At 44.3% G+C, this 1153433-nt stretch overlaps 1 protein-coding gene across 11 annotated transcripts; it reads left to right on the forward strand.

Moving 5' to 3' along the window:
- The first annotated feature begins 4391 nt into the window (after nucleotides 1–4391).
- Nucleotides 4392–956264, forward strand: AMPH (amphiphysin). Of its 11 annotated transcripts, none has more exons than XM_085607441.1 (24): nucleotides 4392–4515; nucleotides 293251–293331; nucleotides 507091–507145; nucleotides 569173–569267; nucleotides 623805–623900; nucleotides 638625–638732; nucleotides 652930–653015; nucleotides 664171–664246; nucleotides 679679–679761; nucleotides 696536–696674; nucleotides 722692–722820; nucleotides 749028–749141; nucleotides 796284–796307; nucleotides 801524–801547; nucleotides 801828–802292; nucleotides 812257–812289; nucleotides 817755–817787; nucleotides 821940–821999; nucleotides 843533–843649; nucleotides 901495–901554; nucleotides 930609–930872; nucleotides 931435–931644; nucleotides 935949–936050; nucleotides 955102–956264. In XM_085607441.1, exons 1-24 carry the CDS (start codon nucleotides 4447–4449, stop codon nucleotides 955207–955209), a joined length of 2631 nt encoding a protein of 876 aa, XP_085463567.1. In that variant the 5' UTR covers nucleotides 4392–4446; the 3' UTR covers nucleotides 955210–956264. The 11 variants fall into 11 exon arrangements, with proteins under 11 accessions (XP_085463567.1, XP_085463572.1, XP_085463569.1 ...); XM_085607446.1 differs by lacking the exon at nucleotides 801828–802292 and adding an exon at nucleotides 819108–819140; XM_085607443.1 differs by lacking the exon at nucleotides 901495–901554.
- Nucleotides 956265–1153433: the final 197169 nt, after the last annotated feature.

The raw sequence follows: 1153433 nt of genomic DNA on the forward strand, positions 1-1153433 counted from the left end.
TTCTATCGGCCGAAGCAGGGGTGTCCATCAAGGTATTTGATTAGGCTTCTCTGGCTTTAAGCTGGTGGGTCAGGTTGGAAAATGGATCTCTCTGTAGGGTCCCCCCAGACTTTTTGTCCTTCCTCTTCCTCTTTTTGCTGATTTTCTTTGTTGGCCATAAGACTATGAGCACTTTACAACTGCTGACCAGTGCTAAAGCACATGTACTTCTTCCCTAAACATGTGTGTAATTGCTGTATACATGATTGGCATATTTAATTTACCTATAGTTCCCTTGTAAAGTGGCAGACCATATACCCAGGGCCTGTAAGTTGAATGTTACCAGTGAGCTTGCCGCACTAATTGTGTCACCAAGAGAAGTAGCCTTTCAAACCTGTCTCTGTCCTGCCATTGCAGGGCCTGTGTGTGCAGTTTATTGCCACTTCGACTTGGCATTTAAAACTACTTGCCAAGCCTTAAACTCCCCTTTTTCTTCATAGATGCCAACCCCAAGGTAGGCCCTTGGTAGCCTTAAGGCAGGGTGCTTTATAAGTATACGTTAGGACATGTACATCTCTGTTTTGCATGTCCTGGTAGTGACAAACAGCTAAATTAATTTTTTCACTACCGTGAGGTCTACTCCACTCATAGGTTAGCATTAGGTATTCCCTTATACATGTTTAAGTGGTAATTCCTGATCAGAAAGGAGTAACTGTTTCATGTTTTATATCTTTGGAATGCACTTTCTCTGCACTTTCTGTTCAGTGTGCCTTGCAGGTTGTCCCCAATACATGTTTGAGTTGGTTGGCAGCTACACTTTGTGTATTCCGTCTAGACAGCCACAAACACAGGAAGGATAGGTGTTTTTGACTACCCATCTACATACATCTGCATTCTGATGGCCCTGCCTTGGCAGGAAGGAAGGGAGGGGCTAACACTTCACTGGATCGGTAGTGTCCTGTCCCCACACACAGGGCTGATTTACCTTCACAGATAGCCTGGCAGACAGGGCTGGATTCGAAAGATGGACCTGTGCACTTCAAGGAGCTGCTTTAAAGTCACTTCCACATCAAAGGCACTTTTGGGTAAAAGAACTGGGTCTCTGACCCCCTAACGACAGACAATACTGGACTTTGTCAGAATTTCTGCTGTGCTACTTAAAGGACTCAACTGGACTGCTGATCTGACTCTGCCTTCACTCCAAGTGTGCTTCAAGGGCTTGTTGGTTTGTCTCCTGTTGCTTGAGACTCTGGGATATCAAAGGCTCTACCCCAGCTCCTGTGCTTGGCCTACTGGAAGTGGCCCAGATACTTGCAACATGGACTTTGATGCATTTCCTATCTGCGTGTAGCAGAACTGGCGCATCGACCTGGTTATAGGAGTAAAATCGGTGCATTGCATCAGAACCAGCGCTTTGCCTCACAAAATCAATGCATTGGACAGTGTATCAATGCCACTGCAGCTTGGAGAGATCAACGTATCCCATCGACTGTGTGGGGAAACCCAAATCTTCACTCAACGCCTCTCGACTCCAACACCCATCTACGGAACCGGCGCATCACCATCAGCGCATAGAGAAAATCAATGCATCCTCGACTTGCGGTACCCACATCGTTGCATCTCATGATACATCTCACTGTTGCAACCAGAAAAAGTGCATTGTTCAGTGGGCCAGCATAGGTCCTATGGCTGGCTGGTGATCCATCATGGGGGAACCGAACTTTGACTTAGCCCCGGTCCAGGGTGACCTCAAGTAACCCCTAAAGCGCTATTTCTTTCTAACTGCTACACTGCATTTATTCTTTTGAAATTCAATATCTCAACTGCTATTCATTGAATTTTTGTCATTTTTACCTTGTTTTGTTCATAATATAATAATCTATTTTTCTAAACCTGGGTGGAGTCTTTTGTGGTATATTCATTGTGTTACTGTGTATATGTGTGTGTGTGTGTTGCACAAACACTTTACATGTTGCCCCTTTAGATAAGCCTGACTGCTGTGTGCCAAACTACCTGTGGGTGAGCACAGGCTATCTTTTAGTGTGAACTTAGCTTACCCTGACTTGAGTGGTGATTCCATCCTGGCCTGGGTGCATACCTCAGCCAACCAGGAATTCCATTTCTAACAGCAGTGTAGTCTACACACACAGGTTGCAGTGGCAGGCCTGAGACATGGTTGAAGTGCTACTTATGTGGGTCGCACAATCAGTGCTGCATGCCCACTGGAAGCATTTAATGTACGCACCCTGGACACATGTAGTGCAATTTACTTGGGATGTATAGGTAAATTAAATATGCCAAACAGGAGGATGTATCAGTCAAACTATGTTTAGAGGAGAGAGGACATGCACTTTTGCACTGGATAGCAGTGGTAAAGTGCTCAGAGCAGAGTCATAAAGCCAACAAAAGCAAAGCCAGAGAAGGAGGCAGAGGAAGGCAAAATGTGTGGGGTGATCCTTCGTAGAGGGCCATTTTCCAACATGAGGTAAGGCTTTATTACTAACCAAAGGAACCCGTTTTAGCAAACTTCGAATAACAAAAGATTGAGAAGTAAAATAAGGTTCTAAACTTATTCCTTTCCATTTGCATACAGCTCCTTGATGTTCATTCATAACTGGATGTGCTATATAACAACAATTTAACTAATGAACTACAGGTAACACAAGGATTTTTGCAACAGAAGCAGTAGACATCTGAGCTAAGTACATAAAATACAAATCAGTGACCTGTACCTTACAAGTTATGCTTTTAAGCAGGTACATCAGCCTTCTGTGCTATTTCATGATGAGTCACACATGTGATTAGACAGCACATAGTGCTATATAAATACAGTTACAATTACATAGCTATCTCCAGCAAGGGCCTTAACCGCCTGAGTTATCTTGCAGTTATTCTACCCTCGAAATTGCTGGGTACAAAAATATCTACTTAGAATGAAGCCTGTTTATGACCAATCGAGTAAGCCAGAGCAGATTTACTGTCACATTTGTAGTTGCTGCTAATTTCTTTGGGCCAGAGTTTTAAAAAAGTATATAAGTTGACTGTCTGGTTCGTCTCCTCACGCCTCCCCGTGACTCCACCCCCTTTATGCCTCCACACCTTGAGTCCCGGTTTATGAGATCAGGACAGGCCCGGTTCTAGCGGGTGGGTCGGGTGGGCCAGGCCCACCCAAACATGAGCCTGGCTCACCCAAACATAAGCTTTGGCCCTCGCAGTGAGGGCTTAAAGGCAGGCGCGCAACGCCATTGCGCTCAAAGGGCTTCATCCCCCCCCCCTCCGGTCGTGTGTCAGCCCGGCTGAGACAGCTTCCCGGGAGCACACACAGAGACAGGCAGTTTTCGAGATTATCACAGCCGCACCAGAGTACTTCACATGTCTTTAGAAGACCATTTACATGTTAACGAGGCTTTGTTTATTTTTTCACCCCTTCATCTCTACTAGGGGCATGGCGAAAGGCGACAGATCCTATCTTTGGCACTGGTAACCTTTGCCTACTGTCCTGCTGCGTGGACATTTTTTTTTCTATGCAGCGCAGGAGAAAAGAAGTTTGTTTAATCCTATTCACCTTTCCTAACTCCTGCAGCTGCATATCACATCAAAACACACAAGATGATGGACGGAATGTTGCACATTGGCAAAACATTCACCCCCAGTCACAGATCTGGGTTTAATCCATCATTATTTTGCCCGAGAAGTGTCACTTGCCTGATCTCCCACCTCAGAAACCTCCTCTTCCCATCAAAGGAACATTACATGGAAAAAACACTTTTTGAGAGTGATAATATTTAGAAAGAGATTTGGAAAAGAGTGCGTTTTACTGGGCCTTGTAAGACTAAAAAGAGATAAAGGAGGGCCCGGAAGCAGGCCTGCCTAGACATATATGCGACAAATCGAGCCCACAGTGGCCTACCCGAATGCACCCTTGGCCCACCCAAATAAAAATTCCTGGAGCCGGGCCTGGATCAGGAGTAACTATTTTTGCATGGTACTAGTCAGATTAGCTTCAATAGGTAGCAGTGTGCTCTGTTACTGTGCAAGGATTCACACTGGTACAGTTGGTTTCTGCGGATGCTGGTATGAATTAAACCAGGCGTTGGTTGTATTACTAGGAGACGACAGCAAGTGTCCGCCAAAGCAAAGGCTTTACAGCTGTAACCGTGTTCAGCACCATGGAGAGCACAGAGTGCTCGTGAACGCTGCGGGTCACGGAGGTGCTGAAGTGAGAGCGCAAGACTGAATACCAACGCAGACACTGCTCAGACCTACGCCAACACACACGGTGCATGGGTGAACCGATGTCTCCGCAGAAGACCATTTGTTCTTGCCTCTATGTACCTTTAAAGTGTTCGTGGCCCCGCCCACTGCTCCTGGTCGCTCCTCCCACCCTTTCCTCAGCTCTGCCTGCTGCCTCTCAGCCCCTGGGCTCTCTCCCTCACTAGGCTCCCTGGTCCAGCAACAGCAGCAGCCATGGCTGACATGAAATCAGGCGTCTTTGCCAAAAACGTGCAGAAGCGGCTGAGCAGGGCTCAGGAAAAGGTACAAGGGGGCCAAGAAGCGGGGGGCGGGTTGGTTGCTGCACCCGAGACGGCAGCATCGGAGAGGGGAAAGGGCACGATCTGGGGGATGCTGCCGCCTTCTTTGTCGTTTGCAATGTGGACATCGTGTGGGGGTTGGGGTCCGGGGGAGGAGTCTTCGCTGGCACTGGGCACGCGAGCCTTGGTGTGCAGGGACCCCATGAAGCAGGTGCCAGGGAAGCTTGGCTTGTTAAGCTGCCTTCCATGATATGTGCAGGAAGGATGATGTGTTAAAAATGCTGTCGTTGTGTTAGTATTCTAGTTCCGTGTTGTGCGATGCTACCGCGCCGGCTTACATGGTCACGAGTGCCCAGAGGGTGCCCCCTTCCCTAGGTGAATTGGGCCGGGGTGGCCCTCCCACCTCCTTCCTAGACAGCAGCCACTCTCGGGCAGGCAGAACAGTCCGTCTCACTGTAATCCCTTAAGACTGCCTGCTGCGGCCCCGAGTATGTCGCGGCGGCATCCACCGCGGCTTCACGCTGCTGTCAGTGCACCTCACCGTATTCACAGGCAGGACTGAGCGGGCAAGGACGGGCTGAGGGGGTCGATGCTGTTCTAAGACCGATCAATAATGCGGAGGAAGAGAAGGATCGTCTTTGACAGAGTGTCCTGGGATGGGTTTTCAGTGCACGCTTCGCACGAAGAAGCTGAGGCGAACGTGTCCTACCATGGGCTGTCCTTCTGCTGGAGGTCAGGGAGGCAGCTGGGCCAAAGACCCCCAAACACATGCACACTTCTGCCAAGGGACGCATAGAAACCGAAAAAAGGACTCTGCGCCTCTGGGGATACCCCGGGCTGTCAGGCCCGTCAGAGCATAGACAAAGGATGAATATTTATAGCGTGGGCACGTGGGCCGAGCTGCCTGCGCCCGTCAAAAAAGGCAACTCGCCGCTTTATATTTTCAAGTCCTGCTAAATGGACGTCATGTTAGTGCGCATTAATGGCATGCTGAGGAATTTACAGTAAATGGTTAGCGGCATTTTACTTTGTGATTTTTAATGGGAACATGCATTTTTATTGTCACGAGTTAAAGAATGTTTCTCTTGTGCTCCCGTTCATTGATCCCCGTGTTTCCGTGTAGCGTGTTCACCCTCACGGTGTGTGTGTGGACTGAGATGGGGAAAGGCACGGATGAGAAATGAGACACGAGCCCCGACATGAGCGTGAGTGAGGGTGAAAGACACAGCGAGTACTACAGAGTAACAGTGATTCGGAGACAGTTATAGCGCCCTCGAGGAGGTTGTAAAAGAAAGGGGTGAACAGCGTGGGAAATACAGTGAAAGAATTAGAAGAGAAAGAGAAGGTCTGTGTGACATAAGAGCAGACATGCCCATGTGTGAGAGGGAGGTAGTAAGAGAGACTGGAAAACAGATAGCTTGACTCAAATATATGCAGAGGAAGCGCTAGAGTTTAATGTATTGCAAGCGACAACCCATCAAAATAACTACGCGAGTACACACACGCACGCACAAATACACACCCAAACACAGAAACACGCACGTGCTGTCACGCAGACAAAACTGCATCATAGTACAGTCACAGACATCTCGACCAACACACCATCTCCCCACAGATTGTGACAGCTACAATGACACCTTCCTCGTACACGCCATACACATGCTTGCACACACACTTGCGCGCGCATGCACAAACACCCACATTCTGACATTTCTCACACACAGTAGTAAAATAACAACAATTTCGTCTGTCTCTGTTTCACACGAGTGGTTTTGTTTACGCGCAATTTTACAGAGCATAACCTGCTAGTCGGAAGCAAACACAATAGGTGGGCGTCACTGCACACTTGATAAAGACTCTGAGCCATGCATAGCCTCTGTCTAACATTACTATTTAGTTCTCGAAAGAGTAAGGACATGCGCGTTGAAAGGCAGTGCACACCTTGCACCGCAGAGCTCTGCACCTGTTGTTATTATGCGCTCATCCCTGCGCGTGCTGGAGTTTGCTACATCTGAGCGTCGCACGCCGCGAGCCCAGAGGAGTAAGCGGATTGTATTTCCTTTAATATCCTGTCTGCCTGGCTCTGAGTCACGGTGAACCCTCCCAGGGGTCCTAGCAGCTGAATGGAGCTGCCCCATGTGCGGTCACGCCCATCTCCGCACCACGTGAGCCACTCATCCCAAGAGGCCACATTCTGTCCTGTGCAGTCTTTTATTGTTTAATTCCCAGCAACATTTACCAACGTGTTCCAAGTTCTCCGCCACCTTGCACTAGTTAAAAGCATTCACTATTAAACAAGAGACATATTTTAACAATAAAAATATATGTCATCCTACATCTCCCCCGTGTAGGTGTTAACATTAAAACACGTTTATAGGTATTCTTTAAATACAGAAAAAAGCTTGTAAAATAAAGAAACAACTCAGTTGCAATGCATTTGTTACCAACAATAGAGGATCACTTGATGTTCAGAATAGTAGGATTCATAGTACTAAACAACCACTGGCAAAGTCAATAGGCCTGGCTTGCAAGTGACCCGTAACCAAAGCATTAAAAAAATTGCCTGCTGCAGTGAAGAAGAAAAAACAATCATTGTTTTCTGTGTGCAATGCATCAAGGAGATAAAGAATGTAATTCTGGTTGGTTGGGTGTACTTTTGAGATGTAACATAGTCCTTCAAGTGTTGCAATGCAAGGACTACTTAGGATGTAGAATGATTCTCCGCATGTGATGAGACAGAAATATTCCTCTGGTCAGAGCCACAGCCCACTGTAGGTATATTTTGAGGCACTAGTATAACAAGACTTTGCAGACAGCTATGCTGTTAAGCCTGACCTGAAAACCTTTTTCATCATTAACACTAGGGGGCATATGTATGAAACCCATTTCCCGTTCGCAAACGGCTTGCAAACGGGAAAAAGCCTATTGGGATGTATCATCCCAAAAGGCCCTCGCAAAATAGGGAATCGCAAATTTTGCAATTCCTTATTTTGCAAAAGCATTCAAGGAATCGCAAATTGCGATTTCTTAAATGCGATGTAAAAAGCACCCAAGTTGTGTGATTTCTCCTTAAGAAATTGCAAATTACCACCAACTTCAAGTTGGTGGTAATTTGCGATTTCTTTGAAGAACGTACTTTTTTGCATTTTTTAAAGTACCATGTGGTGCACATAAATGCCCAGGGCATGTATGTGTGGCACATGTGAACACATGCACATTCCAGGGGTGCAACAGGGTGTTCTTTTGACACCCTGGCACCCTTGAAATTGCATCCTCAATTTGCGATTCTCTAATTGAGAATCGCAAATTGAGAATGTCTTCCCATTCATTCCTATAGGAATGAATGGGGAGGTATTCTTTAATTGCGAATCGCAATTTGTGATTCGCAATTAAGGAATATGTAGGATTCGCAAAATTATTTGCAAATCCTACATACATAGCGTTTTGCGATTCTCAAATAGCGATTCACAAAAAATCGCTATTTGAGAATCGCAAAATAACATTTTGATACATATGGCCCTATGTCCACACTGCTGATCTTTTTTACTTCCTACAGACAGTGCGTGATACTGAAACATACTGTAACGCTCTATGGTCGGACCTCAAGATATTTTAGAACCCCACAATGTAGTCAGGGCTGCAGCATGGTTTTAGGAGCAGCATGAATGGGTTAAAACTAGGGGTGGGCATAACTTGAATAATTCCGTATACCATAATCCCTTGGAATTACCTAAAAATTCAACTAGATTATGTTTGGATTATGCGAGAAGAGTAATTCGTAATTAGTTCCCCCTTGTTTACAAAACTGAGAGGAGGATGCATTTTGTGCTAAGAAATAGCGCTAAATGCAACAGAACACAAATAGAAAAGCGCGAAGTCTCTTGCGCTTGCTAAATGTGCTCTTGGGTTTGGATTTTGCCGCAACTTGTCACCAGCATTTAGCACTATTTTCTTCCTGCAGAACTCACATCCGAAAATGGACTTGAGGATGCATTTTTCACTAAGAAGCAGCGCTAAATGCTGTAGAACATGAACAGCAAGAGCTAGAAGCCACTCACGCTCGCTTAATGTGCTCTCTCTGTAGGATTTTTTCCTCCCTAAATTACTCTTTTAATTGCGTTAGCAGGAGTAAATGCATAATTATCGGTAACCACATCAAAGAGTTGCGCAGAATCACAGAAATTACTTTGATTACTCCAGAGTAATTGAAATTCTGCCCAGTCCCAGTGAAAACCCTCTACTACAGGGATCATGAGGACCGTTCTAGCTTATTTTATCTTTGCAATGTGGGCATTAAACTAAAACACCCTGGTCGTCATTTTTCCCCCATACTGTGGGACCTATTGATGTAGAGTGCAAAGCATAGATGTACTGATCACATCCCAGCAAACCTCCCGTGAAGTAGGGGTAGTTTACGGAGTGGTAGACATTCCTGTGTTTGAATCTTGGATTGTACCCTAGACTTTATGCAGTGAGGCTGTCTGTGAACTCTGCTGACTATGTAGGATGTATGCAATGAAAACATTTATCAATGTTACATCCTAACATTATCAAGGGGAGGCCCTGGCAGGTGATTGCCAATCCATTAATCCGAAAAATCTCCAAGGAAGCTGAGTTCTGAGTTAAATATTTCACTCAGTTTATTTGCATAAAGAATTAATTGAAACTTTGTTAGCCAGGAAAGAACTCAGAGATTACATAAAAATCTATTACAGATTACATTCTGCTTTACATGATCATTTTTTTTATTCGCTCAGCTGCGCTTATCAGTTTCCCTTCAATTACATTTCGTAGCAGAATAACGCAGGCCTCCAAGCTCCCAGAACTTTTTGCCTTTCTCCTGTATTTTTACTGACCCGTTGTTGGTGGTTTTAGGACTCTGGGCACTTTATCACTGCTGTTCAGTGCTAAAGTGCATGTGCTCTCTATGGTAAACTTGGTAAGATTGGTCTACACCTGTTTGACATATTTAATGTACCTATCAGTCCCTTGTACAGTGGTATCTCATATACTCAGGGCCAGTAAATTAAGTGCTACTGGTGGGCTTGCAGCGCTGCTTGTGCCACCCCCCAAAGTAGCCTTTCAAACCTGTCTCAGGCCTCTGTCACTGCAGGGCCTGCGCGTGCAGTTTACTGCCGCTGTGACGTGGCACATAAAGTGCCACGTCTGTGACTGCCCTTTTACTAAATATCAGTCACCCCTAAGGTAGGCCCTAGCTAGCCCTGTGGGCGTGGTGCATTGTAGGTAAAAGGTAGGACATGTGCCTTAACTGTATGGCATGTCCTGGTAGTGACAAACAGCCATTTTGGTTTCTCACTGCTGTGAGGCTGCCTTCTCATAGGAATGCATTGGAGATTCCCTGATAAGTGTTTCAGTGGTAATTCCTGATATGAGAGGGGCAGCGTGGTCAAGTTTGGTATGTTTGGAATAGTGGTAATAAATGCTGCGTAACGGTGTGCGCAGATTTATTATCACTATTTTAGAAATGCCACTTTTAGAAGTGGGCATTTCTGTGTTTTTTGTGTCTTTGTGCCTGCCTGATATGTATTGCATATCTGGCTCTGGAGTGACAGGGGCTGGAGAGGTGCTGTGGCTCCAGAGGGGCTGGATTTACAATGCTGGCTCCGCCCCCCCTGTGGTGTGTCAGGGGTCAGAGCCTAACCTAACAATGAGGGAGTTTGAGCACTGTATAGAAATGTTGGAGTGCTCCCTAGAACTGGTTTGGACTGAGCGCAGAGCCCTAAGAACAAAGACAAATGTGGTATAAGTATTGGGGCTGTGACCCCATGTAAAGTGTGCTGCTTAGTGCTGACTTGGAACTGGTAGCCAGCAGGCTACTGGACTGCCAGGAGGGACTGCCGCTTGGGACCAGGCTATTACCTGCTGGGGAGGGGCTGGAGGGACTGCCCCTCTGCTTAGGGTCCCTGCGTGCTGGCCTGCTTGCTGTTTCTGTGCCCAGCTCTGCCCGTTGTGACTCTGAGGAAGCTCAGCGCAGGAGAAGCGCTCTTCTGCGAGTGAAAAAGCTACGAGCGCAGCCTGCTCCCTGTTCGGTCTTCAAATGGGAGACAGGCGGGGCGCTTCACAATTGTCTTATTTGCCCTAGGTGTTGTGGAGCAGTGCGTGGAGAGCGTTGTGCTCCCCGTGAGTTGAGAAAGCGCTTGAACAGCGCTGATCAGGGCCTGGCACAGTGCTGTGTCCCCCCCTCCGGTTGCGGAGCACAAACAGGGTGCTGTCTACCAGGCCCTGCACTGGCTCAAGGAGGTGCGTGCAGTGTGGCACAGTGTCCGTGTAGTGCGTGGTGAGCCATTCAGTTTTCAAAGTGCCGAGAGCTGCAGCTGAGGCCCTCAACAGGACTCTGCCTGTTGCCAGGGTAACAGGAAGCCCAACGGAGGCAGCGCCGAGTGAAGAAGAGGCGCAGTGACCTAAGAGTGCGTGACGGGCACTGTGTAAATTACCAGTCCCGAGCCCGAGAAGAGGGCTCCAACTTCTCTCCGACCAAGTGCCGTGGCCGGAAGTCAGGCAGTGAGTGAGCCTGACCGTGGGCAGGGCCCACGACTACAAACAGACATGCCAGGCAGAGGCCGCGTCTGGTTGTTGGCAGGGCACACTGCCGAGAGAAGACGAGACGGAGGAAGCCGAGTTGGGGCACCAGCCACGGGAGGGCTGTGCATCGTGGGAAGGAGACGACTGTCAGCTGGTTCAGGTACGAGCGAGCTGCCCCGGTGCCCCAAGGAGCACGAGTGTACCAGACCAAGTTAGGCAGACTGGTCTGACTGGGAGATACCATCTCCTTTGGCAGCGCCATATCCCTACGTGGGCTTGAGGAGAACGCTGCCCGTTACCCGTTCAGGCATTCTGGGCGGGGGTTAGACTGGGGTGAGACTTCAACGGAGACCCCCAGTGGGTGGACCTACCACTTCCAAATCCCGATGTGGGACAGGCAGGCATGGTTATTGCCTGCTGATGATGACCCATGGATATTTAAGTGTTTACTGTGGTGCACTATTGCTGATACCTGTGGCTAATATGGTCTATGCATGATGTGTTTATGCCAAGGGCAGTATATGCCAGTAGTTACTGGTTGGTCTCGCTCACTGTGAGCTCTGGGAGTGGCAGGATGCACGTGTGTTGTGCCCTGATGGAACTAGGCTGTTGATATGGTTTACTGTGGTGCACTGGTGCTAATGCCATGATGTATGCCTAATGTGCTTGGGCTAGGGGTACTATGATCAATGTTTACTGTGATTCTCATGTCCCAGATGTTATGCCTAACGTGTGGTGCTAAGAGCACCTTTACCAGCAGGTACTGGTTGTTTTTGTTTTCCCTACTTGTGTGTGCTAAGGGTTCTGACAGTGGCCCGATTGGCTCTGTCATGTATATAATCCCCTGTAAAGTAATACCTAGTGCCAGATGGCACAGTGTACATATGTGATTATGCTCTGATGTGTTTTATGGATAATGCAAAGGCTATTTTTATATAACCTTGTGTGGAGTTTCTTTTGTGGTGTGCCTAGTGTGTCGCTGCTGTGTGAGTGTGTTGCACAAACGCTTAACACATTGCCTCTGGGATAAGCCTGACTGCTCGTGCCAAGCTACAAAGGGGGTGAGCAGGGGTTATCTTCGGTGTGTATCTCCCTTGCCCTGACTAGAGTGGTGGTTTCTGCCTGGCTTAGGCGCTTGCCCTAGCCAACCAGAAATCCCATTTCTAACAAGTATGTTATACAAGGTTTATTTGTCTAGAGTATACACTCAAAAACCTCTTGGCACTTTAGGAACCACTCTTCTTAATATTAGCTAAAAGAAAGCACTTCAGTACCAAAACATAGAAAAAAAAGGATATAAAACTAGCAAAAAAGTTACTGCTAAAAAAGCCAGATGTTAAGCACTTTTCCTTATCTGAGATAGACAGGTTTCTTATCAGAGGTACTGGTGCAGGGAATTCCAAATGCTAGGAGCCGTGGCAGAGATTGCTTTCTTGCTAAATGTGGAAAGTCTGACTTTGTTCATTGACAATAAGAACTGATTCGCAGATTTCTGGCTTTAAGTAGTTTGATGTTATCTGAGTTTAGGAACTAAAATGGCAGAGGGGTTCTACCAAGTGACTATAAGAATCAGTATCATAGATATAATAAGCATTGACAAAGTCAATGTGTCTGGCACTGGTTGCCAGCCTTCTGGCGTTGACAATGCCTATTTTATTTGTTTTCATGTTTTTATGTAAATCTTTATTGAAAAGAAAAACATATTTGCTTTCTCAGAGCTGTGGGCAGTAAGTCTGGTACTGGCTGCTGGTTATTTTAGCTCTGTCAGTGCTTGTTCTGGGCAGTGAAAGGAATTACATAGTGAGAAAAGGTGCTCCTTGTGAAAGAGGAGGATGCTGTCACTTACAGTGAAGTTAGCGAATGGCTGAAGTGGGCTGGCCCTTTGCTGTGTGCTCTATGGTGTAATGAGCCATTGAAAAATGTGAATGACATAATGACAGCTCAACTATGTAATCTGATTTAGATATTTTGAAAACGGGGGTCATATGTTTACATCTTGAGCAGCCTACTAACAAGCAGGCTGCTGTGTTTTTTGCTAACTGGAGATGCTGAAGAGCATCTTCAAGTTTTATTAGTTTCTGTACTTTCTTTAAAAAAGACATTAAAATTTGAAGCTTACTCATTTCAAAGAGGGTGAAGAGAGAGCAAACCCGAGTTTTGGGCTGTTCTACGAGGCTCCACTTACTGGTGGGCTGTGTTTTTGTTTAGTGAGCAGACTGTGTTCAGACTGGCACAAGAGCTAGAGTTATCAGGGGGATGCAGATCCTCACAAAGTGTAAGTTCACTGCTACTGAAACCACAGATTTTCCACAAAAAGAGAATGAGCTACAGAGCCTTCTTGGGTATCACCCAGAATATATGGAACTCTCTGTCACCGGAAATCCGCCGACTTTCATGTACCTCTTCATTCAGAAAAGAAGTAAAAACAAGTCTAATGAACAAGTTTCTGCCCTAAGATACATTATGTTTTATTGTTTATTTACCTGCCTATTATTCCGATGCTCTGTATGACCACTACATTGCTCAATCCTGGAAAGCATTCAGGCTTAAATCAAAGGCAATGTATAAAGTACTTTAACAGTGCATAAATACGAAAATATACCATAAAATATTTTTGTATTCTATTAAACAGTGATAAAAGGTGTGCAGGCAGATGGTTGAAGAAAGGTCTGGGATTCAGATGAGTGTTGTTCCTAAAATATGCGTTGAGTAGGATGCTATCATAAGTTGAGATGGCTAAGAGGATTTTTTTTACTGAATTTCATTATCAAGAGCTCTTTCAAAATTAAATTGCAAAATAAATATTCTGGAATGGAGAAAAAAAATATAACTTTTGGTTAGATTTTTATGAGACAGGCATGAGAGCTCCAGTACACATTTCAATACAACATTTAATAAACACAGTCATTCAAACTAAATTGAAAATAGATTGATCATTCCCTGGTTCAATTAACTTCCATTATTAATGTTTGCTGGATCGGTAGTAATAAATCAAGGGGCATATGTACAAGGGGATTGCGCCACTGGAATGTCACTTTTTTGGACGTTCCGAGGGCGCAGTGTCCTGCACCATATTTACAAAGCAGCTTTCAGCTACTCTGCATGGCTTAGCTCCTCTTTGCAAATATGGTCCCTTAGTGCAAGGGTGTTTCCATGAGTCTGGCATAGATTTTGTACTGGAAGGGAATTCTTCCAGTACAAAATTGCATGCTTAGAATAACTTGAAACCTTTTCCTACTTTGTATGTGTGCTGTACAGTGCAGCACACATACAAAGTCAGAATGAAAGGAAAAATGTAAGCATTTCTCCTTCATAGTGCCTATTTGAAATGGGTGCTATTTTCTCACGCTAAACCCTGTCTACCTTTTTAAGTAAATAGGATTTAGCGTCAGAAGCTTTGGGTGGTTGCTTGGGAATGCCCATGCACCACTCATGGTACGCCCTCTTGGCGTTAATTAATGCACGCATAGTGATACTTTCGGGTGTTTTCTAGTGCTAAACAAATTTATAGCACTGGAAAGTAAACTAGTAAAAAAAGATTTAGCATCATTTTGCGTCACTTTTGTGATGCAAAGATGGCGTTAAATTTTAGTAAATAGACCCCTGAGTCTCTTTTGAAGGACTCATGTCTTGTGTACAGCAGTTAAGTGCAGAGTCAGGTGGAGTACAAAATACTAACTTAAGTCTGTCTTAAGTCTGTCTTAAGTTTGTCTTAAGTTTGTCTTAAGTCTGTCTTAAGTCTGTCTTAAGTCTGTCTTAAGTCAAACTTAAGTCAAATTTAAGTCAAACTTAAGACAAAATCCTAACTTCTGTGAATACCAAAAGTAGTAAGTTTAGGATTTTGTCTTAAGTTAGTTCTGTGAATCGGGCCCTCAGTGTCGATGTGGACATATTTTTCGAACATTTTCTGTGGTATTGCTGAGGATTTTGAGTCCTCATACTAACCTTTTATTGAAAATCCACTACCATTATATCTCCACACTTCGCTCCAGCAATGCAGCAGACAAGTCACCATGGATTGAGTGGCTTTTCTAACACCACGTCTTGTGACGTCAACTCTGGATTTTGGTAGAGACAAAGGTGTCTATGACAGTGGCATTACAGCGACATATGGTAGCATAAATAGCATGTTTATAAAGATGTTTATCTCAGGTTTTCGTTTACCACCATCCTCTTAATCACGAAATTAGTATTACTCTATCAGTTACTTTACACCCATCCAGACAATCCCTTTAAAGGGAATCAGGAGTGTTTTAAAACAGCCATGTTAGCAAATTAAAGATGATGGTCCTAGCTCTCCTAGACTCCAATTGGATTGTGGTGATACTATGTCATTGGCATAAGCTGTCAATTACATCAGGACTGCCCCAACTCCGCTCCAATTTAGGAAAGAGGTGACGCTAGATCACAATTAACTAACCGTCCACAACTCAGATTCCTTTCTTATTACTCACCGACTTTAAGCTTACCTTTGACCATGCACCGTGCTCCTCTGCCTTTTGCAAGACAATAGGGCATGTATCAACCTCAATTCTGCAGATTGTAATTGGTCTCAAAACAGCTTTAAAGCACAGCTATAAATATTGTTCACATTTTTATGTTCTTAAATGGATTGGGTTGGTCTCTCATTACCGGTGCTCCACTGTCTCAAGGGACTGAACCACTGTGTTTTAATATAGCCGTAGAATCTGCCGTAGTGGGCTCTACCGGCCATTGAAGGCACACTCCAGCGTTAATGACCCAATATGGAGGCGAGGGCCTTTAACAAGGGAGCGGGCCTTTAATGGCCAGAAGAGCCCGCTACGGAGGGCTCTAAGGCTATTAGAACATTCCGCCCCTAGAGGGCAGAATGTTCTGATTTGTGAAACAAAGGCCTCACAGAGCCTGAGGGGGTTGTAATACCCCCCGGGCTCAGTGAGGCCTTTGTTCACATCTATTGCTGAGAACACACATTGGATTGTTAATGTTCTGGGCTTCTACCAGCCATAAGAAGCCCGGACCACTCTATTGTCTTCAATGGAGCGCTCAACATTCCAATGTTCAAATGATCATTTTGTAGCAGGGCAATCTTTATGATTGTGATAGTCATTTAGAATACTCACCCTATTTTATAGAAGCCATGTAAATGTCTGTCTCCTTGTTTAGGTTTGGCTAAATGTAATCTGCAGATTTGTATTCCTGCCAGATGCTAATAATGGTAAAATGGACTGTGATGCGAGAAGTTAAACTGCTTCTTTTGGTAATGGTTGAGCTGACATCCTCATGCTTTTAGAATGTAGTTGTGCTTGTTCGGTGAATTCCAGAGCATTCACTCTTTCCTTGAATGCGTCACAGGCAGGAAAAAATCTAGTCTTCGCAAAATCATTTAATTTAGGCAGTACAATGTTAGTTTGCGACACGTGTCGGGAAGTGTTTTGTTGCACACTCCATTAGTATGGTTTAGTGCAGGGATTTATTTGTGTCTGGATTTAAATGTAAACACATGTATGTGAAGATTTTTATGGAGGTTGTTAAATAGAAATATGTAATATTAATGTTGTTTGAGAAACATTATTTGCTCAGAATGAAGGCCATCACAAATTAGAGAAAACTTTAAGGCAGCAAACTTAAACGTGTCAACTTGACGCAGAGAGAAAATGTACGTCTCTCTTCATTTTAGATCCACCTACCCAGGTGGATAGCTGCCAAGTGGTCCATGTCATGTGTGACAGCTTCAGACAATTCTATATTTTTAGGCAATAGAACTTGCATTTTGGGAATTGTTGACTTCGTCTTAAAAATTTACTGGCTCAAAAATACAAGATGCTGCCAAAAACACAATATTGGCTGACAATATTACAGATTCCATGGAGTACATTGATGTGCTCACCCTAATGTGACCTACTTCTACATTATCTCGTATCCTATGCTGCAAATCACCTCGTGCCTCCATAATACCTAAAGCCGCGTGCACCTGAAGTGCACAATTCTCAATGCTCACTTCACGCACAACACCTACTGCTTCCCTGAGCCATATCACCCAGTACTCCTCTGTTGTAATTCCCCATTTAGCCCTTGCTGCACCTCTACCTGTGCTCCACTAAAAGATATCACCCTCTATCCCCTGACGACGCTTGTTATGTATGACGTTTGGCCTGTGCACATTGATGCCTGTTTTATGGGTTCTATATGTTTGAAAGACTTTAAGAACAGTGATGCCTGTAAGTTTATCAGTTCTCTCCAGGCAGGTACCTACAATCTATGAGTGCATGAGAAGAAATATTTTGTTTGTTTCTTTGTGCGTGCACTATAAAAAGTCAAACTTATTGGTTTTGTCAGTGCTTATTAGCCAGTCTTTATGAGAGTAGTGCTTCTGCTCAGTCATCTGATCTGCCGATTCGGAATCCTTCCTGAACGCTGTTCAGTTCTGTAAGTCTCTTGATTAATAACTAGTTACAGATCAAGAGATGACTTCTCACAAAGCCGATAACCCTGTTTCCAGGAAGAAGAGTGCATGTTTTAACAAGAAGACATAGGCTTACCCTTGGCAGCTAGGGCTAATAGCATCGGGATTCACTCAGAGAACATGGACTCCCACTCAAGCCTTTCGTTTTGATGCCAAAGGCTCAGAGCTGGACCTAACTTGAAATTTCTAGCCTTTGCTGCCAGGATCATTTGGCCATTTAGAGTTTTTTCAGAACTGCAGGACCACCAAAATGAATGATTTTCGTTACTCACCCAAAAAATAATTGTTCCCATACACTACTTAGAGTCAGGAGAATGCTGCATTTTCAACAGAGCAGCCTCCGCTGACTCACTGAAATGATAGCCCATCATTCAGAGGGTTGTCAGTTCATAGTGACAGCAGGCCCTGCCTATTCAGTGTAGAACACCCATCACTAGATCTCCCTGCCTGGGACTGCCAGGCATAACTTTCTCGGGAATGAAAATCATTCAGTGTCTTCCACACTCAGGGAGAACACTCCCTATGTGTTGAGGTCAGTTACTTTTGTTTTTCAGAAATAAACTCCTACTTTGGTAGTTAATTCTTGAAAATTAAAAATCGTTGCCAAGCAAACACAGCACATGAGGCACTCCCTTGACAAAGCATTAGGCACCGCTCTTTCCGTCCAGGACAACGAAATTCCATTGCCAAGTGGCCAGCTGTTTCTGCTTGTCTTATATCTAACTGAGACTACAGGAGTTCTACTTCTTTAGAAACATTTGCTAAGCTTTGGTACTCGATGAAGAGGATCCAATGACACACTCTTCTCCCAGACAGACAGCAATAGGCTTCTACTCCTTGTCTGTCAAGTTGTGCTCCAAAGTCTCTCAGGTGGAAGCCTTTCTTAAGCAGTCACTGGCAAGTTACTAGTGAGCATATCTTAAGAACATTTCCCAGCTCCATTAATTCCACTTTTGTAACATTTTCTTTCCTATGAAGGCAAAAGAATCACAGAAAACATTATTATATGGTTTTCAAAAATGGCAGGAGTCTAGCTCAGATTTCTAAGCTTCTTCAGTCAACCTATGAGATGGCTCTTTAAATGGGTTTGCTCCTCCTCCCCATCAGCGGAAAGCCAACTCAGACAGGTTATGGGCCTGTCAGTTTTTTGGTATCAACATAAAAGGTTCCTGCTTTCTCTTTGTGTTGCTACCTGGGGTCAACATGTATCCCTCCTCACTTCACATACCTGAGATATGTGTAGTTGGATGTAATCTTCCAGTTGCCACTCAAGGTTTCTAGTATGATCCTGATTGGTATCATTCACACCTCCTGCATGGACCTGTATGGATGTATGTATATGGTATTTCTATAGAGCAAACCTAGGCAAAAGGCAGCAGAGAAATCTAATTATTACAAACACTGTAGCATCTGGCCAATGCAGTTTGGAGGCTGTCAAAAATAAAAAAAAGTCTTAGAGGCACACATACTAAAAATCGAAGTTTACCAATGAATATGTGTTTGTTTATCAGTGGCAAAATGTTGCTAAAATAGACTTTTTCGTTTTCCTGAAGTCAAGTTAATGATTAATAGGTCGAGCCTAGACAGCGCCTGCACTGTCGGGAAGACATGCTGTTTTCAGTATGTGGTCTTTAATTCTGCAACCGGATTGTGCTACTGTGTGCCATTCCCATGAGCTTGCTTTTCAATGGCTTATTATCTTTAATGGCCCCGCCTTCTTGTGTCTTGTTTCTCTCCTTAAGTATTGGCCTGTTACTGCTATCCATTAGCTTTACTGTATTTGCCGTTGTGTTGGTGCACTATTTTTTTGTTGCAGAGTGCCCTGTTTTCGGAAGCTTCAAAGTCAGCAACTCTCATGGTTTCCTGCTTGTCTCTTGACCATCACAGATAACAGTTCCGTCTATCTCCACGTAATCTCCCCGGTGTCCCCCACACCACCTCCCACCGTCGCTGCTTGTGTTTGGTTTACTGTTTTTACTTTACACAGCACTGTTTCCTGCTCGTCTGCCCCCAGACTTGGTTAGTTCCGGCACGCAACTTTGCTTTAGAAACTAATTAGAAAACTGCTGCGCATATGTATTAGGAAAAAATGGTGGGAAACACTCATGAAAAATACCCCGATATGGAGCAATTGCAGTGCACTTTTAAAAATAGACATGCAGGTACGTGCATATAACATATGCCTGTACAGTGGCGGCTGGTGAGATTTGAAAGTGGTGAGGGTGTAAAATAATAATTAATTGTACTGCACTGCAGCGAGAGAGCATAGCGAGCGAGCCCACACAACCTATGGAGGGTTCAGGGGGTTCTCCCCCCGGGAACATTTTGAAAAAAAAGAATGGGCAAATGATGCATTTTCAAGCAAATGTGAGAAAGCAAGAAGGTTCATAAAGAATTGTGAAAGTGTAGTTATGATAATAAAGAGACTTCATATGATAATGACGTAGGATCCTGTTTTTTCTGAGCTCAGTGCTGCCCTGCAGCAACCAGCTTAATAATCTATGTAATATTTCAGCCCACAGAGGCAAAATAAAATTAGCCTTTTAGAAATCCAAACTCTATACAGTGTGCAGACACACATTACAAACAGGTTTTGAGGGTCCTACAAAGCTAACAGTCCAAAGACATTTGTAGTGATGGGGCAGCGAGACTGGGGCTTGGTGCTTGACAGGTCTTACATACAAGCTGCGTGTTCCTGCTGGATAAGTACAATCAACCATTCGCTATAATTGTGCAGATTTTTCACTTATTTAAAAAATAAAATACAAGGCTCTGCTCCTTTCAGCACTCCTACCAAGGCAGGTCTTAAGGTGCACTAATATAGCTTATAGCCGACCTTGGTTCCCAGTGCCACCATCCCTGCTCCTTACCTTTGACAGGAGCAATAAACGTTCAATGTTTGACCTGTCGCACAGCACACACTCGAACCTAGTCATTAAATCTGTGGCGCTTCAGAGCCATTTCAGTCGGTCCCTGAGGAGAAGCCGCCATTTGCTGCAGATTCTGATCTGTTACTACACTGCACATACGCGCACAGGGCAACCCTGGAAAGAGTGAACATGAACAAAAATAAAACATACCTCTAAAGTTGGAGCCATGCTACTTGTGACTCCAGCTGCAGACTGTTGCTTACAGAACGCTTTCCCCATTATGGTGACACGAGCAGCAAGTGCAACCTGGTCATATGAGAGGATGCTATTAAGAAGGGACCGGCATATTTGAATTAACTTTGTAAGTCTCTGTACAGAACTGGGAATGCTATACAGAATTCCTTTGGGTGAAACTCAGTCAGCACAATAATTCCACGTACTACGGGAGATTCAATTATATTAACAGGAACTCCATGAGGAAAGTTCGGACGATAATTTCGTTCACTTGGAATTTCAAAGCGGAATTCCCTCATACTTGTACTCGGGGGCTTAGAGCCATGTTTGACTACAAAATGGCCTCTATTTCCACAAAATAAATCACAAAGGAATATTAACTGCACAAATAAAAAAGAGCTGGGCTGTAGATGAATAGGTATGAAAGGGGCAAGAAGGGGTGTACCAGTTGAAAACAATAGTAAAGGTACAGAATGTATGAAAACCAGATAGTATTGAAAATAGAAAGAAGCACAGAAAGTATGCAAATCAGAAAGGCAAAACATTTAAATTTTTGGTAAAAATAAAAAGAAGTAATCAAGATGTTCTCATGTATTATGAGTAGAGTTAGAAATCTAAAAACGGAGACCTCTCCTGCCACAGTATACTAAATATGTAGTAGTAGATATGGTGCTCTTACACAAAGCACATACGGCAGCGAAAGAAACGCTAAATAGTGGAACAGTAATATGACTACTAGTCCCATAAGGGTAAAATATATGGTGTGAAGGTGGCTCATTGCTGGAAATTACAGTTTTCTTTGCCTCAAATATAGTTGCCAGTGATTTCAACATACCCCTAAAACAGGCAGATAGATCTCAGGTCATCCATCACAAATGGTGTTAAAGTCACTCATGCTAAACTCCTCGAAAACCGAGGTCCTATACTTTCCTTCCTCATCACCATCCACATCTCTACCTGATTTAATCTACTTTCCCCTGAACTCTGAAATGTAACCTCTCTGCCAGAAACCTTGGGGTTCTCTTCAGCCTTATATAAAAACGGAATCCTACATAACCAGCACAGCAACCGCAGTGAGATACCAATCAAACATATGCAAGATCAACCCGCACATTCCTTTCAACACAGTAAAAACAATCCTTAATACACTACAACTGCCCCAGTGTATTGTATCTCTATAATGCCTCCAAACACCTGACAAGGGAAGATTGGTCCTCCTGGTTCGAATTTCCCCAAGTACATGTTTGAATACAGCACATAGCAAGCCCCTCTTTTGTCGCTCCATCCTAACCACACAGAACAACTAGCCCCCTTCTTGTCTAACTTCTATCAGGTAAGAGAGGAAACCCTGCACTGATCACTTCTATAATCCTTAACACTGCAGCCATGACCTTGTCCTCAGTTTGTATGCTTGTGCTGCACAGATTTACCTATGGTCCAGTAGCCAAAAATACTAATGCAAGGGCTTGGAAAAGGACCTTATTTCTGTCACCACATTGATTTCCACGCGATCATGTAAATCAATGAGTCTAAAACAGAACCGCAGATTTCAAACTCCAAATCCCTTCTCACTGCCCTGTTTGCTTGACTCATTTTAGGAATCCTCGTCATGCCAAGCTCCAAATCCACACGTGTAGTGTCCTCTCTTGACTCCGCCAGGACACGAGAAGGACAGAAGGCATCAATGGACAATGCATGCCATCCCTTCCACTCACGTGTCTGATGCCTGATCCCTTTCATTATAGAAGAAAAATAGAATAAACTCCCAAACCGTGGTGCCCCTGGTGGTGAAGGTAGAAAGTCAGTGCAGTGCTACACTTGCTTCTAAGTAACCACAATTTATAGTTCTGCATATTCCTAACGTAGCAATTTTCTGTGGACGGAAAGCGGGTGCTATTTAAGACATCTGAATAAATTTGTACATGCAAATACTTAAGTGTGCCATTTCCCCTTCTGTCAGCTGGAGCGTTGCAGTATCAGACTACAGGAGGTAGCCCATAAACCACAGCTGGACTGACGGACGGAAAAAAATGGAACTCAGTCATGCCTGTCGCTAACTTTGTGATGCCTTCTGCTTCACAGTCTGATGGCCAGGTGCTCAGTACGTACTTCACAAAACATAATAAAATAAATACCATAAAACGTAAAGTGCCCCTCTCCCGATTCTCGTTCTGCGACTTCCTCAGCCCTAAAGCTCAGAGGTTGCCTTCTTTAGTGTTGCAATGTAATTTACTCAAAACAGGTGAATAATTGTAAATGTTTCCGTAATTGTACCGCAATTTCACCAGTTTTTATGCAATCAATATTTCAACGAGAAGCAATGTGAATGTTCATGTTGGTAAAATATATTTTGTGCTTCATGTGGACGATGGGACTCAACATGAAGATGGGACTCTCGCGATTAGACCGCGGCTGGCATGGTCGTGGGAGGGAGGAGGGATGGGTGTTTGCGGGTGCCGGGCGGGTAGCAGCCTACATAGAGAAAAAGGGGGAGTGCGCATGACTGCATTTTTTGGCCCTGGGGCAGACCAAACAGTCAGTACCCACAACAGTGGGCAAGCCACTCCCTCCCTGCCCGCGAACAGGACCGCCCACCCTCCCGCCCCCAACCAGGCGCCAAGCACCAGGCACTGCTGCATTCTGGCAGTGCGAGAAGCAGAAACATAAAATGGTAGTTTACCATTTTATGTTTCTGCTTCTCGCACTGCGAGAAAGCAGTGAGGCGACACCCCCATGGAGGAGCCACCACTGTGGTGGTACACTCTTTGTGTTTGTTTTTAAATGGCTCTTGTATTTTATACATTTCTGATAAAGACTGCAAATGCTCTCGTTCCTTGTTTATGTCGGTGGTCTATCCCTGGGCAGGGAGAGGCGAGAGAGAGATTGAGAGCGAGCGTGTGAGAAAATGTAGGCCCCCCAACGAATCTTCCCTCACAATTGCTTCAACAGCATCACTGGACAAATAACTGGTCGATGTGACTACTATTTTAAATGTTTGAAGTTTAATCAAAGTGATATTCTGTTAGGAATTTGGGTTTGTAATTGTTTGCTAATTTTAAGATAATTTGGAATCTCAATGTTTTTGTGTTATGTCACCGACATTTGTCATAACGCTTCATTCATATGGATGGACCTGTGAAGCTTTCAGAACTGATAAAGGGTAACTAGATGAAGGCTTTTTGACAGTGGCCAGCATTCTTTTAAAATCACATCAATTTAGTATAATGTTTATTGTGTTTTAGTCTCTTATCCCTGACTATTTATTTAAAATTCAGCTTAGTTTTCCTTGTGTTTGAAAAGGAGAACTGTTTTGAATGTCACATGATTTTAAATATACATTTTATCTACACGTGCTGCCCTTCATGTTTTAGCACGGCGCTGCTTTTTTTAATGCACTACAGGGCAGGTCATGTAGAGCTTCCATAATGCTCTGCTTTGGGGGGGGGTGATTACCTCTACTTAATCCCCCCTGTGCCAGCCCCCTACACCACCACCTCCGACCATCACTGCTTGTATTGATCAGGTGCTCGGTTTTGGGGGATCGTACACTCGGGCACACAATTTCCCTAAACACAACATGTTCGGTGACAACATGCATCGTCCCGCAATTTGTCACTTCTGGAGGTAGTCTACAAGCCATAGATTACATCATTCCTACTTGTAAACAGTCACTATGATACAAGGATTGCTTCTGTGTACATACAGAGCATGTGGAGAGTTATTTATTGGTGCCCCACCACCGACCTCTTTCTCTGTAGATACCTTTACTACAACCCTCCAACGGTGCACTCCATCTCTCCATTGCCCCTCCCCCTCATGACCTCCTCCTCAGACTCCCTCACTACCACCCTCCACCAGTGCCCCATATCTGTCCGTATCTCCCACCCTCCCCCATGACCTCCTCTTCAGATTCACTCACTGCCACCCTCCAACAGTGCCCTTCATCTCTCAAAAGCCCCTCCTCCTCATGACCTCGTCCTCGGATTCCCTCACTACCACCCTCCAACAGCACCCCTCCTCTCTCCAAAGGCTCTCCTCCTCATGACCTCCTCCTTGGATTCCCTCATTGCCACTGTCCACCAGTGCCCCTCATCGCTCCGTAGCCTCTCCCCCTATTGACCTCCTCCTCGGATTCCCTCATTGCCACCCTCCATCAGTGCCCCTCATCCCTACGTAGCCCCTCCCCCAATGACCTCCTTCTCGGATTCCTTCACTGCCACCCTTCAACAGGGCCCATCATAGCTCCGAAGCCCCTCCCCCTCATGACCTCCTCCTCAGACACCCTCACTACCACCCTCCACCAGTGCCCCTCATCTCTCTGTATCTCGCAACCTCCCCATGACCTCCTCCTCAGATTCCCTAATTGTCACACTCCACCAGTGCCCTCATCGCTCCATAGCCTCTCCCCCAATGACCTAGTTCTCGGATTCCCTAATTGCCACCCTCCACCAGTGCCCCTCATTGCTCCATAGCCTCTCCAGCTATTGACCTCCTCCTCGGAATGACTAATTGCCACCCTCCACCAGTGCCCCTCATCGCTCCATAGCCTCTCCCCCTCATCACCTCCGCCTCAGATGGCCTCAATACTACCCTCCAACAGTGCACTTCATCTCTCTGTAGCCCCCATGACCTCCTCCTTGGATTCCCTCACGGCCACCCTCTAACAGTGCCCCTCATCGCTTCATAGCCTCTCCCCCTATTGACTTCCTCCTCGGATTCCCTAATTGCCATGCTCAACCAGTGCCCCTCATCGCTCCATAGCCTCTCCCCCTATTGACCTCCTCCTCGGATTCCCTAATTGCCACCCTCCACCGGTGCCCCTCATCACTCCATAGCCTCTCCCCCAATGACCTCCTTCTCGGATTCCCTAATTGCCACCCTCCACCAGTGCCCCTCATCGCTCCACAGCCTCTCCCCCAATGACCTCCTTCTCGGATTCCCTAATTGGCACCCTCCACCAGTGCCCCTCATTGCTCCAGAGCCTCTCCCTTAATTACCTCCTTCTCGGATTCCCTAATTACCACTCTCCATCAGTGCCCCTCATCGCTCCAAAGACCCTCCCCCATGACCTCCTTCTCGGATTCCCTAATTGCCACCCTCCACCAGTGCCCCTCATCCCTCCATAGCCTCTCCCCCTATTGACCTCCTCCTCGGATTCCCTATTTGCCACCCTCCACTAGTGCCCCTCATCACCCCATAGCCTCTCCCCCTTATCACCTCCTCCCCTGACTCCCTCACTACCACCCTCCAACTGTGCACTTCATCTCTCCGTAGCCCCTCCCATGATTTTCTCCTTGGATTCCCTCACTGTCATCCTCCAACAGTGCCCCTTATCGCTTCATAGTATCTCCCCCTATTGACCTCCTCCTCGGATTCCCTAATTGCCACCCTCCAACAGTGTCCTTCATCTCTCGATAGCCCCTCTCTCATATTCGATTTCATTTGTTGTATAGCGCTACTCATAGTGTCACAGTACTTTACATCATGCACACATCATGCAGAGACAATGAATCATACAAGTATGTAAATCAGTCTATAGGGAATGTCACATAAGCCAATGAGGATTACAGGGTGTAGGAATCACATGTCATCCATACTGGTGGGCAGTATGTTTTAAGAGGGTTTGGTCTGGAGATGCACAAACAAAGGATTTAAAGCATACCCCAGTGTTTGTGGGGTTGGCTTTACTGATTAAAATGCATATCTGCCAAAACAAACTCTTTATAGCAACATTAGAGTAATGAAAGACTGGGGTAATTCTAACTATATTGCTATACCAAAAAAAGAAGTTCTAATTATACCATTCAGGTTTGTATGCAGCTCTTTGATGTCAGTTCATAGGTCACTGTCCTATTTTAGGATTGTAACTTCTGTACTGCAAGTAACACACTGAGCTATCCACATAAAATACAGTTTATCTACATTTAAAAATTACGAACAGACAAAATATTGCTCTCCAGCAGGATCATCAATCACCAGAGTTATCTGGACATTTTAGTAGTTGTGTCTTGCATCCGTCATGATAACGATATAAATTATATATACACTGCATACACGAAGTATGTGTCTTGCTGGGCCCTCACAGACTTTTCAAATATTAACTAATATACTCTCATCCTCGAAGCATACACGAAGTATGTATCTAGCTGGGCCTCAGCAGATTTTTAAAAAAGGAACAATAGCCACACATTCTCTTACCTGCTCTGTTCAAACTCTGTGTCACAGCCTGATCTGATAAACAGCTGAAGGGGTCAAGAAAGATGAATCAGGATCAACAAACTCCTTTTCTGCAGTGCTGAAAAGAAGGATATATCCACACAGCATGACGGTATGCACAGATTATCCGGTGCCAAAGAGTATTTATCCCCTTCGCCATGCCCCTGTACCTGCACGAGTGGGCGGGGTCACAACCCACCTTTCTAAAAGGAGATGCGTGATTGGGGGTTCCTGTGAGAAAGAGCTCAGGCCCAATCACACAATTCCTAGAAAAATAAGAAACATAACGTTCAGAGGAACTTTTTAAATTGCAGTGGCCATTTTCTGTTGGCCTTCCTGATGTCACTGCAAGGGCCAAGGTTGATGTTTGGGTGGGCCAGGCTCATGTTTGGGTGAGCCTGGCCCACCCGGCTCACCCGCTAAAACCGGGCCTGTAGGCAGTATGTCTGTCTCCACATTGGCACATTTCTGAGGGCACTACACCTTGTTGCAGGGTGGAACCTCGACAGAAGCCCCCGCTTGGTTGAAGGAATAACTTCACTGCAAATTACCGTAATAAATGTTATAGGTGTGCAGGTATTCCAGTGGCCTATATTCTGGCATTACTTATTGTATAACCTAAGAAAGGAGCGTAGATGCGCTGTGACCTGCATATTTATGGTGACTCAAATGTTTATTTCATTATCTGTTGTATTAGCTGCCCAGAAGCTCTTGATATATGTCTTTTATGCATTGTGTAGTCAGGATAACAAGTACTATACAATATGCTTGCATAGTATGCACAGTAATAACAGGCTTTCTGCTAACCTCAGCAGCTTAAAAAGCTGTATTCCAAAATGCCTCCTGGGCTAATGGGGCCAAGCCTTTCCACATCAATTTTTTTTACACTGCCCACTTCTGCCCACACTAGCTCCCACATGGATGTTAAAAAAAATCACTGCACTGCAAACAAAAAAAAACAAAAGTAAAAAACATTGTCATTTACAACACCAATAGCTCTAACTTTCACAAATGCGAGACCGATTGCATTGCAAATGCTTGTTATACTTACAGCAAGCCTCGACAAAATAAATAGGCTGCTTTAGCCTGTGACAGTAAATAGCATTTTTGTATCTAGTTACTGCTGACACATCTCTCATTTCTACACATTATCCATCTAGACCTTGTCAACTGCAAGGCGACTACTTAAAACTTGGCTATCACACCTGTTATAATGTGTTTTGACATGAAACTGCTGCAGCGTGGCCAGCAGCCAATCAGTGACCACGGGCATCCCTGATGCTATGAATTTAGGGTCACTTAATGTGAGTATTGTAACTCAAAACTGCAGGCACATGTGACCTCCCCCATACCGCTGATGCAGTTTATATGCTACTTGATCCTGGCCTTACAGAAGATTCATATTTGCCACCCTCAGTTATCCTCTGACATGCCATATTTAGGGGCCATACAGTCGTAAGTTTTAATAGCCTCCTTATGCCCAGAGTCAAACTATACCTGGAAGTATAGGTAAATAAAAGTGAAAAACACAAAGGGAATACAACACATTCTCCTAAAAGTGTACTTTAGTATCTGGTGTCCTATCTCCTCTCCACATGCCTTAGAAATTATTTCAAAGGACCTTTCTAACAGTATTAGTTTCTCTACATAAAATGCCTTTCTTGAAGTTGCAAGTAGGACCCATTCGGGACTTCAGTGGAGTAATTTATTTTATATACTCGTAAGACAGAGCAACAACCATGCGAAGGACAAGAGAAGCTCTGCAGCTCTCCTCCCCTCACTGGAGGGAGGCGGATGATATTAAAGAACTGCGCCATCGAGTGAAATTGTCAACCAGAGAAGCAAGAGAATCCTGAGTCAGCGTTTCTAAACATTATTAAATATTTCCAATAAAGATGTTAAAGGAGCCGGGCAGCCACGTAAGAAGACGGGCGCTTTAATTGCGTATGACTGCAGGCAATATCCACCTATAAATACTTTCTTTGCGACTCACCTGTTCATATATTTATTATTTGGTATTTAAGAAGTGCTGCTTGCGTAGCCTATCCTGTGCTTTAGAAATACAACCATTAGCTCCCCTCCCCGTACAGAACGCCGAGGTTGGCACAGCCAATCACAGTACTTGGAGTCTTGGCACGAGCGCCTCTTATTTCCCACCTTTGCTCGCTCCGTGGTGCGGGCATGAAATACAGTTTGGCTCGTGGACGTAAATTGCGGGTCGGCAATGACCGTTAATGGCCCTGTCTGCTCGCAAAGACATGACATGAGAGATGTGCGGATCAGAATGTAATCAGTGTCTTACAGTCATCGTCAGGATGGATTGGACGTGATGTGTTAGTGTACTGCGTCAAAACGTTTCTAGGCACTGAAGCCGAAAGAGAGCAGTTAAGAAGTGAGCCAATGAGAGAATCGGTGTCAGCAGGATGACATACTGAGCAATAGCATTGACAAGCCAGAGAAAATTACAATTGTCCAGAAGTGTCTACTGCAGTTTCTTCATAGATCAGTCCCAGCTTGTTCAGACTAGCTCGCAGCCGACCCAGCCCCCTTACCAGTGTTCTGTGGATTTTCCCATCTGTCCATAAACTCTGACTTGATTTCCGGCTTGTATAAGCAGACACTGTGGACCGAACTGTGGTGTGTGTGTCTCAATTTGTCAGTAGGCTACCAAGCAGGATTGTGCCCGCTGAAGCCCTCAGCTGCTGATGCCCCCTAACTCAACAGTTGTCACGGAATGACCTAAGCCTGTCTCTTAAGCCCAGTCCTAACAAAACAAGGACTTAAAGCCAGATGTATTCAAGGCTTTTACCCATTCTGTGTCTATAGGAAAATGCTGTAGGACATATGACCCTAGTGTTTTCATAAAGAAAGTCAGCATCCTCTCTCCAATCATGCCTGACTTTAATGGAGAATGACACCGTTACTTGCACATGGATTTTAATGGCAAGTCTCCAGGGGTCCATTAAGATCCCAAATTAACATGGCAAAAAACTGCACCTTTCGAATGCTAACTCTTGCGCCAGAAGTCCTATCCCTCAAACACTGATAAGTCCATTACTCAAAAACATCCATTATTCAGTGCCAAGATGCCCCAAGGAGTGAACAAATGTTATGTTATAATTGTTTGATTTTGATGAAGTTTAGGATGCCTGACGAAATGTAATTTCTAAAGAAGTCTACCTACTAAGCCAAAAACTACTTGCATGAATGGGACTAGATGCCACCTACAGCAAGTCTCTTGTTCGTCAGGTGCATACTTCTTAGCGTATGGTAAACCCAAGCCTTAGATTCCTGTTAGTGTTATTTGTGAATAGTATTTGTATAGCCTACAGTTTGCCATCTGTATGGCAGTGCAGCCCCTTTTGGAAGTCTGGAGAGGACATTCCAAAAGTTTCTGATCATTTTATTGTAGCTTAAACTCAAGAAGCTGTTCCAAAATGTTTATTTATCTCAGAATGAACAACCCAGTACATTAACTAGCTAAATGGCCTATGAACATAAAAAAACAAAAAGTGACCCACAGAGCTGCTGAAAGCTGTCCACTGACAGAAAAAAATCCTTCACCTGCTTCCTGAGTCTGTCCAAAAAACAGTAATCCAGGTGCTGGTTATAGCCAGATTGGATTACTGTATCATTTTCTATTTGAGTGTCTCCCAATTGCTACTAAAGAGGCTTTAACTTGTGCAGAATGTGGCAGCCCGTACACTGCTTGGACTTCCAAAGCGAGCCTTGTTCAGCATCCCACTAAAGAAGTTACACTGGTTACCTGTGACACAGAAAAACACCTTTAAGGCTTTCTCTTTCTGCTACAAAGCACTTTTCTATCAAGCCCCTGACTATCTGCTGGATATGGCAACTTCCTACATTCCTAGTAGAACTTTGAGATTGGCCGAAACCAATCTGGCCGCCGTCCCGATAATCATGAAGGCTAGAGCGGGTGGCTGCGCCTTCAGTTACTTGGCTCCCAGGATTTGGAATTCACTACTGTTGCATCTTCGGCTAGCACCCACCAATTAATATTCAGAAAGCAACTGATAACTTTACTTTTTGAGTATAGAAAGGCGTTCCTGTTGTGCTCTACTTTCTGCACTCAGCTTCATAGCACTGGGACACCTCAGATGAGGTAACCATGTGTTTATAAATGGCATTATTATTATTAAAACTCCCTCCAACAGCCGCTTTTGCCTATGACACCGTCGACACGGGACAAACATTCTGGTGGAGACAGTGAGACTCGGATGGACTATTTTCCATAAACCCACCAGCATCTAAATTGAGCAGGTGGACTGCCTAGTAGGAGGACAGATTATCCGGCGGAAAAGTGATGGCGGGACCAAATCTGCCTAGATCTCAATCAGGCCCTAGGTCCGAAGGTAGACTTTTGACCGGGACATATTCGACCCAGCCTTTCAACGTGGCTGGCCTAAAACTTTGACTTTTTCCTGGTCCAGCATTATCAGATAGCTTTGAGTGGTGCTTTACGGTTTTTGGTGCTAAAATGTGCAATTTTTTATTTTAATCTTGAAAAAGTATATATCTGTTCCCTACATTGGATTTTTTCATTTTAGGGTTGTTTTGAAGATAAACATATGCTCTAATTTATTTTAATTGTGTTGGTGTTTTTTTGTGTTGTGACTTATTTACTGTTTTGGTGATATTAAGTGCTTTACACATGCCTGTCTCCCAAGTTAAGCCTGACTGGTAGTTTGCTAGGTTCCAAGGGTTGAGCAAGGATTAATTTACTAAGACTAGACTGGACCTATTAGTGATTGTGGCATAACTACTAGATGAGGATGAATGCCCCCACCTACTAATAACCCACTTTCTTTCATTAAGAAAATATACAGGATTTCTACACATTTTACTTACAGAAACAGATGTTCTCACTCAGTATATTCAATATATAAGGCACACAATCCACCCACTAACTTCATATATATTATGCAAGAAAATCCCTAAAATGCCAAATATTATAGCTGATATATACACCTTCGGTAAACCTGAATACTTATTCCTTTTGCAACATTTAATTTTCCATTAATATGGCACTGTTTAATCTGAATCTTGTGTTAGGTCACGTCACAATCAACTAACCTCAGATATTGAGACTTCTTTACAGTGTAACAGTAAGGTTAAAACCTATATGCCCTGATTATGAGTTGGGTGATTAATTCTGACCCATGTGTAAACATACATTTACATAGGGTTGGACATGTGAGTTGTTAGGTATTTAACACATTCAATATTTATCAGATGGGTTAAATAACTCAGCCATCATTACATTTCGGCAGGTCAAACCTTTCTAAATGTAACAGGGGAAACCATACTGTATTTATGTTATGGTGCAAATTTTGGTGCGTTAAACACCAGAATCTGCATGTTATTACCCAACAACTCATAATAGGGGGTATTAATTGTACTTAATAAATAACGTACCCACTGATATCGTTATTTATCATGTGTGATAAATCCCACCTATACTCGTAATCAGGGCCATAAAAGTTGACCAATAACTATCTGAATAGCATTAATCTAGCCAACATCACCATCAGTCAAGGAAGGGGGGAAAAGGTTAAAAAAGAGACAGAAAACAGTTGAGAGGTAAAGAGTGTGAGGGTAAAAGAAGAGGACAGGTGGAGTGGATTTGAGGTAAGCTGCAGGGAAAGGTATTGATTGAATAGGCCTGTCTTCCGCTTTTTGCTGGATCTGAGTGAATAAAATGTCATCAGAAAAAGACCTTAGAGAAAGTAGAACTTGGTTATGGTTTGCTCTTGTTTTAGGCCAATGTTATGAAAGAAGCAGAAACAAAGCCAGCAGTAATAATTACAAATGCCTATGCACACGTTGTGTTGTAATTTGCAACAACAGTACTGCACAGTCTCAACTGATGAACATTCGAATAACAATATACTATTCATGCAGCACGAAAAATTGAAATAACAGCCAAACACTCCAAAAGTATTGTGTTCTTGTGGTTTAATGAGGATCGATTGCCCAGCCAACATGTGTTTCGTCAGGGTATATACCCACGACTTCTTCAGGGCTCTATGGCAAACTGCAGTGAAAATATCGATCACTCCACCGGTTGTACTTCCGTTCCGGCTGGCAAGGGAAGTTATTCAAGATTCCCAAAGAAACTCCAACAAATTATTGTTATCGACTCGAACAAACCACACACTTTGCAAGATAAAGGTGATATCACGTGGTTCTAGAAAGAAGAAAGGGCCGAGTCTGGCTCTAACCAGGGTCTGTACCACCCACGGGAATTCGTAACACGAGCAACCGAGTACGCTGCTTCCTAACGTGACTCACGGCAAACACTGGAAGTTCGCTGCGCCATCACAAACCGCACAGAGCCAAACCCATTTTTCCTTGTGTCTACAGTTAAAGCAAGCAGTAATTTGTGTCTTGAGTGTATGCACATTTTACGTTTGAACGAAAAGATGCAGTGAAAAATGTACTCAAAACTAAACAGATTAGCACATTTTATGAGTGCAAATTATACCATATGTGTTTATAATATATCCATTACATAGGCAACAACAAAAGTGAACCACGCAAAGAATCTAGTATCTTGCACTTGTCAAAAAACATGGAAAATTAATATTTTGCAAGAACGAATGGAGCAACCAAACTGTATCCAGTCCATATTTTATAAATTATTTTGCACTATGGTGAAAATGTGAACATGAATTATGATCCACTGTTAAGCATACATAATCAATTTTTACTTAATTAATCATTAATTTTATATAAATCCTAGAGATTTTAATGAAGAAACCTTAGTCCAAGAACAACCTTTTTTAAAAAAAAGAAATGTTGCATCTTTTGCTACATAACCTAATAAAAAATGTGACAGACTCATTTTGCCTCATACTCAAACTTTTTGATTTGAAAATTGGAGAAAGGGGGTTTCTACCAAATACAGTAAAATTAAAGTTAGGTGGTTGCATGTTTGCTATGGTGCAACTAGTCTTTGCTCCACCCCACACTACACAGGAGAATATATACAGCGCCGTGACAACATTTCAGTAAGGCTTCACTATCTGATTAACTCTTCTCAAGATGTCGACCTCTTACAGAAAGAGTGGTCATTTTTAGGTCTAGCCTAGCATTGCAGCACATGTGCTGCTCGCTCGGCGAGAGATATTGTGGATGAGTAGATTTCAGAAGGGGACTTGAAGCCCCACCCATCCTTTTCTTTGGGTCGCGTCAGCGTTTATGCTAAACGCTGGCTGCCCATTAAAAAGGATGCTTTTTTGTTGCCACCCTTTCCCCTTTTCACCCGGCCCATCTGGACTGGATCGTCTGCTTCACAGCTGTCGTGAAGCAATTTCTTATCTCTAGTAAACAAGCCATAAAGCAATAAAGGATCCAGTCCGTATAGGCCGTCCGAAAAGGAGACAGGGCGGTAGGGTAATGATGACAGTTTCTTAACAGGCCACAAGGCGTACCTCCGTTCCCCTAGCTCTCCTCATTCATTAACTCAGACTTGCACTTAATCTCCTTATCCGCTCCTCTCTGCCCCCCACCCTAGCCCCCGCCTCTCATGTCTCATCTTAGCGCCCGCTCTCTCATCCTCTTTGAGATTTCTCCTTCCTCCTCCACGCACTCTCTCTGCCCTCTTTATTATGGATGGTGCCGGGCATCTTCGGTCACAGTGCGGGGAAACTGAGATGCCCCATAGGAAGCGCTCATCACTTATGAAAAGCTCTGGGAGACAACGTGGCGCTGGGCCTGCTGCCCTGTGCAGGTGTTGCCAGCCCCGCATGCCGTGCTGCGCCCACACATGTTCAGCCAGCTCGCCTTCCGTGCTCCGGGGCTCGCAGCACTGCCACAGCTCGCAGAATTCCAAAGCAAAAACGTAAACACACTTGTGAAATATGGCAGTTCCCGCCGAAAACTCAGCCGAAGGGGGAGCGACTAGGAAAGAGTAAGGATGCGGGTGGTGGCACCCTCGCACCTACAGCAGATCTAATGGGGCTCGAATGAATATGTGTTTAGCCAAGTACAGGGAGGTGGTGTATCTGAAGCATTTTAACAATCAGTATAAATTAAGATGACAATACTTCGTCCAGGCCATTTTTACAGCTTTTGTGACATGAAATAATCCAAATTGTCACAACTGTTACAGTGTGATGGTTTGACGGTAACAGTGGTACAGGCACTTGGAAGCACTGGTATGGTGTGCAATCTGTACGGCTTCTTGTGAAATACCCTTGGGCCTGCTAATTATGTTTTTGACGAATTAAGTGCCATGGGCAGGGCTAGACTAGTGCAGGCAGAGAACAACTTTTAAACAAGCATTTTCAATGCAATGCAATAGGTCTCACATTTATGCGAGTTTGAGCTGTTCCCATTGCAAATAACAATGCCTTTTATATTTGTTTTCGTTTTCAAAACATAAATAAAAGGCATTGTCATTTACAATGCCAATAGCTTTAACTCGTGTAACTGCGAGACGTATTGCATTGCAAATGCTTGTTTCACTCTGGTTGTCCTTTCTCTCTTGTTCTGCCCTATGCCTTTCAGGCAATGAAACTCCTGTCCACTTGGGTGATCCCTCTCTTATGAGAGTAATCATGCCTAGCAGGCCAGGCACCGAGATTCCTAAAGATGCTGAGACACAGCATAGAGTATTTTTTTAAAAATGAGCCCGCATGCTTAACCGACCGCATGAATGCACTTTTCAAGTGACTCAGCACATTGACTTACTCATGCATCAAGCTACGAAGTGTTTCAAAAGGTTGAGGGATAATTCATTGGATATCCAACGGGACTGATCGAGCATGCTTCAACATTCATTTCATATTTATTGGGTTTATATTTAGCTTTTTAGCTTTCGATGGTTAGTAACCGGATTTGGAAGACTCTGGATAGCTTCTTTCTCATTTTAGCTCCGTGTTATTTATATACAAATGTGATTTCCTCCGTGTAGCGGTGATTCTGCTCCAGTTCTCATAATGTGGGAAGAGCACTGTTTTGTACTTGCATTTCCAGGCTGTAGCCTACCGGTGTTCATACCAGAGTGGTACCTGCTTTTATCTTGCTTTCGCATGCCTATGATGACGTCCTAAGGTATGTAACATCATTGACATGCACATGTGTAATGTGCATCAGACAGCTCAAGTGAGAAGACCTTCTGTCATGGGTAGGAGTATTCCAAAATATTATTTAAATCTCGCATCGAGGATGACAACTAATTATCCTATGGATGAATGCTTGTCTCAGACAGGTATACAGCCATTACAGCTTCCTACCCCTATTAGGACTTTTATTGAATATGGCAACCAGGGTTTGTTATTGTTTATTGGGATAACGTCTATGGGCAGGGCCGGCTCTAGGGCGGTGTGACCAGTGCCACCGCACCAGACATTGACTTTGGGTGGGGGCGCTGTGTTTGTAGGTATATTATAGTTGTAAAACCACCTGCTGCTGTGTGCTAGCCTCCAGCAATTTTCGGGCAACAATAAAATGTCAAAATTACTCAGATGATTAATGTTCTTCCCGGAGAAAGATCAGAGTTTTGACTCATCATAAGTTAGCGCAGAGGGTTTATATGTCTGCTGCAAAGAACGTGTACTATGCAGATCACAAAGTGCATATAATGTAAATAGGTCAGTGGGTTACTGCTTTTGTCAGAGAGTTCCTTTTGTTACTTGCAGTGTCTAAGTTAAAATTCTAATTTAGAACAGTGAGCTATTAATGGTCATCAAAGTGCTGCATGTAAACATCAAGGTATAGATTAGAGAATTATGATTTTTTCCCCCAGTCTTTCATTATCCTAATGTTGCAAAAAGGGTTGATTTGGGTAGATCTCAATCTTTATTATTAAAGGGAATCCCCAGCCATGGTGTTACATTTTAAATTCTGAGTTTGTGCTTCTCCAGGCCAAGCACTCAAACTATACTGCCTACAAGTATGGATGACATGCCACTCCCACATCCTGTAGTCCTCCTTCTTATGTAACATTTCCTATACATTGATTTACACATATATGATTGATTGTCTTTGTGTAGTGTCTGTGTGATGTAAAGTGCTCTGACACCCTACACTGGTAGTAGTGGAGCTATAAAACGAATTAAATACATCTGAGAGAGAGTGGTTATGGAGACTTGAGAGGCACTGTTAAAGGGTGGTATTAAGGGAATCTATGGCAGAGGTGGTCATTGGAGGGTGTCAACAAACATTGTTGCACCGGGCGCCAGCAGCTCTAAAGCCAGCCCTGTCTATTTTTGACAACGTTGTGTAGATTGATTCTCATGTATCGTAATTCGTGTGTGAACTGCATGAGTGAAGGGGGCAGCCGCATAAAGATCGGGCCTTTGTGATAACATGCCATTGTCAGATCTCCATTTTCACTCTGTGTTTTTGAATCTAAGTTATCTGCAGACACCTTTCTCTTGCCACTGTCCATTGTCATCGGACATATCTGCTCGGACCGACTCAGCCGCGAGAGGAAGTGACGTGTCGTTAGCATAAGGAAAATACATAATAAAGATCTACGCGAGATTACTCTCGAGTAATGAAAATTATGCTCAGGCCTAGCAATGTTCAGCATCTGTAGGTGTCATTTAGATGTTTTTGAGTTACTCGAGAGCTGAAACCCTGGGATGTTACCCTGCTGCCTTTAAGCAGCCTTTAAAGCTGAACAGTGATTTTTTTTTATTCTTTTACTGACAGTCAAACCTTAGCCTCTGAAGACATAAGGGAGTTGTTGGCCATCCTGGGACACACCCAGGTTGTTGTTTTTGGTTGAGCCTGGGCAGTGCATGCACTGCTCTGCAAGGCATGCTGTATTCAGGTATGGAATTGAAGCTCCGCCCACTCTCTGCCCATACTTTTCATTGGCTTGTGTCATTGACCTTTGGAAACTGTGGCTTTTTATTGGTCAATAGGCTTAGTAGTCCCTCCTTGTACCGCCTTGTCTCATTTTGTAACCTCCCATGAGGACACCCTCTTTTACATGGATTGTTACTCTGTAGTCTTTAATTACAGCCTCTGAGCACTATTTGCTTAAATGTTTAAAGGGATGACAGAGTCTGGAGCCTGTCACTCTTCACACCTCACTTTTCTTTTAACCTTTTTGTGCATTATTTACTGTACCATCATGTATCGTTGTACTAAACTCATAATTGACATATGTTTTAGTAAATTTATTTCATGAAGTGTGAAAATAGGATAGCATTCCACTTTGAAACCACAATAACAAAAAATGGGCATGTTTTACGGTTATTATTGCACAAAATGTAAAAACAAGTATGTTAATTTGGTAAAGAATAATGAATCTGTAGTAAAATGTACATTGTTCCACTCGAAAAGAAGGTAGTGCAATAAAAGCTGCGATTGCGGAAGTAAACGAAAATGCTCCACCCTAAGGCCTCCTCTTTATAGGAAACATGGTATCACCTAGCACGAGTTTCTGAAACTAGCACCACAGGGCGACTTAGATCATGGCAGATGAAGGCTTACATCTTCTTAGACAAAGATTGTAATGGTCGCATGATTTAATGGCAGGTGGACGGGATGTTAGTGCTAAAATGAGCACCCTTTGTCATTTGCTCACCCTAGACTTAGCACACTGGCCCCCACCATTGAGCCATCACCAGATTTATAGGCTGATGGCCCTTGTTGGGAGGCTGTAGGGCATATTCTTGCAATGCCACCTCAGTGCCATCTGTTGCCACAGTGGCAGTGACGCCTATGAAAGTGGAATGTGTGAAGAGACCTGCAGAGTTCCATGGCCCTAGGAAGGGAAATGGCCTTTACAATGCGGGCAGAGCCATGCATGCCGTTTCCCTGCAAGCTCAACCACACATGCTTAAAACAATGCATAAGCCTTAACCATGCATATGTGTGGTTAAGGCAATGTGCAGTCTAGATGCTGGGATGCACGGGCCCACGAACAGGAAGGATAGGGAGAGGATGCAGTGAGGTAAGTGGGGCTGAGGCCAGGTTTTCAGGGGTAGTTTTTAAGGGTTGGGGTCGTTTTTAAGGGGTTGGGTAGTTTTTAGGGCTCAGGGTTAGTCAGAGTAGTTTTTAGAGCTGGGGGTGGGTTCGGAGTCGTTTATAGGACTCAGGAGGGTGGGGTAATGTTTAGGGCTCAGAGGGTCGGGTAGTGTTTAGGACTTGTGAGTTCAGGGCTATGGCGGAGGAGCATCGCCCCACTGCTTTCTCGCAGTGGGAGAAGCCAAAACATAAAATGGTAATAACTTTTAGTTATTACGATTGTATGTTTGCTTTGCGGGCTCTGCTCTACTCACAAAGCAGGGCAGGGGAGGAGTGGTTTGCCCACTCCTGAGTGCACAAAGACTGTTTGGTAGGCTCTCTCGGGCAGCTTGCATGGTGAAAATGCCCACCCCTCCAGCCCCTGGCTGAGCACCATGTCACGGTGCTCCAGACCAATCACGACACTGCATGCAGCGTTGTGATTAGCTATGGGGAGGGAGCCTGGCTGCTGCCTGTTCCTGTTGGAGACAAGAGAGCAGGAGCAGAGAAGACGCGGGACCCGGTGGAAAGGTAGGTTTAACATTTTTTTAATTATGACCCACCACGTAACCCCGCCTCCTCGCGTGACCCCCCATGCCCGCCTCCCCACCCGCGAGCCATTCTAACCGCTACTGGGTCGGGGTAGTGTTGAGGGGTAGCTTTTAGGGCTCAGTGGGGATTGTAGCACTGTGAAGGGCTGGGGGGGTTGGGGTAGTGTTTAGGGCTCGGGTCGGGGTAGTGTTTAGGGCTCGGGTCGGGGTAGTGTTTAAGGCTTGGGGGTGACGGGGTAGTTTTTAGGGCTCAGGGCGGAGGTTTGAGGTGTGATCTTTACCACATATTCCTCTGCTAGTCATACCTTTACCACGAAAATGCATGGTAAAGGCTTGCGTGTTAAAGAAATTCATTGTTCAGACGCATTTGCTGTTGGGGCTGCGTAGCGTATTAGAGGTACTTATGGTTTTTAGCCATGCGTGCCTCTGTCATACAACACCATAGGAAGATCGGTTGTAGGGTTGCGGTCCACAACAGCTCCAAAGAAGGCGGTCGTATGTGGTTCTTGGTTTGTCCTTTTTGGGTTTCTTGATGATACAGCAGGATCTGCTCAGCAGTTTTGCAAACAACAGTTTGATCACACCGCATGATTTTCTCGTGAAGGTAAAGTGAGGTTAATAAAAAATCCCCCTTCTGGCATTGACACCTTGGAGGCAGTACTAGACATAAGGCATTACTACAAAAACCTGGTGCTGGTGGCAGCTACCTTTTAGGGGTTAAATCAGAACCCACACGTTTAATCTGCCTGCGAATTGGTATTAACTTGAATTAAAGGAGACAATGTGAGATATTTCAGACTTTGATAACAGATGGTGCACACACGACTGTCATTGCCACCAAGAGGAAAAGATTTTTTTCCTAGCAGTAATTAAACATCTTAGCACTAACCTAGACATTCTGCATCAAACCAGTATGCAGAGAACAGGACAGATTTATCGATGATGGTTGCCACTTGCCTCCAGGGTGCGACACATTTGCATATCCTCTAAAGGCATTTCTCTCCCAGAAGGTCTTTGTTTCATCCTGGAGCGGAAGGGAAGTGACACAGTTAAATCTTCAATAATGACATGCCAAACTGAACCCCATTCATCAACTCACTCCACTGCCTTCTGTGTCATTGTGTGGAAAATGTGTCAAAGTCAGCTCCTCTTCAGTTGTGCACCCACTGAGGCCAGCTGCAGGCGCATTCCCTGGACTGTGCATCACCTGCTTCCTACTCCCTGTTATGTCTCGTACATACTAGTCACTTTCGGAAAATGCTTCATCTGGCCCTTATCAACCCATCTAATATAATCGTGATGGCAAAGCAAGCATACACGGTGTACACTAATATTCTCTGCTCAAGGAGCTGGGCTTCAGGCCGAAATGTTATTTATTTCCACCCACAGGGCACCGTGTAACTTCTTTAGTCGCCATCATACAGCTGGTTTCTGGAGGGGAATTAAGAAGGCATCCTTTTCAAATGTGATATTCCTGTCCAAAAAGGACCAAACAAATGGCTCAGCACGCTACTGACCACAATATTTTAGTGCAATAGCAACCACTGGTTTGCACTTCTGCCTCACGGTCGCATACGTCTGCGTCTGACAGCCTCAGTCGACTGCCATCTTTAATTTCCCCATGGGCCTGCTGTCACTTGTGATAAAATTATAATATTCTGGGAACCCCACATCATCCTGAGGCATTCGCCACTAAAACGCACCTCACATAGGGCAAAATAGGCACATTTGTAAAGAAATCTGGCTTATTTGACATTAGAATTGTCATTTATGTCGGTGTGGGGGCTGGGTGTAAGAAGGCAGGTCACAATGAACATGTGTGTGGGAGTCCATGCCCCTGGTAACTCTGCTCACAACTGTATGGGGATGTAACACTGAACACTTTGCCTGGCCTATGATGGTCTAGCATCAATAGTAGCCATCCACATCAGGGTGAACAAAATGAAGTGGTACGGCAAGTTATTACATTCAAATTGGCTTAGAAGACTAAAAAAGTATGACTGGGCAACAGTTTTCAAGTGGGGGAGGCATATTCTGCAAAGTATAAGCAAGCCCACCAGAAGGGCCTGTGTGTTCTGTCTTGAATCTTACCTTATATTTCACTGATGAACACTGGAGGCATTTTAAGGGAGATCGTGATGTTGGCAATCTGATTTGATCCAAGCATACTATTAAAGCCTGGTTTTGGTTTTAGTTGTCATTTTTGGGTCCTGCTTTTAAATAGACCACGTGGACATTACTAAAGTCATGATGTGCCAATACTAAATAAAAGGCAATTTAAAGAGCAAACTCACAGTGTTCAGCTCTAGAGGGGTCTCCTGGAGATATAGATGAATCAAGAAATTCTGAGGGATTTGTAAGCCTATGAGCTCTGCATGTCAGTAAGACTGCAGGACTGAGATGGCTTTTCTGTGCATGTAAAATGCACCACACCATGTATCAAGGCACAAAACAAAAACAAATATTTTTTGCTTTATGGACAACAGTTGCCTCCCAGAAATTTGGGCCAGGTAAAATATATAACTGAATGGCATACAGGAGTCGTTGGGACTGCTTACACCTTAAATACGTTATGTAATACGGTATGCATGTTATACTTTTGTGTTGACAGGTATTCGATTACTTAGCTATTCAACTGAGTCAACGCAAATACAAAATAATACCTATAAATTGAGGATGGTTATTACCACTAGTAGGTACTAATCAATGAGAGGCTCCATCACTCATGCCATGTTAATTAACATCATTGATGACATTACTGATGAAATCATACAATCGTGACACCATCCCATTGTAGACTTGACATAATTCAACATGCTACACCTGTGGACATGTTTCTATTCACCTTGCTGGAATTACTCTATTAAAAACTTCACATGATCCAACATTTTAGGTCAAGAGGTTGACAGGTATGCATTTGCCACTGTAAAGCCACCTTCTGTCAGGCCCTACGAACAATGCTCCATAGTTTGGTAAAATACACTGAATGTATTCCTGAGATGGGTATATTGGCATCCAACTTCAGAGCTGTGCTTACAACACCAGTTTGAGATAAACCATAACATCTCAGTAGTTATAAGTCTTCTTCTGGTGGGCTAGCTCCTATATTTGTCTTCGAGTTCCATCTTATATATAACCTTGTAAAAATCCTGCAGCACACTATTGGAAATTTACCAAAGTTGTAGACTCACCATAGTTCTACTGCATCACGTTTGCTCAAACACTGAATGTAGAGCACACTTGTGACAGTGCAGTGAAACTTTGAATTGACTCATGTAAGTCTTTTCTTTTTGTCCACAAGAATAACATTCTTCTCTGTGGAAATTTTTTTTTTCTCACACTCCCTTTCCAATCCTACACTAGAAGGCATGCTTTCTGTTCCCTGATGCAGGAGTAATTTTCTCTATGCTTCTACTGTAGGAAAACACTTTCGTTAAAATTTCCCTAAGGGCGTTTTTTTCTCCCTCCTCCAGATCTACTTATGTGAAAAAGTATACAGAAAAATAGGCAGTTTTGGAAAACAAAAGCTGCACCACCCTCCTATACACAAAGTGTGAGTAAATTTCTAGATTCAGTTTGCCCACCTCTCTGGTCCACTGACTTAGGACCATACACATGTAACACTTATAGATAACACACAGAGAGGAAACACTCCAAAATGCAAAGACTGTACACTAGACATTTAAGTCCAAGTTTTTCCAGTGATACATGATATGTTCTTTAATGTCGCAAGATGATCATATACAGCAGCAGCAAAACAGCCAACTACTATATGGCTCTCTTCACTTGCATAAATTGCTTAGCGAATTAAAAGTCATATTTGTGTCCACTCTGTGCATTTGATTAGGGTAGCTTTTTCAATTGATCATATGAACTGGCATGAACTGTTTTTCTAATTGTTTTTATTTCTCATGGCGTGTTCAGTAGACGAAGGAGAGTAGGGTTTGCTCTCTTAGCATAGGATGGTGAAACTGATTTATGAATGAGCACTGGAGGAAAGTGGGTGACCTGGAAGAGAACCAAAGGAAACCCCTACTCCTAAAATGGGGCCAGTTAACAGTTATGACTGAGTTCTCCATAACTGAGTCTTAACTGTTAACTGGTCCCATCTTACGAATAGGGTTTTCAACTAGTCTTGTGTTTGTAACCTGAAAAAGCATGCTGGGAATTGTATTCTTTTATGCATGAATGAAAAAATGTTGTACAATAACTCTGAGACAAACTACAGCCGGTAGGGGTTTGTCAGTCAACAGGACCATATAGTCCTGTTGACTGACAAACCCCTACCGGCTGTAGTTGATCCTCTGATATGAGGCTAGTTAACGGCTAAGTTCAAGGTGCAGTTGTAAAGGGATATACATGATTTACACAGCCAGCTACACTGTTTTTGTAGCAACCAGTGTTCATTGTTCTGCAAAACTGTACATTTCATTTAGTTGCCTGGGGGTGACCTCATATTGAATTGCTCTTCTTTAATGATAGATTTGGTTAAAAATGATTGCATTTTAATGGACGCAGATTCCTTGTAAGGAAGTCATTAGCTTCGGTGTCTAAAATCTTCCAATTCTTATCAAACAAAACATACAAATAATTATGATTATGACTAGATCATTACAAAGCAATGTAAAGAAGAGGCATGGGGTTGTTCATTTTAAATAGTTGTCAGTGTATAAAAAATGAGTTTGCCCTCAGAGAATTTGAACTTGGGATTTTAAAATTTCATCAGCAGATACTTGAGCCTTTAGGCTATCTTACCATGGTGTTCTTCTTTATTTCATCTTTCTTAGAGGACACGCCGCATTCAGAAAGTTTAATAATATGTTCATTATGATTATGCATATTAATAAAAGTATTAACTGGAAATAACTCATTTTAGGATACATTTTATTTGAGCAACGTATCCTAATATTCGAACGATATTCATCGGCGTTTGGATGCAATGTGCCAATAAATCCTTTCAAATTCATTGCATTAAAGGTTACAAAAACAACATAAATATTATGCTTTGTAAATATAATATTTGTGTTGACCTGATGTATTTATTTAGAAATGCTTCTGGAAACACAGAGCGTTTTGGAGGCCACCAAAAAATTTAAAGAAAAGTTGGTGGAAAATATTTCACAAATTCACTAAGTACCTACCCTACAAATATGTCCTCCAAGAACCATCCATGTATCTGAGATACTCCATTACTCTGAGGAGAGCTATTTACAAACGCAAGGGAAATGAAATATGAAATTATTACTGAAAAGATCATGATGAAAAAGAGAAACAGGAATCAGATTTGTCCAGGGATTCATCAGGGCAAACAATCGACAGATATATAACATAGTCAAGGTAATGCCCAAAAATTAATTCTTTTGGGAACTATTCTTAGGAAACCCATGCCCATCGCCATAGAAATAACAGTGTTGTGGCTCTGATGACTGAGATGGGACAGAAGGGTTAATGCTATGATTGCTTCAAATGCAATACTAATCTAGAGCGTATTTCCTTCAGTGACAAGGGTGCATATTCTAAAATGTCTGTGGCAATCTGACTAGCATGCAGTAGCGGTCCGTGGAGGGAATTCGGTGGGGCAGTGAGGCGGGCGGGGGAGGGGCAGGGTGGGGAAATGTAAACACCGGAATATGGATCAACGGAGGTAAGTACACATTTAAATAAATAAAACTAATTCCTTTGCGCGCGCTGCGAAATTCGTTTTATTTACGTAAATGTGTACTTACCTCCGTTCATCCATATTCCGGTGTTTACATTTCCCCGCCCCGCCTCACTGCCCCACCGAACTCCCTTCACGGACCGCTACTGCGTAGCATGTGTTATTGTTCTTCAAGTGTTGTACTTAACTGCCCATGCTTCTGAATCTCTGCATCATGTTGAAACATGTTGATGGTTTTATGTTATTTCCTGCGAAGTAAAACTGACCGTGCTGGTTTTTGCAACTAAACACTGTATGTGTGAAATCTCACTGCTGAGAGAAAAAAACACATGCCGATGTTATGTGAGCTGGTTTTGTCGAATATTTTGTTTGACTTTATGAGCATTTCACATTAGCCTTGTGGCTTTCTACTAGAAATGTTTGACGGAAAATCTAAATGATCTAAACTTGGGCAGGTGGGAAAATGTGGGCTGAGAAATATCCACTTTTTTTTATTTCCAATCCTGTTCGGAAGTCTGTCTTGCTGCATTATGAAAAATAAAGATACCATAGAAACAACAGATATTTGCTACTTTTTTTAAAACAGGGAGCAGTTTCGGTAGACTGTAGTGGTAAACATAAAACATTTCCTTTCTCTTTATTCTGCAAGGAACTAGAAACACGATTCTGATCCATATGTTGCCCACATTTGTAGAGAAACAAACCAATCAGAGCATGGGAAGGCTTCATTAGAATAGGTTTTCACATCATTTTGACCATATCTGTAAACATGCTGTCGATAGAGGAAATGCTCGTTTAATTAAACTAGATAGGGGAAGAACAGCTGATTTTTACGGATACCAGGGCCCCTGGGGTTACTCTTTTAATGCTGTGTGAGCCTCGTTACGAATATACATTTTTTTACCGCAGTGGCTGTGCTAAAGAAGTGCACAATGCTAATGAAGATGGCTGCAGTCTATAGAGGGCTTGTCAAAGTGCTTTTAAGCTGTATTATCCTCTATAAATGCTCCCCAGAGACCCTGGCTGCCAACCACTGACGAGCGGTCCTTGCAGGAAACACCCCCCTTCTTAGCGTGTTTTCCTGCATCTATTATGGGCACCACACTGCATTCGCGTGCATTATAGTGCAGCGTGGGCCAGCTTGAAGACGAATATGTTAATTAAACGAGAACTTAAAACACCAACCAGAGTTTTTTTTTATCTTAACATGACAATCTTTGTGTATATTGTATGTTAGGAAGAGTCGTGTTTGAAATGCGTCACTCTACGTGTGGTAAGAGATGTTCGCAGACTGCAGCCCTCAGGCACGCGGCAGGCGGGTACTCAACAGGGAAGGCATCAGCCATGGGGGTCTAAAGCATGGCATGGGTGTCCCAGCTGAGTGAAGCGCACAGCGACACCTCTTCGTGATGACAATGTATATGATCTGCATTGTAAGTGGGCTCAATGAAGGAACAGGGGAAACACCTCTGAGAGCGCTCTTACTTCTCTCATCAATCAACATGTAAGGCAAAGTAGACGCATTCCGGGAGGTTTCCTGTCCTCAAATGTTGCACTTGATTGACACATGGGGTGGAAATAACCATTGAAGTCTGTTTCTATTGGAGCGCCGCCCCCTGGGCACACCTCTCTTGTATGAGTGGCAGAAAGGCCACACCCACTTTTCAATTCAAGCAGATCTGAAGCGTGTACATTGCTTGATCTGTGTCATGTTGAGAGGGTGGGGAGGCGACTTGCAGGACCACCCCCACTTCACCCCCAACCCGGGCCTGTTTCTTCTGTTATTTTGAAGGCTGTAGTGCTGATTAAAAAGTCCAGAAGATGCGCGCCTTTTGGAAGGACATCAAATTTCACGATTTATCACACACTCTGCAATGCAGTTGCATGCCTAGGTGATATATGACTGAAATAGCAACAACATCTCTCCCTGCAACGCTACATCCGGCCTCACCGTTTGCCGTATTCCCATTGTGCAACACACTCCTGCATTGTGGCTTTGCGAGGGACTTTTCTGCCTTTTTTCTTTTTTAAAAAAGTGTCAAACATTACAGATTCAATACACTGCAAATTCCGAACTAAAGCAAGCTTATTTACAGCCGACTAATTGCATACACGACCCCTAACAAGTGGAATGGTGCATTAATGGTTAAATGTGTGCTTCTAAAGTCAGGATAAACTGTTTGTGATAACCGGGTTTTCTGGGCTGATCAATATTAGCTTCTTAAAAAGAAATGGTCCAAAGACATTTTAGAATCTGTTTTTAGATTGAAATCTAGTGAGTGAGGGAGCGAGTGAGTGAGAATTGATGTCAGTGAGGTAAATGGTTTCTTTGCATAGCACCTCTGCAACATGAATTATCTCTAGGTGGTGTGGTTCTCCATGTTGAGTAGAAAAACAATGCCAAATGTCACAGAAAAATACACCTAAAATAGGTGTAAGTAAATTGTGCCATTAAAGATACTGCTTTAAGATTTTCTAGAAGATTGAGAGGGATGGGGCTTCTTAAAGATGTATCCCAGTCAAACCTGTGACCAAAAACATGAAAAAACAGTGGTACTTCCCGGGTGACCATGTTTTAGGCAGTGGTAACCACAGACTGTCCATTAACAGATGGTACCATGGGCCCTAATGCAAGCAAAGAAAATGGCCCCATTGCGCCTAATGTCCAAATGAAAAGAGAGCCATAGTTTGTGAAGTCAGCTCCATGCGACTCTGTGGACCGGTGCTACTGCATCTGCTGCACTAATAATAGCTATGCGCGCGTTTACAGTTCTTCGAGTCCCTCATTCTACTCAATCCCTTTTGCCACACCTTTTTTACACTTTGCTTTCCCTCCTCTCACTATGCCTCCACAGTCCCTTATTCCCGCCCTCTCTCTCACTCATCCTTATGTCCTCCCTGCCTTTCTTCCTCCTCCTTTCTATCTCACCCTCAAAGCTTTTCTTCGTTTATCTTTTTTCGTTTGTCCTAACTGTTTTTGCACCCTAACTTTTTCTATGTTCAAATTTCCCCACTCCCTCTCTTTTCTTTAAATTTCCTTACTCCCTCTATCTTACCGTCTCATTACTTTCCTCATTTCTCTCCTTTGTGTTTTTTTCAGTTTTTCTCTATAGTCCCTTCTCTTTTTTCCAATCTCTCTGTCCTTTTTACTTTCTTTTTCCTTTTCTGTCCCATCTCATCTCATTCATTTTTTCTCTCTGCCCTCCCTAGTTATGACCTACCCTTCTCTCTATACACTCAGATCTAACCTCTTGCTCTTTCTCGTTCATATAGCTTTCCTCCCTCTCATTTCCCATCTCTTTCTTTCCATTATTTCTGTCATTGTATCTTTTCTCCTTTTTTCACCCATCCCTTCTCCTTCTTTTCATTATCTCAGCCCTCCTTTACTTCTCCTTTTATCTCCCAATCCGTCACTCTCTTCCAATCCTGTTTCCCTTTCTCCTTCGTCCTATTTCTGTCACTGTCTATGTTCTTCCTTAATGCTGCCTCTTTCGTATGGCATTGGCCCATTCTATCGCCCTCTTGATTGTTTCTTCCTTTTTTATCTTCTTTATATCTTCAATCTCTCTTGTCTATTACCATCTCAGCTGCCCTTGTTCTTTTAACCCCTCCTGACCTCGTTCGTTCCCCTTCTCTCCGTCATCTTTCCTTGGTGTTTTTCTTTTCTTTACCATCACTCCTTCCCTCCCCTTTTCCTCCTCCATCAGCTTCTTCACATTTTTTTCCTCCGTTTCTCTGTAAAATCGACTTTCTGTCTCTTTCATGCCATGCTCAGTGTATATAGACTCTGAATGTTTGTCTGCCTCTCCTATACTTTCTAGATTTTCAATTGGTTTCCTGAGTACATGTCTGTCTCACTCTCTGTCACAGTCTTTCACATGCCCACCTACAAATTGTAAATAGAGCCAATCACAATGAAAAAATCATTCTGAATAGGAGGGTCGGTCTCTTAAATAAACTAAAGCTGGTGCAGAGCAGGCTGGTGCCGTCTCTGGGCCCCAATGCCACTGCACTGACCGCCCTACTGACAGCAATGCCCCTGAGGCAGCCTGTTCAATACCTGTAAGACCCGGGGATGAGGGGGGCTTTTTATGGAATGGATAAGCCTCTCCTGAACTTCTCTTAGCAGGCATCTGAAGTTCAGGGTCATGCGTTTGCTCTTCTTTTGGCCGTGCACCACCAGCCCATGAAAGATGTTTCCTGGTTTGCCCAGTGCGGCCATGGGATTTCAGATTCATAGCAAGATGCACAGCAGGGTGTTGTGACTTGTAGAGTCCATAGATGTGATATTTGTGCAAAGCTTGACCCAGTGCGTTGCAGCGACTTAATTGTGAATTTAAACGTGTAAATGCCACTTTTGAATGGTTCTTCTGGTGGCTGAATGCCAGGCTCTGCATCAGTTTGCTGATGGCCAGGAAGCAATTTCTCACCACCTGAGGAAAAGGGGTGGGCTCTCCAGGCATGGGCACTTCAACACTTTTTACTTTATCTTTTTGTTAATTCTATCCTCAAATATTAAGGGGATTACTTCACATTGTGGTGTTTTATTTTTGCATCTTTGTTGACCACAATAATGACCTTTTTCTTAGCAGTGTGTGCAATGATTTTCATGAGTATTTATTTTATTCCAAGGGCCTAAAAAGTAGAAATGCCACTTTGGCCCCCACCTCATGCCCCTCCCCCTCCAGATCTCTTCTTTACTTACGCACCTCTATCTTACTTGTTGCTTGCTCTACATGATAGCATTAGGTCACGTGGTGCTGTTGGGTCGCAATGATATGATACCCGGTAAAACTTAGGATCTGCTTATATTATGCACATATTATGCATGTTATTTTTACTGTTCATCTTACTGGTTGGGCCTACAAATTCAGATCTGGACTCATACTGTCGCAAGAATGCGCCTTACCATTGTGGATATTGGTGTCTTGTCCATTATACTGCTGTGGTTGTGATGGTTGCAGTATCCTACCCACTGTAAAGCTGCACTGCTGGTTTTACTAACCAACAAAATCTTCAAACAAAAAAAAGAAATATCGCCCCGTAGATTATATAAGGGGAGCTCTCTTTAAAAAAAAAGAAAAGAATGTTACCTTTAGTTTGTCTTTAGAATATTAGGTTGCTACATGACTCATTTTAAGTTGTATAGTAAAAATAAAATTTGCATAATTTTATAGCAATGGTTTTTCAGGGATACACATTTGTATACAGCATTTTCCCTTAGTACAGTAGCATGCACCTTAACAGAAGTGCCAATCAAGTAACATTTTACTCAGGTTTTGAATGCGATGTGCCATCTATTGTATGGACATCTTTTGACTTTCCCAACGTGTACCTAATTCAATGTGCGTAGTCAATTGTACAGACTACAGACTCCTATAAACATGTATACCTTTTTAATCTCGAGATTCACTGTAAAATGTGTGCCTTAAATATACGTTCAGACAGTTCTGGATTTCAGCAGTGTCAGTTCTGGTCAGGGTATGAGCTTACATCATAAATTGAATTAAGGGAGCCTCCAAGTGGTGCAGGTAAATTATTACAAAAAGTCAGAAACGTTCCCTTTTCATTTAACCTTAGAAGCAGGTGTAGCTGCATTAATCCCAGTACCTTTAAAGACAACATATGAAGAAAGGAGTTGGTAATGGTAATGGCGCCTATCTTGATGCTGGAAAAGCAGCGAGGTCGGTTTTGGAGATAATCTCGCCTCGCGTTTCATCTGCTGGATTTACACTGACCTGTGAGTTTGCTTTCATATTTCTCGCTGCTCTTTTCTTTGGCCGTGGCAGGCTCTGTGCTGGTTTCCTTTGATTCTGTGAGGGATGAATCTTTGGATTCTTTGGCATGAATGAAGTTTGGCCTTGTTTCAGGTCATGGTGTTCTCTCTGGCTTCGAGTGTAATTTGTAACAGGGCAGTAACAGTAAGAGGTTGGTGTTTTTGGCCAAACCTGCCCATATTTCGGCAGGAGACACACGAGTCCTGGGATAACTCAGCAAAGATTTGACAATATGTGTTCTAAATTGATTTTTTTCTGGACGATCACTTCATTGTTTATGTCTTGAATCAATGTATAGACTGTAGTTTGCTTTGAATTCGACTAGTTGAAAATGTGGCTTTACACCCATGAACCAATGGTTGCACAGCATTGACGCTCTCTGCTCTGCTGACTTATTGGTCCATTCTGAATCTAGCTCAAAGAACACGAGTGTTCCAGTCTAGTCACTAACTGTTCACTGTGTCTGGTTTATCTATCCTGTTCTAGCTCTATTAGAAAACTCTTATATATATGTCTTGTTCTTTAAAGATAGTTTGGCTGTGAGTTGCCCAGTGCTTAATTTGAGCCAGTGATTTCCCGTGCTCAGCACCAGCACTTAATCATCAACACCAGTGCTTTTCATGAGCACTAGTTAAGCACACATTAATTTATGGTAGGTATGGGAGGATTAAGTAATGTGCACAGAATAACAGGATGTTTAGCTGACACAGAGACTTGAACCTGGTTTCCTTGCTCCGAAGTCGGAGCAGTGGCCATTACGCCACATCCTCTCCCCACTTTCATGGTTAGTAGTGGGTTCTGTTTTAGTCGGCGCTAACAGGAGAAATGGGCCGGTGCAAGCTGCCTCCTGAGGAGAGCCCTGGCACTTATATTGTTGCAAATTACCCACTGGATTTGCCAGAGGAGGGGAAAATGCTTCAGGATCTCTGGCCGTCTTGGCATCTGCCGTGTCTATCAACCTCCTTCTTGCCACAAGGGGTGAATCATGTGGCGACCCACTAGAATTTTACCTACCAGTGCTGAGGGAGGCACACCCCACACCCTCAGGCATGCTTGTGGCACTCCCCTCAGTGGTGAGTAACTCAAGGTTCACTTTCATATCTAGTGGAATTGGACAGCAGTGACAGATAGAGGTATTGAGGGCACACGCCTCCCAATCATGCTAAGAAGTGGTGAGCAAGCAGGACTCCCCACCACATCCCTCTGTACCTGGTTGGCTCCTTCTAGCCTTGGAATAATTCATACAAAATTGAAGAGCTGAACAGCCAGGAGCCGAATGTGTTACTACCTTCCAAAGACTATCTTCAACAGCCATTAAAAAAAGTTTAACTATTCTAATATGTGTTGTGAAAACATATACTTAAAGTTGATTCTGGGCAAATCACTTAATCTCCCTGTGCCAAAAGAGAAAAAAAATGCTTGTTTATTTGTGCAATGTAACTGTGCTCATGTAAAAAGCTCCAATACCTTCAAGTCGAGTTTGAGCTACATAAGAAAAAACTATCTGTATACTTCATATATTTGAGATTACAAGCCAACGTGTGAAAACTAAAAAAAAGAAATACGTGGGGCTGAATGCTACAGGTGTGATAGGTAGACGTGTGAAGCTTGATGGCTATATTCTTAAATGCCAGTGAGGTGAGTCATACTTTTCCTCATTCCAGAGCTGATAAAATGAGTTTACTTGAGTTGGCTAAATATAGCAACTACACCGAATGAGCCGTCTCGGTGTGTAGTGCTCCCTACACAGTCACTATTATGATCAGTAGATTTGTGCATTAATTAAACAGCCCTGAAAGTATGAAAGCTGAATGTATGCTCTGTTCCGTTGTTTTGCCATGTAAACGTGTTCCATCTTTTATAGAAAACAACAAAAGAAAGGGCACTGCAGAAATATCATGACATCCACAGAATCCAATACATGTGATCCTTGTGCGGGAAAGGATGTGCAACCTTTCAGGGAGAGAAAAATGCTTCAATTTAGAGGATATTTCCCGGGAAAGATGAACATTATACATCCATGGGCTATCGAATTGCCTACTGTTTTGTCTCGATGGTGTATCCACAGTGAGCACATCCAGGGTGCACTTTTTGTCGCATTTCCTATTCTAATTAAGTAAGAAAGGCCAGTATATATTCCAAGTGTAATCAAATTCCTCAGTCTTGCCAGTGACTACTGGTGCATTGCCGAAATATTTCCCGATCGTTCGGCACATGACTGCAAGTGGCTCGTGGTGGTGAAGACATCACCAGTAATTGAATAATATGTAAATTAATGCATCCCTTTTAAGTATAATCATAAAATTACTGATTACGATTAAGAAACTGCAAGTGAAACTACAATAAGAAGAAAGAACTTCGACTCAGCTTCCTAAAGCAATGGCTACATAACGTTGCAAAAAACGGATTCTGGGCCCTAGTCACAAAAAACACAGAGAAAAACATGTTGAGATTTACGCCGACCCCTGAGTGCACTTTTCTCGGGGTTTTTTCAACCCACTAACATTCTTAGAAGTTTTTTTGGAAAGCTACACCAGGCGCAGGTTTCACAGTGTACTTATGGGGATGTGCTGTCACTTCGTTAAAACGCTCTTATTTTCCCTGTGTAGAGTTCTCCATGGTAGAGAACTCCTTACAGGGGGAGTGGAGTCTTTTGCAAAAATGCATGTTTTTCCTCTGTGGAGAAAACCTTTTTCCTAGGAGAAAGCTCCTCCTTGCACCTCCAGCATATCTGGGGGGTGATATGTTCCCCTGCCCATCCTGATTGGTGAGCTATGGTAAACATATGACCATTTCCAGAGTAGAAAGGGGATGGAGAGGGGTAACAGAATATACATGTTTGTGGGCAACCCCAAAGTTCCTTGGCAAGCCATGCCTTGAAATGTCCACCTCCCACCCCTTGAGAGAGATATACACACTTGTAATCGAGAAATCCACACTTTAAAGGCATATATGCCTGCCAGCAATATCTACATGAATTTCTAGGAGGCTAAAGCAGGTAAATTTAGCAATAATCTTGATTTTACAACCGATTTTACCTTTGTGACTTGGGCCCACAGTATTCTAGTGTAGCTCAGAGATTTCAATATCTGAAACCACGTGACAACAGCTGGACAATCCCACCAAATCCACTAAAAACGGCATTCCAATGCCTTGTTGTGGAGGCCTGATTCACCAAGAGTTTCCTGAGACTCATTCTTGTAGTACACCATTAATCCTTGTTAGACGTGGCACCATTGACATGGGTCTCCCTTCCATTTTTTTGCCTTACCTCCTGTGTTTTACTGTGTGTTGGACTCCATTTTTGCTGGTCTAGATGCTTTGGGCACTTTGCCACTGCTGTTCAGTGCTAAAGTGCAAGTGCTCCCTTTGTAAATTATTGTGATGGATTAGTGATTCCAAGATTGGCTTATTTGATGTACTTGTCAGACCCTAGTACAGTACACTATGTGTGTCCAGGGCCTGTAAATCAAATGCTGCTGGTGGGCTAGCATCTGTTACATACAATAATGTCTCCAAGGGTGTTAGTAAGAGGTCAATTTGTAAGTGGCACAATTAATTGCTTGGAACAGAAGGAGAACAAAGAACCAGGGAGACAGGAAAAATTATTTAGACGACATCGAATGTAGTTTAGAAAATACATATATTTGTCATATCTAGTTTCAAATAATCAAACATATGTGAAGGTAGCACTGTGTTACATTAAATTGCATGTAACCTGTAGGATACTGTGCACAAGTGCTTGTGTAAAATTGTGACGGCGCAAGTGACACGTGAGGAAGTATGTATGTACAGCAAGGAGGCGCACAAAAAACAAGTGATGGTGGAATTTACATAGTAGGGATACCCAAACAATGAATGGTAATATATACAGAAATGGTGGGTATCTGTGGAGGAATTGCGCCGAGGTTTTTGCTGTAACAGTTGACGGCATTTCGGCCTCTAGGATTGTTTAGGACATCATCAGGACCAGGTTACTATGATGGTAAAGGCAATCTGTTGACAAAAAGATATATATATACATACATATATATATATATATATCTGTATGCGCCTATATACATACATTCAGTAGTGGACTAAGGAGGTGGGGTTGGGGATTAGGTTCTGGGCCCAAAAGAGAGAGAGAGACAGATTAAGACCGTGGTGAACAGCAAAGGAAGATTACCACGTGACTAGGCTCAAGAGAACGAGAAGTGTGAGAAAAGTGCAAAGTTGTGAGAGAGAACAGAGACTTACGCGATGTATCACAACTGAAGGTCCAGTTAAGGAAGAGGGGGGAGAGTCCTGGCAACGTCCAGGTGACCCCAGAGACAACTCCACCTGTGGGGAGAGAAGGTAGGTACACTGAACGGGATGGGGTCACGTGTAGAACTAACATGGCTGCTACTTACTGGAAGGGATGAAAGAGGGTCGCTGGATGGGTTCCAGGAGTGGTGGGAAAACGCTCTGAATAGTGCAGACCAGTAAGTGCTGGGTAGATTACCTGGTAGAGAATGGGACCAATGTGAATGAGTGCACTCAGGGACAGAGCGCTGTTGCAGAGTGAGTGGAAGAGGGTGAGCGCTCTCATAGAGGCAGGCGAGGAACAGGAGGGGGTGTTGCACCCAAGGGGCTTGCTGCAAGGAGGGGATATGAGATCAAGGGGTCGGCCCTTCTGACCGGGGCGCCACGAGGGACCATGTATGAAGAATGGTGTGGGTAGAGATAGACTGTGGAGGGGAGAAAAGGAACCAAAGGGACACAAGGTAGCGTCAACTTGCTATGGGCCACCGCGTGTACTGGTGGTGGCGAGGGGGGAAGAAGAGAAAAGAAAAGGGCAAAAGGGGTGGCTAGTATATGGACTCAGGCCGTGTGTGCCAAGCAGGGCTGAAGGGCAAGGGTGGAATGCAAGGTACCTCACTCTGCGAGGGCCGTGTGGGAGGGTAATTGTAATCGGGCAAGAAGGGAGGGGGGCGAAAACCGTGAGAATCAGGAGGCAGACAAACCATGTAGGTCAGAATGACTGAAGTAATGGAAATGGGACCAGAGGTGTGGGTGCAAGCTGGCACGCATTGGAAAAGAATTGTATCAATTTGGCGGGGCGCAAGGTCGCGGTGAGGGCGGGGGGTGCGCCAAGGCATCGGGTGGTGCGGGATCCGGTCCGGGGTAAAAAAACGTTGTTACACATACTTGGAAGGAAAAGGGAGTAGCTGCGATGCGCATCGGGAGCAGGCGTCAGTCAAGCTCTGCTGGCGTTCCCTTCGTGTATGGACTAAATAGTCTAATCACTTGGTGCGAGGGGGATGCACAGATGTGTCACGACTAGAGCGCATAAAAAAACGCAATTAACAGGGGAGACCAAGAAGAAAGACTAAACGCTAGAGAAGCGTTTGTAGTGAGTTGAGGTCAGATGCAAGTGCCAGAGAACATATAAAGAATAGAATCATGTAAAGGATAGAAACATGCTTTAAACAATATTCAATAACTTTGGAATCATGTCCAATCAGATTAAGATAAATTGAGGAATACATTAATTATTCGAGTGGTGTAACAACTGTAAACATTATGTCTGAGACAAGCATTGATAAAGTAAAATTGCAAATTAATGGCACATATTGTGGGAGAGAAATTCTCCGGGTGAGACGGTATATTTAGACACAATTATACAATTGTAAAACAAGTATTGGTACTGAAGGCACATTACATGAGAGAGAGGGTGTACTGAGGGTTGGAAATTATGTTGAGGAGGAACCTTACAACAGCAACAGTTTCATGTCCATTCGCATACCATAATTTGATGAATAATGGTTGGTACTGAAGGCACATTGGGTGAGAGAGAGGGTACTCAGGATGGGCAGTGGTGTTGAGGAGAGATTTTACACTAATAGTCTAGCAGGTACATTTAAAGCAGGCCCATAGACATATAGGTCAATATATCAAGGTAAAGACAATGATTCAGGTATGCATGGCGATAAATAGAGGCACATTATAGAGGAAAAGGTGCTGGTACAAGCTGGAGTTAGATAGTCAATAAGTACATTCAAGTGCTCAAGTGGTATGACTACATGGCAGTAACTCCTGTAGATAATGGTTGCATGGGCATGTTGACAATGTGTGTAGGATACATCAGGAATGCCACTTTGTTTCATGTAAGTGTGGTGTTCCATTCATCTAGGGTGTTCAGGCCGTGCTCAATGGTGTTGCAACGTGCTATCAAACGGCATTCACACCTATTCAAAAGTCTTTGAATGTCACCGCCCCTGGTAGGCAAGATGGCTTGGTCAATAACCATCCAGGTGAAATCCATTTCCTTATGGTTCTATTCTTGGAAGTGAGTGACAAGCTGCGCTGTCGTTACACCACATCTTATTCTGCTTCGGTGTTGGATGATTCTGTCCATGACCATTTGGGTGGTCTGTCCAACATAGATAAGATTGCAGGGGCAACGTATAGTGTATATAACGTTCTGTGATCTGCAGTTCGTGAAGTTCTTAACGGATGTTTCTGTCCATTGAATTCAAATTGTTTCGTGTTTAATGTCATGGAGCAAGCAATGCATCTTTGGCATTTATAGTGACCCAGTAAAGGGGGTAGGCCCCAGGTGCCCCTGATAGATTCTTCTCTCACATTAGTCTTTGGCCAAGTGATTGCATGTACCAGGTGGTCTGAAAGGTTTTTTCCTCTGTGGTAGAAGAACAATGGAGGTTCATTGAATATTTCAAGAGGGGCAAGTATGTTCCAGTTTCTTTTAATTACTTTAGACATTTTGTTGCTGGTGGGGAAGAAAGTAGAGACAAAGGGGATGCGGGTGTTCTTCTTCTTCTTCTTTGCTGTGAGACATGTCGCCCGATGATTATACCAAGGTCGTTTGCGGGCCCTGGTGACCAATTTCTTCGGGTACCCGCGGTCGATGCGTTTTTCAGTGAGGACTGCTGCTTTCCTGAAGAAATCTCTATGCCATTTGCAGTTGCAGCGGATCCGTAAACATTGTCCAAAAGGCAATCCATCGCGTAGTCATCGTGGATGGAAGCTTGCAGCACTGATTGTGCCACCCACAGACGCAGCTTGTAAAATGTGACTCAGGCCTGCCATTGCAGAGCCTGTGTGTAGTCTGGGACTGCCATGTTGACTTGGCAAGTGCACACACTTGCCAGTCCCTAAACCTTCCCTTTTCTACATATTAGTCACCCCTAAGGTAGGCCCAAGGTACTCCTGTGGGCAGGGTGCATTGTATGATAAAGGTGGGACATGCCCTGATGTGTGTGGCATGTCCTGATAGTGAAATACTGCCAATTTCGTTGTTCACTATTGCAAGGCTATTTGTTCCCATAGGACAGAATGGGGAGTTTGTTTATAACATCTTATAAACATAACTGGCCCAGGGAACAAGATCGAAAAATAACATTTTGTATGCCCGAACTCAGAATGTTAAAGTAAATCTTTTAGTGTAGGTGAGTTTTACATTCTGTGTTTGGAAATACCACTTTTAGAAAGTAGGTATTTTCTTGCCTAACCATCCATTGCGCCTCTGCTAGGTATGTGTATTGCATGTCTGGCTTTTGGATGACAGGGGCTGGAGAAGGGCAGTGGCTCCAGAAGTCTGATGAGTCAGGGCTGAGCTGAATAGACCTGGGCTGCATTTAGAGTAGGGGGAGGAGATTTCTTTTCACCTGCATGGGCCTGGTCTGCCCTCAACAACGCTGTCTCCACCTCCTGCCAGAAAGATGCACCAGTGAGGACAGAACTAGTTTTAGCTGGGTACAGACACTCTCTGCCTTCAGAGAACCCAGGGTTTTTGTGGATAAAAGGAGGGGCTCAGACCCCAGACTTTTAGATCACTTCTGTGAAATAAAAAGGAACATTTGAAGAGCAGGATAAGCTGAGGAGGAATACTGCCCCTGTGCTGTTTGCTTTCTGGGGTTGGCCTGCAGTGGCTGCTTGCTGCCAAGGAATGGAGAAAAAGGACTTTGCTGTTTGCTTTGTCACCTGCTTGAAGAAAAGATCTCCAAGAGCTTGAAACTGAGCTTGCCTCCTGTTCTGAAGCCTCAGGGACATAAAGACTTCATCCCTTCTGTCTCTCTGCATCTGGAACTGCTGTTTCACACCGACGTCGGTGAGTGATACCGTAACCTGCACTAAAGCCGTGGGCACCGCTCGTGAAGAGCATGATGCACTGCTCCGACTTGCACCATGGGCCCGACGCCTGCTGACGCCATGCCATATCGACTCCAAAGCCATCATCGAGGCCGTTGCCTTCACCGGAGCCGAGGACGCTGCTCATGACGTCCATGACACACCGTCCAGACTCGCACCGCAGCCCCGACCTCATCGACGCCGGTGCTTCATCAACGCAGAGCCGATACTCAACGTGGGTGTCTCCCAAATCCATTGACATCGCACTGTCGTAAGGAACCGCCGCCTCGCCGCCATCCGTGACATCACCTCCCCAACACAGGAAGGAACCAACATCTCACCTCCCCTGCGCTGCAGTAAGAAACACAGGCATTACCTCCCCTGGGGTCGTAAGGAACCGACGCCGCAGGTGCCAACGAAGCATCACCTCCCTGACGCCGTGCACCGTCTTTGCTTTCATCAGTTCCAAGGTACTGTTCTTTGTGGGTCTGCTTGACTTCAGGCCCGATGCCGCGCACCTAGCGGGTGGTGTTGTTCTTTGGGGTTTTCATCTGTCACGACGTCGTAATAACTCCAGGTGGAGTTATTTGTTGCTTGAACCTTTATTTGAGTGAATAACCTATTTTCCAGGATCTTTTGATACTGTATTGTGGATTTTTGTCGTTTGGTCTTGTTTTGATTTAGATAAAGATTACTTACTTTTCTAAACTGGTGTCGTGTCCATTTGAAGTGTTTTCACTTTATTACTGTATGTGTTCACAAATGCTTTACACACTGCCTCTGAGATAAGCCTGTCTGCTCGTGCTAAGCTACCAAGGGGCTGAGCAGGGGCTATTTTAGGAGTGTAGCCCCCTTACTCTGATTAGAAGCAAGGGTCCCTATTTGGACAAAGGTACCTACCTCTGCCAACTAGAGAGCCCTATTTCTAACAATTCTGTATTCAAGGAATAAACATCCAGAAATTCAGGAGTAAGCTACAAGTATTACTAGAGTAAGGCACACATAATAGCAAAACCTTTGTAAATCGAGCCTACTGTGCTGTGTGTCCCACATGGTGTATTTTGAAACGAGAGCCAGGGGTACATAGAGAAGCTTGCATGCTACAGTTCTTAGTTAGGAAACGCAATCACTTTCCCGACATAGCTCTGAAATATACGCAGGATGGAGGAATGTAATTTTCTTAACAGCTTTTAAAATAATGCAGTGCTGGTACAGACTTTAGCAATACACGCCAGGAAAATAATTTGAAAGAGGTGCTTGCTATGTGACACAATATGTCCTTCATTAGCCCATTAGGCCTGACAGGTGCCAAGCCACTCTTACTCTGCCAGGTGGGCCTGCACCTTAGAAAGGCTACCTCCATCCAGAGACAGACAGGAAGCCTGATGCAGGTTAACATGCCTCAGCTCTTTAATGGAATCCTAAATGTTGGTGAATGAAATGAAAAATATTTAGAGTTCCCAACGAAGCATACGAAATCCTTACAGGCACAATGGGGCGTGCCCAGTCCCATCAAAAGGAAAAAAACCACAAGTGGTTCTTTTGTCTTATTGTTTAACAACCGTCCGATGGGGCATACTGAACACGTGGGTGGTTAATCCACGAGCATGCACGAGTCCCGCAATCATAGCACCTCCACAGATATAAAAAAAAGTCTCAATGTGGGGGTACTTCTTTCCAAAATGTTTGTATTTCTGAACATAACATGTCTTTAGGGTCACATTCTCTACAGCACCGTGTAGACGTCTCCCAGAGGCGCCCAGATACTGAGGGCATACCAACTACATAACACATAATTGGAGAGAAATCTTTTATATTCAGAGAATCTGCCACTTACAAATTTCAAATGAGCTGGTGATGCCAGCATTGGGCCTCCCAACATCATCTCGTTCCTTCTGCCCACTGAAAAAGTCACTAGTGTCAAATGGAGTGACTGTTAGTTTGCTTCTTTTTGTTCGTTCAAGGAGTCTTATCTCTAGGACGTTTAATCATAAATGCCTTTCTTACAAATAGTTCTATCTTGGCGTGTAGCGCTACATGGCCTTTTAGTGTGTTGGTTTTAGTGCTCCCTTCCTTTTCCATGTATGTCCTTCTCAATGTAACTAAGGACTAATACAATTCTGAAATGGTCTTCCTAACTATGTAGCACTCTGGCAGAATACTCGTACGGACACTTTTTTTAAAAAATCATCTTTTTATTAAAAGTTATCTCTTTTTATACAGGCGCAGGCGGCACAATATGCATTTGTCCTGCATCATATCAATCATGTATCAACAGTAGTGAGAATATCAAGTAATTATGCCGTTATAAAGAGGACAAGATATGGCATGTAAATATGCATGTTACAGTTGCATCTTCGCCTAAACGTTATTATGGAGACTTTGTGAATATTTCTCATTGTCTCTATGTGTAGTGTCATTGCCAAGAGTCTGATGACGATGTCTATTTAAGTGAACTGTAACTAATAATGAAAAAAATAGAAATAAAACACAAAAGAACGCCATCTGTAGCATGCTGAAGCTGCATCGTAGGGTTTTTGTGGAATAGTATGAGGGTCAAGTGGAGAAAACGATGATAATAAAGTCTAGTGATATGTTAGTTGTTAGACCTGACATCCTTGGCGTGGGTTTTTCCCCTATCTTTTGCCTCTGCTACCTGGATTTTTGATGCTGTGCTGGATTTCGTTTTTGCTGGTTTAGATGCTTTGGACATTCTGCCACTGATAATCAGTGCCAGAGTGTAAGTGCTCCCTGTGTAAAATATTATATTGATTGGATATACCTGATTGGCATATTTGTATCACCCTGAAGTCCCTAGTAAAGTGCACTGTGTGTGCCAGGGCTGGTGATGACAGATGCTACTAGTGGGCCTGCAGCGCTGATTGCGCCACCCACATGAGTAGCCCGAAAATGGTGTCTCAGGCCTGCCGCCGCAGGCCTGCCTGCAGTCCCCGGACTGCCATGTCACCCTGGTCAGTGTCCCCACTGACTAGGCCTAACCCTTCCCTTTTTGTGCACATCAGTCATCCCTATGGAAGGCCCAAGGTACCCCCCTGGGCAGGGTGCAGTGTATGTAAAAGGTAGAGCATGTACTAGTGCAGGTAACATGTTCTGGTAGTGAACAACGGCCATTTTGTGTGTTCACTGCTGCAAGGTTATCTTGCTCCATAGGCTAACATGGGGGAGGCTGGTGCCAATGGCTATCCGCCTATCTTCTCATAGGAACAAGATAAGACATGAGTGTTTGATATCCCTGAGCTCAGCATTTAATAACACATCTTTTAGGAGAGGTTGTTTTTAAATCCTGAGTTGGAGAATAGTACTTTTTAGAGAGTAGCTGTTCTCTTGTCTGACCCTTCTGTGTGCCTGGGCATGCTTGTGGATTGACTGTCTGGCTTGAGAGTGACAGGGGCTGGGGATCCCCCAGGAGGTTGGCTGAGTCAGCCCTTTGCTGAATGGCGACATTTGCAAGTAGAGTGGAGGGAGGAGATAGCACCTGGGAGTGAATAGGGCTGTGCCTGCCTGCCCCACTGCTGGCTCCACCTCCTGCTGGGCGGCTGACGACTCTGCCCCTCACTCTGAAAAGAAAGCAGAAGCCAGGAAAACAAAGTGCTCCAGCAACACCCAGAACTGGATCAGACCGGGCTCAGGACCCACTTGCACAAAGACTTCAAAGACTTTTAGGGGTATAAGTACAAGACCCCTGACAACAGATTTTTAGATTCTACCATCAAGAGGAACCTCTGCTGAAAGACGGACCGCTGAAGAACTAAAGGAAGATTGCCTTGCTGTGTGCTCTAAGGGCTGACCTGTTCTGCTGTACAACTGAAGCTAAGGAGGAGAAGGGGTCTTGCTGTGTGCTGACTCTACCCACTTGACCAACCAAGACTTTGCTGTGTGCTGTGTCTTAAACCGAATCTCCAAGGGCCTGAGAAGAGCTGGCCTCCTGTTTCGCAACCCAGGGATAGAAAGGTTGCCCCGAACCCAAGACTCTGCTGTGTCCCCCCTGCGCTGCTGTGTGCTGCAGGGACCGTGGACTGTTCTACCAAGCTTCTCAACATCTGCCGGTGAAGTGGGCTGGCTGCTCTCTGCCTTGCTGGAGAGTACCGCGCTGATCCGGGCCTGACACCGGTTGCCGCATCAAGAAGACCGACGTGCTCATCGGCACGTGCCTTGCCGCGACCCGGAGACCTGAAGCAGACCGAGAGTCGTACTTCCCTGCTCTACGAAGCCGCGCTGTGAGTGGCTGACTCCGGTGACGTCGACATCGTCACTGAGGGCTCGTCGAGGGAGTTGTGGAAACCTTGCACCGAACAGCCAGAGGAGCGCTTTGTACAACGAGCGCAGTGACGCCGACGGAGCAACGTAGCTGCCTAAACAACAAGAGCCTACGAACTGATTCATTCTCAGTGAGTATTGAATCACGCAAGAGACTAGAGTCTATCGTCTTACGATCCCGACCAACCAAGAAAGCGAATATGGTGTAAACCTGTGATGCTTGATTTCAACTGCGGAAACTAGATAAAGATATATTATTTTTGATATAACTCACCTGTGTGGTCTAAGTTTGTGGTGTGCGGAGGGGGGATCATTGTGGTGTCTACGTGCAAATACCTTACACATTGCCTTGGGGATAAGCCTGTCTGCTCGAGCCAAGCTACCTAGAGGGTGAGCAGGGGTTATCTACCGTGTGTGTCCTTGTACCCTGACTAGAAGCAAGGGTCCCTATTTGGTCTAAGGTGTATACCTCTGCCAACTAGAGACCCCCAGATCTAACATTGGTGGTCAGCGGTGCGGATTAGAACCAGTATTTGCACTTGACCTACAGTGATTCTTCGTACATCACTAATCTAGTAAGCAGTTGCATTGCACGAAGTTTTTGCGAAGACTATTCTCGGAGGATCGACGAAGCATCATGTCTCTGAATGGAGTAGGTGAGGAGTCGGAATTGCAATTCGAAGTGAAAAAGTTGCTCGAATATAAGAAGGAGCAACTAAAGCAATTCTGCAAGCAGCTTGGATGCCCAGTGAAGGGCGGCGCCAACAAGACGGAGCTACAGAAAGCTCTAAGGGCCTGGTGGGAGGCCAAGAATGGCGCAACCGAGGAAACTACTGGAGGGGATGGCACACCGGAGCACGGATTTGGATCCGATGATCTGCCAGTGAATAGGCCAGCATCTAGGGCTGGCAGCACCCATTCCAGTAGGAGCCTTTCTCCAGAGGAGCTGGAGGAAAATCAGAGGATTAGGACCCATGAGATTGAACTTTTTAAGCTCAAAGCTCAAGCGGAAGAAAGGAAACTGCGCCTTGACAGTGAGAAAGAGGCGGAGGAGAGGAGAGGAGGAATGCTCTTGCTTTGGAAGATAGGAAACTCCAGTTGGCTCATGAGTTGAGCATGAGGGAGCTGGACATTAAAGCCAAACAAGTGGAGTCCAGCCCGAATGGTGGCAGCGCACAGCCAGTACAGGCGGGTAAAGTATACATACCGAAAGATTTGGTACAGAATTATCAGAGGGGTGAGGATATCTATGCATGGTTTAGATCCTATGAGTTTGCCTTGAAGATGAATGAAGTGCCTGAGAAGAGTTGGGGAGCAGGGTTGTGGAAGCATTTTGAGGCCTCTGGGAGGGATGTCTTAGCACCCTTAGAAGCAGCAGGGACCTTAACCTACCCCACGATGAAGGAGGCCTTATGCCTCAGGTATGGGCTTACACCAGAACAGTACCGCCAGAAGTTCAGGAACTTCAAGAAACTTGATTCAAGTACTTGGGTGGAGTGTGTGAGTATGTACACGCGTGCACTGGAAGGTTGGATAAAGGGCAGCAAAGTAACTGATTATGTGGGGTTGTGGACTTGATTAGTTGGGAGCACTTGAGTAGTCTATGTGTTCCAGAGCTGCGCCAGCATCTTTTAGACAGCAAGTTAACTGATCCCAGTGAGCTTGCTAAAGAGGCAGACCGCTGGACTAGCACCAGGGTCAACAAAGGGGTGGTAAGTATGCCAGCCAAGGGTGGACAGGGTCCCCCGCAGAAAGGTGGGGAGGACAAGGGTAACAGTAAGGAGTTCTCTAAAGGGCCCCAAAACAGTTCCCAGGAGAAGGAGTCCCAAGCCCCCAAGCCTAAGAGGTCTTGGCCCCCTAAGGGCAACAGACCACCGCCTACTTGCTATGCTTGTAGGGAAGTGGGCCACATAGCCCCTAACTGTCCCAAGAAACCCCCAGCACCAGCTGCTGCTCCCGTCCCAGGGTTAGCTAGTGTAGCTTTGGGAGGGGATTTGATTTCCAGTGGGGAGGAGGGATTAGCTATGATGACCCTTGTCTCTTTAGGAGACCAAGAGATGGTCCAGGATACCTTGATACCCGCTAACACTAAGAAATACGGGCAAAAGGTGACCATCAATGGGAGGGAGATAGAGGCTCTGAGAGACACCGGGGCTAGTGTGACATCTGTCAGGTGTCAGTGGGTGTCTGAAGAGCAAGTCATTCCCAATGTGCCCCGCCCAGTAGTGGCAGCTGACACTTCAGTGCGCCTCTGCAAGATGGCGCGTGTTCCCTTTACATGGGGGGGAGTCTCTGGTACCTTGGAAGTCTGTGTCAGTGATGCCTTGCCAGTAGATTGTCTGTTGGGTAACGACCTGGAGAGTTCTCCATGGAAGGACGTAGAGCACAGAACTCACTTGGAGATGTTAGGACTGCCAGCGTGGATCTGTGTATCCACACGTGCCATGACAGCCAGTAAGGGTGGATTAGTAGAACCGGAGCCTGGAAAAATGGCCCAGGAACCTGTCAGGAGAGGAAAGGGCAGAGGGCGCGGGAGACCGGCCCCCACTGTTCCCACGGTCCCGGAGGAAGCAGAACCTGAGGGGGATGCCCTGGAACCTACAGGGGAACAGGTGGCCGAACTGGGGGAATTGCCTGAGCTGACCCATTGGCAGCAAGAGGGTGGTCCCTCCAGGGAGGAATTCTGCCAGGCTCAGAAAGAGTGCCCTTCTCTCCTTGGTGTGCGGCAGCAGGCTGCAGACCAGGCAGCGGGCCTAGGGTCCAAGTACCATTTGATTTACTGGGAGGATGACTTACTTTATAGTGAGCCTAAGTTTGCTGAGCCCGGTGCAGCCCGTGTGCTGGTGGTACCCGAGCGCTTCAGGAACTTCTTACTGGGTCTGGCTCATGACGTGCCTCTCGCAGGACATCTGGGGCAAGACAAGACCTATCACAGGCTTGTCACCCACTTCTACTGGCCCCAGATGAAGAAGCACGTCGGTACCTTTTGTAAGTCTTGCCAAACCTGTCAAGTCAGTGGTAAGAGCGGAGGGAAGTGCGTGGCGCCACTCCAGCCGTTTCCTGTAGTGAGCACCCCTTTCGAGCGGGTGGGCATTGATATCGTAGGGCCCCTGGATCCCAAGACCGCCTTAGGCAACAGGTTTATCCTGGTCTTGGTGGATCACGCCACTCGGTACCCGGAAGCAGTCCCTCTCAGGACAATCACAGCACCCGTGGTGGGCCCTGCATTGATGGGGATCTTTTCCCGTGTGGGGTTCCCCCGAGAGGTGGTCTCCGACCGGGGTACCAACTTCATCTCTAGGTATATGAAGTCTCTGTGGGAGGAGTGTGGGGTAACTTATAAGTTCACCACTCCTTACCACCCTCAAGGAAATGGGTTGGTTGAAAGGTTCAACCGCACCCTGAAAGGTATGATTATGGGCCTAGCGGAGCCCATGAGACGGAAGTGGGACGTCTTGTTACCATGCCTGTTGTTTGCCTACAGGGAGGTGCCTCAGAAGTCCTTAGGGTTCAGCCCCTTTGAACTGCTGTATGGCCACCCTGTTAGAGGACCTCTCACACTGGTGAAGGAGGGGTGGGAAAAGTCCCGTGGGAAAAACCCCCAGGATGTGTTCAGCTATGTGCTGGCCATCCGCAACCAGACGCAGCGCTTCAGGAAGCTCGCTCAGGAGAACCTAGAAGCCAGCCAGGAGGAGATGAAAAGATGGTACAACCAGAATACCACGCTGGTTGAATTTCATCCAGGGCAGAAAGTGTGGGTAATGGCGCCGGTGGAGCCTTGTGCGCTCCATGACAAGTGGACCGGGCCATACGAGGTGGTAGAGCGCAAGAGTGAGGTGACCTACCTGATCAACATGAAGACTCCTAGGCAGCCCCTTAGAGTCTTGCATGTGAACCGCCTCAAACCCCACTTCGAGAGGTCAGAAGTGACGATGCTCATGGCTACCGATGACGGTGGGGAGGAGGATAGTGATCCTCTCCCTGACCTCCTGGCAACCAAGGAGCAAGACGGGTCAGTGGATGGTGTGGTCGTCTCGCCCACCCTGACCCCAGAACAGCAGAAGGACTGTCGCCAGGTGTTGGGTCAGTTTGCCTCCCTGTTCTCCCTGACCCCAGGTGTCACCAATTGGTGCGTCCATGATGTGGACACTGGAGATAGTCTACCTGTGAAACAGAAGTTTTACAGAGTAGCTGACAAGGTCAGGGCCAGCATCAAGGAAGAAGTTTCCAAGATGTTGGCGTTAGGGGTAATTGAGCCCTCTAGCAGTCCCTGGGCTAGACCAGTGGTCCTCGTTCCCAAGAAATATGCTACACCCGAGAGTCGTGCTTCCCTGCTCTACGAAGCCGCGCAGTGAGTGGCTGACTCCGGTGACGTCGACATCGTCACTGAGGGCTCGTCGAGGGAGTTGTGGAAACCTTGCACTGAACAGCCAGAGGAGCGCTTTGTACAACGAGCGCAGTGACGCCGACGGAGCAACGTAGCTGCCTAAACAACAAGAGCCTACGAACTGATTCATTCTCAGTGAGTATTGAATCACGCAAGAGACTAGAGACTATCGTCTTACGATCCCGACCAACCAAGAAAGCGAATATGGTGTAAACCTGTGATGCTTGATTTCAACTGCGGAAACTAGATAAAGATATATTATTTTTGATATAACTCACCTGGTGTGGTCTAAGTTTGTGGTGTGCGGAGGGGGGATCATTGTGGTGTCTACGTGCAAATACCTTACACATTGCCTTGGGGATAAGCCTGTCTGCTCGAGCCAAGCTACCTAGAGGGTGAGCAGGGGTTATCTACCGTGTGTGTCCTTGTACCCTGACTAGAAGCAAGGGTCCCTATTTGGTCTAAGGTGTATACCTCTGCCAACTAGAGACCCCCAGATCTAACATTAGTGATATGCGGGGGGTGCCACATTGTTCACTTGCTGTGTCTGACCAGCCGTGTTGGAATGGCGGCGGACCCTACTATCTTGTCGAAGAAGGGAGGGGGAGGGAGGGGGACAGCGTGTTGCGGTATGGCTGCAGCAGTGCCACTAGGGGGTTGCGAATCTTGTTCTGCGGCGTCTGGGTGTGTGAGCTTTTTGAGGAGTTCATCCCAGACCTCCGCAATCGGGTATTTGCGCAATCCCGCAGTCTCCTCCTTATGTAACGTGGTGCTCTCAGCTTGCGCCCCTATTGTGAAGGATCTCTCCCAGTTAGCTGGCGCTTGTGGGTCAGTGTGCTTCCAACGTTTCGTGATAAGGCGTTTTGCCGTTTTCAAGCCCAGATCTCTGAATCTTGATGTTACTCTATTCTTTTTTGTCCGTGAGTACAGCCCCAGGACACAGGTTTCCCAGTTGAATTGTAAGGGCTCCATAGTACAGTTTGTCAATGCGTCCACTACTGCGTGCCAGTAGGACCGTAGTGAGGCACAAGACCATAACATGTGTAGCAAATCAGCGCCGATTCGTTTACACCGGGGGCAAGCAGAGGTATCGATGTGGAAATAGTCATTGTTCTTATCAGGGGAGAGTATGCCTTATGTATTAAGTATGTCTTAATAATTTTGAATCGTGAGTTGCGCGGTATATGGGTGGAACCAGCTATAATTGTCGCCCATTCTTTATCGGTCCACAACCGTCCTCTGTCTACAACCCCCTTCTCGCGAAGTCTCGTCAATGGTTTCAATGTGTGTGTCAGGAGAGCTTCTGTCAGCCAGTGTACCACATGTGAGCCCTCCCCCATTACATGCAGGTATTGGACGAGTAAATGTGTTTGGGGCACAGTTGTGATGTCTCCCCAGGCCACTGTTAGGGTACGCACTATTGTCACGTGCAAAAGAAATTGACCGGCAGGTACTTGTACGGACACTTATGCTTTATCTGGGACAGCTATTGCCTCCTCAAGCATTCTGGTACTTGTAGTGTTCAATGTTCCCAGCCTATTACTGTTGAAGTGACCGAGCACAGTGCAAATCCATTATGAAATCATTTAGAAGCTTTCTGGTAATGCTTTCAGAATGGTACTGCTCATTACGGTATTGAAATCTTGTTGTGTGCATTTTGGTACTCAACAGAGAACAGTCTTCATATAATTCATATAATGTCAGGGTGCTAATGTGTTCTTTATTTGATACATCTTGGTTTAATATCAGCCAGGAAACCAAGGTGCACATTGAGTGGGTTCAGAAAACCCATTAGTGTGTGAGTACTGCAGAACCTAGCAGCCTGCTCATTAGCGTATTCACACTCTTGCTTCTGCATGGCTGCATCAGCGTTGGGCATGTATCCTGGGTCTGGCAACACTGTTTTTGTTTTTGCCTTCAGTCATCATAAACCATTTATAGCATTGGTGTTCACATGCATCCACTTCTTGATTTGAGTGCATTTCCAAACTTACAAAGACGTGTAAACCTGGAAATACGCCCAATTGCTATGTCTTCCCAAGTGAGGTGTAACACTGAGAAATATCTTCATTTCTCTGCGATAATTCATCTTTCCACATCTGCTGCATTGTGCAGCACACGTGGAGAGAAGAAAACGCCTTTTAGGGTTGTTTTTGATCGGGAAGGTGTCCCTTCCTGCACAAAGACAATCCTGTCCATAACACAGGCACCCTTGCACTATGGTGCAGGGGTGCCTGCGTTGATGCTAGACAGCACACCGTCTGCTCGTGCAAAAAGGTAGCAGAAACGCTCCATATCTTTGCAGAATGGAGCATTTCTGCTCTCTCCCTTGCATGCAATGCAGACCATCCGTTTTGCTTGCTGCCCTGCGTTGCGTGTAAGATTAGTAAATATGCCCCTTAGTGCGGTGAATAGTCATGCTAATTTTTGATTCTCAGAATAGGTGTAAATAAGGTTGTATTAGAACTGTAGTGTGTTACTAAAAATTGCCTAAGCTGTACCCAAATTACAAAGAGAAACTTGTTTGCATAGAATATGGTATGAATGGGTATCTCTGTGGCTCTCTGGCTTCCCCTACAGTGTCATGAAAGTGTGAACAGAGCAGGGTGCACTCTAGGAAGTGGCACCAGTGTGTGTGCTTGCAATTAATGAAGAGGGTAGTTGGGGACCAAACAGCCTAAGGGGTTGAGAAAGGAAATGGTTTAGCTGGTTGGCAGGTTGTTAAGTGTGGGTGGGATCAAACAGGCACAAGATGGTGATTTCGCCATGGCTGTACGGATAAGGCATGCACATTTGAAAACACTGTTGACAGCCCCGATGCCATCCAACAGAGTCACATCACCTTGCTACTGTTAGTTAGCAAGATCCCATTAGCTAATATTTTGATTTTTATATATTAAAGCTTGAACCACATTAATACCATTTCAATCTGGTGGCTCAGTGGACTAATGCATCCACTGCAGGGGCCTGTGTTCGACCTCATGGTCACAGGTTCAAATCCTGGCGGGTCCAATCAGCCTTTCATCCATCTTTGGTCGATAAAATGAGTACCATTGAGTTGGGTAACAATAAGCATCTGTTATTCAGCGCCAAGAGACCTATGGGTGAACGTGTGCTTTACAAATACACGTTCTATGTAGTGACTAAAAGGTCAGCAAATAGTTGTAATAAATACATTCACAGTAGACATGAAACTCTGTACAGGCCCAATAACACCGAAAATCGCACATGTAAATAAAAGAGTAAAATAATAGAACAAAAATAAATCGGAGGGAATTAGAACGCATATGGCATGTTTGAATCTGCGGGTAACTCCATCTGTTCAATATTTTTGGTGTTACATAGGAAAATAATGAACTAGTCTATATTTAGTTTTATTCTGTAGGCACTGTGAATTTGCAATCACAGAAGTGAAGGCACCTATAGCTGTTTATCAGAGTGAGACATCAGAATGGTAGAAAATGTCTCTAAATATCACAGGTTATGCCTTGGCTGGAAGGGAACCTCACACTACAAATGGAAGAAATAAGGAGGGGAAGATGACTTCTAAAACACACACTCAAAGCAGCCATAAATGGAACAATATTAGCAAAGGTTCTCACAACAGTCAGGTCAAACGGTAGGTCTCACAGCAGAGGCGCATGGGAGGCCCATATTCATCAGTGTGGAACACAAGTGTGTGTGGCTGCCACTCAGGGTGTGTGGTCTCAGCTGGCAAGAATACCCTGCTCTACCCACATCTTAGCAAAATTCACTATAACAGATTAAATAGTTTTGGTGCATAGACCCATGAATTTATTTGAGGTTTCTATTTTCCCTCAAAAAAGCAATGGAATGAATGAATAAATATTGTACATGATATAGGATCGTCTTTTAGAGCTTGCAAGCTACATACAAAGCTTAATCGATTTATTCAGATGAAAATCACAGTTACAATAAAGGACGTTCCTGTATTGAGGAACAGACAGAAGTTAAGTGGGTGAAGCTATTGGGAACAACGTTATCAAGGGCCTTGAATGGTATCAAAACAGTTTCCATACTTTCCTTTAAAGAATAACCCTTCCTGCACTGGTTAAAAGGAAAGAAGAGGGCCTCCTGCATGGTGAAGATCAGTTTAACTTTCATCTGTTTCTCATTTATTATTTATGCCTTCTATTCTATATGCAATTACTTTTAGGTTAAAATCTAGCAGCATAGTTCCAGGTATTCTGTTCTTTTTTGTTATGTGTCTGACCCCGCACCTCCACTCATTGACCTTGTCCCCATTGAGCTCAGGATTGCAGTTTCTATACTTTTTTTATACACTCCGACTGCTGTGTGCAATCATGTAAATACTTTGGGCCAACTTTACAAGAAAGTGGCTCAGCGCAGCACTGAAAGCCATTTGGCTGTGCCGCACTAAGTCACTATCATAACACAGGGATGCAACACATTTACAGTAATAAGTCACATCTCTGTACTCTCCCCTGCGCTGGCTTTTAATGGCTGCCATGTGCAAACGCAGGCATCCTTGCACCATGGTGCAAGGGTACCCGTGTTGCGGGGAGATTTTTTTTGTGCAGGAAGGGACACCTGTTTTCCTCTTTCTAAGTGTGCTGCCGAATGCAGCACACATAAAAAGAGGAAAAAATGAGGATAACTGAAAACCTTTCTCCTCGTTGCGCCTCCCTATGCCTGCCCTGCGGAGGATTGTGACATATTCCCAGGTTTACAACGTAGTTGTAAATTTGGGAATGTGGTAGAATCCATGGGTGTTGCGTGGAAACACCCACAGCAACACATAAGGAACACCCATTTCACACAAAGTGCTACGTGAAAAGTGGCTGTATTTACATGGACACGAAAAGCCACGCAGGGTGGCTTTAGGTGTCCTTGTAAATATGGGGCAGGAAACTGCGCTGCTGGTGAATCACAATAAGTAATACACCAGAGGCTCAAGGGGCTTGTAACTATGTCCCTTCATTCTTACAAGTTGCAGATAAGACCTGCCCCAACACACCCTGCAAGGAGCTCCAGGTGCTCTCAGGTCAGGCATACAGCTACAACACAAAAACTACTCTCCAGAAATACTCCAAGACTTGTGACACTCAAACATTCCACAGCAAGGTATCATAATCACAGATGTGCAGGACACTAGGACACAACAGTCACGCTTCCATACTGAAACACATTTTTATTGGTGCCTGTTTGTGAAAGAGCGTGGTGGGTGTTCCACGGATCTAAGGCAACTTAAACAGGACAGTGAGCATAGTTGAGGTCTAGGAAATTGATTAATTTCTTTGATTTGTCTCTTTTTTTAAAAAACGTTTATGGCTGAAAGACCTAGTTAAAAAAAAACATGTATTTTTCTACTTTTGAGACAGTCCAGAACAGGTGTTTTTTTTTTTTTTGCACCCGTCAAATTTTTCCGTGATTCATGCATGCCTAGATCGTCCATGCTAGGCTTTTTCTTTTGTATTTGTGGAATGTGTAGTCCTGTTAATCCCATTATAAGACAAGGACTATGAATTCCAGAATGCAACAACAAAAAATGCCGGACTCGTTGAGCCAGTCACACGTGCAACTTGGAAACGTGGGATCTTTGTACTTACTTTGCTCATGGTGTGCGCTGCATAAAAATCTGACATGCTTACCATTGGTGTTAATACATTTTTGATCAATTCAGAGATTTATTTATCTTTATTTGTTGTAAATGTGAGTTTATGGCAGGCTTTCCTATGGGAAAATCATAGGAAGTGTTAAACGCCACTGAAAGGTGACCAAAAGATGCTTCAAGGACGTCTCTGGCTTTCACCTGTTGAGACCTCCTGGGCATTCTGTTCTGGGATCTAAACAAAAACGCATAGGCCCAAATTAATGAAGCCTTTGCATTGCCATTGCATCATGCAAGGCGGCGCAAAGCAACACAAGGGCTTCAGTGACATTTACTGAGCCCAGCAAAGCCTCCTTGCATGTTTCTGTGTGGCTTAGAAAATCTGTAGTTACGCAAGGCAGCAGCCGTCGCTTCCTTGCATTACTCTGCCCTGGAATGGGATTTCATGGGTGGAGTGTGGGCATACACCAATTTATTTTGGCGCATTCCCGGATTTACTAAGACTAGTAAACTTGGGAATGCATCAAAATGCTACGCCTTCCCAGCTGAGGCATAACGAGGAGAAATATGGATATTTCTCATTGCTTTTTCCTCTTTCTACGTGTGCTGCAGAAAGAGATAAAAGTCTATGAGGATTTTTTTTGTGGTGCAAGGGTGCCTGCATCAGCGCCTGGCTGCACTGAGTGCACCAGCGCAAGGAGAGAGCAGGAATGCACCATATCTTAGTAGATATGGCGCATTCCCGCCCTCTTCCTGTCTCGCCACGCTGCACAGCAAGTTGCCTTGCTGCGTTGCTTTGAATGGCTTATTAGTAAATCTGCCCCATGAGCCCTATATTTCGTCTCCCACACCTGGCCTACCGGAGAGGGTTTTTACACCAGATCAATCGTCCACTCCTCCCCCAAGGAGGGTCATTTATATTTACAGCATACACAAGATTACTCAAAAGAGAAAACCTGCCCAAATGAAAAAAGGCAATAATCTGAGCTATAAAATAACGTAACTCTGACTACACTCAACATAAAACATGTTCGGGCCAGGTCACACATATGATGATCCACCTTTTTAACAAACTTCCCAATCTCACATAGGGCCCGATTCACAGAACTAATTTAAGACAAAATCCTAAACTTACTACTTTTGGTATTCACAGAAGTTAGGATTTTGTCCTAAGTTTGTCTTAAGACAAACTTTAGACAGACTTAAGACAGCCTTAAGACAGACTTAAGACAGACTTAAGACAAACTTAAGACAGACTTAAGACAGACTTAAGACAGACTTAAGTCAGACTTAAGTTAGGATTTTGTCTTAAGTCTGTCTTAAGTCTGTCTTAAGTTTTTCTTAAGCCTGTTTTAAGTCTGAGACAAAATCCTAACTTCTGTGAATACCAAAAGTAGTAAGTTTAGGATTTTGTGTTAATTTAGTTCTGTGAATCGGCCCCATAGTCTTTGGCAGTGGGCAAAATCTCACCAAATCGATACAGTATTACAACAATGTGGAGGGGAGACTCAATCCAAGGGAGCTGGTACACATATCTCAATTTACCTTAACCATTTACAAGAAATATACATTGGGGATGCTTGCCATTGGCTCTCCCATATGATTTTTAATATTAGAAACAGTGGGCCCGATTCACAGAACTAACTTAAGACAAAATCCTAAACTTACTACCATTTTGGTATTCACAGAAGGCACTTACTCATTTTGGTATTCACAGAAGGCACTTACTCATTTCGGTATTCACAGAAGTTAGGAGTCCTAACTTTAGGACTCCTAAATGCCTTCTGTGAATACCGAAAGTCTTAAAATTAGGATTTCTCTCAATTTAGTAGTAGTAAAGTTAGGACTCCTAACTTTAGGACTCCTCAATGCCTTCTGTGAATACCGAAAGCCTTAAAATTAGGATTTTTCTCAGTTTAGTAGTAGTAAAGTTAGGACTCCTAACTTCTGTGAATACCGAAGTGAGTAAGTGTCTTCTGTGAATACCAAAATGAGTAAGTGCCTTCTGTGAATACGAAAATGGTAGTAAGTTTAGGATTTTGTCTTAAGTTAGTACTGTGAATCGGGCCCACTGTTTATATTTCATAAATAGAAAAGCATTGCATATGAGTAAATAAAAGGAACTCAATTAAATTGTTCAGTTTACACATTTACTTGAAATAAAAAACAAATAAAATGCATCCACTCCTTGAAACAAATACCAGTTTGCTGACTTCTCAACTCTTTCATAAACTGTATAGTGTTTTTCTTATGTGACCTGAATATAAAATATTTTGGTTGAATCAATAAAAGCCCAATATGTTCTGTCAATAATGAAAAAAAAATAGTATAATTTAGCCCCAAGGTTTTGCAAACTCACTGCCACGACCACACGCTCTTTCTGACTGTGCAACCGTGCAGCCCTTCACCAGGCATTTATCATGTCACTTCCCTGCATCCATGTTGTTTCGCACATCGTCATGTGATGACGAGTTTCCAGAGCAGAAGCTCTGTTTCGCGAGGCAAATGTTGGTCTTTGCTGACCGTGTGTGCAGAGCTCTTTAGTGCTGTTGAATCCTTGCTGTCAAGTGAGGAGTGCAGCTTCAATCAATGTCCTGCCAGTATCAATGTCAAGGGGACCTTTGCATTTCCTACACTGCAGTGTTCATTTCAAAGGCAAACAATAATGCTGTAGGGATCAAATCAGATTCCGTAAATAGCTTAAGCCCTTGACATTGAATTTTCATCTTCTCGTGCTCTAATGTCAGTGTAATAGAACATTGAGCAGAGTTGCATTCCTAAGTGCGATGTGAATTAGTTTCCTGTCTTGTATACTTCGTCGGCTTAAGCTAAGCTGCAGAGGGTGGCCATCTGGGGATAGTTGTACTTAAATGCTTAATATTCATGCGTGTGTCATCCTCTTTTATGTTTATAGTGTTAATGTCTTACATGTAAGGATGCATTAGAACATTTTACAAAATTTAAGAAGATGACATGTCAAAGAAAGTGTATTAAACAAGCATTGGTAAAGCCAATAGGCCTGGCATTGGCTGTCATTGTTTTAGCTTTGCCAATTCTTGTTTTGTTCCTCACTGCTTTTAAACAAGCTTGGCAAAGCCAATAAGCCTGGCATTGTCTGTCATTGTTTTAGCTTTGCCAATTCTTGTTTTGTTCCTCACTGCTTTTGTAAACCTTCATTGTTGGGGTTAGCTGCTGGGCCTTTTCCAATATAAAAAATGCCTAATTTTATTCCCAAAAAGTGCACATTGCCATAGTAACCTCTAGCATTAAGGGAACTACTTTGCATGTGAATGTGCTCTTTGTGAAAGACCAGAATGGCATCACTTACAGTGAGGAAACCCAATGGCTGAAGTGGGCTGACCAATTGCCACATGTTGGATTCTGTAGAGTGCGGAAGGAAAATATGAATGATTTAAGAACAGTCCGATGAATTTGGAGAGAAGGCTGAAACCCCCTAAAAGTAAATACATACATGTATGTGTGTGTTCTCACCACTTCTGTAGACAGATGTAGCTCCGTAAGGGTTGCCATTTCCTTTGTTGGGGAGGAAGAGAGGAGGTTGATTATATGATATTGGAATTCATGTCAAGACTCTCTATGATTGACAGGAGGGCACACATTCAGCACTCAAGGGTATAAGTGAACTTACCTTTACGTATTTTTCAAAAGGTGCCTAGTAGCAATAAGATGATATGGCCAATAGGGAATTGGAAATCTCCTTTGCTTCCATACTATATAAGAGATGCTATTATTTTAACACCCTCTCCATTAATGCGCAGATCTCTGCCGTAGTAGGCCAATGCTCCACGCTGCTCTGCACTATCCAGAAATTCCTCCGTCTCCTGCCTTTGGAGGCGAGAAGAGTCGTGATCCATGCCCTGATCAATTCGCGTGTGGATTGAGCAAATGCGCCTAATTTGGAGCAGCAGAAGCTCAGGTGGATCATTTAAAAGTGGCCCAAAGTACTGCAGCCAGGATACTTCTTCGCCTGCTGCATCGATCTCAGACCACAGCTACTCTTAAAGCACTACATTGGCTGCCTGTTACAAAACAGATTTTGTTTAAAGCCTTAGTTTTGGTTCACAGGGCAGTGCATCTGTCCAGTCCCGACTATTTTAGTGTGAGATTTGGCGAGTTTATTCCCGCTAGAGGGATGTATTATGTTTCTGCCTCACTTCTGGTAATCCTGTGCTTCAGACGTGTCCGAAGGGGCTGGAAAGCCTTTTCCTTCCTTGCGGCCAATGTGTGGAATGAGCTCTCTCTCAAATAACGCCTGATCTCTTCTGAGCTCACTTTCTGTAAAAAACTGGGGTGCAATAAGACCTCTGTTTGGGGTTGCGTACCTGGGCTCTGCTTGTTAGCGCCGGAACACTCCTCAGAGTAGCCAATCGTTCTACAAGACCCTTTCATTCATTCATTATGTTGTAACCATTGTAAAACCTAATTAAGAAACCTTTAAATAAAGTGTGTATGTGTGTGTGTTGTAGATAGATAAATATCAACCGGACTCTAGCAGTGAACGTATCAAGCCTCATGAAGCTCTGCCCTGTTACAGACTCCAGTCCTGCCTACTGGTGGAGTTTGAGAATCAATAAAGTGGCAAGATAAAATCTTGGCAAGGCAGCACCTCTTTCACAGCAACGAAATATCACTAGAGGCAATAAAATTCATCTTTGCCCTGCTTGGAGATTTTGGAGCCAAAACTAATGGCTTTAGCACGAGCTTAACAATCATGCATCCAAATCTGAAGGGCCCACTACGTGTTCTGCCTTGGACCTTCCCCCAGGAAGACGTTGACCTCCATAATAGCAACTGAAGGGTCAATTTAAATGTTGGCAGAAAGGGAGGTCTGCTCGCCCAATTCATTTCGGACCATGGGTTTGGCTACAGCAGTGACTCGCTTGTCAGCACCATAGCCAAACGTCTCTGACAGCCCGACGGCCATGATGGCAGTCCCTTTCAATGCTTTAGAAATGACCATCAGCTTGGTGGTGATTTCTAAATTCGGATGTCATCTCCGTCAGGGTGGCAAAGTAATTAGTCTTTTGTGCTTGTGAAGAAACAGCCAACCACTGATAAAGAAACAAACCGGCCCCTAAGTCATAAGGGAAAAACTTTGAACATGGTGACTTGCTTTGTGACAAAAGATCTCCGCAGGACACCCTTCATTTTGTACTCCTATGTTCCTTTTACTCAACGCCTAGGCGCAGATTTTTGGTAGGAATTTTAAAGCAAGCTAAATTTAAACATGCCAAAGAGGCTCTAATTTTTTTGCAAAAAGCGGTTGACCCCTTGACATTATGCTGTATTATGAATTTTATTAAAGTTGCGGTGCGATTGAGGGTAACAAGAGAGTAAGCGGGATTGTTATCATCATAATGAATTATTTTTTTCTAGTTTCTCTTTTAACCTTGTATGTAATAGCAGTCAGGGTCTTGACAAAGATTTAATTGTATTTTAACTGTTTGTATATATGTGCTTTTATGGTGTTTTTTAATCATCGAATAAAGAATGACTGACTGACTGACTTGCTTTGTGTATTCAATCTCTGCTCCACCACAATCAACCTGAAATCTAGGTCACAAAATTAGACTTTACATTAGCACTTTGAGTTTTCCCGCCACTTCCCTTAAAACTATCAAAAATAATTTCTCCTCGTCTCCTTATCAAATAAAATTTTTTAGGTGGGTATTTCATTCTGTTATGTTCTTGACACTAACATTGTCGGTAATGCTTGAAATGTACATGCATTTCTCTATGATGCTGGATCTGCTTGTGCCATACCCATTAGGGATTGAGCAGAGTTTCACTGAGACATGTGTTGAGACCTACGCAGGATGTGTTTATTAAGTTTTTAATGATCCCTTGTTCCCAAATTACTTTGTGACAACACTTTTATCCAGTTGAATAGCACATCAATAACTGTATTTGTATACTTGTTGATATTAACTCATCATTGAGGGCTCATTGTAGGGTACTAAGACAAGTGCACTGCAAACGGATTATGTCATGAACATTTTTGTAGAATGTTTAAAGTTGCTTTTATAGCTTCATAGTACACTATTGGTTGGGAATAAATTTCCATACCATTCCAGCATTTCTATCACCAATAGGAGACTAAGTCATCCTCTGATGGTATGTTTAGCATGTGGTGTGAATTTGCCTACTGTGGGGTTATTCACTGGGTTCAATGCAGAGAATCATCTATGTTATTATACTGTGTTTCATCACCCAGCATTATGCCTACATCGCAGCGTGATGCACAGCTGTTTATTTCTACTGAAGGGACGCCATCCTTTCAATTGTATCCCAAAAGAAGTGCTAGCATGCCAGAGCACTACCCTTCAAAAGAGCGACCAAATTACAAGAGCACTGTACTTTTAATGCTGGATTCCAGGTCGATGTTTGCTGAAGGCTAGTCTTTGGAGGATCTTGTGATGGGCTGGTAGCCAATTGGCTCAGCCTGTTTGGCACAGTATCAAAAATCTGTTCACATCTTTACATCACGTATGGAACTGAGTAAGTTGGGTTGTAACTAAAATGTGTTCTCATACATTGGCTGTCTTGTGAACTATGACAAATTAATTCAAGTTCTCATTCCAGCTACCATTTAGTGGATCAGTGCTCATGACACATAAACACACCGTCACAGACTTGTCGCAATTGTTGTGTCCCTTGTTAGTTTCCCCCAAGGGGTGCAGGATTTAAGGAGCACAGTATTTGGGTTGCCCCTTTTTAAATCCCTTCAGATGAGGGGGCTTGACCATGGTGGTCCACGTCTACTGACCATCCGGGCCCTCAGATGCATTCTGCATATTACACATGTATGCACAGTGAAAGATAAAGGTCATTTCTCAGAATGCAATGTCACATTCTGAACTTCTCAACATTACAAAGTGCTCCAAGAGAAGGTCAAGAAATCAGTCTCACAAGTCTGATGTTGATTCATGGATGTCTTCTCATATAGGCTATTTTTATGCAAATTCACTTCCTGATAAAGTCGAAGAAGAAAAAATATTTGTCATTTCGAAGGAAGATGTTAGAATTTAGTTGTTCTACAGTAAGATGAGATAAACAAATATAATAATTGCCATAACGAGCTGAATACCGGTGAATTGTTCCAGTGAGGGTGAGACCTTAAAACATTAGAGTTATTATTTGCACGCAATAACATCATGAGTGCGCTTTGGTTCTACTATAATGTTACTGTGTCTCGTAGGTCAAACTAATTTCAAAATAGTATAAATCCCAAGGCACAATAAAATGATGGAAAAAGTAATTGGATATTAATATAAAATCACTGGGCATATATTTATCTTCTTAGTTATTTCGCAAGCTATTCATATTTTATATGTCCCCATAATAAACACCATTTACGTCTTATAGATAAACAAACACATGAGTCAGTCTTATCAGTCTTACGAAGGGTCAAGAAGCCAAGAGGCAATATCTAGCCTAAACCCTTACCTGTGTTTGCCTTACTCTCAGTTGACAATCCCATCTTATGTTTGTAGATGCCCATGCACAGGCCCTGCAAAAGGAAGAGCGCCAAGTATCTGCTCAGACTATCGAACTACAGGTTTTGATTGTTTGGTCAATTACTATACTGTAAGTCATTCATTCATTCATTTTCTTTATTGTGGTTCATTAAAAAAAATAAAAGTCAACAATACACAATTATAGATTAATAAAACACACTAAAAACAAATACAAATATGTACATCTAAAAACACTATAGAGTAAAAAAATAATTTTAAAACCAAGTTTCAGCCCTCTTGACAGAGATGTGAGGAATTTAAAATATCCCTAAGGTAATTTCTTACTGTAAGCTCTGGTCTAAGAAGCAGATATGAAATTATAGACAAGTGATTGACTGAAGGACCACACACTCATTTGATGTTCAGATTAGATAAGGGGAGAGTGAACCGGTCAGAAATCTTCCCCCTTCTCCCCACCTCACATTGCCACCCCATAGATAGCACCTCAAAGACATACGGAACAAGACAATAAGTGAAATGTCAAGAACTCAAAAGACACGCCCTTGATTCTAATTCTGTCAAGCTTTCCCATCTTCCCCTTTCAACTAGGCAGCTGGCATGATTAAATATATTGACATTCTGGATGCAACCCAGACTTAAAGTACTTAAGCACAAGGCCTCAAGGTACAGTATGTGATGCACATCCTTCAAATGCAAAATATTATAACACCCCATCATAAAATCTAGAAACTCTCATAAACCATAATAGCCTAGCAAAAACCACAGCTCTAAATTGCATAAATGTTTGGTAGCGTAGGTATGCATTTCAAGTCATTTGCACACCAGCATTGTCGAACACTTCTAAAAACTCCTTGACAACTCAATGCAACAAACGTGCTTCTCTCAACACCCTTTTCCCTCCTGATCCACACAGCCAATTCCTTGCCCTCTCTGCAAACCTGACATGCTAGCAGCATATCATCAGCCCCTCCTAATTTATTTAACCCTGGCAAGGTGAGGGCCCTGGTAGGACACAGTTCCCTGGTAGATTGCTAACTGAAATTAGGATTTCACATTTAAGTTTACTTGGGAGCTCTTTCTCCACAGATGAGTGAGCCAACGCTTAAAATTAGCAAATCAAAAAGGGTGAGACAAAGTACTGGGGATGTGCGAGTCTCATAAGATGTATGCCCTTGTGCAAATAAAAGAAACCTTCACAAGACAAAATTTAAGTCAAAACCATAAAGGTTGATTCAAATTTAAGAATCTTTACAGAAGGTAAAAACTAGCTAGCAAGTCAAATTCAAATCAACATAAATGATGCATCAAATAATTACATTTTAAGAGGATCAACATAAGATTTGTCTCCAAAGCAAGTAAACAGACAAAACCAAAGTATAGTTCAGCAAGAGGACTGATATGAAATCTATTGAAATACGTCAGGAAAAGACTAGGTTTATTAAAGACTGACATAGAGACAGCCTTTTAGAAAAGAAACACAATGCCGAAGTATAAATCAACAAGCAGAAGGACATAGTGACTGTTTAGTTTGAAAGGCAAGAAAAGTATGGCACATATCCCAAAAAGGGTACTTTTTGAAGGTAACAGGCAGTGAAAGTCACAAACTCGGCATGATAATATCTGTTATAATAGGGCTGGTAAGCTACAGGAACACAACAAGCTGCTAGAAGCCCTGTACATGAAGAGTCCAGCTGAACAGTTAGAACTGGACCTGCCCTGAACCCTGCTGGTGAATTCCCTTTGGGAAGTGCTGTTCCTCAGAACCTGGAGCCCTTGACTGTGTCAAAGTATACTCCTTCTAACGTTCTGAAAAACCTGAGGCTTAAAACATTTTGGGTCCAAAGACCTCCAGCGGACTTGGGCATACCTGCCTAATCAATCCAATTAAGGTGCATTGCTGCAGGCCAAAAATTTGGGTTTCTCATGCTCTGTGCTTTTTTGCAGTAGCAAATCTGTTTCAGCAGAACATCACATCACCTCATGGAGCCCTGTTCGGCTACAGCTTGCAGCCTTGTCCCGCTGGAGGAATCTAAGCTCTAAAAATGGAGCAAGTCTGAACATAGAAATCCCCTTGGGTCAAAGGCACCAAAAGTATCCGTCCATGAAGGGACTTTGCTTGGTAGTGAATTTTGAATTTCTCCCACTCAGAGCTTTCTCATCAAAATTCAGTGCCTTCACTGGGATCTCATCTGACAGCTATCTGGCATCGTAATGCCCTTCTTAGATACAACCTGTGGCCTCCGTTTCAGAGTCAGATGGTAAAACTTCTGACCAGGTTGAACCTGACCCCACGCTCCATCTGCGTTAGCCTTAAACCACACGTAGGTCCCAGGCAAGGGCAATCAGAGGACCGCGGTTGGCGCTTAAATCCCTTTGTAAATTTCTTTACAAATTTAAAAATTCATACCTGCAATTCCCTTTATAAGATTTTTGATGTTTTGGTGTCATTTTGTTCAGTTCATTATTCTCTATTCTTACAAATTGGGGTGACATTTTTAATGTGTTGTGCTTTGTACTTTTTAGCTGTTTTGGTACTTCTAAATGCTTTACACGTTTTATTAAGTTAGGCCTGTCTGCTCTGTTCTATAGCTACCACTGGTTAAGCTCAGGTTTAAAATATTGAAACCTTTGCTGGCCCAAATAAAAATAGCGACAAAATTACTTGTGGTGGACTATCATGCACCCAGACTAATAATCCACTTTCTCACATACAGTAACTAAGAACAAAACAAAAAAAAGTCAACAGATGTATACTGTTAACTATAGTCTAACCCATTGCACTTTACAGTGAAATAATACGCATCACAGCATTAGGGACACCCACAGTGTGGCATTCGGTCCAGCAAGCCAAAGCCGTAGGTACATGTTATAGGAGATCTATTTGTGTTTTAGTGTATTTTTCTTATTTTTTATGCAATTATTGGAGTTGTTGCACGGAGTCTGATATAGCTGTCCCTCCGAACCATAATGAAAGGGGGGAGAAGTCATATTAAACATCAGGATTAGGGCAAAATCTACTTTTTAAAATAACATGACTGCTAGGAAGACAACAGTACTAAAAGTTGCGGCTTCGTGGTGAATTATGTCCGTTCTAGTTTCCCATAATGGAACATTAGCTCATACCTAGCGCAGACGCTGACATTCCATTCTAACACCACAGGTATTCCCATTTAAGAATATCTTTAATGGATACAGAGAGAAGAAACACTTCCTACGGCCTGCCACACTCCATAACAGCAGATTACAGCACCCCGCACACTTTGTTCCCTCAAGGTCTGGGCTCCTAAAATAGTCAGTGAATCACCCCCAATTTACAGTTTCCGCTGGCAGCATGTTTATAAGATATCTGTGAATCTCAACACAGGCATCTTGAAATGATGTAACAAGGGGACGCATATTTTCTTCAACAGAGAGCTGCAGTGATGAATATGAGTTTGAATTGTGTGGGGGGAAGATGGTGTGTGCCTTGGTCACACCTTTGAAACAGCAGATGCTCAGATCTTTCACCGCAGACTGTAATGAGAACATGTCTTCTGTCTAAAAATGTCAACATATTGCATAGAAAATATAAAGAAGTATATCAGGCTCACATTTAAATATAGTGGTAGCTGAATGATGTCATGGCTTACAACTGAGGGTGAACCGTAGATCACTGTGTATTGCCATCATCTAAAAACTGGTGTTATTCGTGGGATCTACAGGAGCATCACTCCAAGGCCCTGATTACAAACTGGGTGGAATACCATGTGGAGATTCCCAGCAGTCGAATTAGTGTTACCGGTCAGTATCCTCACATGGAGTTTGGCCTATTACTCATTTGATCTCATGGAATGGCGAATAACTGGGCTGACATGGAATTACTGTGTGGGATTCTTCAAAGTAATCCCTGATTTTAGGGGACGAACACTCCCATTTACCAACAGCTGGCAAATGGGAGTAGTGCTGGGTTGGAGGGGTTGGCTGGAAGGGTAAGGGAGGGAATGAGAAGAATAGTTTTGAAATGGGTAATGCATGATGGCAGGCCTTCACCTTGCCAAAGAAAAAAAAGACAGGGGGGTTGAGCCTAAATCGCTATTGCAGCCAAAGCCTCATGCAATTTTACCAGCCAGAGTTTCAAGCGGTTTAATATTGGATCCAGTGTTCCCACACCGGGAAAGACCGGAACACCGGCCATTCATGATCAGGTTGAGGGGTATCTTACCTGGGGATAAAGAGCCACCTGACTCACAATCAGGCCATTTATAGTTACTAGTGCTAAAACAGACGCAAACATTACCTGCTCCCATGGGAACGCTAAAACCAAAATTGCAAAGATTATCCACAGAGATTTTTCAAGAACATTGAGAATTTGTTTTGATTACTCAATTGCCAATATAGCGGGGGAAATGGGAATCTAATAGGAAAGAGAGAAACTGCTAGAAGGAGTGTGACTGAGGGAGGAAAGCGACAAGTGATAGAAAGGAACACTAGAGAGAACAAGGAGAAGGGAAAATAGAGAAAAAAAGAGAGAGTGGAATGGAGAGAAGGAGACACAAAGAAACAGAATCTGAGGGAAAAACAAGTCGGGGGAAAGAGGATAAGAGAAAGAGTGAGCAAGACAGAGAGGAGGGACGTGATTATGTCAGAGAACGAGAGTGAAAAAAGCAAGAGAGAGAACGAGAGATAGAGAAGGAAAGGCGTACATGGAGAGAATGACACAAATAGACTACTAGAGAAAGAGGGAAAGAAAATTAAACTAGGAAGGGAAAGCGGAAAAGAGATTCAGCACCTTTAATTAAATTTAGAACTTACTTTTTGAATTTTGTATTTATTAATTACTTGTATAGAGTTGCACATAGCCTTGCAGTAGGTTTTACGAAAATGCATTATATCGAATGAAAAAGGATGTCAGACAGACTCTGTTTGAAGAAGGGGGCACACAGAAGATGTGAGAGATAAACCTTTCCTCACCCTCTAATGACAAACGTGCCTTGATTTTATCGTGAGGATGTTCATCATTCAGGTCAGGTGTGACAGCTGCATCAGTGCTGCGGTGACATGAGTCAAATGAGAGAGCCCTTCTGCAGGGAGGCGATGCAGCATGCTTTCAGAATTCTAAACACCTATTCTTGGAAATGTGAATAGGAAATGTTTCAATTATGTCTTGGGCACTTGCACATGAAGCTGGTGTTCTCAATCTGGTGTTCCGGTTTAGGGGTGACTTGGCCTGGCAGTTCAGGATCAGGGCCGGACTGGGAACAGAAACCGGCCCTGGCAAACTGCTCAGCTGCCCCCCACCCTCCCCCCCCCCCCAGGGCGAGGGGAAGTGCAGCTGAGCAGTTTCCGAGGGCCGGTTTCGGCCGATTTTGTTACAGGGGGCCTATATTGACGACCCCGGTACCAAAAACGGCCCCCCAGGGGCCCAAAATCGGGCCCCACCCTAGCAGCCTACCGGGGAAACGCCCGGTGCCCGCTATGGGCAGTCCGGCCCTGTTCAGGCTGGACTGTTCCGGTTAGAGCCGAGTCAAGACTCATTTGCATATGGCTGGGTCCACGCTGAGGTGGCATGGTGTGCAAAAGAACGAAAGGTCAGAATGATACCCCGAGCGATTGCCAGTGGCTGGACATAATTCAAGCATTCCTCCCAACACCTTTCGTCTGTTGTATATACTGCCCCAAGTGGGCACAATACAACAAAATATGTATTCTTGAGAAATGCATGTGTCTCGTTCTAAAATAGTGCTCAATACTGAGACTGAACCTAATTCTATCGTAACAGATGATGGAACAAAGCCACAGGAATATATATTTTCGACTCAGATCTTATACGTCTTGTAGCCAGCCAGATCAAGAACGCTTCATGCTTTTAGTGTTCAAATAATTTTATTCGAATTTATACACAAGAAAAGTACAAAAAGTAAATGCAAAGAGCGATACAGGCTTTATTATGCAATGTACATTACCACTTGGTCACCATCTTCTGTATGATCTGTGCAATATTTTATTGGCTTTGCAACTAGGGCCCTGATTTAGAGTTCGGCATACAGGTTACACCATCACAAATATGATGGACATTCTGTCCACTGTATTACAAGTGCTATTAAATATAATCAATCAATCAGGGATTTGTAAAGTTCAGCTACTCACCCATGTGGGGTCTCAAGGCACGAGGGGGAGAGGGGACGGCTCCGTTGAGGGCTGGGGTCATCCGAAGAGCCAGGTCTTGAGGTGCTTCCTGAACTGGAGCAGTGCATATAATGCACTTTTAATACGGCAGATTGGATATCCGAACTTCAAATCAGGCCAACGGTGGAACTGTACAATGTTTGTTGAATTCATCTTTTCGGTTTATTATCCCCCCATCCACAAGACTATACGGCTAGCAATGAGACATCAGCTGAATGCCCTTCACTTTTATCCATTGACCAGGCTGTCTACAAGAACTGACATCATGCAGAATTGACCATGATGAAATTGGAGGAAATAGTTTAAATAACATTATATGTAATCACATTAAATCCATTCAAAATATTACAGAAGCAGAAAAAATGAGTCAATGGAGTTGGAAATGGATGCATGGGGTTCTCAATTTCAAACTTGAAAATATTTTGCTCTCAGTTCCTTGCTGCTTCCTGTAGTCTTAGGGTGCAGGGGAGAAGAAGCATGCACCAGTGCAGGTGTATATGTGCTCCCAGAGTTCTAGAGGTGAAAGAGGTGGTCGCTTTGGAAGCTGGTTGACGCAAGGCTATTCTGGGAGCTATATGACCAGTGTGTGCACAACCGCAAGCTTTCTAAGGCCCCAAAATGGCTTTCATCCCACCACCCAGTGAAAGAGCAATAGGAGTTGTCAATGCAGAACATCTCCCCCGTTGAGTGAAATATCTGACATTTAAATGGAAGACTCTCCCTACCATTGTCAGATTACCGCCACAGTATTTCAATTTTTTTTGTGTTCACACAAATATGACCATGCATGACTTCCTGGACTCCATGCACAAAGGAACCTGTATATCTGAACCCCCAGGTGTTCTACCTGCATGGGGCTGATATAAAAAATACAAGCCTTCACAAAGGCTTCCTAGAGCGCGGCTGTGGAAGGCATATGGAGTACTTTAGGGAAAGTTGATCAATTCCTTATTACATATTCATGGAGCGGTTCAGCATGCATGTTTGTACCCAGTGCAGTGTACTGTATGCAAAAACGTATTTGCTTTACGGCAATTGGACTATGATATTTTTTCTACAGGGGTAAAATATTTCGAACTGTGGGAATACCCTTTTTCCTTCTGTCATGCACATTATGGGTGTGTTCTCTTCCTTATTCGGCCCTAAACGGATTCACTCCTGTCCTTGATTGGTGTAAATATCTCACTATTTCCAGGGTAGGAATGCCCATGAGCAGTGTGGTGAGTGTGATCGGTGGATACAGTCTTCTGTGGTCAGGATTCCAGATGTCCTCCTGGTCCTCCCACTCCTGCAGATATGCCTGAATTTAAGATGCAGCCGGTCAGCTAATGAAGTAAACCGAACAATACAACATTCTGTAGCTAACAATCCTTCTTGAACCAAACCTCAGGCAGTAGCCGGTTGCTGCTCGTCAGATAGTGAAATGTTGGTTAGAATGCATGTATGTGTTGTGGCTCAAGCAGGTTACCTTTACAAACTTAGAAGACATATATGTCTTTTAGACTTACTGTCACCATCATTGAATGTGTAATGCAACCTTCATAAAAATATGTTGTCCCTCGTTCCCATTGGGCCAGTACTGGGGTGTGCCAACAATATCTTTGTTTCCTTTCAACTGCAAACCATGGCAGAAGTGTGAACTCTGTGAAGTGGTGTGGGAATGTGTTGAATTTTTTATTGTATCATTATTTTGTGCTAGTGGTATGGTCAGCTGTACACTAATTGTGATTTTTCATGGTATCTGAAGAGTTGTTAGCTAATGGCCCTTTGCAGTGTTGTTTGGGGAAAACCTTTATAGTAAGGTATGTTTTATGGTTAACTGAGGTTATGTGCATGTTTGGTATTGTATAGCGTTGGATTGTGTGGTGTGGTGTACTGTTTACATGTGGTGTGACTTTAATTGGTATTCTGTTAGTGGAGCTCTATGTAGTATGATCCAAAGCATGGTCCGTGGCGGCTGGTATTTAGGGCATCATGGGTGGTGCCCCACCAATCATGTGAGAAGGAAGAAGAGGAGGTTGGCATTACATAAAACAGAGAAGCATGAACTACCGCGATGCAGCTGTAAAGTCAGGGTTGAAATATATCTTCTTTTGTGAGGGCGGTCGTAGAAGGGCATTGCATATGTGCTAGGTGACGATCTATACGCCAAAGTCATAAAAGCCAGACAGGTTGCTTCATACGGGAGGTGTGCCACAGAAGGTACTGATGTCACTGCTAGGTCAGTGGTGATCTCCCAGATTCGTAGCCAGTAGAATGTTAGGTTGACAGATCTCCGCCACCCTGACAGACGGACTACCGCCTGCAAGCTCTAAATGGGACCCAAATTAACTTTTTTCCCACAATACCCAGTTCTGATGCTTCTAATTTTACCTGGAGTCATTGTGAGGGCTGATAGCATTATGGTGACAGACAATGGAATAGACCCTACATGGTGTAAAGCTTGGCATTGGCACGGCATGGTGTTAGTACTACCTTGAAGTGCTGTCTTGTGCTAGATATATTTATTTGTCAAGTCATCCTGTTAGCGCTGACAACACATGAGTGTGGTTGTAAGACGTGGCAGTGTAACCCTACTAACCACATTATCAGAGGACTGTGACCTTGCACCATTGGTGACCTAGTGATGACATGTCTCAATTGGATGAGGCACGATGCAGTTTCCTTGACCTCTGATGCTATATTGGTGTCTTAGTGAAGATATGTAGTGATCTCCGATGTCACAGCTTATCAGTATTTTGGACCTTAGAAGGAAGAGCCCATGCTTGGGTTGATGCTTTCTGTGTGGTTATGAAGGGATCACATGTGCTGTGCTGCTCCTGTAACTGTGGGATCTCAATGCCATCATCTGATCTGCATTTAAGATACAGATGCGTGTATGTAGGATAAGTTGACATTGTCTTGTGAAGTATGTTTTCATCCTCATTCGCATGCTCATACCAAGACTTACACATGCAGTATTGAGGTCTGGGACCACACCATACACTCCTCCTAAGCAACTTTCTTTTATTTCTATAGAATCCACAACTCCTTTAACTAATTAAGGAAATAGGACAACGTAACTTCCTATTTTTTGTTGTACACATGCACAGAACAACTTCCACAGTGCTTTGACTTGTGGGTTTATTTATATATATGCAACATTTGGGTCGAAAGGAGAATCATTTAAGAAATTGGAAGGCTGCTTCTTCTCAGAAAGAGTGTTTGTTAAAGATGCCATTTTCTGAAGATATACATTTTGCAGATGAACTGGAGAATCGTATTCATACATTATTTTAAATTAAAAAAAACATTCATCCTGTCAGGTTTTAATCGTAGAGCTATAATAAAAATATGGAAAAATTTTAAAGCTAATTTTGCAAGAAATTTGAGACTTCTTCCAATTTTCTCACCTGTCAGTCGGGGAATGATTCCAAGTCCTCCAGGAATCACAGATGTCTGATCTCCTCTCCATTGGTGGGAGGGAGACTTTTTTGGTTTCTGCCATTGCGAGGGAAGGTGATCAAAACAACTGAGTCATACAGGTCGTTTTTCAAATTTCAGTGCTTTAATGTCTGTGATTTTTACTGAGAGGATATCAAGGATATGTGGCAATGCATTTTTAATTGGGATATCCTCTTAACGCTGACATCAAAGGGAAGTTTTAACTATAATCATCATTAAGTTGTGATGTCACCTTGCAGTTTAATTAAGGCTTTCGAGGGAGCTTTGATTTTGTGCTGCCAGTTCAGTGCCAAAAGACACCATTGCTCCCCTTTTTTCAAAATTGTATTGTGGGGGGACAGCACTCCACCTGCAATCAAGGCTCTCCCCTCTTCAATTTGGGATCTCTTGCTATGCTCGCTCGCACATTAAACTCAGAGCTCAATTTTCTGCCTCAACACTTTTATAATCCACCAGCTGCAACTAGGCATGGTGTTGTGTGGCATTGTAATCGTGTCATGTTGTATTCAGATGGTGTTTACTCTGATGTCTTATGGTTGTATGTGACATGAGTATGGTATGGCAAGGAATTACCTTCTGGTATCATGAAATGCTATTTCACAAGATGCTTGGTGAAACGTTTGGATGTAAAATGGCACAGTACTGTGCTGGTTGTCATATTGTATGGCTAGTGGATTGTATGGTTTTGGATGGTTTATTAGCAGTTGAGATTGTACGGAGTGGTCTGATGTGATCCATCATTTTAGTGGTGTGCTACATAAGGACTGTAGCACTGTCTTGAGAGTGAATGTTGTATAATGCATGGGAGACTGCAAGTGCTTAATTTGAGCTGGTGGCTTCCAATGCTCGGCACCAGCACTTAGTTGTCAGCACCTGCACTTGGGACAGCCTGCCAAAAGGTGGCGTTGGCTAGGTAATTTAGAGATGACCACAACAACAGTTAATAATTAATGCTATATTAATTAAAAATGACTTATTACCTGCTGCCCAAGCCATTCTTGTAGCCTTGGGGGCCTGAAACAGTCCGAATTCTCACACTTATAGGAGGGTGATGGTTAGTGTTTGTGTTGTTACTATCATTGGCAGCATAGCAGGGCAATGGGTGGTGGAAGCTGCACTGGCCGCCTGACGAGAGCGCTGACTCTTATTTTTTTTACAAATTAAGCACTGGAGACTTCAATCCCTCTATAAAGGCCTATCTCTAATTTCCATATTGCTGTCGAGTTGTGCCATCTGTGGTCACCTGTAATAAAGAACTGTCATAGCTGCTCAACTGTAATAAGTGATTACAGTTGACCTGGCTGTTCATTCTTCTGATTTTAACAAGAAAATGAGATCAGCAGAAAGGAGATCTTTTTGGCAACATGTTCTTTTTTACACACTATAGGACATTACAGGAAATATAGAATCACTTCATGTTTCTACCCAATCTGAGCCACTGATTGTTTTGACCTGCCTTATATTAAACTGATTTTAATACCTTTTTTTGCAAAATATACAAACTGTATTTTGATGTGTTAAATTTAGCAGTACAAATTTGGCTTATAATTTTTTCTCTGCCTGCAAATTGTCACATTTGTAGGAGTGCAATGGTTAGTTGTTGTGTGGTACTGTCATTCCCAGTGCTGGCAGGGGCAAGGGTGGTGCAAGCTGCAGTGGTCACCCTACGAGGACCCTGGTGCTTATTTTGTCTTATTTGTTTTACAAATCAAGTACTGAAATGAAGGTAATCTCAAAAGACTTCAGATTATAAATAGTAACCTATTATTATGCCAATCAGTTCTAGAAAATGGAAATGAAAATCCCCAGTTAAACATCTGACGGAAAGAGGGAAGTGATTAAATATCTGAAATAAAACTATTGGACTGACACATATTTTAATCTTTGCATCTACTTCATACATGACAATCGAAAAAATATAGGAAAAGCGAACAATATTTGATCATATAAATTCAGTCAGCGAATTGTGCCTCAGTTAAATTGAATAATATGAACACGTTACTTACAACACTTTGAAAAAGCTGAAGCGTCCTATGAGGTGCTGCCTAACAAAAAGTTATTATTATTTAAGAAGTGTTAGACCTGGCTTTTTCAGCAGATTCATGCCCAGAACTTTTGCTTTTTGGCCTCCTGTTTCTAACCTGTTTTTGTTGGTTTTATGACTCTGGGCACTTTGCCACTGCTGATCAGTACTAAAGTGTATATGCTCTCCCTGCACATTGTTTTTATGGATCAAGAAGGTATAATTATAGCTATTTGTTAGATAATAACAGAGGCGAGGTCTTACACATAGGAATAGACAGCTGCAAGCCAGCACAGGTGTCAGAGTTGATTGTCTTGCTCGTTTTGTTGGGGAAATGACTAATTAGTCATCTTCATTGCTGTTGACCTTTTCACTGTTGTAAATTGCCTTTCTTTTTCTGAAATGGGGATATTTTATACGTTTATGTAGTTGGTTCAATTTGGAATAATCATTTATATAATTAGATCACTACAGGCACATGTTTACCACTTGCTCAAGCTAGAAACCTACCTCAGTAGGATATTGCATCTCCGGTATCTAATGCCCGCTTGTGTTTCTTCATGTGATTTGACAGTGAGACAACAACAATGACCAATGAGAGAAGCCCTTTTATTGAAGTAATGTGAAAGAGAACCATGACTAATTTGAGTCCCAGTAAATTACAGATATGAAGATAGACATAATATGTAAGAAGCCCTGGAATCTACAAAATATAACAGTCGTGTGCTTGATTTTGGTAAATTAAGCTATATTCTTTAAAAGGACTTACTTTCACAAGAACCACTGTTGGACGATAAAGCTATCTGCTGCTTTTGGTAGTTTTGCATGCCACATAGAGCCCAACACATGCTTCCTCGGCTGCTAGATCTGGAAGCCTGGCAGTATCCCCTTCAACTCTTTAATAAGAATCTCAGGGGTTTTAGATGTACAATTGAAAGTTGTGAACAGATTTGAATGTTATCAAGTAACAGTTTTGAGATATCCATTGCATCCTAAATGAAGACAGAAGTGGGCAAGATAAACCTATTATTGACATACATTTTTATGTTAAGGTTGGATTGGTAACTCAAAACAAAAGTAAAAGCCATCCACGTCAGTTAGTAGGTGCACATGCATAGTGTACATGTCTACAAAATGTTGTGGGGGGCCTCAGCAAAGAATATTTTAATTGTTTACTCAAGCCACTCTGCACAGCTCCCTCATGCAGTGCGGCGTTGCTAAAAATCATTGGCAAAGCCAATAGGTCACAAGGTGAGACCTCTTGGCTTTACCAATGCTTGTTTAAGTTCTTGCTTGTGGAAAGTGTTGCTGTTGCTCTTGGTTTGTGATTGTTGCCTACTGCTTATTCTTTGCAGTGAATACTCACTACTATTCATTTTGCACGCCATTACCTTCATAGTATAACTGCACATGCCATGTTTGCGAATTCAGATGGAAAAATGAATACTTCTCTAAAGCTTATCCCAATCAGAAGTACATTCATCTCATAATATATTTTTTTTTAAACTCCCAATTTCTAGCAAATTCAGGAAGAGGCTTTATTCCACTGAGTTTTTGGGCTCTCCACAGAGATCACAAACCAATGAAGAAAGAGAAAAGTATTTTGTTTTGTCTACTAGCCATCAGTTCAGACCTTTTATTCTCCTTCCAAATCTTGCTCCAAACTCTAGATTTTAAATCAGCCTCTCCCGAAAATCCAGATGGTTCTACTAAACCCTTTCTGAGTTTTTCGTGTTTTTTATTGCCAGATCAGATCCTTTCAGGTTTGCTAAAGTATTTGTCTCCAAAGGGTTGCGACAACTGGGGAGTTGTTTTCTCAGACTAGAAACATGCTGACCATAAAAAATAAGAATAAAATATATATATATATATATATATATATATATATATATATATATATATATATATATATATATATATATATATATATATATATATATTTAGCAGATATTGTTCATTTTTTTGGCAAGGAACTGATTTTAGCATCATCATTCATAAAGGAGGTCGATCTTTGAGGTTTACACATTATTTCTCATATTATCATGTTATTCAGTTTAGATTCATAAAACCTACCTGACCAGTATCTGCAATATTAGGCTGTTGGTTGAATTGCATCTTTTGTATTGTTCAGGATGAAAACACTTGTCAACTCTCTACTTTGTTTAAATCGGGAACTGTAGGGCCCCTGGTACCAAATTAGGCAATTATCACTGCACTAAAAATGCAGATCCTTGCTTGCTCACTGGGCAAGTACTTCACTTATATAAACATTTCAAAAGATGTGTTAGTATTTCAGAGCTCTTACTCTGCCGAAGGTTGATCACGTTCAATAATACCTCATCCCCAAGAAACATCACAAGCAAAATGATGCTAGACCACTGTTTTGCTTGACCCTGTTTCAAACCACCTTCTCCACCTCTCACTCTCCACCAAGGCACTTCATCCCTCTAAGGTACCACTTATGTCCATCTGTTACGTCCTTTAATCTATGATCCCGATGTAGGGTGAGTATATTTATCAATGCAGGCGAGACCATTTAACAGATGAAAGTAAGAAGACATGTTGGCATGTTACCAGATGGCATGTTGGTTGCTATCTCAAAAGAGATTTGTGGGATTTTCTTTGTGGCTCACTTGAATTTCATGAATAAGTTGTTTTTAACACCTGTTAAATGAGGCATTGAAGCATGTAAGAGCTTTAAGTTGCATAAGTTCATCTGTCTCTCTGTGTTTTTTTCTGTATTTTTACTGTCACACACAGGGCTATGTATTTGGACTATAAAGTATATGCACATTTTTTTACATGATCAGAAATAAATACTATCAACTTCGTAATAAAATAAAAAACAAAAATGTTTACCAGAATTCTTCAGGTCTTTTCACTGTTACAAAATTTAAAAAATGGGTCTAGTTTTGTTTATTAGATCACAATTGCTTGGGTTTTAGGTGTCGTTTTTAGGTCTGGCTTGACAGTGCAGCTGTCCGGAAGGCGCATTGTTACCAATGTTCTAAAATTTACTAATAGTGGGCTTTGGCTCCACCCACTGGAGTAATACTCTCTCGCCTCATTATAGTGGTTATTTGGTTTATCATATTGCTTTGCTCAGGAATGGATAAGGAATTCTTTTACATCTGAAAAATGCACACAGTCATCACGCTGATTGTCATATTAGATTGTTTACCCACTCTACATGCATTCTATGCACAGATCATTCCTACTTTTTCCCGAGTATTAGCAAAGTCAAGATGGCAGCCATCCATGAGATAAACAATGTTTGTACCTGCAGTATGTGTGACCAGCATTTGTGAATGCCTCTTTTTACATGCGTTGGCTCGACAAAGCCAGATATATTGGCTTTGTCAATGTTTGTTCATATTGTGCCTTCCATTTCTTCAGTAAATAATGATGCAGTTCATTTAAGGAGTTTTAACTACCTTGAGAGAATGCAATAAAGGAAGCATTGTTCCAACAATTCTGTATTGCAAGGTCTTTTGTATTTTCTTGTGGTATTTTGCTAAGTATTACTTGTTTCTTAGTTGATAAGTCACCTTTCTTTCCCATAATTACAGAAGTTGCACTTTCACGTTATAGCCTATAATTTCCTGTAGTTATTCAAGCACTTTTCCTTTTTCGAAAGGTACTCTCCAGATTTTTACATAGACAGTATCAAATTCCTTCCATGGCCTCCCTCCTCAAACCTCCAAGAGGCCAAGGGACCCCATCTCCATATTTAAAAATACAGGGCAGAGAGCCTAGCGGTACATCCTCTCTGAGATGCATTATGGCCCTCACGACCCCATCCCCCGGGGGGGATTTTTTGGGGGGAGGATGGCGTTGCCCCCCCTCCCAGAGCTATAGACCGGTTCTGGGAGAACTCCAGACACCCTGGAGCTTGATCAAGCAGTGTCTTGGGGAGCCTATCCCCCGGGACACTACAGTTCCCTGCTTGGGAGAGTACAAGCATACCCTGCTCTCACTCTCCTGGAAGGGAACTCAACTTTGCTCCAACCCGGGCAGAAAGAGAGAATAGGCAGCTCCTGACTGGGCTGTAGCAAAGTAATGTTGTTTGCTCCCATCAGTTCCCAGTATGGTGCTGGCAAGGGAGGTGACGTGCGCCGTGTAGCCTTGGGGTTCCCCCAGTGTCTCCCAAACAAGGAAAAGATTGTGCATCCTCTGGGTGGGCCCTGGGACACCCACCAATAACCTAAGTGTCTGGCTACTGACAGGGGAGCTGGCAGAACCTGCGGGAGCCCTTGGGCTCCCCCATAGCCGGCAATAATGTAGAGACTGTGGGTGTACCAGTTGGGCACCAATTCCTAAAACAAAAGTGTGCCGGCTTTTTGAAATATACATTTGACTACCAATACCGGTAATATTTTGACAAAAACAATTAGTTTGTTTATATATGTTGATGTGCTGACCCCTTGGTAAAGCCAATAGGCCTACTTTTTATATTTTGTTGTTCTAACCCTTTTACAAAACCAGTAGCACTCTCTTACTTAGAATGATTCACTTTATATTGTTTCGTCACATAGTTAGCTGTACACACCTGCAGGAGTTTGGCGCAAGCCCTGCGTCCAACTCCACACTGCGCTCAAGCAAAGGCCATTTGCAGCAGAAGGTTGGATGCCAGCAGAGGGCTGTGCGCAGGACCTGGCTAACAAAGGCCATGCACTTTGGGACTTTGGGCACCCAACCTCACGCCGCTCACGGTAATGGATGTCTTACTTTATATTAAAAAACACATAGAAATTCACTGAAAAAACGAAGGTTAAAGTGACATTATAGTTAGATATTGTAATTATATCTCACTTTAAATGTAAAAAACCTTAGAAATTCACAAAAAAACAGTTAACAGGGCGGTATAGTTAGGTGAAAATGTCAGTAAAAACATACCATTTTAAATTAACAAAACTACTGACATTCACCTGTTAGGGTGATCTCAAATAACTGTAACTCGTGCCCTAAAGTAACTATAACTTGTGCCTTCACAGTGCACTACTAATTACATCACCCCTAATATATATGGGGATTTCAGTTTCCTTTGAGGCATGATAATTGGGGAGAAGTAAATGGGAAACTGTCACAAAAAATCATTGATTTGCTTATAACTGTAGCTTGTTCGTGTTACTTTAAACGTTACATACATATGCGGCATGTACTAGCAGCTAGCATGTCAATAATTTTTTATTTTACTTCTGATATGTTCTGTTTCCATCAGTTCCATTAAAGAGGCACAAATGTTAATTTGCTAATAACCTTGGCATATTTTATCATGTCTGCACAAAATTCATCACCAACATACATGTTAGGTTTTTTTGTTGGCATGTCATTTTAATCCCAGTTCATGAATACCAGGTTTTATGAAGATCAGACAAAGAAAGGTAAAGTGAAAAAGGGGTGGTGGGCTCAAAACATTGTATTTGCTGAACATTGATTGGGCTGCAACATGCAATCGAGGCTTTATAATTCACCACCACACCTACCACAAACCCACTACATATGAATGAAAAATGTACTTGTGAAGCATGCTTTCACTCAAGCAGGGCATCCTGGTGCTAACTCAAGCACCAATCCTCAATTACCATTCGTAAAATAAACTGGTCAAAAGTCACCAGAAATATAACTACACACCCAACAGTGGAACACATTTACCTTTCCACCTAAAAATGAAACACAGTTAATATGATGTTATGGTTATCTTTCATCATAAACCTTATTGTTTTTTTAAAAAACTTTAAATTCACTAAAACAACACAATTAAATTGCAGTTATTGTTATGAAATAAAACCCAAAACCTCTGAAGTTCCCCATTTATGGTTAGCTCCAAAAGGCACAGATCCAACATTTTACATGGTAATCAAACCTCACACCCCACATAAAATGCCTATTACCTAAAAATATGAAAACCAAGAACTAATGGCATCCTCTGAGGGACATCTTGATGAAGCAGACTTTACTGTGCTCTGGAAGTCGACGTTGAGTGCTCATGCCTGCATGAAACCACTGGCGGGAAAACGCGTGTTCCTCCCGGACAGTACCTGTTGACAAAGGAAGCTGAGTTGAGAAGTGAGGGGTCGGGTGCCCTACTTTTCTCTGTGAGCATCAGATATGCTCTGTTGCTTTAACTATTTGATGCCAGAAATGAGCTCTAGCAGATAAGGGGAAACCCTACAACAGATGCTTCGAGTGTGATTCCAATCAGTCTTTCCTCCTCACTCGCTCCAATGTTCATGGTGCTTATCGCGACACAATGCTCATAACCAGTAGTGCCCATCCACAATCATGAAGAAAACTTAAACTAAAAGTCTCCCCTCCCTCTTTCCCATTTTTCTCAGGTCGCTGAACTTCATTTACATGGAGAAGCAGGCAGCATCTCTGAGTGCAGCCACCACAAATCAAATTCTGATAATGCTGCCTGCTAGGACAAAGGAACTGAGAAAGGATGCTCCCTTGTGACTATAAGAGGAAACCAATGTAGGTCATCCTAACTCACGTTTCACTAATGGTGCCCCTAATGAGTTTTAGAACTCAAGAGTGGGTGATCCCTTGCGATTAGACCCACCTGACGTTCAACCAAAGAAGGGGTACCAGTAAGGCAAAGGACAAATAGTAGAGCAGGTGACTGTGGTTGTTATCATTACAGTCGAAAAAAAATGGCACCTGGGATGTAACCGCCTTCCTAAAGAAAGAATTGTTGAGGAAAAACTATAAAGGCGAGTACATAAAATAATATGTTTTCCCATCAATCCTGGTAAGAGCAGTGCCATGCTGTCTCTTTCTTCTATATGAAAAATAATTTTACATTTTGTGAAATCTCAATGCTTTTCATATGAACCTAAGACACTACATATAATTTAATATTTCAATTGTTATCACTTGTAGATCAGAAAATTCGGACTCATTCATGTCAGACGGTTCTTATGTGAGAGAGGGTAATTAGACACTCCTTGTGTCCCTTTTTTCTAACTTATATGAAATATTACTGTGGAAAAGTGAATAATTTCAAAAAAAGGAATAGTGCACTGTGAGGGCCTTGTCTGACCTTTGGCTCTGCTAGCCATAGCTGCCATAATACTAGTCTGGGGAAGCAATTCCTTTCTCACTTATTAACACACTGCCCAGTTAATTAATCAGTATTCGTTCCGGCATTGGATCCAGAACTCCCTTCCAGCCCTTACAGATCGCACTGCAATGCAGTCAGTGTGGAATTCCCACACGCACTTTGATCATACGACAGTCTATAAACTGAAATATCCGAAGACAGACACATGCACCCGGCTTGGGAACCAGGGCTGGTTAGTCAAACAATGGTGTTAGCACTGAAAATCCCTCACTGCCTGGTGTCTGTACACTCTACTGGCGATGTTAATTACAAACTGGTAAAGCCTCCGCATTTTGATGTTTCATTCTAGGGGACGAGTTTTCAAGGGTCACAAAAGCCCCACTTTTCACATGAACACAAAGGCCCTTGTTTGCTATTTATAAATGCGATGCTTCACAATACAAAGTGCCATCAACAATAGTGTGAAACAAGCTTCTGATGCTAGTATTTACTGTCGAAAGTTGATGCGGGTGTTGCTCCAAACCCTCTTTGCATCAAATAGAGCGATCCTTATGAAAAATGCAAAGTGAGATGTTCGGGGTTGAAATTGGCATATATTCATTGACAAACATTTTGACAGTGGCCTACTAAAGTCATGGAAAGAGCCTGAGCACGTAGCATGGAAAATAGTGTGAAGTGAAAGCAGCTGTGCACAATCCACACTATTTTGTGCACACCCTAAAATACCAGAAAACACCTAACAATCCCCAAGAAAGCTGCAAAGGAGGCAGTAATCACACACAGACTGCAATTGGCCACTGGAGAACACAGGGATAACATCTACAAATTGAGGGTGACAACTCGAGGAGGCAATCAAATAAAGAAGTAGGGCAATTAAGTTCTGCTCTATTAGCTGACCGCAAATATTTAAAGTTCTACAATCTTTGACAAGTATCCCTTAATGGTTTAGATGGTTGGAGAGTTTCACAAAGACCTGCTTGTCCATAATTACAGTCAAATCTGCAGAGATTTAAGCGTGTGCGTGCGTTTGCATCAAGAAACAATACCTTGTGAACAAGTAGAAGATGAAAGGGACTATACATGCCAGAAGACATGCGCGAGCTGAGCTGAAGTTCATCGATGCAGGCCAATTACTGTGCGATTAATAATGAAGTCCTGTTCACCCAGAGCCAATGTTCTAACCGAAGCATTGCATCTCTTTGAATGAATTAATTTAGAAGAATGCAATTTCACACAAAACATTTGCCCTGATCAAAATCCTTCTAAAGGGTGATGGATACAGTGGGTGATGGCTTACATCCACATTGTCAAGACACAAAAAGAGAGCCAGAGAAGATTTAAAGACCAGTAGGAGTTGACTACCCAATACTTATTATAACCACAAATAAAAACCTGGGTCTAATAGAGACAAGAGAAATAATGAGAGTTGGTGTACCTAAATGATATGAGGTGTTCCCTTTGAAGGACAACTTCCCTGACCCAGCAGAAGTGGCACGCTTCATCATTGGGAACCTCCTCACACTGTGATGCCTGGTCACGGTGTGGGCTACAATCACCTCACTAGAGGGAGGACCTCAGGGATGTTTTCAGAGGTATGACAAATACCTTTCTAATGGGCACGAAGTGGTGAGAGAAGCATGGCGGGAGTGAAGGTTGTGCAGTTTACAACTGGCTCCAAGGTACAGAACACGCTTTATTCATGTGTCACTGCGTCAGGATTAAAACAAAGCAGAAGGCCAGACGGGCATGATCATACCCGCTGGATTTGTTCAAAAAAGTAGGTTGACATGTTTCTGCTTTTGACCCTCCTCTGGGGTGTCATGCATAGCATTCCTCAGGACCTATATAATCAATGCTCCTACTTAAGTGCCCAAAGTGATAAATATAAAGATATCAAGATACAAAACCAGTGGTCCAAATATAACTGCAGAATAGGGATCCACTGGTAGTTTCCTGAAAGAGATAATATGCATAGTGTTAGCCATTTAAACCACATACAAAAGGTAGGAACAACAATTAGGTGTTTACTTGTGGTTATTACTCCTACATTGAACATCTGTGTATTTCAACGCAGTACTTACCATAGTTGTCCGTGTACAAATAGTTGTGGCTAAACCAAAGGTCTTTTGATCTTGAAGAAACTGCTAACCATTTAACAGCAATGAAACATGTCAACCATGTGTGCATATGTAGATCTAAGTAATCTGACTTTAATATATTCAAAAGCACACAAAATCAAAGAATTCAAAGAGTAATGACATCCGTGAGCTATTCAATTGAATAGCCTCCGTTGTATCATTGAGTGTGGCATTCATTGCAATTAGGGACAAATTGATGTTGTGGGCAGGTTCGTCTAATGCAGCTAATGGCTAGGAGTTTTCTGTGATTTTCTGCAAGCCATCATGTATGAATAGCAGGCCATCCTCAACATCTTTTGATGTGTGTGCTTGGTAGTCAAGGGTCATCTGAGTAAACTGAATGATCGCATCCTTTCTCGCTAAAACCATAGCTCCCTGTAGGTTTGGTTTTTGAATTTTTGCCTTATTTTAGAAGCCATTGATGTTGAAGCAGTTCTAAGGCTTCTTGGCACAGCACAGCAACATAATGTTGTCAGTTTCCTGTGTTTCTGGGTGTATCACAGTCTCAGGCAAGAGCATGATGGTTCCATCATCTGACCAGGGCACAGGGTATGTGTTGATGTGCCAGCATCTAGTTGTTAGATGGGATCTTCCCCTGATATGGCTGCACCTAGACATAAGGAAAACGTAAGACAGTGTAAAGAGATGTCACACAATGCACATCCATCTCTGCCCTTTTAGTGGTGTCGTATTTCTATGTGCATTCAGGTTACATGCATGGGCAAGATGAACTTCTGACTGGTAGGTGGCCATAATCTATTCAACACTGTCCGTTGCAAATTCATAAAATACATAATTGTGCACTGCGGGAGGAGAGGGTACTTCACCCATGCATCGGTAAAGTAACTGTTGCTCTTTGTATATGGATGTATAATTTTGATTTTAGAAAGGACCCTAATGATCTCCAACATATTCTAGAACTAATGCGCACACAGCAATGTTGCGGCTGTGCACCTGACACTGACTTGCAAATTTATTACAGTTGTGCAGTACATTAATGACAGTATGCCATAATTCACAGGCCTATGGGCCCATGTACAGGATGTATGGGATATGTCCTACAGCCTCTTTTACTGTGATACAATGGATACTTCTTATGTTTGGAACATGTGAGAGTATGCGGTTGCACATAAACATAAACTCAGGTTCATGCATGGTGTTGGGAAATGCTGTCGTTCTATGTTGCGTTGTGATACATTATACACCAGTGGTTCCCTTATTTGTCTTAGTTGTGTCCTGAGTTTGCAGCACACAGATCAGCTAATGTCAATAACAGAGATTGCGTGCTCCTCCATGGCAGCAAACTGATCTACACTGCCTGGCTCATCACTGGTTGGCAAGGTTTCTGTACGAATATGGATAGTTGCTTGACTGATGTGTCAGCCCTGGTCAAGCTGCAACCACAGTCCTTGTCAGGGTGAGCCTTAAATCTTGTTTTAAGCACAACAAGGTGCTACAAGTCCTCACAACTCCTTTTTCAGTTTTATAATGCATTGCACCATTGCAAAATACTATTTTTGTTTGTGTGACACGAAAAACTGTTGTATTGTAGTATCAATATAATTACTGAGGGTAACGCTACGGTATTTTTTACTCTTGACAGAACACCACACTGCTGATTTTCATTCAGAACTGCAGTGTTTGAAGCTTAGTGAATCTAGACCCAGGAGTGCCACGTACAAACTCTGGCTGTACTACCCATCCACAAATTTCTTTTACAGTTACTGAGAAATACAGAGCTGAGCTTTTTTACCTGCAGTATTGACAGTGGCGACTAGTGACATTTGAAAGTGGTAGGGCATAACTTTATCGTCGTACTGCACTGCGGTGAGCAAGCGCAGCGAGCCTGCCTGAATAACCTACGGGGGCTTGGGAGGGTCCTCCCCCCCCCGAGAAAATTTTGAAAAAAGAGTGGACAAACAGTGCATTTTCAAGCAAATTTGAGGATGCAGGAAGGTTAATAAAGCAATACGATTGAACTATTTATCATTTAAGAAATTGCCAATCAGCCCGAAAACGTGCACAAAGTGTTCAATAGGAAACCTCTACAGCAACAAACATGCATTGTTTCCATAAATGAAGACAGTATATCACATAGCTGAGAAGTGACATACCAGTTACAATAACTGCTTTACGTATAACATAACAAACAGAAGTAGTAATGTATTCATTCACACATATAGGTTATGATCCTTGCAGAAACTATGCCATCAATGTTGTGAAATGTTACTTTTATAGGACTAAGCTTTTTGGGGAAAAAAGTTTCAGGATTGATCAGATATTCTGAATCGATAATACTAGCCGATTAACTCTTTGTGACAACACTGGGAGTGTACCTTCAAAAGAAAGTTAATTTATTTCACCAAACTGAACTCTACACGCTATAGGTAAAATGACATGTACTGTACTGGACTTCTCATATCAATGGCCACTAACCGGGAATAGGTAAAGGACTAACTCTTCTAATAGCCACAGCTGAGCACCATCAACCAGCCAGTTGGCATATGACATCCAGAAACACCACTCATATTGCAAAACAGTAACACATTTACAACAGATTATAGGTTGAAATATTACCAATTCTGTGTTACTTTATAATTTCTTTAAATACTAAGCGTCAAGGCGCTATTGACAGTTGAGAACGCATACTCTGAAAATGTGGTTATTTAAGCTTGATCTGCATATATAGAACAGCTAAACGTCGCTTCAGAGGAATTTGTCTCAAAATACAACCTACGGGCTACTTACGACTCATTCACCTCAAATCAAGCAGCCCAAAAGACGAGATGCTTGTTTTGCTATGATGGTGCTTTTCAGCAAGTCAACATCGTTTCACAGTTAATACACGAGCAAGTTTTACAAGACCCTGCGGTATATGATAGTTCCACTTGTTTGTGGGTGAACTGAGTAAATATGAAGATTTGAAGCACAAGTTTACAAAACATTATTGAGATGTATGCCAAGTATTATTTTTACACCGTAATGAAGCAGACCTGAGAGACAAACTTCTCAGATACAAGCAGTCGCGGCTCGTGGGGGGGGGGGGAGGGGGGTGTCGCACGGGGGTGGGGTTTTTTAAATAACGTAATAAAATGATTTTATTAAAATCAATCCTACCTGAGCAGGTCCGCGCCGCCTCGGGTCCGTTCTGGAATCTGGCGCCTACACTGGAACAGCCCATCACTGCTGGCAAGACCCCTCTCAGCCAACCCTGGAGCTGGAGCAGCGCCAGGATTGGCTTAGAGCAGGCTTATGCTCCGCCCGCCTGCCCATTAGGAGACCTCGCTCTCCTAATGGGCATGTGCCAGCCTGTGGAAACACTAGTGCGCATGACTGGGCACGGTGCAAAAATTCACCCTCCGTCCCCACTCATGCGCTCTTGTGTGCTGCTGCCTGTTGCCCCAGACAATGCCTGTCAGTCAACATGACGCCAAACCGCCCACCCCGTTCGGACTCTGAAGGGGGTGGGCGGTTCGATGTCATACTGACTGACATGATTGTCAGTTCTCCCTCGGCGTCTCTGAACTTAAGTTTACTTAAGTTCAGAGACGCTGAGGGAGCTGCTGGTGCGGGCGGGGGGGGGGCAATGCCCCAACGCCCCCACTGGACGCACCGCCACTGAGTATTGACTGTTTTTAAAAGCCCCCTAGACCCTGAGAGGGGACGACAAGGGCCTCATGTGGATGGGAGGAGTCCTAAAATGCCCTCATTTTGATTGAATTTCTTCCAAGTCCCACTGAAAGAATAGACCTCATCGGGGCATTTTTACAAGTGAATGGCGAAGCGTGGTATTAAGCAAAAATTGCTAACGCCACGCTCTGCCTTTCTGAAAATGCAGGGATCTACTGTATTTACAATGGTACTGCACATTCTGTGTTTTTCCTAGCGCGGGTGCTAAACTCAACAACACAGGTAGTGTCTACTTGGAGGTAATGATTGTTTATGTGCCGGAAGCTGTCCCTTCCTGCACATAAACAATCACTAATGGTGATTTGTAACTCCTTTGTATGCTGCATTGTGCAGCACACATAGAAGTTATAAATCATAATTTTTTTAATGACTGTTTATGTGCAGGAAGGGACACCTTACTGAACACAATTATGAATGGTGATTTGCTGTTTCTATGTGTGCTGCACAATGCAGCACACATAGAAACAGCAAAAATGCAAACAAATTAAATATTTCTCTCTCGTTTTGCCATTTTAAGACCAGGTTTTACTTGGTCTTAATTTTGGCACTGCCCCAAAATTACACCACCCTTGTAAATAGGGGGCAGTGTCAAAATCAATGGGTTTTGTGGCGGAACACCCCCCACTACACCCATTGCCCGCCCCTTCCAGGCTAAGTGTAGAGTGAAAGAAGGTCTTATTTACATGGCGGCGTTGAGCCATGTTAAGTGGCTTAAGGCAGCCTTGTAAATAAGGAGAAGGGCATATCGCCACAGGAACATCTCAAAGAGTAACGTTCCTGTGGTGCTAAGCCCTTGTAAATATGCCCCATGGTATCCCTGCGCGGTTACTGGCCTCTGCTCCACTCTAGGGCATTCCATACCTGCATTTGGAAGCAAGGCAGCAACACCCACACAGAGTTGGTCTGTATGAAAAAGGGCTGGTTTTCCATAGAGAGAAATACTTTGCCTGTACAAAAATAAAAAAAAGTGCACAGTATGTAAAATAATGCATGGGTAGATACACTCTTCTGAACATAAAGTGGAATTTCTAAGGGTTTGTTAGGAGATCTCGTGTACACACTAGCGTAGGAAAAACACCGTTTACAATGCTGTCTCCACAACGCGGTACCATTACAACGCGGTTATTACAACGACCGCGTTGTTACCACGCATATTAGTACATCTCAAGTAGTTTTAACGCCTTGCTGTAGGGGGCGCACTGGTATTGGATTTAAAATCCAACACCTTCCTTGCTGTTACGCAAACTAGAGTAGGAATAGTAAATAATACTATTCTTAAGTCCAGCGCGCCCCCTACAGCTAGCCATTGTAATTATTTGCGATGTAATGGTATGCATTCTAACAACGCGGTTATTGTAACAACCATGTTGTAATGGCATGCGATGTAGTCACATGAATTGTAAACAGTCATATTCCTAGCATAGACCTCGCTGGGGTCCTACAGCAAGTTGCTCTGGGTAGGAGCTGCAAGTAAATAACACACAACCATGCAGGTTCTGATCTGTTCTGCCCGACCATGTCCTTTTATTTATGTGTTGGGTGTTACACCCAGTGCCCATCGTGCATGCTGCATTATCTCTATGTGCAATAAGCAGCATAATTCTGTAAGATGATTATGGCTATATACCACTCTCAACAAGGCAAGAGTGTGGTCATGCAATGCAGGCTAAAAAGATGCTACCCCAAGAAACAAAAAACTTGGCGGTCATTCATTAGAAATAATAAACGTACAAAAATAACTTGCGGCGGTGAAGAAACTGATTGGAAATGAACGACGACAACTGCCACTTGAGCCACAACAGTTTTTTCCAGTTAGCTATGCTCAAAACAAATTCCTTTTCAGAACTAAGGGGACAATTTGTATCTTGGGAGAAGAGGTACTTCATCACAATGGCGACAAGAGTATCTATACTACTAAAATAATGGCCCACCTGCCAAATTTAGATGCTTAGAGTACCATAGTTTTAATCACAGCGGAGACTACTCTGTCTCTGCCATGATTGCTCTGATGGCCCTACGAAGTAAGGGTCACTGGAGGCAAATCTATAATTCCCTCCACCAAATTTAGATGGGCAGAATTACTGGCCAGTTTTCACTGCTCATCACTACCAGGAAAACCCTGGCGGTAAGGGGCAGTGAAAACTGCTAAATGCTCCCCTCACAATGGGAGTTCTTTTCTTTTTAATTTTCATCAAGAAAATCCCATTTCCGGATTTTCTTTTGAAAATAGAAAAGAAAACAGTTTGGTGCAGGGCTGTGTGTTCTTGATTTAGCCCTTCACCAAACTGCAAAAGACGTTGACATGAACCACTGCGATGACGGTTCCTGCCAATGCTATCTAAATGACTACCAGCTTGTTGGTTGTTTATAAATTCAGCAGGCGGCTTCTTTGTCAGGGAGAAGGTGTAATTTACTCCATCACCCTGGCGGTGAAACGGACTGCCCGCTGAAATCTAAATAATTCCCAAAGTCCTAAAAATGCACATTTTAAACAAATAGAAAATGATTTGGAAGTTAATATGAGACTTTGAATGTGGTTCTTAGAAGAAAATAATACATTGGAACGGAGACTACAGACTTACCTTTACTAACCTCACAAATCCAGAAGAAGGCAGGCTATTTGTCCAGCCAGAATGAATCTACTAAATAGCAAAGAAATGATTTGCTGACTTTAACAAACTATTGCACCCATAGCTTTGCTTTGTAGTGTGAGATCCTGCAGAGTTCCTCGTTGTCACCTATTATCTTCAATGTCTAATAAGGCATCTGGCTAAACTGATTAGATCTCATGGCTATTTGCCATTTTGCTGATGACACATTGCTCATTTGGTGTTTGGCTCTATTACTAACTTACATGAGACTGTCCAGAATCCAGCACTAGATGAGCAGCAATCGTTTAGGTCTTTGTTTGTTTGTTTTTTCATTCTTCCTTTTCCTTCTTTCTCCCTTAATTGTTTCCTACTTTCTTTGCTTCAGTTTTGCATCTCCTTTCTTTCTTTCTTGCGTTTTTCTTGCCTTTCTTCTTTCTTTCTTGCCTTCTTTCTTTCTTGTCTTTTTTTTCCTGTTTCTTTCCTTCTCTCTTTTCATTATTTTTTCTTCTGTGCCTTCTTTTCTCTTTTCTTTTCTTTTTTCTTCATTCTTTCCTTCTTTTTTGTCTTTTACTTTCATTTTTTCTTGCTTTTTTCTTTCCTTTTTTCTTTTTTTTCCCTTTCTTTCTTTCCTTCTTTCTTGGTTTTTCCCTTCTTTTTTGCGTTCTTTCTTTCTTTATTGGCTACTGCCCTTTTTTCTTTCCTGCTTTCTTGACGCATTTCTCTCCTTCTTGATTTCTTTCTTTCTTCCTTGTTTTAAAAGTTGCTGTTGGTGGGAAGAAACAAACTTCACTAGCAGGGTAATGTCTGGCCTAGGTCTAGATGAGACTCCCCTGCCCACCCTCCTCCCCAATACTTACAGCTAAGTCCAAATCCATGGGTGTTTTGTTAGATGAGGTTCTTTCCCTCAACCTGCTGATTAACCCAGTCTCTTCTTCTTATTTTGATATCCTTGATGTCTTGAGGAAGATCCTTCCATTCGTAGTCAAAGTTCTTCATTCGAAGGTCACCTCTGCTTGTATGCTGAGCCTTTTGAACTCCTGCAGTGGGCTCTTACCAGGCCTCCATGAATCTGTTGTGCTAAAGCTGGAAAGTGTTCAAATGGCCATGGGTTTCAAAAAATGTAATCCTATTTTGAATGTATAAAAACGCCTACATTGGTTTTTGTGAGATCTATTTCAAAGACGTTTGCCTCATGCACAGGGTCTTTTTATGGTCTTGATCACTCCTGACTCAGGGAAATATTCTTCAGCCATATTACCATAAGACATTTACCAGACCTTTACTCCCAGGGTCACTCCTTCAGTTGTGAGTCCCGCAGCCTAATCTTTTTCATGCCAGAGGGAGATCCCTACGGTATTTAAGCCAGAAACTTTGGAATGATCTGCCCATTTAACTCCACAGTTTTAGAATTCATCTTTCTTTCAGGAAAGACCTCAAAATGTGTATTTGCAGATTGATTTTCAAGCAGACGTTTCTGCATGTTGTTTCTGTTTCATTAATAGTCTCTCCCAACACTGCCAAGATGCTATCAAGAGTTTATGTGCATTAAACAAGTAATGAATCCAATCAAATCCAATCACACAGGAGAGGGAAGAAATCAGCTCAATACAGCTCATTTATTTTCTTGCAAGGGCTGAAAGTAATAAGAATGTAGGTCAGGTGGAAAACTCCACCAAGAGAGAAAATATGCACCGGCGAAGTAATGACACAGGCCCGCCAAGAGAGCAATTCCCAGCAGTCACAAAGTGACATGATTTCTGAGGAACATTGCAAAATAAAAGAACAGGGCAGAACATTCATATTGAACGATACGGAAAGAGCAGAAAGGGACATACTTTGATGAGACTATTTTAAATCTCACAAAACCATGCAAGTAACAAATGGTGTAGGAAAGATGAGTCTTGAGCAGTAGAGATACATGAAAAATAGAGAAACCACCCTCAAATGCCTCATTGCCATGAAGCAAGGCAACTATTCGAGTTCTAGTGTTTAACACAATAAGCAATCATGGCCTGACAGGCTGTATGCTGGTAGTCAGCGCTTAATTTGAGTTGGCGGTTGCTGGCACTTGTTTTTCCACGTCAGTCATTAACCAAAGTGCAAGAAAGGGAAAAACAAAAAGCAGAAAGATGGGGAAGAGAAAAATAGTAAAACCGTGGCAAAGGGGGAAAGCAGGAGCCTGTTAGACTGAGATAAAGTGTCAGGGAGTGTTTGGTAGTGGATTACAGTGATATCAGGTGGTTTTAAGGTCATGAAGCCATAATATTTACTGCATCAACATTTAATTGCACGGGTCGCTGGCTTCTGACAAGAGCTTCAGGCACTGGCACTGATTCTGTTACAAATTGAGCCCTGCCTGGTAGAGCCTGAGTGGAAAGGAATCAGTGGTGAGGATTCAGTGGTCACCTTACTGGTAACCTATTCTTGAGGTCTCAAGAAGATATATACCACCCAACAGAACTGTATTTGTCCAGTCAAGTGTGATTATCATAGGACTACATGGTATGAGTAGTGGAATAAATGTCTGCTTCATGTTGTTGATGAAGGTCTGATGCTGTTGATTTTCTTGTTGGAGAAGTCATTAATGGTGTTGATGGTGCTTTCTTCAAATGGGATATGTGACGTTACAACGCATGCCATTACATGGCATGCCGTTGCAACGCCAAACTTTACCCCGACTTTCTGTCAGGGGTGCGCTGGAAGATGGAATAGATTATTTTTCTATTCCAACTCTAGTGTGTGCAACCGTAGGGAAGGTGTTGGAGTTAATTCCAATACTTTCTACCCACTGTTGCACACCTTTATCTTTGCAACGGCATGCGATGTAACTGCATGAGGTGTAACGGTTTCGTTGTAACGGCTGCTTCCCTTCAAATGTATTCATTGTTCACAGTTGGGTGATGGAGGCAGGGCTGAAGTGTCTCCATGGAGCTCTGGAGTCTTGCTACAATCAATGACTCACTCCTGCTCTTCTCCCTATTCATCTGCCTGTAGACAGCTTCCAGGGAAGGCTGCAAAGGCTTCAGCATCAAGCATCAAGGGTTCTTTACAAGGGCTCCCAAGCACTCTCAGCATGCGGTGTTGGGTGGAAGATTGCTGCCTTGTAGGTCTCCTTTTGGAGGATAAATCACCTCCTTTCCGCCACTTGCTGCTAGTGACTCCCAAGAATGGAGTTCCAAAATGTTGAGCAATAGTAGCCTTCCTCCTTCATGCATCATGGTGACATTGGAAAGCACACCTCAGGAGTAGGGGACCTGGTGTTCCAAGGGCTGGGCCATCCTATATTTCCACCAAGGATCGATGCAATGCTAACATTCATTACACTGTTTTGTGTTGTATTGCAACATTTATAAAACACCTACTATCCCAATGTGGAACGCTAAAGCGCTTGCGTACATTGGTTGCACACTACAAAATGTGGGGTATTTGGTTGGAAGTGTGTTGTCTTTGTTTTGATCATATGTGGTAATCGTTTCCATGTTGTGTGTGAGAACCACCAAGGTGCAATCACCATATTATGGGACACCGCGCATGGCAGTGTGATGGATGAGGAAGTAGGAGAGACAGGAGTATAGTTTATGGTTTTCAGTAAGCTGGCAGCTTTAAGCAGCTCTGCATGTCCGTTTTTGGTATTTCTTAAGTTCAAAGTCCACTTAGCTGGTTAAAGTACTGAATTGTCCATTCTTAGAAATTTTGTTTAAAATGCATGATCCTGAGCAGGCATAGTTTTAAGGAAGAAGAGATAGAGAGATATGCTGGAATAGGCTTTGTTAATAGCATCCCAAATCTGATTGTCAGTGGGAGATGCCAAGAAGTGGCTGCAGTATGTTGCTAGTCAGGACCTGCAGTGTTGGACTTAATTAGAGTCCTTCATTGACCAGGGGTATGTGGCAGATCTCTTCAGTTATTCTCTGCCTTTTTAGTTGGTGATGGGTCTCTTATTGCTATCAACTGGTTTACAACTAGGTGATGGATATTACCTTTGACATTCGAGCAGATAATGATCCGGCGAGGTGGAAGTGAAGAGATCTCCTTCATCACTATGGGGCAAGCTCCAGAGGTAGATCTTTAGATCCCCTGGAGGTCACCATGTCCTGCTCTGAAATGGCTTCATTATCTAAAAGGCTTCAATTCACATTACAGTATAACCTCAGTGGGCATGTTGGAAGTAAAAATAGCTTCCAACCAGTGGCGCAAGGAAATGTGAGCCCCCCCCACCACTCACCCCTGTAAGGTACATGGAGGGGCCCCACTCTGATCTTAATCAGGAGCTCTCAGGCCAGCTTATGCTACTAAGGGGGCCCCTGAGGCTTGGTCCCCCCCACCACGGGGCCTGTGGGGGCCTCTGTTACGCCACTGCTTTCCGCTAGTGACAGACACTATAAATTAAAGGCAATACACCTCAGTTCAACAGAGAAGGCTGAACACGTTATCACATACTTAACAGATGTTGACAAAATGGCTTGGAACTGCAGAGATGGGGGGAATTTGCTGGACCCTGGCCAGGAATTCCATGTTCTCGACATATTAGATGGTTGATGAGTCTGGTTAGAACTACTAGCAGTGCCATGGCAATTGGTAGCTTCTGCTTAGTGAGGAGGAAGACTATACATCCTGCAATTTCTGGCATGCTTGTGGGCCAATGAACTATTATGCAAACTGTCTATACTGCTTGACTGAACCTTTCAATCCTGAAACCTCAGCACTGAGTAGCATAAGGAAGCTTAAGAGTATATGCCTTGTAATTTTTCTTATGTAAAGGGCTCAGATAGTGCCCACACTGCTTAAGAAAAACAAATAAATAAAACTAAAAGAAAATACGCACATGAGCAACTTTACTTAATTATATATGTTTGATCCCGAATTGAAGCAGTTTGCACACATACGTTCAGTTTAAGGGTGCCAGTTTTTTACTAAAACATGGAAATGACTGATTCTAATTTATAGACTCATGACTGGTGGAGCTGACAATGCGCAAAGTGCATTCCAGCATTATGGTGGATTTTTTGCTCTCAAAAAGTAGTTGCATGGCTTGGTTGTAGAGGTTCCTATGTGGGTCGGCCTCTAAAAATTGGCAACCACCCACAAGAAGTAAGGTTATAGATGATCATTGACTCATAATAGGAAGATGTGGTGTTCAAGACAGAGAACGTGGAGGGGACCCTTGTATGTTTGATGGAGATTTTGGGGAAAGGGATTCCTCATGAGGGAAATTGCAAAATCTCTTGATATATACATAGGAAATTTGTTCTGCTCAATTAACTCTACATTTGAGATCATTCTCTGTTTTCACATTTTCTCTACAAATTGGATACATTCCCATTAAAACTCTACATCGGGGCCGCTGCTTTACTTGTTATAAGCATAGATGTAAGGTTTTTGGAGCAGGTAACAATTGTTTTTAATTGTCACCATTGAACAGTCCACCTCAGCTAGCTCAGAAAATATTTGGTTGCTTCATCCTCCGGAATGATATTTTTCAGCTTTTAGTTACAAGTAATATATGAATTATTTTCCCAGTCATATGAGAGGACCCGGGTGGAGCCCTCCGCCCTCGTGGAAGAGGGCTTTGGGTGTTCCCTGTGCTAGGGAGAGTACACAATTCCCTCCCTGTACTCGCTGTAGACATTTTTTGCCTTCAAGTGTGAATGAATGCAGGATAGAAATGGCCAGGAGGATGAGAAATGCCCCCCTCAGCTCTCGTTCCTAAATTCCCTCACAGAGAGAACCCTTCTCATAATCCCTAGAAGGATTTTTTTTTTATAAAGCTTCTTAAGGCTCACTCGTACTCATAATAAATGAAAAAATATGTGACAATATTCGGCACTTGTGGGATGAAAGACAACATTGACCTTACTGGATTTTGAAGAGATGTCTTGCAGATTTGTGAGCAGGCGGTAAACCCTAACCTAGCCTCTTCACGTCAGACAAATGGTGTATGTTTTGTTCATACACTGGCTGTTGTATGGAGTTTAACATGTAGTTATTATACAGTTAAAATAAAAGTATATTAGCAGAGGATGTCCAAAGAATTTATCATCAAGAAAATAGATTGTGTCGTGAGTATGACACAGTTTGTTGAACCAACTCGCATGATGTTTGGATAGCACGGGTACATCCGAACACGTGGGGCCAAAAAAGGCAGTTCTTTAGAAGATATATTACTTAGATTAATGAGGTAACCTCCAATCGATAAAACAAGTCTCCAGGATGGTGATAGGCCCTGTGGGCGATGGTCCATCAGCTACAGACACAGCTCTTGCAGCTCTTGTGTCACAGCTCATGGGGAAGAAAACTCGCTGCAGCCTCAGTGTGGAAGGCCAGCGTGGAGCCATGTCTGAAGAGTGGAACCATTAGACCCAACCAGGGCTCGAGTCGGGGTACCACGCGGGTGGACGGCGTCCCCCCACTTATTTTACCAGGTTTTTCCGGGTGGACGCCGTCCCCCCTGCCCAAAAGCTGGACAGAATTGTGTACCAAAGATATGCTAATATTTGTAATTGGAGACTTTAAGAGGCACCGGTGGTGTGTGCAGGCTGGAGTGATTGGGAGGCGGAGCGAGCAGGCGTTAGCGGTTAACGCTTGGAATGTGTGTCCTTCTGTATCTTGTGCACTTTTGAGCACTTCGTTGTGCAACTGGGGCACCCCCTCGGGGGAGTGGGGGGGGAGGGGGAGTTGCAAAGGACATCGAGGAACAGACCAGGGGTAGCAGTGCTGTGAAATGCCCCGTCATCTAAAGGCATATGAATACTCATGAGATTCCTGTTGTGACGTCACTTCCGGTGACAGCGTCCCCCCACTTCTTTTCATGAGATTCCTGTTGTGACGTCACTTCCGGTGACAGCGTCCCCCCACTTTTTTTTTTAGGACTTGTGCCCTGGACCCAACTAAGGTATACCACAAATGAAATACTAACTCATTTTCTGAAGGGGAGGGGAGACTTTGTAAATCCGTTTGCAAGAGATAGCTGTGTACTCTGACCATTTATCAACCATTAACTCTTCAGGAAGAGTGGAGGATGTAAGGGCCTTGGGAAATACAGTGATGAGCAAATGGTGACGTGTAAGGAAAAACTGGATGAGAGACATGAACAGGGAGGACAGTGAGAGGAAGATACAAAGTGAGAGAGTAGAAGGAAGAAGAAATGTGAAAGAGATGAAACAGAAAAGAGAGATGTGGGATAGATAACATGCAAAGGATAGATTCGCAGAGAGAGTGAATTGGAAAGATAGAGATCAAGAGAGAGAAAGATAGAAGAGAGAGCGACACAGAAAATGAAAGAAAGTGAGAGAGACGGTGAGCAAGGGAGAGAGAATAAGAGAGACTAAGAATAAGAGAGAGAGTGAGAGAGGGGGGAAGAGACGAGAGTGTAAGATAGAGAATGACAGAGAAAGAAAAGATGGATAGAGACAGGAGGGATAAGAAATGATGGACAGAGAGAGAGAGAGAGAAAAGGAGCAAATGAGGGTTGAGAGAGAGGCCGACAGTGTGTGTAGTGTGTGTGAGGAAGAGAAAGGGAGGGGGAAGCGCAGAAGGCTGGTAAGCAAAGGGGTGAGCTTTGCTCAGTATCTGCTGCCGAGGATTATAGACCAATATGTTTAGCTCAGTATCTCTTATTGCCAGACACAGAACTATTGCTCGAGCTCCACCAGGCCGCCCAGTTTGACCGCCTCATCCCGAGCACATGCCGCTCGTCTCCTGGTCCGCACTGCGAGGTGAATCCCGCGTGACCTTTCCTCTTCATATCTGTTTACAGAGGCAGCGGCACGCTGCGCCGAACAATCCCCTTCATCAGCAGTCCTCTGTTCTTGCTGACTTCATTAGAGCACCCAGCCGCAGCCCATGGGGAGCGGCGCCAGCAGCCCGGGTGCACCTTGCTCCCCCTGCAGTCAGTGGGGAGCTCCCCGACCCTGGCCGTCTGGGGTAATGTGCGGTACCCGCCCACACTTCCATCCTCCACGGTGCATCTCTGCCGACGCCCACGCGCCCTTCCAGAGGGATTAATAGTGCAGCCCGGGTCTCCTGTTCGTGTCTTTTAATCTTGCTAATGTTGTGTCGCCGGTGAAAGACAGTAAGCTCTCGGGATGTGCAGTTCGTTACACACCCCCCTCTGTGGAAGCTCTGGAAGGGCTTCTCATGCAATACTTGATTCAAGTTGTTCTTTACCAGACAAGCTAATCTAGCGCCTTGTTTGAGTTTTCTGTGTCGCAGAGATTTCTGCAGCAGCCCTGTCCTTCGACCCGCCGGGGTTCCATGGCTTCCACTAACGCAGCAGAGCTCTCACTACAGAAATCTCTTACCTTCTTAAGGGTGCGCAGCCTTTAGACACTATACAGCGCGAGAGCGGCTTACTCCGTCACAGGCACGCGCCTGCCTAACCTCAGAGGCGTTCGCAGTTTTATTAGTCACCAACAAACGTGTTGTAAAAAAGTTTTGTGCCATAGTTTTTTTTTTTTTAGTTTTCTTTTTCTGTAAAGTCTACCAGTGAAGGGTTTCATTCCAGTGGTGGACAGTGCCAAGTTGGGGGGTCAGAGGGGAGTCCATTCAAGGGTGGGCTAAGATTCTGCAAGGGATGAGCAGGCACTGGAGCAAAAAACACTGAGTTATTTTCCCATAAATCATAGAGGCAGCGAAAGTTTCATCAAATTGACATAAAACTTCCTTCATGACATCACAAGAAGTGACATCACACTGCTTTGACCCAGATAAAATAAAATTTATTGGATAAAACTAATGTGTACCTTCAAATTCTCTTGTGTCAGACTCACAATGTTGAGCTCAAGGGCTTCCTTTACGGCAACTCTTGGTGACTCGTTAGAGCTTCCGCTACCATCAGCCACTCTCTGCCATAGAATGGTTAGCCATCAATTCCCGAGTGAACCTGGGCACTATGGCGTGGGCAGCTTTGGCTTGTTGCCGGAAGGGTGGGTTATGTAATAGCAACCTCAGAGCTTACTTGCCAGAGATCCAGGGGATGATCCAATTCATTTCCGATGATCTCAGGAGGCAAGATCTTTCTAGTGAAACCAAAGGGGTTCCTATTTTCTACCCCCGTTTGCTCCTAAGTGACATCAATGATGAGTGTGTGGTAGTAAAAAACGAGCTTCAGAAGGGCACAGTGAGGAGTACGTCCATTGTTTCATACTGTGCCATAGGCATGCAAGGGAGGTTCATTGATGGTGCTACCATTGTTGGTGACATTTACTGCAATGTGACAGGACCTGCAGCTTTAGATTCTGTGTCAGGATTCCTGAACTGTAAGAGCTAGCAATCCCCTCTGTGCTGCTACTCAGTACACAGGAAAGTGGATCTTAAGGGGGAGGGTCCCATTTCGCTTCTTGGAATACCCAACAGACAAGCGTCATCTTCACATAAATGTCATTTTCTCTGGATGTGGCACTGCATAGTGTTTACTGTTGCAGAAACAATGAGCGAGGGCTTGTCAGAAAACTTGCCTACATCGCTTTTTTTTTGCAGAGTTTTATATAGTGCAAACTTGACCCGAATCCAATCAGGTATCAGAGCACTTTACATAGCACCAGTTACGCGACATGAGGACACACATTCATTTTTTGTTAGGTTATTTGCCCAGAATCACAGGAAGTTCAGCGTCATATCGAGACTCGAACCCAGTTCCCCAGTTCCGAGGTCGAGCGCCCAAGCCGTTAAGCCAACTCCTCTCCCCTCATCTATCAATATTTAAACTTCTCTGCTCTGATCCGTCCCCTCGGTTAATGAGGTGGCAATTTCCCTGAATCCTACAGCGTTAGTCTGTTTGCAGTTGTTGTGGCTGTTTCATCAGTAAATATTTTTATCACTATGCAACACCAGGATGGTATAGCGGTGTAGTACATGTTTTATAATTAATATTCAATGCTATTTGCAACATTTTATAAAAATTGTTGTTGATCTGTATGTTTTGAAGCTGCTGCCATGCTTGAATTGACACTTTTCACGTGAATGCACCAGAGAGCAATATGTTGAATTTCGCTTCTTTTAATTAGTCGAGTTACTAAAATACTATTGAAGATTCATCATGCACAGGGTGGATCTTTCCATATTCCACAAGTCAGCAAATTTGCATATTGGGCGAGTTTTGAAGCGTGCCACCCACTTCTTCCAATTAAGCATTGAAATCAGCACCTAACCCTTATCCGCATGTTGTCTTGTAGTACAATGTCATGTCAGTACACCGAATGCTAATGCTACTATTAATACATTCACCACACGTATGTCCCCTTTTGATGCGAACAAGTGAGGAAGGTGTTTAACAGACTACAGGCCCTCCCTCTATCCTGCACTCACAATGCATGTTTTTACATTGTTGTGCATCAGCTTGAAAAAGCCAGTTTACTAAGTGTTGCTGAATAAAATGTCAGGACTGGCTCAAGGGGTCACACCTGTCAAGGGACCAGCTGGGATGAGCTATTTGAAAACAATATTTTACTAAGTAAACTTGCGCATGAGTAAGTGCTCTGAAGTGCAACGGTTGCATTGGTGTTTACATTGTGCTTTTCATACCCTTTGCGAGGCCTAAATCACTTTTCTGAGTGGTCTTACTACATTACTTGTATAGTGCTTCAAATCACTAGTGAGGTTACGAAGCACTCGGATTTGATGCGGATTCGTGTTTTATAGGGTGTTGTTTGCAGTTTGACGTATATGGCACATGTTGGGTGGCTCGCATCAGTTTGAATGATATGGTGAAACTGTGGTGTGCTTAATGTCTCTGTGCACAGTCATGGGGAGGCAGCAGTGCCTTCACACCTAGTGATTGAGGGGCATATGAACAAGGGATTGCGCCACCGGAGCATCACTTTTTTTGACATTCCGATGGCGCAATGTCCTGCACCATATTTACAGAGCGGCGTTAAGCCACTTTGCATGGCTTACCGCTGCTTTGTAAAGATGATACCCATTCACGCAGGTATGTTGCTTTGGGCATTCAACCGCAACACCCATTGCTTTTTGAGGCTGCCCCAGATTAACAAGGATGTGTAAGGCTGTGGCAGCACCAAAAACTAACGCCAAGCAAAAGCAGGCATTAGATTGGGGCAACAAGGAAAAATACTTTTATTTCTCCTTATTTTTTATTTTTCAATGTGTGCTGCATTCTGCAGCACACATAGAAAGAGCCAAACACCATTAATGATTGTTTTTGTGCAGGAAGGTGTCCTGCACCTTCCTGAAAATAATGGCGATTTGCTACTTCTATGTGCACTGCTGAATGCAGCACACATAGCAGTAGCAAATCACCATCATTGATTGTTTATGTTCAGGAAGGGACACCTTCCTGCACATAAACAATCACTGCTGTGACACAGGCATCCTTTCACTATGGCGCAGAGGTGTCTCTGTTGGCACTAAGCAGCTATTTTTAGTGCCAGTGCAAGGGAAAACACAGGGGTGCGTCGTATTCTTGTAAATATACCTCATACCTGCGTTTCTGAAATGACGCTGCAAAATTTGCTGCAGCACTGCGCTGCGCTGCGCCGTTTTCTTGTACATATGCCCCAGCATTGCTTGCTCCTGTGATAGAGAGAAATCAAATGCAGGACAAAGGTTTTCTGGTCCCCTGGTCTCGGGAGCTTCAGTGGTGTATTCAATCCTTATCCCACTAAGGTTCGGCACTCGTAATAATCAGAGGCGAATATGAATATTGGACCCTACAAGCAGGGAATTGTCTCTCTGTTGTCCCTGTGCTTTGGAGGAACTGCCGACCCGACAGTAAGCACGATACAAATAGACCTATGTCATGACAATAGATATTTCTGCACAATGGTGACTTGCCAAGAGCTGTATTGTTATTTTAATGCACCAGGATGTGCCTATTGTACTGGATTTATGTATTTATAAAGTGCTACGAATAGCAGAGAGCATCTACTTTCAAGTTTCGGAACACAGAGAGAAACAGCTAATTCATTGATAAATAAATAAATAGGGCGTGATGATCATATAAAGTTGTTAAGGGAAAAGGGAAGCACAAGGGACTAGGATGAGAGAGAAAAAGGAATTTCATAGAAATGTAATATCTGGTGACTCTACGTGCCCGCTATTGCCTTCAAGGTAGGGACATTCTTTAGTGATGTTCTATATTAGGAATCCGGGAAAGTTTAAAATTCAGACTGACTTTTGTCACCAAAAATAGGACTTTAGCCTAAACACATGCTCCCAGATCAGATTTCAGCCGTCTCAAGAAATGAGACAATGTTTCATTCACATCAGCAGAAAGACTATATATTTTAACAGACAGGCTATTCACTCCATGCCATACTTTATATTGTGAAGGACTCCAGCTTTAGAGAGAAATTTCTCTCTCTCTCTCTCTCTCTCTCTCTCTCTCTCTCTCTCTCTCTCTCTTTTTAAACCTCTGTACCCAGAAAATGTTTGCAGTTGAAAGACCGTGACATGTAAGGACATGCTGAGCCTTTACATTATTTTCATAATGTATGGTTCTTAGTGTACAGTTTGTGATGGCACATGGCCTTTTTTATTAAATAAGAGTGAGGACTTGTTCAGCCAGAGGGAGTAAGGGATGATTCACAAAGTTTTTTTCCTAGAGACAAGTCTAGAGACAAGTCTGGCAGCTGGAAAAGTTGCAACTTACACATGTGTAAATTATATCTAATACACACAGCCTGAAATGGTGTAAATGCATGGGATATACACCTGAGTACCTAATCACTCATGAGTAGATCACAATATTAATGGCAAAGTGTCTTTTTTTTTTTTTTAAAATATTTTTATTAAAGTTTTTCAAACAACGCAATGAAGCCAACTACAGAGAAAACCAAAAGGATCCAATCCTCAGTGTACACATCAGGAGAAATCCGTTCTTCCCTCGCTTCCCCCCTAAACCCCCAACCCTCCACCCTCTCTACCCCCACCCCCCCCCTGTCAGTGTGCCCGCATCAACCCCTTCTTCTCTTCCGCTGGGAGGGACCGGGGTCCGAGAAGTCCGAGCCCAAGGTAACCCCGAGGGCATGGCCACTATTCTCAAGATACTGGAAACCCCCCCTCCCCGCCATCCATCCAGACCCCCTCCAGCCACCACGACTATTCAACAGTTACCCATACATTGTGCAAACGCCGAGACCTCCCCAAGCGTACCTAAGTGACTCCATTCAGTGCGGGCTCCCCAGTCGTCCCAGAGGGCCCCACCCCGGGCGCCACATGCCTATCCCCGTCCCCAGGATCCCTATCCTCCACACGTGACTCCTCCGAGGCTTTAAGCCCTTCCACCAGAGCCCCCCAAGCCCGTGCCGCCTCCAGCGCTTTGTCATTAGACGCGCGTCTGGCCATCTGCAAGCGCAGCGTCCCCTCGCTTCCCGCCCAGGACAGGAAGCTCGCCTTCCATCTCCTAAAACTCGGCCCAGATCTAGCTTTCCAATGCATAGTGAGCTCCCTTTTTGCCATTATCAATCCTAGATCGCAAAACTTGCTCGTAATCTTGGTTTTGGATGTGTGCGGAAACCACAACAACAGGCAAGTCCCCATCTCCACCTCTAGCTCTCGCTCCGTCACTTGGTTCAGGCACTCTACCACATCCGCCCAATAAGAGCTCAGTCCCACACAAGACCAAAACATATGGCCAAAATCAGCCCCCTCCTCTCCACACCGAGGGCACGGTGACTGGGACCCGCCAAAGTACTGAAGGAGCTTGACCGGGGTTAGGTAAGCCCTGTGTAAGGTGTAGAATTGGACCAGTTGGAATCTGGCATTGCGCGTGCCCTTCCATGCCCGCCGCACTATCTGCACCCACGTCGTCTCCGGAATGGGCCTGCCCAGATCCCCTTCCCATTGGCCCCTCAGGGCATCCATAGGTGGCACCGTCTCCGTGGATAGCCGCCTGTACAGACAGGTGATAGCCTTGAACGTACCCGCCGCCATGGTAAAATACTGACATGGCAAAGTGTCTGTTATAAAATAATAACAATAAAAGTAAAAGTTTTTAATTTGAAGTGACTCTAGTAGGCGTTCCCTTCCATGTTGTAGAGAATTGGCCATGAACATCCCACCACAAACAAGCGTACATCCACTTTGCCATATAAAACTGGAAGTCAGTGCAGCAGAAAGCGCGGGAAAGTGCTATAATTACCCTAGTTTTCAACAAACAATGGTGTGAACGATTCAGAGAAATATTGGCGAAAAATATTTCCAAATGGAGAGAAAAAAAACCAAATGTGATTATTTTTCAATTTACTGCGGTCCTGAGGTTGGGGAACCAGGTGGAAGGAAACTTTTTCACAAATACACAAATACCCTACAGTTGCACTCTGTTCTTCTTGCAGAGATCAGGATCACCTACGAGGGTAGGAAAGATTTGTGAGCAAGTCTTTAAGGTGTAAATTACATCTATGAAGCAGTGCAACTTACATCTGTCTAGACATATGTCGCCTCTCTGTGCCTAAGAGAATCAAGCTTTACATTCTCTGCACCAGGCTATGACGCTAAACATCTTTGTTCTCTATTCTGGAATTACAACATCCATCAGGATCACCTACGAGGGTAGGAAAGATTTGTGATTCAGTCTTTAAGGTGTAAACGACATCTATGAGGCAGTGCTACTTACATCTGTCTAGACATATGTCGTCTCTGTGTCTAAGAGAATCAAGCTTTACATTCTCTGCACCAGGTTATGACACTAAACATCTTTGTTCTCTATGCTGGAATTACAACATCCACTGGTAATCTGCGGTCCAACAATCCAATCTTGCTCACACTGGCCAGACCCAACCACAAGACCCCTATAGAGATGGCTATCCGTGCTGTCAAAGCCCAGCGCTAGAACACTTTGTGGCCAGATATAAGCAATCAACCAAATGTGTCAGCATCTGTAATAAAGCTGAAGACAAACCTGCTCTAAGAGTTGTTTACCCAACATCAACAAAACCATCATTTCAAAGAGTCGTTTACTTAACATAAACAAAATCATTAGGGCTGTTCCCGAATCCTAAAATGCACTGGGCCCGTCCGCAAAACTCTGCATGCGAAAAACACAAATAATCCTGATGACCAACATCTTCGCTCAATAACTGATCCAAGAAGGTCTGAGTTTACCCAACAAGTGCCCTGTTTAAAGAGGTAAGAATTGGGATCTGTAGCAAACCAGTGGGTTGAGCAAAAAAGGAAATTATTACAGAAAAGTCCCTTGGACTCCATGGACCCTATATACATTGTCTGCTCTTTGTGGGGGTGAATATGATGTAATTTGTGCTACATACTTTCAGTTCAGACATGAATTCTGCTGATTCGGCTGAGCCAGCACTTCCTGGGCCCTGATCTTCTCTAATCCAATCTAAATGTTAATCAAATACCATAGCAACTCGGCTGCGCTGCTCTGCCCATGTTTACATTCTGGATCAAGATCAGACATGACAGTTTTTCCCATGCAGCTGAGCTAGTGCTAGCTGTTTTTGGAGGAAGAAGCACCTTCATAAATCTTTTTATTCTATTTTTTACTAAGGCAGAGCAGGGAAGGTGCTTTGTCTGCTAGATGTTCCTGTCATCATGTGTCACTGTCATCACATTTATGACATAATGTTACAAGACTTTCCCTTTTCTGACCACAGTGTTCAAGCAGGATCTCCATGACATTTTTTCTTGCTTTCATGGTCCGATTTAGTATTCGTCATCCTTCAGACTATTTATGCTTCTGCATCTCTAATTGCATATTGGTGTTTATTTAGATATTAAACAAAGTGGTGTATGAAGGTGGTTTCATTTGAGCCTCTATTGTACTGGCATAGTTTTGCCCCATTTTTTTCTAATTTGGCACATGTTTTGCTTTTCCGGCTGGCCCTCCCAACAGCAGGATAGTTAATATCTGTAGCAGCGACTGCCGAACGGGGGTGGTGGGGTGGAGGTGAAGGGAGGGGGGGGGAGAAGATGGAGGGAATAAAAAGAAATAAAAGCACTTCCCTAAATACCGCCGGTCGCCACCTCTCCTCCATCCTCTTCTCCGCAGCAGGAAGCACACAGCCTCCTAGAATCCTTTAGCCAATCACAACGCTGCCTTACAGCAGAGCTGTGAGTGGTTTGAGTGCCATGGTTCGGTGCTCAGAGAGGGATAGGGAGGCTGTGCATGTTCTCCACCCAGGCTGGTAAATACAGCCTGTGGAGAACATGCAAAGTGTGCACGACTGTTTGGCCGGCCCGATACTACCGGCCAAACCATCATATGCACTTAAGGTGCAGCCACCACTGCTCCTCCCTCGATGTTAGGGAGCCTGGCCCAGCCTGCCCTAACCTAACCTGACTTCAACTGCAATCTCCATACAAAAAATAAAATGATAATAACAGAAGTTGTTATCATTTTATTTTTTGTATTGAGCTTACAGTTGAAGCAGTGGGGCAACGCTTCTCCGCCTTAGGTGAGGAGCCGCCGCTGGTAAACTCAGCAAAGGTGATAGGAGGAATGCTTGCTAAAGGTATGTCCTGACATAAATCCTGTCACTGACAGGCCTAACAAGGCCAAAACTGGCCCGGGGTTGCTTGTGTTTCCATCTTGAGGGGTTTCACCTGGCACAGGTCAGAATGGTCTGTTCCAATTAAGGTCAATAGTGATTTGCATAAGGCAGTCTTCTGTCTAGAGAGGGACAGTTTATGAACAATTATATGCTGGAATGCCACCCAGCACAATTGGCAGCAGTTTATTTTATTTGCAAGTATTTTGTCCATCACATTTTGTGTGTTTATGTAAGATAAGAGGTGGATAGCATCATGGGTGCTGGCAATGTCAACGTTTGGCATTGAAATTTGCGCTATAATTTGAGAGCTGTTCAGTACCGTTGTTTTATTTTAATAATTGCCATGGTGACCATTATGCAAATAGCGAGACAGAAGGACACAAGCATCTTACAAGGAAGTAAACTGTTCCATAATTGGATTGTATATAATGCATATTGTTTGTTGCAAACTGATTTTTTTGTCTCACAACAACTTCAGAAGGAAGTAGAATGTATTGGTTTAATCCCTGCCTAGGGTGAACTTTGACTAGCCATGATTAACTAGTTATAGCAATAACCTCTCTACTACTTGCAATACTTCTTGAGTGTAGCTTTAGAAGGGTTCATGACTTAAACAGCAGGTAGCTTTGTGAGTCTCTATTCAAAGGGGTATTTTGATCATCCCATAAGTGATTTGGGACAGTATATATTTGTGCAAAGCATCCTTAAATAGTTGTACAGTACAAAAAACAGTTTTCTGTTTTATTAGTAGTATTTTTAGTAACATAAGTCGCTAACCAGTGGGACTGCTTCACAAATATATTGTCGCACAAACTCAATTTACATGTGCATATGTCATGATTTATGGGTGAAAAGTTGCTTTTGTAATTCTCAAAACTTGTAAATCTGTTTACTAAAATAATATATCAGCATGATGTAATAGCACGCGGGGATAAATCGGCTTCCAAGGGTATTGAGAAACATTTCAAAGTCACATTGCCACCCTTGATATGGTTGGTGATGTACCCACTCAAGGGCAGAATTAAAGTGCTTTTTCAGTTTAGAATTAAGAATTGGGGGCAAATTAAATAAATAATTAATTTCCCCTCATGATCGTCCGTCAAAATCCCCCCTCACCCGGCCCCACCGCCCTTACCTGCATCGGCCGCCGCAGTTGGGGAGGCTGTAGGATAATTGGTTTCCAACGGTGAAAAAAGAAACATATATCACCTATAAATGCTCTTAAGAAGCATTTATAGTACCCCATGCACAATTAAACATATGCACTTAGTACTTTGCATGCCGCAGAAAACTGAAACAGTCATACCTTTTTTGGCAAACTCCTGGAAGTTTTGAGAATTCCAAAAGGGTGTAACTCTACATCAACATTTGTTGGAAAATTACCGCTCTAACTTTATCGGGTTTTTAAACATGCCTAGTGTTTGTGCTAAACCTGTGTACTTAATTGCCACCGTTATCTTTTAGTGTCCATCTAGCTGATTTCTCCTCTCCCATTACATGTCCGCCCTCTCATTGCCATTCAGCTGAGTTGATAGTATTAACAGATCATGATAAGAAACTGCGTGAATCGTCTTTATTTGCTCGGGATTCCGGGATTCTTACAGTTGTCTTTTTTGTGTCTTTTAATTCTGCTGGTGCTCTTGGTTTTCTTCTGTAAACGCGGTGCTCACTCTTTTTCATTTTCCCTGGGGCTGCTTTATATCTACCTGTCTATACTAATAGCTGTTGCTTTTCCTCTTTTCTGTCAAAGTGTCTCTGGTCTTTTATTAATCTTGATATTTCTTTAGCTGAAACGTCAGTGATTTTGTGATCCAGTATGTTTCAGGAATGTTTGCCTCCTAAGTAGACCTACATTATTCATCCATCAGTTGTAAGCATTTCAATGGTCCTACTTCAGGCTACTATCTCTTTGTCAAGTTGTTGCTTTTCTCTTTTTTATTATCACAGTTATTGACAAATATCATTGACAAAATAACAAGCTTTTATGAAACAAAGCACCAAAAGATAAAAAATAAAATATACAAGAAATAATAATACGACATTCTCCCTTCAGTAGCACATCTCAACTAAGCTGATAAGTTTGGATTTTTGCAGTGGTTCTTCTTTCATACATAGTGACAAATTAATATAGAGGCTCAGTTAGTACCCATCAAAGGGCAGTGAGTTCAAATCCCAGGCCCATTGACATTCACACCTTTTTTTCAAGTCGTTTCTCACCGTGAAACATCCACAACCAGTTTTGAATTGGTATTTTGGGCAGTCTGGATCCCTAGCACAGCCAGATGGATCAGCATGGCAGGGCCAGCTGCGGTCCCTGCAGGTAACAGCGGTGGGGCGGGGTAAGGGGGATTTCGAGGGACGACCACGAGGGAAAATTAAATAAATAATACATTTTCTCTCTGCATCGTCCCTCGAAATCCCCCTTTACACGGCCCCACTGCTGTTAACTGCAGGGGCCGTGGCTGGGCAGGGCTAGAGCCAGGGCCGGACTGGCCGTAGCGGGCACCGGGCAATCCCCCGGTGCGCCGCAGGGGTGGGGGCCGGTTTTGGGCCCCTGGGGGCCGTTTTTGTTACATGGCCGTTTTTGCAGCATAGCTGCAAAATCGGCCTTGTAACAAAATCGGCCGAAAACCGGCCTTGGCAAAGAGCTCGGCAGCACCCCCAACCCCCCCCCCCCCAGGGGGGCGGCCGAGCACTTTGCCAGGGCCGGTTTTGGTTCCCAGTCTGGCCCTGGCCAGAGCGTAATGGGTTAAAAAGCACCCCGAACAGTCATTTCAAGCTGGCCTATCTGGCAGAGCCAGGCTTCCAGACTGCCTGAAATTCCAGTCCATCACTGCCCACAACAATCCCAAGTATGCATTAAGTAGTGACATATTACATGTGAGAAAGAGCATTTACTACTACAGATTCTCATCTTGTGAATAACAGACTTGAACTTTGAAAAGATGCTATTAGCACCCCTAAATGTCTATGAGTTAGACCCCCAAAAGAGCACATCACATATTCTTTGCAAGCTTTTTAAAACATATGATCCTGTTTGGGTCTTCCTGTTTGGGCAGTGTGGGAGCTCAGCCAAGGCTCAGATCAAGACTGTGGCCTCCATCCCCTATAAACGAATAGGTGTCTCCCTATAGCAATAAATTCATTTTATTTGACTACTGCCACTGTGTAGGCTTTGGACAGATTTAGGATTCTCAATAAATCACTGTCCAACTGGCACATCAATAACTGTTAACCAGGCCGCTTTAGAAGGTGTGAATATATTGGAGTGGAGGGAGAGCCAATGCCAAGAGTTAAGAAGATAAAACTGGTTCCGGATTGTGCTGCTTGTAGCCTTTATAAGTGGCATTTATTATTAGAGACATTTCCATTACTGGTACCCATTCCTTCTCCTAAAGGATGCCTGTTTTCATACACACTAAGGGGTCCATTTACTAAGATTCAAAGCCATGTTTGCTACACAAAGGTGAAGCGAAGCAACGCTAAATCTTTTGTTACCTATTTACTTTGCAGCGTAAAACCTGTTTTACGCTGGAGAATCACTTGAAAGTAATGCAAAGCAGCGCATAGCGCTGCTTTGCATTACTTAGCTCTCAGGGGCTGTACCATGGGTTTTGCATGGGCATCCCCAGGTTTCTGACGCGAAACCCTATTTACTTAAAAAAGTAGACAAGGTTTAGCGTGAGAATATAGTGCCCATTTTAGATAGGCACTACTTTATTTTCCTACTTTGCATGTGTGCTGCACTGTGCAGCACACATACAAAGTGGGAACCTTTTTTAAGTTATTCTAAGCATAGTATTTGTTACTGGAAGGGTATCCTTCCAGTATAAAACCTATGGAAGACTCACGGAGACACCCCTGTACTATGTTGCAAAGGTGTGTGCGTGGCGCACGGATGCACATTTTAGCGCCGGCTTTAAGGAGAGGGGAGGAGAGTGGCATATTTTTCTCCAAATATGGCGCTCTCCTGCTCCCTCCTTCTCACGCTGCGCAACATTTGCGGCAGCTGCACTGCGCTGCGTGAGAAACGGGTAAGTCTGGCCCTAAGTCCGCTAAGTCAGTGTTGCTGTCTGAGGAAATTGATCTACATTCAAAATTCAGTGGACCAGGATTTGCATTTTATGCTCATATCTTTTTAGGCACCCAAGTAGCATGCAAATGTGTAACATGTTCAGTGATTTGGGACATGAAACATGTTACGCTTCCAGGCTATGATCCATTCTTCTTCTGTACAACTGCAGCCTGACTAGCTCCCCACACTCTGCATCAGTCGTCTCTTGCACTGAAGGCAAGCTTTGTCAAGGCTCCCACACAATAGGCAGCGTGTTAAAAACAGCTGGCTGATAATGCCGAGGCGGAAGTACAAATAAAGGCGCTGCTAGAAAATGAGACCTGCTATGTCTGTGAAAAGTGCCATGCTGGTGCTGACGCCCCATGACTCTTTCTGAAGGCAATAATTATCACGAAGTCAAGTGGTTTTACGCCTTAGTCGAAATTATTCCTTGAGCTTCCAGCTGATTTACTCATCTTTTTGCCCATGCCATTAAAAGTGAATTACACACGTCATTGCATCTACTAATCTAAATAGGCGTTTTTATTTCTTTAAGTTCCTTGGGCCTGTATTGAAGCTTGCTACATTGATTCAAATGTGTGGATTAACCTATAGACATCAGTAGACTCCTTCTACATCTGCTCTGCTGCATTTAGAGTTGGCCCTCAATTTCCAGGTGCAACAGTTATTGGCTCCTCAAGGAATCACCAGTGACGCAGTATTACGGCTTCGGTGTTCCCTGGTGCCACATGGCTTACCTGGGACAATGAGGAGGACTTTGACCCTAGTTAGAAGACCACGATGATGGGTTTGCATCCAGAAATAGGTTTGGAAACATGATTCCTGCATGCTGTTTCCATTGCATGCTGGGCTACGGGGGATCAACTTGTGATCTTCTGGGATTACCAAATCCAGTGATACTGATACCACCGGTATCCGCTGCACTATTACAGGCCCTTAAATTGCGGTCTCTCGTAATGAGGGCCTAACTTCTCTACTCTCCCAGGATACTCAGTGAAGGCTTGTTCTTGTACAAGCTGATATGCAGCAGAGCCACATCACTGCTGCCTCCACTTCTGTGTTTCAACAATGTAGCTAAATGGATGATGCTTACAGATGTAGATATACTGGGGTGCTCAGGAATAGTGAGGTAGTAAGCTGCTTGCAGTGCTTAGAGGAGATCTTCTTTGCTTCCATTTTCTCTTACTCCTTCTATTCTATTGATGATGTATTTCCACACCTCTCCAAAGGGACAGACCCTAAGCCTGTTGTCCTCATAGGGAAGGGCCAAAAAGGCTCCACATACCCAAAACGCCTTTTATTACTTTGCCTGGTCCCCAGAAGACCCCCTAACATGACTCAATGCTTGACATGGATCCTCCACCTCGCATGGATTGCCACCTTGTAATTGATAGATGTTTTATTTTTCTATACATTCTATACAATGAATAAAATGTATAGGAGGATGGGTGAGACTGTGGTTCTTACTGAAGAGCTACTTTACTGCTAAGATTCCAGGGGTTTTTCCTTGAGAGGGTGAACGCAGCTACAAAAAGAAAAAGACGGAATTACACCCTCTGATGCCAGTGGAAACTTTGGGGTCGATTAGGTTGGTGGGCGGATCGCCACAGCCCGTATGACTGTGGTGATCCGCCCGCCAATTCCCACCGCCAGCCTACCATTTCCCCCACCACATTACGATGGCAGGGGCACCCCGGCGGACGGAAAGACCGTCCGCCGGTTTTCCGCCGGTCGGACAGGCGACCGGGCGGAAAGGGGCTCCAATATGGTGGCGGTGTTTGCAAGACACCGCCATCCATATTAGGATGAATGTGGAGACGTGCCTTTCCATAGCGGCAACGTGGCATGCGGTTTCTGCCATAGGGGGCCAGTTGTGGGCCCCCAGGGTGTTTGGGCGGTGGGGGGTGCACTGGCATTTTGCACAAGGAGGCAGGCACCACGCGGTGCCTGTCACGTTGTGCATTCAAATGCACAACAAGCATTTTTTACCTTGTGGCGGGTGCTGCTTTCAGCACTGCCCGCCGCAATGTAAAAAATGCGGGATGCGCCTGCCAGGTTGACGGCCGCATCCTAATGCCACTGGCGGGACTGCCACACCTTCGGCAGTCGGTCCCTGGCTCCCTTGTGATAGCGGGCAGACCCATTACAGGTCTGCCAGTAATGGCGTAGGCCCATTACGATGCCGCCCACCATCGCAAGGAAGCCAAGGACCGACCGCCGAAGGTGCGGCAGTCCCGCCAGTGGCATTAGGATGCACCCGTCAACCTGGCAGGCGCATCCCACATTTTTTACATTGCGGCGGGCAGTGCTGCAAGCAGCACCCGCCGTAAGGTAAAAAATGCTTGTTGTGCATTTGAATGCACAACGTGACAGGCACCGCGCGGTGCCTGCCACCTTGTGCATGCAAATGATACCCCCCGAGTGCACCCCCCAGCCCCCGAACACCCTGGGGGCCCACATAATGCAGATTGCATAATGCATATTAGGATGAATGCGGAGATGTGCCTTTCCATGCCGCCATGGAAAGGCACATCTCCGCATTCATCCTAATATGGATGGTGATGTCTTGCAGACACCGCCACCATATTGGAGCCCCTTTCCACCCGGTCGCCTGTCCGACCGGCAGAAAACCGGCAGACGGTCTTTCCGTCCGCAGCGGTCCCATCCGCCATCGTAATGTGGCGGGGGGAAATGGTAGGCGGGTGTTTTGAATTGGCGGGCGAATCGCCACCACCATACGGGCAGTGGCGATCTGCCCGCCAACCTAATCGACCCCTATGTTTCTGTTCTCTGCCCTCCACTTCTATAAGCGACTTTAGACTGAAGATGAGTGACTGTGTGAAATTACTTCAGAAGGCCCTGAAAATAGGAAGTGTTTGGCACATTTCTGTTTTTTTCAGTGCACCGAAAATATGTAACAGATTCCTAGTTCCTCTTCTAGTTTTTATTTATATGCACAGATTTGCTCTTGGGACTGCTTCCGCCTCTCATACTATAACAAATAAAGCAGGCTTTAACCTACAGGCTCAACTGAACTGGTGATGAATCTGGGAACCCTTACCAACTATTTCTTAGAAGTATTGTTCTTTTCAATCGACCACAAAACACACAGTGACTGTCATTGTGGAAATGTGAATGTAGCCAGTGCACCGCTTAAAATACTCATTGCAAGACGTGGGCCCATTTGTATTAAATACGTGGCCGCAATATGAGGTTGCAATTTGTGTACCAACTTTTTGTTACTACTACATTTTTTTGCAACCCAAACTATACTCTAATAGGTTTGTAAAATAATGATTCATACGGGGTTTTAGATTGACCTGCCTAACAAAGATACATTAGGATGGTCATATAAAGGTACTCCTGATTAACAACAATGGACATCAATGGACAGCAGAACATCGTAACTGTCTTAAAGAAAAAGTTTTTTAGGTTTGAAAAGCTTTAGTGAGAGCTGGCAGTGGTCCCCCAGACCACTGCCTACTCTCCTTGAAGCTGCCACACCAATTCACAAAATGGAAGTAGTCACAAAGGAACCACTTCCCCTTGCGAGTGAGTTACCACCCCAACTTTGTAGTCAGTAAGTTATCAATCATTTGCAACGAGAATAGGGTACTGTTATTTCAAAACATAAAATATTAATATTGTTTCTAATAATTCATGTTAGTACATGTATGATGATTATTCCCTGAAAGTTTCAGAGCATTTGGTCTTAGTATAAGGTGTAGCACCTTTTTCTCTTTTCTCACTTGGTGCACAACTTCACATATGCAAAATATTGAGTTTTAGAATGAAACCTGTCAATATCACATGTAAATCTCAAAAACATGTTAGACTTCATTAAATTCTTCACGCGCATAATTCATTTTATAAGATTAGTTAGAGATCTTTTAACACCTAAATACATCACATTTACCATTTTTATTGATATATATTACACTTTTTCTGTATGCTTTAATGATGCAGTAACTAAGGGGCTAATTACGATGGCGGGCGAACATCAGTCTGCGGTGGAGGGACTTCCCGCCGGTAAGGCGGCGGTCCCGCTGGGTAAATTAGGATGTGCCCACCACTATCCCAGGCGCATCCAGGGCCCTGATCATTGCGGACGATGCTGCTGGCTGCAGCACCGTTCGCAATGCCAAAAAGACACATAGTGCATTTCCATGCACAACGTGGCAGGCACCACGTGGTGCCTGCCACCTTGTGCATGGAAATGCAGTGGGGTACCCTAGGGGGGTGTAGAGTAGTTCCTATATTCCTGATAGGCTCTGCGAATTGGAATAATATACACTATAGTTTTGACATAGGACTGAGGTCAGTATGTCTCTATCGAGTACATTAAACTTAATTACTTGTGTGTGCCAGCTAACTCAGAGGTGACTAGAAACTTCTCGAATAAACAAGAAGGAATTAGTTTCTGACAACCGCATAAACATGACAACTTTGTTTCCCTTAGAATCGGAACAATCTCAGAAACGTGGAAACAATAGATTACAGTTTCACTCAGTCAATCATGCATGCTTCGTTTCTACAGAGTTACACAGAAATGGATAGAAATGCGTTTCAATAAAAAGGGTTTATGGAACAGTCTTATTTCTCATGCAAGAGATATGAACAGCTACAATCGTAAGACAGAATGTGAAGTATAATACGTACAGCGTTAGCAGTAAGATAAAATAATACTGCAATAGCATGGTTTATAGCTATGACAGATATTCATAAAAATACTTACATAAATAACATAGGCTAAAATGTTAATACTCATCTGATGCTTTTAGCTAGTTCTACCCCAGTGTACCTAACCTAAGTGTAGTACGAGATAAAAAGTAGTTGCTGTTTGTCTATAGTCTAGTTTAGCTATAGTTGCCAAGATTTGCCAAAAGTCCCTATAGGTTCTAGTCCACTACATACATTAGAATGAGTGAGGTTGGAATCTCTTTCCGAGTCTTGATCTCTAGCACCCCGCAAGGGGAGTCAGAAATACTGGAGCTGGATTCTCTGCTAGGAGGATGACAGCGTCTGGTCAGTGCGTCAGGCGGGGACTTGACTTCCTTCCGAACTTGCTGTGGCGAGCCACATCGTGCAAGTAGGCAGCCGAACCGTGGTTTGCCATGGTAAGTGAAGGTATATTTATACCTTGAAGGTGTTTAGGAATGCCAGTATTGACGTAAAAGTCAGGCAGAAGAACGTCATGAATGAACCCCTAAGGAATAGATGTTCATGCATAATAAATGAGTTCTTGGAGAAATCAATATCCAAGACAGGGGAAGTCCTAAAGGCTTAAGAGTCTGGTTTTCCAAGAACCCGTTGTGACATAGATGAACGGATGTAGGTGGCCATGCCTGTATTTGGTTAGCATGGATAATGCCTAAATAAGGGTAGGATTTCTATGCCTAAATATGGGCAATGTGAATTGTATCTATATAAGGACATAAATCGGGAAACCTATATACGGTATCTAAATCGACACGCAACACCCACTCCACTTTCGTATGAACGACATTACTAAATCCTAAACATGCTAAACATATCTAAAATATAGCTACATATGGATGGCTAAGAACATGTCTAAAAATACATTGTAAAAATGCATAAAAACTGTTGCAATGCACAAAAATGCATTGGTGCTGTACATATTAAAGCAATGATTTTATTCTTAGCATATATTTACATTGAATGCTAAATGAATGAGCATATATATATATACACATTATGAAATGGCTCGTAAATACAGAAGAAAAAAAGCCGAAACCATTTCATGTCAAGTTACATACATCAATTGTTACTGACAAGGTGACATATTGTCTCTGAAAATGTATCAAAGAATTCTGTTCTCTATGAATAGTTCTACTATAAACAGATTACTGTTCCATAAAAAGAAAAATTCAAATTTGGAAAAAAAAATTAATCATAGAAAAAAGTTCCAAGTTAAGTCTTTGTTTTGAAAAATGAAGGCCAAATTCAGAGTCTTCCCGGTACACTGTGTGCTTAATCAAAAGTCAGTGTATGAGGATGGAGAAAACATGAAATCGTCTAATCCTGTAGACAAAAAGTCGTCTACCGTTGTAGGTGAAAGTTGGATTACCTCGTTTAGAAGACTAACCGCACATAGATGAGAAGCATCGCCGTCAGCATTGGTCGCATCAGCAATGTTCGTATCGGATGTTACCTGCGTGCCTGTTGTTTCCTCTCGTACCTCAGCAGTAGCAATTTGTGTCTGTGAGATCTCAATGAATGTTGTCATCAGGATTGGTAGCCGCTGGGGACAACACACGGCATGGGTCGTTACTGGTTCCAGCAGAGTATCAATATCCGTAGGCATGACTGATGGGAGTGTTAGACAGATGTTTGGCATGCATTCTTCACCGCAAAGCAGACAGCGTAGAACAGGTAAGATGCAATCTTGCCAGATTGGTCTGAATGACAGAAACCATGTGGTATTTAATTCTCGTAGACGAGGTAAACCCAACATTTGGACAATGCGCTCACGACACCTTATCTCCAATAGAGCTCTCTCTATGGTGGTTGGAGTGACGTCGCTGATTTGGCTTGCCATATCGGAGCAGTAGGAGCAAAAATAGGATCCCTCCAAAGAATAGTGGCAGTCCGCCAAACACAGAGTGCACGAAGTTGGGAACTATTCCAAGGACTGCTTGAAAAGGTGCTAACAGTCCTGAACACACGGTCTTAAATACATGTACAATACCGCTTGTATCAGACATGTTTAAGATACGTCCTAACATTTCTGAGAAATGTATAGGGCAGTTTGTATTCAAAAGGGCTTGTATCTTGGCAGAAGTCCTTGCGACGTGTAGATCATAGGTTTCTTTGGCCGAGGTCAGTGGCACAGTTTGTTGTCAAAGAATTGCTTTCATTCTGCTTAGAGTATCATTTCGTATAGAAGAGATGTTCAGTGAAGGCCGTAGAGGTGACTCCCTGACTGTCTCTATTTGTGGAAACAAGACTTGCGTACAGCAAGTGACCCTGGATGTAACCACTACTAGATATGGGGTACCTGACAACATGCCATAGCAGCTGTGATCGTTCAACATGAGGTAACTTCCATTTGAAAGTAGTCCAAAAATTGGATTAATCACTGCAGCTGGTGAGCCTTGCAGGTGACAGGATATGTTTGTAGTGGAACCATCGCAGGCCCCGTGTAGATTAATACCCTGACAAAGGAGAGAACCGCTTAGTGCATTTTCACAGTTTGTACTGCTGAGAAACACTTCACGCCCTCCACTCCAACATCTATGTGTGCAAGGCAAATCCCAAGATGTCTTGATGTATTCTTTACCCAACCTTTCATATTTGCCTGCTGGTATATGTTTTAGGCAATACTGAAAATGGAAAGTTGTAACAGGCAGAGTAATTTTACCATGTATGATCCACTCAGTAGTTGGTTTTTCTGCCACCGTGCATGGTAATTTCTCTAGTTTTTCAATGCTCAGCACCGTATAGTCTACTCCCCTTTGTGCCAGTTTGATCTGTTTATCAGTGAGATTGAATTCTGAAAACAGTGACGTAGTGTTGATTAAACGCAAGGCGCATAGCCTGAATGCAAGTTTTGGGGCGTCCAGCCTAACAGCATTATAGAACGTAATTGAGACTGACCATGTTTCAGCATGACCATGTCTTGTTCCATGATGTCTATGGCAGAAGACACAATGCTGTCCAATGAATATATCCTGGACGACAGAGTCGTTAACCCATTGTCTACTACAAAGAGAGATTTCTCTAAATTAATACGGTCAATTTCTCGTATTCGTTCTGCAGTCTCTGCTTTGGTAATCTTCCATATTTCATTATAAGCAGCATAGATACTGGCATATATGAAACATTTTTGATGCGGTTTTCTTGGTCTTAGCAAGAATTCCCTAAGGTCTGAGCCTTCTTTAATTAAAGATAAGTGTTGTTTTATATCCTGCAGTGTAGCTTTCTGTAGCCAATCAAGGCAGAGTTTCCCTACACTGTATGTTGTTACTACCCCTGGATGCTGTCTTTGAACATAGCGTGGGTCTGGCCTATTGATAGTGAAACCCTGTGTTTTGTTCAGGAATCGATCTTGACAGTTGTTTGTGTCTGTGGGCCAGAGCAACCATTGTTTCCATTCTAGATCTGATCTGTTGTGATGCACAATATTATGTACGTCGACCTCCCCCGTGTAGTGCTATTACTTGCAGGTATCGGTATGGTCGATGTGTTCATGACTTTGATCTTAGCTAACCCAAGGCATGACGTTTGTTGGACAGTGTCATTCAAAAACATAATTTGCTCAGGGATTATACAGGCTCTAAACAAAGCTTCTATCCCGTGCACTTGCCAATCTTTTGTACCCCAGACAGATTTTGTCTCAATCTTGTCTTTTCAAAAGTCGAAACCCTGTCTAGAAAGTTGGGCAATAAAGGCTGCAGAATAAATCTGTTTCGTATTGGTTAACATATTTTTCGTTCATGTCTTATTCATATTCTTAAAATAAAACGATTTTGGATTTGATAAGTTGAACCCTGAAAAATATGGAAATTTAATTGCTAAAGTTTTTGAGCTACCCTTTGGAAGTGTAGGACAATGTTCCCATTGGTTATACATAAATACATTTCTAGGTGATGCAGTTTTATGCAAGAAATGATGACCATAGTGGTTATAACAATACATTTGTTCATAGTCTGATGAGCCCTCTAAATATTCATGTTTTGTGAATACTGTGCAGACATTTCTAGATCAGACATCAAGTTATTAACAGTCTCAAAGTCCCAATAATCAGAAAAGGTACTAGAGGTAATAAAGTCACTTAATGAAATTTTAAATAAGTGTGGAATCTTCAAATGTTCCGACGGGCCAAAAATGTCATATTCAGTTCTGTCCCAAACTATACCATCTGGTATAGGAACGGCTGTGATGTTCACTGCTGACAAGTCTCTTGCTTCACGATGGGATGATTTGTGTGGCTGGAGAAGTAATTTCACTCTTTTACTTGCTGTGTCCATTTGAATATATCTTCCATTTATCAGTATACCCAGAGTTATTACCAGAGCTAACCAAAGTAGAAAGAAGAATATTCCCAAAACAATCCATAGTTCAATCCATGGTGAAACCAGATAAGTCTTTTTCAGGAGATGAAAAAAGTCTGTTGCTTGTTCTTTGAAAGTTCTTTGTGCTGGCGTAGTTTCAGGTTCGCTGGGATCCTCAGAAAACGTATCAAAGTTAATGAAATAGCCAGACCAGTTCTGTCAATGGCTTGAATTGCATCAGAATTCGTTGAAATTGCTGGAACCAGTTGATCACTTGTTACTTCATCGTAGACAGGTGTATCAGGACGAACTGTCATTTAGGTCTCAAGAGGGACAAGTTCCATAGCTTTGTTGCTTAGTCCTTCATTTCTCACTGTAGAATCTTCAAAGGTGTATTGGATTGTAGCTAGTGGAGTGCGTCTGCTACATTGTTGGAGTCCACTTGGCCTACTGCTTAATATCGGCCACATAGTGTGGTTTGATCAGGTCGATGGACACAAATCTTTTCTCCTTTTTACCAGCAAGGGGCGGCAGTAGTACTGTTCTTGATCCGTAGATTGGTTGTCTGTAAGAAGGCCCAAATGCCTTCTTGTCCGCGATCTTTTCTCTGACTAGATCACCAAGCTTTGGGATCCAGACAGGTCTTGCTGGGACTGTTGGTTTTTCCCCAGTGGTGGTTGGCTTCAGGAACACCTTGCTTTGTTTCGATCTTAGTTCATTTAAGTCCTGTAAAACAGCCAAACGATCTTGGATATCAAACTTTTTATTTTCCACCACTGTGCCTTAACATGTCAAGGTCCGGACTCAGCATTCTAGTTCCAAATAGGACTTCATATGGAGTGACACCCCCAGAGAACTTCTTGGCAAATTGTTTAATGAGGGTTGGACCCCATAAAGATGTTTGACCCACCCATCACCCGAACCTAATACCCTAGCTGTTATAGACTGCTTTATGTCCCGTTTTTTTCTTTCCACAACAGAATTTTCCTCAGGATGGAATGGAGAAGAATACCGAAATGCTACGCCCAAACAGGCCATGGCTTCTTTGTAAGCTCGAGAGCTAAACGCAGGACCCTGGTCAGAATGTAGTGTGCCAATTGCGTATGTGCCGATAAAGACTCGCAAATCTTTTATAACAGTTCGATCGTCAGCCGAGCACTGAGGCCACATCCAAAGGAACCTTGAACACGAATCCACTGCGACCATGATATATTTATAGTTACCATCCCTTTGTAAGGGACCGCAGTGGTCCAGGTAAACACATGCTAATGGTATATCTGAAATTAACAGGGGTGTCTGCGCGGGACGTTTCACAGTAGAGACTTTCATCTTCTGGCATATTTTGCAGTCAAAAACATAATTCCTGGTCTGTTTCCTAATGCCTGGCCACCAGTATCTCTGTTTTAATAACGATACTGTGGCGGAAACACCTGCATGGGCAGAGGCGATCCCTTCATGTGCTGCTAGGATTAGTCCTAATCTATGTTCCATGTTTGGTATTACCCTATCCCCCACTCCAGGGATTTGAGCAAACCGAACATTGTTCGCATCAATTATATATGAGTATTTGTGTGGAAACTTTTTAGGTAACGCTGCACCGCTGCCTTTGCTTGAAGCATTGACAGCCAGTATTATTTCACTGTCTATTTTTGTTTTTGAACGAGTGATTGCAGCTATGGAAGCCGTTTGCACAGCCCCTTTCGCGGCTATATCAGCCAATGAATTTCCTACAACGTGAACACCATCACGTTGAAGACTCAGCGTGTGCATCACGTGTGTGTTTTGTAGTCCGTTTCGCAACTGAACTACTTGTTCCCAAAGCGTTTTATGCTTGATTGTGCCACCTTTTGCATCTTTGAAACTATTTTGAAGCCAATTCTGTAAATATTCATTGTATGATTGAACACAATAAAAAGAATCGCACACTATGAGTGTGGGGAATTCGCGATCCGTATTTTCAAGTGCCATTTTAAATGCTTGTAGTTCAGCTCACTGAGCTGTACAATCTCCTAGAGATTGCGTTTTTGTGACCATTGGTCTAAATTTGCCATCGAGCATACGACCTTTAACGATCGAGCACGCTGCACTATAAGCTTGCTTACCCTCTGTAGCGGGTTGTGCAGATCCGTCAGTATAAATTATAAATTCGTACTGGTCAAGAGGGAGAATTTCAGTAGGCAGAGGAAATTCATGTTTGTATTGCAGGAATGCTTGTGTTTTTAAATAAGGATCAAAAACATATTCAACATCAGTTGCAGCAAGAGAATTAACCCATTGTATCCATCTTGGATGTAAAGCTTTTGCATTCGGAATACTCACTTTTGTAACTGCCTCTAAGGCTGGTACAGGGGTTACGACCATAATGCATTTTCCCTGTGCTAGGGCTCTTTCTTTTGCTACAGCGGTTTGAACTGCTGTCAGAATTTTTTCTGTCGATGTAAAACATTTAATTTCTGCTTGCGTATACAAATGTGATTTGTATGCAATTGGTACTTTTTCACCTTCAGTAAAACTTAAGTAGGTGAATCCGCATTGACCCGGAATGATTCGGATCACTAAGTTGCGTACGTTTACGCGTTTTTGTAAGTGTTTTGTTGCTAAAATGTCAGCTTGAAGTGAACGCAGGATATCTGTGTGTTCCTGTGTCCAATGTGTGATTTTAAAATCAGGTTTGATTAATTCGTAGAGAGGTTTAACCCTTTCTGCGTAGTTTAGAATGTATGTTCTTCCAAAATTTAGGAAACCTAGAATTGACTGTAAGTTTTTCATTGTTTTTGGAGGTTGGAGCAGCACACACTTTTCTAAAAAGTTGGCTGCCAGGCTTTTGCCGTCGCTTGATAGTTCATATCCTAGGAAAAGGACGTTGAGATGGACAATTCTTCATTTTTTGAAATTTAATTTATAACCCACAGAGGTGAAGCCCAGTATAATGGTATTCACCCTGTTCAAGTGCCTGTTCAGGTCATCGTCTGTCAGATAGATATCATCGACAAATGACAATGCCTCGTCATCATGAATTTGTAGTAGCTCTGTTACCCTTGCTGAGAATAACCCTGGACTATTCTTGAATCCCTGAGGGAGACGACAGAATTGACGCTGGGTCCCCATTATTGAGAAAGCTGTCAAATACCTACTTTCAGGTGCTATGTTTTGACAAAAGAAACCGTTAGAAATATCTAATGTGGTTTTATATTTTTTACGCACAATGTTATTCATTAATGCTGTACTATGTGCATTTTGCACTGCAAATGTTTTACAACGAGAGTTTAAGTGTCTGTAATTCAAAACTAGACGATATGTATTGTCTGGTTTGGAAACAGGAAACAAAGGATTGTTCATTGATGAGGTGCATGTTTCAATCACCCCTTGGTATTCAAGTTGATCTAAGATCTCCCTGACCTGTTTTTTTAGCTTCTTGCTTAATTGGATACTGCCTTTGTGCAGATGGTTGATTTTTTACCTGGATCTTATGGTGAGGGGAGTCCTCATCCCATCCTACATGATTTTTGTATAATGCTGGGGATTGGGCCACTGCCCATTTCCTGGCATAAGTATATTTTAAATGTACTGGAACATGGTTAGAGAAGGCTGGCATAATGATGTCTTCACCATGTGGGCACTCTCTGACAAATTCTGGTGGCCAGTCCCGTTCTGCTAGAAGTATATCATAACCCTTTGAAAGTCACTCCCAAAAGAGCGCTTTCACTTTTCTTGGTATGTCTCCCTCCATCCGAAGTGTTATTTCATATAACCTTTGTGGAGAACTAACCCTGGTGTCTGCAGTCTCAACTTGAATGTCTTCATTCAGGTCCACTGTCTCCAGAAGTCCCAACATTGTCTGAACCCATTCTCCGTTCTTGAGTTGTGTTCTCAAAATCCTCGGCATGTCTGATCTTCAGACCTGCTACTTTCTTCTTGGAGAATTGAGGTTTTGGTTTGTTTTTCTGAACGTGTTGATCGTTTTTGGCTTCACGCGTTCTTCTTTTTGATCTGACCGTCCTCTTCTTTAGGATGTCTGTGACGATATCTTAAAGGTACAAGAGGAACGTGTATCAGTATCTTGATACCTGTCAAGTTTTCTCAAATTATCCCTATTCCTGAGGTTATACCTCCTTTCAGAGGGCTCCTTTTGAGGAGACCTACTTCGGGATTGAGAATCTTTCTCTTTTGAATGTTGTTTGTTATTTTCCCACTTCTTTTTAGAAGAGGTAGGATTGTTTTTAGTAAAGGCCTTTTCAGGACTTTCAGACAGTTGTGGTTTAACTGGTTTCCCTCCCAAACTGTCTCGGCCTAATTCTTCATAGGATTTTTCAATTATTCTTGCTAGTTCTTGTGGTTGTTCTGTTACATCAAATTCCCTTAATTTCTGGCGGATTGCCACTGATGCTGCTTCTCCTTTAATATTAGAGAATATTATTGTTTTGACCTGGTCAAAATTTTTCAGTAACTTCATACCTAAATTCAGAGCAGGCTCTGCCCCGTATTCGTTTTGAATTTGTTTCAGGACATCAGGTATTACCGCCATGGACGGAACACCATGTGTTTTAGTGTAGATTGCAGCAAAGACTGTGCCCCAAGTGGTGCAGTCTTCCTGATGTGGTGTTATCCCCATTGGTAAACAGATTGTTAGAATTCTATGTTTCTCATACGGGCTTGTATTAGGAAATACCGCTTCAATTTGAGAAATTATTTTAGCTATCCAGAACGGAATTTGTTCATGTTTTGTGGGCATTTTACCCATGACTGCATATATAGTCTGTGGTGTGATTTTTAGCGCATTCCCCTGGTGAGAAGTTTGTGTTGGAATGGCTATTGTTGGTTGGACTGTGAAAGTCCGCATGACATATTGAACCAATTGTCTATATATTTTGATTAACTCCTTGAGTTGAGCAAGTAATTCTTAATTTGACATTTCTTCAATGTGAGGATGAGGTGTATAGCCGGTTAAAATCATCCATGTTGCTCCTGGTCTACCTAGTGGACCAAGCCTGGTAATGTGATTGTAATGTTTTTAGGACGTCTTTAAACCAGAGTTCATGCTCCTGGTATGTGAGCGGAATTTCAATATCCTCGAAAGGAATATATTCCTCAGGTGGTTCATCTTCTTTGTAGAAGGGAAACGTTTAAGTTACTGGATTTGATTCTGGGAATACTATCCATGAATAGAATACCTCTGTCCGGTAAGATTCATGTGCCTCTATCACAAACACTGCTCTACATCCTCTTGGTGTTAGGCCATGTTTTATAAGTTTTAGAGGGATGGCTCTCCTTAAATTTGGAGCGATGATTTTCGCATTTTTATCGGTTTTTTAATTAAAACCTGTACAATCAAAAGCTGCTGCGACATCGTCGGGTACAGCTCCACCGGTTCCGGTGTTATTATCCTCGTTTAGGGACATTTCTTTAATGAAAATTGCAGAGCAAGTTTCAAGGGAACAAAGATAAGGTGCAAAATATTTTGGAACACTGTATCCTTCAACGTTGAACAAACCAAACAGCTAATACATAGGATTTTTGTCCTACTCAGCTATGGCGGATATTATCCCTATCCACTCCAGACGTCTTATGGAGATTTATGAGTAGGGGCCCCTGAGAAAAGCACGACTGAATTACTTCAGTATCCAGCGTTAAATTAGTGCCTTACCAAACCGTTGGGCAGCATGTAGTGTAGTTCATGTATTCCTGATAGGCTCAGCGCATTGGAATAATATACACTATACTTTTGACATAGGACTGAGGTCAGTATGTCTCTATCGAGTACATTAAACTTAATTACTTGTGTGTGCCAGCTAACTCAGAGGTCACTAGAAACTTCTCGAATAAACAAGAAGGAATTAGTTTCTGACAACCGCATAAACATGACAACTTTGTTTCCCTTAGAATTGGAACAATCTCAGAATCATGGAAACAATAGATAACAGTTTAACTCAGTCAATCGTGCATGCTTTGTTTCTACAGAGTTACAAAGAAATGGATAGACGGGCGTTTCAATAAAAGGGTTTATTGAACAGTCTTATTTCTCATGCAAGATATATGAACTGCTACAATTGTAAAACAGAATGCGAAGTATAATACGTACAGCGTTAGCAGTATGATAAAATAATACTGCAATAGCATGGTTTATAGCTAATCCAGATATTCATAAAAATACTTACATAAATAACATAGGCTAAAATGTTAATACTCATCTGATGCTTCTAGCTAGTCCTACCCCAGTGTACCTAACCTAAGTGTACTACGAGGTAAGAAGTAGGTGCTGTTTGTCTATAGTCTAGTTTAGCTATAGTTGCCAAGATTTGCCAAAAGTCCCTCCAGGTTCTAGTCCGCTCCATACATTAGAATGAGTGAGGTTGGAATCTCTTTCCAAGTCTCGATCTCTAGCACCCCGCAAGGGGAGTCAGAAACACTGGAGCTGGATTCTCTGCGAGGAGGATGACAGCGTCTGGTCAGTGCGTCAGGCGGGGACTTGACTTCCTTCCGAACTTGCCGTGGCGTGCCGCATCGTGCAAGTAGGCAGCCGAACCGTGGTTTACCATGGTAAGTGAAGGTATATTTATACCTTGAAGGTGTTTAGGAATGCCAGTATTGACGTAAAAGTCAGGCAGAAGAACGCCATGAATGAACCCCTAAGGAATAGATGTTCATGCATACTAAATGAGTTCTTGGAGAAATCAATATCCAAGCAAGGGGAAGTCCTAAAGGCTTAAGAGTCTGGTTTTCGAAGAACTTGTTGTGATGTAGATGAACGGATGTAGGTGGCCATGCCTGTATTTGGTTAGCATGGATAATGCCTAAATAAGGGTAGGATTTCTATGCCTAAATATGGGCAATGCGAATTGTGCCTATATAAGGACATAAATCGGGAAACCTATATACGGTATCTAAATCGACACACAACAGGGGTACCATGGGCACCCCCTCAGTGCACATACACACTCCCCCCACACAGAGGGGGCCTACAACGGGCCCCAGAACCCAGCCTCCGCCAGCCTTTCCGAAAGGCTGGCTGACGCCAGCATTGTAATCTGGCAGGTGGTGCCTGCTAGGCACCACCACGATTTCACCCAGGCTGACCGCTCCGCCAGGCAATCGTGACGATTGCCGTGGAGGGCGGTCTTTGTGAACACTGCGGTCACAAAGCGATTCCTCCCACCATCCTAATGTGGCGGGGGGAAATGGGAGTCAGATGGCAGAGGAACCGCCACCGCCGTCTCAGTGGTGGCGGTCCCTCCGCCATCGTAATGAGCCCCTAAGTCTTTTCATTTATATGTCTCACATAATTTTTCGAAGTATAGTTAGCACAGATTGTGCATATTTGTCATTGTTCTCTCAGAAGTATCAAAATCAGTTTTATGTGTCAGCTAAAGGGATTCAGTAGCTTTTCTGCTTCATCAAGGGCCAAAGCCTACAGGTGAATAAATCCTGCACTCCATAGGTTCAAGGAGCCAGTGGACCTGTATGCATGGTACTTCCGTGTTAGAGTTTGTTGCAGTCATAATGTAGAACATTCTAGGAGTGAAACGCACAAAAGCCATGCTTAAGCAACAGTGAAGTGAGTGACAGATAAGTGTATCTAGCATCCGGGGCCATGTGTACTTAGTCTGTGCTCACCCGTTGAATCACCTGCATAGCCGGCTTGTTTTGAAGCCTGATGGCATTTGTTTACTTACTCCTTCGAGTGTTATACTTAACTTCACCATATGACCTGATTACAAGTGGCCATTGAATTACAATTCATGTGCAAACACCTGTGTCTGCATGGCTCCAAATTACAACAAGTGCAATATTTATTGCACCCAGTAATTACAAGGTGCGTTACAGACCATGAACGGTTTAAGAGTTGCTGGTATAAAGGTTCAGGGAATTAAAGAGTGCTGATGGCCTCTGTTGGTCATTAATGGGAATCACAGACAGGCAGACTCTGGATTTCTTGAACTGATAAATTGAGTTACAATAACACCTTTTATGGGTCTTAGAAATCGAAAAAACAGTAACATGAAGCACTACATAAAATACGTTATTTAAATTATAGATATGACACATTAAAACAATCGCTTCATTTGTATTGAAATATTGAGAAAGGTTTATGCAACCAGGGTTTTACAGTATGGAACAGTGTGAAGAGTTTCACTTGCCTAGGCAAAATAACATTTTGCTTTCTTGAGCGCTTCCCATACACCTAAAAAAATCAGTTTGGGTCTTTTTGAATGAATTAGGCTTTACTACCACGTAACCAAAGGTGGATGCCTTATCTCACTTTATAGAATTGCGGTTCCGTATTTACTACGTGCACACAAGCAGTGTTGCATCCAATAATTGTAATCACTTAGAATACCTACATTTCTTTAACCCCTTCAGTGCCACGCCCTTTCCCCCTACTGTGCCGGGCGTTGCATTAGCGGGCGGGGTTCATGACGAGATAGTCTCGTCATGGGCACAGCGCAACCGTGCTCCATGACGAGACCATCTCGTCATGGGCACAGAAGCGGTTAAAGCCTTCGCTTTTCAAACAACCAATCTAAGAGAGAAAACGTACAATTGCCTCAAAAGGAATCTGAAGGTGGGACCTCTCGATGTTTTCAAAACTTATAAATATGGTCATGAAAAACATTGAAGGATTACCGGTGGGCACTTCTTTGTTTCTGGTAGAAGTGGTGATGTAAAGCTCCGAGGGCTGATAAGAAGTGGATTAACGGGAATTTGATTTGCTTTGACATTTACAGCACAAATAAAATAATGAGATCAGATCACAAAACAAATTAAAACTCACTGAGGCCTGGCTTTCCAGTTGCAGAAGGCATGCTCTGGGGTGTCCTGTTGCCACAAAGCAAGGTAAGCCTGAAAAATGGCATCACAATTACGGTTCAAACTGCAGTTTGAAAAATGTAATTAATAAACCGCCTATCCTACTTTTTTAAGTGTGAAGCACCTCATCAAGAGAGGTCAGGGGTTACTGGCATTTTTGTTTTGTTTTTGCAGTTTTATATAGCACAGACTTGCCCCAAGGGCATTAAAGTTTCAAATTATTTCCTAAGAGAACCAGTTACGCATTTTTAGCACGAAAAAAGAACCACAGTATGTTGTGCTGAAGCCAGGATTCGAACCTGGGGCCAGATGTATGAAGACGTTTTTCAATCACAAACGGCCCGTTTTGCAGAAACGGGCCATCAGCGATAGCAAAAATGCCTATTGGAATGTACAAATCACAAACTGTGATACAGTAACATACTACCGAAATGCAATTTGGTTTTACGACTAAAGTCTGATTTGGTATTTGGAGGGGGTGTGATTGGGGTGGTCCTTCTAAATACAGATTGTACTGGTGTGTATTAATATTTTGATAACACATTTTGGTCACAAAACATTCATCTTTTGCTTACTACTAGAAGGTAGTGGGAAGGCATTAGCAAGCGAGAGTGAGCCCCAAGAACCACCTTACCCTTTGTGAATGTTGACAAAAACTTGTTTTAACAGTTGGCAGTGGCCCCATGTTACCGAAACATTTTTTTTTAAATGCAGCCAGTTTTCCTTTAAGGAAACGGGTTGCATTAAAAAAATGGCTTTATTTAAAAGCATTACAGCAAACACATGATGGACGGAATGCTGACAATGCAAACATTCTCCCACAGTCAAAAGATCTGGGTTAAATCCATAGTTCTTTTGCCCGCTACGCCACCCCAGTTTGGACCCAGCCATATGCAAATCAGTCTTGAACCTGTGCCCCATGGGAACAGTCCAGACCGAACTGCCAGGCCAGGTCCTCCTTGGACCAGAAACAAGCATCCTGGGACCGGTTTCAGGGTATGTCACCCTTCTTCAGCCAGGCTAGCTTGAATCCAGTGGCACAGTGTCAAGACTGATTTGCATTTGGCTGGGTCCAAACTGGGGTGGTGTAGTGGGCAAAAGAACGATGGAATTAACCCAGATCTTTTAACTGGGGGAGAATGTTTGCATTGTCAGCATTCCGTCCATCATTTGTTTGCTGTAACACTTTTCGCCCTAAGTGGGTGGGTATGCCCAGACGTGGGTCCCTTACTCACTGCGCTACTGGACTCAAGCTAGCCTGGCTGAAGAAAGGTGACATACCCTGAAACCTGTCCCAGGATGCTTGTTTCCAGTCCAGGGAGGACCTGGCCTAGCAATTCGGTTTGGACTGTTCCCATGGGGCACAGGGTCAAGACTGATCTGCATTTGGCTGGGTCCAAACTGGGGTGGCGTAGTGGGCAAAAGAACGATGGAATTAACCCAGATCTTTTGACTGGGGTAGAATGTTTGCATTGTCAGCATTCCGTCCATCATTTGTTTGCTGTAACACTTTTTGCCCTAAGTGGGATGGGTATGCCCAGATGTGGGTCCCTTGCTCACTGCGCCACTGGATTCAAGCTAGCCTGGCTGAAGAAGGGTGACATACCCTGAAACCTGTCCCAGGATGCTTGTTTCCAGTCCAGGGAGGACCTGGCCTGGCAGTTCGGTCTGGACTATTCCCATGGGGCACAGGGTCAAGACTGATTTGCATTTGGCTGGGTCCAAACTGGGGTAGCATAGTGGGCAAAAGAACGATGGATTTAACCCAGATCGTTTGACTGGGGGAGAATGTTTGCATTGTCAGCATTCCGTCCATCATTTGTTTGCTGTAACACTTTTCGCCCTAAGTGGGATGGGTATGCCCAGACGTAGGTCCCTTGCTCACTGCGCCACTGGATTCAAGCTAGCCTGGCTGAAGAAGGGTGACATACCCTGAAACCGGTCCCAGGATGTTTCTTTCCAGTCCAGGGAGGACTTGGCCTGGCAGTTCGGTCTGGACTGTTCCCATGGGGCACAGGGTCAAGACTGATTTGCATTTGACTGGGTCCAAACTGGGGTGGCGTAGTGGGCAAAAGAACGATGGATTTAACCCAGATCTTTTGAGTGGGGGAGAATATTTGCATTGTCAGCATTCCGTCCATCATTTGTTTGCTGTAACACTTTTTGCCCTAAGTGGAATGGGTAAGCCCAGACGTGGGTCCCTTGCTCACTGCGCCACTGGATTCAAGCTAGCCTGGCTGAAGAAGGGTGACATACCCTGAAACCGGTCCCAGGATGCTTCTTTCCAGTCCAGGGAGGACCTGGCCTGGCAGTTCGGTCTGGACTGTTCCCATGGGGCATAGGGTCAAGACTGATTTGCATTTGGCTGGGTCCAAACTGGGGTGGCGTAGTGGGCAGAAGAACAATGGATTTAACCCAGATCTTTTGACTGGGGGAGAATGTTTGCATTGTCAGCATTCCGTCCATCATTTGTTTGCTGTAACATTTATTTAAAAGCAATCACAGACATAGTGGTCTGCTGACCTCACTAGGCCACAATTTCTGTAATGGCTGTGATTCATCATGGAATGCAATTTACAATGTACTTCGCTAATATTCATAAGGTAGGTTGAAATGTGGCCCACTAGGAAAGAGTCTTTTTGTGAAATGACCTAGTACAAACTTCAATTCACAAGCCAGAACAATGATCTCAAAAATACTGGTTGCATATTGCAATCAGTATTTTATGACCACTGCTTTGTACATCTGGCCCCTAGATCCAGGTTCCAAAGACAGCAGCTCTAGCGGCTTGGCCACATGTCTGCCCCAGTAATAACATCATTGGTACAATATACAATAATGGGTATTTTAGCTTTTGCACTCTATGGCTTTCCCTCATGAACTTGAAATTTCATTGTAGTTTCCATTGGAAATAATAGGAGAGAATATCACTCGAAGGAGGGCTTATTTGTGCTTAGTTTCTTTGTTATAGAGCACACAGGATAGCGTATAGGTATCCTTGAGAGAGGTAAGACTTGCTTATGAGAAGGCAGGCTACTGATAGTTGTCATAGAGCTTTACAATTATTTGACATAGAGTCTGCTGTGTTACATTGATGACATCATAAAAAATAATTGGACCTCGTATCAAATAATACTATGGGGCTGCGTACCAAGCTGAAACCTTGATGAGAGTCAAAAAGGTTGATTTTCTCCGTTCGGTACAGAGCATAATGTTGGGAAATTATGGATTTCCAGCGGGAAGCATTTCCGGAAGCATGGCTCATTCACTTGGTTTTATGGACCAAGAGGAGATTAGTTTAGTCTAAGTGGAGTGGAGTTGGTTGGAACATTGTTCTGAAGGTATGTTGTTTTAGAACCTTTTCAAGCGAGGTAATGAAACTTAAAAAAAAATATGGCCTTGCAGTCGAAGTCAATACAGGCTTCTCACCTAGACGATAATGGACTAGTGCTTTCTAATTGATCCTTGATGCCCAATTTTGGACCTAGTCTGTCCTCTATTTCTTTAGGCAAGGTAATGCGAAATGGGACTGAATAGCTTTTTAATGGTACGCGAAGTGCCTTGCAGATGGATTCCACACTAAAAGCAGAAATAGGAGGATTTCTGTCTCTATTAAGTTCCCTGAGGAGCAAGAACTAAACCCACTTGGTGAATATTTATGAAGTAAAATGTGGGCATCACTGTATACTGACCATTTTCCTTACACCTACTAAATTGTTCGTACATTGAATGAAAGACTAGACTAGTTCCAATGCAGAGCTGGCCAGGAAAGCACTGTGCCAAGACTAGGTCACTAAATAGTTTTACCCCCTGTGCCGTCTAGTGTGTCTTCATCATGAGTACTAATTTAAAACAAAAAGGTCAAACAACTGACTCCCTGAGTTGGGCTCATGGACTGTTTTCCACTGCATTGCCCATCCCAAGAAGCTATGGCTTCATTGAAACTGACACAATTAAATGTACTCGAATCAGTATTTTGCAGAGCAGAAATAGGACTTGCCCATGTAGAACCCTTTTCGAATTAAGGCGCTGTTTGTCACCCACCCCTCTGCCTCTGTTTGTCATCAGCCCCTTCCCGACGTAGTTGGTGCCTTCACACCATGGTGTGTATACTGCACTTCATAGTCAATAAAAGAAGATTAATAGATGAAGTAGATGGATATTTGCTTACCTGCAATATAACCACATTTTAGCGGTCTTCAGTTTCTAAAAACATACACAGGTCTCTGTAAAACTCCCTAATAACTAAGCAACACAATGAATGAAAAGACATTGTTAAAGTTTGTTGCATCTACATAGTCCCTTCCAACGCTGAACCATCCTTTTATCTGAATGGCTGTGAAAGTAACTGCAATCAACATCTCTCGACAGTTTTATTTATATGCATGTCAGTTTGACATGTTAATGGCATTGACATAGTAAGATCAGGGCAACCTGCGTGGTAGCAGGTTATTATTAACTTTTGACAAGGTCGAACTATCCTCACAGCCAATGCTTACCCTGTCTTCACTGTCTGTCACCATGAATAACACACTTAAGACCAGATGGGCAAGTTCACAACTTCACAGCGCGTTGCAGAAACACATTTCAATAAACCAGCCAAACAATTTTGAAATAGCTAGTAACGTATTAATATAGAATAAAAATATAGGATGATTATTCTAGAGGAACTCTTCACAGTAACGCATCAGCTGCAATGTGTAAATACTCAAATCTGAAACTTTAGATGAAGTGGAGAAGTGCGTGCCATTGAGACTTAATTATTGAAACTGCAATCTATAAAAAGTATATATATATATAAATATTTATATATATATATATTAGTTACATTATATTTATAATAAATATATTATGTATAATAATATAATAATATAAGAGCTCTGATACCTTCGGGTCAAGTTCACGCTATATAAAACTCGATAAATAAATAAATATAAACACTAGTTTGAGTATGTTGTGAAGCACTGTTGATGATATGCAAGTATCATATCAAATAATAAACCAGAGGCCACCGAGTGCGTTAAAGTAGTGGTAACGCCCACTATTTCACAAACTCAAGTGTTCAAAGTAGTGGCACCAAGTCTGTAATTAAAGCAAAAATAGATACTACATTAATTGTCGGAAGTGCTTCCCAAAAAGCACAAGTGCCTAGGTAAAAATGTTTTTAAAAAACTGATGACAATCACTCACCTGCTAACCTTTCATTTATCCCCATGGGCTGCCTCCAGATAACATTTCACAATCATTGGCTCCTAGTTAACATAATAGCTTAATTAGTCTCAGCTGTCATATAGTAAAACACAATTGATAAAGTGCAATTCCTTGTAACCTTTCAATTGCATTTTGGGGAAGAAGTCTCCAATGGAAAAATGTGGAAAGTCTGCTGTATATAAATCAAAAATGCAATTGATTGTAAACTCCATTACTCATGTTATGTACTTCTTGAGTGTAAGTACATTTGCAACAAGTTGGGCTGGTAAAAAGCCATTCATAAATAATCCAGTCTGAACAATACATTCACTTTTTACTGCATGGTACAAGTGTATTTCTCAATACATATGATACATACTTATGTCTTCAAATATACAATTCCTTATTCTATACATATCAAGTCATAAGGTTTGATCTACTGATTAGGAAAATGAACAAAAGCTACCAAAAGCTTGTTTAAATCCTGGGATTGCCAATTAGATATGAGACAGTGTAGTCCTATTAAAATGATGATTTTTGTATAGTATTTTACTGAATAGAAAATATAGATATTATTTGCCAGGAGAAGATTATTGAAACACTATCTCTCCATAAACAGATAGATTGCATCTTCAAAAACTGACATAATCCCTCATGGATTTAAGGCCATTAGGTTTCAGTGTGGAAAGAGATATATTAAGATGTGATTCCATTTGTTTTAGTCTCTAATCCCTATTCCCACCACTAGGATGTCTTATTCAATGGTATAGTAAATTACGTCAAATTTCATTAAACTATAATCTGAGTTACAATATTGTTCGAAGTGGGCTGCATTGACGGTTTCTTCTCTCCTTTTCTGATAGCCCATCTATTCTCTATTACACTTTGTCACAGTTGTCGGATATTCTTGCCTACAGCCATCAGACCATTGTAATGTGTAAATAATAAACATGCTTCTATGGTTAATAAAGAACCAAGTGGAAAATGATTTTGCCATTTATTCCCCAGACATTATTGCATAACTTCAAAAATAATGCAGAGAACTTGAAATGTCCACACTTATAGAACCCTACTTTTGTCAACCAATCTACATTTTCAGAAAACTGAGATTAGGACGACTCCTAGTTAGCTTGCCTCAGAAATTGTCTGTTCTTAAAAATATCATATTGGGGTCTGGGGAAATACTGTTCCTCAGAGATAATTTTGCTTTTAACAAATACCAATGTCTCATAATGATTTTAGGCAGTGCCATACTTTGTTGTGATTATTGTGTTAGTAATCTGATTTCTGTGTTCAATCTTGAATCTGTAGATCTAAATATAGTGTTGTTGGGTGCAAATAAATCAAATCTATTTTTTGAATCTTCTTTCTGTCTGGCTTTGATAAGATTTTTTTGAGAATATTCACTATCCAGAAATATAATCTGTGTTCCATCAACTGCTTCCCTATACTGTAAATTAACAGTATAAATACCTCTTGGCTTTGATGAATTCACCTTTAAAAATTATCTCAATGGTACTGGGTACAAGACAATTCTTAGCTCTAATCATTAATTTTCATTTAGCGTTTGTTTTAAAATATGGCATCAACAGACTTTGATTTATCAAAGAGATTCTTAAATACAAAAAAATCAATGTTAACATGGGAATGTATGAGCAAATTGAATTCCCCATGGATTATGGTTTATAATATGATGTATTCCAGCAGTAGTGACGTAGTACCATTCAAAATATTTAAAACAGCATCAATGTGCACATCTGAACAAACTCATTGTGTTTTTGTTGTTTCCAGGACCATGCATGGATGAGTACAAAAATCCTATCACCATATTGGTGTATGAATGGGTATCAGCAGTGTTTATAGCTGAGCCCCTGCGTTGTAAATAACATTGACACCATCATTATGGTTGATAGATGTATACAAAGAGCATACATCAAAGGCTACCAAAAAACAATCATTCTCTTTGGGAAAACCCAACGAAAAAAGGCTAGACCTATTGCAAGAACAGTTTTTTTCTGACTTACCTATCACTCTGTCAGAAAGGTTAATAATATTCAGTCCAGAATCAATACTTTCCTTATTCGTCATGTCTTGTCATTTTGTTTCAAATATTGTTTGTTCGGCTCTTTGGAACTTGCCTAAGTTCTTCTGCTTTGATCTTTTCGTTCTTTGTTTTCTGTCCTGATCCTTTTGTTCCTTCCTGAATTGTTTCTTTTTGATTCAAGCCTGCCAGTCTTAATCGCATTTTCCTTGAAAATCAGGGGCTTTATTACAGCCTTGCATTTTTTTCATTGCCCGAGGAATCAATATTAGAGGAATTTTGAGTACTGATACTTGATGTGATTGTTCCACTAAACACTCATTCTCATAACGATAGCCATAGTTACTATGAAATGTGTAAAATGTACCAAATTTATAAAATTTTTATATGCTTTGTCTTAAACTTCCATCAATCCTTGGTTTTGTGGTAATTCACCACATGTTGCTTGTACATGTGTGATCTCAAATATTAACTTGTTCCATCACTATTCGCAAGTTTCACTGATGTTTTTAAAAGGCACATTGAGGATTTTTGCAGGCTAATTTCCCAGTCCTTAAATAATGCAGCGTTTACGTCATTATAATTGGAAAAGGTTAATAAACGTAATATCATATATAATTTTGAAGTTAGATTTGTGGCCATCATTTATTAATTTCCTTGCATTTTAAATGCTCCAAATGGGCTAATTTGTGTTTTATTTTGCTTGTTTCTCGATAGTAGTATTGGCTGTTGTGTTGCTGTTTCTCATTGGCAATTCATTTGAAACAGAGAAAGAGCTTTCATTTGCCTTGCTTCTATTAATATTGCTTCTGCAGTATTGCTCAAGTAATCCATGGTGGTAGAAGCGTCCAAGAGCACTATAATTAAAAAAGTAGCTATTGCTTAGATTGGATACCACAGTCAATTGCAAACAAACCTTATTGGTAGTAGTCAATGATATTGAAAAAAGATCAGCAGCAAAGGGGACTCTTGTTCTGGTTAAATCTCATAGCAACAACACGCTTCGATTTGCCTTTTCTATATCAGTATGTTCAGGACAAGGAGCAAACACAGTTTATTGAAGGCAGGGAGAAAATGCATGATGTACTAACAGTAGAATTATACATACACCCTACATTACTTTCATATCATTCTTAATTAGGTGGTTAGTGGCACCATTCATACCCACTTTGAATTTCAGACAGCATTTAAGACTTTACTTTTCTGAGATACAAAACTTGCTCAGGCCCAGAGGAAAATAGTAAATACCAACTGATAATTGGCAATATGCATGTCTGCATGAAAATTCCTGCTGCAATGCATGGCCCCCTCAAGGGCAGAGGAAGGTTTATTACATCACTTCAGAGGTCTGTCCCATCATAAAATATTTATAAAGCACAAAGTGAACCGCTAGCTCCTTAGCAGCTATTTTAAATGAAAGAATTGACAATATTTCAGAAAATTTACTTAAGATAAAAATGTGTTATTTATTTTATTTATATTTGGTTGTTAAAATAAAGGAACGAGAAAGTACATGTATACAAATGTAGGTAGGCTAACCATGGTACAGGTACAAACGGAAACAGTAAAGGTGAACATTCTTCAAGACGTGGAAAATTCTAGATAAAATTTTAGAGCACCTACTCACCATCAGAAAATCTCAATAATTTTGAGTGAAAGAGGATTTCTATCAAATGAGTGTACCGAAGAAAACCGAGGTCACCTCTGAACTCTACAATAGTCATGTGCAGCCTTTTGCTAGAATAGGCTAGAGATTCTGGGGGCTGGATTATTTGTCATTATTTTCTCAGAGACTTTACGTGTGCTAGTATCTAATCATTTTCGAGAGTGAGTTGTTGATTGCTTTTAGTGTTTGATTGAAAATACTGAATTTAAACTCACTTGATTTTGATAAGTTCCTTCATAAGCATCCATCGTGTGTGCACTTCTGTTACTTGTATTAGGCTAATATTGTTTTATTTATGACTAAAAAGGTTCTTTATCTCTCATAGGGCCATATGTAGGTAATTTCTATTTACCGATTCCTAAATACCGAATTTTACCGATTCGGTATTTAAGAATTGGTACATAGAATGTAGGCAAACAATCTGTAAATTTTACCGATTCGGTAATATTCGTTATTGCTGATTCGGTATTTACCGAATCGGTAATAAGGAATACCTTCCAATTAATTCCTATGGGCCTAGAGGCCCATAGGTATGAATGGGAAGCCATTCACTATTACCGATTCGGTAAATACCGAATCGGTAATAGGGGGAGCATATTCAAGGGTGGCAGGGCGTCACATTGACACCCTGTTGCACCCCTGAATCGTGAATGTGTGCACATGTGGCGCACATACATGTCTGCCACATGGCACTTTTAACAAAGCACAAAATTGCTTTTGGAAAGGTATTCGGTATTTACCACCAACTTGTAGTGGGTGGTAAATAACGAATCCTTAAGCCAAAAAAGCACTCACTTGAGTGCTCCCTACATAGGATTTAAGGATTCGGTATTTTACCGATTCCTTAAAATAACGAATCGGTAAATTACCGAATCCTTAGATCCAGCCTCCTTCATCGCAAAGGGCTAAATACCGGTCAGTAACGGGAAATTTACTGATTTTTGGCCGTTACCGACCGGTATTAGCCCACCTACATATGGCCCATAGTGATTATTAAAAGAATTATTACCACCCATGCCATTTTGGTAGAAACCCCGATCTAGCAACGTGTCAATGATCCTGATCAACGTCATCATAGAGAAGTTTTGGGGAATATACTTTGCTAAAGCGTGCTGACCTTTGCCATCTCCTAACTGAAAGCAGGACGCTCATTACCCTGATGTATGTGTTTTTAATGAACACCATAAATATAACGGGCATATCATCTAGGAAGTGGTGGTGAGAGGCGTTCGCCTCCTTGGCTTAACGCCTCTCATCGCCACTTCGGAAACGCAAGGCTGCACCATATGTGTGCTGCTTCATGCAGCACACATGTAAGTTACAATATGGCATTTAAAAAAAAGGTTTGTTTATGTACAGGAAGGGACACCTTCCTGTACATAAACAAACCTTGGCATTTTGCTTTTTCCATGTGTACTGCACAAGGCAGCACACATGGAAAAAGCAAAAACGAGGAGAAATAAAGCATTTCTCCTCGTTTCGCCACCTTAAGACCAGGATTTTCCTGGTCTTAAGTTCGTCACTGCCACCTATTATCGCCTCTCTTGATAATAGGTGGCAGCGTTGAAGTTTATGGGTGTTGCGGTGGAACGCCCACCGCAACACCCACTGCATGCCCCTTTCCCGCTAATTTTAGCGTGAAAGGGGCCCTATTAGCAAGGCAGATTATGTGGTTTAACGCTGCCCTGGTAATAGAGCGCTGACCCTATCGCAACCACAACGTCACAAAATGTGACGTTGTGGTGGCGATAGGGGATTGGTAATATGCCCCATCATGTTTTGTGGTATTGTGTGGCACAGCATTCACAAGCTGCATGGCCTCTGGGCAGCATTGTGGTATTGGTTGAATTGATGCATCCGTGGTGTTAGTTTACATCTATGTTTACCACAAAAGAGCTGCTCCTAGTGTGATAACCCAAACGAGTTACAAGAACGTCGTGAGTGTGGGCATCTCACAAAAAGTTACGGACTGGTCTCACACACCACCTGGTGTCATGCTTCATCATTGACCAGTCCTCGCCCTCCAAAACCTTTGTTTGATGGAGGGCGGGCATACACTTGACGACAAGGATGCACTTCTAAGTGATTAAGTGGGGGCCCGTGACTATGTGAGTGAAGTTAAAAATCATTATAGTAGTCAATAGCGTTTTTAATGTAGAATGAAAACTATATGGTATTAAAATTAAAGTGTGACGGTGAATGGGATGGTTATTGTTCCCAACCGTCTAGTGGACGGTCGACATGTTTCTGCCTAAGTGGCCCAAGTGGGTCCATGGCATTCATCAGGACCTAGAAGTAAAGAAAGGGGGCTCCGTTCTTACCAATTTTGGTAAGATATTACCACTGCGGGAGTGTGGCGGTGGTCACACTTCACCGTTTTAAGCTGCTTCCAATAGTGAAGCCTGAAATAAAGATTATGGGAGACATTAATGTAACTCGCTGGGTCATTTGTACCTGTAAGGAAAAAAGAAAGAAGAAACACAATGCATGCATTGATTGCTGAGCGTGACAAAGGTGTGTACGTGACTTCGTGGCACTCTAATTGTGTACACTTGTGTGAAAATATGGCGGGGGTGGCAGACGATGCTGCTACCAAGCTTACCCTAGTTAAATGGACAACTTGTCCCATGGGGGAAGGGGCGGGGGGATCCACAGTTGTGTCTCCTCTGTTAAAGAAAACATAAAAAAACATAAAAAAAGAGAGGCCACATTCTTGATGAGAGCGTTCGAGAAATTATTTTTTTTTTAACTAAGTCGTGTTCTTCTCAAATCTCATAGGATGAGTGAGCATTTATACATCTGTGCGCATATCCACACACTCCACCACGCACCACAGCCTTTCAGTTCAGACACACTCTTACTGTAACTTGTGATCAATGCGTCCCGAAACCTATACGTCCGCTCCCGGTCCTCCCGAATGTAGAAATGGCAGGGAGCGGGCGACGTATATAAGGGTTAGTCACGGGTGCTTAATTGATGTTAAATGAAGTAACACGCGTTAATTGTTAGCATTTGAGCATTTCCCGGTGTCCCGGGCTTCTGCCGCCTGGAGAAAAGATGTCGGTTGATAGGCGTGTGTGGTTCTCGAGGAAGCGAGCCTTATTCGTTGGGAGGAGGATGAGCGATATTAGCCAATGGGCGGTGCCGAGAGGCTCGAGCAGGCGATAGTGCGCTATGGAGTAGTAAAAGAAGGGGGGTTAAGTCATTGGATAGGCAGTGTGCGAGTTTGTTATAACCGCTCTGATTGGTAGAAAAACAGCGGGGGGTGTGTATTGGCCCGGATGACGAGTACGGATGAATAAACTCAGAATTGACTCGGGGCTATGTCGTAGGCATGGAAACACATGCATTGTTAGTACCCGTGCGGTGGTGGCATAATAGTTGGCCGTCGTTGTGATACGGCAGACGCGATAGCCCAGATGATGATCTCGAAGTGAAAGTTACTCTGTGCTGGAACGTGGCTTGTTGACATGGAGACAGAGGCTGTGGTGGTCTCATGCTGGAGCGTGTATGATGGAGGAGGCTCTGAACAATAAGGGGGGCGGTGCGAACACGTAGTAGAGAGCCATAAGATGAAGGCAGATCCCTTCTATCATATGGATGCTTGTGTGATCAGAAAACCGCAGAACTCCTCTGTGCAATGAGCATTCCCAAGCATCAATAGACCACTGCCAGACCAAGAGACACACTTGATAGCCAAAAAGCGCTGTAGTGAATTTAAAGCCCTTTGTGTGGCATATCAAAGGTCTATAATATAAGGTCATTCATCCTTCCTTAAGCTAAATTAAAGCTTGTATGTCCCACATGTCATTTATGCTCAATTCAGGTATACTATCTCATCATACATAGATTGAGGGAGAACAACAAGTGTGCAACGATGGATCATAACGTATTGGGTGTGGAAGGAGAGCTTGAAGAACTATAGTTTTGTGTATGGGCCCGGACCATGCATTTCACGTGAGTCTGGGCGAAACCATTTATATATCGTGGTCAAGGGATGGTATATTCTAAGGTCATTGTTCCTTTTATCGTATCAGCTGTAGCCAGGGGATGTCATCATTGAGACCCTTCTCATGGGAGCGGAGGCGGTAAACCCATCGTTGCTCTCTGAAATGAAGGTCTCTGGTGAGGTCGGACTTATCTTTTCTCGTGACCTCAAGTATAGTCCAACTGAGGTCTGTTTCTTTGTGGTTTTTCTCGGAGAAATGCAGAGTCAACTTAGTATTAGTTTTTTTGCACCTGATCGTGCTACGATGTTCATTGATGCGGGTTCTTATCTTTCTAGTTGTCATTCCCACATACTGGAGCGTGCAGGGGCATGTTAGAAGATACACAACATTCTCCGTGTTGCAGTTACTGAATGTTTTGAGTTTCCAGGGTTTTCCAGTACCTATGTCTACCTCTTTGGTGTTCTTGGTGAGGTTGCATGAGTTGCACATACCACAGGCAAAATGACCTACTACACGTGGTTGGTCCCAGAGCCTAGGTTGTTCAGTGTCCTCCATTGTAGTCATCTGGGCATGTACCAGCTCATCCCGTAGGTTTCTGTTACGTTTAAATGCAAAAAGGGGGGTTTCCCATTGTTTCCCTGCGCTGTTCAGTATATGCCATCTCTTTTTGATGATTTTCTGAATAGAATTCGATGCTGGTGTGAATGTTGTGACACATACTGGTCTATTTGTTTTTACTTGCTCAGCATCCTCCAACAATGCTTCTCTGGGGTTGTTACTTGCTCTTTTATTGGCCCTTTTCACCATCTTTCTTGGGTAGTGGCGTGCGATGAGTTTGTTCTCGAGGAGTTTCGCCTGTTCTTTGTAGGTTTCTTTTTCAGAACAATTTCTTCTTATTCGGAGGAACTGACCTACCGGAAGATTCTGTCTGAGGGCTTTCGGGTGGTAACTTTCATATAGAAGTAAGCTGTTCTTGTCAGTAGGTTTATTGTGGACCTTGGTTGTTATCCCTCTACTGGTGAGTGTAATGTCCAAGTCCAGAAAGACAGCATGGTCCTTGTTGATGGAATGTGTGAACTTGAGATGTCTGTCTTGTGAGTTTACCCAATGTACGAAAGCTGTTGCGTCCTCCTCTGTTCCACTCCACACAATTAGTACATCGTCTATGTACCGTTTCCAAATCTTGAGGTGACTCAGAAACGGGTTCACCGGATTGTTAATGAAGTCATCCTCAAATTGCTGGACGTACAAACAGGCCATACTGGGGGCAAAAGCGCTCCCCATCGAAGTACCTGTTATTTGATGGTAGATGGTCTGTTCATACTGAAAGAAGTTTTCTGTAAGGGCCAGTTCAGCACATTCCATGACGAAGTGTTGGGGGGTGATAAAATCCCATTGCCTTTGTAGAATGATGTTCTCTACGACTTCCAGTGTTCGTTGTTGGGGTATACTCGTGTACAGGGCTTCGATGTCCATAGTTATGAGCCAGTCGCTGACGGGATCTATCTCCAGATCTCTTAGGAGGCAGAGGACATCTTTAGTGTCCCTTAGATAGGATGGAGCCTCCTTTACAATTGGCCGCAGGAACCAATCACAGAATTGTGACAGAGGTTCTAACACAGACCCAATCCCTGATACGATGGGTCTCCCTGGGGGTGGCATCCGGTTCTTGTGGATTTTTGGGAGGATGTAGAATCTTGGCATCCTAGGTTCAATGTTGGTCAAAAAATCAGCTTCTTGTCTCGTAATCCAATCATTACTGAGTGCCTCTTCCACTATGTTCTTTATTTTAATCATGATTTGCTTAGTGGGATCTGTTTGGTGTATGGCATAGCTGTTGGTATCAGCTAGCAGTCGTAGACACTCATTCTGGTACATCGTGTGGTCCAAGAGGACTGTGGCGCCCCCTTTATCCGCTGGTTTTATAACGATGTTGTGGTTATTTTTAAGTGCTTGTAGGGCTGTACGTTCCCTCCCCGTAAGGTTATTGAACCCTTTGGTGTTTTGGAAGTCTATGTTCTCAATATCTCTGAGTACAGCCTGTTCGAATGCAAGTACCTCACACGAGATATTCTGAGTCGGGGGTTGGAAGGTTGATTTCTTGCGTAGCCCTGTTGATTTCTTGCTGTCTTCAATGGTTTCTGTTGTGTCACCAAAGAAGTCGCGAAGTTTGAGTTTACGAAAGAATTAGGCAAATTCCATATTTAGGCTAAAGGGGTCATTTCTGGGTGTTGCAACATTATTCATGCGGCCATTTGACAGCATGTTGGTGCCTCAGTCTGTTTGTGTGTTGCGGGTGGTTGCAATGAATGGTGTTCCCAGGAACAGGCATGTTGGGTCTTGCAACCATGCAACTGAGGGAACACACACCACAAGCAGAAGGGCGAATCTGCAAATGTGCCACACGTTAGCAGGCATTTTTATGCCAATTCTTTCTAGTATGAAGGTAGAAGACAGTGGGAAAAACATAACAGTATCTCAATGACTCTTAGCAAGTGATCTAATGGGTGTTGCGTGCCTCAACCGCAGTGAGGCCTGCGTACAAAATGCAGGTCGGGAGGGTTGGCATACAATAACCACCATAGACCCATGCTGGTGTTCCACTGCCTGCGGGTCACGACCCAAGGCTATTTATCAACTCTTGTTCCTAGGTCATGGTCGCGACCATTCCGACCTGATGGGAAGGGACCACTTAAAGACCACCCGTCTGAGGGTTTAACAGAGTGGGTTGAACCCACCAACACACAACATAACATTCCTCCTTTACCCACACACACAAGCTGGTGGCTTTTTCACATAAGGAATGACATCACCCATGATGTGATTCATGCATAGAGAACTTAGACTGACATGAGTCGTCGAACGAAGAGTTAAGCGAAACTTTCATAGAAAGGCATAGAGAGCACAGTCCATAGTCTGGCCATTGGCCAACGCAATTCTGAGCACCTTATTTAGAGTGTGCATGAAGCGCTCTGCCTCCCCATTCGCTTGTGGCCACCTGGGTGTAAGTTTTCTGTGAGAATTCCCCTCGATTGCAAATATTCAGTAAGCTCTTGACTCGAGAAAGGGGGCCATTGTCAGTATGCAATTCCTTAAGCAGGCCATGGGTGGCCATAATCTTCTCTAGACGAGGTATGGTTTGACTGGCGGTGGTGGATTCCATGACCTTCACCACGGGGTACTTTGAAAAATCATCGCTGACCACTAAACTGTGTCGACCATTAGGTAGACTACCAAAGCTTGTGCTGGCCCTTTGCCAGGGGAACGGCAGAATGTCTACCGTGATGATAGGTGTGGGTGAGTCAGCAGAACTGATAGTCTGGCACAGGGAGCATCGACGCACAGTCCGCTCCACAAAGGGAGGTCCACTCCTCGTTGTTGGAGGGTTGCAGAGATCACCAGGTGGGACCCCTCATGAGACAGCCTTCCGGGCACACCACCAGTTCTGTATGAACATTGTGCAATGAGGTTAACATCAACCTTGCATCGTCCGTGCGATATGTGGTCTTGTCCAGTAAGGTGTACCACAATCCGGACGGCACGGCTGATAAGCCCAGCTGGATACACTTGTCAGTCAAAGTAGCTTTGATGATCTCCTTAAGCGAGAAGGGGAGTGGGCGGGAGTGTTCAACAACAAATCAAACTCTTCCACATCTTCCGCATCATGCTCTTTGCTTTCCATTGCAGGCCTGGCATGCCGGGATAGGTAATCCATGGGGTTTTAAGCACCCAGGTGAAAAATGACTGTAAAATGATAGTCCTGCAATTGCAAAATCTATTTCTCAATCAGAGGTGGGGGTTTGAACGATGACCCCATGAACCCAGGGATGAGGAGTTTGTGGTCAGTGTGCACCACAAAAGGCTGGCCATATAGACACAGGTAAAAATGACCGCATTCCCCAATGCACAGCAATGGCTTCTTTCTCTATATGAGAATAGCGGTGCCCGGTCTCAGTCAATGCCGAGCTTGCATATGCCACTGGTGCCCACTCCCCGTTGCTCTGTTTCTGAGATAGCACTGCTCCGAGACCTGTGGGACTGGTATCAACAGATAGCTCAGAGTCTTTGGCTGGGTCAAAGTAGACCAAGGTTGTGTCAGCCGACAGTGCCCGTTTTGTGGACTGGAATGCTTCCTCCTGATCAGGCCCCCAAATCCAGGATGTGTTTGCTTTTGTGAGCTCTTGCAAGGGTGTGGTGAGGTCCGTGAGATTGCGGATGAATGGGCAACAGCACGTGACCATACAGAGGAAACCTCTCTCTCCGGTCACAGTGGTGAGAGCTGGGGCTGCCTGGATGTCCTTGACTTGACAGGATCAGGTAGTAACTCCTCCTGCGAGAAACAATACCCAAAGAACGATATCTCTTTTTGGAGAAAAGCACACTTTCCTCAGTGAAGGGTTAGACTATTTTCTTTGAGGCGTTGAAAAGTGGCTCTCAAACGATCGAGGTGTTCTTAAAGCATTGGGGTGTGAACCAGAATGTCATCACTGACTTTGAGGACTTTGTCTAGGCCAGCCAGTACACTTTGAATGGTGTCCTGAAAGACTTCCGCTGTACTAGAGATTCCAAAACTGAGACGTTTGTACCTTCTCAATCCTACATGGGTGGAGAATGCAGTGATAGCTCAAGATTCTTGGTCCAACATCAGCTGGTGATAGCCAGCTTTTAAGTCTATCTTTGAGAACCATTTTGATCCACTGATTTTGGACATGATATTGACATGGTGGGTTTCAAATGTCGCTTTTGTTTGATAGCCAGATTATGTAGCTCCATATACACGGATATTATGACTTCTCCTGGCTGTTTAGGTTTGTGAGCTAAGACAATTGGGGACACCCATGGAGTCAGGCTCTCAACCTTCCTGATAATAGCCGCCTGTTCTAGCTTGTTCTTCAGGCACCCTATGCCCTCAAACAATGACGTAAAATGAGTCACCAGATCCTCCACGCTTTCCTAGTGTATGTTGAAAGCGAAAACGACGACTTGAAGGCGCTCTGCCATCCCATCCCGGTGACATATACTTTGGCACGAGTAGAGCGAGATTCATGATCAATCTTGGTGTGAAGGGAAGAAGTGGATCTGTAGCGAACACATTCGTAGTGGTGGGTCTTAGAGTAGGTTTGTAGAGGAAGGATGTGCATCAGGGACTGGGCCATGATGTTAATGTATGCCTTAATATCGATCAGCGTATGTACTTGATGACCACCCAGGAGGACACTGCATCTCGGAATGTGCTTTTTGAGGGGCATCAATCAGGTTGCATGGCATGTATCATGTGGACAGCGCCTTCAATGTCATCATCGTCCATATTCCCTTCATCCTCTGGGACATCTTATGTGTGCAGGGCATTAAGCGGTTTGGGCCTCTGACATTTTGGGAGCGCCGACGAATGACAGACCTTGGCAAAATGTTTGTTGCATGCTGAGCATCGCTTTCCTTGTGTGGGGTTGGCTTCTTGGTTAGGGTAGGGACCTCTGCATTCATAACATGTCTTAGACGCCGCAGTCGTCTTGGTACGGGCCTTCCTTTTGTTAGGGTTTCTGATGGCCACTGCATTGACAGGATCCGTTTTTACCTAGTGCTGTAGTGCTCCCTCCATGTGAGCTGCTCGCACCTTGTACAATTCTTTTGATATACCCATGGTAAACACGTTCACCATGGGCATTCCTTTGACTTGAAGGATGTTTTCTCCCGAGTTTCGTTGAGGAACAACCCTGAATGAATTGAGCTCGGATTTCATCATTTTCATCTGGCAGTGTGCAAGTGCTATCTAGGTCCCTCAGGCGGACATAGACGCTATCAACGGATTCATTGGTAGCAGCCTGGCTCGACGTAGCAGAAAACGTTCACAATCAGGATTAGCCAGGGGTTTGTTATGGGCAGTTAATGCTCACTTGAGCATGTTGTATGTGTAAAGTGGTCCTGCCTCGGCAACCGATTTTCCCAGTTTATGTATAGCAGACCCACCCAGATGTAGAAGCATGGGGTGGCATCTTTCAGGTTCTAGGTCAATAACCACAAAATAGGTCTCCAGACTCTATACCCAGTCTTTCCACTTTGCAGCTAGTGCAGAAGGGAGACCATGAATCAGAAATGGCTGAACAGGTGGTCTGACTGTCATGGTGACAGTTCTAGACAGTAAAGATGGTGCTATAAATGTAGTACACCCCACTCACTCTTCTCCCCGCACCAACAGAGTCAGTCTGGATGTAGCCTACACCAGAGAGACCAAAATGCCGTGAAGCGTGCCCAGATCACCGGTGGTAGGACTCACCTATGTAAAGAGCAGCAGTGCAGGCCGGGCGTCAAACCAGCAAACATTTCACCCACCTTGGGCTGCAAGAGGTACTGGGGTTGCAGGAGAATCAGAGGGCTGCAGGGCAGGTGCAGGAAGCACGAGGGCCAGCAGATGAACACAAAAGCTGCAAGGCAGTTTCTCTTATGACCAATGGAGGGCTGGCACAGGCCGGGCAGAAGAGAGGAAGCAAAGAAACACACCTCCTTATCGGCTCACGGCATGCAGGAGAGCTGCAGGACTGCTCCGCCAGCAGGATGGGTTAGGATGAGCCACAGGAGTGAGTAGGCCAGCGACAGGCCACAAGCAAAGAGACTCCATCTGGAAAATGCCAGGAGGGCAGAGCGACACACCAGTGCTTGTTTGCACAGTCAGTAATCAGGCCGGAGAAGGAAAATAGACAGCCGGGTGATGCACCCCTCCGAGAGTTGCGACTGTGGAGCCGCACACGGGCAGCAGGACACAGCAAAGCAGGAAAGGCCAAAACCATGGGGCGCAGGAATGCAGGCAAAACCAAGGAACCACATAGGTGAGGTGGCGGGTTCAGACCGCCTCATTGCCAGTTGTTGCGTGCCTCAACCGCAACGTGGTCTGCGTATGAAATGCAGGTTGGAAGGGTTTGCATACAATAACCACCATAGGCCCGTACTGGTGTCCCACTGCCTGCGGGTCACGACCAGAGGATATTTATAAAGTCCGGTCCCTACTTCACAGTAGCGAGGGTTCCGACCTGACGGGAAGCGACCACACAAAGAACACCCCTCCGATGGTTTTAACAGGGTAGGGTGAACCCACCAACACACAACATTACATGGGGAGATTATGTAATGTAGTGCCTGACTGAGTTACCACCAGATGTCCCCAGACTGCACAGCACAGGCTCTTTTCATATTTTTATTGTAGATAACTTTTGTGTTACTTGCTACGCAGATATGCATTTCGTAGCACTTTTAATGTTAGAAGTTGAGGGAAATGAGGTGTAGAAACATAGAGGTAGCTGAAAAACACTTGCACTTTTGGCGGAGAGGGTGCTTTAATGCGGAGTTATCCTCGTTTCACAGCAGGCATTTCTGAGTATGAGTTCTAAGATCCATTTAGGGGCATAAAAACATTAGTGGGAACAAATGAAATCAGGAGATGCAGATATTTATGTGCATATATGAACCTTAGAGCAAAACAATTTTGTTAAGAGGACGTATTTTGTGCAGTATTCAGTTAAGGAGCTCCAGTGGCAACACAAGTTCCCCCAGAGAACGATGAGATCAGGCTATTGCCACAGCAGGGAACACCCTCAAAATCACAGCTTTGTGGGAGCTCAAAGCCACTTTCAACTGCCTTTCCATAAAAAACTAGTCCAAAAAAGGTTGTACGTTGTTAAATGAGGGTGCCGAATATGCTCGAAGATCCCCACTTTTCAGGCAGTTCAGGAGAGATAAAGAAAAACATTCTTTTGTGGTAGAGGCATAGATCCGCTCTGGAAACACATCAAGGGCCAGATGTACGACTGTTTTTTGCGGTCGCAGAGGGGTATCAGACCCCTTTGTGACCACAAAAAATGAGTTGGCCATGTACTATTCCTATTTTGCGACTCGCTAAAAAGGAATAGCAAGTCGCTATTAGGAAAGGGCGTTCCGAGGGCGTCCCTTCCTAGTAGCGAGTCCTCCAAGTATATATGACTCTTTTGCGACCGCAATTGCGGTCGCAAAACAGTCACAGTTTACCACCCTTCTCAGAAGGGTGGTAAAGCACTTACAAACGGGAAGGGGTCCCTTCCCCTTTGTGAATGCAGGAGAAAATATTTTTTAAGGGCAGGCAGTGGTCCCAGGGACCACTACCTGCCCTCAAAAAATGAAACAAAAACATTTCAATTTTTCTCTTTTAAATGCATCCCGTTTTCCTTAAAGGAAAACGGGCTGCATTTAAAAAAAACTGCTTTATTGAAAAGCAGTCACAGACATGGTGGTCTGCTGGCCCCTGTGGGGCTGGCCATTCCCAATGGGGTCGCAAATTGCGAGTGGCTCATGAATATTGATGAGCCTCACATTTTGAAACCCCATTGGGAATCGCTAAGTGGATTTAGCACTTCACAATTTGCGACTCGCAATTTGTCGCAAATTGCGAGGCGCTAAATCCAATGGTCGTACATCTGGCGCCAAGAGCAGTAGGGGAGGTATACAAGCAGAAATGCATGATTTAAGGAGATTTCAATGGTTAATCCTGGGATACCTCTGAAACGTTTATTTGTGAATCTGGTTCTTTTTCACTAGGTACCTGCCTCAAAATGTAATAGCAAATGCTGTAGGGTCATTTTTCTTTTTCTTTTTTAACTTTATTTTCTAATTTTCAGCATTTCACAATAATACATGCATGGCAGTTCACTGTCAGGTATAACATCGTTGAGGCAGGAGTATAGAATAATATTCTTGAGCATTGCAATATTAACATGTCTATAGTAGCTGGTGTGAAAGTATCAGTAATTCAATAAAATCTCGGTCCCGTAGGCCCCTCTCCGCCCCCTATCTCGGTCGTCCCCCAGCAACCTCAGGATCTCCATATTGCAGAAGCTACCAACATAAAAGGCCAGACATTCAAGAGGTTTCATTTATGGTGAGGAACATATGTGCAGGTATCTAATGTATAGAGAATGGAATCCACTACCCTATACCCTCTGGGACTATGCCCTGCTCAAGTTGAGAGGTGGAGGCTTGACGTAAAGCTTCCACATAGGAGTGATAGGGGCCCCATATATCTTTAGGGCGGGAAGAGCTAGGCATCATAATGGCGTAGCCCTCGCAGCTAATATTACAGTAGGCCAGACTGCGCAGCCAGCCCTTCAAGGTCGGTGCGGACTTGTGTCCCCAATGAATTGCAATTTCTCTTTTTGCTAGTAACAGACCTAGGGATGCAAAGCGTCTAACCCCTTTGGGGAAATTAACCGTGTAGCCCAGAAGAGCCACTTCCGGGGTTGGGACAAAGGGCAATTTAATCATGTTACCTAGGGCGTCGTGTTCCTTTTCCCAGTAGGCCTGTGGCTTAGGACATGTCCATGTGAGATGTGCCAAATCTTCATGAGTGGCAGCACATTTCTGGCAGTTATGTGGTCTAGACTGATCTAGTCTGTGTGCTTTGGCAGGAGTTAAGTAAATGCGGCGTAAGAATTTGAAATGAAGAAGTTTATGCCTGCTGTTGAGAGAGACTTTCTTCGTAACTGCCCAACACTTAGTCCATTGCTCATCTGTGATGGGGCGGCCTAAGTCAATTTCCCAGTCCTTACGGACCTTATCGTCTTCTACCGGCCTCATACTAGCACATGCTTTATACAGTTTAGTGATTAGATGAGCACCATTTGCGCTCACAAAAATCAACGTAATTGGAGTGAACAAATAGGGTTCAATGGGGAAATTAGGCAGTGTGTCGCGCAGAGCCGATGGAATGCAGCCCAGAACAAAGCTGTCCATGAAGGTGACATCTCGGAAACGGGCATCCTCTGCCATTGAGAAGATATGTCCCTCTGGATATAAATCTCCCAGTTTGGAAATGTAGAATTTGGCTAAGGGGCGTTGTACCAGTTTTTCACCGGTTATCGGGAGCCAGCATGCGTTGGGGACAGGTAAGGCAGAGGAATTCAACGTGGTGGTGCCGGTAATCCACCTCAACTTATCCCAGGCCCAGCTGGTAGTGGAGACTGTTTGTATGTCATTAGGGTCTCTGCGAACGCCCTTGGGCAGCATGGTGGACAACCGCTCCGGCAGAACAAAATCCCCCTCCGGGCAAAGAAATGGGATCCTGGCGTCTGGATGGAACCATGCATATGCGTCGCAGATTTGAGCCACCAGATAATACAATTGGAGATCCGGAACCCCAAACCCCCCTATGTCATATGGGAGGGTGAGCACCTGCCATCTAACGCGTGCTTGCTTGCCACCCCAGACCAATCGTATAAGGTGTGTGCGTAATGTCAGGAAGAAACCGTTCGGGAGGGGTATGGGGATATTTTTTTAAAAAATATAAAAATTTCGGGAGCACTACCATCTTCAAGATCGCCACTCTGCCAGCAAGTGACAATGGCAAACGCAGGCATCCCTCCACCTGAGCCTCGAGTGTGCTGATGGCCTGCCCATAGTTCGAACGGAGGATCTGGGCAGTGTCCAGGTGAATTTGGATGGCCAGATACTTGACCGAGTCAGTGCACCATTCAAGGGGGAATTCGCATGCCCATGGAACCCTACTAGGTGTTAAAGGAAAGATCACCGATTTGTGCCAGTTTATGCCTAGGCCAGAGAAGAAGCCAAATCGAAGAATTTCTTTAATGAGTAGTTCCAAATTTACCTGGGGTCTCTGACATAGAGGATAGTGTCATCCGCGTAGAGCGAGACTAGGAGGGGGCCAGTGTTGAATTGTAATCCTCTGTGTACATGGCGTTCCTGAAAATGAAGGATTAAGGGAACCATGGCCAATATGAACAATAGAGGGGACAGCCCTGACATGTGCCGCGGGAGAGAGCGAAGGGTCGGCACAGAGTGCCGTTCAGTCGAAGTCTCGCTGTGGGCCGGCTGTATAATAATGCGGTGGTGGCTATAAATCCCTTGGGCATGCCCATACGGTGCATCACAGAAATTAAAAAGGGCCATTCCAAGGAATCAAACGCCTTTTCCACGTCTATCAGAATTGCCCCAGCATGGATCTCAGGGTTAATCCTCTGGAGGACTGCAAAGAGTGTCCTAAGATTCAGTGATGTGGATCGGTGGGGGACGAAGCCTGATTGGGCAGGAGAGATTATAAACTCCATCAATTGAGATAGGCGATTGGCGATGAACTTGGCTAGGATTTTATAGTCTAAATTCAGGAGGGACAAAGGTCTGTAGGAGCCGCACAGGGATGGGACCTTACCAGGTTTGGGGAGAAGGATAATAACTCTCTCTCGAAGCATGGGGGGCAGTGTCTGTTTCTCGAGGGCCTCTGCATAAACCTCAATCAACTGTGGGGCGAGTAGGTCCTTGTATTCCTTATAGAAGTCTCCCGTAAAGCCGTCTAATCCGGGGGCTGAGGAGCATCGGAGGGTATCAATGGCTCCGAGTACATCGGCCTCAGAAATTGGTTCTGCTAAGGAGTCCTGCATGTGTTTTTCCGGGTAGACCAGCGCGATCTCGGAAAGATAGGCTTCTCGCGCCGAGGGGTCGTTCCCCAACTTAGTGGTGTATAGGGCCGAAAAGGAATCCAAGAATTCGTTACGAATCTCAGGGGTGGTGGTGAGTGTCTGATTAGTAGGGGAGCATATCTCGGTGATGTAGGCTTTGCTATATGGGGGCCTCAGCATCTGCGCTAGTACCCTGCCAGGTCGCTCTCCCTCTCCATACTGCCGGGCTGTCTGGTACTTGCCCAAGTATAATATCTCTTTGTCCGTGGTCTCCCTGAATTCAACAAGAAGGGCCAAGTGTTGTCCCACCAGTGTTGTCCCACCGTACCCGGGTCTAAGGGTAGCATTATCTAAGGCCGAGAGGTCACGCTCAATGCGCGAAAGCGTGTTGCGGAGATCTTTGAGTACTCCGGCATGTTTGGCAATACAAACCCCCCTGATGTACGTCTTGAAACCCTCCCATAGGACTGCCCAGGTGTCTACTGAGCCAGTGTTAATGGCAAAGTAATCTTCAATGGCTTCACGAATTTCTGTCTTAAAAAGGTCATCGTTGCGAGCGCGACTTGGGATACGCCATTGCCGTTCAAACCCCTCCGGCCGAGGTACTTGCAGGTGTAGCTGTACCGGAGAGTGATCAGAATACGTCCACGGGAGTGTCACAAGCGATCGGAACCAGTTTGAAATGCCTGGGGAAACCAGCCAGAAATCGATTCTGGTCCACGTGTTGTGTTGGCTGGAAGTCTATGAGGGTGGGATTGCCGATGCGCGATATATCTAGAAGCCACAACTGCTCACAGAGGTCTAAAAGAGCGCGGCGCGCCCGTGGTTTAGTGTCAGAAGAGGTGGCGGTGTTGTCCTATCTGGGGTTAAGGAGCACATTAAAATCCCCCCTATCAAGACATACTGGGCGCTAACCTCACAACCTGTGCATGTAATGCGTGAAAAAAGTCAGGGGAATCAGTGTTCTGGGCATACACACATTCAAGTCCAGTGCTGTGACCCATAAGGGACCCAGTGACGATGATGTACCTACCCTCGCTGTCTTCCATAACAGAGCAGAGGTTAAAAGGAACCCCTTTATGGATAATGATAGCCGTGCCCCTGGCATAATTGCTGTAATTGGCAAAGTACCTGTGCGCTCCCCAGCTAGCAGCAAAGCGGGCAGAGTCTGATTTGGGCAAGTCCGTTTCCTGCAAATAAGCAATGTCCACATTGTGTAGAAGAAGATAATGGACCACCTGCCTTTTCTTGCGATTGTCATTAAGACCCCTTACATTCCAGGACATCAAGGACAAGCCAGAGGGACCATCAACATTACACAGCTGAGCCATCAAAGGAACGTGTCAGGCCTGTCATATATAAGCAGCGACATAAAAGGAAAAACTGCAACAGTGAACATTTCTGCAAACAACCATAAACGTATAGGCAATAATAATCGTCCCTCCCCCTCCCCCCACCCAGCCTCACTGCAACCCAAGCGAGGCAGATCCAGAACAAAAAGTAGAATATGAAGTACAAATTGAGTTTATACTGAAATGATGAACCCCTAGAATGGTACCCCCGTGAGATTAATAACGAACCCAAGGTATACACCATGAGGGGTGGCACCGCCCGTCGGTCGACCAGCTATTTGGAGCATTGTAGAAGGATGAATTACATTATCCCCGAAAAGTTTTACAATAATACAGGAGGAACAGCGCAGCAGTGTTAACCAGTGCCGGAGCCAGAAAAGAGTTCCATACTTGCGTCCGAGACACTATGTGGGGGGGAGGGCCCCCCCTCCCATTGCAGTCCGATTGTTATTTTGTTTGTAGGCATGGCAAAATTCCTGCACCTCAGTAGGAGTGTCAAAAATACGAGCCTGGCCACCCACATCCACTCTCAGTCTGGCAGGGTACAGCATACCATATTTTAAACCCAGGTTCCTTAGGGAGGCTTTAACCCCATTATACTTACGATGGGCATCGCGCACCATGACTGTGAAATCCGGGTAAAAGGATAATTTAGAGCCCTGCAACATAATGTCTCCACGTTCCCTGGCGAGGCGCAGTGCCGAGTCTCGGTCTCAAAAGTTCATAAGATGTGCAATGATGGGCCTAGGTGGGAGACCAGGATAGGACCGTGGGCCCAGGGACCTGTGCGCCCTCTCAATTACAAAACCGGAGGTGAAGGACTCAATGTTTTAGGGTCATTCGACTGAAATAAAGGCTATTGATGATTAATAGCAATTGTTTTATATTTTATGATCATTACAAGTAGACACTGGCCCCTATTTTTTTTCTTATTTGGATGTCTCAACTTTCATCAGTAGCCATTTAGCATGTTTTCAGAGTTCTGTCTATGTACAGAAAGTGACTCACTGGCGGCGAAAGTAGCTTGTAAATATGCCCCAAAGAGAGGCAGGTTTTCATGTGTTCCAGTGCAGAATTAGTAGCCCTTTACAGAAAGCAGATTAGCAAAGAGGACATTGTGCGTATACATTGCATAATTAACATTAGTGTGCTTTGTTGTCTATATTGATGAGAGGTGTCATTAAAGTATTCTGGGGCTTATTTACAATAATGCTCAAATTTTGGTTTTCAGAATCTGATCACCCTAAACCAGAGGGAAGAGAACCCCACGGGGATAGTGCACTGCAATAGATTCAAGTGAAGGCTCTCTGCAGGAACCAGTGGAGGTGAGGTGATGAATTCTGGAGGGAGAGAGCATTGTGTTATTGAGAAGTAGCTCAGTCAAGAGCAAGGGAGAGGTTCTGCAGGAGTCCGGAGGGAGTAAGTGCTGCAGGGGCCCGGAGGGAGTAAGCACTGCAGGATCCTACAGCATAGCTCTCAACCCTTCCAGTGTCCAAGGCCAGTGAGACTGAGAGTGTTTGAAGGGTGACCCCCGTTGAAATCAGTGGAGGTAAAATATGTTTTTTGGGTCGAGGAAGATTTTCAGGGTAGGTGATTCAGTTCAGGCTAATGGGAGGCATTTTCCTTTTTTGGGGGATGAATATCAGCCCACGGAGGGAGAAACCCTGAAATTGAGAGTGAGCTGAGTGGTATGTCTTCAAAGGAGTGTGTGTTAAAAGAGTCCAGAGGGTTAGAGGAGTGGCAGAAAGGAGGAAGATAGAGGAGCAGGAGTAATTAGGGAGGGGCACATCAGAAATTCAGAAGGTAGGCAGTGAGACTGTGCGGGCTTAGCAGAGCAATGCAGGAGTCAGCAGTGAGACAGGGCTGCAGAAGATTGGAGTGAAGATGCACTCCTGTACTCCACATGCGCAATACAGTCTGCACTGTACAAAAAACTAGATTGGGTTTGCTCCTATTATATGCCTACCACGCTTGCAAAAATGTGATCCCCCCAGTGTAAGCCTAAGGGGGCCTGATGCAAAAATAATTTGCTCAAGGTGGCTTGGTGTTGTAAAGTTTGAATACGGCTACACTACTTTAAACGGAGATTGCACTACAGGGAAGTGGGAACAGTGTGCTACTGGAAGTTGTGACTGATGTGCTTAGTAGAAGCTATAATGAGGTAAACCTTTTAATGCACTCACTTGAAGCAGAGGATGATGTATTACAGGGGCAATGATGTGACTATCAAGATTCGAGAACTATTATTGACCAAATTTGTAAAATTTGCACACTTATATGTACACCATTAGATAGTTTCAGCATAATTGCTTGTGACAGGAAAGGGACTGCCTATCTATTAAAAGGGAAAATGATCGTTCTTTTATGTCAGTGACCAGATTGGAGTTTCTTGACTATGTCGACTGCAGAATTTTACTCCTTTTTAGGTCTTGCCTACTGATGCAGCGCATGCATGCGCTGCACGCTCCTGGCGAGATCCTATTGTCGTCGGTTTGGCTTGCAAAGCGAGGGTGGAAGCTCCACCCACGCTTCTTACTGGCACGCTTGCCAAATCCCAGCTTTCTATTGGGAGGGAAGCATGTTTGGTTCCCTCCCTGTCTTCCTTCGGCGTGCCTGCCCGGACAGGGCATGTGCACGCGCCTGGACTCCTCTTTGCCATACCTCCACGCGCCCGGACAGGAGATGTGCATGCGTTTGCTGTGTGAGCACAACGCTTCGGCACACTTTCACTTTTGCCTTACTCTCGGCGCTGAAGGCTGCTGGAGATGGATGCACCCGGTGATGTCAGAGTGGAGGTCGGGTGTTCTGGGCCGGCTGGTATGTTACGATACCATGTAAGCTTGTCCTTCTAGCTTCAACTTCACCCCGCAGACTCAGGCCAGGCGAGCTCTCAATGTAGAGTGGAGGGGTCCTCTCATAATCATCCTCTCACTTCACCCTCGCTCTGCAGACCCCAGCCAGGGGAGCTCGCAGTGTACAGCAGACGGTCCCCTCTCATTTTAGTGCTTCTCGCTTCAGCCTCGCCCTGCAGTCCCCAGGCAGATGGCCCCCGGTGTGGTGTGGTAGACCCCTCTCCAAGGCATCACTCTTAGGTTTAAATCCAGCAGTTTGTCTGTCCTCTTCCCCATCTAGAGACCACCATCCTCGTATCTCGGGGGCTACCCATGTTTATCACAAACTCAGCTGTGCTTCTTTATTCCAGGCCCGACATACAGCCTCGAGATTCCTCTATACGGCCCCTTCACTGTAATGCTCCATGGCTGTCCTCGACCAGTGGGGGGGTTCATGCATTTTCTTTGGCTATCCATAGGAGTGAGTGCTTGGAATCGCAGCGAGAGGCAGGCGTAAACCATCACCTAGCAACACCACTTCCAAGCGGTCCACACCCCGGATGAGACTCAGAGAGGCACAAATGTGCTCTACTGTGGCAAGCGCACATGAACTGTATCTGTAGGATCAGTAAAGACACTGTGGCCCTAGCAAAGTCAGCAGAATTTACAGCAAGGTATGCCTTCGGATGAGGCACTGACTAAAACATATGCAGTCGGGGCACTAGATGGTGTGTATGTAGGGCTGGGTGCCAGACTCACGCATAATGACTAGTTACGTAGCATAGAATAGGAATTGTTTTGATTCTTGCCTCTTGTTAATGTGCGATCAGAAGTAGCAAAGGTGTCTGTGATGCTCATTTACCAACATCAGGCCAAACAAAGGATTGAGTTAGCCCTGCATTAATTGAAAATCATGCATAGCGGGTTACAAACATATATCTTTGCAACAAGTGCGCAACACACTTCGCTATCTCACCATCACGAAACACCGAAGCAATGCCCCTTGAACCCGCAGGCTTTAAAAAGAAACAACTAATGGCACACTACTTCTCATGAAGTGCTGCTAGAAGCTAGAATTCACCAGTTCCAAACCTACGCACTACTGCCTCTCTGGCTTTCTTCATCTCGGACCTGAAAGCCTTTTTCCTCTCAGGATAGTTCAACTGAGACACTGTAATCAACTCTTGGTACAGACACCTATACTGCCTCAGTCCCCTTTACAGCTGTATGTACCTTTCTTATATTCTCCTACTGTACCATCACTTTAGAACTTAGTGCTATGTCTGTTTCCAACATAATTTATGTGGTTATTAAATGGATGCGCTGTAAAACGTTTACCCTTTACTTCTTTTACATTATGGGTGTGTGTCGGATAAAGGACCACAAGGGCAAAAAAGTAAACTTATAAAAAATGTATATAAAAAATAGCTTGTTACCCTTTCTTTATTATTCTCTGTGCTTTTTGTGTTATCATAAACAAAGCATTAATTTTCAATAAACCTTCACCTTAACTTCATATTTTACGCTCATTTTGCTTTTTTTTAAACCAATAGCATCTTTTTCACGAATTTCCTTGTAAACACGTGCTACAGCCCAAATTACTTTTACTGTGACAAATAAAAACCTTAGCGCACATAAATTTGACATACCTTGGTAAACACACAATATTTACTGTTCTCACTCACACATGCTATTAAATCTATGGAACTGAACAATTACTATGTCAACATATTTCTGCACTTTCGATTTCATTTATTATCACTATTACATCCTTGCATGAACACACCAATTTTTTAAAATAAAGAACATGTATTACTTGAGGGTCTGAGGTAGGCCTTTCACACACTGTACTCCAACCAACATTAAAGTGCTCTCGCATTTGTGAGACTTTGAGCTCTTTGCATTAAAAATAACAATGCCTTTTATATATATGTTGCTTTTAAAAACACTTAAATAAGAGGTATTGTCATTTACAATGCCGTTAGCTTAAACACTCGCAAATGCGAGACCTATTGCATTGAAAATCCGTGTTCTCTACTGGCAGCATGTCCCGCTTTTCCGTTAGGAAAATCTGGTCATTTTACTCCTAAGAAATGCTTTCTTGTAAAAGGTGCTGCCCCTTTAAGAACTGCTCTTACCAGTCTGGAGTGATGCAACTTATACCTTTCTTCTCATTCTGCCATTAATGAGCAAGCCCGTAAGATGGACCTCTCGCTGGTGTTTACAATTAGTGCAGTATATTATATCACCATCTGACATTTCCTCAGCAGTTGACCTTCTTATGGTCCAAGAATGAAAAACAAGACGTAACGATGTGTCAACCTAAGGGAAGGGAAATAAATTGACAACACTCTCTGAGAGGTATTTCATTAAAACGCGATATCCAGAGTCTGAATGTTCCCCCAGGAAGTAGAAGATATTGCTCATCTCTCTCCCATCACATGTACACATCCAATTAATGTAATATTTCTTTCCTGTTCTTACAATCGTCTTGGAAGGGAGAACTGTTAATTTCAGTACTCCTCTGGGCATACGTATATTCCATTGCAATGTTTGGTAAGCAACCTGAAGTTGTAGCTGAGCAGCAGGATCCATTAAGTATGAGGTGTAGGTCTCTCTGTGTTGACAAGCAATAGAAGAGGGACTCTAGAATATCCACTCAATAGTGAAACAGGCAGACATCTTGCATTGCTATTAAGCTTCATTCACCAAGGGAGCTTTCCTAAAATACCACCGCAGAGAATAATGTACCCACCAAGTCTGTATGGAATACATTAATATTGGTATTTCATTATGCCAAGAAATGCTTTACAACCTTAGCATGACAATGGTATGTAATCAATTTACTGTACCTCTTTTCCTTTCTGACTCTCTTCTTCATACGTGCTCTGTAATGTATCAATTTCCATATGCAGGTGCTACCTCAGTGCACTTGAGAGGTCGCAGTTCATTGTGTATGTGGAGGAGGGATGTGTGTGTGCGTACATGCCAGGGGAAAATTTCCAAAATGGTCGCATATTACATCGCTTTAACTAAGTTCCCAATTTACAAGGCTGTGTGCACTGCCGAAACATAATTTCTACTGACAGTCCGATGGCGCACACTACAGTGCCATATCTACAAAGCCACGTAAAGCCACCCTGTGTGGCTTTACATGGCTTTGTAGATTTGGACAGAGGCAACGTAGTGCAAGTCACTGTGTTGCCTTACCCTGCGATAGGGAGGCATGCCATGGGTGTTATGGTATGTGTTCTCACTTAACACCCATGGCATTTAACACATTCCCAGATTTACAAGACTTCGTAAACCTGGGAATGCGTCAAAAGCCTTCACCTACCCAGGGGAGGCATTAGGGAGGTGCAAAGAGGAGAAATACCTTTAATTCTCTTAGTTTTTCCTATTTCCATGTGTGCTGCAAAGGGAAAAAGCCTCTTGTGTCCCTTCCTGCACAAAAACAATCATCCCGGCAACGCAGGCATCCTTGAACCATGGTGCAAGGGTTCCTGCATTGTCGCATGGCAGACCATTGTGCGCAAGCGCAGGGGCAAAGGACAGGAATGCACCATATCTGATAGAAATAATCGGGAGAATGTATTTCCCCCTATTGGACTCTATTGAAGCAGAGGCGACTTCATATGGATTGCCAGAATGAAGCTATTTTGACTTTAAAAAATGTGAGTCTCCCGCCTAAATTGGGTCTATGCGCCTGCATGTGTCACATAGATTCTAAAGCACTGTATTAAAAGGTGTTACTATTACCCATCTTAATTGTGCTTTTTTGTCTGTGTTCAACAAAGAAATGCTGAGTGGATTCTCTGGGATTCACCCTTTGACCTTCAAGATGCACACTGATGTGCCCAATTCATGTTTGAAACCTGAACAGCCCATAATCGTTAAGCTAAATTTTGGAATCTGGGGAATTTACTCATACATGCCAACATTTAGGAAAAGGAGAGTGAGAGATAAAAAAAATAATAATCTGGAGAATATATTTCCTCCATTGACTTCTATTGAAGCAGAGGCAACTTCAGGTGGGAGACAGCCTATAGCCATTTTTTGCTTACAAGGGCTACATGCTTACAAGGGCTACTCGCAAACATTTTCACAGGAACCAAATGGTTTGGTCTGTGGAATGTCTGAGGGCTGCTGTGTGGGGGGGTAAGGTGGGCATAGGGGATATAAAGCATGTACATCTAGTGGCTTAATTGCAAAATGTGAAACCAGAAAACCCAGGATCAATCCCGTCTTCCCCACTTGACCAAATTGCATGATCATAGGCAATTGTTTTATTCAGTTTACCTCCTTTTTCTTTATTATCACATATAACAGAACCTTGAAATACATTGTTTCAGGATATGTGCCATACAAAACCTTCTCTAGTGTTTGATTTAATACAATGTGGTGTTGCCCATGTATTGGATCGTGTTTTATTAGTAGTGGTAGGTAGGCACCTAACACCAGAAACAAGGCCACCTACACAGTTCTGGGTCCTAAATAGGGTCTGTATAAACGTGTCTCTTGCTCAGGCCTTGGTAGCTGACACCGAGCATTAAGGCTTAACTTAGGAGACAGGCATTTAAAGCATTTAAAAACACCAATACAGCAAAAAGTAAGACACAAGGCACAATAGAAATCACAAAACAATTTATAAAAATAGGAAATATTTTTATCTTTAAAATGACACCAGGGGGCGTGGCCAAGATGGTGAGGTGAGCGGTCGCACTCTCTGCGAGCACCCGAGACCCTAGGCCCCTGGACCGCACTTTCTCGCAGAATCTCCCCCTGTTCTGCTGGGAATTCTCTGTGGAGGTGGTGGAGTGCCGGCGGATACATTTGGGAGCTCGGAGCTCCTGGGAGGCGCCGCCGGAGCCCAGCAGACGCGGGCGAGGGAAGGAGCGGTGCAGAAGCGGGGCCGAGAGCCGGGGCCTGCCGGCGTGGACCGGGGATTGTCACCGGAGTACGGACCTGGACCGAGCTGCACGGGTCGCGGCCACGCGGAGGCGAGACCTGGAGGAGGGTTGCCGAAGGAGCCGCGTGGAGTGGAGACGTCTAGAAGCGGCCGGAGGCAGCAACGGGTCCGGGAGCATACGCCGCTCCCCTGCACTTGGCCGGGGGCGCGGCCGATCAGAGAGGCGGTCTTGAGTCTGGGTGTGGGCCCGGCAGTTGCTGGTGTGAGGTGGGGAACCGGCAACCGGGAAGCACCCAGCAGAGGACTCAGCGCGCAGCAGGAGGAGGGACTCAGGACGGGCGGATCCTGTCCCGAGCGCAGCGGCCTTATTGGCGGGCAGGAGGAAGGGCAGCCGGCCTGTGAAGCAACGGTCCCGGAGGAGAGCCCGGCCCTCGAGGAGCCGAGGTGCGTCGGAAGCGTGGGAGGCGGAGAGCGAAGGCGACAGGGCCATCAGCCAGTGGCGCCGGTGAGGTGTAACGGCAGGGAGAGCGTTGAGGCCCCCCCCCGGGGTCACGCGTGCTGAAGACCAGGCCGTTGCGACTCGCGGCCTGAACCCGGAGAGTGAGCTTCTGGGAGGGGCAGCCCATCCGGTGGCAGAGAGATTGGGTGTTAGGCCCCCCCCGCAGACTTCCCCTCAACCGCCTGGCACCAAAGGGGGAGCAGTGGAGAGGACAAGGGCCCTGTAGCACACGAGAGAGTCTGGCCTGGTGCGGGTGGACGGAGCCGAGGCCTGTGTGCATGCCTGCGGCTGGGCCTGGGCCCGGATCAGCCTGCGGGGCCCTGGAGATTACGGTGGCGGAGCGGAGTCCGGACCGGGTGACCTGTGCTCCTTGGAGGGATATATTGCTCAACGCGTGGAGCCGCCGGGAGCCTGCGGAGGGAGCCACTGGGAGTGGTAGGAGCTGGACACCACCTACGTGGCCTGGGGGCAGCGGGAGAGGATCGGGGGCCTTGCGGTGCCCCAGGAGTGGCTGGAGCGTTCCCCCCCCCCCATTGGGAACGAGCTGCACTTGATCGCACTGCACGACAAGCGGAGGGGTGCCCGGTGAGGTGCAGGGAACCCCCCCCAGGGCCCGGTGCTGGAGGTTGGCACGCAGCAGCACGGCGGGCCGGACACCAGTGACGCCGGAGGCTCTGGCTGACTTACGTCCCCACAACAATGGCAGGCAACAGAGGGGGAAAGAAGGGGGAGCGCACTCTCCCCGAGCTGCTTGGCAGGCACCAACAGAGAGCGGACAGGGGACAGCCGTCGCCGTGCTCCACCGGGGGCTCGCGGGAGGCTGGAGGGGGGGAGCCTCCGGTCACCAGATCCTTCCTGGAGTCCCTCTTTAGCGCCCTCAGGGAAGACTTCCAAACGTTGAAACAAGAGGTCGCCGGTGAAGTGCGGGAGGTACGACAAGAGGTAGATGGCCTGGGAGAACGTGTGGCCACCGTGGAGAGTGCAGGCCAACGGAGGGACGAAGAAATCGAACAGCTGCAGCAGGAGGTGCTGCGCCTCAGGGACCAACAGCTAGATCTCCAGGCACATAACGAGGATCTCGAAAACAGATCCCGGCGGAATAACATTCGGGTCCGGGGAGTTCTGTCCACGGAAGAAGGATCCGACTTTGCCGGTTACCTACGGGGCCTGTTTCGGGAGGTCTTGGGGGAGTCGGCAGACTTCCCCATTCGGATCGACAGAGCACACAGAGTGGGGCCGCCGAGGCGGGCATCGGCGCCGCCGCCGGATATTCTGGCCTTTCTTCCGGACTTCCCGCTCAAAGAGCGCATCCTAACTGAAGCTCGGAGGTGACCTTTCGAGGACACCCGGTCGCTTTCTACCAGGACTTATCTGCCATTACACTTCAGAAACGCAAAGCATTCAAGATCGCTACTGACTTTCTGAGGGAGCATGAGACGCCCTATGCATGGGGTCACCCTTTCCGGCTTATCTTTCGGTGGAATGGCACTATGCACCAACTACGCTCACTGCAAGAGACATGCGGGGTCCTGGGCATCACCGCGACGGAGGACGACGTGACCACGCCGCGCCGGAGGCGCTCTACTAGGGATGGCTGGCGGCGGGTGTCGGGGCGCCGCTCCCCCGAACGCTCCATGAGGCCGGATTCGCCCACCATCAGGGCCAGCATGGACAGCGCAGTGCTCGGTGTGGCCAGGGACACTGCCTCCGGCGACGTAGCACTGACGTCGTGCGAACACTCGGGGGGAAATCATCACAGCCTACTTCATATTGCAGGTTTGGGGGCTCTGGAGGGGGGGCGTCGCGGGGAAGGGACAGTGGCTGGACGTCCACTTAAGTAACTTACCACGGACTGGTTCCCTTTGGGACTCGCCTGGGACTATGGTTTGCTGGGATCTAGGGTTGGGAAGGGGAGGGAAGAAGAGGGGGGGTCAGGGGTTGTTGGCCTATTGCCTGTGGGTTGGTTGGTTGGTAGTTCGGGTGTTTTGCACGGGCTGTTGGGTGGGGGACGGGAGGGAGGGTAGCCTGGGGGTTGGTCTGGAGTGTTGGGGGGGAACCGGGAGGGGAGGGGGGTTCGTCCAGTGCACCACAGGGGTTTCGGCCACCGCAGCGGCACTCATGAGACAGGCTCTGCGTATGCAGAGGCTCTGCGCTATTTCTACTGTCATCCCATACGCCGCCCACAACTCTTAAGATCATGACACTTAATGTCAGGGGCCTCAACAACCCGGTTAAACGGCGTGCTGTTCTGTCCCTATTAGAAAGTACCCAAGCGGACATTTGTCTCCTTCAGGAGACCCACCTATTGCCACGGGACTGCCTTAGACTACGCTCACATAAATTCCCGACACAATTCTTTTCTTCCAACAACACTAAGACGGCGGGGGTGGCGATCCTGGTAGCCAGGCATTTTCGAGGAGAGGTCCTCCACAAACACGCAGAACAGAAGGGCAGGCTGTTAGCCTACAGGTTTAGAGTTGGGGGTCTCCCCTTCATGGTAGGGTCCCTATATAGCCCTAATTACCAACAGGAGCGCTTCCTCCACTCCGCGCTGGCGGACGTCACTGCAACACAGGACAGGCACATTATCCTCGGAGGCGACTTTAATATGGTCTTTGATTCGGCCCTCGACAGATCCGCACATCGCTCTCCGCAAACTGGGGAATTCTCGACTGGATGCAAGGCGCAGCTTACGGAGTTGGACCTCCATGACCTTTGGCGTCGCATGCACCCTACTGATCGGGAATATTCTTATTACTCCCACGCACATAAAACTTATGCGAGGCTGGACCATTTCCTGGTCACAGCGCCGGTGTGTGCACTGGCCACCGCGACGGAGATGGGGGTGGTCTCCCTGTCTGATCACACCCCGGTTACCGCCACGCTCTGTATGCCACCGATCTCCTGACCGCCACGGGTCTGGCGTCTACGGGACACCTTACTGCACAGAAAGGCGGTTATCACGCGCGTAACGAATACGATTCGGGAATATTTGTCCCATAATGACGACCCAGTGGGCTGCCCTGAAGGCTGTACTTCGGGGGGAGTTTATCGCTATCTCTTCGGCTGACAATAAGGAACGGCAGCATTGTGGAAATTTAGCTTGCAAACTGAACATTATCTGCGCCATCTTGCCACTCCCCAGCGCCACGCACAGTGAGCACGCGGCAGCCATTTTTAGGCACCCCACTCTCTCCCCGCTCATTGTCAATCGCCAGCGCGTTCCCCTGTCTCTGCAAGCATCCCCCGCACACCGGCCACCCCCCGCTCTCTCATACATGGGCCATAAACCCTCTCATTCTGCGCGACCCTGCCATGGAACCACATCCCACGCCTGACCGACATCCCATACATGGTCATGCCTCTCTTTGATAACCCCCTTCCTCTGCGCCCCATTGTCCGAACCGATCCCAGGCCATCACCTAGCCCTGCGGATGCAGTTTATTGCCCCTACTGTAAGGGAAACACCCCACATCAAAGGGATTACAGTAGATCAAAGCCCCTACCCCCGGAGACCCGACCGGTCACACACACCCCTGGGAATTGGCGGAATACCCTGCTGCGCGATAGCCATCTCCTACTGCGGGTAAGGTGGGAACTTCTACTGTAGCTATGTGTGGGATCGGATCTGAGCCGGGGCTTCAGGGGATGTTCTCTCATGCATCAAGGGAATCTCAAGAATGTACTATGTGTAATAAAGCAATAAACCTGTGTATAAGAGACCAGGTCTCAGAGATGCAGTTAGAGCACCTCGTGACGATACCTTGTTCTCTGATCTGATGTGTTCTGCTCCGACGGAATAAAACTTTGTTTCCTGCCTTCCAGTCTCCGGCGCCTGCCTCTTTCATTGGTAAATTATCGAGTGGTATGAGAGGCGATTACCGCCGGGCAAATACTTGAAAGGTTATCGATTGAAACTGCCGCTACCATTTAACAATTGGCGTCCCAAACGTGGGGCCCATCAGCGAAACGTGGATCCAGTGGGAGAGGTCCCGACGACAGAGTGAACGACTGCAACGATCGGGAGAGCTCCTGCCCAATAGACCCTCGTCTGGCAGCCGATCATCCGAACTTCACTGGTTCCGAGCAGACCTCTCTCGAGTGATCTACGGTCCTGACTGGGAACCATCAGGAGTGCCGCGGCAAATACGGAGAGTAGAGGACGATCGGGCACTGGAGGCGGAAGACGAGAAACTGTCCACGCGGTCCGGGTAAGGTCGTGATACACGACAAATTGCGAAATAATTGATTGATTGTTTGAAGTTTTGGAAATACTAGTATTGCTCATTGATTGTTCTCTTTGAGATATTCGCTGTCTACAAACGGGGAGGAGTAGAAATACTCTCTCTCTCTCTCCCTTTGCAGATAGTGAAGGGTAGGTAACGCAGACTTTTGTCCCCGTTGTAACCCGTCGTGCCTATCTTTATCTCCCCATTGATTGATTGATTGATTGTCCGAACACTAGTTGTTCGATATTGGTTCTTTGGAGGTATTCTCTGCTTACAAATAACGAGGAATAGAGATATTCTGTCTAGTCTTTGCAAGCAGTGAAAAGATAGGTAGTGCTGACTTTTGTCCCCGTTGAAACCCGTCATGCCTATCTTCTCCCCACTGATTGGTAGTTGGTTCTGCCCGGACCGCTTATTAGAGGTGAACCATCCGGCTCCACTGGAGGGCACCCCTAATAAGGACATGTTCACTAAATATGGACTAGTCGCCGTAGCTTATAGCAAGCTGTGGCATAAATATACCAAGAAGGACCCCGAGAGTCAGTGGCCACTGATGGGATCCTTCGACGACCATAAGATAGAAGCGCTAGAAATAGCTCTGCGTAGCAATAAGACGACGCCTACTATGCTTGACAGTATCGGCATGTGGCGCAAAGAAGCAACGCAACGGAAAAAGAGGGAAGAAGTAAAAGCAGAAAAGGAATTACGAAAGGCAGCCCACCTTGCCGCTAGAAGGTTAGAAGAAGAAATAAAGGAGAGAAGGGAAACTAAACTAAGGCAGGAGCCCGAAACATCAGGCCAGTACGCTGTTGGGACCCCTTCTTTGCTCTACCCTGAGTTGTCCTCCAAGCAGCGAACGAATGACGAATTACTGTTAGGTCCCCCGATCATTTACATGCCCCCTCCATATGCACCCTCCCAGTCAGTAGTGCAACACCCACAACCCCCGAACACGAGCGAAAAGCAGTACAGGGGCCTCGGTCCTCACGGCCTCCGCGCCGGCTGAGCCTCTTGTACTGAACCCAACGTCGGCTATAACGCTAGATGACCATTAGATGGGAAAGAAAGATTCCACCAGAATGAATCGATTAACAAAGGATGAACGAGCAGGAATTGATAAGATAGTAGGGACACTGGTGGAGCGAAAAGAAAGTGAGGAGTATATAACAGACGTGTATAACTCGTATGCCGACAGCCGCAGACGACACTTTGTCGTACGGCTCTGTTATCACGCCCTGAATGCATATGAGGATAGATACCACGATAAAGGTCCCGAAGGCTTAGCGCCCTATATAGGAAGGTAGACATCGGAGAAGAAAGAGAGGGCGACGTGACGAACCTCTTCACTCGTACACTCGAGGTCTACCGACACCTTAAAGAACATAGACAGACCACCAAAGCAGAAACCCCCATAGCGACTAAGCCCCAGGAAGGAAGGGCTGATGCCATGATGCCCATCAAAGAAGCTGCCCCCTACTGGGTCCCCCCACGAGGTCAGGGAACACATGACGACATCAACCACCAAGATGCGAAGGGAAGGGTTGTATATAACTGGGTCTACCAGCCGTGGGACCGGCAAGATATTTTGACCTTTAGAAAAACTCTACCCGACTTGAGAAAGAACCCGACTGCCTTCTACACTGAATTGGGTACAGCCTTAGGCTCAACGATAATGACTTTAGCAGATATCGACTTGTTCTTTGGGCTATGTCTGCCGGCTGATGTGTGGAAACAAATCCGGAAAGTTGACCACGCTGAGCCGTTCGGATATACCTGGGTACAACTCGATACCATAGATAAACAGCGAGAACCAGGACAGAAACCCCCGAAAGCCATATTAGAGCTCCCAGACAAGATTGTACAAAAGCTGAAGACTCTAATCCCAGAAAGAAAGGTAGACTGGTCGATAGTGACGGCTTGCCGCCAGAAACCCCAGGAGGATGTGTCTGAATACTTCTCCCGATTCGAGACTGTGTTTTCCGATTACAGTGGCCAAGACATGACCACCGCAACCGGACATCACCTCTTTGTCCAGAATTATGTGAAGGGTCTGTCACAAGAAGTTTCCCAGAAACTACAGACCAGCGAGAGTAGTTGGGCAGCCTCCAAACCCGCAGCAATTCTCCAGATGGCCCAATACTACGAAAACCAGAAGAACGAGAACGATAGGGCGTCAGAGAAGAAGAAAAAGGAACTAAAGGAGAGGGTAATGATAGCACAGTTGCAAGGGGTGACCATAGGAAGGGAACCCCCGAAAGAGAATTACCAACCAACCGCCCCTAGAAAGCTACCCCCTAGAGACCATACACCTACACCCTACAATGGACGGAGAGACTTAGATGGGAACCAATGTGCGTTCTGTAGAGGGTTCGGACACTGGAAATCCCAGTGCCCGGTCCTTCTGGAACTTAACAAAAATAGGGATCCCAGAAACACAGCATATGACCCCAGAAATAGAGGACAGGGACGAGGGCACACGAACGACGCCATCAACGACAGGCCAGGCAGACCAAACACCTTTGATCGCCCCCGACAAAACCAGTGTCAGCAGTCCGACTACGAAAGCACTCATGACTTCGCATAGGACCGCCAGGGGCAAGGGAGGGATCCAGTCGAACTCCGTGTTGACCAGCAAGGTCCTTACGTCACCGCTAAGGTCCTGGGCACGAAATCTCCATTCCTGGTAGATACTGGGGCGACACGTAGCGCGTTATCTAAACGACTGATTCCTAGGGCACCCTTGTCTGGCTCACACGTAACCTCAATAGGCTTCGATGGAACGCCCTCCACTAACCCCTTATCAGCACCAATCTCCTTTGACTTAGACGATAACGTCACTGACACAACCTTTCTGCTCTCCTCCAACACCCCCGATGCTATTATGGGACTTGACTTACTAAAACATTTTCGAGCTACCATCAGATGCTCCCCAGACGGAGTTCGGGTCCTCTTGCACGATAACCCAGATCTGTCCAGACCCTGTCACACACGACGTATGCTCTCTATAACTGATGCTGACCTGTCCCTACTCGACACATTACCTTCACATCTATGGGCTAAAACCGACTCAGATGTAGGGCGCATGGTGATTGACCCAGTACACATAACCGTCCGACCGGACGCAGTGCTCCCAAAGCTTCCACAGTATCGGATATCGCCTGAAGGCGAGAAGGCGTTGGTGGAAATCATCGAGTCCCTAGTTGATGCAGGAGTGGTAGAAGAAGTAGTCAGTAATGTTTGCAACAGCCCTATCCTACCCATTGTTAAGAAGCAAGGCGAGGGAGATGAGAAAGCATACCGCTTTATTGTTGACTTACGAGAAGTTAACAAAATAGTCATACCTCAGTACCCCGTGGTCTCAGACATCACCACCATCCTCACCCTGATTCCGTCCACTGCCACTACCTTTACCGTTATTGATCTCAAGAACGCATTCTTTTCCATCCCCATCCACCCGGACAGCCGTTACCTCTTCGGCTTCACCCTAAAAGCCCGTTCATACAGATTCTGTAGGGCACCCCAAGGCTACACTGAGAGTCCCAGCATTTATAGCCAAGCCCTCAAGAGACAACTAGATGCAGTCCAACTACCCGATGGAGTAGTGTTAATACAGTACGTCGATGACATCCTTTTGGCGGCCGACACCACTCCACTTGCAGTCACAGCCACCATTCACCTTCTCCGCTTCCTCGCGGAGAATGGTCACAAGGTCTCCAGGAAGAAATTACAATTCTGCCAACCCCAAGTAACATATTTAGGCCACCTACTATCCAAAGATGGGAGAAAACTTACCCCTGACCGAATTCAGACCATCCTAGAAACCCCTGTTCCCAAAACTCAGAAGCAAGTACGGTCCCTAGTAGGCCTCACCTCCTTTTGTCGACAATGGTTGCCAAACTTCAGTCTTATCGTAAAACCCCTGCTTTCCCTGCTGGCTAAAGATGTCCCCTTCCCCCTCCCTTGGACACCCGAATGTCAATCCTCCTTCAAAGAATTACGAGACGCCCTCTGCTCAGCCCCAGTCCTAGGAACCCCAGACTACACTAAACCTTTTTCCCTCTACACCCACGAAAGGGAGGGGTGTGCGTTGTCTGTTCTAACCCAGTCCATAGGCCCTAAACAACGCCCTTGTGCCTACTTCTCTGCCACTCTTGACCCCGTAGCCAGAGCTTTGCCCGCCTGCCTTCGAGCAGTGGCCGCCGCCGCTGTCTCTATCCGGCAAAGCGAGGGGATTGTGCTCTCGAACTCCCTCACTGTATTGGTACCCCATGCGGTTGACACCCTCCTGAACCAAACCAAGACTCAACACCTGACTAGCGCACGATTGACCGGTTACGAACTGACCCTGCTTGCACCCCACATCACATTGAAACGATGCACCACTCTGAATCCAGCTACTCTACTACCTCTCCCTGACGCTGACCCCAATGCATCCCCTATACATGACTGCGTGACCCTCACCGACGAACAGACCAAGAGTAGGGTTGACCTCCGAGATACTGCCTTCCCGAATCCTGACGGAGAACTGTGGGTGGATGGCTCATGTATCAAGCTCCCCGATGGCACCACCTCAGCTGCCTATGCAGTCACCACGGCCCGAACAGTTGTTGAGACAGCCCGCATCACACAGCGATCCGCACAGGCGGCGGAACTAATAGCTCTCACACGAGCATGCATTCTGGCAGCAGGGACAACCGCAAACATTTACACAGACAGTCAGTATGCCTTCGGGGTAGTTCACCACTTTGGGCTCTTATGGAAAGAGAGGGGATTCCTGACCTCTCATGGCACACCCATCCTGCATGGAGATCTAGTCTCTGCCCTGACCGAAGCAGTCCTCCTACCCACACGGCTGGCCGTGATCAAATGCCAGGCACACAAGAAGGTGACAGACATTATAGGACAGGGAAATGCACTAGCTGACATTACTGCCCGAACCACAGCCGAGAATAGGTCCACGACCCGTATGTACGTGACCAGGTCACAAACTGAGAGATGGAAGGATGCTAGGGAAACGATTAGGGATATCCAACTAGCCAGCACACCTCACGAATTAGCTGAATGGGCCCGGGTGGGATTGAAGGACGATGACGGTTGCTGGCGAACTAAAGACTTGAACAAATGGTTGCTACCAGACTCATACTTGATCCCCATGCTGACCATGGCACACTCCCCCGCACACATAGGGTCTGCCCCCATGATCGAACTCGTCTCCAAAGTCTGGCACAACGACAAGATCCCAGACTCAGCCAAAGGTCTGGTCCAACAATGCCTAGTATGCCTCCAACACAACCCTGGGAAAGGAACTGCTCTACCCCGGGGAGGGTTTGGGGTCCCCAATCACCCTTTTGAAGTCCTACAAATGGACTATGTCCAGTTAGAAAGGTGCCAGGGTTTGAAGTACGTACTTGTTGTTGTATGTGCCTTCAGCAAGTGGGTGGAAGCCTATCCAACCCACGACAACACCGCTATGACTACTGCAAAAGTACTACTGAAGGAATTCTTCCCCCGATACGGCCTTTGTCGAATTTTGTGGAGCGACAACGGCCCCCACTTCGTAGCCGAAGTTATCCAACTCATCTTAAAAGGGTTGGGTGTAAAACAGAAATTCCATGCGGTCTTCCATCCCCAATCTGCAGGCCTGGTTGAGCGACACAATGCCACATTGAAGCTTAAGATAGCAAAAATAGTCGCCACCACAGGACTAAGATGGCCAGACGCTCTCCCACTAGCATTGCTATCAATGCGTTCCACCCCCACCAAACACCACTTAACCCCCTACGAGGTCGTCTTCGGGCGGCCCATGAACCTTTGGACTGCACCAAAACCAACATCCATCCACGACGTCCCGGACGTCCTCATGTCTGATTATCTGTACAATCTAACTAAAACGTTGTCTGTTATCCATCAGCAGGTGCTGCACGCCATTCCCGATGTTTCCAGGGGCCCCGGACACGACATCCAACCCGGTGACTTCGTCTTAGTGCGTAACTTCCAGCGCACCAAGAGTCTGGAGCCCCGGTGGACGGGCCCCCTGCAAGTCCTGATCACCACCCGAACAGCTCTTCGAGTGGAGGGGAAACGCAATTGGCTGCATGCACACCACTGCAGGAAGGTATCACCGACCCTGACAACCACGGACAACATCACCGCCCAAGAGGAACTTCTGGACAAAGACCGACCATCCCTGAGCCGCTGCCCGGATACAGAGACACTTGAATTGACTGAATATCCCGATCCCACTGTGCCATCCAAAGAAGGGTATAACTTGCGACGAAAGGAGAGAACTTCGGCTAAGCAGACCACAAACTAAGTTAAAATCTCAGAGCGGTTGCCTAGTCCCCTCAAAGGCCATCAGGAGAGAAACTAAACAAAGTCTGTGGTTCTGCCCGCTACCGAGTTCCTTGAAGGTGATGGAAGCGCCCGACACGAAGATGATGGAAGCAACCGGACGTCCGAAGACCTACTACAAAAACCCAAAGACTGACGGAATACACAGCTCGAAGATTATTATACTTTTCGTCACCCTTCTCTTTTGCCTTCTCCTCATGGTCACCTTCTGGATCATGGAGGAGAGCGCCCCTGCTCATAGGACATTGCTGACCACCGTCCAACCTACCACTATGAAAGAACACCATCTGATCTCACTTTCACCCCAACTCCGAGAAAGACGTAAGGAGTTCTGGAATAACTCTTTTGTGCAGTTGCTCCACCAACACGATCTTGCCGCCAACGCCACTAACTGCTGGATCTGTGGATTGCTACCACATGCCACTGGGCACTCAATCCCTTTCATCCCTTCACCTTTTTCTGTCCATGGTTCCTGCCTCGCCTGGCTGATCTTCCTGCAGGAGAGCTACAAGGACAATGCCACTTCCGGCAAAACTGTGTCACACTTCTACCATGGGTTCTGGCTGAACAAAACTGGAAAAACCTCTGCCCTCTTCTGCCCTCTGAAGTCAAACACTTCCTTCCACCTGGACATCCCTGCCAAAGAACGAGTTGAAATGCAAGTGTTCAACAACCCAGCCAGACCTACCTTCTCTTACCTCCGGAAACGAACGGCCGCCACCCTGACAGTGGCCCTAACCGTCGTCAACATCACTGGATTTGTGTGCCTCGAAGGCCTAGGGGCGCAGCTGGTGGGCCACAGCTCCTGCCTCATCACCCGAACATTGGACTCAGTCGATCCACCCTCCTTTGTTGCCTCCCCGAATATGTACTTCATCTGTGGTACTAAGGCCTACACCTGGCTCCCGAAAGGTTGGGGAGGCACCTGCTACATCGCTTTTGTCCTTCCCCCGACATTTGTGGCTCCAGCAAACCATCACCGACAGAAACGTGCCAAAGACATTGTACAAGCCGACTCCACCGGAGCACAGTTCCTGGATGCAGTAAAGGGACTTGTTCCACTCTGGGGTCCAATGGTAAACAGCCGTGCCATCCGCCACTTAACCCAGGCAGTCGAAACAGCAATGAACATTACAGCTGGCGCCCTCGCCAACAACACCGCTGAGCTTCAGGCCGTCTGCCTGGTGGCTCTTCAGAACCGCCTTGTTCTAGATGTGGTTCTGGCTGATCGTGGAGGAGCATGCCGCATCATTGGGTCCAGCTGTTGTACCTACGTACCGGATAACTCACCCTCAGTCTACAAAGCAATTGAACACCTCCACAGACTTTCCGCAGAGGTCCATCAGGAGCAAGAAGGGTGGTCACTTGGGAGCTGGTTTTGGGACACTATTAAAAATTGGGGATGGAGACTGTTTTCATTTATCCTAATACCGGTTGTGATACTATGTGGATGTTGCTTGGGGATTCAGTGTCTGCCACCTTTATGTTCGCTTTTTATGAACTGCATCTGCCCTAAGACTTTGAACTTTGAAACAGAGCGGATGAAAGCCCTTTATGAGGTGGAAGTCCGTAGTATTATGGGGATAAATCCGAACTAGACAAGCTGGCGAGATACGTTAAAAGGGAGGACTGTGGAAATTTAGCTTGCAAACTGAACATTATCTGCGCCATCTTGCCTCTCCCCAGCGCCACGCACAGCGAGCACGCGGCAGCCATTTTTAGGCACCCCACTCTCTCCCCGCTCATTGTCAATCGCCAGCGCGTTCCCCTGTCGCTGCAAGCATCCCCCGCGCACCGGCCACCCCCCGCTCTCTCATACATGGGCCATAAACCCTCTCATTCTGCGCGACCCTGCCATGGAACCACATCCCACGCCTGACCGACATCCCATACATGGTCATGCCTCTCTTTGATAACCCCCTTCCTCTGCGCCCCATTGTCCGAACCGATCCCAGGCCATCACCTAGCCCTGCGGATGCAGTTTATTGCCCCTACTGTAAGGGAAACACCCCACATCAAAGGGATTACAGTAGATCAAAGCCCCTACCCCCTGAGACCCGACCGGTCACACACACCCCCGGGAATTGGCGGAATACCCTGCTGCGCGATAGCCATCTCCTACTGCGGGTAAGGTGGGAACTTCTACTGTAGCTATGTGTGGGATCGGATCTGAGCCGGGGCTTCAGGGGATGTTCTCTCATGCATCAAGGGAATCTCAAGAATGTACTATGTGTAATAAAGCAATAAACCTGTGTATAAGAGACCAGGTCTCAGAGATGCAGTTAGAGCACCTCGTGACGATACCTTGCTGTCTGATCTGATGTGTTCTGCTCCGACGGAATAAAACTTTGTTTCCTGCCTTCCAGTCTCCGGCGCCTGCCTCTTTCATTGGTAAATTATCGAGTGGTATGAGAGGCGATTACCGCCGGGCAAATACTTGAAAGGTTATCGATTGAAACTGCCGCTACCATTTAACAGCATAAGCGGGAGGAGCTCACCCAGCGGGTCCGCGAACTTGAGCACATACACTGCAGGACGGGAGCTCCCCGAATCTGGCGGCAGCTCAAGGAGGCGAGGAAGCTCCTGACGGCCTTGGACATGGACCGCGCGGAGTACGTGGCTTTGCGCCTGCGCCATGCCTATTATACGGGGGGGACAGATGTGGCCAGCTGCTGGCGAACATGCTCAGGGTGGCGTGACAACAGCAGCTGGTGAGGACGATCTCCGACTCCACGGGATCGACGGTTACGGAGGATGCCGATATAGCCGAGACCTTCCGCAGGTTTTATGCCGACCTCTACTCTGGGGATCCCCCAGATGGACCTGCGACGGCGGCATACCTGGACTCGGTCTCTCTTCCCTCCTTGGCACCCTCGCAGGCGGAGGACCTTGACAGGGATATACGAGTCGAGGAAGTGATCTCCGCCATTGCCAACCTTAAGCATTGCAAACCCCCGGGGCCGGATGGCTACACGTCCCTCTTCTATAAAACGTTTTGTGCGACGCTGGCCCCGCTCCTCACACGCCTCTTCAACACGTTCTCTGTTCCTGGCGCTATTTCGCCGGACCTGTTGCGAGCCTCTCTCACAGTTATCCCCAAGCCAAAGAAGGATCGGACGCAATGCGTTTCTTACAGGCCGATATCTCTTTTAAATATAGACCTCAAGCTGTACACCGGGATCCCGGCGGCAGGCTTGGCCCCCCACCTACCGGGACTTATAGACCCGGATCAGGCGGGCTTTGTTCCGGGAAGGCAGATGGTGGACAACACCAAGAGGATTGCTCATCTCATAGAAAAGGCATCGCGGATTCCTGGGGAGAGAATGCTGCTCTCGGTGGACGCTGAAAAGGCGTTTGACCGCGTCCACTGGCCTTATCTGGAGCGGGTGCTGCTGAAGGTGGGAATAGGGGAGAAGTTTCGCTCTATGATTCTCAACTGCTACAAATTCCCGACGGTGGTAGTGCGGGTGAATGGCTATAGCTCCAGGAGTTTTGACATCGAGAGGGGCACGAGGCAGGGGTGCCCGTTGTCGCCTCTACTCTTCGCCCTGTATATGGAGCCCTTTGCCCAGAGGATACGTCACAATCCGGCGGTGAAGGGGGTGAGGTTTGGCGGCTTTACTCACGCCGTTAGCCTATATGCAGATGACGTCATACTATCGCTTGATGATCCGCTCTCTGCCCTTCCGGCCTGTATCGAGGAGTTGAACTCCTTTGCTGCGGTTGCGGGCTTCAAAATGAACATGGGGAAGTCGGTGGCCTTGGATATGCCTCTTACGCCAGCTACCAGGGCCTACTTACAAGGCCTTTTCCCGATACTCTGGTCGACGGATCTGGTGCCCTATTTAGGGATCCAGCTAGCCCCCACCCTGCCCGCGATGGTGACTGCTAATTATGCCGCCTTGGGCAGGAAGATTCGGGAGGAAATAGGCCGGTGGGACCGCAGCACCCTTTCGTGGCTGGGCAGAATAGCCGCCGTTAAAATGACGGTCTTGCCTCAGATTCTGTATCTGTTTAGGGCGCTGCCCCTGCAGCCGCCGGTTGGGTGGATTCAGAAGACGCAGTCTGACCTGGCGCGCTTCATATGGCAGGGCAAGAAGCCCAGGATGAAGAGGGCGCTCTCTATGCTGGCACCGGAGGCCAGGGGACTGGGGATTTCTGATCTCTGTAAGTACTTTCAAGCGGCGCAGCTGCGCTATCTGGTGGAGTGGAGCAGGTGGGAATCTGACAAGCAATAGCTCTTTCAGGATCAGGCGGTAGCGGGCAGGCCCCTGCAGGAGGTGCCTTTCCTGCGTAGGGCCCACCGCCCGCGAATCTATACGCCTCCTTCGTCACGAGGGTACCTCTGCAGGTATGGGATGCCACCAATGCCACGCACGGCCTGACGACATTCCCTTCACCTCTAACGCCCTTGGTTGATAACCCTGACTTTACCCCGGGACTGGAGGGGGGGCCTTCACTCACTGGCGTGCGGCGGGGTGTAGGGCCCTGTGCCATATGTACGACCCGGAAGGCGTCATCCCCTTCCCGCGCTTCCGACAGGTATACACGCTCCCGGAGACCGAGAGGTTGCGTTACATGCAGGTTCGCCATTGGGCGTTGCACCCACAGGTGCGAGAGACGGCCGATAGGAGACTCCTCCCTTATGAACGCTGGCTTCTATCTCGCACGTCCGACGCGAAGCTAATAACCGACCTTTATAAGTTTCTACAACCACCTTCCTCACACTTCTATAATCCAGGGAGGGAGCGCTGGGAGAGAGAACTGCGCAGGTCCCTGAGTCACAAAGAATGGGAGCAGGTGGCATATAGGGCCAGGCACTCGGCATATCATACGGGCCTCACTGAAACCTTCACTAAAGTATCGACATACTGGTACTATACCCCGGAGCGTGTACACGACATGTACCACAGAAAAGATAACGCCTGCTGGAGGGGATGCGGGCGGGTGGGCACGCTGACACACGTCTTGTGGGACTGTCCCCTCCTCGACTCCTACTGGAAAGAGGTAATAGACGATATTGATTCCCATTTTGACACTGAACTGCCACGCCTCCCAGTATATATATTATTAGGCCTCCCGAACAGGTTGATGTATCCCTTAAAATCTCGCTGGGGTAGGCAGATAGCTATTGCGCTGGGATCGGCGATGCAGAACATTCTCGCACACTGGCGCTCCACTACACTCCCCACGGTCACGGGCTGGCACCATAGATTGTGGCATGTGCTGGGAATGGAGAAACTGTCGCTCACAGTGGCAGGGGATGCGTAGCAGTTCACTGACCTCTGGCAGCCGTTTCAGTCCCTATTGGTTACGGAATTTAGGGAATTGACCTGCCCGAGATATCTTCGCCTCTTGCGGCTTACAACGCTAGAGGATTCGGCCTCCTGAATGGGCACGGGGCAGGGATCCTTCAGGGGGTGGCGGCGGGAGAGGGCAGGGATGGTCCGACCCATGCACTGGACGAGGGGAGGGCTGGGGAGGGGGGGTGTTTGAAGGTTGGGGTTCGGGGAGGGTGGGTTTGGGGGGGGGGGACTTTTTAGGATTTCGTAATATTGTTCATTTTTTGGAGTGTCATGGCTGACTGATGTCTGGTTGGAATGCTCTTTGAAGGGCCTCCTGCCCAGTATATGGCCTTTGCCACTATGCTCTGACACCTTTTATGGTTTGTAGTCTTTGGTTTTTATATGATACACCAATAAAATACTTTAAACCTAAAATGACACCAAAATGACCAAAATGAAGGGAACTGGGGATATGAATTTTTAAAGACCAAACACTGTCTAGTGCTTAGAAACCAATAGCGCCATTTCTGGACATCTGGTCACGCTTGCCTGGGACAAAGTCAAAGCTTGAGGCTGACCGCGATGGAGCCCTGCTAGGATTCACCAAGCGGTAGGCCTCTGTCAAAATGTTACCTTCGTACTTGGAAACGTTTCTGGATCTTTTTCTGTCGACGGCACTCGCTGCTCTCCACCAGTCTAGTTTCAGTGAGAGTTCGACGGCTTGACTTTCAGGAGCTCCCAGTCAAACTCTGGAAGTCAGACCCCTGGAGCTCTTCAGCAGGATGAACCTGGAATCCGGGGCCAGGTCGCGGTTGAAGGTGGCCAGCTTGGTTCTTGCGGTTTGGTCAATTACCTTATGGAGATTTTTCCAAAAAGTTTCACAAACTTTGCCAAACTTCTGGAGGTCCTTCCAGAAGTACTCCTTTTGGGTTCCAAGTGTCCAACATACAAATCCAAGAGTCTGGAATCTACTAAATGGTCCTTGGCAGGCCTGGATTTCACTTTCCACAATGCACTTGGTCAACCCCTCAAAACTCCACTGGACGCACTCCCGGAGGGGGACTCTGTCTGGAGAAGGGTCAGTTAAGCTCTGCTGACCTGTAGCCGCAGGGAGTTCACTCCTTACTCCTTCTTGAAGCAAGGGAAAGTCCTTAGATTTCAGATAGTGCAGCAGGTGCGGTCTTCACCAGGCAGGCCCTTGGGTGCAAATCATGATTCCAGCATGACAATCCTCCTTCTTCTTGTAGTTTCAGGCAGCCGAACTGAGAGGTTATGCACCTCTCACATATTTAATCTCAGCTTCTGGACATCAAGAGGGTGGCTTCCCTGAACAGTTAGGTGCAGGGGGCCACCCAGGTGCATGACCACTTCCTTCAAAGTGTGACATCTTCTTGTCCTCCAAAATCCATCATAGCTAAATTCTCAACAGAGCATTAAGAGCTAACTAACACAACTCTCTTAATGTTATAACGTCTTCTCTGTATACGTTAGGATATATTCAACAAGAGCAATCTGTTGAATTTATCAATACCATTCTGTTAAGTCTTTGAATTATATCTTTCATACCTTCCTAGCAATAGTTATGCATCCTAGGGGAGACCTGGTGGTTGCCTAATACGTAGAAATCATGTAGATCAATATGTCAGAGTGACCACAGCATCAAAGTTGACTTTGCCAGGGATTTCCTACACTGGGGAAAAATAAAATTGGCAGTTTTCCCTCACCAGGGTTTAGAAAACATATTTTATAAGGATCCTGCTTATAGTTACCTGAACCCCCACCCCTGGAACACCTAGGGGAGACCTTGGGGGTATCTGATATGTAACAACAATGTAGAGTATGACTTTTATACTGAACCTGCCATTAAAGTCGAGTTTGTAGTGAATTTACTTTTTAAAAACAGTGCTGCAAGTCAGGGCTGCTTTAAAATGACCTCAGGCTCTCAGCAGTGCACACATGCAAGTGCAAAAAAGGCTACTGGCCTCCAAACTGCCAGGGCCTATTTTGTACTAGGAGCTCATAGGGCAGGTATTGCCAATTATAAGTGTACCTCAATGCATGTGTGTGTGTTTAATATAGCACTGGCCCTGATTATCAGGGCTCAGGGCACAGTCAGAGTCAGCTACCATCAGTACCAGTCAGCACATAAAAAGTGGGGGTGAACAGGCCAAAAGGGTGACTTTCTAACAAGTAGCAACCCAGGCCATCCAGAGGGTGCGCATGACATCTGGCTTGCCTCATAGTCCACTATTGGTATTGTTGTCATGGTGGGGGGAACTATGAATATTTCTAAATTCCTGTGTGAAACTTATCACTTTTAAGAAAAAATACTTCTCAATGCAGTTATATATTCAGATGTACTAAGTTGAAACGCTTCTGCATGTTAACGAAATACACTTTTTGAATTTTCTAGACGCTTTATCATATTTTTACATGTTAGATGCAAGATGTCTTTAAAAATGAAGGGGCTCATATAGTTAAGTGCTGTAGGACACCTAAGTTACTTTGTTTCTTTAAATAAATGCTTGCCCTTTTACTTAGCATATTTCTCAGTGCCAGTTGATGAGTCACGTAAACAGCAGTCCAGTGCAGCTGTTGACCTGGGGGCTGCATTCAAAGGCCACAAGGGCCGCAAACAGCCCCCAGAAAGTACTTTGAGTATCACTGGACTATCACAATAGTAGCAGTGGAAAAAAATGCCTGCACAATCCTCAAATAATGTGGTCAGTAGTTAGTGTAGTCAAATTAGGACTGGTGCTACAACAGACTACACTATTGCTGTCACAAACTTTATGTATGGAAATTGCTATAGGCACTTCCAAGTAGCAAACTCCAAATTTGTATGCAGCATGCAATTATGTTGTATAAAGAATGTATCACATATAGTTTAACAATTGTAATATTCAACTACAGAACTTAAGAGATACAATAGACCACAGACAATTTTGTACAAAACCTAATATGTTAAAATACAGCAAGAGATGCAACACAATTATTCTAACAGCAAACATTTAGCATGTTGTCCTTTTTAAGCTGAGTACAATCAGTGCAATGATCTTCCCAAGTCTTTGGTACGTGCTCCATTTGATCACACCTCAGATTTTAGTATCATAAGAGACATAAGCACATGATTAATGTGACAGATACAGTACCTGGCTGTATCTTTCACATTTATTGCGTGCGGATGTCTCTCAAGATACTAAAATCTGTGGCGTGATAATGCAAAATACAATCTGCGGCTAGTAGAGAATGCACTTCTAATTTAAAATCAAACTTTCATTGGGAAGATGAAGAAAGTCTAAAGATTCTGATTAGAATGAGTCCAGTGATCAGGTTCCTAACACAGATGCCACTTTGTGTGAGAATAAAAGCCTTTAATACTGAGGTGAAATAGAAATATGGTTGGATTATCTTGATGCCCAGTTGGTCAAAGTTTACATGTACCTTTATCATATATTTCTCAATTGCATATAAATCAAAGTGGAATACAGGTCTCAAATGCTTTAGAAGCCTTAAGTAAATATGTTTAGAAGAGCAATGCATATTTGCAAATGTACACAAGATAACAAGAGATTGCAAATAACCGACTTTTGACAATCTGATAGGAGGATGGGGTTTGGTATTTGAAAAGAAGTTGTAAAATAGCAACAGCAAGCACAGACATCTGGACAATACTACATTAACTGTGAAGGTGTTTTCACAGATTTTTACACAAAACTATCCCATGTTCAAAATCGCTGGATGACCTCCTCAGAAAACAGCTTTTTTATTCCCTTTTTTTGTGTTTCTAACATGCTGTATTTGTTCACCCAAGTAGAATTTAGGTAAACAAGAACAGCACCTTGTGAGTGTAGATTTCCAATCTAAATTCACAGAACCAGCATTGGTGGAAATTTAAGTATTTTTTGTTGAAGCCTCAGCAAAGTGAGTTTTTAGTGTGCAAAGGCACTGACCCACTTTGAATTTAATTTGTATTGGGGTTTTCACCCTATAGAGACAAACCACTACACATGCTAAAGCAAATTTGTGTCACATTTACACATGCAGAACTCTCAACGTAGGGTAATTCTGCATGCACGAATTGTATGCATTACAGTACTCTAGTAAAACTATGACTAGTCTAGAGTACCTCCTTCTGCCAGATTTTAACCTCACTTGGTCTGAGAGCTCGTTTATTGGGTTCTTTGCGTGTGAAGATTTCAAGAGAGCTTTTTCTTGTATTAAGAATAAACGTACGCCCATCTCTTCATATTGTGTCTTTGTTTTTTTTGGCTTGGCAGCATCTTTTTCTAGAAATAGGTAATAGGTCAAAGGCCACAGCATATTTGCAGTCATGCAACTACACAAGTCTTCATTGGGTCTTTGTGGGCTGGTCAACAGTTATCTCCACAAAATGTATTCCTTTAAAAACACCCCACATAAGTCATTCCCTCCAAGTTGTTTTCTAAAATCCATTTTGGCTATCTCTCTACTAAAAACATGACTTGTGTGCTCAGTTGTTTTACAGATTAATTGAAAACGAAGCTTAAGATGTGAAATACTGTTAGACCTGGCCCTTTTGCAGGTTTATCCCCAAACCTTTTGCCTTTTGCCTACTCTTTTTCTCACCCTGTTTTTGTTGGCTATAGGATTCTGGGCATTGCTGATCAGTGATAAAGTGCATATGCTCTCTGTGCCAATTGCGAATATGATTTGTCATCCAAGATAGGCATATTTGATTTACTGGTAAGTCCCTAGTAAGGTGCACTGAGTGTGCCACGGCCTGTAATCCAAATGCTATTAGTAGGTTTGTTGCACTGGTTGTGCCACCCACATGAGTAGCCCTGTGAATGGGTCTCAGACTCCCCACTGTAGTGTCTGTGCATGCAGTTGTAAACTGCCATGTTAACCTTGTAAGTGCACCCACTTGTCAGGCCCTAACCAACCCTTTTCCTTCATGTAAGGTACCCCTAAGGTAGGCCCAAGGTACCCCCATGAGCAGAGTGTAGTGTATATGAAAGGTAGGATATACACTGGCTTTTGTGAGATGTCCTGATAGTGAAATACTGTGTATTTTGTTTTTCACTATTGAAAGGCTGTCTGTCCCATGGGCTATCATTGGAGCTGCACTGTACCAATTTTACATCTGTAACTTTCAATTGGGAGAAGATTGAAACATGGAATTTAGGCTCTCTGAACTCTGATTTTAATAACACACCTTTTGGAAAAGGTGTTTTTTAAATTGTGAGCTTGAAAATGCCACTTTTTTGGTGACTGTTAATGTTTGGCGTCCACACAAGTTACCCCTGAGGAAGGGCACTAGTTGCCCGAAATGCATTGGGTTTTCGAATTAACTTAACGTCACGCATCAAGGAGGGGTGAATCTTGGAAATAATAAAAATGGATTAAACATGAATAAAACAAGTAGAGTTAATTTGTTCAAATAACTCTTTGGTGGCAGTGCAATCTGTGTTGGGACCTGATGAGGTTTCATAATCATTTTACTTTTAGAAATTGGGCATTTTCTTGCTTTACTATTTTGTGTGCCTTTGACTGTTTGTGTATTCAGCATCCGGTTTCAGAGTGACAGGATCCGGGGATGTGTATTCACTCTAGACAGTCACAAGGAGGGTTGAGGTGTGTCCTGCCTTTCCTGGGTGACTCATCATCTGGGCTGAATAGGCCTGGTCTGCATTTAGAGTGGTGAAAGAAAGGAGTTTCACTAGCACCTGAATAGGCTGTGTCTCCTTAGCACAATGCTGTCTCCCCCTGTGGTCATTGACCAGGAAGGACAGGACTGGTTTGGACTGGGTTAAGAGACCCTTGCCACAAAGAGAACAATGACACAATGGGGTATAAATATTGGACCTTAAGACCCAAGATTTCAGATGAATTCAAGAAACAAGAGGACCCTGCCAAGAAGAAGAGTGGAAGGACTGTGTGAGGAGCACTGCCTTTTCTGTGGGTGGGTAGGCCTGCAGTTTCTGCTTCTATCTGTGTTGAAGGTAAAGGACTTACCCTTTTTACCCTGCTGTGGTATCCTGCTGGAAGAAATCTCCAAGGACTTGTGTGTGCTTGCCTCCTGATGGAAGTCTCAGGGAGATTCTTCAAGAAAAGTAAACCTGTTACATCTAAATGGCGGGCCGAAGAGCTATGTGAGGAGTGCTGTCCCTGCTGTGTGAGGGGTGGGTTGGCCTGCAGCTGCTGCTCCTGCAGGGGAAGGATTGGGCTGTTCTTCCCTTTTTCTAAAGGGAAAGCTCATGAGGAGCGCTTTTTGTTGCAAGTCCAGCGCATTGTAAGTGCTTTTATTCCTGCTGGATTCCACGTTGTAGTGCTGTGCTTGAGGCACGTGCAAGGGCTCTGGGTAAAGGAAACAAGCGTGTGTGGAGCGCTATCGCTGGCAGTTACCTTTCGCCAGCAGTCAGCACTGAGGGAGTGTGGCTTCATATCCCCCCAGTAGTCTTGATCTGAGCACTACTGATTTGGAAAGAAGGAGGGCAGATTTTGTGCTGGTGCAGCCCCCGTCAGCAGGGGACAGTGACTACAGGGCTGAGGAGAAGGGTGTTCGCCAGGAAAAGGCAGCGTGACCGGCCATCAGAAACCCCCCGCCTCCACTAGTTACCGGGATCTCCCTGTGACGTCACCACCAGGAAGTTTTCAGAAACACGGTGTCATCGGCAGCTGCCCTGCAAGCCAGCACCGCCAAAGGAGAAGCAGACAAGCTCCGCTGCCGTCCCGTTGTGAGCTGGGCCAGGAAAAGGTGGCCCGCCGGCAGCGTGGATAGATCGGTGCTAGTGAGCGCTGTCGCACACGGGCTCGGCTGCCTGGCTTTGTTCCAGCTGCACCGCAGTCTCATGGACAGCTGTGTGGTGCCATTCGATCAGAGGGGGCCAATCGAGGTCTCCCTATTGCTTTGGGTGACATACCTGAAGGGTTGTGTGTGGGAAGGCAGCATTTACCCCCCAGAGCCTTCTGCACATTTGCGGGGGTCCCGTTGTCAAAGCCTTGTTAAACAGATGTTGCTATCAGAATATTTTCATGATGAGTGCAACCTTAGTGCACTACATGTGACGTTATGACAAATGCCTACCTGGCAAATTGATATATGATCTATGTGTTGTTGTAACAATTGCCTAGTTGGTAAAGTGATGTATGTGAATGTGGTCTGATGTGTTTTATATGCAATATTTGGGATATTTTTATATAACTTTGGGTGGAGTCTCCTTTATAGTGTATTTTGTGTGTCACTTGTGTGTGCGTGTGTTGCGTAAATGCTTTACACATTGCCTCTGGGATAAGTCTGACTGCTCTGATAAGCTACCAAGGGGGTGAGCAGGGGTTATCTTGGGTGTGTAACTCCATAACCCTGACTGGTGGTGGGTTCTTCCTGGCTTAGGTGCACACCCTAGCCAACCAGAAACCCCATTTCTAAAATATACCAAACATCAATATCTTATAGTGAAGGTGAGTGGAAACCACCCTGGTATGCCTAGCCACACTCCTGACAAAAAGAGACATAGTATAAAGAAAAGTGGTTCATGCACTCCAAAGGTAATCCAAAGATTCAAATATTCCTTTTAGAACTAAATCATATTAATGCGTGCAGACACAGTATCGCTCACTGATCCAAGAGCGTGACGAAGAAATCTGGCGTTCCCCAAATGCACAGCTGGCAAAAATAGACCAAGCACATAACTCGATCCATAACTTCTGCTTAAACTCTCAACCTGGCAGAGACCAATGGACTGATGTGCCAAGATGTAGGAGCCGATATACAGAGCCAGCGGATGTCCCCATAAACATGTGAAGATCTAGGTGGCTGGTGGGATTATTCTAGGTTGACCGGGGCATGCAGGGACATGTGATGGGCTTGTCAATGTCCTTTATCCTGTGGTATTGTATGACCTTCCACTGTGGACTATGCTTGGTGATGTACACTGGTGGGTCTGTTATCATGCCATACAAAATTCAATCAAGTTTGTTGTAAAAAGAAATATATCTATTACCCTCTAGGTAATGAATCTATAGAGTGCATTGCCAAGATGTTTTATAGTGCTAGTTCGAATACAGCATACCTATATTTGATGATTTATTGTGATTTTTCATATAAGACTGAGAAAAACAAAAAAAGGTGCTGGGTGAAATGCCCAAATTAATCTCAGCCACTGATAATTACTTAGGGCCACCTCTTAATCTGTTGTTTTTTGCCCATCTTGCCACCTCAGGCAGGTACCAGTTATATGGAACATCAACCTTGATTCTGCTCCAAATGGAACTACAAGACCAGGTCCTATAAACCCCAGAACGCAAGCATCCTCACACTGGTTATTCTCTACTTGAGGCTTGACAATATTGGGTAGCTTGTTTTCAGTTGCACGGTGAGCACAGCCCACTTCTTTGTCCTGTATAATACAGCAGTGCTACACACCTAAACTAAGAGAAAATGCAGCACATCATTTACAAATAAAAGTACTTTTATAAATCAGTTTTAAAAAAAAATGCTAATTGGGCTTTTTTTAAGCAGATTTGGTTGCACTGTGTATCATAAAGCTGGAAAGCCAGACTGTTACAACGTTTCATATCCGAATCACTGTGGCATTATAATAAGAGCTGTCACAGACTAGCTCAATTTAAAACAATGCGATCCCTGATAATGAGATGCAGGCAAGCAGGAAAAGGAATTCAATTAGAGCGGATCCTGGGAAAAGTAAACATGTTGTCTGTAACCGTCCATTCTTATAGATTTAAAAGATGTACCAGCAGGGTCCAAGAATGGAAATCAGTATTACAAAATGGCAACAGCACTTTAGAAAACACAATGTCCACAGCAATGTGAATTGTAAATATTGATTTTTGCATAGTTCAAAATTCATGCCGTCATATTTTCTAACATTCTCAAAATAAAATTACAGCCATACCAAATAGTTCAAATCAGTTCTCTCATGAGTTAAACTTTTAGCATTGATCAGAATTGTAAATACCTAAAAGAACATACCCACCTGTTAGTAGAGAAGAGACAACTTCTGTTTATGGTTTAATGAGATCTTTCCAAGGTGTCCAAGAAGTGCACCATGGAGAACATTTTATTGAGACAGTTGCATAGTTGGAGGCCTCTGTAGATGACCCATAACACAGAAAAAAATCTTTCACACTATATGCACTCCCCAGTCAACTCAATGGTCAGAAAGCAAGAAAACAGGACTTATCCATAACTGAATATATAGCATTTCTATTTATGGCTTTTTAATTATTATTTTTATATTCTGGTTTTACGATTTATAGTATTTGTCTTGCTGTCACCTAGGTGAGCCCACTATATTTTTTTAAAAACGTTGCGTTTCATGATTAACTGTGTTTTTTAGCTGGGCTCATGTACTGTAGTTTTCTTTCTCATCTGTGACTTTTATGGGCTATGAACGAAATACATTTTAAACTGATGAATATATAGTAGACAACCATGGTTTGAACCACAAATGTAAAATGGGAGTAGTTCTATATTAGGTGAATCCGCTATTGTTTTAAAGAGCTTAATTGAAACCATGCTTTTTTGCTTGGTACATCTCAGTAGGTTGCACCAGCTGGTGATCTCATATAGACCACTCCACAAAGGAGAATTTCACAGCTTGGATAAAAGAGCATGGAATGACTTTGGAGAAAGTCGACCACTTGGACTGCAAATCCAGGATATGTCTGGGTTACTTAGCCTTAGGTGAAGGAAGGTTGACAGGTATTTGTTTGATAAACTCTTTGTTACTGCATCTCATCTGGATTAGATTAGTTGAAGTCTATTTCATTGCAAAACCTCAATGTAGAACTATGCTACAGTGTCTATTCCTGAACTTGTTTAATGTGTATTGCTGTTTACCTTGATACCTTCACACTTGTTCCTCTTCATGCAGTCAAAAAATCTGATTATAAATGTTTTTTTTCTGTGGATCCATGATAACCTGCTGATTTCACCATAATGATCTTTTTACCTTTTTAGCGAGTCCATAAATTTCACCATCACGGAGGTCAGACTGACTAATCTCTCTGACTCCCACCACCTCACATGACAATAAAGGAATGAGACGACCCAACTCTAGCTTCTGTCCTAGCTTCTCTCCACCTCCAGACCCTTTCCTGTGTCTAGTGTGGAATTGATCAGGATTCTTAATGGTGAGGGGCTTTCTTTTTGAGCTCCATTACTTTCCTGATTTTCACATATCCAACTGCCACGCCTAAAAAGAGCCAAAAAAGCCAATCTTTGCATGTCTTCATTTGTGACCCCTCATCTTTAACTTCATGTGAATAGTAGAATTACTTAATAATTAAGCTTCTCCCATTGCACCTTTTGCTTGTTCCCTCTTTTCACAATAAGGTTTTCAACATCACTCTACACGAGAGGTCTTCAAACTTTTTGATGCCGAGACCTCCCTGTCAAAACATTTTAGGCGTAAGAACCCCCTCCTGACAAAAATGTATAGAACTTATCATTACCAACTATCCAGCGGTGGCAGGCTCAGGTAAGCGTTGTGGGGCGGGGCAGGGCACAGCAGGGGGGAAGCCGACGGATTATGGAAAAGGTTTTATTTATTTATTTAATTATACCTAATCCATTGTCTGTCGACTTCCTGCCCAGCCCCGACTCACAGTGCTTACCTGAGCCGGCCACCGCTGCAACTATCGACACGAGTGTGTAGGCATCGTCAAAGGAGTGGCTAAAAGCAACGTGCCTTATTTCTGTGGCATTCGTGTAGGGCAGCGCTGAAAGCCTTCTTGCTGTGCTGCCTGATGCCAATGTGAAAGGGCAGGAATGCACCTTATTTATGAAATATGGTTCATTCATGTCCTTTCCCTCTGCGTTGGTGCACAAATTGCTGACTAGCGCCAACACATGCACGATGGTTTTTGTGCAGGAAGGGGCACCTTCCAGCACAAATTCAATCCTGAGAGGGGGTTTCCTCTTTCTATGTGTGCTGCATTCTGCAGCACACATGGAAAGAGGAAAAAACAAGGAGACATGAAAACATGTCTCCTTGTTACACCTGCTGTGTGGAGGCTGAAGGTTTTGGCGCTGCCCCAGGTTTACATGGTTTTCAAACGACTAGCCCTGTTTTGTCTTACTCCATATCTATGAGCCCATGCAAAGCCACACAGGGTGACTTTGCCTCGCCTCATAGAAATGATTGAGATGCTTGTGCCGCCGAAGCTTCGAAAAATGTGATGATCCGGTGGTCTAAGCCTCTAATATATCAGCCCCAAAATATGTTTTTAATTTTCTCGGTCTTTCACCATCAGGTAGCTACATATAAAATAAAGGGTAGTTTAAATGAGAAATAAATTTACAAAGTTGTTACTCTGTGGAAATCGCACTATATATAACATTATGGAAACTTTTTTATTCAAAGCACTGCAGAGGTCTGTGTGTAACCAGAGAGCCACTTAATTAAATTTGGTTGGTGCAGTGGAGAATAGTGACTTGTGTATTTGTACTGCTATGAGGTCACAGCCTCTGACAGAAAGCACTGTAAATGTGTCAGTCATTATTTTATACTTACATTACACACCTTATAAGAAACACTGCCACAAGCTGTGCAAATAGTTTTAGGATAAAATGGAGCTTCTGAAATGTAGATTTGAGTAATATCAGACCAAACGTGATGCATTTTCTTTTTGCATAACTGTCCCTCAACTCCTCCTGAGGGGTACTAGGCGTTGTGTAAATACAGTTATGATTAAGCACACACACTGCACACGCCAGTTGTTAACCACCATGCAAAAAAACACACATCTTTGCCATCACAATGCTTGGATTGATTCGAGCAATTAAAGCCAGAACCCCTGCCAAGCCTCCTTTACATTTGCAGATTAACTCCTAGCACACAGTTGCATTTCATTCAGGCAAGCAGGCACCCTGGAAAGAAGGCTTGTTTGAAGGATTGTTGTACCTGTCTGCTGGGCCTCTTCGTTATACAGCACATGAGACTCAATTTACTTCAGCTGAAGTATTTGAACTATCGCGGTTGTCTTTGTCCAAAAGAAAGAGCACATGTTTTGTATACCAGGCAGAAGTTAGGAGTGGAAATGCGCTACACACTTCCCAGGACTCCACGACCCCCCTGGCGGTTGCGCCCCAGAGATTTAAGATCTTGGCTCTACACCCTCAGAACTGTAGATGCATACATAAAATTGGAAACGCAAAAGTAGAGGTCACAAGGTTGAGTACTGAAGGGGACTACAATGACACCAGTTGAGAGCATATTACAATCCCATTTCTAGATTTAGTTTTTTCGCTGATGCTGTCAGTGGCATAGATTTCACCAATTCCAGCTTCCTAAGTTTGAATCAATCAATCAGGGGTTTGTAAGCGCGCTACTCACCCGTGAGGGTCTAAAGGCGCTGGGTGGGGGGGGTGGGGGAGGGGAGGGGTCAGCGGCTCCGGATCAGTCGAAGAGCCAGGCCTTGAGGTCCTTCCTGAAAGTGGGCAGGGTCGGAGAGCATCTGATGATCACAGGGAGCTTGTTCCAGGTCTTGGCTGCGATATAGGCGAAAGCACTCCTGCCGGTTTTGTGTCTGCGGATGCGGGGGACCTCTGCCAGGGTGAGTTCGGAGGAGCGGAGGTTCCTTTTGGGTACGTGGAAGGATACTCTGTCGTTGGGGTATTTGAGTCTGATGTTGTTGAGGGATTTGTAGGCATGGGTGAGGAGTTTGAAGGTGATCCTCTTCTCGACAGGGAGCCAGTGGAGGCCTCGTAGGTGCTGGGTTATATGCTTGTGATGTGGTGTCCCAAGGACGAGTCTGGCTGCAGTGTTCTGGATGGTTTGGAGTTTGTGTAGAATAGTTCTGTTTACTCCTGTGTAGAGGGTATTGCCGTAGTCCAGTCTGCTGGTTATGAGTGTGTGGGTGACAGTCTTTCTGCATTCGGGGGGAATCCATTTAAAGGTCTTACGGAGGATGCGAAGGCAGTTGAAACTGGTGGATGCGACAGCGTTGTTCTGGCGGTTCATGGAGAGGGAGGAGTCAAGGATGATTCCGAGGTTCCGAGCGTGGTCTGTCGGGGTTGGTGGGATCCTGAGGGCAGAGGGCCACCAGGTATTGTCCCCGGCGGAGCTGCCGAGTCCGAGGATGCGAACTTCGGTCTTCTCTGAGTTGAGCTTCAAACAGCTGTCCTTCATCCAGGCTGCCACGTTCTTCATTCCTTCCGGGAAGCAGAGTCTGGTGTCTTCGGGTTTCTTCGTGAGTGAGAGGATGAGCTGGGTGTCGTCGGCGTAGGATACGCTGCTGAGCCCATGCTGTCTGACAATGGCGGCGAGGGGGGGCATGTAGATGTTGAAGAACGTCGGGCTGAGTGATGATCCTTGGGGTACTCCACAGTTGATGTCAGTGGGTTCGGAGAGAAAGGGGGGGAGTCTGATCCTCTGGGTTCTGCCGGAGAGGAAGGATTGGATCCAGTCAAGGGCAGCTCCTTGGATCCCAGCGTCGTGGAGTCTGGCTGCGAGCATGCGATGTGAGACGGTGTCGAAGGCAACGGAGAGGTCTAGCAGGATGAGGGCCGTGGTGTGTCCCTGGTCTAGTTGCATGCGGATATCGTCAGTGGCGGCAAGGAGGGCGGTCTCGGTGCTGTGGTTGCTACGGAAACCTGACTGGGAGTTGTCTAGGATGGAGTTCTCTTCGATGAAGGCGGTCAGCTGGGCATTCACAATTCTCTTGGTGACTTTGGCTGCGAAGGGGAGGAGTGAGATGGGTCGGTAGTTTTTCAGGTCCGTTTATGCCTTTGCTCTTCCATCCATTTTTTCTGCAGGGTAAAATATACCTACTGCCAATTTGAAATGCTAACCATTTAGGAAGTCTCTTAAATGGTCCTATGTCAGGTGGGTAGGATATGTTAAGTCAGATGTGGCTTTTTTACCATTGCCTAAGATTTTAGTGCATTCAGACTTGCAGTCATACATTCAAAGTAGAAGTAAACGTAACATGTTATGGAGCAATGACAGCTGAGTAATACCCTATCTCACACTAAACATGACAAAACTTCTGTGTACCTGTCTGCTGTTCCACCAATATATGCACCCACCGGCACATCCACCCAGCAGACAGTCACTCCATCCATCCACCCATCCATCCATCCATCCCCCAGTACTATCTTAGCATCCTGCCTAATTATTTAGTTATTTATGCATTTTGGTGAAGTTTACTTGTGTCTTTACAGCTGCCTTAATGCACTTTATATGAAACAGAAAATAAACAAAAATAAAGGGGCATGCCAGAAAGCAAGGCTACATCATGGCTTTGTGTGTTCTTGGGTAAGATGGCTAAAAGGCATTAATAGTGACAAAGTCAATAGCTCTTGCATTGCTGCTGTTTATTGGCTTTGCCAATGCTTGTTTCAGTTGCAATAATTATTAAAAAAATGTATCCGAGCACAAGGAGTTAAACCACGCAGTAAGCTAGAATTCAAGAATTAGGTCTTGTGAGCAAATGTCCAAGTGCTTTCCTATTACAGATACATTCTAAAATGAAATCTGGAAGACAATAGGCAATGTTTTCTCAAGTCACTTTAGCTGTGATGTGGTAATTGCTCTGGGCACTATATTAATAAATTATTGAAATCTATCCGTCTATCTATCTATCTATCTATCTATCTATCTATCTATCTATCTATCTATCTATCTATCTATCTATCTATCTATCTATCTATCTATCTATCTATCTATCTATCTATCTATCTATCTATCTATCTATCTATCTATCTTTATCTATATCTATATCTATATTCACTGAAAAAACCATGGGTTTCACACACGTTATAGTTAGGAATTAGCATTTAAAAAACCTTGCAAATTCACTGAAAAAACCATGGGTTTCACACACGTTATAGTTAGGAATTAGCATTTAAAAAACCTTAGAAATTCAATGAAAAAACCAAAGGTTTCACACATGTTATAGTTAGCTGGACATTTCACTCGTAAAAAACCAATGAAATTCCCCCGTTATAGTTAGTTCAGCTAACTATAACTCGCGCGCCCGCAATGCACTGCTGATGACGTCACATATTACATCACTCATGACATGGTCAGTGACATCACTCATGACATCACTGATGACATCTCAAATGACATCACTGATGACATCATCCAGAGAATGTGTGTTTTTCTGAAAATTACATATGTTTTATATATGTATATCTCAAGGTCGATAGAAGAATAAATGGGTATATAAGTGTCTAAATGGATGAATTGTTTTTGAAAAATTGATTGTATAACTGACTGATTAAGTGTATCTTAGTGAATACATGGCTTAGTGAGTAATGTTTAAATATGTAAATATCTGTATCAGTCTCTCACTTTGTGTATAAGTGGCTGCATGGGTTGGTGAGTAGCTACATGAGTGTCTATATAGGTTATTAGTTGGTTTTTTGAGTATCAGTGTCTGATGTCTGTATGGTTCGGTGGGGGGTATTACGTAGTGCATAGGTGCATGAATGAATGACTCACTCTTTGTATGTGTTGAAGACAGCATGTGTGCAGGACTCTATGGGTGGATGAGTGTGTGCATGGGTGTGTTAGTGAGTGAATGACTGTCTCAATAGTGTCTCTATGAGTAACTACATATGTTTTAAACTAGTATATGTCACTATTGGTGTATATAAGCGAGTATATGTGAGAGTGAGAGATTGGAAGAGTTCCTGTATGAATAAGTATGTGTTTCTATAAGTGATTGTTTAAAAGACTAAGTATGTGTAAGTTTCTGTAGAAGTAAGTGTGGCGGTGTGTGTATAACTGTATATGCAAGTAAATGTATGTTTGATTCTTTATTAGCATGAGTGACTATGTGTGTGAGTACCTCTATGGATGAGTGGCATTGTGTAACAGGATGTATACGTGTATGAGTACATATGATGAGTGAGTACATGTATGAGTGACTGTATAGGACTGTTGGTGAATGAGTGGATGTGTATTTGGATCTTAGAATTACTGTATAGGTTGTTGTAACTGGTATTGGTATGTCCATTGTTTTTAAAATTTTAATTTCTATTTTTGAATGTGTGTATCAAAGGTTATATTAGGGGAAGAGGAGGTCTGCCACTCTATCACAAGGATGATGTCATCAGTGATGTCATCAGTGATGTCATTTGAGATGTCATCAGTGATGTCGTGAGTGATGTCACTGACCATGTCATGAGTGATGTAATATGTGACGTCATCAGCAGTGCATTGCGGGCGCGCGAGTTATAGTTAGCTGAACTAACTATAACGGGGGAATTTCATTGGTTTTTTACGAGTGAAATGTCCAGCTAACTATAACATGTGTGAAACCTTTGGTTTTTTCATTGAATTTCTAAGGTTTTTTAAATGCTAATTCCTAACTATAACGTGTGTGAAACCCATGGTTTTTTCAGTGAATTTGCAAGGTTTTTAAAATCCTAATTCCTAACTATAACGTGTGTGAAACCCATGGTTTTTTCAGTGAATTTGCAAGGTTTTTTAAATGCTAATTTTTTTTTTTTCTTCTATTTTTTTAAACATATTTTTATTTTAATTTTCTATCCTTTTATAAAGACTATGGTTAAATTTTTTAAATTCTTTAATATGTTTTTTTTAATATATTTTATAAAATAAACATGTAAAATTTATTTGCAGTACATTTTTTCCTTTTTTTTATTTTTTTTTTAGTACGCGTACCGTAAGCTTACGGTAAGCGTACGGTTTACGCAACGTCCGTAATTTATCTACGCTGTTTGCGTATATTTACGCAATTTGCGTAGCCGCGCGTACTCTGCGTGGGACGTGTACGCGTGTACGCTACACGCGCACGTTACGCGGAAGTGTCGGGGAGTGACTGTTAAGCGCATGCGCGCAAGCGCGTGTCTTTTTTACGCGCATGCGTACTTTTGCCGTAAGCGTACCGTAAGCGTACCGTAAGCGTACGGTAGGTCATGTGATCATGAAACACAACTTTTGATTGGTTGAAACTACTTTCAGTTCTAGAACTCTCCTACACCACACCCATTCCCCTCATTTCTGCTTGTGATCCCTTAGGAGAAGGAGCTGGGTTGTCTTTGTGATACGATGGCAGAACAGCAGAGCCCTTCTGAGAGTGAGGCTAGCACTAGCAGCACTACCTTGAGGCAGAGAGCGAGGAAACAAAAGACCTCTTATGTATGGGATTATTTTACTTTTCCTGAAGGCCAGCAAAAGGTAAATGCACCCTTAGTAACTTGTAAGCTGTGTAAGCGTGTACTTTCAAGAGGTAATCCTGACAGGAAGTATTCCTTTGGGAATCATACCATGATGAGGCACCTCAAGGATGTACACAGAAGGACACATGCTCGACTTACTGGAGGTAACCCTTCAGTAAGTCAACCAAGCACATCCACAGCAGCTCAGCCTGGACCATCATCTGCAGGGCCGAGTCCTTCTTCTGCAGGTCAGGTGAGCCCTTCATCTGTGGGGGGACCATCTCCTTTTTCTGGCCCTCTGGAAATTAACCCTCGGTTTGCGAGGGTTGAAGTACGGTGCGCCCATTGTCATGATCTAATTACTTATAGGGAGACCAGCGTTTCCCTGGTGAACAGTAAAATAGATCAGCACACTTGTCGTACCGTCTAATATTCCCAATCTTTCTTTCCTCTGTCCCTGCATGAACACAACGGCTCTTTTAAGAGCCAACCTTATCTTTCATCTTTTTTTTATATATGTTTTTAAAAACTTTTTTTTTTTTTTTTTTTACCGTACGCGTACGGTGCGCGTAATTTTTTTTTTTTTTTTAAAAACACTAAAAATCAATTATCACATTAGAAGGTCCTTGAGAGACTACAATTATTATTATTGACTTACCATACCCACTCAAAAAAATATTTATTCATTTGTTTTTTAAAAAAATTGCTTTAAAAATGGTTCTAGTTTTCGAAAATTTTCTATATCAATCTGAAAAAAAAGAAAAAAGTATTAATATTTTTAAAACATTTTATAATACAGTACACATATTTACATATTTATCAAAAAATATTTTTGCCTTATTTTTGCTGTTTTCAGAATATATTGCATTTCACTATAAATTGTGAAAGCAATTGCATTCATCATTTAACAGCGGGAAAAAAAAAATAACAATCTCAAAGATTGTATTAAAAAAGCCCAGAATCTCTTTTTACTTAAACTTAACATTATAGAAATGCATAATATTCTAAAAAAATGTCATCTAATATCAATACTTATTTCTTTAAAATACCGTCTGATATTTTTGTTTCAGAAGTATAATCACAATATTATATCTCAAATAACTCCACAATACATCTGGTTCCATTTTCTTTAGGCCAAATAGTAATTTTAAAATTCTTTTTTGATTAAATTTCCAATGGTAATCCAATAAAATTCTAAAGTTTTATTTGTACAGATCTCACCGATTCTCTGTAACATATTGGTTCCCGAAAGATTTATTAATAATTTAATAAGTCCACAATAGAATTGGTTACCTTTCCACATGGCCAAATAGTAATTTAAAAAATCTTTTTTGAAAAAATTTCCAATGGCACTCCAATAACATTCCAAAATTTAAATTGTGCAGATGTTACCGATTTTCTCTAAATTTTTGGTTTTCGAAAGTTTCATTAAAAATTAAAAAAGTCCACATTACAATTGGTTATCTTTCCATTAGGCCAAATGATAATTTAAAAAATCTTTATTTTTGAAAATTCCAATGGTAATCCAATAAAATGGTAAAATTGTTTTGTCCAGATCTTGCCAAGTCTCTCTAAAATTTAGGTTTCAGGAAGATTAGATAGGAATTTGCTAAATCAAAAGGCAAACGTTGCTTAAAAACCAATTGGGAATCATTACACAGTGTCCAGCCTTTTTCACATTTAAGATAAACTGTGTAATGTCCAGAAGTAACAGTAGGTCCTTCATGGAAAATTATTGCAACAGTTACAAAAGTTTTTCCTGAAATTGATAATTGCTGTCCTGTAAACTTCTTTATTAAAGTATCCAATTTTGAACCATCAGCTCTACATCGTTGCATCATTAAAATTACATACTGTCCGTATTCCTTTAAAATTAATGTTGAAAACATGTCAGATTGACACTCACCGCATTGCATGCTATGATTATCATCTTTAACTAATTTAGCAAAAGTGACTGTTTTACTCTCTGGCAATGTCAAAAAAATAAACCTTTCATTATCAACATTAGAGCCACATATATTATAACAGTTTTCACAACTATGTTCCCATTTATAAGAGAGACCAAATAAATTATCAATTGCAACTTCTTCTTCTTCCAGTACCTGAAGAAAAAACATCAAAAATTCGTGTGCATCTTGCTGTTCATTTTGAGAAAACTGTGTTCGTCCTGAACATACATCTAAAAGTTTTCTAATTTCAGTAGCACTTTCTATTTGAGTTTTATCATTACTCAGCTTTTGAAAAAGGAGACTCAGCTCAGAACAGAATCTTTTTCCCTGATTTACTATTATCTGCTCTTGCAAACTTTCCAGATAAAATGCAACATTCAGCACTACATTAGCGTAGCAGTTGACACCAGAGCTATTTTCAAAATGACATCCTACAACCTGTTCTTCTTTTTCCTTACTCTTTTTGCTTGCAATTACATCACTCCTCTTTTTTTTCCTCCTCTCTACATCTTCATTACAGATATTCTCATTTCTCCTTTTACGAGAAACTACACGTTTCTCCAACACAGGATACTGACCTAAATGAGGAGCATAGCTTCTTCTTAATCTATTATACTCCTTTACACAATTTGTATCAGCACTAACTTTTGAGTCATCAAAGTCTATCATGAATAAACCTGATAATGTTTTCACTCGTGACAAAGCAACATATGCCATACCTTCTTTGAACACAGTTGAACCAATGTTCACAAATGCACAATCTACAGTCAATCCTTGAGACTTGTGAATAGTTACAGCATATGCTAGCGAAAACGGAAACTGCTTCCTACGTACATATAAGTCTTTCACAAGCATGAAACGAACTGTACAACGACAAATGTCTTTAACTTCTTCTATCTGATCAAATTTTATTTTTAAACATTCAATTCCATCTTTTTTCTGATAATTAATAAAACCCACAACTCTTCCCATAGCTCCATTAACTAAACCTTTTTCAACATCCAAATTTCTCCTTAAAAATACTCTACAGTTCATGCAAACATATAGATTTTTTTCTAATCCAGCTGTTTTGGAAATGTTCTTCTCTAGTCAATCCAATTTATTTTTCAGTGTGCCTGTTACTGTGACAGTAATTCTTCCATCCTCAATTTTGTCCACTGCTTCCAATTTCCTGATCTCTTCCTTTTCCAATTTCAAAAGCTCCTCATTGAATATTGAGCATTCACGTAGAGTTGGCATTAAGCAGATGACACTTTTGTTTTCTGCAATGTTCTTGTATATCTTCTCTGCAACTATTTCTTCCTTTGGAAATAAATTATGTAGCAGCCGACTCTGTAATGCTTTTTTGCCAACTTCTGTGAGTAGTCCAATTCTGATATCTTTCAGAATACTTCCATATTCTTCATCGCTTGCTTGCCTCATATTAGTAGTAAGTTCCTTGTACTCAAAGAAGGACCAAATATTTGTATTTCCGATGCTTCCCAATGACTTCTTCGTGTCTTCATGTGTGACAGTATTAAACACTGGTTGTCCTTTAACTGGAGTAAGTTGCAAAAGATCTCCAAAAACTATGACGTGTTTTCCACCAAATAACATGTCATAGTCTGTCTTCAAAATGTGCTGCATTCTTAAATGCACAAAGGCAAGCATTAAGTTTGAAACCATGCTCACCTCATCAATAATGAGAACTTGCATCTTCTTCAATACTCTTGAAACTTCCAAGGATGCTTCTCCAGTTAGCTTGTTGTATTGTATTTTGTTCTCATGCTCCACTGGTAACATTAGCAAACGATGTAAAGTGATTCCTTTTATGTTATATGCTGCTAACCCAGTTGGAGCAGTAACCACACAAGACAAAGTAGAATCCGTTTTTTGCTGTAGGTAGCTTCTGATGACTTTAATTAGGAAACTTTTTCCAGTTCCAGCTTGTCCGCTTACATACATCCTGATTGGATAATATGATGTGCATGAGCACTCTTTTTTTTCATGTAGAAATCCGTGATCAATTTTTTTTCTGATCTCTTCATAAATTTGTTGCTGCTCTTCATTCAGTTGTCTTTCCAAATTTTGTAAGTCTATAAATTCTTCTTGAGCTTGATTCATAGCCGTTTCCACTTCATTCATGGCTATTGATGCTTCATTTTCAACGATTGGTTGTCCTAGGGGATCTTGACTGAGTGTTTCTGAACTTTGGCTGTCCTGAGAACTGTCTCTAGCTATTTCTGCTGCAATTGTAGTTTCCTGTTCAATTTCTTCATTTAACATTTGCAGATAACTTGAGAATGTACTGCATTGTATGCTGTCTTTGCAAGCATTAAAAGAATCTTCATAGCTTTGAAATTCTCCCAGTAGTTCATCCTCTGTACGCCATGGTTTAAACAACTGTAAAAGAGCCAAGTAGCAAAATTCCTTCTTGTCAGTAGTGTCGCAACTCAGCTTCCTGTGATTTATCAAACTTCCTTTTGTTTGCTTCACCAAACATCCTTCTTCACCAATGACTTTATATTTTCCATTGTTGATGTCTTCTGCGGCTTTCCGTGAATAAATGTAGTTCTGCAGCACTTCATAGAGACACATGTTCTCCAGATGTTGACTTCTCTTGGGATAATATGTGTCCAACATGTTTGATTTCAAAATATCTGTACTTTCTGGGTCATTCTCGGCCAAATATTCAATTTCTCCAACAGATTTTAGTACCCGATTTCTCATTGCTGCAAGGCCTAAACTTGCCCAAATTCTTCTTCTTGATTTCGAGTAGAGACTTGCAGAAGATAACCTATCTGAACATTCGTAGGATCCAATTTCTCGATGCGATAACATCTTCAAACTGAAACTGTACAGCTTCTTACTGACAGTCTTCTCGTGAGAAATCTCTTCCCACATTTCCTTCAATTCTGTTTTTTCTGATTTCGTAATGTAAGACGTTACATATCGAGCAACAGCAATGGAATTGTCAGCTACATACTGTATATCCATGTTAGCGTTCCACATGGATAAAATGACTGGGTTGTAGTCATTTATATTTTTTGATTCTTCTTTTCTTTTTAGGTTGTAGGTATTCTTAGGTGATTTTCTTGTGATAGTATGTCTCACAGCTGACATAAAACTGTTTACTCTTCCATTTGAAAGAACAGGTCTAGGAAATCCAAATCGACATTTAGTGTAGTATTTATCTTTGCTCTTGTATTTCCGTCGACAGTATTTTCCACACCGATGACTTTGGAAACGTAAAACTTGCTCCTTTAACTTTTTCTCTTCTGTGCTTTTTGGTATAGCACATGTTGCATATTCTTCAATGTAAGATAACACTGCTTCATCAGTATCTGTTCCAAACTTTGGGGCATCCTTGATCCACAACAGCATATGAATATGAGGAGCACCTCTTGCCTGGTACTCTTTTCTCCAAAAGAAATCTACTACTTCTCCAAGAGGTGGATTTTTTTTATTGCAGATGAAGGACATCATAGCCTCAAATCTATGATTGAAATATCTGCAAACATTAACCGGATCCAATGAGCACAGTTCTCCTGCTGTCTTGTATTCGATGTTTTTAATGTTTGAATTTGCCTCTCGTAGAAAATCCAGTAAATCATCCCAAGCATACTCAGCACAGCTTAGGGTAACGAACCATGTTGGTGTTCCTAAATTTCGTAACATGCATTTTAATTCACCATGGCGTCGGTACCAATATTCATTTGTCCCACGCTGACAAGCCATCAGATTGATCAGTTGTGTTTCCAAATGATCATCTCGGTGCTGCACTTTCTCCATAAAATCCTTAGCAGACACATTTTGTAAATGTACTCCACTTTTTAAAATGTGATTTACTGCATAAGACAGTGCAGACAAATCGCTTTCAAATAAAAGATGGAACAAATAAGGAATACTTTGTCGAAATCTGGGATCTTCAGCATATAGTCTTGTAGTCCGATACTCAGAAGCTGGAATCTGTTCCGGACGTTCATCGTATCGTCCTCCTTTTCCTTTAGGAAACAGCTGGGGAAAACATCGAGCTTCCAAGCTCTCCTCCCATACACTCACGGGAGTTCCTTTTGCTTTCTTCATCTGAAAGAGATCAATATTGTCTCCCATAACTTCTTTTGAATGAAGAGGATGTATGCTAAAATGTTCATAAATTTCTTCTTCCTTTGACTTGTCCACTTTTTCAATTTGTCCAGTTGGTGTTTCTGTGTCTTCTTGTAAATCTTCTTCTTCTTCTTCTTCTTCTATATAAATTGATTCATACCATTTGTTATTCCTTTTCAAATACAAATTTGCTCTTTGTACTTTCCGCACATCTACCAGCTCCTGCCAAATCTTCTTATTCTTTGTAGGTACACCATTAACCAGAATAATTAATGGTTCAGTTTCCAAAGTATCCGCATCAATAGTTTCCATATTTTTTTTCAAATCCAAGGGCAAATACACCACTCTACCTTTTAAACCTCTCAGTAAATCTGAAGGAGGTAATTTACCAGTTTTGGGCTCCATACGTACTATGGTCTGGAACGGATTAACACATTGAATGAGTATAGACTCATATGTATTTAATTCAGAAAGTTCAGCAGGAATAGCATCCAATTCTAAATTATTATGTACAGCTCTGGTCGGCATTCTATTTTCCTCTAACTTGTTGTAACAGTATTTACAAATACGCTGATCTTCACCCAAATCAAAACAATTTTCAAGAAATATATATGTGGCAAAATCCTTCCACTTATAATTATCTTCATTTTCACTCTTTCTGTAGAGATCAACATTCCTAGTTTGTTTTCTATAATGAGTTCTGCGGCAACAAATACAAGTAAAATTTGGTCTTTCATTAGAGATTATTGCAAATTTTGTTATGTGATCATTAAATGTGTTACTTACAGAGGGTTCTACATTCTCTTCCACTTCTTCCTCATTTACTGTGTCCTTCTCTGCACTGTTTTGTTCAGGACCAAAGTAACAAAACTGAATTTCATCAACAACCTTCTCTACATCTGATACCGTTCCTCGGAACAGAGCCCTATTCAATTCATTTAACTTTATTGCTGGACTTTTGGCAAAATACAACCGTCTCACAAACTTTCTCATTTCAGTATGATGAACAGCCAGCATCCTAAAATGATGGAAAACACTATTACACACTTTTCTAGATAGACAAGCCAGAGAATGACCCTGCAAACCAGTATTCTCTCTCACTCTGCATGGATCCAGACTTTGAAGCACCTTAATCTTCTGTTTTATACTTTTTTTACTATATTCTCTTAGAAACTCACGAAATTTGTCAATAGATTCCTGACGCACAGTGCAAATACTACTACAATTCCAAGTGTACACTGGGGCTTTAGGACGTCTCCCCATAGCCTCATCCGCCATCACTTGTACCTCATCTCTTGGAACCATTATCTCCTTCTCCATTATGCAACCATTTTTCACTTCGTAAGCACGACCTCTGGTGTCAACTGCATGCAGCAAACTATTACTTTGAAAATAGCTCTCTTCATTAAAAAACAGGTTCACTACTTGAACTATGCATCCACTTTCCTAAAAACACTTTACAAAAGTTTGTTCTGTTCACTACTCTTTTCCTTTTGCTATGTGATTTCAGTACATTAACCATTTTGTCTAATGTACGCATCCTATTCAAAATTAAAATGAATAGTTTCCTTTTTAATTCTAATGCCTTTGCTGCAATGGCTTCAATTTCTTTTTTTCTTTTATAAAACTTAGTCTTTTGCTTATATTTCTTCACATCCTTTATCAAATTGGACATAACTCTTCTCTGAAACATTTTTCTACGTATCTCTTTAAACGCTGTTTTTCTATTTATGTAAATCTTTTCAGTTGCAGAAGGTATATTTGCATTAACTAAATTCTCAATTTTTTCCTGTCCTTTTCTTTTCAAAACATTCTTTCCAGCACAGACATTTTGTACATTTTTCCTTCTTTTGAATATATTTTTTAGAAATTGTTTTTTCTGCTTACCAGAAGATTTTTTCTTTTTCCCAACATGAGCATCTTCTACTAACTTTGGTCCTCCAGTTGTCTTCAAATATAGGTTTTTTTTGTGGGTTTTTTTAACTCTGGATTTTGTAGGCATCTTAAATTTTGTTCACTGCTCTTCAGCAATACCTGAAAAAAACTAAAAAAAAAATCCTTTATTTTATTTAAATATATTACTACATTTCTTTTCACAATAGTCACAAAACGTAATTTCTTTGCCAATTTGAAAACACACTTATTACTCTTTTTTTTGGCAAGTGATAATCACTTTTACAGACTGACACATTATAAATCCACTTTTCAGATTTTTTTAAAAGCACATGTCCAAACTGCTTTTTCAGACCACCACCATGTGTATCCTGGGTGACTGCCTACACTCCAGCAAGGGCAAACAGCCTTAGTGATGCTGAATGTATTTGCATTACAGACTGAAACCTCAAACCCCACTCGCTTGTAAATACTGTGCATGATTCTACATGGAAAGCAGCTGGGTGTGTGCTAAGAGTCTGCTTCTGCACCAAAAAATCGCTCCCCCTTTTTCCTACTAATGCAACTGTGAAATCACCAGAGCAAAACGCAATAAATCTCTGCCTGTAATTCCTATTTGCACACAGAGTCATGTTTTCACATTAGTCACAAAACGAAATTTCTTTGCCAATTTGAAAGCACACTTACTGCTCTTTTTTTTTGGCAAGTGATAATCACTTTTACAGACTGACACATTATGAATCCACTTTTCAGATTTTTTAAAAAGCCCATGTCCAGACTGCTTTTTCAGACCACCACCATGTGTATCCTGGGTGACAGCCTACACTCCAGCAAGGGCAACCAGCCTTACTGATGCTGAATGTATTTGCATTACAGACTGAAACCTCAAACCCCACTCGCTTGTAAATACTGTGCATGATTATACATGGAAAGCAGCTGGGTGTGTGCTAAGAGTCTGCTTCTGCACCAAAAAATCGCTCCCCCTTTTTCCTACTAATGCAACTGTGAAATCACCAGAGCAAAACGCAATAAATCTCTGGCTGTAATTCCTATTTGCACACAGAGTCATGTTTTCACATTAGTCACAAAACGAAATTTCTTTGCCAATTTGAAAGCACACTTACTGCTCTTTTTTTTTGGCAAGTGATAATCACTTTTACAGACTGACACATTATGAATCCACTTTTCAGATTTTTTAAAAAGCCCATGTCCAGACTGCTTTTTCAGACCACCACCATGTGTATCCTGGGTGACTGCCTACACTCCAGCAAGGGCAACCAGCCTTAGTGATGCTGAATGTATTTGCATTACAGACTGAAACCTCAAACCCCACTCGCTTGTAAATACTGTGCATGATTATACATGGAAAGCAGCTGGGTGTGTGCTAAGAGTCTGCTTCTGCACCAAAAAATCGCTCCCCCTTTTTCCTACTAATGCAACTGTGAAATCACCAGAGCAAAACGCAATAAATCTCTGGCTGTAATTCCTATTTGCACACAGAGTCATGTTTTCACATTAGTCACAAAACGAAATTTCTTTGCCAATTTGAAAGCACACTTACTGCTCTTTTTTTTTGGCAAGTGATAATCACTTTTACAGACTGACACATTATGAATCCACTTTTCAGATTTTTTAAAAAGCCCATGTCCAGACTGCTTTTTCAGACCACCACCATGTGTAACCTGGGTGACTGCCTACACTCCAGCAAGGGCAACCAGCCTTAGTGATGCTGAATGTATTTGCATTACAGACTGAAACCTCAAACCCCACTCGCTTGTAAATACTGTGCATGATTATACATGGAAAGGAGCTGGGTGTGTGCTAAGAGTCTGCTTCTGCACCAAAAAATCGCTCCCCCTTTTTCCTACTAATGCAACTGTGAAATCACCAGAGCAAAACGCAATAAATCTCTGCCTGTAATTCCTATTTGCACACAGAGTCATGTTTTCACATTAGTCACAAAACGAAATTTCTTTGCCAATTTGAAAGCACACTTACTGCTCTTTTTTTTTGGCAAGTGATAATCACTTTTACAGACTGACACATTATGAATCCACTTTTCAGATTTTTTAAAAAGCCCATGTCCAGACTGCTTTTTCAGACCACCACCATGTGTATCCTGGGTGACTGCCTACACTCCAGCAAGGGCAACCAGCCTTACTGATGCTGAATGTATTTGCATTACAGACTGAAACCTCAAACCCCACTCGCTTGTAAATACTGTGCATGATTATACATGGAAAGCAGCTGGGTGTGTGCTAAGAGTCTGCTTCTGCACCAAAAAATCGCTCCCCCTTTTTCCTACTAATGCAACTGTGAAATCACCAGAGCAAAACGCAATAAATCTCTGGCTGTAATTCCTATTTGCACACAGAGTCATGTTTTCACATTAGTCACAAAACGAAATTTCTTTGCCAATTTGAAAGCACACTTACTGCTCTTTTTTTTTGGCAAGTGATAATCACTTTTACAGACTGACACATTATGAATCCACTTTTCAGATTTTTTAAAAAGCCCATGTCCAGACTGCTTTTTCAGACCACCACCATGTGTATCCTGGGTGACTGCCTACACTCCAGCAAGGGCAACCAGCCTTAGTGATGCTGAATGTATTTGCATTACAGACTGAAACCTCAAACCCCACTCGCTTGTAAATACTGTGCATGATTATACATGGAAAGCAGCTGGGTGTGTGCTAAGAGTCTGCTTCTGCACCAAAAAATCGCTCCCCCTTTTTCCTACTAATGCAACTGTGAAATCACCAGAGCAAAACGCAATAAATCTCTGCCTGTAATTCCTATTTGCACACAGAGTCATGTTTTCACATTAGTCACAAAACGAAATTTCTTTGCCAATTTGAAAGCACACTTACTGCTCTTTTTTTTTGGCAAGTGATAATCACTTTTACAGACTGACACATTATGAATCCACTTTTCAGATTTTTTAAAAAGCCCATGTCCAGACTGCTTTTTCAGACCACCACCATGTGTAACCTGGGTGACTGCCTACACTCCAGCAAGGGCAACCAGCCTTAGTGATGCTGAATGTATTTGCATTACAGACTGAAACCTCAAACCCCACTCGCTTGTAAATACTGTGCATGATTATACATGGAAAGCAGCTGGGTGTGTGCTAAGAGTCTGCTTCTGCACCAAAAAATCGCTCCCCCTTTTTCCTACTAATGCAACTGTGAAATCACCAGAGCAAAACGCAATAAATCTCTGCCTGTAATTCCTATTTGCACACAGAGTCATGTTTTCACATTAGTCACAAAACGAAATTTCTTTGCCAATTTGAAAGCAAACTTACTGCTCTTTTTTTTTGGCAAGTGATAATCACTTTTACAGACTGACACATTATGAATCCACTTTTAAGATTTTTTAAAAAGCCCATGTCCAGACTGCTTTTTCAGACCACCACCATGTGTATCCTGGGTGACTGCCTACACTCCAGCAAGGGCAACCAGCCTTAGTGATACTGAATGTATTTGCATTACAGACTGAAACCTCAAACCCCACTCGCTTGTAAATACTGTGCATGATTATACATGGAAAGCAGCTGGGTGTGTGCTAAGAGTCTGCTTCCGCCACCAAAAAATCGCTCCCCCTTTTTCATACTAATGCAACTGTGAAATCACCAGAGCAAAACGCAATAAATCTCTGCCTGTAATTCCTATTTGCACACAGTCATGTTTTCACATTAGTCACAAAACGAATTTTTTTTTGCCAATTTGAAAGCACACTTACTGCTCTTTTTTTTTGGCAAGTGATAATCACTTTTACAGACTGACACATTATGAATCCACTTTTCAGATTTTTTAAAAAGCCCATGTCCAGACTGCTTTTTCAGACCACCACCATGTGTAACCTGGGTGACTGCCTACACTCCAGCAAGGGCAACCAGCCTTAGTGATGCTGAATGTATTTGCATTACAGACTGAAACCTCAAACCCCACTCGCTTGTAAATACTGTGCATGATTATACATGGAAAGGAGCTGGGTGTGTGCTAAGAGTCTGCTTCTGCACCAAAAAATCGCTCCCCCTTTTTCCTACTAATGCAACTGTGAAATCACCAGAGCAAAACGCAATAAATCTCTGCCTGTAATTCCTATTTGCACACAGAGTCATGTTTTCACATTAGTCACAAAACGAAATTTCTTTGCCAATTTGAAAGCACACTTACTGCTCTTTTTTTTTGGCAAGTGATAATCACTTTTACAGACTGACACATTATGAATCCACTTTTCAGATTTTTTAAAAAGCCCATGTCCAGACTGCTTTTTCAGACCACCACCATGTGTATCCTGGGTGACTGCCTACACTCCAGCAAGGGCAACCAGCCTTAGTGATGCTGAATGTATTTGCATTACAGACTGAAACCTCAAACCCCACTCGCTTGTAAATACTGTGCATGATTATACATGGAAAGGAGCTGAGTGTGCGAAGAGTCTGCTTCTGCACCAAAAAATCGCTCCCCCTTTTTCCTACTAATGCAACTGTGAAATCACCAGAGCAAAACGCAATAAATCTCTGCCTGTAATTCCTATTTGCACACAGAGTCATGTTTTCACATTAGTCACAAAACGAAATTTCTTTGCCAATTTGAAAGCACACTTACTGCTCTTTTTTTTTGGCAAGTGATAATCACTTTTACAGACTGACACATTATGAATCCACTTTTCAAATTTTTAAAAAGCCCATGTCCAGACTGCTTTTTCAGACCACCACCATGTGTAACCTGGGTGACTGCCTACACTCCAGCAAGGGCAACCAGCCTTAGTGATGCTGAATGTATTTGCATTACAGACTGAAACCTCAAACCCCACTCGCTTGTAAATACTGTGCATGATTATACATGGAAAGGAGCAGGGTGTGTGCTAAGAGTCTGCTTCTGCACCAAAAAATCGCTCCCCCTTTTTCATACTAATGCAACTGTGAAATCACCAGAGCAAAACGCAATAAATTTCTGCCTGTAATTCCTATTTGCACAGTGTCATGTTTTCACATTAGTCACAAAACGAAATTTCTTTGCCAATTTGAAAGCACACTTACTGCTCTTTTTTTTTGGCAAGTGATAATCACTTTTACAGACTGACACATTATGAATCCACTTTTCAGATTTTTTAAAAAGCCCATGTCCAGACTGCTTTTTCAGACCACCACCATGTGTAACCTGGGTGACTGCCTACACTCCAGCAAGGGCAACCAGCCTTAGTGATGCTGAATGTATTTGCATTACAGACTGAAACCTCAAACCCCACTCGCTTGTAAATACTGTGCATGATTATACATGGAAAGGAGCTGGGTGTGTGCTAAGAGTCTGCTTCTGCACCAAAAAATCGCTCCCCCTTTTTCCTACTAATGCAACTGTGAAATCACCAGAGCAAAACGCAATAAATCTCTGCCTGTAATTCCTATTTGCACACAGAGTCATGTTTTCACATTAGTCACAAAACGAAATTTCTTTGCCAATTTGAAAGCACACTTACTGCTCTTTTTTTTTGGCAAGTGATAATCACTTTTACAGACTGACACATTATGAATCCACTTTTCAGATTTTTTAAAAAGCCCATGTCCAGACTGCTTTTTCAGACCACCACCATGTGTATCCTGGGTGACTGCCTACACTCCAGCAAGGGCAACCAGCCTTAGTGATGCTGAATGTATTTGCATTACAGACTGAAACCTCAAACCCCACTCGCTTGTAAATACTGTGCATGATTATACATGGAAAGGAGCTGGGTGTGTGCTAAGAGTCTGCTTCTGCACCAAAAAATCGCTCCCCCTTTTTCCTACTAATGCAACTGTGAAATCACCAGAGCAAAACGCAATAAATCTCTGCCTGTAATTCCTATTTGCACACAGAGTCATGTTTTCACATTAGTCACAAAACGAAATTTCTTTGCCAATTTGAAAGCACACTTACTGCTCTTTTTTTTTGGCAAGTGATAATCACTTTTACAGACTGACACATTATGAATCCACTTTTCAGATTTTTTAAAAAGCCCATGTCCAGACTGCTTTTTCAGACCACCACCATGTGTATCCTGGGTGACTGCCTACACTCCAGCAAGGGCAACCAGCCTTAGTGATGCAGAATGTATTTGCATTACAGACTGAAACCTCAAACCCCACTCGCTTGTAAATACTGTGCATGATTATACATGGAAAGGAGCTGGGTGTGTGCTAAGAGTCTGCTTCTGCACCAAAAAATCGCTCCCCCTTTTTCCTACTAATGCAAATATAAAATTACCAGAGTTGTACACAATAAATCTCTGCCTATATTTCCCAACATGTGTAACCTGGGTGACTGCCTACATTCCACCAAGGGCAACCAGCCTTAGTGATGCTGAATGTATTTGCATTACTGAGTCCAACCTCAAACCCTTAAACTATTCTTTTTTTATACCAATACACCTTAATTTATCGTGAAAACATAGTCCATATTATTTTACATGTTCCTCACATTTAAATTTCTCCCAAAACAGAAAATAATAAACACAACTTCAACAAAAAGAATTACATTTCTATTATTCATTTCTTAATTTACCATATACATCTCCTCTCAAACTGTAAACTCACCTTTAAAATTAGTTAGTTGTGAAAGAAATGTGGCACTCAAACAGCAGATTATCAGAGCCAGGATCTCTGTTCTGTACACCTCTCTCCTCTCAGCAGAACCAGATAATGGCAAAGTTTCCCTCTATTTTTCCACACATATACATGTAAGTTTCAAATCTCAGTGCTTCCCCCTTTTTTTCAAATGTAATCACACATTTCTATTGGTTGAAAACCAACCCTTTTCCAAAAGTACCCTTCCCCCAACTTGACTTCTGCCTAGTACCCTTCCCCCAACTTGACTTCTGCCTGCTACCATAGCAACAGCTCATGGAACACTGCTGTGTGGAGTTAGGTCAGAAGTTCACCAAACAATGTTTCAATTCCACAGAGCAAGAGTGCTTGACTTTTCAAACCTTACAGCAAATCCATAGTACTGTTCTTTGGTAACACATTTTTCTGTACCAATACAAAACATGCTTCTATAAATTTACACATACAGCCTAGTTTTTAGTGTAGAATGGTATGAAACAGCCAATCAGTTCTTTTTTTTTATAAAAAAATATGTATGCCTCCATTTCCAAACTGTCTTTCATTTCTTTTTACCATTCTACTGAATTACACCTCCTGAGTGCATCCAGATCTCCTTTGAAGATGTTCACAGTGTGGATTGTAGGACACAGCTATGTCTTCTGGAGTGAAAAGTTTGCAGAGAAAACAGGTATTGTGAGAGACCTTGCTTTGCCAAATGTAGACATTAAATGGATTGGTCAGAGAGGGTTAAAGTGGCACCAATTGATGCCATTGGTGAAATCCTTCATGCAAATCCAACACCCTGACCTCATAATAGTGCACTGTGGTGGCAATGACCTAGGCACTTTGACTGGGGTAGGTCTGGAAATGCTTATGAAGGACACCTTTGCACAACTGTTTTCACTTTTCCCTAAAACTGCCTTTGTGTTTTCCAACATATGCCAAAGGCAAAAATGGAACTGGTCCAATCATTTCTGTCCGCAGATTGACAAAGCAAGAAAGCACGTCAACAAATCTGTTTCTGCTTTCCTCCGTGACTATGGTATGGGTTCCATTTACCACAACAACTTGCGTTACGACATGCAAGACATTTATAGAGGAGATGGTGTGCACTTCAATGATGAAGGGAACAGAGTCTTCCTCTTGAACCTTAGACTCTGCATCGGTACTTACTTGTAGGTACCACTAAAAAATAACTTTATAAACACAACGGCTCTTTTTAGAGTCCCCTAATAACTAAATCTGAATTTCATTTCTTTTATTTATTTTTTTGTTACCGTACGCTTACTGTACGCGTACCCCGTGATTTTTTTTAAAATCAATAAATGTTTTCTTTGTACTTTTCTGTCCTTCTTTGACCCCCTCACAAATGTAAGGGGGTCTGTAACTCTCCTCCTTGCCCCCTTTTCTTGTTATCACTCTTTTTTTTCTGAGTGAAACACACGAAATGGCGGCCGCCGCTTCCTGGTTTCGGCCGATTCGAATGTTTACTAAGATCTAAGAGCCAATCAGAATCGCGATCGCGCACGCCACCGTACGCGTACGGTAAGCTTACGGTAAGCGTACCGTAAGCTGGCTCAGATATATATATTGATTTAAAGGCTATTTTCTCAGAATCTACTGAACAGATTTACACCAAACCTACAAAAGGCACTTCCTTGACCTGAGGACTACCTCTCTGCCAAATTTCTAGTAATTCTGTTCAGCCGTTCGGGCTGTAGCCCTGTCTAAAGGTCCTATGGAAAAATGCATGGGAAAAACGCGTTTTGGGACCCCCCTTTTATCTCAGCCCCCGCTTGACGAATCCCCCCGAGACTTTCAGGGTAGGAGCGGAGCGTAGCGCCCCACCTATTTTGAGAAATTCGCGAGGATTCGTCGACCGGCGCCAAAGTTATTCAAAATAGAATGTTGCGGATTTCCTATGGAAACAGGGTCCTAACTATAACTACCTACTGGCGACCGCCAGTAGGTAATCTATATCTATATCTATATCTATCTATCTATGGATGTCTGTCTGTCTGACTGTCTGTCTGTCTATCTATCCCTATCAGTCTATCTGCCGGTCTATTGATCTATCACTGTAAAAACTAATGTTAAAGTGAAGTTACAGTTTCAATAAAAACCTTCAGAAAATGTGCAGTTACGGTTGCGAATTAAAACCGAACAACCACTGAGATTCGTAAGTTATGTTTAGGGCACAATCCATAACTCTCAGAGTTGCCATGCACACCATAACTGCACACCAAATGCAATAGTCATGACCTCACCCTTACAGAAGGAGATGCAATTAAAATAGTGTAAATCATCCTACGGATGAGCAAACGTATCACATTACTTTCACCACTTTGGCAGCGATGACTATTAATGCAGTATCATAATTTGTTTGAATATGTATTGCTCCTTAATTACAGCAATACATTAGGGGGATAGGCCGTGTGGCACCAATGGTTTCCCCGTTGGTGCATCTTGCGGGTTCCATGAAGCATGTTGTCAAGATGTCATATGTAAATTTTAGGGAATGGGATGTGAAGTGTATCAAAGCATTAAAGACTAGGGGCCATATGTATCATTCCAAATTGCGATCGCAAATGCTGAAATTCACAGAATTTCGCCGTTTGCGATCGCAATTTGGCTCAGTGATATGTATCAAAGAAAAACTGCCTCGCAAAATAAGGAATTGCTAAATTTGCGATTCGTTATTTTGCGATTGCATTTAAGGAATCGCAAATTGCTATTCCTTAAATGCAATGTAAGAAGCACATAAAAAGTGCACTTTGGCCTTAAAGAATCGCAAATTACCACCAACTTCAAGTTGGTGGTAATTTGCGATTTCTCTGAAAAATGCACTTTTTTGCATTTTTCAAAGTGCCATGTTGTGCACATACATGCCCTTAGGGCATGTATGTGTGCTACATATGCACACATGCACATTTCAGGGGTGCAACAGGGTGTCCTTTTGATACCCTGGAACCCTTGAAATTGCATTCTCAATTTGCAATTATCTAATTGAGAATCGCAAATTGAGAATGTCTTTCCATTCATTCCTATGGGCCTCTCGGCCCATAGGAATGAATGGGGAGGTATTCCTTAATTGCGAATCGCAATTTGCAATTCGCAATTAAGGAATATGTAGGATTCGCAAAATTATTTGCAAATCCTACATACATAGCGTTTTGCGACTCTCAAATAGTGATTCGCAAAAAATCGCTATTTGAGAAACACAAAAAATTATTTTCATACATATGGCCCTTGGTGTAATAATGCACAAGACAGACTGCAGCAGTGCAGACTTCCCAACAATTACACAAAACAATGGCAGTAGTAGTAAATGTTGCAGTAAAAGCAGTAAAGGTTTCTTAACACAAGCAGAGGACATGAAGCTGCAGCCCAGGCTTCCTGTGCCTTGCCTTGCACAGAGAAGGCATTCATGGAACGCAGGTGGATGGACCTACACTGCAGCAGTGCATGCCTCTCTCGCACACAGAGGGTGTTACAAAAGCAGAAGCAGTAGAAGTCAGTTTCCTTACATATAGCACAGGTACACTATGACAGCAACAGAGTTAGGGCTCATAACACAAGTCCAGGCAGAGCACAGAAAGGAGTAGTGGCTGAAGTTTGCAATAAATGCTTCAGTCTCAAAGCGGTAAAAATGTAAAAGATGTGCAAACTGTCCTCATAAAGAACCAGTGCAGCATACCACATGGAAATAATGCAGATATGAACTGGAGCACAGTAAGGAGCAATGCACCATCCCCCAACTTAGGGTCAAACCCCCACTTTAATGGGGACAGGCAACAGAGGTTTGAGCCCTGTCCACTCACAAATTCAGGCAAACTCTAATATATCTTACCACTCATAAACAAGCACAGTACAGCATTCAAGAGAGACATCCCCTTTTTGCACCCTGCAGTGGTACTGATAGCAGTGCTGCTCCACGTGCCTTCTACCTTGGCCTGAGCACTCGACCAAGACTGGCCGTAGCCGGCACCAGGCGTTTTCCCGGTGGGCCGGAAGGGGGTGGGCTGGTTTTGGACTGGTGAGGGGCGTTTCTGCTACTGAGGGCCGGTTTTGCAGCAGTGCTGCAATATTGCCCTCTGTAACAAAAGCAGCAGCGGGGTTTCCCACCAGTACCCCACCCCTCCCCCCAACCTCCTCCGGGCCGGTGTGACTTAATTGCCAGTGCTGGTTTCCTTTCTCAGTCCGGCCCTGACTCGAGCCACCCAGACCTGTAAAAAAATGGATGCTGGTTAGAGAATGGTAAATTAAAATGCAATGCAACATGCATAGATAGTCAAAAGTATTGTCAAAGCCAACAGGCCAGGCTTTTGTTAGGGGAACTGTTTGGTAATTGTTGCTTGATATTGCGTATTGCCTCCAGCTGTCCTATAATAACAATCTCAAAATGAAGTAACATTTTGGGCAAATTTAATGTGGAAGCTGGGAGTATGCCAATTTTCTGAATAGACTACATTAGCAGAGTTAATCCACATCTTAAAAAAAAGTGTTATGAAAAGAAATGTAAAGATGAAGGGGCAGATTTACAAGTCCCTTGTGACAACTTTACGCCGCCGTTGCGTCACTTCTGTGACGCAGCGGCATCGTAAACAATGCGCCACGTTGCGACATATTTACAACATGACGCATCTAGGGTGATGCGTCACGTTGTAAAGCCCTGCACTAAATTATACTTGCGTCAGGTATAATGTATGCCGGGAGGACGTTCCGACGTGAGATAGCCTCGTAAAAGTGATGCAGTGAAATCAACAAGATTTCACTGAGTCACTTTTGCGACGCCACTGTGTCAAAACCTTGCACCTGCTTGAAGCAGGCATAAGAAGTGACGCAGTGTAGTGGGAATAGGCATTCCTGACCATTGCTGGATTTGCATCGTGCTTGAGACACGGCTCCAGCAATGCGCTGCCCTTACGCCAAAATATGCACCACGCATCTGTCAATACTTGCGCCACAGTGCGCCGTATTGTAAATGCGACGCATCCATGGTGGCGCATGGGTTTTTTTGTGTAACGCAAATTAACTGGCTCACATCTGCTAATATGCAGAAATGCACCAGTTCTTGTAAATCTGCTCCGAAGTTTGTATTTTAAGTTCTAAACGTAATAGGTATATACAGCAAACATTGCCCCGTGGATACTTTTGAGAAAGGGGCAGTATTTAAGAAGCCTCTATAAAAGCATTCCTCTTTGTGAACAGTAGAAGTGATATGTTATCATGACAGCAAGCTCATACAAATTATGGTGCAAGAATGAGACGTAAAAAGCACTGTGCCTTTATGACAAGTGAAGGCAACCAGACAGCAAGCACTTAATAAATGTAAAAGATATAAATCAAAAATTAAATTTTCATTCTGCCGGCAAAGTAAATACATCAGAGAACACACACTGGCTCTTAATCACAAGCTACATGTTGAATCTGCAGTGTAATAAAAGGAATACTTGATTCCCCATTCCAAAAGACTCATGGGAACAAATATGGGGCTATACAACTATTCTCAGAATGCCATGTCCTTTATCAACACCATGCTCTCAAAGGCAAACCATGAAAAACACTGACAGCCGCTGAATAAAGTGGACTGACCTAAAGCCCACTCTTCTTCTTACTGCGCTTTATTTGTTGAATATACAATATGAGCTCCTCCTGACAGCTAAAGTAGCCAGACTTAAATAGGCAAAGAAAGATTTTAGCGTCACTTGCAGCTTTACTGAGGCTCTATGTCCAGAGGGAATGATGAATCATAGACATCACAGTCTTGCAATTGTTTTGAAATGGGAAGCTTTTGTTAACACTTCACTTTCTGGCAGATTTTGTAAGTCGTCTTTCTAATGCTGTTAAAGCACTTTATTGCACTGTCAACCTCTCCAGCCACTGTTTGATGTCAATAAAATCGAAGTTGTGAACCTGTATGTCTGACACAGGAGTAAGGTGCACACCTATTGCAGAATGGCGCTTTTGTTATGGTGAAAGAAATCTCAAATAAATATTCCAACAAAGTCTTTGTTACTGTAACTCCATATTTTATTCTGTAATTCTTTCCTAAAGCTTGTTTGCAATATCTATCCATATCATAATACTTATTTTCACATTCTGAAAAAGTTTTGTTCAATATTTTGTAAAACCATATGCTATATATTCTCCATATAGCCAGCATCCAAATTCGAATCAAAACATAGGTTTATATAGATTGATACTGCAAACAAACTTTACAAAAGGATGAAAGATTAAAATATGGAGTATCAATAACAAAGAATATATGGTCCTGTTTATTAAAAAGTTCTTTTAGAATGAAAAAAGTGACATTTCTGCAATAGGTGTGCATGGTTTTGCAGCATGAACCCTTTTCTGGATTCACATGCAGTGCAGTATTCCTCCATCTAGTGAAATTTTTTTTTTAAAAAAAATGGATCACAATGCTTTGGGGTAACACGCTGGTAGGATGAGCAGAGTGCGGCCAATCGGATTTTTGGTTATATTCAGGCTCCCTTGAGCCGGTGGGGCTGACGAGCCCATGGCTACGCACCTGCGCGCCTTGAGTGGTACTTTACCTGAGAATTTTTTTTGGCAGCCTACGCAGCAACCCTACACACACACCTACTCCCTGCTGACGAGAGGCAACTACCTCGAAACACGTGTCCAGGGATGGCTAACGCGACACTCATTTTCATTTTAAACTTTTGGCATAGGCGTACCCGCCGACGCTACTTCATGGACCACAATGCTTTGGGGTAACACGCTGGTAGGACGAGCAGAGTGCGGCCAATCGGATTTTTTTTTCTTTTTTTTTTCCCCTCCATCTAGTGGTTAGGTCCAGAATAGTCTTTGTTTTTTTTTTTGTTTTTTTCTTGTTTTGATCATTGTCGACCACCATTTGGTATATATATCACACTAGAGGGTTCTCAAGGTGGAGTAAGACAAAGCATCAAACATCACTAACTCCGAATGAATGCAACTCACAAAAAGTGATGGAATGCTACTATACTAGAAGGGGAAGTCAGCGTGTGTGAAAAGGCGGGGGGAGAGGGGAAAGAAATCTTTTCTTTTAAAGACGAGAACCCTCACTCACCCGAGGGTGACATGCTTCATCATTGGGTCCCCTCTTGCACACTGCAACCGCAAGGTATACAGTGTGGGCTACAACTCTCAGAGAAGCAAGGAGAGGAGCGTGAGGTGTTTTATGAGGTTGCCAATTTAGGCAGGGGGAGTAAGGGGCAGAGTGTAAATCAAAAAAGTTGTGAATAGGTAAAACTAGCTACAGGGTAACAGAATTTACTTTACTAGTAGTTCCCATCAGCTAGGGTTAAAACGAGGTGATATAGGATTGAAATAATATCCTAGTTCTCAGTGGTCGACATGTTTCTGCCAGGTGACTACTCGTTCGCGGCATTCATCAGGACCTCTCAGTAATATCACTCTGCTACAAAAATAATGGAATAAAAACCATACTCAATAATGAGGTATTTGTAACAACAGAACCAGCTGCAGTCCGGTCCAGTGTTTCTAGGGGTAATGTTAATTTACCTCTACCTTTCGAGGAATGATGCCTCAGATCATTAATTACTTATGTTGATCTGTATCCTTGCGTGCATGACACCAACCATTTGGTGCCAGGTACGTCAGATGGTGCCCTGGAGGTCGTTGTATGTGTAGCCATCTTCAGATTCTTTTTTTCGCCGTTGGGTCTGGAAGCAAGACGGAACGCTCCAAAATATTTTCTGGAAAATTCTGAAAAACAAGAGAAGAGTGGAAAATCGGATTCCACCGACCATCGACATCGCACCGGAGATAAAAACAGAACTCCGACATCAACACCACAACTACAACAGAAGACTCCAAAGTCGACAACTGGCGAGGTAGGGCCATGGAAAACACCCCCTTCAAATTCTGCCCCTAGTGCCTCCACAAGTTTTCTCAACGCGATCCACACAACGTGTGCAACCTCTGTCTACCCAAGGACCATAAGGACAAAGATTGTGAGGCCTGCCCGGTGCTCCTACTAAAAACTCTCAGGACACGCCGAAAGCAGAGAGAGGCCCACGCTCTGAAGAAAACTTCCCAGAAGGACCTAGGTTTCTCCAGCAACGAAGAGGATCATGGAGTGCTGGCAGAATCGGATGTCAAAATTCTGGAAGGTGACTCCGAAAACCCCAACCCTACAAGAAGGCGAGCGATCCAGTGAAGAAGACGGATAAGGTAAGACACCATACACATCCGTCGGAACTGAAGAGCCACGAAAACAAGACGCACCCTAAGGCAGCTCCGGCACCGAAGAAAAAGGTGATCAATGGCCAGACGCGATCCTAAGAACCCCACGGAACCCTACCAAAGGGCAACGGCAATAGAAAATCATTCTTGGAGGAGCAACTCTTTTTTCTACCTCTAGGAAACGTTTTATGACAGGTCTTGTGAAGAAGCTCTTGCATGTTTTCCCTCTGGTATACGATACGATGGCTGTGAGGTGTACCTTTATGCTAGAGTAGTTAATGTGACTGTCTAGGAGATGGGTTAGATATGTGATGACTATTTCCTGTGTGTTGGGTTGATTTCGTTTGGTTGTTAGCTGTGCACCAAGTGGTGTATCGCTTCCATTTTGTGGCATAGCATTTCCTTGTTGTTTGTTTCCTTGCTTCCTTTAGAATTTCCACTGTTGGACGTTGAGAAGCTCCCTCTCTACCTGATTGGTTAAGAACATCCTCTAATTTAGTACATTGCTGAGTTTTTAGGCGAATGCTGTAGCAGAGGGAATTATAGGACGTGATAAATGTTTAAACAACTCCGGTTCATGACAATCTGGTTGTGCTGCAATGCAGTGCTGAAAGCCACGTATTACTTACATTTCCTTGCCTTTATAGTTCCAGAAAGAACAATTTTTTGGGTTTAAAACGTTTTTCCAAGATTTTCTTACTATAAGATTTTCAGAACATAAACCCTAGGTTATGAGCGTTGTCCCACATTTTCGTGAGAAACGTGACACCATCTGTGTTGCACAAATGGTGCACATGTAAGACACCTTTTCCTTCTACACTTATCGCACAAAATACGGACACTCAATTTTTTTTATTCCAAGGAAACTTTTATTATATTTCTGTTCATTTTCTCTCGACTACTACTGAACATTTTAATTTAAGGGAATGTCTGTGGACTTTCTATTGTGACGAGCTTTCAATTTCATAGCCTTTCATCTCTATTGAAGAATGAAACTGAAAGATAATATCCATTAACAAAGAAACCGACGCAGAGTGAAACACACTAATGTGAATCATATAAAATAATTTCAGCTCTTAATTTATAACTCTCATGTTTGTGGAAAGGTAATGGTCTTTTTATGCGAACCTCAATGAACTGTCATTATACGCGCTTAGTTAAGTAATCTGAAGGAGGCATATAATGACTGGGGGTGCCTACATTTGGGGGTTGTGAGTGTCAGTTTGGGAAATGATAGCTCGTGGGCTATGCATAAATATGTGTCCCAAAGTGCAGATTGCAAATGAATGACGTGTGAACCTGGCACTATGAACAGTTATTTTTTTTGTAGGGGCTGGGGCAGTGGGTGGCTCTCCCAACAAGGAGTTTGGATAAAATTGGGCACATTTAGCATTTTACAACTCACATTCCAATTAAATTGACTAAGCACGTTGGGATTTAAAAGGAAGTTTCAAAGAGAACTCGTGGAATATTCCAATAATCTCATGGTGTGCCAAGAAAGACTTATTTTAAGCAGATGTACGTGGGGTACGCCCTAGTGAAAGCCTGGACAAAATTCTGACAAAGACCCTCATTGCTCAATCTGTTTGCCACAAAAATAGCTAAAATGCCACAAGTTTTACAAGCAGTTTAAGTAGACTAGATATGCAATTTGACCGCGCCTCAGTTCATTGATAATCTATTAACAGCATCTTTCTTCACCTCTACAATCCCTGTTTTAATGCTACCGTTCTACCACTTCAAATAGATTTCCATTAATTTATCATGACTGAGAATCTAATTAGAGGGGGCTGTGAAGAAAAATGTAAAGTTATGCAGATCTCCTAATCTTAACCAACAGAGCTACCCCATTGTTTAGTCAAATTTCACAGGGTCAGGCCTCGAAGCTATCAAGTCAAGTAACTGAAAACTTAGAAGCGGAGGCATCAGATTTATTAGTCAGGTTACACCAGTCAAACAGGCTGTCACCTCACAAAACAAAATTGAAGAATTGTTCAAAAATGTGTTCTAATATAAATAGTGAAATGCCTTTATTTAAGTAGTGAATGAATATCCACAGTTTCAAGTCAACCCGACCCCACCTTCCCACGGTACCAAGGAAATAACAGTGTCCAGCCATTTTGTTAAGGAAATTAATGAGTTTTATCCCCCAAAAAGCTTATTTTCATTCATAACTACAATTCTTTGCACCACAGAGACCAGGCATGCATCATATGTTCGTAGAAGCCACCAAATACATGTGGCACTCAATCCTATTTCATGATGTCCATCAAATGCCAGATGTGGTTAGAATATGCCAGGGATAGCAAAACCTTATGAATAGGATGCTCACAATATGCTGACTGGACCAGCTTCTAGCATGGTCATCATAGTGCCTAAAATGCTCACAATATGACAAGAAGACACCATAATACCTAGAATGTGCATAATATGCTGAGGAAGGCCATCTCATCCCACAGCCACCATTGTGATCAGAATGCCCATAATATGCCAAGGAGTTACACCTTTCGCCTGGGTCTCCATTAATGCCTATACTACCCAGAATACCAATACACAATGGGCCATATTCTCATTGAAGTGGTGGAGAGAGGCAATATTTTCCCTTCGACCCTCCTGATATATCTGGCAAATTCTCGATATATCTAGTTATTTAGTGGAGAGAGGCATTAGCCTTCTTGGCTTAACCCCTCTCTCCGCCACTTTGGAAACGCGAGGCTGCACACTATTCTCAGGTATATGGTGCAGCCTCGCGTTTCCCTCTGCGATGGCGCTAAGTTTCACAACTTAGCGCCAGCGCAGGAACCTTTGCACCAGAGTGCAAGGGTGTCTGCAAGCAGGGAGGTTTGTTTATGTACAGGAAGGTGTCCCTACCTGCACATAAACAAACCTAAAATGCCAGTTTGTAACTTACATGTGTGCTACTTCGTGCAGCCCACATGTATGTTACGAAACAGCATTTTTTTAAAAGGATTGTTTATGTACAGGAAGGGACACCTTCTTGTACATAAACAAACCATGGCATGTTGCTTTTTCCATGTGTGCTGCACAAGGAAGCACACATGGAAAAAGCAAAAACGAGGAGAAATAAAGCATTTCTCCTCATTTCTCCACCTTAAGACCAGATTTTTCCTGGTCTTAAGTTTGGCGCTACCTCCTATTTACGCTGCCCTTGAGAATAGGAGGTAGCGTTGAAATCAATGGGTGTTGCGGTGGAACGCCCACCGCAACACCCACTAAACGTGGCTTAACGCTGCCTTGTGAATAGGGCTAAGCCCCTACCGCCACCACAACGTCACTGAAGGTGACGTTGTGGTGGCGATAGGGGCTTGAGAATAAGCCCCAATGAGTGTCAGATTCTAGAGCTGTTAATGTACCGCTGTGCCCATAATCATTTACACAAGCAAAGGCCTTCAGGAATACTCACACATGTACACGTAGAAACTCTCTCACACATATATTCATATGAGCACACGATATTACCCACTTTCCACACACACACGCACACACACTCACACACACCCCAACACAGTCAAGGATGTATACTCACATAAACCCACTCATCCCAATCAGACCTCCGACCCGTTACCAGAAAGTTGAGTATTATTTTGGGGGGGATATTCCTAAGCCTTGAATAGATGACAACACAGTTCTAAGAGAATCTCAGCTCAGCCCTTTGTTACACTGGTACAAGCAGCAAGCATCTGTGTTACGTTCATGCAGTACCAAACAAGAAAGTTAAGAACAAAGCACAATAAAAGTCCCAAACAAATAAAAAGAAACACAGGACAAGGTTAATGAGCATAAAGGCACATAAACGATTAGACATGGTTAAGGGGTATCAGTGATGTGGGTTTTTAAAGGTTTAAGAGAAAAAGCATCAATATATCACAAAGTACAAATTGAAAGTCATAATTTGCGGTTGACTAGGCTCAATCTATAATGCAGCTGAGGCCAGGTAGGTCAACTGGTCAAACCACTCAATGTTTTTACCTAAGGGTATAGAAGATTCTTCATTCTTCATAGTCTTTCAGCGGAACAAGGCAGGATTTAGAAGCTGCTCAGGTACATTAACGTTTCATACATTGGTGTTGCATTCCCGTGGAAGCCTCCAGTTTTGGCGTCAAAAGCAGAGAAGCTCAAAGTGAAACAGAGCAGGATTGTTTAGCCGCTGAGGTCTCTTCACTGCTGGGGTAGATTTGGCACTGAGGTCCAAGGTTTTACTTACACTTTGTTACTTTTTTGGATCTCAAAATCCTCAAGCAGATAAAGGTTAGAAGCTGTAGCCAGGGCTCCACAAGCCAGATACTTCAACTGAAAGGTTCTGCTGAAGCTTTTCTTTACTTTTTGGCAAAAACCTCCAAGTGGTATGTATCTGGATATCTTACCCATCAAGGGTGCACCCTCCCTGAAACAGCCTCAGCGACCTGTTCCAGTCCTCTGGAGGTGGAAAATGAAGATATTGCACAACATTCTTCATGCTTGAAAAGTTCCTCCTAGTCATCCTACAGCACTCACTTCGATAGGGTGACTTCTTGACACTAGATCGTTCTCTAGCCAGGGATCTCTCACCATTAGTCCAAACTGGCCATCCAGGCCTTCTTCAAATTAAGGAACCTTTCTACCTTTTTCTGCTCAACCACTTGAATCTTGTGGTGAAGTGCCAGTATCTAGGTGCTGGCAAGAGTCAGGAGTCCTTGGTCTTCTTTCCTTTAGCAGGCAAGCAAACACTTCATTGTCCCAGATGTTAGGTCCAGAAATATTCTGACACACTGATGGTAAGGTGCCAGTTTCATCCCGTGCACAAGCCAGTGATTGGGGAATTCCTTACTCCCAAGCCTGGCAACGTTCTAGCCAAAATCCAGGATAATTGTTTTCCCTTCTCAGTTTAATGAATACCTTCTCATACTTCTACATTCAATGTGGCCTTCACTATCATTTACCTGTAGGAGACCTATCTGCCTCTAAAGCTACTCCAATATGAAGATGTGGGCTATTGCCGTCTCCCAGTGCTAGAGCTGGGTATGTTTCTTGCTGGGAGGTCAGACCGAAAATCTAGAGTGACTCTGGGCATAAATGGTTTTGGTTCCTGAGATCCCTACTTGGGATGTTCACTTCAAAATTAGTAACTATTAAGATTGCCCTTTTACATTGCTATCTTCTCCTGACCACCTCCTAGATGGCTACCCTGAACTAAATGGTCATTCTTGAGCCCGCCTGTTCCCCAAAGCAGCACATTGTCCACTAGGGGACATTCACTAGCAGCCAGTCTGGCATGTGCGTTAAAGTATCTGGAGCAAAGTTAGTGGGCAAGACAGTTCAAAACCAGTTTGCTCTCAGGCAGAATAAAGTGCAGCTTTTAAAACAGTTGCTTTTCCATAAACATTTTGAAAACTCTACTGTTGCCGTTGAATTAGATTTTTAATAACAAGTGGAAAATAACTTTGAATGAAAGGCCTATGATTTTCCCAGGTGACCCTACAGAACAAAACCTTTATTCATAAGTAGGACTGCTCATGGAAAATGAGTAAACAGCCTCTATACCTTTTCACTCTGGGGCCAATTTTATATATTAGATACTCGGCCCTGTGGATTTTCAAAGCATAGTCAAGGGCGGCGTACCTAAAAGTTCGAAAATTGGCTTTCCTGCAATTTGGCAACTCACTTTGCATTTCCATTCGATACTGTGGGGCTTTTAAACTGCAGCCCAGCCAGAGCAGAATGGTGCTCTTTGAAGTGATACACTTTGGTGATTTATTTGTTTGTTGTAAATATGCACTGCAACTCACACACGACTTAACTTTCACAATGCGGATGCATTTTCTGCATCAATTTACCGTAGCCTTATTGGAAAGTTAATTAACTAGACCTGGGAGTAATTCTACTCACCCTGGTGAGTAATTTCTGTAATTCCACATTACTTTTTGATGCAGAATTACCAATAATTATGCGATCACGCCAGCTTGCATAATTAAAAGTAATTTCTGAGGGAAATAAGCACAGAAACAAATTATTCTTCTCGCTTAATTATGTGGCATCTCACATAATTTTGCGGTTATTCTGCATTATTACGCTACTGCAAATTATGCAAGTTACTCCCACCCCCAGGGTCCATAAAAGTTGGCAAATCATAGAGCATTATGCACATAAGGTGATTTCCTGAATTAGTCTTATAATTTTGTAGTTTGTTTGCACCTTAGACCATTGCAGTGGTGCAGAACTATGGACAATATCCATGGAAAATCACACCAATTGCATTGGGGGCATACAAGAGCTTCATTGGGAGGTGCTATACTATGGAACTATACTACCAGCAAATCTGGCGCAGCACCTGTGTTTCAGGCCACTGCACACGTAAATGAATACGTTTATGCAGTGTCGTTTGTTTGAGTAACACACAGGAAAATTTGTAAATCCAGGAGTGACACTTGCACATGCTTAGCTCATTTGCTGACTAATGTGAATCTGGAGGCAATCACATGCAAACAGAGTAGTTTTTTTCAAAGCAGTAGAGTCTGCACATATCCTAGCTACGTAAACCACATGTAGTTTTCCAACTCACTATTTTGTGGTGCTTTGCTACCACACTACGCCATTGCTTTTATTGAACATTCTAAGACTAGCATAACCCTCAGATGAGGCTTTCTGCCATGAAAATCAAAGGTTTTTAAACAGTGTAGGTACCTTTTGAAGGCAAACCCATCCTATTGCAGTGGCAAAGAGCATAATTCTCTTCTTCTCGTCAGAAAACCTCAGCTCTAGAATCCCTACAAATTACGTGGAGCTGTACTACTCTGTTGCCAACTTGATGTGTCTGATTGATTTTCTTTCCACATTGAACCAAATTAAAGAAAATGCACTGTGTGGCCATAATCACCTGGATCCATTAAATTGGAGTTATTATCCATTTTGGAACTGATTTGATACTTGGTGGCATATTGGACTAGTATGCTGGAGCTCTTTAGAGCGGTTGAAGGCACAACACCCAGTGGTTCCTTTTATCTAAGGGGAAAGAGAGCAAAAGGGTAATGGAAAATAGGCTCAACATAACATGACACTATGCCTTCACCAGTGGTATGTAGCTCCACCCCAGGAATTATTTGCAATAATTTGCCTGCAACGTGAATTAGTGCACAACTTTGAATGAGTAAGAAAGAGTGCAACCTATGTAATTCAGGCTACACCTGATTGAGTCTTGGACTCAACAGTACATTATGAATTTTAATGTATGCTACTTTCTGGAGTTCTGGTTTTGCATAGAACCCCAGTAAGTACGGTCGGACAACATGGATATCAGAATCCACCATTATGATCATGACACTCAACTCTGAAAGTAAAGCCATTTTATGACATGTGGCGACTGCTTTGCTACTTTCCAAGCCTACCTCACACTGATCTCTAACAAGACTGAGTTTTTGCATATCACCCGTGACTGCAAACAACAGCACACACAAGGCTGAATCAGCAAAATGTATCTTTATGGTGTCACTACCTCATTCATCAACCCCACAAAACTCTTGGACTTTTACATTAACCCCAAGCTCAACTTCTAGATTCACACTGCACACAAGAACATGATTATCTAGGGTCAATCCATGCTGCTCCTTATATTGAAGCACTTCATACTTTAAGCAGGCTGTAGAACTACGGTACAGGCCCTGGTTTTCTGACATCTCAAATGATTCCAGGTCTGCATCTCTGAGATCCACTTGCTCCACTGAAGAGCAACAAGCGCTCAGCAGCACACTTTAATAAAGGTCTTAGCAAGTATGACAGGATCACAGTTGCCATCGGCGATCTTTATTGGCTTACAATACCTGTCCACATCGCACTTTAGACTCTATTGTAATGGCAACAGAGTTCCCTCCCCACCAAACTGATGTCCTGTCTGCCTCATTTAGTCAGCGGAACTTGTTAATGTCAGCGATAGAGACTACTCCCTCTCCGCTGCTGAAATACTCCTCCAAAGGACTGATGACATAAGGGCTGGTCATTTGTCCGCCCACCCTCTTTAGAGTGGGCTGACCATTGCCCAGATTTTGCTTTCAAACACTACCATCCAAAACGTGGTGGTAAATGAAAGTATAAACATTTGAATGACCCGCACTCCATGACAGAATACACCCATACTAAAGGAGCCATTGTGTTTTTTTATTTACAAAAAGAAAATCCCACTTTGGGACTTTGTTTCTGAAAAAAAAACCACATATTGAAAGTGATACTGATCCACAACAGCGGTTCGTGCCTATGTAAGAGAGATCTGCAGGGGTACTGGACATCTCTAAATCTAAGATATGGTTACTCCGTCAGGATTCCAGAGTATTTTTCTCTATCCCATTGACATACTAAATACAGCACTCCATGATCTAAATCAGCCTCTCTGGCTCTTGGTGGAGCACACATGGCATGTTGTAGAAGCATGACCAGACTGGAAATCAGTAAATGCAGGAAGAAAAAGATTGGGTGCCATGCTGTGTACATCTTATAGGATATGAAGACTATCTCAGTCCAGATTCACCAGGCACCATCCCGCCCTCATTTCACAAAGAGCTGAAAGGCCATTTTTTCAATCATTACCTCGTCACAGTGTAGCAAACTGGCTGCCTCTATACCTGCTGCCTGCTCTCATATTTCTCTTTACACACCTACACACCTGCTTAAGCACTTGGATGCACTCAGGGGTGATTAGTGGGCTCTACAAATCCGCATAACATAACATAATAATATAACACTATCTACTTTAAAAGATAGGGGTGTACTATATAAGTCACATATGTTGATACATGTTATTGAGGGGAAAATTTGGATTTTGTTCCTGTGTGTAATATGCATAATACCACAAGAATTACAGACACAATGTGAATTCCACTTCAGTGGTTGTCAGTGTGAACATTTGTCACTGCTTGTGCCCTCGCTTACAAAAGGCGACCAGTATTTCGGCGCAGTATATTGCCCCTGCAGCGCCAGCAGGGAACATATAATTTCACAGTCCCCACAAAACATTAAACCGCGTCTCTCCTGAGCAAGCAATACACAAACACTGTTAGTTTAGAAAAAACGAAAATTGTGCATAAGACTCAAAACCCAATAATAGTCAGGATGTCTGCACGCTAGTGCCTGCACAATGAAAGCTTTGCACAGCCTTACTTATAACCTGCATAATTATATTTTGCAGAAGGATTCATGTATAAATGATAGAAACTGTAGTTTCGATAGTCCAGAAAAGCGGTTTCTGTTTCAGAGTTTGCCTTCCCTTTGGCGGTGCGAGCAGCAGCCCATTGTTGTGGTGGGTGAGGATCAATTAATGTAATTGACTTAGGAGGCAAGAAATATGATTATCGTTCTATTGATGCTGAGACTTGTTTTCTGCTGTCTGCTGCGGCCCAGCGTGATCGATGCTCCAATAACTTCCCCCAGTCTTTTTCCTCTGACTCACCTCGCACGTCCAGGGCGTCTAGGTTTATTTCCCCGTTCTTCTTCTGTGACATTAAAGAAAGACAAAACCGGTTCGCAATAAGCAAGATGTAACAGCAGCATTTAAGTGCAGAAGCCAGATAAGACATTAGCGACAACCAACACTGTAAATTATATTTAATTGCTCTGGAAAATTCTATGTTGCCTCTGTTGGGATTGGCTTGGCACACTTACATATGTGTTATAACCCCACAAACCAAGGAGATGGGAAATATGGAACTTTTTCTTGTATAATGGAAACAATCGAATCAATCTGTCTGGCAGGTCTGAATAGAAAGCAATAAAGGAGAACGCTCAGGGGCCTATTCACAGAATCTATTATTTTTGTATGTAAAGTTGTACTGCTCTGCCTGCTCCAAAGGGGAATTCACCAACCTTCAGCCAGAGATCCCCGCCTCTGCCTCTCCTATCTATGCTGTGCAGATATACCCACCCCCTCCCCCCCCCCACCCGGTGTCGGAGATCTCCGCCTACATAGGTTTGGGGTTTAGTAGTGGGACATGATAATACAAAACTAGCCCACACATAAGAGTAATACAAATGCCATGAACAAAGCACAGTTTTAAATCTGCTACAGTAGCACTACTGACAAATCATGTTGAAATGTAGCCTAGCCTTGGAGAAAGCCAAGTACCACACATGGCAAACCACCGATCCTGCACAAACTTCCATAGAAATCAATGGAGGCAGACAATAACACTAATATATAGGGACAATATAAAATAAAGGGAATACAATTTTAAATTAAACTTTATGTACATTATTGTTAAGTTTATTATTAGAATGTTTTTTTAAATAAATATAAATTTTTTCATATACAATTTAGTAAACTGCATTGTAAGCGTATATTTGTTTCAAATGTAAATGAAAAATAAAATAATGCATATCTTGCTTCCAAGATTGTAACACATTCAGCATAAATGATACTGTACGGATGGAGGAGGGAAATTAACATTTAATCTAATCTAATTTAAAAAGATAAAAATGAATTCTTCAGGTTCCTATTGCGTTCAGATGTGTATGTAGGTGAATTCAGCAAATTTCATAGAACGATTTCAAACAGTGAAAGGAAAGGGAAGGAAAGTCTGAATAAATCTGGATATTCTTTTTGTTTGTTGTTGTTTTTTTTGTTTCTAAGAGGGAGAGAGGAAGTGTCTGCCAGTGTCGGACGTCGGATCTTAGAGGCGTCAGAGGTGGTTGGAGATTAAATTCGTAGAATTTGGCAGGGGTCTTAGAGACTCTAATCCCCAGATATTTGAAATTGTCAGTTGCTACAACTAAGCGGAGCCCGCGGGGAAGTGTAGGCAACACCCCACTAAGGGTATACATAACGGACTTGGACCAATTTATAGAGTAACCAGCAAATTCTCCAAAAACCCAAAAGATGTTTAGGACCCTATGTAGGGAGGCCGTAGGTGATGCCAGGTAGAGCAGAATATTATCGGCATATAGGGAGATGCGGTGCTCCCAACCTGGGTTCTATTTAAGGCCTCTGACTACAGGGTCGTTATGAATTCACATCGCCAGTGGCTCAAGGGTCAGGGCAAATAGGAGCGGGGACAAAGGGCATCCCTGCCGGGTGCCCCTGCCAAGGACAGAGGTGGAGGATATCCTATTGTTCACTACTCCCCGGGCCAGGGGTTCCTGATAAAGAAGCCCGACCCACCCAATAAATTCCGGGCCCATTCCCAGCTTGCGAAGCACAGCGAACATGAAGGGCCATTCAATGGTATCAAACGCTGCCGCCGTGTCAAGCAACACCACTACAGCATCCTCACTGATGGTCGCGGCCCGGCCCAGTACTCCGTGGAGTCGGCGCAGTTTGAGAGCAGTGTTCCTTGCGGGCATGAACCCCGACTGGTCTGGATGGACCAGGTGGGTGATGACCTTGAGCAGTCGGGAGGCTAGGACCTTTGCCAAAATCTTTGCTTCGACATTTAACAGCGAGATCGGTCTGTAGGAGGAGCATTTGTGCCTTGGCTTGCCCTCTTTGTGGATAACAACGATATTAGCTAGTCGTTGATCTGCGGGTTAGCAGGCCCAGTTCCTTGTTTGCTAGGAACATGTTAGTAAGGGACGGAGCGACTTTACTCGCAGTGAGTTTAAAGAGCTTGATGTGTAGTCCATTGGGACCCGTAGCCTTCCCTCCCCGCAAATCCTGAATGGCTTTACTCACTTTGATGTCGGTAATATCTAAATCGAGCTCAAGGCGTTCCTCTTCCGTAAGTGACGGCAGCGAGATATCTCGCAGAAAGGAGGCTGCCTCCTCAGTAGAATGCAGAGTTTGTGTCGTGTAGAGGGCCTGATAGTACTGCCCAAACGCATCCACTAAGTCCTCTGGAGCAGTGAGACGCGTCCCAGAAAAATCTGGATATTCCTAAGTTTTTTTAAGCGTTGGTGGTGGCATTACTCTGAATCTAAACAGGCTTTGACAAATCCAATAGGTCTGCATTTGCTTTTGTGTTTGTCAGTGCTAGTTTTGTTTTATCATGGTTTTTGAAAAACTTTAAAGCTGAGCCTCAACAATTAAAAAAAAAAATGGATAAAACCAATAATATTTCTTTTGGTCTAGAATTGCATTGCCATAGTAGTCCCTGGCCTTAAACTTAAAGAGGACTACTTTTTTTGTGTGAGTTCGCTCCTTGCGAAAGGTAAAATATACTGTAACTCAGAGTGAAGTTAGCTAATGGTGGAAGTGGTGACCCACTGCTGCAAGGTGTGGCAGTAATGGGGACAAAATATGAAATACACACTAACAGACCAATGGAAGAAGAGGGTGGCTAAAACCCCCTAGAAGTAAGCACATTATACATCTCAAGTCAAGTCAAAATCCTTTATTCGATCTTACACATAAGATCATAAAAGTACTGACAGTCACAATTTTTAAAAACACATAGATAAAAGATATCTATCAGAAATCCTGATAGTTAAAAAAGTGCTATCATCCACTTTACCATAAAATCCATTTCATCCATGTATAAATAAACTAGATACAGTAAGATTATAATAGACAGTCCTAATTCATCTTATGGGCCAACCTGCTTTCTCTTTTTTCAAACATGCCCATAAGAATGATGCTAGCGAAAAACACACAAAAGAATTCTGCAAGGATTTGAGGAAATACAATATAACATATAATTTTAGTAAAATTAAAAGCCCTTGGCTAACTCCAGACCTAAAAATAATAAAGACTGTTGAGTAAATGGTGCTACAGATTGAGGACATTAATAATGTGAATGACTAAGTTGAAGGTGACAATGTATTTTACCATTAATGCTTTATAGAATATTCTATCAGGCGTTGGCTCCCTCTTAAATGAGAAGAGACTGCTGCTGTACAGTCCCAAATCATGCTTGTGAGAACTACCTATGAGCTGTCTTCTGAATTATCTATAGCACTATGATATTTTATGTTTGCCATAACACCCGCTTGCAGGTGATTGCATTTCAAGGCAGGTTTCCTCTGCTCTCGGAATTATACTGAAACCAGTAGATACTGTGTGCGGAAGTAGCACCGCTGGGCTGCGATGAAGAACTGACATGTCCAACTGTGAGTGGCGTGTGCAAATGCACCATGATGGAGTTGGCTCTTTTTTATAAGTCCCGCATGTCAAATATTGCACCATGCATACACATCCTATGGCCATGTGCCTAACAGTGGTCTGCCGTCCACACGAGGGCTTTGGACTTCTGCATGCCTGAGGCTTTTGTAACAGTGTGACTTTAGTTGGATTATTATATGACACCACAACTGAAGGCATGACTGGGAATCATTAGTATATCTAGTGCATCCTGTTCGCTCACTTACCACACTCTTTGATCACTCTGAGGTCACCAACTGGGTGTTTTGTAGCACTTGATAAAAATCAAAAATTAGGATATTATCCCAAGCACTGCCATTTTTTGTGTCCACCAAGGTGTGTGTCTTGCGTGGAATATAGGGAAACTCTGTGTCCATATTGGCCATTTTCCCTTCCTAGATGAAGCAGGGAAGCTTTAGCTCACCAACACCACCTTACCCAAAGTGCATCAGAAACTCAAAAGGGAGCAGTATCCTCTCTTCTAATTTATATGTTTATTAGGTACTGTGCTCACAGGTCATCCCACAAGTGCAAGCATCTAATAATCACATTATTTAATGTGTTCTTGACAATTTTCTAGGCACTTTACATCCTCTTCTGTTTGTATAAACACCTTCAACAATTAAAGTATAGCGTGAATAACCAATACAATGACACCTAAAAAGAATATCATGGAACTAGGTTGAGCTCCAATACTTCAGAACGCAATTTTGGGGGCTGGTGTCGGAGTTTTTCAAGTTTGAGAATTATATTATTTCCTTTTCCCTAAGTTTGTTCCCCACAGCAGGGCCCAGAGAGCTGAATATTATACTTGCAGCATTAGTGGGTGGAGACTTGCTTTTCAGAGTTATAAGCACAAGATCACAACGAGAATATCACAAAAAAGGCAAAGTACCTTGACAACAAACATATTGTCAAAGTGCATAGATGGCAAATTAAGAATAGTCAATCTATACAGACATGTTTATTTTGGGGTTGAATATTTTTTTAATCAAAGTGCAGCTAACAGTGGGCACTGACTAGAACGTTTTTTTTACCTTTCATGAATAAGGTGTTGATCAAATATTAACAATGGTAAGGACCAATGGATTATGCAATTCTGTGGCTGCAGCATTCACTGCATAGTTATGGACCTACTGAATTTGACATGTAGTTTCAAACTTAATTTACAGATTTCAAACAAAAAAACTTTTTCCTACCTCAAACATATAAAAGTAGCATTGCCAGACAAAATGCCCCATAAATTCACTTTTTGGCACATAGCTAAGAGAACATAGACTAATTGTTAGAAGTGGGGGTCTCTAGTTGGCAGAGGTATGCACCTTTGTCCAAGTAGGGAGCCTTGCTTCTAGTCAGGGTAAGGGGGCTACAGACTTAAGATAACCCCTGCTCACCCCCTTGGTAGCTTGGCATGAGCAGACAGGCTTATCACAAATGCAATGTGTATTTGTACACAAAACACCCAGAAATACAGTGATAATACACACCATTTTAGAAAAATAAGGTATTTTCATCTAAACCAACACAAGACCAAAATAACAAAAATCCAACATACATGTTGTTGGACTTGGCCCTTTTTGCATGGTCATGCCTTCCTCCTGTATTGTTTCTGACCTGTTGTTGGTGGTTTTATGACTGTGGGCACTTTACCACTGCTGATCAGTGCTAAGGTGCATGTGCTCTCTCTTGTAAAGTTGGTAAGATTGGTATACACCTGTTTGGCATATTTAATTTAACTGTAAGTCTCTGGTACAGTTGTATCCCATTTACCCAGGTCCTGTACATTAAATGCTACTGGTGGGCTTGCAGCGTTGCTTGCGCCACCCACCGAAGTAGCCTTTCAAACCTGTCTCAGGCCTCTCCCACTGCAGGGCCTGTGCACGCAGTTTACTGCTGCAATGACGTGGCATGGCAAGTGGCTGCCAAATCTAAACTCCCTTTTACTAAATACAGCACCCCTAAGTTAGGCCTTAGCTAGCCCTATGGGCAGGGTGAGGTGTATGTAAAAGGTAGGACATGTGCCTTAACTGTGTGGCATGTCCTGGTAGTGACGAACCGCCTATTTGGTTTCTCACTGCAGTGAGACTGCCCTCTCATATGTTTGCATTGGGGATTCCCTGATATGGGCTTCAGTGGTAATTACTGATCTGAGAGGGGTAGCACAACCATGTTTGATATGTTTGGAATAGTAGTGATAAATACTGCTTATTGGTGAAAGCAGATGTATTCTTATTATTTGAGAAATGCCACTTTTAGAAGTGTGCTTATGTGTCTTTGTGCCCTGCTTGGATGTGTATTGACTGTCTGGTTCCGACTGACAGGAGAGAGGAGATGTGCATTCACTCTAGACAGTCACAAGGGGGGTTGAGGTGTGTTCTGCCTTTCCTGGGTGACTCAGCGCTAGGCTGAATAGACCTTGGCTGAATTTAGAGTAGCAGGAGTTTACCTTGCGCCTGAACAGGCCTGGCCTGCACTTGGAGTGGTGGGAGGAGTTGCACCTGCACTTGAATAGGACTGTGCCTGCCTTCTACAATGCTGGCTCCACCTCCGTGTGGTGTGTCTGGGGCCTACACTGGAAGTGTGAATGGAGTTGTTGTGCACTTCAATATGGTGTTTGAAGTTACCCCCAGAACAAAGACATTAGCACTATAAGTACAGGGGCTGTGACCCCATGAAAAAAGATAAGACACTGCATGGGACTTGTAACTAGCCGCTGCTGGCTCCACAGACTGTACCTGGCCAGAAGGAACTGGCATGCTGCCAGGAGGAACCTCCATTGAACACCCTTGTCTGTTGTGCTGAGCTGTGGCCTGTTGGGGCTGCAAGAAGGACTGTCAGCTCTTTTGCGAGGACTCTGTGTGCTGGCCTGCTGCATCCACCCTGTCTGGGAGACCCCAGTGACCTCCCAGGGCTTGGTGGTCTGCTCTGTGGGTGGGAGAAATTATTGCAGTGCAAGCGCTTTACCAAACAGTGCATGGTGAGCACTCTATTTTCTCATGTGGAAAAAATGGAAGCAGCCCAGTTTTTCCTAAAAGAGCCCTGTGAGCGCTATATTGGGCAATACTCCTCTCCTCGATAACCGTGTGTGGCTGCAAGACGAGGAGGGCACGTACTGCAAGTTACACCGGGAGGGAGATCTCGAACATGGAAGGACTCTCCCCCTGCTGAGCATCCAATGCGTGTTCCCACTGGGGAGGCCGAGAAGCTGTGGAGTGCCGGAGTTGCCTCAGCATCTCCGAAAAAACGGCCCAGGTTTAGAATGGTGACCTAGCAACCTGCCAAAGGAGACGGTGGCCAGCCCAATACTCTGGAGCACTGGGCTCCACCAGAAGTCGTGGTATCTGTAGGGCCTCAGGAGAGGAGGATGCCTTACCGGAGTCTGGAGACGAGCGTTTGCTCCCGAGAACCGACCCAAGAAGTACAAAGGGCAGTGGTGCATCTGGGAGGAGTGGTGCCGGAAGCGGTAAGGGTTGTGCTGTTTGACTCTGCCGGGGGCTGATGCGGCCCGTGGGATCCCTGACTCCTGAGTACAGGGGAAGTTCCCCTACCACAGGCCGCTATGAGGGGGAGACGCAGCGAGGTCTCCTCACTGGCTGAGGTTGTGCCTGTGACCCCCTGACTCCATTTGGGGCCTATTTGGGACCCTCATGCTGGGGGTCAAGTGCATTGCTGCATTCTCTGTTGTAAGGAGGCACGTGGCCCAGAAGCCTACGGGAAGGACATAAGGTCACCAGGTACCCACATAGGAGCCCAAATGCAGCTCTTACTGCTGTTCTAAACTCATGGTCCAGCAATGCTGGTCTATTTTATATGCTATGCCCTGACATGAATATGTTTGGGATGTTACATTGGCAGGATTTCGCACCACGGGTAAAGTGATGTGATGGTGGTGTGTACATTGTCAGTAATGATATGTCTATGAGGTGTGCACTTTACAAGTATTCACTGTAGTGCACTGCTGGTGTGGTTATGACACTTGCCCGATTGACAAAGTGATTTGTGTAATCCCTGTGATGTCATGACAAGTGCCTAGTGGCATTGATTGTAATCTTATGTGTTCTTATGAATAATACAAAAGATATTTTTATATAACCTTGCGTGGAGTCTCTTTTGGGGTGTGCCTAGTGTGTCACTGTTGTGTGAGTGTGTTGCGCAAACACGTTACGCATTGCCTCTGGGATAACCCTGACTGTTCTGCAAAGCTGACAAGGTGGTGAGCAGGGGGTTATCTTCAGTGTGTAACTCCCTTGCCCTGACTAAAGTGGTGGGTTCTGTTTGCCTTAGGTGCCTATCCTAACCAACCAGAAACCCAATTTCTAACACATGTAATAAGAATATGACTTTTGAAAGGTTTCAAGAAACTTGGTCCATACGAACCTATGGATGCATGATTTTACACAAAGTACCTGTAAATGCATCATAATTCACAAGGCCAAACAGCCGCAGAGAAGGGAAGCATCAAGTAACAAAGGGATGCATCAGTTCCCAAGTTCTTGGGGAGGCAATGTAACAGTTCTGCTACACGCAGGAGAGGAGTTGAGTTGAATCCGGACTGTAGGGGGCAGTGATGCGTCCATTCCCAGATGGTTCTGGTCTGCGGATGATGGGTCTGGAAAACTTGCCACACAGGTGTGATGTGTGGAAATCCAGGATGCGTTGGTGATTGATGCGGCAGGGGCAAGCGGCGCTGCATCGGTTTCTTCAGTCGCGATCTCACTATGCGTCGGTTCAGCAGCGGCACAGCGGCAATGCATGGAGAATCTTCCAGCACAGCAGTGCTGTGTCTGAAAAACAGCCACAAGAAGGGCGATGCGTCGATTTTCATAGTTTCTTCAATTTCTTCCAGCTCCCAACAGCAGTAAGCACCTCCAGAGGCCCAAAACTGGAACAGGCACCTCCTGGCAGGTCAGAAACATCTCAGCAGTAGAGTTCAGGGGAGCTGGGGTGAAGTCTTTGTGTCGCTGAGATTTCATAACAGGAGGCCAGCACACCAAAGGCCTTGAAGATTCTTCTTTAAGTAGGTTTCTCAGCAAAGTTCTCGTCTTTGTCCTTTCCTGGCAGAAACAGCAACTGCAGGCCAACCCCACACAGCAAAGGGGCAGTACTTCCCCTCACAGCTCTCCAGCTCTTCTCCTTTGCAAAGGTACCTCTTTAGTCCAGAAGTGAGCTAAAGTTCTGGGTTTTAAGGTTCACTACTTATACCCCATGTTGTCTTTGTTCTTTGTGCAAGGGTCTCTGATCCCAGTTCAAATCAGTTCTGTCCTCACTGGTGCAGCATGACCACAGGGGGGGGGGAAGACAGCATTGTGCAAGGGAGACAGATCCTATTCAGGTGCAAGGAAAACTCCTCCCACTACTCTAAATGCTGCCAAGGTCTATTCAGCTCAGCTCTGAGTCATCCATGAAAGGCCAGGCACACCTCAACCTCCCCAGTGTCTGTTTACAGTGAATGCACATCCCCAGCCCCTATCACTCCAAAACCAGACAGTCAATCCACAAACAGGCAGAGGCACACAGATGGTTAAACAAGAAAATGCCTACTTGCTATAAGTCAATGAAACTAGGTTAGCGACTGCACTCCTTCCCTTGTCTTATTGTTTGAGTTTATGCTGAAACTGCCAATGTGCGTGCGTGCAAGCAGCGCGGTGAATCGCCCCATCACAGCATGTACAAGACTTTAAGAAGAGGTGCCGCTGTTAGCGGCCCCAGCTGCTGCACTGCTTTAAAGAGAACATATTTTCCATGTACGCCAAATTTTTCACTGTACACCGAGTAATCCATATTAAACCAGTAAACTTTTCTTCTTGATTATCAAAATCTCTGTGTTTTCGTAAAATCAATCCGGAGACAGATAGATAACATTGAATACTTTATTCTTGCATTTTCAAAAACGCTTTCTGTTGCCCATCCAAGCTTTAACATAAGCGTGTGCAATCAATCGTATTTCACTATGGAACTTTCAATATCACCCAATGCATTTCGAACCTATTCTGGTTCTTCGTCAGGGGTCACTGTAAGAAATTAGAAAGATGCACTTAGCCAACCACTCAGGAACGTAACCTACCCAACATATAAAGAAACAAGAGAAAAATAACACAGGGAAATTAATGCAGGAAAATTAACCCCTGACCCCACAGTCTCACATCCCTCGACCACCCTCACTATCATCCCACCAGCTGAACAGCGTGAAACACATTTACAAACAAAATTTGAAAACAGAACATACTCCCATCACTTGCATCTGATTCGTGCCTAACAGTTTGTGCTATCACTTAAACTGTCCCTTATCTATTCACTGCTAAAATGTAATCCATCAAAGAAATAAGCTCAACCCCTCTTCACCTTGTGTAAGCCAAAACCGGCATTACATTCTCCTCGTATTTCCGCTCGTGTTCCAAAAGATCTATCCCAGTATTCGCTCCCTCCCAGCTTTTAAACCACTCACACAGGTGTGCTAAATGAAACCATGTGACTGCCTAAATTAAAATAGAACAAACTCTCTGTAGAAACAACTGATACTACCAAACCCATAGTGCATTGCCCCTGCTGTATCTAACCCGAACCTCATCCACCCTCCTTAGTGCAAGAGCTGAATGAATAACTCTGTAAATAAAAATGAACCGAAAAATTCCACTGTGCTTAAAAGCGTGCTTATGAAATTTAGCTTTGCCTGAAAAATAAAAAGTAAAAACAAAAACAGTGTGATTAGTCCAACAAATGATTGCGTCCATTGCATGGTCAAATACATCATCCTTCCTGATCAGAGTGTTGTTCTTTCATTCCGTCCATGTGGGATCTTATAAATGTTCAACTGTCTCCAGAGTGATGCTCATCTTCATAAATAAACCTTTACTTCGTCCCGTGTAACTGATGGGGTGCAGACACTAGTTGGACGATATGTTGCGAAGCCAATGAAACTAGGTTAGCGACTGCACTCCTTCCCTTGTCTTATTGTTTGAGTTTATGCTGAAACTGCCAATGTGCGTGCGTGCAAGCAGCGCGGTGAATCGCCCCATCACAGCATGTACAAGACTTTAAGAAGAGGTGCCGCTGTTAGCGGCCCCAGCTGCTGCACTGCTTTAAAGAGAACATATTTTCCATGTACGCCAAATTTTTCACTGTACACCGAGTAATCCATATTAAACCAGTAAACTTTTCTTCTTGATTATCAAAATCTCTGTGTTTTCGTAAAATCAATCCGGAGACAGATAGATAACATTGAATACTTTATTCTTGCATTTTCAAAAACGCTTTCTGTTGCCCATCCAAGCTTTAACAAAGGGGGTGCAATCAATCGTATTTCACTATGGAACTTTCAATATCACCCAATGCATTTCGAACCTATTCTGGTTCTTCGTCAGGGGTCACTGTAAGAAATTAGAAAGATGCACTTAGCCAACCACTCAGGAACGTAACCTACCCAACATATAAAGAAACAAGAGAAAAATAACACAGGGAAATTAATGCAGGAAAATTAACCCCTGACCCCACAGTCTCACATCCCTCGACCACCCTCACTATCATCCCACCAGCTGAACAGCGTGAAACACATTTACAAACAAAATTTGAAAACAGAACATACTCCCATCACTTGCATCTGATTCGTGCCTAACAGTTTGTGCTATCACTTAAACTGTCCCTTATCTATTCACTGCTAAAATGTAATCCATCAAAGAAATAAGCTCAACCCCTCTTCACCTTGTGTAAGCCAAAAACGGCATTACGTTCTCCTCGTATTTCCGCTCGTGTTCCAAAAGATCTATCCCAGTATTCGCTCCCTCCCAGCTTTTAAACCACTCACACAGGTGTGCTAAATGAAACCATGTGACTGCCTAAATTAAAATAGAACAAACTCTCTGTAGAAACAACTGATACTACCAAACCCATAGTGCATTGCCCCTGCTGTATCTAACCCGAACCTCATCCACCCTCCTTAGTGCAAGAGCTGAATGAATAACTCTGTAAATAAAAATGAACCGGAAAATTCCACTGTGCTTAAAAGCGTGCTTATGAAATTTAGCTTTGCCTGAAAAATAAAAAGTAAAAACAAAAACAGTGTGATTAGTCCAACAAATGATTGCGTCCATTGCATGGTCAAATACGTCATCCTTCCTGATCAGAGTGTTGTTCTTTCATTCCGTCCATGTGGGATCTTATAAATGTTCAACTGTCTCCAGAGTGATGCTCATCTTCATAAATAAACCTTTACTTCGTCCCGTGTAACTGATGGGGTGCAGACACTAGTTGGACGATATGTTGCGAAGCCAATGAAACTAGGTTAGCGACTGCACTCCTTCCCTTGTCTTATTGTTTGAGTTTATGCTGAAACTGCCAATGTGCGTGCGTGCAAGCAGCGCAGTGAATCGCCCCATCACAGCATGTACAAGACTTTAAGAAGAGGTGCCGCTGTTAGCGGCCCCAGCTGCTGCACTGCTTTAAAGAGAACATATTTTCCATGTACGTCAAATTTTTCACTGTACACCGAGTAATCCATATTAAACCAGTAAACTTTTCTTCTTGATTATCAAAATCTCTGTGTTTTCGTAAAATCAATCCGGAGACAGATAGATAACATTGAATACTTTATTCTTGCATTTTCAAAAACGCTTTCTGTTGCCCATCCAAGCTTTAACATAAGCGTGTGCAATCAATCGTATTTCACTATGGAACTTTCAATATCACCCAATGCATTTCGAACCTATTCTGGTTCTTCGTCAGGGGTCACTGTAAGAAATTAGAAAGATGCACTTAGCCAACCACTCAGGAACGTAACCTACCCAACATATAAAGAAACAAGAGAAAAATAACACAGGGAAATTAATGCAGGAAAATTAACCCCTGACCCCACAGTCTCACATCCCTCGACCACCCTCACTATCATCCCACCAGCTGAACAGCGTGAAACACATTTACAAACAAAATTTGAAAACAGAACATACTCCCATCACTTGCATCTGATTCGTGCCTAACAGTTTGTGCTATCACTTAAACTGTCCCTTATCTATTCCCTGCTAAAATGTAATCCATCAAAGAAATAAGCTCAACCCCTCTTCACCTTGTGTAAGCCAAAACCGGCATTACGTTCTCCTCGTATTTCCGCTCGTGTTCCAAAAGATCTATCCCAGTATTCGCTCCCTCCCAGCTTTTAAACCACTCACACAGGTGTGCTAAATGAAACCATGTGACTGCCTAAATTAAAATAGAACAAACTCTCTGTAGAAACAACTGATACTACCAAACCCATAGTGCATTGCCCCTGCTGTATCTAACCCGAACCTCATCCACCCTCCTTAGTGCAAGAGCTGAATGAATAACTCTGTAAATAAAAATGAACCGAAAAATTCCACTGTGCTTAAAAGCGTGCTTATGAAATTTAGCTTTGCCTGAAAAATAAAAAGTAAAAACAAAAACAGTGTGATTAGTCCAACAAATGATTGCGTCCATTGCATGGTCAAATACGTCATCCTTCCTGATCAGAGTGTTGTTCTTTCATTCCGTCCATGTGGGATCTTATAAATGTTCAACTGTCTCCAGAGTGATGCTCATCTTCATAAATAAACCTTTACTTCTTCCCGTGTAACTGATGGGGTGCAGACACTAGTTGGACGATATGTTGCGAAGCCAATGAAACTAGGTTAGCGACTGCACTCCTTCCCTTGTCTTATTGTTTGAGTTTATGCTGAAACTGCCAATGTGCGTGCGTGCAAGCAGCGCGGTGAATCGCCCCATCACAGCATGTACAAGACTTTAAGAAGAGGTGCCGCTGTTAGCGGCCCCAGCTGCTGCACTGCTTTAAAGAGAACATATTTTCCATGTACGCCAAATTTTTCACTGTACACCGAGTAATCCATATTAAACCAGTAAACTTTTCTTCTTGATTATCAAAATCTCTGTGTTTTCGTAAAATCAATCCGGAGACAGATAGATAACATTGAATACTTTATTCTTGCATTTTCAAAAACGCTTTCTGTTGCCCATCCAAGCTTTAACATAAGCGTGTGCAATCAATCGTATTTCACTATGGAACTTTCAATATCACCCAATGCATTTCTTTAAAGCAGTGCAGCAGCTGGGGCCGCTAACAGCGGCACCTCTTCTTCAAGTACTTGCTATAAGTGCCATTTTCCAACACACAATTTAAAAACCATCTTCACTAAAATTCTGAGTTCAGAGAGCCTAAACTTTATTCTTCCATCTTGTCCCAATGGGAAGTTATACTTGTAAGATGTTGCAAAGTATTTATCATTCTATCCTATGGGACAGATAGCAATCAATAGTGAAAAACAAAATTTGCAGTATTTCACTATCAGGACATGTCGCACACACCAGTATATGCCCTACCTTTTACATACACTGCACCCTGCCCATGAGGGTACCTTGGGCCTACCTTAGGGGTGTCCTGCTTTTAAGATAACAGAAGGTTAGGGCCTGGCAAGTGGGTGCACTTGCCTGGTCGACATGGCAGTTTACAACTGCGTACACTGTGGCAGGTCTGAGATACCTTTTCAGGGCTACTCATGGAGTGGCACAATCGGTGCTGCAGGCCCACTAGTAGCATTTGATTTACAGGCACTGGTACACCCAGTGCACTTTACGAGGGACTTACCAGTAAGTCAAATATGCCAATCATGGTTAACTAATTATGTTCACAATTTACACAGAGAGCAGATGCACTTTAGCACTAATTAGCAGTGGTAAAGTGCCCAGAGTCCTAAAGCCAACAAAACCAGGTCATGAAAAAATAGGAGGAAGAAGCTAAAAGTTTGGGTATAACCCTGCAAAAAGGGCCAAGTCCAACACTAATAATTTGGTCATCTGTGCCACATAATCCGAGTCACTCCAACAATGGTAAATGACTGGAAATCTGTTTGGGGGCTGTGTTTATTGTACAATATGTGCACTCAAACATTTAATATTTACCTAAATATACAGACCTTCATGTTTAAATATTGGATATTAATGTCAAAATATTTTTGCACATCAATATTTTTTGTCAGTATTCTGAAATTCTCCTTAAGCAAATTCATAAATTCTTCTGAACATGCTGCGTGACTCTTGCTTCAATATATCTCCTCCGTTGTGCACTCTCTTAGGGTGAACTGTAAAAAGAAATTAACTATGGTTGCTGAACTGAGAGCTCAAACTACCTTTGACAAAATCAAAATCACTTAGAGGCAGAGGCAGTTCCTCCATAGGAGCGGAGGAGCGTCGACCCCTCACACTGCTGCAGCAAAAACTGGAAAAATAAATTGGTGATAAAAGGATTTAATTACTTTTTCTTTTTTCCAGCTTGCTTCCAAACGGAGAGGGCAAGGCAGGGCTTGTGCATCATTGCTGCTGATTGGCAGCAATGACGAGTGACCCCTTCAGTATGAATAGCACATGTTAGTTTGGCCGGCTACCTTGCTATGGCGAAACCGACATGTGCAATTAAACCTCTCTGACCCAGCTGTCTAAGCTGGGTTGGAGAGCAGGCACAAGCCTCCAGTGTCTTTTGGAGCACTGAGGCAGCCTACTCCAGTCAATCCAGAGGCTTCACTCATGACTGCATTCCTCGAGGCAACCAACACACTCGACCCGTCCCAGTCCGGATTTCGAGCCAACCACAGCACCGAGACCGCCCTCATCGCAGCCACCGACGACATCAGGACCCTGATGGACAACGGAGAAACAACTGCTCTCATCCTCCTAGACCTCTCGGCAGCCCTTGATACCGTATGCTATCGCACCCTAATAACCTGCCTCTTCAACACTGGGATCCAAGGAAAGGCCCTGGACTGGATCACCTCGTTCCTCTCCGACAGAACCCAGAGAGTCCGCCTCCCTCCCTTTCGCTCAACGGCCACCGAGATCATCTGCGGCATACCCCAAGGCTCCTCACTCAGCCCAACCCTCTTCAACATCTACATGAGCCCCCTCGCCACCATCACACGCAAACACAACATCAACATCATCTCCTACGCCGACGACACCCAGCTGATACTCTCCCTCACCAAAGACCCAGCCACCGCCAAAACCAACCTCCAGGAAGGAATGAAAGACGTCGCAGAATGTGTGAAGCTCAGTCGCCTGAAGCTGAACTCAGACAAGACGGAGGTCCTCATTCTCGGACAATCCCCATCCGTCTGGAAGGACTCCTGGTGGCCCACAGCGCTGGGCTCTGCGCCAACACCCTCGCACCACGCACGCAACCTGGGATTCATCCTGGACTCCTCCCTCACGATGACCAAGCAAGTCAACGCCGTCTCGTCCTCTTGCTTCAACACCCTGCGCATGCTCTGAAAAATCTTCCGGTGGATCCCCACCGAAACCAGAAAGACCGTCACCCAGGCCTTCGTCACCAGCCGACTGGACTACGGAAACGCCCTATACGCAGGAACTACAGCCAAACTTCAGAAACGAGTCCAGCGCATACAGAACGCCTCCGCACGACTCATCCTCGACATCCCTCGCCACAGCCACCTATCCGCCCACCTGAGAAACCTGCACTGGCTCCCCGTCAGCAAGAGGATCACGTTCAGACTCCTCACTCACACACACAAAGCACTCCACGACATGGGCCCCGAATACTTCAACAACCGCCTCTCGTTCTACACTCCCACCCGCCAGCTCCGCTCCGCCAGCCTCGCCCTCGCCACCGTCCCACGGATTCGCAGAACCACCGCCGGAGGAAGATCGTTCTCCTTCCTGGCAGTCAAAACAAGGAACTCCCTCCCCGCACACCTATGACTGACCCAGGACCATCTCACCTTCAGGAAACACCTCAAGACCTGGCTATTCGAGCAATAGCGGCACCCCCTCTCCCTTCAGCGCCTTGAGACCCTCACGGGTGAGTAGCGCGCTCTATAAATGTATTGATTGATTGATGTTGCTTCACAGCATCAGAGCAGAGTCGGGATTGGATAAGGTAGTTGGCTGTGTGATGTCACCACGCGCTCGGAGGAGTTTGGATTCAGGGACTGGAGAGCATTGATGACTTGCTGCAGGTTAAGGTAAGTAACTTTTATTTTTTATTTCATGGATATTTATTTTAAAGTAGCTCTTTAATGTATATGTGTGTGTTTTAATGTATGTAGCGATAGTGCCAAACTTTTTTTTGTGTCACCAACTGCCACTGCGTAGAGAAGAACCCTATTTGGTTTATTTGTTCTCTAAATTGTCTCTTGCATGATCCAGAGGCAGCCTCGGGCTGGTTGTGTCTGTAACACGGCACAACGGTCTGGGCATGAGTTATTTGAGACTGCCCTTTCTTTATATTGTTTTGTTTATTAAATTTATTGCTAAAGAAAGCCTTGTGGCCCATGGTTGGTGTTTCCTCCTTCAATCTTGTTTCAAAACGTCCCATTTGATAAACTCCCATCTATGAGTTCTATAATTTTTAAAGGTACACCTAAGTGAGTATTTTCAAATGACAATTATGGATTATATCCAGGGAACTGCCTTTCTTCAACCTTTCATAATTCACTGAGATACAAAGGGTACTTATTTAAGCAACGAGATGGCCAAAATCCCATAATAAGGCTCTACAAAACAGATAATAATTTTGGAGAGTCCATATTGTTTGTGAAATGGAACACAACTGTCCCTTAATTGGCCTGCAGAAAAATGATTTCCAAAAATCCATGACTAGTGATAGATAGAATGATTCACCATACTGGTCAACTGGGCCTGATGTAACAAGCCCCTTTGCAGTAGGAAACCCTGAAATTCACAAAGTCACAGAGTTTGCAATTGTGAAAGAGTTTGTTACTAGTAGGCAAAACCCCTTTATGAGTCGGAAAAATCTTTCCCACTTATAAAAATGGATTTGTGCAGGCCTGGACTGTGAACTCTGCCCTGGTCACATAGTTTGCAGAGTTTTCCGCACTCTGGGCTCCGTAGAGCACCCAGAGTCCAAAAAAACTCTGCCCTGCAAAGCGCAGTTTTTTCCTCGCTCAAACTCACCAATGTTAAGTTGGTGAGTGCAAGCGAGTAAAATCCAACGCTAGACCACTTCCCAGTGAGATTTCTCAACACGGACGGTCACGGATGATCATGACCGTTCACGTTGAAAAACCATTGGCTCGCATTGAGGAAGGTACCACTCGAGTAGTGCGCCAACTTGCACTGCACATGGTGTATTCACACAGGAAAAACATTCGGTGTTAAAAATCACCACAAAGGGCACAACCTAATGCACTCCGCTGCTTTGCGGAACTCCACGTAGCGTGGCTGAGTTTTTGGGTCACTTTGCGGAGTTTCGTGTAGCTGGACTCCGCGAACTCTGCCCAGGATTAGTTTTGTGACCCAGTGCAAATTGCAAATAGTAAGGGTTGTGAATAGGGATGTCCCCATCCTATTGAGACTCGCCAAGGTATGTACCAATTGACTGACATTGCATCAACAAATCCAATGATCAGATACCTGGCAGTGTCGTCTCCTCTGCTAAGGTGGAAGAGTGTTGTCCCACTGATTTAAGAGCAGTGCAGTGGAAAAATAAAATCATAATAACCTGATTATTATCATTTAATTTTTCACTATGGGCTGGGTTAGGGTGGGTCTGGGTTTACAGGGGAGGAGTGGTTTGCCCACTCCAAGTACGCATGAGCACTTGTCCGGCCCTCTTGGGCAAGCCAAGCAGTCCTGCACACTTTGCATCTTCCCCACCAGGTTTGCTCTACACACACTGGTGAGGAACATGCAGAGACTCACATTCCCTGTCTGAGCGCCGAACAGGGTGCTCAGACCAATCACAACGCTGCATTGCAGAATTGTGATTGTCTTAGGAGAGAGAGCCTGTGTGGTTCCTGCTTCCTTCTGCTATTGAAGCAGAGGAGAAGGCGGCTGAAGGGACCGAAGGGGAGAGACAGCCGGCCGGCAGCAAAAGGTAAGTGGGTGGTTTAAATTCTTTTGTCTCCCCGCTCCCTCCCTCCCACGCCTCACCACCTCATTTCCTGTCGACCGCCACTGATACCCGGAACTCAAGTTCGGGTTGTATCTGATTTACAGAGCCTAAGCGGTGCCCATGGGAGAGCTTCCACTTTGGGAAGTATGTCAGATTGCCTTGGGGAGAGCGGATAGTGGTTTGGGGGCCCCTAACTCCTCGTTCGGATGAGCTCCCAACTGGGAAACATTTTTTCATTTTTATTAAAGCAGCACCTGTCTCTAATGAACATGGACATATTTTAGATTTTGTTCCCTGTTTTCAGAATGTAAATGCAGGGATGGTGGTCTACTGGCCCTTGCAGACAACCATCCTTGCATTTGCTGTCTTTTACAGGCTGTAGAAAAACACAACTTATCTGAATAATATTCAATAGGCAGGTTGTTTTATTACCTTCCACTAAGGGGACGTATGAGATATGGCATAATAGTACAACAGTTACATCCTCATTAGCAAACCAGTGGTATCTGGTTTTCAAATGGAGATAGTAAAGCAGGTCCTGCGTTGATGAATAATAGGGGTCTGGTTGCAACATGAAAGGTTATTGAGAATGTGCCAGAAGCCAGCAAATTGTCAATGTACATCTTTAGTGGCTTAGCTGCTAAATTTACCAGCCATGTCAATCCCACCTTCATCGAGTCCTCTGGCTCTGCTATTGTGTATGCCAGGGTGTGATGATAACTCCACCAATGATTGTTGCAGATCATCTGCCTCACCCATGGTGGTACAGGTGTATCTATATCTCAACATTAAAGACTACCATGGAAATGGTGGTGTACTTTCACAAAAAAGTAAGTACAGTGTTTTTAACATGCTGGAACCCCTCCACCTGGAGTGTTTGAGGGTCATGATAAGTTGCCACTGACTTTGTACCCCTGCCCCTTTTGAAAGTATATATTCAGTGTCCACACCATGACGCCAAAATTCAAGATGAGGCAGCTTATGTTGCCTGACTTCATGATGGCCCCAGATGCCATGTCTTCACTTTCCCTGAATTAAACTTTTTTTTTTACCCCGAAACAGATGCTGCCTGTTACACCTAGCCAAAAGCAAGAAGCATGTTTAGGGCCCTGCATTAAGTTTTGGCACCAGCCTTCCACAAACTATCTCCTCACATGGGCAAGACAACCACTTTGATAGAGGGTCCACTATCACCCTGGAAAAAAATAAAAAATGCAGCACATTTTCCACTGCAAATTTTGTGGAGTGGCTAAATACACCACGCTGGCTACACTAAATCAGCCCCCAACTCATCCCTTTTTACTGTAAAATCCACAAATGTGTTGTTTGTGGTGAACAACAGTGCATCAGAATAGCAAGGGCATTACTAAATAGTTATATCAAGTGAAATACAAGCCTCCTGGGAGTCTTGGAATTGGATGTTGGACAAAAGATAAACATTTGCATACATTATTTTGGTACTTTTCAAATAGTGATGATTGAGAACATTGTTCACAGAGCAAAGTAGCCATCAGCCACATGCCTCTTGTTACTAGCCAGTCACAATGTTGTGCAAAATTCCTAAAAGAAATCCCCAGGACTGGGATCTCCAATGACGTCGGTGAATGCACAGATATTTCCAAACATGCAATTGACACAATATGCCAGATTTGCTCTCAATTGCCGCTCTAGTCGCCCCATTACTTATGTCATAAGTGTCTATCAAGAATCAGATTCTAAGCTGCAGAGGCAGCATGAAGTGTCCAAATCTTTATTTATTTCTGTAAAATGCTTTTGTAATGGCAGCGGTAAATAAGAGCAAGAACAGCAAGATCAATTTGTGGAAAGCTTATATCTATTGATTTCATGTCAGCGGGTTAGATAGGGCTTGTTTTAACACCTCCCTGAAAATAAATGCTGGAGTAAACGGGCTAACAGTTTTCATGAGGGAGAACGCAGTATGTTTCACACAAGCTGGGCACTCATTTGGCATTTTAGATGCCTGAAAATGTGCACTAAATAACTTTTAGATGTCTTTATTATATTCACTTCCCACATATTTCAGCCTGTGTCACCTTGAGCTACACCTGCAGGTAAGAGGAGCATCTGCACTCCTTCTCTTACTCTGGTCATCACCCAGGCCTGATTGTTTGTAAAATTAACATAGTTGAATACCTTTTACTTTGTGATTTCCGGCAATAAGCTCGCTGGCCCATTTGAACCCTGATCCCATTAGCTTTGCGCTCTCTTGTTGTACAAAGAATACCAGCTTTTGCTTTCTGAAGTCAGTGAAAGCCCCATCTTTTTCCTCTTTGTAGCCTGTTTTTTTCTATTTCTCTTCTACTCTGTGCGCCCTCTTTCCTCGCCACTCACCACCTGTACTGTATGTATGATCTTGCACTCCTCCCCTCGGCCCCCTAAGGTTTACTGGCTCTGCCCCCTTTCTTTGCTGTGCTTTCCCTTTTTGCAGCATCTGTTTTTAGGTCTCGCTGAGCCCCAGCGCTTGCGCTGGCTCGGAGAGACATTTTGTATTTGGGATTTTTAAAGTGCTGCCTGTGGCCTAAAGCTTGAGTGCACGCGAGCGTGCACGCGCGCAGCCGCCAATCACTACTGCGCGCGCACCACTCGCGTGCTTGCCACACAGCGCGTCCCGTCCTAGCGATCGCAATCACTTTCGCTTTGATCGCGATCGCTATTACTTTCGCTTTCACGGCCGCGCGGCCGTTACTTTCACGGCAGCGCGGCCAATGCTTGTTTTTTGTTGCAGAAAGCACCTGCTCCTTTGAAGTCCTGGGTGACTCTCCATGCAATTTTCTCAATGACTCTTTGAAATTGCAACCGCTTCCGTTTACATGCACATAGTTTGGCATCACTTCGACTATTTGTGCTTACGTCACCGAATGATATGCGTAACTGCAGGCGCCCATTCATTCATCTTTAAAACTTTTTTGGGGGGAATTATGTTCTCTGTAATGTCTTCGGTTCCAATTCACTAGGAATAAATAGTAGAAACCCCTGCTTAAGCCAGATATACAATTGCAGCGCTCAATTTATTTTTTGTGTACGTACCCTCGGGTTGGTTTGTTCTATTTATTACTTTATGATTTTTTCACAGGCAGGAGAAAAATAATAGTCACAAAATAAGTAACATTTTAAAAAAGGTCCTTGTTATTGAATGTATTAAAGTAAATGTTTCGGCGAATATAAGTTTAATTATAATTTTATATATTTTATAGTTGATGGTTAAGAGGGGCATATCAATGTTTTTGTGGGAATTAAACTGCCTAATAAACTATAATGTTGAAATTAGAATACGCAGAGGGGAACTAAATGGCATCATTACACCTGTCAATCATTTCCTACCGTGGTACTTCAGTCTGTTTAAGAGATCCGTGAAACCATGTTTTCTGTACAGAATTAACAGCAATGTTTTATTTCTGTTTACAAATGTTTACAGACTGCCGTCCTTTGTTCAAAGCGAAATCATTTTGTCAGCTGCCTGGGGCTTCTTATCTCTGTGTCCTGGCAGGCGCAGGCAGGTTTTCCAGCAAAAATATAAGGCCCCAATTGTGTGAGAGCAGTGACAGGGCAGCCAGCAGATCCGGTGTGATTGAATGCTGCAAACACACAGCGAGCGAGGACACATTTTTGCTGTATCACTAGACTGTGCTTTCCAGGTCTTTCTGTACTCACCTCAGCAGGTTAATGCGCATGCTACAGCGACTCAACGCTAGCCTTTAGGTCGTGGGTTATATTAAATGCGTGCATCCGTTATTAGCACTATGTTAAAAGGACAGTCATTGTTATATGTGGCCGCCTCCTGGCATTACTTCCGAACTCACATTAATGGCGGCTGTTTACTTCCACCTAGATTTTCATTCCCTGCTTAGAGGTATTTGTATATGTATACACATGCGCAAGCTATGCACTCCCCGAAACACAGTGGAGAGACCAGTATTATAATCGCATCTTCCTTTCAAAATCTCTGAAATTTGGTAATCGCCCGACTCCATCTGTGCATGATTCAGGTCGATTGAAACATACAGGCAGCCTGTAAAATGAAACCATGTGTCCCACAGCAAGCGTGACTACACAGAAAATAAAGCTGAGACAGACCAGTGTAATGCAACCTAGCACTGCGAGTGAATGTTTTGTAATGACATTTGCGCCACATCAAAATAACAAAAGAGACATTTGCACCAACTGACCACGACAAAAATAGCATTTTGAACTGGCTAGTCGTGATCATTTTACTGCAAATTTTGGCATCAAAGGCGTTGGCACCCATGAAGGAAATCAAATGGCCGCTGCTTTTGGATAAAAACAATACACTTAGGGCCTGATTACGAGTTTGTGCAGCAGCAGGTCAGCCCTACCACAGCACCGCCAAACCCATGTTCGGGCCGCTTGCCAGATTCCGAATATTTCTCGTGTCTGGCGGGCTTATTTTTTTAACGATCCCACGGCGGTGCCCTGAAAATGAGCACCGCTATGGGAATGTCAAAAAGAGTTCCTGTACCGCATGGACTGTAAAGTCCATGCTCTGCAGGAACTGTGGTGCATGCACACAGGGGGGCATATGTTGTGCTCCCCTGCATGCACCCCAGGGTGCAGAGGCACTTTTGTTTCCTCTCTGCCACGGTTTTAGTGGAGGAGGAACTGCCATGAAAACCGTGCGGAGATGAAACTCGTAATATGCTTGACAGAACCTCAGCAGCCCCGCCAATCATGTTGCGGCCTCCTGACTGCTGCAATACCACCAGGGAATGGCGAGTGCAGCGGGGCAAAGGCGGTCTGACCGCCCGAATTGTAATAGGGCGGTCGGAAGACCACCACTGCCACGCCCCCATGAGTTGGCGGTCCTTAGACCGCCAGACTCAGCAGTAAAATGTGCAAAAAGCAGCACATTGATTCACTGACACGTCAATGGGGTACAAATCACAGTGCAGGCTTAATTTGTGGCCAACACCTGTTCCTGAGCGTGACATCGAAGCCAGTCAGCTCCAAAAAGAGGCTGCTAATTGGTTGATAAACATGGCCATGCATTTGTACCATCACGACCATGCTGATCTGAAGACAGACATGCCTGTCTTTTCCTTTATCCACTGTCTGACCTGTGAGCTGTCGGTGTACAATGAGCGCAGGTTTCACCACATGCCCTCACCTCTGGGGAAGAGCTACCACTGTAGTCATTTTTAACACACTCTAAATATCAAACAAGTAAGATAAAAGGATAATGTTAGCATTTTGCTGCAAAAAACGCTACTCATTTGAACCGTTTGACACACTGAAGACTTCTATGTCATGCAGGTATCGGCGCTGCGCAGATGCTGTGAACACATATTGGCTGAATGGCTGATGGAGTGGGGTCCAGAAGGAGGCACAATGACCTTGTGCCAATGGCGTGAAATGTGGAACCCTAAGCATACAGGGCTCATGTGCTATAATCTGTTCCTTAAATTGAAAACATTCTGGAACCCCACTCTCCTCTTTTTCCCACAACACATATCATGGACCTAAGCAGAGACAATCCAAATCTGAGGTGAAGTGTGTGAAATTCTTCAGGAATGTTTTCTTATTTTTGTGGGAAAAGAAGGCAGAATCTGCACGAATCACTATGAAAAATAATATTAATGTTTTGTAGATCAGTGTCAAAAATAATGATTAAAGTAGGCCAATCTTTACTGCATACACCCTTCCACGGCTACCCATTGCTTATCTCAGCCTGCAACCCTGCTGAGCGCCTATTAAAATGAATGAATGTCTCAGTAAGTGCTGCAGTTTTGCTGGTCAATGTTAATAGCTGCCCCTCCCCCTGCTCTGTCTCTATTGCCCCAGCACTTCCTCCTTCCTCTCTACATGCACTCCCTCTATTTCTTAATACACACAGAGACAGATAGCTTCAAAATATGCAGACATGTTTCAAATTGTATTTGGAATGCGCGAGGAACTAAAAAAATAGCTTTTTCATAGAAAAATGCCTGCCATGGGTAAGACATAGACACAAGACCACAAGCCAATGCACAGATAGATGTCCAAAAAGATGTAAGTCTAGGTAACAAAGTGAAAACAAGCATTGGCATAGCCAATAGGTCTCGCTTTTGGGACTTTATATAAGTGTTTAGCCATGCAACAGTTGATGTTGTTGCACCAAGGATATTGTGCTGCATAACTAAATACTTATAAGGTCCCAAAAGCGAGACCTATTGGCTATGCCAATGCCTGTTCTGTTTATTTTCTACTCTGTTCCCCTTCTTTAGGTGTCATCCACCCCAGTGTGATCCCATACCCTTCCTTACCCCCTCACAATTTACTGGCTCTGCTTCTCTCTTTGCCTTGCATTTCCTCTTCGCGGCCTCTGTTTTTTCTGTTTACCTTCTGTGCCCTCACTTTCCTCTCCACTCAGCCCCTGTATAATACTGAACCCCCCCAAACCTCCATTATTTTTTTATCATCCCCTCTGCACCCCTCTTTACTCCCTACTCACTCCCTGCCAACCCTTACCATTTACTGGCTCTGCTCCCCTTTCTTTGCTCTTTTTGTTTCCCTCTTTGCAGCCTCTGTTCTTTCGGTTTATCTTCTGCTCTGCGCCCCCATTTTCCTCTCCAGAAGGGTGATCTAGATGACATGATCTGTTAAAGGTGGATGGCTTTTTCTTATATCTGGACATAGGATATTCTAGGAATATCTCGATTGGTCTCTGAAAACCTGCTGGTATTTGGAGAGATGTCAGAATGGGCTTTTGGGCTAATTTTGACGTTATCAAGGATAATATTGTACCTAGAAAATTATATATGTGTTACATACTCAGTACCATTTAGGGGCATACATGGTTTCTTCGGGTTCTTTTTGTGAAAAGCAAGAATACTAAATTTGCTCTCAATTAGCTTTTGGTGTGGCTAAAATTGATATTTTGGACTTTTGGACATACTCGTGTTTCACTGAGGTTGTGTGCTTTTATGTTTAAATAGATTTATTGGCATTTTCAAGAAACAAACAAGGTAAACATTGCATGGGTATAGTTTTCGGTAAGTGATATTACTTTGCAAGCTAGTTATACAGAATAAGTGAAAGTAATGTCATCATACATTTAAAGAAAAATATTCATCAGGCACTTATCTGCTTGCAGCAGCTATGCGTTAGAGCAACGTCCATATCCTGCTGTAGAAAGAGGCGATCAATAAACAAGAAAAGAAACCCCCTCTAACTTCCCTGAGCAGACTCTTGTTCTGAACAGCCCACAAATATGAGCACTTTTGAAATGCTCTGTTCAGATGCTATTGAGATTGAGTTGCTTTTGTGATAAAATACAATTGTTTCGAATTAGTCCTAAATTTAAAATGCTGGATGCCTAGGAAGACTCTGCTCAGTTTTCTAACTCAAAAAGGACATGAATTTATTTGCAGAGGACTTATCAGTGTTGTTGCATAATCCACTGATCTCACCGATTTGTGGAAATAGGCTGTTAATGGTGGCAAAAAGTGGATGGATGTAAAAATGTGTAAGGATGCGTAGTTTGTCGAGAATGCAAAATTATTTCCCTTTGTATATTAAGAGGTGTGCACATAATCTGCCATTGGGGTACTGCCTTTTAAGGGTACTCGAGGAAGACATTTTTTGCTGTGACAGCTCCAGGAGTGGGGGAAAGGGATATCCCTGATACCTGGGGCTATTCGGTGGTTTATGGATAATATTTAGGTTTTGGGTCTTCACATATTTATACATTTTTACTTCCTGACCGTGTTGGGTGTTTGTGTCATAGGATTGTGTCAATTTTCAAGTTGTTTAACTTCTGCACGCTCATTCTCATCACTCAGAACTCTGATGCCCTAAAACAGTTGGAAATATCACAGAAGGCATTGCGTGGCACACTGAAATGAAGGGAAATCCACTTCTCGTCAGCTTATGAGTGGAAGTGGAGGCTAAAGCAAGCAAAACAGGAGAACCTATAAATGTTGATATACTTTATTACCATACACCCATTAAATACCCCACATTTTAGTGTCACAAAAAATACCCAATAACATGTATCTATAAAACTTGAATAGGAAGGATTAACGTCACTGATACAGTCCACAAGGTGAACTGAAGGTTCTATTTACCCAATGAAATAATGCTGAAAAAATCTTTTAAGGTTTAATGTGCAGCTCATTTGCTACATTCAGCGTCCATCCATTGTCCTCTTGTGATCAAAGAGGGGGCTGCCAAGAAGATGGTTAAACGTGCTGACATGTAACCCCGGAGCAGAAGATTGACACCCAGATCATGCAGGGCAGCTCGGCAGGGACTATGGACAAACTGTTAGGCTGATGATTGCTCTGCCGGAGAGGCAGTCCAGGAGCCCAGCCATCTCAAGGGAACTGCACAGTGAATGACTTCTGCACCATGTAGGGGTAGTCAGGCAGGGGCTGTGAAGGGGCCATCAAGCAGGCTTAGTGCGAAAGAAGAAAGAGAATTGAGAGTAAAGGAGTAAATTGAAATGAAGAAACCTGTGGACTCAGATGGTCTAAACAATATGGTCTAAACAATATCATGGGTGAAGGTTTCTTTGTTATGGGGTTAGACAGGCGCCGGTGAACAGAAGCCTCCATTTTGTAATGCACCTTTTAAACTTTTCACAAGCTTTGCATGTACATGATAACATACTTAGAAAATAGCCTGCTTGAAGCACATTTCTTCAGAAGCATTTTATCATGACACCTATACACTCTGTCCAAAGCTAAGAAACACTGAGCATGTTGCTTTTGCTTTTGTTGTCCGGTTGGAGACAGCTCTGAATTGGTTCCTCAAAGGAGCACTTCTACGAATTATCCTGGAACACTTGCCTGTTGCACAGAAGTAACCCTGCAGACCCTAATCTCTATCCTACAAAGGACAGCAGCCTGTTCTTCACCACACTGGCTTTCTGAGACATCTTACGGAGGTATATGGAATTGGGGTGTCCTAAGTGATCTTGGAGAGGGTACTCTCAATCCGCTCCCGATAGTGTAGGTAGGATTAGGTAGGAATATAAAAGGGTATTTTCACATATATTCATATAATCACTGTAACATCATAATGGTTGACCTGTTTACCTTTTTCACTATTCTTGTATTGATGGTTACACCATTTTTGTGTGTCCCCTTTGGGCATGTCTAAGTAATAACGAAAGGGTAGGTCTGTTTCCACAATTTCCTTCCGTGAATTTGAATGGTCATGTTCGGAGGTTGCAGACACCATCTGGTACCCTGTAAGGTTAGGGGTCAAGATGGTGCACCGTGAGCTAGCTATTAGTTGGGCCAACATACTCTGATGATATGTGGGGACTCAGTTCCCATATTCTGACGTTTATGTTGTCCGGATGCATAGTGGTAATTTGTAGGAACCGTACAAACTCTTGCCCTAACAATGCAACAATGAAGTGACAGAAAAGTCAGAAAATGGGAGAGACATAGGAGTTGTCAGATACACCTTAAGAAGAATGAGAGGCGAGTATAGCATGGTCATTCTAGCAGAGGCAATAGAGACAATAGAATGGCTGCATTTGGAGGAAGACTGGAGCTAAAAGGTTGTGAGAGAGGGAAGCAGACTGTGACTAGCAAGATGTATGAAGGGGCATAGAGACAATAACATTGCCCAAGATGGTGAAGCTAGTGTGGGCATGGAAAAAGACACTTGAGTCATCCGCTGATAGAAACATTTTGCACTGGAAAAAAAAAACAGTAATCACAAATTAAATACCAAAAGTTAAATGGCAGAATTGTTTCACAAGACTGAATGTGTTAGTGTGTTAAGGAGAATGGAAGTTAACAATTGTGAGCCCTGTAGACATGACATGTTAAAAGAAAAAGAATGGTATTGAGAAGTGTGATGTTGCCAATTTGCAACAAAATGATTGAGGAAGAGGTTCAGTGTTTTGGCAAGGGAAAGTGAGGAAAAACACGAAATTGGGGCAAGAAAAATGTCATAGAATTCCAGAGGAGGTAAATGTGGAGAAGTTGCATTAGAATATAAAATCACATAAAACGAGGTTGCAAACCCCATGAAAAAGTCAAGGAAGGGTCTGGGTGTGAGAAGCACAGCATGGACAGTTTTCAGGTGTCAGGTATTGGAGAAGTTGCACCTTTGTTTGCTTCTAGAAGAATACTGCTATGCTGTATAAAGTGAGACAGGTTTCAGTAAGATATAAGCAGGTGACCAAAGTAACACTCTCAGTGAGCCATACTTTATTCTATCTTGGATGTTGACATTCAGGTTATCCTGAATAAAATAAGCAATGTCATGTTGTGAATCAGAAAAAACAGTCATATAACATCAATTTAAATGTGGTAAATAGTATTGGAAGATGGTTATGTGTAATGTAAATCTTTTCAAAAACTGGTTCAAACTCACACACTATGATTTTAGCTTATTTTATATGCATCAGGAATGTAAGAGTACAAGTATTTTGCTTCAGAACAGTAAATACACCACATCTGTTATAACCAAAGGGCTTAGACTGTTGGAAACAAAGCACCTCTGGTTGAGGATTTAGTAGTGCTATCAAGCCACTGTGTAGATGCGACTGGAGAAGAAGTAATACTGAGCCAAAACTGTGCACTCAATGTTTTGGGCTGATGTTTAAAAGACGTTGTTTTACTCCTAGTGTCTAGATATGCATCACTTACCAGAATCCAGAATTGTCATTCCATTGTCTTCCATACATTCAATTCAATTGTTCTTTATTCGATGGTTAAAAATCATCATAAAAGAGTACACATATATACAGTTAAGACAATATTAAATCAATATACAGAACATTGAATGATTCTATGTGCATACAAATAGTTCATTGTTCCCATACAGTCCTCGTGGGCTACTTCCTGGGTCTGACAATTTAGCAAGTCTACAGTCTACATAATTAATACCGGCCTCTAGAAACTCTGAGTCTAAGTGCAAATTTCAAGAAGCTAATCACCGCACATAATGTTAACGAGTCGCTAGCCCTTTGTAAAAAGGTCAATGCCTTCGTGGCTCGAATAAATCTTGCCTTTTTCAAGATATCTTTTAAAAATCTGCATCTAGGATGGTATAAAGGGGACATAAGAGTACAAAATGAAGGGTGTCCTGCGGAGACTTATTGTCGCAGCCGCAGGCACCCTTCTGCTCAATTGATTTACTAAAACCTGCTGGTTCAGCTAATAAATATGGTAAAAAATTGAGCCTAAAACGTGACATTAAAAACCTCTCTTGAGCATTAAAAAGAACACAAAGGTACGGTTCCATCCCAACGGTGGTTTCAAGCCTACTATATATGCTCACAGTGGGTTTACTTCCTTCTAGAGTACTCCTGGCCAATGCTCTTGATTCCAAAAAGATTCTCTTTAATTTAAACTTATCCTGGGCGTTGATCAGTGAAGGATTTAAATACAACTCTTGGTGACCCAAACTTTCTAGAGTAGTCTTTACATAATGGATCCATGGGATTTTCAAATGTTTGTCTCTGCCCAAACAGTCTTGTATGATCAGCCTGCTCAATGCAGCATCAGGGTTCGACCAAATTCTGATCCAGGATAGGATTGGTCGAAGATTGATCAAGTCCTCTAGGTAGGGTCTTCCAAGTTCTTTATGGACAATGAAGGCTGATGTGCAGTTGGGGACTTTCAATATTGAACAAAATATTTTATTTTCTTCAATTTGCAAGCCGTCCAAATTTGTAAATCCCCATACTTCTGAGCCGTACATAGTTTTTGGGCAACACATTGAGCCGTACAAATTCATAGTTTGTTCTGGGGCCCAACGGCCGACTTTTCTCCCGTAACCGGAAATTGCACCAAAGGATGCCACCAATTTCCCAGATCTTTCTTGTGCGAGGGGTGTAAATTTTAAAGACTCGTCAAAGAGCACCCCTAGATAAGAGAATGTTTTCACCCTTTCGAGAATATGGGAGCCAATTCTGTAGGTGAAACCAGTCCGTGGCTTATTGCCTGCTGTCATTACATATGATTTTTTTAAATTGACAGACAAGTCTATTGCCTCCATAAATTTGACGAACCCATCAATGAGAATCTGCAAGCTTTTCTGGGTCCGTGCCAGAAGCACCGCATCATCTGCGTACAATAACACTGGGATGTTGCGTAAGCCTACCCTTGGGCAATCTGCATTTAAATTAATAAGGGATTGTTCCAAGCTGTTAATATACAACGAGAACAAAAAAGGAGCTAAAATACATCCCTGCCTCACCCCACTTGTGCAGCTAAAAGATTCTGTCAGTCCCCCATCTTTGTTATAACGTACCCGTGCAGAGGTTTCTCTATGCAGTTCCCTCAATATGTGGATTATCCCAGGGTCGATTCCGAGTTGGGTCATCATTACCCATAACTTATTCCTGTTAACGTGGTCAAACGCAGCGGCCAGGTCCATGAACCCCAAATACATAGTTTCATTGCTGGTTTTGGTATATTTTGCTATCAGCATGTATAGGTTCAGGCATTGGTCGCTGGTAGACCTGCCGGTCCGAAAACCATACTGGGCGTCTGAAATGATATTTTTATCCTCAGCCCACTCGGTCAATCGGTTCAGAATCACTCTTCCCAGGATTTTAGCAGTAACGTCTATCAAAGAATTGGGGCGGTAACATTGGGGGTCATCTTTATTGCCCTTTTTAAAAATGGGTACTATGATGGCCGTTGACCAAGACCATGGTAAACCGACCATTATAGTTGCATTTAATACTCGAGTAATGATAGGCGCCCAAAGATCCACTTGACTCAGAAACAGGTCTGGGGGGATCCCATCTGGGCCCGGAGCTTTATTTTTGGTGAGTCCCTCAATGCCCATTCTAATCTCTTGCAGGGAAAATACAACCTGATTGCACACTAGATGCGTCTCCCTCTCTTTTGGAGAATCCACCTCCCCGTGATTATACAAACCCTCGAAGTGAGCAATCCACTGTTCTGGGAGAATGTTTGATGCGACCTCCGGGGCGTTATTATCTTGAAAACAAGGGGCGTTTATTAGTCTCCAAAATTCTGTGATGTCCCTATTTTCAGAAGCCTCCCTCAGGGCCGCCCATGCTTCCCCCTGCAGAGTAACTTTCCGTCTTTTTAACTCCTTCCTGTATATGGACCTGCATGTTTTAACTTCTGCTTGATCCCTTGGTGTGCAACTAAGGGCCATTTTTAAGTTTTTTAATGCGAGTGTACAACCCCTGTCAAACCATTTTGGTGCGTTAGAGTAAGTTTTCTTGGGGGCCTTGACCGACAATAACTCATCGACCAGACTCGTTATTTGTCCAAACACTTTTATAAGGCGAGCCTCTGTCACCAAGGGATCTAGGGACTCGTCAATAAGAGACTTGCCTCTATCCATCAGGGATTTGTAAAATCTGGCCCCATCTATTTTTGCCCATTTAAGTCTTCTGCCCTGGGCCGTTACACGTTCAGTAATACCATCCACTGGCTTAGTCTTTAGCTTACCCAGATGCAGGAGCTCCATAACCAAAGGGTTATGGTCGCTGAACGGGCACCACTCTATTTCTACTTTTATGATCTGATTTTTTAGGCCTCTTGAAACTATAATGTAGTCTATGTAAGACGAGCACCCTCTCCCTTTAAAAGTAGGAGGGAGTCTTCCATCCGGACCCAAGGGCGTCATATCCACTGTGTGCTCGAGGTCGTAGGAGTGAATCAACTTACCCCATTCAATACCCCTTAAGGAGTGGCTAAGGTGGGGGCCTTTTTCTACGGGGCATTTTGACCAGTTAATACTGATCGGGAACAACCCTGGGCATAAATGACAGTTCAGGTCCCCCATAACAAGTATCCGGGGTGCCACAACCCCATGGATGGGAGCAAGTTCAAGTTTCAGTCTAACATCCAGTTCCCTCATAGTGGTAAAATCATTTTCCGAAAGGGTGGCACTATACACATTGAACAAAACGAGACCCAGCCTTTTATTGCTAAATCTCAGGGCCTGAATGTTCCATGCAAACCAGTCCACCTTGGACCATTTACCTTCTATATTTAAATCAATATATGTAATCAAACCACCCTTAGCCCTACCTGAGGGGGTATTTTGAGCCGGCGTAAAAAAACATTTATAACCCGCCATATGAAGATGGATGTTATCCAGACTCAGAGCCCAGGTTTCTTGTAGGCAAATAATCTGGAAATGGGCCATATACTGTCGCCATTCCTTGTTATAGAATTTCCCTGCAATCCCTGCTATATTCCATGAAATAATTTTCAGGCCCTCTTTCTCCGCAATAACGGGCCCTACCGCTACCATTTCTTGAGTGGAATTAACCCAACCCCCTTTCTTTCTATAGGGTGGTTTATGCATATCACTGTCCTGGTATCTAAGTTCCATGGCTGTGGTGCATGTCCCTGAGGGTATATGTGCACAACCCCCCACCAGAGGGTCTGGGGCCCCTACAATGTTTGATAAAGTCCTACACCCACCGCCCCCTGGTGATGTCTGCCCAATTTGATTGATCAAGCCATGCCGGGGAGAGATTCCTTCTATCGGGTGTGCCTGATCGGGTGTATTCTGTTCTGTGTCAACCTGTTCTAGGCATGAATGGGAGTTGGGTAGTCAGTCAATCTTCTCTAGTGACCTTAATGGGGCAAACCTATTTGCCCAGCGTGGGTGCCTTCCTTCCCAGGAGCCTGTCATTTGACGCGGAAAATTTAAACCTCCATTTACACCAAAATTCCATCCCGTCACACCTCTCCCTACATTATATTGTCCCTCTTTTAATACCTGCTGACTTGCATAAAAGTAACTCAAAGGTAGTGGCCTTATGGCTGTCATGCGTCCAGATGGTCCATAGCTCAAAATGTGCTCGACCACCCTCCTGTCCCTGAAGTTGGCAATAATACAGTTTCCCTCAATATTTTTTGGCCCGCTCCCTATCCAATTCACTCGTCTAACCAGGAGGATTTCCCCATCCTGGTTATTGGATATTGGTCTTTTTTGATTAAGCCAAAAGGTGAGTTTGTTTTTTAACTCCTGATGGGATTCTTTCTGTGCCTCTTTTAATTCTGGAACCCCGGCAAAAACAACAACCAACGGGCACGCTTCCGGGGGGAGATTTATAGTGGGGAGCCTCTTGTCTATTGGGGTGGACCTATCTTCGTGGACAGCTGCGTCACTTGAGGGGCCAACAGGGGGTTGAGGCTGTATATCCGGCTTCTGTTTGCCTACTCTGTTATTGGGGCGCAATTCACTCACGCTACAAGTGTCTTTGCTAGGTACGTGTTCATGGGGAACAGGTGCATTATGAATTTGTGCAGATATTATTTGTGCATTCCTGTTATCCCGAAAATTATTCGGCATTTGCGTTACTGGGTTAGACTCTAAGGTACTAATGGGGTTACTTAAAGGACCTATTACACTGTCTTTTGTCCCTCTATTCTTTAATTCACTTAAGATTTTGTCCAGCCTGCTTGTCACCGGCTTCAGCTGGTTAATTACCAGTGTTTCTAGCTGGGCCTGTAGGTCTGACATAATCTTATTTATCCAAATTGGAGGGTCTACTTGAGAAGGCGTCTGTATGGCTCGGTCAACCCCAGTGAAGTTTCTTCTGGGTGAGTTGGTGTGCATAGTTACACAACTTATATTCTTGCGCTTTCTTTGAACGCATTTCTTCTTTTTATTTATAGTGACACGTTTGGTGGGGCCTCGTTCCTCCTTGTTACTAATGGGAATCAATTGGGCACATGATATGTCCTTCTCACTAATTCCTGAGGAGTTGGGGGGTGAGATTAACATAACTTCCTGCTTTTGGTCTTGTATTGTTAAGATGGGGTCAAAGTCAGGGGTTAAAGACAAGCGCCGCTCAGTGCGCTCAATTTCACTTGACACGACCCCTAACGCTCTTTTTAACATGCGATCAATGGCAGTGGGCTGCATGATAACGGGAAATACAGAGCTAGTGTCCTCTTTATGCGTCAGAAAGGCCTCAGCAATATTACGCTTCGCTCTCACCGAGCGTGTCAGTGTTTTACCTGCCATACTTCCCCCTTTTACAGATCACTGCTTATGCCACTATCTTGGTCTGTTTAGTTCACCCCCCCGCTATCACACTATCACTATACCACACAAGCTAAAACAAGATGATGGCGTACAGGGCCTCTGCACCTCTATTTACAAATTTCAGACAAATTGTCCCAGCAACGATTGCGAGTCCGCTGGTGCAGGCACAGGAGAGTGAATTAATGTCTGTCCTCTTTTACCCCAAGGTCACTCAAAGCGTTACTCACATGTAGGGCCCCAGAAGGACCTGATCAGGGGGATGGCCCGGCCCAGCCTCAATCGGCCTCGGACGGCCACAGACGGTCCCGCCCTTGTCCCGGGCTTCTCCCGGCACCGCCCGCGCGCGTCCCGCGACGCGGGGGGTGGAGCAGGTTTTGTAGCGCCTTCGGGCGCGAGATGCCGGAGTCCGCTTCCTGTGTCAAAGGAGCCTGGGTAATGTAGTCCACTGCTATTGCTCCCCCCGCGCTCCAATCGCCGATGTCTCCAATGCGCTAGCGGGGGGAAAGGCAACCCAGAACAGCAAGGCAGTGGCGAGGGCACAGCAACAGGTGGGTGTCACAGATGCGTACGTGCGTGCGGTTCGCCACCGTGCCGGAAACTTCAAACGGGCCCTACTCTGCCGGGGGTGGAGCAGGTTTTGTAGCGCCTTCGGGCGCGAGATGCCGGAGTCCGCTTCCTGTGTCAAAGGAGCCTGGGTAATGTAGTCCACTGCTATTGCTCCCCCGCGCTCCAATCGCCGATGTCTCCAATGCGCTAGCGGGGGGAAAGGCAACCCAGAACAGCAAGGCAGTGGCAGTGGCGAGGGCACAGCAACAGGTGGGTGTCACAGATGCGTGCGTGCGTGCGGTCCGCCACCGCGCCGGAAACTTCAAACGGGCCCCACTCTGCCGGGGTGGAGCAGGTTTTGTAGCGCCTTCGGGCGCGAGATGCCGGAGTCCGCTTCCTGTGTCAAAGGAGCCTGGGTAATGTAGTCCACTACTATTGCTCCCCCCGCGCTCCAATCGCCGATGTCTCCAATGCGCTAGCGGGGGGAAAGGCAACCTAGAACAGCAAGGCAGTGGCAGTGGCGAGGGCACAGCAACAGGTGGGTGTCACAGATGCGTGCGTGCGTGTGGTTCGCCACCGCGCCGGAAACTTCAAACGGGCCCCACTCTGCCGGGGGTGGAGCAGGTTTTGTAGCGCCTTCGGGCGCGAGATGCCGGAGTCCGCTTCCTGTGTCAAAGGAGCCTGGGTAATGTAGTCCACTGCTATTGCTCCCCCCGCGCTCCAATCGCCGATGTCTCCAATGCGCTAGCGGGGGGAAAGGCAACCCAGAACAGCAAGGCAGTGGCAGTGGCGAGGGCACAGCAACAGGTGGGTGTCACAGATGCGTGCGTGCGTGCGGTCCGCCACCGCGCCGGAAACTTCAAACGGGCCCCACTCTGCCGGGGTGGAGCAGGTTTTGTAGCGCCTTCGGGCGCGAGATGCCGGAGTCCGCTTCCTGTGTCAAAGGAGCCTGGGTAATGTAGTCCACTACTATTGCTCCCCCCGCGCTCCAATCGCCGATGTCTCCAATGCGCTAGCGGGGGGAAAGGCAACCTAGAACAGCAAGGCAGTGGCAGTGGCGAGGGCACAGCAACAGGTGGGTGTCACAGATGTGTGCGTGCGTGTGGTTCGCCACCGCGCCGGAAACTTCAAACGGGCCCCACTCTGCCGGGGGTGGAGCAGGTTTTGTAGCGCCTTCGGGCGCGAGATGCCGGAGTCCGCTTCCTGTGTCAAAGGAGCCTGGGTAATGTAGTCCACTGCTATTGCTCCCCCCGCGCTCCAATCGCCGATGTCTCCAATGCGCTAGCGGGGGGAAAGGCAACCCAGAACAGCAAGGCAGTGGCACTGGCGAGGGCACAGCAACAGGTGGGTGTCACAGATGCGTGCGTGCGTGCGTGCGGTTCGCCACCGCGCCGGAAACTTCAAATGTTAATTCAGATTTCTTTGATTCCTAGCAGTGTTCAGGGATAGTAAGTGCTATATAAATGCAATTACTAAACAATTTTTTTTCTGTTAAAATTTCTGTTTACAATATGTACTGATAAGGTGTAGAATACCAACTTTAAGTGACTGTTCTAATTTCTGTACCTACAAGGACATCCATACATAATATTCACCTCTCCGGTGGTAATTATGAGTTTAGTGTGATTGGAGACAGAATCATGAAGAGGGAGGATTTTTTTAATCAAGAAAAGCACCTTATTGGCTTGAATTGGAGGCAACAATTACATTTAAATGGCAATAATTATTGTTTATTATAAACGGGGTGGCTCCTCTGTGTTCTTTAGTAATTGTGTTAACGCACTCTGCAATACTTTCTTATTACTGAGTCTCAGGCTGTATTTACAATAACCTGTATTCATTAAGCGACAAGATACATTTCACATACCAACATGCTGTCAATAATCTTGACATTACTACAACTTTTGGCCCATGTTTAGAAAGGCTTTGCATCGCCCTTACACCATGCAAGTGCGACACAAAACATAAATGACATTTACTAAGCCATGCAAGGACAAGGCCACCTTGTGAGGCTCTGCATGGCTTGGTAAATCTAGAGGAACGCAAGGCAGCACAAATCACTGCCTTTTGTTACTCTGCGGCAGGGAGGCATTCCATGGATGGAGCGTAGGTGTGCCTACACATTCACCAATGCATTCTGACACATTTATCAACACTGGTAGACGTGGGAATGCATCAGAATTGTACGCCTTTCCACCAGAGATGCAACAAGGAGAAATGTTTATTTCTCCTCGTTGCTCCCTCTTTCCAAGTGTGCTGTATTCTGCAGCACACTTATAAAGGGGAAAATACCTCTGTGGATTGTTTGTGTGCAGGAAGGTGACCCTTCCTGTACAAAAACAATCCTGGGTACAATGCAGGCACACGTGCACCATGGTGTAGCTGTTCCTGCGTTGACGCTAGGCGTCAGTTTGTGCACCAGCGCAGGCAGAGAGCAGGAATGTGCCATTTAATGTTAAATACCGCACATTTCTGCCCTCTCTCTTTTACACAGTGCAGTGCAGCTAGGTGGCCTGCTGCGTTGCATTGTGTGGATATTTGTTAAATATGCCCCTTGGATGTAAATTTAAAGGTTCCTGTCCAGGCACATATTTTCCTTACTTACAAGTGGCTTTACTGCATTTATTGAGATGTTACTTCCACTTTTCTTTAAATCATAAAATCCTGTCAAAAGCACACATTTAGCATAATCTTTACTCTTCTAAATTTCAGATCTGATGGTTGTCTGTGGCAACTGTAGCAGATTTACTTTTTCTTCTTGGTTTCCTCTGCTTTTCGACATTTTATGACCATATGTTTGTTGATATTATCACATTATGCACTGTGACACTGCCATTTAGTCTAAGATGTAGTGGTATTTAAATGCCATATGCTCAATGAGGTGTGTATTTAATCCTCCTGTAGCTGGAGGAAGACTAAGCCCATTTTAAATAAAGGGTTCTGGGAAGGTTTCCAGTAAAATGAAAATGTTGATGTTGCAAAAAGAGGTTGGGATTGTATGAGAAAGTTGCCTGGATAATGCGTAGGGGATTTTCCACTCATTGTGTAGAGCACAGTATAACATTGCCATTTCACTACCACCTCTTCAAAACATTATTGAACCTACCAAGACATATTCTGATAAAAGAAGACTGCCTGAAATCTGGAAGAAAGAGGACCCAAGGACATCTGATTCCTGCCAGTGCCTAGGCACTGGAACTGCAGCCCAAAGCTCATCTGATTAGCCTCCTTGTGCTACTAATGGGATACAAAGGACTCTTGAGTCCAAGACTGGTGTCTAAAAGATGCACACTCAGTAGGTAAGATATCCAGATTTGTTCTACTCTGAGCTTTTTGCTGCAAATACAAGGTCTTCAGTGAGACCTCCTGTTGAAGTTATGTCGTCCCATAAGGCCGTGCCCCACTGCATTTCAGCCTTGCCCAGCAGAAGGATTTTGAGGACCAAAAGAATGACTAAGATCAAAGTTACAACCTTGGCCTGGGGTAATCTAACCCAGCAGTGTAGCAATCTTTGAGGCCATGTAACCCTGCTTTGTTCTGCTCGGATTGCTGGTGCCAGAAAGGCTTCAGCAGGAGCCTGGAAGTAACAATTGTCTAATTGAAAGGATCCTTGCAAGCTCTAGCTTAATGCCATGTTCCTCTGGAAAACTTACAGCTCCGGAAAATATTCCAAGTCAGAAGGTAAAAACTTTGACATGTGTATCCTGCTTTGCTTACATGGCCTCTGCTCCATTGAGTTTGGCCAGAATAATATCTAGGTCCCAGTTACCATCGAACTATGATTTCCATTTGGTTTGCATTCTCCTGGTGCCTTTTCCTAAACATTTTGCAATTCATTGTTGCAGTTTTCCTTATCTGTTTTCAATAATTTTAGTGTCTTTTTGGTCACTAAACTTTTGATAATATTTCTAAATTAGGTTATTAAATCTTCTCATGATGTTTTCTTGACTTTTAAATTGATTCAAACTCCCTAAACTTAACATCCGTTTCCCTGGGGAAACATCTAAAAAGATTTCAATAAAATTGCTTTGTCCTTTCCTTGGGAAATGTCTGCTGCTTGTGCTATTCATACTATGGGTTGAGAAAAAAACTTCTCTTAGAGCTGTGTTGTTATATAACTGGCTACCCCCTCCACAATTAATAATCCAATATTCAGCATCAACACTTTAAGCTACACTACATCAGTCCCTTGCTCTCTTTCTTAAAATCGGTTTTTTACTGCTGAAAAATTCAAATTTTTACTCAAGAGGTATCTTTTGTTCAGATGTATTTTTTAAAAACTGTTTGATTTTAGGAAATATTAGATGCATATCTCCAGGTTTTAATGTTCTTTTTAATGTGAAAAAGACAAAGCAATTATATTGAAATCTTTTTAGATGCCAGTTATGATAAGTATGCCAGGTTTCCAATAACAATGGCGACAAATTCCTGATTATTTACTGATTTCCTTGAAAGCTGTTATGAAGAAAAGGGCAAACATGTTTTGCCTGGGTGCATCTTGCCAAACAATACTGGTTTCTACTTTTAGTGCATTATGGGAGCACTGGCACAGCATGGATTTTCCTGCTGTGTTACATGTTGAATTTGACAGGGTGCTGAAAATAGATATTTTAAAAAGTAAATGCAATCAAGAGTAGATAGGTGCCCTGTTAAATATTAGTATTCTTGGCCATTTCAATACACAAACACGTTTAAAACTAAGCCTGAAGTAAATGATAAATGAGTGCATTAGAATGACCTAGAACCAAGTTCTGAGGCTTCTTTCTAACTACTACAACATCGATGGAACACAAGAACCCTGCTGTATGGGGCTTTTGTCTCAGTTCCTATTTCCTACGATAACCAGATCCTGAAGTGCCTGCTGCCAGAGAAGAATACTCCAACAAAAGGATCTTTGAAGCCAGAAAGCAATGACATGTCTCCCTATTGATAATCTTAAACTCGAACAACAAAACATCATTGTAGAGCGCTCTCACTCTGCATTTTAAAACAATTGATTGTTTCACTTCCACCCACTTTCTGAATCATTCTTGTACAATGTAGTACATTCTAAGTGTTTTTTCTTGCATAAACTGGTATAATTTGCTTACATTGTTAATGACTTTCCCCCGTTGTTGATGTCAAGTACTCCAAGCATATTTAGGTTTCTGGTTGTTTTTTACGTCTGATATACAGAAGTCTTTAGCTGTGTGTTATAGACCCTTTGTTTCAAATACATAACATATACTAGAGTAGGCTTTTGATCAGCCCCTTATGTATGATTTGATGGTCTCACATTGTTCTGATTGAATAAAACAAGTCCAAAATCACAAAAATCCAATCAGTTGCACCAGAGTTATGAATTTTTAAACAATCAACTGGAAAATAGCACCTAAAAGCACAAAAACGTCAATCAGAGCTATCTGGTTGTGCTGGACCGAGATTAAGTCAAAAGTTCAGGTCAATCGTGATGGAGCACAGGTTGGATATAGTCCTCGATTAGTTCAGCTGAAGGTTTACCATCTCAAGTTTAGTGTCAAGAGACCCATTTGCACTGGAGAGGGTCACGGGAAGCAAGGAGAGCATTACGGGCTGTGGTCGGCAAGGTTCGGAGAGCAAGCTGAGAGTCGCGGACAGGTGGTCTGGAGCTTCGCTTTGGCTGTCATCCGCAGGTGATTGATGCTTGCTGCATTAAGAGTTGGGATAGTGGTGGTTTGCGCTGATTTTTGGTGTGACCCGCACAATTCAGGTATAAAGTGGCCCATTCGTGATCACGAAGAGCCCAAAAGGTTGATTTGAAGAGCCCGTGAGCCACACCAAGGATCCAAGACCTGAGAGGCACAACTTGGGGGTGAGGAACTTGCTGCAGCTGGGTCCAGGAGTTGGTTAGGGGAGCCTTTAATGACCAGAGGCTCAGACCAGGAGGCTAGCAGACTAGCCCTTTGAGTCACTCTGGGGTCCTGAGTTGCAGGTCCAGTTGTTCTTCCATGGGAAAGAGGGCAGCAGGCATCAGGTCAGCACAGCAGAGTAGCAGTTCTATTTAGCGCAGCAGTCCTTGAAGCAGCACATAAGTCCTTCTTCCTGGCAGAGTATCCACAGGTCCAGAAGTGTACTGAAGAGTTGGTGTCATACATCCTTATTTTATACAAGTTGGGCCTTTGAAGTGGGTAGAAGCTTCTAGGGACATGCCATTGACGTGCACAGATGCTGTGCCTTCCTGGTCCTGGACCCAGGCTAACTACAGGGGGTATGCAGCCCTTTTTGTGAAGGCAGGACACAGCCTATTCAAGTGTTAGTAGGACTGTGCCCAGCTCATCCCACCCATCCTGCCAGTGATGACCGATCAAGTCACACCTAAGCTCCCATTGTGTGTGGCTGTCTAGGAGGAACACACAAAGTCCAATTGCCAACTACACCCAGTCATGCAAACCAGAGACAGGCTGCAGGCACCAAGTGGCTAGAGCAAATGCATGCCAACTTTCTAAAAGTGGCATTTTCAGAATTGCAATTTAAAATCTGATTTCACCATGTTAGGATTTAAAATTGTGATTCCAGAGACACCAAACATGAACTAAAATCTCTTCCCCTTTGGAAATTACACTTATAAAAATGTAATGAGGCAATTCCAATGTTATCCTATGGGAGAGATAGGGCTAGTGAAAAACAAATGAATACATTGCTCCCTGCCCTCTGAGCTGTCCGGGGCCTACTTTAGGGGTGACATATTTATTTAAAAGGAAGGCTTGGGCCTGGCAATAGGTTGGGTTTGCCAGGTTGAAACGGTGGTTTGACCAGCACACACAGGCTCTGCAATGGCAGGTCTGAAACATGTTTGAAAGGGCTACGTAAGTGGGTGCCACAATAAATGCTGCATGCCCACTAGTAGCATGTAATTTACAGGCACTGGACACATGTAGTGCCACTTTACTATGGACTTAAAAAATAAATTAAATATGAGAATTGAGTATAAGCAAATCTAGCATGTTTTAAGGAAAGAGCACAGGTACTTTAGCACTGGTTTGCAGTGGGAAAGTGCACAGAGTCCTAAGGCCAGCAAAAAACGAATTCAGCAAAAACAGGAGGAAGGTAAAAAGTCTGGGGATGACCCTGCAGAAAGGGCCATGTCCAACAATTCTATTCTAAAATGTCTGTTGGGCATTTGGAAAAGTGAACAAAATAAATGGCTGCCTGAAAATCACAATGCATGCACATACATGTGTCGTAGTGCATGAGTCCTAAAATATACACATGCATCTATACATATTGGTGAGCAACTCAAATTGGCTTTTCTTTCACAGACAATCCATTCCATGATGGGTGATTCATGCATATGCATCGTGAGGCAGTGGTGCTCATTTTGGCATTAACAGATTCCCTTGTAAACACCCATTGGCAATGTCAATACCTCCGTCTTTTACAGCTGAGATGTATTGGTTTTGCCAATGTTGTTGATTGCATGGTAAATTGCTCATCAGACATTGCTTCTCATTTTTGGTTTTCACAGCGGTGAACACCACAGGAGAGAATGTCTGTTATTCTTCTTGATGCAAGTGTGGTTGGCATGGAATTAATTTTGGGGTCGCCAAGGGTCGCAGATGCAACCCCTGGCTTGCTCCTTATGATCCCTGGCACTGCCTTTGCCACCCCAGGCCTCCGAGGTGGCAAAATCAGTGGCAGGAACACAAGAGCATCTTGTTTTTATGGACGTCGGGTGGAGAACAGCCACGGTCCGTGGAGGGAGTTACGTGGGGCGGAAAGGCGGGGCGGGGGAGGGGCAGGGTGGGGGGTACTAAACACTGGAATATGGATAATTGGAGGTAAGTAAACAATTAAATAAATAAAACGAATTTCGTAGAGGCGCTGCATCACAAAATGCGAGGCAGCGCGCGCTACGAAATTTGTTTTATTTATTTAATTGTTTACTTACCTCCAATTATCCATATTCCGGTTTTTAGTACCCCCCACCCTGCCCCTCCCCCGCCCTGCCTTTCCGCCCCACTGAACTCCGTCTACAGACCGCGGCTGGTGGAGAACTACTTTCTTGATTTCTGTAAAAATTTTATTACACTAATATTGATTATTTATTTTTATTCACTGTTAGTGTAATAAAGAATTGATTACAATTATTTGGAATCGTACCCTCCCGGACAGCTGAGGTAAGTAAAAAAAGCTTTTAAATGCATTGTGTGTGCATGCTTGCATGTGAGAACGTGTGTGATGTGTGAATGTGTGTGTAAGCATGCATGTTTGAGTGAAAGTAAAGGTTCAATGGCATGTGATGTCACTTTCACTACCCCTGGCATTTTGGTCAATTGACGTTTATGGTTGCTGGTCCATCTTGCTATCCACTCACATTCTCCAAGTAGGCAGGATCAGTGGCTGGACTTCTAAAGTGATTTCACCTAGCATTTCATCAATATTTTATGCTGATAAAGCTCCTATTTGCATATCTCCTTTGTTGAATGTGTCAGTAATGCTTGTTTGATTCTTGTTGCATGCCTACAGTCAAGCTATTGATTATTAACCAATCCATGTAGTGACAGTTGAAAAATATTGATTAAGGGACTCAAGGGACAGAAGTGTGGCAGATATGCTCGATATAGACACATAACGACACATTTAGCAAGTATAGTAGAAAATGAATGCGTGTTTTGACATTTAAATTAACCTGGAAGCGCAAGTTGAAAAGGTTGATGGCGTTTGTGTTTTTTAAAATAGCCCAAGTGTTTGCGATGTTGTGTAGCTATTTGCTTATGCTAGAAGATATCTTTGCATCAGCAAGCTGTGCTGGGTTTTGTGCAGGTTTATATGGAATATATCCCACTGGTCATATTGGGTCTTAGAGGCAGTGGCATAACACAAAATGATGGGGCACCCCTGCAGAATGTGATGAGCACCCCCACCGCCCCCAGTCTCCAATATCTCACAGATATCCATTGACCTTGGGCTTAATGGGGCCCCACTGAAGGAACAGGACCCACTGGGGCATTGGTGGCCCATCTGCACCCCAGGGGCTGCTGGGGTCTGCCCTAGGCCGCTGTTTAGAGGCCCTGACATTCATTAGAATGCCTTAAATACAGCTGCATGAACTCAACATCCTCTTAGCTAGGTGCTGTGATGTGTCATTTGCAGCCATAGTCTGCGCAGGCAACAGCGGTGGGGCCGCGTGGGGGGTATTTCGAGGGACGATGCAGAGGGAAAATGAATGATTTATTAAATTTTCTCTCTGCATCGTCCCTCGAAATTACCCCCTCCCCCCCCCCCCCCCACCCAGCCCCACCCAGCCCCATTGATGTTACTTGCACGGACCGCGGCTGGTCAGTTGGCCTTACCAAATTTGATGATCGTCAATTCATATTATTATTTACAAACAAGACATATTCAACAATCAAGGTACAGTCAGGTACAAGTTAGCTAGTTGGGCTTCGAAGACAGGCTTTTGTGCAAAAGCAACAGAGGGAAAACGAATGCATCTACTAGACAGAGGTAGATCTTCTCTAACTTGAGCGGTACCATGAACAATGTGCGAAAACACAAAAAAATGTTTGTGCGTCTCTGCACACGGACAGCCGCACTTTGCTAATTAATGTGCCTAATAATCTTTTGTGGCCATGCACTTTGTTGGGATTGGAGCCGATGCACATAGTACATTTTTTTTATCAGTCAGAGCACATTTTACAAGTTGTGCTTAGCTGAGAATATTGCAGAAACATGAATTGTAATAATCCAAATCGGTGCTTGTTCTTGTCACTTTGCTGTTAGGAACAACTACATAAAATGCAATATGCGGACGAAAAATGTAATAAACGCATTAGAGGAAATCATAACACTAATTGTATGCACAAACTGATAATTGGATGTATAAATCATAGCAGCACGACCGCATTTTTACAAAAGGTGTGTAAACCAATTTTTGCAACATTTCATATTGTTCATGATTAAGCTCTTGAAGTCTATTGGCCATGAGAAAAAACACTGCGATTCCATTAACTCTATTTTTATATGTGTACTGTTTGTATGGCAAAGTATGGTGTATTTGCATCAGACAAAAACGTGAATTAAATAGATTCGCAGTATTGTTGCAGTCTTTGTATAGTAAGAAATGAAGAAAATATATGTTCTTCTATTTTTAACTGTGAAAGATAATACTAATATTTGTTATCCTCTGTTTCATGTACAAGAAGTAAACGTTTGGGCTAATTTTCTTTAAAAAAAAGATATCTTCACGAAGTAAGATATCTTTATTTAAATCTCTATCACCCACGAAAATGTATGAGCAAACTCAGTGGGCCATGCATGGTTAGCAATAGTTCCACAATGCATTTTCTCTTGGGAAATAATGTGTTTGCTTCATTTCATTCGGGACAAAGTTGATTTTTTTTTTTAAGTATGAGGAAGCCAGTAGTATTAACTTAAAATTAAGGGCCCTATTCACAAAGTTACGTTTTGCTGTAAATACAAGTTTATGACCAAAAAACCCTAATTTAGCTTGCCAGGAATTCCCTTAGGGCTTCCTGGTGGGCATAAGTGCAGTTACTACTGTGGATGTCTCTGCCGTGAGTGTGGGGAAATCTGCAATCGTGAATTCCACGCAGAGGGATGGAAGGGGGCTTTCTGATGTAGGGTTTGCCTTGGCTGTTTGGTAATGCCCACGAACTTGACTCCTTTACACCCTGGAACTGGGCAGAGGTTTACTTCAGCCAGTAACGTCCCTTTCCTGAAGGGTAGGGGAAATGGGCCACCCTCACATTTCCTAGGGATGTAAAGGAAGAGCAGTCTCCAAAAAGAAAAATGTTTTCTCCATTAAGGAAGAAACTTTGGGGCATATTATCAAGAAACGGCGTTAAGATTACCGCCGCTTTAGCGGCAGAAAACTGCAGCTAAAGCGGCGATAATGGGCTTGATAATATGCCCTTGAGAATTCCCATAGAAGCCCATGTTCTGGTGTCAACATGGGCTTCTATGGGAATTCTCTGCGGCATATTATCAAGCCCATTATCGCCGCTTTAGCAGCAGTTTCCTGCCACTAAAGCAGCCATAATTTTAACGCCGTGTGTTGATAATATGCCCCTAAGTAAACATACCATGTGGCTTAATTCTGCCGTGTGGAAATCTATCCTATATAGAAATGTTCCCAGTGGGAACAGGAGTCAAATTAGGTGCTTTGTGATATGTCCAGTAGTATTTCCGAATACCGTGAATTGGGACTGCTTTCCAGGCATTCTAATAGGAATGTTGATGAATTTAGCTCATGAACGAAATGATCATTTTTTTGTTTCTTGATAAATTGGAGAAGACATCAATTCAAAGACTGAATTGCATGATGTGTATCCATAAACCTGCTCTGAAATCCAAGTTTCCTCTCTTGCTGAAATTGTGTGATACTAGGAAAGCCTTTTTTACTTCACTGTGCCTCATGCTCCTTAAGTGACCAATTTAAGAGTGCCGTGAAGTCATTGATTCCAGATCTGGGCAATACAAAAAAGTCACTCTTGTACGATTTAATGGGGTATCTTGCTGCTACACTTATACCAACAACATTGGTCATATATACAGTGCACATGACTGATGATAACTTTCCTGGCTGAATAATGTTAATAACATCAGGGCACAAATATATTCTGGAGTGCTTCTAAGTTTATGTTTGGAAGCGATTACTTTCAATGCATCTCTCAAGGAATTGATACAGTCTAATGCATTAAATTGAAACACAAGAAATATTTTAAAGAGTTTTTTTAATCATATTTCACCATGATATTTGCTGCCTGATTTATATGACAGATCTTGCATTGGCTCAGTTGTGTGCTTTGGCTTCTATGACCAAGCCAGATCATCAAATCTGCTCGGCTCTCTCCATGAATGTGCTGGCTATCCTGCAAAATCTCCAAATTAGGAAGCGATCTGGTTGTCCAAGTGATAAACAAATTCACATTTGTGCTGATTGAAGGACTACCTTTACAGGGTGTTCTGTTTTTCTTAGCCACCTAAAGCCGTCTGTCAGTGATCCAAAACAATCAATCTGTACTCCCACTAAAGTGTCTTTCTAATAACAGAAGATCCTTACATCTATAGTGTTCTACCTACAATACTACCCGTGCTGCAATTTTCATGCCTTAGCTCAGTATTGCCCAATCCAGGGCACTGAAATTCCTGTCACAGTTGTAATTTACATTCATCTGAAGCATTTTCCAGCCAATTTGGGATTTCATGAGTGCTCTACAAATTCAATGAAGTATATATTACACAAAGCGAGTTGTAGAGCTTCTAACTCACAATCCTACATTTTTCAAACTCTTGCCGTAATTTTTAAACTTTTGGTATTGTAACATAGGCACCAAAACTTTGTTTTCTCAGAATAGTTTTTTGCAAGACTAAGGTCTTGGTTATAAATGGGCTTTAATCCCGTTTGAGTGTAAGCAGGAGTTCACGCCCAAAGCAGGATTAACAGGATTAGGATTACATCTCAGCCACAAATTATGCTTCACAGCTAGTGTTAGCCCTTCTGATGTTCACCAGGATCCCTGTGTATCTGAAATACTCGTTAGCGCCTCAGGTTAATTTTGGAATGTTATCATCTACACCTTTATAGAAGTAAATTACTCATAGTAATGTGACCATTCTAAATGAGCAGACATGTGCTCTAATTTTATTACTTCACATTACTCGACATTTATTTCCACAAATATAGAGAATGCTTGGTGCACACAAGGATTCCAATATTCTTCCATACCAGTGTTCCCGTGGGATCATTCTCTGCCAAGAGGAAATATTGCTTCATGAGGTGGCATCTGAACTCTTCACATGCATAAAATGCTACTGTCTGTACGGCCTGAGGTGTGCCTTTATTTTTAGAAACGTACTACGCGCTGTGCAATCGAAATATATCACGCATGAGGGCATGTTATATTCAAGTCATAAATCATCATCCAAATTCAAAATATCTCTGTTTTGCATAGAAATACTAGTAGAAAATTGGTGTTAAATCATGTTGCATGGATTAAATTCTGTGTCACCTACAAGAATCTCTATCAACGCTATTATCCTTTTTTCATTTACAGGTACTTCAAAAGCTCGGAAAAGCAGATGAAACTAAAGACGAACAGTTTGAGGAATATGTAACTAATTTCAAAAGACAAGAGGTAAGAATTTGAAGCAGTGTATAGTTAGGGAAAGAGAAACAAAGTCAATATTCACGGATCCATGTTATGTTATCCGGTGTATAAACTAGGATAATGCTTGTAGAGATTACATTCTTTTGAGTACATCTTAATAATATAGCAATAGTCGACTGCGAGTACTTTACATTCAAAGACTTCAATATTGAATTAGGCAGTCAATGTTAAGGGTCTGATTTAGAGATTGCAAATGGGTTACTCTGTCCCAAACATGACCTGTCTTACTGCAAGCGCATTCTGCCTTATAGCACTTGTAACAAGGCGGACAGGGTATCCGTCACCTTTGTGATTCAGTACCATTGTCCAAAGTCTAAATCAGCCTTTAGTCTTTAAAACTTTAAATTTGACTTTACCCAAAATTGTATATGTTGTTTATCAGATCTAGACCCTTTAAAGTTGTTATAATGTGTTTAGTATTTAGCGGTTTTCTGGTAGCTTTCTCCAGTTTAAGTCAGCAGCAGTCATTCTATACACTTACCGAAACCTAGTTGGATGCAGTTACTAGTCTTTATTTACAATGAATGTTGCAAAGTAAGAGTGTTCTAGGTTTTTCCACAAGATGTGGAGTCTTCCCAGATTTTCAAGAAATGCCCATAAGATAAATTTACATATCAAAAACTCTATCTGGAAATTATTTACCTATTGGATTTCCTGAAAAAAAGGAACTCTGTGGTGATTAGTAATATCCTTCATACAGTGTCACACATAATATGGGACCTCTTGGCAGCAATACGTAAGCAGCCTCCAGGAATGAGCGACTCTGGCACTTCGAATGAAATAGATATATATTTTAGTTCACAGGTGAAGGGTAGAGGGGCCCAGTGTTTGCTCTTCTATATTTCAAATCAATACTGGCAAATAGGTGTTTGGGCACATGCGCCCAAATTCTGTCACACTTTGGGAAGGACTCCATGACTCTTGAGCATTGTATGATTACAAATAGCTTTACTAACTTACTACCATGCAACTGGGTGTGTCATTTTCTTATTGTAGTCATGTTTCATTGTCAGAATGTGCCTCTAATAGAACTAAATGCATTATCGAGAGAATATGGTTTCCCACATATTATAATGCATATTAGATATTATTATTTGTTCCACTTTAACCTATTCTACACAGTTAGGCACAGTAGTGATATCATCAGATTTCATTATTCTTGGTTTTGTTTTCCTTATACAGTATAAGCACGTAGGTTCAAGATTTGATTGGAAAAGGTGCGGGATATAATAAAACCTGGACACGAGTTGTGGTAACCGATGACAATACAATCTTAAGCGTGATAAGCATAACTGAGATCAAAGTTAAGGCAAAGGTGGAGGAATTAAATTAGCTATTTATCATCTACGTTTCGCTCACATGTATGAATTGCAGGCATTCAACTGCAGGAAATAGTTTCCCAATTTGTATTCATACGATAGATATACAAGATAAACGTACTGTTGAGTGTGCACTAATAATAAATATGTTAATCTGAGCTTTATCATATCATTGTTTTTAATGAAAGATTGTAATGTTTTTTTGAGCGGTGAAAGAGAAAAAAGAAATATTGTGGATGGGTCCCTGATAAACACTATAATGAGTATAAAACAGTTTAGTACACACCGAATTGAATAGAGTCAGAAATCCTCGAAGCCAAAGGATTTGTATTATATTGTTAAATTGTTATGTTGTTAAACATTATTGCCTGGAAATGCGGGTAATAATGGCTCTTAATGGCCCGCCCCTGCAAATATGGGCCCAAGAAACAAGTGAGGGCCGACAGTTAGGGGAGGGTAATTAAAAACCATGTTTGTTCTGCAGGTAAAGTCAATAAGCTTATTAGCACACTCTTCTGTCTTCCCAGTTTTGAACTCGACTCACCTTTTGTCCAAGACGCCGAATCTGGCTACATCACTAACTCTTTCACCAGATGCTGCTCTCATTTTCGACTTGTGCCTGCGCCTCTTCTTCTTTGTCAAAGTGGAAATGCAAACCTCATTGCAGAAGAACAGTAGAAATTACTACCTGGACAAGGAAAGGGAGGGCCCAACACAGAGAAAGTGAGAGCAGCTTCCGACTACAAGCATGTGCGAGAGTTTGAGCCATTGGCATTGTAATGACTATGACTTGTATTTATGTGTTTTGAAAACCTGCAAACGGCGCATAAATACACACTTCTTTCTTATAGTCCTTGCTTACGAGATGCAAGGCTGGCAGTAAAAGAGGCGCAGTTACTGCCAGCCTTGCTTCTCATAAGCAAGGACTATAAGACTATAAGTAACATCAGTATGAAAGCACTGGCCCGCATTCTGTTTTGTAGCCAGGTTTGTGCTGTTTAAATACAATTATTGCATGCCTTTGTCTAGTGTGTGGCTCTCGTTTGTATGAGGTACAAGTACTTTTCAAATATGGGGGCTATTTATTGTTTTAGGTATCTCTTTGACCATAGCCTACGTGGCCTGTATATGGTTGTGCTGTATCCTTGGCCTGCTGACATTGTATATAGTTGTGTTCTATTGTGTTTTGTGGTGAGTGATATTGGACAGCTTAGTATAGGCCAATGCATTCCTCTGTGATGAATTGCACTGGCTAGAGATCAGCTAACTCTGGTTATAGAACTCTGTGTCAGGGGCATGTAAGTCTGCACACACTGTACCTGTGAGAACAGCTCCAGTATCAGTGGCCCTCACCCTGTATATACCCAGTAGAAGGACACTCACAGCCCACCACGAGACACTGAAAGTGATGGACATGGCCAATTCTTTCACTGTCTTGTTAATAACCTGCACCCTATAACCTACTCAAAAAAGATATAAGGTTGAGATGGCCCTGCTCGGACTCAAACTAGCACTTGTGCGTGTCACTGCATACACATTACTGCAATAGGCGCATTAACCTGCTAAGCTACATCTCTTGTTAACGGACCCCATTAGAAGCACCAAAGGCCCAGGACCAGGTGATGAGAACTGCTAAGCTGCGCAGAGTGCACGCTTCAGAAGGAGGTGTGTTAATTAGTGTTCGTGCCCAGGGTTGCCCTTTCCGTGAGCCGAGTTCGACAGGCCTCAGTGACAGCACATAACCCACAGAGGCCCCGGTGCTAAGCGCCAAGCGCATCCCTACTCCCCCAGGAGGTGGCACCCTGGCCTGGCAGCCTCCCACGAGCAGCCCATACATCAGGCATATATCCCTGGTTGGAAGGTCCCACGGGTGGCTGGGGATCCCTTTCAAAGGAAGGGGTGTTGCAGTTCGGGGCATCGTGGAGGAATGAGCGCTCACCCCCACCCCAGACTCAGTCCATGAAAGGATGAGGGCAGCTGAGCTGAAAGGTGGAGTTCAGGGGGTCACTGGAAGCCAAGGACCCCCGGCAGAAGCCTCGCTGTGCAGTGGGGGTAGGGGGCAAACATAGGGAAGATGATGTGGGTGCAAAGGAAGGGGTAGTAGAGAGAGAGGGGAAGAGGAAAGACAACTGATAGTAGTGAGGCGATGCACCTGGGGGAAGGGAAACAGTGAAGAGGGTTCAGGTGGAAAGGTGGCAAAAGGGAGGTACCACAGTGGAGGGGAAGAAAAGGGGAGGCGAGGATGGAGAAAGAAAGGAACTGACGAGAGAAAGAGAGGTGGCTGATGGGGGGCACGCTAGTAGGGTAAGCACAGAGGAAATAAGACAAAGGTAGAAGAACAATGTAAAGAAAATGTGAAATGGCAGGGTAAGAAGTGAAGAGGAGACAAATAGGAAAACACAGAGCGAAAAGATAACTTGAGCGGAGCAGAGAGCAGGTAATATGACAGGAGAAAGAAGAGGCACTGCTTGTTGAAAAGAGAGAAAAAAGATTGTGTTGGCAAATAAGATGAGAAAGTGAAGGATGGAGAAAGACAAGCAGAGGAAGACTTGGTGAAATGTGAGGGAGAGGAGAGGAAGCATATGAAGAAATTGTAAGGAGTAGAGAGAATTCAGAGGGGTTGTAAGGGTATAGAAGAGGACACCAGACTGGATGAGTTGAGGGATGAAACAATAAAGAGAAGTGATAAAGAAGAGCGTAGAAAGAACGGCACAGCGAGAAAAGAACGGAAGAAGTTACGTGGGCAAGGTCAGTGTAGAGAAGAGAGAGAAAGTGGGGGCAGGGAATAATGTTTGTGGGTAAAAGCATCTGATGGTGAGCGATCTGTAGAGAATTGAGGGGGCGGGGTAGAAAAAGCCATCCCATGGTGAAGAACAGGGGCACAGCACTGGTGATACCCCATGAATATCCTCTGCCTTGCCAATAAAGTCCCCTTATACTGCGAGTTAGGATCTGAGCATCGCCTTGAAGGGGGTGAGTAAATCTGCTTAAGGACTCCATGGAGTGCTTGAAGGATTTGAGGGACTTTAGGGGGGCTAGACAATATATCCTCATAGAGGAGGGCAGAATAGTCTTTTTGAGGAGCCTGGGATGAGGAGGAGGAAGCTGTGAGGCAGAGACCAGTGGAAAGACAGGGAGAGCATCTTCTGGGTAAGAAATAAATGAGACAGAGAGAAAGTCCAGACTGTGGTAAAAGAGCATGCATTTAGAGGGGACAGTAACAGGAAAGGGAAAGGTGATGAAGATGATGGTCGGAGAAAGAGGTATTAAAAGGAAACAAGAGATAGTCCACGAGACAGCTAAAACAAGCAGAAAACCATTAAAAAAAAATAAAACACCGAAGACACAAGCAGGGTGCTCATGTGTGCCAACCATCCCAGCTGCTGATGTTACTTAGGGAATGCAGGCGGCCGCGCTGAGTGCAGGCAAGAACCAGCTATAAAAAAACAGACAGGAGGAAGGAGGAGAGGCCATCACAGCTGTACAGTGTGATGGTCAACAAAAACATTCTCTAAGTGAAATTGCCAGGTAAGGGAACTCAGCACACAAAGGAGGGACAGTTCCACAAATGCACCAATAATAAGCCAGCCTTTTTAGATGGCCCACATAAAAATCAATAGCAATTGAAAGGTGTGCTAAAAGCACATAGAGAGATACAACAGGTCTTCCAGAGGCTCGACCTAAAAACAGCTGCTGCAGCCTTCATAGGACTGTCAGTGCTGGTACCTTGGATTAAGGGTGAGCTGAGGTCCCATTTGGACAAAGCAGGCACAGGAGCAGGGAGCTGGCAGTCACATTATGATCCCTTTGCGGGCTTGCAATGGTAGCCATGCACACAACAAGGTGAGCATTCTAGTTCTGGCCAGTTCCAAACATTCTGCTCCAGGTGCAAAAATTGTTTATTGATACTGGCACTAAAGAGATAGAAACTGAGGTCAATGATGTAATCAATTACTGTATAGAGAGATGCTCAGTAGACGCTTTGTTTTCAGTAGTTAATGGTACAATGCGATTGGGCTTAGGGACTCATTTTGAGCAGTCTGATGAACTGGAAGTCGGATGTAAACACTCTTTGAGTTGTGCGGACTTTCATATTCAACTTTGTTTTCCCCCACTCAGTTTCCTCTAGGTTCTACCTGGAGGAACGATTGTAGGCAATACATGGCCGGAGATCACGTTTGCAGCTTTGAGGGAGTTTAAACGTGTGCTGTAAAAGGGATCCCACATGTTATCCCCCACTCTGAATTTTAGAACTCAGGATAGAAAGAGAAAACTGCCTGAGGAAATACAACCAGGTCCTGGTGCGGTATCGGTATAACCCTAGTCCGTTTACTTTTTATATTCCCATCTGTGTATCAGAATGAGCCTGTAGGATCTTGAAAAAGAGAAAGTGGTGGAAGTGTAGTATAGTTTGAGAGAGTTTAAGAGTCAAAACAGTAAAACATTCTCATTCCCTATGGAGCCTTCCTGCCACAGCCATAGAAAAAAATTAAAATCTTGGAAGCGATTTAGGGCAAGAGGTCTTTGTGTTTTAAAGATTTGGCACAATGTAATTTACAATTACACTTCGGAATGCCGCAGGTCACCTTAAAACCATTCCATTAGGCATGAAATTGATTTTACTCTAGGTGATAAAAAGGTCGTTTTTATCACCTAGAGTAAAATCATTTTCATGCCTCCCTGGTCTACAAACATAGCCATCCTTTCTCTGCACTATTTTTAGGGTAGATGCCAAAGGCTACTGGTATACTTTGGTTACATCATGGCTCCCGCTAGGTTCTCTGCAGATGTTCTATATTTTATAAATAACCACTTGATGGGTAGTTTTTGAGTAACAGTAAAACAGGGTGTCACTAAAAAGATTTCTTGTTAGGTCTGGCCCTTGCCAAGACTCTTTGATTTTAATAAAAACAAACACATGTGCATGCGACTTCAACAAGGGCTGCTGCCAGAGGTGTCTTGTGACTGCACGAGGAGTTCAGATTCACTATAATCTAACTCACCGCCTGGTAACCTTGCCTTCAGGGGTTGAAACGTATGCGGAAACCTAAGGAGGTTTTTGGGACTTCTATGAAAATCGGGCACACAGCGCCTTGCCCTGCATGACACCTGCCCACATGGACTTACCATCTTGTTTCTCCTCGCAACACCTGCCCAGTAATGATGAATCCTGGGTGATGTAGTGCCTACAGCGCTGCATCAGGTGGGCGTTCATGTGATTGGGGATGGTGTTTGTTCCCGCCTATGAGAGGATTGCAGGAGCAAATTAAGGCGGGGATGTGACTGTCATCTTGATTAGTAGTGGCGTCTGAGGAAGGCCTCGCGGCCGAAATGCATTATGCCTACGTACTGTTCAAATTAAAGCCTCCAACTGGTTCCCCCGTGTGGCCTCCTCCTTTCTGCTTGCTGGAGGGATTTTGTGCAACTGTTCGCGTCGGCCAGAGGCGCGTTTAAGAGGCCCCGTTTCGCAAGCTGGCTGGTTGCCATTTCTGGCTTCTGCATCTGCAGTCTTTTCCAGTCCAAGGTATTGGAACGGGCCAGCCCACCCTGGAGAGCGAGTTCAACAAGGACTGCTGCCAGCGGTGGCTTGTGACTGCACAAGGGGTTCAGATTCACTATAATCTAACTCACGGCCTGGTAAACTTGCCTTCAGGGGTTGAAAGGTATGCTGGGACCTAAGGAGGTTTTTGGGACTTCTATGAAAATCGGGCACACAGCGCCTTGCCCTGCATGACACCTGCCCACATGGACTTACCATCTTGTTTCTCCTCGCAACACCTGCCCAGTAATGATGTACCCTGGGTGACGTAGTGCCTACAGCGATGCATTAGATGGGCATTCACGTGATTGGGGATGGTGTTTGTTCCCGCCCATGAGAGGATTGCAGGAGCATTTTAAGGTGGGTATGTGACTGTGTTCTTGATTAGCAGTGGAGTCTGAGGAAGGCCTCACGGCCGAAATGCATTATGCCTACATGCTGTTCAAATTAAAGGCTCCAACCGGATCCCCCGTGTGGCCTCTTCATTTCTGCTTGCTAGAGGGATTTTGTGCAATTGTTCGCGTCGGTCAGAGGCGCGTTTAAGAGGCCCCGTTTCGCAATCTGGCTGGTCGCCATTTCTGGCTTCTGCATCTGCAGTCTCTTTCCGTCCAAGGTATTGGAACGGCGCCAGCCCACCCCGGAGAGCGAGTTCAACAAGGGCTGTTGCCAGCGATGGCTCGTGACTGCACGAGGAGTTCAGATTCACTATAATCTAACTCACGGCCTGGTAAACATATCTTCAGGGGTTGAAACGTAGGCGGGGACCTAAGGAGGTTTTTGGGACTTCTATGAAAATCGGGCACACAGCGCCATGCCCTGCATGACACCTCCCCACATGGACTTACCATCTTGTTTTTCCTCTCAACACCTGCCCAGTAATGATGTATCCTGGGTGATGTAGTGCCTACAGCGCTGCATCAGGTGGGTGTTCATGTGATTGGGGATGGTGTTTGTTCCCGCCTATGAGAGGATTGCAGGAGCATTTTAAGGCGGGGATGTGACTGTGTTCTTGATTAGCAAGGGCGTCTGAGGAAGGCCTCACAGCCGAAATGTATTATGCCTACATGCTGCTCAAATTAAAGCCTCCAACCGGATCCCCCGTGTGGCCTCTTCCTTTCTGCTTGCTAGAGGGATTTTGTGCAATTGTTCGCGTCGGTCAGAGGCGCGTTTAAGAGGCCCCGTTTCGCAAGCTGGCTGGTCGCCATTTCTGGCTTCTGCATCTGCAGTCTTTTTCCGTCCAAGGTATTGGAACGGCGCCAGCCCACCCCGGAGAGCGAGTTCAACAAGGGCTGTTGCCAGCGATGGCTCGTGACTGCACGAGGAGTTCAGATTCACTATAATCTAACTCACGGCCTGGTAAACTTGCCTTCAGGGGTTGAAACGTATACTGGGACCTAAGGAGGTTTTTGGGACTTCTATGAAAATCGGGCACACAGCGCCTTGCCCTGCATGACATCTGCCCACATGGACTTACCATCTTGTTTCTCCTCGCAACACCTGCCCAGTAATGATGTATCCTGGGTGATGTAGTGCCTACAGCGCTGCATCAGGTGGGCATTCACGTGATTGGGGATGGTGTTTGTTTCCGCCTTTGAGAGGATTGCAGGAATGTGACTGTGTTCTTGATTGGCAGTGGCGTCTGAGGAAGGCCTCACGGCCGAAATGCATTATTGCATTATGCCTACATGCTGTTCAAATTAAAGCCTACAACCGGATCCCCCATGTGCCCTCTTCCTTTCTGCTTGCCGGAGGGATTTTGTGCAATATATATATATATATATATATATATATATATATATATATATATATATATATATATATATATATATATATATATATATATATATATATATATATACATATTATCTACTGGCGGTCGCCAGTAGATAGTTATAGTTGGGACCTATTTTCCATGGGAAATACGCAACATTCTATTCCCAATAAGTCTGGCGCCGGTTGACGACTCCTCGCGAAATTTTCTAAACTTTTGGCCAGCTCCGCTCCGCTCCTACCCTGAAAGTTTCGTGGTGATTCGTCAAGCGGGGGCCGAGAAAAAAGGGGGGCCCCAAAACACGTTTTCCCCATGTAATTTCCCATAGGATCTGTTGTCGCAGCTACAGCCCGAACCGCTGAACGGAATGACACCAAATTTGGCAAAGAGGTAGTCCTCAGTTCAGACTCGTGCCTTTTGCATAAATGGTGTGAATCCGTTCAGTAGTTCCTGAGAAAATTAGAGTTTAAAGTACATAAATATCTATGGCTGGGGAGGATCCGCGGACCCTACCCGCACCGTGAGCGCACCCTCCCCAAACCGAGCGCGCACCCTCCCGATCGCGCGCTGAATGCGAATTGGCTGTCGAGTGTCTGTCTACATTCGAAACCAGGAACTGTTGACGGCCATTTTCTGCCTCGGTAGAAGCGAGGCTGAAGAAGCAAGGGGAATAAGTGTGTAAAACATATAAAGGGGGCAGAGTGGAAATACTCTGACCCTCTAGAGGTGCTTAGGGGGTCCTAGAAGGACCCCTGGGGCCCCATTTAAAAAAACAAACCTGCAAAATGCGCGCACAGTGCGCGCATCCTATCGCGTTGGGTGCACGGATTCTCTCCCGTTGGGTGTGCGGATCCACGGAATTTTTTTTTGAAAAAAGACAAGAAATCATTGGTTGTATGACATTGCTGTTTGGCGAAGCAGCTGACCACTGGACGCATGATTGGTGGCCGTCTAGGCTCGGCCCATGCCCTTCACACAAGAACGTGGTCCGAAACCTGGGCTTTTACATCGACAATAATCTGTCTAAGAGAGGGCACGTAAACCAGGTTATCGGCACTTGTTACGGTGTCATGCGGAGCCTTCGCAAAGTTTTTAAATGGCCTCCTCTCGAAGCCCGCAGACCTCTAATACAAGGTCTTATTATAAATAGAATGGACTATGGCAATTCGCTTTTGCATGCTATTAACTCTGATCTTCTGTCCAAACTTCAAGTCCTTCAGAACACGGCCGCCAGGTTAGTTTTGGACCGCCCGTACAGGACCTCGGCACTATTTTGCTTGAACACTCTTCACTGGCTCCCAGTGAGAAAACAAACTCTTTTCAAAATGTTATGCTTAACTCACAAGCAAATGTACGGATACAGTCCTAAATATTGGCTGCCGAAACTCCGTTGGTACCAGCCCTCTAGGGCTCTGCGCTCCAGTGATGCTGCCCTGCTCACCCCCCTCAGAATTCACACTGCTAGGCAGGGAGGCCGTGCCTTCTGCTATTTGGCCCCAGCTTCATGGAACAAGATGCCTTACCATCTCCGCAATCTGCCAGATCACAGTAATTTCCGTAAAAAGCTAAAGACCTGGCTCTTTGGAAATTAGTCTTTGGTCCCTCCTTCTTCTCGGAGCATGTCTGCAAGTGCCATGAGACTCGCAAGAGTGATATGTGCGCGATATAAGTACCTCTGACTTGACTTGACTTGACTTTCTACACTGAAAGGTAGGGTGTATATTTCTGTTTTTTAAAGGTATGATTCTTATTGGTTAACAAAAACAGATTGTAAGGAACATTATATATGATAAGCTGATATGTTGAAAAGTCAAGCACACTTCCTGTCTTGTTTAGCAACATTGTGTGCTGAACTTGTGACCTGTGTGCTCAGTGCAGTGTTTCATGACCTGTTTCTATGGTAACAGGCAGAAGGCAGATTGGGGGAAGGGTTGAAATGTATTTCAGTTGGAAAGGGTTGAAATGTTTAACTAATAGAAATGTGTGTTTGCTTTTGAGTTTATGTGTGAAGGATTGTGATTTGATGTTTACATGTATATGTGTGGAAAATGAAAGGGAAACTTTTCCATTCTTTGTTTTTGCTGAGAGGTGCACAGTGAAGAGATTCTGTAAAAGAAAATCTGGTGTGTGACTGATATACTTCTTAATCTACAAAACAACTTGAAAGGTGAGATATTTAATTGTGAGGGGATGTATGTAGACTATTTTGATTTTAATCAGACTAATGTATTTCTCCTGCTAAAGTGTAGGGAGTACTTTTTTTCTCTACAATCTTATTGACAGTGTGTGTGCATGTAGAAACCATTCTGTGATAAGCATTTGTGTTTTTCATGTGTTTGCAGACAGATAACTGTGCTGTTTTTATATTTTGGTAGAATTAGAAACCAGTCATTGTTTATGAATTTGTGAAATGAGTTATGTTATGTTTCTATACTAAAATGTAGTACTTCTTCTAGATGAAGAAATGTGTTTTGGTATAGTGCAAGGGATAGTGTTGTTTGTCTAGAATCACACAGTGAGTATGTGTGCATTTGGGAACCACTGTGAGAGAAGTATGTGGTAATATCGTGTATTTGCTGACAGATAACTGTTTTAAAACATGTCTTGTTGTCAAGTTTTAGTAGCATTAGAAGGCAGTTTTTGCTTATGCTTTGATTAAATGAGTCAGGCTTTGACACAAAAGTGCAGTCCTGAAATATGTAGATTGTGTGCAGTTCCCTTACCACTTGCACTGTAGTGAATGAGTTTTGGTAAACTCCTAGGGATAGTGGTTGTTGTCTAGAATCACACTGTGAGTCTGTGTGCATTTGGGAACCACTGTGAGAGAAGCATTTGGTAACATCATGTATTTGCTGACAGATAACTCTTTTAAAACCTGTCATGTTGTCAAGTTTTAGTAGCATTAGAAGCCAGTATTTGGTTATGCATTGATAAAATGATTCATGCTTTGACAATAAAGTGCAGTACTGAAATATGTAGATTGTGTGCAGTCCCCTTACCTCTTCCACAGTAGTGAATGAGTTTTGGTAAGCTGCTAGGGATAGTGTTGCTTGTCTAGAATCACACTTTGAGTCTGTGTGCATTTGGGAACCACTGTGAGAGAAGTATTTGATAACGTTGTGTATTTGCTGACAGATAATTGTTTTAAAACCTGTCATGTTGTCAAGTTTTAGTAGAATTAGAAGACAGTTTTTGCTTATGCTTTTATTAAATGAGTCAGGCTTTGACACAAAAGTGCAGTCCTGAAATATGTAGATTGTGTGCAGTTCCCTTATCAGTTCCACAGTAGTGAATGATTTTGGTAAACTCCTAGGTATAGTGGTTGTTGTCTAGAATCACACTGTGAGTCTGTGTGCATTTGGGAACCACTGTGAGAGAAGCATTTGGTAACATCGTGTATTTCTTAGCAGATAACTAAAACCTGTCATGTTGTCAAGTTTTAGTAGCATTAGAAGCCAGGCTTTGCTTATGCTTTGATTAAATGAGTCATGCTTTGACACTAATGTGCTGTTCTTAAATATGTAGATTGTGTGCAGTACCATTACCTCTTCTAGACTAGTGAATGAGTTTTGGTAAACTGCTAGGGATAGTGTTCCTTGTCTAAAATCACACTGTGAGTCTGTGTACATTTGGGTAAGGATTGTGAGAGAAGCATTTGGTAACTTAGTGTATTTGATGACAGATAACTGTTTTAAAATTGGTCATGTTGTCAAGTTTTAGTAGCTTTAGAAGCTATGCTTTGCTTATGCATTGATAAAATGAGTCAGGGTTTGACACTAAAGTGCAGTACCATGTACTATTCTCTTCACTGTGCCAGAACTGAAAATTTAAAAGTTTTACCCAGGCACTAACCTAGCAGTAGTCTGATGATTTAGTCAGTTTCCAAATACTCATGTTGTGAACCATACATTACCACATAGATTGCTTCAAATGTCTATGCAGTATGCATGCAGTCTTCTAACATACTATACACTTGTCTTTCACATTTTCAATCCACTAGTCAATATCCATACACTTCCAGGAAACACCCTGTAACTACCTTTGCAGTCCTCTAGTGACACATTCAGCACCATGTACTAATCCATTCACTGTGCCAAAACCCAAACACTTATAAATTCACCAAGATACTATCTTTGCAGTACTCTAATCATTCAGTCAGTGCCTAAGTATTCATGCACTGAGCCAGGCCTTAGCACATGGACTGCTTCAAACCCCTATCCACTATGTATGCAGTCTTCTAACCACCTAGACACTTGTCTTTCACACTTTCAATTCCCTAGTCAGTATCCATACAGACCAGCAAACATCCTGTCACACCCTTTGCACTCCTCTAGTGACCCATTCAGTACCAAGTACTAATCCATTCCCTGTGCGAAAAGCCTACCACTTATAAATTCACCTAGGCACTCTCCTTGCTGTACTCTAATCATTCAGTCAGTACCCAAGTACTCATGCAGTGAGCCAGGCCTTAGCACATGGACTGCTTTAAATGCCTATGCAGTATGGATGCAGTCCTCTAATCACCTACACAGTTGTGTTTCACACCTTCAATTCCCTAGTTAGTATTCATACACTTCTAGCAAACACCCTGTCACTCACCCAGTGTGTCTCCTTATAGTACTGTAATCATTTAGTCAGTTAGCATGTAGTCTTTCAGTGAGGTAGGCTTTAGGGCATGAACTGCTTCAAAGTAGTATGCACTATGCAGGTAGTGTTTTAACGATCGTCACACTTGTGATTCAGGGCTATAGTTTCTTAGTCAGTTTTTATATAAAATGTGTTTGTACAGTAATGGAATAGTATAAATTTGAAAGTTATTAATATACATTTATTTGTGATTCTTTTTTACAGATACAGAACAGGAGTGTTTCTCATCTGTTTGCACTCTTCTCGTGCAAGATTGTTTGGATGAAGGGTCCTTAGGTGTTTCATCATACTTGCCGTGCCGCACAAGTATTTTTTGTTAGGATCCCCTCGTAACAGAACTCTTTTGCAAATCTTGCGCGTGATGAAGGTGGCATTGGTCTTTGTTTGCCCCTCGAGAAAAGTAGAACATTTCCTCCTAGGTATAGTGGTTGTTGTCTAGAATCACACTGTGAGTCTGTGTGCATTTGGGAACCACTGTGAGAGAAGCATTTGGTAACATCGTGTATTTTTTAGCAGATAACTCTTTTAAAACCTGTCATGTTGTTAAGTTTTAGTAGCATTAGAAGCCAGTATTTGCTTATGCGTTGATTAACTGAGTCATGCTTTGACACTAATGTGCTGTGCTTAAATATGTAGATTGTGTGCAGTACCATTACCTCTTCTAGACTAGTGAATGAGTTTTGGTAAACTGCTAGGGATAGTGTTGCTTGTCTAAAATCACCCTGTGAGTCTGTGTACATTTGGGTAAGGATTGTGAGAGAAGCATTTGGTAACATAGTGTATTTGATGACAGATAACTGTTTTAAAATCGGCCATGTTGTTAAGTTTTAGTAGCTTTAGAAGCTATGCTTTGCTTATGCATTGATAAAATGAGTCAGGGTTTGACACTAAAGTGCAGTACCATGTACTATTCTCTTCACTGTGCCAGAACTGAAAATTTAAAAGTTTTACCCAGGTACTAACCTAGCAGTAGTCTGATGATTTAGTCAGTTTCCAAGTACTCATGTTGTGAACCATACATTACCACATAGATTGCTTCAAATGTCTATGCAGTATGCATGCAGTCTTCTAACATACTATACACTTGTCTTTCACATTTTCAATTCGATAGTCAGTATCCATACACTTCCAGGAAACACCCTGTAACTCCCTTTGCAGTCCTCTAGTGACCCATTCAGTACCATGTACTAATCCATTCACTGTGCCAAAACCCAAACACTTATAAATTCACCAAGATACTATATTTGCAGTACTCTAATCATTCAGTCAGAGCCTAAGTATTCATGCACTGAGCCAGGCCTTAGCACATGGACTGCTTCAAACCCCTATCCACTATGTATGCAGTCTTCTAACCACCTAGACACTTGTCTTTCACACTTTTAATGCCCTAGTCAGTATCCATACAGTCCAGCAAACATCCTGTCACTCCCTTTGCACTCCTCTAGTGACCCATTCAGTACCAAGTACTAATCTATTCCCTGTGCGAAAAGCCTACCACTTATAAATTCACCTAGGCACTCTCCGTGCTGTACTCTAATCATTCAGTCAGTACCCAAGTACTCATGCAGTGAGCCAGGCCTTAGCACATGGACTGCTTTAAATGCCTATCCAGTATGGATGCAGTCCTCTAATCACCTACACAGTTGTCTTTCACACCTTCAATTCCCTAGTTAGTATTCATACACTTCTAGCAAACACCCTGTCACTCACCCAGTGTGTCTCCTTATAGTACTGTAATCATTTAGTCAGTTAGCATGTAGTCTTTTAGTGAGGTAGGCTTTAGGGCATGAACTGCTTCAAAGTAGTATGCACTATGCATGTAGTGTTTTAATGATCGTCACACTTGTGGTTCAGGGCTATAGTTTCTTAGTCAGTTTTTATGTAAAATGTGTTTGTACAGTAATGGAATAGTATAAATTTGAAAGTTATTAATATACATTTATTTGTGATTCTTTTTTACAGATACAGAACAGGAGTGTTTCTCATCCGTTTGCACTCTTCTCGTGCAAGATTGTTTGGATGAAGCGTCCTTAGGTGTTTCATCATACTTGCCGTGCCACACGAGTATTTTTTGTTAGGATCCCCTCGTAACAGAACTCTTTTGCAAATCTTGCGCGTGACGAAGGTGGCATTGGTCTTTGTTTGCCCCTCGAGAAAAGTAGAAAATTTCCACACCACTGAAGGAAAACGTTGTGGGAGTGGTGCATCCTCCAAAAATTCATCCTTAGATTCGGTGAATATTTTAAAGCGACAACATTTACAGGTTTTGTAAGTTAAACTTAAAAAATTTTGTTAGCTGTATGCATTTTATATATCTGTGATTTGTATCTTGTTTTTTTGTTTGAGAATAGCATGTTGTTTTTTTTTTAACAATCTTTGAGATTGTTTTTTTTTGCCTTCTGTTAAGTGATGAGTACGATTGAAATCACTATTTTTTGTGAAATTTAATATATTCTGAGAACAGCAAAAAAGGCAAAAAAAATACTTTGTGGAAATTATGCTGTGTTGTAGAAAATGTATTATTACATGTTATAATTTTTTTTTCCTTTTCTTTCATAGATCCAAAATTTTAAAATAAGCAATTTTTATGAATATAGATTGGAATGAAAATGTGAAAAAAATGTGTACCATTTTTATTCCTATTACTGTGAAGGTAAGTTTAACTAAGTCTCAATATTCAGAATGAGGAGGTCTGCAAGAAGCTACAAAGTTGAAACATGTTTCTAAAAACACTCTGTTTATACCTATATAGTTTTGAAATCTGACCATAATCAGATATCATGTGACCTGCAAAAAAAGAGATTTGAGGGGTTCATAATATTTCCCATTTTAGCTATTGAAGGACCGCAATTATTTCAATCATTCTTCTTTGAACATCTTTGCAGACAAAACTCTGTGCTTACCTTTTATCATTCGCAAGGAATTTTAAAAACGGAAATATGTCATTTTTGTAACATAGTTATTGTGTAAGATACTCTTTCATATTTACAAAGAGAGGAAAAGGCACTCTGTGCTCTTTTTATACTCCATATAAATACAACCTCATCATGTAGACCACTTTGTGTTGAAAGGGTGTTCTATAAGTGTTGTTGTGCATGATTGCACTTAATACTCATAGAACAAGACACATGTCTAGATTTATCAGAAATCAGAAATCATAAATCTCGATATGTGTGTGAATGGTGCACCATTCTAAAATTGGTGTAGGAAAGCACAACAAGGAGAATTGTTTTAATTTCTCCACATTTTTATATCTTCAATGCATGCTGAAATGTTCAGCATACATTGAAGGAGAAAAATGCAGTTTCTCATTGTTTTTGTACAGGAAGGTGTGTCTTCCTGTAGAAAAACAAACAGCACATGACACAGATATCCTTGCACTATGGTGCAAGGGTGCCTGTGTCACCACATGGCTGCAGTTTAAGCAGCCGTGCAGACAGAAGCATAGATTTGCAACATATTTATGTACATATGTTGCATCCCTGTGCTTCGGAAGTACTACAGCACACTGCAGTTAAAGAGGTTACTGTGTGATGCTGCAGCACTTCCTCATAGTTCTGCACTTATACATTCACCATACGCTACTAATGCATTCATTCAGTCAATTACGTACTACACATACATTCATCTAAACTTTCACACACTAACAAAGAAATGTAGCTCTTTTTTTAAGCCAGGAAAGTTAGTTCTTACAAGAACTTTTTTTTTTCTTCTTTGTAATATGTGACGTCATCAGCAGTGCATTGCGGGGGCGCAAGTTATAGTTAGCTGAACTAACTATAACAGGGGAATTTCTAGGGTTTGGTACGAGGGAAATGTCCAGCTAACTATAACACCCCTGAAACCTATGGTTTTTTCAGTGAATTTCTAAGGTTTTTTAAATGCCAATTCCTAACTATAACGCACCAGAAACCTTTGGTTTTTTCAGTGAATATATATATATATATATATATATCAAGAGAAAAGCACCAGACTTGGGAGGCCACACACCTTGCTGAATGATTTATTCCTGCAGGGCAGCATTGCACATCGACTGTAAACGCACAAAGTTCATCTCGTCAATTTGTATCACCTTACGCGTTTCGGGCGTCACGGCGCCCTTGTTCACAGGTCTTTGACGATGGTGGACAGCAGAATCCCGGTCCTCTAATTAACAGCTTTTTTAAATCTTTCCCTCTGGGCGTGGTTGCGCATTGCATGCTGGTAATTAGAGTTCGTAATGTTAGGGAAATCCTTTTCTTACCGGCTGCTGTTTCACATTGAAATAGTTCAAGATACCTTGGTAGGTCTTCGTAGGTTACACAGAGGTGGCAGGACCGTAGTAATCCCTTTTGGCAAGAACAGCAAGGCTCCGTGTTGCGCCTTTGATAACGCGCTGGACACCGCTTTATGCGCAGGGGGGCTTCCCGCGACCCTGGTAGGCCGCTCATTAATATCAAGAGAAAAGCACCAGACTTGGGAGGCCACACACCTTGCTGAATGATTTATTCCTGCAGGGCAGCATTGCACATCGACTGTAAACGCACAAAGTTCATCTCGTCAATTTGTATCACCTTACGCGTTTCGGGCGTCACGGCGCCCTTGTTCACAGGTCTTTGACGATGGTGGACAGCAGAATCCCGGTCCTCTAATTAACAGCTTTTTTAAATCTTTCCCTCTGGGCGTGGTTGCGCATTGCATGCTGGTAATTAGAGTTCGTAATGTTAGGGAAATCCTTTTCTTACCGGCTGCTGTTTCACATTGAAATAGTTCAAGATACCTTGGTAGGTCTTCGTAGGTTACACAGAGGTGGCAGGACCGTAGTAATCCCTTTTGGCAAGAACAGCAAGGCTCCGTGTTGCGCCTTTGATAACGCGCTGGATAATGAGCGGATGTGCAATGCTGCCCTGCAGGAATAAATCATTCAGCAAGGTGTGTGGCCTCCCAAGTCTGGTGCTTTTCTCTTGATATATATATATATATATATATATATATATATATATATATATATATATATATATATATATATATATATATATATATTCACTGAAAAAACCATAGGTTTCACACACGTTATAGTTAGGAATTAGCATTTAAAAAACCTTGCAAATTCACTGAAAAAACCATAGGTTTCACACATGTTATAGTTAGCGGACATTTTACTGATAAAAAACCTGTGAAATTGCCCCGTTATAGTTAGCGCAGGCAACTATAACTCACGCGACCGCAATCCTCTGCTGATGCTAATACTGTATTTAAACACTTATTTGCCCATGTCTTCTTCCATACATTTTTAGCTATACATATATTACAAATGTTTTTTTTTCATAAAGACACATATGTCATCAGCAGAAGATTGCGGTCGCGTGAGTTATAGTTGCCTGCGCTAACTATAACGGGGCAATTTCACAGGTTTTTTATCAGTAAAATGTCCGCTAACTATAACATGTGTGAAACCTATGGTTTTTTCAGTGAATTTGCAAGGTTTTTTAAATGCTAATTCCTAACTATAACGTGTGTGAAACCTATGGTTTTTTCAGTGAATTAGTACGGTTTTTTAAATGCTAAGTTTTTTTCCCTTATAATAAGCCCTGTACATTTGGTGGCCTACGGCCACCAAAAGCACAGGGGGTGGGGTTAGTGTGGATAGTGTTTTTTTCCATTGTAATAAGCCCAGCACATTTGGTGGCCTTCGGCCACCAAAAGCACAGGGGGTGGGGTAAGTGTGGATAGTGTTTTTTTTATTTTTATTTTTTTACCGTACGCTTACCGTAAGCGTACGGTAAGCGTACCCCGCGAAATTGCCGAAAAAAAAATAAAACCGTTTTTGCACTTGGGGGATGTTTGGGGACTCCCTCAACATGACTATGTGGGAGGGAGTTGTCAAAACAGCCCCTTTACATGTTTTTGGGCTTCCGATTTTAAAAATCTCTCTCAGTGCGAGAGACAAAATGGCTTCCGCCGCTTCCTGGTTTCGGCCGATTCGAATGTTTACTAAGATCTAAGAGCCAATCAGAATCGCGCTCGCGCACGCCACCGTACGCTTACCGTAAGCGTACGGTAAGCGTACCGTAAGCTGGCTCAGATATATATATTGATTTAAAGGCTATTTTCTCAGAATCTACTGAACAGATTTACACCAAACCTACAAAAGGCACTTCCTTGACCTAGGGACTACCTCTCTGCCAAATTTTGAGTAATTCTGTTCAGCCGTTCAGGCTGTAGCTCGTTCTAAAGGTCCTATGGAAAAATGCATGGGAAAAACGCGTTTTGGGACCCCCCTTTTATCTCAGCCCCCGCTTGACGAATCCCCCCGAGACTTTCAGGGTAGGAGCGGAGCGTAGCGCCCCACCTATTTTGAGAAATTCGCGAGGATTCGTCGACCGGCGCCAAAGTTATTCAAAATAGAATGTTGAGGTTTTCCTATGGAAACGTGGTCCTAACTATAACTACCTACTGGCTATCGCCAGTAGGTAATATATATATATATATATATATATATATATATATATATATATATATATATATATATATATATATATTATCCAAAACTAGACGCGTTTCGCCTGTCCTGCAGGCTTGTTCACTAGCAGTTTGTTAAAGTTTTCAAAGGCAATTTAAAACAGTAAGTGACGATCAACGCACGTGATGGACTACAAGCATAGAAATAAACAGAAGACTCGTAGTTCACTACAGCTAAACTAGATACACGATCCTGGCATGTGCCACAAAGTGTAAGACCAATTCATTATGGTCGAACACAGTCAATAAGCACTCATTAATTTAGAGTATTTGATAACATACATCAATTATGACACAGATATTAACCAAGTGGTCAAATTAGAAACAAAATATTGTTTTAGCCTGCAAAGTTAATACATTGCAAAAGGGGGGTTTAGATCAAGTGATCAGTCGCACTGAATATAATTACAGTCATTGTGTCAAAACATGATTTAGCACATCAAATTGAAATTGATAATAAGTACATGGTATCTATAAAGTTACTGCCCAAGTGGGCTGATGCAAAGTACAGAAAGAGTCAGTTGTAGTTAATAATAGTTGTTTTAAGTCCAGAACAGTGACGTGATCATACAATAAACAAAATATAGATAAAACCAGATAGAAAAGGACGAGAGGATTCTACAAATGTGTGTGTAAGTCTTCTTCCATATTAAGACCATGTGGGGTTTTAGTATTAAGTCTGATAATGTAGCAAGACTCAAGTTTGCGGAGCTTCTTTTCCCGGTTTCCGCCTCGGCTACCAGCTGGAACTGCATCGATTACAAAGTAAAGAAGACCTTCGGGGTCTTTGATCTAAACCCCCCTTTTGCAATGTATTAACTTTGCAGGCTAAAACAATATTTTGTTTCTAATTTGACCACTTGGTTAATATCTGTGTCATAATTGATGTATGTTATCAAATACTCTAAATTAATGAGTGCTTATTGACTGTGTTCGACCATAATGAATTGGTCTTACACTTTGTGGCACATGCCAGAATCGTGTATCTAGTTTAGCTGTAGTGAACTACGAGTCTTCTGTTTATTTCTATGCTTGTAGTCCATCACGTGCGTTGATCGTCACTTACTGTTTTAAATTGCCTTTGAAAACTTTAACAAACTGCTAGTGAACAAGCCTGCAGGACAGGCGAAACGCGTCTAGCTTTTTCGGCTGGCAATAAATAATTTTCAGCACAGACACGGCGTCGATTGCTTTTCTTGAACTTGGAGAAGTTTTGGATAATATTTGTGACCGCGTTTGGGAGGTCTCTTCATCGACGCGCCCTTCGTTCTGGAGGCAACGGGTGTTCCCATTCACCTGTGGATTGTGTTAATACCGCTGCCCCCCCCTGCCGTGGATTCAGGAAAGCGGGATCGCGCCCTGACTAATTGGACTATCGCAAACCTCTGCCAAGAGTACAGCGTCGACACGAGTCGGAGGACCTGTGTGCGGTTGGAGCTCTTGCTCAGGTGAGCGTTTTTCATTATACGGATGGGGAGAAGGGAAAGCCAGTAAACTCTACTTATTCACACGCATTGGTTTATGTGAATACTGGCGGTTCTGTGCTTTGCGGATTTACGCCGCACCAGTTATAATTTTGCAAATATGTCAGCCGCCGAGATACAGGAACGGGAGGAAGCTGCTCTGTCTATCTTCTGTGATAAAACAGCACGAGGCAATAAACCTGCTACACCTGTTGTAGGAGTTAAAATCACTGATGTTCAGGCAAGACTTAAACGTTTGGAGAAGTTAAAGCGGACTGAACTTTCCAAATGGTGGGAAGCCAAATCTTTACGTTGTTATTTGGATGCCAAAAGAATACCCAGAGGGTTACGTATTCTAGTAGCGCCTACCTATGAGGACCCCAATCCGAATATGCTGAGAGAGTGGTCCGACAACAGCCAGGAATCCTCCAGCAGGATGTTAGCGATCCTTATAAAGTATGCGGAAATAGACCGTTCAAAAATCCTTGAAGAAATAGATCAAATCTTGGATATGCTTAAAAAGGAATCAGACCAAGAGATGGTGAACAAATTCTTGGTGGAAATGAAAGAAAGATTGGGCAAGCTCGAAACGACCATAAAAGAAAGGAAGGCGCAGAAGTTTTTGCGTGACAAGAACGACTACGACAGAGGTCAAATTTACACTTTTGCCAAAAAGTTTGAGAGTATGAGAAATTTGAGGATGAATGCAATTACTACCACGGGCCATACCTGTGTTTCTGACCTCAGCAGCATTCCTAGCTCAGAACTTGACACGGATGCAGAAGACGGATCAAACGCCCCGATGGGAACAGTCGTCCCATCGGTAGTGGATGAATTTGATTTTTTAAGGGAGGAAAGACGCTTCAATTTACGCCCAAGACCTCCAACAAACAGCGGAGCACAAAGAGCAAGAGGCAGAGGCAGAAGAGGCGCAAAGGCTCCAAACTATACCAACGACAAAAGGAATCCCAGATCCAATCCGAAGCAATAAGAGCGTCAAGTGAAGCTACAATTGTCAATCTAACGGACATTGTGCTTTCCGAAGAAGAAACAAACATCCTTAAACTTGGTCTCTCATATTGTCCTCAAATCGACATGGATTATGTCACGACAAGAGTAGATCTCTTCAAATTCGTCAGGTCCTTGAAGCTGAAAAAATTCTTTGCAGTAATACCTGAGAAAGCAAGTCCATCTGTCCATGTGCCCTCACACACTCAATTTGACAATCTGGGAGTGGATGACATGAATCTAATGCTTGAGCTGCAGCAGCTAGTCAACCAGGATGATACCAATGCATCTCCAAGTGGACCTTTGGAAGCAACCAGCTCTAGAGAATTGATGACATCTTTGGCGTACAAGGAAGGGATCGATATGAACATTGACAAACTGACTGATTTCAAACCTCGTTCCAAATTTACACCTGTCACAGCAAGAGATTCTGTAGATCTATTTAATGATTTGGTGACCAATGATATCAAAAACCTATGTACATCACTAAACAGTAAAAGTAATGCATTTAATCAACAGTCTAAAAACTATTATAATCTAGTTGATAAATTGACCAGTAACAACGACTGCATTGTTCGTAATGCAGATAAAGGTGGCAATGTTGTTCTTTGGAGTAAACAGAAGTACCTGATTGAGGCTTACAAACAACTAAATAATAAGTCTAATTATATTAAGGTCAATAAGAATACTATGGATGAATGTCATGTATCTTTTAATAATTCCTTAGCTGATTGGGTACGAACAGGTGTGTTGAGTAAAGATGAAATGTCTTTTCTGAAAATTGATTGCCCTGTCATTCCAGTTCTATACCTTATACCAAAGGTGCACAAGGATATGGTTAATCCCCCTGGGCGTCCCATCATCTCGGCTATAGGGAGTGCATTCGAAAACACTTCTAAATTTGTTGATTCTTTTTTGTGTCCTCTTGTCCAAGCATTACCATCGTTTATTTTGGATACTAGCGATTTCCTACGCAAAGTGTATGACATCCCATGGGAACCAGATTTCCTACTACTTACCATAGATGCCACTACACTATATACCAGTATTCGCCACAAAGATGGCATCAATGCATGCAAGCATTTTTTGGGTACTCGTCCAGCAAAATATTGGCACCATACCCAAATGTTGCTCCAAATGATTACCATCTGTCTAGAAAGCAATTTTTTTCTATTCGATGGAGAATTGTATCAGCAAATCTGCGGAACGGCGATGGGCACCTGCTTCGCCCCCAGCTATGCTAATTTGCATATGGGCTGGTGGGAGGAGCAGGTGGTCCAGACGCGCTGGCATGCCGAATGGCACAATAATGTTATGCACTGGAGTCGTTATATCGACGACCTTTTCATTATTTGGAAAGGCACCATGACAAGTGCACAGGATTTTGTCAGAGAGTTACAATGCAATAACCTGAACCTAAAACTCACTAGTACGATCAGTGACTCTGAAATTAATTTTTTGGATTTAACACTATATGTGAAAGAGGGCAAATTGCATACTAAATTGTTCCGTAAACCTACGGATGGTAATACCCTTTTGCATGCTTCTAGTTTCCACCCAGCCAAACTAGTTAACAGCATTCCCTTTGGGGAATGCCTTAGAGCCAGGCGTAACTGTAGTAGCCAACAGGATTTCAATACAGAACTTGCATGCTGGAAATCTCGCTTTCAAGCTAGAGGCTATTCGGCCAATTGTCTTAACCAAGCTGTCACCAAAATTGAAAAAATTAAGAGAGAACAAATTCTTTTCAATAAAGACAATAAGTCAACAAAAAATTCAGCAAAAGACACTAATCAGTGTAGGTTCATCACGACTTACAACAAACAAGAGGATAAATTGAGAATAATCTTTAACAAACACTGGCACATTATCAGGAGTGATCCAGTGTTAGGTAAAATTGTTCAAAGAAGACCTCAATTTACCTTTAGAAAGGCTAGATCCTTGCACCAAGCATTAGTCAGCAATGTGTTACCCAGCAAACAAACTAAATTAGCGGGTTCTTGGCTCCAAAGAAAGGATGGCTTTATTAAATGCCATAAATGTAAGGCCTGTATGTATGGAAAAAACACAACTTGTTTCCCAGCAGGTTTTTCCCATAAACCCATCCAACAAATCAAGGGGCAGTACTCGTGCAAGACTGACTATGCGGTCTACATATTACAGTGCCCTTGTGGCCTCAAGTATGTGGGCTCTACGATCTTACCTGTGCACAAGAGGGTGTTGCAGCATCTACGGGCCATTAAAAATGGGGACAAAAGCTATCCCGTGGCCCGACACTTTGACAGATGCCACAACAAAGACCCCGAAGGTCTTCTTTACTTTGTAATCGATGCAGTTCCAGCTGGTAGCCGAGGCGGAAACCGGGAAAAGAAGCTCCGCAAACTTGAGTCTTGCTACATTATCAGACTTAATACTAAAACCCCACATGGTCTTAATATGGAAGAAGACTTACACACACATTTGTAGAATCCTCTCGTCCTTTTCTATCTGGTTTTATCTATATTTTGTTTATTGTATGATCACGTCACTGTTCTGGACTTAAAACAACTATTATTAACTACAACTGACTCTTTCTGTACTTTGCATCAGCCCACTTGGGCAGTAACTTTATAGATACCATGTACTTATTATCAATTTCAATTTGATGTGCTAAATCATGTTTTGACACAATGACTGTAATTATATTCAGTGCGACTGATCACTTGATCTAAACCCCCCTTTTGCAATGTATTAACTTTGCAGGCTAAAACAATATTTTGTTTCTAATTTGACCACTTGGTTAATATCTGTGTCATAATTGATGTATGTTATCAAATACTCTAAATTAATGAGTGCTTATTGACTGTGTTCGACCATAATGAATTGGTCTTACACTTTGTGGCACATGCCAGGATCGTGTATCTAGTTTAGCTGTAGTGAACTACGAGTCTTCTGTTTATTTCTATGCTTGTAGTCCATCACGTGCGTTGATCGTCACTTACTGTTTTAAATTGCCTTTGAAAACTTTAACAAACTGCTAGTGAACAAGCCTGCAGGACAGGCGAAACGCGTCTAGCTTTTTCGGCTGGCAATAAATAATTTTCAGCACAGACACGGCGTTGATTGCTTTTCTTGAACTTGGAGAAGTTTTGGATAATATTTGTGACCGCGTTTGGGAGGTCTCTTCATCGACGCGCCCTTCGTTCTGGAGGCAACGGGTGTTCCCATTCACCTGTGGATTATATATATATATATATATATATATATATATATATATATATATAAAACTTACTATTCTTACTTAGAGGGGCTTTAGTTCAGCCATCTTCATCCATTTATCTGTTGTTGCGTCATTCAAATTTTCCTTCTGCCCACTGCAACCTACAGCATGGTTTGCTGGGTCAGCTCACTTTACCATTGGCTAACTTCACAGTGAGTGATGACATAGTGCTCTTTCACAAAAACACATCCGCACACTCAGAGGCTCGCTTCAGTGACACATACTACTATTACAATATGTGTTTTTTGAGAATAAAAATGTTTGCATTTAGCCAATTTATTGTATATTGACGCAAGCCAAGTAGCTCCTCTAACAAAAAGGATTCACAAAACCATGACTAAACAAAACTAGCACTGACAAAGTCAAAAGGCTAGCTGCCAACATCAAACATATTAACTTTGCCAATGCTTGTGTGCTTTGATAGGAAGTAGTTCTTTGTTTAGTCCCACTAATGCAAATTCACATCTGAAAATCATTTGCGGAGTGACTGAAAGAAACTCTAAGCGAGATCTCAATTGCAGCTGGTGCGCGCCACTCTAAATGTTTGCCAATGCTACAGGGTTCGCCATAGTTGCGTTCTAATTGGTTACAGATTCAAAATTATTTTTCTTTAAAACTCAGTTATATTCATACAATCAATCAGCAGCGCCCGGTGCAGGTAAGCGCGGTATGGCGATGGGGCAGGGCAGGGGGCGGTGTCGGCAGATGACGGAACAGGGCAAATTAAATACATAATAACTCCCAGGGTCGGCTTTAGGGCGAGGCGACCGGTGCGACCACACCGGGCGCTGACTTTAGGTGGGTGCGTCGTGTTTGCAAGTTAATAATAGTTTTAAAAGCACCTTCTGCCAGCGTTCTGGCCTCCAGCAGTTTTCAGCCGTCAATAAAAATGTCAAGATAACTCCATGATTAATTTTCTTTCTACAGAAAGATCGGAGGTTTGTCTGGTGGGAGCTTTGAGGATAGTGCAGATGGTTAATATGCCTACTGCAAAGAACCTGTAACAGCAGATCACAAAAGAACCTGTACCAGCAGATTACAAAGTGCATATAATTTAAATAGATCAGTAGGTCATTGCTTTTGTCTGAGAGATCCTAGCATAGAACAGTGAGCTATTAACTGTCCTCAAAGAGCTGCATGCAACCTGCAAGGTATAGATGAGAGCGTTATGATTTCCCCCCGTCTTTCCTTATTCTAATGTTGGAAAAAGGGTTAATTTGGATATAAATCAATTCTGATTATTAACAAGAACCCCCAACTATGGTGGTATGTTTCAACTTCTGAGTTTGTGCTTCTCCAGACCAAGCGCTATTAAACTATACTGTCTACCAGTGTGGATGACATGTGACTCCTACACCTTATAGTCCTCTGCTTTATGTAACATTTCCTATACACTGATTTGCACACCTATGATTGATTTTCTCTGTGTTTTGTGTGTGTGATGTAAAGTGGTCTGACATCCTACACTGGTATCAGTGGCGCTATACAACTAATTTAATGCATCTGAGCGATGGAGTGGTTATGGAGACTTGAGGGGCACTGTTAAAGGGTGGTAGTGAGGGAATGCATGGCAGAGGTGGTCACTGGGGGGGCGCCAACAACCACTGTCGCACTGGGCTCCACCAGCGCTAAAGCCGGCCCTGATAACTCCTATTCCATAGTCTGTCGACATCCCCCCGCAGCGCCCCGCCACTCTTTCCAGCACCAGCCGCTGCTGCTCAATATGAAGTGCACAACTGGGATCCATGTTTGTGGCTCAACAAACAATGTCTGCGCCTATGTGAGGACCCTGGAAGGAGGTGCCATAAAGACACAAAAGGCAGGGGGTAGGCTTCCCTTATAGACCTGCGAGTTGTTTAAGCTCCAAATAGGAAATACCCCACTTCAGTTTGTGAAGCGCAGGTGAACTTCACTTGCACTCTTACAGCATTGATTGACAGGTGTCACCATGATTAAGCATCACAAACCAGGAGAAGGCAAGAGTGTTAGGAAAAAGAAATGTGATAGTCTGGTGGTGATGGTCTGTCAAGACTATGGAAAAACACTGTTGAATCAAAACACAATGTAAATGTACACGGCTATAAAGAAAAACAGATTGTAATATGAATGGGATTTTTTGGTGTGACTTTCCTTGAAAAGAGATACTGATGTTTAACATGCGCGTAAGGGCATATGTGTCCGCATTTGTTTTCTAAATATGTATTTTCAGAAAATCAGGAGGGCTGGATGGAGGAGTGTAGGAACAAGGCAGCTGATGTTGCTGTTAAAATATAATCCTGTGTGAATTTACTATTTTTATATATAGAACTCTAACCACTAGTATATGTGGTAGACCTTTGTATGTACTGCCATTCCTATGTGATTTTAGAGTTTTTCTGTTTGTATCTCTTCCTTGAGTGACTTTACAACTTGTACATGTGCAATTTTTTTCTGCTTTTATCTCTTCCTTGAGTGACTTTGCACCTTGTACATATGCAATTTTTTTCTGATTGTATCTCTCATGCAACTCATGTAATCAAAAGTCCTTATGTAACGCAACTGGTTCTTTTGTAAAGCGCTCTGACACTTTCGGGTAATGTTCGCGCTATATAAAATCGCATGAAATATATAAATAAAATAAAAATGTTAGGAAGAAATTAAAAGAGCTACAGGACCCAGTCCACTGCACACGGAATGCAACATCATGTACATTATTTGGTATTTCTGAAAACAGAATAAAGCCTATGAGTGATTGCAATTAGTGCTCAATGAAAGGCTCATGAAAACACGGTTTACCATAGGGATGTATGAAATTTGCGTAATTTGCTTTCACATTGTCATGTGAAATTTGGCAAAATTACACGAAATTATTCATGATAATGCAAAATGCAAATCCTTCGCTTTGCACTATATTTTAGCATGCAATGCGTCCTCTTGTCAGTTTTTGGCATTGCTTTGTGGGTATATATTGATCATTGACTAAAGAAGAGGATGTCTGCTCAGGTAGGAAGTCAAAATGAAAATGTTGATATGTAATATTGTGGTCCTCAAACAAAATGAAAATAGGGACTGATGATCAAATATTGAGATTTATTCACATGATGGTGTTCAGGTTTGAGAGATAATTTTGATACATGTATTTGCATGCTGATCATAGAGGACATTCTTATACCTCTAAAACACTGTAAAATCTAAATAATGGGATATTAAAAAAAAAACTGTCCCTCCCCGTTTGTTTACCCCATTACCATGAGTGACTGATTCATAATGCTCTGGTGAGTTGTAATCATTCCAGGTTATGAGATATCGCAATGTCCCCTTGTGCAGTCTGGAGTACAGAATGACCTCTACCTTATACTCTTTGCTCATGGGAACCATCCACAGGTACTGGGGCAAAAGGGAAACTATTGGTTGAGTTTGCAGGTTTAGCTCAGGAAACAAGTACCTCATGGTGAACCTTCCAGCTAGCAGTTAAATGTTAGTCACGGTTCAGCGAACACAAAATCGAAAAAGCCCTGAAATTGGGCAGTGTTGGTATGTAATTTACAATGCACATCATAACTGATGCTCCAGCCATGTTTTTTCTTTTTTTGGGGCTTCCTTTTAGGTCTGGCTGGACAAAGCAGCTGTCGCCACACCTTCTGTGATTAATAGAAACAAAGCTTTAAGAAGTAGGAAGGAGGGCGGGTTTGAATCTACCCAAATGCTGATTACCTCAAAGATAGATATGGATTGAGCAGAAATTATGTGCTTCTCCTGAAAAAGAGTGCTTGTATGTATCACACTTTTTTACTTTTGGTGTCTGGGAGTGGATTGTCATTACGGTGTGTTATAGCTTGTAAACTGTTTTTTTGTTAAAGAAGATCTCACATATCACAATAGTAGGCAAGGGTTTTTGGTTGTGGTTACTCTCTGTGATAATTTCTCGAGGCGGAAGATTTTCACTTTGAGAATATTTGTTTGCTGTTTTCGAATGGATTGTATATTGTTTTAACAACTGTGATTTTGCACATATTTGTAATTTTATGACTACTAAAAGGGGGCTTTGGCTGAGCCCAAATGTTGATTCCCTTGAGTACAGATTTTGATTGGGCAGGCACTAAAAAAAGTGCTTTTATTGGACTTTGTTTTTTTCTTGTGGAAAAGCTTATGCCCAACACAGCAAGACTAAGGTGGTTATGGTGGGAAGTTCTCAAGCAGAAACACAGTCTGATGTCTACGTGGCTGAAATCCCAAGATAGCTAAAGATGATTTTAAAACTAAGGCAGGAGCCAAACTTTTGGAACTGCGTTGCGATAGACATAAAACGTCTGTGCCTGTGGGCTTATCCTTTATTCAGAGGCCATTGTTTTGGAGCACTGACATTCTTTGCTTCTTTTAGGAATATCTTTCCTTTTAATATCGCATAAGATTTTTGGACCAAAATGAGGGCGCCCCCCCTTTGACATTGATGACTTTCACGAGTTTCTGGATTCTCACACTAGAGTCCATGTCAAAGCCTTTCGGAGAACTTGTTTTTAAATAGGATTTTTTGTGTCCCACATTTGTGGGAGAATCACCTTTGTCTGTCCTGAGGAAGGTGGGCGACTTATAATTCCAAACCACCGAAACACGCTGACATACCTATAATACTGAATCTGTAATGACTGGGTACTTTGCAGAGGGTGATGTGGACCCCGCATGAAGCATTTTACATTCCAGATTGAACAGATCAGTTTTTGAAATTTAGACAATTGTGTCTGTTTTGTGTTTCTCTCCCTGCTTTGTGTTATTGTCATGTTCACATACACATTTGTTCTATTTTGTATATTGTGTTGTGGTGTGCTGTGAAGATTACACAAGAGTTTTTTTAACTAATGAGGAAACACTTTCAACTTGTATTTTAATTGTTGATATGATCACTATGATGATGGTTTAAAACTTGGATGCATACATATTGTAATGTATTTTTAAGAGAGACAGCATTAAATCTTTTGTACTCCTGCTATAGCTTTGTGGTACTGGATTTGGCTTCTGGAATGACTGAGGGGCAATTGTACAGTGAATAAATGATTTTACTGCTTATGAAAGGGGAAACAAAATTTCAGTCTGGGTCATGATGGCAAGCCATTAACCAGAAATATAAAAATGATATGTTCATTATGATACAGGTATGGCAAAGGCAAAGGCCTGGTTTATTTATTGTGGATACTCAATATTAAAGCCAATAGGCCTTTGAAGGTGTATTGTTATTACTCTGTGGTAAAGCCTGTAGACAGGTATTGCTGTAAATGGATCCTCACAGATTACTATAGTACACAACAGTGTTGGTTTTCCCCTCTCACAAACCCTGTAGGTAGAGGATTTGTATTTTGATAATGTTTGTTAAACCTCTTAAGAGAGTTAGAATATTGTTTTGCATACAGTAATTGTCTGTATGCTTATAATTTTCTGACTGTTTGCCTGAGAGTTCCCATGTGCAGGATACAGTTGCCATGAGTGGGTTATGGTGCCAAGCTACTGGTAAAGGCTATGGGCCCGATTCACAGAACTAACTTAAGACAAAATCCTAAACTTACTACTTTTGGTATTCACAGAAGGCATTTAGTAGTAGTAAAGTTAGGATTTTGTCTTACGTCTGTCCTAAGTCTGTCTTACGTTTGTCTTAAGTTTGTCTTAAGTTTGTCTTAAGTCTGTCTTAAGTCTGTCCTAAGTCTGTCCTAAGTCTGTCCTACTACTTTTGGTATTCACAGAAGGCATTTAGTAGTAGTAACGTTAGGATTTTGTCTTAAGTTTGACTTAAGACAGACTTAAGACAGACTTAAGAAAGTCTTAAGACAGTCTTAAGAGAAACTTAAGACAAACTTAGGACAGACTTAAGACAGACTTAAGGCAGATTTAAGACAGACTTAAGACAAACTTAGGACAGACTTAAGACAGACTTAAAACAAAATCCTAACTTTACTACTACTAAATGCATTCTGTGAATACCAAAAGTAGTAAGTTTAGGATTTTGTCTTAAGTTAGTTCTGTGAATCGGGCCCAATAGGTCTGATTGGTTCTTTAGGAAAAATTATGTCAAATGCAGTCGGCCTGATCTATTTATGATAATAATTTAAATGGTAATTGCATTCATATACCGCTTACTACCCCTGGTGAGGCATTGAAGTGCACACTACCTGGAAACCCAAGGTAAGTGGTGTTAGACCTATCATCCTTAAGGTGGTCTTTCCCCCATCTGTTTGCCTTTTGCCTCTTATTTTTGCTGATTCTTTTTGTTGGCCGTTAGGACTCTGAGCCCTTTACCACTGCTAACCAGTGCTAAAGTGCATGTGTTTCTCCCCTAATCATGATGACATTGGCATATAACTGATAGGCATATTTGTTGTAGTGGTAAGTCTCTTGTAAAAGGGATATACCATATGGCCAGGGCCTGTACTTCAAATTCTACTAGTGGGCTGCAGCACTGATTGTTCCACCCACAGAAGTAGCCTTTCAAACCTGTCTAAGGCCTGCCAGGGCAGTGTCCCTATGAGCAGTTTACTGCCACTTTGAGTTGACATTTAAAACCTACTTGTCAGTCATTAAACTCCCCTTTTATTACATGTAAGTCACCCTCTAATGTAGGCCCTAAGTGGCTCTAGGGGCAGGTTACCATGTAAGTAAAAGGTAGAACATTTACTTGTATGTTTTGCGGGTCCTGGTACTGACAAACTGCTTATTTTGTGTTTCCCTACTGTGAGGCATACATCTGTCATAGGCCAGCATTGAGAAGTCTTAACTACACGTTTAACCTGCAATTCCTGATCAGAGAGGAGCTTTTGCATGTTTGGAATGGTAAAAAGAAATCTTCCTTACTGGTGAAATTGGACTTAATGTTACTGTTTTTGAAATGCCACTTTTAGAAAGTAAACACAAAGAGATGATGGACGGAGCGCTGAAACTTTTCAGACACGCACCCCCAGTCACAGATCTGGGTTGAATCCATCATCATTCTTTAGCTCACTTCGCCACCTCAGTTCAGACCCAGCTATATGCAAATCAGTCTTGACCCTGTGCCTCATGGGAACAGTCCAGCCCGAACTTCCGAGCCAGGTCTTCCCTGAACCGGAACAAGCATCCTGGGATCAGTTTCTGGGTAACACCCTTTATCAGCCAGGCTAGCTTGAATCCAGTGGCAAAGTGAGCAAGGGACCCACGTCTGGGCCTACACTGCCAACTGAGGGCAAACAAAGCAAACACAAAGAGCTGCTGGACGAAGCGCTGAACCTTTTCAGACACTCGAATTGGGTGGGTATGCCCAGACGTGGGTCCCGTGCTCTCCATGCTAGCTATCCTGTTCAAACCGGAATGGCATGGTGAGCAAAAAAACGATGGATATAGGTCCAGATATCTGTACTGGGGTGAATGTATGACATTGTTCTGCATTCTGTCCATCAACTGTTGTTTTTGCACTTTTAGAAAGTGGGCATTTCTGTGTACTTACTTCTCTTTGTGCGTGACAGCCTGTCTCCAATACACATCTGGGTTGGGTGACAGCTACGATTTGTGCATTCCCTCTAGACAGTGACAAACACAGGTAGGTGAGGCTCATCTGCCCTCTGAGCACTCATCTGGAATCTGATGGGTCTTTCTGGGCAGGGAAGAATGGGAGGGGTTGACACACTTCAATTAGTAGTGGCCTGTCCACATAAGAAGCAGTGATTTACCCCCTCTCCCCAGGGCTAACCTGGCAGACATGACTCTGTTGAATTGGTTCCTTGAGCACTTCTGGTCTTATTTTACACAGATACATATTCTCTGTTTACTAACCCTTTGTGGAGTCTTTTTATTACACAAAAACTTTCCACATTGCCTCATTAGATAAGCCTGACTGCTCTGTGCCAAGCTACCAGATGGTGAGCGCAGGTTATCTTTTAGTGTTTATCTAGCTTACCCCGACAAGAGTGGTAGTTCATGCCTGGCCTGGGTGCTTACCTCAGCCAACCAGGAATCTAATTTCTAACAAGTGGTTAATCCAGTGTCATTGGTATAGTAGGTTATTGTTCCATATATTCTGTCCAGTTTGTATGTGGTGGATTACGTTAAGATGAATTTGGTGTGAGACTTAGTGGGGGTGGAGTGGGTTAATGTAAGTTCATGCAGATGGATGACCTAACAGAGTAATAGACTGATTAATTAACTAATGAATTAATAGATGCCGTAGAGTAGATAAGTTATTGTTAGGTTGCAGGGGATGACATTTAAAGGAGTGGGTGTTATCTTTGAAATTAACCCTGGGCGTAGTTCGCGAAGTAGCACTTCGCGAAGCTACGCAAAGCGCACTTCGCACTACGCGAGCTACGCGTAGCACTTCGCGAACTGCGTAGTACCTTGTTCGCACTGTGCCAGATGTCGTTTTCAATGATTGCACAGTGCGGACAAGCAACCAGCACTGTGCAATCATTGAAAATGGCATCTTGCACAGTGCGAGCTGTTGTTTTCTGCTGCTCGAGTAGATTTTTACTCGAGCGGCAGCTTTCTCAACGCAAACTGGTAGTTTCTCATCGCGAGCGGTCGCGAGCATACGTGACCACTCGCAATGAGAAACCTGACCTCCTTGCGTTGGGAATCTCGCTGGGAGGTTTATTTTCCATGCTCGCGATCGCAAACTTGATGTTGCTGATCGCGAACAAGGAAAAAGTCTCGCCAGGATGTCATTTTGCCTGCTCGCGGTCGCCAACTTGACGTTTAGGACCGCGAGCAAGCAAAAAATGACCGCAGCACTACGCAACACTATGCTACGCGTGTTCGCACTGTGCTTTGTGCAATTCGCGTAGTACGAAGTAGCGCGAACTTCGCAAACTACGCGAGCGTAGCGTAGTGCTTTGCCCAGGCTTATTTGAAATGAGATGTGGGCAGTGGGCAGAAATATCTTAATGGATATTAAGGCAAACATGCTTGTGACTTAGAGCAGGCTGTGTGCAGAGAGAAGGAATGCAGAAGACCGAAGGGAGGATATGGCCATTTGGAAGTTTTTAAGTAAAGGATAGCTTTTCATGCCAGATTTTAGGAATGTAGAGGATGTCTTTTGATATTGTATGCAATATGAGGATGCAAGGATGTAGAAAGAAACAGCATTATTTCCACGCGAAGATAGTGCTATATTAGCTACTTTTGATTGATTTCAGAATCCAGCAAGCAGTCTGTTTGCTACTAGGCTACCACTAGTCCACTACACCAGCGAGGACAGCTGACCAGCTCAGCCATTGGAAGTGTAAAGAAATATATGGATCAATATTGAGGGAAATATCACAAATATTTGGTTATACTTAACTGAAGTATTATACTCAAGATCATAGCAATGTGATAAAATGTGGGAAAAGAAGCAAACATTGAAAAGGAGATTGTGTAAGTACTAAAGCGGATGTCGTCTGATATTACTCCTCACATTTGGCTCATAGTATTAATCACAAAGCAAAGTGGGATCCATTTTTCATGGCCCCAGTTTAGCATGGCACAAGATGGAGTGTGAGAACTGCTCTCCCACATAGTTGAAGTGTATTGTCTGCTTTTCTATGGCTAGAAGGTGGTGATCCAGACACCGAGATAAAGAGGATGGTGACTAGGCTCCCTTTAGAAATTGAATGAAGTTTGTTAGCATGGGGCTGCTGATTAAACTTTCCGAAGCACTGACCTTTGGAAAATAGTACTGGTGAGAAATGGAACTGCAGATTTTGTTTGCAAGGTGAAGGGGATTCTTTAGGTGAGACCCAGCCATTTTTCTTCCTTGATTATACTTTCCTTTGGGCCTATGACAACCAAGCACAAAAAACTCATAACTCTTTGTGCCTCTGCTGTGGATGCTCCAGGAAGGAGACTACCATTCTGTGAGGGGCATCACTAAACAAAAGCTTTGTCTGGAAAGCATCTAGGGAAGGACATTTGAAAGGAGAACCTTTCCAAGACAGTTCTGCAGCATAAGACAGTGGATGCACATATAAAAGAGTCAGGCGAAAATACTTTATTTATAATTGCCACGTTCCCTCACTAAAGCTGTGTGGTTTACTTCACTGTTTTGTAACCATACTCACATTTTCCGACGTTGGTAAACACCAGCATCTAGTTGCATGCAACAATCTGTGCAGATTACATGAAAGGGTTCATATTGGTCTGACAACCATTTGGACTCAATCTACTCTCTCGAAAAAAACGATCACGAAGATGGCTGGGGAGGGATTTACTTAAGTACACTGAGGCATGCATTACAGGTTAACAGTGGTGGTAAAAAATATTTTCCCTGGAAGTAGCTTTATTTAGAGGCCACTCCAAAACTGTTTGCAGAATAGACCCACTCAGCCATCTATTTTATATTCTGCTATTTGGTGAATATTACAACCAGGAGGCAGAATCCATTAAGGACTCCGGCCAAATAGTTTGCAAGTGAATCACTAGTCTGTTTCCCTCCTCCCCGCCTTCTGACAGCCTTGGAATAGGTGGACTGTTCCTCTTGCCTCTTGCCTCCAGACCCCAGACACACACTGGCCATGAGAGGGTTCTGAAGCTGGCTGAACTTGACAAACCCTAGCCCTTGTGAACTGTCCATCTCAGTTCTTCCCAAATACCTAACCTTCTTCCTTCATTTGGGCCTCCAGAGATGGGCCTTGTGTCCAATGCTTGAACCTTTTCAGTTCAAAAAGTACAAATTTAAGCCTGTGTGGCAGGGAGCCAGCTGGAGACCAATCCAAGCCCAATGGAAAGCTACAAAAGAAGTAGTAAGCCTGAGCAATTAATAGTGCTAAGTATTTGTTAAAGCCAATAGGTCTTTATAGGTTGGTTGTAATTGCACTGTAAAAAAGGATGTGGACATATATTTTGTTATGAGGAATTTCACATATTGCAGTGGAAGGCAAGGGGTTTGGTGTTGATTACCCCCTCCAACAAACATTTGGAGTTGTAATTGTAGCTGTAAATTGTATATTGTAATTAGCACTTACTATCACTGACAATATGCTGAAGCACTTTGCAGTGAGTAGCATGCTACTCCAGATAGCAAGGTTAGACTTTAATAGGATATTAGGATTAGTTATGTAAAGTATATGCTCTCAAGATCTCATACATTTAATCTAGTCTTTTGAAGAGAGATAGATTAATTGAAATGAATCAGTAAAGGAAAGATGTGTGATTTCTTGGGATTGTCTGTTAGTTGGATGATTTGGTAGATAGAGAGTAGTTTGCAAAGCATGTATAAAAGTTCATTGCTGTCTGAAAGTTTTGGGATGAGTCAGAAAGTGAAGGGAAAGGGAAACATGATCGGTATTTCTTTATATATATTTATGAAGATTGCCATATATAAATATAGATGGTTAGGACCTAGTTACCATAGGAAAAGCATTTTTTGACTTACCTATAACTTTGACGTCGTTTGACAAATGACGCATGAACATTTCCCCGAAAAGTGTCAATGTAGGTTCTGTGTGTCATGGAAAGTTTTGGGGGGGGTCCGTGCAGTGGGGACCTAGAAATAAGGGTGCAAAATAAGTGTGCATTTGTGATTGTAATTCCCAATGGAATGCATTGTTGAACCTGCAGCCCGAACCGCTCAACTGAATTACACCAAATTTGGCAGAAAGTTAGATGTTGTTACAAAGATTGTGCTTTTTGTTATTTGGTGCAAATCCATTCAGTAGTTTTTGTGAAATTAAAACCAAACAATATAGTGATATTTCTGGTTGCTGAAATTTTGCGGCAGTTTCGTGGTATAGTGGTGAAATCGCGAGGCGTTCGAGATAAATCGCAAAAGCACACCAGCGGGAATGCTCTGATTGGCTGGACACATCCCGAACTGAAAGTTGCAGCGGTTCTGCGGTGATTGCGGTTAAATCACGGTGTGCTCGAGGTAAATTGTGAAAGCGCACCAGCGGGAATACTGTGATTGGCTGGATGCAATCTGAAATGAAAGCCATTTTATTGATCGGGAATGGTTCCCATGGCTGAACATTTCTGTCTAAGCTAAGATAAGGGGTCAGGGTGGAGGTGCTCTGACTCCATGTTTGAGAAATGGGGGTGTTAGTGACAAAAGTCATGTGTCCAAAAGAGAGTCTTTTAATCAGGCTCAATATTCATGATGCCCCCACGGCTGCCTGTACAGCCCCCCATACCGTCATGGGGGCATTGCAACTATTGCAACATCTTCGGGAATATTTGTAGAAATATATAAAAAAGTAATATACAAATATTTGTACACAATCACAGGCCACTGCCATAGAATCATGTATGCACTCACTAACTCACTCAGACACCTATACACCCATTCACAAATCCACTTACACACTTGTACATTCAGTCACTTATCCAGTCACATACACACTCAGATACTTATGCACCCACTCACATACTCATTCAGGTACTTGTGCAGCCACTTACAGACTCGCTCGGAGAGTGACATATCCTTGTACAGACCCACTTAGAGACTCATGCACCTACTTAGAGACCCACTCACAGACTCACGCGCACAGTCTCATACCCACTTAGAGACTTTTACACCCACTCACAGACCCACCTGGGCATTCATGTAAACACTTACAGACCCCTCAGGTACTCATGCACCCACTTAGAGACTCACTCGGAGAGGCATGCACCAATGTAAAGACCCACTCAGAAACTCATGCACCCACTTACAGACCAGCATGCGCGCATGTACTCACAGACCCACTGTGAGTCTCACACAATCACTGATGGATCCACTGAGACACTCATACACCCACTCATCAATCCACTCACTCATACACCCACTCACACAGCCATACAGCCACTCACAAACTCTGTCAAAGATCCTGTCAGAGTGTTATGCACTCAGTCACTCACTCATACACTCAGATACTCACACACCCGCTCATAGACTCACTCAGATGTACACACACACACACACACACACTCACTCACCCACTCAAAGACTTACGCATTCACTGTCAGACCCACCATGACACTTGTCATTCCAGTCACAGATCCTCTCAGACACTCATGCATGTACCCATTCACTAACCCACTCAGAGACTTATGCTCTCACTCACAGACCCATTGGCACACTCAAACACCCACTCACCGATTTATGCACCCAGACACTCATACACTAATGCACTCATTCAAAGAACCACTCAGATACTCACACTCCCAGTCATAGACCCACTGAGAGACTTATGCACTCAGTCAAGACCCACTCAGACACTCATGTACCCACGTACTCACCCAATGAGACATGGACTTAGACACTTATGTATCCACTCACAAATCCAGTCACATACTTACTTTTAAATGCACAAAGGCACTCATGCACCTACTCACAGATCGACTGAGAGGCTCATGCAACCAAATCACAGATCCCTTGAGACACTAATGTACCCAGTCATAGATACACTGAGACAGTCAAGCAGAGTGTTACAGAATCATTGATAGACTGATGCACCGTCTCACGGATTCACTGAAATTCTTAAACAGTGAATAAGAGACTTACTGATACAGTGTTGCATGCATTCACAGATTCCACTGAAAGAGTTATACACTGTGTTATAGAGATATTAAGGGAGTTACACATGCTATTATAGAGTCTTTTAGATAGTAATGTGTTTAGTGCGTTGGTTATAATCTATTTTGCAGTTATAAGTTTTGTGGTGGTGGCTATTGAATGTGTGCTTTTGTTTTGTCATTTTGCAACATATTCGCGGTGATTGCAGCTACTTATATCTGGCGCCTGGAATCATTGCAAAAACAGAAAACCGGTTTTAAAGATGCCTTTTATACAGACTCCCGAGAAAAATATAATTTTAAACAGTGCACTAATGAACCCGTAGTGTCTAAAGTACTGTAAAATATGCGCATATATGTGTTTTACACTTAATAAAAAAAGGCCCGATCGTCGCGGTTACAAAAGTCAATGGGACTCTCGAAGTAATCATCGATATGGAAAATCAGTTTAAAAGGTTGTTTTTATACAAACTCCTTATAAAAATATGACAGTGCAGTAATAAACCCCTAGTGTCTAAAATACTGCAAAATGGGTGCATATATGTGTTTTACACCTCTTAAAAAAGGCACGATCGTCACGGTTACCGAAGTCATAGCGATTCTCAGGGTCATCGCAAAGACGGAAAGCAGGGTTCCAACAGTTTTCTAAAAACCTTACTAGAAAAATATGTGTTCAAACATGTTTTTTAAGCAGTGATGTAGTTAGTAATGTGTGTATTGTAATACTTATAATGAATTTTATTAAGTTGCAATTTTTTAATGTGGTGGTGGTCGTTTACTGTCTACTTTTGCTTTGCGATTTCGATGCTTAATTACGGTGATTGCGACATTGTTGTGGTCTTCAAAAAACAAATTAGAAAAATATTTAACATGAAAATGAACAACAGTTTGGGCTCTTAGGTGACTCTGACAAGAGCCTTTGGCTAGAGAGTGTATATAAGACAGCTACAGATAAAACTGTATGCAGAGTTTCAGGTTGCTTAGAAACACCCTGTTCCCTTCAACTGTACAGTGAACTCCATTATCACTGCTATACATTCCATGCATTTCAAAACGCAGGTTGTTGTTAGAGATAGAGCCCATGTTATGGTCTCTGAGTAAAGCAGAAACAGTTTTATTAACATGTTACCTGACTTTGTCAATCTGTGGACAGAATTGATTTGACCACTTCCATTTCTGCCTTTAGCATATATTAGATTACCCTAAGACAGTGTGAGGGAAAAGCAACATGAGTTCTACAAAAGTATTTTTCATTAGAATTTCCGGTCCTACCCCAGTTAATGTGCCTAGGTCATTGCCATCACAATGCATAATCACGAAGTGAAGAGCTCGGCAATCCACAATGGTTTTAACCAAAGCCAGCAACTGATGAAATGTTAACAGACTCTGGCCAAACTAAGTCATCTCCACATTTGGCAAACCCAGGTCCCTATGAATAGCTGTCTTTTTTGCAGCCACTTTAGTCCATGAGACATAGCTTTGTCCAACAATCCACACTCTAAGCATTTTGAAGTGAAGGAGTAATAGCAGTCAGGAGAAGGCAGGAACAGAATGAGGTAGTTTTCCAAATGAAAAACAGTTAAAATGGAAGCGTTTTCTTTTTTTTTAATATATATTTTATTGGATGCTGTAAGCAAGTAAGTGAATACAATTAGGTACCATGTTAGATGCAAAAACTAGAAGTCCTATTACTGGCTGTTGTTCAAAAAAAGAAATATAATACAAACATGAATATGCTTTTGAATCTGTGGAGTAAACCACACCTACTGCACCTTATTTTAAAGTAGCATGTTCCTACTGGAATGTGCTGTGAACTTGTGACCTACTGGTTCCACTGGGTTGCCAGGTACTGAGCTAAGAGTTTATGGGGGAAGGGTGTTAAAGAGACAGAGAATTGTCTTAAAAGTTGAGGAGTTATGACACAATTTATGTAAATGGTAAACTTTAATTCCCAAATCAGGACTATGTAATAAACTGTTGTGCAGTATTTAAATAAAAATAAATAAAGCTAAATATTGATTTCAACTCCCGTTTTTTTCTCGATTTCTCTACGATGATCGCAAAAACATCGCGAACACGCGGAGGAAGGAATCTCGTTTTGAAAGAGAGGGAAAGGGTTAACAAATGCGAACCATTTGCAATCGAAGATACTGTAGTCTAAAATGAAAGATATAATTTCATTTGCTGCCTTTCTCATGATCATAGAGTGGAAGTTGAAGAGGTTGTCATTTTATAGCTGCTTTCTATGAGAGTGATGTACCATTCTTGTGATTAGTTTTCACAAATTCTAACAGTGTCATAACTATGCAGAAAGAGCTAAAACAACAATATGATCTATAAACTCAATTCACTGGTATGTATATAACTTTTTAATTATTTAGAAAAAATGTCATTAGAAATTAAGATGTATTTGGGAGTTTGATTAAAAAAAGAGTATCACAGTGATTTGAAAAAACATACATCAGATGAAGTGTATCAGGCAGAGGGTGTGTGTTTAACATGTTAGTACTGTTGAAAGTCTCCATGAGCAATGCCTTTAAAAATAACATTGTTTTAAATGTCTAAGTATCATGTGCAGACCAGACAGATCTATATTAACTGCATTCTGGGAAATGTAGTACTTTTAGCCACAGGAGTAGTGTAGTCATGAATAAAACATAAGAACATGTGCTGTGCCTGTATATGAATTATAAAGTAGTAATACTTGTTAGGCATGTATTTGGAAGTGCTTGTTAATGTGTTTTTTAACTTATATGACCAGTTTGCATATGTTTAGATGGTTTGATATGGCTTTTCTGATTGCAGATAATTATGTGTGCGATGAGACTCTTGAGTTTACTTAAAGATGTTGAGAACTATATTTGGCCTGAAGGTGTACATCTACTATGAAATCACATATATGTTAACATGGATATCTATGTTCTTTAAGGCTGTTGAAAGTGGCATGTATATGGTGAGGGTGGTGGATTTTGTCAGACATGCTTTATTTAAAATCGAGGAGGTTAATAGAACAGAATATCTCTTGAGAGTTCTTGTGCTAGCTTCACTTGGTGTATAACGTTTATTTGAGAAATACTTTATTTATGTTTTAAAGACACAAGAAATATTTGAGAAATTATGTAGGTATGCCATTCAGAAAAGGTTTTGTGCTTTGCAAAAGTGAAAATTGTTTTCAGTTTTAGAAACTTACTGATGCATGTTCCCGCTGGGTAATAGAGCAATGTATGCTCCTAGAGAGCCATGAATACAAATATATATCAAATGTGATATCTAGACTTCACTCACACATAGCTCAGTAGAAAAGGATAGATACACTAAAAAAGTAGTTTCATAGTGACACAAGACTTAAACAATGAGTCATAGATATAGTTACAACTGATATGTATATAACAACAATGGAGGTACTTTTACAGTAAGCCAGGCACTAATCTGGCACTCATCCAATCAGTCACTCACTGCTAAGCATTCATTGACTCACTTACGCACTGTCTACACATGTATGCAATTACCAAGGCACTACATATAAACTCCTGTAATCATGCATGCACTAATTATGTAGTCATTAAACTATGCAAGCAATACCGATGCATTCATCCAATCACCCAGGCACTAGCCATTCACTTATACAATCAATAGGGCTGTACCTATGCAATCATTCAAACACCAAAAAACAACACACGCACTCATCCAAACAACCACTTACAACCTATGCACTCATTGAAATACTGAAGAATAACCCATGCATTCATCCAATTATGTAGGAAGTAGGATTGCAGTGAACCATTCACCCATCCAGTGCTTATGCACTCATTCAATTACTGAGGCAATATTGTTCAACTAATGTGATCACCCAAGTACTACACTTGCTTTTATGCAAACAGTCAATCTTTAACAATGGACACATGCAATCATTCAGACACTAGTCATGCACTCTAATCAGCCAGGAACTACTGATGGACTCATTCAATTATCCAGGCACTACACATATACTTATCTAAACACCCAGGTACTACCTGTTCAATCAACCAAAAACACATCAGCAGCAGATATGTACTCATCCGATCACTGAAACACTACTTATGCACTTATCCAATCTGCTAGGTGCTATGTATGTACTTAAACAATGATGTATGCACTATCCATGCACTCTACATATCACCTACATGCAGTGGTGGCTCCGTGAGGGAGTGCTGTGGGGTGGTGAGGCAGGGCGGGGGAGGGCCCGGGTGGGGGGTAGTAAACTCTGGCTTACTGTCGAACGGAGTTAGGTCTATAAATGAATAAATAAAATGAACTATATTGCGCACGCTTCAACGCCAAATGGCGATGCAGCACGCACAATGTAATTCATTTTATTTATTTGCTTAACTCTGTTTGGCCGTATGCCTGAGTTTACTACCCCCCACTCTGCCCCTCCCCTCCCCCGCCCCACCCCACTTCCCCGCAGCACTCCCTCGAGGAGCCACCACTGCCTATATGGTATGCATGCACATCTTCAATCATCCAGGCACTAGAGTTGCACTAATTTAATCATCCAACCACTATCTATGCATGTATTGAATTATTGAGACATTAGTCATGCACTTATCTAATCATTCAGGCACTACTCATGCACTCATCGAAACACCCAGATAGTAGTGATATACTCATGCAAACAGGCAGGCAGTAACTATGCAGATATGGAACAACCCATGGAGTTCTCATATACTCAGGGAATCATTTAGGCACTAACTGTATCCTCAGCGAATCAGCTAAGCACTACCTCTGCACTCATTCAATCATCCAGGGAGTATTAATGCATTCAATCACAAACACATGTAATTCCAAGTTTTAGTGAGGAATATGTTGTCTTTTAGAACCATCTGGTGAATTGTCTATGCAACCTGTCACACACTCTTTGCATGTACTCAGAAGAATTAGTGGGCTATATGCTCTGATAGAAATTAACATGCAGATTTTTATATGCACCATTTTCTAAACTTTTAATGTGACACATTTAAGTAGAAAAGTACTGCAATACTAAATACTCCATTGGCACAGTGGTAGAGAGGCACACAAATAGTTCTTATGTTGTGTTTACGGATTTTCAGTGTTCAGACACTGTCTGTACTTCTACACTCTGGTTAATGTTCATTTTAAAATTTACTACAGAAGGGATAAACTGGTCTTTCAGCATGTATAAATTAGAAATTAGATATGGTGCAGCTGTGTTGTAGGAGAGGGTGGTATACTGTTAAAAGGTAACTAATAAATACAGTTTTGTGTTTTGATTTGGGTTTGGTATATTGAAATAATTTTATGTAGATATATAGCTAGGTTCTTCTGTATATGTTTTTACAGAACAATGTATACATTAACTACAGACAGTTAGAATGCCTAAAAACGTTTGGAGGCAAAAGCAACAGAAGCAACTACAGTATATCTGCAGAACTGACATACAAAAGGGGAAACATATAGAAAAAGTGGTGAAAGAAAAAACTACTAATAAGAGGACAAAGTCATTTCTTTTAAAATATATCTAGACACCTGCAAAGATTTGAAAATATTGTAAATGAAAACCAAACTATGAGAAACAATAAGAGTGTACAAAATCTATATTAGAAGAACAGTAAAGAAGGTAACATATATGGATACACTTTAACCAGGAGACAGAAGCAGTATAAGGAAATCAGAGCCAGGATGCTTCGAAGTAGAATGGTTGTAAATGTATTGAGAAATATGAAGAACTATAGAAGGAGCGAGGCACTGAAACAGAAAGACCAATTTGAGGGAATTAGTTGATAAGGCCTTTGCTTTGGAGAGGAAGCTTTTCCTTTTGATAATAAATAGAATGAAGACTGTTGACAAAATAGTGTTTTACGTGAGGAGACAAAAACAGAAGAAAAGATTAGGCAATAGAAGTAACTTTGTACAGTTTTTAGTGGACAATGGATACAAGCTTCTAGTACAATGCCTTTCGTTAATGATAAAAGCTATCTGCAGGATAACACATTTGTTCATGTTATTGATGAAAGAGGACAATGTTATGAAATTAAGAATGACACTTCTTTAGCAAAAAAGGTGATGGTGAATAGAAACATAGAACAAGTTATTGCAGAAGAGGTACAGGGAAGGCATAGTCAGACCCTGTATACAAATGGTATTGTAGTAGTGTTGACAGCAATTCATCGATATCCTAAGAACATTTGTACATATCTTTCCAAGGCGAAGTTTAAAACACAAAATAAGTACTTTGCAAGGATTGGAACCTTACAAGGTTAGAGAGCATACAAATTTGGAGGGGCACTCAGTATCTTGTATATCAAAGATAGTGTGGCAAAGCATCTTTCATCATTTCAGGATGTAAGCTGTACACCTCTCAACAATGCAAAGTTTAGTTAGGAGGTTGTACTATGTAAAAATTCCTGCTTTATGCCTAGGAAAAATGAATAGAACACTTTTGTATGGTATTGTGGCAGAAGTAGAAAAGGTTTGTGATGATTTGCAGTTTCATTTCTTTTGTCCAGAACAGGACTCAACGGAAAATGAGTTGATAACATGAGGAGTTGGAGAACAGGCACAGGTATTATAGTTGATAGCTTTGATGAAGAGGTTACAAAATGTAACACAGTGTGCTCTTAAAAAACAGAGAATGTACATGTTGTCGACACACTCACTACAAGATTGAAATATGGACCGTTGACTTGTATTTAAAAAGTGAACATGAAAAAAATGATAATTGGAAAGAGTTTGCTGTGTATTTATTTGTAGAGGAATGCTTCGTCTTGTCCACACATTAACTTATATGTAAGTACTGTTACAATTAATTAGAGGATAATACCATGACAGCTAGAACTATGCATAACAAGTCAATACTGGTTCCTAATCCAGAACCACTTCAAGGTTTTAAATGTTTATGAGTCAATTCTTATCCAAAGTATACATCCCCTTCAGGCTATAGCCTGTATGGAGCCAAATACTGGCAGGTTAACACCACAAGAGCACCAGAAAGGTTTAAAAAGTAGAGTACTGTACTGGATTAGTAGTGTTTTCTCAAAATATTCAGCAGGATGCTCAAGACGTTTGAATGGAAATGCTAGAACTATTAGAGGAAGAGGATGTAAATATCAATTAATTATTTGGTTCAAGTTATAAATGGAACAGTTGTGAACATTGTGAATTGACCTGTAGCACTGAAATTAATTTGGAGTGATTCCTCTATTTGACTTTACCAGATTGTAAAGCTACGACCTTTGAAAATGTAACCAACAATGCCCATCAAGATATGACCTGCCCAAACTGCAGACTAGAACATAGGTGTACATTGTTATTACAAACATATGGGAAATATGTCATAGTCATGCTACAATGATGCAGAGTGGACAGTTGTAAATTAGAAACTGAAATGACAAACTTTGTAGCTGGACACATGTCCATTTCAAAAAGATGTTCACAGCTATAGCAGACATATTTCATGAAGGAGTTATTATAATCTCTACACACTACAAAATATATTAAAGATGTCAATGAGTATAGACAGAATGCAATGACACAGGGATGTCATTCAAACCAAGACTATGTAAAAAGCTAGCAAACTTATATCTGCTATTTCTACAGTTCTAGGGACAATTTAGAATAACAATATGTATTGTGTTGAAATGTAAATTAATTATGGGTTTCTGAGACATTATTCGGCCGATTGGGGTATTGTCTACAGCATGTTGCTAGAAATGAAAGACTGTTTTTAACTGAGGGAAATGAATTTATTATTCAATACAGGACTACATTCAGTTACTACACATAAAAACTAAACCGAGGTACTATAATACCAACAGCTTTAAGTTGAATTTAAGCAGTCTCTTTCCACTTCACCATTGTATCTTGTTTTGGTTGCCTAATGTTCAAAATGAAATTCTAGTACATTTTTCTTTGTTTGCATCTTTTCACAGTGCTTGAACTGCTGCAATAAAAGACGGATAAAAATTAACAACTATGGTTTTTCACATTCTGGAAAATTAGAACAAAAGACTGCTTCCCAGCAGTTGCAAGGGCGTTATAGTTAATGCAGAAGGTAGCAAAACGCTTTAGTTCTGGTGATATTTCAGTGCATCTTCTCTGCACTTCAGCTGGATCTTTTTTTTCAGGAGCAGGGCCTAGAGATCTGGAAACTGATGATTCCTCTCCTTTTCTTTCTCTGGGTAATTTTAAGTTGCTTCCTCTGGTATATTTTCAAGTGGTACAACATGCTTGTTGTACCACATGAATATTTTTTTGCTGTTCCCCAAGATAGTGTCTTCTCACATATGCTGCACCTCACCAATTAAGTTGTGGTCTTTGATTTATCTGATGGAATAGTGAAAAAATCTCAAGCTTTGTTTAGTTTTTTCAATGGTGGCTCTTCATGACAAGACTGTGTGAAGCTAAGTCCTGCTGCTATTAATAACTTCAACTAGTTATAGGTGTTTGTTTGATTCTACTGATTCCATTTTATTTTTGTATAATTAGTGAAAAAAAGTTAAATACATCACATTTTTCAAAATGAGTTTGGGTGACAATGAGTAGTTTGATGGGTGAATCAATTTTGTTTGTTTGGTAGTTGATGTTAAAGGTATTGTTTGGAACCGTTGTTTTTGTCAAATGAGTTGTTAAAATAAAGATAAACCATTATGTTACTAAACAGCTTTACTGAAACGTTCTGTGAAATATGCCTATATATCCATTTTACACTTAATTTGTATTCGTGACTTCTGACGTCATTCTGACCTCCGGTGCTTCTGTGAAGAAAGAAAATGCATTGGTGATGTAGTTATTTCGACAAATGAAAGTAAAGGATTAAATTAGTCTCTTACTAAATAGCTACACTCAAATTTTATGTAAAATATGTCTATGTATGTGTTTAACACTGTGTCAAAAACACACAGTATTCGTGGTGTGTCCTTGACAATTGCGACATTATTGTGAAAATTAAAAATGTCTTGAAAAATATTAATGTACCTTTAAAAAACAACATGACAAATACAACAATAAGTGTTGAACCATGCAGATGTAATGTTTAATATCTACTTTTAGTACAAAAAAGTACAGGGGCAATGTAGTTATGAATTAAAATTAAAAAATCTGTAGAAATGTACTGAAAATACAAAAGGTTACAGGGACATTATAGTAAGGAATTAATATTTAAAAAAACAAAGAAATTCACTTAAAAAATCAAAGGTGACAGGGTTGTTATAGTTAGGAAATAGAATTTAAAAAAAAGTATAAATTCACTGAAAAAAACAAAGCTTACAGGAAAGTTATAGTTAAGCTAAAATTTCACTCATACAAAAACCAGAGAAATTCAGCAGTTATAGTTAGCTGATCTAACTATAACTTGCGCTGCTGCAATGCACTGCTTATGACCTCACGTATTACATCACTCGTAACATGATCAGTGACATCACTGATGACATCTCAAATGAAATCACTAATGACATCTGAAATAACATCACTGATGACATCATTCAAAGAAGCAATAACACACCCACTTACATCCCCATTAAACATCATACACCCACTGCCACACAATCATGAACATACTCATTCACAGAACACATACAAACACTCACACATCTCTTCACTGATTCATACAGCCAGTAACACTTCAACTCACCCATTGAGCCACTATCAGAACCAGTAACTCACATATACAGACACTCATGCACCTACTCACCAATACAGCCAGTCACAGATCCAGTTATAGAGACATAAACACACTTATACATCCAGTCATACACCCATATAGCTACAGACACAGTAAATGAGTTAATCATACACCTACTCACATACCTACTCACTCACCCATAGTCAATCACACAGCCACTAAGTCACCCATACAATTACTCACACAGCCACTCACTTACCTATACATATAGTTATACATATATTCACTGATCTATAAAGTGACTGAGAGGACCACATACTTTTCCAGACAACCTCTCTCATACTCACTTACTCACCCATACAACCACTCAAACAACCGTTCGCTCTCAAATACAGTCACTCATACACCCTCTCACTGACCCATACACCCACTTACACATCCGTTTATGCACTGAGATAGCCACTCGTGTACCCTGTCACTCGACCATACAGACACTTATGTATCTGCTCAAGTAACCATACAGCCACTCATGCATCCTCTCATTCAACATTTACAATCAGTAATACAACAGCTCAGTCAGCTATACAGATACTCATGCAGCTACTTACTTACTCATACAAGCACTGACACACTCTCTTGCTAACCTATACAAAAACTCACACACCTACTATATCATGTATACAGTCTCTTAAATACCCAGTTACTCTTCTATATACCACTTATAAACCCACCCACTTATCCATACAGGCATTCCATTGCGAATTACCCAAGTATATATGTTCAACACTCAGTAGCTTTTAGAAAACACTCACAATCACTAGATGATGTCATCAGTTATGTTATTGCAGATGTCATCAGTGATGTCATTTGAGATGTCATCAGTGATGTCACTGACTATGTCATGGCTGATGAAATAAGTGAGGTAATAAGCAGTGCTATAACAGCTGAATTTCTCTGGTTTTGTATGAGTGAAATGTTAGCCGAGCTATAATGTCCCTGGCCAAAAAGAAATCTATATATACACACACACATACATATATATATATATACACAAATATATATATGCACACACAGACACACATATGCACATTATACATAGTCATATCGCTATCCAAAGCATTAAACCTTGTGTGTCTACCCACATGTAAATTTTAATACATTACATGTAGTAATATTTGCATGGCCAGACATACAAATATATACATACATTGCTATATACATTACTGTTTTAAAATGTTAATACCTATATTTATTTACATGATCATACAAGGAAGAATAACCCTAAATACTTACACATGTGTATAGACAACATTCTATATATACCCAGAGATACATATATTTGTTGTGTTTAAGTATATATGCAGTGTCATTATTTTGTTTTAAGTATCTACATATATTTTTATATCCTTTAGAGAAAGAAACACCCTATACATAGGCACAGGTACCTACCTATAACCATATATACATACTCTTGCAGATATGTTTATGTATTCCTATACAAAGGAGCACAAACCGATATAAATATATGTTATTTACATCTACGTACTATCACATACATATCGATGTAATGCATAAACATAAGTTTATTGTAATACATGTAACAGATAAATATTCATGTGCATGTATGCACATACATATCCATACATACACGTACAGGTATATCCCTAAACAAAAGCTAAACCCATATCGGTGCACACATGCATATGTATACAGCAACATTTACCATACGCAGATACATATATACATGTGATGCATAAATATGCATGCATTGCCTTATATGTAACAGATATTTTTAAATATAGACATAGATACTTATACATACACACACAGACATATATGTGCATATGCATTTGCATATACTTACACATAATGGTGCATACTTGTACAAAACATAGACCAACATATATACACATATGTACATACACATTACAATGTATATATAGATAGACATAAGTAAATGTGTAAAGTATAAATATACATTGTTATTCACATAGCAGAGGTACATTTTGTATGTTTTGTTTATACTATTGATGTGGATTATTCTAAGTATTGTGACATGTAGGAAAGATCCAGCTCTTTACTAGTCTTCTGAAGTCAAGATGGGTATCAGCAGACCTTATTTTTTATTTCCACGGTGTAACCACTTGCACAGAAAAAGATCTGCTGACCATGTTTTTTTCTTGCATGGTGGGATTTAGAGACAGGGTGCTAGTCTAGAGCATAGTTTCTTGTGTTCAATGTATTTTGGGTTAGTCTTCCTAATGAAACGTGGTCCGTTGCCAATTACTGGCTTGTGTGTGATACAAATAACCTTGAAAGAAGATCTTTGGCTACTGGTAAGCAGGGGTGGGCCTTCAAGACAGGTGGGATATGTGCTTATAGTTTTACATGTAGCAGTAGTTTGGCAGCAGAGTTCTGAATTCTCTGTAATCTTTCATGATCGATAAAGATGAGCAGTGACATAGGCCATTAACTTAACCTACTTTTGATAGGTCAAAAGAGATTGTTGATTTGACCTTGTGGGCAAATCCTTGGGGAGATGCATTGCAGCGTTTTCATGGTAAGAAACATTGATCTGGATTGCCTATCCATTTGGCATACATGGACACCTTGGACCCCATGGTATTTCCAATTTTCTTACCTCCATCAATATCTTTGGTGGTAGATTTTATGCAAATGTTGATAAGGAGGGGTGAGATAATAGAGCCTCCAATGACTTCTCTGTCTATCCTGTAGAATTATGGTAAGAAAGGAGCAGTAAGGATTTCATATGACCTATTTTGTAGGTACCATGAGATCCAAGTCAGAGTGGTACCTCCTATGCCGGCTTCTTTGAGTCATAAGATTAATGTGTTATAATCGACTTTGTTTAAGGCAGCTGAAAGGCCCAAGAAAAGTAGTACAGGACCCCCATTCTGGCCAACGGTGTTTTAAGTTTATCCCATTTGGAGATAAGTGCTCATTCAGTGCCTCTTCCTGGACAGAATTATGTTTGGGAGTCAGAAAGTACGGAGTCGTTTAATGAATTTAGGCATCTGTATGAAGGCTGCTCTTTCTATAAGTTTGCTTAGGAATTGTCCATTTGCTATTTGTCTATAATTATTGGGATCTTGAGACTCCAGGTCTGTTTTCTTAAATAATGGGGAAATATGTGCTTTTTCTAAATTCTTCTGGAAAAATTCTGATCAATAAGGAGTTGTAGATCAGAATGTTGACTGCAATTGCTGCTGAAGTTGTGGGAAGAACATTTTTGAAAAATTGTGGGGGACAAGAATCGGAAGGGCAACCAGCTGGCTTGCTAGTTTTGGCAAGATCATGAAATTTGGTTGTTGATAGTTCTTTGAAAGAGAGCAGAGGCTGTGTTAACCATGCCCTACAAAGGGCTGTTGGAAATAGGTTTGTGCTGGGGTTTTTTTGTGTGCTAAGTATGCATCCAACATCTCTGCTTTGGTTGTGTAATGAGTTGCCAGTTTGTGACAAAATTCCTGACAAATTGGATGTTTCTCTAGGGTACAATTTTGATTGCGAAATTCTGAGAGTTTTTTTAAACATTCTTTATTGGGGCATTTGTGTTGTGGATTCTGCTTGAGTAGTGGCTTTTTTGATTGATAACTTGTACATTCTGTTATGTCTGTGTAGGTCTATTTTGTCTTGAGATTTTTTTCCAGGTCCGTTGAAGATCTGTGATTTATTATTCTATCTCTCTTAAATCTGCATTCATCCAAGAGGCTTTTATTCTTTTGTTATGTCTTGATGTTTTCTGTGGCAATAATGTATTGAACATTTCATGGAGCCATCCATAGAGCTTTTGATCTGGGTTTATTGTAGCCAGATCTGTGTTGGAAGTAAGTTGGTTTTCCAGTTTTCCCAAATTCATTCAGATTGAGATGTAGTTGTGGGTAAGCTGAGTTTTGATGAGGTGAGTTGTGGTTTCTTGTGCTGGAAGGTAACCTGGCTGTGGCCTTACCATGTGACTGGAGTAACCCTTTAGATAGCGAATAGGTTTGGATTACCAAAAATAACATCTAGAGTGTGTCCTGCAATGTGTGTGGGTTTGGGAATGAGCGGTTGTAGGATAAGTATGTGCAGACCTTTGAGGATTGTTTACCCAATATTTTCAAGTATATTAACCAGAAATCTAAATGTTACCTTATGTATCTTCTCGGGATATGTGTTGCATTGTTTGCTTTATTCAAAATCTGCTTTTAAATGCTTTTTTGTACAGTTCATGTTGGTGATTATTGTGTTTCTATTAATGAATATGTTATTAAATTGAGTTCTTGCACATAGTTTGTAATAAGAAATTCCTGTTTCTCTGGTGGGTAAAAATGCATCACAAAGTGTTTGTTATGCAACCTAAACTACGGAGTGGTTAATACTGTTAAGTCATGATATAGATGTGAAAGAGAGGTAGCAAGCCATTGCAGCTGACTTCTGGTAACATACAGCTCAGATATGGCCCCCAGTTTTCAGCTATTGTTTCCAAACAAACTGAGGTAAAACTTATGGAACGGGACTGAAGAAAAGTCTGATCAGTACTTTTATACTGGTGAAGAAGTGCTGAGTAGCATGGGTGAATGAGGACTGAGGTGTGCTCCACTTCTGCCTGGAGGTAAAATGATGAAAAACAAAATGATGATGCATATCAATCAATCAATCAATCATTGGCATTTATAAAGCGCGCTACTCACCCGTAAGGGTCTCAAGGCGCTGGGGGGAGGGGGTTATTGCTCGTACCGCCAGGTCTTGAGCTGCCTTCTGAAGGAGAGGTGGTCCTGTGTTAAGCGGAGATGGCTGGGGAGAGAGTTCCAGGTCTTCGCTGCGAGGTAAGAAAAAGATTTGCCTCCGGCGGTGGCTTTGCGGATGTGGGGGACGGCTGCCAGGGCTTGTCCGGTCGATCGCAGGGTGCGGGCGGGTATGTAGAAGGAGACGCGGTGGTTGATGAGTTTGGGTCCTTGGTTGTGAAAGGCTTTGTGTGCGTGGGTGAGGAGTCTGAACGTGATCCTCTTGCTGACTGGGAGCCAGTGAAGCTTTTCCAGGTGTCCGGAGATGTAGTGGTGGCTCGGGACATCCAGGATGAGGCGTGCGGCGGCGTTCTGGATTCGTTGGAGTTTCTTCTGTAGTTTGATCGTGGTGACGGCGTAGAGGGTGTTGCCGTAGTCCAGGTGGCTGGTGACGAGGGCGTGGGTGACGGTCTTCCTTGTGTTGGTGGGGATCCAGTGGAAGATCTTGCAGAGCATGCGAAGGGTGTTGAAGCATGCCGATGTGACTGCGTTGACTTGTCTGGTCATGGAGAGGGAGGAGTCCAGAATGAAGCCCAGGTTGCGGGCGTGGTCGGTGGGTTCGGGAGTGCTGCCTAGGTCGGGGGGCCACCAGGAGTCGTCCCATGCGGTGGGAGTAGGGCCTAGGATGAGGATATCCGTCTTGTCGGTGTTGAGTTTAAGCCGGCTGTCCGTCATCCAGTCCGCTACTTCCTTCATTCCTTCGTGTAGTCTGGTTCTAGCAGAGGAAGGGTCATTGGTGAGGGAGAGGATGAGTTGGGTGTCGTCTGCGTAGGAGATGAGGTTGAGTCCGTGTTTGCGTGCGATGTTTGCCAGGGGCGTCATGTAGATGTTGAAGAGGGTAGGGCTGAGGGAGGATCCTTGTGGGACGCCGCAGATGACCTTGGTCGCTGTTGATCTGAAGGGGGGGAGGCGGACTCTCTGAGTTCTTCCGGCGAGGAACGAGATGATCCAGTCCAAGGCCTTGCCTCGGATGCCGACGTTGTTGAGGCGCTGTATCAGGGTGCGGTGGCATACCGTGTCGAAGGCTGCGGAGAGGTCAAGGAGTATGAGGGCCACGGTCTCTCCCTTGTCGGTCAGGGATCTGATGTCGTCCGTGGCTGCGATGAGGGCGGTCTCGGTGCTGTGGTTGGCCCTGAAACCGAACTGCGAGGGGTCGAGTGATTCGTTGGTTTCGAGGAAGGTAGTCAGTTGAGTGTTGACGGTTTTCTCAATAACTTTTGCTGGGAACGGGAGGAGAGAGATGGGTCGGAAGTTCTTGAGGTCTGTGAGGTCTGCTGTCGGCTTCTTGAGGAGGGCGTTGAGTTCGGCGTGTTTCCAGCTCTCGGGGAAGGTGGCGGTGGTGAAGGATGTGTTGATGACGTCTCGGAGATGGGGGGTGATGATGTTGTCGGCTTTGTTGAAGATGTGGTGGGGGCATGGGTCGGCGGGTGATCCTGAGTGGATGGAGTTCATCGTGCGGGTGGTTTCCTCGGTGGTGATCGGGTTCCAGGCGTGGATGGTGGTGCTGTGGGGGGTGGTTTCTGGTGGTGGGTTCGTGTTTGTTGTGGTGAAGCTGTTGTAGATGTCGCTGATTTTGTGGTGGAAGAAGGCTGCGAGGGAGTCGCAGAGGTCTTGTGAGGGGGTGATGGCGTTGTTTTCGGCGTCGGGGTTGGAGAGTTCTCTGACGATGCCGAAAAGTTATTTGCTGTTGTGGGAGTTGTTGTCAAGTCTGTCTTTGAAGGAAGATTTTCTTGCGGTGCAGAGGAGTTGGTGGTGTTTCCGGGTGGCGTTTTTGAGGGCTGACATGTTCTTGTCGGTCTGGTCGAGGCGCCAGGTTTTCTCGAAGGTGCGGCATCGTTTTTTGTAGTCCTTGAGGGTGGAGTTAAACCAGGAGCTTCTTTTGTGGTTGGCGCCGTTCGCTCGGGTCTTCAGGGGAGCCAGGATGTTAGCGCAGTCGGAGATCCAGCTCGTGAGGTTGTTGGCTGCTTCGTTGGGGTCTGAGGTGCTGGTGGGCGGGTTCTGGGAGAGAGCTGATGTGAGTTGGTCGGCGGTGATTCGGTTCCATTGTCTTCTCGGTGGTTGTTGAGCGTGGTGGTGGGTTGTGGTTTTCCTGTAGCTGAAGTGGACGCAGCTGTGGTCCGTCCAGGAGAGTTTGGTGGTGTGGTTGAAGGAGATGTGTTTGCTGGAGGAGAAGATGGGGTCGAGCGTGTGTCCGGCGTAGTGGGTGGGGGTGTTGACCAGTTGCTTGAGTCCGAGGTTGGAGAGGTTGTCCAGTAGGGTGGTGATGTTGTTGTCGTTGTAGTTCTCCAGGTGTAAGTTGAGGTCTCCTAGGAGGATGTAGTCGGCGGAGGGGAGGGCGTGTGGGCTGACGAAGTCTGCGATGTCTTCGCTGAAATTGGTGCGTGGTCCGGGGGGTCTGTAGATGAGGGTTCCTCTGAGGGTGGTTTTGGGGTCGCTGTGGATTTGGAAGTGGCGGTGTTCAGCGTCGGAGAGTGTGTGGTCGGTGTTGGTTGTGATGCAGATGGAGCTCTTGTGGACGATGGCGATGCCGCCTCCGGTGCGGTTGGTGCGGTCTTTCCTGATGATTTTGTATCCGTCAGGGATGGCTATGGCGATGTCGGGTGCCGAGGAGGGGTCCATCCAGGTCTCAGTGAGGAAGGCGATGTCCGGGGCTGTTGAGTCGATGAGGTTCCACAGTTCGATGGCGTGTCTGTGGACGGATCGCGTGTTGATCAGAATGCACTCGAGGTTGTGTCCAGGGGTGCTGTTCTTGTGGGGTGCGTTGGGGGTCTGTAGGCAGGTGAATCGGCAGTTGCGGCAGGTAAAAAGACCGTGGGTGCGTCTCGGGGTGGTGCGGCAGCAGCCCGGCGCTCTGCCGGGGTTGAGTTTGGTCAGGGCGGCGGTGTCGTAGGTCAGGCGTGGGAGGTGTGGGTCGCGGGGGCCAGGGGTCATGGCGCTGGGCGCGGTCCAGGCGCGGATGGGCGCAGACGGGCTTGCCTTAGGCGCGCCTTCGGCGCGCCAGCAGCGCACGTCCGCTGCGTGGTCTCGCAGCGGCCGCCATATATGGGGTTGCCGGGGAGGAGGGGTCAGCTGGGAGGCGGGCGGCGGGAGGGTAGGTGGGGGAAAAAACGCCGGGAAAAGCGGTGAGGGCAAAAAAGCGAAAAAAGACGAGAAGCGAGAGAAACGAAGCAAAAGGGGAACCGGGCACTAAAAGGGGGGCACAACAACAACCGGGCACTTCTGGGGGGCACGCACTCGGGAAACAAGGAAAAGAAGGGGGCAGCACTCACAACAACAGCCGGGCATGCACTCGGGGAACAAGGAAAAAAAGGGGGCAGCACTCACAACAACAGCCGGGCACGCATTCGGGGAACAAAGAAAAAAAGGGAGCAGCAGTCAGAATCACACAGAATCGCACAAAAGGAGGCAGGCAAGCACTGGTGGCGCTGCGGGTGCAGGGGAGCGACCTACCCTAAGGTCATTTGGGCATAGAATGCCCAAATGAACCTCAACACCTGGGAATTACTCTTATGCCCTAATTATTAGTGGCTTGGTAAATGGGCCACATCTTCTGCACCCCCAGTACCGGTAACTTCAGTGGTGGGGAAAATCCAACCCATTACAAGTTGAACCCTGAGGGTTACTAAAAGATGATGGATTTCTGGATGTCTGATTCCCTTTGTAACTTCTTATTTCCCTCATATTTCCCACTTATTTTAGAAGCCGAAATCACTGAGTGAAAATTAAGAGATCCACACTGCTCCCACGGATCTTATAATTCCGAGGTGCCAGTGACTGCAGTTACCAGCTATTGGGATCAAAAGTCAACTCATAATGAGGGATTTGTAACATTCCAGTATGTCTGTTTATTTGCTCTCAATGGCACTCCACACATGGACAATCCCTTTAACCGCCTTATTTATTATCAGTCACTTGCTTCAACAAGTTCAGGTTTAGCACTACGGTCTCATTCTACTCGGAATGGCAAAAAATAAATCTTTATGAATTCTTTACCCTATAATGGAAAATTACATTATGATGCTGTATGTCGTCCCTTTTTTGAAAGCTGCAAAATATGGTATGATGCTGTTTTCCCCCCTCACAGCTTCCACTAGGTTTATCTTGAGAAATGTGTGCAGGAAAACCCCTAAGTGTGGTATTTCTGCACAAGTTGCCATCAAGATGCTCACACAAACTCATTTTTAAGATTTAATCTGGACAGCTGCCCCAGCCAAAAAGAATGACATTCCAAGACTTTTAAAACATCTTTCTGTTTTCTTTTGTTTCTTTTTTCCATGTACATAATAAGACTTAGATAGACTGGGTTTCTGTGGTCAATCAGTAGATACATTTTATATACATTATTCCATATGCCATTACAAAAATACAAAAATATGACAATATAAAGATACAAAGACAAAAAATAGGTAGATACCACCATCAAATAAAGCATAGAAAAGGCCCTATACAGTGGATATGGGATATGACCCCTTTTATAAGACTAGATGTAGGGAATTAAAGGGATTAGATTTCATTTCTAAAATTAGTATTGATAGAAGGGTCCCAACTAAATCCCGCCTACATAATATCACCTTTTTAATGGCTCGAGGCCCCCTAGATTTGGCCAGACCAAGCCCTAAATCATAGATTTGCCGGCAGCAAAACCAACATTCTGTTGCCCTGGAAGGTAAACAGGGCCGGACTGGGAACCGAAACCGGCCCTGGCAAACTGCTCAGCCGGCCCCCCTGGGGTGAGGAGGGGGGTGCGGCTGAGCTGTTTGAAACGGCCGATTTTGTTACAGGGGGCCGATATTGCCAGCCCCGGTACCAAAAACGGCCCCCCAGGGCCTAAAACAGGCCCCCACCCTAGCGGCCTAGCGGGGAAACGCCAGGTGCCGGCTACGGCCAGTCCGGCCCTGGAGGTAAAGGGGAGATCCAGGCTCTTGCTATACAGTAATGATGATTATAGATAAAAGTTGCTTCTGCCAAAATCCATCATTCATTCTGTAGCCTAACATAATCTCCGTATGTGTAAACTGTATAGCATTACCGATACCATAGCTAGAGAGTTGTGTCACCCCTGCCCAAAATTAATGAAGCATAGGACAAACAACACACATATGCAGGAAATCAGCTGCTATGAGGCCTCACTTCCCAGCCCATTTTGTAATTTTACCTGGCGTATAATTCAAAAAACATGCTTTCATTTTTAATTAATTGTTTGTGTGGATTGATCAATAGTCTCAAAAGCTAAGCTTATTTCAGATGGCAAGACTTCATTTGAAAAAACCTAAGTCTACTTGGTTGCAAGAGTGATAATATCATTAGGCTTCCATTGGATGAGGGCTTGGTACACCGTGCTGATTCAAGACTTCTGAGGGGTTTTAAGTAAATAGTTGAGTACTTCTGAGCTGGACGCCAGAGTTATAGGCTTACAGCCCGTCATCAGTCCCTGATCTGTAAGAACTTAAAAACCTCCCTATGTGGGAGGTTAAAAGATGCCCAAAGCCTAGCAAATGGACGAAAGGCATTGAGATCATAAATATGGCCTAGACAATTAATACCATAATAAGACCAAGCTCTTCCCACCTGGTCATGGAATATCGAAGGAAACATTGGGTTATCCCAAAGCAGTGTAGATGGATGCATAAGATTAAACACATTTAATTTAATTGATGTCTCTCACCATATATCAACTATATTATGAATGACCTTAAATCTAGCATGTTTAGAATAGCTGGCAACCCCTAGTCTATACAAAAATATTCTAAAATCTGACCTTAGCACAAAGTGGAGAAAAAAATCAGAAGTCATGATTGCCAGGGATCAGAAGGCAATGAAGGCTCCAAAAGCAAGCCCAAAAATAGAGTTTAAAATCAAGGAGTGAAAATTCCCCTTGATTATACTGCAGTTTAATAAATCGAATTGCCCGCCCTTCCCGTCAGTAACTCCAGATAAAGCTGCAATGATTCCGTCAAGTTATTTAAAAAAGGAATTTGGGACCCATAGAGGAATCGCCTGTTACAGGTATCGAAATTTGGGAAGGACATTTTAATTAATAATGTTACAATGACCAATGATCGAAATAGGGAGGTTATTCCATGCCCTAAGCTTTTTTTGCACAGATGTTAAAAACACTTCATAATTTAACTTGATAATCTGAGCCACATGTGGAGTGAACTGAATGCCTAAATAGGTGGACGACAAACATACCCCCTCTATCAGCTCTTTAGGTTCAAAATTAAGAAGTAATTGTGTTTTGGTCATATTAAGCTTATAGCCAGAAAATTCTCCAAAACTGTCTGCTTCATAAATAATATGATTAAGAGCTGTCGATGAGTTTGGGGAAAATATTGCGACATCATCAGCATATGCTGTAAGTTTATACTTGCAGTGGCTCCTGGCACGGATCGGGGGTGGTAGGGTGGGGAGGGGGAAGGGGAAGTGGAAGGGGGTAAATAAAAATACAATTTCACTTACCTCCTCGCCGCTATCTCCTCATCACATCTCTCCTCATTCCTCTGCTCCGAAACAGGAAGTACCAAGGCTCCCCAGAGCCAATCACAATGCTACTATGCCGCATTTTGATTAGTCTGAGCACCGTGGTTTGGCGCTCAGCCAGGGAATGAGAGCCTGGGCATGTTCTCCAAACAGCCTGTAATGCAGCCTGGGTGAACACGCTAAGTGCACATGAATGTTTTGCCGGCCCGAGACGGATGGCCAAACATTCAGGCACACTTAGAGAGTGCAAACCACTCCTCCCCTGCTCTGTCAGCAGAGCAGCCCACCCCACCTGCAAAGCTGCAGCAACAGGAAAAAATTAAATGATGATAACATTGAGTTATTATCATTTTATTTTTCCTTACACTGCTGAAAAGCAGTGGGGCAACACTGCTCCACCTTAGCAGAGGAGATGCCCCTGTATAATTTCCAGAAACAATGGGCCGAATATGCTCATTGAGATGTACAGAGCACAGGTATGGCTCCATGTATAAAGAGAATAGCAACGGAGATAGCGGCCACCCCTGCCTTGTAACACGATGGATCAGAAACAGAGTAGGGGAAATTCAGGATTCTGATATAAGGACTGTACCCATTTTTTAAAAACAGTTCCCAATGCCAGGAGCAGTTTTTGTTGCCCAAAGACATGCCCAATTTTCCCGGTCAGATGCTTTCTCCTCATTTAAAAGTATCATACCAACATTCATGCCTGATTTTGCTGCTATATCAAATGAAATGCAGCCACCTCTGTGTTAACATGTCAATTGGTGTCCCACCTTGGTATAAAACTATGTTGATGCGGTGAGACCAGCAAGAGGGGCAAATCAGGCAGCTAAAATCTTCACAAATATTTTTGCATCTGCATTAATGAGAGAAATCATGCGGTATGAACCGCACTCTTCGGGGTGGTTTAGATTTTTTTAAGAAGATGACTATTGGTCCTGTTCCAGGACTAAGGGACTTTACCACTAATATCAATGTCTTGAATAACATGAAGAAGCAGGGGAAGGATAATATATTTTAAAATCTTGTAAAATTCCATGAGTATAGTATCTGCGCTGGCGGCCTTGCCTGAGGGAAGCATGGTCAGTTCAGTCATAATTTCACCTAAAGTAATTTCTGCTTGAAGGGCAGTAGAATGGCTTTTATATAATACAGGTAAAAAAGAGCCCAGAAGATACCGCTCAAACCCTATAATTTCAAAATCATCAATCTGGTTATAGAGGTCCTGATAGAATGCTGAAATGGTTCTGCAACTGTATCCGGGCTAGTATAGGTTCGGCCATTCTTCCCTTTAATGACCTGTATAGAGTTCTTAGACTTCCTGTCTGATATTTGATATGCTAGCACCCACCCTACCTGTTCCCCATACTCGTATTGAAAAGCCTGGTTCTTATTGAAACTTGCAGCTACCTTATCTTTTAATACCTCCCCAGAATTGATCGCTTTTCAATTAAATAAATAAATGGCCTGTTGGTCGGGTCCCCCAGCTATGATATTAGAAGCGTGTGATAATTAATTTTTTTCATTTTGTAGTCTTTATTTCGACCAAATTGATCATAAAAGACAAGAATATTTACATCATCACATATATAAAATTCATTTCTCATCAAAGACTCTGCAGATAATATAATAATACATATTAAAAATACAACAAAAATGTCCACTAAAAGCTGACCGATATAGATCCCCTATAAAAAAGTTTAAAAACAGTACAAGCTGAAAGAGAAGCATTTCATGTAATGGACTATACCAACTAACCCCAATGCAGATATACAGATATAAGAAATTTATAAATATATATAAACCATGTATAACAATACTAGGAAACTAAGCAGAAGACAGAGCATTGGTAAACCATGTCGCAGTCTGCTTGTTTTCAATCTGTTGTCTTATTCTCCAGGCCCATCCCAAAAACTTTGCTATGACAATTACAATTGCCTCTTGGGTACTAGTCTTTAATATTCTTAGCGCAGCAACACTTGACCTAGTGCCAAAGTTCAGACAAACTGGTTTGAGCCATTTTCTCCGTGGAGAACAATATGCTGGGCATGCAAAACATATATGGGTGATTGTTTCATCCATACTTTGACAAAATAGACATTTACTATCTTGGGAAGGCTGCCAGGTCTTGGTGAAAACTTTGGTAGGCAATGTTCCTATCCGGAACTGAAAGTAACATTTTCTATCTATGGGCTTAGCTATAAAAACCCAAAATTAAAGTGTTGTGATTGAATGAGATAGCTGTTGTATATTATGTAGATTAGTCTTATTTTGAGAAAGACAAACTGAAGAGTGGTACCACGAATAAAAGCTTTCATCGCATCCCAGACTATAAGAGACAAAGCTGTGCCGTAATTTCGCGTAATGAATTCTGAGAGGGCTTTTACATGGATTTTAAATATTCTAGATTGGAAAGAAGATGACATGGGAAATAAAATTGCCGTCGCTGAATAATGGCTGCTTGTAGACTAAAACGAAATAGTATAGGATTGTGATCGGAGGTTACATTAAGGCATACTTTCCTGGATGCTCCTTGTAAGAGGTTACAGCCAGAAAAGATCATATCAATCCTACAGTAATGTCAATGAGGTGAAGAATATTAGGTGTAGCCTGGCTCTGCTGGATATAGTGCCCTCTATACATCTGTCAGCTGATGTAGCCGGGCAGGCTCTAAAATAGAAGCTCGAATTCTAACCATGCATGGTGTAGCACCATGGTCAGTAGTATTGAAACTATAGTCGAGAACGCAATTAAAATTCCTAATAACTAATAATTCCCCGGGCCAGTCTAGTTAATTGTAATGATAAATCATCGATCAGACTGGGTTAATCAGTATTAGAACCATAAACCGTACTGAGCACAACTTTAAGACCAGAGACAGATAGCTGAGCAATAACCCACCTAACCCTGCGGTTAGCAGCTGTTTTCAGTATCTTGTACTCTAGCTTACTATCTATCAAGATGGCAACTCCCCGAATAGAAACAGCTTAAAAGGTACATGCAAAGTTGTTGTACCCTATTTGCTTTAACAAAGCTCGGTCCTTATAGGCAAGATGAGTTTCTGTCAAAAAAAACATCTGGGGCTTATATATTCTTATTTCTTCACACACAAGCTGTCGTTTGCTAGAAGAATTACTACTCAAAAAATTCCAAAATAGACAAGTAAATCTACCCATGTAAAACATGAAATCATTAATTTGATAAAAACATTTTGTTACACCGACTGTCTCCTGGCCTTAAAATGTAACAAAAACCCAAACCCCTCCAATCCTTCCCCTTCAGCCCAAACCCATCCCTAAGGCCCCACCCCTCTGACTCTGGCTTGGGGAATCGTACCTAGCCCAAAGCTGTCGCTGGTGTGGCAGCCAAGAGAGCAATGGTGCATGGTCTGGAGTCTTCCGAGGAGCTGGATGGGGATGCCAGCGTAAAATGTGTTACTGTAGTTGAGTCGGCTAGTGACGAGTGCCCGAGTGACGGACTTTCTGGTGTTGGTTGGGATCCATCTGAAGATTCCTCGGAGCATACAAAGTGTGTGGAAGTAGGAGGAAGTGACTGCGTTATCTTGTCATTTCATGGTCAGTTGACTGTCGATGATGCTGTAGGCTGTGTGTGTATTTGGTCAGTGTGAGGGTAGGTCCGAATTCTGCAGGCCACCAGCTGTGGTCCCATAAGGAGGTTTTCTTCCTGAATCAGTACTTCAGTTTTGTCAGAATTGAGTTGGAGACAGTTGAATTTTATCCATTTGGTTACTTTGGTCATGGCGGATGTTGTTTTTGGTTTTGGCGGGGTCCTCTGTGAGTAAGAGGATCAGTTGAGTGTCATCTGAGGTAAAGGGAGGCAGTCGGATGCTCTGTGTGCATCCTGTAAGGAAAGAGGTGATCCACTTCAGGGCGTATTGCTATATTCCTCTGTTGAAGAGTCTGTTGATGAGGGTGTTGTGGGAGACTGTGTTGAACGCTGCGGGGAGGTCGAGGAGGATCAGGGCCACCATTTCTCCATGGACGAAGAGAGTTCTGATGTCTGTGGTGGCAATCAGCGTGGTCTCAGTGCTGTGGTTGGCACGGAATCCTGATTGCGAGGCGTCCAGTAGGTGGTTTTGTTCCAGGAATTCGGTGAGCTGCTGGTTGATGGCTTTCTTGAGAACTTAGGCTGGATAGGGGAGCAGGGAGAATGGATGATTGTTTAGATTGTTGGGGTCAGCGGAGGCTTTCTTTAGGAGGGGTCTGACTTCAGCATGTTTCCATCTGTCCAGAAGGTTGCTATGGAGATGCAGGTGTTGAGAATGCTGGTGAGTTGCGTGCTGATTGGGTTCGTTGTAAGGCTGTAGAGGTTGTGGGGGCAGAGGTTGGTGGGTGCCCCAGAGTGAATGAAAGGCTGATGTGGTCTGGGCAGTGAGCAGTGACCAGGTGTGATGATTTGGCTGTTTTTTGCTGGTTAATTGAGGTTGTCTGGGTTGACGGTATTAATGTAATGTATTAAATCGACCTTGTTAGCATTTGCAGAACTGTATAAAAATAAATCATGATATCAATGTCTATTTCATTGTATATGTTCTGTCGTCAATAAATCTATTCTTCATGTACTGAATGTATAAAATCCTTGAAACTAGAAATAAAGCCACTATGTCGGAATGGTTTCCATCCACACAGCCCCAGTGGTACAATTTCTCACTGTGTCGCGCGCTGCATCATGGGCAGAGGCTGCACAATTGTTCAGCTGCTTTTGAACAGAGCTTGCATCACTGCCGGCTGGCTGCCTTGGTGACCTTTGAGCTTTTGACATTCTCTTGTGAACAGTAGATTATTGATGCCACAACTCTTTTAAGTTCCTGATGGCTGAGGCTGCACGGGAAGTCCGCCGAGGGTTGGCAGATTGCTTTTCCTAACTCGCGCCTGTCTGTTTTTATGTCTATATGTTCCATTCCAGCTAAATATATCAAGCTGCTGCAGCAGATGTCCAGAGATAACACCTTAAATGAGCGAATTCTAAGGCAGGAGACACTTCTCTGCAAACCGGTTCTTTATTAAATTAAAACCGCAATGCAAGATGAAACACGCACCATTTTATTTATTTGTGCACATGAGAACATTTCCACAACAAATGCTGTGCATAGCAATAGAAACGACGCATAAGGCACCTTTGCGGTTATTGGTGGACATGGTCGATGATGGGCGGCGGATACTGATCTCTGAAAGTTGTGGGGCAGAAATACTTGCCATTAATTCCAGTGAATGTGTCCAGCAAACTCCATTTTTTTTGTGGGTGATCAGGTTTCCCCACAGAATTTTTTTTTAAAAAAAGGGTTCCAATAATGCCTTTTAACGTAGTTTTCAATTGCATTTTCTAAAAAGCCTTATGTTCTGAAAAGGCACTAATGAAACATTACACTATTTTCATGGTGTGCGAATGAAGCCTTCCAAGGAGTTAACCCAAGTTTTGAAAAATTTGCTAAGGGGTACCTCCTATATGATAATTACCTCCAGTGTGACATTGCACCATATGTCAAAAAATGCCTGTAGTATGTCAGGGCCACCTTTTTCTCTATGGTGGCTCCCAAGCCCTCATGTGCCATGGCTGGTCTCCATTATGACAAGAATTACATCCAATATGATAGCACCAGCATTTTGCCATGGGTGCCACCTTATTTCAAGAACTAACTCCAGTATGCCAGGGACTGCATTTTGACATGGTTTCCCTTCCTTAAAAGAACGGCCCCCAACAGACCATAGGTAGTACCTCTAGAAGGCAAGAATTACCTTGAGCATTCCATGGCAAGCTGCAGACTCAGAAGTATAACACACACTCACACACACCCTCGCTCTCTCACACTGCCCCATCACACACTTTTAGTAACTCACATTCACACTCCTCACTCTCACCCTCGCTCTCTGATTGTAAATCATGTTTAGTCACACTCTCTATAACACAAATATACTGACACACACTTATACACGTTCACTCTTTCTCAATGTCTCTCACACTTTCATTTTCACTCATTGATTCTCTCTCACTTGCTCACACACACTCAAAAACACTCACATATCAACTCTTCCTCTCTCTCATTCCCTCTCTCTCACTCACTAACTCTAACTCACTCATACTCTAACTACCTCAGTCCCTCTAACTCACTGCAACATCCCTCGCTCACGCATTCTCACCCATATTCACTTTTACTCACTCAATCAATCAATCAATCAATCAATCAATGACATTTATAGAGCGCGCTACATACCCGTAAGGTCTCAAGGCGCTGGGGGGGGGGGGGTGCCGCTACTGCTCGAACAGCCAGGTCTTCAGCTTCTTCCTGAAGGAGAGGTGGTCTTGGGTCAGGCGCAGGTCGGGAGGGAGGGAGTTCCAGGTCTTGGCGGCCAGGTAGGAGAAGGACCTTCCTCCTGTAGTCGCTCTTCGGATGCGGGGGACGTTGGCGAGGGCGTGGTTGGTTGATCGGAGGTGGCGTTTGGGAGCGTAGAAGTTGACTCGGCTGTTGAGGTAGCTCGGGCCTTGGTCGTGTAGGGCTTTGTGTGCGTGGGTGAGGAGGCGGAAGGTGATTCTCAGTTACATACACTCAATGCTCACTTTTACTCACAAACATTCACAAAAGGCACTCGCCCATGCACTCACATATACGCTAACACTCATTTATTCTCCCTAATTCTTATTCACTGTTACTGATTTTCACTCACTCTTTTTCATGAACAACCACACCCATAAATACACATGATTACTCTCGCACACTTGATCTCACACTCTCAATCTCATCGATTTTCACTCATCTGTCTCTCATGCCCTCAATGTTTTGCTCTCAATCACTCATTCTTTCTCACTCATACACACTCACAAAGGCACTCACATACTCACTCTTTCACTTCCCCTCACTTCGTCATTCTAACTTATCAATACTCACTTACACTGCCTCACTCACTCTCTCTCTAACACTTAACCTGCCACTCTCTCATTTACTTGTTCTTGCTCACACTCACTAACTCTAACACACACTTACTGTTACACACACACATACACTCTCTCTCATCGAGTCTCACTCACACACACATACATACATACACTCTCACAATGTACTCTTACACAGTGTCACTCACAAATGCACAGAGCAACAACCTTGGATTTATCTTTTTACTTACCATGCCTCTATTGCTGACTCCTCCATTTCAGACGTAGGGCAGAAATATAGCGCTGGACATAAAATCCTTCAAGGCATACTACAAATAACGAACTACAGATCATGCACGAGAAGGAAGAAGATAGAAGGGCTGCACCCTGATGCCGTGTTGATGAGCCGGCACTGTGATGTGCAGCATTAGATGCATTTATCCTAAGTGTATGCAAAGTGGCCTTGTGTATAGATCTTTGCATGTTATAAAAGCATCAGTAGAATGGGCTTAAGAACTTTAACAACCTCTAATCAACTTGTTTAAGTTTGCATCACAAAGGCTGCAGTCCAGATTCCTGTCTTCTTCTCTGATGTGACCTTTCTTTTGCCTAAAGTCTGTGTGGGTGTTTGGGTGCCTTGTGGGTTTTGCACCATAGGTGCACTGGTGGTATTTGCACCCAATAGATTTTCTTTGAGCAGCATTCTCACACACTCTTTTTGTCTTCAAGGCTTACCTTTGGGAGCGTAAGTGTGGGAGCTGACCAGTGTTCCATGATGCCTACACAGGAATATATGACATTACAATGCAAACAATTACAACGCATGCTTTTACAACATGTTTTTTACATCGCAACTACCATTACATCGCATGATTTTACAAAGCATGCCATTACAATGCATTTTTAAAAACTACCATTACAACGCATTCCATTACAATGCATACCTTTACAATGCATACCATTCCAACGCATAATACTTTTAGGGCAACAGTAGGGTAAGTGTTGAATAGTGTAGGGGTAAAAATTAGGAGTAAAAATTACTATTCCCATTTCAGTGAGTGCAACAGTAGAGAAAGTGTTGTTTAGTGTAGTGGTAAAAATTACTATTCCCATCTACCCCAAAACCCGTACCCACCCTAAAACCAAAAAATCTCCATTACTTACCTTATCATGCATTGCAATGGCATGCTTGTAATGGTATGCGTTGTAATGGCATGCATTGTAGTGACATGTGTTGTAATGGCATGCGTTGTAATGGCATGCGATGTAAAGGCAGTTGCGTTGTAACAGTTGCTTTGTAAAAGCAGTGCAATGTAATGACTAAGTTGTAATGGATGTGTCCCCTACACAGTTGCTCACTTTTTGTGTACACTGTGGCATCAGATATTGATAACATCAAACAAATGGGTTTGTGGGTGTTTGTACTGAGTTATATTTCCATTGTGAATAGAAAATAGATATCCATAAAATTATGGCACATAGTTTGCTTCAGAACTCTCAAGGAACGCTGATAAAAATTAACAGCTGAAAACAAAACTTGTAGGGTCTTTAGTGTGATATGTGTTTTATTGTCAGGGATTTTTGTCCATGATCGCTTAGAAGGGCAGTCAAAATTGCCTATGTGCGAGAACAGGTTGCAAGAGAAATTGGTATATTGAATGGAGATTCCATTAAAAACACAATTACTTCACTTATGCATAACTTGAGTTCTAAAATCAATAGGTGAGTTAAAAGACTCATGTTTTTTTCATTCAGGAAACATGATGAATTGGCCACGTAGTAAAATGACAGGTGAGAGAAAATAGTTTATGTCAGAGAACGAAATGGAATACACTAAAGTGAAACTGGAAGTACAAAGTTAGACACAGCAGATATTGTGGGAATATTAAGATATTATTAAAATGTAAGTGACATGGCAATCAAGCAATCTTTTATCTTTATTTGGAAATGGTCCAGGGAAGACTCGTGATGAGAATCGGAGATGTCTTAAGGACATGGGTTGGCTTATGATTAGCAGTTAATGTTTGCAAGGGTGAATACTTAAAAAAGTGATAGACATTTAAAGACACAAGATGCATGTGGGCATGCATGTGGAGGTTTTGTTAGGGAAAGTTGCAGGAAAAGAGGTGCAGAAAGTAATACGGTCTTTGTAGACTGCGGGGTAAAAGCTAAACTGATGTCGATGTTTAAGTCTGTTCCATGTGAGAAGAAGAGGAACTACAGAAAATTCATTATGTCTGCCTGGTCAGGACATTAAATTAAATTTGATGGGTCCAATTACGATGATGCATGAGTTGTCTAAGGCGGCTTTAAAAACAACAGTGAAGTGGACCGTGTGGCATTAACAGGCGGCTTTAAAAAAAACTGTGAAGTGGACCGTGTGACACTAACCAATTGGGCTCAATGGGTAATTTGCTTTTAGGAGATTTCAAGTATGGAGCTGTAGAAAGAGAGGCCCATCATCATTAACTGGATCACAAATCTGGTGGGCTGACTAAGATGGAGCAAGGCCTTGAAATGGATGTCCTGTTGCTAGAAGCTGACTTCATAAAGCAGTGAGGCTTATATGTGGTTTGTTTCTGGAAAGATCTTATTTTTCTTCGAGACTGGCAATTGGAGAGAAGGTGTTTGTAAGTGCTGAATGAACTACAATCAAGAGCAAGACTTGCTAATCATTGTGCAAATAATTCCAGTCAGTGGTGGGGCTGTGGAGAATCAGGTCAATGATACTGGCCTCTGCCTCAACCTACCTTTGGGAAATGCTGCACAAGATTGCAGACAGAAGCAGTCCAAGGAAACTTAGGAAGCAGGGAGACACTGTTTGCATACATCTGTGAATTTATAATGTCATATGCCTGTTTTTTGAAGTCAGTGAAAGGTTATCATATTGAGTTTCGCTCGTTGTTACCTCATGTGAAAGTTCTTAAAGGGGTTTTCTCCTCCAAATGAGTGGAATTGTTAGATGTAGATGCATTGCTTACTTTGTAAAAGATTAAGAGCTGGGGCCCAAACCTTTTGCGGAAAAGCCTGCAACTGTTGTTATCAAATGTCAGGGTGCTGAATACCAAGACTGTGTGGTCCTGATTCCATCTCATGCCTCTTTCTTTCAGCACCAGACAAGAAATGGCAGTTTAAAACTGCACACACATGACATGTTTTACAGGGTTACTTTAGTGGGTGGTGGTGCAATGAGGGCCGCAGCCCACTTGTAGCATAGGTCCATGTAGAACCATATACTGGTAAGCAGGAGTAAAGTGCACAGTCGTATTGCAAACAAGAAAAGATTTAGTTAAAGAAGGCAAAAATCTGGGGGAATATAACAGAAAAGATGGTCCTTTCCAGCAAATTTCAAATAGCGCAGGAAAGGACAACTTTTCGTTATCATCGGGTGGTGGTTCTTCCTTTATAGCACGCACAACGGATAGTTTGGGTATAACACATTTTGCAAATATAGTGTGTCAGAGCTAATCCACGTGCGAACAATGCAAGTTACATTTCTCTGGCAAAAGCACACAACCATTCCTGTCCAAACAGGCACACGCTTCCCTAAGCACCAGATCAAACAATAATAATCTGTGTTCGATTTAGGCACAGCAAATCATAAAATTACATAACATGAAATTCATTGATAAAAACACCCAAAAAATGAAAATTCAGATAACACCTTCAAGAGTGAGCATTAGAAACAACTGCAAATGGAGCAGTGCTGGCCGGACTTGTTTAAAATCTTTATTATCAAAAAGTGGGAGAATATACTTATATTGTAGGGGTGCATATTTATGACCAATAAAAACTATGTGTAACGTATCAATTGCACTGTAAATAAGGATTTTAAACAAGTCCGGCCAGCACTACTCTATTTGCAGTTTTTATCTTAATGTTAAAGTCTGTTTTTATGTATCATGGTTTTTAGCCAGAGTTTTTACCTCTGAAAGATGATATCTGAATTTATATTTGTATGTGTGTTTTTATCAATGAATTTCATGTTATGTACTTTTATGATGTACAGTGCCTAAATTGAATAAAGATTATATTTTTTTATTTTGAAGCACCAGATTATGTTTCATCCAATTCATTGTAAAGGCCAAAATGTCATCTTGAAAGCACTTGATAATGTCTCCCATGTCTTTGAAAATGTGGCACATTGCTCACTAAAACACTGATGAAGTGTATGCTAGGTCAAAAAAGCATCCATCCAATACAGGACAGAAGGGTTTATCCAGATGGTTAATGACCTTGCTTCTACAGCTCTACTGATGGTATGCCTGACGGAGGTCAAGAGTGGAAAACAGTGGAGAAAACTGTAGCCCCTTCCAACATAGATATCATTCTATTGATATTGGGCACAGTATGTGTATCAGAAATTATGTTTGCATCGATTGCCCTTTGGTCAACACATAAACACAACCTCTCATTGCTCCACTTGGCTAGTACATTGGGTGAACTCTACCTCTTCAATAATGTTCTCTCATTGAAGGAAAACAAGTAGGTCTTGAAGTTCCTTACACACACCTATTGGCACATTCCTCCTCTTTTGTTTAGCTGGTACTTTGCTTTTCTTAACTTAAATTTTATGAACACATTTTTCAATCATGCCACTTCTTTGTTAAACACCTTGCTGCAAAACTTATATGATCCTTGCAACTAAGCTCATTAAGGGCAAAATAGGACCCAGAGATGACAAATCTAAAACAATTTTCAACTTCCTCTGACCCTGCCAGCTCAAATGGCACACTCCTTTGTTGGTGATGTAGATTTTGTTTTTAGCATGCCTGACCTTGAAACCAACTAGTGTTGTGAAATATCCCATAATGTCTATCATCCTGCCTTCTAATTATACCGTCTTGACACCAGGCTCTTCTTTTCTTATGTTTTTTCCCCTGAAAATAAGGTCTCATATCTTTCACCAGTAATAATGGTGAACAATGAGCCAGGGTCAGCCATGCCATCTAAATTTTCCCCGAAAACGTCCAAAATGCATAGCAGGGCTTTCCAGATTATTTTCCTTCTCCATAGGTTTATCCCGAAGTACAAGCAACATGTTGACAGCCTTAGACTCGTCCTAATACTTCAACACACTGGTTACATGAGTAGCCTCCGGAACTTGAACCACACTGGAATCCATTGGGCACCTACCCCCCTTACACACATTGGTACAAATGTCCAATTTTGCCACATGAGTTAAAAAATCTCCTGAATGCTGGACATCCCTTGTAGTAGGCTATATAGAAGGAACTTCCACAGCGGTAAGAGTTGGGTTTAGAAACCATTCTCTTATTTTTCGAATTTTTGCTTTTTTAGTTATTTTACCAAGGGGTGCACACCTCACCATTTATTTTTCACTTCTGTCCAAAGTAACTTTCTTCCCTCATGACTTTGACTGTTCAGTGGCATTGGCTGACTACACATAACCCACAGTTTTTCTTTAATGGTATTAACAAAAAGCTGGTCACAAAACATTACACAACAAAATATTGCACTACTAGCGGTACCAAATTCACATGCAATGAATTGTTCCCTCAAGGCAGTCACAAAGTCATCAAAAGATTTCCCCTCCTTTTGCCTATGGGTATAAAAGTGGTATCATTCAAGTGTAATGCTTGGAGTAGGCTCAGAATATCCTTCCAAATGAATGAACGCCCCCTCATACTCATCATATTCATCTTTTCCTTCTGGAGTTTCCACCTTAGGAAACGTTTTAAAAATCTCCTGTGCTTCTGACCTTAAACAATTAAGAGGAATCACGTTGCACCATTCAGTTGACATCTTGATAGCATAATTTAGTTTCAAGAACTCCTTCACCCATTTCTAAAAATCTCCTGTGCTTCTGACCCTAAACAATGAAGAAGAATGCCTTTGCAGTGTTTAATTGACATCCTGGCAACATCTATAACATATACATAGTTCAATAACTCATCCTTCCATTTCTTCCAGGGCAGGTGCAGATCACCATTGTTTTGCAGGATTGTCTGGTGGGTGGGATGAATTGCATGGTAAAAAGTAGAAAATTATAAGACATGGCTGTAAGGAATTGGTCTGAGGAGGACAGAGAATAGTGACTGAAACAGGGTGCACACAGTGCCAAAGGTGTGTAATGGCTGGGGAGGAGTGTGAAGAAAAAACTATAATGACTTAAGGTTCAAGGCGACTGTAGCAAGAAGGGTCCCTCTGTAGACAGTCTTCCTCAAATGTGCATGCTCCAGGGGGAACACCAGAACCAAAGGGCCTCAATAGCAATTCAAGATAGATTCCAGGAACCAAAATGAGGGTTGAGATGCTGCTTAATCTGAGTAGATTCCTCTGGCGTGACAGCAGTGAGCAGGCCTGCACAAAACCCACCTCGATCCCTCCTCCAACCTACGAGCCACAGAGGGAGGGGCTTGTAGGCTCAGGTGTCTCTCTATAGATCTCGAATTTGAGAGAGTTGTCATGTCACCCCACACCTCAGGCAGAGTCACGTGGAACATGGACTCCTCCACTAACAGTCCTGCATGTGAACATTGCCATAAGGATCCCAGCAAGGGAACAGCACAATGAAAGCAGTGTGGCACGCTCTTCTTTAAGATGATGGCGTGCGCTGCCGGCTCTCACACAGATAATGCACCACTGGATATAGAAATGCGCTTGGTCGCAACAACTGCCACAACCCACCAGGAAAAGCCACAGGAGTGGAAGCACATCCTGCCCTCATTGCCAGATAAGGTGTAGTAATCAAGACCAGAAAACGAGATGAGTTGACGAAGTTCTTTTAGAGCCACATCCCCAACTGTCTCTAGCTGTCCTTCCTGAATGCTCCCAATCCCACTGTTCTATGGCCAGACCAGGGGAAGAGGGAAAAGGGGGTGACAAGGATGGGGGAAAATACTGAGATCCAGTACTTTGGGCCTTCTTCAGGTAAATAGGATTAGGAGAGTAATATGGGGTGGAAGAACTTTTTCAAACTGTGCAGCAAAGCTGTGGAATAATTTGACAACTACTATAAGACTTCTGCCAAACCATCAATCTTTTAGGAAAGTCCTGAAGACCTGGCTGTTTGCCTCAAAATAGACCTTGCAATATAGATTCCACCACTTCCACACTCACTAGCGCCAAGACGCCATGGCAATCGAGCGCTTTATAAACTTATATCCTGTTAGACCTGGCACCTTGGCGTGAGTTTCCCTTCCACTTTTTGATGGTGTGCCTCGATTGTTTTGCTGGTGTTGTCCGCTCAGGGCACTGCGCCACGGCTAATCCGTGCCGCAGTGCAAGTGCTCCCTAGGTAAAGTGTACCTGTAAATTGATGTTCATGATTGGTTTATTGGATTCACTGTCAGTCCCCAGTAAAGTGCACCAGGGGTGCCAGGGCTTGTGAATGCCCATGCTTCTGGTGGGCTTGCAGCGCTGGTTGCGCCACCCACAGAAAGCGGCCATGTAAGATGTGTCTAGGGTCTGCCACCGCAGACCCTGTGCGCGGTCTGGGACCGTCGCGCTGACTGCGCAAGTGCCCCCACTTGCCAGTCCCTAAACCTTCCCTTACCTACATATTAGCCACCCCTCTGGTAGGCCCAAGGGCAGGGTGCATTGTAGGCATAAGGTAGGACATGCCCTGATGTATGTGGCATGTCTTAGTAGTGAATTACAGCCATCTTCGTTCTTCACTATTGAAGGCTACCTGCTCTCCATAGGCCAGAATGGGCTGCTGGAGTCACTACACGCTGTGACCCCAGTGGACTCAGAGAGCATGGTAGAATGTCAAGTTTAGTATGCCTGAACTCAGAATAATAAAATACTTCTTGTAGCCAAGTTTATTTTAATATCCTGGGTTTGTAAATACTACTTTTAGAAAGTTAGTATTTACTGACCTGGCCATTTCAGTCCGCCTCTGCTGTGTGTGTTTGTTCTGCCTAGCAACAGTAAGGAGCAGGGTTGGGGAATCCCCAGAGACAGGTTGGCTGCCAGGTGGTGGGTAGGGAGATGACCCCAGGATGGGTGGCAGGAGTACACCTTGACTCTTGAATAGACCTGTGCTCTGCCACCACAAAGCCGGCGCCGCCCCCTGTTGGGCGGCTGATGTCTCTGCCCTGCTGCTGAAAGGAAAGAGCAGAGTCACCCTAACAAAGTGCTCCAGAACTGGACTGAACCAGGCCCAGGCCCCCTGGCGCTAAAGAACAAAAGAATCATGGTATAAAAGTAGGAGCCTGGCTCCTAAGAAATCAGAATCCTGTTTTACCACAAAGAACCTCTGCCCGACTAGAAGGAGAAGGAGACGCTGGAGGAGCTGGCCTGCTGCTTGCCTTGCTGAGAAAGGAGAGGAAGAGACTACTGAAAAGACTTTGCTGCTTTGTGCTTTAAACATTCTCCAAGGGCTTGATCTGAGCTTGCCCCCTGAACTGAACCCCAGGACCAGTGGGTTCTCTGTGCTTTTGCTCGTCCTCCGATTCGAGCCGTGTGTGCATCCCGCTGGAAAGAGACTGCGCCCCTCAACGCCCCTCCTAGGGCCGTGACACTCAGGAGCTCGCCTGCCGCAACCCTGTGAGAGCCCCGCTCCGTCCGGAGCCGCTCTCTGTCCCCGGGCTAGGCCGCCTGCGCCCCTGTCACCGCCTGCCACTGGAGCGCGCTGAACGCGCTATCACCCCTCCCGCCGGAAACCGTCCGACGACTGTGATCTACGCCGGGTCATCCAGCTGCACCGACCGTGCCCTGTGACCCCACTTCGCTATCCCCGGACATCTCAGGCCGCGCCGCCCCCGCTGTGGAGACCCCCCCCTGCACCGTCGTGCTGAGGGTCGCTGGCCGCGCCTGCCTACCTGCCCACACCCGCTGATCGAGGACCCAAGACCACTCCCCAAGCTGAGAGTTGCACCGACCTAGGCCGACTCTCCACATCACTGAAGAAGTTCCAGTATCGGGCTCGGGGCCCGCAACGCCTTATTTCCCCGTTCGCAGGAGTCGATCTCTGTAAGTACTGGAACCACAAGTGACATTTGCAAGAGACTGCAAAGTACCTATTTGAAACTACGAACAAAGAACATTTGCCTGCTGTGCAACCTGGTGGCATAGCGAAAACGTTATTGGTCTTGTGATAAGTCTGCTGAGATTTATACCTATTTGTACATAAAGAAGCGTATTTTTCTACATATCCAAGTCTGGTGTCCGTTTCTGGGGGGATTGATGTATTTACTGTGTGTGCGATTGTAAGTGCTTAACCAACAACGCCTGAGGAATCGCCTTGGCTGCTCACGCCACGCACCTAGAGGGTGAGCAAGGGTCATTCACGAGGGGTTATCCTGCGCCCTGACGTAGAGGAGAGGGTTCCTGCTTGACACAAGGGCAACCTTGCGCCAACCAGAGATCCCCGACTCTAACATATCCTATCCTATCCTAAAGGTTAAGCAGAAAGGAACAAACCAGGTACTAAGTAATCAAAAATGGCAATATAAACACTATGGTCAGGGGCTTATCTAGAGAAGCAACATAGATGCCCCAGACTATCTAGATCAGAAATTACTTGTGGGGGCGGCAAAGAGAGGTATGCAGACTATAGGGTAGCAACGCAGCAGCACAACAAAAGTCTCTTTTCACAACTTATCCCAAAACTTTCCAGAAAAAAATAGTCAGTGCTAGTAGCACATGCCATGCAGGAGTCAGTCATTTAATGAGCTTTTCTATCTGTTTTGCAGTATTGTTTGAAGCTGAAAAAATAACATGCACACACATTTCAAAGTCAAACAATACATTAAAATGTGTATTCTTCATTTTATTTCAGAGTTATTGCGGTATCTTTCCTATTTCTGAAAACGTAACAAAAATATTGCTGAACAGAATATCCCTTGCAGTGCTAGTAACTCCCTGAACAGTCATCAAAATGTGCATTTAATGGCTCTTCCCAATAAAACATCTCAATAAAAAAGTGATTTTGTTCTGCTTAGCAGGGCACATTCAGAAAGGGGTTTTCTGCTTGCTTAATGCATTACCTTCTGAAGGAGCATAAATGTAAAAATTGCACACAATAAAATATGAAAACAAAGCCATAAAAACTGGCTGAAAAATTATGCTTGATGAAAGAAAAATTAGAAATTAAAATTAAAGATACTAAAAAATAAAATCACAGATACTGCACAAAAGCAGTTTTAGTGAACGAATAATAGAAAAATTAAGCACTCATTAGGTGTGATAACGTTTCATTCCAATGGGGCATGTAAGAGCAGTTACTGGTACCACTGGAATTATGACATTTATACTTTCTCTGGTTACAAATCTAGCCCAAAATAAGGAATTACCAGGGGAATCAGATCCAAATGCCTATTTTCTGAGGGGACAAGTGTAATGGGCTGATTTTCCTTGCCCTGGAGAAACCTATCCCCCGGTTTCAGTAACTCTCGGGGGTGGGGAAATTATTATTATTATTATACTCATTAGTATGGCGTTGTGAATCATCCCCAGGGGGATCTGTCGGCGCTTGAGAAGATGACACCCAATGAGCAGCATAAACTTAAAACAGCCAGGTCTTGAGCAGTTTTTTGAATTGAGACAGCTCGGCTCATGCCCGGATCTCCTCAGGGAGATTATGCCAATGGCTGGGGGCTAGATGGGAAAAGGCCCGACCACCCATTTTTGCCTTCCTGATACGCGACGTGAGAAGCAGGTAGGATTGCTGGATCTCAACTGACGTACAGGTCGCTACAGTCCAAGCTTCTTCTTGAGGTAGGCTGGTCCATTCCCCTGAAGAGACTTAAAGACCGGTCATAATAGGTTCAAAATAGCTCGTTTCCTAATAGGAAGCCAGTCTAATTGGCAAAGAAGCGGTAGAGAGGAGGTTCGTGCTGGTTTCTTGAGGACAAGGCGGGCTGCCGTATTTTGTACCACCTGTAGTTTAGAAAGTAGGTCTTCCCTTATTCCAACCAACAAGGCGTTACCATAGTCCAGTTGACTAACCAGGAGCAACTGGATGAGGGGTTTTCTTGTCGATAGAGGAATCCAGGGGAAGATCTTTCTAAACATCCGCATTGTTCCCGAAACAGGTGCCTGATAATGTCTTCACCTGTTCTTCCATCAATAATTTATTATCGATTCTAATGCCTAGATTCTTAGCCCAGATTTTAGGGGAGGGTGCTTCTCCTAGTTCAGATGGCCTCCAATCTGAAGTCCACAATTCCTCGATTTACCAAACAACAATATCTCTGTTTTGGTGGAGTTGAGCTCCAGAAAAATCTTACTCATCCATCTAGCTAGACTGGACATACAGTTTTTAAACTTTAGTTTGGTTACTGTAGCGTCATCCTCAATAGGGATAATCAGCTGTGTGTCATCTGTGTACGATATGGTCTCAAACCCACACCTTTCTAATGACTCCAGCTAAGGGGGCCACATACACGTTAAACAAGGTGGGACTTAAGATGGATCCCTGTGGCACTCTCTTGTCTGTCAGAGTGGTTTGAGACACAAGAGAGTCCAGCTGGACACATTGTGTTCTGTCAGATAAATAGCTTTGAATCCATTTAAAGGCTCTGCCTCTGACACCAAACTCTCGCAATCTGTTCAAAAGGATGCGATGAGAGATTGTGTCAAAGGCTGCCGACAGATCGAGGAGGACTAACATCACTGGAGTTCCATTATCCAATGACATCCTGATAGTGTCAGTGACCTCCAACACAGCAGCTTCAGTGCTATAAGAAGCACGGAAGCCGGACTGGGATGAGTCCAGTATGTTGTTTTGTTCCAGATAACCAGTGAGATGCCGATTAATTAGTGGCTCCATTATCTTGGAACAACAGGGGAGGAGCAAGATCGGACTATAGTTTTGAAGATCGGTCGGATCAGCTAACGTCTTTTTAAGCAGTGGTTTAATGTGTGCATTTTTCCACTTACCAGGAAATGAGGTAGTCGCCAGAGAGATGTTACAAACTTTGGCAAGCACATCAGCTAAAATCGGAGTGAGTTCTGACAAGACGGCTGGGGGGACCGGGTCTAGTGGGGATTCTGATTTCACGTGAGTTAGTTCCCATTTCCAAGCACACTTGTAATGAAGAGCCTTAGTAAAAAAACTCAATAAAATGATCTACAACATGTTTTGCAAAAGCAGTCTTTACAAATAAATGCTTTCATTTATGAAACTTTTGTATTCCTTTGCAGAACGTATATGGAATGAACTTAACCACAGGGGCAGCAGAACCCTTAACAGTAACTTAGATAACTTTAGGTACAGATTAACTCCAGGTATCACCAGAAGAACATCAGTTTGAAAAGTGAACATTTAGGTCCCTTCTGAATGCCAGGAGGTTTGGGGCCAGTCTGATAAGATTCGTATCATGTTACACCACCTGGCCGTCCATCTTGAGAATGCTTGATTCATGGTTTTACATTTGTTCCCAGAGGGTACTAAGTGGGTATTACTCCTTGTTAACTTTATGCCTCCTCTGAGTTTTATAAGCTATTTTTAAATTCATGTCTAGTTCCAGAAGTACAAATAAGGTTTTACATTGATCAACAAACATCTAGTTACCCTCTCAAAGCACCATAGAGGTGAACTATGGTATGAAACGCAATTCATCTGACTCAGCAGTAACTCAGCAAACAGTGTCTTGAGTTTATATTCATGTTCAAAGTCTGCTGTTGGTGGTGACCAGCGAAGAAACTGGACTGGTTACAAAAGCTACGTTTAAGACTACTTGATGCAGGTGAATTCAACCGATAGTAGATCAAAATGATTCGAACTCTGTGGTTATGTGATTGTTACAAGACTGTCAATCCAGGCAAACAGTTTTAACCCACTGCAACAAAACAGGAATACGTAAAGGTCCAAATGTATCTACATCTTTCTTAGTTTTGTTTTTGTAGATAAACATTGGATACATCTGCCCCAACTACATCTATTTATGCAACAGTTGTTTTTATAGCTGACTCATGCTCCTAATGCATAAGAACATACAAGAATGTAAACTCTAGACAGGGTGAAACAGATAGTTCATTTTAAGTAAAGACAGACAGGCTCAAGTTAAGCCCATTATAAAAAAAACTTCTGCCGATTCTAAAATACCCAGCAATTATCGCCCAATCTCACTGCTGCTTTATTATGGGAAGGTACTTGAATGCCTGGTCAATAAACAGCTTACCACCCATCTGGAGAGCCTTGGTCTCCTTGATCCATCACAGTTGGGGTTCAGGGCAGCACACAGCACTGAAACATCGTTGGTGGAGGTTGTGGACAACATCAGACTGGCCTTGGACAGCGGGCAGTCAGCCATGCTCATTCTGTTGGATCAGTCGGCCGCCTTTGACACCATATCCCACAGCATACTAGAACAGCGGCTCTGGGAGGTGGGTGTCAGAGGCAAGGCCTTGGACTGGTTCAGAAATTATCTAACGAACCGAACAACTACAGTACAAATAGGAACCTTGACCTCCTGTAGTCAGTCTGTAAGCATGGGAGTTCCTCAAGGATCCATCCTGAGTTCCATGCTTTTCAACATGTATGTGACACCGTTGGCCAGGGTGATCTGATCCTGCGGCTTTGATGTGGTATCTTACGCTGACAACACGCAGCTTCTCATCACTTTAGGCCCTGACCCCCTTGACACAAAAGGCCCATTTTTAAAACTGTATGACCCATGTTGACAATTGGATGTGTACCAATCACTTACAACTAAATGGAAGTAAGACAGAGGTCATTCTCTTTGGCAAGGCGGATGAACACTGGTGGCGACTGAAGCTAGGCCCATGTCCATCCCCCAAATCTGTGGTGCGGAATCTTCGAGTGATCCTTGACAATCAGTTGTCGATGAAAAGCCATATCAGCCATGTAATCGGCACTTGGCAAATCGCATCTGTAGTCGATCAAATAACAGAATATAAATACAGAAAAATAAAAATAGGAGTGGCGAAGACCGAGATGTTGCATATTGTTTAATGCATTGTCCATTTCATTCAATCTCTGTTTAAATCACATCTTCTAATTATATAGTCCTGTATCATCAATTTATCTCTATCATTGTTATATTCAAATATAATAAATTTTATATATTTTTTATAATATATCGTATGTTGTGTCTCCTTCTATAACATTCATGTTCTTCTATTGAATATTACATTGTTTAATGTCTTTCTATTGAACATTATATTGCTTTGTGCTTAGACTGCCTAGGTGTTTATTTTTACAATGTCATTTACCCTGCCCTAGGAGTACTGTTAGTCCCTGCAGGGGGTCCCTATTTTTGAACATTAATCGGCACTTGGTATGGCATATTGTGTAAACTACGCAAAATCTTTCAATGGATTCCTATTGAATCCAGCAAACCGCTGGTCCAGGGACTTATCATGAGTCGTATTGACTATGGTAATGCCCTGTTGGCCTCTATAAACGAGGAGCTCTACTCCAAGCTTCAAGTCCTGCAAAACACCACGGCCAGACTGATATTAAACCTCCCAGCCAGATCTCCATCTGTGCCTAGTCTGAAGTCCCTTCACTGGCTCCCCATTAAGAAGCGGTGCCAGTTTAAAATCCTCTGACTTGTGCATAAGAGTATGTACGGAACCGGGCCAAGTTATCTGGCAAAAAAACTTGGCTGGTATCAACCAAGTAGGATGCTCAGATCCAGTTCTAAATGTCTTCTCACTCCTCGCAGAGTCCGCACCGCTAGCCACGGTGGTCGATCCTTCTCCTTTCTAGCTCCTGCTTTCTGGAACAAACTGCCGCCTCATCTCCTCTCCATTACGGACAATAATTCCTTTCGCAAGGAACTAAAAACCTGGCTATTTGACCATCCATAACCCTCTATACCCGACTGTCAGTCGATATGGAGTCCTAGCGCCATGAGACCCCATGGTGATATGGTGCTTAACAAGTTCCTCTGACTTTACTTGACTTGACAGTTTTAGATACAAAAAATATAACATACCGCAGCAGCGTGAGCATAATGAAGAAACATGGCATGAGGGTAACCTATTAAGAAGAGACAGGAAAGAGATGGATTTCAAACAAAAGGCAATCGCCGTTCTTTTCTGAACACCATACATGAGATAGATACCCTTAGCTCAGGGAGGAGGTCAATTCAGATTCTTGGGACACAGCTTGAGAAAGATTTATCAGATTGAAGTGCTTCTTAAAGCCTGGTACCTCCGCGATAAGTGTGCAGTGTCTGGCAGTGATTGAAGTTCCTATGAAATGCTCAGTTTCTGCATTAAATAATGGATATAGTCTCTGAACAGGATTTTATGAAGCAAACAAGCAGTTTTGTTAACGTACCTTACATTAAGCAATATCCTTTGCTGTGTGATAAAGATGGGGTAAAAGGGCATGTGGAGAGAAAGTGGATTTTAGCCGTTCCAGTGGGAAGAAAATTTCCATGATCTAATGTGGACAACAACAAGGCTTGCACCCTTATCCTTAAATCCTGCTCAGAGATGTTGAATTTTACTCCTCTCAGAAGCATGTGTTGGAATTAGGCATTCTTTGCCCTATTGTCTGATAGGGCATAGAGGTTAAACCATCTGTCAAAAATTATGCCAAGTGATTTAGTTTGGTCAATGATAAAGGGCTTGGATTTGAGTGTAGCTGTAGTAACATGGTATTGTGACTTGGAGGGTTGGAATGTGGAACATGGGTATGTCACATTTAGAATGTATTATCAAAGAAGTCTGTGTTGATGTTGGACAATTTGTTAGGGTTAAGTCTGGCAAGAAGGTTGGCAAATTACACTCTCGGTTTTCGGAACCTAAGAAAGTTACTAAAGTCATGCGTAACACTGTTGAACTGGAGGATGGCAGTGTTCACCTGGGAGGTGGGTGTCAGAGGCAAGGCCTTGGACTGGTTCAGGAATTATCTAAATTATCTTCCTGCTAAAATGGAAGAGGGAATGGCCCAACATGAATGTGCCTTGACTGTAAAAGCAAGCACCCACGAAAACAAGATGCAAGTAAGTCAACATCTTTAAAGAAATCAAAATTATGCTTTCAATGTGAATTTTCATTTCCCTACGAGCGTAAATGTGCAGCCGTATGAGAGATGTGCATAGGCTTTGGGAAAGAAAACCACTTCATAACAATCCACAGAGGACAATTAAATGTAAATGTATCACAAGGGAAGGACAAAATGGATGTTCGAACGCTCCAAAAGCATTCTCGCCACGCCCACAAAACCAAAAAGCAGCATGAGCTACAACAAATGGCAACATGACCAGATCAATCGTCATCAAGCTCATCATGCAAAGTCTCTTTGACATCACTATTGAGTGCTGATTAAGAAAATGGGTGTGCGTTAATGGTAGCTACAGAGGAACGACGTGTGCATGTGTTAGGGTGTGGTTATTATATCATAACATAATGCGCTCCATTAGGTGTTGTGTGATCATATGCTGAAGAATAGAGATGTGTGTTGAAGAGCTCCGTGTGTAGCATGTTTCATTTATGTGCTCCCGGGCTGGGGAGGATGTGACAGTAATAAACTATTTTATTGTTTGATAGAGGTTCACAATCATGCGAACAAACTAATTTAAAAATAAAATTTTGTCTAATGCAAGTATAGTTAAAAAAAACATCAAAACAGTTCATCAAAAGCAAAACTACAAAGGTATAAAACGTTTTATAAATGTATAAATACTTTTAATATCTGATGCTGTCATAGGATTACATAATTGTTTTTCATTTACATTAGAACAGACTTTGTTCTAATAGAATCTCAAACCTGAAGTGGAGTACTTAAAATAGTATAGCATACGGGGCCAGCTGACACTGGATTACAGAAACCAGAATATCATGTCAGGGTATCAACAACAGATATTACATAACAGCATTTTGTCCAGTTCAGTTGTTTGCATTACACATATCTACCTCACAGAGATTTAAATATATTTCAAATGAAGTGAAGGCAGATGAATACATTTCTATTAGAATATCCCTGGTCATGATACTTTATAGTATTAAAGTGAGCCATGTTCAGGAATCAGGCAAAGGTCATAGAGTTTTGAAGAATTTTAGAAGCAGTCCTTTCATATTTCCTAGACAACTCACGTAGAGGTTCTGTTTCCATGTTTTCCTGATGTACATGGGTGCAGAATGCAACTTTTTATCTAGCTAAATTCCTTTATTGTTTACTTTGTTTTTCAATTAGGCAATGTTTACGGTTTGTGGTGAATGAGCATTGCTTTTATAGTCCTCTTGTAATACTCACTGTACAATCCAATATGTTGTTTTACAGTGTTTTATATAGCGTGAACTTGACCCGAATCGGGTATCAGAGCGTTTTACATAGCACAAGTTGCATTACATGAGGTCACATTCATTTTTGTTAGGCACGGGGAGATTAAGTGATTTGCCCAGAATCACAGGATGTTCAGCGTCATTGCCGAGACTCAAAACCAGTTCCCCAGATTCGAGGTTGGCCGTCCTAGCCGTTAGACCAACTCCTAACGTTGATTGATTATCATGATGGGTATTACCAACATACTGCTATCCTTGAGTGCTGATATTTCATCAGAGTGAACTCTGTGGCATATAGAGCCCTGGAAAACCCTTACTGTGCTGTGCCATTTGAGGGTTGTGTGCTACTGTCATGTCGTCAGTAGTACCCCTTTTTTAATTTGCACCAATTTTGCAAGGACTCCACCATATGGTATTTATAGTCCTTCCTCATGTCCCCCAGGTTAATCATGCAGATTGCCCCTTACTCTGGAATGGGGGAGTAAAGCTTATAGGGACCGTTAGGCTCATCTCCTACACTAAATGGTTGGAACCAAAATCCTACTTTCCAGGTATACTTCCCCTAAATGCCCTACTAGCTTCTTAGTAGCAGACCCTCTTTGGGATTTGGAAGGTGATTTTGTTGAAATCCCAGGGTTTATGAAGATAGTGGAATATTTTCTGTACAGGCTCTTGCCTCCTTGAAGTTGGAGTGGAGCTAGAGTTATCACCTGTTTTGGATTAGTGTGAAAGTTTAGGCCAAGCTAGAAGCTTGCTGCTATGCCCCCCCCCCCCCCCCCCAAAGAGATACAATTGTTGGCAGCCATGGGCTTTCATGACCATCTCAAAGAGCCATTCCCCCTCCATCTGTTGAAGCTCTGGAAAGGGGGGAAGGGCAGTATTTTATTTATTTATTCACAAGGCTGACAGGTCAATTATCTCTAGGTATCCATGAATAGGATAGTGGCAAGATGGCACACTGGTAAATAAATAAATATATATATATAAATACATTCTATCATCCCTTTGATATGTGTTAAGAAGGTTGTGCCTTTGAAAGAAATAAAGTTATTGAAACATAGCTGTCACCAGCAAATATGCTCCCTAAGAGTTTCTGCAAGGACTACTATTATGCATATATATATTGGTAGATCCATGTTTTACGATTCAGTATCATGTTCACCATGTATAAACCTTAAGCACAAACTTGAGTTTAGTTTTAGTGTAAAGAACTACTGGCAAATGCTGCCTAACCGTTTCTGCAGGGACTACTTCTATGCATATATAGTGGTAGATCCGTGTTTTAAGATTCGGGATCATGTTACACCATGTATAAACCTTAAGCACAAGCTTGAGTTTAATTTCAGTATAAAGAACTACTGTCAAAGCCAATAGTCTGGTGTTGGATGCCAGCATGTTTGACATTGTCAATGTTTTTATTGCTTTGCAACTTTTTTTTTTTACAAAACTTTATTATTGGGGAAGCTGCTGGGCCATCGTGAATCTGAAAAAAAACTGCGGCTAAAAGAAAAAAGTCATTGCCATAGCATTCTCTGGCACTCAAAGGAACAACATTGTGTGTGGATGTGCTCCTTGTGAAAGGGCAAAACGCTGTCACTCACAGTGAAGTTAGCCAATGAATAAAGTGGGCTGCTCTATTGCCCCATTATGTATTATGCACTGAAAGGAGTTAAAATATGAATGATACAATAACAGACAAAGTCTTGGCTAACAGCAGTTCCGAAAACAGCTTGAAAGTAAATAAGGTAATTCCATTACCCAGGCCTTACCAACATTAATGCTGATCAAAATTCCACATAGCATTCACACCAAAGAGTACACCTTTTGGAATACAACCATACTCATCTGGCTGTTATCCACACTTATCCTCTATTGATCCATGAGACAGAGATTTTTAAAATAATTTACGGGTTTAAAAGCAAGTGAACTTCCTTGTGTGTCCAGCAGTTTTCAGGCAACAATAAAAATATCAAGATAACTCTGGTGATTAATGTTACTGGTGCCAAATCAGAATTTTGTCTATTGGCAGTTTTTACTCATCATAAAGTAGCGCAGAAGGTTAATGTGCCTGCTGCAAAGACCATGTACCATGCTGATCACAAACCTAAGAGTGAGTGAACTATGAGTAGCGCTTTAGAAAAAAATGAACTGTATGTCAAAGAGGGGCAATGGAGAGGTGAGGGGCGCTGTTGGAGAGTGTTGGTGAGTGAATTTGGTGAGAGTGAGGTAATGGGGTTGTCAAAATAGACTGTCGCACCAGGCGCCACGAGCTCTCAAGCTGGCTCTGTTAGCACATGCTATGCAGACACGCGAGTACTTTGTGAAACGGGAACCATGGATTTCATTCAGATCTGTATGAGCTGGTACTTATGTGCAAAACGAGAATGTATATTACGATACAGCCCCAGGTATCAACTGTATTTGATGCACCTGGACCTGGCTGTACTGGCTTTATGGTAGTATTACTTTCAGTTCTCAAGGCCTTTAGGCAGGTGGATTTCCTAATGCAGTGTGTGCCCTACAGGATGGAACCAGCTGTCGAGTGAACAGTGCTCCTCTTGTTAGGAGATGGGTCTATTGACCTTTCTTTTATGGTTGCTGAACTGGTATTGTGTTATGTTTCATGATGGGAAAGAGTTGCTATTATGACTATAATTTGATGATCTTGAGGCAGAGGTTCAAGCTGCTGAACTGGGTTTCTCCATTTCCTCACCCACTTTCAAACAAATGCATCCATTCTGGGCCTTTGCTCCATCAATCCTATTTAAACGTCTGGTGTTTCCATTGTTGGTTTTATGCTGGCGGTTACTTTCTCTTTTGTATTGGAAGCATCAACCTTTCTTCAAATTGTTCTCCATTTAAGCATTCTCCATTCAAGAATGGGACACGAGCATGGGGATATTGCAGGATGGATTCAACAGTGGCCTGGTTTGCTCCATGGCATGGTTATCAGACATGTTTTTGTTTGTTTATGCATTTCATTGAATTTGCCTAGTAAACCTGGTGTTATCCTTTCCTGCGTTAGTGTTACTCTTCCTCTGGGGATGTGTGCATGCATCAGCTCATAATTCTGTTGTCTGGTTGTACAATTGATGCAGACTGTGCTGATGACTCTTGCTCTCCTCTGAAATCTTGGTCTTCATTTGAATTGTGTATTCATTTAAACTAGTTACCTGTATTTTGATTTTGATGTATTTCCTTCCTGTGTGCTTGATAAATGGAGAGTTCCTCCACTCTTAGGATTAAAGATTTCCTGTCTGACATAACATACTAGTTCACTGTTTGCTATGTACAGATGATCCATGTTTTTGGCTGATATTCATTGGTGTTTCAGAACTCTATGGGTTTTATCTTGAAAAAGAAAGTTCTTGGCTCCTAGTTTCAACAAGGGGGGGGGGACGGGGTAGGTTTCTCATGGTACATGGAAATAGCTCCATTTATTTCAGCTTCTCCTAGGACAATATGCCGAGGGACACAAATCTTCCTGGATTGCAGTTTTGACGTTATGCTCTACTTCAATTAGGGCTACCACAAAGTTCATATACTGTTGGAGTTGTTTTGTTATTTGCTTTTTTTCTATTATATTATTTCTTCTGCTGTGCCAGTGCCTTCTCGTCCCTTTTGTACAGAGGCTTTCATTTCTCTCCATTGCAACCTGTTAATGGTAAATGGTAAAATGTCTCTTCTCCTAGTGCTTTGGATGTGGGTCCACCATCTTTACTCCTTCACTTTAATTAATATCTGACTTCTAGGACATATATACATGCTTTCCCTACAGGGGTTTCCCTAATGCAGATGCATGGCCTCATTGTCCCTAAGTGTTTGTTAATATGGCAGCCATCTTTGGATGCTGATGATGGAACACTATTAGTTGGCCACTGGCAAGTGTTATTAGTGAAAGACATCACACAGTTTGATATATCCTAATGATGCAAGCACTATGATGAGGACGAGGGGAGGGGTGAAACTCCTCAGATGACGTATTGCTTTAGTTGTGTTACCAAATTTGGTACACTCCACCAATCATATTGTTTCAGGCCTCTCGTTTAAACACGCTCACCTACCGCCATTATGAGACTTTGTGAATGGGTCCATATGAAATCCATTTATGATACATCATTTAATTAAATGAATTAGAATTCGAGTTACATTATTTTTTTTATTTTTAGCGCTATTGCCCGCTTGCTACTGTGCTCATCCTTTAACAAATATGGTTGATGCAATGACACAAAGTGACAGGCTCATTTGTTGCGTTAAGTTTACATATCATTGCAATATGGATACAGCTGACTTTTTATGTTTACGTTGGGATGAAGCACATTGCAATGTATTTACCTGATTCACTCACTCTGTGCCTCTAAGCCATACACATTTCTAAGTGCGAATAATTTCAATAAAGCATTTAAAATGTTTTCAAATGAAGGAACGGATGGCGTTCTGATGATGAAAACCCATGCTTAGCTATAATCTAGAAATAGATGTCCTGAATGCAGATGTGAGTGTTAGAAGACTATGTTTGAATGAGTGTTCTTTTTGCATTATGCCAGAAGTAAGGTAACAGGTTTGACGCAGCATAATTTTCTTTTAGGAGTCAGGGTGTAAGGAATTCCCCTGATCCGTGTGCTTCTTTCACTTCTGGCCCTTTGCCATGTGCCGTCCGTCCTTTGAGGCCTGTTGACAGTGGCGGGCGGTGACCATCAACAGTGGAGGGCGTGGAGCCGAGAGCCTAACCCAGTGGCAGGCACTGTCATAAATCACAATGTCTTTAGGCTCAAAGTCCAAAGCTCTCAGTCATTGCTCGTTAACAGGTTTTATAACGGGCCGTGACTGAGAGCTCTGGAGTTAAGGCTGAAGGCAATGCAAGTTTCTTACAGTGCCTGCCAGTGGGCCAAAAAGATAAAAATAAAACGAAAAATGTACCTACCTATGCTTCTTCTTCCTTGACTTGAATGCAGTCAGAGCAAATCCTCCTGGAACCTCATCCAATTTCCGAATCCGGACGTTGCTCTCATGCTGCTGACTATGTTAAGCAGCATGAGAGCAGGGCCAGTATTGGTTGGGACGGGTTGCCTCCACGCTCCAGCAGGCACAGGGGGCCTGTGCCTGCTCTCCAACCAGCTGTCTAAAAACGCCAAATGGAGAGGTTTAAAGTGTGCATGTCAGGCTGGACATCGCAAGACAGCCGGCCAAAGTGAGATGCACACTTTAAAATGGAGTGAGCACCACTTCTCCCCTGCTGCCAGTCAGGAGCAATGACCCCACCCTCAAACACTGCTCAGGCTGGGAGCAGTGAAAATAAAATGGTTTAATTCATATTATTTTTCACTTTTGCTGCACTGGCAGCAGGTGGTGACATTCCTCTGCCCTAATGTGGGGGGGGGAGAGGGGTGCTGCTGCCTGTTGAATAAGTCTTTGCCACTATTTGCTCGGTTTATGGTGTTCCCACTCATCCTGTTAGAATGGGACTGGTGTGGTACCGTGTCAGGTCATCAGTTTAAAAATGGGTGATCTAAAAAACTCATCTTATTGTGCATTGTAGGTTACCTGTTAGAGTGCATTGCCACCACGGTCCAGAGACATATGTGGAGAATCAAGTGGATTCATGTGGTTTCATTGGAGCATCAATATTCTGAATGTTTTATGTGTTTTTTTTGTGCCACATTGAAAGCTAACAGTCCAGTGCACGTAAGTTGGACTTCCCTACAATTGTGGCCATAATAAATTCCAGGGCCCGGGAGCAGCTATTGGAACAGTTTTTAAAAAAAGGCTTTGAATCAGAACTCTCTAATATCAGAATTCAATGATTTTAAACCATTAAAATGTTATGAAAGATTTAATGTTTTAGAATGTATTCAGTCGAGGTTTGTTTAGGTATACATCACATATTTGGGATAGGAGAACATATGAAAGTGTATGCAAATGATCCTCTAGGGCTACCTACTGATCTGATCTGCCAAAGCTTCAAACATTTTCAACAAAATGGGCACAGTGAGGAAGAAGAGATTTTCTAGATTAAGGTAGGTCTGGTAGAAAGGTGATGTGTTTTTAGTGCACCTTTTTATTCTTTCCAAGCCACAATGCCACCACATTCTGTCAAAGCCAACTAAAACCTTCACAGCAGTGGGGAATGTTTGTAGTGCAGGGTGATTTACCAGATTGCCTGGCGGTGGGGGTCGGTTTTCTCAATCCAGCAGAGCAATGACCCTCATGAAAGGACATCACCATTTTCGAAAGGTGAGAACATGCTTCATGAGATAACACAGTCTCCCAGAGCTGAGACTGTATCACTCTGATAAATGGTGACGACTGATGAATGGTTGGGGGAGGGGGGGTACTAACAAGTCAGCATATCATATCCACATATGCAGATCCCCTGCGTGCCAGATCAAAAATAGAAAACAATTAAAACAATGTGAAATCCCTGCTTTACTACAAGAAGGTTGAATATCTTCTGCAGAAGTTACCTAACCTGCAACTTAAATGTCTGTCTCGATGGCCTCTATCCAGAAATGTTGAAGGATTCAGCACAATATTCTAGGTACATAGAAGCCTTTGCTTGCAGTGACACATCTGCAATTTCTCTTGTTGAGCATTAAGCTTGAGGTACCTGGACCTAATAGGTCCTGCAGGGGATGGTGGCCATTATTTTCAGTTATGACGCACATGAACGTCTACTAGAAAATGGCAGATGTCCTTTCTACCCTTAGACAGAAGACTCCTGGGGTTGTTCTGAGGCCTGCAGCCCACACATGCAGAAGTTCCAAGGGACTCAACATAGATTTGTCAGCCCCATGAAATCCATTTTTTTTCTGTGATACCTGGCAGTATCTGTGCAACCAGAAAAAGGTAATCCAAGAGACTATACACGCCCTCTGGGTGCAGGGTCTACAGGTACTCTTGTTCTCCTCCCTTTTGCTCCAGCAGTTACTGGGGCTTTTTTGACATTGTACCACTGTGTGGCAACCCACAGGAGCCCCCCCTTGGGACTATATGAGGAATGCTCAGCTGCCTACAAACATGCGACATCCCACCGATCTTCAAGCTTACAGGTCCCATTGCTCCTTCTCTTCCACCTCCCTCTCTTCCCACCACTATCCAATTTCAGAATCGGACGCTGAGTATTGTCTGAGTATTTTAAGGCGCAGGATGGATGGATGGCTCTAATTGGGTGGGAGATAGAAATTGCACCATGAATTTGTAGCATACACTCTTAGTCCTTGCCTTCTAATGTGAGGATAGGGCAGTGGGAAGCGCGATTGGAGCAAGAGGAGGTGGCATTAAACTCCTCCCAGCAAGTGAAAGTCAAACCAATTGATCTCATAGAAATGATGCACAAGACAGCACAAGACAGCACTTGAGATTCCTTGAGGCACTCAGAAGGCAAGTGTGTAAGGCTTCAACAAGAGCCTCTTACAAAGCTCGGTGGATAGAATGATGTGGTGCAAGCAGAAGAGGGTTGTCAAGAGGATTTCATAAAAGCGTGGGAAAAGATAAAAGGAACCGTTATTAACCCATCACTCATTTAAACATAAAGAATAGAACAAAAATCCATTAGTGTACTCAAAGAATAAGTCAAAAGAAATACAAGCAAAAACATTGGCTGCTGTGAAACAGAAGGAATGTCAGGAGAGGTAAGTGGTGGTAAAAAACAAAGGGATACTGTGAAGGCAGTTAGGACACCTAGGATCCAAATGGAATAAAAATAAAACATGTTTCGATAAATGAGTGACAGGAAATCCAGCAAAGGCGGTATTGTAAGACTCAAGATGGATTGGCTAATATGAGGAGAAGGATCAGAAAAAAAGCTCACTCCTGATCAAACTTTCATTCTCTTTTAAACAGGAGGATCATCAGTAATAGCGAGGCGGCAAATCCATTTATGAAAGAAAAAGACATTTTTATTTTTAGGTTTATAAAAAGCATCATCCATCTTCCAAATCTGTGATTCTTAAAAGGCAGCCTCTGTGCATTAGCTTTACAGACCTGTTGTACAGCTAATGTTCCAAACTTGTGGGTATTGGTTATCCTCTTGTTAAGCACTTTAAAGTTTTATAACAAATAGTGTAGCACTTGTTTCATACGGCCTGTATTCGGACTACAGGGTCAACAAGTATAGCCACATAAGTGCACTGCGGTTAAGTCTGAGCACCTTTTATATTTACTGCATGTAAATAGGATGATGCAGTCTTTCAACTGGCCACTTTCTGTGTCCCATAAACCAGAAATTAAAAGAGTTTTTCTTCTTAGTGCTGATTTTATGGTTCTTGTGATATTAACAAAGAATGTATTGTAGAAACGTATAGGGGATTTGGAAAGCTCTTGGAATAATCATCATGAGAGTGTAAGGTTGAGAAAGTAAAAGAGTGTGGGCATTTCATTAATTATCTCGTTGCATTCACAAGATCATACAAATTCAGCTAAATGAACAGGAGGAAAGTCCTCTGTGTGGCCTGGAAATACTATACCATCCTACCCTGTCAGTTATTCTGCCCATTCCTTTGTTTCCCCACAACGAACTGTGCAATCATGTGTATCCTCTGAAAATCCTTTATCCTTAAGCTTTTGTGTTTGAAGTTGTACCCTTCCTGAATGAGATTGGCAAATTGGCCCTTCAACTCAGGCTATACGGTTACAGGTCTTAGTAGTAGCAGATTACTGTACTGCAAGGGCACGGGACAGTTTTATCTGTATTGATGTTTAGAGAAAAACACAGTATGAAAAAAGTAGAGCCATATTTTATTCATTGACTTTATTAGAAATATTGTGGGAAATGTGACCCGATAAATAAACAGTCACTTTTTGTTACCTCCGTTCCTGAGCCTAGAGATCGGTCATTTTACAGTCCAATTTTAAAAACTCATTTTCCGGGCAAGGGATATGGATTCACTGTCTAAGGTTTCAGAACTGGTTTGGAGCAGTTCTCTTTCAAATGTTATTTTCTGGCTGTAGATTAGACACAGCATATGTGAAGGTAATGGCTCTCAAAGCAGATAGCAAAGGTGCTGGCCTCAAGCAGGTATATGCAAATTAAGGCCACACCTAGCTGTCTTCCTGAAGAAGTAATCAGGGACAGACAAAAAGGGAGGGCCTACATACAACCTTCCTTTCCTTTAATGACAGAAATTGCTAACCCACCCTTCACCTCTACCATCAACACTGTGCTAAAAAGAACTCTTGACATTTCAAAGGGTAGACCTATCTCCATTCTTCCATACTTCAGTGTCTCGGTCTCTGCATAACAGCCAAAGGAATACAGTCACTACATATCCACTCCCTGGGGAAACTGTATCCACCCGTAGTCTTGTACCAGGCTAAACCAGGAGCCATCTAAAATGCTTCCCACTACTCCCAGGACTCAGACTCTCACTCTGCCCACATGGAATGGTTCCACTGTACATCCACCACTCATGCATCGAATGCCAGTGTAAGCTTCTGGGAGTCACACTACAGTAGAAATGTAGGCAAGTAAGGCCAGTAGTGGTACTTCCTGTGACACAGAAAAAATGTCTGGTCAAGATTCATTTACGAGGCACAAACTGTACTCTGCCACCCCTTGCTTGTCTACAGTCCATAAGCCAGTGTCACTGGCTCCGGGAATCACCTTGCCAGTCCACACTGGTTCTCAGGATCCTCCAGACGCTCCCCTTTGCCAGTTGTAAAAGCTCCTCTGACTTGTCCGTCTCTCTCTATGTGATTTTACAGCCCTCTGCTAGTCCTCAGAGATTTTCAGATGTTTCTGCAAGTAGTCTGTTCAGTTCTACTAGCTTCGCCCCAATAACCCATATGGTACACTTTGTGAATGTTGATTATACTTCTGTCCACCACTCGCTGTCAGCATCACAACTTTAAAGCCGGCCCTCAAACTTTCAGGAACCTTCTTTATGTAACGGACCAGAGCCTTTACACCAACACTTGACTACCTCCACGATCGTCAATGTCAATGCCATCTCTTACGAAGCTCCAAGCCTCTCATCTGACTCTAGGCTCTGAAAGCCTAGGGCTCTGCTCCTGATCCTTTGGGTTCTATTGTCTTAGACTTTCTCACTCATTTTCTGATCTGCCTAGCCCTGGTCTTCCTATTCCTGGTCCTCAGAGTCCTTGTACTTAGTTCCCACGTTGTGCACAATGCACTTGATTCTCTTGCTCCTGGCCTTTCTTGGTTGTTAAGTCCCGTTGCTGCTGGTCTTCTTGGCCATTCAAGGTCCCCCTTCTTCTGATCCGTCCTGTTCCAGTTGAGCTTGGCACCCTGGTCCTGGCCCGTAGGCTCTTGCTCACTTTGTTCATCCATTTTCTTGTCCCCAGCTGATGGCCGAGCAGGTCCCCAGTGGCATAACGAAATTTGAGGGGACCCTCTGCAAAGTACATAGAGGGCCCCCCCCATGCTCCGGACCCAGTCATGGGCTTTCAGGCCAGGGGACTGCCACCCATGCACAGTTCCAAAGGGGGCCCCCTGGAGCTTGGGGGCCCCTGCACACCATGGGGGCTGTGGGGGCTAATGTTATAGAACTGCTGGGCCACTTGGTACCCCTTGTCTCTTAAGTCATAGTACTCTTTGACATGGCACTCTTAGTCCTTGTCCTCTTGGTTTGCATAGTCCTGGTCCTCTGGGCCATGTTCCCGGTCCTTTTGGTGCGTCTGGTACAGCATCCACCTGTCCTGGTCCTCTTGGTCCCGGTTCTCTTTGTTTGGGTGCTCCAATGCCTGGTCATTTTAGTTCTGGTCCTCTGGGCCTTAGTCTTCCTGTCTCTGGCTGTCATGGTCCTTTTGATCCTCCTCACTATGGTTCTTCTGCCCCAGGGCTTGGTGTTTCTGTTTCACGTGGTGCTCTAGGTCCTGGTACTGAGGTCCTGATTCCTCTGACACGTGTAGCCATGTTCTAGTTCGTCATAGTTATGATCCTTCTAGTCCTCCTTGCTCTGCTACTGGTCCCCCTGACTGTCATCCTCCTGATATATCTGGTCCTGGTCCCTCTCATCTTCTTTATTTTTTGGGGTTCCCTGTTCTTACTGGTCTTAGTCCTCAATCTCCCGATCTTCCTAGTCCTACATGATCTGGTCGTGATCCTCTTGGTACCAGGTCACCTACTCCTTCCCCTCCTTGCTCTCCTGGTTCTACACCTCTATATCATTGCTTTCCTTTTTCTTGTCTTGCTGGACCTGGCTATCCTGTTCCTCATCCTCCTGGCTGGCTATCCTGTTCCTCATCCTGCTGGCTGGCTATCCTATTCCTAGCTCTCTGGCCTGGTCCTTCTGGCCGTAGTCATCCTGGTCCATTGTCCTCATCACCCTTTTCCTCCTCCCCTCTAGGACCTAGTTTTCTTGGTCCTGACCCCCCCGTTCCTCTATGTCATCATATTCTTAAAGTTTATCCATCTGGTTACCTGGTCTGATCCTCCTAATCCCCTGGCCCAGGTCCTCCTATTCTTTGGTTTTTATAGTCCCTGATTTCTGTTCAATCTATACTCACAGGACCTTATCTCTTGATCCCTATACTTTGTTTCTACCGGACCTAGTTCTCATGGGCCTGGTCCTCCAAGCCATCCTAGTATTAGATTAATTGGTCCTGCTCCTCATGGTACTTCTTGTTCTTGTACGCTCATGCTAGTTATTATATGACATGCCTACTGGCCATCCTGGCATTTTTTGTTTCCCCCTAGTCCTGGATCCTTCTGGCCATGTTCCTTTCTGATCCTCTTTGCCATAGGGACCGTGTCCTTGTTCTCCTCACCCTGTGCCTTCTAGTCTAGGTTCTCCAGGTCCTAGTCCTGCTAGTCCCCTTGACCCATCAGGTCTTCTGGACCTGACTCTATAGTCATTACCCTCCTGGTTTGGATTGTTCTGGTCCTCCTGGCTCTGTTTTTATTCTCCTGATATTGCATCCACTAGGCCCTCTTCACCCTGTTTCTTCTTGTTTGGGTCACCCTGAGCCTGGCCATTTTAGCCCTGTTTCTCCTGGACACCCCTGTCCAGGCTCTTGGTCTTCCTGGCTCTGGTTGGCCTTGATACATCTGATCCTCCTCAATCTAGTCATGGTATCCTGGGTTCTGATTGCTCTGCTCTTCTTGATACTCTGGTCCCTAATTTCCAATGGTCCTGATATGCATGGCTCTCTATGCCCTTTTTCCAGTCCTACTAATCTTGATCTTTTTAGTTCACCTAATTTTCCTTGCTCTGTTCCTCCAGGTACTCTTGGCCCGGTTCCCCATGTCTTCCTAGTCCCTGTCCTGCTTAGCTTTGTCTCCAGGTCCTACAAATCATTATCTTCCAGGCCATAAGCCTATTGCTACATAGACTAGCTATCCTAGCTCTCATGGTATAGGTCACTCTGGTCTAGGTAGTCACAGGTAGGCCTTGTTGTCCTGTAGTCTATTTAGTCCTTGCCATCCTGGTTTAGGGATCTCCAGAGTCTGACCCTCATGGACCTTTTAATCCTGGTCCTGCTAGGCCTAGACTTCCTGGTCCTTTATATTACGCCTGGTGCTATCTAGCACCTCTTAGTCCTGCCTAGCCCATTCCTTCATAGCCTTCTGGGCCCTGTTCATTTTGCTTCTGGTCCTCTAGTCCTCCTTGATATATTCTCTGTGGTCCTGGTCCTCCTGTTCCTGGGCCTGCTTTGCCTTGTTCTCTTGACACTAGTCTTCTTGGGTCTTTCCACCTGGATCTGCTACTTCTGCCCTTCCTTGTTCTCTGGCCCTGGTCGGTACTCAGAGACCCTCCTAGCCCTCCTTGTCTTGCTGAGCCAGGTCACCCTGGTCCTCCTACCACTTGTCCTTCCGTTCTTTCTGGCCCTGGTTCTCCTGATCCCCTTGTTACTAATCATCTGTTGGTTTGACTGTATAATATCTGACTCATACCTTGTAGCGCTGTAGGTGCCTCCCCGGTCCACCGCGGAACGTTCCGATTGAGTGGAGGGAGCAACACACACCGGAAGGCAGGCAATCTGCAATTCCGGCCAGCCATTCCGGTCAGACAGGTAGCATTTCAGCCGGAAGCATATAAGGGATGGTAGGCGCGAGGCGCAGCGGACGCGCCTGTGACTGAATTCCTTGCAGGCTGACCTTAGCAGCAACAACGTGAGCGCCTGGTAAAGGGCTCCGCTTTTATGATTTTTACTTAGAAAAGTTATATGTTTTAATTTGTGAACGGCATTCTGATCGCTATCACATTGCTAACTTCATTGCACAGACTCATGATTAATGTGGATGTTGATTGTAATCACAGTAATACCCCATTAACTCGCACAGATATCTGGTAATCTGTTGGTTTGACTGTATAATATCTGACTCATACCTTGTAGCGCTGTAGGTGCCTCCCCGGTCCACCGCGGAACGTTCCGATTGAGTGGAGGGAGCAACACCCACCGGAAGGCAGGCAATCTGCACTTCCGGCCAGCCATTGCGGTCAGACAGGTAGCATTTCAGCCGGAAGCATATAAGGGATGGTAGGCGCGACGCGCAGCGGGCGCGCCGCTGGCGCGCCAAAGGCGCGCCTAAGGCAAGCCCGTCTGCGCCCGTCCGCGCCTGGCCGTTGCCAGTGGCCAGCACCCCTGCCTGTGCTTCCCTTAATCTGCATTTAAACATCTCTACATCCTTAACCTACTCCAACGCTGAACTTAAGGATATTAGATTTCGAAGTCACCTTATAAATCCCTCTATTCATTCGTGCACATTCCCAGCTCTCCTTGAAGGTCCGGTTTCTTGCAGACATTGTAAATTCCAGTGCTCAGTTCATAATGATATCTCTATAATAACAATTCCTTCTCGACTAAAGCCAGTAAGTCTGCTGCAAACATCTATGCCAAGCTGGAACTGCTTTCTGGCAAATGTGAGATCATTACCTAAACATGCCACCAATATCTGGGATTTGCTATCTTCTACCCTTCCCCACATCGGGTTTTTAACAGAGACCTGGACAAAATCCCACTCTAATCCTGATATTGCTATCGCTCTTCCTGAGGGCTATAATATCCAAAGACAAGATAGGCCTCTCAGGGCAGGCGGAGGATTAGCAATATTATTTAAGGACACTGTTAAAGTTACAATTATCGAACAACATTGTACTGACATGATGGAGATACTGATCTTCAGAATGGACTTGCATCCTCAACTAAGCTGGAAGGGTGCCTTGGTCTACCGACCCCCGGGGCCCTTATCCAACTTTTCATGTCGTTTACTGGAACTAGTTTCTCCACATGTGATTTCCACCAACAATTTTCTACTACTCGGGGACTTCAATGTTCAGGGAGAAAACCTCAATAACAAGGAAACCCTCTCCCTATTAAATGATCTATCCACCTTAAATTTAAGGAAAATAAACACCGATGTGACGCATCAGGCCGGACATATGCTAGACCTTATTTTAACCAACTCCTCGAATATCCACTATAACACAACGACCCATCTTGATTGGTCAGATCATCATCTGATAGACTTTTCGGTCCAGAGTCAACAAACATTAGGAGGTTCTAAAACTAGATCCATAAGAACATTTAGGCAATGGCATAAAATTACTCCTCAATCCTTTCAGGATTCCTTCATTCCCCCACATTACGATAAATCTGACAGCTTAGAGGAACAATTAGTATCCTTGAATACTAACATTATGGCAGCCATAAATGATCTAGCCCCTTCTAAATCTCAATTAAACCCTAACAAACGGGCACAGACTCCATGGTACTCATCCTCTCTGAAAACAGAGAAATGTCAATGTAGAAAGTTGGAACGTACCTGGCGCCTCTCACATAATCAAGCTGATAAAGTTCTATTTAGAAAGGCATTGAAGGCCTATCACAAAAATCTAAAGCATGCTCGAAAACTATATATTGCTACTCAGATTGATAATGCTGAAAACTCCTCCCGCATGCTTTACCAAATCCTAAATACATTCACCAACCCCAAAGCATGCAATACTGAGGTAGCCCCCACACAACTCCTATGTGATAACATTGCAAATTATCTAGTTCAGAAGATAGAAAAAATCTACCAAAAAATTACTTCGACTTCCGCCCCCTGTTCTAGTCCGCTTATAAATTCAATCCCCACTAAAATTCCACTACAAACACTAGACACCTTCCCTATATGCACCAATCGGGAAGTTGACGCTCTTCTAAAAAGTACTAAATCAGGCTCACCCTCAGATCTTATGCCAGCTAAAATTGCTGCCACTTTGTCAACCTCTCTTGCAAAATCTATTTGCACTATCCTCAATAAATCCCTGGCTGAAGGTGTCCTCACAACCGAGTGGAAAGCTGCTCAGGTTGTTCCCATAAAGAAAAACCCCAAGTTGTCACCAGAGGAAATTACCAACTATCGACCTATTTCTTTGCTCCCCCTCTACAGCAAACTTCTCGAAAAACATGTTAATAAACACCTCTCTGAATTTATAGAAGATACCCAATGCCTAGATGTATCACAGTCTGGATTCCGCCCAAAACATAGCACCGAAACAACGTTGGTGGAGGTCATAGACAATATCCGAATGGCAGCAGACAAAGGTCAAGCAGTGATGTTGGTCCTACTTGACCTGTCGGCTGCCTTCGACACCATATCCCATCAGGTTCTTATTACCCGCCTCAAGGAGATAGGTGTTGGGGGTAAAGCGCTGAGTTGGTTAATCGATTTCCTTACAAACAGGACCCAAACAGTTACTCTTGGTTCCTATCGTTCTCAAACCACCTACATTAACAAGGGGGTTCCACAGGTCTCTTGTTTGAGCCCCACATTATTCAACATCTATGTGACCCCCTTGGCAGAACACCTCAGAAGGCTTGGATTCCTCCCCATATCTTATGCAGATGACACGCAACTTTTGCTGTCATTTGATAAATCAAATCCACACACTCAAGATACCTTCTCTGAGGGAATGAAGGGTATTGCGCACTGGATGAGGGAGAATTTCCTTCAATTAAATACTGATAAATCGGAAATAATGCTGTTTGGAGAGACCAAACTAATATGGTCCCCTAGTTGGTGGCCAGAGGAGCTAGGCTCTGCTCCATCCCCCAATGATATAGTAAAAGATCTAGGAGGGCGTATTGATCAGGATCTAACTCTGGAAGATCATGTAAACACTACAGCCAGTACCTGCTTCCACACTCTTCGCATTTTGAGAAGGGTTTGTCCCTTTCTTTCTCTAACCACTCGTAAAACTCTTGTTCAATCGTTGATTATCAGTAGATTGGATTACTGCAATGCTCTATTGATTGCAGCCAAAGAAAAATCCTTAAATAAACTACAGGTTGTTCAGAACGCTGCAGCCCGTTTGGTCAACAATGCACTTCCCAGGACCCCTTCAGCTCCTCTGCTCCATGACCTTCACAGGCTCCCTATAAGAAAGAGAATCAGGTTTAAAATCTGTTGTATGGTCTTCAAATCTTTACACAATTTAGGCCCTGGCTATCTGACTCATAAATTAGTCAGATATTCTCCTACCAGAATGTTAAGATCGAGTCATCTCGCATATTTATGCACTCCCCGTATCAAACTGGCGCGGATGGGAGGGAAGTCGTTCTCTCACCTTGCCCCACGATACTGAAATCTCCTCCCGCTACAACTACGTCAGTGCACCAACCTACTAGTCTTCAGGAAACTGCTGAAAACAGAGCTTTTTTAATCTCACTTGCTTGGTGGTCAATGGCTGTCTCAGCGCAGAGATACCCCGTATGGGGTGATTCAGGCGCTATATAAAACCCATAAATAAATAAATAAATAAATCCTGGTCCTCCTGATCCTTCTCACTATGGTCCCAATATCTCTAATGCTGTTCCTCCTTGTCCTATCCTCCTCATCTGTTTGTTTCTGGTCCTCTCTGGCCTTGGTCATCCTGGTACTGGTGAGTGAGGTCTCCCTGGTACTGGTCCTTTTCGCCCTGGTCCTCATGGATCTGGTCACCCTGTCCCTCTTTGTAGTGTACCTTGCCTTTATATTCCAACCAGTCTTCATTCTCCTCCTATCATTCTTCTTCCTTCATTCTCCAGTTCCCCTCCACATTGACTTTAGTCAGACACAGCCTCCTAGTCTGTCACTCAGATTTTTATTTGTGTTTTTGTAGGCTTCCAGATTTGCTGAGGCAAAGCTGCCAACACCAAAAATGAGGGCCCAGTCGAGAAAAGACCCAGTCAACTTAAAACACTGCTTAACATGTAAAAAACAAAACTACAATTCCTAAGACACATGAAATAAAGTGACTAAATGCAAGTGAGTAAAATGCCTGTGATTGAAGGAGCTACTCGTGACATGGGACCACTAAGCATCCATGTCTGAAAGCCACTTGTCTGGGAAAATAGTAAGGAACATAGTGCCAGCTGAATGAATAGACTCTTCCCTCATCAATTACCCAGAAGCTGTGCTTACCCATTCTCTGCGTTCACCTGCTCATTTCCATACAAGTCCCATTACTGCACCTCATGCAAGTGCCCTCAAAGCTCTGCGTCCCTAGCACTAATTTTCTTAAGCAAGGGCCCCTCCTTCTGTGGCTCTGATACCACTTGTCTCTCTGCAACAATACCTCTCTGCCACTGTTGTGTTGCCAAGTCTGTGATACTAAACAAGCAGAATCCTCTTTAAAAAGAAGCCCCAAACAAGCACAATTTCTCCCATAAGAATCCCAAATTGCATCCTGCCATCAAAAATAGGCAAACATTTATGTAACACAGATTAAAACACAGGGCCTGATTTAGAGTTCGGCGGATAGGTTACGCCGTCACAATTGCGAAGGATATCCCTTTCACTGTATTAAAAGTGTTATAGCCAATGGCACTTGTAATTCGGCAGATTGGATATTCGTCATGGTTGTGATGGAGTAACATGTCTGCCAAACTCTAAATCTGGTTAATACTCTTTAATCCTGTATATATAGCATTAAAGAGTCATATGCAGTCACCCTAATGTTCCCAGACTGCAGTTCAAAATATAAGTGTGCCATAACCTGAAGGTTTTGTGGCAGAAGTTTGATTTATACATTTATTTTTTAATTCTGCATCACACAAACATAATTCATGCACTTACTTACTCTTGTACATACTCTTGTATGTGTGTATGCACTCTCTTTTAAAGTGCATCATACCGTCCTGCACTCCTTTTACAAGATGGCCACCATGCTGCTGTTATTTGGAGTCATTTTTATGTTCCTGCCTGGCTAAATAAAGATCACCTTCACACTATTTATCTGGCTGCTGGTCAAATAGTACAAAATTTCTGCTATTTAGCCAGTGGCCGGAAAATCAGATATTAAGCCGCCACTCGCTAAATAGCAGGTGATTGTGTGCTGTTCTATTAACTACTTGGTAAATAGCAGAAATATGTACTGTTTGTCTGGTTGCCCGATAATAGCCACTTTGTTTAGAAAAATATGCCCCATTGGAGTTGAAAATCTACACCCATTGGGACAATATTTTTGGCAACAACATGTTCTCCAGACAAAAGTTTTGCTAACCATATTCGGGCATGGATTGCAATATGACTAATTAACCTTCAAGGATGCAAATTGCTTTTGAATGTCTTTGCTCAAGGGGAGTCCCCAGATGTCTCATTCTTTATGCATGACTCGGGGTGGGAGGTATGGAAGGTGATATAATGAATACTACTGTGACACAGATATCTTGATGATAGCTTTGATACATTTACTCTTAACAGCCTCCTGAAAGAGTTGAATAATCTGTGCCTGAACTATATAGCGCTGCATCTCGCTTGGAATAGAACATCTTAGCTCAATGAATACACATTTGTTGGGTGGGCTGCAGAGGAGAATGCCAAGAGAACATGTTTTTATTAATCACACCAGCTTTGACATAGAGGTAAATGGAGATATTTAGATTTCTTGTTTAATTCTATATATTTTTTACATTTTTTGCATTTACCCTTCAGAAAATGTCCTCATGTTTGTCAAAAAGAATTCAAAACCGTTCATCTAATCAATCATCTGCTCTCCCCAATTAACATGTTTAACATCTGCTAAACACCGCCAGCGTCTGCCGTGTCATCAGATCACAATAGAGCCCAAGGCTAATTATTTTCTCCACATTTGCTCTAGATGCAGAATGACAGTAATGGATTTGAAATGACTGTTGTGCGTGTTATAATGGGAATGATTGCAGATAATGAAGGTGCATATGGCTCCTGCAGTTGTGTCTGCTCTCCCGGCAGTAATGGGCAGTATTAGGCAATCAGCGAGCACCCATCCATTCTGAGAGTGGAAATACTCCACCCACATCATGTGGTGACGCACCAGGCACGATAACTTTTCCTACGAGGCTCTATTAAAATCTTATGTTCATATAAAGTATTTGTTTGCTCTAAAATTGCTGTACAAAAACTCCAGTTTTCTGCTCATGGTAGAGACTTCAAACTACGTTTTCAACACTGTTGACTATGAGCGAGTGTGAGGTAAGACATTTCAGCTGCAGCCGGCCCATTGGGGCTGAGGTGCCACACCCCCACCTTTTCCCCCTCATGAACAGGGTCTGTCAGGCTGAACAAAGGTCAGGCTGAGGAACTCACAGCTTCTGTGGGCGGGACCTTCTCCGCTCAGCAAAGGTCCCTGAGGCCCTCTCCTCAGTGACGAGGGGTAGCGTCACTGATTGCCTTGCACCTGGGTGCTTCAGTTTAAAGCCCTGAAGCATCCAGGGTCGAGTGTCAATCAGTGACACTTCATCATACAGTGGGGTGGGGTCAGCAGTCTCACCGACCCCATCCCACTCTGTGATGACGTTGGGACTGCTTTCTTCCATCGAGGGAAGGCAGAAGTCCCAATCCCCCTGGGACCTCCACGTCAGGGCTCCAGGTACGTGTGTGGTTTTTTTAAAATTAATGTTTGATGTGTGCGTGCGTGAGTGTATGAATGTTTGGTAATGAGTGTTGGGAATGGATATGTTTGTGTGTGTGCGCGCACATGTGAATGCATGGCTGTGAGTGTGTATGTGTGTGTGTGCCTGTGTGTCCAGTCCATCCCCCTCCCTCCTAAAATTACTGGCCGCCATTGCAGGTCAGTATAAACCTTTATTCCAGCATAGGTTTTGTAACTCGGCAGGTATCCAGGGCCTGACTGGAAACCGAAATCAGCTCTAGCAAAATGATCAAACGAGCTGCAAATTGCTTTATCTGTTGAACAGAGCGAGCAAGCCTCTGTGTCTTGTATGCGTGTAGGGGGCCGGGTCGGACTGGAGAACCAAAAGCAGTTCTGACAAAAATGCTCTACCTAGTCCAGCTCCCTTCATGTCTTTGTGCTATCTCTCATTTTCCATCCATTTTCTCTCTCTTCTCCCTTCTTTATGGCTTTCTCACTACCTTGAAGCCTCCCCTGTTTCTGCTGCAATTAACTTAGCAGAACTGGGGGAAAAGACAGAGTCACAAAGAACCGCCCTTGGCCTTCACAACTGTCCTCAAAGGGCCCCAGCCCACCGGGGAAATGCCACCTGGAGGAATAAATGGCCTGCCCAGCCCTGGTAGGAGGTATTCGCCTATGAAGGTGTTTTAGAAAACATGGGTCCAAACAATGCAAATTGAGGGACACTTCTTCAAATATAATAGCTAAGCACTTTCATGACTGGATTATGGAAGCCAATTCAGCCCTGAAAGCAGCCCCCATCTTACATCCCCCTGAGCAACTGCCAGAGTCGAAAGGGCCACTCCATATCATAGCACCATACAACTGACCTCTGTACATCATTATTTTCTTTCTCCATTTATATTAATTCAACAGTTTCTCCTTGATCCCCAATTGATCAAGGGGAAGAATGGAGCAAAGAAAAAAAGTCAGCAAATTGTAGTAGGGTACCCTTCGTATGCTCTTAAGCATGAAATGTCACTACATAGAACATTTTTATAAAATCTTATTTTTTTTGCACTCCGACAAAAACAGCTTAACTCTCCATCATCACACGGTTTGCCCCCTGAATATCGAACCCATAATATCAGTGGGACAGTATATCGAGGAAAAATATATATCAACGAGTAAGTCATTTTAGATTTTCTATACCTAATCCCACATATATGTACCTATGCAGTACATGTATATTCAGGGTGGATGGAGTTAGGAATAGTACACTTATACTTCCCTGTATACACTCACCTGTCGTGTTACTTCTGGGTTTGCCAGAGCAGATTTGATGACATCTCCCACAATGCCTGAGTCAGCAGCAAAGTGGGTGATGGTTACACTATTACACAATGTTCACACCATCACTCATTGCTGAAAAACCATGGTAAGGAGGACAGAATCTGCATGCTTTCCTTACTTTGCAATATATTTATATTCTCTACTAAGCATCTCATTGTTTCATATTAAACCATAGCCATTGTAAATGGCCATTTAAGATCCAATGAGAGCTGTACATGAAATATCTGACATTGGCTTGTTGACTTTTCCGTACCCTGGTCTCATTGTAACCTTCACTAATCGCAAGGAAAGGTTGTCACGACCACATGCATTTCACCCATGACTGAGCAATTTTGCACTGCAATTTGCATTGATGACCGAGTGTCAATTGTCATTTCCATTTGTTGCAAATGCGGCACTTGCACTGAATGATCAGTTCAATTATCATTTGACAATAGTTAGTAAGGCAAACAAAAGGGTAAAAATTGATGATTCATGGTTCAAAATTCCAGTCAGTGATGCATTGCGACCCAACCTCTAGGGTAATCTATTCAAACTGGCCCTCAGTTCTTTGTGTTGATACTTCTATCACTGCTCTGATGGATTCCAGTACATGTGCCCACAGCTTTGGAAAAGTACTCCTACACTTCTGTAGTTCAGTGTTGGAATCTGATTTTGGAAGGTGACCCCTAAAACTATCTGCCTCCTCTCCTGTGTATTTGTGCATCATTAACACCTATGTGCTTGTGCAATTCAAATTATCAAATCCTGATGGGGCCTTTTTATCTTTTGAAGTTGATAAATTCCATGGCCATAAATTGGGTGTTCTAGTATCACCTGTAATTTGCAGCTATTAAACACCAGTGGCGGCCCATGCAGGAAAGCGTGGTGGGGGCGGGGCAGAGATGGGAGGTTGAAGTGACAAATGACGGAAAAGTGAAAATGAAATAAATAAATAAAACCACTTACCTTGCACTCGCCGCATCACCGTCATGTGTCACTTCCACCCTCCACCTTCCCGCCCCTCCCCCGTGTCCCCCCCGCACTACCGCCTCACCTCCCACCACGTTAACCTGCACGGGCAGCCACTGTCAAACACAAGAGTTGATAAAAAGTTGCTTATACCCCACATGATCCATCAAAGAATCTATATGATCTTGCTCACGAAGACGAGTTCCACCACAAATACCGGCCTAGCAGTCTACAGATACCTCTGGACTACCATGGAATACTGTTTAATGATCAAGGGAGAACCAATTTGGCCCAAACACATTACAAACATCCCTTCGCTAGGATCAAAGAAGAAACAGATTAGTAAGTGTTTTACAATTTTCCATTTACGTTTTGTTGTGGGATAGGTATTTGCCTCTCTTATTTTATTTGTCTCGGTGCAGAGTGCTATCTGCGTAGATAGGCATCAGGATGCCCCACATGGGTGTAGTTAGCTCTGTACAAATGCTACAGTTGAATATGCTATCTGACATGCAAACAATGTTTCTATTTACTGTTTACATCCTCAGATTGAATACTATTTTATAAAATCTTCCTCTATATTTCTAAGACCATGCGAGAAAATCTGAACTTAAAACTAGCGACTGTGCTGTCTCCTTTATTTCGAATGATCCTCTCCTTCCCCTCCATGCTGTACATGCCTTACTCTCTCTGAGTGTAGCCTCCTCTAAGATGCATGCCTGTCTGTGTTGCTCTCTTATATGGTATTTCTGCAAAATGCCCACACCTCACCTCATAGATCACGACCTTCTTTTTTTTAAATTAGGTTAATGTATCCTACCAATACCTTATCTGTTCTCACCTACTAATACATCCCACCAATCATTTGCATGAATTCACATATACCCAATTAATGACCACATCTAAATCCTCTTAATTTAATCTATCACAGAGAAACTGAAGTAAATGCATGGAATGGTTCCCTTGAGAGCACAAAATTAGTCCCAATAACATGCAAACAATAATCCACATTAGCCAATAACTAATGCTTTAACCACTAACCTTGTGTTCCCGCTCGCTACCTGTCAAAAGCACTTCAACACCTCATCAGGGGTGATAAGTGCTAAATGAATGCAATTTCCAATACAATCCAGCAACAGATAGAGCTCTTGCTTTTTATACAGACATGCCAAAAATATACTACTGTTAGATTCTCATAATGGCATTCCCTTTTCCTGTGTGTTTCGAAGCTTAATTAGAAGTGCTTAATTAAAAGTGATTTATCCTAGGCTGCAGGGGCTAGATATTTACTTATTCATGACACTTAGTTTGAAGTCAATTTCCCCTGTACATGTCAGTAGCAGTGGGATTGGGTCCACTGGCTGTAGAGTAACTACCGTTATACAAAACATTTAATTTGACCCCACAGAATTGCCAGTATGATATCTCTCTATAAAAACTGTATTCCTTTTGCAGACTTCTAGGCCTCACAGTAATGTTTATGCTTCTTGGTCAGCCTTCAAGTTTATGTTCAGTGGCTTTTGGCCATTTTTCATTCATAGTCCTGGCAAGATCACTCCTCTTCCTTCAGTTTATCCTTTAGCTCCGATTCTTGTTTTTTGCTTCTGGTCCTTATTAAATTCTTATCTTGTGTTTGAAACTCAGCGTTTGGGTACTCCTCACCCTGTAGCCATTTGTGAGACTTCTCCACCTGCAGTTTGAGCTTTGTGGTCTCCCGTATTATCCAAGATGAGGATTTAAGTTTCTGCAGGGACTTTAGTGCCTGCTTATTCTGGTGGCTTCAAATCTTCCTCCTGGCTTCCGAAAGCTGCCTTAATGTTAAGCTGTAATAAGCTCCCTTCACGTGGAACACAGAATGAGCGCACACCAAGTTAATTTTCTTGAGTGCACGCGCCCTTACAGTAACCTAATTTCTTTCCAATCAGAAAATCAAATAAGAGAAGGGAGATATAAAATACAACCCCTGCCATCCAGCATGTGGCCTCAAAAAACTTAGAACAACAGGGTGACTAAACTAAAGTTTCATATTCCATAGTGGTGTTTTTCAAAATAGGCGGCCCCTTACTGATAAGATTTGAAATTGTTTCATCTGTCTTTTATTCACCAAGATTGCAGCAAGCGAATATTTAAAGCAAGTAAGTATCAATGTCCAAGGTCTTCAATCGAAAAGGGTGCATTGCGTCTGCATCCCATCAAACTAGCATCAGTGCCACAATGTGCACACCTTTGTTTATAGCAGTTCTGTCTGGTCTCCTACTCAATCCTATTCCTTGGAGGAAATAAGGTGGATCTAGCTGGACCTGGTTGATAATACTAAGCCGGATCTGGGATCAGGGTGGGTCTCAGTGAAATATACTTATTTTGTTCCGGTTTAATATGCAGAACACATTCAACAGCGCCTGCATGTTATTTGCTTTCTGTTTAGAGCAGCAGCCTACAGTGGGTATAGGGAGTTTCATATTTTAAATTCTAGCTGGACCCAACACAAAAGCCTCACTTAAATGGCCACAAGCTCCCCATTTATTCGAGTCTAATTCTGTCTGGAAGCTATCTGAATCCGCTTGTTATCACTTCACTATGATTTAGAGTTCGGTTTTCAACTTTGTTCAACCCCTATATGTAACAGATATGTAACAGATATGTAACAGATATGCATGCAATGGTAAGAATATCAGACGTATCCGTCTTTATGAGTAACAAGACATAAAAAATTAAACCACTAAGTAATTAAGTTTTATTGTTTCACTTCTCCTTTAGTGCTGTCCATCTCATTGTACACACACATATTACTCAGAGACATTGAATCATACAAGTGTGTCAATCAATGAACAAGAAATGTTACATGAGATAGTCAATAAATCAATAAAAACATTTATAGAGCGCGCTACTCACCCGTGAGGGTCTCAAGGCGCTGCGGGGGGGGGGGAGAGAAGCAGCTACTGATCGAACAGCCAGGTCTTAAGAAGTCTCCTGAAGGTCAGCAGGTCCTGGGTCTGTCGCAGGTGGATGGGGAGGGTGTTCCATGTCTTGGCAGCGAGGTGGGAGAATGATCTGCCGCTGGTGGTCGTTCGGCGGATGCGTGGGATGGTGGCGAGGGCGAGGTCAGAGGAGCGAAGCTGGCGGTTCGGGGTGTAGAGTGAGTCGTTCATTGAGGTATGCTGGTCCGGCGTTGTGGAGTGCTTTGTGGGTGTGGGTGAGGAGCTTGAAGGTGATCCTCTTGTTGACGGGGAGCCAGTGCAGGTCTCTCAGGTTGGCGGTGATGTGGCGAGGGATTCCGAGGATGAGGTGTGCGGAGGCGTTTTGTATGAGTTGGAGTCTTTTCTGGAGTTTGGTTGTGGTTCACGCGTAGAGGGTATTGCCGTAGTCCAGCCTGCTGCTGACAAAGGCTTGGGTGACCGTCCTTCTGATTTCGGTGGGGATCCATCGGTAGATCTTGCGGAGACAGCGTTGACTTGCTGAGTCATGGAGAGCGTTGAATCCAGGATGAATCCCAGGTTGCATGCGTGGTTGGTGGGTGTCGGGGCCGCTCCCAACGTGGACGGCCACCAGGAGTCATCCCATGCAGAGGGGGTGGAGCCGAGGATGAGGACCTCCGTCTTGTCAGAGTTCAGTTTCAGACAGCTGGTCTTCATCCACTCTGCGACTTCCTTCATTCCCTCATGGAGGTTGGATTTGGCAGTGGCCAGGTCCTTGGTGAGGTAGAGGATCAGCTGGGTGTCCTCGGCGTACGAGATGATGTTTAGGTGGTGCGCTAGGACGATGTTGGTGAGTGGTGCCATGTAGATGTTGAAAAGGGTCGGGCTGAGAGACGATCCTTGGGGTACGCCGCAGGTGATCATGGTGGCTTCGGATCTGAATGGAGGGAGACGGACTCTCTGGGTTCTGTCGATGAGGAAGGAGGTGATCCAGTTCAGGGTCTTGTCACGGATCCCTGCGTCGTGGAGGCGTCTGTGTAGAGTGTGGTGGCAGACGGTGTTGAAGGCGGCCTAGAGGTCCAGGAGAATAAGGTCCACAGTTTTGCCGCTGTCCAGCAGGGTCCTGATGTCGTCGGGGGTGGCGATGAGGGTGGTTTAGTTGTCTGTTGGCGGTCTTCTCAATGACTTTCGCCGGGAAGGGGAGCAGGGAGATGGGTCGAAAGTTCTTGAGATCCTTTGGGTCCGCCTTAGGTTTCTTGAGAAGGGCGTTGATCTCGCCGTGTTTCCAGCCCTCCGAAAGGTGGTTGTCTCGAAGGAGCTGTTGATGATCTTTCGGAGTTGGGGTGCGATGATGGAGCTTGCTTTGTTGAAGATGTGGTGGGGGCAGGGGTCGGAAGTAGAGCCGGAGTGGATGGGTTTCAGGATTTTGATGGTGTCTTCGTCGTTGACGTGGTTCTAGGAGAGATAGGGAGAGTTACAAGGTGTAGGACCCACATATCATCCATACTGGTAGGCAAAATGTGTGGGAACAGATTTGGCCGGAGAAACAGAAAGTCAGGCTTTAAAACATGGCACAGTGGTTGGGACTGGTTGTAAAAATAAGGGTTTATTAGTACCCAAAGGAACCCTTTTAAAACAACCTTAGACTAAAGAAAGATGAAGAAAAATAAATACAGTTGTAAACCTATGCCTTGCAGTGTGCATGCAGCTCCAGTTCACAGCTTACAGTGCTATATTAGAAGCAAATACCAAAGGATCTCTGTGACAAAAGCATTGTCCCACTGAGTTATCCACGTCAAATGCCGATCTGCGATCTGCATATTTACTAGTTGTGCTTGTAAGTGGTTTAACCACTTGAGTTATATTACAGTTATTATTATCCCCTGAAAATTGCTGTGCACACAAATATCTCTGCAGCAAGTTCTTTAATCCCATAAAATATTTTAAAAGGCAGTCTGTTTGTGACCAAGCCAGTCACATTTCTTCTTGTTGCCAGCTATTTGCAGCAACGTTTTAAAAAAAGAATGCAGAAGCTGGCTGTCGTGCTCTGCTTTTCATGACTCGTGTCCTCGTGCCCCCAGCACATTTGCTGCCACACCCTTATTCCCAATTTAGGAGAACCTGGAGTACTTTTTTCCATTTCCGGCCTTGATCATATTTGTCTATTTCACAATTCCCTATTGCGCCATATTTGAGTGTTTCAAAAGTGCAACTGCAATGTCCTAATGCATGAATAATTATTATAGCTATTTAAGGGGGTAAACATTTTAACATATTTACTTCAACGTAACTGCTAACATGTTTCACTCTGGTGGTCGTCAGAGGAGGTCTGCAGTGTAAGCAGTTACATTTTCATATAGCATGATTTATTAGTGCCTCTTGAAGTGACAGAACTGTGAAATGCATGAGGCCCACAATGGAAAGGGAGACCAGAATGAGATGCAGGGTGAGTAGAGACAGGTTACACGCCTGATTGAGATTAATGCTGGTTTGTTGGAGAGTGGCTAAAACACATTTTTTTAAATAAAATGCAGCGTTCAGAATATTACAGAATTCATAAATTTGCCAGTCGATGCTTACTCCAAGTGTCTTAAACAAAATCAATAACACTCAAGGATATTAACAACTGTCATTTGTGGTATAAAATCCATACATAAACATGATTAATATCAATAATAATAATGCCAAAACAGTTAATAATAAAGACATTAATAATAATTATAATAATACATGTCACGGCCACTCTAGAAGTTTGCTGGGCCTGGTGAGCGTGTCTCAGGTTGTTTTGTCCTTTTTTCTTTACTGTGTAAGAACCATTCATGTGCATCAAACTTGAAAAGCTCAATTTGCTCTGGGATACTGTAAACATATATTGTCATTGCCATTTGTATGACACATTCCTGACAATTGCCTGGGTCTGTGGCACTGCTACTTTAAAGATATTTACCAGGACATATCATGATGGTTTGGTACAGCAATTGGTTAGCTGATTAAATTGTATGTCCAACGTCAATGTATTTCATTTATTGATTTGCAGGTTATGTAAAGCACTATAGACCACAAGGATTCAACACAGAGCTCCAGTGCGGGATCGGGAGACATCAGAAACAAATCATAAGTAACTCTGAGGATATAATGTAAATGCACATATTGCGGAGTAAAACTCCACAGGTGAACATATACACAGTCCATCCAAAGGTAGATACACCTTGCTTGATCCAAAGGTAGATAAACCTTGCTTGAAAGACTACAATATATGTCAATTTGGTGATGGGAAAAGGTGCATACTATGGTCTCTCCTGAACTCTAGAAAGTATTTTCCCAGTTTCAGTAGCAGGGTAGGGAGGTCCTCGGGGAGGATCCCTGAAGGTGGAAATATTACTTAAAACGTAGATGGCTAAGGAGCAAACAGACTAACAGAGACTGATCATTGGCATTGTTAGAAAGTCATCCTTTTGCCCTGTTCACCCCCATTTGTTGCTGAATGATAATGGTGGTAAATTACTCGGATTGTACCGTGAGCTCTGCTAACCAAGCCCAGGACCCGTGCTATGTTTAAAAATGTACATGTAATAGGGTACACTTAAAATTGACAATTAGAGATCCTATAAGTCCCTAGTAGATAATAGGGCATGGGATGCAACCTACCTGTAGGTCCCTAGTATATAATGGGGATGGAGATTTAGCAGTCCAGCAGATTATATGCACATGCATGTATGCACAGCTGTGTACATGCTGTCCTTTTAAAGGCAGCCCTGCCTTGCAGAAATCTTTCTAAGTGTGAAGGTAAAATTTTGACCGAGGCTTCTCGCTTAGTCTATCCGACCAGGGCTCCATCACGGTCGGTCTCAAACTTTGACTTTGTCCCGGTCAAACGCGACCAGATGCCTCAAAGTGACGCTATATGCTTTTAAACACTAGAAAGTGTTAATCCCTTAAAAATTCATATCTCCAGTTCTCTACATTGGATTTTTGTCGTTTTGGTGTCTATTTTTTCATAAAAATATAACCTATTTGTATAATTTGGTGTGGGATTTTATTGTGTTTGGTGTGATGCCTATTTACTGTATTGGTGTTTTTAAATGCTTTACAATCTGGTCTCCTAAATTAGGCCTGACTGCTCACTGCCAGCTACCAAGAGTTGAGCAAGGGACTCATTTATTGAGACCTTTACTGGACCTTACACTGCATCAGTTGTCTTATTGCTAGTGATAGGTGCATACTTACCCCTACTAATAACCCACTTTTTAACAGGCACTGCCATGGATGATAGGAATAGAATAGTTTTGACCAATTACCTGGCACATGACAGGGGCAGACTTGTGTATAGTACATTGTGTTTTGAAGTGGTTGCTGCTTTTGAGAAGTAGCTAATGTGGTGATCTGAGCACTGGTATGATGTGATCTTTGCCTCATTGGCTGCAAATGAGCCTTGATGCTTGATTTATAATATTTCCAGTTTTTTTAGCATCTTCTTAGAGAGCCCAATTATGATGCCGTTACAATTATCCAGGTGAGATAAAACCATATCTAGGATTGGCACGGTTTGGGGGGAAAGGAATAATTGGTGATTAGTGTCTTGTGCAGTGTGAAGGTGAGGCTGCCTTTAAATGTAATGCTCAGACTGTGAACCTTTTGGAGGTGGACCCTGTTAGAAAGTCATTCTCTTTGCCCTGATACTGGTGGACTGATACTGGTGATAACTGACTCTGTGCCCTGAGCTCTGCTAACCAGGCCCAGGGCTAGTGCTCTAATGAAAAAGTGCATGGTAAATAGGTATAATAGCAATTGGCAATGACAGACCCCTGTAAGTCCCTCGTATATAATAAGGCAAGGGGGATTCAAATTACCGATAAGTCCCTAGTATATAATAGGGCAGGGAGGTTTAAAGGACCAGTACATTTCCTGCACTGGAGTGTGCACTGCTGTGTTTCCTGCTGTGATTTTTTACGGCAGCCCTTCTATACAAATGTCTTTGAAAGTAAAATTTTATGCAAATTCAACTTTGGAATTAAAAGTACTTCCAAAGTGGTAATCTGCCTTATTTTTACATATATGCCACCCCTAAAATCTCCCCTAGGTGCCCCAGGGATGGGATACCATGTAACTATAAGCAGGGACATTATAAAATATTTTTTATATGCCATGGTAAGGGAAACACTGACAATTCGGATTTCCACATTGTGGATACTTAGCTCCATAGGCTATCATTGGACTATTTTATTTAAGAATAAATATTTCTAGGAAGGAGCTCAAAATATCATTCAAGAACTTAAAAGATTAGCAATGATAAATCCAACAACTTGTCACTGTTAAATTGATCATAACTAGTACCGAAAACAAGTTATAGAATTTTCTTTTCTGTGAGTCAAAATCCAGACTTATAGCAGCCTCTCCTTATAGGTCAGCCTTAACAGGCTTAGCCAAGCTGCTTTGATGAGGTGATAAGTGGTCTGCATAGAGCTGGTGGGCAGCTCTGCAGCTGCAGAAAACAGGCCAGGTCGGGGGCTGGGTAAATCAAACTGGGGTTCAAAGAGTGCAGGACAGTAAAGAATGCCAGCCAGGCCTACCCCCTTTTCCTGAACCCCTAGCCACATGGCAGCCCAGGAATGGAATTTGCAGAAGGTCTGGATGAGGCGTTTTAATGGAAATGAGCCACACCAGTAGGTTGGTTAACCCAGGTCTTACATTTCTGGAAAGGAGTTCTCCATTTTGAATTTTAAATTGCTGTGCTTTGTTGGACAAGAATATGCCAGACTTTTGAAGAAGCTGTCATGCTTTTGGGTGGCACCCTGCATCTCATGGGACGGGGTGCCCCCCTACTTGTCGCCCCAGACCATTGAATAAATATGTGAGAGCTGCATAGCAAGTCAGATTCACTACCTGAAACTACAAGGAGAAGAATGAGTGCCCTGCTGGAACCCTGGTCTATACCCCAAAGGATTGCAAACTGAAAGACTGCTTCTGCTACACACCTGGAACTACAGCTCTGAGGACTTTGCCTTGCTTCAAAAAGGATTAAGGATTCAACTACCTGAAGGCAACAGGTTTACAGAGCTTCCCTGCACCATCTCCCTCAAGGAATGCCCAACCTGGTGTACGTCCAGTGGACTGTTAAGGATTTGGCCAGCTGCATTGTGGGAGTATTAGTCCCAAGCTTCCAAGGACTACCTCAGAGTTTCTAGACCCTTGGATTTGTGTTTTGGACACTTTGAACCTTCAAGGGAAACTTCAGAAGTTCCAGAAGATTGGATCAACTTTTGGAAAAAGCTCCATAAGTGGACTTACCCAACGTTGAAAGTCAAGCCAGCTACCTTCAACTGCGACCTGCCCTGGATTTCAGCTTCACCTCCCTGAAAGCTTCTGAGTTCCAGAATTCCAGGATTTTCCATGTCTCGCAGAGAAGCAATCTGATGACGTTGCATCGAAAACGGCCTGCTGGCGTGGACTGCATGAGGTCGAGAAAAAATCCTCCAGAAAAGTTTCTTAGTCCAAAGGGCATCCCGCTTAGTGTATCCAAGTAGGGTTCCATTGCGGTCGGCCTAAAACTATGACTTTGTCCCGGTAAAGCGTGACCAGATGTGCCAAGTTGGTGCTATATGTTTTTAAGCACTAGAAAGTGTTTTCTCTATAAAAAAAATCATATCTCTGGTTCCTAATATTGGATTTTTTTCATTTCGGTTTCATTTTAAAGATAAATATATTTCCTATTTTTAATTGGTGTGTTTTTTAATTGTGTGTTCTTACTTATTCAATGTATTGGTATCTTTAAATGCTTTACATACCTGTCTTCTGAGTTAAGCCTGCCTGCTTGCAACCAGCCACCAAGGGTTGAGCAACGGGCTAATGTGCTGGGACCTTGACTGGACCTTATATTGCATTGGTGGCCCTATTACTAGTGGTGGGTGCATACTTACCCCTACTAATAATCCACCCCCCAACAGACCCATGTTGTCTTACAGATGCAAGTGGGACCCTCTGATGAAACACCATAAGTCAGAGGTCTTCAAACTTTTGGATGCCAAGACCCCCCTGTCAACATTTTGAGGCGTAAGGACCCCCTCCTGACAAAAAATTCTAAACCTGTAGCCAGGGCTACTGGAATTATGAGGCAGGTGAGGACCAAATTATGCGACAGGTTTGACTAAATTGTGTGGGAAGAAATGTAAATGAGGTTATGTGATGCCGCGTATTTTGGGATAGCATTGCTTCATTATTATGACATTTTTTACACACAGTAACACTAAGGAAAGATTTCACCCAATCAGTACCCGTTTATAACCAAAATACAGCAATTATCATCAGAAACATTTCTAGTCAACCTTTGTGAAGGGCCTTCCACTCTGCAGGAATACGTGCTGCCACATTAGAAACTCACCTGGCCCTGGCCGGGAGAAGCAGGGGATCCCTTAAAACCCTGGCGGTTTTGTGCAGAGATAAGCAGTTTACCCATTCAGCTTTCCTCTCACCCCCTCCCTTCCATCCCTCTCTCCTCTCCTTACAATTTCTGAACTCTCCCCATTCAACCTATCACTTCACCTTTAATCACCTCTTGCGATTCTGTCTTTTCACTGCCCTCATCTCTAACAGTCTTTTGCATTTATCTCATTTCCTCTTTGGCCCTGTAACCTCCCGTGCCCCCCAGCACTTCTCATTCACCTCGTCTCTCCATTCAAATTTTTGTCTATTTGTATTTTACACCTCTCCAGTCCCCCCATTCATCTTTCACATCTCCCCTTTGTTCTAACAGAAGCCCTCACCTTTGGCTCACACTCACTTCTTGCGTGTCCACACTTCTCTTTGGCAATTCACATTTCTCCTCATCCCTGACCTCTTCAATCAAATTCTCTCACTCCCTTGCTGTCCTCTCTCATCCTCTCATCTCTCCTCACCAAGCATACGGGTCGGACCCGTATGCTCCTCTCGGCATGTGCCAATCTGATTATTGTTCCCTAATTCAAGAAGGCATGAGTTGTCGGTCTCGCTGTTTTGATGCAGGCCGCGCAGTTATGGAACGTGCACCCTCCTTTGCTTCGCTCCACCAAGAATCTATTATCCTTTAGGAAGACATAAAAACCTTTCTCTATGCTCTGTAAGTCACCCCATTTGGCTGGTTCTCCTTCCCCTTCTGTGTGTTTCTCACTTCAGGCAGCAGATGGTTATTAGCCCCAGGACATCTTTTGGTAACAGTAGAGCTCTACAAATGTAAATAATAATAGGCAGAAGCAGGGGATTCACTAGACCAGAACTTCAGAGGGGGGGGGGTGCTAACACTCCCAGCCAGGGCTGGTTCTAACACTGGTCGCACACCGTGCAACAGTGTTTTTTGATGCCCCACCCCTGTTTCCTCCTTCTCCATGAATTCCTTCACTGCCACTCACCAACAATGCACCTCATCTCTCTATAGCACCTTTCTGACAAACATTTAATTTTTTTATAGCGCTACTCATAGTTTACTCACACTCATTTCTGTGATCTGCATGGTACATGTTCAATGTAGCAGGCACATTAACCTTCTGCACTGTGTGGGTGACAAGAGTGCCCATGTGAGTGCACGGTGAGCGATGCAACAGTGTGAGAGTAGGGCAAGAGGAGTGACTGCAGGGTGAGTGAGGTGGCGTATGAATTTACCTGTGGATGCAAGTTCAGAATGGGATGAATGTATGATTACTGATGGGCTTGTTTGATTGAGTTGCATATTGAGCAGTGAGGGGGACAGGTGAGTGAAGTGTCACATGAGTGCAGGGTGAGTAGTGTACTCGTGTGACTGCAGGGTGAGGTATAGAGTGAACAGCGCAAGTGCATTGTTAGTGCAGAGTGATCACTGTGAGTGCAGGGTGAGCGGGTGAATGGTGTGAGTGCATGGTGATCAGTGTGAGTGCATTGTGATCGCTGTGAGTGCGGGGTGAGAGTGAAAGTGAAGGGTGAGAGTGAGGAATGAGTTGTCTGAATGTGGGTGCATTGAAGCATGTTATTGATGGCGGGGTAGAGTTCAAGATCTAAGTTAAACTATTGCGGCATTAATCGTGGATCTAGGGTGAAGAAAATAAATAATGTGCTGATCCTGCAACAAACTTCCAGTCCTATGGTTAGGGTAGCCAGCAGATTATTTTGATGGCCAAGTCGGTACAAAAATAAGCAGTCACCTAAAGCTGTATTTTCAGCATTTATCTGTGCCTACTTCGAACAGCAAATATAAATAGAAAGCACTTTTAATTGTCTTCTAGGGCTGCCTCAATGATCCATGACTGATAATTAAAGAGAACAAAGACAGAAAAGTCACATAACGAATGCATACATACTTTTTTATTTATAAGTCTATTTAGTGTCAAGAGGAGATCTTTGCAGGCTCTTTAAACAAAACACGGCTGGCATTTTTCTTTTGGCAACCCTACTTTATATTCCTTTTCATTAAATGCATTCTCACACTACAGCAGTAAATGTAAAATACCAATGTATGGAATAGGCGGAGTGGGGACCCAGGGGGTACTGGAACCCAGAAAAAAACTAAGCCTCTGTAACTAGTTTACAAAGGCATGTAAATATGCAAATGGTCTTTAAAGACCTGTGAAAAACTTGGTGGCCGGAGATAAGACTCCAGACACTGCTCAGCCCCCAGCAGCTCGAGTTGCACTGCAGCACCCGGGCTGAGACACAGGACGGGGGAAGAGGGGGGCTGAAGCCCTTGGGCTTGGGCAGAAGTGTGACTGGGAAGGCGCGACCCCCTTTGCATCGCTCCACGGCCCCCCTGGGGGTCGCGCCCCACAGTTTGAAAACCCCTGCCATAAGTAGATGGAATAGCCCACAGGACAGTGTGGGAAAATGGGACAGGTGCAATAAATGTTGTTGGTGAACGGGGTTGGGAAGCAGGGTTCACCCAGGATGGCAATCACTGCAAGTGTGTGACAGGGCCAGAAAACCATGTGGGCAGATTGCGCTAGCCAGTGCGTGATCTCTCTGTGTGGGTGGGTACCTCAGATTGCACAGCTGCTGCAGGACAAAGCTACCTATACTTTTTTGTAATTGAACAGTGTTGTGAACTTTTAGGCTTAGCGACTTTGTATACTCCTAGATAAAGCAAAAACATACGATATCTGCTCTGACAAAAGAGGATACATTAGGGCTGACTCGCTTTAAACTAGGATGAATTCCACTGTTTTCCAAGCGCTGAAAGGGCACATGGGGTGTTCATGACAGCAAGAGTCTAAATCAGAAACTGTGGCTAAATAGGCGCACTTAGAATCTGACAGCTTTGGCACTTCACCAAAAAGTGCTGTGTTTCCGGGCGCTTTATCTTCCTGTGCCTCAAATCTAAATTTTGCACTGTATAAAATATATAATTTAAGAACTTCCAGTGTACTCTCCGATACTGTCTAAATGCCATCTTTCTATCCCCAATCGCCTTCGTGTGCTGGTTTCGAGTATGCGTCTCTTACAAACCCAAACAACGTACTGCTGCAATAAAAATGTTTCCTGTACAGTGGTTCATTGCTATTTGGAGCCAGGTGCAACTTTAGCAAAAAAAGGTATAACCCAAGAGCCCTTCCAAGACAACACAAGCAGCTTACACACACTAACCGAGTACCTCTCACTAGCAGACCATCAAGTTCCTTTCTTTATACTGATTGTCTGCACTGGCGTTTGTTAGTTGGGTAAACTCATTCACCCGGGTCTAAATCTAAGGCATTGGACCTTTGAATATGTGTAAGCTTTATTAATGTTAACATTGAAAGCAAACTGTTTTTTTCAACTCCATATCGAAGTACAATTATTTTTGGATTCATTTATGTTAACATGTTCAGTGCTGCATGTCATGTCCTTTGTCAGCTGCCTTCTAAAATGTTTGTTGATGTTGTAAATACTATATTGATGGTCAGGGTTGTCACAACTTGGTGCTCGTGAGGTTTGTAAACTGTCAATGGGCATCATTCACTGAAAATACCTACATCTGTGCGCTGTAGACTTAAGCATATGATTTGCATAGATATACATATTTTTCAGATATAAAAAAGTGCAATGAGTTTTCTGTGGAAATCTCTTAAATTGTAAATTTGTCAAATATACTCATAGTTCACCATGGATACGCTAGATGACTGGATCATGTCTGGGCAAAATATGCATAGGCAATTTTTGGTTTACTTTTTCTTGAGAATTCCTTCTCAAACACACCAAAGAAGTAACGGGTGTATCCATTTTTTTCCATGCTGAAGAGAACTATCTCCTGCATTTTTTAAAGTACATTTCTAGAATGTAAAAAGACCTGCAAAACATTTGTGAATATCAACACAGTTAGTAGTTTGTGGAAATCAGGAAACTTTGTTGCTGGGCAACAGCTCTTAGACAACCTCTTTCCCTGTCTTGGTCATAAAATCACACCCACTCAAAACCTACAAAACCGGTGGATCGCCTGCGGTAGTATATGCTGTCTGCAGGTGGAAATGTTGGCGGATTCGATACAGTATTTCAAGTCGAGTGTATTTGTAGAGACCTGTAGGATCTTCATGTGTGTGCACGAAAGATTGTGAATTGGGTCATAAGTAAGTTAATTATTTGCTTTGAGTGACAAGCAGGTTACAAGTTTCTATCCTTGCATGGCCAATTTTAGCCATCATCCTCCCAAGTCGTATACATGCAGTACCACACATGGTGGCAGATTTACCAGGACTTTGTGCCACTGGTGCAAACCAGAAGCATTTGATAAAGTATTTGCCTTCCAACACAGAAATTTCTACACTCGAAAGTAGCTCTAAAAGTAACACAAATAGTGCCCAGCACTGCATTGTGCTATTTTGCGTCTAGGGGGTGTACAATGGGTGTTATACTAGTGTTTCCACGCTACCACCCATGATTTTTAATGCATAGGCCTATCTACCGAAGTTGTTAGGGCTTTGCACCAAGGGCTTTGCACCAAAAAATAACAACCCTTGAGGCAAGCGCTGAGTAGAATACGTTTTTCATTTCTCTTAACTTTTCCCACATTGTATGTGCAATGCACTGTATAGCCAAATCCAAAGTGGGAAAAGTTGTAAAGTTTGTCATTGCATAGTATTTGTACTGGAAAGGGGCTCTACCAGTACAAAAATAATTGTGCAAAGGTGTGTGCATGCGCTAAGCAGTCCATTTGAGCACCAGCGCTGGAGAATAGAGCCGGAGCGCCATATTTTAGTAGATATATCTGTGCATTATGATTATTATTTTTTTTATAAATGTGCCCCTTGTTGTTTACGGTGTTACAAACTGGCTGCAACATCAAAAACTGTATACTAAGGTTATTTTCACATTATAATGATAGGGTCTTAAGTGAAAATTCCACATGATATTGCCACTAACTAATATAATTCTGCATTGTAAGTAAATTTTCCTGAATTGCAAAAATGCTTATCTGTTTTTAATTGGTGATTCTTAGGCTACACATTTCTATGTAGTCGACATTTATGCCCACTGTACATAGGCCCTGGCTTTCTTATTGCCAGTTTAATGCAATTACATTGGCATCTTCATTGGTTACTTTTACTACACAATTAAAAAAAAAAATTAATTGGAATTATGTGCCATGGGAGAACGAAATTAGGCGGCAAAGTTGATCAAATTGTACTACAAGACATTTTACTGCAAGAAAAGACAAATAATCCAGTTTGATGCCGCACATTTTGTGGCAGTGTTACTTTATTAAATAGTAATTTCCACACATTAACACAAAACTTCAACAGTAGAGGTCTGTACATAAATCACTTTTGTGCTAAGACATCGCAAGCTGTTCTTACACCGTATACACCATTTATTCTTTAGTTACGTTTCAGCCAATTGAGTCTCAATTGATCGAAAGGCAAGCCTGTCCCTGGTTCAATCATGTTCTGACTGTAATGGCTTATCCATGCCTCTGGGGTGCATCGTGCCAAGTACCAGTTCTAGCTGCAGATTGTAAAACTCCCAGGGAAGAGCCAAATACAGTTGTTTTCTTTTTATAAACGCTGCAAAAAGATAGCTGCGATTTGCTGCGCACAGCTGTACATCAAAATGTGGCTCTTGTTTGAATGGAGGACTAATAATTTGCGAGATGCCAATTGCAGCAATGCTGCCATATTTTTGTAGCCAGAGGTACTAATCCACAAATGGTACCTGCATCTCGTGGGAAGGCTACATCAAGTATAGATGCTGCACTTGAATTTCATGCCAGAACCTTCATGCATTATAAAGTAGTGGACAAAAGACACACGTGATGCACTGAATGCAGGACAAATCAAACATTCACCTCCAGTCAAGAGATCTGGGTTAAATCCATTGTTCTTTTGCGCACCATGCCACCCCAATTTAGAACGATCCATATGCAAATCAGTCTTGACCCTGCTCCTCATGAGAACAGTCCAACCCGAACTGCCAAGCCAGGTCCTCCCTGGACCAGAAACGAGCATCCTGGGACCGGTTTCGGGGTATCACTCCGCATCAGCCAGGCTACCTTGAATCCAGTGGCACAGTGTGACCAGGACCCACGTCTGGTCATACCTGGCGCACTTAGGGCGAGAAATCAAATGAAGGACGGAAATGCAGAACAAATCAAACATTCTCCCCCAGTCAAGAGATCTGGTTTAAATCCATTGTTCTTTTGCTCACCATGCTGCCCCAGTTTAGACCTAGCCATATGCAAATCAGTCTTGACCCTGTGCCTCATTGGAACAGTCCAACCCGAACTGCCAAGCCAGGTCCTCCCTGGACCGGAAACAAGCATTCTAGGACCGGTTTCGGGGTTTCACCCCTCCTCAGCCATGATAGCTTGATTCCAGTGGCACAGTGAGCCCAGAACTCACGTCTGGTCATACCTGGCGCACTTAGGGTGAGAAATCAAAAGACACACAAATGAAGGACAGAATGCAGAACAAATCAAATATTCTCCCCCAGTCAAAAGATCTGGTTTAAATCCATTGTTGTTTTGCTCACCATGCCACCCAAGTTTAGACCCAGCCATATGCAAATCAGTCTTGACCTTGCTTCTCATGGGAACAGTCCAGCCCGAAGGTCCAAGCCAGGTCCTTCCTGGAACCGAAACAAGCATCCTGGGATCGGTTTCAGTGTATCACTCCTCATCAGCCAGGCTAGCTTGAATCCATTGGCACAGTGAGCCTGGTACCCACGGGTGGGCATACCCAGCGCACTTAGGGCTAGAAAGCAAAATACACAAAAATGATGGACGGAATGCCGAAAGTAGTGGGATTGCGTCTGCTACTGTGTTGTTGATTGGCCCCAAAGAGCCACTAGGGCACGTTGAGGGTGCCTGTTGATGTCAGCAAGTCGTGACTCTACACTCATGGCATCCTTAGAGCAACATTGACAGGTTCAGACACTACAAGGTTCATTGACCCTATCAATATATAGATTCCCCTAAATTAGGGCTGGGAACACAAATCAGAACCCCTCACGTCATGTACATAAACTGTAGAGTACAGGGTCTGAAATGCAGGGTGGGAACATTACTATTCCCTGTATGTATTTCCCCCTCGCATGCAATATCCGTACAGTTGGCTGAGTGCTGTAGTAAATCTTGTAGTGAAAGAGAGATGTGCTGGATTTTGCACCATCCACACCACTAATATGCCCCTGAGCACAACATCTGCGCTGTGGTGAGATGCACCTGAACTACGCGTGTTGCTTACTTGTGACATTCATTTGCAAATTAGTGCATGCACAAATAATGCCTTTTCTCCAGATCTTCTTTTGCCAAGATCGGGAAAAGGGTTTGTGAATCTGACCCCACACAATGAAAAGTAGTTCAAAGAGGGCAGGAAGAAGGATTCCTTTTTTCATGAATTTTTCTTATTTTTCTTTTCATTGCGAACTATAGTTACATCGCCAGGTTACAAAAGCAACAGTTATTTCAAGAGGACTCCCAGATTTTCCAAGAATCCTAAATATTGTTCATCTTTTTTTTCCTTCAATAGGATTTGTTGAGTTTGTATAGTTTTTATTCTTGAGAAATCTCAGTGTTTTTTATAGCAGTGGCATCCTTCTAGTTTCAGAAACCTATGTCAAAATGTCAAAGTAGCTTGATAATATTACCAGACAACATGCTGAATAATCTACTCTCTCTGCAACACAAATTAGTCAAACCTGTTTCATAATGTGTTCCTCAATTGATGCATATTGGAGTTGACCTGAAATAATGTTGTCCATTCCCTTTATGATTCTGAAAATGCGCCTGCTCCTTCTTCAGGCACCAGTAAATATACATTCAATTCCAGAGGGAGAAACAATCCCCAAACTTTTTTTGAACTCCCCCAAACATATGATTTCGTGGGTGCATACTGCAGTTACATTGCTACTTCTACTGTGACACACCCCTTTTCCACCAGACTAGTACATTGACTGCAGCATTAACTTACTATCTGCAACAATAAAAATCTTGGCAAATCATAATTTTAGGAATTCGGACCAGTACACTTAGGGGCATATTGTCAAGAACGCCGTTAAAAGTATCGCAGCTTTAGCGGCACGAAACTGCAGCTGAAGCGGCGATAATGGGCTTGATAATATGCCCTCGAGAATTCCAATAGAAGCCCATGTTCTGGTGTGAATCTGGGCTTCTATTGGAATTCTCTGCCGCATATTATCAAGCCCATTATCGCTGCTTTAGCAGCAGTTTCCTGCTGCTAAAGCGGCGATAATTTTAATTCCGTTCTTGATACTATGCCCCTTAGACTAACGCGACTTTTACAGGGCTTCAACGTTTTCTTTAGGTAGGCAACATTTCCATGAATCAGAATGTTTTAGAATCAGGCTGACTGCAATCCTGCTAGTAAGTGCTGGAACTGTCCTTGTAAGAAGTGCAGCTACTCATAGCCTGACAGTGTGTACTCTGGAAAAGCAATGCTCCCCACAATCTGTTTACAAGCCCGGCTTGTGTGCTTAAATAACCTGAGCTGCGGTGGTCTAACAACGGGTTTTTGGAATCCTTAATAAGCATTTCATGGTGATGCAGGAAGAAAAACTATGCACTTTCTAAATGTTCTCTAATTTGTTAAAATCACTTTTGATTTATTAGAGATATGGCAATTCTTTGTCAGATTTTGAGAACAGATTTACTTCTAGCTATTTGCCTCCTTTTGTGTTCTTGAGATTTATCAGAAACCTTAGTACATTTAAAAGCCCATTCCATGTTCCTTTGTCCTTTACCTGCTTCTCTGACGGTATTTATTAACTTGGATTTGTTAAGTTTCGGCACAATTTACTAAGCAATACTTCTTCCATGCATTTCCTGATCCTTTACCCTGCCACTGCATGTATTTTCTTATCCTTGAGAATAACAGCTTGTCACTAGCCTCCTGCTGTAACATCCTTCCTTTCTCCAGGATGACATCTCACAGAGGTCAGTTAAAGAAATTAAACACTACTGCAGAGAAGCAGGTTCGCAGCCAATAAGTTTCATGTGGAGGTAGCCTGAAAAATGTTAAAATGAAGAGCATATATGGAAATTAAACTAACACAGTGCTACTTAAATAATAAAGATAAAGATGTCCCAACTTTATAAAAAAATAGCTGCGTCAGTGAAGGCAGTCACCACCAGAACATAAATAACCACAGACTGAAAAACCCCGCAAAGGCACTTGTCCAGGAGTCACCTTCACAAAACGCCACTGGCCTAACGAAAGTTGAGGGGGCCCCCTTCAAGGCACATGAAGGGCCCCCCACTCAGTATTGAAGATGGAGCTCTCAGGCCTGAGTATGGTGCTGAGGGGGGCCCCTGCAGCTCCGAGTGCCCCCGCACCACGGGGGCTGCGGGGCCTGTATTACGCCCCTGCAAAACGCCCATGAAAGAAATTAATGAAGTGCTCCAAGACCCTGTCTATTTATTTTGCTATATAATTCATATACCAATGCAGATAATATAAATAATACAAAGGTGCCACAGAAAATGTAGATCCCTGAGTGAAATGATACCTACTCCGTGGAAGAGAGTATGTCTCAAGACTCGAACATCGATCATGCGACTCTGTATCTTATACTGCCACAGAGTCTCCGTTTCGACCACTGCTGTTACATCTGGCACCAGCTCTGCTGACGCTGACCTGACGTAAAAGGTCAATACAAGCGCTGGTTTCGCCGAGCGTGAAGTGATTTACAAAGGTTAGGACAAACCAAGGAAAAGAAATGCTATCAAGAGCAACTATATTTTCAAATGGAAATAATATCAATAAGATGTAAAAAGAATGCTTAAAAGAGAATTTGTATTCTATTTTTCAATATAAAATTCAATTTTCACTGGATCCAAATAAAAAAGCTCTGGAACTTTCCTCCATTTCGAGTTCAGTGATGCGGTATGTTATTGCCTAGGCCTCAGCTATTGGTACCTCAAGGGCCTTTATCAAGGGAGATTCTCTTGGTGGGGCAGGTAAAGAATGCGAATAGAGGGAGTGGTGAGGTAAAGGTAGTTAGTCAAAATGTCAAGTACAAAAACTATCATCATACATAAATATTATTGACAGAATATTGACTACAAGAATATCATGAATATAAATATGTATACATAAATATAGATTTACTAATCCCATGGTGCCGGTGCCTACTTTTAGAAAGGACAAGGAGGGCAGGAATGCTACTATATATGGTTGCAAATGCTCCAATGCAATGTTTGCGACCATTAAAATGCTTTTTTCTTATTTCTTCCTATGTAATAATCCCATTTTAAGACTTTGAAAAGTTTAGCCGACTCCTAAAATGGGATGGCAAGTAGATACTGATTTGGTATCTGGAAGGGTTGTTTTGTAGGCACCCCTTCAAAATAATGAATCAGTATCTAATGTATCAATGTTTTGCAACTGAAATCCAGGCACAAAGCATTGTTATACCAACACCTCGAAGGCGGTGTTAATGTATTTGCAAAAGGGAAGGGGTTCCTTTTGTAAATATAAAAAATGTCTGCTGTAGAGTATGCAGTGGGCCACGGGAACAGCGTCCACTCTTAAACAAACAAAATAAAAAGTAAAAGTTTGCTTTCTCAAAAAGCAATAACAGGCATATTGGGCTGCTGACCCCAGCAGGCCTCCATCCCTATGATGGACTCCAGTCGTAGTGAGTTGCAATTTGTGACCTACCATATTAAAATTCATGAGATAGGTCGCATTACAAGCTACAACTATTCACGGTTCTTAAAAATATGACTAGTTTGTAAAAATTGTTTTAAAAAAATTGCGACCTGGATGTTTGTAAATCTACCGCTTTCATCCAACCAGCAATGATGGCAGCATTCCACTTTCCTCTAACACCAAATCACTCTTCCCATGAGCACTCCATTTATCTAACACTAACAATGCTTCCCTGCAAAGGAACGCATCCTACTGCTTTTAAAAATAAATATAATTACTGTCTTAATTAATCCTTGCATTACTGCTTACCACTTCATCAGTCAACTACCCTTCTTTGGCAAAGTCTTTGAAAGAGCAGTAGCAGTATAACGTCTATCACACATTTTTTTCACAGAGCTGAACTGTTATTAACAGATAATTTAGCCAATAAAGCACAAGTAGTTTAGTAATGATAAAGCTGTCCTTGCAAAATACAACTTTTTATCCTTCTCTCTACAATTTCTAACTTACAGAAGAAGCTCTTTTGTGCTCCTTTATTTATGAAGTAAATGTCCTGCCGTGCAGCCATAGATTTAAGATGTTATCAATAATAAAGCATGTAAGGTCATAGACAGTGCATCGTAGTCGTGCAAGTAATATAAGGACATTACGTATAACTGGTGGATTTCAGTGGCTTTTTTGATTTTTATATGCTAATTTTTTTATTATTAGAAGACCTACATATTACACCACATCAACCTTTGTTTTTAGGTCGAGCCTAGTGGCAGTGCGCATGCGCTGCTCACTCTGCAAGACTGCTGTAGTAGAGTATGGGAGAGAAGCAGCAGCCACTCTCCGCCCATATTTTTCATTGGCTTGTGTCATTGTCTTTCGTAAATGCTGCTTTCGGATTCGTTAATAGGCTTGTTAGTCCCTCTTTAGTACGGCCTTGTTTACATTTGTACCCTACCTTGGAGACTGGCCCTTTTACTGTGGTTGTTACACGGGACCTATTATTTAGTCTGTAAGCACTGTTTACTCTATAGAGTTTCTCTTACAGCAGGCCGGACATGCACTGCTTCAGCCGAAACCGTTTGTGTTTTTAGGTCTCGGCTAGCATGGGCTGCGCACATGCGCAGTCTCGCTGGCGAGATTTAATGTTTTTATGTATTTTCTGTAAGGGGCTTTAAGCCCCGCCCCTCTTTTCCATTGGCTGGCGTCACCATTTATGCTAAACGGTGGCCAGCCATTGGAAAAGAGCTTGTTGTGACATTTTCGTTCTGCTTTTTCTGCTGTCCCACTTGGACGGCCTCGCCTGCTTTCCTTCTGAAGTAAAAGGTTTCTTATCTTTATGGGGCCAAACACATGGCCCCATAAAGATAAGAAACCTTTTACTTCAGAAGGAAAGCAGGCGAGGCCGTCCAAGTGGGACGACAGAAAAAGCCAAAAGTCTACGTCATGGCGAGCGCTTGTTTTAAAGCTGTTGTAGTAAGTCCCGTGAGTGATGCGTCAGAGGTCCCTGTGATCAGAGCGCTTGTGATCGGAGGGTTTGGTGTTGATTTATTCTCGTCTCCTTCTCAAATAATTGTACAATGTCCCGTGCAACCGAAGGGCATGCTATTTAAAAACCCCACTAGTAAAGCAGCCGCCTCAGTGAATGATTTGTAATGTAAACATGTTTATTGCAAGCGTGCGGCAGCCAAGTTTAGACACCTGCATTTGATTTGATTTAATTTTGTGGCATCTGCTTGCCTTACACAAAGAGAAGCAATGAAAGCCCCACCTGTTGGGTTTGTCAATGCTTGATATGTTTGTGATTTTAAGGGCGCACAACAGAGTGAGAGCTGTAGGGGCACATGAGCTGTGTGCCCCCCCTCTCCCTCACACTGGACAGAGCGCACGTCTATGAGGCTGGCAGGACAAGCGCTGTCTGCTCCTGCTTCTTGGCGCTACATTTGCAGTTTTCTATAGTGCAACCTCGAGCCGAGGGTATTGGAGCGCTTTACTTGAGCACCAGTTGTGTTACACGAGGACACATTCATCTTTGCTTGGCAGGGGGGAATAGGTGACTTGGCCAGAATCACAGGATGTTTAGAGTCATTGCCGAGACTTGAACCTACCCGATCCTCCGCTCCGAAGTCGTCCGCTCTGGGTGTTAGGCCACATCCTCCCCAGGTGCCTGTGCGGCTGAACTCTGCTGCCACGAGGCGCTCTCTTGTACCAGGATGTAGAAACCACTGCAGACCTGGCGTTAACCAAGTGATGAGGGCAAGAACAGTGGCTGTGGGCATGAGAGCACTGTCCGGCGCCCCTGCCACACCCTTGAAGAATAGAGTGAGTGCCCCCCACCACCCTGGTGACGGTCCCTGGTGATGAAGGGCAGAGGTCAGGGCTGCAGAGCGCCTCCTGCTGGGACACGTTACAAACTGGACAGAGCGCACGTCTATGAGGCTGGCAGGACAAGTGCTGTTTGCTCCTGCTTCTTGGCGCTACATTTGCCGTTTTCTATAGCACGACCTCGACCCGAGGGTATCGGAGCGCTTTACATGAGCACCAGTTGTGTTACACGAGGACACATTCATCTTTGCTTGGCAGGGGGGGGAATAGGTGATTTGGCCAGAATCACAGGATGTTTAGAGTCATTGCCGAGACTCTAACCTACCCGATCCTCCGCTCCGATGTCGTCCGCTATGGGTGTTAGTCCAAATCCTCGCCAGGTGCCTGTGCGGCTGAACTCTGCTGCCACGAGGTGCTCTCTTGCACCAGGATATAGAAACCACTGCAGACCAGGCAGTCTGTTGTTGATAGATGCTGAGAAGGGAGATAGAGATGGTGAGGTGGTCTGGTCCGGAGCATGTGTGGTTTGCGTTAGATTGCTGGTGCTGTTGAGAAGACAAGGTCATAGTTGTGGCGTTTGAAGCGTGTTGGTTGAGCGATGTGTTGTATCGTGTTGACTATGTCGATGAGGTAGGTGAGGGTGCCTCTTGTGTTTTTGAGCTTTGGTTTTCTGGGAAGGTGAAGTTACCCAAGAGGGTGGTGTGGGTGTGTCTGAAAGATGAGACCACCCGAGAATTCATCAATTATGATCTTATATGCCCAAGGAGGCTTTGGCTTTGAGTGTTACTTGCATAAGGTGCAGGACCAGGATGATTTACGGATGATAGCAAAGCCTCCTCCCTTCTTTTGTGCACAGTCCACACGATGGCTGCTGTAGCCTGTGTGGAGATGGTTCCTAGGATGTGTAATGATGTGGGTGTGCGCCATGTTTTTGTGATGAGGAGGGTGTCAAGCTTGTCATAGCTGATGCGATCTGCGACGTCTGTTGCATGGAGTATGCTGAGTGAGCGTTGATGAGCATGAGTTGGAATGTGTGTTCTGTAGTTAAAGAGGTGTGTGCAGTAGTTAGTGGGGCGTGTACAAGGTTGTGCATGTGTAGCGCCAATGCTATGCGAGTGTCTGGCTTGTCTGTATATCGGTGTGGGGGTTGATGGTATGCGGGGCTGGGTGACGCACAGGGGTTTCTGGCACAAACAGTCAGTGCTTTTGTCTGAGTTAGCGCTTAGCTGGGGTGCCCAGGGGAGTTGACTGAAGTAAGGAGAAGGCAGGAAGGGATGTCACTTCCTGTGCAGATGAATGATGGGAAGTGAAGTGATCTCCTCTTGTTGGCTTCTCCTTTTCAAGTTGGTTTTGGTCGGATGCCAGTAATGTTGCTTGCTGAGGAGATTCGTGATGGGTCATTTCTTATATGGTGCCTCTGTGCAAGATAAACCTCTCTTTAAAGTTTATAATCAGTACTCTCAATTGTAAGCAAGTGGAGAGCCAATTGCTCTTATAATCTTCTTAGCTGAGGCATTTGGGCATCAAATACTGTTTTTAGGTCGAGCCTGGGCACTACATGCGCTGCTCTGCGAGGCATGCTGTATTCAGGTATGGACTTGAAGCTCCGCCCACTCTCTGCCCATATTTTTCATTGGCTTGTGTCGTTGTCCGCAAGCTGCCTTTCTTAAGTATGTGTGAAGTGCTATCAAAGTGTGAGCCTTTGTTTTCCCTGCTGCATTTGCATCAGGTGTGAGGCTCCTGACTGTTCCCAACCAAGAGACTCGAACAAAAGGAGGCCTACATACTTACCTATATACATGCATACATATATATGCATATATATAAAGATATTCTATGGTCACTCCTCTAGGCGTCATGTGATCAAGGCTTCTTTGAAGCCGAAACGCGTCATGGCGGCAGTGCCGGTTTGAATGGAATAAAATAATTTGCACAAAAATCTGGGTCCGTACCATCTCTTGTGCAGCGCCTGTGAAGTGGAGTACTGCGACGGATTGCTTGGGCATCTGTTAACTGACCTGCTTCGTCAGTATCTTACGGACCCCTCCTGAAGTTTCGGGCCAAGCGTCAGGAAGCATTCTTTCGTTCACCGGAAGAGATTGTGTGTTCCCGTGTGGTTCAGCCGCGGTTGCCCCCGGACAGCTCGACATACCCTACAGAAGTTACAAGGCGATACGACGCGTACTGAAAGACGCGAGCAACGCTGGAAGATACTATCGAGGTAGGAAGTAAAAGCTTGAAGGTCCGGAATTGGAGTGTGCGAGTGGCACAAGCAGGGACATTGTTTCTGATTGTTTGTGCTTAACTCACTATCATTGAACTTAAACCATTATTGCACTATGTCTGCCGACGCTATGAGGGGTCGCGAGGAGGCGGCCAATGAAATGTTTGACGACTCGCCCATGAGCGAGTTAACAACAACTGTAAATCCAATTAATCAACCTGCAGAAAGCACCAGTCTCCGGGAATTGTTTAAAAAATTGGAAAAGGCGATGCGCAGCGAGCAATCAAAGTGGTGGGAGCACCGTTCTTTGTCTCGTTACTTGGAGGTTGAGCGTATCCCGCGGGGGCTGCGCATTATGCTGGCCCCCAGCTTCGAAAATCCAGACCCTAGGATGTTATCCGAGTGGGCGGAATGTAATCTGGAATCCTCCTGCAAACTGGTTAAAATTTTAGTTAAATATGCGGAGAGTGATCGCCTGGTCCTACAAGGAAAAATAGATGACCTTAATGTGGAAATAAACAGTCTGGGTCCATCAGATAATGAGAAGCAACTACGCAATGATATGCTAATCCGTTTAAAAAAGGAGGAAGATGTAATTAAAAAACGGAAGGCCTTCAAATTCCAGAGGGATAAGCTCGACTATCAGAATGGCCAGGTCTTTACCTTTGCGAAAAAATTTCAATCTTTTAAAGGGGCAAAGGAACAATTGGGCAACACTAGCAGAGCCACTGACCTGATTCAATCCTCTACGTACATATCTGATCTTAGCTCCGATCCTGGGAGTGAATCTGAGGGAAAATTGACAACAGCATCAGCTAATTAGGGGTTTACAAAGTAGTCCTTGGCGCAGGAGGTGGATTGCCTGCGCCAGGACAGAAGGCAGACCCTAAGACCAAGAATGCAGAAACCATCCAAAGACGGCAAAGACGCAACCACAAGCGTAAGGAACGACGACAAAGCCACAGAAGCAGTAAATGGTGGGAAACCAAACAACAGAAAACCCTACAAGAAATGGTACCGCAAGTAAATGCAACCATGGAAAATAACCGGTTATCAGTCATCAATCTTACAGATATGAAATTAAACGACAATGAACGTAATATCCTAGCATTGGGGTTGTCTAATAGCCCTGCCAGCGATTTTAACTATGTGCAGACGCGCATTGACATTTATAAATTCACAAGGAAATTGAAACTACGCAAATTTCACTTGTTGCAGAAGAAGGGCCAACCAAATAAAGAAACAACCATGATTCCTGAAGTAACCAGTCCATCCATACTGACAGTCAGAGATACGGAGCTCTTACAAGATCTACAGGAACTGCGTGAAGAAAGTGCCAGTTCACAGTGTTCCCAAATCAGTGGCAACCTTATGACAGCAACCACTGGCGTTGCTGGTTTAACACACTTTAAGACCAAGTCGACCTTCAATCCAATCATGCTATATGACAATTTGGATGTCTTTAATGAATTATTGACTAACCAGTTGAAAAAATTGTATATCTCCACGCTGAAATCACGGCGCACAATATCAAGGGGCAACAACTGCTATGGTCAACTGGTACGCAAATTACAATCTAAAGACAACATAATTGTCAGACAGGCTGATAAAGGCGGCAACGTGGTCTTATGGCCACGTGAGATGTACTTGGAAGAAGCCTATTGTCAACTAAAAGACAGAGACTGTTACAAAATCAGTGATATAAAAACAGTCAAGCAGGCTTGGAGTGACTTCTATATCAAGCTGGTAGGATGGAAGAGTGCTGATTTACTCAGTGGGGATGAATTCAAGTTTTAAAAAAATGATTATCCAGTGATCCCGGTCATTTATTTCATCCCTAAAATACATAAGGATGCCAACAAGCCTCCTGGGCGGCCGATAATTTCAGCCCGTAACAGCATCCTAGAGAACACGTCCAGATATGTGGATTTTTTTCTGCAAAAACATGTTAAACACTTGACATCATATATACAAGATACCAGTGATTTTTTACGTAAGGTCCATGACATTGTGTGGCAAGACAACTATCTTCTTATCACCTTAGATGTTAGCACGCTGTATACCAGCATCCATCATCATGACGGCATCAAGGCAGTGAACTATTTCTTGAGCAAAAGACCATCATGCATGTTGACCCATAACAAGATGTTGTTGAATATGATTTTATTTTGCCTGACCAATAACTTCTCTTTTATTCAACAATCAGCTTTATCAACAGTTGAGAGGAGTGGCGATGGGGGCTTTCTTCTCCCCAAGTTATGCCTGCCTGCATATGGGCCTTTGGGAGGAGCAACTCCTCAGTAACAAATTTGAGAATGTGATGGCCAACAATGTAATTAGATGGTATCGTTACATAGATGATTTATTCCTTGTGTGGAAAGTAGGGGTGGGCGGAATTTGCGTAATCGCGTTACGCAAACCTCCGCGAAACAGTAAAAAATCTCTGCGAACATGCAGAAATTCCGCGAACACGCGGAATTGCTTGTTCGCGATACTTTTTTCCTGTTCGCGATCGCTGTTTGCGTGCTCGGGGTGAAATATCTCGCGAACACGCATATTGAGAACGCGAACAAGCAAAAAATTTCGCGAAGTTGCGGAACGTAGATTTTTTGCAATTCCGCGTTCTCCGCGGAACGCGAAATTACCCAAATTTCGCAAATTCCGTGAACGGAACGGAATTTACCGCCCAGGCCTAGTGGAAAGGCAATGCACAAGATGCCTTGACATTTATAGATAATATCAATGACAATGAGCTTAATTTGCATTTTGTTGCACATGTGAGCAAGGAACGAGTTAACTTCCTGGATGTAGAGGTTTATACCAATCATGGTAATTTGGAAACTACCCTACACCGTAAGCCAACAGCAGGCAACACAATACTCCACGCATCCAGCCACCACCCTGAACATCTGATTCGCAGCATTCCCTATGGGGAAATGCTGAGAATCAGAAGAATCTGCAGTGTTGAGTCAGAATGTTCACTGGCACAAACTGAGAGTATGAAAAGATTCTTGATCAGGGGATATTCTAGGAATGTTCTAGAGAAGGCAATGAATAAGACTATGATAATTTAAAGAACAGAAGCCCTTGCGCCTAAAAAGTCCATGCAACCTAGTGACAACTGTATTACTAACAATGATCCACCCAGGTTAATCTTAACTTACAACAGGCAACATCTGGCCTTGCGTAAGTTAATCAACAAGAACTGGGTAGTGGTACGCAATGACCCAGTCATAGGGGAATCTTGTCCTAAAAAACCTGCCATTACTTTTAGCAAGGCACGCTCCATAAGCGACATGTTGGTCAAGAGTGACCCTGAAATAATAGCTTCTAGAACATGGCTGCAGGACATAAAAGCCTTTCACAAGTGTGCTGTATGCAAAGCTTGCAAATATGGCAAAAATAAAACCACCTTTATCAGTCCATTCAGTGGAACTCCTACCTCCATTTCGAAAAGATTAACCTGTAAGACAGAATACGCCGTTTATGTGCTGGAGTGTTCATGTGGCCTGCATAATGTGGGGAGTACCAAGTTGCAGGTCCACAAACGGATACTCCAGCACATAAGGGCAATCAACAACAGTGATGCGGCGTATCCTGTTGCCTGCCATTTCAAAGAATGCCATAATAACTGTCTTGACCATCTCAGTTATTACGTGATTGATACGGTACTTCCACTCAGACGAGGTGGTAACCGAGAGGCACTTCTTAGAAAATTAGAGACCAGGTACATCTTGGAGTTGGATTCCAAAGTGCCTAATGGGCTCAATTCCAGTGAAGATCTCTACACTTGTTTATAAAGGGATTTTATATGCTTTCTGTGGTAATTGATTATTGATTTAAAACAACTCTGAGATGAATTTCAACCACCTCCTCTGCTATTTTAATTTTAACATCATGCTTTTTTTATGTAGTAAGTGAGTTAATATACAGCTTTAAAAATTGTAAAAATAGATTTTTGCACATTTACACTTATTTTGAAATTATGGGTTCTTTCGACAACGATTTATCTATTGAGTGGCTGAATTGCATACTGTAATCTCTGAAACATACAAAAGATACATATTCTATTCAATGTTACTATATAGTATATAGGGATACCACATATAGAATGCATTGGAATGGAAGCCTAGGTGGATGGCATGTTTAACACATGGCGATTGGTCATGTGAGATACAACATGATAGCCCACTTGGGCTGGTTTGTAGCAACAATGATTTTAGGTATCCTCACTAACTTGAGATGTCCATTTTACCGGGTTGTCCACAAAGACTAACAATCTTTGTCAATAATGAAGACATAACACACAGTATATATTCATATGATTGTTGTTAATATTGAGTGTTAATATACAATTAAGTCGTCTCATGCATTCTATGGTCGGTTAATTGAACGATGTGGTCTCAAACTTATTTTTAAGCTTTGACAAAGGATTGATTTTAACGTGTTTTTTAATTATATTAGACACTGTTTTAAATCCTTGCAACTTTGCACATAATTTGTAGTTATATGCAATGTATATTCAGGATAGCAATATACAAATGTCTAGGCTTCTGAAGTTTTGGTTTTTAACGTGTTTATGAAGTCAATAGACAGGTTTTTTAACCAATGCGTATTTGCACAAACAAGAGCAGCATTTTGCACATTTATAAAACAATATTTGCACTAGTCTACTTTTATTGTAGATGTCTATAGGCCTATAATTTTGGTTCCTGAGGCATTCTTTGTCAATGTATGCAATTTTGCACGAAGAAAAACAGCAATTTGCACATTTATGAAACTTCGAAGTATTTTTTCGATGTCTATGCACCCACAATCACATGATTGTTGCACTGGCACTTTAAATTCTATGGTCACTCCTGTAGGCGTCATGTGATCAAGGCTTCTTTGAAGCCGAAACGCGTCATGGCGGCAGTGCCGGTTTGAATGGAATAAAATAATTTGCACGAAAATCTGGGTCCGTACCGTCTCTTGTGCAGCGCCTGTGAAGTGGAGTACTGCGACGGATTGCTTGGGCATATATAAAGATATATATGTATACATATGTCAATATATATATGCATATATCTTTCCACATATATATGCGCATACATATATATATAGATATATTGATGTGATCAAGGCCGTTTGTTTCCGGTCGAAACTCGTCATGGCGACAAGGTGATAGCATAATAAAATCACTGGAAAAGAATTGGGTCTGCACTTGCCTTCTTCAAGCGGAAAGGGGATTGACATGCAAGCGTGTGGATATATAGATATATATGTATACATATGTCAATATATATATGCATATATCTTTCCACATATATACATATATGTTTACACTAAATAACAAACATTACAAATGCAACAGTCTCGCATTTGTGAAAGTTGAAGCAATTTTATTAAAGATATCACTATATATACATATATCCATCCCAATATCACTAAAATATGCTTTTATACATGTACAGATCTGTATATGTATGCACACTATGCTATTATATACCTATAAACATATATAGACCAACATGTATATGCACATATATATACATACAATACATTGTCATATCTAAATAACGAAACCTCTAAATGCATGCATAAATATGCATATTATGTACATTGAAAACTGCTAACACAATAATAAAAACACTTCTAAAAATAAACACCATTTGCTAAAAAGAATGCTCTAACTTGGACAAAGACGAGACCTGTTGCATTTTCAATGCTTGTTTTAAGCAGCACAGCGGCCCCCGTGACACGGGCGCCTGCTTTCAATCCTTTAACCTGCCATTATCTCGTGTCTGTTTCAACCCCCCCAAAGTAAAATGGATTTAGAAATGATTAGCGAAACTCATGAGAATTCCAGGTAGCACATAATTCTGTGCTAATGGGCTGAAGCTGACAACAGCACATCTGTGTTACATGTCATCTGTAGTAAAGTTTTCAAAAGCCTGCTTCATTAACAACAACACCACCACCAATACCACCGCCACCAATACCACCACCATCAATACCATCACCACCACCACCAATACCACCACCGCCAATACCACCACCACCAATACCACCACCACAAATACCATCACCACCAATACCACCACAAAATACCACCATTACCACCAATACCACCACCACGAACACCAGCAAATCACCATCAATACCACCACCACCAATGTCACCACCACCAGTACCACGCCCACCAATACCACCACTAATACCAACACTGCCAATACTACCACCACCAAACCACTACCACCACCAATACCACCAACACCACCAATACCACCACCAACTTCACTATGACCACCACACCAATACTACCACCACCAATACCACCACCACCATAACCACCACCACCACCTATACCACCATCACCAATACCTCCACCACCACCAATACCACCACCACCAATAATACCACCAACAATACAACCACCACCAATACCACCACCACCACCACCAATACCACCACCACCAATACCAAATCCACCAATACCACTACCAATACAAACACCACCAATACCACCATAAATACCACCACCACCAATACCACCACCACCAATACCACCACCACCAATATCACCACCGCCAATACCACCACCACCACCACCAGTACCATCACTGCCACCAATACCATCACCACCAATACCACCACCAATACCACTGCCACCACCAACAATACCACCATCAATACCACCACCACCAATACCACTACCAATGCAACCACCACCACCAATACCACCACCATCAACATCACCAATACCAACACCAATACCACCACCACCACCAATACCACCACCACCAATCCACTACCACCGCCATCAATGCCACCACCACCAACAATACCACCCCCTCCAATGCCACCACCGTCAATGCTACCACCACCAATACCACCACCACCAATGCCACCACTAATACCAACATTGCCAATACCACCACCAATACCACCACCACCACCAATACTATCACTATCAAACCACTACCACCACCAATACCACCAACACCACCACCACCAATACCACCACCACCAATATCACTGCCACCACCACCACCACCACCACACTAATACTACCACCACCACCACCAATACCACCACCACCATTACCACCACCACCACCTATACCACCACCACCAATACCACCACCAATACCACCATCAATACCACCACTTATGCCTCCACCAATACCACCACCACCAACACCTCCAACACCACCACCGCCACCAATTCCACCACCACCAACAACAAATCCACCATAACCACCAATACCACCACCAATACCACTACCAATACCACCACCACCAATACTACCACTAATACCACCAATACCACAACTACCACCAATACCACCACCACCATTACCACCACACCCACCAGTACCATCACTGCCACCAATCCCACCACCACCAATCCCACCACCAATACCACTGCTACCAATACCACCACCACCAATACCACCATCAATACTACTACCACCACCAACAACACCACCATCAAAACCACCACAACCAATACAACCACCACCACCAATACCATCACCACCAATACCCCCACCACCACTAATACCACCACTACCACTACCACCACTAATACCACCACCACCAATATCACTACCATAAATGCCACCAATACCACCACCACCACCACCACCTATACCAATACCACCACCAATACCACCACCAACATCAACAATACCAACACTACCACCACCAATACCACCATCACCACCAATACCACAACCAATATCACCACTACCAATACCACCACCAATACCACTACCACCACCAATACCACTACCACCACCAATACCACCACCAATACCACCACCACCAATACTACCACCAATACCACCACCACCAATACCACCACCACCAATACCACCACCAACACCACAACCACCAATACTGCTATCGATAACACCACCACCAATACCACCGCCACCAGTACCAATACCACCAATTCCACCACCAATACCACCAACAATACCTCACCACCAATACCACCACCACCAATACCACCACCACCAATACCACCACCAATACCAACACCAACACCAGTACCACCACCACCATTACCACTATCACCAATACCACCACCGCCAATACCAGGATCACCACCACCACCAATACCAATACCACCACCAATACCACCACCACCAATACCAATACCGCCACCACCAATACCACCACCACCAATACCACCAATGCAATCACCACCACCAATACCACCACCAACAATACCACCCCTGCCAATACCACCACCACCAATAACACCAATACCACCCCCACCAATACCAATACCACCACCTCAGTGCCTTTGGCTCACCCATAATAGCCCTGTATGAGGCCGAAGCTGCAGCTGAGACACCCCTCCCTTCCTCCATGCCTGCCATAAAGCAGAGCCCACTCTGCACCAGGAGGTGAAGTCAGGGTCCTACTACAGCTGGAGTGTTTTTTATTAGGCCAAAGATAGCAATGACATTATGAAAAGCCACACTGCACACTCAAATCACAGAGAGGGCAGGAACTACCCCCCCCCCCCACTCTTCCTCCTGAACCGCAACACTGTAATCACAGAGCAAAATGTGTTGAAGCACTTTGTTAGTGTTTATAGCTCGGATCATATGTAACTCTCACTTCACACTTTGATTTACAACACTTACACATTTCACTGCACTATTTATCACTACTTTGAAGACGTCACAGGCTGTTCTCTCCCTCTGATATTTACAATCTAACAAGCGGTCGAGAAGGCCCTTTATTGCAATGCAATAGGTCTTGTATTTTCGAGAGTTTAAGCAATTTGTATTGTAAATGACAATGCCTTTTATTTCTGTTTTAAAACCCAAAATATAAATTAAAAAAGGCATTGTCGTTTACAATGGCAATAGCTCAAACTCGGTTGAATGCGAGACCTATTGCATTGCAAATGCTTGTTTCCAGTTAATTTCAAAGGGTTTTGTAATGTAAGTAAAAATATTAATACCTTTCTTACCTATAACTTCACTTAAAAATAATTTTGGTTAATTTATATGTTTTTGTTTAACGTAAAGTAAGATGTTATAACCAATTCTCTCCAGTTAAACCCTGCCAGGTATGCCCGTCTGCTGTGCACAGCTGAGGGTTGGCTGCAGGGCCTGGTCTGCTACTAGGTGTTGTGCCTAACCCACTGTGGGCAGCCACTGCCCCTTTTCACAAGGGCTTTGGCTCAGTACACAGCCTTTGTTCGGGCCCAGCAGGGGGTTGGTCGCAGGGTCCAACCTCAGCTGCCGCCCAGTGCCTTGTTGCACCCAGCCTTTGTGCACTGAACCCCAGAGCCCTGTAATAGTGGCTGCAACATTTTGTTACAGGCAGACAGTCAGAAAGCTTCTTGCTGCAGAACCAGTTTTTGTCCAGCATGAGTGAGTTGGAGGATGGCAAAAAAGCCCACTCCGCAAATGAGAATGCTTTAATTAATCACCATGGGACACCCGTGGGGCTAGATATCTCTATGTTTTTTAAACTTACTTTCTCAAAAAACGGATATACAACAAATCACAAAAGGCACTCTTTCCCTGTAAAGATTTAGCTTTCTGCCAAAGTCTGTGAAATTTTGTGCAGCCGTTTTTACCTGTATCGTTGTCTAAACTACAAATAGGTAATTGAATGTGGAAAATGCATATTAGGAATCCCCTCCTTATCTTGGCCCCTCTTGACTGATCACCTTGGAACTTTCCAGAAAGGACCTGAAAAGGATGCACCTTTTTGGAATAAGTATAACCTAATAAAACCTGAATTTCTTCTCCCTAATTCACTGTTTTGCCCCACTTCCCAACAATTCTGGTTCTTGTTAATGTCAGATATATCACCCTCATTTGCTCCTGTGGCAAATTGTTTGGGATTTATTTTAGGCTCTTCTCTTATCTTTCAGACACATGTCTAACATTTTCAAATGTTTTTTTTATTGAAAAAAATGTTTTCCTTCCAGCTTGTGAATTTCATACTACCATCAACATACTGCTTGTTTCCAGACTACACAATGATAACTGTTCTTTACACGTCATCTTTCCCTAGCTGTCTATTCTGTTCTGTTCTATTCTATTCTATTCTATTCTATTCTATTCTATTCTATTCAATTCTATTCCTTGTAACTTTTGTTATTTAGATGTTCCCAAAATAACAAATCTCAGTACTGGTCTAATCTAGAGCAGTTGAGGGGTTATCTTGCAATTTGGTCCATAGTCTCTTGCTCTGAAAAGCTGATTCAAAATGATTGCACAATTTTGTATAATTTACTTCAATTATACTAACCAAATAACCTCATTGCAACAGGCTCTGTTGGAAGTCTTAAACAGACAAATTATACAAGGTCAAGAATTTTAATGTGTATTACTTTATCAGTATTTAATAAGGAACAGCAGAACCGCATTTAAAAAGTACACCTTTGGAAGCGCAAAGAAAAATACAACCCATTTTATTAAAAAATATTTCCCTCCAGATACAAAAATTGATTTTTTTAAGAGACAAGGAGATTCTCTGTTAGAAAAAAATAGGAAAACACAGTCGTTTTATCCGTGTTACATGCTTACATGTTTTACTGACAGCAGGTTGGAACAAATGCATTTTACTGTGACAAAATTGACCAAGCCTTTTTTTCTTTTGTGGATCTGCGGACCTGCTTTGAAATATTCTCTTTTGTGGGTATTAGAAGATATTACACATTTTCATAGACACCTCTTGGTGGCTGCGCTCGGTGCGCTTGCTTTGTCTCAATTTAAGTGTGGCTAATTTTAGCATTAGTAGCGATTTGCTCTGTATCCTTTTGTAGCCAGTTAAATGTACTCATGGGTCAATTACTGATGTGGTAGCAAATTCTTCTAAGAGCTGTTTTTCCTTTTATGGATCAGCCCTTCGTTCATTTCAAATGCAAAACCGCTCATAAACATCAGTTTTGGCTTGTTTTAAGGTTAATTTTCACTAGGGTTAACGTAAATTGTATAGTTCGATGTAGTGTGAAAATTCTGCGAGATTATGCTGAATTAGCGCTATATTCGTAGTGCACAAATGCTCACTCATGCTAAATGGGCGCAAGAATGAATTTTGCTCTAAAACAATTACTCTAAATGAGACGGTGCAAGAATAGCCAGCGCAAGCAGCTGCTCGCGCTTGATAAATGTGCACTCGGGGTAAGTTTTCGCCCCATCCTGATCCAGGCATTTAGTGCTACTTATTTATATTAAAACGCATCCAGCATTTGAAATTTCCGAGAGGATACATTTTGCCCTGTGAAACAGCAATAAATGCAGCAGAGTTCAAACAGCAGCACAAGCAGCCTCTTGCGCTGGTTAAATATGGGTTTTCCCCCAAATTACTCGTAATTACACAAACAGGCATAACCAGATTATTATCAGTAATTCTGCATCAAAGAGTAATGCATATGGATCGTAATCTCTCTGATTACTCCAGTGTAATTAAAATTACTCCCATTCTTAATTTACACCTCTACACAGAAGGTTGTGGGTAGCTCTTTAATGTTGAGCTGTGACGGTGCTGAAGTTGTTGGATGGTGAATGATAACTGCTAAGAATACTGATGTTATTACTTTGGAGTGTTTGGCTCCTGAAATATTGTTTTTCTAGTTGCTTTTACTGTGCTTTTTTGTGTCCTATTTTTAGAAATGTAACACTATGTGAGCTGAGCTGTTCATGGCTTGCCCCTGCATCCATGCATAAACGTTGCTAATAGAGTGCTCAGCTTGACGCAGAGATTTTATTACATATAATAGGAAAAGATGCACGCTTGCTGGTGGGTGGGCGCGCTGATGGTCTGTAGCCACTGTCTGTTACACATTCCTGGCAGCAGGGCTGGTCTGGGAACCAAAAGCAGTCTTGGCAATTTTACCGGACTGGCCCCAAACCTCAGGGGTGGAAGGGGGGCAGCCTGCCCTGCTGCTTAACAGAACTGCCCCCAGCACTGCGGCTTTTGTTACTTGGAGGCGATATTACAGCATTGTTGGTAAACCTGCCCTCAGTAACAAAACCGGCCCCCACTGCTCCAAAACTGGCCCCCACACTCCCAACCTCACCGACAAATGCCCGATGCCCGCTACAGACAGTCCATTCCTGCCTGGCAGTGAACCATCTGCTTCCAGAACACTCCACCTGACACATCCAGTGGACTACTCAGTACACTTGGTGGATTTGTTAGAGTGCGTTCCTCCTAATGCAAATCTGCTTTGCCATACCGTCTCTGCGCAAAACGCCATTTCAGTATTATGGTAACTGGTGGAAAGGGACACACAATCCATGGGTGACACCCAGGGGTGAGTGGGTTCTGAGGGAATGGTAACCGGAATGGGTTGGTAACCTCAAAAACTCAGATAATAACTGGAGACACTTCCACTCTGTGCTCTGCTGCAGGGCTCAGTTGTGCTTGGGATCCATTCCTGGTGTGAAAGATATCTGCGATAGTTGGTAATTCTGCAGTTACATCCCGGATCATGTCAATTTTACCGGTACTGGCTAATTTGGCTTCGTCACTCGGCAACTGGAAGTCAATGTTGAACTGAAATTTGCACCAAACGACGGGTGAAAAAAACACATTTTTGCAATGGTTGGTTAGTGCAAACATAATTTCCTACAATGGTCACCGGTACACATTTTACTGCAAAATTGCCCAAAATAGCAGAATAATTCCATACACCAGTACAGTTTCCTTGCTGTTGTATGGCATCTCATTTCATACCGCTATGAAATTATGCAGAATATGAATGCTTGTAGGCTCTGAACCAAGAGGGGCATCTGCAGTTTTCAAAAACGTGCCAGTGCTGCTTAGGAATAGACAATTTATGCAAGGGTTAGAAATGGGATGAAGGGACAGTGGATAGGGAATTAAGTATTTCCGAATGTACGCGCATATTTCAGCCGGAGGCTCCAGTCAATTGTATTTTATATGCAAGATCTGAGTCATCGCATTCCCGCAGCCTCCAGGGGACAGCAAGACAGCTGTACCGCTGTGAGCAGAATTATAAGGATAGCTTTTAAAGGTCGGTCTCATTTTTGGTACTTATTACAATTTTAACCTCTCTTGAAGACATTTAACCAAAACTAATAGGTGCAATCTGCAATGTGTAGGTCTAGAGGTCATTATGAACAATCACAAAAAGATTAGTGACCAGTGGCGAGATCTTTTCTGATCAACTTTTATTGCATTTGTGAAATAATTTCTTTGCAGGGTAAAACGGGATCTACACTAATGGGATAGGTAGTAGGTTACGTTCAATGTCAATCAAAAGTGGAAGAAAATAAAAACAAAATGTAACAACAGTAGAATTTTCTTGCGGAGGACAGGGAACACTGCAAGTAAGAAGTACCCAGTTTATTTTAAAACTCAAAAAGTGTCAGGGTCGAAAAATGTGTTTGGAATGTGGAGCTGGTTTCATCATCTGCTGAAGCTTCCTCTATCCCACTTGTGCCACCCTGTCGTTTCATCCCTGTCCTTCGACATCAATCTTGTGCAGACCTAGTACAATATGGATTGCTCCCTTGAGTCCAAACTAGGATTATGCAGTGATAATAAAATGCCGGTGCTTGCACTGTATTTTACTAGTCGTTCGAAAAAGAAGCATGATCAAGCGATGGACTAAGCAAAAGTTATTCCATATCTCCGTAAGTAGTTTTTCCAATGCTGATTTGCCTTCAATTTTGTAACTCAGTATATAATAAACAAACTACTGAAAGTAGCTGAATCCAATGAAAACAAGCATATGCAATACGATAGGTCTCGCATTTATGCGAGTTGAAGCTATTGGCATTGTAAATGACAATCGTTTTATATATGTTTTAAAAACCAAAACATAAATAAAAGGCATTGTCATTTAACCCCTTCGGCGCTCATGACGGAACGGTTCCGTCATGAGCGTCGGTTGAGCTGTGCTCATGACGGAACCGTTCCGTCATGACCACGCCCGCGCAAGAAACGGTCAGCGCTGAGCGGGAATCGGCGCCGCATCGAAGGGGTTAAATGCGAGACCTACTGTATTGCAAATGGTAGGCATCATGGACAATGGAAGGGATGGGGGAGTAAAGAAGGCACGACAACTGGGTAATGCACGGACTATGGGAGGGAGGGCCGGGTTGTAAAGATGGCACCAAAGCATGTCATGCCTGCAGTAAGAGAAACTGGATAAACGAAATAGCGCTCACAGTCTAAATAACAGATACTGTGTAACAACAGAAGTAAAGGGGCCAATCGCCATGGGAGGTGACAAATGAAGAGGAGGCGGTACTAAGGAGGGACTAACAAGCCTATTTACGAATCAGAAGCCAGCATTTAGGACGACAATGACACAAGCCAATGGCAAATATGGGAGGAGAGTGGGTGGGCTTTGATTCCCTACTCCAATACTTTACAGCAAGTCTTGCAGAGCAGCGCATGGCTGGCTCTAGGCTCGACTTAAAGATGAAGCAAAGAATGGAGTGAAATAGGAAATGAGAGATATTGCTAGCAAAAATATTCTGATAGAAATATTGAGGAGCATTTACAAAGGCACTGTACTTCCCTGATACTGGGCCTCATTTATGAAAATAAAAGGGAAAAAGCGATGCAACACTTCACTGCACTCTCCTTGCGACACCATGGATGCACTGTATTTATACTACGGTGCACCATGTCGCAAAGATTGACCAGAAACTTCAGGAATCCTGATGTATGTGGTGGCGCAGTAATGACACATTGCTGGAGTGTGTAGGTAACCTGATGCAACTCCAGAAATGTGTCATTACACATGAGGCGAGTCCCATGTGAAAGCCTCGCGTCACTCCTTAAGCCCGCTTGAAGCAGACGTAAGGATTTGACGCAGTCAATTCGTAGTAGTGGCGCAGTGAAATCTCACAGATTTCACTGCACCACTTCTACCGGCCTTTTTATGTGTGAACCCCTACCTTGCATACATTATACCTGACACACGTATAATGGAGTGTAGGCATTTACAAAGTGACACATCTGCCCAGATGCATCACTTTGTAAATAGGGCGCGGTATGGCACATTGATTACTCCCCACAGTGTCACTGAAAAGTGCACAACAACAGCGTAAGGCCTTCATAAATAAGGCCCACTGTTCTGTGTACTAGTACATGTATTTTCCAATTGGCCACGAAACATAAAATGGAAATGTTTGAGAATAATAAGGGATTATTTGTATACAATTATCACAAGAAGAAGTGACTGTGTGCCCTCTTTAAACTTTTACTAATAGAGAGTTGGACATTTCAGGGCTGATCCACAAAGGCGTCAACTTTGGAGCTGAGGAACTAGGTTTGAGTCTCATCGTTGGCTCAACATCCTGTCGTTCTGGGCAAGTCACTTAATCTTCCCTTGCCTACCGAAAATAAATGTGTATTTGTGTAATGTAACTGTTGCTCATGTAAAGCGCTCCAATATCTTCAGGTCTAGTTCGAGCTATATAAAACTACAAAAATAAAAACAAATGTAAAAGTATACTCCTGCAGTACTACTTCTTATACTCAAACATGTGTTTGTTAATCGCACCCCAGTGACCTAAATATAAGTAACAGAAATATTGCTGCATTGGGTGTGGATTTACCATTATTAACAGAAATTAGATCTCTTTATATATTCCTGTCAGAAGATATTTGGTTACATTATTCTGGAAAAACCAAAGGAAATGATGGACGGAGTGTTGAACATTGCAAGCACTCACCCCCAGTCAACTGATCTGCGTTTAATCCATCACCGTTATTTAGTCCACTCTGCCACCCCAGTTCAGACATGGCCATATGCAAATCAGTCTGACCCTGTGCCTCATGGGAACAGTGCAGCCCGAACTGCCAAGCCATGTCTTCCCTGGACCGGAAACAAGCTTCCTAGGACCAGTTTCTGCCAGAAACCGGTCCTAGGAAGCTTGTTTCCGGTCCAGGGAAGACATGGCTTGGCAGTTCGGGCTGGACTGTTCCCATGAGGCACAGGGTCAGACTGATTTGCATATGGCCATGTCTGAACTGGGGTGGCAGAGTGAGCTAAAGAACGGTGGTGGATTAAACCCAGATCAGTTGACTGGGGGTGAGTGCTTGCAATGTTCAACACTCCGTCCATCATTTCCTTTGGTATTACATTATTCTGGAAACCAGTTGGGGTGAGGGCAGGCAGTCTAGCTAAATGGCTCTCAAAACAATGTAAAATTAATTATTGATTAATTATGAGCTTTATGAATGCGGTGTTGCGCATGTTGTACTACGCCTGTAGGCTTCTATAGGTATATGTAAACTGACGCAATGCTAGGCGGTGCTTTATACCACTTCACGTCACTTTATGCCATATACACACACAACATTAGTAAAGAGCCCCTAAAGACTGTTCCACTCCTAGCAAGATTCTTATTTTATAGAATAATTTAGTTCTGTGGCGTCGTCCCTTCTCAAGCTTGTTTGAAATGACGCCTTAAGGCCAGCCTTCCACAGCCATGCATGTCAACATGATAGCGATTAATATTTACATATACTTAAACCGTACCATTATAGCAATGCCGCGACAGTTGTAACCGTGCTTCCAGTCACTCTGCTTCTTGCATCTTTAATGGGTCATGTCAGCGTGACGACAGACTAAGAAGGGAGTGTCGCAGTAATGCTAACACTGAGCACTAACCGCCTCAGAACCCCCTGTCCCTCCCCCGGCCACGACTGTCCCAACCTCTGGAGCTGGAGACGCAATGCTCAGGTAAGCAACTGCTCGGAGATAAGGGACACATGGCCAATGGTTGCCAAGGTGACTAATTAGACAGGAATTTAAAGAAGCCAGCAACAGAAGCTCCCAAAACTAGGAAAACAAACCTAGTTGTGTTACCATGAATGTCTTCATATTGCGTTGAAAGTGCATAGCACTATAATAGGCATGCAACATTTTCAAATGATAGAATTTTAAACCATATTTGTTTTATTTTAAGTAGGTTGCAGCAGGATTGCTCCTTTAGGCTACAACACTGAGGTGTTTTGGGGAAATGTCCATAAAGATGCTCACAAGAGAGATATAAGGCCCATTTGACCCTCTATGGAATGCGGGGATTGGCCGAGCCGTCAGAAAGCTCACAATGCTGGGGGGAACATGTGTTGTTTGCCTGCATTCGAGGCTGAGTGAGAGTGTCACACAGGGACATAAAACATACAATACAATCATTTGCAATGCAATAGGTCTTGCATTTACACAAGACCTATTGTATTGCAAATGGTGGGCATCGCGGAAAATGGGAGGGAGGGCAGGCGGGCTGGGGGGAGAAGGCACAGACAACGGGAGAAAGGGCAGATGGGGGAGAAGGCACAGACAATGGAAGGGCAGGGGGACAAGAATGCCCAGACAACGGGAGGACAGGTGGGGGGGGAGAAGGCACAGACAACAGGAGGGAGGGCGGGAGGAAGAAGGCAGGAAAACGGGAGGGGGGGGGGAGTAAAGAAGGCACCAAAGCATGTTGTGCCTGCAGTAGGAGAACCTCATTAAAGAAAATAGTGCTCCCAGTCTAAATAACACGTACGTGTAACAACCGAAGTAAAGGGGCCAGTCGCCATGGGAGATGACAAATGAAAAGGAGGCGGTATTAAGGAGGGACTAACAAGCCTATTGATGAATCAGAAGGCAGCATTTATGATGGACAATGACACAAGCCAATGGCAAATGTGGGCGGAGAGTGGGCGGGGCCTCTATTCCATACTCCACTACAACAAGTCTCACAGAGCAGAGCATGCTTGCTGGCTCTAGACTTGACCTAAAAAACATTATAGAATGGGTTACTTCTCTCTTCATCAGTCAGCTAGATTCCTTCTATTTGATGGGTGGGCAATGCGTATACCCTCAGACAGTGGCACTGCCCACCTCAGTCAACTTTCCCTACCCCCATCACTCAATGTCTCACCCTGAGCTCTCTCCCCTTGTTTTCGGAACCTTGTAAAGGGGCCCAAGATGGGTTTCTCCAGGAGTTGCCACTGATAGTTATCCCAAAACTGGCGGTACTGAACGCTATACACTGCCTTATGCAGCCAAGAGACTGGCTTACTCCAATTTGCTTTATTCTTCTCACGATTAGAATGAAGGAGGCAGCAAGAATGGGTTGGGAAGTAATGATCAGGATTATGATTATAATTTATTAATAGTGCTGATATATCTAACACAGCCAGTGAGTCTGAGTAAATAGATAAGGTAAAAAAAGAGTTGGCACTCAGATCAGGGACAGTGTTCATGGCCCAGGAAGACACATATCACTGGGGATGGAATTGTAACTAGCAACCTTATTTGCATGTATCCTCATAGGTCCATTCTCCTATCTCCCTGGCTTCCCTCTATGACTCACTGCTTCCACTGTGACATTCACCAACTGCAGTGCAGGGTACTGAATGTCCATTCCCCGCAGTGACATAATGAAACTTACCCCCCCCCGCCCTGCAAGGTACATGGAGGGCCCCTCCTCCGGACTTTATCAGGAGCTTCCAGGTCAGGGTACTTTGCTGAGGGGGCCCCTGGAGCTGTGGGTGCCCCCATACCACAGGGGATGTGGGGGCCTATGTTATGCCACTGATTCCCAACATCACCAGCATGACTATGTGGCTAGTGGTTGCTATCTAGTTCTAGCAACTGTATGGGGACCTTCTTATGTTGCTGAGAATCTGCAGACCACTAAGGGCCCTATTACCTAAAGTGTCCCGAGCATTTGCACCTATTTCTTGCATCCGATGAGCATTTTGTTATAATAGAATGAGCCACATATATTTGCTTGACCCCTTCTATAATATATGTCACGCCGTCGCACATTTAGCGCAAGCACAATCAGAAGGGAACGCTCATCCATTTGCATTGGGGCATGGCCCAATGCAAATGAGGGATCCCTTTTCTGTATTGCAGATTGAGGCGCAATGGCAAAGAGGTTGTCAGGAGGCGCATTGACTATCCACCAAATTGAGTGGTCATTATGAACAATCACAAAAATAATAGCTTACAAGGCCAGAGTCAAGATCTTTTCTGATCAATTTTTATTGGATTTGGTGAATTGTCTTTGCAGGGATAAGGGGCGCTACTTTAATGCAATAGGTAATTGGTTACATTCAATATGAATCAAAAGGGGAAGAAAATAAAACTAATATACAATGACTGTAGAATGTACTTGCCTGGTGGAGGAAAACCGCATATAGACAGAACTTAATTTGCAAGAAAGAGATGTGAAGATGTCCAAAAGTGTGTTTAGGACGTAGAAGCCGGCACCCTTGAGCTACTCTGTGGGAGGAGGTCATGGGCATCCCTGGGGCACTGCCCACCTTTTCCCCTGTTCTCCTCCCCCCAAGAGATGCCCCTGCAGGCAGGAACACTAACAAATGGCATCTGTGGACAGTGGGATCCCTACAACACCTCCAAAGTGATGCTGGTTCATCTCTAGTGAAAGGTGGAGGCTCTGCCTCAACATCCCCACACCGAGGAATTGAAGGTCGAAATTTGTGCTCTCATCTTGATGCTACCTTGCATCGTGGGAAGGGCCGGAGAATGATGATCAAATACTGCAAGGCTGGACAATGGCTTGTAGGTGCTACTGCAGAGGTCCACAGAAGCCGAGAGCCCTCCCTTTCTACTCAGCCCTGCCTTCCATCTAAAATATCTCCTTTGTTGTTCAGTGATGGCTTCTTTCAGTGTATTTAACTGGACTGTTTTTTTTTTGGGGGGGGGTTTATATTGCGCAAACTTGACCTGAAGGTATCAGAGTGCTTTACATGAGCACCAGTTGTATTACACAAGAGCATATTCATTTTTTTTGTTATGCAAGGGGAGATTCATTTATTTGTCCGGAATCACAGGATGTTGAGGGTCGTTGCCGTGACTTGAACCCGGTTCCCCATATTTAAGGTCGACATCCTTAGCCTTTGGACCACATCCTCTTTATACAGATTTGCACAGATTTACTTAAATGTTTCATTTGGTCAATATGAAAGTGATGTGCAAAATCTCTTGACAAAATATGACCCCACAGCCGTTCAGTTTTTTGGAACAGAGTTACCCACTTATCAATCTCACAAAAGGGGGGTTGAAAACAGATATCCCACTGCATAGTAGACATTATTCATTAATTACTGCAATATTTAGTGAGCCAAATTTCTTCCTGGATGAAAATTCTGGATGAGGCATCAATGCCTCGTTGGAATTCATGTCACAGCCATGCAGGTATTTGAGTTGGTTTCACATGAGACAATGGAGTCCTGATTCTCATCAGCACAAATTTGTGTAAAATGGTCGCATGCAAAACAGTTCCCTGCCAATTCATTTAGTCAACGATAAAGTCCAGAAAAATATTTTTGAGAGAATGTAACTTCTGCATCCTATATTTTACACGTCAAAACATGATGTTTTTATACATTGCAAAGGAAATTAAATTAAAGTTGACATATTCATTTTAAGCTATGTATATCCATCAACTGACTCCTATAATACATATTTGACACAGCCCTTCGCACTCATGTGCACACCAAGTCATATAGTTAGCTAAGCATTACCTTGGAAGCATATCTACATTGAGCTACATGCCTACACCAATGACACACGCCATATAAAAGTACTCTTTCTATCATGTCACAACACTACACAATATAGGGTTGTCTGAGTGTGACTACATCAATACACATCCATATTCTGTCAGCAATATACGGGTCTCATTTATAGGAGTTTGGTGTAGGGCAGCGCAGCAAGGCACCTTTCTGCACTGCCCTACGCCAAAGTAAACGGGCAGGAATGCACCGCTTTTATGCAATACGGTGTATTCCTGCCCCTTCTCCCTACCCTAGCGCCATTTCGGCAGCCTAGCGCCAATGTAAGCACTCTTGCACAATGGTGCAAGTGTTTGTCAGTTGCATGCACGATTGTAGTTGTGGGGGAAGAGGCACCTTGCTGCAAAAACACAATCCTAAGAGGTGTTTTCCTCTTTCTGTCTATGCTGCAGAATGCAGCATACACAGAAAGAGGAAAAAACAAAATAAAGATATTTCTTCTCGTTACGCTTCACCTCAGGAGGTCTAAGGATGTGGCACTTCCCCAGGTTTATGTGATTGTGTAAATCTAGAGCGGCGTCAAATTCCATGGTTGTTGCATGGGAAAATCCACCTCAACATCCATGGAATGCCTCACAGGCACAGAGTAAGGCGACGCAGCGATTTGCTCTGCGTTGCCTTACTCGTGATTTATGAGGCTACTCAAAGTCACGCAAGGTGGCTTTGTGTGGTTTTATAAATCTAATACAGAGCCCTGCGTCGTGCATGCACCACTTTCCATGGTACAAAAGGGACGCAGGGCTATCATAAATATAACCCAACGTATTTACACAGTCGAGAGGTAGCAAAGCAGAGAACACAAATGAAAAGTAGTAAATGAGACAGCAGGAGACAGTAGGTGCTTTGATTGTGTTTGTCTTGTTTAATCGTGTTCTACTTCAGAAGATACAAAGAAATGCTGCCCACTGCGAGTAAACATGAGAGTAAATGTACAGAAAACATGGACATGAGTGATAAAAATATATATGAGACAGGATCAGGAAGACCATGTTACTTAAGACTGTGAGTGTAAGGGGTGCGCACCAAAGAGCTCTGTGAGGGTTAAGGAGAACATTGACAGTAGGTCAGTGAGAGTTTATAAACCATGTTGTCCTAAAAAACCTGGTGACAAAGTAGTGGGCCACTGCACTCAGAGTACAAGATGGACAACAAAAACCAGAAAACAGGTCCCCTAGCTGTCAGTTTGTGTTCAAAAGCCCCTACATCTCTATCATTCAGAAGACGTTGAACTTAAATGTACCACACACACATGGAGGCAACCCGTGCACACCATGGAAGATGCAAAGATGAGTCCAAACCGAACCACCGCAAGCCAACTGAGTGTTCGGGCAGAATCGAGCGAACAGTAAAGTCATTAGGCACCCACATCCAAGCATATAATACTCTTCATTTTTACAGGGTTGCTATGCAGTACACTCCAGTACTAGACATTACACTTCCTTATTGAAACCCTGCAGGTCACTGAGGGTGTAATTCACTCCTAAACTTTATGAAACAACCAAATACAACGCACTCAGATCAATTTGACCTTGGAAATGTGAATCCTTTATCCTTGTTGGCCACCTAAATCCCCAAAGCACTGTGAGACCACAAAAATGGTCGAAAATAATACAGATAAATAGTAAAATAGCACAATACAACATGAAAATAAAAGCTGTGGCAATGCCAGCAATCAGTTTAGGGTGAAATATTCTATTTTTCTTTAGCTGTAAGGACACGTAAATACCTGTTGCTGGGGGTCTATGTGGCTACCAGCTTTTTTGACATGAGTGATAGCTTGTTCTTAATACCAATGAAAGGAGATGTGTTGCATTCATTGAAAGGCAGCAGGTAATTTCAGCAGTTATGGCACTTGACATGGGGACTAAAATAACATTACTAGACTTTCGTTCAATTCAATGTGGTATTTATGATGGATAAACAAGGAGATGAATCTCCGCAATTCGCAGTAACAAATTCCTGGCATGGTCTCATGCATATACTTGAATGGATATGAAATAGAACCAACTGGATACAGGGTTATCAGTTTTTGGAATGACTGTCAATAGTCACTCCTAAACTTTGTGTTCTGGCAGGGGAGCTCTTCTGATGCAAAGGGTTTTAGGTTAAAGTACAAGATGGGATTGGCAGAGGAACCGTCGTGGAATCTAGTTGGCAATATGGTGGTTTGGCTTTCTACACTATTTTGACTGTCCTGTTTACCACTCTTTCACTGATAGGAAGGCAGCAGGTAGTGTTCAGTGACTCCAACATGCACTGCCACAATTTGTCTTCTGATCAAAGCCCTACTTGAGAGTTGTGCTGTGTTTGCAGTTTGGATGGTCAAATAGGTTTTTGATGGTAATGTTTGGCACGTCCTGCATAGAGCTCTGCAGTGAGAAAATGCTGGGGCTTATGATAAAGATGTAGCTAGTCATTCTGTGATGGCTGAAGTTAGAGTAATCCGAAATCATCCTGAAATCCATGTTTCTCCTGTCTTTGCCGCTGGAGGCAGCAGGCGTCTTTGAAGAAGTGTTTGCTGAAGGAGGGAAAAGGCTGACTATCATAGAAAACCTCCATGGCAAAGCATTGAGCAAGGAATATATGAACATCAAGAGAAACCAGGCAATAGACAGCACTGAACCGAGGGCATGATAAAACCAGGAGATGTCACAAGACAAGGTCAATTCCAGAGGCAAAACCTGTAGAGTAACAAGAAAAAAGTCAGGGACAAAAATAAAGCTCACAACTGCAGAGCGCTGCTCACTGACGAGTCTGCTAGTGATTGCAGCACTGACAATCGCCCCCTTTTGATCCTGGGGAATATAGGTTAGCATTAGAAAAGAGGCTGCTTGAGGTTCGAGAGCCTCAAAGGCGTCACAGGGTCCTCTCGTGGTCGTATGTGTCATATTTTCATGACTTTTGGGAGCCACTCCAATCATCTTTGAGTCAGGATAAGATTTATTGACCACCTCTGTCCCTCTAGTGGTCGTATGTGTCATATTTTCATGACTTTTGGGAGCCACTCCAATCATCTTTGAGTCAGGATAAGATTTATTGACCACCTCTGTCCCTCTAGTGGTCGTATGTGTCATATTTTCATGACTTTTGGGAGCCACTCCAATCATCTTTGAGTCAGGATAAGATTTATTGACCACCTCTGTCTTACTGTACATGTTCCTGGAATACAATCAACCTGTAAGACGTCATGGTTCTTATTTCATTCTCTGTGAGCACTTAAGCAAGAAGAGATTGAGCTAAACAGGGAATAATGTCATCTTTCCAATGATGCCTGATCTATAATTTGTGGTGACAAGCTGCAGCAGCTTTGCAGGGCTGACAGGCAAAGTATGTTCCTTGCTGCTTGAGTAGGTTTGTGTCACAAGGGCAAAAATGGGACAGCTCCTTTGAGCATACTCATAATCCGGCGCTTTTTGTCTGCAGAAATCAATTAAACAGCATTTCTTCTTTGTTCCTGCTCTGCATTCGCACTGTTGGAGTCCTGGTGCCAATTTCAACATTTTCTTCTATGGCCCTTTCATTTACTGTCTTGTCATCTCAAATAGAGTTCTCTGAACAAATCTCTCTAAAAAAACACACACACACACACACACAAACACACACGCACACACCCACACACACAAATCCACACACACACTTTATTGTTGGGAAAAACGTAATTCACTGGACCGAAATAGAGCGAACGCTGGTGCTTTGTCTGAAGAAGCTTTTTGTTCGTCCAATAAACATAATCAGGGCCAGTGCAGATTAAGGCCTGAATAATGTACATTTCCTCTGAGAAATGCAAATATTACTAAACACAAATCAGAATTCAGGTACACTTTTACTTTAAAGACGTTTTTGTTGATTTGTTGTTGATAACAGACATTCTTTTTTGCGCTGTTCGATTAAAATGCACAGTAGCGTTGCATTGGGAATAACTCCATAAAAAGGTTTGGCACATAGGTGCATACGTCCTTTTCAATACTCCAGCTGATCCTAAGAACAACTACAGATGGGGGCCCATATGTATCAATATTTCACGGAGAGCAGTATGCCATCTTCCTGCGCTGCGAGAAAGGGAGGGGATTGAAATGCGCTGTATTTGACATTATGCGGCACATTCCTGAGACATTTATCAAGCCACACAAGGTGGCCTTGCAGGTTTTGATAAATATCGTTTAGGTTTTGTGTCACCCTTGCGTTCTCTTGCGTGGTGCATAGGTGATGCAAAACCTTGATAAATATGGGCCGGAGTCTAGAGCAATTTCTCACCACCCTGAAGCGCACAGGCGGCAAAGAGTAAGCATAAAGTACCTGACTATTTTTGAGAAAACTAGAAGCAACCAAACAAAGTATTAGTCAGTTTTTAAACTTAAATATTGAACTACTTGTTACTGGGTGCCGTAATTTATATATTTTCTCCATGTCGTGATCTTCAACAGTAGGGATCAGTAGGTATCAATGAAAAACCATTATGAATGCGGTGTTGCATGATCATCATGGCAGTCACAATGCATTGTGGGTTCCTCTTTAAGGGCTAAGTACATTTTCCCATGGAATATTCAAAACTATGTTGTTCTTCTAAAGCCTCAGCAAATTATTATTCAACTAATATTCCTATTCCAACCATAGCCTAAATAAAACCTGTTATGATCCTTGTTCTGATCAAAAATAGCAGAAGGACTAATACAGTTGAGTGAAATAAGTGGTAAAGTGTCTGTGAGCTTATTAGTTTTGACATTTGAGACAGTCCCTTGCTGATACCTAATGAGCAGCAATGAGACACAGGTGTGTGGAGTCTCTACTGTGGATGACGAATAACAAGTCCCAGACAGATGTGAAAGTACGCTTTGATATAATCGAGCATCTGTCTGGCAACAAGAAGAATCTAATGCTCCTGAGTGAAAATCCTTAGCTCGGTAGGGTGGCATACACCGGGACATGCTTTGAAAAGTGATCTCTGCAGTGACAGCATGAACAAACACATCGTTTAATGGTGGGAAGGTCCTATGGGTCCTACTGACGCCTTTATGCCAACCCCACATGCTATAGGATTTTCAAATAGAAAAGCTTTAAGCCATAGGACCTGTGTGGTCATAAGCTCATGTATGATGGCCCATTTGAATGTTATCATGCATCTATGTTATTAATTATTGGCATGAATTTTCCTGGCTGGATCACTGGAGCCATTGCTGCTGCATGGAAGAGTGAAGGAAAAAGCCTAATTTCACTCTATGGTATGCAACACCAAACACCGCTTTGTTCTTCCACCGAAGCAGTCATTCAATCGGATTTATTGAGTGTATAGATAGTGTGTAATGAGTTGAAAATAAGCAAGTGATATTAGGCCTGAGGAAATCTGTTGTACCTTTGAAATGTAATGCCAAAATCATAACTTACGCGAGGAAGACTAGCAGGACTCCCTGGATGAACAGCAACTGGTTGCCATTCACTCCTGGGCACGTGTGTTCTTCCCCTGGCAACAATCGCCTGTTCTTATACATAAGTGAAGCTCCACAATACTCAGGTTCAGCCTACGGCTCTATAACATCTTCCCCGTCTCGTTCTCACCTCTTCCATCCGATTTCTTTTTGCATCTTTACTTAAATTCTGAGACTTCTGAAAACTCTTCTTCCCATCTCTCTCGTTCTTCCATCAACACGCTGCACGTACATTACAAGTTTTAACAGTTACTGAGTTTTTCTACTTTTATCATTTATTTCTATATTCCTAGCACCTGGAGAACACAGTATTGTGGTTCTCTAGAGCATGCTGATGTCTTTCTGGTGTAAGAGTAAAGCAATAGAAAAACCATAAATAAATAACTTCAAAAATACATGCGTCCACAGTAGTAATTACTTTTGATAAATTGACGGGTTTTAATAGATGTTTTAGGCACACTCTTTAGTTTAATATTTTGTCACTCTAAATAGGATATTTTGTGACCCAGTCACAATATTCCATAGTTAAAATACCTGCACCCATCCACTTACCAGACCTGTGTTCTTGAAGGATGGATTGTCCTCCTGGCCTGTGACTTTTGTTCCTCATAGATCTCTATTTCTACCACTGCTAGTTTGCCACCATGCCTGGGGTTCCACCTAAAGGGGTCTTGTTTGAGTTGGCTGATCTGGACCTGTATACGGTGACACAGCTCGAGGGCTCTGCTAGGAGAGAGGGGTGCTTAACCGGGGAAGTGCCACAACTGTAGATCTTCAGAAGGCCCTGCAAGAATGGGCAGAGGACCATCCAGAGGAGTTAGTGAATGGTGGGGGAAATCCTGAGAGTGGGGAGGGATCAGAGCTGATACAGGAGTCTCCAGGTGGACTGCTGTGGATGGGGAGAACCCTTTCCTTTCGAGACAGGGGGTCTTTGTGGCCACAAGCAGCAATGTGTTCTCCAGGGACATTTCCTCCGAAGAACTGGAGGAGAGAGGGCTAGAAAGGACACTTAGGTTAGAGCTTGCCAAGACTGTCAAGGAGCTATCCTTAGCCCATACCAATTTAAAAATGAGCAGGCCCTTTCCAGATTGGAAACAGAGCAAGCTCTGGCTGAAAAGAGACTAGCCATTGAAGAGAAAAATATGGCCCATGAGCTTAGCTTCAGAGAGTTGGACATTAGAGCCCTACAAGTAGGGCTCCACAACAGTAACCGTGGCAGTGCACCTGCTGCAGCTCACAGTGTGAGTAGAGGTTGCATCCCAAAGGCGATGGTACCAAAATTGCTGATAGGGGAGACATTAAGAAATGGCTGGCAGCCTATGAGGCAACTCTAACAGCACACAGGGTCACAAAAGAAATCTGGGGAGGTAGTTTATGTCCGTTCTTGTCTAAGGTGGGGAGAGATGTCCTCCTTACACTGGAGGGGAAGGACATGGTGAACTATCCAATAAGGAAAGCCATTCTGATCAATACTTATGGGGTGGGTCCCAAACTCCCCATTGCGGGGGTGTTGATTTCTTACTCTATGATGGGAAGGCATTGGGGAAGGACCCTCAGTTGGAAGGTTCAGCTGTCTCCCCACCATGGGTGGGGGAGATTTGTGTTAGTGTAGGAAGTTCCCCATGGAGCTGGGTGAGGAATGGATCCATGTTCCTTCTCAAAGTGAAGGGTGGGCAAGTGCCCAGGATGCCCTATACCAAGCCCATGGGCCTGGTGTACTCTCACAAGGAGCACCAGGTGGGAAAGCCGGCCTGTATCAAGAGACCATCAGCTGTGGGGGGGTCACCTATAGGCATGGTAATGGGGGGGGGTGATCCGAACCAGCGCCTCACCAGTTCAGGATTCGGTGGATACCCCTCCCAGCAGGGGAGTATGGGCCCCCAAAAAGGGGGGCAGGGGAAAAAAGAACTCACCCCAGGCCCTTGTCCAGTCCAAGGATTCAGACCCTGGACTGGAGGACCAGGTGCAAGAAACCATTCCTGGCCTGGTCAGAAGGAAAGTGGAAGAAAGATGCAAGACATCTTGGGCCACTGCCTCCCCCAATTCTGGAGCCACCAAGGGCGGGGGTCATTGGGTGGGTGGGTGCTTGAATATGGACGCTGACTGCTGTTGGCGCCCTTTGTCAGGTGCTGTTCCAGTAAAATAAGGTGGTTGAAGGTAGGGACAGAAGAACCAGCCCGAGGGCGGAAGGGGTCAAACCTTAGGGTGGGCCTGAGTGAGTCAAATGGATCCTACTTGGATCATGGGGCCTAGAGCTGGCAGGTACCACCGCAGTGGTAGGCCATCATCCAGGCTCTCTAGCCCTGAGCAAGAAAGTTTATCAAGGGGATTAGTTTAGTTTGTAAGCTTGTATAGCGCGTGAATCACCCCCTGAGGGGTATCTCAGCGCTTGTGGATTTGCAGAAGAAGTTGTAATGGTGAGCTAATCTAAAAAAGGGCAGTTTTCAAAGCCTTTCTGAATTTCAAGTGGTCTGGGCATTGTCTTAAGGCCATTGGAAGTTGGCTCCATATGAGAGGTGCCTGGTATGAAAAAGCCTTTCCTCCTGTTCGTCCTTTTTTAATCCTGGGGATTTTGAGCAAGGATTTCGAACCTGATCGTAGGTCCCTTTGGGGGATATATTGGTGGAGCCTCTCCGCCAGATAGGAGGGTCCGTTTCCCCATATTGCTTTGTGTGTCAGGCAGCAGATCTTAAACTTCACACGTTTCCGTACAGGTGTCTAGTGTAGTTGTTGTAGGAGCGGGAGTGAGGCTGATCTGTAAGGGGTGTTTAAAACTAAACGTGCTGCAGTGTTTTGTACCACCTGAATGATGAAGGATGATTAAACTACCTTTGCTTTAACCTGGGAGGGGGTCATGTTGGACAGGGCCCTACTTAGGGGGTTTCCCTAAAATGTTCTGCTTTTAATTCCTGGGTTTTGCTGACTCTATTTTCATGGCCTTAGGACTCTGGGCACTTTCCTTCTGTAATGCAGTGTGAAAGCACGTGCGCCCTTCCTACACATGCCAGGAGGTGGGGCTTACCTGATTGGTTTAGGTGCTGTACCTTGTAAAGATGTATACCACATACCTAGGGTAGTTACTGTGCTGATTACTAGTGGGTTGCTGCACTGATTGTGCCACCCACAAGAAGACCCTTTCAAACATGTATTAGGCCTGCCATTGCAGGCCTGTGCATGCACATTTGCACTTATGCTCAGGATGGCCTTTCTGAATCATTGGCCAAGGCAGAGGGTGTCTTTCACTAACACTAGAGCACCCCCAGGGTGAGCCCTGGGGTTGAGCAAGTGATAGATGAAAGGCAGGGCAGGTACACTTGTGTGTTCCCTGCCCAGGTAGTGAGGAACCCCCATGTGTGTTTTCACTACCTATGAGGTCTGCACCACCCATAGGTTAACATGGGGGAATGGCTGAGAATATTTTAAGCTGCAATTGTGGCTTACAGCGGAACAGCCTCATTTTCTTCAGTATCATTGGATTCACAATGACAACCCCTCTCTGGTGGTAAAGATGGATTTGCCATTACTAGTTTATAAATGCCACTTCTACAAAGTGAGCATTTCTCTGTGCTAAACTCTTTTTTGTGCTTTTTATTTTGAGTCCAGTCCACTCTAAAGGCTGGGGGAGAACATCTGTGCATTCCTCAGAGACATCCATAGACAGTGGGCATGCAACTGGAATGACAGGCCTCTGCCATTTGAGGGTTTAGCTGGATAGAATGGGGGAGAGGTTTTGACACTTGGCCTCTGGAAAGCCAGATCATAGCCCCACTAAACATTAAGATCTGCATTCCAAGGTCTCATGGCAGACAGGACTGAAATTTAGGGGAGATGTGTGGTTCAAAAGGGAACCTCCAAACTACTCCCTACTTCAAAGGCACAATACAGTATAACTACTGATGCCAAACGTCAGCAGGGCAGAGAAACATTGGTGGGGACATGGAACCAGATATCCTGGACTGCGTGGTGCACAATGCCAGAGGAATCTGTTGTGCACAAGAAGGATACTGTCATTGGAAGGGGCCGACTACCTAATGAAGTGTGGCATCCTGAAGTGTGCTCTACAATGATTTGTTCACTTTTTTTTTTTTTTAAATTGTCCTCATTTATGCGATCTTGTTGATTAAGCAATCGGGTCTCCTCTCAAATTGGCCGCCCTTGGAGCAGAGGTAGAGGCCATGCCTTGAATCCAAAAATGTCATGAGCCAACATGATGTTGTTACAGCCCCTATAGACTCGTGGATTATTTTGATCACAATGTTTAAATCATTGGACAGCCCTCCCTATACTGCCGCCTGTAGTTATCCCATAGTTCCCAATGTTTTGTTCGTTTACAATCCCCCCTAGCTCTATCCAAATTTCTAAATTTGTCTACTGAACTAACCCAATCATCGATCAAGGGGGGAGAAGGAAGTATCCACTTTATACAAATCTCACGTCTAGCCAAGAGCATAAATGTAAACAAAAGGTATTTCTGTTTTTTTGTTAAGTTATTTTAAAGATCATGATTACTTGTAATACCAAAGATGATAATAAAAGCTCTTACCTTGATAGTCGAGTTTAAACTTTTGTCGATGATCTTACCAACTTCATTCCAAAACAGATCAAGTTGAGAACAGGAGTAGAACATGTGAATATCGTTAACTTCCCTCTCACCACATTTTTGGTCACCTGGATATTCATTTTTGAGAGCTTTTCGGGGGTCCAATACGATCTATACAAAGTAAATAAATGATTTTTCCTCAGAGGTGAAGAAATTATAATGTGCCATAAGTAAGTGCAGGATACTTGCCAAGCTTGTTGCAAGTCTTCAGCCGGAAAGATCTTCCATTTGCGGTCTGGAATATCATAGTCTGCTTTCTTCTTCTCCACTAGGCACCAGTACCATTTCGATACTTCTTTCTTCCCAGGAGCTTTATGTAACTCACCCTCTAGGTTCTTGACATGATCTGGACAAATAGCTTGAACTTTAGCCCAGTTAACCAACTGGTAAAACTTAAACCTCGAGATTGCATTCCCCGTTACTGCTACCAGCTCTTCCCATGATTTTAAATTACCGTTTTCCAAGAGATCTCCCCAATTTGTCATTCCAGCCCTCTTCAGAGGGAGAGCAAGAGAGTCCTGCAAACATTCGGGAGTACATGGGGAGTTCCATATCGGAGCTTGCGGGCTATGGTATGGGTACTGCCAAGCTTTCCTTATGTCTGACCAAAGTTTGAATGCGGATCTTAGGACCTTAAGTTTAACTTTTTTGAAGAACTTTTGATGGCCGAACTTATAAATGCAATGGCTATGATTTGTTATTGCTTTCCAGTAAGTAGGATACGAGTCATATTCACGAAAGAGATGTCTTATATTCTTAAAATGAAAGGCTTTATAATACATCAGGAGTTCTGGGCTAGCTATCCCTCCTCGATGTTTTTTCTGGCTCAAGTTCTTCCAAGCTATCCTGGGCATTTTGGACGACCAAATGAAAGTGTTCAATTCGCTTTGAATCTTTTTTATCTGAAATGAATTAAACTCCAAGGGAATAGCGTTAAAAACAAAAGTAAACTTGGGTAGAATAGTCATTTTTATTACATTGACGCTCCCTATAAAGGATAAAGATAGACAGCTCCACGAATTAGTTACATCATCTCTTTAAGTTTTAACTGCAGGTTCACCAGAGCGATTTCATTGATATTTCTTGATATTTGGATCCCAAGGTATCTTATTTTATTTTTAGATTCAATTTGGGGAGCGGATATATTCCAATGCATTACCTCGTTTTTTTGCTGATTTATTTGGTAACCTGAGATTTCACCAAAGTCTATTAGCAATTTATTCATGTTGTTAGATGTCTCATTTAGATTGCTCGAATAGACCATTAAGTCATCAGCAAATAGCTCCACTTTTAACTCCCAGTTATTAAAGCTGAAAGGAATGATTTCTTTTGAGGACCTAATCATATTGGCCAATGGTTCTATGTATAAGTTAAAGAGTAGAGGGGAAAGAGGGCACCCCTGCCTCGTACCTCTCTTGATTTGGAAGCTATTTGTTGTGAAACCATTAATCAATATTTTCCCCATCGGAGCTGAATAAATATTTGCTATTACCCTGGAAAAATGTTGACCTAAGTTGTTATGTAGAATGGCTTGTTGTAAGTAAGACCAGTTAACTCGGTCAAAAGCCTTGGCCGCATCAAATGTAAATATTGCTAGGGGTACCTTCTCATGAGTAGCAACGTCAATGGCTCCAATCAGTTGGTGTGTGAGATCATGCAACTGTCTCCCTCTGATGAAGCCCTTCTGATCCTCATGTATTAGTTTACCAGAGAGAGAACCGAGTCTTTTTGCTAAAACGTGGGTAAAAATGTTATAATCTGCGTTAAGAAGCGAGATTGGCCTAAATGATTTGCAATAGGAGGGATCTTTGCCAGGTTTTAGAATTAAGCTAATCATTGCTTTGTTCCAGGATTTAGGAATTGTTGCCTCCTCGAGAAAGATAGTATTAAACAGGTTAGTCAGTTTAGGACCTAGGTGGTCTTTCAGGGTAATGTAGAATTCATTAGGTATAGCATCAGGTCCTGCTGCTTTACTCTTTTTAAGGTTATTTATTACATCTAGAACCTCCTTCTGTGTAATCTCAGCATTTTAGGGTCCTACAGGAGTCCCGATCTAATTTTGGGATTTGTGACCTACTCAAGTAACCGTCAACTGTTGTGAGCGGGGAAGATAGGTCCTCTTCATATAGTGTCTGAAAGAAATGCGCAAATGATTTGTTCACTTGCCCCTGGTCTTTGTGGAGGTCTCAGGGACATCAAAGACTTCCTGTGAAGGACCTTCACCAACTACGTGTTTCACTTGGAGAGCGGTGCCCTCTCAAGAGCCTTCTTCATCTACTGGCTCCTGACTGCAGCGCGGTGTAGGCACAACTGAGCTGACACGGACAGATAAGGACGTCCTTTTCAAGTCTTTTTCAATAATTTGATCGCATTGGCGGCTTCCCATTAATTACTTCCACCAGCTGGTGAAGACAGATTTCAAGTTTTTAAACAGACCACAATCCTTGGATGTGAGTCGGAGGTGTCGGCTGACACCTCTCCGAATATTGCTTCAAGTTGCTTCAAGTTGGATGCCCATGTATTAGGACCCCAAGTCATCGGCTGTCACCTTTCTTCCCCCCCTGTCCTGATGAAGACCCGCCTCTGATGTCTAATAAGCTGCATAATTGTTAAGGGTCGAAACGTCAACGTTACTGTCTCAATTAGTCCACGCAATTTCCTTGACTTGAACAAGAAATCATAACTACTGTTGGGATTTATGCATTAAGTCTTGGACTTGAAAGATAAATATCTTCCTGTGTTATGTATATGTTATTTATGTCACCCTTGTACATCACTATGTCACGTATCACTACCAGTCACTAATTGTACACCGCAGTCATTTGTTTCTTCGCCATATGTGTTTTATGTCACAGACAGCTATTTCATTGATTTGCATATATATTAAATATAAAGTAAAGAAATTCATTTATTTACATAAACAAGTTGTTTTTCTTGGTGTGTTACTTGGATATATGACTAAGACATATTTCCTTTAATGTATCTAATACCTTGTGCAAATCAGTTGAGCTTCCCGACAGAACCACTTTTTCTTTAGTGCAGCACAGTGTGAGCAGGAAACTAAGTATTGTGCCTGGAGACCCGATTGCCTTGTACGGAGCCCAAACCATGCCCGCATCTAACGAGTGTGGCCCCTGCATCGTGCCTCAGCACACACAGGTGTCTCATCAGTGATTAGCAGATTCACCAGTTGCTGTTTCCAGTGTGGCCTGTTTCGTCATCTGTGCCTCATCTCTCACATGCGATACGCCATTTGCATGTTCGTTGCGTTCTGAGATTGTGACCCTCGGAGGGAGGGTGCATCCATAGTAGTGCCTCATTCTACCTTGTGCTGTACTACTAAACTTGCGACTGTATGTGTGTGACTGGATTGTCTGGTGGGACTTGTGTCATCGTGCACCACCCGTTGTGCCTCATTCCAGGGAGTTACAGCAAACCTGACTGTGGGTTGATTGTAACCGTATTGTCTAGTGCAACTCGGATCATCACACACCAGACGTTGTGCCTCATTTCCAGGGAGATACGGTTAACCCAACTTTTAGTTCTTTGTGACTGGATTGTCTGCTGCGACATGTATCATCGTACACCAGACGTGCCTCATTTCCAGGTAGGTACGGAGAACCCGACTCGCGGTTCATAGGGACCGGATTGTGTGGTGGAAACTCGGATCAATGCACATCAGACATTGTGTATCACTTCTCGTGGAGTGCGGGGACACTTGATGATGATAGTCAACAAAGCATAACGACTTCTCATCATAGTAGACATCGAAAAGACGGTGGACCTTTAGATAAGTATTGTAGCAAAAAGTGCCAGATTCTGACTGAATCTCCTAAGAAGCATACAATTTCCATCCTTAAAGTTCTTAAGATCAGTAATAAAGGGCCTTTATTTACTAAATTGGATGATAATAGTGCAGTGTTGGCATGCTTCTTAAACCACAGACTGGTAGTGTCAAAAGCAGCACTACACAAAAGCCGTGCAGCATGGCTGATCGTAAAAGATAGGAAATGTGATCATGTCACTTTCATCCTTCTCCAAGTCCAAGTGTTTAAGACCGTCATCCTCTAATACTCGTCTGACAAACTCAGCACCATTGGAGGTACCAAGCCCTGAGAAGCAAGGAGGAGTTTTGCCTAGAAATCTTCAAGAACATCCAACCCCATACATAATCTTTTTCAGGACATATCCCTGAGATTCACTCTCATTTGATTTTGATCTTAACAATTACCCATCTCACATCATCTTCCAGAAAAAACTGGATCCCCCTTGCTTTTAAGGGGCATCTCGCAGGAAGACTACATACCTTGCCTCAGAGAGGGTCATTTATTCCAGCCACCCCAAATAAATGTGGCCATGCATCTACTGCCTCATGCCGCAGACAGTTTCCATACCTCCACCTTCTCCTGACAGATGACAACATATAGTAATAACCATTCCAGCTGAATGGAGCCTACCTAAATTCACAGTAGACCCTGAACATGCTGGCTTGTGTTTTCAAGCAAAGTCCCTTCCTACCTGCTTCATATACAACTTATAAAGCCCATCATGAAGACCGAGCATGCATTGATGGATGGAAGCTATATTTATGTGCATACCAATACTTTTAGGTGAAATCAACACACATCTCATACATCATACATTTTCACCTCATAAAACAAAGACATTCAGAAGCCACAGGAAAAGCTACCTGCGTTTTAGACTTTTACACATGCTGCAAAAAACTAACCATCTTCCGGTTGGATAAACCATATGCTTGAAGTAGTTTAGTTCAGTTCAAATCACTTGATTCGATTTATCATAATAAATCATAAAAACACATACAATAAATAGTAATTAAAAACAACACAGATCAAATGTATTCCTATCAAGGGGAGGAGTGGAACACTTCTGCTAAAAATCATGAGATATAAAAACAAACTGTGTGACTCTCTAAAAATTGTAGATACAGTCGGGCCGGCCTTGCTTAAGTGAAACCCAGTGGTTGCCGTAAAAGACAAATATATTTAGAGTGGAGATTTTTTAAAAATGGGCACATAAAATGATCTGTAATGTTTCAATTACAGAAACATTATCACAAATACAAATATTGGGTTCTGAGGCTTTGTGCCATTCGCCTTGCAGATGTGGAAACAAATTTAGACAAAAATACGATAAAAGGCACCTGAGGACAACCGGCATATCAAGTGTAAGCTACTATTCACACTCTCTTGAAAGTTTGACCATTGCATAATGCTGAAAGGCTGTCTGAGACAGGGACTTTGATGCCCTTCTTTCAAGCTGATACTTGTGATATGTCTATTCGACTCAAATCACATCAGATTTCAGAATTACCTCTGGGCAAGAGAACAGCTCTGGCCTGGTTAGGACCCTTACAATATCTTGGACGTACCGAATCCAAGGAATTAAATGCCTGTGTTCCAACTCCAAACAGTCTTTAGGATACTTCTATTAGGTTCTAGATCTTTTTTTTAACCAGACAGACAACCATAATAGAACAATGGAGATTTTAATAAAATCTTTAAAAAAGCCCACAACCAGTTCTTCATGGAAGACTTCTGTGGTTATCGACTACGGTAACCTCAGTAACCTCTTGAGAAATTTGTTCTCTGGCACTTGCATGGCTTATAGCTCCAGATCTCTGAAAGGAAACAGTAGGAAGACAATTGACTCTTTATAGAGCCAATATGGATTTCATGTGGACGTCCCAGACTTCTTGCAAAATTGTCAATGTCATGTGTCACTCTGTTAAAAGATTGCACCTGAGCGCTAAGTAACGTGTCACATTTTAATTTTGCATCTATCTGGATACCGAAATAGCAAATATCATCAGTCCTGCTAATCTGCTGTCCTCTGATCATGTGGGTTCAGGATTTCACATTCTTTAGCCCTACCACAATGCTGCATGATTTAGAAGAATTAATTTTCGTTCCTAGACCTCCCATAAAATCATAAATGTGGTCATTTAAAAGCTGTAAACTATTGGCAATTGGAGCTATAAATGTTATCTGCACATTACAGGGTTGGCACCCTCCTGTTGCCCACCCTAGAGACATCCTTGGATTGTGCCACTAGATACTGGTCCAACTGATTAATATATAGCATAAAAAGCATGGGTGCTAGGATACAGCCCTGGCGTACCACTCTCACTAGCTGCAAGTGCGATGTGCATTCACCTGTGGGTCCTAAATCTTTCTGCAACTTCCAACCCCTCATGCAAGGCAATCAGAAAATCAATGAGAGCCTTCTCTACGCCCATGGACCCCCAACACGCCTCTCAACTTGGTTCTATCTACTGTAGCAAAGCTTGTGCTGAGGTCCATGAAAGCCAAGTGTATTGCTTCTCTCCTCGCCTTGGTATACTTAAAAAGTATTAGCTAAAGATTAGGATTTTGCTCTATTGTCCCCCTTCCGGACCTAAACCCATATTGAATATCAGAGATAAGATTCAATTTTTCTGACCATTCCTTCAGGCAGTTTAGCAATACAAAATGGGCCGATAGAAGGCAGGATCTGCATGATTACCTTTTTTAGAAACTGGTACAACCATTGACCCCGGCCAGGTGGGAGGAAAACGACCTTGCACGGCTACATTGAGATGCTTGGTAATCAAAGGGGTCCATAATTCCACACATGATTTGTAGAGGTCACCAGATATTCCATCTGGGCCTACGCCTTTATGAGCGAGAAGTGTTGCTAATGCTTCTGCTACTTCGCTCACATAGAACTCCAAAGGGCTCCCTCTACTCATAGGGGTCTCAGCTGTTAAGTCAGGCAGTGTAGTGTTGGCCTATGCATATATAAGTTCAGAATGATTAACCCAGGCCTAGGCGGGAATACATTGACATTGTTCTGGAACCACTGTTTCATTAAAAATGGGCTGACTAACTACTTTGCAGAAGGTGAAGCTTGCACCCGATTCACAAGCGGCACCAACTCTTCCCATGCATCTATTTTTAGCGCCTCTTTCCAGGTCTTATGCATCAAATTGTAATGTTTTCTGGCCTCTTTTATAAACTCCTCATGCCTAGGCTTTTTTAAAGAAAGGCCTTCAACAGCACACTGTGTGCCAATGAGCAACTCCTGTCAAACCACTTGTGGCACGGATTCTCTTCCCTGCTTACTGTTACATTAAGAGCCATTTGCACTGCTGTGACAATATTATTACCAGAGTCCATAATGGACTGATCCAAGGAGTCAATTGATAAACATTTCTCAAAGTCTGCTCTGTGGTTCTGAATCAAAACCCTTAGAAAAGCATCTGGGACAATTTTGCCCCAGCTAAGCCTGCAACCGTGGGCCTGCAAATGTAGGGGCTCCTTAGAGACCGTATTTGGCTTACCGCCCACTACAACGCAACCAAACAGCGCCATCAACAGGTTATGGTAACTGCTGCCATTCCATTCCCTAAAGAAACTAATAAGCTAGGGTAACATTCTGGCCGAAACCAGAATGGCATTGATTACTGAGCTACAGCCCTTCCTTGAACATGTGGGTATAAAGTCAGGAAATAAGTATATAACTTTCGATAATGAGTTGGCAAGATAAAATTCAGCCGCCAAGTCTCAATGCTCTAAGTCTCAATGTAATTGAAATGCTCAGAGGTTTGAGATTAGCAGTCACACATATTTTCTGCAAAGTATATATGGTAAGTACAGCTACATCATGCATAACCCTGTACATTGAACCATCTAATCATTGGAGTCTGAGTGTAAGAAATTGGTTTATTGATTGAGGGGGTGGAACCCTCATTCAGGCAACAACTACAATTCTTGTCAGGGTGAACCACAGAAGTCATTAAATTAACCTCTGATTAAAACTATGGTTGCTTGGCACAAAAGCAGTTAGGCTTAATTTAGAGGCAATGTGTAAAGTATTTATGCAGCACACAAACAGTAATAAAGCGATAACAGAACACAATAAAAATCACCCAAAACATTAGAAAAATAGCGTAAACGTTATTAAATAAGATGATGACAGAATGACAAAGATCCAATCAGTAGAACCCAGGGTATTGAATTTCAAAGTTTTGAGCGACAATAGCACCAAGAAGAAAACAAAAGTGCCACTTGTGAGTATCTGATCACGCTAGACCAGGTGAAAGTCATAAGTTCTGGCTCACTGTGATGGAACATGGGCTTGATCCATGGACGAGTAGATACCTTTACATCACATGCGTTTACAACGCATGCGATTACAACATGGTTGTTACAACCTTGTTGTTACATCGCATTACAACGCATGTCGTTACAACGACTTGCTGTCGGGGGTGCGCTTGACTTAGGAATAGTATAACTTACTATTCCAACTCCAGCGTGCGCAACAGTAGGGAAGGTGTTGTAATAGTAAATTATACTATTCCTTAGTTTAGGGTGCCCCTACAGCAAGTCGTTGTAACAACTTGTGTTGTAATTGTACGGGAATGTAACAATGAGGTTGTTGTAACGACTGCGTTGTAATCGCATGCGTGTTACGCATGCGATATGATGGCTGTTTCCCCCCATGGACTATGTTAGTTTAACTGAAGATCTACCTTCTCAAGTCCAGTTCAAACTGTTCCATTCACATTGGAGGAGGCTGCGATGAGAAGGCTTTTGGCGTGAAGAGCAGGACTAGCATCGTAGACAGTCTTCCCTGTAGCACGCAGATCCAGTCCTCACTGGAGCTTTGCGCTGGTGTATCATTATGGACAGTCGCTATCATGAATGGTTGCTGTCAGCATGAAGAGCAGGTCTCACCAGAACTTCGCTTTGGTGATCATTGTGAGTGGCTGAATCTTGGAGCAAACAGTCTCGCTCGCTGTCACAAAGACCCTAAACTTCAGGGTTTTCACCTTTTCATCAAGAGGAGTACACTCTTATGACAACCAAAGGTCAAGGACGTGGGCAGCTCTTTGGGACCAGGACTCACTTCAAGCAGAGGCCAACTGTACGGCTCGGACAGGTGCAGACAGGTCCAGTTAGTGGTGGTCAGCTAATTCTTGGAGTCACTCTGGTGGTGCTGGGTTGATGGGTGCAGATACAGCCTTCCTTCCTCAGATGGTAGGGCAGCAAGGCAGTCTTTCTTCTGCATCAACCACTGGGGTAGGAGTAATCTGATTTATCCCCAGTGGCTTCCTTTTTGTGGGGGCAACCCCTAGCCAACCCCCACATTATATCTGACCAGTTCCTCCGTCCTTCCTGGGTGTGGCTCCTAACTGTGTAGTGGTACAAAAGCAAGGATAGGCCTTGTGTCAGGTTTCTTTAAGTGTGCTGCAGGTATGGCCATTTGAAATGTAATCAAGGCTCGGGGAAACTCCTCCCTGAGCCATCCTGCTGGGTTGGCCCATCCTGTCCTCACCTAATCCTTGTATTCCCATGTCTGGAAGAAATCAAAAACCCGTCACAGGGGAGACAGCTACTATCATGTGGCACCCTCTACTGGCACTGTTGATTTGGACACAGAAATGCCAACTTTCTAAAAGTGGTATTTCTAGAACTGTGACTTAAATTGTGATATTACCATTAAAGAGGATTTTACATTACAATTCAAAAGAGTTCATGAAGTATTTTTCTATCTGCTCCCAATCTGAAGTTAGCACTTCATTAAATGCAATAATGTAACCCACTGTTAGCTTTTGGTGTTTTTCACTTTCAAGAAATTTAAAATCAAGCCCACATGTCCTATTTTTTATATACTGTGCACCCTGCCCTAGGAGGGTTTTGGGACTACCTAAAGGATGACTTATATGTATGAAAAGGAAGGTTTGGGCCTGGCAAAAGGTTTTTTGCTAAGTCAAAATTACAGTTCAAAACTGCCCTAGATGCTGCAATGGCAGGCCTGAGACATGTTTTAAAGTGCTACTCTAGTGGGTGGCACACTTGTAGCATTTAATTTACAGGTCCTGGGGACATGTAGTACCAGTAACTTGTGTCATGCAAATACATTAAATGTGCCACCTATGTGTTGGCCAGTCTTACCATGTTTTAGGGAGAGAGCACAAGCACTTTAGCACTGGTTAGCAGTGGTAAAGTGCACAGAGTCCAAAAGCCAACAAAAATGAATTCAGCAAACAGGAGGGGTGAAGGCAAAGGGTTTGGAGTAATACCACTCAAGGGTATCAGGTGTAACACTGGGGCTCAACTTCGGACTAACCAGTCTTTTCCAATTTACCTACTGACGATCACTCCCCAAGATTATTCTATGTCCACTCAAATGCATATGTGCATTCTATCCTGTTGGGGACAAACTAGAGCACACATATCACTTTTCTTTATCATTGAAGGCCCAGTTGGAATTGCAGAAAAATTTACAAGTGAATTCATTTTTGGAGTTCATAATCATTCAGTCAGAAAAAATTTAAACGTCTAGACATGTGATATAACAGCTGCAGCAAAAGTAGGTCATTCATCCAACACATATCTCATTTTGCCACGTCTGCAAACAACCCCACCTTTCTACTCTACAGTCAAACCGACCCTGCATGAATTAAAATAAACAACGCCAGAAATATCTCACACACTGTAAATTTTCCAACACAAATTACCTAAATGAAGGTTGAATACAAGTCGCTATGGTACAGAAGTCTGCAGAACTGGACTACTTCTTCAAGGATAGGGAATCGGCCAATAATTCTTGCACAAGGCACTGGATCAATAACAATGTACTTTACTTTAAGAAGTTTAGTTTTGAAACACGCAGTGGCAGACCATGACACTTTGTATTTATCCCTAAACAACTGTTGTAGTAATCTTTTCTTTAGTTAATTATAACACAGCATAAACATTAGAAACAAGAACCATAATAGCATCTCTACTCCTGCACACATCGCCAGTCCTTATTCACATAAATGGAATATGCCTTACTTTAATTTGCTAACGCGTGCAAACACAGGAGTATGTACAAATGCACGCACACCGTGTGTGCCTTGTCTTTGTGCAGTCACCCTTTTTCTATGGCTTTACAAATCTTTATATTCCCTAAAGTTTCAGAAGCGATGAATATCATTATTTAACAACAAAGATATTTTGACAATCTATGCTCTGGGTCTACAATCATCCTTTCCAAAAAGGAAAAAGTGAAAATGTTAGGTCTTACAGCACAAAATATGAGATAATTGTTAATGACGTATTGTTATCAGCATTTCCATGGCGCCCAGTACTATTAGAATGGCATTGCAGCACCTTCATGTCAGCACCGTTTCCTGTAGTTTGTAGACGTTGTATCTATTGTTAGTACACAGTTGTTTGTTGGATTTTGTTTGGCAGAGGTTTTTTAAGTGTCTAGTTTCATGCTTTATTGTGTGGGTTACTGATGAAGTAAAATCAATTTGATCCATGAGAAAATCTGTATCTGTATGGATAGTGTGTCAAGCGACTTGGGCTATTTTATTGGGCAGGGTAGTCTCTTGTCCGATGCTAGCCTACGAAAACTGGCACACAATTATTAGCCGGATAAATTAATTACGATGCAATGCTCTGAATGTGAGGGTGTGATATGCTCAGCTAACATTTTTTAAATGATTCTAGTATCTATATTGGCATGGTATGAGTCGCGGGCTAATGATTTTGCAGTACTTTGCCAGATGTGGCTTTGCTGCTATATAATATGGAAAATTGAGCACAGTGTGTTTCTTAACCCCTTCCCTGCTCATGACGGAACCACTCCGTCATGAGCCACGGTCGCGCTGTGCTCATGACGGAGTGGTTCCGTCATGCTGCGGCCGTTGGCGGCCGCTCCGCCCACGCGGCGCCTTTTCCCCGCCTGTGCGGGCGTGTAACGTAAGTGGGCGGCGCCGTGACGGAACCACTCCGTCATGAGCACAGCTCGCCCGTGACTCATGACGGCGTGGTTCCGTCATGAGCACAGCGGCGCCGCGCTCTCCGAAAAACCCCCCCAGCGCAGCGGCGGAATTCGCGCCGCGGCGAAGGGGTTAAAAAACAGTTCCTCAAAACAAGAAACAATGTGGTTTGGTATGTTTGTTTATTAAAAGCACATTCTTGATCTGAATGGCTACTTGATGCTTTGAAATCAGAGGAAACAACCAACTCAGTCTTACTGAGTTAATATTCAGATCTTAATTTCTTTTCAAAATTTAGAGAATGTCTGTCTCTTTTAAAGATTGTCCTGAAAGTGATTCAACATGATACCAAACTCTACGTAGACGCTGTTCTAACTCCCTTGGAGTTTTTCAGAATATTCCCGCTTTTAATAACAAGTGTTACTATTGACTGTCTCCTCTATAATATCCAGATGCTTTCAACGTTAAGCTTTTGATAATACACGGACTCACACAAAGGTCAGACCTGAAAGAAATCAAAACTCAAAGAGAGCTCTGCTAATAATAAAACCTAGAATTATTCACCCACAATTATATTATAATTAATTCATAGAATCACTCAGATGTTTGCAACTGACAATGTCTAAATTGTGATTTCATAATACATTCATCTAAGGCTTCAGTATGCCTCACAGAGCAGTACATGCTGATCCACACACTGTGCAAAGTCCATCAAAAGCATTGTGAAGCCATTGAAAGCCCTGGACCAGCAACATGAGAATGCTGCTCAACAGCAGAAACTTTGTTAAATGAAAACACTGAGAAAGAACAGACATAGTATTCATCATACAAATCGAGTAAGGAAAAATAATAGCCACCAGCAATACTATGCACATGCACACTTTTAATACAATGCCTTTCATATTAGTGACGTGCATGGTATGATGCTTGTCAATATATTGGGCCATGGAACAATGACCCTCAGAATATCAGGCACTGTCCATATACTAAGAACATTATGCTATATAATATGGCCTCAGAGCATAAGGTGCATTCATTTATATTCATAATTCTGACAACTTGCAGGATAAATCACTCAGTTTATTAAGGTGGCTTGCATGAATGTAGAGTGATATTGGAGACTATCAGTTAAGATTCAATAAAGTGTATTTTTAAATGCTTTCTCACTGATTTTTACTAAGGATCGTTAAAATGAGTAGACTCTGAAAGGATTCGTAACGATTTGTAACGTTCTACAGTTGTTTTTTTAATTGTTATAATGGGCTCCAACTTAAATCGATCTTAATGTCCCCAGAGCTCTGATCTTTACAATGCAATCACCCAGTCCTCTTTTCTGGACAATACTGCAATAAACTCAGCAGGAGCAGCCTGTGCAGGTAAGAGTGGTGGGACGGTCGGGTGGGTTGGGAGGGGATTCAATGGACGAGGGTGAGGGAAAATTAACTAAATAGTTAATTTTCCCTCGTTGTCGTCTGCCGAAACCCCTCCCACCCTGCCCCACTGCTCTTACCCGCACAGACCACTCATGAAACTCAGCATATAATTTCTGATATGATGTCATTGTCACTCTGACAATATAGGTAACAAGGGGGACCCGATAAAGGTAGCTAAGGACCACGGGTAATTATGTATTTTTAAGAACAATGGTCCCTAGCTTAATCTTAATTAAGGTGACTATTTCAGCATAGACTTCAATGAGACCTATGTGTATTCCTCCTGTGTCCAGCCGGACAAAGGAACATTTATTCTTGAGTTTCACAAAGTTAGAAAAATAGGATAATGAAGAATGATGAAACAAGGGCACAATCCTGTACCGAGTTTTCAACAAAGGGAAAGGGTCATTGTCACTCTGAGCACTGCTCTTTATGATATTCAGAGTCACTGAGAGTTCTTATTTTGAAAGTATATAGTTTCTCTTAGAGGTATGTTCCTAAAACGTTGGGTTACAAAGAGCTATAAAGCTAAAAAACATTTTAGATCTTGTTACTATCCCATCTCACTCAAAGATATGTTCCTAGTGACATGCAGACTTATTCAGAGACACTCATTCTAATACTGAAAATTCATACTCTAAAAAAGGGTTAACACAACTTCATTAACACAGAATAATTCATGACATTGACAAGAATAACTCATTGGTCCACCCCTGAGAATGCATAGACTTTGTCAGTCCTCTTCACTTGCTAATGCCACACAAATAAAGCCCTCGATAAAAGTACATTGTTATCAAAAATGGAGTTTACAAGCCAAATGTGCAAAAACATATTTCTTTTCTTTTGTTTGTCCAACAAAATGCAACTTAGTGCCAAAAGTTCAAAGCAAACACGTTCTGAAAAATAAAAACTTGGAAAATCCACTAGACCTCAAAAGTTTCATCTTCATCTGTATGTTTTGCCACGGTCATGTGACTAAGTTGTCATGGGGTTTAAATTGGACATATAATCAAATAAACACACAACCATCAATAAATGCCCTTGCAATAATTTCATACTGAGCCTCTTGTTTGTTGTAGTGTGAGCTGAGGATAGAGGCTAATGATTGCATTTCGCATAGTACCTTCTAGTGTTTCATTGGCATGTAGCATAGATTAAATTTGAGAATGATAGATTATCACGTTTAGTGAAACACTACATGATACACAGATTATTGTAACACAATAAGAATGTAAAATATGACTTCATTATTACAATATAACCAAACAATGGTAGCTAATGTATATATCTTCTATATCACTATATAAATAAAAATAAAAATTGGTAAAATTCACCAAACACATATGTACCTAAAATCTGTATATATGTTTTCCCATTAAACATAATTTACAAGTGAAACATAATGGGTAATGCTTCAGACTTGACTGATGTAATGGTGTAAATAGCCACTTATAACATTTCACCCAAATGCCAATTGGTTAGAATAACATAACACAGGGCCAACAATTGATGAAAAAAGTTAGGGGTTGACAATATATGTTATATGTATCAAACAATTTTGTATAATGGGGTATTCCTAGAATTACACACATATCTTGGTCCAATATATATTTTACACACTCAATAACTATTATATGCAAAGTTTAAGGTTTAAAGAAAATATAATAATCCCTCCTCCAGATTTAAGACATTGTGCCATATTGTTGCTAATTTAATTATAATTTCGGACTTCAATTAGCGTAATTTTAACTCTTGGATTCCACCTCTCCTGTTTCTTCTCTGTATGCAAATGGTCAAATATTTAAGTCATGAGCGATTAACGCTGTGGTATTCTATGCTGAGTGCTGTAGGATATTTTTCCGCACTCATGATACTTCCAACATATTTAGCAATTCTTATTTAAAACTATCTAATGGTCCTTCTTATGCATAGTAGGTCAAAAGAGCGTTGTAACGTGGACACTATATATGAATTTCTGCAATTAAGAAATGTCCTAATCTCAAATAGTTTTTCAACAGTACCACATATTACTGCACATTTGGAAAATTCTTTCTCAGGTAACCAAGTAGCACATAGGTTTAATGGTTTAAGCATACCACCTGTATGTTTGTTTTTTAAACTTTCAGCTCCAAGGAAAGTTATTATGCCAGGCATGTCTTTGCAAAATAGGATCAGATATGCGTAAATACCAATATTTCTTAATAATGCCTCACATGACTTTTTCTGAAGAACCTTGAAAAAAGGGGTGTATCTTCTGAGTCATTTCTGGGTTTACTATTTTTTTTAAATTCCTCGTTAATATGGGTTCTTTTCTATCATTTGCATCAGCTGTCTCTCTGTAAGTTCTGATAATAGCCAAAATATATCCTCTTCTTCTGAATTTCAACATCATATCATCAATTATTTTAAAACAATCGTCAGAGGCAGTGCAATTTCTTTTTGCCCTGAAAACTCACCATACGTTATTGCTGCAGTAGTATACTCTATGAATGGCAACTTTAGGTTAAATGTATTGGGTTAGAAGAAGTAGGTCAGGTATTTCTAGTCTGTCATTTTGTACTGTCACACGGAGATCCAAAAATTCAACTCTGTCACTGGTATAGTATTGAATTTTGCATATATTGTATATGCTTGTGTGTGGATGATCTCCATACAGCAAATACATCACCTATATATGTTATCCAAATCTGGACATCACAACTATATTCTTCCAGATTCCGAAACTAGGCATATTTTTTCAAAAAAGGTTGGCATTTGATGGAGCAAATGCCGTAACCATTGCTGTGTCCTGTTGTTGTATATAGTAATTTATATAAAACAAAACGAAAAAATTATTCAGAATAAAAGTAGCAATCTCAGTAAGCATGTTTGTTTGACTAAGATAAGAGGTAAGACGGAAACAGAGTATCCTTATGTTTTATAGACACATACATGGAACATACACTCAGGGTTGCAATAAGCTATTTTTTTCTATTGGTAAGCCTCATGCACACACCCCCCCCCCCATGTCCTGTATGTATGATGTTAAGGCCCTTAGATAAGGAAGTAATAATTTATCAACACATCTAAACAAATTTTCAGGAACGATCTATATACTACTCGGAATAGGTCTACCTGATGGCTTTCTCAACATTTGTGGGTTTTTGGCAGAGAGAACATTACAGTGTCACTGGATGATCTGAACATAAGACCATGCCTTCTGTGTTGCTGACAATGCTAATATCCACCTAATTCATAATCATCTTTTTCAGTTTAGTCTGTAAGTTCTTAGTAGGATTGCCAGACTTTTTACTATAACATTTTATGCTTTTCCATTCTCTTTAATCTTCCTCAGGATAATATCCCCTTAACATAATCGAAATATTACCCTCTTGTAGGAGGGATTAATAAAAATGGAATATTCTTGGCTCTTTTTGACCATATCACTCTTTTTAGGTATAGACATGTTATTATGAAATATTTGTATGCAAGTATGATTCATTCCATTCTACTTCCTCAAAAGCAGAATTTAGAACATCACAGCTTTAGCTGCTAAAAGGAGCAAAAGTATATTAAAAAGGCAAGTGTGTTGTTTCTTATACTGAGCTGTGCTTGCTTTGATGGGTGGAAGACTGAAGTAAAGCAGAAGTGCAAAATAGCAGGCTAAGAAACAGAATGTGATGGAGCAAAGAAAACATTTACCAGACATGGCCAGACATTGTGCTTTGTAACGTTGATATTCTTTCACTGACATTTTTTGTATAAAACCAAACAATCAGTGAGAAGGGTTTAGTGTTACCAATACTGTATATAACATGGGCATCGAACATTAAGCAGGAAGTCAGGATTCTTGCCAGGTTTTTAGGGGATTCAAAACAGATACATTTGCTTAAAATTAAACTAAATAGGAATCATTTTGCATAGGCTTTGTCGTGATAATATGGCACTATGCTGTGCCCAACAGCCCAACCTTGGGCATGCCCGCTACAATAAAATATTTGTGAAAGGTGTTATATCAGAATAGCTCCCCATTACTTCAAAGGGGCATTCATCTGGTAATGCCATTCCACCCAAGAATTAATTTTAGAAATTTGAAAATAATAGTTAAGATTGGAGATTGCCCACTGGGAAGAAAAGATCATTTCTTGTAGGTCAAGGTGTGTGGTTTGAGATATGTGTTAATCTGAGAATAAACTGTCTATGATACGTCAAAATGGCTTATGACAGCAGTTCATAACCTTTTAACATCTGTGGACCCCCTCTGAGTCACCACTGGAAGCTGAGGACCTTGGCCTTACCAATTCCTACTATTTGAACCTCATAAAAATACTCAAAAATACCGAAACAAGTACATATCAAACAAATACACACATTATCAAATATTTAATTTAAAGCACAAACACATATATGAATATCAGTATTTGAATTATAATGGGAAGTTTGGAGCTTTTCAAAATTTGATTTTATATCTAGAAGGCATGCAATATGCTGGAATATAGCAACTGCCTTTGTGTTTTTGTTCCTAACTATGCACTCCTTTTGTCAACGCATATCAGTCCTTCTGTTGAGGTTGCAATTTGTCCATACTACATTCTTGCCCTGTTTGCTGTACTTGTGCTGCTCCAACGAGTGAAGCTGAGGGTAGCAATTTCAACTTTAGCATGTAATTTCGAATTTCTTCCCCCCCAACATAGGGTTTAACAATTTCCAAGATTCCATTTAATTTTGCTTTTTCATGCATAGATATGCTTTTAATGTGCAACAATTACTTTTATAAACAGTCAAACTTCTTAAGTAGGCATCATGGACCAGCAATACCCGGACTAAGAATCGCTTGCTTATGGGAAGGAAGCATTAATTCAGGGAGCAAGAAATATTTTCTTGGCAAACCAATATTTATTAGAAACGCTGACAAAGTAAGCAAATCAAATCACAGAGCATTCTTCATAGTAAGAAACAACTCACCATCTGCAGTATAAGTATTTAAGAAAATATTTTTGTTAAAAAAAGCTGAAATGTGCCCAGCCTCACAATAAGCAATACACGTATTGCAAGATGATATCTAACAGAGAATTCTGAAAACAAAACTGGACTTCACTGGTTATTTGAAACACAGACCAATTAATAGAAACCTAGTGGGTGAAATGGGACTTTTTCAACTCCACAAAATAGTACCTAAATATTGATGCTTCTCTTTGGAGGAACTAAATACCAGGCATTGCTCAAAGTTCGAGTTTCATTTCTTTCTATTCACTAAATAATTGACCATGAGATAGTGGTTTTTGACAGACAATTCCTAATACATTTTAACTATGATCCTGATAACTTTTTCAGTTAGATCCGTGCATTTAGTGTGTTTTTTTTTACATCATGTCAAAACTGGCAACATTTATCAGTTAAAGGTGCCCAAAGCCAGAGCACAAAAATGTCTCGAGTTGTCCTAGGTCATATCCGTGTTGGGAAGTTAAGGCAGTACATTCTGCAAGCACCTTTACCTTTGTATTATTAAAGCAGATTTAAAGAGATGGTATTATGTGACAAGAATATTTTTTCATATTTGCTGTGTTGCATTTGTTTTTTTTTTGTGAAGTGTGCTATTTTTTATGCTGGAGTCTTTTTGTGCTGCATTATGACTGTAATATGGTACTGTAGTGTATACTGTTGTACTGCCTTCTAATATGACTGTTTGATGCATTATGTCCTGCTATTTTATGCGCTATGTTGGTCTGCGTTATATTATTGTGTAGTGTTCTGTTGTGTTTTTTAATTACTTTGGAGATGGCAACAAATGTTGCTAGATTTCATGCAAAAGCAGCACACTTATTTAAAGTTTCAGTGACATTTAGCACTGTCTAAGGTGCTGAAATACTGCTGCTCCAGCTCGAGCTACAAAGGGCATTGCTTGAATTAACGCTTCCGGTTCTGTCTTCATTAGAGATGGCCCCCGGCAAATTCAGCCACACGCAGAATTTGATGCAAAACCTACCAATTTATCATGTAGTTCCTCATTTTTTTGGGAGCGACTTGGAATAGGAGGTATTTATTGCATATGTATTTATCTCACTTCGAGATAATGACATTTACTAAGCTCAGTAATCACCCCATCCCATTAGAGCAAACTCGAAATTGGGCTCCTTGTTGGATGTGTCACGCTGCACTTAGAATTATCACATAGCGGGGTACCTCGTTCCTTTCACTGGGCCCGAATTCACAAAGGTAAACTGAGAGGAAAGTCTAACTTTTACGACCTTCAGTATTCACAAAGTGCATTTATGAGTAGTACAGTTAGGGGGATATTCACAAGGAAGTGGCGGAGAGAGGCGTTAGCCTTCTTGGATTAACGCCTCTCTCCGCCACTTCGGAAAATCAAGGCTGCACCATATTCACAAGGACATGGTGCAGCCTTGCTTTTCCCCCTGCGATGGCGCTAAGTTTCACAAATTAGCGCCAACACAGGCAAGGCTGTCCGCAAGCAGGGAGGTTCGTTTATGTACAGGACGGTGTCCCTTCCTGCATTAAACAAACCTAAAATGCCAGTTTGTAACTTACATGTGTGCTGCTTCATGCAGCACACATGTAAGTTACAAAACGGCATTTTTAATAAAAGGTTTGTTTATGTACAAGGGACACCTTCCTGTACATAAACAAACCATGGCATTTTGAACTCTCCATGTATACTGCACAAGGCAGCACACATGGAAAATGCAAAAACAAGGAGAAATAAAGCATTTCTCCTTGTATCGCCAACTTAAGACCAGGGTTGTCCTGGTCTTAAGTTTGGTGTTAGCTCCTATTTATGTTGCCCTTGTGAATAGGGGGCAGCGTAAATATCAATGGATGTTGTGGTGGAATGCCCACCACATCACCCACTGCACGCCCCTTTCATGCTAAACACAGCGTGAAAGGGGGCCTATTCACAAGGTAGTGTTAAGCCACATTAAGGGCCTCATGTAGGTAGCCAAATACCGGTCGGTAACGGCCGATTTTCGGTAATTATACCGTTACCGACCGGTATTTTGGCCATTGGTATGTAGGGGGACAAACTTTGCTTTCGGAATTTACCGAATCGGTAAAATTACCGATTCGGTAATAATACCGAATCGGTAATGTTACCGAATCGGTAACTTTTCCGAATCGGTAATTTTACCGATTCGGTAAATTCCGAAAGCAAAATCGAGATGTAGGGGGAGTGTGTGTGTGTGTTTAAGAGTCGGTATTTACCACCAACTTATAGTTGGTGGTAAATAATGAATGTATGTGTAAATGCATTTTTACGCGCGTAGCAGTGTGTAATGTGGCATACATACATGCCCTTAGGGCATGTATGTGTGCCACATGTGCACACATGGCCGAATCAGGGGTGCATGTATACACACTGTAAAGAGAATGGGGGGACAAGGAGCGGGATAAGTAGGAGAGGGAGAAGGTCCTGTACCGGTGCTCCTGAAATCAATCCACATACAAATTAAGGTAACAGTTCCTAAAGAAATATATATGCCAGTATGGTCTACTAGGCAGGGAAGAAAAAAGGGGAGGGGAAATGACAAGTAGTCTCAGATGAGGTTCGAAAGTGGTAATGTGGTGGAGACTAGAGACTCCTGGATGGTACTAGAAGTGCCCTCACACACCCTTGCGGGTGCAAAGCATCATCATCGGGCTGTGCTCCTCGTGGGGGTGGCGCTGCAGTCCCTCACGGGCCCTAAAAGGGCTCTCTATCGGAGATCTTTTGGTGGAGTCGCCGTAGTTGTGCGTGTGGGTGTGTGGGGAGGGGGGGTGTGTAGTGGTGAAAACTAAAAAGACCTACTGGTGCCCTAACTATTTATTGGTGGGTCCAGGAGGTCTATTAAAAATTAACGGGGATTGATGTTATATAAACATACAGAGTGGGGAAGAACGGTAAATACGTCCCACTACTCTCGACCCGTAAGAGTGAGGGTTTAAAGTGAGAGAGAGGGGGTGCAGGTGGTGGTCAACATGTTTCGCGCTGTTGCCGGTCCCTAATGGATCCTAGCGCTTCGTCAGGACCGAAGTGGTGATTACAAAGTAAGGGATGGGATTCAGAAAAAAGAGGGGGAGTCTGCTGTAATCCCAGAGACACACAAAAAAAGGGATAGTTGGAGGATCACGGGTTATTCGTGTCCTAGACGTCGAACCTGTGGGGGAGAGGGAGAGAATAAAACATAAAGAGTAATGTTGGGCTTCCTACGGTAGAGGGCTCAAGAAGCATGCACCAATAAGGAAAATATTCCTGCCGAAATCGTGCTAGGAATAGGTGCTCGTGCCCTGTGTAACGTCAGTGGAAGTGCCCAACACTGGGGATATTAAAGAAAATGAAAAACAAGACATATGCAAACTGCAATTGAGGTTACTCAGATTGCCAGTAAAATGTCCCTACAGAGAGAACCAGTCTAAATGTGATGGTGACATATGCCAGACTCAGTTAGAACGGTGTGCGAGGTGCCTAGGTTGTGCACACACCAGTGGATGATTGACTTGCTTATACAAGTGAGGCGGAATGTACTGGGGATGAATCCCTGGCAATGATTCAGTAACGTAGCCCAGGTGTAGTGGGGTGAGCACTTATGAATAAGGCATGTGCGTGCTGTAATATCATACCAAGAATTGCAGGTGCTGGGCATGTCACAATGCAAAAAACAGGTGTGAGAGGCACGTGAAAACGACGTTGAGAAATGACACATGCTTTCACACAAGGTTTGAAAAACAATCCTACCCGTAAGAAGTCAGGGTCCAAGCTGTACCGGATCTTGACAAACTGGGGCGGGGGCTACAGCTGTGAATTAAGCAGCATAAGTCATGTTCGGGGGTGGGGTGGGTTGTGGGTCGCACACGGGTTAGCCAAGGATCGTCACGTCGTCTGAGACAAGGGACCCAAACACTATAACGACCATCGCTACATAGCATACAAAGTACTTACATCTGCCCCGGGAAATCGCGTTGATAACCTAAGGTGCCTCCAGAGTCGCCGGTAAAGCTGTACGGCGATCTCGTGTTTTATATGCTCAAAGCTAATTGGTCAAAGAGGTAGAGTAGGTATTGAGAAAGGACTCAATAACGTCTCAGAGAAGGTAGCGGCCATCTTAGAACGGTAAAATGTGCGGACATTTTCCTATTCCTGTCTGATGAAGGCTGTAATCGTGAGTGTTGGGGTTAGTGTGGGTAAAGATATCCCATGTAGCCATGGGTCCCTTGTCTCAGACGACGTGACGATCCTTGGCTAACCCGTGTGCGAGCCACAACCCACCCCACCCCCGAACATGACTTATGCTGCTTAATTCACAGCTGTAGCCCCCGCCCCAGTTTGTCAAGATCCGGTACAGCTTGGACCCTGACTTCTTACGGGTAGGATTGTTTTTCAAACCTTGTGTGAAAGCATGTGTCATTTCTCAACGTCGTTTTCACGTGCCTCTCACACCTGTTTTTTGCATTGTGACATGCCCAGCACCTGCAATTCTTGGTATGATATTACAGCACGCACATGCCTTATTCATAAGTGCTCACCCCACTACACCTGGGCTACGTTACTGAATCATTGCCAGGGATTCATCCCCAGTACATTCCGCCTCACTTGTATAAGCAAGTCAATCATCCACTGGTGTGTGCACAACCTAGGCACCTCGCACACCGTTCTAACTGAGTCTGGCATATGTCACCATCACATTTAGACTGGTTCTCTCTGTAGGGACATTTTACTGGCAATCTGAGTAACCTCAATTGCAGTTTGCATATGTCTTGTTTTTCATTTTCTTTAATATCCCCAGTGTTGGGCACTTCCACTGACGTTACACAGGGCACGAGCACCTATTCCTAGCACGATTTCGGCAGGAATATTTTCCTTATTGGTGCATGCTTCTTGAGCCCTCTACCGTAGGAAGCCCAACATTACTCTTTATGTTTTATTCTCTCCCTCTCCCCCACAGGTTCGACGTCTAGGACACGAATAACCCGTGATCCTCCAACTATCCCTTTTTTTGTGTGTCTCTGGGATTACAGCAGACTCCCCCTCTTTTTTCTGAATCCCATCCCTTACTTTGTAATCACCACTTCGGTCCTGACGAAGCGCTAGGATCCATTAGGGACCGGCAACAGCGCGAAACATGTTGACCACCACCTGCACCCCCTCTCTCTCACTTTAAACCCTCACTCTTACGGGTCGAGAGTAGTGGGACGTATTTACCGTTCTTCCCCACTCTGTATGTTTATATAACATCAATCCCCGTTAATTTTTAATAGACCTCCTGGACCCACCAATAAATAGTTAGGGCACCAGTAGGTCTTTTTAGTTTTCACCACTACACACCCCCCCTCCCCACACACCCACACGCACAACTACGGCGACTCCACCAAAAGATCTCCGATAGAGAGCCCTTTTAGGGCCCGTGAGGGACTGCAGCGCCACCCCCACGAGGAGCACAGCCCGATGATGATGCTTTGCACCCGCAAGGGTGTGTGAGGGCACTTCTAGTACCATCCAGGAGTCTCTAGTCTCCACCACATTACCACTTTCGAACCTCATCTGAGACTACTTGTCATTTCCCCTCCCCTTTTTTCTTCCCTGCCTAGTAGACCATACTGGCATATATATTTCTTTAGGAACTGTTACCTTAATTTGTATGTCGAATCAGGGGTGCAACAGGGTGTCAATGTGACACCCTGCCACCCTTGTATGTGTTCCCCCCATTACCGAATCGGTATTTACCGATTCGGTAATGAGGCATACCTTCCCATCAATGGGAAGGTATGCCTCATTACCGAATCGGTAAATACCGATTCGGTAATTACCGACTAGTAACGATTCGGTAAAAAATACCGACTCATTACCTACATACCAGTTACCACTTCTAAAATACCGATTCGGTATCGTTCGGTATTTTAGAAGTGGTAACTGGTATGCTACCTACATGAGGCCCTAAGTGACTTAACGCTACCTTGAGAATAGGGCGAGGCCCCTATCACCATCACAACGTCACGTTGTGGTGGCGATAGGGGCTTGTGAATATGCCCCTTAGACTTTTATCTCACTTAAACTTCAGTTTTGATCCTAAGTTTAACTGAGACCAAAACTGAGACAAAAGTCTAACCTTACTACTAGTAAATTTCCTTCGGGAATACGCAAGTCGTAAAGTTAGACTTTCGTCTAAATTCACCTTTGTGAATCTGGCCCATTGTGTCTAAAATATTGTAATCTGCTACGTTTGCTATGTTTGGGTTTATATAAGCATGCAATCTTCATGGAAATAAATCTGTGCAACTAAATTAGAAAAGGCAACATACTAATAAAGCAACCTCCTATAATTCGGTAATTGAATGCAAGAGAATAATGATGTGCTGTACATGAGTCAGTGAAAGCAAACGAGGGGCTTTGAAATCAGGCTTCACTGCAGCGAAGGCCACTTTCCATCATCCAAAGAACAAGATGTCTTCTGTGTACGAATGAAATGTAATCACCGAAAGGATAGTGTGAGAGTCAGCGAGACAAATAAGCAACAAATAACACTGATCACAAACAGGATATTTTTGCTCTGGTTTCTCCACACCATGCCATGCATGAGATCAATTTATTACGAAATCAGAATGTCTTTTTCTTTTTTTCCTTTTGAGGTGAGAATGTTTCAGTCCTTTAGCAGTCTGTGATTCACCGCGCAATGTTTTTGAAATATTAACATGTGAGAAACTAAATAGGATCATTTCAAAACACCTTTTTGAAAGGCATCTTTGCAACTGAGAATATGTAATGCGGAGAGACTGCTCTCTAATTTCCTTGCAGGAGCCTCGGTCAGTGCCACCACCCGCCCCCTAAACCTTCCAACCAAGGTACCAGAAAGGCTCAAGGGCATCAACAGATTGCCTGGATCGAAGCCACAGCAGTATCCTACCTCTTCAGGTACATGACGAAAAATGGCAGCCACACCACTAAGCTTGTTCTCTGACATGCAGGATGCACAGAGATAGCAGCCAGGGTCAGACTGGCCAATGGGGCAATCAGGCAGTGCCCGACGGGCTGGTCTGATAGGGCAGTGTGTGGTCCGATTTGTTGGCTGTTAGTGGGCATATTTTATGGTCTGCTGGGCCAGGTTGCATTTTTGATTTCCCTGATATTAAAACAAACATTGCCTGCTGCATGCTCAAATCCGTGCAGACTTTCATACTTTGCAGAACACTTATACAGCATCTCTTCACAAGTTCAAAACTAATCTTGTTTGCAAACTTTGGCCACTTTCTAGCTAATTCACAAATAGGTCACTTTTATTTTCGTGCCCAAGCCTCTTCTCTTGGCCAGACAGACCTGGTGGCTGGTAAGTCACACCGTTGCCGGCTCCCCTACCCCCACTGACTGCTGAGGATTGGGGAAAGGAAAGTGTCTCACATGACTGTATAGACCTCATCTCTCACACCAGCAACCAAACCAGCAACACCATGGGCCACAAATGTCCTTTAAAAGCTCACAACAAAAAACAGGAGCATTGTGGAAAGAGTCCACCCATCCTGTGGGTTACAGCCCGGTAAAGGCTCGCAGGAGGGAGGAGGGTAGAGATACAAATGGTGCTAGGTTTGGTTGTAGTAGGGTGGAGTAGGTGTCTGCACGAGGTGGATGACACCTCACATGTCAGCAAGGACACGAGCAAAGGGGTTAAGGAGGTAACATTTTGAAAGACAAAAGAGCATACACATCTTTAGAAGTTCACCAAATGAGCATGACTGTCCAAATATCAGATACCTGCTCTTCACTAAGCAGTGGTGCTATGATAGAATGCATAGAAATATAAGTGCGGAATAAACATTTCAGAAATGCAAGTAAGTGACTTTTAAAAGGCCCTTATTATGCACTGTGCTTAGTTCCTCATGTCCCTGTGAGACATAGCAGAGTTGTGCCTGACAAAGAAGCAGAAGTGTGTTCCATCCCAAATGACGAGACTTGAGCCTTCTGAGTAGTCCATAGGTCAAACTGTTGGTTCTACCTCATACAAACCCACTCATCATCTCTTAAATCATTTAGATGTAAGCAAACACATACATTATTATCATCTTAACAGGTAGAAACAAATATAGCATTGATTGTCTGTCACTGCATAGATTCATGGCTATAAATGGTACTCTATTTGAAACGGCTATTGCTCACCTCACCTATATCTTCAAGTGAAAAAAACCTTTAAGACTTTTCAAAGGTTTTCTACAGAGGTTGAAGGTGATGGTTTCTACTGGTATCGACGTTCCCATAGTTTTGTCATTGTTGCCCTTTTATGCTCAGGGCTAGACTGGCCTTTTATTGCACCGGAAAATTTCCTGAAGGCTAGATGTCATTTTTCTGTGTTCGAGACCGCCAGGTTTTTAGGTCTCGGCTAGCGAAGGCTGCGCTTGCGCAGTCTCGCTCGCGAGATATAATGACTTGGAGAAGAGGGGCTTGAACCCGCCCCTCTTCTCCCCTCTTCTCCATTGGCTGGCCTCTTGAATGCTGGCCAGCCATTGGAGAAGAGGTCCGTCACTCCGAACAGGCCCCGTCCTTTTCGGATTCGGGGGCGTGTTTTTTGCTACTTTTCTAATTATCTCCTCCAGCCAATGGCAAGAGGAGAGAAAAGAAAAACACGCCCCCGAATCCGGAACTGCTGCTGCCTTTCTCTGAGGCATTTCTGCTTCGCCTCGGAGAAAGGCGGTGGTGTGCTTGTTTAACACCTCTTTTCGGTGATGTCGGCGTGGTCCGTCACGCGGCGTCCCAGCTCTCCCCACGCTCCATAAACGAACACTTCGCAAAATATTTTGGCATGTGGGAAGTCTCCCAATCTTTCTAACATCACCAAAAGTTAAGAGGGAGGGACGAGAGGGCGGGGGAGCCTGCCGCTAAGAGTGAGCTATGGTGGGGGCGGCAGGGATGCCTCTGCCAGTTTGTCTTCCGTGCCCCAGCCCTCCGCCTCCCGCTAACGCAGCCTCGTCGCCACCGTTGGTCCCTGAGCTAACATCGCCGCAGCTCCCGTTCCTATCGGAGCTGCCAGACTCTCGACGCTTGACCCTAGAGCCTGCCTTTCGTGGTCCGTCACGCGGCGTCCCAGCTCTCCCCACGCTCCATAAACGAACACTTCGCTAAATATTTTGGCATGTGGGAAGTCTCCCAATCTTTCTAACATCACCAAAAGTTAAGGGGGAGGGACGAGAGGGCGGGGGAGCCTGCCGCTAAAAGTGAGCTATGGCGGGGGCGGCAGGGATGCCTCTGCTAGTTTGTCTTCCGTGCATCAGCCCTCCACCTCCCACTAACGCAGCCTCGTCGCCACCGTTGGTCCCTGAGCTAACATCGCCGCAGCTCCCGTTCCTATCGGAGCTGCCAGACTCTCAACGCTTGACCCTAGAGCCTGCCTTTTGGGATTTGCTTATTGTCCCGTTCTCCCCTCATTACACGCACCCCCTCCCGCCGATTGTAATCTCCCCTTCTCCACCCCCGCGTTCACTAATTTTAGTCTCTTCCAGAAAGCGGGACAGTGATGTAATGCAGTGGGCCAAAGGCGATGACTTTGGATCGCCTTGTAGGTGACTTCTGCAGGGCGAGGACAGCTCCTTCTTCCTGGTAGTAATAGGATGTCTTTCGGCAAAATACTTTAGTGGGGCAGCATCCCTGGGCCCAGCAAATGTGCCACCACCCCAGAAAATAGAGGGGTGCTTTAATTCAGTGGGATGGTCGGGTTTCTTTGGTTATGATTGCACCTTTAGCCGCCTAAGAACAAATCCTGGTTACTTTCCCGGTCAAGGTCTTCAGAAAACTGAAATAAAAATAAAATACAAAAAACGCCCACCACTGAATCCATAAAACAAATACATTGATACCTTTTTTGATGTGTAATGTCATGGTGTATTTGACGTGCGACCTGGAAATATGTAGCTTATTATTTGATACAGTGTTTTTTCTTTTAAATGATTTAGCTGAATTATAGGATTTCAGTTGTATGAAATAATTGTGTATATGTGGGGATATCAGCGTTAACATCTATGATTCGGAATTTGCCTGGGGGAGGTCTACCGAGTGTACCATGAAATTGAAGAATTCAGCTTTATTCCCAAGATGGCTACCTTGTAGACCAACAAACGAAATCTTTAGCTTGGCGTCCGTTGTCTATTTCCACTCGATCTCCGTTCTCAAACCACTAGATCTCTATGCTCTTGTTTTCCTTTCGTGTCACACGAGGCCAGACTACAACGCTCCCGGGGGAAGGGGGGAGGGAGAGCGAGAGGGCAGTCGGGGAGGAGCGTCACCGCAACCTGTGCTGCTTCTGCTGCCTCTTTCGGTGCATTGTGGGATCGCGGCGGGCTCCTCCGGAGGCTCGGGCCTGGTCGCCCCCCTCCTTCCCCAGCAGGTCCAAGATGGCAGACGCGGAGGCAGCGGCGGAGACGCAGGCACCCGTGGAAGAAGACACCTGCCCGGGCTCCTTGCCGGATTTCGCGGTGGTCTGCTCATTCCTGGAGCGGTACGGGACGCTGCTGGAGATGCCCGAATTTACCTTCCTGCAGCTGGAGCGAGTGTTGCGGGATACCGGCCCAGGTGAGCGGTATTTAGTCTTTCACGTCTTTAGTCCCTGATTTCCCCAACAGCCACTCTAAGATCTGTGTGTGTGTGTGGTAGGCTCTATGTGTGTGTGTGTGTGTATGTGTGTGCCTCTGTGTGTGTGGCTCTGTGTGGGTGGCTTTTTTGGTAGGTGGCTCGATGCGTGGGTGGCTCTGTCTGTGTGTGGGTAACTGTGTGTGTGTGTAGGTGGCTCTGTGTGGGTGGCACTATTTGTGTGCAGGTGGCTCTATGTGAATAACTCTGTGTAGGTGGCTCTGTGTGGGTGGCTCTGTGTGTGTGGGCGGCTTTGTGTGTGTGGCTCTGTGTGTGGGTGCAAATGCAATAGGTCTCGCATTTGAGAGAGATTAAGCTATCGACATTGTAAATAACAATGCCGTTTCTTTAAATGTTTTAAAAACAAAAACATAAACAAAAAAAATGTCATGAGCAATGACAATAGCTCTAACTTTAACAATGCCGAGACCATTGCATTGTAAATGCTTGTTTCTGGAAGTGATGAACAGAAAGTAAAAACCTCAGTCTGTCCGTTCTAAATAGGGCGGGCAGCCTGATGTCCCATTTCATCGGCCACTACTCTGTTGGCCCACCAAAGTACGTTTTTCAAAGGCAGAGCCAGCTGGGACTCCACTCTTAGAAAGATGACGGTTTACTTGACACATAATATAGTGAGAATGCCAAGGGTTTGGTCTATGTTTGTGACAGAATACCCTCTCTGTCAAACTCAAAATGGGACTCAGAGTGTATAGGTCTTCTATACACTCTACAGAGAGTGGATGGTACATCTGACGCGTTTAGACAGATGTCTGCACCTGGAAAACTCTAAATAAGCCATACCTCATAAACAATATTGGGAAAATCTTTGAGAATCTCACTCTTCGTGATTAGAGTTGTTTGCTTGAACATATTTTATCCTCATTGAACACTGCACAAAGACTTTGCAATGTCTTATAACAATGTACATGCAACAGGATTACATAAAAATAAATCTGAGGCTCTTTGACTTTTGTTTAAAGATCTAATTTGGTCTACTTTTACATTCAACCTGACACACACTAGCCAGCAGTCAAGGCAAAAGACAGTGTTTTTAGAGACATGATGACTGGTGAAACAGGCGCCATAAAATGAGCTATCCTGTTGGGTTTGTAACTCTATTGAAAGTATTTCATTTCTATAGTTTCATGAAAACTTTGTAGATAAATTATGGCTATGTGACAAAAGAAATATCACCTGTGTATTGGTTCTGTTGGGCACTGACAATTTGTTTCTTGCATCAATTTCCCATGGACACAGAAAGGGAAAAACCCTTTGATACATCAGGCCATAGATTCTGTATAGCCTGGGTACTTCAGAAATATATGTCCTTCGCTGGTTCTGATTCATGGAGACAAAATGATATGTGTGTTTGTATGTGTTGGACTTCCCCACTTCTTCAGGGTCATCCTCAAACTGTTTGCTGTCACCCTCATGTTTTCCTGAACCCGTTTTTGTTGGCTTTTAGGACTCGCCCATTTCACCACTGCTAACCAGTGCTAAAAGGCTTTTGCTCTCTCCTTTAAACATGGTGAAATTAGCTTACCCCCAATTGGCATATTATATTTACTTGTAAGTCTCTAGTAATGTGGTACATGTATACAGGGCCTGTAAGTTGAATGCTAATAGTGGGCTTGCAGCACTAATTTTAAAACACTATTCTCAAAATGCCACTTTTAGAAAGTTAAAGACGCACAATTGATGGACGGAATGCAGAACAAATCAAAACATTCACCCCAGTCAAGAGATCTGGGTTAAATCCATAATTCTTTTTCTCACCATGCCACCCCAGTTTAGACCTGGCCATATGCAAATCAGTCTTGACCCTGTGCCTCATGAGAACAGTCCAGCCGGAACTGCCAAGCCAGGTCCTCCTTGGACTGGAAACAAGCATCCTAGGACCAGTTTCAGGGTCTCACCCCTCTTCAGGCAGTTCGGGATGGACAGTTCCCATGAGGCACAGGTTCATGACTGATTTGCATATAGCTGTGTCTGAACTGGGGTGGCAAAGTGAGCTAAAGAATGATGATGGATACAACCCAGATCTGTGACTGGGGGTGAGTGTTTGAAAAGTTTCAGCACTCCGTCCATCATCTCTTTCTGTTTGCTTTGTTCGCCCTAAGTTGGCAGGGTATGCCCAGACGTGGGTCCCTTGCTCACTTTGCCACTGGATTCAAGCTAACCTAGCTGATGAGGGCTGTTAGCCCGAAACCGGTCCCAGGATTCTTGCTTCTGGTCTAGGGAAGACATGGCTTGGCAGTTCGGGCTGGACTGTTCCCATGACGCACAGGGTCAAGAGTGATTTGCCTATAGCTGTGTCTGAACTGGGGTGACAAAGTGAGCTAAAGAATGATGATGGATTCAACCCAGAACTGTGACTGGGGTGAGTGTTTGAAATGTTTCAGCACTCCGCCCATCATCTCCATGTGTTTGCTTTGTTTGCCCTAAGTTGGCAGGGTATGCCCAGACGTGGGTCCCTTGCTCACTTTGCCACTGGATTCAAGCTAATCTGGCTGATGAGGGCTGTTAGCCTGAAACTGGTCCCAGGATGCTTGTTTCTGGTCCAGGGAAGACATGTGTCTGAACTGGGGTGGCAAAGTGAGCTAAAGAATGATGATGGATTCAACCCAGATCTGTGACTGGGGGTGAGTGTTTGAAAAGTTTCAGCACTCCGTCCATCATCTCTTTGTGTTTACTTTCAGAAAGTTTACATTTTCTTGGCCTAACCATTTGGTGCCTGCAGCATGTATCCTAGGTCACATGACTAGTTGCAGCTGGGAGTTGGTCTTTTGTGTACTGCTCCCAGACAGTCAGACAAAAGAGATTAGGTGTTGGCAGGATAGGCCATCTCTAACTTGATGAGGGGTAGGAGCTTTCACCTACCACACTTGCACATCACTTGCTCATGTCTGCCTCAGCATACATACAGAGTTTTTTGTGAACCCAGACAAGTTAGGTTAGGGCAGGGAGGGAGACAATTCTAAGCATCTCTGGTGGGTGGAAACCTCCAGAACCTTCTCCTACTTCAATGTGGGCACCGGGTATAAATATTGGACTCTCAGACCCAACTCTTCATTACATCTCTGGACCCATGGAAGACTCAGAAAGACTGTTCTGCAAGACGGACTGTCAGTCTGCTGGTGTGCTGCTCTGCTGTCTATGTGAAAGGACTGGACCTGCATATTGAATCCAGGGCCACCAGAGTGATCCAAGGGCTAGTTGGCTGGCTTCCAGATCAGATCCTCAGGGACATAAAATACTCCAACCACCTTGAACCTAGCCCCTAGAATATGTCTGCTGTCTACTCCCCTCCCCCATGAGGTGTCACCCCGGATCTGGACCCTTGGAAGTGGGCCTGAAAGTTCTCTGCCAGCCCAGCTGTGGTCAGAACATATGCAGTGTGGTGCACCTCCATGTAGCTTTTTTAGAACTTCCAGGGTGAGACGCATCTTTGAGCAGGACTTCGCAGTTGCAAAACCCTTGTCAATAGCATCCTCAACAACGGCCTAGGACTCCGCAGCCTCACAGCTCCTTGGAACTGCCAATATGGAACTCATCCTCAATGCGTCATCCTGCAACACTCCGCAACCCGACTTTAAGGAATGCTGTTCAGTGGCCCTAACTTGGTCCCCTGTATCCGGCCTATACTCCATCGCGTTCAGCCAGAATTTTTGATTCTGTCCCAGTCCAGCTGACCAGATTACCACAATTGGCCCTTTATGGTTCTCGGTACTACTTTTCCTTAATACATTTAGCATTTGTCTGGTTCCATTTTTGTTGCTTTGTTATCATATAATTGATTAAATTTTACTCTATTTTTCTAAATGGGTGTGGGATTTTTCTTGTATTGTGTTTTCACTTTGTTACTGTGTGAAGTGCTGTATAAATACTTAACACATTGACTTTACACTAAACTTGACTGCTTTGTGCCAAGCTACCAGCTGATTAAGCACAGGTTAATTGAGTCACTTTAGTGGTTCACCCTGACAAGGACTGTGGTTGTTGCCTGAGTGGAGCTTGCACCCTCTTTAACAATAACCCAATTTCTTACCGCTTTTTTAAGGAGTGGTGTTACTTAATTATTAAGAGGCACCACGTCATTTCCAAACAATGAACCAAAATTAGTGTGTGAGTAATCAAAATGCAAATACCGTTTTTTGAATCTAAAGTACAAATGGCTTGTTAGTAAGATCAGAGATGTGAAGCAATTTCCCTTCCTTGAGCAGTGTCTGGCAAGGGGCTGCTGAACTCCGATAAAGTAGTTATTTGACAGATGCAAACCTGCAAAATGTGTAACGCGGCCCAGCTGCATGCTTTGTGGGCTGCAGGATTAGTTTAACCTGAAGAGCTGTTCACACGCTTTTATCTGACTTAAACAGATCAAGGGCTTGGAAGTGACACTTTAAAAATAACGGAAGCAAACCATGATAAGCAGATATGTTTGACAATTTCCGGTTACACTCCAAATCTCCGGCTGTGTAAGCAGTTTTATCTAGGGGAAGAAGCGCAGTCATTCGAGACTTGTCTGTGAAGGTGCCATTTGCATAATTCCCCGTTCCCTTTCCAACTATCTGATATTCAGTAAGTAATTAATGCATTTATGCACAGTCAAGATTTAGGAAGCTGTTATTATATCTGAGCAATATTGTAATAAGTGGATACTCTGGTGTATTCCTGTCCCTTGTGATGTCACTACAAGTCACTGACTGGGCAAAGTACTGGGTTTAATGTTTTATTAAGAATACAAGCAGACCTCTTAGAATTCAAGACTTGTGTTGAAAGCACGCAAATCTGCATCACCCATGAAAGTGGGCATGCCCTAAATGCATGGCCATGTGTCCGTGGCATATTCAAGATGCACTAACAGAGGCTAAACGGAACAGGAGATTTATAAAATTATATGCCATTTTTCCATTGCACAGCTGTACTGAGTATTAGCACTGTTGCATTGAAGAAGGTACTCTCGCAGGTATGTAATCCAGGAGCCGTAGGTATAATTTAGTAGGTTTATTAGTTATAAGATAGATGGTAAAGAAGGCCCCACCGGGAGCAGCATCCAGCTGCTCAGCCCATCTCACTCAAACTGCCCACACTTCAAACCATGCATTCACGAACATTCCGATGACATCACACACACAGGCTGAGCAGCAGGGAGAAGGAGAAGACAAGAATATAACAAGCACACCACTAATGACAGTCACTTACAGACTCAATTCAACATTGAATGAGAGGATAAAACCTTTGAAGGGGATGGTAGGAATATTCCTACTAGAAACAGGGTGGATGGAAACAGCAATACTTGCATCTTTGTGGACTGTGGAGCTCTAGGTGCAAACTTTAGGGTATTTAGAGCGCAGGCTAGAGTATGAGGTATGATCGCAACTATAATAATATTTATACAGTTCATCTAACAGAGGGTGCAAAAGAAGGAACCTAGGGCCTCATTACACGAAGTGCCCGAGGGGCGCAACAGGCGTTTGCGCCCGCTTTGCTTGCCCCCGGGGCCCTTTGGTAATACAAAAGGGACCCCAGATGCTTGTGCGGCCCCTTATGTAATACTGAAAGCGCTGGCACACATACAGCGCCAGCGCTTTCTCAAGAGGGCATTTCCTCATTTGCATGGGGCTTGTACACCTAGCCTCACTAACTTTCCCATGGGTGAGAGCTGCAAGAGCCCTTGGTACATTACCTCTACAGAGCATTTTCTGTCAGTGTCTCTGAAGGGTCCCACAGGAAAGGCTGTCACTGTTTTATTACTGAACTTACATATAGTTACCCTGCTAAAGCCGTGTGGCGAAGACCTTATTGTTGCCTGTTATAATTGACCCACACTTTGTGGTTTGGTCAAATGTGCCGTCTATACTCTTGCTTTTTTGAGCCATTTTCCGTTGTCTTTCTTGTCCTAGAATGTGTTATTCTAACTCAAAGAGAGCTCTGTGACAAGTTGGAAGCAGTTTCAGTGACTCTTAGTTTTAAATGAGATGAATGAAGTAGGGTTGGATTGTGCTTCTGATGTTTTATAAATCTGACTGGTCTGAATTTTAGTCACATAACTTATTCTGGCGACCCCCTTTAAAAAAATGGCAAAGGAGAGTGGTACATTAATTCACCTGTAGACATTTAAAGTCCAAGTGACAGAGAAGTAACTTCTTCCTTTGCTGAGGACTGAACAGAGTTCAAACCGTAGTATTGTGATGTTACTTCCTCCAAAGGAAACTGTTCTTGATAGCTACACACTATGTGCTGCTCCTGTTGCACATAAAATACACCACTTTTGCTGCTCTGCTAACTTCATGTCCTGATTTTGGAGGGGAAAAAGTTGGCTAAAGTAGGTAAGAACAAAGTGGGCTGTTTAGTTCCTGCAAAGTTTTTACCCTCAAGCACCTGCAATGTGCACTGGCATGCACGCTATGTTGATCTGGTGATTCTTTCTAAGGGCCTTTAAGTATTCTGCTATTCGTGCATGCTTTTGAGTGGTATTCCTGTGTCTCCTAAGTGCACTGCTCTAAGGCCCTGATGTATGTATGTAAAATTTAGCTGTTTGGAATCTGCACATTAGGGTGCCGATTCCGATCTGTTAAAAATATTCCCCGTACGAATCGTATCCGGATTTTTTTACGTACGAATCGTACAAGTCCCGTACAAACTGGCAAGTATGATTCGTATGTTAAAAAATCCATACGATTCGCATTGGGAAAATTCCCCGACACGTCCTCGGGTCGGAAAAAGTGTCCGACACGTACCCGGACATTTTTACGTACGAATCGGGAAAATGAAGTCCGAGTGCGCAAGTACGATCCGTCCCGTCCGTCCGAATGCACAACCGTATGGAAAAAACACCGTACGGAGCGAACTCCCATAGCAACCATGGAGACACCCAAACATGTGCCCGCATACGCGCCGAACACCCCCCCAGCCCACCCCCGAAGTATGCGCCGTACCCCCAGCCCCCCCATGTACGTGCCGTACCCCCACCCCACCCCCGTAGGCACGGAGCGTACCCCCACCCCCGTAGGTACGGTGCGTACCCCCAGCGCGCAGCACTGGGGGTACGCACCGCACCTACGGGGGTGGGGGTACGCTCCGTACATATGGGGTGGGGGTACGCTCTGTACATACGGGGTGGGGGCACGCTCCGTACATACGGGGGTGGGGGTACGCTCCATACATACGTGGTGGGGGTACGCTCCGTACCTACACGGGGTGGGGGTATGCTCCGTACATACGGGGTGGGGGTACGGCATGGACATGGGGGGGTGCTGGGGTACGGCGCAGACATGGGGGGGCTGGGGGTACGGTGTGGACGTGTAGGGATGGGGCTATGGTGCGTACCGGGCCCCCTTTTCGCCGTGCATCGTGGCGTACTTAGCTTTTCCGGCACTTTTTGGGTCCCGTAAAAATATTGCCGTGCGAAGTGCTGTGGGTACGAATCGTACTTGCTGGTCCATAAAACGCTGCCTGACTCCATGCGAATGTCGCATACGCGGTGTCCCGGATCAGAATTGCATGTATATTTCATATCTACCAAAAAACTACAAGACAAAGCATTAATCATCCATAACCTCTCTTCTTACTAGTTGACTTTTTGCTTGTCAATGACCATGTACAGCACTCTGCTGTTTTCGCTATAGAAATACCACATACATATATACAAATACACCTGCATACTTACATCAAACCACAATGCGCTGGGAACACAATATTTCAATGCACTATCCCACACTGTGGCTAGGATACAGTTTCTGAACGCAAATGCCTTCAACAACACTTTCCACCCACACACCCTCATGTTGCTCACCTCCCAGCTCATTAATTGGTGTGTTAAAACCAAATGGTTTGGCTAGTCTCTCACAGTAAAGCACATTAAAACTGTGCACTCCCACACTCCAGTGACACCTTGAAAATGTGTTACATGCTGCGGTCATAGCACACTCCACTCTGCATGCCCAGAAAAGGCCACACGCTTCTCGCACCATACTCACAGGAAGGCACTGCATTCCAGTGATGCTTACAACATGGGATACGTGATGCTGCTAATGGATACACCCATGCTCACAACTGCAGTCGGGCTGTGCTTCCCAGCTTCCAATCTTTGATAGGCAAAGCTTCTTAAATGAGTCAATAATATCAAGTCAAAGTACCACCTCACTTAGGGGCACATTATCAAGAAAGGGCGTTAAAATTATCGCTGCTTTAGCGGCAGAAAACTGCCGCTAAAGCGGCGATAATGGGCTTGATAATATGCCTCAAGGAATTCCAATAGAAGCCCATGTTCTGGTGTCAACATGGAATTCTATTGGAATTCTCAACGGCATATTATCAAGCCCATTATCGCCGCTTTAGCGGCAGTTTTCTGCCGCTAAAGCGGTGATAATGTTAACGCCGTGCTTGATAATATGCCCCTTAAATTCTTGTGGACCACTCACCACTTTGGCACACTGATCCCACCTCCTACTATGTAGACTGAACACCAAGCTCCTGTCCACACTCCCTAAAACTGGGTCGAAGGTTCATAAAACACCAGGGGAGTAATACAACAAGCCCTAAGGTTGCGTTGAAGCCTAAATTCTCTTTGATCCCAGCAGTCCATTCCCACTTTGAAAAAAATAATGATACTATGAAGGGAAGGTGTGCGGGAAGGTGTGCAGGACGGCGAGCAGGCTCTTGATTCGAATTCATCCACTAACAGCTCCTCAGCTGCTGGCACGCAGAGAATCCTGAGGTACAATTAGGTCATAAGGTTGTAGAGGGACATATACGAAGAATGGAAAGCCAGGTGGGCCAAAATGGTAAGAATCCAAGCAGAGATCAAAGGCAAGGGCCAATAAAGCAATATCATGTTATGAGACTTGTTGAATTGCTGCAGTCTTTTGATACTTTGTGGTATGGAATTGTATGTTATTTATATGGTATGGTATGGTATGGTATTTTATGGTATGGTAAGGTAATGTAGAAACTATTGCAAACACCGCTGAATAGAAAGAGAAACTCATATGCTACTAAATGGACAATTGAAAGCAATTAGAGGAGTAAACATCAGAGTTTAAAATGTTTGCATAAAATGGAGCAGGAAACTAGGTACTGAAATCTCATAGGTGGAAAATCCACAGTGTGCAGGGGGGTACCGAGAAAGATCAATCACCTCTTCTTTTTCCTAGGGAAGTAAGGTACTTTCAGAAGTGCACTAAAGCAGGACAAAGGGTTTCAATATTATTATGTGAGAGTCCATTTACAGGAAAAGAGGTTGGTGCAATGCTATATGATGCCCAGTGAAGGACACATATATTAAATTTGATGCGTAACTATGTTAGTATCCATTGGAAATCGCTAGGAAGGACATTACATGATCAAACTTGCATACAGAAGGAAAACCAAACCTACAATTTTTATTAATCTGCAGTTTCGCTAAGAGTGGTTTTGAAAGCCCAATATTAGGTGATTCGCCATAATCGAGTCTTGACCCTACTGCATTAGTTAAAGCCGTAGTCTATATTATGGAGTGGTATAGGGCACATGTGTTTCCTGGTGATGTTGGAAAAGCAGGAAAAGACTCTACCAGTACCTGGGGTGAAAGAATGAGCTCCATGCCAATCATTAACCACAGACTACCCACAGTGGGCAGTGGGGAGGGATTGGTTACACCTCTGATGTCCTTAACCTACGGCCTCACATATTGCCACAGTCGCCCACAGTTATCACCTTAGTCATTCCAGAGGTGTGCCTTAGTGTATAGATATTCATCCAATCCAAAATCTTCTGCATGCACCATTGTAAGCAGCATGTGAATACAGGCACTGTTGGAGGAAATGCATGGACACATGCATTGCCGGGAGGAGCACGAGGATTCCTCAGTATCCCACACCAAACCTTAGTGGCATTCGGATATCATACATATGAATCTGGAAACTGAAAAATCAGGATCCAGCAAGATGTGCTAGAGCTGTGTGTTGTTAGTGTTGGAATTTGTTGAATAGCATGAAGTGAATGTGTCACTAATACATACACGAAATACCCTGGATGGTAAATACTACGGAAGAAACCCTGTGGTAAGTGTCTTCCTGCAATTTGCCAACCCACGTGGTGCTTTCAAAACTGTACATTTATAGAGCTTTCATCAGGCTGAAGAAATTCACACTGTTACACTTACAGCCGCATGCTAAGGAACAGTGCATAAATTAACATGCCCAGCCTCCTTCTGATAGATATATATATAGCATCGAGCAAACATACAGAGCTACAAGGCATTTCACCTTTCTCAGCAAAGGGCGATGCTGCAATTAGTGTTAAATATGATGTGAATTTTGCAACTTTCTTTGCTTCCAGCATTTTTGTATCAAGATGGCAAAGCTTCGAGGTCACAAAGACCAAGGAAGAAGTGGAGATTTTATATGTTGTGCACGTAGAGAAACTAAGGTACCTGGGTAATATTGGAGGAGCTAGAGGACAAATCTGTTTAAGGTTCACAAATATCAGCAAATATTTGCCTGCATGCTGGTTGGCTTAAGCTTTATACCGTCCCAGAAAAAAATGACACCTTTAAATAAACTTCTATGATTTTATATAATAAAACCTCTCTTCTGGCACTTAATCATGACTGTCATTTTATCTAATTAAGTATTGTATTATTCTCATGACTTGCATGAGCGGTATAACATTTCAATCAGAAGTGTTGTACAAAAGAATAGTAAAGGTACATAGCATGATAGGTAGATAGGGTACATAAATCAGCCAAAGTGAGTAATGAAAGGATTGAACAAATAAGCTTTTTTGTGAGGGGAAGATACCGAAAGAAATACACATTTTAAAAATAGGCTCTCTATAGTTTCTGGGTCATTGGTTGTTTGTCCTTTTCGATCACATCTATGCCACTTCAGTGTAGTTTTACACATCTTAGTAAGGGGCGCAGACCTCAAGATGCAGTGGGTTTCAGTGGTAGGAATCAAGAAAACAGAAAGACAAATTGAAATCTGAACCCTTCAAAAGGTGGTTTGAGTGTTACTGGCAATATTAGAGGGTGGATTACAAAATCCTTGGGGTGGAGATGGTGTAGAAGGTCGGTATGTAGGCAACGTATTTCAGGGAAATTCGGGGCACCACTTGGAACTCAACTGTTTTTAGCTCAGAATGTCCAGGCTTTTTACCAAGAGAGAATGGTGAGTGTTTGCCTGAGCAAAGTGAAGAACCTTGTCTAATTGGTGGAAGAAATATTGAGAGGGAACCATGAACAGGCCTGTGCCGTAATACAAGTTACCACGTACTAGTACATTAATTAGTGCATAAGTGGCATTCAGTGTAAGACATGGGTGTATTTTTCCTATGTTCAGCACTTGATAACGTATTTCTCTTGTGTTCGTAGTAACAAACTATTACACAGACATTAAACAGTTGAAAACTGCACTGACGTTTGTTACAGTGAAGGAGAAACTCATGTTATCTGGGGGTGGCGGGCGTGGATAGATCGACATGGAGTGATGGGTAAAAGAGGGTATAACAAGTAGAGGACTTCAGGAGTTCAGCACCAGGGTCCTTAGGAAAATGTAATCTCAAATAGCTTTGAAGCAATCAGAGAAATGTGAGTGACTGTAGGGTTAGAAGGTAAGAATGAAATGAAGATCAGAGTAAAAATACAAAAATATTAAGAGACGCCAAAAGAGGATATGATGCCCCCAAGAGAGATACGTAGGACTAACCATCCATGCACCCCAGCTGGTAAGTTGGTGGTGACATATTTGGGTCCAACCCCACTAAGAAAAACAGCCTGATTGACATGCTTAACATTTGGGAACACTCTTTCATAGTGATTTATTATCTATCCCGATTAAACAGGATCAGATTTTGAAGACACCAATCTTAGCGCCTGAATCCCCAATGAAGATTCAGCTAAAAATTAAATACTTCAGGAGAAAACAAGATAAGAGATATCAAATTCATGATAGAGATATGTGTCCTTCAAGAAGCAAATTACACTCCCTGAATCTCAAAAAGGAGATTCTGAAGTTCAATCAATATGATTGAACCTCCATATGCAGATTTAACATGTCCTACTTCTTTCTAAGTAAGGTTAGCCTATAGTTGAATGTGATAGATCTGAAGGGCACCAGGAAAGGGACAGAAGAACCCTAAAGACAGTAGTAAGGAGAACAGGGCAGAGTATTTTGTCTATTCTGAAATCTACTTGCAATTGTGGATTTTCGTTTAGTTTGTTTTCTTGAACTTGTGTTTGATAATTTACTTTCTTTAAATTATCTTTCACGTTTAGTTTTCCTTCTGTGTGTTTTTTGTTGAACAGAAGCAAGATTAGTATCAAACTATTACCCTTAAAGTCAACTATTGGTCAAATAGAATAAACCTGTGTTTTTGGTATTTTTGTTTGAATCTGGTGAGATCCTGGTGGTGTTCCTAATTGTGATTGAGGTAGTTTGATTGATTCAGTTCATATTGTCTTGTCTGAGTTTGGGGGCTGATAGAAGGTAACAATGTGCAACAAAAGTATTTAAACATAACTTCAATCACATGGAAAAAAGAATGTACTTTCTAGAATATGTAAATCTGCATAACATGCACAGTGAAACTATTATGAGTGTAAACATCATGTAGCATATTTAGCAAATCCAGTTAGAGTATGTGGTTGGCTCATAATGACAAAATTAAGGAAGTGTGGGCTGCATTTAATAACATAACAACTAGAATTAATGCGATAAGATACATTGCTTGAATGTCCTCTTTGGTGCCAATGGACACATATGGGTTTCAACATATCTCTCACTTATCACATATGAGCTGCATCATATCTCTCAAGATTAAATATGGATTTCATCAGATCTCTTAATACACCAATTTGCCTTTGATCTCCTGGATCTTTACATTCACTAGACCAAATACCAATTTCTGCTATTTATATCAATATTTTACACTCATCCTGATATGCCCCTTCTACTTCTGCCTTAGGTGACTGAAAAATATGGGCCTGGGCAAGAATATTGTGCTAAGTGGAGTTACACGACATTGATGGAATTGGCTGTTTCTAGTCTCTGCTATGTCTTAGCCTCTTAACCAAATTGGGTTTGACATAAATCCCTAAAGGTCAGAAATATTTGGTGTTGGAGTGAAATGAAGTTCTGTGATTTCAGATACAGTCAAGAGCTAGCTACTTTAAATACAGTATGGTCAGGGGAAAAGGAGAAAATTGTAGGTGAAAAATGTTCTTTGTTTTTGGAAACGATAACATGCACTCTTCTAATTTTTTTAAAGAAGTGCAAACTAACAACTGAGTACTTATGAAGAAACAAAGTAGCGCACAGGGCCATGGGAGCTGTCAACGCACACAGGGGCATTTTCTCAAGAACCTATCGCCGAGTTAGCGGCACTTTATCGCCGCCAAAGTGGTGATAAATACATCACACTATTCACAAGCTAGTGCGAACAGCCGATATCACCAGTTTTCCGGCAATAGCAGCCACAAAAAACATTCCCACATATGACACTGGCAACTAACGCTAATGAGATGCAGAGCAGGCGTTCCCCTGAAAAAAGCCACAACAACACCACTTCGTAACATTCTCAACGACCAGGCAGATCAGCGATAAGTACACAAAACCTGCGATAAGGCGCGTTAGCAGCAGGGACTTAACATCTGCTCCGACCTGGTGTTAAGTTGGACGACACCCTGCACCATAAAGGGAGCCCAGCCCAGAGCCACACCTGAAGAACAACAGATGCCATGGAGCTACTCACCATGCAGCTCGGAGCCCCAAGAGGCCACAACACCCAGCGCCACCACCCCCAGGCGCGCCACCCCCCCCGGACCACCACCCACCACAGAGGCAGCGCAGACAAAGACAGCAGACCTTCAGAAAAACACACCAGCATCACAGACTCAACACCAGAGGGTGTCATTGCCCACTACAGGCACAAAAGGACAACCATCCTAAGCATCCTGACCATCATTGCCCACAGGCTGACGGTAACAACACAGCGGACAACCAACATCCAATCCGCAGACAAAGCTGCTGGCTGTGCTGCACATAATGGCCTCTGGAACCTTCCAACCAACAACTGCCAGAGTAGGAGGAGTCTCGCAGCCAGCCCCATCCAAATTTCTCACACCTGTCTTGGATGCCATCATCAGCTTGGGACCCCAGCACCTTCACTTCCCACCCACTGCACAGGAACAGCTGGAAACCAAGCAAGGCTTCTACGCCATAGCTCCTTCCCGCACGTGTTGGGGCAATCGACTGCACACATGTACTCCTTGTGCCCCCTGCCGCCCATTGCGCACAATTACCGCAACAGGAAGCACATGCATCTCATCAATGTGCAGGCAATAGTGGACCACCGTGGACTCTTCACCAATGTCGTCACCAACTACCCAGGCAGTGTGCATGATTCCTTCATCTTCCGACAGTCCATCATCAGCCAGCGCTTTGAGGCTGGCACCTATGGGAATGCATTGCTCGTTGGTAAGTACCAAATGAACACACCACACACCTCAACTCCACAATCCTGCAACTCACAGCTCTAGGAATGCACACGTCACAAACTCTCACACAACATGCCAAGCAACATGCCCACCTACCAGACACGACAGCACAACTTACTGTGGTGACCTGGGCGAGCCATGTACACGAGCCATCAATGGCATGGCACCTCAGCCACACAATAGCAGAATGTGGGGAGAGGTGGGAACCAGGCATGTGCGAAGTAGGCAAGTGACCCATGAATGAGAATGTACACAATGCTAAGTGTGGCGTGGATGTGCTGGACAAACTGCAGTATGCAGACCACAGACATATCCATGTCGATATACACTGCTGGTGTTTAGAGTGTAGTGAACAGTGGACGCAACCATGATACCCCAGGCAGTGGGGAAGAGTGCAGAAAGTAGCTCATTACGTCCCCCCCTGTAAGCGTGAGCAGAGAGAGCTGGCCCAGCGTATGCCAGGCCAGTGTAGGGGTGTGAATAAAAAGCCCATAGCTCTGGGTGTGGTTCCCTTCCGGAATGGCCAACGTGTCTGCAAGGGCGGCACCTCCCAGCACACCACGAGGCCGATGCCATGAGCGACAGTGCCTGCGACCATGTGCGCCTGCTGCACCACAGGGCGCAGGTCCCCAGATCCGTCTTGGCCGCCCCTGCGCAACCAGGCCACACCGCTCACCTGCCAAAACCGGCGTGTGTCAAAGAAGCCCACCACGTGCCTGTGCAAGCTCCAAGCCCAAGGCCTGCGACCATGGCAGCCTCCTCAGACCATCGCTGTCCTCCCCGAAACAGGCCCGCAGCACTCCTTTCTCGTTGACGTACTCCACCGGCCTACACATGGTCAAGTAGGTCACACATTTGGAACTGAGTCTTGATTATACAATGGCCGAGTACACATGTTAATACAGAGTTTAAATGACTATACTCCCTTCGATGTGGTGCCACCAACTCTATGCATAGCATTCCAACCACATGTGTCTGTAGGCCCTTGATGACAACGCCGTCGGCTTACACTGCGGTCCAGCACCACGTGGTCACCTGTGTGCTGCCTACACTGCGGTCCAGCAGGCCTCACACCAATCCAATCCAGTCCGTACCAGGCAGGACACGGCATCGTCGCAGGCTGCACACCCGCTCAGCTCTGGTGCTTCTACCTCCGTCAACCACAAGTCATCTCCACATACCATCTCAATGTCATGTGTTAGAGTTCCAGGAGGAGCTTGCTGAACAGCGGCTGGCCCACGCTGACCGCTGCCTCTGGCCTACACAGGGGTCAAGTAGGTCACACATGTGGATCTGAGTCTTGATTATGCAATGGCAGAGTGCACACTTTATGGCTGACTTGATATCGCTGTACTCCCTTCGATGTGGTGCCACGAACTCTGTGCATAGCATCCAAATGACACCTGTCTGTGGTCCCTTGCTGACTATTGCCCTCGTCCTACACTGCGATCGAGTAGGTCACACATGTGGAACTGAGTCTTGATTATGCAATGGCAGAGTTCACATCATTATACACAAGGAGAGGAGTAAGAGGAAGACGTGGTTCAGTCCGGAGGAAAAAAGGATCCTCGTTACGGAGGTGATCGAACACTACCAACAACTGCTCTGGTGCCACTAACTCTGTGCTTCGCAAGCCAACGACACGTGGCTGTGGGCCCATGCGGTCCGCTGCCTCCGGCCTACAATGTGGTCAAGTAGGTCAAACATTTTGGATCTGAGCTTTGATTTATTCATGGCAGAGTTTATATCATTGCACAGGCCTCATCGCAGACTGAATCCCCTTTCAGACCTGGTGCCACTGACTCTGTGCCCCGAAAATCATGGACCCTCTCTGCTTGAACTTTGGTGGCGTCTGAGTCCATGGCCTGGGGGTTGTCTCCATCATCATGTGGCTGATACTGACTTGGTGGTAAAAAGGATCCTGTAGCATTCCACTCCTCCATTTGCCTGTTTCGGCCTGCTTCTGCCATCTGCACCTTCCACTGTCCCCTGAAACACTCTGCGACATTCACCTTCGACATCAACAAAGACCCGCTCAGCTTGCGTGGCCCTATCTCAGTGCACTGTAGGTCATTGTCCCGTGGCGGTGTGCCTGTGCCGGCCGCAGTGCATCCGGGGCCACTAATTCTGTGCAGCTCAAGTCATGGACCCTTTCTAAATGAATATTGGATGGCCTCTGTGTCGGTGGCCTGGGGCTCATCAACGTCATGTGTCTGTGGCCCTGCACTGTCCGCTGCCTCCGGCCTCAACTGCCGACCACCAGGGCTCACACATCAAATCAAGTCTAGACCTGCCCGGATGACGCATCACCGCAGGATGCACACGCCACCACCCCCAGGACCACCTACAACCAGATTCGAAAGAGTCTTACAGCCAGACTATCTGAGTTGCTCACACATGTCTTGGATGCCATCATCAGTTTGGTACCCTGCTCAGCTCTTCAGGTGCCACCAACTCAGTGCACCACAACTCATGGACCCTTTCCAATGGACCTTTTTTGATGTGTACAACTCAATCAACTATGTCACCTCAGGCAGTGGGGATGAGCTGGGACGATGATGGGAAAAATGTTGCAGGTGTAAAACACCCTACTGCAGCTGTATCAGGAATATCCTGAAGGGACACAATCTTGGACAATTTCTTCACATGTGCGCAATCAGCTCTGGTGCCCCTACCTCAGTGCACTGCGACTCGCCGACCCTTCTAATTGAATATCGGGTGACCTCTGTGCTTGATCTGGCCACCAACATAATGCTTCGCAGTTGTTTGTGTTATGTTGGTGTTTTCTGTTTTGGCTTTAATGGTGAACACTGTTCAAGTTGTTGCCAGCACCAACCACTCCCTGAGGGCCGGCTCACACTCACCCCACACTCATCCAGCAAAGGCATCACTGGTCAGGTGACCCTGGTAATAAAGAGTGGCCGGGTGCACGTGCCTGTAGCCAGTTCAAATTACTATCAAAGTGTGTCCGTGTGCCCATTACGTATGCACGATGGCCCCGGGCCCTACCACATTACATTGTGCATTGTACAGCGGACGCAAACATGTTACCCAAGGCAGTGGGTAAGGCCCTGTACATGTAGCTCTGTCGTCCCCCCTTCATACGTAAGAGGAGTGGACTGGACCGGTGTAGGCAAGCCCAGGGTAGGGGTGTGAATGATTGTTTCGGGGCTCTGGGCGTGGTTCTGTACTGGAAATGTGCAAATGCGTGTGGCTATGTCGCAGTGTGTGTTTCCGTTGGTGAGTGTAAGTGGTCCCTGATGGGAATTGGACACCCACATATGTAATCGAGTTCGGCTGCCATGAGATCGAACCCCACCCGCACCTGTTTAGCCACCTCCTTCTGGCAGTCTAACACCTGGCCGTGGAGTGCGATGTGTTCTTCTGTGAGGTGATAGGAGCCATCCGTGGTGGTGTGTGCTTCCTGCTGTGTGGTCTGTGCAGGTGGTGGGGTCTCCTGGATGCAGCTGGGCTGCCCTGCTTCTGGGGGTGGGGTGCGGAGGCTGTCCATGAGCCATTGGAGGGTGTCAGGGCAAATGTCCAGGGGGTCCTCTTCATCATCACTGAAGAGATGTCTGCTCTGCTCTGCAGGAGGTGTTGATTGTCCCTCTGCAATGTAAAGGGGAGATGCTGGTTGACAGTGTGTTCCATGTATGTTGACACATTGTACATGTGTACATACAGACTGCATGAAAATGTACATTGTGACTGTTTTGGAGGAGCTGACTATTTGATGCCGGACATTGGACATTTGAACTACATCACGGATGTGAGGTTGTACACGTACATTCTCATCTCACAGTTTCCTGCTATGCCGGATGTGATTGACCAGTTTCTACGCACAAGCGGAACCAGTTGTCTCCTCTGTTCTGCAGTGAAAGTGTTGCACTTCGTACCACATTGTCATCAATGTTAATATGCCGTTATTGCTATGTGTGTGTGTTGCATTGTGGGTGAGTCACCGCTGCAGCTGTGATTTTGCTGCCCCTTATCCCTTTGAGGCGGTTTGCCTTTGACTTCTGTGCTTCTACAGTGCTGAGATGTTGCAGACTTGGCTGATTTGGGCTCTTGGGCATGGTTTTTCCGCAGATGTGTTGTTGCCGTCAGGGGTTGTGTGTGCACTTGGATGTGTCAGGGTGTGACCAGCTCCTTTCCGGATGTGTTCCACACTCAGCCACCTCAGTGTTGTGGCGTGCAGCATGTCATGATTATTGGACTGCAGCCATGCTATTCATCATGCAGTGTCACTTGCATTGTCAGTGTGGCTCACAGACACGCATATTTGCTGGTTTTCACAAGTGTGCATGGGTTGGTTGTGAGATTGATGCTGTGGGGGGGACACCTTTATGCCCATAGTCGACACGGGCCTACTTGCTGTTTGTATGTGTGCTGCAGTGTGCGAAGGGGATCAGGGACATGCTCAAGAGTCATTGCGGGTGTGCAGTTTGCTCTACTTAATTGTGCATGTGTGCCATTGTGCCCATCTCCCCCGTCCCCCAGTCCCTGTTCAGTACTCACCCTGGTGCAGCTGTGTCAGGTCATGTCGAGCAGTGTCCGGACCCCCAACTCCTGCCACCATCTCCCCACTGATGACTGTGGACATCATTTCCTCCATCTCATCCTGCTCCTGGTGTTCCGCTGGACAGCCACCTCCAGTCTGCATTGCTGCCTGATGGTTGTCAGCGAGTTTCTTCTTGGTTTAGCGCTTCAAATCATTCCAGCGCCACTTGACCTCTCCAATTTTCCTCATCCTCACTCCGACTGCATTCACATTGTCCAGGATGGCCTGCCATATTGCATTTTTATTTGCCAATGGCACGTTGGAGGTGACAAACAGTTGTTGGTGGTGTTCTATCACCTCCGTGATGATGTTCCTCTTTTCCTGCAGACTGAACATTGTCTTCCTCGTCTTCTTCTCCTCGCCATCCGTGATCCCGAGGTACCAGGCAGGTCCTCCTGGGGGCTTGTGGGGTTCTGGTCGTCCTCTGTACTTACTCCGGCTTCCTCCATGGTGTAACGCAGTTTGCATTATTTTGTTTGTGTTTTACGGTGTTTTTATAGTGCATTTTCCTGCATGAGGCATGGGAATTGCAGGCCTGCCGCTGGTTATCGCTGATTTTTGTAACACAATTGGCCACATCGCAACTTTTTTCGCGTTTGTGTTTGTTAGTTTTAACACGGTCATTTGGCGCTTTGTGGTGAGACTATCGCATGGTGCCGCTGGGTTGAGAATACAACACGGCGTTATTTTCCCGCGATAGACTGCGATGTGCAAAGTTGCGTTAAGCAAATTTTGCGATAATTAACGCAAGTTCTTGAGAATATCCCCCTCAATGTAACATTGTGTGTTTTGGGTCCCTTAATTGTGATCAAACATTTTTCCTATTATGACTGACTATCACTTCCATTATTAAGAGGTGAACTGAAGATGTCTTTCATTTGGTAACATCGGATATGAATTGGAAAAGTGATCCCTCTAAACATGACTTTCATCTCTGGTGCACTAAAGTCCCATAGGACAATAATGTGTGCACCACTTTTTTATTTGGATCGAATAAAATGAGAATGCTTGGGCCAAATATTTGACAAATATTAGTGGGAGAGCAAGTACCTGCAATTTGTTATGTTAGAATTGTGTTGGCATATTATAGAGCCAGCCAGGGAGTATTCACTTATTATGCCTCTCTCTTGATCAACAAATAAAGAAAATGTACAGGAGGTTTCAAAACATAAAATTAGTTTAAGCATTCTTTGACATAATTAAATGGTTTATATACTGCTGTACATGCCATAAACTGCTACATGCATGAGTTTATCCAATGGTGAAAAATATAGAACATCAAAATTTCCTTAATTTCTATATTGGTATTTTTCTGTCCTAAGTTTCCTTCTATGAATATTGTTGTGATTACTAAAAATGTAATAATCTGATTTAGTAGAGAAGCTCAGTGCTTAATTTGTAAAATAATAAGTGCCAGGGTCCTGACCAGGGGGCCACTGCAGCTTACACCACCGATTGCCCATGACATTGCTGCTGATGGTGGTACCAAAAGAACTACTAAACCATCTCTCTCACTGGCAAGTACGATTGTTAGGATTATTCCAGGTCCCCAAAGCTAAAGGAATGGCTGGGGAGGTAGGTATTAGTAATTTTTCATGTATGTTGTATTCATAAAGAACCATTGATCTGCTCCTCTCGAAATTAGATGAGCAGCGCCACCATGTGGCAGACTGTCATAAATGTAGTGTTGATTATTAAATGACGGTGCTGTGCACCGGAATTCACCAGGCTCAAATTAAGCACTGGAGCAGATAAATTTAATCCTGCTAGGCAGCCACTGGTACATGAGTACATATGATTTCAACTACTCACACAGTATTCATATGTCCCAACACAAAATTTGAAGGACACATTGAATATCAAATGCCACCAAACATGTTACTTGCACATTATCATATTGTTTAATGTCATCATCAGAGCTATGAAATAATATATCTTATCTTATGTGTAGGCATGATCACTTCTGATTGATTCATCCAAACAATGTCAATTTGGTGAGCTAAAATAACATTAGAAACTTGGAGCTAAAAGGATGTTCAGCAGGGGTTAGATATATGTTGCTACCAGTAGCTAACTATATTTTCATAAATTCCTTGCAACTCAACTAAAATCATCTGAGTGTATGTATTAAAACCTATTAATCAGAAACCTAATTAATACACAACAAAGCAATGTTAGAATGCAGTATGTATGGGTTAATACATTGTAGGTGCGAAACTATTGGTAAAAAAAAGCTGATTTAAAGACTTCGATTGAAAATAATTTTCAAGAAAGGTTCTACAGTCAACACTTTTTACTCGAAGTACATTAAAATAATCACTGCTTTAATAACTTCTTATAACCTTATATTATATGTTACAGTATGCTCAAAGCTGCTGTAATTATTGTCTGTGAAAAAGTTTGCAAACATTCCAGGACTGGAGTTAGAATAGTATTTTATCTAGTTGCAAAATATTAAAAATCTCTGCCGTAATAATAAACATAACATGATGTTTAGTTATACATTGATGCGCAGTGATTTGTACTATGCTTAGGTTTTTGGAAAGCACCTTGCCGAATTTTCTAGTCCTAGAATTAGGATAGAAATCATTGAAGTATTGTCGGGGAAAAGATACGCTAGATTTCTATCTAAATGTTTTTTAACACAAAGGTTCAACAAAAAATAATGATTAATGTAAAATGTACATTTCTTTAAAAAAGTTGCCACCCTTATTTTTTTGTAAAAAATATTTCAGCTGTTTATCTTTACATAAATACGTGTTATTTTGCTGTTGTGAGGACCTGGAGTTTGTTACATGATTGATAAAGGTGGTTACCATAATGTTCCGAAACTTGGGTACTTTGTTCTTTCTGTACACTGTTGACTATAATAAACATTGTGAGTTTTGAGAAGGGAGATATAATGTTTATAGAGTCAATTAGTTTTAGCCTTGTAGGCATCCATTGATGCGTTGGTAGGTATGTTTTCCAATTGAAAAGTGTTCAGACATCCGGGACGAAGCCTGACACAGGACAAAAAGAATACCCACCTTCCCAAAATATGTTTTTGGGACATTCTCATATGGTGTAATGTCAAGAGGAAATGTTCGCATAGCCACAGAAAACCTTACTGCTGTCTGAAAAGTATTAGGGGCTTATTTACAAATCCTTTGCGGCAAATGTCTGCCGCAGAACCATCACTTTTGTGACGGTCCGGAGGCGCACAGTGCAGGCCCACATCTGAGAGGTCACGAAAAGCTACCCTGTGTGGCTTTTCATTACCTCATAAATATGGTGTGAGGCAACGCAGCTCACGTCGGCATGTTGCCTCACACTGTGTCTGGGAGGCGTGCTGTGGGTGCTATGGTATTATGACAGTCACGGATTTACAACATAGCATAAATCTGGGAATGAGTCAAAACTGTGCGCCTCCCCAGTGCAGGCGCAATGATTGTTTTTGTGAAGGAATGTGTCCCTTTCTGCACAAAAACAACCAGATTTCAACTCAGGCACCCTTGCTCCATGGCGCTGAGTGTCTGTATTGGCACAAGACTGCCTAAACTGCACCAGTGCAAAGGAAAGGGCAGGGATGTGTCGTATTGCTATAAATATGATGTATGCCTGCACTTTCCTCATTGTGCTGCATGGCGCAGCAAGCCGATTAGCAGCGCAGCGTGGCATCATTTTGTTGTAAATGTGCCCCCCTAGTTTAGTCTTAATCTTGGTATGCCACTTGTGTTATCAAGAAAGAAATATCAGTCGTCAATCTGTGTGCATTTCTACCTTATTCATATATTTTATCACAAACATTTATTTTTATGTTTTCTTTCTTTGTTTTACAGACAGAAGGATCAAGGCTTCAACGAGAACTCAAAGGATATTTAGCTGCCATTAAAGGTGATCTAAAAAGGTTTCATTCTTCTTCTCATGTGACATGTTTTTTTGTGGGATAATGATGTGAGCATGTATGTACCAATGCACTGATGCCTGCTAAAGATTTGTCATTGGTGAAGTGGTGAGGGGCAAAGAAGCACTAACTAGGTGTTCTCAATGGAAAAATTGAAGGATGAATACAGAGGAGATTATAAATACCTCTGTTTCTTAAGACTGAACAGTGCATGATCCCTTCATGTGCGGGATCAAGCAGTGGCGGCTGGTGGATTCTAAAAGTGGTGAGGTGAAAAACAGACCTTTGAGTAGAACTCATGCAAGAACACAGTGAGTGAGCTTGAAGTGAAAGATGAGTTGTGGGAAGATGGTTCCCCCCGGTGCTATTAAATGTCAGCGCACCAAATACTAAGGCTGAGCAGTCTTGATTCCACCTCATGTGTCTTTAATCCACCCGGAAGCACTCCCAACCCCTTTATCTCACTGTAATAGGCTAATGCTTTCTCCCTGTGTGATGATTTTTTCTCCATATTTGTTTTCTTTCTTCTTTGTGTGTTTTTCTCTTTCTTGCTCTTAGTAAATCTTTGATGAGGAAAAATAAGTGGTGATGCCCAAAAATGAGTGTCGTGGGCTGCACCGGCAACCACTGCCTCAAATTAAGCACTGCTATGGAGGCAGGCCTGAGCAGTTATGCCACCATCTCCCTTGTCCTGCCCTATCATCACCACAAGAATGTGTACACTGTACATTACGACATGAAATGTTCTACATTCAGGAAAAGACAGAGTTGAGTAGTTTCCCTTTGGTTCTCCTTAAGTCATGTTAACAAAGAGATCCCTTTCTCTCAAATCTGCATCTTTTTCTCCTACTCAGAGTAATAAACTAAAAAGAAGATCAAATAAACAAGAAAGAACAGAACCTGAAAGGTGTTTGAAAAAGAACGTTTTGTCAGTTTGAATTGTATTCTTTACACTCTATAATTATTAAAAGTAAAACAAATAATCTTGAAACATGCATTAATAACAAGCTGCATACTATACAATGTAAATAACCAGCTTCATACCTGAATCCATCTCCCGCCTGTGCCTAGGCCCTCCTGTCTGAGATGGATGTTATGACCTTGGCCTGGGCCTCCATCAGACAGGGAATGCTGACAGGCACAAGCAAGGACCTAGGGCCTCATGTAGGAAGCCAAATACCGGTCGGTAACGGCCGAAATTCGGTAAATATCCCGTCACCGAACGGTATTTAGGCATTTGCGATGTAGGGGGCTGATTTCTGGATTCGGTATTTACCGAATCGGAAATTAAGAAATCGGTAAAATACCGATTCGGTAAATACCGAATCCTGAAATCAGATGTAGGGAGCACTCTAAAGAGTGAAAATTAGTATTAGAAATTCGTTATTTACCACCAAATAAAGGTTGGTGATAAATAACGAATACCTTGCAAAAAATAATTTTTTGCAGATTTAAGAGTGCCATGTGGCAGACATACATGCCCTTAGGGCATGTATGAGCGCCACATGTGCACACATGCAAGATTCAGGGGTGCAACAGGGTGTCAATGTGACACCCTGCCACCCTTGAGTATGCTCCCCCCATTACCGAATCGGTATTTACCGAATCGGTAATGAGGCATACCTTCCCATTGATTCCTATGGGCCTCCAGGCCCATAGGAATCAATGGGAAGGTATGCCTCATTACCGAATCGGTAAATACCGATTCATATTTACTGAATTTTTCCGATTCGGTAAAATTTACCGAATGATTACCTACATCACATTTACCGATTCATAAATACCGAATCGGTAAAATTCGGTATTTATGAATAGGTAAATGTGATGCTACCTACATATGGCCCCTAGTGTGGCCTTATTTAATGTAACTGTAGTTCATGTAAAGGAGCGCTGTAATACCTTCGGGTACAGTTTGCGCTTTATAAAACTGCACACCGAAAAGAAAAAAAAAAAAAAAGGTTGGCCGTTAAGCATCGTAGGGACAAAGGTGGGTCAGAATGCCTCTGGCAGTGGTTCTGACGCTTCTAATATTGTGCTGCTGCTGCCCCTGCAGCTCTGCATGCTCTGTGTGATTATTAAGGTGTCTCAATGTGCTAATAGCGCACAAGTGTTTGCTGCACTCCCGAAGGATTGTTGAAGACCAACTCCCCCGGGACCCCCGGCCAATTAAATTCTAATTGAAGGCATCAGCAGTCAAGTGAAGAGCCGAGCCAAGGGTCATCTTGACTCTAGGGGCCCAAAGATGAGACGAGCCAGCCGCATTGTTGCCATGCGGTGACAGATCATGAAGATAGAGAAGGGTAGGAGAGGGGTGCAGTTGCGTGTGGACTCATTGATGCCCACGGGCATACTGTGACAGGTTGGTGCCCCTGATGGGCCGGTCGTGCAGGCAGTCACAGGTAGTCACATGTCCACGCTATTGACTCTCCCGCAGCCCTACGTGCTTTCACCTCATCCTGTCACGGTCCCAGCCCTCTTCAATGGTAGATATTTCCTCTCCTTGCTCTTTCTCTTTTCTCATTTCTCACTGCTGCCCCCTGCCAAATGTTCTGTCCTCTCTCCTTCACTTGTCCCTCCTCAGACTGTCACCACCTCGTCCTCTCTGTCCTCACTGCCTCTTTCCAACCATTGTCCATGTTCCTCTGTTCTGCCTCTATTCCGCTGCTCTGCCCAGTTTCCGCCCCTCCCCCCACCACTCCCAATCTATCTCTCCTCCTCTCTATCTCACACGATGTGCTGGATATGTCACTCAGTCACACACTCGCAGCTCGGCTTGCTTTTGGGTCAAGGGTCCTAAAGGACCTCGGGCCGAGCCAGAGCCAGTCACCGAGATCAGACAAGGCTTGAGCGTTCAATGGTACATAGCCATTCCCTGTGTTTCACTTGGGTTTCTACTTGTTGGCATCAATGTGTATTTAAATGAAAATGACAACATTTAAGTGGCCGAGACTCGAATTAGCGAGCATCACAAGTGTGGCAATAAAAGTGCATGTTGAAAAGTTCTCTTTCTTCAGTGTGTGCTTTAGCAACATATCTGGGCACACGTAATACATTTGTTAGCTGGTGGTGAGTTCCCTTGATTTAAAGTCTGCCGCTGACCGCGGCCCCCGCAGGGGGCCACTCGGCGGTCGGCGCCTTAGTGGCCCCGGGGCCCCGGTCACCCCTCCCCACTCCATACTTCGGGGGGGGCGGGGGCAGGGTTCCTGATCTGTGCCCCCCTCCGTGTCAGGGGCCGGAAGTGACGCGAAAGGCGCGTCACTTCCGGGCCCAGGTGTGAGGGGAAGGCTATTTAGCCTTCCCCCACCCTCACTGGCGACCTCTTTGTCGCCCACCTCGCCTATTTATCGGACGCCGAGCCGTCTCGCGGGGATCGTCGTCGCCGTCGCCTATCGAGCTGGAACTGCGGAATACTCGGTGAGTTGCCGTCTTGCCCTCTCGCCCCGGCCCTGTCCCTGGGCAGTACCAGGATACGGGGCCCTGTGGTCGGAGTACCACGGGCGGGGGGGGGAGCGTGCACAGAGCAAGGCTCGGGTAGATTTCGCTTCAAGAGCGTGCGATCGTTGAGGAAATGCTGTATTTGGCGCGTTACCCGTTGCCACTGTTTGCTAGTGCAGGTGGGGACGCAACCGCGCCGGCTACCCGGCGTCCATCGGTCATACTGGCCGCCATCTTGGGTGTGGGGCTTAGCGTTTCTCCTCCGGCGCAGGGGTCAGTGGAGCCCCTGTCCGGTCCCGTCCTGTTCACTGAATCTCCCCGTGCTTATAGGTTTATGAATACGGAGTGATGCAATCCGATACTTTCGGGTCGAGTCTCGAGCTAGAGAAAGGTCTCTCGGTAGTACAAGTCCAGAGCTGCTGACTTTAGTGCAGGGGGACCGGGTTCGAATCTGGGCACGGTCTCAGCATACTGTGATTCTGGGCAATTATTTAATCTGACTCCCCGTGCTAAATAAACATGAATGTGTCCTAATGTAATGTAACTGGTGCGTCATGTAAAGCCTCCATTACCTTCGGATCGAGTTCGAAATGAAACGTTTTGATTATGCGTAAGAGCAAAGTATATTGGATCGAGGCTCAGGTCCGTCAGCGAGTCTCGGGGCCGCGGTCGCTTTTGTGTCGCGGGGTATAGCACTTAATCATTCGGGGTAAATCACTTAATCTCCCCGGGCCGATGTATGTAGGTAAATGCGGTGCTACGCGCTCCTATACCTTCGGGTCGATTTCGCGCCTTATAAATATGTAACACATGTCACCGGTATGAATTTAAAGCGCTCTAATACCTTCGCTAGACAAATCCGCAGTGAATATGTGTAAGCCGTTATTGAGCCTAGCCTTGCAGAGTGTCACTGTGTCACAGGGGCTTGCGGTCCTCCCCGGGTTTAGGCAGGGGGGGCCGGGCTTGAGATCCGTCCATGGTTTTCATGAGTAGAAACCTTCATGACCCCCGGCCCGGGGGCGTGGGGGCGCCATTCCGACTGTACTTCTGTGTCTCTGTCGCCGCTCCGATCGCGGAGCAACGGGCGTCGTAACGCGGTGAGTCAGGGGAGAGGCGGGGGTTTTTTGTGCAGGCAGGTTTGCCGTCTAGGGGCAGGACATCATTACCTGTGATCCTCTGGGTCGCGTCTGCACCGGCGACTCTGGGCAAACGTTTTATCTCCCTGGGTTTGATGGAGCGAGGTGTCGCGCCGGCCCCGGTGATTTTGGGGCTAAACGAGGTTTATCTAGCGGGGCCAGAACGTACAAGGTGTGGCGCCCGCTCCGGGGGTTTCGGGCTGGATCAATTATCTCCCCGGGCCTGACTGTGCAGGGTGTGGCATGTGCTCCCGGGTTTCCTGTCTAATCAGCTACTACCCCCCGTGACTGACTGTGCAAGGTAAATACGGTGCCCTCATGTAAGCGCAGAATATACACGGGCGAATTCGCGCCACATAAAATGGGCAATGTATTCCTTTGTGGCCTGGCTCTGCCCTGTTTGGTTTGTTTGGTGGGGTCGCGGTGGGGGGACGGCACCCAGCAAGCATAGCGAAGGCCCGGTCCCACAGTAGGCCGGTTCGGGTGTCCCAGCAGGGAGCGGGGAGCCGCCCTCCTTCCGCTTTGCCCGCGAGTGGGCGGGTAGTTAGTAGCAAGGGGCCGATCCAGGGGGCCAATGCATGGCGTCCGAGAGTGGCCTTGAGCAGCGAAGGGGGATCGCGGCCGGCGCTTTGTGGTCGCGTCCCCCCTTTTTTGGCCAGCGCGGGTACTGTACAATTTTAGCGTGAGGACAGTGAGTTGACCCCGTGCCTGAATATGTAAGGTAAAGTGTGCCAATAATTTGGCGGGCACGCTACAATAAAGGCAAATGGACGGAGAGTTGGTTGTGTTTCGTTCATGCGAGACTGTGATTTTGGGGGAAATAGCCCCAAGGAAGGTAGTATGGGGGTGGGATACTTGCCAGGTTCAAGGTGGGGATGAGGGCAGACGCGAGCAGGTTGTACATGGTTAAACGTGATGTGTATGAGCACCTGTGTCCTCTCTCCCCCCCCCCCCCCTTTTTCTGGCGGTACAGCCACGCCTTTTTCGTGTATGCTTTTCTTGCGCTTATGCTGGTTTCTCTTGCAGTACATTCGTCTGCTTTCACTGACCGGAGGCTTGTTAATTGCCGACAGAGAGACGCGAGACAGACACCATCCGCATTCGGTGCTCAGACGGGAGTAAGTACGGGCTGTTGGGGGATGGGGGTACCTCTCGGAGTAGCATGTGCCACTCAGGAGCGAAGAACTAACCTCAACGGGGGTGAATAGGCGGTTAACTTTCTCTCTTTCCCGATTGCAGATAAGAGAGAGCAACTGCTAAGTGATGGACAGCCAAGGATTATCCCCCCCCCTTTTCACACCAGGGACACAGGTTGAGGAGTCCGTGCCGGACACTTCGGAGGAATCTCGGATTGCCGCTTTCTTGGAGCTGACGAGGTCCAAGGGTTTAGCTTGGGCGACGGAACTATTGAAAGCCAGTACCCCCCCAGATTCTGGGATAGCGATGGACGGTCCGGCTACGGATAAGGATGTAGGAGAGGTTGCGGGCCCGTCACGGTCAAAAAGAATCCGCCGCCCCACGAGCAAAGATTTTCCGGTTGAACAACCACCGGCTCGGAATAGAGCGGCCCCTCCTCACAGGGCCTCAGCCCCCCCCCAGGCGGCGGCTGGCTTGGGGACGGGGGCGCACAACGGACTGCCTGGCCCGCCCCAGGCGACATTTGCCTCGGCAGAGGATTTGGGTAAGCTTTCAGACACTCTAAAAGACTTCATGGCTGAGGTCAGATCCGGTCTGCTGCTTGCCAGGTCACCCCTAGGGGTTGGTCCGCCCGCCCCACCGCCGCCGACTGTCCTCCCGGCGCCGGGGGGCTTCACGCAGGTGTGGTGTCAGCCGCAGGCTGCGTTGGAACCTCCTCCGCGGCCCACACCCCCAGCTGCTGCTGTGGCCGAGAGCGCGGCAAGTGCGGTCGATACTGCAGTAGTGGTTCCCCCAGTGGTACCGACGCCGGCACCAACGCTAGCAGTAGCACCTAAGCCTCTAGTTACCACGGCCCCGCTAGTATCGGGCCGCTGTTCTCTCGCTTGGATGGTCCCTCTTGTGGCCAAAGAAGGGATTTGGCGCAGGGAATTTATTGATATCTTCACCCTTCTGATGCATGGGGCGGAGGGGGTAGATACCAGGAGGATGGGCAACAAAGAAGAGGACAAGCGGGTGCGGTACCATGTATATCCCACCAAAAATATTGTGACTTGGGGTCAGGCCTTTGCCATTTTTGCGGCAGTGATAGTGGAGAAATTCCCAGATGAAGGGCCTGGCCTCTTCCACTATGCAAGCGTGATTACTGAAGAGGCTGCTAAGGGTGGGGGCATGGGATGGTACCACTACGATTGTGACTTCCGCAGACAGAGAGCAATCTGCCCAGATCTTGAATGGGACCAGTTGGAGGTCCGTTTATGGGTAAAACACATGGGCAAGCATACTGAGGGGTCTACGACGAAGTCAGGTACAGAGGGCGGTGTAAAGAGCAAAGAGAAAGAGGATAAAAAGGAGAAGAAATGGGAGAGCAGGAAGTCCTTTCGGGGCGGGCGTGGGGGGGGTCGCAGGCCTGGCTTTCGGGCACGGTCTTCTGGAACTTGCAGGCTCTTCAATGCAGGGTTCTGCTCCTGGGACAAATCATGCCGTTTCGCCCACAACTGCAGCGTGTGCGGGGCACCCCATGCCGCTACCGCATGCTCCAAGCGCGACACCCCCGACTAGCCTTCATCGAGCAAGTAGCCTGGGGGGTTCCCCCCCTCCTGCGCTTTGGCCCCCTGCGTACACAGCTGCCAGCGCGCATGACCTAGCCCCTCACGATCATGTGAAAGGGCCCTCTCCCATCTGCGTAAAGAACCTCCTCAGCGCACTCCGCGGTTACACTAGCAAGGAAGGGTCCCTCATTTCTGAGGGTTTCTTAGACGGTTTCCGCATTCCTTATCAAGGCCCCTTAGTGAGCAGGGATACGGAAAATCAGAAATCAGCTAGGGAACACCCGGAGGTAGTGCGGGATAAAATAGCAAAGGAGGTGTCTTTGGGCAGGGTGGCGGGCCCATTTTCCTCACCCCCTATGCCCCACTTTGTGATTTCTCCCCTGGGGGTGGTACCAAAAAAGGAGCCGGGGGCCTTCCGACTTATCCATAACCTATCACACCCAGAAGGGGACTCCGTGAATTCCTGGTTGGACGAAGGTAAATGCTCAGTGTCTTACTGCTCCCTAGACCTGGCAGTCGACATGATCAGGAGGGCAGGGAAGGGAGCCTGGTTGGCTAAGTCTGATATCGAATCTGCATTCAGGCTCCTGCCAGTACACCCGGACAGCCAACACCTTCTGGGCTTCAGGTGGGGGGACCAGGTCTTTTATGATAGGTGTATGCCCATGGGATGCTCGGTGTCTTGTGCGTACTTTGAGGCGTTCAGCTCCTTCCTACAGTGGGCCTTAACAAACAGGTATGGCATTGAGGGAGTGACCCACTACCTGGATGATTTCCTGTTCATCGGGGGAGCTGACTCGCAAGATTGTGCACGGGCGCTGCAATGTTTCAAGGAATTGGCAGGACACTTGGGCGTACCTTTAGCTCCTGGTAAGACCGAGGGTCCGGCGCAGGTTTTGGTATTCTTGGGCATCGAGTTGGACACGGTAAACGGCGTGTCCCGACTCCCTGCGGATAAGGTACAGGCCCTGCGTCAGGAGATCTGCGATCTACTGGGTAGGGACAAGGCTACTCTAGGTGAATTCCAATGCCTGCTAGGGACCCTGAATTTTGCGCTAAAGGTCATACCCATGGGGAGGGTCTTTGCACGCAGGCTAGCTAGGGCGACTGCTGGTGTAAAAAAGAAACATCACTGGGTCAAGCTGGGGACAGGGCTGAAGCAGGATCTGGTGGTATGGAGCGAATTCCTCGCCTGCTTTAACGGGACGGTTATTTGGAAGCAGCCCTGGATTGATAGTCAGGAACTTTGTCTTTTCACAGATGCCTCAGGCAGGGAAGGTTTTGGGGATCTCCTGGGCGAAGAATGGTGCGCGCAGGGATGGCCCAATGTTTGGCGCAGGCGTAGGATCACCAAAAATATTACTGTGTTGGAGCTTTTCCCGATTGTTGTTGCATTACACCTCTGGCCGGCGGCATTGTCAGACAGAAAGGTGGTGTTCTGGTCTGACAACTTGGCGGTCGTTCAGGCAATTAACAACCAGTCCGCCAGGTGCCGGCTGGTGCTGTGCTTACTAAGGGAGTTGGTCCGGGCTTGCCTGCGCATCAATGTGGAGTTTAAAGCCAGGCACATTGAGGGGATTCAAAATGTGGCAGCTGACGCTCTTTCTCGTTTTCAGTGGCTCCGATTCAGGGAGGCCTGGCCGCGGGCGAGAGCGCAGATGACCCCATTCCCGGACCATCTATGGAGGATCCTGCAGTGGGACTGAGCCTGAAAGCGATGGGAGAAAGAGCTCTGGCCCCAGGTACCAGGAGGCGTTACAGCGCCCACATGGCAACATTCAGAGCAACTTCTGTAGCACTGGGTACTTCAGGGGCTGCGATGGTGTCCCAGGTCCGAGCATTTCTGGTGTGGGCTAGGGGACAAGGGAAGAGCCGTTCATGGGTGGGCAGTCACTTGGCAGCCGTAAGCCACGACACTAGGTTGTCTGGCGGGGCGGATCCCACTAACTCCTATCCCATCCGGGCCGCCTTGAAGGGTTGGGCTAGGGAGGAGCCCAGGGCCCCTGATAATCGAGCGCCCATTGATTTTGAAATCCTGAAAGGCATGCTAGGGGCTCTCGAGTCAGTCACCTACTCTCATTACGAAGCAACGCTGTTTTCAGCCACATTCTGCTTAGCGTTCTTCGGGGCTTTCCGAGTCAGTGAGTTAGTGGCTAGGTCCAAGGTCGACTGTTCGGGGGATGCGCTGGGAATTTCAGATGTGTCTATCTCCGGGTCACTGACCATTCTTTTACGCAAGTCCAAGACTGATCAGGCGGGGCGGGGGATCAGGGTGGTTCTCCAGCCTCTAGGTGACCCCAGGTTCTGCCCAGTACAATGGGTAAAGGCATTTTTGGAGCACAGACCGCCTGGCCCGGGTTATCTCCTGTTGCATTCAAATGGTACCCCTGTAACTAGATACCAGTTCGAGCAGGTAATCAGGGCTAGTTTAGCCAGGGCGGGGCTCGCACGGCCGGACAGAAGGTATTCCAGCCACTCCTTCCGCATTGGCGCTGCCACCGCCGCTCACCTGGCGGGATTAGAGGCCGCTCAGGTGAAGAAACTGGGGCGTTGGGAATCTGATTGCTATAAGGTATATGTTCGCCCGTGAGGCAGCTTTTAGTAAAGTGTTTGTGATTTATGGTGTGTATCGTTGAAATCACCCTTTCTGATTAAATAACTTGTGTGTACACCATGTCTCCTCTTTTATTAGGACGAGTGGTGTGGGTGATCGGGCATTCATTTGTCGCCCGGGCGGCCCAATGGGCATTGCACCGAAAGTGGATGCGACACTTCCCTCAGACCAAAGTGGAATGGATGGGGGTGCCGGGGATGAGATGGTTCGAACTCAGGAATAAGATCGAGCAGAGACTAAGAGCACACGGGTCCACCTTGCCCCACCTGTTGGTGATACACCTGGGCGGTAACGACCTTGTTACCCTGGGGAGACGATTGCTGTTATTAGCCATGAAAAGAGACTTAGGGGAAATCTGCAAACGTCTGGGCGAGTGTGAGATCGTGTGGTCAGAGATCATCCCCCGCAGGTCCTGGCGGGGAGCTAAATCCTTAGAAGCGGTTGAGCACTCCAGGAGGCGCATTAATGGAGCAATGCGTAAGTTCACAGCCCAAAGGGGTTTGGGCTTTATTCGACATGAGATGATTCGGGGGAACGTAAAGGGGTACTTCGACTTGGATGGAGTACACCTCTCCCAAATAGGCATGGACCTGTTTTTATTGGATTTGAGCGAAGCATTGGTGAATAGAGGGTGCAGGTAAAGAGCTAGGTTGGTGGGGGGCCCTGGCTGCGACGGTTAGCCGCCTCCAGGGCTGTGGCGGAGTTACAGGGCGATCTGGAAGCAGGCCGGTACAAAGGGTACCTCTGCGCGGCACCACGTGGTGCCTGAGCCAAAACGAGGAGCCTCCAGAGAGGTCCCGGAAGCCGGTCGGCGCCCCGCTAGGCCTGTGGGCGGTTGTGGGCCTGAACAACCGGGGGTTTGCTATGCGACGCTCCGCCCCGAGAGGGGGGGTGTGAGTAGAATCTCAACGGCACGTGATCGAAAAAAGACTCACTTGGGGGCAGCACTCGCGGGTCGTTCCCGTGCTGCCCGGCTCATCAGGCGGGGCAGGTGTAGTAGATGGCCGCCTGCCCTTGGATCGCCCGTAAGATAACCCACCTATTACATATCCTGGAATTATGTAATAAATCCTGCAGCATTTGTTACCCAACTACAACTGTTTCTTGTGTCTTCTTTGGGTAACCTAATTTGGGGGAGGGGGGTAAGCGGGGTACTATGTGTTATCCAGGCTCAGTGCCTTGTAGGTTTTATTCTCAATCTCCTGCACAAGGTAAATGCGCCGGCCCCCCAGGGTAGATTGCGCACAAGTATGCTTTCCCGTGGGTGACAGATCAATGAACGTCATCATTAGTTAAACAAAAGGCGGAGGCACTGATTTCTAAAATGAGATAAGAGTACTTTCAAATATTTGCTCGATGTTTTGTAACTAAACCACTGCAGCCACAATGTAAACAAACCGCCGCGCTGCCTTTTTTTCTTCACTCAAGACAGAAAAGAATAAAGTTATTTCTTTAAACTCACGTGTTCCACTTCCAAGCAGACATTTCTGGACTTCGACTGCACGCATGATTCTATCTCTCACGGCAGGGCACAAGTCCTAAAAAAGAAGTGGGGGGACGCTGACGTCACGACAGGAAGTGACGTCACGAAAGGTGGCTTGCACCATCATACACATTGCCTCCCCTCGCTCACCCCTTAGATGCGATCGCATCAGAGAAGCCAGCGCGTGAGCAGCGTTCTGAAGGAGCTCCGATCTCACCCAGAGAGGCCAAAGAGTGAATGTGTGGCTCCATTTATCAAGCTCCTGGTATAATAAGTGGGGGGACGCCGTCCACCCGCGTGGTACCCCGACTCGAGCCCTGTCTCACGGGTTGTGTTAGAGCGAGGCTGGTGCTATGGACAACGCAAAATCAAGCAGGAAGACTCCGAGTCCGTACTTTATAATTAATGGCAGCCCCCGTGCCCCAATTCAGCTCTCGGTAACTTCAAAGACGTAAACCAACCTGCTGCGCGCACGTTTCAAACCACCACGGCTGCAGGCGCCTTTCTTTTCCAGCAACTGTGTCCCGGAAATAGGGGCTGTCAAAGTTGCGTATCTAGCCACTCCCATGCACTGTGCGCCAGCCCTGCCCCTTCCCATTATCCTGAATGGCGCTCCACTGACCGCGCCCTGGGCCAATTCCTTAGCGCCCCATTTGAAAGCCATGCACTGCCGCTTTATGTAGCCACTCCCACAAGGCTGATGTCACCAGCCTCCTTGCTTGCCTCGAGGGTGAGGAATAGTCCTCGCCCAGCTTTGCACATGCGCTCTTGCGCAGGAAGACTCAGAGACAAGCACAAGAAAAAGATTTTACACAGTTTCACTGAAACTATGTAAAATCTTTTTTTTGTTTCACGAGGGAGCACCAAGCAGTGAGGCTTCTTTTAAAACTGCTTCATGGTGTTCATTGAACACCATGGAGTAGTTTTAAAAGAAGTGCTTCATTCTCTCTCTCTTTAGTTTTCCCCGATGCTGGTGTGTAAGGCAAAGCCCCCTGCGCCCCTTAATACCAACCGCCACTGGAAACAAGTATGGAAAGGATTCCACCACCAACTCTGGACCTGCTCTTGGTGGTCACAGACATTGTTTTAAATTAGAGGTTGCCAGTACTAGCAACTGCTATGCCTGGATTAGCCTTTGGCACCCCTGGAATTGATCCCGCTGCCCCTGGTCTCTGGATTATGATGTCAGTAGTGAGAACAAAAGGTATACAGGATTTTAGGATCCCTGTTTCTTCGCTTCGGTTCCCAACCTTCCCTTTCCCGTAGCCTCCCAGCAGCAAACAGGACCCTGTTAAGGTACTAAAGATGCGGAAAAAGTAACAACGTCAATATGCCTTTGGTGTCATGTGTGATTTCATTCCCGCTACCCCTGTCATTTTGATGAATCAATATCTATTATTACAACTCTGCAGAACATTTGAATAGCTCTACCGTGATGTGCTGTCAGTCCATAGCACAACCTGTGTATGACCCTACAACAGCAGCCAGAAATATAGATCCAAGCTCTCAAAGGCCACCGTGATGGTAATTACACTGGAGATAGAGAGGGTAAGGGAAGTGTGTGTTCTGTTCTTGGAGGGCAGGAAAAAATGTTTTTGCATGCCCCGGCTCAGGAATGAAATTTACTTAAATTTTCCCAAGCTCACACAACAGGGATATTCCCAAATACACGCTAAAATGGATTTAACATGCAACAAATATTTATTTCCTCAAGGGTCAAATAGCCAAAATTAATAGCGAACAGGGCACCAAATAAAGACCCGGGAAATGGAACAAAAAAATACCTGAACAATTGAACAATTTAAAATCATGTTTGTGAATTCCAACTGACTACTGTTTGCTTCCAATGTATAAATACTGTGAATTTATTAAGTGCTAATGCTGGTGTGAATTCACGTATGGGATGAAATGGTGTTAGAAGGTGGTTCTGACAATATGGGCTGCCCGGATTTTTCGCTTTTTGAGCACCTGCTTGTTGAGCTTTTACCGTGGGGGAGCCTCATAAGTTGGGACTCACGCACAGTGAACTCAGGATGAAAGAGATAGCATGGAGATTTTACTGGTGTCCCCCTGACTTGACCAGGCCACTGCGCAGCAGCTGGAGTAAGGGGCATCGGGCTGGTTACATGCAGACACAGGTGTACATGCCCGTGCACACGTGTAGAGGCTGCGCAGGGGAGATGCCTAGCGTGCGCAGTCCATGAGCAGCTACAGAGTGAATGGTGTGGCAGGACTTAAGCAGAATTGAGTGGTGACATGGAATAGGCTTTATACAGTGGGAAGAGACATGCCAGAGAAAGTCAGTGTGCTTTACAGTGTGTATTCCATTATTCTCTTATGGGGATAGGGACCGCATGTGCTAGTTTTACTCTCCTAAGGCCTACAGATTCCAGACACGCACTAAAGTCCATGGTAACGGATGTGAACAGGAGTATTCTGCAGAGACCAAAGTCATAATTGTACTGCTTTTGGGTCATCTAGAACTGTTATATTTCTCTGAGTCACTGGCTGGAGTCTGGCCCTGGTAGGTTAGATTAATGACCTTTATTCCCAGAGCGAAGATCTTCCCTCCAAGGAGAGAGGATGGGTGGAGCTACAGGCTATTCCATCAGCAGCTGTCGCTGGGTGCCAGGCACCAAGCTGAACCAAGGTGAAGGCAGCACTGGGGGGAAGTGGACCATGTGGCCAGAGACCCTGGACGACGCCATTTTAAACAAACCCAGAGGCTTGACAAGAAGGAGGGAGCAGGGACAGGGAAGTGATGTGTCGCTGTTTGATAGAACAAACAGAGACTCCTGCCAGCCCCCTACTCAACTTTTAAAAAGTGCTTGCACAGGAAGAAAAGCTCTCTCTGGGGTGTGGTCTGCTTAGGCGGAAGGTGCTGGAACCTGGCAATGGGCTGTTGGAAGGAGGAACCCCCTGACTGCCACCCACCCCCAAAGCCCTACCAGCACAAGAAGAAGTGCTCAGGACCGGTGCACAGAAGCAGGGGCCTCTGCGCAGGGAGAAGAGAGGCCAAGGAGGAGAGCCAGTCAAAAGGCTGGCGCAGGGAGCCAGTGAAGACCGCTCCCTGCAGAATGCCCCCTCTTGGAGACCTGGAAGGAAGAGCACAGTGCTCCCAGTGGCTGGGGGGCACCACCAGGAGCAAGAAGACGCAAACATGGGGCAGATCGGACCCCCAGGGGCTGAGATATGGCCCCCGGTAGGTAGGCGACCTTTGACCCCTAAGAAGACTGACGACGAAGCACGTGGGGCTCCGCCGCCAGTCTCAGAGATGCCCCCGGGGTGGGTCAGGTCCCCAGGGGCTGCCCCCAGAAGAAGGGAAGCCAGGGAGCGCCGTCGCGCCCCCTGTGAAAATGCCCTGCATGGGGGCCAGGAGTCCACCCTGGCCCCCACCAAAGATGGAGGCGGGGGAGCACCGTCACGCCCCCCCACAAAGAGGTAAGCCAAGGAGCGCCTTCGTGCTCCCCGTGAAGATTCCCCCACGGGGTGCCAGGAGCCCACCCCACCGAAAATGGAAGACAGAAGGTTGGCAAGGAAGCGGGACCCGGATCCCATCCCCGGGCCCCGAAGCCGAGGAGCGCCGTCACGCTCCCCGTGAAGATGAGAATGGCCGGGGTGCCAGGAGCCCACCCTGTCCCCCAGCAGGCAGTCGAAGACGGGGAGCGCAGGCGCGCTCCCTGTGAAGAGAAGCAGGGGCCCGGGACCCCATCTCCGGGCCCCGAAGCTGGAGGGAGGCGGGGGGAGTGCCCTCGCAATCCCCCGAGGTCCGCCGGGAACCTCCGTGACAAGAATGAAGGTGCAGAGCGGCTCCCCAGCAAAGGAGGCCAGACGGGGTCCTCAGGTGGGACCGGGTCCCCGGAGAAGAGGCGTGGTGCTCGGGGCCCAGGTGGGAACGGGCCCCAGAAAAATCTGTGAGAGCAGCTGGGGTGGGCTCCCCGAGCCGCAGGACACGTGCCTGGGGGTCCAGGTGGGACCGGGCCCCCACCTAGGCCCAGGAATGCGGCAAAGCCGTCCGCCTCACCAGCGCGGCTCTCCCCAGCACAGCGGCAGAGCCGCTCATCTATTATGCAGGAAAAGGAGCTGAAGCGCTCCATAATGACTTGCAAGGCAAGTGGAAAACATCGTTTTGGTGCTTGTAGTGGCCCCCAGAGGAGGGGGGTCACCCTCATATGGGTGAAAGGTGCTGGGGGAGCTGCTGGAGAAGCGCAGTCTCCCCCCAGCGTGAAGAGAAAAGTCCCATCCTAAGTGTCTTGGGGACTTAAAAGAAACAACCCCTCAAGGGCTCAGCCAACAGTTAACACCTTCTGGGCTGGAACTTTTGTTCTATAGCTGAGGGTGTATTGCGAAGTGCATCATGGAGTGAAAGGCTGAGTGGAGGATGTCTGGAGAAGGGCATCTCCTGGAGGTGAAGAGGTGTAATTGCACTGAAATGCATTTACTAAGGGTTATTTCTTTTAGAGGGACTGAAGTTCACATGAGTAATGTGAAGTACTGGTGTAAGGTGATGTCATAAGCAAAGTGGGGTTATGTTGTCAGACATTCCTGCTAGGGTGTCTGGCTGTGTATGCGCAATCCTATCATTTCATCTGTGATGCCTTTAGGGGCTGTAATTGCAATGCATTCTAATGAACCACAAATGTGCCGACTGCTGTCATTCCAAAGTAATGTTTAAACATGTATTCTTGCTGCTGCGCTTAGGTGAAGAACCCAGACTGCTAGCCCTTAAGATATGGAGGTGCATACGTTATGGTCAGTAGGAAATGCTCAGTCAGGGTTATGTGTCACCAAGGCAGGCGTACCCATTTTTAATGCTTGTTGAGGCAATGGGGTGGATCGCCACTGGGATGGTGCCAGTGCGCAGGGCCCACGCCCCAGGTTATGTTCAACTAACTGCACTGGGGGCAAGATGATATGCATACATGGGAGTGGTGGTACTAGACCCTACCCCCCCCCCCCCGTGGGAGGGGTGGAGATGTTATGCAATGTCACAAGGTAATTCCAACAGCTTATGTATATTTGTAAATTAGTGCATAGTATTGAGTAGTGTGTGTGTTTAATAAATTTACTCTTACTTTTATAAAACAAAGTACAAACTGGACATTCAATTATTGAGTGTTATTTCTGCGCACCTGCACATGGCGATTACTAGCCCATACCACCTCCCTTGAGTAAGCCTCAGACTGCTCTGCAACGCTACGCTCTGAGAGTCAGGCGCTACAATTGGGTGTTTGGTTCCCAGTGAAGGACAAATGTAGTCATGTTATTTGTGCAGGCCTCACAGATGCTGCCTCATTTTCCAACAAATGGGAAATGAGGAAATGGCAGCAAAAGAGAAAAGAAAGATGCTTCTCAAGTCCTTGTTTCTAATTCACTGTCCTACTCTAGGATTGCAACAGATAGTGTCAGCTTTTATGTTTCTTGGTTGTCTGTTTTCTACTTATTGAACTATTTGTAAAGCGCTCTGATACCCTTTTGGGTCAAGTACACACTATAAAAAACTTTATAAATAAAATAAATAACCCACAAGTTCAACTTGAAGACATGGGTTTTTTGCATTACATTGAAATGTTCTTTTTTTCTTTCTTTAAATTTATTATTCAAGATTTTCATTCAACACAACAGATACCGTTAGTGTACAGAGCCTGTCCCCAGTCTCGGTGTATGAATCTTTAGTTTACAGGGGCATATTCTCAAGAAGTTATCGCCGCGTTAGCGGCACTTTTCAGCCACTAATACGGCGATATTTTTATCGCCCTATTCTCAAGCTGTCGCTAACAGCCGTTAGCGACAGCTTTCTGGTGTTAGCAGGCGTTATTAACATCGCCAACGATGTTGGCGACAACTAACGCTAATCGTATGCAATGTAGCCGTTCCCTTGTTAAAACACATGCTAACCCCACTTTGCAATATTCTCAGTGATCGCCCAGACCGGCGATGCGATCAAAAAACAGCCGCTAATGCCTGTTAGCTGCTGGGACTTAAGACCAGAAAATAGCTGGTCTTAAAAATGGAGATGACAATTGGGGCCTCATCTCAGCAGGTTTTGATGCTGGACAGCGCTGCAAGCAATGTAACAGCGCCCATCAATAAGATAGTGCACATTCCTGGGCCCCAGTCCTGAAAAGTGTTGCAGTGCTGCGACAAGACAGCGTTGCGACACTTCTCACAACGCCCTTCTTGCGACAGCATGGATGCGCTGTATTCACTGGACAGTGCTCCATGACGCAAGTAATGACAGATACGTCACGAATCCTGACGTATCTGTCTGCGCTAAACTCATGCATTGCTGCAATTGTCACAACCATTACGGTACTCCATCAATGCATAGGGCGAGCCTATCCCTGTCGCACTGCGCAAAAGGCATAGCCTATGGGTTGCCTTTGGCACAGGAGATGACCATTACAATGCTGGCAGTACATCGTTAACAAAGCAACTCCGACAACGCAGGTGCCTTTACATCGCATTTGATGACAACACATTGTGAGGTCAGCAATGGGGTAACATAAAATGTTCGGGTGGGTATGGGTTTCTGATGTAAAACTTGAAAAATGGGGTGTGTTTTGGGGTAAAATATGAAAAATGTGGTGTGTTTTGGTGTAAAATATGAAAATTGGGGTGTGCATTTGGGTCAAATTTGATTTTTGGGTGTGTTTTCGGGGCTCAAAAGTGAATTCTAGGATTCACGGTTGGGTTTGGGGTGCAAAGGTTAATTTTGGGTTGCAATGAAGTGGGAATAGTGATATTAATGGCTCAGCTATGCAACACCTACTCTACTGTTGCAATGTTCCTAGTATTAGTATGCATTGGAATGGAATGCGATGTTATGGCATGCGTCGCAACTACGTATGCGCCATTGAGAAGTGCTGGGGGGCTGGACAGCTGTGAGGTGGTAAAGGCTGGAAAAACTCTGGATGAGGCGTGGACGCGGGGATGTTTCCATGCCCCATCCAGTGTTTTTCCAGCTATGTGGCGGTGGGATTGGTAATTGGCAACGGAACAAGGCATGCAACCAGGGGCTGGAGGGGTGGGCATGTTCTCCATGCAGGCTATAATGCAGCCTGCATTACGAACAGGGAAGTGCACATGACTGCTTTGGGCTGCCTGAGTGGGCCAACCAAACAGTCAATCCACACTTGAGTGGGCATGCCAATCCGCCCATGCCATGCCCCGTGCATGGAGCAGTCCTACCCACCCTCCCACCTGCAAAGGAAACATAGCACGGTTACATCATTAAGTCATCAGAATGTGATGATTTTTCCTCTTCTGCTCTGCTTGAAAGCAGTGGGGCGATGTTCTTCCGCCATAGCGGATGAGCCGCCACTGGGGGTGCGTCATCTACGTGTGCTACGCCTGGCGACTCGACCCCCAGCTGTCCTCCGCTACGCATCCCACCTTCTCCTTACCTGGACATTGACACTGTGGCGCATTCCGCTGCACTCTCTCCAAATCTGTGACTCAGCCAGCAGGAGCCTCAGCCATGTGGGATTTCACAAGCCTGGGTACAGCAGTCCCCGCCAAGTCCGCTGGTGAATCTCCCGATGCAGTTGATGCAGCAGGGCCCCCTTAGACGGGAAGTTGCAGCGCTCCCACTACACAAGTTTGCCGCAGCTCAGGGGCCTCACCCTCTACAGCGAACCGGCCAGCCCAACATCATACGGCCTGTGATGCAGAGAGGCGGCACCCACCGTTGGTAATCTCCTCCGTGCACCCCGGTGCAGTGGTGAATCGTAGTATGCAATGCAGACTTCTTTTTGTTGGTGCACAGGAGCGCCTCTACTATTAACAGCTCCAAGGTGTGCTAGCCGGTCTTCTCACACAGGTCAGCAACATGTCTCCATGCGATCTGCCAGACACCACCAGGTACAGGCGATCGCCACACCTCAATGTCTACCGCCACGGCTCATCGACTCCACAGCTCCTCCGCATCCCACTCCAGGGTGCAGACGCAGGTCCGGCGAGGCATCCAGGCTCCAGACGCAGGTCCAGCGAGGCATCCAGGCTCCAGACGCAGGTCCAGCAATGCATCCAGGCTCCAGGCGCAGGACCAGCGAGGCATCAAGGCTCTCATCCTGGTCATCCTGGATGTTGGCTGGCTTGCAGGGGTTGTTGATGTGTGCTGCACTTGGCCCTGGCTGCTCCATTCTGCAGTTTGTTGGTTTTTATGCCTATTTTTTATTGTGGGTTGACTGATAGGCTATTTTTTGCATTAGAGACAAAAGAATTCACGTTGGACTGATTAACGTGATTTTTTTTGCCGCTAATGGGCCTATCACTGTTTTTCGACCACTAACGCCGGAATTCCTATCACCATTGCGCTGATGTTAGCTGCAGTTTTCGCCACCGTTCCCTGATACTATCGCCTGTTAGCGTGTTGAGAATACGCCGATAACACAGCAATAGTTTCCAGTGGTACACGGCCATTTCTTGAGAATATCCCCCACAGTGTTTTAGCCATTTCTAACAGTACACTGCATAACAATTCATGGCTTGGATAGTGTCTATGCAACAAATAAAAATCAATAATCATATATGACTAGTTTTACATTGGAAGAAATCAGGAAAACTTTGCTATTGCCCACTGTCCCTTAACATCTTTATAATCCCTGTTCTCATGTCGACCACCTCAAATCAAATTTATCGCTGAAAGCCACCAAACATCCATACAGTACACCCTGACCCGAGACATCATGTTACAACATATATTTAACAACCCAGTGGCATCTTTCCAAGAAATGCCTGTCCTAAATGTGCCTAACATTGGCCCTAAATTGAGGATCTTAACCTGTGGCCTGGCTTCTTCCTCTATGGGCAGGGGTTCCAGAAGGTACAACTTCACAGATGGACAGCCGCCAGCCAGCAGCCAGGAATTCTACAAAATGCATCCCCACCCTCTTACCCTCCGAAAGAAAGTGATCACGTTACAGTATTACTTTATATGATATAAATCTGACAGTAGACAGGAATGGTTTCAAAGGAGTTAGTCAGAACCTCTGGAGACTCTCTGGGGAACCAAGGAAAGATGAGTAGGGAAGAATTAATACATTTAAGTTGCCTGGTCAGTTTGTACTTATTTTGGGGTGTGCAAAATTCACGTAAACATGCCAAAGTTTGGCAAAATGTCACAAAATTATGCAAAACACAAATGTGACATATTTATTTTAGCAACCTCGCATCCATGTGCCACAAACATGAGCTGCTCACATCATGTATTTTTGCGCTGTTCCAGTGCTCCCACAATAGGATTTTTTGCCCAGCCGGATTGCCCATCAAGTAGCATAATAGTGTAATTTTACAGAATTTCTTGGAAAAGCACAAAATGTCAGAAATTGTGTAAATTATGCCAGATAATTGACATTTTGTCCAAACATACCACAGTAGGTGTCAAAACCTAAGTAGCCATCAACAAACAGGGGAACATTCTTGAATGCCTTTTGTTGATGATTGTTAGAGGTACAGGACTGGATGAAGAACCTTTTTTTTTGTTCACACTGAATGAACCCTTTGAGATCTGGACAGGATCCAATGTTTTTGTACTTGGGAAAAACTTTTGCTGGAGAAAGGACTCATGAGAAGATGGTGTGACTTGTAAAGCCTTGTTCATATTGCAAGACCAAACGTTTGAGAATTGCTTTTGAGAAAACTTGTGGCATTCTTTTTCCAATCATTGTTTGGAATGTTGCCTTTTTGCAGTTGATTAGACTGATTTTAGTGAGGAAGAATTCATTTTTCTAGTTGTAAAGCTTCTGAAATATTGGAGACTGTGGTTTTACACATTTATGTTTGGTCACAATACAGTGAATGTCAATTTAGCGTTTCTCCTTATAGGGTAAAAGGTGCATAAATATTTTGTAGTATTTATGATGGATGTTTTGGTGTCTCTTTTGATTTGGCAAGTTATCTTACCCACCAGGGTTTCCGCTTTTTTTTTTAGATTTTTCAATATTCTATTGGGTACTGCCAGTTGAGTGGTAAACCAATTTTTGTAGCAAATGGTGATGGAGTTGACTATAATCCTTAAGCCCATTAACTACGAAGGGGGGTGGTTTACAAAACCGAATCAGCTCAAACAGACATATTGAATATTTAAAAGATATTTTCGTAGGATGTTGTTGCCAAATACGGTCACTCATGGTGGAAACTGGAGAAACTCATTATTTGTCGATCTCCATAAGAATGGATCAACAAGCGGAATTCCACAAGTTTCCTGGAGGTGAAAGACCACAAACCTAGTTCTGCTGTCTCACGCTGCAGCACTGCTATACAATCATTGCTATAAACATGGGATTAGTTCTGCAGGGCACTGAATCTTTCTGCTTTTTTTGTATTTTATCATCTATACTGTGATTTAGATCCTATAGTAGACACTGTTTTTGTGTCCCTCTCGATGCACACTAACGTGTCAGCTCAATTGCCTAAGCACCATTATGAACAAAGGCATACAATATTGTGAGAGAGATGCATTGCGTGAATGTCTTCTCTGTTGATGGATTTCAGCCTGCTATCCCAAGTCGTCCTATAATGCATTTATGAGGCTGGTATTGCATGCTTCCACCGAAGGAATAGCTTGACTTCACGTTCTTCTGTCTTCATTTTAATTGCTTGATATAATGCTGAAATTAGGCTATTTTTCCTGTTCTGATTATAATTGTCGGGCGCCCTTCATATGAAGCAAGTCAGCCTTAAGAGAATGCAGTCACACGCCTGCTAAATTAGATTTATTATTCAGGTTGAAAAAGTAAATCTGTTCTACTGCATTCCCTACACATAACAAAAAAGTCCTTCATGCAAAGTGTTTCTTGATACCTATTGCCGGTACTGCTGATGTTGCGTACATATCACACTTTCGATAGTGTGCCTTTCAAAAAAAGTGTGAGGTACATCAAACCTCATATTTACGAGTTTTGGGGTAATGCAGTAAACGTACAAACTACAGAACATCACATACATGCACCACATATGTGCAATGTCAGGGGGCATGTTGTTGGGGGTGGGGTGTTGTGTTTTCCAAAAGACATCCAGTTATCGACTGTAGTCAGGAGTGCTCCTTTCATCGCAGAGCACAGGACCATGAATTGGTTTAATCACTTTTTGGGGGCTCCTTTGAAAACAAAAGAGCGCTACATGTCTAATAATTGCTGGTGTAACCTTCTGCACCCACATTCCAATGGTTGAACTTTTTGTTTATCCCTGTTTAATTTATATTAGTTTATAGCAGTGGTTACTAACCTTTTAACTTCTGTTGACCTCCACTTAATCCTTACTGGAACCAGGGGAACCCCACTGAATCTTTATTAAAATCTGCTTACACTCACTAAGTCATTACTGGAAGCCGGGGACCTCGGCCTAAGCATTTTCGATAATATGAACGACATAACAATGCAAAAAAATACCATAACAAGCATTTTCCAAACAAATACACAAATCATGAAACATTTTATTTAATTTTCATACACATTTAAAAAAACGTTTTTTGTTTTAATAGAAAGTCGGGCTTTTTACACATTTTATTGAGGTCACTCATTGTCCATACTGTATTCTGTTGGATGGTCAATCTGCAGTAATTAATTACATTTTTAGCCATCAATTTCAAATTCCTTCAAGTTTACAGAACATTTTGAAATGTTCAACTACACATTTTTCTTCTTCATTCATAAACACTTTATTAATCTGTTAATATTATTACATTTTCTAAGCAGTCATGGACCCCCTGAATAGGCTTTGCGGACTTTCAATGGTCCCCAGATCACAGGTTAAGAACCACTGATTTATAACATTCCCTCCATAGTGGGTGGAATGTTCAAATTGTTTAATAGCCCTTCTGACTTCTTGCACTGTTCAAGTAGTTCAAAGTCCTCACCCATATTATTAGCTGTGTTTACTGCTCAAGGATATAACTGGTGTAGCGAGCCTTCAACTAACAGCATACTCCTCAGCAGGGAGCTAAAATGATGTATTCAAACATGACAATGTAATCTTACTCTTCTGAAAATTGTTCCGATGGAATGTTGGGAGCTGAGGAAAAATCCTCAGTGGTACTAATTATGAAGGGGAACTTGCCACAGTAATTTTCTCTACCAGAGGGGTAGTTGCTGAAAGACGTTCTGCTGCTTGAGTCTCATCGTCCTCACCCATCACCTCACATCAGAGAGTTTTATGTTCCCAAAAAGAACTAAAGGAACATGTGTATGAAATAAGAGTGTTATTCTTAATAGTGGTTGTAGGAGATTGGGTTACTGGTTGAGGGGGTAAAACCGTACTCAAGCAGCAACCACAATTCTTGTCAAGGTGAAACACAAGCATACAGTTCGGGCTGGACTGTTCCCATGAGGCACAGGGTCAAAACTGATTTGCATATGGCCATGTCTGACCTGGGGTGGCGTGGTGAGCAAATTAACGATGGATTACACCCAGATCTGTGACTGGGGGTGAATGTTTTGCCAAAGTGCAACATTCCGTCCATCATCTTGTGTGTTTTGCGAAACACAAGCAAACCCCCAAATTAACTTCCGCTTGACACCCTGGTAGATTGGTACAAAAACAGTAAGGCTTAACTTAGAAGCAATGTGTAAAGTATTTATGCAGTACACAAACATAAATAAAGTGAAAATACAATGCAATCAAAATCCTGCGCTAATTTAGAAAAGTATAGCAAATTTAACAAAACATTTGACACCGAAACAATAGAAATCCAATCAGAAGACCAGGAGATATGCAATTTTAAAGATTTAGTTAACAATAGCGCTTAAAAGCACAAACCGCCAACTGTGTGCCGGGCCGGGCCAAAGTCACAGGTTCAAGCTGACCACGATGGAGCAAGGGCCAGATACATGCAGTAAGTAGGCCCGCTGAACAAAGTACCTTAAATTAGGTGCAGGGGTAATTGGCGTAATTCTCTCTTGCATAATTACTCATAATTACAACAAAATGACTCGTAATTATGTGTAGCTACACAAGAAGCATGATCCAGTATTTAGTGCTATTTTCTCAGTGCAAAATGCACCCTTGTATCCTAAATGGGCTAGAGGATGCATTTTGCGCTATAAAAATAGAACTAAATGCTTCATGAGTCAAACAGCTGTAGCCAGAAGCCGCTTGATCTCTCTCAGTTTATTGTTTCTGTGCTCCGGCAGTAGAATTCTTACCCGAAATTACTCTTAATTACTCAAACTGGTGTAATTTTGCATCACAAGTGTAATGAGTATTTGCCAAAATTACTCCCATTACTCTGGCGTAATAAAATTTCCCCCTATGCCTACTTTAAATTCTAGTTGCAGAGCGTTGCAAGTTCCTGCGTTGAGGGGAATCATGCAGCAGTGGTTGCGAGGTCCTGCATCAAGGATGCGTCACACAGCAGTAGTTCCAAGGAGCTGCGGAGGTGCAATGTGACGCCCTGTGCCGAGAACACTTCACAAAGCGAGGGTTCCATGGAGTTGCGGGGCTGCAATGTGATGTTCGGCGTTCAGGATGCATCGCACATCAGCGCTTCTAATGAGTTGTGAAATCCTGCTTCGGGAATGCATTGCACAGTGGCAGTTCCGATACAAAGCTGCAAGGGGAGGGTTCACGCTGTGTTGGTTCTGCTAGGCCCATGCTGGAGTTGCAGTGCATCTTCATGCCCACTTCCAAGGGTTCAGGACTAATGTGGCTCCACTTGGAGGGTAGGACTAACAGCAAGCAGAATACAGGTTCAGGGTTCAAGGTAATTGGCGCATTTTCTGTCCCTGAGGCTCCAATCAGGAGGCCAGTCAACTAGCCCTTATATTGACTCTGATAGCCGTGGGTTCAAGATGTTGGTCCAGTCCTTGTCACTCAGGTAGCAGGGCAACAGACTAGTGGATTAGCAGGGCAGCAGAGTAGCAGGGCAGGAGAATATCAGTCCTTCTTGCAACAGTACAGCACAGCAAACCTTTTTCTTAGTCTTCCACAGGTCCAGATGTGAACAGTAAAGTTAGGTCTGAGGGTCCAACAGTCATACCCGATGCCCAGTTTCTAGAAGGAGGAACTTCTGGAGTCCTCCCCCACAGAGGTGTCTGGAATTCCCTGTCTTCCTACCCTCGTTTGTCTGGGAGCACAAAAAACTTGTTAAACCATTTGTGAGTGTGCCGAGGCAGAACCTTTGTGATGTGTAAGTGTGTTGGGTGACAGCTCAGCCCCCCATTACGTCAGAGATGGCCCATCCTGCCAACACTTATTCCCCCTTTGTCTCACTGTCTGGGAGCAATACACGAAGACCACCTGCCAGCTATACCTACTCATGTGACCCAGGATATAGGCTGCAGACACCAAATGGTTAGGACAAGAGATCGGCAACTTTCTAAAAGTGGCATTTTCAGATGTATGACTTAAAATTCAACTTTCCTATCAAAGAGTATTTTTAAATGTCAGTTCTTTAGAGACCAAATTCAGCATTCCTTCCTGCTCTCAATTGAAAGTTATCACTTATTAAATGTAATATGGAAAGGTGATGTTGTCCTATGGGCGAGGCAGACCTTGCAGTAGTGAAAAACTAATTTTAGAGCTTATAATTCCAGTACATGTAAAAGTTAAAAGTACATGCCCACCTTTTTAAATACACTGCACCCTGCCCTGTGAGCTGTTTAGGGCCTACCGTATTAAACAGGAAGGTTTAGGCCTGGCAAAAGTTTTTTTGCCTGGTCTACATGGCAGTTTAAACTGCACACACAGGTTATTTCCATCCTCAACCAAGGTAGCTTGGATGTGAGCAGGCAAACTTAACTTCAGAGCCATTTATGTAAAGCATTAAAAAACATCAATTCAGTAAATAAGACACAACACACCATAAAAACCAACACCAATTTATAAAATTAGGAAATATTTTGACCTTTAAAATGACACCAAAATGAAAAATAGCCAATGTAGTTAACCGGAGATATGAATATTTAAAGATTTAGCAGTATATAGCACATAGAAACCTATAGTGCCTATTGGGACATCTGGTCGCGCTAGACCGGGAACAAAGTAAAAGTTTTAGGCCAACCGTGATGGAGCCCTGCATTGCTACTCCTTGCTGTAGGTCTCCGTCAAAGTTTTACCTTTAGACTTTAAACTTTTCTGGAACTTTTTCTGCCGAGATCCCTCAATGCTCTTCACCAGAAAAGGTTAAGTGAGGGTTTGCTGGCTTGCTTTCCAGGGAGCTCCCGGTCAAACTCTGGAAGTTGGACCTACGGAGCTTTTCAGCAGAACGAGTTAGCAGGGCTGGCCGGCTCACAGTTGAAGGTCACTGGCTTAGCTCTTGCAGTTTAGTCAGTCCCCCTTTGGAGCTTTTTTTCAAAGTTGCTCCAAAGTTCTATAAAACTTTTGGAACTTCTTCCTGAAGTTCCTATGGAGTCTCAAAGTGTCCAAAACACAATCCATGGGTCTGGAATCTCCAAGATAGTCCTTGAAAGTTTGGGACTTCAGTTCTTACAATCCACTTGGACAAACCCCTTACAAATCCACTGGATGCACTCCAGGCTGTGGATTCTTGATAGTGATAGTCCAGGTGAGCTCTGTTAACCTGTAGCTTGCAGGGTGTCCACTCTTTATTCCTCTTGAAGCCAGTTAGGTCTACAGGGCTGTAATGCCAGATTGTGCAGCAGGTCCAGTCAATCAGAGTGCAAGGCCTGGTTGGTGCAAATTAAACTTCCAACATGGACCAGTCTTCTCTTAGTTTCAAGCAGCAGATCTGAGATGCTCTGCCCCTCTCAGATACTGATTCAGTGTTCTATGGGGTCTAGCAGGAGGGCACTCCTTTCCAATGAGGTGCAGGGCAACACCTCAGAGCATGACCACTTACTCCAAAGTGTGGCACAATGGTATCCCAGAAGGCACTAGATATATTCCATTTTCATTTGTCTCTGCCTTATGGCTACTTCAAATGTATACAGAGCGCCCTATATTCGATATTTCTGATTAACATACGTGCATGATCCACTCAACCAGCCTCCCTTGCTTCAAAGTTCAATTTATGGAATCAAGTTTTAGTCCTCGATTTTCACCAGTGGCACCAGGATACATAGCCTGATTTCTTCACTGCTAATTTGGACCCCCAGCCCCACATCTGAGACATTGGGGAAACCAGTTGAGCCACTCTCAAGTTTCCCTTTACTGGCGACAGGAACTGGTATCTGAATTCCGTATTACCATGACAGCCCATGAGCAATGTACGGTCACTTTTAGGGGTCTCGGCTTGGCATTTAGGGAAATGTTGTAATTGGGATGCTAAGTAGTAAAATGTCATGTCTGGTATAACCAGTCCACTAATTTCATGCTATAATTTCAATAACTTCAGGTTAATACTGGGTTGGACACTAGCCCAAGATAACAAACTCTGCAGCATCCAAAACATATCTCTCTGTATTAAACACATAGAGACATCTAGGGAGAACCACTATTTTACTAAAAAGTCAAATTGTTAATCTGCCATTGTAGGCCCAAGTCAGAGAGAACAGTCCTGTGACTACACACCAGGATTTCCATCAGAAGGAATTGTTATTTAGACCAGTCATTATGAAGACTGGGAAGGCCACTATCTTTACACAGAAGGGCCAACATGTGTTGAACAGAAATAATGATCAAGTCTTTCTTTAACTCAAAATGGAATATAGAGAAATGTTTCTTTACCACACCTTTTCAGATATAATCTTTTAAAATGAAACATAGGAAATCCCACTTACTGCTGCTGGGTAAATAGTCAACTGTGTTCTTTCTGTTTAAATGTTGTGTCTCAGCTAACGTGTATTAGAAATCTCATCTTAAATTCTTGAAATTTTACAACAATGGATATTCACACTGCAGATTGGTTTGGGACATTTTAATTTCTCACACCCTCAATTTGCAATTATGAAGTTATTTAGCATCCTCTGTAAATATGTAGAGATGTTGTAAAAATACAATTTGCCCTTGGCCTGAAAATAATGAAATTTTCTGGGTTTCATTATAACGTCTAGGTAATCGGAACCTCTGTCGCCACACTTATATTTGGAGTTCTTGGATTAGCTTTTGTCCTTACAGTCACACTTTGTTACTGGTGTTTCAAAGAAGTAAGGGGCATATCATCAAGAGGGGGCGATAATTATCGCTAAGCGCACTTAGCGCTAGGATAATTAGCGCCTGCTATCGCTGTATTTTATCGCTAAGATAGCGCGCTATCAGCGACGCTTATCTCAAAAGCGATAAAAATACCAGCGATAGCTACCTAATGTGCGATCATCGCTGGAAAACCAGCGATAATCGCACAAAAAACAGGTGATACCTTGCTGATAGGGCAGGGTGGACTTAGCCATTATATCCACCTTCCATTAGATATAAGGGCTAAGTCAACCTGAAAGCAGGCGTAAGGAAAGTAGCGATAACCAAGGTTAGCGCTACTTTTCTTATCGCTCTGCATGTTAGCGTGCAGCTTGATAATTGGAGAAATGTTGGTTAGCGACATTTCCTCAGTTATTTTGGGGAGGAACGCCCACTTTGCATCTCATTAGAGATGCAAAGCTGGGCGTTAAGGGAAAGGGCGTTGAGGCATGGATACACGCGTTAGCGTGTCCATGCTGATAGGGCGATACAATTATCGCCGCTTTCCGGACGAAAACGGCCGATAAAGCGTCGATAATTGTCTTGATGATATGCCCCTTAGGGGCATATTATCAACAACCGGCGATAATTATCGCTAAGCGCACTTAGCGCTAGGATAATTATCGCCGGCTATCGCTTGTTTTTATCGTGGAGATAGCGCGCTATCAGCGACGCTTATCTCCAGAGCAATAAAAATACCCGAGTTAGCTGCCAAATTTGCAATTATCGCTGGGATTCCAGCGATAATCGCACAACGTTTGGCGCTATGTTGTTGATAGGGCACGGCATACTTAACCATGATATCCACCTTCCGTTGGATATCATGGCTAAGTCAAACTAAAAGCAGGCGTAAGGAAAGTAGTGATAACCGCAGTTAGCGCTACTTTTCTTATCGCTATGCTTGTTAGCGTGCCGATTGATAATTGGAGAAATGTCGGTTAGCGACATTTCTCCAGTTATTTTTGGAAGGAACGCCCACTTTGCATCTCATTAGAGATTCAAAGGGAGGCGTAGGGGAAAAGGGTGCTAACATGCGATTTTGCATGTTAGCACCCTCTTGTTGATAGGGCGATAGTTCTATCTCCGCTTTTTTGGCTTTGAAAGCCAAAAAAGCAGAGATAAAGCCCTTGCTGATATGCCCCTAAGTTTGCTAAAAAGATACTAATCACAGGTCAATATTATTTGCGATTCTAATGCCTTTTCCAACTCCACTCCAGGGGAACCCTATGACATATAGCTTGTTTGTAGATAAATCTTATATACAAATTAAGACTCCTTCATATTGGTTGTGTATAGTTTTGCAATTGCAAACTGCCAGGTTTCGAGACAGACAAAAACCTGGTAGGTAGGCCCTGCCCTACAGTTGGTAGAAGGCACTCTGCTTTTAAATTTGGATTCTATGTCTAACGATTACTTTAGCTTCAAAATGTACAGCCACATATTGCTATCCTTAATATTTGGCTACAAAACAAAATTCACTACTATAAAAGAGGCAGCACCTTCAAAATCCATATAGCTGCTTTGTCCCTAACCTATATTTGTTATTGCCATTTGCAAAGAAATGCAACCACAAGTTCAATGAGGCTCACAGATCTGCCCTTTACTAAAAACTATATTTAATTCCTTAAGGAAGAATGAGGCTGTGACAGCAGGCTAGCACATCAAGGAACACATAGGGCAGTCTCAGTTTAGCAGGAATATGCATTGCACAGCAATTATTCTGACAGGCTTTTTTATTGGCCCTGATCAGGTGGTGTTCATCAAGTTCAGCATCTGGGCAGGATGAAATTACTATATTGAACAGGCTACACTTCGTGACTCTAGATTTCTGTACCAAAAAAAGGTACTGATGGCACTATCTTTAATAATCTAAAATAAAGCTCCTTTGCATGATTGGAGGCAGTGTTTTCCTCAAGAAGATTTATGGAAATGTGCCTCTAAGTAGATTATATTGACAGTAAATCAAATAGTATAATCAATTAAATAAGCCTTCTTGAAACAATATATCAGTTAGACGCATTGAAGGTTTATTAAAAGATTTAAGTTTATTACAGAAGGCAAAATAGGATTAGTTTCTAATACAGGAAAATTGCATAATAAATCATATAAAAGGAATTAGCATTAAGCTCATTCAAATGCAGCAAGAGGTTTGATTCAAGACAGACCTCAGAAAAAGTGTCAGAATAATTGTATGTCTTTAGGCCTGAATCAGACTAACAAGGGTCTGGGCAAGCAACTCTGTCTTACTTCCAAAATAAGCCCTTTTTATAGGAAAACACACTGCAAAAAAATCACTCAGATGAGGAGAACTGAATGTTATATAGGCTCATCAAATCACAAGACAGAGCAGAATTGTCTTATATAATGCAACGTTACCTAACACCATTCTAAACACCATCCCCTAATAAAAATGTTTACTTAATGTTATTGGATGTGGCAGTACAAATCTAGATACACAGAAACCAATTGCATACTTATGAAATGAATAGACTCACTGAAGTACAGACAGAAACAACCTTGAACAGTTAAATTTTGAATGAAGGCTTCCTCAAGAGTTTGCTAAGAACAACACATCAATAAACATTCCATTTGTGCACATTTTACTGGGTGTGGAGTCATTGGCAAATGAAAACATAGCCATTTAGAAATACAAGATGGAGTCTGGCCTAGTTTAGGCTTTGCTTGGCTAATGTTAGAAAACATAGTTTTGTAAAGTGCAATGTATTTATTTATAGTGCATAACATTTTTTACACTAAACACGCATTAATGTTTACTGAGAAATATCTCTTACAATTCCATCCATCTAAGTCCATCTTTAACGCAAACTAAATATCAAGGACATGTACGTCATCAACGCTCTTTACTTGAATATTTAAAATTTCTCACCTCAACATTGAGTGCAAGTCCTCTAACTTGACTTTGGAACTTCTTCCATTATTATATCATGACTGACACATTCAGCTTGACTTGCGGAAATCTATGTGACCAAAGGGACACATGCAAAACCAAGCATGATATAGATATTTCCTTAATTCACAGCACTTTCTTTGGTTAAATATCAGGTAACTCTCATCTACTTGGCAACTATCTACATTGTATGTTTTGAATTTTCTACATATAATGGTCTCTTGAAATTGTTAAGAATCCAGATGCCACATTGCTGTTTTTACCTAAAAGAGGAACATAATGTTGGCACTATGCAAATGCACCCATTTTATATAACAGTTAGTTTCAAAAACATATTATTGACTGACATCCAGTGGAAAGACAATGACATGCTCTTCAGAAATAATTTATTACAAAAAATGTGTGTAACTTTGTCCAACTATTTTTTAGTCAAGATAATGTTCACAATTTCAAGTATGTATGTAATGTAATGTAATAGTGTCTTATAAAGCGCACTGCAACTCAACGAGCATCCTGGCGCTAAAGAGGGAAAAGCAAAGCATTAAAAAGCGGATAGAGGAGCCTTAAGCTTTTGGAAAGAGCCAGGTTTTAAGTTGTTTACGAAAGACCATAAGGTCTTTCACCTGGCGCAGCTCCAGGGGCAGAGTATTCCATAGTCTCGCAGCTGCGACAATAAAAGCTTGACCCCCAAGCCTAGCTCTTCTAATTCGAGGTACTCCCACCCAGCAGGCTGTGGAGGATCGAAGGCATCGAGAAGGTGTATACCAGCGAAATTTACTCTGTAATGGTATGGGACCCAGACCATGCAGTGCCTTAAACACAACACAGAGGGACTTAAAATAAATCCTCTGTGCTATGGGGAGCCAATGCAGCTCCGCAAGGGCCTGAGTGGAGGAAGAATGACGGGGGCACATCAGTGCCAACTTGGCTGCCATATTCTCAACTCGCTTCAATTTCCCGATCACAAATCGAGGGGATTCCAGCAGTAGTGAGTTACAATAAACAGTGATAAAAAACCAATACTGGGAAAACCTTAATCCAATTATAATATTAGGTGCCCAGTATGGAGTTAAAAAGTTCAGAAAATGTGGATGATGGGTTTGGAGAGCTTATAATGAGGTTCCAACCCCACCCCCCACTCTCCATAAATGTAGAAATGTTTCAGCCAGCACTAAATAATAACCCGGCTTTCCTCAGGACTGTTATCTGGTCATGCGAGACTGGGTAAAAGTCACAAGTTCAGGCAGACTGCAATGAAGTGTGAGTCGGATACAGAGACCAGGTAAGTCCTGCTTAAAAAGTTTGCTTCCAAAGTCCAGTAGTGCGAAGATTTCTGTTTGTGGTGGAGGAGGCCGCAAGGAGCAGGGACACGTTCGTGGATGGTCGTCGCTGTAGCACGAAGAGCAGGTTGGGCATCGCAGATGGTCGTGGCTGAAGCGTGAAGATCCTGTCGGGTTTTGCAGAGACTGGAGATTTATGTTGGCTGCCACTGCGGACTGTCAATTCTGTCGCTCAAAGTGCAGATCTTGCATTGCCAGTTGTCACTGTCGGTCGCTGTATCGTGAAGAGTTGAGTTGACCAGAGCTACCTGTTGGCGGTTGCCATGGGCGAAAAGTTCTTGGCATGAATTGGTCTGTTCGCGAAGAGTCCAAAACTTTAGGATTTCTCCTTTTCTTTAAGGAGCAGTTCAACTGATGCCACACCAAGCATTCAGGACCTGGGAGGCACCAACTGAGAATCGGGCCCTCACTCCCGAAGAGGCCAGCTGGTCCAGGCAGGTCAAGTTGCAGCAGGTAGGATGGACAATTGCAGAAGGGCCTCAGGAAGTTGGTGTGGCCCTGTAGCTCACAACAGGAGGCCAGTGAGCTGAGTCTTGGAGTCACTTCAGACTGGGATGAAGGGTGCAGGTCGACTCTTCCTTCTCACACAGCAGGACAGGCCTCAACAGCAGGGCAGCAAGGTGTTCTTCTGTAGTATTCACAGGTCCAAAAGTGTACTCAAGAGTATGTCTTAAGATCCAATTTTTATACTTGGTGGCCAATTTTGAAGTGAGAGAAGCTTCTGAAGTGTTACCCCTACAGAGGTATCTGGAATTTCCTGCCTCCCTGCCTTGGTCCCAGTCTGTCTGGGGGCACAATAGGCTAGTGTGAAGTGTTTTGTGAGTAAGCTGCGTCAGTACCTTTCAAGTGCAAGTGTGGTAGATAACTGCTCCGCTCTCCCATTCTGCCAGAGATGGCCCATCATGCCAACAACTAGGCCCTCTATTGTGATGCTGTCTGTGAGTAATACACAATGGCCAGCTGCCAACTACACCTAGTCATGTTACTCAGGAACAGGCTGCAGGCGCCGGTTGATTAGGGCAAGAGAATGCCAACTTTTCAAAAGTGGGGTTTTCAGAATTGTGACTTAAATCCAGGCTTTACCATTAATGAGGGAGTTAAATTACAATTTCTCAGACACCATACGTGGCTGAAGCGTGAAGATCCTGTCGGGTTTTGCAGACTGGAGATTTAAGTTGGCTGCCACTGCGGACTGTCAATGCTGTCGCTCAAAGTGCAGATCTTGCATTGCCAGTTGTCACTGTCGGTCGCTGTATCGTGAAGAGTTGAGTTGACCAGAGCTACCTGTTGGCGGTTGCCACGGGCGAAAAGATCTTGGCATGAATTGGTCTGTTCGCGAAGAGTCCAAAACTTTAGGATTTCTCCTTTTCTTTAAGTAGTGGTTCAACTGATGCCACACCAAGCATTCAGGACCTGGGAGGCACCAACTGAGAATCTGGCCCTCACTCCCGAAGAGGCCAGCTGGTCCAGGCAGGTCAAGTTGCAGCAGGTAGGATGGACAATTGCAGAAGGGCCTCAGGAAGTTGGTGTGGCCCTGTAGCTCACAACAGGAGGCCAGTGAGCTGAACCTTGGAGTCACTTCAGACTGGGATGAAGGGTGCAGGTCGACTCTTCCTTCTCACACAGCAGGGCAGGCCTCAACAGCAGGGCAGCAAGGTGTTCTTCTGTAGTATTCACAGGTCCAAAAGTGTACTCAAGAGTATGTCTTAAGATCCACTTTTTATACTTGGTGGCCATTTTTGAAGTGAGAGAAGCTTCTGAAGTGTTACCCCTACAGAGGTATGTGGAATTTCCTGCCTCTCTGCCTTGGTCCCAGTCTGTCTGGGGGCACAATAGGCTAGTGTGAAGTGTTTTGTGAGTAAGCTGCGTCAGTACCTTTCAAGTGCAAGTGTGGTAGATAACTGCTCCGCTCTCCCATTCTTCCAGAGATGGCCCATCCTGCCAACAACTAGGCCCTCTATTGTGATGCTGTCTGTGAGTAATACACAAAGGCCAGCTGCCAACTACACCTAGTCATGTTACTCAGGAACAGGCTGCAGGCACCGGTTGATTAGGGCAAGAGAATGCCAACTTTTCAGTGGGGTTTTCAGAATTGTGACTTAAATCCAGGCTTTACCATTAATGAGGGAGTTATATTACAATTTCTCAGACACCATACGTGGCTGAAGCGTGAAGATCCTGTCGGGTTTTGCAGACTGGAGATTTATGTTGGCTGCCACTGCGGGCTGTCAGTGCTGTCGCTCAAAGTGCAGATCTTGCATTGCCAGTTGTCACTGTCGGTCGCTGTATTGTGAAGAGTTGAGTTGACCAGAGCTACCTGTTGGCGGTTGCCACGGGCGAAAAGATCTTGGTATGAATTGGTTTGTTCGCGAAGAGTCCAAAACTTTAGGATTTCTCCTTTTCTTTAAGGAGCGGTTCAACTGATGCCACACCAAGCATTCAGGACCTGGGAGTCACCAACTGAGAATCGGGCCCTCACTCCCGAAGAGGCCAGCAGGTCCAGGCAGGTCAAGTTGCAGCAGGTAGGATGGACAATTGCAGAAGGGCCTCAGGAAGTCGGTGTGGCCCTGTAGCTCAGAACAGGAGGCCAGTGAGCTGAACCTTGGAGTCACTTCAGACTGGGATGTAGGGTGCAAGTCGACTCTTCCTTCTCACACAGCAGGACAGGCCTCAACAGCAGGGCAGCAAGGTGTTCTTCTGTAGCATTCACAGGTCCAAAAGTGTACTCAAGAGTATGTCTTAAGATCCAATTTTTATACTTGGTGGCCATTTTTGAAGTGAGAGAAGCTTCTGAAGTGTTACCCCTACAGAGGTATCTGGAATTTCCTGCCTCCCTGCCCTGGTCCCAGTCTGTCTGGGGGCACAATAGGCTAGTGTGAAGTGTTTTGTGAGTAAGCTGCGTCAGTATCTTTCAAGTGCAAGTGTGGTAGATAACTGCTCCGCTCTCCCATTCTGCCAGAGATGGCCCATCCTGCCAACAACTAGGCCCTCTATTATGATGCTGTCTGTGAGTAATCCTCAAAGGCCAGCTGCCAACTACACCTAGTCATGTTACTCAGGAACAGGCTGCAGGCACCGGTTGATTAGGGCAAGAGAATGCCAACTTTTCAAAAGTGGGGTTTTCAGAATTGTGACTTAAATCCAGGCTTTACCATTAATGAGGGAGTTAAATTACAATTTCTCAGACACCATACGTGGCTTTCCTACTTGCTCCTAATCAAACATTTTCACTTATTATACTTAATAAAGTAACCCAATGTTATCCTATCGGAGAGGTAGGGTTCACAATAGTGAAAAACGAATTAAGGAGTTTCTCACTATTAGAGCAATTAAAAGTTAAAAGCACATGTCCAACTCTTTAAATGCATTGCACCCTGCCCTATCAGCTGTTTAGGGCATACCTTAGGGGTGATTTATTTGTATTAAAAAGGAAAGTTTAGGCCTTGCTAGGTCGAAATGAAAGTTTAAAACTACACACACAGGCTGCAATGGCAGATCTGAGACATGTTTACTCTAAAACACATTTAAAGTACTCAAGTGGGTGGCACAATAAGAGTTGTAGACTCATTAGTAGCATTTAATTTACAGGCCCTGGAAACATGTAGTACACTTTACTAGGAACTTAAAAGTAAATTAAATGTGCCAATTGGGTATAAGCCAAATGTTACCATGTTTTAGGGAGTTAGCACAAGCACTTTAGCACTGATTAGCAGTGGTAAAGTACACAGAGTCTTGAAGCCAAAAACAGCAAGTTCATCAAAACATGACGGTAGAAGGCGGTACCGGTAGTCTCTTGACTGGGGGAGAATGTATGCATTGTCAGCATTCCGTCCATCATTTGTTTGTTGTAACGCTTTTCGCCCTAAATGGGATGGGTATTCCCAGACGTGGGACCCGTGCTCACTACGCCACTGGAGTCAAGCTATCCTGGCTGATGACGGCTGATAGCCAGAAACCGGTCCTAGGATGCTTGATTCCTGTCCAGGGAAGACATGGCTTGGCAGTGCGGGCTGGACTGTTCCCATGAGGCACAGGGTCAAGACTGATTTGCATATGGCCATGTCTGAACTGGGGTGGTGTAGTGGGCAAAAGAACGATGGATTTAACCCAGATCTCTTGACTGGGGGAGAATGTATGCATTGTCAGCATTCCGTCCATCATTTGTTTGTTGTAACGCTTTTCGCCCTAAGTGGGATGGGTATTCCCAGACGTGGGACCCGTGCTCACTACGCCACTGGAGTCAAGCTATCCTGGCTGATGACGGCTGATAGCCAGAAACCGGTCCTAGGATGCTTGATTCCTGTCCAGGGAAGACATGGCTTGGCAGTGCGGGCTGGACTGTTCCCATGAGGCACAGGGTCAAGACTGATTTGCATATGGCCATGTCTGAACTGGGGTGGTGTAGTGGGCAAAAGAACGATGGATTTAACCCAGATCTCTTGACTGGGGGAGAATGTATGCATTGTCAGCATTCCGTCCATCATTTGTTTGTTGTAACGCTTTCCGCCCTAAGTGGGATGGGTATTCCCAGACGTGGGACCCGTGCTCACTACGCCACTGGAGTCAAGCTATCCTGGCTGAGGACGGCTGATAGCCAGAAACCGGTCCTAGGATGCTTGATTCCTGTCCAGGGAAGACATGGCTTGGCAGTGCGGGCTGGACTGTTCCCATGAGGCACAGGGTCAAGACTGATTTGCATATGGCCATGTCTGAACTGGGGTGGTGTAGTGGGCAAAAGAACGATGGATTTAACCCAGATCTCTTGACTGGGGGAGAATGTATGCATTGTCAGCATTCCGTCCATCATTTGTTTGTTGTAACGCTTTTCGCCCTAAGTGGGATGGGTATTCCCAGACGTGGGACCCGTGCTCACTACGCCACTGGAGTCAAGCTATCCTGGCTGATGACGGCTGATAGCCAGAAACCGGTCCTAGGATGCTTGATTCCTGTCCAGGGAAGACATGGCTTGGCAGTGCGGGCTGGACTGTTCCCATGAGGCACAGGGTCAAGACTGATTTGCATATGGCCATGTCTGAACTGGGGTGGTGTAGTGGGCAAAAGAACGATGGATTTAACCCAGATCTCTTGACTGGGGGAGAATGTATGCATTTTCAGCATTCCGTCCATCATTTGTTTGTTGTAACGCTTTTCGCCCTAAGTGGGATGGGTATTCCCAGACGTGGGACCCGTGCTCACTACGCCACTGGAGTCAAGCTATCCTGGCTGATGACGGCTGATAGCCAGAAACCGGTCCTAGGATGCTTGATTCCTGTCCAGGGAAGAAATGGCTTGGCAGTTCGGGCTGGACTGTTCCCATGAGGCACAGGGTCAAGACTGATTTGCATATGGCCATGTCTTAACTGGGGTGGTGTAGTGGGCAAAAGAACGATGGATTTAACCCAGATCTCTTGACTGGGGGAGAATGTATGCATTGTCAGCATTCCGTCCATCATTTGTTTGTTGTAACGCTTTTCGCCCTAAGTGGGATGGGTATTCCCAGACGTGGGACCCGTGCTCACTACGCCACTGGAGTCAAGCTATCCTGGCTGATGACGGCTGATAGCCAGAAACCGGTCCTAGGATGCTTGATTCCTGTCCAGGGAAGACAAGGCTTGGCAGTTCGGGCTGGAATGTTCCCATGAGGCACAGGGTCAAGACTGATTTGCATATGGCCATGTCTGAACTGGGGTGGTGTAGTGGGCAAAAGAACGATGGATTTAACCAAGATCTCTTGACTGGGGGAGAATGTATGCATTGTCAGCATTCCGTCCATCATTTGTTTGTTGTAACGCTTTTCGCTCTAAGTGGGATGGGTATTCCCAGACGTGGGACCCGTGATCACTACGCCAACGGAGTCAAGCTATCCTGGCTGATGACGGCTGATAGCCAGAAACCGGTCCTAGGATGATTGATTCCTGTCCAGGTAAGACATGGCTTGGCAGTTCGGGCTGGACTGTTCCCATGAGGCACAGGGTTAAGACAGATTTGCATATGGCCATGTCTGAACTGGGGTGGTGTAGTGGGCAAAAGAACGATGGATTTAACCCAGATCTCTTGACTGGGGGAGAATGTATGCATTGTCAGCATTCCGTCCATCATTTGTTTGTTGTAACGCTTTTCGCCCTAAGTTGGATGGGTATTCCCAGACGTGGAACCCGTGCTCACTACGCCACTGGAGTCAAGCTATCCTGGCTGATGACGGCTGATAGCCAGAAACCGGTCCTAGGATGCTTGATTCCTGTCCAGGGAAGACATGGCTTGGCAGTTCGGGCTGGACTGTTCCCATGAGGCACAGGGTCAAGACTGATTTGCATATGGCCATGTCTGAACTGGGGTGGTGTAGTGGGCAAAAGAACGATGGATTTAACCCAGATCTCTTGACTGGGGGAGAATGTATGCATTGTCAGCATTACGTCCATCATTTGTTTGTTGTCACGCTTTTCGCCCTAAGTGGGATGGGTATTCCCAGACGTGGGACCCGTGCTCACTACGCCACTGGAGTCAAGCTATCCTGGCTGATGACGGCTGATAGCCAGAAACCGGTCCTAGGATGCTTGATTCCTGTCCAGGGAAGACATGGCTTGGCAGTTCGGGCTGGACTGTTCCCATGAGGCACAGGGTCAAGACTGATTTGCATATGGCCATGTCTGAACTGGGGTGGTGTAGTGGGCAAAAGAACGATGGATTTAACCCAGATCTCTTGACTGGGGGAGAATGTATGCATTGTCAGCATTCCGTCCATCATTTGTTTGTTGTAACGCTTTTCGCCCTAAGTGGGATGGGTATTCCCAGACGTGGGACCCGTGCTCACTACGCCACTGGAGTCAAGCTATCCTGGCTGATGACGGCTGATAGCCAGAAACCGGTCCTAGGATGCTTGATTCCTGTCCAGGGAAGACATGGCTTGGCAGTTCGGGCTGGACTGTTCCCATGAGGCACAGGGTCAAGACTGATTTGCATATGGCCATGTCTGAACTGGGGTGGTGTAGTGGGCAAAATAACGATGGATTTAACCCAGATCTCTTGACTGGGGGAGAATGTATGCATTGTCAGCATTCCGTCCATCATTTGTTTGTTGTAACGCTTTTCGCCCTAAGTGGGATGGGTATTCCCAGACGTGGGACCCGTGCTCACTACGCCACTGGAGTCAAGCTATCCTGGCTGATGACGGCTGATAGCCAGAAACCGGTCCTAGGATGCTTGATTCCTGTCCAGGGAAGACATGGCTTGGCAGTTCGGGCTGGACTGTTCCCATGAGGCACAGGGTCAAGACTGATTTGCATATGGCCATGTCTTAACTGGGGTGGTGTAGTGGGCAAAAGAACGATGGATTTAACCCAGATCTCTTGACTGGGGGAGAATGTATGCATTGTCAGCATTCCGTCCATCATTTGTTTGTTGTAACGCTTTTCGCCCTAAGTGGGATGGGTATTCCCAGACGTGGGACCCGTGCTCACTACGCCACTGGAGTCAAGCTATCCTGGCTGATGATGGCTGATAGCCAGAAACCGGTCCTAGGATGCTTGATTCCTGTCCAGGGAAGACATGGCTTGGCAGTTCGGGCTGGACTGTTCCCATGAGGCACAGGGTCAAGACGGATTTGCATATGGCCATGTCTGAACTGGGGTGGTGTAGTGGGCAAAAGAACGATGGATTTAACCCAGATCTCTTGACTGGGGGAGAATGTATACATTGTCAGCATTCCGTCCATCATTTGTTTGTTGTAACGCTTTTCGCCCTAAGTGGGATGGGTATTCCCAGACGTGGGACCCGTGCTCACTACGCCACTGGAGTCAAGCTATCCTGGCTGATGACGGCTGATAGCCAGAAACCGGTCCTAGGATGCTTGATTCCTGTCCAGGGAAGACATGGCTTGGCAGTTCGGGCTGGACTGTTCCCATGAGGCACAGGGTCAAGACTGATTTGCATATGGCCATGTCTGAACTGGGGTGGTGTAGTGGGCAAAAGAACGATGGATTTAACCCAGATCTCTTGACTGGGGGAGAATGTATGCATTGTCAGCATTCCGTCCATCATTTGTTTGTTGTAACGCTTTTCGCCCTAAGTGGGATGGGTATTCCCAGACGTGGGACCCGTGCTCACTACGCCACTGGAGTCAAGCTATCCTGGCTGATGACGGCTGATAGCCAGAAACCGGTCCTAGGATGCTTGATTCCTGTCCAGGGAAGACATGGCTTGGCAGTTCGGGCTGGACTGTTCCCATGAGGCACAGGGTCAAGACTGATTTGCATATGGCCATGTCTGAACTGGGGTGGCGTAGTGGGCAAAAGAACGATGGATTTAACCCAGATCTCTTGACTTGGGGAGAATGTATGCATTGTCAGCATTCCGTCCATCATTTGTTTGTTGGTAGAAGGCATTTAGTCCGGGGGTGCCTCTGCAGAAAAGGCCAAGGCAAACAACATCTTCGAACCTTGAGACTTTTTTGTACATACAGGTTGGAAGTAAAGCAGATTGTATGCTTAATAAAAACTGATACTCTACCATACTGAGTTTTGAATATCATCCTGCCAAAATATTGCATCAAGTATATTGACTACCACAATATTGTGAAGCTAAGTATAGATTTACTATTCTTATGTACACACGTATGTTCCTTAATAATATATATGTATCTTAAAAGTACGTAAATGTGGACTTAAGAACAATAAATCTGTTCTTACCTATATATAGTCCCTTTAGCACGACTATATTTGTCATTAGATATTTTGTCAATGGATATTGTGACATACATCCATAAAAGCCTAACATTAGGAAAGTGCTCTAGGCATAAGTGCAAATATAAAGCCCAACTGTCTGCTTGTTGACAGGTTGCATTGTTTCTATTACCTCCCCTTTAAGTCTTGCCCCTCACCTCCACCTTTAAAGTTTTGCCTCTTGCAAAGCACGTATGAAGCTGCTCAAACTCACATCATAACAAAGCACACCAGCTCTTTACAACATGTGACCCCCTGCACCACTCTACATGCCTCAACAGCACAAACGAAGTGCCCAGATAAACAGTTTCAAGAGTTATCAGCTCCACCTCACATCGTGTGTGCACACACACACATACATCCCACATTGCATGCTCCCATTGCACCACACATGTGACTCCCTTTGCTGCCATCCACTTGCTAAATCCTTAATTACACACTTACTCTATCGGCACACAGACCAATTAACACTGTCTCAACCAAATACAAATATCTGCACCCACCCCTTGTACCACAAGGTCTTTGCTTCACACCATAGCCTGAAAATTCCCCCCTCATACTCCTCCATGGTTCAGCAGGCTCAACTGCAGTGATCCATGGGCCTACAGAGAATGGCAGCTCATAGAGTCTGCGGTAAAGGCAACCACAAACATCCCATGCCCAGGGGTCAGGATGCGCTACTACCACCGTTTGTGATCTTTCAAGAAAAGTGTTCCAGGTAAGAATATCCTGGGACTAGCCAGAGATCAAGTTTAGCTAGTAGAGACAAGGAGTCAAATGCAAGACCCTTGAGGCCTAGGATCCTCTATGGGAGGATATGATAAGCAAAGGAATCAGGGAGAAAGGGAAAGGGAAAATCAGGACCTAGAAGATAGGATAGAGGCATTGAAATGATGAGAGGCTGATTCTGCCCAGACTCTAAGGCATTGATCCCAGAATTAGGTACAGGACACAGAACATACTAGCCCATGTACGAGGAACATATCAAAATTCACTTGGAATGCTTTCGTGAAATTAAGAAAGTTAAGTATCTAGCTAAGTATGTGTAGTAACCTGTGTTGTATGTATCTGGTTACTTACTCGCTAGCTGCTCAGCCAGTGTGAATGTGATGCATCAAATGTTGGTGTGAGAGTTTTGAATGGAATGTTTGGGTGCCTGGATGCTTGAGTGTGTCAGTTGGAGTATGGGCTGAGCAGCAGGAAGACTGCTCCTGGTGGGGCTGTATCTCTACTACTTATCTACATATAGCTGGTCTCAATAAATCTACCTAAAACTACATCCTGGCTGCGGAACTCAGAACAATAGATTCTTGATAACTAATCTATGCGTGTTTTCAAAAGGTCTTACTGAAACAAGACATCTTCAAGAAAAGCTACCGAAAATAAGAAGAAACCTCCAGTCTGATGTACAAGGCGTGCCACCCCACCAGTGTCTCTTACATGAGACAGCTCCAGCCTGCGCATACTTCATTGGCTACAAAGACTGGTTCTTCTTCTATGACAACTTTTGTGACCCTCAGCACCAAACAATTGGAATTCCTGCTACTGAGACAGCTTGTGATCCTGAGCACTTGTCAGCGACCAGCCTAACCTGAAATCCAAGTAGATACCTTGTGTTACCCTGAGCACTTTCTTTGCTCTTCACCAGTCTTCCCCTCACTGCCCAACCCCAACAAAACCGTGGAGCACAAGCGTGGTGTGCCCACAAGGAAACCCTGAAACAGCGACATGTGTATGTGTACACTGCCTTTTTGTGCCTTTGCCTGTTGGATTTCATTCCAGTTACCAGCAGACGGAGGAAGTGTGACTTTGATGGTGAGACATTTTCCATCTTTTATTGTTTTTTTGTGTTTGGGAGGCCCCAGACTTTTGGCAGTTGAACCGCCGCGTTTTAAAAATAGAGTCACGATCTGTCCAGAGCGCGTGCAGGCTCACCTGCTTTTCCAGATCGCGGGGATGTTCTCATCGGCATTCTGTGAGGACACTGTTGCTAGGGAGTAAGTAACCAGATACATACAACACAGGTTACTACATACCTAGGGAGAATAGCAAGCTGCTTTCTGACGCCATCCAGCACCGTCATGCCTGGAGCCATCCTGCGCAGCGTCGTCTGCGTGCCGCCATCCCGGGCTTGGTGGTAGCCGCATGCACTGGAGTTAAAAATTGTCCTACAATGTCCTCTATGCTGCGAGACACGTGCCACCATTTTAGGTTTGGCACCAGCACGCAAACTCCGGGGCTATGAAATGTTCCCCAATGGTCAGTTTCCTACAGTCAACTGCATGTGCACATTCATACATGTACTGGGATATTAGGAAGATCGGGGACATCGCAGAATCCAAGTGGACTGCTCTTCTGGTCGAACTATGGAACGGTTTGGTGTGGTGTTACAAGACCATGGAGGAGACTCGTCACATCGTGGGATTCTTTTGGTCTGATGCTCCTCTCGTCGTGTGTGACAGCCCGGCCGAGACAGCCTCGCGGGCTGGCGTCCGTCTAATTGCAGCCGCACCCGAGTACTTCACGGGTCTTTAAAAGACCATTTACTCGTTAATGAGGCTTTTGTTGTGTGTTCACCCCTTCTTACAGCCATTCTGCCTATGGCTGGAAGACTTAGGCCCCCCCCCCCCCGAAATCTTTTTCAGCCCCCCCGAAATTTGGCTCTAGTTGCCTGCCTGGTCAAGGGCTCCTCAGCAGAAAGTCTGTATAAAGCTCAGACTCATCAGAGTGTACCAGGGCAGACAGAAAAGACCAACTGCGTGCACCCAGGAGGGCTGAAGAACAATAGGATGGCACAAAAAACGCACCTGCACGAGACAATGGATGTATGATGGAACAACGACTGCCGGAACAATGGCATGCCTTTAGAATGACGCCTGAACAACGAATGCTTACGTTTTCGGTATTAGGGCATTAAGGTAAAGGCATATTTATGGTACACAAAATGTTTAAAGACTTTCGTTGTAAAGACACATTAGTTGTTCAGGCGTCATTGTAAAGTCGTGTCCTTCTGCTGGCATCATTGTAAATGCTGTTTCCCCGAGAAAAGCCCTTACTACGATGCTGCAGAAATGCTTGCAGGAGATGTGAGGCCGTAATACAATAACATTGCCAAGTATTTCCTTGATGACTTTTGGGAGGCGCACAGAATAATAATGTGATTAAAAATCGAACGTGTGCCGAAGCAGGGTCCAAGCAGAAGATCAGATTGCATTTAGAAGGAATACAACATGTGGTTAGGAAAAAATGTAGAGGCACATTTATGCTTAGATTATGTGATATATGCATTGCCTAATATATTAGTAACAGTCATTTTTATGTTTTAATTTTCCATTGTGCTTATGTGTCAATAAAGCTCAGTTGATCATAAACTAAAAGCATTTGAAGGTCCACACCCTCCTTTACAGTGCTGGGAAATGTGCCCATGTTTTGGCGCAATATGCTAAAGCTGTTAGATTGTTGGTGTGTTAAGTAATCACCGCATGTGCCTCAAGAATGGCATTCGTGCTTGTGCAAAACCATGAATTTTGTGAACGCGCTATAATCTCCTTTGGTAAAAGTGCATGTGGTTTGTGCACACGTGTAGCAAATACAGACAATTCCATTTGAAGAACCCACCCCCATCTTCCTCTTATATATTTAAACTGTCAAATCTTCATTTTTTTTCACGCTCCGAAGACTTAATTTTTATACAGACATTTTATTACACTTTCGTTTTCTTTTTTCAAATTCATTTTATATAGCCAAAATCTTTTTTGATATAAATTGCATACACGTTTTGGCAAAATATTATATATTAATATATAATATATCCCAAACTATATGACAAACTATGTTAGATAAATACCTGCAGATCAATAACGTTTCACTAAAAACCGTTTCAACATTCTCACCATCATTAGCCACCACAATCCAGTCACCACGAGCAGACAGACATTTTCATTCAAAAGAACCTTACATTCCATAAAAACACAACCGGCTATAGTACAAAACGAAGCCACACCTGCCAACATGTGAGTTGGCATGTCGAGGGGGCGTGGCCACGAAGGGTGCGGGGTTAGTGCCAGGGCCGGCGCTAGGCATGGGCAGTGTGGGCAGCTGCACAGGGCCCCGCTCTCAGCTCATAAACACAGGGCCCCACACCAGTGTGTCACTGGTTCTCTCCTGACGCCTGCTTATCTAATTTGAGAGAAAGGTAGCCTCTTGCAATTGTGCCCACGGAAGGGGCCTCTCTCCTGGGCCTCAAAGCCATGGTATAGTGAGGCTAGGCCTAGCAGAGGGGTGCCCTCCTATTGGCACAGTTGCAAGGTGACACTTTTTGCAGGGTTGTCCTGCAATCAGGCCTCCTGTCCTGCTGTCCATTCAGAGGCACCATAGGACGCCCATTGTCCTGCAGCAGTTTTAAACCTTTCTGTTGAAAAGCAACTCTCACACATTCAGCCCATTATGAGCTGCTAAGAGGTGCTTGTGAGAGGGAGGGGCTGCAACCCAAGATGGGTCTGTACAAAAAACGCTTCAGGACCAGGGTAGTTTCCTTAGATGCAAACAGCTCTGAATGTGTAAGGCTGCATGCAAATTAAAGGGCCTCGCACACAGCGTTTCTGCCCAGGGCCCCCAAAATCCCAGAACCAGCCCTAACAGCCCCCCCCCACCCCATGTTAAGCCTCCACCTCTCCCATGACGCTCCCCCCGCCAGCCCCAAAACCAAAATTAAACCTTTTGAGGCTGCAGCCGATGTCCTAGGGAGGTTTCACACCTTATAATGGGCATCGGCTGAGCTAAACCTCCAAACAATTAGCTGGAAACCTGCTCTCTGCAGGAGTTTCCAGCTAATTGTGTGCCCACTGTGTGATATGGGCTCCTCCTCACCCGGTGACGTGTGAAAGGAACCGATTTCGTGTGACACACGGAGGCAGATCTGTGAAGCTCTTACAAGTTAACAAATAATCATAAACAATAAGAATACATTGTCAGTTTTCCTTTCACATTCTTTTTTCAATAGATATTATCATATGCGTTTCTTACAATGAGCTAACAATTATTTTCAAAAATCCTATAATGGCTGTGGACCATTTATATTCCTTAGTTGGTTACCGATATAACTAACTCGTATATATTCGTTAGATTGCTATAGATATCACTCCAAGTACGTTGCCTGCCCCTGTACCCTCTTGATACAAGGGGTTCTTTTTCTTGATTATTTGCAAATACAGAAAATCTCAGAAAATATGAAATGCCGAATTGCTTCAACGCACCTGCGGCTGGAAGGAGTGTTAAAAAGCTGACATTTACCAGTCCCACCCAATTAACAGATTGTAATCACTGGACCAGCAAAACAGGAATATGTCTGGTAATGGAACCGGTGCAAGGTGAAATTCTCTAAAGAAGAGCTCAAGTCATGTCGGACGTGAATATTTAGGTTGAGGAACACCTTTTGTGCCCAGCACAAGGTCTGCACCAGGTGCTGAAAAACCATGTGCATGATGGAAATGCCATTGCCTGGAACAAGAATACCATAAATAACAAGCATTGGCATAGCCAATAGGTCTCGCCTTTAGGACATTATAAGTATTTAGCCATGCAACAGTTGATGTTGCACCAAGGATCTTGTGCTACATAATTAAATACTTATAAGGTCCCAAAGGCGAGACCTGTTGGCTATGCCAATGCTTGTTATTTTTGGGTGATTGATGTATGTTTCTTTGTTCTTCAGTTTTCTTTGGTATTCTCAGGAAGAGTGTATGACGCACTTCCCTCTTTATGCCTGACGGGCTGGGTAGGCGGTGCCATATTGGGAGAAGCTATTTACCTTTGCTAGGGAAAAGGATTCTGTAGAATGGGATGGGAAGACAGAGAAGGAGGTAATGCAACGCAGTGATTTGTGCTGCGTTACATGACTCAAGATTTATGATGCCACACAGGGCCACGCAAGGTGGCCTTGCGTGGCTTCATAAATCTAATTTTTCATTTGCGTCGCTCCTGCACCAAGTTGCATGGTGCACGAGCGACACAAAGGGGCTCATAAATATGCCCCTTAACCTCCCTTTGCATACAAAAGTGAATGGTCGAGTTTGCTCTATATCAAAGTACCAAAAAAAATCAGCAACAAGAATAAGGAAGAATCAGTGTAGACCACCTACTATTGAAACCACTACTTACCAGCCCGTTGGTGGCCAGACGTGCAAAAAGCTGCGATCCAGGAGCAGCAATGGTGCAAAGATTCCCGGCCTCCTCAAGCTGTCTTAAGGTCGGATAACTTTGCCCTGCTCCTGTGCTACATGACTGATTTCCTCCGCTGCATTTTTATGATACTTTTAACAGGCACAAAAGGCAGCACTGTAGGTGGAAAGCAGCAGAATAGTGAGAGATCGACGAGAGAGCGCTCTGCCATGCCCAGCACAGAATTAACTGTTCACTCATGCAATGGTTTCATGCATCTTTTAAAGGCAAAGTGTGCACTGTGGTAAAACTGGGCCATGGACTCATTTGAAAAATGCTGGCCAATTGCTGCACTGAGCCAAACCCCAAATCCTGCGTAATATAGCACTTAGCAAAGGTTAAAGGGGAAACAATACCTTGGGGAGAGAGGGAAGGAAAAGGATGAGTAGCATGAAGGGCGCCCAATTTAATTTCGCCCGGGGCTCTATAGGAGCAAAGGCCAGCACTGTCTGCATCAGGTCACAACTGGCGCGCTTCACCTCACACAGCGCTTGAGCTTGAAATTAATTAACACATTTCCTCTCCGATTCGACGAGCGTCATGTTTCATCCAGAGATTCTCTTTCATTCGATGTCCCAATGTGCTACAGTAAGGACGTTTTACTCGTTGCTATCGAAATGTGAGGTACGAAGACCATTTTAGGGGCCAGGATAGGAGGAAAGAGTCCATATGACTGAAGATGCTGCACTGAGTATATGCGGAGCTCTGCAGCCCTCGCCCTGCCTGTGCTTGTCTGTTTCAACTCCTCCTACCCCCTCTCGCCACCTTCTGGCCCCGGCCCTACCTGCTGCGGATGGTTCAGTCCATTCAAAGATTCACATGCTATGTCGCTCTCCAACAAATAAAGAACGGTCTGACCTTCGTGAGAATTTAATGTATAGCTTCCCATATAAAGCAGCAAGTAAAGAGAACTCACTCGGTCATGGGAGTAATTGAGAAGTTTGTCAAACCTCAGTCATTTAAATTGTTTCAACTTTCTCTATTTAATTTCGTAAACGCTCGGCAGCAAAAAATGACGGTGGCGAACAAGAAAAACACGATTCATCAAATATTTGGACGGGGAATAATGTACAACTCCCCACGCTGGTATGGTGGCGTGAGAACGGTCGGCACATTTCTCCAGTCAGAAAATCAAGGAGTCAGAGGGGCCAAGTGGTGCGGGGACTGTATCACTTGAGCAGCAAGGGAAACAAGCATTGGTCGCGGGGAATGCAAAGATGGGGGCTGTAGCGGGAGAGAGAGGCAGAGAGAGTTGTGTGCGCGCGCGCCGGCAAACACGCGAGTTGTGCGCGCGCACAGCGCCCAAAGTGAAAGTAATTGCACGTTCACGTGAGCGTGAACGCAAGCATTAGGCCAGCAAATGCCGGTGGGAAGCACTTTTAAATCCCACTTACAAAAGTCGAGCAACAGCGCATGCGCTGCTGTAGGCTCGACCTAAAAATGAGTAAAAGGTGGATATGCAACAAAGTTGTGAAATGACAGAGGAGCCACAGGGGGTTGTCATGCACCCTAGTGTTTGCTCAGGCCATGGGAATAGGCGACCATGTCCATAATAGGTCTAACTTGTGTCAATCAATGTAATGGACCACTAGGGGCATCAGTGTAGCATCACCTCTTGAAGGTGAGTTGTTTGATAGTATGTTGTCATATGGTGTCATGCTATATATTATACCTTACACATGCATGTAGGCAAGTTTGGCAATAACATATCTAGGAGACGTAAACAACCACCCACAAAATGGTAATATACAGAAATTGGTGGTGTGATGGAGTGATGGAGTGACAGTGGGGGGAAGGATCGTTATCAACTATGATAATGTGGGGTCATGGCCAGGCATGTACTGCTTTTAAACTCTATCTGTGGCACCTGTATTTCAATAATCCTGCAGTATTCTCTGCTGCCCCTCCCCCGGTCAAAATTATCAGTCAAGTGTGAGAAGACCTCAGCAGCATAGCAGCCCAAAGAGGAGATTCGGGTCCACATTTTAGTAGGTGGGGAGTGCCTGAGCTCTGGAAACGGGAGTGAGGCTGTGGGGCTGCTGAGCTGTGGCAAATGACCGACAGGCGGAGAGTCAGTGTTCAGGCCTTTCCCCCTCTGACAACTGAAGGCCCTGGACATGTTACAATCGGTTCTTAGAGGCCCCTGGGGCAAAGGAACGCTTGCATCAAGGACGAGGCATGATATGGGACTCATGAGTTACAGGAAGGTGCACAGGTGGCGTTGAATGATGGAGGACCATAGTGAAGCGGGCATTTGGGACACTGTGCCCCACAGTGAGATTGGAATCCTAACAAGGGTTCAAGTTGACACAATACATGCATCCAATTTTTAAAGGCCTAAAAAACATTCTAATGTGAGAAATATGAAAAAATATGAGAGAAAACATTTTTGATTGAAGAAACAGAAGAGAAAGAAGAAAAGAGAAAAAGAGAAAAACCCATGTGTGAATATATACAATTCATAGATAAAGTTTTTATTAACAAGTGACTGAGGAAAAAGGTTTACAAAAATCAGAAGTTCAGGACAAAACTGAAACACCACAAAGCAAACTAAGCGCCCTCTTCAATTTTCGGCCACAAATTGAAGAGGACACATTGTTTGCTTTGTGTTGTTTCAGTTTTGTCCTGAACTTCTGATTTCTGTAAACCTTTTTCCTCAGCCACTTGTTTGTCTACACCTTGCACTGTTTATAGGTCTTGTTTTGTGTATTATGTTGAGCGCCTTTTGTCGTATATGTTTACAGATTGAACTATTTATGATTGTTAATACACACTTTTTCTATTAATTGTATATATTCACACAAGGGTTGTTTTCCTCTTTTCTTCTTTCTCTTCTGTTTCTTCAATGATTTTTTTTTTCTCTCATATCTTTTCATATTTATCACATTAGAATGTTTTTTTAGGCCTTTAAAAATTGGATGCATGTATTGTGTCAACTTGAACCCTTGTTAGGATTCCAGTATTGTTTGCCCCTGTTTCAGGTTTTCAGGGCTGCCCCTGCTGTTGACAATTACCACAGTAAGACTGGAACATCTTTTGGCACTCTCCTGTGGGCGGAGGCACCACATATGGATCCATGCCCCACCTGATAGGGTGAGACCCGGGGCACTGATGAGATCACGTTGGACCTTGGGACACAGTGTGAGTTGGAGGGGCCACGGTGTCCACTGAAGTGTGCTGGCGGGGCTCCAGAGATGCATTACTGGGTGTCTTCCAGCTCATAACACAAACAGAGCACAGTCCTGCCAGAACCCCTATCTTCACCTGATACTGCCAGGCTGTAATCTTTCTTGCACCCATTGGAAACCAGAATTGGTGCCCGCGGTTGGGATGCCCTCTGTGAATTTGAGGTCCTAGGGACTACTTCCTCCCCTGCCCCCCTTTTGTTCTCTCTCCCTTCCTCACTGATATAACGGATCCCGCTGATTTTTGCAGAACCTGTATCCTTGCTTTAAAAACAAACTTAACCCCACCGCATCAATTGTGAAACTAAAGTTGCACAGATTTGCTGTACACAGAGAGAGTAACTATGACAGGACTTCCTGTTATAAGCACCTCTGGATAATTCTACGCACTACCTGCCTCCAAGCAGACATCCTAGCTCCTACCCCACTGCTGCACTTCTAGGGTCTGGCAACACACAACACACTTGGACTTCGTTCATACAGTTCTAGGTTGCCCTTCTCTCCCTCCATCAAACCCGCGGTCTAACGCAGCTTTGAGAGACACTATGGGCCAGATGTAGGAAGCCAAATAGCGACCGCAAATGCCGAAATTCGCAGAATTTCGGCCTTTGCGATCGCAATTTGGCTTTGAGCAATGTAGGTAAGATTAAACCTACTTGCAAAATAAGGAATCGCAAAAATTGCGATTCCTGTTTTTGCGATTGCATTTAAGGAATCGCAAATTGCGATTCCTTAAATGCAATGTAAGTAGCACAAAAGAAAGTGCACTTTGGCCTTAAGGAATCGCTAATTACCACCAACTTCAAGTTGGTGGCAATTAGCGATTTCCTTTCAAAAAGCACTTTTTTGCTTTTTTAAAAGTGCCATGTGGCACACATCCATGGCCTTAGGGCATGTATGTGCGCCACATGTGCACACATGCACATTTCAGGGGTGCAACAGGGTGTCCTTTTGGAACCCTTGCACCCTTGAAATTGCGCCCTAAATTTGAGAGTGCCTCTTGGTTACTCTCAAATTGCGGGCGCGAATCCTATTAATTCCTATGGGCCTTTTGGCCCATAGGAATGAATGGGATGGTATTCCTTGATTGCGAATCTCAATTTGCGATTTGCAATTAAGAAATATTAAGGAATCACAAATATTTTTGCGATTCCTACCTACATTCAATTCAGTGAGTCCTTAATAGCGATTCGGTAAAAATCGCTATTAAAGACTCGCTAAATTGAATTTACCTACATCTGGCCCTATATGCTCTAGGACAACCCCTGATGCTATCTGGTGATGGAGAGGCAATGTGGAGCGAGGCCCCAGGAACACAGCGAACATGTTGGCAAACTGGGATATCCAACACAGTTTAACCTTGAGAACATAGAAGCCACTCTCTGCAAACACAGTGGCAAATTTGAGGCCATCCTGCAGGCCGTAATTGACATTGAAACCACCCTGGAGTCCAACATAGTGGCCATGGTGATTGACCTGGGCCTACTTCAAGCAGGTCACGAGAATCTAAAAGACACGTTCGAGACAATGAATAAGCGCAGGCTATGATGCAACCTTCCATGATTAAACTGCAAACTCAGCTATGTAACCCTCAAAAGCTAGTCCACATCCTGAAAGTCAGGGCCTATGATGCTGAAGGCCGATCCCACAGAATGTATTGTGGGCCTTCCAGCGAACATGAGGGACAGTAATATGGAACTCTGTCTTGAGCAATGGCTAGTGGGCATAGTACTTGTGGGTAAACCCTCCACTCTTCTGTCAGTGGAAAGGGCCCACAAACTTCGGGATACGCACTCCCACTGGAGAAGCACTGGCTCGGTAACGCCCACCTCCTTAACTATAGGGATCCTGATCACATCCTACAAACCACCAGGAACAAAGGACCATGGACAGTAGAGAACAGTACAGGGCATATTTACCCTACCTACACTGCAGAGGTACAAAAACAAAGAGCCTCATTCCTCAAGGTTAAATGTCACTTATGTCAATTGAACCTTCCCTACTCCCTACTATACCTGGCAAAACTATGGGTCATCCAGGGTGATGCAACATATTTCTTCACAAGTGTGGCCAAGGCCAGTGCATGGCTGGAAACAAAATGGATAGTGGACTAGTCTAAACAGAATCATGGAACCTCACATTGGAAAGAGGAAGGTTGATGTTTCTCATCAGCAAGCAGCCAAAGAAAAAACCCTAGAAGTGGCGGAATTATGATAACGGGCCGGCGCTGGCTTAGAATAGAAGTTTAGTGACACTGATTCACGAGAGGAGGCAGAGGATGACGACGTAACGGCTCTGGAACAAGAACTCCATCTGGAACCTGCTGTCACTCCCATGACAGCAACCAACGTTCACTGAAACTTCATGCCTATATCTTTTTTCCCTTCAATTACACACAATATTACAGGGGAAATGGCTATTTTTTTTTTACCAGTAACTGGGAGGTGAAGGAAGTAGAGAGGAGCACAGATGGGGGTCGGTGAACTGGTGCTGCTTACACGTGAGCCCTCATTCACAGACTACTGTCTCCACATTTCTCCATACTCACTAATTTGGACATTGCATGTTCTTCACTACTGGTGATGGTTCATTGGTGAGGTATTTCTATAAACCTTGACCTGGAAAGGGGAGTTGGGTATTACACTGTTGCTAACACAATTGTAAAACTTGTAAGGCTACAATATGGGAACTGCTGATGAACACTGTATGTTGAGGCCTCTTACGACCCTAATATCACTTGATCCACACACCATACCAGATGACAAGATGCACTGGACCCACAACCCGTAAGTTTAATATCCTGACCTGTAATATTAAGGGAATGGCCATCCCAGTGAAACGCTCTTGTATACATGCCAATTTGAAATGTAGGAATATTAATTTCTCATGTTTACAGGAAACACACCTAATGACCCCTGAACTTAATAAGCTGCGAAAGAAATTGAGGTGAATTATAATTGTGACAGAGTACACCAGCTATGCCTGGGGTGTCGCTATCTGTATCCACCCCGAGAGTCCCTTTTGTGGTCAAAGGGAGTAGGTAGACCATGATGGCAGATATGTGGTGTTTGAGTTTGGACTGGATGGGGAAGCATTATCTTTAGTCTCTGTGTATGCTCCAAATGTTCATGTGACCGATTTCCTGGCCACACTTGCTCAATCTCTGCTGTCCACTGTTGACAATCCATCTATTTGGGAGGCAATTTCAACTACGCTCCCAACATATATCTGGGCAGATCAACCCCACTGTTAGTTAGTTGCCTCCTGCCATTTATCACAATGGGCAAGAGACTTCCTAGTGATGGATGTATGGTGAGACTTGCACCCAGGGGTCCATCACCTCCACACTCGCATAGACCTATTTAATTGTAATCCAGAAGCTGCTATGATGGTGGGCCATGCTGAATATTTAGGGCGAACACTGTTGGATCATAATCTCCTGAGACTAACACTATGGTGTTGCAGAACAACTTCATTTTTACCCGCATGGCGTCTTTCCCTGATACACTACATTAACCCCTGATCAAACAGGAGATAGTGGCCCACATAGGTCACTACTTTATTGACAGTGATGGGATGGCAACCACAGGGTTTCTGGAATGGGACGCTTTCAAAGAGGTGATGAGAGTTCATTTCCTACATACCAATTACGTGGTAAAAAAGACTGTACTTCAAGAACGGAGGCGAATCTGCACATTGGAAATCAACTATGTCACACAGGAACAGCCCACATGTGAACTAGTATAGGTCAGATGAGAATACTGGACACTTTTGGAGTGCTGGGGCAACCAGAATTGCAAAGAATATGCTGTCAGACAGCATGCTGAGGGGGGACAAAGCAGGCCAGATATTGGCATGATTCCTTAAGGCACAGACTTCTAGGACTGTGGTTGGGGTAATGCTTGATGATACTGGAGAGAGAGTTAACACCCAGAGGAGTATCAGTACAGTGTTTAGGAGCTACTATGAAGTGTTATACGACTCCCCACAGGGCATAAAAGAGATTGAGATGACCCAGTATTTTCAATACCGCTCCTAAATGTGAACGACATACAGCGATTGGAAATTAGTGAACCCTTGCAATTATCTGAAATCCAACTGGCCATCACACAAATGGCCAGAGCAGGGTAGCGGGACCAGATGGCTTCACGGTAGAATTCTATGCTGTGTATAGTCCAAGGCTGGCCATAGGATTGTTGAGGGTATATGAGGAATCTAAGCAACTAAAGTGTTTACCCATCTCTGCAAGAAGCCCTAATCACAGTGCTCTCTAAACCAGGCAGGCACCCCCCCCCCAGTGGGTTCTTATAGGCTCCTTTCACTTTTGAATCTAAACTGCAAAATATTGGGGAAAGTCCTGGCTAATCCTCTGCTCCCTGTGGCACAAAGCCTAGCGCCCATCATTCAAAACGTTTTCATTCCTGGAAGAAACAATTTTATGACTTACTGCAGGCTGTTCTGAATAATGGACTGGTCAAAGTGACAATCTGCAGATCACTGGGTGATCTCCATCAAAATAGAGAACGCTTTTGACTCATTGAGTTGGACCTTCCTGATGGCAATGCTGCACCGATTTGGCCTAGGTAAAGAATTACTGCACTGTATACAATTATTGGTTATTGCCCCAAGGGCCTGTGCTTGCACCGGACAGGAGATATTGGATTCCATGATCAGAGGCACTAGACAGAGTTGCTCATTGTCCCTCGTCTTTCTGTGCTGGCCATTGAACCGCTCACTGTGTACTTCAATTACAAGGCCCTGAATGGGTCATTGTCATCAATGATGAACATCATATAAATTCATTATACGCGGATGGTGCATTGATATACCTGAGAGACGTTCAACATGCACAACCCTCTGTGATAATACTGTTGGGCGACTATGTGACCATATCACAACTGAGAGTCAATTGGGATAAATCCTGCCTGTTACTACTGACTAAACACATGGTGGAGCAACACCTGAACCTTCCAAATACATATCTACGTCTTGCACTTGACACTATGAAATATCTAGGAATTCAGATATAGCATAAGGAACATGACCTGGTGGACAGCAACCTTGGAAAATCAATCATAACTATTAGGAATTCAATTCCCTTCTGGAATGCACTCCCGCTATCCACAATTGGCAGGATAGCTATTTCTAAGATGCTGATCCTGCCGAAGATGTAATATTTTTTTCCTAGCATTACATGTTAAACTGAAGAAACATTTCTTTTGGAGAGTTGCAGTCTCTCTTGATCACAGTGATTTAGGGCAACGGTAGGCACCGAGTGATGATCTCCCAGCTGTATGCTCCATTAGCAGAGGGTTGATTAGAGGCACCTAATTATGAACTATATTACGCAGCAACCCAGCTCAATGGCCAACCAGCTCAAGACCCTGAGACCAGAGATGTCTCATAACAAATGTGGGACATCTGTACACAAATAGCTGATGGCTAGGGGTGAAACATGTGCATTCGATAGCCTTATATTGAGGGTCACACAATAGTGCTGGCAGTGACACATAAATGGGATATAATACAATCCTCCCTATGCTCCGGCCCTGCCACTATGATCATTGTCAAGGTGTGCAGCCCTGCCCAGGATGCACGATACCCGCCCATGGACCGACGCTAACATACAAACTTGGGAAGATATGTACAAGTATTGAATGTTATGATTCCTCGATAACATATGAGAGACATTTGGGAAGAGGCGGCTCCTCCGCTAAAGCGGACGAGTATGGCCCCACTGCTTTAACTGCAAGCTGAATATAAAAAAAATGATAATAACCTTCAGTTATCTTTTTTTTATGTATTAAGTTTGCAGTTGAAGCAGTGAGGTAGGGCTGGGCTCCCCGCATTACAGGGGGTAAAGTGTAGGTAGCATCTTAAGTGCCCATCATGGTTTGGTTGGGCGTTTCGGGCCGACCAAAATCTCATGTGCACTTTGCATGTTCTCCACCCAGGCTGCATTACAGCCTGAGTGGAGTACATGTACAGCCTGCCAGCCCCTGCGGGAGCGCCGAACCACGGCGCTCAGACCAGTCACAAAGCTGCTGCAAAGCAGCGTTGTGATTGGTCAGGGGATTCTGGGAAGCTGTGTGCTTCGCTTCCTGGTTCCTGCTGTAGAGAGGATGGAGGAGAGACAGCGGCCGGCAGTAGTAAGGTAAAAGATTTAAAACAAAAAATTATTTCCCCCAACCCTTCGTCCACCCGCCTCACCACCCCTATTGGGTAGCAACTGCTACTGCATTTGGGCTGGGGCCTGGTCAATTCCTACTCTATGCAGCGATGGTCTAGTTAGCACACAAGCAGTGGCATAGTGGTGATGCAGAAACTGCCATGTCACAACCCCTGCAGATGGCACTGACAAATTGCACCTACACAAAATTGGCCATGTTCCTCTCCATTTGGCACTGCAGCAAACATTGGGCCTGAACTCAAAGCAGTTGAGTGCTTTGCATGAATGGTGATTGGGCGAGGAGCTTAGCAACACCATGTGGCTGCACTGCCTCAGATCATTCAAGTTGGTATCGAGAAACTCTGGGTTTCGCTAAACGCAATTCAACTATATACATCATGCCTCTCTGACCCCAAAATTAATAGGTCAAAAGTACCCTGGGGCTGCTATGAACTGCACCAGATGTACCGAGACATCATATGGCACTGTGTGGTGATATCAATCTTTTGGGATGTCATTATACAGAAAGTGATGGAGGTGACAGGATGGTTGAACAGCGCACACCGCTTCCAAGTCTGCGTACTTGTTATAAGTTGTTAGTGCATTTAAACGTGTGTCGACAGCACACGTAGCGGTGCAGCACCACTTGATTAATTTGTATATATTCTTATTTGAAAAGCAGTAGGCAAAGTACACAGGAGTGCACCCCTTAGCAAAACACCCCATCATATGCCTTCTCAGTAACATCACCCGGACTAAAAAAATCAAAGCATGGGTGAGCCTTCATATATGTAACTTTCATTCTAGCAAAAAGATGTATCGCCATGACCTGGGAAGCAGCAATGGTGTCTTCAATTCAAGACAGGTGGTGATATACCTTGAAATGAGCATCCAGAGAGGTGATGCTGCTATCAGGCCCTACCAACAGGGGTGGATGGGGGGAAAGATTCACATCATGGAACATTTATCTTAAGAAAATGGATGCAAAATCTGATGTGCTCCCACCCTGAGGCTGTAGTCCCATGACTGTTGCTGCCTGAGGGGTATGTCTCCTCCTCCAACCCGCTTAAAATGGTAGGGTGCCACTATCAAGAGCTCTGGGACTGTTACATTACAAACCTGTTTAAAGAGCAACTGGGGAGTGACTCAATGGCAACATTACCTGATGACTCACATGGGCAGGGAAATAAAATGCAACACAACAAGATAAATAGCATTTGGGACATTTAGTTTTGTTATAGTTAATTTGATGTTTTTGTTCTCATTGAATTCTTTTCTGGTATCCAACGGACATTACCTAGGACCCACCTGTGTAAAATGCTTCATATGTGCACCCAATAACCATATCGCTATGTTGTCAATGGGGCTAAATGAACCATGTACGTTGCGGAAAATCTTGCAATGTGAGATCACAAATAAGTGTGACAAATCCCTACCGGCAAAATCATTGTTATGTGATGGTTATACAGTGTTGTGTCAAGCAACAGTTACCTGAACACGTTGACCAAAATTTGGAATGCCAATAAAAACATTTGAAAAACAAAACTATGATAATGTGGATTATGGTGCAGTGGTGAAAGAGTAATTTGTAGTCAGTCATTGAGGAACTAGATATAATGGATTGTAATATTTGAGTTGAGGTTCAGATAGGGATACACCTGTGATGGTCTTGTAATTTGGTTTTCTGGGGTAAGTAATGGAATCTGATTGATACCAGGTTTTGATGGGGTGTGTTTGGGAAATGCAGGTATCAGCTTCTCATGGTTTTTAGGTCATGAATATGGTAGGATTGGGATGGTTTTCTTTTTGTGTTAGGTTCATAATCAATGTCCACTTCCTCCTCTTCACTTAATGTGTCCATTTCTTCCACATTTTGCATGGGTTCATGGTACCTTAATGCCAGATAGTGTGCACACAGTAACTGACAACTATATAGTATATCATATCTCAATTATGCAGTAGGCCAAGCCAGGCCAGGCTCTGGAAGCACAACCTGCTTTTCAGCATGGTAAATGCTCTGACCATTGTGTTGCGGGTACAGATCTGTGCCTTGTTGTATCTTGGCTCCTTGGGATTCAAATGTTCTTTATAGGGTGGGAGAGGGAACAGCAACCACATCAGCAGGTGATGTGTCGGTTTCTTACTGTGCAGGGAGGTGATGCGTTGGTTTCTTACTGCGGTCCCAGCATTGATGTAGACTTGGCGCCATGGTGTGATGCAAGAGGATCGGGGGTGCATCGGTTGTCGATGCAGCAGCGGCAACGGCGCTTCGTTGGTTTCTCCTGCTGCGGTCCCACAATCCATTGGTTCTTGCAGGCGCACAGAAGAGCCTGCGTCAGAATCAGTGCAGTGATCTTGGACTTTGTACATCCGTGCACTCGATGCAGCATGTGGCGATTTCTCAGACAGAAACATCCACTGAAGGCCAACACCAGACAGCACACAGCAAAGGGTGTAGTACATCTCCATCAGTTTCTCGAGCTCGTCTTCTTGGCAAAGGTTCCTCTTGAATTCCAGAAGTAATCTAAAAGTCTGGGGTCTGGGCCCCACTTTTTATAGCACAAATTCCTTTGTTCTCTGGTGGTAGATAAGCTCTTTGCCCAGCCAAAACCAGTTCTGTCCTGTTGGTGAAGCTTTCCGGCAGGAGGTGGAGACAGCATTGTGTAAGGTAGACTAGGCCTATTCAGGTGCAAGAAAATCTCCTCCCCCTACACTAAATGCAACCCAGGTCTATTCAGCCCACCCCTGACTCATTCAGGAAAGTCAGGACACACCTCAACCCTCCCAGTGGCTGTCTGAGAGGATGCACATACCCAGCCCCTGTCACTCCAAAGCCAGACAGTCAATAAACAAACCTATCAGAGGTACACTGGATGGCTAATCAAGAAAATACCAACTTTCTAAAAGTGGTATTTTCAAACCCAGAATATAAAAATCATCCTTACTAAAAGATGCATCTTTATATCCTGAGTTCAGGCATACTAAACTCCATCTTTCTACCTTGTGCCAATGGGAAGTTATATTTATAAGATGTTATAAATAAACTCCCATTCTATCCTATGGGACGGATAGCCTTTCAAAAGTGAAAAACGAAATACACTGTATTTCACTATCAGGACATGTCACACACCTTAGTACATGTCCTACCTTTCACATACACTGCACCCTGGCCATTGGACTACCTTGGGCCTACCTGAGGGGTGACTCACATGTAAGAAATGGGAAGATTAGGGTCTGGCAAGTGGGTGCACTTGCCAAGTCAACATGGCAGTAGAGACTGCGTCCAGACACTTCAGTGGCAGATCTGAGAACCTTTTGCAAGGCAGCTTGTGTGGGTGGCACAATCAGTGCTGCAGGCTCACTTGCAGCATATGACTTACAGGCCCTGGGTACACACAGTGTCCTGTACTAGGGACTTAGTAGTAAGTCAAACAAGCCAATCATGGAAACATCAATCCCTCATAACAATTTACAGAGAGAGCATATGCATTTTAACACTGATCAGCAGTGGTAAAGTTCCCACAGTCATAAAACCAACACAAACAGGATCAAAAACAGGAAGCCCAAAGCAGAAAGTCTGGGGATAAACCCGCTGGAAAAGCCAGGTCTTAACAGCTGTAGAGAAAAAAAACTATGTGACTAACCCTCTGACTTTAGTGATTTACCCCCTATGTGAGTTTTAATTGTTTTGACCAAATGTTTTTATTCTTATTTTAAAAACTGTTTATGTTTTTGTACAGCATAAATACTTTACACCTTGCCTCTAAATTAAGCCTGCCTGTTCTGTGCCATAGCTATCAGAGGGTTGGGCACAAGTTAATGTAATGATTTAAGAGATTCCCCCCGCCAAAGATTATGACTATTGGTTTTGTTGGGTCATCACCTCCTCAACTATTACCAGGGCCCTGACTGGGAACCCAAAGCATCCCAGGCAATTTTGTCGGACCGGCCCCCACACCAAAGGAGGCAGAGGTGCAAGCGTGAAGCACTGCTGCTTAACAAAGACGGCTGCCAGCACTGTTGCTTTTGTTACTGTGGACCGATATTGCAACATCACTGAAAAAAAGGCCTACAGAAATAAAAACAGTCCCCACATCTCCAAAACCGGCCCCCACCCTTCCAGCCTCCTGGGCAAACGCACGATGGCTGCTATGCCAGTCCAGCCCTGACAGATACCCCAATTTCTTACAAAACATACATCATGAATAAAGAAGACGGGAAGCATGAAATAGCAGCAGAAAACACACTGCATACAGTCTAATATAATAATGTTCAGGGTCTGATTAACAACCAGAGAAACATGGTTGTTAAAGAAATGGATGCATCCATCTACATGAGCATACCTAAAGTGTGGCATACACCCCAGAGGGGTCTCTTAGTGCTAAAGAAGATGAGGTGTGTGTAGGGAAAATGGGCTTTCACAGAGAACTGTATTACAGTTCAGCGGGAAGAAAGAAAGACCGTGTAGCTCGGACCTCAAAACGAAATCAGATATTTAGGAGCCTTTGTAAACCTTGTAGTGTCCTATGACACAGAAGTTTCCCCGAGACCATGTTAGAGTTTTAAGCTATTCTCCGCTAAAACAAGTTTATTAAATATTACTGCTTAAAAATATAATCTAACCCCTGTAGGTGGGTCTCTAATGGGTACTTTTATTGTGCTGCTGTCTGTTAATCATAACCCTTTACAAAAGAAAAAAACATCTGAGGTAATAGCTCTCTTCAAATAACTATTATTTATCACAAGCAATAACAATCTAACAACCACTTGTGGGTCTCTTTTACATTTTCAGTAGTCTACTTTCAGTATGCTTTTTATGTGAACTTATATTCTTTTTATATATGGAATGTATTCATAGAAACATATTTTTCATCCATTGTATGTAAATGTAATCTGGACACTGAGGCATTAAAAGGCTGGTGCTGAAAACTGTTGAAATTATTTGAAGTTTAGGTGAGGAGGCTAGCACCCCTTTCTTGAGGAAGAGAGAACAGCTTATCGTGAATGGCTCTCATTATATTTCTTTCCACCATTTCCTTCCAATGTTCTAGGCATGCAGGAGGCCTCCATGAAGCTTACAGAATCACTGCATGAAGTATACGAACCAGAATGGTATGGTCGGGATGATGTTAAAATAGTTGGAGAGGTAAGACCTGAGCATGAAAATGTATATATATAAACATTCTAAGAAATGTATTTCAAGTTCTCTTTGCAACACCGTTTACCTTTATCTCCCTTTCTAATGGAAATCTATGGGACTGCATAAAATGGCATCTACCATTTGCATTATAGCAGGAACTTTGGTCTGGTCTTCTGAAATGGAGATAGATGTCTAAGGATCTTAAACTTTTCAGAAATTAATATTATGTGATACACTGTTAGACCTGTCTGCTTCTGAGAGTCCCCTCACACCATGATTTATTTTGTTCCCCCGTGCCTCCTAAAATTTGTCGCTTTTTATTTGTCTACCAGGACCTTTTTGTGTGTTGTCCCATGGGGCTAGATGCTCCTTGACGCTCAGTTGCTCACCAAGTTCCTGGCACCTATGTACAAGGCGCCTGACGGAACCGGTGGCATTACACACTGAGGTTGTCAACCCTAAAATGGTGGACACCATTGTCCCCTATGAGAGTGACTCCCATTGGAGTCCTTCTGACCTCTGACCCTTTGGAGGTTTTGGCGCACTTTGTGTAACCTGCAAACCTGACAGGAATCCCCTCAGAAGTTACAAGTACACAAAATGGCTGCCTTAGGAAGCCCAGTATGGTGGCTCCTAATGACCAAAAAGACACCTTGGAAGGGCCATGTCATTGACACAGCCAGGGAAGGATCTAGAACCTTCTGGCTCGTGCTGGCACCCCAGGGCACTGGCTATAAAAGGCCCAGTCCCTGGCGGCCATGATGAGAAAAAGTGGAGAAGAGAAGAAACATAGAAGAGGACTTGACACCAGATTGACACCTGCCCTGTTCCTCCCCCCCCCCCCGAGGCAGCTGATAGCGCAGGCAGAAGTACAGCCGAGGTTGTTGGCGTGGACCCTGACTGGCGTTCCAGTCAGAAGCGCGAGCAGTGACCTCTCGCCTTCAGCGCCTGGCCAGCGAGTGCCCAATTGCCCCTCAGAGACTTTGGCCATAGTTAGAGCCTCCCCGCCTCCCCCAGTGGTGAGATCGCGACTGCGACCCTTGACAGGGCCCCTTCAACTTAAGTGCCTCCTGGCGGGCGTTCGGACGTCTCCGAACCCACCGCCGTCGAAGCGCTGATCGTGGACAGAAGGTGAGGTGCTGCGCTGGGGCGGGGAAAGGCTGGCCTTTATTTGGGCGAGAGTACCGTCTCTGCCCTGCCCGAGTGACTTGGGGACTGTTGTTGTGGGCGGGAGCCCCCCCGTGAGTGAGATCGGAGGGAGGATCGCGGAGCCCCTGGAACCCCCCTTCGCCCTTGGGAGAAGGGCCATACTGACTGGAGCGCTTACTGGCGCAGCTAAAGTGAGGTGGGACCGTCTCTTCCCCTGAAGTTGCCGCATTGTTCCGGGACTGAGGTGCGGCTCCAATTTTGAACTGTGCGCGCAAGTAGTTTGACCCCTCCGGCAGCCCGTTCGACGGTCTGAGGACTCGTGAACTGAAGCCGCCTTCGGAGACCCCGCCTGTGTTGACAGAAGTGCACAGACTCCTCCGGCCGCAGTAGTATTAAACCGGCTGGCCGCGGAGTGTAATTGCCATAGTCATTGTATGTCTTTATCTTCCAGATACACGCGCAATATGCTTTAAGTGCAACTAAAGGATTATCACGAGTATTTTGTGCCCAGAGGGCCCGAACCCGTGAACACTTCAAAAACTGTAAGAGCGCGCATTCCGCATTAAATGGCAATCTAAATGTGTTTACCCTGAAAGTGATTAATTGGTGGCAGCGATACCAGTATGACCCTGAGATATTTATGTGAAACGATCGGTATCTAACTTGCTATGCAACTGTGATGTTTTGCTGATATTTATTCCAGTCATTGCTGATATTTATTCCAAATGTATTGAATCCTGATATTTATCCAGTATATTTATTTATTAGAGTCCAACCATTTATTCCTACGCAACCAGTACACAGCTAATCAAACCCATGTAAGAAAGGTGAATGTGATTAACTAATTGAACTTCTTCCAACCCAGAGAACTTTTACATAAACGAAACGTATTTTTCTATAACAGTGGTGTGGTGTCCTTCTTTTTATGTGGTGTGCAGGGAGTTATTATTTGGTCATAGCCGGCTTAACACAACAGCCTTCTACCGCCTTGTCACTCGAGCCAAGCTACCCCCCTTTGTGCTGGGCTTGCCCATCGCAGGTCCAACATAAAATTGGTGGCAGCGGTTGGGATTACGAGCCGTGCTGTTGTGAACCTCATAATAATTCAGTGTGCATCACAGGTACACACCCGGAGTATTCTCCCAGCGGCCTTCTAATTCTGTGATTTTGTTTTTTTAAATTCTTTCCTGGAGGTGGGTGGAGGTGATCCTCAGAGAAAGTTCCTATCTTCATAACCTACTTCGGGGTGGTGGTCCACACTTTCAACTGACAAAAATGGAATTCAAAATGTCAGAGCTGGAGACCTATACTGTGGCACAGCTCAGGGAGTTCTGACAGGAAAGGGGAGTGTTCGTTAGGCGAGGAGCCAAGAGAGAGGAGCTCCGTACTAGTCTGCGAGCCTGGGTGGAAGCACACACGGAGGGAACGGTAGAGGAGGAGGAATCAGACAGGGAAACTGTCAGGGAGATGATTACAGAATGTCCCCTGGGGGTGGGTGCGATGTCTATCAGCCCCAAGGTAGCCTCACGGGAGGGCAGTAGTGTGTCATCAAGAGGGTTATCAGAAACCGAGTTAGCCGACAGGAGAGAGGAAAGACAGTTAAGGTGGGAGTTGGCCAAGCTGGAGATGGAAGGGAGGAGGATGGAACATGAGTTCAAGTTACGAGAACTCGACCTCAAGACCATTAACAATACTCCGGGGGGTGTCGAGTCCAAGGAAATTGCCAGGGAGCCCAGGCCCCATTTACCAAAGGACGTAGTCGCCAGTTATTCCGCTGGGGACGACATAGCCAAGTGGCTGGCAGCCTATGAGGTCTCCTTAAGAGCCCATGGGATCCATGAGAAGCACTGGGGTGGTGGATTATACCGGTACATGCCTCCGACAGGAAGGGATGCCCTATTGGCCCTAGACCGGGAGGAACAGGTAGACTACCCCGCCATGAAGGTGGCGCTCATTAGGAAGTTTGGGTTGACCCCGGAGAAATACCGGCAAAGGTTTAGGGGTAGCCACAAGCTGAGCTCACAAAATTGGGTTGACTTCCTGGATTTTGCCAAGAAAGCCCTGGAAGGGTGGGTCCAAGGTAGTGAGGTGGAGGACTATCAAGGGTTGTATGACTTAATCCTCAAGGAGCATCTACTCGAGAAATGCCTTCCCGAGCTGAGGCAACACCTGGTAGACAGCAAACTTACTTGCCCCCGTAAGCTTGCTGAGGAGGCGGACATTTGGGCAAGTACCCGAGTGTCCACGAAGGGGACTGGAGGAGATTCTCAGAAGTCCGGATAGGGCGCTCCCCTAAGGAAAGAGGGGGGAGATAACAAGAAACAGGAGTTCTACAAAGGCCCCCAAAATAACTTTAAGGGGAAAAACACCTTTTCCAACTCTAAGGCTAACCCGCAGAAGAACCCTAACCCTGGCCAGAGTCAGCAGCCAAGGGTTGTCCATTGCTTTGAGTGCGGTGGTATTGGACATTACAAAAGAGACCCGAAATGCCCAAAGAGACCACCCCCTCCCGCTGGAGGAAAGGCCCCGGGAGTCGCTAGTGTAGCGCTCGGGGAGGAGATGCCCTTAAGTGAGGGAAGGGAGTGGGCGGGAGTCACCTTAGTGTCCCTGGGTGATCGGGAGATGGTTCCAAAGATCCAGGTGCCCTCGAATACTACCAAGTATGGGCAGTGGGCCACCATCAATGGCCATAGAGGGGAAGCTCTGAGAGATACAGGAGCCAGTATGACTATGGTAAGGAGTCATCTGGTGTCCTCGGAGCAGATGGTTCCGGGCGTACTTCATCCAGCCGCACTGGCTGACGGCAGAATGGGCCCCGCCGTGCCAGTCGATTGTTTGCTGGGCAATGATATGGAGCACAATGCTTGGAAGGAGGTGGAATACCGGACTCATTCGGAGATGCTGGGTACACCTGATTGGGCCTGTGTGAGTACCAGGTCGGCGACTGCTCGGGAGGAGAAGTCGCAGGGGTCGGAGTCTGGAACAATGGCCCACCCCGTAGCTGCTGATGAGGGAGCATGCCGAGGACAGGAGGAGCCTGCCTCGACGTCCGTGCCCCGTGAGACGGATAGGCCACCTACGGAGGTGGACCCGGAGTCCACGGAGAAGGACATGGTTCCGTTGGAGAACTTACCTATCCCCGCTGATTGGCGAGTGGAGGGAGGTCCGTCCAGGGAGGAACTGAGCAGGGGACAAAGGGAATGTCCCACCCTCAAGGGTCTGAGGCAACAGGCTGAAGCCCAAGCAGCGAGTAACGAGTCTGGGAACTATTGTATTTACTGGGAGGGGTGGTCTATCTCCCTACAGGGAATGGACTTTCGGGTGGAACATCGGCCCGGAGCTGACCACGCCAATGCAGACGGTCTCTCCAGGTATTTCCGCCTTAGTATTGAGGACTCCCAAGGGGTTGGGTAGCTCTCCCCACTTTCAGCTGGGGGGGACGCGTGTTAGACCTGTCTGCTTCTGAGAGTCCCCTCACACCATGATTTATTTTGTTCCCCCGTGCCTCCTAAAATTTGTCGCTTTTTATTTGTCTACCAGGACCTTTTTGTGTGTTGTCCCATGGGGCTAGATGCTCCTTGACGCTCAGTTGCTCACCAAGTTCCTGACACCTATGTACAAGGCGCCTGACGGAACCGGTGGCATTACACACTGAGGTTGTCAACCCTAAAATGGTGGACACCATTGTCCCCTATGAGAGTGACTCCCATTGGAGTCCTTCTGACCTCTGACCCTTTGGAGGTTTTGGCGCACTTTGTGTAACCTGCAAACCTGACAGGAATCCCCTCAGAAGTTACAAGTACACAAAATGGCTGCCTTAGGAAGCCCAGTATGGTGGCTCCTAATGACTAAAAAGACACCTTGGAAGGGCCATGTCATTGACACAGCCAGGGAAGGTTCTAGAACCTTCTGGCTCGTGCTGGCACCCCAGGGCACTGGCTATAAAAGGCCCAGTCCCTGGCGGCCATGATGAGAAAAAGTGGAGAAGAGAAGAAACATAGAAGAGGACTTGACACCAGATTGACACCTGCCCTGTTCCCCCCCCCCCTGAGGCAGCTGATAGCGCAGGCAGAAGTACAGCCGAGGTTGTTGGCGTGGACCCTGACTGGCGTTCCAGTCAGAAGCGCGAGCAGTGACCTCTCGCCTTCAGCGCCTGGCCAGCGAGTGCCCAATTGCCCCTCAGAGACTTTGGCCATAGTTAGAGCCTCCCCGCCTCCCCCAGTGGTGAGATCGCGACTGCGACCCTTGACAGGGCCTCTTCAACTTAAGTGCCTCGTGGCGGGCGTTCGGACGTCTCCGAACCCACCGCCTTCGAAGCGCTGATCGTGGACAGAAGGTGAGGTGCTGCGCTGGGGCGGGGAAAGGCTGGCCTTTATTTGGGCGAGAGTACCGTCTCTGCCCTGCCCGAGTGACTTGGGGACTGTTGTTGTGGGCGGGAGCCCCCCCGTGAGTGAGATCGGAGGGAGGATCGCGGAGCCCCTGGAACCCCCCTTCGCCCTTGGGAGAAGGGCCATACTGACTGGAGCGCTTACTGGCGCAGCTAAAGTGAGGTGGGACCGTCTCTTCCCCTGAAGTTTCCGCATTGTTCCGGGACTGAGGTGCGGCTCCAATTTTGAACTGTGCGCGCAAGTAGTTTGACCCCTCCGGCAGCCCGTTCGACGGTCTGAGGACTCGTGAACTGAAGCCGCCTTCGGAGACCCCGCCTGCATTGACAGAAGCGCACAGACTCCTTCGGCCGCAGTAGTATTAAACCGGCTGGCCGCGGAGTGTAATTGCCGTGGTCATTGTATGTCTTTATCTTCCAGATACACGCGCAATATGCTTTAAGTGCAACTAAAGGATTATCACGAGTATCTTGCGCCCAGAGAGCCCGAACCCGTGAACACTTCAAAAACTGTAAGAGCGCGCATTCCGCATTAAATGGCAATCTAAATGTGTTTACCCTGAAAGTGATTAATTGGTGGCAGCGATACCAGTATGACCCTGAGATATTTATGTGAAACGATCGGTATCTAACTTGCTATGCAACTGTGATGTTTTGCTGATATTTATTCCAGTCATTGCTGATATTTATTCCAAATGTATTGAATCCTGATATTTATCCAGTATATTTATTTATTAGAGTCCAACCATTTATTCCTACGCAACCAGTACACAGCTAATCAAACCCATGTAAGAAAGGTGAATGTGATTAACTAATTGAACTTCTTCCAACCCAGAGAACTTTTACATAAACGAAACGTATTTTTCTATAACAGTGGTGTGGTGTCCTTCTTTTTATGTGGTGTGCAGGGAGTTATTATTTGGTCATAGCCGGCTTAACACAACAGCCTTCTACCGCCTTGTCACTCGAGCCAAGCTACCCCCCTTTGTGCTGGGCTTGCCCATCGCAGGTCCAACATACACCAAGTAAGTGTCACTGCATGCTAAACCTATTGGTGCCCCCACTCAGGTGGTGCTATATTTCAAAAGTTAAAACTGAAGCATAAAAACAAAAAACAAATAATGTAAATTCGAGGTCACCATTTAGGCAGGCGCCAGATGAGAGACTGAGCGAAGGGAAGGATGAATAGATATGGCTACGCCGCTTTGATGCATATAAAATGCAGTTTAATTATTGTTGTATACTACAGCTGTTCCCGCTACCTTTCCTAAACTGTGCTACTGTCTGTCTCCTTATTCGGCCCTAGATGCCACAAAGTTGGTATGGAAGGGAACCGTATTTGGTCCTCACAACGGAGACACCTGGGTGTTGGGACTGGGTCCATCCTATCTACTTCCTCAATACGCATTTTACTCTGCAATGCCCACATAGTGCATCCACATATTCTTCTTCTTGCTCCAGTCTGCTACTGCCCCATACCATCAACCCCTAGTGTGAGATTGGACCCATGTGCATTTCCATCCACCCTATCCTTAATTGAGTGAGGAGAGCTAGTTGGCACCGCTGGCACTAGAGTTAGTTGTATACTCAAAGGTTTCGTACCTCTTCTCCCCATATCCTCTGACACCCATAGGACTCACCCCCCACCCCCTTTGTTTTTTTGTTCTTTTTTTCAGGGGCAGCAACTCCTTACCCCTCTCTCCCTTTTTGTTTTTGGCTATATCCCATTCCCATCCATTCCCTGCGGACTCTGCTGCAGCTCCCACTCAGACAGATTAAACTGAACCCTATGGTACCGGCCCTGGCCATCTTTGGTACCTCTTCTACCTTCTGCCTCTCTGCCACTGGCACACAGGGTCAAATGAAGATTTCCCCCAACTTCTCAGGTTCTGTCACATTTATGCCTCCCTCGACCTTGCAGCCCCCACCCAGAAGCATCGGGCCTTGACTAATGTTGACAGAATCCTTGGCTCTACTGAGTCTGCAGAGTAGTTTCCCCAAATTATCAGTTTCCCTAACCTCTGAGGTACATCAATAGGTAACACATTTGTGTTAGACCTGGTTTTTACGGCGGGTTTATCCCCAGATGTTTTGCTTTGTGGCCTTCTGTTACTGACCTGTTTTTGTTGGTTTTATGACTCTGGGCACTTTACCACTGCTGATCAGTGCTAAAGTGCATATGCGCCCCCTGTAAATTGTATGTATGGATTGGTGTTTCCATAATTGGCTGATTTGATTTACAGTCAGTCCCTAGTACAGTGCACTGTGGGTGCCCAGGGCCAGTAAATCAAATGCTGCTAGTGGGCCTGCAGCACTGATTGTGTGACCCACATAAGAAGCCTGTAAATGTAACTCAGGCCTGCCATTGCCGAGCCTGTGTGCAGTCTAGTGCTGCCATGTCGACTTGGCAAGTGCACCCACTTGCCAGGCCCTAACCTTCCTCTTTCTAACAGATGAGTCACCCCTAAGGTAGGCCCATGGTGCCCCTGCGGGCAGGGTGCAGTGTATGTGAAAAGGTAGGACATACCCTGGTGTGTGTGGCATGTCCTGATAGTGAAATACTGCCAATTTCGTTTTTCACTATTGCAAAGCTACCTGTTCCCATAGTATAACATGGGAAGTTTGCTTATAACCTAACTACCCTTGGGAACAAGGTAGGAAAATAAAGTTTAGTATGCCTGAACTCAGAATGTTAAAGTGCATCTTTTAGTGAAGGTGATTTTTACATTCTGTGTTTGAAAATACCACTTTTAGAAAGTAGGTATTTTCTTGCTTACCCATCCAGTGTGCCTCTGCTAGGATGTGTATTGACTGTCTGGCTTTGGAGTGACAGGGGCTGGGGATGACCAGTGGCTCCAGAGAATCTGGCTGAGTCTGTGCTAGGCTGAATAGACCTTGGCTGCATTTAGAGTAGGGGGAGGAGATTTCCTTTCACCTGAATGTGCCTGGTCTGCCTGACACAATGCTGTCTCTACCTCCTTCCAGGAAGCTGCACCAGAGAGGACAGAACTGGTTTTGAATGAGCACAGGGCTTCTCTGCCACCAGAGAACAAAGGATTTTGCTGCATAAAAAGAGGGGTCCAGACCCCAGATTTATAGATCCCTTCTGGGAAATCAAGAGGAACCTTTGCCAAGGAGAAGAGCTAGAGAAACTGGAGGAGGAGTACAGCCCGTTTGTTGTGTGCTGTCTGGGGTTGGCCTGCAGTGGCTGTTTCTGCCAAGAAAAGGAGAAGCAATTTGCTGTGTGCTGTGTCCCCTGCTTGAGAAAGATCTCCAAGGGCTTGAAGTGGAGCTTGCGCCCTGTTCACGAGGTCTCAGGAGCATCAAAGACCTCACTACGCTTCTGGGCACCATCTCTGGAATCGCTGGTTTCAGTTGCCTGGAGAAGGAAAGGGTAACCGACTCTGTCACCGAGTCTGTCGCAGGATTCCATGTCCTGAAGGCATTGTAGAGAGCACCGCCTCATTTCACAACGCATCCCTGGTCTCACCGACTCTGTCAATGATCCACTGCTTGCACCGTGTCCTGTGGGCAACGCACTCCACACCGCTTTGCTACACGCTGCACTGATGTCTCGACTCCGTCACTGCCCGACTCAAACGGCGACCGGCTCCGTCGCCTCATCATGACCTGCCAACACCGCATCGAGCACCGTCTCACCCTGCAACGCAAGCCTTGGTCTCCGTCAATGAGCCGCTGCCTGCACTGAGCCGTGAGGACACCGCACGCTGCAACGTTTCCATCTTACATCCCGACCACGAAGGGTGCCCTGGACCGGCTCGTACCATTGTGCCAGCTGCAACAACAAAAGGTACTGTCTCCAAGTCTGTCGACGCTTTAGCTAACCCGTATCGACGCAGTTTGCTGGAATTGTTAGACTGTCGTATTCAGTATCGCAGTAGCCCCGGATGGAGCTACTGGGTCGGAGGAACTGTATTTTCATGTTTTTTCTGCAATTTAAAGGTTATTTTGCACAGTAACGATCTTTAAGAGTATTGTATGTTGGAGTTTTGTCGTTTTTGGGTCTTGTTGGTTTAGAGAAAGTTTGTTTATTTTTCTAAACTGGTGTGGTGTCCATTTGTAGTGTTCACACTCATCATGCTGTATGCATGTCCAAATGCTTTACACATTGTCTCTGAGATAAGCCTGTCTGCTCGTGCCAAGCTACCAAGGGGGCGAGCAGGGGTTATTTTAGTAGTGTATCTCCCTTACCCTGACTAGGAAAAAGGGTCCTTATTGGACAAAGGTGCAAACCTCTGCCAAGTAGAGACCCCCATTTCTAACAATTAGGATGTCCAATCACCTGCTGTTGATCACTTTAAACGTTAAAGGTTTGCCTCGTCACATCAAGTGCAATAAGGAGCTATCTCATGAAAGAAACACACTTGCCCCAGGAGGATCCCTCAAAAAAGTCAGCAAGAATGGGTGGGTACTGTCATTAGTAGAAGTAGATTGGTAAAGATCAAAGGTGAAACCTCCCTTTCCTAGAGTTTTTAAAAGAAATATTGAGTGGTGACACTAATTTGTTGTCTACTCCCCTGTAAAGTTCTTAAAACTCATGCAGTTGATGGAGACCGGTGGGTCATTGTCAAAATGCACATATTATACAAGGTTTTGTTGTAGGATAGATTTATGACCCTAATGCAGAAAATACTTTTTTTGGCTTGCCTTTCCAAGCTCATAATTGATGTGGGCATGTACCACTTCATGTGGTAGGGGATTGGAACCTGACACTGGACACGAAACACCCATGGATAGGAACTTTACCTTTCTCCCATGTCCTCATGGTACCCAGTCCTGCACTGATTACTTCCTCTGAGGGCGACAGCTTTTGCACATGAAATACTGTGAATTATTGGAGGCCAGACTCTCCGAGAATGACCCTATCCAACTGGAGCTCAAAATGCAGCTTTGGCACCTTATTCAAACAAAACCATTTGCCGAAAATAAACCTGAGCAGAAAAAATAACTCAACACAATATTCACTCTCATCTCGCATATAATGAGGGCTCAGCGGGCTTTCACAGGGCATTGTGGGCAGCGGGGAAGGCCAAGTTGAGAGGGATAATGATGAGTAACTCTGCTGTGGTGAAACACAAAACCGGGGCAGACCTGTACCATTTAGAGACAAATGTCTGTGACATCAATAATCGCTACATTGCATCACCCACCTCCACATGCCAGAAAAAACTTGAACTGGAAACACTACATTTAAACATGTTCTTTACTAAGGGGGCAGAAATGTGGAGGAGGTATGGCCATGGAGATAAAGTGGGTCAGCTCCTTGATGTTTATTTGCGTCAGATGGACTCTTAACTGGCCATTCCAGCAATTTGTGAGGCACTTGGCAACTTACTAACTCAGCTACTCGAAACCCAGGCAAAACTAGAACACATGGATGCCTTTATGGCCTCACTGTATGTACCTACCCTTACATAAGAGGTTCAAGCGTATCTCAAGAGGGCATTTATGGAGGAGTTGGCAGCCAGGGCCATCTCTACATTGCCCATGTGTTTGTCACCCAGGGAGAATGGGTATCCTCACAAATTTAATAAGACTGTTGGCAAGCCTCTCCTTGTTACACTTTTGATGCAAGTATATTAGGAGGTCGTGAAGTCAGACTCCCTGTGGTTATATCCAATAAAGCTTTTTATCAATGTCCTCCTTAAGGAGAATTGGGATACACTGACGCATGTTAGCTAACGCCCTATCTCATTGGTCAATGTCAATCGAAAACATCATTGCCAAAATCCTAGCAATCAGTCTAGGAAAAGTGATATCCCAATTAATCTATACGTTGCAGGCTAGTTTAACACCACGCTGTTTCTAGCATAACCACCTTCAAACAAGGGCACACCTACTTTGGCAAACAAAGGACACACCTGAGGAAAAACCCTGCCCTCTTATTGGAAGCCAAAAAGGCATCTGATTGAGTAGAATGATTGTATCTTTTCCAAGTGATGGACTTGGACAAGGACTTTATGGGTAATGTCTGCCTTCTTAATGATTCCCCTATGGCAAATGTCAACAGTGGAAGCCTATACATTTGAGATTCATCAGGGATGCCCATTGCGCCTGCTCCTTTTTCTTATGGCCTTAGAGCCTTTATACGTGGCCATACGTCTTTCATCCGTGGTTGAGGGCATGTCTTGATTGCACCTATCAGATAATACAGGATCTTCCACAAGGTAGCCCAGCACCCGGCGCAGCCAAAGACTTTAACAAAGCACCTTTACAAAAGGGTTTTATTTTACAAAATGCAAGGACTCTCTCTTTAGAATAAGGCTTGGGGTTTTATTTCACACAATGCTCTCTAACAGAAAGTCTTTCCCAGATGCCAAATGCAGAAGGTTCAAATATACAAAGAAATATATATGTTTATATGCAAGCAATAATAACCTAAATGCATGAATAATACTCATTAATAAAACAAACAGCAAATAATATGAGATAAGACTCAAGTAAATATAATGGACATCCTGCAAGAGATCAGAAAGCTATATATACATCAAATGAGTACTTTGGAGGTGCACCTTGACTCCCTCACACATATCACAAAGAAGACAGACTCACTCACACATCAAATGATCACAGCCACTGGCTCACATCACAATGGCAATAATCAAACTCAATACATCACCTGGTGAAAACACCGCATCTCACCCATTCCTGACTGGGGGAGCTAAACAGCCGGGGTTTGAGAGCCTCAGCAACCAGGGTCCACGCTCCGAGATAGACGCGTACGTCCTTGCGCGGATTCCAACACTCCTGGTTTCTAAGTCCACAATCCTCAGCTTTAAACACACTAGAAGGTTTGAGAAAGACCTCCCACCGGGCCAGAGGAATCTTACCAGAACTGGCCAGGTTCCAAGCAAGCATTCCCATGGCAGGAAGAAGCTCTTACGTCCCCTTCTCCAAATCTCTCATGTTCCAGCCTTTATCTTGACAAAGCTCAGAAAGGCCTTTCAGAGTACATAAACAATCCCTCACAAAAACAGAAAGACCTTGAACGTGAATAACTCAAACAACTTGCAAGCGCTGCTGTGCTCACAGAAAAGCTGAAGCAAGGCAAAGCCATGAAAAAAGGATGACATGAGGCTATGTCAAAGCCAATAGTAAGCACTTCATAATACTCATTAATGTACAACACAATGCACATTTGTGAACACACTGTTTATAGATTCACACACTTCATCTCTCAATGTACAACACCGAGCACAAGTGTGCATCACTGCCCACAACACTGCACTTCGAGACCAAAAAGTACATTCCACAACTTTCTCTCCCTTTCACGCTTTCAAATGCACATCCCACACGCTCTGCTCTTGGCAAGGCTGTCTACTTCGTGACAGCTCCCACTGAAAGACAGCAAGATTACAAGAAAGAGAAGCAAGGCATATGCAGGACCGCCGTACATCCAGGCTAGGATGAAATAACACACTAAAGTCAGTTAAAATAATGGTAGTCAAAGGTCAACACTGGGTGTCAAACCACATGAGTGCTTCTAGCACTACAGGGGATAATGGCTGGTGACAGTAAGATAAAGGCACTACTCCACGTGGATGATATTATGCTTCTCTTGCCCCACCCTCATCCTCAGTCACAGCCACCATGTTTATCATTAACAACTTCTTTTACTTATCTGGTTATAAAATCAATTGAACTAAATGTCATGCTTTCCACAAGTCTAGAGTGACTACCAATGCCTGTCTACAAAAATATAATATGAAATGGGTAACCAAGGGGCTACGATATCTGGGCATTTGTATTACCAGAGGGCTTACACATGTGGTTGAAGACAATCTTCTCCCTCTAGAAGAGTGACCTAATCAGGGCTGCCTCTAATGGAAGCATTTGAGCCTTATGTTATGTGTGAGGGTAAAGACAGTTAAAATGATGGTCACTCCCAGGTTAAATTCTGTCTGCAACTACATTACCTCTATAGCCCGACGCCCAGGACATATTGTTTGGTGTCAAGGTCAACAAGTTTCCATGTGTATTTTGTCCTTGGGACTAGTAGGCCCAACCCCCAGCAGCAAAAACTCCTTGGCTGTCAGTTTGCAATACCACATTATGGATCAGGGAAGGGCACTGTCTGCAGTTGAGGTAATATGTGTGTCCATATGTTAATGCATTCAAACTTGTATTTATGGTTCATTAATTGAAAGCCGTTATTATTAGGGTGAGTGCACTAAGTAAATGTTGAAAATATGAGGCTATGTATAATACTCCCAGAATGCTCTTTGGTTTGGTGGACATATTTGCAGATGCTTCAAAGCGAGTTTGATGATTCTTTGCTTTCAAAATAAAATGTTCATAAAAAGATTAACGCAGGAAAAAAATCATTTTGTAAAACTACTGTAAATTTTCAGGTACCATTTCTTTGCAGCATCATTTAGTAACGTGATGATGTATGCCAGTATTTCCCAAAAATATTCATAATGGAAAATCAGTGTAACCAGTTTCAATAAGATTATTGGAAACAAAAATAAACAAGCATTGGCAAAGCCATTCGGTCTGAAATCAGTGGTCAGCTTTTTAGTTTTGTTAATGTGTGAATTGTTTTGGCATGGTTTTTGTAAAATCTTATTGGTGTGGGTGCTGCCAGGCCCTCACCATTATAACAAACATTGGCAAAAGCAAAAATTGTTTTGGCCTCAAAAAGCACACGCTGCCATAGTAGTTACTGGCACTGAACAAAACTACTATGTGTTCCGATATGCTCCTTGTGAAAGAGCAGAATGCTGTCACTCACAGTGAAGCCAGCCGATACAGAGAGAGAGACAGAATTTTAATGAACGCAAAAGGTCATGGTCAATGTCAGACCAAATTAGGGGCTCAATTATTTAAAAAAAGTCTCAAAAGTGCACCCATGGTATATGACCTTGCATTAATGGCAGCTATATGGCCTTCATGAATTCCCAAGAACTTACAGAAGTGGACAATAAAAAATACTCACAGAAAATATTTGTGAACTGCATTTTAGCATGAGCAAATATGCATGTGTAGATTTGCTCATGCGATAATCTGAGTATATGCAAGTTCACTTTCCCTCCAACCACTTTTTTCCCAACTCTGGAACAAGGTTTACGTCTGCCGTTGTCAAAAGTAAATTTCCAACATTTCTCAGTATGGGAAAAGATTAGAGAAGAGTTGTTGAAAACCCTTAAAACATGCAAGTTAGTAGGTTTGCTCAAACTCAAAGTGCATTCTAACCCTGGAACTATTGCTTACCACTACCTTCAGCCCCAGTATGTAGATCTGTGGAAACGTGGCAACATAAGGGGATTGCAAGTATTCAAACACTACTATGGTATGAGCCCTGGCATAATCAGAGAGGCTCTATCAAAGCTCTTATATAATGAGATTGCTGCCATAATTTGTCGCTGCACTACATGACACCAAAGGGACAAGTGGATTTTGTTACAGGGCAAGTAGATTTATGAAGCAACCTGCCCCATGGATAAGTGGATATTTTATTAAATTCCACACCCCTGGGGTCCTTTCACTACTCCTCTGAGGGATAGAAACAGACATGGGATTTTACATTTGGAGTATCTGTAAACCCAGATTGTGAGCGTCTGGATTATGGGTGGACATTATGGTTGGGAGTCTACGCTTACCGCACATGACATCATAATGCCTATCTTTCAATTTGTCAAAGTTGTTCTCTTATCTATGTATTCTAAGAGATGTCCCAATGGGGGTCCAAATAGAACATCTCTATTTGGGATGCCACAACATGTTCCTACTGGTTTATATATCAACCACTCATTCCCAAAGTTGGGAATCTGATTCTCAATGCGGCAGCCACAGCATCCTGCTGTCACCTTTTGTGTGTTTCATGTATTGCCATAAGTGGCCAAGGGAATGCCCAGACATGGGTCTCATGCTCACTGTGCCACTAGAACCAAGCTACACCAGACTGAGAAGCTCCGAAAAAATCTGAATGTTTTTCTCATTTCCATCCACCACTCATTGCACACTTGACTCTCCAGATTGAATGTGGGCCTATTCTACAATCACATATTAGCATACCCAGTGGAAGGAGCTGAAAATACTTCCCTATAATCCATCTACAACTCAATTGGCTATCTTTGATGAATATTGTGAGCTGTAAGTCAACACATACATATTATGCAATTCCCTTGTTGTGCCACTGTATATGATAAAATGATATGGTGGTATGAAGCTGTGAGACAAGTAGAAGACGATTTGATGGTGCGGCAGCAAGTATGTATGTCTCCAGGGGAAGCACCTTGTTATGGGCACCAGGACTCTGCCTCTCCTATTGTTTTTCTCTTCATTTTATCTGCGCTGTCACTACAGAACCAAACAGTACAAAAACATTACCCTTGCTCTAAGACAGGGTCTGACTGTGTAAGACACTTCAATGAGGTGACGTTTATGTGCATGCTCCAGCCATATTTTAAGGTTTGGCAACATCACAGACCTCAAGCTACTGGCTTGCCATCCTGAAGGAGCCACCCTTAGTTATGACGCACAGCAGTTAAAATCAACCCTGGGTGCTTCAAGTTTCATCTCTGGATTGTTCTAAGGCTGAATGTCACTCAAGGAAGCCTGCCACACTCCACCCTCTCCTAGCTTGTCACAGCATGGGATGGGCTAAGTTAGCCTCAATGGTCACATACCACCATAGGATAGGATAGGATAGAATTTGGAGCACACTAAAACCCGAAGGTACCAAAGCTCTATAGCAGAACAGATGAGTCGGAATGAGGAGCGCAGTCAAGTACAAGGATTATAAGCTGAGAAGAGTTTTTCAGATTTTTTTAGAGGACAAACAAGAGTCTGCTTCTGAGACATAGTTTGGCGGCTGCTAACAAAAAGAAGTGCCCACTCCATCAAGTTTACTGAAATCAGGGTATCCTAAATTTTTTCCATCATGAGGATCTAAGTGGTCTGCCGGGAGTATACCAATGAGAAAGGGCATTCATTTGAATGGGGCCCTTAGGATGAAGACCCTTAAAAACTAGGCACAAGGCCTTCAAGGAAATAAACCTCCTGACAGGGAGCCAATGAAGGGAATGAATCCCATCTCTAACCAAGTGCCGCTTGGAAATGTTCCGAATATGGCAAACTGCTGCATTCTGTACAACCTGAAGTTTATTCAGGGAGGAACTATTGATGTTTACGTTAAGTGCATTACAGTATTCTAACGGTGAAGTGACAAGGGCTGTGACAGTATGGGAGAGGGTGGGACCTAAGATACAAAAAGCTATGCAGACAGGTCCCAGATTGCAGGAAAAATAACCCACTTTCTCCCACTGAGGTTGCGATTGCAACTTGTCAGCCATACCTGACATCAGCCTCTAGAAAACATATTATGTAAATTGATAATCATCTGTAAGATGAAGGTGTGCACACTGGGCGCTGCAGCTTCTAAGGAGCACGGATCTGGGAGTAGTCTCTAACTGAGACTGGAGAAAGGTAACAATTGTTGAGTGTAAGCGCTCTGAAGCAACAGCAGTGGCGTGGTAATCTGGGGCTCTGTGAAGAGCCCCATTGTTAAACACACACTCCAAAAAATGTAGATAGTTGTATACACAATAAGATGTTTAAATCGTTTTTTCATTTTTTAACTGTCGAGCTGCATTTCGTAATCATTATTTGCTCTACGTAGTCGCTTGTCTGCTGGGTTTGCCTGTATAAGCATTGCTCAGATCAGTCTTGGTCCCATTGTTATGGGTTGTAACTGGCTGTGCCACTCAACACTCCTGCAGCTTCAGGCACAGATCGAAGTCTAAGTCATTCTGTGGTGAATCCGAAGAACATTGATTAATCCTAATCTGCTGCTGCTGCCGGACACGGGCTCAGGTCGGACACAGACACTGATCTACCTAGTACCCTTACAGAATACACTGGAGGCTTATCAATGCCATGTGACATACTTCTCCGTCGTTTGGAATCCACAAATATTACAATTGGACTGAGGACACAAGGGTACACATTACCGGCCTAAGGCCTCATTTCTAGAGACCATGTCCAACAAGAAGGACGTATTGCAGCTGCAAGCTACTCACTTTGTCACTATTGCCAAGGATTTCAGCCGCACCGCTTCCATAACTGCTTTTAGCCTCTGTTCTAGCCTCGGTTTGTTCTGCTGAACCCCTTCTCCCTGAAGGTTCACTTTGCACTGACACCTGCAGCACCACGCACTGTAGTGCCTACTACCTCGCTACCGCATCTCACTTTCCTGCCTCTGCAGTCTCCCCGCGGCCATCACACGCTTTCCGCCCCGCACTCCGGTCCACCCCGGGCCTGCCCGTTTGTTGGTGGCAGTTGCTGATGGCATAGAGACGTACTCTTCCGGCCTTGGACGGGGGCAGAGCTGACGGTTAGCGCCCCCCAGGTAAGCCCCTCCACTGGTCCAGGGCTCAATTACTCAACCTAAGAGGCAGACATTGTGCCTTCCCGGTTATCTATGAGACCTTTGATCCCCCTTCTCAATTTATATGTGCTTCCTGGCCATTTACTTTTAAAGTTAATCCCTCTGCGCTGCTCCTCGCAACTCCTTCCTCCTCTTGTTCCCCTACTGGGAATCCGACCCCGTCCCCCCTCATTACAGCCTGCCTACTTAATTGCAGATCACTACCCCGCCACTTGGATGACATCTGGCTTTCCTTTGACACACATGCCTGGGATTTAATGTTTCTGAACGAAACTTGGGTCAAGGATCATTCCAACCCAGACCTCACCCTGGCCATTCTTTGTGACTTTCGCTTTGCGGGGGTAAACAGGGCTGACAATAATGTGGGTGGCGGAATTGCAGTGGTCCTTCACTCTAGCTGGGAAATCTCTTACAGGAAACTCCTGAATATTGGACCCTTAGAAGCTATGTATTTCAGTATTACAGTAGCATCTAGCGTTGCTCTGGCCGGAATTCTCTTATATAGACCCCCCAACTCCCCACACCATCACTTATTAGAGCTCTACAATATAGTTGCTGACCTGTCGCTGAAACACCCACATTTCATGATCCTCGGAGATTTTAATCTGCACGTGGATGATATCCACTGCACTAAAGCCCACCAGCTGCTAGAGACACTGGAGGGCCTTAATATGACCCAGCTGGTCTGCGGCCCAACCCATCTGGCCGGCCATACGCTAGACCTACTTTTTACCAACAACCCCCCTACCCACAGCTCCCCCTTACAACTTACATGGTCTGACCACTTCTTAATTCCGTTTAGCACTACCCCTACGATCATCTAACATTTCCACCTCCTGGGAATACAGTAGGGAATGGTTTAAAATCACCAGCAATTTCATGACTCCCGCACTCTCCTCTACCCCCCCTTCACTTGGCGGGTGATCCTGAGCTTGATGTACTAAACTTCAACAGCTGGCTTTCCTCGGCTCTTGACGCTGTTACCCCCTTAAACATTTCAACTCCTCTAGACAAAATCCAGCTGCCCCCTGGTTTACTTCAGAACTGCGGGCCGAGAAATGCCGCTGTATGAAACGTGAACGTAGGTGGAGATCATGCTATGATCCCGCGGCAAAGTTGATCTATAAAGCCGCCTTAAAATGTTTTCATAAACTCAAACTTGGGACGATGAGAGAGTTTTTCCTCAATAAAATTAATATCGCCGGTAATTCTTCAAAAACTCTTTTAAAAATAGTAAAAGACTTCACCAACCCGTCTGCCATCTCAAGTACTATTCCCCCTACCCAGGATCTCTGTAACGGGCTATCTGATTTCTTCTACGATAAAATCCTGGATATTTACTCATCGTTTGCCCCATCTTCACCGGACACTGCGAGGGCCTCCGGTGATACGCTGACTTTCTTCCAACCTATCCCCACTGACACGTCACTTCAAAAACTCCTCGCCTGCAAATCTGGAGCGCCTAAGGATCCCCACCCGGCGCAGTTCTTTAACACCTTAGCCCCCCTTATTAATACGCCACTGAACCGGATCTGGAATTCCTCCCTTGAGCTCGGGTACTTTCCCCTCTATCTGGAAACAGGTCCTCCTAGTGCCTATCCTAAAAAAAACGAATGCTGACCCATCTGTTTTTAAAAACTACCATCCCATTTCCCTTCTTCCAGCACCAGCCAAAGTTTTGGAGAAACTAGTTCAGGAACAACTGTCTAGTTATCTTGAATTCCGGCGTCTTTTCCATGACTCCTAGTCCGGGTTTAGATCTGGTTATAGTACTGAGACTGCCCTCCTTGAAGTCTCTGAGACCGTCCGTGAACATGTGGATTCAGGCAGATCAGCCATGCTAGTGCTTCTCGACCTGTCTGTGGCATTCGACACGGTCTCTCACTCTATCCTGCTAGAGAGACTCCACAACCTTGGGATCCATGGCACCCCTCTGTCCTGGATTCGATCCTTCCTGAGTGGCCATACTCAACAAGTCTCTCTCCAACTTTTTGTCTCCGAGGAGAAACCCTTGAATTGCGGGGTCCCCCAGGGCTCGGCCCTGAGCCCCCTCTTCTTCAATGTTTATCTCTCTCCCCTGGTAGCACTGGTTGAATCCTGTAGGGTAAGAGTGATCTCCTATGCTGACGACACACAACTGGTGTTCTCTTTCGATAATCACTCCGAGGCAGCATTTGTCAATTTCAGACACTGTTTATGTAATATCTCCATTTGGATGTCACAGAACACGCTTAAACTAAACCGAGGTTCTATTTTTCAATCAAACAAGCCCCCTCCTACATTGCTGTGGTGGCCATCCGAGCTGAATCCCCCTCCCAAACGTGTGAACTCAGCTAGGAACCTTGGGTTCCAGTTTGATAATGAACTATCATGTAAATCCCAAATTAGTCAGGTTTCCTCGTCCTACTTTGGAAAGCTGCAGATGCTCCGCAAAATTCTTCACTTTCTTCCCCTGGAGTCCCGTCGTACCATCATCCATGCCCTGATCACCTCACATCTCGACTATGCAAACAGTCTTTATGTGTGAGATCCAGCTTATCTGATCAGACGTCTGAAGATCGTTCAAAACGTGGCTGCCAGGCTGATATGCAAAATCCCATATCGCCACTCAATTTCTCGCTACTTCAGTAAACTCCATTGGCTTCCCGTGACCAAACGCCACCAATTCAAGTCTCTCGTCCTGGCCTTCAGATCGCTTCAGGGTCACAGCCCAGCCTATGTTAGAGCTCGACTCAAGCACTCCCAGTCCAGTCGTGTCCTCAGATCTAACAGTCTCTGCCTTCTGGCTACTCCACACTTCCACCGCTCTAGAATGGGCGGCAGAGCCTTTGCCGTGATCACTGCCAAAACCTGGAACAACCTACCACTCTCCTTGCGGTCGGCCGAGTCTGAGACGCTCTTCTGTAGTCCCTAAAGATCTGGCTGTTTTCCATACCTTGGACCCTGTCTGGTACCTCATCTGCCGCCTGCCACAAGCGCCGGGATAACCCAGTTGGGGGTAGCTGTGCGCTCTATAAGCTTTAAAATAAATAAATAAATAGTTATTGCAGGATTCAGTCTATTGGCAAACAAACCTCTTTACCTTTTCTTTGCCCTGAAGAAGCCCTCGTGAAGGGTGAAACATATTGGCTGTTTCTACGTGGGTACAAACGACTTGTGAAAAATAAAGACATGCAACAAAACCCACAACAACTGCTAAATGATCTTTGCTTTGTGTACACTGTAATTTGATGATCGTGTGTATTGCCTCTCATCAACCTTCTTTCTCTTAGTTCTATTTTCTTAGCAGACCATGAATGTAAACGTATGAGAAAAGAACAGGCGAAGAGCTAAAACCCTACACGAAACAAACATATTTTCAATTTAGGGTTTGAACCACAATGTATTTTCTTGACTTTTCCAACACAGGGAACACCGCTCCTTAGATACACTGCACACACATATTTTCTCATTTTGAAAACTCAAGAAAGCACCTTGCAGTTTAAAGTTCACTTGAAAATATATTTGTTTTACATAGGGCCACGCTTTAAAAGCAGTCTCGTTGATTTTTCGAATGCAAGCAGTAACATACTGGGGAACCAAAAGCAGGGCAGACAAAAATGCTCAACCCAGTTCTACTCCCTTCGTCTATTTACTCAGTCTTTCTCTTTCGATTCATACATTATCTCCCTTCCCTTCTCACCTCTCTCTTCTCCGTCTGAATGTTTTCTCTCTACCTTCCACCTCCTTCCCTCTCTCCCCTCTCTCTCTTGAAGCCTCCTGGTGTCTGCTGCAATTAATTTCAGGAAGCTGGGCAAAGTGACAGAGGCACCGGGAGTGGCCCTGGGCTTTCAAAACCCTCCTCCAAAGACTGCAGCCCGCCGGGGAAATGCCCAGTGGAATAACAGGCCTGACCGGCGCTGAATCCAAGGTTTTAAACAGGAGAAATCAGTAATGGAGAAATGCTGGCCGACTGCACCAGAACGCAGCACGAAGCAGACATAATGATTTTGTTGGAATGAGGCCCTTCGCAAGGAGCCAGTGCAAGTTTATTTCTGGGCACAGACGTGTGGTTCTGCTGATGAAGGCTGCGGTCAGAGCTATGGTGACATCCTGAAGATGCTGCATGTGTGAAGCAAATTTGTAAGTAATCACTTTAAGAAAAATCCAAGCGTGAGATGGCTACCACCAGGAAAACTCGTGACTCTGAAAATTAGACGTTTTTTAAAATCCTAATAATAGTTGGCTCTAAAGCTTAAAGATCTGAGCCCCAATTGATTGGCAAGTCCCTGAGCTTTGCTCGAGGGCACCAGGGCCCCAGGAGAGGGGCAGTCTGAGGTCTGCCCAGTGTTTCTGCCAGGGCACAATCTGTCTTCCAGCATCCTCATCTCGCAGTTTCATTGCCTCCCTCAAACAATCCCAGAGAGAAAATGGAGCAGAAAAACACAGAAAAATAAAGTGTCTGTGTGAGTCCCACACCATGGTGGGATACATATAGACATGCTAGCCAGCGGCAGTAAAGTCCACATCACATTATGTGCTTCCCCTCGTCACCAAGTCCTGATTGAGCCTGTATGCAAGAACTAAGGTGCTTATGTAGACCAGCATATGTTCCCTGTGATTGTGCACGAGCTGCAGGTCTGCACTGAGCAACATGGAATGGGAGAGCCAGAGACCGAGACAGGCAACCAAAGATGTCGATAGAAAAAGAGAGAGTGATAAAGAAAAAGAGATAGAGTGACAGTCAGTCAGCAAGAGGCAGAGATGGACGAAAAAACAGAGAGACGAGTGACATTGAGGCTTTCTTGCCTGGTCCTGCATCCATGAGGAGCTGAGGCTTACATGACATACCTGGAATTTCACCGTATGCCCCATTAGTTTCAAAATCATCCAGCCACCACTGTATGTAACTATATACAGGCGCGAATCTAGTATACAGCATACTCAAATATTGTGTTGGAAATGTGGAGCCGCTAATATATCAAATAGTTTTCAAGGCTGTTTTTTTTAACATTGTCTTTTAAAAAATGCGGTATGAAATCTGCCGGAGGGAAATTCTCCTCCATGCAGCATGCTTCTGTCCTGCTCCCCAAAGTCGACGGCTCTTGCACCATTCTTTTCTTCAGAAAGATGATGTGACCCCCCCAAACTCGTCTCCTGCTCATCCCCATGCGCACCTCTTCACTATCAATGTAATGTCACTTGTTGTCTTCAGCAAACTTGAACATTTATTTCTGCGATCGCCTAGTTTATGATTTCAACAGATGACTACTTACTCTTCCGTCATGACCCTTGTTTCCCACCCCCACCCCCTCCACAACCAGTTGGCTCCATTCCCTTACCACAGCTCTTTGCGGCCTTGCTTCACTTTACTTTGAAATGGTATCCTCTTCCCCGCTATGCATCCCCCAACTCCCCTGTCCTTTAATCTGGCGACCAACTGATAATGTTTGAAGTTTGTACTGTTTTATCAAATTTCAGAAAAGTTACACCGTTTTAATTCCTTACTTTTTGAAGCCCCAACGTTCATTCCTTCCTACTTTCTGGCACACATTATTTTGTGCCTCTACCAATTGGTGATTGGTTCAACTTTGCCGGATAGAAGTAAGTATCTTCAATTTACTGCAACTGGTGACCCTTTTTGCTCCCTAGGCCCTTTTAATTTTTTCTTCAACATCATTGAAATAAATTGACTCAGAATGGATGTACCCAAGAACAGAAATGAAGAAAAGGTATCTTTAGCAGATAAGACGCAAACCTGTGTTCTCTGGTAGTGGGAAGAGTAACTCAACCAGTAATCCAGCACCCTTTGTATAGTAGGGAGCAGTTACGGTACCGCATCGTCTAATCCTTTGGGGAAAATTAGGGGGACTGCCGTAGATGCACGCGCACGCACACACACGCAAACGCTAGCACGCACGCACACACACACACACACGCGCGAGTGCGCGCGAAGTGGTCCTGCGTGACGGGGTCTGTACTGAACCTTTTTCACAAAAGGTCAGGCAAGAAAATGAAGCAGAAGGTTAAAGATTCATTACATCGTTCTGCAGAAACAAAGTCTCATCTTTATCAAGAAAAGAGAGAATTAAAGGAACATGAAAGCCTCTTTTACTGTGAAGATTGTTTACCCTGAGAACAATGCGAGTCTGTTGCTACAAAGTCACTGTGACAATAACAATGTCATAATCCTCACGCTAATGTTTTGTGAGAGATAGGCATTCTATTTAAAACTTCTGTGTGGGCATCCTCAGAGTGGCTGAATGAAGGGAGGGGACACTGAATTAAAGGTAGGTGGCACAATATTGCTTGTAATGTATCACATGACATACATTTTGCATACCCTACGTCGAAAATCCGTAGATCTTCAAGGGAAGTAGATGTGCAATTACGAAAAACGAAATATGTGCTTGCATACAAATACTTACCTTTGCAAAGTACTGGTAGTCGATATAGTGGATACGACATTTTTGTAAACTGTTATTGTTGAACTAGTTATAAGTGACACCCCGGGACTAAAAAGAATGCTAAACTTGGAAGCTCTATTTCAGTACAATGACTGAATAATTTTCAGTCGCCATTTCTTAATAGCTTGTGTCATTTACTAATGGTCTCTCCAACTCAATAACCTTTAATGCAGCCTTGACAAGGTTTTAATGCAGCCACTTCATCTTTCTCTAAGCAGGAAAGTCATTAGAGGGGGGCTTGCAGCAGAAAGATAACAGTGACTCAACAATTAAAGAACAACTCACAACTGTGAATAATGGTAGTCTGCAGACTCTACTACAACCTAATACTTCATGTTCGTTGGCAAGTCTGTGGAAATGCATTATGTTTCTATTTAGGGGTGTGCGAAAATTGAGGGATTTGTTTTCACGTAATTGTGGAAAATTATGGCAAAATTACTTAAGTGCAAACGTCATTTTGTACTATATTAAATGCATCCTCGCATCAATTTGTGGTGGAAGAATGGTTTTAAAAAGATCAATAGGAACAACAGCAGCACGCTTTCTGTTCCTGTGCATTCACAGTAAATTTTTTTCACCGCAAATTGGGCCATTTGATGTACATTTTTAGTTCGAATAGTGCATAGTTACATGAAGTGCCTAATTGTTGTAATTTAGAAAATTTTGCAAAAAGCATAACACACAGTTACTTAAATTTCAAGAATACCACTGGTGTAATTTCAATTTCGCCCAGGCCTATTTATACTGTGAGTTTGTTTAATCATAATTATCAATTGACTAATGATTCTATAGAAGTTTCTAATAATGTTGGTCACAATATTTACATATGGTGTTTTAAACAGTTCTGATTTGTTTGCATGGTGAATTAATAATATACACTTGTACAATTGGTTAGTGGGATGTAGGTACTATGCAAGCTAGCTAAAACAAAAATAACTGATGAACACTGGTGTTGTTGACCCTGAGCTGTTGAATTAACTTTTCCTGTTTTTTTAGGTGGATCACAGCCATCATAATCACTTTCTAATTTCCATTCTTTCTTAGGGATGGAGGGTGAGGGAGGAGAGTTTGGAGGAGGGGGACCAAAAACCGTGAAACAACCTTTACAACGCAGTCATTACATCGCACTACATTTACAACGCAGCCATTACATCGCAACATCCTTTACAATGCATGTCACTACAACGCAGCCATTACATTGCATGTCACTACAACGCATGACACTACAACGCATGTCACTACAACGCAGGCATTACATCGCATGTCATTACAACGCATAGTACCCCTACACTATCCAACACTTATCCTACTGTTACACCCCCTGGAGTTAGAATAGTAATTTTTACCCCTACACTATCCAACACTTACCCTATTGTTGCACCCCCTGGAGTTAGAATAGTCATTTTTACCCCTACACTATCCAACACTCACCTTAAATGCAATGTAATGGTATGCGTTGTAATGGTATGATTTGTAAAGGTATAATGCGATGTAATGGAATGTGTTGTAAATGTAGTTACAACATTTTTTTTGTAGTACCATGCGATGTAAATGTATGCGTTGTAAAGGATGTTGCGATGTAAAAACTGTGTTGTAAAGGCATGCGTTGTAAATGTATGCTTTGTAACGTCATACATTCCCCAAAACCTCATTCTAGTTTACATGATCTACATCACATGCTTTTTTTTATTTATCATGGTAAATGCACCCAAATACCATTCCCCACACCATTGAAAATTCTTTCTACAACCCCACAGCTCTCCTATGTACTGTAACCCAACATTGTGCCCCACTTCCCTGCAGGTCTCCCACTTTTCTTCTTGCATTCTTACTCTCCAGCCAATACTCTACAATCTCTTGATACTTTTTTAGTTGTGTGTATTACTGTTTCCCCCCCAATGGCTAACTTTTCTTCCCCCCATTTTCCTTTACCACATTTGACTTTCCACTTTACTTTAACTTAATTTTCTGTCTTCTCCTATGTCTGTTCTCCATTCACCTCCCTCCAAGCTCTGCTCTTCCTCCTCCTGCATTTCTGTGTAATGGTGACCATAGCAAGTAGGCTACCGAGACATTTTCCCCTGTTTACTACTTGCCTTTCGACCATCATTCCAAGTGTCCTGTAATTGCTAATTTGGTTAGTAACAACTGAATCTGGAATTGCAACTATGCCGCTAAACCACATTTGTATTTCGTCCCTCTCTGGACATTCTACAGCAAAACCTGCTGAAATGTCGAAGTAAGAAATGACAAAAAAATTAAGAGTTACCATGGGAAACAAGTGCAGCACTGCTGGTGTCCACAGTAATTCCCCATTTCTCAGGGTCTGTTCAGGGTGGAATCCCATGGCATACAACTCCCCAGTATCATTGATATCTGTAATATTCAGAATTACTAATATTACATTAATTCAACATTTTCAAAATTTTCCTTTAACAATTCTATAATGGGTTCTGACTTGTGGCAAAATTTGCTATAACCCAGTAAGACTCACACAGTTCAAGATTGGCATGCCCTCTTCTTTGCTTCCTAGAGGTTTATCCTCTGCAACTGTAGAAAATGAAATCGACTTGGGTGTCACTTCAATTTAGATTGCAATTGTTGAACTCCCCAAACTCATCATAGCATTTTATATTCAATTAAAATTTCCTTAGTAATCCCTTTTTCATGCAAAATACACAAAGGGACTGATTTCGATGTCAGTCAGAGTTTCCACTGACCTAAACCGGTTCCATGTGAGAACCGAGCAACCATAGATCGGGGGTTCCTCACACCTCATTATGATGCGAACATACATGGTGCCATCGCAAACAACCATTTCTCTATGGGAGCTTAAGCGGCAGGCATAAACCGCCCGCAGCACAAGCTCCCATTTAGAAATCGGTTTTGTGCAAATCCCTGCACCGTGTGGCAGGCACCTTATGGTGCCTGCCACAGGGTGCAAAGATTTTCAGGGGTGCATCATAGGTGCCCTCCAGGGACACAACCAGAGGCAGCAGAGGCATGGGGGCCCTGCTAAGGGCCCCAAAAGACACTTTACGACAGCAGTTCCAAGTCAGAAAGACCAACATGGAACTGCTGTCGGAAAGTGCCATCATGATCCCAATGGCGGAAGCACCGTCCATTAGGGATTATGAGGCCCTTCCCACTGGCAGAACCGAGTTGGGTTCCACGGCCGGTTTGGACTCCAACTGCCGTCATTGAAATACGGCGGTTGGAGTTCAAACCTGTGATGTCGTCGGAAAGCCTCCGACCAATGGTCAAAATCAGGCCCAAAGTTATTTAACAGGGATACAAATTCATGGCCAACATTTTCTGTTTGTTACGCCGTAGTATATGCACTTCCTTGGTAAACAAGATAAAACCATAGGCTTGCTCTGATTTTTCTTAAACTGCATGGTTGTATTAAAGTGACAGTGAAACTAATTTTCTCAGCAACATTCAAACCTGGTGCTGTATAACCTTAATACAATGTCTTTTCATCTTGCAGTGTTGAAACCAGTCTTTTGAAATTATGTAATTGTTAACCTTGTGTCTACTAAGAAATTCATGACACATCAAACTTAACTGCTTAATTGGGTTGACTTGTATCCTTCCCTTTGTTGTATAGTTCTTGCATAAGAACCTTAGTAGGTCTACCATTTGTTCATTCAAGGAGTTGGCATTATTTCCGTCATTAAAGACTGTACACTTGTTTGTAATCTGATATTTTACTAACTGGAGTAAAATGTCCTTTTAATCACAGTTCTACCACTCGTTGGCAGTCAGTAGACATGCCTTGTATGTCACCATGTGGCTCAATAAGAATATGAATCCAGAAGCTCTGTGGTTCATGCTGCTGCCCTTCATTCTTTTTGGATACTTTGGTTGCCACTTTTAAATGTACGTCATCTTAAATTTTCCAAATGAATTTGACATCAGTATATGTAGGTGTGTTTATCAAGTGGGTAGTGAAGAATGCTTGATGTTGATTTTACTACTGAAATCAATATTTCTAATATTGGGTTTGTATGTCACATTGTCTTGCACCATCTCCCCACATGTAGTGGGCATTAAAAGTTGCTATCTAATCATTCCATCATAATTTGTAAATACAGAAGATGCTAAAATTCGCAAGTCTTCAGCATCAGATTCAAGATCTTTCCCTACTGTCTAACAGTGATAATGATAATTGTGTTGCTCTGCGATGATGATCATTGTTGCATCGAAATGGTTTCCAATACACCTCTTGGCTTGAATGAAGTCACCCCAGCTGTCTTCATAGTCTCTCGATATTGATGGAATGTGGTCAAATAAGTGTCTTACTTCAACACTTAAAAAATTATAGAGAAATTTTCACACTCAATAGCTATTAGTTTTTTTATCCATTGCAACCACCTTTCTACCAATGCTCAATGTGTTTCTTAAAGATAACTGATAAAGATACACAATGAAACATAGTCATTTTAACTTTAAAATATTTTTATGATTAAAATAATGCACTTTTACCTAAAACTGTAGGTAGTCAATCTAAATTAATGTTTAAACTAATGTAATTCTGGGAGAACGATCAACAATAGCCTCTAGCTAGGCATCTCAACAGTTCATATTTATTCATGTATTGTCTCCTCAAGGTACTCAGTTCCATGGCAAAGGATCCCCCTTTTAGTCATAGGACTGCCAAGCATGCATTTTGCTCCCTCTTTAGAAGCAGTTGATACAAGAAGCTTCATAGCAGGGAGGCGGAACTATTCTTTCCGTGGTGATAAATTGAAAGGTTTAATTAGTAAACTTGTAAATTGAACATGGTTCACCATGTACCTGTCTACTGCATCCAAGTGTGTGGCATGTACATAATTATCCCAAACAGTTACACGTTAAACCTTCATTCCTCAGTATGTGTGGAACAGTGAGTCAATGGACCGAGTAAAGGATAGCGTGTCTCCCAGGGCCGCTTTTAGCGCTGATGGCGCCCAGTGTAACAATCATTTCTGGAGACCCCACACCCTATGACCGCCTCCTCGGATTTTCTCTCTACCACCAGGCAAAACTGCCCCTCTTCTCTCCAATCATATTATTACTAAACACAGTGCCCCCCCTCAGGTCAGTGCCCAGGGCGGCCGCACCAGTCGCATTACCGTGAAGCCAGCCCTGGTGCCTCCCATAAACAGATGCAGTTCTGTTAGGACAGCATCGATGATACTCAGAATGCAGTGGTTTCAACAAAATTCTGCTCATATCTGCTGACTGACTGTAGCTCCAATGATAGTGCACTAAAATCACCTACCACTCTCATTCATTCTTGAAGAGTGACACAACATGAGTGATTAAAGTGCATGCTCTAGAAAAATAATCTCCAAGCAAGAGTTTGGCCCCTGTATCCTGCCCACGATCCTTCATGGTCAGCCCAAACTTGTGACACTACCAGATAACCACAATTGGCACCTCGTACTTTTAGGCACTATTTTCACTTAAAACTTTAAAATTGCATATCTCCAGTTCTACTGATTGAATTTTTGTGATTTTGGTCTCATCTAAGTTTTGAAATTTTACTCTATTTCTCTAAATTGGTTTGGGATTTTTATTGTGTTTTTTTTTTACTTCATTACTGTTTGAGTGCTGCATAAATACTTTACACATTGCCTCTAAGTTAAACCTGCCTGCTTTTGTGTACTGTTTGAGTGCTGCATAAATACTTTACATATTGCCTCTAAGTTAAACCTGACTGCTTTTGTGTACTGTTTGAGTGCTGCATAAATACTTTACACATTGCCTCTAAGTTAAACCTGACTGCTTTTGTGTCAGCCTACGAGAAAGGTAAGCACAGGTTAATTTGGCGTTTGCTTGTGACTTCACCCTGACAGGAATGGTGGTTGCTGCTTGAGTAGGGTTTCACCCCCTTCAATCAGTAACCGATTTCCTACAAAGGCCAGTGGCAAGACACAGTAAAACAGGCAATGATTACTGAGAGGCAAAAAGGACACTACACGCCATCTCCAAAAATGAAAAGTTTTCTATGTCCATGTGTGATATGCTGCCCTAGTCCAGGTGTTTTTCTTTAAATTCTGGGGGTTGTTCTGTTTAATAATAGAATAAACAAGACTACAAGTCCCACAATTGAGAGGAAAAAACCTGGATTAAAGCAACGCATTTCACATGGAAGTGGGAAACTTGGCAGGGTTGCATCTCTGATTTTCATCATTGACTGAATCCAGTGGTCCCAGAGTGTGTGCGGCTGTCCAAGTTGGTTAGAATTGCACCAGGATGGTCCTCTAATAGTTCCAGCTTCGCACCGAGGGTTCCGTCGTTTGTATTATATTCAGTAGAGATGGTAGAGGAAGTGGCTGTTCAATCACATTACAATAGTGAAACAAGCAGTGGGCAATGCATTGTACATTAAAAAAAATTAAACATTAAAAACATTTAAAAAATCAAGCTACATGTTACTAAAAAACATCAGAACGAGTGATTGATGGTGTTTTGTGAAGACCCACAACCTCTATTTCCGAATACATCTGGTTCATAAGAGCCAGAAGCCAATTCCATCAGATGAATCACCTCAGATGACTGCAATTCTGAACAAGCATAATTTATTTAAAAGCCATTTCGTATTCGCAATAAATGTAACCGCTCAGAAATTAATCAACTATTTCCTCAGCATATAATGATGCAGGTGTCCAGTGATTGCCTCCGGCTAATTCATACAGCTTTCCAACTCCACGGAAACATGACTATGTTATTTTGTCTATTGCCTGTTTTGTTAATTGCAATATTGCTCCATTTTAAACGTTTTAATATGGGACTGCAATAAAGAACTGCATTTTAAATAACAAAAATAGATCGTAAAAGAAATGGGATCACTGTTCCTGGTGTGAGTCATGCCACATCTTCCCACAAAATCTATTTGTACTACTGAGTGGAAATTGTTGGTGTTGCAAACCTAGAGAGTGTTGCTGATTTTGTACGTTTAATATTTTCAATCAAGTTTGAGTGAGCTGCTTCAGAAGGATAGCAGCAAAAGCTGCTCTTTCTGAAGTATGTCTGCCTTCTTTGTCCCTCAACGGTTTCATTTTGGGGTCTGGCTAGAGACTGCTTACATCTGTTCATTAGAACTCATTTGAAAGCAAAAAAAACACATTACAGATTTAATACAGTGGGAGGTTTCAGTGTTGATTTGCTCCGTTATACATTCTGCATTGTGTTTCTGCACTGGTGATGGAGCTAAAAAACATACTTCTTCTAATGCCTCTTCCCTTCCACGCCCTCCATTACTGGAAGCTCAGTGGAGGTTCCAGACTCTACTCCAATGGCCTGTACCTCCATTTATGTACAAGATGCCCACCTTCTCCTTTGGACACTGACCATCCGCAAAGAATGGCACCCCTGCCTCGTCCAACAGGGGCAAAGGCGTCATCTATGAGAAGGCCTTCAAAATGCGATATCATCCCAAGATGATATCACAGTAGTACCTGCAGTACGGTGAAGGCCGCTGAAGTCAAAAGGTAGATTGAAGGAAAGTGATATTGACGGTTTGCAAATATAATATGAATGGGCAGCCTATGAATAGAGTACCGCATTCAGCTGTAGTAACATGAAAAAACCCCCCACAACAGTGCAAGTTGAAATGAATAATTGCAGAGGGACGGCTGCTGAGGCGCATTGTTAATGGGGGAGAGAACTGGATTTGACTCCCACTGCCTTCATGGGGCAGTGTACCCTTTAAACATTTGTACATTGCTGGTCAAGAGAGGCAGCCTGACCTGCCACATGAGAAAAGTGGACTGCACCACAGGAACGGCTGCTGCGACCCCCCAGTTGAAGTATAAAGGACGCTGGCAAGAAGGGAACATTGAGGACAAAGGCTTCCAGGTCTGGTGAGGAGATTTGCAGTGACGCCTACTGGCCATGGGTGGTCACTGCAGCACTAAGGACAAAGGTGTTTAATTCACCAGGATGGCATGTGTTGTACAGGGCACCAGCCTCAGGCAGCAATTCCACGCAAGACTGAAGAAAGTGTGCAGCAGGTGCGTCCAGTGATGTAAGGACGGCACTGCAGGAGGAAGAACAGAGTGCGCAAGGAACCAGAAATAGGAGTACCCTCAAATGACGGACGAAGGGCATACAGTCGGAAGCGCGCCAAAGTCCGAGTCAGAGAGGATGATTGTCTGGGCTTGAGCGCGAGAGGGAGAGGCCGGCAAGGAAGAGGGTCAATGGTGTCACAGAGAGACAGACCATGTAAAACCTACCTGAGTTGGGGCTGAAGGGTGCCACAACGGCATAGTCTTGAGACGCAAGGAGTGCATCCTTGAGAGAAGATTACCAGTGAGAGGTCAGAAAGGATGACCAGAGAAAGGTCAGAGAAGATGACCTGCGAGAAGTCAGAGAAGATGACCTGCGAGAGGTCAGAGAAGATGACCTTCGAGAGGTCTGAGAAGGTGACCTGTGAGAGGTCTGAGAAAATGTACCCAAAGTCGAAGGATGAAGACCTAGGAGAGGTCATGACAGGAAGAAGGTCATGACAAGTAGTCTGGTCACTGGACGAGGAAAAAGCATTGTAGGGGTAGGACATGGCAAGGGAGACCTGTGTGAAGTGTATGTCACATGGCGAGGCCTGGTCAGAAAAAAAGATTAGGACAAGATGGGACCAGACCACGTCGTGAAGTGAAGGATGAGCAAAAGGAAGAAGTTTGGCACAAGGCCACAGCGTGATGAGTCTAAAGAAAAAATGAAGGAGTGTGTGCTCAGACATCTGGCACACCGCAAGGTACAGAAGACAATTGAGTGCAAGAACATCTGGAGTGAAGCACAGTACCTATGTAACATCTGTGGCATCATGAACAGCTGGCTGTCCAGAAGTCTTTGCTTACACCAAGTAAACATGGCGCCTGGAGATGAGAGCAAGCTGGACCGTTGATCCACCTTTGGGGTTGCACTGGAGACTGGATTGTGGTCCTGCTCGGACGTCCTGAGTAACCTTGGACGTGGGGTCTAGAAAAGGATCCGACCACTCCACACCAGACCATGGCGATCCAGGGGCAAGGGCCTCAGGGATTACCGGTGAGAGCAGAGTCCCGACACGAGAGATGAGTCTACAGCAGCTCCTCTGCAGGTCCCAGGAAGACAAAGATCTCATGTCGTAAGCTGGTTCGTTCAAAGACCATCCTGTCAATGCCGGTGCACCAGAGTCTGGATGGCAGGAATAGTCCAATCAGGATACGACTACCGTCCATGTTGATCGAGGGACTTGAAGGTGGAACTTGTAGCACTTCCTCCACATGCCTAGAATATGGCGTTGGAGTGACACGGCGAAGTACACCCAGTCCAGTGGAAGCCTGGTGAAGAGGACCTAAGGGGCATCCTGTGAGAGGGGAATACCTGTGAGAGGGGCATCCTGGTGAGGGAAGGATGTCTGTAATTACTCCATCATCCTGCAGCTGGAAGCACTGATGCATCTGTGGAAGATTCTGCTACAATAAAAAGGATTTAATCCATCATAGGAGTGTTGCTGTTCATGGAGCCAGGACGTATTTGTGAAAACGGAACATCCACCGTCTTCAATATCGCTCCACATGCACCATCACAGTAAACTGGGCATGCAGACTTTGGTTGGAGACCTCCACGTCTTGAGTCCAGGGAGAACTGGATCCACAGTGCACCACTGAACTGTGTCAAGTAGAACTGGTGACCCTAGCTGCAGTTGTGTTGTTCCATTGTTCTGTTCTGAAAGCAGCTGAATAGACTCGATGGAACTATTGCTGTTTTATCCTCTCCCACAGGTTGGACTTGTTCCAGTTTTAATAAAGTTTGGGAGGGATGTAGTAACTGGCCTGTCACTATTCTAGTGTTTGTGGTGTCAGCCACTCCCCGAGGGCTAGCTTACACTCCACCACACACCCTTTCAACACAGGTGTCACAGGACATGTGACCCTGGTAATAAAAGGGGCTGGGTGCACGTGCCCTGGGCCAGTTCCATTAACCATATTCCAGTGTCCCTGTCGTCATTCTATGTGCATGGGGGCGAGAGCACCACCACATTACAGAATACACCGTGAGCATCATTCCCAGCAGCCATGGTACAGGAAACTCTCCCTGCCTGTGGACCTTTCTCTCCTCATGTTTCTTTTGCCTGTATTTACTATACATCAGCTGACAGTTCCTCACTTTCTTTCCCTAGAGATACCTCCTTGTCTGTGCCCTCCTATCTGTTTGATGTGGTTATTTTTCTCTTCTATTATTCATGCTTTCTCCCTCTCCCTACCTGTACCCATTTCCCTGTCTGTACAGTACCTCTCCAGTTTGTAAGTCTGCCCCACCCACTGGCCACCTTAAATGGCCCCAAAGTCTGCATCCTCTTAAGACTTGCATTGCCTCTCCCACTGCCCCCACCTAATCATTTTCAGATCTTCTTACAGTATTGCTCTCCTGTCTATCTGCACTATCTCTTCACTGCAGTGCCTCCACCAGGTCTAGCCCCTCCTCCATTCTGTACTTGTATAGCATCTCGTTCACTACCAGATCCGGCTGTCTGTGAATTCTCCTTGCCTCTATTGGTTATCCGCCACTGCAGCTTTTCTCTGGCCTGAGTTTCTCTACCCACATCTTCTCAGTGTTCCTTTCTCCATTTCAGCACAATCTATCTTCACACAGTGACTCTTCTAGTCTATGTCCCTTCTTGCACTGTACCGCCTCACAACTAGCACTGTGTGCACCCTGGTTCCATTTTGTTCTGTTACTGGGCATGTCATCTTCCTTTTGTTCTACCTATTTGACTGCAGTGCCTCCCTCTGGTACACCATGCTGCCTGTACCCTTGCTCTGTAGGTCATCGCCCAGCAAACAAATCTCACTACTTGCACAGATGATGTGCCTGATCAGCTTTCTACCAATGCGTGCACCCTTTCCCTAGCTTCACTACTCTTCCTCTGCCTGCATCCTTTATCTGTTTTATCACAGTGTTTGCACCCTGCCACTGCTTGACTTGTACCTGTATGCAACACTGCCTACATGTGTCTAATACTGCACCCCCAACCTAGACTCTCTCTCTCTTTATATCTCCACCATGTCTGTACACAAATCATGCTCATTTACTGCTTTCCAATCAGCTTAATTTGTGGGCAAGTTAATCTTCTGCATCACTTTTTTGTTTTCCTGCATCCTGCCTGTGATATCTACCAGCACGTGTCCTGTCCTTCCTCTGCTTCCCTCGTCCCATTTTCTACCCTGTACCTGTACTCACTGACCTGTGCCCTGTATCACCCAATGCCCTCTCCCTTCCTCTACCTACACCTTTGCAGCCTCTTCCCCAGCCTGGGTACCTGCCAATGACTACACCACACACAGAGCTTAGTATTACACTTCTTTATTTGTCTGCGTGTAACTGCAAACTAAACATTCTAAATCAGCCTTCAGTGCATTCCGCTCTGACATGTGTGTCACAGCTCTACAGATCCATCAGGAGCCAAAAGGGTCCCCTCTTTGCTAACTTGCAAGACACTACATCGCCTCCTCTGTTTAATGAAAAATCAAATTTACTACATATACAGGGCCAGATGTACGACCCATTTTTGCATGCGCAAACAGATTTGCAACCCGTTTGAGCATGCAAAAATACCAATGGGCCATGTACAAACCCTATTTAGCGCATTGCAATTTATTTGTGACTCGCTAAAGATGATTTGCGACTCTCTATTAGGAAGGGGCATTCCAAGGGCATCCCTTCCTAATAGCGACTCGCTAACCTATGTAACAATGTTGTGGTCGCAAAACACTTGCAATTTGCCACCCTCTTGAAGAGGGTGGTAAAGCACTCGCAAAAGGGACGGGGTCCCCAGGGGACCTCTTCCCCTTTGTGAATGCAGGGGAAAATATTCTTTAGGGGCAGGCAGTGGTTACAGGGACCACTACCTGCCCTTAAAAAATTAAACACAAACGTTTCATTTTTCTTTTTTTAAATGCATCCCCTTTTCCTTTAAGGAAAACAGGCTGCATTAAAAAAACTGCTATATTTAAAAGCAATCTCAGACATGGAGGTTTGCTGAGCCCAGCAGGCCACCAGACCTGGGAGGTCCAGCCATTCCCAATGTGGACGCACATTGCGAGTGCCTCATGAATATTGATGAGGCATGCAATTTGAGACCCCATTGGGAATCACAAACACTGTGCACATTGGCATTAGCGACTCACAATTTTTCGCAATTTGCGAGTCGCTAATGCCAATGGTCATACATCTGGCCCACAATGTCTATCTATTTGTATACATGCAGATTCGGCCTAGAATGCTTCATAAACACACAGAAGCCGGCTCTCTGTGGTGAGTTTTAATATTTATTTATTAACTGGAAATGCTATTAACCCATTTTGATTGCACCTGGCAACATTGTTCACAACAAAGTGCACAATTTTGTGAAGAGTTAATATACATTAAAAGTGAACCACAAGGTGATAAACATAGAAAGCAGGACTAAGTTGTGGTAAATGCTTTTTGTTTGGACAACATCATCTTTAAATTAAATTTAGTGCAATGAGACCTTAGGGTGATATATGTGCTGAACAAGAACAAATACATAACATAAATGTGTTAGTTTAAAACCACGATACACCAATGAATCTTTGTAGGAGTTCAATCATTTTGCTTCTCAAGGATAATTACATTATTATATATCAATATTTCTGCCAATATGTCAATAAATAGTTCTTAATACTAACATTGTGTGAATTAACTATATAATAAGAATAAATACTGTTAATTTTGATTATTCTAAAATGACATAAAACAATTATTAAAAGGCTTTATATCTTAGATTGCAATGCATATTCAAATCATAGATTTTGTACATTGTGTAATCTCCGAAAAATATCAAAATGATCTTGTAGGCCAGTGCTAGATTGTAATACTCTTATGCATTCACCTATCACTGTTAAAAGCACTCAGTACCTAATTAATAAATAATAATCTTCAAGTATACATAAGCAAGGGAAAATCCCTTATTCATTGCAGCAAAATTGATTAAAATGATAAATGTCATTGATTTTAAATACAACGTCTTCCAAATGGATAAAATCATCCAATCTAAAATCACTATCACATCATATTACAATATTCCAGTTCCTCCATTATTAACCCATTTTAAACATTTTATGACAACCAGTAAAAGTTATAATGTATGACATCGACGGAAAAAAAAATCATAAAGAAATGTTCTTATACCGTCCTTTCTGAACCCCTCACCTATAAGAAACCTAAAGGTGCTCTAATATCACCTCAGTTTCATAAGGGTGTGCCTAGGGAATATGTCTCAAGCCAGTCTTATTTTAAAGGAGACATGTGTATAGCTCCTCATCCATATTGAATCCAAATGAATCCTTGCTATCTAGCTCCAAAATAAAGGATGTTTCCAGTTTTCGCAACTCCTTCTCTCTATCACCACCTCTCTTCTTCTTAGGGACCTGTGGTATACAGATGTATTTCAAATCAGTAGGATTACTTTGATGGTGTTGTTCGAAATGGGGTAGCTCCGGTCTTTATTTACAATAGCTCTTATGTGTTGTAAAATTTGATTGTGTACGGACAAGGTGGTACTGCCTACGTACATTTTGTTACATGTTCATTTTAGAATATATACAACAAAACTGGATTTACACATTAGATTACCCCTTTCTTAGATTTTTCTCTTAAATGGTGTGATGAGTGTTGTCATATTCTCACCATTTTTACATACCTTGCACCTAGTGCATTTTTTGAAATCATCATATTGTGCCAACAACGTCCTGCGATTAGTATCACCATTGTATTCACTCTTAACCAGATAGTCCCTCATCGATTTGAATTTTCCATGACTTATCTGAGGATGTTTTGCAATTAACATAACGATGATGGGATCTTCTTTTTTCAAGTGTGTCGCGGGATGAAGGAATTACAAGACACAGAGGTGTCTTCAGAGGTTTTTATTGCCAAAATAACAATAGTACAGACAAAACGAAGAATAAAAAGAAATAAATGTCCTCCTCTTGTTAGGGAATTAGCGGTGCCTCATTCCAGGTATCGTCTCCATCACAGACGTCCAGGGCAGGAAGTCCACCAGATATATGTAAAATAAAAGAAACAGAAAAACACTGTATCAGTGCAACGTGCTTATCATATGGCGTAATTTAGGGAAAGGGGGTGAGGGAACTCTACAACCGTCATGCAGAACCTCAGCACAGTGTTTAGTGAAGAAACCGTCTCAGTGCATAAAAGAAAAGGAGTCAAGTGGGCGTCAACCAAGCCCCAGTACTGCACGTCAGGGAGTCCCCCCTCGAAAAGACGGGTCTTTTCTTCTACATGCCTCCCGCGCCCCAGGAACCGGGCACACACCTGTGCGAGCCACGCTCCTCCTCGAACGCTGCTAGGCAGTTTGGGGGGTCATTGGCCTGCTGGCTCTTGAGTCCGGCTCTCACGGTCATGTTCTGGCTGTTTCCGGCACAGGGAAGACATGGCTTGGCAGTTCGGGCTGCACTGGTCCCATGAGGCACAGGGTCAGACTGATTTGCATATGGCCATGTCTAAACTGGGGTGGTAGAGTGAGCTAAAGAATGGTGATGGATTAACCCCAGATCAGTTGACTGGGCGTGAGTGCTTGCAATCTTCAACACTCCGTCCATCAACCCCTTTGGTTTTGCTTTGTTCGCCCTAAATTGGCAGGGTATGCCCAGACGTGGGTCCCTTGCTCACTTTGCCACTGGATTCAAGCTAGCCTGGCTGATGATGGCTGATTAGCCAGAAACTGGTCCCAGGATGCTTGTTTCCGGTCCAGGGAAGACATGGCTTGGCAATTCGGGCTGGACTGTTCCCATGAGGCACAGGGTCAGACTGGTTTGCATATGGCCATGTCTAAACTGGGGTGGTGGAGTGAGCTAAAGAATGATGATGGATTAAACCCAGATCAGTTGACTTGGGGGTGAGTGCTTGCAATGTTCAACACTCCGTCCATCATCCCTCTTTGGTTTTGCGTGGGTGCCGTCCGGCATGCTTCTCTGCTCGGGTAGTCTGCCCGCCATCTTCACTTCCCTGGTTCGATCGCCCTTCATCCAGCAACAGCGATTCATGACCCCTCTTCCGCTTCTGAAGTTTCGGACCTCTCGGGGCGTTTCTTAGGGGTCTCTCAGTCAGAGGCAGCTGGGTCTTAAAGGGGCCCGTTGCAGGAAAACGCTACGTCTTCCCAGGTGGCATATAGTATCTCGCTGATAGAGTAGGGGGGCTGGAAACAAAGCAGAGGGGTGAGCCATTGAGGTAAGGTATGTTCTACTGTCCTCTTGTTAGGGTCCAGGGGACACATTGCCTAACAAAGTGCCAATGTTTTTGCATGGCTTGTCTCACTCTTAGATAGTGTAGTGATAAATCTATGTGGTTGTTTTGTGTCTGTTTTCTTTTCAATCGTCATGGAGGGGTTAAAAAGAGCTTTAATCCCTATTCTGTTGTCTGTCTCTCTGCGTGGCAGCATTTAATATGCGTTCTGAATACCTTCTCTGTTTAAAGCGATTCATAAGTTCTTTCTCTGTCTGATTACAATAGTTCTCCGTACTTCAAATCCGTTTGGCTCATATAAATATACAATTTAAATCTCTTCAATCAATCTTTTTGGTGCTTCAATTGTTCAACCTGATCTTGTCATTAGAAACTGGGAGCTGTCACAATCAATGTCCATGCTCTGCATTGACAGTGGAGAGGCAACAGTAGTCACTGGGGCTTCAGAACCCGACTCTCCTTCAACATGTAGACCTGATGAACGATGAGTGAAATGCTGACAGTGAGAAGAGCCTCTTGTAATATACTTCGCAGGGTGCTGGGCAGTCACCATGTGTCCCTTGGAAGACATCACTTGAAAAGGTTCTGCATCAAATGGAGCACCAGATTTTCTCTTCCACATCTGCCATGGGAGCCCCACGTTCTCCTCTATTAAAAACGATGATCTTTGCATTTCGTCTTTTGCCAGCATACGTTTTCAGCTTTTTTTTATGAACCAAGTCCTTCTTACCAGTTGTGTGCTCATCTTTCTCTGTCTGATTTCTCCACTGAGGTATGTTGGTTGTCATTGCTCTCCTGATAATCAATGTCGCAGGACATTCACCTGTGGTCGAGTGAGATGTTGAACGATAACCTCTTATGGTAGATTAAAGACAGTTTTTAGATCGAGCTTTCCAAGAGTAGCACGCTGAACTGCTTTCTTTAGCATACTCTTTAAGCGATTAACAAGTCCGTAAGCCTTTGACCACAGAGATGCTTTATATTCAGATGCTCTAAGAAATATTAGAACTCTCAACTTTTAAAAGACGGGCATTGCCAGATTGCAGCATGGTTGGAATACCCCATGTCGTAAATATGCTAGCTAGTCTCTTAATGACTCGGTCTTGAGTAGATGAGAGATCCTCAATTAATCGAAATCATAAGTATTCATCCACAATCACCATCAGGTGATGCTCATTGTCAAGTGGACAGAAAAAGCCAATGGCTACTCTCTTCCAGGTATGCTTTGGGAATTCTGAGATGTTTAACGTATGTTGAGTAACTTTTGTCGAAAGGCAGTTGCAGAGATGACAGGCCTTTAAATCCTTTTCAACCCCCTCATCGAGAGACAGAACTAGACTTGGTCTCGGAAAGCTTGTTTTGTGGCAATGATTTCACAATGTCCTATGTGAGCCACTTCACCCATTTTCTGCCACAGACTCTCTGGAACCAGGATTCTCAACCCTTGAAGTATAACTGAGTTATGGACAGTTCATCTATGACATTTTAGTATGTTTTATATTCGCCATCACTGATGAGAGGTTGAGGGTGTGATTCCAATTTTGGCATATCACTATCAGGATTAGTGGCTGTGATAATCTGGGCTAATGATATGGCAGCTGGTGTCTTTGATTTTAGAGGGAAATTGATATAGGCTTCAGCTGTCTTGGCTGGAGTACCATGACTTTGTATAGGCACTATGGAAAAGTAGCCAGCAGGGTTCTGATCCTTCCCTAGATGACACGCAATGTTATAATTGTACTCCTGCAATTATAGTCCCCATGGTTCAATGTGAGAACGTATCTTGGCCTTTGGATTGCCAACTGTAGTTAGTAAAGCTTGATCATCAGTTACCAGAGTAAAAGGCTTTCCATACAGGAATACATGGAAATGTTCACAAGCACATACCACGGCTAAACTTTCACTTTCAGGTTGTTAATCACCATACTCCTACTCGCATATGCCACAATATGCCTTAGAGCATTCGGGTGTCCTCTGTGCAAAGAAAGCGCCTAGCCTGACTGGGCTAGCATCAATAACAACCTTTGTATGATGCTTCAGATTGAAATAAGAGGCCATTTCAGTAGCATTCTCAATGGCTTGTTTTATTTTCTTAAAACATTTCTCACATTCATGTGACCATTGAAATGAGACATTCTTTTTCATCAAATCTCTCAATGAGCACTTACAGTGGCAATGTCTTTTATATATCATGAATTGTAGCTGGCCATGCCAAAAAATGAATATACCATAGAAACATCTTGTGAGGGATCAGCATTTGACAGTGCTCATGCTTTAGCAGGATCAGCTGTTATATCCCATCAGAAATGACATGGCCAAAGAATGTTAGCTTTGTCTTGAGGAACTCACATTGATATGCAGTCAAAGTCAAACCTGCATCAGCAAGTAAATGACATTTATGTGAGAGTTTTATCATGTTCTTTTGTGTAGCTCCGAAATCCAATCTGCCATCGCTATAATTGAACTCATTCATGACAGACTGTATGATACGTCAAATGACATCTTGAAAAGTTCTGCAGCTGATGACACACCAAAACGTAGTCTTTTGTATAGAAATCGACCAACATGTGTAGAAAAGGTTGTAATGTACCTGCAATTGTCTTCGAGTTCCATCCGAGGATAACCTTTATTCATATCAAGGTGAGAGAAGACCTTTGCACCATTTAATTGCATTATCATGTCAGCAAAGTGTGGACATGGATGTCGTTCTCGTTCAATTACCTTGTTTATCTGACGCATTTCAACACAGTTGCGTACAGCTCCTTCACTGCCCTTTTTGACCACTACCACTATGGGAGAAACCCATGTCATAGAACCTGTATAACACTCAATGATATGCTTAAGTAACGATTCAAATACTTTTTCAACAACGTCTTGTATATGAAAAGCAATTTGGCTATGTCTTTGAGCAACAGCACTGGCATCCTAATTAATATGTAGCTTAACTTTCATAGTCTTAAGCTTTCTTAAACCATGAAACAATGAAGGAGATTGACTTACTATTTCGTGTTGAGCATTCTGGTTGTGGTTTACGCAAATTAGTCCCATATCAGCAGTTGTGCTGAAACTGAGTAGACAGGCACTTGACGCTGTACCTTGATGAATGCTTCCACCTTTGTTTTCTTGTGTTTCATCATCACTACAAATGACCCTTGACCTTTTAAGGGTTTCATTGCAGCCCATGCATACACTTTGGTTTTCGATGCGGCAATGGAGACAATTCATTATAATTCTCCTCAGGCATAATGTTTATCGAAGCACCACTGTCACTGATGAAAGGTATTGAACAAGTATTTACTTTCAGTGTAATCTTCGGACAATGTTTGAATGACTTTGGTGCTTTTGGCATGCCAACATTTCTTTGACTGAAATTGTCTGCACATGTGGCCAATCCAACATGCACTTGCTTTTCTGAGGTTACAATTAACATGGCACAAGCATCTTCTTGACTTTCACATGATACTGATATAAAAGACCTGTTTGACAATGATTTATATGACAGTCGACTTTGTCCAGTGCCCATTTGTCTTAACTGATGTCACCGCTTGGCCTAGTTGGTGCGCTTTGAACGTTGCTTCATGAACATTCCCGTTGGCCATTTTGTTTTTGTGCGATGCCACGCTTGCTTTTTCTTTTGCAAACAGTCACAAAATGGTTTTCCTTCCCACATCCTTTACATGTCTGTCCAAAGACGGAATATTTACCTTCATGTGGAAGTGAAAATCTACATCTAAAACACTTCTTTTTATGTGAAGACATCACCTTGTGTCCTTCAGTCTTTTGCTTTGGCTTACTTTTCACACTCATGACTGATTCATTCTGGGCGCCTCTGGCCTCCATGTCAGCAGCTTGAATATTGGCATGCTCTTCACCTCTGGCAGCAATGCTCCAGATGAAGAATTTCTCTCAGCATTCAAAGTCTGAACGAATCTGACAAGCATCCATGAATAACTCTAAGACGTAAAGGTTCTGCGTCATTAAAGTAATTGAACTTACAGTGTTGAGTGCGTTGAGTATCTACACAAATTCCTCAATGCTCTCACCAACTTTCTGTCATTCTTGACTGAAAATTTATCTTTCGTATTCCACCTGTATATTGGATTAAACTTGAGATTCAAAGTTTCTTTAATTTAACGGTATGTGATTTCTTTGTCAGTTTGCTGCATCTTCCTTATGACTTCTTTTACACCATCAACATCAAGATTTTTGCGGTATTTGATCATCTTTTTGTTATCAGTCTCTTCAAGTGCATCAATGAAATCATCAAATGTTTCTATCCACACAATCCATTTATCGCCGATATTTCGCTTTTTGGTGGTATTGAAAGGTGGTGGTGGTTTCAGTAATGCCTCAGCATTGCAACGATTTACAGTAGTGGCTGACATTGAGGGTGGAGCTCTTTCAGTGACTGTCGACTGCCCATTAGGACCTGCATCATCTGTACCATGTCTGAGGTCCTGCAATGGATCGGCTTCCGGATTGTCCTGGACAGTCTGTGGTGCAATGACCTCCTTCTGGGTCTCAATCGAAGCGCTTCACTTTCTGGAGACCTCTGGATTTGTGGCCATTAGGCAGCTATGGTTGTGTGCCCCTTTAGGTATTAGACAGCTCAGTAAGCACAACCCTTGTGCTTCTTCGTGGGTCTCATCACCCGTGGCTGAGGTTGTGGAGCTCCACTTATTGAGGCTCTTGTAAGTAGTGCAATGACAGTATGCTTTCTTGTTAATTGTTTGATCATACAAGGCTTCATTTATTTTTGATATATTTGACTACTGCAGTCTTTAGCGCTTCTTTTCTGTATCTGTACATATCTGCCTTTGACAGTAATGCTCTGTATAACATATGACTTTATCTTGCATGACAGTGTGGTACCTTTATATATGGCCTGACCAACAGGTTCACCGTCATCGACATGTAGATTCTTTACAGTGCTTTCATTGTCTTCAGCTGCTGCACAGCGGCTGGAGCTGTGCTTTGGCTCCACATGCATTAAGCATTGATTCTGTACTTCGATGACGGCACACGTGGCATACACCAGCAGTTTGCTTGGAATTTGGCAAACTCTCTGGGAGATTACTGTCAATCTTCGGATTACTTATCCCTTATCTCCTCACCAACAGCCTTGGTACCCACTAATGACTACACCACACATGGAGCTTAGTATTATACATCTTTATTCGTCTGTGTGCAACTGCCAACTCTACATTCTAAATCAGCCTTCAGTGCATTACGCTCTGACACTTACTTACTAATATCCAAGACACTACAACCCTGTCATCTTTTTTGTTCCCTGGAAGTTCGCGCTGACACAACTCTCCGAAGTCCTAGAGATTTTGAGCCACAGTTAGATTATGGCCATTCATGTACAATATAGAAAGAGTTGCATCAGAAGATTGCTGATATTGTATCAGAAGGTACCCGGGTTTCTGAGGTAATAAAGCAGGAAAAATACGCCATGAATATATGTGATTGTTGTGCTGCAGTATCTATTATCTCAAAATGCAAGTTCAATTAAGCAAGGCACTGTAATAAGCAAATGAATGGTAAACAAGTGGTGACTGGTACCAAAAACAAGGTCTGGACACCAAAATAAAAGTTACCAACATTAGCAAATCAGATAGCTTGAAAAGTGGCCCCCATTTATATATCAGTGCAGTGTTGTTCATGTAAAAACATGCTGCGTAGGAGTTTGCAAGTATGGTAAACTGTATGCATTTGAGTATTCTGAATGCAATTTTTGTGGTCATAAAGGAGAAATCAACAGTAAAAACCATCCCATCAGACCATTATATGGCCCACAAACAGCCAAAAACTATCCCACATACTGCCCTGTCAACCCAGCTGTCTGGAACTACCAGACTGCCATACAGACCAAGCCAACTCTGAATCTAAATTTATTACGGCATTTTATGATGAATTAGTTGTTCCATTTTGTTAAAGCACCGACATTCCAAACTGGAAATTGCCCTTCTTCCGTCTAACCATAACAAGCCAATAAGTCTGGCGTATGTGAAATGTTGACTTTGTGAGTGTGATATTATGGATGGGTAAGCGGATAGATGCAAGAATGTGTCAATGTGTTGATGAAGGGATGTATTAGTACAAAAATGAGTGCATGCATTATATGTAAGGGGTCACTCTCTTACTTATCCATGATCCATGCACTCATTACTTCATGCAGTCATTTATACTTTCCCTCATTCATCCATTCACCCATGGACACAACCACACACACCAAACTATGAAGTAGAATTTTTACATATAAAATAGAAAGACCTATTGGCTTGTCGATGGTAAGATACCGGAACAGATCACAAGACAACTCATACTAGGGTCTGTACCTTCAGACAGCAAACTTGCTACAAGACATTACAAAGGCAGACTGTTGCTACGCAGCAGCCAAGAGCATAACATAACTCAAATAATAGTACCAGTTGAACTAACGATGGTCTGTTGACCAGAGCCGACTCTATGGCAGTGAGACCGGTGGAGCCGCACCTGGCGCTGACACCGGGGGATGCTGTTTTAGAGATAACTTATGGGTATAAAAGCACTCGTGCAGAATTTCTTGTGTGTTGGATAGTTATCAGGCAACAATACAAATGTCAAGATGACTCTGGTGATAGATTGAGTTTTGTCTAGTGGCAGTTCTGCCTCATAAAGTAGCGTAGAGGGTTAATATGCCTGCTGCAAGGAATGTTTACTATGCAGATCGCAAAACTGTATTTTATGTGGATAGCTCAGTGGGTTACTGCTTTTATCACAGAGATCCTATTGTTACTCGCAGTTCATAAGTTACAATCCTAATAAAGCACAGTGAACTATGAACTGTCATCAAAGGGCTGTGTTCAGTCTGCTAGGAATAGGGTGGTAACCTTATGTTTTTCCACAGTTGTTCATTATCCTAATGTTGCTAAAAAGGGTTCGTTTGGGTAGAAATACATTCTTCTTAGTAAAGCCAACCCCAGTCACTGTGGTACATTTTAAATCCAGTGTGTTCTTCTTCTCCAGAACAAATGATCTTAAGATATACTGCCTACTAGTATGTCCTACTAGTATCCTCAGTGACTTATGTAAAATTTCCTATAGACTGAATTACACATGTATGATTCACTGTCTATGTATAATGTGTGTGTGTGCGATGTAAAGTGCTCAGACACCCTACACTGGTATGAGTAGCGCTACAAAAACCAATGAAATGCATGTGAGAGAGGGGCTATGGAGATATGAGGGACTCTGCTGAAGGGTGGTAGTGAGGGAATCTGTGGACAAGGACGTCATGGGGGCGCCACAAATATTGTTGCACCCGATGCCACCAGCACCAAAACCAGCCCTGCTGTTGACATATGCAACCATGATTGTTTGCGTCACTGTTTTTAGCATGCTGGACCAGGAGGACTTGGAGATGACAGCAAGGCTTCCACGGATCTTGTGTGTGTTGTTGATGTGCTGCCTGCTTTGTGTAGGTGATGACATCTAGGATGTGCTTGCGGTGTATTGAATATAGCATCTGATGTGTGATGGTAATACGTGGTATGGTCATGACTTGATAAACTTTGATATGTGAGGTATTTAGACAACATTTTTAGTTCAAAATATCATGAAACAGAAATATCAGGAAAAAAGATCCTGTAATTCAAAAGTATTGTGATGCAAAAATATTATTGTCAAGAGTATTGCATGTTTGGGAAAAAATATTGTTTTTAAAGAATATCGCTGCTTTTAACATAATTTGTATACTAACATAGTTGTGAAAAATAAAAATTATTGTAATGTGTGTTAGTTGATATATTAATTTATGTGCTACTATTGTTTCTATAATTGTTATTGTTTTTTATGCATATAGTTTATAGTTTTAAGTGCTTTATAATTTTTATTTTATTATTAATACTAATTTATATTGTCATAGTGGGTTGTTGCGTTTGTAGGGGTGATAGGCTGGTAAGTCAATTAAGTAATAATTAATTAGCAATTAATTGTTAATTATGTAAACCATTGCTAATTATTTAAATTTATTAATACTGATTTATTTTAGTTATATTTTAGGAACAGGCTGCTAGGTTTGTAGAGGCATAGGGTAGATAGCTAATTAAGTAATAATCAATTAACAATTAATTGTTATTTAATGTTTTAATTGATTATTAACTACGTAAAATGCTTAATACTGATTTATTTTGGTTATACTTTAGATGCACCCTGCTGTGTTTATTGGGGTATAGGGTGGAAAGTTATTTAAGTAACAATGAATCTACAATTATTTAACAATTGTTGATTATTTAGTTGAATGATTATTCATTATGTAAATCTTTTTAATAGGGAATTCTTTTAGTTATATTTGGGTGCGGGCTGTTGAATTTGTAGGGGTATATGGTAGGAAGTCATACAAAATTAAGTTACTTTTTTTTTAACGTTATGGTGCCGATTCCGATCCTGTAAAACCCAGGTACAAATGGTCGTACGGAGCGTTTTCTCCGTACGACTCGTACCCGGGAATTCCACCGTACAAACCAGCAAGTATGATTCGTACAGAAATACCATTTCCGTACGAATCGTAAAAAACACCGTACGGCTAAAAAGTACATACAATTCCGATTCTGGACAGCGCGTACGCGACGTCTGCACGGAGTCAGGCAGCGTTTTACAGACCAGCAAGTACGATTCATACCTACAGCACTCCGCACAGCTATATTTTTACGGGAGTCAAAAAGTGCCGGAAAAGCTAAGTACGCTGCGATGCACGAGGAAAAGGGGGCCCGCTACGCGATGTACTCCCCATCACCCACATCATACGTGTCATCATGTACGGTGCGTACCCCAACATGGCATATGTACGGCCCATACCCCCCACCCCCCGTATGTACGGCCCGTACCCCCCACCCCCCATATGTATGGCCCGTACCCCCCACCCCCATATGTACGGCCCGTACCCCCCATCCCCCGTATGTACGGCGTGTACCCCCCACCCCTGTATGTACGGCGCGTACCCCCTACCCGCATATGTCCGCACCGTACCCCAGGCGTACCCCACACCCGCGTATGTCCGCACCGCACCCCAGGTGTACCACCCGCGTATGTCCGCACCGTACCCCAGGCGTACCCCCCACCCCCGTATGTATGGCCGTACCCCCCACCCCCGTATGTACGGCCCGTACCCCCCACCCCCGTATGTTTGGCTCGTACCCCCTACCCGCTTATGTCTGCACTGTACCCCAGGCGTACCCCCCACCCGCGTATGTCCGCACCGTACCCCCACCCAGGTATGTTCGCACCGTATCCCAGGCGTACCCCCACCCGCGTATGTTCGCACCATATCCCAGGCGTACCCCCACCCGCGTATGTCCGCACCGTACCCCAGGCGTACCCCCAACCCACGTATGTCTGCACCGCACCCCCGGCGTACCCCAATCCTCGCGTATGTACTGTCCGTACATACGCGAGGATTGGGGTACGCATGGGGTACGGTGCGGACATACGTGGGTGGGGGGTACGCCTGGGGTATGGTGCGGACATACACAGGTGGGGGTACGGCTGGGATACAGTGCCAACATACGTGGGTGGGGGTACGGTGTGGACATACGCGGGTGGGGGGTACGCCTGGGGTACAGTGCAGACATACGTGGGTGGGGGGTACGCGCCGTACATACAGGGGGTGGGGGGTACAGGCCATACATACGGGGGGTTGGGGGGTATGGGCCATACATACGGGGGTGGGGGGTACAGGCCGTACATACGGGGGTGGGGGGTATGGTGCGGACGTACGCAGGAGGGGTGGGAGGCTGGGGGGGGCCGTACGACTCGTACCCCGGGCACAAGTGTACTCGGGGTAGGGCTCGTACAAAGTTCGCTCCGTACGGAGCCTTTTCCATGCGCTTGTGTTTTCGGACGGGCGGTACGGATCGTACTTGCGCGCCCGGAGTTGAATTTTACGATTTGTATGTAAACCTGTCCGGGGACGTCTCGTAGACTTTTCCCTAGGCGATTCGTATGTATTTTTCACATACGAATCGTACTTTGCCGTTTGTACGGGACTTGTACGATTCGTACGTAAAAAAATACGGATACGAGTCGTACGGGAAAAAAAAAACAGGATCGGAATCGACCCCTATGTGTTATTTGATCACTAACTATGTGAATTAATTAACTTATTCATGATTTTGTATTTGTTCACTGTTTAATTAATTTTTCAATGGATTTTAGTATTTGTACGTGTATTACACATGTATTTTTTAATGTTGTTTAAAAAATTTTGGATGAGTTGTTTGGGAAGAAAATAAATATATATGTTTTATATTAATGGATATTTATATGTAGTTTATTAATTTGTAACTAATTATGTAATTTTCTTTAAATGTATGCTTTTTAATATTTATTTATGGTAAGTGTTTTTGGATGTTTGTTTGTGCTATGGCTTTTGTTATTTAAATTGTTTTTATGTATTAATTGAAATGTAAACTCTTACTAATGATAGCTTCTTTTTGATAGGTAAGGAAGTTGAATTTATTTATATGTAATTTGAAATTTTCCCTTCATTCTGTTTTTTTATACATTTAATTTTTTTCATTTATAATGCATACATTTTTTTAATCTTAAAAATAATGTTTATATTTAGAGTTTAATATATTTTCTACTTTAATAGGATTATTCATACATGTAATGCGCTTGAAGGGAAGCACTTTACCTACTGTTGCTTAGACTTGAGTGGGAATAGTAAATTTAACCCCTACAAAGTCCAACCGTTTCCCTAATGTTGTGCTGTTTGGAGTGGGAATAGTAAATTTAACCCCTCTGAAGTCCAGCACTTTCGCAACTGTTACGCTGACTGAAATGAGAATAGTAAATCTAACCCCTCTGAAGTCTAACACTTTTCCTACTGTTGCACGAACTAGAGTAGGAATAGTGAATCTAACCCTTCCAAAGTCCAATTCTTTGTCTACTGTTGCACAGGCTGGAGCAGGAATAGTAAATGTAACCTCTCCAAAGAACAACACTTCCCCTACTTTTGTATAAAGTGGAATGGGAATAGTATTTAATGACAAAAGCCTTATACAACTCTAGGCACAAGCCTGAAGGGGTATTGTTTTGGCTGGTACTGGATGCCCGCTTGTGTCTGGACACAGCAATACTTCTTAGAAGAGCTCTAATAAGAGCTAAACATGCGTCAGGGGTTGCTTTTCTTCATTCCAGGTTGGCTTGGGTGGTATGTTACCAATCCAAAGTTGTAATACTGCACCTGAAGTGATAAAACGATTTTGTCATTTTACAGCTTGGTGTGGATGGCAGTAGATAATCCTATGGTTAAAGTTTTTGCTGTAAAAATGGCAATACGTTTTGTCCTTTTCTAGCTTAGCGTGGATAGCACTGTGCCAGTACTATGCTTAAAAAAACGATGCTAGAAAAACAGTGTCGCTGGTGTTGTAGGGTTCTCTATATAGGAGCTGCTCCTCACTTAACCCTGGGTACCAGAGCTTTCTTTTTTGCATAATTACACAGCACTTTAAGCCTGAAAGGGTATTGTTTTGACATTGGGTGCTCCTTTATGTCTGAACAAAGCTATAACTCTCTGAAGAGCACTGATAAGAGTGAAATACATATCATGTATTGATTTTATGCATTCCATGTTAGCTTGGATGGTATTTTACAAATCCAATATGCATATACGCGAACTTGTTCGTGGGCTGGTGGGAGAAGCACGTAGCCTGGACGGGTACCAATGAAAGATGGATGGACAGCATCGTTCTGTGGACGCGGTACATTGATGATCTCTTCATCTTGTGGCGCGGTCCACAGAGCGATGCAGAGGAGTTCATCAAAGCCCTGAATGTGAATGACCAGAACTTACAATTTACTAGTTGCATTAGTAACAAAGAGGTTGTTTACCTAGATCTGAGGGTCTATATCGAAGGAAATAATATAGAAACAGCCCTCTACCGGAAGCCAACAGCAGGAAATACCATCCTGCATGCAGGGAGCTGTCATCCTAGAAGTGTGGTAAACAATATTCCCCTAGGTGAATTCCTTAGGATGAAACGTATCTGTTCCATCCCCTCAGAATGCAACAAGGCTATTAGTCAGGCCAAATCGAGATTTCAGAAAAGAGGCTATTGTAGAGGCATATTAGATAAAGCTGAAATCAAATGCAACGCCATAGAGAGAAATCAACTACTCTTGGACAAGGAAAAAAGTAGAGACGAGAACATCAGGGTCATCACCAATTTTACTGAGAAATCATCACAGATGTCCCAAATTCTCAGAAAAAATTGGAAGATACTGAAATCTGACAACGTAGTGGGAAAAGCACTACCAGACAATCCCTTAGTAACATATAGAAGAGGCAGTTCCCTCAAAGATCATTTGGTAAGAAGTCACTATGAACCTAAAAAGAAGAAAATAGCAGCTATTAAGGGTTTTTTTCCCTGCATGAAATGCTAGGCATGTAAAAACAGCCATAAAGTAAAAGATTACCTTATACCGGGGAAAAAGATGAAAACCCCCATCTCAAAACTCTTAAATTGTAACTCAGACTATACGGTCTATTGTTTAGTGTGCCCCTGTGGTAAACAATATGTGGGTAGTACTATCCATCCCACAAAAAAAAGAGTCCTAGAACACCTTAGGGCGATAAATAACAGGGATCACAACTATCCTGTTGCACGTCATTTCGAGATGGAACATAATAGCAACAGTAATCTTCTCACCTTCTTCTGCCTAGATCAGATTGTAAAATCTGAGAGGGGAGGAGATCATGTGAGTAAACTGCGCACACTGGAATCTAAATATATCATCAAGCTTCAAACAAAAATGCCGAGAGGACTTAACAATGAAGAAGAAATGTGGGTCCACATAGGCTAAAGCTTGATCCCAGTTATGTGCAATACTGTACAATGTGTTCTTGAGTAAGAGTTATGGGGTGGTAAAAAACAGTTATGGCTACTTAGTGACAAGGGCTATCGAGCAAACCAAGTGTAATTGTAAAGAAATGTTAATTGGAAGGAGAACTCTTTTCGTAAATGAAATACGTATTCATACAGATATATACGTAAAGGTTGTTAACTGAAATTAATCTGTGTTCACCATTTTAAATGACCAAAAAATGAAAACAGGCAGATAAGCTAGATTGCGAGGTTGGCCCATACAGGGCGTAATGATGGTACGGCGGCTTGAAGTAAGGCTAGAAACTTTGGAGATTCAAAATAGCGGAATATGAAAAAAAATTCCGCTTATGACGTTGTCATGCAGAATGATTATTGTAGTGAAAAACTTTGGCTTAAGTGACCGTTACGAATTGGTTGGTAACAAATTCTTTTTTCCTGTATCATAATTTAAATAATTTGAGAACAATGATAGAGGATTGTATTAGATAAGTAAAATGTTGTATCAATATGAATTTGGTCAAATCTCCGTTTAATAGACCCTTACAATATGGCCGCCACAGTAATGTAACGTTTATTTTTTGTTTTATTTTTGAGAATCACGAATCACTTTCTATGTCTATGAGTTGTATAGCACACCTTTATTTAAATTCACAATGTAAAACTGTCAAGTTGACACAGACGAAGGCGGTAACGCCGAAACGCGTTTGTTAACTTTGATGCAGAAACGACTTAAATAAATTGAAGATTTTGCTTGGACAACGTAGATGGCTCAGGAGTGCGCTCTGTTGGAAAGGTTCTATGTATAAGAGAACCCATTTTGTGGAATAAAACGCGCAATCCCCCGTGCGCTGAGCAAGCACCTGCAGCGCTGAGGTGCAACGGCTGGTGGACTCGTGTTTTGGAAAATAAATATATATATATATATATATATATATATATATATATATATATATATATATATATATATACAAACACACAGATATGTGTGCTTTTATATAAGTATATATATTTATATATTGTATTAAATATTAGTTGAATTGATTAATTTACATTATATTAACTTTATATATGATAATATTGTAGATGTACAACGTTAAACTGTATATTGATATTCAAAATCAATATTTGTGTATGTTTTTTAATGATATTAGTGTCAACGATATATATTTTTGGAACATGTTTTAACTTACTATTATAAGTATAGAAATGCGATATTGAGGTAAACGACATTTTTGACACAATATGTTTGTCAACAATATTTTTACAACAATATTGTGCCAATTATCCAATAAGTGATATGTCAGATATGAATGATGGTGACATTAGATGTGTGTGTGTTTTTGGGACGGTGTTGTTTATGCGATCATTGCACAGAGTGATGTACAATAGGATCATGATGGTGATGAACTTGATGTTAGAAAGTCAGGAGGTTTACTCTTCTTGTATCATGACTTCAGGATCTTCCAGTGAGGACACCATGAAAGTATTTAGGGTGTACATGACCAAGCTTGTCAGGTTGGAGTTTGTTGGGAGTGGGTGATGGCACAGTAGTCATGACTCCTATCTGCCTGGTGTCTATGCTGCTTTATCCACTATCCTGAATGGAAGTTTTTTTTATGGTGGATTAACCAATCACTTGACATTATCCACACTGGGCTGTGGGTTCTTTCTTAGACTGTTCTGGGCAGAGATGTGTGGTTTTCAAAGATATTCTGGTGGCGGGGCAGGTGGGGCTTGGTGGTATTGTCTAGTGTAGTTGTGGTCACTTGACCATGGACTTTTTTAGAGACTTAGGTGGTTCTTAACATGTCTCTGCTCTGATGTACTTATGCCAGCGAAGCCGTTACCAGTGCAATGTTTACCAACCTTTGACAAAAAGTCTTGCAGCGTTACATATACAGCAGTCTTACTTCCTTATTCCTGCAGACTCAATCATTCATGGTGGAAGGAACTGTATTTCTGCATTTGATGCTTGTCGCTCAGTTCTCTAGTGCTTACAATATCCTTCTTTCTTTTCAGAAATGTGATGTGCTCTGGGAAGACTTTCACCAAAAGCTAGTGGACGGGGCTTTGTTGACCCTCGATACGTACCTCGGACAATTCCCGGACATAAAAGTATGGTAAATTTAGTGAAACATTCAATTTGTTAAAAATGAGTAAAGAAATTAGTGCATTCTGCAAATAATTAACTAAGTTCCACTTGTAGGCACAAACTACTCCGCCGCATTGTAATAACTTCAAGACACCGTAAAACAGCATAGCTGTTCACAATAATGATAGTATTACACACATCTTGTGCTGAATACAAAGTAATAGTACTAGAAATTCTTGAAGCTTAATTAGTAGTTAACAAAATGGTGGCCAATTTAGAATAGGAGACTATATTATTCGCTGCAATGGGTATTGTGATAGAAAACGCCACACAATCAGTCAGTAAAATTAATGACGTAGTTAAATATTTCAGAAAATTCCACTAATTTTGAGAAATAGTTCGATCTTTTCTCTGTACTTACATATTACAGCTAATTCAGATCTGAACGGGGGTATAAATTGAGCTCACAAATGCTCAATCAAAAGAATTATGCTTGGATTAGGGGTGTACACAAAATATTGCAAATATCAATGCTTAGAATTCCTCCAATCAGAAAGAAAATTATTAAATTCTAACAATATCCTTAAATAATTGAAAAGTATCAAACGAAAGTTCGAGCAATGTGTTAAACGTGGTTGTTTTCTAGTTTCATTCTGAATTAGAAGGGCAGCTGTTCCATGATAACAGGCCTAGTCTCTTTTTAGGTCGATCATTCGAGACCTCTTGTATATAATTTAGTATATACTTATTATATACTTATATGTGTATGTACTATGTGGGCTCTGGAGATCAGCCTTAGGACTTGTCTTCTTCCGCTTAGGGCCTTTTTTTCTATTCAACTGCCTCTATTTAACTGTCTTGATAAAAAATGACCAGCAGAGGTCAGTAAAATACCAGAATTGCTTTCTGCTAAGAGACTTTCTTTTTTTTATTTTTCTGGCAACTGTCTCTATTTAACTTTCTTGATAAAGAAACGACCAGCAGAGGTCAGTAAAATACCAGAATCACTTTAGCATTCTCTAGATTCCAGTCCTTAGAAATTGTCTTCCATGAGCACCCACAGACAATAATATTTATTTCAAATCTTGTATTTTCAGTGATATGACCACTGAAGTCCCTGATTTTATATTAAAAACTGAGTTTTGGACTATACCATTTTCCACTGAAAGGCAATATTTCTCTCCATGTGTTCCAATACCTGGCGTGTCACACAGTTTGGTGCTTACTTTCCCTCCATGTTAAAGAACAGTAGATGTTTTAGCACCCAGGCTAATGTGCTGCATAGCTAAATACATATAAGGTCCCAAAGGCGAGATCGATTGCATTGCAAATGCTTGTTTTTCAATCTGTTACTTGTTTCTGTCTTTGCTCCCTAACCTCTTTGCATAACAGAATTGAATTGGAGCTAATACTGTTTCCAACCACTTGCACATAATAGCCCAGATTTACTATGATTTTGTATTGGGGTTGCATCATTTTTGTGGCAAAGCCCCAATACAAAATAATTTGTGGCATAAATTAATCCATGCAAACCCACTTTGCGTGGTTTAGTGCATACGAAGTAATGAAACCCAGTGCTTAGCGCTGCCCTGCATTATTTTGCATTGGGCAGCCCTTACATGGGTGAAGCATGAGCATTCCCATGCATCCTCCCATGTATTTTAATGCAAAGCCAGATTAACAAATACTTGTAAACCTGGGTTTGTGCCAAAATGGCTTGCCTACTTGACAGAGGCGTACCGTTGCTTCCTCTTTCTATGCATTCTGCATTATGTAGCACACATAAAAAGAAGAATATGTCTCTAAGGATAGTTTTGTGCTGGAAGATGTCCTTCCTGCACAAAAACAATCCTACCTGTTACACAGACACCCTTGCAATATGGTACAAGGGGGCTTTGTTGGTGCTAAGCAGCACACAATGCGCCAGCACAAGGAAAGTACTATCTTTGTAGATATGGGGCATTTATGCTCTCTCCCTTAAATGCAACACAGTGCAGCAAGTTCCCTTGATCCACTGTATTGTGTGAAATAATAATGAGTATGCCCCCAGATGTGTCAATGCAGTTAGTCCAGCAATACCGTTTCAACACAAGAGCTGCATCTTGCTGAACTGCATGTGGTGTCAGAGGCTAAACCTGTGGTGAGCTTGCAGCCCTGAATTCTCTGCACCTAATAGTCCTAAAGTGGAATAAAGCACCTATTGACCTGTTATTTGGGTTAAAGGCCAAGTCATGCAATTTCTTGAAATCGGGCATTGAAGGACATTTGGTGTCATTTTTGCTACCGAGTGCTTAATTTTGTGACTGTGGTTGTGGGCGGTGGGCAATGGCTTTCAGTTTTGGGGACTAGGACTTATGCTTCATCATTTGATTTCGACCCAGATCAAGAGAGGTAAAAATATGGTGGAATGAGGAGGAAGAGAAAGATAGGAAAACTGTGACAAAGAGAGAAAGCAGGGATGGAAAAGAACCAGCAAGAGTGAGCTAATGAGACAGGAAGCATAGGGTGGTGACCGAAAGAGGTAGGAGTTGCAATCAACAGCAGGCTGGCTTGCTATTTGGCAACCCTGGTATTGAGTATTCCGCAACACAGGAGATGAGCTCCTAAGGAAAGCTTAGGGCCCCAGCATTTTTTTTTTTTTTTTACAAATTAGTCACTTCTGCTACCACTGGAGCTCAGAACATTTGCAGCAATTGATGAATTAGGTTTGGCTGACATGGGCAAGACCTTTTAACCAGTTAAGTAGTGTTCCAATGCTTTTATGTACAATAGATGTCTCACCCCAGCCCAGCTCCCTAACAAGAGAATGTTTCTTAGAAGCAGTGAATAAGTTGTGCAAGGTGATGTATTTCGAAACTTACACAGTGTGAGAAATTAATACCAATATTTAAACAGAATGATGTGAATTTTCCCAGTTATGAACGAATATCACTTTAAAATATGTAACAATAAAAAGAAATCATCATAGACAAATAATAATAATAATTAACTTGTTAGATGTTTCAAGTACTCAATACAAATGAGGGAGAAGGGGCGCATTTAGGTCCAGCAAACAGGCCCCAATAAATACGATGTAGCACCAAAGGAGTATGCAGTCCCTGTAGGGTGGGGAAAGAAGAGAAGGAGGCTAGGTTGGTCAACACCCTTACTCAGTAGTGGAGTGTGGGTGTCTCCCAATTTGGGAAGTGGGGCCCTCACACCACCATTTGGCTTCATCATAGGCTTGCTCCTCGTCAGGCCGGCGCTGCAAAGCCTGATGGGCACCCTATGAGGAGCACTTTGTCGGAGATCTTTTCCCAAGCCGTATAGGTGAGGTGCGTGTGAGGGGTCTAGTGGTGTAGATGTGAGGTCATGTGAGGAGAAATAAAATTAGGCAAGGTGGTGCTCCAAAATGAATTTAATCTGCGAGCCCACTCATCTCAATTAAAACCAGAATAGGGATACCGCCGATTATAATGGTCGGAGGTGTCTATATGTGTTTAGTCATGGTTAACATGTTTCTTGCCATATGTGTGTAAATCACTCGGCAATTCTTCAGGACCTATCTTGATGCACTATCTACACAGGTGGTTGGATATGGAAAATAAACCAATCACTCTGATGACCTTTCAATGAGGTACCTTGATAATACACATTATGTGACAAATCCAATTCGGGTTCATGTCACGCCTCATCAACAGTTAGGCAGAGCAACAATCGTTACAAAAGTTAACGTCATGAGTTTTTCTGGAAAACAGGTGTCGGGAACCTACCCCACGCTTTGCCTCGTTGGGAGGAAGCCTCCGACTGACTGACTCTGTTAAGACAACACAATGATTTCAATTTGTGATCCCACAACTTAATTATTGTGATCACCCTTAATTCTCACATTGTACATCAAAAATGATCCATTCCACATATAACTGTCAATGACAGAGGGGAAACATCTTCATGTAACAGAACACAAAAGTATGTATTACATCTCCCACAACAAATAGACATCAACGCATTGAAACTACTATGAATTGATAAACCATACATTAAAACACATGAAGGACAACATGTAACGATCAATAAACCAGTTCTGAAATTGGAAGAATCCAAAAGGGGCACAAAGTGAAATGTCCTTACTCAGCCCCTGCTGAATTAGTTTCTAACCTAGGAGTGTTAATTCAACCTTTCTTTTAATTTAAGGCCTCACAGGATCTGACCATTCCATTTATTTCGCACCATTCATTCCCTGTCAGCCTATAATTCTCTTTTACTTAGGCACACTCCCTAGGTGACAAGCTGCTGATGCATTGGGTTCTCGTCAGTATCTAACGGGCATGAAGAATTTTGCCATTGGACACTATTTAAATGCGTTGGCAGCTTGACACCTAGGGAGTTTGCCTATGTAAAAGAGAATTATAGTTTGACAGGGAATGATTGGTGCAAAATAAACTGAATGGTCACATGCTGTGGTTATCACTTCATAGTAGCTTCAATGCGTTGATGTCTATTTGTTGTGGGAGATGTATTGTATGATTTTGTGCTCTGTTACTTGAAGATGTTTCTCCCCTGTCATCGACAGGTATATGTGGAATGGCTAATTTTCCATGTACAATGTGATAATTAAAGGGTGATCACAATAATTAAGTTGGGGGATCACAAATTGAAATCGCTGTGTAGTCAGTACTGGTGCTTGGAAATATAATAGTGTCTAGCTTTGCTGACATTAAACAGGGTCAATTCCTTGTTAGTTATCAAACTTTTAGAAAGCTGGCATTTTCCTGCCTAAGACATACATTCCTTTCCACCAGTGTTCAGTGTCATCTGACTGTTAATGGCTCTCCTGTGGTGAGATGTGTATTACTCTCAGCAGTGGACAAAAGGCTTGGATGTGGGGAGAGGTTCCCCCCGACATGATGGCCATCTGAGTTGGCCCAGGAACTTAATTTAACTTCAAAAGGTGCCTACCCTGTCACAAGTAGATGTAACTCCGCCCGAACTGCCAAGCCAGGTCCTCCCTGGACTGGAAACAAGCATCCTAGGACCGGTTTTAGGGTTTCACCCCTCTTCAGCCAGGATAGCTTGATTCCAGTGGCATGGAGAGCACGGGACCCACATCTGGGCATACCCGTCCATCTCGTGGGGTGACAAATGCAAAAACAACAATTAATGGACAGAATGCAGAACAATGTCATACATTCACCCCAGTACAGAGATCTGGGCCTAAATCCATCGTTTCTATGCTCAATTGTATGTCTTTTGCTTCCTCGCCCTAAGTGCACCGGGTATGCCCAGACGTGGGTCCGGGGCTCACTGTGCCACTGGAATCAAGCTATCCTGGCTGAAGAGGGGTGAAACCCCGAAAACGGTCCTAGGATGCTTGTTTCTGGTCCAGGGAGGACATGGCTTGGCAGTTCGGGCTGGACTGTTCCCATAATGCTCAGGGTCAAGACTGATTTGCGTATGGCCAGGTCTAAACTGGGGTGGCATGGTGAGCAAAAGAATGATGGATTTAACCCAGATCTCTTGGGGTGAATGTTATGATTGGTTCTGCATTCCGTCTATCAATTGTGTGTCTTTTACTGTACATGAGAATGGCAACCTCCTTACCCTCTTTGGAACACCTCAGGACCTGTGGAAGATAGAAAAAGGACTGCACTTGTTGAACCGGAGTAGAGAAACCCCAAGAGCTGGACCGGCTCTCCACTTGTACCGATGGCAGACAAGTTAATGCCATGGGTACCCTCGTATTCAGCTCCAGGAATACAAAAGCTGGAAGAACCCCAAGTTTCTTATGAGCCCAGCTGACCATTTCCAACTGTATTTGCCCAGGTCCCTGGCTTCTGGGAGACTGAGTCGCAGCCCCCAAGTGGTACCCAGAAGGTCCTGGCCCCTTAGCTGGTGTTAGAGTGTACTCTTTCCCCATTCCGAAATGCAGGATTGAACATATAGAAACGTTTTGGGAACTGTTTTCCAAAAGAATCAGAGGCAACTATTAGACAGCCACCAAGCTACAGCCGCTTAGTTCAAACTGCCAGTCGTACTCAACTTGCTGGTTTGCCCCACTGAAAAGATATTGATTTCCTAAGAATTTCCCCACTATATGTTTTCCTGCCTTTGCCATCAAGAGCCTCGAACTTCCCACCGGAGCAGAGGCTCCCACCAAGGATTTGCGCTTAAGCCAGCTGCTGTTTATGAGCCCCTCTTTGCATCCAGCCTGCAGCCTGACCTGCCAAAAACCCAATCGACGATGAGGTTCATCAGAAAAGTACTAAGTCCAAACGTAAACTTTCCAGCAGGAGGAACCTGGTCCCTGTATCCAACCTGCGTCCTATTGGGGTCAACCATAACTTTTGATTTTAACCCAGCCTAGCGCGACCACATGGTCGCTGTTGGCCCTTTGTGCTTCTTGTCCCTAGAACGATCTTAACCTTTGAAAAATCTTATATCTGGTTCCCTACGTCATTTTTTTCTTGTTTTGGTGCCTAATGGTTCATTAAAATGTACTCTATTTTTAGAAAGGGTAGTGGGATTTTTATTGTGTTTTCTACTTTTGAATTGTTTTGGTACTGATAAATCTTTACATATTTCTCCTAAGTTAAGCCTGTTTGCTCTGTGCTACAGCTAACAAGTGTTAAGCTCAGGTTTCAATTATTAAGACCTAACTGGATGTAGTACATGACTGTGGAATAATTACTTGACCAGTCAATCCAATATCTTAGATCTGCAGGATCTGAATCTTCAGCTAAAGAAGGACATGATGGGAAAATTCCTCTCTCTTCCAATGACATTGAATAATTTGGATAATTATTATATTCTCTAGCAACCTGACACATTTTCTGTACTACAGATATTTCATATAAATCAGAATGATTTACAAAAAAAACAAAGGTCAAATTGTGAGTAAAGAGATACCTTCCTGTCAACTCTAGCCCAATTCTGTTTTTCTTGTAACAAACAGCAAATATTTTGGTTTGACCTAAAATATATGCTTACAACAAAAGGGAGAGAATGTAAAGAACTATTTCCTGACAACAGTAAGAGCCTTGGATGCGATATATTAGATTTCTTTTTTCTAGGTCCATGATATGGATCCTGGGCCACTCTTATCACCGAATGAGAAATGTTTTTTCTTTGCCATTCTCTTTGTATCACAGATATCTTTTGTGGAGAGACCGATATTATAAAACCACACTTTTCCTTCACACCAAATAACTTTACACTTCGTTCACCAATCGGTATAGAAATAGCATTTATATTAAAAACAAAATAGAAATTCCTATACAGATGGTCAGTTAAAGGAACATTATGGTCACACAAAATCCAAAAGCACTGAAATTCACCAGTTATGGAAGGAACACAATCAGAAATCCCAAATGTGCTACTTACACCTTCATATCAAGTGTGAAAGATTGCCGAGGTCAAAGCCAACTTCTGGTTTTACCAGGCCTTGGATTTACCCCCCTCTCTCAAACGCAATGGTGATCTGTGGGTGAAGGACCTGGTCCTTGGCCAGGCTCAGCACTTTGATTCCATGTGCATCACCCTTTTTTAAGTGGAGAGCCTGGTCAAAAGCCAGGCCAGCACTCAACATACCTGTCAGAAGTGGGATCGCTTATAGATCGACCAAACTTGTCATCCTCCATAATATGAACAGTTCATGAGGGAATTCATAGTTCGGTTGTTCTTTATGGAAATTTCAGTGTCATGTGGGTATTATGTTGTGGAAATAAACAGCCTTGAATTAGAATGTTCTGCCGTGAGTTGCATCAGAGTGGAATGCGGAGGATGCAACTTCCGCTTCCAGGGGTGGTTGGTGAGATAAGCTGTAACAAGGTGAAAGATGAGCCTCTGGGATGGTTCAAAAAATGACCTTTTCAAGAAAACAATCTTCGAGCCAAAATTGAAAATTACCTTTTCAAAATAAGAATCTTTTAACTGCCCCTTGCGCTTCTACGAGGTAGTAGCAATAGGCAGTTTATTTTAGAATGCACTGGGTTCCAGTAAAAACTGTTTCTTGCAAATGTGTAGCCATATGGTGCAGTGAGATCGTGAAAAGGCTAAATAAATTCATACCAGTGCCCATCATATTTAATTATGTTAATCAATGCACAATGAAACTCTTTGATAATGGGCCAAACTTTACATCACACAAAGTGTGAAAAATCAATTCCCTGGCCATTTCCTTCAGGTTGTTGTTTACTGGTAAAAAGAAATCACTTACTTTTTACCTTGGCCCATGATGCAAAGGGAGTTAGTGTTTCTCCTGCTTCGGTGCCCTGCCAGTAATTCACTGAGAAATTACTGCAGACATTTTCAGAAGTGCTGCATAAGGCTGAAAACCCTGATTCTGGGAACCTGTCTGCTAATGCGAGCATGAATTATACATATGCCGTCAGATACCATTGAACAGGGGCCAACATACAGAGATCGGCAGAGGCGCATAATTACATTGGTGCAGCCTTAAAGTTTTCCACTGCAGTCAGCATGATTTTATCCATATTGTGCCAATTCTCTGCAGTAACGCTAAAAACACGCTGGGCACTATGTTGCTGCAAGTCACAGTTTATTAAATGCACATTTCAAATCATCATAAACTACGTTGCTCGCAATAAGTCAAGTATTTTTAATGCCACCTCTTATAGGGGAATTACAACCCTTTCTCCAAAATTACTAGATATATTTGTGTATTCAGCAAATAATATCACAAAATCATCACCTAAACATTTGAACATGATGTTAGCTGTCACCACATCCTGTAGAATAACATTAAAAGTGGGACATGACCAGCTTTCTATTTGCATTGCGGGCTTTCATCAGTGTGGCTAGTGTGAGATCAGTCAATCTGCAATCGATCGGCAATGAAAGCAACTATTTATCATGTTCCATTTGCTCATTTTGTATAAGGCCTGATGCTGCCCTGCGGCGGATTCAAAGCACTTGAAGGAGTTTGATTGAAATGAGTACATTGTGGATTAAAATGGATACAACCACACAGTAATCATGTCGAATTAAGTGAACACTGTGTGTGGTGAATCTTTAAAGGGATGCTCTTTTGCTGAATCCCATGGCCTTGTTAGGATCCTAATTGTTGGTATTTGTCTCCCTTGTTTGGCATGCATAAGTTAATAGTCTTTACGAATTATACACACATTGGCGGTCCTTTAAATGTGAATTATTCATACATGTGTAGGGTTCTTCCATTCAGTAGGCATTCTATATTGCTTAAATCTATGCATGGCTATTTTCTCCAATCCAAGTTTTTTATTTACATTCTGGGACCTGTATGCTGGTTTAAACCCATTAAAAAATAAGTACTAAAAGTCCCAGAATGCAAAGCACAAATCTGGACTGGGCCAGCAACCCATGCATGAACTCAGGATCTTTCCAGCTATGTAGGTGGTTCTTCATGGGTACATTGAAAATAATCTAAAATCAATCCTCAGATGGAAGACTCCAAACCTCACTTCTCTACTAAACTAAAATCAGTGATGATTGCAGCCCATGGAAAAAATGTCATAAGATGTTTGCAAATTTTAACAATGGTTAGGGATAGGTAAAGCTGTCTCCTAAAAATGTGGTGAAGTGGGCTCCAATTTTTGTTTAGACCCAGTGCGTAATTTGGGCCGGTGGTTGGAGGTGGGGCACACTGGCACTCATTTTTCCTTAACACCCTTTGGTCCAGAGCAAGATAGAGAAAAACACAACAAGGGTGAAGGGGAGGAGGAGAAAGAAGGAAAAAGGGAGAAAGCAGGGATGAAAAAGAACCTACAAGAGTGAGATGAAGATACCAGGACTGTCTGGTGGTGCATTAAAGAGTCATGAGGTGTAATAAGACTGTGCAACCTTGGTATTCAATACTCTAACCTTGAAAAGCAGCGTCTGCAGGCTTCTGAGCAAAATATTGCGCTCCAGCATTTATTCTTTTACAAATTAGGATATGTTTAGGCCGCTTGCAGAAAAACTAGGGGTGAGCAATGAATTTTGCTCTGCTGGCAGAGTTCATGGAGTTTAGCCATTCTACATGGAGTGCAGAGTTCCGCAAAACACCATGAAGTGGCACAGAGCAGGGTTTTTCCTTCGCACGACTCGCCAATGTTAAGTTGGTGAGTGAGAGGAAATCATATGCTAGACCATTTCCCAGTGAGATTTCTCAACGTGGGCGATCGCGGCAGATCGCTACCACTCGTGTTGGGAAACTAGCCCCTCGCGTTGAGAAAGCTGCTGCTAGAGTAGAACATCTACTCAAGCGGCAGAAAGAAGTAGCACCCTCTTTCCCTGCACATGGTGCCATTAGTGCTGATTTCACAGCATGGGAAAAACTCCTGATGCTGAAAGTCAGGGCAAGCAGCATGACTTACCACACTCAGCCACTTGCGGAACTCTGTGGAGCATGGCGGAGCTTTTTCAGCACTTTGTGGAGTTCCCCGTAGCAGAACTCTGCCCAGGCCTAATAAAAACATGTGGTGCATGTGTCTGCACCAAAAATCGACAAAAGCTTGTGTTTGGGTTGCCCATAACTCTCTGAGCTACAAAAGAAGCCAGGGAGATGCAGGCTGTTTACAAAAATTCCAAATGACTGCCTGGCTAATTAGAGTGGTGCTAACACAACACATTCTGATTAGTCAAAGAGCAACCAATCGAAATTGCTGATACATAGTTGGTTTCAGCAATTCTGTTCGGCTGCTTTTCAACAAATCAAAACTCTAGTTTCTGTTGCAACTATTCTCACTGGTTGCACCACCCCAAGAGTGGAATTTCCCTTGTGGAGAATGACAGCTGGAAATCTCACAGGAATCCTTAACTACTGCTGCTCAATAGTGCCTGTTTCTATGTGTTGATGTGGAGGCCAAAGTGAATCAGAGGAAAAAGGGGTTTCACTTGGTGAATAGTAGAAATAAACATTTTGCCCACACCTATTCTAAATTGAAGTCCTTCCTACTGGAGGTATTTTAGAAATACACCAAGTAGTGGATTGTAATTTTTTTTATTTTTTCTAATGTTTCCAAGCAACAATGATGCATCCTTTGGTTAAAGAAGAAATGACAAAGTCAAATATCTTCGGCCTGATTCAGAGAAAGTTGTAAAACTGCACCTGGGGGTTTCCGACAATGGATGGGTGAAGATTTACAACTTTCTGGAATTCACAGAACCTTTCTAATTTACACCTGGAAATATGCAGAAGTCGTAGGATTGTAGGTGTTGTTGCATTTACTGGGCCCCAAATACTAAAACAGATGGACGGGAAAGTCAAGGATGAAAGTATCTCTCTCTTGGTCCTTCGATGGAGCTTGCTGGGTGCCGAGAGAGGTTGGATATAAAGGGTTCCAACAGTCATCCATTACCAGGAATTGGACAACTGAACTACAACATTGATATCAAGTTCATGTAGATTACTCTCAAGACAATGCAATAAAAGTAAATAATTTTCACTGCAGGCCCAAATCTCCTGAAGAAAAGTGGGGGAGCCAAAATCATACATACCAAAAGTTCAGCTAAAGCTATACAAAGTAATAACATTACAATTTGATACTCTGAGATTTCTCTAATAGGATCTCCTCTAGTCATTTGGTAAATCTGATTGGGAAATGCACTCCCACTTATATAACAATAAAATATGACAGCTGCGTCAAAGTAGTAAATGTAGTTTAGGTTATCAAGTATTAGAAAGATAAATGCATCAATAGAGTACATAGGGTAATACGTAAAGAAAGATCCAAGTAAGTACCCAAAGCTCAAGAGATTTTAGCAAAGGGATAAGTGTGCCAGTTCGAGTGGTCTCCAAAGGACGAGTCCACAAATGCATATAGCATATGCGTCAGTTCAGGAAAGAAGCCATATGAGTCCACATCAGTCAAGTTAATTTTCCAAGTAAGCTCTGCAAAATCTTCGTTAGCAGTTCGTAATCAGCAGGCAATGCAGAACAGCAAATCGTCCGTCCCCACCACCATTGCCATCATAGAGTCTTAGTTATCCGTTAGGTCAGACAATATTATACTCTCCTCGTTTCTGTGGGTGGGTCACCTCATCTGGTCAGACCACTCATTCCATTGCTCAGTTTATATGGAGTGTGTGTCAGGTGGCATAATAAGACCGCAAAATGCAGAGAAATAGGAGGGACAATTACACAGTCCTTAAGCCAACCAGTCTGTGTAATGTTAGAACAATGCCCCTTTAGATAGAGCATAGGAGAAAGTTCAAGAGGACAGTTTCCCAGGCGGATGTCCTGGAATGGTATCATAATTGCTGCAAAATCTTTCATTCAACACATGCGAACTCAGTAGCGGGAAACACTGTTACACATAATTTGTTATACTGGAAAAATCTCTCACAGACATTGATCTTAGCAAGGCAGAACATTTTGTGAATGTATTAGGCCCATAATTAATTTAGGCTAATGTACCTCAGTTATATGCATACATTGATAAAAGAACATGAAATGTCATATTTTTAGTATAACTTCTGATGCACTTGGGAACATTTAGTAGGATTTAGTAGGATTACAAATAATATGTGCCAATATAGGGTACTTATAACTTTTGTATTTACCAACATGGAAATATATTTCAAATCAAACAATTTTATTATTGTTTCAGACAAATTAGATTGGACTATAGGTGATATACTGCCTCTGTAAGTTTCACTGGTGCATCATCAAATAGAAATGTGTGACACCTACTTTTCTTTTGTCATTTTTGGTACACACAGTTACACACACAATGAGATAGTTTTTGTAAAATGTACTACCATAATCAGAATTAATCATATATTCGATAAATCTTATTTGTTATTCTTTCATATAAATAGTGTTCAGAAACGATTAGAGGCAAACCTTATAACATGAGAATCCATCATTTGCACTGTTTTCTAACACACATTAATAAAATATAATTATCTTTCTTTAGTAAATCACAACCTATGTTAATTATACGTATGATACCATCTAAACTACTCATTTTCTGCATGCTTTTACGATGCAGTAACAAATATTCTTTGTTTTCATTATGTTTTCTATAATGTGAATTTGACACACGTTTATTAATTTCTCTCTCAAAAAGTGTCATGTTTGGTTTCTCTTGTCATTAAATGTAAATGTGATTTTCCTCTCCATCGTAGGCGTAACCCAGGAAAACCTTTGTAAATAATTTTTTGGGATTTTGCAAAGGTATGTGTAATGTTTGTTCCACACAGAAATCTGTGACCATTTTCATAATTGGAGAGGGTAGGAGAGATATTTTAGAATACCCACAAACTCTTGCATTTGTAGGTGCTACAACACATTCCGAGGAAACCAGGGGGCATTTTATCAAGCCAGGCGATAAAATTATCGCCGCTTTAGAGGCAGAAAACTGCCGCTAAAACGGCGATAATGGGCTTGATAATATGCTCTATGGAATTTCAATTGAAGCCCATGTTAGACGTCCTTCACATTTAACATGGGCTTCAATTGAAATTACATAGAGCATATTATCAAGCCCATTATCGCCGTTTTAGCGGCAGTTTTCTACCGCTAAAGCGGCGATAATTTTATCGCCTGGCTTGATAATATGCCCCTAAGACCTGGAATACACTCCCATTCAGTGGGATTTTCTCATGTGCAATAAGATACAATCATATTGCATGGCCGCCATTAATTAATACCTTACAGTTGCAAATCAAGCCATTTGTGCAATTATACTACTGAATTCTCACCCTCAGAACATCGCGGTCCAAAAATATCAATGCCAGAATATCAAAGGACAAAATATTGAAAGGTAAGTGCAGTCAAGGTAGTATAGATTTACTATTTCTAACTCCTCATCTACATACCTTGAAGTTGTATATACCGCACAATCACTTATATGTGGAGTTAGGTATAGAAAAGCTAAGATTACCTGCCGATATTTATTTTTATATTGTGTTTTTGATGTTGTGTCCCCTGATATTCTGGCATTGATATTAAGGGTGCACACCCATTGGTGCATTTAAGTCAGCCTTATAAATGCAATGACTATGGGCCAGATTTGATAAACTTTCAAGCTATGCAGTGCAGCAAGGCTACTTGCTGCCCTGCGTTGTGTCAAAGGGAGTGAGCAGAAATGCGCGTATCTACTAAGATATGGCGCACTTCTGCTCTCTCATAATGCTGTTATACTTCAGAGAGGCCCAGCGCCAAGGCAGGCACCGTTGCACCGTGGTGCAAGACTGCCTGCATTACAGGCAATAATTTGTTTGTGCAGGAAAGGTCACCTTCCTGTACTGAAACAATCTCTTAAGGAATTTTCCCATTTCTATGTGTGCTGCAAAATGCAGCACACATAGAAAGAGGAAATAATGAGGAGAACATTTATTTTTCTCCTTGTTAGACCGTCCTCAGGGAGGCGTAGCTATTTCACGCCATTCCAGGTTTACAAACCTTGGTAAATATGGGATTACCTAAAAATGCATGGGTGGATGCATGGGAACGCCCATGCTCTATCCGTGCAATATCTTCTAAACTTAACTGTAACTCAATGAAGCGCAAGCAGCTGCATTGCGTTACACTTCTTTACAAGGCCACGTGTGTGGGTTTGTAAATATCTACTAGCATTTTGCTCGACACAAATTGTTGGTAAATCTATATGAATTAGGCTTCCCACATTCTCCAAATGAACTCTAGCATATTTGTCTACTAAAGCATATTCATAATCATATGAAAATAGATCCAGAATTTACCATTTCAAAAAAGTTTACATTATCTGAAAGACTTAATCAAAAGAAAAGCCATGTTCTGAACAGTTTATTGTAATTTTCAACAGACTCGCATAGCAAAGCGGAGTAGAAAACTGGTTGACTACGACAGTGCGAGACATCACCTGGAAGCCTTACAGAATGCGAAGAGGAGAGACGAGGGGAGAATATCGAAGGTAAAGACCGTCTTCTAACAACACATTCATACAAGAGAGTGTCTCAAACTTTGCAGATGTTTTAGATTAAAACTGTAACTGGATTATAACATCCTTCAGAGCCATAGATGAGCTTGTGCATGACTAAATTATTTCAACCATATTCCTGTATTCTTTAGTAAATCTCTGTCCTATGGATTGGAGGGGTGAGGAATGCACCAAATACATAGTTGAGTTCTGCTTTTCTATTGGCTCAGATGAACAGTGTAAGAAAAGAGACCACGAGTATTGTTGATAAGAGCAAGCGATTGAAAAACGGTTTATTAATATAAATCTACCCTTTCTCTATTTTTCTGTCAACCTTCTCTATACATCAGGCTGCCTTGTGTGCATCAGCATATTTGTTTTAATTCCTTGTTTTATAAGATGAACCAAAATCATATTTGGTTGTGTAAATATCACAGTATGTGTAAGAAATTCCCTCTTCTGTTGTTTCCCCAGTGACATTGCTTTTGATCCCTTAAATGTTTACTCTCTGCTGTGCCCTTCTAAGCAGGACATTTTCACTCCATTCTCTGCTTAAAATGGCACTTTGTTGTATTGCTGTGCCGACCTTGCTACTTTAGGACTGACCTGATATGAGGTTAAGCCACTAACTGACTCTGGAGGTGTAAAATAGTATACGCCCCATGTTGTCAGGCATCAGTAGGACAAATGGTCCTGTCTAATTGTTAGAAAGTCACCCTTTTGCACCGTTCACCCCCATTTGTTTGCTGAATGATACTGGTGTTAACTGACTCTAACTGTACACTGGCCTATGCTGACCAGACCCAGGGCTAGAAATATGTATAAAAAGGTACAGGTAATAGGGTACACTCCCAATTGACAATGACAGATCCTTTATGTCCCTAGTAGATAATGGGGCCAGGGGGTGCAATCTACCTATAAGTCCCTAGTAAATATAGCATGGAAGTTTAGAGGCCCAGCAGATTTCCTGCACTTGAATGTGCACGCTGCTGTTTGTCTACTGCCATTTTAAAGGCAGTCCTGCCTTGCAGCCTGTCATTAAAAGTAAATTCTCACAATTGGTATTGACAAGCCCTATAAGTCCCTAGTGTATATAATAGGGCTTTGGGGTTTAAACTACCTATAGGCCCCTAATATGTACTAGGGCATGGAAGTTTAGGGGCAGGAGATTTCCTGTGCTTGCCTGTTTGCACTGCTGAGTGCCTGTTGTCATTTTAAAGTTTTAGAAAAAGGGGGGGTTGAGCCCATAGATAGCACCCAAACTAGGTCTCCTATAAAGTAGAATCAACAGTACAGTGTAAGGGTGCTCTAAGTAGATAATACCATTTAACAATAAAACCACATTTTTAAATATAGTGGTCTTAGTGATTTATTTCTCACTCATTTTTTAATTTTTATAAGCAATTGTGAACATTTATAACGTCTTTCAATTGAAGGACAACCTTTTTCTGGTTATTTACATATATACATTTCAGAATACTGATAAGACAAACAAAAATGCTAACATTTAAATACAAACACAACAATTGTGAAATGGATCAGTCCTTTACTCTCTAATTAGAGCACATGGTCGAATTGTCTTTTGTGTGTCAATCTAAATATACATCCTGCCAGTGCATGCTCGTTGGGATTATCTGGTAGAACAACAGGCCAATTTCTGTGTTTGCTAACTACTAATAGTCTGTGCACAGTAAAATCTTTTCCAACCAGCTTGGTCAACGTGTTTCGAACCCTTCGTGACCTTTGGGGTTCTCCTCAGGACCGGGACTTGGTCAAACACTTTGTGTTTGTGATTCCAATTGTGCTCCTTATTTCTTAAGGGCAACCCTTCTGTGTATGTAGGGGTAGTTTCTCGTGTGGTGAACACTTCCCTTTCTTCCTGTAATGTGGAACACGGAAGGGTTGCCCTTAAGAAATAAGCAACACAATTGGTCCTGGAGAGAACCCCAAAGGTCACGAAGGGTTCGAAATGCGTTGACCAAGCTGGTTAGAAAAGATTGTACTGTGAACAGACTATTAGTAGTTAGCAAACACGACAATTGGCCTGTTATTCTACCACATAATCTCAACGAGCGTCCACTGGCAGGATGTATATTTAGATTGACACACAAAAGACAATTCTGCCATGTGCTCTAATTAGAGAGTAAAGGACTCGTCCATTTCATAATTGTTATGTTTTTGTATTTGAATGTTAACAGTTTTGTTTGTCTTATCAGTATTGTGAAATGTATATATGTAAATAACCAAAAAAGGTTGTCATTCAATTGAAAGATATGTTATATATGTTCACAATTGCTTCTAAAAATGAAATAAATGTGTGTGAAATAAATCACTAAGACCACTATATTTAAAAATGTGGTTTTATTGTTAAATGGTATTATCTAATTAGAGCACCCTTACACTGTACTGTTGATTCTACTGTTATCATTTTAAAGGCAGCCTGGCCTTGCAGACTGTCTTTAAAAGTAAAATTGTGTGCAAACCCGACTTGATGGTAGGAGCACTTTAAATCTACTTTAACCTTATTTTTACACATTTCGTACCCCCAGGGACTCCCTTAGGTGTCCCAGTGGTGGTGGTGGGGGGGGGGGGGGTCATGTAAGACAGGGGTCTTATAAAAGATGCTTAGTATGCCGTGGTGAGGGAAAAATTTTAAAATGTATTTTTCCCAATTGTAGATACTTAGCTCTATAGGCTAACCATGCAATATTTTATTCAGCTATAAATATTTCTAGGAAAGGAGTGAAAAAAAATAGCGGGAGGACTTAAAAGATTGGTGTAGATAAATGCAACAACTTCCTACTGTAAGATTTATCATAATTAGTACAGAAGAGAAGTTATTGAACATTCTCTTCTGTAAGCCAAATTCCAGCTTTATAGTGGTCTCTGCTGATTTGCCAGCCTTAACAGGCTTAGCCAGGCTGCTTTGATTAGGTGATAACTGGCCTGGCAGGAGCAGAGGTTCTCTGATGGAGGGAGCTCTGCAGTTGGGAAGGATGGGTCCTGCAGACTGGGTAAATCAAACTGAGCTCATAGAGGGAGTAGATCAGTAAGGAATGCCAGGCGACGTCCGGTTTGGAACAGGAAATTGCAGGGGTCAGGGAGAGGAAAGCTAATGGAAATGAGCCACACCGTGTGTTGGTTTAGCTAGCTCTTACTCCTCTGGAGAGATGTCATCCATGTTGGAGTTTGGAAATGCAGTGCTTTATGGGACAAGAAGATGCCTTACTTTGGAGAAAGTTGCCATGCTTTTGAGAGGTACCCAGAATCACATTGAACAGACGTGTGCCCTACTTGTTGCCACTGAACACTGAATAAATATCTGAGAGCTGCACAGCCTCTAAGTGCTATTGCCTGAAACTACAAGGGAAAGAAGGACTATCCTGCTTTAATCTAAATTTCCACCCCATAGGGTCTACACTCAGAATGACTGCGCCTGTTACACACTTTGGTACTACAGCCCAGGGGACTGTGCCTTGCTTCAAGAAAGATTAAGGAGCGGACACTCTGCAGCTATAGGTTAACAAAGCCCACATAACATAACAAAACATAACATGTATTTGTAAAGAGTACATTCCCCCGTAGGCATTTTGGCACTACATAACAGATGTTTATTGTTACCCAACTCAATGGTACTCATTTTATCGACCTCAGATGGATGAAAGGCTCAATGGACCTACCGTGATTTGAACATCTGACCATGAGGTTGAACATAGGACCCTGCAGTGGATCCATTAGTCCATTGAGCCCCCAGACCAAGCCACCCACCTCCATCATCACCACCAAGAGTCCCCTCTTTGAGAATGTGCAGTGGACTTTTAAGGATTTGGCCAGGTGCATTGTGGGAATTGTGGTCCAGACCTTCCAGAGACCATTCAGGTGAATCCAGATCTTTGGATTTTTGTTTTGGACACTATCAACCCACAAGGAGACCTCCAGGAAGCACCTCCTGAGGTTTGGAGAAGTTTGGGGAACTTTTGGGAAAAAGCTTTATAAGCCGGCCTCCTTCAACTGCGACAGAGCTAGGATTTCAGGTTCAGCCCCCTGAAAGCTCCAGAGCTTTGGACTCCCAGGATTTGACAGGGGCCTCGAGGGAAGTCAAGCCGGCAAACCTGCCCCAAATCCGGCCTGCTGTGGAGGGTCAAGGGCCATCGGAAGAAAAGGCTCCAGAAAAGATTTTAATTGTGAAGGTAAAAGTTTGACCAATGCACCCTGCCTAGTGTGTTCGACCAGGACTTCATCGCAGTTGGCCTGAAACTTTGACTTTGTCGCGGTCAATCATGGCAGATAGTCCACAGTGGTGCTATAGGTTTTAAGCACTATAAAGTGGTTAATCTTCAAAAAATCATATCTCTGGTTCCCTACATTGGATGTTTGTCATTTTGGTGTCTATTTGGTCATACAGTTATTTATTATTTCTATACATGGGAGTGGGATTTTTATTATGTGTTGTGTCTTACTTATTTGATTTATTGGTGTTTTTAAATGCTCTACACTCCTGTCTCCTAAGTTAGGCCTGACGGCTCATTGACAGCTACCAAGGGTTGAGTAAGAGGCTAATTTACTGAGACTTTTACTGGACCCTAAACCATGTTAGCGGACTTATTAATAATGGTAGGTGCATACTTACCCCTACCAATAACCCACTTTTCAGCAACTTGCAAATGGAGAAGAAAAGCAGTTACCAACTGAGAAACTCAAGCTTGAATTCCAGTCTGAAGGAGTTAGTCCATAGTATCAGAAATTGGAGAAAACTTTCAAACAAAAGTTGGCACACCAATCTCTGTCACTTCCTCTGCCCCACCAACCCCATGCTACATTTTACATGGTCTGGCAAGTATGAACACTGGTTTTATCAGAGCTGATGGTAACCCAAGCTATCTTCTTCCTCAGGGCCCAGGGAATCAATGGGGATTCTCATCGTCCTTCCACATGTGTATGTCAGGTCCGGGGTAATCCACAGGGATTCCCAGACCCCATGAAGAAGGAAACAGGTCCCGTTACCCCTGCATTTTAGGGCACTATGGTAGTTTCTGGAACTTCTTTCTCTCAGGTGTGCATTCACTCTTTGACCAAAGGGGAATTCAAAGTACTACCACCAAGCTGGGCAGGATCATCATCATAGTAGTGGCTACACCTCCATTCCGTGGCCAGTCACTGCTCACTTTTCTGTTCCCCAAATGAACCCTATAGGCCTAGGCAATTACTGCTAGTGTGCATTTGAAGTGCAAGTGTGAATTACATCTGGCCAGAGGCCATGTCTCCACCCAACCTGAATCAGCCAAAATCAGGATCTCTGTGACTTAGTCCTACTTAAAACATAGTATATCATATGTATAGGCTTCATAAATGTTTAGCTCATCCCATTGCTGACCTGGAACTCCATTTGGACCTAGCTGAACATTTTCAAGAATCCACATTTGGTATAAGTTAGAAGATGGAACATCTTGTCTGGTGGTACCACTAATATCATGCTGGTTGTAGACACTTTCAGTAGAGCCTTATTACAAGATTATATCAGTGAGTGTTATTTCAGCCAGATGTTTGACCTTTACTGATGACACTTACAACATATAAACAATTTATTGGAGCCCTGCAAAGATAGAATCTGCAGATTCATGATGCTTGACATTTGTTTGCTCCTTAATGTTTTCTCAGCTCAAAGAATCATTCACCCCAACAACAACCCACCTTGTATCCAACCACATTTACATGGAGCATCTAGAAGTGGTGTCTTTGTAAGCTCTGTGAAGGTCACTTAAAGCATTTTCATTTTTCATATGTTTACATTTATGTCTTATGCAGTATTTTCCCCATTGACGTCTAATGGTAATATTTGTGCCTCAGACTTTAAACCCCATATACAGTTTTATTTATCTTTGCTATATTCTTTTTCTAACCAAATGCACATATTTTATTTAGACCAGAGGTGCACAGTGTCCATGCTGTGTTTTTTCTCAAAACATTTCTATTGGTCCTCATATGTTTTATCATCTACGTATTTGGCCTATCAATATTCAAAGTACACATGCTTACTTTCAATTAAGCAGTTGATTTGATTTTTGGTTTTGTATAGCGCTCAAATGCCCAAAGGCGTCTTGGCGCTGCTGCTGCCTTGTTCAGTACTGAAAGGGAGATTGATTGCGGCTGAAAACTAACGTGTAGAAAGCCAGATTTTTATTGAGGCAACTGTTGTGGCTGTCATCTTGATTAAAAAAAGAAAAGCAGACAAACAATATCAAAAATATATCTAGTTCTTGGGAATTATCTATCGACGTGGTTGGTTAATTACTAGTCAATGCAAGCTTGTATATTGATAGCATTTTCTAGAGACAAACGTAGTTATACAATCAGGGCGACATTGCATATGGTCTTTAGAATGAATTCAACATCAAAGAGGCAGGGCAGGACTTATTAATTTCACAAAGTTTAATCACATCCATTACAATGCTCCGAATGGAACCTGTTAGGATGGTCTTCCCCCAAACACTTTGCCTTCTCCACTCCTGTTTAGCTGACTTCTTTTTTCTTGGTCTTAAGGGTCTGTGCACATTTGAACTGCTCCCGTGCTATTGCTCACTCCATTAAACATTGTATTATTGGCTTACACCTGATTTGACATATTTAGCTTACTTATAAGTCCCTTAGAAAGTGGTATGCCATATGCCCAGGGCTGGTAATCTATACGATACGAATGGGCCTGCAGCACCCATAGTGGCACCTACTTAAGTAGCCCCTTAAAACATTCCTCTTGCCTGCCATTGCAGTGTGTATACAGCTTTTTAAACTGCCAATTTGATTTGGTAAAATAATCCTCTTGCCAAGTCTGAAACCTATTTTATATTACATATATCACCCCTAAGGTAGGCCCTAGACATGTACTTTTAGGTTTACAAGTTTTTAGCTACTTTGTGACCCCCTCTTCCATAGGATAACATTGGGTTACCTTATTACATTTAATAAGCGATAACCTTTTTTGGGAGCACACCCCAATGACATATTGGGAATTGTAATGTAAAATTCTCGCAATGATAAAGTCAGGTTGTAAGTCACAATTCTGAAAATTACACTGTTAAAGTTTGAATTTTCTTGTTGGCAAAATGGCCTCTCTGTATTCCTCCCAGAAAGCTGTGTAATAGAGGGACTAGCAGGATAGGGAGGCGTAGCTGGATAGGGATAGGAAGGCGTAGCTGGATGGGGAGTCAGAGTTGTGCACAGCCCTCCTACCTAATTGTCTTTGAAGTAAAGACAATGCCTCAGCTCACACACGAAGGACTTCCCACTAGCCTTTTGTGCCTCCAGACACACTGGGACAGGGCAGGAAGGCAGGCAGGAAGCTCCAGACACATTTGTGGGAGGAAATCTCCAGGTGTTTCACTTCAAAGCTAGCATCCAGTATAAAAATTAGAACCTCTCTTCAAATCACGTCTAGACCTACAGAAGGACAGGCCTGCTGTCTGTGGTATGCTGTGTACTTCAGATGCCCTGCTGCACCAATAGCCCTTCCCTGCTCTCTGAAGCTTGCCTGAAAGACTGCTTTGCTACTGGCGGTCATCTTTCATGTTTGAACCCAAGACTTACTCCAAGAGCTAGTTGGCTGCCCTCTTGATCAGAGCCTTAGGGACAGGAAGGCTCGAACCACCTTGAACTCATACCAGGACCCAGTCTGACTGAGTTCTGATCCTCCAAGTGGTGCCCACCAAGTCATGGACACTTGGCATTGGTGGTAACAATTCTCAGTTAGCCCAAATCCAAAACTTGGGACTTAGAACATTTATTGCCAAAAAGTGCTGTGAGGACTAAGAGGAGACCTGGACCTAACTGTTCAATGATCTGCCCAAAGTGCATCGCCAGCTGACCTGACTTCATGGTAGCTCCCACTACGTTCTTCTCTGCAGCAACAAATTATTTCCAGCGACACCTCGTAGGAGGGGTATCCGGCCTCTTAGATCGCTCATTGGTGACAGCCTGTAGCTTTGCCCCGCTGGAGATTTTCAACTTCCATAAAAAGACTAAGTCTGAATATAGAAATCTTCACAGCGGCTTTGCCCAGCAGCTTACCGATGATGACACCTTCTCAGACACAGCTGCCTTGCCTGCTGAACTTTACCTTCTAAGAGAATATTTTTCTTTAAAAATTCTTCTAAGTCCAAAGATAAGCAGAGAACAGGACCAATCCACTTCTTGTATCCGAACCGTGCTCCATCACGGCCGACCATATTTTTAGACTTGATCTGATATTGCACAACTAGATTTCCGTGGTAGGCACTTTGATCTTTTAGGTGCTAGCTTTTACCATGAACTTTAAAAATTCATAACTCCAATTCTAATGGTTGGATTTTTGTCATTTCGGTTTCCAATAATTTAGAAGCCCAACTCAGGCAACAGCCACAATCCTTGTCAGGGTGAACTACATAAGTCACCAAATTAACTTCTGCTTAGCCCTCTGGTAGCTTGCCACAAAAGCAGTCTGCTTAATGTAGAGGCAATGTGTAAAGTATTTATGCAGCACACAAACAGAAATAAAGCGAAAGCTCAACACAGGAAAATCCCTAACCACTTTAGAAAAATAGAGTACATTTTAAAATAAAATTATGCCAGAACGACAAAACTCCAATCAGTATACCAGTACATATCAGATTTCAAAGTGTTTAGTAAAATAGAAGCAAAAGTACAAAGTGCCAACTGTTGTTATCTGGTTGCACAGGTACAAAGTCATAAATTCAGGACAACTGCAATAGAGCGCAGGCTGGATACTGGGACCAGGTTAGTTCAGCTCAAAGTTGTACCTTATGTTCTTGAAGAAAGGCTTTGCGTCTCTCTGCATAGGCTCCCATCAGGAGCATCAAAGGCTGTTATGTGAGGTCCTGTATTGAGTTACGTTAAGTTGCATTGTGCTGTGTCAGTTCCAATGCAAAAACAACAGTTCCAATGAGCCCACTGACCAGGAGTTATGAGGGTCTGCCATGTGAGGTCCTGTGTTGAGTTGTGTTGTGGTGCTCTGTTGGATTTTATGACGCTCTCAGTTAGACATGGAGCACTATGCTCTGATGCCAACCAAGGATCCAGGTCCTGGGGAGGCACCACTTGGGGATCAGGAATTCACTCCTGCAGAGGCCAGGTGCAGGTCCAGGTGGTCCCAGTGCAGTAGGTCAGCTGGCCATTTGTGGTGAACCCTCTAAAGCTTGTTGTGTCCCTGTAACTCAGACAGGAGGTCAGCCAACTGACCCTTGGAGTCATTCTGGTTAGCCTAGGATGAAGGTAAGCAGGTCCAGTCTTCCTTCTCAGACAGCAAGGCAGTCCTTCAAGCAGCAGGGCAGTGTTCTTGCATCAGGGCAGTCCAAGAGTGTTCTGAAGTGTGGCTGTGGAGATCCAATGTTTATACCTGGTGCCAGCCTTTGCGTGATGGGACTCCCTGTCCTACCCCCACATTTTGTTCTTTTAAGTTCTCCCACTTCCCTTGTCAAGGTTCCGAACTGTCTGGGTTGAGAAAAGACAGGGTATGTATGCTGTTAGATTCCTTTTTTGTCTACAGTAGGCAAAGTCCATTTAACTGTGAGTGGGACTTGGTAAAGCCCCATCTAGTCAATCTGACATGATTACCCATCCTGTATACACCTAAGTTCCCTTGTGTTTCTATCCGTAAGCAATACACAAATCCCAGCAGCAGAGCCATTCACAGTCATGTGACCCAGGATACTGGGAGAAGACCCAAATAGCTAAAAGAAGAATATGCCAACTGTCTAAACGTGCCATTTTCAGACTTGTGACTTAAAATTGGGCTTTACCATTAAAGAGGATTTGAAATTACAATTAATTTGAGCGTAAACTGCTTATCTCTGTCTGCTCCCAATCCAAAGTTGCAATTTAACAAATGTAATAGGGTAACCCAGTGTTAGTCAATGGGAGAGATAGGCCTTAAAATAGTGAAAAACAACATTAGGAGTTTTTCACAGCCGGGACATGTAAAACTCAAGTACATATGCCCTACTTTTAAATACAGTACACCCTGCCCTGTGAACCTTCTGGGCCTACCTCAGGGGTGACATATATGTATTTTAAAAGAAGGTTTAAGCCTGGCAAAAATGTGTTTTTTCTGGTCAAAATGGCGGTTTAAAGCTCCATTATAGTCTGCAGTGGCAGGCCTGAGATGTTTTTAAAGGCTACTTTAGTGGGTGGCACAATATGTGCTGCAAGCCCATTAGTAACATTTAATTTACAGGCCCTGGGTACATTTTGTACCATTTACTAAGGACAATGAAATTAAAGATGCCAATTAAGTGTAGGCCAATTTTACCTTGTTTGAAGGAGAGAACACAAGCGCTGGGTAGCAGTGGTAATATGAACAGAGTCCTAAACTAAATCAGCAAAACAGGAGGAGATAAGCAAAATGTTTGTGGGAATACCACGCCAATAATGTCTGGTCTAACAGTCAATATTTATTTTTTCTGTCCCTCACTGCTAGGTTTACCTGGCAGTGACATACAGCAAAATAAAACATGTGATTGTCCACCCTAAACAGGGCCACCGGAGTAGTATTTCGGTGACAAGCTGGAGAAGGCTCTGTTGGAGACACACTTTAAGTCTCTGCCCACATCTAAATCAAGTGGGCGGACAGACAATTTAATGAAGAGGGTACTCCGTTGCAACAGAATACCCTCACTGCCAAACTCTAAATCAGGGCCAAAGTATTTATAATCCCTTGGACAGGTGGTTTTAAGTCCGAAAGAGATTTTTCAATTACTGGCTCATAATTGAAATTTTGCCTGTGCTTACTGGCCTGCTTTTAAGAACATGTTGTTTGTATAACTAAATGTTGTATGTTTTAAAGTGGATATGTGTTATGGAGCCATGTTGTCCAAAATAAACAAAGATGATGATGATGAATGCGAGTTGGGTCTGAAGAATGAATAGTCATCCCTTGAACCTAGAATAGAGAGAAATTTGGAACTTAAATTGAGGTTCCTAGGGAGATTTATTTAACCTACATTTCCTTACTATTGACAAGACAGCCTAATTAGGAGAGCTCTTTTTTTGGAGTATCTGTTGCTCAGTGTTTAATGCTTTCGAGCTTAGCTGTGAAATACATTAGATGGAAGGGGAATGTTTGGGACTGCTACTCAGGGTAATACTTTCACTAGTTTTCTGAAACTTTTCCTTGGTGCCTGAATACATAAAACACTACATGTACATTCGCAAAATAACTTATTTTTGTAGAAGTAGAGAAATGTCTAATTATCCATTCTTAACTTAAGAGAATGCATGATCACAGTACAGAATTCAATGAGTGGATGAGAAACAAATATCACACTGCTGAAGAATATGAGGTGATACATGGTCTGAATGTGATAGAGCTCCCACTCAGTATGTTGTGAGTAGCATCAACATATGATGGAGGTATCATGACATCAGCCTGGGGCCAGCTAGGAGAGTTGACTGCTGGACATTTTCTGGGGTGTCCTAGAAAGCCTCTGGGGTAGACCACTAGAGAACTGTAGTTGGCCCTTCACGGTCTAATCATGGTGAGAGTAGAGGTAAAAATATAAAAGGTTTCCAAACCCCCAAAAAGCAATAGGGTGTGCTAGGATTATAGCAACCACAAACATCAGAAGGAGAAGCCTGAGCTCTCCTGGGAAGATCTTTTTAGTGTATCTCCAGAAGCTACTTTCTATACCTGCTGGTGGGTCAGAGTGTTCAAAAGACAGGAGTGATATTGAAGTGATAATTAGAGAAGCATTTTCTAAAATGTTAAATAGGCATTTGCACGGTTGTGTGGGGACTATGGCTGTTTGGAAACTGTGGCTGTGAGGGTCCAGTCTCCCTAATGGGTTAACTCAGAGTGCACTGACTCCAACAAGAGGATTCAGAGACCCCACAGGTAAGTTATGGGTCGGATAAAAGTAGAAGCTGCGGTGAATAGGTTAGTTCTTGCCTTCTTGATTTTTTAGATAAGGTCACTGGGGCTGACACTAATGCTGTTTCTTCTGGCTTGGATGGGGTTTCTCTGCTGTCTGTGAGGCAGATGACAAGACATATACACCAGACAGACACCTGTATGTGATAAAACTGTGCCACTATTAAGGCTGTGAGAAAGCTGCCACCCACAGAGGCTTCAGGTCAGGATCTTAACAAAGCCTAATTGTAAGGCAACTGTTGAAGTATAATCAACCCTATCCAGCAACATATGTGATATGGTCCTGAGATTGTGAAATGTAATTTTAATGTCCACTGTCAAGAATCATATATCAATAGAAGTGTCAAGATGTAGGCTTTCAGCCTGTAGCAGCCAGATGGACCAATCTTTAAAAGGAGAAATGAGCCTCAGTGTTTTAAATACATTTGCAGTAAATAGGTTTTTCTTGAAAAATACACAAATCAAAAGATTCATTTTGAATATCTGGTTTACTTTCTTAGATATAGGAGTTTGCATTTTAATACCTTCTCACCCAAAAAGCACTGAGATAATTGCATCTCCTGAGCTGGAAATTAACCTTATGTCCTAATAGACCTGCTTTGAGACCTACCAGTCTCAGAGTTAAAACGGTTTCTTGGTCGAAGCGACGAGCTGTGAAGATTTATTCTAATCTTGTTCTTAGGCCTTTTGTACAGGTACCATTCAGATTGGCATCGCACCCAGCCAAATTGTATCCAAAGCCCTTTTGGAATTCTTGCCTATGCTTTGCATCGAGGTAAGAAATGTCTTTGGTTTGGTTTCTCTGGCGGTTGTAGGGTTCATTAGTTTGAAAGAGCACCTTCCTTAGAAGGTTGTCTGAATCTAAATCTTTCAATACTTCAGTGACTTGCAAGGAAATGTAGATGACATTAGAGTATGGGTACTGTTGCAGCAGAGATTGGAATGTACCTATCATTCATTTGCCAGGGTTTGCATATAAATACTCTGCTGAGCCATATTTCCTTAGATTAAAATTTGGATTGAAACAAAGACGCCCCAACTACATCAGTAAAGCATTCCTGTGCATTTGCAGGGTACACTGTTCTACCTCTACCTTGAATTTCTATAATGTATGTTGTAACAACCGCCCTAAATAGGACGGCCCCTCTGAGATCATTTACCAAGCATCCCAACAACTGATGAGCCATTGGTCAACGTTTCCATCTGCCGGTCTCTGCCTAGACCATGCCATTGTATGTAGGGCACTTACCCAGACTCTATATAGATCACGTGTAGAGGTTGGAACATCTGACACCTTTTTGAAGAAAAAACTTTCCGCCAAACTATAAAATAGGCTATTTGACTCTTTTCTCATTGCCTGGGAGACCCGATCCTTACAGTACACAATTTCATCTGAAATAACAATTAAATGTAACTGTACCAAAGTCATCTTAAATGCAACATTCCCCCTCATATTCACTTTACAGTTCTCCCTCAAACTTTGCAAAGCCATGCTGGCATCAATTTCAAATTTCAGAACTGGCAGTAGATGCTTTTTAGGTGTGTAATCAGTCTCTCAATTACTATTCAGATATGGCATGTTCCTACATCACTTCTCTTGCAAATGGCCAAAGTTTTCTCAAAGCTGTGCTTCCCCAACCAAAATCACCCTATATGGAACAAGCAAAACTCTCACGGCCAAACCTTCATCACTCCACACCACCTTCTGGGCATCTTAACACCAACTGAATTGTTTTAATTTTTTTGTTTGTACAAAACACTTACTCATTTTGTAAATACGCACAATTTTTTCATTTGTCTAGAGGAAGACCCCAATAAAACCCTGCACATTAAAACTTTGCTCTTCCACTCTTCATGAAATTAACAAGTTTGTGAAATTTTCATAACTTTACCCGCACACATTTATTTTGTAAAAATAGTTTTGAAATGCAATATGTCCAAAAACTCGGAATAAAAGTATGAGTTTACAAGATGTTTAAAAATCTTCATACAATTTACTAAATCAAAAACCTGCAATTTCTCTCATCCCTCCTCATTACACTTGAATCCAACGACTAACATGCATTTTTTTTATTTTTGACGAGTAACGCACTGATTTGTGGTAGACTCTACCAAAAGCTTTAAATAATATTTCTCTTTCTTTATAAGATATTTAAGGGTTTCATTTTTAGATGAATTTGTATAAATGAATCACTATTTCGGTGAATGAAGTTTGCTAAATTAGATTGCAGGAGACGATATAGTTAGAATAACAGTTGGCATGTTTCATTCCTTTAGGCAGAAGAAGAGTTTCAAAAGGCCCAGAAAGTGTTTGAAGATTTCAATATTGATTTACAAGAAGAGCTGCCATCATTGTGGTCCAGGTACTGTATGGATTTGGAATAAAATTGAATTAATTATTTCCAAAAAAGAACTGAAGTTGAATTAATTTAATGTAAGGAAAACATTATCTGATCATGAGGTGCAACGTTTGAACTCTAGGGACAAATGTCCTCCTCACTTGTATATTGCACCAAGAATAGATTAGTAAGGAACAGCATGGGATATTTTCTAAAGTGAACCTTGCAAACTATAGGACTGATTTATAGAGACGCCCACTGTACCAGACTCACAAGCTTCCACCGCTAAGTACCAAGGAATGTAAAAGCTTACTTGGGTAAGCTTGCACAGTATCACAGTATCATGAGGTGGATGTTTGTACAGCGACTCCCGCTGGAGGACTGCAGTACCTTGTGGGAGTGCCCGCTGAGTCCTGTGAGTGTACCGCAGTATCCACGGCCCAATATTTCTTTATATAAAACTAAGGGGTGTCTCTATGGGTCCCCAGAAAATTACCTGGATGTCAGGGTGTCCCTGTCCTTTCCCCTCATGCCCTTTTTCAACAACTTCTTTTAGGTCGCTGGGACAAAGAGCCTGAATCCTGTAATGGCAGTCCTAAAATAATTTGCTCACAGTTGCGGAATGCCAATCAGATAGCTCGATAGCATTGTATTGAAATGGCCAATGGGAGAGAAAGCTCCCTCGGCCTATCAGAAGGCGCTATTTTTTTATTTTTGGGTACTACAGGACTCCCACTGGGTGAACCATCAAGACATACCTAACTTTTTCTGAGCATTAACCCCTTCATGCCCAACATGACCCCATCTTTAAATTAACATTTCTCAAAAATAGCTGAACGGATCTACACCAAGTCACAAAAATCACGCTTGCTGAGTAAGGATCTAACTTTTTGCCAAATTTGGTGGAATTACGTTTAGCCATTTTTTCTGTTTCTGATAGCAACATTTCCTATGGGAATTGGCGCTGGAAATCATTGTGTTGGGCCCCCCTTTATTTTAACTCCTGCTTAGTGGATCAGCTTGAAACTTTCTATGAAGGAGCCGAGGTGGATGGACTTTTTGGGGCGAAGTTTTGTGTAGATTCCTTAAGCAGTGTCAAAGTTATTAGCACAATCAGATACTCTCTCCCTATGGAAACTCTGACATAACTATAACTACACGGTGGTGACCGCCACTGTGTAAAGCTTTTGGCAATCTCAAAAAAAATTTCACTTGCTGTGTTCTCAATAATTTTCAGAACAGACAAAATGTGCTTTAAAACTTCAAAGTTAAGCAGATTTCTTACATTTTGAGAATATGATGGTGTGCCAACCCATCTCCAAGTGTAACGGTATCCAGGAATCCAAAATTGTTTAGAACATTCCTCTTGCCAAACAAAACAGCACAATTTCAACAATACCTTGTGATTCAGTGAGGCTCTTCTATTCAGATGGAAATATTTCCACCACTTGCCTCTCTGCATCCCTAATACATTTCACAGACTTTGACGTGATTCTCTTCTAGAATATATAACATATATAGTCCAAAGTCTGAAAAAGTGCAAACTTTAACATGCTCAAAATACCTATGCTTGAAAGCCTTGAATTTCCACATTCAATTATTGACTAAGAAATATCTTTCACCCAGTCCAAAGGTTTTTCAAAACGTATGGGATCTACAGATCCACAAATCGCAGCCAGATACACGAATTCCACCACATTTACAAAAACCTTTCTTTTCCAGCACAAAATTCTCCATCTTTCCAAGACATGTCATTGATTCAGTGCACACCTCAATGGATACAAGGTCAGATCTACCAAATAGAAGTTTGATCTACAATTATTATTAGCCTGGGCGCATTTCGCAGTGAAGTGCAAAAAAAAATGTCTGCATGCTGCGGTGGAGTGCGTTAGATAAATGCTGTTTGTGATGATTTTCAGTGCCAGATGCTCGTCCACACTGTGCAATCGTCATGAATGGCATCATGCACAGCGCAAGCGGGCACTGCTTCCTTTCTGCCTATCAAGTAGATTTTTAATCGAGCGGCAGCTTTCTCAACGTGAACGGACAGTTTCTCAACGCGAGCAGTCACAAGCATACGCGAACACTCGCAATGAGATATCTGACCCCCCGCATTGGGAAATCTTGCCAGGAGGTTGATTTTCTATGCTCTAGATCGCCAACTTGATGTTGACGATCGCAGACGAGGAATAATCTCGCCTGGGAGGTGGATTTTCCTCACTCGCAATCGCCAACTCGACGGTGACGAACGCGAGCGAGGAAAAAACTCTGCCTCACACAGCGGAGTTTTTCGGAACTCCGCAAGCTCTGCGTAACGCGGTGTGCGGAAAACTCAGCAAACTCTGCTAGCGGAGCGGAGTTCTCCACCCAGACTTACTTCTTAGCACTTGTCTAAATCAACTAAATATCCCTGCATAAAGGATCATGCTGAAGTGACAGCCCAGGTAGTAGTTGTGTCTCTAGCTATGATGGTGGGTCAGTGATGAGAGAGGAGTTCTGCCGCAGTTCTGTGGTAGTCTGTGCTATCATCATAGAGTCTCAATCTGAAGATGCCAAACAGATGGATTCTGTAGCCTCTTGATGGCCTAGAATCTGTTTGCACATCAGTAATCATAAATATGGAGCCTCTGTGTTTGATATATTATTACCTAGCGGGCACAAGCACATAGTCGACATATGTGCATGTGTGCACCCAACATGCACATTGTATTCTTAGAAAACATCAACCCAGTCCTTCTCTCTCAGAGCATGCCTGTGCCTCTTGCTTTTTTGATGCCCTGAAGTTGCCCTAAAGTTATGGGCACTCCTTGCCTGTAGCCTCCCTCTTTGATGTCACTAATCCTTCTAATTGCTCCGAGGACCATTGTACAAGGTCAAGTTTGGAGGATGTCTTGTACAGCTCCATGTTTTACTATCCTGACCAAACAGCCTTGCTATGCCTCCTGGGACTTCTGACTTTGAAAGAAACCATCTAGTTATGTAGTCCATCACTCTCTCTATTGTGGTAGGTCCTGTGAGTCGTGGTGAGATCACTAATACATCTTCCTAATGTAGATCTGGGATTGTTGCTAAATGTACACTCTTGTTGGCCTACATTCCTTTTCCATTTCATTTGTGCAAGAACATGTTGTGTGGCAAACATGTAAAAGGAATTATCTCTTTACATTGGGAATGCCCTCTGTGACTACACGGCTACAGCTTAGCACAATGGCATTAATTATTACAAAAGAGGCAAGCTGGTAATACAACAATGCTACTGTGTTTAGCCTGTGTCATAACATTCTTTACTTAGCACTTTTGTAATAATTTAGGCACATGCGTACTCCAACAACTAACCCAACACCTGGACAACATCAACCTCCTGGACTGCCACCAATCTGGTTTCAGAAAAGGCTGTAGCACAGAAACCGCGATCCTCAACATCATCGACGATATCCACAAATCACTAGACTGTGACCAATGCTGCCTCCTCATTCTCCTAGACCTATCGGCAGCATTCGATACGGTAGACCACAAACTCCTCATTAGGGGTCTCCAAGAAAGAGCTGGTCTTGGCGAGAGGGTCCTCCAATGGTTTTATTCCATCCCACACAATCGCACTCAAAAAATAAAAATAAAAATCTTTGCTTCCGAACTCCACCCAGTCAACAAGGGAGTCCCTCAAGGCTCAGTGCTCTCCCCGCAACTCTTTAACATCTACATGGAGCCTCCACCAAACTACTCAAAACAGCCAATATCGGCTTCCATCTGTGTGCGGACGATACCCAGATATATTTGGAAAACACCTCCTTCAGAGATATTCAAAGACTCAATGACGTACTGAGCGATGTCCAACACTGGCTGTCATGTAATCACCTTAAACTAAACCCCGACAAAACCGAGATCCTCCTCATCTCGAACAAAGAGGAGAACCCCCAAATTGCTGAATAGCTAAAGGCCGTTGATGCACTCAACTGGAATAATACCCTGGCCAACTCTGTCAAATCACTAGGTATCACGCTAGACCCGAAAGTGAACATGACCAGACACATCAAGAACTCAGCCAAGAGCGCTTTCCTTAACCTAAAACTACTGAACAAAATAAAACCCTTCATTCAGCCCAGTGATCTTAAAAAGGCCACTCAAACACTGGTGCTGTCAAGACTGGACTATGGGAATGCAGACCTCTCAGGAATAGCAAAATCACATCTGACTCCCATCAAAACAACTCTGAATGCGGCAGCCAGAATGGTCACCGGAATCAAGAAATTCGACCATATTTCCCCTGCACACAGAGATCTTAAGTGGCTCCCAGAGCTTCAGAACAGCCTGCCTCACTCATAAAGCCCTACATACCGGCAAACCCGAATATTTGGCGGCCAAAATCAAAAAAGCCGGTCAGGCCAGGAACCTCAGAAGCTCAAACTCCCTCCTACTCATCCCGCCCAAAACTAGACAACAAAAAAATGCGGCACGATCCTTCTCCGGAAGCGTGTCTAAAATCTTAAACTCTATTCCCCCTCACATCAGAACCATTCCCTCTTTTGTAAAATTCAGAAGCCAACTCAAAATCCTGTTCCTCGACCGCTCCCTAGGGAGTCGATAGGATCAATCGGAGTGGGGAAACAGACACCTCGCACTGCTCCGACTCCTTGTCCTCAAGACTACGAAGCTCCCAAACAGCGTCCTGCAATGTTAATGTGTTCTTTCTTGTATTTGTTATTGTGAATCTCTGCATTGTATCTGTTGTAAAGCGCTCCGATACCCTCAGGTCAGGCCAGCGCTATATAAAACTTCTTAAATAAATAATTAAACATGCAGGTGGTCACCCAAGAGCCCTGAAATTGTGTGGTCTGTGGGAACATTACACTGTGCATACAATATCAGCAATGTTTGATACCTTACTCAGATTTCAGTATCTACATTGCTTCTATTTATTACCGCATGGCTGCTTTGCCTGCAACAAAATAAAATGCAAAGCACAAAATGTATTATAATGACATGGGATGCAGTGTATCAGAAAATAATCATTTACTCCTTGATCCTCAATGATTTTTCCATTATATCATATTGCAGAAAAAAGGAATGTTTTATTTGTCAGGACCCAATGAGGCGTATTCACAAAGGCATTTGGAGAACATAAAATAGAATTCCGACAGTGGCCAAGGGCTCCATGGCATAGGCAGTAATGCGGAGGAGCTCCCTGGCATACGGCCCCATTCTGCAAGTTATCTGCTAAGCACAGCATGCAACTGCCCGCCAAAAGGAGGGCGATGAGGACTAGAGCAGCCAGTGGACACTAGTCGCCTGACACAGAACAAAGTACGACCGCCAGGGCCTTCACAAAAGCCATGGTGCTCAGCCAAGATGGTGGCCACACCATAAAGTGGATGAGCAAGGCCCAAATAGGATCCACGCATTGCACCTGTGACCAATGGTGCAAGTCTAAAACCTGCCCACACCATCAGGAAGGGCTCCTTCTTTTTTTACTGAAGAAGCAAAGGTGAAAGGGTACGCAAGCGGCTGTAGAAGAGCAACCAAAGGCTACTTGCATGACCGGGTACAAGGGGTGAGCCTGGAGAGAGACGGGGAGCTATCATCCACCACATTACCAAGATGGAGCCCAGCAAATTGTGGGGTCTGGTCCACGCAGACAGCTTTAACACTGCAGCAGGCAGCATTGGGGCATCCCAAGCCAAAGAATCAAACTGGGGACAGTTCCGACCTCACCCTTCCTCCTGAGGGCCACAGCAAGCATGAAACCATGCTATACTATGATCATTATGAAGCCCTTGCAGGGTAAACTAGGCCTAGACTGGATGCCAGGCACTAAAGCCATACATGAATCGACCACAGACAGTCTATCCCGCCGGTCCAAGTTTATAGAAATATTACAAGCAATACCTGACATGAAAGGCACCCTTGAAACAAATCGCCACAGTGGCACTCAATATTGCACTGCTGAGGCAAGACCAGAAAAAAATGAAAGGGCAGGTGCAAGGAGAGGGGCTGACAATGTGATAGACCATCCCAACCATCAAACTCTTAAACACATGAGGAACAGCATCAAGACATTAAGAAACTGCCGGCCCGAGCCAAGGATGCTGAAGGCAGGTCCTGACCGAACAGTATACTAAATTGGAACTACCGCAAGGATCAGAAGGTCCCAGCCTGAACTATTTCTGGTGAACCGGCTGACAGCTGAAGTATATGGGAGCTGCTCCATGACTGTGTAATCTGTTGAGCGGGCCCACACAGTTCCGGGAAGTGCACCCCCTGCGGAGTATCGCCAAGTGCGATGGTTGATCAATTACTAAACTATAAGGAGAGCTTAAACATACACAGACTTTAATAAATGATATCTTTGGGAAATACCACCAATCACTTTTTACTACGCCGCTGAATAGCTGGGGCTGGAGGTGATAAGGTACCTAGAGGACCTAGACGCCCTAAAATTTACCAGGCTCAAAGGGTGGTTCTTGAGACCACCATCACACTGGAAGAACTATTGACTGTAAACAAACAGCTCCTGACAGGGAAAGTCTCCATACCTAACGGTATTCTGGCTGAGTTCTGCTTGACATATAAGACTCCACTTGCCCAAAAACTACTCACTATGTTCACAGAGGCGTTTAAGCCAATGTCCCTCCTGCAATCTCTGAGGGGGGCCCTGATAGTGGTGTTACCCAGAAGAGACTAAGACACCACAGATGTTTGGTCATTCCTCCCATTGTCGCTGATCAATTCTGATGGGAAAATCCTGGTTAAGCTACTAGCAAGGGTATACAACAAGACCTGCAGGCGCTGGTCTATATGGACCAATGAGGCATTACACCTGCTGGAAACACCGCATTAAATCTCAGGATATTGTTTCATGTAATGGAACAAGAAATGCATGAGGAAAGCACTCTGATCCTTCTCTCAATGGATATTGAAAAAGCAATCAATATGAGATTATGACCTTATCTGTTCATAGTCATCGAGCATTTGGATTCAGCCCCAACATCCTACAATGGATACAGCTCATGTGCACGCAACCCCTGGTGGGAGTTCTCACGATAAGGCGATGTCGTGGTCATGGCCAATAAGGAGGGTGGACCAGGCAGAGTTGTCCTCTGTTCCCTCCCTTCTTTTTGTTCTGCCGATGCAACCTCTGGCACACATAAATTGTGAGAAGTCCACGGATTGAGGCATCCGACTGCCCTATGCCACTCATATAGTATCTATGTACGTGGATGACATTTTGATATACCTTCACAATCTGGAGCAATCACTGCCTGGGGTAAAGACTCTAATGACGCATTTTGACTGGGTATCTGGATTGACAGTAGCATGAAATAAATCCTGCTGGTTCCTGCTGGGTTTGATGTCTAGGCTGACCATGCATCGGGTGCTGGCTATTGTGGGAAGCAGAAATGTTTTGATATTTTGGGGTACAAATCTATAGAGACAAAGTCAGGCTATATAACGGTAACTTACGTTGTGTTCTATCTAGTGCTCAACAATCTATGGCACTACTGCTATCACCCATGGGCAGGATAGCAATAGCCAAGGTGTTGCTACTGCCCAGAGTTCTTTATCACTTCCCTATTGTTCTTGCTACCAATGAGATTCTTCCCAGACATAGACGCTCTGCTCTGTCTGCTGATCAGGGGCTCAAGTAGATGCAGATTGGTTGTAACCATGCTCACTGCGGTTGATTGCAGAGGAGGCCTCACCTCAGGTCTCCAAACTATGACTATGACAATGGCCGATGCGATGGCTGACACTGGGGGGAGGTGGTATGCTAGAAGAACTAACAAGAGCGAAGGAGCCCACATTCCTGTATGACGAAATAATAGGGAACAGCTCCCTACCCACTGAGGTGCCGGTGGCGAAGAGATGCTGACAACAGTATGTGAAATCGGCACAACTAAGCGTGATATATGCTCAGAGGGTACCACTCTGGCTCACCCCGCAATTTAAAGCATTGACAGTGTGCCACAATAATCAATAGTGGACCCATGCAGGGGTGCGCACTGTGGGAGACCTTTTCTCCAACTGTACCCTTCATACGTATGACACTTTGGCGGACAGTTCCAAACTGTGTATGGGACTTGCAGTGGTGTAACATTAGCCCCAGCAAAGCGGGGCCCTGGAGCTCCAGGGGGCCCCCAATGGCACTGTGCAACGGCAGTGGGCCCCTGGCCTAAGAGCTCCTGCCTCGGTGTACTTTGCAAGGGGCCCTCCTCAAGTTTTGTTACGCCACTGGGTATTTCCTCCCACATAATGCACTATTGGGTGCAATCAAGGACACGTGGGGGGAGGGTCAGGTTGAACCTCCAACGCATGCCACACTAGACACTATCCTTGAACACATGATCGAAGGGCGAACTATCACAATCCTTCAAGGGTCAATTTCTGCTTCGCTATACCATAGCTTTGACTCACTCAAACAAAATTAGGAAGAGCCACTTAACAGCGAGATTACTGACAACGACTTGGACAAGATTTTAGGATACACCAAAAGTGAGACAAGAAACCCTTGCTTCAGGTATGCCCAATTCAATTACTTACACCAAATGTACTTGACGCTGAGATGGGTGACAAACACAGCACCGGCTTTGGCGCTGGCGGCCCCCGGTGCGACAGTCATTTTTGGTGCCTCACCCCATGACCTCCTCCTCCAATTCTCGCACTACCACCAGGTAAAAATGCCCCTCATCTTCCCAATAATAAGTTATTGGTAAACAGAGCACACCCCCTGAGGTCAGCGGCCCCCTCCACAGGTCAGCGCCCTGTGCGACCGCACCGGTCGCACTGCCCTAAAGCCGGCCCTTGACAAAAATGTAACCCGGATTACCAGACACTTGTTCACGCTGCCAATCGCCTCACGCTTACTTTATGCACATGCTGTGGTCCTGTGGTTGAATTACATGTTGCTTGTTGCACATCACAACAACATTGAGGAAACCCATGGGCAGACACATATCTCAAGACATCAGAACATGTTTGCTGGGCGGCCTATCCCGCCTGTCAAAACACAAACACAAAGCCAGGTTTATAAACCTAGGGCTTGCCTTGGCTAAGCAGCCATAGCAATGGCATGGAAGGCATAGCAATTCCCAGATGCTAAAAAGTGGCTGGAAAATGAAAAATAGACTAGGGCAAGATAGAGACCTTTAAGAGCGCACTAGGGGGTCAACAAGGTGCTACAGGGCTCGATCGATGGGAAACACTGCTAGCAGCGGCACAGGCCAAAACTGATGAAAGGCCCCCATAGATCTTACATCCTTGCCCACTGCTTCCGCACTAGCGACACTACCCACAAGGTGAAATGATATGATCTGAAAACTCTACACTAGTGGTTGTGCCACATGCAATTGACACACAAGCTATGCATGCCAGCATCTGAATACACACAATGCACCATGAAACCAGTACCTGCACAATACACTTACAAGTCTTCCTGAGACACGCAACGAGAACAAACACACCTCCAATCCCACCACAATGCTTGGTCATGTATAATGACAAGATCGGGGGGTAGCACCGCTGTTATTATTTCATTGTGTTATCACTGCCCTCGTCCCCCACCCCCATTGCAAAAACCACTGTAACACACATTGCACACTGTGTAACAATTGTGAGGATTTAAAACAGCTTGAGCCATATGTTGTGATAAGGTGAAGGATATACACTGTTGTTCAATTATTTTCAATGTGTACAACAAATTAGATTTTCAAAAAGTAAAATGGTCGATGAAAATATTCAGAAAAAAAGTATTTTAAAAAATAGTACTCCGCTAGTGATTTTTTCATGGTCTTTCACGCCTTTGCGACTACCCAAAAACATCTATAATGTGAATATTCAGGGAATATTCATATACAGTTATTACAAATAGAACTGGGCCCTCTATTCACTTTCACTCCGATGGAGTGACACTTTTTGGTACTGATTCACAATGTCATGTAAGAGTACAGAGAAGAGTACTTCTGTAGTACTCCTTCCCGTACTCATAAAAGGTTCACGTTTGTGACTGGGCCGCCCTGGTTGGTGTTTGTGAACCTCTCTCTATCTTGCTCCACCACACTGGCTTCCTCCTCTGGATAGCTTGATTGTATGTCCAAGTGCTGGCAGGTTGCTTTCCCTGCGGCAGACTAAGGGTCATTGGAAGAACACTTGAATTATTCAGCTTTGCATTGCAAAGGTAGGAAAGTAAGGCTGAATTATCGATTTTCAACCTACCTGCATGTTCATTCCACATTCAAGGTTAACACTTGTGCTTTTCAAAGGAGCAGCAATCTTCCATTGTAAACTCTTACAAATACCTTTTCTGTAAGTGGCAGACAGCATTTCGCACCCTATTTTACTTGTACAGAAAAGCTCTAAGTGTGCTTTTTAGTGATGAAATGACTTAGGGGCATATGTATCAAACGATTTTGTATTCGTAAACGCTGCGAATTGCAAAAAAACAGCGTTTGCGAATACAAAATCGCAAAACGCGATGTAGGTGACATTTTCGCATCGCATTATTAAGGAATCGCTAATTTAGCGATTCCTTAATTTTGCGTAAGCATTTAAGGAATTACAAATTGCGATTCCTTAAATGCTATGTAACATGCACACAAGTTGTGCGAATTCTCCTTAAGAAATCACAAATTACCACCAACTTCAAGTTGGTGGTAATTGGCGATTTCTTTGAAAAATGCAATTTTTGGCATTTTTCAAACTGCCATGTGGCGCACATACATGCCCTTAGGGCATGTATGTGCGCCATATGCGCACACATGTTCATTCCAGGGGTGCATCAGGGTGTCATCATGACACCCTTGCACCTTTGAAATTATTCTCAATTTGCGATTAGCAAATTGCAATTCGCAATTTGAGAATTACTTCCCATTCATTCCTATGGGCCTCCTGGCCCATAGGAATGAATGGGAAGGTATTCCTTAATTGCGGTTTCGCAATTTGCTAATTGCAATTAAGGGATATTAAGAATTCGCAAAATATGTGCGAATTTTTAAATACATCCCGTTTTGCAATTCTCAAATAGCGATTCTCAAAAAATCGCTAGTTGAGAATCGCAAATACGGTTTTTGATACATATGCCACTTGTTGTCTTATAATGCCCCTCAAAAGTACAGCAGCTATTAAATATTTGTCTTGTTTGACTTTTTTCAGAGTCTAATTTTTTTTCATATTTGTGTTTATTTCTCAGACGAATAGGCTTTTATGTGAACACCTTCCAAAACATTTCCAGCATTGAATCTAAATTCCACAAAGAAATTACAGGGGTAAGTAGAGAACATTTTATTTTGTGGATTACTGGATAGATGTAACTCAAAAGGTGATCCCTGCCCACCGTGGTTTGTGCTCACTAAGAGGGGATGTGGTCAAAGTCAGACTCACATACCAACTTGAATAATAACTCTACAGAGGCAAAGACAATGCATAAAGACTTCCTGGAACACCTTCTTATAGTGTTGGTTGATGGTGGGCAGGGTACTCCACCACAAGCTCATAGTGTACCTGCTTTATTTAGAGTCCAGTGAAATGTCAGTGGAAACCTTTGACCAATGGCCTGACTGCATTGGGCTGTCAGTCAAAGAACCTTGGACCATCCACCCTATTTAGGGTCGACATTCCGAGATACTTGTTTCATGTTTGGGACTGCCCTGGAAAGCCCAAACAGGAAAACAAATAAATGCACCCCATATGCGGGGAAACAACGCCTAGCATGTTAGGAACATGTGTTTTGTTTATCAGAAAAAGCCACTTTGGGGCTCGTACAGTGAAACTTCAGTGCAGGCAGGCAGAGGTCTGTCCATTTGATGGCTGTGGTCTTCCATTGCACTGGAGTGCATCTCTCCGCTTTCTTGGTGGAATGGAGTACGGTGTGCTAAACTCTAAATAAGCCCCTTACTTTTAAGAAGTGATTGAGGAGTGCAGAGATGCAGCATTATAAACAAAAATAAAGCCATGGAAAAAAGGTCCAAACCACTAGTAAATATAAATGTATATTATTAAACCAGTAGCTAAGCAGTACTTCAGGAAAATAATAAAGGTAAAGGTGGTAACATTAGGTTTAAATTTAACATTAAAAACAATGGGCACAATGAATAACATTGGCTTCTAGACAATTCTTTTTTTTTAATAAATTTTTTATTGAGAATTCATGTTACATTATATCAATACAATATGAAATAAATTTTAACTAAATAAAAAAGCTAAATGAGATATAAACAAATTACAGAAATAGCAGGGAAATATGGATAAAGCTAGAACAAGGCATGTAGAAGTCGGTTGACAAATTACATTTCTAATATCTAATTGAGATTGGAGGTTGTAAATCATTAAATGGTGTGGCGTAAATATGATATTGAAATTGAAATGCATATGATAAACATCGTGCCAGCTGCCACAATCAAAGGAAGAAAGAGAGAGAGAAGGAGGGTATAGCTAATGAAGGTATAAATATTAGAGTATAATCGTAGCCATATTCTGAAGATCAGTAAGGTTACGACAATCTACTAGTGCACCAAGCGGCCACTGGTGCCCAAATCTTCAACCCCAGTTCTCTTAATTTTTTTCCCTTAAGTTGATACAGAGCCGCCTCCACATTATGTATACCCAGAAATCTGGATAGCCACATTTGAAAGGTTGGGGCCTGTGTATCTTTCCAAGCTGCTGAGATTAAGATTCTAAGTACAGCAGTAGAGATAAAAATTAGGGCTTCAGTCTCAATATTTAATTTCAATTGACTTTGACATCCGATAATCATTAGTGTCGGAGACAAGGTTATCTGGGCATCTAGCAGTCCTGACCAGAATGATTCGATCTCTATTTTAATTGATTCTAATTTCTCGCACTTGTAAAACATGTGAATAATGTCGGCTGGGCCTTTACAGCATCTGGGACAATTGCTATTCTCCCTCTTGCCCCAATCGTGAAGTTTAGAGGGGGTGTAATAGAGATTAAATAATGTTTTAAAATGTTGAGCTCTTAAATTGAAGGAGCGTAAGAGTCTTCTATCCAATTCAAGAGCTCTATCCAGGTCAATATCCGGATCCTCCAACTTTGCAGCCCAGGCTGCCTCGGTTTTACCGATATCGTCCTGGGATTCCTGCAAAAACAGCCTGTACACACCGTTGATACTAGGATCACCAACCTTCAGATAATCCAATACCTTACACCTCTCCCTTAAGACGATTCGGGGCCTTATTGATCTGATAGTGCTGACCACCTGAGCGTATTTATAATCTTGTATACCCTGAAGGGAGTACCTTAGTCTTAATTCTTCCAGAGTTCTACACTCATCCCTGAGAATTACTTGCCCCAGTGTCAGGATACCTTTTCCTGCCCAGTGTCTCCAGGACCCATCATTGCTTAGATTGGGAAAGAGGCCAGAATTCCAGAGTGGGGTATGGTGATTGTATTTGGAGATTGAAAATACTTTCTGAGTTGCGGCCCAGACCCCCCATATTCCTTCGAGTGTCTTAAGTCTCGACTTCCTATAATATTTCCTTTCAGTTCTTCTTAGTGGGACACCAGTAGCCTCGCTGCCAAGTAATAATTCAAAGATAGATGGAATCGCGTCTTGTCTTCTCGGGAAGTTTGAGCTTCTTCCCACTGGTTCAAATAAGATAGCCATCTGTGTAAGAAGACAGGACCAATGATAGTATCTAACGTTTGGCATTCCCAGACCACCCCTTTCCTGAGGTAGTGACATGTGTTTCAAAGATCTTCTGACCTTACCATATTGCCACAGGAAATTCATAAAGATGGATTCTATTTCCTTAATGATTTTCCCCTCTATTTTAAAGGGGATCGACCGAAATTTGTATAACACCTTGGGGAGCATAGTCATTTTGATTACATTAACGCAACCAATTATTGAGAGTTGTAATGTGTCCATTCTTTTCAGATTCTCCTTCATGGATTCCATGAGAGGGATGAAGTTGTCTTTAATTATTAACTCCGGCTGTGCGTTGATCGTTATCCCCAAATAAACCACAGAGTCAACAAATCTGGCGTCTAGCTTATTTATGTTCTTGGAACAGAGTACCTGTGTCTTGCCCACATTTAGACGATAGCCGGAGTGTTCGCCGAACTTACTCGTGGTACCCACTACTTCCCGCATAGCTGTTTCGGGATCAGTAGTAATGACAGCAAGATCATCTGCATATGCCAAAATTTTTGTTTGAAATCCATTTGTAACTACCGGTTTAATTGCTGTGTTGTTGGTTATTTGGCGTATTAGGGGGTCGATGTATAGTGCAAATAGTATGGGTGAGCATGGACAGCCCTGCCTTGTCCCCCTCGTGATAAAGATCTTATCTGAACTCTCGCCCATCATTTGAATTTTCGCCACAGAGGTGGCATACATGGCTTGAATAGCCTTCATAAACCTTGGTGCAAACCCCAATTCGACTAGCACACTCCACAAGAATTCCCATCTGACGCGGTCGAAAGCTTTCTCCGCATCTAGGAGGATCATTGCGACCCCTCCTTCCCCGGCAGCATGGATATCAAACAGCGTAATAGCTCGTCCGATATGATCTGTGGTTCCCCTACCAAGAATGAAACCGTGCTGCCAAGGGGAGACCAGGGACCCAACGATCCGTCCTAGGCGGGTTGCCAAGATCTTAGCATATAATTTGTTATCGCCATTTATTAAGGATATGGGTCTGTATGAGCCCGGATTCTAGACAATTCAATGGAAATTCGAACACATTTTGAAAAATATTAAGAGACTGATTTGGAATTGGTTGGTAACTGGAAGTCATTTTGTTAGTAGAGGAAGTGTTAAGTCCTCCAGTGAACAATTCTCCTTTCTGAAGAAGCCATGAGAGTATTTAACTCCCCTATACCAACCCAGGAGTGATTCTGCCAGCAGAATGTAGCACTCCCTTCATCAACTGGAAGATCTGCCTTCACCACCTTATTCTAAATCAAGCCATACATGTTATTTTTGGTCTTCTGAGCAGTAGCTAAGTAGCCACAGTCTGCCAGCTGTGTCCTCTTCACTGTATTTAGAGGTTTTTGTTAAGGCAATTGTGGTTATTCCACTTCAGTGACTTTGTCACCGCTAGGAGGAGCCACGTTAACGGGGTACCTTCCAGTTGAAATTCTGCCTAGGCCAGTGTTGTATGGTAGCTGTACCCTCACAATATCACATTTCTTATATTCCATGACAAGAATTGTTCACTCAGTATATCAACCGAACTACTGGATTGTATGGCAAGAATAGATAAGTACATGTAGAGTTAAGAATAGTAAATATACCAGTAGGTGATGTAGTGTATGCAATATTATTGTGGGTCAACATTATCGAGTTTGATATAGTCAGTGCTTTAAATGGGAAACAATAAGTGCAGGTACTCACCAAATTGAGCTGTGGACTAAGAGTGGAGCTGGGGGTGGAGCTAGGGGCGGGGCTAAGAGGAAGCATTCATTAACAAGATTGAATCTTTCTCAGTGTGCAATAGTGAACGATGATATAGAAACATTTCTGCTAACTGTATTATTATTTTTCTATGTAAAAAGGAGTTATTTAGCAATGTTTTTTCAAATTTCAAATGTGTGCAGATAGCCCCATAATTCCAGCTGCACAAAATATTTAAAACACTAGTGCTGCCACAACCAAACCAGTGGCACATAATGAAATGGATCATGCCGTAGCAAAACCAAATTATAGCGTGTGTGTGGCTAACTTTGGACGCAAGTGCATCACATGTATAAAGTTCGAAATAGCTGAAAATAATAAGCAAGCATTTGCAATGCAATCGGTCTCGCCTTTGGGACTTTATATGTATTTAGCTATGCAGCACATTAGCCTGGGTCCTGAAACATCTACTGTTCTTTAACATGGAGAGAAAGTAAGCACCAAACTGCGTGACATGTCAGGTATGGGAACACATGGGGAGAAATATTGCCTTTCAGCGGAAAATGGTATAGTTCAAAACACAGTTTTTAATATAAAATCAGGGCCTTCGATGGTCATACCACTGAAAATGCAAGATTTGAAAAAAATATTATTGTCTACGGGTGCTTGTGGAAGATAATTTCTATGGACTGGAATCTAGAGAATGCTAAAGTGATTCTGGTATTTTACTGACCTCTGCTGGTCGTTTTCTATCAAGAAAGTTAAATAGAGGCAGTTGCCAGAAAAATAAAAAATAAAGTCCCTTAGCAGAAAGCAATTCTGGTATTTTACTGACCTCTACTGGCTGTTTTCTATCAAGACAGTTAAATAGATGCAATTGAACAATCAGAAAGCAATTCTGGTATTTTACTGACCCTACTGGTCGTTTTCTAGACAATTGCTAATTTGAGCCAGTGATTACTGTTGGGGGCTACCAGCACTTATTTTTTTCTGCATGAGAGCAATTGAAAGACAAAGAAAGCGGAAGAGGGAAGAAGAGAAAGACAGAGAAACTTACAGAAAGGGATAAAGGGGGAACCTGCAGAAGTGACATAAAGGGCCAGGGAGTATCTGGTAGTGGATTAAAGAGGCATAAGGTGGATTCAAGACAATGCAGCCTTGATATTCAGTTCACGGACATTTAGTTGCACTGGTCGCAGACTTATGAGTAGAGCCCTGGGCACCAGCCCTCGTTCTTTTATAAATTAAGCACTGGATAAGACTACTTCAGTTATTATTGTGTCCTGGGGGTATTCTATGGGCTAATAAAGGGGCATACAGAGAATGCTCTTCTGCACAACTGGGTTCTAAAGCACCCAACCTATATGTTACAACCATTGTTGATAGACAAGGTGGTGGACAACAAACCCATATGCAGGAGTCGGCTACATGCCTACCTCCTGTATATTTATTAAGGGGTCAGCTTCTCAATGGCAACATGAAATCAGGTAACCCACAGTGGTCAAGGCCCTTTAGGTAGTATGGCAGTTAGGTACTGGGTACAATGGGGATTGTTCTTGTATTGTTTGATGATATCCAGGCGTATGTTATCGCTTATTGGTTAATTTCTCTTAACACTGACAAACCTACTTTGTGATTAGGTGAACAGAATTAGCCAGAACTGTCTATTGATATCTAGTGTCCTGCAGATTAATGATTTTTTTTTTAAAATAAAAATTGTCAATGAGATACAAGTGTCCTTTCTTGTCCTTCTGGAGTATTAACTAGCATGAACCTACAGACAGATGTGTACACAAGAAACACGAAAAACAAAGTCAGTATCATATATCTGATAATGTATCACCATCTGTACATTGTCAGTCAGTCAGTCAAAGCTGGCTTTATTTCGATATAAAACATATCTTTAAAAGCAATACAATACATCTATTTTTAAAAAGAAAATAAAAGGCCAATTCATAAGAAAACAATTATGCAGGTTCAAAATACGAATGGCATAGATAAATTACATAAAAATTCCAATTTTTAAAACCATAATTAAACAACATACAAAAGCCTTTTTGATCTGATCGACCATGCCCAATTTAAGAACTTCGCCATACCACAGGCGAATAAAGGGCGTGTGTCGGATTTTAAAATACGGAGAGCCTCACTACATTGTCTTGTGCCTAGCTCTTTACATAGGGGTTTCAGCCACCTGAGGCGAGGAGCTTTATATGCAGGACATTCAAATAAAAGGTGGGAAACCGACTCAATCCTGGTCTCCCAGAAAGGGCAGAAAGGAGTAGTCTGTGCTGGTACCTTCCATCCTGCGGTCAACTCACACACAGGCAGCACACCTATCCTAAATTTAAAATATAAAGCCCTATCTCTAAATTTTGAAATGATATCGAGATAAGGCTCAAGTAGTGCCACCTCCTTTACTAATAGGAATTCAGCAGAACATCTACATAGATTGGGATTAGAGTTTCTGGAATCCATTACCCATTTCCAGTACAGTTTTTTCAGGACAGACTTGGATGGTGCGGTCCTGGACTGCCAGGCCCCTCCAAGACCCAACTCGCCCAGCAACCGCTTAACATCCCTCAACCATCCTATTTTATGCCAACCAGGCATTGATAAAACCTCATTTAGCCCCTCCGCATAACTAACAAGCTCCGGAACTCTCCATATGCGGGCCCAGAGGAGTAGAGGGCGCAACCTTGCCTGGTCTTTAATATGACAGCAGCCCATGTCAAGGAGTAAGGGAAGGGTGGGGGTACTATAAGGGAGGCCCATTAAATCCTTCAAAAACTTATTTTCTGAACGGGTCAACTGATCCACATTCTGCGCCCCCCAAAGCTCTGCTCCGTAAAGCGCCGCACCCACCCCTCTTGCCTTGTAGATGTCAAGTACTGGGGCAATCGGTTTGAGGGTGGAGGACCGTTGTTCTTTGAGCAGTGCCCCCACCACCCTTTTATGACTTAGCAGCATTTTGTGGAGATGACAATTCCACCTCATGGTGTCAGAGAGGCGGATTCCTAAATAGTCAAACTCCTTGACCCTTTCTAGGGACACTGAGTTCAGTGCAGGTGGCCTACCCCTTTTTGGGGGGGGATTCAAGACCAAATATTTGGTCTTTCCCGTGTTAATTTCTAATCCCCTCAAATTACAAAAAGTTTGGAACCTATCAAGGAGGCTCTGCAGTCCAACTGGGGTCTTGGAGATCAAGAGGGTGTCGTCTGCAAATAATAGAGTGGGTATTCTCCTGCCCGCCAGGGATGGAGCATCTGAAGGATTTTGTAAGAGATGCTCCACCACTCCATTGACGTACAGTGAAAACAGAGTGGGGGCTAAAACACAGCCCTGACGGACACCTCTATTTACAGTTATTCGGGCGGTCTTTTGGCCCTGATTGCCCCACCGAACCTGTGCAAAGTTTTCTGCATGGAACTTAATTATCAAAGATAATAAGTACGGTGGCATACCTAAATCTGACAACACCCTCCATAGGCGGCTGCGGGGCACTAGGTCAAAGGCAGTCCGTAAATCTATAAAGGCAAGATACAGACTGCCTTTGCCCAGCACAACCACCTTCCAGTATAGCAACAGCAGACGGAATGACTGCTCAATGGTCCCAGTACCTGACCTAAAGCCTGCCTGGAAATCAGAAAGTATCCTATTCTCCTCTACCCACTGGAGCATCCTCCCTAAAACCACCTTTCCTGCCACCTTTTGCGATGAATCCAGTAGGCTTATAGGGCGATAATTAGCTGGGTCGTCCCGACTCCCTTTTTTGAATATTGGGACGACCTCAGCGCCCATCCAGGAGTCTGGGAGAGGTGCATCATAGAAACTTGCATTAAGTAATGATGCAATGAGCTTTCCCCATTCTAATATATTAATGCGGATCAAATCCCCGGGTAGCCCATCCGGCCCCGCAGCTTTATTTGGGACAAGACACGAAATCGCAACCTCTACTTCCTTCCCTGTAAACAGGAGGTCCTCACTCAGCCCGAAAAAATCAACCGAAAAAGTTTCAGCTGGATCTACCCCAACCCTCGTAGCCACAGTATAAAGGTTGGAAAAATGGTCAAACCATGACGCCTCAGGGATATTGCATGTTATAAGGGAATCTATGGGTTTGTCCCTGGTTCTAATTAAATCCCAAAAACCCTTCGAGTCCCTCCCAGCACTTGCCAGTTTTAGATCACACCAGAACTGATTTTCCCACTCTTTCTTCGCCTTACCAATAGCACCCCTGTACAACTTCCTGGCTGTACTAATCAATTTGGTATCCTTAAGTTTAACTGCATTGATTAAGTCCCTTTTCGCACTTCTGCAGGGAGCAGAATACCAACCAGGGTTACCCTTAGGGCGCCTCATCTTGTTGGCCCTATAACCTGGATTTCGCACAGTGAAGAGGTCACCTAATGCTTTGGTAGTATGGCTAAACAGAGTGGAGATCTCATGAACATTCGTCGCAAGGGAATCTAGTCTGGACAAGGCGTTAGCCATGATTGATCATATTGCCACGATCTTGCCCTCATCGAAAGCTACATTTTTCCATTTTAGGCGACTACCGCAATTCGAGGGACAAACATCGCTTGTTGACTTCCACGCCTGGGGTGCTTGCAGTTTCTCCCCAACCGTCCACATTGGGGACAGTGACAAAGACAGCGGATTATGATCGCTGTCAGACGAAGGGAGGACTGCCATATCCAACAAATGCCCCCAGACCTTGAAATTCAGCAGGATATAGTCAATTCGAGATGAATGACCTACCCTATTGAAGGTGTGGTCCCCACAGGAGTCCGACTTTGACCGTCCATTTACTGCCCTCACACCATATTCCAGGGTTAGGGCATTTAAATGGATAGCACTTTGGGTCCAGCTCTTAGTAGGTGGTATTAACAGGGGTGGAATGCCTCTCCTAACATCTTCTTCTTGAGAGCCTACTATGTCATCCTCAGCTAGGGGTTCAAAGGTGCAGTTAAAGTCCCCTGCTATCATAATATACGTTGCTGACCTACAGGATCTGAGTGCATCCTCTAAGCCCAGTATGGTCAATGAGGGCGTGCCCCCTTTCGGGGATCTGACATAGATATTAAAAATCTCTAAACGTCCGCCCCCCAGAAGACCCTCTGACTACTAGTCTCTGCAAATCTGGGGACTTAGTTTCTATACACCTAATCTGATACCCCAATAAGATGCTTACCCAAATTAATAGACCGCCTGAAGGTCGACCTCTCCCAGCGGACGAAGGGGTTGCAGGTACAAAATAGGTGGTGTAACCAACCTTGTATCGTGGTTCCAGACACCAGGTTTCCTGAAATAAGCATATCCCGAATGACTCAATAAAAGAGTTCCATTCCGGTATGTCCAGGTTGCGAGAAATGCCCGCTATATTCCAGCTGACAATCTTCAGGACCTCATCATCAACTGCAACCTGCGCAGAGGAAAACCTCTGCACGGATAGACTATCCTGAAATCCAGAGTTAGTTGGTACATCACTTACTGGTTTCAGCTGGTTAGGGGCTTCGAGGGCGGACTCATCGGGATTTGAATAACCTGTTGACTCCACAATATGGGACACAGCACTACCCTCAAAAGAAGATAAGTTATAACAGGGTGGCCCCAAAACTACCCCTTTACAATCTAAAACACAGCTCTCCTCCTCCTCAAGTACAGCAGGTGACTTCATGGGAGGTTGGTAACTATTTTGTCAACAATCCTGCCAGGACCAAGTGGGAAATGGGCATGGATTTTGACGAAACAGGCTGAATTGGGGGAGATTTTGAGGAGTTTGTCTGCCAATCCATCCCTCCCAACTAGCGATTCTAGCAGGCCAGGCGGGAGCTACATAGGGATTAAAAAAACTAAGATCACGCGTACCAATTCCTGTGTTGGGGCCCATACCGCCCTCACTATTGTTGAAACTACAAACATAGCTGGCTACCCTAGGGTCTTCAAAATTAACTATAATACAGTCCCCCATTATGTCTTTGGGCCGGGTGCCTAACCAGCTAACCCTCCTCACATGGATAACCCGACCACCCAATGAGCTAGGGAGAGGTCTGTTTTCCTTTAGCCAGAATAGGGTTTTATTCTTAAGTTCGGCATATGACTCATGTTTACCTGGCTTTAGCACGGGAACCCCAGTAAGTACTGTCACAAAGGGCTGGCAGTCTGGGGGTAAGTTGACATTGGGGACAGGAAAAATGCTTGGAGCATTTCTTGGTTGTAAGATGGAAGTTGGGGTTATTTTGCCAGATTTGGTATTAGTTGTACCAGTACAATTACTATCGCTAGATTTTTTAGTCGTAGCGGTACCGCTTGTGCTTGGGCCCGTAGACCTCACAATCGTCACTGGATAGACAATGCTACCCAGTGCTGCGTTAGATTGCGCCGGTACCCCCACTGTGGTTGCCCCGAACTTTGGGATGGCTCCAGAGGAGGCCACAGTTTGTACCACAGGGCTATTTACCTCAACCACCCCCTGCACTGCCCCACATGTGTTAGTTAGACTTATTGGGGCAGTAGGTGACTCTCGAGGAGCAAAATTTCCTACTGAGACATCCTCCTTAATTCTAGAGTGGAGTTTAATGAGAGATTTTAGGGAGAAAAAATTATCAAGAGTGACTTGCTCGAATCTGTCCAGTCGCTCTGTTAGCCCCTTCACTCTCTCTAGAACCGGGATCAACAATGATTTCATGATTTTTTCGAGCTGGGTGATTAATGGGGTCTCGGTAGGGGGGCCGTCGGCAGATTCAGGAGGATCGGACATCAGATCCACACATGTCTTCTCTACAATAGCACCAGTAACTGCTCCCCCTTTAAGCCCCTGTGGATAACCAACACCCACCCCTGCGCCCTTATGGGACCAACCCACCCTACTTCCAACTCTCCTGGGTTTCTTAAAAGGTTTTAAGTAACTGCCCTTACGTGGACTAGCCAGTCGTTTCCTTTTGCTAAAAACTTGGCCATTTACTGCCAGTGGTAAGGGCACAGAAGGGGCGGTGGAATCCTCCTGACTAGGTGGGGTAGCAACAGGGAGCAAAGGCGCAGATTTCCCAATCGGCCGTGGCTCTGGCAGGGCGCTCTCACCTCCCAGCAAAACCGCAGCAGACAAACTCTCTAGCCGGTCCAGGCTAGCCCTAATCGCAACAACCCGTGGGTGGTCAGGGTCTAGTAAAACATTAACTAAGGGATCAGATGCATGAACAGGAGAAACATTAACTAGAGGGTCAGTTGGGTGTACTGGGGAGGGAACTAATGCCAGAGAGCCCAACGATGAGCGTTTACCGGTCAAAGGTTCCCGAGAAAGACGCCGTTCCGTCATGGCGATTTCTTTCTCGATAACCGTAACAACCCGGGTAATAAATTGGTCCATAGTCCCAGAAACACAACCAGCGCCCGCCCCGCCTACCCCCCTCAAGCCCCTACCAGATCGCGTAGACATTGGCATAGAGACCTCAGCAAAGATAGTTAAGCCACTAACTGCGCCTAGAGAAGGAATCCTTCAGCTAACAATCCAATACACTCACAATACTTGCTACCCGTGCACCTCCTAAAGCAGATATCAGAGGGGTGGCCCAGCCCAGCCTTGTCCAGCCCCGGACGGCCACAGACGGTCCCGCCCTTGTCCCGGGCTTCTCCCGGCACGCTCCCGCGCTGCGGCTCTGCGGCCTCCTTAAGTAGAACAAAAGGGGTGATAGGCGGGGGGGCGGGTCCAGCAGGGAGAGCAGCCCAGGTGAAACAAATTGGGCTCGCAGGGACTCCTGGGTGATGTAGTCCCTGCTAACGTACTCGCAGCCCTGCCAGCAATAACACACCCCAAGTTTTAAAGCACAAGACAGCCCCTCTCTCAGCAGCAACTCTCGCTGGTGGAATGTGCGCTGCGGGACCCGCGAAGCGGGTCCGGCGAGTTGCTGATGAATTTCAAGTCAAAAAAGGCAGAGGGCAACAATGGCAACAACAGCAGACCGGTGGCAGGTCCAGAGAAACAGCCAGTAGGAATCCAACAAAAAAAGTCCTGAATCCCAGTTTTAACTCTGTGGGCGGGGGGGCGGGTCCAGCAGGGAGAGCAGCCCAGGTGAAACAAATTGGGCTCGCAGGGACTCCTGGGTGATGTAGTCCCTGCTAACGTACTCGCAGCCCTGCCAGCAATAACACACCCCAAGTTTTAAAGCACTAGACAGCCCCTCTCTCAGCAGCAACTCTCGCTGGTGGAATGTGCGCTGCGGGACCCGCGAAGCGGGTCTGGCGAGTTGCTGATGAATTTCAAGTCAAAAAAGGCAGAGGGCAACAATGGCAACAACAGCAGACCGGTGGCAGGTCCAGAGAAACAGCCAGTAGGAATCCAACAAACAAAGTCCTGAATCCCAGTTTTAACTCTGTGGGCGGGGGGGCGGGTCCAGCAGGGAGAGCAGCCCAGGTGAAACAAATTGGGCTCGCAGGGACTCCTGGGTGATGTAGTCCCTGCTAACGTACTCGCAGCCCTGCCAGCAATAACACACCCCAAGTTTTAAAGCACAAGACAGCCCCTCTCTCAGCAGCAACTCTCGCTGGTGGAATGTGCGCTGCGGGACCCGCGAAGCGGGTCCGGCGAGTTGCTGATGAATTTCAAGTAAAAAAAGGCAGAGGGCAACAATGGCAACAACAGCAGACCGGTGGCAGGTCCAGAGAAACAGCCAGTAGGAATCCAACAAACAAAGTCCTGAATCCCAGTTTTAACTCTGTGGGCGGGGGGGCGGGTCCAGCAAGGAGAGCAGCCCAGGTGAAACAAATTGGGCTCGCAGGGACTCCTGGGTGATGGAGTCCCTGCTAACGTACTTGCAGCCCTGCCAGCAATAACACACCTCAAGTTTTAAAGCACAAGACAGCCCCTCTCTCAGCAGCAACTCTCGCTGGTGGAATGTGCGCTGCGGGACCCGCGAAGCGGGTCCGGCGAGTTGCTGATGAATTTCAAGTCAAAAAAGGCAGAGGGCAACAATGGCAACAACAGCAGACCGGTGGCAGGTCCAGAGAAACAGCCAGTAGGAATCCAACAAACAAAGTCCTGAATCCCAGTTTTAACTCTGTGGGCGGGGGGGCGGGTCCAGCAGGGAGAGCAGCCCAGGTGAAACAAATTGGGCTCGCAGGGACTCCTGGGTGATGTAGTCCCTGCTAACGTACTCGCAGCCCTGCCAGCAATAACACACCCCAAGTTTTAAAGCACAAGACAGCCCCTCTCTCAGCAGCAACTCTCGCTGGTGGAATGTGCGCTGCGGGACCCGCGAAGCGCGTCCGGCGAGTTGCTGATGAATTTCAAGTCAAAAAAGGCAGAGGGCAACAATGGCAACAACAGCAGACCGGTGGCAGGTCCAGAGAAACAGCCAGTAGGAATCCAACAAACAAAGTCCTGAATCCCAGTTTTAACTCTGTGGGCGGGGGGGCGGGTCCAGCAGGGAGAGCAGCCCAGGTGAAACAAATTGGGCTCGCAGGGACTCCTGGGTGATGGAGTCCCTGCTAACGTACTTGCAGCCCTGCCAGCAATAACACACCTCAAGTTTTAAAGCACAAGACAGCCCCTCTCTCAGCAGCAACTCTCGCTGATGGAATGTGCGCTGCGGGACCCGCGAAGCGGGTCCGGCGAGTAAAAAAAGGCAGAGGGCAACAATGGCAACAACAGCAGACCGGTGGCAGGTCCAGAGAAACAGCCAGTAGGAAGAACATCACAAGTCAACAAGGAGTTCTGTGATCATCCAAAGGAACAAGACTTCGGGTTTAGGGCCTTTATGTGGTCACGGAACTTCTTATTGTTGTACACGATTGGGAAACTTTTCTCAATATAATGAACGGGTGTTTTACTTACACACCATTTCTTTAAAATCTAGCCAACTTCTCTAAGTAAAGTTAGTGAATAATTCATCGAGTCATGTTTTTTGTATTTGGATTTGCACACATATATTTTTCTCTATTGTGAAAGAAAGCCAATATGCCCCAGAATACTCAGTGAAATATTAGATTATAGTGTGTTTCACTGTGGTAAAAGGCTATATCGTCCCACAAGGTGTAATTTTTACCTTACGTACCACCTCTAAGTGCTGTAAAAAATATGCATTTAAATTACCCAATTCAACTTAAGTCACTGACTTCTAGAAATGTGTTATGACTGCTTAAAACTTCCTTCTTCACCCTGCACCATCCCATGAGTCTGTCTTTCTGAATTCTAAAAAAATGCTGTATTGCTGCAAATTTTGCAAAACACAGCCACTGCACTCATTTTTAGAGCTTAGATATCAGCTACCAATCGCCTTCACTGTATTGTAATGCACATGCATTTTTTCTTCTGATTGCCTAAGAATTTTCCACAAGACACTGTTCCACATATTCTTCACTTAAGCAGTTAACAAGATGGCAGTCCTATGTGACTGGTGGTTTCTCACAGTGGCGGCACACAGCTATTGGGACTGAGGGGGGGCAGGCAAACCGCCGCTGCCAGTGTCACGGCATCTGAGTGGAGAGGGGGAGGGATGGAAGTAGAGGGCAGAAGGAAAAGAAAAAAAGTCACTTTCCTGGCTTGCAAGTCCTCGCTCCTCCCGATCTTCTTCTCCACTCCAGTATGGGCCCAGCCATTAACTTGCTGCTCTCATTCTGTGACAGCAGGCCCAGAATTGGATAGAGTGGGCTGGCTGGATGGTCCTTCATGCCCTTAAGGCCTGTGCTTGGTCTCCACCCAGGTATTTAAGACAGCTAGGGGGACAGCTTCAAAGTGTGCATGTCACTTTGGCTGGTGCAATACAGCCGGCAAAAGTGACATGCGCACTTTGGAGAATCCAGCCAGCCACTGCTCTTGTCCTCTGCTGCCAAATGGCAGCCGAGGACACACCCCGCATGTTTCTGGGCTGGCTGCTGCAGTGCAGTGAGTGTACATATCAGAAAAAGAAAATGGCAATGAAATGGTTTAAATGACATTTTATTTTTACTGCGAGGCTTGCAGTGGGTGGGGGGAGGTGACACTCCTCCACCCAAGTGAAGAAACCCCCTCTGTTTTCCTGGATTGCGTCACATAAAATCCCAATACAAAAACATCACCAAAGTGCTGCTGCAATGTCTCTGTAGATTCCTTACAAACTGTACTTACAGCAATTTCAAATCTGTTAAATGTCAATTATGAATTGAACAATCTTATTTTAATAAGGTTTATAATATTCTGCCAATTGGATTCACAACCCTCTCGCTATAGTACTTTGCATGAATTGTTATTGTATTTTGTGTTATTTTGCAATCTTTCCTAATAAGTCAATAATATATATATCCTATGGGCTTTTGAGCTTTTTGAAAGAACATGTAAATAATTATAGGCTTGATGTTTCCCCAGCTTTGCCACAAACTATATGAGGTTATGACTAAGTTAGGAGAACAGCATGCTGACAAGGCATTCACCATTCAAGGAGCACCGAGGTAAATGTACAAAACTCTTACCCACACCGTAAACCTTTCTATGAGACTGATGCCGTCTTTTCGTAATAGTTGATGAAACTGTGATGCATACTTTCCTATCTCTAAAATAAAACTGATGAATTGCTCATACTTACAGGGCGGCATGAAGTGAAGAAACTTATTTTATCAACAGTAGAGTCAGCAAAGTCCAGAGTTGTATTATTTATATATTTCATTATTTATAAATAAAATGTGTTTAGCATGAAAGTAGCTCAAACAACATTTGACATGAAATGTGCAAGTCTGAGGGAAGTTGTCTCACTTGAAACGGGATAATACTGTATAACAATTTATGACTGCTTGTTTAGTATGGGTGAAAATGTCTCCACATAGCAGATTTAGAAGTAATTGAACGTGTGATACTATGATATAACAAACATGGAGTTGCATCTGATTTTTAACTAATGCTTTACATGTAGCTATTTATCATACATGCTTTAGGCTCCAAAAGACTGTGGGGCCTATTCACAAAATACTTTTTGTAGTATGTTTAGTAGTACTACAGCAGTACTATTAACATACTACAAAATGGTATTCAAAAACCTTCGTACATCTCCTATATTTTTTGTGTGGAAATTTCCATTCTAATATAATGACCATTCCTAATTTTAAAATAAGACTTCATTTTTTTATTATTATATTAAATAATTGTATACATAATGTTTAGCAACTTTCGAAACAAAATATAAACATAAACATTTGACTTTAGGTAAGTTTAACTTTTAAAGAAAACTTTTAAATATATAGTTCTATTCAATTTAATATACTTAAATGTATTCAAAATTGTAATTTTACATTTATTTAATTGTTTAAAAACTTTTTAAAAAAAGATTCACAATACATCTAAAACACTATTTAACATTAACATTTAACATACACAATATTATTTTTCTTTACTTTGTAAACTTTTATTATTTCTCCTATACTTTACCATAGGGAGATCACAGCGCAGATTAGGGAGATCTCTTTCAAGTGTGCAAAATGTATACTATGATCATAAAGTCAGTACTAGCAGTAACTTTACAGTGATATTTGATATTGTTACTGACTCCACCCCCTATTTCGAAAGGTGAGGACATGTATGTCTACACTTTAGAGTAACTTTACACTCATAAATGATGAAGAACCAAAAAGTAGCAAGGTTACTGAAAAGTATAAAAGGAACTTTACACATGTAGATTTAATTGTATGTAAAGTTACCTTTGTGAATAGCCCCCATCACATCAGAGTGCCTAGAGATTGGTTCACCTTCCATAAACTCCTAAATCCCAGAGTATTACTATTAGTGGTCAATTTGTTGCAATTATGTCTTTTAAGATTACCAATATTAGTAAATCTTTGTTATGTTTGAATTTACACCCCATGAATATGTAACCTTTTAAAAGGATACAATTAAAGAAGTTATTCTGGAATGAAATAATCAATTTACCAGATCACTTTTGTAATAAGGTGACCATAAACTATAAATGGCACAAACGAAATTGAAATTATCCTTACACTATGTGTTAGTGACAAGCTTACAACACTGCTAATCAACATTTTGTCAGCATTAATGAATGGGAAATCCATGCTTCTGTATAAGAAGAAATAGGATATTAGAGATATGGTGATGAAATCAGATGGCTGAGAATTAGATTCACCCCAAAGATATGTTTGAAATTAAAACCCTAGCAAATTACCTCCATATTCCGTTTCACATCTGTGTCATTAATTGTGAGGGGCTTCACTTCAGAGAAAGGAAATCCAGCTAACAAATACTGTGAGTACAAGCTCCAGCCATAGTTACTGGGTACCATAAAGGGTCTGGCATTCCAAGCATCCTCATGTGTACTTTCTGTCTCCATTTGGGACAGGACTCAAGAGATGAAGCCCTTGTTTGGCCCTGGGCACACACCATCAACCTCAGGCACTTCGTACTTGCAAGGCTTGGGGTTCATCCTGGTTTGCGTCTCAGGAGCTCCAGCTGCAGAAGTTTCCCTACCTGATTCACTCGATAGTGGGGACTCTGATTAGCTGGTGAAGATGCTGTGAAACACCTCTCCGATACTGCTTGTCTTGTTGTGTGCTCATTTATACTCATAGTAGTTGGTGAGGTAGTACAGGTTCTAGCCCTTCCATGCTATGATGGTGTAGTGAGGGTAATTGAATCTGTGGTTTGCACTACTGCACACATGCATGTAGCTCCAGGGCGCTTTATGTATTACTTTATTATTTCTCTTCTCTCTTTTTTCATTTTCTTTTTTTATAATAATCTTAGCGTGAACTCTATGTACCATTATAACTTGCACAAAACCTAATAAAAGTATAAAAAAAGGAATTATTTACTCTATTTTGAAAACATATATATATATACACACACACACCCACACACATATCTTCATGGTACATATGGTACATATTAGTGGAGCTTGGCATAAATAACCTTTATTTACCTAGATATATTTCCCTTGTTGATATTTTGGACACTGCTATTTTAGTAACAATATTTTAGTGGCACCATATTTAGCGCTTGATTTAGCGTTTGATGGATTACTCCATCACAAATGTGACTGGTATCCCGTCCACCGTATTTGCAAGTGAATTAAATACTATGACACGTTGTAATAAGGTGGACGGGATATCTGTCACACTTGTGACGGATTACCTGTCTGCCAAACTCTAAATCAGGCCCTTAGTATTCAGCTGTTGTACTGTACATAGACATCAGCATTGATTAATTTAAAGACAGCCAGTCAGTAAGGCTGAAACAATCTACTGATTCAGAAGTACTGATTTCACATTCTTGACACAATCTGAAATATGTCCCTGTGTTTACACCACTCTTGTTGGCTACTAGGCAGCCATTCAGAATAGCTGTGGGCAACCTGTATCTCTCTGGACTGGTTTGCAAACCAGGGACATACAAGTAGCCTGTACACTGATAGTTTTCCACATTCAGGCCCTGAATTAGAGTATGGGATACTCCGTCTTAAACATGACTGATTTCCCATCCTCCGTGCTACAAGTGCATTATATCCAATGGCACTTGTAATACAGATGTTGGGATATCCATCACGTTGGTAAGGGATATCCCGTCCTCCGAGCTCTAAATCAAGCCCTCAGTCGCGGAATTCACTCCTTTAATTTAACTTTCCAGCAGAGTGTATTTTAGTGTTCTCGTTAAACAAAATTCCCCTTTTTTGTCAGAAAATTTCACCCTTCCGCACTTAATAAGAAGCAATAATATTTCAAGATATCTCTCCCTGTTGCCCTAAAGGTGTTTCTTGATTGAACTTCATTAAACCCGAAAAGTTTGGAGGCTCTGCCTATACTGATTCCAAATATGTGCAAGTGCTAAAAATCTCTTTAAACAAGTTTGCAAGGACGAGAAATGTGACATGCCCCTTCCTCCAGTGCTCTCATAAAAATGTATGGGTGCTCTAGATTAAAGCTTGCCACTTGGTTCTCTTTGTTAAAGTCAGAGGGAACTGGAAAGCCACACAATATGAGAAATTCTCACTCTTGATTTGTATAGTGCTGTATGGGTGCCTTTAAATAATTTAGTAGATAACCAATAAACAAAACTGATCACTTTTAAGATTATTCGAACAAGTGCTGTCAAACTTGTATGCCATTCAGACACGGATGGAAACAATTCTGCCTATAACACGTATTTTTTATGCCCTTTCCGCAGAGAGAGATGGTGAGTGAAATCCAAGTTACACCCTAAACCATGCTGTAGATAGGCTGGCTTTATTTGTATGTGTTCATGATTGCAGAATGATCTCTCAATCATGTCATGTCTGTGCTCTCCTGGATATGCTAAGAGCTAGGCCTCCCAACCAAATACCGCTTGCTGGCTACCTTGCAACCCCTTACATGCTTACAATATGTACTTTAGACGTCCAGTGATGCTTCTATTTCAGCTGAAGCCTCCTGCAGCTTTTAGGCAATCTCTTTAAAATGTCTGGCTGCTTTTGAGCGAAGTCTGAGAACCATGGCTATTTCCAGATGGGCAGAATTGTATTCAAATTGTCTATGATTCAATTGTGAGTAAGCCTGTTGTGAGAAGGGGTGACCCCATAGGAGCTTTAACTGAATAATAATAATAATAAAGTTATGATGCCCAATTATATATATGGCTTAGCAATATGTTTGTGTGCCAATGATTCTGTACTTGAGCAGTAATGACGAACTATCCAATTAATTCTATTAATGAACAGTGAATGCAGTGTATCATGAAAGTCATAATTGAAACACAAAACTGAGAGAGCAGTAACTAATGTACCATCTATACTTTAACATAGCGAGATGGTATGGTATTAATACTTTAATGGAGCTGTAGTGATTTACCGTGCATTAGTGGTGTGGTTGAAAGGCAGAGGCACAGTGCAGAAGCAATGTTATGATTGGCAGTACAGATGCAGTGCAGTGCTATTTCTACAGTCCTCCTCTGCTCATGCCGCACATATTATTGCCCCAAGTGATTCAGGTTGTTAATAATGGTACTCCACTGCTAACAGTTCTGCTGTAGCTATGTCTCGTTCAATATTTTGCAAGATTGACCCCAAAATTATTGTCTGTGATCCGATGTCAGGGCCCGATTCACAGAACTAATTTAAGACAAAAGCCTAAACTTACTACCATTTTGGTATTCACAGAAGGCACTTACTCATTTCGGTATTTACAGATGTTAGGAGTCTTAACTTTAGGACTCCTAAATGCCTTCTGTGAATACCGAAAGTCTTAAAATTAGGATTTTTCTCAGTTTAGTAGTAGTATAGTTAGGACTCCTAACTTTAGGACTCCTAAATGCCTACTGTGAATACCGAAAGTCTTAAAATTAGGATTGTTCTCAATTTAGTAGTAGTAAAGTTAGGGCTCCAAACTTTAGGACTCCTAAATACCTTCTGTGAATACCGAAAGCCTTAAAATTAGGATTTTTCTCAGTTTAGTAGTAGTATAGTTAGGACTCCTAACTTTAGGACTCCTAAACTGAGAAAAATCCTAATTTTAAGACTTTCGGTATTCACAGAAGGCATTTAGGAGTCCTAAAGTTAGGACTCCTAACTTCTGTGAATACCGAAGTGAGTAAGTGTCTTCTGTGAATACCAAAATGAGTAAGTGCCTTCTGTGAATACGAAAATGGTAGTAAGTTTAGGATTTTGTCTTAAGTTAGTTCTGTGAATCGGGCCCGTAGTGACTGTTCAATCACGCAGAATGTGGAAACTACCACAAGATGAAACTAAAAGTGATTTTTGGGGTTGCTTATTTCAATTTTCATGATATGAGTCATGGATATTGTGCACATTTCTCAGTGGCGGTAATATGTAGCAGTAATTCCTGCTCCAAGGGAGTTGTGAAGGAGACCCATTCACACTGTTTAACAGGCCTTGCTCACCACTGCCAGGTCTCAGAGTCTCCAAGCGTGAGTAGATCATTCAGGAAGAGGTGGGGTGGAGTCTGGGTCAGCCATTTACAATTGAATAGCTCTATTATCAGAAAGCTCTTTTGAGCTGGAGGTTCTCCCTCAAACCTTCTAGCTTTTATGCTCTGTGGGACATCATGCTGGAGTAATACCATGAGTCACTAGATAGCCGCTTACATTGACTGTGGTTATATACTTTCCAGGAGGTAGAGTTGGAAGGCATGAGAGGGTCCTGCACCCTTTATGAAAATTCACCCATGTTGGGTGGTTGCTATAAAACCCAAGGCAGATATCTGGTGCTACAAGTCATTACCTCATAGAATAGTACATATCATACAGTACTGGGAGGAGAATTGCAGTGTGAGGGATCCATTTGGTCCCAGGATGCTTGTTTCCGGTCCAGGTAAGAGCTGGCTTAGCAGTTCAGGATGGACTATTCCTATGAGGAACAGGGTTAAGACTGATTTGCGGGGCAAGATGGCGGCCATCCACTCAGCTGAGTGAGCTGGGTTTACGCTCTCTCCTGGACAACTCTCCTGATCACTGATTATTACGGTTACTGGGATGGAAAGTACGAGAACTTCCTCATCTGGACGTTGATGGTCATGCTGTGGGGACTGCTACGGAATCGATTTACCAGCAGGATTCTGTTTTTGTGGGTCGGCTCTTCTTCATGCCTCCGAAGGCGCTGGGGAGGAGTTTAGTGGCGGCAGGGAATAGCGTGCTTGCAGCCCGGGCAGCTGGTCCGGGGATGTCGGCCGGCGCAGAGGGGGAGTCGCCGGTCTCTCAAGGGGACATGTCAACTACCGGGGACGCGGGTCACAGTCAGACAGCGCCCGCGGCACCGGTAAAAGCTAGGCAGACCCTCCTCGCAAGGTTTAAATTGCAAACTGACAAAGTGAAGACTCCGCAGCCGCCGGGTAAGAACAAACGTCGACAGCTGGCGCCTGTATCTTCTAAGTCCCCGGACGTTTCGGCTATGGAGAAGGTAAGTGCTGCTCTGGTTCCTGCGGGGCCAGCTTTGTAAGGTATGGGTGTGTTATCTGGAGAAGGAGCAGAAGAAGCAGCTCCCCGGCCTGAGTCTGAGCCTGTGGAGGCGGGGATCGAGGGTAGAGAGAATAACATTAAAACTGCCCATCCCATGCCTAACACTGAAGTCCAGCCAAAACGATTAATTGCATCCAATGGAACTCTGGGAGATGTAGTCCCAAATGTACTGAATGGTGAAAATGGGGCCTTTTTTGAACAAAAGACTGACGGACTGCCTCCCCAAAGCAGGGTTACTCCAGACGCAGGGGGCCAAGAGGCCCATCACAGTGCTCTGGTTAATCTCAATGAAAGCACAAGAGACTTACAAGGGGGAGATACATTTTATTCCTTGTCTGAGCACACTGGTTTATCGGAGGAGGAAGGCTCGTACAAGGATTGGACTGATGATGACAGTGAGTTTGGTGACTGGCGAACCAATGAAGCGTTAAGGGCAGAAGCTTCGCCCCTTGGTCCTCGCACAGTCCGTAAAGCTATCAGAGAACAGGGGGCCCTCTTGTCAGGCATGAATCCAGTCTCATTGGTCTGGGATTATTCCTTTTCTACACAATCCGATTTGGGGGGTAACCCCACAGATTCGGGGGGGTAGTGGGGCTAATCCCTCCCAGCCACCCACTGAAGAGATGACACTCTCGATTATTTACCAGACTATTATGGCCCATCGCGAAGAGTCTCGTCAGGAAAGTGCGCGAACCCAGGGTGCATGTCGGAGGATGCAAAATTCAATCCGCAGAGTGGCCAAAACATGCTCTGACATCGCGTCCAGAATTGTCGAGGCTGAGGAGAGAATCTCAACTGTGGAAGACGACCTGGCTACTCAGACGGGCATTACAGATCTCATTAAAACACAAAGGGAGGATATGCTCTGGAAGCTTACAGATCTTGAACATAGGGCCAGGAGGAACAATCTCAGGATTCTGGGCGTTTCAGAAGGGAGTGAAGGGTCAGACATCAGGCAGTTTGTTGTGGAACTCTTCACTGAAGCGTTTCCTGATGTTAAGCAGTGGGATTGGCGACTTGAAGTTCAGCGTGCACATCGCTTTCCATTTAAGCAAAGGCAGAGGTCTGCCCAGACTGATGCTAAGCCTCGTGCAATATTAATTTGCCTGAATAATTATCTAGCCAGGGAGAAGATCTATGACCTAGCTAGACCAGACAGGAAGAGGACAGGGAAAGGCTGCGATTTTTTTGTCAGGCCAGATTTTTGCCCAGTAACTGTGGAGCGGAGGTGGCAGCTCCGCCAGTTAATAGCACCTTTTCAGTCGAAAGGGGCTCAAGCATTTTTACTCTTTCCCCCTAAACTGAAAATTATTCATCAGGGTCAGGCCAAATATTTTGTTTCCGAAATCCAGGCGAAGGAGTTCTTGAATGCAATTTAGTCATTAATTTGTGTTTTTTCTAAATGCTTCTCTTTTCCAGGAGTCTAGGTTTTTAAAGGGGGGGGGGGTATGTGCCGATTGTATGGGAAAATCGTTGTTTTTTTCTTTGGGACTCCTTATTTTTTTGGTTCCATTAGGCTCATCCCCATGTAGTTGCTTATGATCGGGGGAGGCCCCCAGGGGGGGAGTGGGGGTGAACCAGCCCTTTTCCATCACAAGGACTTTGGTCCTGTTGCCCTACAAGGGGGGTGAGGGGGTAGGGGGCTCCGGGGCGGGGGGTAGTGGTGTTGAAGGGTGGCGGGGGTGGTATAGGTGGGAGGCAGGGGGAGGGATGGTGGGGGTGGGGGATCACTAAATGCTTGAACTTGAGTTATAGTCATGGTATTTATTGTGCTTTCTTTAGGTTTCGTACACTTTTAAAATATTGGATCAAAACAGTTATTGTTATACAGTGGAGACTAGGTCTGTTTTCGAATTTAAATGGGGCAGGGTAAACTGTGTCTATGTTCATGGAACATATGTGGTCTCAATGACAGTAAAAAAAGGGCCCTGTTCTCCAAAATTGTCCATGCCATGCAAATAGAAGTACTTTGTTTACAAGAGACACATACGCCCAGGGATAAATGGAATTATTTGAAAATCCCCGGTCATGATTTAATTGGATGTTCTCGACAGACGTCTATGATTAGAGGGGTGGCCATTTTGCTGAAACGGGGGGTTGGAAACTTGTCAGGATAGTGCAGGTAGATGGGTAATAGTTGAATTAGTGGTTAACAATAGATCTCTAACTATCTGCACAATATATGGCTCAAATTTAGACGATCCGGAAGTGTTAAATCATCTGAATTTAGATCTAGCGTCGTGGCCACATCCTATCTGTGTTTGTGGAGATATGAATATTAATCTGTCTGTGGAATTTAACTTAGCTGGGGGTCAAAAATATTTGGGTAGGAAACCCAGGGTCTTTAGGGCTCTTCAAGCATTAATTCAAGAACATTGCTTGACTGACCTTTGGTATCGGCATAATAAAGATCAAGATGGCTACACATACTATTCTGCCCCCCATAATAAAATGGTTCATTTGGACTAATTTTTCATGTCTGATCAGGTAGCAGAGGCGGCTTCCATCGCTGCGCCCCCAAGAATTCTGTCTGACCACAATCCTCTGATCGTAGAATGTCCCTTTTCTCATAAGGCCAGTGTCCCTAGGATCTGGACATTTGAAAGGAAATTATTATTGGAGCAGGCCTATCAGGATCATATGAGGAAGTGGCTAATTGAGTTTTTAAATATTATTAGGGGCACTGCTCCTAATGGTATAGTCTGGGACACGCTTAAGGCTGCAGTACGTGGGGAGACCAAGAGTTTTGCAGCCTTCCGGTGGAAAACTATACAGGAGCATATTAGGGGGCGTATCGAGGAACTTGGGGTGGCAGAGGTGGAATTAACACGCCCAATCAAGGAGGGCCTCGATATAGCTCAAAGTCGGCAATCTGTCGCCATAATTAAGTGTAAACTCCTGGAATTCTTCGGGCAGGACTTGGCTGCTAAGTATCTGCAGTATTGTACGATGATCTATGAATTTGGGGAAAAATCTGGCAGAATCTTAGCGAAACGGCTTCCGCAGATGAGCCTGCCTAACCGCATTATTAGAATTCGAGATCACCAGGGCTATGTTCATGATACACCGGAGGGTGTCATGGGGGTTTTTCAGGAGTTTTAAACCATACTCTATACGGAGGAGAATTCTGGCTCTGATATTGAGCCTAAAGCCCGAGATTTCTTTCAGGACATTGACACCCTCCAAGTCACAACTCAGCAGAACGAAGATCTTTCTGCCCCTATAGAGTGGGAGGAGGTTGAGCTGGCAATTAAATCACTTGCTAATGGTAAAGCCGCTGGTCCCGACGCCATTCCGTTGGAATTTTACAGGGCGTTCTTTCCGGAGATTCGGCAGGATATTCTATCAGTTTTCAGGGCAGCACAGAGGGGTATTATACCGGACTCGTGGCGTCAAACCACGATTGTTCTTTTTAAGAAGAAAGACAAGCCAGAGTTAAACCCCCTATCTTTTCGACCTATTTCCCTGATAAACACAGATAGCAAAATATATTCCAAAAATTCTATCTACCAGACTGGCGCTGGTAATTATCCCATTGGTCTCATTCTGCCAGCATGGCTTTATCCCGGGCAGGGATACGGCCGATCGTGTCCGGCGGGTCATTGCACTCTTGGATTGGGCTCAAGTGACTGGCTCCCCCCTCGGAGCGATCCTGTTGGACGCCGAGAAGGCGTTCGACACGGTCGCCTGGGGGTTTTTCTGGGCAGTTCTCCGCTGGAAGGGCTTCAGTGCCAAGTTCATTCAGGCTATCCAATCGTTGTACATTTCTCCAGCGGCAAGATTGTGCATCTCTGGTCTGGTGTCAGCGTCCTTTAACATCAGTAGGGGCACCAGGCAGGGGTGTTCCTGCTCTCCCCTGCTCTTTGCTCTGTACATTGATCCCTTCTTTAGTAAGATCGAAGGTACTGTGGATATCTTGCTTGTTAGGGTTAATGCTACAGAGTATAAGACACTGGCATACGCGGACGACACTGTAGTTCTAACCAGGGATGTCGCCACAGCCTTCTCTGCTTTAAAGACTCTAGCAGAACAGTTTGGCCGGCTGTCAGGTTATAGGCTCAATGCCACAAAAACACAGGTTATTCAAACATCCGCTATGGGCCCCTCCCAAGCTCCCATGGTTCCAGAAGCAACGTATCTAGGGGTCAAAATTACTGCTCTAGTCTGCAATATCCCAGATCTTAAATATCCTTCCGGCTATCGAATCAGTCAATTCTAAGCTGGGAAGACTGGATAATTTACATCTCTCTTTATATGGCCGATGCAATGTCCTTAAAATCCTGGTCCTCCCAAAGTTCTTGTATCTATTTAGGACTATCCCACTGGAGTTCTCACAACAAAGTTTGGCTAGGCCCAAAAGGATCTGTTATAGATTTCTTGGGGATACCGCCGCCCACGTAGAGCTGCCAAATGGATGTGTCTTTCTAGAGATCGTGGTGGTTGGTCAGTCCCGAATCACTTACTATACTATTGGTCCGCCATGCTTCAACATTTTGGGCTGCCATTGCTGGGCAACAGCGCTGAGGTCCCGATTTCTAATAGACCCACTATTTATGAACTGGGGGTGGGGGAGGCTGCCAAGGGGGTTTCGACATGGATTCTGGAGCCGAGTTACTTTAAGAAGACAAATTTCAATGTTATTTGGACTATGTTCTCAGTCTGGCGTAAAATCCGTTGTAAATTGTTAATCTCAAATATTAATTTTTATACTCCCTTTACGGCTGCTCGACTCCTGCCTGCCATCTTTCAAGATCAGGTTACCTTTAGGTGGCAGTTATTGGGGTTGGGAGTCATTGGTGACCTAGGTACTGACAGACAAATGGCCTACTTCTCCTTTCTAAAGGATAAATTTCATCTTAATACTCATGACTTCTTTAAATATTTGCAGATTAGAAGTTTTATAGATAAAATGCAGCATCAAACCTCGAACTTCTTTGATAAGGTTATTTTATTTGAACTAATTCAAAGAAGGGCTAGAATTGGGACATTGTATCAATATTTGCTATCTGATCTTCCTGATGATCTTGCACTACAGAATGCCAAATGGGAGGGCAAACTGAGTAAGACTGGTTGGATATATGCCCGGCATTGGAGTTAGCAAGCTATGCCCTAGTGTCTGGGAGTCTACGCACCCAAAGATATATGGCACTATTCGATCTTTACTACACACCGGCAAAAATTGCAAAATGGGGGGGTTGCAAGGGTAATTGCTGTGCTAGATGTGGGCTTCAAGCTGCTAACGATCTACATATGTTCTATTCTTGCCCAAAGTTGAGGTTTTTCTTATCTGATGTTGAGTGTTTTATAAATTCTGTGCTCAATATCCCGCTTAATATCATCTTAATAGATGGTGATAATGGGGTGCGAGGGTACTGCCTTGGTCGAAAGGACAAGGCATGTCTCTGCTTTTTTGTTCATAACAATGTCTGTAATCTGGCTATGTATCACGTCACAGTGGCTTAGCCCCGAAGCCCCCACTTTCTTTAATTGGAGATCCCGGATTCTTGCTCTTTATAATCTGGAGTCTTCAGTCTATCTGAGGCGGGGTAGAAGAAGGTGGGAGCTGGGCCGTAAGATCTGGGCTCCATTGGAGGAGTGGCTCAGGCAATGAAAAGAAATGCCTTTTCTCTTAGTCAGTTTAATCCATTTGCTACTATCCTTCTTGAGTTGAGTTTTATAATCGATTTGTAAATGCCTTGCCCTTTGTTTGTTTTCCCCACTGTATATGATTTGGAATGTATTGATCCGTGCTTTTTCCTAATTTCTGTTTAGTGCAGCATCCTGTGTTAAGTATGCTTGCCACGACTTTCCTTTTTTTTTTTTTCTTCCTTTCTATTTTTGTAAAGCATCAAAATAAAAACAAATTAAAAAAAATATTTTAAAAAAATACTGATTTGCATATGGCTGGGTCTGAACGGGGGTGGCGAAGTGAGCTAAAGAGCGATGATGGATTCAACCCAGATCTGTGACTGTGGGTGAGCATCTGACACGTTTACGCGCTCCATCCATCATCTCCTTGTGTTTGCTTTGTTCACCCTTACGGTCTGATGAGGATGGCAGCACACTAGCGGTGCTGGGACCGGCCGCCAGCAGTGTGGCAGTCCCACACCGCCAATTAGAATTCCGCATCTTTGACATTGCGGCGGGTGCTGCTGAAAGCAGCACCCGCCCCAATTTCAAAGAGGCATGCTGTGCATTGGCATGCACAACGTGACAGGCACTGCGCAGTGCCTGTCACCTTGTGCATGGCAATAAAGGGGGGTAGTGCAGCCCTCCACCCCCCAAGCTCTGGGGCACTGCAACTTGCCCCCATACCACATCCCCGCCAGCCTTTCCATGGTGGCATCGAAAGCACCTTCACACCAGGCTTCATAATATGGATGGCGGTGCCTTACAGGCACCGCCACCATATTATGCTCCAGCTCTGCCCGGCAATCGTAACGATTGCCGACCAGCGAAAAAGCGGCAGACGGACTTTCCATCCGCCGTGGTACCACCGCCATGATAATGTGGCGGGGGTAAATCCAGTTGGGATGGTGGGTGGATCGCTACCGCCGGGCCGGCGGTGGGGATCCGCCCACCATTGTAATACACCCATAAGTTGGTAGGGTTTGCCCAGATGTGGGTCCCTTGCTCACTTTACCACTGGATTCAAGCTAGCATGGCTGATGAGGGGTGTTACCTTGAAAACGGTCCCATGATGCTTGTTTCTGGTCCAGGGAAGAACTGGCTTGGCAGTTCAGGCTGGACTGTTCCCATGAGGAACAGGGTCAAGGCTGATTTGCATATGGCTGGGCCTAAACTGGGGTGGTGAAGTGAGCTAAATAACAATGATGGATTCAACCCAGATCTGTGACTGGGGGTGAGTGTCTGAAAAGTTTCAGCGCTCTGTCCATCATCTCCTTGTGTTTGCTTACTTCACTCCAAGTTGCCAGGGTATGCTCAGAAGTGGGTCCCTTGCTCACTTAACCACTGGTTTCAAGCTAGCCTGGCTGATATGGGGTGTTACCCTGAAACCGGTCTAAGGATGCTTGTTTCCGGTCCAGGGAAGACCTGGCTTGGCAGTTCGGACTGGACTGTTCCATGAGGAACAGGGTCAAGACTGATTTGCATATGGCTGGGGCTGAACTGGGGTGGTGAAGTGAGCTAAAGAACGATGATGGATTCATCCCAAATCTGTGACTGGGGGGAGTGTCTGAAAAGTTTCAGTGCTTTGTCCATCATCTCCTTGTGTTGGCTTCATTTTACAGAAGCAGTCATATGAATTGTGACTTCTTAAAAACTAGAAGTTATTTTCTCATTTCCCACAATGCTGCATTTTACTGAAAAAAATCAAAGTTTATAACATTCTCAAATGTGAATTTTGTCAAGTAATCAAGAATACTAAGGCTTCTATTATGAGGTTTACAGTAACTCATATGTAACGTGTTTATAGCTGAATCACTAATCCGAGTTCTACGAGAACACCACTTAAATGTGGAAATAACATGTGTTAATTAGTGGATACAAAAATGCACATTCCTGTGGTTATTCAACACTCATAATGGTCTCACAATTCCACATACTGGAATCAACATATTAGCAATATTTTTAATACCAGGTGTGGAACTACCATTACATTATTTGAAATGAGGAATGAAAGCCTCAGAATACTTCTTGTTTTGTAGCTAGGCCTCTGCTATACCAGTAAGCACACATTCACATACATAGGAAGTATTTGTAGGCAATATGTAGGTAGTTTACATACAGTCCATTTCTCATAACCGCTGACTGTATGGAATATAAAATAGCATGGATGTTATCATGTTAAGCAGCAATTCTAAGATTCAATGGGATCTTCCATTAAATGTATCTTAGACTATATGAAAAGTGCTTTGCAGAACAAGAACAAACTGTGCCCCAGCATTGGAAGAGAGTCTTGCACAGGACAAAGCAAGATGAAGCAGCTTTTTTTGATGTTATAACTGTAATATTTATTAAGAGAAATATAAACTGGATTATTTAGAATAATTTTCCCCAATAGTAAAAAAAATCTCAGAAAACCCCTCTACAAGTCAACTTTTTGGAGTACTTTTTGAAAATTGCAAAAGTCACAGTTTTAAAGAAGTTTGTGAGTAACCAAAAACGTGCATTTTTTGTGTGGATGTTTACCTGATTTCCAATGCTTACCTACCCTGGAGTTCCAACTCCCTTCCCATGTGAACAGATTTTCTCACAAACATCATTACACCATAATGGTGTAACATCACTTTTGGTAAATCCCTTGGTGAGCATCAAGCTATTTGTGCACTATGATAGGTGTGCAAATTGCTTAGTGATTGCGCCAACCGTTTTCATGTCAGACCTCTATCAGAAATGTACCCGGTAATCTCTCACACATACTCTCTAGACTGGTTGATCTAGTGTGAAATCGAGATGTAATGACAAGAAAAGTGTGCTGCAATTCGAAGGGCTTTTATCCTGAATGTAGCAATTAAAAATTTAAAAACATGTTTATGGCATGTAAAATATACTCTTAGAGGTTCGCGGTGCGTCCACTGTGGACAAGGTACCACAGTTGTACTTGATAATCAATATCTCAGGGAGCGATAAGTAATATGCACAGGGACATGAAGATAAGAATAACATAAGTTATTTATTTTTAGAAAGATTTTTTTTTAAATCAGGTGCTCACATAAGTAAGTGACAAGAAGCGTGACTTGAAAAAGTGACGGTGACTTTAAAACATCTCATTGACAACATACAGGAGAACTCCTCAAGAATTTGAGATATTGATTATCAAGTACAACTGTGGTACCTTGTCACCTTAATGGAGACTACCTACCTTGGACCTTGTTGGCCATTTCCGAACCACTGTCTTCTAAAATAATTATCCGCCCCAGGTTCACATATCGGGGTCCCCTTGTTCTCTTACTGCGGGTCCACTGTGGAGGCATGGCGTGGAAATGACCACAAAATCACCAGTTGAAAGGGAGGTTTGAGGAAAGCAATATTAGATCTTACAGAAGCTCAGGATCATGCCACTTGACTGTAGAAAGATTGGAGGTGGGAGGTAATATCCATCTGAATTATGCTAGATATTAGGTCACTAGTGGCTGGTGTCCTTGCAAAGTGGTGGGCGGGGGGAGAGGGGAACTGGGACAACAGACAACAACAACAAAAGAAAGAACTTACCTGCCCCTCTGACGCTCCTCTCTGTCTCTGTGCACTGCAGGCCCAGGCTCCCAGAATGCCCTGTAGCCAATCGTAACGGTGCTGTCATGCTGAAAGCAGCATCAGGATTGGCCGGAGTGCTCTGAATTTGCATTAATGAGTAGACTGGGAGCCTGTGCCTGCTGTCTCCAACCCGGCAAAGCAGCTCGGGTTGGAGATGTCTACATTGCGCATGACGGTTTGGCCAGCCTGAGACGTCCGGCCAAACCGCCATGTGCACTGACAACAGTGCACCTACCACTCCCCCTCTGACTATCATTCCCATGTCCCTGCCCCTAGACATGATGCTACGGAGAAAAATAAAACAATTATAGACACAGGGTTATTATTGTTTTATTTTGTATTTTTTGGCTGCTGGTGGGGAGGGGGGCGATGTTCCGTCGCCATAGCGGAAGAACCACTGCTGTATCAGGAAAAAGAACTGGGCTTTCTTGGCTGTCAATAAAAGTTGTGGAATGGAGTGCAGATTTTGTTATTACGGGTTTGAGACTTTACCTCCCTTGAGCTTTATCTGTCCAGCATTTCTAGCCCCTAGGAGAAGAGGCTGTGTCTTGCATTTCTTGAAAAAGGTATTCATAACTGCCATGATAGTTTAGCGGTAATGATCCCAGATTGGTCGGTCGCTTTATGATGGTTTAATGATGAACAACAAAGTTGCTTTTGCGATATTTGTTGTTATAATGACAAAATGTTTGATTTGCTTATCAGCAGGAAGTCACACTAATGTTTTTTTTTTACTTTTTGTATTGGTAGGATTAATCTTCTCTTTTGTGTTTGTGTGGTATTTTATGAAAGTATGTGTAAAAACGTTGCCTATTTAAATTGAATCTTGTATGTAAATATTCTGTTTATTGTTTTTGTTTTCCATACGAGTATTCCTCTGCACGGTTTTCACAACTGTTTCCAACAGTCCATATTCTTCTGTAAAATGTTCATCTTCTTGTAGTGTTATCGTATTAATTGCTTAAAAAGAAATCATTATCCCTCCTGATGCAGCTTTAATGAGTAATTGTTGAGTCATTATTCATTGATGAAATAATGATAGTTAGTGTATGACCTTTTTCACAGTGATTCAGGCCCACTCCGCATTGCTAAGACGCCGTCACCTCCAGAGGAGCCTTCGCCGCTTCCCAGCCCTGTAGCCAGCCCAAACCATACGCTGGCACCCGCGTCACCAGCTCCGGCGCGGCCTAAATCGCCATCACAGGTAAGGCACAGTTTAAATGTCCTCGAGAATGTATGAAGAATTGTATTACCACAACATTTCTGAACTGGGTACACAAGGCTGTTATTTTTAAAGCTTCACAATCAGAGATGTGTAAAGATTTTTGTGCACTAAATTCGGTTTTTCCCCCTTGTAAACTTTATAAAGTATGTCTTTGCTACACGGTGAGATAATTTTCATGCTAATAGAACCCAACAAAACCAAAGTGACTTGTGGAGTGCCATTTACACCACGCGCATATTTTACACATTATTCCATGTTGCAAAATGCATGCAGATTTTTTTCTGCAGGTGTAATTACATTTTGCAAATCTTTTCAATGCACAAAGGAAATGCAGATGAGAAAAACATCAAGGTGACTAAATACAACGGATTCGCAAATAGCTGGTGCATATTGCACACCTTCTAATAACTGCTACCAGGGCCGGACTGGGAACAGCAACCAGCCCTGGCAGGTTGCTTCTCCACCGGCCCTGGGAACGGGAGGGGAGGGGGTCGTTAGCCACTAAGCACTGCTCCCGCTTTTCTTACAGAGGGCCGATTTTGCAGCACTGCTGCAAAAACGGCCCCTTGTAAGAAAAGCGGCCACAAAACCGGCCCCCACCCCTCTGGCCCACCGGGGAACTGCCCGGTGTCCGCTACGGCCAGTCCGGCCCTTGCTGCTACTGCAGGATACAGTAATTACTTGGCTTTCAATATGATCCCAATTCTAAATTGCGCTCTATGGATTTGGGAGGTAGAGGCAATTTGATGATGATTTACCATGCTCTGGGGAATGAAAACTGGAACAGCACACAATTTGCACTCATGGATATGGATTTAGTAGGCTTTACGTGTTGCAAACAGGAGTGGCAAATTCCTTCATCAACAAAATGTAAATCTTACTTGTAATCCTATTTTGGGCCCAAATGTGAGTTAAACGGCCATTTGTAAACTGGAATTGTTTGTTTTCTGAAAAGTGCATTTGCTATGGACACGGATATATGTAATGTAAATTATCATCAAAATAGCAATTTACACACAGACGATCAGAAGTGAAACAAATTTTTTATAATACACAAGGTTTGAAGATCTCCACAGATGGTTGTGCAGATAAAAAAACATCTTTTTTCACTTCTTACAAAGAGAAGTGCACCAGATGCGAGGAAACAGTAATTTCAGGACGAAATATAATGTACCTACAGGCATCCATATGACTCGGAACTGTTATAAGATATCTGGAGGCATGTTTGGGATTTGAATTTTTATTTCACTAAACTGATTTGACATTAGTGGCAATCTAGTTTGTCACTTTCTGGCATCAAAGTACAGTGAGATTTTTTGCTCTGCTCCGAATACAAATATACAAAACTAGTTAGCAGTGTTTAACTTGAGGAGGCGTTTGCCAGTGTTCTGCACCACACTCAGGGCCTGAATACGATGTCGGACAGAAACGCTCCACCTGACACTATCTCGGATTCGGGATCCGACCGACTTTCGGTCGACAGTTCCACAAGACTGATTACGATGTCTCCCAACACCGTTCGGTCAGACTACCATTGACTCTGGGAGCCCGTGTTCAGACCGACAACACTGGTTCCTATAGGGAAAATGGGTGTCTGCAGAAAACCATGCACCCTGTCTCAGGAACTCCATGGTGCCTGCCACACAGTGCATGGTCCTAAAGGGGGTCCCTTGGGTACCCCCATGACCCCCAACCAGAGGCCTCAGGATGAAGGGGGCCCTGCTAGGGGCCCCCATAGTCAGATTCCGACAGTCTTGTCGTGTCGGACAGACCCAGTCGGAAAGGCTGTTGGAATCTGACATCGTAATCAGTCGGGCGGAAACGCTGTCCATAGAGCTGTAGGATTCGGCTCTGACTCACACGGATTCTCCTAGAGCCGGTCGGAACCGATTGGGAATGTTCGAACGATTTCCCTTCCGACCTCGAACTTCGTAATCGGTCAGGCGAATTGGATTTGGACCAAGTCAGGCGGATGGGTTCCGACACGGTCTAGGGGAATCCGACTGTCGGTCAGACGGTTTCCGCCGACATCATAATCAGGCCCTTAATTTGCAAAGCAGCACACATGGCAGTCTATCGTAAGATGGTGCTGTTTGTCTATTTTAGTGGTGAACACATCAACAATGTTTAACAATTCAATATACATTAGAAACTAATATTACCAGTGAGTCCAGTCCATTTTTACAGCTTTGGGTGGCCTGGAATAGACCAGGTTGTCACATTTGTAGAGGTGTGATGGTTAGTAGCTCTGTTGGTACTGGCATTGGACAGTGCTGACTCGGCAATGGATGGTACAAGTTCCAGTGGTCCCCTGAGAAAGACCTTGGATCCTGTTACTTACACTTTTTTTTTTACAAGCTAAGCACTGCTAGCTAGGCAGCATTCTTCATGCCATGTTGTCTCATTGGTCACCATGACTCATGGTATTTCTAATAACTACCCATTTATCTGGGGTTATGACTGGTTTGTAGAACAGAGAACTGCACCCTGTGATTTACACATTGTAAGTAGCTGGCTTCAAAGTCCAGTATACTTGGCAAATAATGCCCTTTGTGATCTAATGAAAATGTCTTTCTTTTAATGCACCTTTTATTTGAAGTATACACTAATGTGAGCACACTTGGGGCCATATGTAGGTAGCATACAAGTTACCACTTCTTAAATACCGAACTTTACCGATTCGGTATTTAAAAAGTGGTAACTCGTATGTAGGTAATCATTCGGTAAATATTACCGAATCGGAGAAATTCGGTAATTACCGAATCGGTATTTACCGATTCGGTAATGAGGCATACCTTCCCATTGATTCCTATGGGCCTGGAGGCCCATAGGAATCAATGGGAAGGTATGCCTCATTACCGAATCGGTAAATACCGATTCGGTAATGGGGGGAGCAGGGTGTCACATTGACACCCTGTTGCACCCCTGATTCCTGCATGTGTGCACATGTGGCGCACATACATGCCCTAAGGGCATGTATGTCTGCCACATGGCACTGTTAGTCCAGCAAAATATTGCTTTTTGCAATGAATTCGGTATTTAGCACCAACATATATTTGGTGCTAAATACCGAATCATTTTCCCTACACATCACTCATTTGAGTGTCACCTACATCTCATTTCAGGATTCGGTATTTACCGAATCGGTAAAATTACCGATTCGGTAATGTTACCGATTCGGTAAATTACCGAATCCTGAAATGTTACCCCTACATAGCAAAAGCCTAAATACCAGTCGGTAACGGTATATTTACCGAAAATCGGCCGTTACCGACCGGTATGAGGCTACCTACATATGGCCCTTGGAGATCTATGTGCTGCAGACCCTTATACGGTTTGGTCTACAATTATATGAAAGAGTTAAGAGTGAATGAGTAAGTGAGTATGGGGAACATCACCAAAACACATTCAAGTTGATTTAGAACACTTTCAGCACTAAGAGAAAAATACTCTTTGACAATGCTATTTGTAGGGCACACAATAAACAGAGGAAACACATATGCTCTTACTTTGGTGGCTTATCTCACCATTCTCGTTCGTTCTGCAGCTTTTAGGTTTCAACCTGATTTTTGATTGGTTCAATAAATCCTTCCTCTGCTTACGGCAGGTATGCATTTTTCTTTCAACTTGTTTCTTTGCTATTCGATCTTTGTTAGAAATGGGGATCTCTAGTTGGCAATGGTTTGCATCATTGTCCAAGTAGGGACTCTTCTTCCTTGTCAGGGTAAGGGGGATACACTTCTAAAATAAGCCCTGGTCACCCCCTTGGTAGCTTGGCACGAGCAGACAGGCTTTTCTCAGAGGCAGTGTGTAAAGCATTTGTGCACACATACAGTAACACAGTGAAAAAACTACAAATGGACACCACACCAGTTTAGAAAAAAAAGTAATCTTTATCTAAACCAAACAAGACCAAAATGACAAAAACCCAAAATACTGCAATCAAAATATGACTTTTAAAAGGTAGTAACAGCTCTGTCCATAGCAAATTATAGATGCAACACTTTCAGCACAAAGTACCTGGGATGCGTCAAAATCATACACAAAAAAGGTGTTGCAGGGAAGGTGAGACATTGGTTCCTTACATGCAGGGAAGGTGATGCGTCGGTTCCTTAATTCGGGGGAGGTGATGCGTTGGTTCTTTACTGCTGCACAGTGGAGGTGATGCATCTGTTCCTTACCGGAGAGGAGGTGATGCATCGGTTTCTTACTGCGTGGGGAGGTGATGCGCAGGTTTCTTACAGCGTCGCCCAATGATGCAACAGACCTGGTGCCTCGATGCGATGCGTGACGATCCAGGACAATGCGTGGTTTCTTTCAGCCGCACAGCAGGGCTTGTGTCAGAATTGGTGTGGTGATCTCAAACTTTGGAGATCAGAGGACCCGATGTGTTGTGCAGCGATTTCTTGAGCCACGGGCAGGCTCTGTGTCGGTTTCTTCGGTGATGTGTCGGAAAAAAGTACGGATGCGTCACGCTTCTCGTCGTTGAGTTTCTTTTCCAGCTCCCAACAGCCAGAACAACCTCCAGAGGCCCAGAACAGCTAAATGCACCTCTTGGCAGGTCAGAACTCCCAGCAATGAAGTTCAGGGGAGCTGGGGTGAAGTCTTTGTGTCCTTGAGACTTCAGAACAGGAGGCAAGCTCTTCTTCAAGCCCTTGGAGATCTTCCTCAAGCAGGGGAAACAGCACACAGCAAAGTCCTTTCCCTTTCCTTGGCAGAAAGTAGCCCCTGCAGGTCATCCCCAGACAGTAAGCAGCACAGGGGCAGTATTTCTCATCAGTTTCTTCAGCTCTTCTCCTTGGCAAAGTTTCCTCTTGATTCCCAGAAGTGATCTTTGAAGTCTTTTCTATCTCTGATACTTGCAACAGGAGGCAAGCTCTACTTCAAGCCCTTAGAGAAAACCCTAACTGCAGGATGATGAACGCACAGTCCAGTCCTTTCCCTGCCAAGACAGAAGCAACCACTGCAGGCCAACCCCAACAGCACACAGCACAGGGGCAGTACTGCTCCTCCAGCTTTCCCGGTCCTTCTTCCTGGCAGGTTCCTTATTTCAGCAGTAATCTAAAGTTCAAGGGTCTAGGCCCCACCTTTTGTAGCACAAAATCCTTTGTTCTCCAGTGGCAGAGAAGCTCTTTGCCCAGCCAAAACCAGTTCTGTCCTCTCGGGTGCAGCTTCCCGGCAGGAGGTGGAGAAATCATTGTGTAAGGCAGACCTGGCCCATTCAGGTGAAAGGAAATCTTCCCCTACTCTTAATGCAGCCAAGGTCTATTCATCCCAGCCCTGACTCATTCAGGGAAGGCAGGACACACATCAACCCCCCTCCCTGGTGGCCATCAGAGAGAATGCACATCCCCAGCCCCTGTCCTTCAAAATCCAGACAGTCAATACACAAACCTAGCAGAGGCACACAGAATGGCGAAGCAAGAAAATACCGACTTTCTAAAAGTGGTATTTTCAAAAAAACAATATAAAAATCATCTTTACTAAAAGATGCATTTTTATATTCTGAGTTCAGGCATGCTAAACTCCAGCTATCCATCTTGTCCCAATGGGAAGTTATATTTAAAAGATGTTATGAATAAACTCCCATTCTATCCTATGGGACAGATAGCCTTTCAATAGTGAAAAATGAAATTGGCAGTATTTCACTATCAGGGCATGCCACACACATCAGAGCAAGTCCTACCTTTTACAGACACTGCACCCTGCCCACAGGGGTAGCTTGGGGCACATGTTAAAAAAGGGAAAATGAGGGCCTAGCAAGTGGGTGCACTTGCAAGGTCGACATGGCAGTACCAAACTGCACGCAGACACTGCAGTGACAGGTCTGAGTTACCTTTGAAAGGCTGCTTGTGGGGGTGGCACAATCAGTGCCGCAGGCGCACCTCAGCATTTGATTTACATGCCCTGAGCACACACAGTGCACAGTACTAGGGACTTTGTAGTAAATCAAACAAGCATTTGCAATGCAATAGGTCTCGCATTTATAGGAGTTTGAGCTATTGGCATTGTAAATGACAATGCTTTTTATTTAAGTTTGGTTTTTTTAAAACATAAATAAAAGGCACTGTCATTTATAATGCCAATAGCTCAAACTCGTATAACTGCGAGACCTATTGCATTGCAAATGCTTGTCCTTCCATTCCATCGAAAACAGAACACGGAGAAGAAGGGATTTTTCCACTCTGTTGTAGACGGCCATAAATAGTGCTCTATATTTAACCCCCGTGACACCCAGGTCGCACAATCTACATGACAGTTGTTGTATTTCTAGTTAGCGCTGTTTCCGCTGATAGCGCAGCGCCATAAATAAAACACACACTTGTTCACACCTGTACTGTGTATTGCGTTACATCAGGTAACAAGAGAATGCCATTCTGAGACGCGTTACGTGTGCCCGTGTGCTGGCAGTATGCCAAGCACACATGTGCCCTCTGGTTGTGTAGAAAACAGAGCTGGTGCCACCGCGCTGCACGGGGTGCAATGTGTGTGAAAATTCTTGTAATCATGAAAATAGTACCTAGTGTGGAACCCAGTGCACCGTTTATTAATAGACAGAGCCGCCTCTATGTACCATGGTAACCAGTACAACAAGCGGAGGGTCAGTGAGAGCTCTGAGAGGTGGAGGGGACACCGAGCACAGAGGGAGGAGTGCAGGAGGGGTGCGAGATCTCTGGGTGGATGAGATGTGGATAAAGACAGCTCTGAAAGGAAGAGAGTGGAGGAGATATCTAGAACAGAGAGGGGAGGGGGAGATCACAGATGAGTGGGTGGTGGAGGGGAGCGAGAGTGTCCGGGTAGAGAAGGGCAGTAAAGAAATGAGCGAGGGTGGAGAGAGTGCTTGGCAACTTAGAGAGAGATCAACTCTAGGGACAAGGGAGAGCACAGAAGTAGGCTATAAAGAGGGTGTCTCCAGAAGGGAGAAAAGTGGCTTGAGAGGCCGAGAAAACAGGAAGGTTAAGATTCAGAGCACCCCTTGGGTGGTGATAGTAAGAATGTGGGTGGTGAAAGAGATGAAAACAAGGCACAAGAAGAGAAAAGGCGGGCTAGTGAGACAGTGAAAGAGAAACTGAAAGTGAACTGGAAAGAATGGAAAAACGAAAGTGCTCGAGAAGGAGGCATTGATCGTGACAGCGAAAGGGTTCAGGAAAGGGACGTACTGAGAGACAATGAAAAACAGACCAACAAAGGACAGGTAAAGAGACATACATTGAAAGGCAAAGATGGGAAAAAGTCACAGAGGGTGAAACAAGATAAAACGGAGCTTGCGAAAAAGTGTCGTAAAGAGAGTAAGTAGGGAGGGGGAGGTATGTGTTGGCACAAACAGAACTTCTAACAGAACCCAGGACTTAGTACTGAAAAAAGGGCCCGTGGGACAGGGTCAGACCCGCCTGGTGTAGGGAGAGGGAGAGGGGGTGCGGGGTTTATGGAGGCCAAGGGAGTAAATGTGCGTGCCTCGGGGGTTTCAGGCAGTTCCACAGGGTGGGGGCTCCAGAGGAGAAGCCCCCGCGAGACAAGAGTGAGCGAAGGCCTGGAAGTGAGGACCAGGGGGTATCAGTGGAGGTTTGTGTGGGGACGTGCAAGGCCGGGGCTTGGGAGGGATGGTCAGTGCACGGTCGCTCACTCACCCTCAGGCACCAGTACCAGGAGTATGTGCAAAGCCCGGCTGTGAGCTGCGAGCCTTGGGCTTGGTGATGAAAGGACGGGGTGGAGTATGTCCCGGCACGGATGACCAAGGTTCCTGTAGCGCACGAGTACAGAGCACGTCCAACGAGCCGATACCCAAGTCACTAAACCGGCTCAGCACCAGCGCAGCAACCAGAGGTTTTGATGAAGGAAAATCTAGGTTTTTGGGTATCTGGAGGACGGGTGCGCGAAATTTAGGTCATTTGCTTTCATGTCATTAAATGAAATTAGGCATAAATATAAACAAGCGCGCACTGAAGTTGACGAGGAGGGAGTGGGAGGGGGGAGTGGGGGCGGGCACAGTGGTGCGGCCGCAGTTGTAAAAGGCAGGGAGAGGGTGAGATTGAGAAAGGGAAAGATAGGGATCAAAGGAAACAATAACAAGCAGGAAGGGGGTGGCAAATGGTGTGCACTTTGATGTCCTCAGTGGCCGCGCGGCTCACTGAGGACATCAAAGGGGCCGCGAAGTGATCAGGCAGTGCTTTTCAGGCTGCCAAATGGGGCGCGCGCCCAGCGCACATGCACTGTATTTGGAGGCCTGAAAAGCACTGTTTACACTTCCAGATCCCCCTTTTACAAAAGCTCTCGCGAGTGCAGCGCTAAAGCGCTGTCTCAGGCGAGACCTAAAAACCAATCATGGAAACTCCAATCCATCATAACAATTTACAGGGAGAGCAAATGCACTTTGGCACTGATCAGCAGTGGTAAAGTGCCCAGAGTCATAAAACCAACAAAAACAGGTCAGAAACAGAAGGCCAAAAAGCGAAACGTCTGGGGATAAACCCGCTGGACAAGCCAAGTCTAACAATCAATAACACTCAATCCAGGTGCAAGTCCTGCTCCTTCCTCTGTGTGTGTGTGTGTCTCTCTCTATCTTCTTACCTCAACTCCCAATTGTTCTTGGTATTCCCCCTGCACAATCCCCATGTGTCACTATCTTTTCCCTGCTCCCATCCCTGTCCTGTGCTGGCGCTGAATTCTTCTGCCACTGGAAGTCTCTGTCCTTCCCTTCAAGTATTTCTCCCTCCCTCCTCCTCCACTGACATTCTGCCACTACTCAGCTAGCACTTTTAGCTTTGACAGTCTTTATGAAATTATGATATAAGCATTCACAGAGCCAATAACAGTGGGCCGCCATCTTGAAATGTTATTTTATACACTTCCAAAGTGGCTGTCACGTTGCATGTAGAAAAAAATGTGACAGTCATTATGCTATATCATTCCAAGATGATTGTCATGTTGCAATCATCTTTGGAGTATAGAAAATAGAATTCCATGATGAGTGCCTGCTGATGTTGGCTTTTCTGAGAGTTGTAGAATTGCATAGGAAATCCTCACAAATCCAGTAGTGGTGGGCAGCCATCTTGAACTGTCATTTTGCATACTTTAAAGATGCCCATCACATTGCATGTATATGCAGAGTGAAAGCCATCTTAGAACGGCCTATCAATAGTATTTTTCAATGTGACTGCCATCTTGGGCGTTTATTAAAATGCAATCCAAGATAGTTACCGCCACAATTGGCTTTGCCAATGCTTGCATCCCAGTTCTACAAACAATGATAAATCCAATACCTTCAGTAAACAAGAATTGGCAAAGCGAGACTCATTAATTATGTCAATATTTATACTATAAAGATTTTTCAGTTCTATGAACAATAGAATGTTAGCTATTCAAGCCAAGACCCTGATCCACCACCCCGGGGAGTCCCAGGAAGGAGGAAGAGTTGGAGGGCGGAGGGTTGCCGCCTTTTTTTTGCCCAACAAGACCATGTAAAATGTTGGGTGATGAAGTCCACTGCACAATACTTGTATGGCGGTGGTTACTTACAATGACAGGGTTGGGCGAGCCACAGGCAGTAGTAGGGATATGGCATTCAGATTAATGGTTTGCTAGCCTCCACCATTGCCTTGCAAGTGGTGACTGAGTTATGGATAGCAGTTCCTTCAGGAGGTTACCAACTTGAAAATTGAGGCCTTAATTCTGAAGTTTGGCCCTTTAACAAGACGTGCGAAATATGCATTCTCTTATTCAGTAAAGAGCTTTGGGAAGCTGTTCAACAATTGTCTTGCAGGTGCCAGCTTGAAAAACTCAGTGTATTTCATAACCTCTAGCTACATTAGAGTGACTGACGATCAATTTGACACAGTATATTTACCATTCTAATTCAAACTTGCAAATTAGGATTTTCAAAAATATAAGACTGGTAATAAATATGAGGCTTGAAAAAATAATTTCAAATATAAGACTTAAAAATATAAATAAGTAAATCCTGCTAATGTGGTCCCTTATGGAAAATTGATGCAATGGCAAGTCTAAGAGGTTGTCATGGTCGATTGATGCTGAGCTCAGTCAGTGTAATGGTGGTTGGATAAGCAGGATGTAATATTTTCATAGAAGTGATCATATGTTATAAGCCATGCATTAATAAACCCAATAACACAAATGTCTATATATGAAAGCTATATCTCTGTTGTCAGATGAATTCTGCTTACCTTAGTCTCTGAAACTCAAGAACAAGAAGTGCAAATCTATGGTACAAAGCAAGTTTTACACAAAGTCGTTTTTCAAAATATGATAAATAGTACTTTAAAAAGCAATTATGCGGCTGATATAAAATCTTAATTAATGTTTGTCCAGCCTCCACCAGAATATGTACAACATTAAGGGCCAGATTTACTTAGGCGACGCAGGGCAAGACAAAGGCTTATTTGGGATTTACATAGTTCACATGGCATGATTTGCACGGTCTTTCCGTGACTTTGTACAGAAATGTAAGGCAACACAGCGGCTTGTGATGCATTGCGTTACAATTCTTAGTGAAAGGCATTCCATGGGTGGAGCATGGGCATTCCTGTGCATCCACCTATGGATTTCACACAATTGCAGATTTACCAAGTTTTGTAAAGCTTGAATAGCGTGAACTTGGTACACCTACCACAGAGGGGCATAACCAGGATAAATATGTTTATTTCTCCTTGTTACTTCCTCTTTCTGTGCGTGATGAATTCTGCATCGAAAATAGAAAGAGAACAATGCTTATTTGGATTGCTTTTGTCCTGAAAGGTATCCCTTCCAGCACAAACACAATCATGTCTGTAACACAGACAGTCTTGTAGCATGGAGCAAGAGTGCCTGCATTGGCGCTTGGCAGCCACATGTGCACCAGCACTGGGACAGAGCTAAAGAGTGCGATGTCTCTGTAAATATGGTGCTCTTCAGCTCACTCACATTCAATCAATGCAGCACTGCACCTTGCCTTGCTGCGCTGTATTACGTGAGCTCTTAGTAAATTTGCCCCTAATTGTTTTCTCTTTCTTGCCATTGATTTCGTTAGTTAAAAATCCATAAAATGATGTTGCAATTCATCGAATTACATTCCATCTATTTAAATTGAGTTATTTCGCCTTGCATCATTCGGTAATAAAACACTGTGACATGCTTGAGATTAAAAACTCAAAAACAATCATTTATAGCTCACCAGCGCCCCACAGTAACCTGTAATTGCTTTGCAGGCTATGAACAGGCCAAAGAGTTTCTCAAAGCATACCATGCAAAAGCCAAAAAATTTATCAAGACATGCCAAAAAGGAAAAATCAATAAAATGAAATTACTGTCTGTTTGTTAGAAATTAGGTTTCTGGTTGACTAGGGTATACACGTAAGCCCTGCAGAACCCACCACTGTAGTCAGGGTAAGGGAGTTACACACACAAGATAGCCCTTGCTCACCCCCTTAGTAGCTTGGCAAAGCAGTCAGGCTTATCCCAGAGGCAATGTGTAAAGTGTTTGCGCAACACACACTAGGCACACAACAAAAAGAGACTTCACACAAGGTTATATAAAAACACCCTTTGTTTTGCACATAAAACACATTAGACCATAATCACATAAATCACTGTACCACTAGGCACTTGTCATTACGTCACATAGATCATAAAATCACTTTACCAATAGGCAATGGTCAGAACAACATAGACATATCAATCACGTAAATACTTGTAGTTTGCACACATTATAAAAACACCATCACAACACTGTACATATTATGCAGGTCTTAAAGTTATACTCGTTATCCTATCAAATGCAAGGCGAAACGACATAAATCATAACATCAGGGCATAAAATGAAGGTTAGGTCATTCATAAATCATGGCTGCTGGTCATATTGTGCAAATCCTGCCAATGTAAACCAACATGCATCATAAAATCAGGGCACAAACTGTTGTAGAAGCTGAGTAAAGCACCCAAGAGACAGGAATCACTGTGCAAACATGACAGTATAAGCATCAGACCAACCTGCATAACAACATTAGGCCATAAAATGCAGCAGTAAACCCCTTGGATGAAAACCCATGCATTGGCATATGCCCCAATACCAGTAGGGACCAGAACATGTTCCCAAAAGGATCTAGGCTGTAGCACACCTGCACGCGTATTAGGGTTTATCTGGTACTGCTACACAGAGATCTTGAATGCAGCAACACCTGCATGTCGATAATAGGAGGTGGGGTAATCCTTACAGGGAATCAAGGGCCTCTATCAACCCCGTCCTGACAAGCGAGCCACAGTGCCCCAGGTATGTGCACACAATGTGAGGGCAGGCATACACCGCCTACCCCTGCAGGGAGACCTCACTGGTTCCCCTGTGTGCAACACAATAGAGTGCGGTTGCTCTCGTTCAGGACAACCAGTGCCAACCCTGTGAGGCCCTGCCCCTTTTCTGGCTGACCGGGCTGTCTGTGATCAGGGCAAAAGAGAAAAGCAGCCGCCCTCTCAGTCACGGTGAGGAGACCTCTCTGGGTCTCCCATGGCCAGATTTCCACGAGTGCAGCCGACCACCAACGTGCGGTGCAGCTGCTGCAATGTAGCTTCGTATGAGGGCAGGGCCCTGCCCACTTGGTGATGTCAGCATTGCTCAGCAACGTGGAGACTTTGTGCCGAGGTTTTCATTCGGCTTTTGGGCACCGTCCCTGCCACACGAGTCCGACAGGAACCATGCCGGTCCGTGGGAAACTCCTCGGGACACAGGGGATTCTCAACAATTAAGGCACACTAAAGTGAGTGCCTGCTTGTTCCCGAGGGCACTAAGTAGCGCATATTTAGTCACACAGGCCGGCTGGAAGCAGGCAAAGTATTAAACAACGCGCAGGAGAGGACAGTTGCAGGCAGCCGGACTCCTTACGCAACTGCCAGTCCCTAGAACCCTTCCAGCATCCACAGAGCAGGGGGGTAGCCACCTGCTCAGGCAAGCAGCAGACCAGCACACTGGATTTCCTAGCAAAGTATCATAGTCTCTGGCACCCACGCAGTAAGGTAGGTCGGCACATCAAAACCCAAACAGTCCAAGTAGTGATCTTTGCTGGCAGCCCCGCAGTCCTTTGGTGCAGCATGCCGGGCCAGCAGTGTCTGCTTACAAGTCCCACGCAGTCTCTAAAATCATGGGTTAACGCCCCTGTACTTATACCCCTTTGTGAAAGACAGGCACAGCCCTATTCACATGCAGGGGCAACTCCTCCCACCACTACAAATGCAGACCAGTCCTATTCAAGTGAAAGGGAAACTCCTCCCACCACTCTAAATGCAGCCCAGGTCTATTCAGCCCAGCGCTGAGACACCCAGAGAAGGCAGGACACACCTCAAACCCCCCCTCCCCGTGACTGTCTAGAGTAAATGCACATCCCCTTCTCCTGTCAATCTAAGCAAGATAGTGAATACACAACCAGGCAGGGTACAAAGAGTCATAAGCTCACAGAAATTCCCACTTCTAATAGTTTTTAGAAAAAATGGAATCGGACCACCTTATTTATAAATCCTGCTGTTTATTTAAGCAGATTATGGACCAATGTAGACATTTTTTTCCTTGGGCCTGGCTATTTCTTTGCCATAGTTTGTAAATCTTGTCAACACATTTAATTAATTTACATGCTTGCCTGAGCATGGAGCGATACACTTATCAAATATGACAAATCATGAAACATAAACAAAACGATATTGATTATTACAATTGATAAAACTTAACACAGAATACAAAAATCACAATAACATAAAAGTGTTACACCTACAGTCTGTCAAAACAGTGATCTAATGGATAACATAAAAGTGTTACACCTACAGTCTGTCAAACCAGTGATCTAATGGAACTCTCTCCGAACCTATTTCAGTTTTTTATGGGAGTTCCCTTCCCATAGGGGATAAGCTCAAGGTATTGTGGGATGTAATCTCAGTTTTATATCCCCATCCTGCTTGTAGGCTATATTTCATTGTAACCACCTCATGGGGTATCTAGAAGGATGCCGATGCGTTTCTAATCCCTGTGTTTATCTCGGGATTTTCTTCAGGTGGTCAGATTCCCTTTTACTTTCTAAAAATGTTTCACACGTCCTATGTGGCCATCAATATTGGACGTAACCCCTTAATGAACTACTTATAATAGTGGCATTTATAAAATCGTAATAACAAATCCACTTTCACCAATAAGCAGGATTTATTACTCCTTTTCAAAACATACCAAATATGGCCATGCTACCCCTTTCATATCAGAAATTACCACTGAAATACATACCAGGGAATTCCCAGTGCAAACTTATGATAGGGCAGCCTAACAGCAGTGAGAAACCAAATAGGCTGCTGGTCACTATCAGGACATGCCACACAGCAAAAGGACATGCCCTACCTTTTACCTACACAGCACCCTGCCCATAGTGCTAGCTATGGCCTACCTTGGGGACGACTTATATGTAGTAAAAGGAGAATTGCAGACGTGGCAACCACTTTAAATGCCACGTCACTGCAGCAGTAAACTGTGTGCGCAGGTCCTGTAGCGGCAGAGGCCTGAGAGAGGTTTGAAAGGCTACTTTGGTGGATGGCGCAAGCAGAGCTGCAAGCCCACTAGTAGCATTTAATTTACAGGCCCTGGGTATATGGGATACCACTGTACAAGGGACTTACAGGTAAATTACGTATGTCACACAGGTGTAGACAAATCTAACCAAGTTTTCAAGAGAGAGCACATGCACTTTAGCACTGATCAGAAGTGGTAAAGTGCCCAGAATCATAAAACCAACACAAAATGGTCAGACAAAATACAGCATGATGGCTCCGAGCTGCGACTTAATGATCCACATACAGACGAAGGCCTCTCTATTGTCACCCATGAGTTTTTAGAAGGATAGGCCTTTTAGTGTGTAAAATAGAAGCCATCACCAAACCACACAATACCTTGTGATCCTAATTAATCAAGAGGAATCCCAATATCACTAAAAAAGCGGTTCATTTTCTGCAGAAGCTCAAAAAGAAAGGACTCCATCAGTGACAGCAGATGACAAAAATGAGAGTGGGCAGATATAAAATGGAGCGTTCACGAAGATTCCAGCCAGAACTGGCTCTGGGATGTTACAAGCTCAGTGGTCCTATTTTAGAACTTTACAAGAAATGGACATAATATAGTGAAGGCTTCTCATATGCCATCTTTGTATTTCCCTTTTGGTGTAACCTCCCCTGGGGATTTTATTAAAAATAAGTCTACACATCTATTTTAAAGCACAACCTTTTATTGCATGAAATGCTTTAATGAAATATTTTCCATGCATTGGCATACGAACGCCTAAATCGGCATACTACTTGTGCCAGTTTCCCACCGTTGTTTCTGGAGCTGGCTGTATGTGCCTTCAACTGTTGAAAATATGCGGATTACCAAATCATGCTGAACAATAGCAGGTCTAAAATAATCACTTCTCCTGTGAAACATAACGTCCAGGATTACAGCACTGAGCAAAAACCCTGTCAATAAAAACCAGAATGTTGAACTGAAGCATTTCGAAACAGAGTTCTATTGCACCAGCATTTCAACCTCACTGAACATGGGAAACGATTAGAAGGAATGGCAACAACAAATCACCATAGCAGTGAAGCTTAGTTGTCCTGCACGTAACCTTCCACCCGAAGTAATGTCAAGGCCACAAAAATATATTTTATTATTTACACCCACCATTTCAATAGTCTGATTTACAATGACAAAGTTGTGCAAGGAAGAGGACACATCCAAATAAATATTCTCCTGCTGCATGGACGTTGGCTTCACCTCTGACGCATCCCCAAATTAAATAACTTCCGGGTTACACTTGCTTGACGTGTATGTCTTAAGCAACAACTGGAAACAAAGGCGTGTGACGACCCTATGTGAAGTCTTCATGCACTGTGAAATTTTCATTAGTGAAATGTCAGGAGACAGCAGCATACTCCGAGGGGGAGGTCTTGATTTACTTTTTGGTTTACTCTTAGTCCTGCTGGAATACCCCAGATATGCCAAGTGCCTCTTTTAGAGTCTCAGCCACTTCCATGTTCAAAGGGACACCTAATAGGATTTGCATAACCAGATTTCCCTCGTGCAAAGTGCCGAATTGGTATAATTAGTTTAGACGGTAGCTCAAATCCCACAAGCAATTTCAGATAGAAGCAAAACTTAAAACGTGTTTGTTTGCACATTTGCACTGTAGACACTTTCTGTAGTGATTCATACTACTTAAGTATTCACCCTTTTGACGCTGGCCGGATGTGGGATATCTTGTTGCCATTTATCGACACATGACTGTGAGAGAATTGAGGTTCTGAGTTTTTTCGGTCACAGCTGTGGAATGAGCATTTCGGCTCACTAATAAGAGCCACATAAAGCAAAAACTTGCATAAAGGGTCCAAAGTTTAACAAGCATTTTCAAAGCAAAAGGTCTCACATTTGCGAGCATTTAAGCTATTGGCATTGAAAATGACAATGCCTTTTATTTATGTGTTTTTAAAGGGAACACATATATAAAAGACAATTTGGCATATTATCAAGCACGGCGTTAACATTATCGCCGCTTTAGCGGCAGAAAACTGCCGCTAAAGCGGCTATAATGGGCTTGATAATATGACCTTGAAAATTCCCATAGAAGCCCATGTTCACACCAGAATATGGGCTTCTATGGCAATCCTCAAGGGCATATTATCAAGCCCATTATCGCCGCTTTAGCGGCAGTTTTCTGCCGCTAAGGCGGCGATAATGTTAATGGCGTTTCTTGATAATATGCCCCAATGTTGTTTTTAATGCCATGAGCTCAAACTCTCGCAAATGCGAGACCACTGTAATGGTGGCCACGCCCATTTTTTTAAAAACTGCTCGCATATTCAGGTTACCGTGAGCAGTGTGTAAACAAAGGGGCATTGTCAGCATTAAAGTGAAAGCACGTATGGTGCTTTCAACAAAAGTTTAAAAAAATATAAGTAAATTCAAAAGGTTCTGTAGCGCGGCCGCTAAAGTGAAAGCGGACCGTGCCCTATATTAAATAATTAAGCGCTGCGCTGTAATTTGAATAAAAATATATTACTACTAAAATAAGAACGGGCGGATGCTGCGATATCGTGGGTGGAATAGAGGAGGAGCATTAAAGAAAATAGTGCTCACCAACTTATAAAGCAGTTTGTGTAACAACCGAAGTAAAAGGGCCAGTCCTCATGGGAGGTTACAATTGAAGACACGGAGGTACTAAGGGGGAACTATTAAGTCTATGTACGAATAAGAAGCCAGCATTTACGAAGAGCAATGACATAAACCAATGGCAATTATGGGCGGAGAGTGGGTGGGGCTTCAAGTGTATACTCCAATACAGCATGCGGCAGAGCAGCGCATGCTCAGCCCAGGCTCAACCTTAAAAAAAAAAGTTCATGGAGCATCGACCTGGGTGAGATCCAAACAAAATATGGCCAATAAACTCAATGCCACAGACTCTACAGTAATCTGTGGGTTGCCCTCAAAGCTTAAACATACAAAGTAATCAATTCAGAGTTAGGGAATAATGGTTATGCATAAGGTTTATAGGCATTTAATAATATCTGCAAGCTTCCTACACCCCGAATAAGGATGAAAGGATTAGAGGTCCAGAAGTACTATTTAAGTGGCGGCAAATTTGCATACCAGTTTTTGTGACCATTATTTTATTGGCAAACTATCCTATATACAAAAAAATCAGATCACAAAATAAGAAATTGAAGGGGGTCGCAAAATAACCTGCATAATTATTATCCTTTAGGCTGTTGCAAATTGCAACCCTCCGTGATTGGCTACAATCACATTCATGGTGGTCTGCAGTCACATTCATGGTGGTCAACAACAGACCACCATCTCTGTGATCAGATTCTCAAACTGAATTTCTCTTTAAAAGCAGCCAGGGGTCCTTAAAGGAACTCAGGCCTCTTAAGAAAAGAAAGATATTAGGTTTTGGAAAACTTCAGTGCGAGCACTGGAGCACTGCCTACCCCATCTGATGCTGATACTCAGATTCACAACAGGTAAGGAATACAAAGGGGACTTCTTCCCCTTTATGAATACCACCTAAAATTGCATGTATCCTGTAGATAGGCTTGCATCTTCTGCACTAGGGGTTTTAGATGGAAGTCACAAAATTGTGATAAGGGTTCTAAAATAGACCCGATCCCCGATACAATAGGCGTGCCTGGGGTGGACATGTGGGTTTATGTATTTTGGGGAGTATATAGAAGTACAGTGTGATTGGTTGGTACTTGCTCAGGTAGTCAGCTTCCTGTTTCGAGATCCAGTCATGGGCTAGACCCTCTTCCACTAGGGATGTGAGATCCTTCGAGATTTCCATGGTGGGGTTCTTCCTCAAGATCTGATAGTTTCTTCAGTCAGATAAGAGAAGTAGACACTCCTTGGTGTATGTCTTCTTGTTAAGGATAACAACGGTGCCCCTTTCGTCTGCTGGTTTGATTACAAGGGAATGGTTGTCTTTAAGATGTTGCAATGCTTCCTTTTCAATGTTATTCAGGTTCATGAAGGGTCGATCCTCCGGCCTCCTTAGGGCTTCAAAATCAGGCCTATTTTATCGGGGATCGGGTCTATTTTAGAACTCTTATCACAATTTTGTGACTTCTATCTAAAACACCTAGTGCAGAAGATGCAAGCCTATCAACAGAATACACGTGTTGTTCTGAACCTTATCAAGGAGATTGAATTCAACTCCCAAAATGAATTCTTGCTGGGCCTGGACATCGAGGCCTAATACACGAACATCCCTCAGAGAGAAACACTAAAGGTGTTGGAAGGCATCTTGTTCTGAGAGCAATGGTTATACCAAACCCCAAGGGCCTTCATCCTCAATTTGGCAGAAATTGACCTTACTAGAAACTTCTTTGAATTTGATGGTACCCTATGTCTACAGACCCACAGCACATCCATGGAGAGTACCTTCGCCCCAAGTCTGGCTGGCTTGTACGTAGGAGCATTCGAGAATACCAACATCTACAACGAAGGAAACCCATGGTCACAGAACATCAGACTATGGCACAGATTCATTGATGACGTCCTGGTGATATGGAGGGGTGACGAGCAGTCTGTTAAGGGATTCCTAGAGTGGTTGAATAGTCGCAACCCTTTGCCACATTTCACATCTACCGTGACTAACACAGAACTACCATTTCTAGACTTGGTCATCAAACCAAAAGAAGGGAAGCTCTCTACCCGCATCTACCACAAACCCACGGACAAAAACCCCCTACTCGCCTTTGAGAGTTTCCATCCTAAATCCCTTAGGAAGAATCTACCAGTGGGACAATTTTTTCGACTCTGGCGGAACTGCACGGACAGAACGACTTTCAATGAGGAAGCTTAACTCCTGACAGAAAAACTCCCCAGAAGAGGATTCCTGGAAAGAGTGGTTAAGAAAGCCAGGAAGAGAGCTATAAACACAAAGACAATTTACTGGAGAAAGTGGAAAGACCGACGGTGACTAAAACAGTCTGTGTTACCACTTTTAACACAGCCTCACACCATATAAAATGGTTAATACTTAAAATGTGTTGCATACTAAATTCAAATGGGCTTGATTTGGGAAAAACCTCTGTTCTTTAAGAGAAGAGCAAACCTGTGGGATCAATCGGTCCACACATGACCTAGGGTTCCCAAACCCAGTTGCACACAAGGTCCAAGGGCCAATCACGGGACATACCAGATGTGCTTCATGTGATGTGTGCCACCTGACAAAAGATTCAAAGAATGTAGATGAGGGACTGCCACATCCGTGGGAACAGAGAACACATACGAACTGTAACTCAGATAATGTCATTTATCTTATCACATGCCCATGTCAGAAACAATATATTGGCATGACTACGAGAAAAGTTAAAATACGCATTATGGAGCATATGCACACCATTAAGTGCCAAAAGTCGAACACAGAACTCACAGCATATTACCTGGAAGAGCACCACACAATAAATTACCTAGCATGGACTGTGCGGGACAAACCCAGACAAAATCAAAACTCAGGAGACAAAAAGAGACTGCTTTTGATGAGAGAACAGAAGTGGGTGTACAGACTTAAAAGCCATGAGATTGGATTAAATGATGACATCCTGTGGAACACATTAAATAGATAGGGTTCAATGAGGCCCCAGTTAGCCCACATTACCCTACGATCCAGATTTTTAGTCTCATGCCCAAGGTAAAAAAGAAATAATATACCTCAGTGTGCCCCCGGGATACAATCTAGTGCCCCTCAATGACACAGTTTGAGGGCAATCAGTAACAAAACATATCCCTTAACATATGGTAATGGTAGTGGTATTCCATGTGTCACACCAACCTCACATCAGGCGCCCATGAATAACACAGGTGGGTTTTGCGCGTAGCAGCAAAGTACTATCCACTTCTTTCCCACCTTTTAACACTACACACTAGTAGAGTTGTCCCCCATCGCGTTCTAAGTAATATAGGAATGACCCCCAATTGCTGGGTAAGAAATAAAAGATCACAGTAGGAGACTCCCTGTACAAACTATCTTTCCATAATGCATAGTGATACAGTGTCCCCAATTGTGGGGTTAGAAAAAAACATCTCGCCAGGAAAGGCACCATAGGAACTATTTTGCTAATATACACTGTGATACAGTTCGTAATGCCCATTAACCAAACTTAATAACTGTTTCGATTACGGTGGAAATGGCATTCTGATTCAACTCCTAGTCCAACAGTGGTTGTGTATACGAATAAAGTTGACCCCAGGAATTGAAATAATAAAATAAAACATTGCATTAGGAACTACTTGCTGGGATTAAGAACTTTCACAAACCCGGTGACCTATCAGTACATCACGGTCACTTGACAGGGACACTGGTCACGTGTCCGGAAATCTTCCCGTTATGAGTGGAGAAGCGAAGCAGCATCTCACTACCTACAAGGAGAGAGCTGAACACTTTCCGGGCAGAGCACCCACCTTGACGAGGTAAGGAGTTGCAGGGAGGGAGTTCTGCTGGACGGAACCACGAATAGATGCCTTGTTCAGTAGTGGGGATGTCCCCGCTACGAGAGACTGCACGAACATGCTGGGTCACGTTTATTGTTACCAGGTATTTCACGGTGCATTTGTATCAAACAGAGGGGCGTTCGCGGGCAGCCTCAACACACAAATCGGGGCAACACTTGGACGCTTTTACAACCTAGAGGGCCCTCTTTTTAATGTATTTTATACACATCAGGACATTGTTTAAATGAATTACCAATCCCTGCATGTTCATACGATATATAATGCTACTGTCTAATCTCATTAGTCAATGTTTTTATTTTCCCCCAGAGTGTGACTACAGGGGGCCTCTCCCTAATTCTCGCCAGTTTTAGCATTGTAGTATATGGAACTCAGTGAGTTTATTTTTATTGCGCAGCATGAGTGAGTGCAATGAATGTGCATTGGACTTCGGTCTAGGAAAGTACAATCCCCTGCGAATGAGATTAGGTAAATTATCCCATTATAGAATGGTGGGCCCTGACATGGGCATTATGGTAACATTCCATACCTATATGGTTATAGTGAGCACTTTGGTGTTGCAAATCTGCTTTCTGAGATGTGAGTGGAAAGGTATTTCGAGTGCCGGAGCATGAACACTCAGTAGGAACCCATGTACAAATAATTTTATTCCATCCTTTTTGTGTCTTCCCCTACACATTATCAAGTGTGAGTTACATAGGGGCACCCTTTGCTTGGAAGTAACAGATTCCAAGGATACCTAACCCAGGTACAAAGGGTAACACATTTCTGGCATCCGAAGGGTCCAGAGGAATGCCGGTGTGACCCTGTGGGCACTTATCAAACGGCAGAAACATGTCAACACTTTGGCAGTAGGGAGGGGTGAAGGAACTCATTATCTTCTCCTATCACCACCATCCATCATGTTTTTAGACGTATACGGTGGGCCCAGAAATAAATTGTCGAGAGTGGGCACCACCTAGCTAGTTTTAACCTTCACTGCACTTTTTTTCAGTGATCCCAATAAATATATATATATTTATGTTTGTATTGTCTTCCCCTCTCTTTGCTCCACCCCAGGCGTTGGTCTGTGCATGGGTGTACTGAAGCAAGCCCAATGATGAAGCATGTCACAATTTTGTGAGTGAGGGCAGTATTTTCTCTCAGAGCATGTGCCACCCTTGGATCACTTTCCACCCTTGGATTACATTTCCTTACTCCTCTGTGTGTGTTATAGTTATGTGATAGTGGAGGTCGGAGTAGTGGAATGTTGCCTCTCCCCCTTCTCAGTGTGTGAGACTTAATTCGCTTTCACTGGATCCAAACCTATGCATCAGGATAATTTTACTGAAATCAGATAAATCATCTGCAGTGGCGGCTGCCAGCTTTTGGGATTGGTAAGGCAGGCAAACTGCTGCGGGAACATACACTGCACACAAAATACACATAACAAAAAAAAAGCCACTTACCTGACTGCGCTCTTCACTCTGGACCCATTTTCCTCTTTCCTGCAGAACGGGACATGACGGCTTGCTTAACTAATCATGGCGCTGCTCTGCAGCGCCAGGATTGGATGGAGCATCCTGGCTGGATCTCCTTCAGGCCCCTTAGGCCTGCGCTTGGTTTCCATCCAGCTGTCTAAGACAGCTGTGTGGAGAGCTTCAAAGTGCCCTGTCACTTTGGTTGACGCAAGTGATATGCACTTCCTGCCCAAGTGAAGAAGCCGCTGCTGAATATCTGTGAACTTGAATGCTTTCTTGGGGTATATGTTGAATATTTTAGGAACATGACTGTAATACTTGTATTCCATCAGTGGCCTGGTTTCCCTCCACTAACAATTTGTGGGTGCAGGAACAGAGGGCTCGATTGTGCTGAAAATCCATCTGGTAAAATCTCTGGGAAAGCACTGCGTTAAGCACTTAGGGGCATATCAGCAACAACCGGCGATAATTATCGCTCAGCGCTCTTAGTGTGAGGATAATTATCGCCGGGTAACGTGGATTTTTATCGCTGAGATAGCATGCTATTAGCAACGCTTATCTCCTCAGCGATAAAAATCCTCACGCTAACTGCCTAACGTGAGATTATCGCTGGAAACCCAGCGATAATCTCACGCAGTGTGGCGTTAGCTTGCTGATAGGGACTCACAAACTTAGCCATGATATCCACCTTCCATAGGATATCATGGCTAAGTCAGTCCTGAAGCAGGCGTAAGGAAAGTAGCGATAACAGGGGTTATTGCTACTTTTCCTGACGCTATGCTTCATAGCGTGGGGCTTGATGATAGGAGAAATGTCGCTTAACATTTCTCCTGTCATGTTAGGTCAGGAACGCCCACTTTGCATCTCATTAGAGATGCAAAGCTGGGCGTTAGGAATCCCGACGCTAAAGCAAGGTTTTGCGCGTTAGCGTGGCCTTGCTAATTAGGCGATAAAATTATCGCCGCTGTTCGGCCGAAAACGGCCTCAAAAGCGGCGATAATTTTTTATCGTCAGCTTGTAAATATGCCCCTGGGAGAGTATGCAATGCTCCCCATTGCCAGCCAGCATATTCCCCTTCCCTCATCCATCTTCCAACCACCACCTTGCGCCAGCCCCTACACATATCTTCAACCTGCTGAAAGCAGGTGGCACATGTGTTCTAACCCTCATGAATGTGTGCTTTCCATGTGGAATTTTGGTCAGTACTTCAGTTCCGCACAGTTACTCTTCCATTCTGTGAGGTTTAACTCATAATTGCACAGTACTGTGGGGTGCTGGATTGTCACTGGTTTGGGGTTTGAGGGGTTCCCCGGCTTGTATGACAAATGTGTGCTATATCTGAAAATCGAGTCATGGGGAAAATGTAAATACAGTTATATGTCAATTAGTAAACTGCCAACACCGCAGACTTACCTTTCTATGTAAGAGCAGGGATAACCCTTTAAACTTGTTTTATCCCTGTGCATCTCTTTTTAAGTGGAGAGGTGGTCTTTCTAGGTCAAAAAATGTATGCAAACACATTGAGATATGCTGGGAGGAGCTGGCACATGTGGATCATCTGAACAGGATGCATGATAGCTTTCCTCATTATAGGCTACCAGTCAAGCTGCAGGAAACGCTATAGCTCTCTACAGCGTACTCTAATTCTGTTTGTGGTGGAAACTTCAGCTTTTTCTGAAATGCATTGTTACTATAGAAATGTAAGGGTCTCTCTTTCCCTCTCTTTTTCTCTATCTCTCAAGGCACTATAGGTGGGTGTAGTATCCCACTGCCCTTGCCTGCAAGTGGGTCCCTTCCCCCCTTTTAAATGTTGTGACTGGCTCTTCTGCCTCAGTGAAAGACAGACAAGTGGCTTTGAACAGCCGGTCCACCTTTCACTAATGCACTGTTCCCAGTTTAGGCCTGGGATCATGCTTGCACTTGGAACAGCACCTTTGCTTTGATGTCACACATTCATCGCTCGGCACACATATTTAAAAGTGCACCATGGCGCAGACTAGGGCAGTGCACTGTATTTATAATATGGTCCTAGATGTATGAATGCGTACTAATATTTTTTGGTGTGTTCTATTTAGTGGAGTTTGGCAACAGTAAAAATGCTGTTCTCTACATTTCAAAATGAAAGCTTATAATGTTATTGTAATTAATGATTATGGGTGACCTTTTGAGCGTTATTGGCAAAGCTAAGTTTGTGTATGTAGATCTCCTCTAGTGTAGATCTACACCTAGGTTTAAATCCCTTCATATATGGAATTTATCATTTCCTTGTGTAGATTTACACTTAGATGTAGACTTAAAAGTTCCACCCCCTCAAATGAAGCAGTGGAGATACCACAAACACAATAAATGGCAAAAAGTCACAATGACATACGTTTTACCTTTTTGTGGAGGTCTCCACCACAGGGGTTGAGATCTCTATCACCAGGAAGGACATCTTCATATAGAAAACAATATGGAGATGGAAGAACAATAGTTTAAATTAAACATTTTTTTATTTAAAAATATTAAAACACATTACCCAAACTCCTATTCACCTGGTACTACCCCAGTAACGAGGAACAACACACCTGCAATAAAACCTAACATATAATTGCAATTAAACTTCACATTTGTATTTGTTATCAGCATTATTCTTTAATTAAACTAAATGTTAATTTTCTCTCTCCCATCTTTGGCGAATCATTTATGTTGAATGTGTCACAACATAGTTGCAAGCTATGTGTTTACTGATTTGTGATTTTTTTAAAATATATAACTTACACTATATTTTATTAAAATATGAATATGTCCTTTAAAATTAACACTTGACATCTTTGATTAAAAAATATATTTAAATACAAACAAATATAACTTAAAAAAGCTAATGTAAAATATTCCTAAATTCACTTAATATGTTTTCCTATGTGTTATAGTTATTCCCTGCCATCTTTGATTCCTATCGGAGTGTGTTGAAGTACCAGTTGTTAACCATGAGTGGTGTTTGAATCACTCCAAGGCTGATCTGTATATTTGAGCATGTTTTGTCAGAACAACTACTGTAGTGTTTTTAAACGTGTGTTTTTGTAAATTGCAATAGGCTTAATCTTATTTGGGTGTGTTGTTGTATTAGGATGCCCACCCCCAACCCCCTCCTTCAATTTCCATTAATCTCCACCCATTTTATATCCATATGTCCCTATTTTCCAACTATTGCCTCTTGTCACCTCCATATTTGCTACTAAATAGTTCTTATGTATCCTTACAAATATAAGAGAATCGGAGACACAGACCTCCAGCTGGTGACTTGTTACTTGCATTTTGGAGAAAATAAAGTTGCACTACTTTACGTACTCCAAAATAGCCATTGTGAAGAAGCCCCTATGTGTTTATACTGCATATGCAAGCAGTTCTGCCATACTAGCACTCTGTGTTTTCTCAATTGAATAGACCACACTTCTTATCTCCCATGTGTAATGCAGTAAGCAAAGGTTGTTTTGGGCCCATTTCTCTTATAAAGTCCTGAAATATACCTGTTAATTTCCTTCTTTTCTTCTTTCAGCTGAGGAAAGGACCGCCTGTCCCACCGCTTCCTAAACTTACACCATCAAAAGAATTGCAACAGGAAAATATCATCAGCTTCTTCGAAGACAACTTCTTACCAGAGATTAACGTCACAACACCATCACAGGTCAGACACCACTAAACGTTTTACATTAGACGTGTTTGAGATATTTCACCTACCCAGACTTTGCATTCCCTTACTTTCTATTCCCTTGGTCACCACGGAGAATACACACAGACCACTCAAACCACAGGATACACCTATATGACACATTAACATTGCTCAACGCTAAACTACCCATTTCAGTCTTGCAACGTTTACCTGTTTAGTAGCAAAAGTCTGGAAACATTTCACATGTGGGAGATCCTTCATGCAAATTTTCTGCTACTATCATGTTTCTCTAGTCCCCAAAGTTCCTCTTTAACCCTTGCTTTGCCTAACCTCCCTTTTTACATCGGCTGCACACTTTTCCAATATCACTACTGCCCAATACTACTGGCCAGTGACAAAGCTGGGAGCAACACTTCTGTGGCAAGCTGTCACATCCAGGATACTGTCTCACTGATTAATATGTGCAGGAGCTCATGGGTGATGGGCACCTGCATACATTTGGGAACCAGGATTTATTTTTCATCATCAGTCGTTGTCCAAGAGAAATAAAGAGAAGGGAGAAAAGACGGGAAAATGGAAATAAAGGGTTAAAAATAACAAATGGAGAAATCAATAGGGAAAAGGATCCTCTGAGAGTGTGAAATACAGACAGGAGTAGTAGAACGGAGGAAGATCAAGGCATAAGGTGGAATCCAAATGAAGCATCCTTGGTATTTGGCCGTACCTGCATTAGGGCTCCTAAGAAAATCTCTGGGTCCCGGCACTTACTTTTTAAAAATAAATTAAGCACTGGTACAGTCTACACAAATACAAGGCATTGGTGGGCTTTATTCAATGAGATAAATATGGTTGTAAACATAAGTATTCATCAAAATCTAACTTTTTGTATGCCCACCAGTAATCCACAAAGCAATTCCTGGTGGGCGTGAATGAATTCACTACTGCATAGAAATCTGCAATATTAAAACACAGTTGAGAGGTGGAAAGTGTACATTCTAAGGTTTGGTTTGCTGTGGAAGTTTGGGAATGCCAACCAACGTATATTTTTGGACATTCTCAGAGGTCTCTCCAATCTCTTTCCGCTCGGGGAATGGTTGGAGATGGGTTCCAGGTAAGGGCTGGAGTAACTCCGTATCCTCGATAGTAAGTGGAATGGGTGATCACCAGATGCGGCCTGGGTCTAGGGAAAGGGATTGCACAACGGGGAAAAATGGTTTCCCAGCAAAGAAAACAAATGTGTATTTGAACAGGAGGCTGTGCCCTGGTGGAATACAATTCTTTAAAAAAGTCACATGACATTCCCACCAGTGCTTGTAGAAACCTGCACCTGAAACAACTTTCCAGGTGTACTACCTTTCGAGGCATACTACTTGTTATATTTGTAAATAGAAAAAAATCCCATAAAAGTACGTTTGGGGGAGGTCTAAATATCCACCCATAATTTTATGTTTGTTCATGGATTGGGCTATTTGTGTGGTTGTGGATGAGGTTGCTCAGAACTGTACCGCACAATTTAGTAGTTGGGGCTAGGGTCAACTTTAGAAAAGGATAGAATGGGTGTGGTTAGTGGTCCTTTACCTAATTATGCTTTTGCATTCTAGGCACTTGCACAGACAAACAGATATTTGTAGGTAACTGAGTCTTGTTTTACAGTACTCTCTTCAAACCACACAGAAGCATAGAACATGATGCCCCCAAGTCCCTCCGAGTGAGTCAAAATGAAGATCAAAAAGTAATCTTCAGACACGATAACGGGAGAGTCCTTGGTTAGCTAGCTGACCGACTGTGCCATTGAGTTATTCTTGTCATTGTGATCTATAGAATTGTTGTTTCTGGTGTCTCCACGAAATGTAAAACTCATGGAAGCAGGAACTACTGTGCTCTAGGTCCAAGGCTGTGGAATCCGTTCCCTGTCAACTTCACTACAGCGTATGAATGCATTCAAAACGGTGTTAACTGATTTCTATGATTTGAGTTTCTGTTCCGACTCCTGCCATTTTTGTGAGTTTTATGGTGCTTGGAAGCTATTTGGTTCAGCATATTATAGTTGGACCATGGCCAAGTATACATTGATTAGAATGCCAAGATATTCAGGGTTCATAGCACAGACCATGACAGACCATTGGCTTCGGCCAATCTGGAGATTTGTGGCTGTCTAGAAGAGAGTAGCTGTTGAAGTCTGCCAATTGATTGTATTTTTAGCATGAAAGTTAGTTAAAGGTAATGGTTTGCAGCCTGCTAAATAAGAAGAACATTACGGGGAACTATTGATCTTAATTACTGTCATTCTACTAAATGAGAAATCTGTCGCAGGCAGCCAAGTTTTCATGTTCCTTTTCCACCTGCATAAGAGATGCAGAAATTAATGCTAAGGCTCTGATTATGAGTGCCCTGATTATGGATGGGATAGTTATCATATCCGATAAAAATCGGACAATGAGGGGCAGATTTACAAACATTTTGTGCTGGGTTTGCATCACAAAAATAATTCAAACCCACACAAATTGGTTATTTTGAACTTACTGTCCAGGGCAAAACTTGTTTAATGAGGAATTTGACTGAAAGTAACGCAAAGCAGGGCTTCGTGTTTCTTTGCATTAATTTTCATCATTAAGGCATTCCATGGGTGGAGCTTGGCATTCCCATACACCATTTTGTTACGCAAAAGCCTATCTACTACCAATAGTAGATAAGGGTTAGCACCCAAAAAATCCACAGGCCACAGGAATCTAAGAATACAGGTGCCGGGGAGGCGTGGCTAGCGGCCGTCGGGAATGTTCGCTCACTAAAGCTGCTCCTCACCTGCATATCCAAACATTTCTTCGACCTCAAGTTTGTAGATTCCCAGACTGCACCGGGAAAACAAGCACGACCCTATCCCGCACATGGACATCGCCTGGGGAGAGGTCCCGCTGGAGTTTCAAGTAAAATAAAGGCAGCCATCCCGAGCCAACTTCAGGGAGTCAAGATGGCGAATGTAAAAACAAGGTACTAATTCCGACCTGATCCCGGGACCCTACTCCGAAGCTCGTGACCGGCGCTACTAGGAACGGCTGAACCCTCCTCCCCATCCCCCCCTGCGGGACTGCTGGTAGGCAACGCAGACATGGGACTAGCTGCCGGACATCGCGGCTGGAAACGGAAGGTAAGGACATCCACGGCCTGGGGGACGGCCGCCGTAGATCGCCAAGATCTAGGCACCGGCTTCAGGGCCTGCTCACGAAGCCGCCGGAACCCTGATAAACTGCTGAGCCCTCGGCGATCACCAGGACAGCAGAGGTGAGGAAGGACAGCAGGGTGACCTGGAGGAGGGATCAAGCAGTTGCAGCATCTCTGCTATATACCCAGGGCGGTGCACGCACTAAGCGGACATGGCCCACTCGAGGCCCCTGCCGAAAGGCCTACCTGTCGTGGGAATGGCGCCCCTATTTCACCCGTGACTCACAGCTGGGACAAGATTATCTCACGGAGGTATAAGCAGCCAGTAGGATTGTGTTAACTTTCTGGGCCCCAACAGAAGCACGAGGCTAAGTGCAACGGAGTATTTAAAGGGGACAGTGGGCTTCGGCTGACCAGGTAGTCTCAGGCTATGACCCCAGGGCGGCATCTGAGCTTACTCCACTGATCTGCACTCGTGGCTGTTCTGGGGTGAATTGCCTGACGGCCTTTCCACTGCTGGACCTCTGGTAAAATAACGGACTCCATCTACAGGCCACTACAGGGTGTGATAAGACTGAAATTCAGAAATGTCTTGACTCCTGACCGGCCCTAGATGAGACAACTACAAGGGTCCCATTAAGTGAGAATATTTCATAAGACACCATATTGTGGTTGCATCAGACATCACTTTGTAACCGTAGGCGCTCATCCTGGCTACATGGCGGCATAGCTGCGATTTGGAGACACTTTGATCCGCTTGCTGATCAGTTGACCCACCTGGAACACTGGCAGGCCGACGGAGGACAGTTTTCTCCTGCGGGTGGGCGGCGGTTATTACAGTAGTGCTTCTGTACACATCTCCACTGTCTTCTACGGAATTACCATGGCCAGTACCAAAGGACTCAAACCTCAAACACAAAAGCAACTGGCAAAATTTGCCTGGAACAGGCAGGGGGAAGATGTCTCCGTGACACCTGAAGATGATCCAAAAACCTCGCAACCCCGCCCGTCAGGGAAAACTCCTACCCTTGAAGACGTTATGGAGGCAATAGCGGGAGTACGCACATCCCTAGAGATGCGAATAGACTCCATAAATATCGAAGTAACCCTCCTGCAGGCTGATCTAAAAAAAATGGACTCTAGATTCAGAGAGGTAGAATCCACAACATCGGCCCTCGTCTCCGATACCACCGCACTGCAGCTCACTCAACTCCAGGACCAACAGAAATGGATGGAGGAGCTCCTGAACGACTATAAAGGGAGGGTAAGACCTCTTTGTGGAAGACCTAGTGCTTAACAAACTCCAACCTAAGCGGCTCTCTAGCTATTTCTCCATCGAAAGGGTCCATAGAGTTCCAGGAGGACGTCCAAAGCCGGGAGCCCCCCCCACGCCCCATCATTGCGAGCGTCTTCAATTTCCACGACAGGGACATTATCCTGCAGGTTGCACGAACTGGATCCCCACTAAAAATTGACTATGCCAACATAACTTTTTTCCCTGATTTCACCGTTAAAGTTCAGGCACAGAGATGCAGCTTCACGGCGGTAAAGAAAGCACTTCGGGACAAAGACGTCAAATACTCCATGCTGTTCCCGGCTAAATTTCGGGTAGAATCTGAAGGTAAGACTTGGTTTTTCCTGTCCCTGGAGGAAGCTTGGGAAGGGTTAGATGGATGGCGACAAATAGGAAGGCAGTCGGCTGGCCGCAACAATGAGGGGCCCCACCAATGGCCAACGAGCACCACCTACACTCAGAGAACGACCTCCGGAGGAAGACTCAGATGGAGTATATTGACTTGGGTTATGAGACTTCATAAACCTGGTAGGGTTTCTCTACTCACCGCAGTTCACCAGAAAACTCCAAGACCTTATAGCATAGGGGCTGCACCAATCTGATTACCAATGAACACTGTTACCGGAGCAGGACTTTTCCTTTCAGGCGTATGCCTCACTGTTTTCTAACCTACTAGAAGCCAACATGAGGAAGGGACTGGAATTGCATACATCTAACTATAATATGAACATATTTTGCTAGCTAGGCGAGGAATGGGGGCGGTTAGCCAGGCACCTCACACATGGAAGGGAGGGCGACAGGCACTCTGCCTTTTTGGGGGGTGGAAAGTTCGAATTCCACTGGCAGGGGGGCAGGGAGGGGGGAACTGATGTGGGGAGGGGATTTAGAGGGGTTCTCATTGTTGTTTGTTTCTTTGCACAGAATGTATCTTTGAATATATATCCGCCACCCTTAAGGGCTGACTTACTGTTACCATTGCCAAAGCCGAAGAGATGGGCTAATACAGATTTTGCTAGTACAGTGATAGTGTCCCACCTCTCCTATGGAGGCCGGTCATATAGGCCCCCCAAAGCGCCACAACACGTCTCCTCCTGTTTGCTCTATTTCCTCAATACGTTATGGCATACTCCATAGATACAGGGCTATCAATAATGACGTGGAATGTTAATGGTCTAGGCAGCAAGATAAAGAGGGGAGTGGTCTTACAATACCTTAAGCAACAAGCACCAGATCTAGTACTTTAATAGTTGCAAAGCCCTCCACAGATGGGGATACAAGCTTGTAGCACTTGCAGGGTTTACGTCCGGATCCCGGGGAACGGGCATCCTCATTCGGAAATATTTGGCAATTACACCCACACGTATATGGACAGATCCTCAAGGTAGATTTGCGGTTCTAGAAGCCCAATGGGAGGGTAAATCACTGAATATAATATCAGCCTATCTTCCTCCGGCTCTGGGGAAAGTTGCTTTGCAGGACCTGGGCACAATACTGATTGACCTCCCGCCAGGCACTCTCATATTGGGGGGTGATTTTAATATGATAATGGACTAAACAACCGTCAGACACCCCCCATAACCATCCCCCGACGCAGTACACACCTAGCAGACTTCTTCCAGGCTCTGGGTATGGTGAACATTTGGCAAGCATTAAATCCTGGGAAAGCTCACTTTACACACTACTCCAATGCACATAAAAGTCAGTCCCGGGTTGATTATTTCTTCCCAACCCTCGCAGATATAAGTCACTTTTGACACCTCCAGGGGCTCCCAAGAGGTATTTCTGACCATTCTCCCCTCATGGTAGACCTTTCCTTTCACCAACAGAAAACTCAAGGCCCCATAATCATCAATCCCTGGATTCTTACCATCCCTGACATTAAAGAGGACATCGTTGAGCAGACAGAACATTATTTCGCTGAAAATATTGGATCTGTTGATTCAGCAAATACTATTTGGGAGGCCTACAAGGCAGTAATAAAGGGGCGAGCTCGGGCACTAAAGATTGGATACATCCGGAAATAAAATGAACAATTGACCTAATTGGAAACGGACCTGCTCTTATTAGAAACAGAGCACAGCACTGCTCCAAATGAAACCAAAGCTCACAAACTCCGTAACAAACAACTGGAATATAAAGCTCTAGTGCAGGAAAAAACCCAGGCGAGACTTCTCCACACACGCCATCGCATCTACGAACTCGGAGAAAGGGTGGGGAAAATGTTAGCATGGCTAGAGAGGCGGGATCAGGAGGTAAGATGGGTCCCCGAAATTTTGCTCGATGACGAACGACGAGTAGTAGAACCCTGCGAAATAGCAGAGGTATTCGCGGACCACCTAGAGGCGGTTTATACATCCAAAACCACCACCTCCCCTGCCGATTCCCGTGAACTACAATATGAAATGAACCTCCCTACTCTCTCAGAGGAAGATAGAGATGCACTAGACACAGGCTTAAGTACAGAAGAGATCTGCAAAGCCATCTTCGCCGTCAACTCCGGTAAAGGCAATGGGATCCAACGGTATTCCGATTGAGTTCATAAAGGGAATGGCTCTTAAGGTGGCCCCCCGCCTCAAAAATATGTATGATGAGAGTCTAGAAGAAGGAGTTCTTCCCTTGGACCAAAGGTTAGCCTCATTAGTGGTCATATGTAAACCCGGTAAACCAGCCTTTAGCTGTAGCTCATATAGGCCCATCTCCCTAATCAGTCCAGAAGCTAAGGTGTTAGCCAAACTTCTTGCATCTCATTTAATTGCGGTTCTTCCTTCCTTGGTCTATGAAGACCAATCAGGGTTTGTACCGGGACACAACACAGCCTTGAATATTCGACGAGTTTATAATGTCCTGGGCAGACTGTCATACCTACAAGAAGACGCGGTTATACTATCATTAGACGCCGCAATGGCGTTAGATTCAATAGAATGGCTTTACCCGTTCGAAGTGCTGACGAGATTTGGCTTCGGTCCACGATTCCAACAATGGGTGGCATTGCTCTACACCGAACTATTGGGCCAAGTCCGTGTTAACAATCACACATCGCGTGCCTTTGCCATACGGAGGGGGACCAGGCAGGGATGCACCTTGTCCCCCCTTCTCTTTGCATTAACCTTGGAGCCCCTGGCACATTGGATACGGCAGGATGTCTCTATAAGTGGACTGCGATGGAGTGATGATACAGAGGACAAAATATTGTTATACGCTGACGACATCCTGATATATTTAGCATCACCTCGAGCCTCGATTAATAGTTTATTTAACATCATCACCAATTTTGGCAAATATGCAAGATATACCATCAATTTGGTCCAAATCTGTACTATATGTTTTACATGGCTCCACGCCCCGACTACCTCACGACTATACTATAGAGTTGGCCATTGATGAGCATTTACATTACACCAGATCCCAAAAGGTTCTACGATCATAATCTACAAGGCCCCCTCAAACGCTTGCAAGATGATGTTAAACACTGGAGGTCCTTGCCCCTGTCTCTTTTGGAGAGGGCAGCCTTATTTAAAATGTTAGCACTTCCCAGATTCTTGTACATACTTCAAAATTGCCCAGTTCCCCTCGCAGATATGTATTTTACCACTATTGAAAGTGAACTCCGTACATTTCTATGGGACGGAAAAGCATCACGTATCTCCCTCCGGAAGTTAACAAAGGGGTGGTATGACGGAGGGATTGCCCTACCAGACCTACGTCTCTACTATTGGGCCTCGCAATTGGTGGCGGTTAACCACTGGATCCATGGGTCCCCGGCGAACCCAGCATTCCACCTAGAATGGTACCAAACAGGGCGGGAGGGCTATTTAGGTGCTCTATACGTACGGTCCGAAGAGATTGCTATGTGGGACCCATGTCACAAACGGTTGCTATCTGGCATAAGGCTACTAAGCGCCTGGGATGGGCGAATAAGTTCACAAAAGCCATGCCGCTGTGGTCTTCTCAATGGTTAGGATCGCTGTGTAATCATACAGGGTTTGATAAATGGGATACCATTGGCATAGTTAACATAGGGGACTTGATCGGTAGGGGAAAGCTGCTCACATTTAAAGACCTACAGACCAAATATGACTTAGCGTCAGGTGAGGTCTTCCGATAACTGCAGATCAGACATGCCCTTCTCACTTGCGTCCCGGACTTGTCTTCCCTGCCAGAATCTACCCTTTAGAGGACCGCCTGCTCTCGGAGCCGCTATTGAAGGGAGCTGTTTCTTGTACCTATCGCAAACTCTGTAATAATCTGCCTGACTCTTTCCAAGCTCTCAGAGAGCGCTGGCAATCAGACTTAGGGCCCTTAGTTGACGAAGAGTGGCAAACTGCATTGATGTCCCCAAGGCAAACTGCAATAAATCATCGCTTACGCCTCATACAATTGAAAATACTTCATAGATCCTATCTTTCCGGGGTGCTCCTGGCCAAAATAGGAAACCAAAAAGATGTGCTATGCCTTAGAGGATGCGGTCAGGACCTTTTGCCAAATCCTATGGGACTGTCCAGTCATACGCCCCCTGTGGGATGGTGCCACTAATAAAATGAGAGACACACCGAGCAAACCCATTCAACGGTCACCACAAATGGGGATTCTGAATATATGGGAGGCCACTGATCTGACAGATCTGGAACAACAATGGGTGGCATTGGGATACATACTGGTGAAGCGAGCCATTGCAATGCACTGGGGATCCATCACACGGCCACTAATGGTGGGATGGGTGGCAGAAATGGATCGCTGCATGATTGCAGAAAAAGAGGTTTACAAGCAAAAGGGCTGCCCCAAAAAATGGGATAGGAAATGGGGTAGGTGGAAAACTTACAGAGGGGAAATCTGTACTTCTCCATCAGAAGACATGGCGATGAGAAACACGCGATATGGAGATTTGCCAAATTTGTAACTGTCAGTCATTTCCTAATACTGCCTAGCACTTGTGGGGAGATTTAATCCTTTCTCGCAAAAGATATGGCAATGAGGGAACTTTGTGACAGTAAAGCCTCCAATTTTTTTCGAATAATTATGAGTAATGCATAGGGTGGTGCTAGAATATACATAAATTGTACTTGAATATGCTATTGAACTGTTGTATCTGTGCTTTTTAATTCTAATAAAAATTTTATATATATATATATATATAAAAAAAAAGAATACAGGCGCCATGCCTACCACCCCTCACGGAAGATCACTTCAGTGATGGGCACCTGGACATTTATTAGGAAACTGGCAGGTTCACAAACAACAAACAACGTTATGTTGCAAGTAGATACCTTAAGAAACATTTCCTATTTAGAAACAAACACCAGTGACAAATGCCCTATCCAACTCTGTCCCTTTATATATTTACAGTGTCCTTCAAAGTACACACACCGCCCTGAGGAAGACCTTCCATTTAAACCAGCCTTGGGCCAGTCAAGAAGGTCGAAACACGTTAGCACATCATAAACTGAGGCCAAGAGCCACCGCACACAAGTGATCGGAGCACAAGACACCACAAACTAATGTAAAATTAAGGTTGCTTGGATAACAAAAAATCTATCTTTGATCTGACCTCAACAGGACCTTACCTTATCACTAAAAACGTATGAGGAAACAAGGACAATAAGTCCAAACTTTTAATTCCAGTTGGACACTTGCATATAAATTGTACATAAAATGCCTGTCTGTAAAATGTATTGTCAACCTTTGTGTCATTAATTTTCTTTATTTTGACTTTTCTGTGTTTGTAAAGTTCTAAGTCACATGTAAATATGTATGTCACTGTTCTATCTTAATGAGAAAATAAGATTTGAAATCTAAAAAAACGGAAAAAGATATCATCTCAAGTTAAGTACCTGGCTCATGAGTATTAATTTGATTAAGCCACGTGGGCTTATACCTAAAGCAGGACACAGGAAACACTAGTTCTACCAAAGATCAAACCCCAGTAAGGATCGTTCATTAGTTGAACCAGAAGAAGGAGAATTCTGTAGCACCTTCTTGTTTAAAACATTCATGATTTATGGTCTAGGAGGTACCCTGTTTCAGAAACTTATTATTGATTCCAGCCTCCTAAGTCTACAACTGAATCACTCCCCATTAGGAGACCCACCTTTTGAACAGTGGAATCAACTTGAAAGATGCTTTTAGTTATCCATACATTTCAGACTTCGGATGTGTGCTGCACTGTACAGCAAACATCCAAAGTGGATACAAGTTTGTCTAGGCATAGCATTATGTACTGAAGTGGTACCCTCCAGCACAACACAGTGCGGCAACTTTGGTTGCTGTGCTGTCTTCAGGGCCGGACTGGCTACCGGCGTTTTGGTGTGCTGCGGAGCTTGGGGCTGATTTCACTGCGGTGGGGGCTGATTTAGTTGATGGGGACCTGCGTGTGCTCCTGAATAAACAAAGCAAAATGAATGGTTTTAAGCACGCGCAGTTCCCAGTCAACAAAATCAGCCCCCAGCTTGGCAGCACACCAAAACGCCCGGTAGCCAGTCTGGCTCTGGCAGTCTTGCATGGGTTTTTAGCCAATATACCCCCAGTGTTTGCATTTATTGGATGTCATAATTATCATATATTTGTTTTGGGGGAATACTGTGGATTTTAGAGCTAACTACAACAAAATCCACATTAGGGTAAATACCAGACACTTTTCTCCATTTTAATTCTAGCAGTTTTGACCAAATGAAATTGAAAGAAGGGTGAGTTCTTTATTGCACCTGGCAATTACCAGATTCGGTAAATATCACACAACTGAACTCTCATAAAATATGTATGCCTCGTATAGCTACCATTCTGCCCAAGGTTATCATTTCTTTCTTCTATCTCCCTCATCCCGTCTCTTCTTCATTGATTCTTTCTACATCCTCCTTCCTTCTATTCTCCCATTCTCACCCCTTCGTGTCCTCTTTCAGCCCTATCTTTCTTGCCTCCTATTTCCCTCTCTATCTCCTGTTTTCTTTCCCTCCACCATATTTCTTACATTCCTGCTTTGTCTTTCACTGTCTCCCATCTCCTCACATTCTCTTTTTCTGCATTTTTTTTGTTCATTTTCAACACACACAAGGAGATGATGGACAGAGTGCTGAAACTTTTCAGACACTCACCCCCCAGTCACAAATCTGGGTTGAATCCATCATCGTTCTTTAGCTCACTTCGCCACCCCAGTTCAGACCTGGCTATATGCAAATCAGTCTTGTCCGTCATTTACTTTTAGAGTTTTCTATAGCGAGAAACAAGACCCAAATTAGGGTATCAGTGCGCTTCACAGTGCTGAGTATGACATTTAGTAGGGTAGTGGTTTAGTAAGCGACCCTTGACCTTCCCTGGTAGGTCGCACCCCCCCGCTGCAGCTCCGCCTGCACCCCCACTGTCGCTGTCGCTGCTGCCGCCGGTGAATTCGAGGCCCTCCACCACCCGCAGGCTTCCACCTGCACCTCATCCCTGGTGGCCAGTGGTGGCCTTAGGTTCGTTTTCGCGTGCTGCCTGTTGCTTTGTGCCTGTAACTGTCTGTGCCCCCTGCCCCCCGCTCACCGCTTTGCTTCTGTGCCCCTTTTTATTCTGTACCCCTCGCCAACTTCTGTGCCTCCGTTCTTTGTACCCCTGTGCCTCTGTGCCCCTTTGATTGTGTACCCCTTTTGCTCCTCTGTGCCCCGCGCCGGTCTCCTGTCCTCCGTCCCCGCCACAGCCTCTCCTGCTGCCCCGCCCCCTCCGTGCCCATTCGTCACACCTGTCCCTCGCCTCCCACCTCCCAGCTGCTCCTCCCTCCCCTCCTCCCCATATATGGCGGCTGCTGGCGCGCCAAAGGCGCACCTAAGGCAAGCCCATCTGCGCCCGTCCGCGCCTGGACCGCGCCCAGCGCCAGAACACCTGGCCCCCGCACCAGCCAGGAAGACCACCTCCGCTACGACGCCAACACCCTCATCGCTCTCAACCCAGGAAGAACCCACACCTGCTGCAAGGCCGCCCCAAGGCACACCCACGGCTCCTTCACCTGCCGGAACTGCAGCTTCTCCTGCCTCGAAAGCGCCAAGACACCTGCCGCGACGGAACCCAGCCAGCTTAGATGCATCCTGCTCAACACCCCCTCTGCACACAAACATGCCGTCGAACTCTGGGACCTACTCGACACCACATCACCGGATGTCGCCTTTCTGACCGAAACTTGGATGAACGAAACCTCCTCACCAGAAATCGCCATAGCCATCCCAGTCGGGTACAAGATCACCCGCACAGACCGCACCAACAGGGCCGGAGGAGGAATCGCCATCGTCCACAAAAACATCATCATGGTCTCAACTAACACCAACGACGCCCTCAGCACCGCCGAACACATGCACTTCCAGATCCACACGGACCCCAAGACCACCCTAAGAGGCACCCTTGTCTACAGACCGCCAGGACCCCGGTCTCAATTCTGCGACTCCATCGCCGACCTCATCAGCACGCACGCGCTGACCTCCACCGACTACATCCTCCTCGGAGACCTGAACTATCACCTGGAGAACAACAACGACAGCAACTCCTCCACCCTGATCGACAATCTCACCAACCTCGGACTGAAACAGCTCGTCACGACGCCGACCCACATCGCTGGCCACACGCTAGATGCCATCTTCTCCTCAAGCCCTCACGTCACCTTCAGCCACGCCGCCGAACTCACCTGGACAGACCACCACTGCATCCACTTCTCCTTCCGGAAACCCCTCACACACCACCGCACTCTACAGACCCCCGCCGCTGCTGGGGCAAAGTCTCCCAAGAACAACTACATACAAGCCTCACACTTGACCCTCCGACGAACCCCAACAACCCCGATGAAGGTGCACTCACCCTCGAACGCTGGATGAACGACTGCGCCAACACCATCGCCCTGCTGAAAAACCCCACTAGCAGAGACACCAGCAGAAGAGTCAGCTGGTTCACCCCGGAACTCCTCGACTCAAAACGCACCTGCTGGAACCTGGAAAACATATGGCACAGCGACAAGACGCCAGACAGCCGTGCTGCCCACAAAGACGCCATCCGCAACCACCACCACCTCATCAGGACTGCCAAAAGGACCTCCTTCACAGACCGCCTTGACAACAACTCACACAACAGCAAGGAGCTCTTCAACATCGTGAAGGAACTCTCCAACCCCAGCTCCAACGCCAACGACATCCCACCCTCGCAAGCCCTGTGCGACTCCCTCGCCACCTTCTTCCACCGGAAGATCACCGACATCCATGACAGCTTCAGACCCTGGATGGCCCCTGCCGACCACACCGCACCGAACCCACCGCATGTCACCGTCCACGACGCCCTGACAACCTGGGCCAACGTGAGCATCGAGGACACAATCAAGACCATGGGAACAATCCACTCAGGATCCCCATCCGACCCTCTCCCGCACCACATCTTCAAGAAAGCCAGCAATTCCATCGCACCCCACCTGCACAAAATCATCAACCTCTCCTTCGAGACCGCCACCTTCCCTGAGAACTGAAAGCACGCAGAGATCAACGCCCTACTGAAGAAACCCAAGGCGGATCCGAGCGACCTCAAGAACTTCCGACCCATCTCCCTGCTTCCGTTCCCAGCAAAGATCATCGAGAAGATAGTAAACACCCAGCTCACCCGTCCCCTCGAAGACAACAACATCCTGGACCCGTCCCAATCAGGATTCCGCAGCAACCACAGCACCGAGACCGCCCTCATCGCCGCCACAGACGACATCAGGATCCTGCTAGACAACGGCGAGACGGCGGCCCTCATCCTCCTGGACCTTTCCGCCGCCTTCGACACCGTCTGCCACCGCACTCTACGCACACGCCTCCACGACGCCGGGATCCAAGAGAAGGCCCTGGACTGGACCTCCTCCTTCCTCTCCGGCACAACTCAGAGAGTCCGCCTCCCCCAGGTCCGATCCGATGCCTCCAAGATCATCTGCGGCGTCCCTCGAGGATCTTCCCTCAGCCCGACGCTGTTCAACGTCTACATGGCTCCACTAGCACGCATCGCCCGACAACACGACCTCAACATAATCTCCTACACTGACGACACTCAGGTGATCCTCTCCCTCACCAAGGACCCCCTCACCGCCAAATTCAACCTCCACCAGGAAATGAAGGCCGTCGCAGACTGGATGGAGGACAGCCGCCTCAAACTGAACACAGACAAGACGGAAATCCTCATCCTTGGGTCCAACCCCTCCGCTTGGGACGACTCTTGGTGGCCCACATCACTGGGGTCCCCCCGGCCCCCACCGACCACGCATGCAACCTGGGAGTCATCCTCGACTCGAAACTCTCCATGACCAAACAAGTCAATGCAGTCTCCTCCACCTGCTTCAACACCCTCCGCATGCTCCGCAAGATCTACAGATGGATCCCGACAAACATGAGGAAAACAGTCACCCAGGCCCTAGTCAGCAGCAGACTCGACTATGGAAACGCCCTCTACGCCGGAGCCTCGTCCAAGCTCATCAACAGACTACAAAGAATCCAGAACACCTCAGCACGCCTGATCCTCGACGTCCCGCGCCGCGACCACATCACCCCCCAGATGAGGAACCTGCACTGGCTCCCAGTTTACAAAAGAATCTCCTTCAAGCTCCTGATCCACGCACACAAGGCACTCCACAAAACCGGCCCAGCCTATCTCAACAGTCGACTCTCCTTCTACGTACCCAACAGGAAACTCCGCTCCGCTGACCACACCCTGGCCACGGTCCCACGCATCCGGAGAACTATTTCCGGAGGCATATCCTTCTCCCACCATGCCGCCAAGACCTGGAACTCCCTCCCCCTCTACCTGCGACAAACCGAAGACCTGCTGACCTTCAGGAGACAATTCAAGACCTGGCTCTTCGACCAATAGCAGCAGCTCCCTCCCCCCCCCCCCCCCAGCGCCTTGAAACTCTCACGGGTATGTAGTGCGCTTTACAAATTATTGATTGATTTCATTGATTGATAGGGTCCTAACAAATAGAGATCTGGCATATATGAAGAATGGAGAAGTACAATTTGATAAAAACATGCCAAGTAGACATAGGTAGTTCAGTTCGGAGCATTAGGACAAGTTCAAATACAAACAACTCATATTTAGTGAGGCAGTCCTCACAAGGTATCATGGAGACGAGTTGGAATAATGGATGCGTAAATTGTAAGCAGGGATGTAATCAAAGGTAGAACTTCCGCAGGAGTCAGAGCTTGTGATCGAAGAAGTGAGGAGAGTCACTCTAAGAGACGGACAAGTCAAACGTTTATCTGTTGAAGATTTATGAGGTGGGCGAAGAATGCTGAGGATTTAAAGGAGAAATTTGAATATTGTCGTTGGAGAGATTCTTCTGATGCTCGGTGGGAGAGAATTCCAGATTCTTGGTGCAGCTCTGGAGAATGCTCTATCCTATGGTTTTTTTTTTTTTGCTGAAGCATGAAGTTTTTATGAGAATATTGTCAGAGATCCTAGTGAGTCTGTTTCCTTCAGATATCGTACGTTTTTTGGGCTAGGTATTGAGGGGGGTTTTGTAGTGTAAGGCTTAATGTGCCATGCAGGCCATCTTTAGATGTATTCTCGCTTCGTAGGGCAGCCAGTTGAGTGCCTTCAGGTGTGGCGAGATGAGGTCAAATTTTCTAGAACCTGTTAAGAGTCATTCGGCTGTGTGGCGACAGGCTTAAAAAAGGAGCTGTTGAGATCTTGGAAAGTCTCGATAAAGTTGAACATCCGTATTCCAGCCTCGAGATGACTAATGCCTGAACTGCAGTTTTGAGGTCCGGATTCTCAATGAATGGTTTCATTTTTCTGAGATAGCTGAGGTGAAAGCAGATATTTTTAGCTAGCATGTTGATGTGTGTTTGCATATTTATGTGCTTATCCAGCGTGATTCTAAGTAATTTGGTGGAGTCCACTAGGATTGTGGTACAGTTTAGAGCAGTGATCATCTTGGTCCAATCCTTAATCAACTAAGAGATTTTTTGCGGGGAAATTAGAGGGAATTCAGTTTTTTGGAAGTTTAACATAAAGTAGTTTGTGGTTAGCCAGTGGACAGTCTTTTCAACAGCTTGATTCATCATCTTGATCTCTTCAAGGAAGTGACCTTGATATACAAGTGTCGGTCATCTGCGTACATGTAGAAGAAGATATTCGCCTGCTGTAATAAATCAGTTAAGGTTTCGACTTTGAGGTTAAATAGCGCCACGGATAAAGTAGAGCCTTGTGGTACTCCTAAAAGATTAGGAGATGTAAGAGATTTTTATTCAACATAAACCTTTGCGTCCTGTTTTCTAAGAGGAATTTGAATCATTGAAGGACTGTGCCCGATAGACCCATCCTGTTTTCTAGCCTCTCCGGTAGTTTGCCGTGCTTAACAGTATCGAAGGTAGATGAGAGATCGAGCAGCACTAGCAGACACGTTTTATTACGGTCGAGAGCGAGTAGGGCGTTGTCTACAATATGTAGAATTGCTGTTTTGGTGCTGTGCCTGGGTCTGAATCCTGATTGGCAGTCATCCGGTAGCTTGAAATCTGTGATGTGTTGGTTTAATTGTTGTTGAACACATTTTTCCTAAACCTTGGCTAGCATGGGAATGCTGGTCATTGGTCGGAGGTTATTGGGGTCAGAGGGGTTTTCTGTATGTTTTTTAAGATGGGGTGACTTCACCAACTTTTAGGCAATCTGGGATGGAGCCTTGCGAGAGCGATTCATGGATGATTTTGGTCCAGAGAGGTGTGTTGATATGGTAGATAGGAGATAGGCATTTGGAGAAGAGCGGGTCATTGAAGTGGTTATTGGGTTTGATAGTGATAAGGTTTTTGTAATATCACTGAGATCATGAAGTTTGAAGGATGACCATTGAGCGTTACTTTTTGGCGATCACCCTGTGCCAGTCCGTACTGCCAAGCCAGGTCTTCCCTGGACCGGAAACAAGCATCCTGGAACTGGTTTCAGGGTAACAGCCCTCATCACCCAGGCTAGCTTGAATCCAGTGGCAAAGTGAGCAAGGGACCCACATCTTGGCATACCCTGCCAACTTAGGGCGAACAAAGCAAACACAAGGAGATGATGGACAGAGCGCTGAAACTTTTCAGACACTCACCCCCAGTCACAGATCTGGGTTGAATCCATCATCGTTCTTTAGCTTACTTCGCCACCTCAGCCCGAACTGCCAAGCCAGGTCTTCCCTGGATCGGACCTGGCTTGGCAGAGCGGGCTGGACTGTTCCCTTGAGGCACAGGATCAAGACTGATTTGCATATGGCTGGGTCTGAACTAGAGTGGCGAAGTGAGCTAAAGAACGATGATGAATTCAGCCCAAACCTGTGACTGGGGTGAGTGTCTGAAAAATACCAGAAAAAAAGCAAGGAGAGCGATTGTATATGCAAAAGTAAATAAAATGAAATACCTTATGTTGAAATACAATACTACTAATGTAATGTATTAATACACTCTCTCTTGTTTTATCTAAAAAACTGAATTTTTAGTAATGAGCTTCAAGGTTTGTGTAAAGTGTTTTGTCTATGTCTTTGGTACCACGTGATGGTAACAAAACTTTTAAATCTATGTTGGAAGTTTGGCTCTACATGTGATCACGGCTGGGGAGTCTGTTAAAACACGTCATAGGCCTAAGTCTGCTATAAGAATTTGAAGGAATAAAACCTTGGAATGCTGTGTCGTGTTCTGGTGGGAGGAGGTGACGCGCTGGTTCTGTTTTTGGTAGTATTATGTTATATGCATGTTTTCTTCATTTCTTTTTAAAACATGCTTTTACGGTTCTTCTACTACACTTTTCATGTGTCACTGTTTCTAACGTGTGCAAAATGTACTTTTAGCTTTTGGTTCTTTAATTTGTGAATGCGTCATGTTTTATGGTTTTTATAAATCATGTTACATCATGTCACTGTATTATATGGGATAAAGTACCCCCTGCCGTACATGATAAGATAAGGATTTTAAGTCACCTCGGAGTTCCATAACCTGATAAAGGAACTTGTCCTTCGGCTTCGTTCCCCTATATCCTTATGGAACTCCTCAATTACATGCAATTTTCTTATTAATGTACAGCAGAGGGTACTAAATCTCTAATATAATCTAGAAGGAGCACATATAGTAATAACAAATTATTTGGGGGGGCTACATTAAAAACTTGGTGCACATCCCCATGAGGCCCTAGAATGCTTTTCACATTTCTAAACAAACTAACGCATTGCTGGAAGGTGCATGATAAAGGTATTCAACATTTGGGAGCCAAATTGATTCATTTGTAAAAGAATAAAGAAAACATTTTCTCAAACGCTTACCTTCGGAGCTGCCGAAAGACAAGATTGCTGAATACCAAGGCTTTCTAGTCTTGATTCCAACTCATTCCTCTATCTTTCACCATTGTACACTTTCTGCCCCAGTATCTCACTCTTGCAAATTCTTTGTCATCCCTGCTTTCTCCCTTTACCACTGTTTTACTGTCTTTCACTTTCTGCTTTTTCCCTTTTTTTGCCTTTTTCTCTATCATTCTGGGTCTAAGTCAGATGATGCGAAAAAAAGTCCCGTTCCCAAAAGATAAAGTGCTAGGGCTAGTGGGACCCACTTGCAAGCATTGACTCAAATTAAGCACTGGAAATATGGGAGCAGAAACAAATGATGTCACAGGCATATAATTTTGAGGATGTTACTAGTTTAAGCAGAGAAGTGGTACAACCTCTCAAGAAGTTGATGATGGGAAGATGATTATGGGCCAAATATACTAATGTTTTTTGCAATCCAACTAATTCTCTATATCAGAGGCTTTGCAGCCGCTAAAGTAATTTTTGAAGTGTACTAAACCCATTAAAATGTTTCTGAATTCCTAAATGAGTTTAGAAACGGATACCAATTTGTAATTAGGAAGGGGTGTGTTTTCGGCATCCCTTCCGAAGTCTGAATTGATGTCCTCTGTTTCAATGGTAATTCCAGTTGAAAACAATTAATAAATTGCCAGCTCCGAAGTTAAGGTGACAACCCATTCTCAAAGGTAAGTGGGTTCCTTTTGGAGGCCTTGCCTTTGTGAACTGATGTGGTAGCTGCTGGGGTTGTGGAAAGGGGCCCAGGGACCACTGCCAACTCTCACTAAACTTTGTCAAAACTGAATTTCTATTTTTAAAAGCACCTCTGTTTCCTTTAATAAAATCAGACTGCTTTAAAATTTAAAAAAAGTCTTCAGTTTTAAAATGCAAAGACATGCATGGTGGTCTGCTGTCCCTTGCAAGCAAGGGAGTAGCTAGAAAATTAAAATAGCCCCCACTTGTAACTAAAGCACTCACGCCACCATTCAAGCAAATGAACCAGGTGTACAGAATGCTCCCTGGAACAGCTTCCTTGTCTCTTCCAGCGATCCATCTATCCATTCATTCATTCTTCCACCCTTTCATCAACTACTGTTATCCACTATTTCACCCTTACGTTATGTCACCCATTCCTTTCCCATGCCATCCTTCATTTATCCATCTACCCAATGTGCCATCCATTCACTCTGCCATCCATCCTGCCATTCGTCCATCTTCTCTGCCATGCAGTCACTCTGCTATCCATCCATCCACTATGTGATCCATCCATCCAGATACTCTGCCATCCATCCATCCACCCACCCACTCATCCATCCATCAACTCCGAAATCCATCCATTCAGTGTCCACTCTGCCATCCATCAATTCACTCTGTAAATCATAAATCATCCATCCATCTACTCTGCCATTCTCAATCGAACCATCCATCCATCCAGTCATCCATCATCCACACTGCCATCTATCAATCCACTCTGCTGTTTATTGATTCATTGATCCTGGACAAAGGACCTGAAAACTTTCATTATAGAATCCCGGGACTGGTTAAGGGAAGTTGAAGCAAACTCAAAACAGATGATTAATGCTTATAATGATAGGACACCGGGGATAGGGATTCAACATTACTTAATTCAGGTTACAAATACAAGACACAGATTTTATCTACTAGATTAAAAATGGGAATAGCCCACTTTTTAATAGCTTTTCTATCCATGGGGAAGTGGAAAGGAAACCTCCCAAAGTGTCCTGGCGACGGAAAGTCAGACCAGACAACTTTGCATTTTATTTTATTTTGTGATTTTCGTAGAGATCTAAGGATGAGCATATTAGAACCGCTGTTTTTAACCTCTTCTGTGCCCATGACGAGATAGTCTCTTCATGGAGCACGGTCGCGCTGTGCCCATGACGAGACTATCTCGTCATGAAACCCGCCCACTAAGGAAACGCCCGGCACAGGAGGGGGAAAGGGCGTGGCACCGAAGGGGTTAAAGGAAAAACTTTTTACATACAAAATTGCTTTTGAGTATATCTGTAATCTATCTGTAACCTAGGAAATATTAGAGTTTGTAATGCAGTGGCGATTTATATCCAGAAGGCAATTAGAATAAGGAAAAATTATTTACATCTCGAGGCCCTTATATATGAAGAAGATAGGATGCATATTGATAATTTATAATTTGGGCACAAGTTATGCTTTAGATTGTATACCTTGTGTCAAGGTTTGCAGATTGGATTACTGCTTCAGTCAGCGCTCTTTCTGCTCCAGGTCAGCCTAAACTGAGGAGAGAGTCCCCTTCCAAGCCTTGGTTTACTTCTGATCTGAGGACTTTGAAACATGCTTGCAAGGTATTGGAGAGAGCATGGCGTTCTAGCGGCTATTCCCCTATACCCAAACTTGCACTTAGAGCCAAACAAAAACTTTATTATGCGGCCATTGGACTGGTCAAAGGCCGGCACTTTTCTGATCATATTGATATGGCAAACAACAATTCTAAAGAAATATTTTCTATTGTGAAGAGTTTTGTGTCTCCCAGTGCCCAGGCTCTGGTGGTACCCTCATCGGTTACTTGGTGTAACACCTTAGCTAAATTTTTCAGGGACAAAATAGTTAGTATACAGGACTCCTTTTCAACTGTTCCCAAGAACTCTACTCCTACCTTGCTGGGGAAGCAGATGATAAAGACTACTTCCATCTTTTCTGTATTTAAACCTGTTGATCTGCTTTGTACCCTTAGAATTCTTGAGGCACTTAAATCTGGATCACCTAAGGATCCATGTGCAGCTAGGCTTCTGTCAGAGGTGGCAGACTCTATTAATTTTGAAGTTATCCTTATCCTTAACAAGTCACTTCGCGAGGCCTGTGTCCCATTATCATGGAAGCAGGCACTGATCCTCCCCCTCCTCAAGAAGCCTTCTCTCGACCCTCTGCTCCCTGAGAACTATCGTCCTAACTCGCTCCTGCCAAGTTTGGCTAAAGTATGCGAGAAGGTTGTCACGTCTCAGCTTACCAACTATGTAGAGGTGTCTGGTTTGCTTCATCCAGCTCAATCTGGCTTCCGTGCCTCTTATAGCACAGAGTCAGCATTGCTGGAGGTGACTGAGGCGGTCCGGGAGTGTTTGGATGCCGGCGGGAGAGCAGCTTTGGTAATGCTTGATCTCTCTGCGGCATTCGAGACAGTGCCGCACTCTTTACTCCTCGATCGCCTAGAGGAAATTGGTATTTCGGGATCGGTGCTGTGCTGGATTAGATCCTTTTTGGAAAAAAGGTCGCAGCAGGTTTGGCTTCCACCTTGTGCCTCCGTGCCTATGCAGCTGACAACCGGTGTACCGCAGGGGTCATCACTTAGCCCTCTTCTTTTTAACATCTATGTGACGCCGCTGGTTTACCTTGCGGAGTCACTGGGGGCCAAAGTGATGGCTTACGCAGATGACACTCAGCTTCTGTTTTCCTGGAAGAAGGGTGACGACTCGGTTGGGGCGGCGCAGCACTGCTTGTCCGCCGTGTTCCACTGGCTGGTGAGTGCACAATTGAAGTGCAATGAAGAAAAATCTGAAGTGCTTTTGTATGGCTCGTTCCCAGTGGACTTCAGGGAAAGGCTATGGCCTCCGGGTTTTCCTCGACCCACTATGGGTAAGGGCACCGCAAAAACCACGGTGTCTGGTTTGATGAAAACCTGATCTTTTCAACACGAGTGAAGAAACTGGTAGGAACTTGCTTCAGCACTTTGAAAATCTTGAGGAAGTTTCTCCCTCTTTTGCCTGTCAGTGCCAAGGAAACTGTGGTCTGGGCTTTGATTTTATCCCAATTGGATTATGCCAACGCGCTTTTGGTTGGTAGCCCAGGCTACCTGGTAAAGAAATTGCAAGAAGTCCAAAACTCAGCAGCCAGACTACTTTTGGGACTCTCATCTACACATAGTGTTCGGATCCACTTACGTAGCTTGCACTGGCTCCCAGTTGAATCTCGGTTGAAATGTAAGATGTTATCTATTGCACATCGGGCCCTTTATGGTTTAGGTCTTCAAAAAAGATTTGCTTTCTATAGACCTAGCAGACAGCTTTGCTCCTCTGACCAGCTGCTGATGCAGATTCCTAGGTTTAAGTGTCAAAGGCTTGGCGGGAGTTCTTTTGTCCGTAAAGCCAGCCTGGCTTGGAATGTGCTACCGTTGGCACTCCGTGGCACTCAGGATCCATTGCTTTTTAGGAAAAATCTTAAAATATTGCTCTTTTAGTTTCTGACGTGTGTGCAGTTTACTTTTTTTTCTGGAGTAAGCGCCGGGACACTTTGAGTAGCCATGCACTTTATAAATTAAACATAACATAACATAACATAACCTTGTATATGACACTTTATGTATAATGCCCATATTAGACTTGCTACTGGAACTCAAATGCATTTTATTGTACTTTCTTGTGATAGAATGGGAAAATGTTTTGTTTTAGAATGCTTTTATGGTTGTATACTTTTTTAACTGAAGAAAGTTTGATTTGGTTTGACTCATTGATGCATCCATTCACTCAACCACTCTGCCATCCTTCCAGTCTGCCATCCATCCAGTCTAACATCCATCCACTCTGACATTCATCCATCAATCCACCCGCTCTATCATCCATTCATCCTCTCTGCCATCCTTCTAGCCATTCTTCCATCCATTCATTCACTCTGCCATGCACTCATCTATCCTTCATCCATCCATTCATCAACTCTCCCATTCATTCTACCATCCATCCACTCTGCCATATATCCATTAGTCCATCCAGTCTGCTATACAACCATCCATTCATCCACTGCCATGCATCAATCCATTCTTCCATCCATCCATTCTGCCATCTATCAATTCACTTTGAAATCCATCCGTCCACTCTGCCATCTAATCATCCATCCACCCATCCTTCAACCATCAACTCTGCCATCCATCATCTACACATCCATCCATCCATCTACTCTGCTATCTAACCATCCATTCATTCACTTCAACATGTATCCAATCACTCTTCCAGCCATCCATCATCCACTGTGCCATCCGTCCATCCACTGTGCCATCCAGCCATCTATTCACTCTACCATCCAGCACCCTGCCATCCATCCATTCGCTCATATTTTCTCCTACTCATCCATCCATCCATTTACTCTGCCATCCTTTCGTCTGTCAATCCATCAATCCATTCATCCATCCATTTACTGTGCCATCCTTTGACTTGTCTATCCATCCCTTTACTCTGATATCCTTTCACCTGTCCATCCATTTATCTGTTCACTCATCCATCCATCCCTTTACTCTGCCATCCTTTCACTTGTCAATCCAGCTATCAATTCACTGACTCATCCACCCGCCCAACCCTTTAACTTGCCATCCTCTCACCTGTCTATCCACCTATCATTCAATAATCCTTTCGCCCACTCATTCATCCATGTACTCATGCATCCATACCTTCTTCTTTTCACCCTTCCGTTCAATATTCCTTCTTTCTTTCCCTGTTATGTTTACCCAATTGCATTTTTTCCCCTGCTCCTGCTTGCTCTTCTATTGACACTGTATTTAAGCGTTAATGAGGAGCTCTTGTCTGCCAAGTTGCAGACAGAAGACACCCATAAAGAAGCCCAGCCCCGCTGTAGCTGCTTGAGTGGGTAGTGATAGGCGCCCCTGCTTGCAAGCCACCATCCCTGTCTTTGCAGTGAATAGGAGGGAGCTGTAATTTGTGACCTGCCTAATGAATATTAATTGGGCAGATTCTTCTGTGACTTCTGCTCCGATTCAGCATATAGTTAATACAACTATGTGTACATAGATCAGTTGGGCAATCGCAAAAAGTCAGGAGGCAAATTTGTGATGGTGGCGATGGTTGATCGCATAGACATGAGAACCTGTTTTTACAAGACAAAGCTGAAACACAAGCAAATGTCAACATCAAGGTCTCCAGTTTTAAAAAGCTGAATATTAGATACAAGAATGGATGGCTGGAGAACAACATCTTTTAGCATTAAGCATTCATGAGTGTGAAACTTTAATGGTGCCAGTGAAATGTTTTGATAGTAACACGTTTTTTTTTGTGGGTGGAATTTCCCATAAGCGAGAAGTTTTGCAGGACATTTACATTTTTCTTGTAAAAATGTTTTTGCATAATAATTCTTTTGCAAAAACGTAGGTTTTACAAATACTCCCAGTACATCTTTCTACTCAAAAGCATTTCTAGAAGTTTTCAATAGCTATTTTTTTTGCGGCACCCCTATTTGAGGAGACGCTTGATTTTATAATCTTGCAGCTGGTACACAAAATAAAAGATGAATATATAATCCTGTTAGTAGACTAAAATGCCGTAGGTGCAATAATAAAGAACAAACGCCACATCTTCCAGTGCTTTGAATATGGCTGAACCTGGGTTCTGGCCTCAACATCTTTCAGACCCGCTTCGAGACCCTGTAATGATCATCTCTTGCCACCTGCCAGACCACTATAAATCATCATTTTGCATTTCTAAAAAAAAATAACATTCCCATAATATATTCCGGCACCTAGAACTAGTACCTAAAGCCTGTTGAGCAGCAGCAGCCGGCACAGGTAAACGCAGTGGAGCCGCGGGGCGGGATGGGAAGGGGGAGATCGACAGACAATGGAATAGTATTAATTGAATAAATAAATAACACCATTCCGTCGTATGTGGGCTCCCCCCCCACCCCCCCACCCCCCCGCCCCCGACCGCGCCCTGCTCTACCCACCACCCTAATGCGCTTACCTGTGCCGGCTGCCGCTGCTGTTGACCTCTAATTGCTTGTTAAGTTGGGCATTTAATTCATTTTTTTCATTGATTTGTATCACCTTAGGCATGTCACCAAGGCCGCTTTGCGGGCCTAGATGAGCAGAGATAGGCTCATTGGTCCTTTCCTGGAGATAGATGGTGGGGTGGGACAGGTGTAAGGCTTGCATGAAAGTCGAAGGTGGGTGGAAAGCAAACGGAAAGGCCATTTGGTTGAGAAGGGACCAAGAAGGGACGTGGCGCTCACAACGGAGCCTGGCCATGAATTAAGTGTCTCCTGGAAGAGACTGATTTCCTGGGTGATGATTCTCGGTTTGTGTCTATAGCAGTTCAACAGGCTGGGCTCCTCAACGGTGCCGTGATTGATGGGGAGCCAGCAAAAGGACTGCAGCAAATAAGAGCTACTATCCCATCAGAAACAGTGCTCTGTGCATAGTGCTTTTCTGCAACAACGAACATACAATGTGTAGACACATTTGTAAATGATATACCAGGGACGTCATACTCTGGATCACAAGCAATGTATTTGTAGACAGCCAAGTACTTCCATTCTACGCGTGCTGACGCCATGATCTGTGGAATATTGCAAACAAATGTATTGCACATTGAGAATGTGAGGTTACACATCCTACAAGTTGTACTTTAATATGTTTGCTACGCACGTGGCCTAACATTTAACAGAGGGTTAACACTGAAAGATATCCTTCACACTTGACTTTTCTTTTATTTTTGCTTTTAACAGAATGACGCAGTTGAAGCAAAGACAGAGGAATCTTTACTCGACCTGGACTTCGACCCTTTCAAGCCAGAATGTGCATCTCCAGGGATTGCACAGACTCATTCGCCTATATCGCAAGTATGCATTGGGTTCTGGGCAATCCACAATCTTAGAATTGCATTGTAAATTGATATCATCAAACTGTAGTGAGGAATCCGTTTCTTCTGCGTCTTTACAAACTATAGAAAGCCCCTATTGTACTCAACCCCCTTGCATGTCGAAAGGTAGGAGGGAAGCAGTCTAAGAAGTGGGAGCTGTAATGCTGCCGCTTGACACCTTTGGCCCTAATTACGATGTCAGTCAGACCAGTGTCCAACCAACATCATAACAGAAACGGGACCGCCGACAAGGAGTCCGCGGTCCCGCTTCTACTATTATGATGTGACCGCCTTCACGGCTATCAGAAAGTGGAAAAATGAAGAAGGAGCAGCTGGCTCATAGATGACTGCACCACCAGAACTAGTCACTTAGTTGTAAGAAGTATTGCTCACCTCAAATGGTCTGCTGCTTGTAGACCATGAAGATAACTATGTTAATTAGTTGGATGAGAGGCAATATATGGATACAAGCAGTATGGTACACATAAACACATCAATAACGAGCATATGCAGATAAATATTTTCTGGTCTTTTTTTTATTTTCAGGTGTGCTTCATATGTAAGAACCAGCCAACGTGTTTCGCCCAAACATGGGCTTCATCAGGGAAATAGCATGGAGGAATGTGATATTTCCTCAGACTCTGGGTCAAGAAAGATTAACCCCTTCAGTGCCACGCCCTTTCCCCCTCCTGTGCCGGGCGTTGCACTAGTGGGTGGGGTTCATGACGAGATAGTCTCGTCATGGGCACAGCGCAACCGTGCTCCATGACGAGACTATCTCGTCATGGGCACTGAAGAGGTTAAAAGAAGTCCTAGAACTCATAGGAGAAGCTCTTGGTAGAGTGTTATCCAAAGAATATGAGCATTACGGTGTGCTTCAAATGGTATTAGCTGTGCATGTACGAGGAGCCGTGTCCAGAAAGCGTCCTCGGACCAACAGGATGGATGGGGAACCAACACATTCTGTTGGTCCTTTGGATAACGCACTACCAAGAGCTTCTCCTATGCGCTCTAGGACTTCTTTTAATCTTTCTTGACCCAGCGTCTGAGCAAATATCACATTCCTCCAGACCCTATGGTGGTGCCTGTGCAGGCACCACCATTATTGCAGGGATTACATTCCAATCGATGGGCTGACAGGCTCCATGAGCCCATCGGAACAGCAGCAATTGGTCCCTCCCCGTGCTGCCTCCGACCGCAGCAGGCGGAACGCAGGGGCAGATGTCAGTCGGATCACAACCGACAGGCCGAAGATTGCGATCAGACCGACATCATAATCAGGCCCTTTGTCTGCCTTCTATAGAGACTTGTGGAAGCAAAACTTATGAGACTGCAATCAGCAGATGGTATGGTATGGTTATAGCATATTTACTGAGCGTATATCGAAGTATATTGAAAGGAAATCGAAAGGAGTGTTGAAAGAAGTGGATCTTGTGATGTGAAGCCAAGTTTTTTTTTTAAATTGAAAGCATTGGTAGAGGGCAGCTATATGAGAGGTATTGTGGCTAGCACGTTACCAGTTATTTAACAGACTGCAGGGGAGACAGAGTAGAGCCCAGAGCATGGCTTGAAAGGTAACAAGACGTCAGTTGTTTACTTGTATTTGACAGTGGAGAACATATTTGTATAGGTTTCGAATGACTCCCCTCTTTACCTGTGCACAACTGATCTCAGAGCCCTGCTCTGCTGTGGGGAATGGGTATGAGGGGGCTAAGGGAAACGCAAGATAACAATGTATTGATGCAAGTATTGCATGGATCAGCCACATCACAGAGCAATCTAGCATCAATCTTACTATCTATGGTATCACATAAAATTCTTAGCTGTGGAGAGCAACCCATGTACAATTCTATGAAAAATTGGATGCTCATATGAAACACGCCTGGCTAGCAAAGGAGTGTGGAGTTGCCCACAAAAAATTGAAGTGTGCTATAGAAAAGAAGAAACAACACTCCGATCAACTGAGTATCACTAAGACGAACAGTCTACCAATATTTCACTTAGGCAAACTAAGAGCCTCCGCTATTTCCATTGGTTCAACTTTTGGCAGCTTAACTTTTGAGAGATGTACGGATTCAAGACAAAGTCAGCTCAAATACTGATTTATTTGGGACCTGGGGGAGGGCCTCTGTTGCATGGAGCTGTCACAAGATGACAGGCAAAGCACAAAGCAGAGCAGGCCTACATCTGCCCAGCGGATCTGACAAGCTGATGCACTGAGTCTAACCTTTTGGAACCCTGCACCCTCTCAATCCAGTACACTGACTGACAGCAAAGCCTTTGCAAGCCCAACACACTGGAGCACACAGGAGCGAAAAAAGACATTGAACCGTCTGATAATTAATGCAGGCTCCTCCCACATGGCTGTGTTGAAAATGAAGACTGGCCGCTCAATCATAGCCAGGGACAGTATGAGATAAGCTGCAGACCCCTGATAAAAGGAATGGCAGAGATAAATCCCTAGAGAGAAAATTATAAATTCTTGAGATGCCACGTTTGACACTGAAACAAATCACCATACACTACAGGATGCTATAGCAGCAAAATATCCAGCAAAGAGGCAAAAAAGCGATTAATGCCGAATTAGACACAACCTTTAGGAGGCTTACGAAAACGTAAAAATGTGGTGCCTGAAATTGACAATCGCCTGGCCTGGGGGCTCTGGAGAGTGGAGATCTGAGCTACAGAAACTATAGTGCCAGCCGTAGACAGAAAAGTAAAAGGGACCAACAGTGGCATGATCAATAGAGTGCCCGAAGTACAGGTTTTGAATGCACTCTAACAAGGCATTGCCTGTGACGAACCCAATCTCGACAGTAAATTCTAGATTGCTAAAAATGCATCTCTGTGACCAGGAGGAAGAAACTGTCCTCTTCAAAGTGCCAGCACTTGTGTGGAACAATGCTAAAAGTGACGTATAATGGTAACAGTCAACCATATATTAAAATGATAAGTAGTAATGTAATAGTTTGAATGACTGAAGTAAGAGTTAGTTGCTGTTGTTACGTGATGGCCATTTGAGTATCTGACTAGTACTGCACTTTACTGTTTGAGTTAATAAAGGTGGCGGATGCGTGACTTGAGCCCTATTACCATCAAGTATCCTTTGATATGACTAGTGATGCCTCCACTTCCTCCTCTTGTTTACCTTTCCATACAACAACTAGCACCAATGAGCAGTTTGCCATTGAATCTTTATGAACGGTGGTGTCTGCACCTCATCCAAATTTGAAATATGATTAAATGCACCGTGGATTGCACTATTTCACTGAATAGGGGTGCATGGCATGCTGCACTGGGTTTATTAGCTGATCCCATGTTTCATACCTTTGGTATATGTAGATTATTAATTAACTTATAGTTACTAAGTTTGTGTAAGAGCTGTAGTAAGAGCAGATGCAAAACTGCCTTTTGTGCAGTGCACAGACAAAACCTGCAACACACAGAGCAGGATCTTTATAGGGCAAGTGAGCTAAAAAACGATGATGGATTCAACCCAGATCTGTGACTGGGGGTGAGTGTCTGAAAAGTTTCAGCGCTCCGTCCATCATCTCCTTGTGTTTGCATACTTCACTCCAAGTTGGCAGGGTATGCCCAGAAGTGGGTCCCTTGCTCACTTTGCCACTGGATTCAAGCTAGCCTGGCTGATGAGAAGTGTTACCCTGAAACCGGTCCCAGGATGCTTGTTTCCAGTCCAGGGAAGACATGGCATGACAGTTCGGTCTGGACTGTTGCCATGAGGCACAGGGTCAAGAATGATTTGCATATGGCTGTGTCTGAACTGGGGTGGCGAAGCGAGCTTAAGCACGATGATGTATTCAACCCAGATCTGTGACTGGAGGTGAGTGCATGAACATTTTCAGCTTTCCATCCATCATCTCCTTGTGTTTGCTTTGTTCGCTCTAAGTTGGTAGGGTATGCCCAGACGTGGATCACTTGCTCGCTTTGCCACTGGATTCAAACTAGCCTTGCTGATGAGGAGTGTTACCCCGAAACCGGTTCCAGGATGCTTCTTTCCGGTCCAGGGAAGACCTGGCTTGGCAGGTCAGTCTGGACTGTTCCCATGAGGCACAAGGTGATTTGCATATGGCTTGGTCTGAACTGAGGTGGTGAAGTGAGCTAAAGAACGATGATGGATTCAACCGAGATCTGTGTATGGGGGTGAGTGTCTGAAAAGTTTCAGCTCTCCGTCCATCATCTCTTTGTGTTTGCTTTATCAACAGAGGCTGGCAGATCACCTTAAGCCCTCTTCAAAGGGTCCAGGACTGCGGTAGCACCACTTGGCAGGGTAGACTCACAAACTGCAGAGCTTAGGTGCAGGTGTAGGTTTTTGGAAGCCTGTTTTGTCCCTGAGGCTTCAGATCAGGTGGCCAGCAAACTAGCCCTTGGAGTCACTCTGGGGTTCTGGGTTATGGAGATGCAAGTTTAGTCCATCTTCCCCAGGCAAGAGAGCAGCAGGTCAGCACAGCAAGGCAGCAGTCCTTCAGAGCAGCAGTCCTTTAGCAGCACAACAGCCCTTTTTCCTGACAGAGTATCCACAGGTCCAGAAGAGTAATGAAGAGTTGGTGTCCGAGGTCCAATATTTAAATTCCGGTTGGGCCTTAGAAGTGAGAGGGAGCTTCTAGAGGCAAGACATTTAAAGGCACAGGTGACCTGCTTTTCTGGCCCTGGATCTAGACTAATTACTGGGGGTATGCAGCCTTTCTTGTGGAAGCAGGACACAGCCTATTCATGTGTAAATGGGGCTGGGCCCAGCTCCATTCTGCCAGTGATGTCCCATCCAGGCATATCTATGCCCCCTAGTATGTGTGACTGTCTTGGAGGAATACACAACTGTCAACTACACCAAGTCATGTGATCCAGAGACAGGCTTCAGGGACCAAATGGCAGAGGCAGGAAAATGCTAACTTTCTAAAAGTGGACTTTTCGAAATTGAAATTTAAAATCCAACTTCACTATACGTTCGAATTTTTCATCACAATTCCATACACACCAAACAGGAACTGGTCATCTGTTCCCAATTGGAAATTACATCTCATTACATGTAATGCAATATCTCCATTGTTATCCTATGAGAGTGATAGGCCTTGCAATAGTGAAAGACAAATATATGAGTATTTCACAACTAGGGCATGTAAAACATAAGAGTACATGTTCTACCTTTTAAATATATTGCACCCTGCCCTCTGGGCTGGCCTGTGTCTACCCTAGAAGTGACTTATATTTTATAAAAAGGAAGATTTGGGCCTGGCAAAAGTTTTTTTTTGCCAGATCAAAATAGCAGTTTAAAACTGCACACGCAGGCTGCAATGGCAGGCCTGAAACATGTTTAAAGTGATTATAAGTGGATGACACATTCAGTTCTGCAGTATCATTTAATTTACAGGCCCTGGGCACACATAGTGACACTTTACTAGGGACTTACAAGTTAACTAAATATGCCAATCGGGGATAAGCCAATCCTACCATGTTTTAAGGAGAAAGCACACGCTCCTTAGCAACGAATTAGCAGTGGCAAGGTGTGCAGAGTCCTAAAGCCAACAAAATCGAATTCAGCAAAAATAGGAGGAGAAAGGCAAAAGGTTTTGGGATGGGATGACCCCGTAGAAAGGGCCACGTCCAACATATAGCATTCTGAAAGCCCAGGTAATCTACAGCAGAAACAGCAAGCTGCTCCTAAGTCATTCAGGCCCCTGCACTAATGCTATTTTTAACAAATGAAGCACTGGTACCATTGTTATCAGACTGTTACTAATTTAAAAATGAAAAAGTAAAAATGCATTGTAATGGGATTTTTGTCAACTTTAAAAATGGTTCAAAGGATAACGAGCTACAACATGCTGCCAGAAACATGTACATCATTCCAATGTCTCAATTAGCGTGGTTCACATTTCAGTAACTATTACTCAAATAAAAAATTCAATTTGTTTATTTCTCTAAGGAGAAACATCACCCAGTACCTTTATGTTGTTCAGGCGCATTACTTAACTTCTCTTGCCAGAAATAGAATGTGAGGTGTGAAAATTCAGAGAAAGAAGCCTACAGTACAGCCTGCTGTTTACAGGGATAATCTGTTCGAAAGCATGATTACATTTCTCACATTAAGGCAACCTTATCAAGCAGCTCTGTGAAGGCGGCGACAGCAAACCAATGTATGAAAAACTGCTTAGTGTGTCCTCCGAGGACGGAGTATTTGTCTGCCTGAATTGAAGACCATTGGCATCGACTCTCCAAAATACCTGGGGTAGCAGAAATTACAGCATCCAAACGTTCAGTCGCTAACGACATCACAGGAAGTGAATCCCATTATGTTATGACGCTGATGATGTTAGTGATGGTGTTGTCACGGAATATGCCTAGTTACCCTGCTTGTGTTTTTTACCGCATGTCATTACAACGTGATCATTACAACGACCACGTTGTAACAACGCATGCCATGTCGGGCAACAACTTGCTGTAGGGGAGGCGCAGGATGTTGGAACAGTATAATTTACTATTCCAAATCCAGTCTGTGCAACAGTAGGGAACCTTTTGACGCCTAGAGCAAGTCGTTGTTCCGACTTGCGGAGTAATGGCATGCGTTGTAACAACGTGGTCGTTGTAACAACTGCATTGTAATGGCATGCGGTGTCCTGGTTTTGTGATAAACGATGTTTACCATTGTCACGACCTGTGACATAATGGCATTAAGGCAGTGACACTGCAGAAGTAGCTATGAATGAACGAATAAACATTAAATGCCAGATTAAAAAAAGAATGCAACAAGTTTCTAAAGGAGATACAATTCAAATCCTTATGTACCACACACACACATATGTATATGTATACACACACACACACGCACACACACACATATATATGCACACTCACAAACTTAAAAACAGGTTGAAATTATTTATGTGGAATACATCAAAGACAGCAACATATAGAGAATTATTTTTCCAAAGGCCTAATGCATTTCGCATTTCTGTAGTCCTTGCTCACAGGTCAAGTGTGAAGCAGTCCAGCAGGATAATTACAGACATCTTCTTCCTTGGTTAAATACCTGTTCTACCCTGAAGTGGGCCTCTGAAGTGAGTTCACAGCAAGTGCATGTCGGTAAAAGTAGTCCTGCACATTTCATTTCATCCCAAGTGGGTTTGCTGTGGCCAAGCACAGAATTAAAACACAGTTCATCACACTCCAATGGGCAAATCCAAAGTAACATTGCCAGGTTCACTGGAAATGGCCTGAACCTGTACCCAATGCGACAAAATATAAAGTCACACAGACCTGCTCCTTCATGCACTGTGTGTGTGTGTGTGTGTGTGTATAAATATATATAAATATACATATTTTCACAGAAAAAACACAGGTTACAGGAACATTATAGTTAGACTGAGCTAACGATAACTTGCAGCCCCGCAATGCACTGCTGATGACGTCACATATTATATCACATATGGCATGGTCAGTGATATCACTGATGACATCTCAAATGTCATCATTTCGTCGTCTTCCATTGAATTTTTTTAAGGAGGGTGGCCGTGACCTCCCCCTCCCATGCTATTTTCGGCCCGAGGACCCCATCCCCAGGCCATGGCCAGCTGGTTGGGGACTGAAGGGGAGCATGAAGGCGCCCGCGGTCCCGGCCGGCTCCCGCCTCCTGCGGGAGCAGGCATTTCAGCAGCTCCCTGGTGGTGAAAAGCAAAGTGTGCTTGTTTTGAACAAGCGATAGGAGCACTTGTTCAAAGTGAGCACACTGTTTGCTATGGGATAGCGGGAGCAGTGCTTCCGCCATCCCATAGCAAACGGCAATGTGCCGTAGGTGGGTACCCCGGGACATTGATGAAGCTGGCCCCAGAGGGTGGCGGTCCTAAGTGCCATTTACGGCTCCAGGAGGGGGGGTGTGCCCTCCTCCAATTTGGAAAGTAGCCCCCGGGAGGAGATGGTCCCCTGGGCTGTGTGGGGGGCTTGAACCCTCCCACACATTATTTTAAACTTAGCCCCAGGGAGGTGGCATCTGTGGGACCCCCTGAGTAGGCCTAGGGGGTCATGGTGCTTCTACCCTGCCCCACTTTTTTGTTTTTTATAGTTTTTTTTTACCTTTTTTGCTTGTGACTCGGTTCAAGATGGCTGTCAACACTTCCTGGTTTGAAGTGTTGGCAGTCAATCAGATTGCAGGCTCGAGATCGGGAGGATTCACTGGATCCTCCGCGTCCCCAGTTGTATATCTGAGAAATGTTTACATTTCTCAGGAACTACTGAATGGATTCAAGCCATTTAACAACAAGCATTTGCAATGCAATAGGTCTCGCATTATTAAAGTTTGAGCTATTGGCATTGCTAAAGAATGCAACACCAACAGCTCAAACTTTAATAATGCGAGACCTATTGCATTGCAAATGCTTGTTATAACTATTACCGAAATTTCAACAGGACCCATAGCTGAAGAAACTCTTGCTTTTTTCAATTGTGCAATCACCATATCTTGTGCCGGAGGAAAGACGTTTAATGAGGTGTTCATTACAGTCTGAAAAACAGGTTGATTACTTTCAGAAAGTACATTTTCTCTATAAAGATGTGAGATGTAATCTGTCCAGACTGAACCAGGGGATAGAAACTGTTGATGGGGTTGTTTCGGTGCCACCTTGTGCAGCAATCAAAGACCAAAAGAGTCCTAAATTCTTCGTTGTAGCCGCCTGCTGTGAATCAATCCAATGTTTGTCAGCTATTCTCCATTTTATGGAAAGGCAAGTTCTTTTCCTTTTTTTCCGAAAAATTTGGATTTCTTACTTTCTACTTAGGGAGTAAGTAGGTCGCAAATTGGAGATGAATGAGATAATTCATATCTACAGAAAGTTTCTCAATAATGGGATTCATTTGGATAAAATTCCTCTTTTGTATCGAAATGTTATGATTTTGCTACTCATTTGCTACTGAGTGTCATAGTGGTTAGTTGGATTTACCACTTGCAGCATCCGTTGAGAAAAAATAGTTGCATTTAGATAGTTAATCCGCCTAGAATCCCAATGGAGCTTCCCCTGTCTCGTATCCACCGCTGCTGCACTGTTGCCAGAATTCAAGGACCATTTTGCCATTTCTTGCAGCTTTAAATCCAAGCTCCCATGAAGAGTGGCATGATCGCTCCCCGAATGGAGAAGAACTTCCACTGCAAGAAATGAGGATTATAAATCATAACCAGCGATTTTGTAATCACTGATGGAAGCACCAGGTTTTCTTCTTGTGGAAGATGCTGGAAAATCCGGGTCAACCCTCCCATTCATTACTACTGTGTTTATTCTGGAGAGCGATTCTAGCAGGATTCACCCGTGCATATCTGCTCTGATTTTTAGGGTGGAAAAGGCCTCGGGAATATTTCAGGCTTCCTCGAGATCTTTAGCCCTGGTTCCATTTAATAATGAACCTGAGATTTTTGTGTTAAAATCCCCCAGCAAGAGAATATTGCAATTTTATTACATCCACTTGGAATAGAGTCGACTCGAAAATTGGACTCAAAATGCTGCTGTTATTCTGGCAGACGGGGAGGAATATAAACATTGAAAAGGAGAAGGGATGTATGCTGTTTACAAAGAGAATTGTGAAAAGTTATTCGGGCCTGCCGCCTTTTTCCTGCCATGACCCCCTCCCCATTCCCCACCCCCCACCGGCCCGGACACAAATGGTAAGGGGCGAGATCAAGGGCGTGCATCACCTCGTGACGCACGTCCCCTGCTGCCCCTTCTCACGAATAGCGAGGCCTTTTCCGCTCTCCTCCCCCACTGTCAATGTGGCCCCCACAGCGCATAACAAGCTGGGCGTGCCGCGGCCAGATTTCATACCTGGGCCTTTCTTCACCACGCGTTACGGAGTGAAGTTACTGAAGTGGGTAGGATTGTCAAATATTTTAAAATTAATAAAACTGAACTTATCTTTAGTGTTTCTTGAAAAAGCAACATTTGAAAGAGAACTAGGAAACAACCCCCCCCCCCCCCAAAAAAAAAAAAATAGGAACTAAAATGTTGGTTAATGCCGCCAACATTTTAGGTTAAGTAGTTCCAGTCATGTAGGGTATTAGCACCATTTGCGCAGTCATGGTGCACATGTAATTACTTTGTTATTTAATTCCCGATTGCTCTCATCTCATCAATTACATTCAAATCTATTACATTCAAATCTATATTATGCCTTGTAATGAAACACAGATGCAGTCACAAGTAAACTGTAATCGGATTTGTGAGCACCCCGAGGTTCCCCGGCTACCCTGGACACAGAGTCTGATTTTAAAAGCTTAGGGTTGCAGTTTTTCAAAAGTTCCCTTTGGTCAGTAAATCCCACGCATACATCTTATCCCAAAGCTCCGATATCGCTAAGCAATCATGAAATTGCATTTACACCTAGAGAAAAATGTCATTTCGATCAATAGCCTCGAACAGTAATAATCAGTTACAAATGAGATTAGCTCAACACCTGAAGATGCCAAAATCTGAAATTGAAAATCTACGGATCTCCAGTGATTCATGTAACAGGGATTGCTCTATAGAAAACCAGCAAAAGATCAAATAACTTCACTTCAGCATTAATAACTATTTGCAGCCACTACTGTATTGGTTGCATAATAGAATTTAATGAGCATACCTTTGCAGGTAATCCCTCATTTCAAATAGAGTTTCACAGCAGTAAGAGTATGACCCTTGCTGGCTTTATTGGCCTGCATTCCCAAATCCACAGAATAACTAGTGGCTGTAGAGATTAGAACATCTGCATACAAAGCCAACTCACTAACATATTGGGCGATAGTGCTCTATTATTTAGACCTGCATGGTGCTTTAGAAATCTGGAAACATAACATAACATCCACCCATTTCTAAGAACTAAGAAAAGAGGGAGAGTAAATTCAGACTCAAGTGGTTCCTCCTTAAAACGCCATTTTGTCTTGCTTTTGTTGGAAACCGCTAAACCTGTTTGACCCCGAGAGAAGGGATGAGGAGTAGCAACTTTCCTTGTTTTTAATGAATTTGAATAAAGTGAGAGGCGTTGATAAACTACCTTAATTGTGTTAATCAAAGTGATGACCAGTAGGTGGGTCTTCAAGTATTTTCACCATTGTAAGGCAGATTGGCTACCCTACACTTGTGCTCTGAGCTCTTAACAAATAGTCCAGTTTGTCAAGTTGCCCATTGCAAGTAACTTCTACAGATGACAGCCCTGCTTTAAAGTCATGTGTGTGCGCTCAGCACCTCACGGTTATCCCTCAGTGAACAAAGGATAACACGCTACCCTTCGAGTGTGCTAGTGCTCAAGAGCCAGTTATCTGGGAACGAGTTACTAGAAGGAAGATACATATCTGGGGCTATTATTGACAGTATTACCAAAAATAGAAGAAGTCTTGCAGAGGGAGTCCACAAACAGGGATTCAATAGAAAAAACAGCCACAGTCCGATAGGGTTGCACTTAGCCACTGAGTGGGAGAAGCGTCAATACAACACTCTGTACCTTCCTTCACCACGCATTACGGATTGAAGTTACTGAAGTGGGTGCCGCGCAACACAAAGGCAGTGAAAGCAATCGCTATTGTAAAAAAAACACACAAAAAACACGCCTGCGAGTGGTGCGCGCACAGCACAACATGTGGTGTCAATTATCGCGCCCGCGTCTGGGCACGATAATTGAAACCACATGCCCGGCAGTGCGCGTAACAGACACCAATAGGCCATGGGCGGAGCAATGCGCCCGCCTATGGCCTATTGCTTGCCGGCTTTGGAAAAATACTCGCACTCAAACGCCAATCACAGAAGCCAAAAGGAAAAGCACACGCATGAGCGTGTGCGATTCCAGCCTCCGTTTTGAAACCCCATACAAAAGGGCTCTCGCTGCGCGAGCTCTAAAAACAGTGCTTTCTGGACTAAGAGCTACCTTTTTGCCAAATTTGGTGTTATTCCGTTCAGCAGCTCGGGGTGTAGCCGTGCCTAAAGTGTCGTATAGAAATTAACATGGAGAAAACGCATTTTGGAACCCCCCTTTTTCTCGGCCCCGCTTGACGAATCACCCTGAAACGATTTCACAAAGATTTGTTAAATGACACCAAAGATATTGGCAAATCAAAAAACGCTTTTTCTATGGATACTAGGTACTAACTATTACTACCTACTGGCGACCGCCAGTAAGTAGTATATATATTTATTTTTTTGTGCTGTATTCATTGTGTTACTTTGTGTGTGTGTGTGTGGATGTTGCACAAATACTTTACACACTCATTGTGTTACTGTGTGTATGTTGCACAAATACTTTACACATTGCTGCTTTAGGTAAGCCTGACTGCTCTTTGCCGATCTACAAGAGGGTGAACACGTCATCTTTTAGTGTGTATCTAGCTTATCCTGACTAGAGTGGTGGTGCCTGCTTGGCCTATGTGCCTACCCTAGCCAACCAGGAATCCCATTTCTAACATGTGTTTATATATTAGGGTGTGTCCACACAGGTGTAGAACACTATCAAATATTTATCTGAGCAAAATAAGACCAACATGACAAAAATCCAATCAGTGGAAGGTGAGATATGAATTTTTAAAGTCTAATGCAAAAACAGGGCTTAGAAGGCTACTTGAGGTTGCGAGGCACACGTGCAAATCCAAAGTTCAGGCTGACCGAGATGGAGGAAGGCAGCTACAGGATCAACGCAGGGCCCGTTGAGAAAGTTCCTTGGAATGGAGCAATGCATCAACGCTTTTCTCGTTTTTCTGGTTGCTTTTCCGGTTGCTTTTCTGAGGTGAAGGTAATGTGTTGTCATTAGGCCTGGGCGGTAAATTCCGTTCTGCTCACAGAATTTGAGGAATTTGGGTAATTTTGCGTTCCGCAGAGAAAGCGGAATTGCCAAAAATTCCGCAGTCCGCGGCTTCACGGAATTTTTTGCTTGTTCACGCTTTCAAAATGCGTGTTTGCGAGATATTTCTCCCCGAGCACGCAAACAGTGTTCGCAAATAGGAAAAAAGCATTGCGAACAGGCAGAACAAGCAATTCCGCGGGTTCGCTGAACTTTTGCGTGCTCGCGGGGATTTTTTATCGTTTTGCAGAGCTTTGCGTAGCGCGACTACGCAAATTCCGCCCGCCCCCAGTTGTCATCGAGTCACACAGGGCGTTGTCGTCTGTCCACGCAGGCTGTAGAACCGCTGTAGTTGAACCGCCTCTGTGTCAGCGTCGAAGGGCGATGGGTCGGTCCCAGTCGGAGCACAGGTGACGATGCTTCAGTTTAGTAGAAAATAACTACAGAGCTTGCTTCTGAGGCCATAACGTGGAGAGGGCACCTCAGGCAAGGGTAGGACTTATAGAAGGCAGAGTCCAGCAGCACCAGCAGAATTGCAGGAAGTCTTTTGCTTCAGAAAATAGGAGGTCAGCCCAGTCTTGGCTGTCAGGCTATCTGTGGGGGGGGGGAGGGGTAAATCAGTGCTTTGTGTGTAGACAGGACACTACTTGTTGAAGTGTGTCAGCCCCCTCATTCCTCCCCGGCCAGGTAGACCCATCTGAATGATGATGAATGCAGATGAGTGTTCAGAATGGAGATGAGCCTCCCCTTCCTGTGCTTGTGGCTGTCTAGATGAAATGCAGAAAGTGTAGCTGACACCCACTCCAGACGCATATTGGAGACAGGCTGTCAGGCACATAGAACACTTAGTGCAGAAAAGTGCCCACTTTCTAAAAGTGGCATTTCTAAAACAGTAATGTTAAATACAACTTCACCTGTAAGGAGGATTTATCATTAGCATTCCAAAGAAATGAAACACGAAAAAGCTACTTCTCTCTCATCAGCAATTACAGCTTAAAAGGGTTTTAAGTAATTCCTAATGCTGGCATGGGAGAGGGGTAGGCCTCAGAGTAGTGAAAAATGAAAAAGGCTGAATGTCACTACCAGGACACTCAAAACATTAAATGACATGTCCTACCTTTTACTTACATTACACCCTGCCCCTAGGGTTACTTATGGCCTACCTTAGGGGTGACTTATGTGTAATAAAAGGGGGGTTCAAGGCCTAGCAAGTAATTTTAAGTGCAGAATCAAAGTGCATACACAGACAATGCGGTAGCATCCCTGAGACAGGTTTCAAAGGCTTTGTCTGTGGGTGGCACAATCAGTACTGCATCCCAGTAGTAGCATTTGAAGTACAGGCCCTGTGTAAATGGTATACCACTTTACAAGGGACTTAACAGTATAACAAACATGCCAATCAGGTATACACCAATGTCATCATGTGTAGGGGAGAAGCGCATGGACGTTAGGACTGAGCACTTTATCACTGCTAACCAGTGCTAAGGCCAACAAAAACGAATCAGCAAAAATGGGAGGCAAGAGGCAAAAAGTCTGGGAGAAGATCACCCTATGGTTGAGAGGTTTTACAACAAGTTTTCTGAGACATAGGTCTCAGTGGAGAAGCCAGTCTCTCTCAACATACCCAGTGGTGTAGCTAGAGCCTCTGGCGCCCGGGGCTATCCCTCAGATTGGCGCCCATGATAGGTACTTAGGGGGGTGGGGGGAGGGGTGGTGCTGGGGAAAAAGGACGGCGAGCAGCGGGGGGTTTCAGACACTCCAGGGTGCTATCTAGTCTTTTCTTTCTGTTCAGTCCAGGAATTCCAGCTAACTGGGCGATTCCTTACAGTTTTCCTGCGAACAATCTGATCTTGGAAGGGTCCTCCTATTCAATGGAGTTGCCCAATCCATGGGATCGAGGGTGGTGTTCGGTTCAGACAAGAAAGTGCCACAGGCCCTTTTAAAGAGGTAGGTTTTTAAAGTGTTTACTGAACTGAAAGAAGATGAACTCATAAACAAAGTCTATCTAATTTCACAGGAGGAGGACCATAACTATCAGAGCTTTAATCAATGCTTCTGATACCTGGAGTCATTTTAGTAGGAGCAGGCAGCATTTCTGGATAACAGATTTCTCATGGGTAGTGTGTGACCATTTCTTATAAGTAGCAAGTGCCTCTACAATGAAAGGCTGCATGTATGGGACACAAAACCTGGAACTAGTTGTTTTACTTCTTCAGAATATAAAGGCGGGGCATCAGTGCCCGGGTGACATGGTTGTGTTTTTTTTTTATTTAGGAATAGTCTACATGCCAAGTTCTGGATCATTAGCAGTTCCACATTTGTGCTTCTTCTAGGTCCTTAACTGCATTTAACCTATTTGATATTATGAGTAAAAATGCCAGAATTGCTGGAATAAGTACCCATAAGCATTCTGCAAGCAGCTAGCCTTCTTGTCTTTCGTTTGCTGCACAATACACAAGGTGAACAGGAGGATTAGTGCAGACTCAAAGCTGGGGGAACTGAAAAGAAAGGTAACAGTTACTGCTCCTTGGCAACACAACTAACTCTGAAAAGCACAGCAGTTGTTTAAAGTGCGTAAACTAATCACCTGAAGATAGCACTGTGCGATTATTTCGTGAACATAAAGTTCATAAGTAGAAAAACTTCTCTGAAGCGCCAGTACCTACTGCATGACATGTTTCATACATTCAGAAAATTGCAATTTCTGGCAGCTGTCCTTCAACGCACTGGAAACACATTTATTAACCTGCGCAAGACAAGTCATCTCCACTTGGAGCATCTGTCACTGGGCCGGTGACAATGGCAATGGCGAGGTGATAGAGCCTAAAGAGGCAGCCATCTTGTACAAGTAACGTCAGGCCTGACTAGCAGGCATTAAATTATCAAACAAGCACACCAGAGGGCTTGTTGCTTTTCAGTAGCAGACTTGTGGCCTCTTGAAGGTGTTTCGGTAATAATATTGTTATTGTTCCATATTGATTGAGAAGTGAGCGGCTCGTGAGGCATGAATGACGAGGCAGTGACTGAAGAGGTATTTTACTACAATCTAATAACATATTTCAGCGCCTCGTCAGGGATAGTAAGCGATATATATAGAAAATACTCACGGCCCGGTCGGGGATCTCGAAGCGGTGGTGGTCGGAGCTCAAGCGATTGGCGAACCCTGTATGTTCTTTGTGAGCCACAAAATGGTTTACAGCAGACAGCAAAGTCTTGTATGCTCGGCCTGAAAATCATGCTACATGGATATTATGGTATGCAATGTTTTATCATGGGTTTTTCATCTCGCCTGATGTTTGCGAATTCCTTGTCCATCTGCCATTGTTGAGTGTCTTGTTATACAACGCTGTAGTCTACTGGTAGTAGTTTTTCTTTGCTGCGGCTGTGTCTTGCCATTTCCCACCTACGTCGTCAGACCTGCTCGTGTTTCTGTTAAACAATTCGTGTCTGGGTCTCCATTATGTCATTGCCCCTCTTTCCAATCCACAGGCCAAGTTTCCAAGTTTATTAAAACACTTTTTGCTATCAGCCTTTCTGTTCAAAAGCAATGGATTTTTTCAGAAATGGTGAAAGGCAATTCAGATGTATTATCCCTTGCGTTCTTTGTCCTTGATTGTATCTAAGTTTGAATTTTAGGATGTTAAGATTTGAGATATGTGTAGAATCATAAATACTAAATTATGTTTCCCTTTACTTTTCCACCTAGATGGTGTGAGCTCAGTCAGTGGGTCTCATGTTTCCGTTAAACCTTGAGTACTGCTTGTGTGTGTTTAGTATGCTTTGATTTGTTGTGTTTGGTAATGTCTGAAACACTATACCAAGCGCTTCCAAACCTTCATCTTGTGAAATGTGGGCTATATATATGATAATCAGTTTAAAAACCACAAAAACGCTACCTCTACATTACAGTGATGCAAGAGGGTCTACCATTTGATCTTTTTAAATGTACCGATTTTATTTAAAGGGATTTAGGAACAATGGCGAGGCAGTGGCTGGCGAGGTATTTTACTACAATCTAATAACATATTTCAGTGCCTCGTCAGGGATAGTAAGCGCTATATATAGAAAATACTCACGGCCCGGTCAGGGATCTCGAAGTGGTGGTGGTCGAAGCTGTAAATGCCATATCAGACGTAGCGCCAAGAAGACCACAGAGTACACGTGCAACAGAAGAAGACAATGGAAACGCAGCTTGAGTGTGCTGTTGTTTCTCATTGTGCAAAGCGAGGATTAGGGTTAAACGGAGGGAAGTTCAGCCTCAGGTCCTTTCACATTGTTGGGAAGAGGAAGTTTGTGGGCGCGAAGTGCAGCTCTCGAAATAAGTGAGACTGCTGCTTTTCTTAATCAGCTGGACTGTCTGCTGCAAATCGCCCTTCACTGCAGAGACTCCGCTAAAGAGAGCGCGTGGTGGTGCTCCGCCGTTACAAGTATATTTTAACTGACGACCCTACAGCGCGGGGGCTGGCCGAAAAAGATGCCCAGGGCCGTCATTGGTAGCACTTCACGAGCTACAGGATTGACGGCCCTGGGATCCACATACACTATACGCCGAGCGCTACACGCACCACCACTAAGCTAGGTGGTGCATCATTTGCAAGCATGTGTGCTTACACTACACTTACCTGTGTGCAGTGCTGCTCAGTTACAGCCGCACATGTGGGTGTGGGTGGGGGTGGGGGGTGACTGTGTACATCACTGTCAGTGTCCCTAACAAAATCCTGGACTGGCCGTGGGCCACCAGTGCCGCGCAGCCGCCGCCCGCAAATTAGTGCCGCCTGGGGCGGACCGCCCCCCCCCCCCCCCCCAGCTACGCCAGTGAACATACCCTATTATGCATTCCCGTCATCTGAGACAAAGTTCTGACAGGAAAGGCCAGTCCATGTATAAAGCCTAATACCACACCTGTCATGTGAGAGAGATGTCTGACAAGAGAGGCTACTCCATGTAGACACCCTAATACGCACAGCTGTCATCCAAGAGAGAGGTCTGACAGGAAAGGGTAGTCCCTCTCAACTCACTAATACACACACCCATCATCTGAGAGAGATGGCGCAGCGAGGAGGCCAGTGTCTCTCCACACATACTACCACATATACCAATTATCTGAGAGGTCTGAAAGAAGAGGGAAGTCCCTCTCCACATCCTACTATGCACACCCATCATCTGAGAGAGAGGCCTCAAAGGAGAGGCCAATCCCTCTCCACACCCTACAATGCACATCCATCATTACAGAGAGAAGTCTCAACAGATAGGCCAGTCCCTCCACATACCCTACTAGGCACACCTGCCATCTGAGAGACATTTGAAAGGAGAGCCTAGCCCCTACCCCCACCCTACTATGCACGCACCTCATTACACAGAGAGCTCTCACCAGAAAGGCCATCCCCTCTCAACTCACTAATACGCACACCCATCATCTGAGAGAGATGGCTCAGCGCAGAGGCCAGTGTCTCTCCACACATCCTACTACATATACCCATCATCTGAAAGCAAGGTCTAAAAGGAGAAGGCACACACTCCCCACACCGTACTACGCACCCCATCATCTGAGAGAGACCTGAAAAGAGAGGCTAGTCCCTCCCCACACCATATTATGCACAGCAGTCATCAGAGAGAGAGGTCTGAAAGGAGAGGCCAGTGACTGTCCACGCCCTGCTATGCACACCCATCATTACAGAGAGAGGTCTCACTAGAAAGGTCAGTCCCTCCCCACACCCTTCTGCACACACCCATCATCTGAGAGAGAGGTCTGAAAGCAGAGGCCAGTCACTCGCCACACCCTGATATGCACACCCATCATTGCAGAGAGAGGTCTCATCAGAGAGGCCAGTCCTCTCACACACTCTACTACACACACCCTTTATCTCAGAGACAGGTCTGACAGGAGAGAGCAGTCCCTCCCCACACCCTACTATGCACATTACACATTACACAGAGAGGTCTCACCAGAGAGACCAGCCCATCAACACACCCTACTATGCACACGTGTCATCTGAGAAAATGATCTGAAAGGAGAGGCCAGTCCCTTCCCACACCCTACTACGCACACCTATCAGTACAGAGAGATGTGTCAGAGGAGAGGCCAGTCCCTCCCCACACCCTACTATGCACACCTACGGGGGTTGTATTTATGTATGGTATTTAGGTATTACTTAATTTTTTTTTTCAAACTAGAAATTCACTGTAAAAACGTAGGTTAAAGTAACATTATAGTTAGGTGCGATAAAAAAATCTGGTTTTGTTTTTAAAAAACATTAGAAATTCACTTAAAAAAAAACAAAGGTTAAAGTAACATTATAGTTAGGTGAATTTCTTCGTGACAACATTAATGTTTTGAACTAAAATCAAAAAACACCACAAAAATTCACCAGTTATATTTAGCAGCGCTAACTATTACTTGCACCCCAACAAGCACTGCTTATGAACTCACATATGACAACACTCATGAGATGTTCTATGACATCACTGATGACATTTCAAATGCCATCATTAATGACATGACTGATGACATCCTCCAATGAGTTTGCAAGTTTGTTTGCAGTTTACATACTGACCAGTAACTGCTTCTACATAATTTTGCACAGCTTGGGTGTAGCTAATGGGTGTAAGTGTTCCTAGTGCACCATAGCTATGTGGAGGTATTGAACACATTATAAATGTTTGCATTCAAGAGTAACTTTTTGTGCAAGTGACTGTTGGCTTGTTTTCATTAAGCTCCAAACAACGTTTTGGTTCTGCAGAAAAAGTTTCCAACAGGAGAAAGATTCTATGTATTAGAGACTAACTTTTGTAAGCAGCCTTGAGTTATTAGAGTGAATTGTCTCAGCATGATCATTTATACTTGACATGGAAGCGTGTGCGCACCAGGTACTAACCTATGTGCGCATGCTTGTTTTGCATCAGACAAAAAGCTATTTGTAAAGTCTTCCCCAAAGTATGAAGGGTACAGGTAGTATGATCTTTTCCACCTTCAGATCTTGTTTTTTTTTAACAAATAGTGTCTTTTTTTACTATTGTTCCATAGACTTTCTCATGGAAGTTTCACTGTTTTCAAACAGTATGGGATAGAATGAACCCTCTCCGTGCATTACACACTATTTACAGTACTCAGTTCTCTATTGATATCAACTTAATTTCCTAATGTGGGTTCAGTGTGTGTCAGGGGTTTCGTACAGATAAAAGGTGCCCTTAGTAGGGCATTTGTTCTGGAATTGGCATTCACTATTTTGGCTTTCTCAGAATAGTTGTATATAGATTGAACACCTTACTCATTGAGGGATTCCCATATATCTGTGGATGTTTGTTAATGTGAATTATGTTATGCGTAAAGCCATAGCAATTTATACAGACATATGCGGGAAAATGAAGCTTGGATGATGTCCTTTAAGATGTCATCAATGATGTCTTAGAACATGTCATGAGAGATCTTATATGTGAGGTCATAAACAGTGCTTGTTGGGGCTCAAGTTATAGTTAGCGCTGCTAACTATAACTGGTGATTTTCTGTGTTTTTTTAGTTCAAAATGCTAATGTCACTAAGAAATTCACCTTACTACATACAACTTTACCTTAACCTTTACTTTTTTCAGTATGTGGCACAAAATAGATTTATATCTTATACCTGGTTCAGAAACCTTGTGCATTTTTTAAATGAATCTATAAATTAATATAATAATACACACATGCATGCAAAACTCATGATTGCATGTTAAGGTGGCATCACCAGTTTTATCTGCAGCCCCCTTGGGTGCCCCCTAAAGTACCTTCTAGAGACACTTGGGTTACAAATAATTAAAACGAGTGCTTTAAATGGACTGGTACTGTACGGTACTGAGTACCTGCACTTCTTTATTGTGAAGGTGGGTATACTTGCACTTTTCAGCACTGCTGCACTACATTCAATGGGAGCGTACCGAACTTCCCAGGAGCAAACAGGTACTCTGGATTGTGAGTACTACATTTCTATATTTCCTTTTAAAGCACTGAGTAAAACATCCCAAATTTTGAATGAGCTACTAAACGTAAACAGGGTGCATGAGAGCCCCATTTTCCTTCTGTTCCTGTCACTGCCTGTGTGATCTCTCAGACCAGGGGTCGCAAAGGAAGTATCAGGGGTCTCAAGGAGCAAGCCACGGGTTGCAGCTGCGACCCTTGGCATCCCCTCAATGACGTCGATGGGGGAGACATACTCAACTCAAAAAGAAATGTTTATCTATGATTTGCATGTCCCAAGAGGCTGTCTGTGCACGGGATTACAGCAACAACTTCTCCAGACATTTGACAGAGATTGACCGGAAACTGAGCAAAGCTTGCAAGTGAGTTCAACTTCCTCAGGAAATTCGGAATGCCAATGGTATTACTTTTCATCAAGTGACAGCAAATAAGAGTTCTCACAATTATCATGTAACTTTGCTAAAAGGTAATGATTTTGAAGGGGCACTCGGTTCCCGCTACCTGATGACGGGCAAAGGTAAATGGTCTCCAGTTATCACAGCTGAAGTCCTTTACAGCTGGTGTTATGGGGCCACAGTACTATTGGACCCATAGGTGGATTACAAGTACAGCACTGTAGCACTCTACTCAAAACCTTGAATTTTTTTAAAGGCAGTAGAATAGGTTTAGAAATTTAAATTCAATATGACACAGTAATATCCCTTAATAACTGAATGCCCAGGCAGTTTTTTACTTTTTAAAGTGAAAATCACTTTAATACACATGATACCATAATAATAAATAATAACAAAGCAAAGCAGGAATTTCTAGCTCCTTAGCCAGAGATTCGAATCCAATGTTATTATAACACTTACATGTAAGCGGTATAATTTCCTTGAATGATGGACTCTCATCAGTGTTAGTCTATGAAGATGTTTGTGATGGTCAGCCCGACTTCATGAGTATCGAACCCAGGTTCATGAATCAATGACCATTTCCTGCAATGGGCACAAGGGCACAGGTGTGGTAGTGAGTTCAGGCCTTTAGAGTCAGCAGAAGTCTGAAGGTGCACAGAGTCAAGAAGGTTAAATCAGGAGGCAGGGCCTTTTGCACGGCAGCTTCCTGCCTTTGAAATAAACTTCCACCTGATATTAGACAACTAGATAATATCCTGCAGTTCAGAAAAAGGATAAAAACCTGGCTCTATCCCCGAGTATGCTCTCTGGCATCCTGTTATTTTTCTCCGGGCAGGGGGCACAGTTTTTTACACATTCAGCTATACATCGTATCATAGCGCCAGGTTACCCGTAGGGTGTCAGTTGCGCTCTATAAGCAATAATAATAATAATAAGTCCTTCCCCAAGAACGCAGAACCCACGTCTGTGGTACAGTTCGGCTTCCATAAGCTCTGACCCAACCCGCACCTGTTCGGCCACCTCCTTTTGGCATTTTGCCTGTAGGCCCATAGGAATGAATGGGAAGCTATTCCTTAATTGCAAATCGCAATTTGCAATTCTCAATTAAGGAATATGTAGGAATTGCTAATATTTTAGCGAAACATACATGCATCTGCAATTGCAATTCCATAATTGCGATCCCTTAATAATCGCAATTATGGAATCACAGTTGCCTGTGGATGAATGTTTCGCAAAAATTGATGCATGTGCACCTAAGATGTGATATCCCCACCTTGAGAAGCACTAAAACACTTACCGAGGACAGTAGGGTAAAGAATGCAAGTGAGCATGCTTTTACGTTAAGAGAAATTTAGACAGCCTCATTCAAAGTACTGTGCCATTTTAGACTGCCTCTCTTTTTATTTCTGTCACTCTCTCTCTCTCTCTCTCTCTCTCTCTCTCTCTCTCTCTCTCTCTCTCTCTCTCTCGCCCTCTCTTCCTCTCTCTCGCTGACACACACACACACACACGTGCACGCCATGAACTCTACAGGCCTAATTCACTTTTGTGGAAGTTTACGATTTTTTGTAATACTACTCGTAAAATTACTTTGTGAATGACAAAAAATCGGAAGCTCACACAAAAGTCTAAGTTTACCTTTGTAAATCAGGCCCTACATCTACACTGTGGCAAATTTAAAGATAGACCTAACACTAATGGACATCATAAGCAGACGTGCACATACACCCTTCAAACATATCCCTCACTGATGGAGGTAAAATACCCAGGTTACTAGAGCCAGGCTGACTTTTTACACGGGGAACCACAGTAGGCATCTTCCTTGAAGGAAATTGTTGGAAAACCATGTCCTTTCACTGTTGATCGTGTTATGACCCCTGCCAGTATCACTAATACTGTGTAAAAAGTGCAGCATTCACTCTCCCATCGAGGGATGCACTTTAGCAAGAAAATAGTACAAAACCGATTTTCCATGTTTTTGTACTAGTCAAAAATTATTGAGATATTGCACAGATATTGTTGGATCTGGCCCGCTCTGCAGGGTACCCCCAAACATTTTGCCCTTACCCTCCACTTTTTTCTGAATGCGTTTTAGCTGGTTTTAGGACTATGTGCACTTTACCACTGCTAACCATTACAAAAGTGCTTGTGCTCTCTCCTTAACACATGGTAATATTGACTTATCCCCAGTTGTCATATTTAATTTATGTGTAAGTCCCTAATATAGTGGCACTACATGTGCCCCTGGCCTGTGAATTGAATGCTGCTACTGGTCCTACAGTACTGATTGTGCCACTCAGTTAATTAACACTTTAAACATGTCTCATGCCTGCCATTGCTGCATGTGTGTGCAGTTTAACTGTAATGTCGACCTGGCAAAATAAGCCTTTTTACAGGCCCAAATCTTCCATTTTTATACATATAAGTCACCACTACGCTATGCCCTGGAAAGCCCAGGGTGCAGTGTATTTAAAAGGTAGGGCATGTACCTTAAAGTTTTACATGTCCTGGTTGTAAAAAACTCTTCCAATTTCTTTTCACTACTGCATGGCCTGCCTCTGACATAGGATAATACTGGAGTTACCTTATTATATTTAATATGCTGTAATTTCCAAATGGGAGCAGGTAAGCAGTTCATGTTTGGTGTCGTTGGAAATGTAATGAAAAATCCTAAATTATGGTGAAGACTAATTTTTAATTACAATTTTGAGAATGGCAATTTTAGAAAGTTGGCATTTTCCTGCTTTAGTCATTTAAGGGCCTGTTTCTGGCTCACATGACAGGGTATAGCTGACAGCTGAGCTTGTGTATTCCTCCTAGACAGCCACACACAATCAGGTGCTTAGGTGTGCCTCGATGGGCCATCACTGGCAGGATGGGAGGGAGGAGCTGGGCACAGCCCACTTATGCTTGAATGGATTGTGTCCTGCCTCCACACAAAGGGCTGTACCCCCTGTAGTTAGTCTGGAGCCAGGACAGAGAAGGCAGGATGCCTGAAGACTTCAAAGGCCTACCTCTACAAGATTCTCCCCCACTTCAAAGGCACAACTGAGTATAAATACTGGACCCCAGACACGACCACTTCAGTACACATCTGGCCCTGTGAATACTCTGCCAGGAAGACGGACTATTGAGCTGTTGCAGGACTATCACTCTTCCAGACCTCTGCCCTGCTGCATTACTGCCTTGCAGTGCTGCTGCTTTGCTCTGGTGACCTGCTGCCCGTTTCCCTCCTGCCTGGGTGAGAAGGGCTGGATCTGCATCTCCTAAACCCAGAACCCCAGAGTGACTCGAAGGGCTAGTTGGGTGGCCTTCTGACGTAAGCCTCAGGGGTAGTAGGCTCCAACAACACTGCTCTTGCACCTGGATTCTGCCATCTCTGAGTCTACCCTGCCAAGTGGTGCCACCTCAGTCTTAGACACTTGTAATTGAGCCTCTGTGGATCCAGCAGAACCGACGCATCTCCTCTACTGGGCAGTGCAACCCCGAGCAGAATTGACGCATCGCTGCTGCTGTATGGATCGGAACCGCTGCAAAAACTCGCATCGCAGCCTGTCTCCACATCGGGAGCACAGCTGCGCAGTGCATCCTCAGCACTGGCTCTTGCATCCCTCGTCGATGGCAGCCTCAATGATGACTTTAGACTCCGTATCGCAGTCTCACAGCTCCTCGGAACTAACACATTGCCCCAACTGCTTGGCGCATCCACTACTCCAGACTTTTCATCGCAAGCCACTGTCGATTAGATGTTTGGCGACGATGCAGAAGGACCGCTCAGAGCTGCCTTGCCACATCTTGTAACAGATGCATCGCTTCAGCTGCGCGGTGCACCTCTGACGCAGATCCTGGCAATGCTCTGCAAATCAGGATTTAAGGTATTCTGTTCAGCGGGCCTAACTGCTTCCCTGTAGCCAGCCCACACTCCTTCGGGGTCAGCCTAGTCTTGAAACTTTGTCCCGTCCAGCACCACCAGATGTCCACAGTTGGAGCTTTAGGTCTTTTGATGCTATTTTCACTAACATCTGTAAAATTCAATATCTTGGGTTAAACTGATAGGATTCTGGTCATTTTGGTCTTGTTTTATCCATTAAAAATTATTGGGGGACATTCTCAAGAACGTGTGATAACTACCACAAAAGTAGCTTAACGCAACCCTTCACATCGCATTCTATCGTGGGAAAATAACTCTGTGTTAACGTGGTATTCTCAAGCCGGCGGCACCATGCGATAGTCCCACGATAACGCGTCAAATGACCGCGCTAAAATCAACGTGACTTTGCAAAAACGCGAAGCAGAAACACGAAAATAGTAGCGATGACGCCAATCGCGATTCAAAAATCCGTGAAAACCAGCCACAGGCCTGCAAATCTCACACGTCATGCGGGAAAATGCACTATAAAAGCAGCAAAAAAAAAGGGAGTAAAAAAAGAAACTGCGTAGCACCATGAATGCACCCGGACCGAGTGCAGAGTCCAATGCGAAGCCCACAAGCCCCACAGACCACCAGCAAGGAACCTCGGGGTCGGGGAAGGGCAAGGTGTAGAGGAAGACGGGGTGCAGTCTGCCGGAAAACCAGATCAGCGTCACGGAGGTGACAGAACACTGCTATCGACTGAACACCAATTTGACAAATGTGAATGCAGTCAGAGTGTTGAGGAGGTCAATGGAGGAGGCCAAGAGGCTCTGGCATGATGTGAAAAGCCAAACCAAGCACAAACCCACTGTCAACAGGAAGGCATCAACGGCGACAGGAGGTGGGAGTCCTGCGCCACAGGAGGCCACAGTCATCAGTGTGGAGACGGTCATAGCACGATAGGACCTGACACAACACCAACAGGGTGAGCAGCGACCAGGGACTGGGGGGACGGGGGGAGATGGGCACAATGGCACACATGCTCAAGGATGTGTAGCACACTGCAAACCCACAATGACCCAGGATCATGTCTCTGATCCCCATGGCACACTGCAGCACACACACATAGCAATCACAGCACATCCCACGACAATGTGGTACAAAGTGCAACATCGACACTGCAGAACAGAGGACACAGCTGGGTCCGCCCATGCACAGAAACAGACCAATCACATCTAACATAGCAGGAAACTGTGAGATTGAAATGTACGTGTACAAGCTCACATCCGTCATGTAGTCCAAATGTCCACTGTCCCTCCTCAAATTTCAGCACCTCCCAAAACAGTCACAATGTACATAGTCATACAGTCTGCATGTAAACAAGAACAATGCGCCAACATACATGTCAACACAATGTCAACATGCATCTCCCCTTCACATTGCAGAGGGACAATCAACACATCCAGCAGAGCAGACCAGACAATTAATCAGTGATACCGGAGAGGACCACCACACCTCCGACACCGACGCCCTACAACAGCTCATTGACATCTTAGGCGACCCACCCCCAGGAACAGTGCAGTCAAGCTACATAGAGGACACCCCAGCCCCTGCACAGACCACACAGCAGGAAGCACCCGCCACCACGGCTGGCTCCCAACACTCCTTGAGGCACACATCGCATTCCAATGCCAGGTGTCAGAATGCCAAAAGGAGGTGGCCGAACAGGTGCGGGTTGGGTCAGAGCTCATGGAAGCCGAACTGTACCACAGACGTGGGTGTCTAAGTCCCATCAGGGACCACATACACCCCACAAAGGAGACCCACACTGCAACGGAGACACATTCATTTGCATATTTCCTGTAATGAACCACGCCCGGGGCCCCGGAATTATCATTCACACACCCACACCGGACCTCCGTACGATGACCCAGTCCACTCCTCTTACATATTGAGTGGGTGACGACAAAGCTACATGTCCAAGGTCTTACCCGCTGCCAGCGGGGACATGGTTGTCTCTGCTGTACGCAGCACAATGTAATGTTGTAGGGCCCGGGCCCCCATGCATACCACACGGACACACGCAGATAGTTTATGGGACACGGCCCCTTTATTGGCAGGGTCACATGTACAGTAACGCCTGTGCTGGATGTGTGTGGGGTGAGAGTAAGCCAGCCCGCAAGGAGTGATTGGTGCTGGCAACAACTACAACAGTGAAAACTATTAAAACAGAAACAGAAAGCAACAGCATTACAGAGACAACTGAGGAGCATCATGGTGGTAGCCTGAGCAAGTAAAGAGGTCACCCAATGAGCAAACAGAAGTGTCCATGACCTGTGGTGCACTGAGTTAGTGGCACCTGTAGTGCTGAGCAGGGTATCAGATAGATGATGGCATCCACGACAGGTGTGAGCAACTCCGATAGTCTGGCAGCAACACACTTTCGACTCTGGCTTTTGGCGTTTGGAGCTGGTCCTGGCGGTGGTGGCATGTGCCTCCTGCGGTGATGTGACGTCCAGGCCGGTCAGGACTCGATTTGATGTGTGAGCCCTGGTGGACCGCAGTTGAGGCCGGAGGCAGCGGACAGAGCAGGGCCACATACACATGGCGTTGATGACACAAAACTATTGTCTCAGAGGCCATTCAATATCTCAGCAGACAGAGTCCCTGACTTGAGCTGCACAGAGTTAGTGGCCCTGAATGCACTGCAGCTGGCACAGGCACACCGCCAGGGGACGGTGACTTGCGGTGCAGTGAGATGGGGCCACGTGAGCTGAGCGGGTCCTCATCAATTTCCAAGGTGAATGTAGCGGTGGGTTGCGGGGGACAGTGGATGGTGTCCTCCAGGGCATGATGCAGAGAGCAGAAGCCGTCCAGAAGCGGCAAATGGAGGAGTGGAATGCTACATCCTCGTTTTTGCCACCAAGTCAGTATCACCAAGATGATGATGACGACAACCCCCAGTCCATAGACTCAGTTGACACCAAAGTTCAACCAGAAAGTGTCCATGGATGTCGGGGAACAGACTTAGTGGCACCAGAGCTGAAAGGGGATTAAGTCTGCGATGAGGCCTGTACAATGATATCAAATCTGCCAGTAATGAATTAAGACTGAGTTCTGAAAGTGTGACCTACTCGACTGCAGTGTAGGACAGAGGCAGTGGTCAGCACGAGCCAACCGCTGTTCAGCGAGCTCCTCCTGGTACTCTAACACACGATGTTGAAATGGCATGTGGGGGTGACTTGTGGTTGACGGAGGTAGAAGCACCAGAGCTGAGCGGGTGTTCAGTCAGCGAGGATGATGTGTCCTGCCTGATACGGACTGGATTGGATTGGTGTGAGGCCTGCTGGACCGCAGTGTAGGCCGAAGGCAGTGGTCAACAGGGGCCCACAAGCTTGTGTCGTCGGCTTGCGAAGCACAGAGTTAGTGACACCAGGGCAGTGGTTGGTAGTGCTCGATCACCTCTGTAACGATGATGCTTTTTTCCTTCTGACTGAAACGTGTCTTCCTCTTACACCTCTCCTTGCGTGCAATGATATGAACTCTGCCATGATGAAATCAAGACTCAGTTCCAAATGTGTGACCTACTCGAGCGCAGTGTGTGCCGAGGGCAGTAGTCCGCAAGGCCCCACAGACACTTGTGGTAGGAATGCTATGCACAGACTTGGGGGCACCACATCAAAGGGTGTATAGTGACATAAAATCAGCCATGAATATGTACTAGTGTAATCAATACTCGGTTCCAAATGTGTGACCTACTTGTCCACTGTGTATGCCGGTGGAGTATGTCAACGAGAAAGGAGAACTGCGGGCCTTGCTCGAGGAGGCCGTGATGGTCTGAGCAGGCTGCCAAGGTCGTGGGCCTTGGGCTTGGAGGTTGCATAGGCACATGGTGGGCCCTCTCTGACACACGTCGGTGTCGGCAGGTGAGCAGTGAGGCCTGGGTGCGCAGGGGCAGGCAGGACGGGTTCGGGGACCAGCAGCCCGGGATACAGCAGGCGCACATGATTGCAGGCAACTCTGCTCACGACAACGGCGTTGGCCTCATGGTGGGGTGAGAGGCGCCGCCCTGGCAGAGACTTTGGGCATTCCGGAAGAGAACCACACCCAGAGCTACGTGCTTTTTATTCACACCCCTACGCTGGCCAGGCATACGCCGGACCAGCCCACTCCGCTCACACTTACAGGGGGGACATAACAAGCTACATTTTTGCAATCTTCCCCACTGGCTGGGGTGACATGGTTAAATCCACTGTCACGACACTCCATACACCAGCGGTGTATGTCGACCTGGATATGTGTGTGGTCTGCATACTGCAGTCTGGCCATCACATCCACGCCACCCTTTGCATTGTGTACCTTCTCACTCATGGGTCACTTGCCTCCTTCGCACATGCCTGGTTCCCACCTCTCCCCACAATCTGCTATTGTTTGGCTGATGTGCCTTGCCATTGATGGCTCATTTACATGGCTGGCCCAGGTTGCCACAGTAAGTTATGCCATCGTGTCTGGTGGGTGGGCATGTTGTTGGGCGTGTTGTATGTGAGTTTGGAACGTGTGCATTCCCAGTGTTGTGAGTTGCATGATTTTGGAGTTGAGATGTGTTGTGTGTTCATTTGGTACTTACCAAGGAGCAGTGCATTTCCATGGGTGCCATCCTGGTAGCGCTGGTTGATGAAGGACTGTCGGAAGAAGTGAAATGATGCACACTGCCTGGGTAGTTGGCGACGACGTTGGTGGAGATTCCCCGGTGGTCCACTATTGCCTGCACATTGATGGAATGCGTGTGCTTTCCGTTGAAGTAATTGTGTGCAGTGTCACCAGGGAGCCCAGGTAGGACATGTGTGCAGTCAATTGCCCCCTAACACGTGCGGGAAGCCAGCTATGGTGTAGATGTCTTGCTTGGTCAACAGCTGTTCCTGCACAGTGGGGGGGTATAGATACTGGGGTACCAAGCGGATTATGGCATCCAGGACAGTTGTGATGAACTTGGATAGGGCTGGCTGTGAGACTCCTCCGTCTCTGCCGGCAGTTGGTTGGGGGTACCAGAGGCAAAAGGTGCAGCACAGCCAGCAATGTTGTCTGAGGTGGGATGTTGGTTGTCCGCTGTGTTAGTGCCGTCGGCCTGTGGGCAATGATGGTCAGGATGCGGAGGATGGTTGTCCGTTTGGGCCTGTAGTTGGCAATGACATTCTCTGGTGTTGGGTCTGTGAGGTTGGTACGTTTTTTGAGGGTCCGCTGTCTTTGTCTGCGCTGCCTCTTGTGTGGTACTGAGGGGGTAGGGTGGTCATGGGGGGGTCGGACCTGGGGGTGGTGGCGGTGGGTGTTGTTGCCCTATTGGGGCTCTGGACTGCATGATTAGTAGCTCCATGGCATCTGTTGTTCTTCATGTGTGGCTCTGGGCTGTGCTCCCTTGTCTGGTGCCGATTGTCATACGACTTTACACCAGGTTAGAGCAGGTGTTAATTTCTTGAAGCTAACGCGCCTTATCGCATGTTTTGTCATCCTATCGCCGAACTGGCTAGTCGTTGAGAATGTTGCAGAGTGGTGTAGTCGCGGCTGTTTGCACGGGAACGCCTACTCTGCATATCATTAGCGATATTTGTCGGGGTCATCTGTGGCGATGTTTTTTGAGGCTGCTATTGCAGGTAAACTGGTGATATGGGCTGTTAGCACCAGTTTGTGTATGGGACGATAGATTTATCGCTACTTTGGCTGCGCTAAAGTGCAGATAACTCGGCGATAGCTCCTTGAGAATATGCCCCAATGTTTTCAAATTCCATGGTAAGCTCTTTTAGAGGTGTGTTTTCACTATGTTACAGTTTGATTTGTAGCACAAATACTTTACACATTACCTCAGAGTTAAGCCTGACTGCGCTGTTCCAAGCCAACTGAGGGTTGAGCACAGGTTAATTTAGGGTTTGCTTGTGACTTCACCTTGAGAGAACTGTGGTTGCTCCTTGAGAAGGGTTTCAGCCCCTTCAACTAGTAACCCAAGTTCTTACGGAAATATTTCAGCAGTATACACTTTTTTTTAAAGCAGATGACATCTCTGGACTTTAAGTTTTTCTCATGGCCCATAAAGTCACAGGCACAAACAAGCATTACCAAGCTGTAAGGAGCACCTTTACTAAAAAATAACTTAATGCAGTGCAGCTGGTGCAGATCAAGGTATATAAATTCTCCCTACTTCCACGGATAGAGTAATTTCACAGATACACGCACATACACTCACCATACTCTTGGGCCCATTTCACTGACATACACTCATATAACTCTATCAGTACCAACCATGAGAGAGGAAACCTTCTAAACACCCTGCATCTACAACAAGGTCGATAAACCTAATTGATACTGTCCTGAGTCATGATTTAAACAACAATAATCACAATAGAGTACTCAATAATTGACAAGAAATAATCACCAACACTGTATTTAAAATTATGATTCTTTATCTAAAATTAGTTCAAATGGAAAGGCAAATCAAAATAAAATCATTATTCTCATAGTTACCTATTCTAGCTAAATGTCATAAATGGGTCAGGACAGGTCTCTTAGTAGAAATCTCCCAAGTCGCCGTCCTCACAGCATCGATCCTCACCAACGCAAGTTCAGAAAGAAGTGGCCTCAAAAATCCAAATGCAATGACCACAGACCCTCTCTAGTCTAGTATATTTATAATAAAAATTACAAAATAAAGCAACATAAAATGTTCTGAGTTTCCGTTGAGCCGTTGAGCAGAGCGAGCAGGAAAGGATGTAGCATCGCTACATTTGGAAAATCTCCGCTCAGAAAAATCACAAAAATAAAAATACGGAAGAAGGAACTCAAGTTTACAAATGTTTCTTTCGAATCCGCTCTTCCTTGATATCTCTAGCAGAGCCACCGCAGCATTGTCATTGTTCATTGTGACCTTATCCTCGTCCAAGGTACTTGGACTTACGCCCAGAACTGCTGTCCTCACGGAAATTTTTTAAACCAGGCGAAGACTGTGGTCAGGTGACTCTCGACCATGTTCAGCAAGGCCCTCTCATCAAAATTCGATCACTCGAATACAGGCTGCAAACGGTAGCCATCTTGTTTTAGGCCAAAATGAACCATCTTAATCGAAAGAAATACAAACAACGTTACTACATCATCGCAATGATTAAACAGTGTTAATTCCCACTAATACCCTTATGTGTATGTAATTAACTAGCCATCTGCAACATATTTAAGCATTAGTACAAGTTATTTCAAAAGCGTTTTGTGCTTTAAAACAAACAACACTTAGCAACATTCATTTAATAAAACCTGCACATTATTATTAAGCAACATGTATGCTTTCCCACGTGTAGTTTCTCTTGTTAATCGGGTTGGTTAATTAGAATTTTCACACAAAACAAATAATTAATAATTATGAATTAGTATTTTTTTTTTTTTAGTCAACACGTATAGACAAAACTGGAGCTTGAAAAAAACCCGATAAATTTTCAACAGAAAACTCTGCTCCAGCAATCCCCCCTTTTTGATATTATCACCAAATAAACAACCCAAAAAATCTTTTTTGTCAAATTTAGTCCCATTTTAGGAGAAATTGGAAATGTCTTTTTCTTTTTCACAACACTACACACCAGACTCCCTTTCATCATCCCTCTTCGTCTCCAAGTAAACACTCTCCCTCAATTCTTCTAATTCTATTTCTTGTGGATCTCTTTTTGACCTCTTATTTCTCTTTTCAATATTTCTTTTGATTATTTCTTTTTCCCTCCCCTGTTTTTACAACACAAACACCCCAATCTTAGTATCAATAGAGCAACAATTACACAAGTCAAAGGAAACAATATCTTACCTATAATAGTACTACCTATTTTTGCAATAAAACTCTTAACAGCAACTATTTTATTAGCTATTTTGGTCCAGATACTTTCAGCTTCCAGTGGTACTAATTCTTCATGCAAATCAGTAATATTTTTGATATAGACCTTCAGGTCCTTACTTTCGTCAGGAATGTAAGTGCAACAATGTTGAACTTTCAGCATTCCACAAACTCCACCCTCCTTGGCCAATAGAATATCAAGGGCAAGTCGATTTTACATAAACATGGCACGTACGGCAATCATCTCCGTATTCACCAAAAGAAACCCTCCAGCGGTACTTGTCGATAAGCGATCCACCACTGTTGACAATTTCCGAATTCCATATGCATTTAAAGAAATTCCCACTGCTGGAATTAAAGCACCAAAAATATCACCCACTATCTCTGACCAAGTTTCTCTCTTAAAACGTGTTAGTAAATTAATATGTTCTTCATCTTCTATTCTATCTATATGAAAAATCTTTGGAAAGACCAGGCCCACATAACACGTGCCATACCAATGGTCAGGCAACCTGTAATAAGCCTTGTTCCCACAAACATAATACACTCCTGGGAAAACTGGATCCTCTCCTCCCTTGAAACCCCATCCTGTCGCAATGAAGTATGTATCATGACACTCACTAGTCCCAACAAAATATGTATCATATTGGGATTTCTTCCTTGTAATGCATAGTTTACCCTTCTGTGGTGCATCTAGAGCTAACGTTGGACTAGCCCCATTCCTCAATTCTTTCCCCAACTCAATGTCCCAAATTGTCTCACTCATTTTATATTTCCCTGCCTTTTCATGCATGCTCATTCTCCTTTCCTCTACCATGTTTAAGAAAGCCTTCTCCTCTTCTTTCAAGCTGCAAGTCAAATTATTCTTAAAAATGTAATCTAATGTTAATTCTTCTTTCTCAATAAAAATCTCACCAAAAATGTTAACTTCTTTAGCTGGATTCAGCCTTTTGTTCATAGACAATTGCCCAAAAATATTATCCTTGTTAGACATCACATAATCTATTTTCCCCAACAAATAGAAAACACTACTCAACACACTACATGAAATTCCATACGTAGCTGGTAAATGGTGATAAGTAACACCCTCTGAAACGGATGCAGGTAACTGCATACATACATAGCAATCCCTTACTTCCATTGTCTTTACATATTCATACAACAATTTTGAAAAAACATTACTAGAAAAATCATTCATTGACCTATCTTTATGCATGTAAGTATTACTAATTCTAGTTGGGACTACTTTTTGTGAATTCTTCTCTACATTAGTCTCATTCTCAGTATGTATCTCAAATGTACCTATTGTAACTCTAAATGTAACTAATAAAGCTAAAACACCCCATAGTAGCATTATTAATCCAGTACAGCAGCAGCACATTCTACACCATCTTTTCAAGAAGGCACATCTACTTTGATTATTCTCTATGTTAGCCATTTTACTACTTTGACCGTGTCTTTTGACTTAGCCTCTACTACTCCACTACTGCAATTCTTTATTTCTGGATTACTTCAGACAGCTAAATTTCAGACTTTCTCCTTTTCACTTTTCACCAAGTGATTTCTTCAGTTCACTCAATTTGGATATTCATCCGTTCTTCACTCCTTCTTCAGCAATATCAAATTGTATCAGATCATCAACAACATCCTGTGCATCTGACTCTTCTCCAATGTCAGTCAGGATAACTTTTAAGATTCCAACAGAATTTTCCTTTTCCTCAACCACTTTTCTCAAGATCCCCTCCGGATTGTCTCGATTCACTGTTTCTTCTTCTTCTCCTCCTTCAGACAGTGCCACATAAGACCATTCCGGTGATCTGTACTTTTGGTTGGGTCTTCTAATTCTCTTTATCTCCTCCGGTTCTCTTGACTCCTTTTGCTCCTTTCTCTTCACTTCGTTTTGACTCGACACCTCATTCACTTGTTCAGCTTTCGATGTATTTGCTCTTATCAGTCTGTATCTCAGCTTCTTTACTCTGTTGTTAGGCCAAAGATCTCCTCTTTTAACCTTTTTTGGTCTTGTCTCTTTATTATTTCTTTCTCCAATCCAAGTTCTCTTTCTCAGAACTCGACCTTCTGATTTTTCATTTTCACTCTCATCCGATTCTGTTTCAAATGCCTCTTGTTCTTCAGCAGTTTTCTTTTGCTCCACACTCTTTATCACCACTGTTTGAGACTTCCCTATTTCTTTCCCTCCTCGGGTCTCCAACACGCAATCTTCTTGCTGTCTACTTGTCCCTTCACCTAGCTTATCAAGAATGTTCCCTACACCTCCTTGGGGGTCTTCCGCAATCTGTCCCTCTCTATCTTCTTCTGACCCTACTTCTTCAGATGCAATCTCAAGTGGATTTTCAACCTCCTCATCTGATTCAGGAGTAGTCTCTGTGGAACTGCTCTTTTCTCTTCTTTCTTTTCCACTGCTTGTTGGAACTTCAGGCTCTCTCACAGAATCTGATCTCCTTTTTGAAACTCTCAATGTTTCTCTTGAAGCTTCTCCTGGAAAGAAAGAATCACCTGACTCTCTTTCTCCTTCAGCTCTTCCAGAATTTTGATTTCTCTTTACTGGTTCTGTTTCTTTATCATCACTGGAATCTGACTCTTCAAAATACTCTTTACCAGTCCCATCCTTTGGGTTTGGAACTCTCAGAGTATGACTTGCATGCACCCAGTTCTTCACACCAGCACACTTCACTGCAGTTGTCGTAGTCAGAATGACTTGTCTTGGTCTTCCCCACCTTGGAACCAAGCAATTTCTTCTTCTGTGCACTTTAATCCTCACCCAGTCCCCTGGACTCAGATCATGAGCTTGCTTCTTCTCAAGGGTAGTAGCGTCTTCTCCAACCTGGTGAAACACAGAATGAACTGCGTCAGCCAGGCCTTTACAATAATCCAGAATCATGTCATCAGTTATTGTCATCAACTTATTGACAGGTACAAATGCATGACGCATTGCACGTCCCATCAAGATCTCATGTGGACTCAAACCAGTAGTTCTATCTGGAGTAGATCTAATAGTCATTAGCACTAGAGGCAAGACATCAGGCCATTTCATTCCAGTGGCTAAACACATCTTACCAATCCTGTTCTTGATTGTGCCATTTATTTGCTCAACAACACCAGAAGCCTCTGGTCTGTAAGCACAATGTAGCTTCTGCTGTATGCCCAATGCTTCACAAATCAAACTCATGAGCTCATTATAGAAGTGTCCACCTCTATCAGACTCAATCGTTACTGGAAATCCGTATCTAGGAATCAACTCTCTTAACAATAACTTTGCAACTGTTATTCCATCATTTCTCCTAGTTGGATAGGCCTCCACCCATCTTGAGAACAAACAGACTACCACTAGAACATACCTCAATCTGTTCACTTGCGGCATTTCAATGAAATCAATCTGCATTCTGGTAAAAGGACCACCTTCTCTGCCTATTGTTCCTAGACTCACCACTGTCTTTTTCCCAGTGTTAAATTGCTGACAAATCAAATATCTTTGACAAATGCTTTCTGCAATCGTCCTGAACTTTGCATTGTACCAAGTCTGTTTAAAAGACCTGATCATCGCATCCCTTCCCAAATGTCCCTGGCCATGATACATCCTTGCCATTGCTGACAACATAGAGTTAGGCATGACTGGTCTACCATCTCTATAGATCCAGACATGATCTGTTTCTCTTGGGGCACAACCTGCCTTGATCCAGTCTTTCTTTTCTTCCTTTCCTGCCTCATCCTGCAACTGTTTCACCTCATCCCACGTTTCTAGGACATTAGTAAACATCACAGAACAAAAAGACATTTCCCCTTCTCGTTCCCTATTAATCGAGTGATTATTTTTAGCACAATACTGTGCAATGTCATTTGCAAATCTGTTTCCAATTGTCACAAAATCATCTCCTTGTCCATGAGCAGCACATTTTACAACTGCTAATTCCTTAGGCAGCTGTATCGCCTCAAGCAATCTTCCAATCACCTCAGCATTCTTTATTGGAGTTCCACTCGACGTCAAGAAACCTCTCTGTAGCCAAAGCTGGCCAAAATCATGCACAACTCCAAATCCATACTGACTATCAGTCATTACAGTCACTCTCAGATCTTTCCCAATTTCGCAAGCTTTCGTCAATGCCACCAATTCAGCAACTTGTGCAGATTTCACTCCTTTCAATGGTGATGCTTCCATAACTTCTGAAACTTTGCACACTGCATATGCTGCACTCAGCACACCATCATCATTCCTCAGACATGATCCATCCACAAACAGCACATGATCACTCTCAGGCAATGGAAGATAACTTATGTCTGGTCTCGGTTTTGTACAGTAATCCAGCACATCCAAACAATTGTATTCATCTTCTGTCTTTATCCCCACACCTTCATTATCTGGCAATAATGTTGCTGGATTCACATTCACACATCTCTCAAGAGTCACATTTGATGCTCCCAGAATGACTTTCTCATATTTAGTCAGCCGACTATGTGACATATACTGAGTTCTGCTTCTTGTCAAAAGAATTGCCACATTATGAGGTACGAATACCCTTACAGGATATCCCATTATGATTCCTTCACTCTGTTCCAGACTTTTACATGTTGCAGCTACAGATTTCAGACAACCTGGTAAACCCACAGCTACAGGGTCAAGTGTCGATGAGAAGTACGCAATAGGCCTTCTCAGTAATCCATGTTTCTGAATTAACACTGAAAGTGCACATCCATTTCTCTCACTGCAGTACAACTCAAACTCTTTTTCATAGTCTGGCATACCTAAAGTAGGGGCTTCACACATTCTGCTCTTCAACTCCTCAAATGCTGCCATTTGTTCTCCATCTAGTTCCAATGGGTCTTTCATCTCACTTTTTGTCAGCTTAATCAGTGGCTTTGCTATCAGCGAAAAATTAATTATCCACTGACGACAATAACCCACCATCCCCAGAAACATCCTCACTTCTCTCTGGGTCTTTGGGGCTTTCATTTCTCTGATAATTCTGATCCTGTCATCAGTCACTTTTCTCAGACCCTTTTCAATATTGTGTCCAAGATAATGCACCTCTTTCTTGCAAAATTGCAATTTGGCTGGAGATACCTTTAACCCTCCATCTGCCAGATGATTCAGTAAAGCTATGGTATCTACTTCACAAGCTTCACGTGTCTTTGATGCCACGAGTAGGTCATCAATATACTGCACTAGTACTGAGTTTTCAGGCATGATCAAACTCTCCAATGACTTTTTCAATAACTGATTAAATATCGATGGACTCTCTGTGTACCCCTGTGGGATTCGACACCATGCTAAAATACGCTGGCCAAACCTAAATGCAAAAATCGGCTGGCTGTCATGATGCAATGGAATTGAAAAGAAAGCATGACACAAATCAATCACTGTGTACCACTCAGCATCATGTGGAATCTGATACAAAATCACTGACGGATTTGGCACAATAGGACAACATGCCACCACAATTTGGTTAACCTTTCTCAAATCCTGTACAATCCTGAACTTCCCATTAGGTTTCTTTAGCCCCATTATCGGTGAATTACACGGACTACTCAGTAGTTCTCTCAAAACTCCTTGCTGAATCATTTTCTCAATTATAGGAGTTATTCCTTTAATTATTTCTGGTGTCATTTTGTACTGAGGAATGTTAGGATAAGTAATTCCCTCTTTCACTGAAATTTTCACAGGATCTACATTATTCATCAATCCCACATCCTCTCCAGTAAAATCCCAAACTGTCTTTTTCACTGTGTCTCTCAGCTCTTGAGGCAAATCCTCTGGATTAAACACAGCATATGTACCAAGCATCTCACTTTCTCTATTATCTAGAGTCATTCGGTACAAAACATCTTCATCTTGTGTTTCAAAAGCTATTCCATCCGGAGTACAAAAAATTGTACAGTTCATTTTACATAACAGATCCCGACCCAACAAGTTCACTGGACTAGTGTCACAGACCACAAATCTGTGCATTTCCGAAAATTTCCCTATTTGTACCCTTACTGGTTCAGTAAGTCGTGTCCTGATTTGTGTATTTGCTACACCAACTACTTGGATTGCTTCATCCGAGAGAGGAAGATTTCTAATATCTGCTGACCTGACAGTTGATCTTGTCGCACCTGTGTCTACTAAAAAAGTAACACTTTCTTCATTTATTTTCCCATCTACAAATGGTCCTGCCTGGTCTATTTCTAGAGTTGCACCAAGTATGCACTCTTCCTCCTCTCCTCGGCACCGTCAATAATCACCTTCAGACTCACTCCCTTCATTCTTTAACAAATACTGTTGTACCTGGTTAGAACGCCTTGGTTTGTTTACCTGCTCCTCATTGTAGAATCCCGAATCCTGATTGTACTTTTGTGACCCTCTACTCTGCGGCAAGGGCGGTTTTGGCTCTTGGCTCTGCTGTCTCACAACCTTCTGTTGTTGCTGCTGTTGATTATTCCCCTCGTTCTGCACCTGTTGATTTAAGGTTTTACTCTCGTTATTAGCTAATGGTGGATTGGTACATTCAGATCTCCAATGTCCCAGTTGGCCACAGTTGTGACAAGGGAACTTCTTCTTCGCTTCCTCAAGATTCCCCTTTCCTTTCCCTGCATATCTGGGCCTATTCCCTGAATTATTTGCCTGTTCCACCAACTGTGCTTCTTGTCTCTCCGCAACCTTCACTTGTGCCCACATTGCCTTCTCTTTCAGCTTTCTCTGTTTTGCTTCAATTTCATCACTGAAGTATTTTGCATGTCTCAGAATCTCATCTATTTTCTTACTCTGCCAATCCACTGTATGCTCACGAATTCTCTCACTAATCTCAGGTCTCAGGCCATATACAAATCTGTATACAAAATGACTCAAATCTTTGTCACCCAGGTGCTCATCCCCACTGAATTGTTTAAACGCCAGTATCAGCCTCTCATAAAAAGCATGAACTGATTATTTTGCTTCCTGATGTGTTCGATCTATCTTAACCCAGTCTGTCTCTTTTGGAGGTACTTTACTTTTCAGGTATACAATCACATGATCATACTTCCTCATTACCTCTGGATCTGGTGCTCCTGTTCTCTGATCTCTTGGATATTCCTCAGTAGGCCAACTTACAACTATTTTACACTCAGCCCACAAATCTGCTGGAACAATTATATCAAACAGACTATTCAGGTCAATCCACAGCACTTTTGACAATTTCACAAACCTGTCTACCTGCCTATACCACTCGACGGGCTTTTCTCTCAGTCGAGGGAAATCATTCGTAACTGATAGAATATCCTGTCTGGTCCATGGAACATGTACATATCCTCCTCCAGGTATTTCTCTCATAGGATAAGCATCCACTGTTTTCTCTTTTTCTCTCACAGGAAATGCTGAATAAGTCCTGTCCACTGATTCTTCACTTATCCTATACCACCTATCCTTCCATTTTTCTACGTCACCCCATTTTCGCAATAAGGCGATCATCTCTTTAATCTGTCCTGTTCTACCATTACCATTCAAATTTTCGATATCCTTGTCTGTAAAATCCATCCTGTAAGACCTCTGCAATGCTTTCACCTTATCAATGTCAACTCCTTGCTCATTCGCTATTGCTCTTAACCTGTCATGCGTATTTTTAGCTCTCCAGGTAATGTTTTTACACATGAATAACAATTCTCCATCATGATGATTTTTTAGAATGTCTGTAGGAACTGTCCCTACAACAAGCTCCTCTAATTCTATGCGTAACTTGGCCACATCAATTGCCTGGGAATCTTTATCCCTCTTTTGAAGGACTTTCATCCAATCATTCAAATCTTCAGCTGTTATTTCAGTAGTTCTTTTCACTGGAACCACCTTTTCTGGCATCCTCTGTGGTTCTAACATTGGCATCCCTGAACAACTAGCATCACTAGTATCCAATCTTGAATTAGACTGTACCTCTAATCCTCTACTGCATGTGTCTCGTCTGGATTGTCTCAAATCATCATTACCTACTGTCCTTTTTCCTGAATCTCCTGAGGGACCAGCCAAACTTGTTATCTTATTCCCAATATATGGAACTACCAAATCATTTTCACCCATCCTCTGTTTATCAAAAACAGGCATAACCGGACCTATGGTTACAGGCACCGTAACAGCTTCCAGATTCTTCGTCAGCTCCCTAATCCTTTCAGTCAGTTCTGATGTAGTTCTGGCTAATTCTCTCGTATTCTCATCACCACTTCTTTTCTCTCCCTCTTTTTCTCTGAAAGGGTTACCACTTCTTAATTCAGGTGTCACAACTTCTGTCTCAATGATACGCAATGTATCTCTTATCGGAGAAACAACTGGTGTGCTCTCTTCTGGTTCTGGTCTATATGGAGGTGGTCTCTTGTAAATCATGTCATTCAAGACCTCATCCTCATAATCACTAACTCCATATCTTCTCACTTCTGTCTCAGGAACTCTCTCCATACCCTTCCTTTCTTCCTTCTCGTCAACTGTTCTCATAGGATATAATCCTTCTGACATACTAGCATCTCGCCATCTCCTCATCCGATCATGATGAGTTTCACGATCATGTTTCCTCCCAAACATGTATCTATAATTGCCTCCAGACCTCTGTTTTTCTCGCTCATGTACTTCCTCTTCCCATTCCACTAAAGCCTCAAACTGTGTCGGCCTTGGTCTAGGCTCTAGACCCATCATTTTCTCTCGCAAATTTCTCAACACTGCCAAATTAAATGAACCATGTTCTGGGAATGCTAAGACACCATCTTCCTTGGTATATCTAGCCCAATTCTCCAACCATATACAAGTATGATACCCATATCTCGCAACCATAAAGGATGCAGGCGTTTTCGTTGGAGGTAACAATTCACCTTCTCTTGTTTTAACATCTTTATCCTTGTCAAACCATCTCTTTATTTTTCCGAACAAGGATTTCTTCTTTTTCTCTTCTTGGTAATACATTTCTGCGTTTACCAAAACTTTCTAATCCCTTCCGTAATACAACTGTACAGTACGATATTTAATCCAATAACAGCGCGACTCACACCAACGCACCAATCCTGGAGCGTCTACGTCACCTTGTACCCCTTCCAATCCTTGCGCGGCTCACACCAACGCACCAATCCCAGCACGAGCACTGTTCTGATCTACTATCCAATCAGAGCGCGGTCTGTATTACGTCAGCAGTCGCTGCAGTTGCTCCTGCTCCTGTCTCCTGTCACTCGTCTACCCCTCCTTTACAAAATCTTCTCAGTAGACTTTGTGTCAAAATTTTACAATATCTATTAGTTACAACATATAAACATCTCCATTGTCTGCTTCGCTAACCATAGAATAGTAAAGAAAATCTTTTTCACAAGAATCCCATCTCTTCCCTGAAACAGCACTCACTTCTGTTCCACTACGGAATTATTACTCTCGTTGACACAGTAGCACATTTTTCTACTCTGCCCTTCTAACATGCATCCAGTAACTGCTTCCTCTAGGACTGCTCCAAAGAGTTTTACAATCCACTAAATGCTCATACATTCACGCACTTTCATACAAGAAAATGTAGTACATGCACACAGAATCCTGCTTTTCCCGGGAACAGCGAACAGTCTGTCCCACTACAGAATTATATCACACATTAACAAAGCAGCATTTACCTCTGCCCAGTCCTTCAAACAAGCTCAGAGAATACCTATTACTCCTCCCGTGATAAGCTTTAACGGCAAACCTTACGGATCCCTGGGACTTAAGACCAGAGTTTCACAGATAACCTTCGCTATCATACACACTCCTTTTATACTAGAAATATATCCCTAATAGTAACACACGACGATGTCACTGATTCCGAACTCAGACAATGTGACGCGCAACTTCAATTGTCACACGTTTTTCCTGCATACGAACAGGTAATTCCAACAATCCCGTCTTTCCCGAGAGCAGCATATACTTCCCTCTGCCCTACTACAGAACTGTCACCAGCTCCCAAATTCCAGAAGCACTACATAAAACTCAACATGACGACTCCAACATATAGTATTAGTACATATACCAACATCAATCAATAATCAATAAATCAAAAGCCAATATACAAGCAATCTAATCAGATCAAGACAATAATCAAAACCATCAAATTCTGCTACCAGGAAATTGGTGCAGATCAGGGTATATAAATTCTCCCTACTTCCACGGATAGAGTAATTTCACAGATACACGCACATACACTCACCATACTCTTGGGCCCATTTCACTGACATACACTCATATTACTCTATCAGTACCAACCATGAGAGAGGAAACCTTCTAAACACCCTGCATCTACAACAAGGTCGATAAACCTAATTGATACTGTCCTGAGTCATGATTTAAACAACAATAATCACAATAGAGTACTCAATAATTGACAAGAAATAATCACCAACACTGTATTTAAAATTATGATTCTTTATCTAAAATTAGTTCAAATGGAAAGGCAAATCAAAATAAAATCATTATTCTCATAGTTACCTATTCTAGCTAAATGTCATAAATGGGTCAGGACAGGTCTCTTAGTAGAAATCTCCCAAGTCGCCGTCCTCACAGCATCGATCCTCACCAACGCAAGTTCAGAAAGAAGTGGCCTCAAAAATCCAAATGCAATGACCACAGACCCTCTCTAGTCTAGTATATTTATAATAAAAATTACAAAATAAAGCAACATAAAATGTTCTGAGTTTCCGTTGAGCCGCTGAGCAGAGCGAGCAGGAAAGGATGTAGCATCGCTACATTTGGAAAATCTCCGCTCAGAAAAATCACAAAAATAAAAATACGGAAGAAGGAACTCAAGTTTACAAATGTTTCTTTCGAATCCGCTCTTCCTTGATATCTCTAGCAGAGCCACCGCAGCATTGTCATTGTTCATTGTGACCTTATCCTCGTCCAAGGTACTTGGACTTACGCCCAGAACTGCTGTCCTCACGGAAATTTTTTAAACCAGGCGAAGACTGTGGTCAGGTGACTCTCGACCATGTTCAGCAAGGCCCTCTCATCAAAATTCGATCACTCGAATACAGGCTGCAAACGGTAGCCATCTTGTTTTAGGCCAAAATGAACCATCTTAATCGAAAGAAATACAAACAACGTTACTACATCATCGCAATGATTAAACAGTGTTAATTCCCACTAATACCCTTATGTGTATGTAATTAACTAGCCATCTGCAACATATTTAAGCATTAGTACACGTTATTTCAAAAGCGTTTTGTGCTTTAAAACAAACAATACTTAGCAACATTCATTTAATAAAACCTGCACATTATTATTAAGCAACATGTGTGCTTTGCCACGTGTAGTTTCTCTTGTTAATCGGGTTGGTTAATTAGAATTTTCACACAAAACAAATAATTAATAATTATGAATTAGTATTTTTTTTTTTTTAGTCAACACGTATAGACAAAACTGGAGCTTAAAAAAAAACCGATAAATTTTCAACAGAAAACTCTGCTCCAGCACAGCAACCAGAGATGCTGTGCTGCATTGTGCAGGGGGGAGAGAGCATCGCAAGGCTACACATTCTAAGATATGGTGCTGCAGCTCTCATCCACAGCACTGGGATGCCAACAGGCTGTCTAGTGGCACACACTTTTTATTTTGTCAAGACTTTGCGTTGGTTTCCATCATTTTGTGTGACTCTGCACTGAAGCAAAGTCTTGAAAAATGCGCCCAAAGTATCGCACCTGCAATAGAAAGTAAAAGTGGTTCACCTAACTCCCCTTGATTGTTCAGGTAGATATGGCGGAGAATGTATGTCCTAGTTCAATGGAGGAGGTTTGAAGGGAGTCAAGGGTATGGTACAACACAGTTGCCACAACAGCAATAATGATGTGTATGTTCAGCTAGAGTTGTGAGAGCACAGCACTTTCATATTATATCAAAACAGATTTACAGCAAAGTGAGTGCATTCCATAAATAATTAAAATCCAGCCAGCCAGGCCTGGCAAAGAGAAACTGTCCTCAGAGGACATTCTGCGGAGGGCACAGGGGCGGTTCCTCTACTAGGGCGGAGGAGCGTCACCCCAGTGCCAGAAGTAGAAACATAAAATAGTAATAACTTTCAGTTATTATCATTTTATGTTTGGTTGTGGGCGGGGCAGGGGAGGTGAGGAGTGGTGTTCCCGAGTGCGCAAAGACTGTTTGGTCAGACCCCTGGGGCCGCCAAAACCAGTCATGCGCACTCTATCTTTTCTCTATGTAGTCTGCATGCAGCCTACATGTAGAAAATGGCCTCCCCATTAGCCCCTGGCTAGTTGGCGTCCCGACCAATGATTGGCTATGGGGAGGGAGGGAGGGAGCCTGGCTGCCTGCTATGGCTTCCTGTTCCTGGAGAGCAGAGAAGACGCTGGACCCAGCCGGCAGCGGAAAGGTACATTTAATTATTTTAAACTTACCTTACCCACCTCCCCACCCGTCATGCCAGCCGCGACTGGGAAGGCACTCTTTTCACTTACTCCAGAATACATAGCCGTGACCACTACATAGACGCAGCTGACCAGGCAGACTCCTAAGAAGCCCGCTCTGTTGGGAAACCATTCCCTCCAGGTGCCCCTTAAACACAAAGACACAGCAGAAACAGATGTGGAGGATGGACCCTTCTTGGTGTCCTGTATAGGCAGCATGTATTGTCCATTTTGTAAATGCTATGCTTGCAAATATGAAAATGTTTACAGTCAGAGAAAGGTAACTCTAATGACAGGTTCACAAAACGTATTGCGAACAATCTTCCATGTGCCCACATTCTGATGTTTGCAATTGTTATTATTAGGCCGGTGTAGATAATACTCATGATTTCAAACACACAATAAAAAGTGAAACACAAAGGAGCCCCCATCTGCCCCAGGCCGCTAGACTTAATTCATACTTGGAAGTCAATAGGAAAAACATCTTTAAACAGTCCTCCTAGTGCAGCAGCACATTTCGAAAATGTCCTTAGTTGTCAAAACGTTATATATTGCCAGTGGAAATTTAGGATATTACTTTCTTATAATTTCTAATTGAAAAAAGTATCTGGAATTTGTGTATTGAAAGGTAGTTTGTTGAGAAATAGTGCGTGGAGGTATACCACTCCCCCCCCTTTCATGTTTCTTTTTAGGTCTCGCTTAGCGTTGCTCCCTCGGCGAGATTTATTGTTAATGAGGACTTTTAGAAAAGAGCTTGAAGCCCTGCCACTCATTTCCATTGGCTGGCGTCACCGTTTATGCTAAACGGTGGTCTGCCATTGGAAATGAGCTTTCTGGGTTGCCTCCCTTTGGCTTTTTTGTCCGGGCCCACCCGGACTGGCTCATCTGCTTTCCTTCTGTCGTGAGGGTATTTCTTATCTTTGTGGGAACCATATGTTTTCACTCATCCCCGTAAACATGGGGCTGAGTGAAAACAGATGGCGAGCGCTTGTTATTTATGCAGATTTCTATAGCGCGAACTCTACCTGAAGGTATTGGAGCGCTTTACATGAACTCCGGTTACGGTAGACAAGGGCACATTCAGGCACGGGGAGATTATGTGATCGGCAGGCAGGGCTGCTCAGGAGGAGCGCTTGTGGCAGGATGGCACGTTTTTTTTAATTATTTTTTTTTAAGTATGGCGCCACCCATAACTCCTTTGGAAACCTCATTTCCAGACCTTCTTTGTGACAGTGGAATCCCCTCTAATTCTCAGACGTGAACAGCATGGGACTTGCCTCAATTTGGAACCTTCATGCCACAGCTTTAGATAATCACCGCACAACTTAGCCTCCCCAAGTTGATGCGCTTAAACTTTTTTTATTCATTGCTTCTCTTTCTGACCTCGTTGTTCACGTCTCACGTTCCTGACTTATATTTGAAAACTAAGTTGTGTGTCCCGTATATCGTGTAGAATCTTCGTTCAGGACCTGGACACTGTAACCGTGACCAATAGGAACAAGCATTAAAAATGCAATAGGTCTCGCCTTTCATTAAGTTAAAGCCATTTGCTTTGCTATACAATACCATTAGCAAAGCAAATGGCTTTAACATAATCAAAGGCGAGACCTATTGCATTTTCAATGCTTGTTATATTGTGTGTTTGGAGCAATCCTCTATGACTGGATGTAAGAATAGTAACGTAATGGTGTATGAAGAGCGTGTATGTGTGTGTCTGTAGTTCGACTGACTCTGGGGGCTATTTCTCGTTTTGCTTTTTTCAAATAAGCAAATTTGGTCAAATTCATATTAGTGTAAACCGAAGGTTGCTATTAAGCGATGCCTACTTGCAGCATTACAAATGTACTGTGTAGTGGTTTATTCTTACTTTTTTCTTTTGCTTACTTTCAGACATTACCGTGGGATCTCTGGACGGTAAGGCACCAAATTAATAACAATAATAATGCTTAGCCAGACAGTAGTGAAAGCTCTGATAATTGGGTTCTGTTATTACATCACTACAATTTGTGCAATAAAAGCACCCAAATATGTATATAAACTGCGCCTCAATTAATCACACTTGATTACGTGTCTGTGAATTCTTTTGGTTGCTGTTTTTATATTACCTGATTTATGTGGGATCCATGGTCTCATCACGGTTAACTATGAGGGTGAATTTGGCACCAAATCTAGCACACTTATCAGCAAAACTCTACCTCTGAAACAGCCTTAAGTCACTTGAATTAAGAGCGTTCTCGGGTGCCAAATTCACCTGTATAGTGCAATCGCTGCACTCTCCCTCCCCCACCCCCACCCCACCCAATTGTGCTTCCATTCTTTTTTCCCAGTTTTTAAACGTTCTTTACTAGTGGAAACATCGGCCAGCATGGCCTGCAGTAGCAGCAAGATACACTCCATGTCCTTTGTGCGGATGTTACCCGAGTGTCTTCCATCAAACAAGCAGTGGTTCTGGAAAGAATATTGAGGTGTGGCAAAGGACCTTAACTTATCTGCTTTTTCACCACTCTTCTTCCTCTGACCCACCTGACATCATTGCTTTGGAAAAAATGTGTATAGGACCTTTGAATGTGTCCTGCACCCCTTATTTTTGTGGCAATTCCTTGAATGTAAAATTCCATTCTTTTGCTTAGTTGCCCTCTGCTTTCCCATGGCATTGTTTCCCATGGATTGTTGTAAATATCCAAACTTGCTGTGCATGCTCCATTGCATTTAGGTGCCGAAAGAAGGATATTCATTCATTTATGTCTTTCATATGTCTTGATTTATTTAGTTGCATTTGTAGTAGGTTAAACTCCTTCTTGAGGATTACCTTCTTTCTCAGATTGAACCCCGCCGCCAGGAATTCAGGATTTAGCTGCTCCATGAACATCTTTACACCTGCGATGCTTCTGGCTAAAGTCTTATGGGGTTGATAGACATGAAGCAGAAACTTCACCAGTGATGTGAGCAGACAAGTGGACATAGGCAAGGTCCTGGTTTGTTCAGGACGGATTTCCTGCAAGCCCATTTCCCTGCAAGCTCCTCTATCCCATTAATCACCGTAGACTCTTCCTGTACATAACACCGTGTTATGTACAGGTAGACAGAAACAGCGGCTTGTTTGAGAGCCAAGATCCAAATATTGGGGACCTTCAGTTACATCCAAGTGTTGTAGTCAGGCCTGCTGTAGGGGTGCAGCCATTGAACAACAGTCAGCTGAAACCGAGCTAGGGACAGTATTCTGGCTCAGATATTCTGGTAGCACACTCCAGTGGGCAAGAGTGGAAATCTTGTTTGAAGGAACTTATTTCTCAGTATTTCCGAAATTGGTGCATATGGTGGATGGATACTCCTGTTGCGCTGATAACTAATAACTATTTATCGTAGATGGAGAAAATGTCCTTATCTCAAATCGCATCAAATTGGTTTAAATTTTCTGTAGCTTGTCCCTGAGTTAAGCGCATATTAAAATGATTGTACACTCCCCATGCCTGTTCAACTGGAAGTAAATTAAGCGGAACCTGCAAGCAGATCATGGATTGACATCCTCACTGCTCCCTCCCTCGACCTCTAGCCAATGTGTAAATTAAACGTACACGTGGGTGCACTTTACTACTATCTGAATAGTCAAACACATTCCTTGCTACTCATGCGTCGTAATATACATGCACCTTATGGTTCTCATGAACTTTGCAGACTCGTTCCCTGCTGCGTGAAATGTTAGCAATGTATACATTTGGCATCCATTATGAAAATCATGCAGTTGCTTTTTATTCTATTCATCCTGTTTTGGAATATTGTTCACATAACTTTTCTCCCTCCCCACACACACACCACACCCCCTCTGCCTTAATACACTGCAGTATTTGCTTTCCATCCATTTCGGCACAGATAAGAATAAAATGTGAATTCATTCAATGTGAACATCCAGAAATCATAGTGTGTGGACACTAACTAATGTAATTTCCCTTTCTGGAGGTTCACAGTTTACAAAGGTAAAATGTCTCAGACTTAAGTCCAGGGCCAGCTTTAGCGCTGGTGGCGCCCAGTGCGACATTGTTTGTTGATACCCCCCCACCCCCAATCACCACCTTTGCCACGGATTTCCTCACTACCACCCTTTAACAGTGCCCTTCAAGTCTCCATAACCACTCTCAATCAGATGCATTTTATTAGTTGTATAGTACCACTCACACCAAAGTGGGGTGTCAGAGCACTTTACATAACACACACATTAGACAATCAATCATACGTGTGTAAATCAGTGTATAGGACATGTTACATAAGACCAAGGACTACAGGGTGTTGGAGTCACATGTCATCCATATTGGTATACAGTATAGTTAAAAAGGATCTGGTGTGGAGAAGCACAAACTCAGAATTTAAAACATAACACCTTGGTTGGGGGTTCTCTTTAATAATAAGAATTGATTTCTATCCTTTTTTGCAACAGGACAGCTCTTTGAGGACAGTTAATAGCTCACTGTTCTATATTATGATTTTAACTTATAAACTGCGAGTAACAATAGGATCTCTCTGACAAAAGCAGTAACCCACTGACCTATTTACATTATAGGCACTTTGTAATGAGCATTGTGCACATTCTTTGCAGCAGAGTTGTGTGATGGAGCAAAGCATGCCTCAACAATGCATGCTGTAACCATGTGGTTTTATCCACAACCGTGTCTTTACCACACAGGCCTTTACCACGCAATTTCGTAGTAATGGCAAAGAGACATGTGGTAAAGATCACACTTCTGCCCCTCTGCCCTGAATCCTAAAATGTGGCCCTCCGGCAGTCTATTCTACCCGCCCCAGCCCTATAAACTACCCCAACCCCCTATCCTAATCCTTAAAATCTAACCCCCTTTCCCCAAAAAACTACTCTGACCCCAGCCCCCTTCCATGAGCCTACCCCTACCCCCCTGCCCCAGTCCATCTGCCCCCTTGGCCTTAAAACTGCCCCTTTCCTGTCCCATGCTCTGAGCCCTAAAACCCCTGAACCCCCAGCCTTCAAAACTACCCCAACCCCCCAGCGCTCAAAACTACCCCCAAACCATACAAACTACCCCCCACCTCCGTCCCTTGCCCTGAGCCCTAAAACTCCAGACCCCCAGCCATGAAAACTACCCCGACCCCCTTCCAGCCCTGAAATTACCTCCATCCCATACAAGATACCCCCACCTCTCACACGTCACATCCTCTCCCGATCCTTCCGCTTCTTTCTTCCGCAAGCCAGCCAGCAACTAGACTGTGCATATGCCTTAACCACGCATATGCATGGTCAAAGCATATGTGTGGTTGAGGCAAGCGTAATCATGCTTGCAATGTCGAAACATGCATGGCTGAGGCCACGCTGATTTGACTATTTCCCTTGCATCAGGCATATTAACTCTCTGCGCTACCTTACGATGAGTCAAAACTTCCACTAGACATAACCCAGGGGCATATTAACAAGCGGCAGCAATAATTATCACTGGCCGCTCTTAGCGAGAAAAATGTTATTGCTGGATATCGCAGGAAATTATCGCCATGCTAGTGTTGTATTAACAACGCATAGCGCAAGGCGATAATTTCCCAGCGATAGCGATGTTTTCCATGGAACATCGCTGGTTTTCCAGCGATGTTTTCCATGGAAAACGGCGATAACCTTGCTGATACGACCCTATGGTGGTATCAGCATACTTCACCCCAAATGGTAAGTATAGCTAAGTCTGCATGTTAGCAGACGTTAGTTTTTGGAGAAAACAGCTGTTTTCTTCAAAAACTAACGTCTGCTAAAATGCGTGGGCAGCCTTGTAAATATCGCGATGTGTATATCAGCAATATTTACAAGATTATACTGCCCAGTGACGCCCCCTTTGCATCTCATTAGAGATGCAAAGGGAGGCATTGGGTAAAAGGGTGCTAACATGCGCTAATGCATTTTATCACCCTCATGTAAATAGGGCAATATTTTTATCTCTGCTTTTTTGGCTTTAAAAGCCAAAAAAACGGAGATATGGCCCTTGTAAATATGCCCCTCTGATCTTTCTCTAGGAAGAACATTAATCACTAAATAACTTTATTTATCAATTGGCAATAGAGAATGTTGATACAAACATATGGAAAGATTGGCGAACTCTTAGCGAGAGAACATCGTTCATGTGAGTTAACTTGACATTTGCCTGAAAATTGATGAAGGCAAGAAACACAGTAGGAGATGCTTTTAAAACCGTAATATACTTGCAAACAGACCCCCCCCCCCCCCACCTGAAGTCGGTGCCTGGTGCGGTGTCACTGATCGCATCACCGTGGAGCGAGCCCTGCTTAAGTGTAAACTTTAAACTGATCTTCTCTTTGAGCATGTGAATAAAGTATCACTTTTACATGCATAAGTTTGATTTATGTCTATAAAAATCGTCTGCATCAGCTCCCTTATCTACTGTGGCAGCCTGTTGCATACAACCAATTTCATATAATAATTCCCATGAAGGAAAATGCCGACACGAAAACAAAGGTATTAGAAATTATTGACTTTCTGGTGCAGGCTGGTCCTAAGGATTACAGGATATGTGCATTAATGCACACCAGACCCCACTGACAGACAGGCCTGACATCAAGCATAGTTGGGAAGCCATCAGTGAACTGGGAGACACTGCACGGGTAGAACTTGAGTGCAATGTGCCGAACTGGGCAACGTCTTTTAACGTTTCTTCACCGAAAGGCCTCTTTCACAGCACAGGCATGTTTTAATATAGCTGAAGCAGATCAAGTGTCAATTGCTGTGACAAGAGCACACAAAATGTATTAGTTAATTTAACTAAATCCCGAAGACCCCCAGAGATATTTCTCAATGTGTAATCGCTGAATTTGTTAATTAAAATTTTAAAATGTATTTATATATATACACACACACAAGCGCACACAGAGATTGACAGATCGATAGATAGATGGATAGATGGATGGATAGATAGATAGATAGATAGATAGATAGATAGATAGATAGATAGATAGATAGATAGATAGATAGATAGATAGATAGATAGATAGATAGATAGATAGATAGATAGATAGATAGATAGATAGATAGATAGATAGATAGATAGATAGATAGATAGATAGAGCTCATTTGATATCACTCACATATGCTATATTTTTCTTCCATACAGACATCCAATGAACTTGTTCAACCAGTAAGTATGTTCTCAGATCCTATTTGCTGTGTACAGTTGGTGTATAAAACAATTGTTTTACTAACTGCCCTTGTACAGACTTCTTGCGTCGCTGTGTTTGCAAGGCTTGCTTAGTTATTGTTGTTTTAAATTTCAAACTTTTATTTTATGTTGAATATTTCGATTTATTTATTGCAAATTGGTGACATTAGTATATTAACATAACATGACAATATTGTTTTCGCATTCATCATCATCTTTCATCTTGTTTTTTTTTCTTCACTTTTCTGTTTGCTTAAAGCCTGACTCATCAAAAAGTCTGTCCATGTGCAACCTGGCCTTGGAGGAACCCCCAAACTCTGGGCCAAGAGAAGTTACTGTTAGCAGATCCAAAAGTGATGTAGGGGCAGCCAACCGGGGTCTAAACCCTAGCTGTGTCACTGTGGCCCATGAATATGCTGTAAGCAGTTCTATTACTGTATCACCACCCACTGGCGAAGCCGAGCAACCTCTGTGTGAGATCATACCCTCTGGCCCAGCATATGAGCAGGATTACAGTACTGCAGCATTGACCACCACACATGACAAGATCAGGACATCAATGCCGGTGCAGCTGGATATTAGAAAAGTAGCGTATGCAGACTGGGACCAACCTACAGAAAATGAGAGCAGTTCCGACATGTCTGCCATCGGAGATGATAGTTTGTCGGATGAAATCCAGTGTGAAGTGGAAAAGGCAGATGAGAAGGAAGAGCAATCTGTGGGGGTAGGTTTAAATCAATTTGAACAGCTAGAGGCTAGACCTGTTCCTATCGAGACAACACCTGTAGTGGAGAGTGAAGAGAATGAGATTAGTAGTGTGCTGCTTCTTGATGACATACCTGTTCAAGAAAATGAAGAGATAAGTAACGCAGACGTTGGCATTGGGGTAGAGCAGGGACACACAGAAGGACTAGCTTTGAGTGAAGATGGCATATATGGAGCAGAGAACTCAGAATATCAAAGAAACAACGAACTAAAATTGGTATACTATGAGGCGAGTAGTGGAGACAATTGTGGGAGGTCACTACATAAATCAGAAAAGAGTTACAGGGAAACAATAGTAGATAACGGCCAAAACAGCCAAAACACTGAGGAAGAGCCAAAGAAGGCACCTTCTTTCCGAAGTGATGATGACTGCACACACCTTGGTCCAGGAAAGGTTAGCAAGGGAAGCGAAGAGGGAGAGACCCAACAGGAAGGACACACAGAGCATACTGCACAAGGTGATTGTTTCATGGTTCAAGAATCAGTGAACCAAAGTGAGGATAATAGTTTAAAAAACCTACAAACCAGTGATAAAGGCAGTGAAGTTAACCTGAATATGTGCATGAAAGAATGCACTTTCCAAGCTAAATTAGAAGACATATCAGACGATACTGTGATTACAAACCTAAACAATCCATGGTCAGACATTGATGATGATGTATTTGTAACAACATCAGTGCCAGACTTATCTGAGGACTCTAGTAGTATTATTAATATTTCCAGATGTGGTGAAACCAATAATTGGGGTATAAATACAATTCATATCTGGCCACCCAACTGGGACCCCTCCAGTACTGGCAATCCCTGGGTTGATGATGGTCTATCAGCTGAGCAAACAACTGAGTTTGACCAGTGGACCCTTGAGCAATCAGGTTTAACAGAAGGTGACACGCAGCACACATGGACAGGTTTCAGTGATATTACATGGTACAGTCAAGATGTGCTAGATTCCAATCAGTGCCCTGGGAATGAAAATGTAACTGCCTATGAAAACATTCAGGAGGTCTGCTCAGAAGCGAGATCGCTGATGGCTCGGGATGGCCATAATCTTGCTGGGCCAAGAGAGGAGGTAGCTAGTCCCCGGGTTCCCTTTCCAGTGGAAAATCCAAATCAATCTAGCATCTTGAGGTCATCTCCTGCTAAAGACAACGAGGCCAACAGCTCAGATTTGTCTGAAGATGAAATTACAAACCGGAGATATGGACTAATGTACCTGGAAATAGAGGCTGGAAAAGAAGAGGTACACTGTAACTTTTCCAAAATGTAGCTTAGTCTAGACAGACTCCTTAAGTATTCCTTATCCTTGCTCTTGCCCTTAGCTGCCTTCCATTGCTTTCTTTTCCATGCCCGCTCTACCTAACTGTATGGAAATGTGTTGTGTTTTAAACAATTCCTGAACCAGTGACATGTTGCCATCGAAAAAGTTTACAGAATGACTAAAATCAGTTTTAAATTAGATGGCTTGTGATTGTACTCACTGGTATTTCATTGGACTAGTAGATTCATAGCTGCACCCTGTAACCTTTGACTTGTGTTGCTTTGGTACTTTCATTTCAAGTGACTACTTTAACATCTGCCATGTGCTTAACCTAACTATACATTCTTGTCTAGGGTCCCGATACAAATAGAGCATACCTTCCCCACAGCCCCTTATCCCTTTGCAAGCTGTTTACAACCTTCCACTTCAAAATAGTCAATACATCCAAACCCTCGATTCACTCAGTGCCCTTCATGATCACTCTTTAATAAAGAATAAAAAAGGTCACAGACTAATTCCACTGACAAGCCCTCATCTTCACTTCCTTTTAATCTCTGATTCATCTATCAACTCAATGTACAAGTGCCCTCTGGTTGCCCTCTTCATCATCCAAGCCATGCCCAATCTTAATAGAGTACACATTACAAAAATGTTGCCCTTTTAGTCTTCAAGGTTTGGTTCTCCAGTGCACTAGGTTGCCATTGAGTCATTATTCAATAATCTTGACTCACCAGCCTCCACCTCTCTCATGGTCATCAGGGACTTTAGACTTTGCCTACAGAAGCACCAGTGTTCCTCCCTTTTTAACCAGCTTCTATCTGACTACTCACTCTCCGTCAACTACAACTTACCCTATTCTTCTGCAGAAGACCACTGGACTTTAATCTAGTTTTTACCTCTCTAATTTACTCATTCCCATCATAGACCATTACCCTCATAAAGCTCACTAATTTACGTCAGTCTGCACCCCATCACTGTACGGGGTCCTCTCCACTTCTCTTGGAACATAATTTCCGCCTCTGGATTCTCATACAATTTATCTTTGGTTGAAACCCAGATCGTGCTCCCTTTTCCTTCAATTCTCTATCACCTTCCCTAATGCTAAGATTGTCTGCTTCCCAGAATCAGTGACAGCCACTTGACCTGTGTTTCATACCGTTTCCTCCTGCTACCTTAACAACAACCTCTGTAGTCAGAAACGTTGCTATCCCATTTACCTTCAACAGGAATCCAGTAATTCACCTCAATAATTTCTGTTATGACCACTTCAGCTTGTAAATATTAGGAAAATGTGTCAATAGCTCACCTGCTATGCAGCTAAGCTGCTGCTCAGTCTGCTGGTATTCAGTAAATACATTGGACTTTTGCTGCAGCTTGTTGGCGGAAACCCCAAAATATACTCTTTCTCCCTTTTATAAGATTATACACCTCCCTACATAAAACACTGTGTAACCTGCGACTCTATGAACTACCTTAACAGACCAACAGCATGCCCCCGGGCTGTTAGTCTATCACAAGCTCTGTGTACATTACTAACCATTAAACTAATACGTTGCTTGCCACACATTACCCATCACCAATCTCTTCATGCACCCAGCAGACCCTCTAAATTCAGATTATTCAAGCCTCCTGGCTGTCTTCCTTGCAGCACCCTCTGACTGCAGCCTAAGCCACGTCCACTCTTTATGAGTTTTAACAATAACTCATATTGCTTATCTTGGCTTTAGATCATCCTGAATGCTGTCCTTTCCCAGACACTTTCTACATTTTATAAATACTTGGATATCTACAATTTTGAATATGCAAAAATCAACCAGTTTTCCTTTTATTGAATGTTTTTTTTTTTTTTTTTTTTTTTTTTTTGAAACCGTTTATTGCAATCTCAAATATATACAGGCATGGGCCTACAACCTTCCGGCCGGCCGCTAAAGTGACGATAACAAATGACATACATACAATGAGGCACTTAGATTTACATAGATACTAAGGCAGGAGGTATCCACAACGCGGGCCATACGGCTCTGAGCCCACAATACGGTTTCATTTTATACAACACAACAACAAAAATAAACACACACCCGCAAGGCAACCCACGATCGAAAGTGGCAGCACGTGCTCCTCAAATGGGGAACCCCAAACCATCCACTGAAAACCCCCGAGAGGGGAAGGGAAACAGGTCCAAGACTGGGAGAACACTGTGCTCGGAACTGAGGGAGGGAGTAAACTAGGGGGATGGAGCTGGTGAAGCGGGAGGTAACAACGGCGGCTCGCAGATATCCCCGCGGTAGGCGTTCCAGGGGCCCCATATCTTCACCCATGCCCCAGGCTTACCCCGCGCCACATACACCACCTTTTCTCAGAACATGCACCAATCCATGTGTTCTTTCCAGGCCGACACCGCCGGGGACCTCTGGGATCCCCACAGCTGTGCAACGTCCCGTTTAGCCACCATATAGCCCAGAGTCACCCATCGCGTCTGCGGAACCGAGTAATCGGTCGGTTCCCACACATTCAGCAAACATCTCCTCGCTTCAGGCAACAGCGCGACATGCGTAACCGCTCGCAGGACCTCATGCACACCACGCCAGAATCGCTCCACCCTCGGGCATTCCCACAAAATGTGCAAAAAGGTCGCTGAAGCACCACACCCACGCCTACACAATCCGTCCTCGGCATAGCCCATACGCAGAAGCCTTGGCCCCGTCATGTACACCCGGTGGAGTATCTTAAGCTGGACGAAACGAAGGCGAGCCGGGATGGCCACCTCCTTCGGAGAGGCCACCGCGGAAATCCAGTCCTCGTCGTCCAACTCCAGCCCATCGGCAACCCAGGCCTCGCGGAGGCCAGTCAGTAAGCCCGAGCGATCATTTATCAATTTCTTGTAAATGAGGGAGATCGTGCTGTCCGGAACATGGCCATCTAGCACTCGATCCTCCAGGGGGGAGGACTCCGGGATGGAGGCCACATCTGGGAAGACGGAGCCCAGCGCGTGACGGACCTGCAGGTACCGAAAGTATTCACTGCCCCGCAGCTGAAACTCCGCCTGCAACGTCTCGAATGTTTTAAATCCTCCCCTCGTCCAGAGATCCCCCACTGTACTGATGCCTATGGTGTCCCACTGCTCAAAGCCCTTCGAGGTCCACAGAGAGCCCAACCTCTCAGACGCATACAGCGGTGACGCCCGGGTCAAACGGTCCATCCAGCCCATAGCTGCATTAGCCGCGTGCCATACTCGCACCATGACACGCGTGGGTCCCGTCAAGCGGGAATCGGGCACACTAGCGTAGAGCGCTCGATTATAGTCGCCACCGGGCAGGAGCATCTTGTCCATTTCAAATGCCGGGTTTAGGGCGGGCACATAGAGGCCCTGATTAATTGCAGCTAACTGGGAGGCCCAGTAATACCGTTTGATATCCGGGAGGGCAATTCCTCCGTCGTACCACGGGAGCGTCAACTTTGCCAAGGCTATACGCGGCCTCCCATCCCAGAACAGGCGGCGCTGTAGACCTTCCACTTCACGGAAGTAGCGCGCTGGGACCAAGTCCATAGTGTTCTGGAGAGCGTACAGGAAGCGCGGCAGTGACATCATCTTGAACAACGCCGCCCGGCCGAGCGGCGAAAGTGGCAAGCGCCGCCAGCGCGCGACGTCCTCCTTCAAGCGCTGGAGGGGGGGAAGCAAATTTCGCTCGTAGCGGGCCACCGGGTCCAGCGTAATGTAGACACCCAAGTATCGAAATCCCTCCGAGGCAATCTGGATCGGACAGCCCCGCGGGAGGACAGGAGCCTCCCCGGAAAGCACATAGATACAGGATTTGGCCCAGTTGATGACAAGGCCTGAATTGCGGCCAAAAGAGCGCAGAACATCGACCAGGACAATCAGTGATTTGCGCGGGGAGGCTAAGTACAAAAGGATGTCTGCATAGAGAGACACGCGGTCCTCATACTCAGGGGTCCAACGGAGACCTCGGATAGAAGGGTGCCACCGCAACCACTCTGCCAGGGGTTCCAAAGCCAGTGCGAACAGGAGCGGCGACAGGGGGCAACCCTGTCGCGTGCCCCGTCCCAGCACGAATGGGGCCGAGACTCGACCATTCACCACCACCTGCGCAAGTGGGTCCGAATACAACAATTTGACCCAGCTGATGAAACCCGGCCCAAAGCCAAACTTCGCCAGCATCGCCCAGATGTACGGCCACTCGAGTGTGTCGAACGCCATAGTGGCGTCCAACGACGCCAAGATGGCCGGCTCCCGCACGAACGGAACACGCGCTAGCACGCCGTGCAGGCGTCGCAGATTAAGAGCCGTATTGCGATGGGGGATAAAGCCGGACTGGTCTTGGTGGACCAGGTCGCCCACCACGCCGACCAGCCGGTTGGCGAGCACCTTGGCGAGGATTTTAGGTTCCGCATTCAAGAGCGAGATAGGCCGATAGGATGTGACCCGATCTCGAGGTCTCCCCTCCTTGTGGATGACCACGATGGTAGCCAGACGCTGGTCTGGCGGGAGGGAGCCCCGCGAGTGGGCCGCAAGGAACATTGCGCGGAGGTGGGGTGCCAGTACATCCGGTCGCAGCTTGTATAACTCGATAGGAATGCCGTTCGGGCCCATGGCCTTGCCAGAAGCGACCGAGCGGATAGCGAGGGCGATTTCGTCCGAAGTGGGGGCGGCATCCAGCAACTCCCTGTCCTCCACAGAAAGGGAGGGGAGCGCGATGTCACGCAGCAGGGCATGGGAATCCTCCTCCGAGCAGGGAGAAACCGGGGAATATACCTCGCGGAAATAATCCGCGAAGCAAGAAACAATGCCTTCCGGCTCAATGACACGCACGCCATCCGTCCTCTCAATCAGCGGGACCACACGACTCGCTCTCTCCTTCTTATCCAACCACGCAATCAACTTGCCCGCCTTATCACCCACATCATACAATCGCCCCTGTTGCTCTCTGCTGAGGCCCCTGGCCGCCTCCGCGACGAGGGCCCTATAGGCCGCCTGCTTAAGGTGCAGAACGTGGAGCGCAGCGTCAGTCACCCCACTCCCCAAATCACCCTCCAATTCAGTAATTTCGGCCTCCACCCGGGTCACCTCCTCCTGTGCGCGCCTCCGGGCATGGGAAATAAAGGAAAGGGCCTCCCCTCTCAGCACTATCTTGAAAGCCTCCCACAGGGAGATAGCCGACAGGACTGACCCCACATTCTCCTCGAAATACCGTTGCAAGGATTTAATCAAGTCAGCGCGAATAGTGGGGTCGCGCAGGTACCAAGCGTTGATTGGAGCTACCCTGCCCTCCCCCCTCGGGAAGACACCAAAGTGCAACAGGAGCGGGGAGTGATCTGAAATGCCCCTAGCCAAATGGCGCACCTCCCCCACCCTCCCGGCATAGGCCGCAGGGACAAGGATATGATCAAGCCGCGAAAGGCTACCATGGGCACCCGAATGGAAGGTGTACTGCAGCTGAGTGGGATGCTTTAAACGCCAGCAGTCTACCAATCCCAGTGTGTCCAAAAGGCCCGACAGCCACGCCTGTGCCCGGGGGAGGTCCCTAGGGGGATAACGATCCATAGTCCCAGAAACCACCGCGTTGAAGTCCCCCCCAACCACCAGAAGCCCCCCCGGAAGGTCAAGAAGGAGGCGTCCCAGGTCCGCAAAGGTGGTGGACTGTAACCCCGGTGGGACGTACACTGAGACAAAGACGACTACTTTGCCCTCCATTCTCCCCACCAAAACAGTGTAGCGTCCCCTCTCATCGTGGCGCACCTCGTCTATTTCTAGCGGGAGCGAGGTCTTGACCATAATGCCCACCCCTCGTGAGCCTGATGTAAAGCCCGAGTGGGCCACCAAACGATAACCACGTCGATTCATGGCACAAAAGGAGTTACCAATAAGGTGTGTCTCCTGCAGAAAGACCACATCAGGCGAAATCCGTTTCAGATACTGCAGGACCACACCCCGCTTAATCCTATCCCCCAGCCCGTTAACGTTCCAGGACAACAAAGTCAGGTCCCTACCCCCCATCACATACGAAAGCCATCATTTGTCCCCCCGAGAGCAACTCAAAAACACCAGTACAATAAAGGGTTTGCCTTGCGGTAGAAACGAACCACACCCCACCCCAACCCACCCATCCCAACAGAACTCCCCCCACCCTGCACCCCTGCATGAGCCCAAACAGCCCCCCCAAAGTGCAGTGTGCCTGTCGCCCCATAGAAGAAAACTAACTAGTCCCCCAGAGGAGGAGGGAGATCCCCCAAGAGACCCCGCACGACCTCCACAGGAGGGGAACTTACCCTAACAGTCAATGGTGACAACAACACAGCCCGGAGCAAGGCCTACCATTAGTCCCTTAGTCCTGATCCAGCGGGCCCTCCCCACCAACCGCTCCCCCCCCGCCCCCCCGGCCCCGATCTCCGGGCAAAGTGTCCAGCCAGTCCCCGGCCGCCTCGGGACGATCAAAAAAATGCGTGCGACCATCTACCTCCACCCTCAGCTTAGCTGGAAAAAGCATCGAATATTTGAGATTCAAGTCTCGCAGGCGACGTTTGACACCCAGAAAGCTTAGTCTCTGCTTTTGGACCGCCGGGGTAAAGTCAGGATAGAAATTAACATCCATGTTATCAAGTCTGACTGGCCCTTGGAGCCTAGAAGTCTGCAGGATAGCGTCTCTGTCCCTAAAATTGAAGATCCGGGCGATGAGAGGCCTCGGAGGGGCGCCGATCTTAGGCCTACCCCCGGGGACCCTATGGGCCCGTTCCACTGCAAAGAATTTGCTCAGCCCCCGAGGTTGTAGGTGGGTGAGGACCAGGTCCTCCACGAACAGATCCGCTGCCTCCGCCTCACGTCCCTCCGGCACCCCGATAATGCGGACGTTGTTTCTCCGGGCCCGACCCTCGGAATCCTCCAGTCGACGATTCATCAGGGCGCTCGCCTGGCCAAGCCTGCGCACCTCCTGTTGGAGGGCCGGCCCGTCAGTTGTGAGGCCCGAAGTAGAGTGGGCCAAAGAATCGACACGGTCATTTGTTTTAGACAGATCGGCTCTCACGAGGCCCACGTCCACGAGGACCGAGTCGATCTTCTGCGCCAGAGTGTCAAAGCGCTGGTCCACCGAGGCCTTCATCTCGGCGATGGCGCCCATGACGTCCCGGAGGGTCAGGTCCGTGGGCGGAACAGGAGCATCAGTCGGGCCCGTGGGGGACCTACGCAGCACCTCCGGAGATCCCTTCTGGAGGGTGTAGCGGTCCATGTTATTGGATTGTTGGGCCGTGCCACGACGGGTCGACTTCACCTTGGCCCGGTCGCCATCTTGTTTTGTGGCCATGGTCGCAATCCCCAAATCGAGCCAATCTCCTCAGAAAGGGGGCAGACAATCCCGTTCAAGGGCTCCGGGGGGGGGCGACCACCGCTCCTCAGGATGGATCGCAGCCGGCAGGCCGGCGGGCAGCCCAACGAGGCCACAGCACCGCACACCGCCCCGCAGCCCAACCTCGCCTGGCAGCAAGGAGGGCGCAAAAGCGAAAGTGAAAGTGCAGGGTACGCGAGCCACCCAGCCTCGCCCGCCGCTGTTGTTCACTTTGTGTCCGGATCGCCCCACAACTCCAGTACGGGGGACCGGCGTGGAGAAGGCCGCAAACCTCAATCGATGCTCCTGCCGGTGTCCGAGGTCCGAATTAGAAACGGAAAACGGGCGTCACCTCTGCACGGGCTCACAAATACAATCCCCTCATCTGGGACAGGATTCTGTCAGGATTTATGCAGGAGGTCGCGGAGGTCCTCGGGAGCCTCGCACCTACGCGGCCATCTTGGTTGCGCGCTAGGCTCCTCCCTTTTATTGAATGTTTCCTTATATCACTCACATAAAATAAATTACTCCATCTTCCTTATGTTTTTGACTATAGTTGAAGCTTACTCTTGTGTCCAGCAAGCACTTCCTTTTATATATACCTACAGGATATTTTAAATAAATGTATATAATTAATTTTATATTGTAGTGAAATAATCTGGTCTTCCTCCACAGAGTAATATTAGTCTGGTCAATTATATTCATGACATTCTGATTACAAAAATATTAATGGGAAGGGCATGAAAGGAGTGTTAATATAACCTACTGGCTAAACTTGAGTGTAATTGTTTAGGCCTGCCTAGCAGAAGAAACAATATTGTGACTGAGACTCATGAAATCAAACATTAGCAGCATCTATAACTTATTACCAAAGAGGGTTAGCATGTGCTGGGCTATAGCAAATGCTCAAAAACACAGCAAACATGCCACCCCGACACAGATGATGGAACATAAACGTAAATTAAATGTGATTGTGCAAAATCAATATAAACAAGTTGTAATGTGTGGACCCAGTCTGGGTATATCTGACCTGCTTTTATTTGTGTCAACTCAATTATTATGTAAATGGTTTTAATTGACACAAAGACCGTGCATTTACAAGACGTAATATACTATCCGCGTCAGTGCACCGTTTGTGTCATCTGTTTCAATTTCGCATTTTCTGCACTCCTGCTCTTCCTCGGGTGTTTTTTTAAACATCCCATCCTATTCTTTCACTTCAAACACTTCTCCTGCTACAGCTGTTGTGATCTGTCAATGCGTGACTGCAAAACTGAGCAGCTTATGATTATTCTTTAACACAATATGACGTCATCTTTACTTTTGCCTAGGCATCCAGCAGTGCATTTAATGGATTCTCACAGGTGAGATATATGCTTGTGTGCACGTTATTTGGTTAAGAACGAGCGAGGTTTTGGTGCACAACTTATTAAACCAGTGTTGCATGAATCTCACAAGAATGATGCACATTTGTTTTGCCAAAAACTAAACTGTTTGATTTTTGGCACTAAATTTGCTCCATGGAGACTTCTAAAATAGCCCCATTTCATTTAAAACGTTTGCCGTGAGAAAATGGAAAACGGAAATCCCGACAGAGGAAATGCTAAGAAAGTGATTTACGAACCTAGAAAAAAACTAAACCTGGTACAAAAAAAGATATCAGAAATGTATAAAAAAATCAAATAATCACAACTAAATCAGTGACAATAAATACCACAGCAATAAGAATCCAGTCACTAAATATATGATCTAAATTCCTAGGATAACTCCTTACAAATGCATTCCGGTGAATCATCATTTTTTTGCACCTTTATCTGAATCTACTAGGCGAATATCAACCAGTTTTCCTTTAATTGAATGTTTCCTTATATAACTCACGTACAATAATCTACTATCTCATCTTCCTTATGTTTTTGACTATATATGAAGCTTACTCATGTGTCCAGCAAGCACTTCCGTTTAAATATACCTACAGGATAGTTTAAATAAATGTATGTCAGTAATTTTATATTGTAGTGAAGTCACCTGGTCTTCCTCTACAGAGTAATATTAATCTGGTCAATTATATTCATTTAAAGAGAGCAACGATGCCAAACGATAGACTACTCTAGGAAGCAACTTTCTCATATGCATTTCTACCACTCAGATATGTGAAATTCTGACTACAAAAATATTAATGGGAAGGACATGAAAGGAGTGTTAATCTAACCTACTGGCTAAACTTGAGTGTAATTGTTTGTTCTTCTATCTAGCAGAAGAACAATATTGTGACAGAGACTTATGATCCCATGGTATTTTCTCCATTTTCCACACACCTTACGGAACTTCCGTGGGCACCCTCTCGCTTTGTATGTGACTCTTTCTGCCGCCATGTACATGTCCATCCCCCTCTTCCACTCTTTCAGCTGGGGAGGTAACGTCGCCCCCCCAGGTGCGGGCCACGTCTCGTTTCGCTATCACCAGTGCCAGCAGTGCAAAGATAAGCTGCTGGAGGCCCAAATCAAAATCTCCGGGAATGCCCAGTAGTATAAATGTGGGATCTAGGGGTAGTGTTGTGCCCAATACTTTACTCAATTCTCCCAACACTTGTACCCAGTATGCGTGGATGACGGGGCAGTCCTAGATAGTATGATAAAAGTCCCCGTGTGACTGTCTGCATCTCAGGCAATGCGGTTCGCCGGCTCGACCCAAATGATGGAGTCGGGCCCTATCTTAATATACTCTGTGCAGTAGGTTTGATATGGAAGAACTAGCAGCCAGGTTACAGAAAGCTGCACCGCCCAGACATGTCACATGAGTATAATAGAATATTGCCCACCTCAAATGGCCAGCTGCTAAATGACCATAAATTGAAGAAATTTAACACGGGGCATGAGAGGCAACATACAATGAAACGTAGAGATAAGGTAAAAAACAAATGAATGTCAGGTAAGAAGTGAGTCCACGACGTTGCTTGTCTTTCTAAAGTGATCTTTTATTCAAGATGATGGTAAAGTTCAGTACAGCCAACGCGTTTCGCCCAAGCATGGGCTTCTTCAGGGCAAAGTGCTATGTATAATGTTGTAACCTTGGTTGATCATGTAAGGTCCACTCTGTAAGTAACTTGACCGAAGTCGAGTTCTAGGAGAACCTCCCAAAAGCAATAATAAAGCGTATCCAGGTAGATGGAAAGAAATAAGTAGATATTCTCCTACGATTCAGTTCTCAATAATGAATAGGTACTTGAGCGTGTTAATCCGTGTTCGGATGAGGTACCGGTTCTCCCTTATTCCGATGTGTCCGGTACCTCATCCGAACACGGATTATCACGCTCAAATACCTATTCATTATTGAGAACTGAATCGTAGGAGAATATCTACTTATTTCTTTCCATCTACCTGGATACGCTTTATTATTGCTTTTGGGAGGTTCTCCTACAACTCAACTTCAGTCAAGTTACTTACAGAGTGGACCTTACATGATCAACCAAGGTTACAACATTATACATAGCACTTTGCCCTGAAGAAGCCCATGCTTGGGCGAAACGCGTTGGCTGTACTGAACTTTACCATCATCTTGAATAAAAGATCACTTTAGAAAGACAAGCAATGTCATGGACTCACTTTTTACCTGACATTCATTTGTTTTTTACCTTATCTCTACATTTCATTGTATGTTGCCTCTCATACCCCGTGTTAAAATACTCTGTGCAGTATCTTATATTGGATGAGTCGAAGGCGAGATTTAATGGCCACTTCTCTATGGTGCATCAGGGCCGCCTCCCGGTCAACTGTTTCTAACGCACCCAGGTTCTGTTCCCATGTTTCCCTCGGTTTCCCCAGTCTGTCTGGCGTGTTATTATTCAGGGTCTTGTATGTTAGGGAGACTGCCTTGTGGGATACCTGTTCCTGCAATAGTGCCCCTCCAGCGCTGCATAGTCCGGCTGAGAAGAGGAGAGCAAGCTTTTGGCTGTCCAGGCATGTCTCAGCTGCACATATTTAAAAAAAATGGGTAGTGTGTAATCCAAACCCTGTCGCTAGTGTCCTGAAATTTTTGAGTTCTCCCTTGGCCACTACGTCACCTATAGTGGAGATGCTGATGGCATCCCATCCCCCAAAGCCCTTAGGTTTGTGGAGCTCCTTCAACCAGATGCAGTGCCAGTGTCTGCTTTGTTGGTTTGCATGCCCAGCCCATCACCTTAGTCGCTCTGTGCCAGACTTCTAGTGTAACTCCTGTGGCCAGGAGTAGGCGACCTCTACCTCGCCCCCCATAAAGGAAATATAATCATGTACGTTGTGCCATGGTGTCTCTCACTAGCCTATAGGTGGGGTGATCTGCCGAAGTGTGGATCCATTCGTTCACCGGTGTCAAATGTTACGCCCAATAGAAGGTCTCAATATCTGGCAAGGATATCCCTCCATTATATTGGATCCGCTGTAGCGTGCTTAGTGCAATCCTTGGTTGCTTCCCGATCCACAGCAGGGAGCGCAATTCTGTGTATCACCCGGAAGGTCTGCCTGGAGAGGGGGAAATACTCATTTTGAATGGCATATAGGAAACGGGGCAGGGTGATAATTTTGAACATGGCCGCCCTACCAAGGATCGTTAGAGGGAGTGCTCTCCACCTCAGCGCGTCAGCTGCAAAGTTAGTTATGACCCGCTGAATATTATTTTGATATGAGAGTTTTCTTTCCGTGGTGAGATAAGTCCCCAAATACGAAAACCCCGTCTGCACTACCTGAAGGGCCCCAGGAAGAGAGGGCCAAGCCTCCCGGACTTCTGGGCTATATATGACCGATTTATGCCAGTTTATGGCATATCCTGATAAGGACCCGTATCTGCTAATGACCTCAAACAGGGCGGGGATTGTGTCATCCGGTTTGGTAACATATAACAAGAAGTCGTCTGCATAGAGTGAAATCTTTTCTTCCCCCACGTCAGTCAGTGTAATTTGGAACCCTCGTATCGCCGCTTTCTGGCAAATCTCGCATGCCACTATTTCTATTGTGAGGGCGAAAAGTAGGGGGTACAGCGGGCATCCCTGCCGTGTTCCCCATCTGATGGGAAAGTCGTCAGACAGTAGTCCATTCACCTTAACCCGAGTGCGAGGGTCCGCGTACAGGAGGCCGATCCATTGTTGGAACTTGGGGCCAATACCAAACTTAACTAGAGTAGCCTCTAGAGAAGGCCAGTGCACAGCGTCAAACGCTTTTTCAGCGTCTAAGGAGAGGAACATATGGGGATCTTCACGATCCTGCACCTCCATAAGTCAATTGTGGGTCCTTCGCAAGTTTTGTCTAGTCGCCCGGCCCGGTAGGAAACCCGTCTGCACCAGTGCCATGATGACCTGGCAGAGACGGAGAGCCAGTATAGTCGCCAGGAGTTTGACCTCTATGTTGAGGAGGGAGATTAGGCAATAGAAAGCGCAATCTTCAGGGGGTTTCCCCGGTTTGTAGATGGGGATAATCGTGGCCATTCAGAGATCTAGAGGTAGGACCCCGTCCTGAGTCGCATCTCGGAACAGCGCCAAGAGGTGCACAGCCAAAAGGTCTGCTCCTTTCTTATAAAATTCCACAGGGAGTCTATTTGGGCCTGGGGACTTCCCAGGATGCAATTTAGTTATTGCGTCTTTAAGTTCGGCAACCGTTATGTCCGATACCAGCCCTTCCCTCTCATCATCATCCAGGCTCGAGGTCTGGATAGTTTCCAGGTATGTTAAAATCTCCGACGGGGTTCCCAGCTCCCGGGCCTTATAGAAATTCTGAAAATAGGAGGCGAACGTCTGTACTATTTGTGTGTCTCCCATCTGCATCCTTCCCTGGTGATCTACTGCTTTCTCCACCCACCGGGCTTCCACTTCCTTGTGACTAAGCCAAGCCAATAGCTTGCCAGATTTATCCCAGACATCATATAGCCTATTAAGGGTCGCCTGTGCCTGTGTTATAGCCTCCTCTGTAGCCAGAGTGCTGTTGCGTGTCCGTCAGTTGTCGGAGAACCTGTGGGTCTTTGCCTGTGTGGTAGCGCTGTTCTAGCGCCAGAATTTGAGTTTCCAATGTGGCTAGCTCCTCTTGTGCCTTCCGCTTTTCTCAAGCTATTCGATTTTGGGCCCTATCGCGTAGCACTGCCTTATAGGCCTCCCACAATGTAACGCCCGACTGCACCGACCCAGATTTTCGGCAAAATAAACTTTCGTGTCGGCCCGGAGTCCCTGTAACACCTCTTTGTTCTGAAGATCCCAGGCCAATAGCCTCCAATTCCCTTGTCCCAACCGGGGCCTCCCTCCCCTCTTAACAAGCAGGGGTGAGTGGTCAGAGATTCCACGGGCCAGATATTCCACCTCGTAGATGTTCCCAAAGGCAGAGTAGAGAAAGACATAGTCCAGTCGTGAGTGAACCCTGTGCGCCCCAGAATAATACGAGTACTGTTGTGTGTCTGGATGCAAGTATCTCCATACATCCACCAAACCGAGGGTGTCTGTCAGTCGAGCCAATTGTGGAGTCGGGGGGGGGGGGGGGGAGGGTCAGCGTGCAATCTAGGTCTATCTGACCTGCTTTTATTTGTGTCAACTCCATTACTATGTAAATGTTTTTAATTGACACAAAGACCTTGCATTTACAAGACGTAATATACTATCCGCGTCAGTGCACCGTTTGTGTCATCTCTCGCAATTTCGCATTTTCTGCACTCCTGTTCTTCCTCGGGGGGTTTTTCTAAACATCCCATCCTATTCTTTCACTTCAAACACTGCTCCTGCTACAGCTGCTGTGATCTGTCAATGCGTGACTGCAAAACTGAGCACGCTTATGATTATTCTTTAACACAATGTGACGTCATCTTTACTTTTGCCCAGGCATCCAGCAGTGCATTTAATGGATTCTCACAGGTGAGATATATGCTTGTGTGCACGTTATTTGGTTAAGAATGGGTGAGGTTTCTGTGCACAACTTATTAAACCAGTGTAGCTCGAATCTCACAGAAGCTATGCACATTTGTTTTGCCCAAAACTGAACTGTTTGATTGTTGGCACTAAATTTGCTCCATGGAGACTTCTAAAATAACCCCATTTCACTTAAAACGTTTGCCGTGACAAAATGGAAAAGGGAAATCACAATGGAGGAAATACTAAGAAAGCGATTTACGAACCGTGAAAAAAACTAAACATGGTACAAAAAAAGGGTATGAGAAATTTATTTAAAAAATCAAATAATCATAACTAAATCAGTGACAATAAATACCACAGCAATAAGAATCCATTCAATAAATATATGATATAAATCCCGAGGATAACTCCTTACAAATATGGTTTGGTGAATCATCACTTGTTTGCATTTTTATCTGAATCTACTACGTGAATATCAACCAGTTTTCCTTTTATTGAACGCTTCCTTATATGACACGTACAATAATTTACTATCTCATCTTCCTTATGTTTTTGACTATATTTGAAGCTTACTGTTGTGTCCAGCAAGCACTTCCTTTTATATATACCTACAGGATATTTTAAATAAATGTATATAAATAATTGTATATTGTAGTGGAGTTATCTGGTCTTCCTCCACTGAGTAATATTAGTCTGGTCAATTATATTCATGAAATTCTGATTACAAAAATATTAATGGGAAGGGCATGAAAGGAGTGTTAATATAACCTACTGGCTAAACTTGAGTGTAATTGTTTAGGCCTGCCTAGCAGAAGAAACATTATTGTGACTGAGACTCATGAAATCAAACATTAGCAAAATCTATAACTTATTAACAAAGAGGGGTAGCATGTGCTGGGCTATAGCCAATGCCCAAATACACAACAAACAAGCCACCCTGACATAGATGATGGAACATAAATGTAAATTAAATGTGATTGCGCAAAATCACTATTAGCAAGTTGTAATGTGTGAACCCAGTCTAGGTATATCTCACCTGTTTTTATTTGTGTCAACTCCATTACTATGTAAATGGTTTTAATTGACACAAAGACCGTGCATTTACAAGACATAATATACTATTCACGTCAGTGCACTGTTTGGGTCATCTCTTTCAATTTTGCATTTTCTGCACTCCTGCTCTTCCTCGGGGGGTTTCTAAACACCCCATCCTATTCTTTCACTTTAAACACTTCTCCTGCTACAGCTGTTGTGATCTGTCAATGCGTGACTGCAAAACTGAGCACGCTAACACAATGTGACGTCATCTTTACTTTTGCCCAGGCATCCAGCAGTGCATTTAATGGATTCTCACAGGTGAGATAAATGCTTGTGTGCACGTTATTTGGTTAAGAGTGGGTAAGGTTTCGGTGCACAACTTGTTAAAACATTGTAGCGCGAATCTCACAGAAACAATGCACATTTGTTTTGCTCAAAACTGAACTGTTTGATTTTTGGCACTAAATTTGCTCTATTGACACCTCTAAATTAGCCCCATTTCATTTAAAACGTTTGCCGTGACAAAATGGAAAAAGGAAATCACAACTGAGGAAATGGTAACAAAACGATTTACTAAACTAGAAAAAACGAAACATGGTACAATAAAAGGTATCAGAAATGTATAAAAGATAAAATAATTACAATTAAATCAATGACAATAAATACCACAGCAATAATAATCAATTCACTAAATATATGATCTAAATTGCGAGAATAACATCATTACAAATACATTCTGGTGAATCATCACTTGTTTGCATTTTGATCTGAATCCACGATTTCATATTTGCAGTAAAAAACAACTTAGAAACTCCCTAGAATTTTTCATTTCTGTAAGAGGATGTACCTTCAGTGAGCACCATGGTGTTTGTAGGCCCTGTACTGCATAGAATATTAGATAATATACAGCTGAATAATTTAATGGTTTCTTTAGATGCATTCTCTATTTCAAATGTCTGCAATGACATCTTTTCCAGAGATGACCGTTAATTGACAGTATTGAAAGACGGCTAAATGGAACTCTTGCTTCTTGCATTTTGGAAAGTACTTAAAATGTACTAAGTGTCATACATATAAAGTAGCACCAAGATCTTTTAATCTATGACTGTCCCTGAACTGCCCTCGAGAACACTTAGGGGCCTATTAGGATGGCGGGTGGACTTTCATCCGCCCACCACCCTAGCGGTGCTGGGACCGGCTGCCAGTGGTGCGGCGGTCCCACACCGGCAATTAGGATGCCACCACCACTGTGGCATCCTCTATTCCCAGCATTGCGGTGGGCGGTGCTCACAGCACCGCCCGCCACAATGCTGGGAATGCACGTCGTGCATTGGCAAGCACAAGGTGACAGGCACTGCAAGGTGCTTGCCACTCTGCCCATGCCAATGCAGGGGTGTACCATAGGTACCCCCATGTGCACCCCCACCCCTCAAAATCCGGGGGGCCCGCTGCAGGCCCCCAAAGGCACAGACCACATGCCTTTCCGTCGCGGCGTTGGGCTGCTTCCCGCTGTCATCATAATATGGATGGCGGTGTCTAGCAGACACGCCACCATATCAGGCCCCTTTTACGCCCGGTCACCTGTGTGACCGGCGGAAAACCGGCGGACGGTCTTTCCGTCTGCCCGGGTCCCTCCTGCCATACTAATATGGCGGGGGGAAATGGCATGCGGGCGGAGGAGAATGCCGGGCGGATCGCCACTGCCATGCGGGTGGTGGCGATCCGCCCGACATTTTAATAGACCCCCTAGTCTTGGCATATTCACACCTAGCCTTATGTCACTCAAAGTTAAAGATCCATTTACATTAATCAGCTGCTGATGTGTCTTGTAGAATTAGGTCAACAATCATTTGCAAAGCCAAGAGGTTTGTCATTCTCCCTCGAGCACTGTCAAAAATAATATGAAAATGTCTAGTGGTGTGCATAACTATTAAGAAGGGATTTTTTTGTCTATACAATGCATGGATAAGATAAAGAATTAAATGTGTGGTAAATTACAGATTGTATTTTTCAGCTGTCACATTGTCTCTCATTGCATTTCAATGGAGGCAGAAGGATACACCCAAACAGTCAATAGAAAGAACTTTAGACTAAATTCCTATTGGCTAATACCATGATGTGATTAACAATACCTCAGGCAACTGACTGAAAGCTCCTGAGCCAAAAAGAAACCAATGGTTATGCAAAGTGCTTTTGAATAAGTATAAAAAGCACCGGGCCTGATTTATAACAATTTCAATGTGATAGTCTCTTGATGTATTCTGGCTTAATCCTGAGTTCCGGAAGTAAGCCAAGAGAACTCCTGACTTACTCCTTAAATAGTATGCAAGGAGTACTAAAAGAGTAAGTCATAGTTACTCCTAGGAAAATCTTTGTAAACTGGGCCCAAAATGATCACCTTGAATGTGTCAAGAGTCATTACATGTCAAACCTAATAAGGGATGTACCTCATCTATGTCCGATAGTTTAATTCCATTCACTAAGTAATTGCATAGAACTACAAATTATCGTGAGTAGCCACGATGTAACCAAGACTTGGGATTTGATGACTTTACCCATATGTAAATTTGTAAAGAGCAGTTGGTTTGAGATTGTAGGAAAAAACAAGAATATCAATTGTGTCAGGGACACACCTTTGTGCATTTTCTAAAGATGCCCCCACTGTATTCCCTTCCATTTTTCATGTAGTTACTAGGTGAGCATTCTAAATTCGTTTTTTACAATGTCATGTATCATAGTACACGTTAAATGGGCAAAAAAACATCTCATTCCCGTAAAAAGAGTTTAGTCTGGAAAATGCATAATATTTATGTATAACACTTCAGTTAGACATAACGTTATTCTTAGGCTATCCCTTTACACATAACTCTGTGACACCTCTGGAACAGTCTCTAGGCAATGACCTTCCAACTATAAAAACCTACATCTGGACGCAGGCTAAGTTTTCATTTTTGTACCTTTTTATACTTTTTTCCCTTTTTTTTAATAAAGGTGCATGTTTTCATATTCCTTATTCAAGCAAATACCATCACTATATTGATTATTTGCATGCTTGTGATTTCTTCTTTGAATTTCAGAATTTGTATTCACTTTTCCTGATGTTTTTTTTTTCTATAGCCAGATGCTTCTACTTCCTTGTTCACGACTGAGACAGAGCAGCCTGTTGTGCAAAACCTGGTGAGTTGGGTGCCGTCTAATTTTAAAACCGATTAGGCCTTAATGGTAGTTGTTTAGCACAAACCTATCTGAAAGGCAGCAGAAAGCTGTATTTGCAAAATCACAGGTTTCAGTAGTATGGCTTTAGTTTTATTGAAAGCCTCATTGTGATCTATTGAAAACATTACCCTACAGAACAACTAGCTGTCATTTAATCGGGTTAGCACAACATAATGCTTTGTGAGCTCCCTGAAAAATCTCTTTTTAGGTCTGGCTTATTAGACAGAACAGCAAAAGACATATTGTGGGTCTACCAAGAATATAGTGGGGCTTACCGTCTGCCCATTGCTTACCATTGGTTGGCTTTACTGTCACTTTAATTTTCTTTCTTATTTGATGGCTTGCATTGTCCAACTTTTGTCTTCCCTCCCCTGGAGTATATCCAATTTACTTGTGTCTTTCCACTGCTCACTTTTCAGGAACTATCTTTTTCTTAAGGATTCTATGAGATTGCATGTATTTTCCAGCTGTCTCCCAAGTGTACTACTCTTCCTCCTTCCACGCTCCATGTTGCTGTCTCACAACTGTGTACTTCTCTCCTTTCTCCCTCTGTGATGCACTCATTCTCAAGTGCTTAACCCCCTGTGTTGCTTTCTCACCTGTATGCTTCACCCCCAGCTAATGGAGACTTACCAACATCAGAACTATTTGTCACCCCTGACAAACACATTAAAAAAACTGGGGTATCTGTCCCATATGACAATTGTTGGGCATTTACATACATCAGGGATATCTAGCACACGCATCCATTGATGAGCACTTATATACAGCAGGACTATCTCTCACACACAACCACTATTGAACACTTAAAACAGTAAGGCTATTTCCCGCATACAACAGTGAATGCACACATACAAACAGCAGGGACATCTACCACACACACACACCAATTTGTGGAGTCTTTCAAACAGCAGTGATAACTTACACACACAACCACTGATGGACACTTACAAACAGCAGAGCTATCCATCACACACAACCCCTCCATGTACAAACGGAATGGCTGTCTGTCACATATAACAATTGACGGAGACTTACAAACAGCTGGACTAACTGTCACACACATTCTCTGATGGAGACAGAATCAGCATAGATATCTGTTGGACTTTGCCCTCTGTGCAAGGTCATCCCCTAACTTTTTGCCTTCTCGATCCTGTTTTCTGAACCTGTTTTTGTTGGCTTTTAGGACTCTTTGGCATTACCACAGCTATCCAGTGCTAAAGTGCTTGTGCTTTCACCTTTAAATATGGCAGAGTTGGTTTACACACAATTGGCACATTTAATTTACTTGTAAGTAATTAGTAAAGCGTACTACATGTACCCAAGGCCTGTAAATTAAATACTACAATTGGGCCTGCAGCGCTTTTTGTCCCACTCATTGAAGTAGCCTTTTAAACATTTCTCAGACCTGCATTGCAGCCTCTGTGGGCATTTTAAACAGCCATTTCGGTCAGGCTCAAGCTTTCTTTTTAGTACATATAACGCCCTGTTGGACCCAGGGGTGAATGTTCCAATGGTAGGTGGTGGTCATCTGCCTGTTCTTTTATATGCTGATGATGCCATCCTTATGTCTTAGGCTAAGGGCCTGCAGGGGCTATTAGATCCTTTTGTCATTTACATGGATGGGCTTGATCTTACTACTAATTACCTTAAATCCCGCGTTATGGTGGTGGGGCCTAGGAACACCAGATCCAAAGGTTTCGTGGTCAAGAGTCACCCCATCTTTAGAGTCGATCTTTTTCCATCTTTAGGGAAACATTAGGATTCCAGATTCTCTTGGCAACCCCTATGGAAGAAAAAGACCATGATGTTCAAAGTGACAATTAATGGGGTTGGACTTTTGGCAAGGCATATAGGTCAAACTAACAGAGAGGCAGTGTTTACAGTTTTTAAGGCCAAGTGTTTCGTGCTGGCGAGTTATGGCTGTAAAATCAGGGAATACATGTGTTGCCCTCAGCTTCAGGTCACAGAAAATGCTTTTTTGAAATGTCTTCTCTTTTTTTTTTTTGGGGTAATCTTGAGTATTGCAACACGCGTTTTATTTTTTACATTTTTTTTTAAATATCTTTATTCAGAATTTTAACAACAACCTTAGTTTTTCCCCAGCTCCCCCCAACCCTCCTCCTCCCCCGGACAGACAGGAATACATACAGTTGTAAATCATACATTTTGATCAACAAAGCCAAGAAAAACAAACATATATATATATATTAAGGTATCCACATCTGATTACCTGTTAAACCTACAATTCATTCCAGAAAGCCAAGAGTCTGTCGCCATAAAATTAAAGGGGACCAAATTTTTAACCCTTTTTTACGTCGCCTATTGCCCTTACGTTTATAAATTGCAATTTCGGTGTTTGCGACGGCCAGAAATCTGGCCAACCATTGTTGGAAGGTGGGGGCAGAATTATCTCGTCACGCTGAGGCAATACATAGCCTGAAAACAGCCATGGCGATAAAGATAAGTTCGTGGCCTACCCTGGTGTTTCCGGGGTCTACTGCCCCCAGTAAAATAACCCCACTGGATAGAACAGTAGTGTTATGCAAAATTGTAGATAAAAATTTCCCTATCTCTTGTTTGACAGATTTTAGTCCTACACAGGTAGAAAAGATATGTATACAGTCAGCCTTATATAGCATACATCTAGGGCAGCAAAAGCTCGGACCACTGCCCCATTTTGCAATTCTATCCGGTGTATAGCATAAGAAGAAGCAAGTTTTAAAAAATTGTGCTTGGAGTTTGGTTGACATTAAAGTTGTTTGTGACATTTCATAAGCGTAATTAAACTCTTCGTTGGCAATTTCAGCCTTCTCTAACCATTTCTGTGCAACTTTCTCCATATCATCTGGAAACATAGCATTGATGTGAGAATAGATGCCCCCAATCGTGTTTCTTGTGTCAGATAACAATGTGTCTACTAGCTTAGTTTTATATTTAACCACCCCCGCCGTCTGGCTTATTTTCTGTAACAAAAAGTCTCTAATTTGCAAGTACTTAAAAAAAATCCCGCTAATCTAAGCCAAATTTATTTTTTAATTCTTCAAAAGAGTATACCCCGGCAGAGGAGTTTAGTTTAGTTTAGTTTATTGTACAATTAATAAAAATTCACAATATAAAAACTTCAAAAGAGTACATATTAGGCCTTATATACATTTGTAATGCGAGTTTAAAAGAAAAATGATTGTTTTCAATAAAATCATAAAAGTCTCATTACTTTTTGGTATTGTCCATTTGTAAGTTTATAAAGTCAAGGTGACTTGGTTTGCCAGTCGAAGCTTTAACTTGGCAAGTGAGTAACCCGCTGTCCTTTATTGGGTTGAGGTGCTGTTGCTTGCTGTTCATTAAGCGAGCCGTGTGGCTAGTTCAGAAGTCTTCTAGCCACTATGTCAAGGTACTTTGTCAGTCTGCAGTTTAGCTGAGTTTCAACTGGATTGAAGCACAGCATCACAGCCTGCCTGCAGCTTCTTATGCCCTTTTGATTCCATGAAGTTCGAAGTAAAGAGCGCCTTATGTCCATCAAGATTGGGCAGATGCAAATTATGTGTATAAGGTCCTCTTTCCCTGCTCTACAAAGTCGGCAGAGATGGATTTCTGTTCCCCTTTTCCAAGGTGGCAAGTGGGGTAGTATTGGTAGGATGCCTAGACGCAAGTTTAAAAATTTGTTTTTTGTCGCCTGCGTAAGGCCCGTTTTCAGGTAATCCTGCGGTTTCAGAGCGTTGTAGTCTTTCAACACTGACCATCCATGAGCCCTCTTGGCCAGAATTTCTTTATCATCTATTGATGATATCATTTTGGTTACTTTTGTAACAACGTTTTTGAAGCTTTTGATGTCTGTAGATGACTCCCAGAGGTTTGTTAATCCCAGGGACTCCAGGGATTCGTTTAAATACTTCCTAGCGGGAGAGTTCTCTCGGATGGAGAGTTCGGTCCAAAGATGGGCGTTTAAGGATCCTTGCTCGGCGCCTCTGATTTTTCGCCAGCTTTTTATGTAGGCGCCTCTCCTCTCCACCGTTTGTCTCTAGAGTCCAAATTCGAGTCGAATCTGGGCAGGGGAGACGTAGTTAGGCAGATGGAAAATTGCCCTGTAGGCTTGACTGATAGTTTTGTCTAAAACCGTGGCGTCTTTCCCTTGCATTGGTTCGCTGCCGTATGTGAGCATAGGCTGTAAACGTGCTCTAATCACCTGTAAAAGGGGATCCAATGACCGATCAGGGAGGACTTTCTTCAAGGGCTTCATTGAGAGGTGGAATATTGTACCCTTCCGTCGAATGGCCTCTAGTTGGTTTTTAAATGAGCCTCTGCTGTCTAGAAGTACACCTAGGTATTTATAAGTGGCTACACGGTCTAGCCTCTGTCCGTCCAGAAACCATTCGTGTTTCTTTGTTTTATTATAATTTACTGACATGACTTTTGTTTTTTTCAGGTTAATCTTTAATGCGTTATTTATTGAAAATGTGTTAGTGGTGTCCAGAAGATGCTGAAGTCCAATGGGGGACCGACTAATAAGGACCAGGTCGTCTGCGTATAAGAGATTTGAAAGCGTGATATCTCCCAGCCGCGGGGCGTGTGAGTTGATTTTCTCCAATTCTCCTGGGAGGTCTGCGAGAAAAAGATTAAACAACATGGGGGCTAGGACGCATCCTTGTTTTAAGCCGTTGGTGGTATTGATTTGCCTTGACAGGTGCGTACCAGAGCCCAGTTTGATATTGACCCAAGTATTGGTGTGTAGTAATATCAGCTGTTGTAGGAGTGGCCCGGGAATCCCCCATTTTTCCAGCTTCTGCCAGAGTTTGCTGCGGTCTACGTGGTCAAATGCAGCGCTGTAGTCTATAAAACATAGACATAGCGAGCTCCCGGCAGAGGAGAAGAGGCAACCTAAATGGGTAAATCCTGTATTATGCCATTTGTGCATATATTTGTCATTAAAAATTTCGGGCAGATCTGGATTGTTTTTTATGGGTGTATAGAACGAGAGTCTTCCAATCCAGAGCAATTTCCTGACGGTTTTCCAAACCTTGAATCCACTAAGTAATGTTTTATGCTTAACTTTTTTTGTGGTAGCTGTCGTGAAGATGTCTCCACCAGTACCCTCTGCTCTCGCTACCCAGGAGTAGTTGAAAAGTAGAAGGCGTATAAGGCGTATAGTCCTCCCCCACCCGACCTTCCGAGTCACTATGCAGTAATTCCTTACTATATAATAACACGGTTGCCCAGTAGTATGCCTGTAAATTTGGGAGAGCTAACCTGCCACGATCCTTCTGGAGAGTAAGGAATTTATAGGCCCGCCGTGGTTGTGAATAAGCCCATATAAAGCTAGAGAATATCCGTTCTATCGACTTAAGCCACGGTATGGAAAATTCTAAACAGATTGCTCTAAATAAATATAGAATTTTGGGGAAGAATACCATTTTAATCACATTTACTCTGCCAATGATAGAGAGATGTAGATTATCCAAACGTTGCAGATCTTTCTTAAATGAAATGTCTTCTCAAAGTATCAGTGAGCCCCCCTTCCGAGATGCTTCACAAGGAGGTGGGATCTGGGTACATAGTTGCTATTTTGGTCGTCAGTTTGGTTGAAAGAGGATCTGTCTCTCAACAGGCTCAACATTTGCGTCTGTATGGCTCTGGATTGTATGCTGAGCATTCCATGGATAGCTTACATTAGGCAAACATTTAATTCACTGGGCCATCTTGAATTGTTTACTGACCCAGAGGGTATAGTTAGGAGGGATATTCTGTAGCTTAAACAGGCATTTTATGTAAGAGCGGCTGCGGAATGTGAGTCCGTGGCTGATAATACACGCTCTATGCGTCATTTTATTATGGTGAAAACTGTACCTGAACTGGAGCCCTATTTGTTGCTGGAGATGTCTAATTTTCATTTAAGGGTTCTGACATATTTCATGTTTAACAGGTTTTATCAACCACTGCTACATAAGGGGTCCTGGTGCAAAGTTTCAGATCTTCCGCCTTGCCACTGTGATGATGTTTCTCTCCATGATTCTCTCCACATTGTCATGATATGCCCTAGATTCAACCATCTGCGTTTAAAATGCATCTGCCCACTACTCCTGCCAATGAATTTTAATCATGTTAGGTTGTTGTATCTCTTTCTGCAAATGTTAAAATCACTTACCATTTGTTTTTATCTGACTCATTTTTTTAAATCTGGGGTTATTCATGGGAGGTTATTGTTAGGATCCATTCTCTATTTTAAATCTGTATTTTTTTCTTTCTTTTTTACCTGGTTTTAATGTTGTGATTCCTTTAGACCATTTTTTGTAGCTTCATTGGCTCCTTTATTGATTTATTCATTATTTGTAATGGAGATACGCCTGTGCTAATGATTTCTATTTCATGTATTTTATATGTAAACTTTTATGATTTTCGATAAAAATCAAATAAAGTTTCTTTACTTACTTACATGTAAGTCACCCACAGGCTAGGCCCTAAACAGCCCATGGGGCAGGTTGGAGTGTGCTTAGAAAGTTGGACATGTACTTTTGACTTTTACATGTGTTGGTAGTGAAACACTCTTCAATTCATTTTTCACTACTGCACGGCCTGCCGTCCCCACGGGTTAACATTGGGTTACCTTATTACATTAAATAAGTAATAACTTTCAATTGGGATCAGGTCTGAATATTGAGATTGGTCTCTAAAGATTTGTAAGTTGAGACCCCCTTTAATGGTAAAGTTGGATTTTAAGTCACAGTTCTAAAAAGTCACTTTTAGAAAGTTGCCATTTTCTTGTCCTAACCATTTTGTGCCAGTAGCCTATGTCCTAAGTCACATGACTAGGTGTAGCTGGCAATTGGTCTTTGTGTATTGCTCCCAGACAGTGAGACAAAGAGGGAATAGGTAGGTATTGGCAGGATCGGCCATCTCTGACTCTGAAAGGAGATAGAGCTATCAACTTACACATCACATAGACTCTGCTTCAGCACACTCACAAAGGGTTTCACAGCAGTCTTTTGTGCCCCCAGAGGAACTGGGGCCAGGTTAGGGAGACAGGAAATGTCAGACACCTCTGTAGGGGGGAGAACTCCAGAATCTTGTCCTACTTCAAAGTGGGCACCAGCTATAAATATTCGACCCTCAGATCCAACTCTTTAGTACACCTCTGGACCAGTGGAAGACTCAGAAGGACCTTTGTGCTGCTCTGTTGCAAGAAGTACTGCTACTCTGCTGCCCTGCTATTCTGTTGCCATACTGCACTGATGCCTCAGGGACAGAAATGGCTCACACCACCTTGATCCCTGCACCTGCTGTGAGTCCTACACCTCCAAGGGGTGCCACCCCAGCCCTGGACCTTAAGATGTGGGCTTGTAGGTGCTGTGCCAGCCCAACTCTGGCCTCAGCAGAACCAATGCAACACGACACATCGCCTCATAGCTCCGCATCAGAATCGTCACAGTGTGCCTCATTGCCAATATAGGTCCTCACAGTGCAGCCCTGCAGTTCCTTGGAACTCCCACTGCATGATGCATCCTTGATGCAGGACCTCACATTGCAGCCGACAGCTCCTTAAAACCACTGCTGTGTGGCGCATACCTGACACAGGACCTCACAGCTCCTTAGAACCACCATTGCATAATGCATCCTCGACACAGGACCTTGCATCGCAGCCCTGCAGCTCCTTGGAAACCGATGCTGCATTACACATCCTCGACTCAGGACCTCGCAATGCAGCCCGCAGCTCCTCAAAACTGTGGCTGTGTGATGCATTCTCAACAAGGGAACTGGCACCACGATGCAACCAGAATTTAAGGTACCTTGTTCTGTGGGCCTAGCTTGGCCCTCGTATCTGGCTCATGCTCCATTGTAGTCGGCCTGAACTTGTGACTTTGTCCTGGTCCAGAATGACCAGATGACCCCAGTTAGCACTTTGTGCTTTTAAGCACTATTGTTATCTAAATCTTTGAATTTGCATATCTCCGGTTTGTTATTGTGTTTTCACTTTATTACTGTTTGAAGTGCTGCATAAATACTTTTCATTTAGCCTCCAAGTTAAGCCTGACTGCTTTTGTGGAAAGTTACCAGAGGGTTAAGCACCTGTACCTAACCCTCTGGTAACTTTCCACAAAATGTGGGGTTTGCTTGTGTTTCACCCTGACAACAATTCTGTTTGCTGCTTTAGTAGGGTTTCACCCCCCTCAACCAGTAACCCATTTTCCTATAATATCTATCTGGCACAACCACTGACAGCAGGCACATTGTCCTCTCATCTTCCTCTACCAGGCTCTTCATGATCCTTGTCTCTTAGCTCTTACATTCACACTAACACCTCCATATATTTTGCCCCTTATGTTTGCTGCCTGTTCAGATTTCATCACGTTTGTTACGTCACCAATTTTTCGTTGATAAATACTTCCTTTTATTGCACTTGAGTCTATTGCCCAGGTAATACTGCACTATACCAGTACCATTGGCATCTTTGATCCTCAGACAAATGCTTCAAAATACTACAGTATTTATATACCGACCCTTTAAAATGCCGTCTTCCACAGAAGAGTGTTTAGTGCATGTGATGGTTAATGCTGATCATTCAATAGTGTGGGCTGGGAGACTTCCTTTGAAATATTCCATCCATTTAACATCTATCCAAAGATGTAACTGCCACAAGAAAATAAGAACAGCATCAGGGGTCTCACCCTTCATTTATGAAAGAGCTTCACAGGGTTGTATGTATGTAGACCAGCTTCCAATTCATAAAGGAACAATATGAGGTAAACTTTTAAATAAAGGTTAAATACCACCCAGATACATTTGCCCTGTGATCGGCCTAGCTCTTGCCAGATGGTGCAGCTGCAGAGGAGGCAAACAGCAGGGTTTGCCCATAATACTACTACTATGATCTGACGAACACAGAGTTCAATTGCAGGGAGTTGCTGACTATAGAAACACATGCGGGAAAACCACCAAGTATGGCTCTTTCCTCTCTGACATTTCCTTCCACCCTCTACTTGGGAATGTTAATGAGATTAGGCCCTAAGCAATGGACACTGGGCCATTCTTATCACCAAAGAAAGAGAGTAGCAGTCAAATACTATCCTTTAAGAAGTAGGGAGCAGGTACTTGAGTAGAGCTGATGCCTCCCCGAGCTTTGACATTGAATTTTTACAAGTAGTGTACAGTAACATGCTTGCAAAAGTTTGGGAACACCAATGAGAATTTGTTGAAAACTGGCAGAGAATGGTATTTGCCCATTTACCTTCAGTGGAATGAGGGGTGTTTGGAGGAAAATATTAAAAGCTGAAGAGTTAAATAATGCCTACACTGAATCAAAAAAGACAGTGTGTCCATAGGGGTGCTGACATGCGTGTTACAGAAAAGCATTTTTTTGGGAAGGTGCCGTGAACTTGTATGCAATAGAGAGTGACAGAGTGGAACTGTGTGTGGTCCAGAGGAGCACTGTGAACTACCAGTTTTATTATAAGAAATGATGACGCCCAGTAATGGACAGTAGAGAACTCAACGTTGAGAATGTCGTGCCAGTGATAGAGGACGCAGTGGAGAGCCCACTGTGGGGCCCAGTGATGCAGTGTGCACTAAGGAGCCATCCGTAATACTGCACTACAGTGAGCAATAGAGTGACATCTCGAACCCAATTATTGAGTATTCAGTGCAGAGCCTAGCTAGGATACTGTGATCCCAATAGATAGACTATGCAATAGTAAGTCAACTGTGATAGTGTGAGACCCAGTGAGGGAGTGTGCAGCAGAGAATGCACCAATCACACTGAACACAAGTACCAACTGTTTTATCACACCTTCTGTATACTCCGGTATAGAAGAGGATATCTCTCTGATTATGTACATAACTGAAGTGGTGCTGGGGAAATAAGGTAAATAGTCCCTGGGTGAAAATGGTGGAGGTGGACAGAGCATAGTAATGAATTGCTTCAGGAGCCATACCAAATCTGATATGCTACTGTGATAATATTTTGAAAGTCCTTTTGAGCCCAACCACAAAGTTAAACAACAAGAAAAATATAGCATTCACAAATCCAGTGCAGATAAAATTAGATTTATTTTCATTTATAAAAGACTGGGTAAAAATAGGGTCAATCGCAGGATTGTAGCAGTTATCGCAGTCTTTTGGTTTAATTATGTTCCTATTAGCTGTCATTTTGTGGAAGCGAGTTGGGGATGTCTATTGAAGAATCACATTACAGTGTTGCCTGCAGCAACCTCAAGCCAGCAAGATTTAAGAGTATTTACAACGAGCGAACAGTGTGGGTGCTCAGTGAAAATCCACATGTATGGTGCTAAATCCATCTGTAAACACAACCATCCTTTCCTCACCTCCGCCCACCAGCTGCTGCTGTCTGATGAGATTCTAATCCCCAGCTCTTGACTGCTCTTTCAAAGCAATCGCAGAATCCTCTTTTAGCATTTTATTCTCAGGACCGGTTTGGAAAATGTGTATAGATCTTTCAGTCTTATAGAATACGATCTGCGCAGTTCTTGTTTCTCCAGAAGTCTAGGCCATGGTTTATGCACCGTTAGTATAAGAGGTAGTCAATCATGCGAAGCATTTTACATAGAAACAATAATAGAGAAAACTGACAGAAAAGGACAAACTGATCCAGTGCCACAGTAATGCTTAATTTGTTCCACTATTTGCAGGTGGTAGGCACAGGGATTTCTTTTTGGGGACCAGGACTTTCTTCATCATCATATTTTACCCTAGACCTAGAGCAAGAGTGAGAAAAGCAGAGACAGAGGAATACCAGAAAAAAATATTTAAAAAGGGAAAAAGCAGGAAACAATATTAACCTGCAAGAGTGAGATAAAACGGTAGGAAGTGTAGGATGGGATGTAGAAAGAGGTGTAAGGTGGGACCAAGCCTAAAGATCCCCATGGCATTTAGTAGCACGGGTGGGACGTTCTTAAGATACACTTTTGGCTCCTTCACCTATTATTTTACAAATAAAGCACTGGAAGAATCATCCTTGATTTAGGTGTTTAGGTTGTGAAAAAATCTTTAGTACCTATTCAAACAATTTACATTACATAGGGGGCCCGATTCACAGAACTAACTTAAGACAAAATCCTAAACTTACTACCATTTTCGTATTCACAGAAGGCACTTACTCATTTCGGTATTCACAGAAGTTAGTAGTCCTAACTTTAGGACTCCTAAATGCCTTCTGTGAATACCGAAAGTCTTAAAATTAGGATTTGTCTCAGTTTAGGAGTCCTAAAGTTAGGACTCCTAACTTTACTACTACTACTAAACTGAGAAAAATCCTAATTTTAAGGCTTTCGGTAGTCACAGAAGGCATTTAGGAGTCCTTAAGTTAGGAGTCCTAACTTTACTACCACTAAATTGAGAAAAATCCTAATTTTAAGACTTTCGGATTTCCCGACAGGCATTTAGGAGTCCTAAAGTTAGGAGTCCTAACTATACTACTACTAAACTGAGAAAAATCCTAATTTTAACGCTTTCGGTATTCACAGAAGGCATTTAGGAGTCCTAAAGTTAGGAGTCCTAACTTTACTACTACTAAATTGAGAAAAATCCTAATTTTAAGACTTTCGGTACTCAAAGAAGGCATTTAGGAGTCCTAAAGTTAGGAGTCCCAACTATACTACTACTAAACGGAGAAAAATCCTAACTTTAAGACTTTCGGTATTCACAGAAGGCATTTAGGAGTCCTAAAGTTAGGACTCCTAACTTCTGTGAATATCGAAATGAGTAAGTGCCTTCTGTGAATACCAAAATGAGTAAGTGCCTTCTGTGAATACCAAAATGGTAGTAAGTTTAGGATTTTGTTTTAAGTTAGTTCTGTGAATCGGGCCCAAAGTGTGTAAATCACCATGGTTCCATAAGAACCATTTACAAAGTTTAAATAAACCTAGTACTTTGATAGAGCAAGCTAGGGATGCTAAACACCACGTGGGTTTTGCACCCATTTATTACATAAATTACAGTGACTGTATAACTTTCCCATACTTTGCCATGCATTGTCTGTCACCCGCCAAGGTCAATCTCATTCCCCAGACAAAGCTCACCGCATACCTAACATTCAGGTTAAATTTTCTTTTTCTTTTTACAACTGGAGTAAAGTCGCCCAATGTTTTAACTATGAACAAAATCCAATGGAAGGCTACATATTTGCACTTGTTTCTTTATCCTGGTCTTCAAAATCCCAGCTAAAGTATTAAATCAATTCTTTGCATAAAGGGCTTTGTTGGACAGCAGACCAGAGGGAGGTCTGTCCCCTGGGGGCATTGGAGGAATACAGGCACTGTCTAGATGATTGGGCTTGTTGGACTACACCCAGTAAAGGATATAGCCCAAGGGTTATATAACTCGCCATTTTGGACCTGCCACCCACCATTTTGTTGGTAGGTGTACACGTGACAGTCCTTAGCTTAGAGAAAGTTTTTCTCTTAGCAGTAGTTTTTCTTATCGGTAGAGCATAACGTTCAGAGTAGGCCCAGCTTAGTTTTAAATCACTTGTTGTCCTTACTGTATTACCAAAAGTGTAAATGGAATGATGCAGGATGAGTGAATGAGGCCGGGTGTTTGGATCTCCTGGTTGAAAGGTGTGTGGTTGCGCAGTCGGTGTGGCCTGTGAAACGTGCGTTCAGCAGTGTGGCGGCCGCCATTATGGCATGCTCACCTGTGTGGGGCCCAGCTTTGGCTCAGGTGAGTGTTCGGGGCCACCCGGAGCATGCAAGGCACGGCTCTGCAGCCAGGGGAAAGAGGGGCAAGGGAGGGGCTACGGGTGATGAGCGGCATTGTCTAAGACACAAAGGGGTGGGGGAAGCTGCATGTGAGCGACCAGTTGTGGCCCATTAAAGGCACCTTGGGGTTTGTAGCAGCATGTCGAAGGCTGTCAGCCTTCTTCAGTCAGGAGGGAAGGGGGGAAGGGCATGCGCATAATGCGATGATAGGGCCACCATGCCCCTCAGTGGGGGGGAGTGCTGCAGGCTATGCTCAGGGCATTGATGTAGTGAAGGAGCAGGCCTCTGATGAGGAGGAGAACCGGGCATTGCCCTCAGGGAGGCAGCTTCAGTCTGGACTAGGAGGAGACTCTGATCTGGCACAGTGGAGGTGGCTGGAGACTGGGGGGTGCTGATCAAGACATGTTGGAGGGACTGGAGGATGAGGAAGACTGCAGGGGGTCACCTAGCACAGGAATTAGAGAGGGATGGGATTGGATACAGCAGGCCCCAGAGAAGGACCAGGGGAAGTGGAAGTCCCTGGCACATACTGCAGATGAAGAACAGTAAGCAGGCAGACGTAGTGACCGCCAAGGGACACTGGTGGTGAGTGATAACAGACAGGTGGCACAACGTGGCATGGCCTCTGCGATTGTGGCTGCCATGCTCGAGTGGAGAGACGGGGAGGAGCTGGGGATAGACTGATAGTATTCCATGGTTCAGGTATTTGAAACTAACCTTTCACGATTTAGGATTAATTGATTTTTTCAATAATCCAGCTGCAATGCCCCAATAAGTAAAACCAATGATTAAAACTGCATATGCAGTAAAGGCTAGTGCATTTCATACAAAGGTTTTGAGTCGGTATTATTCCGTGGCTCATTTAAATCTGGGTTTACTAACAAACCAACCTCAATTGTTTTTGGCTTTTTACTAGGAATCACCAACATAGATTTTATTTTACTAGATTTTTTTCTCTCTTTGGTGCACTTTCTGGTAGCTTTTCCACAGCAATTCAGCTGGCCTGGTAACCTTTTCATGTGTCCATGTAATATTATGACAAAACTGAGAACTTTGCACTTCGTTATGTTTTGCTCTTTGTATAAGAATGTAAAAACTGCACTTTGTTCCCATTGTTGAGACCACTCCGTCCATATGCTTATATAGATGGTTTTAATTATTTGCTCTCTTTGCAGTCTTCGGATATTTGCTCAGTGGTTTTGAGCTTTATTAGAGGAGCTATGTCTATCAGGAAGCCGTACAGATAGCTGTGGGTAGGGATTATATGTAACCACTAGTTTTATTATCTGATTAGGTTTTGGCATATATCTGCCATATTGTATGCTCTACAGGATAGTGGTTGGTAAACTGTTTTAGATTATTTTATTGCCATGCGAATGGATTGTGTTTTTAATGATGTAATTTATTAATTCGCTTTTATGATTTATTTTTTAATCAAATAAAGCTTTTTTTGACTGAGTAGGGGACATCATCTGAGAAACCCCACAAGGTCTATGCCAGGCAGGATAGAGGGGGTCAGAAAGGTGGGAGGAGTGATAGGACAATAAAGTTGTTGGTGGAACAAGGAGTACAGGGTCAGTCATCAGAGGTACAAGGACGCTGCACACCGGTCCCACTTTCTTCGTTGCAGGTGTCCAGCCTATGGCAGGTTCCGGACCTGGGAGAGCACAGTGCAGCCCGCATACCCCTGGGGTAAGACAAGACAAGGCATGGCACAGAACTGTCAGCCAGAGTGCCTCGTGAGGCCCAACCACATATGGTGCATGAAGGTCTAGGAAGGCCTTGCAATGGCAATTGCAGGAGCGGAGTGGGAGCAGCATGGGTCCAGACAGCCTGCACCAGAGGAACGGTCCCTCGGAAGATAGCTGAATGTAGCCTCATGGGAGGGCAATGGGAGCCACAAGTCATGGTCATGGTATGACCAGTGGTCCTGAGGGGCCTGCATGGTAGGAAGAGGAACTGGATTATGGAGATGATAGTTTAGAGGAAGGAGAGATTGTGGACACAGAGGTACAGGGCCTATCGTTGTCGCCAAAGGGGCATATGGGCACAGTTTGTGGGAGGGGTTTTATTTAATCCCACATTTAGTGCCATTTTTCAAGTTCCACTCACTGGTCAGGGATGCTCAAGGGGTGTACAAGGGACGTGGAAGCAACATACACTGGAAAGGCAGTAGGCTTCGGAGCTGGCACCGACCTTATGGCCAGGTAAGAGTACAAATGTGAATAAAGTACCAGGTCTGGTCATGGTGTCCACTGGAGTGGATATGGGGTGCGAGTGGAAAAAGGAGGCACGACTGCAGAAGGGTAGGTACGTCAGGGAGACAGGGATAGGAATGGAGTGGCTGAAGCAAGAAGGGGCAGAGAAGTGAGGGAGTGACACTGTGAGAGGACATGCAGTTAGAAGGACACATACAGGTTTAGCCACAGATAAGGCTACCGCAACAGGTGTAGGGGAAGAAGACAAACAGGGGGCTAAAAGGAAGTTTGAGGATGCAGAAGGGAAGGAGAGTAGGGAGCTGAAAATACGTAAACTCCCATACCTTTGAGTTACCAAGCCACTTGGGTAACATCTGATATTGTCTACCAAGGAAAGAATTTAGAAGGATGAATATGTAGAGATATTTAAACTCCTCCTTAGAAAACTACGGGCAAAGGAAGGCTCCAAAGATGAGGAGTATGAGCTGGCAAAATAACAGATACCCATGCCCATTGAGAATGGACGGCAGCATTCCTGATATACGCCTGCATCTATTGTGAGAACTACCTGAAGAGAAGGGTAGCCATATTCAAGTATATGGATGTCATACGTAAGGCACAAATATCCTTTGACGGTAACGCTTGGGCTCAGTATGACAAAGAGTTCTGGGCACGCATGGCATGGGACGCTGAAGCAAAATGAGGTGAGTCGGATACAGATCTATGGCAGCAAACAATGGGCTCAGGCAAATTTCGAAAGAACATATACACAGCAAGCAGTCTGCCCATAGTATATCAGTCCTTTCAGGCCCGGAGGGGTGGGGGCGTCTTATAAGACCCAGGGAGGTACACAAGGGGTTTGTTGAGATTTCAACAAGGGGCTGTGCATGAGGGAGTATTGTAGATTCAAGCACAAATGCTCCAAGTGCTCAGACAGCATCCCCTCGTCAATTGCAACAGCAATGCCGGGAGTACGTCAGGGACCCAGTAGGGTGGTCACAATTCACAATGGCAACAGAATTCAAGGGGTGCAAGAGGTTCCAATGCAGTAAGTTACGAGTGGGGAGAGGAGTGCAAGGACCTCAAGGGAAAGCTCATATGCTGGTTAAGTTAGATAGACTTAAATTTTGTCTGGGATCTTACCCAAACAGGGAAGATGCCCATATTTTGCTGGAAGGTTTTACATGGGGTTTTAGATTAGCAGGACTGGGAGCTTATATGGCAAAATGTGACATAAAGCCAGCATTCCATTTACTACCTGTGCACCCAGAGGATTTTCAATTGCTGGGTATACAATTTGAGTGGTACTGGTATGTGAACAAAGCCCTCCCAATGGGATGCTTGGTTTTGTGTGCTCTCTTTGAGAATTCCATCACTTTGCTACAGTGATTTTTTGTGCAAGGAATAGTTCACAAGAAGATGACACACTATCTCGATGACTTTTTCATGGTCACGGACTCTGGTTCTGCAGACTGCCAGCGTCTGCTGGTAAGATTTAAGGAGCTCATAGAGGAAATTGGTGTTCCCTTGGCTCTGGAGAAAATGGTGGTACTGTTGACCACCATTTCATTTCTAGGAATTGAGTTGGATTCTGTGGCTATGATAGCACGCCTTCCACAGGACAAGAAGTTAGGAATGTGAGTGCTATGGGACACGATGCTGGTAAAACAAAGGCCACGGTGCAGAAGGTTCAACTGCTCTTAGGACACCTAAACATTGCATGCAGGGTGGTGAGGGCAGGTAGGACATTCTGTAGGAGGTTAGGTTTAGCACTTTCAGGGCTTTCCCTTCCGAACCATCATGTTAGACTGCCTGCAGGAGGGAAGGCAGATCTGCAGATGTGGAGGGGTTTCTGGTCTCATTCAATGGTATCCAAATTCAGGCACAGCAGGATTTTGACTGGGATATGCAGATTGTTTCAGATGCATCAGGAGGCATAGGCTTCGGAATGTATTGGCAGCGACACTGGTGTGCGGAGGAATGGACAGACTGTTGAAAATTGGAGGATGAAGCATTGCGTTTCTTGAGTTTTTCCCTTTGGTGGTGGGTGTCACATTGTAGGGTGCAGGGTTACAACAACGGAAGGTACTCTTTAGGATAGACAATATGGCAGTGGTTCAGGTTTTCCAGAGGCAGTCAGCGGAGACACTCAGATCCTTAAGTTGTTGAGGGTGTTTGTGCTTGAATGTTTGCAGAAGTACATTCTGTTTCGAGCTAGGCACGTACTAGGTTTGAACAATGACATTGCGTATGCTTTGTCTCGTTCACAGTGGGAGAGGTTTCATGGACTGGCCACAGAGGTGGACAGGGACACAACTCAGATGCCTCCAAAATTATGGACAGTGGGAGACAGAGGATGTGGCATCTGTTTTGGGGATCCCTGGAAGTGTTTACACCTAAGGCATAATATCAGGCTTGGGGCGAATTTGTGAGCTCTGGAGCTAGCCACCTCTTGGGTGAAGTCGTGGTACAGTTCATACTGAGGCTGACAGAAAAAGGTTTATCCAGAATAATGATCAAAGGAAAGCTGGCAGGCATTGACTTTATGGGGAAACTTCTGTGGGGTATACACCATCTGCAGGAGAGTTGGATAAGAGGATGTTAGAGGGCTGAGCTAGTGAACAAGGTAGGGCGGTACATAGAAGGAAGCCTCCTTTTTGGCAGGTTTTCTGCGGAGTAATTCATGTTTTGCCAGAGGTTTGTTATGCCCAGGTTGAAATCGTTTTTTGGGGCCTTTCAAGTTTCATAGTTGTTGGGCGGGGAGGGGCAGGATGATAAAGGTTTGAAATGGGAGGACGTTAACTTCAGACAGAACGGTGTTGAAATCAGCTTACTCTGGTCAAAAACTGACCAATGGTCATGAGGAACGACAACGCTATTTCAGGTTCAGGAGGAGAAGGTAAGTCCAGTGGCATGTGGTAGAAAACTCAGAATGCATGTGTAGGGGATTACAGAGGTGGTTTCCACTCACCAACAAGGGTAGCAGGTAGCCTCCTTCCAATTATTGGCAGTCTTGAGAAAAGCTGTGACAAAGTTAGGGTTGGTGGCTAAGGATTTTGGTACTCATTCTTTTAGGATCGGGGCAACGACAGAGGCAAGCAAGAGAGGGTGGTCTAGAGACCAAGTAATGGGGTTAGGCAGGTGGTTGTCCAATTGTTTCCTGAGGTATGTTCAGAGCGATGAGGGGGTAAGGGGCCACTGTTAGTTAGAATGATGTACTTGAACTATTTTCTCTTTCAGGTTCAGTTCCAGGTCCTTTGGCTGCTGGTTTGTCGGTGTGAATTGTCTGACATTCTTTCATTTAGTTGGTGGAACGGGTGACAGGGGAGAGTGCTTGGGGAAGAAATGTGGGTTTTCAAAGAAATTTGTTGTTAGTTTAGTGGTTTAAGAAAGGAGACATGAGGTGGAGGGAGTTGTTACCCAAACTAAACAAGTTGATAATTATGAATATTTGTCTGGATATTTTGTTGATCCATTTAGGGGAAAAAAACATGGTGGTTGAGAAAGGTTTGGAATTTTTGAGATCCATGAAAGAAGAGTTGAGAGAGATAAAATCACAATGATCAGGGTGTTTTGTAGCCTCAACGGAGTTTAACCCCAGGAGGTGTTGGGGAGATGCGTCCAAGCCATCAGCCAAAGATAAAGCCAGAAGGAAGGTAAATAGAGAAATGCAACATTTCTGTAGGGATGAGGGTTTTGCAGGCTACAGCATGTTGATTTAGGTTTTGAAGAGGTTGAGTTTTTCAGGGAAGATGGAATGCTTCTTTCGGAGTATGGGATGAGACCATACTTGTTGGAGTTGAGGGAGTTTTTTTAGGACTCTGAGAAGACAAGAGTGGGTTATTTGCCTGGGGGGCAAAAAAATGTCTGGCTGGTGCTTTTTCTGGTGGCGGTTGGCCCACAAGTTTTCAGGCCTTTACTTAAGGTTATTTTACTTAATATAGGCTAATCAGGAACAAAGGGAGGGTCTCAACAAGCCCACACCGGAAGTTCTGGAGTTAAAAGGTTACGTCATAGGAATATCAAGTCGAGCACAGGTCAACTGGTTCACTGCTAAGCAGAAGTGGACGTTTAAAGGGAGATAATCCCGTGATGTCAAAGTTTGAAGGGTATGTATACGGGGAGGGTTTAGGGGAAAGGGGAAGGAATGTAGGTTGCTGAATGTATAGTGAGGTTTTAGTTGTGTAAGGCCTTAGGCCGAGGATATTTATGTGATACACACTTGTTTCAATAAAGCAGCCTTTTCAACACATACAAGGAGTCAGTGGTCTATAATGTGCCCCATTTCACCCAATTCCTTTGTGGTCATGCTAAACCAAACATGTCATTAAAATAAACTGCTGATGTCCTTTTCCAAATCTAACATTTTATTATGACAAAGGGACATTTGTGGGACCTGAGTATGACTGAAATAACAAGCCAAACGTAACAGTAATCTTTTATTATACTAAATTCCATTTTGTTTCCTACAGTAGGCTGTCAGGAATTAACTCATACAAATGTCTTTCATGTCATCCACTCAATTATAAAATGGCGCACAATAGCTTCTTCATCTGTCTGCACTACCAGCTTGCAGCTTACTCCATGACAGTTTACTGCATGAAAGATTTCCTTGTGAATGGTGGCGTATTTGGGTAAAGTATCTCTAACATGCACAGAAATAACCTACCATGTTAGGGAGTCTCCAATGAAGACACTAACTGCACAACCCTATGCACAGAATATTTCCAGTGCCCACATTTGCTAATGGAATTTTTGCACGCATTGGCTGTCATTGGTGAATTCTCCACCAAATTATTCAGCACCAAAGTGACTCTTCCTAGAAGATAAAGCCACTTTGTCATGGAAACATCCATCACCCTAGCAACCCTCCCTAAAGATGGCAGTTCTGACCACACTCTTGGCAGAGGTTGCACAATAAGTCTGCCAATATGGTCAATGGGAAATTTGCCAATCAATAGCTATAAAAGGCATTACAAGTTTTAGTTTAGTCACTGGCACTTTCCTGCACTGCAAAAAAGCAAACAGGAGATTCTGCTAATTTTAACAGTTCATCTGCGTCTCTGTAATCATAATCCACAGTTTATTGACGTCATAATTTGGTTATTTGTTCTCTGGTTGAGCCTTACCAATTCCCTTGTCTTCTCATATCTTCCTGGTATACAGGGGGATGTTTGGGGTTATTTGATTTTGTTCATCTGGTTTTATTTTAAATATTTTCATTTGTCTCTGCAGGGAACCTAGCAGGCTTCCCCACTTTCCCAGTCAAAGTTTAAGGGTCTGCAGGCAGAGCTCTTCAGAAGTACACATTCCCACTTATACTTGCGAACTGTGCCTGTAAACCGCACCTCAAGCTGCGTTTCCTTAGCCATCTATTTGCACGGGAAGCAAGGTCTCTGAAATAAAGTGTTTGCATTTACTTAACATTTGCTTGGTTCTATATGCATTCTCTTATGACTGCATCGGGAATCTAAATTATTAGTTCTCTCATGGTATAATTATGCCTTGCAAATCAGACTTTGCTCCCAAAATGTATCACCATTGGATGGAAATAAAAGTTAAGGTTTCATTCAGGCCTTTACAATGTAAAGTTCTGGCCTAAGATTATGTAAGGTACATTTTTAACTATCCTGAAATACTGTGTCATGCATTCCAGTATTCCATTGTGATTTTTCTCACTACAGTGCTATTGAATTTTGAAGAAGGTTTGTTTTATGTTTGTGTGTTTTATTTTATTTTTTTATTTGAAAGTTTTTATATAGCGCTGGCTACACCCGGAGGTATCAGAGCACTTTACAAGAGCAAGAGGAGTCAACAAAAACAAAACACTAATTGAGGGCAAAGATAACGACATTCAGGAGAGAGCACTTCTCTCTATTTCTAAGGACAGCCAGGGATCTGGGTGATTAACGAGTTACAGCAGCCGCGGCCCGTGGAGGGAGTTTTGTGGGGCGGAATGGCGGGGAGGGGCAGGGTGGGGGGTACTAAAAACCAGAATATGGATAATTGGGGGTAAGTAAACAATTGAATAAATAAAACGAATTTCGTAGCGCGCGCTGCATCGCAAAATGCAACGCGCGCTACGAAATTCTTTTACAGTCAGTAATGAGCCCAGCCACAGTTGAGTTGTGTGGGGATCCTCTTATATTTATTTTCACTTTTCTGAAAAGTAACATCGAATTGGATGTTGTACTTTTTGTGATATAAATCATTAGCCTTCCACTACTCAAGTAACACCTTTGTTCCTCTTTTACTTTGTCTAAACAACGCATGTCACCATATATTGTCACATTGCAATGACAAAAGACATTAAAGTTACTGTCAAGTCACTTCCTTATGTGTTACTATCTATTAGACATTGATTCCACAAGTATATATATCAAAATGTCAAACTGAATTTTTATATGTTTGCTGAATGACCATCGCATGATTAAAACGGAGCTAAATAGAGAACTAGCTTATTGAGGAGTAACATTATCAAAAAAGTCTTTCTGACCAATTGCTGTTTTTCCACTCCCCTAAAGTACTTGCCAAATATCATCTTTTTTCAATGTGTTTCTCTTTATATTTTGATTATCCACAATCCAAAAAGATTGACGAAGAAACTCCACAATTGGAAGCACAGACTGATGAATCAGAACCTCTGCCGACTTCTCTTGAGGTGGAGGCTGTAACTGCAGAACCTACAGAAGTAACGGAGGAGGTTGTGGTAAGTTCCCTTCAATGCACAATTTATATCGACTGCCAAAGCATCGTAGTACTTCATCCACTTACATTTTTTCATCACTATGCTTCATTTCATTGATTCATCAGTTTATTTTCTCCATTTTCATTCTCAAGGGAGATGAGAGGGTGGTGCTATTGGGTGTACCCCCCAGGTGTGTTCAATGCTGACATAATTTTGGAAACAAAACACAATTGAGAAATAGAGAGAAAAGCCATTCCGTGTTTGTGATATACAAGGGATAAAATTGGGCGAGAGGAGAGTGCTGTGATGTCTCTTGGCTCTTTGGAAAGTTAGTGGGAATCAAGAGACTTAACCACACAAGATGATACCTTAACTCCTAAAAAGAACTTGCAGATGCGCTTTCCAGTTTATCCTGTTCTCAATTTTTGCTTGTCCTTTGATTGTCTCAATTAAGCCAAATTTTTTACAAATGGAGGTGCACTAAACATGAAATACAAAGTCCAAAATGTTACTCTTCCGTTTTTCAAGGCTTTAATTTCACAGATAATAAATACGCAGAAAACAGCCAACGTGTTAGGTTCCCATACAAAACAAATTGACGGAACTTCTTCAGGGCTTAAATTTTGACAGTAAGACAGTGTCTAAATTTCCGATAATAGTTCAATAGGATGAAGAATCAGTGAATATCTTCTCATACCCAAAGTGCAAACACGTCAAGAATTTTTTTTGCTTCAAATATGTATTGATGGTTTATTGAATGCAGAAATCATTATTTCATAATTGACAAGACGTCGATTTCAAACTTATTCTTCAGATTTATTTATAATTAAAATTTGTTCATATCAACAAGTATCTAAAAAGGATTAAGTTGTCCAAAATGATTAGGAACATCAAAAGAGCAGATATGAATTTGACTTCATTCGGCTATATTGCACCCTCAAATCTTCAGGGCGTAGCATTTTAATCGACGCTCCTCAGTAAGATCGGAATATAAACTGGTCACCTTGATACGTGGTTCCATACCGCTTCCCCAAATCGCCAAATTGCCTCAATTAAGCCTACGGATTGCTTGGCATCATTTCTTCTGAAACATCTATGAGTAAATCAGTGCTATTTTTTAATATTGGTTCACTGGAGAAGGAAAGAAATATGTCCATGCATTGAAACTATTTTTTGGTGCGACACCTCTTGGTTGATGTACGACGATTAAGCAGATTACCTGTCTGAACAGCTGTCTGATTTGCTTCTTAAGATGGTTTCTAGACAAAGGGCCCAATCCACAAAAAACATCAAATTCACACCCAGCGGTTTTCAACCATGCAATTCACAAACGTTTACCAAGTTATATCTGGAAACCTGTAGCAATGGCAGGTTTTCCAGCGTGCCCTTGGAAAGCTTATTTTGAAGCAAATTTTTCAATGAGCAAATAGTCACGTGTACATTTGCTCCTTCGAAAATTTAGTGTGGCGCATAAATATCTTGTTTATATTGGTTTGTTGTCTCTTTGGATACTAATAGCAGGTTCTTGAAAAAGTCCAGAAGCAATATATCACAGGCACAGACCTTTCCAGTTCCTTTTCTAAGCTTATGCTCTGATGATATGCCTGTGGACTCGTTTTCCATGATGTGATTGAAATTTACAGATATTTTAAACCGTACCCTGTCTTGTTACTTTGGTAGTATTCAAAGTCCTGTCTCTCATCACACGTTGACAATAGCGCAGGCCGTGAACAATAATTAATGACCAAGGTCCTCTTCAGTGCACAGTCTTTTGACACGACCTTTGCTGGTTATCCTTCTTTCTGTCTGGATGTCAACGCACGGTTATCAATTTTCTTCTTTGTAGAAAATTGGATTTCACAGAGGCACAGTTGCTGAATTACTGCAGAGGGGAGCAGGTGTGATTTTGAGAACCTTGTCATTTAGTGGCTCTATAAGCAAGATTGAAGGATTTCAATTATAATTATTGTTCTGGAACTTATAATTTGGTCATGCAATGTTTCTAGCTTCCCGACAGAAAATTCCTGGCCCAATAATGTAGTTGCTTTGTAAGACTCTTAAATAGGTCTTGTGTGTCAAACTTTTAAGGAAAACTAATTAGTGGTATGTGACATTTTCAGTAAAAGTTGCCTCTCTGAGAGCCCCCAGCATGTTTTCTAATCGCTTTTGTCATTTTCAGAAACCAGGATTGTGGTGGCTTAATTTGATGTTTCTAGTTTTCTTACCTTTTTGTACAGAAAGCTTTCTCTTTATTGAAGGGGACCTCAACACACTTTGCAAAGTGTAGGGATGGAAAGAGCATGTAACAAGTTTACAAAAAGTCATTTTTTACGTACAGAATTCTGAATAGACCTATTGCTTTAGAAAATACTGTTAGCAAAAAGTGCACGTTTCTGCAAAATGTTGTCTGTTATGCATTTACATAATTCCAACTGCTTTTTTCTTATTTTGAGAATGTGTTATTGTTAGTGTGACTCTGCCTACAGGCCTGGTGCAGATATATCTGAGTTTTTAGAGAATGGGTATGCCTCACAGAATACTAACAGTAAAATGATGGTATTGTTGGGGTTTTATTGCCTTTTGTGCACACAACGCAGAGCGAGGAAGGGTTAAAAATCCAGATGTGGGTGGAGGCTCATTATTCAGAGGGAGACTGTCCACTAAGGTGTTCTGTATGTCATGAATCAGTGTCCTAGACTGTGCCCACAACTTTCATTGCTTGTGGTTCATTTGTATGAAGCAATGTGCCCAATTTCCCAATGAATGGGTTTCTCCTGGGCAGCAGGACTTTGACCGGGCAGAAAAGCCTGGCAAGGAGAAAATTCTCTCAAAGGCACCTGGAGCTTTTGGAGCCTCAATCTCTTGCACACAACCCAGATGGGATATGTGGGAATCTACATAGGAGCAGTGCCTGGGTTTCTGATGTCACAGAGGCGAGTTATAGTAAGAATGTCTCGTGCAGGGCTTTTACAGCTGTGTCTTCCTACCCATTTTGACTTCTTATATTCTGCTGGGTATTTTTCTGACAGTGGACTCTAATGTCCCTCTAGAGGTGCTCCTGTTTTTGTTGTAGTCACTGGCATAGCATAAGGTTCTGCTGGGTTTGGGGCATACAAACAGCACACTTACCCATAGTCGAGGCAGTTACTGTTCTTCGTACTGGGCTGTGAGGTGACTAATGACAGTTCGTAGCTGATCATAGTTTAATGAGTACAGGCAATTTTACCTGCACTGATCTTGGAAAGGCAGTCTACCATCTGTCGATTGGACTTTCTTTAGCCACAAAATTCCTCACTTTGGCCCTCGCTATGAGTTAGATGGAAATTAGTGCATGGTACTGGGAGAGAGAGGGTCAAAATCTCTGATTCTAGTCAATGTTCCAGCACCAAATTTCCGCTAGTTGTTGCTTCAAGAAGGATATGGACCTGGGAATACAGGGTCATTTACAGTGTAGTTTTCCACTATCCGTAGGCAAATACTGACATTGTCCACCCATTCCGACCAGGCGGAAGATGGGAGTAGGAGTACTGGTGGGGGTTGGAGGTTGAGATCAGGAGATTGGGAGCACAGGGTATTGCAGGGCACAGCAAGGGCCAGTGTTATCCACTCCAACAGTGTTGTACTTGCGTTGGGAGGACGGGAACATATACCCCGAGGCTGTTTCTGGTCCATGGCAGGAGGGGTAGAGGGAGGATGAGGAGAATAAGACTGATGAGAGTCCTTTCTACCTCGGGCTATAGCCTGTGGGGGCATATGGCCCTTCAGATGGCTGGGTGTGTCCATCACTGAATAAAGTGTTTCTTTCAGTGAAGTTTTCTTTTTTAGGTAAGGTGTAATGTTTTATGAGTTCTAACTATAACTACACCTTAATTGTTATTTGTTAGTGAATATATATTGTTTTCCTAATGATTTGTGGGCTGCGAATAACCCAGTCAGCATTTGACAAATCTGCAAGAACCTTACCAGGCCCGTGGCACAACTGGCTAAGAATTGGCATGCCAAATTTCATGCAGATCTGTGCAGGGGAAAAGTTAAAGAGCTAGCATTTTCTATTTTAGCTGCCACTGGAAATTTTGCTGTACACTACATCAATAACATTTGAAGTGAAATACATAAAACTTGGCTAGGAAGTAAAACATTACGCAAAGGAATACCTTTGGTGGAAATCTGTACAGTAGTTTATGAGATATTAGTATCTGAAAAATGTGTCAGGCGGGCATCAAAGAGATAACATGTAGAGATATTTTGACAGCTGAAGAAGGTGCTTATTGATTTGCCTATCATTTTAAAGCTGTTTGACAAATTTACGTGCAATCTGGGAAAGCCTCAGCATATTTAGCTTTCTCTTTGTATTTTTAAATTTGTGCAGATCCATCAAGAGGGGGGCACAGTCAAGTACGGTTCAAAATGTGTTAATTTGCAAATGACTGTGGCCTGTTATAAAGAATCCACATGACATTTCGCAGTCATTTACAATGTTTGAATTTCTATTGATATGCCAGCTTTCATGCAGATCTGTAAGGGGCTGGTCAAGTTAAAAGGGGGGGGGGCAAACCAATTCTCATGAGCTTATAGCTTTGCCACAGTTTAATTGATCTGCCAGTCATTTGGAATGCTGATAGAAAGTTAAACTCAGTTCAGGAATCTCAGGTTTTATGCAGATCCTGTGGGAGAGGTGGCTTAGGGGAATGTTCAAAGGTAAGGCATAAAAATATTGAGTTGCTTACAACTTTGGCGCAGGATAGGTATCTGTATGAAACTTACACTCTTGTTAGTTTCAGCTTTATGCAAATCAATTAAAGCTAAGGAATGGGTCAAAACAGTGTTTTTTGCTAATGCCTTCAGTGTCATTTAATAACTCTGCATGATAGAGCAAAGATCTCAGGTTTCAATGAGATCTGATAAGGGGGAGGTGAAATGTAAGAGGAGTGGGGGCACAAATCCGTGCACTGCAGGTGCTGGTCAGGGGGCTTTCCTGTGGCCAAACTATGTGGCCAACCCCCAGTGCACACAGATCTTTGGCTGTGCACAATGGGGGTTGGATACAGGGCCTAGCCTGCAGACAACCCACTGCAGCAGACAACCACTGCTGCACAGCAGCAGATGACTACAGGGACTGGCAATAGGACAGATTCTGCACAAAGCCTACCATTGCCAATCAAGCAGGGATTTGTTGTTTTTATTTATTTTGTTATACATATTATTATAATGTGTTTATATGCTATTCTGTTTTAAGTTTGAAACTACAATAACTGATAAAACCTCACTGAAAGAGAAAAAGCACTCATCAGTGTAAACATATAAATACTGATAAATTCCTGGTCAGCCACAAACTAATGCTATTTTCACGTTGGAAGAGTCTTGACTCACCGGTCAGCCGGGTACAGCAGGAACGATGCGTTGCTAATAGACCCTCTCCCCACAGGGGTGACACCCCTGCGTGCTCATGAAACACCACATGTATGTCACACCTCTAGGGGGAAGGGAAAAAAGGGATAAAAGAACCAAAACGAAAATAATCTACTGCTGGCAGGCACAGGCACGGGAGGTCCTTGCTAGATACTCAATCTCTGGTAAGGTCCACCCCAAGGGCCCTGCAAGTGGGACACAAGCACATAACACATCAGACGCGCGCTCTGCACCTACCTCCCCTTCTCCGAGCTCCCCCCCCCGCTTGTACACTTACTCTGACCAGTCTTTGCTTTCCTCATAGGTCGGCAGGTTGATAAACACACTACAGAGTTCAGTACTATACGGTAGAAATGTTAATAGCACTTATCTGCGGGGGTTGCTGATGCCGTGAGGGAAGACGGAATCCTTCCTTGGTTACTTCACCAGGAAGTCTGGATAGCGTGTCTCGGCAGGCGCAACTACCGGCTGTTAGAACTGGGATTTCTGGTTGGCTAAGGCTTGCGCCAAAGTCAGGCAGAAACCACCACTCTAGTCAGGGCAAGGAAGTTACACGCCAAAGATAACCCCTGCTCACCCCCTTGGTAGCTTGGCATGAGCAGTCAGGCTTATCTCTGAGGCAATGTGTAAAGCGTTTACGCGCGCACCCAGCAACAACACCCAAGGCCCACCACAAAAGAAACTCCACACAAGGTATTCTATAAAAATAGCCTTTGTATTATAATAAAACACATTAGATAAAAACACACACTTTACAACGTGCCAACAGGCACGGACAGAATTTACAAGGGATTATATGTACAGGGGACAGGGCCACATGGACCACTGTCAAGAACCAGCACTTTTAGAATATAAAATTACTGTAGCACAAAATACACATATAACACACAACCAGTAACTACTGGTAACAAGAAAGTATCACCTACGCAACCCTAACCACCTTAGGAAAATGTCACGCAGGGAACTAGAACCTCACTAGCACCACCTGTACTAGGAGAAAACAAACAACCACCTAAGTATCACAATACCTGTAGGGGTAAACGCACATTACACATGATGCCTAAAACATTCAGAGGTGTAGGGAAGGAAAACACATGATGCATAAAATACATTCAGCGGTGTAAAGCAATGGAAAACACATGATGCATAAAACATTCCGAGGTGCAGGTTAGGAAACTCACATAAGCCACCACCTGTGGCAGTCCCTAGGCCACTGGCCTTGTCGGGGCTCGGACACCCTGTGTCCAGTCAAGCTGCGCCAGCTGCGCAGACTCAAGCAAAAATATCCCCAACCTAAACGTGGCAGCTGCCCACTAAGTGCTGGGCAGCTGTGGAATGAACTCAGGCACTCTGCGTGCCTCTGGAGCCCCCTCTGGGCTCTGTCCATACAAAATGCCCCCTAGAGCCTTCGTGGCCCTAAGCGAACAGTGCCCCGTCGTAGGAGTCCCTCGGGACTCTGGGCCAATACTGCCCTCGAGGTTGGAGCCACGGGGCTCTAGAAACAATGCCCCCAAACGTTGGAGCGGCCCACTGCCTTCCGGGGCCACTCTGATTGCCACCTACTCTGTCAGGCAACGTTGGAGCCTTCACGGGGCTCTGATACTGCCCCCGCACCCCCAACACATGCGCGGAGTCCCCCAGCCCTTCTAAACACTCACCGGGCTGCTCGGGGGACTCCCGCGTCGTCTTCTCTCTCTCCGCTCCTGTGGGGGGGGGTGAAGGACTCCGAGGCTTCCTCGCGGAGGGGCAGGCACCGACAATGTGCCTCGCGCCCCCTCCGCACCAGCTCCTGCCGCACTCCTCACTCTCCTGGCTCCGGGAAGCGCGGGGTAGGCTCCCGTCCGCTTCCCGTGTTCACGGCGCGGCTTCTTCCTGGAGGCCCCGATCACGTGGGCCACACCCCCTTCCGCTGGACCAATCCCAGCGCGGCAGGGGGATGACACGGCCGGGACTCCGGGCTGCGGCGGTGAATTCGCTACCGGCCTTCTCTGAAGCGCGGGGTGGGCTCCCGCCTTCGGATTCAAAGCATGAAGGGCCAGAAACGAGCGGCAAGGTCCCTGGCGGGGTGGGCACCCGCAGGCACAATCAAAGCGCTCACAGCGCTATCAAGCCACACAGCGCGCCCAGCGCCATAAAGCCCCAAAAAGCGCTCCCAGGCGCTACAAGTAAAGTTCAGCAACCAAAAAGTCTGCACAGAGCAGGGGGGCAAGGACTGGGCCCAGGGGCCAGCTCACAGGGCCCTCCAACAGGGAGGCAGTCCCCAGTGGCGGTCTCTCCTGGCGCCCAGCAGCAGCAGGCCCCCCTCAAGTGGATCCTGGAAGAGAACACCCCATGTAAGGGGACACAGCCCCTTTTTATACAGTACAAGGCTTTGTCTAAGGTGCAGGGAAGGGGCGAACCAGTTCCAACAGGTTCCTGAGCACTTTGTTTTGCTCAGCCCCTCTCCCTATTCACTGGCAGGGCTAGGGTCATTAGACGCACCACAGGGGCCGGCGCCAGCATTGTGTGGGGAAAGCCCTGTCCTATTCAGGACCCAGGTACACTCCTCCCCAGCCATCAACATGCTAACTCCCCATTCACCACTGGGTGACTCCTCCTGACTCTGGGGATTTCCCTAGTCCGTCACATGACCTCCACCAGCCAATCGCCAGACAAGCCACACATTTCATACTGCACACTGAAGTGCCCACTTCTAGAAGTGGCACTTCCACACTAGGTACATGCACGCCGCACACATCATCGCGCAGCATTCACTCACACGAGTCCGCACATACCAAACTCGGGCCTGCACACCCCACGCATCAGGAACTACCAGGACACATACATTCCCCCATGCATTCCTATGGGAGGGCAGGCCAACCTCAACACCCGCACGCACTTTACCCTGGGACACAGTGGTAAAGTGCGCCTAAACCAAGAATCACTACACCAAGTCACCCATAAAAAAGCAAAAAGTTTCGGGGGTGAACCTGCCAGAAGGGCCGGGTCCAACACCGGCTTATCCCGGGTGTCCTTGGGGAGTCGGCTCGGTAGGTAAGTGCGTCCAAGAGAGGTCTGGGAGGAAGGGAACAGAGAGCAGCGCTCTCGCGGTATGTTGGGGAGCTTGCGGTCGTCACCGCGATGCAAGGGGGGGTAGCTGTTTGTAGTCCGGTAGAGAAGCGCGAGAAACCTCGCAATGCGCAGCGCGCGTCTCCACCAGATAGGCAAGTGCGTACCACGCACCAGCCCTTCACACAGGGAATGGGAGCAGCGCTCACCACGGAAGGTCTCGGGGGTTATCAGCTTCTTACCGCGCGCTTGGAGAGCGGCAGATGTGAACACGGGCCGGACGCCCGCGAAGTCTCCTGGAATTGGAGAGGTTCGTCTCGGTGCCGAACTTCCCGCTTCGTCAGATGTAGGCAAGTCCAAGGGATCTCCGTCTGAGACCCGGAAGTACACAAAGTGACAAGCCCCGTGTTACAGGTAGGCGGAGCTTATGTAGGCCACGCGCGACTTGCACGAGGAGTCTGGGAATTGTAGTTCTTGCCTCCGTGACCTGGGAGGTGTAGTTCTTAGTCTTCTTGTCGGTCCTATGCTTACGCTGCGCCTCTACTAGCTCCTCCGTCCCCGAGCCCTGACAGCTATTCAAAGAAAGTAAAGTGAGAGAGAATGAGTCATCTTAATTTCTTCTGGAAGGAGCCAACACAATTTTACTGTGTTATAGAAGGTACCAGCAAGAAAGACTGGTCTAAGATAATTCTGCTTGAGTTTTGATGTTTAGGACTTTAGAACTCCTAAATGCCTTCTGTGAATACCGAAAGTCTTAAAGTTAGGATTTTTCTCAGTTTAGGAGTAGTAAAGTTAGGACTCCTAACTTTAGGAGTTCTAAACTGAGAAACATCCTAACTTTAAGACTTTCGGTATTCACAGGATGCATTTAGGAGTCCTAAAGTTAGGATTCCTAACTTTACTACTCCTAAAGTGAGAAAAATCCTAACTTTAAGACTTTCGGTATTCACAGAAGGCATTTAGGCGTCCTAAAGTTAGGACTACTAACTTCTGTGAATACCGAAATGAGTAAGTGCCTTCTGTGAATACCAAAATGAGTAAAGTGCCTTCTGTGAATACCAAAATGGTAGTAAGTTTAGGATTTTATCTTACGTTAGATCTGTGAATCGGGCCCAGAGAGTGCAAATCTGGCTCACCAGATGATCCATGTCCCGCTCAAATTTTGACTGCTAGCCTGAAGGGCATCAAATCTTTTTAAAACCATCTTTTTAACAGCTCAATTCAATCAGCTTTTGTAACCACCTGCTGGAAACAGGCCAGACTGCTGCCCCTTTTTAAATAGCCCTCAGCAGATAGATCCATCCTGAGCAATTTCAGGCCCATCTCTGTGCTACCTGCCTTATCAAAGATGTTGGAGAAGCTTATTAATGGACAACTATCTAAATATTTAGAACAAGGCCAGTTGTTGCACCAGTCCCAGGCAGTCCTCCATCCTCGTTTCAGTACTGAGTCAGCTTTAGTGGAGGTCATTGATTCTATCAAGCTGGCTTGGATCAAGGGAACCTGACCAGTTTTAAATTACCCTACTTATCCACAGTCTTTGACACAGGGTCTCATTCCATCCTGCTCCAGCGCTTGGAAAATATAGGAGTCAGCGGCTCTGCGTTGGCTTGGATTAGCTCTTTTTTGCCAATAGAGGCCAACGGTCTGAATACCACCATTTTCATATAACCCCAAGCTGATAAAGTTCAGAGTCCTGCAGGGCTCCACCCTGAACCGTACTCTTTTTTTCATTCCTATATGATCCCCCCCCCCCCTCCCCCCAGGCCTCATTAGTGGAGTCCTTTGATGTCCAAATAGTGTCATGAGCTGATGACACTCAGCTCTTTCTTACTATGGACAGTAACTCACCAGACGCTCACCAGATGCTTTTAGCCTGTTCAACAACTATCTTTCAGCGGATGTGGACCAGCAGTTTACAATGCAATGCTGGTAAAACTGAGGTTTTGCTATTTGGCTCTCCACCCCCTATTCTGAGATGGAGATTGCTGGCCTAGCTATATTCCTCCTCACCCTGCCCGCACTACAGTAATCCATAACTTACTGTTAAGATCTACAGTCAGCTATCCTTTGTCCCACAGGTGGCAGCTGTTTTGGGCTCCTGTTTCGGACTACAAAAGTCAATAAAAATTGTTTGTATTGACTCCCTTTGCAGGCTTAAAAATGGTCCTACATGGCCATAAATGGTCATACATGCCCTTATCACTTCTCATCTTGAATATGCCAATGAGCTCTATTTGGGACTCCCTCCCGAGGAGGATACAGCCGGTTCAAAACACAGCTGCTCGCTTACTATGAAAAGTTCCTAAGCAGTCACATATTCTCCCCTTTCTAAAGGAACTTCACATTCGGTTCTACGGGTTGGATTTGTATTATTTGTAGACGGAATCAAAATTGTTGTACAGTTTTCACTAAATTTCCAATGTGACATTTAATACATCCTTTAATACTAGTTTTTCTCTCCAACCAAAAGCATCCTAACACTGTTTAGTTTACAAAAGTAATTTTCACCCGATTGAAAATCACCTTCCTATACATAATAAAATATTTGTTTACTAGCCTACTGCCAATAATAGGATAGCTGTTAGTTACTTTCCAACGTTTGCTCATAAACCATTTATTTCATTGTGTTGCAGGCTATATGTTGTGATAAGGCATATTTCACTGCCTTTGGGCCTGATACTCTATCACAAACTTGACCGATATCCCATCTGCCACATTACGAAAGCATTATTTTCTATGGCACTGATAATATGGCAGATGGGATATCAGTCACAGTTCTGACGGCCGTATTACAAGTTCCATTGGTAGATAAGACACTCCATCACAAGCACGACGGACAACCCATCCGACATATTACAAGTGCATTGTATCTTATGACACTTGTTATATGGCGGAAGGGATATCCGTCACGTTTGTGATGGAGTATCCCATCCGTCAAACTATAAATCAGGCCCTTTATTTGTATTTCTCCTTTCTATTATGATCAGTCTACATTTAGGAAGCATATGGTATATACAATTACTTTTTTGTGACTATACTAGAAATATTTAGTATGTTTTTTGTGCCATTTGATATGATGATGTAGTATGTTTTCATCATTTTTCACTAAAATGGTGCCAGGCGATTTAAAAACAAGATTGTGAGCAAGACTTGCACCGAAACAAGTTAACCTTGTATTTGAAACCTGAAAAATAAAATACCCTAAATTGCAAAAATCTGCAAGTTTAGATTAACTGATCATGCGTGGATGATTACGGGGTCCCGTGTTCAGCTTTGCTTTAGGCGATATCCTATACACACACACACACATGTACTATCCACTCGTTAGTCCAGTGGCACAGCCGTCCCCTTGCTCAGGGGTAAGGGGTTGTGCACTCTGATCATTAATTAATACACAAGAGTTCAAACATAAACATTGAAATAGGACTCAGGTACTTCATTGCCAATACATTGCTTTCATAAACAAAGCGCCATTTTAACCTATATTGAAATTGTGCCACAACAGGAACATGTATCTTCTAATCCTATCAGACATAATGAGACAGTGTGATTTGCGAAACAGAGATATAACTTTTGTCCCAAATACTCACAATGGAGAAATCATTTTTCAGCAAAAACTCAAATTATTTATATGCCATTGTACACACGGTTAACATCACACTACATGAGATGTTTATATACTCCAGAATGTTTATACCACCCTTCCTACCGCTGTCTGAGCACTCTGCATAGTACCAAAATACGATGGACTAAATTTTTGTGTGACAAAAATATTGTACAATAAATATTACGTTGAAAAGTATTGCACTATTTGAATATATAATGCACAATCTACGTCCAATGGACAACCTGTTGTGTGAACGATATTCATGATACAATATTTATGTCAGATAATGTTTGTCAATGACAGTCTTACATAGAACTGAGGCATCAGCCTATAAGATTGCTGAAACCTGTTTGCAAACACCAATACTCTGCCATTAATCTCCTCATACCCTCACTAGAACAGTCCTCCATCAAGTGTGCTTACTAATTTAACTACTCATCCTAAGAACGCACCTATGCTTAACCATGCACTCACTCGTTTATTCAACTACGAAATCACTCCTCTATCCAAACGCTGACTCTTTATCACATCCTCCCACTCATCAACCCACACAAACTCACCAGTGAATGAAGAATGAAGAAACACTTTCAGTTACATAACAGCTAGACTTATTGGCTTGATCAATGCTTTTGCGTTGTTTTAAATTCTAATATTTATAGTTTTACTATGTAAAGAATGACACTTGATCTAAATCTGGAGGTCCCTAACACAATATTTTGGAGTGCAATTGTTCTACCACGAAGCACAGAAAGATCGCGATATCTAGATGGCCACTGTCTTTTCGCCTTCATCATGAGCTCATAAGAGGTCAGTTGTCCCTTATCACTTTCAGTTAAACATGGAACAAGGCAATACCAGAATCGACAGCACAACCGCAGGAATGGCCTCGTGCAGCGATATCTCCGCCTCCTATAGAATACGTGGCTTGTGACAGTCACACAGCGCTGCCGGCATCTCCCACTGTTTTTCCCGCTGTGCCAACAGCGTCGTGACATCTCTCCGTGACTTGAGTGCGCTCAGGCCGTCGCCCCCGCTGAGACGCTGATTCATTGCAGATGTTCAGATCCGCTCTGGCTGGGCGGCCACACTTCGGGAATTTCACAGAACATTAAACATAAGCACAACAGCATAAAAGGTGATTATGGTACACCGTGGCTTGCGCTGACATATTTCATTGCAGATTCACACTTGCATATCTTTAACATCCCTGTAGACTGAAAACCAGTAGCAGAGAACATACCGTGGTAAGAAGACATTTTCTACAAAATTGAAATCTGGACACCATAGTTAAATTCATAGCTCAACAATTCTTGTTTAAAAAGATGAAGGTAGCCGGCGAAGGTTATTTACTATTTGAAAACTTTTTTTCTGACATAAAAATTCAATTTGAAATACATGACCTATTCTCTTGCTGCCCAGTGGTTTACATGCAAAACCCAGGTGCTGTAAAAATCATCAGTTGCGATGTTATAGTACTTTTGTGTTTTTATTTATTTGTTTGTGTGACTTGAAGCTTTTCAACAAGGGGCACACATTTATAGAAAAACCAGACAAAGGATATAGCAGTTTTGAGAAGAGATGGATGTGGTCAGCAATACATCACAATACATACATTTATCATATTATTACATAAAATATACGTGTTAGACCGGGCATCCTTGGCGTGGTTCCCCTGTGTTTTTGCTTCTACCTCCTGTATTTTTTTGACTGTGCTGGTTTGTATACTCTGGGCACTTTGTCACTGCTGATCAGTGCTAAAGTGCAAGTGCTCCCTGTGTAAATTGCAATTATGATTGGCTATCCATGATTGGCATATTTGATTTACTGGTAAAACCCTAGTAAAGTGCACTGAGTGTGTCCAGGGCTTGTAAATCGAAGTCTAACAGTGGGCCTGCTGCGCTGGTTGTGCCACCCACGTGAGTAGCCCTGAAAATATGTCTCAGGCCTGCCACTGAAGTGTCTCTGAGTGCAGTTTCAAACTGTCATGTCGACCTGGCAAGTGCACTCACTTGCCAGGTCAACACTTTCCCTTTTTAGGTTTCACCTATACAGAGCTTGAGCTGTGCTTGAGAAATCTATTTTTTAAAGATAAGCTTATAAGGGACTTGCATACTGCCTGCTCTCTTTCCTGGCTTCTCATTGGTTCCTGTGCGTGCCAATTACCTTTCCTCCATTTCTATTGGCTATAGCAGAATTTCCAGCATTTACCAATACTTGTTCCTCGTCTGCTTCTCTTTATCAGTTTTTCGCCGCCGAAATATTGTTAACATCTGGTTTGGGGAACTATATTTTCATAACGCATATTTATATAACAATTTATCACCCAGAGAGATTAAGTGATTTGCATAGAATCACAGGATGATGTGTGGCACCACCAAAACTCGAACCAGGGTACCTAGCTCTCGAGTCAGCAGCACTGGCCGCTGCGGCATATCCTCTCCAATCCCATGTAATCTGTCAGGGAGCTCTTTCCTGCTCCTGGACAACAATTGATGAAAACAGCTCTTTATTCATCACATAGGCAGAGGATAGAGGGAGATGAGTTGGCCTAACGGCTAGGGCGGTTGACCTCGAATCTGGGGAACTGGGTTCGAGTCTCGGCAATGACCTGAACTTCCTGTGATTCTGGGCAAATCACTTAATCTCCCCGTGCCTAGCAAAAACTAATGTGTCCTCATGTATGCAACTGGTGCTATGTAAAGCGCTCTGATACCCGATTCGGGTCAAGTTCACGCTATATAAAATGCTGTAAAACAAAACAAAAACAATAGGCGAAACCCATGCATTACAATGTACATGTAAGGCACCCCTAAGGTATGCCCAAAGTAGCCCCCCCTGTAGTGTGTCTGGAGCCAAGGCAGGGCATGGCAGGATCTTGTGGAAAACAAAGACTTTCCTTTGAAGTATGCCTACTTCAAAAGACAACAAGCATTTGCAATGCAATCGGTCTCGCCTATAGGACCTTATAAGTATTTGGCGATGCAGCATATTATCGCACATTACTGCAACATAGCTTAACTCACATATATTTTTAGCACAATAACATTCCCATATGACGGTAATCACGACAACGCATTAAATACTTTTGAACCTGTCAATGAGTCCTGTGAATACTGTTTCTGATGAAATAAAAAGGACCGCATTATTACCACTAGAAAAGGAAGACATGCGAGCAAATTTGGTTACAATAAAATGACATGATGTGGTGGGAAAGACAATATTTGATGTGGACAGAAAAACAACATGGCTACATTTTGTAACAAAACGTAACCACTGCATTGCAGATCGCAACCTGATTTAGGCACGAAAAAAACAGTGCTGGCTGATAGCGCCATCACACATGCAATACCAAACTGAGATATGAAGGCATATACTATCTCAAGCTTTACATTTTAACACATATCTACTACTGACGTATGTATGCGAGGTATGTTATACTTGTGCGTAATTAAACTAATATTCAATATTAATGAAGGACAAAAGTCTAACTTAATTATTCTACAAGTTAATAAATATTTATATATTACTATCCAACTCAAAGGCACACATTTTATCAACCTTACAAAAGTGAAAGATTGAGACAGTGCTTGTAAGAAATCAAAATTCAGCCTAGCAGGTTACATAGAGCTGTGGCTGCCTTAACTACTGATTTATTTTATCAGGGTTGGGACTAAAGCCATGCAGGTTATTCAAGGATCTCTGCAACAACAACCCACTGAGCTATCTTACTGCAAAAAAGAGAATGAGACTTGCAGGTTACAGGCGTGCTATGCAGAAGGTGCATTAACCCCCCTAGGTTACATACATTATATATATTGCTCTTTCGTATTAATAAACTCCTTTCCTGGGGGGCGCTAGGTGGCACACTTGCGGAATGGCTGCCTTCGGGTGAAGCTCCCGCAGTCCGGTAGAATAATCCGCATATTAATCCTTCCTCAGGGTCAGGCATGCTCCATGAACGGCTAGCATCGACGAGCAAATGCCCGGTGGATAATGCTGGCGAGCCTTGGGGGTGACGGAGCAGCTAGGAGGTAACGGGAGAAGGAGACATCCCCGACCGGAGCAGAGCGCTTGCTTGGTGGAGGTTTGTGCTGGGCAGGACACAGTCACGACAGGCCGATGTGCCCACGAGGCGTGTAGGCCGCCGCGGGTGAAACGTCGCAGATGAACCGGCACGGACGGGCCGCAGCGGAGAGAACTGGCCGGTATTGCACCTGAGGGACGGCGTACACAGCGACACCACAGAGAAATATGGCTGGGGGCCTTGAGTGGCCTCGGAGCGGACACCGTGCAGTGCAGCGATAGCCCGGACGGGCCAGGCACTGAGACTACCGAAGCTGACCGAAGCTGCGAGCAGTGGTGCCTGAAGATCAGCGACGGCGGATTTCCTGCCTCGGCATTGTGCAACTGTCCGGGACTCGGGGGGCCCCTGAAGGTGTATGGGGATAAGGCTGCGGGGCACCCTGCACAGCAAGGAATGGAGGAGTGAGCGACCCTGAGCCGGTGCCTGGAAGCTGGGAGCTGTGTGGCCTGCGCGAGGATGGCGGCGGATCTTTGGCGCTGATACTGCGAAGCTACCCGAGACACGGTAGGCTCCAGCAATTGCACAGGGACGAGGTGGCGGGGTGAACTGAGCGGTGGGACAACGAGGCGCATGAGGCCTTACGGTAGCGCCTGAAAGCTGCGAGGACAGCATTCCTACGACGCTGTGGGGACAGAGAGGAAGGCACCTGAGAGCGTCATCTGTTGCTGCGTGGGTGCAGGCGCTGATCGAATTGGCATAAGTGATCTGGCTATTCTCTGCCCAGTGCCCTGAGGACACCGCACGAACTCGGGCATTGATATCTGCGTGAACAAGCAATGCCTGGTGGGTCGGGGTCATGCTGGGCTTGGGAACTGGCTGCGAGGCAATGCACGTGTGGCCACGGTAAATGAGAGGAGGCAGCGGAGCGACTGCAGTGAGGGATTTGCGATGTAGCCCCCGGGAGCCCTGAGTCATATAAGCAGCGGACTGCTCTGCGGAGACCCTAGATTGGAAAGTGGAGGAGGCCTGCGTCACGTCCCGTTGCGGGGACGCTTTCAATACTGCTTGGGAATAAGGGAAAATCCTGATGGGGGCCCTACGTGACGGGTGAACGCCGCTGGACTTTGGCTCAGGCTGCCTACAGCGTGGACGAGCCTGGACCTGAGGGATACTGGAGGTGTCCGCCACAGGGAGGACACTCTGGACGCACTGCGTACTGTGTGGCCCGGTGCCGCGGCCGGTGTGGAGGCCTGACTGGCACGTGGAGGGGCTGCTCGGCTTCTGCTGCCGACTGGTGTGGCTTCCTTCACGGCCAGATGAGCTGGGGAAGACGGACCCCCGCCAACCCCGGCTCCAATTCGAGTCGAAAAAAAATGCAAAGATGTGCCCGGAGGGTGGCGCCGAGCCCGTGGCAGCGGGTAACCGCGACTCGGCGATGGAGCCGGACATGGACATGAAATCAATCCTCATGGAAGTGCGACAAGGCATAGCTTCAATTGCGGGAAAAATGGACGACATGAACACCCGCATGGACAATATAGTGCGCAAAATTGATGGGCATGAAGATAGACTCAAGGAGGCGGAAACGCGTATATCAGAATCGGAGGATGCGGCGACACGCATGCAGCACACGATGACACAAATGGATAAACTCCTGAAAGTTATTGCGGCTAAGAGCGAAGACATGGAAGCGAGAAGTCGCCGCAATAACCTCCGCCTCCTGGGTATTCCTGAAACCACCAATACAGGTAGGATGGAACTCTATGTAGAGAAACTGCTAATGACGACAATAGGGGCTGAATCCTTTTCATCCCAATTTGTAGTGGAAAGAGCACACCGGTTGTTGGGCCCCAGACTGCCGGTGGGAGGCCCGCCGCGACCCATCATCGCACGGCTTCTCAATTACAGAGATCGAGACGTGGCTCTCAGGATGGCACGTGAGAAGAAACAGCTTCAATATGACTGTGTAACTTTTACTATCTACCCGGATTTCACTGCGACAGTGCAGGAGGACAGAAGAAAATTTCTTCCAGTGAAACAAAAGCTCCGGCAGGCACAAATTGACTATGCTTTGCTCTATCCGGCCCGGCACCGTATTACTCACCAGGGCAAGCAATCCTTCTTTACTAAACCACAGCAAGCTGAAGACTTTCTAAAACAATTGAAACGCCGAAATGCAGGGGAGCGCACTGCTGGGGGGTCCCGGTCGCTCACCACCTCCGACATTGATTGAGTGACTGAAAAGGTGCCTGTGGGAGGATCATAAGTAAAGTTGATGGTCATGACACACCTCACCTAAGCGACAACAGTGTACTATATGTTGAACTACTCCCCCACATCAAGCAGAGTAATGGCCCTGACTCTGGAGACATTTCCACGAACCTTCCCGGATACCCTTGCCTTTCTGATGGGATATGGCACGTACTTGCGTGTCCCTCGGGAAGCGGAGGGAACTTGTGAGCCACCTGATGACACACCCCACCTGGGAGATCCCCCTTCTATTGTTTTGGGTTAAGCCTCAATATGGCAGGTCTACTGGCCGAGTTGCAGAGGCACCTATGGGGAGGGGAGGGGGGAGGGGAATACTATACTGGCATGATTGGGATGTTCCAGTGGGAGGAGGGAGGGGGGACAGTAGGGGAGTTTACGTTACACTGTATAACAATGATGGGGAGCGCATGGTCAGGATGTACGAAAATAGATACCGACAACACTTTCACAGGTACACGGACAGGCCTAATCATTACTGATACTCAGGTAGGGCGTCATGACACGGACTACCTGTATGGCAGTTATGTCCTGGAATGTGAGAGGGCTGGGTGACCCCAGAAAAAGGAGACAGATACTGTCATATTTGGACCGCCATCACATTAGCGTGGCCTTTTTACAAGAGACCCATTTTGCCCCACAGCGCCCTCCTTTATTTGCTAGTAAGTGGGCGGCATACCGTCTTTTTGCCTCTTATTCCTCTTATGCCCGAGGGGTGGCTATCCTTATTAAACGGCACGTGCCCTTCCAGCCTCAGGGGGAGGTGATAGATCCACAGGGAAGGTACGCCATAGTCTGGGGGAGAATGGGAACTAAAACGATCACACTAGTCAGCTGCTATGGACCGAATGTGGATGCGCCTGACTTCTTCTCGGTCCTCTGGGGGAAAGTAGCGGCACTGGATACTAAGCATATTATTTGGGGAGGGGATTTTAACGTTGCCTTGGATCCCCAGATGGATAGATCCAGCGCACAGCCACGCCATTACACTCGCTCGCAGGCAATGCTGCGGGACATCTTGGTGGTGGGTGGGCTTGTAGATGCATGGAGGCACAGACACCCACAGCATAGGGAAGGTACACACTTTACGGCGGGAGCGGCGTCTTGGGCTAGACTTGACTACTGCCTTGTATCTAGAGGTCTGGGGCCGTGTATTGAGGGGGTGAGCCACTTAGCGCGTACTTACTCTGATCACTCGCCAGTGCATACAATGATTGATGTGCTGGGAGATGGAGGTTGCGTCCTATCTGGCGCCTTCGGCCCGCGGCCTTGATGGATGAGGTCTTTCGCACGGAACTGGAAGAGGACATCCAATGCTTTTTCCAGAGAAACAGGGGCTCAGTAGAGTCGATCGCCACAATATGGGAAGCATTTAAGGTCACAATTAGAGGGGTGTGTATTTCCAAAAGTTTCGGAGTGCTGCGGGATATTAGGGGACGGCTCCAGAGGCTGGAGGAGAAATTGAAGGCGCTAGAGGTACGCATGTCAGAGGGAGACGGAGGACAGGCTACAATCGAATTTAGAGAGCAATTATCGGAATATATAGCCGAGGCGAATCGGGAGGCAAGGTTTATGGGGAAATACTGGCAGGCACGGAGATACGGGGAAGGGGAACGACCAGGGAGAATGCTAGCAGACATGATCAGAAAACCCAAGGGCTCCACCTCTATTCTCGAGATAACGGGTGGCACAGGGAAGGTGCATAGGAACACAGCAGACATACAGGCCGCCTTCATGAACCACTATAATAAATTATATGCTACACAGCTTGAATCCTTCTTAGGGGAAGTGGCACTGGGATGGTTGGAGGATCACCACCGTGAGTTTCTGTGTGCCCCGTTCGAACTGGATGAGATACGGGAGGCCATCATGCAGCAGAAGTCTGGCAAAATGCCGGGCCTTGACGGCCTTCCGCCCGAATTTTATAAAGAATATATAGAAATCATGGCCCCAGCCCTGCGGGAGGTGTACGCGGAATCCTTGGAGGCGGGGCTACTCCCCCCTTCGATGAGAGAGGCTTTGATTATATCTATTTTGAAACCAGGTAAGGAGCCCAAGCTATGCGACTCTTATAGACCCTTGTCGCTCCTAAACTGTGACACGAAAATATTGGCGAAGCTTTTTGCAAATCGGGTACTTCTCTTGATCGACAAACTGGTGCTGCCAGACCAGGCGGGATTTATTCCTGGGAGGGCGACCTCCCACAATCTCCGCACGTTGTTCTCAATAATGCAGAATGTGGCGCCTGAACTACCGCTGGCGGCGGTATTCCTTGACGCCACAAAGGCATTCGACTCGGTGGAGTGGGATTATCTGTTTGGGGTCCTGGGCCGTATGGGGTTTCCCTTGGGATTCATTTCCTGGATACGACTACTTTATCAGCAGCCCACGGCTCGAGTGCCTATTAATGGCCGGGTCTCGACTGCGATCCCCATTACTAGAGGGACCAGACAGGGATGTCCTTTATCCCCCCTACTATTCGCGCTGGCGGTTGAGCCCCTGGCATGCCGGCTGCGGCAACATCATAACGACAGAGCGCTTCGATGCCCTCTGAGACAAATCCTAATCTCGTTATATGCTGATGATTTGACGTTGTACGTTAGAGACCCTCAAAGTAATCTGAACCCGCTACTGCGCGAATTCATAGTATTTGGGAAACTCTCTGGTATATCCATCAACTGGGAGAAGTCGCAGCTATGGCCCCTGACACCGGCGGTGCACAGATTCCCCCTTGACTACCCGCTAACATGGTGTGACACGGATTTGAGGTATTTGGGGATCCGGATCTCTGGGGATAGGGACGAAATGATCCGCCTCAACTATGGAACGGCTGTGAGCCGGCTTGCCTCCAATATTACGCGATGGATCACCTTGCCGCTAACGATGGCGGGTAGGGCTTCGCTGATTAAGATGGTGATCCTGCCGCGATTTTTATATTTGTTTCTCAACCTCCCCTATTACCCAGGACGAGCCTTTTTTAAAACGCTGCAGTCTGAACTGGTACGCCTATTCTGGGGCGGTAAGAGGCCGAGGGTACAGTGGGCGACGCTTACGAGGCCCGTGGCGCAGGGCGACTTTGATATACCGGACTTTGAATTATATCACGCATGTGCTCAGGCCCATTACTTATACTACTGGGTGCACCCGCCAGCTTTCATGCCGCAGGTGGCGGCGGAGCACTGGCTGGTGGACCCGATACCCCTGGATGGGGTGATTCATGAGCAACCTCGCCCTCGTAGTGTGGAGCTCCCAACAATCGCGAGTACGATAAGAGCATGGCACCACATTAGGAGGGTTGTGGGAGTGCCATATATCTACTCAGCGGCCTTACCCCTGACATACCATCCTGAACTATCGCTGCTGCAGGAGACAGGGTTTCGGCAGCTATGCGCCCGTGTACACAAACAGACTTGGGGAGCATTGTTCTGCAATGAGACCTTTTGCACCTCCGCCCAATTCTTTGGAGCCATGCAGCCTACACCGTTAGAGATGTTCCTATATATACGGCTGCGGCAGGGGCTAAGGGCCATTTTTCCGAGCTTCCCACGGGAGCCGGACTCTTTCAGGCCAATGCAACACATGCTGCAGAGCAAGACCCCGGGGCACTTGGTGTCTAACCTGTATCGAATGATTCGAACGGAAGGAGATCACCCCTGTGGCGCTGCACGAACACACTGGGAAAATGACATGGGCAGGGAAATAACAGATGAACAGTGGCGCTACTGCTGTCTACAAACCGCAGAAATATCGGGTAGTGCCCGGCTTCGTATAATTCATTACAAGTATCTGCAGCACATGTACTACACACCGGCTCGGTTGTGTCGCTTTGGGTTACGGGACTCGGATAGCTGTGATCGATGCGGCGGACTGGGGGCTGGGTTTCTGCACCTGGCCTGGGAGTGCCCGACGGTGCAGGAGCACTGGGACCGAATCTTTGGGGCGCTTGCGGAGATGATAGAACAGCCAGTGGAGAGGGAGCCTTTAATTGCACTTTTGGGATACACACAGCAAATCCCCAGGGCGAGCCGTAGATTGGTTATGATCTCCTTGCTGCTGGCTAAACGCAGAGTAGCATGCAGATGGGGGAGAGGGCGAGCCCCCAAGTTTAAGGAATGGCTGCAAGACATGATATATTGCCAGGACCAACTTACAAAGTATGCGGAGACACTGCCCAGGGCCTCGAGGCCCCTCGACGTTTGGGACCCACTCACACGCTACCTGCTGGCCCATACAGAGGATCCTCAGGTGGAGGGGGGGATGTCACTCCCCCTGTCACCTCACACACATGTTGACCTTAGCCCTATCTTCGCTTGGCGGAGACTTGCACACTACAATAGGATGGTGGGTTTCAGAGCGTAGAGGGGATGGATGCGCTGAACCCGATGATGAGCTGAATGCTGTTAATGTATCATCTTTACTTCCATGAGACTACCTGAACTTACAGCTATAAAGTGTTACGTAGGTACTTAATAGATCTAAACACGTGCTGAGTTGTGTATCTCCTGACTGAAATGTATTATTGTCTTTGTATGGAAAAACTACAAATAAAGTTAAAAAAAAACAAAAAAAACCCCAAAAACCTCATTTCCTGTGCAGTTTCCCTGGCTGGCAGCCGTGAGCACTGTAGTGTCTGAAATAGGTTTTTGTTCCTGCTATGTTTGAAACACCAGGTAGGTGTAATTAAATATGAGGGAGTCAATCGGTGGGAACTGGAGCTCTGCTGCTGCCTACCTGTGCCTAAATCGCATGCTTCTGGAATGGCTGGACACCGAATACTTGTGTCTATAAGAATGTGCCATCGGATTTGCTACCCCCTCATGCTCTCACCTCCCCATACACGCAGTGCACACCTGAGGTGCGCTGGGTTCCAATGATATTCAAAAGGAAGCTGCGTGGCATGCTATTTTTAGGTCTCGCCTGAGACATTGCGCATGCGCTGCCCTGCGAGGCTTCTAGTAAGGACTTTCAACTTGGACCACACGCTTGTGCGTGTGCTTTTTTTTTTGCTCACACGCTATTGGCCTTTGTGTGCATATTTCTAAGAAGGACAGCATGCAATTGGCCAAAGGTGGGTGCATGTCCCGCCTTCCCTCTCCGCTGGCCTAGGGAGCTCGGGAGCGAACCTCAGCGAGGCCGGGTGCCAGCTGCATACTTCACATTCCATGCAGTGCGTGCGCACCACGCTTGTTCACTTTTTGACGAGGAGAACTGACTTGCGCTCCCGGCTTCTCCACCCTTTCACATACGTGTGTGATCTTGAGCAAGCCTTGACTGGGTTCCACTATTTGCCAATGCAGCCTGAGTCATACGCAGCGCGAGGGCTCTTTGCACCAGCAGGCCTCTTCTACAACAGTTTCTGCATTCATATTGCACACATTTAAACCCAGCTGGTTTACAAACACGTCAGCCTTAAATCTGGTTCAACAACTAAGTATTAAAAAACGTGCAATAAGCGCAGGGATAAGTGAGTGATTTTCCAACAGCATGACCTCGCCTCAGAGGACTTCATCCTTAGACGGTGGACAACCTTTGGCTCCAAGTGCCCGACGGTGATGTGCACGGACGTAGATTATTGTAACAGAAACGCTACGCAATGAAACACACAAAAACAAATGTAAACACGGAGAAGCAGACTCCTGCTCGTTGTATTCTGGTTCATTTTCTTTGCTTGATACAATGTAGTTGATGTTAAAAAAGTCTTGAGTTTTCGATGCTGCGAGGACTGGAGATGCTTGCGATGCCGCGGCCAGCACACCGTACAGGAACACCAGTGTGACGTAGACCTCTGCAGCCCCTGCCCTGCAGGAGACTCCAGTATTTCACGGGGTCGCCATTTAGCACAGGACCAATGAATATCTGTGACTTAAGGGAGACCCGTGGCTCCTCACCGCGTTCTGAAATTGTGGCCCCAACAGTTTGCATGACGCCACTGTGCACCCCCCCACAAGGAAACACTGTGGGTTGGGTGAGATTGGGGTGAGGGGTGTCTTCCAGTTCTTAGGTGCACTACCGCACACTATATTGGTTCCCGAGACTCGACATGTGCAGGGACACACCACACTAGCTTTGCATATAGCGTCATGCGGCACCTTGTCTTTTCTAGGCGTTGTAATTGACAGTTGTTTGTCTTCAAATCCTTCAGTGCTCTGCTTTACGTACAACATGTGAGTTTCACAAAGATAATCACACACAGAAGAAACCGCATTACGCAGAGAACGAACAATACTCAAATAATATATTTTATAACTCAAGGAGGTTAAACTCTGGGGAGAGGATGTGGCTTAGCGACCAGAGTGGCCTACCTTGAAGCTGGGGAACCAGGTTCGAGTCTGGTGGGAGGCTCACGCATCCTGTGATTCTGGGCAAATCACTTATTCTTCCCATGTCTAGAAAAGAATGTGTCCGTCTCTAATGCAACTGGTGCTCAGTAAGGCGCTCTGATACCTTCGCGTCGAGTTCACGCTATAGAAAACTGCAAAAAAATTAATTAAAAAACCCTGTGGGCGAAATTAGAAAAAACCCTGTGGGCGCTGCTGTGAATTGAACACCGTATCTCGACTTGCGACGCTGGAGTGGCAAGCGCTCACACCACTTCTCGAAAATGAGCCCTATGGGTTTGTCTGGTGCTTCAGGCAGATAACCCGGGTAAATCCACAGTTTTAGACACTGAACAAAAAAACAACACAAACTATTCACACAAGACATATCCCGAGGTCCTGAGTGCAAAATGTGGTGCAAAACAGCTTTGAATGTGCAGTGCGTTCTCTGAAGGCAAACTGCGTTTGTGATTGGTTTTCTGCGACTGCAGGGCACAAACATCTCTCTGCAGTAGGCACACTGACCACAGGGTTGTGTTCCTGCGACTGAGCCCCGCTGTTTACAAGCAGGTGAGCAGAACAAAGCACAACGTCTGAAATAACACCCATAAAAGTAAACAAGACACCACTTCATCTGAAAGTGCATTTCAGGGAACATGTGAGGTTTTTGTCTTGTTCTATGCGGACAAATTAGAGGTTTCAGACACATTTAAGTTAAACAGCGTCACAGTCAAGATGTGTCTGCAAAGGCTCAGTGTTTTGCACCAGAGTCACTATTTCTAGGTTTCATTCTTATTTTGACCAGGAGTTGACTTTGCAGCCTATTCGGAGCGCTATGAGGTGGACTCCGTGTACAACTCGGTTAGTTCCTAGCTCTGGTGACAGGGGCAGTGCCGACATTTTTTCCGAACTGTGGAATCTTGCAGATGTCCTGGGGGGGAGCTATAACGGGCAAGCATTAGAGCAGGCAGGAGGAAGTTCCCAGCATTGCAAGGACAGAAAACCTAGATGACATTGTTTATTTTAATTCTTTTTTTAATATGGCCGTTTAGTTGTACATAATGTCTTCTTGGTTATATATAAGGTAACAAAAATACTAACACCACTTTTTTGTTAAGGCTTTTCAACATGCTGCACAGCAGCCACGCTGCTCTCTGAGCCAGTTGCTCTGGCTGAACACTTGTGGGGTCCCAAGGGCGAGACCTAATGGCTATGCCAAATGCTTGATTTAATACACATTTGTAAGCAGAGCCGTGGTCTATTTGTTTATACAGTTCACAAAAGAGAACAACGGAAAATCATTCCACCAGTCACAACAGTAAATCTCGTTGTGCCACTGGTAGTAGAAAAATCAGTACAATAATATTTAAAGTATAACATGACCGGCTTTGCTTATACCCGGCCCTGCCGTGGCTGAGTAAAGTTTTCTGGGACTCTTTGGCCCAGGGAAATTCGTCTCGCATTGATTTCATTCATTTAGTGTTTGCAACCCACAGCAGCCAGCCTGGAATTGTACACTAGCAAGAAGGGGTGGGTGAAAAAAACTCTTCTGTTTAGCAAACAGAAATTACCCAGAATTTAAGTCACACAAGAAAAGGTCGCGAGGAGAAATGCCTACTTTAACCTCCTTCATGTCGCGCTACTGTAAACGGCGCCTATTAGCGGTTGGCTATACAATAAAGTGTCTGTGTTCCGCTGTAAGCATGTGCTAATAGCGGAACGACTAGAGTGGCTGGGGTGACAGTACCACTTAGTGAGGCAACCGCAATGCACGGGGAATTAGAACAAAGGAAGGGCACGTGTGCATGACATAAAGGGTAATAAAATGAATTTACGGCTTTAGGAAAAGAAGCAAAGACCGAGCCTGCTCCCCCCACCCCCACCCCCTGCATATGTCTTCATTAATAGGGGTCTTTAATATTTACAGCATTTCAATGCCATGCTGTCCGGATACAGGAATCAAAGGAGTGGACTGGTATACACATTTGGTGACTGAGGAATTGGTGAGCACTCATAACAAATAAAAACCAGGCAAGAGCCTCATTCAACGGTCCAAGCAGGGTTTCAAAAGCCTCACAATCATGCAAATCCACAGGTTTTTAGGTCCCATTTTTCTGTGTTAAACAAGCATCATAAATCGAAATAAAACGAGTAGTGCAATGTGGAAGCACAGAAAACCCCCCAAAAAAATACCTTTTCCTGAATGCGGTGGTGATGTTAGGAGGCGGCTTGGAGGACTCAGCGCACACCATGCGTGCGGCGCGAGTCTTTAGAAAACATGCCTGTCCCAGGAAAACTCTTCAGCACACGGGTTTCCCCAACAACAAAGGCACACTGGAGTGGATGCCTGCTTGACTGTAGAGTGTGTGCTGAAACAGGAACACTCTAGTAGGTGCCTGCTTGTGCCCCAGGGGCACTGTAAAAAGCACGCTGCGTGAGCTGGAATGCCGAAGATATGAATCGCGCTGGAAATGAACAGTGTGGGCCAAACAACATAGTCACTAAGTGAAATCGCCACAAGCACACAAGGTAGGGACAGTTGCTCAATACCACCAATAAAAAGCCTGTATTTCTGAATGGCAAAAGCAACAGCCAATTGAAACCATTAAAATTTTTAAACCATATAGAATACAATACAACAGGTCTTGCAGACAGCGCAAGCACTGTCGAGGCTCAACCTAAAAAGGGGTATAAGTATTGGGCCTATAATCCCAGACTTTTAGAAGATTTTTGGACTGAGGACTCTGCCAAGAAGAAGAGCGGGAGAGCTGTCATCAGGAATACTGCCCCTTTGCTGTGTGTTGCTTTGCTGGGTTGGCCTGCAGTTGCTGCTTCTTTCTGTGGGCAGTGACATAATTGGACTTTGCTTTCTTGTATCCTGCTTTTCCAAGATTTGCCCAGGGCCTGTGTGTGCTTGCCTCCTCTTGGAAGTCTCTGGGCCATCAAATACTTCATCTACAGCATCTTTGAACTCCACTGCTGGGAGCTCTGACCTGTCAAGTGGTGCCAATTCCAGTTGTGGGCCCTTGGAGTTGGTTCTGCTGCTTCAAGACTCGAAAATCCATGCAGTGCCCATCCAGCGCCCTTTTTCCCACTGAAAGCTTGCCGTGCAGTTGAAAAACCAACACATCGCTGTGGTGTGGCTAGTGTGATGCAGCACCTGTTCACGCCCCGCAGAACCGCTGCAGCCCTAGTCCAAAGCCCCTTGTCACCAATATCCAAGACCCCACTCCGACTTCTAAGTGGGCCTTGCTGTGCGGCTGAAGGAATCAATGCATCACCTGTCTGCCATAGTGGAAATCTGCGCAGCACCTGTTTCACCGCCGCATCAACCCACGGTGCCTGGATTTTCTCACATATCGCACCTGTGCACCAGGTTTCCAATGCATTAGCTGCCGAAAGGAGTCACTTCCGTAAATCGAAGCATCGCTTCTCCTAGCAGTAAGGAATCGACACAGCATTTCTCCTGCGTGCAGCAGAACTGATGCCTCCATTCCCCTGGGACTCAGGGACTGACACATTCTTATGTTTTCTGACGCTTTCCTCCTTTGTGGCTGTTTTTTGTCTTGGATTTTGATGCATCAAAGGTATTTTGTGCTAAAATCAACGCATCTATAGAGTTCTATGGACAGAAATGCTTACAACTTTTAAAAGTGATAACTTGCATTATGTATGTTGGATTTTTTTCATTTTGGTCTTGTTTGGTTTAGATAAAGATTGGTTCTTTTCCTAAACTAGTGTGGTGTCCATTTGTAGTGTTTTTACTGTGTTTCTGCATGTGTTATGTACAAATACTTTACACATTGCCTCTAAGATAGGTCTAACTGCTCGTGCCAAGCTACCAAGAGGGTGAGCAGGGGTTATCTTGGGTGTGTAACTGTCTTATCCTGACGAGAAGGAAGGGTCCCTCCTTGGACAGGGTGCATACCCCAGCCAACCAGAGCCCCCCATTTCTAACAGGGCCAATGGCACTTTTCTGCACTACTGCCCCGAACACAAGTTTGTTGATTCTTGACACATTTTGCTTTGCAAGCGTAGCAAACCAACATAATTTTAAGCATGGAACAAAATAATTCTGGACACCAATCCTGACTAATTAATTTGATCTCAGAGAATGCTAATCGTCTATACCTAACTCCACATATATTTTCAGACAAGTTACAACTAGCTTTACAGTACATAGATTTAGAGTTAATAAAAGTAAAGCCATATTTCCCTGTATGCACTTATCTTTTGATATTTTATCCCTAAATCTTCTGCCCTCGATATTCTTGCTCCATGATATTGTTGGTGTCAATATTCAGTAGTTCAATCTTTGTACATAGGTTGGCTCTCAAAGTCTTATTCGGTTGTCCAAAAGTCAGTGCGTAACCTCCAAACATTTTCTGCAAATGGAATAATAGTACATCAGTGGGATGTAAGGTATTTAAATAATGCTGATTTTGTCTTGCCCATAAAGCATTAATGGAGTTTTTTTCTCAGTTTTGTTTACTTGGTACATTATATAGAATAGAGGAGATGAAGACTAGTGCAGAATCTGACTGATAAGACCTCTAGGGATAATACTCAATTAGTCTGTCTCTTGCGTGACACAGAGAAGGCTTTTGACACTGTAGACTGGACATTCATTTGGAAAATCCTGTCTAACACAAGCTTTGGATGCAAGTTCCACACTTTTATATTATCAGACTTTCAAAGGCCTTCAACCATGGCATCTTTGAGATCTCAAATCTTGAAACCGATAATTTGAGACAGAGGCATGCAATGGAGACCCTAATTGTCGCCATCCATTTTTGTTCTATCAAGGGAATACCTGATCCAGAAAGTGAATTCCAACTAGGGGTGGGCGGAACTTGTGGAGTTTCACTCTATGGAATTAAATGGAGTTACATAAAAACTCTGCAAGATTCCATGGAGTTCTGCCAATGGGTAGAAAATATGCATGTTGCGCTGCTTGCGTTGTAATTTGGTGCAAGCAGCACTGAAAAATCAGCATGAAAGGGACCATGCGGTGCACAGCCTTTGAAGTTGATTTTGCTGATGCTCGAGTAGACCATTTACTCAAGTGGCAGAAAATCTACTCAAGAAGCAGCCCGCTGTCTGTGACCGCCTGCACTCGCCTGCGACTGCCTGTGACTGCCTGAAACCTCCCGCATAACAAAATAACGGTGGGGTATGCCAAATCTCACTTGCGCTCACATTTCTGGAGCCTTGAGGAAAACAATTCTGCCACACGGTGATTGGCGGAATTTGGCCGAAACTCCGCATTACAAGAATAACAAAGAGTCACCAATTTGTGCCAATTCCAAGGGCAGAATGAAACATTCTGCCCACCGGTAATTCTAACCCTGAAATCATAGGTTTATCCATAGCAGGGAAACAGATTAAGATTGCTGTCTTTGCTGCGGACATTTTGTGTTGTACCAAATTGATGGCAGCTCATAAATGGAAGGCTCCTAAACCCCCAGCACTGGGATTATGATGGCCTAAACCTAGACTCTCTTTTCCATGGAAACATTGACCGCTGTACTTAAAGATAAAGATGCCTGATTTGAACGAACCTGGACTCCCTTCCCATGAATCATAGGAGAATAGTCTCGGCAGTGCGACTGCACCCTCCTACATTGACTACAACAGCTGTAATAGATACAAGCCCTACTGGACTGTTAACCATGACAGGTTCACGAGATAAAGAGAAATAGATATGTTCTAATTGTGATATGATAAGCTATGTTTATGTATTTCTTTTTACTACATTCAACTATGCAATATTGGTATGGTAACAACTGGCTGTTTGCCCACTTTGCTAATTATCACTACTCGATGGCTGTATAGTTGATACTCAACTGCTGTCACCAAAACTTTAAATAAATTGTTAAAAAACAGAATACACAGATGAGATGGCTTATTGAGTTAAGAACTCCCTGAATACACCTGTTTGTGATCTGTTAGGGCCAATTTAGCCTGTCCTTCTTCCGGCGTAATTAATTAGGCAATAGGTAATCTTCTTGTTTACAGCACTATGAAAGGGCAAAACTTTGGTGGGAAAACAACTTGTCAAGAAAGTGCTCATGGTAAATCAGTAATTGATTCATATTGTGATTTTACAAGAGAAACTAGGCTAAAGATGGAAAGATGGACAGGACTAACAAAAACACCTCAACAGCCATTAACAAGGACATTTTAACACACTTCTACACGAATCCTTGCTTGAAGTCTAGATCATGCTTAAAAGCTTTCCACCGATAGAGATTGTGTAGTATGGTATGATATGACTTGACATGTCATGGCACTGTATTGTATAGTGCATGTAAGTCTTTGCGAAAGCATTCCAGGTATCAAATAGTCTTCATATTGTTGACAAAGCAACAGACAGAAAATGATTTAACCCTTTCGCTGCAGCGGGAATTCCGCCGCAGCGCTGGGGGGTGCGGGGGGGCAGCGCGGTGGCGCTGTGCTCATGACGGAGCCGCTCCGTCATGAGCCACGGTTGAGCTGTGCTCATGACGGAACGGTTCCGTCATGACTCCGCCCATTTGCGTTGTCCCCCCGCACAGGCGGGGAAACAGCGCCGCGTAGGCGGAGCGGCCGCCAACGGCCGTGACATGACGGAACCGTTCCGTCATGAGCACACGGTCACCATGGCTCATGACGGAGCAGCTCCGTCATGAGCGGGGAAGGGGTTAAGTAATAAGTACCCAATTCAGAAAGGTATATTTTACTGTAAACATTTGTACATGGTCAAAAATGCCTACTTTTATTCCTGGCAGAATTTCCTGAAAGGATTCCTGTCTGCAAAATGCTTCCACTACTGTGGATTTCTTTGCCACAAGTGAGAAGAAATCCACAGTAGGAAATCCCACCCAAGGCGTGAGCATTAGGCGTACAAAGTGGTGGTTGGCCTTGTAAGTTGGCAAGACACATAAACGCATACATTTGTTGGCATTCACGTCCTGGAAATGGTCCGGGATTTATCCACTGTAAGGCTGGAGTAACTTCCCTCATAGAATGGAAATGGGAATGTATAACTTTCCTATTTGTATGAAAAGAGGTTTCATAATGGAGAAGAGTGTTTCCCAGCCAGTAGAGTCAAACAGAAATGAAAAACCTGTGTATTTGTACCGCAGCCACCATTCCCCCTGTGTACAATTGTACGCTATGTCGAAATGTGAACAGGTGAAATATGAGCCCGGGAAATGTGCCACAAGACAATCCCAGTGACACATCTGGAAACCAGAGCCTGCTGCAGCTTTCCAGGTATACTACTGGTAATGTGTGTGAATTTTTAAAAAGCAGTAAATCTACATAAGTGTTTTTTATGGTTGCAGATGTACTTTGTTTGTTAATTTTTGGCCCCAATGCTTTCACCAGTAAGTGATAGGAGAAAGTGACAGAGTATTTCTTAAGGAGGAGGGACAAGGAAAAAACATAGGCTTCTCTCTTGCACTCTTTCCATGTGTGAGGAACTATAGGCTTTAAAGCCATCTGAGAATACAAGTCTCCAGTATGCCCGACATTTGTTTGTCAACATTCGACGGACAATAATGTGAATGTTTCAATTGACAATACACAGGCCATTAAACTGGATAGAAGTGTAAGAGAGACCATCTGAAGTGCTACAATATTGAATTCTGAGAAGGAACTTCATATGAAAATAGTATGACAACTCAACAGCAAGGGAGGTCAGATCCACCCATGCATGCAAGGGTCCTCTAACTGTAGATGTTGGAAATGTCACCTACAAACCAGCCAAGCAGCCACAGGGGAAGCAGATGGCATCAGTTACACTAATCCCCGAACTAGACTGTTTGTCTTTCGATTTCCTGAGAGCAAACTACATAAAATTCTTTCAATCCTGATGTCTTCGGAAGGAGAGGATAATAAAATATGTCGAGATAATGTTCATTTCAGAATGACACCAAGATCACTTTAAACAGTGCATAGTACACAAATAATTGTTTCTGGTTGATCAAATAAAAGGTGTTGCCATTGCCCAATTAATTTTTACTGTTTTTTTTTTTTTTAACTTAGAAGGAACGACAGAGTCAGCTTAGTTTGGCTTCACATCCGATACCTTCGGATCTCTGGAGTGGCGCTAAGGCCTCTAAGCTCTAGCTTGCCAAGTTCACGAACATGCATGATTGCCCACAAGACCGTGTGTAGATATAGTAAAACACAACCATTGGTAAGGAGGTTTAATGGAACCGTAAAAGGGAGTTGTCGGTGAATGCCATTGGAAGCATGAGCATGCTAATGGTATGTCTCTTGATGTAGTGGAATCCAGACTGCTGCTTACCTGTTAAGAGCCATTTTGCCTGGAGCAGCTCCTCCGCCTGAGTGAAGGAGCATCGCCCCACTTGAATTCCCCCCAAAGCCCCAGAAATGAAAAATAAAATGGTAATTTATTACCGTTTTATTTTTTATCCCATCGTCCCAAGTCAAGCATCAGGACGGGGCGGCTGCTAAGTAACAGCAGCAGGGAGGACGGTAGGCTGTCTAATGCGCTGTTTAAAGTGTGTTTGTCTTTTTGGCCGCCGTCTTGAGACGGCCAGCCACACATGCGCACTTTAAACATTTCTAAGACAGCTGGGTTAGAGAAAGCCAAAGCCTCTAGAGTGCTGTAGAACAATGAGTGAGGCCACTCCCACCAATTGTAATTCTGCTCTCACGCTGGTGAGAGCAGCGCTAGGATTGGTGAAAGGAGTTGCAGCACCCTGTGGGCGTCGGCAAAACAAGAGCTGCAGAGCGGGGGACGTCATGTTTGGTAAGTCTTTTAATTTAGTTTTGTGCATGCGCCCCTCTCCCCGAAGATGCCAGCCGCCACTGCGTTTTGCACTAGTTAGTTATTGCTGAGAGTCCTTTCTCTGTGCTAAATCCACTGAAGCCATCCTTTTTCAAAAAGCATAATTAGACACAAAAACCATTCGTGGACATGTCCTGCACCATCTTTCCAGAAGGACCAATTGGTTTAGGATTTGATTTAATCAAGCTTATATGGCATGGATATCAAAGGGAATAAAGATGTGTTGCAGAGGTAAAACAAAAAAGACTTATTAGCATATAAATAAGTTTTTATGTCATGCCAGGAATACAATATTACATTTTACAACATCTGAGGGACCTTAAACACCAGGAGTCAAGATCTAGCAGCTCGAAGGAGAATTGTATAATGCAGTCATTTCAACACAATGTAGCTGAGTGTGGTTTCCATAGAAACACTGCAGTTTCCCCGGATTCTGAACACATTACAGATTTACGATAGAGGTGCCAGGAAATCGACAAGATATGATTTAAAGGATGATTGGAATGAAGTGCACAAAAAATGTTCTTTTTACTTTATCAAGAAACAAATAAAAATCAGCTTAAACTCGCAGTGCGTCGGTGATAGGGAAGTGGTACTTTTTCAATTCTGACTTGAACTGCTGGGAGCTGTGTGTACTTCCGAACTTCAGAATGCTCAATACTGGGAAAATGTTTTCTATGCTAATTTGAGTGAGTTTACTGTCTCCTTGTTTGCATAATGCATTTGTTCCAGAATGCATTTGTGCAGGGATGAATGTCATTCCCTTTTCTGTCTGTAATTAATTTAAGATCAACATTTTTGCAGTCGTAGGGGTGAGAGGCTTTGCAAAGATGTGTGTTGGTATACCTGTTTTAAAAAAATACTTTTTGTTGAGTTTTTTAAATTCCAAGAACATGATAAAATAACTGACGGCATGGTAGTGTTGTGTGCAGATTTAGATTCCGTATATAGGTTTCCCGATTTATGCCCTTATATAGGTACAATTCACATTGCCCTTATTTGGACATAGAAATCCGGCCCTTATTTAGACATTGTCCGTACAAACCAAATACAGGCATGGCCACCCACATCCGTCCATCCACGTCACAACAAATTCTTGGAAAACCAGACCCTTAAGCCTTTAGGAATATTGATTTCTCCAAGAACTCATTAAGTATGCATGAACATCTATTCCTTAGGGGTTCATTCATGACGTTCCTCTGTCCGACTTTTACGTCAATACTGGCATTCCTAGACACCTTCAAAGTATAAATATACCAGCACTTGCACTGGCAAATTGTGGTTCCCGGAGGATTCGATCCAACCCAGACTACGCGGTTCGCCACGGCAAGTTCAGAAGGAGATCGAGTTCCAGCCTGATGCACTGACCTGACGCTACCATCCTCCTGGCAGAGAATCCAGCTCCAGTGCTCTCTGACTTCCCTTGCGGGGGTTAGACTATTGAGTCCAGAAAAGATATTCCAACCTCTCTCATTCTAAGGTATGGAGCTGACTAGAACTTAGAGAAACTTTTGGCAACTCTTGGCTAAACTAAAATATAGCTAGCTATACTTTAGAAATTACACCTACTTCAAATCTCGTACTGCACTTAGGTTAGGTACACTGGGGTAGAACAATTTAGAAGCATCAGATGAGTATCACATTTGTGCTTATGTTTTTTTTGTATGTATTTTGATTAATATATGCCATAGCTACAAACCATGCTATTGCAGTATTATTTTATCTTACTGCTAACTTTGTACATATTGTACTTCGCAGACTGTCTTACGATTGTAGCAATTCATATCTCTTGCATGAGAAATAAGACTGTTTAATAAACCCTTTTATTGAAACGCCCGTCTCTCTATTTCTGTGCAGAAACGAAGCATGCACGATTGACTGAGTGAAACTGTTATCTATTGTTTCCACGATTCTGAGACTGTTCCGATTCTAAGGGAAACAAAGTTGTCATGTTTATGTGGTTGTCAGAGACTAATCCCTTCTTGTATATTCGAGAAGTTTCTAGTGACCTCTGAGTTAGCTGGCACAGACAAGTAATTAAGTTTTTAATATACTCGATAGAGACATACTGACCTTAGTCCTATGTCAAATATATAATGTATGTTATTCCAATGCGCAGAGCCTATCATGGATATAGGAACTACACTACATGGCGCCCAACAGTTTGGTAAGGCACTAATTTAACGCTAGATACTGAAGTAACTCAGTCGTGCTTTTTTCAGAGACCCTCTACTCATAAAACTCCATAAGACGTCTGGAGTGAGTAGGGATAATATCCGCCATAGCTGAGTAGGACGAAAGTCCTATGTATTAGCTGTTTGGTTTTGTTCAACATTGAAGGATACAGTGTTCCAAAATATTGTGCACCTTATCTTTGTTTCCTAGAAACTTGCTCTGCAACTTTCATTAAACAATGTCGGATGACGATCCTATCGTCAACAACGGTCAAGCTGCGGCTGACCTTACAGGTCCTAATGAAAACGAAGCGGGTGTTATACACATCTCACCAAATTTAAGGAGAGCCATCACTCTAAAACTAATAAAACATGGTCTGACACCAAGAGATGGTAGAGCAGTTTTTGTGATAGAGGCACAGGAATCTCACCTTCTTCTATATTCGAGAAGTTTCTAGTGACCTCCTAGTTAGCTGGCACACACAAGTAATTAAGTTTAATATACTCGATAGAGACATTCTGACCTTAGTCCTTTGTCAAATCTATAGTGTATGTTATTCCAATGCGCAGAGCCTATCAGGGATATAGGAACTACACTAACTTCAACTAAGCAACATAGGAGAATTAAGAGAGTCCAGTAGATATCTGTATAGAAATAGCATACAGCGCTGTGTCTTGGGGGTGCTCTAGATCATGTTGGGCAGTTTTGTGGCTGTGTGCTTTGTACCCATGAGCTGCCTTAACTGATGCCATTGATTTTGTAACTAGAAGTGAACCGAGGGAGGGCGGGCGGAGTGGTGGGCGCAAATATGTCAAGATGCAGTAGTGACTACTTGGAGAATGGTTCTGGGAATAGTGTGCATTCAAGGGCATCGGGGTGGGGGGTGCATATGGAGTAGATCAGAGGGCGTGTGATGATAGGCGCATGTTTGAGAATTGTTCATATCGGGATGGTTGGTCTTGGTGCGGAAGAGGATTGATATCTTCAGGTGGTTAGAGCTTCAGCATTGTTCACTAGGTGGGCTGTTTGCGTATTCGGCAAACCTGCTTGTATTTGAGGGCATTTTCCTCTGCAATGCCCCATCTACGCATTGCCTCCATGCCTCCAGTGCGTGGGCTCTGGATGAGCACCAATGAAGTATGATTGTGCATTTGACAAGTAACAGACCTAGAGCAAAAGGTTTCCCTCATAGAGATCTGGGGATTGATAGAGGTGGACTTCTAAGTATTTTGGCACCTGGTCTTGCCGCGAGGTGGGGTGCCCAATTGACTCAGAGCCCGGATGCATCGGCGAAGTCTGTCATTATGTCTCAGATGGGTGTGAGGTCAGTTGTTACGTTGCGGATGTAGAGGAGTAGATCATCCGCATATAAGGACACTGCATGCGTCCTGTCCGCCAGTGGGATACCCCACTCTCACCCCCCTGCATGCAGTACCATATCCAATGGCTCCATGGCAAGCACAAATAGTAGAGGGGACAGTGGGCATCCCTGGCGTGTTCCTTGACACGCTAGGAAAGGGGCTGAGACAAGCGGATCCGTGATGTTGGTTTAGTACAGAGCAGATTAATGTAGGCCAGGAGTTTGGGACGTAACCCAAAGCTGGCAAGCACTTTGAATTGGTATTGCCAGGTCAGAGTATCAAATGCTTTTTCTAAATCGAGTATGAGGCAATCTGCTCATGGGTTTTGCCCGTTGATTTATCCTTGAACATGGAAGATGAGGCGAAGATTCTGGGACGTACTATGTAGCCATTCTGGTCAGCATGCACTAACGCATCTTACGTAATGTCTCATAGTTCACCCGGTTTATTGCACTGGGCCGGTAGGGGGCGAGTTACATGGTATCCTTGTCAGGTTTAGGACTAGAGACCAAGAGGGACTCGGGGACGTGTGAAGTGGTTCAGCGGTGCTCAGTGCCACCTTGTACATATCTGCCAGTCAGGGCGCAAGAAGGGGTAAAAAGGTGTTGTAGTACTCCAGGGGTAGATCGTCCAGGGCTTTGTTTCGTGCACAGTCCTGAACCGCCTATTGTACATCTGCAGTCACGATTTTGGCATCTAAGGAGATTCTCGTGGAGGTCAGAATCTGGGGGAAGGTGCTACCTGCCGGGAACAAATCTATCTGGTTTATCGGGATGTCCTGGGGCGCTTTACATATGGCCAAGTAGTGATCATAGAAGGCTTGTCAAATGCTGGATCAGGTGCGAACTGTGACACCTGTTTGTCAAAACACGTAAGAGGGCCCCTGAATAAGCAAATAATAGGCAGAAAAAACAGAGGGAAAGTATATCCTCAAAGACAAAATAAACCGCCTAATAGGTTTAATTGACGGAATATCTCACTGTAATTATACAGATGCTAATCATCTGGGAGTCAGGGTGTATATACATATGCTTTCAATGGAGTTTAGACCAAGAATAAGAGAAGATAAGAACACATAATCTTCTTATTCACAATCTTATTAAAAATATACATCTTTTATTGTAATCATATAAATAATCTAAGATTTATGACTCTTGCATTGTGAGTCAACATAAGTCCATCGGTATGAAATGAAAAAATAGCTAAACCCACAGGATTAACAATAACATCACTCCTCTAGTGCTCCAGCTCATCACCCAAACCATTCATGCAACATTAATTCAACGGACAAGCCTATTAACATACAGAAGAAACCATAAAGCCATAAGACATTGATCGCCTATACATAATAGCAATCCATGAATGCTGCATATGTGAAAGATTTAACAGTCCTTAATTATTTTGTACATATATATAATTAATTTCTTTCATGCACCATGGTCAGTCATCATATTGTCCATTTGGTTTGCTTGTGTTTTGTGATTTAATAATGTGCCAACGCGCGTTTCAGTATAGACCCACCAATCAAGTCAACCTTCATCAGGGCACTAAACAACTCCACTGAAGGAGTAACCAGGGAAGTATCCTGAGGGGGATCTGGAGATTCAAGACAATATCATCAGAATTTGCATAAATATGTATATACCCAGACTCCAATGGACAAATATGTCCATAATCAAAAAAGATACAAACGGACAAGGTTAAAATTGTGGAGTACAGAAGCAATGAGATAGAAAAAACTATATAGCCCATATCCACAGACCTTCAAAGTTCCAGAGCAAGAAATTGTGGTAAGAAGAAAATCTGCACGTAAGCATACATGAAGGAATATATAGAGTCCGCTCAAACAAATTGGGAAATAAAAAAAAATATATGTTGTGAAAAACGGGTTCCTTATATCCGCAAAGGAAGACAGAGAAAGACGCTGCTCGCCACCCAGTGCAATTTTGTCTTGTTTGCAAAATAGATACCTAGCTGTCGGCTGGTCACCCTCCAATAGGCTCAGAGTACATCACTTGTGTCTTGTATATGGTTAGTATGGGTGATACATTCAGAGGTGGCTTCCAACTCTAGTCTAAAGATAATGTTTTTTTTATATTGTAAGTAGTGAAACTCAATAATTATCGGTACCAAGAACAACCCATACTACATAGATATTAGGCAACAATAAAAATACCTTCCTAGGCAAACGATAACCATGTCTGGCTATGTTGTAGCAGAAGAAATTCAAGGCAAATATGATCATCAATAAGTCAGGCGCTACGGATGTACGATGTCTGTTATCACAGAATATCCTTGATAACCCTTTATCTAAAAAAGAACAATACGATGGTAAACAAAGGGAAGTAATCCACCTCCCGCAATCCATAAATGGATGGATACACTCTTAAAGTGCCCAAACACTACCCGTAAAAAGGTCCGAATGACGCCACGCCAGTCTAGTGCAATGTAACAGCCATGTTAGCCAATGGAGCTCCCGTGGCCATATGGTATAAGATCCTGCGTTGTCCGTCAAAAAAAAGGGGAAACAGGATATCACCGAGATGAAAAGTACAGGCACCCATCACTCATATGAAAATATTTTTTGCAACATCTACCTCACAGGTTTGACAGAAGGAATATCATAAGGGTGGCCACCAAGTTTGATTCTCCCCGTAATTCTGGCTTGATGGAAATAGAGTTACGCGCTTCCCAGAATGCCACAGGGAATCATGTGACTTGTCTAATGCTTGGGAGACCAAAGGTCGCGGCAGTAGGCTCCAATGATGGCTATGTTGGAAGGGAGAGGAGAACTGGAATCAATCCATTAAAAGGTCTCCACTTAAAACCAAAGACATTGCATTGAAAAAAATCTCAGATAGAATTGTGAGTCCCTGAGGTAACTTAAGGCAGCCAGTCTCGGTACATATTGACATATAGATATCAATATATGTGTCTATCACCAGGGCTGATGCTAAAGGATGGATAATCCCTGGGGGAGACACAAAACGGCTAGAAGGAAAAGTTAGTTTTTATAGATCTTAGGTAGTAGAACTCTAGACAGAGAGTCAGAGGGCTCAAATAGCATTCTCCCAAGGAGTGTACTCATTGAGTCCCTTTTTATGGGTGTTAAGCAAAAAACCTCACATTTCATATGGGTAGTGGTGTTATCCTGACCTTTCTGTGAAGTGATTTTTCCAAAGATAGTCCAAAGAAGGTCTTTTTCCGAGTGTTTAATTTCCATCCAATGTTGGACTAATGGGGCAGTATGTCTGCGTATGCAGATGTTGGTGGACTGCCGTTAAAACTTTGAAGGATGACACTTCATTGGTTATTAAACAGTTAGATAAGGGCGGCAATGTGGTGGTTATGTCTAAAGACCTATACAAAGAGGAAGCACTGTGCCTTTTAGGTGACACACAGAGTTACAGTAAAATGAGTAGAGAGGATTACAATACGACTGTCATGATTTTATGAGTTGCTTAATGACATGAGGACTAAGGGCATTTTGGAGGAAGATGAATAGCAATACATGAAGGTGGACCACACGGTTTTCCTACATTCTACCATCTGCCTAAAATTCACAACGATATGATGAAGCCACCGGTGTGACAGACAGTGTCCTCCAAAGGAAGTCTATTGGAGAGAGCGACTATTTAGGCAGACTTTTTCATTTTTCCAAGGGTGAAGGACCTCAGTTTGTTTATCCAGGACACCACAGATTTCATACGGTTAATACAGAATATCCATTGGGAAGAGGAATTCCTGCAGATTACCCTAGATATTACTACCCTTTCTACTTGTATTGAACACTCTCAGGGTTTGCTGGCTTTTGAATCTTTTCTGAAAACCCAACCATTCAAATATCAAGCACACAGTAGAATGTTACTTCAAATTACGGAATTCTGCCTCAATAACAATATTTTCCTGTTTGCAGATCAACTGTATTTGCAGACACAAGGAACTGCAATGGGCACGTGCTTCGTTCCCAGCTATGCAAATCTTTTCGTAGACTGGTGGGAGAAGCATGTGGCATGGGCAGATGACAATGAGTTCTGGGTAGAAAAGGTAGCCCTTTGGGCTAGATACATCGATGATCTCTTTATTGTCTGGAGAGGAACACTCGCAGAGGCTGAAGACTATATTCGAATCTTAAATGAGAACAATTTAAAATTGAGATTCACAAGTAATATCAGTAACAAGGAAGTTGCCTTTTTAGATCTTCTAGTTTTTGTCGCAGATGCGAAATTATGTATGAGATTGTATCGGAAACCCATGGCAGATAATACGGTATTGCATTCGCAATCTGCGCAGCTTAATCAACAGCATCCCCTATGGGGAACTTTTTAGGTTTAAATCTTGTATTGGGTTAACAGCCAGTGCATCAATTTGCCATGCGAGAAGCATCAAATCGTGGGCTACGCAGAGCCCGGGTAGGTGGCTTGGCACTTAGTACAGCTAATAGTGTAAAAACGAAGAAAGCATCAAAAGATAACTATTCCACCCCTCCCAACATCCAATCCCCCTGTTCACTGCAAGTTAGGAGTCGTGTTTTGGGTGCAAAGCGTTCACAGTTGTGACGAAACTCATTGAGTTGTAGCTTCAGATGTGGTGAGTTGTAAGAGTCGTAGGTACCTGGGGCATGTAAGCTCCCTGAATTTCTGGGTCAGGATGACTAAGAGTGATTGCCAGAGCTCTCCAAATGTTGAGCCTTTCCCTGCCAGTGTAAGAGATATCTTTTGCATCCCCAATATATGCCACAGGCTCTGGAGCCATCCCGTGTGAGAGGGAACCCGAGGAGTCTTCCAGTGAAGTAGAATATTTTGAGTGGCCATACTAGTGCTATCGCTATTTGGTGCCCTCTTCTGGAGCTGAGCGGGTATGTTAAGGGGTTCGGTACTCCCAAGACAATGTTGGCAGTCAATCTGGGGAGCTCCGTGTCTAGGTGTTTATCAATTTCATCTAGAATCTGAGACCAATAGTGCTGCAGATGCTCACATTCCCAAAGGAGGTGAACCAACAATCCGGTTTTCCCACTCCCTCTACAGCAATCCGCTCTTTGTGTTGGGTCGGCTCAGTGTATGCATTCTGAGGTGTAGTACCAGTAGGTGGCTAATTTGGTTAGCATTTCTGTAAGGCCCATGTTGCTTGCCATGTGCCGTGCCCTGTAATATACACCTTCCCATTCTTTGCTGCTGAGTTCACGTCCTAGATCCCTCTCCCATCGTGCATGGCTTGCATTGTATGTGTGCGTGTGCATCTTATAAAGGTCCGAAATCTATTTCTTATCTGATGATCTTGTGATAAGCCATCGTTCATAAGGGGTTAGGTGTCTCTGCGAGCGCGGACTATTGTCAGGGTGTAGTGCCCAGTGTCAAGGTTGCAGGTAATGCAGCCTTTCAGATTCAGGAAGTCCATAGTAGGATCTAAGCTGGGGGAAGGAGATCACCCCCTATACATCAAATAAGTGTCCTAATGATCGGCATTCCTTGGCATACCAGCGTGTAAAGGAAGTCCCGCCTATCCCCAGGCAGAAGTCTGGGTTGTCGAAGAGTGGAGTGAGAGGAGAGGGGAAGGTAGTCAGCTTGTGCCTCCTATCAATCTGGTCCCATGTTGTTAATATGGTGCGTGTAATGTGAGAGGCGTAGAGGTTGAGGGGTCTATGCAGCTTCTTGAGGAAGGTGATCTTCCTCAGGGAAGTGCCCGCTAATGCCCTGAAATAGCCAATGCTTCTCTAACTCAGTACGATTCCAATCCACTAGATGCCATAGCTGCACAGCTTAGATATGAGGGATCCCAAGTCCACCTTCGTTGGGCGGTAGGGTGCTGACTAGTCTATTCATTTGTGGTTTACGACCCTGCCATATGAAGAGGGAGAGCTCGGACTGCACGCGATTTAGTCAGCCAGAGGGAGGCTGCAGGGGGAGCGTGTGGAAGATGTATAAGATTTTGGGCAAAAATGTCATCTTGATGGCCGCTATCCTACCCAGCCAAGAAATAGGGTAATGCTTCCACCTCCGCAGATCGGGGCGGATTTGAGCATGTAATTTGGTGTAGTTAACTGATGCCATGGTTTGCAGAATAGGCACTAAGTGAATATCCAGGTACGGGACCGTGTCCCCAGACCATTGTATGTGATGCTGACTTTGGAGGTGTGCCTGCGCCTTTGGCGATAGGGAGAGGTTGAGGGCGGTTGATGTCGCAATTTTGACCTTGAACCCGGAAGCCTTCGCGAAGGAGTCCAGCTCCGACAAAAAAGCTCCCAAAGCTACCGCGGGATCCGTCAGGGTCACGAGGACATCGTCCGCGTACAGACTGATGGTGTGTACGTCACCCCCAAATCTGATGCCTGTGATGTGTGGGTGGGCTCGAACTCTCTGGGCTAGAGGTTCCATGTACAATACAAAGAGCAGGGGTGACAGAGGGCATCCCTGTCTTGTACCTCTGCTTATGGGGAACGGGGCTGAAGTATGTCCGTTGACTCTCACGGATGCCGTAGGGGAGTGATAGCAGTTTAGAACCTGTGTCCTCATTCTCTCTCCCAGGCCAAATCAGGTCAATGCCTGTTCGAGGTATGGTGTAATGGACCCGGTCAAAGTCCTTTTCCGCGTCGATAGTAAGGAGCATGTAGTCCCCAGGGATTTATGATGCCTTCTCTATAAGATGTAAGACCCTCTTGGTGTTGTCGCAGGTCTGTCTTTGGGGAATAAATCCCACCTGCTCGGGATCGATTAAGCCCGGCATGTAAGGAGCTAATCTACTCGCCAAATCCCAGTGTATAGTTTCAGGTCTATGTTCAGGAGGGAAATGGGGCAATATGCTCCGCAGCTAGTTGTATCTTTCTTTGGCTTGGGAATAACCACAATAGCGGCCTCAAACATGGATCTGGGGATCGCCCCCGGGGACGCAAAGGTATTGTGGAGCCTGGTCAGTAAGGGTGCTAGAGTGGAGCAGAATTGTTTATAAAAGGCCACAGTGTAGCCGTCCGGACCAGGGGATTTGGCTAATTGTGCAATGGCCGCTATGACCTCTTCCACTTGTATGTCCCCTTCTAGTTGTTCTACCTGTTCCGGGGTCAATGTGGGGAGGTGCGCCTGCGTCAGGTAAGCGTCAGTGTCTTCGTTTGCCCGGTTTAAAGTTGGGCGCAAAAGTCCTGGAACCTCTCAGCGATAGTTGCATCTTCTGTGATTATCCTCCCCGCCTGGTCTCGGATCTCCTGAACCCACTGTAGCAGTCTAGCTTCGCGCAGTTTGTGGCCTAACATACGCCCGCATCTGTCCCCCCAACATAAAACAAATGGCGCAAGCGCAGCACTGCATATTCCGCCCTATCGTGGTCTATGACCGCTAGTTGTGCCCAGGTCGCCGTCAATTGGCGCCAGGTTCGAGGTGCCCCTGTTCATTGGTGCATTTGCTCTAATTCCCTCACTTTTTGTGTAAAGTCGCCGCACTTTCGCATGCGTTCCATGTTGTCTGCCATTGAAATAGCGACTAGTTCGCCTCTGATCTCGGCCTTAAGTGCTTACCATCTGGTGGACAGGAGAGTATCATGGTTGTCATTGTGTGATAAATAATCGTCAATCGCGCGCTGTAGCTGGTCAACTACGTCTGAGTGCTGCCGAAGGGTGTCCCGAAGGTGCCACTGTCACAAAGGCTTTTGAAGAGGGGGGTAAGGTCAGGGTGGCTACAACTGGTTGCATGGTCCGACAGCGATGCCACTAGGATTTTGACAGCTGACGTGATGTTACGGAGAGCCACAGAGCTTAGCAAGTAATCGAGTCTCACGTAAGTGTTATGGGCATTAGAGTAATATGAGTATTCTCTAAGATGGGGGTGGTGACACCGCCAGAGATCCACCAGGTCTAGTTCTACCAATCTATTCAACCGTGCAGAGGAGAGTGCGCCAACTTGGCCATAGCGCTGAGCCGACCTCTCTAGATGGGAAACCTTTTAGACTGAAACGTAACTACTCCAGTTCCGAAGATTACTTTAAGGCTGAAAGGGAGTCTCTCAACAGACTCAGGGAAAGGGTATATCAAAAGAAGTTACTGCAGGGTTCCGCAGAAAAGGTTCACTTGAAAGATGGACTGGAGTTACTAATCCGCAAACCGGTCAGCAGCACAGACACTGACGATTATACAACGACCGTCAGGTTGATACTCAGCTTCTCGGCCGAATCCCAAAGGATCAGGGAACTGGTCCAGAAGAATTGAGATGTGATTCAGACAGATAGTGTGATCGGGCGGTTATTGCCTAATGGACCCGATATAACCTACAGAAAAAATGCATCATTTAAGGATATTCTAGTGCAGAGCCACTTTGTAGACAAACCTTTAACCAGGAGAACAGCAATCCCAGGGTTCTTTCGTTGCACTGCCTGTAAGGCGTGCAAGAACAGTACCAAGGTCAAATATTATTTGGTCCCAGGGAAAAAAGCTAGACGTTGGATTAACAAACTACTAAACTGCAATTCAAACTTTGCAGTGTACTGCCTGGTGTGTCTATGCGGTCTCCAGTATATTGGAAGTACAATCCACCCAGCGAAGAAACGCATATTGGAACACGCATTGGTGATCACCAATCGTGATAATTCAGGAATGACAAACTTCGTCACTTCTGTCTGGATCAGGGCCCATCGAAAGCAAGGGTGGGTGATCGAGTCAGGCTCCTTAGACAAGTGGAGGCAAGATACATAGTTGAGCTAAGAACTCGCACTCCTTAGGTCTGAAAAGCGAGGAAGAACTTTGGTCCTACATTACCTGAGAGAGTAGGCCGCGAGTTATCCTTTCATGTAGGGCAGACACACTCTAGTTGACTAGGGGCCCATACAGGGCGCAATCTGTGAGCAGGCTCTCCGAATGTCATTGATATTTCTACATATTGAGCTTTAAACAAATTTCGGTATCTCCGTTTTGTTCGTGTAATTGCTGTGGCCAGCATGAGTTTGACTGTTCACTGGGATATTTAAAGATGGCTTAGAATAGATTTTTTTGCCACTGTGACTTGGCTCATTCAGGGCAAAATATAATGGGCCCGATTCACAGAATTAACTTAAGACAAAATCCTAAACTTAGTGCCATATTGGTATTCACAGAATGCACTTACTACTTCTGGTATTCACAGAATGAACTTACTACTTTTGCGATTCACAGAATAAACTTACTACTTTTGGTATTCACAGAATGGATTTACGACTACTAACTTTACGTCCGCACTCGGGCCGGAATTTCCGGCCCGGAGGCGGAGCTTCCGGCCCGGAGGTGGGTCTTCCAGCCCGGAGGCGGGTCTTCCGGGCCGGAGGCGGAGCTTCCGGCCCGGAGGTGGGGATTCCGGCCAGTGGCGGAGATTTAGCCATGGCCAAAATCTCCACCTCTGGGCCGGAAGCTCCGCCTCCGGCCCGGAAGCACCGCCTCCGACCCAGAAGCCCCACCTCCGGCACGGAAGCTCCGCCTCCGGGCCAGAAGCTCCACCTCCGGGCCAGAATTTCCGGCCCGAGTGCGGACGTAAAGTTAGTAGTCGTAAATCCATTCTGTGAATACCAAAAGTAGTAAGTTTATTCTGTGAATCGCAAAAGTAGTAAGTTCATTCTGTGAATACCAGAAGTAGTAAGTGCATTCTGTGAATACCAAAATGGTACTAAGTTTAGGATTTTGTCTTAAGTTTGTTCTGTGAATCGGGCCCAATGAATTGAGGAATCATGTAATGTGGGGTTCAACAGTGATTTAATTTAACCCGTTAGGGATTTCTAATGTAGTTGCATGCGGAGTCTAACAGTGATTCAATTTGACTCGCAATGGATTGTTATTGTATTTTTGGACCCAAGTTATGACCGAACAGATTTAGGCAATGTGTATATCTCTAATAGTCTCAGTGACGTTCTAAGATGGCCCACAATGTTTTTTCAATGTACCACCCGTTTTTAGGTCCTTTTATTATTTTCGTTATCAGACCGTCATCCAATGAATTTGTGTGTTGTTATAAGGTTTCATTTCATGAGTAGTAACTGACATTGACGAAGGCCAGATGGCTGAAACGCATTTGTCAGTTTGTTTTCGAGTGGCAAGATTAAATATTGAATCTAATTATCAGCCTGAGCGCGCAGCTTTGTCTTCGGACCACCGGTGTGATTTACTTCACGAGACTGCCTTCGTGAGCTGCGGCACCCGCTGTTGTGAGAGCGGCAATTTCAAGGCGGTAAACGCGCTGAGGATATATATATATATATATATATATATATATATATATTCACTGAAAAAACCATAGGTTTCACACATGTTATAGTTAGCGGAAATTTTACTGATAAAAAACCAGTGAAATTCCCCCGTTATAGTTAGTGCAGGCAACTATAACTCACGCGACCACAATCCTCTGCTGATGCTAATACTGTATTTAGACACTTATTTGCCCATGTCTTCTTCCATACATTTTTAGCTATACATATATTACAAATATTTTTTTTTCATAAAGACACATATGTCATCAGCAGAAGATTGCGGTCGCGTGAGTTATAGTTGCCTGTACTAACTATAACGGGGGAATTTCACTGGTTTTTTATCAGTAAAATTTCCGCTAACTATAACATGTGTGAAACCTATGGTTTTTTCAGTGAATTTGCAAGGTTTTTTAAATGCTAATTCCTAACTATAACGTGTGTGAAACCTATGGTTTTTTCAGTGAATTTGTACGGTTTTTTAAATGCTAAGTTACTTTACGCCATTCGTGGCGTGCGCGCCCACTTAACGCAGTTCGTTCCGTGCGCGCACGGTGCGCTTCGTGCACCGTGCGCGCACAGTAAGCACGCGGTGCGCTTCGCGCACCGCGCGCCCACTTTACGCAGTTAGTGCCGTGCACGCACGGTAGGCACGCGGTGCGCTACGCGCACCGCGTGCCCACGTTACGCTAGATGGGCCATGTACGCATGATGCGCTTCGCGCACCGTGCGCACATGGAGGACATATGATGCACTTCGTTTTGAAAGGTAATATTTTAATTTTTCGTAATTTTTATAAGCCATGCACAAATGGTGCCCTTCGGGCACCATTTGCACACGGGGTGGATGTGTGGATAATTTTTTCTTTTATTATTTTTGTTTAAAATATTCTAGTTTATCACACCGCTGATAAGCCATGCACAATTGGTGGCCTGCGGCCACCAACTGCACACGGGGTGGGGAGAGTGTGGATAGTTTTTTTTTTTAAATAATTTTTTACCGTGCGCGTACGGTAAGCGTAATCGGCGAAATTTGCGGAAAAATAAAAATTGCATTTTTGGCCTTGGGGGGTCTTTGGGGACTCCCTCAACATGGCTATGTGTGTGGGAGCTGTCTAAACAGCCCCTTTACATGTTTTTTGGCTTTATTTTACAACCTAACTCTCAGTGCGAGAGAGAAAATGGCGGCCGCCGCTTCCTGGTTTCGGCCGATTCGAATGTTTACTAAGATCTAAGAGCCAATCAGAATCGCGCTCGCGCACGCCACCGTACGCGTACGGTAAGCGTACCGTAAGCGCACCGTAAGCTGGCTCAGATATATATATTGATTTAAAGGCTATTTTCTCAGAATCTACTGAACAGATTTACACCAAACCTACAAAAGGCACTTCCTTGACCTGAGGACTACCTCTCTGCCAAATTTCTAGTAATTCTGTTCAGCCGTTCGGGCTGTAGCCCTGTCTAAAGGTCCTATGGAAAAATGCATGGGAAAAACGCGTTTTGGGACCCCCCTTTTATCTCAGCCCCCGCTTGACGAATCCCCCCGAGACTTTCAGGGTAGGAGCGGAGCGGAGCGCCCCACCTATTTTGAAAAATTCGCGAGGATTCGTCGACCGGCGCCAAAGTTATTCAAAATAGAATGTTGAGGATTTCCTATGGAAACGTGGTCCTAACTATAACTACCTACTGGCGACCGCCGGTAGGTAATATATATATATATATATATATATATATATATATATATATAATCTACTGGCGGTCGCCAGTAGATAGTTATAGTTAGGACCGTGTTTCCATAGGAAATCCGCAACATTCTATTTGGAATAACTTTGGCGCCGGTTGACGAATCCTCGCGAAATTTTCAAAATAGGTGGGGCGCTCCGCTCAGCTCCTACCCTGAAAGTCTCGGGGGGATTCGTCAAGCGGGGGCTGAGAAAAAAGGGGGGTCCCAAAACGCGTTTTCCCCATGCAATTTTCCATAGGGACCTTTAGTCCAAGGTACAGCCCGAACGGCTGAACAGAATTACTTGAAATTTGGCAGAGAGGTAGTCCTCAGCTCAGGGAAGTGCCTTTTGCAGGTCTGGTGTCAATCTGTTCAGTAGTTCCTGAGAAAATCAAAAGTAAAATCATATATATATGTGGGCAGAGCCTAACCACACATCTCATCCTGAGATCTGATTGGCTGTCAGCACTTCATCCAAGAAGTGTTGGCAGCCATCTTGGGACCAATATACATGATAGCACCTCATTAAAAAGCATTGCAGTTAATAGAAGGTTTTAAGACTTTAGTTACATTATAAATCATTTGTTGATGGTACCATACTCATTTTAGGAATTGTGGTATGTTCTAAGGTGATTTCCCCATGTGAAAAAGCCTTCTGCTGGGATATCATGATTGAGAGAAAAATATTTTCTCATGCTTTTCCCACAGAGGTTTGGAAGGTGATCTATAAGCTAAACTGAGAGCTTATTTTCTGTAAATTCACATTATCTTTCTCAGTCATGTGAGAATGAAGTCTGACATTCTCAGTAAAACATGTACATCCAACAAGGGCAGAGACTGTCAGTTGATTCCTTTGTGTTCTACTGCAGCTTCCCAGAGTTTTCCAAAGAACAACTAGAGCGCTAACAGTCCTACTTATGATAAACGTATGGCACACCTGAAGCCATCTTGATTGGAATAAACTGGTAACACTTAAAACATTTAATTTAAAAAGGAACACAATGAGGGGGTTCATTTTGCCATAGAAATTATGATTAATGCTGCAGAAAGAAAATGAGGGCACATTTTGAGTGACTTCTCAAATCCTCTTCTATTTCATTAAAATATTCTGACATGCAGACTGAAACATGCACTTTTAATACCAGGAGCAGACTTCCATGGTGAACAGTAGTTTTACTACAGTGATCTAATGAGCAACTAGAGTGCTAACTTTCAGAATTTATGGCAAATGTGTGACATATCTGAATACCTTCATGATGGAATCAAAGTAAAAAACTGAAAGCATTTCCTACTGAGGAGACTGCAGTACATGAGGAAATTAGGAAACTTCATAACAAATAAATCTCCCAAGATGGCCACCGGAGACAAAAGAGCCCAAATGTAGCCCAAAATCACCCAGATGTAGCCCAAATATAGCCCAATGACAGAAGTGTGCAAAACACTTATTATTTTGTGTTTTTGCAGTGTTATATAGTGCAGACTTGTCAGGTATTTGAGTGCTTTACATGAGCATTGGTTACATCACACAAGAACAAATTCATTTTGGTTGTAGACATGGGGAGACTAAGTGATTTGACCAGAATCACAGAATGTCGAGCTGAAGCAGAAACTCCAACCTGGTTCCCCAGTTGCAAAGTCTGCAGTTCTGGAAGTAACACCACATCCTCTCCCCTAAGTGCAACATTTAATCAAGTGGTCAACTGGATAAAAAAAACATAAAGATAACAAATAATTTAAAAGTGCTTTGTCGCTATTTGAAAACTCAGAAAATATTTCCTTATTTTAGTCTTTTAGAGCACTAACCATAATTTTGATGCCAATAAGACCCTCTCATATATGTAATTTCTAAAGGAAATGCTCTAGGTATTACAGTTTTGATTACATCAAGATGACGTCAGGCGTTCCACACTTTTGTAATAAATATAGAATGTTAGCAATCTAGTTGTTCATTAGGATACTGTTGAGAGGTAGAGGCCAGGGGCACGGACTCTGAAAATTGAAGGCAGGTAGGAGGGTGCAAAGGCAACAATTTAACCACACTGAGCAGGCAGGAAGGGCCGTGGCAGCACAACAGACTATGGAGGGCAGTGGAAAGGGGGGCAGGGGCAACAAACCAACAATACAGGACTTGCAAGAGAGGCTGTGGCAATGTAATAGAGCATTGTGGGCAGAAGGAAGAGGCAATGGTAGTACAACCATACATGCCAACAGACCCGATTCAGCCAGGAAACGTCCAATGTTCTTAAGCTCAAATGGGCTTTATTTGATCTGTCTCCTGTCTACAATCTCCTCTTTTTCAATGTAACTCAAAGGGGAAAATCAATACCCCAGTTTTTTTTCAAAATCTCCCTCTTACCAAGTTCAAAATGTTCGCAAGTATGGTACATTGGATCATGGAAGGAAATGGGGTAGGGACATGGACTTGGATAACAGAGGACAGGAGGGACATGGAGAGGTGCACCAAACTGACCCTGCAGGGCAGGCATCAGGGTTTGCAGCAGCACAATACACCACACAGGGCATGCGGGACGGGAGTGCAGCACAACAATCCATAGAAAGCAAGAGGGAGGGGACAGGACCATGCACATGGACAACAGAGAACAGAGGGGCAAGAGGCAATGGTAGCTAGCTGACCATAATGGACAGACAGGAGAGAAAGCTGCAGCATAACAGACCATAAAGGGCAGGAGGGACGGATCAGGGGCATTACAATGGAACAGACAAGCCAGGAGGGAGGGAGTAGGGGTCTGCACATGTAAACAGAGGGCTGGGGGCAAGGGGGCAGGGCAGGAGCAGCAAGATAGCCATGGAGGTCAGGCAGGATGGGCACTAGAAGCAAGACACACCATGAAGAGCAACAGTGAGACTGTGATGGCATACACACAGACCATGGAGGGAAGGTGGGAGGGGGTCAGGGGCAGCTAACTGACCACACAGGGAAGGTGGGAGGGGCCAAGGCAGCACAGAAGACCATGCATGGCAAGTGGGAGGGTTAGTGGCAGCACAATGGCTATGATGGGCAAGAAGGAGGGTGCAGGGGCATGCACAAAGGACGATGGAGGATAGAAGGGAGGGTCAGGACCTGTGCACAGACAAGACAGTTCAGGGGAAGGGGCCTCACAACAGACCACACGGGGCAGGCAGGAGGAGCAGTTGCAGCACAACAGACCAGGGAGGGCAGACGGGTGTGGCAGTACAATGGACCATGTAGGACAGGAGGAAGAGGATAGGGGCATGGCATTTGGACAGGCAGGGTGGAGGTGGCAGGGACAGGTTACAGTCATCTGACAATGCTAGGCAGGTGGGAGGGGAGTGGCAGCTCAACAGAACACTCAGAGTAGATAGGAGTGGCAGGTCCATGGAACATGGTGGGCAAAAAGGATGGAGCAGGGGCATGCACAAAGACATCGGAGGGCAGGGGGAAGGAGAATAGGGGCAGCAAGCTAAGCACAGAGTTTAAGCAGGAGGTCAATGATGGGGCATTGAATTGGGTAATGGAGGGCAGGAGGAGGGGACTGGTACATCATACTAAATTGAGGGCAGTGGCAGCACATCAGACCATGCATGGCAGGAGGGAGGAGGCTAGTCCATGGATTCACACAACAGAGGGTAGGGAGGAGGGGGATGGGGCAGCAAGCTAACTGTTCAGAGAAGGCGGGTATTAGGAACTTTATTTTAAGAGGACGTTTGTGACTGTGACTCGGGGCTCACTTGGCAGAAACACCCCCTGACCCTCCAGCCCCTATCGCAAAATGTAATGCCCGTGAAAAGGGTAGGTGAACACAGTGTTATATAGAACATAGTCCTGAGAGCACGATTGAAAATGAAAACTAGATATAGTGTATGGTATAAACTATGCACCAAAAAGTGTGATATAAGATGAACCGGGCGTGAAATATAATATGCAATACATTGTGCGCAATGACAGATTCATTGGAGAGTGCGAGATAGCACAGGCACTAGCGTGTGCTATGCGACGTGCGCCTTGGAGTGTAATATGCACAGGGCAGTGTTGTGTAACCTAACTAGTCTCTAAAGATGTAATATAAAATATGTGCTGGGGAGTGTAACGTTGCATATGCACTGTGACAAAGATATGGATCCCAGATTGTAATATGTATGGCATAGCACTGTGCGTTATAACATAGGCATCGAGGAAGGCACGTTAGATGGGGCAATATAACCCGTGCGAAGACAAGTGTGGCATGACATATTCACGGGGTGGTGTTACAGTGCACATGGGCTAGAGAGTGTCATAGCATATGCACTAGCTGGTGGAATAGAACACAGAGGTGTGTGGCACTCGGCAGGCAATGGTGGGTGTAACACAGCATTGGGCTCTGCCAGGAGCGCGCTGTGACTCTCAAGTGATGTTCGTCCCCTTTCCAGAGAGTAAAATAAAAAGTATTACACATCCGGCAGTGGATGTGTGTATTATTAACCGTGAGGGGGGTTTCTTACATAGTTTTGGTCGAATTTTTGTCGAATCCCCTTTGAATGTCTTGGTGTGCATGTGTATTAAATGTGCCCGTCAATAGCTACCCATGTTTGTATAAATAAACGACAAGGGTGTCTACCGGGATTAGGCACCTTAGGGCATCAGACATGTCAGAGCTTTACTAGTGGTGTAAATACTTTCCACGTGGATTCATTGTATGCATAGTCGCCTTTTAATGAATATCACTCAAATGGTGATAGGTACCTACGGTTTGTCCAGCATGTCCTAGGTGTGTCTATAAATATATATTTTTTAAAAATAATAAAAAACAATGGCCGGCCCTGGGGATTGGGGTCAAAAAAATATAATTAGGAGACAGGCCCTGGGGATGGGGTCATCAGGGCCAATAAATTAGAATAAGAAGGGGAACCACACAGCCCCCCTTCTTAAAAAATTTAAATAAATAAAAGACTGGCATCGTGCCGGAGGCCACGCCCCCTCCTTGCAGCACTCTGCAAACGCGCCCCCTGGCGAGTTGTAAGTTGGGGAATTAATTCCTCTTCAATACTGAGGGTCCCTGAGGGCCAACTAGCCCAACAGGCATCTCCAGTATGCGCCAGGGAGCTGCGCTGCAGACAGGTGTTCTGAGGCCAAGCCCCTTTTTACACCTCTCTGCAACGCTGCTCTGTGGCGCTTACTGGAGGTACCTAGTGGTCTAGTTTGACCCTAGGGACCCTTAGGATTCAAGGGGACTTAATCTCTCAACTTAGAACAGCCACAGGGCGCGTTTACACAGTGGTGAAGGGAGGGGCCGGGGCCTGAGGTGACATGTGCAAACACGCACTATGGCACGTTTTATATTGGGGATATAATTTCCCTTCAATACTGAGGGCCCCTGGGAGTTAACTAGCCCACCAAGTGCTTCCAGTAAGCGCCACTGAGCTGCATTGCAGAGAGGTGGTCCAGGCTGTGCCACTTTTTACACCTCTCTGCAACGCAGCTCTGTGGCACTTACTGGAGGTACCTAGTGGGCTAGTTGGACCCTAGGGACCCTCAGGATTCAAATGAACTTAATCTCCCAACTAAAAACGGACACAGGGCGTGTTTACACAGTGGTGAAGGGAGGGGACGGGACCTGAGTTAACGTGTGCAAAAACGCCCTGTGGCCTGTTTTAAGAGGTAGTTTTAATCTCCCTGCCCTATTATATACTAGGGGCTTACAGAGGAGGTCATGCTAATCACAGGGGGACCCCAACGCATAATGTTCCCTAGTGTATGTAGGTGTTTTCACTGTATTCTAAGTGTCTTTTAACATAGCACTGGCTCTAGGACTGGTTAGTCAGACTCCGTTACCACCAGTATCCGTCTGAAAAAGTTGAGGGTATAGGATGATTTTGCAACAAGGATTCTTTCTGCTCTTCTTTTTGTTCTTTCTGCACGTTATCCTTCTTCCTGCACTTTTCTTCGTCTTTGAGGACTTCTGTTGCTTCTTTCTGCACTTCTTTTTTTTCTTTCTGTGCATTTTTTCTTCTTTCTTCACATGTCCTATCTCTGTAGGCATAGTTAGAAATTAGCATTTAAAAAACCTTTGAAATTCACATAAAAAACCATAGGTTTCAGGCACGTTATAGTTAGGAATTAGCATTTAAAAAACCTCAGAAATTCACTGAAAAAACCATAGGTTTCAGGGGTGTTATAGTTAGCTGGACTTTTCACTTGTACAAAACCATTGAAATTCCCCCGTTATAGTTAGTTCAGCTAACTATAACTCGCGCGCCCGCAATGCACTGCTGATGACGTCACATATTACATCACTCATGACATGGTCAGTGACATCACTCATGACATCACTGATGACATCTCAAATGACATCAGTGATGACATCACTGATGACATCATCCTTGTGATAGAGTGGCAGACCTCCTCTCACCCTAATATAAACTTTGATACACACATTCAAAAATAGAGACTAAACTTTTCAAAACAATGGACATACCAATACCAGTTACAACAACCTCTTCTGTAATTCTAAGATCCACATACACATCCACTCATTCACCAACAGTCCTATACAGTCACTCATACATGTACTCACTCATGATATGTACTCATACACCTATACATCCTGTTACACAATGCCACTCATCCATAGAGTTACTCACACACATAGTCACTCATGCTAATAAAGAATAAAACATACATTTACTTGCATATACAGTTATACACACACCACCACACTTACTTCTACGGAAACTTACACATACTTAGTCTTTTAAACAATCACTTATAGAAACACATACTTATTCATACAGGAACTCTTTCAATCTCTCACTCTCACATATACTCACTTATATACACCAATAGTCACATATACTAGTTTAAAACATATGTAGTTACTCATAAAGACACTATTGAGATAGTCATTCACTCACTAACACACCCATACACACACTCATCCACCCATACAGTCCTGCACACATGTTGTCTTCAGCACATGCAAACAGTGAGTCACTCATTCATGCACCTATGCACTACGTAATACCCCCCACCGAACCATGCAGACACTCAGACTGGTACTCAAAAAAACAACTAATAACCTATATAGACACCCATGTAGCTACTCACCAACCCATGCAGCCACGTATACACAAAGTGAGAGACTGATACAGATATTTACATATTTAAACATTACTCACTAAGCCATGTATTCACTATGATACACTTAATCAGTCAGTTACACAATCAATTTTTCAAAAACAAATCCTCCATTTAGACACTTATATACCCATTTATTCTTCCATCGACCTTGAGATATACATATATAAAACATATTTAATTTTCAGAAAAACAGACATTCACTGGATGAGGTCATCAGTGATGTCATCAGTGATGTCATTTGAGATGTCATCAGTGATGTCATGAGTGATGTCACTGACCATGTCATGAGTGATGTAATATGTGACGTCATCAGCAGTGCCTTGCGGGCGCGCGAGTTATAGTTAGCTGAACTAACTATAACGGGGGAATTTCAATGGTTTTGTACAAGTGAAAAGTCCAGCTAACTATAACAACCCTGAAACCTATGGTTTTTTCAGTGAATTTCTGAGGTTTTTTAAATGCTAATTCCTAACTATAACGTGCCTGAAACCTATGGTTTTTTCTGTGAATATATATATACATACATATAGATGTACAGAGAGATAAGGAGAGGGTGTGGGGGTTGCAGGTAAAGACACAGATTGGCTACCGATAACCCCTCAAGCACTACAGAGGAAAGTATACAAAATTCCCACCAGTGTAGGCAGTGAAACTAGAGACACCAGTTGTATTACTGAGTATCACCCTCTAGAATATCATGGCACAAGAATATTGAGCACAGAATATCCAGGGACAAAATATTGAAAGGTAAGTGAATATAGGGACATATACATTTACTATTCCTAACTTCTCAACTATGTGCTTTGAATATATATATGCCATGTAGGTACATATATGTGGAGTTAGTGATAGAAAAATTAGATTTGCTTGTCGATATTTTATTTTCGATACTTTGTGCTCAATATTGTCTCTAATTGATATTCTGGGGTCGATATTCAGCGGTCATACCAAGATACCTTCACCACCCTCTAACCACCATCAGCCCCCCTAATTCAAAGTGATTAATATTAGTGGATTTGTCTACGGAATACATGCAGAAAAAGACTCAATAACAATTTTCCATACTGGGGCACAAAATCTTTTAATCAGCAGATTTAGGTGCAAGAATACCATTCGGAATCAAAGATTCCAGGCCCGGGTATCTCTACACCTCAATCCAACCGACTCGTAATGAGGTTCAGGGAGCACTAGAAGGAAAGAAAATTTAACCCAGGTAAGGAAAGCTGATGAGAGGAGCCTGTTTATGTAAAAGGAGTGTTCCAATTCACAAAGCAGGTAAGTACTAATTTTGATAAGAGACAGACAATGAGATGCAAGGGATGCATGCATCCAAAGGAAAAGATATCAATATTTACGCAATCAGTGAGTCTGTGATTTTTTGGTGGGTCAAAGTCACCACAAGTCATCTATTTTCAAAACTGTGCAAGTTAGGAAAGTAGTGCTACACTGTTAGAACATCCACCAGTATCTAAACTACACCCCTAAGAAAAAGTAGCCATATGTATCATTCCAAGAAACATTTTGATGAAACATCTGGCTTACAAGTTATCGGCTGTTCTCCATTAGTCACATATCTTCACATTCATACCATAGCTTACCTTTTCACTATCATTCACCAACTTCATCCTTCACTCCAAAGTACTCCTGTGTATTTCCTGCACAGTTTCAGAGCACCATGTGCGATTGACAGATTTGTGTGGATGTGGAAGAACGCCGCCTTCATCACTACGCTCATTCCATCCCTCCATTCATGCCATTTTCTGATTTCATCCATTTGCACCTATGTGCTCTTAAATCTGTCTTTTTACTGCTGATATGCCTGTCCTGCTTTTCCTTCTTATGAAGGAGACGAATGAAACAGATGGAGGAGAGACACCAGTGAGAGCTGAGGCAGAGAACCAAGAGGTATGTATAACTGTGTCACATATCTACTAAGAGTGCGTGAGTGTACATGTCTCTAGGTGGTGCTTTGCAATATAAAGCAGCGCAGACGGGAGTGCAAATAAACTTTCATGCACTGTAGGTATTTTGCACTAAAAGTTGACTTGAATTAGTTGCAAATGGCTTTGCATCACAGAATACAAACTCTACTTCTAATGTATGGAAAGGAAGCATAAAGGGGGTGGGACAATGAAACCACAGTGAGGATTCCATGCAAAGCCATATCTACTAAATTAGAATGCACTAACTGTGCTTAAGATCCTAGCATTAAAGGGAACAAGGCAAAAATAATAAGCATGTAAAATATGTAAGGTATTCCAATACGTAGGCCAAAATGTACCAAGACTTTGTTTTGGATTTGTTTTACTTTTTTAGCACAAACATGAGTAAAAGTGTTGTTCTGGTATGTACAATCCAATTGAAATCACTATTTGCATTGGATTTTAATCCAAAGATGCAAATTCACTGCCTTATGCTACATTGCGTGAAGGGTGGGTTTCATTGGCATTCCCATGCAACCATCCATGGGGTTTTGATGCAAATCCATATCTACATAGATTTGTAGACATGGATGTATGCCAAACTCAGGCTCCCTCGTGAGGCAGTGGTAATGAGGAGAAAAAAATGTCATTTCTCTTTTTTGCCTCTTTTCATGTCCTGCACACATACAAAGGGGAAACATGTTAAAGAATAGTTTTGGCCCAGGAAGAGACACCCTCCCTGTAAACAGAAATAGCAGAGATACCCATGCGCTATGAGGCAAAGATGTCTGCATTGGTGCATGGCAGCATAAAGCGTACCAGTGGAGGGACAGAGCAGAACAGCGCACAGTGCAGCACAGCAACTTTACTTCCTGCACTGCTTTATGAAATTTCTTGGAAACTCCGGGCTATTCTGTGCCAATTCTGCAAAATGACATATTTAAGGTGGCTTACCCCTCGCCAATTGTCATCACATACAAATTTGCAAAGGAGGATCCTTCATGTACATTAGTGCTGCAGAGAAAAATTCAGCATCGTGCTAAAACATTTTTAGGTCTCGCCTGACCCAGCGCATTTAGTAAGTGGGTTTTCAAAGTGCTACCCTCCGGCTTTTGCTGGCCTAAAGCTTGCGTTCACACGAGCGTGAACGTGCACAGCTGCCAGCTTTCAGCGCCCGAGGCACCATCTGGAGCGTGATTACTTTCACCTTTGGTGCTGCTGCATGCGCACAACTCGTGTGTCTGCCGGAGCGCGCACCCCTGCTTTCACTTTTGTCGTCTTTTTTTTTTTTTTTTTACTTCTCGCTCTTCAAATGCAAAGCACCTTTTGTCATGACGCAGGACCCTGGCAGACTTACTTATCAGAGCATCACTCACTCTCCTCCCCCCGCCCTTCTGTCTGATTTTATTCTTATTTTGATGTGTACTTCTCTTTGTAAATCATTTCTGTGCCTGAAATGTGTACATCGGCTGTGCAGTACGTTACCGGATCAACACTCTCTCCTTGAGTGTATCCTCCAATGTGTATCTGACTCGTTGAAGTACCCTTTTTGATACAAAGCTTGATGAAATCTGTTGAAATCAAAAATAAACCTCAAATAAAATAACAAAACGAAGTTTTGCACAAGTTCCGATCCTAACCACGTGCTAGCACTGTTTCCACATGCTAGAGATAAATAAAAAAATTACATATGAGAGCAAGAGGACATTAACAGTGCGAAAACTGATGGAAAGCAAAAGAAGCCATCCCAAAGCCAATAACCGGAATAGTCTTCCTAGAGCATAAACCAACGGCCAGGATACATTGGATTCAGGTTCTGATCGACAAAAAACTGCAAGTAAACAAACACTTGAAGCCACAGCTCGCACAGGCCGTTCCTGCAGCGTCCATGCATGCCCTCTCCCTCTCCCAAAGAAACACAAGAGCTCTGCTCTGGGGCTCTGCACTTACTGAGTATGACTGATAGCTAGCCCAACATTAGCGATTTAGCAGCTCTTCAGAACAAATACCCAGCTGCAACCGAATTCAATCCTTTTCTCATGTGTCTCGGTTACACAAAAACTGCATGCTTATCACATGGCTTCACTTTCAAGAAGGCTTCTGCAGAGGCCCCCCCATGCAGGTCTGGCCTCCACGAGGGCATTTCATATCAACAGTGCTCGCCCCCCACCACCAGAAGTTGCTGGGCCTCGCACATGTTTACAGCATCTGCCGCGAACGGATTAATGGCTGCATGGATTGTGCTGAGCTAAAGCCAAGGCTCTGGAAGTCAGCGAGGTCGCGCGGAAGCGCTCGCGCAGGTGGACACACAGCTTTCACAGGTCTCTGAAACTTGAAGTTCCCAGGCTGACATCGACGTGCACACAATGCACTCGTGAACACATCCATTCATTCAAATCTTCTAGATGTGCACTAGGGGAGCAGCTGTCATTCGTTCAGGCATCAGATGCAGGGCAGCAGGCGTGGGGCTCCACTGTGCCACGATTATAGCTATCTAGCGCCTTGATCACTTTCTATGCGCTGTCGATGCCTTTTACTTGCCTTCTAGATGATCACTGCAGGTGACAACTTGTACACGGACTAGGTCATTAACCCCTTACAAACTGATGAGGCAGCCACAACTTGCAATGGTTTCTCACGCAGCCCTACAACCGCTGGAGCGCCTATAACCAATCAAAATGCAAGTCCATATGCACCTGGCAACGATTACACGGCATGGGGCTTCATTTATATGTTGGCAGGTGTGGGTGAAGCTAAGGTGAAGTGAAGCTGCTGCATCTGTGAAGACCACTGGTTGCAGTGGGAGCCAAGGATGCTAAAAAGGGGGTTTTAGCAGGAGAGAAATGAAGCAGCATTCTATATATTTAGCACAGGCGTGAGCTCCCTCTCTTCTATATGCCCCTGCCTCTCACTTGTCTTGATAGTATGAATGTTTGCATGTGCAGGTACGTTTGGCTGCGCTGGGACCCAAAGCAGGGGTTTACCGAGTATCTCTGTGGATCCATTACTCCCTACACTTTCACTGCTTCAAAATCTAATCCACTTAAGCTCTAGGGCAATAGAGACATTTTATTAGGTTGGGTTTGGAATCGGAACCCCCTGCATGGTTCCTCTCGGACCCCTACATACAACCACCAATAACCCTTGCTGTGAGTGTGTGTAGAGGCCTCCCTGAGATGGGGGTGGCAGTTGTGCTGGCAGCAGATGTTCCAAGGCTGATCATGTGTTGCTCTTAGGTCCTGTCAAACACGCCTGGGCGCCCTGAGCCACATTCTCCCACACAGATGACCCCACAGTCAGTCCCAAGTCAAATGTCTTCTTGTTCTGTTAACTAAACTCGAGGTGGCAGCAAAAAGAGTAAGACCCTGGGTACACACAAAATTGTACGCACAACAAATCACTGATCTGCAGAGATCTGTTTCAACAAAAACGAACGTAAGATCAGGCCCAATAATGTCCCAGTACCTGACCCCTTTCTCTTTTTTCAGACTTTTTACTATCCTTAAGCCAAAAACTAGATTTTAAACTGCTCCTCTTTTATATTTCTTGAAGTATTTTTATGTTTACACTGATCCGCAATGCAGCTGTCCTAGCTGAATAATCAGTGAAAGGGACTGCAGAGATCCCATGATATAGACTGAAATGTTGAAAGCAACATGACCCAGATTTGCAAAGATTTTACATCAGGTTTGCATTGCTTTTTTAACACAAAATCCAGATTGGTAATTACAAACCAATGCAAATGGCTATTTGCGTTGGTTTGTAACCAGAGGTAACACAATGAATGCAATGCGATGGTTTGCATTACTTTGTTTTAAGGAGGCCTTCCATAGGTGGTGCATTCCCATACACCCGCCCATGGATTTTGACGCAAATCAATATCTAGAAAGACTTGAGAACATGGTTTTGAGGCAAAATCCTGCAGCTTCCCGAGCCTGGTATAACGAGGAGACATATTTTTATTTCTCCTAATTTTCTCCTCTTTCTTTCTGCGACACATATACAAAGAGAACATTGCCTTTGACCAAGGGCAGTCAAAGACAAGGCTATGAGGGTGCACATTTGGAAGTGCATACTCTTTGTGAATCCTTGCTGTGCTTCTGTAAGTAATGGTCACCCCCTGACCTTGTGCCTCTGCTCAAACATAACTGAGCTGTGCATTGGGCATGCATTTGCCATTCCTAAATCAGTGTAAAAGCCTCTTATGTATTTTTCAAATTACACCTGCGTTTTAAGCAAGCTGTCGCTAAGCTATTGGGCTCCATTCTAAAAACCAAGATTTGGCTTGGCCAGTGGTTATTTGCATTGGCACTAGCCAATGCCAAAATGGCTGTGTTTACCTTACAGTGCAAGCGCATGCATGTGGCATGGTGCCTGCACACTTGCACAGAAGCTATCAGATATGATGTGATGCATGCGATCCCATGCTTTTGGATGCACCAGAGGATGTTTTGGCATTTTTAATTTACCATTCCAACATGGCTGGTCATTTTAGAACAGCAAGTCAAAAATAAAAAAGAAAGTATGGAGGACTGAGGAGAAAGATTTCTGGAAACCTGGTAGCATTTTGAAGCTGTTGGGCCCTTGTTAAAAAAATGAAGAAAATAAGTGGGTAGAGGGGTCAAAATGAGCCATTGAGGGAAAGAGAAGGAGGTAAAGAGTGTGCACAGTGCGAGGAAACTCAATAATGAAAGAGGAATTGAGGAACAATGGAGGTTAGAGAGCAGAATGGAAGAACAGAGGGGCAGGAACGGCAGGAGAAACAAATGAACAAGAGAAAGACAAAGGAAAGGCAAGCACTGCATGGACTGCTGAAAAGAAAAGAAAAAAACTTTGACAAAGCTAATAGGTCTGGTCTTGTTATGCCTGCAAATTGTTCTGCATATGCAATAGACCAGTGTTTTCCAAACTCTGGGTCACAACCCACTAGTGGGTCGGAAGCCGATTTTTGGTGGGTCGGGAAAGTCTGATCAATAGTTAAAGATATCTATAGATTCTGTGTTTATTAATTATATAAAGCAGCACAAAGCACTGCTTTGCGTTACTTTCAGGCAACTTTCAAGCACAAAACAAGATTTGTGTTAAAATGTAAATTCAAAATAAACTTTGTTTAAAATTTAAAATGTTAAATGTTTGTAAATCTGCCTTTCCATCCATAAAATCACAAGCCAGCTCTTCTATTGAACGTAGATTTGGAAAATATATTTGTCACTGTACACCAAATAAACATTACAATAGTAGGAATAATAGATGAAAATGACTTACCAAATGTCCATATTTGTCAAAGGCAGCTCCAGTGCCACTTGCGTCATAAAACCAAGGATGCCACAGCCTTCCCATCTATTGCAATAGAGACTTCCCATTCAGAGTGTTAGACCTGACATCCTTGGAGTGGTATATTCCCAAACGTTTTGCCTTTACTTCCTGATTTTTGTGGAAATAGTTTTTGTTGACAATAGAACTCTGTGTACTTTACCCCTGCAGTTTATACTCAAATGAACTGTAATTTCAAATCCTAATAAAGACAGATTTTAGATCGCAATTTTGAAAACGCCACTTTTAAAAGTTGGCCTTTTCCTCCACCAAAGTGTCTGAAGCCTTTCTTGGAGTTTCCAGCTGCCTGGGCGTGTTAACGGTTCCACCATCAAGAATGTTTTCTGGGCCTAGACAGTGAACAATGGGATATGGGTATAGCTGTGAGAGGGTATTCCTGGGAGGATAGATGGGGAGGAGCTGTATACTACCCTGATTATATTGCAAAGGACCTTGCACACAGCACACACAAATTAACCTGACACCAGGTTTCCCCTTGCATTTATTCCCCCTAGATAGCTTGGAAACAGGACCAGGGGAAGGGAAAGAACTGACGACCAGAGTCAGTTTTGGGGGCAGGTCAGTGAATTACCCACACAGAGTCTGGCACCAAGTCTAAAAAAATGGGACCTCCAAAACCACTCTTCAGAACATTCCTGGTCCTCTGGAAGATTCAGAAGGATTGCCCTGCTTCTTGAAGGAATGCCTTGCTGTCTGAAGAAATATGATTGGACCTGCTTGCCTTGACTCTAGGTTACCCAGAGTGGCTCCAAGGGTCAGGTGGCCTGCCTCCTATGTGAGTTACAGGGACACAAAACGTTTCCAGAGACCTCTCTGGAACTGCCCAGCTGACCAGCACAAACTAGACCTGCCTGAGCTCTGCTGCTGGACTCAGCTGGAGTGAATCCTAATCCTGACAGGTGCCCCCCAGGTCCTGGAGCCTTGGCTGGCAACAGTGAGAGCTCCTCCAAAAGTAAAGGTGAAAATCATGAACTATGGTGAGTTTGTGACCGTGAAGTGACTTCTGTGCACCACAGATTGACCGCCCATAACTGCTGCTAACGCGAAGCTCTAGCTTGACCTGCTCTTAGCGTCAACAGTGACCATCTGTGATGGCTAGCAACATGAAACCTGCACTTCATGCTACAGCAATGACAGCCCATGACAAACACCAAAGCAAAGTTCCAGTACCTACTGTCTTATCACAGCACAGAAATGACTGTTGTGACACTCGGCCTGCCCTTCATGCTGAAAGACTCCTCCTCGTGGCCTCCTCCAATGTGAACAGAATTCTTCACTCCAGATTTGAGAAGGTAATTCTTCTCTGGGACTAACCTGGTCTCTGTATGAGGACTGCACTCCATCGTGGTTGGCCTGAACTTGTGACGTTTTAAGCATAAAAGGTGGTGCTTCTCTTCCCAGACACTACTGGATGTGGCATTTAAATCTGAGCTGAGTCAGCCATTTGGCATTAACATCAAATGAATTTGGGATCTGGTCCCAACCTACCAAACCCTGGGATGCCTTTAAGACTGATATCAAGGGTATATACATCTCTAAGCCTGCTGAGATACTCTCTTCTAGATACACTTGGGAAGATAGAGCGGAAATGATGTGGGTTGGATGCAGCATATGCAGCCTCAAAGAGTAGAGAAACATTATGCAAGTAATAGAGGGGGCGTGGCCAAGATGGTGACTGGAGCAGATGCTGATTGAGGAGCTCCACATCCGCCCATATAATAATCCTGCAGGGTCCTGTCTGTCCGGGCCTAGGGGTGCCTTAATGGTGCATCGGGCTGTGGTGGAGTGAGCCACAACAAGGAAAAGGAGACGAGCAGCTTCCCGCTGCACATCTGACGTGTTGGGCCCGCACATCTGTGGGCACGGGGAGGTCGGAGGTGTGGCTGGGAGCCTGACGGTTGCTGCCAGGCTGCGGGGTGGGATCGCCGACCTCTCCGCTGCTGGTCGATGCGACTGGGGCCGTGGATGCTCCTTGCTGCCTCTCTGCTTGCACACGCAAGCCCAGTGTGGATAGGACGGAGCTGCGGGTGGGCCTGCCCAGCGATCGGAGCCAGTGCCTGGCTTGAACTGGAGCTGGAGGGGTGACTGCGCAGGGGGCCGCTCTGCTCACCATTGAGGCTGAGCGCTGGAGGAGCATGGACCAATGAGGTGAGGAAGGGACGTTCCCTGCTCTCCTCCCCGGTATTGGAGCTCTCCCTGGGGGGGGGGTGCAGATCGCCTGCAGTCTGGCGGAGTGAGGGAGAGCCTGAAAACTGTGAGGCCTAGAGTCGCCTGGCACTGCCCTGTTCCCTGGGCCTGTGGAATCGGCCCTGGGCCTGCTGGATTTGGGGACTGCAGGTGGGAGCCAAAAGTGGCTGAGATAGTGAGTGCTGCTGATCGGGCGTGGTGTAGGAACATACCACATTGGGGGCGCGGCTCCGCACTGGTTCCCGGCAATGACCGAGTGAAGAAAGGTTGGCAGAGTTGTGGCAGTGCTGGTGGCCGTGGTCTGTCGCGGGGACACACGCAGATGGTGGGATCAACCTGGACCTGACCCTGGACCCTCATGGTCAGAGGTGAGGAGTCCTCGCCTAGAGTGGAGAGACTAGCCCTGGTGGGCCCAGATGAGCAAGGGGCTCCAGCAGTAAATGGGACAGTAGGATCAATAAAAAAGACTAAATAAATGAACGTGTGTGCATAGGGGTACTGTCCCAGCGCCAAAAGTTTACTCTGCGCACGTATATTTCTTCAGGTGGCAGCGATTGGGCCTAAAAGGTTATGAGAAGTGCCAGCCTTAGAGAGTCTAAGCTGCCAGTGTGTCCAGTGCAAGCAATCGGAACAGGAGGCCAGAGCGGACTGAGGAGGTACATGGCAGAGTTGTCTTAGGGATACAAATTGCAGTGGCGAAAGCTACAAGCTGTACTCTACCCTAGCAGGATAATACAACACTACGGGGCGCAGAGGGCCCAGGGGACATAATTTCAATAGATCAGAAGTGCGCAGCACGCACATAGGGCGGAGGTGGCCCCCAGACTTGCTGCTCCTCTCCCGGAGGTCACAGAATTCCTACCTCGTCAAGTGCACATACATGCATGGCTACCAAAGTTGAAAGGGAATAAGGCCCACGCAGGGCTGAGGTGCGTGGCGGTCATCCGGCTCCCACTGCAGTTGGGAGGAGAGCTGTGCGATGGGCAAAGACAGACCTGCAAGGGGGGCCCAACAGATGAAAATGGACCATTATACGGCGCAAGGGGCCACACAGAGAACTGATCAGATACAAGCGGGGCAGACGGAGGCAGACACGGATCAACCAGAGCCTATGGGGGTGCAGATTTTTGCGGCAATTGAAGTCTCTAGTGTGACAGTCCAGGCTAAAATAGATGTGGTCTCAACGGATGTGAGACTGTTGCGAGCTGACCTCTGCACTGTCGCGAACTGCTCATTGGCCACAGAACAAACGGTCTGTGAGACACAGTCTGAAGTAGCCACACTTAAGGCAACTGTAGCTGAACTCTCACATAAGACGGCGCCTCTAGAGTGCCGGGCTGAAGATGCTGAAGGACGCTCCCGCCGATGTAATCTGTGCTTCGTGGGATTCCCAGAGGGCGTGGAAGGAAAAGAGACGGAAAACTTTCTGGACAGAGATTCCATTCTTAAAGCATCCAGACGGGAAGGAGACCCTGCCTTCAGTAATCAAAAGATACGTATATTTCCAGATAACACTCGTTTGGTTTAAAAGTAGAGAGCATCCTTTATTGGTGTGAAGCAAAAGATGCGAGCCATGAATCTACAATATATGCTCCTTTACCCTGCAAAGCTGAAGGTCCTACATGAAGATCGGGAACACTTCTTTACGACCCTGGAGGCGGCATAGGATTGGTTGGAGGTACATGGCGATGAGCAGATCCCGCACAGGGAGAGAGAAGTGGGGAGAACCACAGCCAAGCCCAGAGGAGGAAAAAGTTGTAGCCATCGCAGGAAGTCCCAGAAACCATCCAAATCCACACAATGTGTGGTGGTACGTGGGGATGGCTCCTTGGAGATGGAAAGTGCAGATTCAAGTGCTGAGGGCAGAAGATCTCCCCGAATAGACGAGTTGACACAAAAAGCTGAACAAGACTCAGCTTGAGCGCTGGTGGAGGAGGTAATGGCCACTGGCTCAGAGACAAGCAATGGTGACATTGTTGAAGACACTCCACAGATGGGACGCTCCTGAATAAACAGTGATTGCTGTTCGAATTGTCTGAAAGTTGTCTGAGCATGGGGCTTGGGCCAAGGACATACTGTGTCACAGGTGGCTCCTCCTCCAAACTTTGAAAAATGGAGCGCTGGCCTCTGACAGATGTAGAGACTTCTTATTAGTTTCGGTATAGGATATGCTTGTGTGAGTGTGTCGTGTTGATGGGTGTGAGTGACGATCGGGGTTGAGGGAGGCACGCTGGTTGGACGCATTTTGGGTCTGGAGGGTGCCATCTCTGGCCTTGGCAACAGATACATATTGGATGATTTCATGATGTTGGTGTGTCGTGGGGACGAGAGTCGGGAAATGCATGAGGAGACTAATTGTATTATTTCTGATATGGAGTTTTATTGATCTTCTAGATGGGGTTTCGGCATTGATAGTAATTAAGGGTGAGGGTGGAAAGTTGTGGACTATGTGGGGATGCATTTTTTGTTTTTACAGTGGCTACCTGTGGGAGGGGTGGGGTTTGGGTTAAATGTTAGGTTTACAGTTCTACCTGGCAGCGACGATGGCAGTGTACCGGCCGTACCCACATTGAATAAGACAGGTATAGTCTGGATGGCATGGGACAACACAAAATCATGACATGGAATGAGAGGGGGAATTTTTTTTTTAAATAAATGTTACAGGGTGCAAACATATCTGCGGTGTCAGGCGCTCACATTTCTTTGTAACAGGAAACATAATTATTAGATGCTGAGGTACAAAAACTTCACATGAAAGGGAGAGGATAGCTGTTTGCATCTACCTACTCTACTTATGCGAGGGGAGTGGCTATCTGGGTTGCCCCACAGGTTCTGTTTAAACTGCGCAGCTACTTAGCGGACGTAGAGGGCAGATATGTAATATTGTATGGTGAGCTCGATGGTGTAGAGGTATGTCTGGCAAATGTTTATGCGCCCAATATGGATGATGGTGAGTTCTTTGGTGTTGTGAAGAGTCTGCTTCTCCCATACACAGAGATCCCTCTAATATGGGCCGGTGATTTTAACTGTGAGTTGGATGGATTGTTGGATAGAAACAACACACAAAATCCCACATGTCGAATTCCTTGAGAGAGGTGATGAGCAGGCTAAACTGTGTGGATATATGGAACGAAACACACATGGGTGACCGAGGCTATACTTGTTATATGCCAGCTTGTGAGGTGTATAGCATACTCAACTGTTTTCTGCTCTCTCAGGAGGCTTCGGGTGCCATAGTGCGTACCGAGATGTTGGGATAGTTTTTATCAGACCCCGGCCCAGTATTTTTGGAGTGGGGACCGGAGAGACATAGGCCTAGAGTCCCGCTGTGGCGTTTACAGCCAAATACGCTATTTGATCAGTTATTCAAAGAGGAGCTCAGAGAGGTCATTACAGGTTATTTCGCCTCTAACTGGCCAACCACCAAATCTAGGGGTATAGAATGGGATGCATTCAAGGTGGTCACCAGAAGTGACTGTTTGTCCAGGGTGGGAGGCACCAGAAAGAGATTGGAGTTGGAGTTGGCGGCTGCAGAGGATAGACTGGCTACGCTACAACACTGGGAGAGAGTGTCAGGGAAAGATCATGGTTCTCTCTTGCAGACACAACACCAGGTCGGGGAGATCTGGGTTAGGTTAGACTGCTTAGTTCGCCGGGAATATTGCCAACTCTTACATAGGGAGGGCAACCGATCCGGGAGACTGTTAGATTGGTTACTGAAGCGGGAGCGCCCACCCCCACTGATACTGACGTTGGCGAGATGGCGACCACGCAGGTCAGTGTTAACCAGGTACTATTTCAACACCTAGCTGCAATATATAGGGAGGTACCAGTGATGGAACTGCCTGTAGATAGGGGTACCTTCCAAGTGTTCCCCTCCCGCGCCTCAGGGAAGTGCAGAGGGAAGAACTGGAGGCAGATATCTGCCTTGAAGAACTGCAGGGGGCGTTGCGAGCCATGGCCCGCCTTAAGTCACCAGGGCCGGATGGAATTCCTGTGAAATTTTACCAGACGTATGCTGACAGCATGCTTCCGTGCCTGTTGGAGATCTTATAGGAGGCTACACTGGCTAGGAGCCTACCGCGATCTATGAGGGAGGCACAGATAATCATGCTTGCTAAGCCTTGCCGGAACGTGGAGGACCCAGCTTCATATAGACCCTTATCCATGCTGGGGGTAGATGCTAAATTGCTTGCTAAAGTCCTGGCCATGAGATTGAGCAGAGTTGTGACCTCGTTGGTTCATGAGGATCAATGTGGGTCCATACTCCGGAGGGGTACGCACATGAATACACGCCGACTGTCTCATGTCCTGCACTAAGTGGCTATCAGTGATATCCAGGCGGCTGCAGTTGCCTTGGATATTGAAAAAGCTTTTGATACACTACGGTAGGAATATCTGTGGGAGGTTCTGAGACTAATGGGTTTTGGACGGGAATATATTGTGTGGGTTAAATTGCTTTACAATAGGCCGAGAGCTCGAGTGCGAAATGCAGGGCAGGTATCGGATGTTATAAAAATTGAAAAAGGCACGCAACAGGGGTGCCCGCTATCACCGCTGCTCTTTACACTGGCCATGGAGCCCCTGGCTGTGAGGCTGAGGAGTGACATGGAACCGTGGGGTGTAGTGGTAGAGGGCCGCACACATGTGATTTCATTGTATGGGGATGACACGCTCGTCTATGTTAGACAGCCGAAGGATGCGATCCCGGTACTCCTGGAGACGCAGGCCTCTTTTGGTGCTGCCTATGGTCTTTATATCACTCATCAGAAAAGGATACTGTTCCCGTTAGCTGCCCTCACAAGAGAGACACCCCTGGATCTCCCCGAGGTGGAACTGACTTGGGAAATGGAACATTTTAGATATCTGGACATTCAGGTAGCTCACTTGCCAGATACTCAATACGAGCTAAATAGGGGTAGTACTATTGCGGGACTTAATAAGTCATTACAATTCTGGAACAAACTCCCGCTGTCTGTCATGGGAAGAGTGGTTGTGTCAAAAATGGTGATGCTGCCTCGCTGCCTGTATGTCTTGCAGAATTCTTTCTGCACTGTTCCGAAGTCCAAATTTGACACACTCAATAGCCTACTGATTTCACTGGTGTGTGCAGGGCGAAGGAGCAGGGTTAAGCTAGAAATGCTCAAGCTGGACATGGACTCTGGAGGATTGAGTTTACCTGATTTTAGGTTATACTATATGGCTGGATTGCTACAATATGCAGCACAGTGGTATATGGAAGGTCGCACAACAGACAAAGAGATACTGGGGGTATTGAATGATGGGTCTTGGTTACAAAGATTTTTAATGATGGGATCAAAGGTCCCCAGAGATTGCCCCCACATTGTGAGGCAAGTTGCTGTGGTCTGGGAACAGGCAGTCACTTTGGTACTCCTTAAGGCACCCTACACAGTGGCACTCCAGCTCCGATGTCTACAGGGATTTCAGAGCATTCACGCATCCATGGATATCTTGAAATGGTATGAGGGAGGATGCATATTGGCAGGGGATCTGTACCACAATGGAAGCTTCCTGACTTTTGATGAGGCTCGGGATTGCTTTCAGGTATCAGGAGGGCATTTCTTACAGTACGCCAACATTTTGCATACGGTCCATGAGATATGGACCACCTTCCCGGGGGAGCCACAGGAATCGTGCATATTGGCAACACTGGTAGACCCCGGTTCTAGTAGGGCCCTGTCAATCTAGATAACGAGCGTTAGTACTGCTGTCCACTGCTGGGGAGGTGGGTGGGAGTTTAATATTATTGCATCTCTATTAGGTTTGATATATGCAAATGTGTTAAAACACATTGCAATGTATAGTATATCACCTTCAGTATATACCTTCGACATCTACTCCAGACCAAGCAGGACTGGGTATTCCGATCACACAGGCCTTCATGACATCCTTCCTTCAAGAGATCAAGGATGAAATTGGCTCCCTCAGACAGGACTTCAAAGCTGGCCTTCAGGACATCCGGAGGGATGTCATGGAGATAGGCAAAAGGGTGGACGGCCTCGAACGCACAATAGATGCTAGATCCAAGGACCACGAGAGCCTGTGGAAAAGGATGGCGGAGCTCGAGGACCAAAACATCAGCCAGCAGTTGAAGCAAGAGGACGTAGAAAATCGCATTAGGCGAAATAGCCAATGTATTAGAGGTGTTCCACTGGGAGCGAAGGGCAAGGACATCATGGCCTATACGTCAGGCCTCCTGCAGGTGATCCGAGAGGGTGAGGAGGCTTCTCCCCCTATGCTGGACAGAGCTCATCAAGTTCAAGGTCCTCGCAATAGACCTGATTTCATTCCAGATATCCTCACAAGGGTACACTTCTTTGGATATAAGGAGGCTATTTTGAGAAAGACTCAGGGGGCCAAGGATATCTCCTATAATGGCCCCGGCTACTCTGCAAAATGAAAATTATTTAAGGTAGTCACAGACAAGCTCTGAGACCTTCATATTAAGTATCAATGGGGCCACCCCTTTGCCTTGTTGGTCACTTGGGAAGGGAAGCGACGAGCTCTCCGATCACTGACGGAAGCAAAACAGCTCTTACAACTCCGATTGAACCAGAGGATGCTGTCCTCCCTTCTCCTCAGGGGTGCCCTGGGGGAGCCATATGCCCAGATTGGTCCACGGTCGGGCCACCCAAACACAGTCAACGTCTCCAGGAGCGGAACTCTTCTCAGGCCAAACAGGAAATTATTAGCCACTTTAGGGCCTTGTGTGACTCCTCCGCTATCTTGTTCACCGGCCCACATGGAATATTGTGGACTTATTTCACTTCTTTCCCTTGACGTCTCACTGCCGCTTGTAGGATCAGGACTTTGGTCGCTCCAATTTGATCTTCTTTCCTAATTGACTCTGATCAGCTGGTGTCTGGATGAAGAATGCCACACGAGGGTACTACAAGTGCATCTTCATAAATGCACTCACTAATGGGAAGACCCACTGGCAATGAAGCTCCTTGAGCTGTCTTGGGCCGAATTGACAGCGCCCCGGTGGTGGGAGGTTATAATGCTCATCTTACACTACTGCAGGCCACTGAATGCGGAGACCCACGGGGTGCCTTGTGCTTGCCACCCCCTCTTCTCTTTCCGGGTCTTTTCGGAGAGGGACTTTTCCAGAACAGCCTGCCCTTTGGACTACAGGCTGTTCCTATTGGACTCTGACAGTGTTTGGCCCAGTTGGCCATGTATTTTGGTGTTCTCTGTCTGCTTTCTTATATTATTCTTTCTTTCTCCTTTTCTTGATGCGCTGCTGTTGGGGGGATGAAGCCTGGCTTGCGGCCCTCTTGAGTCTTTGGGATACCCTGGGAGGTGTTTACCAAATGTGGTGCTGACGTGGAGTCTACGGCTTTGCTAAAGAGTGATTATGGGGAAGCTTATGGGCCCACAATGCTGGCCTAGAAGTTGCTATGGGCGAACAAACTGTTTAGTATGGATATGACTAATCCCATGAAGTTTCTCCCCCTGAATGTAAAGGGGCTCAATTCTCCCAATAAAAGACACCAAGGTTGGCGGTATCTACTTCAGCAGGATCCTGACATCATATTTCTTCAAGAGACCCACCTCCTCTCCTCTGACACTTGCCTTATGACTCACCCCAAGTATCCCCAGCAATTCTGGGCTTGCGCTCCTTCTAAAACGGGTGGTGTAGCTATTCTCCTTAAAGCCGGATGGTGTGTCCAAGGTACTAGGGCTATGAAAGATGAGAATGGGAGGTTTTTAAAAATCCAAATACCCTAGGGTAGGGGGCCCTTGACCCTCATGAACATATACACCCCTAATTAGAACCAGGATACATACTTACGCTTCCACCTTCATGATCTCCTTCACTCAGTCACCACACCGATCATTCTTGGGGGACACGTTAACTTGGTATGGAACCCGGAATTGGATCACATGGTGCCAGCCCTCCACAGTACTGGAGCAATGTCTGCCACTTTCAAAAATGTTATTACAGACTTAGGATTAATTGACACATGGAGGTACTTACACCCAGACTCTAAAGACTACTCCTTTTTTTTTCCACGTGCATCGTTCATACTCCTATATCGACTATTACTTTCTTTCTTTACCATTACTGCACACGGTAGCCACTGCCGAGATATCTGATATTTCTTTGTCAGATCATGCGCATGTGTCGATATCTCTACAACCCCCTAGGCCCCGTACGGAGGCCATCCCCAGGTGGAGGCTTCTACCTCAGGTTCTATGTGACCCTATTGATCTAGCTGACATCCGTAAGGAGATTGAGGGCTTTTTTGTGGTGAATGACCTCACGAACACTTCTGAAGCTACCAAGTGGGATGCCTTTAAGGCTACCATCCGTGAGGTTATTTCTACTACAACAATTGCGAGAACCCATGAATCCCGACTCATAGAGAATACACTCGCAGCGGATATTAAAACATTAGAACAACGGGATCACCTTCAACCATCTGTTTGCAATAAACGCCTACTTGAAGAGGCACAGGGTCAACTACGTCTGCATCACACTAATAAGGCGGAGAGACTACTGCTTGCTCTTAAACAGAAATGTTATGTGGGAGGGGACAAGGTGGGGGCATGTCTTGCGCAGCGTCTTCGGGCTAGGAATGCGAGGGCACACATAGCTAAACTCAAACGCCCAGACGGTACATGAGCTATCTCAGAGCTCGATAAGTCTGCGGTTCTCTTGGACTTTTATGGGACACTATACGCAGACACCCCCTGCCCTCTAGAGACAGTCGCGGAATATTTGGACTCTGCCCTTGGGATACTATTAGTGCCCATCTTAGGGGTCTGATGGAGGAACCCATCTCGCAGGAGGAAATAGCGAAAGTTTTGAAAACAGCTCCCAGTGGGGAAAACTCCGGGTCCCGATGGCCTGCCAGTAACGTTCTACAGGTTCTTTTATCCGTAGCTTCTAGAACATTTACTTCACCTTTTTAACAGTTTTACGGAGGCTTCAGGCCTTACTCCAACTATGGCGGAAGCAGAGATTGTTTGTGTTCCAAAACCGGGAAAGGACCACTCTTTCCCTCACTCGTATCGCCCTATAACTCTCTTAAATACTGATGCTAAGATCTACACTAAGATTTTGGCGAACCCGCTGGAACTTCACCTTCTGGGCCTGATTGATCCTGATCAGGTCGGGTTTATTCACGAATGGCAGGAAACGGACAACATTTGCCGAACCGCCCATATTGTGGAAAAGGCACAGATCAGAGGTATACCGACTTGTATGGTGTCCTTAGATGCTAAGAAAGCCTTTGATCTGGTGGATTGGCGCTTTCTTCGAGAGGTACTGCGGAGGGTGGGCTTGGGCCCTGTGATGATCTCTAGGTGGATTGCCTCTTATACACATCCTACTACCTGCATCCGTTTTAATGGACGTCTCACCGCTTCCATCCCGATTCATCGTGGCACCAGAAATGGATACCCTCTGTCCCCTCTGCTATTTGCCCTCGTGGTGGAACCCCTTGCCACCGCTATTTGACTTAATCCTGAGATCCGGGGTATCCCTTTTGGGGGATACGATCCCAAGGTCTCCCTCTTTGCAGATGATCTCCTTCTTTCTGTTTCCTCCCCGTCCTCCTCCCTTCCAGCTTTAGCTACGCTTTTGCGGTCTTTCGAGATAGCTTCGGGATTCCAGATTAATCTTGGTAAATCTCATGCCCTCAATCGTACCCTACTGGCTTTGGAGGTTCAAGATCTAGAAGGTTTTCTCCCTCTTCAGTGGTAAGACAAGTCGATAAGATACCTGGGGTTGGATCTGACCCCCTCGCTCTCCTCCTGGACATCGACTAACTGGCCTAGATATAGGGGGGGGGTGATACAGGAGGAATTATGTAAATGGAAGGGTCTCCCTCTTGCATGACTGGGACGTATTAATACTATAAAAATGTCACAAGATATTATGTTTATTCCAATCCCTTCCCACCCCGATACCTCAGGCTGACATCCTGCCACTTCAACGCAACTTCACGTCTTTTATATGGGGACGGTCTCGTCCGCGTTTTTCTAATAAGATTCTGATGTTGCCTCGGGACCAAGGTGGTCTTGCATGCCCCAATCTCTTGGAATACTATTAGGCCTGTCATTTTTTGTATATATCAGAATGGGTGGTACGCGAGAGCGAGAAACATTGGTTCCACATGGACCGGGCGGTTTCCTGTAGGCCCTTATGGGATTTGGTATGGCTCTCTTGTGGTGCTCGTCCCCGTAGTGCATACATTGCTACTCCTACTAAAACTGTCCTGGAGATTTGAAATACATTGGCGGTATCTCCTGGTCTGACTACTTTCCCTTCCCCTAACACCCCTATTATGCGTAATCCCATGTTCCCCCTGGCACTGCAATCTTGAACATTCAGTGCATGGTCTGATGGTGAATGCCGTGTCATCCAAGACTTGTTTCAGGGCGACAAACTCCTCTCTTTTGATCAATGCAAATGGTCCTTCCACCTTATGGAGCGTCCTCGGATGCAATACTATCAGATACAGCATTGGTTGCTCTCTCAGGCCTATTCCCAGGGAGCCACTAGAAAACTGACGGCCTTTGAATCCCTAGTGCGTCAATTTGCTGGTTCGAGGGGTCTGATCTCTCGCACTTACACCGTCTTACAACACTCACACCAATGCCTGCCCCAGACTTATCAAAAGCAATGGAACACAGACTTAGGGAGAGAGTGTGGGGTCTGGCTATGGCAGGATATGCTGAAAATATTTCATAGCATACCGCAACACGAATCAGCGTACAAACTTATGTCGCTTTGGTACTTCACCCCGGTCCGACTAAACCAGATGTTACAAAATTGACCCCCAACTTGCTGGAGATGTCAGGCCGACAGAGGGGACTTTCTACATATCTGGTGGTCTTGCCCGAGCCTTGAAATTTTTGGAAAGAGATTCTCAGTCATATAAAGGATGTGGTGGGTTTGCCTACTAGGCATTAGACCCCCGACATTGACTTCTTTGACGTATGCAGACTGGCGTTTGATATTACAGATGCAGGGAGCAGCCAGGCAATCCATAGCTTTATTTTGGAAGAGCCCCCACCGCGGTGGCCACCTGGTTGCTCCATTTGTGGCATGTTCAAGACCTTGAATTGCTCACTGCACGTATCAACCACACAGATGCCAAATTCACCCGTGTCTGGCAACCACTAATATGTCATCTTTCTAAGATGGAGCACTCTTGATTGGTTCCCCCTAGGCTACGAGCTCTGCAGCTGTTTGATGACTCTCTTGAACCCTATGTGAGGGACCATAGGCAGGATTCCTCTGAACCTTAATTCCTGTGGGAGAGGCCTTATCTCTTCCTTTATACCAGGACCTTTGACCCCCTCCAACAGCAGGTTATTCTTAATGCAACTCCCCCTGCTCCCTTTCTTGGTTGAGTGGTTTGACCCTCCCTTCTTTCTCTCCTTCTCCTTTTTCTTCCTTCTTTGCTTTTATTCAATGGGGGAGATGTGCCCTTGATGTCGCTCAGTTGGGAATAGTAGTTTGTCTAGCGTATGAAACAGGTGATCAGGGTATACTGTATGTTACTTTACATAAATGACCTAATGATGTTGGCAAGGACAAGCTTTCATAAGATTTTAGCGATGTCCGATGTCTTCCCTTGGTCTTTCCTGAATTGAGAGAGATGTCCTGTAACCTTAGAAGGGTCTGTAGCATATTGTTTTGCTTTTTGTTTTAGTTTTCTCCCTTCCTCTGAGGCAAGGGTTAGGGTGATAATGTCATACTCCTTTATTTCCGTTTTATTTGAAATGTTCTGACATCCAAATTGAGTGATGATATTCTCTTAATGCTTTTTTGATGGGGTTACATTGCCTCAATTTGTATCTTATTTTTTCTGTGTCATGTATTCAATAAACAGATTTGAAACAAACAAAAACATGTAATAGGATGCAATGTTGCTAGTAAAAACAAGAAAAAAAAAAAAAGAAAGCTCTTTAGAATTTAGAACTGAAGCTGACCATGAAATCAGATTTCTGAATAACTGTTCTTCGGCTAGTTGGTCAGGAGTAGTGACTGGCAAGATACTTGCATGGATGTTTTTTCCTACAGAAACATCTAATGACGTTGTGACAATAGTGAAGAGTTTTGATAATTATAGTAAGAGACAACCAACATAACCTTGAAACCTTAACAGAACATTACACCCCGCTCTACTCATTGTGGTTTGTGGTGCTGACTTCTGAACCAATTTTGAGGGAATTACATTGACCTCGTTAGAAGATAGTGCAAAAGAACCACTTTCACAAATTCTCACAGTTAAGGAAATTATGAACATTATCAAATCCATGCATGGTTATATATCACCATTTAATGATCGACTGATGAATACATTTTACCAAGAGTATGGGAAGTTGCTAGTCCCTCATCTTTAAGCCATGTATGAAGAGGTGCGCCGAGTGCTATGTGAGGCAGTTGTGGTTGTGTTAATTAAAAAAACAAAAAACAATATGTATGTTCCAACCACTCTCCTTAATTAACACAGATACCAAAATACTGGCGAAATCATAGCCACTACGTTTGTTCCATATATGTCATATCTTCACATCCTCGTTGTAGTCTTGTATCAAACACCCCCGGACCTCAAAGCTACACTGTCTTTTTAGACACTGAGAAGTCCTTTGACTCGCAAGACAGGAATTTCATGTTTGCAAAACTACAAATATTCAGCCTTGAGGAAGGCTGCAAAGGCGAGATATCCTTACTTTGTGTGAAAATAAATACTTACGTTACCTTTTATTTCTACCTCTATGGGCACCTAGCAGAGTGGCCCCATCCCTGTTATTATTTAACATTATGCTAGAGCCTTTGACTTGCATACTAAGAGCCCAATTCACAGAACTAACTTAAGACAAAATCCTAAACTTACTACCATTTTGGTATTCACAGAAGGTATTTGCTCATTTTGGTATTCACAGACGGCACTTACTCATTTCTGTATTCACAGAAGTTAGGAGTCCTAACTTTTGGACTCCTAAATGCCTTCTGTGAATACTGAAAGTCTTAAAGTTAGGATTTTTCTCAGTTTAGGAGTAGTAAAGTTAGGACTCCTTACTTTAGGACTCCTAAATGCCTTCTGTGAATACCAAAAGTCTTAAAGTTAGGATTTTTCTCAGTTTAGGAGTAGTAAAGTTAGGACTCCTTACTTTAGGACTCCTAAATGCCTTCTGTGAATACTGAAAGTCTTAAAGTTAAGATTTTTAACTTTACTACTCCTAAACTGAGAAAAATCCTAACTTTGAGACTTTTCTGTGAATACCAAAGTGGTAGTAAGTTTAGGATTTTGGCTTAAGTTAGTTCTGTGAATCGGGCCCTAAGGCCCTTATTTACAGGGATTTGGCGTAGGGCAGTGCAGCAAGTCACCTTGCTGCGCTGTCTTAGTACAAGGAGAAAGGGCAGGAATGCACTGTATTTATGTAATATGGTTTATTCCTGTTCTTTCTCCCTGTGCTGGCGCTGTTTCAGCTGCCTATCACCAACGCAGGCACCCTTGCACCATGGTGCATGTGTGCCTATGTTGTCAGCAGGATTGTTTTTGGGCATGACGGGGCACCTTCCTGCGTAGAAACAATCCTAAGAGGCGTTTTTCGCTTTCTATGTGAGGAAATAACAAGGAGAAATAAAGAAATTTCTCCTTGTTACGCTTCACCTCATGAGGTTTATTTGGTACGTCCCCAGGTTTACGTGGTCTTGTAACTCTGGGGCAGCGTCAAAATTCATGGGTGTTGCAAGGGAAAACCCACTGCAATGCCCATGGAATGTTTACGGTCTGCAGTGTAACGTAATGCAGCAATTTCCGCTGCCTTGCCTGACTCCATATCAATGAGGCCATTCAAAGCCACACATAGTGGCTTTGCACGGACACATAGATATGACTTTGTAATCTGCGCCACTTGAGCATCATAATAAGTCACGCGCAGGGTGCTCGTAAATAAGCCCTAAGAGAATACCAATTGTGATGTGGTTTACTTGTGGGCAGATGTAGTATCCTGCTGTCAGTATATGCAGGGGATTTTCAGCATCTGATTTTGTGCTCTAATTCTGAGTGCTCAAGCACAATTTGCTTATTACTGGCTTGCCAGCTGCTGTATTTGCCTTACCTTGAGACAGAGCAAGGCTGCCTGTCTGGTTTCGGTATTGCAGACTGACTGAAAGCTCCTGGTATCTCTTGATATCTGTGCTGGTGAACAAGTTGGAATATATCACCAGACACAGTGAAAATATTCAGATTGGAGCCTACTCCCTGAGATTTTGTCTTTTTTAAGAGATGGAACCCCTCTGTCTACATGTTATGATAGATGGTAGATCCGATTAGCCAGAAGACAGAGGACATTCAGTAAGTATAATATATCAGCTGAATGGCAAGAACAATAAGCAACTGAAGCAAGGCTTAACGGTTTCAGCAGCAGATGGTGCTATGACAAGCCAGGCGCTGACCTGGAATCTGGTCCAGGCCCTTGAGTGTTGCTGAACATGCACAAGTAAGAGTCTATGAGAATTGAGAGAAGAAACAGCACAACTAACAATACAAGGCAGGAATGAGACTAAGGGAAATGTAAAGATAAAAATAGCAAACAGTGAAGGGATACCACAATCATTGTGAAACTAAAGGGAAAATCAGAAAGCCAACGCAACCATGCAACACATTACCAGGCACCGGACTAAGTTCCTAAGATTAGTAAATAGGGCTCTACCCTATATGACCTGGAAATTAACTCAATCCAGGAAGTGTGTGCATGAGGTTCTCTAACAGGAGTCTAACGTTCCTTTCTCATCCTGCATCGACTTGTTCTCCAGCACCACCACTTCCTGTGAGTCTGTCGTCTCACCTAAATCCTAAGGCTGCCTCTCCATGACCTCTTAAACACTGTTTGTTCATCCAGTGCTTCATCCTTCTATTCATATGGATCCAGTGTTATGCAGAAATGTGTCCTGCACTTCCTCGGGCGCTCTTTGCTATCAGTCTTTTATGATCGACTGAGCTCCCATGGGCTGATACTCCTCACATCCCAGTCATGTTCTGTATCAAATGGCTAAGCTGGGATGGGTGCACATGAGTGCTATCAACCAGGAGGGCTACTTTTTGGTGCTCTCTCAATGCAAATAGAACAACACAGCCGAATAATAGAAAGATAAACCCCAATAACCTAAAAAGAGTAGCTTTAACCACTGAAAAACATGACATAAATCTGGGTAACTCATTAAGCCGATCTCTTGCCTACTACACAACTGCAATGAAACACACATCTGACATCGTTGACCTCTTCTTGAGCCAGGAAGTTGACGTGACCATCCTGACGGAATCGTGGCTAACTGAATCATCTTCCCCATGCTTAGACCTACTGGTTCCACCAAACTACTACATTGTGAGGCTAGAGAGACTAATCAAAATGGGTGGAGGCATTGCCTGTATCCATCAATCCGACATCTCTATCACAAAACTTCACTCTGACCCCTTGAATCATGATAATACCTCGGGCTCTCTATAAGATCTACAGATAACCAACTTTGCAAACTACACACGTTTTACCATCCCCCAGGTAAAAACGGCATGTTCATAGACCAATTATTGGAAATCATTACAACAAACTCTGCCCCTCATTCCATTGATATATTCCAAGAGGACTTCAATCTTCATTGGGACGACCCCTATGAAAATCAGGTCAATGTTGTTAAAGATTTCCAAGCAGACCAGTCCCAGGTCCAAGCCTGAACTCTACCAACCCATACCAAAGGTGCTACACTAGACTGGATCATCTAAAAAGAAAAAGCGATTGAAACATTCTTGATCATTACTTGTGATTGGTCAGACCACCATTATATTTCCTTCCAAATACTCGCCATAAAAAAGAAATCAACCTCATAATCAGTCAAACCCAGAAAAAGGGTTTGAGACACAAAAGTCCTAAACTTGGAGAAACTAGCAGCACGTTACGAGAAAGAACTTCAACTTCCTAATGATATGGCAGACGTCAGCGAACTCACGGAACACTACAACTCCATGATGACAAAACTAATTGACTCCTTCGCCCCATCAAAACTCAAAAGAATACCGGATAAAGACAAAAACCCATGGTTTAACAGATCTCTGAATGAAGAAAGATGAAAACTGAAAATAACTGAACGGAAATGGAGACAACACCCATCATCCCCTCAAATAAAACTGCTAAGAAAGACCAGAAAGGCAGAAACCCCTACAATTAAATTATAATAAAAATACTTTTTTAGATTGGAACTTGACAATGCAAAAAACAGACCGAGGAAACTTTTCAAATATTAAAACAACAATCAAACAAAATGGCCAAATCCTCTCTAATTACATCAAAATCGCAAATAAGCAGTGAGGAATTCTCATCCTTCTTTACAGCTAAATCCAACTCCCGGGAGAATGAGCTCAGGACTGCCGCTGATTACCCAGCTGTCCTAAAGAGTGCACTAGCTGATTGTCCAGTCCAACCCGCTCAGTCAATGCCCAAAAATAAAGCTCAATGGTCAACCTTTACACTATATGATCACAGATATATTACTAAAACCTCATTGACTATAAAACCGAACAACCACTACAACGATTCTCTCCCCTCAAAAAGTTTGTCGACAATCAACCATATTGTCATCCCCATTTCGCCTAAGATTGTCAATGCGTCACTATCTCAAGGATACATTCCAGACTGCCTAAAAACTGGCCAAGTCATCCCCATCTTTAAAAAGCAAACAGAGAACCCCTCGGACCCAAACAACTTCTGACCCTTAACCAACATTCCCATGCTAGCCAAAGTCCTGGATAAATGTGTTCAACAACAAATGAACCAACACATTACTGAATTCAAGCTATTAGATGACAGCCAATGGGGGTTCAGACCAGGTCACAGTACCGAAACAGCAATTCTGCATATAGTGGATGACACCTTAATTGCACTAGACCATAATGAAACTTGTCTGCTAGTTCTTCTTGACCTCTCACCCACATTCAACACTGTTAACCATGGCAAAATACTTGAGTGACTTGAGAATAGGATGGGGTTATCAGAAACTGTCCTAGTAGAATAGTTTAAATATTTCTTAGAGAACAGATTGCAAAGATTTCTGTTGAATCAAAAACTATCTTCACCATCCACTACTCTAGTTGGAGCACAAGGCTCAACACTATCCCCATCACTATTTAGTCTCTATGTTGAACCACTAACCGAAATATTACAGCAGGTGAACATCTCCTTCCACATGTATGCAGGCGACACACAGATGCATATTAAGATTACGTCGCTGGAAGAGATCAAGGCGATGAACAAGGCATTAAAGAAGACTGTTCAATTACTAACAAACAATCACCTTAGGCTAAGCTCACAAAAAACAGAATTCCTCCTGATTTCCCCCCCGAAACATCTACGCTGATAAAGGATTGGACCAAGATGATCACTGCGCTAAATTGGACTCCGATCCTAGTGGACTCTACCAAGTCGTTAGAAATTAGGCTGGATAAGAACCTACACATTTGAACCCACATCAACACGATGGAAAAAATGCCCGCTTTCACCTGAGCTATCTTAGAAAACTGAAACCATTCATCAAAACATCAGAACTCAAAACAAAAGTCCAGGCATTAGTTATCTTGAGGATTGAATATGGATGTAAAACTTAATCAGGACTACCCAAGATCTCAACAGGCCCGCTAAAAGGTTGTCTTAATGCATCCGCAAGACTCATAACAGGATCTAGAAAATTTGATCACATCACTCCACATCTGAAAGCACTCAATTGTCTGCCATACGAAGCAAGAATACAACTCAAGGTGGCCTGTACCACACACAAAGTGATACACTCCAAAACACCACTGTACCTAGCCCTGAAAATTACGATATCTGGAGGAAGCAGATTATCTCGGAGTTCCGGAGATCTTTTACTGAAACTCTCATTCTTCCACAAGAAAAAAGACATATGAGAGAACATTCTCTGGAGCTGCTCCAAGAATATGGAATTTGCTTCCCCTGAACATCAGAAGAATCCCGACCACTTCAGTATTCAAAAAGGAAGCTAAGACCTTTCTAATGAGCAAATTCCTCCCAAAACCAACAGCAGACTGAACACACCATTGCTCTAAGCAGGGCCTAACAGACAATCTTTCGATTTTCTATATTCTGATCTCTCCAGAAAACTACATAAATGCAAGATAACAGACCTTCCGACTTATTGGAGTGAAACTATCTGATAGTTCGTCCGAGATTAGACTCCTGGATTTAGCTCTATATTTTATAACCAGCATGCACAGTCCCCTATACTAAATACATATTGAAATATCCTTTTTCGGACAGGTGTATCTAAATATCACATATAGTAATACTTAAGACATGTACGATTGTATTGTAAGTAAATAACTATTAATCTTTTTGACTGGTATTATTTAAAGTACAAATGTTTTGCACGTTAACATGAATAGAGATGCTTGTAATTGTTTAAAGGACTCAAACTAACTGTCAGAATTACAATGCTATAGAATTGAGAAGCGCGCTGATACCCAATTTGGGTCTTGTTTGCGCTATACAAAACACTGAATAAACAAAATAAATAAATAGATAAAACATGAATAATCACCGTTAGCAGTAGCTTAGAGTAATTTGGCAAGAAATAGCACCATCAACTGCTAAAGAGCATAGCAGGGAAGTGAAGGAGTGCATAGAATGCCTTAACTCTCAAGCTAGGAACACGTACTATATAGAAAGGCACAAACAGATGTTCAAAAATAGGTGCTTAAGTAATTTTGAACTAATAAGAAATGATCTTCCGATGGGCTGTTGTCTTCTTTCTTGATTTCCACGGTAAACATCTAAGTCAAAATGTTGTTATTTGGATGCGGCTACAACGTATTACAAAATGATACATCTAGGAAGGTTCTCAAGAGAACCTTTGCAAGCCTACTCGGTTGGCTGTCCAGTGTCCCATTGTGTAGCAATAGACTGCTCTATGAAATGAGACATCAATAGCTAGCAGGTCCTGGTTAGATCATGGAATTTCAAAACTATAGCAAGCATTTTCATACTTTAATATACTTGTTCATTATAAGCATATGGCAAAGAAAACTATCTAAAATACGATGGAATCATATGGTGTGAGAAGGAAAGAATTTTCGTTTTGCACCTTTAATAAAGCACATTTCCCCTAACCACTATATCGACACACATTTTCTACGTTATTGTTAAGGCACATATTATTATGTGGTTACATTTTCAACTTCCACAATGTTCAGGTATGCCGCAATGATGCATTTACAGGCCCAATCAGAGACTTTTTAAGGTATGGGCAAAGTTGGCTCTGACCCAGGGTCCCAGTCTTTCAGTGGGCCCCCTGATAGAGCCAACTGCGTTCTGCAGAGTCTCGTCCTGATGGCCTTAAGTAATTCTAAAACGTGTTTTAAATATTGTTTTCCTTTATTGTTAATGTGGGTGATGTGTGAGAATATATTACAGAGAGTTTGCAGAAAAATGTGTTTAGGTTTCATGCAACATCCATAACAAAAGTTTCTTTTTGATAAAAACAGGAGCTCACATATAAGAAATGGGAGGGTGTCACAGAGAGTATATTAGTGAGCTGCTACAGCTATGTTACAATATTGAAAATACACATCACTATCCCTGAATATTAGCTCTAAACACACTAAGAACTTGGGCAAGTGTGCCAGTGCGCTGTCAGTGACCTAGTCAAAGAGAGCATGAAAGAGCTGAAATTGGATCATAAATTGAGAGCTGTTAAGAATAGGGGCCCCCAAAATATGTTTGGCCCAGGGCCCCCCAAATTCTTAAGATGCTCCTGCACCCAATGAAGAGTTGCAATTTGATGAAAGTGCGGCCCAGGACTGATGATAAGGGACTAGTTTAGGGGTCCCTCATATTGTAAAGATGCTACAGACACATGCGCCCTTCTGTTGCCTCCCAACTCGGACCCCAAGGACAAATGGAATCCACTGCATTCTACTTAGTGAGGAAAGAGGAACACTTACTGTAACATTCTGGCTGTTCAATACTCACACGAGTATGCATTCTCCCATGGTTATGTAAAGGTAATCCTGTCTATATTTGAAATCCTGTAATATTTAATAGTAAGAATTTGTGTTTTCTGGACTTTTGGACTCACAGACCCACTAAAGATACTCAAATATACAGATGTAAACCAGCACTGAGCTTCCTGATATTGATCAGATATTACTACAATGGCTGAAAAGTTCAATAAAGTTCTAAAAAACAAACATATCCTGTGCTCACTCCTTTGGCTAACTATGGAGGCTAAATCCCCAGTGAAAAATATGATGTTTGACTTGTAAAGACATTTACCATTAATGGCTCCCCATTTAGCCAGACTATTACCTTTTTCAAGAGTCAAAGAGAATGCCTGAATCATGCAGTAGTTGTGTGCAGTGGTATGCCCAAATTCCAGAAAAGAAGATTTTTTTCTCAGTTTTATACTGGAAAGGATAAACCTACCTAGGTTACCATTAGAAACTAAGGGGCCCATTAGGATGGCGGGCGGACGTTAGTCCGCCCGCCATCCTCACGGTGCTTGGACCGGCCGCCAGACGTGCAGTGGTCCCGCACCGCTGATTAGTATGCGACCGCCACCCTGGTGGTCGCATTCCGCATATTTGCCATTGCGGCAGGTGCTGCTTACAGCGCCCGCCGCAATGCCAAATTAACATGTTGTGCATTCCCATGCATAACCTGGCAGGCACTGTGTGGTGCCTGTCACCTTGTACATGGAACTGCAGGGGGTACCATGGGTACCCCCCAAGTGCACCCCTCACCCCCCCCGGGGGCTTGCAACGGGCCCCCAAAGCACATCCCTGCCAGCCTTTCCATGGCGGCGAAGGCCTTTCACACCATGCATCATAATATGGATGGCGGTGCCTTCTAGGCACTGCCACCATATTGTGCCCCAGCTCCGCCCGGATCCGATTGCCGACCGGCGGAAAAGCGGCGGACACACTTTGCATCCTCTACGATACCCCCGCCATAATAATATGGCAGGGGGTAAATAAGGTTGGGACGGCGGGCGGCGGTGGCGATCCGCCTGCCATCCTAATGACTCCCTAAAAGTTCATTTTGGTACTTTGGGAAAAATACATTTTTATATTATTTCTTTGTGTTTTCATATTCTTCTATGCATTTTCATCAGCTTCATGTATATTTTATGAAATACGTTTTTTACAAAAAATGTGTGCGGAGTCCATATGCTACTAGCTTATTTTGTGCTCAACGAACATTCGAAACAATGAAATAAAAAAAAACTAAACTCATTCTGTGAAACGTTGCCATCACATGTGAAGCTATGTCAATCCATCACTGCATTAATAGGTTGTCCACTGATGTTGATCTCCATTGGGTAAAAATGAAGTTGACTTTTTTCGAGCCCAATGAAAAGGCGTTGTTGTTGTTTGTTCCAGTAACAACTGACTACAGGTTGTATTTTATAATGTACATTGAGCCTTGCACTGTTGCAGTCACTTCCTGTACTTTGTTGTGTAGAAGGCTGACGATCATGAAGAGGAGAGCAACAGGCATGACGAACCACTGCCTACAGAAGTCAGGGAGCCAGAAGCCGAGAGCCGACCGGAAGAGGTGCAAGAGGAAAAGCTGGAGACCGAGCCCGTGCCGCCGATGCCAGAGGAGGTCCCAGAACAGGAGCCGGAGCCAGAGCCAGAGCCAGAGCCAGAGCAGGAACCTGTTCAAAAGGCTGAGCACGAAACTGAAAGTCATTTGCGGGAGCACCCAGAACCAAATGTGCCTCAGGTATTGTCATCATAATTTTTTTCACTATCACCTATTAATTTGCAAATGACTGCCCATTCATGTACACATGGCGGGTCTATGCACTGCAGCGCCGCCACACAGATCTGCTATGCATCATGGCCACAAGCTTATGGAGATAATCGCCAGCGCGAGGTATATATCAACCTCCAAGCAACTGGTGTGTAAACACTTTCCCAGTCCACTTCCTGAAATTGTGCAAGCAAGCAGAAGTTGTGGCCAGATACAACATGACTCAGATCAGAATCCCTCTGTTCCAAAAAGAGCCTTTGGAAGCTAGGCGTCCTGAGTCATTAGACTGATGGTTGTCTCCCTTTGCAGACTCTGTTATTTTGTTTGAAATGAGCTGTAGGGCATGTTGGCTTATTTGGCAGAGCTTTAGAGTAGAACATAGCTTCCTTCCTTAGTCATATCAATGTTTAATTGCCTTAAGCTAAACAGCAAAAATTGTTAATGTCTGAAGAGTGATGGACGTGGTTGCCAGCAAGTTGCAGAAAGTGTATTGAGAGTTATCTCTTTGCTAACCCAAATTCGTTTCTTGCAGGAAAAAATAATAATCCCTTCAGTAGTCATAGAACCAGCCTCAAATAATGAAGACGAGGAGGATTTTGTAGACGGCATTGCCCATGACCACAGTGTTTCAGCAGCAGGAGAGGCTCAATCCGAGCCATCGAAAGATGTACATCATGCTTCATCAGTGCCTAGCGAAGATCACACTGCATCGCAGGACATGCCACCCAACCTACTCTATAAGGTATTTTTCGTTCATACCTGTTTGCCAGCTCTTTTTTATACAGTGTGTTTAGTGTGCATTATCTTGATTGAGTGAGGCAATAGGATTATGAAACCACCAATTCTCCTGATCCAAGTTGGTGGTGATGACTTGAGTTCCTTCGCAGATGGAAAGTGCGTCTTTGGACCTTAGCACTTTAGACTTCTTAGTGCAGAGCATTCGGTGACTCCCTTATGGGGCTGTGCTCTACCTATTCTGGGACTCAGATAGAAAATAAAGGTCTAAGGTCCTTATTGAGAGCTTGACAGTGGCAGGTCTCATATCTGCTCAATTACAAGTGCATTACAGCTTATGGGACTTGTAATAGATTAAACAGGATGACGGCCATGTTTATGAACGAGCATCCTGTCGGCCAAACTCCAACTAACGCCTTAAGTAACCAAGAGTTGTAAACATCAGTAGGAAAGGAGTATCAACCCATAACACCAGCAAGATGTGTGTCCGTGTGCGTTTGTATGTGTGCGTGCATGTTTGTATGTGTGTGGGTGTGTGTGTGTGTGTGTGTAAGAGGGGAAGCTACATTTAGATGTCCTGATATTCCAGCAGCTGGTAGGAAAATGGCCAGATTTTTAACAAGGCACACAATCATAAAATAGATACAAATGTACATATCTGCCTGCTTAAGGTCTATAATCAGGCAGGAACTTGTGTAGATTATTGGGATCATTATTGACGAAAATAAATCCGTCTAACAAACGTAGCATCCCTAATCAATTCCTCAGCATGAGCTCCAATTTGCATAGCGGTAGTGTGTCTGGAGTTAACACCCACCACAGCAATTAGGCTGCATTAGTGGGGTGCCCCGGACATAGGCTCGAAGCAAAATATCAGACACTACATTCAGATGTCTGTTAAAAAGGTTTATTAAACATTTGCAAAACTTTGAACACTGAACGCTTGGATAAGTAAAATACACAAATTACTAGTGAAAGTTGATGCTATCGAAAATTTTTAATTATTTTTCTCCTGGCTGCTCCGCCATGATGACTCTGAGAGCGTGGGAATCTCTTCATACTGGAAGGTTTGGCGGGATTTGTCAGTTCAGCCTTCAACCCACACTAATCCGGAGATGGTGCAAGGGTGCCTGTGTTGGCGCTAGGCAACTAATTGTAGCACCATCGCAAGGGAAAACACAGGGGTGTGCCGTATTGTTGTAAGTACGGTGCATCTCTGCATTTTAGAAATGTCGGAGCACGGTGCTGACAAATTTGGCACAGCTCCGGATGCTGACATTTTCTTGTACATATGCCCCCTTGTGTCAAGCGCAGACTGGTAGAGTGGGCGCTCACACCCCCACAACAAGCTCCTTAATGAAATCCTCAGTGAAAGACCTTTTATTTTCTCGTCACCTGCTTCAATTTTGCTTACAGCGGATGTTTATGAAGGGTTTCAGGGACTAACAAGGTCCACTGTCCACTGCCCGTCGGGCTAAGGGCAGGCCTTTAGCGAGGAAACCGGGGCGACAATGTGCTGACAAATATCACTTGTTATTTTCCTGCTCTTTCACTTGGAAAGTGCAGGCCCATAGTAAACATAGACAACTGGGAAATTGATCTTTATCAGTATTTACCAAAATTAAGTTGTTACAGTGAACAAAAAAATTGCTTTAAGTCGTTCTGAATGTAATGCTCATAAATGTAATAAACTACATCCTGTCTCATTTGGCTTTTTCACAAACTCGTAGTATACATTTATTGAATTTCTTGTGATACGAAGCTGCATATTTGGCCCAGGTGGCTTTATATAAAAAAAATTAAAGTGGAAGCAGAAGGAAGGGCTTCCAAAAAGGGTTAAAGAAAACTAAGTTCACATAACTGCCGAAAAATTACACTTTTGCTAGATTATTAGATTTACAAACTGCATGAGTGTAGTTACATGTAATTCCGTTTAAACGGTTAGTATGTTTGCAAATATCCTTTAAACGTATTTGTAAGGGATAAGTATTTAGAGAGCAAGAGAAAGAAGGAAAGAGAGTGAGAGAGAGCGGCACACTACCTTATACGGCGCTATACCTGAGCCTCCTCACTGCCCACTCAGAGAAGATAGGTTTCACTAAATGTAATCTGAGTTAGCTTTGCCAGAGCTGCAAAGTAGACCTCATAAAGAAAGTGTGAGAGACCCTATTTCTAACAAACGAAGAAAGCAGTGATAAACGCAAGGAGATGAAGAATGAAGTCTAGATAAATTAGAAAAACTTAGGGGCATATCAGCAAGGCGAGGCGATAGAATTATCGCCGCTTTTGCGGCCGTTTTCGGCCGAAAAGCGGGGATAATTTTATCGCCTAATTAGCAAGCTCAGGCTAATGCGTGAAAACTTGCGTTAGCGTAGGAATTCCTAACACCCAACTTTGCATCTCTAATGAGATGCAAAGTGGGCGTTCCTGACCTGACATGACAGGGGAAATGTCACTAAGCGACATTTCTCCTATCATCAAGCCCCACGCTATGAAGCATAGCGGCAAGAAAAGTAGCGATAACCACTGTTATCGCTACTTTCCTTACGCCTGCTTCAGGACTGACTTAGCCATGATATCCTATGGAAGGTGGATATCATGGCTAAGTTTGTCAGTCCCTATCATCAAGCTAACGCCACATTGCGTGAGATTATCGCTGGGTTTCCAGCGATAATCTCACGTTAGGCAGTTAGCGTGAGGATTTTTATCGCTTTTGAGATAATCGTTGCAAATAGCACGCTATCTCAGCGATAAAAATCCACGCTAGCCGGCGATAATTATCCTGGCGCTAAGTGCGCTTAGCGATAATTATCGCCGGTTGTTGCTGATATGCCCCTCTGTTGTCAAGGAATGATATCTCAAGTAGTTGGTGCCAGCTCAAGATTTCAATAGGTGCACTTTTTACAAATTCTGGAGGAAGAAAATGTATAACATGGTAAATTAAAAGACTCTTCAGCATTTCAGATTTCTAATATAGAAGTCCTCAGTGAATATTGATGTTGAAAGCTCCTCAAGGGGCATATTTACAAGGGAATGGCAAACCGTGGAGTTAAACAAACATTGCTAACGCCATGCTCCGCCATTCTGAAATTGCAGAGCAGAGCCGTGTTCATAAGCATGCAGTGGACCCCTGTGTTTCCCCTAGCGCTGTTGCTAAATCTAGCTACCTAGCGCCAACACAGGTGCCCTTGCATCATAGTGCAAGGGTGTCTGCGTTGGGGGTAATGATTGTTTATGTGCAGGAAGGTGTCCCTTCCTGCACAAACAATCCAGAATGGTGAATTGTAACTTCTATGTGTGCTGCATTGTGCAGCACACATAGAAATTGCAAATCGTCATTTTTTAAATGAGGGACACCTTCCTGCACATGAACAGTCATTCATGGTGATTTGCTGTTTCTATGTGTGCTGCACAATACAGCACACATAGAAAAAGCAAAAACAAGGAGAAATTATGTATTTCTCCTATTTTTGCCATAGCAGGTTTTCCCTGGTCTTAATTTTGGCGCTGCCTCCTAGTCTCTGCCTCCTCTTTACGCCACCCTTGTAAATAGGGGGGCAGCATCAAAATCAATGGGTGTTGCCGTGGAACGCCCACCGCAACACCTGTTGCACACCCCTTTTACGCTAAGTGTAGGGTGAAAGGGGGCCTTTTTACAAGGTGGCGTTAAGCCACACTGAATGGATTAATGCCACCTTGTAAATAAGGCAAAGGGTTTATTGCCACAGGAAAGTCACAAAAAGTGATGTTCCTGTGGCGATAGGGGATTGTAAATATGCCCCCAAGTGCCTAAAGACTAGACAAGATTGACCATCGAGCGCTCGTGGTATGATCAATCCAAGGTACTGGTTCCAGCTCAAAACTGTTGGGTTTTGAAACTTATATGATACTCAAAATAGTCCGGTGTGATAAAGTTAATGCCTGTATCTTATGAGTATTCCATGTGATCAATCGGGGTTCATGTAATACCTCATGCAAATTTTGAAGAATTTGAAGGCAGGAGATTAAATTTTGCAATATTGGTTTCCATGCCCTTATTATAACTATTCTGTGTCATTTTCTCATTGAATCCTTTATGTCCACAGATTTTCAGACAATAGTTATATTTGACTTTAGTAACATTAACAAGTTACAAAAATCTGGATCAATTATGTCTACAAAACAGAAGGCATACTTGGAGGCATGCAGCAAGCAGGGAGGTTAAAATTGAATAATCTCTTCATGCAAGGGAAAAGGGTTGTAAAATATTTGTGAAAACTTCTTTTTAAGTATAGCTAACCAATCCCTAATTGCCACTTGTTTTTTGCACAGGTTGAGGCACTACATGATTTTGAGGCAGCCAATGCAGATGAGCTCGACTTAAAACGAGGAGACGTTGTGCTAGTCATCCCTTCAGAGGCGGAAGCTGATCAGGTAATGCAAGAGCATCAATGATGCAGCACACAAGTAGGGACTGGTTGGGGCAGAATAATATTTATTTATTCTCAGAAGATTCTAGCACTATATGCTCTAACACAATAGGGGATTTTAAATGAGACCTAATTCTATGTTAAAGCCCCACAAAGTTCTAGAAATCCTGCTGACAGCGATAGGGTAGCAAAACACAGTAAACCCGCTTGGCGAAACCTTGAATGTATAATGTTGATCTGTAGATATGCAATGCGTTCTCAAGGAAAAGTGGTAACACTATCCCATTAGGAAATACATTCCTACTTCTAATTTTCTCTGTTCATGATGACAACCTCAGAGACAATATCACCATCAGCTTTCTTTGCAGTCTAGAATAAGTCAGAGATATTTCATGTTCGAGGCATGTGGGCTGCTGAATTCATATCTGTGCATAGATCGCCGCCTAGTGTTGGGTCCGGATGTTTGCACGTTGTTGTCCTGGAAGAGTCTTCGAAGTATCCTGAGATAGGTGACTCCTCCCCTGGACCACAGTGCGCATGGGCATCCTCTCCATCCTCAGATTGTTTTTTTCCGCCATTGGGTTCGGATGTGCTTATCTTGACTCAAGTTAGGGAAAACTTTTTTTCAGGCCAAAAGGCCTTTAGTTCGCGTCGGTACTGTTCCCGATCGGTATCAACAGTTACTTGTTAGTTTACTGACTTCAAAACCAACTTTTTCGCATCATATCCGACCATCGACCCCACATCGACGATGGAATCGAGGACACCATTCAAGCGGTGTCCTGTTTGCAATGCGAAATATCCCCATGTCGACGTCCACCCGGTGTGCAACAAATGCCTTTCACCGGATCACGACGAATCCACATGTATGGCCTGTGCCCGATTCCGATCCAAAAAGACTCTCCGGAATCGACGAGCAGCGAGACTTGAAGCGCAGCAAGCGGCACCGGCCCCGACCAACATCTTCAGCGCCGAGGACGAAGATGTGGAAGGCGTGGAGAACCTACCCTCCAGCCCCGCTTCCGAACACGATTCCGGATCGGAAGACATCGAAGAACAACTCTTTCACAGGGATGAAGCCGACACCGAGGTAGGAGACTACGATGAGGCCTTAGGGGCCGAAGAAAGTAGCTCCGGTGATGAGCAAGGCCTGCCCGTACAGACGGAGGATATCCCAGTGCGTCAGTCTATGGCTCCGGTCGAGGGATTGCCTTCGGGCCTTACCCAAAACCTATCCCGCAGTTCTTCGGCCCCGCCCTCGGGCCCGGCCTCGGACATTCAGCGACAGCCATTAGTACCCAAAACGACTGATTTCCCTTCCTCGAAACCGAAACCAAAAGTCGTGTCGGTTCCACAGAAACCAAAACTGAAAGTGAAACTGGTCGGATCGAAGCCCACTACACCTTCGACGCCTGCCAAACCCGTCGGCACCGACCGCACCAAACGGGACTTCGGTGCCGAACTCGCAGCAGCCGACGTCGGCGCCGACACACGGAAAAAGGCCATCGGTACCGCCAAACCGCCTCGGCACCCGGCACCGAAACAATCGGCTACGGCCACAAAGGTCAAAATGCCCGCTGCGTCGCACACCGCTTCGAAAGCAGCACCTAAGGCCCAATCATCGACGCCGTCGACAGCTACTACCTCTCCTCGACTCGATGACCCCGTGACCCCGAAGAAGTCCACGCCTGCCTCTACAGAACCGCTCGGCGCCAAAGAACCGTCGGCGTTCCAGGTGCGACAAGTTGCAGCGTCCTTGCAACGCATCAAAGAAAAGGCAGCCCTCCAGGACACGTCAGGCTCCGAGCCGAAAAAAGCTCAAAAAGCTTCTCCAGCACCCCCCCATATCACTTTTGGCCTGCCGCCATCCACGGCGCCCAAAATGTTTGAAATAAGAACACGTGTCACCCAAACTAGGATCACACCTGCCGAACGCTCTCCTACGGAGACGTCACCGTCCCACATCATCGATGCCGACACTGGCAGAATTATGCTCCACAAGCGGAGAATATCTTCCGAACACGCTTTGGACTCCTACCGGATCCCGCTAAAGAAAAAGCTGCCAGCGGATTCGGAACCAGTTCTTTACGAACGTCTCCATACCTCTTACCCAGATCCACAGTCCTTCTCTCCGACACACTCCGAAACCGACGTTTTGGAGGACTATATGGGTGACGACGTCCCCTACCCCAGAGAGATGGACCCTGAAGGCCAACAGGACCCTGACCAGGCTTGGGATGACCCTGTAGACACGGGTGCACCTATGGATACACAGTACACGCAGCTATATGGCGCAAAAACATCTCCCACAGAGGACACTGCCGCATTCAACGCCCTAATTGAACGTGCTGCGGCCAATCATGGTGTGCAACTCCACTCTGACACAATCGAGGACGATTTTCTAATGGATACTTTCGCATCCTCAGAAAGGAATATCAAAACTCTACCCATGTTGAAAGGTGTCCTCAAACCAGCAAAGGACATTTTCAAAGAACCCACCAGGGCAAGAGTAATAAACCCCAGGATCGACAAGAAATATAGGTCGGCGCCTGGGGACCCTACGTACATTAGAGGCCAGTTGCCTCTGGACTCCATCGTAGTCGCTAATGCTCGCAAACGGGCGCACTCGCAGACAACTGGGGATGCTCCTCCCCTGGACAAAGAGTCCAAGGTGCTAGAGACCTCCGGCAAACGGGTTGCAGCCCAGGCAGCTAACATATGGCGTATTGCCAATACCCAGGCGCTCCTAGCTCGCTACGATCGCGCACACTATGACACATTAGAAACCCTACTCCAACATCTCCCTGACCAATACAAAGAGGGAGCAGAGATCCTCATCAGGGAGGGACAACTCCTCACAAACGCATCCATTAAGTGTGCACTGGATGCCGCAGATACAGCTGCCAGAGCAATAAACACCAGCGTCATGTTACGACGACACGCCTAGTTACGAATCTCCGGATTCAAACCTGAGGTTCAAAATAACATTCTCAATCAACCGGTCAACCCCGACTACTTATTCGGACCAGAGGTTGACACCACCCTAGAAAAAATAAAAAAGGACACGGACACTGCAAAGTCCATGGGGCCTCTCCAAACGCAGACCTTTCGGAGTGGCTCCTTTCGTCGCCCCGGAAATAGAGGAGCAGGTAGAGGACAGGGGTCACAGCAAACCTACAACAAGGGCAACACACAAAGTACCTACGATAAAAACACCAGGGGTGGATATCGTGGCTCTAGCACAAAGGGCAGAGGACGCGGATACGGCAATACCAGGTCCTCCCCCAAGAACAAACAGTGACGCCCTCTCCCTTCCTCCCGACCACATAACACCTGTCGGGGGAAGGCTACAAAGGTTCCTGTCCACGTGGAACTCCATCACCACGGACAGGTGGGTCAAAGATATTATCAAACACGGTTACTGCCTAGAATTAACCTCCACTCCACCCACAATACCGCCAAAACACCGTCCTATGTCCTCAGAGCACTTAGCGCTATTACAGCAGGAAGTGCTAAGTATGCTGAAAAAAGGCGCAATAGAGGTCGTACCCGTCCACGAGCAAGGTACGGGGGTGTACTCCCTGTACTTCTTAATACCAAAAAAGGACGGGTCACTCAGACCTTTACTAGACCTGAGACCCCTCAACCGCTACATTCTCTCAGAGCATTTCCACATGCTCACCCTACAACAAGTCCTCCCGCTGCTCAAACAGGGAGACTTCCTGGCCACGCTAGACCTCAAAGATGCGTATTTCCACATACCCATTCACACCTCGCACAGAAAATATCTCAGGTTCACTATTCAAGGGCAGCACTACCAATTCAAGGTTCTTCCCTTCGGCGTGACAACAGCACCCAGGGTTTTCACAAAGTGCCTAGCTACTGTGGCTGCACATCTACGGAGGCAACACATTCATGTCTACTCTTACCTGGACGACTGGCTTGTTCAGGCAAAGTCAGCCCAGCAATGTGCCAGCCACATGTCCCGCACCATTCACCTTCTTTACAGTTTAGGGTTCTCACTAAATTACCCGAAATCACATCTCCAACCCGCACACGTACAACAGTACCTAGGTGCGACCATAGACACTCTGGCAGCCACAGCTCAGCCAAATTTAGTGAGGATCAACAGCATGCAAATGCTGATTTCCAAATTCAAACCCCAACACTCCCTTCCCGCGCGAGTGTTCATGCAGCTGATAGGCATGATGGCCTCCTGCATTTTCATAGTCCCACACGCGAGACTACATATGTGCCCGCTTCAGGAGTGCTTAGCACGTCAATGGAATCAGGCTCACGGGCAACTAAAAGACCTAGTGTTGGTGAGCGGTCGGGCATACAACTCTCTGCATTGGTGGAATCCACAAAACCTTTGCAAGGGCCGACCGTTCCAAGAGCCTGTTCCACAAATAATACTGACAGCGGACGCGTCTCTCCAGGGATGGGGAGCTCATGTACTCAATTACACAGTGCAGGGACTATGGACAAAACAACAAAAGAAGATGCACATCAACCTTCTAGAACTGATGGCAATCTTCCTGGCAATGAAAGCATTCAAAGTACACTTGTGCAACAAAGTCGTGTTGATCCGGACGGACAACATGACTGCCATGTACTACATACAGAAGCAGGGAGGAACACACTCTCCACAGTTGTCTCATCTGGCTCAGAGCATGTGGAAGTGGGCCATTCAGAGGAACATGTTCCTCATGGCGGAACACCTCCCCGGCAAGGACAACCAGATGGTGGATCTGCTCAGCAGACACAGCCACCAGATGCACGAGTGGGAGTTACACCCATCAGTACTCCAACCGTACTTCCAGCATGGGGTCATCCAGAGATAGACCTATTCGCCACAAGCGAAAACGCAAATGCCAAAGCTTTGCCGCCAGGTTCCCACATCCGCAGTCGCAGGGCAATGCGATATGGATGAACTGGTCCGGCAGATTTGCGTACGCTTTTCCCCCAGCACCATTGATACCGCTGGTGGCACGCAAACTCAGACAACACTCACTAACACTCGTCCTGGTTGCTCCAACATGGGCACGCCAACCATGGTACACCACCTTTCTCGAACTTTCCGTGGTGCCGCATCAAACGCTGCGGATCAAACCCGCGCATTTGACGCAGAACCATGGAGAGATTCAGCACCCAGATCCGCAACAGCTGAACCTGGCAATCTGGCTCCTGAAGTCCTAGAGTTTGGCTACCTAAACCTGCCACCTGACTGTATGGACATCATTAAGGAAGCTAGAAGACCCACTACCAGAGCTTGCTATGCAGCCAAATGGAAAAGGTTCGTCATTTATTGCAATAACAATGACATTAACCCGCTAGACGCATCCATCCAAAACATAATTTGTTACCTCTTACACCTATACCGATGCAATCTGGCATACACCTCCATACGTGTCCATTTGACCGCAATATCAGCCTATCTCCAGAACAGGCAGCACCTCTCTTTATTCAGAGTGCCTGCCATCAAAGCATTCTTGGAAGGACTCAAACGTGTAATTCCTCCAAGCCACCCACCAGCTCCAATGTGGAACCTCAACTTGGTCCTCACACGCCTGATGGGTCCACCCTTCGAACCTCTACACTCATGCGAGATTCAATTCCTCACCTGGAAAGTAGCTTTCCTAGTAGCGATCACTTCTTTGAGGAGAGTTAGTGAACTCCAGGCACTAACCGTTCAAGAGCCATTCATACAGGTTCACGCCAACAGGGTCGTACTACGTACCAACCCCAAATTCATGCCCAAGGTGATATCGCAGTTCCACATGAATCAAACTATTGAACTGCCTGTTTTCTTTCAAAACCCACAAACTGTCGCAGAAAGAGCACTCCATACACTGGATGTAAAGAGAGCCCTCATGTACTATATAGACATGACTAAAGTCTTTAGGAAAACAAAACAACTTTTCGTCGCCTTTGCCCCACACCACAAAAGTAACGCCATCTCCAAAGCAGGTATAGCCAGATGGATCGTTAAATGTATTCAAATTTGCTATCAAAAAGCTAAACGCACATTAACGATTCCCCCACGAGCCCACTCAACACGTAAGTTAGGGGCCTCCATGGCTTTCCTGGGAAACATTCCTTTGCATGATATATGTAGAGCAGCCACCTGGTCCACTACACATACATTTACCAAACACTATTGTGTAGATGTGCAATCAAAACAGCAGGCAGCTGTAGGACAGGCTGTTCTCAAAACTCTTTTTCAGACCGCTGCAGCTGGCACTGGTAGCCGCCGCTAATAGAGGGTACTGCTATATATTCTATGCACAGATATGAATTCAGCAGCCCACATGCCTCGAACTGAATATGCTACTTACCAGTATGCATCTGTTCTTGGCATGTAGGGCTGCTGACATTCATATCGCCCACCCTCCTCCCCGGCGCCTGTAGCAGCTGCAGATCTCAGAATTACTGTAAGCATGGTCATCACTTTCTGTATCTACTCCATCACTGCCACAATGGCGAAAAACAATCTGAGGATGGAGAGGATGCCCATGCGCACTGTGGTCCAGGGGAGGAGTCACCTATCTCAGGATACTTCGAAGACTCTTCCAGGACAACAACGTGCAAACATCCGGACCCAACACTAGGCGGCGATCTATGCACAGATATGAATGTCAGCAGCCCTACATGCCAAGAACAGATGCATACTGGTAAGTAGCATATTCAATACATAGGGACAGGAATTCACATTCTTTCTAAAATATACTTTTACCCAGTGCTTAATTTGTAAAATAAGAAGTGCAGGTGCTCAAATGTTTTCGTAGGAGGCCAACACCCACTTTTCTGGCTCCACACATATCCACCATTGGCCCCACCCACTTCCACCATTGGCCCCACCCACTTCCACCATTGGCTCTACCCACTTCCACCATTGGCTCCAGTGATATGTACCCCATAATGTGGCCTAGATATTGACTGATGGAGCAACATAGGCTAATAAGGCTAAGTCAAAGGCAAGAGAAATGCTTGTGCAGCGCACATCCTGAACTCATGTTTTTTGAAGGAGCGCTCAAAGTGAAACTGAACAAAAAGGTGTTTTGCTCCATGAAGTAAAGTATTTGCCTATGATTACAACATTTGGTCAAGCATGAAGGCCAGATTCTCCACTTTCAAGCTCTGCAATTCACCAATTATAATTAGATGTGTATTTTGCATTGACATCAAAGGTTAACACTTTGTCCTTAATCTATGGGGACATAAAATTAGCGCAGGGGGGACAAGCCGAACCACATTTTATTTCTTGCAGGTTTACATGGTGCGAACCCTGACATGGACAGATAAAGGAGGACTTCACAACAGGCAGACGCACTTTGCGTTACACTTTTTTTTACCAGGCACATCCAGATTTGCCAGAATTCAAAGCTGAGCCCATGGATTCGTACCTGCTTCCGTATGTCTCTCCTTTGCCTTTGCCTCACGTGCAAGCTCCTCAGACTTTCAGCATCTCACTCACGTCTATCGCAAGCCCATCTACAAAAATAAGCAGCAAGAACCCAGCGCCGACAATGGTCTCTCTCTTTGCCTAAGATCGCAATATTCGGTTTAGCAGGAAAGTTGGGATTCATCCCCAGAATGATTCTACTGTTTTGCACTATGCAATTCAGCCGGAATGACTAGATGGGCACATCTTTCGGACTTCAAGGGTTAACGCTTTGTCCTTAATTCATGGGGAATGAGATTTGAAATTTAAAAGTATTTAAGAGTTGTGCTGTGTTGGAAATCCTGAATTGATGAGCTGATGACCTCCATTTTAAAAAGATTTTGTGCCAGTAGAGACTTCTTACGCATAGTAATTCATGTGGGGGCGCGCTGCTATTGAGCATTCTATACATTAGCAGCAGCACAAATGAGGTCCACAAAAGGGCCATACAAGGAGACACTGGAGAATAGTGATTTCAACAATGAGACTGAGCTAAATATGCTATACAGACTCCGGCATATCATATAACAATTTGGGATCCAGTGCACAAAATTATCTTACATTAGGGGAGCAATCATTTAATCTCAGGGATCATTTTTTCAAGGTCTTCAAGTTCAAATAACTATATCTTTATTTTCGTAGTAAGCACTTTACATGGGTCTTTGATGCTTGAGCTCCACATAATAAAGCCTGAAGACTAGAGCACCGTAAATGGCCCTGATGCAGGACTTAATGGATACCAATTTAAGTAATGAGAGTAATGGGAGGCATGGGAAGGCTGTTCACATACGCCAACCAGCTCCAGAAGAAATTAAGACGAAGCAACAAAAAATAATATCCTGCTTTGCTCTTCATCTGCAGATAAGTTTGCCTACACCTCCCCGTATTTCGTCATCTAGTGCTTAGTATAAAAGTGACATCACAGCTGAAGAATTCCATGTTAATAACAACTCAAATAAGTTCAGTTCAGTTTCAGTTTCAGTTAATGAACCAGTGTTAGACGGACCGGGAGGGTCGGCCGAGGACAAGGGGAGAGGTCTCCGGGGAGAGCCGTCTCCAGCGATCGTACAGACGAGTAACTTCCCCCCCACAGATGTACACCACACGAAGATAAGGTTTAACGTTCTTTATAAGCAATCTTTAGGTACGATAGAATGGTACAAGGAGGCCAGGACTCAGGGGTCCCCTCGATTCTAGTCTCTTGGTTGGGAAAGGGGGTAGCGGGACAGTCTTGTTACCAATCTGGTAGATGCGATGATATGATGGATAGCTCACAATCCTCGAGCTCGGCGTTCTAGATGGACGGGCCGCGGCAGCGCCGGCAGGTCCCGAGACGATCGTAGGTAGTGACGGTCCGCGGCGGCGCCAGCAGGTCCCGGTGAAGGTGGTAGTTACAACGGTCCGCGGCAGCGCCAGCAGGTCCCGACGAGGATGAAGGATGCAGAAGGTTGCGGCAGCGCCAGCAGGCAGGACGATAGTTCGCTAGGCAGGGCTACGGCAGCGCCAGTAGTCCGTCAAGGAGGAGTTCTTCACGGTGTCTCTCGACTCCAGGATACACCTGCCTTCCTGCTCTGGAGCTGCCCCAGTTATAGGTCTGGCGCCCTTTGATGTCCGGACCCTCGCACTTGGCGGCCGGGAGGTCCGGGATGAGGGAGTCCAGACACCCAGCAGGGGGGTGGAGCCAGCGCCCGGGGGAGCTGGGGGGCGATCGGCACCTGGCGGGGGAGAGCCATCGACACTTCTTTCTCCCATTGACCTGCCAAGTGGTCCGTTCACCTCCTGGGTGGATAGTGGTACCGGGATGTCGGGGCCTGGCCAGGCCCAGGGTTAGGGTCGAGCTGAGGCCACGCGGCCTCGTGGTGCAGTGTCCAAGATGGCGGCCGGGCTGGGCGAGGGAGCCGGTAGTAGTTCGGCCCCATGATACAGAGATGTCCGGGGGCAGGAGTCCCGTACGAGACGGGGTGCGGGTTGCTTCTGTGGGTAACACCTGGAGGGCCGGGGCTCGGGCCCTGTCATGCGGGGAGGGAGCAAGCCCTTTATGTGGCCTGTCCAACAACCAGTTTCCGGTAGGGAAGAAATTTTGGAATACAACCTAACCTCAACTACCACCACAAGCACCCACATAGACACAGGCAACTATTATGCAACCTCGATTTAATCAATGAATTAAAGGCTATGGTTGTGACTTGGATTCGATTACTGACCCAGTCCGGATGAAGAGTTAGACTCAGTTTCAGACGCAGGCATAAGATTCTAGCTTGACACAGCCCCTGGCATCAAAACCGAAAGTACTTTTACTAACACGATGCGTCTACACCAAATAATGTACATATTGACGTGCCTCCAATTTACCCAGTTCTTGCAGCAATAAGCAAAACATTAACTAAAATATCAGACACATTGATTGAAAAATCTCTGTCATTGGTCAATCAGACAGCAACAGCATTGATAAAATAATTTTCTCTGAGCATGCAGATAATAATCACTCGACTCTGTTACTGTTAGGCAGGCTGCTGCAGGCTGCTGCGCAGATTCATTAACTGATCAGGCCCTGGCCTGCCTCGCCCTCACACTGGTGCCTGCTGCTTAGGCTGCGCTGCGCACCTTTATTTATTTTAACTCATGATTAGTCCTACCACCAGGCCGTGCCTCACCTGGTGCTGTGCTGCCTGTTGTAAGTAATTAGGTAGTGGTAACCAACGTTGTCAAGATCGCGCTCGCCTCTCACTAGACAGAGCAGCCGGTTGAAGAACCCAGTCCACGATGAGTCGGTGAGGTGCTGTCCGTGCGGGTATGCTGGGGCATGGTGGCAAACAGCAGCGAATGCGTGCACATTCCATCCTAAAAAATATCTGCACACGCTGCCTGCTGCCGCGCACAGCCCCAACCCCCGCAGAAGACCGTCACCAAAGCCCTGCCCAATTCAGTGTCCCGCCCACTGGGCTGGCAACACTGAGCCGCAGCCGCTGCATTCAACACATCAAGAGATTCAGATCAATGAGATCATACTAGAAATACGAAGTAAGTGAGAAGAACTAACTTGAACGTGTGACTCGTGTGGTGTGACTGAGTCGTGAAGCAGTACATAACAAACGTAACACTAACAGTAACAGCAACTTACGGTAGCGCAGCAGTGCAGCACTCACGCTGTGCCACGTAATTACTATAAAATCAATTACGTGCACTAAACGTGTGTAGACCCGGCCCTGATAATTAAGTGCCGGTGCTAAGCACCGGCAAGCACCGGCACAAATTAAGCACTGCTTTTACCTTTTGTAATGATGATTAATGTTCCATTTTTTGCATTGATGTTAAGTTCAATGGAAGGCTAACTTAAAAACTTCAAAAATCTGGCAAATCATTAAAACAACTCTTCCTTCATGTAAAAATTCCACATGTATGTACAACAGTTGTATGTGAAGATATCAAGTAGATAAACGTACAAGGGCCAACATATTGAAGTCTAAATATTGAGGATGACAGTTTTGAGACATTAATGCATATAGGTAAGTACAGAGTTACAATTTTTAACTGCACATTTTCGTACCTTGAATATATTTATTTCGTCAAGGCATATGTTAGACCTGTCATCCTTAGGATGAACTTCCTCCAAACCTTTTGCCTGCTTGCCTCCAGTTTTCGCTGTATCTTTTTTTTGGCCTTAGGACTCTGAGCACTTTACCACTGCTGACCAGTGCTAAAGTGCATGCACTTCTCCCCTAAGCATGGTGATATTGAGGCATACCTGATTGGCATATTTAGATGAATCTTATAAGTCCCTGGTAAAGTGGTGTACCATATGCCCAAGGCCTGTAATCTAAATGCTACTAGCGAGCCTGCAGCACTGGTTGTGCCACCCAAACAAGTAGCCTTTCAAACCTGTCTCAAACCTCCATTGCTAGGCCTGTGTGTGCAGTTTACGTCCACTTTGACTTGGCATTAAAAATCACTTGCCAAGCCTTGAACTTCCCTTTTATTACACTTAGATCAACCCGAAGGTAGACTCTAGATAGCCCTAAGGGCACAGTGCAGTGTAACTGAAAGGTAGGACATGTACCTTTGAGTTCTACATGTCCTGGTAGTGACAAACCACTAAATTCCCTAAGGGCACAGTGCTGTGTAACTGAAAGGTAGGACATGTACTTTTGAGTTCTACATGTCCTGGTAGTGACAAACCACTAAATTAGTTTTTCATTACTGTGAGGCCTACTCCTCTCATAGGCTTTGATGAACTCTGCTACTCTCGCTACTTTGTGGAGTCAGCATTCTATCCACATCACACGCATGTAATGAGACTTACAATGGTTTACAGTAAAAGCCAAATTAAATTAAACCTTGCCTGCATCACACTCAAATTAATTTACATGCAAAAGCTATCCTACTCATCAGCTACTCTAAATATTTTTTTGGGGGGGGGCATCAAAACAATCCTCAAGCAAAGAGGTCTGAATTTTCCAAACCAAGAAGTTTAAATCCCACAAGACCTGCCTGTATTATCAAAAAAGCACACAACATTCACTTACAATATTATTTGTTTGATTCTGGGCTTAGTTTCTACAGTCATTCAGCTTGTTTTATGAGCAGGTCAGCCTTGCTCATAAAACAAGCTTCACTAACGAAAGAAAGAAAGCTCAGATTTTTTAACACGACGTTGCTTGGCTAACACCAGCACCAAAGAAAACGGCACTCAAGCAGCAGCTCTCTCTGCTGCAACTCTCGGCTAACCAGGGGGGTCGAAGGAAGACCTTTGGGCCACATGAGAAGGTGTGCTGGGCCGCCAGTGGCCCGTGGGCCGTACTTTGAGATCCATTTCTGTAGCCAGTCCATGCTCCAGCATGGTCGGCCTGAACTTGTGAATTTGTCCCGGTCCGGTGCGACCAGATATCCACAGTTGTCGCTTTGTGCTTTTTTGGAGCTACTTTCACTAAAATCTTTAAAAATCCATAACTCCGGTTCTACTGATTGGATGTTGTCATTTCAGTCTTGTTTTTATTAATTAAAAGTTACTCTATTTTTAGGCTCCTTTTACAGTGTTTTTTCACTGTTTTACTGTTGGTGATGTTGCACATATACTTTACACATTGCCTCTAAGTTAAGCCTGAATCCTCTGTGCCAAACTACCAAGGAGGTGAGCACAGGTTAATTTGGAGTTTGCTTGTGCCTTACCTTGACAAGGATTGTGGTTGCCTCTTTACAAGGACTTACACTCCAGTCAACCAGTAACCCAATTTCTTACATTATGGATGTAAACAATATGGGGTTAGTGGACTAGTAGTAAGATTAAGATATTAACCCCTTCGCTGCTGCGGACACTCCGCTGCAGCGCTGGGGGGGGCAGGGGGGCAGCGCGGCGGGCCTGTGCTCATGACGGAGCCGCTCCGTCATGAGCCACAGTTGAGCTGTGCTCATGACGGAACGGTTCCGTCATGACTCCGCCCATTTGCGTTGTCGCCCCGCACAGGCGGGGAAACAGCGCCGCGCAGGCGGAGCGGCCGCCGACAGGATTGTCATGACGGAACCGTTCCCGCATGAGCACACGGCAACCGTGGCTCATGACGGAACGGTTCCGTCATGTGCAGGGAAGGGGTTAATGGTATGGGGCAAGAGGTCATGGGTAAAGTTATGGGTTTCAAGTGGTGAAAAGGCTATAAATGTTTGTGTGTGTGTGTGTGTGTATATATATATATATATATATATATATATATATATATATATAGATTGATAAATATGCACAGATCTGCAATATATTGCTATTGTCGAGTGTGAGGAGAGACATCACATTACAACAAGTAAAATCATATTGAAGAGGCCTAGTGACTATCAAAAAAATTATTCACCGGCATAAAGTCACTGTTATATGCAGTCTGTAAAACAGAAAATAGGATTTTCTCATGTCAATTTTGCTATACTGTTGTCATTACATTGATTTTGACCTTTGTACTGTAAATGGGATTGTATTAGGACATCACTTATAAATAACGTGTTATTGTTTTGATTCCCACTTATTTCCACAGCCATGGCATAGAAAAGGACAAATTCCATAGGCCCGATTCACAAAAGTAATCTGAGACAAAACCCTAACTTTACGACTTTCGGTATTCACAAAAGGCATTTAGGAGTAGTAAAGTTAAGAATCCTAACTTTACTACTCCTAAATGCCTTTTGTGAATACCGAAAGTGATAAAGTTAGGATTTTGTCTCAGTTTAAGAGAAGTAAAGTTAGGAATCCTAACTTTACTACTCCTAAATGCCCTTTGTGAATGCCGAATGCCAAAAGTCGTAAAGTTAGGATTTTGTCTCAGATTACTTTTGTGAATCGGGCCTCTTATTACTACCATAGTGCATGGAAGCATAAGGCTGGCCTGGGGCATGCATTAAAATGAAAAACATTCATGTCAAACTGTGCAGTGTAATCTGAAAGGTAGAAAACCTCTTGTCTATATTGATATTCTTGCTCATACATGTTTCAGGGGAGTATTACTTCCCTTTCCAGTTTTCTAGTCTCATTGATAGGTTCAGATGGTCTCCTACAAATACTCGTTTACGCAGCAATTGAACCTGTCTGCGCTCAGTGTACATTCAACACATCATGAAATGGAAGCTCTGCATAATTTATTAGTGGTGTATTTTTTGGACAAGTAGAGTGTTTCGAAAAAACATTAGAAATCATTACTCTTTTTGGCCTGAGTGATCTGCAGATCGTTTTTACTAAGACAATGTTTATGTGTGTCTGTGATGTGAAAGTGCTTCCTAATAAGCTTGACAGTGTGATGGAAGGTAGCGGGTCAACATTCATTGGACATATGCTTTCCTTTTTTTTTTTCTCAACAGTTTTCCTTTTCTTCAAAAAGGCTGAAGATTAAATAGAAAATGTTTGAGAAGAACCCCCGTTACTGCAGCATTGTCTGCTTCTTGCCTGTTTCATTTCATCATGAAACATGTTTCCTCTCCACATACATAACCAAGCCCCGGCTTCTTTTCAAAAGGTCTCTTTCTGTTTCGACAAATACATTTTTAATTTTTTTTATTAAACACCTTCAGTTATATACAAATTAACACAAATTTATCCATAGAAGAAAACTTGCGAAAGTAAACCAGAACACAGGGAGTTCCAAATGGATAGATCTTGAATGAAAGAATAATAAAGAAGATTATAGCACAGTTAACAAGCATATACACATTATTAGGACATGTAAAACAAAACAGACAATGAGTTCACTCAAGCAGATTTAGCTCATTGAGTTGTACCAAGAATGAGCTCCTCTCTTATTTTCCAATCTATAACAGGGGCTCACATAATTTTCCCTAGTTTCCTAGCCTTCCACCCTTTCTTCTCATACAGACCCTTTTCCAAGTTGTACATAGCTAAGAGTCTTGAAAGCCATTGTTGAAATGAGGGGGAGTTAGGGTCCACCCAAGCAGAAGAAATACATATTCTGACCACCGCCATGGCAAGAAATATAAATTCACGATGATCTAAGACTGTACCCTGCCGAGCCACACCAAGCACCATCCGATCTGCAGTGAGTTTTATTTGGATTCTCAGAGTTCACCACAAAAATTGTTCTATAGCTCTTTTAAGGGATTCCAGCGCTGGGCAAGAGGCGAACATATGGAATAAAGCGACGTAGCTGGGGTATGATAAAGAGAACTAATTGTTTTAAAATGTTGGGCTTGAAGACTCGGAACTCTTAAAACCGTATTGCCAAGCTTAGGTGAACCAATAAACTCCTCCCCTTCAACATTCAGGTTCCGCTGCCATTTCTCGAAGTGTTTGTCTAAATCATCTCCCTGTAGTTGTGTCAGCTCCCTATAAATCTGGGTGATAGAGCACCCATCTGAGTTTTGAACCTCGTCCATAACTGGATCACCAGCAAAAGCTTTCTTTCCCCCTTTTTCCGTAAAATAGATGAGCGAATCTGGAGAAATTAAAAAAATTCCCTCCGATTGAGGTTATAAAGAGTTTGGGCTTGTTCAAATGTAATTATTCCATCAGCGTCATAAAGATCCCCCATCTTCTTCACCCCCAGAGTGTATCAACGCTGCAAAATTTCATCCTGAAAAAGTTCGTGGAGGGATGGGTTCCCGAACAGAGCAGAATAAAATTCATTCTCCCTAACCCCAACTTTTTTCTAACACAGTCCAAACCGCAGCTGCTGCACCAAGAGTCTTAAATGTGACTTTTTTATAGGTGAATCTCAAAAGCCAATTGTGGGCCTCTTTTTCAACCAGTAGTTAGTATTCGTCCAGAGGAGCGTCATTCCTCCATCGATCAGTGACCTTTCCTCCCAATAACCCTCGGATTTATTGGATCACCGCCGCCTAATAATATGTTTTTAGATCCAGACTGCCCAGCCCCCCCTTTCCCTTCTTAAGGTAATGTATCTGAGTGCTCTTCTTGTTTTACCTTGAGCGCAAATAAAGCGATTAATCAACCTGACCATTTCTTTAAACCAGTAACTACTGGACATATAGCTTTCCACAGTCATTTTTACAAACAGATTTAAGAAACACACAAAAACGATACTGCAGTGTACTACAAATGCCATTCTATTAAATGTCCCTGTTTACTTTGTCTGGCCAGCTCTACGGTAAAACCTCACCAGGAGGCAGGAGAGGGTACCATCAGCAGCAAATGCTGCCTCCCTGCATGAAGGGGAGACACAATTAATTTTGTTTAGGACAATAAAAAATACTTCCACAGGCAATTCTGGCTTCATGTTTCCCTGAAAAAATGTATTTCTATTTTTTATTCGGCATTCCAATAGAACAACATGTTGCATTGTAGGAAAAGGCCCGACAACTAAACTTTTCTTCTTACCTTATTCAAATGTCATCATTTTATGCAGCATGGGCTGGTTTAAGTTTGTGGTTCGGGACTTGTTGGGGCAGAAAGCCCTCTGCATGCTTTACAGAGCTGTGATGCTGTGACTGGTGCTGTTTCCCTATTCTTTTAGCCTGTGTTTCTTCAGGGATCTCAACTATCTTTTTTCCATTCGGGGTTCACAGTGTTAAACGACTAAAATACCTCAGAGCTGTAGTCTGAGCTCCAGGGGTCACCCAAAGGGAATTCATCTTTTCAGAGAGTGGCTACTGCCCTTTCTAGCTAGGCTCAGAGACACTGGCCATGGTGGCATCATGATTAAAGTGAAGTTACAGGTCTCCCACCGTCAAAGATCTGAAAAGTCTCCCTGAACCAAGGTCCCTAACCTCCATATAAGGGGAATGTATGGACCGTGGATGTCCATATTTGTGTGTGTTTGTGGACAAGTCTGAGGTCGGTGTGCATGTCTAATTGAATGCATGGTGCAGTTTATCGATGAAGCATTTAAAATCGCGGTTGGCTCAGAGTTCAGCTATCAATGGTTCATAAGGAATCTTGGAGGCTGCAATTTCTACTTCAGACCCTCCAGTTCCTAGTGCAGTTCTTGAAGGGTTTGGACAATTTGTCTGGAGCTTATACACATTCTCTCTGAACAAGCTGAAAGTGGCCCAGGGGAACATATAATGGATCATGTTCCCTACATGCATTGATTATACAGTATTCACAACCTCTTGGACTGGAGGATTCCCCCAAGAAATCAAATGTTGCGAAAGAGCAGCCTGATCATATACAATGGTGGCCTGTTTATGAGTCTGTTTGAGTCACTGTAGCACCACGCAACAAGTGCAAGAGCAAGACCAACCTAAAGACAGGTTATTTAAGCTACGCATTGGCACTTTGTCTGGCTCTGAGTGGCTCCAAGAATCTGATGTGCACTAATCACTGCATTTCGGTATTTGTGTGGGTGTTTCCACTTATTTCCTGTTGATTTTGATGCATCCCCAGATAAACAAGAACTTGTAAATCTGGGGATGCGCTAAAATCTTACACTTTCCAAGGGGAGGCGTAACGAGAAGAAATATCCTTTGTTTCTCCTCGTTTCTTCTTCTTTTCATGTGTGCTCTATTCTGCACCACACATAGAAAGAGAAATATGCCAGGATTGTTTTTGTAAAGAAATGTGTCCCTTCCTACACACAAGCATTCCTGCATGCAACGCCGGTACCCTTGCACCATGTTACAAGGTTGCCTGTGTTGGCGCTAGGCTGCCCATTGTGTACCAGCGCATGGGAAAGGACAGCAGTGCGCTGCATTCCATTAAATACGGCACATTCCTGCCCTTTCCCTGTAACACAGTGCAGCGCAGCAAGGTGACTTGCTGCGCTGCACTACGTCTCAAAGCTCATAAATGAGCCCCTGGGTACTATTCATTCATGTGCCACAAAACAGCATTAGGACGTTTGGTGACCGGAGAGCTAATGATGTTGGCCTTCATCTTAATGGATAAAATTGTAGAAAAATTGGCTTGTTTTTGGGGGAACAATTGAATATATCAAGGCAAAATTACTCCAAACTAAGATGTGGAGGATTGTGAGGAGCAATGGATTCAATCAAATCTCATTAATTGAAGCAGTAACGTTATAACTAATGTCTGCGGAATATGCTTACTCACATCCGCATGTCACACTTGCTTACAAATTTGTCTCTAAACCCCTACCATGCGTTCACTAAGCAATCATACATCCCAGCTAAACCTCACTAGGTTATGATAATGTACTGTGCAAAGCCACAGTTTACTGGCAAATTCTCCATGTAAGCAACCATACCCAGACTATTTCTGCCTAAAGTATAATTGATGTCATCCCACAGACAGTACATTTGGTAACACAAAATACGGATATTTGGGGATTTGGTGTAAGGCCTACATTATGTGGTATATTGCATGCACCACTTTTTTCATTCGTCTTGTTTCATTGATCTAAGGATTATACTGAGTGTTTCAACACACTTTCGCCAAGATAATTGTACTCAATATAACCGTAAGTGTCTTGACTTTCAAGTCACCAGTAGTGACAATTAATGGATATACAACTATAGAGCAAATTTAGAGCGTGATTATGATGGTGGTGAAACCGCCTCCGACAGCCTGTGGGTGGCGGTTTTACCACCATCGTAAGCAGGTTTTACACCCGCCATATTACAATGGTGGGCATGTCACATTATAATTGGCCCTGTGGGACTGCCGCCTTGTAGGCGAACGGTCCCAATCCCCAATACAATGGCGGATGGACTGAAGTCTGTCCTCCATCATAATCAGCCCCTTAAATATTTGCTTAAAATAATTAATAAAATACCATGTTTCTCTCTTCAAGCACAGAAGTCTAAACACATGTCCTGCTTGTCACTGAAGACTAGGATTCTCATGCTAAACTTATATTTATTCAGCAAAATATCACTTTGACGATCAGTTTCAACGCATCACCAGTAGTGTATTGGCTACCACTCTCTCCAGTTTATAATAAATGTCATTGTGTCTTAATCAACATTCCACCATTCTCATGGAGGCAAAACCAAAATCAAAAGGCTCTCTTAGTTTTCTAAATGTCTGTTCAGGGTATTAGGACGTATGGGAATAATTTACAGGACTCATCACCATTGGACTATAAAGTTAGAAAGGTCTAGACCCTTGGATAAAACATAAGTGGTCAATTGGAGTGATTCATCCAATGAAACCTAAGGATACTTTTCACAGTCATTATTTCAATGTCTCTCTGTTTTTCTTCTGCAGGAAGCTGGCTGGCTGACTGGGATCAAGGAGAGTGATTGGCTTCAATTTAAAAAGATTCCGACATACAAGGGACTTTTCCCAGAAAACTTCACATCCCGCCTAAAATAGCTCCCATCGCAGGCACAGGCCTGTTAACAGGAAGCTCTTTCAGGAGGTTTCTCTTTTGCCTCTGGGTGAAGATTGGCGACCCCTTCACTTTACAAACTGTTAACAGTTTTGGACTGGTGCCGGACAGGGCTTGATGGTGAAACATACCGTATATAATAAAAGAGAGCATGAATGCAAAAAGTAAAGTTAAAAAAAGTATCCCTATTTGTCCAGTTGTATGCAGCGCACAGGGTTTGTTTGTGCTTTGTTGAAGCTACAGTTCAGTGATCCTATATTTGATCCTATTTCATAAAATTCCGATTATCGTCCTGAAGAAGACCAGAACCTATTGTAACTTCTCTGCACTAAGTCTACTGTATCAAGTCACCGCACAGCAGAATATCTATTACCAATCCTGTGGTGATACATGATAAAAGAAGCTGGAAGTTGTGTTTGTTCAAACCAATACTGCTGCAGACATTTTTCAATGTTATTTTTAGACACCTCTCTTCTCCTACACCCATAGCTGTATATTTATATGACACACGGTACAAGTCGCATACGTTATCTGTCACTGTAGTTCTTTGCCTCTGTAGTCCCCTTGATCTGTTGCTTTCACACTCCGTGGCATGATGGTAAATAGTTTTGTTTTGCCAAGCAAAACTAGCTCCTATATTGCCAAAGCATTATTGAGGTATCTATGTTTCTAATGTGTATTTTTTCATAAAGTATGAGGTGCGGCAAGCTCAGAGTTCATGCTCAAATATCCTGCATATCAAGCGAGCATCAATCTCAGTTTTTGCTCAGCTGCAAGGTTCAGGTCAGGCTAAGACTGCTGGGTTTGTTTATAGGGCAAGATCAACTTTTATTTATGTACTTATTTATTTTTAATTTTTTGTTGTTTGGATGATGCAACCGCAGTGTACGTAATGATGAATTCCATAGTTTTCAAGGACACCGCCACCTATTCTTTTCAAGGCCCACAGTATGATGCATCCTCTATCGAGATATACTCTGTAACTAATATGTTTTTCCGTGTTGTGTCAAACCGAATAAAACTTTGATTATGTCCTATACTATGCATTTTCTAAAGGATTGTGTTGTTTTTGATTAACTGGTGACTTTTTAGCTTTGCACCTTATATGCTTGCATTGGGGATATCTAGCAAATGTGTTCTTTCTGATTAATTTAAGGATTTTGATTTACTGCTTATATGTTGATTGAGTTTGCTTCATAGCATTGATACCATTGAACCATCCTGCATTTTACTGCAGCATTAATCAGAATTACTGAATTCTCCCATTGTTCATTAAATATTCATGCAGGGAGTCCTTAAACCTATCAGCAGTGCTGTTACAGTAAATTAGATCCTATAGCCAGTTCTTCCTCCTATGAACTGGTCCCTTACTGGTCGCTGCATAGCTGCTCTTATTATGTTAATAGCAATCTGATCATGTGTCTCTAGGGCGTGTTGCTGTCAATTTTCTGACATACCCTAAGAGTGTGTAAGCACCTGCTCTGTCATCTCAGAAATAATAGAGAAAATCTTTATCCTGTGTAATAATAACATGAGGCAAGTCCATGCACAGTGTCTGCTTCAAGGTATCTACATCTGGTGCTGTGTATGCCTACCTCAAACATTTAGCTTAGCATGTGTATAATATAGTATGTGTAAACATTTGTAGTAAGTTAGTTTGAGTCACCTATTACTAGGCATATGCTTAGTCTGTTCCTAATCTGCTTACAACAGACTGACCATTGTTCATCAGTTATTGATGTTTGCCAACCCATATCCCAACAGTGATTGGCAGCGAGCGAGCCTATTTGAGCACTCCCAGATATATGCATGAAATAATTCACCAAGGGCTAGTATTGTTGATCAGATGCATAAGTGTTGTGTGACTATCAGGTTCAGCCAGATGTCTGTAGTGCTCCCTAGAATGTGAAATATAGAAAAATGTTTTACTGTGTAATATCTGCCATTACTGTCAATTTGTGAGGTGTTACAAAGAACTTGTCAGAGGATACTTCTTTCATTCTGTTGACAGCTAACCTATGTGGTTACTGTTTCACTATCAGTTCTGTTCTGTTGAAAGGAAATCTGTTGAGAATACCATTTTGACACCACCAATTGTAACTATCCGGTTCTAGGCCCAATTTGTACAGGCCACAGCATCAACACAATTCGTTGTCTGCAGTTTAGAATTAGCAAGCATTGCTCTGGGGGGCATTTTGTCACTATTTCCTGCTGCACCTCCAAGTGGCAAATGGGTGCAACTGGATCAAACCAATGGTGAACATATAGGTGCCGATTCGGATCCTGGAGAAACCGGGTACGAACCGTCGGTCGGAGCGTTTTCTCCGTCCGACTCATACCCGGGAAATAAACATTACAAACATGGAAGTACGATTCCCACGGAAACACCATTTCCGTACGAATCGTAAACAACATCGACCGACGAAAATATACATACGAATGTGATCCGGGAATGCTCCGACGTGACCTCGGGACGCATTCAGGCTGCGGTCCACGAACCAGGAAGTACAATCCGCACCGACGTCACCCCGCACGGATTATATTTTCCGGCTTCCAAAAACTGCCGGGAAATCAGGACGACGCGCACAAGGAGCACCTGTACGCGACGGATAGCCATGGACCCGAACCTACGTGTCATCCCAGCCCTCATAGCAGTCCACCTGCTCTACAGGCACCGACGCAGACGCCGCAGAAGGTCAGAATAACACCCAGGGGCAAAGGGGGGGCAGGGGCAGGACACAAAACCCCCACACAAGTCACAAATTACACATGCCCTGGACATACCTGACCTGCAGGACCTGGTCACTTTGAGGGGGTGGGGGCGTGTCCAGCAACGCAAGCGTCCGCCACAACGGAAGTGGATGTTGAAGCGAACCGGCAACACAACAATACCGGTACGTACCGTACCCAGGCCTTAAGAGCGTGGGTACGGGCCGTACCACGCCCACCACTACGTCACCCCAACAATGGCGGTACGGCCCGTACCCACGTACTAAAGGCCTGGGGACGGGCCGTACCAGCATTGTTGGGGTGATGTAGGGGTACGCGTGGTACGACCCGTACCCAAGCTCTGAAGGGCTGGGTACGGTGCGTACCCCTACGGCACACCATTGGGGGTCTGCACCGTACCCAGGCCCTCAGAGCGTTGGTACGGGTCGTACCACGCGTACCCCCACATCACCCCAACAATGGTGGTACGGCCCGTACCCAGGCCATTAGAACGTGGGTACGGGCCGTACCACCATTGTTGGGGTGACGTAGTAGTGGGCGTGGTGCGACTCGTACCCACGCTCTTAAGGCCTGGGTACGGTACGTACCCAGGCCTGCAAATCGTGGGTACGGGAATGTACGGAGCGTACCCCCACCCGTGTATGAATGGAGCGTACCCACACCCCACCAGTGTATGTACGGAGCGTACCCACACCCGTGTATGAATGGAGCGCACCCACACCCGTGTATGAATGGAGCATACCCACACCCCACCAGTGTATGTACGGAGCGTACCCACACCCGTGTATGAATGGAGCGTACCCACACCCCACCAGTGTATGTACGGAGCGTACCCCCACCCGTGTATGAATGGAGCGTACCTACACCCCACCAGTGTATGTACGGAGCATACCCACACCCGTGTATGAATGGAGCGTACCCCCACCCGTGTATGAATGGAGCGTACCCACACCCCACCAGTGTATGTACGGAGCGTACCCACACCCGTGTATGAATGGAGTGTACCCACACCCCACCAGTGTATGTACGGAGCGTACCCACACCCGTGTATGAAAGGAGCGTACCCACACCTGTGTATGTCCCGACCGTACATGCTCAGACACAGGAGGGGTGTGTGCAGAGTCCTCCCAGCAGTGCCCAGACACAGGAGGGGTGTGTGCAGAGTCCTCCCAGCAGTGCCCAGACACAGGAGGGGTGTGTGCAGAGTCCTCCCAGCAGTGCCCAGACACAGGAGGGGTGTGTGCCTATCACTCCCAGCAGTGCCCAGACGCAGGAGGGGTGGGTGCAGAGTCCTCCCAGCAGTGCCCAGACACAGGAGGGATGTGTGCCTATCACTCCCTGCAGTGCCCAGACACAGGAGGGGTGGGTGTATAGTCCTCCCAGCAGTGCCCAGACACAGGAGGGGTGTGTGCTTATCACTCCCAGCAGTGCCCAGACGCAGGAGGAGTGTGTGCAGAGTCCTCCCAGCAGTGCCCAGACACAGGAGGGGTGTGTGCAGAGTCCTCCCAGCAGTGCCCAGACGCCGGAGGGGTGGGTGCAGAGTCCTCCCAGCAGTGCCCAGACACAGGAGGGGTGTGTGCAGAGTCCTCCCAGCAGTGCCCAGACACAGGAGGGGTGTGTGCAGAGTCCTCCCAGCAGTGCCGAGACACAGGAGGGGTGTGTACAGAGTCCTCCCAGCAGTGCCCAGACACAGGAGGGGTGTGTGCAGAGTCCTCCCAGCAGTGCCCAGACACAGGAGGGGTGTGTGCCTATCACTCCCAGCAGTGCCCAGACGCAGGAGGGGTGGGTGCAGAGTCCTCCCAGCAGTGCCCAGACGCAGGAGGGGTGTGTGCAGAGTCCTCCCAGCAGTGCCCAGACGCAGGAGGGGTGGGTGCAGAGTCCTCCCAGCAGTGCCCAGACACAGGAGGGGTGTGTGCAGAGTCCTCCCAGCAGTGCCCAGACACAGGAGGGGTGTGTGCCTATCACTCCCAGCAGTGCCCAGACGCATGAGGGGTGGGTGCAGAGTCCTCCCAGCAGTGCCCAGACACAGGAGGGGTGTGTGCCTATCACTCCCAGCAGTGCCCAGACACAGGAGGGGTGGGTGCAGAGTCCTCCCAGCAGTGCCCAGACACAGGAGGGGTGTGTGCAGAGTCCTCCCAGCAGTGCCCAGACGCAGGAGGGCTGGGTGCAGAGTCCTCCCAGCAGTGCCCAGACACAGGAGGGGTGTGTGCAGAGTCCTCCCAGCAGTGCCCAGACACAGGAGGGGTGTGTGCAGAGTCCTTCCAGCAGTGCCCAGACACAAGAGGGGTGTGTACAGAGTCCTCCCAGCAGTGCCCAGACACAGGAGGGGTGTGTGCAGAGTCCTCCCAGCAGTGCCCAGACACAGGAGGGGTGTGTGCCTATCACTCCCAGCAGTGCCCAGACGCAGGAGGGGTGGGTGCAGAGTCCTCCCAGCAGTGCCCAGACGCAGGAGGGGTGGGTGCAGAGTCCTCCCAGCAGTGCCCAGACACAGGAGGGGTGTGTGCAGAGTCCTCCCAGCAGTGCCCAGACACAGGAGGGGTGTGTGCAGAGTCCTCCCAGCAGTGCCCAGACACAGGAGGGGTGTGTGCAGAGTCTTCCCAGCAGTGCCCAGACACAGGAGGGGTGTGTGCAGAGTCCTCCCAGCAGTGCCCAGACGCAGGAGGGGTGTGTGCAGAGTCCTCCCAGCAGTGCCCAGACGCAGGAGGGGTGGGTGCAGAGTCCTCCCAGCAGTGCCCAGACACAGGAGGGGTGTGTGCCTATCACTCCCAGCAGTGCCCAGACGCAGGAGGGGTGGGTGCAGAGTCCTCCCAGCAGTGCCCAGACACAGGAGGGGTGTGTGCAGAGTCCTCCCAGCAGTGCCCAGACACAGGAGGGGTGTGTGCAGAGTCCTCCCAGCAGTGCCCAGACACAGGAGGGGTGTGTACAGAGTCCTCCCAGCAGTGCCCAGACACAAGAGGGGTGTGTGCAGAGTCCTCCCAGCAGTGCCCAGACACAGGAGGGGTGGGTGCAGAGTCCCCCCAGCTGTGCCCATGGAAAGAAAGGGGTTGAGTACACACAGATACAATGGCCACAATTGTGAGGCAGGTGCTCAAAGACCCAGCAGAACACGAAACACATGTGTGCGAGGCTGGGAGTACACACATGCATAGTGCGGAAAAGGGAACATGTACACATGAAGTCCTGTCAATATACTCCAGTCACAAGTACAGTGACCCCCAAGGATGACACAAATGATGCAGGTGGAGACCTTGCCCAGCATGCATGGCCAAAGTTGAAGGGGTCCGTCACACACCCAGCAAATGTCGACACAGCACTGCACAAATGTCTTCACAACACCCTGCAGGGAAGATGTCAGGGTCCACAGAGGAAGGTACACACCTTGGGACAATGTCACCATGCAGTAACAGCTTACATGAGCAAAGTTTGATAGCAAATACCATGTGATGGCACACAGATAACAGGGTCCACCCCACGAACAGCACACTACAACATATCCCAGACACCTAACACATTATCGCCACCCCAAATCATGGAGCAGCACCACCAATGCCAGAAAAGCAGTAGTGTTCCAAGGAAAATAAAATAGCTTTATTCAGCAATGTTCTAAAATGAATTGCATGAAGAGTTCCATATGCACAAGGCCCATAGGGCAGTCCATAGTTCCAATCCAGGTGGGGGACACATTGGGATGTGTGTCCCCTAGCTTGCCTGCACCGTTCAGACTACCTTGTCATCCACAGGGGGGGGGCATCATGTGGGGGGGAAGGACCAGGCACCGCAGGGACAGGAGCGGCAAGGGTAGGTGTTGTAGGTGCAGGGACGGACGACTCCAACACAGGGGGTGGGGCAGCGCCAAAGGTGGATTCGAGCACGGCGCTGCACACTACTGCCAGGTCGCCCAGCGTCTCCCCTTCACCCGAAGGAACCACAGGCCCCAAGGAGGGGGGGGGGTCGCAGGGATGGGTCGCAGCGCTACCGGGGGAGGGTGTGGACAGGGGGGGGGACTCAACCACCCTTACCGGGGACTCCTTTGACCGCTTGCGGGGTGGTGTCACTTTGGGGCTCAGGGACAGAGCGGCCATGAAGGAGTCTTTGGTGGAATCCTGGCCAGGAGAGCTGAGGGGAGTGGATTTGGAGGGTGGTGGTCGTGAGGAATGTGGACTACCACTCTGGCTGCGTGTCTTCCGTTTCCCCCCCGACCCAGTGGGTGTGCCTACTTCACCCTGTGTGTGCGTGCCAGGAGGTGTGCGCTTTGCCTTCCCTGGTGGTGTGGTGCCTGTGTCTGGTGGGGTGCGTGCATGGGGACGTCTGGGTGTGCTTTGGACAGGCATGGGAGTGGGAAGTGTGATTGGTTCAGGGGTAGGGGGGGATGTAGCGCTGCAGGAGACCCACTGCTGCAGTCAGTGTCGAGTCTATGGACCTCAGCAAGTTGCGTTGGTCAGACTGCGCAGATGAAATGCCCTCCATGTATGCCTCCATCTGGTTGAGCACTCGGCTGTGGCCATGGAGGACATTAAGCATCGCAGTCTGACCAACCTGCAACTGCCGCAGGATGTCCACAGACTCGGCATTGGTGGCAGCAGTGGAGACAGGGGCAGGGGGTGCGGTGCCTGGCAAGAAGGAGACACGTGGTGACCTAGCACGGCGGGAAGGGACACGAGCAAGTGGGAGGCCGGTGATCGGAATGGAGGGGGCGGGTAGTGATGGAGTGCTGGTGTCAGCTGTGGGAGCAGCCTCCGCCCCCTCGAAGTGCTCAGCCTCGGACCCGTCTGCGTCATAGTCGGTGGTGGTTTGACTGGACAGGTTCTCCGCTGCACTCCCGTCGGCCTCCGTGCCACTCGATGTGCCAGCCAACTCAGCACTGCTGGCACTGGTGCTCGCTCCCTCCTCACGGTCCGTGCCAGTGTCTCCCTCGTAGTCCCCCGACGATGCTGTGGGCAAGGTGAAGAGACAGGAGAAATCAGACACCTGTATACATATGTCACATGAGTCAACTCTACATAGGTCACAGTGCATAGCCTGAAAAGCAACAAGAGTAACATCTACAATACAAGGTACATATGTAGTCCCTGCAACACACAGTTTGTTGACCCACCATGCCACTGTTAAAATATGGAGAGCATGACACAATAGCAAATAACTTGATATCAAATTGAACAGAGGAGGCAGGCTCTGGGGACAATCTAGCACAGCATCAGCGACACACAGCGTAGCCAAGAAAGGGATGAGCAGGAACCATGTCTATCAACTCTTGGGACATGCTGCAAAGGTAATACTGAAAACCATGGCCAACATGACTGGGGCACTGCACATTGAGTGTTTGGCCACACAAACATCACACACTGGCCAGACCGAGCAAGGAGACTTCAGGTTTGGACATGTAGGCCTTGCCCGCACCAACCCCCCCCCTACCTGAGACAATGTGATTGAGATAGAGGAAGTACTTACACCTCTTAGTCTGGGATGAAAACACATGGCCTGCAATTAATCCTGATCGCACACAAACTACCCCTGGTGCGCCTGTCCACATATATCACTGACAAACAACCATCATCAGATAGTTGTACCAAGACACACAGGCACTGGCCCCTGTGAGTATGCACCAGCTAAATTAGGTCACCCTGTACAGTGGACACATGTAGCACAGTATACGTGAATACAAATGAGGCCAGGGTACTATGCCACAGGGCCCAAACTATGCTGAAGACACAGAGAATGTCCACATTGTCTGATGACACACATGATACCTAGGAAAAGGTGCCCCAGGGGACTGTAGTGGCCACACTACTCCATGGCCCTGGATGGATATGACTGGAACACAAGCCACCATCCCTGCACTATGCGTATTTCACACTCAAGCACATCATGTCAGAGGGCACAACATTCGACATGCAGGCAGTAAGGCAGTACACATGAAACACACACTCCCATGTCGGGACTCAGCATCAGTGCCAACTAACATGGACCCCACAATGACAGAACTGGCCAGGGCACAGGCAACGTGCAAAAACCTGTTACACACCACCCCCACACATGATGTTGCAAGCATTGGGCACTTGGAGTAACTGCCAGCCTAGATGACCTTGTGCAAGAGTGACTACACACAGACCAGGGAACACATGGCAAGGAGGGGAAGGGAGGAAGAACAGCACCGCTTTACTTTGGGGAACAGGATATGCACTGCACATTTAAACCCTGGCAGTGTATCCATGCAACTGCGCACTTCCAAAAGCTGGTCACACGCAACAAACACACATGTACCTACCCCCTTCCTGCTGCTGCTTCTCCAGTAAGCGCCTGTCCAAGTCGGGGAAGACCACCGCCAGCACACGCTTATGGATGATGAGTCCCCCAGCAGGACCCGTGCGATCCTCCGCATCCAGCACCGGATGTCCTGCCAGCGTTTCCTCACCTGGGCTAGGCTCCGCTTCCGACCATCCGTCCTCCTCACGGCACTGACGGCTTGCTTCCAGATCTCCCCCTTGGCACAGACGCCTACCTGTGAGGATGCAAAAGTGACAATACATCAATCCACCTTATCAATGATACAGAGACACACATATTACAAATCATGCATGTTTGAACTGGCCATAGTATGCAGCCAACTCATTGCACCTTTGTCATAGTGACATCATCCTCCTGGGAATGGGCAAATGCAGTAGGTGCCATTGAAAGTACACAGGTGGCATGAGGGGTGCAACACAATCAATGATGCAGGCTCAAACTGTGCATCCCAAGCTACAACAGGAATCTGAACAGTACCCCTAAGCAGTCTCATGCCCCAGCCCACTTACGCTACCTCAGCAGAGTACACAGGCACTGAACAATCACCTGGCATTGGCAACTGCCGCTACAAACCTCACTCTGCACATGTGCCACTAGACTGGGGGTGTCACAGATGTGGGGCTGTCTCAGCACGGCAGACATCCAGCACAGCTCCCTGCACACATCAGATGGGCAGGGTGTATCCATCCCACATGCAGCTGGGGTGCAACACTCCACATATGCACACACCCACATGACAGGGGACTCACACACACACACCAATGTCCAGGGGACGACCACATCATTTGGACACTCTCACCACAGGTACACTGAACAGACACACATCTGTGGGTCCTGGCACCTGTCACCCTGGGGGGAGCACAGACTCACATCAGGACTGTAGAAACAACATTTCCAGGAGGATTAGGCAGTCCAAAAGCGGCATGCACCATGCAGTGATCATCACAGTAAGCACCATGCTAGTGCGTTGTGCACACAGGAACTACAGCATGCTCTGCATGGGAGACATGAGCCCTCCCCCCCCCCCCGGGAACCACTATGAAGAACCCTGCATGTCTGTCACACCTGGACACAATGCCAGAAGTCACAGTCACAAAAAGGGGCACAGTTTAAGCTAGTGGAGTCTGCACTCACCTGCTCCCCTGGTCGACCATACAGCATGGTGTACTGTGGGAGGATCACATCCAGACCTGGACATGGTGCCAGAGGAATGACAAGCAGCAGCAGTGTTGTGGAATGAAAGGATGTGCAGGCAAGTGCTCTCTCAAGGGACCTGGCTGCCTTATATCTTCCTTGCTGCCCTGTTTCATTTACAGGAGTACAGAGTGATTGGCTCAGTCACATTTGCATCCTACGTGTCCTCCAATCATTTTAAAACTACCCCAGTGACAGGCTTTTAATGGTTTTAAAATTGAGCATGATGTAATGTCAACAAACACATTGCAATAAAGTATATTGTCTCCAACCGACTTCTGCTGGTCACATGATGCAAAATTCAAACCTGAAACTCGGTCTCCATGACCACCAGCATGCATTTAGGCCCCTATACTTGTCCCTCATGTCTCCCCTATGTCAATCCTATGTCACAACACAGGTATGGTGCGTTCCACAGCCCTAGGGCACCCCAAATGCATTGCAACGGACCGTACACGCGTGTGTACGGTCCCCATCACTATGGGAGTGCTGGCGAATGCGTACGCCATAGTGATACGGACCGTACACGCGTGTGTAGGGTCCCTATCACTATGGTGGTGCTGGCGTATGCGTACGCCATAGTGATAGGGACCGACCCTACACACGCGTGTGTACGGTCCGGACTACTATGGCGTACACATACGCGAGCACCCCCATAGTGATAGGGACCGTACACACACGTGTGTAGGGTCGGTCCCTATCATTATGGGGGTGCTCGCGTACGTGTACGCCATAGTAGTCCGGACCGTACACACGCGTGTGTAGGGTCGGTCCCCATCACTATGGGAGTGCTCGCGTACGTGTACGCCATAGTAGTCCGGACCGTACACACGCGTGTGTACGGTCCCTATCACTATGGGGGTGCTCGAGTACGTGTACGCCATAGTAGTCCGGACCGTACACACGCGTGTGTAGGGTCGGTCCCTATCACTATGGGGGTGCTCGCGTACGTGTACGCCATAGTAGTCTGGACCGTACACACGCGTGCGTACGGTCCCTATCACTATAGGGGTGCTCGCGTACGTGTACGCCATAGTAGTCCGGACCGTACACACGCGTGTGTAGGGTCGGTCCCTATCACTATGGGGGTGCTCGTGTATGTGTACGCCATAGTAGTCCGGACCGTACACATGCGTGTGTACGGTCCCTATCACTATGGGGGTGCTCGCGTACGTGTACGCCATAGTAGTCCGGACCGTACACACGCGTGTGTAGGGTCGGTCCCTATCACTATGGGGGTGCTTGCGTACGTGTACGCCATAGTAGTCCGGGCCGTACACACGCGTGTGTACGGTCCCTATCACTATGGGGGTGCTCGCGTACGTATACGCCATAGTAGTCCGGACCGTACACACGCGTGTGTAGGGTCGGTCCCTATCACTATGGCGTACGCATACGCCAGCACCACCATAGTGATAGGGACCCTACACACACGTGTACGGTCCGTATCACTATGGCGTACGCATACGCCAGCACCACCATAGTGATAGGGACCCTACACACGCGTGTATGGTCCGTATCACTATGGCGTACACGTACGCAAGCACCCCCATAGTGATAGGGACCGTACACACGCGTGTACGGTCCGTATCACTATGGCGTACACATACGCCAGCATCACCATAGTGATAGGGACCCTACACACGCGTGTACGGTCCGTATCACTATGGCGTACGCATACGCCAGCACCACCATAGTGATAGGGACCCCACACACGCCCTCGGAGCATATGTACGGTGGGATTTACACCTGACAGTGGTGACAGGCGGCACACAGGAATGAATTGAGCTGTCATACATGGCCAAGGCTGGACATCAAGGCATTGTCGGTGCAGTACTACATGTGTCGGGCACAGGTGGGTCAGGCTGTGATGTGGCACCATACTCCTGAGGTGTGAAGCGAATTACAGTATGATGAGCTGTGTACACATGTCACGTGTGATGGTGCCCTATGTGCCACACATCCCCTTCACTCCTTTGACATGTGTGCATGTAGTACTGACTTGGTGGGCCATGCGTCACTGGCATGGCACAGTCACCGACACCCGCAAATGTCCCCTGATGCCAGGTACACGGAATGTTACCCCTGACAAGTGAATGCCCGCGTTGCACGCTGTAGCTATGTCATGTGTGTGTCATGTGTTCCCATAGGTTTGCTGTAGGTGTTTGGTCAAATGCATCTGCAGTTGCTGCAACCAACATGTGTCTGTGTGTAGATGGGCATGGCACACTGTTACGCACACCAGCACACATGTGTAATCCGACGTTAGGTGTGTATGTATGCATCGACACGGAGTTCCAAAACAAGGACATATCTGCATACTCTCAATGTATGTGTGATCAGTCTTGACATGTAATCCTTCATGGCAAGGTGTGCGGTCTGTCCTTATTCTATGACATGTGACCTGTGCCTCTAGTGTTCCGCAACCTGTCTGTACAATAAACATCCTTCTTCTGCACATATTTGGATGTCTGTAACTCCTGTAATGCGTCTGCCTGCTCACTTACACTGGCCCACAGCTAGTTTCATGGCATGGCATATTGAGGTTGAGAATCAACGTTTGTAGCTGGCTCTTGGTAGGAGTGTCACATGCCTGGCATACGTGTCCAGGGCATATTGCACAGACCTGACTCTGTATGTAGCATATGTGTAGTGCCTGTTGAGCATGTGCTCTGTACATTGACATTGGTGGTGTACTGTACTCACTCTTCGTTGTCCCTTCTAATTCACTGCAGGGCTCCGCCTCTCCTTCGACCAATTCCGGACTTGGCTGACATGCGGGAGAATGACTGTATACGCCGCTACCGCTTCCCCCAACGCTTGATTGAGGACCTGACGACACGGCTGGCACCACACCTCCAACCGCTACACAGGTATCCTACTGCACTGACACCCAAGATGAAGGTGATGGCAGCCCTACATTTCTTGTCCACGGGTGCCTTTCAACATACCATTGCCCATGTCGATGGCATGTCCCAAACCATGTTCAGCCGTGTTCTGCATGATTTTTTAGAGGCCATGTTGGAGCACCTGGATGAGTTCATTAAATTCCCAACTCCTGAGCAGTTGACAGCTGTCAAGCGTGAGTTCTATGCCCTGGGAGGGATGTCATTGGGTCCATAGATGGAACACATGTGGCTTTGGTACCACCACAGGCACAGGAGGTAGCCTTCCGTAACCGCAAGCATTACCACTCCATTAATGCCCTTGCGGTGTGTCTTGCCAACATGGTGATTTCACATGTCTGTGCTCGTTTTCCAGGATCAGCACACGATGCGTACATCATGAGGCGTAGCAGGGTGCCTGAAATGATGCTGCAGCTGCGCAACGAACGAGCATGTATTGTTGGTGGGTATACTCTGGCAGTCCTGTATTTAACGTCATCTTACTGTCTTACTGCTTCTCCTGACCCACTCTTGTCCATGATGTTTCCATGTAGGGGACGCTGGCTATCCCAACATGCCATGGCTGATCACGCCTCTCCGCAACCCCAGCACGGCTGCCGATCACCGCTACAACAACGCCCATGGGCGGACCAGGCGAGTGATAGAGAGGACGTTTGGCCTCCTGAAGAGCCGATTCCGTTGCCTCCACAAGACCGGTGGCGCACTCCCATATGCACCGGTGAAGGTCTGCAAGATATTCCTCGTGTGCTGCATGCTGCACAACATGGCAGTGGAGAAAGCTGTGCCACTCATCCTGGATCCAGATGAGCAGGACCATCCACCCGTGGAGGATGAAGGGCTTGGTCACGAGGCAAGTGATGTGGAGGAGGAGGAGGCGGTAGAGGACATGCAGAGTCGGCTCATACGCGACTTCTTTGCTTAGTGGTGAGTTCCAGTGTCTGAGTGTGCATGCATTGGGCTGTGTGTGGCAAGTTTTGCAATGTGTGTGTCCATCTGCATGCCTTCCAAGTGAGTCAGAGGTGTGTTTGGATGTGTCACTCGAGTGATGGTGCAACAGAAGAATGTTTTACCAGAGTCATCATTGTCACCTAGCATGTTGACAACCTAATACGTGTCGAGTACATGCACATGTATGCGGATGTGCTTCTTTTGGCTGACTTCTGGTGTGTCTCCCATCCACAGGTTCTTGCGCATGCTGTCTGCTGGTGGCATTGTTGTGCTCCTGCTATTCCTCATGAACACAGCAACATGTGCTGAATCATGCACGGACAAGTTCGAAAATCTCCTTCGGGTAAGGGATGCAGCACGGCTTTTTGGGAGTGGTATTTGTTTTGAATGTGTGTGCACTGCTCCTGTTCATGTTTAGATACTTTACATACATGTAGAATCACCATGGGGCACATGACATGGAGCAGAATTTACCTGAATTGATGGTCAGACTTGGTGACAGTCATCTGTAATGGGATTGTGGATTGTGATGGAGCCATCAATGTGTGTAACACTGCCCTCGGAAACATACGGGTTGCACCGGGTTGACATGGTGTGTGAATTCCCCATTAGGGGCTCAATGGTGTATAGCAGCCTCTCCGTGAGCAGCAGGGGGTGTTTAGCTGTAACCCGTCACTTGTGTGCCACTGCCATGGATTTCCAGCATCTGTGGTGGTAAGGGGGGTGCCAGTGTTGGTCCCACGTGTTCATCCACATGACCTGTGTATGTGTTGACAGAGTTGCATTAGCATTCCGACACACATGAGTAATAAAGGTGTCCCTCTGCCTCCAAGGTGCCTCATCTCTGTCAATGGTGGTCTGTTGCCACTGTGCATGCGGCATGTCTGGCATTGTTCTCAGAGATGGTGCATATGAGTCTATGTGTAGAGTAGCAAGATGCAAGCTGTTTGTCAGGGATTAGATTCTGTATTGTGCATGATGTCCATGGCTGTGTAGGTATTGTGGCATGTCAGTCTCCACGACGGCCACTGTGCTGCATGTGAATCCATTGTGTGTGTGTGTGCCATGTTGAACCAGACATTCCTTCCTTGACATACACCTTTTGCATAGTTCCTTCCTGAGATCCTTGTCTTTGTGTGCTACTTGTGGCATTGTTTCCTTGACATGGCGCATGCTGCTGCAGGCCCTGCAGCAAGGGCACCCAGTGTCCACGCAAACGAGCTGGTGTTCATCATGGATTGCTTGCTGACATGTGCTATGCTGATCAGCAGCATCTGTGCCTCATGCGGCAGCACACTCTGCATTATGCACAAGATCCCCAGTTCCATCCACCTCAAGGCAAGAGGGAGACCATCCTCCAGGTCAACTACGACATCCGTGTCTAATCCTACCCTGCACTCTACGGACATGTGCGTTAGAAATCACATGATACTTGTCCACATCCAGGGTGCATCTGCACAGCTCTGCTACTACATCCGGCGACCAGGCCACATCAACGTCAAACAGAGATGGGGGGAGTGGATCACTGCCAGCTGCAGGATGACCTTCTCAATCCATGCACACACTCAGGATGCAGCCCACAAGCACAACACAACCTTGTGGCACTGTGATCCAACACCCAATTGTGCCATCTCCATGCATCCAACCATGGCTGGCCCACCATTCTCCACATCCACCTGACTCAAGCATGCAGGACATGGTTCTGCCACGTGTCTACACATACCTGGGACTCCCACCCCAGGACACTCCACATGATCCATGACCTCTGCGCATGACTGTTGCTCTTCTAAATAGGTCTGTAGGTACAGTTGTGCGGGCACCCCCTCAGCTGGTTGGGCCCATCACGGGTGAGTATGGTGCTCCATGTCTGTCTTGGATGGTACATTGTGACCCATGTGTGTCCTGTGCCAGACTCAGACCCCAGGGTATGGATGTTTGGAGTTACTTCAGAAATCAGGCATGGTTTGACTTTACAACACACACATGTAGTGGAATAATGCAAAATGACGGCATCATCTTGTGATTGTGATGAATTTTATTAGTGCTGGGGTACGTGTTTGGGGGGGTGACAAGAGGTGCTTGGCAGGAGTGTAGAATCCAAAGTTCACAGGGGGAGTTGGTGTCCTTGCCATTGAAAGTCATCAGAGTCTGTGCCACAGTCTTTGTCAACATTGGTCAGACAGTGACCAGCAAGGCCATGTGGCAGAGAATGTCCTTTGCTGCTGTGCTGCTGTTGGGCCAGAGGGCCAGGTGCCAGGCCAGGTGACCTGGGAGATGGTGATGTTCCGCTGACTCTCACGGTCTTTTTCGTGGACGACCCACCTTCCTGCGGGGACCATCAGAGGCAGGCCTTGACGATGCTAGGGACGCTCCGTCAGATGAATCCTCCTCCTCCTCCCTCCCTGTTTCTGGTGCTGCTCTATGCCTGGTGGCACAGGGAGGGTTTGCCAGGCTTTGGGCGATCTGACGGAGTGATTGGCTCACGTCCCTGTGCACCGCCAGGAGCTCTGCCAGTCTTGCCTCCATCCTGGCATGATGCTCGACCTGCATGGTCTTCATCTCATTGAGGGTCCCCACTACCTGGTCAATGCCTCTGGAGTCACGCCGGTATGCGTCCAGGATGTTTCTGACGTGTGACATAGCCGGGTTCTGAGCCAACTGGGCAGGTTCGCGCCTCTGCCGTCCTCCACTCCCACCACCCCTGCCCACTTGCGCCCGGCCTGCCGTTGTGGGCACATCGGGTCTCCGGGACCCCTGAGGGATGGCATTTGCGGTGTCGCCTGCCTCCTCCTGGGTGCCTGGAGAATAGGCCTGGGCGGTAAATTCCGCTCCGCTCGCGGAATTTGCGGAATTTGCGTAATTTCGCGTTCCGCGGAGAACGCAAAATTGCCCAAAATTCTGCTTTCCGCAACTTCGCGAAATTTTTTCCTTGTTCGCGTTCTCAAAATGCGTGTTCGCGAGATATTTCTCCCCGAGCACGCAAACAGCGATTGTGAACAGGAAAAAAGCATCACGAACAAGCAATTCCGCGTGTTCACGGAATTTCTGCGTGTTCGCGGAGATTTTTTACCGTTTCGCGGAGATTTGCGTAACGCGATTACGCAAATTCCGCCCACCCCTACTGGAGAACCTTGTCCCTCCTGGACAGACTGGCTGCGTTGTTGTGTGCGGGCAGGGCTCCTGGGTGTCTCCTGGGATGTGGCAGGAATGGGGTGGTGGTTGGCACAGTTGTACCTGACGCAGGTGCTGCAGGTGGTTGGACACCAGAGGGGCCAGGTTGGTCTGGGTCATCCACGGAGTGGTGAGAGTCATCGCTGCCGGTGGGGTCCTCTTCACGCAGAGCCTGGTCCTGTGAGTCTTCCCCCCCAGTGTTGGGGGGAGATCGACGACGTTGACCTGTGTGTGAGAGAGACAGTGTTAATTGTGTTACATGCGACATCCATGTTTCATTCATTTTTGATTTGGCACAGTTCCTCTGGGTGTTTGGATTTGGCTAGCATTCCTCTCACAGTGCACTTTTGCATGGGTATTTCCCTTGGCCACAGCTTTCGACACTTTACCTATGTGTGACACAATCTTAGTTGATGCATCTTTTGGGAACGCAGTCAGCAGTGTAGTGAGCGGGCGTAGCAAGCCATGCAGAGCCGCCTTACGTGTTGCACTGTACGTGGCCAAATGTTGTTTTTTCCATGCTATTTGAGAATGCAGGTAGGTAACTTAACAATTTGTGACAGGGTTCTGACAAACACAGTGGGTGGGTATACTGGGTGTAAGGTTCTGTTTGGGCCTGCAGCACAGATGTACTCGTGCACAGATTGACACATGGCCTAGTGTTCATCAAAGGTTGAAGGGGGGGTTCACGCACTGCGAAACCTTGTCTACATGCACACAGTCCACCTGCTGACGAGCGGACATGGCCACACCACCCAAGGGTGATTTGGTCTCCCTCTGTCTCCCTTTCTCCCTCCCTCTGTCAGCCTCCTCCCTCTGTCCGTCTCCCTTTCTCCCTCCCTCTGTCAGCCTCCTCCCTCTGTCCGTCTCCCTTTCTCCCTCCCTCTGTCACCCTCCCTCTGTCAGCCTCCTCCCTCTGTCCGTCTCCCTTTCTCCCTCCCTCTGTCAGCCTCCTCCCTCTGTCCGTCTCCCTTTCTCCCTCCCTCTGTCAGCCTCCTCCCTCTGTCCGTCTCCCTCTATCTCCCTTTCTCCCTCCCTCTGTCAGCCTCCTCCCTCTGTCCATCTCCCTTTCTCCCTCCCTCTATCAGCCTCCTCCCTCTGTCCGTCTCCCTCTATCTCCCTTTCTCCCTCCCTCTATCAGCCTCCTCCCTCTGTTCGTCTCCCTCTATCTCCCTTTCTCCCTCCCTCTGTCAGCCTCCTCCCTCTGTCCGTCTCCCTCCATCTCCCTTTCTCCCTCCCTCTGTCAGCCTCCTCCCTCTGTCCGTCTCCCTCTATCTCCCTTTCTCCCTCCCTCCCTCTATCAGCCTCCTCCCTCTGTGCGTCTCCCTCTGTCTCCCTTCCTCCCTCCCTCTGTCAGCCTCCTCCCTCTGTCCGTCTCCCTTTCTCCCTCCCTCTGTCAGCCTCCTCCCTCTGTCCGTCTCCCTCTGTCTCCCTTTCTCCCTCCCTCTATCAGCCTCCTCCCTCTGTCCGTCTCCCTCTATCTCCCTTTCTCCCTCCCTCTATCAGCCTCCTCCCTCTGTCCGTCTCCCCTTCTCCCTCCCTCTGTCAGCCTCCTCCCTCCCTCTGTCTGTCTCCCTGTGTCCACCTCTGTCTCTGTCCCTCTCTCTGCCCCTCTCCCTCCCTCTGTGTGTCACCCTCTGTCACCTCAGCCCAGCTTCCTGGGCACACACAGTTTGCAGGTCTTGCAAAGGCCATTGGCTTGTTCATGTGGGTTTGTTTCTTCTCTGCCGGCACCCATTGGGCGGAGTGTCTGAGTCTGCGCTGCTGCTGTGGCGGTGTGTGCTGACACTCTTTCAGTGTGCTGCGTCTTCATTAGCTGCTGTTATGTGCAAATTGTGCCTTCATACCCATGTCGTCCTGCAACGCGGCCTCCATTAGCAGGCAAAACAGTACTGTGTGGGGACACAATGTTTGCATGGCTGTGCCCTAAGCCATATGGGCTGAGGGCATTGTTGTGTGCTTCAGAGTTGCTCTATGTTAGTTTTGAGGCCCACCCTTCCGGCATCGGGGACATCCTGTCTTGTGTTGGTGTTTTGTGTGGCCTGTGACTTGGCATGGCCTTGCTTGGGGCATGGAGGCGCTAGTGGCATGTGTGTGTTTTTGGAGTGTGGTTGTGTCCGGTGCTGGCTTTGGGGGGGTTGCGTGCATGATTGGTATTTGGGTTGTATATGGCGTTCCCCCCATGTGAGGTGAGTTGTTTGTGTACTCACCAGGCTCTCGGACTCCTTCTAGTCCGTCTACTCCCAACGGCGGCAGCGTGGCCATCACCTTCTCCTCCCAGGGATGGTAGTGTACCGGTCTGCGGGACGGACCTCCTCCAGTGATGTTGGCCTGGTTGTGGTCGTCCGTCATTTTGCGGCGGACCGTCCTCCGCAGATCGTACCACCTGGCTTGGCACTCATGCCTGGTCCTTCTGGTGGCCCCAACAGCATTCACGGAATTGACTATCCTCTGCCACATGTCTGATTTTTCTGATATGCTGGTCCGTCTCACCAATGTTCCAAAGAGCTGTTGCTCGACTCTGATGATTTCGTCGACAAGGACCTCCAGCTCGTCCTTTGTGAACTTTGGATTCTTGTTGGTGGGCATGGTGTGGGGTGTGGGTGTGGATGGTTGTGGGGGTGTGGGTGTGGATGGTTGTGGGGGTGTGGGTGTGGATGGTTGTGGGTGTGTGAGTGTGGTTGTGCAGGTGTGTGTGTGTGTGTGAATGTGATGAGGGTGTGTTTGTGATGGTGGTTGTGTGAAGGAGTGCAAGTGTAAGGTGTATTGATGGTTGAAGTATGGTGCAGTGCGTTGTCTCTGGGGTCTGGCAGTAGTGGATCTGTTGCAAAGGATCATGGTTTGTGTGTGTTGGGCCTTTTTATAGGTCCATTTGTGGGTGTGGCTGTGTTTGAACTTTGGGTGGGTGTGTTATAAGGAGTGGTAGTGGTTTGGGCCTCTGTTTATCTGTTTGTCAGTTGCAGGTCAGTGTATAGGATGTATTTGGCCTTGTTGGATATGTTTTGTGGTATTGTGTGCCTCGAATTGACTCTCATTGTGTTTTTTTTGTTTGTCCTGGTTCAGTAGGGGTGTTTTTTGCATCTGTACGGTGCGTACATGGGCCATGTTGTTGTACAGTGCTGTCCTTTGCTATGGCTTAGTACGACTCGTACATGCCCGATGTTGGGTGAGGGTGCTGGTGTGTGGGCCTGGGGTAGGGTGCGTACGAACACGGGCAGGGTGTTGGTCCGCACCGTCCATCGGTGGTGGTGTTTCGCACCATACATACAGGGGGGGCTGGGTGTAGGGTCCGTACATACACGGGTGGGGAGTTGGAACGCTCCATGCATACACGGGTGGGGGTACGGTCCGCACATACAGGGGGGGCTGGGTGTAGGGTCCGTACATACACGGGTGGGGAGTTGGTACGCTCCATGCATACACGGGTGGGGGTACGGTCCGTACATACATGGGTGGGGAGTTGGTACGCTCCATGCATACACGGGTGGGGGTACGGTCTATACATACACTGGTGGGGTGGGGGTACGGTCCGTACATACACTGGTGGGGGTACGGTCCGTACATACACAGGTGGGGGTACGGTCCGTACATACACTGGTGGGGTGTTGGTACGCTCCATTCATGCACGGGTGGGGGCACGGTCCGTACATACACGGGTGGGGAGTTGGTATGCTCCATGCATACACGGGTGGGGGTACGGTCCGTACATACATGGGTGGGGAGTTGGTACGCTCCATGCATACACGGGTGGGGGTACGGTCCGTACATACACGGGTGGGGAGTTGGTACGCTCCATGCATACACGGGTGGGGGTACGGTCCGTACATACACTGGTGGGGTGGGGGTACGGTCCGTACATACACAGGTGGGGGGTACGGTCCGTACATACACTGGTGGGGTGTTGGTACGCTCCATTCATACACGGGTGGGGGTACGGTCCGTACATACACTGGTGGGGTGGGGGTACGGTCCGTACATACACGGCGGGGAGTAGGTACGCTCCATGCATACACGGGTGGGGGTACGGTCCGTACATACACTGGTGGGGTGTGGGTACGGTCCGTACATACACGGGTGGGGGGTACGGTCCGTACATACACTGGTGGGGTGTTGGTACGCTCCATTCATACACGGGTGGGGGTACGGTCCGTACATACACGGGTGGGGGTACGGTCCGTACATACACTGGTGGGGTGTTGGTACGCTCCATTCATACACGGTGGGGGTACGGTCCGTACATACACGGGTGGGGAGTTGGTACGCTCCATGCATACACGGGTGGGGGTACGGTCCGTACATACACGGGTGGGGGTACGGTCCGTACATACACGGGTGGGGAGTTGGTAAGCTCCATGCATACATGGGTGGGGGTACGCTCCATGCATACACTGGTGGGGGTTCGGCGCGTACATCCACGGCCGGGGGGCGTTTTGCGCGTACATGCGGGGTCTGTGGTGGGGTGTTCGGCGCGTATGCGGGCACGTGTCTCCATGGTTGCTATGGGAGTTCGGTCCGTACGGTGTTTTTACCATACAGTTGTGAAATCGAAAGGACGGGTGTGATCGTACTTGCGCGGTCGGACTTCATTTTTCCGATTCGTACGGTGAATCGTCCGGGGATGTGTCGGACACAATTTCCGACCCGAGGACGTGTGGGGAAATGTTCCCGATGTGATTCGTATGGAGTTTTTCCCATGCGAATCGTACTTGGCAGTTTGTACGCTACTTGTACGATTCGGACGGAAAAAAGTCCAGATTCAATTCGGACGGGGGAAATTTTTCCAGGATCCGAATCGGCACCATTGTGTCTGCCCGGCACAAAATAGATCTCAAGGTCTGGCACCATGAAGGTCCGCTTACCATATGGTGGCGTTAATATTTTCCAACTCAATTGTGGTAGTTTTCCAGCTCAGAGTACATAGAGCACTGAAGAATACTTTAGTCAGGTGCATGGGCATTGTCGCAAAAATACAAAGGAAATTACAGATGAGAAGCATAATTAGTCCTATCCCTCCTGCTCCCCTCCCTTCAAAGTATCATTGGGTCATAGCTCTCCCGTAGGATCATATCTAGGCAATGTTGAACCTTTATACTCAGGTACCATACCAATGTGTCCTTCCATATTAGTAACAATTCAAGTTTGAATAGAATCATAACTTAGGAGGTTGGGCATACCTCCATACTTATTACCCTCCCAAATTATTGTGGCTAAATTGTGAGATTGATACCTGAGATGTAGCAGAACATTATATGCATGCAAAGAGATCAGATTCCTACACCCCAAAAATACTTGTCCACTGTGTACATAGTGATCTCTAATGGTACAGAGCAGTGGCTCCAGAGTCAGGGCCAGGCGAAAGGTTGCAACCTTGTCTAGTGGCTCTAAAGATCATAAAGTAAAGGTAGATTTGGGTATCAATCTTCATTGTGGCCTAACTGCGGCATACAATAGTGATATCTATTCTCCTGTTCTTCTGTCCTGACACCTCCTGGACCCCACCTTCACCACTCTCAACAACATGTTAGTCAACAAACCCACGCCAATTGCCACACCTTCATCAAATTCACCATCTCCGTCCCGCTTCAACACAGAACAGCTACAGCCAAGCCAGCCCTGAGAATATAACTTCATTCCAGCGGAAAAATGGATTACCAAACTCAAGGATCATTGCCCCTAACACAGCAGCAGCTTCCCCATTGTCATCACAATCTTCAACAACTGGACCATGACCTGCGCTAAAACCCTATCTCTCCTCATACCCAACAAAGCCACAAGATCCAGGACGCAAGCCAGCTTGCACACTGAGGAACTCAGGAAGATGAAGTGCCATTGCAACCAACAGGTTTTGAGGAACAATGGTCCCTAACGGAGAAGCTTTTGAGACAAAACATCGAAATGGAAATGCAATTATATCTATTTTTGGCTGTCCACTGGACATAATCATTTAATGTAAAAAGTGAAAGAAGACATATAAGTGGGGACATATATATCATTAGAGCAAAAAAGGTACTCAGGCGAAACAAGCTGTGGCCAAACAAATTGCAACAATTAGGCCACCAAAGAATACATTAGAGCACCCTAGCACATATTAATACAAAGTATACAATTATGTCAGAGTGTGAGAAATTGACGACATTTCGATCCCTCTAAGTTAATGCCGGGATCATCTTCAGGACAAGACAATAATTGCCTGAGGCAATTCCCTATCGAACCAGGTTCTGAAAGGGGGGAAACAAGGAGAAACGAAAAAAGAAGAGGAAAACAAAGGTGGTGGAGATTAAGAAGGAGAATTTATTTGATATTGCTTGCTTAGGTTGTGAATATTATAAGCGCGAGGTGAAGCATGCTATCGTGTGTGCTTAGGTAATAGATATTACAAATCCTCCGTGAGAAGTGGGACATGCTTCAATGTTAATGAGTTGTACCCATGAAGGGCTTGAGGATGTGGTTAGCAACTAGTGGTGACTGAGGGCTGCAGGAGTGTTTTGACTTAAAATAGGTGGTCGTCAAAGAGTGCAAGATGAAAAGATACCTGGGACTGAAATCGATGCGAGGCTTAGGGCAGAAATAGAAGGGATTCCCGGTCCTGGTAATTGTACCCGTCATAAACAATCATCGGGAGAATTAAAGTCCTCGAATTGCGCAAATGCGCTGATGGAGAAATTAATTGGGTATGTTAAGAATGTGGGCATTCCCCATTACTCTCGATTCATTACAAATGCTGGGGCGGTAAGGAAATACATACCACGGAGTGGGGTGGGGTGTCGGTCACAAGGATGAGGAGGAGGGGGGAACTGGCATGGATGGGCGCTGATGTAACAGTTGTGAGCCAGATCACAGCGTGGAAATTGGGGAGAGTTAAGGGTTCGGTTGAGGCAGGCACCGGTGATACAGCTAAGAGAAAGATTGCAATTGCAGCATTAAAGTTGGGGGGCAGGCTACAGGAGAGCCATAGTACCGCGTGCGCGTGGTAATTCTTACCGTGAATATTGGAGCCGCACCAAGGGAAGGTCCAGTCCCCAATGGGCAATAGATGCAGTGTGATGGCACTGAACCAACATGAACGCCAGTGCGGAAGAGTTTAAAGGGGAACTGGAGTGATGAGAATGATGTGGCAGTGGTACCAGGATTGGGCGTAATGACATCGTGTCTAATAGTGTAATTTGTGTCAGGAAGAAGGGTGCGGCCATGCTGGAACATGCATGGACATATTGAAAGAGGAGGAGGGGGAAGGAAATAAAGAGTATTAATCAAGCATTTTTGTAATCGCAGTAAAGTAACTTCCCTAGAAGTGTATTAGTTACATCTTTTGGGAGAGATGAGACATTTGCTGTTGTAGGGAGAAACGGTTGTAAGTGCATGATGCATGATGCGGTATGGACATATATACCATAAGAACATAAATCAAAAGGGTTTGCAGTGCAAGTAATTGCTATATCAGTAAAAACCTTGTTGCCAGTCATATAGATTTTTTTTTTAAAACCAGTTAACTGAATGGTAGAGGTTGTAAGAAGCATAATGTGCAACATTTAGTCTTATGTGAACAGGAAGTCTTAGTGCATAAACATTATCACACTTTTCTTTCTGGGTTATAGCACCATTTTGCACTTTCCTTTCTGGGCTGTAGTATCAGTGTGAAAAATGCACAGACTTGAAGTCATAATATACAACATTTAGGCGCTAAAGCCATATTAAATACTATCACAATAGAGTATTTTGTGCGAATCATCCATAAGTCTTAGCTAATAGATACAAATAGTAAGATAGATAGTGTGCAGCATAAAGATTATGTGGGCAAGAAGTACCAATACAGAGACATTTTTACACTTTTCTTTTGGGGTTCTAGTTCTGGTATAGAGGCATAATGTGCAACATTCAATCTGTATGAGAGGCATAGTGAGCAGTGTGAGAGGTTTGCCTGGTATATGCTGTCCACTAATTATAATGGGCACCTTGTACCAGTCCAAACAACCCCTTATTGATGATAGGTTAAACACAACCTTTATTGAAAGCTATCCTAGTGGTAGCTATGGAGAGCAGCCTTCAGGCTAAGTCTTGAAGGAATGTAAAGCAGCTTGTTTTACCAGTCTATAATCTCTTGAATGGCTAAATGAAAGATATCCACACCAGGTATATATATAAAATATATGTATTTATTACTAAACACACGCTCCTAGTCTCTTTAGGAGACTAGAGGTCAAAACACATAAGTTACACTTCAATAATCACAGTAAAATAGCACAAATACACGTCAGGCCCTAGGGGCGAGCCAAACCATATACTAAAATAGTGGTATAAGAACCACGACTTAACTAGACACAAGGCCTAGAGCTTGTAGAATCACTGGGACCCCAAGGAACCACCCAAGGTAGTGACACAGGGGACCCACAGTGGCCGTGTGCAGTGTGTGAACACAGCCGCGAGCTCTCGTTAGCTTCTATGGGGAAAGTCGCGGTTAGATTTTTAAAGATTAGGGACACTTAGAAATGAGTCAGGACCAAACCCTTTTGGACTTAGGAAGTTCTAGTGCTAGCACCCATGGGAGCACTGGAGTACTTCTGTTACCTCACCCAGGGAAGCCGGGTGCATAGGTGTCTTTTGGTGTCGGGTCGCGTCATCGATTTCAATGGGAGCTGGCGAAGAAGTGCTGCTGCCGTGAAGATGCGAAGTGTCCGAAGAGATCCAAGCCTGGATCGAAGATGAGAAGAACCTGAAAGCAGAGGGGAAAGAGTCTGGGTCACTAGCCAGTGACCAGGAAGGGGATGGACAGATGCCCACCGATGTCGGGTGATTTCAGGTGAAAGAGGTGAAGCTTGACTCTTCAGCTACGAGGTCCAGGAGGTGTGGAGGACAACCAGGAGCTGGATTTGAGCTGTACCACAAAGGATGTCGAGTGCTGCAGTGTTGGTGCCCGGATCGGACACAACAAGCCTTGGCAACAGCAACCCATGCAGAAACAAGAAAGATGCTTCAGTGCAGACCAGCAAGGTCTGTGGGACTCACCACTTGGTAGGAAGTTGGGGCACATCTGGAGCAACCAGGGAAGCCCAAGGAAATTCAAAGTTACCCCCTCAGGGACCCACCAGTCAATGGACCAGGGGTCGCGAAGGGACCTCAAGATGAAACACAAAATGGCAGCCCACCGGTCAATCGGAATGACCAGGCCAACAATTTTCAGTGGATTCAGTGCTCGAGGTAGGGGCTACAAATCAGCCCAAGCACAACTTCAGGAGACGTCGAGAAGTCAATGCACTTGTAAAAGTGCAAGGTGACCAGGAGTTCCAGTTCCGCGCTTCTCACGAGGGCTGCGGGTCTCAGCTTTGCTGGGGACTCGGGTCGGCCTCTGAGATGTCTGAAAATCCTCTTCCTGGGCTGCAAATACTTCAGAGTCTGGCGGGAGCTTCGATAATGCAGACCAGGAAATTGCTTCATTGATGCCTGCCAAGCAGGAGAGTCACTCCTTGACCCCAAGGGAGATTTCTACCCAAGGGTTTGTAAACAAAGGTGGCTACACCCATTTCCTTTGTCAAGTTTCACACCAGAGCAGAGGCTGGAAGCCCCTGAACCGGTTTGAGCTGGACTATGCACAGGGACACTAAATGTGCCCCCAGTGCAGGACTTCAAAGCACTCTGAGAGTGCTCCCACCCAGCCCCAATACACATCATCCTGTCTGGGAGGTGATTACACCTCCCTGTGACAGGAAACCTATTGTCCAGGCCTCCCCTGCCGGAGTTTCGGTCAGCAGCAGGACGCCAGACCTGTGTCTGTGGCTGCAGCATCCATTTAGTGATGCCAGGGCTCTGTTAAGTTTCTACCGGGTATACCAGTACTGCCATGTCTCTCCTTCTAGAAGGTGGGATCATATTCTCACATCAGGAATTGACGTGGGGGTATGATTCCATGGTGTTTGACACCAAACACGACATGTTTCCATGTAGCCAGTCCAAAGTTAGCATTCACCGTTTTAGTTATAATGCACTTAAGAGTATATGGTCAGTCTGCGCCACTGACAACCCCGGAGAAGAGATTACGAAGACTGCAGAGGGTCTCAGCTCATGCTTGGGCACCCTCTCACATATAACCAAGCACCCTGCCTTCAGGATTGATAAGGCCTGCCACAGGGGTGACTGATAGGTTTCTATATGCAGTGATAGGTGAGGTATAGTGAACCTATACCTCAGGAAGGGGTGCATGCACCTCCTTACACAGGCTGCAGTAGCAGACCTGGGTGTCATTTTGAAGGACTTTCCAGGGGTGGCACAATGCATGCTTCAGCCCCTGGTAGGCCTCTGGGGTATCTATGCCCTGGGTACATAGTATACCATGTACTAGGGACTCACAAAGGTACCCCAGAAATCAATCTGGAGTGTACCTAAGTTACATGCAATAAATTTAGAGAGGAAGCAGCTAGGCTGGGGCCCTGAATAGCAGGGTCCCAGCCAGACTAAAGTCGAAAAACAGTGAAACACCAGCAAAAAGTGGGGGTAACCATGTGAAGCAGATCCTACTCTCCTACAAGAAGCATTTAGTTTATGCAAGCAGTAGCCACTAGCATATAAACAATTGTTCACTATCTATTACACTATTATTTCCATATTAGACATGGGTGGTCCAGTCCTCAGTACAGTTAAGGTCTGTGTATAGGCTTTTCTTCTGAAGAATCCATTTCAGTTCCTCCTTGTCAAGGATTTTTTTGATGTCTGCTCCTCTGTGTGGTGATTTGACCACATTGATAATTTGCCAGCATATATCGTCCTCTGTGTGTCCCTTTTTTGTGAAGTGATCCACGAGCGAGGCACCTGGAACCTTTCAGTGAATGCGGCTTCGATGCTGGCGAATACGGATCCGTACTTTTTGAGTTGTTTGGCCAATGTAGATCATATTGCACGGACATATGATGGCATAAATCACATTTGAAGTGTCACAATTAGAGAATTGTTCAAGATAGATTCTGATGGCATCAAACATAAATTCCTACCTTCGATAGTATACTAACATAAAGCAAAGTTGCCACATTTCGAGTGGCCAATAAGAGGGGGTATAGCCCAGAGGTCATTTAGTGTATGTAGCTTTTCTGGGGGGGAGACTAGCTCTGACCATATGATCCTTAATGTTTTTATTTTTGCGAAATGCAAAAAAAGGCATCCAATACATATGATGTAAAACTAGCCCAGGTATGGCATCATCCCTGTGAAGATCAACAGAATTGTCCGGGTTGTTTGCAGGACTGAATGAATGAATATGCAAATCCAATGCGAGACCTATTACAGCCACCAATGCCACGAGTGTCCTGGGAAATAAAGAGAGCTTACCAGCCTGCGTGCATGTTAAGTGCTGCTGCGTCCGGGTCCTGTCAGTCCACACGTTCTGCACCTCTGTGCTTCCAACATTGCTCAAGGGCAGCGACCCGCGAGTGGTGTTGTTGGGGCCGGCGCCATTATAAAACAAAAACAAAACTGAAAGCGCGCACGGCACCAAGAAAATTCAAACGAATATTGGCCGCCATTGCTCAAAGGCAGTGTCCCGCGAGTGGTGTGGTGGCAACGGCCACCATTACTAAACAAGGGGCGGGTGGTGGTGGGGGGTGATAACCCAAAGGGTGGGGGGCAGTGGGAGGGGGCTGCAGCATTATTTGCCTTTTCTTACCACAATAATTAGTGCGAGCCTCGGCGTCATTGTCAAATATGCGCGCCACAAATGCAACGCGGAGAAGGGCAAAAGCGATACATAACGCAAGGCATGAATACACAGGGCATGGTTTAGGGGCAAGCAGTAAGACACTGCCGAGTTACAGTACGAGAAGGAAGATTACAAAGTACTTGTCCAGTACACCCGGGTACAAAACCATAGCGCCACACACACACACACGCACACACACACACACAAGGAGCAAATAGAGGCACACGTAGAAAACAGGAGTACATGGAAGGGTAGACATACGCAAGAATAAGCATGGGCATATGTGTCTGTCACACAGGTACCGACCTCGCTTGACCCCGGGGTTCTTGCCCCTGTTGTTCTGTCATGAAGGCATGGTCTGCTTTGCTCTCTTGTTCTTCTGCTTTGTGGGATCTGTAGTCGGTGCCACCTTTATGCTTCCAGCGGAGGTCTCATAACTAGGACGACAGTCTTAATGGATAAGTGGAAAGGAAACCGCCAGGCCCATGCTGTGCCCCTTGCTGCTCTTTCCCTCTGGGGTAATGCCAGGTATGGTGGGTGGCAGTGGGGGGACTGCAGCATTATTTGCCTTTTCTTGCCACATTAATTAGTGCAAGCCACGGGCACCATTGTTAAATGTGTGCTCCCGTATTTTAAAAGTGAAAGCGGACTTGTGCTGCAAAATTAAGCTTGGGGCCCGGGTGGCAGACATGGATGAGGAAAGAACAAACAAGGAGCGAGGGGCGGGTGAAGGTGGGGGGCAACAACACCGAGGGTGGGTGGCATGACACAGACATGTATCGAGCACTGACGCAAGATTGGAGCTAAAAAGAGTTCCCCAAATAACAGTTACCTGTACTTAGTCGGTGCTACACTGAGAAAAAAACGGAAGTGACGTTGGCTGCCTAAACCAATTACACAGCAGCAAAGAAGACCGACACTGCCCTGAACAAATAGTAAGCAGCAGGCGGGTGGCAGGCGGAAGCTTACCTCAATTTACTGAATACTTCAGGACTTGTGACAACGCATGCGCTGTCTAGGCAAAACAGGAGACCGCCAAACACGACAGAAGTATTACCAATGGTGATATCCTCCAACAGAAATAATACCATGAATACTGCTCAGACTGTACCCATTTTTAACCTATCCACACACCTCCTCTTTGAGAATGAAATATTCTTTCTTAGTAAAGGCCTCTCATTTGTCCCGACACTCCATCCAAAATTCCTGGAACTCCAAACAGAGCTATTACGTTTTTTCCACAAAATCAGGTTACAATTCTTTTTCCAGGATACACCTAGCACTCCAGTAGTGCTAACACCTCATTAGCCCCCAACACCTCATCTTTCAACCCCCACACAGGTGTTTGCCTACAGAGATACACACCTTTGAGGAATTGGTTGTCAAGGAAAAAAACACACTTAAGAACACACCAACCTTCATTCCATACAACCTACCACTACAAGAAAAGCAGGCCTTGGACAGCTTCGAACCCAATCACACCGTGGTCATTAAACCAGCCGATAAAGGCGGTGGGATTGTGGTCCAAGACATTGATCCGTACAAAGCTGAGATCCTCAGCCAATTGTCTAATATGAATCACAAACAAAAACTTATGAGAGATCTTACAAGCGGAACTCGTGAAATCATCTTGAACATTACCTTAAAAGGCAAAACTGCAGCCTACCTCACCCAGAATTAATTCCTGTTTCTCAACACTAAATCACCAAGAACACCTGTCATCGATACCCTCCCCAAACTTCACAAAAAAATGGAGACTCCCCCTGGACAACCAATTGTCTCTGGCTCCATTTTGGACCCCCTTGGGCAATATGTCGATTTCTTTATAAAAGACTTTGTACCCAAGGCTCATTGTTATATCAGGGATAACTTGGATTGCATAAACCAAGCAGTGCACCATCCATTTAACCCACAAACAGACATCCTTTGCACCTTGGATGTAGAATCGCTCTACACTAACATCCCCCAAATACAAGGATTGAAAGTCATGGAAAATATACTCAACAATAGAGTACGCCCACATGCTGCTCCTACTTCCTTCAATTTACATCTATAAAATGTAAGCCTCACCAGTTTTTTTTTCTTTTCAATGACCAATTTTACCAGCAGACCAAGGGCACGTCAAAGGGCGCAGCTTTTGCCCCAAAGTTTGCTATACTTTACATGGATGATCTAGAGACAACGAAAATACTGACCTCTGCAAATCTGCACCATAACAACATGCTAATCTGGAAGCTTTGTTTTGACAATATTTTTTTTACCTGGCATGGTGATCAGGCCTCATTGTTGAACTTCTTAGAATGGCTTAATACCAACAGTAACGGCCTACAATTCACATTAACACACAGTAGGATGGAAATCTCCTTCCTCGACGTAATGATTAGACATACAGAGGGAGAACTTTTCACTGCACTGTGTAGGAAGCCTACAGATAGAAACACTTTACTACTTTATGGCTGCCACCATCCTCGCACCCTACGTGATTCGCTCCCATTCTCATAATTCCTCCGTATCAGGAGAAACTGTACATTTAAGGAGGACTACTTTGTGAAGCTAACACTTTAGCATATAAATTACTGGCCAGAGGATACCCACTAAGTTAGTGCGCAGGTCTGTCAAGAGAGCCTGGTATTGTCTGTAAAAGCCTTATTACATCTAAAACAAAAGACATACAAAATCGCTTAGTCTGTGTCACTACTTTCTCGTCCGAAGCCAACAAAGTGAAGAAAAGTATTCTCAAACACTGGCCAGTATTAAATGCTGGTGACTACAATTTGGAACTGCCACTTTTTGCATTTCGCTAAAATAAAAACATTAAGGGTCATCTGGTCAGAGCTAGTCTCCCCCCCCCAGAAAAACTACACAGACACTAAATATACCGATTCGCGCCGTCCACAGTTATCAGGCTGTCTGATTTCCTTTACTGCTGACGAGAAAGCTGATAGCGGGATCTAATGGTTCTCTATCATTATTACCTGTGTGAAATTACTGCTCCTGCATTGGCGACTCATTTTGTACCGTATTCCCCCTTCATTAAGGGATCTTTTCAGGTATTATACACATCCGCCTTCTTTGACTATTAGGAACGCTTACTTGATACAAGTTGAATATTCTCTTTCACTGGTTCTTTCTTCAGGAATACTTGGATTGGTTGAATCGAATTATCCGTAGTAGTGTTTGCATACACTATAAGCACTGAATCTGAATCTTGATGCTCACTCTGAAAGTGTTTTTGATATTCTTAGTAAGCCCTGACGAAGTTCCCGTGGCACTAGGGAACGAAACGCGTTGGCTGTGTGCCGTTTTTAGTAAAACAACTGCGAATAAAAGAAGAATCATTTTGGACTTCAAGTGTATTTCCTGTTTGACTTTCATTAGAGTGCACCTTCCATTTTTTGTTTGGACAGACACTAAATTACCCCTGGGTTCTAACCTCTCTTATTGGCCACTCGAAATGCGGCAACTTTGCTGTATGTCAGTATACTATTGAAAGTAAGGAATTTCTGTTTGATGCCATCAGAATTTCTTTTGAAGAATTATCTAATTGTAACACATCAAATGTGATTTATGCCGTCAATAGTCTATGCAATATGATCTACATTGGCCAAATAACTCAAAAAGTAAGGATCCGTATCTGCCAGAATCGAAGACGCATTTCTTGTAAGGTTCCAGGTGCCCCGCTCGTGGATCACTTCTCGATAAAGGGGCACACAGAGGAGGATATCCACAGGCAAGTCATCAACATGGTCAAACCACCACCCAGATGAGCTGACATCAAAAAAGTCCTTGACAAGGAGGAACTGAAATGGATTCTTCGGACGAAGAGCCTATACACAGGCCTAAACCGTACTGAGGACTGGGCCACGCTTATCTAACCTGGAAATAATAGTGCGATAAATAGTGAAAAGTTGTTTCTATGCTAGTGCCTCCTGCTTGCATAAACTAAATGCTGCTCACTATGCCTCTCATACAGATTGAATGTTTCTCATTATGCCTCACATACTGTGCACCTCTATACCGGAACTACAACCCCGAAAGAAAAGTGTAAAAATGTCTCTGTATTGGTACTTCTTGCGCACATAATCTTTATGCTGCACACTATCTCTCTTACAATTTGTACCTATTAGCTAAGTCTTATAGATGATTCGCACAAAATACTCTATTGTGATAGCATTTACGGTGGCTTTAGCGCCTAAATGTTGTACATTCTGACTTCCATACTGTGCATTTTTCACACTGGTCCTACAGCTCCGAAAGGAAAGTGCAAAATTGTACTATAACCCGGAAAGGAAAGTGTGATAATGTTTATGCACTAATGCTTCCTGTTCACATAAGACTAAACGTTGCACATTATGCTCCATACAACATGTACCATTCAGTTAACTGTTTCGTAAAACAATTCTATATGACTCACAGCAAGATTTTTACTGATATAGAAATTACTTGCACTCCAAATCCTTTTGATTGATATTCTTATGCTATATATCTCCATACCGTGTCATGCATCATGCACTTACAACCGTTTCTCCCTGTTACGTCTCCAAGGCCCCTCTTATATACCACTGGAAATTTGTGGATACACAAAGGATACAATTGCTTTTCCAGCATTTTAAAAAGCAAATGCAGTCATTAGTCAATGTTTTCCAAAGTGAATGATGCCCAACTTGTCCTACTGCTCTGTATGGCATGCCTGTAATATGCTGCACCTCCATAAAGGCCATAGCCTTTTGAAGGCCATTGAGCACGTGCTCTCTGTCTTCTCTTCCACATGAATTTTAGGTCTGGCAGGGTATGGCATGGCCTTTTCTACATGCATTGATCTTAGCTTCCATTTTACAGCTAGAAATGCCCTATTGTGATCACAAATATTTTAGAAAGCGGGCAAAAAGGGTCTGAGGTAGCTCAGGATGTATGCAGGGAGTGGTGCCAACATAAGGTGCACTCTTTCCACCACAAACATTAATGAAAAGGGCTCTCTACCAAATAGATCCACTAGCAGCTCCTCTACATTTGTCTCCACCTTGCCATTACTGATCAACTGCAAAATACCAAAAATGCACATATCATTTCTTTGGTATAGGGCTTCTTTTAGGACCTGTCATAGGAGCCACCAAAAAGGCAGAGACTTCTAGGCCCGCAACTGTGGGAGGGGAGGGCATTGGCCACTGATGTTGCAGATCCTGATCCTAGTATGGTTCTGCAAGTTGTGCCAAGTATGCCCCCTTCTCTGCTTGACTTTCAGTGTAGCGAGAGTGAGCGGCTACAGGCTCTTAGGGAGGTAGTTGGAGTGCTCAAGCTTAGCAGTCAACGATCAACTAACGGAGAAAATATAGCAGTTACATAATTGTAGCCCTCAAGCTACATTTATAGCCTTCAGTCATATGGCAATTAAACTGTTCCAGCTCGTATCCAGGCCTAGGACATGTAGTACAGCCCTGAATGAGTATAACCAGGTTCCCAGCAGGAACCTAGGTGAGAGACCAGAGGTCCCATAGGACACAGTGGTCCTCTCTAGTTCAGTACTGTGCAATCAGTTCACACTGGACATCCCACAGCCCTGGTTTAACCACAGTCCTTATACACAACTTCTGGACAGGATGCAGATCCACTGTATCAAACTGTAGAACCAGTTTGCTGCTCTCTGTACACAGCATTTGTGTACAGTAAGGCTTTTTAAAGCAGATGGCACTGATGTTGTCTGCAACCTAGAGCACCCACAACAGAGGTACAAAGAGGTGTGAGGTTTGTGCACCTGTCAGTCATCAGCCCAACTAAAGGAGTATTCGGAATCAAACTAAATGGACCTAGAAACTGGGGTACCTCTAAAAACAGATTATAGCAATGGGTGGCTCTCTGTCTCTTTGTTCCCCAACTGATTTCTCTCTATTCTTTGCTATACTCTGTTCTCTTTCTACTCCTTCATTGTCTCTTTCTTTTGTTCATCCCTGTGTTCGATTCAATAAAACATGACAGCAATGGCAAGTTCCCCGCCGGCCTGTGGTTGTAGGTGGGCATATTGTTATCATTCACGACAAAATTCAATAAAATGATTTAAACCATAAAAACAGAGTATACCTCACCCTACCATCCATTTAATGGCAGTGCTCAGGAACACTAATCAGTGGTTTCTTGCTAATAAAAGGCCTCCTGGAATTTCTAATGGAAGTCCTGTCTCCATCCTCCTCACTTCAGTTTCTGAATCTCTTTTCTTGAACAACAGGAACACAGGCAATAGAATTCCACTGTCTGCAAGCACAGTCCTCACCCTTCATCTTGTGCTAGTTTAGAAAATGGGCATCCAAAATTGATTCCACTGAATTCCATTACTGGCACTCACTCATAAGCATATTAACACCATGCATGTGTTACACACACACACACACACACACACACACACACAGCCATTCAACATCCTCAAGGGATGCTAGTACAAGGATTTGGACATATGCATAAAAGTGGAACTTTACACAGGATAGCCAGTAGTCCTCATCCTCAGTGCCGCAGATAAAATGGTCTGGTTATGCCATTAATTTTCTATGAAACATGATAAGCTGCGCCACTGCTTCACACCTACTTCCCAGAATAAAGGTATACTTGGTGCACTCCTCCAGATCACAGGACAGATCCAGAGTCTCAGACTGTCAGGGACAGATCAAGGGCTTTGCACACACACTTACATTAGTGTGGCTTCAGAGCCAACATAAAAGTCAGGATCCCAAATATTTAAGCAGCCAGGAACTCAGGAAATGAAACATGTAGTGGGCAGGGGGCATTCCTATCTCATCATCTCCAAGTGTAAGGATCCATCACTTCCAGATGACAGGCTGCATAATCTGACTCATGACCAAGTAACAGCCATTGAGTGCCCACAAATTCATTCAAAGGTCAATCATCTTTCACTTGTAGTAGTCATCTACATTACAGACTGTGCTTTTAGACCCTGTTTGGCTGAGAGTGGAGGTGAGCAGAAGGGCGGGGCAGGTAGTGGCTATTCGTCCACAGCCGCGGAGGTTGAAGTTGTTTGCCTCCTGTGTCCCAGTACCCACCTTACTATGGATCTGAAACCAGAGACAAGCAGATTCCCTTCAGCGCCTTCCATTCAGTAGTAGCCATGGTGAGGAGTCAAGGCATCTAATGGAGGCAGTGCAGGGGGGCTCAAGATCAACACTCAACAAAAACGCATTAGTATATTAAATGATTGTCTAATCTAGTGCTTATCTTTTAATAGAAGAAATAACTTTTACAATTATTATCAATAAGTTAGAGTCTCTGGCTGCTGCAGTTGGCAAGGGCTGCACTTCCAACTCCATCTGTGTCCCCTTTTCCTAGTTTCTCTTCCTTGACTCTAGGCTCTCACCTCACACAGATATCACATTACATGTTCTCCATACAGTTTACAATGTATCATTGGCAGGCTGGTTATTAACATGTTACATCACAGCAAGCTACTTAGGTGCCTGTAATGTTCCCTCAATAGTTCCATTGTTGGGCGGATAGTAACTATTCAGTATTTGAAGCCTTTCCTGCCCAGGAGAGATGAGCGTAGAAAAATGTATTTTAACTTATAACAAGAAAATGAAATAACAAAAGGAACCTTGGCAGCGACCAGTGGCGGGACCCCATCCTATAGAACATCTAGAGCTGGGCTATCGGATGGCCAACATCATTTGTCCTAAGAAGTGGGGGTGGTCTCTACTGCCCTCCGGTGAAGGCTATTTCTATATGTGAGGGTGGGGGTTTTCTCCATTCTCAGGTTTCCGCGTGGAGGTAGTATGATTTGACGTCTTTGTTGAGCTCTCCTCCCTCTCATTCTGGTCTTCCGTCAACTGCAAACCCTTCAACATGTGTCCCCATTCTTCCGGCTCTCACCTCTCACCTCTCTGGGGTTGCTCCAGGAGTAACAAGAATAAGGCTCAGATGCAGTTTCAGTCATCCCCAAATGCATGTGTTCTCAGTTTCAAGTCTTAGCAGGCCTACCTCTTCACAGGATAAGCAAGTTCTTTTAGGATCATTTCAGGACCACCTGGTGATCCAATGTGACTATATACTCTGGAGTGCAATGGTGCACCAGCAGGAATCGGTGGAGCACCTTCAGTGCTAAGCCACGTTTGTCAGCTCACTGCTCAGTCTTCACTTCTCAGTCACCTGAAGATCAGCAGTCCTGAGATAGAACGGTCCCTTCTGGACCATCTGTAGATGCTGTCCCATGGGGATCCTCATGATTGGCAGTTGTAGCTTAAGCCAGGGTCAACTGGACAGCAGATATAGGCCCTGGAAGGGCCTTCAACACAAGGGTGATTTAAGCCCACACAGTCCTCCGGAACCTTGGCAGATGCAGCCCTGTATGGGCTATTCAGCAATTTAGCAGATGCATCCCCGCCTGGGATGATCAGCAGGTTGACAAATGCAGGCCTGGGCAGACTGTACAGCAATTCCAAAGATGCAGCCCGCCATTATGCAACATGTAATCATGGCTCGCTCTGACCGAGCCTTCTGCAATCATGTTGTTAGGCAGTCTTGGTTCCCACTGTGGAACTGACAGTAGAGCTTTGCGGGATCTCTGACAAAAGGGACCTCCTAGGTTATTTGCTACAAGTCTGCTTCTTCTCGGCACCCCACATATACCAGGGATGTGACAGACCTTGCTCGTTCCAGACCAGTCTCACCTCCTGCAAGGCTCCTTCCGTAGATGTTTCAGGACAAGTGCACAACTCCTCCATAAAGATAATCAAACTTCTGGTGAGACTCCCTCACCTCTGGGGGAATGGCATCATGCGTAGACCAGCCGTGGTTAAATAGCAGCCCTCTACCTACTCTGTGGAGCATGCATTGCCTTGGTCATAGAGGATTTGGAGCTGAAGCAAAGTTGGGTAGTTTGAAGCCCACTTTTGTAAACAACTGGCAGACAAGAGACGTGTATCCACTGTCTCAAGCTGTAGACCTGGTTTGGGTTGATCCCTTTTTCAAGTAACCCTTCTAGGCTGTTTTCCTAATAATCCCTTGGTACAGAGTGATGTTTCTCACAGCAGAGTATCCACAAAAGAGCACAAACAGGTAGGGGGTTTCTGTATCTGGCTATTCTCAGGCCAGCTAAAGGATTAATAAAAGAAAGACAAAGGCTATACTTTACCTAAAGGTTTCTCATCTTTCACAAATAGCCTTCAGCCCCACTCCCACCTCTACCATCCACCAAATGCCAGCATTGAGGATGACTAATAAGCATGCAAACCAAAAGCCTCACAGACTATACAAAAGAGCCTTATCTCCACTTCCCTCACTTCAGTGTCAAGGTCTCCTCCCTCCATGTACTACATTGGAACAATAAACATTCACTGTGTGGGAGCACATTTCTTATCCTCCATCTTGTGCACGCCGGTGTCAGGGGCATCAAAAATGAATGCCACTGGCCTCCAGGACTCACGCACCATACATGTGCCATGAGGGCTACACATACCAGCACGCTTAACACACATGTGGGATGTTAGAATAAAGGACTGGGCAAGTGCATTGAAGCACAACTTTACACAATGGGCCAGTAGGCCTCTATACTAGTGATCCAGATAAGGTCGGGTCATACTGATGATAACACCACCACTGTATTGTACTAAACCCCATGACAGGGACAGTAGCCCTCGATCGCATAAGAGGTCAATCTTGGTGCACCCCTCGAGATCACAGGACAAATCCAGGACTTCTAATAGTCAGGGATATGACAAGGCCTCTCTGTAAATAGTCAGAATACCAGACACACGCAGTCAGGCAGTGTCCTTTTAACATGCAGGAGACCTTCTCGTCCCAGCACGTGCTCATATCTAGCTTAACCCCTGCTCCATTTAATTTATTTCCTCTTTGAAAGGGCAGAAAATTAATTCCTGCTACTATGAAAATCCTGATAATGGGCCACAATGCCCATCTTTAGGCTATTGAGCTATAGGCCTGGTATTCAACAATTCTACTAAAACAATGACAAAATGTTTGGGTATAGTAAATATTTTTTGTTTTGGAAATAAAGCTTAGCTGCTTTTTGGTGGAAGTCCACTGCCTCAGGCAAGTCAATGGCCAAGAGAAAGTAAACCAAAATGTATGTGGCTATAGGCATGCACTGGTCTCCTGGCTCCTCCATATATATATTAGAAGGGTCAGCAGCAAAGCATAGAGTTGAATTGCCATCTTTTCAACTACCAAATGTATATGTCTATGTCTAGGATTTTGTAGAGCACTTAGCTACCCAAGACCGCGCTTCCCAGCTCCAATACGACCCAATGAGACATACACTATTTCAGTAAAACATGTGTTTTCAGCAGTTTCCTAAAGCTCAACAGATTTGTATTTGCTCTTAGACCAATGGAGAGGGAGTTCCATACTTTTGCAACCTAATACACAAAGGAACAACCTAGATCTCAGCTCTCTGTCATCTTTGTAAGGGACAATGAGATGCTGAAGGATATTGATGCGGATTGCATATGTTAGCTTCTAAGCAATACATACAGCTTTTAATTGTATTCTTTTGGCTATTGGCAGCCACTGAAGTTTAACAAAGCAGGCCGCACTGATTACCATTTAGAAAAACCTAGAAAGACATGGGCCACAGCATTCTGAATAAGTTGCAGCTTTTTTTATGATGTAAGAGGGACTTCCCAGAAAAAGAGAATTCCCATAGTCCAGGCATGATAAAATGAGCCCTTGGATGATTATCCTTCTGGTTGCCATGGGGATCCACTTACAAATTTTCCTAAGACCTCTTAAAAGGCCAAAGTATGTTCGTGCCACTTTCCTGGCCTGGGAGGCCATGAATAAAACTTTGTCCAAAATCACTTTTAGGTTTTTGACTTTATGTTTAGGGAGGGGACGCTCCCCTAGGCGTGATGGCCATAAAAGCTTGTTTCCCACGACCACCACCTCTGTCTTGTCCCCATTTAATTTGAGGCAACTGACCGCCATCTGTCTAGAAACTTGTTCCAAACATGTGGAAAGCTCAGCTGATGTTATTCAATGTCAGGTGACAAGGAGACCACGATCTGGGTGTCGTCTTCACATGACACCATGGTGAAACCTGAGGCACAGATGATGTCAGCTAACGTGCGGACATATACGTTAAAAAGTGTGAGGCTTAGAGAAGGTCCCTGCAGCACTCCACACTTAAACTGATGTTTCTCAGATGAAAAAAAAGACCTGAAAGCTTCTGTTTTCTAGAAATGCGGTCAGCCAGCTAAGTGCCTTGCCAGTGATAGCAACCTCTTCCATCCTCCTGCATAAAATTGGATGGGCCACCATAACAAAAGCTGCTCTTAAATCTAAAAGAATAAGCGCGGCTGAGCCTCACTGATCTAATATCTTTTTGCTGTCCCCTGTGTCTAGTAATAGGGCTGTTTTTGTGCTGCATCCAGGACGAAACCCAGTTTGTGCCAGGTGCAGTGAGTTATTAGTTTCCAGACAGGTTGTGAGATGCCTGTTTATCAACTTTTCCAGTATTTTACTCACCCCTGGGAGCAATGATGTTGGTCTGTAGCTTTCCTCCCGATAAGGACAGTCTCCTTTTATACTGAAGATTCAAGATGGCCCCAATCACAAAATCTCCCAAGGTGAGATTTCGAAGTCATGCGAAATTTTGTTTTAGTCTCACTTTCACTTGGTGGCACCCTTGTCCACAGTGACCACCATCCTGGATAAGGCAAATTCCTGCAATGGAAGTGTGTTTGCAGTTGGATTCCATTCTACTTAATTACAGTTTATGAGCCCATCTTGGTATTCTTCTTCTACCTTATCCGCAATCATATACAGTGCATACATGTAATAAGATGCAATCATTCAAGCAATAAGCCTGCCCCGAAGATCTATGATATAGCTACCAATATAGCTGCCAGCACAGAGGTTATTATATGTCTATATAAGCATTGTCTGCCTATTAACTTAACTGATATCTTATTATTTTGATCCCCAAGTCTGTAAACAAGCCAGATACAGTTATATAACAATTGGTACTTCATGGTAATATTATACAAAATAAATCTGCAACACATGGTTGTGAAAATGGCCCTTTTTGTAGGGTTATCCCCAAAATCTTTGCTTTTTCCTCTTACTTTTTTTGACCTGTTTTTGTTGGCTTTAGGACTCTGGGCACTTTACCACTGCTAACCAGTGCTAAAGTGCATATGTTCTCTGTGTAAATTTTGATTATAATTGGTTATCCACGATTAGCATATTTGATATACTGATAAGACCCTAGAGTAGACAATGTGTGCCCAGGGCCTGAACACCAAATGCTACTATTGGGCCTGCAGCACTGATTGTGTCACCCACACAAGTAGTCTTTCAAATGTATCTCAGAACTGCCACTGCAGTGCTTGCCAGCACAGTTTACAACTGCCATGCTAACCTAGCAGAGTGCACCCACTTGCCCGCCCTAACCGTCCCTTTTTATACATACAAGGCACCCCCCAGGTATGCACAAAGTAGCCCCATGGGCAGGGTGCAGAGTATGTGAAAGGTAGGACATATACTGGTGTGTGTGTGCCATGTCCTGATAGTGAAATACTGTGTATATTGTTTTTCACTATTGAAAGGCTATCTGTCCCATATGAACATGGGAGTTACTTTGTAGCATCTCCCAAGTATAACTTTGCATTGGGACAAGATAGAGGAATGGAGTTGAGGCTCTCTGAACTCAGAATTTAATAGCACATCGTTTTAGGGAGATGGTTTTTAAATTGTGTGTTTGAAAATGCCACTTCTAGAAAGTAGGCATTTTCTTATTTAACCATTCCGCGTGCCTCTGCTGGTTTATGTATTGACTGTCTCATTTTAGAGTGACAGGGGCTGGGGATGTGATTTCACTTTAGGCAGCCACAGGGGGAGGGTGATGGTGGAATGGTGGTTGAGGTGTGTCCTGCCTTTCCTGGGTGACTCAGAGCTGAGCTGAATAGACTTTGGCTGCATTTAGAGTGGTGGGAGGAGTTTCACTTACTCCTGAATAGGCAGTGCCTCCTTTGCACAATGCTGTCTCCACCTCCTGTAGTGATGCTGCACCATAGAGGACAGAACTGGTTTGGACTAGGAACAAATACACAATGGGGTATAAGGAGTGGACCTTAAACCCCAGAGAATTAGATTACTTCTGAACTCAAGAGGAACCTTTTTCCAAAGGGAAGAGATAGAGAGCTGTAAGGAGGAGTACTGGCCCTTTGCTGTGTGCTTTGCGGCATTGGCCTGCAGTTGCTGCTTCTACCAAGGAAGAAGACAAAGACTAGAATTATGCTGTGAACCTGCTTGAAGAAGAATCTCCAAGGGCTTGTGTGTGCTTGCCTCCTTTTCTCAAGTCTCAGGGAGACAAATACTTCTCCACCAGCTCCCCTGAACTCCACTGCTGTGAGTTCTGACCTGCCAAGAGGTTTCTAATCCAGTTGTGGACCTCTGGAGGTTGTTCCTGCTGTTGGTAGCTGGAAGAAACTTAAAGAAAGCTAGAAAAACAACTCTGATGCCGTCAGTAACGCCACCAGTGACACCGCGATCTGCAACGAGGCCAGTGACACCGCTCGTGAAGTGCACAATGCACAGCCCCGCCTACACTGCAGCTCCAATGCCTGCGAATGCCTACCGTCATCGACCTTTCTGAGGCCTGCGCTCGCACCAATGCCGCCACTGCCAGCGCCTGCATCCTGTTAACGTGGAGTCAATAACCAACAAGGGTGACTTCACAAACTCTTCGATTTTGCAGCGCCTCACCGGAACCGACGCCTCACCACTGACACTCCGTCTTCCCCTCTCCTGGACTTGACCCGTTGCCTCCTCCTGGACACGATGCCTCGCCTCACTCGCCTCACTCGTGGCAACTAGGAACCAGCCTAAACCTTGGCACTGATGCCTCACCTCGACGATGCCGTGCATCATCCGTAGACTTTGTTACCCAAGGCACTGTTGTTTGGGGGTCTGTGTAACTCCATGCCTGACCCAGCGCATCTCATGGTCGGCACCGTACCTTGGATTTATGCCTGCCACGATGTCATAAAAGCCCCAGGTGGAGCTATTTGTTTCTGCAAGTGCTATTTCTGCAAGAAACTATTTCTAAGTGCTATTTTGATATATGTATATTGGATTTTTGTCATTTTGGTCTAGTTTGGTTTAGATAAAGATGCTTTATTTTTCGAAACTGATGTGGTGTCCATTTGTGGAGTGTTTACCTTGTTACTGTGTGTCTTGAGTACAAATACTTTACACAGTGCCAAGCTACCAAGGGGGTGAGCAGGGGTTAATTAAAATACGTATCCCCCTTGCACTGACTGGAAGCAAGGGCTCCTACTTGTACAAAGTTACCTACCTCTGCCAACTAGAGACCCTCATTTCTAACAGTGGTTCACTTCTAAACTATAACCAACAGTAACTTATAACTATATGGAAGTAACCAGTAGATAACCAATATTAATTTCAATGCTATATGAGCCAATTAACCAAACTGTTCATTTTGTCATCAAGATTAATACCAAATGTTTTAGTAAATATGCCCCTAAGCATTCATGCTACTCCCAAACTGCGTATACATAACATGTTATTCAAATTGGGTTGTTGAGCCACTTCTTTACTTCGCCATTCAGAATCCTCACTAACTCCCCATATCCCTTCTTATTTGTGGACCATGCAGCCCTCTCACTGTGGGAGACTCCCAAAAGTTCAATACATAATGGGGGCCCCCTCAGCTTGTCAGCTCGAGGGTATGGGTATTGTGAGGGGGTCTCTCACCATCCATATTGCAGGGGGAACCTCTAAGGTTTCCTTGCACCACTGTTTGTGGACTTTGCATGTCCAGAAAATTCCATGACAGTTCAACAAACTTATAATTTTGGACTGGTCAAACAATTCGTTTTTCACTGCCAAATAATTCAGGCACTCATGTATGTAGCAATTTGGGTGTCAGGGTGAATGCAGGTTATGTACTCCAGCGGACCATGGGCCATATTTAAAGTGAAAAGGCGCAGGGCTTCGATGCTAATAAATCTGTGCTGAGCTTCATAATTTCACAAATGCATGGATGGGCTATATTTACTGGAGTATGTGCCACCCTTGTGCATCCCCCTTTATATTTCATACATATCTTACATATACAGTAGTTGGAATATGGTGAATGCTTGTGGATGCATGTCATATGAGATATATTGATATCCCTTTTAATCTATAAATTAGTTATATGGGTACTTCTCTTTTTTAACCTATATTTTAATCTATTTATTATAATTATCTGTGTACATTTTTAAAGCACATTATGTAGTGCACACCATTTAGGATCTGTATTGTATGCCTGGAAATATTGCACTAAGGTCTATTTAATGAAATTAATAAAAATTATTTCAACTAAACCCTTGTGCACACCCCTGCGTGGGTGCAAAAAGAGAAGCCATTTTCCAATGCGGGCACCCTCGCACCATGTCGCAAGGGTGTCTGTGCTGCTGCTTGGCTGTTATTATTGGTCCAGCACAAGGGAAAACACTTGGGGTGTGCCATATCCTTGTGAATACTGTGTTTTCTTATGTTTGTGGAATGATGTAGGGTGGCGCAGCTAAAGTGCTTGCACCGCCATGTTGCGCCATTTTATTTTTAACATGCCCGTTGGTAGGTACATGTCACCATTCCCAGCACTACTACCATCTGCTGGGCTGCCTGACACATGTCACTCTATAACAGCTTGCCATGTCAGCCCATTGGAGATAGCCACACATAATATAGGTGTTGTATGCACATGAGAGGCAATAGATAATCTGGGTCCCATCACTGTTTGGCAGTAAGTCGGCTGCTAGGACCACATTTTGGAACAGCCAGAGGGAGCATGTACACATACAATGTCTGATGAAAGCGATGTGTGACACCCTGCAGATAACCAACTCTGGTCCTGATGAAATGTCAGTGATTGTCAGTGATTGGAATCGGACTACTATGACAGAGCCTATAAGTCCCTAGTAGATAATAGGGCAAAGGAGATTAATCTAGCTATAAGCCCTTAGTGGAAATAGGGCATGGAGGTTTAGAATGCCAGCAGATTTTATGCACTTTGCATGTGTGCACTGCTTGGTGTCTGTCTGCCATTTTAAATGCAGCCTTGCCTTGCATACTGCTTTTAAAAGTAAATTCTTACCATTGGCATGATCTACCCTATGAGTCCCTAATAGATAATTGGGTGGGGGGTTGAAACTACCTATAAGACCCTGGTATATAAGAGGGCATGGAAGTTTAGAGGCCAGCTGCCTTTTATGCACTTGCATGCGTGCACCGCTGAGTGCCTGAAGTCATTTTAAAAGCAGGCATTTTCTGCAGCAGTGCTTTTAAAAGTAAATTTACTGCAAACTCCACTTTGGTGCTATAGGCACTTTAGAAGTGATAAACTACATTATTTTCACATATTAGGTACCGCCAAGGTCGCTCCTAGGTGGCGCTGGGATGTGGGGTCATGCAACTATAAGCAGGGTCCTCAAAATATGTTTAACAGACCCTGGTTTATTTTTTCCCCATTGTGGAAACTAGGCCCTTAGGCTAACATTGCAATATTTTATGCAGGCATAATTATTGCTAGGAAGGAAATAAAATATCATTCAAAGACTGGTATTGATACAGCCAACAGATTGCTATTGTTGAATGTATCATAAATTGTACAGAAAATAAGTTACAAGAATTTGTTTTCTGTGAGCCAGAGTCAAGCCTTTCTACAGTCTTCCCTGATTGGTCAGGTCTTACATTATTAGCCAGGCTGCCTTGCTTAGGTGATAAGTGCCTTGGCTGAGGAGAGGGTAACTGATGGAGGGAGTTCTGCAGCTTCAAAGTAATGCTAGAGCAGGAGAATGGGCCTTAAAGCATGAGCTTCCAGGAAGGCAGGACAGGTTAGAATGCCAGCCAGGCCCATCTCCTCTTCCTGCCTGATGGCAGACTTAGGAGGAGGAATTTGCAGATGTGAGGAGGGGGAGCTTATGGACGTGAGCTACACTGTGAGTTGTTTTAGCTAGCTCTTACTGCTCTGCTGAGCTTTTAGCCATGATGGATTTTGGAGGACTGGTGCTTTCTGGGACAAGATGATGCCACACTTTGGAGGAAGTGGTCATGCCCCTGGGTGGCACCCTGCATCCCATTGGTTAGGAGTGTCCCGTCTTGATGCGCAGAAGCTGAGAATGAATATGTGAGAGGTGCATGGCTTCTCAGATCTGCTGCCTGATACTACAAGGAAAAGAAGGACTACCCTGCTGGAATCTGAATTTGCAACCAAAGGCCTGCACTCTGAATGACTGCACCTGCTTCACAGTTTGGTACTACAGCCATGGAGACTTTACCTTGCTTCAAGAAGGAATAAGGAGTGGGCTCCCTACAGCTACAGGTTAACAGAGCTCATCTGCATTATCTCTACCAAGAGTCCACCAGCCTGGAGTGTGTCCAGTGGACTTTTAAGGGTTTGTTCAGGTGCAATGTGGAAACTGTGGTCCAGCCCTTCGAGAGAACATCCAGGGGATTACAGACCTTTGGATTTGTGTTATGGACACTTTGAACCCACACGGAGACCTTCAGGAAGCACCTCTTGAAGTTTGGAGATCTTTGGAGAACTTTTGGGAAAAAATCTCCATAAGATGACTGACCTGACCGCGAGAGGCAAGCCAACTACCTTCAACCGCAACGCGGCCAGGATTTCAGGTTTGTCTCGTTGAAAGCTCTGGAACTCCGGACTTCCAGGATTTGACCACCAGGGCCTCACGGAAAGCCAAGCTATGAACCATCTACGGATCAGGCCTGCTGTGAAGGGTCGAGGGCCATCAGAAGAAAAAACTCCAGAAAAGTTTTTAAGTGTGAAAGTAAAACTTTTACCAGGCCTCCCACTTAGTTTATCCAACCAGGGCTCCAGCCCGGTCGGCCTTAATCTTTGACTTTGTTCCGGTCAAGTGCAATCAGATATCCCAGATTGGCACTGTAGGTTTTTAAGAACAATAAAGTGGTTAATCTTTAAAAATTCACACCTCCAATTTCCTACATTGGATTTTGACATTTTCTTGTCTATTAGTTCATAAAAATATTTACTATTTACATGAATTGGTGTGGGATTTTTATTATGTGTTGTGTCTTACTTATTTGCTGTATTGGTGTTTTTAAATGCTTTACGCTACTGTCTCCTAAATTAGGCCTGACTGCTCATTGACAGCTACCAAGGGGCTAATTTACTGAGACCTTTACTGGATCCTATGCTGTGTTAGTGGACTTATTGCTTGTGGTAGGTGCATACTTACCCCTGCCAATAACCCACTTTCCAACAATAATGAAAAATCCTCTCTTATGGTAAAGTTGTATTTTCAATTACAATTTTGAAAATGCCACTTTTAGAAAACATTTGTAGTTTACAGTATCCAGTTCCTCTGGGGTATATTGGTTTTCCCTGTTATAATCAACTTTTCGAAAATTGTCATTTTCCTGCCTTAGCCATTTAGTGTGTATTCCTCCTAGAAAGCCACACTCAATAGAGGGATTAGGTGTGCCTGGGTGAGCAATCACAGGCATGATGGGAGGGTGAAGCTGGGAAGAGCCATATTTATACTTGAATAGGTTGTGTCCTGCCTCCACATGAAGAGCTGCATACCCCTTGTAGGAAGTCTGTAGATAGGGCTGGAGAGACAGGAAACCTGCCCACTTCAAAAGGAAACCTCTAGAAGCTTCTCCCACTTCAAGGGATGCACCAGGTTTAAATATTGGACCTCAGACATCAACTCTTCAATACACTATTGGACCTGGGGGGACTGTGCTAAGAAGAAGGACTGCTGTGCTGCTGAAACGACTGCCACTCAGATGAACTGCTGCCCTGCTGGACTACTGCCCAGCTGGATTGCTGCCTTGCCAGACTGCTTCCCTGCTGCCCACCTGCCTGAGTCAGAAGGATTGGACTTGCACCTAAACCCAGAACTAAGGGCTAGCCTCCTGTTCAGGGCCACAGAGACATAACAGGTTCCAGACCACCTGAACCAGCACCCAGATCCAGCTGGACTAAAACCCTGACCTACTCTTTGCACTACAAAGACGGACGTCCGGAAGGCTTCCCTGCTACTTGAAAGCCCCTCTACTGCTAATGGGACTCTTTTTGCTGTATTGAGAAGGTAGCATTTTCTTGGAACTAACCTGGTTCCTGTATCTAACCTGCACTCCAACACTGTCGGCCTTAACTTGTGACTTTCTCCCGGTCTCACACAACCAGAAAGGTGCAAGTGTCAACTTTGTGTTTTTTAGCATAATTTTGACTTAATTCTTAAAAATTGCATAACTCCAGTTCTACTGACTGGATTTTTGTTTTGATCTATTTATTGAATTGTGCTCCGTTTTTCTAAATTGGTGCAGGATTTTTCTTGTGTTGTGTGTTTACTTTTTTTATTGTTTAAAGAGCTGCATAAATACTTTAGACATTGCCTGTAAGTAAAGCTTGATTGCTCTATGCCAAGCTATGCCAAGCTACCAGGGGGCTGCACATAGGTTAATTGAGAGTTTGCTTGTTCCTCATCTTGGCAAGGATTATGGTTGCTGCTTGAATAGGGTTACACCCCCTCAAACAGTAACCCAATTTCTCACATCATAAAACTCATATAGACTCCAGCAGTACACCTCCAAGAAACTTCTTTAAGAACCAGACGTATGACTGTAGATAGGTGCTTTGTTCTAAAAATCTATCTTTTTACGCACAAACAATAACCAGGTTGGCCGGCATTCTCCTCTGTCTCAGTCATAGAGACCATAGCATCAAGTTTACTTTAACCTGTATCATTCACACTCTGGTTGAGGTGTACAAAAGAACGATACTTCTGATCGTTTCATACTTATCCATGTGACTTCCAATTGTGTGCAAATTGCTGTTCTACATCAGTATGTCGCTGTTTTATTCTATTAAAAACCCACTACTTGCTTTTTGTTTTTATTTTGTAATGGAAAATGCAAAAGTAGTTGTCACGTTTATCAAATGTCCAACAATCAATAATGAGCTAACATTGCATTGACTTTCAAATTGTTTTGCTTGCTGTCTTTGCTGCATTACATTGCTTCATGTCTGGTGTTGCTTAAGGCGAATTCACACTGTTATAAATATCCTTAAACAGATCTGAAGCAGAGATCGCTGCACACTATGGGGTAGGAAGCTCTGAACTGGAGGAAAAATATGGTTGCATTCATTTCACAGAATGGTCAACCCCATTATGTGCCAATGTCCCGTACATTTGCTCCAAGCAGCACCTGCTAAAATATGTTCCACCAGAACAGTCTCCGATAAACCGGTTTTTAATCCTGGATTGTTGCAGATCTGTTCATTTCTTTGCGCTAATGTGGAACAAAAAAAACAAACTTTGGCTGCAACATAATTAATGCTCCCAGTTTTTGACATTTCCATCTGAGGGGCAGATTTACAAGCCCCTTGCGCCACCAGTGTGTCACTTTTTGTCATGTACAGGTGGTGCATTTTTATGGTCCATATTTACAAGGACAGGAAAAGCCACCCTGCGTGACTTTTCCTGTCCTTGTAAATATGGCCCCTTTACATGCAGCACTTTGCATGAAAGGGGCGTTCCATGGGTGTTGCTGTGGGTGTTCCCACGCAACACCCATTGAACCAGACACATTTTTAGATTTACGAGGAATAGTAAATCTGGAAATGCGTGTGAATGCGCAACGGAGAGAAATGTTTTTTTTCCTCTTTCTATGCGTGCTGCATTCTGCAGCCCACATAGAAAGAGAAAATCACCTCTAATGATTGTTTTTGTTCAGGAAGGGAACAATGCCGTTTTTCAACTTCTATGTGTGCTTATACAGCACACATAGAAGTAGAGAAACTGCATTTCAGATTGTTTTTGTTCAGGAAGGGAACAATGCCGTTTTTCAACTTCTATGTGTGCTTATACAGCACCCATAGAAGTAGAGAAACTGCATTTCAGATTGTTTTTGTGCAGGAAGGGAACTATTCCAGAACAAGAACAATCGACCCACGACAAATGTATCCTTGCACCATGGTGCAAGGGTGCCTGCGCTGGCACATGGCAGCAGTTTGTGCGCCAGCACAGGGGGAAGCACAGAGATGCGACATATTGTTGTAAATATGTTGCATCCCTGTGCTTTGAAAGTGTCTCAGAGCGGCACAGCCAAATGGCTTACAGCACACACTGAGTCACTTTCTTTGTAAATCTGCCCCTGTAATTATACATATATATATTTTGCATATGTTATCTGTATTTATCCATGATTTATTGGTGCTTAGTGTAAAAAAATATGCTGGAATGAGTATATTCCCACATAAAAGACAAATGTTTAACCATGTTTGAAAGTTCAGTGAGCTTAAATCATTTTCAGAACAATATAGCCATTCAAAAGCACTTGCATTGTAGGACAGTTTAAACAGCTTTACTACTGCAGTTATGTCAACTTCATTATGTAATCTTTTTTCGTAACTCCACTTTTCAGTCTGCACAGCTTAACCTAGCCCCCATGACTGACAGTAATGAGAATCATCCAAAACTAAATTTATTTATTTTTCACTCTATCCTACATTTCCATGTTCTCCTATAACTTTATCATAAATCATTATTATTATTTTATTTTCATAACCCCATCGTTTCATGTTTGTTTCTACTTTCTATCTGTGAGTGAACCTGAAAAAAAGATCTTTCTTAAACAGAGATTCATGCAAGAAAGGTATTTTGGCCACTAGATGGTAGCACAAGACTGTTGTATGAATTTCAAAAGCTAGATCAATGTTGTCAGTCCAAGGAACAGGAATGCTATCTCTCACTTTAGTGCGATTAGGGTTGTTTTTTCAGGTAGGATTGGAAACTTGATTATCCACCCATTTCTTTATGTTATCATTTAGGCCAGCAGCAGGAGAGATGTCTGCTTTATATAGAGTGTGCGCACATAGGAACTAATTCATTCAGGAGTAGTACTACAGGAGGGCTCTTTTACATACATCAGCTCCAAAATGTTCAGCTCTCTATTAGTCAAAGTACGAAGGAGCAGGTCCTTTCTATTTGTAATATCTGTGTATATCATAAATAGATTGCAGGCTGGTCTGGCAGGGCTCACTGAGAGCCTGTCAGCACAGCACCGACTTACTGCTCTGATACAGAACAGGGGACAGCTTCTGGAGAGGAGGAGAGGGTAGATGGAGTGGTTAGCACAAACATATATATATAAAAGTACTCCACCATCACTCAGTTTGCCAATAAGAAATGGAGCATGGACCACCATTCTGTGCAGGTGAGCTGTTTATTGTTCCTCTCTACAAACCGTTATATATAGATCCTGCTATCGGTCGTTAGTTAGGATGTAGTTTGCATAGGAAAAGCTTTTTTGGATTTGCCAATATCTTTGGCACCGTTTGACGAATCTTTGCGGAATTAAAAAATAAAAATAAAAAAATAATGGGGTGCTTCGGTCAGCTCCTGTCTTTAACGTTTTGGGGTGATTAGTAAAGCGGGGACCGAGAAAAAAGGGGGTCCCAAAACACGTTTTCTCCATGTTAATTTCCTTAGGAAATTTTGTCGCAGCTACAGCCCGAAATGCTGAACAGAATTACACCAAATTTGGCAGAGAAGTAGCTCTTGGTCCAGAGTGATGGTGTAAATCCTGTAAGAAAGATGCGGTGTTAAGAGGAAATTATATCAGCACGTGCCTGGCTAATATGTTTGCCTGGTTCAAACAAAGTCTGAAATCATATTCTTTGGTCATACTCCTAGCGACGAATGGCGACATTGGTGGCCTCAGAATTTGCCTTCCCTGTAAGCCCAGTTACCACTGTAAAAAACCTCGGGGTGAAACTGGACACGCATATGTCCATGAAGTCCCAGGTTCAATCCGTGGCAGGCACCAGTTTTGGGCTGCTAAAAACGATGAGGAACTTTCTTCCCATGCTTCCCATCTCCCATAGGAAGACTGTAGTCCAAGCCTTGATCACGTCAATGCTGGACTATGTCAACTTGCTATACCTGGGTCTCCCTGAATACCTATTAAGCCACCTACAGGTTGTACAGAACGTGGCGGCCAGGGCCGTACTTAGGGTCGGATCTAGGACACACATGACTCCCTGCCTAAAGTCCCTGCTCTGGCTCCCAGTGGAAAAAAGGGTTACATTTAAAGTCCTGGTACTAGCCTTCAAGGCTTTACACAATATAGGAACTCCCTGCATCAGGAATAAAATTCAGTCCTACACTCCATCGAGAACTTTGCGGTCTTCGACACAGCACCTGACAATCGTGCCAAAGTTCTTTCGGTCTCGAAAAGGGGGGCGCTTTTTTCAGGTAGTAGCCGCAAAGCATTGGAACAGCTTGCCTCTGTCTTTGAGACAGGTGCATGACCTTCTTGGATTTAGGCACCTTCTTAAAACCTGGCTCTTCCAACAGTAAGGAGGCATCTGCTGTTTCTGTTTATACTGCTTTGTCAAGGGTTTTGAGACACCGCCGGGACACTCCTTGGAGTAGCCGCGCGCTCTACAAATACCTCATAACATAACATAACATAACAGTAGTTCCTGAGAAATTTTTAAATTAAAATATTGTTATCTGGTGAACCGCGGTGGATCAGCGAACCCCACAGATCCCCAGCTTCATTCTGATTGGCTGCCAACACTTCAAACCAAGAAGTGTTGGCAGCCCTCTTGTGTCTCTGTAAAATTGAATCACAAGCAAAAAGAGAACAACATTATTTAAAAAAAGAAAAGGGGGCAGTGTAGAAACACCCTGACCCCTTAGGCCTTGTTAGGTTGTCCCACAGGGACCCCACAGGGCCAAAAATAGCATTTAAAAAAAAACAAATCGGCGGAATTCACGCTGGATGCTTGAATCCCGCAGAGAAAATAAAAACGAAGTGCAGTGTTCCCCGCTTCGTTTTAATAAGCCCCCGCGTGGGCCAGGTCCCTGGGGCAGTAAGTTAAATAAATGCAGGAACCCGCGGGGACCCCCGCAGCCCCGGGGACTGCCACCTCCCCAGGGCTTGTATAAATTATGTGTGGGGGGCTCCGACCCCCCACGCTGCCCCGGGGACCACCACCTCCCTGAGCCATCTGTAAATTTATGTGCAGAGGACTCACAACCCCCCAAGCCCCCGGGGACTGCCACCTCCCCGAGGCTTCAATAGAAATAAAAGTGTGGGGGGCTTCTGCCCCCCCACACTACCCCAGGGACCAGTGGCGTCACTAGGGTTGGTGTCACCCGGTGCGGGTAACTCATGGTGTCACCCCCTCACGACTTACCGCATGGACCGAGTCCGCCAGTGGACACAGTTGGCAAATAACGGGACCATAGAGAATCCTTAGTAACGTTTGTAAATGTAGGTCCTATATTTACAAAATGTGCCTGTTAACAACAGTGTGATAATGACTCATTAATCAGGTTGTACAGTGGGCTACCTGCTAGTCAACAGTTTATTGGAATTTATAATATCATAGGTATGGTACGTTTTACTGGTGTGGTGTTCCCACTATCCAGCAACACGATATATCAGTGGTCGAAGTGTGGGAAAAAAGTAGGGGAACTGTGGGCGGAGAATCAGAGGGCGGGAATGACCCAAGGATTGGCTCAGTGGGCGGAGCCAGAGGTGTGGCCAGAATGCGCAAACATCCTAATTTTTTTTATTTGTTTGGTTTCACTGCCCAGTTTTATCAACCAATGGATACACATGATTATTTAAGGTTATAATGAGTTATTGACAGTAAAATGTGTTCACAAAGTGGGATATGCTTCTAATCACAGAATGTCCCAAATACGATAAAATGTGGAAGCACAAGCCATTTGTCTCCGAGCCATGGAGTTTCTGTCATCAGCACTTCTCCCTTTTCCAAAACAGCAGTTCAAACATGAATGGCTAAAAATCCTAGTTTGCAAATGTTTTCTAAATAATAATGGCTCTGCCATATTTGCCTCATAATGCAAGATCTGCAGCATGATCTGACCATTTAAACTAATAAATTGTTTGTAGCTCAAGCGTATCAAAAGTTAATAAAAAATGTGACTTGTGTTGCTGCGGAGTAGATGACAGTTAATAGCTCACTGTTCTATGTTAGGATTTTAACTTATAAACTGCAAGTAACAAAAGGATCGCTCTGACAAAAGCAGTAGCCCACTGGCCTATTTACATTATGTGCACTTTGTGATCTGCATGGTACATGTTCTTTGCAGCAGGTACATTAACCCTCTGAACTACCTTTCCATGAGTCAAATCTTCCATTAGACAAAATTCCGATCTCGCTCTAGGAAGAACATTAATCAGAGTCATTATGACATTTTTATTGTTACCGAAAATTACTGGAGGCCAGGAAGGAGGCAGCAAGCACTTTTAAAACCATAATAGACTTGCAAAAATGATGCCTCCACCTAAAGTGAACACCTGGTGCGGTCACACCGGTTGCACCGCCCTATAGCTGGCCCTTCTCAAGGGTCCTGTGATCTCAGTGACAGGGTCACTGTTCTAGGGTGTACTGCTTCATAGGCCTGCACGCAAGACTGGAGGTGAACTTCAGTATGAATAGTGGTGGACAAGCCTTGAAGGTTAACCTAAACTTGTCATGCTAGGGTCCACCTGCTGGTGCTACGACACCGGGGCTTCTAATGTCTTGCGAAGCCTTCTAAGGTCTAGCATGGGATTGTGCTCTCTCAGGAGAGTGGTCTGGTGGACTGGTTATTAAGGCTGAACCTGGGTCCCCAGTTCCAAATTCAGCAGCTCTGGCCATAGTGCCACATCCTCTCCCCCACTGAACACCATACTGCCCCACTGAGAAAAACTCACACTGCCTTCAACTACAACCCAATTGTTGTCAGCTATAAACACCTGGATGCGGCTCAATTTAAATTACGCACTGGGCAAGAGCAATATGTGGCCTACAAAAAAAGTGACAGCATCCTGGAAAAAGCAAACACTCATTGGGAATGCAAAATTTTGCAAACCATGTGAAATGTAAGCAGGAACAACATGGTTACCTTAACTCTTTTACACTCACTGTTCAGAAATCAGTGAGTGCTTTTGCCTGAAAAGTTAAAGACAAGTTCAACACACGCACACACACGCACTTTATGTAGTCTCAAAGGCAGCTTCAACACACACACTTTATGCGGTCTCCAGTTTACCTTTGTTTACTCTCTACCATCGTCTCCCGGTTCTGTTTTTAATCAGATTGCCGCTTTCCTACCCACGGTCTGTGCCTTGAGACACTCAATCGCTGCCCTTTCCTTGGGACGCTCCGGGAATCGATACGTGTACTCCCGACCCCCCCAGCTCCCACACACCCTGACCTGTACCCGCCAGCAGAGCTCACGACCTGTCCTGGGCAGCCTCCCTCCTGCATTACTGAGGCACTCGAGAAAAGGGTTCGAGTCTCGGGGTCGCGTCCACATACTGTGATTCTGGCAAATCACTTAATCTCCCCGTGCCTGAATATGTAATGTAAATACGGTGCTCACGTACAGCGCTCCAATACCTTCGGGTCGAGTTCGCGCTATATAAAAGATGCAAAAAAAAATGCAAAGCAGAAAAATAAAACAGGGTCGGAACTAGGACAGCCTGTCGCGCGTGCTCGCGGACATTACATCAGAATCACGCGCACTGTCATCTTGATCGTTATGTGCATCTTGTGAATTTGAGGCGCGCACGCATTAAACAGTTTGGGTACTTGCAAATGAAAAATACAACTCCCACAATGCACTGCTTTAGTAAATCAAAGCCTATGAATGGAAAGAACGAGGTCGGAGTGAATGACTCAGTCTTCCCTCCTTAGGGGTGAGTGGCGCGCCCAGCCACGGTTTTGCCATTTCCATTCAGACACTTGGGACCCTGTATTATAATGAGTTTATTAAGATAAATGCCAACAGCGCAGTGTGAAAGCAGCACCGGACCATCCCATCCCAACCAGCGTGGGAGACCTTTGCCAATGTAGCGCCTCAAAGTGTTTTTCCACTTACCTAATGTCGCCCTGGCCTGGACTTTCCCAGAAGGTGGTGTACGTGCAGCACGTCACGGCGCTTCTGGTGCTGGGAACCCTCTGAGGGGTCCTTCCACGATCCACAGATGCACCGGGGTTGGGAGGGGGGGATCGGAGCCCCCTCACTTCAGCAGGGGTAAGTACAGACCTCTCGGAGCCTTCTCAACCTCTGAGGGGTCGATCAACAAGGACGCCAGGGGGGACCCCAAAGTCTGCAGCGATCAGTTCACGCGAGGCACAGGGCTAACCACGTGCTTCCAAGACCTTTGGAAGAACACCCCCCCACTGATATTATTCAAGGCTCCGCATGGAGAGGGATGATCCCAGGCTCGGGGTGTGAGCACGGACCCCCTCGGCCTCGGGTGCAGACTGGAGGGAGCTCCGAGAATGAGTGCACACTAAGCACGGACATCCTAGTCGTCCCTCGTGAGTCACGCGCACTTGGGGCCCAATGCGCATGCGGGGGGTCGGGATTCACAACATCGCCGACTGCACTGCACCCCTCTAGTGACGACGTGACGTCAGGCGCGCAGACGCGGCGGAGGAGGAGACAGTGCGCTCTGCGCACAGGCGGTCCCTCCTCCTGCTGAATAGAAGGTAACCGTTTAGGTTAGGTTGCGCGCGTCGCGTCCACGGTCCCCTTGCGTTTCGGTTTCGGAATCTGGACTGTTTGTTTCAATAACATTTTGCACGGACGGTGCAGTGCACCACACACACACCGACCGGACCGGCCCTTTGGTGTCACCCCCCGTGAGGGTGTCACCCGGTGCGGTCCGCACCCCCGCACCCCCCTAGTGACGTCACTGCCAGGGACCTCCACCTCCCCGGGGCATTGACTAAATTAAATACGCGTGTCCGTAGCAGACTCCCAGCCCCAGGGACCACCACCTCCCCCGTGGCTTTAAATTTGTTGGAGGGGGGCCACACGGCCCCCCTCGTGGAGCCCTCCCTGGCCCTGGGGACCACCACCCACCAGGGCCGGCTCCAGCAATGTCCCAGGAAGCCTACACCGGGACATTGCAGTTTGCAATTTGCAGGGCGTGACTGCGGCTCCCGCCCTGTCATTTCAAACTCTGCTTTGCTTTATTGAAGCGAGAGCAGGAATACCTGCCCTTGCTTCCACAAACCAAAGCAGAAATGCTTGTGGCCAAGGGAAGCTGCATGTCTGCAGCTCCCCGTCTTAAAAAGCAAAGCCGGCTCCTGCAGGAGGCGGGGAGCTGGCAGGGACTGAGGTGGCATTGGGGCTCCCCCCGTGGTCCCCAAAGTGAGGGCCGGCGCTGGGGGATGGGGTCCCTGCGGCCATACCCTTGGGCCATAATTGGCCTCAAGAGGGGGACCATGCGACCCTCCTCCAAATAAAAAAAAAAAATGAAGGCTGACCAGCCTCCAGAGGATGGGGTCCCCGGGGCCAAGAGAGGCCCAGGGAAGGGGGCCACGCGGCCCACCTTTCCTAGAAATTATTTAAAAAGAAAAAAAAAAGCCATGCCCCGAGGGATGGGTCCCCAGGGCCAAAATCGGCCTTAGGAGGGGGGCCACACAGCCCCCTTCCTGTTTTTTCAAAAAGAATGGGTCAGGCCCTGGGGGATGGGGTCCCTCAAAATATTAAGAGAAGGGAGCCACAAAGCCCCCCTTCCAACAATATAAAAAAGCAGACACCGGCATCTCGCCAGAGGCCCCATCCTCTCCCTGTACCACTGTGCAAACGTGGCTCCTGACCCGTTCTTGATTGGGGAATGAAGTCCCCTAGAATCTTAAGCATCCTTAGGGGCCAAGTAGCCCAATAAGTACCTCCAGAAAGCCCCACATAGTGGGATTGCTGAGAGGTGGTCCGGGGCCATGCCCCTTTTTACACTACTTTGCAAATGCCCCTCTTGGCACATTGCTGATGGGGCGATGAGGTCCTCTTGTGTCCTGAGGACCTCAGGACTAAAGTGGATTTCATCCACATCATGTGCTTCAAAATGCTTTATTTGGAACCCCCTTGTTTCAACAATTTGCAGTAAATATGTGGTGTAAAACCCACCATTTGAATCCATTTTTTTCAAAATGTTCTTGCGGGAGGAGAACCCCCTGCACCCTCCTTTAGCAGTTCGGGCTCGCTCGCTTATTGCATTAGGATACAACATTTTTTTGCCTCACCATTTTCAAAATCCACCAGCCGCCACTGAGATGAGGTCCATAGTGTGCAGTAAGGGCTTCCACTCATACAGAAAATAAAATATACATGAATTACATGTTGCAAATCCAACAAAAAACGAAGCAGTATTAGCCAAACTGGTTGCAGAGTTCTAATGTTTGTAGGGGAATACAAGTGAAGATGCAGTTATATATCTACCCTCCATACAACATGCAATACGCCCTTTTGGGTTTTGAAAAAATTGCCTTTAATATTCTTGAGATCTGAGATTTAGAATGGATATTTTTTAAACATATGTGATACATGTTCTACCGCGCTGCCTCTAACTCAGTATACTTTAGATGCATTACCAGATGTTTGCCATGCGTTTTAAATGATTAAACTGGAAGGAACAAAAACCTAAAATATATAAAATGCTGCCTAGTTTCAGAACCTATTTTGGTTGTTTGTTATCCAGTTATGTTGCGTGCATTCTTCTCTCTCAGGACAGCTAAATCCTCCGCATACGAACACCATTTCATAGTCTCATGCACATCTTTCCACATTAATAAACAATAGTGAGAGTTCAAGGTGCCTGCTTTTGCCAAGTCACTTTCTAGAATCATTTTTATTAGCTAGAAAAACTTTAAGTACTGAAATACTGCCTGCATGTTTTAATAATACAGAAAACTCTCTCGATCTAGTCGTTGATAAATCTACATTCGAATTGAGGCTTGAGTAGTGATGGTTATACGGATAAAATTGTATTGATTACAATGGTAATTTTTTTTACCATTAATAAACCAATTCTTTCTCACACACTTACCACATCTTAACAGCCATTACCATAGTTTCGAAATGCAGCAGAAATGTACTTTTACTCCCAAGATGCACAACTAGCTGTCAAACACCTTTCAATCTCACCTCAATAAATCGGAAAAGTATATGAGCCTCTCTTGCCTACGGGAGATTCGTTTTGTGTCTATTCCTTTACAATGTTCACTGGGTTAATTCAGAAACCCTCCAAAAACTGCAAAGCTGTTAATCTTGTTCGAAAAAACAAGACAAAAAGAGCTGTACACCGTGTTTACTCCGTATAAAATGCTCAGTGGCACAACCTATGGGTTTGTCTTTTTTATGTGACAACACATGATAAGGTTGTATGTGATTTCACAGAAAGAATGATTTCATGAAATACCATTACTGAGAAACCATTTCACATAAACTATTTAATGGGAGTATATTGATTATATATGGGGACGGGAGTGGATGAATGCCCCATAAGCGCCTTTTTTATGATATATCTATGTGTTATTGTGTGTCTATATGTGTGTGTGTGTATAGATAGATAGACAGACAGACAGGCAGGCAGACAGACAGACGGTCGATGGACGGACGCATAGATAGATAGATAGATAGATAGATAGATAGATAGATAGATAGATAGATAGATAGATAGATAGATAGATAGATAGATAGTGTGAGAAGTTGGCCTGATATATGCTGTCCACTAGTTATAGGGGGCACCTTGTATCAGTCCAAACAACCCCTTATGGTGATAGGTGAAAGACAACCTTTATTGAGAGCTATCCTAGTGGTAGCTATGGAGAGCAGCCTTCAGGCTAAGTCTTGAAGGAATGTAAAGCACTTTGTTTTACCAGTCTATAATCTCTTGAATGATCAAATGAAAAGACAACCACACCAGGTATATATTTAAAATATATTTATTTAAGATAAAATACACCTCTCTAGTCTCTTTATGAGACTGGAGTTCAAAGTACTTAAGTTACAAGTCAGTATTCAGCAGTAAAAGCACAAATACACGTTTGGGCCCTAGGGGCGTACCAAACCATACACCAATAAAGTGGTATAAGAACCACGCCTGAACTAGACACAAGGCCTAGAGCCTGTAGAAGTGCTTGGACCACAAGGAACCACCCAAGGTAGTGACACAGGGGACCCACGGGGGACGCGTGCAGTGTGAGAACACAGCCGCGAATCGTCATTTACTTCTATGGGGAAAGTCACGGTTGGAAATTTAGAGTTTAAGGACACTTAGATGATGACTGCGAGCGAACCCTTTTGGACTTAGAGGTGTCTAGGGACAACACCCATGGGTGCACCGGAGTACTCGAGTTACCTCTCCCAGAGAAGCCGGGTGCATAGGTGTCAAATGGTGTCGTGTCGCTGTTTTCAATGGAAGCTGCTCAGGAAGTGCTGCTGCCGTGAAGAGGAGAAGTGTCTGGAGAGATTCAAGCCTGGATCTAGGATGGAAGTCACCTGAAAGCATAGGGGACCGAGTCTGGGTCACTTACGAGTGACCAAGGGCACGATAGTTCAATGCCCACAGGTGTCGGGTCTTCAGGTGAGTTGACGCGTGTCTTGATCCTTCAGCCACGAGGTCCAGGAGGCTTCGACGAGGAGCTGGATTCGAGCTGTCCCACAAAGTTTGTCGAGTGCTGCGGTGTCGGCGACCAGATTGGACACAACAAGCCTTGGCAACGGCAAGTTACTTGGAAATAGAAAAAGGACGTCGGTGCAGACCAGCAAGGTCTAGGGGACTCACTTAGTGAGGGTAAGTTGGGGCACGTCTGGAGCAACCAGGAAAGCCCAATCAGAAGAGGAGTTGCCTTCATGGGGATCTACTAGCCAACAGCCTAGCGATCGCAAAGGAGCCTCAAGCGGTCGCACTGGAAACTGGCCCACAGGTCACTCGTGGAGTGGAGGCCAGAAATCTTCAGTGTAGGAGGTGCTCAAGGCTGGGGCTACTCGGAGCCCAAAGCACAACTTCAAGGCAAACCAGGAAGATGATGGATCAGCAAAAGATCACGGTGTCCAGGGGTCACGGTTCCACGTCACCCAAGATAGCCACAGGCCTCAGCTTTGCTGTGGACTCAGGTTAGCCTCGGGGAAGTCTGGAAATCCACCTCTGGTGATGCAGAGACTTCGGCGTCTGGCAGGAGCTTCAGAATTGCAGACCAGACAGTTGCTTCTTTGATGCCTGCCAAGCAGGGGAGACACTCCTTGACCCCAAGGGATATTTCTTCAGTCTTCTAGTTGAAATAGAATGTCGAAGGTCCAGGATATATATTGCAGAGTTTCGTCCATGGTAATCTAAAGTCGCAAGGACTGGGTTCCCATACTTATACAGAGTTTGGGGGTTGGACATACGCTAGGGACCCACCTATGGGAGGGTTTGGAAAGAGAGGGTGGTTACACCCATTTCCTTTGCCCAGTTTTTCACCAAAGCAGGGGCAGGTAGCCCCTGCAACCGGTTTGAACTGGACTATGCACAGGGACACCAAGTGTGCCCCCAGTGCAGGACTTCAAAACACCAGAGAGTGCTGCCGCCCAGCCCCAATACACATCTGCCTGTCTGGGGATGTGGTTACACCTCCCTGGGACATGAAACCTATTGTCCAGTCCTCCCCTGCCGGAGTTTCAGTCAACAGCAGGAGGCTAGACCCGTGTCTGTGGCAGTGGCATCCATTTTGTGATGCCAGGGCTTTAGAAAGTCTTTACCGGGTAGACCAGTGTGAACATGTCTCTCCCTCTAGAAGGGTGGAATGCTACCCCCGCCACCAAAACTGGCGGGGGGGGTGTTAGTATTCTAAAGCGTTTGACACCAAACACGACATGTTTCTGTGCAGCCTGTCCAAAGTTAGCATTTACCGCGAGGTTATAATGCACTTAAGAGTATATGGTCAGGCTGCACCACAAACAGCATCAGAGGAGGTACTCCGAACACTGCAGAGGGACTCTGCTCATGCAGGGGCACCCTCTCACATAAAAACCAAGCACTCTGCCTTCAGGATTGTTAAGACCTGCCATAGGAGTGACTTATAGGTTTTATATGTGTGTGCAATGGTAGTGATATAGGTAGCATATTCCACAGTAAGGGGTGCAAGCACCAACTTACCCAGGCTGCAGTAGGAGACCTGTGGTGTCATTTTGGAGGTCTTCCCAGGGGTGGCATAATATGCTTCAGCCCCTGGTAGGCCTCTGAGGTACCTATGCCCTGGGCACATAGTATACCATATACTAGGGGCTTATAAGGCACTCCAGAATCCAATTAGAAATGTACCTAATGTACATGGAAACCATTTTAGAGCGGAAGCAGCTAGGCTGAGGTCCTGATTTGCAGGGCCACAGCCAGACTAAGGTCGAAAAACAGTGAAACACCAGCAAAAAGTGGGGGTACCCATGTGAAGCAGATCCTACTCTCCTACAAGAAGAGAGTTGCAGAAAGAAACAAGAGAGGTTCTGAAAAAAGCAAGAGAGGTACAGAAAGAGGCAAGAAAGGTACAGAAAAACACAAGAGAGGTGCAGAAAGAAGCAAGAGAGGTGCAGAAAGAAGCAAGAAAGGTGCAGAAAGAGAACAATAGGTATATAAAGACGCAAGAGAGGTACAGAAAGAGGGAAGAAAGGTGCAGAAAGAAGCATGAGAAGCACAGTAAGAGGCAATAGTTGTGCAGAAAGAGGAAGAGATATGAAGAAATAAGCAAGAGAAATGCAGAAAGAGGTGAGAGAATGCAGAAAGAGGAAGAAGAGTCTAGAGAGAACCAAGAGAAGTGCAAAAAAAAAGAAAGAGAGGTGCAGAAAGAAGCAAGAGAAGTGATGAAAGAGAAAGGAGTTGCAGAAAAAAACAAGAGAGGTACAGAAAAAAGCAAGAGAGGTACAGAAAGAATAAGAAATGTGCAGATAGAGGCAAAAAAGTGCAGAAAGAGGCAAAAGAAGTGCAGAAAGACGTAAGGGAAGCGCAGAAAGAAGAAAAGATGTGCAGAAAGAAGCAAGAAAGGTGCAAAAAGAGGAAGAAAGGTATAGAAAGAGGCAAGAGAGGTACAGAAAGAGGAAGAAATGTGCAGAAACAAGCAAGAGAAGCACTGAAAGAGGCAATAGAGGTGCAGAAAGAGGAAGAAATATGAAGAAACAAGCAAGAGAAATGCAGAAATAGGTAAGAGAATGCAGAAAGAGGATGAAAGGTGTAGAAAGAACCAAGAGATGTGCAGAAAGAAGCAAGAGAGGTACAGAAAGAAGCAAGAGGAGTGATAAAAGAGACAAGAGAGTTGCAGAAAGAAACAAGAGGGGTGCAGAAAGAAGCAAGAGAGGTGCAGAAAGAGGCAAGAGGGGTGCAGAAAGAGGAAGAAAGGTACAGAAGGAAGCAATAGAAGCACAAAAAGAGGCAATAGAAGTGCAGAAATAGAAAGATAGATGCAGAAACAAGCAAGAGAAATGCAGAAAGAGGCAAGAGAAATGCAGAAAGAGCAACTGAGGTACAGAAAGAGGCTAGAGAACTGCAGAGAGAGGCAAGTGAGGTTTAGAAGGAGGCAAGAGAGGTGCATAAATAGGGAAGAGGAGTACAGAAAGAGGCAAGAGAGGTGCAGAAAAACCAACAGAGGAGCAGAAAGAGGCAAGAGATATGTGGAAAAAACAACAGAGGTACAGAAAGAGGCGAGAGAACTGCAGAGAGAGGCAAAAGAGGTTCATACAGGGCCATGAGAGGTACAGAAAGAGGTAGAAGGGGTGCAGAAAGAGGCAAGAGGGGCCCAGAAGTAAGCAATATTGGAGCAGAAAGAACCAACAGAGGTGCAGAAAAAGTCAAGAGGGCTCCAGGAAGAGGGAAGAGAGGTACAGAAAAGGCAACAGGGGTACAGAAAGATGCAAGAAAACTGCAGAGCGAGGCAAGAGCATTTCAGCGAGAGGCAAGGGGGGTGCAGAAAGAGGGAAGAGGGGTGCAGAAAGAGGCAGGAGGGGTGCAGAAAGAAGCAGGAAAGGTACAGAGAGAACCAACAGAGGTACAGAAAGAGGCAAGAGGGGTGCAGAGAAAAGCAAGAGAAGTGCATAAAGAGGAAGAAAGGTACAGAAAAAAGCAAGAGAAGCACAGAAAGAGGGAATAGAATTGCAGAAAGAGGAAGATAGATGCAGAAACAAGCAAGAGAAATGCAGAAAGAGGCTTGAGAACGGCATAAAGAGGCAGAAAGGTACAGCAAGAACGGAGAGAAGTGCAGAGGAGAAACAAGAGAGCTGCAGAAAAAAACCAAGAGAGGTACAAAAAGAGGCAAGTGAGGTGCAGAAAGAGGCAAGAGGGGTGCAGAAAAAAGCAAGAGAAGTACAAAAAGAAGTAAGAGAAGTGCAGAAAGAACCAACAGAGGTGCAGAAAGAGGCAAACAAAGTACAGAAAAGGCAACAGAGGTTCAGAAAGAGGCAAGAGAGGTACAGAAAGAGGGAACAGGGATGCAGAAAGAGGCAAGAGGGGTGCAGAAAGAAGCAAGAGAGGTGCAGGAAAAACCAACAGAGGTGCAGAAAATGGCAAGAGGGGTGCAGAAAGAGGCAAGAGAGGTGCAGAAAAAGAAACAGAGGTACAGAAAGAGGCATGAGAACTGCACAGAGAGGCAAGAGAGGTTCAGAAAGAGGCAAGAGAGGTACAGAAAGAGGGAAGAGGGGGGCAAGAGAAGTACAGAAAGAAGCAACAGAAATGCAGGAAGAGACAAGAAAAGTGCAGAAAGCGGTAGGAGAAGTTCAGAACGTGGCAAGATAGGTGCAGAAACAGGCAACACATGTACAGAAATATGTAGGAGGGGTGCAAAAAGAGGCAAGAGAAGTGCAGAAAGTGGCAAGAGAGGTGCAGAAACAGGTAACAGGTGCAGAAAGAAAGACAAGGGGTGCAGAGAAAGGTGGCAAAAAGAAGCAAGAGAGGTGCAGAAAGAAGAAAGAGAGGTGCAGAAAGAAGCAAGAGAGGTGCAGAAAGAAGCAAGAAAGTTGCAGAAAGAGAACAAAAGGTATATAAAGACGCAAGAGAGGTACAGAAAGAGGGAAGAAAGGTGCAGAAAGAAGCATGAGAAGCACAGTAAGAGGCAATAGTTGTGCAGAAAGAGGAAGAGATATGAAGAAATAAGCAAGAGAAATGCAGAAAGAGGCGAGAGAATGCAGAAAGAGGAAGAAGGGTCTAGAAAGAACCAAGAGAAGTGCAAAAAAAAAGAAAGAGAGGTGCAGAAAGAAGCAAGAGAAGTGATGAAAGAGAAAGGAGTTGCAGAAAAAAACAAGAGAAGTGCAGAAAAAAGCAAGAGAGGTACAGAAAGAATAAGAAATGTGCAGATAGAGGCAAAAAAGTGCAGAAAGAGGCAAAAGAAGTGCGGAAATACGTAAGGGAAGTGCAGAAAGAAGAAAAGATGTGCAGAAAGAAGCAAGAAAGGTGCAAAAAGAGGAAGAAAGGTGTAGAAAGAGGCAAGAGAGGTACAGAAAGAGGAAGAAATGTGCAGAAAGAAGCAAGAGAAGCACAGAAAGAGGCAATAGAGGTGCAGAAAGAGGAAGAAATATGAAGAAACAAGCAAGAGAAATGCAGAAATAGGTAAGAGAATGCAGAAAGAGGATGAAAGGTGTAGAAAGAACCAAGAGATGTGCAGAAAGAAGCAAGAGAGGTACAGAAAGAAGCAAGAGGAGTGATAAAAGAGACAAGAGAGTTGCAGAAAGAAACAAGAGGGGTGCAGAAAGAAGCAGGAGAGGTGCAGAAAGAGGCAAGAGGGGTGCAGAAAGAGGAAGAAAGGTACAGAAGGAAGCAATAGAAGCACAAAAAGAGGCAATAGAAGTGCAGAAATAGAAAGATAGATACAGAAACAAGCAAGAGAAATGCAGAAAGAGGCAAGAGAAATGCCGAAAGAGCAACTGAGGTACAGAAAGAGGCTAGAGAACTGCAGAGAGAGGCAAGTGAGGTTTAGAAGGAGACAAGAGAGGTGCACAAATAGGGAAGAGGAGTACAGAAAGAGGCAAGAGAGGTGCAGAAAAACCAACAGAGGAGCAGAAAGAGGCAAGAGATATGTGGAAAAAACAACAGAGGTACAGAAAGAGGCGAGAGAACTGCAGAGAGAGGCAAAAGAGGTTCATACAGGGCCATGAGAGGTACAGAAAGAGGTAGAAGGGGTGCAGAAAGAGGCAAGAGGGGCCCAGAAGTAAGCAATATTGGAGCAGAAAGAACCAACAGAGGTGCAGAAAGAGTCAAGAGGGCTTCAGGAAGAGGGAAGAGAGGTACAGAAAAGGCAACAGGGGTACAGAAAGATGCAAGAAAACTGCAGAGCGAGGCAAGAGCAGTTCAGCGAGAGGCAAGGGGGGTATGGGAAGAGGGGTGCAGAAAGAGGCAGAAGGGGTGCAGAAAGAAGCAAGAAAGGTACAGAGAGAACCAACAGAGGTACAGAAAGAGGCAAGAGGGGTGCAGAGAAAAGCAAGAGAAGTGCATAAAGAGGAAGAAAGGTACAGAAAAAAGCAAGAGAAGCACAGAAAGAGGGAATAGAATTGCAGAAAGAGGAAGATAGATGCAGAAACAAGCAAGAGAAATGCAGAAAGAGGCTTGAGAAAGGCATAAAGAGGCAGAAAGGTACAGCAAGAACCAAGAAAAGTGCAGAGGAGAAACAAGAGAGCTGCAGAAAAAAACAAAGAGAGGTACAAAAAGAGGCAAGTGAGGTGCAGAAAGAGGCAAGAGGGGTGCAGAAAAAAGCAAGAGAAGTACAAAAAGAAGTAAGAGAAGTGCAGAAAGAACCAACAGAGGTGCAGAAAGAGGCAAACAAAGTACAGAAAAGGCAACAGAGGTTCAGAAAGAGGCAAGAGAGGTACAGAAAGAGGGAACAGGGATGCAGAAAGAGGCAAGAGGGGTGCAGAAAGAAGCAAGAGAGGTGCAGGAAAAACCAACAGAGGTGCAGAAAATGGCAAGAGGGGTGCAGAAAAAGGCAAGCGAGGTGCAGAAAAAGAAACAGAGGTACAGAAAGAGGCATGAGAACTGCACAGAGAGGCAAGAGAGGTTCAGAAAGAGGCAAGAGAGGTACAGAAAGAGGGATGAGGGGGGCAAGAGAAGGACAGAAAGAAGCAACAGAAATGCAGGAAGAGACAAGAAAAGTGCAGAAAGCGGTAGGAGAAGTACAGAACGTGGCAAGAGAGGTGCAGAAACAGGCAACACATGTACAGAAATATGTAGGAGGGGTGCAAAAAGAGGCAAGAGAAGTGCAGAAAGTGGCAAGAGAGGTGCAGAAACAGGTAACAGGTGCAGAAATAAAGACAAGGGGTGCAGAGAAAGGTGACAAAAAGAAGCAAGAGAGGTGCAGAAAGAAGAAAGAGAGGTGCAGAAAGAAGCAAGGGAAGTGCAGAAAGAAGCAAGTAAGGTGCAGAAAACAGGCAACAGAGGTGCAGAAAGAGGGAAGCAGGGTGCAGAAAGAAGAAGGAGAGGTGCAGAAAGAGGCAAGTGAGGTGCAGAAAGATGCAAGAGGAGTACAGAAAGAAGCAAGAGATGTACAGAAAGAAGCAAGCGAAGTGCAGAAAGAACCAACAGAGGTGCAGAAAGAGGCAAGAGAAGTGCAGGAAAAGCAATAGAGGTACAGAAAGAGGCAAATAACTGTAGAGAGAGGCAAGGGAGGTTCAGAAAGAGGCAAGTGGAGTGCCGAAAGAGGTGAGAGTATGGAGCACAAAGAGGCAAGAGGGGTGCAGAAAGAAGCAAGAGAAGTATAGAAAGAAGCAAGAGATGAGCAGAATGAATCAACAGAAGTGCAGAAAGAGACAAGAGAAGTGCAGAAAGAGGCAAGAGAACTGCGTAGAGAGGCAAGAGTGGGTCAGAAAGAGGCAGGAGAGGTACAAAAAAAGCAACAGAGGTACAGAAAGAGGCAAATAACTGTAGAGAGAGGCAAGGGAGGTTCAGAAAGAGGCAAGTGGAGTGCCGAAAGAGGGGAGAGTATGGAGCAGAAAGAGGCAAGAGGGGTTCAGAAAGAAGCAAGAGAAGTATAGAAAGAAGCAAGAGATGAGCAGAATGAATCAACAGAAGTGCAGCAAGAGACAAGAGAAGTGCAGAAAGAGGCAAGAGAAGTACAGAAACTGGCAAGAGAGATGCAGAAACAGGCAACAGAGGTGTAGAAAGAGGCAAGAGGGGTGAAGATAGAGGCAAGAGAAGTGCAGAAAGAAGTAACAGATATGCAGAAAGAAACAAGAGAAGTACAGAAAGAGGCAAGAGAAGTGCAAAAAGTGGCAAGAGAGGTGCAGAAAAAGGCAACAGAGGTGCAGAAAGAGGGAAGAGGGGTGCAGAAAGAGGGAAGAGGGATGCAGAACGAAGCAAGAGGGGTGCAGAAAGGAGCAAGGGAAGTGCAGCAAGAGGCAAGAGAGGTGCAGAAAGTGGGAAAGGGTGCAGAAAGTGGCAAGAGAAGTGCAGAAAGAAGCAACAGAGGTGCAGAAAGAGGCAAGAGAGGTGCAGAAAGAAGCAAGATAGATGCGGAAAATAGCACGAGAGTTGCAGAAGGAGGCAAGAGAGGCACAGAAGGAAGCAAGAGTGGTTTGTGGACCATTAATACCAATTGAACAACCACATTTAGCAATAAGTAACAGGTGACCATTCCAGCTTTGCAAAGGGCCTTCGACCACGCTGTAATATTTGTCGCAGCATTTTTGGTAACATTTGAGCCGTTTGAGCTAGTAACAATTTTTCTTTGTTCAAATCTGCATATTATGTGGCAGATGATGGATTATGTGGCAAATGCGGAAAATGTATAATTATGCAAAAATCGGTGTGGCCGAACAGTCACATAATTCCAGTGGTCCTGCTCATACCTCTGACTAGGTCCAGAAGTGCTCCTCAGTGTTTCCTTCTTTTTTATGTCTCATTGAGTTTATAGTTTAGTTTCTAGGGAAACGAGCAACACTAAACTTAAGGTTACCACTCCACAACACAGATTACCATACCACATAATTACTCTCCATAACACATAATCCCACTCTACATAATTTCTATACACTAAATACCACATACTTTCTATCCACATAATTTCACTGCACAACATACCACATCATTCCACTACACACAAAGTACATCCACTCCACTCCCAAAAACATTAGTAAAATACTCTTACATTTACAACGCCAATAGCTTTAACTCTCGCAAATGAGAGACCTATTGCATTGCGAATGCTTCTTTAACTAGTAGTCGCATTTGCAGAGTGGTGGAGAAAGGGGGCTGGGCCTCCAAACAGCTCTCAGGAATTCCCCTGCATAGGACTTACAGTAGGTACCAGGAGGGCTTCTTGGCCCCCAAGGTCCCTCTGGGCCAAGAATACTTTATCCCCCAACTAGTAGTGTGCCGGGAGGGAAATTTGCAGAGTGGTGGAGAAAGGGGGCGTGGCCTCTGACAACTTCTCAGCAATCCTGATGTGTGGGACCTTCTGGAGGTAAGAGGAGGGGTAATTGGCCACCAAGGACATCCTTGAGGGCCAACTACCCCTCCTATTACCTCCACTAATTCCCACATAGCAGGATTGCTGACTTCTGATAGCAGGCCATGCCCGCTCTCTCCACCAATCTACTAATTGGAGGGATGAAGTCCCCTTGCGTCTTGAGGGTCCCTGGGATCCAATTAGCCCTCCTGTTACCTCCAGTAAGAACCAAACAGCTGGATTGCTGAGAGGTGGCCAGAGGCCACGCCCCCTTCTCCACCACTCTGCAAACACACCTCCCTAACCTACTAGGGAGTGTGTGGCCTATGACGTGGTCATTCTGCACTAAATGCAAAGCTTAATAAGTACTTTTCTGATTATCGCTTTCTGCACCAAAGTGTGTGATGAACCTATACTTGTGAGTACTTTGTGTTGAAAAGTTCTGATTTTTGTACAACACTGATTATCTTCTCATGTGTTTGACTTTGTGTATGAATTTGTTCACTATTTCTCTGGGGATGCCTCTCTCCTTCAATCTGTCCACCATTTCTTTAGCTGCAGCATCAAATTGGTGGTCTTCACTGCAATTTTGGCACACCCTTAGTGCCTACCCAAAAGGTATACTATTTTTTTAATTTATGAGTTGGAAGCTACTGGCATGTCAAACCATGTTACCCGCTGTGGGCTTTCAGTAAATTTTAGTCTCCAGGCGGTGATTTCTTATGTACATAAATAGTAACGGCATTGTAAAGTGCCTGAGAAAGGCTTTCATGGTACCAACCTGCATAGTAAAGACTCACGTTGCAACTTAAAGACCACATAGTAGACGTTTACCCATTTGTTGCTCACACACAAGTGCAAGTTAACATCAGCAATGCCGTTCTTCAATGTGCTCAGAAACAGAGAAAGAACGGTAAAAATGAAGTTAAAATTGCTTTAAATTCAGAATTGTACATATATTTCCTATATTAAAAGATAAGCGTGGGATGGAACCTGTGAGTTTTTTGGGCTACATTCTGCTCCCAAAATAACATGCATTTGGACACAGGCAAAGGCTTCGTCAATGTCAGTATAAGATAGATTGTCCTCATTTCTCGCTACTAAAAATATGCAGTTCTCTTTCGCTTCGTGTGCTTGAGCCGAAGTAAGCATCTTATCTTATTTCATATTTATATGTTTTCTTTGATGCATAATCTATATTTATAAAATGGCAAAATAAACTAATTGGAAAACTATGTTTTCGAGAGGAAATAAGCTGCTGTTCCGGGTCACAGCTAGATATGCATACGTCTAGTAACAGGTGAAAATGCATGCCCTTGCCAAAAAGGCTGAGATTTACATTAACAATTGTCTGGACTGTGGTAAAATGAGTTTTGTTTATGGCAGCAAGTCAGGTACCCACCACTCAAGTACCAAGAAACTAGACAAAAATAATACGCACAATGTAGTCTTGCAAAAACCACAACAAGTTAATTTTGTATCATTCCACAACTTGCATAAGAGGGAATGGGAAAACTGATTTTGCTCCTGTCCTTGTTATAGAAAGATTCTTGGACGATGGCAAAATGAAGAAACACATTGTGACATTGATGCACAAATTCTGGGACTTCTCTGGCTTATTATTTATTGTTGGCCCATATTAGAAATCGCAATGCAGAAATGGTAGTCTGTGAAAAAAATTTTTAAACAAATGGAGCAAACTGATGTTGCACAAACTCCACTATTTGTGAACTAAGAAATGAATCATTTTGTTTGCCTTCAACGTATTCCCAACTTTCCCATCTGAAAAATGGAGAACTGTTTATTCATTTGGATTTCCGTTTAGGTAAAAAAAAAAGGTTTGTTCACTCCATGCCCTAATACACTGTGAAAAAAGTGCAAACTGTATCTGCCGCATTTTGCTGCACTGTGCTCACTTTAAATAGCATGTACCTGGCCTTCGAAAAAGACGTTAACTTACAAATTATAAATACAACTTACCCAAACAGCATCTGCAAAAAGGCGCTTTGTGAAATTGCTCTCCGCAGGGTTCGCTTCTTCCAAATTTCAGGCAGCCCTTCATACGTCATTGTTTGTCCGTTGTCGCTGACCCATATATGCCAAGCAGTGCCTTCTTCCTGTCACTGACCAAACTGGAGCAAGAGCAGGCAAATCCCCGGCCACAGTTCTGTGACTCATAGTTGCCTGTAGGTCCCCGCGAAATGACATTTTCCCAGTCAGATCTTACCAAACGCCGTCCAATATTGTGATTTAACACGATGAGTACTTGGACTATGTTTCCCTACTGCCTCTTCCTTGGGACCTTCTGCTTAAGTGAGTATGAAAAGTAAAGCATTGGCATTGTTGAACTTCACTGATTGATTTCAGGCGCTATTTGTTTTCTGATATAATGTTTTGCTTCCAGTTACCTGCCACGACCTCACCTTGGTCCAGCCCCCAAGCTCCATCACAAGACCAATGGGGAAAACAGCCAAGTTGCTTTGTGTGTTGGATGGTGAGTCTGTCATGAACCGCGGACTGCACTGGTACCACCAGAAAGGAACGGAATGGATGACCTGGGTGCTCTTCTACAAGCCAGGTCAGCAGGAGGTGTCTGATGCCTACAGAACCCGGGTTTCCCTGGAGCCCGATGGAGACAGATCCTGCACCCTCAGCATCTCCAACATCAAGGAGTCAGATGACAGTATCTATTACTGCGCCTCCTAGCATACCACACACAGTAGTCAAGATCCTGAGGGGCCTGCGACAAATTCTTGTGGGTTACACAGACAGGTGTGTTTTTATGCCACACACGTGGCATCCAGGCAAGAGATGCTCCATTTGTTTTTATGGTGCATCTAGAGGTCACTATTGTCCCAAAGTCCAGATTCAATGTTATCTCATGCACCTTTTTTACGCATTGAGCCTTCCGTGCCTACTGTGCTGCAAAGTGACCCAAAGGTGATGATTCTGACTTTTGAAATAAGCAAACACAAACTTTCAGTATCCACGGTTGAACTGATAAACAACTCTAATTGCAACATAGGTAAAACAACATGGTTTGAATTAAACTTACCATATAGTCACAAAAGTTGACTTAGACCACAATCTTATGGCGGGTCTTGATCTAAAGATGTACACCTCTCTATAGCCTTCGTAAATATTGGATCTCCTCTTATATTATCTGGCAGTCCGGATCTCCATGATTTCCATTGTTCAGTCCATACATTCCTAAGTAACTCTTCCTCTTTCCAAAACCTTCCTGGTCAAAGGAAGGAGCTCACACAACTACTTTTAATTTTTCACGTGAAAGTAAAATAAAAAAAGGTCCCTTGAATGAAAGATCTTTTTTGTAGATTCTATCAAATACTCATCAAAATAAAATTTCACAGACGTGGTTTGCACTCTCAGATGATGTCAATCCGTCTGCAAAGTATTATTACAGATACAGTTGAATTTTCCCACAATTCAGTGATTTTGCAGTTCACTTTACGCACATTTAAATTTTAGAAGCCAAATACTGCCTCAATCATTACTGGGAATCTCATTACACTTTTTTCATGCTTTGTACCATTTTTCAGAGAAGATTATGCATTTCAGTCTACTCATCAAAATTACATTTACACACCTAGGTAACACACACAAACTTTCCAGTCCAAAATATCTTGAAAAGTTGAATTATGTGAAATGTCATTTCTGTTCCTTCCAAGTATATAGAAAGTTTCCGTCAATACATCTCACACTACAAGCATACAGTTGCCATTTTTAATTTTAAGATGTTGAGCGCCTACAGATGAAAAACAAAATAAAAATATAGTCACCATACTCCCGCAATGTAAAAATCCATACTCTCGATAAAGCACTTCTCTTTTACATGGCTCGTATATGTTAAATTGTCTTGTTTCTGGAAAACAGCCAGCTTTTAACTGAACTAAGTGATTTGTTCAGTGCCCACCCCAAACTATGCAGAAATGTTCACACTTGACCACAAACAGTGTAACTGAGGTTAGATTAAAAAAAACACATAACTGAATGTGGCATGCAGACCTCCGACTGTCCTCTAGTTCCCACGACAGTCTAACGTTTTTTTTTTCTTTTTCTCCTCCAGTTTGGATTCCAAAGCAAGAATTTAGTTTATCAGGTTTGATTATAAATTAGGTGGAATTAGCTGCAGATTTCCACGCGGTATTCCTTATCTGAAGGGGTTGACCCTCCCAGTCACCACATGTTCTGAGCTTGGGGAGTTGTTGCAGCCAAAGCATCTTATGGTATTATCAGCTGGAGTTTCCGGCTAGGAAAATTGGGTCCACTGTTCCTGCATCCAGGATAACGGGCTGCGGGAACTCTGGGCCATTTGTGAGCAAGACTAGTGGCATCCCACCCTTGAATACTGCCCCGCCTGTCTGATGCTCAGGCCCAAAGGGTTTAGAAAATAAGTATTTGGGAAGGACATTCCTAAGTGGTTGCTTCTTCACAAGAGCTCAGCATCAAAGTGTAATGGCATTAGTAAAGTTTGAAGAATGCCCCCCCCCCCCTTTGCTCCTGTGTAATTAGAAGAAGTATTGTGCCAGGGTTTGAAATAACCATGGAAGCCATGTATTGGAGAAACTTTAAGAGAAGTGCTAGAGAGCTCGAATATATACCAGAGATCCATAAAAAGGATGAGAGGAACAATATCCTCTTTGGGAAGACAATAGGAATTAGTCATATTGACATCCATTCCTTTATGTGCCAGATGTAGCGGAACTGATCTCATGCTCACCTTAACTTCCTGGTGATGTCCAGGGAATGACAATCCAAACAGAGTGAAGATTTCTTTTCATTGTAGGCATTGGTGTTAAAGACATCCACAGACAACAGGCCTGTCTGAGCTCGACAGTCAGACCATGGTGTTGATAAGAAGATTAGTTCCGCACTGAAGAAGGTTTAACGTAGATATGATCTATCACTCTGAGCAAGTATGTAAATGATATGCGCTTCTCCCTCTTTTCAGAATAATTTTGGGGTATTTTACACATAAATTCTGCAGATTACTCTGAATAGTTAATGGCTTATGGCAGAGCTATAGTCCCTGGTGGTGTCGGACTCCAGTGGGCTGTTGTCTTGATAACTTGTGTGTATGTGGCAGCCAGGAAAACATCTGGGTCCATGAATGCAAGACATTTGACAACCAGAATAGCATCTTGAGATAACAGAAGTAGAGTCTAAGAGTATTACGAGTCTGACGGTCCACAGAACACCAGATGTGTGTGGCGTGGCAGTCTGCCAATTGCCCTTTTATGACTAGTGCGGTCGGACTGCCCTGGAACCACCACAACTGCCAGGGATCCGTGATTCCCCCCCCCCCATGAAAAGTGTAGCAGTGAGGAAAAGCATGGGCCCTATATGGCCCCCTTCAGCCTTTGGGCCTGGGGATGCATGTGCTCCCCTGTATGCATACACCCCAGTACCTGCACAGCATAGATTGCAGCAGTGCATGCTGTGCAGGGTCTGTAAGATCCTGAGATGAATGAGAGGATCACGCAAAAAGGCAGGTTGTGCAATAGAAATTCAGGTTTATTTCCAGGTAAGAAGAAACCCATCCACAGCTCCACATCCAGTAGAGGTAACAGCCCTGGTCATTTGAACCAATACATTCCACCACCTGGGAGAGCAGGAGTAAACACAGAACCTCTAGTAATAATAACCTATGACATAAGCAGGAGGACCTGCTACAGCATGCCACAGGTACTGATTTTGAAGTTCTCATTGTAGTGCTACTTCATAGGCGCCGCCGTGGGAACACCAAATAACTGGATTGTATGGATTTGAGAGTAAGGTCATCTTTGAGATTGGCAACCCCTTTGTACAACGACTGAAATTGTGGAGACGATATATAGATGATATCCTGGTCTTCTGGGATGGTGACCAGGGTTCTCTAGATCTATTCTCCCAATGGCTTAATAATCAAGATCCTAATCTGAAATTTACTGGTGAATCTAGCAACAGTTCTGTATCGTATTTAGATCTACGACTGTATCCTAAGAATGGGAAAATTCAAACTGAACTATACCAGAAGCCTATGGCTAGGAACTCTTTGTTGGGTTTTAGTTTTCACCCACGGGCCCTACTAAATAACCTTCCAATAGGACAATTCCTAAGGTTACGCAGGAATTGTAGTGAGGTGTCACAGTATAGGATACATGCTAAGAACTTTAGCGAAGAACTGTTAGCTAGGAATTACCCAAGTAAGCTGATATATGGGGCACAAAAGAGAGCACGTAACAACCATCGAGAGGCTCTCCTAGAGTCATACGAGAAACCTGAAAACAAAAGGATGGTCTGTGTGACTACTTTTAGTGATTTGTCAGATAACGTCAAAAAGGCCATTAATAAAGCTTGGCATATTTTGAATATTGGAACATTACCTCTAGAAAGACCTTTGTTTGCTTTTAAACAAAGTAGTAACCTTCGAGATTTACTAGTACACACTAGACCAAGAGCTGAAAAACTTTGGGGTGCCACAACTGTGACATGGAATTTTCCGTGTGGGTCCTGTTCAGTGTGTCCCTTTACTAAAAAAGTGACACAACTGGATCTAGGCCTTCGGATCCCGTGGCTACTGAATTCACACACCAACTGTAACACGAGCGGGGTCATTTATATGATTACATTTCCTTGCTCGTTGATTTACATTGGTATGACCACCAGGAAAGTAAAACAGAGGATGGTGGAGCATCGCAGTGCTTTTCGGTGTAAAAAAAAAAAACGAATACCCGTATGACTGAACATTTCATGGATAAGGCACATACTGAAGATGACTTCACTTGGATAATCATTGACAAACCTAAGTATGATATTAATATGGGGCCTCTAGTTAGAGTACTCCTTCACAGGGAACAAAGATGGGTGTTCCGGTTGAAAAGCCATATCCTGGGTTTAAATGAAGATATACCATGGAACATATTATAACTAATAAATACACCTTGCCGGCAGTGCAATTGAGCTCACCGTGCTGTCTCGATACATGCTCTTCTGCAATTTGCAAAGTTCCCCGTTTTTTCCTTTTACCTTCTTTGATTTCTACTACTTGTACATAATACTCATATTGGTGGTTTTGATGACTACATGGCCCACAATGCAGTATGTTTGGTAGTATTAATAATCATGCATCTTTTATATGTCGTTCGTTGTTTTTTTAGAGTTGCGGCGGATTAAATAGAGCTCTGTATTCAATAGGAGCGCAATTACGATAACAAAATGAAATAATATATGCGCTGAACTCTATGTTATATATTGAGGAACGCCGCATATACGGCCCGCGAACCGGAAATGGTTGGTTCTACTTCCGGGTCAAAGAAGTGAGATGTGTTTAAATGGGGCCAAGAAACACAACATTTTCCCTCCCGTTTTTGGTCTTTATACGAGATGACTGATGTGGGGACAATCGGTGAGTTAGCAACTAGCTGGTGACTAGTAACGAGCGTACATTGTGAGAGTATGGGTCTTGATTGTACGCGAGTAGTTCTCCACCGTGTTAACAGGCTTCGCTCATAGTCATAGAGCGGTTGGTTGGGAACTGAATATGGAGACTGTTAGACAGATGGCAGGCAGTAGCCATCCCCCCATATCAGTCGGAATTTATCAAAGTCCCACATGGCGTCCCACAAGGGTCCGCAATCAGCCCGATACTTTTTAATATATATATGCAACCCCTGTTGGGCATTATCAAGGCCCACGGTATTAGCGTGATCAACTATGCGGATGACACGCAGCTGATGATTTCCCTTGATGGTGCCCAGGCCAACCCACTCACGGCTTTCCATACCTGTATGGCAGAAATGACACTCTGGCTAAACCAGAACTCACTACAATTTAATAGTGATAAAACGGAAATAATGCACTGCGCAGTTGGCAGAATTACCAGAAGTCTACCCACCGATTTTTGGCCCATGGACTTGGGGGAGTCATTAGCCCCAGTGAAATCAGTGAAGAATCTCGGAGTCAGCTTTAACGACCGTCTGAGCTTAGAGACCAATGTCAACAAGCAGATGAGTAGCTGCTTCGCCTTGATGAGAGGACTGCGAAAGCTGCTACCCCTCTTACCAGCGCAGGTCAGAACCACCATAGTTAGGAGCACCATTCTCAGCCGCCTGGACTACTGTAATGCTCTGCTTCTGGAATCCCCGGCCTATTTGATCTCCAGATTGCAAAGCATCCAGGCGGCAGCAGCGAAGCTGGCACTCTCCCGAGAGCGAAGATCCTCTACCACCCTCGCTCTAGCCGATCTTCACTGGCTACCTGTACATCAAAGGATCTGCTTTAAATCCCTCTGCATTGTCTTTAGGGCAGTACACGGAATGGGCCCCCGACCACTTCAAAAGAAATTCAAATGGTATATACCCACACGGTCCCTCCGTTCCTCATCTTCCAACCTGATAAGCATACCCAGAATCAGGAAAGCCACTTATGGTGGCAGAGCTTTCAGCTTAGCCGCAGCCCATCTGTGGAACAAATTGCCTATCGACATCAGGAAAACAGACGAACTGATGGCTTTCCGTAAAAAGGTGAAAACATGGCTTTTCCCCAAAGTCTAATTTCACCAGAACTTTATACTCCCCCTCCTCTGTTGCACAGTATTTTCAGCAATATGTACACAGCGCCAGGATGCCCGTAGGGTTACAGTAGCGCTCTACAAATGCTATAAATAAATAAATAAATAAATAGATCAGTGTGCGTAGAAATGTGCACAACCTAGGCCATGGCATGGCTTTGCTTAAAGTTTTTTTTTTAAAACGCTTGTGAAATGATTTCTTTAGCAGGCCACATCGAGGACAATGATGTTATTTTTGGGCCATTTATGAATGAGATAGATGAAAAGATGAATGGCTATAAGACAATATGAAGTATTTTTAGCGACATCATTAGAGTTAGAGAGAATTTTTTATACCAATCCTGTCTACACGTTTTTCTTAAGAAGATGGTTCCTTCACGACCTATATGTGTTATTTGATCTTGCCTCCAGGTACCCGCATACTGAAAAGGACCTGTATTAGGTAGAGGTGGATATTCTCATCCAGAATTGGTGAGACTATTGACTTATGTATTTTCACAGTGGTGATGTTTGGAAGCACAATTTTTCACATCACTTGGGTATGAGTTGTTTGGATACCACGATGTATTGTATTTACTAATGGTATTTTTCATGTGTTCCAGATAGAAGACCAGACTGCAGTTGGTCTCAACATTACACATACATGATATAAGTATGGTTTTTTGTTTTCTTCACTTTATAGCAGAGTGACAAGACAGTGGTCCTGATGAATGCCATGAACTTTTTGTCACCTGGCAGAAACATGTTGACCTAGTCAGATAGGAAATATCCTTAAACCTATCGTCACACTACTTTTTTTTATCTACATCCATTAGGAAAGTTATTAAAGTTTGGTTTCCTTTTGAGATGTTTTTAAGACACTTTTGATATTATTTTGCACTCTGCCCCTCAGTCACTATTTCCATTGGAGTTTAAAAACACCTCACGCTCCTCTCCATTAGGAGAGTTGTAGCCCACACGTGCACCTTGCGGGCACTGTGTGCAAGAGGGAACCCAATGATGAAGCATGTCACCCTAGTGGTGAGTGAGGGTTCTCGTCTTTAAAAAGCACATGCTCAGTCTGAGAATTCATACACATTGTGATTTAGAGATCTTATAGATTCTTCCATTAGGTACCTGTTGTGAATAGGATTCATTGGAGTGGTACACTTGATGGTAATAATTCCTCCATTAGAGACCCTGTTGTGAGATAATAATAAGAACACCAAAGAACTGCCTGCCAGACAGGATAAAACTCCTAATCTGGTGGGCAGTTCAACCTTGGGTTTGTCGGTGCAAGAGTGGGGTGGTCCCACTCCCGCACTGCTGAACTCGTATTAAGGTCCTAAGTCTGTCACCTCGAATTTTCTGCTATTCACATCTCATTCTTTCAGAGGGTCATGAAGTCAATCCAGAGGGTGTATTTGTCTACCTTTCCAACAAGACTCAGCTGTTCTTACTTTATCCGATGTCAGATTTTCCAAGATGTGCAGCATTTCTAGTTTTTGGGCAGATGGTAGAGTTCAGTAACAGATAACTGAATGAAGAAGATCATGCCTTGAGGTCATCATGCCAAGGTTTCTGGTTTCATTGGTGCTGGCGACACCATCACCCAAAAGAAAGCCTGAGGTTGGCTGTAATAAAAAACATTTCAAGTTTTTTTAAGTAAGGGGTAGCTATCTTGTCTTCTCTGTGGTAGAGGACAATGATTAGAACTAACAAGGCAACATTTTGGATAAGAACTTCATTTTACTCCCATTTGAAGAATTCCACCTTCCCCTCCCACTCCCAGGTCTTGAATGTATTTTGGTTGCATTAGTTTGATAAATCAAATATCCTTTATTTTTGTGACTGTTATAACGTTGTTGCATACATGTAATTTGCTTGGGAGAGTGCTCTATATTAGAAATATTTGGGGAGAAGAGTTAGCCTAACGGCTAGGGCGGTGGACCTCGAATCTGGGGAACTGGGTTCGAGTCTTGGCAATGACGCTGAACATCCTGTGATTCTGGGCAAATCACTTACTCTCCCCATGCCTAACAAAAATGAATGTGTCCTAATGTGACGCAACTAGTGCTATTTAAAGCGCTCTGATACCCGATTCGGGTCAAGTTTGTGCTATGTAAAACTCTATAAAAAAAATTGCCTGTTGAGTAAACCAAAAGACGTTTTTCAACATTAACCCATTCTAACCTATTGCTTACTAATGTGATGCTTTGTGGTACATGTATCGAAACATACCTGTACCTTATGCTGGAAGTACTTCTGATTAGCATGGGTCATGGATGAACTCTGAAGACAAAGTCATAATGATTGATGTAACATTACTTGAAAGTTTAGATTCATATAGGCAGTTAGCAAATAAGGTGGTTGAGAAACATAGGCTACATTTTACAAGTGGATATTTTGTGTCTATATTTTTTATAAACTAAGATTTTTAAATTGCTCAAAATACTGAATTTTTTTCAAATACATTTTTTTTGTTATAACTTTTGCTAATTGTTATAGTCAAAGAGATTAAACGTGTGAAATGGATACATCCACATACGAATGACGTTTTTTTTTTTCACTTATATTTTGTTTGGCTACAGCCAAAAGTTAATATATCTCATCATTACTGTTTTTGTCATGAGCTTACTTTATAGCTTGTACTGCAACAGTCATATGGTCCACAACCTCTCCACATACAGTCCCAAGGCTCTTGCCTGTGTCGATTGTGGAGTGAGTGTGTGCAAAGTTTGCCTATTTGCACTTTTATCCTCCATATCAGGTGTGGAGTATTCTTTTCCACTGACTCTAATAGAGCGGATGAAGTATTGGGTTCTCAACAGCCCCTCCATCAATTTTCATCTTTAAAACCATTCACGGAGGTGGAGATAGATGGCAGAGGAAGCAAACAGGGGCCGATGTTCACCTGGCAAACTCTAATTATGTGGAAAGTATCTTATGGTGGAAGAAGGGTGAACTACCAGTTCTTGACAGTTTGTCCACATTCACCAAACTATAAATAAGTCCCTAAGACTGTTCGGACAAAGATTCTTTATTTATATAAACTAACTACAACAACAATCCTATTGTGCTAAATAATTGCAACAATTTTGGTGGCATGAGTGCATGTGAAATGATTGGCAAAGGGTATAAGGGTAGATAGAGATGCAGACCCTTTCCGTATTATGGCAAATGTGTGCTATGCTGGGTAGTAAGACTGAGATCTTTGGCCATCACTCACAAATTCAACTTACATTTCAGAACCACTACCTCCATTCACTCAGTATTGAGGTGTAAGGGGCCGATTCCCAGAATTAACTTAAAACAAAATCCTAAACTTATTACTTTTGGTATTCACAGAAGTTAGGATTTTGTCTTAAGTTTGTCTTAAAACAAACTTAAGACAGACTTAAGACAGACTTAAGACAAAGTTAAGACAAAATCCTAACTTAAGTCTGTCTTAAGTCTGTCTTAAGTTTGTCTTAAGTCTGTCTAAAGTCTGTCTTAAGTCAGTACTAAGTCTGTCTTTAGTCTGTCTTAAGTTTGTCTTAAGTTTGTCTTAAGTCTGTCTAAAGTCTGTCTTAAGTCAGTACTAAGTCTGTCTTAAGATTGTCTTAAAACAAACTTAAGACAAAATCCTAACTTCTGTGAATACCAAAAGTAGTAAGTTTAGATTAGAAGTTAGTTCTGTGAATCGGGCCCTGTGAGAGGAGTTAGCTTTTATAATGAGACATGGGGATGCATCCATACTAAATAACTATATTTAAGATTTAGCTACACTATAATATATGGCAGACTCCAATCCCTGTATAAAAGATTTTCTCTAAGGGCCTACTTTACATCTTGGCAGTATGTATACTCCCTCGCAACGGAGTATACATATGGCCAAGATAATGATCTGCTGAGTCAATTTAGGTGAGGGCGTGCCATATGTTTAATTATGTCAGAGACTACTCTGCCTCTGTCATGATTAAACCAATCCAACTGCCCTGCAGAGTCAGGGCCGTTGGAGGCAGACATCTGATTCTGCCCACCTAATTTAAAAGGGCGGAATTTGAGGTCAGGTTTCACCTCCTGTCGCCACCAGGAAAACTATGGCAGTAAGGAGCAGTGGGAATTATAAGACATCATTGTATTTTTTAAAGGAAAATCCCACGTTGAGATTTTCTTTTTGAAAATAATCAAGAAAACAGTTTGGGGAAGGGCTCTGTCTTGTTAATGGAGTACCACACCAAAATGGAAAAAGCATTCAAAGGAACCGCAGTTCTGGAGGTTTCTACCAATGCTGTAGAAATGACCGCCACCTTGGTAGTGATTTCTAAATTTGGTAGGCAGAGTTGTCTTGCCCTGGCGTACATTAGGTTCTCCGCCAGGCCAGCGGAGATTACTCCATCCATCAAAATATAAATCAGGCCCTAATTTCTTTATTAGGGCTGACTTCTGATGTCTCAGTCACCTGCAATAAGTAATTTAGTTTTAGTTGTGATGTCAGGATGCATCCTGCCAGAGTCAGCAGGCAAGGTGAAAGATGGGTGACATAACATAATTTTAACTGCAGATTAAACAATGCAACAAAGAGGAAAACTGGCTTTTTATTTCTAGGATCTGTGATACTGAACCAGCGATGTTTATTTTGTGTACACTGTTGGGACGTGTTAGGGCTTACAGTCTTAGGGTGGTCTTCCCGCCAACGTTTTGCCTTCTGCCTCCACTTTTTCTAACCTCATTATTACTGATATTAGGAATCTGGGCACTTTGCCACTGTTAACAAGAGCTAAAGTGCTTGTGCCATCTTCCCTAAATATAGAAACATTGGTTCATCCCAAATTGGCATATTTAATTTACTTTCCCTAGTAAAATGCACTACAGATGCCCAGGGCCTATAAATGAAATGCTACTAGTTGGCCTGTAGCACTTATTGTGTCACCCACTTAAGTAGCCCTCTATTCATGGCTCTGGCCTGTGTCTGCAGTTTATACTGCCATTTCGAACTGGAAAAATAAACCTTTTGCCAGGCCCAAACCTTCCCTTTTATACATATAAGTCCCCCCTAAGGGAGGTCCTAGACAACCCAGAGGGCAGGGTGTAATAAATTTAAAAGGCAAGCCATGTACTTTTAAGTTTTACATGTCCTGGTAGTGAAAAACTCTCAAATTCGTTTTCACTACTGCAAGACCCATTTCTCCCGTTGGATAACATTGGAATTACCTTATTACATTTTATACGTGCACTACCCAGTGGTGAAGAGATAAGCTTTTGCAGTTTGGTGGTTCTGGAATCACAATTTAATATCCAAACTTATGGTGAAGTCAGATTTAAAATTGCAAATCTGAAAATGTCACTTTGATATAGTTATAACATAGGGGTTGGGTTCTTGAAATTAGATCAATTGTACAATGAAATAAAGTACACTAATTCTTCACATGATCAATTATTTAGTTTGCACAATCATATTGATTAATCAACATTAGTTAATCACCATCTTAATAATTACTTTAACTGTTACATATCATATACACCGTAACAAAACATTTTTAGAGATTTATAGTTCAGTTCATTGATACGTAATGGTACGGTGTAAATATCCCAATTATACAGTCCTTACTCCATTTTGTGCAGTAAACCAGAGGTTCAAACAAGTCCTTTATGTAAGGAGAGACCCAGATTTTCGGGGTTTCACTTCTCGTGCAATTTCATATAATCAACAACCAAGTAGCAAATGTCGATGCGTTTCGACCCACTTCATTGAAGAGTCTTCATAAGACATAGAACTGGGTGAGGCTATAGAACAATGAAGCATTAGCAGAAATTTAAATTGTGCAGGATTTGTGGGGAATATTAGACATGGTTGCCACCAGAAAAAAATCACTTTTTACCTTTACTTTGAAACATGAACAAATTAGAGAATTGCATCTATCTCAATAAGTGCGCAGCTTAATTGAACCATGCTTGCTGATATGTAGCTTAAATGAAATAAGCAGACGGAATTACCGCTAATACCGATTCAAATTGCACACTAGCATTTGGGTTTTTGGTGAAGGAAGATACCTTTGTAAAGTGCAGGCTGAGAACACTTCTTCGGCGTGGCAAGAAAAGCTCAAGTGGCCGGAGCAAGGCATGCGTCTCAGTGTATCAAGGACTTGTTTCAACCCCTGGATTACTGCACAAAATGGAGTTCGGACAGTATAATTAGGACATTTACCATTATGTTTCAAGGAACTGAACTGGATTGAAGTTATGTATCTGTTAATGTGATTGAGTTTTTAAACTTAGCATTGAATGGTGCAGGTGGAGCACAAATCTAAGTTTTGTGGGTCAAATGTGCATTTTAAATGTCAAATCATGTTTTGTTATGGTGTGTATAGTATGTAAAAGTTTTCCGTGTTACATTAAGTAATGAATAATATGATGATTAACTAATGTTGACTAATCAATGTGATCATGCAAATTAAGTTCTTGATTGTATGAGGAATTGGTAGTTTTAAATTGATTCAAGCAAGGGGGCGGAGCATAGCAAGGCAGAAAGATGTCTGCTCTATAGAGAGGCTCTGCCGGCCGGAAAAAAATCAAACATTTATCCTCATCCTGGTCATTTAATCCCTGTATGCCTAGCCCGTATCGCGGTAAGCCTCTATGGGCCTACTGTGAGCTTTAGCAGATGGGGAGTGGCAAGGTGGCGCCTAGTCTGAGCACGGCCTGGAGGCGTTTGAGAGTTGTGGGCCCACTGTGGGGCAAGGGGGGGCCTCACATTTCCAGAGTAGTGCTGCGGAGTGTGCCCAGCTGGGGTTCACCGCTGCTGAGTGGAGGAGCTGTGGGGGTGGGACCACAACAGTGCATGCCCCTGAGAGCCACTGATCTGAGGCACCGAACTGGTGCGGAGGGCCAAGGCGGTGATACCAGCTGATCTAGACATGAGAGAGGCTGCTGCTTGTCGGTGATCACAGGACCCTGCTTGGTTGGAGGAATTCCTGGGGATGGACGTCAGGCCATGACGGTGAGTCGACATCCTATTGACACCATTGGAGGTGGGGGCTGTGTCCTGGGGGACTACTGAACAGGCGACCAGCAACGGCCATGCCAAAGTGCCCCAGTGTGGACACCTGACTGAGGTTTATCTAGCCGCACCAAAAATATTTTGGACCTTGCCTCTTGGCCTGCCCTTTGATTTTGGCTCCTCTGCCGGGAGGGGTGTCCTCGGTGGTACTGCTGTCGTGGGGGCACTCCTTGCATCAACGAGGAGTCACTGGCCCCACATATAGTGATACTTTTGTGCTCCCCAGATCCCCGGACTTTCCCAATGAACAAGGGCCATGAGAGGCCCTTTGGATTGTTGAATAGGATATGGACAGTGCTGAAGGTTGCCTGATGCTTGTTGCGCCAGGTCCCAGCTGAGACATTGCCATACTGCTGGTTGCTGTGGACTGGTTGCTCTCCCCTGGCGTTCTTGGCAGTGTTGAGCAGCCTGCTTGCTCCCCCGGCCTTGATATTCGTCCCAGGGAGAGGCGGGCGATCCACATGGCTTTGACCCGAGCCACTAGGCCTGCCTGCGGATCACACTTCCAGGGCCGGCCTGCGACATTGCTTCCCTACCTGGACTTCATGCCAGACACTGTGATTTGGCAGCCCCCCTGGCGGACTCAACGGCGTTGTGTGGTCTGCTTGTGCCCCCAGGCTACGATATCCTTCCCCAGGAGTGGTGGACTCACACATATGGACTGGAACCGGGAAACGTTCCCTAACTTGCTATTCGCACATGTTTGGTTGGAACAATTAGGTCGAACTGTCATTGAATATTTGCTTCCCCCTGCCACTGTCTGTGCCTTGAGTAGGGGTGCCTGAGTGGGATGGACAATCGCCGACTACTGGAGACACCTGTCTAGACTGGATTACGCTAATCGCACCGGCTCTGCTGGAAAAGATATAACTGTGCCAGAGAGCTTTTTTCCCACATTGTATTTTCCAGCTGAAACCCATGCTCCACACTAGGAAATAACAGGGAAACAAGACACACGCCAATCAAAACTCACTTTGAGGGCAAAAGACACGCCAGGCAGGTGAGCCAGGGCACTTTGCAAGAAGAACAATTTGACAACCCTAAAGGGGCTGATGGACACGATGAGGACCTAAAGGAAATTCTTGTGGACGTTAAATCCATTGGTTCCAGATTAGACCTAAGGGCCAGTCGCCCGGACCACATGAAAGAGAGTGTTGACAAGCTTGAGGATAGAATAGACCGACTGGAGTCCAGGGTCCCAGAGGTGGATGATGGGCATGCTACGACCATTGTGCGCCTCCAAAGTCATCGAGCGTATCAAAGCAAAGAACAAAGACCTGGAGGCATGCTTGCAGCGCAACAATCTCTGAATTGCCGGTGTCCCTGAATCCACAAATATAGTTAGAATGGAAGACTACATAGAAATCATGCTTTATGAGATATTTGGTCAAATCTTATCCCCAGTTGTTATCGTGGAGAGGGATCTCCGCACTCTGGCACCATTTCCACCACCAGGCTCTACACTTAGACCCATAGTAGCCTGCTTGCTAAGTTACTAATATCGAGATGTAGTACTTCACCAGGCCTGAGAACGCAGGGAAGTGCACTATCAGGGAAACACATTCTCTTTCTATCTGGACTTCACCCTCTCTGTACAGGCTGCATGCAGAGAATTCGTGACCACCAAGAAAATCCGGCAAAAACTGGACATTAATTATGCTTTTTTTATACCCAGCTAATCTACACACTCTACATGAAGGAAAGGCTCATCACTTCGTTGAGCCAAAGGCAGCCCTTAAATTTACTAACAGCCTGGCAAAAGACTTGGGAACATATTGTGATTTCCCGCGCAGCAGAGAGGAAGACGTCATGGACTGTAATGATTGACACTATGGACCTACTGACTCACCGGTGAGCATTGCAGCCCCTTTGTGCAATGAGACATGATATAATTGATTCTCAGTTCTGCTGATTTGACCACATCCGTATGCTGCCATTGATGGCGCATTAGGCGCTCCTATTTTACTAAACTTGAGCCCTCAGATGTAATCATAGGGTACTTATGCCATTCGGCCACACAGTCTGAGTCAGATTGGGCAGTATACCTGGCTTGACACCACCTCCAGGGATGACTTCTATGCATTCTGTTTCACTAGGGAAACTGGTTGTAGGTGGGGTGGGTTTTTAATTTCCACCATGTTTGGTGGCTGGAGTGGGTGGGGGTGGGAAGACACATAAATGTTCTTGTTTGTTCTTGTTTTTCTCATAGGCAGACCATGCCCATGACTGCTGATATCACAGCACTCCTTGTGCTGACTAATAAGTACATCCTAGATATTTTTTCATATTTTTCATATTTAGAGGTGGGCTCACATGCTCCATCCTTGAAGAGTGCAAATATGGGACCCCGAAGCCTTACACATCCTGCTGCAGATCTTACCCCCTAGATGCCATGACAACTACTATTAGATGCTTCATTTGGAACGCAAGGGATCTAAATGGACAGCGCAATGCCAGATTAGTGCAGGCCTATAGTAAGACATTGTATGATGTATGCTTTCTCCAAGAGCTTCACCTTACTTCTTCAACATCCTCCCGCCTTAAAGTGAGTTGGTGTGGGCATACGCATTTGGCCTATTATTCCAATTATATGCACAGGAAAACCGTACTGATACGTAAGGGTTTTCCATTGCACTGGACCCTGATTGTCAGCGACACAGAAGGACGATATGTTATATTGTCTGACATAATGCACCAACAGCCTGTCATATACGTCTCCGTTTATGGCCCAAACAACGAATGCTCACAGTACTTTGCAGCTGTGTGACAGGTCACACAAAGCTTGTGTGCCCACACCCCGTGAGCTTGTCCTCCACACCCATAGGAAACACAATATGAGTGATTAGCCCCAAGCGGTAAGTGAAAGGGGAAAGGGAGTGGGAGTAGGTGGAGATGAACAAACACTTGTCAGTAGCTTCATCGACTGGTGATTCGGATGGATGGTGACTCACAGGATGGATCATGACTTGCAGAGTATGAGCAGCCCTTGGAATTACCTTACAAAAAAAAAAATACATAGTCAGATTACCAAACTTCCCCAATCATCATAATTATTCTCCTTACTCACTGTTAACTAAGGGGGACATTATGATGGCGTGCGGATCGCCACCGCCCGACTGGCGGTGGTGATCCGCACACCATAACTTCCTGCCCGACTGCCATTTACCCCCAGCATATTACCATGGCGGGGGGTACCACAGCAGACGGAAAGACCATCCACCGCTTTTCCGCCAGCAGGCAATCATCGATTGCCTGCCAGGCGGAAAAGACGCACAATATGGTGGCGGTGCCTGTGATGAGTGTGGTGGACATGCCTTTCCATGGCTGAGACTCTGCCATGGAAAGGCATACAGAGAATGACATTGGGGGCCCGTTGGGAGCCCCCAGGGGGGGTAGGGGGTGGGTGGTGGCACTGGGGGATACCTATGGTACCCCCCTTCATTGCCATACACAAGGTGGCAGGCACCGTGCAGTGCCTGTCACTTTGTGCATTGCAATGCACGACATACCCCTTCAACATTGCGGCGGGTGCTGTTTACAGCACCCCCCGCCGCAATGTTAAAGGCAAGAATGCGCCCGCCAGTGTGGCGGGCGCATCTTAATTTGCCTCGTGGGACCACCGCACCTCTGGTGGTTGGTCCCATTTTCCGTTACAGTGGCTTAGAATGGCTTTCTTGGCATTTACCAATAGTATTAATTTGACACATTTTGGGTACAAGACACAGTGAATGTTTGGTTTTCAGGCATCACCTTGAGCACATGCAAAATAATTATCATATAACTGTTGGCTCCCACAGTTCTTGAGTTTTTATTATTTGCACCTATGTCTTTATCATGTTTTATCTCCACATGAAAGCTGATGCTGAAGAGGCTTTAATTCAGGAACATTGTCATCCTGGGCTCAGGAGGCCCTTTAGCAGTATAGGCAGTCTTTTGAAAATGAAATAGGTGCCTCTTATGATAAAAGCTCTTACAGTTTTTTCTGGAGTCTTTCCTGTTGACTCATCTTGAGCGGGGTCAAGACGAGTGCTAAAGCCATGTAATTCAAGCACCAATCTACAATGTGTGAAAGGCACGAGTTGAAGGGATGATCTAACATATACACTTATACATAGCAATAAAACTTAGTTGCTTTATAGTGGAAGTAGGGAGGCATTAAGTATTTGACCAATTTAAGTACCACACACAGGGATAGGGTCATTGTTGAAATGGGGTGTACAGAAGGTGCAGGAGGCATGCGTCGTGACGATGTGTGGCTTGAAATCGCTAATATGGGACCCGGTGAAGTGATATGGGGGGGGCAAACTTTAACGTAGTTCTGGACCAAGATGTAGATTGCTTGTGCACCCCGCCTCCCTCCCTTACACTGCTGCACAACTGCTCACTCTGACAAATGACAACTGCCTCGTGGAAGTCTGGAGGTATATGCAGGGGTGAAGCTAGGAGGGAATATGCATTACATCAACACATGGCTCATGGTCACGCACATATTATTGGCTTATTACCCAAGATGTTCTCACATGGACAACTGTGGTCTCCCACCTATCCAGAACTCTCTCTGATCACACCCTGGTGCTTCTTGAACTTGCCCTGCTGCAGGCTATCTCACAATCATTTACATGGAGGTTGTCACCCAGAGCTTTTTGAGACTTGCCTTTCATGCTTATGTCGGTACTGCTATTTTAGAATTCTTTGAACTAAATAAATGCTCAGTCTCTTCATCATTGGTGCTATGGGAGGCTTTCAAAGTTGTGATTTGGGAAGTGTGCATTGCAAAACAGGCTGGCATCCTCAAAGCAATAAGAGCGAGACTGACAGCATTGGAGAGCCGGCTCCGGGCACTGGAGCTAGAATACTATGCTTCTAAATCCACCGCTGCTATGGCGACTTTCCGCGAAACACTTACTAAGTACAATGATGAGGCATCGTGGAAACTGAGCTTCCTAACTGGTGATGTGATGGCATACTGATATGGTGAGGGAGAGCAACCTGATAGAACTCTTGATATCATGCTTCGCCGGCCATGAGCCTCGGAGTACATAGTAGAACTGATGGTTGATCAGCAAAGACAACATTCCACGCCAATTGACATGTTACACACAATGACCTCATACTAAGCCTAACTCCACCGGGCTACAGTGACCCGAGGCATAGGGGAGCTTACAGCGTACGCTTTGATATGATACAGTGGCTATGGCTTGATCGCTCACACCCCAAATTCCTGAACGCCCTCTTTTACGGAGGAGGAGATACACCAGGGCATAAAACTAAAAAGTCTGTCTAGTGATAAGGCGCTGGACTTGGATGGCCTAACAAACTCCTTTTACAAGGAATACACTGCCCTGCTGACTCCCCACCTACAAGTCATGTTGAAGGCCTCCCTGGCATCTGAGGAACTACCCCCATTGCTCCGAGAGGGAATCATTGTTAAAACTGATAAACAGGCAAACTGGTGTGACTCTTACTGGCCACTTTAAATGATAAATGTTGACAACAAATATTCAACAAGCTACTTGCCAACCATCTCCTCACGCTCCTACCCGATATAGTACACCCAGATCAAGCAGGCTTTGTGCCAGTACGATCTACAGCACACAATTTGCACACACTATTCGCTGTGCTTCACAGCATGGAACCGAGCCTGCCTTCCATTGCCGCATTGCACCACTAAGGCGTTTGACTTGCTGGAGTACTTATGCTTTCTTTTACCCCGCCTGGGCCTTAGCCCCAAATTTGTGCACCTTATCCAGTTGTTATACACCTCCCCAAAGGCCAGTCTCATCTTAAATGGGATTATATTGGACCGGTTCCCTATAACACGTGGCACTCACCAGGGCTGTCCCTTATCCTCTGTCCTCTTGGCAATCGCGATAGAGCCACTGGCGGTCCGACCGAGGCAGCATCATGCCCAACGCTGGTTGAATTTTACAGCACGGAAGTTTTTAATCTCAATGTGCATGGATGGCATTGTGTTTCACGTCCGAGACACACAAACTAACCTTGATTCCACCTTACAAGGCGTCATATGGTTTGGAGGCTATTTAGGTATCCACATAAACTGGGCTAAATCTACCCTTTATCCAAATACAGACAATATGCCCCCATGACATGGGTGCTAGACCTGATGTGCTACTTAGGAATTTGGCTGAGTTGAGACGTGAAAAAGCAATGGCCTGGTTGGAGGAGAAAATCCTGCCACGGAACACACTCGCTCTGTTCCTGACAGGACAATTAGCAATAGCTGAAATGATTGTTTTAACCAAATTTGTGTATCTATTTAACAATGTTCCCATGCCGCTCACTTCTCATTTTTTCCAGTGCCTGCGCTCCAATTTGATATTGCTAGCCTAGACTTCTTCAAGGGGGTCTCAGTGCACCAGACATGTCATTGTATGAATTATGCAAGTAGGCTCAATACTTCGACTATTGGCTGTATCCTACAAGATTTCAGCACCACAGATTAGTGGAGATTTATTTATTTTTATTTATTTATGCAATTTGTTGAGCGTGCAAATACCCATGGGTGTCTCTGCGCTAAGGACAGCGAGCAGGAACCAAACGACAGATAGACGGTTAAAAAGCCGTGTTTTTGTCAATTTTCTGAAAGCAAGTAAAGACTGGCTGGCTTTGATATGAATTGGGAGAGAATTCCAAAGCTTCGCTGTGGCAACAGTGAAACGCTTGTCACCCCATGATGCTGTCTTGGTGCGGGGGACCCTTAGCCGGTTTGCTGTGGAAGAGCATAAGGCCCGATTAGGGATGTAGGCGTCTAGGGCCTCATTCAGGAACAATGGTCCAGAGTTACATGAAGCTTTATATGCAATACAAAGGGCTTTAAACTTAATACGATTTTTTATTGGAAGCCAGTGATACTGTTGAAGTGTGTGTGAGATGGATTTGTATTTAGGAGTTCCTGATAGAATTCTGGTTGCAGAATTTTGGACCAATTGGAGTTTACGGAGGACTTTGCTCTGAGCATTAATGAGGAGAGCATTACAGTAATCAATAGTAGACATAACTAAAGTTTATGGAATGATGATGAGACCACAGAATTAGCATGAGGAACAAAGGACAGCCTGTCGTCAAATATAACGCCCAGATTTCTGACCTTGGTTACTGGAAGTGGAAGAGGGCCCAATGAGGATGGCCGCCATGCGGAAGACCAATTTGGCAGTGGTTTACCAAATATCATAACCTCTGTTTTCTCAGAGTTAAGTTTTAGGCAGTTGTTGGCCCTCCAACTGCTAATGGCCAACATGCCTTTCTGGAAATTGGCTGCTACTTCATCGCCATCATTATGTACTGCCAGTACCAGTTGAGTGTCATCGGTGTAAGATGTGAGGCCCATCTCGTGTGCCTTGATGACTTTGGCCAAGTCCGACACATAGATGTTAAATAGTGTCGGACTCAATGATGATCCTTGCGGTACACCACACGGGAGGGCCAGTTGAGGAGAGTTGATGGTGCCGAGACTCACTGATTGCGTGCAATTTGTTAGAAAAGAGGTCAGCTGGGCCCTAGCTGCATGTCTGATACCTATTTTTGTGACACGATCGATCAGTATAGCATGATCGACCATGTCAAATGACGCTGAAAGATCCAACAGTATAAGAACAGCGCCCCCCTCGATCGAGTATCATCCTGATATCCTCTAATGCTTTAACAAGCGCTGTCTCGGTTCCGTGGCCCTTACGGAAACCGAATTGTGTGTCACCCAGGAGATGGTGATCTTCAATATATTTAGATAATTGAATATTCATGACCTTTTCGAAGATTTTTGCTGGGAATGGCAAGCTAGCTATAGGTCTATAATTCTTAGTGTCATTAGGGTCAAGATTATGTTTTTTTAACAGAGGTTTAATTATTGTTTTTTTCCAAACCCGTGGGTATATGCCTGTCGTAAACATCGCATTGCAAATGTTAGAGAGGCTAGGCGCATGAGCTCGGCGATGGATTTTAGAATGACAGGTGCGCAGGGGTCGGTAGCAGATCCTGATTTAGTGATGAAATTAAATTTAAAATCTGGTTTGATGATGTACTATCGAATTGTAAGAAGGAAGGAGAGGTTTCAGTAATGCCACGGTACGGGGTCTGACCATCAGTCTTGGGTTGAGAGGAGAAGTTGATATAGTTATTATTGACCTTTTCAAAGAAATAGCTGGCAAATGAGTCACATAAGGCCTGTAAGGGGGCTGGGATGGGATTCGATGTAAGTCCTGATAGTTTGGCTACTACCTGATAAAAAATGTTGGTTAGAATCTTGCGCAGATTCTATCTGTCCAATATAATATTGACTTTTCTCCTGTACAATAAGCAATTTGTATTTAATGAGTTCGCCTTTATGTCAAGTTTTTTCTTATTGTTGTAGTTTTTTCGATAATGCCTCTCAAGATTTCTACTCAATTGCTTCTGTAATCTGAGGGCTTCTGAAAACCAAGGAGCAGAGGGAGTGCAACGATTTTTTGAGACTTTTTTTTGTGGAACCAGAAGATTGAATGCATTGTGCAGCCAATTAGAATAGTTTGATGAGGCAAGGTTCGGGTCTGGAGAGGGATCTGGTTGCGGGGAGAGCAGATGTAATTTAAGAAGCTGCGGATCTATGCTTTTCCAGGCCTTGATAAATAAAGGCGTTTGTGAAATGGCGTTTGCTATCGATTTCTTGTTGATTTGGATATCCAATATGACCGCACAATGGTCTGTCCAGACCAGAGGTAGAATGGTCTTCAAGATAATAGATTGGCAGTTGGAGAACAGGCCATCTAGAGTGTGCCTGGCTGAGTGCGTAGGGCTGGATTCCAATTGTGAGAGGCCTACTGCCTCTAGATCTAAAAGCAATGAATTGGTGTCGTTGTCAGAACGGCTTTCAAGGTGAAATTTTAAATCACCCAAAATGGTGAACGTAGGTTCGGCTGCTTAGGGCTCCAGCATAATGCCCAAGGTGGAAAGAAACTCTGCCCGAGAGCCTGGCGGGCGGTATAGCAGAATGGTCTGGAAGGATTGAGAAGGGGTGAGCATGATGGAAAAGTTCATAGCTTCACAGGCCTGGGAGGGGATGGTCTCCATCCTAGCAGTGAATTTACTGAGATAAATCATCGCTAATCCACCTCCTTTTTTAATAGGTCTATCTTGTCTAAAGGCTAAATAGTCATCAGGGGTGGCAGCGCTAAGGTCGGGTCCCGACGAGGGGTCCGTCCACGTTTCGGTAATGAAGAGTATATCAAGATTGTGATCTTTTAAAAAGTCTGATATCTCATACTTATGTTTGGCTAGTGAGCGTGCATTTATAAGTGCTGCATTAATGTTTTCCTGTTTAAAATGGACGGAGGGAATCTGGGATGGGACAGAATTGAGCTGAGTATCCAATTTAAAAGCACATTTGGGGCAGATAAGGGGGAGACAGTTCGGTAATGAATCTATCTTCATGTGGGGACAGGTATGTACATGAATTGCCGGGCGGTAGTCTTTCAGTTGAGTGCTTGGGTAAGATATTTTCTTTGGGGTTGGTGAAGTAGAGAACAAAACCAAGGGATGCAGTTCCTCTAGGATAGAAGGGGAGTGGGAGGGGGGGAGAGCGATTAGTCTCTATAGAATGCCCTCACACACCTAGCAAGGTGTCATGCTTCATCATAGGGCTGTGCTCCTCGTCGGGCCGGCGCTGCAATGCCCGACGGGCTCCCGCGAAGGGGCTCTTTTTCGGAGATCTTTTATAGAGACAGCCGTATGGGTGCGTGGGGGTCAGTGCAACAAGTGTAGTGAGTGGTGGTGTAGTGAGTTAAAATAGGTATGGTATTGCCAGACAGTGAACCATTTTATTCTGATGGTATACCAGCCTAAGTAAAAATAGGTGATCCCAAGGGATTATAATGATCCCTAGGAAGATCAGACGGTCGACATGTTTCTTGCTCTATGCCCAAACGGGTCGGTGGCAATTCATCAGGACCAGGTGAGAAAGTGCTCAAAAAAATATATATAAACTCTACTACATAATTGGTGATGCAAAAATTATAAATACATCACCATGCAAATCCATTGGGTCCCTAAGAGGAGTGGACCCGTTGTTGCGGTACCTAGAAGAAAAAAGGACAACACAGACACATAAAATTTAACAGAATTGGAGAATTAGATGCTACTGGGCTCCTGAAGGGAACCGTGCGTATGGTGTGGCGGCCCAATCAATGTGCTCACACAGTGACTCAGAAGAGAGTCGTGTCCAATCCTATAAGTGTTACCACAGATGTGATAAGTAAAGAAGCATGACTGCCGAATGCTCAAATGTGCAAAACAATGTGTGCAGCTGGCACAGAGGACTAGCAGACGTGGAGCATGCCTTAACGTAACAGGCTTAACGAAATACGTGAGGCTATGTGCACACCATATATGCCGATTATGCCCCAATGCTATACTGTGCGTCACAACATGCTCTATGGTGGGCGGATAATGGTGACACTTCGTTCTACTGTTCAGCCCTTAGAAATCGTGAAACACACAAAATGCGAGGTGTTGGGAGATCGAAATGACGATAGTAGTGGAAACGCTGTTTCCACGGATACTAATGCTCCTGGCTAGAAAACCAAGATCGTAATGAAAGTAGAGGGTCCCGTACGGGGCAAACTCACCCCCTTTGGGACAGAACTTGTGGTACGGGTTCACCTGGCGGCCAGGGAGTGCCTGTCCTAAAACGTTAGGAAAAGACAAGGGAAGGTTTAGATGCCTGGCGCGTTAAAGTACATGTAACGGAACCCAGGAGAGGAGGAGTACTTACAGATTGTGGGCGCATTCACGGCCGGAATCCTACTGCGGCTCAGGCTTCCGTAACACACCGCTGGGGGTGTGTTACTGATAAAGGACGTGATCGGACGTAGCCCAGGCTAGCGACTAGACCGCAACCATAGGCGGCCATATTGGAGGTGTCACAAAACTTTATTGCGCACGGGGTGTAAAGATCGACAAAAAGGCCCGTTGCGGGTTATAACACGAGCGTGTTAGGGGACAAAGCGAGTATGGGATATGTAGTTAATTAAAAAGTCAGAGTGTGATAGTAATAGTGTGTGGCTTGATATCCCCTAGTCAGACATAGGCATAGGCTCTGTCAGGACATAGAAGAGTGTGAACTGAATGTCAGACTGACAAGCCCATGGGTCTTGTCCAGGGTATCCACAATAATGTCTGTAGACCTTTGGAATTATCGGCGCTAACACAGGTTAGTCACCTTAATGTGGTGTGCAAGTATCAGGTGGATATCGGCCATCTCATGTATCCAGAGGTTCATGTATTATTGAGAGTGGCCCAAGGTATATCATCATTGAGGCCGTGAGTATGGCTCGAAATTCTAAAAATCCACTGTTGTTCCTTGCGGAAGAGGGCTTCCTTACTGATCATTGGAAATGCTTGAAGAATTGTCCATGAGAAGTCATTGGCAGTGTGATTGGTTTCCAAGAAATGTGTGCACATTTTCGTGCTGATCTTTTTGCATCTAATGTTGCTCCGATGCTCGGAGATCCTGATCTTCACTGGACGTGTCGTCATGCCAATGTACATAAGGTCACACGGGCACTGAATTAAGTAAATGCAATTGCGAGTATTGCAATTGGTGTGGGATCTTTGTTGCCAATTCAGAGTCTCTGAGAAGGTTATGGATTTACTCGTTTTGGTGAGGTTACATGCTGTGCATTGTCCGCATGGATGATGGCCTGTCACAGGTGGGAGTCCCCACAGTCTCTGCTCAGCTCGTGGAGCTGGTTTGGGTCTGGTGCTGATAAGCATAGTTTTCAAGTTGTCGGTTCTTTTGAATGCGAAACGTGGTTTTGGAGCTTCCCAGCCTCCTACCGATAACAGCTTCCAATGTCTTTTGATTATTTTTTGAAAGGTGTTTGATTCAGAGGTGAAGGTGCTTACACACGTGATTAGGTCGGTCTTCATTTTCTCTGTGGAGGCAAGCAAGACATCTCTGTTGGTATTGCGTGCCCTTTTGTAGGCCGTTTGAGTAATTGTACCCGGATATTCTCTGCGGGCCAGGTGGCCAGTGAGCTCATGTGCTTGTAATTTGAAGTCTTCCAGTGTGCTGCAATTGCGTCGGAGTCTGAGATATTGCCCATATGGCAGGTTGTTACGTAAAGCCTTAGGGTGAAAGCTACTAAAGAGTAGTGGGCTATGGCTGTCAGTTGGTTTTTTGTAAGTTTTGGTGTTCAACCCCAAAGAGTTTTTTTGAATGAGCAGATCCAGAAACGGCAGCTCAAGAACGGAGGAGTTGGCTGTGAACCGAAGGTAGGGGTTCAGGGAATTAACCCACGCTACAAAAAGAGGGATGGCATTCAGATCCCCTTTCCAGAAAATGAGTATATCATCTATATTACAAGCACATGAGCTCACTGGCCACCTGGCCCGCAGAGAATATCCGGGTACAATTACTCAAACGGCCTACAAAAGGGCACGCAATACCAACAGAGATGTCTTGCTTGCCTCCACAGAGAAAATGAAGACCGACCTAATCACGTGTGTAAGCACCTTCACCTCTGAATCAAACACCTTTCGAAAAATAATCAAAAGACATTGGAAGCTGTTATCGGTAGGAGGCTGGGAAGCTCCAAAACCACGTTTCGCATTCAAAAGAACCGACAACTTGAAAACTATGCTTATCAGCACCAGACCCAAACCAGCTCCACGAGCTGAGCAGAGACTGTGGGGACTCCCACCTGTGACAGGCCATCATCCATGCGGACAATGCACAGCATGTAACCTCACCAAAACGAGTAAATCCATAACCTTCTCAGAGACTCTGAATTGGCAACAAAGATCCCACACCAATTGCAATACTCGCAATTGCATTTACTTAATTCAGTGCCCGTGTGACCTTATGTACATTGGCATGACGACACGTCCAGTGAAGATCAGGATCTCCGAGCATCGGAGCAACATTAGATGCAAAAAGATCAGCACAAAAATGTGCACACATTTCTTGGAAACCAATCACACTGCCAATGACTTCTCATGGACAATTCTTCAAGCATTTCCAATGATCAGTAAGGAAGCCCTCTTCCGCAAGGAACAACAGTGGATTTTTAGAATTTCGAGCCATACTCACGGCCTCAATGATGATATACCTTGGGCCACTCTCAATAATACATGAACCTCTGGATACATGAGATGGCCGATATCCACCTGATACTTGCACACCACATTAAGGTGACTAACCTGTGTTAGCGCCGATAATTCCAAAGGTCTACAGACATTATTGTGGATACCCTGGACAAGACCCATGGGCTTGTCAGTCTGACATTCAGTTCACACTCTTCTATGTCCTGACAGAGCCTATGCCTATGTCTGACTAGGGGATATCAAGCCACACACTATTACTATCACACTCTGACTTTTTAATTAACTACATATCCCATACTCGCTTTGTCCCCTAACACGCTCGTGTTATAACCTGCAACGGGCCTTTTTGTCGATCTTTACACCCCGTGCGCAATAAAGTTTTGTGACACCTCCAATATGGCCGCCTATGGTTGCGGTCTAGTCGCTAGCCTGGGCTACGTCCGATCACGTCCTTTATCAGTAACACACCCCCAGCGGTGTGTTACGGAAGCCTGAGCCGCAGTAGGATTCCGGCCGTGAATGCGCCCACAATCTGTAAGTACTCCTCCTCTCCTGGGTTCCGTTACATGTACTTTAACGCGCCAGGCATCTAAACCTTCCCTTGTCTTTTCCTAACGTTTTAGGACAGGCGCTCCCTGGCCGCCAGGTGAACCCATACCACAAGTTCTGTCCCAAAGGGGGTGAGTTTGCCCCGTACGGGACCCTCTACTTTCATTACGATCTTGGTTTTCTAGCCAGGAGCATTAGTATCCGTGGAAACAGCGTTTCCACTACTATCGTCATTTCGATCTCCCAACACCTCGCATTTTGTGTGTTTCACGATTTCTAAGGGCTGAACAGTAGAACGAAGTGTCACCATTATCCGCCCACCATAGAGCATGTCATGACGCACAGTATAGCATTGGGGCATAATCGGCATATATGGTGTGCACATAGCCTCACGTATTTCGTTAAGCCTGTTACGTTAAGGCATGCTCCATGTCTGCTAGTCCTCTGTGCCAGCTGCACACATTGTTTTGCACATTTGAGCATTCGGCAGTCATGCTTCTTTACTTATCACATCTGTGGTAACACTTATAGGATTGGACACGACTCTCTTCTGAGTCACTGTGTGAGCACATTGATTGGGCCGCCACACCATACGCACGGTTCCCTTCAGGAGCCCAGTAGCATCTAATTCTCCAATTCTGTTAAATTTTATGTGTCTGTGTTGTCCTTTTTTCTTCTAGGTACCGCAACAACGGGTCCACTCCTCTTAGGGACCCAATGGATTTGCATGGTGATGTATTTATAATTTTTGCATCACCAATTATGTAGTAGAGTTTATATATATTTTTTTGAGCACTTTCTCACCTGGTCCTGATGAATTGCCACCGACCCGTTTGGGCATAGAGCAAGAAACATGTCGACCGTCTGATCTTCCTAGGGATCATTATAATCCCTTGGGATCACCTATTTTTACTTAGGCTGGTATACCATCAGAATAAAATGGTTCACTGTCTGGCAATACCATACCTATTTTAACTCACTACACCACCACTCACTACACTTGTTGCACTGACCCCCACGCACCCATACGGCTGTCTCTATAAAAGATCTCCGAAAAAGAGCCCCTTCGCGGGAGCCCGTCGGGCATTGCAGCGCCGGCCCGACGAGGAGCACAGCCCTATGATGAAGCATGACACCTTGCTAGGTGTGTGAGGGCATTCTATAGAGACTAATCGCTCTCCCCCCCTCCCACTCCCCTTCTATCCTAGAGGAACTGCATCCCTTGGGTTTGTTCTCTATTCCTCGGAGCACGGTGCAGGACCTCATTAAAAAGCTCTTGGTTCCTCCTCTCTTTTGAAGTTGGTGAAGTAGAGCCATGGGGAATGGCCCTGGGCCTGGTCCAGGAGCGGACGGGCGCAGACGGGTTTGCCGTTGGTGCGCCACCGGCGCGCGCTCTGTGCGCGTCCGCTGCACGTGCGCTGCGCGCATCCGCTGCACGTGCGCTGCGCGCATCCGCTGCACGTGCGCTGCACGCGTCCTCTGCACGTGCGCTCTGGCATCAATTTAAATAGTAGTGGCGCGGGAAGACTAGCATGCCAACTGCTACCAGAAGTGCCTGCCCTAACTGAGACTCCAGAGAAGCCCTCCGCTCAACAGCATTTGCAGCGTCGGACCGGGGCGAAGGAGTGAACTGGTGCAGGTAAGATTAAATTGTGCAAAGTACAAGTTTAAAAATGAGCGTCAACAAATAAAAAGATCCGTGCAAATTTTCACAAGTTGGTGAGACAGAAAGTATTTTTAAAAAGTATGCGCAGTAAGTGGGGCTTCAAACAGCTAGCAGCGTCACCTGAGGTCAAGGTTCTGCCGCGTCCCTCCCTCTCCCTCTCCCTGTCTGCTAATCACTGCTCTCTACTAAAATTATAAGGCACCACGAAAGGACATAAATACAGTAGAATGCTTCAGATAGGCATGGGATTGCCCCTAATCAGACCCTCACGGGTGAGTAGTGCGCTTACAATTCCCTGATTGATTGATTGATGACCACCAGGTTACATGGAAAAGCAGTTCAGGAAAAACAGGCATGCCTAAGAAGTTTACGATTCTTTAAGGATTAAATGTCCAAAGGATTCCTTGTGTCTTCAGTTAGTTTTTATTGAGAACATCAGGGTTAGAGCCTGATGTAACAAAGAAAGAGCCGAAACATGTTTTCCCTCAAGTGGCTGGCAAGCCTAGGTCTTTCTCAAGGCACAATATCAAAAAGGAAGAGAATTCTAGTTGTAGTTGTAGCATTAATCTAAAAAGAAATCCAAAAGTAAGTCTCTGCGGTCAAAAAATATATATCCCGTCTAGTCCAATAATGTACAAACCGATGCTACCTGCATTACAAGTTAAGTGTGCTAGGGTGCGTGCATGCAAGAGGAAATAAATAACTTACGCAGAAATATACCCTGGTGGACATTTAATTTGCCCCGTTGCATCTGACGATGCGTTTTTTTTGTTACGTAGGAGGTTGCGGGTTTATAGGTGAATAGGTTGGGAAGTAATTTAATTATATCACATTTATTGACTAGTTTGTGTATTTATTAATATTTATTTAATTGATATGCTATAGTGTTTAATGTGTCAATGTATTTATTAATTATTTAATAATTAGTTGTTGACTAATTTGAATGAATTCATTAGTAATTAATGCTGGTAATTGTGCAACTAATTTTAGGTGTGTACTGTGGTGTTTATAGGTGTAAATGGTGGGAAGGGTGGGAAGTAATTTATTTTTTATTGATGAATTGTTAATTAGTTGTTAATTAATTTAAATTAATTCATTAGTAATTAATTATGGTAATTGCGTAATTAATGTTAGGTGTGTGTTGTGGATATTATAGTGTTAAAGAATGTGTACTCAATAAGTGTTTATTATCTTTTTTATTAATAATAATTCAAATTCATTATTGATTATGTTATTTATGAAAAGAAATTCAAATAAAAATATTGACGTCTTTTTTTATTGGTGTAGTGTTATAGGGTAGGGTTAAAAAAACATTTATGTTTTAAACAATTTGTTTGTTTGTTAATATTTGCTCATTTAAAATAAATATTGTTTATAAATATATTTAATAATTTATATAATATTTGTACCTTTTTGTTATATGTAATTAATATTATCATATGTGTTCTTTTTATATGTTTAATATAGTTAATCATATATTTTTAAAATATTGTTTATTTATTTTTATGATTATTTAATTTTTTTCAATTGTTAAAGTGTTATTAGTAATTTTTGTTTCTCTCCTATCCAACACTTTCCCTACTGTTGCACTCACTGGAGTGGGAATAGTAATTTGTACCCCTTCTCTATCCAACACTTTCCCAACTGTTGCTCTCTCTGGAGTAATTTTGACCCCTCCGCTATCCAGCACTTTCCCTACTGTTGCACTCATTGGAGAGGGAATAATAATTTTTACCTCTCCGCTATCCAGCACTTTCCCTACTGTTGCACTCACTGGAGTGGGCAGAGTAATTTTTACCCCTCCGCTATCCAATACTTTCCCTACCATTGTACTCACTGGAGTGGGAATAGTAATTTTTACCCCTTTTCTATCCAGCACTTTCCCTACTGTTGCACTCAGTGGAGTGGGAATAGTAATGTTTACCCCTCCGCTATCCAGCACTTTCCGTACTGTTGCACTCATTGGAGTGGGAATTATCATTTTTACCTCTCCGCTATCCAGCACTTAACCTTCTGTTGCACTCACTGGAGTGGGAAAAATATTTTTTACCTCTCTGTTATCCAGCACTTTCTCTACTGTTACACTCACTGGAGTGGGCATAGTAGTTTTTAATCCTCAGCTATCCAATACTTTCTCTACCGTTCGACTCACTGGAATAGGAATAGTAATTTTTACCCCTCCACTATCCAGCACTTTCCCTACTGTTGCACTCACTGGAGTTCGAACAGTAATTTTTTCCCCTCCGCTATCCAACACTTTCCCTACTGTTGCACTCTGTGTAATAGGAATAGTAATTTTTACCCCTTGGCTATCCAGCACTTTCCCTACTGTTGCAATCTTTGTAGTGGGAATAGTCATTTTTACCCCTTCACTATCCAGCACTTTCCCTACTGTTGCAATCACTGGAGTGGGAATAGTATTTTTTACCCCTCCCCTATTTAACACTTTCCCTACTGTTGCACTCTAGAGTGTAGTCATTTTGCCCCTCTGCTATCCAACACTTTTCCTACTGTTGCACTCATTGGAGTAGGAATAGTAATTTTTACCTCTCCGCTATCCAGCACTTTCTCTACTGTTGCACTTACTGGAGTGGGCATAGTAATTTTTACCCTTAAGCTATCCAATACTTTCCCTACCGTTGCACTCACTGGAGTGGCAATAGTAATTTTTGCCCCTCCGCTATCCAACATTTTCCCTACTGTTGCACTCACTGGAGTGGGAACAGTAATTTTTACCCCTCTGCTATCCAACACATTCCCTACTGTTGCACTCTTTGTAGTGGGAACAGTAATTTTTACCCCTTCGCTATCCAGCACTTTCCCTACTGTTGCAATCTTTGTAGTGGGAATAGTAATTTTTACCCCTTTGCTATCCAGCACTTTCCCTACTGTTGCAATCACTGGAGTGGGAATGGTCATTTTTACCCCTCCGCTATTTAACACTTTCCCTACTGTTGCACTCTGGAGTGTAGTCATTTTTGCCCCTCCGCTACCCAACACTTTCCCTACTGTTGCACTCACTGGAGTGGGAATAATAATTTTTACCCCTCCACTATCCAACATTTTCCCTACTGTTGCACTCATTGGAGTTGGAATAGTATATGTAATTCTTCTGCTATCCAACATTTACCCTACTTTTGAACTCACTGGAGTGGGAATAGTAAATGTTTACCCCTCCGCTATCCAACACTTTCCCTACTGTTGAGTTGCTATACGCTGGGAACAGAAACCGGCACCCTAAGTTAAGTTCTGGTTACAGGATGTGACTTACTGTCAAGAACAACTGGCTAACTACTGGCAACAAATGCCACTGACATCCCGTCCCAAAGAGATCTGGGAACCACTACTATTGTACTTATGTCTGCAGGATTCTCCTCCTGGACCGTCTGCGGACATAAGCTCCCCTTCAGATGCCAGGGCCTCAAGGCCAGCAGTGGAGTCTATTAAGTTGCGTTGCTTGCACTAATTTTAAGAGCTGGGAGTTTGTCTTGCACTGTAAAATCGGCACAAACTGCACTCCATGTCGCGCCAAAGGGTGCTGCTGTTTTCTGCTGCTTGAGTAGACATTCTACTTGAGCAGAGGCTTCCTGCGAGTTGGGCATTTCTCAACACAAGCAATCGCAACCTGCTGCGACCGTCTGCATTGAGAAATCTTGCTGGAAGAAGGTCTATTGCATGATTTTTTCTTGAGAGCGCTGGCCGCGTGGGAGAAATAACTCCTTTCCCCGTTACTTCGTTGAGTGTTGCAGTACTCCGCATACCGCGAGGTGCACGGAGTGGGCAAAACTCCACCGGGGGAGCTGAATTCTTCGACCACCTCTAGTTTTTAGGTAAAATAGTGCCAAAAAGCAACAAGTACTGGCAAAGTCAATAGGTCTCAGCAATTCAAGAGCTAATGGCGTGGTTAATGGTAATGTCTTTTGCCATGTTGAATAGCAGCACGTCAGTTCAGCATGGCTGAAAGCAAAGTAAAAAAGCATGAAGCATGAGCCTGTAGGTGTGTAGAATGGCTGTAGGTGTAAGCGTGTGAATTAACTGGGTGCATAATAATGTTTTAATTGCAAAATCATTACAACAATTAGAAAGATTATGCCTATTTTAAAATCCATTACAGAGTATGTTTCTGCTTTATGTAACGCAAACTCGACCCGAAGGTATAGGAGCACTGTACATGAGCACCAGTTGCATGTACTCATTTTTAGGAACGGAGAAAGTGATTAGCCCAGAATCACATAATGTTGAGCCAATGCTGAGATTCAAACCTGGTTCCCCAGCGTCAAAGCCAGCCCGCTCAAATAGTTACGCTACATCCTCTCCCAATGTTTATGAAAGGAAGTATAGGGGAACAGTAAAAAGGAAAACCTTTAACAAAGTAGTAGTCAATTTTCTCCACTACATGTAGGTGGGAAATAAATATGGGAGGTGGCAAACAGCAATCATTGCAAGTATAGAACGATCCAGGATTTGCCCAGAATCACAGGATGCTGAGCCTGCAGCGGAGACTCGAACGTGGTTCCACAGCTTCAAAGTCTGCAGATCAAACAGTTATGCCACAACCTCCCCCAGTGCTTATAAAAGGAAGCATAAGGGAACAGAAAAAACAAAAGCTTTTAACAAACTATGGGGCAAGCCTTTCCATTGCACACACTTACAAAACATCACATCAACAAAATGTGTAGCTTTGTAATTCTTGATGGAAGATGAAATTGTAAATGCGATTGTACCTTGTTCATAAATCAGAGTTAAAGCTTGTGCATTGAAATCTGACTCGGCTCTGGTTAGCACATTGGATGTAACAATTACCTCAAGGACATACTGTGTAAAATAACTTCCCTGTGAGTAATATTTACATGGCTTGCTGGAGCAGCATCATGTCGTATTGCAGAGGTGCAGCACGCTATCATGGTCCCTCACATCTGCAGCTGTTATCAAGGAGGGTGAGCAAGTCAGGGGGATTGTAAAGAGTACCGTGCAGTTGGAACGGTAAAGTGAAGAACTGGATTTCAGGGACGCAACATTCCAGTGGCGTGCTTGATTCTAAATAAAATGAAGAAGTCATTGCAGCAGTCAAGCATGCTGTACAGTTGCAACGGTATTGGGAGGGTGGGGTTGGGCGGGAGGAGATGCAGCTGGTACAAGCATGAGCACTCTATGACGTGCTGAAAAACAAAGAAAACGGTCCTAAAATGGCCCTAAAAACTGGATCAGTGGATGTTTACAAGTATTTGGTCCATGCTCTAGAGGGAGGACTAAACACAAGAAGAGGCATGACCATGCATGCCATGGACAAATGGTGACAAAGAATATGAGACAGACAATGGAGCAAGCAAATGGGAAGCCTGTGGGTTGGCTGCAGCCCTTAGATTAAACACAACATGTCTCTTCGAGACAGCACATGCGCTGTCTAGCCAAGTCCTAAAAAGTGTTAATTGAGATATCTGGTTGCACTGGACCAGTACAAAGTCAAACGTTCAGGCTGACCATGATCGAATGTGTGCCGGCTACAGGAACCCAGCTGGGCCCGCTGAACCAAAGTATCTTAATCCTGGTGGTGGAGCGCTTGCATGGTTCTGCATCGAAGATGCGTCGTGCAGCCGAGGGAAGGTGTTGGTTCTGCAAAGCGACAATGCTGCGGTGTGAGTTCCTGATGCGTCGACGCCAAAGATCCTGTCAACGGGGCTTGCGATGCAATGTCCAGTGTTGAGGATCTGAAGCGCAGCAGAGGTGATGCGTTGGTTCTGATGAGAGGAGAAGTTGCAATGTGGAGATCAGCCATCGTCCTCAAGGCTGCCGAGGGATACAAGGAGCTTGCAACGGGTAGAGCATCGCGTTGTGGCAGTTCCGAAGGCGATGTGTTGGTCCCAGATTTGCGAGGCTATGGAGAATTGAGTCTTTATTTTGATGGTTCAATCCATGCAACAGCGGTGATGTGTCGGTTCTGCTCCAAGATGCACCACCCAGCCAAGGAGATGTGTCAGTTGTGCTCAGGGATGCGACGCTCAGCAGAAGATGCAGCAGTTCCACTTCAGAAACATCTTAGAACTCTGCAAACTCCGCCCCAGCCAATTAAAAACTTTGAAATTCAATGTCTCAAGTTCTACTTATTGGATTTTTGTCATTTTGGTCTTGTTTTATTTATTAAATTAAGCGCTCTTGTTCTAACCTGGTGTGGAATGTTTTTGTATGGTGTTTTCACTGCTTTACTGTTTGAAGCACTGCACAAATGTTTATACATTGCCTCTAAGTTAAGCCTGGATGCTCTGTGTCAAGATACCAGAGGGTGAGCAAAATTAATTTAGGGCTTGCCTTCTTACCCAGAATGGGATTGTGGCTGCTGCTTGACTATGGATCCTACCCCATTCAACCCCCAACCCAGTTTCTAACAGGACGGAAAAGTCCCTCACATGGTATTGGAAGTGCACCCCCTCCCTGAGCTCCCCAATTTTAGTGATGTCTGAATCCCTAATGCTGATTTTTGTTCTCATGGGTGAACACGGACCATGCTTGTGAGCCATGACACAGGCCTGTCTCACGGACTGCAGTTTTTTAAATAGGGATGAGCACTGCATCTCGCCTCCGCCCCCAGGTAACGCCTGCTGCTTCCTGGTCGCTACCCACGCCGCTACCTTCACTCCTCACGCCCGCTGACCACCGCCACTTACCTGGTCACTCCTTGGGCTCCGTCGCTTCCCGCCGGTTTTCCCGCTGTTTTTTCTCGGCGCCGCTGCCCCAGGCGCACACTCCCACTCCCGCCTCCTCCTTCAGTCCCGCCCCCCCTCCCTGCCCATTGGCCACCCTGCTCCCGCCTCCCGCTGACCCTCCCTCCCGGCTCCTTATTTAAGGGGACCCCGCGGGCTGGTCAGTGCGACCCCCTGTGCCTTCACAGACAGACGCTCCCTCCCACTGCTGCTACCTACCTGCCTCCGCTGCCTGACGCCTGTTTGCCGCTCCTCACCACCTACCTGACGCCGCTGCCTGCATCTCGCCTCCGCCCCCCAGGTAACGCCTGCTGCTTCCTGGTCGCTACCCACGCCGCTACCTTCACTCCTCACGCCCGCTGACCACCGCCACTTACCTGGTCACTCCTTGGGCTCCGTCGCTTCCCGCCGGTTTTCCCGCCGGTTTTTCTCGCCGCCGCTGCCCCAGGCGCACACTCCCACTCCCGCCTCCTCCTTCAGTCCCGCCCCCCCTCCCTGCCCATTGGCCACCCCGCTCCCGCCTCCCGCTGACCCTCCCTCCCGGCTCCTTATTTAAGGGGACCCCGCGGGCTGGTCAGTGCGACCCCCTGTGCCTTCACAGACGGACGCTCCCTCCCACTGCTGCTACCTACCTGCCTCCGCTGCCTGACGCCTGTTTGCCGCTCCTCACCACCTACCTGACGCCGCTGCCTGCATCTCGCCTCCGCCCCCCAGGTAACGCCTGCTGCTTCCTGGTCGCTACCCACGCCGCTACCTTCACTCCTCACGCCCGCTGACCACCGCCACTTACCTGGTCACTCCTTGGGCTCCGTCGCTTCCCGCCGGTTTTCCCGCAGTTTTTTCTCGGCGCCGCTGCCCCAGGCGCACACTCCCACTCCCGCCTCCTCCTTCAGTCCCGCCCCCCCTCCCTGCCCATTGGCCACCCCGCTCCCGCCTCCCGCTGACCCTCCCTCCCGGCTCCTTATTTAAGGGGACCCCGCGGGCTGGTCAGTGCGACCCCCTGTGCCTTTACAGATGGACGCTCCCTCCCACTGCTGCTACCTACCTGCCTCCGCTGCCTGACGCCTGTTTGCCGCTCCTCACCACCTACCTGACGCCGCTGCCTGCATCTCGCCTCCGCCCCCCCAGGTAACGCCTGCTGCTTCCTGGTCGCTACCCACGCCGCTACCTTCACTCCTCACGCCCGCTGACCACCGCCACTTACCTGGTCACTCCTTGGGCTCCGTCGCTTCCCGCCGGTTTTCCCGCCGTTTTTTCTCGGCGCCGCTGCCCCAGGCGCACACTCCCACTCCCGCCTCCTCCTTCAGTCCCGCCCCCCTCCCTGCCCATTGGCCACCCCGCTCCCGCCTCCCGCTGACCCTCCCTCCCGGCTCCTTATTTAAGGGGAACCCGCGGGCTGGTCAGTGCGACCCCCTGTGCCTTCACAGACGGACGCTCCCTCCCACTGCTGCTACCTACCTGCCTCTGCTGCCTGACGCCTGTTTGCCGCTCCTCACCACCTACCTGACGCCGCTGCCTGCATCTCGCCTCCGCCCCCCAGGTAACGCCTGCTGCTTCCTGGTCGCTACCCACGCCGCTACCTTCACTCCTCACGCCCGCTGACCACCGCCACTTACCTGGTCACTCCTTGGGCTCCGTCGCTTCCCGCCGGTTTTCCCACCGTTTTTTCTCGGCGCCGCTACCCCAGGCGCACACTCCCACTCCCGCCTCCTCCTTCAGTCCCGCCCCCCCTCCCTGCCCATTGGCCACCCCGCTCCCGCCTCCCGCTGACCCTCCCTCCCGGCTCCTTATTTAAGGGGACCCCTCGGGCTGGTCAGTGCGACCCCCTGTGCCTTCACAGACGGACGCTCCCTCCCACTGCTGCTACCTACCTGCCTCCGCTGCCTGACGCCTGTTTGCCGCTCCTCACCACCTACCTGACGCCGCTGCCTGCATCTCGCCTCCGCCCCCCAGGTAACGCCTGCTGCTTCCTGGTCGCTACCCACGCCGCTACCTTCACTCCTCACGCCCGCTGACCACCGCCACTCACCTGGTCACTCCTTGGGCTCCGTCGCTTCCCGCCGGTTTTCCCGCCGTTTTTTCTCGGCGCCGCTGCCCCAGGCGCACACTCCCACTCCCGCCTCCTCCTTCAGTCCCGCCCCCCCTCCCTGCCCATTGGCCACCCCGCTCCCGCCTCCCGCTGACCCTCCCTCCCGGCTCCTTATTTAAGGGGACCCCGCGGGCTGGTCAGTGCGACCCCCTGTGCCTTCACAGACGGACGCTCCCTCCCACTGCTGCTACCTACCTGCCTCCGCTGCCTGACGCCTGTTTGCCGCTCCTCACCACCTACCTGACGCCGCTGCCTGCATCTCGCCTCCGCCCCCCAGGTAACGCCTGCTGCTTCCTGGTCGCTACCCACGCCGCTACCTTCACTCCTCACGCCCGCTGACCACCGCCACTTACCTGGTCACTCCTTGGGCTCCGTCGCTTCCCGCCGGTTTTCCCGCCGTTTTTTCTCGGCGCCGCTGCCCCAGGCGCACACTCCCACTCCCGCCTCCTCCTTCAGTCCCGCCCCCCCTCCCTGCCCATTGGCCACCCCGCTCCCGCCTCCCGCTGACCCTCCCTCCCGGCTCCTTATTTAAGGGGACCCCTCGGGCTGGTCAGTGCGACCCCCTGTGCCTTCACAGACGGACGCTCCCTCCCACTGCTGCTACCTACCTGCCTCCGCTGCCTGACGCCTGTTTGCCGCTCCTCACCACCTACCTGACGCCGCTGCCTGCATCTCGCCTCCGCCCCCCAGGTAACGCCTGCTGCTTCCTGGTCGCTACCCACGCCGCTACCTTCACTCCTCACGCCCGCTGACCACCGCCACTCACCTGGTCACTCCTTGGGCTCCGTCGCTTCCCGCCGGTTTTCCCGCCGTTTTTTCTCGGCGCCGCTGCCCCAGGCGCACACTCCCACTCCCGCCTCCTCCTTCAGTCCCGCCCCCCCTCCCTGCCCATTGGCCACCCCGCTCCCGCCTCCCGCTGACCCTCCCTCCCGGCTCCTTATTTAAGGGGACCCCGCGGGCTGGTCAGTGCGACCCCCTGTGCCTTCACAGACGGACGCTCCCTCCCACTGCTGCTACCTACCTGCCTCCGCTGCCTGACGCCTGTTTGCCGCTCCTCACCACCTACCTGACGCCGCTGCCTGCATCTCGCCTCCGCCCCCCAGGTAACGCCTGCTGCTTCCTGGTCGCTACCCACGCCGCTACCTTCACTCCTCACGCCCGCTGACCACCGCCACTTACCTGGTCACTCCTTGGGCTCCGTCGCTTCCCGCCGGTTTTCCCGCCGTTTTTTCTCGGCGCCGCTGCCCCAGGCGCACACTCCCACTCCCGCCTCCTCCTTCAGTCCCGCCCCCCCTCCCTGCCCATTGGCCACCCCGCTCCCGCCTCCCGCTGACCCTCCCTCCCGGCTCCTTATTTATGACGCCCCCTCCGCGACCGCGCAGCGGACGCGCGCAGCGGGAGCGCCCTATGTGCGCCAAAGGTAAGCTCGTCTGCACCCGTCCGCGCCTGGACCGCGCCCAGCGCCAGACCCCCTGGTCCCCGCGCCCGCCAGCCCCCCCACAGGATCTACGACTTCGCTACGCTCATCGCACTCAAAACCGTCCGAGCCCCCGGATGCTACCGAGCGTCCCCGCGACGCACCCATGGACCCTTCGCCTGCCGATCCTGCAACTTCTCTTGCCTCCAAACAAGCACCACGCCCACCAAGACGGACAACAGCAACCACCTCAAGTGCATCCTGCTCAACACCCGCTCCGTCCACAGACACGCCGTGGAACTCTGGAACCTCCTCGACACCGCATCTCCAGACGTCGCCTTCCTCACGGAAACCTGGATGAACGACTCTTCAGCCCCCGACATCGCCATAGCCATCCCGGACGGCTACAAGATCATCAGGAAGGATCGCGTCAACCAGACCGGAAGGAGGCATCGCCATCGTACACAAGAGCACCATTCGCATCTCGACTGACTCCATCGACGTATTCAACGCCGCCGAATACCTGCACTTCCAGATCCACACCGACCCCAAGACTACCCTCAGAGGCACCCTCATCTACAGACCCCCGGGACCACGCGCACAGTTCTGCGAAGACATCGCCGACTTCATCAGCCCTCACGCCCTCCCCTCCGCCGACTACATCCTCCTCGGGGACCTCATCTTCCACCTGGAGAACAACAATGACCGCAACACCACCGCCCTGCTGGATAACCTCGCCAACCTCGGACTTCAGCAACTGGTCAACACCCCCACCCACTTAGCCGGCCACACGCTCGACCCACTCTTCTCGTCCAGCAAGCACGTCACCTTCAGCCACTCCACCGGACTTCACTGGACCGACCACAGTTGCGTCCATTTCAGCTTCAGAAAGAACACGGTCCACCATCACCCGAAGCAGGCTCCCCACAGAAACTGGAGCAAGATCACCGCCGACCAGCTCGCCACCTCCCTCAGCCAGAGCCCACCTGTCAGGACCACGGACCCTAACACAGCTGCCCTCGACCTCACGCAGTGGCTGACCTCCTGTGCCGACGACCTCGCGCCAATGAAGAACCCCCTCACCAGGCCCAGAAGCAAGAAGGCCCCCTGGTTCACCGACGAACTTAAGGACTCCAAGAAGGCCTGCCGCACCCTCGAGAAGGCCTGGCTCCTCAACAAGACCGCCGACAACAGAACAGCACTCAAACTCGCCACTCGCAGACATCACCAGCTCATCCGCACCACCAAGAAGAAATCTCTGCGGGAACGACTGGACAAGAACGCCCATGACAGCAAGGAGCTCTTCAACATCGTCAAGGAGTTCTCCAACCCCAGCACTGGCAACAACGACATCACTCCCTCACAGGACCTCTGCGACTCCCTCGCCTCGTACTTCCACCGCAAGATCGCCAACATCAACAACAGCTTCGACATTTCACCCCCGCACCCATCGGTCGTACCTTCGCACCCCGCCGCCACCCTCCAGACATGGACCGAGGTGACCCCCGAAGACACGTCACGCATGATGAACACCATCCACTCCGGATCTCCGACCGACCCGTGCCCCCATCATGTCTTCAACAAGGCAGCCTCTACCATCGCACCCCACCTCCGAGACATCATCAACACCTCCTTCAACACAGCAACCTTCCCGGAGAGCTGAAAGCACGCCGAACTCAGCGCTCTGCTGAAGAAACCAACAGCGGACCCGACCGACCTCAAGAACTTCCGCCCCATCTCGCTCCTTCCTTTCCCCGCCAAAGTCATCGAGAAGGTCGTCAACAAGCAACTGGCAGCCTTCCTCGAGACGAACGGATCCCTCGACCCATCACAGTCCGGATTCAGAGCCAACCACAGCACCGAGACTGCCCTCATCGCAGCCACCGACGACATCCGAGCCCTGCTCGACAACGGCGAAACAGCGGCACTCATCCTCCTAGACCTCTCCGCAGCATTTGACACTGTCTGCCACCGCACACTAGTCCAACGCCTCAACGACACCGGCATCCAAGGGAAGGCTCTGGAATGGATCATCTCATACCTCTCCAGCAGAACACAGAGAGTACGCCTCCCTCCGTTCCGCTCCGATGCCACCGAAGTCATCTGCGGCGTCCCGCAAGGATCGTCGCTCAGCCCCACTCTCTTCAACATCTACATGAAACCCCTCGCTGTCATCGCACGCCAACACAACCTCAACATCATTTCCTACGCCGATGACACCCAGCTAATTCTCTCCCTCTCCAGAGACCCCGACACCGCCAAAGCCAGCCTGCACGAAGGGAAGACAGACGTCGCTGAATGGATGAACATCAGCCGCCTGAAACTGAACACGGACAAGACAGAAGTCCTCATCCTGGGACCATCACGCTCCGCATGGGACGACTCCTGGTGGCCCCCGGCACTAGGCACCGCACCTGAACCGACGGACCACGCACGCAACTTAGGCGTCATACTGGACTCCTCCCTATCGATGACCAGACAAGTCAACGCCGTCTCCTCAGCTTGCTTCCACAAACTCCGCATGCTCCAAAAGATCTTCCGATGGATCCCGACCGAGACCAGGAAGACGGTCACCCACGCTCTCGTCACCAGCAGACTAGACTACGGAAACACCCTCTACGCCGGTACTACAGCCAAGCTTCAGAAAAGACTTTAGCGTATCCAGAACGCCTCCGCCAGACTCATCCTGGACGTCCCCCGACGCAGCCACATCTCGTGCCACCTGAGAGACCTGCACTGGCTCCCTGTCAACAAGAGGATCACGTTCAGACTCCTCACCCACGCACACAAGTCCCTCCACGACCTAGGCCCAGGGTACCTCAACAGCCGCCTCACCTTCTACACGCCCACCCGCCGGCTACGTTCCGCTAACCTCGCCCTCGCCGTCGTCCCTCGCATCCATAGAGCCACCGCTGGAGGAAGGTCATTCTCCTACCTGGCAGCTAAGACTTGGAACTCCCTATCCGTCCACCTGCGGATGACCCAGGACCACCTGGCCTTCAGGAAACAGCTCAAGACCTGGCTGTTCGAGCAGTAGCAGACCCCCTTCCCCAAGCGCCTTGAGACCCTTACGGGTGAGTAGTGCACGATATAAGTTCCATGATTGATTGATTGATTGATTGAAAGTGCTACCCTCATAGTGGTAGAAGGCTACTGTCTTTACCAGGAGTTAAGCAGCACAAGCATGGTGGTGGCAGCATACTGTGTACTGATCAGTAGGAGTGAACAGTTCCTTTTTACGTGTGTCACTGGAGTGAGGCCTGCATGCTCACCCATTTAGAGTTACACTGATGTGTGCTTAACTTGTCTTGTCATACATCGGTTTGGTGTGAATTGCTGCGGAGTGCATGTGTGGTACACATGTGCTGGGTAAATGTGTGCCTGTTAGTGGTACATTACAGGAATAATGCAGTTCTTAGCATTATTTGTATATTATATGCATGAACTAGGTGTTTTTGTGCTTGCGAATAGTACAATACATGAAGGGTGTAGTGTTGTGCAGTGTGTTTATGCACACTAAGATTGTATACCCTTCCCAAGATAACCAAAAACAAAGATCCACCACCAGGTGGGCCGATAGTATTGGGGATTGCCTCAGTGCTAGAACCACTTTCACAGATTTGAGACTGGTTCCTTAAACCCATCGTGAAGACATTGTCATCATATCTGAAAGACAGTAAAGATGTCCTATGCTTACTTAGAGACATGGAAATCAACCCCACAGATGATTGGATCATCACGATGGACATCGAAGGTCTCTACACGAGCATTCCAAAAAGACGGACCCTGACATTGGTTGAGCATATCCTACAGGAGAGGGATTGGCAATTCATGACCACAAGACATTTCATTCTAGAATGTGCAGAACTAGCGCTTACTGAAAATGACTTTGAATAGGAGAGCACAATATACTATCAGATATGGGGCACATCTATGGGGAGCACTTTTGCCCCAGTATGGCCTCTCTCTATATGCATCAATTCGAGGTTGACTACAAATACAACCCAGACAACCCCTACAGGCAACAGTTGAGACTTTGTCGCAGATGCATCGAAGATGTCTTGATAGTGTGGCGCGGCAACAAAGAACAAGCAATAGAATTTGCTGAGTGGGTGAACTCAAAGGACGAACATTTGAAATTCACATATACTATCAACAAACTCGGAGCAGTCTTCTTAGACCTAGTTAAACCACTGGACCATGATGGAATGAAAACAAGAGTCCACAACAAGACAACGGACAAAAACAGTCTCCTCATGTTTGAGAACTTCCACCCAAAGGCACTCTGACAGAACCTCCCCGTAAGCCAGTTCCTTCGCATCAGGAAAAACTGCTCCTCCCTGGACGTCTATGATATACGAGCACAAACCTTGGAGGACAAATTAGTCACACGCCGCTACCCTAAAAAAATAGTGACAAGAGCAAGGAAAAGAGCTAGGAACAAAAATCGGGACGCTCCCCTTGAGAACCAAGAAAAACAAGACAACAACAGAATGGTGGGTGTCACAACATATACTCCCATTCCCAAACGGGTACAAAATATAGTGTGGAAAAATTGGCACCTTTTGAATGCGGCTGAGAAACAATGGCCTCAACCCTTGTTCGCTTTCAAAAGGAACATGAATATGTGCGATGAACTGGTTCCTGCAAAAACACCACCCCCACAAGTCCAAACCCTGACAACCCTATGGGAACACCAGCAGCAGTGGCCCACTATCCCTGTGGGAACTGCATAGCTTGCCAATACACACGACCTACGAAAGAGATGGGCACAAAAGCAGGGAAACCATGCATCTTGAAGGACTTCACCAACTGTAACAGTGAAAATGTTGCATATCTCATTACATGCCTGTGTGACCTCTTCTACATAAGCATGACCACCAGAAAAATAAAACTGAGAATCAATGAGCACCGAAGTACCATTAGGTGCAAAAGAAACACCACCAAACTGACACGTCACTACCCAGAGAAAGGTCATCAGGATGGGGACCTGAAATGGGTGGTCCATGAGAAAATTAATTCGATGTGCCCAAACATGCAAAAGAGACTCCACACCCGTGAACAACTCTGGGAGCACTGTCTAAGAACATGGGAATCTGGTCTTAACAACGACATCCCATGGCTTCAGATACGACAATAAAACCACAATAAATGATTTATGAGTACCAGTGGAACACAATTCCAGAAACATACATGTTTACAAAACCCAGAAACTCCCTTCATGTATCGTTTCACCTCCCCGTCCCCCGCCCCTTACAGGCCTTTTACTTCCCACCTTGAAATACGCATCATTGAGGCTGAAAAACGTGAACTGGAAAATTATTTTTTTAAATATTTTTTTAAAAGAAGTTCTCTAGGTCCCTCCCCACCTCTTTGTACATAGTGATCAGTTAATCAACACGATTAATATATTCGCACTCTCCTTCCCCTTGTTTACATTTTATTGTGAATGAAATACAAATCAGAAATAGTTCACAGCTGCAACATTCATTCAGCACCACCGTCAGTTTATGTGGCCGCGTGACTATACAGACGTGTGTCTGAAGCCATGCCCCAGGCTTCTCCTCATAACACGCATGAAACAGCTGGATCGGATCAGCGTCCGCCAGTCATCACACCGGTATGATGCGGCCCCCAGGCAAACTTGTTTGGGACACCAGAAATGTATCACCTAAGGTACTTTCACCTGGCAGTTGCGTCATTCGCTACCTCCGGGTCTCCAGTTCGTTGGGCAATCAGTGTGCCGGCTTTGATTGGATGCACCATCCAGGCAGCACGCCCGGACACATTTCACCACCAATTTCACCATGTGGTGCTAATGAGCCAATTAATGTATTTACAAAGTACCTATAAAATGAGCAGGCCCGCTCTCAATCCACCACCAGTGGGAGAGAGGAGAAGACGCTTTTAGCAGAACGGCGAGAGACGCACCTTGATGCAGTAAGGGTGTGAATGGGTGGATGAATGAGTAACCAGAAGCTTCACAGTTTGAAGCCCCTGGTATGAGAATGTGCACATATTGCATTTGTGATTATTTGCCTCTCATTAGTTTATCTTTAGAATGTGACTACAGGGGTCCCTCTATCCCTCTTCCCATGGGGCAATAAGGACCCTTACTTGGGGTAAGAATGTGAGCTAGTCTCACAATACTTAAGAATGTCAACTATTTATGTACACCTCGTTTGCAGTGACACATGTTCCACATCCACATGTGTAATTTTGATAATATGCATTGTGTAATTGTGGGCATCCGCCCTTTTGACACTATCTTACTTTTGTTTTACAGGTTTCAACAAACACCAACTTTAGGTAGAGGATGACACAGGTCACCCTATGTAGTGGTAGTATCTAAACCAGAAGAGGTTAGAGACGAGCCCTAGTTACTTCGTCCTGATGAATGCCACAGACCCTTTAGGCCAAAATGGCAGAAACATGTTGACGACACTGGTGGTGATGGGGTACTAGCTCACCAAATCTCCACATTGATTTTTAATATCGAGTAAATACCTAACAAATAAATGTATTTTGGTGATTACATTGTTTTTTAAACCTTCACTTTATCAAAGGCCCCCACTTAGCTTTTAGAAATGCCTCCATGTCTACAGGTGTTGGCCCGCTCTCTACCAAAGACAGTTTCTAGAGAGCGAGACTGCCAATGATGAAGCATGACACCTGGTGGTGTGTGAGGACAGTCTTTCAATTTTTTTAGATGCCCAGCACCCCACTAAATAAGTGCATAGTGCTTATCAATTTGTGTAAAATCAGAGATTCATTCAGGGTAGCTTCTTTTTGTGTGTGCAGTGTGTGTATGCTACATGCATGTGCTGAGTGTATGTGTGCCTGTGAATGGTTCCATAAATGGTATACTTTGGGGCATATTTACAAGGAGCTAGCGCTGCTGCAGTGTAATCTTTTTTTACACAGCAACTGTGCAATCAGCGCTCTACACTGCTCCACATTTAGAAATGGATGCATTGGGCACAATGCATCCGTTTGTAGAGGCCTGCCTCACATTATACCTGCACCAGGTATAATGTATGCAGGGTGAGCGTTCCCATGTTAAATTCCATTTAGAACGTACGCAGTGAAATTTACAACTTTTCACTGTGTCACTCTACGACTTGACTGTGTGAAAATCCCTATGCTTTCTCAAATGAGAAGTAAGGATTGGTGCAGTGCTTTTAACATGGAACTCGACTCTGTGTTCTGACGCATTGCTGGAGTTGCTGGAACAATGTGTCACTTTAGCTCCAAAAGATGATTCAATAATTCTGAACCATCTGTGAATTCTTACGCCATGAAGCACTGTCTTGTAAAGCAAACACAAAGAGATGATGGACGGAGTGCTGACACTTTTCAGAAACTCACCCCCGCCCCAGATCTGGGTTGAATCCATCATCCTTCTTTAGCTCACTTCCCCAAACCAGGTAAGACCCAGCCATATGCAAATCAGTCTTGACACTGTTCTTTATGGTAACAGTCTAGACCGAACTGCCAAGCCAGGTCTTTCCTGGACCGGAAAGAAGCTTATTGGGACCTATTTCTGAGTAATACCCCATATCAGCCAGGCTAGCTTGAATCCTGTGGCAAAGTGAGCAAGGGACCCATGTCTGGACATACCCTGCCAACTTAGGGCGAACAAAGCAAACACAAAGAGGTGATCGATGGAGCGCTGAAACCTTTCAGACACTCACCCCCAGTCACAGATCTAGGTTGAATCCATCATCGTTCTTTAGGTCACTTCACCACCCCAGGTCAGACCCAGCCAAATGCAAATCAGTCGTGACCCTGTTCCTTATGGGAACAGTCCAACCCGAACTGCCAAGCCAGATCTTCCCTGGACCGGAAACAAGCATCCTGGGACCAGTTTCAGGATAATACCACTCATCAACCTTGCTAGCTTGAATCCAGTGGAAAGGTGAGCAAGGGACCCATGTCTGGGCATACCCTGCCAACTTAGGGCGAACAAATCAAATACAAAGAGATGATGGACGGAGCGCTGAAACTTTTCAGACACCCACCCCCAGTCACAGATCTGGGTTGAATCCATCATCGTTCTTTAGCTCACTTCACCACCCCCGTTTGGACCCAGCCATATGCAAATCAGTCTTGACCGTCTGCCTCATGGGAAGAGTCCAGCCCGAACTGCCAGGCCAGGACTCTGGGCTGGAAACAAGCATCCTGGGACCGGTTTTGGGGTAACACCCCTCATCAGCCAGACTAGCTTGAATCCAATGGGTGTTGCAGTGGAACACCCACACCGGCCCCTATGCGCTCCCCTTTCACGCTAAGTACATTGTGAAAGGGTGTCTTATTAACAAGGCAGCGTTAAGCTATGTTAAGGGGCTTAACACTCCCTTTTTAAACAAGGCGAAGCCCCTATTGCCACCACAACATCACTAAATGTGATGTTGTGATGGCGATAGGGGCTTGTAAATATGCCCCTAAATTGAATTTCTTGTCTGGAAATGGACTAAAAGAAGGAGTGCTTGAGGTCCCCAAAATTGTCAACTGTCAGGCAACTAGTAGGCTGTGCTAGGAGGAGAAGCTCTGCAAGACTTCTGACTTTGACCGGGACTAGGGCCAAGGTCTTCCAATCTCCCATCTAGTTGAGATGACATCACCCAGGGACCTCAAGACCTACTGTCCCCAGAACTTGGAGCACCAGTTACTGCCTGCTTGCCAAGACCAGTGTGATGTGTGAGGGAGAGGAAAGCGCTGGAGAGAACGAGGTCTAGTGGGGGATTCTGGTGATTGCATCCCTGCAGCGAGGTGTGAGGAGATGTCTGTTGTACCAATCAGGTTGTTGCCTGTGTGCAGGGGAAGTTGGAGACCCTCATAAGCCAGAGGGGTGCCACTGTAAAGTGAGCCATGAATGTTGCTTCAACAAATGGGTCATCACCTGTGAGCAGGTTGTAAGTCAGCAACCAGGTCCAGTTTGAAAATCTGGGAGAAAGGTGACCATGAATGCAGCGCCCTGCATGGTAGAATCCCTCTCATTTCTGGGGAGTCATTTGTGAGTGGCGAGATATGGATATCTCTAACTTTTTTATGAAAGAAATCCATGTAGTTGTTGCCACGCGCTAATGACGACTAAGGACCTGAAGTGGTGGAGGGGTTTGTAGTCTGCATGATAACCTCGAACAGGTGCTTAAGTCTGTTCTTTGCAAATTTCACGAGTGCTCTGATATGTAAGGATTTTACCTTTGTCTTATTTTCTGGCTTTGAGAAACTTAATCATACTCAGGTGAGAGGGTGCTAGTCTCCAAACATTTTCAAATTTTGACATTGTACAATTTGCTCTCCCCTTAGTGTTGACTGTAGTGTCAACCGCACAGTCAACACTAAGGGCGCTCCCCTTAGTGTTGACTGTAGTGTTGACACTGCAGGCAACACTGAGGGGAGTGCAAATTGTGGACTACATGTGCCATGATGCAAAGTAGCAAACCTTTCTGGGTTATGATGTAGTGTCGGGCCATACCCTTTTCCCTGCCCAAACTATTTTTCATGACATCCTCTACCATTTATCACACATTTCTTATGTTTCTTTTTGTAAAAATTGCATTCCAGCTCATTGATTACACTTTATCCAGCCCAAGCCAGAGATTATAGCTCGAGACGGATAGTACGGCCCTAAGCAGAGAGTATGGTTCGGGTGCGGAGATTTCGGCCTGACTACGGACATAAAGATAGGAGTCGTAAGTGATTTCTGTGAATACCAAAAATTGTAAGTGCCTTCTGTGGATACCAGAAGTAGTAAGTTTAGGATTTTGTCTCAGATTAGTTCTGTGAATCGCCCCCATAATTGGGTGAACTCATGGGGACTGTCATATTTCAGTAGCTTGGCACAAAATGAAAGGACTTGAATAATCAATGAGTGGTTTTTTCGAGCCTTTAGGTCTTTAGCAAATGTATGTGAAAATTGTACTTTAAAATCCACTAGCAAAGCATATTTTTCCACAATTTTCTCAGGACAGAGAACCCCCCACGCTTTGTTCTCGCTAGAAGAATATATAATATTCATTATTCAATTATGTAACTTCAGCAATGTCAATTATTGCTATGTCATCAGGATTAATGTTGTGTTACATCACTACTTGGGACGATGCAGGATCAAAGGTCATATAAAGTCACTTCCTGTGACATCTTTATGGTCAAAGGGTATATGTTGTCACTTCCACTACCCCGGCATTTTGGTAAATTGGGGGCATATTATCAAGACAGGCGATAAAATTATCGCCGCTTTAGCGGCAGAAAACTGCCGCTAAAACGGCGATAATGGGCTTGATAATATGCTCTATGGAATTCCAATTGAATGTTAGACGTCCTTCACATTTAACATGGGCTTCAATTTGAATTCCATAGAGCATATTATCAAGACCATTATCGCCGTTTTAGCTGTAGTTTTCTGCCGCTAAAGCGGCGATAATTTTATCGCCTGGCTTGATAATATGCCCCTATGTTTTTTGTGTGCATGTGTATATATCTATACATCACAAAGCACAGCCAAGCCAAATGGGTCTACGTGGAGAGATAAGAGATGCAAGGATCTGGGATGTCCCTTTTACAGGACGGTTCTCCTCACCCACCTCTGGGTGTCATGCTTCATCATAGGGAAAGCTCCTAACATCACAAACCTAGTTGCAATGCGGGCTACAACCCCCTCTCTGACAGGAAGGAGCTCAAGGATGTTTTCAGTGTGTTTCCAAGAGATTTCCTAAAACCAATGATGTAGGTGGAGTGTGGTGAGGAAAAACAAAAAAGTGTGTGAGATAAAACTAACTCTAGGGTAGGCCAGAATATTTTATTGGGGCCTCCATATGTCAGGACTAAAAACTGAATACTAAGAGAGGAGGGAATTTAACCTGTCAGAGATAAGTGTTGGTCAACATGTTTCTGCCTGGTGCCCTCCGTAAAGGTGCAGCGGCTTTTGTCAGGACCAAAGGGGAAAAATTGTGAGTAACATGATAGAAAAAAGGGAGAAAAAGTAGTTATGCAAATTTCATGCCACAATTCTCAACCTTTAAACATTAAATACTACACCAGTGGTTGAAGTGAATCTTCGCCCTGACATGAGGTCCACTGGTGGTTGTGTTTTACCTGCAAAGGAATATCCTATCTATACCTGTACATTTATTCACACACTCAAAGCCGTATTGAAACAAGCATGGCATTCACTTCTCACAATTTTTGAAGGGGACCCCACCAGTTTTAAAAGTAGCCCATTGTCCACCACTACCAAAAAATCTTCTCCAGACGCCAATGCCTTATGTAATTTGCTCAAATGAATCATCCTATAAGCTAAGATCCTTTATGCATGCAGAGTTATTCTACGTCATGTATACACTAAGGCATTTTTAAGCATGCTTAACATTTGAGTCAACGACGTGGCTAGCGCAAGGTAAGTGGTTTTATTGATTTATTTCTTTACTCTCCCCTTTCTCGTCGTATATCAAACTCCACTACACCCCCACCCGGCACCCCACACCCCCGCCTCACTGCCCACAGCGTTACCTGTGTGAGCCGCCACTGCTATTACTCGAGAAACACTCCAATGTACCATCTCAGATTTACTAAAAACAAAAAGAGAGACTGGTTCATGTGGTAAACCAAAGTGTAAGGAATCATCTCTATCCAGCAAATGTTGCAAAATGATGGCTAGTTCTGGGACATTTTGGTAAAATGAGATCTTGGGTGGCTCTGTGTGGCATAGTAAATCTGGAGTAACGCAAGGCAGGAAAAGTACTCTGCCCTGGAAAGGCGTTATTTATTTATTTCACTTATAGAGCGCACAAATCACTCCATAAGGGTATCTCAGCGCTGGGGCCACATAAGCGAACTGTGGAGACCTGAGTGGAGCGTGAGTGTACCCATGCATCCACCCATGGATTTTGGTGCATTCACAGATTTACTACCAGCAGGAAACCTAGAAATACGTCAAAAAAGTACAGCTTCCTAGGGGAGGTGCAACAAGGAGAAATAACTTTATTTCTTCTTGATTTTTTCCCTTTCTATTTGTGCTGCATTGTGCAACACATGTGGAAAGAGGAAAAAGCCTCCAATTATTGTTTTCTTGCAGGAAGGTGTCTCTTAAATAATCCTTAACGCAGGCCCTCTTGCATAATGGTGCAACAGTGTCTACTTTGGCGCTAGGCTGCACTGCATGCGCCAAAGTAGGGAGAGAGCAGGAATGCGCCCTAAGTTAGTATATAGATACAGAGCATTCCTCCCCTCTCCATAGTTCTCTTCCTACGTTTCACTACGTCACATCTTCGCAAATCTGGCCCACAGTTTTCCAATGACTGTTCACTAACAGGTCACGCTCTTGAGCAAAAGGTACTCCTACTCCAGTGAAAGTAGCTTTTAAATCTTTATTCTTCAAAAGTTAGACATCAGTGTGCAAAGCTGAGATGCTCGTCCATATCCTGTGTTCCAGGGTCCATTCTCATACAGTTTTTTATTTCCGATGACCAGCCTTATAGAAGTAGCTTAAGATAGCCATCACTCCCCCCCCCACTGCTTTCAATGAAAACATAGAAGTACCAGTACCTACTATTTAGAGTACATGCTTGTCCCTGAGAAGTGCCGATAGTCTCCCCTTAAATGTACTGCAGTAGTGGTGAGGATAGCAGGTACTCTCTCTTGCAATTTAAAAAAAGTGAAGGTACTCAGGGGCATATTATCAAGGACGGCGTTAAAATTATCGCTGGTTTAGCGGCGATAATGGGCTTGATAATATGCCCTGGAGAATTCCAATAGAAGCCCGTGTTCACACCAGAACCTGGGCTTCTATGGGAATTCTCTTTGGCATATTATCAAGCTCATTATCGCCGCTTTAGCGGCAGTTTTCTGCCGCTAAACCGGAGTTAATTTTTAACGCCGTTCCTGAGATTATGCCACCATAGTACCGGACCGGACATGCCCATTTAAAGCATCCTCCCTCCTTTCCGCTGACGTGTATAGCTGATGCGCATCTGTGTGACACACATTACCAGACACCCAGTAATAGCTCTGGCTGCTTTCCCCAGTCAGGAAGAGCATGCGGCTCGAGCTGCGACCATGCTGCTGAACATAGCAGCCTTCTGGGCACATATGAGCCTTGGTGCGTACACAGGTTTCTTGTTTGCACGGTATTCGCTGCATGCGCTTGTTCTTTCAGTGCAGTCACCCTCGCTTCCAGCTCATTTCTCTCTCATGTCTTCCTTGTAGTCTGGGCCCTGATGCTGAAGCAGGAGGATATTTCCATCACCAAAGGGGCGGGCAAAACGGTGGTGCTGAGCTGCCGGGACCACGACGGCGAGGTGTCTTCCACGGGGCTCCTCATGCACTGGTACTGGCGAGGAGGCCCGGAGAAGCGCCGCCTCACCCGCCTGCTCTACCACTCTTCCTCCATCGCTGTGCATTTAGCGCCTGAACTCAGCAAAGACAAGATGTATGCCGAGCAGAGGGGGGACAGCTACACCCTGATAGTGAGCAAGCTTCAGCGAGGGGACACCGGCGACTACTACTGCGCGTGCTGGGATCAGAACTCCACGGTGTGCTGCGGCCGCACAGCACCCGGACCAAAACACACACACCTGGTGTGCAAGGTGTGGGAGGGAAGGGTCCTTCCTCTGCTTAGGGGACCTCCCTAGAGTAGGTAAACCTGCAGACGGCTGACGAAGCACGTGCACCTATCTGTTTCTACAGCCTCCAAGGCTGGTATCTGTTTCCATCAACCTCTGTCAAGTTTCAAGATATTATCGCAACGCGTTGCAGCAAACAGCTATTTTGATGCTTCGGAAATATAAAAAAAACCTATGCTCCAACAGAATATAAGCGATTCAAGCCTTGTTGAAGCCAAGACACGCACACACAGGGATGCAAAATGCTGCTTTAATGCATAATTTTTCTTTTTCTTATGTCATTTTTCTAAATCATTCTGGTTGTCAAGCCCATTGTAAATCTCAAAAAGGATTTTGCCTCGGGCCTGCAGAGAAAGCCACTGCCACTGCCTGAAGGAGGCTTGCCCCAACCAGTGAATGGCTAAAGGAGACTAACCTAAAGCCATTCCATTATTCTTATGGTCGGTTGCATGTTATCTGTTGTATGCTGTGTTGTGTTGACATGGGTTCTGGCAGACACCAAGCTCTTCAGGCGAGACTTAAAAAGGCCTGGTTTATTGCATCACTCTTCTGCATAAGATAACAGCACAAGTCCAGCTGTTTGTTCCTGGCCCATATTAACAGGGAATTGAGCTGGATTTGTTCTAGTAAATTTCCTGGTGGGTGTAGTACATTCTAAATAAGACTTGAAGCAGGAGGTGTTAAGGCAGTTAGTTATGCAAAGAAGAGGATTTATCCTTACAATCGTTCTTTCTCTACCTCGTATTTGTTTTAAGAATGTGACTGACAAGAAATAATCTGTGTCTGGATTTTCTTATGTGTTCATGACGACAACTGGAAGGAGAAAAGTGAGCTAGGGGGATAGCTTAGGAGCAGTAGACATGGAGTAGGAATTGGAGGGAAAAGGGAGGGAATGTGGCATTAGAGCCTTAAATGGGAGAATATTGATTAGTTTAGAGTGCAGAGGGAGTTGTAGTATTATTATACATGTGGACGCGCACAGTGGGCACATGCTGGTGCACCAAAGTCAAGCCCATCTACACCCGTCTCTGACCTGACCGCGAACAGTGCCAGGGACCCTGGATCTCCAACCATCCACAGCTACAACTCAGCCACCCTCTTCGCACTCAACCCCGGAACAAAGAACAACTGGCAACAGTCCACGGCGAACACGACCACGGCCAGTTCTCCTGCCACCACTGCTGCCAGACCTTCACCACCGCCGCGGCTGCTAACACCGCTGATGCCCTAAGATGCATCTTCCTCAACATGCGCTCCATGCACAGACATGCCGTGGAGATCTGGAACCTCCTGGACACCCTCTCACCCGAAGTCGCCTTCTTTACAGAAACCTGGACCAATGCCTCCTCCGCCCCGAATATCACCATCACCATCTCAGACGGATACAGGATCCAGAAAAAAGGACCGCCCAAACCACCTGGGAGGAGGCCTCGCTATCACGCATAAAACCTCCCTCCGCCTCTCCACCTCCAGCGACAACTTCCCCGCCGTCGAACACCTGCACTTCCAGGTCCAGACCAGTCCCAACTCCACACTCCTCGGCACCCTTGTCTACAGACCCCCGGCCCCTCTTCGCCGACACCACCATGGACCTCATCGCACCCCAGGCCATCGCCTCCATGGACTACTTACTCATCAGAGACCTGAACTTCCACCTCGACAACCCTAGCGACCCCAACTTCACCACCGCTGTGAAGACCGTCAGGTTCATCGAAGGCAACGCCATCCTCGACCCTTCTCAATCTGGATTCCGCAGCAACCACAGTACCGAGCCCGCACTACTCACCGCCACAGACGACATCCGCATCCTCCTCAACCAAGGCCACACCGCAGCCCTGATTCTACTCGACCTGTCAGCAGCATTCAACACTGTCTCCCACAGCACACTCACCGCCAGACTACACGACGCCGGCATACAAGGAACCACCCTCGACTGGATCCAATCGTTTCTCACCGGCAGAAGCCAAAGGATCAGACTGCCACCCTTCCTCTCTGAACCCACGAAAATCAACTGCGGATTGCCCCAGGGAACATCATTCAGCCCAATCCTCATCTACATGGCCCCCCTTGCTGCAATCGTCCGACAGCACGGCCTCAGCATAGAATCCTACGCCGACAACACCCAGCTCATCCTCTCCCTCACCAAGGACCCCAACACCACCAGACTCAACTTCCAGGAAGGAATGCAGGACATCGCAACCTGGATGAGCAACAGCTGCCTGAAACTCAACCTGGAGAAGACAGAAGTCCTCATCCTCGGAACCACCCCATCTGCATTGAACAGCACCTGGTGGCTCATCGCCCTTGGCAGCACCATGACCCCCACGGACCACGTCATAAACCTAGGCATCGCACTCGACTCCTCTCTCTCCATGAACAGACAGGTCAACACCGTCGCTTCCAGCTGCTTCAACTCCCTCCGCATCCTCCATAAGACCTTCATATGGATCCCCCCCAAGTCAAGGAAGACAGTCACCCGTGCACTCATTACCAGCAAAACTGGACTACGGAAACACCCTCTATGCCAGCATAAACAAGTCCCTGTTCCGCAAGCTCCAGACGATGCAGAACACCGCCGCCAGACTTGTCATCGGAATTCCTCAACACAAGCACATCAGCTAACACCTACAGAATCTCCATTGGCCTCCTGTCGAGAAGAGAGTCACTTTCAAGATGCTGACCTACGCCTACAAATCCCTACACAACACTGGACCCCAATACCTCAATGATAGAATCACCCTCCACATACCCAAAAGAAACCTCCAATCCGCCAAGCTCGTCCTCGCTGAAACTCCACACATCCGCAGAGCCAAAACAGGGGGAAGAGCATTCTCCTACATCTCGACCCAGTCCTGGAACGAGCTCCCGATCTACATCAGGTGAGCCCCCTTCCTGAACACCTTCAGGGAGGCTCTCAAGACCTGGCTTTTTGGCTGAATGGAGCTGCAGACCCCTCCCCCCAGGGCCTTGAGACCCTCACGGGTGAGTAGTGCGCTTACAATTCCCCTGATTTATTGATTGATATGTATAGTTTGATCAAAGGGGTACATATAGCTCTTACAGCAATTTAGGCAGCTGATGCAAATTTAGAATCCTTATTGAGTCTCCTCAATAAAGTGAACTTATTAAATTCTAAAACCAAGCCAATGTCATTTACACAAGGTCCCCATTCTGTGAGATGAAGTATTTTACAGTCCTAGAGATCATCCTGTCAGTGCACTATATGGTAGGTGTGGAACAGAGGTTACTGTAGGTCTCTTCCCAGTCTTATGGAACAAAAATATATATATATTTATATTTATATATTACCTACTGGCGGTCACCAGTAGGTAGTTATAGTTAGAACCTTGTTTCTATTCAGAAAGCAGTTTCTCTTTTGCCAATATCTTTGGCACCGGTTGTCGAATCATTGGGAAATTTTATAAAACTGATGGGGTGCTCCGGTCAGCTCTTCTCTTGAAAGTTTCGGGATGATTCACCAAGCAGGGGCTGAGAAAAAAGGGGGATCCCAAAACGTGTTTTCTCCATGTTAATTTCCATAGGAAACTTTAGACATGGCTACAGCCCGAACTGCTGAACGGAATTACACCAAATTTGGCAAAAAGGTATCTTTTGGTACAGAAAGCATGCTTTTTATTAAATGGTGTAAATTCGTTCAGTAGTTTTTGAGGAATTCAAACGTTTACAGATATCGATTTTTGAGAATTGTGAGAAGCCTCCAGATCACAAGCTTGTTTCTTATTGGCTGCCAACACTTCAAAACAGGAAGTGTTGGCAGCCATCTTGTGACTCGGTACCAAGTCACAAGCAAAAAGGTGAAAAAAAACATTAAAAAACAAGAAAGGGCACTGGCCCCCCCTCATGAAATAGCCATCGCCATGAGACTAAAACTCATCCAACTCAAAATCCTGCACAGAGCCTAGCGGCAGGAACCCAGGTCAAAATAGTGAGGAGAACAGACACACACTGCCTACGACAAAGCTCACATGAGGGAACCTTTTGTCACATGATGTGGGATTGCCCTGCCATCCAGACGTACTGGGCAAGAGATATCTCCAAACTGGAAAGAGGGGGAAAGCTCACCCACTCCCCAAAGCTCTGCTTATTGAATATATGGGAGGCCACCAATCTCACTACCACTGCACAATCCTGGGTTACTTTGGGCCTGGGCCTGGCCCTAGCCAAACGCAACATAGCACAAAACTGGGGCGTTGAGGAATTGACGACAATGGGAAGGTGGGATGATGACATGGACAGATCTATGATAGTAGAGAAAGACGTCTTCAAAAATAGGGAATACCCCAAAAAGTGGGATCGAAAGTGGGGGGCATGTAATACATATCGGGGTGAGCTTTGTCTGTCTTTCCTTATCGAATTGTGTAGAAGTGAAGGGGGGGTTGCGAGATCCAGCGTGCAGGCAGGGAGGGACACATTAAAGCTGGGATTGTCCCGAAGAGCAGCTCCCAAGCCCATGAACACATGTGATGTAACCTAAATGTTATCCTTTCACCTGCTGTAGTGCTGAGATTTTGTTTTGTTTTCTGTTGTCTATTCAATAAAAAGAATATAAAAAAAAAACAAGAAAATGGGTCAGGGTAGAAACAGCCTGACCCCGCCAGGCCTGGTCAGGGGGTCCTAAAAAAGCATTTTCTAAAAAACATTTGGGCGGAGTTGCGTCAGGTGCGCCAATCCGGCAGAAAAACAATAAAATAAATGAAGCACGGTCTCTGGCCCTTCGTTTTTATTAAGCCCCCAGCTGGGTCAGGTCCTGGGGGCAATGCAGAATTATGTAGCAGGGGACCGCAGGCCCCTGCAGCCCCGTGGACCACCACTTCCCTGGGGCTTTGCTGATAATGCGCAGAGCACGTTACCCCACGCAGACTTGGGGACCACCTCCTCCCCGGGGCTTTATTATAGAAATGCGTGGGGAGGGGTTCCTTCCCCCCCAGCTGCCTCGGGGACCGCCACCTCCCCGGGGATTTAATTAGTATAGGGCTGGGGGGCCTTGCGTGTCATTTAAGATGTCATCAGTGATGTCATGAGAGATGTCACTGACCATGTCATGAGTGATGTAATATGTGACGTTATCAGCTGTACATTGCTGGGGCGCGAGTTATAGTTAGCTGAACTAACTATAAAGGGGGAGTTTCTCTGGTTTTGTACGAGTGAAATGTCCAACTAACTATAACTTTCCCTAAAACCTATAGTTTTTTCAGTGAATTTCTAAGGTTTTTTAAATGCTAATTTCTAACTATAACGTGCCTGAAACCTATGGTTTTATAAGGGAAGTTCAAAGGTTTTTTAAATGCTAGTTTCTAACTATGCCTACAGAGGTAGGACATGTGAAGAAAGAAGAAAAAACGCACAGAAAGAAGCAAAAGAAATGCAGAAAGAAGCAACAGAAGTCCACAAAGACGAAGAAAAGAGCATGAAGAAGCAAGACATGTGCAGAAAGAACCAACAGAGGAGCAGAAAGAGGCCTTGTTGCAAAATCATCCTGTGTCCACAACATTTTCAGACGGGTACTGGTGGTAACTGACTCTGACTAACCAGGACCGGAGCCAGTGCTATGGTAAAAAACACTTAGAATACAGGGAAAACACCTACATACACTAGGGAACACTATGCGTTGGGGTACCCCTGTGATTACCATGACCTCCTCTGTAAGACCCTAGTACATAATAGGGCTGGGGGATTAAAACTACCTCTAAGTCAGAGATGCAGAAATATGCTACTTTAACTAGTAGTCGCATTTGCAGAGTGGTGGAGAAAGGGTGCTGGGCGTCCGACCAACGCTCAGGAATTCCGCTGCGTAGGACTTACAGGAGGTACCAGGAGGGATTCTTGGTCCCCAAACCCCCTCAGGACTAAATTGGACTTCATCACCCATCCTGTAGTCTGCCACGAGGCACATTTGCAGAGTGGTAGAGAAAGGGGGCCATGGCCTCCGAAGACATCTTAGCAATCCCACTGTGTGGGACTTACTGGAGGTAACAAGAGGGGTAGTTGGCCCCCGAGGACATCCTTGGGGGCCAACTTCCCAAACTATTACCTCCAGTCAGTCCCACACAGCAGCATTGTTAAGTACTTGTAGCAGGCCACGCCCACTTTGCCCACCACTCTACAAACGCGCTCCCTGGCACGCTCTTGGATGGGGATTGAAGTCCCCTTCACTGCTGGGGGTCCTTTAAGGGTCAACTAGCCTGCCTTTTACCTCCAATTAGCCCCACGCAGTGGGATTTGTGAGAGGTAGACAAAGGCCATACCCTCTTTCTCCACCACACTGCAAACGCGCCCTCTGGCGCGTTGTAAGTTGGGGGATTAAGTCCCCTTGAATCATGAGGGTCCTGGGGTCCAACTAGCCCACCAGGTACCTCCAGTAAGCGCGACAGAGCTGCGTTGCAGAGAGGTGTAAAAAGGGGCTTGGCCTGGACCATCTCTCTGCAATGCAGCGCAGTAGTGCTTACTGGATGTACCTGGTGGGATAGTTGGCCCCCAGGGACCCTCAGGACTGAAGAGGAATTAATTCCCCAACTTAAAACGCGCCACAGGGTGTGTTTGCACACATGTCACCTCAGTCCCGGCAGTGGGATTTGTGAGAGGTAGACAAAGGCCATGCCCCCTTTCTGCACCACTCTGCAAACGCGCCCTCTGGCGCATTGTAAGTTGGGGGATTAAGTCCCCTTCAATCATGAGGGTCCTGGGGTCCCACTAGCCCAACAGGTACCTCCAGTAAGGGGGACAGAGCTGTGCTGCAGAGAAGTGTAAAAAGGGGCTTGGCCTGGACCACCTCTCTGCAATGCAGCGCAGTGGTGCTTACTGGATGTACCTGGTGGGATAGTTGGCCCCCAGGGACCCTAAGGATTGAAGAGGAATTAATTCCCAACTCAAAACGAGCCACAGGGTGTGTTTGCACACATGTCACCTCAGTCCCCGCACCCTCCCTTCACCACTGTGCAAACACACCCCATGGCACATTTTAAGTTGGGGGATTAAGTCCCCTTGAATCCTGAGGGTCCCTGGGGTCCAACTAGCCCACCAGGTAACTCCAGTAAGCGCCACAGAGCTGCGTTGCAGAAAGGTGTAAAAAGGGGCGTGGCCTGGACCACCTCTCTGCAACGCAACCCTGTGGCTCTTACTGGAGGTACCTGGTGAGCTAGTTGGCCCCCAGGGACCCCCAGTATTGAAGGGGAATTAATTCCACAACTTAAAACGCGCCACAGGGCGTGTTTACAGAGTGTTGCTGGGAGGGGGGCGGGGCCTCCGGCACAATCGCGTCTTTTTTATAATTATTATTTTTTGGAAGGAGGGCTGTGTGCCCCCCTTCTTTTTACTTTTTTTGGGCCCTGGGGACCCCATCCCCTAGGGCCTGACCTCCTTTTTAAAACAAATATATATATATTAACGGGAAGGGGGCCGCATGGGCCCCCCTCCTGTGGCCAATTCCGGCACAGAGGACCCCATCCCCCGGGCATGGACAAATATTTTTTTATTATTATGCAGGGGGCCACTCCTTGCCCCAGGGACCCCATCCCCCGGGGCCTGGCCTCTCGTTGGGGACTGTGGGGGGAGCCCCAATGCCCCCACAGTCCCAGCCAGCTCCCCGCCTCCTGCAGGAGCCGGCATTGCTTTTCCACATGGGCAGCTGCTAACATGCAGTTCCCCGTGTGGAAAAGCAATCTGATTTGAATTTTGGAAGAGAGAGCAGGTTTCCTCCAGTGTTTGCTATGACAGGGCAGGAGCCGCAAGGCTCCCGCCCTGCCATAGGAAACAGCAGTGTCCCGGTGGTGGACACCCTGGGACACTGCAGGAGCTGGCCCTGGGGGGTGGCGGTCCCCAGGGCCATCACTGGCTCCAGGAGGGGGGCTGCGCGCCCCCCCATCCAAGGCACAGCCCCGGGGAGGTGGTGGTCCCCGGGGTGTGTGGTGGGTTCGAGCCCCCCCACACAGGTTTAAATATTTATTTTAAAAGCCCCAGGGCAGCAGGGGGGCCGTGTGCCCCCCGCAAATAATTACTAAAAGCCCCGGGGGTGGCGGTCCCTGGAGTTTGGGGGGCCTTTGAGGCGCCCCCAGACATTTTAAAATTAGTCCCGGGGGGTGGCGGTCCCTGGGGCTGGGGGGGCTGCGTGCCCCCCCGCAACTATGTAATCAAGCCCCGCGTTTCTTTATTAAAAAAATTTGGGGACGGATTCGTGCACCCAGCACGAATCCAGCCGATTTAAAAAAAAATATATATATGCTTTTATTTTTTGGGCCCTGGGGGTCCTTGTGGGCCCCCTGAGCAGGCCCAGGGGGTCAGGGTGTTTCTACCCTGCCCCCTTTTCTTGTTTTACGCGATTTTTTTTTATGTTTTCTTGCGACTCTGTACTACAGAGTCACAAGATGGCTACCAACACTTCCTGTTTTGGAGTGTTGACAGCCAATTAGAATAATGCTTGTGATTGGGAGGGTGCGCGGATCCACCGCGCCTCTAAATATCGAAACTTTCATTTTTTGATTTTCAACTACTGAACGGATTTACACCATTTAAAAAAAAGGTCTCTTTCTGAACCAAGGACTACCTTTTTGCCAAAATTGGTGTAATTCCGTTCAGCAGTTCGGCCTGTAGTCGTGGCTAAAGGTTCCTATGGGAAATAACATGGGAAAACACGTTTTGGGACCCCCTTTTTTCTTGGCCCCCGCTTACTGAATCACCCCAAAACTATTAGGATAGGCGCTTTCGCAAAGATTTGTCATCAGGCGCCAATGTTATTGGGAACACAAAAAAACGCTTTTCCTATGGAAACTAGGTCCTAACTATAACTACCTACTGGCGACCGCCCTTAGGTAACATATATTTATATTGATACATATACATGTATATATATTATCTACTGGCGGTCGCCAGTAGATAGTTATAGTTAGGACCGTGTTTCCATAGGAAATCCGCAACATTCTATTTGGAATAACTTTGGCGCCGGTTGACGAATCCTCGCGAAATTCTCAAAATAGGTGGGGCGCTCCGCTCCGCTCCTACCCTGAAAGTCTCGGGGGGATTCGTCAAGCGGGGGCTGAGAAAAAATGGGGGTCCCAAAACGCGTTTTCCCCATGCAATTTTCCATAGGGACCTTTAGTCCAAGGTACAGCCCGAACGGCTGAACAGAATTACTTGAAATTTGGCAGAGAGGTAGTCCTCAGGTCAGGGATGTGCCTTTTGCAGGTCTGGTGTCCATCTGTTCAGTAGTTCCTGAGAAAATCAAAAGTAAAATCATATATATATGTGGGCGGAGCCTAACCACACATCTCATCCTGAGATATGATTGGCTGTCAGCACTTCATCCAAGAAGTGTTGGCAGCCATCTTGGGACCAATATACATGATAGCACCTCATTAAAAAGCATTGTAGTTAATAGAAGGTTTTAAGACTTTAGTTACATTATAAATCATTTGTTGATGGTACTATACTCATTTTAGGAATTGTGGTATGTTCTAAGGTGATTTCACCATGTGAAAAAGCCTTCTGCTGGGATATCATGATTGAGAGAAAAATATTTTCTCATGCTTTTCCCACAGAGGTTTGGAAGGTGATCTATAAGCTAAACTGAGAGCTTATTTTCTGTAAATTCACATTATCTTTCTCAGTCATGTGAGAATGAAGTCTGACATTCTCAGTAAAACATGTACATCCAACAAGGGCAGAGACTGTCAGTTGATTCCTTTGTGTTCTACTGCAGCTTCCCAGAGTGTTCCAAAAAATAACTAGAGCGCTAACAGTCCTACTTATGATAAACGTATGGCACACCTGAAGCCATCTTGCTTGGATTAAAGTGGTAACTCTTAAAACATTTAATTCAAAAAGGAACAAAATGAGGGGGTTCATTTTTCCATAAAAAGTATGATTAGTGCTACAGAAAGAAAAATTAGGGCACATTTTGAGTGACTTCTCAAATCCTCTTCTATTTCATTAAAAAATTCTGACATGCAGACTGAATCATGCACTTTCAATACCAGCAGCAGTTTTCCCTGGTGAGCAGTAGCTTTACTACAGTGATCTAATGAGCAAAAAGAGTGCTAACATTCTGAATTTATGGCAAATGTGTGACACATCTGAATGCCTTTGGAATCAAAGTAAAAAACTGAAAGTGTTTCCTACTGAGGAGACTGCAGTAAATGAGGAAATTAGGAAACTTCATAACAAATAAGTCTGCCAAGATGGCCACCAGAGACAAAAGAACCCAAATGTAGTCCAAATATCACCCAGATGTAGCCCAAGTATAGCCCAATGACAGAATGTCCCAGAGTGTTCTTAAAAACAACTAGAGCGCTTACTGTCTTCATTATGACAAAAGTATGGCACACCTGAAGCCATCTTGATTGGAATAAATTGGTAACACTTAAAACATTTAATTTAAAAAGGAACACAATGAGGGGGTTCATTTTGCCATATAAATTATGATTAATTCTGAAGAAAGAAAATGAGGGCACATTTTGAGTGACTTCTCAAATCCTCTTCTATTTCATTAAAAAATTCTGACATGCAGACTGAAAAATGCACTTTTAATACCAGGAGCAGACTTCCATGGTGAACAGTAGTTTTACTACAGTGATCTAATGAGCAACTAGAGTGCTAACATTCAGAATTTATGGCAAATGTGTGACATATCTGAATACCTTCATGATGGAATCAAAGTAAAAAAATGAAAGCATTTCCTACTGAGGAGACTGCAGTACATGAGGAAATTAGGAAACTTCATAACAAATAAATCTCCCAAGATGGCCACTGGAGACAAAAGAGCCCAAATGTAGCCCAAAATCACCCAGATGTAGCCCAAATATAGCCCAGTGACAGAAGTGTGCAAAACACTTATTATTTTGTGTTTTGCAGTGTTATATAGTGCAGACTTGTCAGGTATTGGAGTGCTTTACATGAGCATTGGTTACATCACACAAGAACAAATTCATTTTGGTTGTAGACATGGGGAGACTAAGTGCTTTGACCAGAATCACAGAATGTCGAGCTGAAGCAGAAACTCCAACCTGGTTCCCCAGTTGCAAAGTCTGCAGTTCTGGAAATAACACCACATCCTCTCCCCTAAGTGCAACATTTAATCAAGTGGTCAACTGGATAAAAAAACTTAAAGGTAACAAATAATTTAAAAGTGCTTTCTCGCTATTTGAAAACTCAGAAAATATGTCCTTATTTTAGTCTTTTAGAGCACTAACCATAATTTTGATGCCAATAAGACCCTCTCATATATGTAATTTCTAAAGGAAATGCTCTAGGTATTACAGTTTTGATTACATCAAGATGACGTCAGGCGTTCCACACTTTTGTAATAAATATAGAATGTTAGCAATCTAGTTGTTCATTAGGATACTGTTGAGAGGCAGAGGCCAGGGGCACATACTCTGAAAATTGAAGGCAGGTAGGAGGGTGCAAAGGCAACAATTTAACCACACTGAGCAGGCAGGAAGGGCCGTGGCAGCACAACAGACTATGGAGGGCAGTGGAAAGGGGGGCAGGGGCAACAAACCAACAATACAGGACTTGCAAGAGAGGCTGTGGCAATGTAATAGACCATTGTGTGCAGAAGGAAGAGGCAATGGTAGTACAACCATACATGCCAACAGACCAGATTCAGCCAGGAAACGTCCAATGTTTTTAAGCTCAAATGGGCTTTATTTTATCTGTCTCCTGTCTACAATCTCCTCTTTTTCAATGTAACTCAAAGGGGAAAATCAATACCACAGTTTTTTTTCAAAATCTCCCTCTTGCCAAGTTCAAAATGTTCACAAGTATGGTACATTGGATCATGGAAGGAAATGGGGTAGGGACATGGACTTGGATAACAGAGGACAGGAGGGACATGGAGAGGTGCACCAAACTGACCCTGCAGGGCAGGCATCAGGCTTTGCAGCAGCACAATACACCACACAGGGCATGCGGGACGGGAGTGCAGCACAACAATCCATAGAAAGCAAGATGGAGGGGACAGGACCATGCACATGGACAACAGAGAACAGAGGGGCAAGAGGCAGGACCATAATGGACAGATAGGAGAGAAAGCTGCAGCATAACAGACCATAAAGGGCAGGAGGGATGGATCAGGGGCATTACAATGGAACAGACAAGCCAGGAGGGAGGGAGTAGGGGTCTGCACATGTAAACAGAGGGCTGGGGGCAAGGGGGCAGGGCAGGAGCAGCAAGATAGCCATGGAGGTCAGGCAGGATGGGCACTAGAAGCAAGACACACCATGAAGAGCAACAGTGAGACTGTGATGGCATACACACAGACCATGGAGGGAAGGTGGGAGGGGTTCAGGGGCAGCTAACGGACCACACAGGGAAGGTGGGAGGGGCCATGGCAGCACAGAAGACCATGCATGGCAAGTGGGAGGGTTAGTGGTAGCACAATGGCTATGATGGGCAAGAAGGAGGGTGCAGGGGCATGCACAAAGGACGATGGAGGATAGAAGGGAGGGTCAGGACCTGTGCACTGACAAGAAAGTTCAGGGGAAGGGGCCTCACAACAGACCGCACGGGGCAGGCAGGAGGAGCAGTTGCAGCACAACAGACCAGGGAGGGCAGAAGGGTGTGGCAGTACAATGGACCATGTAGGACAGGAGGAAGAGGATAGGGGCATGGCATGTGGACAGGCAGGGTGGAGGTGGCAGGGACAGGTTACAGTCATCTGACAATGCTAGGCAGGTGGGAGGGGAGTGGCAGCTCAACAGAACACTCAGAGTAGATAGGAGTGGCAGGTCCATGGAACATGGTGGGCAAAAAGGATGGAGCAGGGGCATACACAAAGACATCGGAGGGCAGGGGGAAGGAGAATAGGGGCAGCAAGCTAAGCACAGAGTTTAAGCAGGAGGTCAATGATGGGGCATAGAATTGGGCAATGGAGGGCAGGAGGAGTGGACTGGTACATCATACTAAATTGAGGGCAGTGGCAGCACATCAGACCATGCATGGCAGGAGGGAGGAGGCTAGTCCATGGATTCACACAACAGAGGATAGGGAGGAGGGGGATGGGGCAGCAAGCTAACTGTTCAGAGAAGGCGGGTATTAGGAACTTTATTGTTTTTAAAACGTGTGTCTGTGCGAACTACTTAAAATATGAACAAGTATGCAGCATAATCTCACTTTTATTCAGGAAGAAGAGGACGTTTGTGACTGTGACTCCCGGCTCACTTGGCAGAAACACCCCCTGACCCTCCACCCCCTATCGGAAAATGTAATGCCCGTGAAAAGAGTAGGTGAACACAGTGTTATATAGAACATAGTCCTGAGAGCACGATTGAAAATGAAAACTAGATATAGTGTATGGTATAAACTATGCACCAAAAAGTGTGATATAAGATGAACCGGGCGTGAAATATAATATGCAATACATTGTGCGCAATGACAGATTCATTGGAGAGCGCGAGATAGCACAGGCACTAGGGCGTGCTATGCAATATGCACCTTGGAGAGTAATATGCACAGGGCAGTGTTGTGTAACCTAACTAGTCTCTAAAGTTGTAATATAAAATATGTGCTGGGGAGTGTAACGTTGCATATGCACTGTGACAAAGATATGGATCCCAGATTGTAATATGTATGGCATAGCACTGTGCGTTATAACATAGGCATCGAGGAAGGCACGTTAGATGGGGCAATATAACCCGTGCGAAGACAAGTGTGGCATGACATATTCACTGGGTGGTGTTACAGTGCACATGGGCTAGAGAGTGTAATAGCATATGCACTAGCTAGTGGAATACAACACAGAGGTGTGTGGCACTCAGCAGGCAATGGTGGGTGTAACACAGCATTGGGCTCCGCCAGGAGCGCGCTGTGACTCTCAAGTGATGTTCGTCCCCTTTCCAGAGAGTACAATAAAAAGTATTACACATCCGGCAGTGGATGTGTGTTTTATTAACCGTGAGGGGGGTTTCTTGCATAGTTTTGGTCGAATTTTTGTCGAATCCCCTTTGAATGGCTTGGTGTGCATGTGTATTAAATGTGCCCGTCAATAGCTACCCATGTTTGTATAAATAAACGACAAGGGTGTCTACCGGGATTAGGCACGGTAGGGCATCAGACATGTCAGAGCTTCACTTGTGGTGTAAATACATTCCACGTGGATTCATTGTATGCATAGTCGCCTTTTAATGAATATCACGCAAATCGTCATGGTGATAGGTACGTACGGTTTGTCCAGCATGTCCTAGGTGTGTCTATAAATATATATTTTTTAAAAATAATAAAAAACAGTGGCCGGCCCTGGGGATTGGGGTCAAAAAAATATAATTAGGAGACAGGCCCTGGGGGATGGGGTCATCAGGGCCAATAAATTAGAATAAGAAGGGGAACCGCACAGCCCCCCTTCTTAAAATATTAAAATAACTAAAAGACTGGCATCGTGCCGGAGGCCACGCCCCCTCCTTGCAGCACTCTGCAAACGCGCCCCCTGGCGAGTTGTAAGTTGGGGAATTAATTCCTCTTCAATACTGAGGGTCCCTGAGGGCCAACTAGCCCAACAGGCATCTCCAGTATGCACCAGGGAGCTGCGCTGCAGACAGGTGTTCTGAGGCCAAGCCCCTTTTTACACCTCTCTGCAACACAGCTCTGTGGCGCTTACTGGAGGTACCTAGTGGTCTAGTTTGACCCTAGGGACCCTTAGGATTCAAGGGGACTTAATCTCTCAACTTAGAACAGCCACAGGGCGCGTTTACACAGTGGTGAAGGGAGGGGACGGGGCCTGAGGTGACGTGTGCAAACACGCACTATGGCACGTTTTAAATTGGGGATATAATTTTCCTTCAATACTGAGGGCCCCTGGGGGCTAACTAGCCCACCAAGTGCTTCCAGTAAGCGCCACTGAGCTGCATTGCAGAGAGGTGGTCCAGGCCGTGCCACTTTTTACACCTCTCTGCAACGCAGCTCTGTGGCACTTACTGGAGGTACCTAGTGGGCTAGTTGGACCCTAGGGACCCTCAGGATTCAAATGAACTTAATCTCCCAACTAAAAACGGACACAGGGCGTGTTTACACAGTGGTGAAGGGAGGGGACGGGGCCTGAGTTAACGTGTGCAAAAACGCCCTGTGGCCTGTTTTAAGAGGTAGTTTTAATCCCCCTGCCCTATTATATACTAGGGGCTTACAGAGGAGGTCATGCTAATCACAGGGGGACCCCAACGCATAATGTTCCCTAGTGTATGTAGGTGTTTTCACTCTATACTAAGTGTCTTTTAAATTAGCACTGGCTCTAGGACTGGTTAGTCAGACTCAGTTACCACCAGTATCCGTCTGAAAAAGTTGAGGGTACAGGATGATTTTGCAACAAGACTTCTTTCTGCTCTTCTTTTTGTTCTTTCTGCACGTTATCCTTCTTCCTGCACTTTTCTTCGTCTTTGAGGACTTCTGTTGCTTCTTTCTGCACTTCTTTTTTTTCTTTCTGTGCATTTTTTCTTCTTTCTTCACGTGTCCTATCTCTGTAGGCATAGTTAGAAATTAGCATTTAAAAAACCTTTGAAATTCACAGAAAAAACCATAGGTTTCAGGCACGTTATAGTTAGGAATTAGCATTTAAAAAACCTCAGAAATTCACTGAAAAAACCATAGGTTTCAGGGGTGTTATAGTTAGCTGGACTTTTCACTTGTACAAAACCATTGAAATTCCCCCGTTATAGTTAGTTCAGCTAACTATAACTCGCGCGCCCGCAATGCACTGCTGATGACGTCACATATTACATCACTCATGACATGGTCAGTGACATCACTCATGACATCACTGATGACATCTCAAATGACATTACTGATGACATCACTGATGACATCATCCTTGTGATAGAGTGGCAGACCTCCTCTCACCCTAATATAACCTTTGATACACACATTCAAAAATAGAGACTAAACTTTTCAAAACAATGGACATACGATTACCAGTTACAACAACCTCTTCAGAAATTCTAAGATCCACATACACATCCACTCATTCACCAACAGTCCTATACATTCACTCATACATGTATTCACTCATCATATGTACTCATACACCTATACATCCTGTTACACAATGCCACTCATCCATAGAGTTACTCACACACATAGTCACTCATGCTAATAAAGAATCAAACATAGATTTATTTGCATATACAGTTATACACACACCACCACACTTACTTCTACGGAAACTTACACATACTTAGTCTTTTAAACAATCACTTATAGAAACACATACTTATTCATACAGGAACTCTTTCAATCTCTCACTCTCACATATACTCACTTATATACCCCAATAGTCACATATACTAGTTTAAAACATATTTAGTTACTCATAAAGACACTATTGAGACAGTCATTCACTCACTAACACACCCATACACACACTCATCCACCCATACAGTCCTGCACACATGCTGTCTTCAACACATACAAAGAGTGAGTCACTCATTCATGCACCTATGCACTACGTAATACCCCCCACCGAACCATGCAGACACTCAGACTGATACTCAAAAAACCAACTAATAACCTATATAGACACCCATGTAGCTACTCACCAACCCATGCAGCCACTTATACACAAAGTGAGAGACTGATACAGATATTTACATATTTAAACATTACTCACTAAGCCATGTATTCACTATGATACACTTAATGAGTCAGTTACACGATCAATTTTTCAAAAACAAATCATCCATTTAGACACTTATATACCCATTTATTCTTCCATCGACCTTGAGATATACATATATAAAACATATTTAATTTTCAGAAAAACACACATTCACTGGATGATGTCATCAGTGATGTCATTTGAGATGTCATCAGTGATGTCATCAGTGATGTCACTGACCATGTCATGAGTGATGTAATATGTGACGTCATCAGCAGTGCATTGCGGGCGCGCGAGTTATAGTTAGCTGAACTAACTATAACGGGGGAATTTCAATGGTTTTGTACAAGTGAAAAGTCCAGCTAACTATAACACCCCTGAAACCTATGGTTTTTTCAGTGAATATATATATATATATATATATATATATATATATATATATTATCTACTGGCGGTCGCCAGTAGATAGTTATAGTTAGGACCAAGTTCCCATAGGAAATCTGAAAATTCTATTTTGAATAACTTTGGCACCGGTTGACTTATCTTCGTGAAATTTTAAAAACTAATGGGGCGCTCCGCTCAGCTCCTACCCTGAAAGTCTCGGGGTGATTCGTCAAGCGGGGGCTGAGAAAAAAGGGGGGTCCCAAAACGCGTTTTCCCCATGCATTTTCCCATAGGACCTTTAGTCGAAGGTACAGCCCGAACGGCTGAACAGAATTACTTGAAATTTGGCAAAGAGGTAGTCCTCAGGTCAGGCATGTGCCTTTTGCTTAAATGGTGTAAATTTGTTCAGTAGTTCCTGAGAAAATCAAAAGTAAAATCACATATATATCTGGGCGGAGCCTTACCACACATCTCATCGTGAGATCTGATTGGCTGTCAGCACTTCATCCAAGAAGTGTTGGCAGCCATCTTGGGACCAATATACATGATAGCACCTCATTAAAAAGCATTGCAGTTAATAGAAGGTTTTAAGACTTTAGTTACATTATAAATCATTTGTTGATGGTACCATACTCATTTTAGGAATTGTGGTGTGTTCTAAGGTGATTTTACCATGTGAAAAAGCCTTCTGCTGTGATATCATGAATCATGTTTGAGAGAAAACTATTTTCTCATGCTTTTCCCACAGAGGTTTGGAAGGTGATCTATAAGCTAACTGAGAGCATATTGTCTGTAAATTCACATTATGTTTCTCAGTCATGTGAGAATGAAGTCTGACATTCTCAGTAAAACATGTACATCCAACAAGGGCAGAGACTGTCAGTTGATTCCTTTGTGTTCTACTGCAGCTTCCCAGAGTGTTCTAAAGAACAACTAGAGCGCTAACAGTCCTACTTATGACAAACGTATGGCACACCTAAAGCCATCTTGGTTGGAATAAAGTGGTAATTCTTAAAACATTTAATTTAAAAAGGAACAAAATGAGGGGGTTCATTTTGCCATAGAAAGTATGATTAGTGCTGCAGAAAGAAAAATGAGGGCACATTTTGAGTGACTTCTCAAATCCTCTTCTATTTCATTAAAAAATTCTGACATGCAGACTGAATAATGCACTTTCAATACCAGCAGCAGACTTCCCTGGTGAGCAGTAGCTTTACTACAGTGATCTAATAAGCAACTAGAGTGCTAACATTCTGAATTTATGGGAAATGTGTGACACATCTGAATGCCTTCTTGATGGAATCAAAGTAAAAAACTGAAAGTATTTCCTACTGAGGAGACTGTAGTAAATGAGGAAATTAGGAAACATCATAACAAATAAATCTCCCAAGATGGCCACCAGAGACAAAAGAGCCCAAATGTAGCCCAAATATCACCCAGATGTAGCCCAAGTATAGCCCAATGACTGAATGTCCCAGAGTGTTCTAACGAACAACTAGAGCGCTAACAGTCTTACTTATGACAAAAGTATGGCACACCTGAAGCCATCTTGATTGGAATAAAGTGGTAACACTTAAAACATTTAATTTACAAAGGAACACAATGCGGGGGTTCATTTTGCCATAGAAATTATGATTAGTTCTGCAGAAAGAAAAATTAGGGCACATTTTGACTTCTCAAATCCTCTTCTATTTCATAAACAAATTCTGACATGCAGACTGAAACATGCACTTTGAATACCAGCAGCAGACTTCCCTGGTGAGCAGTAGTTTTACTACAGTGATCTAATGAGCAACTAGAGTGCTAACATTCAGAATTTATGGCAAATGTGTGACACATCTGAATGCCTTCTTGATGGAACCAAAATAAAAAACTGAAAGTATTCCCACTGAGGAGACTGCAGTAAATGAGGAAATTAGGAAACTTCATAACAAATAAATCTCCCAAGATGGCCACCAGAGACAAAAGAGCCCAAATGTAGCCTAAATATCACCCAGATGTAGCCCAAGTATAGCCTAATGACAGAATGTCCCAGAGTGTTCTTAAGAACAACTAGAGCGCTTACTGTCTTACTTATGACAAAAGTATGGCACACCTGAAGCCATCTTGATTGGAATAAACTGGTAACACTTAAAACATTTAATTTAAAAAGGAACACAATGAGGGGGTTCATTATTCCATAGAAATTATGATTAGTGCTGAAGAAAGAAAAATTAGGGCACATTTTGAGTGACTTCTCAAACCCTCTTCGATTTCATTAAAAAATTCTGATATGCAGACTGAAACATGCACTTTTAATACCAGCAGCAGACTTCCGTGGTGAGCAGTAGCTTTACTACAGTGATCTAATGAGCAACTAGAGTGCTAACATTCAGAATTTATGGCAAATGTGTGACATATCTGAATACCTTCTTGATGGAATCAAAGTAAAAAACTGAAAGCATTTCCTACTGAGGAGACTGCAGTAAATGAGGAAATTAGGAAACTTCATAACAAATAAATCTCCGAAGATGGCCACCAGACACAAAAGACCCTAAATGCAGCACAAATATCACCCAGATGTTGCCCACATGTAGCCCAATGACAGAAGTGTGCAAAACACTTATTTTTTGTGTATTTGCAGTTTTATATAGTGCAGACTTGTCAGGTATTGGAATGCTTTACATGAGCATTGGTTACATCACACAAGATCAAATTCATTTTGGTTGTAGACATGGGGAGATTAAGTGATTTGACCACAATCACAGAATGTTGAGCTGAAGCAGAAACTCCAACCTGGTTCCCCAGTTGCAAAGTCTGCAGCTCTGGAAGTAACACCACATCCTCTCGCCAAGGTGCAACATTTAATCAAGTGGTCAACTGGATAAAAAAACATAAAGATTACAAATAATTTAAAAGTTCTTTGTCGCTATTTGAAAACTCAGAAAATATGTCCTCATTTTAGTTTTTTAGAGCACTAACCATAATTTTGATGCAAATAAGACCCTCTCATATATGTAATTTCTAAAGGAAATACTCTAGGTATTACAGTTTTGATTACATCAAGATGACGTCAGGCGTTCCATACTTTTGTAATAAATATAGAATGTTAGCAATCTAGTTGTTCATTGGGATACTGTTGGGAGGCAGAGGCCAGGGGCACGGACTCTGAAAATTGAAGGCAGGTAGGAGAGTGCAGAGGCAACAATTTGACCACACTGGGCAGGCAGGAAGGGCAGTGGCAGCACAACAGACTATGGAGGGCAGTGGAAAGGGGGGCAGGGGCAACAAACCAACAATACAGGACTGGCAAGAGAGGCTGTGGCAATATAATAGACCATTGTGGGCAGAAGGAAGAGGCAGTGGTAGTACAACCATACATGCCAACAGACCCGTTTCAGCCAGGAAACGTCCAATGTTTTTAAGCTCAAATGGGCTTTATTTGATCTGTCTCCTGTCTACAATCTCCTCTTTTTCAATGTAACTCAAAGGGGAAAATCAGTAACCCAGTTGTTTTTCAAAATCTCCCTCTTACCAAGTTCAAAATGTTCGCAAGTATGGTACATTGAATCGTGGTAGGCAGGAGGAATTGGGGTAGGGACATGGACTCGGATAACAGAGGACAGGAGGGACATGGAGAGGTGCACCAAACTGACCCTACAGGGCAGGCATCAGGGTTTGCAGCAGCACAATACACCACACAGCGCATGCGGGACGGGAGTGCAGCACAACAATCCATAGAAAGCAATAGGGAGGGGACAGGACCATGCACATGGACAACAGAGAACAGATGGGAAAGAGGCAATGGTTGCTAGCTGACCATAATGGACAGACAGGAGAGAAAGCTGCAGCATAACAGACCATAAAGGGCAGGAGTGACGGATCAGGGGCATTACAATGGAACAGACAAGCCAGGAGGGAGGGAATAGGGGGTCTGCACATGGAAACAGAGGGCTGGGGGCAAGGTGGAAGGGCAGGAGCAGCAAGATGACCATGGAGGTCAGGCAGGATGGGCACTAGAAACAAGACACACCATGGAGAGCAACAATGAGACTATGGTGGCATACACACAGACCATGGAGGGAAGGTGGGAGGGGGTCAGGGGCAGCTAGCTGACCACACAGGGAAGGTGGGAGGGGCTATGGCAGCACAGAAGACCATGCATGGCATGCGGGAGGGTTAGTGGCAGCACAATGGCTATGATGGGCAAGAAGGAGGGTTCTGGGGCATGCACAAAGGACCATGGAGGATAGAAGGGAGGGTCAGGACCTGGGCACAGACAAGCGAGTTCAGGGGAAGGGGCCTCACAACAGACTGCGCGGGGCAGGCAGGAGGAGCAGTTGCAGCACAACAGATCAGGGAGGGCAGAAGGGTGTGGCAGTAAAATGGACCATGGAGGACAGGAGGAAGGGGATAGAGGCATGGCATGTGGACAGGCAGGGTGGAGGTGGCAGGGACAGGTTATAGTCATCTGACAATGCTAGGCAGGTGGGAGGGGAGTGGCAGCTCAACAGAACACTCAGAGTAGATAGGAGTGGCAGGTCCATGGAACTTAGTGGGCAAAAAGGATGGAGGAGGGGCATGCACAAAGACATCGGAGGGCAGGGGAGAGGAGAATAGGGGCAGCAAGCTAAGCACAGAGGCTAAGCAGGAGGTCAATGATGGGCCATAGAATTGGGCAATGGAGGGCAGGAGGAGTGGACTGGTACATCATACTAAATGGAGGGCAGTGGCAGCACATCAGACCATGCATGGCAGGAGGGAGGAGGCTAGTCCATGGATTCAGACAACAGGGGATAGGGAGGAGGTGGATGGGGCAGCAAGCTAACTGTTCAGAGAAGGTGGGTATTAGGAACTTTATTGTTTTTAAAATGTGTGTCTGTGCGAACTACTTAAAATATGAACAAGTATGCAGCATAATCTCACTTTTATTCAGGAAGAAGAGGACGTTTGTGACTGTGACTCCGGGCTCACTTGGCAGAAACACCCCCTGACCCTCCACCCCCATCGCAAAATGTAATGCCCATGAAAAGGGTAGGTGGACGCAGTGGTATATAGAAAATAGTCCTGAGAGCACGATTGAAAATGAAAACTAGATGTAGTATATGATATAAACTATGCACCAAAAAGTGTGATATAAGATGAACCGGGCGTGAAATATAATATGCAATACATTGTGCGCAATGACAGATTCATTGGAGAGCGCGAGATAGCACAGGCACTAGCGCGTGCTATGCGATATGCGCCTTGGAGTGTAATATGCACAGGGCAGTGTTGTGTAACATAACTAGTCTCTAAAGTTGTAATATAAAATATGTGCTGGGGAGTGCAACGTTGCATATGCACTGTGACAAAGATATGGATCCCAGATTGTAATATGTATGGCATAGCGCTGTGCGTTATAACATACACATCGAGGAAGGCACGTTTGATGGGGCAATATAACCCGTGCGAAGGCAAGTGTGGCATGACATATTCACGGGGTGGTGTTACAGTGCACATGGGCTAGAGAGTGTCATAGCATACGCACTAGCTGGTGGAATACAACACAGAGGTGTGAGACAATCGGCGGGCACTGGTGGGTGTAACACAGCATTGGGCTCAGCCAGGAGCACGCTGTGACTCTCAAGTGAGGTTTGTCTCCTTTCCAGAGAGTAAAGTAAAAAGTATTACACATCTGGCGGTGGATGTGTTTTTTATTAACCGTGAGGGGGGTTTCTTGCATAGTTTGGTCGAATTTTTGTTGAACCCCCTTTGAATGGCTTGGTGTGCGTGTATATTAAATGTGCCCGTCAATAGCTACCCATGTTTGTATAAATAAACGACAAGGGTGTCTACTTGGAGAGTACCCACCGGTGGGGGTGCCGGTATTAGGCACGGTAGGGCGTCAGACACGTCAGAGCTTCACTAGCGGTGTAAATACATTCCATGTGGATTCATTCTATGCATAGTCGCCTTTTAATGAATATAACGCAAATCGTCATGGTGATAGGTACATACGGTTTGTCCAGCATGTCCTAGGTGTTTCTATAAATATATATATTTTTAAAATAATAAAAAACAAAGGCCGGCCCCGGGGGATGGGGTCCCCGGAGCCATAAGTGACCTGAGGAGGGGGGCAACGCAGCCTCCTCCTAAAGAATTTAAATTAAAAAAAGGCCATGACCCGGGGGTTGGGGTCCCCGGGGCCAATTAAGGCCTTGGGAGGGCCAAAATAATTTTTTTCAACAAAAAAAATGAGGGTGCAGGCCCTGAGGGATGGGGTCCCCAGGGCCAGTAAATTAGAAAAAAAGGGGGGCCACACAGCCCTCCTTCTTAAAAAAATAAAATAAATAAAAGACCGGCATCGCGCTGGAGGCCACGCCCCCTCCTTGCAGCACTCTGCAAACGCGCCCCCTGGCCAGTTGTAAGTTGGGGAATTAATTCCCCTTCAATACTGAGGGTCCCTGAGGGCCAGCTAGCCCAACAGGTATCTCCAGTGTGCGCCAGGGAGCTGCGTTGCAGACAGGTGTTCTGAGGCCACGCCCCTCTTTACACCTCTATGCAACGCAGCTCTGTGGCACTTACTGGAGGTACCTAGTGGGCTAGTTTGACCCTGGGGACCCTTAGGATTCAAGGGGACTTAATCTCTCAACTTAGAACGGCCACAGGGCGCGTTTACACAGTGGTGAAGGGAGGAGACGGGGCCTGAGGTGACGTGTGCAAACACGCCCTGTGGCGCGTTTTAAGTTGGGGAAATAATTCCCTTTCAATCCTGAGGGAAACTGGGGGCCAATTAGCCCACCAGGTGCTTCCAGTCAGTGCCACTGCTCTGCGTTGCAGAGAGGTGGTGCAGGCCGTGCCCCTTTTTACACCTCTCTGCAATGGCGCTTACTGGACGTACCTAGTGGGCTATTTTGCCCCTAGGGATCCTCAAGAGTCAAGGGGACTTAATCTCCCAACTTAATAAATGGCCACAGGGCATGTTTACACAGTGGGGAAGGAAGGGGACGGGGCCTGAGGTGACGTGTGCAAACACGCCCTATGGCGCGTTTTAAGTTGGGGAAATAATTCCCCTTCAATCCTGAGGGCCCCTGGGGGCTAACTAGCCCACCAGGTGCTTCCAGTAAGCGCCACTGAGCTGCGTTGCAGACAGGTGGTCCAGGCCGTGCCACTTTTTACACCTCTCTGCAACGCAGCTCTGTGGCGCATACTGGAGGTACCTAGTGGGCTAGTTGGACCCTAGGAACCCTCAGGATTCAAATTAACTTAATCTCCCAACTAAAAACGGCCACAGGGCGTGTTTATACAGTGGTGAAGGGAGGGGACGGGGCCTGAGTTAACGTGTGCAAACAAGCCCTGTGGCGCGTTTTAAGTTGGGGAAATAATTCCCCTTCAATCCTGAGGGCCCCTGGGGGCTAACTAGCCCACCAGGTGCTTCCAGTAAGCGCCACTGAGCTGCGTTGCAGAGAGGTGGTCCAGGCCGTGCCACTTTTTACACCTCTCTGCAACGCAGCTCTGTGGCGCATACTGGAGGTACCTAGTGGGCTAGTTGGACCCTAGGGACCCTCAGGATTCAAATGAACTTAATTTCCCACTTGAAACACGGTCACAGGGCGTGTTTACACAGTGGTGAATGGAGGGGACGGGCCTGAGTTAACGTTTGCAAACAAGCCCTGTGGCGCGTTTTAAGTTGGGGAAATAATTCCCCTTCAATCCTGAGGGACCCTGGGGGCCAACTAGCCCACCAGGTGCTTCCAGTAAGCACCACTCCGTTGCGTTGCAGAGAGGTGGTCTAGGCCGTGCCCCTTTTTACATCTCTCTGCAACACAGCTCTGTGGCGCTTACTGGAGGTACCTAGTGGTCTAGTTGGACCCTAGGGACCCTCAGGATTCAAGGGGACTTAATCTCCCAAATTAAAACGGCCACAGGGCGTGTTTACACAGTGGGGAAGTGAGGGAACGGGGCCTGAGGTGACGTGTGCAAACACGCCCTGTGGCGCGTTTTAAGAGGTAGCTTTAATCCCCTGCCCTATTATATACTAGGGGCTTACAGAAGAGGTCATGCTGATCACAGGGGGACCCCAACGCATAGTGTTCCCTAGTGTATGTAGGTGTTTTCACTGTATTCTGAGTGTCTTTTAACATAGCACTGGCTCTAGGACTGGTTAGTCAGACTCAGTTACCACCAGTATCCGTCTGAAAAAGTTGAGGGTACAGGATGATTTTGCAACAAGGCTTCTTTCTGCTCTTCTGTTTGTTCTTTCTGCACGTTATCCTTCTTCCTGCACTTTTCTTCGTCTTTGAGGACTTCTGTTGCTTCTTTCTGCATTTCTTTTTTTTTCTTTCTGTGCGTTTTTTCTTCTTTCTTCACATGTCCTATCTCTGTAGGCATAGTTAGAAATTAGCATTTAAAAAACCTTTGAAATTCACTGAAAAAACCATAGGTTTCAGGCACGTTATAGTTAGGAATTAGCATTTAAAAAACCTTAGAAATTCACTGAAAAAACCATAGGTTTCAGGGGCGTTATAGTTAGCTGGACTTTTCACTCGTACAAAACCATAAAAATTCCCCCGTTTATAGTTAGTTCAGCTAACTATTACTCGCGTGCCCGCAATGCACTGCTGATGACGTCACATATTACATCACTCATGACATGGTCAGTGACATCACTCATGACATCACTGATGACATCTCAAATGACATCACTAATGACATCACTGATGACATCATCCTTGTGATAGAGTGGCAGACCTCCTCTTCCCCTAATATAACCTTTGATACACACATTCAAAAATAGAAACTACAATGTTCAAAACAATGGACATACCAATACCAGTTACAGCAACCTATTCAGTAATTCTAAGATCCACATACACATCCACTCATTCACCAACAGTCCTAGACAGTCACTCATACATGTACTCACTCATCATATGTACTCACACACCTATACATCCTGTTACACAACGCCACTCATCCATAGAGTTACTCACACACATAGTCACTCATGCTAATAAGGAATCAAACATCCATTTACTTGCATATACAGTTATACACACACCACCACACTTACTTCTACAGAAACTTACACATACATGGGGGCATATCAACAACAACCGGCGATAATTATTGCTGAGCGCATTTAGCGCCAGGATAATTATCGCCGGCTAGCGCCGATTTTTATCGCTGAGATAGCATGCTGTTAGCAACGCTTATCTCCTCAGCGATAAAAATCCTGGCGCTAACTGGCTAACGTGAGATTATCGCTGGAAACCCAGCGATAATCTCACGTTAGCTTGTTGATAGGGACTCACAAACTTAGCCATGATATCCACCTTCCATAGGATATCATGGCTAAGTCAGTCCTGAAGCAGGTGTTAGGAAAGTAGCGATAACAGGTGTTATCGCTACTTTTCCTGACGCTATGCTTCATAACGTGGGGCTTGATGATAGGAGAAATGTCGCTTAGCGACATTTCTCCTGTCATGCCAGGTCTGCAACGTCCACTTTGCATCTCATTAGAGATGCAAAGCTGGGCGTTAGAAATCCTGACGCTAAAGCAAGGTTTCACGCGTTAGCGTGACCTTGCTGATTAGGCGATAAAATTATCGCCGCTTTTCGGCCGAAAACGGCTGCAAAAGCGGCAATAATTTTTTATCGCCTGCTTGTTGATATGCCCCAAACTTAGCCATGATATCCACCTTCCATAGGATATCATGGCTAAGTCAGTCCTGAAGCAGGTGTTAGGAAAGTAGCGATAACAGGTGTTATCGCTACTTTTCCTAACGCTATGCTTCATAGTGTGGGGCTTGATGATAGGAGAAATGTCGCTTAGCGACATTTCTCCTGTCATGCCAGGTCAGGAACGCCCACTTTGCATCTCATTAAAGATGCAAAGCTGGGCGTTAGAAATCCTGACGCTAAAGCAAGGTTTCACGCGTTAGTGTGACCTTGCTGATTAGGCGATAAAATTATCGCCGCTTTTCGGCCGAAAACAGCCGCAAAAGCGGCGATAATTTTTTATCGCCTGCTTGTTGATATGCCCCTTAGTCTTTTAAACAATCACTTATAGAAACACATACCTATTCATACAGGAACTCTTTCAATCTCTCACTCTCACATATACTCACTTATATACACCAATAGTCACATATACTAGTTTAAAACATATGTAGTTACTCATAAAGACACTATTGAGACAGTCTATCACTCACTAACACACCCATGCACACACTCATCCACCCATACAGTCCTGCACACATGCTGTCTTCAACACATACAAACAGTGAGTCACTCATTCATGCACCTATGCACTACGTAATATCCCCCACCGAACCATACAGACACTCAGACACTCATACTGATACTCAAAAAACCAACTAATAACCTATATAGACACTCATGTAGCTACTCACCAACCCATGCAGCCACTTATACACAAAGTGAGAGACTGATACAGATATCTACACATTTAAACATTACTCACATGGGGCCCGATTCACAGAACTAACTTAAGACAAAATCCTAAACTTACTACCATTTTGGTATTCACAGAAGGCACTTACTCATTTTGGTATTCACAGAAGGCACTTACTCATTTCGGTATTCACAGAAGTTAGGAGTCCTAACTTTAGGACTCATAAATGCCTTCTGTGAATACCGAAAGTCTTAAAATTAGGATTTTTCTCAGTTTAGTAGTAGTATAGTTAGGACTCCTAACTTTAGGACTCCTAAATGCCTTCTGTGAATACCGAAAGTCTTAAAATTAGGATTTTTCTCAATTTAGTAGTCCTAAATCTAAACTTAGGACTACTAAATTGAGAAAAATCCCAATTTTAAGACTTTCGGTATTCACAGAAGGCATTTAGGAGTCCTAAAGTTAGGAGTCCTAACTATACTACTACTAAACTGAGAAAAATCCAAATTTTAAGGCTTTCGGCATTCACAGAAGGCATTTAGGAGTCCTAAAGTTAGGACTCCTAACTTCTGTGAATACCGAAATGTGTAAGTGCCTTCTGTGAATACCAAAATGAGTAAGTGCCTTCTGTGAATACCAAAATGGTAGTAAGTTTAGGATTTTGTCTTAAGTTAGTTCTGTGAATCGGGCCCTAAGGCATGTATTCACTAAGATACACTTAATCAGTCAGTTATACAATCAATTTTTCAAAAACAAATCATCCATTTAGACACTTATATACCCATTTATTCTTCCATCGACCTTGAGATATACATATATAAAACATATTTAATTTTCAGAAAAACACACATTCACTGGATGATGTCATCAGTGATGTCATTTGAGATGTCATCAGTGATGTCATGAGTGATGTTACTGACCATGTCATGAGTGATGTAATATGTGATGTCATCAGCAGTGCATTGCGGGCGCGCGAGTTATAGTTAGCTGAACTAACTATAACGGGGGAATTTTAATGGTTTTGTACGAGTGAAAAGTCCAGCTAACTATGACGCCCCTGAAACCTATGGTTTTTTCAGTGAATATATATATATATATATATATATAATTCACTGAAAAAACCATAGGTTTCACACACGTTATAGTTAGGAATTAGCATTTAAAAAACCTTGCAAATTCTCTTAAAAAACGATAGGTTTCACACATGTTATAGTTAGGTGGATATTTCACTCGTAAAGAAACAATGAAATTCCCCCGTTATAGTTAGTTCAGATAACTATAACTCGCGCGCCCGCAATCCACTGCTCATGACGTCACATATTGCATCACTCATGACATGGTCAGTGGCATCACTCATGACATCACTGATGACATTATCCTTGTGATAGTGTGGCGGTCGCGCGAGTTATAGTTATCTGAACTAACTATAACAGGGGAATTTCATTGTTTTTTTACGAGTGAAATATCCACCTAACTATAACATGTGTGAAACCTATGGTTTTTTAAGTGAATTTGCAAGGTTTTTTAAATGCTAATTCCTAACTATAACGTGTGTGAAACCTATGTTTTTTTCAGTGCATTTGTACGGTTTTTTAAATGCTAATTTATTTATGTATTATTATTTTTTTTATATATTTATTTTACAATAAACTACGTATTACATTTTGCACGGTGCGCACACACCCGCGATTTAATAAAAAAATAAAAATAAATGTCTGCCTTCGGGGTCCTTCAGGGACCCCCTGACAAAGGCTAGGGGGTCAGGAACTCTCTACCCTGCCCCCTTTTCACGTTCGCCACCTTCCTTTTTCACTCTCGCACTGAAAACAAACAAAATGGCGGCCGACACTTCCTGATTTCGACCGATTCGAACGTTGACTAACATGTAACCACCAATCAGAATTACGCTCGCGCACGTTAGGGTGCTCGCACGGTGCGCGCATGGTGCGCGCACCCAGCGCGCGTATAGATATTGATATGCTTTTTAAATGCTATTTTGTCAGGAAATACTGAACAGATTTACACCAGACCTGCAAAAGGCACTTCCTTGATCTTATGGCTACCTCTCTGCCAAATTTCAAGTAATTCTGTTCAGCCGTTCGGGCTGTAGCTGTGTCTAAAGGTCCTATGGAAAAATGCATGGGGAAAACGAGTTTTGGGACCCCCCTTTTTTCTCGGCCCCCGCTTGACGAATCACCCTGAGACTTTCAGGGTAGGAGCTGAACGGAGCGCCCCATTAGTTTTGAAATTTCGCAAGGATTCGTCAACCGGCGCCAAAGTTATTCAAAATAGAATTTTGAGATTTCCTATGGAAACACGGTCCTAACTATAACTATCTACTGGCGACCGCCAGTAGATAATATATATATGTGCATGTGAGCAAGGCCACACACTTGGCCGAAACGCGTCTTCCCGTTTCATTTGCACTGATTCTATGATTTAAATAAATACGACACTGCGGCTGCAGTTTTCTACAAAGAAGAAGGTGTCCGTCTCTCTGTTCATGGTGCCGAGAAGCGCTTTGGAGTGGTACTTGGATATATATATATATATATATATATATATATATATATATTTTTTTTTTTTTTTTTTTTCACTGAAAAAACCATAGGTTTCACACACGTTATAGTTAGGAATTAGCATTTAAAAAACCTTGCAAATTCACTGAAAAAACATATATATGTATCTGCAGTACGGGCTGAGGAAAAGGTTAGACGATCGTCGAAAGGTTGAGAGATCTTATCAAGGATCAGTAGACTGAGGACTGATAAAGAATACACTCTGATTATGAAGATATATTTTAGCTGTGCAACAAGTATACATGAATAATTAAGGAACCTATACTTAGAAAACGGAGACTCTACTAATGGGAGAACTTTTTCCAAAATACAAGGCAAGAAGTGAGATTAGCTACTTAACTGAGCCCTGAAGAAGCGCAGTGTGCGCGAAACACGTGTTGGCTTTACTGTGATACTTGTATTTAAATCTGAACATAAAGGAAAAAGAAGGCATCACTGTGATTCTTATATGTAAATCTCTACAAAGAAAATAAGAATAAACATCAGAAGATGAATACATAAGAAGACACATATATTGTTTCTTTGCTTGTAATATGAAACTATCTCAGATTTGTTTGTGTTGAATATATATATATATATTTATATGTATCAATATCTATATATGCATGTGTGTATATATATATATATATATTTATATATATGCCACAAGGAATCGCCTCACCAACCGCACAGCATTCCAGCGCGAAAGACGAACACGGACCCAGAGTAAGTGCTTAGTGGTTTTTATTGAATCAAAAACCCAATAGCTGCCATGTCGCGTTTTGGCCTTCCAGAGGCCTTGATCACATGACGCTGTCTCGTGAAGCCAGAGTTTTTAAAGTGCAAGTGCAAAGGTTAATCATGACATCATCACAATAGATATAGAAAACATACTATGTAAAATACATTTGTGTAAATGCGCAAACAGTTAACTGCATTAATTCATCGTGTGATTCATATTACAATAAATTCTAAAGCCACAAATCAAAGTCAAATGCTTTCAAAACACATGTGTGCTGGCCAAAGAAATTTAAAATTTCAAGACTAATGAGACAATTTGTGTAGCTCAATTCGATCTGATAAATCGATCTAAAATTTATAGCTTGTATCGGTTGCACCAGAGAACTCCCTGGTAACCAATGCCTGCACAGAAAAAGCAAAAGCTAATAATAACTGGATCAATCCGGTTATACTCAATCATAATCTTGCCTCAAATCAATCAAGTCATAAGAAAAACAATTTTGAAAACCAATGCGTAAGAGAGAATGCGCCAAGTGATGGTCTGATCAATCTAAAAAAATACATATATACAAAGTTATTCCTTGTGAAAGTGCTGATTAGTGTAGAGGAGGAGACATAAGAAAGAAAAACAACAACAAATTTGTGAAATACATAGCAGCTAGATGGATAAAGCTGTCATGATAATCTATATACTCAGGAGGAAAAACGAGGTTAAATAAATGTTGGAAGCTGCAGAAAAACGTATTGAGAATGGGTAACCCAGAGTACGTCAACGAAAGACAGCAAATACGAGCTATTACAGCCAGGTATGGAAGTCCTCACTCGAATTTAACCCGTTGGGTGCCTTCGAGTCTAGCTCAAGGATGTATCTAGTCTCCAATCTCCTAAGCATTGATTCCCTGTCACCACCGCGCCTCAGTGGAGGTATCGTATCGATGACAAAGTAGCTAAGGTTCTCAAGGTTACTGTTGTGCTTTTCACCAAAATGCCTGGCTACTGGATAAGAAGCATCATGGTTAATGATGGCTCTCATGTGCTGGAGTATACGCTTGTGTGCCTGCAATTTGGTACTCCCAACATATTGCAGGCCACACGTGCACTCCAGCACATACACTGCAAAATCTGTCTTGCAAGTGAGTTTTTTGGATATTTTACAGGGAATGCCAGAAAACGGAGAGGTGTAATTGGACGTGCTTTTGCCCAAGGTACAAGCCTTGCAAGTGGAGCATTTAATAAAGCCCTTGCTAGCCTGCAGCCAATTACTTGCATTGCTCTTGAGCTCCGGACTACTCTTGACCAGCATATTGCTCATAGAGCGTGCCTTGCGAAAAGTGATGGCAGGATTCTTCGCTATGCTGTTGCCAATCACCGGGTCTTGTTGGATCAATGACCAATTTTTCTTTACAATTTTACGCAAGTTGTTATGCTGGCGACTGTAGGTTACAATCAGTCTAGATGTGTCATCCTGTACAGAAGCTGGACTAGGGATGCTCTCATGGCTCGTAACTGTGGTGTTGATACCTAGGATTTGATCCCTGACTAGAGCCCTAGTCCGGGATATTGCCTTATCGAGAATAGTGGGGGAGTAGCCCCTGGCAAGAAACCTAAGCTTGCTCTGTTCCTGAGCAACCCTGCAGTCTTCATCTGTGCTACAAATCCGTTTTATGCGCAGCATCTCCCCATAAGGGATGCTGCGTATAAGATGGTCAGGATGGTGGCTAAGTGCATGCAACACAGTGTTGCCTGCAGTTTCTTTTCGATATAGCTTGGTGTGGAGTCTCCCTTCAGAGATAAAGACCTCCACATCAAGAAAGTTGACTTGGCTCTGACTTAAAACAGCTGTAAACTGTAAATTAAGCTGATTCATGTTGATGGCTTGAATAAAGTCACAGGCTGAAGTTTTGGAACCCTTCCAGACCACGAAGAGATCATCAATATAGCGATGCCAGGCAACGATGTTATTAGCCATGACAACACTATATTCCTTGTGCAGGACTTGCTCCTCCCACATGCCCATGTGCAAGCACGCGTAGCTTGGGGAAAAGCAAGCCCCCATTGCCACGCCTCTCAGTTGCTGGAATACAACATTCTGAAACAGAAAATAGTTATTGTTGAGGCAGATGTTAATCATAGTTAATATCATTTTGCAATGGTCCATCATGTAGATCGGTTCAGTCTTGAGAAAGTGTTCCACCGCCTTAATACCATCTTGGTGATGTATACTGGTATAAAGGGCGGTTACATCCAATGTAATCAGCCAGAAATTCTCCTGCCACTTGATGTCACTGATTTTTCTCAGAAAGTCGTTTGTATCCTGTATATAAGAAGGTAATCCCCTCACATACTTCTGCAAGAAAAAATCAATGTACAATGAGGTCTTTTCCAAAATACTTCCCCTGGCCGAGATGATTGGTCTTCCCGGCGGTTTGGCTGCATTTTTATGTATCTTGGGGATCAGGTAGAAAACCGGCATGATCGGGTGATTGACCTTTAAAAACTTCAATTCCTCAATGCTGAGGAGGCCCGCACTCTTCCAAGCCAACAGCATATTATAGAAGTCATTCCAAGCTGCTTTTGCCACCTTCCACTCTGTATATATATATATACATATATTACCTACTGGCGGTCGCCAGTAGGTAGTTATAGTTAGGACCTCTTTCCACAGGAAATCCGCAACATTCTATTCCCAATAAGTCTGGCGCGGGTTGACGAATCTTCGCGAAATTTTCCGGACTTTTGGCCAGCTCCGGTCTGCTCCTATCCTGAAAGTTTCGTGGTGATTCGTCAAGCAGTGGCCGAGAAAAAAGAGGGGTCCCAAAACACGTTTTCCCCATGCAATTTCCCATAGGACCTGTTGACGCAGCTACAGCCCGAACTGCTCAACGGAATTACACCAAATTTGGCAAAGAGGTAGTCCTCAGTTCAGACTCGTGCCTTTTGCATAAATGGTGTAAATCTGTTCAGTAGTTCCTGAGAAAATTAGGGTAAAAAAGTTAGTGATATCTATGGCCTCGGAGGATCCGCGCACCCTACCCGCACCGTAAGCGCACCCTCCCCGAATCAAGCGCGAACCCTCCCGATCACGCGCTTAATGCTAATTGGCTGTCGAGTGTCTGTCTACATTCAAAACCAGGAACTGTTGGCAGCCATTTTGTGCCTTGGTAGAAGCGAGGTTGAAGAAGTAAGGGGAATAAGTGTTTAAAACATATAAAGGGGGCAGGGTAGAAATACTCTGACCCTCTAGTGTTGCTTATGGGGTCCCAGAAGGACCCCCTGGGGCCCCCTTTTTTTTTAAAAAAATCGGCGAAATGCGCGCAGGGTGCGCGGATCCGGACGAAAAAATTGTAAAAACCCGAAGCGCGGGCTTCCGCGCTTCGTTAATAATTAGCCCACGGGTGGGCCAAATCCCGGGGGCAAAATGTTTATATATTAATAGGGGAGGGGGGCTGTGTGGCCCCCCTCCTGGAGCCCTCGAGGGCCCTGGGGACCACCACCCCCAGGGCCGGCTCCTACAGTGTCCTGGGGTGCCCACCCCAGGACACTGTTGTTTGCTATGAGAGGGCGGGAGTATCCCGCCCTCCCATAGGAAACTTCGTTAGGATTTTGAAAGAGAGAGCAAGTCCTATTGACAGTGTGTGTGCATGTAGAAACCATTCTGTGATAAACATTTGTGTTTTTCATGTGTTTGCAGACAGATAACTGTGCTGTTTTTATATTTTGATACAATTAGAAATCAGTCATTGTTTATGAATTTGCAAAATGAGTCATGTTTGAACACTAAAATGTAGTACTCGTACATTAAGAAATGTGTTTTGGTAAATTCCTAGGGATAGTGTTGTTCGTCTAGAATCACACTGTGAGTCTGTGTGCATTTGGGAACCACTGTGAGAGAAGCATTTGGTAACATCATGTATTTGCTGACAGATAACTGTTTTAAAACCTGTCAAGTTGTTAAGTTTTAGTAGCATTAGAAGCCAGTCTTTGCTTATGCATTGATAAAATGAGTCAGGCTTTGACACTAAAGTGCAGTACTTACATATGTAGATTGTGTGCAGTCCCTTTATCCTTTCCACAGTAGTGAATGAGTTTTGGTAAACTCCTAGAGATAGTGTTGCTCGACTAGAATCACACTGTGAGTCTGTGTGCATTTGGGAACCACTGTGAGAGAAGCATTTGGGTACTTCATATGCTGGAAAGGATAGACCCGGTCTTCTCACGATCGCCGATTCACAGATCATGGGGAGAGCGAGGCAGCGTGAACCAGGTGCAGTTGCATGAGCTCATGGTTAAAGAAAGGAACATTGGGGACGCTGTTTCCTGATTTGGTGCCATACTTGAGTCTACGTGCTTACCGTGAGGGGAACGGCCACTGTTGGGGGTCCCTACTTCATCTTGCACAGCGCTTTTTCTCGCTGCCGTGAGGGGAACGGCTACTAGAAACTACATATCCCAGCATCCCCAGCCCCCGGCGCTTGCAAGCAACGTCATCAGGCTGCGCCAGGGGGGAACTTAAGGCCCGCTGTAGCCCCGCAGCGCGGGACGCTGTTTCCTGATTTGGTGCCATACTTGAGTCTACGTGCTTGCCGTGAGGGGAACGGCCACTGTTGGGGGTCCCTACTTCATCTTGCACAGCGCTTTTTCTCGCTGCCATGAGGGGAACGGGTACTAGAAACTACATATCCCAGCATCCCCAGCCCCCGGCGCTTGCAAGCAACGTCATCAGGCTGCGCCAGGGGGGAACTTAAGGCCCGCTGTAGCCCCGCAGCGCGGGACGCTGTTTCCTGATTTGGTGCCATACTTGAGTCTACGTGCTTGCCGTGAGGGGAACGGCCACTGTTGGGGGTCCCTACTTCATCTTGCACCGCACTTTTTCTCGCTGCCGTGAGGGGAACGGCTACTAGAAACTACATATCCCAGCATCCCCAGCCCCCGGCGCTTGCAAGCAACGTCATCAGGCTGCACCAGGGGGGAACTTAAGACCCGCTGTAGCCCCGAAGCACGGGCCAAGGGCGGGCCCGTCCTTGCCCGTCAAAGGCCGAAGGAGGCCGGGCTGGGCCACCCCCTTGTAATTTTGTTTACTCTGTGCTGTGGAATTGTTGTACCCGCAAAGGTCTCATTTTGTTTATTTGGGGTGTAAGCATCAGGCTTGGTGTAGGTGGGTTTTGTTAAACTTAATTCCAGTACTGAGTAATAAGGGGAAATGTCAAAGCCTGCTTCTTCTCGCCGTATTACCAGGCTCCAGGCTGCTACAGCACAACCTCTCCCAAGCCTTACTGCTATTGATAAGATGCTACAGAAGACAATTGGGGTTGTAGCATCTGCAATAGAAAATACGGAAAGGCGATTGTCTATCACACCGGCTGCTCCTCCCCTACAGTCGCTTGGGGATTTCCCTGCTGGCACTGTTAACCTCCCTAATCTTAGTTCTTCTCTCATGTGCTCCTTTGCAGAGCTGCCCTGCGCTCAAATTGCACAAGATGCTATTGACCTCTCTGAGGTCTCCAATCCACCCTCACTTCCCGTAGTTGGAAATGTATCCAAACCGTGCTTGAGAAGGAAGAAAGGTAAAAATAAAAATAAAAAGCAGACTAAAGTACCCTTATCTTCAGCGGATGTTGTACAGGCTGCCGCTAGTCCCTCTCCGAACAATTTGGGAACCCCTGTCTGGGTCTCACACCTTCTATCTGATTTTGAATCACACATTGAAAAGATCATTGGTTCATATCTCAAGCCATTAACATCTAGGCTTGACAGATTGATCCCTACGATTAACAATACAGGACTAGGGAAACCCCAATTGCCCGGTTTTTCGGGAAGCTCTGGGATTGACAAATCTATCCTCATCCCTGATCCCATAATTTTATTAGCTGGCAAAAATATTACAGCCGTACCGGTTCCGGTACCTGTGAATCCTACACTCAATCCCGTCTCACTTTCGACTAGGGCAGACAAAGTAGATGTGGGAAAATCCCCAGCCCCGAGGGGATCTATTGAAAATAGATCAGACTCACTGCACCGTCATCCTCGACCTAGTGGAAGTAGAAGAAATAGCCTGGAGGCGGGGACTTCACCAGCTTTGCCCACTCTCGACCTTCCGACTGAATCTCTACCATATGTCGTGGTCCTTGCGGCGGTTCCCTCCCTAAGCCAGGGGAAGAGTGAGGATTACTTCGAACTAAAAAACAAATGTGTACAATGGCTTAATAAGAACAGACCTCTTCCTCCCAATATTCCTGGTGAAATATTGGGTGTAAGAAGGGTAGATTGGATCGGGTCTGGGCCCAAAACCATAATGGGAAACTGTATAGTAATCAACTTTAGGAGCACCAGGGCGGTAGAATTTATCTGCAGTAGGCCGCTTCCTTGGTCAAGCACCCAAATATTCTCCTTGCACCTATCCTATTTCTATCCTACTCCCCACCGGAGATCTGGACTGGATTCAGTTAACCGCCAGGAGGGGAGTCAGAATATTCTGCCATTTAAAATCCACCAGGGTATTACACACCGGGAGGTTCACCATCCATACTCCCCTTTACTTTCTCACTTCCCACTAAGAAAGAGGTATAGTGGGTTAGAGCAGGTCGAATGACGCCCTGTGTGGCAGAGCACTCAACCCCAATCAGATAGTGCACGGAGTATGTTAATAGGGCAATCGGCGGGTTTTGGAGGCAGTGACACCATTCAGAAGCAAGCAAGGAATAGCTTAGAAAGCCTAGAGCTAAACTCTTGCAGGAGGGAAGGGAGTACGGGAGTTACAACCGTTGTCCCGTTATTGACCCAGAAGGTGGTACAACTGCTCTCTTGGAACATTGCTGGGTTACAAAAAAAGGTGATCTTACCAGAGTGGAATCTCTTCATTGAGAAATTTGACATCTGCTTGTCTCAAGAGACATGGAGCATGCTTCCTGTATATAAATCTGGGTATTCAACCTTTTATACCCCCGCAATAAGTTCAGGGAAGGGTAGACCAGCAGGGGGACTCCATGTCTGGATCAAGATCGAACTAAATTGGGACATTACTGTCCATAAATCAGGGTCCGAGGATATTTTACATCTTTCAATCCAAGGGCTAGATATGAATTGCAAGATAGATCTATATAATGTCTATGCAAGAGGGTCTCCAGGGGATCAAATGTCTAGTACAATAGCAGCCCTTGAGTTAGAAATAGCTGGCAGCTCCCCGTTTACTAAAACCATCGTAGGAGGTGACTTTAACTGCACTTTCGAACTTTTATCCAGAGATGACTCCCTGGGAATCGAGGAGGAAGATTCTAGATGGTCTATTCCGGCCTTGACATTAGCACCAATCAGAAAATGGTCTCCGAGGGCAATTCAGATAAATGCCCTGACCTTGCAACACAATCTGAGAGCATTAAATGGTAGAACAAGCTCAGATCCAGACGGGGCAAATACCTTTAATAGGCTTAATGGCCCGTCAAGAATAGATTATATTTTACTTGACGTTAATCTCTGGAGAGAACTAATCGACATGAGGTAATACCATCCCAGGACAGTGATCATAACCCCCTCTGCACAAAGTTAAGGTGGGGATTAAAAATGGAAAATAGAAATAAAATCCCACTAATGCAAACTACAGAGGTTGTCCCGTTCAATTCTAATCGCCGGCGGAAATGGGAATTCATCCCAGGAAGGGACCTTAGACAAGATTAGTGAGCACTTAGTAGAGATGACTGCAGACCTAGAGCAACTTGTAGCCGCAAATGAAAATGTACAAGGCCTTTCATTCCCCCTAGTTTATAAAAACGTGATAGAGAAAGTGGGCCAATATTTTATTTCACAGGGAGGTAGTTCTAGACAGAAACATACTCAGGTAAAAACAAGAAATCCCTAGTATACGGCTCAATGTAGGGGCAAAAGGAAGGCGTTAACTGCAGCTTTGCTTAAAAAGAATCCTTCACTAGTTAGAGCGGCTAGGAGGGATTATGCCAGGTCACTAGTAATAGCGAAACGGGATTGGGAAGAACAACACTGGCAGAACCTTAAAATTGCTTCCCTGAGTAAGAATTCCTGCATATTCCGGGACTTAATTAATAAAGGCAGGAGAGGGAGATCGGAACCCATTGCTAACCATATAACAGAACAACAATGGTTTACACATTTTTATGATCTGTACTGTGGCTTAGATGAGCCAAGCCCTCCATCCCTAACGATGGATACTGATTATAGAGTATCTATGGTCCCTGAGGATCCCTTCTCTATTAATGAGGTTAATACGGCTATTAAACATCTAATCCCGGGAAAGGCGGCAGGTCCTTATGGGATACCTGGGGATCTCCTCCTAAATGACCCAGTAACTTGGGCTAAACTGATCTCCCTAATAATGAACCTGATTTTAAGAGGCCACTCAGTCCCGGACTCTTGGAAGGGAGCTGAGGTGGTAACAGTGTTTAAAAAGGGGGCGAGGGATGACCCTGCCAACTACAGACCGATCAGTCTGATAGATGTGGTCCAGAAGGTGGTTGGCAGGGTCATCATATCCAGGGTGGGGTCGTGGATAGAAGGAAAAAATATCCTCTCCCACTTCCAAGAGGGTTTTAGGCAGAAGGTGGGTACGGTGGATCAGATCTTCCAATTTTTCGCTATTTACTGGAAGGTCGTGACCATTGGGAAGGGCAGCTTGTACTTGGCGTTCATAGATCTTAAATCAGCTTTTGATCTGGTCCCACGTGATAGACTATGGGATGTCTTACAAAAACTGGGCTTTCCTATCACCCTCCTGGAATTAATTAAGAAATTGCACGAGGGGAATTATGCAAGGATTAGATGGGGTATTTAGGGCCAGTTGACAGAGAGAGTGGCCGTGGGGAGAGGAGTCCATCAGGGATGTGTAATGGCGCCGACTCTTTTCTCCCTTTTTGTGAATGGAGTGGTGGACCACTTGAGGGAGGATCCAGCAGACGCACCGTCCCTGGCGGGGGAAAAAACACCTACCCTGCTCTTTGCGGATGACACCCTCCTGATCTCTAAAACTCCGACTGGCCTACAAAAACTGTTGGACCGCTTTAGCTCGTTTTGTGCGGATAGAGGTCTCACTATCAATACTGCTAAAACAAAGCTTATGGCCTTCTCGCCAGCACAGAGATTTAAGAATAACATCTCCCTTAATGGTACCGTATTGGAGTTGGTAGATTCATTTGACTATTTGGGTGTAAGGGTTAATAGCCGGATGAATTGGAAGGATCATTTGGCCAAAATGCTCTTAAATCATAAACGAGTATCTGGAGCAATTCTGCGGGAGCAGCGAGAGTCCACGAGTAAACCCGTTGCCCCGGCTCTTTTAATATACGAAGGTCAAACACTGCCCTCGGCACTCTATGGATCTGAGCTGTGGGGTTTTGAGGACACAACCAATCTGGTGAGCTCAGAAAATAAGTTTCTGAGAGAATTGGTGTCACTCCCCTCCTCCACCCCGGTAAAACCATTACATCTAGACATGGGTAGGCGTCTATTAAAAGATATAGTCTGCCTGCGCCCGTTACTCTTTTGGGTTCGTCTTAGGAGATCACCAGAACTCTCAAACTATGCGGCTGTCTTGGATGAACTAATTTCACTTAATTCGGGTAATAAGATTAAGTGGCTGAGTAAACTTAAACAGCTGGTTTCAAACTTAGGGTTGATTGAAATATGGGCTAGCCAATTACCACCCTCCAAGGAAGTCATGAAGAAATTATATTGGAACTGGGTACAGGAGGAGGCTATATGCAGAGGCAAAGGGGGCACCATTACAGAGCGTTTTTTAGAGTTTAAACCCGAAAGGAAACTTGAACCGTTCCTTGATTTCATACAAAAACCCTTGGATAGATCACTCTATCTAAAACTAAGGTTCGGGACCCTCCCGGTGAATGAATTTACTGCTGGGTGGAATAATTCAAACTCTATAGTAAAATCTTGCCCTGGATGTGCAGCACCCAAGGAATCAGTGGCTCATTTTCTTTTTGCTTGTCCTGCTTACAGGGGTGCAAGAATGTTCTGGCTTAAACCAATATGTAGGGAGCGGGGTCTAAGGTGTCACAAGATGGCCTTGCGGGTTTTTATTACTGATACGTCTTCCCTAGTCATGGTTTGTGGGGTAGCCAAATTTCTGGGCAGTGCTTGGCAGACCCGCATGCGCAGGATAAAACAAACCCCTCAATGATGATTATATGAAATATGATATGATGTTTTTTACGTGGTTATGTATTTAGTTTTAATATAAATCTTGTTTTAATGAATTTTGTAAATTTTATGTACCTTGCACGCATGACTGGATTGGCGATGTTTTATCTGTATAACATGTTACTTTTATGATGACATTTTTTATCGAATAAAGTTACTTACTACTACTACCTTTCCACAGTAGTGAATGTGTTTTGGTAAACTCCTAGAGATAGTGTGGCTTGTCTAGAATCAGATTGTGAGTTAGTGTGCATTTGGGAACCACTGTGAGAGAAGCATTTGGCAACATTATGTATTTGCTGAGAGATAACTGTTTTAAAACCTGTCATGTTGTCAAGTTTTAGTAGTATTAGAAGCCAGTCTTTGCATATGCATTGATAAAATGAGTCAGGCTTTGACACTAAAGTGCAGTACTTAAATATGTAGATTGTGTGCAGTACCCTTACCTCTTCTAGACTAGTGAATGAGTTTTGGTAAACTTCTAGGATAGTGTTGCTTGTCTAAAATCACACTGTGAGTCTGTGTGCATTTGGGTAAGGTTCGTGAGAGAAGCATTTGCTAACATTATGTATTTGCTGACAGATAAGTGTTTTAAAACCTGTCATGTTGTCAAGTTTTATTAGCATTAGACGCCAGTCATGGCTTATGCTTTGATTAAATGAGTCAGGCATTGACACTAAAGTGGAGTCCTGAAATATGTAGATTGTGTGCAGTCCCCTTACCCTTTCCATAGTAGTGAATGAGTTTTGGTAAACTCCTAGGGATAGTGTTGCTTGTATAGAATCACACTGTGAGTCTGTGTGCATTTGGAAACCGCTGTGAGAGAAGCATTTGGGAACATCATGTATTTGCAAACAGATAACTGTTTTAAAACCTGCCATGTTGTCAAGTTTTAGTAGCATTAGAAGCTAGTCTTTCTTATGCTTTGATAAAATGGGTTAGGCTTTGACACTAAAGTGCAGTACTTAAATATGTAGATTGTGTGTAGTCTCCTTACTCCTTGCACAATAGTGAATGAGTTTTGATAAACTCCTAGGAATAGTGTTGCTTGTCTAGAATCACACTGTGAGTCTGTGTGCATTTGGGAACCACTGTGAGAGAAGCATTTGGTAACATCATGTATTTGCTGACAGATAACTGTTTTAAAACCTGTCATGTTGTCAGGTTTTAGTAGCATTAGAAGCCAGTGTTTGCTTATGGATTGATAAATGAGTCAGGCTTTGACAATAAAGTGCAGTACTTAAATATGTAGATTGTGTACAGTACTCTTATGCCTTCTACACTACTGAATGAGTTTTGGTAAACTCCTATGATAGTGTTGCTTGCCTAAAATCACACTGTGAGTCTGTGTGCATTTGGGTAAGGATTGTGAGACAAGGATTTGGTAACATCATGTATTTGCTGACAGATAACTGTTTTAAAACCTGTATTGTTATCAAGTTTTAGTAGCATTAGAAGCCAGTCTTTGCTTATGCTTTGATTAAATGAGTCAGGCATTGATACTAAAATGGAGTCCTGAAATATGTAGATTGTGTGCAGTCCCCTTACCCCTTCCATAGTAGTGAATGCGTTTTGGTAAACTCCTAGGGATAGTGTTGCTTGTATAGAATCACACTGTGAGTCTGTGTGCATTTGGGAACTACTGTGAGAGAAGCATTTGGGAACATCATGTATTTGCTGACAGATAACTGTTTTAAAACCTGCCATGTTGTCAAGTTTTAGTAGCATTAGAAGCCAGTCTTTGCTTATGCTTTGATAAAATGAGTTAGGCTTTGACACTAAAGTGCAGTACTTAAATATGTAGATTATGTGCAGTCCCCTTACCCCTTGCACAGTAGTGAATGAGTTTTGGTAAACTCCTAGGGATAGTGTTGCTTGTCTAGAATCACACTGTGAGTCTGTGGGCATTTGGGAACCACTGTGAGAGAAGCATTTGTGAACATCATGTATTTGCTGACAGATAACTATTTTAAAACCTGCCATGTTGTTAAGTTTGAGTAGCATTAGAAGCCAGTCTTTGCTTATGCTATGATAAAAATGAGATAGGCTTTGACACTAAACTGGAGTCGTGAAATATGTAGATTGTGTGCAGTCCCTTTACTCTTTGCACAGTAGGGAATGAGTTTTGGTAAACTCCTAGGGATAGTGTTGCTTGTCTAGAATCACACTGTGAGTCTGTGTGCATTTGGGAACCACTGTGAGAGAAGCATTTGGGAACATCATGTATTTGCTGACAGATAACTGTTTTAAAACCTGTCATGTTGTCAAGTTCTAGTAGCATTAGAAGCCAGTCATTGCTTATGCATTGATAAAATGAGACAGGCATTGACAGTAAAGTGTAGTACTGAAATATGTAGGTTGTGTACAGTACCCTTACCCCTTCCACAGTAGTGAATGAGTTTTGGTAAACTCCTAGAGATAGTGTTGCTCGACTAGAATCACACTGTGAGTCTGTAAGCATTTGGGAACCACTGTGAGAGAAGCATTTGGGTACTTCATATGTTTGAATATGCATAACTGCTTAAAAACTTTCCTGTTCTCAAGTTTTGTTAGAATCACCCAGGAAGTGTCCTTGCAATGTTGTAAACATTCAGTTAATATTCAAGTAGTAACTAAGTGAGGCAGGCCTTAGCACATGCATTGATTCAAATGCTTATCCACTACGCATGCAGTCATCCATCTGCTCGGGGCGTGATGGAGATCCACGCCTCCACGCGCACCTGAGGATTCCCGGCTCCTGACTCCTCCCCTTTTTCGAGGCTGTGCTGTTTCGGCCGCGGTTGATGGCGGCTGGCGGCGGCGGCTGGCGTTCTCTTTGACAAGTGGATTTCTCCGGTCTTTACCTACGCCGGAGCATGCTTGAAGTGAAGCGGCTCCGTTACCTTCATCATTGATCTTCTGGGGGCATTTTCGCACTTCATGTTCCTGCTCTGAGCCTTGAGCCTCGAGCTCTGCTCCACGGATGAAGTAGAGAAGTAGAGAAGTAGAGCAGGGAAAAGTCGAGGTGGAAGGAGCAACGCAGGCTGTGACTGGCGGGGGTGCACCGAAGTGTTTTGAGGTATTTGAATTCGCCCACTTGAATTGTCTCTCTTCCTCGCAGCGGATTGGTTTTTTCTATTCAGTTTTTTTGGCAGTCTGAGTTTGCTTAAAAACGGATGAATAATGCTTTACGACGAGGACTGAGGCTTGCTAGTTTTACCGAACGAGATCTTGTGATATTGTGCCTTAATTGGGACTGAAATTATAAAGGAGTCAGTATCATTATCGATTTGCTAAAGATGGGGAAATTATTGAATACTCGTAAGGCAAAGGCTTCGCGTATTCAGGCTAAAGAAGCACGGAACGCGGCTAAACTACTACATAAAGATGCCATTGGTAATGGGAAGACGAAGGAGAAAAGTGACAGCGCAGGAAGCTCGGAGGAGCTAGAAGAATCTATAGGTGAAATTCCGTCTCCAGATTTAAAAGTTCCAGACTTAAAGGCTTCTTATTCTACAGAAACGGCACATTCCTCACTTACTCAGGATTCTTCGCCTACGCAGGTCAGCTTAATGGAAGCGCTTAAGAGTACTAAATCCTTTCCTCTTTTCGATGAGAAAAGCGCCGTTCTCTCTCAAAACACTTCCGCCCAAGCTTGCCCTGCCCGTCCTTCCTTAATTATTCAACCTCCCAATTTTCTGCATAACTCCAACTCCAACATTGCGGCGTCTTCTATACCTTCTCTACTTTCTCCGATAACTACGGATGACGGATTGACTCTGGGACACCCAGGTATAGTGGAGTCTACAACTGATAAGTCTTTAATTTCCCCAGTGAAGTCTGTCTCTAATGTGAGTCATCTCAGTCCGTTGTTAGATTTAGATACTGAGACCGTTGGGGAGATTCAGATGTCTGTCAAGGATATGTTAAATTTAATCCTCGACGAGGTCCGCGAGCTGAAGAGATTTCAGAAATCCTAGCTGGCTTCAATCCATCAGCGCTTGGACAAAATGGAGGATCTCTTTTCTACATTCACCGCTCGACTCCAAGAAGCCGAAACTCGTATCTCCAATTTGGAGGATCAAATGATTAAGGTCAAAGAGGATGCAAACCAGCTCTCTCTCGCTTCACGTACACTCGAATCTAAATTGGATGACTTAGAGAATTATAATCGCCGATCCAACCTTCGTATAGTGGGGGTTCCCGAGGGTCTTGAAGGCCCTAGCACGCTGCAGTGGGTTACCTCCTTTCTAAAATCTCAAGAGATTCCTAATTACGAGGGCGACTTGACCATTACGCGAGCGCATCGCGTTCCTGCTCAACCTTTCCCCAATTCTTCTCTTCCTCGGACAATTCTATTAAATTTCTCTGATACACGGATTAAGGAGACGATTCTCTCTACGGCTATTCAGAAAAGACAATTTTTTGTTAATGAAACTGTGAAGTGCCGTATTTTTTCAGACATGTCTGCTTCTGCTGCTCGGAGAAGAAAAGAGTTTGTCCAGATGCTACAATTATTTAAAGCTAAAGGAGCTCAAGCCACAATAGCGCAACAATCCAAGCTTAAAGTTTTGGTTAAAGGCAAATTCTTTATGCTATCTGACATTGCAGCAGCACAGGACTTGCTCAGGGAAATTTCGAATTCTTCATGAGGTCAAAATTTAGAGGAAATTATATGGAGCTTTTTTTTTTTTTGTGCTTCTCTCTTTTTCTTTTTTTTTATAGACGCTGATAGAAGCATTAAGTTCTGACAGCCTTCTTTTTTTTTTTTTTCTTTTCTCCTTGGAGGGATTGAGTGGGGGGGGTCAGTTGAGCATGGTGGAGCACGGAATGCAGGGGGCCCAGGGGGTGCGACAGGTCACCCTGATGGTGAGGGGTAGGATCCGATGGTCAGCGTGGGGTGGAGAAGTTTGGCCATTGGTGGGGAGGGTGGGGGGGTTCAGGGGGGTGAGGATGGTGAGGGTGGTCATGTCGTTTGGTGGGAGGGCTGTGGTGTTATAATAAAAAATGAAGTTGATGATGTCAGGTTTTTTTGTGTTAGTAGGCATGGGCGAGATGAGGCCTGCAGACGATTCCCTATATTTAAATAATTTAAGATGTCAAATAAGGACAGTCTGAGCTTGTTTTCTCTTAATGTCAATGGGTTAAATAACATCAAGAAAAGACGAGCGGTTGAAATTTGGATTAAGGCAAAAGATCCATCGGTAGTTTTATTTCAGGAGACCCATATTTCTTCTTTTAAGATAGATCAGTTTTCTATGTTTAAATCATGGGCTTCATATCGGTGCTTCGCATCATGTAATGAATCTAAACGGGGGGTCGCGATATTTATAAACAAAAATGTACATGCGGAAATTATTCACTCAGAAACTGGGGGCTCAGGGCGTTGGTGCTGGGTCTCCTGTAGAGTTAAAAATAGACCGCGACCTTTTATTTTTCTCAGTTGCTACGGCCCAATAAATGATGATTTCAATATTTTTGAAGAGATGTTTCAATCTTTATTGATTGTGTCAGGGGATATTGTGATCGCTGGTGACTTCAACGTCTTAATGAATCCCAATCTGGATTCATCATCTCAACAAAACAAACAACTTAAACCTAAAATTTTTCAGACCATCTCTAATTATAAAAGACTTCTGGATCTCTCTGATCATTGGCGTCTAGATAATCCCTCCAAAAAAGAATATACTTGCTGGTCGAGTAGATTTAAGTCCTCATCTCGTATTGATTTTGTTCTCGCCTCACGTAATCTTAGGCTAGGCTATTCCAGCACGGTTCACAATGTATTCTCAGACCACGTTATGCTCATTAGGGAATTTATTTTAGGGGATACTGTAAGGTCTTCCAAAAGATGGGTTTTTAATAAATTATATCTCAACGATGAGATATGGGTCTCTGAACTTAAAGATATGATTACAGAATTTATAGCTCATAATACCGGCACCGCCCCTCTTAGTATTATCTGGGATGCTCTAAAAGCGTTTATTCGTGGACTCATAATCACAAAAGATGCTGCTACGTCTATTGCTGCTAGGGCTACAAAAAACGCCTTTGAACAACGTATTCAGGTTCTAAGCGAGCTACGCCAACAAGATTCTTCTAGAAATATTAAAGATCAACTAGATGAAGCTAAACGCGAATTCCGCTCATATTTATTTGAGCAAGGAGAGGCATTTTTTTGTCGCCAATATCAGAAAATCTATGAAGAAAGTAACTTCACGGGGAGATTTCTGGCCTGGCAGGCTAATGAACAAGCCGCCTCCAATTTAATTCCTGGTCTAATCTGTCCCGTCACTGATCAATATGTGACTGATTCCGAGGGGATAGGTAAGATAATGCATTCTCATTATCAAAAAATATATAGTCATCAGCATGAAATCGATCACCTTAAATTAAAAGCATTTTTGGGAAGGGAGGTGATCCCTTCTCTCTCCGAATCTGAGCAATTTAATATGGTCAGTGAATTTTCCCTACTAGAAGTACAATTGGTAGTGAAAGAACTCCCATCAGGAAAAGCCCCCGGCCCAGATGGATTACCTGCCGAATTTTTTAAAGTTTTTTTTCCCGTCCTCTCTGATCTTTTTATACAACTCATCAACTCGATGCTCGCTGGAGCCTCCATTCCAGATTCGTTTCGCGAGGGCACGGTGGTCAGCTTTCTGAAGAAGGGGAAGGACGCTAAGGACCCTAATTCATATCGCCCCATTACTCTTTTAAATTCGGATTATAAGATTCTTACTAAATTACTAGCCATCCGGTTCAATCATATTGCCCCGGATCTGATCCATGAAGATCAAAATGGGTTTATCGCCGGCAGACAATTGATGACTAATACTCATTTCCTTTCGGAAGCCTTGGACTATTTTCAGACACAGGCGATTCCAGCTCTAATTATGTTATTTGATGCGGAAAAAGCTTTTGATTTGGTGGTCTGGGAAACTCTTTTTATTATTTTGCAATATTTCCACATCCCATTAATTATTATTAATTTTATTCGCAATCTTTACACGGGTGCTAAAGCCAATATTATTATTAATTCATCGACAGTGGGATCCGTGTCAGTTAATCGGGGTACACGTCAGGGTTGCCCTCTATCACCTATTCTTTTCGCCATTTTTATTGAACCCCTCGCAATTGCAATTCGGCAATGTGCTGAGATTTTACCTCCGATTCCATCAATGTCAAAAATAAAACTTTACGCTGACGATATTATGCTTCTTATTAAATCTGATTTGCAGTCTCAAGTTTCTGTATTTCAGCTTTTTGAGGAATTTGAGACTCGCGGGGGATATCGTATCAATAAAAAAAAGACAGAAATATTGATCTGTGGTAACCATAAACCTGAATTATATCCGGACCTAAGGAGCTGCATTAATAATAAGCCTAAAAGATATCTAGGGGTTTTCTTTACAGCCTCTGTTAAAGACCTTTTCAGTCTTAATTTTGAACCCCTTCTTCAGAAAGTTGGCTCAATGCTCACTCGTTGGAATAAATTACCATTGTCAATCCTGGGCCGCGTCGCTTTGATTAAAATGTCAATTCTACCGTTGTTTAATTTTCTGTTTTCAACTATCCCCTGTTTTCTCTCGGGTAGTTTTTTTTCTAAAGTTGAATCGATATTTTCGCGCTTTTTATGGGCACACAAAACGCCTCGCATTGCGCTGAATACTCTTTATGAGGATTTGGATAATGGCGGTCTCACATTACCCAATATTAGAGATTATTATGATGCTTATTTTGCTCTGTATTTGACCCGATTTAAATCTCCAAGGTCAAACTCCAATGTTTTTATTAGTTTTTTTGTTGATTTGATTTTCTCGGAAAGTCAAATTTCCCCCCCTCTCCAGGTTACTAAATCCCCTAAATTGGTCAGGTATAAAATAATTGCTTGGTTTTTTAGGAAACGCACGGCCATGTTAAAAAGATATTCTTTATCCTTGTTTCATTCCTTGTCTCCGCTTATTAACCTACTGTCATTTGATGGACAGGCGCTTGGTTCTGATTTAATGGGTCACTGGACAAAAGCTGGATTTAGTACAGTGGGTGATTTTTTACAAAATACAAGATGGATATCCCCGATGGAGATGAGATTACTCATTCCAAGAAATTTTTTGTTAATTGGCTCCTATATTCACATTTATCAACTCTTGCAGCGATATGTCCCCACATTATTTACTCAGATCTCGCCATTAAATAACGATCTCTTTTTTAATTATAACCTTGTAAGGAAACCTGGAGAGTGGAAACGCTGTCTTGCTCAATCAAGACAAAGGGATCTGGGTGCCAAAGCTGTAAAAAAATGGTGGGAGCAAGAAAATCACGTTCTGACAGTGTCTACATGGCGATCTATTAATAAACTGAATTTTTCCACATTAAGGGGAGCCAATTGGCATAGAATGTTATTTTTTGGAAAATGGCTTTTGTATCGTACTCCTGCGGGAATCGCCAAAATGTATAGTAGTTATTCTCCAAATTGTTTTCGATGTTTAAACTTCGCCCCTGCAAACTGGACTCATGTAATCGCTGATTGTAGCTTGGTTAAAACATTTTGGGATGAAATTTTTGTTTTCTTAAGCTCTAATTGTTATATTCAGATATCCTTAAATGTCAATTTGATGCTTTATGGTTTTGATCCGCACCTCAATCTATCTGTACCATTGGTTCAATTTGTCTATATTTGTATGGCCGTTGCTAGATCTCTGCTACTTCAAAATTGGCGCACAAATCAAATTCCATCCATTCATCAATGGCTTTCTAAAATGCGAAGAGTAAAGAGGAGTGAGCGAAGTTACGCTCTGAGGACTGGGGGGGGGGGGGAAATTCGATAAAATTTGGGGTACCTTTTTTGATTAATTTTTTCAAATATTGTGTCTGTCTCTTCACTATGGTTTAATTTTAAATTCATTATCTGTCTATATTTAATGCTGAAAGCAGGATATTTTCTTTGTGAATTTTTTTTTTTTGTGCTTTATTTCTGTTTTCAATGTATATATTTGGTATTTTATATTTAGTATATGTATGACACCATTCAACTTCAATAAAAAAAATAAAAAAAATAAATAAAAAAAAAGTAGTAACTAAGTGAGGCAGGCCTTAGCACATGCATTGATTCAAATGCTTATCCACTATGCATGCAGTCCTCTAACCATCTACACAGTTCTCTTTCACACCTTTAATTCCACAGTCAGTATTCATACACTTCAAGCAAACACTCTGTTACTCCCCATGTACTCCTCTAGTGACCCATTCAATAGCATATACTAAACCATTCACTTTGCCAAAACCCAAACACTTATAAATTCACTCAGGCACTCTCTTTTTAGTACTCTTATCATTCAGTCAGTATCTAAGTGCTCATGCAGCGAGCCAGGCCTTACAAAATGGACTGCTTGAAACCCCTATGCAGTATGCATACAGGCCTCTAGTCACCTACACATTTGTCTTTCACTTCTTTAATTAACTAGTCAATTTCAATATACTTCAATAAACATCTTGTCACTCATCTTGCACTCATCCAGTGACTGATCCAGTACCATGTACTAATCTTTTTACTGTGCCAAAACTGAAAAACTTAACAGTTTTACCCAGGCACTCTTCTAGCAGTAGTCTAATGATTCAGTCAGTTTGCAGGTACTCATGTAGTGAACCATGCATTACCACATAGAGGGCTACAAATGTCTATGCAGTATGCATGCAGTCTTCTAACATACTAGACACTTGTTCTTAACAGCTTCAATTCCCCAGTCAGTATCCATGTACTTTCAGCAAGCATCCTGTCACTCCCCTTGCAGTGTTCCAGTGACTTATTCAGCACCATGTAGTAATGCATTCACTGCGCCAAAACTGAAACACTTGTAAGTTCACCCAGGTACGCTTCTTGCAATAGTCTAATCATTCAGTCAGTACCTAAGTACTAATGGAGTGAGGCAGGCCTTAGTGCATGGATTGATTCAAATGTGTTTCCAGTATGCATGGAGACCTGTAAGTACCAACACAATTGCCTTTGAGACGTTCAATTTCTCTGTCAGTATCTATAAATTGCAATATACACTCTGTCACTTTAATTGCACACCTCCACTGACTCATTTGGCAGTAAGTACTAACCTATTCACTGCACTAGAATCCAAAACCTTAAAAAGATTCACCGAGTCACTTTTTTTTGTAGTACTCTAATGATTCAGTCAGTAGTCAGGTAGTTTTGCAGTGATCCAAGTGTTACTCTATGGACTGTTTCAAACGTCTATCCATTATGGATGTAGGTCTCTAGCCACCTACATACTTGTCTTTCACACCTTCAACAGTATTCATACAGTTCCTGAAAATACTCTCTCAATCTCCTTATACTACTCAATTGACCCATTCAGCACCATGTACTAATCCATTCACTGCACTGAAAGGCAACCACTTATAAATTCACCCAGGTAGTCTCCTTGCAGTACTTTAATCATTCAGTCAGTATACAAGTGCTCATGCAGTGAGACAGCCCTTAGCACATTAATTGCTTCAAACGTCTATCCAGTATGCATGCAGTCTTCTAACCACCTACACACTTGTCTTTCACATCTTTAATTCCCCACTCAGTATACATATAGTGCAGCAAACATCCTATCACTCCCCTTGTACTCCTCCAGTGACCCATTCAGCACCATGTACTAATCCATTCAGTGCGCCAAAACTCAAACACTTATAAATTCACCCAGGCACTCTCTTTGCAGTACTCTAATCATTCAGTCAGTACCCAAGTACTCATGCAGTGAGCCAGGCCTTAGTACATGAATTGCTTCAAATGCCTATCCACTATGCATGCAGTCCTCTAACCACCTACACACTTGTGTTTTACACCTTCAATTCCCTAGTCAGTATTCATACACATCTAGCAAATACTCTGTCACTCCTCTTGGAGTCCTCTAGTGACCCATTCAGCACCATGGAGTAATCCATTCACTGTGCCAAAACCCGAACACTTATAAACTCACCCAGGCATTCTTCTTGCAGTACTTTAATCATTTAATCAGTATCCAAATAGTATTGGAGTGAGACAGGCCTTAACATATAAATGGATTGAAACATGTGTCCAGTATGCATGTAGGTCTGTAATCACCTTCACACTTGTCTTTCACACCATCAATAATCATGTCAGTATTCATACACTTCTAGGAAATACCCTGTCACACACCCAGTTTGTTTCCTAATAGTATTGTAATCATTCAGTCAGTTAGCATGTACTCTTTTAGTGAGGTAGGCTTTAGGGTATAAACTGTTTCAAAGTAGTATGCACTATGCTTGTAGTGTTTTAACCATCGTCACACTTGTGCTTCATGGCTATAGCTTCTTAGTCAGTTTTTATATAAAATGTGTTTTTACAGTAATAGAATAGTATGAATTTGAAAGTTATTAATATACTTTTATTTGTGATTCTTTTTTACAGATACTGTTTTTCGACGTTAAAATAGAGAAATCATGCCTGAAAAAAAAAGAAAAACAAAAGAACAGAGACAGGAGAATTACTTGAAGAAAAGTCAACCACAAGTATTGAATGTACAAGATAATGTGGCTAAAAAGAAAAAATCTTCTGGTAAGATCACAAAGCAATTTATTAAAAATGTTTGTAGGAGGAAACAGAATGTACAGAACGCTGAATCCACTGTGAATGTTTCAACTAGAAAAAATATTCAAAATAAGAGGAAAAGCAAAAAAACAAATATTCAGTCAAAGGAGACAAAGTGTGCTAAAAGAAGGCAAAATCAGTATAAGGAATTACGAAAAAAAATATTTTACAAGAGAGTAGTACATAATTTGCTGAAAGATGTGAAGAAATATAAAAAGAGAGCTCTGTTTTATGAAAAGAAGAAGCATATTGAAAACATTGTTGAAAAGGCTTTAGAAGTAAAAAGGAAACTATTCATTTTAGTATTAAACAGAATTCGATCACTAGATAAAACAATCAATTTAATGAAGGCCAAAAGTAGGAGGAAAAGAGTAATTAATAGAAAAATAATTTGTGATTTTATTTTGGGAGAATGGAAACACAGTTCCAGTTCAGAGCCTTTCTTTAATGAAGAGAGTTATTTACAGAGCAAAAAATGTGTGTTTGCAGTTGACACCAGTGGTAGAGGTTACGAAGTTAGAGATGGTTGTCCAATTGAGAAAGAGAAAATGGTTGAAAGAAATGCAGAAGAAGTGATAGCTGATTAAGTTCTAGGGAGACGTCCTAAACACCCAGTGTATACATGGGATTGCAGTAGTATTTGTAGTGTACGACAGGAATCTATTGATAAATTATGTAGTGTTTTACGAGCATATACTAAAAAAAGTGTTAAACAAAAGATTAAGGTGTTGCAAGGACTAGACCCTTGCAGAGTGAGAAAAAATACTGGTTTGCAAGGTCATTCTCTGGCTTGTCTTTCTAGGAAAGTTTGTGAAAGTGTTTTCACCATTTCAGGATGCTGGCAGTACATTATACTCAAATTCGGAAGTTAGTGAGAAGATTGTATTATGCGAAAAGTCCAGCACTAAAGTTAAATGAGTTGAACAGTTCTCTTTTACGTGACTCAGTATCAGATGTGAAGAAGGTTTGTGAGGATACTGAGTTTTGTTACTTTGGTCCTTAGCAAAAGAGTGGAGGAACTGTGACATTAGTACAAGAAAATGTTGAAGACAATGTAGAACCTGTGATTACAAAAAATTTTTAGGATGAAATCACAAAGTTTAAGGTAATTTCAGGTGAAAGACCAAATGTTTCTTGTATTTGTTGTCGGCGAACTCACTATAAAAATCAGACTAGGGGTGTCAATCTGTATTTAAAAAGTGACCAGAAGATAATGATAAGTGGATGGAATTTGCAACTTATTTGCTGGTAGAGGATTGTTTTGATTTGGGATCTGAGCAGCGTATTTGCAAATATTGTTATAACAAATTAGATGAGAATAAAATGCCTGCTAGAGCAGTTCATAATAATCTAGAGCTGGTTGCTATTCCTCCAGAGCTGATAGATTTAAATACGTATGAGTCTATTCTCATTCAATGTGTTCACCCGGACAAATTGAAAAAGTGAACATGTCCAGATGTGAAGAAATCTATGAACATTACAGTGTACATCCACTTCATTCTAAAGAGGTGATGGGGAATACGATTGAGTTGTTCCAAATGAAAAAAGCAACAGGAAGTCCCATGAGTGTATGGGTAGAGAGTTTGGAAGCTCGTTGTTTCCCGCAGTTGTTTCCAACAGGAAAAGGTGGGCGATATGATGAACGTCCTGTGCAGATTCCTGCATCTGAATATCGGACAACAAGATTATATGCAGAAGATCCAAGATTTCGACAATGTATCCCTTATATGTTTCATCTCCTGTTTGAAAGTGACTTGTCTGGACTTTCACATGCAGTAAATCACATTTTAAAAACTGGAATGCATCTGCAAAATGTAACTGCTAAGGATTTTATGGATAAAGTGCATCAGAGAGATGATCATTTAGAATCTCAGTTGATTAATCTGATGGCATGTCAGCGAGGGACTAATGAGTATTGGTACCGTCGTCATGGAGAACTGAAATGTATGCTACGTAACTTGGGAACTCCTACATGGTTTGTTACACTAAGCTGTGCTGAGTATGCTTGGAATGATTTACTTGAATTTCTTCGAGAGGCAAATTGCAATATAAAAAATATTGAATACAAGACACCTGGAGAATTGTGCTCATTGGATCCTGTTAATGTATGCAGATATTTCAATCATAGATTTGAAGCTATGATGTCTTTCATCTGCAATAAAAAGAATCCTCCTCTTGGAGAAGTTGTGGATTTCTTTTGGAGAAAGGAGTATCAAGCAAGAGGTGCTCCTCATATACATATGTTGTTATGGATCAAGGACGCCCCCAAATTTAGAACAGATTCAGATGAAACTGTTTTGTCTTTCATTGAAGATTATGCCACATGTGCTGTACCCAATAGCAAAGAACATAAAAACTTAAAACAACAAGTCTTACGATTCCAAAGCCATCGATGTGGAAAATACTGTAGACGAAAGTATAAGTCAAAGGATAAGTTCTATACCAAATGTCGTTTTGGATTTCCAAGTCCTGTATTATCCAAAGGAAGAGTGAACAGTTTTATGTCAGCTGTGCGACATACTATCACAAGAAAGTCTCCGAAAAATACCTACAACTTAAAAAGAAGTGAAGAATCAAAATACATAAATGACTACAATCCAGTTATTTTATCCATGTGGAATGCTAACATGGATATTCAGTATGTTGCGGACAATTCCATTGCTGTCGCTCGGTATGTAACGTCCTACATTACTAAATCAGAAAAGACGGAATTGAAAGAAATGTGGGAAGAGATTTCTCACGAGAAGACTCTAAGTAAGAAATTATACAGTTTCAGTTTGAAGATGTTATCGCATCATGAAATTGGAGCATATGAATGTTCAGAACGGTTATCATCTGCAAGTCTGTATTCAAAAAGTAGAAGAATCATTTGGGTGAGTCTAGGTCTTGCAGGAATGCGAAATCGGGTACTGAAATCTGTTCAAGAAATTGAATATTTAGCAGAAAAAGAACCAGAAAGTACAGATATTTTGAAAACGAATATGTTGGACACATATTACCCGAACAGAAGTCATCATCTTGAGAGCATGTGTCTCTATGAAGTGCTGCAAAACTACACTTTTAAACGGAATACTACAGAGAACATCAATGATGGAAAATATGCAGTTATTTGTTCTGAAGGATGTCTGGTGAAACAGAGGAAAGGAAATTTAATTAATCACAGGAAACTGAGTTGCGACACTGCTGATAAAAGGGAATTTGACTATTTAGCCCTTTTGCAAATGTTCAAACCATGGTGTTCAGAACTGGAATTACTTGGAGATTTTCAGAGCTATGAAGATTCATTTAATGCTTGTAAAGATAGCATACAATGCAGTGCTTTTTCAAATTATGTGAAAATGTTGAATGATGAAATTGATCAAGAAGCTACAACTGCAGCTGAGATTGCTAGAGACAGTTCTCAAGACAGTCAAAGTTCTGCTGCACTGAGTCAAGATCCACTAGGACAACCAATTGTTGAAAATGAAGCAGCAACTGCCATGAATGAGGTGGAAACAGCAATGTATCAAGCTCAAGAAGATGTGATACAGTTAGGAAACTTGGAAGAACAACTTAGGTGCCGATTCCGATCCGGTAAAAAAAATTCCCGTACGAATCGTATCTGTATTTTTTTACGTACGAATCGTACAAGTCCCGTACAAATGGGCAAGTACAATTCGTACGTGGAAAATACATACGAATGACATCGGGAAAAGTCTACGACACGTCCTCAGACAGTTTTGCGTACGATTCGTAAAACTGATGTCCGAGCGCACAAGTACGATCCGTACCGTCCGTCCGTCCGAATATACAAACGCATGTAAAACGCTCCGTCCGAATATACAACCGCATGAAAAACGTCCCGTACGGAGCGAACTGTGTACCACCCCTACCCCGGGCACACCTGGGCGAGGGGTACGAGTCGTACGGACGCCCCCAGCCTCCCACCCCTCCCGCGTACATCTGCACCGTACCCCCAGCACCCCACATGTATGCACCGTACCCCAGCACCCATACCTGTACGCACCGTACCCCAGCACCCATACCTGTACGCACCGTACCCCCACCCCCCCGTATGTACGGTGCGTACCCCCGTATGTACGGTGCGTACCCCCACCCCCTGTATGTACGGTGCGTACCCCCGTATGTATGGTGCGTACCCCCACCCCCTGTATGTACGGTGCGTAACCCCACCCCCTGTATGTACGGTGCATACCCCCACCCCCGTATGTTCGGTGCGTACCCCCACCCCCTGTATGTACGGTGCGTACCCCCCGTATGTACGGTGCATACCCCCACCCCCGTATGTACGGTGAGTACCCCCAGCGCGTAGCGCTGGGGGTACGCACCATACATACGGGGGGTACGCACCGTACATACGGGGGTGGGGGTATGCACCGTACATATGGGGGGTATGCACCGTACATACGGGGGTGGGGGTACGCACCGTACATACGGGGGATACGCACCGTACATACGGGGGTGGAGGTACGCACCATTCATACGGGGGGTACGCACCGTACATACGGGGGGTACGCACCGTACATACGGGGGTGGGGGTACGCACCGTACATACGGGGGGTACGCACCGTACATACGGGGGTGGAGGTACGCACCGTACATACGGGGGGTACGCACCGTACATATGGGGGGTACGCACCGTACATACGGGGGGTGGGGGTACGCACTGTACATACGGGGGTGGGGGTATGGTGCGTACAGGTATGGGTGCTGGGGTACGGTGTGGACATGGGGGGGCTGGGGGTACGGTGCAGACATGTAGGGATGGGGGTACGGTGCGTACCGGGCCCCCTTTTCGCCGTGCATCGTGGCGTACTTAGCTTTTCCGGCACTTTTTGGGTCCCGTAAAAATATTGCCGTGCGAAGTGCTGTGGGTACGAATCGTACTTGCTGGTCCGTAAAACGCTGCCTGACTCCGTGCGAATGTCGCGTATGCGGTGTCCCGGATCGGAATTGTGGGTATATTTTAGCCGGTCGGTGTTTTTTACGATTCGTACGGAAATGGTGTTTCTGTACGAATCGTACTTGCGGGTTTGTAAGGTGGTTTTCCCGGGTACGAGTCGGACGGAGAAAACGCTCCGTCCGATGGTTCGTACCCGGGTTTTACCGGATCGGAATTGACACCTAAATGTTGAACAGAAACAAATATATGAAAGAGTAGATTGACCATAGATTACTTCATGAAAAGAAAGGGTGCTCATGTACATCATTTCAACCTATCCGAATGTATGTGAGTGGTTAAGCTGGAACAGGAAAAAGTTTCTTAATTAAAGTAATTACAAGTTATCTGCAAAAAACAACTGAGTCGCATTTGTCTTGTGTTGTCACTGCTCCAACTGAGTTGGCAGCACATAACATTAAAGGAATTACTTTACATCGTTTACTAATGCTACCAGTAGAGCATGAGAACAAACTGGAATACCACAAGCTATCTGGAGAAGCTTGTTGTGAAGTTTCAAGAGTCTTGAAGAAAATGAAACTTCTCATTATTGATGAGGTGAGCATGGTCTCAAACTTGATGCTTGCCTTTGTGCATTTAAGAATGCAACAAATTCTTAAAACAGAGTATGACGTGTTATTTGGAGGAAAACACGTCATAGTTTTTGGAGATCTATTGCAACTGACTCCGGTAAAAGGACAAACGGTATTTAAAACACTTGCACATGAAGATACCAGAAAGTCTCTTGGTAGTGTTGGTAATGTGAACATTTGGACTCATTTTGAAAACAAAGAACTGACAACAAATATGCGACAGGCAAATGATGCTGAATATGGAAGTATTCTTCAAGATATATGAATTGGAATTCTTACAAAACATGGCAAACAAGCTTTGGAAAGTCGATTACTTTGCAATGTCTTTCCAAATGAAAATGTACTTCCTGCAAAAGTGTACATGAAAATTGCTGAAAATAAATCAGTGATCTGTTTAATGCCACCACTGCGAGAGTGTTCCATATTCAACGAAGAACTATTGAAACTGGAAAATGAAGAAATTATAAAAATGGAAGCCATCGATAAAATAGAGCATGAAGGAATTACTATTATTTTGACGGGAAAGTTGAAAACAAAACTGGATTCTTTAGAAAAAAAAATATCTAAAACAGCTGGTTTAGAAAAGACACTGTATGCGTGTGTAAACTGTCGGGTAATTTGAAGGCGAAATTTAGATGTAGAAAAAGGGTTAGTTAATGGCGCAATGGGTAAAGTGGTAGATTTTGTTAATTATCAGAAAAAAGAAGGAATTTAATTTTTAAAAATTAAATTTGATCAGATTGAAGAAGTTAAAGAAATTGGTCGTTGTTCAGTTCGTTTTTTGCTTGTTAAAGATTTATATGTCCATAGGAAACAATTTCCATTTTCTCTGGCATATGCAGTGACTATTCATAAATCTCAAGGATTAAGTGTAGACAGTGCATTGGTGAACATTGGATCTACTGTATTTAAAGAGGGTATGGTATATGTTGCTTTGTCGCGAGTCAGAACATTATCTGGTTTGTTTTTGATTGATTTTGATGAGACAAAGGTTACTGCAGATGCAAACTGTGTAAAAGAGTATAATAGGTTAAGAAGGGTGTATGCTGCAAATTTAGGTCAATATCCTGTATTTGAAAAGCGTGTGGTTGGTTGAAAAAGAAGGTTTGACAGTATCTGTTCTGAAGGTGTTGAGAAGGGAATAGCACAAGATAATGTTGTGATTGCAAGTAAAAAGAAATTGGACACTGTTGAAGAGGTTGTTGGTTATCAGTTTGAAAATAGTTCAGGTGTCAACTGCTATGCCAATGTAGTGGTCAATGTTGTTTTTTATCTTGAAGGTTTGCAAGAACAAATTATGCAGAATCGGCAACAAAGCTTTTGTTCTCTGTTGCATTCTGTTTGTGAAAAATTGACAACAGACACAAGTAAAATACAATCTGTTTCAGATGTTCGTAATCTTTTGGATGTGTGTTCTGGTTCTACACAATTTTCACAAAATATCCAACAAGATGCTCAGGAATTTTTAATGTATATGCTTACCATTTTTGAAAATGAATGTGTAGAAATAGAAAATATTTTTGGCCTTTCTTACAAATGGGAACATTATTGTGAAAATTGCATGTATACATGTAGCTCCAATGTAGACACTGAGAGATTTCTGTATTTAACATTACTAGACTGTAAATCAGTGTCTTTCAATAAATTAGTTAAAGCTGCAAATCAAAACATGGAGTGTAGCCAATGTAAATCAGAAATGTTATCCACATTATTTTAAACAAACTATGGCAAATACATAATTTTAATGATGCAACGTTGTACAGCTGACGGAAGAAAATTGGATACTTTAGTAAAGTAATTTGTAGCAGCACAACTATCAATATCAGGAAGGACTTTTGTAGCAATTGCTATAATTTTCCATGATGGCCCTTCCACCACATCTGGACCTTACACTGCCTATCTAAAATGTGACAAAGGCTGGACACTTTGTAATGATTCCCAGTTGGTTTTCAAACAACGTTTGCCTAGGGAATTACAAAATTCCTATACCTAATATTTTTAAAGTCAAAGTTTTAGGAAGATAATTCACTCTCTGAGGAATTTATTATTATAATTTAATAGTACTACCATTGGACAATTTACATAAAAAAGGAGTGCAAAAATACCATTTGGCCTCAAGGAAAGGTATATGTTTGAATTATGGACTTTTTGGTGGTCATTGATTCGGAGAATATTTTAAAGCGGCAACATTTACAGTTTTTATAAGTTAAAGTTATAAAATGTTGTTAGCCATAAGCATTTCATATATGTGTGATTTGTATTTTCTGGTATTTTACTGAGAATAGCATGTTGTTTTTTTTTTAACAATCTTTCTGATTGTTTTTTTTTGCCCGCTGTTAAGTGATGAGTACGATTGAAATCACTATTTCTAGTGAAATTCAATATATTCTGAGAACAGCAAAAAAGGCATACAAATTACTTTGTGGAAATTATGCTGTGTTGTAAAAAATGTATTATTACATGTTATAACTATTTTTTTCTTTTCTTTCACAAATCCTAATTTTAAAATAAGCAATTTACATCAATTTAGATTGCAAAGAAAATCTGAAAAAAATGTATACCATTTTTTATTTATATTACTGTTAAGGTAAGTTTAACTAAGTATCAATATGCAGACTGGAGAGATCTGCAAGAAGCTACAAAGTTTAAACACTTTTTTATACCTATGTAGTTTTGAAATCTGACCGTAATCGGATATCATGTGACCTGCAAAAAAAGAGATTTGAGGGGTTCATAATATTTCCCATTGTACCTATTGAAGGACCGCAATCATTTCAATCATTCTTCTTTGAACATCTTTGCAGACAAAACTCTGTGCTTACCTTCTATCATTCACAAGCAATTTTAAAAACAGAAATATGTCACTTTTTGTAACATAGTTATTGCGCAAGACACTCTTTCATATTTACAAAGAGAGGAAAAGGCACTCTGTGCACTTTTTCTACTACATGTAAATACAACCTCATCATACACACCACTTTGCGTTGAAAGGGTGTTCTATAAGTGTTGTTGTGCATGATTGCACTGAATACTCATAGAACAAGACACATCTCTAGATTTATCAGAAATCATAAATCTCGATATGTGTGTGAATGCTGCACCATTCTAAAATTGGTGTAGGAAAGCACAACAAGGAGAATTGTTTTCATTTCTCCACATTTTTATATCTTCAATGCATGCTAAAATGTTCAGCATACATTGAAGGAGAAAAATGCGTTTTCTCATTGTTTTTGTGCAGGAAGGTGTGTCTTCCTGCACAAAAAGAAACAGCACATGACACAGATATCTTTGCACTATGGTGCAAGGGTGCATGTGTCACCACATGGCTGCAGTTTAAGCAGACGTGCAGAGAGAAGCATAGATTTGTAACATATTTATGTACATATGTTGCATCCCTGCAGTTGAAGAGGTTACTGTGTGATGCTGCAGCACTTCCCCATAGTTCTGCACTTATACATTCACCATACGCTACTAATGCATTCATTCAGTCAATTACATACTACACATACATTCATCTAAACTTTCACACACAAACAAACAAATATAGCTCTTTTTTTAAACCAGGAAAGTTAGTTCTTACAAAAACTTTTTTTTTCTTCTTATTTTTTGTGGGGTTTTCTGAACAATTTTTAATTTTGGGGGGTTTTTCTGGAAAAAAAAAGAAAAAAACAGAACAGGAGGAACAAAACAATGAACTTCAGGGAAAAAAAAAAAAATAAAAAAAAACTAGCAATGGTGACTTTCTTGCCTGCGGCAGATCAGATCGATAGACTGCTCTCCGTAGCATAAAGTCGCATTGCATTTAGTGCAGAGCACTTTCAAAAATTGGAATTGTGGACGAATGTCCAAATTTTGTGCTGAAGGATGCAGTCTTGAAGTGCTCGGCTGTGATGAGTCGGAAGGAGCAGGAGCGACTCTCATCCTTCAGCATTCCTCCCGAGCAAGATTTACCGGATGAAGGGTCCTCAGATGCTTCATCATGCTAGCTGTTCCGCATGAATATTTCTTGTTAGGATCCCCTCGAGACAGCACTCTCTGGCAGATCTTGCACGTCACCAAGGTGGCATTGGTCTTAGTTTGCCCCTCAGGATAGGTAAAACATTTCCACACCACAGATGAAAAACGTGGTGTGCGTGGTGGCTCTTCCACAAAATCATCCTCAGATGTATGAGGAGATGCAGGAGATGCCTGCTGCCCTGAAGCCATTGTTTGTTCTGAAAAAAAGTTTGAGCTAAGTAAAAACTTAGTCAAAAAAGCTTCTTCCCTGCAAAGAGATGCTCTTCCAAAGAAGGTCAAAGAAGAATGATTGAAATGGGTGGGGTCTTTCAATAGTTAGAACAGGAAGTGTAATGAACCAATCAAATCTCTTTTTTTGCAGGTCACATGGGATCCGCGCACCCTGCGCTTACGCAGCACGCACCCACTGTGCCTCCGCGAAATTGAATTTAAAAGGAATATAGGATTAGATGTAAAAATATATTACTTTTAAGAGTAGTTTAGAGTTTGTCTTCAATTAATATTCACATGAAATATATATATAGGTTTTTTTAAATGTTCAATATTTCACGGGATCCGCGCACCCACCGCATCATACACGCATATGACGCATCGCGGAAGCGCACAAGCGTCGAGTTACGTACATCGTACGTGTCACGTATAGGCTTGGAGTCGCGTACCGGTCGCATTGCAATCGCGCATCAAACACGTACCCAACGCATACCGTGCGCGGATGCTTTCGCGTAGGGATCGAGAACGGTGCGTGTAGGGTGCGCGGATCCCAAAAAAATGAAAAAAAAAATAAAACATAAAGTTTTGAAAATATAGTTTAAAAAATAGTTTTAAAAATATAAACATATATTTTTAAAAAACCCAATAAAAACAAATATTTTTTAATTTTTAAAAGAATTAATTGAAAAAATCACTTTTAAAAATGGTGATAAAAAAGTATTTAAATAAAACATAATTAATGAAATTGACACACTGAAATTGAAAAATATAGAAATCCAATGAAAATCATTAAACATGACATCTTTAGAGATAAGTTATAGATAGGAATTAGCATTTAAAAAACTTTTAAAATTCGCTGAAAAAACCATAGGTTTCATGCACGTTTTAGTTAGGAATTGGCATTTAAAAAACCTTTGAAATTCACTGAAAAAACCATAGGTTTCAGGGGCGTTATAGTTAGGTATTGGCAATTAAAAAACCTTAGAAATTCACTGAAAAAACCATAGGATTCAGGGACGTTAAACATACCCACTCATTGACTCTTAGGTCTACACACACATCCAGTCACTCACCTGTACAGTCACTCATACTTACAGTCACTCAGTACAGGACTATCATATGCATTTATACACCTATAAAGACACTCACACACCACCAATCATCCATAGAGCTACTCACACACCTAGTCAGTCATGCAAATAATTAATCACACTCCCATTCACTCATCTATCCAGTTATACTCACACAAGTTCACTTACTCATAAAAATATTACCACATTCTTACGCTCTTATACAATCACTGATACAAGCACACACTCATCTATACAGCCACTCTCACAATCACACACTCTCACATATACACACTTATATACTCTTACACACATATATACTGGCTGTCACAGATGTAGTTACTCACACATGTACCACTGAGATATACATTCAATCACTAACACACCCATACATACATTCACCTAACCATACAGTCAATCACAGATGCACTCTTAAAACCATGCACCCATAGAATCACCCACTCACACATCAATGCACAGAGTCACAAACACACCACCCACACACACACTCAGACACCAATACAGATACTCAGACAACCAATCAATAACCCATATAGACACTCATGTAACAACCATACAGCCGCTTACACAGCAACAGACAGATACAGACATTCACACAGTTTAGTCACTAGTCTGCAGTAACATACGTTTAATGACTCACTTATAGAGTCAGTCACGCACCTACTAAATCATCCATTCACACACTTGTACACCCACTCATTCTTCCATAGGCCTTTCCCTATATATATTAAACATATTTAAACTTTACAGAAACACACAGTCACTGGATGACGTCATCAGTGATGTTATTTGAGATGTCATCAGTGATGTCATCAGTGATGTCACTGACAATGTCATGAGTGATGTAATATGTGACGTCATCAGCAGTGCATTGTGGGGGCACGAGTTATAGTTAGCTGAACTAACTATAATGGGGGAATTTCTAGGGTTTTGTACGAGGGAAATGTCCAGCTAACTATAATGCCCCTGAAACCTATGGTTTTTTTCAGTGGATATATATATATATATATATATATATTCACTTAAAAAACCATAGGTTTCACACATGTTATAGTTAGGTGGATATTTCACTCGTAAAAAACCAATGAAATTCCCCCGTTATAGTTAGTTCAGATAACTATAACTCGCGCGCCCACAATCCACTACTCATGTCACATATTACATCACTCATGACATGGTCAGTGGCATCACTCATGACATCACTGATGACATCATCCTTGTGATAGAGTGGCGGTCGCGCGAGTTATAGTTATCTGAACTAACTATAACGGGGGAATTTCATTGGTTTTTTACGAGTGAAATATCCACCTAACTATAACATGTGTGAAACCTATGGTTTTTTAAGTGAATTTGCAAGGTTTTTTAAATGCTAATTCCTAACTATAACGTGTGTGAAACCTATGGTTTTTTCAGTGAATTTGTACGGTTTTTTAAATGCTAATTTATTTATGTATTATTATTTTTTTTATGTATTTATTTTACAATAAACTACGTATAAAAAATGTTTTTTTTTTTTTTTTGGTGCGCACCCCGCAAATTAAAAAAAAAAAAAAAAGACTATTTTTTTGGGGGGGGGGGGGGGTTTCACCGTGCGCGCATGGTACACGCACCCCCGCGATTTAAAAAAAAAATAAAATCATTTTTTTTGCCTTCGGGGTCCTTCAGGGACCCCCTGACAAAGGCTAGGGGGTCAGGAACTCTCTACCCTGCCCCCTTTTCACGTTCGCCACCTTCCTTTTTCACTCTCGCACTGAAAACAAACAAAATGGCGGCCGACACTTCCTGATTTCGACCGATTCGAACGTTGACTAACATGTAACCACCAATCAGAATTACGCTCGCGCACGTTAGGGTGCTTGCACGGTGCGCGCACCCTGCACGCATATAGATATTGATATGCTTTTAAATGCTATTTTCTCAGGAAATACTGAACAGATTTACACCAGACCTGCAAAAGGCACTTCCTTGACCTTATGGCTACCTCTCTGCCAAATTTCAAGTAATTCTGTTCAGCCGTTCGGGCTGTAGCTGCGTCTAAAGGTCCTATGGAAAAATGCATGGGCAAAACGCGTTTTGGGACCCCCCATTTTTCTCGGCCCCCGCTTGACGAATCACCCCGAGACTTTCAGGGTAGGAGCTGAACGGAGCGCCCCATTAGTTTTGAAAATTTCGCGAGGATTCGTCAACCGGCGCCAAAGTTATTCAAAATAGAATTTTGAGATTTCCTATGGAAACACGGTCCTAACTATAACTATCTACTGGCGACCGCCAGTAGATAATATATATATATATATATATATATAAAGTTTCACATTTGCCAAAGCTTTTAGGACGCACCTTCCATCGTCAAAATAAGGCAACAACACCATCTGCAGCTCCCTGGATAAATAAATTGCCATACGCGTTTCAGACATCAATCGTCCTTATTCATAGGCAGAGCAACCTCTCATGTAAGGCACAGAATGCTGTTGAGTAAAACAAATACCTTTTATTAGCCACAGGTGGAGCCTTGCAATCAAAGTAAAATAGCATTCTGGGAACAGCAGTTCTGTGATTAGCCTCGTAGTTCATGATAAACAACAAAGTCACTCAAATATATTTCTCATAAATCCAGCCATTAGTGGGCTATCCAAAAGAAAGCAGACAGTGTTGCAAACAATGATATGCCGACACGATGGACCGGGATCGGCTCCATGCATCCAGAGCCGTCGGCCCGCTTTTCTTGCGGGAGTGCAGTCCCCACGGCAAGGCTGCCGTGCATTACATAAAGTTTCACATTTGCCAAAGCTTTTAGGACGCACTTTCCATCGTCAAAATAAAGCAACAACACCATCTGCAGCTCCCTGGATAAATAAATTGCCTTACGCGTTTCAGACATCAATCGTCCTTATTCATAGGCAGAGCAACCTCTCATGTAAGGCACAGAATGCTGTTGAGTAAAACAAATACCTTTTATTAGCCACAGGTGGAGCCTTGCAATCAAAGTAGAATAGCATTCTGGGAACAGCAGTTCTGTGATTAGCCTCGTAGTTCATGATAAACAACAAAGTCACTCAAATATATTTCTCATAAATCCAGCCATTAGTGGGCTATCCAAAAGAAAGCAGACAGTGTTGCAAACAATGATATGCCGACACGATGGACCGGGATCGGCTCCATGCATCCAGAGCCGTCGGCCCGCTTTTCTTGCGGTAGTGCAGTCCCCACGGCAAGGCTGCCGTGCATTACATAAAGTTTCACATTTGCCAAAGCTTTTAGGACGCACTTTCCATCGTCAAAATAAGGCAACAACACCATCTGCAGCTCCCTGGATAAATAAATTGCCTTACGTGTTTCAGACATCAATCGTCCTTATTCATAGGCAGAGCAACCTCTCATGTAAGGCACGGAATGCTGTTGAGTAAAACAAATACCTTTTATTAGCCACAGGTGGAGCCTTGCAATCAAAGTAGAATAGCATTCTGGGAACAGCAGTTCTGTGATTAGCCTCGTAGTTCATGATAAACAACAAAGTCACTCAAATATATTTCTCATAAATCCAGCCATTAGTGGGCTATCCAAAAGAAAGCAGACAGTGTTGCAAACAATGATATGCCGACACGATGGACCGGGATCGGCTCCATGCATCCAGAGCCGTCGGCCCGCTTTTCTTGCGGTAGTGCAGTCCCCACGGCAAGGCTGCCGTGCATTACATAAAGTTTCACATTTGCCAAAGCTTTTAGGACGCACTTTCCATCGTCAAAATAAGGCAACAACACCATCTGCAGCTCCCTGGATAAATAAATTGCCTTACGCGTTTCAGACATCAATCGTCCTTATTCATAGGCAGAGCAACCTCTCATGTAAGGCACAGAATGCTGTTGAGTAAAACAAATACCTTTTATTAGCCACAGGTGGAGCCTTGCAATCAAAGTAGAATAGCATTCTGGGAACAGCAGTTCTGTGATTAGCCTCGTAGTTCATGATAAACAACAAAGTCACTCAAATATGTTTCTCATAAATCGAGCCATTAGTGGGCTATCCAAAAGAAAGCAGACAGTGTTGCAAACAATGATATGCCGACACGATGGACCGGGAGCGGCTCCATGCATCCAGAGCCGTCGGCCCGCTTTTCTTGCGGTAGTGCAGTCCCCACGGCAAGGCTGCCGTGCATTACATAAAGTTTCACATTTGCCAAAGCTTTTAGGATGCACTTTCCATCGTCAAAATAAGGCAACAACACCATCTGCAGCTCCCTGGATAAATAAATTGCCTTACGCGTTTCAGACATCAATCGTCCTTATTCATAGGCAGAGCAACCTCTCATGTAAGGCACAGAATGCTGTTGAGTAAAACAAATACCTTTTATTAGCCACAGGTGGAGCCTTGCAATCAAAGTAGAATAGCATTTTGGGAACAGCAGTTCTGTGATTAGCCTCGTAGTTCATGATAAACAACAAAGTCACTCAAATATATTTCTCATAAATCCAGCCATTAGTGGGCTATCCAAAAGAAAGCAGACAGTGTTGCAAACAATGATATGCCGACACGATGGACCGGGATCGGCTCCATGCATCCAGAGCCGTCGGCCCGCTTTTCTTGCGGTAGTGCAGTCCCCACGGCAAGGCTGCCGTGCATTACATAAAGTTTCACATTTGCCAAAGCTTTTAGGACGCACTTTCCATCGTCAAAAAAAGGCAACAACACCATCTGCAGCTCCCTGGATAAATAAATTGCCTTACGCGTTTCAGACATCAATCGTCCTTATTCATAGGCAGAGCAACCTCTCATGTAAGGCACAGAATGCTGTTGAGTAAAACAAATACCTTTTATTAGCCACAGGTGGAGCCTTGCAATCAAAGTAGAATAGCATTCTGGGAACAGCAGTTCTGTGATTAGCCTCGTAGTTCATGATAAACAACAAAGTCACTCAAATATATTTCTCATAAATCCAGCCATTAGTGGGCTATCCAAAAGAAAGCAGACAATGATATGCCGACACGATGGACCGGGATCGGCTCCATGCATCTAGAGCCGTCGGCCCGCTTTTCTTGCGGTAGTGCAGTCCCCACGGCAAGGCTGCCGTGCATTACATAAAGTTTCACATTCCCCAAAGCTTTTAGGACACACTTTTTGCATGGGCAAAACGCGTTTTGGGACCCCCCATTTTTCTCGGCCCCCGCTTGACGAATCACCCCGAGACTTTCAGGGTAGGAGCTGAACGGAGCGCCCCATTAGTTTTAATAATTTCGCGAGGATTCGTCAACCGGCGCCAAAGTTATTCAAAATAGAATTTTGAGATTTCCTATGGAAACACGGTCCTAACTATAACTATCTACTGGCGACCGCCAGTAGATAATATATATATATATATATATATATATTCCTCCTTTGTCCCCACCAGGATTCCTCGCGCACTCACAAGACCAGAGGCAGGTGTGCAGTGAATCAGTTATCTTTTTATTTCATATTCAGCAAGCCAATGCTCCTATTAAACAACTCTACGCGTTTCGGTTTCCCTGAAACCTTGCTCACGAGTTCTAACAGTTTTCAAACCGCATTTTTTTCTCTTTATAGACAAACACCAAAAAACAAAAAACACACCCATGTGATACATCGTGTCACTTCCTGTGCTATCCAACTAAGCATTGTGGTACATGTAGTTCGTTGTAATTCTTTCATAATACAGGTCACATTATAATCTCATGTTGACAATTTCAATACATTTGAAGGATTAATCCATAGCAATCTTCCCATTATAATCATTAATTCAATTGCAAGAGTAAAACGACATTATCCTACCAATATTTTCCGGCATTGCCTGATTGTTAATAAATAGCGCACCGTGCGCGCACAGTGAACACGCGGTGCGCTTCGCGCACCGCGCGCCCACTTTACGCAGTTAGTGCCGTGCACGCACGGTGGGCACGCGGTGCGCTACGCGCACCGTGCGCACATGGAGGACATATTATGCGCTTCCTTGTGATAGGTAATCTGTTGAAATTTTTTTGGGAAATGCTGTGCTCTTATATGCCATGCACACGGGGTGGAGAGAGTGTGGATTTTTTTTTAAAAATTTTTTTTACCGTACGCGTACGGTAAGCGTACGGTAAGCGTAATCGGCGAAATTTTCGAAAAATAAAAAATTACCGTTTTTTGCCTTGGGGGTTCTTTGAAGACTCAACTAAGATGGTTATGTGCATGGGCGCTGTCTAAACAGCCCCTTTATATGTTTTTGGCATTTGTTTATCAGCTCCCCCCGCAGAGTGCGAGAGAGAAAATGGCGGCCGCCGCTTCCTGGTTTCGACCGATTCGAATGTTTACTAAGGTCTAAGGGCCAATCAGAATCGCGCTCGCGCACGCCACCGTACGCGTACGGTAAGCGCACCGTAAGCGCACCGTAAGCTGGCTCAGATATATATATTGATTTAAAGGCTATTTTCTCAGAATCTACTGAACAGATTTACACCAAACCTACAAAAGGCACTTCCTTGACCTGAGGAATACCTCTCTGCCAAATTTCAAGTAATTCTGTTCAGCCGTTCGGGCTGTAGCTGTGTCTAAAGGTCCTATGGAAAAATGCATGGGAAAAACGCGTTTTGGGACCCCCCTTTTATCTCAGCCCCCGCTTGACGAATCCCCCCGAGACTTTCAGGGTAGGAGCGGAGCGTAGCGCCCCACCTATTTTGAAAAATGCGCAAGGATTCGTCGACCGGCGCAAAAGTTATTCAAAATAGAATGTTGCGGATTTCCTATGGAAACGTGGTCCTAACTATAACTACCTACTGGCGACCGCCAGTATGTAATATATATATATATATATACTGGAAACGTCCTGTTCCACCAAATTCAAAGGTGGAAAACACAGGCATGGACCTCCCCACTCCTTATTAAGGAAAATAACAGACTCTCACTCCAGAATTGCAAATGATGCAGTGCAATTTATTGTAGCATGACTAAGTGCTAGGACCAGTGTCCTCCATGACGCGTTTCGCTCCTCGTGGGAGCTTGATCACAATATATATATGTATATAGATATATACATAGTTGGATTATTAGTGGTGGTAAATATTCATCTAGCACTGGCAATAAGGCCACTAACACAGTCTAGGGCTCAGAATATGTCTCAGAAAATTATTCCCATGCTCAACCTTTGGTAGCTTGGCTGCGAGCAGGCAGGCTTAACTTCAGAGACAGGTATCTATAGCATTTAAAAATACCAATGTAGTAAATCGTTAAGACACAACACACAATAAAAAATCCAACACCAATTTATAAAAATAGGAAATATTTTTCTCTTTATAATGGCACCAAAATGAAAAAAATCCAATGTAGGGAGATGTGAATTTCCAAGGATTTAGCACTATATATTACATAGAAACTTATAGCACCTATTGGCGCTTCTGGTCGCGTTAGACTGGGACAAACTCAACGTTTCATGCTGACTGCGATGGAGCCCTGCATGCCTACCCCTTGCAGTAGGCCTCAGTCAAAGATTTTAACTCCTAACATAGAAACTTTCCAGGAGCTTTTTCTGCCAGGGTCCCTTGATGCTCACCACCAGTCCAGATTCGTTGAGGTTTCACTGCCTTGCTTTTCGATGAGTTCCTGGTTAAACTATGGAAGTCAGACCTCCGAAGCTTTCCAGCGGGACGAACCAGGGATCCAGGCCAACTTGCTGCTGAAGGTGGGTGGTTTGAATCTCTTAGTTGGGGCCCATCAAGTCTGTTACCTTCAGACGTAGAAACTTTTACAGATCTTTTTCTCCAGGGGTTCCTCGATGCTCTTCACCAGGCCAGGTTTGGTGAGGGTTCAAAGCTTGGCCTTGGCCAAGCTTCCAGTCAGACTCTGGAAGGCGGACCTTCGGAGCTGTTCAGTGGGATGAACCTGGAGGGCAGGCCAGCTCGCTGTTGAGGATCGCCAGCTTGACTGGCCAGGTCGAGACGGTCCACTTAAGGTGCTTTTATCCAAAGTGGCTCCAAACTTCCGGAACTTCTTCCTGAAGTTCCATTTCGGGGTCTCAAAGTGTCTAAAACACAATCCAAGGGTCTGGACTCTCCAAGATGTTTTTTAAAAGTTTGGGAAACTTGAAATCAGCCTTGGAGGGGCTACGCCCATTCCCTTTACTGAAATAAATTGGCCTAGGGAAGGGGGGCATGCGACTCCCGGCACAAAAAATAAAAAATGCTTTAAAAAACAAAAATACTGGCAAGTCACTACTCTGTAAACCCGTATCCTGGTGTATAGCTGGTTGAGGATGAAGTCCCCTTAGGTCTAGAGGGCCCTTGGGGGCCAACAAGCCCTCCTGTTACCTCCAGTAAGTCCCACACAGTGGGATTGCTGAGAGCTCTTCGGAGGCCACACCCCCTTTCTTCACCACTCTCCAAACATGCCTCCTGGGACACTGCTGGCTGGAGGATGAAGTATTCTTGGTTGATGAGGGTTCATGGGGGTCAGTCCAGAAGCCCTCCTGGTACATCCAGTAACTCCAACACAGCAGGATTTCTGAGAGCTGATCGGAGGCCCCAAACCTGTCTCCACCACTCTGCAAATGTGGCTACTAGTTAAAAATCCATATAAATTCACTGAAAACATCAAAGGCTACAGGAGCATTATAGTTAGGAAATAGAATTAAAAAACCTTGGAAATTCACTGAAAAAAAACAAAGGTTAAAGGGTTGTTATAGTTAGGATCAGATTTCACTGATAGAAAACCAGTGAAATTCAGCAGTTATCTATAACTTACGCAATGCACTGCTTATGACCTCACATATTAAATTACTCATGACATAGTCAGTGCCATCACTGATGACATCTCAAATGACATCACTAATACATCCCTGATGACATCAGAGTTTATGATAGTTAAACATATATACTAACCTACTACAAAAGGTAAATTACTGTACTAGGTTCACTACTATATAGTGATACTTCTTCTAACATATATTGTGTGAGAGGCTGTGTGACTATGTATCCTGTATGGGTGTATGAGTGACTATATGGGTGTATAAGTGGGTGTGCGAGTAGCTGTGTGAGTGAGTGAGTGGCTGTATTGGTGAGTGTGTGGGCATGTCAGTGGCTTTATGGATGAGTGAGTGGTGGTGTGAGTGGCTATATGAGTGTGTGACTGGGTGTGCAAGTAGCTGTATGGGTGAGTGAGTGGCTGTTTCAATGGGTATTTGGTTAAGTGGGTTGGTGTGTGAATGGCTGCACTGCAGAGTGAGTGTCTGTGTGAACGGCTGTGTGGGTGAGTGAATGGATGTGTGAGTGCTTGTATGGATATGTGAATGTGTATGTAAGTGTTTGTGTGGGTGTGTAATTGAGTGTGTGAGTGCTTGTAGGGATGAGTGAGTAGCTGTGTTGAGAGGCTATGTGGGTGAGTAAGTGGGTGTGTGAGTGACTATATAGGTAAATAAGTGGGTGTGTGAGTAGCTGTATGGGTGAGTGTGTGGCTATTTGACTCTACGGGTGAGTGACTGGTTGTATGAGTGGCTGTATGGGTGAGTGAATGGTTGTGTGAGTGGCTGTACAGGAGAGTGAGGCAGTGTGTGAGAGGTGCTATGGAAGAGTGAGTGGGTGTGTGAGTACTGGTATGGGTCTATGAATGGGTACATGAGTGGTTGTGTGGGTGTGTAAGTGGGAATACAAGAGGTTGTATGGGGTGTGAGTGGGTGTGTCCATGTTTCTGTGCATGATGTAATCAGTGATGTCATTTGAGATGTCATGAGTGATGTCACTGACCATGTCATAAGTGATGTAAAATGTGAGTTCATAAACAATGCATTTTGGTAGTGTAAGTTAGAGCTAGCTCAGGTAACTATAATTGCTGAAGTTAATTGGTTTTGTTTAAAATCTAAGCCTAACTATAACGTCCCTGTAACCTTTGTTTTTTACAGTGAATATTTAAAGGCATATTGATAATCAAGGTTAATGAATCATGTGAATCATTTACCAGAGTCTCTTAAAACATTTGTAATGGAGATCCTCAACCATATATCACATTAGCGGTATATCTTGGTTCTCCGCTTGTATGGTTAGGTTGAAAGCAGCATCATTGGGTCTTAGCATCTGAGTATCCTGTTCTCCAGGTGTTCCATTACCCTCCACCTAGTGGGAGACTGTCTAGTGTATGACATTCATGAGTAGGGACAATGCAATCTGGTGAGAGAATAAAACATTAAAAATATCTCTTCTCTGTAGGTTGTCTTAATATTGTAGGAGAGGGATGTGGTTAAAAATGGTAATCAGTGCTTGTTTGGATTCTTAATTGGTCCAAAGCACCTGGTGAGGGGTAGGTCGACATGTTTCAGCCTGCGTTGCCCAAAAGAGTCAGGCGGCTTTCATCAGGACCAAGAAGGTGTTGCTAGGCTGTCTTTGATTATCCCCGCGGCTGTGTATACAGGTAGGTAAGGTAAGTACAGTTGCTCACCTTTCTCCATCAGCTGGTTAATTTATTCGGGTAGCTGACATGAAGTTATAATCACTAATGTGGCATATAACTGTGGAGGATAGAGAGAATGGAGAAGTTCAGAATAAAGTTAATCACTTTACATTTTTTAAGTTTCTCTACATTATGGTATGATGTGTAATTCACCAAAAATAGTTAATGGAGGCTTATTGAGTTCTAAAAGTCTTTCAAGACTTTCAAGTGGATTGCCCCAAAGCCAGAAAGACCATCACCCACGCAATCATAACTAGCAGACTGGACTACGGACACGCCCTTTATGAGAGAATGAACAAATCTCTCCTATGCAAACTAGAGACCATACAGAACACCGCAGCCAGACTCGTCCTTGGCTTCCCATGACATGTGCGCATGACTCAACACCTGTGAGACCTCCACTGGCTCCCCGTCAAGAAGAGAGTAACTTTCAAGCTACTCACCCATGCCTATAAATCCCTCCAAAACATCGGATTCAAATACCTCAACAAAAGAATCTCTTTCCACACACCCAAAAGAAACCTCCGCTCCACCGACCTCACCCTAGCAGAAACCATAAGCATCCGCAGAACCATAGCAGGTGGAAGAGCCTTCTCCTACATTGCAACCAAAGCCTGGAACGGGCTCCCAGTCAACATCAG

This window comes from Triturus cristatus, chromosome 5_2 (genome assembly GCF_964204655.1).
Source record: "Triturus cristatus chromosome 5_2, aTriCri1.1, whole genome shotgun sequence".
NCBI lineage: Eukaryota > Metazoa > Chordata > Amphibia > Caudata > Salamandridae > Triturus > Triturus cristatus.

Coding starts and splice junctions, on each gene's coding strand:
- AMPH (XM_085607441.1), top strand. CDS start 4,447: ATGGCTGACATGAAATCAGGCGTCTTTGCCAAAAACGTGCAGAAGCGG. Junction 293,332..507,090: donor CTAATTTCAAAAGACAAGAG/GTAAGAATTTGA, acceptor TTTGTTTTACAG/ACAGAAGGATCAAGGCTTCA. Junction 664,247..679,678: donor TCCACAAAGAAATTACAGGG/GTAAGTAGAGAA, acceptor ATGTTTCCCCAG/CTTTGCCACAAACTATATGA.